Consider the following 1,056,395-nt stretch of genomic DNA (forward strand, 5'->3'; position numbering starts at 1 on the left):
CCACGCTGCGTGCGCATTCGGAGCGCAGTCCCCTCCTTCACAGAAAAAGACGGCCCGAACAGACCACTGTCCCCCGACGGAAGAAGACCACGAACAGCCCGCGGCGAAACCCATCGAGCCGACTTACTCGTGCTACCTACGCTCCGCCGCCGCCCGCCGCCCGCCGCCCGCCGCCCGCCGCCGCCCGCCCGTCCGCCCGGTATGAGGCCGTCCCCGTTCCCACACGCACACGCACACGCACACGCACACGCAAATGGTGGGCCGAGAAGCCGCGGGAGGGCAGCACAGTAGGTAGTAGTAAGAGTGAGTGAGGCCGACTCTAGCCACCGAGTGGTCCAGGTCATGGCTGACTTGGGCTGGGGTGGTGCTATGTGCCCTCTTTCGTGAAGGACTGTGTGGGCCCCCCACCTCCCCCCCCCTCGCACTTTACTGCCATGAGTTAGGTAGCATTTCTTTTCCCTCTCCCTCCTTCCGTCACGGCAGAAGAGCGGCGACGGCATGATTGTCCCCTGGCGGCCAATGAACCAGCTCGGTCAAGAACCTTCTCGTGTGCTCTTACCGTGTAGCCATCCACACTTCGTCAGGGAGAGAATGAGGGGCGCGGCGCGGCCCAGAGCCGATCGTTCTCGGGAATCCTTGGGAAAGCCCCGATGCTTGCCCCGGGCGGGTCTTTTTTTGCAGGATCGCTGTCGTGTAACACGGGCACAGACTCGACGGACCGCGCACGCACGTACGTACGCACAAACCACAACCACTTCTTCCCGTCCCGCCATCATCTCTCTTCATTCCTCGTCTTCTCGCTCTTGCACTGGACGCGCACGCATTTATCCGCCGTCCGTGTCCAATGAACAGCCAAGGAAAAAAGAAAAGGGCAAAGAGAAAACAGCTGCTGGTCAGGTCTGTAATCTCCGATCTCACTGTTCGCGTGCCTTTTGGAACTGTAAGGATGGAAGAGGAAAAGAGGGGTGAAGGAAGGGAAACGAGAGTGAAGAAAGCAGCGGCGTGACGGAACAATGACTGTACGATTCTTATTCAGCAAAGGCTTTCCTTCCTTGCCACTGGCACACAAGGGAGAGAGCGCAAGAGAAGGGGAAGTCGAGGCCTCAAGACTTAGCTGATCAACGAGTCGTGCATGTCAAACTTCCCCACAAGAAGCAGCGATCAGACCCTGCCAGCGTGCAGATATGATAGAACACGATCACTAATCGCCAGCAGTCCCAGCAGTGGCAAGCTGTAATGCTTCTGGCCTCCGGATGCTGTCCTCAGCATGCTCTCCTTGTTGCGTGCACACTGCTTGTCGGTCGCTCACTCCATGTAAGGCCCCCGCTTCTCGCATGACTTTCTATCCATCGCGCAACCCCCCCCCTCACGCCCTCCTTCCTGCAGCAGAAAGAGGAGCAAAGACCGCGCAACCAATCCCCCACGCTGCTGCCGTCCCCCATGCCGCACAGACCATACGTTCTTGCTTCCACGTCCGGCATCCGGCAGCGAGCCCTGGGCGTGTTGGCACCGCGGTATCCGGCCGTGCGTCAGCACAGTAGCACCCGCTGCCGGAGGGTGTTGCGAATGGAATGCAAAGTATCAGTGAAGCCTCACATGCCGCAGAAGAGTCCGTCTGCTCAGCTCAGCGATTGCGTGGCGCACCAAGTCCCATGCAGGTTGGAAAAGGGTGGCGGAGGGAGGAACATGGACTGACATGCTCGGCTTACCTCCTACGGATGCTGCCGAGTCCTCAGCACGTCGCGCTCCCTGCGCTGGCTGGCCGCTTCCCGCTTCATGTCATAGGAGAATGCCGGTTTGATCCGAAAAATAACATGTATGTCTAAACTGATACTCTGATGAAAATGCGGAGTGGTGTGGAACGTGCTGTGGAGATATACGCGGGTAATTTCTACAGCGCCGCATTTGCTGCGGGAAATCAAGCGGGTGTTGGTGGCGCAGAGCAGATGATGGCGAAGGCCTCCGTTCGCACTGCAACATCGTTCAAGTCCTTGTGCTCATCCAAATCCACAGACCCTGACGAGGAGGATATGAGAGACGGAGTCTCTTGTGATTCAGGAGAAGCCTAATCCAGAGCCGCCGGTAATGGACCATGTCTGAGTTTACGTGGAATTGCATATGTGGCGCTCGCCTCGTGTAACCTTGAAGTGGGAGCTTGTCCTGGCGGCCGGTACTCGCCACATTATCGCTGTCACATCGTCACGTCCCAATACCAGGGAAAGCTGTACCCGAGAGACCATTTAGTCCTTCGGTTGGTGTGGTGTGTGTTGTGGCATGGCGAGGCTTGGTCTTTCTGGAACGAATCCTCCTGCGACTCTGCGTCAGCTATCCAACTCGAAGGGGAAGGAGACGAAAACGTCTATCTCTACAAGTCAGCCGACGTGAACGCTTTTGAAAGGGCCGAGATACTGTAGGAACACCAGTAGCAGACATGTTGCTACAGAAGATGGTGGCGGAAATGTATGTGTCAAGAAGCCAGACCGAGCAAGGAAGGAGAGCACAGATGGATCCAGCAGAGCTCGTGCTCCCGCTAATGAACCACCAGAGCTTAGGCTTCGGGAGGCGCGGTGCAACCGCCTGTGATGGGCCTCTAGCTATTGTGGATGACGATCAAACGGGACACAGGGTCAGGGCGGAGAAGGCAGTCCTATGTCCGGACATGACGCGGATTTTTTCTTGGCAACTGCGCCTGCTGTTGCAGTACTGCGTGACAATGGTACATGGCCTCATCACGGTATCTGCACCATGCGATACAACTAGATGATGGCGGGCTAAACAACACCATGCCCGCCTTTTCTGTCGGATACTGCACATTTGATCGTCGATTAGATGCACCTAGCGGCAGCCTGACGCGTGTGAGCGGAGAAAGCAGCGCTTCAGCGGGAATACACGCGTAGACGAGTGCATTGCCAGAGAGGTGTCTGTGGGGAGGACTGGCTGGGTGATCAGCCAGCAGTAGCCATCCCCTTCGAAGCTATAATGGATGTCGTGATTGGTGAGAGTAAAGTGACGGGCTGCCGCTCGGCAGCGGGACGTTGTGCAGGCGAGCGGACATCAGGAGCCAGCGGGCGGGTGAGATGCTGCGTGGCTTTCTGTCGCGCTGATAGGGTCCGGGGATCCCACTGTCCCGATGACGCTTCGATCCGGAGAAGCTGATGGGCTGACGGCTCCCACGATAATCCCAGGTAGAACGGCATGTTAGGCGCCCTGGCAACGCCCACACTGGCGCTATCGATGTCACACTGAACCCGTCAGATCAGTCATCTCGTGATGGTGGAGAGGGGATAGCGAGACCCGGACAGCACAAGGAGGCGAGCAGCTTGCTTGAAGTGATCAGCAGCTACAACGCCACGGCATAGCACAAAGGTATGTACCCTGTGCTAGGGAGGGAGGGAGGGAGGGTCATCGGATCGAGTTCCTGTTGCGGGTCAAGAGTTACTACGAGGAAATGGTCCCGGACGGAAGCGAAGTCGCAGGACTGCCCGCTCCAGACGAATTCGCCTGCGCGCTTCCGGCCGTCCACACATTAGCATGAAGTAAGTTGTAAAGCAGTGCGTATGTAGGTGCCAGCAGGGCTTGCGACGTGTCTGTACTCGGCATGGGCATGGTGTGCTTCTCGCCATCGAGGCAGACAGAAGGTCCGTCGTCGATTGGCTGGATTGCAATCGAGCTCTGGAGTTTTGCAGCATCGCGACCTTCAAGTGGCGCCAGTCACAGGCTCACAGCGCTGCCGCCTGTTGGTGGCGCGGCGGGGGTTTCGCTGATTCGGCAGGCAATCGGAAATGCCATCGTCCAGGCGATGATCGCAGTCGAAGGGCTTGGTTGCCGTTTGCCGCCGTCCAGGAAGCCAGGGTACAGCAGGCAGGAGGTGGTGTGGGTGGTGGTGGTTGGGCGGCGGGGCAAGGTGTGGGCCTGACAGAGAGGCCGCCCCAGGCTCGTGCTCTCGAGGGCTCAGCGGACCGCAGACGCGAAGACGGGCGCGAGCCACCACACCGAAGAGGAGAGTCGCATATGCACAGGAGGGAGAGGGCCGCGCTCGCAGCAGCTTGCGGTCATGTGTTGGCCAGGCTCGATGGCGGTCGAGTATCGGGGGTGGCGGCAGGGTCCAGTGCTCTGCGGTCCATGCGAAATCACTGCGTGGAGCAGGCAAACGAGCGTGCGGAACGGGGAGGACGGAAGCCGCACATCATGCGCGCGCGCAATCGAGGCAGATGCGCGATGGGCGCAGCGGGTGGCCTCAGTGCCCGAGAAGCGGAGGGAGAAGAGGTTCAGAGAACCATGTCCCCCGTCGCGGAGCTGTGGCAGAAAAGCGCGATACGGCCGGCTGCCTGGGTCGATTAGGGTGGCATGCTCGAAACGGCCAGCGAGACGACTTCTCGAGCTGGTAGCTGGCGGGCGGGCGAAGCGACGGTGCGATGCGTGCCGATATGCGCGGCAGCGTTCAGGCCCTGGGGACTCCGTCAGCTCGGCATAAAGTTCTGACGGCTGCGGGCCAGGGGCATATCCAGATCATCTGTCCAGCACGCTGCTTCCGGCATCAGTCGTGCGGCACCGGCCGGCGGGGGGGGGATCGAGCACAGCGCGTCCGCGAATGGTAGAGCGTGTGCAGGCGAGCGGGCGAGCTGGCGAGCTGGCGAGCAGGCAGGCAGCAGGCGACACAGTCGATGGAGAGTTCGTCGGCCGGGCTAGACACGCATGGAGACGCAATTAGCGGAGCACGGGCGGCCGTTGGCTCCACTTGCCATCAGAGCCGTCGATAAGGCGCGCTCGACCCGTTCTCCGGCACGCTGGTAGCACGAGAGAGAGACAGAAAGCGAGGTTGTGGCCTGAGACATGAAGCCCGACCAAGTTCTACGAGTCGCGGCGGCGAGTGCCAAGCTGCTCCTGCAAATCACAGCCCCGTCCCGACGCAGGGGCCCGCGGGCAACAACGCTGCAGAAGCGCGCCTGCCTACCCTGCCTACCGCAGCCACATGTTTTGATAGACGCCGAGAGCCCCGTGCGCCGCCGCCCGACCAATTGATTGATGGGATATCCGCCTCGCGGCGCTAGACTGGAAGCGGCAACCCCAGTCCAGCCCCTGCACCGCACTCGCTGCCCGCCATTTTTTGGCCCCCAACCTGTCGTCGTACGGACTTGTTCTGCGTACGCAGTACGGCCTGCGAGCCCCTCCCTCTCCATTTCCCGCGCTTCCACGCACCCAGCCCGATGGCGTACCGCACGCCCGGGACCCATCCTTTTCCCTGACTTTGGCACCTGCAGGGTTCCGAATCCTTCGGTACGGCCATCACATCACTTCCTTGCCAACGCGAAACGGCCTGCCCTGTCGCAGTGCTGCCTGGAGAGCAAAAGCGAGACTGAAATGGGGCCCAAGGTTGCCTGGAGGGCCACTTGACACAGCAAATGTGATGCCATCCCAAACGGGCCTGCCAATGCTGCCAATGCTGCAATTGGTCGCGCCTATGTACATACATGCAGAGAAGATCGAGTGCTCTATCCGCGAGCCCCTCCATCCCACTATGCCCAACCTCCCTAGGCCCAATGTGGCGTCAGCCACAGTAGCGCCTGGCACGAAGCGTCTGGCACGACACCTGGTGCATGAGCTCAATGGTTGCAACAGGAGAGAAAACTGGGTAGTAATAGCTACCAAAAAGACCGCATAAGCCGCCCAATCAACTGCGCTCGTCGGTAAAAACAAGTGCTGTATGCATGAGAGAGTGAACAAAGGAGACACAAGAAGCTGCCGAACCCTGCCATACGCCTGATGATATCACATCCCCAGCCAAATGCTGACAATGCCTCCGAACCCCGCCATGAAGCGGAAAGAAAAGATGAAAACATGCGCCAATAAACCGCAAAATGTGCCGCCCAACCCTTTCGTATGCAAAACGCTGGTCGCTATGGCGCACGATGCCGCCCTGATGAACCCATGTCCCTATCTACACTCCGACCGCAAAGGATCCTGTACGCTCCGTTGCATGTGTATCGTGCTCGTCTCGCGCCGTCCCGCAGGAACTCGATCTACACCACGCTCGGCAGAAAGTTCGCGCAGAAGTAAGGAGCCGAGCGGCCTAGCGCAGACATGCCCCGAGGGACTGATCGGTAAGACGGAGCCCTCGTGGGAAGTGCTCTGTGTTTGCGGACCGCCTTCGCTCGCTGCGCCTGTCTGGCCACGACATCGAAGCGCTTGGGGCAGCCGTCTTCGCGGTGTCTGTTGTGAGACCTGTCAGTTCTCCGACGTCGTGCGATCTGTGCCTATGGTGTGTTTGCGGATTGCCTTACCTCCTGAGGGTGTCCTTCCGCGCGAAGTGGGCGCCGCATGCTGTGCATTTGTGGTTCTTTATTTTGCGGTGCACCTGTGCACATTGAGATCAGCGACGCTCGCTAGAGCACGGGTCACGCGGCCTTGATGCTTACACTTTGGTCATGCCTGTGCAGGTCCGTCCTCCGCACGAATCTCTTTCCACATCCTTGGCGGGGACAGGCGTTCGGCTTCTTTCGATTCGGGTTGTGGGTTTCCATGTGTGCACTATGATTGTAGCCGCGCTGGAATAGCTTGCCACAAATATGGCACTGGTGGTTGGCGTTCTCTCTCGTGGTTGCTCTCCGTGATCGTGTACGCACGGTACTAGTATTGACCGTACTGTCGTCACTGTTGGACATGTTAGCTTCATGTCCTTGGAAAGAAATGGTGGTGAAAGAATGCTTGCGCCTGACGGGATTACTGTACCTTTGAGTCGTTGTGTGTTTGACATTGCCCAATCGCTGTGGAGATACTGTCAAGGGCTGGTGGCCCACGACTGAATCCTCCTCGCTAGCCAACTCATTTTGTGGCTCTATCTTGATCATCGGGCCAGAGTCGGGCGAATGGTCGTACGAGCATACGGACGAGCGCTGAGAGAGAAGTGCGCCATCGGATGGCGCCGGAGAATGCATTACCCCGACCAGGGAACCAGAGGGGAGGTATGTGAAGGATTGATCCCACACAGGCATTGTGTCATAAGTATCGGCCCATAGTCGCGAGCGCTGTCCACCAGGTACACCTGGAGATGTGGTAGCTGGCAGTGAAGGGGTCCAAGGTGCCTCGGTTGGATGCGGCGAAAGCGGATACAATGTCTGCGCAGGGTGAACGGAGTCGTTGGACAGAGCCATTGAGGGGTATTGGCTGTAAAGGGCCATGGAATCCGTCATGTAGCTTGAGGCATCACTCTCTGTCCTGGCAGGTGATGGATATGTCGAGGACTGGGTGTAGGAACCCTGGCCGTAGCTGCTCTCGAAAGGTAAGGCCTGCGAGGGCGAGCGGGGCGAGATGTCTTCCATGACGAGAGGTGGCATGCCGAACAAGCGGCGGAGGATGGATCAAACAGATGATGCGGGAGCGGCGATCAGCAGGATCTAGCTTGTGCAGCGCAAAGATCTCAGGCGTCCAGCCGGCGAGGTGTGGTGTGTATTGGAAAGAGAGCCGATGAGTGTGGTGGTGAGAGCGTGCCGGCAGTGATTTGGGAGACGAGCCTGCGCGCGGAAGATATATAACAAGAGGTAAATGCGTATCCCTTCCGCTGGGACAGACAGACGAGATGATAGTATTTTTGCTACAATGGGGCGGTGAGGTGGGGAGCACTAGACATGGGACAGCCAAGGCAGAATTCTGGACTGGACTTGGGGGGCAGGCATCTCGCCTGCAGTGGGCCGGTCGAGCGAGCCGCGGCGAGCGGTAAAGCGCGCGTTCTCGAAGGGCGACGATCGAGGCGCTGCGCATGCTGGCTGCTTGCCAATGCTGAAGTGCGCAGCTGCAGGGCGTTGAAAACAGGCGTTGGTGCCCTTGTTGGCTGGGGCGCGGGCATGCCCGGCTGGCGCAGCAGGGGGTCATGGTAGTGAGTGGACGCGCTAGCGGGGCCCGGCGAAAGGGTTCCGCAGCGCGCCCAGCGGTCCGAATCGGGCTGCCTCCGCACACACACACGCAAGCACAGAGACGTTGATGCTGCCAGCGCCCGCGGCACCGCGGATGCCTACGTGTGGATTTGCCTGTGCTAACTACGAAACTTGAGCGTTTGCACTGATCTACTCCAGCGCGATCGCCGCATCCTGCCGCGCCCCAGCAGCCCTCTCCGCACCGGCACCGCTCTTCCCGGCCGCCTGCCGTCTCCCGCCGCCGCTCCTCCACCGCGCGCCCGCGCTGCCGCCCGCGCTGCGCCTGGAGGGCCTGGTCCCTTACTCTGGTCCCTGCTGCTTGACCACCGTCGCCCGCAGCTCCTCCACCTGCGCAGAGAGCTCCTTGAGCAGCCGCATCGTCTCGCTAGCGCTGGCGTCGGCAGTGGCAGCGGCAGCGGCAGGGGCCGATGCGACCGTGCCGGTGCGCACGGCGCCGCTCAGCTCGGGGCGCACAACCCGTGGGTTGCGTCTGGACGCCTGCACGAGCGATGCCGGCACCGCCGACGACTTGCCCGACATTCCTGTCTTGACCGGACGGGACGGCAGTCCGCCGTTGGTGGCAGGCGCCTGTCTACCACCCATGGTTTCGATGCCCGGCGTCCCGCGCTGTGCCATGTTCTTCTTCCAGACATAGTCCTGCCAGTGCTCATATGCCCAGATGATGCCAACAAACGGTGCGTGAGTGGCCTTGAGCAACACGATACGCGCTCCGCGCGCAGCACGCGCAGGGAGGACCATTAGGATCGGACGGAAGAGCACCACCGGGACGAGGTTCTGTTGTGGACGTTAGCCTGCGGTTCATCATCGCGCGTCTGGCATGCAGCTTTGCGCAGGCTATGCAGCCCTATTTGTGGCTTGAGCGGGCCCTGGCGAATGACAGCACGTCAAATGCTTCGCCACCAACGTTCACAATCTGGCAGCACACCGCACCGCCATACTTGCAATGGCATCAGTGCGCTGCACGCTGCTCGACAGTCGCGACAAGCAGGCATTCTCGCCGCTGCGCTTGACTCAATTGGCTGCGAGCCGGCCGTCTCAGGCAGGTCAAGGGCTGTGCTGCGCGCCGGGGCGCTTGGGGCGCCAATAGTCGCGCTGCGGCGTGCTATGGTTGGAGGAACTCACAAAGGGTGGGAAGAAATAAGCCAGCTTGTTCGAGGTGGAGGCTTCGAGTACGTAGATCGAGTACCTGCGCCTGCATTAGCGGTCGCGCTGCCCGAGTGCGCCTTGCGGACGAGCCCTTACACATAGAGGTATTCTTCACGCGACGAGTCGAGAACCTGTCACCATGAGTCGTCAGCCAATCGATTCCTCGCTTAGCCGGCACTTTGCTGGGCGACAAGGGGGTTAAGCATAGCACTGCACCGCATTTTCCAAAAAAGAATGCAGCGCGGCTATTCCTTCACCGCCCCCACCCGCCCTGCATCATGACTCCACTCTGCACAACTTACCTGCCGCAAGCTGGTATTGACATATGCCATCATCGACGTGATCAGAAGCTGATTTGTCATGCAAACGAAGACAATCTACGCGAAAATTAGCTGGCGCAGCGCGTCGTATGCCACCGGGGAGACCGACCATGACGGGGAGACCGAGATATGGGGATCTGTTGAGAATGAGCCTCGAGCCGACACACGGAGCGGGGCTACACTTACATTCTTGGAGCAATGTCCTAGGGAGCGACGTCAGCCACAGTCTGTGCAATCTTGCGGGCGGGAAAACATACAAATCCGATAACTCCGCCACTGCACACGAACGCGTTAGCGAAGCACGACCTGCACAGTGGGTCATAGTCGCTTACCCAAAAAAGACCTTCAGCACCGTGATGGACGTGTCGCGCAAGGCGACGTGGCCACGCGCGAGCAAAGCAAAAGTCGTGAAGAAGCCTGCAGTAACAGTCGTCTGGGGTCAGCAGCCACTTCCACGCCCCACCAAAGGCAGCAACAGCCAGGAACGGCTCTGCGGTATGACTACGGTATGACCACCTACCAAGATAGATGATGAGCACAAAGCCCAAAAACTTGATGATTTGCTTGCCCTAATTTGCTGTCAGCTGGCCGGTGGCAATGCCGCCTCGTTGCAGGCAGAAACCTACCATTTCCTTGAGACAAGGTAGCTAAGTCTACGTCAGTAGCTGAATCAACGCCGCATGCAATTTGCCACTCACCAAGGTTCCGTAGTACGGGTTCAAGCTGAGCAGCGAGAAAATACTGCAAGGATACGTCAGCTCGTCATAACAGGCAGCACGGCTTGCAGGACCTACCGCGGAGTCAAGAAGAGCGAGTGAAGGGCGAGAATGCTGTACGAAATCTCCAGCATCTGCTTGTCGCCATGTGCCAGACCAATCATTCCTTCAGACAGTCAGCCATTGTCTCATCGTCGCTTTCTGTGGAATCGGTCGCCTACTGGTAATGAAGAAAACGAGACCAACGATGATGATTCCGATGTCCCACAGACTCCAAATGTCAGTTGCGTAGAAGTGAGCGCCTGCTTCCCGGAACTCGCTCCCTATACTGAATTAGACTTGGTACAGGGCCACTGCAGCGAACTGACTTACATTCGTCGAAGGCAAAGCCGGCAATGAAGAAATAGAAGATGACCTCGGCAACGGTGACGTTCTCCATGTCGCGCTGGATGGACACGATGTAGAAGAGTCCCAAGAAGCATAGGAAGAAGAAAATCTCGAAGGTCTTCATGTACCTCGGCACACGAAGACGGCACCACGGGTCGCCCAAGCTACGAACTAGTCAACGGCAGTCCAGGCACGTTGAGTGTCAAGTGAATCAGCGGCGGGATCCGTTACTTACTGCTTGTTGTAGTACTTCGGCTTCTTAACGGCGCCCACCGTAAGCTTCTCCCAGAAGACGATCTCACCATTCCAGATGCCATTGATGATATCCTGGATGCATCTCTGGCTGAGGAACTTTTTAGCACCAGCAACGGCAGCAATCTCAAGGGTATTGAGGTTCAAGAAAGGATCGGCAAAGCCTTCACCCCCAGTGGCTTCGTACTCCTCGCCAGGGATGTGGTGGTTAGTGGAGTGAGAAGAAGATCTCGACTTCGAGCGGCGGGTGCCGTTGCCGTTGCCGTTGCCGTTGCCGTTGCCGTTGCCGTTGCCGTTGCCGTTGCCGTTGCCGTTGCCGTGGCCATTGCCGTGGCCGTTGGCGGTCCCATGGCTGGCAGTGCGGTGGTCTGACAGAAGCCCAGTCCTCTCGGTGGGATCCCCGGAAGAGTGACGGCCGTTGCCATTGGCACGTCCGCGGGTCCCAGCACGTGACTCCTCATCGTCTGAGTCATCATGCTTGTCATCATCATCATCCTTTGGAAGCTCGAACAGCAGGTAGTCAAGGGCCTCCCTTTCTGAAAGAGTGAGCACAAACTGCCAGGCAACAACCTCGCACGCAAGACCGCGCGACTCGTTGATGCCGCGGTCATCATCGCTTTCAATTGCGCGGAAATGACCCTTCAGAGCACTGTGGATAGAGCTTCCCGAAAGCTGCAACACTCAGACTCGTCGACTGCCGTGCAGGAGTGCTTGCCTGTGTATTCTGGCAAAGCCAAGAGCGCAAGACCGGGCTTCCGGGCATTGCGACACAGCATGGTGGCCGAAAAGAAGCTGAAGCAGGCGGCGGGGACGAGTTCATCGTCCCGACGAACGCTCCAACATGTCATCGGCCGCCACTGCTGGTGCAACGCTCGGCAACGCTCATCGAGCACGTGGCTTGCACGGTAATACAAGGCTAGCGACGTCCTTGAGGCGTGACGACGTCTGGCGCCACAGTTTGCCGGGAGCCACAAAGGTCAGAAAGTGCGAGAACAGAAAAGGCGGTGGGTGCTTACAGCAGAGCAGCAACGACTGCCTGGTGGTGGACCTCATTGGTGAGCTTGTTGATGAGAGGCTGCAGCTTCTTCATGTGCTTGCTGCTGCGGAGATCCTCCCAGCCCAGAGGCGAGTCGACGGCCTCAATGATGTAGCTGGCAACCGGTCAGTGCTCTCGAGTTTGGGACAAGCCGGAGTCAGCGGATCTGGGCTCTGGCCCGGCGGCTATCTCCATTCGGGGGTCAGGCGACCTCAACAGGGCAGCGAGCGGCTCGCCGGAGCCTCGAGATCTACCCGCGAGGGGTTTCCGCCCCACTCTGGGGATATTGAGATGGGAAAGGGATGGAACGGTGGTGGGTGAAGTCTGGGGAAAGGGGGGGCCACGTACAACGACAGCTTGCGGGCGACATCGCTGAACGGCTCGTCATCCCTGATGTCGGGAACGTCAAAGGGAGGGGTGGTGAACTTGAGCGTCGTTTCCGCTGCCATGACTGCGACTGCTTTTCTCGACGCAGATGACAGGTGGAGGATGAGGAAGGAGCGTTCGGCGACGACCGCATCGGCCACGCCAGAAGTTTTTAAAAATCACTACTGACCGCTCTTGCTGATCTCCACACCGCAAAGGCCATCCTCAGGTCCCCTCTGGCGCGAGTCGTGAACGCGCGCTTGCGTTTGGTCCCCCTTGCTGCCGCGCGCGCAACGGGCCGCTGCAGACGCGACAGGCGCGAAGACCCTGCAAATCCGCGGCTCCCTCGCCGCGCCCCCAGCACTCCAACCACGCCAGCCGCCGCCTGCCTCTCCTTTGCCCGTCGACGCTCCCAGCCCTACGCTCCAAGATCCAGCTCGCCGGATCGCCCTGCTGCACGATGCTTGTCTCACCAGCTGCTGCACGCAAATCTGAGTGGCGCAAGCACAGACGCGTGCGGCCAGCAATCCCTCCACCAAGGCGCTGCCGCCGCCCTATCGGCACTGCTGACAAACATGCGGCTATCCGATCGCCCTTGGCCCCGGATCCGGTGCCGCGTGCCTCGCAGCCTTGCGTGGTGTTGTCGCGGAGCAGTTCGCCCACCGGCGAGGCTGCCGCCGACCTGGCTGCCGAACGCTCCCCTCTCACCCAGCAATCCACCCACGACAAACAACCACCACCAACCAGCGACTCCGCAAGCGTCCACCAACCCTCCTTGCACCGTGTCCCGGGAGTGAGCGCAGAGGGGCCCGGCGGTGACATTTCTGCAAAGACTCCCATACCTGGCTGCACGACACCAGGCGGGGACAATCGCAGTGCTCATGACAGCGGATCTTCAACCTCTTCAGCTCAAAGGGCTGTGTTTGACCATGTTGTTGGCGGAGCGCGCAGGAACAAAATCAGGGGCGATGGCGGCGCGGCCGTGGCGGCTTCGGGGGCGGCTAATGTTGTTATCGCGCGTTACGCCATGACAGACGCGGACGGAGAAACTTCGACACATCCTCGGAGGCATCGGCAACCGGGCTCGGCCGGCCCGGCCGTCCCCCAGCTGTCCATGGGGCGTGCCTCCGTTTATGTACCTGTCAAGAGAGACTTGGCGGCTGACGTGAGTGCGCGTGGATGGAAGCCACACGGCTCCTGCTAACGGATGATACCGTAGGATCACCGAACCGACGAGGAAGTCTTGTCGCCGACTTCTGATCCCGTCGAGGACAGCCAGGCGCAACGCGTGCGGAGTACGTCTCCGGCCGAGGATTGCGACGCAGCAGGCGCCAGAAGGCCTACGGAATGCCTAAGCATGTTAAAGCAGATGATCCGCGTGCCGAAACTCCACCACGAGGCTCCTGATCTGTCAATGTTCCAGATTCCGAAACCTGTGGAAAAGGGGAAAGGGAAACGCGTCCGTAAGTACAGCCCGGTAGCCGACGGTTTTGTGGGATCGGAACTCTCTGTGCCACCTAAACAAAAGAGAGCGCGGAGATTCCAAGGAAAGGGTGCACCTCCAGCAGGTGGTCTCACTCTCGTCCAGGGAGATTTGCACGTTCTTGGTCACGCAGCCCAAACCGAAATTGGAATGCACAGGATGGATTCGCTCCACAGCTTGGCCGCCGCGCCTCGAGAGCGTTCGGGGGATCTCTTTGACGATGGTGTCACCTTATTGCTGGACAGCGCGGAGAGAAATGTTTGGATGCCGCCCAGTTATCCTCGTCGCAATGGGATCCTGAGCCAGAGACAGGATCAAGGGGATCACGCCGACAGAGATGTTAGCATTGGATGTCATGGAAGACTAATGGCGCCTATCACCCAGACTTCACCAAGGCGCAACCTATTTCCAACGATGGGGTTCCAGCTGGCCAAAAGTACTGCACCTGTAAGGCCGGGCAGGGGAGAAGAAGAGGAGGAGATGGACGGACCGTGTGAAACGGAAGGCAATGAGTTGGGCCAGAAATCAGGTGATGGATCCTCATCGGAAGCTGGCAGTTCTTCCGACTCGACAGCAGGGGACAGGCCATATGTGGCCGATGCGGGGTATCCACTTGTTGAGCGAGGAGATGATAACGCTTGCGAGGGTAACCGCGAGACTCTGAAAGCCTCGGAGCCTGCTTTGAACCGAGTGCGCAGCGTTTCCAACCACCCCAGGGATGAGCCTGTTCTAACTCAACGTTACGCTTCGTTGTGGCTGAGAGAAAGTCAGTATCGTAAAGGCCTGGGGGATAGTGCCATGGACCTGACCCGTCCTGGACAATCTGCACGCATGCAGTCTTCAGGCATGTGGATGGAGGTTCAAGAAGAAATAGAGTCCACGCCTCCTGCAAAATCAAGACTGCCAGAAAATCCTGAGGGTGGAGAGGAGAGGATGAGGTCGTCCATATCATCTACAGCCTTGATCCCAGGAAAGCGGCAGCCGGTTGCGGCGGCGGCGGCGGCGGCGGCGGTGGCAGTACCAGCCTCGTCCAGGCAACGCACGGAACATGGCACGGCGGAGGGTTCGGAGAATTCTGGCCGCCGTCACACATACCAGCTGAAAGGTTCTGTTGCTTGCAACTTTCGGTCCTTGCGAGTCCTGCACAGCACCCTCAATCTCAATTCTTCCAGACTCCCCTTTCATATTAGGCTGACCAACTGACTTGCTGATAGCATACCAACAGCTGAGACCCATCGAGCACATTCCTGAAGGTGGGCATGTCTCACCACTTGTCGCTTACTGGCTGACTTCTTTGCTTAGGGGTTTCCTCGGCCGCCGAAAACACTTTCCGCAGTCTAGTTCGGACGCATCGCCATCCTTTGACAGACGCACCGCTCGCTCGAGATACGAGACCAAAGAGACTGAAGTCGTCGATCGGGGAAACGTCGCGGATGATGGTCGACGAAAGCACCCGAGATTACTTCAGCGGCACTCAACAAAAGCTGTTTGCGCAAGATGAGGAACACATGGGTGCTAAATATCTGGTCGGGGACCACATTAGCCCCGTCACTGATGGCAACGGCGTTGACCAGACGACTTTGTCCACACAGAGGCATGGGTCCACGAATACCCCATACGTACGCGATGACCAGTACAGTCAGCGGCGAACTGCCAACCAAGGTGCAGTGGCTAGTATTCAGCCTCGGTCTGTGGTAACGGATGATGTAACTGGAATGGGTACACTCAAGGGTGGTGGTCGCTTGCCCTCACTTTTACTTGATCCGCCGTTTCTCCGGTGACGGCGTCGTCGGCAACTTTTTGCGATATGGTTTCTGGGCGCACTAATGACTAACGGCAGATGCTAACGATGAAGACCATTGCAATATTGAAAGAGCTGAGGAATCAATGTTCGAGCGATGGGGATTTTAGCTACTTCAGCATACGATCAATTCGGGCTTGTTATCTCACTGACGTCGGCCGAGGGCTCAACGTGACCGGGCGCAACGAACTCGCAGCTAATAATAGGCTTTCACGAGGCACGCGGGCCGAGACTCGTGAGCGTCGATCTGCGGCTGTCGACAGGGTACACGTGATCAGTCAGCGAAAGCTTGGGTGGAGGGTAACACAAGGCGAAGCTTGATCGGCGGGCCCGACGTCAGACAAAGCTCGAACCTACCCAAGCAGGCCATACGAAGCGTCACACGCATGTACATGGCGAGGCGGAGGGCCGGCGAGAGGCGTCCAAGGCGCAAGCCACGAAGGGCTACTGGTAGCTGCCTGAGGTTGGCCGTCGCCAGGCCGGCTGGGCCGAACCTTGTTGCTTGTCGTAGGTGGCACAAGCGGCAGCCTCGGCCGATATGCATGAGTTGCACTTGGGTTGCTGCAGCAGCCGCACCAGACGACCAGCTCGCCCGGCCTCGACCCGCGCTCAACTCGGGCAGCACAGAGGCAACCATTCCGGAATCGCTCTGCTCGCATGCGCCAACGCGCGAGGGCCGGCGCTGAGCCATGCAGAGGCGTTGCTGCTGTGCCCGCTGATCTGAGTCTGACTTGCAGGGTTCGTGGCTTCGGTCTGATCCTAGTCGACCAACATCAGATTTCCCCGCGCCGGAGTCCGAAACGCTAACCACCAATCTGCATGCTGTGACTGTCGGACTTCCGCCTGAGTGGCGTAACTCGACGATGTCTCCATATATGCATGTACGTGTTGCCTGCTTCCCTTCCCCGCTGCCTTTATAATTTTTTTCTCACCGCTGCCGCTTGAGCTCTCCCTCTTCATTTCCGTTCGCTCGCCCTGTCCTCCCTCACTTTTCCCCCGAAAGCTTGCGGCTGCTACGCCGCCGTCTCTGCCTATCCCCTCCCTTGAGCATCCGCCATGTCATCGCAAGGAGGCCAAGGCCAGGTAAGTGAAATCGCGTACACTGCACGCACATTACCGTTCCCTAACATTTTTCCTGCAGGCGGGGGCACAAGGAGGCCCTCCGCCCGGGCCGCCATATGCGCCCAGAACATGGTCCCTCGGTGGCCGCCTAGAGGAATCCGTGGATATCCCCATCACCGCTGTCTTTCTCGCCCTCTTCATCGGCGGTGCAATTGGCCATATGGTCACATTCCAGAAAAACAAAAAGCAAGGCCACAAGTTCATGTTGACGTTGTTGCTGTTCGGTAAGTCTTCCTCGCCGATTTCTCCATTTTGACGCTGATGGGTCCCAAAGGCTTTTGCATGTGTCGGATCGTAACCTGCGTTCTGCGCATTGCATCCTCCACAAGACTCACGAACATCAAGCTGGCAATAGCAGCACAGATCTTCGTCGCGGCCGGGGTGCTGCTGATCTACATCATCAACTTGATTTTCACGCAGCGCCTCATGCGGGCCCAGCACCCTCGCTTGGGTTGGTCATTCCGTTTCGGCATGTTCTTTAAGTTGACGTACGTGGTGACTGTGCTCACTCTGATCATGGTCATCACTGTCACCGTACAGTCGTTCTACACGCTCGACACCAACACGAGGCGCATAGACCGTGACATCCAGCTGTACTGCTCGACATTCTTCGCCTACGTCTCATTCCTACCCATTCCCTTGACTTTACTCGGCCTCGTTCTCCCGCGCAGAAAGCGTATGGAGAAATTCGGCATCGGAAGGTGGCGTAGCAAGATTCTCGTACTCCTCGCTGCGACCTTTATCCTGTGCTTGGGTGCGACATTCCGCTGCGCTACGGCGTATCTGGATCCTGTGCCAATATCGCAGCCACTTCCGTCGTATTATTCAAAGGCATGCTTCTACGTCTTCAACTTCACCCTTGAAATCATCGTCGTTTACCTGTACCTTGCCGTGCGGGTCGACCGGCGCTTCCATATTCCCGACGGTGCGAAGGGCCCTGGCCAATACGCGCGTGGCCCATACGCTCCGAAGGCCATCGACTCAAAGCGTGTGCAAATCAGGAAGTTCGACAGCGTGCAAACTCTGGACAAAGCGTCAACAATCAACGAGTACACCCCCGGCACCAAGCGATCGCTCAACCTCAAGACCGACTTCTCGCCGTCCGAAAAGAAGAAGATCGATCTCGAGGCTCAGTCCGCTCCGCACAGTGCCATCTCGGGCACCACTGCAGCTTTGTCCAAGGACCACCTACTCCTGCCCGAATCCCCCAAGCCCGCCCATATCAAGTCCGAAAAGCACAGGTCCAACGCGGACGTTCCGCCAGTGCCCGCACTTCCCCCGTCTGCAGCCGGAGCCATCGTCTCTTCTCCACCGCCCTCCAACGTGCCTTCTGGCGCGCCTTCCACGCGCGGGGCCGAAGAGAAGCTCGACAAGGTCGTCGACCTACTCGTCTCGCTCGACCGACGCCTGTCGTACCTCGAAGAGGCGCCGCGCCGCGACGATCTGCTCGAGCGTCTAACGCAACGCCTGTCCCGGCTCGACGAGGTCGATCCAGGCGCGACACCACGCATACGACCGCAATCCTCGGCAGGCACCACGCTCCGCGGCAGCGTCGACAATGCCGGAGTCAACATGGGCTTCGGCGGCGTTGGTGGCGACCACGCAGCGCTCACCCTGCTCGATCGCCTGGACCGCCGTCTGGCACGCCTCGAGGAGCATGAGGCACGCATGAACCGACCGACCTCTGGGCTGGACAGCCTCATGATCCTGGATCGGCGCCTCAGCAACATGGAATCACGCATCGGAAGCCCAGACCCCGGATTCGGCGGTAGCCCGCCGCCTTTCATGCGCAACAGCTCCTACGGCCCAATGAACAACCACCCGGCGGCTGACTACGAGACTCTAATGGCTTTGGGCGGCGGTCACGTCGACAGCGGACCCATCATGCCCCCGACAGACACCCGCTTCGACCGCTGGAACTATGGAGGAGGTGCACCCGGCAGCAACAACAACCCTCGCCTCCGCGGCGGCGGCAGCAGCAGCAGCGGCGGCAGCCCTCCGCACCGCTTCTCTCAATCGCCCCAGCGCTTTCCCCCAGTCGCCCGCGCGAGCGGTCCCATGGCAGCAGGAACATGGCCACTCGACGAAGCCGACGAGTACCGCCAACAACAACAGCAACAACAACAACAGCAGCAGCAGCATCAGTCATCCCCCGACCAACACCCCTCCCAGCTCCGCCCCGGCTTCCCCCGCGCCATGCCCTCGTCCGACTCAATGGGCACCGTCACGCTGAACGCGCCGTCCGTGCGCGACACGGCCGGCCTCTTCGACGACGACCTGCCCTTCCCGCCAATGGTGCAAGTCGCCGACGTCGGCAGGGCGTACACGCCCGACGACAACCGCCCGCACCGGCTCAGCCGCGGCCCCATCAACAACGACGACGACGACGACGAGCTGGAGAGCGTCGGCGGCGGCGGCGGCGGCGGCGGCGGTGGCGGCAATAACAACAACAACAACAACAACAACAACCCCGCCATGCTCGGCGTCGCGCGCGAGCAGCCGCTGCGCTACTCGACCAGCGTCGCCAGCGCCACCAGCCAGTACAGCCAGGCGACCGAGGTGGACCTGAGCGGCGAGCGGGAGCGGCCCCGGACGGCGTACGTCGTCGACGACGTCTCGGCCGCGGCGCAACGGCTGGGCCCGGAGGCGGATAGGGATGGCAAATGATGATGATGTATGCATGCAATAGCAGGAGCTGATGCGGGGAGGGGTTGGAAAAGTCGGGAGCGTAGATTGTGGCTTTTTGTCTCTGGGTTTTCTTTAATCACTACTTCTGTCGTTTTCCCGTTTTTGCAGGCGAGCTCACATATCGTCGGTTGATACCACTCTTTGGAAGGGTTTATTTCTTTGTAGTTTCGATCCATATCAGGTTCCTTTTTGCTACTAGGTATACAGTCCATACTGATAGTCCACCATCACTATCTACTACCGCCTCAAGGTAAGACACAGACTGAACGCTTTTTTTTTTCCTTGCCTGCTTTCCAGGCTTTCGGCTTATCCCGGCCAGTGTTTTCCTTGTTGACGAGGGAACGATGTCACGAATTCAAGGCACAGCGCGATGGACGGCAAGGGCGGCAATGTTGGTTTGGTACACCAGGAAATTCTTGTAGATCGTAATTTTTATTGTTATTATTGTGTAGGGCTACTACGTAGTGTCACGACAGTGAGATTATGACGTGGGTTGGGAATGATCAGGAATCGTTACCCCTCATTCCCTTGAACTGTAAATACGTGTCGAGGGATCTTGGATCCCACCTACCTGTGGACCAGACTATTCGGGCTATAAATAGAGGCGGGGCGGGGCAGCCCGTGTCAGCTTGACGCGCCGATGCCGCGTAAGAAGGTGTGTGCCGGAAGAACCTGGTGAGACGAGAGCAAGTCAGCCTCAACCTGTTCCTGAGTAGGAAATCAAATGTTTCGTGGGGTAGCGCGTGCGTGTGATACGTCGCTGTGACGGGAGAAGGGAACGGAAGAGGTAAATCTTGCTTCCGTTCCGGTTCCCGAACCACAGCGGAGTCTCACATGTACTCAGACAGCCGGTTTACTCATGCCTCCCACCGGCCGCGAGACGCGCTGGCCCCAAAACGGTTCCGAACGCGGCCCGCAGCACTAAGCCCACAATTACGCTCCGCAAACCCATCGGGTGCGCCCCCCGTGAAGGGAACGGTCGACGGCACGATTGAGCAACTCCACAACCTATCATCCCCATGACCCAAGGTAGGATCGTGGGTCCGGTGCGGGAGGGTGGACCGGCGGGGCGGCTCATTGAATGGATAGACTAGGATTCATCTCTGCAAGAGGAAGATTTGGGGGGCAAGTCCCGGGTATGCGGGGTGCCGGTGGAACTTACATCTGAGGCAATCGGCATCGGTTGCCCGGTGAGAGGGCGGCTGAAGATCTCGGATAGCGCACGCCATGTGGGTTCTAGAATCGGGCGTTAGCTGGGTCCGACAACGCCAGTCTTGTGCGTGAATAAATCAATGGATAGCTCAAAAATCAGACATGGTAAGCTTTGGTAGAAGATTTCCACATGAGTGTTCAGTAGCAGAACTGATAATTAAAACCGATCATCATAAGAGCAGGGGCAACGGAAAAATAAACTCGCTTACAGTGCTCCTAGAGGATCAAGAGGGATGGCTGCCGCAGACGACCATGGGACGGCATTGCAGGTCATGGCACACCACCCCTCCGGACCACCACATCCTTTCGCCTCTCCAATCGAGGAATGAGGAAATGATTCCAATGCCACCACACGCGGACATATAGCCGGACTTGCACATAGCAGTGTCATCAGCTTAGGTGAGCGCAGTGGCCGAGCCTCAAGCCATGCCACGCGTCTCTGGCGGCGGATTGTGCGCGGGGTACGAGCTACAGCGACGCAGGTTGGCTGAGCAACCTAGCTCTTGTGGCTGCATGTTGGAACCTAGAGCAAGCTTGTCAGTGACGCGTCCTCAAGCCCCAGACGTCTCGCAAAATGGGAATTTGAGATAGGTAGTCAGATGGTAGTGCATGTTGTTCATGGCCCACAGGATGGTCGCCTGAAACAGTTGTGATAGGATTTCTTCCTGTGAAGATGATGTGCGGATCAGAGGGGCAGATGACTTACAGCAAAGGGTGGTGCAGCGCGAGGTCGCGGGGGCGGTTTGGAGATGAAGGAGAGAGAGGGTCGCGTTCGTTGTGGGAAGAATTTCACAGCGCGGCGCGGCGCGCCAAGGCTCCGGCCGGCCTGCGCGGGCGAAGCGGCGCCGGGCCGCCGAGCAAAATGAAACCACCTCCAGTGTCCGCACGTCGGCAAGTCGGCGTCTTGGCACCAGCATCGACGCGCAAAACTACCCGCCGTGCGTCACAGCTTCGAGAGAATCTACGCCCGACACCTCCAATCGCTCCAATGGCTGACAGACGCCGCACAAACGCTCCCGCCGGCGGCACCAGCGCCCCGGTCTTCGCATCCACCCTGCCCAACCATGAGGCCCCCGCGCCAATGCGCCCGACGCGTTCCAGAAATCCTGACGAGCTGCGGAAAATATGTACGCCCTCAAGTCGTCCGCGCAATACCAAAGATACCCTGCCATTGACACCTCCCAGTCCTCAAGACGGGCCTCACCCCTTCCGCCTCCGGCTCCGCCTACCTCGAACTCACGCCCTCCACCACCACCACCAAGACCACCAACGCCAGCCTTGCCTTCCCCACCGGCAGCCTAAAGCTATCTTGCGTGGTGCAAGGGCCGAAGCCGCTGCCGCGCTCCTCGCCATTCACACCCTACCTCAACCTGACGACGACGCTCAAGTTCGCGCCCTTCGCCGCGCGGCAGCGCCGCGGCTACGTGCGCGACGCCGGCGAGCGCGACCTCGGCCAGCACCTGGAGGCGGCGCTGCGCGGCATCGTCATCGGCGAGCGCTGGCCCAAGAGCGGCGTCGACGTCATCATCACCGTGCTGGAGGGCGAGGAGGATGGCTGGGCGGGCGACGAGCTGGGCCTGGATCCCGGCCCGGGCGGGAGGGGCAGCGTCGGCATGGGCTGGGGCATGATGAACGTCTTGGCGGGCTGCATCACCGTCGCGAGCGCCGCCATCGTCGACGCGGGCATCGACTGCGTGGACATGGTCGCGGGCGGCGTGGCGGCGTTGGTGAGGGACGGAGAGGGCGGGCAGGAGCTGGTCTTGGACCCGAGCCCGCCCGAGCACAAGGATCTGGTGGCCGCTTGCGTCGTGGGATACCTTCCCGGCAGGGATGAGATAACGGAGCTGTGGATGAAGGGAGATGCGGGGGATCGCGCCGAGGACCTTGTGGAGAGGTCCGTTCAGGCTGCTCTAGCCTCGAGGTTGGTCCTGGAAGAAGCTGTCAAAGAATCGGCGGCGCTCAAGTTCCCTCAATTCGCTGGGAAGCTGCCTCTGGCTGGAGCAACGGATGTCGAGATGGCAGGTTGAGGTCAGCAGTCGTCTTGCGAGCTTCTCCAAGTTTACGAGAATAATGGCATAGCGTTTGGCGTTTTGGACGGTCAAAAAGGGAAGGTTTTGGGGAAAGAATCGGTCATGGCCGGTAGAAGATGGAACCCAGACACAGCGGAGAACCTAGCCTGCAGTACCCTTTGATGGCAGGACTACTGGAGTATGTCGATAAGCCACTAGGGCCGCCTGGGGAACATTGCAGCCCTCAGAGCTGGGCCGCGGGCGAGCATGAATTGCACATATTGCAAGACATATCTGCTGAGATCGAGCGTGTCATGACAGTTTTCATTCGAAGTGATATCTACCACCCAGTCTATGATGTTAACACTTATGTTCAAGAATATCTCCGACGCTCGCTCTCGTCCTCGCTTCCCACTTCTGGCACTGTCGCCAGCTCCACTGCGTCATCGTCGTCGGCCTCCTCAGCCTCGTCGGTATGATCCAAGAATCTCTCCCTCTCCTCCTCGCTCCCCGAGCCAACCACCAATCCTTCGGCGCCGCCAGCCGATTCCGTCCCCTTGATCGTCTTCTCCTCCCTCCTCCCGATGATGACGCTGCCAGCAACCAGCATCGCGGCGCCCAGCCACCACAGGCCCGGCAGGGACTCACCGAAGACGAGGGCGCCGAGGATGGCGGTGATCATGAAGTTGGCCGAGGTGTTGATGATGCTGACGCGCACGGTGGACGAGGCGAGGGTGAGGGCGCGCGTGAAGAGGCCCCACATGATGGCGTTGAAGAGCAGGTTGAGCAGGAAGAAGACGCCGCGGAACGCGAACTCGAAGACCTTGTTGTCCGGGGTGAGGTTGAAGAAGGAGAGGAGCGCGTGCGACCAGCTTGTCGTGAGAGACGTCGTCGTGCTGTTTGTGAGGGGAGAGGGGCAGTATCAGCGTTCTGCTGTGGCCATGAGTGCTGGGAGGGGGGCGTACAGTTTCGCGAACACGCCGTTGAAGGCGGCGCAGGCTCCGCTGCCGATGGCCAGTACGAGCCAGGCGCTCACAGGTTTGGGAGCGGCGGCTGCCATTGTCGCGTCTCTGCAAGCGATGTCGGGCTGGGAGGTGGAGAGCGGAAAGTCCGGGGGACGTGGGAAGACGCGTCGGGGGTGGAGCAGACGCGCTCCGCCGCGGCCTCCGGTCCAAGATCTTCCGGTGGCCACTTTTAGCCATCGGATAAATTCGACCCCAGTCGCCTCACGAGACGACGATGCTGCATTCGACATATGGAGCCACATGGGAGTGGGGCATGCTCTACGGAGAAGGCTCCTCCGGTCAGCTACAGTAAGGCGGGGTTTGAGCATGCATGCAGCTCTTGCTCTAAGCGACGTACGAATCAGCTATACACAGAGCTCTCGTTCTCATGAATGATGGCGGGAAGAGTGGAGAGAGCTCGTTTAAACGAGCTGCGTAGTCCATATAAGATCCACTGGGGGCGTCTTTGCTTTGAAGGAGCTTCTCGCCGACTCTGCACCGTTGAGAAGGAGGAAGCCAGCGTGCCAATTCCCGACTGCCAGTCAAAATGAAGTTTCGCGATGGTAAGTCCAGATCCCCATTTCTTTCTATGGTGGATCGCGCTCCTTCCTTACAACCGGCATTGAACGAGTCACGGGCGTGATTGTACCCAAGACTGCGGACTGGAGTTGCCAACATTGATGCCCTCTGCTTCTAATGGGGTTTCCCCGACGGCGAAGTTTCAGAAACTCTAACATTCCCCAGGAATGTGGCTCGTCGCAGCCGACAAGCATGTCCAGTATGCCGAGGACATCTACACCATCACTCCTCGCGACGATAAAGCGCTCAATCTCCTTTGCCCCACCCGACACATTCGCTCCCGCGGCGACACCTTGAACTTGAGTACCATCAACGTCGAGATCGAGGCTCAGTTCGACGGCGTCATCTCCATAGAAGCCACTCATTTCTCCGGAGCTCAAAGGAAGGGGCCGAACTTTGATCTGTATCCTGATGGACGGCCAGAGCTTGGACCGAGTATGTTAGTCCTGCACGAGGAACGTCATGTCTGTTGACAACAACACAGCAAGTATCAGCAAAGGGGACAAGGGCACTACGCTCACATCTGGAGCTCTGTCTGCCACTGTCGGGCCGGACCCTCAAGCTTTCGACATTCGCTTCCACGCCACCGACGGCTCGAAAGAGCTCACACAGCTGCTGAACCGTAGCGTAGGCCTTGCGTACAGCCCGCCAACGGCCAACCCGAAGCAAGTTGAGGACATGCGTAACCTCCAACACTACATCTTTACGCAGCATGAACTAGGCGTGGGTGAGTCCATCCACGGCCTGGGAGAACGGTTCGGGGCTTGGAACAAGGTGGGCCAGACGGTCGAGTTGTGGAATGAGGACGGCGGCACTTCTAGTGACCAGGCTTACAAGAACATCTCTTTCTACCTCAGCTCCAAAGGCTACGGCATCTTCATCGACACCCCAGACAGAGTGTCCCTTGAGATTGGTAGTGAACGCTGCTGTCGCCTTCAGACATCAGTTGAGGGTCAGCGGCTGAAGTGGTACATCATCTACGGGCCCTCGGGACCCAAGGAAGTGCTGACAAAGTATTCGATCCTCACCGGAAAGCCCGGAAAGCTGCCTGCTTGGAGTTTTGGGTTGTGGCTCTCGACGTCCTTCACAACCGACTATGATGAGAAGACGGTTACCCACTTCCTCGAGGAGATGCGCTCGCGCGAGGTGCCCGTCGAAACATTTCACTTCGACTGCTTCTGGCTGAGGGCTTTCCATTGGTGCGACTTCGTATTCTCGTCGGAGCATTTTCCAGATCCGGCGGGTCAGATCAGGCGGATGAAGGAGAGCAAGCTGGCTCACAAGGTGTGCGTCTGGATCAACCCGTATCTGGGCCAGGCATCTCCCGTGTTCCAGTACGCAGCTGAGCGGGGCTACCTGCTTAAACGCAAGAACGGAGACGTGTGGCAGTGGGATCTCTGGCAGACGGGCATGGGTATCGTGGACATCACGAACCCCGAGGCGCGTGACTGGTACGTGGCCTGTCTGAAGCAACTGTTCGACCTGGGCATCGACACCATCAAGACGGATTTTGGGGAACGCATTCCCGCCACGGATGTCCAGTGGCACGACAAGACGGTTGATCCAGGCCGCATGCACAACTATTACGCCTTCTGGTACAACAAAATGGTGTATGAGGCGCTGCAGGACCGCTACGGAAAGGACCAGGCTGTTCTTTTTGCGCGTGCCGCCACTGCTGGGACACAACGCTTCCCACTGGTAAGCTACGCTCTTTCTGGTCCGGGGATTCCTCTTCGGGACAGGCAGCTTTTGCAAGAGAACGAAGGATCGGCTGACCAAACCTCTACAGTGCTGGGGCGGCGACTGCGAGTCGACGCCCGCCGCTCTTGCCGAGTCAGTGCGTGGCGGATTGTCCATCGGGCTGTCAGGCTTCAGCTTCTGGTCCTGCGACATCGGTGGCTTCGAGGGGAATCCGCCACCGTGGATTTACAAACGGTGGGTAGCGTTCGGGTTGCTGTGCTCGCACAGTCGTCTGCACGGGTCGAACTCATACCGCGTGCCCTGGCTCATCGACAGCGGAGCGGCCGGCGAGGGCAGCGCAACGAGCGTGCTGCGCACCTTTGTGCGCCTCAAGCGTCGGCTGATGCCGTATCTGTACGCGCAAGGCGAGGTCAGCCGGCGCAACGGCTGGCCGCTGTCGCTGCGAGCCATGTGCCTCGAGTTCCCGGACGACCCGACCAGCTGGTTCCTGGACAGGCAGTTCATGGTGGGTGACAGCCTGCTGGCAGCCCCCGTGTTTAGCGAGGACGGCGAGGTCGAGTTCTACCTGCCGGCGGGCAGGTGGACGTCCTGGTGGGACGGCAGCGTGGTCGAGGGTGCCGGCTGGCGCCGCGAGAAACACGGGTTTGAGACGCTGCCGCTGTACGTGCGCGAGGGTGCGGTGCTGGTGCTGGGACAGGAGCAGGAAGGCGTCAAGGGAGAAGGGTTTGCGTACGACTGGCTGGGCGGCGGGGCAGAGGTCCGGCTGTACCACACCAAGGGCGGCGAACGGGCAGAGGTGGTGGACGCGCAGGGCTCGCGGGTAGCGACGCTGACCGTGGCGGAGGGCGGGGCGAGCATCGTCGACGACGGGCTGCAGAAAATGGGGGCGGCGGCGACGGTTCGGCGCGTGTAACTGGACTTCTTTATTGCCTATTCAGCTCTGACATAGCACGCAAGGGCCGGTGGCTGCGGCTGCCGACGGACGGGTGGGTGGCTGCGGCGTCGTGGTGCAGAAGTGAAGATGTGGAAAGGGAGGGTGAGAGGGTCAAAGAAACAGCGGGCGAGTGTGGGGTTGGCGTGGTCCGCTCCTTCTTCGTGCGACGCACATCACGTAACCTGGCCGCTGCTTCGGGCAGCTTGTCTGAGCGCCGCCGCGGATACAAGGCGCCGCCAACCATGACACAGCCACCTGCTCGCCCGGTTTGGCCGGTTTGGCCGCGTACCTGGCCGTAACCTACGTGATACTCGACCACCGTCTGCCGTGCCACCCGGTTGGAGGCGTGCTTCCTCGGCGACTCCCACTGCCAGCATCCAACAACCTCTGCTCTCGCCATGTTGTTCACCCAGACCCGCGTGTTTGAGCCCGCGTCCAGACGGCAGCCTGTGTGGACCTCGGGAGGTTATATAAGGACATTGAGGGAGGCCAGCAATCGCTCTTCTTCCACCACCACCACCAGACAGCTCCCTCCGGTCCACTCTCGCTGCTTTCACTTCACTGCCAATCATCCGCCCATCACCAGCCAAAATGCACGCCCCAAGCCTCTTCACCGCCCTGGTAATGGGTGTGTCGTCCGTCAGCGCCTTCGCCTTGACCCCGAGGCGTCCGGCGGCCGTCAACTCGGTGACCCTCTGGAACGGTGTAGAGAGGAAGGACGGCAGGGATGCCAACGGCAACCCACTTGATCCCCAGTCCTACACGGTCACCCTGAGCGATGGACCCAACTCTTGCTGTGAGTGACCTGGGGCGGCCTTTCAGACGAGAAGTTTGCTGATATGAGAGCATCTGCAGTCAACCTCGCCGATCTGGACATTGACAACAAGACTAGCTCCGTCAGCGTCCCGAAGCAATTCAGCTGCACGGTCTACGAGTGAGTGAGCCGACACGTCTTCACGCGTACATCCAGCTAACCTTACGAAGCAACCCGGGCTGCACCGGCAGCAACTCTGGCCAGATTGACTCGCCCGGCATCGACTACCTCTCCAACAGGAACTTCGACAACAAGGCTAGCTCCCTCAGTTGCAAAAAGGCCGCGTGACTATCTTCGTCTTCGTCCTCGTCGTTGTCTTCAACCATTCCCCCATCGTCCTCTTCAACGGGTACTTCTACCGGCACTTCCACTGGCATTTCGTCCACAACGACTGGCTCCACCACTTCCGGAACCTCCACGGGTACATCTACTGGCACTTCCTCTGCGACAACGAACTCTGTAACCTCCACCACAACCGATTCCACCACCTCTGGAACGTCCACAGAGACTCCCACAACAACTGACTCCACCACCTCTGGAACCTCCACGGTTACTTCCACGTCGACTGACTCATCCACTTCTGAAACGCCCACGGTGACTTCCACCTCAACCGGCACTTCAACCTCGACCGGTACGTCCACATCAACAGACACCTCAACATCCACTGGAACCTCCACATCGACCACGACGAGCGGCACTGAGACCTCAACTGGCACTGAGACCTCCACTGAAACAGTCACCTCAACCGGTACTTCGACCTCTACCGGTACGTCCACATCAACAGACACCTCAACATCCACTGGAACCTCCACGTCGACCACGACGAGCGGCACTGAGACTTCGACTGGAACTTCGACTTCGACCGGCACTAAGACCTCGACTGGAACTTCAACTTCGACCGGTACGTCCACATCAACAGATACCTTAACAACCACTGGAACCTCCACGTCGACCACGACTAGCGGCACTGAGACCTCTACTGGCACTTCGACTTCGACCGGCACTGAGACCTCCACGGGAACGAGTACTGTGACAGGCACGTCAACGTCCACCGGAACAACCACTATTTCTGGCACAACAACCACCGGAGTCAGCAGCACTGCTTCCACTATTCTCCCAACGACTTTGACAACCACTCTGGTAACGACGACTACGATATCAAGCTCGACGAGGATCAGCGATCCCGTAACTTCGTCAACTTCGACTTGCATCGCGGGCAACGGTGGTTACAATATCCCCTGTTGAACTCGCCCACGTTCCTTTTCTTCAGCTGAAAACTCTATCAACGGGGTCAAAAACAATGAGGATCAGCTTTTGTAGGCGTGCGGACACGCTAGATTGGCTTGCTGTTTCCATTCTCTCCATCTCCTCCTTCTCTACTCTCCCTACTTTCCCTCGCACATGACTTGAATTTCCCTCCCTTTCTCACAAAGGAGACCACCAGGGAGCCTGTCCACCGAATAGCAACTTTGGGTGGGTCTGGGAGCACAAAATCAAGAGAATGTGTGTGTACGCTCCTTTTTTCCACAAATTAGGGAAGAGACTAGAAGGGGGTTGACTTTTCGTCATGTTTTTCTTATTTCCTTTTCGGTCTACTGGGTGGGAACAATTCAAGAAACAAGAATTGCGGGAGGTAAATACTTGCGTCAAAAACCACAAAATATTTTCTCTCCCGACGAATCAAATGGTTAAACAACACAATGATGCTGAGCTACGTGATGTTACAACGATGGAAGAAGACCAAAAAAAAAAAAAGACAAGACAAGAAGACCTTAGATGGTGGCGATACACTCCGTTTGGGTATACTCTTTACGGCGGTTTCATCGTCTCAAAAGCTCGATGCTGTGCAGATCGGTTTGAACAGCTGTAATGACCTGTTGCTTACCAGCAACTGCTGGAGCTCAGGCGGCACTCGTCCGATACTTGGGTTAATCACTAGCTGCTAAGTTCCTGGTCTGTCTTTCATTTGCATGAGGCCACTAAAGGAAAGTTTGAAGTATACAGCGGTACGAAGGTTTCTGGAAGGTTAGTGAATCACTTGGAAAGGATTCAACATGGATATAGTAGAATCCGTGGGACGAATACTTCCCGCAGATGGGACGAGAAGACCCGACCGTATTAAATCTCAAGGGGGCCTCGGAGTAGAACCGTGGGTATGGCCATCTTCAAGAGTAGATGCTTTCACTCCCAGCATCGGTAGAGAAGACAGATGATCAAGCTGGCGTAGAAACCTTTCATTCAATACACATACATCGGAATCAAATGATTTACTCGGCAACCCAAACGGCCGCCATACCCATACCCGTACCCACGCACATGCTCGTCACGCCGATCTGCTGCTTCCTTCTCCTCAGCTCGTACAGCAGCGTGCTGACCTGCCTCGCGCCGGTGCAGCCGAGCGGGTGACCGAAAGCGATGGCGCCACCCTTGGGGTTCACCTTCTCCACATCCAGGCCGAGTTCCTCGATGCAGAAGACGCACTGGCTGGCGAAAGCCTCGTTGATCTCGTAGATGTCGACCTCCTTCGTGTTCAGGCCCGTCTTCTCCAAGACGACGGGGATGGCGGCGGCGGGACCCACGCCCATCAGCAGCGGCGGCACTCCCACGACCGAAGCCTGCACGAACTTACCCAGGATGGGCTGGCCCAACCGGAGCGCGGTGCTGCGCTTCATGAGCAGCACCGCCGCGGCGCCATCGCTCACCTGCGACGCGTTGCCGGCGTGGATGCTGCCGTCCTTGGCGAAGGCGGGGCGAATCTTGCCCAAGCTTTCGGCCGTCATGCCCGGCCGGACACCGTCGTCCTTGGCCACTGTGATGCGTTTCTCCTCATCCGTCTTGGGGTCCTGCCACAGGATGTTGTCCAGCGGCGCAATCTCCTCGTCGAAAAGGCCGGCCTTCTGCGCCGCCTCGGCCTTTTGGAACGACTTGGCCGCGAAAGCGTCCTGCCTGGCGCGCTGGACGCCCTTGTCCTTGGCCATGGCCTCCGACAGGACACCCATGGCCACCTTGCAGTTCTTGGCTTCGGGGACGGAGTCGAGGAGTTCGGAGAATTCGCTGACGGCTTGAGGGCTGCACATCGGTTCTCACATCAGCCACAAGATTCGACCTCGGGGGAAGACTGCCCGCAATTGCGGATCTCCACTTACCCATACTGCGTGCTCATGCTCTCGACGCCGGCACCCACACCGACGTCGATCATGCCCGTCTTGATGGCATTTGCAATATCCACACATGCCTGCAGGCCGGAGCTGCACTGTCGGTTCAAGCTCTTGACGCCAGCGGAGAGCGGGAAGCCGGCAGCGATGGCGGCAGCGCGGAACTCGGTGGCACCGCCGCCGGGTGCGAGTACGGTGCCGACGGCGACGTCCTCGACCAGCTTGGGGTCGATCTTGGAGCGGTCGATCAGGGCCTTGAAGGCGCCCACCAGCAGGTCCGACGCCTGCGTGTCCTTGAAGCCACCCTTGCCGCCTCTGGTGATGGGCGTGCGAAGGGCGCAGGTGACGACGATCTGTTTGTTGGAGGGGTGAATGTCAGACGAGTCGGGTAAAATTGTGGTGTTCGTCCCGAGAGGGGTGGTTCACTTACATCATCGGGATTCTTCTCCAGCAGCGCCGCCTTCCCACGCGGCAGTGACGAGCCGGTGGAGGAGATGTGGTCCGAAACTTGAGAAAGGCGTTCCTGCGCTGCAGCGAGAGAAGGACCAGTGTCAGCACTCGTTGTCTCGGAGGTGTTCCGTACGTTGCGTCGAGCTCCCATGAAGCTTACCCTTAGCGTTGGTGCCTGCCTGGTTTGCCATGTTGTTCTGAGGAAGATGCAAAAGGGGGAAAATGAACCGGGCCAAGAAGCTGGAGATGCGGGATATGCGGGGTAAGAAGGCGTGGAGGAAGGGCGGAAAGGGTTATAAACGGCGTGCGGGAGCTTCTTGGGACGTGTGGGCTTTCGGACGAGAAGGCCCAGCTGATGCTCGATGACATGCCGAGGCTGTCCGCATGCGGGTTAGCGTTACAGATTGCCGATTAGTCAGTCCTTCACATGCCAAAAGCCCAAGGAAACGTGCCATTCACAGGCCTGGGGCTGCCTCATGGCGTCACATGGAGACAGCGCGCTGCTGGTAAGCAGCGGCAAGCAGTCCGGTCCGCATGCTCTCGCGTCGGTCCGACGTCCGATTACTCATGTTCCAGGATTTCTTTGCAGGCAATAGGTTTAGGTTTAGGTATGTGTAAAGTAGAAATGTCGCTTTCCCAGCGATCGTCATGCTTTGAAGCCGTACAGGAAGAATACATCAACTCTATGGCCGAGTCGGTCACATCCAAACCATCCATGTCATCAACGCCGCGCTGTCGCCGCCGTCCAGGCAGGCCCGTAAGAAAACGCCTGCCCATGTATCCACGCGCCTGGTGGGTGTCCGTAAATGTCTGTAGTAAATAGGGTAAACGCTGAAAATCCTGGCCAAGGAGCGCACAGGGAAAAGAAGAGAAGATTAATACGGCCGGCAAGGCGCGAACTGACGGAGGGCCACATGCGCTCAGACCTGGACCGAGCTCTGGTTCAGGCACAGTCTCATGTCCCAACCCTCACGACTGCGGCCCTCTCAATCTTCTTTCCAGCTCGTCCGCGACACTCTGGCTTTGCACCTCCTCGTATCCAGGCGGCGGCTCCGACGGAGGGTCGTAGTTGTCATCCGGCTTCGGTGCTGGCGCACCCTCTGGAGTGTTCATGCCCAGCCCGCTGTCTCTGGAAGTGTCCGGAATGACTACGTCGGCACCGGCGGGTGGCGGAGGTTCATAGGCAGGGAGCTGCTCAAGATGCACCGTGTTCAGGTCGACGCCGGCGAGAGGGCCGCCCGTGCGGAGGCTGCCGTTGTCCGAGCCGTCGACGGAGCCGTGGTAGTTGCCCGACTCGCGGGCGACTTCGATGGCCTGCTGCATGCGCTCCTTGATGCGCTCGTACCCTTGGCTGAAGTCGTATGCGCCGCCGTCCTTGAAGGTGAGCTTCAGCTCGAGAGCGGCGTGTTGCGAAGGGATGTTGCCGCCGGGCACGGGCTGGACTATAGCAGACCACACATTGGGGCCGAAGAAGGGCGCGTTGACGTGGGTGTCGTGGAGGTTCAGGATGGGGGCGGCGAAGGACTGTAGAGAATCCGAGGGCGAGGCGGGCAGGTAGACGATGCGGCGACTGGTAAGATGGACGCAGCCGGCGCTGCTGGTGATGTTGAAGGGCTCCTTGCCCGGATACTTGTTGAGCGACTGCAGCGCTAGGGCGGTGCGCGGCGGAGACGTGTAGAGGCGCTGCTCACCCGGGAGCAGGGTGAAGCCCTCGGAGGGCGAGAGCATAACCCAGCTGTTTTTCTTAGCGCGGATCTTCTTGAGCATCCTCTGCTTGGTGGTGGTGGTGGTGGTTGCCATGAGGGGCGGGCGGCGAGCGAGTTGTGGGTGGGTGCTGGCAGGCAACAGGCAGGGCAGCCGGGGGACAGATAGGCGCCAGAGAGGCTTTGAGAGAGGCAGGCGGCGGGCATGGGAGCAAGAGGGGGGGAGATACTAACTTTATGGACATTTGGGGCAGTCTGGGGCGCAGGTAGTGTGTGTAGTGTTCGGCGAAGAGACAATTCCAGCGCGGGCTTGGTGACGCGGGCAGCGCCAGCCGCGGCTACGCTTGCGCAACCAGCGCACGGGGCACCATGTGCGGCGGGCTGATAGCGTGGCGGCTGGGGCGCGTCGACTACTGGAGCGCGGCTGGCCGGCTTCACTGGCAGCTGCCTCGATGCGAGCCATTGTTGGCCAGCTACGGCACCGCTCCAATTTTGCAGGCACAGGGTCGGCGGATGCGCTGACATGCATTGCGCTCCTCCCTTGGCCGGCCCTGTACATCGACGCAGCCTCGACGCAGCCTCGACGCAGCCAGCACCATCCCCGCCCCGGCCGCGCTGCCCAGCGGACCGCGTTCCGGCCGCTGCACGGCTGCATGCACAAAAAAGAAAACACAGCGGCTTCAGCCGAAGCGGGGACGACTTATATTCCGGGTGGAGCTCTCACGCCAACGGCGGCCTTGGGTGGCAGCGCGAGGCCAGCAATCCAGCGAGCACTGACCGTGATCTCCGTTGTCTGGCTGATGTGCGAGTCTCTGCTGGCCTCGCCCGGACGGTTCTCTGCGCCCTGCCGCTCCCTTCCGCATTCCGTCGTCCCGTCAAAGGGCCACTGCCCGCCGCTCGATCTGTGCCCGTGTGCCCGCCGCTCTCTCGCATCGCCCTCGTCAATATACCTAGGTAGTAGCTCACGGAAATTCAACTGTCCCCGCTCCGCTGCCAGCCACACGATCGGGGCATGCGTGGGGAATGTTTCATGCAACGATGCTTTATTGGAGACGATCATCCAGCTCTGGCCGTCGTCCACCCGTCGACGCTGCACTGAAGCTGGCACTCAGGGGCGGAACCGGGGACTCTGCAGCGAGACTGTGAGACTACCGATCCGCCAACCGAGATCACCTCACCGGCAGCGCATGTCCAGGATGCTGCTGTTCGTCAGGCAGCCATTCCTCGAGTACGGAGTAGCCCACGGCAATTATTGAACATGCACTCCGCCTCATCTGCACGCCTACCTTATCTCCACTCACTACTGCGTAAAGCCCCACCGGGCCTATCAGTCCGCCTGCCCCGGCCTGTAATGAGCAACCCTGCCCACTAAGCTCCAAAATTGACAAATGCCAGCCTAGACCGTGACCCCTCGCTCTGCAACCCACCCGATCAGCACGCCCGAGGTAGCAGATGACAAGGCTGACACGTTACCCTCTTGGCTCTTCCTTCCCCGATCCGAGTCGAGACCAGTTGTTCAAGTTCTTTGCTTCCCCCTCTCGACAGTGAAATAGAATAGCTGCATGGTGACCATCAGGGCGCCCAATCGACGAGTCAGTCCACCCCCTCCCCCCTAATGCCCAGCTGTCGTCGATTCCGCAGCTTGCTCCCCCTGCATCGACCGTCGACTACCTCCAAACGGCATGTTACAGGCAGCCAACGTTTATTCGGAGCAAGACCGGGGTTCGGATACGTCGGTTTGAAGAACGACCACACGCTCTGACACCCTCCCCCTACCAACTTCCACTTGGCTTTCTGCTTTGGGCGCCGGTCAGTCAGGCAACCCTCAACCAAATGTGGGTCATCCAGGCTGGCGACGTAGGACAACTCCAGTTCGTTCAGCCTTGTGTCGGCTTTCTCGCGCCTTCCCGGTGGACCGACACGGAAGACATGGATGCCCAAAGGCCGAAGTGAAAAGAACATTAGCCAAATCAAAGGCCAGGGCCGTTTTGCGGAAAGTATCGTGCGCCTTGGCCGGAGAAGTTCAGATGTACCGTGACATAGTGACGCAATACTTTGTACAGCTCCCAGTAAAAATTTGCAGGACATGGAGGTCGAGCCGACTGTCCGACGCCACCTAAAAGGAATATATCTTAGAACACACCCCACTAAAAACAAGCAAAACATCACACGCGAAGAGTATTCTCCTCGTTTTCTGTATTCTTTCATTCCAAAAGTCCTGTCAGCAAAAACTCGCAAATCGACCCACTCATTTACCGCTCTATTGTCATATACTACCAAGAAAAAAATAATCAAATTTCCTCTCTGAACCTCCCACTATACAGTGATATCTTACATGGACCAATACGGTATCCAGCAAGTCATCTCTTCGATACACCAGAAACTCTTCGCACGAAAACTCACCGACCATCCCTACCACACCAGTATGATTGATGAAGATATTCCACCAAAGTAGCAGTGCAACACGGGTTTTGCGCCTAAGCGACTCCTTTTGGGCAATTGGAAGAGACTAGCATAGGGTAAGATAGATTGATAGACCGCAAGCAGAATCAAAGAAATGTATTTCAGAGTACAAACAGACAGCTGAAAGGAAATGTCGCAGTTATTTTGTGGACATATAGCAATAATGAAAAGCAGTCATGCTCGCGGTGATTGCTTGCGACCAGAGACCCCTGCAATCGATAGACGGAAAAAGGAAATTGTCATCAGACCCCCGGGTATATCCAACTTGGAAATAGGCTCTCGTTAAGACAATACCTCGAAAGGAAGAGTAGTGATAGTGAGCCGGTCCACCGCGCTATCAACAGTAATCTCGAGTGGCCGACGAGGCACCTGTAGCCTGTATAGGCGCCTGAAAAAGCATAGCTTTTCGGTTCCACCGCACATCTGGGAAATGGCCGTAAAACAGATCAAGTCGAGGAGCTCCCAATGAGAGCCTGGAAGAAATTGGTGATGTCGCCGGCGTCATCGGGGTAGACGAAGAAAGCCAAAGCAATGATAATGTAGGTACCAATGCACATGGCGCCCTCGAGGTAGTTGCTCTTCCCGTCCTGGATAAGGTAGTTGACAACCAGGACACTGAGGAAGAAAACCACCGTCTCAAAGGTTTGGAAGTGCAAGGTCATGGGCTTGTCCATGATCCAGCCCAGAAGAACCATGAAAGGAGTGACGAAGAGCGCAATCTGCATGGAGCTGCCAATGGCGACGTTGATAGCCAAATCCATCTTGTCCTTGTAGGCGACGACCACAGCCGTTACGTGCTCAGCCGCATTTCCGACAATCGGAAGCAAAACCAAGCCGATGAAGGTCTTGGAGATGTGAGCGGTCTGGACAATGGAGTCGATACTGTCGACGAGGTATTCGGCGCAGACGGCAACGATTACGGTTATGACGAGCAGCGAAACAGCAGCAGCAACGGGGCCCAGGATGTGCTCCTCAGGCTCTTCCTCTTCCTGCGCCTCGGCATCAAAGAAATCCGAGTGAGACTTCAGCTGGAAGTAGAGGTACATGATGTACAGGATGAGCAAAATCACTGCAGTTCCGTGTGAGAGGATCAGAATGTGATCTTCGCTCTTGGACTTGGAGGACTGCAGGGCAGCGTATAGAGTTGCCGGGATGATGAGTGAAGCGCTAGCGACAGCCATAAGGGACGACATGGTAGAGGCAACCGTCTCGTTGAAACGCTGCTCACGGTGGTGGATGCCGCCGGCGAGGAAGCAGCAGCCGAGGACCTAGTGCGCCGTCAGTCTCACATCGTCTTGAATCTGAAACCGGGTATGACGTACGAGAAGGATGTTTGAGAGGATGCTGCCCAGCATGCTGGACTGGACAATTCGTATCTCGCCATTCTTCAGAGCCACGATGGAGACCTGCGCAATTAGCACCAGCGCGCTCGGCCGTCACAACGAAGCGACTCACAATCAATTCGACGGCATTGCCGAAAGTCGCGTTCATCAGACCGCCGATGGTCTGGCCAAGCTTGGCTGACAGCTCCTCGGTCGCGAAGCTCAGCAGAGCGGCGAGCGGGATGATGGCGATGAAGTTCTGGGCGATGCGGTCAGCAATGCTGTCGTGGTGCGGGACTCGAGAGGTCCGAGAGACGTACGAGCACGAAGACGGAAGTCGGGGACCAGTCCAGAACGCCGGCAATGATTCCAAGCGGGACGAAGACCAGCAGGACGTTGACGTAGTTGCTGGCCAGCATCATCCAGGTTGTGTAGGCGATGTGCAGAGGCACGCGCACGTAGGAGCGGCCATCATCCTCGCCCCAAACCTTCTGGTGGTGGATGCCATTGGGCTGGTTGGGGAGCAGAGCGGTGTGCTCGGTGGGCAGGGCGTCGCCGTTGGTGCCGTTCTCGGGGTGCGGCATGGCGGGAGGTGGTTGATCGTAGGAGCTCAGTCTAGAGGACTGACGGCGGTGGAACTTCTGCAGCAAGCCTTTGTAGATAGGAGCTATCGGACGAGCCAAGAACGATCAGCATCGGACAAAATTGAGAGGCACGCGCTTCGGCGGGCTCGGGTGTGGCTGGGATGGCTCGGCGTTGGGCGTGCCAATTGGTGTCGCGGTGCGCTGGCAGAGCAAGGCGTGGAGGCGTGGAAGCGATGAAATTGAAGGCAGGCGCTGGCACATGACAAAGGACGCCAAGGGATTGCTAATTGCTGTGTTTTCGCGGACCGGGCGACCACAGGAGGAGAGTACGTACCCATATCTTCCTTGCACGGCGGAGACGAGTGGGCACTATTTAGTTCCCGCAGAGGGGCGTCGCAGCGTGAGGCGTCGTCGGCTAAGATGCCCAGGTGAGCAACGATGGCGGCGGGCTGATGCGTGTGATGAGCAAGGCGGGGGGAGATGGAGGTTTGCGCACGCAGCTCAGGCTGTTTCAGGGAGGATTGGGAGAAGAGAGGGCTGTGTCTGCTTGCTTGTGCGACGCGGGAGCTGGAGCTGGGCGATGTCTCTGCATCATCCGCCCGAGCCCGGCCAATCAGCGCGCCGCGGACCGCCAACCTCCAGCACTGCCACAATGCCAGCCGGGATATGCCTTCGCGCCGCGCGATGTGCGCAAATCTTGGCGCGAGCTCGCCCACCCATCACCCACTCATCACCCACTCGCCCACCCGCCCACTCACCCACCCACTGCGCTCCGTCGAGCAGCCCACGAGCCCAGAGCCCCATCGGCGACATGCCAGCCGCGTGCGACGCCAGCCGAGCGTGCGCCTGCCGTTTGCATCCCCGTCCGTCGGCCTGCCGCTCTGTTTCACGGCGGCTGCAGCAAGGCCTCCGCGTGGTCCGACTCGCAGCGTGCAGCAGGTACGCCCCGCCGAGCTGACGCCATCTGCATCTGGTCGCTCGGCGGAAGGCGCAGCACGCCGCACGCCGCACGCCGCACGCCGCCCTCATCAGCGCAGCCCGAAGAAAAGAAGGCTACCTACGCTTTGGCGAAGGAGGAAGCTTGGACGTGTCCCATCGCAATCCCTGCTGCAGATCTCTGGACGCTCTGCTACAATGCGGGCGTTCGCAGCCGCGGCCTTGTCAGCACAGGTCATTCCTCGCGTCTTCGTATCGGTGCAATCTCCGAAAAATGAACAAGGACTCCCCGCGTTGATGACGCAGTGTGGCTCAGGCTCACTCTGTTGCATGTTCCCTCCAAAGACGACGTGCGTGATCGGTGGCACAGCCTGCATGCCTCACACATCGCATAGATAGTATTGGATGCATTCATACTACGTAGTAATGACTAATGCGGACATACCTCAAAGACCGTCTTCCCTTCGGGTAAAACAATACAGTCAAATCTGTTGAAGACCTAGACACCCGAAGAGACACTATTGGGTTGAATCCAATTTCAAGGCAAGAATGGCAAAGAAAAAAAAGATGATCCAACACAAAAAGACCGTTTCCAACATTTCCGACCTGCTACCCAGTCATTCCAAAAGAAATTTCCTTTTTTTTTATCAGTCGCACGTATAGAACAACAGAATCGTGTTGTGTCGACTTTGGTTTGTTTGTTTGTGTTTAAAAATGGAGGCCTGGTAGTGATTGTGTTGGAGCGCTGAAGTCGCCCACGAAGAGAGAGAACGTAGACCTGGCGGAGTCCAGTCCAGCCTGAGCGAATGAAAGAGTGTTAAGGAGGTTGTCTTGGTAGGTGACGAGGTATCGTTGAAGTCCTCAGCCAACTAGAACTTCCATCGGCTTGGATGCGAAGGATCACAAAGTTTGGTTCCAGATCCACGTCGACGTCTTTGTGCGATGCCGACCTATCCGACGCGAAAGACGTCGAGTCGATTTCAAGATAAATTTTTCTGCTGTTGTGCTTGTTCCATCTCTCGGGTGGATTCAGAAGACTTCTAAGGGTGCCGAATTGCCATGTGCAATTCATGCTGGGGAGTTGAAGCATTTCGTCTGGACGGGATCGACATGGATCGGTCATGTTCTACAGGTAGAACATGGTGTCCTTCAGCCGGTCATGCACGCCGCGACTCCAGTGGCGTGATCGGTCATAGGAGACGCTCGTGTTTTCTTTGAGGAATGAATGGAGGTACGAGCGTCCGCGCTCGCACACCAGGTCGGCGTAATACGCCGGCGGGCATACTGAGACAGCCCGAGTGGCGCGACCATAGACATAACACAGGTTGTGGGTGATGCGCTGGAGCTGGTCGGCACCGAGTTTGTTTTCGTCTCGTAGGCAAATATAATGCGCCGGCTTTGACGTGCCCTGGAGACCGGCATGGGCGACCAGGAAGAAATCGAATAGGCGCTCACCGGTGATGCCGCGGTCGACCACGGTGCCAGGCTTTACGTTCATGTTTCGGCCCTCCGAGTCTTCGGGCTTCGTCGGATAGAAACGTGTGTGGCCGCGCTTGGTGCAAATGACCAGAGAAGACTTGGGGAAATTCTTCTCCGTTCCATAGAGCTTCTTGTACGCCTCGGCAAAGCTGGGCCACTCCTCGCGCAGCACAACCGGGTATTGACCCTCCGAGACGCCATCGCGGTAAACGATGACCTTGTTCGGGAGACCACCGTTGCGCTTCTCCCAGAGCTTGAAACGCTCGACGATCATCTCCGTCAGGTCGCTCGAATCGACCATCTCTTGACGACCAGTCTGCGTACGGATCGAAGCAGGGTAGTTGTTGAACTGGGAATCAACCGAGCCCACCACGCCCGTGATGCTGGGCGCACTGTCGGAACTGCCGGGGACGGGATGTGACACATCGATTCCAATGAGAATCGTTTTGTTGTCGAGCGGCGCCAGTTGCTGGATGCGCATGTCATGGTTGACACCCCCCGACTTCAAGTTGAACTTCAAGCCGACGTTGGCCATGTACTGAGCTTGGCCGCGCTGGTTGAGAATCTTCTTTGCGATTGTGCAAATGGTAGCAACGCCAAAGCGGACATCTCCTTGGTATTTCAGCGTGTCGTACAAAATCGTGTTGTCCGAAGGAAGAAGGACGAGTAGCATGCCGATGCGCATCTTGACCATTTGGGCCAACTTGGCCTGGATCACATCGGTGATTTCGCTGGGATTGTACGGCCAGCCAATGGCAATCTTTGCGGGCGGCTGAGGATCGCCCATCCGAAGACCGTAAGATTGCAGAGCGGACTTGAAAGTGCTGACCAGCTCTAGGGCCTGCTCTTGAGACTGGAACACTGGTCTGCCGCGCTCCTCGATAACCAAGCACCCCCAGGACTGGATCGTTGCCGGTTTGGTGTATCGAACGCGGGCCAGGTTCCATTTGCCATTCTCCGGTTGCTGTTCTTTGCCAGCATACTGCAGTTTGGGGACAGGCAAGATGCGGGCCTGAACCGTGAGCAGATTGCCGCCGATGTTGATGCCAAAGGCTGAGAGCGCATCGTTCTGCTTGACCTGCATCACTTCCAAGCCCTGCTGGGTAATCGACATGGCATTGTGATTTGGCGGCCTTGCTGCGAACTCGATCATCAAGCGAGTCTGGTTCGCGCTCAACATGCGTCCGGCAACCTGGCCGGGAAGGACGTCGCACAGCTCCGGAGGAATGTACGTTGGGTGGTCGCGGTTGCCGACGTTGACGACTGGCGACGTAGGGGTCTTGAGGGTGATCTGGTGGACACGAGCGTAGTACTCCTCAACTGAAATTAGAGACACTTTACCATCCGGATCGGTGTAGCTGAACTTGACTTGCTGCGCATTGGCTGCGTGGGGCCAAGTCCCCTTGGAGTCGTTGTTAGACCGTGCAAGCCCGAAGATGGTCTTGACCTTGCGGACACGCTTGTTGCTGCCATCCTTGGCCAACATGTAGTGAGTCTCAACGCGAAGGAGTCTGAGGAAAGCCTCGAGCTTCAAGAGATGGCTGGGACTCCTGTTGGTGGGGCCGAGGTAATCCTGCATGAGTTCGAGCAGTTTACCGGGTTTGTAGAATGCAGAAGTCGACACATTGATGTTGACCAAGATGCGGTTCACGCTAGTCCGCGCGCTCGAGAAGTAGCCGCGCAGGGCTTGCAATCCCTCGGACAGGCTCCACGCTTCGGTGAGAGGGTGCTTCCCGACCGGGTAGAATTTGTTTTGCCCCACAGCGACCATGTTTTCCGCCACGTGAGGGCCACGGGCCAGGATGACGTTGAGAGCCTGGATCGCTTCATCCTTCAACGGATAGTAGGCACCTGCTCCGGTGGATGTCAAGGACTTGATGAGTTCGAGCAGGGAAACCGTACCGAGTTCCTCGATCAGGAGAGTCTTGGTGGCCTTTTTGCGAGCGGCCTGAGCTCGCTCGGACTCGTCGGACTCGGAAATTGGCTCGCCATCAGGAGGGTACCATTGTATCTCAACGGCCTTTCGGTTGTGCGTTCCCTCGCTGAGAGGTACTTTCTTGTTGGTAATAATGACTTGTGCATAATCTGTGGCGACCATGACTCCTTCGAAGACGGGGTCCTGCAGAAGGATTTCGATGTACCTCCTTCTCCTGCGTTTTGCCTGCTCTTCAGGTTGCAGGGACACAGCATAGCGATAGATTTCGGGGCACTGGGCAGCAACATGCAGCGGGAAGTAGTTGGTGTAAACGACAGTCTCGCGGCCGCAAGTGCCGTAGTCCGGGCGCCTGGCGAGCTTGTCCTCGGTTGACATGCGCGCGAAGGTGGTCGAAAGGTCTTTGACAACGGTGTTTTCGGTCTTCGCGACATTCTGGTCTGGTGGAGGAACCCTGTTGGGGTCGCCAAAGATGGCGGCGGGGGCCGACTGCGCGCGCTTCACGTTGAATCCACCAGGGCCTCCGCGTTGTGGTGAACCTCCACGGGAGGAGGAGCCTCGCGAACCGCTGGTGGAGTCGAAGGGACGCCTGCCGCGAAAGGTTGTGCCGCGGCTGCCAGAGCCACTGCTGCTATCTCCTCCTCTGCTGCTTCCACCCGGACCGCCACCGCGTCCACGACCGCCACCTCCGCCACGGCCTCTTGGGGCAGACATGTCGATATGAAGAAACAAACTCAACCTGCAATGGGTACGAGGGAGCTGATACGGTGGGTATGAACGAAACAACCACCGCAGGTCTTGACAGTTGAAAAATTAGTGATGGACCAAGAACGAGGCGATTGGGACTAATATAGCTGTGTGACGGGCATCGAACGTTCTACAAGATGCCTGCAGATACCCGCCGCCAAGCACGTGAACAAAGACGAGGGAGGAAAACAGCGTCCAAAAGCAAGCCAACGTCGCGGTTTGATGAGAGCAGCAGTCCTCACGCGACCCACAGGGCACGGATGCGAGGTGGTGGCTACTGACAGGGGAGCGCAAGGGAAACCGCAAGACTTACCGTACGGCGCACGCGCGCTTCTACAGATGCGCCTACTTTCGGCACCCAATTGAAGATGGAGCGTTCGGGGAGCCGTGTCCCGCGGGCGGCTGCTGCTCGGTTGGTCCCTGGGGCTTGGGTGCCAGGCCCCCGACCGTCACGATTGACGTGCACTAATTGACGTTGGCCCCCGTCAATCGAAGGTGCGGCCGTCAGGTGGAGACAAAAAGAAAAGCAGCGCAATGAGCCAGTCCGAAGGAGGACGGAAGGGGTGGGGGAGGGAGGGAGGGGAGGAGGGAGGGAGGACAGCTATAGCGAGGCGGAGGGTGGGTGTTGATGTGGGGCGGCAGGGTCTGTCTGGTCTGTTTGCCCAGCCCGCCGTCTGCACGTCAAATGCGCGTCGCCTCTCAGCGCGACATCAGGTGATCGCGTCAAACGGGCCCGCACCGGCCCAGGCCAGCAGGCCAGCAGGCCAGCAGTCGACACGTCGCATCGTGGAGACGTCCAATTTATCTCCCGTTCTCCGCCCGAAGTCGCACGCACAGGATGCTGCGTCGAAATGTCTCGCGACTTCGATGACGTTGCACCCGCTGCTCCGCGCCGATCGCGATCATCCCCACACCTGCTCCAACAAACAGGCCATCGCACTTTGCTAAAACTCATCTATGAATGCTACTACAGATGGCGACGGCGAAGAAGGAGCTATCTAGGACAAAGGATCGGCAGGAGAAGAAGAAGAAGAAATACAGAAGTCTCGTAGGGGGAGAGCCTCGTAGGTGATTGAAGAAGTTGATCCGTCTGACCTGTCATTTCTCACAACCCCGCGAGCGCTGCCGTGTAAGCCAGGTACCACGTCAGACTCGCTCCGCCGTCTAGAAGTCCCGTGTCGAAGTTCGGGTCCGCGAAGAAATCGTACGTCCCTGCCGGGTCGATGAGTGCCAAGTTGGACTCCAGCAGCCCTCTCCAACCGCCCTCTGCCTGTGCGATGCGACCGTTGCTCATGAACGTGTTGAATTCCTCCTTCACAAATGACGGCTTGCGAATGTATGCCGACGGAACGTGCACAGGAATCATGTGGATGCTGCATGTCTCATGTTAGCCAAGTCTGCCTGTCCGCACCTGCCACTGCACAACCTACCCCTGCTTGCACCACCAGGCATCGCTAAAGTACGTAGCCCAGTCGATTTTGTTCTCAAATAGAATCCCCGTCACCTTGTTGCCGATGATTTCCGGTGGTTGGACTGCGTTCGTGCTCTGCATCATGAAGTAGTTGTTGAACGTTCGACTCTGAATGGCCAGCATGAGGCTCGCTTTGGAGAAGACGCTGTCAGCACCCCCGCAATGCCGTCGACCTTTTGCCAGGAGAAGCTCACCTCGTGCTTCCATGTTTGCATCTCCAATAACCTTTCCCCACAACTTCAAGCCGTACGATGCGAACGAGTCCTACAAAGGCGTTGAGCACCACGTGACCCACAAAGATTCCGATCCACATACCTCCGAGGTCGATTCCTGATCCTTGCCGTCCGCCGACTCAAAGAGACCCTTTGCCCAACTGTGCCCACTGCTGTTTGTGAGCATCATTGCCTTGCAACATAGCGCGCAGCGTCACTTACTGGAACCAATCGAAAGAACGGCTGAACGGGAAACGGCTACCCCGGATCGGGTTGGCGAAGTCTCTCACCAACATGTTGACGTAGTTGACACGCCTCTCTGTGAGCCAGGAGGGATCCAAATATCCAATGACCGCAGCCGAGTAAACACTGTACGCACAGTGAGAGAGGAATGGTTAGAAAATGCGCCGGGGGTATATAAAACCATGCTGGGTTACTTACTGGTACCCGTAGTGGAAGTGATGATCGTTGTAGTACGTGTTGCCGAAATCAACATTCGGGTCAGTGTACCCGGCACTGGAAACGACACCCTTCCAAGAATTGTCGTACACGAGCGGATGTTTCTGCTGGTTGTTGACAAACACTTCAAATGCCGACTTCAGCTTCTCAAGCCCCTGGCTGGCGACGGCCGAGTCACCGGCGAGATCACGGGCAGCGTAGACAATTGTCGCAAACTTGGCCAATCCCTTGCCACTGAAGTACATGGAATCGACGTTCGTCTGCGCGGCCATGTCTTGCTGCAGCTCCGTCTCAGCAGCCGTGGCAACCGCACACCGGATGGTAGCCGAGTTGATCGAAGCAACACTGCCTTTGCCAAGCGCCCACGGACCGAAGCTCATGTCGATTGGGATGTTCTCTTCAATCATGGTCCAGCTGTCCGCAGTGACGCCAGTTGCGATTCCTTTGGTCGTTGTGTTCAGTGCAAGTGGTGTCTTGTACGCAGCAGTGATGCTGTTGAAACTCTGCGTGTGGTGCGGCAATGCATACATGAACAAGGTCTTTGCGACATTGCCCGCCTTGCCAAAAGTGAATCCGTACTGAGCAGTTGTCCCGCTAGCACTGCCAAAGACGTCGACCGAAACAGGATAAACACCCGCAGAGTTGTCGAGAATGGCTTCGCCATTTGCACCGCCAGGGTTCTTGGCCACCTGGATGACGCCACTCCAGCCCTGTGGTCCAGTGAGTGTGGTGTTGGTGTCCAGAGAGAGGACTGGGGCACCATTGCCACTGTCAGGGGTGGCATAGAGGACCCAGTTCTTGCCATCATTGAGAAGTATACTGTACTTGTAGCTGTTTCCCACTTGGAAGGGGCCGCTAACGTTCCGGTAGAAAACGCCAGAGGCGATGCTCGGCTGCGCGTTCTTGTAGATGCCGGTGACGAAACCCATGCCCTGAACGAGCGGAAACGTGACGATAGGCGCAGCCCCTGTCCTCGGAGCAAGATTGACGTTGACAGACATGTCCTGCAGAGCGTCGAGAGTCAGATTGGTCTCGGGGCCAAGCTCCGTGGCAGAGAGGATCAGTGACTGAATGCCGATGGGCGAGATGAAGTAGCGCTTGCTCCCTTGTGGCGTGTCGGCGCCAAATGCAAACTGCGAGCGGTCGATGTGTGAGACTGCGAGACCATAGCTGTAGGCTGGTACCTGCCCAATGGCCTGCGAGACGGAATACGGATGGGTCCAGACGCTCTGATTGCGCTGACCAAGAAACATGTTGCCGTAGAACTTGTTGGTCTGGATGGGGGTAGTGCCAGCACTTTGGATTCCAGCGAAGCCCTGGGGATGGGGCTCGCGGAGTGTGATTTGCTGAGGAATCGAGGAATCCCCCGGAACGGCAACGAACAAATTAGAAGACACCATCTTGGCCGGCGCGTAAGGGTAGGAATTGAGGTCTGGCTTATATGCAGGGGCCAGAGGCGAACTGTAGTTGGAATTGCAAGCGTCAATGTTGGGAGCGGCAGTAGGTTCTGATGCGCGCCATCAGTATCCATATCGGAGACGTTTAGGTGGGCGGGCCACTTACGAAGTCGATTCCACGGATTTCCAATGGTAACTTGGGGGTAAGGCTCGAGCGAGGTGTGGACAATGCCGGTTGGCTGAGGCTCGGAAGGTGGAGCAATAGACTGCAGTACGGGGGAAGCAGTAGCGCCGATGGACAGCACTGAAGGTGTAGAAATGACGGTTGGTATCGTAGGAGTGGCCGTAGGCGTGAGGATCACGGGCGTGGACGATAGGAGGTTGGGATGGCCTAAAGCAGAGCAAGAGGGTTTGCGTTAGTGTCTTTGCAGGTTGGGACTGGTGCCTGGCCTTGTTGACTGGTTGGTGTCACGCTTGCCAAAAACGTACTGTCTTTGAGCTGCTGCGGCTCGGCCAGCGGATGCGCCACTGTGCCTGCAAACTGCATGACAGTCAGAAAGACAGCCGATCCCGCGACGTAGCGAAGCATTTTCGTAGGGGACGCAAAAGAAGACGAGGATGAAGACGCCACGCCGGCGGCTCGGCCGAGAAAGAAGAAGTTGTTGCGGCTACTGCCAAGAAAGGAAACAGCAGACAAGGAATGGACGAAGGGGCGACGACGGCAAGAAGGAGGAAGGAAGAAGAGGCGCAGAACCCCCCATGGCCAGGAGCGAGGCTACCACGGCCTTCTTAAAGTGCAGAGCCCCCGTGCCCATACGTCTACAGACAGCCGCAATGGCGGGCCAAGCGGGATGCGAGCCGCTGAGTGCGGAGAGCAGCGGAGCGTGAAGAAGACGGAAGGCAGGGTATCTGCACCCCTAAACTCTCAAGCGAGATGAAGCCATGGTATTTTGGATGCGCGGCACGAATCAGGCGAAGCCATCAGCAGACCGGCGGCCCAGGGAGCCAAGAAACAGAGATAAACAAACGACTGAGACATTGCAGCTGGAGCAGGCAAGAGGCCAGCGGAAATGTGGAGGTGGACGGGGCGCATGAGGGAGAGCGCGCGGGAGAAAGCTGCAGGTTGGGAGAGGCAAGACAGCCAAGATGGCGGGGCGGGCGTGGTACCGTACCTTTATTCGCAGGATGCAGCCGACATACGTATGCGGGCTGCCGGGCGTAGGGCTGAGGCGTGACGCAGAAGCTCAGGGCTGGACGCTCACTCGCGGGCCGGCCCAACTTGCCCAACTTGCCCAAATTGCCCAAATTGCCCAAATTGGCTGCGCAGCTACCCGGGCGGCCGAGTGCCGGGGGGGAGGATGACTGCTCCGGGCCTCAGGCACCTGCGGCTTCTGGTTAGCATGGCCACGCTCGCGCCAGACGTCGTCCGCCTGGTCCATTGTACTGCAGGCCCCGGCGGCAGCGAGTAGGTACCTACCGGCGATGCGCTCCCTGGTTGGCCAGCTACCGGCGCGGCGGGCTGGGGTGCGGAATGCGGGCGTGGCCGGCGATGGCTGCGGGTGACACGGAGCCTCTCTTGCTGGAACCACCTCTCTGTTCTCTGTCTCGCGCCCACTCCGGGAAGCTGCCCTCCTTATAAGGGAAAAGGGAATCGCTGCCTCTGCTCACAATGCATGACCGCAGAGGCCAGCCACGGCGGAGCTGCTTGCATCATCAGGCGGGCCGTCGCCGGGCGCTGCGCAAGCAAACAGGCTGGAGCTGCCGCTTTGCCGGCGTTGGCTTGCCTCCAGCTGCAACCCAGCTCTTCTGCTTCCGCTCCATCGTGCCCAGACGGCGTTTCTCGGCACCGGGCCACACGATCGAATCGACAGGGAATGGCCGAGCGGGAAACGGCACCGAAGCCACTCGTGCCACACCCGCACGAGAGGCGCGCTCATGACGAACCGGCCGGGGTGATCACACGCTGCCCAGGCACCCGGCAAACAGATCGCCGCCAGGGACCGGTCCGCCAGCGAGCCCTCGGCCCGCCACCGTGAGCCCGCCGTCAGTTGACTGCCCTGAAGAAGCAACGCCAGATGATCGCTTGCCCCAGCATTGCTACCGCCCAATTAACCATGCCTGTTGTTATGCCACCATGGCCGCCGCCCAGAACCTACTGTCAGACATTCACCGCAGGAGAACCCTGTATCACCATGGCTGGCCTCGCTGGGTCATGCATCTGGACCACTTCATTACAAAATGTGTGCCACAAGTCCATTCTCGGCAGTACAGTGGCTCAGCTCTGCTGCCTGCCTCTAGTTTTCCCTGACCAACGCCCTGCAGTTCTCCGTCTGGACCTTGTCCCTGCGACAAGTCCTGCTTTGCGAAACCCTTCCCAACCACCAGAAAGAAAAAGAAATGCCCAGAAAAGTCTAAACAAGCGGCTTGGACAGAGGCCTGATGACCACGCCGGGCTTGACCATGACTCGTGGCTTGGTGCTGTCCTGGTACACCTGCTTGGTGTTGAATTCTGGGCCTAGCGGTCGCCGCAGCGTCGACTCGTACACCTGCTTGGATTCGTGAGGGAAGGGCAGAGCTGACGCCATGTACTTGGCGTTTTTCTTCACCCGCTTCTCGTTCACAATCACATTCTTGAGCTTGGCGTCCTTGCGCTTATCCTTGTCCACGCCCTTCTCCGTCGTCAAGAAACGCCTCGTGGTCCGCTTCTTGTCCCGTTTGCTGAGACCGTCGCCCGCCCAGCTTCCCCATCCGGGCAATGTGTTGTCGATGACCTTGTCACCCTCCTCTTTTTCGATGGCACGCTTCTCAGTCTCAAAGCTCTCTGCAACCTCGTCGCCTGCAAATGCCTTTTCAACCAATGATTCCTTTTTGAGAACGAAGGGATTCTCCGTCTCCTGCTCGTCCTCCTCGTCAGACCCTTCTTGATTGCGGTAAGTGACCACTGTCCAGCCATCTGCATCCGTTGGGGCAAGTGCTTCGGTAGCCTTCGCCTTGGCCTTCGGCTGCCTGTTACTGTCAGAGGTAACGCTTGCCGATACATCTAACGTAGGTCCGGAACCAAATGACGTTGCTTGGCGTGACGTGGATTTCGACTTTTTCTCTCCCTTGCTGGGGCCCGCTAGCCACATGTTGTCCTGCGGCTCCTCCGATGGTTGCTTGGTCACAGTCGTGTTGCGATTCAACCCTCTGTTTTGGTTTTTGATCTGTTGCTTTTGCGGTTTCGAACGTTGGCTCTTGTTTTCAAGCACAATCTTTACCTCGCCGTCTGCGTCTGCCTCATCGTCCGACCCAGGTTGCTCTTCGAACTCGTTCCTGATAGGCTTCCTGGTTGGCTGAGCTGCTTTGTTCGACGATGGGCCGAAGACCTTTCGCCCGATGGATTGGGACTGGTCAAAGTCATCCTCATCCTCGTCCTCGCCATCTTCTGCAGCCAGTTCCCGCCTCATACGCTCAATGTCTTCATCGTTACGTGCCTTTTGTGCTGCCTCGGCGCGCTGCATGAATTTCAATCCAGCAAGTTTGGAAAGGCCCCCCTCAGCTGAGTCCGGGGCATCGACACGGTCCAGCTGACGCTTCAGCCTCTGAGCATCCGAGTCGTCATCATCGTCATTATCGCTGCTAAGGTCGGTCGCGCCATCGTCCTCATCTTGGGCATCCTTGCCATCAATTCGGCGACGCAGTTCCTCGTTGCGGCGGGCCATCTCGTTCAGGCCATCGCGCGCATCGTCGTCCCACGCAGCTCGACCTGTAGCCTTGACGCCCTTCGCCCACTTGCTCTCACGATGTTTGGCGCCCATGCGCTCCTCAGCCCTGCGACGATCATTGCGCTCTCGTTCCTCATCCGAAATATCAACGCCAGCTTCGGCAAGTGCCTGCCGCTCTTGCTCTTCAAGACGTTCCCGTTCCTTTCGGTGAACACGGCGGTAAGACTTGGACTTGATCTTTTTCAGTCGCTTGGCGCGCACTTCCTCCCGGAACATGAGGTCCCGAGCCTTGCGAAGCTCGGCACGTCTGGCCATGACTTCCTCGATGGGCATTTTGTTTGTTTGGAGCTCCTCGAACTCAGCAATCTGTTCCTCCGATTTCTTTCCTGTTGACAGACCGCTTTCTTCCATGATGGACTGAATAGCGCTCTCCAGATCATTGGCAGGCTTGGCAGTTGAGATTGGGAGAAAAGCCTTGGTACCCAAAGCTTCCTGCGCATCAGGATCCCTGATGGGGAACGAAATGTGCTCAGCCCTTCTGTTCTGTTTGACAGTATCTACCCAACGTTCGAGGGTTTCCTTGGCTTTCTCGTTCGCCGCGCTGCGGTCTAGCTTGTCCTGCTGGCGTTTGGGCAGAGGTGCCTCCAGTTTACCGGGGATTCCCTTGCGATTCGACGGTTTACTGTCCTTGAGCATCTTTATAATCTTTTTCGCGTTGGGATCGTTCGTTCCAGCAAGGAGGTCTCCAATATCAAGCTTCTGGGAAGCTGCGACTCCGAATTCCGATGGTGCCGTGCCTTCGTGAACGTCCTCTACACGTCTTTGCTTGTTCTTCCCGCCGGGGCCTTGCGAGATGGTTGAGATGAAGTCTTGAAGTTGGGAAAGCTTGCCCTCATCTCTGTCGTCGTCATCCCCGTCGGACATCTGGAAGTCGGAGGCTTGGCTTTCCTCATCCTCCTCGTCATCTTCGTCCGAGCCATCCTGGTCGCTGTCGCTTTCGTCCCGCTGCTGGCTGCTTGTTTTCTTGCCTTTCGACTTGACTTGGTTTTGTTCTTCCTCGTAGTCGTCGAGCATTTGTGCCAAGTCAACAGCCTCAGATCCTAGCGAGTCGTCGTCGCTGTCCTGTTCGCCGCTTTCCTCGGCCTCGTCCAGGTCAATGTCGCCATCGTCGTCCACCGGCCTCGGAGCCTTGGATTTACTCTTCTTCGGCTTGTTGGTGGAGCTGCCGCGGAACGAGAAATCAGCGAACCTCTCCTCGTCGCTCTCGTCAAAGGCCTCGTCGCTGTCTATGTCGCTATCATCGTCTTCGTCGACCTCGCCCATGCGCCAAGTGTTGCCCTCCGAGTCGCTGCCTTCGCTCACGTCCAGTTCGTCGAAACGGCCTTTGGCGGATTTACTGCGGTGTCTCGGAGGACGCTCGCCATCCTCGCTGTCGTCGTTGTCATCGTCGACGCGTTGACGCTTGCGGCGGGGGTTCTCGTCCTCAGCTTCTCCCAGGCGGTGCCGGCGAATCTTGGTGGTGTCGCCGACTTCTCGCTGGGCGATGGTAAAGGCGTCGAGGCCGCGCTTCTGGTTCTTCTTGCGAGCGGTGCGCGGCTTGGAAGCAGGGCCGGAGCTCCGCGCAACTCGACGAGCCATGTTGGACGGGAATGGTGCGAAAGTTCGTTGCTGCGGACAAATCTTCGCCGCTCACAGCGCAGGGCCTCAGAAAATCAGAATGTGCGGCCCGTGCGCTCGAAATCTTGGCGGCGGTCCTGACTCGCGCATGGCGCCGACTCGCCGTTCACTTGCGAGACTTCGATCCACCGACACTGCACCGCACAGCACCTCCGCAACCCGTCGCCATGCAACCCACCCAGGCACTGCAGCGCAGCATCAAGCGCATGACGCTCACCACCAAGCAGACCGGCAAGGGTTTCTACAAGGGTACCGGTTCCGGTTCAATGGGGAGACACACCAAATGGGGCGGCTACACAGTTGATTACTCCAAGGTCCGGACATACGTTGCCCCCGACCTCGAAGACTTTGACGTACGGTCGCCCTTATTCTGCACGTATCATTGAGCCCATTGAGTACGCGCTGACCCTGTTGCAGCTCACTCCTTTCGTCACCAAGCGCGTCACGCCGCCGAGCGGCAGAGGAAATTTCCCGGACAAGCTGGGCCCGCTCAGCGGGAAGCTGTACCTCGAGAAGTGGAAGGCGGAAAATGGACAGGACTAGGCCTGACATGTCGAATGCGGAGGCCGTTGGGGTTGGATCAGAAGAGAAGCGCATATCCAGGCAAAGCGCACGGAATGTTTGGGGCATTGCAAGGCGTTTGGGAAACCCATCACCGGGCCAATGGCCTGATACCTGAGGATTTAGGATGTCGCACGACGAAGCCAACTGAACAAGGGCACTTTTGCAACGACCTTGTATTAGCCGCCAATGGCCACGGTGATAAAGCATCACCAGCATGTCCGGACCAAAACACACACGGTCGATGGCCAGTAGACAATGACGCGCAAAAGCTGACTACGAGTAAAATCAGTTCTGTCCAAAGCTGAACCGGGATTCAATGTTGAAATCGTGAGGGCACTGCACACCTAAGCAATCTGATAGACGAATAGTCTGCACTTACCTTGCGGAACTGCAAAAGTAGATTGAGCATCGAGTTGGGAGTCGACCAGGAAAGCAAAAAGATTAGAATGTAAACAATCATGACGTGCTGAGCCGGAACGACAAACAAATTCGTGGGTGGAGAGGTCAATGATCCCGGTGAGCGGGAGTGGCTTGGGCGTGTGGCTGGTGGCGCCTGCGTCGATCGGTGACATCTTCTGATTTCGCGTCGATCCTAGTCCACCCGACCTCACTCAGTATGAGGACAGCATAGTGCCAATTCCCCTCCATCCGGAACCTCTCGCACCGATCGCTCATACGACACCTAGCATGGCCTCGAGAAGAGCGGCCTGCGCCCTGCGCGCAGTAGTAACCGCCCCCCCAGCGCATCCCAGACCAGTGCGAACAAGGCTCCGCAGCTCCAGACAGAGCTCCCTCCCCACAGCACATCGCCCTCTCGCTGTGCCAACACCATCCCTCTTCTCTACATTCCCTGCCACCAGACATGTCCATGGCTCCGTCGACCCCACCGAAGTATCGCACTTCAATGCCCTCGCCTCCAGTTGGTGGGACCCTCACGGCCCGTCACGACTGCTGCACCTCATGAACCAGATGCGACACCCCTTCATCCAGCGCTGCCTGGCCTCACAGTCCACCCCACCACCCCCTCGCCTGCGCTACCTGGATGTCGGCTGCGGCGGCGGCATCTTCGCCGAGAGTGCGGCGCGACAGCCCACAACGACCAGCGTACTCGGTATCGATCCGACGCCCGAGGTCCTTTCCGTGGCCGAGACACACAAGCGGCAGGACCCGCTGCTGATGGAGGATGGCCGTCTGACGTACAAGAACATTGCGATTGAGCAGCTGCCGCTTGATGGGGAGGGATTTGACGTCGTATCCTGCTTCGAAGTCGTCGAGCACGTCGCCGCGCCCTCCGAGTTCCTGAGGCAGCTGATGGCGCACGTGCGGCCCGGCGGATGGCTTGTTGGATCGACGATTGCGCGGACGTGGACGAGCTGGGCGACAACGATTGTGGCGGCGGAGGATATCCTGGGGATGGTGCCGAAGGGAACACACGACTGGAACAAGTACATCAATGAGGATGAATTGAGGAAATGGTTTTCGACGCAAGTCGGATGGGAGTACCCTAGAACCATGGGCGTTATGTACCTGCCGGGTCTGGGATGGAAGGAGGTGCCTGGCAGCGAGAACTTTGGGAATTATTTCTTCGCAGTCAGGAAGAGCGAAGTGTCTTGATACTGTACACGTATAGTGTGACATTATCCAGCATGGCGGGCGCGTTTGCGGGTATATCTTCCTGGGCGATGATTTTGTATTATAGTATCAAGTTTCATGCTACCTGAAAGCTTTTGCACTATTTCGTTCTTTTCGAAAGGACGAGAGGAGCATCCTGGTGGTAGGCGCACAAGGAGCCACCACGATGATACATTATGATGAACTACTTCAAACAGCCGAAGTGTTGACGCCTTGGGAGGTCGGTTCACTTGATCTGTAACAGTGGGGGATGGACAGTTGAGACGCTCGTCTGCACATAATTGCACGACATGTAAATGGAAGTATCTGGACATGAGCTCCGGCTACCCTACAGTACCAGGCGAACAAGCTTCGTATCCAGATGCGTCTGCGTCATCATACGCTCTAACTACATACCTTTGTTCGTATTTCAGCTACCCATCTTTGGCTGCCCAGAATTGCATTTTGGAGGGAGTGATTTTTTACGAATGGCTTGCAACAGATGAAACAGACCCATCTGGATGAATTATTTGGCTGGCCTAGCGTGAAAGTCCATTGATCTATAGAATAGCCCCATTATGCGTGCCCACCAGAAACCTCACTGAGTACTTTGAATACTCTCTTCAAGCCTTCTTTGAGCACCTCTTCCCGCTGACTGAAAACAACTCGAAAAAATCCCGGGCTTTCTGCCGCCTGGTCCTCACCCGCTGTTAAGATGACTTTCTTCGCTTTCAGCAGCCTCACCAACAACCTCTCACTCTCCCATCCTTCCACACTCTGCCCCTTCTCATCAACATTCGGCAACCATTTCCGCAAGTCTGCCCACAAGAAGAACCCCGCATTGGCACGGCTATCATACGGTATACCCTGCTCATCGAGAGCATTTCTCAGAAGCGAGCTTCGCTCAGCCAACACCTCCGCGTTCAGCCTTCTGAACCGCTCGAGCCAATCCCAGTCCTCTAGCATAGAGATACCAATGGTCTGGTCCGCAATACCTGGCCAGTGTGACTGGCTGACGGCAAGTAGCGCGTTCATCAACGCACGGTTCCGCACAAGCAGGCAGCCGATGCGAATACCGCTCGCTGCGAAATCCTTGCTCAAGCCGTACATGACGTGCAACAGGTTCGGGTCGATATGCTGATCATAGTCGATGCTGAGAACGGAGGTGAACGGTGTGGGTGGTTCGGAACAATAGGGTCCAGGGTCATAGATGGAAGTAGCGTAAATCTCGTCCGAGATGAGGTGGAGGCAATGCTTGTTGCAGAAGCGCATGATGGCGGTGATGGTATCGATGGAGTAGCAACGTCCCAAGGGATTGTGCGGGTTGCAGAGCATCACAGCACGGATTTTTATGCCGGATGCTGTAGCAGAGGCGAGGGCAGCTTCGTACTTGGCGATACAGGACGGCAAGAATTGGTCAGTCCCGTGAAAGGGGACGTGATAGAGGTCAACCCTTGAGAGTAGAAGTCAAAGGAGGTGCGGTTGACAGTCTATTGCGGGAAGTATGATCCTTACTTGGACTTGGCACCAAAATCGTGAGGAAATCCAACGTAACTGGGTTGTGGGATGAGCAAGGCGTCATGTTCATCGAAGATAGTGTAACCCAGAGCTTCGCAAACTGAGCCGCAACCGTTGGCGACGTAGAGATCATCTGCATTCACAGATTTGTATGGCTTGAGATATCTGCTCGTACCATGTTAGACAATATCGGCATGACACATAGCCCGAAGGAGACAGTTTTAGCGAAGATGAGTACTCGTAGATAAAGAAATACATGAAACCCCTTAGCTTGATGAGTGTTCACAGCGCCATAAGAGCGTGCAAGTGCGTGGGACAACAGCAGTGTAAACAGTTCTCGGGTTGAAATACTTGCCTATCCAGGTAGCGAGCCATAGCATTTCGCAGTCGCAAAGATCCGAATGGACCCTCGTCATACATGAACTCGGCTGGTCTAAGTTTGAGCTGAGACCAGGTCAGTATTTAATTAAGCACGACCTTGAAGGCCAACCTACGGGATTTTCGTCCAGGTGCGCAGAAACCTCGGGAGCCATAGCATGCTGCAATGTAGACCAAAGTTAGCAACAGCTCGAAGATCCGATGCCCATTGATGGTAAGTACGACATTGTCAGATGTCCCGATATTGATGTAGCCGGCGGGATTCGTCTCGGGGTCGTAAATGTCATATGGGAGCTCCTTGTAGTTTCCCATAGGGTTCGGCGGGGTCGCGTACACAGCGCCGCGTTGTGACAGCGTATCGCTGCCTGGAGTCATTGCTCTGGAGGGCTCCACAGAGGAGCAGTGATCTGGAGGCAAGTACTGGGGCCGGTAATGCGGTTGAAGCTTCGAGGCGAGGCGAGGCGAGGGCTAGGGTGTGTTTTCCGCAAGTTGGGAAGCAGTTGCGCTAGCTATTGTGTTCCGAGATTATCTCGGCGACGTGAGACAGAAGCCGTATCTCAGCAGTCACTGCATCTAAGGCTGCCGGCCACTAGCGCCTCCGCGATCCGATATAAAGGTCAACCCAGACCAATCAACAAGCACCTGCAAGCCGTTTCAGGGCTGGCCCGGGGCCCCGTTCTCAACTCCACATGAGTCATCCGCGGGGTCGAAATCGAAATCCATGCTCTTGCGATGCTGCAGGTGCCGGGCCCTTCCGTGTTCTTGGAGGCCGGCTGCTACATGACTCCTGCGCTGTGCGAGGCTCCGCGTACAACGCTGTCCTTATCCGCTCCTGCTGAACCTCGCTGTGCCCCTCCGGGCCCGGACCGCTGTGCAGCAACGACACGCGCGCAGAACTCAATGGTCCGTGGGGCAATCCGCAGCATCGCCGTGGCCGGACGCGGGAAACCGGAGGCCCGGCGCGTGGCAGACGATTGCGCATGTTGGGCGATAGTTGGCGGAATCCTGACGGCGGGTAAGCGAAACCCGAGAGACTGAGTGCTGGAAATGGAGGGCGTGCCGGATTGTACGTCATTCGCAGCCCGGTCACGCGTTCCCTTTTCTGTCGCGTCGTTATCGATAAGCGCAGGATTGGCGGTGGAGGCCACTTTCAGCGCTTCGGCGAGCGTGTGCCCGGCAACTCGTCCGCCTCGGTCGTGTACCGGCGAGCAGCGTCCTCCTCCCTCTGCGCGCCGTTTTCACCTGTCGCCCCGCCTTTGCGCCGTCGCTCTCGCGACTCCTCTCCTTCGCGCGCTGTGGGCCGTTGCTCGTCGTCCGCCGACTCGCTTCGTCCACCCCCACACCCACACTTGCCTGCCGTCGCGCCGCGTCCGATCATCCTCGCCGAGGGTGAAGCCACCACTGACGCCCACCATGAAGGCGTCCACGATTCGCGACCCTGCTGGATCGTCCTCCGGCCCCAGCCGTCGCCAGTCGGCTCGACAGCAGCGCACCACTGCGACCCGACCCGCTAACTACTATGCCCGGCCTTTCGCTCCTCGGGGCATCATGGGAGGCGCCGACAATGCCTCGACGAACACCGCCGCGCCCGGCTTCTTTCCAGCCATCACACATTTCACAGACACAATTACTGCGCTTCCGAAGGAGGTCATGAAGCACTTCTCCATGCTGAAGGAGGTCGAGGCGAAGACACACCAGCCTGACGACGAGCTTCAGAAACTGGCCGAGCAAGTTTCGCAACTGCATGCTCCGACGCGTCGAGAGGCGCAGCTCGCAGCGCTGAACACTGCGAATGCAACAGGACATAACACCGCCAACGGAAGCGTTGCCGACTCGGTCACTCAGGACCAAACGCCTGCCAATCAGCAGCAAGGCAACGACCTCGTCGAGAACGCGAACAATGGCAAGCTCATGAACGAGGCTTCGGTTTTGGCCCGTCGCGAGCTGTTCCTCCGCTATCGCTACGGCTTATCGCAAATGTGCGCAATGTTGGACGAGAAAAACGCGGTGCTTTCCAGCGCCAACCAGACCATGGACAAACAATTAGGCCGCATGGAGAGCTCATTCGATCACATTGACGAAGAGCTCACGTTCGAGGCGCGCTACGGCAGCTTCTCGCATTGGGCATACAAGGATGGCGACGAGAAGAAAAAGACCACCAACGAGCGCTCGCGTCGGGAAGTCGCGGCTGCCAACAATCTGGCCGCCGCCGCGGCCGCAGTCCATGAAGGAGACATGGCTGCTTCAAGGAGCGAAGCCAGACGTGAAGCGTTGCTCGCCAAGCAGAGAAACCGCAACCATTACGTCGACTCGGAATTCGAAGACAGCCGACCGGCGAAGAAACCGCCCACAAACCGTGGCAAGAAGGCTGTCGAACCCGTCGGACCGCCAGACGCCAGGCTCTTTGGGTTGGGAATCAGCAATGGTCCAGGACAGACGACCAAGCGACGCAAGACTGAAAAGGGCGCGGCAGCCGCGCCTGTAATGGAACGCTCGTTAAGTGGAGCCATGCAAAATGCCCAGCCGGGCCGCGCAAGTCCAAGAGAGACTCCGGCAGCGGAAGGTGGTAAGAAGAGGTCTCGCGCAGCTCCGGCTCCCGCGGCCGTCAAGAAGAGGTATGGACCTGTGATGGTTGATTCGGTTTCTGCACAACATATTAAGGCTTCGAGCAGAACGCAAGCACTTGGGGCCCAGTCTCCACAAGCTCCTTCATCGCCAGTGATTGGGTCGTTCCACCAAGCAGGAGCAAACGCGCATCGCCCGCAGTCTTCTCGCGCCCGTCAAAACTCCGCCACGAATTCTATCCATTCCAATGTTCAAGACGCTGCTCGAAACCGGCCGCCTTCATCCGCATCGAACCGCCCCGTCAACGGTACGGCGAATTCGGAGGTTGAGCAAGCCGGTGTGCGTGCTTCGCCAGCCGTAGGCGCGTCCAACACACGCCTGACAGCTGAGCCTCCGACTTCAGCAAACGGCGGAATCGCGGAAAACAACATGAAACGTGAGGATATAGATGCACAAGATGGCTCTGGGACACCCGTGCAGACGGTGGTAACCCGTGCTGGGCGCACATCGAAGACGGCTACACCCGTAGTGGGCAGCTTCCCCTCAGATGTGCCCATGGCTCGAAGCCGCAGCACACGAAACAACGGCAGCAGCCACGCGTCTTCTGAATCAAACGCGCCAATTGCGTCGACGCAATCGCAGAAGCGGTCGCATAAGAAAGGCGCATCGGCGCTCCAGCAGCAGGCGAACACTGCCGATGATGGGAGTAGTTTGGCTGGCGATCTTTCCGGTCCGGATGTTGAGGAGGAGATTGCAGACGATGACGAAGACGGTGACCAGGAACGCTTCTGTTACTGCAATGGCGTCAGTTACGGCGAAATGATTGGCTGCGACAATCCCGATTGCCTGAGGCAGTGGTTCCACTATGCCTGTGTGGGCATCACCAAGGAACCAAACAAGAAAGGTATGTTCTACGTGAAAACATGTTGACAGATCGAATGACTGACTTGATGTTGTCAGCAAAATGGTACTGCGACGATTGCAAAGAGAAGATGAAACGGTCAAGACCCGGAAGCCGGCAATGACGTTGAAGGTGACCCGCGCGATCAGCAGGGTTATGAGTTTCTTTGTATGAGAAACGAATGGAGTCCAAACACAGTCAACACCTCCGGAGTTATCAAGTCGTTTGGCGGTGAACTGCCTTTTCTTTTCTCTTTTTTCGGGTCTAAATGATCCTAGCTCGGCTCTTCGAGGAGCCTGACTTTGGCTTTTCCACTGGGACAATCGGCTTTTTATCCAGCTCACACGGCTTCAGAGCTACGGCCGGCGTTATTCTCTGCGGGCGCTAATATAAGGTCTATTTGATTGGCCCTGGCATTTGGAAAGGCGATTCCGAGAGGAAGTTGTTCTTTGAGACGGAGCGGATACTGGGAGTGGAGGGTTCTTTGCGCTTAGAGCGGCGGCGAGGCGTTCATGGCGAGTATGAGCTGGGGCCGGGGGCTCTTTGCCGCTCTCCATAATTTCCCTTTCTCATTACATTCCGATGATGTGTAGTATCGTCAGAGGCTGCTAGAAACGGATGATTGGACAGCCGCTGCTTGGATACAATTGCTTACTTTACTGATGCTTTGCATTCCACCTGGAATTCAGTCCAGATGTTTAGAAGGGCTCGGGATCCGTGCTTAATACTCTGAGGCGGGAGTTCACGAGAAAGCGCGGTGGATTCAGGATATAAATGCAAGCATGGCATAAAGGCAGAAACGACAGCTTGGAGGTGGCTGCATACATTGAGAGATGGCCGAGATGAATCGTAAACATCAGGGAAAGCCAGACTGAGGCGGAGTGTTTTTGGTCTTGTTGGACGAGCAAGGCTGATGGAATCTACTGCTCCTATGGTGCCAAGAATGACGGACAAACGGACTTGGCGGTCCGTGCGCAAAATAGAGCCATGCGCAACGCTAGTCCGAGGAAGGAGAGTTAGGCGACGCACATCCAAACCCACAAACTTCGTCGCGGTTGAGACTCTTTTTTCCTCCTCAACCACGACGTCGACAAAGTCCATCGACCGCCCTACGACAACAAAATGGTAAGCAATCCGGAATGAGTGCTTGAAGCGCTGCAGTCTGCAAGACCTCTGGTCTCAATCGCCGCTCCGGCGAACGAGGTGCATGTCGCAGCAAAATTCCGCGCATCACCAGCTACGTCTGGCGGATGTTAGCGATGATATGGCTTGAGCCATGGTGTGCAGAAATGCCTCCATGCGTTCTTTAGAGATCCAAGAATCCATCGCTGATTCTTTTCTCAATGATAGCCTCCTAAGTCGGGAAAGAAGACCGCCCCTGCGCCCTTCGCCTCGGGCAAGACTGGCTCCAAGAAGCAGGCCAAGGTAAGCCAGTATCCCAGTCCACTCGTACACGAATGGGCCATTGACCTGTGCATCGCAGAACCCCCTTCTTGAGAAGCGTCCCCGCAACTATGGCATCGGTCAGGACATCCAGCCCAGGCGCAACCTGTCGCGCATGGTGAAGTGGCCCGAGTATGTCCGTCTTCAGCGCCAGAAGAAGATCCTCAACCTTCGCCTGAAGGTCCCGCCGGCGATCGCCCAGTTCCAGCACGTCCTTGACCGCAACACCGCTGCTCAGGCCTTGAAGCTCCTCAACAAGTACCGCCCGGAGACCAAGGCTGAGAAGAAGGAGCGTCTCACCAAGGAGGCTACCGCCATCGCTGAGGGCAAGAAGAAGGAGGACGTCTCCAAGAAGCCCTACGCCGTCAAGTACGGTCTCAACCACGTTGTTGGTCTGATTGAGAACAAGAAGGCTTCCCTTGTCCTCATCCCCAACGACGTTGACCCCATTGAGCTGGTCATCTTCCTTCCGGCTCTCTGCCGCAAGATGGGTGTCCCGTACGCCATCATCAAGGGCAAGGCCCGTCTCGGCACTGTCGTCCACAAGAAGGTTCGTGGCAGCCCTTGAGCACTCGGCTCTGTGTTCTCAAACTAACCTGCTGCAGACTGCTGCCGTCCTCGCTCTCACCGAGGTCCGCGCCGAGGACAAGTCCGAGTTCTCCAAGCTCGTCTCCGCCATCAAGGAGGGTTACACCGACAAGACCGAGGAGACCCGCCGTCACTGGGGTGGTGGTATCATGGGCGCCAAGGCCAACGCCAAGCAGGAGAAGAAGCGCAAGGCTCTTGAGAGCGCCATCAAGATCTAAATGGTCTAAAAAGTTTTCAGCTCTAAATTCACGATACCAAAATGGATGGATAAACGGGACGCAGGCGTGTCTTCCTCAGTTTAGCGGGCGTTGGTGGACATCCGCCGGAAATGCGATTACCAATTTCTTCGCAAATGACAAGGAAGCACTCACTGGTCCAGACCATGACTCTCTGACTTTGTTCAACGTGTGCCGTGAATCAGTGTGCGTCGTATGATTTTTGACAGCCGTTGTCGGACCCCTCGCTCCGCCGACTCGCTGACGAGTCATGGCACGCCGCCCGCCTTGTCCTGCGTCATCCCCCACTCCCACCGTAAGTAAGCAGGCCCGATCTTTGGGACAGAGCTCACTACCTTGCTAACCAACACTTCCGGGCCTTGCACTACAGCGCAATGCCTCTCACAGTCCTCACCGACCGCGACGTCAAGTCGCTTTTACACTCTCTAGGTCGACAGGACATACTCGACTTGCAGCAATCGCTTGGCGACGCCCTTCATTACTACTCGACTGCCACTGAAACCGAGAGCGGCTGCTGCGCAACATACCAGCCTCAGCGGACACAGCTCAAGAGGAAGGATGGTAGCACGACGCTATTTATGCCGGCTAGCAGTAACGATGGCCTTGGCGTGAAGATTGTGACATTGCCGGACCCATCAGCAAGCAAGCCAGCTGAAGCTGAGTCGACAGCTTCGGGCGAGCCTGTGAAGCTCTCGCAGCCCCGCGGATCCATAACACTTCTTGATACACATGGATTCCCCCGCGGCATGGTCAACGCTGAGGAATTGACTGCCTTCCGCACTGCCTTGGCCTCGACCATGCTCTTCAAGAAGCGCAACAACGTGCACGACCTGACCGTCTTCGGCGCGGGCAAGCAGGCGTACTGGCACGTCCGACTGGCACTGCTGCTACGACCGGGTGAAATCCACCACCTCAACATCATCAACAGGAGCTACGAGACGGCAAAGAACTTAATGACGCAGCTGTTCGATCCGGAGAACAACAAAGACCACAAGGTGGATCGCCCAGACATCAAGCTGATCACACCCGGCCACACAGAGTACGGGCGTCTGCTCAAGTCTACAGTGCGCTCGTCCTCGGCCATATTCATGACTACTCCGTCCCACGAGCCGCTGTTCCCTGCCAGCTACCTCACGAACACGGAAGGCCGGAGGAAGGGCAGATACGTCGCGGCCATCGGCAGCGTAAGCCTCTCTCGCATGCTCGTTCCGGCTTCTTTGGCTAACACATGGCTACTTGCTCACAGTACAAACCGCACATGATCGAGATCCACCCGGACATCCTCCGTCAGGCCGTTGCCCCGCAGCACGGCCGCCACTTCCACAAGCATGCCAAGCAGGGTGGTGCAATAATCGTCGACAGCGTCGATTCGTGCATGCGCGAGGCCGGCGAGATCATCCAGGCTGGTCTAGAGAGCGACCAAGTCGTCGAGCTCGGCGAGCTCATCATGCTCAGGCGCGACGCCGAGGCCCGCCGGCGCAGTAGACCGGCGTCGGTGGGCGACAATAGTCTTAGCGACCAGTCCGGCGTACAGATTGCGGATGACGACAAGTGCCCCGGCAAGGCAAGCAGCGGCGGCCTAGACGATGCCGACCTGGGCCTCAAAGATTGGTTGGCAAGGGGGAATGTGATTTACAAGAGCGTCGGTCTGGGGTTGATGGATGTGGTCGTTGGCGCAGAACTCGTGGCGCTTGCGGACTCGAGGGGCGTTGGTGTGCGCATTGAGGACTTCTGATGTGGCATTCAAGTAAGTTAGACAACACTATTTCCACTGGTTAAGATGGCGGCTACTGGCTACATAGCATCCCAAGAGGCACCAATTAGAAAGCAACAGGAGCTCATAGTCTATGAGTGTTTTGGAGACGAGCTGCGCAAATACAGTGGGTCTCAAATGGCTTTATCCTTCCGCGTTCCGCGAGAGACACTGTGATCACTCATTTCTAGACATGGACTTCCAAGATATCTCTGGTCTCCGCATTGGACCGTTGAGTATTACTATTGTGGACAGAGAAAACCAGGGTGGGAGATTGGCCTTGGTTCCAGAGATACACGACCTGCTGCGGGGGATTGCCCGATGGGAGAAAGCAACAGTCGTCAGATGACGTCACTGATGGGAAGCACGGGAAGCGCCCTTCGCGAAGCATTCTCGAATGCTTCCAGGAGACGACGTGTCACCCGCCCCGACATAGGCTGCAAGAGAGTCGTCATGCAGTCAGGCGTTCCACACGTACGGCGCTGTTTCTATGTGGCCGGGAAAGCAGGTGCCGACGCGGCCTGCACTCTCTACGTCGAGCACCTCACGCCCTGCGCTACTGCCAGAAGCAACACCAGGCCATCTCTCATCTTGATCCCCGGCGCCGCCCACACCAGCGCCTGCTGGGTGACGACGCCCGACGGCCGCCCGGGCTGGTCGTCTTTCTTCCTCTCCCACGGCTACGACATCTATCTTGTCGACCCACCCTTCACCGGCCGCAGCCCAGGTCCGGCTGATTCGTGTTCCGACCACTCCAGCATCATGACGCCGCAGACCGTCTCGCAGACCTGGACCGCCATCGCGCAGCAGCAGCCCGCCCCGTGGCCGCAGGCCCGCCTGCACACGCAATGGCCCGGCACCGGCCGCCCGGGCGATGCCGTCTTCGAGACCTTCGTCGCCTCGCTGGTGCCGTTGCCGCACAAAGTGCCGGAGGCTGTCACGCAGCGCGCCATGGGCGCGGCGGGCGCGGCGTTGGTGGACCGGATCGTCGACGACAGGAGCAGGGGGGCCGGCGACGCAGGCGTCGTGCTCGTCGCGCACAGTTTAGGCGCACCGCGGGCACTGTTGATCGCTGACGCGCGCCCGTCGCGCGTGTCGGGCTTGGTGCTGCTGGACCCAAACGGCCCGCCGTGGTGCGCGCAGACGGTCGGCGGCTTGCGGCTGGAGAGGCCATGGGGGTTGACGGACGCGGAGATTACGTGGAGCCCTCTTCTTTCGCGCAGCTCCGTCGCCGCTGGTGATTGTGGTGCTGGGAGTGTTGGTGGAGAGCATGTTGATCGTGATGATGTGCGCGGGGGTGATCATCCTGTTCCCCCTCATCAGGAGGCCCGCTTCAACTTGAGGACGGAAAAGTCGACGGATCCGGCACTGAGCGACTGCACCTTGCAAGCCGAGGATGAGAGCCTTGGTGTTGCGCCCCGTACGTTGACTAATCTCGTGGACGTGCCTGTCGCAGTCATCACCGGCGAGGCCAGCCACCACGCAAGGTACGACTGGTGTACCGTCCGCTTCTTCAAGCAGGCCGGCGTGAAGAGAGTGGACCACATCGAACTGTGGAAGAAGGATATCCGGGGTAATGGCCACCTCTTCATTTCCGAGAAGAACAGCGACGAGGTTGCTGAAGTGGCTGGGATGTGGATCGACGGCTTGCGCGCACGTTGACAGTTCGGGACCTCTGGATCCGGTCCGATGCGCTCGATGCGGCTGTGCTTTTGTCTGTTTGGATTTGAAGCCGCTCCAAGGGGGAGTAATCGGCGCATGACTTGCCTTTCTTCCTCGCTCCGTACTCGGAAAAGGACGATCAACTCGGGACTTAATTTGGCTAGGGCTACGAGGGACCGACTTTTACTTTTGCGCCCAGAGCATCCTACCTATCACACGCTTCAGAGGGCTAGGATCAGCAATGGACAGTGAGGTTCATTTTTGAGAAGGACGATGGACATTATTGCCTTTGGGTCCTCCGCACCTGATTCAGTGGCCCAGCCACTGCGGCCACAGGCACAGTCCAGCGCCTTATAAGCCTTATACTCGGGGAGATTGTGCTAGGGGTGATTTTCGTATGTGCCGAAGGACTGCGAACAACCCCTAGTTGCTGTTGGACACAAACGGAGAGTATGACAGCCGAAGACCTAGCCACTTGAAGGGGCTCGACACTGCCAGAGACCGGCCAAGCCAACCGTTACGACACTGTAAGAAGTTGATCGGATGAAGACCTTCCAGCGCAATATCCCTACCGCTGGTCTTCCCTGGTGGTATTGACTTGGATTTCCGGATATCCCAGAGTCAGTGCTTGACAGTGCCGCTTGAACTCTACCGAGACTTCAGCATCACGTTGGATTTTCCGAACCTTTCTGCTACACCTCGGTATTCTAGACATCTCAGATTCCGGTGCACCGACGACGACGACGACCTTGGTAACGCAATGCCTGAGGCCAGGCATCGAACTCAAGCCCAATAGTCGTCTCGATAAGTGTAGTATGGACGGGGGATAGCAATATCTACAGCTACATCGCAATTCCTGACATGACAAAAATCCAAGTGGAGCAGGTCTCGACACTCCTTGGATGCCTCACTTACGCCGATACTGGCCAAGACATGTGCCTGAGCGCCTTGCCCCGGCTCAACTCCACAGCCCGCCGAAGCCACAGTCTCCGTACCTGTTTCAGATATCCGAATGGTATCCGTAGCGGCGCCCAGGAGCCAGGCACGTGAGCCATGGCCAAAGCAGCGAGCCCTTCCGGATTGGGAAGCGCACGTCCCAAAAAGGGTGCTGCGTCTCGAACAATGTATGCCCATCATTGATATAGAGCAAACGTCGAGTGCGTCTCTGCCGTTAGATCAGCGGGCGCCGAGCACGTCATGACGTGGGAGGCCACGGAAGGTCAAGGATCAGGTCGACAGTGCGCGACAGATGCGGAGCCTTTTCTTCAAGCAAGAGTCCAGAAAGGTGGGCTATAGCACGACAATCATATAGCCTATCGGGGATGCAGATGATCTGCGTCGAAGCGATTCATGCTACGCTCGTGGACGACATGTCTCAGGATGCCCAACTCGCCAGCTTCCATGGTACTGGCGGTAGCGGCGGGCGGAGACGAGACAGTATGGCTGCAGGGAAACGCAGGGCTATTCGTCTCCTCGATCTAAGGGATCCAAAACGCGGCATATACAACGGCCATCTTATAGCAGCATCTGAAAACAACTCAGGGCCCTCACCGTCTCAGATATCCGCCAGGGCAAGCGATGAGCGGCCGGCGCCCAGACTGCAAGAGACCCACCTGCGAATCAAGATTTACCCACACGCGCCGTCAAGGGCACATGGCCGCAAGCACGCGAGGAAACAGCCAAGCGGCACCGTCAACTCCCTATCACTGCGGCAGTCTCGAAACGGCAACGGATGCGCGGGCTGCAACCAAGGTGGCGCAGGCATCCTTTGGCAGCAACGTTTCAGACTCTTCTGCCGCCCAGACGCAATGACGAAGAAGAAATGGGGAAACGGAGCGCCGTTTACTTGTCAAAGCCTTGCCTTGGTCATTAACATGGCGCCTGTATGAGTATAGGCTCCACTGGCGGATGGCACTGCATTGCGGGCGTGATTCCGATATGCAAACACTTTCATGCGCCGTGGGCCGCGGCGAAGACGACAAACAACACGCTGCTCCAAAACACATTGGGTGGGCGGTTGGAATCAGGCATTGGAGGCTGCATGCAGCGTGTCACGCTTGCTTCGTCTACGACAGCCTTGTCGCCGCGAAGCGCCTGCCAGCTTTGCCCGCCGCGCTGCCCCCCCATGGGCGAGCCAAGGTCGTGCCGGGAGGTCTCGAACGGGGCTTGTTCTGCCTCAGGCGCGTGGACGCATCTGCGCGCATCGGGCAGCGACCCCCCGATGGACCAGATAAGCAACGGAGATGGCGTTCGCTACCGCTGAGCGACGCCCAGCCCTGTTGTTCCCACACGGGCGGCCATGGGCCTTGGTCGAGCTCGCCATCGCCGAAGCAGGCACGAGACGTCGATGCCTGGGCCGTTTGACGACCCCCGCCGCATCCTGAGACGGCCGGCGTGTGAGATGTGGCTCCCATCAGCCCATTTGCATCGATGCCGGGTGCGCCCATGTGCTCTAGCGAGAGGGCCAAGATCTGTCAAAGGGGGATTCGAAGCCGTTGTGCGGATCCGCGGCTAGCGAGGTGCTTGTTGGCTGTCGGATGCGGAGTGCCGAAGGGGAGCTGGTCTGTGGTGAGCCAGCGGGTGTTCGGGCCCATGCCAGTGCTTGGCGAAAGCTTCAGCCCAGCCATCACTTCCAAAATCAACACCCAAGGAGCCAAGGTCTCAACGGTCAAGACCTTGGACTCCTCCCTCCGTGGCCCATGGCCCGCGCGCCCCGCCCCAGCCGCTCGCGCCCACAACCGCCCTGGAAACTGGAAACCCACCGCCACTCCTCCCTGGCCCCCGGCCCGAGACATGGCGCCGTGGGGGTAATCCGGCCGCGAACGCTCTAACCAGCAGTCGAGCGCAAAGTCAGCCCCTCCTGCCATTGGATGCCGGGTGCGGACGAGGCGTCTTCTGCTGCAGTCTGATGACTCGGTCAAGAAAGCACGCCCCTGGGGCGGGCCTGCGTTGCGCCAATCTCCCGGCGCTAAGAGTCATGTCCCGAATGCGTTTTTTGATGCTTTGCTTTGATTTCGGATTACTTCTTCTATCTGTGCTACACGACCACTTATCATCGAGTCCTTGTCTATACATGGCCCATGATTCGCGCACTGTCATGTCTGATTAAGATTGCTCGCATTTCCACTCCCAGCGGGCTAAACTCTCCCCTCGACCTGGCCATTGCCGGCCCCCAGTAGTACCCAGATACAAATGAAATAAGATAAGCGTGCCAAAAACGAGCGGATGCGGGGATGTCCCGCACTGCCCTCAGCGCCTTGGTACGAAACGAACGGAAAGGAGGACGGAGCCTCTCATGAGCGTGCAGAAAAAGATAAGCCCTGGTGATACCCGAAACACCTAGTCCCCAGTGACTTGAACCAATCAAAAAGCCACCGTCTGATCGCCCCCCGGGGGTGGGCCCCATGTCTATCCACCAACATACGGAAAGGATTGCTCTTCAGAAACGCTCAGGGCCTCGGGTCCCGCTCCTCAGTGAGAAGCGCCGAGATGGCCGTCCGGCTTTCTCTTCTCGCGTTGCTGGTGGGAGCGGCAGTCTCCTGGCGGTTGACGGCCGCCCACCCGTTAGCGTTCCTGAAGCTCGGGAGCGGCAGCTGCGCCTGCAGCGAGCCCATGGCGAGCGTCGTCCCGTTGGGGCTCTCGCCCGGCGGCGTCGGCGGCCGCGCGATGTGCAGGCCGAGACCCCGGTCGCTCTTGCTGAAGAAGCTGGGGCACAGCGGGCTGCCGCTGCCGCCCTGGCGCCACACGTCCTCGAGCTGGGCGGCGCTGGCGTCCGGGCCGTAGTCGGCGGCGACGGCGGCCCAGAAGGCGGTGCGGTGGGCCTCGTAGATGCCGCGCAGGCGGGCCGTGTCGACGGGGCTGAGCGACGAGGCGCGCGAGTGCTGGCGGCTGTGGCTTCCCGACGCGCTGGTCAGCGTCGACGGCAGGCGCTGGCATTCCTGGCCGTGGGCAGACGCGTAGCCGTGGTGGTGGAAGGGCATGGCCATGCCGGGCCCCGCGGTCGAGCTGGCGGGACTGGCGTTGTTGTGGTTGTTGTTGTGCATGTTGGTGTCGATGCGAAGGTCCATGCGCGGCTCCGGCGAAGACTGGGGGGTGATGATACGCGGGTGAAGGCGAGGGAGGAGGATCTTTTGCTGATGCGTCTGGGCCGCCTCGACGGTCATCATGGGCGACCCCTGGCGTGGAGGCGTCACGGTCTGGGTGTACTCCTCTGCAATCTCGGTGGGGAGCTCGAACTGCGAGCCGGTGGTGTTGGTGGAGCCAGAGACGATGGATGAGGTGGTCGAGGAGATGGAGGCGTTGCGCTTGCGGCGGTGCGAGCCGTGGCTGAGCTGGTGGTAGTGCAGACGGCAGGCGAGCTCTGTCTTCTTCAGGTGCTGCGCGATGTGCTTGTAGGGCATCTTCTGCATGCGGGTTTGGAGGAGGTAGGTTTCCTCTTCCTCAGACCACGAGCGGTTGCCGCCGGTCGACATCTTGCGGGCACGGATGGGCGCGGAGGCGTGGGAGTCCATGTCGCCGAAGGAGGAGATGGAGGATGTTCTGCGGTGGTGTGCCATTGCTTTTGTAGGGTGCAGTGTGTAGTGTGCAGTGTGTGAGTAAGGGAGTGGGAGTGTCCAGTCTCGTTCTCTTCAAAGGTCTATGTGCGGTAGACAGAGAGGGATTAAAGAGGACGTATCAATTGGCCAGCAATGTCGATTAAGGAATGAAAGCGCAGCCCAGCCAGTGGGAAGTCAACGAGAGCGCAAAGAGCTGCAAGGAACAAACAAAGCCGGACTCGTGGGATGAGGGATGATGGAGAGCAATGGAAGCGGAAGGCTCTGGATCATATATAGACAATAGCGGCGTGTGCTATGGCGAATGGCGGTGATTGTGACGCCCGGTTGCACGCACATCCGGGGGCATATTAGAGTGGTGGGTCTTGAAGTGGGTTGGGTTTCCAAACCAGCCATGCGGCAAGGAGCTGCAACAAACCTAAGGTTTTGTCAAACTCAGGATCGGCGGTCTGGTGCAGCGCGCGGATCTCAGACGCTTCCGGTCGAGGGAGGCTTGGGGCGCAGAGCGCGGTGTGGGCTTGCCGGATTGGGGCGAGGGGTGCTGCAAGATGCAGATCCAGCCAGTAGCAGGGCGGGGATCCATGGCGTCTGCCACGCTTCTGAGGTGGGTTTCAAAACTCGATTGGTATGAAAGCCCCGTGTCGAGCTGGAGGAGAGCGCGAAGCCTTTGATCCCCGCTCCTAAGACATCGGACGCTTGCAGAATGGAGAAACAAGCGCGCCCGCGAGCATATAACCATAAAATCTTAATCGTCGGGCGCGCGAGTGGCCCGTCCAGCGGCGCCGGGCCCCTAGCCGGGCATGGCTGCTGCTGGCTGCTGCTTGGGAGCTGCTGGGGTGCGCGAAACAGACCGGCAGACGGCGGACGCGCACGACGCCTGCTCGGAAGCGCGGCCATCCGCGCTGGCAGAGGCAATGCGGGTCTCTGGCACGCATCTGGGGCAGCGATTTGAGATGGGCTGCGCTCAAACGGCGCCGGGGCGGTTGTGGTGCTGGCCCTGGTGCTGGTGCTGGTCCTGGTCCTGGTGCTGGCCGTGAGTCCTGGCACGAGCGCCGTCTCAGGCAGCTGCGGACCCCGTTCTTGGCGCTCGAACCGGGCGCCGTCCAGCTGCTGGCGCCCGCGCCCGTCACTGTGGCGCTGTGCTGCGGCGCTGAGAACAGCGCCTGCTGCGCGTGTTTGGCCGCCATGACGCGCGGGGTGGGCCGTGTGTCGAGTCCAAGTCGTCGTGTGTCATGCTTGTTCTCCCATGTGAAGAGCGCCCGCCCAATCAGCGCCGTGCCCGGCTTCGCGGCGCCGTAAACGCCTCCGGCCCGCTGCTCGCACCAAAAAAATCTGACAGCCGTCAGCTAGACAGAAGAAGAAGAGAGAGCCCGACCCAAATTGCACCGGCGTCCCGCCTCTGCCTTCGACTGACACCCGCACTCGCACAGCTGCTTCGACTACCTACTGCCTGTGCATGAGGGAGAGCGCAACTCGGGGCACGCGAGGATCGGTTCTTCTGCACCTCGACGAGAAATTACTCCCGCATTGAGGCGAGGTTGAAGGCTGGACTCACGCGGTCAAAACGCCGCACTGCCCCGGCTCGCTTGGATGCGAGTGCCGCCGCCCCTTCATGATGGCGAGGGCGTGATGAAGTCCTCTGCCGGACGGCGGCAGGCGACCACCTACGGAGTAGGCGCGGCCGCTAGCGCTGCTGGTAGCGGAGTCGTGTGGGGAAGCGGGCGGCCGGCGATCCTTCCAGTCGCTGCGCCCGCCGGTCCAGCCCGCACAGCCCGCACCACCACCACCACGGCCGACCGCGCCCCCCGCCCCCGGGCTGCATCGCCATCTCGCCATCACACGCCTGTGAGGAGCCCTCTCCGCCGCTGTCGCACCGCCGTCGTCATGGCGAGCGCAGTCAGCGTCATCGCCCACGCCGCCGCGTGCATGAAGAAAGCGGCCGCCGCGCATCGCCGTGCGCGTGACGACACTGCTGCACGCTGCCGCTTGAGGGGGCTGACTGCCTGCGTGCTGCATGGCATGGCTGCGCAGCGCGTACGGATAGCCTGGGTAGAACTACCCCGCTTTGCCATGGCAGCGTCGACGACGTTCCCACGTTCCCTCTACCGCACGCTTCCGCCACACGGCTGCGCGGCCATTGTACCCGCTACGCGCCCTCTCCGTTGTCGTGATTGCATGATGGCTCGCCGTGCCCGCCGTGCCCGCCGTGCTGGCCGTGCTCGCCGTGCTGGCCGTGCTGGGACTTGCCTCTCCGCACCGCGCCCACCTATCGCCAACCTTGCCCCTCCCCCGCAACCCTACCGTAGAGCTCCTTCTCGCCAATCTTGGCTGTCCGCGGCCGCTGGCGGGGCTGCGATTCGTCCAGCGCGCGCTCGGCAGCGTTGCTCGCAGCCCTGGCGCCGGTAGACCCATGTACTGCATCATCGCCTGCTACCGCGGCGGCGATCTGCCTTCGAGTCCTGGCCTTGGTTGCTCGACAGCGTGATCGACCGCCACCGTCATCTGTGAATCTACAGTCGCGACTTCCCGCGCATCTCTCTACACCTCAATCATGTGGCTGGTGTGAGGGCAGGAACCGCGGAGAAAACAAAGTGCTTCTGCTCAGTGAGCGCGCGCGCGCAACGCCCCTCTGCCCCTCACTGCCGCGCGTTGAGATTCTTACTCCGCAGCGCACGCTGCAGCCTCATCGTTGTCCGTGAAACGCGACGGCGGCCGAAGTATCCAGAGGTGTCGCCCGAGACAACGCTGGCGCATCCAACCCACTCCCAGGAAGCCTTTCGCAGCAGCATGCCCACCCGGCACGCGCCGCTCACCATCTAGACCCAGACCTCTGCCTCTCGCATCCCGCCGAGCATCCCGCCGTGGAGCCGCTCGACTTCGAGCACTCGACCTCACTGTCCGGACGGGGGCCGTCTTGCGCGAGCTACCCGCCTTCCCGTAGCAACGACCATGTCGTAAGTCTACCTCCACTTGGCCTCGCCGAGTCGCCGTGACCTGATCAAGCCCGCTCCAAACCCTACCCTTCCTCTGCTTGCGGGTGTACAGGCACACTAGCTCCTGCTCTGCTCCTATCTGCAGCTAGCTGCGCCTACTATATCTTGGATACATCACACGCGCGTCAGCCTCGTCGTCCTGCCCAAGTACCCTCTACACACACAAAACGCGTCTAGCTGCCTCCATAGCCTGCCTCCAACACTGACACGCGACACCGTCGCGCACCGACACAGGTCCTCGCCACACCACACCAAGCGCAGCCTGAAGCCCAATCCCATGTCGGCGTCGCCCTCACAGCTCACCGTGTCGGGCGGCCCGGCCGGCAGCCACTTCAACCAGGCGTCAGCATCCACGACGGACCCTTTTAGCGGCACCCCCTACGCTGTTGCTCCGCCCGTGGGAGGCACCTCGTCGGCCACCACCTCGCCCACCTCGCCCACCAACCCACGCAAGCGTCGCGCGTCCGGCGCCTCGGCTGCCCAGCACCACCAGATCGCCCCTAACGCGACCATAGCCCCCTCGAGCGTGACAGCCGGTGCCGGCAGCACCTCGTCCGCCTACGGGGCAGATCCGTCCGGCCTGGGTGGCGGTGACAACGGGCCTCAACAGCCCGTGCAGCCGCCCCCGCCGAAGAAGGGGAGAACCAACACTCCGTGGACCGCAGCCGAGGAGCAGCGCTTGAAAGTCATGAGGGATGCGGGGAACAGCTGGAGCGAGATTGCAAAGGTACGGTATCATTGACATGACTTCTTTCTTGCTTTTCTCCTCCTACTCCTCCTTCTTCTTCTTCTTCCTGGACGTCGGGGCCTCGTCTCAATCTTCTCTGGCGAGAAGCCAGGTAGATGTGACGTCGGGCGTCTTGATGGAGCTCCGCTGGACCACCTTGGAGAGGGCCATCTAATCAAGAAGAATGGTCGTTGCAGCTTTCTCAAGTGTTTGGGCCAGCTTCCACAAGCGTGGGGCGCCTATCCACATGGTAAGAGCGACTTGTCAGCCACTGCTGGATATCTCTGCGAACTTGACCAGGAAAGCAGCTTGGGATGGACGCAGAACGCAGGCCACAGGAAGGCACCGTCGGCATCCATGGTCTTTTCTCCTGGCGATGAGAAGGACGGGAAGCGGGGAAAGGAAGAAGGGGAGCGCAATGAGCAAGAAAGACGAATCCACTACAGACAGACGACTTACTAATTTGCTTGCGAATCGCCCAGACCTTCCCGACGCGGACCGAAGGTAGTGTGAAGAAACACTGGTACAAGGTCAGTATGCCTCAGGGCAGCTGCAACTCCACAACCTGGGAACCTTCATCCACCTTACCCCTCACCCCTCTCTTTCAACCATCCACATGAAATCATGACTGCAAGCCACTGCGTCACGTTGTACTCGACTGACTGTACGATGTTACGTGTACCAGGACATGCACTACGCCGAGTTCGCGGAAGACGAGGTAAGCCGCATGAACTCCTGTTCGTCATACCGTGTGGACAAGATCTGGGCTGATGAGAGGGTGCTCTTCGTTGGTGAGGGCGTACAGAGTGCTGCGTTGCTCGCTGCCATCAAGGAGTACGAGGCTAGCAAGTGGAAGGTTATCGGTGCAAAAGTTGGGAAACCTGCAAAGGTAGGTAAAGACGCAGTGGTGTGCCTGCTACCACGCCACCGTTTCTCTTACCACTTTTTTCCTATTGCCCTTCACACCCTTTCTCGTCCTGGAGGATGAAACAAGACGGCGTGCGCAGACGGAGGATGGGAAGATTGCACTCTAGTGTGAATGAGCAGTGCCCGCGAGGCTTGCTGCTAGACTTTCGGAATCCGAGTGCCGCAGTAGACCTGAGCTAGCAGATGCAGGCCCTGGCAGGCATCTTTGTCTTGTATTGTTTGTCGGGGATACTCGGAACCAGGAAACGGTAGCCGCGGGTGCGGCTGAAGTGCTGAAGAAACATACGCTAACCAAAGTCGTCATGGTCAGGCTTGTGAGCAATACGCAAAGGAACACTTCGGCGGAAAGGTCTGATGACGAGCATCTTCCTCCTCGGCAAGAACGACGACAGCCAACAGAAATGATGCTCACGACAACTTGGACACACAACAAATCAGAAAAAAAAAAAGTAGTATTCACGAGGGTGCTCCTTGAGATAGTACCGAAGCGCTGTACCTCCTTCCCGGCACTACGGAACACACCTGGGCTTACATGCTTAGCCCTCTCCTCCTATTCAGATGGCGCGCCCGCATTCCACAAGCCTTTGCCTCTCTTAGGAGCGGTGGGCGTGGCCACACCGATCAATCATTGGTGGGTATGTATGATCCCAGTGGGATCTCCTTTGTTATGGCTTCTTTTCTTCGCTATCTGCCAGGTGTGCCAGCGAGATGTCTGTTTGTTTTTTGTTTTTTTTAATTCACGGCACGCACGCGAGGGCAGGAGCATCCTGGGAAGATTTTCAGGTGACGGTTTTACAGGAGCTGTTGCACGCACTGCAGCAACTAAAACTTGGGTTCTCACTTCTTCTCACTTCAGTCCTTTGCTTTTCTTTTTTTTTTCTGGCGGCGCTTGGGGGTGGCCTGTACTTCTGTCCCTCGCAGCTGCACGCGCTCGTTGCCGGCAGCCCCTCTCGAACCGGGCTGGCGGGGCGGCATGGCGGCACCAAGATGACGCGGTACGCGCAAAGCACTGCGAGGTTGCATTCAGTCGGGCATTGTTTCTTGCTCTAGCCGGGTCTGTGGCAGGAGCTTGGGGTCACGCATCTCGGGCTGTTTCTGCGTGCTCGGGGTGGCAGAGTCGCGCGCAGGCCGGGCAGGCCGGGCAGGCGGAGTGCTTGTCGGTGGTGGGACGGGAGGGGGGGTGGGTGGCGGGAGGACTCGGCGGACGATGCAGCGGGGCATGCAGCGGGCCATGCAGCGGGCCATGCGGGAAGCATAGTACTATGCATACGCCCTGTGGAAATTGGATGTTCATTTCGAGGGATTCTGGCAGAAGGTGCGTCGGGCGGGTGCGGTGGTGAGCGGGCGGAGCATTTCGGCAAAAGGCTGGCGGCAGGGCGCGCGCGACTCGCCGGGGCCAGGCTGCGGGCTGCGGGCTGCGGGCTGCGGGCTGCGGGCTGCGGGCTGGCGGGCTGGCGGCGCACAGGGGCGGCAGCGGGCCGGCGCTGGTGAGGGCGCGCAGACGGGGGCGCGCAGCAGGCTGGGCAGGCTGGGGCGGGCGGGTCGCGGTCGCGCGGTCGCGGTGCTGGTGGTGGTTTGGTTTGGGTGTTGCTGGTGTGGGCGCGGCCAATGGGCGCGGCCAATGGGCGCGGGGCGGGCGGTTTCAGGCGGCGCCGTTGGAGCTAGTGCGAACAGGCTAAAGGCTCGCGCTGGCTGCTGGCAGCTCTGGCTGCTGGTGATCCCGGCCTGTGCGCCTCACGTGCGGCGCGCGCTCTGCACGCCGGCCAACACCATCCGCCATCGCCACAGCATCGTCGCGCCGGCAATGCGCGCTCCCCTGCCGCGCTCCTGATCGACCCGCCGGGCTGCCCCTTCACCTGCCGGATGAGGCCGGCGGGCTGCTATGTATAGCGGGCAGATCTTGCGGCCGTTCTGTCGCGCCACCAAGGGGCGCGGTCGCGTCGCATATAGGCCGGGGTCGCGCATATAGCGCCGCCTGAAACGGCATCCGTCTGGGCGACTCACCACGCCTCGTCCGCTCTTTGCGTCAGAGAGCACTGCCGGCGATGCTCTGCGCAGGGTTGCTTCGATGCCCGCTCATTTCGGCGCCCACGCATAGAGACTCATCTCCAGCCGACCGTCAATGCAGCCTCCGTGCGGAAGATCCTTCGGCGGGCATTCTGGAAATGCCCTCGTTGCGTCAGCGCTCAATTTGTGCGCCCAGCCACTCACACGCTGGCAGGGCCCGCCGCATTGCAACCGCGATGGCCGTAGAGATCTGTGCCCATCCCGGCAAATGATCACCGCATTATGCTCCCAGCAGAATGCGTCGCCTGCCTTGCCCGACTCAGCGCGCCCGCTACTCTTCAGGAACCAAGGCCGTCAGAACTCAAGCGTGCACAGGGCTGCGTGGAGAACCGCCTCCATGGCCTCTTTTTTTTTTGCCTACCGCCTCCTGAGGACTGACACCACCACCCAAGCCACGGCCATGATATAACGCCGCGCCGCTCCCCAGCACCGCGACCCAGTATAGCTGTGCACCGCTATTGTCCCCTCCCGCGACCGCCGGCAACCCCAAACACGTGCGATACACCTCCCCCACCGCGACCACACGCGTCGCCGCCCCGACCAGGATCCAACCCCCCCCACCAAAACAGAGTCTGGCTCAGGTCTTACACGGGCGGCCTGCCAGAGCTAGTCCGCTCTGGCAGTCTCCATGCATAGTTGCAACGCTGGCGAGATCCTACCGCGACTTCTCCCTCGACTACGGCCACGTGCAAGACCACCCGGGAGAAGAAGGCCATTCCTCAAACGTCGAACTCCAACATGGACTCCACCAGTACGCCCTGCCGCAGCAGCCCCAGCCAAACCCGTTCCTGCAGCACGCGCCCGCCCACCACCACCAGCTGCACCACCACCATGGCGCCCATCACCACCTCGTCCACGTCTCCTCCACCCCCGAAGCCCACCCCAATCTGTACCAGGCCTATCCCATCCGTCCCATGCCGCCCCAGCCCCAGCACCCGCCGTCGCCCTACTCCGCCGCCGCTCTAGACCCCTACGCGCCCCGCGGCCGCAAGCGCAGCCGTCCGCGCGACGACCTGCAGCTCGACCTCCAAGGCCTCCACGCGCTGCACCCCGAGGACGCGCCCCAGGACGTGCCCATGTCCGCCCTCACCCCCCACGGCCATCACGCCCACTACTACACGCCGCAGCCCGCCCATCAGCAGCCGCCCGCCCAGCACCACCATCACCGCCTGCCCAACACCGCCCCGCCGCACAAGCTGCACCGCGGCAGCTACGCCAGCGACCAGTCGCCGCCCTCGACCTCGCACGGCCCGCCCAGCGTCGTCGGGCAGGAGGGAATGCCCGCGCCCGCCCCGCGACCGCGTGGGCCCAAGCTGAAGTTCACTCCCGAGGACGACTCGCTGCTCGTGGAATTGAAGGAGAAGAAGAACCTCACCTGGAAGCAAATCGCCGAGTTTTTCCCCGGAAGGAGCTCTGGGACCTTGCAGGTGCGGTACTGCACCAAGCTCAAGGCCAAGACGACGGTTTGGACCGACGATATGGTATGTGCCTTTTTTTTTTTTCCCCAACCGCTTACTCCCCAGACGGGGGCTGAGATTGGGATTTCCGTGCGGCTATCCACTTCTCCAGCCCTAGTGGGAAAAGCCGGATACTCTTTGGAGCAAAGCTGCTAACGCGAACGCCCGCCCTTCAGGTCCAAAAACTGCGCAGCGCCATACAGGAGTACGAGAACGACAGGTGGCGCATCATCTCTGCGAAGGTCGGCAGTGGCTTTTCGCCAGCAGCATGTCGCGATAAGGCGGCAGAACTAGACGGCACCCTGCCCGCCCCTGAAGAAGATCCCGAACCGTTGCCTCAAGACACGGACGAGGGCGGCGCCGGCAGCAGTTTTGCCCAAGAGATGGTCAGCATGTCCGGTGGAAGCGATCCCCCAGTAGCATTCCAGTGAGGGGGACGAGAGAACAGTCAACCCGCCGAGCCCGGATCGTGGACCACTCTGGCAATTCCTCCCCTCCCCCCGAACCATACATCCCCAACAGAGCACCCTTTCCTATGTCCTTTCCTTTGTGTCCTGGGCTCTGCATCACCAAGCCTCTCGCTCATCTGCACCCTTCGATGTTTGTATTTTTGCGTGGCAACTTCACCCTCATGGTTTCCATTTTCTCTTTGCAGATATATATTTTCTACTTCTACGATACCCTTTCAGTCAGCACATTACTCGGCGGGGCACAGGCGGCGTCATCTGTCAAACATATTTCCTATTGGCCAAGCGGCACACATCATCACTAATCGCATAGCGTGGGGATTCGGAGTTGGAAGCACACAAATTGGTGGGCCTCACGGAGACACACGCACGCGCGCAGTTTCTCTACGGGGACGGGACACGATGAGGATAGATTGGACATCTCTGACCATTTTTCTTTTTTTTTTTTACTTTTTCCTTGGATGACAACGAGTAGATGACAGGGTAGAAACATCTTTAATTCCTCTTTTCCTTTCTCTCCAACCCTTCACACCCCTTTCTTTCATTCACTCTTTTACCATAGCTAGCACCGACAGAAAGAAACAAAAACCCATGCCCACAACACGGTTTATTACCTCCCTCATACCCTGCTTCACTTGTTCGCTTTTCGGGGCAAAGACAGAAATGGTTAGCCGTTGAGTCGGGCATCCTTCTGTTCTTCCAGCAGCATTTTTTGTCTTTCATTGTTTTTTCTTATTCCAGCGCGGTATGGCTATTCCAGGAAGCAGGCGAGCACTCGTCGCTTGTTTGTCGTGTGCATCTCGCTCGCTCGGGATGAACCGAAGTCGATAATAAGATGGGAAAGCGAAGGGTGGACAAGCGAGTACGTCGGGAAGGTCGGCATGGCAGCGGGGCAATGGCAGGGCATGGCAGGGCGGGTCAGGGCAGGTCAGGGCAGGTCGGGGCAGGTCGGGGCAGGTCGGGGCAGGGGCGAGATGGGTGCAGCAAGCAGACGAAAAGGGAGCGAGCAGCGTGGTCGCGATTTGCGCGTGGAGAGGGTGGTCAACGCACAACAACCGGCAGCAGTGACCGGTCCGGGATCTTCCCAATACTTTCTTCGTCTGAGGGTCCGGCGCGCATGAAAACGGCCAGGCCAATGGAGCAACAATCATCATTGGGAAGCGCAAGCTTTTTGCTCCTTGAGGATCTCGTAAGCGAAGCAGCAAAGACGGAGCCATGTGTGGCGCGTGTATTCGGGTCGTGGGAGCATGGGCGCAGCCGTATCCTGAATCATGTCCCCCTCTACAGCATCATTCTCGACGCATTCCATTCGCGCATACAGCAGCGGGAAGCCGGGGCGCCGATTGTCGCTTGCTGGGCCGCGGAAAGTTCCCCAGATCTCGTCATATAATAGCAACGGCGCTGCCTACCCCCTTTAGGCCCATGTCAATATTCTTGGCGCCGCCGCCGCCGGGCAGGGCGATCTGCTACGGACGTTGGTACACACACGCACGTCGCTATAGGCAGGCGAGCTTATTTCGGATCGCCAGAGCACATCTGCCCATCGGATTTGCGTTAGGCAGGCAGCACGGCGCGTTTGGTTGGGTTTGTCGACCGGCGCCAGACGACCGTCCACGACGACGGGAAAAGCGGGCTCGGCAACTGCCAGGAGAACCGCATACGACGTCGACATGCGGATATGCTTACACAATCTATTTTTCGGGGGGCGTGGACTGCCTTTCCCAATAGAGTCGCCGTCAGGTAGCAGGCATTCGGTCCGCCCATATATGGGTGCCGGCGACGGCCGACCGACCAACCGACCGACCGACCGAACGGCCGGTCAATCATCGCCTCATTTGCCCGTTCCGCTGCCGTCGTTCCGTGTCTCTCATCTACTACTACTACTACCGCAGTAGTGTGGCAGCGTGGCAGCCATGTTGAGTCGGCGTGTGTGGCGTCAGGCCGGCCGTCCTCGGTCAGGGGCGCGGCAAAAGTGGGCCTCCATTGCCGCTTCCAGCGCGGCCGTCCCAACGGCCGCCTCAGCCAGGACCGCTCTGAATGGCTCCGTAGACGCGCACCCCATGGATCGGAGACCCTTTTTGTTCGTTCGTTCGTTCGTACGCTCGCTCGTTCGTACGCTCGCTCGTTCGTACGCTCGCTCGCTCGCTCGCTCTTGTCCGATATGGTTTCTATTTTTCGCTCTGTTCCTTCCCTGCCCCCCGACACCCTCCCCCCTCCCCACCATCCGCCGCCGGCCACGGGCATATTCGCCCTTCGACTCGAGCTCCAATACACGGCACGGCGATGACGGCCAGCCATGTTTATTTCAATCTCTTGCCCATTGAGGGCGAACCGACCGACCGGCCGGCCGGCGGCCGGTACGTTACCACAATCTACGAGTGAATGAGCCCTGGAGGATCCACATGCGATGCTTTTAGACCCTCCAGGAACAGTCATAGCGTCAGGCACGCCTTCTGCAGCCAGCGACTTGGACCAAACCAAACCATGCGGCACAAGTCGCATGCAAGATGGCATATGGCGAAATTAAAGATGTATGCACGTTGAAAAGAAGAAGAAGAAGAAGGAAGGGGAAAAGAAAAAAAAAAGAGAGAGAGGAATCGTGTGAGAACCCGGCCGGCAACAACACTTCACCCTGCGTGCGTGTTGGACCTTCCTTGCGCGCAGCGTATACGATGGACCATGTCACGGTGACTCGTGCGCCTCATGCAACATGCTCCCACGCGTTTGCCTATACAGGATAAACAGACGAGCAGCCCCAGCGGCCGGAGGCGCAGCGGGGGCGTGGCGTGGCGCCGCGGCGGAGATCATTGGAGACAATCACGGAGAGCAAGCAGCAAAAGAGGTGGCTTGACGCTTTTGCGGCCGGCGCGTGCACGGGGCAGACCACGTAAGATGGCGCCGACAGCGAGAAAGCACTGGGCTACAGCTCAGCTCTCCACGCCCGAGTTTGCGAATGATTGCTTTCTTATGCACCATCCGCCCTACCTAGCTTTGGCTGCGAAGGCGGACATGGAGGCGGCCACAGAGGCGGCCGGCCAGAGCACGACCAACGGCAGCCAGGCCAAGGCTGGCCAAAAAAGAAAGGCCTGAACAGACGGGCATCGAAGCGGGCCAGAAGGGGCTCTCGCGCCCCCTGCTTGCAACAATGGCCCGTCACTTCATCCGCCCGCGCAGCACCGAAAGGCCTGACTGCCTGACAGCGGCAGCGGCAGCGGCAGCGGCCTGGCCGATGGCCGTTTCCCCCGACCTGGACGCAACATGCTGCAACACCATCACCTCGCATCCCCCCAGGCGCGTAGGTAGGTAGCCTGTGTTGCCGCGCCCGCGTTCTCGACCTTCTTGTTTTTTTTTTCCCTTTCTTTCCTGGTTCTCTCCTCATTCGCCGCTGCGCGCAGACGCAAATCTTGATTTCCTGCCTTGTCCGCCCGCCGTCCCGCCCACTTTTTAGCTACATTGAGCCAGCCTGACGCTTCCCGCCGGCCAGCTGACTCGTCGCCCCGGCTACCCTTCGAGACGTTGACATGTCTGGGCTCGGTGCGTCAGCGAGCAAGGCAAGCACCTGCGTGCCTGTTTAGCCACCTTGCTGCACTCACCCGCATATGCGCCCAACGACACCTCGCCGTTCGTGTGGGAAGAGAGGGGCCGGGGGAGTGCCGCCAACGGCCGTTGGAGCTTCTGCTGCAAGGCGCGACGGTGTGTTGGCGGTCCGCCGGCGCCAGGAGCCGTTGGACAGAGTGACGGCCGGGCGCCAGCAAACCCAAAGGGAAGCCCCGTGTCCCCCGCCCAACGGCGTGGAGTACGGCACTCGCGTCGAAGTGCCGTGTGCATGGGCCTAAAGTGACCAATGGCAGCAAAAACAAGCGGCAAGACACACACACACACGGAGAGAGAGATAGAGAAAGAGCAGACGGAGGGAAGAGCCGACCAGGCGCCACGGGCAGAAGACAGTAGGGATTGGCGCGCCAGAGCGGCAGCTCGCTGTTCACCACACACACACACGCACCTGCACGCACACCTGCACGCGCGCTTGGTTCCTGCCTGCTCTCTCTCTTGTCGCCCTTATGCCTCCTGCGCCGCAGCGAGCGCTTGCGGCATGTGTCCGCCGTCCCGGTTGCCGTCTTTTTCATTCTCTCGCCATGCTTCTTTCGACCCAGCCGTGCTGCTGGCACCAGCAGCACGGGATAGGCCAGTTGCCACACGAGGGCCAGAAACAGCCGTGAGGCCCAAATACGGAAAGCAGAGGTCGCTTGGGCCTGGTGATCCTCCGCTGCCCGGACCCGGAATGTTGATATGATGGGGCCTATCCCTGCTCGACCGGCAATCGTGCGAGGAGACGCACGGCACGATTAGCGCCGCTGATGGGCTTGCTGTTTGCGCCCGGGCTCCCGTCTGCAGTGAGGTTACGTGCGAAGTGATTACGGTGATGGCGATGAGCCGCGGGCGGACGCGGCATCAGTGCTCTGTAGCCAAGTCTTTGTCGCCTTTTTGAGGTCATGGCCGAGTGCTTTTGCGATTGATTTGTTCCTGTTCGGCATGCTGCCGATCCCAGTAACTCTCGCTACGCGTCTTCTGTTTATTACCGTTCGGCACCGCTAAATCCTCCGCACTATTGAAAACGTCCGTAGATGGCAGGAAGAGATCCAAGCGAGGAGCGCAGAGGACTTTATTTCGCCAAGGAGCAGTGCTTTTCCTCGCGCGTGAGGCGACAAACTATCAGGGCCGCAATGGCGACCTCAAAGCTTGATTCCCGTGTCGTGTCGGGCACACTCTCTCCGACGACACTCACCCGAGCCGCACATGGCTTACCAATCCCTCTTCTCACCTTCGCCCCGTCGAGGCTGCCGCCTTTCCACGCATAGAGCCGGCATACCGAGTCAGCAGCATGCGTTTCTCTCCCGTGTTTTTGACCTCGATCTTTCTTGAATGTCAAGTGTCTCTACTGGCGGCCTGGCAATGGACATGGTTTGAGACTTCATGCTTGAAACCTAAAAACCCCAGTGCCAATAACCGGCAAAGAGGCAGGTTGGCAGTAGATCCGCGACTGCTGCGTGCCAGGTTGGACCTGCTGGGAGAAAGCTCAGGATGGAGCACGGCGGCGCCGGAAGTGAGGGTAGGAAAGCGGGGAGTGGTACGACTATGATGGAATGTGTTTCGGGCTCTGACTTGCGCATCCACAGAGCGGCAGCCAAGCACGGCAGCACCCACCCAGCAAAGCAAACGTGCGCTTTGAATGGCTGGCAGCCGGCCCGCCCGAGAGCAGAGCAAACGAAACAATGGAAAGTGATGAATCAAACTGGCATGATGCAATGCGGCGGGCACTGGAGCGATGGGTGTTTGGAAGCTCTCGCCAACGCTTTTGGCATAATCGAGGTTCAAACGCTGGATGAAACAGGGTTTGGGGTTGCCGCAGCGAGCGAGCGTGTTGGTTGCGAGTGGCCCCTGCGCCGGCGTGCTATAGACGTGGATTTGCGCCTGTGGCTGCGTCGCCGGGGGCGGCCAACAAGCCCGATGGAGGCGGCAGTACTCTCGGTATGGCTGCGCTCGCTCCAAGGGAGCCAGCCGTGTTCCCTGCCCGGCCGTTGAGCTGGCCGATTCAGAAGCACAGCGCTGTCGGTTTCGGCAAGCGAGCTCTGGCAAGACCGAAGAGGGCAGGGCGTATTAGCAGGGAGTGCATAGCACCGTGTCCGATGAGCAATACCGGAGCCAGAAAGGCAGGGCATGTGGACGGCTGTGGAGGCTTAAGATGCGATCATAGCAAAGCAGGGCGTTAGGGGCGAGTGTGGTCGGGGCGCCGTCTGCGCGCATTGCCCGCTGCCGACCAGATGCCGCCCGGGCCATGACACGGGCCTCCCGCCCGTCAACCGCCTGTCAACCGCCTTAACGTCTTCGGAGCGAGTACGATATGCGACCGACCTGGGTGCCCGTCGCTCCTCGAGACGTTGAGAACAGTTGCGTCATCACCCGCCCTCTGGCCGCCAGCACGCCGAGTCCACACCCCGACCGATGTAGTAATAGAGACCGCCGCCCAGCTGCTCGTTTTCGCCTCTGGTCGAGTCGAGTCGAGTCGAGTCGGGTCGAGTCGAGTCCTGATGCGCGGGAGCGCGGGAAGGAGCAGAAGCGGGAGCAGAAGCGGGAGCAGCAGCAGCAGCAGCAGCAGCAGCAGCACGGGAAGCTCTTCAGGATTGCATGATGCCCGCCGGGCCGACTCCAATTGCCTCCCCCAAGTTGCGCGCGATCAGCCGTCCCCACCTGCTGCCTATCTCAACGTCCGGTTCAGGGGCTGCAGAGCAGACCTTCGAGACCGGTCGCCCCACCTGTCAACGGGAAGCGAACGAACGAGCGTCGACCTGCAACAAGAGCTACGGTCAGCTGGCCAGCGCGGTTGAAGCTTCGTCCCCACAGCTGTTCGTTTGAAACTCGGTCGAGGCCAAGGCACAGCGTTGCCCTAGCGCCATGCCAAAGCTGATTATGCCGAACGCCCTACTGATATTTGCCGGAGGGGGGCGCTGATTGGACTGGGGCTGAGGCTCTGGCCCATGGGCTGATGATTGTTAATACCAGTTGACCGGTGTTCCGCGGCGCAACTGCAGGCTCTGCCGCATGCGGCTGTGATGGCCGGTCACGCCGCTGCCACTTCATGCGCGGCTGGCCCTGTCGATATTGGCTCCGGGCGCTTCTCCACCAGACATCCTGGGCCAGGAGCCTTATTGATATTGGATCCACGGCCAAGCTCGCATCATGCGCTCACTACCTAGTAGCAAGCCGCAGCGCAGCGGGGCGGCTACCGGGCCGGCGTGTGAGAGGCTTCGCCAAGGCGGGCCCATGGAGCAGCGAGGAGGGTTGAGACAGTGGTGAGGGCGGCGGGCGGGATGCGCTGGGTAAAGGCGTCTGTTTGTTTCGGACGCGGCGGGCATGGGTCCAGGTGCGGCGGCCAAAAACCTGTCTGCGCCGGTGGAGCGCGAGCTGGAGGCTCTCCTGATGGCGGGGGTTTGCTGTTTGCTGTGGCAGAGATGGGCAGCACAGTGACTCATTAGATTGGTCGAGTGCGATCACCGTCATTTCCAGCAGATCTCCGGTGCGAGCATCCAGGTTCACATCCTCCACAGGGCTGTGATCACCCAGGGCGCAGCCAATCGCCCATGACGCTTCTCGCTGGCAATCCCCCTCATTGGTGTTTAGGGCTGAGGCGGCGGGCGCGGAGCCATCAGAACGGCGGTGCTGCCGGGACGTGCGAGTGAGCGGTGAGGGCGAACTTCCAGAAGGGCGGGCGAGGCAGGCTGAGAGCGGAGCAGCATTGGCCGATCGAAATCCCGTGGGCAGAGCAAGGCAGAGCAGGGCAAAGCAGGGCAAAGCAGGGCAGCGGGCTCACCGCCACAGGACCCAAGAGCCGGGAACAGGCGCGCTGGGGGCGCTGGGGGCGCTCGAAACGGACGACGGGCGGGGTGGTGGTGGAGAGGGCAAGGTGCTTGGCGTCGGAGATTTTGGTTTTGGTGTTCAGGTTGGTTGTTGCACGACGCGAACGCCGCCCGTTCCTCGCATCGTCGTCGCCTGCCCAGCTGCCACCTGCCACCTGCCGCCTGCCCGCCTGCCCGCCTGCCCGCCCGCCCGACTCTCCCCGACTCACCCAGTGGCATCCGACTCGGCTGAGACGAGATGAGCGCAAGAGCTGTGCTGTCGTCACAGTCGGCCTCCGGCCCCTGCAATCTCACCTTTGCTGCCTGTGGCCGCCGCATGTGACGCAGAGCTCTCGCCTTGTCAGTCCGCACCGGTGAGGCTTTCCGAGCGGGACGTGCTGGGACGGCGGCGGCGAAGGGACCCGGAGAGAGGCGTCGTCGAGGTGGGTGGTCGGTCTCTCGTGCTCCATCCATCCAGTCTCCATCTCGTCTCGCTCCGGCGTGGTGTGCTCGAGGAAAACAACGAGTCCACGACGCCTCGGGCGGCGCTCCGCCTATTTGAAGCCTCCGTTTCGCCTCCCTTATACCGTCCCCAACGTATATCCAACAAACCGGTCAGGTCTTGCTGTCGACTCGTGCGGGCCAACCACACCCGCACATAACGTGGCTGTTAAGACGGCCTGTCGCCTGATTGGTGGTGGCCGTCGTCAGCCTGCGCGCCATTACACTTCTTGACCTTTGTTAAGACGGCGGGACGGCATAGTTGCACGTGCTATACACCTGTCTTCGCTGCTCCACCGCTACTCCTCGGCTCAATCCCGCGTGGAATCAAAGCAGCAGCCCAGCAGACAGCGTATACGCCCGCCGCCGCTCCTGCATGCACCGTCGTTGGCGCCATTTCCCGTATTCCAGCCCTTTTTGACACGGTGGTTATAGTTGTTGTCCGTCGCCGCACAGACTGCTCCCTGGAGTCTGCTCCCAGGCATTGAGGAAAATCCCTGACCGGTGACGGTAGCGAAACACCGTTGGCTTGCCATATATAGTCCCCTTTATAGCGTTGCGGGAGAGTCGGTGTCTCGGGAAACCCAGTATATGAGTCCTTCTCGCTGCCCACTTGCTGTGACAGGCATCGAACATTGACGCGCTTTGATATCTGTAGCTGCCACCGTGGCCGTGGCCGTGGCCGTGGCCGTGGCCGTAGACTCTAGTCGACGACCATCATCTCAAGTGCCCTTGGAGAAATCAGCGTTGACTGTGTCGGGACGCCCAACGGTCAGCGCCCTCATGCAGAGAGACTGCCATGGCATTGAATTCGCCTGCAACGGCCACTATTCCCTCGCATATCTCAATCCGGAAGCGTCCCACTACTCCGGTATTCCTCGAGCCTTCCGCCAACTGCCGAGACACGAAGGTGCTCTCCTCCTTTGGGTATGTCAGGCCCCCGTGTGCCCGCTCATGCTCGTCGCCGTCGGTGCTGCGCCGGAATCACGGCCAACAATGACTTGGGGAAGCCCAGTCCGTGCCAGCTCGGCGAGCATTTTGGGATGACTCGAGAGAGAGCTGGATATGCAGACGTCTGAAATTATCTGTGGACCAACAGGTTTTTGGGGGTGTGTCGAGGGCTCTACAGGCGCGGTGGGACTTGCTGGAAGTGGGGACACCACTTGCTGGATGAACTGCCCGTCCCAGCGCCAGCGTCCACCCAGCCCGGCCTGTGCCCCTCTCTCACAGGTGTACCGGCGCCGGCCGAGATGCGGAAAACGTCTGTTTGGGCGAAGTGTTCCCGCCAGCTTCGAAACAAAGGTGGCAGCACAGGCTTCGCGGCGTGCACAACCCAGTCAGTCCGTCTGACACCTGCCTTTGGGATCCGTAGCATCCCGACTCGTGTGAACGCACAAGGACGTCACGCTCACAACGGCCCGGTGTCGGCCAATACCGTCTACGTGAATGACGAGTTGCCACCGACAGAATCCGTGCCCGATCTTAATGAGGGTATTATTGCATGATACGCCCAAGCTAGACCTCCTGGCTTGGAAATCAGAAGCGCGGCACATTTTTCCTGCCCCTCCATCACGCGCCATTTGCACTTCTGCCCGACCCAGCCCTCGTGCCCCCGTTCCGGTGCTGCGGCTTGGAACGTTGGCGCAGTGGAGCCATGCAACCTCGCCCTCACTGTCTCTTGAAGCAGCAGGGATCGAAGGGCAGCACATTCACTGTCCACAAACAAACGCCCTCGCAACACAAGGATGCTGCCGCTGCGGGGCTTGCCCCATCTCTCTGCTCGCGAGACACTTTGGCGCGATCCAGCGCCATGGTCCCGCCGGGCAGTCATGGCTTTTTCCTGACCAAGATAATAAAAAATACCTCAACGGACTGCTGGCACTCACTCCATATTGGAAGATCGATGCCTATCCACCGCTAGGTGGCTATGAATGTGTCGTGCGCCCGGCAATCTGCCTGAAAGCACAGCTTCTCAGCTTCATTGGCTTCGGCTTTCTCTTCCGATCTCATATTTGCCCACATCCAGCTCTTCTCATTGCATGCACGCAGGAGCACGCACGCCAATACTGTCCATAGAAGCCATTCGTCGCTGCGTCAGTCTTGCTGACGGAGCTGTCTTCCCCGTGCCCTGATGTGATACAACAGCAACGGGCCGGATTTCTCCTTTTGTGGTCATACAGCAACTCTCGTCCCGGGTGGAACACTTGATGCAGACGCTGTGATATTGAAGCCAACCAAGAACGACATTTGTCCATACACCTCCGACTATATGAGTGATTTTTTTTCATGTACGAAAATATATTTGACACGCCCACTGGGAGATCTTCAACTTGCAAGTCAAAAAAAAAATCAATTTGCTATGACGTATTTACTCCTAGAAACGGAAAGCAAAATTGGAATTCAGACAACCAACGTGATTTACTGCAAGCTTCAACAAGCAATGAAAGCGTAAGAAGTGTAGTCGATGGGGGAATATGAAAGGAATGATCGATATGGTAAGCTTATTGCGCAGAAGCGTTCTAAGTACGTGCCGCGAAACTCCAGATAAAGTAATTGCCAGCGCATCACATACTCTTACTGACATTGCTACTCGGATGAGGTCAGTCTCTATTTTTTTTTTCTTTAAAAGAGTTTTTGTTGATGCGAAACCGGCATCGTTTAGTCTAGGTAAAGTGATTCGCTGGCTACGGAAAGGGCTGTTCATGGTTTGTTAATTACATTCGGCTGGGCTTAAAGAGTAGTGTAGTAAATCTCCCAACTCTGAAACAAAAAGATTATCATGAATCTAGTAGATGCTCGCAGCTGGTGGCCGTCGACGGCCACTTAACCGGAAGAGTATTCTAAACATGTGCACAATCCTCCGGTACCCAATAATGTATATGTTATCAACATCTGACGGAATAACCCATCTCTTATAACCCAAGTACGGACCGTATAGTAATCAATATTGCAATTTTTATTCAGACACTTAGCGAAAGTCCCTGATGTAAACATCTGGAATACTCGAACCAGAGAAACATATTATGTAGTCTTCATCGCACCTCATAACTCCTAAGCATGCAGTCAACAGCTACCAGAGTGGTTTTTTTCTCTCGGCCAAGGACAACGCAAGTCGTCGGGTTAAGTCTGGATCGGCTGATCTGTTTCACAAAAGCATAGGGTGCTGCATTGCGATATTTGCTCATGAGGTTGGTAGAGTCAAGCATCTTTATTAGGAACAAGTATACACTCTTTGCTCAGATTATTGGATTCCAGTACCTTTACAGTTTTGAGTGGACTACGATGAATGGAGTTATAAACGGAATAGACTCGAGTATAATGAAAACATGCTACGTCGAAAACCTGCAAAACAGATGAAAAAAAGCAAGTGCCAACGCCATGCCGCACCGTACGAGACTTCTACAGCTTGAATCGCAATGAAGCAAAGGATGTAGCGCGCGTACGCCAAAAATGCGGACTGGCTGCCAATTTTGTTCAATCTCCCTTTTGTACTCACCCAAACCCATCCCCTTGTGTGCCTCGGCTCCCTCGGTTTCTTACACACCTCAGTCCAAGGTTCCATAGTGGGCTCTACCTTGACGAGGGCTTCCTCCATCCCCATCATGGATACCATTTGCATGATCCATGCTCTCGAAGCCCATTTCAGCGCCGGGCATAAGGACCTCTCGTGCGTCTTCGGCGTCCTCCTCGACACGCTCGCGGTTTATCAACCTGCTTTTCCAGGTGACAAATGTTACAAGAGCGAGGCCAATAAAGAATGCAACCCCCAGCAGGATAATGTTCACGGGAACCGGGTTGTTGTGGAAGACGCGGTGGGTCAGTGCATCAAGACCGGACTGGAGGAAATTCAGGAGGCCGGCCAGGCAAATGATCAAACCATACACTTTTCCAAAGGTGGCGAAGCCAAACACTTTGGCGGCATAGTCTCTATAGATATAGGTCAGTTTTCAGCTACATATGCTCTGGCCGGGAGGGAGAATACTTACGAGACTGCGGTGTAATAAAACGGGCGATACACCACGAAGAGACAGATGTTGGCGTATGCCGCCCATAGTTGAGGGATCACTCCGAGAATACCAGTGGTGGTTGCGAAGGCCACTAGGAGGGCTAGCACGAAAGGTGTGCTGGTGTTGTCGAGCACAAGTCCGATGAAGGGGACGCTGATGACACCACCAAGGGGTAATGCGACATCGAAGAAAGAATTGACCTTCACGGCTGCGTGATAGTCTCCTAACAGATACTCGTACTGCGATCGAATGGTTGCGACAAAGTAGTTGATGCGGGTCATCTGGACGACGGTAAAGAGCGTGATGAGAATGAACCAAGGAGTCAGGATTTGCTGCGCGGCCGTCTTTCCGTGGAGCGCTCCCCAAACACCGCTGTTTTCTTTCTTCTTCTCTTGCTCTTCGGCCCGCGCTGTGGCGTCCTTTCCATCCAACAGCGCGGTGATCTCGCTGGCAAGGCTCTCCCGGCGAGCGCGTCGATCGTTGCGCAGCCGTTGAATGATGGATTCCTCCTGGATATCTTCGTCCGAGTCATGGTAGTCAGTCGCTGCATCTTCGGCGCGGCTGGCAAGTTCTCCCACGGTCTCATAAGACTTGCTGGGCATGAGGGTCATCTGTACAATAAAGATATATACAGGCACGGCCAGGTAAACCAGGAAGAACTTTTTGAGGGTGAGGTCGCCACCAGTGGCCTGGTACAGCAGCCTGTAGAAAAGAAAGAGGGCCGACGAGGTGTCGAAGGCGCCTGTGAGCAAGGCCAGAATGAGGCCCGAGTAGCGGGGGAAGGTGTTGCTGAGCTGGAATGAAGAGATAAAGACAAACGGGCCGCCCAAGGCCATGAAAAGATATCCGGGAATATATCCATCGAAGGAAAGGTCTCCAGCAAAGGCGAAGAAAAGAGCGCCGAGCGTTAGAAAAACGACTCCGATCAGACCGCTGACGCGGGGGCCGAAGCGGTCGAGGACAGTGCCGACGGGAAGAGCGCAGACGTTGGTCGAGACAGCGGCCACAGTGAACATAAAGTTGAGCCTGTTACACGTTAGCATCGCACGACGTTGACGAGCCGCGCATCCGGAATAGCGTCACGTACCTCAGCTCCTGTTCATAGCACACCCTCGCACCGTTTTCCAGTTCAAGATCGGTACAGCGATCTCTGTATACACCCTGGGCGATCAAGACTGGCTTGATTGCAGCATAGCCAAAGACAATACCGGCGGCCAGCAAACAATAAACGACGGCGGCGAAAACCTGGACTACGGCAGCGGTCAGCTCCATTGCCGGCGGCTCACAGCAGCGGACTTACATATGCGCTTAGCCTTGGACACCTCAAAGGCAGGAAGCAGCTCCTCCTGGGCAGCGGGGCCCCATGCGCCTGCTTGGACTGGATTGAAACTGAGCTTGCGGCGCTCACTGCCAGAGGGCGAGACAGACCGGCTTCTCCAGGTATGTATGGCGTCCATTGACGAGACGCGCTGTATCATAGCCATGATGGGCGAGTGGTGAGTGCGGCGGTTGGTTGAGGGAGGGCGGGGAGAAGGCAGCCACGAAGGGCCAAGGCGCAGGTTGAGGGGATCAGGTGGCGGTCGCGATTCAAGACGTCAGAGATCAGCTTCGGGTTCGGGGCCCAGCGGATTGGCGGGGCGGACTGGCAGCTAGCAGAGGTCTGGTGACGAGGCGGGGCCGCCGGCGGCTGGCGCACAAAGCTGGGGTAGACTGGCAACGTCAGGACGATTGGCGATTGGCGACTGGCGATTCGCGAATGACGAATGACGAATGGCGAATGACGACAGCGATCCTGGCGGGGGGAGGGCGGTGGAGTCTGGTGGGAGAGGCACGACATATAGACGGCGGGCGGCGGGCCAAACGGGCGAAAAATTATCTCTTCACGCACGACGCATCCGATGGAGGGGCGCGGCTGAAGGCTGGGGTGCTGGTTCGGGTGCGCGTCGCAGCCGCCTGATTTGCAGCCGAGACCGACGCCCATGCCGAATGCGGCAAGGAGCTTGGACTGCAGCCGGCAACGGTGGAGAATTTTTAGCGGAGCCCTGCATCGCGCCAGGTCCCAGATCACAAGCACGACGCTCATTTTTTCGTACCTGCACCAGCCAGCCCCGGCCGTCGGCGGTCACCACCGTCGACCCTTCTCGTGCCGCCCACCGCGCCGCCCTCTGCGCCGCCATGCCGCCGCCGCCGCCCGAGCCCGAGCCTCGACGAGATAACGGACGACGCAGGTGCGTCGGGACAGGGCCAGACGGCAAGACATGCTCGCCTTCACGTGTTGGGCTGGCCAGGCCCTTATCGATTGGCCGGTGGTCAACAAGGGACCTCAACCACCGTTGCCGGCTCCTCGCGCCGTTATTCGCTCCTGGCCAGCCCGTTGATAAGCCTGAAGCGGGCTTAGATCGTCGGCCTCGTCTCTGTTACCGCTTCTGGCTCGCCCCCAACGCATGTTGATGCTCAGATGCTGCAGCACTGGGTACTGCCGCGCCGGTTCACCTTGCATGGCCACCAGCATCAGACTCAGCCGTCGTCAACACTTGGCCGCATTTCGAAACATCTGACCCCGGACATTACTTGTCCACCTCCGCAAGCACCGACGCCGTTCATCCAAGATGAATATCCACCTCCAGAAATGCCGAAACCCACAACTACATGTGTCGGTATACTTGCTTAAACCGCCCGCATGGTAGGTGGCCGACTGCGACTTGTTATGAGCTACTGGCGCATGGTACGGGCTTGGGCCTCATTTGGCAAGGCGACCGGCAGGCGAATGTCAGCATGTGGGAAGTCGCCTTTAAAGAGCATGCTGATGTGCTTGACGTGTGCTTGCGACTCGATGAGCCCAAGTGGGGTCAGGATGATGTGATGCGAAATCCTACTCTCGACCGCAACCTCGACGGTTTCTCCACCAAAAAGCATGGGCTACATCTACAACCTACAAGAACAGGTCGCTTCTACCGTCTCGTTACCAGTGCCGCTAGCGAACCACTGGCCATCGGGAGACCGCCACAATGAATACTGATCCAGAGAAGCACGCATCCCAGACTGTGCTGGAAGATCCAGTCCCAACTCCCAGCTCAAAAAAGGAGCAATATGCGGGTGACGAGAGGGAAGGGCCGTGGATCCGCTTCATGACTTGGATCCATTGGTATTCCAAAGCCATGCCGAGTCTGGAGAAAAGGCTTGTGCTGAAGCTCGATCTGATGATTCTCATTTTCGGGTGCCTTTCCTTCTTCACCAAGTACCTGGACCAGCAGTCAATCACAAATGCTTATGTCTCGTGAGTCTTTGCACACGACCATTGTATCCAACGTGCTGATGATTGGCTCGCAGGGGAATGAAGGAAGACCTCCACCTTCACGGCAACCAACTCAACTACATCACAATTGTGTTCTGGGCTTCTTATTGTACCTCCATGATCCCCGCATGTTACTACCTTACTCGCCATCCTGTCAACATTGTCCTGCCCGTTCTCGAGATTGGATGGGGGTTTGCAACATTCGGCCTGGCCTGGGCTCAGAACGTTGAAACAGTATATGCCATGCGCTTCCTCGTCGGCCTGTTCGAGAGCTGCAGCTTCACAGGCGTCATCTACGTCATTGGATCGTGGTATAAGCCTAGGGAAGTGGGCCGACGAGTAGCTTTATTCTTCATCGCAAGCCCCTTGGGCACCATGTTCGCCGGGTACCTGCAGGCCGCCGCCTACACCAACCTAAACGGCGCCCATGGGCTGTCCGGCTGGCGCTGGCTGTTCATCGTCGACGCAATAATCACCCTTCCAATCTCCCTACTGTAGGTCCTCCCGTCTTTCTACAGGCAACTAAATCGTGCTACATCGTAACGACACTGACGACCATCTTCCCTCCCTCCTCCCCAGCGGCTTCTTCATCTTCCCTGACGTCCCCTCGCGCGCCAAACCCCGTCTCCTCACGCCGCAGGAACACACCTTCTCCCAGCGGCGTCTCGCCAAGCTGACTGCACCACCGCAACTGCACGTCTCGCGCGACATCTTCGCGCGCGTCTTCGGGCGGTGGCACTGGTACCTCTTCGTGCTACAGTGGACACTCATGGACCAAAACTTCCAACCCTACTCGACGCCCTTCAGCCTCTACCTCAAAGCCAAATCCCCCGCCATCTACTCCGTCTCCCGCGTCAACACGCTGCCGACGCTCGCGACCGCCCTCTCCGTCGTCGCCGCCCTCTGCGCCGGCGCCGCTGCGGACCGGCTCGGCGGCCGCTTCTGGATCCCCATGGTGGCGGTGACGCTGCCCGTCCTGGCGAGCGTCGCGCTGCTGGTGGCGTGGGACGTGGGCGAGACGGGCCGCGTCGCCGCCTTCGTCGTCTGCGGCTTCGAGGGCGCCGTCAGCCCGCTGACCATGGGCTGGGCCACCGTGGCCATGGCCGGCGACGCCGAGGAGCGCGCCGTCGTCACCGCCAGCATGAATGCCGTCGGCCAGGCCGTCGCCGCCTGGAGCCAGCTGCTGCAGTTCCCCGCCGTCGACGCCCCCCGCTTCGCCGCGGGGTTCGTGTCGGTCCTGGTGACGGTCGTGTGCCAGTTGTTGCTGGTGCCGGTGATTGCGTTTCTGTGCGCGCGGGACAAGAGGAGGAAAGGGGGTGAGTGAAGTATATGCGTAAGCGAATCAATAGCCTTTGCGTCAGTACATCCATGCAGCGCGCGATACCAGTAGCAAGAAAGAGACTAGAAACTCCTTTATTTCGAAATTTTTTGTAGCAGTAGTCATTACATTAGGACATTCAATGTCGGTCAATGCGCGCGCTGGAAACAGATGACAGTTGACGAATCAAAAAAAAAGAAAGAAAAAAAAAGATCAAAAGAGAACAGACGGAAACGAGGTAAGGAAAATGAAAGCATTGATAATGCAAAGCGCTCGACTCCGGAAGATGCAGGGCTCAGACAAACTTGTTGAGTGAGACAGGTGTTTCAAAGGCGTGTGTGGTCGCGCTGCGACAATAATGTTGACTTGAGGGAGTTTTGGAGCGTGAGAGAAGTCATCAGTCGTTTACGGCTCAGCCTTGGGAGGAGCAGCGTTGGCCTTCTTGTTCTTCATGAAGAGCGTGGGGAGTAGGATGGAGGAGGTCGTGAAAAGGATGCTGTGTTTGCACCGTCAGTCCCTGTTTCATAGTGAAGTGCCCAGAAGGCGAGACTTACCAGAGCACGATGCTCAGACCCCAGATGGCCTTTGTCTCAAGGCAGTTGGCCTTGGTCGCACCTGCGAAGGCAGCCAGGTTCATGCCAGCGCCGCTGATGTTCAGGTTCGACTTGACCGACTGGTAGTAGGTGTAGGCGTTCGAAGCCGTCACGGACTCGGAGGTGCTTTGCACGACGTAGCAGTTGAGGAATGAGATGGGCTTGCCAAGGCAGACGGCGACAACGATGAATGCAATGAGCAGGAGAAAGTCGACGGCGGTCATGACCAAGAGACCCAGGTAGGCCTCGGACCAGAAGAAGGCAATGCTGATCAGACAGTAAAGCGTGGCAATGCAGGTCTGGTGTGGTCAGTAGGATGAAATCAGAGAAGTGCGGCAAAGGTGGACTTACAACACTGAGGGTGCCAACAACCTCCTTTGGCGGTTCGATGCCGCTTGAGACGATGTCGTTGACAAAGTTGGCAGCGACGCCGACTATAATAATCATGCTGATGACCTCCAGGATGCGGACCAGAGCAAAGGTCTTGCTGAGGGGAGCGGCACCGTAGGCGGGGACAGGCATTTTGGCTGAGGTGGTGGATTTGGAAGGAAACTGGAAACGTGGATCTAGAAAAATGCAGGAAATCGACTCCTGGAAGAGGGCGGACTGCTTTCAAAGCAATTAAGAATAGCGGGTGTGGAGGGAACGACTTTGGGCCGAATGCAAGCAGAAGGACCGACGGAATGAAATAGAGAAACAGACAAAAAGTAGGAAAGGGATGAAGAGACTGATTGCTGAGACAGTTGGATGTTGGACTGGAGAGGTAGGATTAGCAGCGAAGCATGGGCATCTTTTATACAAAGGGTGCGGCCAGCGGTGGTGGCATCCCAGAGCTCAAGACGCACTGGCCACTGCTATTCTTGCGAGGTGGAGAGAATCGTCTGTAGAACAGGCGGTTTCAAAAGCAACCGATCAGACGCCGGCGGGCCCAATGAGCGATGGTCGATGAGAAGGTTGAAAGGCGGACGAATGGCGAGGCAGTCCGAGCGGGCGGCTATTCTGGCAGGCCTTGCAGAGGAGCTGTTGAGCTGCAGGGCGCTCTGGCCACCCGGCACCAGCAGCAGTCAACGACAGCCACTCGCGCGCGTGCGGCTCTGTCGCATCTGCCGCCGCCCAGCCACCTTCTTCAGAAACATGATTCTGCACCCGCTGCGGCGTCCGGGCGGATGTCTCACAGTCGCTCCCGCTGGCGCGCTGATGGAGATCCCGCGGGGGATCCAGCCACTGATGGACAATGAGGCGTGGAGGATGCGCTGGGTGAATCGAGGATCCCTATCGCGTCACGCCCCACAGCAGCTGGTCTGGACGCTGCAGGCTGGTGGTGGCAGTGGTAGCCGCCGGCCGGGTGCTGCGCCGCCCCCGGGTTGCCGCTGGCCTGGCGCCGGGCCGAAGTGAGGCTTCCATCGGCAGAGCGGCGGCCGAGTCGAGCGGGCACAGACACGCTGGTCGAGAGCGTGGAGGACCGGTGGACTGGCGGACTGGAGGCCACAAGTCAGCAGGTTGCGCAGGGACGCGTCTGGCGGAGGACGACACGCGCCCGCCTAGGCTGTAAAGGGAGAGTCCAACCGACAGAGCCGACGATAAGCTGCGTGCCCGCTGATTGCTGGCCCGGCCATGAACGGCTATGCAGTCTGCTGTCCGAGCTGCTCCTGCTCCTCCGCCTTCTCCTCCCCCTCCGTTTCGTGTCCTGTCAAGCTGCGTGCGCAAAGATGGTGTATCCTCTCGACTACTTCCAGCACAGGCGTGATTGGTACGTGTCGCTGCTCCCGAGCTTCCCCGGAGCTTTCCCCGCGTTTCCGCAGAGCTCACAGACCGTGCCCCTGCATGTCCGCGGCCCCATTGCTCACCACCTCCAGCCGCCGCAAGCAGGCCGAGCGCGCCTCCAAGATCGCAACCCTGCCAGCAGAGTACCAATCGCCACTGCTGCCCGCCGAACGCACCATCCTGCGCAAGCCCATCCAGGCGCTCGTGCAAGAAGTCCACGGTCATGTCACCGATCCCGTCGACGTCCTGCGCACATACGCCAAGGTTGCAGTGGCCGCGCAACACAAAACGAACTGCTTGACCGAGATTCTGTTTCCCGAGGCTGAGCGGTGGCTCGACAAGGGCGAGATCAACCTCCAAGGCCCACTCGCTGGCATCCCCATCTCCCTCAAGGACTCCATTGCCGTCGGCGGCTTTGATGTCAGCGTCGGCTACTCGTCCAACACGGGCAAACCCTACGAGAAAGATGGGACCATGGTCCGTATCCTCAAGGACGCTGGTGCAATCCCCTTCGTCAAGACCAACCTCCCCGTCACCCTCTTGTCCTTCGAGTCCACTAATGATGTCTGGGGCCGCACTACGAACCCACATAACGACAAATACTCGCCCGGCGGCTCGACGGGGGGAGAGTCCGCTCTGCTTGCCTTCGGCGGCAGCCGCATTGGCATCGGTTCCGACGTCGCGGGTTCAGTAAGAGCCCCCGCCCACTTTTCTGGCTGCTACTCGCTGCGCTGTTCGACCGGCCGCTGGCCAAAGATGGGCATGAACACTAGCATGCCCGGCCAGGAGGGCATTGCCAGCGTCTTCAGTCCCATGGCGCGCACCCTCGATGACCTGCACTACTTCACCGCCAGCTTCATCCGTATGAAGCCCTGGAAGTATGATCACACCGTGCACCCCATTGAGTGGCGGCAAGATGTTACCGCAGAGTACTTGGAGAAGAAGAGACTCCGAGTTGGAGTGATGAGGACTGACGGTGAGTGACCTTCAATGTAGATGCGCTCAGTCGGCTCCATCTGACACTTCGTAAGGCGTTGTTGATCCCAGTCCTGCCTGCGCTCGTGCCCTGCAGCAGACGGCTGCAGCACTCCGCGCCGAAGGCCATGACGTTTTCGACGTGACGCCGCCGTCGCCCTACGAGGCGCTGAAGATCGCTTCACACCTGCTCAACTCTGACGGCTGCCGCACTTTCCTGTCTTTCTTCCGCACCGGTGAATGGAACGATGCCGGTGCTGACCAAATGGCCTTTTACATGCATTTGCCCCGACCGCTCAAGTACCTACATTACTTGTGGGTCAAGTACGTCAAGCGGGATCCCATGTGGGCGGACCTTCTCTCTGGCTGGCATGAGAAGAGTGCGTATGAGCATTGGCAGCTGGTATCGAAGCGAGAGGCCTACAAAGCCAAGTGGCACGACTGGTGGGAACAAGAGGCGAAGATGGACATCCTGTTGACGGCCCCAAATGCCACGCCTGCTGTCCCTCACGATGGAATGAAGGAGGCAGTGAGCAGCTGCGGATACACTTTCTTGTTTAACTTGGTAAGCCCGAGGACAACCCTAGTGGCCAAGATCTCTGGACTGACTTTTGGTTGTCAAGCTTGACTACACCTGCGGCATCATTCCCGTCACGCACGTCGACCGCGTCATTGACGCCTTGCCTGCCTCGTTTAATCTCAAGAAACTCAACGGTATCGCGAAGGGCGCATACACTCACTATGACGCCGTCAAGATGGAAGGCCTGCCTGTTGGCGTGCAGGTTGTTGGCCAAAGGCTCGAGGAGGAAAAGGTCCTCGCTATCATGGAGAGAATAGAAGATGTTTTGGAGAAGAATGGACAGAAGTACCAGTTGTTGGAAGTTGAATAGACCAGGGAAAGAATTGATCATAGATGACAATCACGTAATCCCTGTCCTTTGCCCATCTTTTTATCACTAGGATCGCGCTGGATAGACGGTGGGTCGTTGCTGAAACGTACCGGGTAAAGAGTCCGGAGTTTGCGAGTGTGGACGATTGCAGGGTCCCCATTCCAAGTCGCCGGAGCACTGCATTTCTCAACATGAATGCAGGTTCGAGATGTGACGTCGACACCCATGACATGCAGGGGCCAAACGCACGCCTGGCATTTCCCTTCTCGCAGCCACCCGGACAGCTGCGATCTGACGTCGTCTGTATGCGACAAAGCCGGCACTTGCAAGGTACTGGGAGCAGAAAGAAGGAGGGTCCTCCATGTGTCGCTTGGGGGCTGGGCAAGTCGACTGTAAACCCCAGACTTGGTGAGAAGAGGCGAAGCAAAGGCCCAGGCTTGCGACGTCAATTGTTGGGGGCTCTCGGCGGCGGAGATTTGTAATGAGTGACGACCCCAACCTGCGTGATTCAGAATAGCATGTCCAGCGACCCATCCTTATCATTGCTTGTTGAAGGAGGTGCTAGTGGATAGGCGAGAGTGGCCGGGAACGCTAAACCGATCTGGGGAGTGAAGCATGCGTTCAGATGTGACATCCGCCAAGGGGCTCGCAGTAGAGGCTTAGTAGAAGGCCATGGCCTGGACAGGCCCAGCGATCCTTTCACCTGAGCGAGTACACAATAACATCGACAGTCGCCATGTGCGGCAGCCCGGGAGCATTTCCGACGTAGTCAGCAGCAGAGCTAGCGGCCTGTCATTTGGAATCGACATGGCCAGCGATTCGTGTATGCGGAGTGAGGGTCGGATGTGGAGCCGTGGGTTGCCGGAAGCTTGTGGGTCAGATGCTTGAGCGAGGATGGGCGAGTGGGCAGGGCGGATGCAGGGTGGCACAGTGGTGGCTTCTGCGTAGGGAAGCACGGCGGGGCCTGGCTGGCATGGTTTGTGATTGGCCGCTTGGCCGTGGCAGCACCAACGCGGGAACTGCGAGGAACTGCAGAAACTCGTGCTGTGAGCTGCGACGGCGGCGGCTCCTCGCAGCTGAGTTTCTTCGGCTTGCAGCCCGCGCATCAAGATCAATTGACTTCACCGCCGCGCAGTGGTCAGGAAAGGAGCAGCCAAGCTACCTGCTCCGTACCTAGCGCTGCAAGCCGACCCCGCGCCTCCTGGTCCGTGCGGCGCGCTGCCCCTCCTCGCGCTAACGTCATAGGAACGCGGCCAGGCCAGTATTTGGAAGACTCGAGCGATCGACGCTCGTCTGCGGGTCGATGGATCCACGACGCCGAGTTTCTGCGAAGCTCTGCCAAAGCAATGCCTGTCTCTGCTGAGCGGTTCCGCCCGGTGTTACGTATTTAAGACCGGCTCAAGACCCTCCTCAAGCTGCAGTCCTCTAGTCCAATTCCTCTCCCCGCTGATCTCCGCAACACCCGTCACTCTCACCCGTCGCTCTCACCCGTCAACCTTCCCCGCCAATTCCACCACAATGACTACCTACCACGGACACTGTGCCTGCGGTCAGACCAAGTGGGAGGTCACCCTCGAGCAAGACCAGGCCTCGCACGTCCTCTGGTACGTGCCAACCGCTGTCCCTCTCCGCGAGACTACCAATGGACTGACATGGCCATAGCCACTGCGACACCTGCAAGTACCTGTCCGGCAGCGCCTTCACCCTTAACCAGATCGTCCCCAAGAGCGCTCTCAAGTTCACCGCGGGCGGCGACGACCTCAAGGCCTACACCTACACCGGCGAGTCGGGCAAGCCGGTGCACTGCTACTACTGCCCCAACTGCACCACCCACCCTTACCACCACCAGACAGTTCTCGGCGACAAGATCATCCTCCGCACCGGCCTGCTGGACGAGAGCAAGGACTTCAAGCCCGCCGCCGAGATCTTCGGCAAGGCCAAGCTGGCCTGGGAGAAGGAGGTCGCCACCACCTTTGAGACCCTCCCTCCTTCGTAAATCAGTCTGCCTTGAAGCCGGCGAGCGTTTGGAGTTGGTAGTGCGTCTTGAGCGCGAAGTTGATATTGGGCATGGATGACGATGACGATAGCCGAATGATTTTGTCCAGTATGAATCAAACACTTTACTGCTTGACGTTGGAAATATCAGTGATCTTCATATCCACAAACTCGAACCCATATACATAGCGTATCATGACATTGAAGTATTTACAGGGTCGTGGTTTCTTCGCCCCACTCAGGAACTCTCGGGCTGGCTCAACGGCGGGAGTTTCCGGATGAAGTGCGTGGGGCACTCGTAACCACCAGGGTTGTTCTCGAGATAGAGTTGATGGTACGCTTCGGCGTCCCACCAATCACCCGCAGGCACAAGCTGCGTGGCAATCTTGCCGTCCCACCACTCCTTGTTGGCACGTTCAGTGACATCCTTGGCGATGGCTTCTTGCTCGGGCGAGTGGAAGAAGATGGCGCTACGGTATTGTGTGCCACGATCGGGGCCTTGTCGGTTCAGCTGCGTCGGGTCGTGGATGGTATAAAAGTACTCGATGAGCTGTCTGTACGAGACCTTCTCCGGGTCAAAGGTGACCTGCAGGGCTTCCGCATCTATCCTCAGGCACCGGCGTCAGCAATCGCTCTCCCCGTCTCCTGGGGCCACTTACGGCCAGTGTCGCCTCCGCAGACCTGCCTGTAGCTAGGGTTCTTCGAATCGCCACCGATGTATCCGACACGCGCGTCGATGAGGCCCTTGCTCGCGAAAGACTTGCGGTATGTGTGCTCTACCCCCCAGAAGCAGCCAGCCGCAATCGTTGCCTTCTGATGGGTTCCGCCAGCGACGCCGGTGGCGCCGTTCTCGACGGCGCGCAGCGGACCGGAAGAGAATGGGCGCATGAAGCGCGTGAAAAGGCTGCTCATGGTAGTCATGGTGGTGTGGGCGCCCAGGACGGCGAGAACGAGGGCGAGGGCGGCGAGGAAGTAGGAGCGGTTCAGCTTGAAGGGTTCAGGACCAGAAATGAGGAAGTGCTGTGGCGCGGGGCCGAGGTGGCAGTGGCTGCGGGAGCTTCCTTTTTATCACCAAGCTGACGCGAGTCATTCGCCTCCGATGAGCGCACCCCGCTCGGGATTGCGTCATTGATTATTGATCGGGTGTCTGGACTCTTCCGCAAGCCTCCTGGTAGCGTTCGCAGTACGTAGATGGGCAATGGGGCGGTGTACCCGTTTCCGCTAAGATGCGGCGGGCTTTTCTTATTTGCAGCTGCATGCGGTGCAGCCACTGCTATGACTCATGCAACCTTCCTAATCCAGGCAGAAACATCAACACTTTCCATCTTCTCTTCCCTTGCGCTTAACTCGCGTATGCCTGTTGAATTTTGTCTCTGGTAGCTAGAGTGCCGAACTTTTGCCCAGATCATCTCCCTCTGGCGCCGTGTACTTATCTTCGTCCCGGCACCGTGGCTACCCCGTCTAAAAGTGACCCTGTTGTCCAATGGGCCAGAAAAGTTGAGGTTCCAGCAACTAGACGAACATACTGCCCTATATGATCCTATCAGAGTATTTTTCTATCCATCAACAAGTAAGAGGCCCAGTGGGTAAGTAATTGATTCCCCTCCTTCTTTAGCACCACGCCCCTAACTGACACCGAATCAAGTCTAGTGGTTACGATTCTCGCTTTGGGAGTTCTATCCTCAACTGCGAGAGGTCCCGCGTTCGACTCGCGGCTGGGCCCATCATCTTCTTTTGCTTCTTGCCTAGGCGTTTCGGGTTGCTCGATGCTTTGATGTTTACATTAGTTAGCCAAGGCTGGGTAGCACGCGTCTGCGGATCTTTTTTACCCCCTAAGTTGGTGAGCATAATGGCGCTAGGTTGATCGTGGGAGTTTGAAGAAGCGGCGAACATGTAGGTCGATGGGAAATTCCATGGTCATGTACATTCTCCACGACGTTCATCTCCAAGATTATGGGCCACCAAGCGTCACTTACCACACCCCTATCGACGTAGCTTCTCTCTTTCATATGTTGTCCGAGTCCAAGAGAGTTCAGCCGATATTCATTGTCTCTTTTGCATACCCTTTCAGTTCTCAGGGTTGGCTGCGATGATTTATTCCTTCAATCTGTGGACGAGAGACAAAGGAGTGCGTCGAGTTCATGAAGTGAATGCAAACGTGTCATTTACATTCGTTCAGGTCTAAATGTCGGAACCGTCGGATAGCCATGCGAGCTAAATCTATCCTATGCACCCCGCACCCTCAGCACCTCATAATGGTGTATATTACAGAAGCAGACTAGTCATCGCTCATAGCTCATCATCGACCTCCATCTCGCCGTTGACGGCACTGTTTGGACCGGCGTTCTTGGGTAAGCACGCCTCCTTGTCGATCATCTGCCTGGACACTGCAACAATGTTGTCCTCGATAAGCTGCTGGCCGACATCCTCGATGTCTATAATAGGCGAAAAGTCAGTACAGCTCTAGAGATAATCACTGAAAGGGAGCACTTACGCTTCTTCGGATCCACCTTGCCGACATATCTTGTCTTCAATTGATCCTTGGTGAGCTCCGTCTCCTCCTTGACCCTCTTCTCATAGCCTTCCGCCAGGCTAACCAACCGCTTCAGCTTGTCCACGTTCTTCTCGCCGTCCTGCTTGAAGTCGTCCATCTCCAGTGCCTCAGTCCAGACGTGCTTGTGCAGGTTCATCAACATGTTCTCCTCCAAACCCGTCTTCCTGTAGTTGATGCCTATGCTGTAGTAGTGCCTGTTCAGACCATGAATGAGTGCCTGGATGGACGGCTTGTTGAGATGACCCAAGTTGGACGTGGTCTGGCGCGGCTCATGTCCCATCATGAGGGTCTGCGGGTTGATGAGGCGGAAAGCATCAATGACAACCTTGCCCTTTACGGACTGGATGGGATCCACTACAACAGCGACGGCGCGGGGAGTGAGCTGCTCGAAAGACTGCTGCGTGTTGATATCGACGCTGGAGAGCCAGCAGCCGAAGCCAGGATGCGAGTGGTACCAGCCAACGACGGTCTCTGGTCTGTTTTTGGCATCGCATTAGAAAATCGTAAGGGTGCGCTGCGTTGGGACGTATCCTTACCGTCCCGTTTGCCTCAGCATGTCCATCATCTTGGTCTGAAACACGGGGTCCACGGCCTCAACACTGACACCGGTGCCGCTTTGGGGCATAGCGAAGACGTCGACCACCCGCACGGTGTAGTCGTCCACGAACTCTCCCAGCATCAGACCCATAACTTCCATCGGCACACCGGCGCGGCCGTGTCGCAACATCTTGAGGAGGGCGAGGGACGAGATGTAGACGGTCTCCGAATTGTCGATGAGGTTTGTGTCCTGCAGAAGGCGGCGCGGTCAGCTTGCTGGACCCGGGGAGCAGTGCGTGCATGTCGAAGCATGCTGCGGTGGCGTACAAAGTACCAGTCCGCGTACCAGCCGTCAGGGTACGGGAAAGGATCCATCTTGACAGAGCAGCAAAGGGAGGACAGGTGCAACAGAAGGAAGAAGACGTACTTGAGCTGGGCCGGCATCTCTCATGCCCTGCGCAGCGGCGAGCATGCGGTTTAGGCGATCCATGCTGGGTGACGATGTATGTGGGGCGGGTTTACGGGAACAGGAAGGTCGGACAGGCGGTGGGGAGGTTGCAGGCAGGAATCGGAGGCTGGCAGCGCGATGGGAGATGGACCAGCGCGGTGGGAAGGAGGATGTTGGTGCTGCAGTGAGGCGCTGGAGCTCCGGCCGAGCTGGCGCTAGACGTAGGTAGTAGCGGCGACGCGCGCATCGGAACCCCGGCGAAACCTGCCCGCCGCCGCCATTCACCGCTCTGGCCCGCGCGCCCTTCATTGGCTGCGCCCGCGCTCTTCTGCTCGCTCGCTCTCTGCGCCTACATAGAGCTTCCATCGGCGCCGTCGCCGTTTCCCGCACCTGGCCTCGTTGCTCCGTCGCCCCCGTCCTGCCGTCCGCTTCACCCACTGCCTCAGCCAGCCGCAACAATGGTGGGCGCCGGTGCCCCCCCGCTCGATGACTTCAACATCAACGGCAGCTCGCAGCCGAAGAAGGTCGCCTACTTCTACGACTCGGATGTGGGCAACTACGCCTATGTCGCCGGCCATCCCATGAAGCCGCACCGCATAAGGATGACGCACAGCTTGATCATGAACTTTGGTCTCTACAAGAAGGTTGAAATCTACGTACGTAGCCATTCCCCACTCCGCGTGTTGTCTCAACGCGCCCCGAGCGTTTTCTAGCTGCAGCCGCGCCAATACACGATGGACACCTCACTGACGGCCGACGCAGCGTGCGAAGCCCGCGTCCAAGTTCGAGATGACGCAGTTCCACACCGACGAGTATGTCGATTTCCTGCAGAAGGTCACCCCGGACAACATGGACAACTTTGCCAAGGAGCAGAGCAAGTTCAATGTCGGCGACGACTGTCCTGTCTTTGATGGCCTGTTCGAATACTGTGGTATCAGTGCCGGTGGTAGCATGGAGGGTGCCGCACGTCTCAACCGGGGAAAGTGTGACGTCGCTGTGAACTGGGCCGGTGGCCTCCACCACGCCAAAAAGAGCGAGGCCAGTGGATTCTGCTACGTCAACGGTATGTATTCCTGCTCCGGAGCGCTAGCAGCACCGGGCCATAGGGCGCGCTAACCCCGCTGTCTCCTAGACATTGTGCTCGGTATCATCGAGCTCCTCCGCTTCAAGCAGCGCGTTCTGTACATCGATATCGACGTCCACCATGGCGACGGTGTCGAGGAGGCGTTCTACACGACTGACCGCGTTATGACCGTGTCCTTCCACAAATATGGCGAATATTTCCCCGGGACTGGAGAGTTGCGCGACATTGGTGTTGGCAACGGCAAACATTACGCCGTCAACTTCCCATTGCGCGATGGCATCACCGATGAAACATACAAGGGCATATTCGAGCCTGTTATCAAAGCTGTTATGGACTGGTACAGACCAGAGGCCGTTGTTTTGCAATGTGGAGGTGATAGCTTGTCTGGCGATAGGTTGGGCGCCTTCAATCTCAGTATGAGAGGGCACGCAAACTGCGTCAGGTTCGTGAAGAGCTTCAATCTTCCGACCCTCGTCCTCGGCGGAGGCGGATATACTATGCGCAATGTCGCGCGCACTTGGGCATTCGAGACGGGCCAACTCGTTGGCACAGAGTTGGGGCCTCAGCTTCCGTACAACGATTATTTCGATGTAAGTGATTTCGTTATCAATCCTCCTGTTTACCACTAACTTTCGTGTAGTATTTCGCTCCCGATTTCGAACTCGATGTCCGCCCTTCGAACATGGATAACGCTAACTCGCCAGAGTACCTTGAGAAAATCCGCATTCAAGTTATCGAGAATATTAAGCGCACCGCGTTTGCTCCATCTGTGCAGATGACAGATGTCCCAAGATCGCCGCTTATGGCTGGCATGGACGACGAGGCAGAGGATGAAATGAACGACTTGGACGAGGATGAGCACCCGGATTCCAGGTACACCCAGCGCCGTTGGGACAAGCGGGTGGAAAAGAACGGAGAACTCAGCGAAAGCGAGGACGAGGCCGAGAATGAAAGGCAGGGCGTGCGAAAGCAACCTGGGGCTAGGAAGCGCAGGATGAACATCATGGACTACCAAAACGCGAACGCCGTGGACGGTGACGACACTCCTAGGCCTAGTAGCGCAAATGGTGCTGCAGCAAGCAACACCAGCGCTCCTGACACAGGGAAATCTTCGAGGCGCGCAAGCCCTGCGGCAGCTGCTGAAGCAAGTGCTAGCCAGCCTGCCTCGGCTATTCAATCCCCCACTTCCGCCACAGCTGAGCCAAGAGCAGCACAAGCACCAGATGCTGATGGTGACGTTGATATGTCCAGCGCTGCCGAAGCTCCCGCCGCGGCCACCGAGGAAGTAGAGGCAACGGCTTCCTCTGCAGCAGAGGAGCCTTCTACCGCCCTCACGCCTCCCGATTCTCCACCGGCGACAGCACCAGCGACTAGTGCGCCAGCAGCTGAAGCGACCTCTGCAACGACTGAGCCCGAAGAAGTACCGCCTGAGCCCAAGGTCGAACCCGAGACTGAACAGCCAGCCTCTGCTCTTGTCGGGGGCAGCCTGGCCACACAGCCCGGCACAGCGGCGACTGCAGACACCACGGCCGAGGATGTTGAGATGGACGATGCTGAGGCGGGGGTGCAAAAGGAGGAGGGACTTAAGGAGAGACAAGAAGAGGAGGTCAAGGGCGAAGCTGCAATGAAGGCTGAAGCGGAAGCTGAGGCCTCTTGATTTTTCCACGCGCAGAGCTGACGAGTCTGACGGACAACGGGAAGGGAGTATGGGACTGGGAGGACATGTGCTGGCGCTGATGTACCGGAGTTCAGATTTTGAGATTGCCACTCGGCGTTTCGAGTATCTCCCGGCTGCGGCGGCGGCGTCTCTTATTTGGCATATTTCGGATTAGGGTTTGTGAGCGATACCATAATGGCGTTGGCAAGGTATGGGGACCAGATGTCACATTGGACATTCCCAAGCCGGGCGTAGTGGACCGTAGTGCTCTTGTTCCAGCCCTTCAGAGTCTGGAGCTTAGACAATATGATTCATTCAACTCGTTTGATTCTTCAAGTATACACGTAAATTTAGAGTTTCATAGCCAATACGGTTGGAGGAACAGCACGATGGTTGCCAAAATGGTGGCGATGGTGGCAATGGTGCCTTGTAACCATAACTGGTACAAAATCATACACGAATATCTCACACAGTGACTTTTTACCCGGCCCAGAGGTGCAATCGAGCAATGCCACTCTCCAAGTCAGCTACTTTGTCCGCCCAGCCGCGCTCCGGGCCATATGTCACGCGCTTTCCGTGTCCCCTAACCTGCAGCAGCAGCTCCTTCATCAGGGGGCTATCCTGCTTTACGCTGGGGAAGCCGTCAAACTGCACCTCCTCGATGCTGGGCACGCGGGGCAAGAAGTTGCGCAACAGCCCACTGCAAAACACGGTGAAGAAGTCGTCGCTGCGCCGGAAGCCGCGGAAGATCTCGTCGCTGGCCGGGTCGCACTCGACGAAGACCTTGAGCGAACGAGCGTCAGCCAGGTCCGCAAGCCCCAGCCGCTCCGCGCCCTCGGGCGAGAGGTCCCAGCATTTGGGCAGCGGGCCCTGCCAGCCGGGCCCCAGGCGCAGCTCGAGCCGGGCGATGCTATTCCGGTAGCGGGACGGAAGGCGGGCGAGGAGCGGCTTCTTGGTGTGGAAGAAGCGGCCATGTAAAGGGAAGATGCGGAAGACGTTGGTGCCGTAGAAGACGCGGTAGGCCTCCTCGTGCATGCGGTGCGAGGTCAGGAATAGGGGCAGCGTGCGCCGCCGTATGGTCCGGTAGTTTGACGGGTTCAGGTCGACGACGCCCGGCACGGCGAGGAGCAGCTCGTACACGCGCAGGCGGATCTCGGCGGGCAGCGCGAAGAAGGGGAAGGGCTCGGCGGCCTCGCTGTCGGTCGTCTCGTCCGTGTCGTCGTCGTCGTCGTCGTCGTCGTAACGGTGCTGCGGAGGGGGCGGTCGAGCGGCCTTCGTGGGCGCTTTGGCGCGGCGGCGGGTGGCGACTGTCGTAGTGGACGAGTATGCCTCGGTGTGGGCACGCGCGCGCGCAGCGCGCCGACTGGCCATTACGAATGGATTGTGTGTAAAGTGCTATGGAAGTCCGACGGAGTAGATGTGCGTCGGGGGGTGAGTGGGCGGGCAGCCGGCTCGCGCAATCGCTTGCCGACCAGACTTCATGCATCCATCTTGAAGACGGTTGGTTGGGAGGGGTTGGCGGCGATGTGAAGGGGGTGAGATGTCTCAATGAAGCACAAGGGACGAGAGGCTTGGACGTGGCGTGGACTGGGATGCGGCTTAAAGAGGACGGGCAAGGAAGGCGTAGTCAGCAGGCAGCAGCCGAGTGGGCGGCACAGCAGCGGAGTTAAGACGCGGAGAAGCTCGAGTAAGAGCATGTACCGCTTCAACGGGAGTCAACGGCTCACGGGATCAGAGCTGCTGCTTCTTGACAGCGGGGGGCATCTCTCTCCCCACCTAATACAACTCCAGGCTCACGCTTGAACACGACACCGGTGAGGGTGCGGACAAGCGAGCGAGGCGTCAAATTTTCGTGGGTTTCAAATTTCAACTTTCATGAAGAGAAAAGAAGAGAGGGGCGAGAGGCCAACAGAGTTTTGAGCCGGGCGGGCGCTCGCTTAAGCGCATCACGTGCGCAGGGCGGCAGGGCGGCTAGTCGGGGTCACGGATGTCGGGGCGTCGGCGTCTTGCGGCTTTGGCGTCGGCTTTTGGTTGGCGCGGTGGGGAGTGTCGGAGCGCATTGCCCGGGCGATCTGAAGATGCGGGCGTCAAGTCGCGGGGAAGGTGCAGCCCGTGGGGAAAGCCAACCTCATAGAAGGAATATTGATTCCGCCGCCGCTTTATATGCGCCTGGGCTTGCGCAGCTGCCAGGCCATCCGCGGCCATTGCCTACCTCCTTCCTCCCTTCTCCGCGTCTTCTCCGCAGTCTGCCTCAGCACCCCAGGCCTCAGCAACCACCGGCACCATGGGCAAGCCAATCGTTCTCCACCTCGGCGATGACATCAGGTGGAACCACGAGCTCTACAAGCAGCTGCAGGACAAGTTTGAGATCCGCCGCAGCTACAGCATGAACCGCGCCGAGTTCAAGCAAGCCCTGAAGGACGGGAAGTTCGGGGACTTCGTCGCCATGTACCGCCCATTCTGGAACACCGGCGGCGAGATGGGCAACTGGGACGACGAGCTCATGTGAGTGGTGTATTCCCATTTCCCTTCGGCGGCAGCTCTTTCCGGTCCTTGCGTTGGACGACGGCCGAATCGGGAAAATATTCCCGCCACGCTGCCGAACACCACGTCCAAATCAACGTCATACCGCTGTCTCTCGAGTGACGAGCGCATTGCCGCGGCTGTGCGGGCAGTCGACGGTCAATGGGGCCCTTGAAGCCGCAATGCACGTCAACAGGCCCCAGGGACCATCGTCTGCTACCAATCGAGCAACCATTCCCCGCGCTCCCTCTTGCACAATCCTCTGATCTTCTCTCTTGCGATGGTCTGAATGCATTCTGACTCCGGCTGCAGCTCTCTCCTTCCCTCATCCTGCAAGATCTACGCCTCCGCCGGCGCTGGATTCGACTGGGTTGACACGCAACGTCTTGCCAAATCCGGCATCATCTACTGCAACGCGGCCGCGGCATGCACCGAGTCTGTAGCCGACGCCGCCATCTGGTTGATCCTCTCCACCTTCCGCAAGTTCACCTGGTCGGCACTCAGCGCGCGCTCGGGCGACCCGGAGCGCTTCAAGGACGCCAACCGCAACATCGCCGCCATCACCCACAACCCCAACGGCTTCTCGCTCGGCATCATCGGCCTGGGCAAGATCGGCTACCGCATCGCCCAAAAGGCCCATGGCGCCTTCGACATGAAGATCCTCTACAACGACATCCGCCAGCTGCCCTCGGACCTCGAGCGCGGCGTCGACGCCAAGTTCTACCCCAAGCTGGAGGACATGTTGGCCGTCGCCGACGTGGTGCTCGTCGCCACTCCCTTCGGCGGCGACAAGATCCTGAACGCCTCCCAGTTCGGCGCCATGAAGAAGGGCGCCCGCCTGATCAACATCGCCCGTGGCAAGCTCATCGACGAGGAGGCCCTTGTCCACGCCCTCGAGAGCGGCCACCTGGAAGCTGCCGGCCTGGACGTCCACTACGACGAGCCCAATGTCCACCCGAAGCTCGCCAAGGCGGAAAATGTCGAAGTGCTGAGCCACACCGCCGGCGCGAGCGTCGAGAGCCACATCGGCTTCGAGAGACTGGGCATCGAGAACATCCTCGGCTTCTTCCAGTCCGGCAAGGCGGTGACTCCCGTCAACCTTCACTTGTTCGATAACAAGGCGAAGCTGTAAATAAGTCCACGGCGCGTCATGGGGGAGGTCAGTCCTTTCTATATCGATACCAAAAGGGGTTACACGTTTAAAATGGCGAAACATAGCATCTGGTTTATATATGTCCTGGCAGTATATGGTATGCGAGTCTTTATGCAAGCTTTTATTCTCATCATCGACTTGACGTGCCCATGACCTCAACGCACCCTATATTGAATCTTGTGCTGTGCTATGGTCGTGATCCTTTAAGCGCTACTGCACGGCCAAGGAGGCGGGTTTTGCTCAACCTCACGACGACCTGTGGCCAGCTACAGGACTTTTGGGTGCACGAGAAGACTGCAGAATTGCAGTGCTAAGGTGTCTTTATTCGTCTCGATTCTACGCGCAACGACTTTCTTTTCATTTCCTGTGCCTCTGTGTAGAAAACAGCTCTTCTACTTTAACAGTCATGACCCCGAAGGTTCCCTTCATTCGCCAGGAATGCCCCTACATCGGCCGTTTTCCCAAGTCCTGTCGACTTACCCAATCTAGTTCTTATCCAGGCGCACCGCAGCGTTGCTCTCAATGAAGTTCAGATCAACCTTGTGGCCGAGCAAATCTCTAATGTTGCTGACGCCATACTTGATCATGGTTGGTCGCTCCAAGCTCAGACCGAAGCCGTAGACACGGAGATCCTCAGGTAGGCCCATGGGCAGCAACATCTCGGGCCTAAACATGCCAGAGTTGCCGATCTCGACCCACTTGCCGAGGCCTTGGTGGTAGCCGAAGATTTCCATGGACGGCTCTGTGTAAGGGTTATAGGCAGGCTTGAAGCGCAGGTTGGTGATACCGATCTGCGCAAAGAAGGTCTCAAGGAACTTCTGTAGACCGCCAAGAGTCAGGCCGAAGTCCGCAATGACACCCTCGATCTGGTGGAACTCTGCCAGATGGGTCGCATCCACAGATTCGTTGCGGAAGACACGGTCGATGGAGAAGTAGCGTGCCGGACGTGGATCTTCAGCCAGTCTGTGCAGCACCCAGGTGGAAATGGCGGTCGTGTGCGTCCGGAGGACAAGCTTGAGGCACTCATCCTTGGACCAGGGGTAGCGGTAGCCCACGGATCCGAAGGCACCGTCCTGGTGCACGGCCTTGATGTCGTTCCAGTACTTCTCGTAGTCGCGAGGCTTGATCCTTTTTTCAGCTTCGGCAGTTGCGTACAGGTGGCGACCGCCCTCTTCCATCTCGTTCATCTGCGCCTCAGCCACGGGGTCATCGCGGGGCGGGTCGGCTGCTGCGGGGTCAGAAATGAAGAAGGTGTCTTGCATATCACGGGCAGGATGCTGCTGAGGAACGAAGAGAGCGTCGAAGTTCCAGAAGCCCGAGTCCACGAAGCTGGGAGATGGGTCAACAAGGTAAGAAGAATCCTCGTTTTCGGACTTGGACCTACCGAGAAGTGGGCATCTCGACGAAGCCCTGGTTGAAGAAGATGTTCCTGAACTCGGCGCGCACCTTCATCAAAGGATGTAACGCGCCGGCATTCTGAGGAGCGCCAAGAGCGTTGAAGTTGTAAGGCTTGAAGTTTGCGGTCTGCCACGAGCCGTCGAGCAGCATATCGGCAGTCAAGTCGGTATGCTCGACGGGCACCTCACGGGCATACTTGGGGCCCTTTTCGACGGTATAGGTGAAGACCTTTGAGGTAGTCACAAGTTTCCTCCTCTTCAAGTCGGCCAGCAATTTCGCATCGGTAATGGTGCCAGTCTCGGCGACGTTCTGAAGGGTTGCGCGCGTGGTGTCCTGCACCTCGTCGACCAGCGGAATCAGCGTGTCGCCGTCTTTCTTGATCCACTTGTTGCGAAAGGCGTTGCCTTGGCCGACCTTGACATCGGCATTGGCTGCCAGGCCCTATTTGCGCTTCTCAGTACTCAGTTGCCTCCAGCGGAACCCTCAGTCTTCACATACGGGAAGATCCTTGATGGGAACCTTGCCGTTCCGCTTCACCACGTCCCACACCTTCCACTCGTGGCTGCCCTCGTCGGCTATGGTTTGGCCCTCCTTCGTGAGCACGGCCACCTCCGAGTCGGCGGTCTGGTACGTGACCATGGAGCGCGAGGCCAGGCGGTCCAAGGCGGCCTTCGCATCGACCTGCGAAAAGCTGGCCAAGTCCTTGTTCGAATGGAGGGTGGGCTTCTCGTTCAGCAGGTCAAGGACCAGCTGGGTGGCATCGGTGTGCTGCGGCACCGGCACGGGGCCGCGTTGGCCGACCATTTTGGCTGGATGTGAGGACTGAGGTGGACGAGGACGTAAGCGATGCGTCTGCTCAGGCGGGGCGGGAGCAATTGGGGTGGGCACGGCAGCGCAGGCGGGAGAGGTGTGTTTGGGCGGGTGATGAGTCGTAGCGTTGCGACATCCCACTTCGAGCGCGGCCAGTCAGAATTTCTGCCACCGCCTTCATGAGCTCCGGCCTCGCCGCACCTACCTGCCTGCACTGCATCTCCTCGCTCCGTCATCCACCCCCGTTGTCACAATGGGCTTTTGGAAGAACCCGTTTTCCACTGCCTCCTCGCAGGACACGGCCGACCCCGAGCCACCATCAGCTCCCGCCGTAGCGCCGCCCGCGCCCACAGTATCGGCGACCTCGCCCATTCAGACCGCACCCGCACGCTCCGCCAGACTCGATAATGCGCGTCTGTCCACGATTTTTGAGGCCCGCACCGCTTTTGCGGGCACAATTGCTTTCCTTTCCGGCGTGGCCTTGGGCATGGCTCACGGCAGCCACTCTGCTGCCTTGCGCTACCGTGCCGAGAATGCGCATCGGCTGCCTACAGACGCCACGGGCTGGTACCTGTACCATAAAAGCAAAAACTACCACACAATGACAGGTGGCGTACGCGAAGGCCTGCGCATGGGCATCAAGCTTTCCGTTTGGGTCAGCGGCTTCTACATGTGTGAAGAGGCCATCGATCGCATACGTGGACTGGGCGATAGCAGAGGTGATTTTTGCAGCACTGTCGTGGCCGGTTTGGGTACAGCAGGCGCGTGGAGTCTGTGGAGTAAGTATAGGCCTTGTCTTGGTATGGGTCTCCTCTGATTTCTCTCTCAGATCGGTTCCCACCAATTACGATTGCCCGCACCGCAAAGATGGGCTTAGCAGTTGGGCTGGGCTACGGTCTTCTGCAAGATGGCGTAACACTCCTCAAGGGACAGCGCCTTAGATACATTGAGTATTTCCGCAACATCCCGACGCGCATGGAAGATCGCCGGCAGCGCCAAATTGACCGGGCCCTGGCAAGGCGTGGTCATGAGACCTGAGCTTAGACTGGGTTTGAGGATATCGTCCACAACTCTTCCAAGAACCCAGAACGACGCGTTAACGCACCTTCCGCGATAGCGAGCTTGTCGACACGTCAAATATCGGGATGCTGACGCTGTCTTGTCAAAAGTGCTGCTAGTAAGGCTCCTTTTCTGGCCCCAATGGGATGGGAATTCCCCGAGTGTCATTTCTACGAAGAAGTGGGGCACTCAGCGACTCAACAGTACTGAGAATCACCCCGAGATGCCTTTTACTGCGATGTGACAAGGACGAAGCAACGCGTGTGACTGGAACTTAAAGCGTATCGACTGCCCTCTCATTGAGATAGGGTGGTTTGAAAATGGCCTGGCAACAACATAGTTGTAAATATTCCTAGCATCCTGTGCTAGTCATCCGTAGTCCGCTAAGTGCATAACGGGATGCGCTGCTGCGTGTGCAACCTAGCAGAACATGTGACCCGATCTGTATGAGTGCCACTCAGCTCACTTCAAAGCTTCTACGTGGAAATGTTGCTGCTATCTAATTTCATTGGCCTATGCCGTACTGAGTGCCTATGAAGATAGGACGACGCCAAAACCACACAGCCAAGCAAATGCTGAGGTACAATCACATGGGCAAGCAAGACAAGCATAGTACAGAAATTTAAACACTGTGTATGTACAAGGAAGCTCGGGTAACATATCCTCTCCATCCAGATCCCAAGCCTTTTGCAAACAGTGTACTCGCTGTATACATACCACCCAATTTTGGTAATTGCACTAAGAGGTATTCGTCGGTGGTAATAGTAGGAAAAGAAACCCCGTTCTGTATTTCCCTCATCCATTGATTGATCCTCCGCTCTTTCCTTCCCAGTCGTTTTCTTCATTACATCCTCCTCCACAAAACCCTATCTCAACAAGCCCCAACTCATCAAACAGCAGCGGCCCAGCCAGCTCAAAAAATGCCTGAGTGTTGCCGCTGTCTTCGCATCCAATACATCTAGATGTCTCAACAACGGAAAGGAATGACCCGTTTAGTCGCTGCTATCCCATGCACGTCCATTGTGAGTGGACGACAAGAGATGAATAATTTCCAACTCTAACGGTAAGCAAGCGGATATGTCGAGAAACACTCTATAAGGAGAGACTGAGCCAAACGAAGAAAAAAAAAACGAAAACCCAAAATGTTTGACTCCCATGCGTTGAAGGAAGGCGAGGGTCAGTCAATTAGAAACCAAACTGTGACCTCCATCCGAGAGCCGAGCTAGAAAAGGCGGAAAAATATAAATGGGGAATCGAGAAGCGGAAGAAGAAATGTGGCCTTGTACCCTTATCTCTGCATTGGATCCGAAATACAAGCGCGCTTCCTAGCCAACCTTTGAGTGTGCGGATTCCGCAAAATGCAAGCAGGTGTTTGCCAAGACCCGTTTCCCTTCCCAGCCAATGTTGGCATAATATTTGTAACTTCGAAACCGAGGAGACGCCGTCCAACTCCGGCCCGATGGTGCGGTTGTAAAAGGAAGAAACCTAATCGACTGAGAACTCGAGACGCTCAAAACTCGAAGCAGTGCGGCACATGGTCTATAAGGGTTCGTTGAATAGTCGAGGAGACAAGATGCACGAGAAAGACAACTGAAGATGTCTTATTCTCCTCTCTCGAACTTGATGGGGTGGAACAGAATGCCACTCAAGCACATGCGGCCGCTGCCGTTATCTTCTTCGTAGCGTCCACCCTCTTCGTTCTCGGGGGCGCCCAGCCACCGTCTCCACAGAGCACCGGAAAACCCAGAGTTGTAGTAGAAAGAGCTGCCGAGGAGGTTGTGCTCGCCCCAGCCAAAGGGGCTGTCAATCTCCTTCTTCGGGTAGTTGAAAATCTGGTTCATGTAGTCGAGATCCCAGTTGCGGTCAAAGAAAACAGGGTGCGGGGCATAGACAGACTTCAGACCGTGGTGGTAGGCAACAGTCGGCGGCCACATCTCCGGGAACATGGTGTGACGAAGGCGGAAAGTTTCTTCATGCATGAGGTTAAGGAGTCGCTTGGAAAGACGCGCAACGGTAATGATGGCCACGCGACGGGGAGGCGGGGGGAGGGAAAGATCGTATCCGGTGATGTCATGGCGGAACACCCAGTTGGTCTTTTCGGGGTCGAAAAAGGGGTTGAAGGTAATAAGATCCGCGTCTTCGCCCACACCCCATTGGTAGTTGTCCTGCTCGTAGGAGGTGGGAGGCGTAGTGCCGGGGGGCGAGGGAATCTTTTCCTTGGCTTCGAATGCAGGGGGGCCCCATACCGGAGGCGTGTCAGAAGCGGCGATCTCCGCTTCCACCATCTCGGTGAAGTTTTGCCAAGTTCCGTGGACATCGGGCATGTAGAACTTGGAGCTGCGTTCCCACGCGCCCTTGCGCGGCTGGCGCTTCCCCCACTGGCCGAGCTTCTCGTGGAACTCGTAGTAGTGGCCAGTGTATCGCAAATCCATCTCCCAGTTCCAGAAGAAGTCATACTCGGGGTGCTGCTGCGAGAACCATTGCAGAGCGAAGTGGGCGCCTCGGTAGACGCTGTGGACGGGAAGACCAGAGTCGTTCTCGAGGTTGTCGGTGAAAGGCTCGGGGTAGTATGTACGCATTTGCTGCTCTGACCAGAGAGTAGCAATGCCCCAAAACTCCTTTGGCACGTTCTCCTCGAGTGTGCGCTGGTAGATGGCGTCGGAAGCCCAAATGGGAATGCTGTCATCCTTAACATGGACGAGCAGATGAACGTCGTACTCACCGCCAGACTTCAGCGAAAGCTCGTTGATCATAGCCCGCAGGCTGAGCAGCTGCCATTCCGTGTATTGGTAGCCGGTCCAGGTGCGCAGAACGTAGGCAGTGCGCTGCCTCAGCTTCTTGCCAGGAGCAGGCTTCTGGCCGTCCTTGGTCGTGGCGTCCTTTTCGAAGCGGATCCTGTTTTTCTCGAAGCAGGCATTCTGAGCGCGACCCCAGTCGACGTTTCTCCAGTCCACCTTGTTCTGGTTAAGCATGGCCCAGACTCTCTCGGCGCCCACGTTCTCCGAGTTATCGGCCAGGCCAACACCACCTTCTTCGTGGGGGTAGCCGTAGCCGTAGGGACTCATTCGGCCAAAACGCTCATAGCACATATCCCGAGAGATGCCAAGTTGCTCATACGAGCCGAAGAACGGCTTCGTGGTGTTCTGAGGAATGCCAGGGTACGCGTAGATGTCGGGAGTCGGGGTCTTCAGGCCCTCGTCCAGGTAGCATTCTTCCACAGGGTGGTACTCCTTTAGGTATTCGGGCGACGTCCACTCGGGGTAAGGGTTGAAAGGGAAGGGCCTGGCAGACGGCGATGGCTCGGGTCCGGTGTGTGCCTTGGCCTTCTGGGTGGTCGAGGCAAAGGTATCCAGAGGGGCCTCGGACTCGGCTCGCACGAAGGCCTGCTCGGGAACGTAGTCCTTGAAGGAGACGAGGGTCCGCAGGCCGTTGTAGTAGCCGTTTAATCTGCAGAGCATCAGCAAAGTTGGTCTGGAGGAAAGACAGGGAGGGCGGTCGCGTGGCCCACCTTGGGAAGTGCTCCCACGCAAAGAGCTCGCGCGGAGGAGGTTGCTGGTGTATCATGCGCTGGTGCCGTCTGTAGCCGCCAGTCGCGAGCAGGCCGATGCAGAAGACGGCGGTGATGGCGAACAGGATGGCTCGCGACAAGCTCAGCTTGGGCAAGATGAAGCGGTCGCCGCCAGGGCTAGGCGAGCGCCAGCGATACTTCTTGAGCGGCGTGCCATTGTCGTAGCCCGGCAGCTGCTCGTAGGAGAAGCTGGTCTTGAGCGGCAGCAGCTTCATGGGGTTCATGTTCTGGAAGCGAGAGGACAGAGGCGATTTCATGGCTCCAGGTTGAGCATGAGGCTCGCCAGCTTCCCCTCGCACCGAGTTCTTGCGGAACTAGAAAAGCGGGAGTCAGCGGGCTGTGGGTGCAGGATGACGGAGCGATGCGCGCGGCGCGGCGTACCCGAATCTTGAAGGCTGAAACGCGAGACGGTGAGAGGTGATCGGTGGGCCTTGCGGGCGACTAGATCCGCAGGCGGCAGTCGCTTGGTGAGCAGACGGCGTGAAACGGAGGAGGGGGCGCGCGGGCTGGGTTGGGCGGCGGCGTCGTAATGGCAATCTGCTGTCGGGGGCGGCAGACGGTCGAGGAGGGTGACGGAGGAGTGTGGTGCGTGGAAGCTTTCGGGGGTGCGGTGCTAGGGCGCCGGGGCCGCACGCGGTTGCAGTGCGTAGGGAAGGGATCAAGCGCGCACAAAACGAATGACGATTGGACGGCGGTGGCGGCGGCCGCTCAGGCGCTCCGCATTGGCAGGCCGACGATTAATTGCCGCAGAGACGATGAGCAGCGAGAGCACGGCGGTCGAGCTGGGCGGAGGGCAGCAGCGCAGCAGCGAAAAGGAGAGATCATCGGCTGTTATCTGGGCCGCGCAGGCCTGCCCGCCGCTTTGGGCGAGCCAATTGCGCGCCCGCCCGCGTCCGGCGCACGCTGCGAGCACGGCTGTGGCCCTGGCCGCTGCCTCTTGGGGATGCGCCGGATTGCGTGCGCACCGGCCGCGCTGCCCCAGGCCTCTCCTCCTCTCCTCGCTGTCTATCTCTAGCACGGCCAGCCGGCACTGCAATCTCGACGGGCTGCTTGGCTGGCCGGAAGCCCGCCGCCGCCGCCGCCGCCGCGCCGCACCTGAGGCCTGGCGGCCCACCCCGTGCCAGGCGGCCAGGCCTCCCAAAATAGCGCCCTCTGCCCTTGCCACACAATTTCGACCTCGCTCAGGAAGCAGACGCTTTGCGCCCACGCGCCTCGCCATCGCCGCGCAGCCCCGGCCGCCGCTTCCTTCGCGCGCTCCGCACAGGGCGACGCGCCTCCCGCGAGCCCTCGCACCCACGCGGCCTGTCATGCAACGGCAGCGTCGAGCCTGTTGAGCCTCCGACCTTGGCTGCGCTAGGCCCGAATCATCGCGCCCTCCCCGCCACCGGCCCAACGCCACCGGCCACCCGCGCCTGTCGCCGTCGCCTGCAGCCAAGCCCTCCGCGGCGCCTGCTGCGAGCTCCGCCGCGCGCGCGCGACGTCTCCAGCGCGCCGCAAACCGTCGCAGTCATGTGTGCGGTCGCCGGCGTGGCAGGTGGCAGGTTTGCCGCAGCCGTGGAAATGACGATCATCTCGTTTCGCATCCCTGGGCCCACAGGCCTGAAAAGCCTCTGAAACGGGTGCTGACGACACCTGGCCGGAGCCGCTCAGTCACTACTCGCTCTGCTCGATGCCAGGCAATAAACACGCTACAGCGCCGCCTCGCCCGGCCTTGGCTCCACCGGCGTGGCTGTGAGGGATGTGAGCAAATGCTTGACTAAAGCTTGCGGCCAGGAATTCCATTGAAACATCCGACTACTACACATTCTCACAAGCTCCTATTTTTAACTGCGCAGCAGGCGATCATCATCGCCGCCCAGATCACATCCGTTCCGTCGCATCTCATAACCTTATCGCTGGCGCCTTGGCCGGCCGCCGCTTTGCTTATTGCATCTGCTCGCGCACCTCGCCCAGCGGGTTGATCCTCGAGCTATCGACGTCTTCGTCGTCCAGCCCGGGGCTCTTCGCAATCGTCTCGCCGTGCTTGCCGTCCAGCGGCGCGACCTTGGCCCCTGCGAAGACGTCGTCGCGGCCCACGACGCCCTGACTGTTGGCGTGGGGGGCTGGGTGCTGGTACTGGCCTTTGGTACGCCGTCAGCCTCCTTTCCGGTGCATCAACGGGGTGGCTGGTGCCCAGCTCTCCTCGGGAGCTACCAGCACATCGACTACTGTCAGCTGAATGAGAAGCGACTCGAAGCTGCTTACCGTGCCCGCCCAAGGGATCGATGCGCGCCCGGTCGATGTTATGGTTCGTGCCAGCCGCACCACGGTCCGCCAGGTCGTGCCCGACGTTGGACTTTGTCGGAGAGTCCAGAGGTTGGATCTTGGCTCCAGCAATGGTGTCGTCCCTGCCACTGCCCGGGTCGTCAGTGTCCTGCACAGCGCATGCTGAAGACGGAAGCAGAGGCTGCCTACACAGACATGGTCGCGATCTGTTGAGGAATGTTGCTTTTTATCGTTCCGAGTGGGCGTGGAATTCCGCACCGGTGGAAAGGCAATCCTTTGCCCACCGAAGCTCGTCGAGACGGCTGCCTCTTTATCGCAAGCTGCCCACCATAGCTGCGCTGCAACTGCTGCTTGTCGCGTGAAAACGCCATGACGTAGCAGTGCCGGCTCCAACAGCTTCCCCGCTCCATCTGCTGCCTCTCACAGGCAGTTCGTTCATCAATAGGGGCCGCCGTTGTACAACCTTCGACGTCAAACTGCATCATCGTTTGCGGGAGGCCGCAGCCACCCGCGCACGGGAGCAGTGGTTGATTCGCCCGACCACAATCCTCGCTAGAAGCGGGATAATAGCCTTGGAGCTATGATCGACGCTCACCGTGACACCCCCCAGACGATCATGATTGCGGGGTGCAGCGTCATGCCACGAGTACAGGGTCGCGGGCCGTCCGTGCCTGCTGCAGTTGGTGGGTTGTCCTTACTTGCTGTCACAACTGAACGCGGGTGTGGCAGACGTAGCACTCCTGCTCTCTGGATTCAGCTCTAGCTCTAAGGTTTAAGCTCTGGTGCCCCGCAAAGCAAACATGGGCAAGCATGGTCCCCCCGCGGTCATCCGTCCAATACCGGCGACTCCACTCATCAGTGGCCGGCAGTAGTGCACTTGTCGCAAACGCACTCGAACCCCCATGAATTCGTCAGTAGTTTTCTCCGTGCAGCCGTGTTCAGTGCTCTTTCCTCCCCGCTCAGATACGTGATGCACAGCTCCTCGCCTTTCCGGACCTCCCTGCCCGCCGTGAAATGCCACGCCCGCCCCACCCTCTTCTTATCCACATTCGGTGAGCAGCTGTGGTTGAAGTAGCTAGCGCTAGCCCACACCCCGTAGCCGAAAAACTCCGCGCCCTCGTCGTCCAGAGACCGTATGCCGAAACTGTTCATGCTGTCACGTGTAGCAAGCATATAGCACGTCTCTGGTGTTGCGAATGGGAGCAGAGACGGTGGAAGGACGGCCACGAGCTGAAGATAAGAGCCTACATGCTCTTTGAGGTCGTCTGCTGACTTGTATGGCCGGCTGTTGGGCCAAAGCGCGAGGACGGAAGCCCACGTGTGAGCATCACGTGCCCGTGCGAGGATTCCGGAGAGGAGCATCGAGAGGACGTCCGGGACAGCTACGGCTTGTAGGGCGGAGGCTAATGCCCGTCGCGTTGGTTTGTTTGGTGGAGGATTACTTGTTCGTGCAGCAAGGATAAGGGGGGTCACTGTGGATGCGGCGCTCCAAGCATCTTTGATATCGTCCTCAGTAGGAATTGCTGAGACTGCACCACGTGAGCATTTTACACAGCCAAAGCCAGACCTACAGACGACGAGAGGAGATGGTTCGGGCGAAACAAAAGGAAAGAGGATAGGAAACGAATCGCAACAAGCCTATTCAAGTGTACACGTTGAGCAACGGGCGGGCAGACCGATGTCCCCTTGCGCCGTCCTATTCTGAGCGGCCATCGGAAGGGAAGTTGGAGGATGGGGTGAAACATAGATTCGCAGAGGGAGTGAAGGTGCTGAAACCGACGAGGAGTGGGACTTACTAGCGTCTACCATCTCCCTTTCTCTCGAGCAACCTTTGTTGAGTTTTTCCACCGCTCTCCAGGCCTGAACGCCTTCTTCGCCTAATGCGTCCATCCACTCCTGCTGGCAAGAGATGGAACAGAAGGCGAAGCCTACGGAGTTGTCACGAATCTTCCATTCGCGGCCACGATTGTACGTGAGGCACTGGGCACACAGTTCTCTGCGGTACTCGCGCAGGATGATGTTGGCACTGGGGGTGTCTGCTATCCACAATGGTGTGCCCCTCGCAATGTCTGAGGTTGCGAATACGGCCCGGCCAGCAGAAGGCGTCTCTTGCACGGCAAACAGAGGAGAAGCCGGCGCACCGCGAGGGATACCTTCGACTCCGTTCATGGTGGTGGGCAGTTTGCCTCTGAACTGGCGCGTCCGAGGAGGGAGCCGGCAGGAAAAACTGATCGGACAGAGAGGCTTTCGCAAGTTCGCCAGGCCAAGGCTCGACAACGGCTTCGAAGGGGGCTATACTGAAGGCAGGGAGGAATGCATGGCAGCTCAATAATGTGACACGGCAGAGCGGACGAGCAAAGGGAAGACAACGCAGAAGCTGCAGACGCTGGGGCAAGCGGGCCTGGGCTGACCAAGCGCAGCTAAGTGAAATAAACACGGTAAGAACTCGGTAGAGGCGTGAAGTCGAAGATAAGAGGGAAAAATTCGGCACTAGGCTCCATTGGTGATGGAGAGTGGAAGACTCGGTCATGACTGTCACGGAGTAGCAAATGAGAGAACAGAAAGGGGAGGCTTTCGTAACGCTAGAGCGCCTGAGCGAGCGCTGGCGACCCGTTCGGCGCTTCTCAAAAACGTGCTTGCGTATCCGCCGCCCATCTCGGAGCGGAAGAGACCGCGTTCCAGCCCTCTTGCAAGCGAGCCTCTGATACGGGCGACGGGCGGCGGGCGGTGACGAACTCTCATGTTATGGGCGCCCGTGTGGCCTGGGACGTCGTGCACGTAATAATGCCATGCTCATCCGAACTGCTCTCTTCCGAGCTTCAACAACGGGGAGCGAGTTTCTGCAGAGAGACGCGGACGACGGGAAGAAGCTGGAGGAAAAGGGGGGACAGGTGCCGGAGGCGTGCTGGAGGCGTGCTCTCGTCGGCCTCTCGGCGGCGTGCTGCGATGGACAACAATGGCACTGCATGGCGGTCAGGACACAGTTGGTAGCACGGTAGCGACAGGAGCAGGCTCCGGGGGATGCGATGAAGTCGCTCGCTTGTCTGTTGGGTGACGCCTGCCTGGGTGGGGGCGCCGATCACCTAAACACGTCGCCGCTGTGCCGCGCTTGCCACAACGCGCTTCAGCATCACAACACCAATGAAGTCCACCGACGCGACTGACCGGTCTCTCCTTTCCCTCTCCCCCGTCGAACACCATCGATGGCACAGAAGTAACCCTCTGATCAGACCTCGCCAACGCTGAGATAGGCCAAGTGCTTGGAAGGAGCACCTTTGGCCGGATGGGCCAGATTGGCTGGAGCTGGCGGGCGATCGTCCCATGCGTCCGGCTCCCGCTACTTTGGTACGGGGTACTGCGTGGAATGAAGGAGTAGTGGAGGATTCGTGAGGCTGCGCCAAAAGAGATGGCTTGCATGCTCTGCGCGTTTTTGGGCAGTTTGTCTGTGCGCTGACCAATTTGCATCCATTTGCACAGCAGGAGTCTTCACGTCCTCCGCTACGCTCACCAGGATGCCGCAGGCTTCAAAGCGCTCCGAGTTGTTTGCATGGCCAAAAGAAGAAGAAAAAAAGAAATGTTCAGTGTCTCGGGTCCCCTTTCCCGCCGCGCGTCTGTATAGGGGTGATGTTATTTCTGGACTGGGATGCATGGGCCGAAGCAGCCGGCGGCTCGGTCCTAGTATGACACCAAGACCTGTCGAGGCTCTAGTGTCACGAGGGTTGTGTCTCGCCGAACCATCCGCCCGCGCGAGTAGCCCTCTTTGGACTTTCCGGTCTTCCTCTTTCGGCAAGTGTGCATACGCTTACTACTATCCATGCTCCAATCTTGGGCTATGCGCACGCCAAATCTGACAGCCCTCACTGAATCTCGTCTAACGCACCACTTCACGTTAGAATATGCCCGTTAAAGTTATTCCAGAAGCACATAGCGCTTCTGAGCTGGCAAAACTACGACACAGTCGACATCCTTCCACCAGCAAGCTCCAAGATCGACATGATTCCTCCAGCAAGCTCCAAGATCGACATGATTCCTCCAGCAAGCTCCAAGATCGACATGTTCTCTGTCTCAGATGGACCTGGGGCAATGGACAGTACGCGGGCGATAGTCTCATGGTAGGGGGGATGGTAGTAGGGCAGGAGAGCACCATCGTATTCTCACCGAATATAAAAGAGTGTGACGACGGCCACTCCTTGATGCCATCACTCAAGCCAATCCCTTCGATTCAAACAGTCATTCACTCACTCACTCACTCACTCACTCATTCTCTACTTCCTCACTCATTCTCTACTTCCTCACTCATTCGCACCGCGACACCATCAACATGAAGTTCTCATTCGCCTCCGCTTTCGCTCTCTCCAGCCTTTTCTTGGGCGCTCTCGCTGCTCCCACCATGGATGTCAGCAATGATCTCATCGCTCGCACCGATGTCAAGGCCGACGCCGTCGCCCAGATCACTGTGCTCAGTGTCCTCACCGAGCTCCAGGCCGATGTGGAGGTGCACACGGCCAAGATCAACAGCACCTGCAGCGGCCTCTCCACCGGGCTTGACCTCAATGTCGATCTGAAGACCGCCGCCATCGTCGCCATCAAGGCCGAACTGACCGCCATCATCGATGTCGTCACTTCTGCTACCGTCAAGCTTCAAGGCTGCGAGGCCGGCGCTGACGTCGATGTTGTTGTCGGCCTGGTCGTCAAGCTCGTCCTGGAGATCCTCTTCACTCTCAACGCCTCCTGCAAGATCCTCGGAGTTGGTAAGCTAAGACGACTGTTCATCCCTCTGATTCCAGCAGCTCACCAAGCATCCAGTCTCCCTTACCCTGCTCAACGTCACCATCAACCTCGTCATCAGCGTCATCGCCAACCTGCTCATCGCCGTCGAGGCCATCGTCGGCGGTGTCATCGCCCTTGCCTGGGGCTACATCAACGTTTGCGTCGATGTCGTCCTCCCCGGCCTCGGACAGCTCTTCGTCGGCCTGGCCGTCACTCTCCACGGCGAGTGCGGCTGCGTTAACCAGTAAACGCATGCGCAGAGCTCATGGAGGACAGGCAATGTTCTTGAGGTGGAGATCAAGCTCGAGCTTGACCTGCTCCCCGATCAGCATTGTGGGACTGTCAACTGTACTTGGTGATACTTGATATGCGGAGGATTGGGGATTGGGGATTGGGGATTGGGGATTGACTTGTAGGGCTAATATAGTAATGTGTCATTATAATTGTATTTCCTCGTCAGAGGCAGCATCCATCACACTCTTCTTCGTACCGGATCCGCAATCTCTCGACCACTTTCTGCTTCCTTCTGATGCCCAGCCCCGCACCAACCCAGACTACAGACCGCTTGAAGTACATGTGGGACAAAGTGATGTCTACGTCGGGCTTTTCGAACGGCTCCATCTCCATTTCGCAGCTGTAGTGTTTCCGCGGGTCCGAGTGCTTCACCAAATAGCAGCGGTAGCTGCACAGTCTGACTCTGGACTCGACATGGCTGCAAGGGAATTCGTAATCGGTCCTTCTACACATGCCTATATATTTGGTTTGCGGGGTCAGGACAAATCGGTGCAGCAGGCTGGTCAAGAGCCGCGCGGTGGATGTGGTTGCCGTGACTAAATACCTTGGATATGGGACTATGTCGAAGAAAAGGCTGTTTGTTGGCTCCCGCCCTGGCGCGAGTGGAGAAGTGCTCGACTGCGGGAGTGTGGAGACAGCAGGGGTGTGGCTGTCGAGGACGATCATTCCAGGGGCCCAAACTTATACCATGGCGCGACGGCCATCGTTGCGGCACTTCGGCAGGAATGGACAGCGGTGAGCGCGTGCGGGTTCGTGGCGCTGCTGCAGGGGCGGGCACGGCGGGGTGATGACCAGCGGGAGACGGCACGACGGGTCCTATGATGGCTGCGCGTGGCCGCCAAGCAGCGATCGGCGCAGCTCCCAGCGAGACGAGACACTACTTACTGCCCATGGCCTCCCTCCACGCCTCCACACATCCACCCCTCCCCTCCGCCTGCCGTACCACAAACCCGCACGCGCCCCCGACCACCGACCATGGCGCGCCCGCTGCTGTCGCAGCGCCCGTCATCCGAGCACTCCAACGACCGCGACCTCGCCGAAGAAGACGCCCTGCTCACCGGCGAGCGCACCGGCAAGCGCCCCGAACAGCCCCGCAGTCCCTGGAAGAGATGGAGGGAGCTCGGTCTGTTTGCCTGGGCCCTGATTGCCACCGCCGTCGTCATTGTGCTGGCCGTCGTCTACCAGAAGCAGGCCACCACCAAGGAGCCGGCCTCGAAGCCGTCGGGCAAGCGCAATCTGATCTTCATGGTGTCGGACGGCATGGGACCGACGTCGCTGTCGCTGGCCCGTGGCTTCAAGCAGTACCAGAACGCTGAGCCGTGGGACGACACCCTGGTCATCGACCAGCACTTGATCGGCCAGTCGCGCACCCGCTCGTCCAGCAGCCTGGTAACCGACTCGGCCGCTGGCGCAACTGCCTTTTCCTGCGGCTTCAAGAGCTACAATGGCGCCATCTCCGTGCTGCCCGATCACTCTGCTTGCGGCACCGTGCTGGAGGCCGCCAAGCGCGCCGGCTACATGACCGGCCTCGTTGTCACCACCCGTATCACCGATGCCACGCCTGCCTGCTTCGCTGCCCACGTCAACATGCGCTCCGAGGAGGATCGCATCGCCGAGCAAATGGTCGGCGTCCACCCGCTCGGTCGCGTTGTGGACCTCATGTTCGGCGGTGGTCGCTGCCACTTCCTGCCCAACTCGACCGAAGGCTCGTGTCGTGGCGACGACATGGACATTGTTGAGATGGCCGAGAAGGCATACGGGTTCAACTACATCGACAGCCGCGAGGAGTTCGACGGTCTCCGTCTGGGAAGCGCCGTCAAGCTCCCCATGCTCGGTCTCTTTGCGGACACAGACATACCCTACGAGATCGATAGGAGGAATGAGGGTGACATTTATCCTTCCCTCGACGAGATGGCGCGCACGGCTATGAAGGCGCTGAGCGCCGCTACGCAGGATAGCGAGAAAGGCTTCTTCCTCATGATCGAGGGAAGCAGGATTGACCACGCTGGCCACGGCAACGATCCCGCTGCACAGGTTCACGAGGTCCTGGCATACGACAAGGCCTTCTCCAGTGTCCTTGAATTCCTCGAGGAGGACAGCACCCAGGGTATCATGGTCAGCACCAGTGACCACGAGACCGGTGGCCTCGCGGCCGCAAGGCGTACGTTCTCCGTCCCGTCACAAGCTTCCTCCCCTCCCCATTACCTGGGATTGCAAAGTTAACATTCCGACAGAGTTGCACGAATCTTATCCCGAATATCTCTGGTACCCCGGCGTCCTGGGCAACGCCTCCAACTCGGCCGAGCGTCTCGCCCAGAACTACCACAAGTTCCTCCTGTCGGAGCCCACGGCCGACGAGACGGCTGCCTGGGTGCGGAAAGCGCTGGGCGAGGGTCTGGGGATCAACGACCCCACGCGGGAGGAGGTCGGGGTGCTGATCTCGCGCCCGGACGTGTCCCCTTACACGTTCGCCGACATGATCAGCAGGCGCAGCCAGACGGGCTGGTCCACGCACGGCCACTCGGCCGCTGACGTCAACATCTTCGCCTCGGACCCACGCGCCGCCGCGCCCTTGGTCGGCAACCACGAGAACACCGAGGTCGGCGAGTTCCTGCGCCACTACCTCGACGTCGACGTCCAAGACATCACAAGGGAGCTCAACGAAAAGGGTTCTCGGTTCGACTCGGTGACTGCGACGGGCGAGAAGATGTCGTGGATGGGTAACTTGCCCGACGAGGGCGAGAGGCTCGACGGCCAGGACCATCTGGACCATTACCAGGGTGATTTCAAGAAGCACAAGAGATGTGAGATTTGCGGCATGTGATTTTGAAGACATGAAGATGGCAGGCTCGTAGACTTTCGGAGAGACTTTGTAAGAAGTAGATTATGCCTCGCCACCTGGAGAGGAGAGCTTGTATTAGCGCAGCGATTTTTGTTCCTCTTTCTCTCTTTTGATTCGGTATGATACGCAAAACCTTTTGTGCCTTTACTCCGGGAAGTGCATCTGAGCCATTAACAATCAAATTGAACTTCGGCTTTCCTACTTGTCCATACAATCAGAACTCAAACTAGCATATGATCCTCAACAAGAAGATATCTCGAGTCTCGGGAGAACAGCTCGCTCTCCACCACCCCAAGTAGGTGAACCGCCGTAGTATATATCTCCTTCATGCAAAAGAAAGACCAGAACCCCACCCTGTTAGATGCCCTCGAGTGAAAAGTCTTGGTACACGTTACCCGTTCCTAAAACAAACGCCGTCGCTATGCAAGTCGAAATAGTTGCCTATCAAAGCAAATTGGATGACTAAGCCGCATCAAGAAGCCCCCTCAGGTGGACGAGGGGGATAATGGTCTACACACCTCGAGCAAGAGGCTGAGAACCCTGCTACGAAGTCGCCTTGAGCCACTCCTCAAAGTACTCGCAGTTGCTGGCACTGACGGGGCCGCCCTCTTCGCACAGATTGAAAACAGGGCAGCGGCCGCAGGGTGCCTGCGACAGGCCATTGCCGTAACCCTGGGCCAGCTCGGCGTCGTTGGCAGCCTCCATGGCGCCGCGTACGCTGCGGTATCCCATGGCACCCATCCGCTCGATCTTGCCGTCAAAGACCATGTTGTCGAGCAGAGAGCGCAGATCCATCTCGCGGATGACGACGCCCTCGATGACGCCGGACTTCTCGATGAACTCGAGGATGGAAGAAGCGGTCGGGTAGTTGCGGTAGCCGGGCGAGTGGGGGAGCAAGAGACCGCCGTTGCGGCCAAGAGCGGGGCGGTATTTGGGAGCCTCGGGGACGGCGCTGTGGGCGCCGCGCTGGGCTTGCTCCTTCTTCCTCCTGATGTCGGCTTTGGAGACGTGGTGGGGCTTTTGCTCGACCCAACTTTCCCGCTCCACGAAGTCGAGGATGACGTCCGATATTTGCTCGATGAGCTCGATGTCCAGCTCGCCATCGGTGTGCCAAGGGCCACCGCTGACATCCTCAGAGGGCGTGAGGTGGGCCAGCATGTAGATCTTGCGGCCCGGATGCTTCACCGAGGTGATGGACTTGACCAGACGCTTGCCCTCGAGCGACTTCAGGGCCTTGTTGATGACGGTCTGGTGGAAGTTTGTCTTGGCCTTGATGGTGCGCGTCCACATGCCCTGGTTGTCGGCCGACGAGATGTGCGAGTAGACCAGGCGCTCGTTCGGGTCCATGCCACGAAGCCTGCAGCATGTCAGCTAACAATCTTGGTGCGATTCTCAAAACGTACTTTGTGGCATCTTCGCGGGAGCGCAGCCTCCAACATAGCACGCGGTCCCAGCTGTGGTGGCCCATTTCCAGCAGCTCGAACAGGTGGGCGTCGACGAGCTCCTGGCAGATACCAGCCAGCTCCTCGACATCCTTGGCAATATTGAACAGCGACAGGTCCTCCTGGTAGAAGATGGTTTCGGGCGGGCGCTCGGCGCACTTGTCATAGAGCTGGTCTTTCTTGGACATTGCGGCGGCGGTTTCGTGAGGTGTTGTAGCGGCGTGGCGGAGGGTTCAGCGCAGGTATGTGGGCGGCTCGGGCTATCTGTCGACCATGGAGGGAGGTCAGTGGCGTTGAGGAGTCACCGCGAGGCAGATGCAATGTGGATTGTTACTTTTGGCTGGTCCCCGCCGCGCTGCGACGGAAATTCGTTGCGCTCGGGCCACCCAAAGGCGGTCGCGAGCGGCAAATCGGCGGTTGGGATCACAGAGCGCCGACAGAGCCTGAGACAGCGGGTCCTCGCGCGCTTCGGCAGTCTGTTGCTCGTCCTCATCCTTCGCTCCAACGTCTTTCCCCATCGCGATTCCTTCCCGCTCCGCCATTCCTCAACGGGCCGTCGAATGCAGATGGACGAGGGCAGCATGAACGCATGACGCGAGCAATTTCGGCAGGGCTGCAGCATCGGCGAGGCGCGCGATCGACGCAACTGCGGTCGACCAGGCGGGCGGGACGACGCAAGACGGCGGGTTGGCCAGTGGAGCAGCGGGAGCTGGGCCGGGGTGCGCAAAGTCTGGGGAGAGCGGCGGTCTGCGCGTGGCCGGCAGGCCGAGGCAACGACACACGACAGCAATGACAGGGGTGAATGACAGCAATGCGGGATGGAGGCACTACACAGTGCTGGCAGCGCGGCCAGCGCCGACTGTTTTGGGAGGGCAGAGATAGGGAGCGGCAGGCAGGCTGATCTGTCCTCGGGCAACGCCGCCAGCCATCCCGCGCCTGTGTCGATAAGCGACGCATAGGGACATCAAGCCTCAGCAGCCCGGCCAAGGCCTGGGGCCGCCTTATCGTCCGACAAGCCTTCCCTGCGAAGCTTGCCGCCACTGAACTGCCGTCAAGCTGGCTGGCCAAGCCTATCGCCCAAACGCCACTGTCTTCTGCTCCGCCTTCCATGCAGGGCGCCACGCGCAAGCGGCGGGCGCCCGCCGGCCTGGTACATCGCTATCTCTATTGCCGGCCGTGTTTCCTCTTCCTGCCATAGCTGCGAACACGCCTCTGACTGGCCCTGGTCCATCCAAAACGCGAATCCGCCGATCTGGCCCGGCACTCGGCCTTATCAGCGACGCGCGAGCAATAATACTAGGTACATACATACTTTAGTGCTGCGCGCCGTTGCCTGACTCTTCCCACCCCGTCCCCCTTCCACCAAGACGCTCGACGAAGACAAAACTCCTTCGCGGAGCTTCGCTAGAGTTGTCCTCCTTCTCTGTGCTTCTCCCTCCGCCACCATGGACTACGTCGACGTTGAGAAGAAGGCCGCCGACGCCGAGGTGTCTTCCAACCCCTCCGGCCACGGCGGCGCCGTGCCTGGTGAGAGCTTCGAGTATGGCAACAGCCTGTACGCCAAAGTCCAGAGGCTGGCTGGCCGCTTCAACATCGAGCAGAGAGGCATTGAGCGTGTGCCCGAAGACGAGCGCACCGATCACTCGCTCCTGAACGTCGGCACCATGGTAACGCCTCCAGGTGCGCCGTTGCACGCACAGCTGGCTGATTGAATTCGCAGTGGCTCTCCGCCAACATGGTTGTCAGTTCCTTCGCCATTGGTTTGCTGGCCCAATCCATATTCGGCCTCGGTGTCGCCGATGCTATGCTCGTCTGCTTGTTCTTCAACATCCTCGGCATTATTCCTGTGTGCTGGTTCTCGTCTTTCGGCCCCGTCTTTGGCCTCCGTCAGATGGTGCTCTCCAGATTCTGGTTCGGCTGGTGGGGCGTGAAACTCAGTAAGCATTCGTGCAACCTCACGCGACGCGCCGCCTGCTAACGCGTGACCTAGTTGCCTGCTTCAATGTCTGCGCTTGCATAGGCTGGTCCGCCGTCAACTCCATCGTCGGTGCCGAACTGATCCATGCCGTTAACGAAGACGTCCCTGGCTGGGCCGGCATCATCATCATTGCCTTTTGCACCTTCTTCGTGACCCTGTTTGGCTACAAGGTCGTCCACGCCTACGAATTCTACAGCTGGATCCCGACCTTCATCATCTTCCTCATAGTTCTTGGCACCTTTGCTCACAGCGGCGCCTTCGTCAGCATTCCCTGGGGCGTCGGGCAGTCGGAGATGGCCGGTGTTCTGAGCTTTGGTGTGACCGTGTATGGCTTTGCTACCGGTTGGGCAAGCTACGCCGCCGATTACACCGTCTATCAACCTTCAAACCAGAGCCGCCGCAAGGTCTTCATCTCAACCGCTCTTGGTCTGATTTTCCCGCTCCTGTTTACCGAGATGCTGGGCATTGCTATCATGTCTGCTACCGCCATCAACGATGGAGACAACAGGTACCAAGTTGGCTACACGAACTCGGGCACTGGCGGTCTGCTTGCCGCCGTGCTGTTCCCTCCCCTCGGCGGCTTTGGCAAGTTCTGCTTGGTTATCCTCGCCCTGTCCATCATTGCGAACAACTGTAAGTCCAGTAACCGCTACCGTTTGTGGACTGTACGCTGACCAACATGTATCATAGGCCCCAATATTTATTCAATTGCTCTCACCATGCAAGTCTTTGGTCGTTGGGCGCAGTCCGTCCCTCGTCCGATCTGGACCCTGCTTGGAACAGGTGTCTACATCGCAATCGCTATCCCTGGCTACTCGCATTTCGAGACTGTTCTTGAAAACTGTAAGTCTTGGTACCTTCTTCCGTCATTCACATGGCGTAAACATGCCATCTGCAACTTCCATTCTCGCCTTGCTTCGGAACCCCGACTAACAGTCTCATAGTCATGAACTTCATCGGCTACTGGCTTGCTATCTATGAGGGCATCGCTGTGACCGACCACTTCCTCTTCAGGCGCGGCATTGCCGGCTACGTCCCGGAGCATTACGATCAGCCGTCCAAGCTGCCCCCGAGCATCGCCGCCGTCCTCGCATTCGGCTTCGGCGTCGCCGGCATGATCACCGGCATGTCGCAGACCTGGTACGTCGGCAAGATTGCTTTGCACGCCTCCGGTGGGGACGTTGGCTTCGAGCTCGGCTTCGCCTTCGCCGCCGTAAGCTACGCGGTTCTGAGGACCGTCGAGCTGAAGGTCTTTGGAAGATAGGAAGGACCAAGGCCAAATGAGTGGTCGCGATACTTGGGAGGAAGAGGAGGACGTGCGGAAAAAGAGTTGTATGTTACGGGAAGCAAAAGTTGGTGGCGACACTTCGCATGTATGAAATATTCATCCGATATACCCAAAAATTGCACATTTTCAACCTTCGAGCTCAGAGCGCGATGTTGTATTGCGTCACGGTGAATGTGAAGCTCTTGGCCCAATCTCGAGTCTTGTGTCGTCACGTCCGGTCAAGAATCTCGAGGGCTGATTTCGTCGATTTCGTCGATGCAAGCTTCTTCGCGATCGCCTCACCGTTCGACCTTGGAACGTACCGATGTCTGATGATCAGTAGATCATCAATGCGCGCTTCCCGACGATTTCCCTTAGGTAACTTTCACATGCTGTCGCCGGCAAATGTGCTTTCCTAGAGCCATGACGAAGCGTTGGTGCCACGAGTGGAAAGAACTACTAGTAATCAGTACCTACCCCGGCGGACTACCTATCCGCCATCCGCGGCGGCGCCCATGTCAATGTGGCCCGCGAACGATTGCGTGCTCGGTTTTCTTTTTATAGCAATTGATCGCTGTTCGTAGTCATGCCGCGTTGAGAGCTAGGCCATGATTGTCGTTGATGTGCCGGCGCTGCCAAAAACGTCGCCCTCCGAAATTGGCGGAGAACCCCTGGAACGTACCGACGGTTCCTTTGACAAGAAGGAGGTCGAGGAGGAGAAAAAAGACCAGAGTAGCGGGAGCCCTCTAGTGAAACCAATCTTCCCCTTTGTGCATCATTGGCCTTCAATCCTAGAGAGTGTGTCAGGTCATAGCAGCAAATATTAGGGAAAGTAACAAGTAGTTGAGTTCGGCAGTATCTAACGACGAGGTTCTCCCAAACTCCCGAATCCCGCCTCAAAGACGGGAATGACAACCCCAACAATCGTTGGCGACGGTGAAAAAACAACAATCAAGACTACGTGTATAATGCGTGAATTCCAATCTTGCATCGCCAGCCTAATTACTTCGCAAACGGAGAAAGGGAACCATTCAATGATTCGTAAATCGCACGACGCGCACTGCGATCTGCGTTAATACAGGTGATAAAGAAATACTGAAGCCGAGGTACAGCAGCCCTATACAGACGACGGCTGACCCTGTAACCCAATGAGAGATGGTCTATGACCAGCGTAAAAGGAATCCTAAAGCAAAATGCTTGAGTACGACCGTGGTCATGACGGCAAAAGAAGCGAAGCGGCAAAATGGTATCAAAGTACAGGTCGAAGAGTGCCCCTCTACGTTACTGGGCTCTGACGAATGAAAAAAAAAAGAAAAGAAATTGTTTTCCGCAAAGAAAACGAGCCCGTCAGAAGGAGATGCTAGCGCCCCACCGAGCCAACCAGCGCTGAAAATGCCAGCAAAGCCGCCATGTGATTACCAAATGCAAAAGAAAGTTGAGAGAAGCCAAAAGCGGGGGTAGCCCTAGGGCGTGGTCCCTACGCTGACATGGATGCACCAAGACTAAGAAAATGAAAGTCCTCCAGCAGAGGAACGGGACGGCAAATCAATCAAACACGGGGACGCTTAGAATTCGTTCGAAACGGTCATGTCAGCCGTCAGTTCGCGGTTGTCAATCCTCTCAACCCGCAGGACGAGTTCCTATCACCTGTCGTCAGTATCAAAACGCCGGAAAAACTATGCGTGGCAAGCACTAACCTTGGTTGCTCTTGCGATCTTGAACGCCAGAGGGGGAATTTTCTCTCTCTTGCCAGCCTCGTCCTCCTGGAGCGCAGAAAGCAGACCTTCACGGCATTCCTCGAGCAGTTCAGTGACAGGCGTGGCGTGCTTGGCCAGTGCGCTGTTGCGTGTGTTGCTCACGGCCTCGCGTGTCTTGAAGCCAATGTCGTAGACGGTGCGGTTGATGTCGTTGATGTAATGCTCAATGTTTTGCTCAGCTTGGGGCGGGAAAGCGGCTCCGGCCGGGGTGCTTCGAATTTCCTGGACAAGAGGTTGAATGCTGTTCACGAGGTCGGTTGTTTGGTCTTCCAAGTAGTTCTTTATCTCTTCAAGACCGCTGCTTTCGCGCACAGTGTTGATATTGGAGCCTTTCAAAATCCCATTGGGACCTTCAGACCGACGTACCGACCAAGGGCGTGGGGAGCTCGTGCCACTGCGGCTGTACCTTGCAGAATCGATGCTGAGATTGCTGCCGTTTCTGGTGTGTCTGGAGCCGTTGCCATAGTAGTTGGCGCTGAGACGGCTGGACCTGACTTCGAGGTTCTCATAGTCTTCTTCGCCAGGCTGAGTGGGCCTGATCCTGACAACTTTTGCGAGCTCGACAATGGAAGTTGTCAGGTGAGACGCAGCAGCATCGAGCAGAGAGACAGGAGAAAGCCCCAGAGCTGCAGCGTGGTTCTTGGAGGCGGTGATGAGGTTATTCGCGGTAGCAGAGACGCGAGACTTGAGTTTGTGCTGTCTCTTGGCGGAATCCTCCCCGTCATCACTCGTAGGTGAGCCGGCGGCATCGACGTCTGCGGTCATGCTTCTGACGCAGGATACAGTTTCCTTCATGCAATCGAGAACGGCCTCAGCGTTCGACTTGCGAGCAGCCTGCAGCAATTGATCGATGCTGAGCTGGAATTTTGTGAGATGGACGTCCTTGATGAGACCGTCAGGCTGCACAAGGGTGCCATCCCGGGCGTAGACTGAGGCGTCCTCGGTGAGATTTGCAAGGCCCGTCGACGACGCTCGCAGGTGGCGTACCTGGGTCTTCGAACGGGCATATCGCGTCTTCCATTCTTTGACCTCGGCTTCAAGCCTTGCAATCTCGGCCACAAGCCCTTCTTCTTTCTCCAAAGATGCATTACTTCGCTCTGAAAGCGCCCGCATCTCTTGCAAGAACTGTGACGCTTCCCTCCGGACTTCATCGGTAACTTGCTGTTGTTCCTCGAGTTCGCGTTCAAGTTGCTTGTATCGTTGCTCCCAGTCGTTGTCTCCAGAGCCGCCTGAAATGCCACCGCTTTCAAGCTGAGCGCGAAGTTCGCGTTCGGTTTCTGACGCGTCGTTGCGAGTCTTCTCCAATTCGGACCTGAGCGAATCACTGATGCTCTGAGCCTCTTCCAACTTACGTTCCAGGTCCGCTTTGTCACCGTCTGCAGCCTGGGCCAAAGTCAGTTCGCGTTCTTCTCCTGAAATCTGAGGGACACAAACATTTCCCCCATTATTATCAGCACTCTTGAGCTTCTCAACCTCCTCGTCGCGTTCTCTTAATTGGTCTTCGAGGCCGTCTGCCTTCTCTTGCAATTGCTCGACCTGAGCCGTAAGGTCCGCAATGAGTTTTTCCTGTGGGAGATTAGTAAACCTTGAGCCGAGGGTGGTCTTCATTCGCGGGTTGACTTACGCTGACCATGCTCTTGTTCGTGGTCCGCTTGCTTGATCTTCTTGCTGCATCCTCAAGGCCGAAAGCGTCGTCGTCGTCGTCCTCTTCTGCTCCGCTGTTATCATCATCATCATCCTCTACCATGGTTCCTTTGTTCGGCACGATGGTGTTTGATTGGAACGTCTTGGGCAAGGGACGCCCAAACTCGCCGCCGGGACCAGGAGGGCCCCGAGGGCCGGGAGGACCCCGAGGGCCGGGAGGGCCTCGATAACCTGGTCCGGGAGGAGGTCCACGGTATCCAGGAGGCGGCGGCCCTCTGCCCATGCTGCCAGTACTTGGTATTGGGCCTCTCCCAGGGCCGCGACTCCGGTTGCTAGCTATGCTGCCGGTAGGGCTTGTAGGGCGCGCCTCCGCCTCGGCCCGAAATCGCGGAAAGCGACGTTCCAATTCATAGAAGACGTCGGTTGCGAGCTGGCGGAAGCGGTCGATGGGCAGCGTGGAGAGTTTTTGGCGGGCCTGATTGCGCTTTGGGTGGTAGTTGTCCTTGGGCGGGAGGGATTTGGGAGTGTCATTGCCCGGCGCATTGGGACCACCTCGCTTGCGCTCGTCCTCGCGACGAAGCGACTCATCGTAGACGTCGGTGCTGAGCTCTTGGAACTGAACGGACGAAAGGCGGAGCAGCTTGTCCCTGGCGCGGTTGGGGCGCAGATTGCCCTTTTCGTCGAGAAGGTAACGGCCAAGGTAGATCTTCAATACGTGGTAGTGTTCAGCCAGCGATTCCTCGATCATCAGAGCCTTGCGACTGCTCATGCTTTCCCGATCGTGCTGGCTTCCGGCGTACAGGCCATCGCCGGTGCTCGAACGGGCGATGGAGCTAGGCGGCGATGGTTGACCGTTGGACGTCGGGGGGCGGCCGAGGCCATTGGGAATCATGCCGTCAGTGGAGCTGGTGACAGAGGTCGGCGGCGTTATGAGCTGGTTCCGCGGCGTCGGGGGCACGCTGGGCGAGTAGGCACTGTCGCCGCTGCCAACAGCGTTGTATTTGGAAACAGGGGACCAATCGTTGGCGCTGTCGACGGAGATGGGAGAGAGCGTCCCGCTGCGAGCAGCCATGGGAGCGAAGCGGGCAACGGACGCGCTGAGCGGCGTTCGAGGCCCGGGGTGGAAAACGAGAGACGAGTATTCGGGGAGCGAGTGCTATCGCGAGCGCGGCGACATGTGTCGGCGGCGGTGAGGCTCGCGTGATACAGGGCGGATGGGACGGAGGGCGCAGGACGTGAGGCGCAGGCTGTAGGGCGCAGGACGTAGGGCGTAGTAGGGAGATGGTTCGGCAGGCGGACTCGAGGCGTCCGAGGGCTGGGGGCTGGGGGCTGCGCGCAAGCAAACAAACAACTTGCACTTGCGGGCGCTTGCAGCAGCAGCAGGCGGTGGCAGGCGGTAGCAGGCGGTAGCGCGGTTGCAACGGCGGATGTGCAGGAATTGCGATGCGATGTTCAAGTGCGCAGGGACTGAGCTTGCGCGAAGCTGTCGCTCACGACCAGAAGGGGGTGCTCCACGGGGTGGCAGGCCCCTGTGCACTTTTTTGGCGTTGGCGCAGGCGTCTGGCCGGCGCGCTGGGCGGAGCTAGGTCGAAGGGCAGCGGCGCGGCGTCAGGGGCGCTTGCTGGTGGCGCAACAGCCAATGGGAGTGCGGCGCCTGAGGGAGGAGCGAGTCGGCGGCGGGTTTATGCTTACTGCGCGTCAATCTTCAGCGGCGGGCGGCGCTTCGGGACGGTGCAGCAGTAGAGGGAGGAGAGTGAAAGGGGAGAGATGGGCGAGGCCGTCGCCGGCCCAGGACGGTCAGGCGCGCTAGATGGAAATTGCTGGGGATCCCTGCCGCAATCCTCGCTGCAAAGCCGCCCGCTGCACCCTCGCCCCGGGAGCTAGCGGCACATCAGAGAGCTGCGCGACGGGCAGGCCGTATTTCTCCACGCTTCGTATTGCTCGATAAGATAGCTACTGCGCGCCCGCCCCTCTGCTGCTGCTGCTGGGCCCCCGGCGGCGCGTCTGCGGTGCCGCGGGCCTGTCCCGCGCCTGTCCCGCGCCTGTGCCGCCCTCTGTGGCGCCGCCCGGCCTTCCAGAAAGCATGCCTCAGTCCCGCCGCCCTTGCGCCAAGCGAGGCAGGATCGCCAGCCCCATTGCACCATTATTGCACCTCCGTCTGCCTCGGCCTGCCTCGCTCTTAGCGCAGCTTCTTCTTCTTCTTGTCGTACTTGGAGTTCGGGTCGCAGATGGGGCATAGCCATTCGCCCTTGGGCTCCTGCGTCAGCCCCACGCACTCCCAGTGGAACCACTGGATCTCGCACTTGGGGTTGTCACACGCCACCATGTCCCCGAAGCTGACGCGTTCGCAGATGCAGTACTGCGTGTCGTCCGCGTCCTCCTCCAGATCCATCGGGTCGTCGTCTGCGGCTCCGTCGTGCCCCAGCGCCGATGCGTCCTCGTCCGACACCTCTGCGTCGCTGAGCATGCTCTCATCATCGCCCGTTGTCGACGGCGATGCCCGCGATCCACCCATGAGCCTGCGCGCCGACTTCTTCGACATGCCAGCCTTGCCAATCTTCTTCCTGTTCGCCTTGCCCGGCAGCACCGTCTTTGTGTTTTTCTTCGTGCTTGGCCGCGGCCCCAGGCTGCCCGCCCGGCTGCCGACAGGCGTCCCCGCCTTGGGCGTCCCAGGCCCTATCGACGACTGCCTGGCTAGGGACGAGCTCGCCGAGGGGAGCGAGCCGAGCGATGCGTTGAGACGGCGGCGTTTGCTGTCGCTGCCAACCGACATTTCGCGTTGTCTGTTGTTGGCCGACATGGCGGCTATTGCCGACGCGTTGGACATGTGCGTCTGATTTAGAATCGTCGAACCCGAGCCACCCATTGCAGGAGAACTCAAACTCCGCGTCTGCCCGGCGGCACTTGCCAGGCGCGCAATGGCAGCATTGGCTATTTGCTGTGATCCTGCATGGGCGTTAATAGAGAGCGGATTCAAAGGCGTGCTTGTCCCTGTGGCTGTCGAAGACGTGGGTGCAACCAGGTTCCCCGGCGAGTCGCGCAAGAGCGACGGGAGCTGGGGATCATGCGGTATGGATCCATCGTTGGTCAGATCGCGTATCTTGATATCCAGCCGCTTGACGTGACGATCCAGCTTCGCCCGTGTCAGCTCCGTCCTCGAAGTCGACTTTCCCCAGACAGACTTACCAGCTGAGCCGCCTTCTCCGCCAGATGGACCTTTTCATCCTGAAGCGTCTGGGCTTTCTCGTAGTTCTGTAAGATCAACTTGTTGTACGGCTCCTCCTTGGGATTCTTGACCAAGCTGCCGTTGAGCTTCACGAATTTTTGCAGACTGCCGTCGCGAGCGTCGATGATGTTATTGCATGCTTGGATCTGCTGCTCCTTTGCCTGCATTTCTTCATACAAATGGGTTATTTCTGCCGGTAGATTGGCCACTGCAAAACTTAGTTCGTCGTCGACGCGCCGTGTCAAGAGCACCCACCATCGTGAATGAAGAGCTCTAGCACGGAGGCGGCATCTTCAGCTAGAGCCATGGTTGTAGCTAATGCGACAGGCCCCGGCTAGAGCCACGAGTGCACACGCAGCAACTCAAAACTGCTGCGATTTCTGCGGGGTGCGGCAGGAATGAGGTTGGCCGTGGCAACTACGTCTCTTGCGGCGGTTCAAATTTTCGAGTGAGACGGATGTGCACTCGGTAGCAGGCTGCGTTGCGTCGACCCGGTCAAGTGGATTGCACTCGGGGTTGCGTTCGAAGTAGGGCTAATGGTTGAACCTCGATGGATCGTCGTTGCAGGTGCAGGGCTGGGCTGGCTGGTCCGCGACAGCTCCAAGCGGTGGCGTTACCACGTGACTCTAGCTGCGCTGAGTAATGACGGCTTGGCAGTACGCAGCCGGGGTCTGTTGGCGGTCCGCCAATCTCGTTGCACTTCGGATCGATCCCCAGATCCCACCCATCATCGCTATCGCATCTCCAACGCCCACCTCAACCGCGCTACCGCCAGTCGCGCACGAGTCTTCGCTGGCCGTCACTACTGCATTATTGCCCACCTTCCACTACCACCGTATTCCGTCCGGTCGTATAGGCCCTATTTCGCCGAATCAACCGTCCGCAAGTCACGCTCTGCCAAGTCCCGTCTGCACCGCAGGCTGAGGAAATTTCCAGGAACTTGAGGGCTGGGGCTGGGACCAGCAAACCCCTGGCTCACTTTTTGCTTGGCCACTCGTGAGAGAGACAGGCATCCGAGGCCTCTTGCGGGCCATCGAAGCTATTAATATGGCGTTTAACAACAACGAGATCGTCCAGGCTTGGGTGGCACCAGATCCATCGCCACTCTCGACAAGCGTCGAGTACATGACGTACAAGCAACTGACCCCGGAAGAAAAAGAGCGGGTTCACCAGATGGAAGCCGAACAGAATGGCATCGAGCGGCCGCAAGGCTACACCGTCTCCTTCCACTACAACCCAGAGGTGGAGCAGCACCACTTTGGCAGCAAGCACCCCATGAAGCCATGGCGGCTACAGCTGACCAAGCAGCTGGTCTTTGGATACGGCCTTCACTACGCCATGGACCTGAACGAGTCGCTACCAGCCACCAAGGACGCAATCTCTCGCTTTCATGACAACGACTACCTCGACTTCCTGCAGTACATCAAATCCGACACCGAAACCCAAAAACGCCACGAGGAGGAGCTTAACCGCTACGACTTCACTGACGAGTTTAATGATTGCCCCATCTTCGATGGCATCTGGGACTACGTGACGCTTTACACCGGCGCCACGCTGGAAGCCGCACACGCGGTGAGCAGTAGACAGAGCGACATCGCCATCAGCTGGTCTGGCGGCTTGCATCATGCGAAAAAACGCCAGGCCTCTGGTTTCTGCTACGTCAACGACATCGTGCTTGCCATCCAACATCTACTTGAGAAGCACGTCCGCGTCTTGTACATCGACATCGACGTGCACCACGGCGACGGCGTCGAGGCCGCCTTTTTCAACACCGACCGCGTCATGACTCTGTCGTACCACAAGTATGGCGAATTTTTCCCCGGCACTGGCGGACCCGACGATTCAGGCCCCAAGGGCTACTCCGAACCCGGGGCATATTTTTCGCTAAACGTGCCGTTGGACGACGGCATCGACGACCGCGACTACGAGTGGCTCTTCAAGCGCATCACCGGCCGCACCGTTGAAATCTTCAAACCGGAAGCCATCGTGCTGCAGTGCGGTGCCGACAGCCTGGGCGGCGACCGTCTTGGGAAATTCAACCTCAACATCCGCGCCCATGGCAAGTGCGTAGAGTATGTCAAATCCTTCCGTCTGCCCTTGCTGATCTTGGGCGGCGGCGGCTACACGCCCCGCAACGTTGCCCGCGCCTGGTGCCACGAAACGGCGCTGAGCGTCGAGGCCGAGCTCCACGACGACCTTCCGACATTCGTCCCCTACAGACAAGCGTTCGAGGGCGTCGGGAACGGCAATGGCTTGCTATATCCCGAGCTCAACAGCAAAAGGCTGTCACACCCCAAAGGCTACGAGCGCAAGGACCTCGAGAACACGGTGGCCCGCTGTGAGGAACAGCTGCGTTGCATACAGGCCCACCCGGTCGTCGGCATGAAGCGTTACCCGAAGCTCAACGAAGTCCTGCGCGCACGGAAGGAGATCGATCACGAGATAAAAGAGGAGATAGAGGATCGCGGGTACCAAGATGAGGCCAAGAGGAGACGCCTAGAGAGAAACACAGGCGCAAAGCGGGAGTTCAGGTAAGTGGTTCACCGGTCTCGATTACGACACACGCACGTGCTGACTTTGTACGAAGATGATTGATGGCCCTTCGTTCACTGACACTTTCAATCTTCTTGAGTCTCCTCAGCGCAAACGGCGGGGCGGTGTTGATGTGCCGTCATCGCTTGCTAGCGCTACACACCGTCTGGGTATGAAAGCCATGGGATTTTACAAAGCACTCAACAAATTCCTCAAACCGCGTGCGAAATCCTTGCGGTCTGAATCGCTTCTTCTTACCCGTGAGCTAGCCTACTGATTCCGTCTGAACACGTAATTGATCGGCAGCTCTTGACCAGGCCGTCGCTTTTCAATATCGTGACAACGGTTGGTAACAGATTCTTGCCTGTCGAGAGCACCACGGACGCTAGGTTGATAAATATTGGATGCAATGAATTGGCGAACTCCAGCCCGCAAGCGGGCCATGACAGGCAACATCCATGCGCTTTGAAACGCGATGTGAAACTGTCGCCCCCATGTAGGGAATATCGAAAGGAAAAAGGAAACTACCATCTTGGACGGAATGAAATATGCTCGAAAACAAGGAACGCGCAAACCAATCCTCTGGAAATCTTTGTTTCCCCGCCTCATTGCCCCATTTCGTCTGCTGCATCAGCCATGAAAAACAAACATCGCGTGTGGAAAATAGAGAGGAAAATGCCAAGCGCAGCCAGAACCTGCCCAATGGCGGTACACGAACTCCTGAGTACGAAAAACATGTGGCTGAGTGCTTTGTCTATCCATCCTCGAATCTTGCAACGCTCAGCCTGTCCAACCGACGACTGGAAGCCCCCGAGATTCTTCCAGTCCACTGAAAAGTCTATTACCCAGAACTGCTCATTACGTGTCTGATTGCTTATCGAATGTTGGATTTGCGAAGCAACGCGAACCATTCGACATGATCACGGTCCGGTCGCAGCGATCTGTTCCCGCAGACCACTTGGCTCGGGCTTCCTCTGTCTTTTGCTGAGTAAGGTTGCGTTATCCAGGCTTAGCTCGAACGCGCCCTTACTCCGAACCTGGCGGCGTGCAGCAGCAGCAACGGCAGGAGAATGCTGTCCATAGCCCTTTTGTTGTGTCGCAGTCCCGGCTTGCTGCCTAGCCTGAGCCGCTGCGCTCAGGGTAGTGTTCTTCATCTTTTGTTCCATGGCGCTGACGTCAGCGGCTTGACTCTTGGGCAGTTTCGCCGGAGGATCCGCCTGGTTCGCTGCAAATGGCGCACTCTGTCCATCTTCATCGTCATCGTACATGTCCTCCTCGTCGAGCACGTTGAGACTGGTCATCGCATTCCCGCCACGGTAGCCCTGTTTGAAGTTCTTCCGTCGCTTGCCCTCCTCTTCTTGCCGGTGCACGGCATAACTGACGTCGAACACTTCACGGAGGTTGACAGCACCTGGCGAGCGGAAGTCCATGCGTCTACCACCAGCGCTGGGAACATCGTCCAAGTAAGCGTAGTTGGGCTGCAGGGTTGACTGCTCCGAAGGCTGCTTCTTGAGGAGAGGCGTTGCGAGTGGCGGTGCGTCCGCGGCGGCCTGCGTCTCCTCTTCCGACTCGCGAATCCATGGGTGGTTGAGGAATTGTTTGATGTCGTAACGTTTCTCGGGATCCACGGTCAGCAGGTGAGAAACGAGGTCTTGCGCAGGCTTAGAAATCTCATCCCACCAGGGCGACAGGAAAGTGTATTGGCCGCGCGCGACCTTTTCTGTCAGCGTCTGGATGCTTTCGTCGTAAAAAGGCGGGAAACCGCAAAGTAGAGTGTAAAGCACGCAGCCAAGGGCCCACATGTCAACACTCTTCGAGTAGCGTTCATCCTTCACGATTTCGGGGGCGGTGTAACCGACGGTACCGCATGGCGTCATAGTCTGGCTGTCCCAGATAACCTTGGACAAGCCAAAATCGGCGATCTTGATGGTGCCGATGCCGCCAGCGCCGTGACCCTTGATGAACTCACCCTCATCAACTTTATCTTCCTCATCGGTAGACTTGAGCTTGGGGGTCTTGGTCGGAATGAAGGGGGCGGGGTAAAAGAGCAGATTCTCAGGTTTGATGTCACTGGGAGTATGACGTCAGCTGTCGTAGGGCCAACACAGGAGCAAAGGGAACGCGAAACAACGTACCGATGGACAACACCGGCCTCTTCGTGCAAATATTCCAATGCTTTGGCGACTTGGATAATCACGTGTCGAGAAAGATTCTCGCTGAAGTACGTGAGGCGAACAATCTGGTGGAAGAGTTCGCCACCGGGGCACAGCTCGAGGATGATGTAATAGTACTGTCGAGACTCGGAGAAGTCGATGAGTTTTACAATGTTGGGGTGGTCCAGTTGGCGCATGATCTGCACCTCCTTAAGGATGTTGGCTCTCTGCGACTGGGAGTCAGCGCCTGTCATGCACCACAAGATACGTACAGAAGGGAAAAATGGAGGTGGTGGCGGCGGCGATGACTTGTATGGGAGGAGTGCGAACCTCCACAGTCTTGGGGGCCTTCTTGAAATCCGGATGGAGGTGTTTGTCGCCCTAGGCATCCACCGCGTTGGCTACGTAATCGCGCAAAAGAGGGACGAAAAGCGTAGCTGGGCAGAAGCGGACGGTACGACCAAACACACGTGACGTGCAGAGGAGAGACGAGAGAGGAAAAGCAAAAAAACTTGCAAGGATGCCACATACCTGACTGGAGTTCATCTCGAATTTCCTGACCACCTTAATGGCCGACTCGGGATATTGGCCTTGGCTGTCCTTTGCGCGGTAGACGTTGCTGAATGCACCGTCGCCCATCTTCTCAAGCAGAATCCATCGCTCCAGGCCGGGGTATTGCGGCAGCTTGCCCTTCTGCTCCCGCTCCTCGGCCACAATGCGTTCGAGGACCTGCGGGTCGATCTCTTTCTTGGCCTTGGCAGCGGCCTGTGCCTTGTGGTGGTCGGCAGCGGCGCGGGCGGCGGCGTCTCCTGCGCGAGCGGCCTGGTTTTGGTTGTTGACGGCGGCGGCTGAATAATCTGCTGCGGGGACGTTTGCGTGCAGTGGCTTGTGCTCCATCACGTTGGGCTCGGTGATGGCATGGTGTTCGGGCGGCGGGGGCGACGTGTAGTTGTTGTAACGCTGTTGCTGGGCGTGGACGGGGGACACGTTGGTGGTGGGCTCAGCATGCGGCGAGTGCGTGGCGCGGGCCTGCTTGCCATGGCGGAGGAAGTTCTTGAAATTCTGTATGGCGGCCATGGTTCAGTGAGCTGGACTCGTCGCAGGGCGCGACGGCAATGGACGGTTGAAGCGGCGGAGAATATAGCGGAGGGAGTAGCGCAAAGGCAGGCGGGTGGGAGAGGCGTTGGGGAGCTGTGCAGCGAGGTAGAGCGTTTGGGCGTGGAAGCGGGCGCTGCGAGCGAATTGCGGGTGCAGCTGGGGGGAGGGAAGGTGACAAAGACGCGCGAGGGACGAGCTCAAGCTGGGCGGTGGCTAGGTATGACGTGCACCAGGAAGGTGCGATTAGGCGCACGAGATGACATCGACAGGGCCGAAGGGCAGGCTCGCGGCTGCATTCTGGGCTGCTCAGGCCCAGCCCGGCCCAGCCAATCGCCCGCGCCTCCAGACGTCAAAGCCGCGCTCACCTCGCGCCGGTCGCCCCTTGGCTCTGTCGCGCACTGCTGTGCGGGCGGGCCGCAGGATGGGATCGGGCCAGGGCATCGGGCTGGGACTCGCACTCACCTCGATCATCGGCATCGTTGCCAGATTGCGCTCCGTTTCACGCTGCGGCTCGGTGGAATGAGGGCGCTCGTCGGTGAGGGCTATGACGACGCGCGGGATTGCGGTGCTGACACGGGCGAGCAGGCGAGCAGGCGAGCGGACGAGCAGGGTTGGCGAGCAGGGCTAGCAGCGCGGGAGAGGAGAGCAGCGCGCGCAGTGAGGCTCCCGGGGGCCGAGAGTATTTGGGTCTACGTCCGGCATCCAGCGGCACTGCAGAGAGGGCAGACGACGCAGCAGGCGGCCAGGGTCGCGTCCATGGCACGGCCACTAGCAGCGCGCAGCAGGCTGGCCGCGACGCCACGCGTGGGTTAGCAGCGCCGGCCTGACCGCGGCTGGCGACGCTGGCGACGCTGCGTCCATGCCGCCGCGCGCCCACCCGCCAGGAAACTCTCGCTTTCGCGCTTTCGCGCTTTCGCGCTGCGCCGGCCCAGTGCACAGTGTGCCAGCTGACGGGCGTGCCGTGGACGCGACGATGCGCCTCCACAGATCACCGAGGGCGGGCGCTGCAGGGTCTGAAGCCCGGCCGTTGGTCCGCCCTCGCCCATGACATCACCCTACGAAATCATGCAGCGCCGCGCTCCTTGATGCGCGCGCATTGCGTCTGCGGTTCCTCTGGATGCGCATTGCGACACCCGCTGACGATGGCCGCTCAGAAATGTTCCGCCTGCGGACGCCAGCGGACGCATGCGGCACGTCGCGCTGGTCGCCTGCGCCTGCCCTGCTGCGCCGACTGCCGGCCAAGGCCTGACGAGGACCTCACGCGAGCGAGGACGCGAGCGAGGACGCGAGCGATGACGCTGCTCGCTGCTGGTGGCTGGTGGCTGGCGAACACCGCTCGGACCGACTTTGCATGCTCGACGCTGCGCGGAACCTGGAAGCTGGCCCGGACGCTGGCCCGGACGCCGCCCGTCTTCAGCTGCGGCGCCCGCGGCCTGCAGCCATTCATCGTCCGCGGCGCGCGAGCTTCGTGACGCATGCCGACTGTGTTCAGACACGGCGTGAGATCAGTAAAAAAGAGCCGTTGTCTCATGGGCCCACTCGACGCAGATCCTCTTCATCCCAGCACCAGAGGCGCGAACCAGGCAGCCGGATCACAGGTGACAGGATACCACTCTTGCCGCTGCATCCCTCCGAAACGGTTTTGCCCACATGGCCATTATTATTGATGAAACCGATGAGATCATCAACCCCGGCCGCGACCCGCGAGCCTGATTGGTCCATCTTCGTGTCGCCGGCAGAGAAAATGTCGTCAAGGGCGCTGACCCACCTTCCTCAGGATCAAACAAGCTCGCCTCTCCGCATATCGCTCTGGTACGTGCATCATCCAAGCAGCTGCACTCAATCCCGGCATTGCGCACACCAGCATCAGACTGGGGGGCGGGGGACAGTAATCTGACAGATTGTGCTCCCTTGACTGCATGGTTGCCATTGAGGCCCCGAGAAACCTTCGACCCGAAAGCCACGAGCGATCTAGCTTTTGTTAGTAAGATTCCCCGCTATCCTGGCCTAGCGTAATATGCCGAATAAGTCGTTGTGACTGTCTTGGTTGGCGCTTGCCCTGATCCTCAGTCCCAAACCTTCTCCCTCACAGCGCTCGGTGACCTGTATTTAGAACAGTGGGTTGCACTACACCTGCCGTGCGTCTAAACCTAGATTACTAAGGGCTTTGGATGCTTTCATGACTGTATGTATCTTCTCACATTGCCAATACCAGCCCGCTTCAACCCACACTCCTTGCAAATGATATCAACATATCAGTATTTGCATACTCTGCCTGAGCCGATCACCAAGGTCCCACGCATACGAATCCATGCCGGTCCAGCACATGCACTGAAAACTGGGGAAATGGTTCCATTGAATAGGCACTTATTGTGTTAGAGTTAGTCGAAGAAAGGCCGAGAGCCCTCCCAGCACAGTGGGTGACAAAAGAAATTGACGTACGGCGATCCTTCGTGTGGGTAGTTGAAGCAAGTATACCGACGTAGATGTACGTTTAAACGACCTTTCTTCATCATTAGCTGAAGCAGGTATCCGGATGCAGATGCGAGTATTAGAACATTGCAAACGCCTCCACATGTAAGATTCCGCTGCTCATGTAGGTGGGTCAATCTCTTTCGTCACCCACTGTACCGAAGCTACTGAAACGCATGACATCCCGGTCAACCGAGTCAGCGTCGAAGATGGCCTATCTTGTGGACTGTGGACCCTGAGAATGGCCCGCCATGATGCATTCAAGCGCCTGCCTTGGAAGTTCTCCACAAGTCACTTTTTCATCTTCCTCGCCGGCTTACTCTCCTTCCTTGGCCGGTATTTGGACTCGAAACACATGCGGCACATCCCTCGCTCTTCCGAGTCCAGCTGCTTTTTCGACCTGTTGCAATCTGGACACTTGCTCGGCTTGGGAGTCGTGTGTATTGAGATCGTACAGCGAGAGCGGACAGTCTCGTGTATGGAGAAGTATACGATACAAGCCGAACACCAAAAAGTTGCCAATACGTGACTGCTCTGGAAGTGCTTGGGGTGGAACGTAGCTGAATTTGCCTGCACTTGCTTCTGGGTCATTTCACAGTTGGTAAAACATGTCTCCTGGAGCGGAGCTTTCCAATGCCTTGTTGAATGTTGATAGAGGCGGAGTGACTCTTCTGTAACGAATCTTCCTCGGTATCCACCATACAAATACTTTCTGAAACGGAATAGGATGGTGTTCTGATCTCTTCCTCTTCGTACACTATAAGGGGGCGAAAGTTCATTATTGTGGTTGCTTTCGACGTAGCGACGAAGAGGCACATTCGTTTCGCCTCATCGTCGCGAATCGATCCATACTTGATGCTGCAGCGTTTTTTAAACCGGTTCTGAAAGTTGACCGCCGATCCTACATAGACCCCACCCTTCAAGTTAATCGATTGTCGGCATCGATGTTAATATCTAAGACAGCATCGAGGTAGATACCTCCACTGTCTAGGTCGCATGATGGGAGCCTCGCTAGGTCTTAAACCGTATACTTTCTTCTTCCAAGAATCGCTTATACTCAGGGGATATGCGAGTTATGAAGGAATCAACAGACCTCGCGTGTCCAATCCGGGAAACATCAAGAAAAATGCGGGAGACGGTGTTTGTGCAGCCAGCATGTGTCTGAATGCCAAGGAACGACGCGGAATAATCGCCGTTGGCGAATGCTGCATTTGCGGAATCGCGGAGTTGCTTCGTAATGCAAGGCAAGTCTTCTCGTAGTTGCCTATAAAACAAGTGGACCCACAGGTGACCATTCCGCGTCTGACTGAGGTGATTTGTCAGGGTAGCTGAGCCCACAGCAGCCCATACCGAAAGATTTCGTCCGTCATGTTAGCACCAAGTGGTCGAACCGCTGGCTGATAACAAAACGGGGGGTTCATTGGTCTCCGTCTGATGTAGTGGGGTGATTTGTAAGCCAAACCCGACTGTCACTCATGTCTTCAAGGGAAGAGTACTGTAGCTCGAATGGCGCGATATCTGCCGCCTCACACCGACGGCCGGTGGCAGCAGGTTGCTTAGAAATTGAGCGGATTAGGATCAGTTGTGTGTTTGCAAATATAAAGGCAGGGCACTGGACAATGCACTTGGAGAGCCAGACCAGAGCCAGACCAACCTTTCCAAGCCCCCAAGCCACTCACTGCAAGAGTACCCCCCAAGTATAATGGTAGACAAGGACCAGAATGTCGCCTGGGTGATCTCCAGTGCGTCAAAGCTCACACAATTAGCTCTTCCGACGCCGACACCCGGGCCGGACCAGGCGCTCATTCGCATCACGGCAGTTTCACTCAATTTCCGCGACAGCCTCATCTTGCAGCACAGCCCAGCATACCCTAGGCGGGCAGCGGTAAACCTCATTCCATGCAGTGATGGAGCCGGCACCCTGGTCGCCGCTGGCGCCTCGTCCAAGTGGCGCGATCGCATCGGGGCATCGGTGGTTGTGAACGTCAACACTTGGATCGACGGCGATGTCGGCGATGGCTTTGATCTCGATGCCACCTTGGGTGGTGCAGAGACAAACGGCACGTTGGTCCGATACATGGTGATGGATGATGAGAGAATCCTCGAAGCGCCGAAGGGCTTGACTGATGCAGAGGCGGCAACCATGTGTTGTGCGGGCCTCACGGCGTTCAACGCCCTCTTCGAAGGACCAGGCGGCGTTGGAAAGCCAGCCAAAGGGGTCACGGTTTTGACTCAGGGGACGGGCGGAGTGAGTTGCTTCGCCATCCAAGTAAGTCGGCAGGCCTTTCTCGGGGAGCATGTAAAGCTAATTGACTGGTCTCCAGCTTGCGTCGGCTGCAGGTGCTACGGTGATCGCAACGTCGTCAACGGATGAGAAGCTGGAGGTTGCCAAGAAGCTGGGTGCAACGCATGTCATCAACTACCGAAAGACGCCAAAGTGGGCAGACGAGGTACTGCGCATCACGGGCGGGCGTGGGGTGGACCACGTTGTCGATGTTGGCGGTGCCGGGACAATCGAGGAGTCGCTGCGCAGTGCACGAACGGGCGGGCTGGTGTCGGTGCTGGGCATTTTGACGGAGCCCAAACAGCAGGCTGATCTCATTCCTGCGATCCTCTTCGGGGCAAAGACGAGTAAGTGTCCTTTTCCTGGTAGGCAAGAGGCGATGTCTGCTGACAGTGGGCGCAGTCAGGGGAGTTCTGGGGGCCGGGAGCAAGGTGATGAACGAGCGGTTCGTGAGATTCGTAGAGGAGCATCAGGTCCGGCCGGCGGTGGCTGTGCAATTTGAGTTCGAACAGGCAGCGGAGGCATTTGCCAGATTGGAGAAGCAAAGCGAGATTGGGAAGATAGTCATCCGGGTGTGAGTCGGAAGAGGGTCAGGCGAGGGGGCGGAAAGCGAGTCATCAATACAACGAATGCAATAGGGACTACTGCGAGAAGCGACAGGAGCGCAGCGGACGGCAAGCTCAGATCGGCGCGAGGCGCCACCGAAACCAGCGGAAACCGCGACCTGGCTGCAGGAAAGCCGGGAGCTGGGAGCTGGGAGCTGGGATGACCTCGGCTGCAGTGCAACGCTCCTTCTTGCAGCGCTATGCCCCTCACTGCCTACTGCCCGTGACTGCCCACCATCCCTCCGTTCTCTCCGTTCTCTCCGTTCGCTAGGTAACCTCCCGTCGTCCGCTCTCCTGCTCGCCCGCCAGCCACATCCGACGATGCTGGGGCCCCGCTACTTCGCTTGCGCCATTGGCGGAGCTCCGTGGGGACATGTCTCCCTCCACAAGTGCCACCCTCGCCCGGCACATGGCCCGCCTGCAGCAGCCCCACCCGGCTGCCGCACTCCGCATCTGGCAAAGGAGGATTCCATTCTGCAGCCACCCATTGGAACATTGGAACCCCCGCCCGACACCCCGACCGACCGACCGCTGCTTTTCGTCCATAATCCGCGCGGCGTTAAGCCCTTCGTCGCGCCGCCTTAATTCCGCCCGAACCCCGTCCCACTGTTTGCGCTGCCGTTTGTTTGTGTCAAGAAGTCCCATCGTCGGTCCGCATGCCTCCTGTCTATGCCCTGTTGTTTGCTGCATGTTCTGCCCAGAAGGTCCCGCGAGTTCCTCAGCCCTCCGGTAATCCGCCGCCCTCACTGGCCGACCGCCTCAGCACCACTCCGTCCCCCAACAAGACAGTCAGTGCCTGACGCCACCGCTCTGTCACGACATGGGCGCCGTGTTTCCCGAGCAGAGCGATGTGGTAGAATTGGCTGCCGAAGAGGGCCACGATGCAGATATTCCCACCAACCTGGGCATCTATCCCGGTTCCGAGCAGCGTCACCCCGTTGCTCCGCGCTTCAGCAAAGATGCCGACCTGGAAAAGCAGAGCGAAGCTTCCGTTGCCACTTCCATCAATGATCCCGACGCCGATCAGCCGCCCGCCCCAGATGCTCCAGATCCGAACCTTGTTGACTGGGACGGTCCCAATGATCCGGAAAACCCCATGAACTGGTCCAAATCCAAGAAGTGGGGTGCCATAGCCATCGTGTCTCTCATAACCTTCCTCATTCCGCTGGCCTCGTCCATGTTCGCCCCAGGAGTTCCCGAGCTCATGGCCGAGTTTAACTCGACCAGCGAGCTTTTATCCGGCTTCGTCGTATCCGTCTACGTTCTTGGTTTTGCCGTGGGCCCTCTGATCATTGCACCCTTGTCCGAGATGTACGGGAGGCTACCGCTCTACCACACATGCAATGTTCTGTTCGTCGCCTTCAACATAGCATGTGCACGATCAACGAGCCTCGGCATGCTCATTGCTTTTCGCTTCCTGGCCGGCTGTGTCGGATCGAGCCCGCTAACGCTAGGTGGCGGAACTATTGCAGACTTGATCCCGCGCGAGCAAAGGGGCACTGCAATGGCAATCTGGGTCGCTGGCCCGTGCATCGGTCCTGTCGTAGGTCCCCTGTCAGGTGGATTTCTCTCACAGGCTGCTGGGTGGCGTTGGACGTTCAATGTCGTCAGCATCGCTGCTGCCGTCGTCACCCTTTTTGGTGCAATGCTCATGTCCGAGACATATGCCATCGCCATCCTCAACCGCAAGACGCGCCGCCTCAAAAAGGAGACTGGGAATATGGCACTTCGTAGCAAGCTCGATACCGGCCTCTCGCCCCGCGATCTCTTCTTCTTCAGCATTGTACGCCCCACCAAGATGCTCTTCAAGTCTCCCATCGTGTTCCTCCTCTCCCTATACGTCGCCGTTGCCTATGCCTACCTCTACATCCTTTTCACCACTTTCACTCTCGTCTACAAGGAGCAATACAACTTCAATACCGGCACCGCTGGTCTGAGCTACCTTGGAGTTGGAATTGGTAGTGTCACCGGCCAATGGGTTTATACTTACTGGGGCAACCGGAGCGTCCGCAGTGCGCTTGCAAAAGGCACCTTCACCCCCGAAAAGCGCTTACCGCTCATGTTTCCCGGCGCAGCGGCGATGCCGATAGGACTGTTCTGGTACGGATGGACTGTTGAGAAGCACACGCATTGGATAGTGCCCATTATTGGAACCGGTTTCATTGGATTCGGCTTGATGCTAATCTTCGTAAGTGGTCCCACGTCCCCGAGCTTGGAAAGTCATGCTGACGAACATTGTATAGATGGCGCCGAACACGTATCTCGTAGACGTCTATACCTTGCACGCTGCATCTGCCATGGCCGCAAACACTGTCTTGCGATCCCTTTTTGGCGCGTTTGTGCCCCTTGCCGGACAGCCCATGTACAAGGCCCTTGGCCTGGGCTGGGGCAACTCTTTGCTCGGTTTCGTCGCCATTGCATTGATACCCATTCCGGTTCTGTTCGTCAAGTATGGAGAGGCGCTGAGGAACAAATATCAAGTGAAGCTGTGAGAGTCATGGCCCCTTCTCCCTTTATGAGCAGATCCAATGACTGCAGCGTTCTCACTGCCGGCGAGGGAAGAAACCGAATGGGCTGCGCAAATGCAGGCGCTCGGCGTTTGGAAATAACAACAAGCACTTCGTAGGTGCATGGACGGCGTTGTTGGCTGTGCTCTGGGTCCAACAAAAAAAAAAAAAAAGGTGCAACGTAGCTGGGCCAAGAGAAAATTTGCGCCAATAGACTAGATTTTGTGTCGATCCGGGTTGGTTGGTTTGTGTTGCCGGCTGTCTACGTCCAATTCCGACAAAGTCAGGCCCGAGTCTAGTTTCGTAGTTGAATTAGAGTGCTTACTCTCTTGCTAGCACCGCTAAACTGTGCCGCATTGTGCCATTTCAGCTTCCAATATACTAAATTCAGCGAATAGACTTGCTCTGGGGATGGTGCTACATATCCGTCGTTGGCTGTGTCCCAATATTGGGAATGCAGACTTCGTTTATTGCATAACCCTTGCATGCTTGACAAATACCTCAACGCTCAAAATAACCTCGGATCGGTTTAGCTGCAATGCGCATAAGTAGGGATACCCAAGACAATGAGGTTTTGTTTAAACGGCCGTAGGAATCAGGCTTGCGACGGGGCCAAACATGATATAGCTAGACTACGCTAGCTCATTGACTTACTGCCTTGGTTGGATCATAGCTTCGCTGTTACACTGGCCTCCAACGCTGGGGAATCGCGGCTCGCCCATTGCCTAAGAACCTTGCGCATAATCTTGCCACTCTGCAGCTTCGGCACCTCATCGACAAACGATACGCCGCCGGCCAGCTGCTTGTATCTGGCAACCTTGACTTTAATCCAGTCCTGTATCTGCTTCTCCGTCGTTTTCCCCTTCTTGTCACCCTTCAGGGAAACGTATGCCCGTGGCCACTCTTCGCCACGTCTGCCGACCCAGTCAACATGCGCAAAAGGGGCTGCGAGGGAAAGACTTACAACGTCACGCCTACAACCGCAGCATCAGCGATGTCTTCGTGCTCGAGTAAGACGGCTTCAAGTTCCGCCGGAGCCACCTGCAGCCCATTCACTTTAATAAGCTCCTATCAGATGATATGGCGGTCAGCAATTCTACTTTTGATGAAGACTTTCCTGTACGGAGGGGATTTATGGGCACTTTTTTCCTGTCAACAATCCAAAACCAGCCATCCCGCTGCACAGCAATGTCACCGGTCCTCAGCCAGCCATCAGAACTCAGAGTTTCTTTGCTAGCTTGGTCGTTTCTCCAGTAGCCCAGGCAAATCTGAGGCCCGCGAATGTACATTTCTCCAGGCTGACCGGCTGGGACCTCATTTCCGTCATCATCCCGGAGGACGCAATCAGTGTTTGGGCACAACTGGCCAACACAGCCGGTACTGTTCCAAACTTGGTCAGCGTTGTTTAAAGTCTGTAGTGGGTGAGTTGCTCACTTGTCTTCGACCTGGTCAGCTCCACCAGGCATAACAATGGCTGCACAGGTCGTTTCCGTCATGCCGTAGCCCTGCTTCAGAGTCACATTGAAGCGTCTGACGATGTCATCTGCTAATTCCTTGGAGAGTGGCGCCGCGCCACACGTGATCTCTTCGATACTGCTGAGGTCGTATCTCGATGTCTCCGGACGTTTGCTCATCATCACCAGGATAGGCGGCGCGACCTGCAAAGAATTGATCCTGTACGTCTCAACTACACGGAGGAAGTCCTCGTAAACAAACTGCTTCATGATGTACACAGTTGCGTGCAGTTTGACGGCCAGTATGTTGGCATAGAGCTGTCCATAGGCGTGGTACAAGGGTAGAAACCCGGTCCATCTTTCTGTCGTCCGTTCCTTGAATGCGTAGCGCATGTATATCACCTGCTCGGCATTCGAGATAAGGCTGGAGTGGGATATGCAGACTCCTTTTGGCAGACCGGTAGTACCGGAAGAGTAGTTTACCGTAGCCACGGTGTCTCTGGACTCAGGTCCAGCCATACGCTTCCACTGATAGCTGTCTGCCTGCTTGGTCGACCCGATCATTTCCCTCCAATCACGTACCCCACCAACGGGACTGTGCACCTCATCCGAGAACAGGAAGATCCTGTCGGTAGAAAGACCAGCTCTTTGGCCGGCAGAGACTGCGGTTTTGACAAGGGAGGGATGCACCAGGAGGACCTGAGCTCCGGTGTCCTTCAGCTGGTGCAACAACTCTTATGGCACGTCAGCATCATTACCGATGGGGAATGTGTCCCACCAACCTTGTTCGGCGTAAGCGGGATTTGCTCCGCTAAAGATCCTTCCAGATCCAACGGTAGCCATGTAGACAGTGGGGACGAAGATGTGGTTTGGCGTGTACGTCAAAACCACCTGGCCGCGGGCACAGCCAACTTTGTCCAGACCGATGGCCAGCCTCTTTATCCACTGCAGCATCTGGCGGGGCGACAGGGAACGCTCGGGGTTGGTGGCATCGATCCATAGCGGCTTGTCAGAGACATGCTGGCCAGGCGGAAAGAGGTAGGCCAACAGGTCCGTTTGCTCGATGTGGAGAGGCGCAAAAGGGGACGCAAGAGGCATATTGGCGAGCGGCAGAGACAGGCAAAGATTTGGGTGTAGAGGTGAAGGCGGGATATGTGAGGGTGAAAAGTACCCGAGGGTTGCTTACAGGCGGGGTTGCGGGGGGCTGCGGGGAGCAGTGAGCGGCCCGATGGCGCCGCTCGCATCCGCACCGATGGAGACGCGGGTGTGCAGCAGGCTGCACGGCAAGGCTGGGGCGGACGACGGAGTTGCAGTGCACCCATCGTCGGGCCGGCGGCTGCTCTTTTTGCTGTCCAGCGGGCCAACCGACGGCAAGGAAGGCGGGCAGCGACGGCAGGCGGTGGCCGAGACGGGCAGGCGCTCTGTGGCCGCCCGACCTACCTAGGTAGTTACTACCTAGGCATCCATCGCTCGGATGGGCGGTCCCACGTCCTCGCAGCCCGGGCCTTTGCGGCGCCCTGTGGATCTGCAACAGGGCTCTGCCACCTGCTCCCTGCGGCTAGTCACCTGCCCGCTCGGCAAAGCTTGACGCCCACCTTCCATCTTGTTCCTAGCAGCAGCAGTAGCAGCAGCAGCAGCAGCCATCTGCACCCTCGAGCTGCCGTGCGTCATCAACATGGCCCCGTCCTCGGCTCGCAAGCTACAAAACCCCACCGTATGCCGTCCGCCCGCTCTGCCCATCGTGGCCAGCTGCTCCCTCGCCCGCTATCATGTTCACGCATCTTTTCGTCGGCTTGCTCTGCCTGGCAAGCCAAACAAACGCCCTGCGCACGTCACTCCCCATCCGCGAATTGCGCAAACAGGTCTGTTGCTCACAGCCTTCCTCGCCCCGCCCCCTATTTGCTTATCGCCAGCCAGATTCGCTCTCTGCCCGAGCCTGCTCAGCTCGACCGCCGCGACGCCCCTCTGTACCCTGCCTACAACATTTCCGTGCCGATTGACCACTTCCACAACGATTCCCTGTACGAGCCGCACACAAATGGCACCTTCCCGCTCCGCTACTGGTTCGACGCCACGTACTACCAACCCGGAGGCCCCGTCATTGTCCTCGCAAGTGGTGAAACCAGCGGTGAGGATCGCTTTCCCTATTTGCAAAAGGGCATTGTTGCCCAGTTAGCCAACGCTACCGGAGGGCTGGGCGTCATCTTGGAGCACCGTTACTACGGCGAGAGCTGGCCCGTGTCGGATCTGACCACTGAGAACCTGCGCTTCTTAACCACTGCTCAGGCGTTGAAAGACACGCAGTACTTTGCAGAGCACGTCGCGTTCGAAGGCCTGGACAGCTATGACTTGAGCCCTTCCAGCACCCCCTGGATCGCTTACGGCGGCTCTTATGCCGGCGCTTTCGTGGCCTTTCTTCGCAAACTCTACCCCGAAACTTTCTGGGGCGCCATCTCTTCATCGGGGGTCACGGAGGCCATATATGACTACTGGCAGTATTACGAAGCCCAGAGGCTGTACGGGCCTCCGGACTGCGTCAGCACCCTGCAAAAGCTGACACACGTTGTTGACAACATTCTGATGGACCAAAACAATACCAAGTACAAGGATCAGCTCAAGAATGCCTTTGGTCTTGGCAACCTGACTTACGATGATGATTTTGCCAACGTCTTGAGCTACGGCATCATGGGGTGGCAGAGCCTCAATTGGGATCCCGCCGTGTCGGATCCTTCGGTGTTTGAGTACTGCAGCAACCTCACTTCGGACTCGCTGCTGTACCCCGACACGGCTGCGCTGGAGCCGGACGTCGAGGAGCTGCTCCGCATCGGCGGATATAGCGATGAGGTGTCAAGTCTCAGCAGTAGGATGCTCAACTACATCGGCTATGTCAATCTGACGCAGGTTTCCCAGTGCAGCGGTACGCAAGACGGGTGTTTCTCCAACTACAACGCCACTTTCTATGCCCAGGATGACATTTCGCAGACGTGGCGAGCATGGCCGTACCAGTATTGCACGCAGTAAGTAGCTGATGGCGCGGACTCTTTTCCGGGGTTAGGTGCTGACGGTAGCAATGATAGGTGGGGTTATCTCCAAACAGGTTAGTCGGCTGCTCTCCCGCGCCAGTGGTCATGCTCACGCGTCTTTTCCGCCTGCAGGGAGCGGAGTGCCAAGCACACAACTACCTCTGATCTCGCGCTTGATTGACATTGATTACAACGCCATTGTCTGTCGAGACGCGTTCAACATCACGACAGCAGCAGACGTCGAGGCAATCAACAAGTACGGCGGATTCGGCATCAGCTATCCGCGGCTCGCCATCATCGACGGTGAGGCGGACCCGTGGCGGGCGGCGACGCCGCACGCGTTTGCTGCGCCGAACCGCACGTCGACGGACAGCGAGCCGTTCATGCTCATCACGGGCAAAGCAGTGCACCATTGGGATGAGAACGGGCTTTTCCCGAACGAGACGACGGCGGACTTGCCGCCGAAGCCGGTGGCAGAGGCGCAGGCGAGGGAGGCGCGGTTTGTGAAGGCGTGGGTGTCGGAGTTTGCGCAGGGTCGCGGGCGTGTTGAAGGCATGTTTAAGCGGAACCCGTGACAGGCGATGGACCAGTAGAAGCTGACGGGGTTTCGGATCTAGGCCAGGAGACGAGCCAGGCGAGGCTGCAGTGAGCCGAGATGGTAGAGCAGCCATCCATGTATTTTGCCACGTGGGAGGGCGGTCCATAAAGTCTGCAGATCCCTTCCGGGACAATTGCACGCGAGACCCTACTGCTTATGTGGATTAAGGTTCAGACGGCGGGCGGGCGTGAGTGTGGTGGTGGTTCGTTGGTGGCGATCAGTGCAGGCAGAGAGGGGAGCGGCGCGGGCAGCATGAATCATGAAAGTGGCCTGAGGCTGGCGATCGACGGGCTGCTGGCAGGGCGAGGCATGGGAAGGCATGGGTGGCTTGTTGCGGGTTGTGTCGAAGCCGGCGGCGAGCGAACCGACAGGCGGCGCGGAAGCCAGCTGGCGGCGGAAGCGCAGCGCAGGGCGGAGACCGTCCGCGCGCGCTAGTCAGACTCGGCCGTCCTGAGCGGCGCGGCCCTGCTTTGTACACTGTACCTACTCGCCACCTGCCCGTCAACGCTCCCACGTTGCCTGCCTGGGGAGATCCGGGCTTCACTGCGCCGATCGCCGGTCCTAGGTAGGCCAGTCTTGCCGCCTGCCTCGCTGCCTCCCGCTCGACCAACCGCCAGGGCGCCGCCTTTGCAACCACATCCCTCCATGGGGCCCCGCCGCGCGTGAGCCAGGACGGTCAGCAGATGGTGGCGACGCTCCCCGAGCCGCATTATTGTATAGCTATGCCCCAGCCCGCCCAGCAGTCGGCCCTCCAGCCCGCACCAGGAGCGCCTTCCCAGGATATGCAACTCTCGCAAGCCAGCCCCAACACCGCCGCCTTTGCGGCACCCGCCGATTCCCACCACCACCACCACCGCCCCCCCGCCTCCTCCACCAAGCGCCCGCGCCATCGCGCCTCCATAGCGTGTGCTTCCTGTCGCGACCGCCGCATCCGCGTCCGTGCCTCCCATGCTTCTCCCCACGCGCCCTGAGTGCTGACCGTGCCCTCCAGTGCGTGGTACGCCCTGGCGAGACCGAGTGTTTCAACTGCAGGCGCACCGGCGCCGAATGCATCATCCGGAACGACGACGAACGCCGCAAGTAAGTCCTTCCGCAGCAGCCCTCCGCGTGGCGACGCCTCTCTGACCTCACCAGGCCGATATCACGCGCCTATGTGGCCTCTCTGACGGAGCGAATTGCCGTGCTGGAGGACCTGCTGAGGAGAAAAGGAGAAGAACCGCCACCCGTCATCCACCCTCCACGCATCAGACCCGGGCTGCCTGGATCCGAGGAACTGCACCCTGAGCGTGGAAACGACTCTCGACAGGAGTCGTCCCAACCGCCTCATTTGGACAATGCCTCTTTCAGCGAGTCCGACGACGGCGTGGACCAGTCCGTCCCCTTTCTGTCTGCCGCGCGAACTGCCTCGTCTCCGCGCCTGCTGGACCCGTCGGACGAGAGCCAGAGTCTGGTCAGTCAATTGCTCGCCCCGAAAGGTCATCTAGGCATCGACCAGACCAGTGGCAGCGTGCGCTTCTTTGGCTCACTCATGAATTGCCACCTTCCGTCAGACAAGGCCACTGCTTCCAAGTCCTCTGAAGTTGTCGAACATGCACGGCGAGCCACCAAGACGATCCGACTGCTCTCGCAGGAGACGCACGATCACCTCATGCATCTTTTTTGGGAACATTTCAATGCCGTTTTGCATGTCATCCACAAAGAAGCTTTCCTGGCGGACTACGAGCACGGATCACCGCACTTCTATTCTCCCTTCCTCCACATCTGCATCCTTGCTGTCGGCTTCCGTTATGCCGACAAGGCTCGACCTGACATCCAACGAATCGCGCTTGAGCCGAGAGAGAGTACTTTCCACCGCGAGGCAAAGTTCATGCTTGATGTTGAGCTAGAAAGGCCCGGTGGAATCCCCCAAGTCCAGGCTCTCCTACTCCTCGCGAACTGCGAATGCAGCGTGGGACGTGATCACACCGGCTGGCTCTACTCGGGCATGGGTGTTAGGTTGGCCTTTGATATTGGCCTCCACTTAGAAACGCGCTCGTCAGGGCTGTCAGAGCGCGAGGTTGATGTACGACACATGGCTTTGTGGGCCTGGTATGGTCCCCTCCCGCCTTTGCTCCCACCTTATGCTGACGTTGCGCAGTGTCATCTTCGACAAGTACTGGTCTTTGTTTTTGGGGAGACCGACGGCGATCAAGAGCTCGGACCTGGAGGTTTACACTCTGGCCAAACGGTTCGAACGGCTCGGGACCTGTTTGCCCAATGGGCCGGAGCTCTCCCTCGAGACCCAGATCTACGAGGCGCTGATCGATCTGATGGAGATCGCGGGCAAGGCAGCGGAAAACAGGGAGGCCACCGCGATGACTGGCAGCAGCTCTGATCGCACTGACCACAGGTCTGTAGTTGCTTTGGACCGGGAATTGAGCGGCTGGTATTCTCGTTTACCCGAAGCTTTGAGATGGGAGCCAGCGAATATACAAACGGCCCCCAGATCTTTCTTCGTGCTGCACCAGCAGTACCACTCAGTTCACATTCAAATCCGCCGGCCTCTAGCGCGCTACGAGGACTCAGTCTCTCCGGAAGCCAAAGATCTGTCCGGAGATACCGTCGTTGTGTCGGCTCGCAAAGCTTGCACCGGCCATGCGATAGCCGTGGTCAAGAACTTCTGGCATTATAGACAGCGGTTCAGCGCCAAGCAGATTTTCTGCGCTGCAATGCAAACTGCGGTGAGTGCGTGGCGGACGCAACAGCCGAAGGTCCAAGGCTAACATGTAACAGGGGGTCGCATGCACAACGCTGATCGCAGACCTTGCTTTCGTCAAGGATGTCAAGGAGCGTAACCAAATCCTGAAGTGCCTTAAGTGTATGGCTGTATCGCTTCAGGACATGTCGGCGATCTTTGCGCCAGCGGAACGCATGTGCCTCGTCCTCCAGCATGTCTTAGCCGAGATATCACAGTCAAGTCCGCAGCGGGAGGCTTCCATCGTCCCGGCATCGCGCCAGAACACTGAAGACGACACGATTCAGAGCGCCCCCAAGCGAAGGCAACGATCCGATCATCGGCCAACGCCGCCGCTGCGACGATCGGAGGGATCAGGCTCGATGCCTCAATTGAGATTGAGTGTGGACGATATCGCATCGCTACCAGACAGTCATCCGGACGCAGATGTCAATGAAGCTAACGGACTCTTCCCTTCGCAAGGCGATCTTAGCGCATGGCCCTTTTCGAGCCAAGACAGCCAGGTGGACGTGAGTGGCTCGTCCATGCCGGGCTCGGCACCGGCCATGTACGGGAACATGGCGCCGAACGCATGGGTAACGGCGACCTCGCAAATGCCGGACGCGCCTCGAATGAGCTTCTCGCATTTTCCCGGCTTTGTTGAGAGCGGCACGCATACTGGACAGATGGACTTCCTCTCACCGAATGACGAGACATGGGCGCATTGGCGGCTGGAGCAGCCGCAGAGCCAAGTCCGACACAACGAGCTCGATGCTGTGCCTCCAGACAAACAGTACAGATGATGTTAGTTGGGGATGCTCTGCATAATGCGCGCTGCCCGCCCATGAAAGAACGACCAAGGCGGATCAATGTGCGCAATTCTGTTCGTCCCCATGATTCCAGACCGAGTTATCAAAATAGACTTCGTTAGCCCTCCTTGGCGATCAGGCCGGTTCGCTGCAGACAATGGCAGCAGGCATCATGCAACTCCTGGGGGGGAGCCTTCTACTTCCCCCCCGCTGACATCGGAGACAAACATAGCCAGGGAGCAGACCGATACAGCAATGCTCAAGTACAATAGCCACTATGTTATGTCGCAACAAGGCGGAGTGATGAGGCGGGGTGACGGTTGATTTGCGCAACGGAGCACGAGCTGCGTTTGGGGCCAGGCTTTGGTGGGAAAGGAGGCACGGAGGCAGCAGGGTCCACGATGCTAGCAATTCTCAGTTTTCAGGCGGACAGCCGGTTGCATTAGTTCCGATGAGCGGGCGATCGTCTGGTAATGGGCGCGGTGCAGGGCTTGACGACGGGCGGTCGAAGAGGCCAGGTTGGGGGGAGAGCAGGACAACAACAGACACGCATGCTTCAAATGAGATGGGTGTGTGGGCTGGCCGGCGGGTAGGCTAGCGGAGGGATCTGTTTGGGCGGTACGAGCCGGGTGGCAGGAGGGGGCACTGCTGGGTCCGGCACTGGCGCTGAGAACGACGGCAGGGCCTAGTGGGGCGCGATGGCGGTATGAGGCGCGCGTCAGTGGCCTCAACGGCGGGCCAGACGATAAGAAGGGCCGGAGCCACGCCCGCAGCCGCCGCCCGATCGCTCTGTCGGTGACTTGAAGAGGAACGACCAGGCGAAGGCAGCAGTTGCGGGGTTTCACGCCCAGTCCGGCTCCTACTAACGCTGGTGTTTGCGCTCCTAATACTGACCGCATCCAGCAGTCCCCCCTCGGCCCGCCCTCGCCTCGGAAACACACCAGTCGTGCCGCGGCACCGTACTCGTACACGATGGAAAGCTTGTCTGGCCTCTTCCATTGCCCCGTCGCGAGTGACGGCCCACAGGCGGCTGACCAGGCCGCGGCGCCATTGTCTAACGACTCGCGTGTGCACATTGTTTGAGGCACTGGCCCTCTGCTTGCCGTCCTAAGGAGCTGGTGCCGGCCCTGGAGACAGCTTTGACAGCCGCTCTGCCGACCGGCGCATCTCCCATTCCCACGGTAAGTCCCAACTCTTTTCCCGGCTCCCGGGCCTTCCCATTCGCTGCTAGCACGCAGCCATGCTGTGCCATGACGGGCTCGACTAGAGACTGTTTCTATTCGGGACAATGCTGCCAGTGCTTGCCCTACGCATGGCGATCATTTGAACCTCGTCCGCTACGGTGCCAAGTCTCTGCTCCGCGGCCGGCCAAGCAATCGTATGGCTTACAACTGACGGTGCCGTCTCGCCGGGCAATCTTCATCTGCAGCGGGGCCAGGTGCGATGGTTGGCCGCCCATCGGAATCACAGATCACAGGGGCTGGCGATCTTTTATCGCCACTCAGGAAGAATTACAAATTGAACAGGCTTGGATGTGCTCCGGAGACCGCTCCTGCCCCTCGGCGATGAGGTGTTCCACGCCACGGAACCATCTGCCTGCGATCTGCGTCCTCTTCGCATGTCTCACGGCCTCCCGCATAGGCGCTGGCTTCGAGCGCAAACAACCATCTACATGTGTGTGTCCAGTCGCTCGGCGATACGCGCGACAGATCGAGAGCGGCGTGCAGCGCGACGTCCTTCCCACGGGCATGTCGCCTCCCCTGGTCCCTGGATTTCGCCGCACAGTACCACCGATCCAACGCGTACCACGCGAGGCTACCCGCGGAGATATGCTACATCAAGCAATCATAGGTACTACGCAGAGCGGTATGTTCGACCCGCTTTGGGGGCGCAATTGCCACAGCAGGATTTTCTTGCTAGGCAACAGGTGCCCAAAGGAGATGGACCTTGGAAATCTCATTGTACTCGTGCCGATTTCACGCTTGTGCAGCGCATAGCGGGCCCTACGGCTGTTGCTGTGGGGCCAGCTCGGTCAGTCCAGATCTGTTGGCCGTGCGTCCGTTAGGTTCAGTAACTAGGCGATCGCGAGCCGAAAGAGCTGCACGGTCATGGCTCTGCTTGTCGAACATCGCACCTGGACACGGCGTCTAGAAGTACCTAGCTGTGCTCGGCATCTAGGCCGATAGTTCGGGCTCCACAATGGCGGCCTCTGACGAGCAGGCGTTGCTTTGACTTCCGGCCATACGCACAGAGCACTGGGACTTTCTAATCACCAGTCAAATGCATGTTTCCAGCCGCTCATATCGGATGAGGTAGGGAAGCAGGCATATCTATGTTCATAGAGCCTCGGCATGCGGTATTCGCATAATCAGGCCTGCTGCTTTAGCCTTGTCGAATACTCGCATCGCGATTGGGACCGCCGACCAACGGTGCAGTGTCACATTCTGCATGTTTGGGTCTTCCGGTGATCTCGCTGCTGAAGCTCACATTGTAGTGGGTGATGAACTCTTGGCCAATGTGAGGAATCTGATGACTCTTGGGCGCGGTCAAGAGTCTGAGCGGCGTTGTCCGCACCTTCGGGTATGGTGTGTTCTAGGCGTCGAGAGACTGTTTCAGTTCAATGTCGGCTACATAGCTTGGTTGCTCATCGTCCTTGGCCATGCGCTCTGTTCAGAGAGCGTCTGCTAACTGCTGGAATTGTCTACTGTGTAGGTAGAGGTCCTGAGACGTCAAGCAAGTCTATAATCCCACACAGCTCGTTGCTGCCTCCCCCTCAAGCTTCCACTTACAATAAAGAGCATGCGCCTCCCAGCTGCGGAAGAGCAAGTCCTGAGTTTCGCAAGTCGTTTATCAGGGGCTATTGCGTTTTGCTACTCATCACTCTACAGTAATCAACCAATCAATCACTTAATGAAACGAAGTGTTCATTCTAAGCAGATGAGTCTTGCAATACTCGGAAGATGGCGAGAGGAAAAGACCAAGTCATGGCGGTCTGAAGAGGCGGAGAGATCAGGCAGTGGGGCGATAGTGCATGGAGACTAGCTGAAGACTATGCTTTGCGCGAAGACACTCCACGAAACGAATCGCACAGGAGATGGGGACGCGAAGCTTTTTTGCCATTCGGAACCATGGCCGACGGGGATCGACATATGGGGCAGGGGCCGTGGCAATGGGCTTTGCTCACGGTGCGTTGCACCGTCTCGAGGCACCGGTCCCACGCCCAAGCGGCGTCTCCACTCAAACGGTTCGGGTACCGCCTTTCATGCAGTTGTCGGAATGCATCATTATTCCAGACCCCACTGGCGGATCCAACCGTCTCCACATCGCTCGCTTTGCAAGATGCAGCCGTGCACATATCGAACGCTACGTCCCTCGGGGCCGGAGAGACCCCCAAACGGCGGTCGGCCTCGACTGAAGCACAACAATACTGCGAATATGGAGATTGTGCAAGCCATGCACCCAAGCGTCTCGCCGGAGCCCAGGCCCTCCGTACTGAATATGGCATTGAAGCAGCGATCGCCAATAGAAAGCGTGAGCACCGCACCTTGTCCCACAACCGAGCTCTGTGTAACCAGCAAAAAGTCTCCAACCACGCCATCGTACCGATCAAATTCTATGCAGGCAGCTCAGGCAATCGTTTCTACCTTGAGTAGGTGCGAGCCTTTTGGCCAAACGCACAAAGCTGGGTCTGCTCTGTTCGATGGCCGATTGAAGCGTTATCGCGCTGGCGGTAAAGCGAGTAACCGCCATCACAGGCACTACAGGTTCCTCTCCCTTTTTCCCGTCCTCAGGCCATCTCCTATCTGTTGCTTTCAGCTCGGGAAGGTTCTTTGGGTAGGATATCGGCCACTGAGACGATGGTTCTCAGGACGTCACCGACTTCCCGGGCGGCTTCTACAGTAGCGACGACCATCACCTTCCATTATATCCATGCTGGGCTGCGTCTCACTTACTGTCCATGTTCAATTATACCGAAGCGCCTTCAATACCAACGTTGAATGGCGAGACAGAACGAAAGTTTCGAGTAGCGCGATATCACGAAGAACTCGTAGCTCCGCCAGCGAGTACACCCTTACATGCCATATGAACGGCAGAACACACCATGATACACGGAGGGGGATAGAACCATAAAAGGAAGGATGGCGCGAGCAGGTTCGGCAATTCAGCTCGCTTACGAGTAATGCCGTGGCCCTGCTGAATGGACGGGATGTCGACACACCTATCGGCGATGGGGTTGACGCGGATTCTCGGCGTATGCAAGGCATAATAGGGAGCATGAATCGCTATGTTGCAGGAGCGTCCGCACGAGGACATGGATCAACGGTCCGTACGATGGACGGAATTGGCTGGAGCGAGGGGCAGCAGCAGTACCAGCTCTCTGTTCAACATCGGCATAGTCGGGACAGAGGGTCAAGCAGAAGAACTGCCGTACGGCCCTCGACAAGTTCGGCATCGGCGAACACGCATTGGAAAGCCCTACTGATTGGTTGGAGCGGACAGCAACCCGAACCGTTTGGGGGCTCAGTTGCATTCTCATGGCTAGCCGGGTGGTCATCAGAAGCTTCGCTTTGCTCCTGCCATACAGTATCTGCTTTTACGAGGCTAATGTGTACAGTGTTCAATTTGATGTCGTCGACAAGCTGCCCGCTGTCCGCCGCCCTGCTATCGAGCCAAAGACACGACTACGATGTTGAGGGAAAGCTGGGCGTGGTCAGCTACAGCATCACAACAGAAAACACCCAGCGAGAGCGTTACAGCGCTGACAGCCGTGTGGGGTGGCTTCCTTAGCGCTTATCTGGACTTCAGCGCTAACGATCATGAGGTTGAAACGCTCGTTGCATACGTGGCTGTCGCATTGGCGTGGGAATAGGTAGCTGATGCACCGCGCCTGATATGTAGGAGCATTCCTGCCAGCGGTCAGAGCACCGAGGCGATGGCCGATGCCCCTTGTCTCAGCCTGGAAACAGGCAGGGAGCAGATCTCTACCTACCCTTTAGCTGAGTGTGATGTAGGTTCCTGTGGGGGCTTGTGCACGGAGAGTTCTATCTCAGCAGCTATAATTGCGACGCAGTAAGCGCCATCTGCGAAACAGTCCGGGCCGTGGAATGTGCTGACGGCCGCAAGTAGATTCTGGCGCATAAGCTCCACTGGCGACAGGTCGGCCACGAGCACCTGGCCGCGGTGTGTGCTGAGCTGGCGGATCAACTGCTAGAAGCACAGGGGCTGAGTGATGCCAGATATCTCGCAAGCTATCCGTCGACGATACGCCCGAGATGGTCGGGAAATTAGCAGCGTTACAGTCCGACGGTATGACCTGCAGCGGACCGGCCCAAGAAGGCCGTGGGTCTGATGGTGAAACAGAAGGCCGGAAGCGGACTGCCGGAGAGCGAGCGGGCTGAGGCGTTGGGGGAGCAGCGCCAAGGCCCGATGTTGGTGGTGGTGGAAGCAGAGGCTGGTGGTGACCAGCAGGCCGCGTGTAACAAACAGGCCAGGCTCTCCAATGGATGGGCTATAAGCCCACAGCAGAGCGAACGCCCGCTGACAGCCAGCGCCCAGCCAGCGCCCAGCCAGCGCCCAGCACCGCGGCCCGCGAAGTGAGGGCGTCGCGCCGTCGGCCGATCAGCACTGCTATTTTTGGTATGCCGTGAAAGTCCGTCAGACGGGAAGCATGCGCATGTGTGGCCGTTGAAGGGACGGCGGAGCGCGTCGGCCGAGAGACGCCAGAGGCGAGGTGTGAGTGTGACTGCCGGCAAGCGAGGGAGGCACGGCAGCTGTCGTTGGAGGAGGACAGGCGCCGTTTGTAGCGTTTGTACCACTGGTGGTTGATGGTTGCTGTGCTGTTGGTGTTGCACGTCGGCCTGCTTGACGAGTGCGGAGCCGAGAGAAGCCGATCAGAGCGCAGCCCGCAGCCCGCAGCCCGCAGCCCGCCATCCCTGCGCGCTGCGCCGCCGGCCATCCAGAGCAGCCGTCCTGCGCCGGCTGTCAGCACTCTGCGCACCTCCACCATGGGGAGCCGTGAGTGGCTCAGCACCGCTCGTGCTGACGCTCGTCCTCACTCGCGGACTTCGCAGCAGCTCGCCGGACTCGTCGTCTTGGCCCCGCGACCTCAACCCAGTGCTTCCGTATAAATGACGACGCCAGCGATGGCATTCTGACTGCACCACCCCGCCGACAGACACTGAACAGACACTGAACAGACACTTTGAATCCCTTACTCTCAGTCTCACTCCCGCTCTCGCAGAATCAAAATGGCCACCACCAGCGTTTCCACTCCCCTGCCCGCCGGCCTCAGCGAGGAGCAGGTCGTCACCGCCCTCCACAACCACGACCTCATGATCAAGACGCTGTGTCCTGCCCTCGTCTCCTACGAGCTGGCCTCGGGCGACGCGACCACCCAGGCCACCTACAGCGTCACCGACAAGAAGCCCATTGGCCAGGTAGGCCGGGACAAGGCCATGTGACCGTGGCGGCTGCTGACCGTAGTGCAGACCACCTACAAGCTCACCCTCACCAACGTCGCCGGCGGCGTCGACTCGCTCGTGGACGCGAAGCCGCCCGTCGGCACGCTCAAGATCGCGGGCAAGTGGCGCGCTGTCGACGGCGAGCTGCGCGAGGACGTCGAGATTGACGGCAACATGGTCACCAAGAAGATGGCCAAGGGCAACGTCGAGAAGACGCACCCCGAGCAGCAGAGCAAGCTGCTCGAAGAGGCTTCCAAGGCCTGAGCGGCCGCGGCGGAGCATCGAGACGGGCGCTGGAGTTCTGCTGGGCTGGGAGCCGGGTTGTTTTGTTGATTTGATGGTCCGGTAGAAATGCAAAGACACTTTGGCGATCATGCTGTGCCTGAGACAGCACTGTGGCGGGTGACCTGACGTGGACGACGCCCATGTGCCGAGCGCGTCGCGGACGTGGAGAGGCAGCGCTCACCAGATACGTCATCGGACCCTGATTGGCCGACGCTGCTGACTCGGGCGCAGGGCGCCGTCCCGGCCAGCCTGCCACACCCGCGACCCGTCGCCCATGTCCTGGCACACTGGCACACTGGCGACGCGCCCGCATGAGCTTGTATTTCTCCGCCTTTCCCGCCTCCCCTTTTTGCCCACACCTTCTTCCATGGTTCGCTGCTCTGCTCGCTCGATGCGTTGTTGCTGCCACAGATCCGCCTGCACCTCGGACGCCGATCAGCGAACAGCCCTGCGCCCCCGCCGCCTACTGCAGCCCGTCATCATCTGCACGCCAGCTCGGGCAGCCATGGGTGCCTTCATATCATAGCACCGCCCGCTGATATTTTCGCCGCTCACCCGCTACTCACCCTGCTGTTTTCGCCACAGCCCTCGAAGCATCGCCCGCCTTTCTCAGTCCCCTCCAACGCCATTCTGCAGCCTCTCTGCTGCTCGCCGCCTGTGCCATGGATGCTGCCCTTGTGGTACGACTGGCCCCTTCCTGCCCGTTTACCGACGCCTGCGACTGACTCTCAAAAGGACATCGGCGCCGGCGCCATTGCACAATTTGCAAACAGCAAGTATTACGACAAGGTCTACGACAGGATCCCCAACCCCAAGAAGCGATGGTCCAAGCTCAGGCAGAGGCGCAAATCAGCGGGCCAGGTAGATCACATAAGACCACAAGACGAGCCAACGACGGGCCAGCAGAACTACGGCTATGACGGGCACTACGACGATGGCTACGACTATGACTATGACTACGGCTATGGCGACTCACGCGGGCAGAGGGGGAGGTCCAGGCGAGAACAGAACCGGGTTGATCGCTACGACCGCTACAGCACGGATGGTCGTCCACAGGACTATTATCGAGATGCTCCACGCAGCTACAGAGACAATCGCCAGAGCCAGGAGCTAATTCCTTACCGGCCACTGCCGCCCCGCACTGAGTACAGTCGCCGCGCCCTCTCGGTCAGTGGTCTCCAGGGCGGCCGCGCACCCTTCACGCAGACCGACGACTACTCAGAGGATGAGGACGAGATCAGCCGCTCCCGCAGGGACTTTACGCGTGCCTTTGTCGAAACCGAGGCATTCAACGACCCGGACCCCGATGGCCCCAGCACACCTTCTGAGGCTTATAGTGGGCGACGCAGTAGCAGTATCCACAGCCGTGCAAGCCGTAGGAGCCATGCTCAAGACACATATGAAGTTGTCCGCTTCAGGAACCGGCGAGGTACATATGAGTATCCGCCAGGCCAAGACTTGCCTGCCACCGGTGGCTTGAAATCTACAGACGAATACGTCCCGCCACCGTATCCATATTCGCGAACAGCACGGGCATATCCTAACCAGGAAAGCGCTGCCCCCCTGCCTATTCAGATGGCGCGTGCAGAGGGACATCGCGGTAGCTATTCTGCTCGAGATGCCTACTCAAACGCCCCTTCATACAACCGCGAGCCACGCCGCCACGACAGCGTCCGCAGCTCGACATCAAGACGCCGCCGCCGCAGCAAGTCTCCCCATGGTACCGGTGTCGCCTCCGCTGCCATGGGCGCTTTGGCTGGAGGATTCCTGGGGACCGAGCTGACTAAAGGAGACACTTTGGCAACCGTTGCAGCAGCTGTAGTTGGTGCAGTGGGTGCGCATGAAGCGGAGAGGAAATACGATAGGTTTGAGCAAAAGAGACAAGTGAGAAACGAGCGGTCGAACTATGACGACGATGACTACTACTACGAACGCAGGCGAAGAAGGAGCCGTTGATCGGACTTCGCCCTTGGACACTGATTCATCTCAACGATTTGGATACGATCTATGACCATGTCTTTACTTCCATCGGAGTTCCGTCATTTCACTCAAGATTTTTTTCTTTGTTACTTGGACGAACACTATTCTCAACCTCCCTGGAACATTCAGGTTTCATAGTTTGTCTTTTGGTCGAGCCCTATCATGATCATTTTGGGTGGTACGTTCCGGTATGTAATTCAAAGAAACTTGCATGGTTTGGGTTGTTTGACAAGCGTTCCACCCCATCTCACCCTTCCTCCTCTCCGGGCGAAAGCCCGATGAAAGAAGGCCTTTCCATTTTCTCTCTTACCTGTGCTTTGAACGGCGTTGCGGAAGGTGGGCTGGTACTTTTGGTCATTGGGCAGGAGCATCAATCGCTAGGAACTGCGAGACTGTAAATCACGATGCATATGACGTAAAGATATGAATGCAAATACACCATCGGGCCAAGCAATAGAATGAAGGGGGACAACAGTCCGAGTTAGGAATGTCATGAGCGCTGCAAGGCTGCAAATCTTGGTGGGAAACCTGGTCCTCTCCGGCACTATGGATGGGTACCCTACTAATGCAATGGGTTGCAGATCGTGTATGGGCATCTGCCAGCACATAGCCTCGTTTCCGCAGCCCCGGAATTCTTTCTCGAAAATGCAGATCGACACTTCGTATCTCAGGCTAACCCCACCTAGTAACACGATCCTGGGCGCGTGAGCCGCCTTCTCGACCTTAGCTAACCTCGTGGCCTATCAGACTGCTGACTATGACGTCCGTGCCTGATGGAGCCCTAGCTAGGATCCGTGCGAAGATGGTGAAAGGTGCACCAAGCCGCCATCTTAGAGGTCAGCACACAGCAGTGCCACCCCCGCGTTTTTTCTCTCTCCATTGCTCCACAGCTGCCTCACGTACGTTCTCCGCATATATGCAGCATCGACGGTAGCAGACGGGGCGTCAGACAGGCACGGTGGCGAGCCACTACAGAAGCTTGCTGTGTTGAGAAGACGCCCTTGCTGGGCCTTCACATTCCACATTAGCGTCAGAAACAGCGCCGTTCCCGCTGCCAAAGACGAGGTCCACCCTCCCCTCACGCCACCAGACGAGCACGCCGTCCCGACGGCGCTTGACGTAGCTGACGCGGTGCAACGGGATCCAGTCCTCGGCAGTGCTCTCCGCAACCCAACGGTCCAGCGACAGCTCCAGCACGCCGTCGAAACGGTCGCGGTAGCCGACGGCGTAGGCCGCGGTCCCGCCTAAGCCGTCGTCCCAGCGCAGACGGTCGAGGACGTCCGACACGGGGCGGAGCTTGGCTTTCGATCCCGACGACGAACCGGGGGCGGCGGCGGCGGCGGCAGCGAGAGAGGCAGAATGCTGCGCCGTTGGCTGGAGCGACGAATGCGGGACGATGGTGGGAACAGCGCTCGGCTCGGGTGCAATGCGCAGGGCCGCGCCAATGGCCGACAGTGCGGATTCTGGCAGCGCCGGGGTTTGCTGGTGCTGGTGCTGCTGCCTGACGTTGCCAACACTACCGTCGCTGCTGTTGCCGTGCGCAGATGCAGGCGGCGAGTAGCTGGCAAGACTGTCGACTGCACCTAGGTCGGCTCGCGTGATATAACGGGCATTGAGCCAGAGCCCGGAGGTCCTCGAGAAGACGGGGTGGATGCGCAGTTGCTTAAGAAAAGCCTGGAGCCCACACGTCAGGCGAGTGGGGAGCGTGGCATCGTCACCATGCCGCTGACCGTCCTTCTCGTCGTGCTCACCGGGCGGCTGCTGCTGCGATTGGGGGTCGGGGGCCTGCTGCCGGGCAACGCCGACGAGATAACGCAGAGGTTGAGGGTTCAGCGTCGGTGGATCTGCAGGGGCGAGCACCGAGGGGTGCTGGAGAAGGCGCAGCTGCGGGAGGGCTGCGTGGATTTCTGCACGTGATGGCGATGGTTAGCAATGGCGCAGACGACGACTGGGCCGACGAAGAAGCGGGCAGAGCTTGGCGCAGAGTCAGGCCAGTCTCGTTGCGAAGCACGAGAGATGCAGGCCCGGAGCATCTCCATGGCGGGGGACGTGCTGACGGCGGAGACGGTGGATGGGGCCAGCGCAGCAGAACCACCGCGTCATGCAGGCGGGAAACGCCCAGCACACACGCGCAGCCTTTCTTACACGGACGCCGAGCCTCACCGTAGGTTCGCGTGCTCCATGTCCACGGCGGTGATGCACGTGTGCTTTGCTCACGTGGTTGCGGGCGTTGTAGGCTTGTAGCACCTGCAGCGGCGAACGGTGAGCGTCGGTGCACGCCATATGGCGTTCTGAGCACTGGCTGTGGTGGGGTGCACGAGATCCGTCCTCCGGTATTCCGCGAAGGGCGCTGCTCTCTTCCGAGACGGGGTTGAGAGAAGCACGGCCAGACCGTGGTGTAACCGGATAAACAACACACCTTGGCAGAGTAAAACGCAGCACTGTTCTAGCCAATTCAGGACGCCGGCTGGGACGGATGCGGAAGACGACGAGCTGTGCAGAGTGAGGACAATGAAGTGCTTGTGGCAAAAGATGCGCGCAAGCGAGCCCGCCGCAGGGTGCTCTGGACTGGGAGACGAGTCCATGGTGGAGAGATGCGAAGAACGCGGGACGCGGGACACGCGCAGCAGGCAGAAGGCCACGGGCTGCCGGACACCAGCAGGCAGCAGCAGTCGGCGGCTCTTATGTAGCATACACAGTAGGTACTGTACCTCATCGCGACGAGGCGGGAGCAGCAGCACCCGGGCCGGACGGAAGCGGCCACGCCACAAACAAGGCCAGCCTCTGCGTGAGTCACAGCCCGATGCTGCAGAAAGCGCGGGAGCGATCGGGCACACGGGGGCGTGAAACAAACGGCATGGAGAGGGCGGCGAATTTTGGCTCTGTGTGGGTGGGGAGTGGCGAGTCAGAAGGCGGATGCAGCGGGCTCTCTGCCAGGCACTCTGGCACTCTGGCAGCCGTTGCTGGCCGGCTGCAGGGCCAGTAGTTTCCCCTGCTGATCCCCGGCGGATCGTGAGCCAGCCAACCCGCCAAGCGCTGAGGAAGATCTGGAAACAACGCTTGTCGGGCTGCCTGGTCGCCTGCGCGGGCGCGCAACGCGCTGCTAGAGCCTCTGGACCCTGCAGGCTCGCGCGATCCGCTGGGAGCAGCTTCAGGCACTGCGGATGACGTCCAGGCCTGCGTGCGGGCGGCGGCTTGGGCCCGTCACCCGCGGCCGCGCACCGACGCCGGGAGGGAGCATGGAGGGAGCCCCTTTCAACGGGCCAGCTCGTCGCGGCGGCCGGGCAGCCGGGCAGCGCTCGAGCGTGCTGGCGGCGACTGGCCAGGGCAGGCGCAGGGCAGGCGCAGGGCAGGCGCAGGGCAGGCTCCTGGACGCGCTGCGACGCTGCGACGCTCGTGGTGGCTGCGTCGCCGCGGCTTAGCGATATTCTCGAAGCCGCCGCGAAGTGCGATCGAAGGGCAGGCGTGCGGCACGAGCCAGCGTGCACGGTGGGCCGCAAAGTGGGCTCCCAGAGTCTCACAACTCATCAAAGAAAGCCACGCCGCCGCGGCGCGCGCATCCAGCAGCCGCTCGCTCGCGCGGACGCTGCGTCTCTGCCGTGCTGCTGCGTGCCGCTGCCCGCCTGCGCTAGCATCGCCGCGTCGTGGTGAGCGATTGGCAATTTGCCTCTCGCCGAAGCTCTCCCCACCTGTAGGGCCTGTCCCCGCGCTCCACCCTCGACACGCTCAGACAGTTGACCGCTTCTTGTCAACAAACCCTCACCCACACCAGTATATAGCGCCCCCCGGAGCCGCACCGCCCAATTCCCTCGCGCTCCGCGAACCATGCGACTCCTCTAGCCTTCCGCCTGCCTTACGTAATTCCCAGCTCCTCCCACCGACTCGACAAAAGGGTGGAAGGTCGCCGACGCGTTTGACTACTCTTCCCCGTGCACCCGTCGCCCACCACCACCATCATTCGACACGCGCGCCGGCGCCGCTCCTCCACCATGCGGCGCCATCACAGGTCCGGAGGCCCGACTGTCCACGCCGGCAAGGTCAACGGCGGCCTGGTTCCCGACCCCTTCGCCTTGATACGCGCCTTCGACTCCGAGACGAATCCCACCAAGCCGGTGCGGCCCTCACCGCTCACGGCCTCCACCATCCAGGGCCTGCCCCTCGACCTCATCGACCGCCTCCGCTCCTTTCCGCTGTTCCTGTCCGCGCCCGACTCGTTTCTCGCCGCCATTGGAACCCACCTGCGGCCCCAGCTGTACTCGCCACACGACACCATCATAGCCGAGGGCGATGAGGCCAAGGCCATGTACTGGCTGGTCCGCGGTGGCGTCCGCGTCACCTCGCGCGACGGCGAGAGCACCTTCGCCGAGCTGCGTCCCGGCGCCTTCTTCGGCGAGATCGGTATCCTGATGGACATCCCGCGCACGGCCACCATTGTCGCCAAGATGCGCTCCATGGTGGTCCGCCTGAACAAGGAGGACCTCAAGAAGGAGTTGCCCGGCTTCCCCGAGGTCGAGCAGTCCATCCTGGACGAGGCCAAGGAGCGTCTGGCCATCTTGGAGCGCAAGAAGAAGGAGCTCAGAGACTCCAAGCAGCACGCCCGAGGGCCGTCTCGCAGCGGCAAGCGGACGCGAGACACAACCGATGGCGATGTGGAGATGGGCGACGCCGGCGAGATCAGGGATGGTGAGGTCTTGGTTAGTAACAAGAAAAGGAAGTCACCCAGCCCAGGCCTCGCCGAGGCGGCTGCGTCGAGCGCCATCGGCAGCGGGACTGTCAACGTGCGCCAGCTGTTGAAGGAGCTACCCTTGTTCTCCAGCTTGCCTTCGGACATTCTGCATTTCCTGGGTCTGAACGCCCAACCCCGCACCTACCCCCCGTTCACCGACATCATCCAACAGGGTTCGCACGGGCGCGACGTGTTTTTCATTGTGCGAGGTGAAGTCGAAGTCGTGTCCGAGACGCCCCCGGACGAGGAAACCAGGAAAAAGCAATCCAGCCCCAAAAACATCCAGCACGTGATCGCCCGCCTCAAGGCTGGCCAATACTTTGGAGAGGTCGTCAGTCTGGACTTGGCTCCGCGGCGCACCGCAACAGTACGCTCGATCGCCTCGGTCGAATGCCTGGCAATTGGCGGCGATGTCCTGAACGAGCTGTGGCAACGGTGCTCTCCAGAGCTGCGACAGCAGATAGAAAACACCGCGAGAGCTCGGCTGGATGCCGCTGCCCAAAGGGACACGGAAATGCCCGATATTTGTGACGGTACGCCCGCAATCAACGAGCTTGTCATCAATGATCGTACCCCCGAGTCGCGCAGAAAAAGCCTTCCCGCCGTTACTTTCACAGACAGTTTTCCCGAAAAGGAAACAAATGGCTTTCCTCCCAAGCCCAAAGATGAGGGCTTGACCGTTGAGCCCTTTGATCCTGACCCGTTCCTGAACGTTGATCTCGACAACGCTCGCTCTCGATCGAGGAGGGCTTCACTTGCTCCGCCCCCACCTGGTGCTCCGCCGGTGCAAGAACCAGCCCAGGAGACCCCCAAGTCGCAGGACGCGCCAAAGCTTCACCACGAGTCTCCCAAGCCAAACGGCCTCCTTCCCTCTCCCGTATTCATGCAAGAAGAACGCCTTACGCCAGAGCGATCGAGTTCCTTCAAACGCCAGAAGATCGTTCGGCGACCCAGCCGTAAAGGAAAGGGCGTTCTTCCAGACATTATCCTGGTGAACATCTTCCAGCATCTCGACATTGCAGAACTGATGCGTCTTCGAACCGTTTCAATGCACTGGCTCAAGATCTTGACCTCTTCGCCCAGTATTCTTTACGACTTGGACCTGGCCCCCTACAACCGCCGCATCACAGATCGAGTTCTCACTGATATTATCTGTCCCTTCGTCGGCCAGAGACCTCGCTATGTCGATATCAGCAACTGCTTCCATCTCACAGACGAAGGCTTTACGGCATTGGCAACGACGTGTGGTGCTAACGTGAAGAGATGGAAGATGAAGAGTGTGTGGGACATCACTGGCCAAGCCGTGCTTGAAATGGTCAACAAGGCCAAAGCACTGCAAGAGGTTGACCTGAGCAACTGCCGCAAAGTGGGTGATAACCTCCTGGCACGCGTAGTCGGCTGGGTGGTGCCCGACCTGCCTCCTGGTTACATGCAGGCACAACAAGCCCAGATGAATGGCCGGTATGGTCGCAAGGGACAGCAGCAGCAACAAGTGCAACAACTTCCTCCTGGAACCATTGTCGGCTGCCCGAAGCTCAAGCGCTTGACGCTGAGCTACTGCAAACACATCACGGACCGGTCGATGGCACACATTGCCGTCCATGCCTCCACACGATTGGAGTCGATCGACCTCACGAGATGCACCACAATCACTGATCAGGGCTTTCAGCACTGGAGCGTCTACCCGTTTCCGAACCTGACGAGAATCTGCCTTGCAGACTGCACGTACCTCACGGACAACGCGATTGTGTTCTTGACGAATGCAGCCAAGGCGCTTAGAGAACTTGATCTGGTAAGTTTTCCGCAGCCCTCGTGGAATTTCAGCATTGCTAACGCAACTTTCAGTCGTTCTGTTGTGCCCTTTCCGACACGGCCACGGAAGTTCTCGCTCTGGGCTGCCCAATGCTCACGCACCTCAACCTCGCATTTTGCGGTTCAGCAGTATCCGACAGCTCTCTCCGCAGCATCAGCCTGCATCTCCTTGAACTGAAATATCTTTCTGTTCGAGGCTGCGTTCGTGTCACGGGAACTGGCGTTGAAGCGGTTCTTGAAGGCTGCAGCGATCTCGAAGAACTCGACGTCAGCCAGTGCAAGAACCTGAGCCGATGGATCAACAACGGTGGGATTCAAAGGAAGGGCCGCGGAGTCAAGTTTGCCACGGTTGCGGACGGCACGTGGAGAACGCCAAGAACATGAGGAGCAACTCCGATCAAAAGAAAATGGATTGTCGACAGGCGGGGATGCGAAAAGCCTTACCTCGCGCTACGAGGCTGTTGCAACTTAGCAGCAGCCGAGAAGGCGGTCGGGAAGAACTGGTAGAGTCGTTCTTAGCGGCAGCGCATACGTTATTTCGATCATCACACGGCCATGTATACACAGGGGACCGGCGTCTGGCAAGAAAGAGTGGGGTTTGCGTTTGTGGTTTCTGTGTGGTTTCTCTTCCACGCGGTCATTGTCCCAGATCATTTGTCCGCATCGGGATTGGCGTTCTTGCTTCACCTCATTTCCCGAATTATTTTTTTTTTTGGCTTTCTCTTTGCTGTCGTTGTCTTCTGCCTCTCTCTCCCCCATCTACGTTGATGATACCATGAAAGTTTCTGACGCGACAAAGATTTTATATCTGAGCATCTAGCGGGCGCCTTAGTACCTCACACTGTTGTTCATGCCTCTCTTTCCTCTTTAGTCGCGCCTCAAGTAGTCGACGAAGTGTACATCACCGCAACATATTTTGTGCTTCACAGCTAGATGTTTATGTAGTCTAAGGGTTGCTGAAGGGCGGGTGGAAATGGAATTGGAATATTCATATGGCGGCACCCTGCATTGGTAGATGCTTCTGCGCATGCTATCTTCTCTGCCCGCAACCAGCCTGTGTTGTCGAAGTGCTGACATTCTGTTAGCCACCGCTGCTAAGCGAAAGCGCCCGCTTCAGCAAAGGCACGGCAATGTCTTGTTCATCGCCAAAGAACCGTCCGAATCGACCATGTGCAGTCAAAGCCCTTCGGTCGTCAGGGCGTGCTAGGCCCGGTGGATTGGCTTGTTTTTGACAATCCTCTCGCCTTGGCGGTGGGTGTGTCCTGGTATGCCGTGGCGCATTCCTCAGCTCGAAGTAGCCTCCAGCATTCTTTTCCCGTGTGCCCTTACAACCCCATCCATGATGTCCCGCACGCGTTTGCAGCCGTCGACGCCCACGGCCAGCATAGCCTCCAGCCTGCTCATCTGCACCTTGGTTTCCATCACTAGCACGCTCACTTCTTCCCTCTGGCCCAGGCAGCCGATGGTCAAGAATGGAAGTTCTTGTTCTTCCAGGTTGTTGAGATCGAGCAACGGGTCGGCTTGTTCATCGTTCGCAGCATAGGAAGCGGTGGAACCAGCGGTGCAGGCAACGAGGTAGTCGCTCATGGGGATTCCAGCGTCGACGAGAGCGAGGGTGGCGGCATTGAGGCAGGCGGCCAGCAGTGAGCCGTCCTGGGACAGGATATGCAGCGATATGGAGATTGTGCTATGGGGATAGCGCTGGGTGTGCAGGGTCGACGCGAAGGCTTGGACGAGGGTGTGTTGCATTTCAGAGGTGCGCCTAAGCAACTGTCAGCGAGGACGTTCTCCGGGCGGCATGGCTTGCCAATGGCATACTTGTCGCCGCGACCCCGCCTCTTCCTCTCAATCCCACTGAAGCCGGCAAAGCCAATCTCGACCTCGATCTTGGCCTCGCCCTCGCGCTGGGCAGCAGAAACGCCTCCTTGGCGACGGCCCTCGGACGGACCGGTCACAGTGCATACGACTTTGGTGTTGCCGATCTCCAGGTACGACGAGCCGTCGGCGGCGGCCTGGGTGCTGATCTGGGCGTGGATGCGACGCAGCTCGTTCCAACGGCGGCCGTCGAGACGCAGCAGGGCGAGCGAGTAGGATGACGTGTCGAGAGGCATTGCTGCGGGACGGGCCGGGGCGGAGGACAAGTGAGGCAGCGAAGAGCGCGTGGAGTGGGTGCGGACGTGGTTTTGGCGGCGGGCACGACGTAGGGCTGAGCAAGATTTGGCGCGCGATGCACGGCTGATCTGCAGCGCTAGCGGCTAGTGCTTTTTCCTCCGGTCTGTGGAACTCTGCACCTTATTCTCTAATTATTGCTCTCTTCTAGCTGCCGACTTCTTAGGAAACGCGTTTGTTGTTTTTGCCGCCATCATAGGTGCGGCATGGACGTGGTCCCGGGACATGGCGTTGACTCCACGCGCCTCGGACACCCAGAGTCCCCTCGGTGCGTGGAAGGCCAACGGCGGCGTGCTGAGCCGCAAAGCACACGCTTGCAGCAATGCGTCGAGGGAGGAGACGGGGCCATGCCGGCGACAATGCTCCCGCTGCCGCTGCCGCATCTGGCGGCGGATTTTGGCGGAGTGGCTGCGCGACAGGCGGGCGTGGGACGGCCGTAGTGTGGTAGCAGAGGGCGGCTAGTACGGTGGGGCGGTGGGCGGTTCGCGCAGCACTACCGAGCCCGCCGAGTGGCAGGCCGGCCGCATCTTCTGCTGCGCGTCTCGCATGCCGTCCCCAAATCACCATGTCTCTCCATGTCAATTCATGACGCCGCCCTCCGCATTGGCCGCGGCCTCCTCCCTATTGCCCTCGCGGCCTCTCTCTACCTGTATCTCTATCCTCTGTTCCACCGCTGCTACTTCCCCCTCCCGCCTCATGTCGACACCACACACCCTTCCGACCTTCGAGTAGCCCCTTTCCGCCTACTAGCCCTCGGCGACCCGCAGATCGAGGGCGACTCCTCGCTTCCTGATCCCGATGCTCCCGTATTCCCCAGTCTCCTCGACTTCCGCCCACGGGTCCACGAGGTCGGCTTTGCCGAAGCCGCGCGCACTGCCGCTGCCACCCTGCTGCGCGACGATGTGCCGCGCCTGCTGAACGGCTACCGGAAACGCATCGATCTGTTCGGCAACGACTACTACCTCGCCCACATCTACCGCACTCTATACTGGTGGTCGGACCCCACGCACGTTGCTGTCTTGGGAGATTTGCTGGGTAGCCAATGGATTGCCGACGACGAGTTTGAGCGGAGGAGCGATCGCTTCTGGCACAGGGTCTTCCGCCATGGCCGTCGCGTCCATGACAACATCACTGCCACTCCACGCGTCGAGGATCTGGGCACGGACGCCGCCTGGAAGCGCCGCATCATCAACATTGCCGGCAACCATGACATCGGCTATGCTGGGGACATCAACGAGGACCGCATCCGCCGATTCGAACGCCAATTTGGCCCCGTCAACTGGGAGACAACCTTCCGTCTCCCGTCGTCCAATGTCACGACTTCGCAGTCGCTCAACGAGTCCCATCCCGAACTTCGCTTGCTCGTCCTGAACAGCATGAATCTCGACACACCCGCCGTCGACCTGAACCTTCAGAGCCAGACATACGACTTCATCAATGACGCCATCGGTCGCTCTCGCGCCGTCGAAGATCGCTCGACCTTCACACTCCTGTTGACCCACATACCTCTGCACAAGGAAGCCGGTGTGTGCGTCGATGCTCCCTTCTTCGACTTCTTCAACAACGACGAAGGCGGTGGGGTCAAGGAGCAGAACCACCTGAGCGATACGGCTTCCGAGGGCATCCTCCAGGGTATATTTGGCATGAGTGGTGACCTTGCCGCCCCGGCTCGTGGAATCGGCCGCAACGGTCTGATCGTAAACGGCCACGACCACGAAGGCTGTGATGTCTACCATCACCGCCCCAGGGAAGGGGACTCCTGGAAGGCTGTTCCTTGGGAGCAGTCTACTATCCTGACCCAAGATCGCGATCTTCCTGGTATCCGAGAGCTGACCCTCCGAAGTATGATGGGTGAATACGGCGGGTATGCTGGTCTGGTGAGTGTGTGGTTCGACGAGACCGCTGGGGAATGGCAATCGGACGTCACCATGTGTAGCGCTGGCGTTCAACACATCTGGTGGGCCGTGCATATTTTGGATCTCATCGCTGTAGGCTTTCTGGTCGGGGGCCTTTGTCTTCGCATCATGCCTAAGCCAAGAGCGAAAGCTATCAACGAAATCTCCGTCAGCAAGGGGGCCACCAAGCATGATTGAGTATACTAGAGATTGGTTGTATCGACAGCTTTGGAGGCAGATCTATGGATTGTCGGCTACGTTGTTCCAATTGGATTTTGTTATGACTGATTCATCAGAGCAGGGAGTGTGTTTTGTCTGTGCATCCTCATGTCTTTTATCATTTCGGGTTTACTATTTACTTGACCCTTAGGTTCGACGCCCACGCCGCCATGGTTTTTGAGTGTGTCCCTGCAATTGCCTTTCTTTGATTTGTATACGAAAGAATCAGGGCAGTATTGCCGTGTTACGGCGGGGAGGGTTAGGTTGCGTACTTATCAGGACGCCGCCAGCGCCGCGGCATGGGCCCGTGGGGATTGGAACGACGATCGGCGTTTCGTGGAGAAGCGAGCCATGCTTGGACAATTTGGTGGTTCATGACGCCGTCGGCTGTGACAGAGGCGCAGGTAGTGGCTGCCAATATTGACCGGCGGGAACAGACGAAGTGAATCAGCAAGAGGGTTGAACTCCATAGAAACTCATCCCAGGGCCCGGTGCATGTTGGGTCTTTGATCGAACCTTATATCAACATGCACATGTGCACGACGGGTTTATCTCTCGCTCCACAAAAGCCACTGTTGAGAGAAAGGCAAGATGATCAGCGGCAACTAGCCAAAGCGGGTGAGCGGCACGGCAGGCGTCGTGGGCACGAACAGATCCCGCGTGTTAGCGGCGTTTTGCGATCAGGATTATCATTAACTTTGCCCTATTGTTTAGGCCTTCGGCTCCTCGCCGGACTTCATGTCACTCTCCATCCAGGCCGCTCTGTTGGTCTCAATCTCCACCAAAGCATCTTGCGATGGACACTTTGTCGCAGCTACTGTCCGCTGTCTCAACAACGATGCTTCACCTCGCCACCCCACGCCACTGACCCCGAACACCACAAACCAGGACCGTAGGGTTTATTTCAAGCATATCGCATTTTTCCCAGATACTATCAAATCGAAACCGTGACCAACCCTCGAAACAACTTGATCAGCACCGATGAACAGACGCAGGGCTTTCTAAGGCTGTTCCTTCTTCCGCTCTATCGCAGCACGGCGCTCTCCTGATCACCCGGACGAAGACGTGGCGGAAAGGATCGACGGGGTCGAGCTGCTCGAAGACCTCGTAGACGTTGTCCCGAGAACGAACCCTTGAGAAACCGTCGAAACCACCGTAGCCGTCGCAGTCGTTGTAACCGGGCCCCCGCAGCAGACCTGCGGAGCAGTCGTGACCGAGCAGCCGTGCTCGCTACTGGACGACGATGACTTCTGTCGGCTGGAATGCCGAGATTCTGAGCTTTTCTCCGCGTGAGCCGAAGACGTGTGCGAGGCGACCTGGACTGAAATGCCGAGAATATCGAGGACAAGGCTGAGAGCAACCGTCTCCGTGACGGTGGTCACGGGGCTCGAGCTGCTGTTGGCCTTCACGGTGGCATTCTTTGAGCCGCTCGGAAAGTGTGTGACGGAACGAACCGCGCTGTGCTTGGCGTGTTTGGTCGAGGAGGGTGTGCCCGATGAGCTGGCATCACTGGTGGTCTGGCCGACCGCGAGGGTAGTGAAGAGGCTCACGAGAAAGGTCTTCTTGAGTAACATGATTGGAAAGGGCAGCCGGAGGCAACGGATGGCGAGGATCTCCGCGAAAACTTCCCAACTGTATCGTTGGAGCGAAGGTGGCTTGAGCAAACAACAAGCAGCAGTGGTCCCGGGACCTTGATAAGGACAGCCGCCGGGAATCAAGACAAGCAAACCCCTCTGGGAACGGAAGACAAACATCCATTCATCGGTGATGCGTGCAGGGAACGCTCTGTCAAGGGTAGGTGCCCTAGAAGCTGAAACGAGATAGGGTCGGATCAAGAGAAGATTTCCCTTTTGGCAGTCTCAAGACAAAGACTCCTTGGCGCTGCTCGGCTTCGTTGACTGCAGTTTTGTCGCCGGCGGAATGCCAAAGCAACTTTACCGGAATGCCGAGACTGTTTGCTTCGACCGTTTTCAGTGCCCGCTTCAACTCTTTGTGCGTCACCCTGATCATGCCCCCTCGCAAAAGGCCCATCTGCCATGTCTGGGATTCCTGAACAGTTTGTGATGAGATATCTCCAATACAGCCTTTCCACGCAATAAGTGACAAGGCGAACACCTGGGGCCACAAAGGATCTTGCAGATGTCAGCGATTATTCTTTCCTCTGTCGCCTCCATGATCAGTACTCTTGTAGCCGAAAGTTTTCTGCTGTGGGTCATGGAGATGGTAATTCACCAGCCTGGGGTCAGCCACAATAAATGGCGTCGTCTCATTTGAATACCATCAGCCGATATTGCATTTGGATCCGAGCATCCTCCCGGCACCACTATTGTTCTCACGCCGGCTGTGCTTGGCCATCCTCCAAAGCGGATCTTGAAAGGTCGAGCCTCGGGTCTGGACTTTTCCCCGCGCCCTGGTATTTATTCAGGTCTGTGGGCAGCATTGCGGCATCAGCGTCCCACTTCGTTCTGCCAACTACCTGGGCCTAGGCAACAACCATCTCGCGTGAAACCAAAAGCTGCTCTGACTTCTGCCCTCCACGACATGCCGTATACTCACTGTCGTCGACGCTCCAACGAGTCTCCGCCGTCGCTTCACCGCGTCACGCCCAGCGGAGACTTTGTTGACGTCGACAAGGTCGAACCCTGCGTATGCGTCGTTGGCGTGGGCTTCGTCGGCAAGAGTCTGCTCCGGGAATTCGGCCGTGTCTTCCGTTCGATTGGGTTCGACATCTCGGAGAAGCGTATCGATGAGCTCAGACGCTCGTTCAAGGGCCAGGAGAAGACGACGCTGACAACGGACAAGTCGATGTTGCGCACGGCGACTCACTATCTCATTTCCGTCCCCACGCTGCTGAAGGAAGACCGCACCGTCGACCTTTCGCACCTCGTCTCAGCTGTCCAGATGGTCCTGTCGGCCGCCCGGCCCGGTTGCGTCATCGTCATCGAGTCCAGCGTGTCCGTCGGCACCACCCGCCATCTCTTCTCGCGCTACAAGGGCGTATTCTATTGCGGAATGTCGCCGGAACGTGTCGACCCCGGACGAGTCTCGCCACCGGCCAAAGAGATCCCCAAGATCGTCTCCGGCTTGACGCCCAGGTCACTGAGCGTCATCCAGGCCGCCTACAGCAGGGCCTTCGACACCGTCGTCCCGGTCAGCAAGCCCGAGGTGGCGGAGATGACGAAGCTGTTCGAGAACTGCTACCGCATGGTCAACATAGCATACGTCAACGAGATGGCCGACGCAGCGCGCTCGCACGGCGTCGACCCGGACGAGATGATCGCGGCGGCGACTTCCAAGCCGTACGGCTTCACGCCGTTCCACCCCGGGCTCGGCGTCGGCGGCCATTGCATCCCGGTCAACCCGTTCTACCTCTTCGCCAACAACAGGAACCTCCCCGTTCTCGAAAAGGCGACCGCGAAGATGTGGCAGCGCCCCGCCAGGATCGCACGCGGCTTCCACAGACGCACCAGTTCGGCGCAGAAGGGTGCTCCCCCCCGCATCCTCGTCGTCGGCATGGGCTTCAAGCCTGGCCAGTCGGTTCTCTCCTGCTCGCCGGGTGTTGCTTTTGCCGAGAAGCTGCACAGCCTCGGGTGTGCCCGTCTTGCATTCTATGATCCGCTGGTCTCGAAAGAGCATCTGGGCTGGATGGACAAGCTCGAGGATGAGTGGTGGACACAGGAATATATCGATGCGAACTTCGACGCCGTTGCGATCTGTAACCGCCAGACCGGAGTCGACTTTGGCGTTGTGACGAAGCTCCAGAGAGCAAAGGTGCAAGAGTTGAAGTAGGGGGAGGGCGTAGCACGTCAGAGAATGGCGTCGTGCGGGTCGTCCAGCTGGTCCTCTATGATCTGCGCGCGTTCGCCTGGCGACAGCATGCCGGCTTCTCCCTTTTCGGCTGCCTGTTCTGCTTCTGAAGTGGCGGCCGGTGCGGAGCTGGCCGTCACACCGCTCATACCCCAAACTGAAAGACATCAAGTCAGCTTCGTCTTGTTCGCACGAATGGTTCGGTCGTTTCGTACCTTGACTTCCCAAGTTTCTGGCCACTTTAGTAAATACTGCCAGGGACACAAGAGGCGATATGCACTTGTTGATACAATATCCAATGAAAAGTTTATGCGCACGCTTTCTTAGCTCGGCCTCGAGGCAGAAGACGGAAAACATGAACCACATTGTAGGAAGCTGGCTTACAATCAGCAAGGGGATGATTTTGATGAAGCTGAACCCCTGCGTGAGACCCTTCACGAACAAGATGGTGTTCAAGATGCGGTAGTACACGAAGCTGAGACGAATGACCTCTACCGACGCGGCAATCCGGGTGATGAGGATCATCTTCTCGCCCATCCAATAGAAGTAATTGTTGAAGTATGCGTTGGATCCCCAGCGGCGACGCTGGCTCAGATAGTGCTGCAGCGATTGGGGCGCGACCGTCTCGCTAACGGCTTCGGGCACGAAGAGCGTGTGGAGTTTCTTGCCTTGCGACAGCATCGAGTAGGTGAGTCTCCGGTCCGTGCCCTGAACGCTGCTGTCTCAGCGTCTGTATTGGTGCTCGCTGCAAAGACCACTCACAAGATATTGGACCTGATGGTGAATCACCGGGTATATCGTTATTGGTTCCGCGTATTTTCGAATCGCGCCGGCCATCTCTTCGCGCACCGCAATCATTGTGATGCAACCTGGCAAGCAAGTCACCTTTCCGATGAATCCTTCCGCCCTTCGGCGAACGTATTGGCCAAATGTGTACTTTGAGCTTGTCAGCCAAGCCCTACCCCTCGTCACGCTCGACCTACCTGGAACTGCTGGTAGAGATTCCAGAACGACCATTCGAATCCAGGTTCCAATTCGACCAAGACCAGGCCACATGCAGCGATGGCGTCCTTATCCCTAGCAAGCGCATTGGCAAGGGAGGCCACGGCCCCTTTGTAGATGGTGCTGTCTGCATCGGTGCAAAATACCTGGGGTGAAATCTGAGCAACGTCGACACTCGACCACCAGGATTGAACGTACCATGTCGAAATTTTGGAAATTCTGACCCTCGGTCAAGATTGGAAGAACGTCTCTCCATAGTTCCTCCCTCAACAGCTGAGTGTACAGGGGCGAGTTGTGGCGTGGGTGATTGAACAGATCATGGCAGAGAACCAGCGAGTCCTTCTTGCCGCTATTCTTGACCTTCTCGATGACGATGACGGGCACATCCTCCATAAAGCCTGCTTTGATCTGTAAGACGCCCCGCTTGTGTTTCAGGGAGATGTACGGTCTCTCGAACTCCCTGATTACTCTGGTCATATGGCTCTTTACGTCTCTGTGCCTGCCGTCCAGCAATACAACCATGACCTGGCGGTGCGGTTCGACGTCGTTGTCTCGCAACGAGTATATCGTCTTGACAATTTGCTCTTCGCTCTCTGAATAAGCGGGAATGAGGGTGAGTATCCATTGCCGAGGAACTGGAGCCAACGGTTTGAAGTATCTGTAGATTCTCCGGGAGAGGAGTCCGAGGGCGGAGATGATGACGGACAGAAAGTCCTTGCTCTTGATGAAAAGGATGAAAACAAACACAAACATGCCTTCGTGGGCGAATATAGCGACGGCGGCACATGCAAGGTTCAACGACAAAATCGTGGTGAAGAAGAAGATGCGTTGGTTTCGCAGGTCCTTTGGTCCGAGTATTCGGGCGGGATCCACAGGGTCTTCGATCTCCGGGTAGCCACAGCCCGCAACTGTATCTTCGAAACGGACAGCGTTTGGCGCTTCCTTTTCGCTTTCCGTGATTGCGTCTTCCGGGCCGGTGATGTATCCCTCCTGGCTGCTCTGCGTACATGTGACGAAAGATATCGCCGTCGACGTTGGAAGAGTCGAGCTTCCTGTTTCATACGAGTCTTCTGTGCTTGACTGGCTCCGGCTGATGTTGACGCCATCACGTCGTTCGGGTACCTTCACTTGGGCATCAAAGTACTCCTGGGAGCTGGCGTCGCTACAAGTAGGCTGCGGCTCATAGCGTCGATCGCGATGCGATTTGTAGCTCCCGTGTGTGGATCGACCCTGCTCAGCGGGAACTCCGAGATGTGCATCAGGGTCGAAGTAGAGGGTGGACGCGAGAGACGGGGTTGGGGTAGGTTGAGCTGCACGGAGCAACTCGGGTGTGCTTGGCCGGCGTTTTTGATGGCGATTGAAGGGTTCATGACAATCACGAACAGACGAGGAGACTCCATCCGACAAGGCGCTCATCAATTCGCCCCCAACTGATGGATCCTGTGCACCAGCTTCAACGGAGTCATTGACGGTTTGGTAGAGTGGCGGTATGAAGGCACTTGGCAGTGGGGACAGGACGGCGAGATCAGGCAAAGAGAGTAGATTAAGAATGCTACATCAAACTCGGAAACGGCCGGGGTCGAGTAGAAGAGGCAAATGGCAAATGACGGCTAGGGGGCTTCCAAGACATTCTTCGTGTAGGCGAGGAAGTTGAGTCCGTTCTCGGCAGTGGTGGCCAAGCCGCGCGAGCCATCCCACAGAGCCACGCCGCCGAACTTGTCCGGGTTGAAACGCTGCAGATTTGCTTTGCGAGCCTGTTCTATGGCGTCGGCAAAGTCTTCTGGGCGTGCAAAGCCGCTGTTGTTGTTATCGAACGACAGGCCGGACAGACAAAATTTGGGAAAGGCGGCTTCGGGCTCAGGCATGGAGGTATACCACTTGTCCAAGCTCGTGGCAAAGCCCTTTGTTCCGATGGAGCAGCCTTGGGAGTTGTAGAAGCGCACGAAGATGAAGTCAACGAGAGCGAGAGTCTTGGGCCCGATGGTGCGGTTAGTAAAGGCACACAGCGGAGCAGCAGAGATCCACATGGGTTTGGAAGCAGTAGCAAGCAGAGAGCGCAGAGTCTTGACAAACTGGTCGTAGTTGGAAGGCGAGCCGACTTCGTGGTCTGCAGCAGTGAGCATGAGGCAAGGGGGGGCCAAGGGGGCAAACGCAGGACACGCACCGATGTCAAAGCCGTCGACGGCGACCTTGCCCAAGGGACGCAAGTCTGGGGTATCTGAGCCCTCTCCAAACAGCTGCCATAGCATGTGAGCTGCGTCTTGGGCATCCTGGCCGCCTCCGTCGCCGTCGAAGGAGGTGTTGGAGGAGGCTCCGCCAATGCTGACGAATATCTTCTTGCCAATGTCCTGGCACTTCTGCACCTGCGCAGCCAGTTCTGGGCAGGTTGCGAGGCCGGGCGCGACGGCGGAGTTGGCCGGACGCTTTGCAGGGCAGATCCAAGGGCCAAAGTCGATGGTGGGATAGCCAGCCGTGGCGTTGAAATCACGGATGAAGCCCAGAATCACCACGTCGACGGCTGACTGCAGGCAAAGCTCGTCCAGGCGTGCATAGCGGCCGGATGACTGAGCATAGTAGACGAAGAGGTTAGTCGTGGCATTCGGGTTGAAGACGGCGCACGACAGCGGGGGCAGGAGGGCGGCTGCGAGCAGAGCGGATGGAAGCAGGTTCAACATGGTGGTGGTGCAGCCGAGGGCGGCGCAGGCTCACAGGCGGGCTGCAGGCAGGAAGGAGCAGACAGCATGGCGAGCGTCAGCCGCATGCGACGAGAGGTGACAAGGACCTTGTCGCAAACGGGGTGGCGGGCTCGCATCCAGCTTCCGCGCACGCGTCTCTTTGTCGCGTCGCGGCGGAGATAAAGCCGGAGCGGCGGCCGTGGTTCACTGGCAGCAAGGCAACACGCAATGAAGCTGCAACGCAAGGAAAGGGCGCGGCGCAACTCGCTGGAGATACTCAGGGACGCGGTGGCGCCGTCGATCGGCAAGGCGGGGCGGATGGCGGCGCAGAAGACCAAGGCGCTGTTTGCGATGGCAGCGCGGCTGGCAAAGGCGAGCGTGGGCGAGGGCCCGGCGGTGGTGCACCTGCACCCGGAGCGGGCGCGGCGTGGGTCGACGTACAGCGAGGTGGATGCATTGTACCAGAACGGGTCGTGCTGAGGGACGGGGGCCGGGAGACGAGGGACGAGGGAGCAGGGCGCGAAGATGGTGTTGCTGTTGCAGGCTCAACGTCGGGTAAGCGTGTGAAACCCGCCACACCGCGCGCTGCCCAGTGGCTGACGCTGCTATAGTTTCAGCTGCCTATAATGTTTCGTTTGCTCGGTTTAGTGGAGCCCATCTCGGCCTTTCGCATCAAGCACATCCACCCGTTTGTTTGCAATGTGATTTCAAGACTACTGCCTCCAAATGTATGTACAGAGAATGGGACTCCAGCCGCCGCGCCGCGCGCGCCTACACCACCGGCCACCCGCTGGAGAAGTCGATCGTGTTCCATCCGAACTGCTTCTGCCCGTCCGAGTACCCAATCGTCGTGTCGACTGCATTCACGTCAGCTGCATGTTCACCCCGCCCCGTGCCGTGGTAACTCACCGTAGTGGTAGTAGAGAATCGGGCCGTACGTGGGGTCGTCGTAGACTCCCTGGCCTCCGGGTCCTGTTGTGGTGCCGCGCGTTAGCCTTGCCTCCCTGGAGCCCCACACCCTGCCCGCGCCGCGCCTTACCGTACACCGTGCCGTGCGATTCCAGCACCATCGTGCCGCCGCCGTTGGTGCACGACACGCCGTTCTTGTCGACAAACCCGCCCGTGGCCGACGACGACCGGCACACCAGGACCTTGTACTCGTCTCCCGCCGCCGGCCGGCTCGTGTCGTACCCGCAGCATGTGCCCTTGGAGTAGAACAGGTAGTAGTAGCTGCCGTACTTGAACATGAACGGGCCCTCGATCGCCGTGTCCGCCGCGTCGTACGCCACCTGGTACGCCGAGCTGCTTGCTGCCGTCGGCGTGCCCTTCATCTGCACCTGGTAGAGGTCCTTCCAGAACGACCCGAACGTCAGGAGGTATGTGCCGTCCGCGTTGATCAGCGCCGGATCTGCGCGCCGCGTCAGTCGCCATTATTCCCGAGACAACAGCGTCGTGGGGTCGCCACTCGCCGCCCTGTCTTACCGATCGCGTTGTACGCCTTCGTCGAGTCCGACTTGATGCCTGTGCTGCCCACGTCCGTCCAGCTCCCCACGTCCATCGTCGACGACCGCGCCAGGCCAATCGCCGAGCTCTGCGACCCAAACGTGCTCACCGAGTAGTACAGGTAGTACAGGCTTCCGATCAAGTGGACGCTGGGCGCCTGTGTGCTTCAGTCAGCCGTCTGCGTCGTCATCAGTCCACACCGACTTCAACCTACCCAGAGATCATCGCTGCCAGCAAGGTCGATGGAAGAACCGTCCGGGAGAGCAGCCCCCTGGTAGGTCCATGGTCCCGTGATGTCCGGCGCCGTGTGGACAGCGATCTTGCCGCCTGGACCATGGTGGTCAGCACCCGAGACAGTCAAGGGTGAAGGTCAGCCTTACCCGTCGAGAAACGGAAGTAGGTGCCGTCAGAGCGGCGGATGATCGAGGGGTCATGCGTGTTTACGCAAGTCCCTGAGCAGGCGCCAGGGTTGGCATATCCGCTCACCAGGGTAGGGAGGAGAGGGAGGAAGGAAGTGACGAAGATCTTCAAGTTGAACATGGATGCAGCTGCTTTGAAACTTTTGGATTTTCAGATTGACTTTCCGGCGAGAGTCTGCGAGACGGTGGCGGTTTATCAATGGCTGGCCGTCCATGGCCCAAGAGCGGCGGCAGCGCGGATGCGCATGCAGGATGTGGCACCAACCATCTAGACGAGGCGGTGGCGCTGGACCCAGTATGCGTCTGCAACGATATCCTTTCAATTTGCTTTCCCCCGGGAGGCATAGGATAGTGGGCTGGAGCCATGTCGAGCCATGTCGCGCCGGGGTGGCTTGCGGGCGTTCCAAAACATGCCCCGATACGAGCCCACTGACGGCCCGTGGCAGAATCCATGTCCGGCGGCTCCTCGTCTGGAGGTCCGGACGGTCATGCACTTGGTGGAACATGTTTGACACCTCCCAATCCCCGGGCCCCAAAAACGGCCGATTGGAGGAATTTAACATCAGATGATGTGGTACCCTACCCGCCGCACCCGACGGTCGCCTCGGCCCGGTCAGCGTCAGCAACCGCCCACGTTTCGGGCGCAGTCCTTCAGCCCACCGGGTGGGCGTGAAACAACCCCTTGGGTGTTTGGCGCGGTCGACGCAGAGCTTATAAGGGCGGCGAAAGTGGGGGAGGGGAAACGTGGAAACCCACGAACCACACAGCAGCAGTGAGCAGACCGTTCGTGACGGCGTTGTTAACCGACAGTCAGCAGCGCAGAACAAACAAGGCTGTGGGTCGTGAGGTGCAGCTTGCAGGATCCAGTGGGTATGCGGGGAAACGTGGTACCTACGGTACAGCCGGGAAGTGTCTGGGATTAAGGTTAAATCGTTGCTAGGAAAGTCAGCGAGGGGAGCCTGTGTGCCTGTGTGCCTGTGTGCCTGTGAGCCTCCCGTACCGTCCCTGGGTGGCAAGCGAGACCGGCTAACGCCCTTGGGAAGGCCCACGTCCTCGATTCCAGCGGCCCCTCTACGGTCTATGCAGCCAATCATCCGCCCAGCCACCAGACCCGCCCAATCCGAGTGCCTCCATGGATCATTGCCCTTGGCAGCAATGCACTCCTTTCTCCAAATCCCTACCCGGTCCATATGCGCGAATCCGTCCGTTGCGATACGGCACATTGCACTTTGGAGAAAGTCGCCGTCGTGATTCTCTGCCCGACTGCGCCCCCGTGCGTCCTAGCTGTGCCCACGCTGGACGTATGTACCCTCGCCATTGGTTGCCTTGCCGTCCACGCTGCGGCTTGGGAATATTGCATACTTTTGACCCTCGCATGTCGACCTTACCGAGACATGGATGCTTCCACAAACGGACCGTGAGAAACCTAGCAATGTTCAAGCCATCAGCCCGCATTTGGTGCCAACTCCGGATGAAGAACCTGCCATACGATGTCCATGTCAAATAGATGGGGAGGGAAAAAAAAGCGTCTTGTCCTTCCAAATCAATTCCGAGTTGGACTTATTAGCAGCCTCCTGTCCTTCTCCATCAGTACTATACTACACGCGGCTGCTGAAATTTCAGCAAAGTCTTGTAGGAACACTGACAAATGAGCCCCGGTTCTGCCCTGGCTGTGTTTCGGGAGTTTGTGAGACTCGCTTGGGTCCAAGACAAAGCGTCGAACGCCAGCCGATCAGTGAGACGACGCTGATGCCGGCAGGTAAGAAACAAGAACGAGGGTTTGATTGAAGACAAGTTGATGAAGGCAACGTAGCAAGACAAGATATAAACTAGCCAACCGACAGCATCGCTGCGGAATTGGCCAACACTCCGAAAGCAGATACTCCGGCTAATGCAACTCGAAACAAGACCAAAATGCCTGGCAGCCTTGGCTGCCTTCTTTGGGTATCACCATCGTCAACTAGTACCTAGGTGCTTCCAGCAGCCTGGGCCTCCTCGCGCTTTTCCTTGTTGCATTCCTTCTCTTCTGGATCCTCTTTCTTTGGACTGTTCGGTTGGGTCGATGCCTTACTGCCTCTCCGTGGAAACGTTCCGTCCCCTATCGGTGTGTTCGCCTGACTGCCAAGCAGGTGTTGAGGATACTTTTGCAGGTCCTTGGAGCTGGTGGAAAATGTGCTCACCACAGGCGTGTAGTATTCCGAGGTCCCGCTCTGCCCGCTGGCGTCGCGGCGGTGATGGTGGTTTTGCGTGGGCGTCAGCGCCTCGCCCGGCGGACTCGTGAGAGCGGCATGATTCGCGTCGGCTTCGTTGTTGATTTCAGTCATGTGATCCTCCGCAAATTGTGCTCCGTTCATCAAACCGTTCCAGCCGCCCTCGATGTCCCGAAGGAGCCGCACGTATTCTTCCGGCACTAGGCCGGACTCTCCGGTGCGTGGATCTTGTGCGACAAGCCAACCTTGGCCGTGGCGGTAACTGACCAGGATAATCTGTCCTTCTGTAAGCGGCAGTTCATTGTCGTTTTCGCGTTCAAAGTCAAACAGTGCAACGGCCTTGCCGTGCATCTCTTCGTCAGGAGAGGCTATGGTAAACTGGTAATCCCGCGAGTACCGGCTCTCGTCTGCATATCCCCCTTGGGACGATGTCTCGGACACGTCGTCCTCCGATCCGTACGCCAACCCATCCTCGTCCGTGTAGCTCGGGCGCCGGCCCTGCAACGATGGGACCGACAGCCCGCCTGGATTGCCCTCGTCGCCAGCCGGATAAGTAATATATTCACCGCCTGGGCCATTCGCCGCCTCGTCGAAGTCGCTAACATAAAAGTTCCGGGTTCCATCGCCATTTGTCGAGTGGTAAGAGCCCCGCCGTGCACCCCGATCTACACTACGGCCCCGATCGCTGTCGAATCCGACGAAATTGGACTTGTGTTTCCGGTGGCGCGCACTCGTGACCACCGGGCTGTGGAGGTCTTCGTCCTCGCTCCACGGCGGCCCGTCGCCGAAGCTGGTCGAGGGTAGTTGTTCGCCCCGGGGCTCCCACGACGTCAGCGACCAGCCACCTCGCGAGCCATCCCACGAGAGCGACGGATCCGACACGCGTCTGCTTTGTGCTTCGCTAACGGGGGTTGACGACTCGGAGCGTTGTTCGGGCAGCGGGCCGTAGAACAGGGGGCTGAAGGGCGGGTATGCGAAGTCGCGGACGAGGGTGTAGCTGAGGCTGGAGTGGAAGATGGGGTAGGCCGTCGACTGCGGGCGCGATCGAGGAGGAGCGGCCGACACCTGTGACATGGTGGAGAGGCGGTTTTTGGCATACGAGGTGGGTCGTGAGCTGGAGGCATTGGGCGGTTGCGCAGGCGGAGACGTTATCAACGGAGGCAGCGCATTGGCCGATTGCGAATTCGGCGGCGACTGCGGGGCCATCTCCTGCGAACCCGAGTCCTGCGAGGTCTGAGGGGAGACAACCGCAGCCATGAGCGCGCCGGGAATGCGCGCCGGGTCGACGCAGCAATGGCGCGTACGCGCGGCGTGTGTAATGCGAGTGTCCGGGCTGCGCTGCGACTCGTCTCCCCGGGGCAGGCGGCCGCGGTGAGGTGTTGGGAGGACAACGGACGGCGCGGCGGCGGTGGGCTACGCGGTAGAGAGGCGTCGAGGGTTGGCGCGTGTTGTCGGCGGCGGCACGAGCTTGGGGTCGGCACAGCGAATGGCGCGAGGGGCGCGGGGCGCGGGGCGGTGCTGGAGGGCGTGGCCGTCGCGCGCAGGCGGGCGGACGGGGCCAATGGAATCGGCGCCGGGGGGTTGGCCGGGGCCTGCGAGGGCAGACAGCAAGGCTCGGGTGGGTGTTGAGCGGTGGTGGTGATGGATTTGTGGGCTGTCAGGCCTGAGCGGAGGCGGCCAAGGGTTGCTCCAGCCGGGCGCTAGCAGTGACAGCCGCGCGGGCTTGTCGGCAGGGCAAGGCTCGGGGGGTGCGGGCGCTGGGGCAGGCTGGACGTGGCCGGGACTCGAGCGGTGGTGCTGGGGAAGGCGCTGAGGGCATGCGATGCGACCAAGACGCCCCGAGACTTCGAGACGCAGGCGGGCTTGTGTTGTTCGGGGGCTAATAATAGATCGGCCGTTTCAGAATGCTGAGCACCGCTGATCAGGAGCCTCGCAGCACCGTACCGCCTGACAACCAGCACACGACAAAACCATCTTGCCAGCCCCGTCGCCGGCGAGCGCCCGCCACCGCTCGCCCTCGTCGTCCGCCGCCGGCACGGACTCGCTCGCCCAGCGCCCAGACCCCGCCTTCGTCAGCGCGCGACCGCCTTCGACAGCGCCCGCGATGATGCAACGCCCCCTCGCGCCATTGGCCAGCTGCCGCGCAAACTCGCCGCTGCCCGCCTTAGCCTGGCGTTAGTCTCGCGCTCAACGCTGCTGTAACTGAAGCCAAAGCCGCCCCGGCCCAAGCGAGGCGCCCGGACCGCTTCACGTGACCTTCCCGCCGCCGCTCAACTTCACCACCGCCGCCTGCGCGTCCCATTCCTGCGCGTCAACAGCTTTTCCAGGTACGTGTCCCCCGCCACCCCCGCCTCGCCCTCTGCCAACCCAACGCGCCCTTTCATGATGATACCCTTTATTGGAGCTGTCCTATCCCCATGAGGAGACACCACTACCGTATACGCAAATTTTCTGAACGCCTCAACACGCTATCCCGCGTCTCAACCGCGCCATCTGCACCACGCTGACGACGTCATACAGCCTCATCACCCACTGCGCCATGTCTGCCGATCCACGGCTGCGCGGTAAGGCTGCGCCCGCGCCGCCGCCGGCGCCGCCGGCTAATGAGTCCACCGACTCCCCCGTCGTGGCCGTCGACGGTGCTCCGCCGGTAATGCAGTCCGCACCCAGCAGTGATCCTGACAGCAGCTACAAGCTCAAGTTCTGTACCGTGTGTGCCAGCAACAACAACAGGTATGTCTCACAGCTGTCGGGGAGGAGGCTGCCACAATGGATACCCGCCAAAAAGAGCCCTCGCGCATTGTAGATATACCACGCCATCAATTCACATCTGTGCATCCATTCGCATGTGCTCTTGCTTCCTGCTCTCCCGTGTCTCGTCTTGCGTGCTCAAAACTAACGCAGCCTGTCTTCCGCAGATCCATGGAAGCCCACCTGCAACTCTCCACCGCCCATTACCCCGTCATCTCGTTCGGCACCGGCTCTCTCGTGCGTCTACCTGGTCCCAGTATATCCCAGCCAAACGTCTACGCTTTCAACAACACCACCTATGACGCCATGTATCGCGAACTCGAGGGCAAAGATGCTCGACTGTACCGCGCCAACGGTATCCTCAACATGCTTGATCGCAATCGCAATACCAAGCGCTATCCTGAACGTTGGCAAGACTGGCGTGTCGGCGTACCCCGTGTCAATCACAGTGAAGATAAGGGTGCCGTTGGAGTCGAGGGTGGTGTGGTGGATGTCGTCATCACTTGCGAGGAGCGTTGCTGGGATGCCGTCGTCGATGATTTGCTCAACAGAGGCAGTCCGCTCAATCGTCCTGTCCACGTCTTCAACGTCGATATCAAAGACAACCATGAAGAGGCTCTCGTAGGTGGCAAGGCCATTCTCGATCTAGCTACCAGACTCAACGATGCCGCCAGGGAGGAAAGAGCATTGAAGGGTCCTCAAGGTTGGAATCAAGGCCAAGGTAGTGCCAGAATCGGGTTTGATGAGCGTGTCCCAGATATTCTTGGCAGTTGGCAGGAAAAATGGCCGAATCTGCCAGCACTCTGGACTCTTGCATGGTTCTAGCACGACTAGCAGTTCTTTCATTGCAAGGCGTTTGGTGTTTGGGGTAGGCTACATTTGATGATTAGATGACTATGGACTTTTTGTATCCGTGATGAATGGTAATGCGGTGTTGAGACTGTTGTGAATCTACACTATAGTACATGCGGAGAAAAAGGTTTGGGGTTTAAAAGTGCTACTCTTGTTGTATGTCTTGGCAGCAATTCTTTTTTTTTTTCATGCAGGACCGTGTTTCTTTGGCCATGACTTTTGCCTTTGCACAGAGCGCGGCATTGGCGTTGCGGCTAGCGGGGATTAGTCAACGGCGTGAATTAGTGACTCGGCGTGGTTTCTGCGACAACCGCCGCGGCGTTTCACGACGCGTTTCATGATGCGCGCCCACAATCGCCCACGATCCCATATTCCGCCCTTGTTCGCTCATGTCTGCGGAACCACGCCTCGTCGCGGTGATGAATTCATCGTCTGGTGCCTCATGAGACGATTTTTGGGACGTCATAGCGAGTTAGTGATGGATGAAGTCGTGAAACCGCAGGTGAGGTCATGCAGTCCGTGAAAGCGTAATCACGCTTTCACCAAACTTCGCTCACTCAGGAATGGAGTAGTAGTCTGTGCCACTCGGTCCAAAGAAATGTAGAGTGACCGGGCATGTTTGACGTCCAATGGAAATTAAAGATAGCTGCCGTAACAGCCGCGAGATAGTAACATGGGAACCACGAGACGGCGGTTCTAACAGCACTAAACTCAAAGGGACTAAATCATGAGATGATCCAGCTGCCCCACCTCTAGAACCATCCGACAGTGAGTGGAATCGGTGTACGTTGACGCTCGCGTGCTGAGAACGGGACACTGAAGTGGCGACAGGATGGAGTGGCATTGATGTGCTTGTGCTTCGTCCGTCTGAGAAATCACTGTATTGGAAGGTATAGCCCCGAACATTCGCTTGCTTCACTTTAGTTGCAGTGAGTTTGCGTTGGGTGTTGTGCGTCGAGGAGGTGAGCCTGGTGTTTGGTCATATTCGAGCCCGTTCTAAATCTTCCACTAACACACCGAACCTCTTGTCGGCCCGTCGGACACTCTCATTCTATTCTAGTACACAACGTTACTCAATTATTTACAATCATGGCCACTATTAAATCCTAACCTACAACTACAAGAGCTCTTCATCCAAAATTCTCCTACGGCCGGGGCGTTTCCTGAAAAAGAAAAAAAAAGGCTTTTGGTCACGGCGCTATTAAAGTTAAGAGCGTTGAGAATTTTCTTATCTACGCTTTCATTAAACTCTCGCAAGCACACCACTATCTATTTCCATTGAGTTGCAACCATTGCCAGCATTCGAGAAAACTCACAACTCAAGCCCCACGAAACTCCCTCACCCCTAAACCCTTCCAATACGCACCCGCCTGTCTTCACTTCAACATTTACCAAACACAGCCCTCAATCCTGTGCCTCCGACGCACCGAACGCCCTTACCACCTCCCCAATCTCCCTCTCAAATACCGCCACGAACGTCCTCACGCCCTCTTCTCCCATCAGCCTCCCATCGCACCTGACACCGAACTTGATCCCATCGCACTCCCTATCAGGGCCCACATCCACAAACAGCTGCCCTTCCCGCACCCAACCGTAATCCAACCCATCCACAGCCGTCTCCCCCTCAATCACCGCGTTCGCCGAAAAATCCGTCGGCACACCGACCAGCAACGGCTCCAGCAGCCTCTCCTCGCCGCCAAACTCTCTCCCGACGACATCGTCGTGCCACAGCAGGTTCAAGCTGGCGTTGAAAGGCATCTGGGCCTGCGTGTCGTCGCCACCCACCCACGCCGCCACGTCCCTCAACCTGCTCTGCTCGAACGGCATCCGCTCCGCCAGCTTCGCGAGCAGCTCGTCGACGAGCTCGCGCGCGTCGCGCTCGCGGACGGCGCGCACGCCCAGGGGCAGCAGGTTGACCGTCGGCCCGCTGACGGCCTCGATGCCGTCGAACGAGGCGGCGCGGCCGAGCTGGAAGAAGCCGAAGGTGGGCGAGGCCGACGCCGTGGCCGTTGCCAGGGCGCGCGCGAAGGCGAGGAGCACGAGCGTGTGCAGCTGCCTGCCGGCCGTCTTGGCCGCTTCTTCGGCGGCGCGGAGCGAGAGCGCGGTGCTCGATGCCATGACGAAGGTTTGAGAGCGGTCTTTTGGATCGTCGGTGCCGTCGCCGGTGACTGGCGGAATGATTGTGGGCGAGCAACCGTCGAGGTGCTGGCGCCAAAAGGCGCGTTGGTCGAGAGCGGCGAGTGAGCGCTGCGTGAAGGCGACCAGGTCTGCGAACTGCGGCGGAGACGAGTCCGGCGTCTTGCCTGAGTATGTGTGGAGTAGATCGGCTATCAAGCGAGACATGGTCCACGCATCGTAAGTGGTGTGGTGCATGGTAATCAGGAGAGCGTCTGCGTCATCTCCCGTCTCACTGCTACTGCGAACAAGGTGTAGGCGGACCGGAGGTGTGAAGAGGTCAGATGGCGTGTGGGAGATGCGCTTTACGGCGGTCTTGACAATTTCTTCAAGTTCACCGGTGGCCTCTTCGATCGTGAAGGTACTGGAGACAATCTTCGAGGGCTTGAGCACGACTTGCATGGTCTGGTCAGGTCTGGCGGTGACGAAGGCTGTGCGCATTATGGAATGCCTTTCTTGAAGAGCGTGCCACGCCTGGCCAAGCTTGTCGGTATCGAGGCGTTTTGTAGCCCTGAAAGTCCAGGTCGGCTCGTACAGCGTGCGTCCGGAAGCCAACCAGCTGGCGATGTGGTAGTCTTGGCCGGCCAGAGCGGGCATGATAGCCTCGACTTCGTCTTTGGTGACGTTTAACTTGGCGAGCACGGTGGATTCCTCTTCAGGCACAAGGACGGGTGCAACCTTCTCGGCAGGGGCAGTATACTCTTGAGCACTGTTGATGGAGGCGATAGCTCTGCAAATACGACCCAGAGTAACGCCTGCGATGATGTCGGCCACACCGATACGGAATCCTGCCTTGCGGCACTGCGAGGCTACTTGAATGGCAGCAATCGAGTCCAGACCGATGGAGAAGATGTTTGTAGACAGCTCGATGCTCTCAATGGGAACATTGACGACACGGGACATGGCACAGCGCACGGTTTCAGCATAGCGCTGGACCGCCGGATCGTCCCAAGTGATAGCTTCCTCTTCTTCAGCCGCGGATTCGAGTGGCAGGCTGCGCAGTCCAGGTGGGCACGCAGTGACGTAGCGGCTAGGGTGCTCGACAATATCCTGTACAGCATCTCGGAAGGTGGACAGGAAGGCGTCGAGGCGATCTTTCCCGAGACGCGAATAAGCGCGGGCGACCAAACTCTGGTCGCCGTGCTCGACTTCAAAGTTCATCTTGTACTCAGAAGGCACGGACACTTCCTCCGTCTCGTAGGGCTGCCAGATGCTCTGCGAGTTCTCAACGGTACTCGAGTTCACCTTCTGAAATACAAACAGACTGTCTGTAAGCGTTGCATCGGTGGTGTTGGAAGCCTGGCGCCAGCGATTCTGAACGTCAGCGAAGGAAGCATGCTGGAACTCGATGCCGTCGATAGTCAGCTGCTGCAGCTGTTGTAGAAGGATCTCGTTTGAAGAGAGAGGATTAGCCAGGCGAATGCGGTACGGCACGGTGTTGAAGGTGGGCCCGATGATAGTGTCGGCGTTCTCCAGCTCCAGGCTTCTGCCAGCCAGTACCATGCCGAAGGCGACATCGCGACGCTGGACAAGGCTACTAAGAGCTTTGGCGAAGGCCAGGAGAGTGATATTCTGGACACTGAAGCTTTTCTCCCGGGGTCTAGAGATGTCCGTAATATCGATGCTAGCCAGCGTCATTCGCTTGGATCTGGTCTCTTCCTCGGTGAGCGGTATGCTGATGCTCCTGTATCCCCCGAGCTTGTTGCTCCAGAAATCTATGGCCGCTTTCTGGTTGGCAGTCATAATCTTTGCCGCTTGGTGGAATGGAGCAGAGGGATTGACATCTTTGCCGAAGTAATTGTCGGTGAGTTGCTGGAAGAGAATGGGTACGGACATGCCGTCATACAACGCATGGTGCATTGATGCTGAGAAGACAACGGAGCTGCCATCCGAGAAAACGGTTACCTTGACTGGGGGCTCGTTGAATTGACTTTCCTCATGGAAGGCCGTTGTGTGCTGGAGATTCTGCAGCGCCGCATCCATGTCGGACGTCGACACCTCTCTCCACCGGGGAACAAAGTTCTCATGGACGACGGCTACCCACTCGGTACCCGAGCGATGGAATGAAGTTCTGAGAACGTCGATTTGGCGAACGCTCTTCTCCCATGCCTCCTTGAACTTGGCGAGATCTACATCGGGAGACAGGCGAAGCGTATGGTGGTGAACGTAGAGGCGTCCATCGAGACCCAATGTCTGAGTCAGCATACCGACCTGCAGGGGAGTGCAGCGGTAGACAGCCTCAATAATATCGCCCTCTCTCAATTTGACCGAGGCCGGGATCTCGAGCTCAGGCTGGTGAGCCTCAAACACAGAATCTTGTCTTCCACCTCTGTTGTTGGCAGTAGCCTGAACCGTCTCTGGCTTGAAGTGGAAACAAAGTGCGCCGACGCAGCTGTTGCGCATGACGTCTGCCGATGAAAGGTTGTACCCATGCTCACGGAGCTTTCTGGCAAAGCGAATAGCAGTAATCGAGTCAATACCGATGTGCAAAAACGACGTGTTTTTGCTTACGCTATCCGACGAAACCTGGGCAAAGTCTGCGACGAGTTGTCTGATGATCTTCTCCTCCTCAGACCAAGTGGCCTCATCCCAGGTAGTCATCTTCTTATTGGTTGCATCAACAGAGGGCGACTCCACAGAGATGCCCAGGTCAGCAAGCGGAAGTGCGTCGCCGTTGAGGACGGTGTCGACGAGCATCTCGATCCTCTCAAGCATCTCCTCCGCCTTGACGCCGTCACCGAAGGCGGCTGTGCAGCCAACGGCCATATTCAGCTTGTCGCTCTCGTAGTCGGATTCGACCTCAACTGCAAGCGACGAATCCATTGGCATGTCGCTTTCAATCTCCTCCCACAAATCGTAATCGATCGTTTGCTCTGGCGCACGGGCGAACGAGAACAAAGTATCGTACAGGGGACGGTCAGCGCCGACCCAAACTTGAATGTCCCGGGCAGAGCTGTGCTGATACTCCAGGCTCTCATAACTGAGCTTCTGGAAGGTGGCGAATACATCCTGTAGGGTAGTGCCAAGCTTAGACAGATTGACGCGTTGCGGAATGGTGGTAATGCAAGGTGCCAGGATCCGGTTGACATCCTTGACTGGTACGGCGCGGCCGGAAAGGACGGCACCAAAGATGATGTCGTTCGTGCCCAACATCTGCGCCAGAGCTGTGCCGAATGCGGCTTGCAAGACAGCAGCAACGGTAAGTTTCTGCCGAGAAGCAACGGCTTCAATGGAGGTCAGACTGGCACTAAAAGTACGGTACTTGATGGTGACCGGAGCGTTATGGTCGATACTATCCGATGCGACAAGGCGTGTCTGTTGCCAGTTCTCAAGCAAGCCGGACCAGTGCTTCTTCGCACTCTCCTTGTCTCGAGAGGTGATGTACTCGACAAGGGATCCGGGGCTCTCTCTGGGGTCCGGAGCGGAGTCGTGGTATCGTTTGTGAACCTCTTCAAAGAGCATACCCAGCGATTCACCATCGTAGAGCGCATGGTGGATGGATATCAGGAGAGCAGTACGTTGACCGCCTCTTGAGACGCCGAATGTGAAGCGAACTGGCGGCTTGGTAGACAGGTTTTGGACGATATCCTGACGGATTCGAGGGTAGAGCTGCGACAGAACGGTCTGGGATGGGGTGTCATCCTCTGCCCTCGCGAAACCCCACGCGATTTTACCAGCATCTGGGTGAAGCACAATCTGGCGGAAGTGATCACCCGAGAACCAGAAGCATGTACGTAGGACTTCGTTCTCAGCCACGGTCGCCTCCCACGCGCGGCAGAACTTTTCAATGTCGACGCCGCCGGCAATCTGGAGCATGATGTGATTGACATAGAATGAATTGCTGTCGTCACCGGAGTCAGCAGATCGAGCGACCATGATCTCTTGGAGCGGAAGACAAGGCCGAACTGCTTGCACGAGGTTGGAAGGAATAGGTGGCGCCGGGTCTTCGCGGTAGTCGGTCTCAATTTGTGCGAGTTGTTGTCGGATCTGTTCAAGAGAAATGCCGCCTGTCTGCTGCTTGTCCTTGTGGGGCAATGTCGCCAGCTGCTCGATCGTGGGGTGGGTCAGGACGTTAGCCACACTGCATTCATATCCGACCTCCTTCAGCTTCATGAAAAGGCTGATGGCACTGAGACTGTCAATCCCAAGCTCGAAGATGGATGTGTCCGGTCGTATCTCACGCGACTCATCAGCGATGAGAGCCTTGAGGATACTTGCAATAGTTTCCTCTTCTGCCGTGCATGGTCTGTTACTGACGGCGGGTGCACCGACAGGCTTATGGCTACCGGCCATGAGCCTAGCAACGGGGATGGATGAAAACAGAGTATTGAGAAGCTTGGTATCCGCCTTGGCCGAGGTTGCAGTCAGCGGGATGACGTTGACGGGAATGAAGAGGTCGGGAACCATGTGCGCTGGGAGGATCTTCTGGCAGTTCGGACGGACGCTTGCATTCATGGCTTCGAATCGCTCGTCGAGGAACCTGCATTCTTCCTTTTTCTCTTTTGCAACCTTGATGTCCTTCTCGCTGGCGACGAAAGCGATCAATTGAGGACGAGAGAGCTCCTCGTGCTTCAAAAGAAGTGTGGCGACGTTGACCGGCTCAGACGAAGAAACCCTGACGCCCTCGGAGATCTCGCCCAGCTCAACTCGCTGACCTCTGATCTTGACTTGGTCGTCCTTCCGACCCAGGAATTCTATGCTGTTGTCCGGCATCAAGCGAACAATGTCACCCGTCCTGTACATACGCTCGCCGTTGAAGTTTTCCACAAAGCCTGCAGCATCAGGGCGGTTGAGGTAGCCGTTCGCAACCAGACTACCAGTGAAACAAAGTTCACCAGGCATCATACGCCTGACATATGTGTTGGTACCGGGACGGAAGAGGTGGCCAACGGAATCTCCTAGCGGGCTTCCAATGTTTTTCGGGTCGGAATTGGGCCAGAGACGGCCAGAACAGCAGCCAACGGTGACTTCGGTTGGGCCGTAGGCGTTGATGAGGCCGACGCGGTCGTGGCCACCCCAAAGTTTTCGCGTCTTTTCGGTCATCTTCTCTCCGCCAACACCAAGGAACACGAGTTCAGGAGCGTCGTCCGGAGTCAGGCCAGTCTGATCAAGCAGCGACGGCACGAAACTGGCGTGAGTGATTCTCAGGTTCCTGAGCGCAGCTGCTAGGTCATCGAGAAGGAGAGTGCGGCGGGCAGTGATGGCAGTCAGACCATGTCTCCAAGAGAGGAACATCTCTCCGATATGGACATCAAAAGCTCTGCTGGCGAGGTTGAGATACTTTCCAGTGCCGCCCAAGGTCTTGGTCGCCGGAACAACGTCGCAGATGAACTCGGACTGAGCGTCCATGAACGAGGCCAGGTTCTGTCTGCTTACCAGAACCCCCTTAGGCTTGCCTGTGGATCCAGAAGTATACAGAACGTAAGCATTGGCGCCGGGATCGTAGGTGATGGGCACAGGCTTGCTATCGAAGGTAGTGAGCTCATCTTGGAAGCCGGCCGTTTCGACGTCCACGACCTTGCAGGTTTGGTCGTCAAACTCTGGGGAAACCTCGAAAAGATCCGCAGTGGTGAATAGCAGGGAAGCGTTGCTGTCCTGGCAAAGGAACATCTTACGGTCGAGGGGCAAGCTCTCTTCCAGAGGCAGGTAGGTCTGGCCAGACTTGAAGATACCATAAATGATACCGAAGGCCTCAAGTGTACGGGGCATGCAGAGGGCCACACTTCCACCCCCGCTGCCGTATTTGTTGATATAAGCAGCGACACGGTTGGCGTATGTGTCTAGTTCCTTGTAAGTCCACGAGACAGACTCAGCCTCTGGCCAGATCTGCGTTGCAATCTCAACGGCCTTCCAGTCAGGATGCTCCTTTGCGAAGTGATCAACCCACCAAGTAGGATCAACCTTCGCTGGGCAGAGCGTGTCGGGGCGAGGCTTCGTGACAGACTTCAAGTCATCTGGGAAAAAGTTCGTGAGATCTGCTACCTCAACATCTGGGTGACTGATCATTGCCGACAGCAATGCATCCACCTGGCGGACGAAAAGGGTCTGATGCTGCTCGCTCATAACATCGTTTGCCGCAGAGAAGGAAAGGGTAATGTTCTCATCGACCTGCCACACGTTGAAGGCCATGGCATGCTCAACGTTGAGCACGAGATCCTCAGCTTTGGTCCAGGAGTACTGGGTATGGGCATTAAAAGCATCGCCGTCAGGGTGGAAAACAAAAACGGCTGGGTACAGAGGCTGATCAACGGGACGCTGAAGGATTCTTCTCACAGTTCCGGGCCTGACGTGACGATGGTCCCAAGTGTCGCGCGAAATCCTGTTCTGTTCGGATATAAGCTCTTTTCCAGTGCCTCTAGCACGGAAAGGAACGGGGACGACGGAAATGAGCGGAGCAATGGCCGTCTCCAGTCTGGCATCCATGACGCGGTCCGAGAGGACTTCCGCGAATACCATGTCTGGAGACTCACAGAACTCAGCCAAGCTGAAACCCCAAGCAGCACGGATCACAGCTGCGATGGAGCTTGCGCCAAGACGGCGGGTTGCATCCTGCAGCTCCTTCTTTGAGAGTGAGGATACATGGTCGGTCGTGCGCATTCCAGCAGGACTGGCATCTTTGCTTATCTTGGCTCCTGGTCCCTCGGATATGTCACTGGAAATTCCCTGGAGTTCCTTCTCCCAAAAAGCCTCCGTAGCTTGCAGATCGGCATCCGTGCTTGCAATGGCGAGAGCCTCGAGAAGTTGGCAGCGAGGCTTTGTGGCATGGGCGTTGTATTTGGCGCCAAGCTCGGCAATAATGAAGTCCAGAGAAGGGCCATCATGGAGGGAATGGTGAATGCTCACGACCATAGTCCGTGCCTCTCCATGCTCCAGAATGTTCACAGCCCACGGAGGGTGTCTGAAGACCGAATCCTGGTGGCGCCGGGCGGTCTGCACAGAGACATCTCTAGCAGTTTCCATCAAATTGCCTTTTTCGACGGGTTGAACAACCCAGCTGACACGCGCTTCTTCGTAGACGACTTGCAGGAATATGGAGTCCACATTGGGTGCGGAACCAGGCTTTGGTAGAGCGGCTTTGGGAACGAAGCCTGCTCGCAAAGACTCAGTCTCCTGAGCAATCTGTAGCCATGCGTCTCTCAGACGCTGTAGATCGATGCTGCCATCAAGATTGAAGAAGTGGTTGCTCCAATACGACTGTGGGTTCTGCATGGACTCGCCAAGCAAGCTTTCTTGAAGCACGCTCGCAGGGGCGACCTTGAAACCCCCGTGTCCTAAATAAGCTGCAACGGGAGCAGCCCAAGTATTGTCAAAGTCTTTCATATTCTGAGCCAAGCCCAGGCGGGCCTCCTTCTGGCCTGTGAAGGAGCCAATGTCGGAAATAGTCTTGCAGCGCAGGACATCCAGGACAGAAAGAGAGCCCTGTGCAGCGTTCATCTTTGCGGCAAGTCGGATAGCTCCAATGGAGTCAATCCCTAAAGCGGCCAGGGTGCTGCTCGGCTTGATGGATTCCTTGGGAGCACCGGTGACTTGGGCCAGCGCATCGACCAGGACGGGGTTGGCCTCCCGCCACTCAACAGCCGAAACATCCTCCACAACCTCCTTGACGCGGGTGTTCTCATGATCGTAGAAAATGCGCTTAAGGGCGTGGCGATCTACCTTTGCCGAAGGCGTACGCGGGATAGTTGGCAGAACGATAAAGAAGTCTGGAATCATGTGGGCGGGCAGGAGCCTGCCCGCGCTGTCCTCCGCTACCTTGACGATAGCGGCGTCTTCACCCTCGCCGCCGCCGAAGCCTGGAACGGCCAAGAAGGCAACAACAACTCTACCAGACCTCTTCTGTGATTCCAGGTACAGAATCTCGGTTTGCTGCACAGCAGGGTGGCTGGCGCGGAGGAAGTATGCAATCTCGCTCAGCTCCACACGCTGACCCGCAATCTTTACCAGGTCATCATCCCTGCCCACGAAATCGATGGAACCGTCGCCAAGCTGCCTGACTAGATCGCCGGTGAGGTAGACGGTGCGCTGAAGGCTCTCGCACCAGATGAACTTCTCGTTCGACTTGTCAGAATCCTTCCAGTACCCGTAGGACAGCTGGTCGCCGGACAACGCCAGCTCACCAATGGCATTACGCATGACGGCGCGGCCATCTTGAATAACGTAGGCGCCGACAGATGCAAGTGGAACGCCGACGTTGGAGCTCTTGACTTGGCTGTGGCCGCCAGGACCGAACTGCTCAACAGTAGAGACAACAGCCGCCTCGGCAGGACCGTAGGTATTGTAGGCGCGCATGTTGTTACCCCAGTCATCTGCGACAGGCTGATTGAGCTTCTCGCCAATCATGGTAATCACCTCCATGGTTTCGAGGTTATCACGGGCGACGGCGCTGGCGAAGGCCGGAGTAAGGTGCGCATGAGTAGCCTTGGAGTAGTTGGCAAGTTGGACGAAGGAGCCAAGCATAAGCTCCTTTGGTGCTGATACCACTGTGCCGCCCATCCTCCAGATCTCGAATAAGTCCTCAACGAACACATCGAATGTGTACTGGGAGAATTGCAGGCCACGAACGGTTCCAGTCCTGGTGTCGGATGGAATGACCTCACAAAGGGCGCGCATCGCCGAAGCAGCAGCCTTGTGGCCGATAGGAACACCCTTGGGAGGACCGGTTGTACCACTCGTGAAGATCAAGTATGCCAGATTCTGGGGCTCGGGGGCAGGGAGAACAGCTGCGACATTCATTTCGCTGTCCGGCAGAGGAACAGCAATGTTCAGAATTTCGACGTCCTCCGGAATAGCGGAAGCATCGATGGTAGCCGTTGAATGAGCCAAGATGACAAGAGAAGCGTCAGCACGGGCGATGAGGTCATGCTGGCGCTTTGGAGGGAAATCAGGGTGGATGGGGCACCACGCTGCGCCAGCCTTCAGGATACCCAAGATAGCCACGTACAGCTCCGGACATTTCTCCATACAGATTGGAACAACGCGATCTGCAAGGGAGCCCAACTTAGCGACGAGGTGGCGAGCTAGAGCGTCGGCCTTCTCGTTGAGCTCAGAAAATGTCCACTTAACTCGCTTTGCGTCAGAGTCAAGGCCGTAGAAGAAGTCAAGCGCCAGCTTATCCGGAGTCTCAGCGGCAAGCTTCTCGAACGGGCCATGCAGCAGCATAACCTCACCGGTAGTGTCTGCCTTTGCGGTTTCAGGAAACGCGGAAAGAAGCTCTGCCCCGCTAGCGAAGCGACCATGCAGGAACGATTCATTGGGATTCTCCAGGATGAAAGTAATGGCGCCTTCGAGTTGCATCAGCATGGTGTGCGCTGCGACGTCGTCGAGGCACTTGTGCTCATAAGTTGCCTTGAGCAAAAGCTGTCCATTCTCGGTGGGCCAGATCTCAAGCATGACGGCAAAGTCATTCCCCATGGGCGGGTATTCGATGGACTTCCACAAATCGCTCCCAGCAGCACCACCGGGGAAGCTCTGAAAGGCAAGCAACGTATCGTAATGCAGACGGCCCTCCGAGGTGACTAGGGAACTGAGCGGAGTATGAAGGTGTTGAATAGCCTCGGTGTTTTGAAGGGTGAGACGCTTGGTGACATCCTTCACGGGCACGTCAGAGTGCGCAGACACGCGAATGGGAACAGTAACGAAGGTTGGACCAAGACAGTCTGCCGTCTCCTGACTGTACCTGTCCGAAACAACGCTACCGAAGACAACATCGGCCTTGGCCCCAGTGTAGCCAAACAGGACAATGGACCAGGCTGCCTGGAGGACCGCAAGGGATGATATTTGAGATGCCTTCGAAGCACTCTGCAGATCGTTCAAAGTGATCTCTGACAGCACGGAGGAAACACGAGGACCTTTGGATAGATACCGCGGCTGCAGGCGGGAAAGAGCAGGGAATGTAGTCGGTGCACAGTCCTCCAACTTTTTCAGCCAATACTTCTTCGCACCTTCGCGGTCCGCGCGGAAATGGCGATCAACTGCCACATCAATATGCGATCTGTTGGCAGACTCACGGCCAAAGAATCGGTCCTCCACATCCTGCACCAGCAGCTGTAGGGAGCCGCCATCGAATATGGCATGGAACAGGCTAAGTATAACCCCAGCGCGGTTGGGTGACTGCACAATAGCGAGGCTCAGAGGTGGCCGATCCAAAACGATAGAAGACTCAGCCTCTTCCAGCGCCCTGGATACAAGGTTGGAAAACTCATCGTCTGATTCACAGCGGTACGACGTAGCTTGGACCTGGCCCCGAGGGCACGATGCCTTGAAGACACATTGAGCGAAGGGCGCTAGGTCGTCATCCACAGAGACGAAGGCCATCCTGAATGCATCTCCGTTGTGCAGAGCCTCTAGCCAAGCATCTCGGACAGCACTGAGGTCATGGCCGCTTGGCACTTCGTACACCGAGTGGTTGATGTAGTGTTTGACACCCTGTTCCGCGGGGTCGATCAGACTACGCAAAAAGCTTGCGAGCATACCTGATTGAGTTGACGTAGTGGGTAGAATTTTCTCGAAAACTTCGGTCGGCACATCGAGGGACCTTGCGCATTCCTCTTCGTGCTTATGCTGAAAGGCCGCTGCAGCAGTATTCCAGGCATCAGGAGAAATATCAGAACTGCTGACTTCTTGCCCCAGCTCGGGTGTCTTCATGTGCTTCACAACCAAGTCTTTGAAAGTGCGGCAGGTGACAACATCGCCGACGGTCAATCTCTGTAAACCCAGCTCGCGGGCTCTCTGTAGGAACCGCATTGCTCGTAGACTATCAAATCCGTACGAGAGCAGTTCTGCAGAGGAAGAGATGTCATCGGCTGAGATATCCGTAACATCTGCAACCCCAGTGAAGACAAGCTGTTTTACGGCTTCATCCAGAACGATGTCTTCGCTCATAGGCCTGTCAGTCGTTGCGGGTGCCGCAACGGTCGACCAACGCTCTTCAACCAGCTTTCCCATGGAGCGGCGATCGATCTTTCCGGAACGAGAGCGAGGGATGTCTCCGAAGAAAAAGTACTTGGACGGCCGCATATGGGGTTGGAGCCACTTGTCAGCTGCGGCTTGGCAAGACTTGACCAGAAGCTCTTGGACAGCGTCAGCGTGTGGTAGGATACAAGCGACCACCTGCTCACTACCGTGTCCGCCACCGAATGGCTTGTGTGCCACGACCACAGCCTCCCTCACGCCATCCACTTTCTCGACAACCGCCTCAATATCGCCGAGCTCGACACGCCTTCCGCTCAGCTTCACCTGGTCGGTGGTAAGACGACCGAGGTATTCGATGGTGAGACTGCCATCCCTATCTTGCACAACTCTGGCACGATCACCAGTCCGGTAAAGTCTGCCATACTCTTCGCTCTCGAGGAAAGCCTTCGCAGTCTCTTCAGGCCGGTTCAAGTATCCTGCAGACACTTGCGGGCCGCCGATTACCAGCTCACCGGGGAAGCCTAGAGGCATGACGACAGCATCTTTCTCTGCAGCATCGATGACGAACATGGCGCAGGTGGGGAGCGGCTTTCCAATGATGGATCCTCTGTCGTGGACCGAGAAATTTGATACCACAGTGCAGTTGATAGAGCCTTCAGTCGGACCGTAGGCGTTGAGCAAGCCTTCGGGTGAGATGGCAGTGCTGTTGCCATGACGTTCAATGCGGGTCGGAGAGTCGGTAGAGAAGTTGTCGATAACCCTGCGGTTGACGGCTTCGCCCATGACCCAGAGGTCCTTCAACGTAGGCACTTTGTGCGGGTTCAGGATAGCTGCCATACTTGGCGTTGCCATCATAACGGTGGCACGCAGCTCTGTGATGGTCGTTTCGGGATCTGTCAAGCTTGTTTGGCGCTCAGCGGAGCACAGTGTGCTGCCAGTGGAAAATGTGACAAAGATTTCCATGACAGAGGGGTCGAAGGTGGGTGCTGCGAACTGGAACCAACGGGCAGGGATGGAAGTCGACCGAGAAGAGAGGTAGAGGGAATGGGAAGCAACTGAGCACGCTGCAGCGTGATGAGTGATCTTGACTCCCTTTGGTCTTCCAGTAGATCCGCTGGTGTACATAACATAGGCAAGGTCATTCTCATCGATGGGAGGGAGAATCGTGGCATCGGCCGACTTCCTGCCAGTGGAGCGCCATTCGTCAATGAAAGCGGTCGCATCGACCCAAGTAAAGGCATCGTCGAGGGCTCCCGATAAGGCTCCTTCCTTAGGACCGCGACCTAGAAGGAGCGATGCCTCAACATCCTGGAAGACGTAAAGGAGTTGATCCGCTGGTGCTTCTGGAGAGACAGGACAGAAGGCGCAGCCAGATTTGATAGTAGCAAGCCAACAAACGTACAGTTCAGCCGATGAGGAGATGATGGCTGGGATAACCGATTGCTTATCGCTCGCGGGAATTTTGGACCTTATGCACGCAGCCAGCGCATCCGTGAGCCTGTCCAGCTCGGAATAGGTATAGATATCGTGAACTGCGGGCGACACGGGGGAAATGGATACCAGGAAGTCCAAGGCTGGGCGGTTGGGATGGTCCTTCGCCCGCCGTCTGAAGGCGGAGTGGAGCAAAGCCGGCCCGATGTCATAATGACCGTGATTTTGATCTTCAAGGAGGCGCGGCGGCTGGGAAAGACAAGGGTAGTTGAGTTTTGACCAGATAGCTGCCTGCTTGTCTTTTGGTGGTGCAGTGTAAGAGCTCGATGTCAAGTAGTCAATGACAAAGTTGAGCATCGATTGGCCAATGGTAGGAGACATCAGTTGTCTATAGTAATGAATGCTAAGCTGGATTTTGGATCCGAGCTCCACTCGCAAAACGAATGGCTGCAGACGGTGTCAGCTCGAATCACGTGAAACAATGAAGCGGAACGCACCTTGGTGGAGAAAGTTGCCGTCTGTCCATTTTCAAGGACATCGACGGCGAAGTCGGTCTGAGCATCACCGTAGGAATGCTGGGGACCTGGGTATGTGGTGATGGTGCATGATCTGGCGCGCTCAGCAGCGTCGTATTCAACGACAGCCGTGGCAATACCGAATCTCTCCGGCGCTTGCTCGACGGAGCTGGAGACGGCGGGAGGCAAAGAGTAGTGGAAGACTACGTCATCCTCGCCGGTGAAAGCTGCTATGAGACGCGCGCCTGCCTCAAGAACAGTATCTGCAGTCAGAGCAACAGAGCCGCGGGCGAGGGTTGCTTTGTTCCAAGCAAAATCTGCAGGCTTGTTGTCATGGTGCAGTTCCGCGGTGCCTCCCAGGCCGTTGCTGATCCCGGCTTGCCCGGCCGCTAAGGGCGGGCGATACAGCGTATCGAGGGCGGGAAAGCTCGTGGAGAACGACATGGATGCAAAACCAATTGCTGCAAAGAGGCTGCGGGCTGAGGCCTGCGGGGTGCAGAGCTCTAAAGTGTAGGTCGACGAGTTGGGATCTGATGAGATTTCTGGGACCTTGGTTACATAGAGCGCGGGATATATTCCAATACGGCAGCCATGTGGTCCAGAGAAAAACGAATCTGGAGAAGCTCGACAGGGCCAAGCTACACACGAGCTTCAATCTTGCCGCAGCAGGGTCGCATCTCCGTCACTTGGCTGGGCCGATGTCGCGCTGCAGCAGGCGGAATGGGCCTGTGGGAGCTCGGCAGGCTGGTAGCCGTCCCAGGCGCCCCGGAATGAGACCACAGCCATCACGACCCTCCCGCCCAATTTGCCGTGCATGCGGGCTGGTGTCATGGCGCCTGCTCGCTGGAGGTGCTGGCCCGCGGCGTGTCCGGAAACAGTGCTAGCTCGGTCAGACGTCCGCGCGGGAGGCGGCTGCCCTGGACGCCCTGGACGCCCCGGACGTGTGTGGGCGCGCGTGGAAGGTACGGAGCGAAGGATCGGAGGTGGTGATGCCCCCACGCAAATCCGAGATTGTTTGGTGTGTGGTGTGGCAGAGCAGGCCGGGGGTAGGAAGGCGCGACGGGGGGCGACGACGGGGGGCGACCGGGGCGGGGCAGGCGCGGGCTGACAGGGGCGTGCGGGCCTGTGCGCACAGGGTACAGGGCACCTCGGCACCTCCAGCACCACGACAGACTCGCCCCCGGCTAGCTGATCAGATAACGGCAATGTCCGGGATACGAAACTAAAAGCGGATCTGATAGCGGCAGCTACCGGCGCGTACGCCAGCCGCCTGGGCGCCAGTTCCTCACACTTACTCCATCTAGCGCAGCCACCTACTCAAGCTTGCGCCCGATGTTACGACACCCGCCTGGGCCAGCCTGGGGCCACGCCGGCTATCTGATGGATCCAGGGAAAATTCAGCAGCCCTAGAAGCCCCAGAAACAATGCGCGGCACGCAGCCACCGCGCGTGTCTGCCTCGTGCGACATGCCCTCTCCGGTAACGGGCGGCGGCGATCGCGAGCTCTGGCTGGCCAGCAGCTCCGGCGCACTGGAATAAGCTCTTTGCGCGCTGAGAAAAGCGGCCGAGACGCGACGGACCCAATGCTTCGCCTACGCGGCCCAGCCGTCCGTCGAAATCTTATCAATCGCGCCGGTACCTTTTCTCTGCCAGAGCTGCGTCCATTCGAGTAGCACCAGCAGCAGTCCCAGCCTCCAGCCATGGCCGCGCCCACTCCCGCCGTCCAGCGCCTGAACCAGACTCTCCATATCCTCGACCCCGCGTCGCGCCCCCAGGGCCTGCAGCTCTCCCTGGTCCACGGCCCCGTCGACCCTCCTCTCCTCAACTTCACCATTGGCGAGCTCCTCGACTTCCAGGCCGACAAGTATGGCGACCGCGAGGCGCTCGTGGTGCCGTGGACCGGCACCCGCTGCACCTATGTCGACCTGAGGGAGCAGAGCACACGGCTGGCCCGCGGCCTGCTCGCCATGGGCATCAAGCCCGGAGACCGCATTGCCATCATGGCCGGCAACTGCGAGGAGTACGTCGCCGTCTTCTTTGCCGCCGCAAAGGTTGGCGCCATCCTGGTCGTGCTCAACAACACGTACACGGCAACAGAGGCTACTTATGCCCTGAACCATTCCGGTGAGTTGGTTTGGAGGGGTCTTGGTGTTGCACGTCCGCTGCCGGCCTGATTGCGGAGCGCGCGGATCCCGATGTCGCTGATCCAATCGCAGAGTGCAAGCTTTTGTTCATCCAGTCGAGGATTGGCCGCTACGACAACGGCACCTTCGTCGAGCAATTGAGATCAGCGGAGACCCGCCTGAAGACCCTGCCGTCCTTAGCGCATGTCATCGCCCTGCGCGAGCAGATCCCCGAGTTTACTTCTTACGACAAGTTGATCGGCTTGGGTGACGTTATTTCTCCGTTCTACCTGCACCGCGTTAGCACCGCCCTCAACACCCACGACGTGTGCAATTTGCAATTCACCAGTGGTTCCACCGGCAACCCCAAGGCAGCAATGCTCACTCACCAGTAAGTCCCGCATCTAGCAAAAAATAAAAAAAAAATAAAAACAGCGGACCTGGGTGCTTGGAGAGGAACAAGAAAACTGACAGGGTTGGGCGAACAGCAACATCGTGAACAATTCGAGGTTCATTGGAGATCGGATGGCGTTCACTTGCGAGGATGTCCTTGCATGCCCGCCGCCGCTCTTCCACTGCTTCGGGCTGGTGCTTGGGTTGATGGCGTGCATCACGCACGGTAGCAAGATTGTTCTTCCGAGCGAGGTTTTCGATGCAGAGGCGACGTTGCGTGCCATTTCGGATGAGCAATGCACCGCTTTGCACGGAGTGCCCGCCATGTTCGATTCCATTCTCTCACTTCCGCGGCCGGACGGCTTCGACTGCACCAAACTGAGAACTGGCATCATCGCTGGCGCCCCGGTGCCCCGCCATCTTATGGAGGGTATTCTGGTTGAGCTGGGGATGACTGAATACACGAGTAGTTACGGTAAGTTGAACAAATCCGAGGTGAAGAAAGGACGGGGGTGGGTGGGCGAAGTCTCTTTATCTATCCCTTGCCCTGGCTTTCCCACGCCCCCACTCTAATGCCACACCACGCACGATTACGTGGCTGCAGCGTTTATAAGCGTGATCTGATAGCTGATTGTGTAACGTGAAACCAACCAGGCCTGACTGAAGCCTCGCCCACCTGCTTCAACGCACACACTTACGACACGGTGGACCGGCGGTTGACCACTGTCGGAACGGTCCTTCCGCATGCTCACTCGAAGATTGTCGACCGTAACAACCGCATTCTCCCGGTGGGCCAGCGCGGCGAGCTGTGCATGGCTGGCTACCAGCTGCAGCGCGGCTACTGGAACAACCCGGAGAAGACGGAGGAATGCATGATCCGCGACGAGCAGGGCATCCTGTGGCTGCATACCGGTGACGAGGCCGTTTTCGACGAAAATGGCTACTGCACCATTACCGGCAGATTCAAGGATATCATAATCAGGGGTAAGCGTCCCAATCACACGTCTTTCCCACCTATTGCATACCTCCCTTGCAGCACCTGCTGACGATTATACTTCGTATTATAGGTGGTGAGAACATCTACCCTCTCGAGATCGAGGAGAGGCTGGTAGCACACGCTGCGATCGAGCGTGCCATTGTCGTGGGCCTGCGGCACACCAAGTACGGCGAGGTGGTCGGGGCCTTCCTGCAGCGTGCGGCTAGCCAGGAGCGACTGTCGGACGATCAAGTGCGAGAATGGACGCGGCAGCACCTTGGCCGGCACAAGGCGCCTGCACACGTCTTCTGGCTGGGCGAGGACGGCGTCGACGCCACGATTCCCATGACCGGCAGCGGCAAGATCAAGAAGTACGAGCTCAGGAAGTATGGCGATGAGCTCGTCGCTGCCAAGGGCGGTGAGCTGGTCGTGTGAACGAGCTTCGAAGCGCCCATCATTTTTTCTCACGAACTGTGCATACTTTAGACCCCCTTTTCATGGAATAATTCGGCGTTGGGGTGGAGGAAAAGTAAATTTGTACCTATGCCCAAAGAAGGGAACTTTCAGACACCGACTTAGATGTTATCAATATATCTGTTACCGAACTATTCGTCAATCACTCATAGTTTGAGCTACTGCAACTGGCTACCCGTAAACGGCAATTTTTTCTGTCGGTCTGAGTCAAGGACAGCTGACCGCCTGCTTCCCGTCTAACGTAGTCATTCAAGATTCGGGACAACGTCTGCAGTGCAAAGCTTTCACCATATACAGAGCTTTGAGAGACCGTTCAAACACATTGCTGACCCTGCATGTTCAAGCTACAGACGCTTTTGATCGTTTCCACATCAAGTGACAACCACTAATTACCGCCCAAAAAATAAGGGAAAAAAAAGCTCAAAGTTATATATATACATCCGACATGGAACAAAAACAACGAGGAAACCTGGCACGCACCATCCCTTGACCGCTTCATCTGCGCCACGATCACTCACAGCCTCGCCAACCGATCCAAGCTCGGTGGCACAATCTCTTCCCCGTCCCACGTCAGGGGGCACAGCTGGAAGAACTTCTCGCGGCTGCAGGCCACGAAGGCGCTGCGCTTGTGCGGCAGATCGACCAAGCGCATGACGTGGAAGCCGTGGGCAAAGTCGTAGGCCAGCACGGTGCTGTTGACGTACTTGGGCTCGCCGACGAGCTGCATGGTGCGCGGGTCGTCGAGGAACATGTAGTGCATGATGCCGCTCCACCAGGCGCTCACGCGGTGCGGGCCGCGGAAGCGCGTGTCGCCGACCAGCGAGTGGCGGCCGCGGTCGTAGTCGCCGGCGGGGTAGTGGGCGCCCATGTGGTCCTCCTTGGCCCAGTAGACCTCGTAGTAGGCGAAGAAGACGTCGTCGAAGCGGGCGAGGATGGTGAAGGTGTGAGGGTCGTTGTGCATCCGGCGCAGGTACTCGCGGTGCTGGTCCAGCGTGCCCGTCTCGTTCCAGCCCTTGGCCACGCGCGGGTCGTTCTGCCACGCGTGGAAGTAGTCGAGGTGGTCTGCGTTCGTGTAGTCCAGCGCCACCATGCTGAAGTGCTCGCCGAGGTGCGGGATGTACCGGCTGTACAAGACGCTGCCCGGCGTCGGCTTCGCGGGGCGGACGATGCTCTGCGTGTGCCGCGGCGCCTCTGCAAACGACACGGTGACGGGCGCCTGCTGGAAGGGCACAGGCGGGAAGTGCGCCTCGATTTCGAGTGCTGCGTCCCCCAGCCAGATGGGCCGTGAGCCGACGGGCGAGCCAGCACCCTGCCAGAAGGCGCCAGCAAAGAGGAGGTACTGCGCCGGGGGCGGCGGAAACTCGCCCGCGCGCGGGTGCTCGACTACCAGTCCGACGCGGCTCAGCTCGCGGGCGAGGTCCTGCCAGCCGGAGCCGGACAGGATGAGGCGGATGCTCTCACGCTTATGGTGTAATGTCAACAGGGCGTAGGCCACCAGCCACGCCTGGCCAACGGTTGGCCGCTGGAGGCCGGTCCAGCGCAGGGTGGTGAAGGGTGTGCGGCGGGCGCGCGCCCACGAGCTATTGTTGCCGTCGGCGAGGTCGCTGGTGTCGTCATGCTGGAGCTGCGACCATGTCAGGTCGGCCTTGTGCAGCGTCTGCGGCAGCGGGCGGCCACTGTCCGGTCTGCTGCTCTGGTCGGTCGACGCGGTGGGCTGGATGTGCAGCTGCTCGATGCTGTCGTCGTGGCCGGCGACTGCGATGGTGTACGAGGTGAGCCACGGGTGCGGGAGCTTGAGCTCCAGCGGCAGCTCGATGCGCGAGGTTGCGGGCGCCGGCTCGACGTGGGCCATGGTGGCTGCGAGCGAGGCTGCGAGGAATTGAATTGATGACGGCAATGGAGAGCAGGAGCGGGACAACTACTTAGCGAATTGAGCAAGCACGACGATAGATAGATAGCATTGTGCAGCCCGAGCATCTGCTCACCACCGGCTTCTGGACTGACGCTGCACGGCGTCACAGCCGGCAGCAGCCAAGTTCGGTCAAGCATTGCCCCGGCTCAGGCTGGGCGGGCAGCGTGGGCGCTGCTGGTGCCAAGTCGGTCCATCCGCGCGCGCGTGGCTCCGCCGCCCGCACCCCCGGCCGTCTGCATGCTGCTAAATGCCGCAGGTCGTATGCCCTGATTAGATCATCTGATTACCCGTGCCATTCGGCGCCCGCTTCACTGCTCCGCAATCGCCAGCCTCGATGCCGCCAGTAAAATCACTTCCCCTGGCAGGGACACCGACTGGGAAACATGCAGCGAAAACATGTTTCGCTAAGCGATCCTACATGATGGCCGCCTCGGCAGCTCGGAGAACCGCAGCGTTGCACATTGGCACCACTCCATCTTGCCTTTTCCTGGCTGGTGACGTCGCCGTAAGTCTGGGCAGTCATCTTTCTTCATGTGAGCGGGATAGTGGATTGCTCGGTATCCCCAAGGCTCAGTGAGTCCACCATCTACATCTATCCATCCTCGGAGATAGAGGGAGTAGAAGATCGGCCCAGGTGGCTATGGCCGAGCACCAGATGGAAAAGATGCGATCACACAATACAACACTGCGCACGGGCTCAATCTTTGTTTCCTGGCAAGGTGGGGAAGCATCTGCAAACGGTTTCTTGGATATCCCCTATGGCCTGGGCGTGCCACCATCTGCCACATCCGTCCCCACAGATGGCTACCTTCCAGCAGCGACGCCTGGCCTTCTATCCACCCATCTCTCGAATACGAGGGGGACCCATTCCGCCAGGGTGCCTATCCATTTTTGTAACACCATCCGACTCCGCGGACCTGTGCGGATGATTCTGTCACTCCATCGGGACCACTGATCCCCACTACGTCCGACACTCCGATCCATTATCAGATGGCCCGATGAAAGTGGCGAAGCCGCTCTCCTCTCTAGCCGCCACCGTAAAGGCTGCCTTGCATGTTGCAACCGAGATACTGAATCGAGCACCTTGACCTCATCGGCCATGTTCTAACGCACTGACTGCATCGTGACCGTCATGACCGTACGACAAGAAGTTCAATGCCCAAATTTGCCGATGGAGAGGCTGCTGCCCAGAGCATGGACAGCTATCGGTAGACCCAAGGCCTGCCAGTATACAATTCTGCCGTGCCACCGAACTTTGCGCAGTAGACCATAAGTGATGCCGACTTCGGCGGCAGCTCGCACCATCCTACCGTTGTACCGCTCATGTAACTAGACTCAACCAGCTTCGGTGTCCGCATTGTCGCCACAAACGTCATCGCCCCCATTTCTCTATAAGCTCGGCTGTAGGAGACGGAACGATTGCGGGCGGCGGCGGCGGCCGGGCGGCTTACGCTCTCGTAACGACCCGTGGGGTGGGTTTATGCTTAACTTGCATGCAGCTGATCAATGACCTGTCAAGTTTTGGGTGTATGTACAAGCGTGCGGAACCTGAGAAAGCAGCAAGACAGGTGTAGGATTGAGCCACCGTTCGTAAAGCTCAGGTTAACAGAGGCCAAAAGATATTGTCTTAAAGAAGGTCAGGTATGCAGCTTTTTATGTCAGGGTCGAGGAAACTCATAAACCATTATCCACAATAATGATGCTCAGTCACGATGGGTTGCAGTAACGCGTATCTCCAATGATGCAACACGTTTGCACCAGGCGTTTTAAAGTTCGTTGTAAGTAACGATTGAGCAAATTCTCAAAACGGATATCCAAGGTTTTTCGAATTTGAGAAGACACTTAACAAGAAGAGACCATTTGCTTCCAGGCTCAAGTTCACAACGCCTCCACGGAAGGCTCAGGGTCAGAGAGACCGAGAAATCTCAGCGTGTCTACCAGCGTTAGTCGAATCCACGTACTTTTGTATGCGAAGTAACTTACTAGCCCAGCCCAGGTCGTTACCAAAAACTTCCGCCAACCTCTCCGGACCCCAAAAGACACCCTTATCAGGGTGATAGGTGATTGCTGCCGAGCCGATCGCTAAAGCCATCATGGGCGCAACCTCGGGGAACTCCGCCACTTCAACCTCGACATCTGGGTCGTCCCTTTTCAGGATGGCGTTGAAAAGGTTGGCTGCTGCAACATGGCCCATGACCATGGCAGGTCCAGCGCGCTTGATTCCGGACCAATGGCAGATATCACCAGCCGCAAAATGACGCTCCGCATTTGAGATATCTTTAAGCGTCATGCTGATCACTCAAGTCAGCCCGAATGAACCGCATGCGATTTCCTGGTGGCCTTACTGGGAAGTGACTTTGACGTAGCCATTCTCATCGATAGCATCACGCGGTAGGCACTCGGTATTTGGTGAGTACCGTGAGGTTGCCGGAAAGACATGGCCGGCATTGATGACTCTGCCGTCCGTCAAGGTGATCTTGGAGAAGCCGTCCTCAGTAATGACATTGGCACGCTGCCCGAGGATGAGCTCAACCCCCATCTCTTCCAGCATGGTCGAAGTTTGAGCCTTGAATTCGGATGGAAGAGGCTCATTGGACAGCAGCTCGCTGCGCGAGTGGATCAGGATCACCCGGTTGTGGGGATGATGACTCTTGATCTCGCCGGCAAACTCGACCCCAACGGCACCTGTCAGACGATGCAGTCAGAGGACATGATGCGCGGGGATCAACGGGATCAGATCAGATACTAACCGCCGCCGATGACCGCCACAGTGTCGCTTTTGGCGACTTCGATGCCAGCAATGTGTTTGTGGGCTTCAATCACGTAGCTCCTGTAGGAGTTGGCCTTGGGCACGATTGGCCATTCTCTCCGCGAGCCCGTGGCCAGGAGTAGGTAATCGTAGTCGAGCGTGACTTCTTTGTTGTCGTCGTCATAGTCCACAAAGGTAGCAGACAAGGCATCGGGGCGGATTTCTCTGACGCGCCCGCGGCGGATCGACAGCTCCTTGCGCTTCAGGCGCCACAGAGCTTTGTAACGCAGCCAGGAGGATTCGACGGAGCCCCTGGCCACGTGGGCAAGCGGAGCTCCCACAGAATGGACTGCAGGCAGACCATGACTTAGCACGCTTAGCCTCTACGAAGCTCTTGGAGGAAGGAGGAAGGCATACAGAAGCCATCACGCTCGTCGACCAAGGTGATCTCGACGGGCGTCTTTGGACGGGGATTGGGCACGTCGGACTTGAAGTCGCCGTAGACCGGGCGGACGGGGTTGCCATCGAGGCCGTTCAGCAGGCCGAGTATAGCGGCGACACCAGCGTAGGCCCCACCGACGACAAGGACGCGGTGCGGCTGCACATCCACTGCGTGGCCATTGGATCCGTTGGTCAGGCCGTTGGTGCTGGCGGGGGCGGGGGCAGTGGCGGCAGTCATGGCATGAGGCATAGGCGGCTGTTTCGCGCAGCGAGAAAACAAATGCAGAGAGGCCGAAGGAGCGGCTCCAGGGCGTTATTCAACGCATCGCCGTATCAGCCGGGGGGGTCAGCCGGTCGGGCTGGTGCATTGTGTGTGTATGAGTGTGTGTGCATGGCGGCGTGGGTGCGAGGGCAGCGGAGTGCGAGTCGGCCGGGGCGGGAAAAGACAGGCGAGCGTCGGGATTTACGGATTAGAGTGGCCCGTTAAAGTTATAATTATCAGATCCGCTTTTGCTCGCGTCGCGCCTGCACCCCGCCGCGATAATTCCGGTGCCTGCCCGCTGCGTCCCACGCCGGCCTGCCTGACACCGCAGTTGCCGTTCCTGCGTCAGCGGCCGCGTCACAGCCAGCCTGCGCTTCTCCAGATGCTTTGCGCCCACTCATTGCGACGGCGCATGTCCTTTTGCTACCACCCTTTTATCCTACCATGTTCCTGCGCCAAAGATCCTGTGATCGCGGCCTGGAAGCGGATGCCTGGACTCTGATCTCGCGAGCATCTACGCCAGACATACCCGGCGAAGACGCGCCTTTGCTGATGCACGCCGAGCACGACCACCCCGATGACCCTCCGCAGCAAGGCGTCAGGGACATTGAAGCTGTCCGCTCCATCTGGACTCCGCGTCTGCTGAAGACTGCCTACCTGTTTGTCTTTCTCGTCGTTCTCGGCTGCTCGCTGGAGACGCAAGCCAGCGCCAACCTGGTCACCTATGTCACCAGTGACTTTTCCCAGCATGCCCTCGTCTCCACCATCTCCGTCAGCACAGGCTTGGTTGCTGGTGTAGCGCGTGTCCCAATTGCTAAGCTGATCGATATCTGGGGCCGCGGGGAAGGCTATGCCGCCATGGTAGCGTGTACAACTCTTGGTTGGTCCACTCGCTTCTTGTCCGCATTCTGTATATGTCCATGTACTGAACTGCTCTTTGGTAGGCTTGGTCTTGATGGCAGCTTGTAGGGATGTAGCTACATATGCAATTGCTCAGGTAAGCCTACGCATGCCTACTTGGCCGGTTCAGGCAACTCACACGGCCTCAGGTCTTTTACTGGGTCGGGTTCGATGGCATCGGTTCGTTATCATTCCGCACTGGAACCATTCGCATCTGACAGTGTAGGCTATGTGCTCCAGGTCTTCCTGGCAGATACCTCCAGCCTCAGAAACCGGGCTCTTGCCTTTTCCCTCTCGAGTACCCCGTATATCTTGACTACTTTCGCCGGCCCGGCTGTGGCACAGTATTTCCAGGACACCTGGAACTGGAGATGGGCCTACATTACTTTTGCCATCACCACGCCTCTCGTCTCGCTCCCCATCATCTATCTTCTGTTCCACACAAAATATGTGGCCATCAGGAAAGGGATCCTGAAGCCCAACGATCTGAAGCGGAGGGAGCCGTGGCTGCAGCAAGCGAAGAGATTCGCAATCCAGTTCGACGGTACGGCACAACCATACGTTTTTTCACAAGCGACTAACGGACACACACAGCTGTCGGTTCAATCTTCTTCACCATTGGTCTCGCCCTGATCCTTCTCCCGCTTAGCCAGCGGGCACTACCGTCCACCTCAGACGGCAGCACGAACTGGCTCTCCGCATCTTCTCTAAGCAAGTTCCTCGCGGGCTACGCCAGCCTCTGCCTCTTCGGCGTCTGGGAGTGGAAGTACGCACCGGTTCGACTGATTCCATACCGAGTCGTTTTCCGGGACCGGACGGTGCTAGGCTCATGCCTGCTCTGCTTCGGCTCCTTTGCCACCTTCAACGCCTACCACGCCTACTTCCCGTCCTACCTGCAAGTTGCGCGCTACCTCTCCATCCGCGAAGCAGGCTACGTCGCCAACATCTTCTCGTTGACGTCCTGCCTGCTCGGCATCGCCTTCGCCTACATCATCCGGCAGACGGGCCAGTACAAGCGGCTGGCACTCTGGGCTCTACCGCTGCGGGGTCTCGCCGCCGTCGCGCTGGTCCCCTCGGTGCGCGACCCGCACGCGACGTCGGCAACGGACGTGATCGCGTGCCAGCTCGCCAACGCCGTCGCCGGCGCCGTCCTCGTCGTCGCCAACCAGACGGCCGTCAACGCCGCCGTCGCGCATTCCGACATCGCCATGGTGCTCGCCGTGCTGCTGCTCTTCTCTTCCGTCGGCGGCTCCGTCGGCACCGCCGTCGCCGGCGCCGTCTGGACCGCCTCCATGCCGGGCCTCTTGCGGGATTTTCTGCCCCCCGGCAAGAAGCATCTCGCCGAAGAGCTTTACGGTAGCCTGAAGAAGCAGCTCGAGTGGGAACCTGGCACCGACGTCCGCGATGCTGTGGTCAGGGCGTATTGCGTCACGCAGGCTCGCTTGTGCGTCGTCGCGGCTGCAAGCTTGCCGTTTGTCGTGGTGTTTGTTATGATGTGGCGGGAATTGCCGGTCAAAGACGAAGAGGAGGATGGGAAGGATAAGCGGAAGGGAGAGGGTCCGGTGGAACACGGGGATTGAGCGGCGAGAGGCTTGAAGGAGAACAGATGGCGGACAACATGGCGAGGCAAGAGCTGGGATGCAGCAATGCTGTCGCTCCAGCAGGAGTGGAGAAAAGGTTCATGTATTTTCGCAATAACGAAGAAAAGGTGAGGTTGGGCATTGGATAGAGTTTTCCATCGTGTATAGTAAGATAGTCGAATGTAAAAATGATGGATTTGACGGTTCATTATTGTGCACCCAGGACAGATGACTTCCCAATACAGTATTTGCCGATGGTCAGATACTGGCACTGATTATTACAAGGGCTTCTGGGATATTCTGATGATGCAAACAAGAAGCACGATCAACGATGCGAGCTGCAGATAATGACGATTTGCACGAGCGTTGTCTCTTGTACCTCAGATGACTTAATCGCATGTGAGAAGACAGCCTTGCTCGTCATGCAATGTGGTGTGCAGCCGACTGCCAGTAAAGCGTAGGAGCGGGCGGAGTGGACCCTCAGCCCTATGAAGAGCTTTGCTGGCATTGTGCCATCATCGATCGCGGAACAAACAACTCGATAAGGCAGGTGACATTTTAAGCGAAGTGTGGACGTCCAAATAATATGACACGTACGGCTCAGAACGGGGTCCATGGTCAATGGAAGCGCGGTCGAGCAGACGATGGAGGCGACGGCAAGAAAAGGCGAGGCGACCGGAGGTACCGAGGTTTCCATTTGTCCTCGTCAGGAGCAAGGTATGAAAATGATTCAGTCTGCCATGTGGTGTTCCGGTTCAGTTTGCCGCAGTTCCAATGCCCTTCGGCATTTTACGAAAAGGGTAGACCTTGCATGAAGATCGGCAGCAGCGCAGCAGGATCCGATACAACCGTGGTATTGTTCTCGACGGGCAGCAAAGAGCAAGCAGGACCGGAAGGCGAAACAAACTCGACGACCGTCGATCATTGACCAAAGCTTGTGGGGAAGTGATGCCTGTGGCTTTTTCTTCCTGAGGTTTTTTTTTGTTTCCTGAATCTCGATAAGAAGCACCGCCGACATGGTCCCGTGCCTTCACATCAGCCCACCTGGCGTCCATCCGGGTATCAGGAGCGCATTAGATGGGGTTAGCTCCTACCCCTTGCCCGCGGGCCCGAGTAAAGAACGTTCGGTGCCGCCGCAATCTCGTGCCGTGGTGCCAAGAGCGCGGTTCAACTGGAAACAGCCGTCCGTAATCTGCTTCTTACTCCATCATATGCAAAAACAACCTTTCCAAGACCTGGATACCGAAGGCCCGACGCGCGGCTTGGCGGAGAAGTTCCCATCGTTGGCTGGACCACGGCCGCAGTATTGCATCTGCTCCACGCTGTTCTGGGGTTGGGTCTGGGGCTCCGATGGCCTTGTCACGCCCTCGCATGCGGCAGTGGACTGCGGGTGGGATCGGCCTTGGAACTGGCCTGGCTGGAGAAAGCGGTCCTGGTGGACGAGCCAGCCGGCAGGCGCATTCATGGCGAGCGCATGAACGACGATGAAGATCTCTGGGATCGGCGGTCTGGAAGTCCCGGGCTGGATGAGTTCCAGAGGCTGGGCGGGCTCGGAGACGATGGCGAGGGTTCGGGGTTAACAAGTCAAGGCGACGATGAGATGGAGAGGATGGCGTTGACGGAAGCCACGACAAGACGACGAAATAAACTCGCCTGGCCCGGCCATGTTTAAACGTTGGACGGTTATCTGATCCTCCAGATAAGATATCATCTTGCCCCTCACGGCTGTCTTGCGAGGCGTGGATTGCGAAGGAGGGAGTCGTAAGTACGAGGCGGACGATCGGACTTGACGCGCTCGGGAGCTCCCGCAGGTCGAGCTGGCTCTTGCCAAGGTAGATCATGGGACGGCGATACGAACCCGAGCAGTTGCAAGTTAGGGAGCGAGTTGCCGTGCTTCCGGGCGGGTGGGCATCGAGAGCAGGTGAGAGCCCGGCCCGGCGGACTCAGCGTCTCCACCCGCATTGCGCGCAGTTGGCGCCAGTGCCAAAGGCGAACCCGCGCGCCATCTGATAACCGTAAGGTAACCTCTGCATTTCCTTTTGCGTCGGCACTCGCGCCCGGTGCAGAGATTTTGGGCGAGGGCCGATCTTATCAGATTCGGTCGTTCGGGGCGGTCTCGCTGCTGCATCACCCCATCCTCCCCACCATCAATCAGATCAAATAACGCCCGGGCCGCCCGCCGAGGCATGACTGCTTGGCGTAGCACATACAGCTGGCTAGGGGGGGAATGCACCAGTTCAACCTACCATGCAGGGCCACAGATCCGCAAACATCCATGGCCACCAGTCGATCACACGCGCCAACGGCCGCAATGCTGCTGACCATCCAACCAAACAAAATCAACCCCAGAGAAGCCATGACTTACTATCAATTCTAGGTCTTGTGGTCCGGACTATTGGTTCCCGTTGTCTATCGAACACCTCTTCACTCGGATCTCCTTCGCGCCTTCAGGCATCATTTCCTTTCTCTGCTGTCCGAAGCTGGGTCTTGGGTCTCGTTACTCTCGAGCATTGCGTGTGAGCTTGAGTATGCATGTTGCTGCTCCGACGGAGACATAGCGGGGATTCGCAGTTGTGGTATTATTTAGGCCACCGTCAAGAGCAGCAGCCGTTTCTTTCAACTGTGGAGGCCTGAGTCAGCCTGGCGACGGTTGATGGCTCGGACTGAACTCACGAGAAAGCCCCCCAGTTCATCGCGTCGGCTTCAACTTCTCCAGTGCTGCAGAGCACATGGCCCTCACCTTTTGCCGCTTCCCTCTGGGATCCTTTCGCTGTCTCTCGGGCTCGACGAATTTGATTGCGGTCTCACTTGTCTCTCCGCTGTCAACTCTTCTGACCTGGGGCGCAGAAACGTGCGTCTGGCGAGTAGCAGTGCGGCGAGGCTTGTCTTCGGTGCCGAGCAGCTTTCTGACCATCTGAGGATCGTAGTAGAGGGCGTTGGGAGACGAAGGCGTGTGGTGGGCAGTAAACATGGCGCGCTCCGGTGGCTTGCGGTCCCTCAGCAATGCTGGCTCGCGGGACGGTGTTGGGTTCACCTCAGACTCTGCTGCTTTTGCTACCGGCACGGCCTGCACTCCCATTTTCTGAGCGGAGAGGGCGGCGTCGGCGCCTACACGCAGCCAGGGCGGCGCGCATGACAGTCACGCGTTCGATTTGGGGCGCCACAGGCGTCGTGCGATCGAAGACTGCAAGAGGCGCGGCGGGCAGGCTAAGGGCGCTTCGCGCGGCGCAATCAACGGGAACAAACCACATAGGCCAGGAAGGTGGTGGCTGACATGCACAATCCGGCTTGAAATTTCGGTGGGCCTGAGATGTCTGGAATCGACGCCGGGGAGCAAAGAAGGCGGTCTCGGAGCTCGGTTGTTTTTGTCTTATCAGATTTAGTGCCACTTTCGCTGCCTCGCCTTCTGCAACGCCCGACACCCGCTGCCCGTCGCCCGCTGCCCGCCGCCCGCTGCCCGCTGCCCGCTGCCCACAGCCTCCTGCCCTTGTCAACCCACCCAGCAACCTCCCGCAAACACAGCCAAGCCCACCCCTCGTGAGCGCCCAGCTGCGCCCGCCCGATATTCGGGGAAACGGGCCGTCCATCGCCTGCTGAGGTCACCAGCTCCGGCATACGAGGGTGCCATGGCACCTTCGCCATGCGGCCTGCCGTCCAGAGCTGCTGAGCGGCGGCAAAAAATTCCCGACCGTTGCATGAACGAGATCTCGATCGCTGCCGACGACCGGATGACTGCCTGAGCTCGCGCTTTCTGTTGCTGCTGCTGCTGCTGCTGCTGCTGCTGCTGCTGCTGCTGGTGCATTGGTGTACCCTGGACTCGACCACACGACACGCGCCACTGACAACAGCTGCGCAACAGCCATGGCTGCCACCAAGGTACGCCTCCTGCTCCTGTTTCCCCGCACTTTGCGCGATAAGCCGTCTGACCTCGCGTCGTTAGGTATCCCGCGCAGGCCTGCTCGCCCGACTGGCTGGCTCGCTCATCGACAAGGACTTCTTTCCTCTGCTGCTCGCCGCTCAACCCGAGAAATTCGATGTCTTCCTGCTGGTGGCCGGCGTGGTTGGCGCCATGTGCGCCGGCCTGCCCTTCCCCTTCCTGGGCATCCTGTTCGGCAAGCTGGTCGACGACCTCAACTCCTCCTCGTGCGATGACGCCCCCGATCCGGCCCGGCTGGAACACGCCGTGCGCCAGAAAGTCGTCATGGTCGCCATCGTCGCTGGCTTCAACTTCGCTCTGATCTATATTTATATGGGATGCTGGACCCTGTTTGGTGAGCGCCTCATTCGCCGCCTCCGCACTCGTTACCTGTCCGCTCTGTTGCGCCAGGAGGCTGCTTTCTTCGATGGCATGCCTGCGGGCGAGGTTGCCTCGCGCCTGGACACCGACCTGCACACTATCCAAGCCGGAGTTTCCGAGAAGGTCGGCATCTACATTGCTAGTTTGTCATACTTCTTGGCCGCATACGGAGTGGCCTTCATCATGGACGCCCGACTTGCCATCATCCTCTTCTCCCTTGTGCCGACATACTGGGCGATGACGAAGGCGGGCGGTCACTTCACGGTGAAGTATTCAAAGCGGGTGACTGGTGCCGTTGCCGAAGCCAGCTCCATTGCCTCGGAGTGTCTGTCCAACATTCAAATCGTGCATGCCTTTCGTCTGGAGTCCCGTCTGGAGGGCATATTTGCCGGCCATCTGCTGAAGGTGCAGCCTGCCGCTATTGGTCAATTCATTACTGCCGCCCTGCAACTTGGTGGTCTGTACTTGATCGCTTACACGGCCAATGCCGTGGCTATTTGGCAGGGCAGCCAGCAAATTGCAGACGCAATTGCCGACCATAGCAATTTCACTGTCGGCAGGGTGTACACATGTATATTGGTTCTAGTTGACGGTAGGCTCTGTTGCCACTTTTGCTCAACGAACAAGTGCTGACATGCATATCAGCTTCCTTCATCCTCACCCAGGTCGCGCCTTTTCTGCAGATTTTCTCTGGAGCAGCCGTGGCTTCCAAGAAGCTCTTTGAGACGGTTGATCGTGAGTCGAAAATCGACGGCACATCCGATTTTCACGGCCAGATTCCACCCAGCTTCGAGGGTGGCTTTGAGCTGCAGCATGTCCGCTTCCGCTACCCCTCGCGCCCGGATGCCCAGGTTCTCGACGGTGTTTCCCTAAGCATTGAGCCCAAGAAGATCACAGCCCTTGTTGGTTCCTCCGGCAGCGGCAAGTCTACACTCGCTTCGCTGCTCCCGCGCATTTACGATCTCGAAGATGGCGAAGGTTCCATTCTTGTCGACGGCATGGACATCAAGGAGATGAACACACGTTTTCTGCGCAGCAACACCGCTATCGTCGAGCAAAACCCCTCCCTCTTTGATGTCTCTATCCTTGAGAATATCGCCTTCGGTCTAATCGGCTCACCACGCCGTGACCACCTCTTCCTTCAGGACAACATTAGCAATGGTAGCCTGAACGAATGCGTCCAGAAGGTCCAGAAGGGCTCTACTTTTGACATGGCTGCTGATGCCGCATGCAAGAAGACCATCCGCTTAGTGCAGGAAGCCGCCAGTCGTGCCGGCGTCACCGAGTTTGCGAACAACATGGAACACGGCTTGGCGACGCGGGTCGGCCCTGGCGGTAGGCAGCTTTCTGGCGGTCAGAAACAGCGTGTGGCTATTGCTCGCGCTCTGATCCGCGACGCACCGGTTTTGATCCTTGACGAAGCAACGTCTGCTTTGGACTCGTTCTCCGAGCAGAATATCCAGAAGTCGCTGGAGGAAACGTGTCAGGGTAAGACTATCATCGTGATTGCACACCGTCTGGCTACTGTCAAAAATGCGGACAAGATTATCGTCATGGCCAAAGGCAAGGTCGAAGAGGAGGGTGGCTATAATGAGCTCATTCAACGAGACGGCGTTTTCGCCTCGCTCGTAAAGATCCAAGACATCCAGAAGGAAGAGGACAGGGCTGTCACTCAACAGCTGATTGATGCCGGCGATAAGGGGGAATCCTCTGCAGCTGGCAGCGGCGGCCGCTTCTCGGATGTCGAAAAGAGGGATGCGGACATGGGCGATGTCAACCTGGATTCTGACGACGATGACGAAGATCTCCCGCTGCTCGATTCCCACATCAACCCAGAACTTACCGTCGTAGCGGACAACAAAAGCAAACACCAGCGCTCCTTCATCTCCACCCTCATTGCTGTTATCAGACTTGCTCGCCGGTGGCGTCTGTATGTCATCGTTGGCGTCATCGCAGCCATCATCGTTGGAGGCTCTCATTCCGCTGAGGCTTTGATCTTCGGTAACATGATCTCCCACATCAATCCATGCGAAGACGAGGCACTTGTCCGATGGAGTGGCATTTTCTTCTCCCGTCTTTTCTTCCTTCTCGCTATACTCGAGTTCAGTGCTTCCGTCACACGCGGCTCTGCTTTTGGTTTTGTTTCTGAGAAGCTTCTGGTCAAAACGCGGATTTTGACGCTGCGCTCTCTCCTCCACCAAGATGTTGCATGGCACGAGTCCGAAGGCCGCACCCCTGACACACTGCTCTCGTACATCACCACCGATACCAACAGTCTCAGCGGCATGACGGGCTCAGTGCTCGGTATTTCCTTCTCCATCGTCGTCAGCCTGGTCATGGGTGTGACCATTTCGCACATCGTTGCGTGGAAGATTGCCATCGTTCTCCTGGCCACAGTGCCAATTCTGCTGCTCTCCGGCTACCTTCGTCTCCGCATGTACGCGCGATTCCATGAGAAGCACGCCAAAGCGTTTAGCACTTCCGTTGGTGTGGCTAAGGAAGCGGTTGACTGCATTCAGACGGTCGCCGCGTACTCTCTCGAAAATCTTGAGCTCTCGGTATACCAACGCGCTCTGAAGGAGCCTTACGACGCGACTATCCAGGGTATCACTATTGGCAATTTCTGGCTGGCCCTATCCTATAGCGTCAGCAACCTCATCTATGCGCTAGCATACTGGTGGGGCGCGAAGAAGACGGCGGACGGTACCTACACGCAGACGCAGTTCTTCATCGTCTTGCCCGCTCTCCTCTTCTCAGCCCAGAGCTGCGGTCAATTCTTCTCGCTGGCGCCTGACATCTCCCGCGCTGGTGTCGGCGCGCGTCGGATCCTCGATCTGATCGATGGCGCGCCGCGCGACCCGTCGGCGGGTACATACCAAGACTCTCATGGTGGCAATGTCCTGACGTCGTTCGAGGACGAGTACAACCCAGAGCAAGACGGTGATGAAACCAGCGGACTTGCGATGAAGCAGTTCGGAAAGTCGCAGGGCAGCCAGAACCAGCAAGGCATGTCGGTGTCCTTTGAAGACGTGCGGTTCGCGTACCCGTCGCGACCCAATGTCGAGGCGCTCAAGGGGTTGACGCTTGACATCAAAGCGAACCAATTTGCGGCGCTGACGGGCCACTCGGGATCTGGAAAGTCGACGACACTGGCGCTGCTCGAGCGCTTCTACAAGCCGTCGTCGGGCACGGTCAAGCTCGACGGGCGCACCATCAGCAACCTACCCTCGACCGGTATGGGTTTCCGCGACGACGTCGCGCTTGTGCCGCAGGACTCGTGTCTCTTCGACGGTAGCATCCGCTTCAACATCGCCCTCGGGGCTCCACCGGGTGTGCATGTCTCTGATGCGGATGTTGAGGTGGCATGCCGCGCAGCCAACATCCACGATACCATCATGTCGCTTCCCGAGGGCTACAACACGCGCTGCGGTACCAAGGGCTCTCAGTTCTCGGGTGGTCAGCGTCAGCGTCTGTCCATCGCACGTGCGCTGCTGCGCAAGCCTCGCTTGCTCCTGCTTGACGAGCCCACCTCGGCTCTCGACGCCGAGAGCGAGCGCATCTGGCAGACGACTCTCGACAGTCTCATGACGGGCAACGTCACTGTTGTTGTCATTGCGCACCGTCTAGCGACTATCAGGAAGGCGGATGTGATTTTCCTGATCGAGGGAGGAAGCTGTGTTGATCAGGGCACGCATGAAGATTTATTTGCGAGGAGCGAGAGCTACAAGAATAGCGTGATGCATCAGACGTTGAGGTAGATGAGTCTAAAAGGACGAGAAATGCCGAGAGGAGAGAAACGTGTTGGAATAGGGTGGTCTGAAGCCGTGATGGATGGGTAGCGATAGATTCCATTTCTCTGTACCGTCACATCTGGCCTATGCCGTGATTGTTTCCACCACACGATGGCATGGCAGGCGCCATGGCGGAGTGCCTGTCATCTACAGCTCAGCTCCGCAGTGTCAGCCGGTGCCTTCCGCAAAGCTTCGGCCACTTCCTTCCACAACTTTTCGGCACCACATACAAGCCATGCCGACATCTAGCTCAGACATTCATGCAAGCCGACCTAGCTCGGTAGCCGTTGGCGTAGCTTTCAACCCGCCTCGGCACGTGAACGGCGAGCCCCGAGAGGGTGAAGGCCAAGTGATCTCTCCACCCCAAACCCCTGAGAAGCAGAAAGAGACGCTGCAACACTTGGAAGGGTTGCAGTTGCAGTCCTCCGGCGGCACCTCCATAGCCGCAGCATTTGTCTGGGAACCAGAAATATCGATCCAACTATCCAGATTACACGACCGCTGATCTGGGCTTTTTCGGAAGAGCCTGGTGCTGCGTGTTCAGCAGTGCCGCAGGGAGACGATGCTCCAGATATTTGTAGCAATTACGGCGAGGAGCCAAAGGAGCCTATGGACCCTGCTTAGAACCCTCGATGATTTCCTTTCTGTTCTTGTTTTTGCTTTGTTTTCTCTTTTCGTTTCCCACACAGCGGGCTGGGGTATGCCTGGGGCCTGGGCATGCATGTCTTGTGTGGCCGGCTGTTCCTTTAAGACCCAAGCACCGAGAAAAGAGACAAGACTGAGGAAATAGACATGGTAGACTAAAAAAAATCTAATCTGCCAATTGTATTCTCGTTGTTTTTGTAGTCATGACATATTTCAACTTCTTCCGTACTTGTTTGTATTCGTCGCTGAAGGTTCCGAGCCTGTCTCTGGTCCCGGAAAAGTACTACTCCGACCTCTGCATCACAAAGGATAGCCACCATTGCTTACCAAGACGGGGCTGGATGCGACAAGCAGCTGGCAGCTCTCGGACTGCCACAGCCACCCTCGACACGTAATGGATCCTAAAGACAACGACGAATTTGACGAGTTCTCCTATGGTCAGACTCCTCCATCACAAATCACTGCAACGAAAACACCGTCGTTTCAATGCTCGCTGCTGCAGCAACGCTGGCATAGCATATAATAAGGCTTTCCAATGCCGTCCTGACAATGTTTTCCAAGAGCGGAAAAACGGAAGTTGATTCGCTACTTATCATCCCTCTCACTTGCCTCGCCCACTCACTCACTCACTCACGAGGCCGAGCAAGCAAACTCGACCGTCCACTTCCCGCCACTCAACCCATCCACCTCGATCCTCTCGACCGGGTCCCCGTCCCCGCCCTCCTTCTCCCGCACCTCCCTCGTCACGGCATCCGCCTCCGCCCCGCCGTCAGGCTTCACCGTCAAGGTGCCGCCGCACGAAGGGCGCTCCACGCTCACCGCGCCGCTCGTGCCCTCGGGCGTCTCGAAGACGATGCTGAACGCGCCCGTCTCGGCGTCTCTCGTGTTGTTCGTGCTGAACGCGCCCAGCGGCGTCGCGAAGCCGGCCTCGACGGCGGTGAGGTCGCCGAAGCTGGGCTCGAGGCGCCACGTCTCGCCGGCGGCGCCGACGAGGCGGAGGCCGGCGACGAGGAAGGTCAAGGTGCTGGTGGGGCCCGTGGCCCAGCCGTGGGCGTGGCTGATGCGGGGGTCGTTGGTGTAGGGCGCGTAGTGCAGCTCGCCCGTCGTGCTGTAGCCCTCGATGAAGGTCGAGTTGGTCATGCGCGGGTCGTCGAGCATGAAGCCCCACTGCAGCCGCGTCAGGGCCAGCGCCGCCGACGCGTTGCCCGCCGCGATGTGCGCCTGCAGCTCGAAGCCGCTGATGAAGGGCGAGATGGCGTCGGCGGCCTCGGGCGCGGGCGCGCCGTACGCCGTCCACCGCCCCGCCAGGTTGGACGAAATCTGCGCGGATTGCGTGCTGTTGAGGGTCAGGTTGGCGACGACGGCCCAGGCGTTGCCGTCTTGCGGGTGCAGTGTCGTCGTCTCGTTGTCGCGGTAGAGGCCGGCGGAGGCGTCCCAGAGGAGGTCGTTGGCGGCGGTCTTGATGCCCGAGGCGGTGGTGGACCAGGAGGCGAGGAGGTCGGTCTCGTTGAGGGCCGAGGCGAGGGTGGAGACCTGGTTGAGGGTGTGATACAGGATGGCGTTGGCTTCGATGTTGTGGCCGCCCATGCCGAAGCGCAGCCAGTCGGCCGGCGCCGTCACATTCATCATGCCGCTTGAGTCGATGAAGCCGAGGGAGAAGTTCATGGCCAGCTTGATGTCGGACCAGGTGCTCTGCAGATAGTCCATGTCGCCCTGCCAAACTTTGTCAGCACTGCTATGTGGTAGGATATCCTTTGCAGAAGTTTCCCTTTCCTTACCGAGTACAGGAAGTAATCTGCTACGCCAATGATGGTGTACAGATGGTATGTGTGCGAGAGCATGAAAGTGAAGGGCCGACCGGCATACGGCAGCTGGCCAGTGCTCTTGTTCTGGATGTCGAAGAGCGAGTTGAGAGAGTTTCGCACGGACACGAGGTCGTTTGTTGAGGCGACGACACCAGGCACGGCAATGGCCATGTCGCCAGCCCAGACCAGTCTGTCACGTTTGGCTCCATCGACGAGCGCCGAGGTGCCGTTGGTGATGGTGTAGTTGACGTACCACGGCAGGTTGCCAACTTCGTCCGAAGTCATGTTGGAGGTGATCTGGTTGAGGTAGATGAGGGCGTCGCCGTACTGGGGGTCGATTGTGCAGATCTGGTTGGTGTACGCGCCTGTCCAGGAGGAATCAGCAGTCAATTCTCACAGAGTCAACCGAATAGCCATACTTACCGGCATACCATACACGGTTCAGCAATTCATCCGTTAGACGTTAGCAAAAGCCTCTTAAGCCGCTCGTCAAAGCAATATTTACCGTCACAGTGGAAGTAGCCGGTATAGTTCCTCAGCTGGTCATCGGCATAGTGCGGCATGGCCGTGTAATGTGTCGTGACCTGGGTGATCTCCAAGCTGCCCGTGGTGTTGTGGACCAAGCTCAGATATCTAAATGCACCGCGCTCGTTCTGCCTGGGAACGGTGTACACGCCCGCCTCCTTGGGCTGGAACCACAGCGTCTCGTCGTTGCCCGCGTCGGCCGTGGCGTCGCTACTCTCGCCCGAGATCCAGAGCGAGCTTTCGGAGAAGGTGATGCCAATGTACTGATTCTCGTCCGACACGTCGCCCACGGTCAGGGAGACGACACCGGCAATGTTCTTCTCGTAGTCGAAGGTGGCGGCCGAGGCGTCGGTGAAAGTGGCGCTGCCCAGGGCGTCACCAGCCACGCTCTCGGCGCCCGGGACGGTGCCATTGACCTTCCATACCGAGACCGGGTGCAAGGTGCGGCTGGAGGGTGCGAGGATGTACTGCTCGTACGGCACGGCAAGCGTGGAAGCTGCGAGGGTGCCAAAGACTGCCGCAGCGCGTCGGAATAGGGCGGACGGGGCCATTGTTGCAGGTGCGAGAGGGGTATGCACGAAGGCTGCAACGACCGCAAGCCGCGCTTCCTTTAAGAAAACATGCTGGTGGAGCTTGGTCATGAAAAATCTCCAGAGGCTCACGATTTAGCCGCCACCGGCGGTACAGCGACGGCCGAGACAGGTGGCGCCGGATGACGTCTGAATGGTTGAGCGAAGACCAAATGCAAGGAACATGGACCGAGGAGGTGGTGTTCACGGCCGCAGCAGGGATGGCGCATGAGAGCGTGGGGAAGCTTGATCAAAAGTCGGGGACGGCGTGCTTGGCATCTCGGGGTGGGCTGGACCGAAGCCACATGATGCGCGTCATACGAGTAGCGATGGGCCGGAGAGGTCGGCGAGAACATGTTGGTAGCGTCGGGCGGAATGGCCGTCGGCAATGGTTGGTGAAGAAGCCCCGCCCTGCACCCCGCAGTATTGCAAATCACGAGCGTTGGTACGACGAGCTCCTGAGAAGGCCCGGCAGGTAGGAGCATCCGTTCCCGAGGCGGCCACTCATACGGGCTGCGGTCCTGCTGTTGACCATCGACATGTCATGCGCATGGCCGGACTTCGGCCGGCAACCCCCGCAATGTGGAGACCAGAGACGACATCAGGCGCTGGAGAAGCGGTCGAGGTCGGGGCACGGAGCCCTGGCTCCGAACAATCCCCAAGCCGAAGGCGTGATGTCGCATGTTTCGTCAGATATGCTGGCTTTTGTCGGCGCTCCTTGGTAGTTTGCCTCGCCTCAAGAACATGCAGTACAGTATGCAAGTACGCAAGTAAAAGTGCCCGGAGCAACAAAAAGCTTTCTTTCTAACGCGGCAACCAAGCTAAGTATGAGACGTGAAAAGGAGAATCGAGGGGACCAGAGCAGAACATACCGACCATATGACCATAGACCCGACCCGCACACTCAGCTCACATGTACTTCCGTTGTTCGCAGGATGACGTGGCCTCTTGGTCTGGAACCACCCTCTTCGTGTGACAGAATACCATCGCCGCTGGTCTTCCTTGCTTCGACATCCCAATGCTTCTCCCCTTCCTTGGATGCCTTGGACCCCGAGCCGCCAGAGTCTCTGCTCAAGTCCGAGCTCAGAGGAAGTCCTCTGTCTAAGCCGGGCGCCTTCTTGCCTACTTCTTTCACACCCACCGAGACCTGTGCGACGTATGGACCTATCTTTCCCATTGCTGCGTCTCCTCGAGACCGTGATATGCTCGCCATGGCGAAGCTATCATGCTGCTTCATGTATCCGAGCGTAGTCGATCGGCTGCCGTAGCCCGTGGGACGACGGATACCAGATCGTCCGCCAGAACTGGTAATTGCCCGTGCAGTTTCAAGGAACCAGTTGAACAGAGGCTTCAGGGCCGGCAGGCAGGCTGCAACGATGCCGATATTCAGCTCGATGCAGTTCCACACGTTGAACGAGTCATGCCTGCGAGCGAGTGACGTGGTCAGCCGCAACCTGGTCCGAGTAGGAAAAGCTGGACGAAGGGCGGGATACGTACACTGTCCAATCCGGCTCATCCAGCACGTTCCACTGCGAGACGCACTTGACGATGGCTGCGGCGGAAGCGAAGAAACCGAGGCTGAGAATAGAGGCCAGCGTGAGCTTCGCTCGAATGTTGATCTGCAACTCCCAGATCAAAGGAACTGGAAGCGATGCAAAGAGGAGGTCGGTGACGATGTTTACAATGCTGTTGAACATGCCAATATTTCTGAAAGTGTTCATCGAAAAGCATTTTGCCTTCGCCGGTGGCATACGGAGGGAGTAGTCCCAAGCGGCAGCGATTGGCGAACACTGGAAAATCAAAGTGCAGGCGCAAGCAACAGTGAAGAGGACGAGGAATACTGCGAGCCAGAGGTTAGCAGAGAAGCCTTCCCGTCTCGGGCTTCAACTCACCAATCATCCCCCACAGAAACCTAACTTTCCTTGTTCTCTCGGCAAGGCGCATGAGGAACAGTGCAATCGAGACCTTGACCGCACTGACCGCGACCATTATGATAAGGCTGTGAATGTAAAGCCACTTTGAGAATTTCGTGTAGTTGACAGAGTCCGAGAGCATCACGACAGCGTGCTTCCCCAATCCGTACTTGATCTCTTGAACAAAGCAGACCATGACGATTAGGCTCAACACCTGCATGGTTGAATCAGTAAAGGTGTACTCCCACAGCTTAGTTTGCTCGCAATAGAGATACTGACCATGGCAAACAACATGACATAGTCGTCCGACCCAAGAAACCTCAACATCCATCCCCTCACGTAGAGGCGGAGGATGACCAACACCAACGCCAAGGCGGTAAAGACGCTGGTGATGGAGAGTATTTCATCGGCAGCACTGAAGTTCACGTATTCTGGCGGAAAACTTGGAGGCCCGGGGTTACGGCCTGGATCAGAGCCGGATTGACGCTTCAAGTAGACGGACATGTTGGTAACAGCCAACGTCCTTGTGGTACGGCCGGCCGCCACTGGCCTGTATTGAATCAAGAGAAGGGGTTTGCGGGATCGAATCTGATGCGTTGGCTGTGAACAGAGCGAACCAAGGTATCTATGTGGAACATCGAATGGAAAAGAGTGAGCACGCGTTGAAAGACTCAGGCAAAAGGCCCGCAGAAAGTATGGAAGGGGGCCGGCATGTTAAGGAAATGGATCGACGAGGATATTACAGGAAAGGCGGGTGGGCTTCCACATGGCGCCCTTGTGCCTGGCGAGCCAAGCGTACGAGCCTGTCGCAGAAGATGCGTCGTGGCGTAAGAGCACATGGCGGGTGAAGGACTTCGGCCCGAGACCAGCTAGGCTGGCGGCAGATTAATGGTCTTTCTGGTAGCCTATGCAGGGTTCAGTGGTCTCCATGCCAGAGCCGGGAGAGGCCGGAGACACTGTTGCTGCATGAGCAGGCGCGGGTTTCTTTTTCGGGAAGAGGGGTCACCAACGGTACACGCCACCGCGTGGGAGGAGGGGTGGTATTCTCGGCCGATCAACCGCCTGGGCCAGAAGGTGCTAAAACAGTACGGCGCCCGGCATGAGCTGTCGGACCAGGGATGAGGCCGGGCGATATCGAGCGTCGCATCCCGAAGGTCCCAACGGGCCTGGAGAATAGACTGGCAGAAGGCATGGCAGCTCCCGGGCCAGCTTTGGAGAAGTCCATGGGAAGCGTGAAGCAGGGCGTTGGTTGCTGTGATACTCGACAAGGAGCCCTCACGTCAATGCGCCCGCAGCGTCCACCTGGGTGTGCCGCAAGGGGACGTCTCCAACGGCGCGGGGGTTTGCAATGTTCCCTGGTGGCTGCGCAAGAGACGGATTGATGAGAAGACAAGGCGGCAGACGGAGAGCCCGGGCAATCAAAGGAGCGCAAGCGACTGGCCGGGGACGGCTAATGGGGCCAGATTGCGCAAGTAGGTTCGTGACAAGATGGCGTGGCAACAATGGCAGTGCGGGCACGGAGCCGGAGCGGGCGTTGTCGGTTAGAGGATGGTGTTGCAGTGCGGCACAGCGATGTGAGGCAGGCGGCAGGCAGAAGCAGGCAGGCAGGAGCAGGCAGGCAGGAGCAGGCAGGGCAGCTAAGGGCAGGTACGAGGCGCGGGCGGCTGTGATTGGCTGGGCGTAGATAGGCGGCTCGCTTGCAACTGGGCCTCGCCCACGTCGCAACTGCATCTCATCCTTCCCGCCCGCCCGCCTCTGTCTGTTTGCGATTCAGTCTTTCCAGGCCCTCGCGAGTTCCCACTTTCCCCGTGCTGTCGGCTTCCTCATCCGGCCCCCATCCCGCCGCCCTGTGGCTCGTCCGGGCTCAGAAGAGCCGCCAGCCTACGCTCCCGCATCCCCGTCGCGCCCCGAAACAGCGCGAGAAGCGGCCGTGGGCACGCGTCATGGACTGCGGGAGATCGTTGCTTGATCGCCGTCTGAGGCGCGTGCTTCAGGACATCATTGCCTGAAATCGACGATGGCAAGGCCGTCGACTTGCGCCGGGGGTAGCGATTTGTCCTGCTCTTTCGGCTGCTCCGCTGTGTCGGGTCCATTGCCGCTGCTGTCTTTTTCCTGGAGCCCACATCTATTCAGGCACGGACCTGGCCCCTCGCCTTCGCCGTCGATCCTCTTTACGTACGTGGTGGTCCACAGCCGGAGCCATGGTCGCCCGCACCATGACCCAGCCCGGGAAGTCTGTCCTTGAACGTCCCGAGCCCGTGTTCTTTGTGACGTATTCTCCTCTAGACGACAGCAGAAGAGCCGAATCTATGGAACAGTGTGCACCGGACGCCATCTCAACTCAAGTCGATCCCACCTGCCAAGTTGCGTGAAGACCCAAACAGCCAGCTTTGACATACGCGTGGCTCCTTCTACATCTCCTTGTCTGCGTCCTCGCTTCCGAATGGCCCAGAAAGATGTAGGTAGCCTGTGAGTCTCCCTTCATAGGCCAGAGGCACTCCGATTGCAGTAGCTCCTCCTGGCGAACATATAGCATGGCTATATTATCGATATCGATAACTTGGCCACTCGGCTGTGTCATCTAAATGCCTGCCCGACCGAGTAAGTGGCAAGCTGGCATTTTCCGCGCATGCCAGGCTTGGAATAAGCGAGCGGACACTTTCTGCCTGAAGTGTTGTTGTCTGAATAATAAAGGCCGATCCCGCAGGAGCACCAACCCTGATACGGCCTAGGGGCATTGTCCCACACACCAAGCCCCAGATCCAACCTGCTTTCCTGCAATCTTCGTGGACAATGTTTGAGATTCAGAAGCTGCCCAACAACTGCGACTCTCGTGCAAGTCTTTCCCTTGGATTGTGAGCGGGCCGGTGCAACGCTGGGCCAATGGTGCTCTCATCCCACAGCATCTCTAGTTTTTTTTTTCTTTATTTGATTCGGCCCCCATCTACATGGCGGCACGGCACACGCTGATAATCAGCGCGGAGCCCACTTTAACTAGCTACCGCTTTTCTCCGGCGCCGCCACATGCGAGTCCAACAATGCCGCAGACGAGGGGCTTTGCGGGCTGCTTCCCTCTTCACGAATGGAACGCCAGCTCGGTTCTTCGCCGCATTCGAGCAACTGCCGTGCAGGAGCCGACTTTTGGGTGGCGCTGTCTCGCGTTTGCGCCCTGCTTAAGGGCTTCTTCACCGAGATTCAATCACCGCCCTGCTTCTCTGCGCATTAACGCTACAACCTCGCTCCCATCCATTCCCCGAACCCCCTTCTGTGCCACAGCGCTATGCACTGCCGGCCATCCGTCTCTTTGTAAAGCCATTTACCTACATGCGCCGAAAAAAAAAAAAGGACGTAGCAAATAAATTGACAGGTGCCGCTGCTCCTGCCACACCTTCCGCTACCGAGCTTCCCATCAAGCCAATTCGTGGAGAGGTCCAGGGACTCTACAACATCCGGCCCGCTCGCCACAATGCTCTTCGAGAAGGTTGTCGCCACCGCGGCGCTTGTGGGTGCAGCTAGTGGCGCCGCCATTGTGAAGAAGGAGGCCGCCGCGAACAACCTCCTGCTCAAGACCGACCAGTTGGCCGCGACGGCTCTGGCGAATTTGGGCTTGTATATCCAAACCAATGGCTACATTTCCGACAGCTGCACCCTCGAAAACGTGTCTGTTCGGAGGGAATGGTGCGTATTCCCTCGTCAAAGTCCCCAGCCCCGAGTGAAGTAAACAGTTACTTACCAGCGATACAGGGGCGCTCTCTCTGTTGAGGAGAGAAAAGCGTACATTGCCGCTGTACAGTGCATCTCCACGAAGCCTTCCATTACTCCAAGTGAGCTTTGTCCGGGATGCGAGACCCGTTACGATGATTTCGTGGCCACCCACATCAACCAGACCCTAACCATCCACGGAACCGTGAGTGAAAACCGGCCCCATGGATATTCAAAGAGCTAACTACTGAACGCATAACCAGGGTAACTTCCTCTCGTGGCACCGCTACTTCACTTGGTCGTACGAGCAAGCTCTCCGCAACGAGTGCGGCTATACGGGCACGCAGCCCTACTGGAATTGGCCGCAGTACGCTGAAGACCCCCGGCTCTCGCCCATCTTCGACGGCTCGGACACATCCATGTCGGGTGACGGTGTGTACCAGGAGCACAGTCCTGTGTACGTACCATCGTCCGCAGCACCCTACATCACCATCCCGCCAGCGCAAGGCGGCGGCTGCATAGCGTCGGGCCCGTTCCAGAACTTCACGACCCGCCTCGGCCCCGTATCCCCCGCCTACACCGACCTGACGACCAACCCGCGCGCTGATGGCCTCGGCCTGAACCCTCGCTGCGTGCGTCGCGACATCAACCCTTGGGTGTCGTCGCGTTTCACCAACGACCTCAACACCTCCTCGCTCATCGAGACGTACGACGAAATATCAGACTTTCAGACAGTCATGCAGGGAGACTTCCCGTCTGGGTTCATGGGAATCCATACAGGCGGCCATATGACCATGAACGGCGACCCTGGTGGAGATCTCTTTGCCTCGCCCGGTGATCCTGTAAGAACGAACCAATGCAACCACCACCACCCAAGCACCCTTCTCCAACTTTGAAGCTAACCTGAAGGGAAAAAAAAACAAAAGGTCTTCTACCTCCACCACTCGATGATCGACCGCGTCTGGTGGACGTGGCAGAACCAAGACATCGACGCCCGCACTTACGCCGTCGGCGGCACCCTCACGCTCAACAACAGCCCGCCCAGCGCCAACACGACGCTTGACGACGTCCTCGACCTCGCCTACACCGCCGACCCCATCACCATCCGCGACGCCATGAGCACCCTCGCCGGCCCGTTCTGTTATGTTTACATGTAGTTTGGCGGGAAGGGGGAGATGGCTAATAAAGAGCGAGATCATGCAGATTGGGAGATGATGTGGGTGCGAGGCGGCTTTTGTCTGCATTTGTTATAAATACTCTCTGGCGTATGCTCGCAAATGGCCTTCTCTTTCTTGTCCATCTCATTTTTCTTTTGTTTGAAAGTGGGAAACAAGAGCGAGAGGAAGATGAACTGGTAGCCAAAGAAGCTATTATTTGTTAATTACACTATATAGACGGTCATTACAATAATCAATGATCAAAATGCGATTATAAAAGCAACCAATCTGGTAGTGCTAGATGCGTTGAGTTTCTTCTTCTTTTTGGGCATCTGAAAATGGCGATGACGAGATGACAGTGCATATCTTTCATGGGAAGGGGTAACAACTTAATGACACACAGTCATTGCATCGCACCATGTAATAAGAGGTCAGCTTTATCGAGATATTCTGGCGTACATGAATCTCGAAGGTACGTACGTACCCAAGCCTCCTTTGTGAGAAAGCGCAAATCACTCATTCAAGGAAATCGTGTACAAATCAAGTTTGTCTTTGGCTTCGGTTCATTCCAGAATTATCAATTGTTTTTTTTGTCTTCTTGTGAAAGGACCATTTCCCTCCGTTTCAAAATAAAAAAAAGAACCTGCTAGTGCCAACTGCAAGAGCGGGGATGTGTAAGACATTGCGATCAGGGTAACCGCTTAAACAACGCCATCAATGATTATTGCCTATAGTAAGCCTTCCATTTCGCACTTAAACCAAAGTCATTTATTTCCGCCTCTGCTGCATGCCCAGAATCTGAACCATGCGGACGAAGATGTTAATGAAGTCGAGCTCGAGGCTTATGGCCTCGTTGACGGCGTCACGCTTCATGACACCACGCTCGGCCATGCGGGCGTGGTGCAGAACCTTCTGGACATCGTACAGGGTGAAGCCGCCAAAAACGGCGAGGCCGCCGTAGAGCCAGAGGTTTTCAGTCCACATGAGGGTGCGGGTGGCGGTGACGGGCAGGACAAGGGGCGCGAGGCCAGAGAGAGCGACGATGGCGACACCAGCGAGGAGAGGGCCACCGAGGTAGAGGTACTTCTCCTGCTTGGCGGTCGCACCGACGAAGGCAATGGAGCCCATCATACCGACGGTGTAGAGACCAGCGCGAGCGAGTAAAGCGGGCTGCAGGAACATGAGCGGCGAAAGGAGGGCGGCCTGAGTCAGGTTGAAGAGGCCCCAGAAAGCATACTTCTGGACGTAGCTATCATTGAGTTTAGTATGGCGATTCTGCATTCCACGAGAGAGGACCAACGTACTTTTCAGGGCTAGTAGCCATGCACCCGTACATAGAGCCAATGGATCCCACGATACCAACACCGAAGACCAACCAGGGGTTCGCACTCATGAGTCTGTAGCTCCATCCTTGCGAGTGCAGAGCACGTGCAGCGATAGCAATGATGCCAATACCGAGACCAGTGTGCAGGAAAGTGTCGTTCAGATAGCTGCGCTCGTGGGGCGGCATGCCGCCATCCTCGCGGGTTTCACGATTGAAGATGCTGTGCACATGGCGTCAGCTTTGGTCATGCGTCAGGGAGGGCCGACAAAGAGGGCTTACAGATTAATAGCCAGAAGCGTTCCTCCGAAGATACCGGCGCCGTAGATCAAGCGCTGCCTGAACTCGGGGTTCGAGGTGGTGGCAGTCTGCTGCGAGTAGTTGCGCCGGAAGGCGCGGAAGGTGTTGCGGAAGACATTGTTCGATTCGGCGAGCGAGGGCGCGGCCGACCTCGCGGTGAAGAAGCTCTTTGGCGCAGACTTGAGCGGCGTGTTGTGGAAGGCGCGGATGGTGGTCGAGGAGGCCTTGGGAGCCTGCCTGAGAGCAGAGGCGATGGCGAAGGGCCGCCGGAGCATGAACGCCATGGTGGGCGAAGCGTGCGGGCAGAGGGTTGCGGAGGCGCGGTTGTTTGGTGAGGAGAGAAGCGGAGGCGGCGAGAAGGCGCGGCAATGGCAGCTTCAAAGTGACGTCTTGAAAATTATCACGTGTGTCGCGCACGGACTGGTGGCGGACATTCTCTTAACTCCAGCCGCCCTCGAATCCCATCGAACCCGCCAGCCTCATTCATGACTTCCATCGGCTTACGTATTCCGGTGCCCAGACTGACCTCGGATTAATCGAAGGCTGAAGCTTTTATCCCACCATCTGTTGGTCCATACGTGCAAAGGAGATCAACTCCCTCAATTCCCGCCCCAGCCACTCTCCGCCGGTCCCCACGCCCTTACTTTCCCCCCTCTTCCCAGCCATCCCATCCGCCTCGCATGTTCCCAATCGCAGTCCGGACACCAGCCATGCACCGGTTTCTCGACCGTCTTTGGCTGTAGCACGCAGCTATCCGGAATCCAGAACGGGAGCATCGGCAGCGCGCGCTCCGTTGCTGCACCATCAATGGAAGAGGCTTTCAAGACTCCTCCAAGATGTCGCGGAGGCTTCGGTGATGCTCCGTTTGAGCCATCGCTAGCGCGGCTGATGGAGGTAGATGACATAGCGGCTGCTGCCCCGGACGGCTCCTTTGGACCCCCCTGGTCTGAGAGGAGTGCGGCATCAGTGAGCGCAGGGCTATGGTACTTGGGACTGCTGATCTCGTCCAAGGCTTGTTGGATCCTGGCACAGGGTTGCTGGCCCCAGTGCGCAGGCCGGTGCGAGACATGCGAGCATACCGTGTAGCGCGGAACGAGCACGTAACACATCCTGAAGTAATATCCCAAGAAGTTTCTTTCAAGATAGTGGAGAACGTCGGTCCAGTGTGGCTTTGTTGGAGGCGTGACAGCTCAGCTAACTCAAGGCTGAAGATGTGCTAGGGCGACTGGCTGGGGAATATTCGTTTGGAAAGGGTGGTGCGTTGGTCAGGGAGCAACGACTATGGATCCATGACCTCTATCTTACCAGAGACCACTGATGATCCATCGTACAAACGGTGATCTTGATCTCACAAAAGATGACCTCCGAAGCAGTGATATATGGATCTGGACATGGTCAAGCCTTTGCTCTGAACAAGATTGCAACGCTGCTGGCTGACGCGGAACAATTCCTACGAGCTTCACCTGTTGCGATCAGATGGCGGGCGCAATACGACGATGTCGGGCGCGTTCATGTGTCACCCGCTCTGGACACTGCCGTTGATTCGAGTCACACATTTTCGAACTTTATTGGGATCCCCTTCCTTCGACCGCACGCGATAGAGATATGATATAAGACTAACAAACGATAAAAAGGAACAAGCAAGGGCATGTTCATGCGGGAGTTGGCTTAAAGACCCTTAGAAGAGCTTGCTATAGAAAGTAGCGTAGGGTGGAGTGCGTAATAGCCATGCTTAATGCTGGCAGTCCCATGGTCAAAAAGCTGCAACTGGTTGTATTGGCATCCATGAAGAGTACGACCTACCGTCACAGCCAAAGCCGAAAGCGGTTACTAGAAACACAAGGCGTATTATAAAAGTAGTAAGACGCGGTCACGAGCTACGTATTTGTGGAGGAGGAGATGCACGCTGCCAGTGTTTTCCTCAAGTCATTTGTGAGGTTTGATGAGGTCAAAAGCGTTAGACGGTAGACAGCTATCCTGGGCACCTCTGATACACGGCCACGACGCCGCATGCACTAGAGAGACTTCAATACTACGTTGCCTCCTCAAGGAGTCGACCAAGGCGAGCCGGTGCTCCGACAAGACCTGATTGGTGCGGGGTGTCCGTACTCCTGCGGTACCACATGGGACCAACGTCCTTCTTCGGCACACGGTTAGCTGCACTCGAGTGGGTAACACAGACTTGGTGATATTGTGCGAGAGGGACAATGTGAGGTAAACAGACTAGGCTTCTAAGGCTGAGAACCCTATGATGGGTGCTTCAAGGCCCCCCGTTTGCTTGGATTGATGGCCCGTGGCACAAGATATCATGTACGAATAAGACGTTAGCGGGGAGTGTTGGCACCAGTCAGATCCGCGCGAATCACCGTTGAGTATTCTTCTAGGGCTGTGTCGCCAACACGTCAATTGACAGCTCTATGGTTGAAGAGATGCAGCAAGATAAGGAATGAGCAGATCCAAATGCTTGCCAAGAAATGACCGCAGTTTAGAAAATCGATGGACCCCTTACCACGAGGCACAATAGAGTACGGGTCAAGGTGGTCAGAGGGTGATATAATAGACCATCAGGAAAGTTGAGTAGGCATTCAAGGGATTAAATTATCATCGAAGAGTGGCAAACCAAGTTGTAAAATCACTCAGAAAAGATCCGTCATCGCGCCGTGGCTGGCATCTCCCACCAATCTGGCGTACTTTGCCAAGACACCCCTGGTGACGGGCCTCTTCGGAGGTTTCCATTCTGACATCCTCCTCCGAATCTCCTCGTCACTTAGGTGGACATCGAGCCTGTTCTTTTCCGCATCGATTGTGATCACGTCATCGTTACGGACGATAGCGACTGGACCTCCGACGGCTGCCTCTGGAACGATGTGGCCAACAATGAAGCCATGCGATGCTCCACTGTACCGCCCATCGGTGATTAGTGCCACGTTCGTGAGCTTGGCGCCCATGAGTGCAGCAGATGCCTTCAACTGCTCGGGCATGCCTGGACCACCCTTGGGACCTTCGTAGCGCACCAGGATAACAATGTTCTCGCCATGTGGGACCTGGCCCTGGGCGAGTGCCTTGTCAAGTTCGCTCTCCTTGTCAAACACCATGGCCTTTCCGGTGAAACTCAAGCCCTCCTTGCCAGTGATCTTTGCAACCGCACCTCCAGGAGCCAAATTTCCGCGCAGAATCTCGATGTGGCCAGTCTTCTTGATAGGGTTGTCGAGAGTGCGGATGATTTCATTGCCCTGCGGAAGGGACGGCCACGACTCTACATTTTCCGCAAGCGTCTTGCCTGTGACAGTGATGAGGGAGCCATCCAGCAAGCCCGCAGCGATCAGGAGCTTCTGAACTGAAGGGATGCCGCCGATTTCAAAAAGCTCTGCCATGTAGAACTTGCCGCTTGGAGCAAGGTTGGCGATGTAGGGAATCTTGTCGCTCACGTGTTGGAAATCGTCAAGCGTGAGAGGCACACCGGCAGTTCCGGCCATGGCGAGCAAGTGGAGAACGCCGTTTGTACTACCACCCAGAGCCATCATGATGACCATAGCGTTCTCGAAAGCTTTCCTTGTGAGGATATCACGTGGCTTGATATTTTTCTCCATGCACACCTTGATGCACTCGGCTGCCTTGGCGCACTCGCGCATCTTGGTTGGGCTTTCCGCAGGGGTGGAGGATGAGCCAGGGAGAGTAAGGCCGAGCGTCTCAATGGCCGACGCCATCGTGTTTGCCGTGTACATGCCTCCACAAGCGCCGGGCCCCGGGCATGCACTCTTCTCCAGATCATCCATGATAGCATCTTGCGTGATTGTAGGGTCGTGTTCGGCTCTCAGGGTATTGTAGACCATGGCACCATGTGCCTCGTAGCAAGTCGAAATGTTGATGGGCTTCTGCAGCAGCTTTGAATAGCCCGGCTTGATCGAACCTCCGTAAAGCATCAGAGCCGGGCGGTTGTGACGCGCCATGGCCATGACACAGCCGGGCATGTTCTTGTCACAGCCTGGTATGCAGATGTTGGCGTCGTGGAACTGTGCGCATGTGACGGTCTCGATACTGTCTGCAATGATCTCACGGGTCTGGAGGGAGAAGCGCATGCCTGTATAGGGCGTTAGCACACGACGATGCTTGGACATTGCTGAAACCTACCCTCGCCGCCCATGGTGATGGCATCGGACACTCCAACCGTGTTATACTGCCATGCCAGCATCCCTTGCTTCTGAACGGCATCCTTCACGGCTTTTCCCAGATCAAGCACTTTGTCACGGTCCGTCAGCGTTGACTCTGCTCAGGAGCAGCAACGTTTGCAATTCAACTTACGGTGCATGCTACACGGAAGACATGAGTTAGCGGGGTCACTAGCAGCTGCACGGCAGTGGGTACCTACTTGCATGGGTTACCCTCCCACCAGACGGAGGCAATGCCAACCTGAGGGGCAGTCTCCATCGTCTCTTTGTCGGGGACGCCGGCTGCATACAGCATAGCCTGAGCACCCGGGAAGTCATGTCCCTTGGTGACAACGGTCGAGTACCTGTTCAGCACAGGCTTGCCGTCGCGGGTGGCGCCATCTGGGGCGTGTGGGAAGTTGAGGAAGCGGGGTTCCTCAGGTTCGGATTGCTTGTGGAGGTTTGCCGAATCCATTGTGGGAGGTAGTTCGATTGGAGAAAGCTGGGCCGACTGGAGGCGCAATTGCCGTGGGCACAGATGGCAAGAGGGCACAAGACATTTTGAAGAAGGCGCGGAACAGAGCTACCCAGCTACCCCTCATCGGCCGGCTATTGGCGAACCGCCTGGAGTCGGAATAGCTGGGCGACTACTGGGTACTGCGGAGAGCTAGCTCCAACAGGCAGCCTATCGAAGCTTTTCCGACAGTCAGACGCCGTGAGACGGCCCTCTCGGGACAAAGACGATGCGATGCCTGCATCAGCAGCAGTCGGTGGTCGCTGATTGGCCAATGCGATGCGCGGGGCACTTGCCGATGCCCGCGGTGCCGAGTGTCCGACGACGCAATGCTGCCTCAGGCACAGCCTGATGGATATCCGACCGGAGTACGGATTACCAACGCCGGCCCTGCATTGGGCTGACGGGCGGGCTGGCGGGTTGGCGGGCGGGCCGCTGGCGGCGCCTGCCTTGAGGACCATGGGGGCCGCGCAGAAGAGCGCGCCGGCTAACGCAAGTGCGAGATAGGACATGTGTTGCGCGCAGCGCGGGAGCTAAGTAGAGACAGACTCTTTGTTGGGGGTACGTCATCGTCAGCCGCAGCCCTGCTTTTTTTTTGAGTCACCGCCCGGTCGCTCTTTCAACACCAAACTCATAGCTGCAGCTCGCCTGCCTGCCTGCCGCGCCCGCACGTGTCGGAGCCTAGTGCGCGTCCAGCAGCCCCCAGCGACAAGCGATCGCGGCGCCGGCCGTACCCGCTGCTGGGCTGCACAACCCACGCCCCAGCATCGCCCACGTGGAGCACTACTGGCATTCCGGGCCCGTCGGCATCGCACTGCGCGCAGCGTCAATCCGGAGGCTTTGCTGCCACGCCTCCTGAGTTTGCACGTCGGCCGCATTCTACGTGTCGATCGTTTTCCTCCACCCGCCCAAGCACGCCGTGCATCCCCGCTCGTCATTGGCCCACCGCCTCGTCTCCGACCGCTGCAAGCGCACCAAACCAGCAGTGCTTGGGCTCTCCTCCAGGCCTCTTTGCTGTCCTCCCGGACATGGAGGGTCTTCACCGTGGCCATGGCGCTCTCGCTGCTATAGTCGCTGCAATGCTGTTCGTCCCAAACGGCCTCGCCTCCATTCTTAAGCCGCGGTTTTTCTCAACTCTCACCTCCGTCAATGCGTCTTCATCGCCGTCCTCTCCCGAGTCCGAGGGTCTTTTTCTCTCCCTGCTCAGCCGGTTGCTCGCCCTGGTGGGGGTCGATCCTGCCCGTCCACTGACCATTTCGGACATGGCCAAAATCTCCCTACTTTGTGGCTTGGTGCCCGGCCTGCTGCTTCACAGGCATCGTGCACAAACTGTGGGGAAAGGGCGTGACGGCGACAGCGCTTCCGGCAGCGTCTCAGATACCATTGGCCTAGGTGGGGAACGCATGATGTTTGGAGGTCACACGCTAACCCCTGTTACCAGATGCTGTGGCTACGGACCCCGGCTTGCTGAAGAAGCACTCGACATACAAGTCTTACACTGTCTCCAGTACTGGCTGGACATACCCATCGGTCCGCACCTTCTATCGACCACACCCCCAGAGCGATAAACTTCCTAAGAAGCCAGCCCCACTCCCGTTGTTTGTTTTCGTCCATGGGCTTGGTGGCTGTGCTGCCCAGTTTCAATCCCTCCTTACCAGTCTGGTCAACCTGGCCCCGTGCCTGGCCATAGACTTTCCAGGCTGCGGCCTTTCCAAGTTTGCGCCAAAGAGCCCTGGCGCCTATCATGTCAATGCACTTGCCGCCCTCCTCGAGACCGTGGTCGATGAACACCGTGACAAAGAAGCCGGTCAAGGTGTGATCTTCATCGGACATAGCCTCGGCTGTTCGATATCTGCCTATCTGGCGTCATCGTCGGCTCCTGAACCCCGGCCTCTTTCTGAGCATGTGCTGGGTTTCATCGCCATCTGCCCCAAGGCGGAGCCTCCAACCGAGGAAGAGGCAGCTAAGTTCAACAAGCTGCTGAACATCCCCAATCCGATCTTCGATCTATGGCGCCGCTGGGATAGACGAGGCGGAACAGAGAGTGCCAGCGTACGGAGATTTGTTGGCCCCGACGCCGATTTGGAGACGAAGAAGCTTCAAGTTCGTTTCAATAAGCAAAGCCGCACACCCGTGTGGAAAAACATGGCTCGAGGGACGCTCCCGAGAACATGGTGCCAAGATCACTCCGGAATCATAGCCAAAAAGGAGGAAGGCATGCCGGGGAAGGAGGTGTGGGCAGGCCTCGATATGCCAGTCTTCCTCGTCGCTGGAGAAGCGGACCCTGTCACCCCGCCGAACGAGATCCGTAAAATCGCAACTTTCATGGGTAGAGGTGTTGGGCTTGCGCGGGAAAAAGGGGCAGAAGTTGTAGTCGACACGGCAGCTCCGGTCGATCTCACCAGTGCGAACGGATCGCCACAAACTTACAGAACCGGTTCGGAAACACTTCTCGATAGCCTCGACACCGACTCAATTCCGCCGCTCGATGTCTCAATAACAACTGATGGAGAAGCTTCAGTAACTCTGAAGCCCAAGGCAAGATGCCTCAAAACTGCCATCCTCCCTTCGCCCGCTTCCCACGCCCTGCTCTACGCACCAACAACGGCGAGAACTCTGGCGGGCCTTATTCAGGGCTTTCTCGCCGACCGGGTTGACAAGAGGCTTTCCCTTGGCTGGCAACTCAAGTATCTCACCACCGAAGGGAAATGGGATGTCAAGAACCTGAAGAAATGGCAGGCCGTCACTCCAGTCTCAGAGCCTATCGGTGGTGTTTTCCGTGCAATGAAAACGCTACGAGAGGTTGATTCTGCACATTGTCCCCGGATCTTTGTGCAAGAATGGCAAGGAAAGATCCGCGCCGTCGTTGATATCAGCCACGAAAGCCCGGTCTATGATCCCAAAGGCCTGGAGAATGGGGGCATTCAGTACCACAAATTCCCAACCGTCTCCAAACTTCCGCCGACGGAAGACGAGGTCAAGCAGTTCATCACCTTGATCGACAGGCTTCGCGGTGAGAATGCTGGCGTTCCTCGCGAGAAAGCATCGTACAACCTACCGTTGATCGGCGTGCACTGTCATTACGGGTTCAACAGGACGGGCTTTTTCATTGTATGCTATCTGGTGGAGCGGCTCGAGTGGACGCTACAGAATGCGATCAATGAGTTTGCGAAGAAGAGGTCGCCGGGGATCAGACATGAGCACTTCATTGACACCTTGTTCGTTCGTTATCACACTGGATTGAAGCGGGAACCGACTTTGTAATATTGGATATGATTAGATTGGGGAGGCGTTCGGGAAGGATTGTCGGGAGATACCAGGTTTGGACGGGTTTGGCGAGTCCCTGTACATTTCCTTTTGATATATACCATGTCCGATTTGATTAAATGATTTGACTCGATTCCTAAACGTATTCGATGGGTGAGCGTGATGTGTTGCTTCGCAAGTGCGTTGCTGCCAGCGGGAGTTCGGAATTTTCAGTACTACTCTCATGAAGTGGCCTTCATACCGCACTGCATATTTTTTTTTTTTTTTAAGTTTATTGGAATCTAGGAAATTTCTGGCGTTAGTGGTTGAAGGGGTCTGCCGAGCGCGGAGGTGATGGGTGGTGCTGCTTCGGGAGGTCACGTGGCGCGCTAATAGGGCTTAGCGAGGTGGCATCGCACTGCACCCAATTTCGCGACGACCAACGACCGACGACAGCAGCAGCGACAACCACCGTAGTCTCAGCCCAACCACCGCTCCCACGACCCCCCACCAACCTCAGTCAAAATGGAGAACGAACGCGGCGAGCTCGTCGACCTGTGAGTCTTTTCCCTCGCAGCGGCACTCTTTTGCTTTCCTGCATGACCGGGAGTGCACCCGCAGAACACGGCGCAACTGACATTTCTCCCACCAGCTACGTCCCCCGCAAGTGCTCGGCCACCAACCGCATCATCCAGGCCAAGGACCACGCTTCCGTCCAGATCTCCGTCGGCAAGGTCGATGAGAACGGCCGCTACACCGGCGAGAACCAGACCTACGCCCTCTGCGGTTTCGTCCGCGCCATGGGCGAGAGCGACGACTCCATCAACCGTTTGACTCAGCGCGACGGTTTCCTCAAGAATGTCTGGAGCGCCAGCCGGTAAATGCTGGGTCGAGAGGAGAGGGTTTCATCGGAAAAATGGTACGTACAGACCATCCGGACCAGATCGACTGTTGGGAGGAACACGCAAAGAGGAAGAAAAGAAAGACGTTGGCGAGGGACAAGGCGGGACAGTGAACTCGGAACTAACAGCCTTCGTCTCAGGCAATGCTCCTTCATTCGGTGTAAACGGTTTCGGGGATTCGGTAGCGTTGCTGGCTGCATACCAAGAGGAGCCTTCCGGATAAGAAGGCTTTGGCGCTGTAGTTAGGAAGACAACTCCAGTGCACCCTGACGAATTTTTTGACGATCTCGGTGATTCGGCAGCGACGAGAACCCCAAGAATTCAAAAAAGAATTCCTCACGCCAGAACAATTCATTCTTGTTGACACATCACCGCGTTAGCCAGTGCCGCATTGAGGTCGCCCCGTTCGTCAAGCTCGATTACAACCTTTCCCCTGCGTGCTCCCCAAAATCCTTCTCTGTTCCCGGTTTAGGCCATACTTTTGCGTGCGCCGGCGGACCAAGACTTCCTCATTCAGACCTTTCAGAGATGGTTGTCCCGACGGGCAGCCTCCTGAGCTGGGTCGCATGAGCGAGGAGGCAGTGTACTTCAGCGCCGCAGATCAACACGCCTATGAAGAGCTGCTGGGGCTGAGATTCGCTCATGTGGCACAGATACGGGCGAGACATTCTTAATCAGCGAGCTACATTGCCTTTATTTTTTTTTTTTCAGTCTAAGCCCAGGTTGTGCGTCCCAACCTTTTGATCCGACTGCAAGAGGGGTGCCAAGGCCTATTGTGATCTTGGACTTGGGCAACACCTTCACGTGCAACCCCCGAAATCGACAGACCAACCTGAACCAGGAGGGCCCGCAAACTCGAACTCATTATGTCAATTTACGATATCGTGGATAGCAAAGTCTGATAAGCTCACAGTGCCTATCAGGTTTCCGAGATGGGAAGTTTTGAATGGATTCTCAAATTTCAACTATTCATCCGTTCTTTGCTCGCCGCTACCGAAACACATCCGTCCCCCTTTCTACGATGAAGGCGCGGTACAGTTCACGCCCAGGCTCGCCTCATCGATGTTGCTGCAGGTGAACAGGTTGGTGCCGGAGGGGCTGACGACGTCGATGTTCTCGAGGGTGATGTTGCTGCAGACGGAGGGGCTGGAGCAGACCAGGTAGCCGACGCGGGGGTCGTACTTGTCGGAGGTGGTGCCCTCGAAGTTCTTGACGACGATGTTGGAGATGGTGAGGTTGGAGGGGAACTCGTTGCACAGGGTCAGGTTCTTCTGGCCGTAGCACTGGGTGATTTCGACGGCGTAGTCGACGTTGGCGACCTTCATGGTGTCGTAGGTGATGTTGTTGACGCTGCCGAGGCCGCCGCCGCCCTGGAGGTCGCCGGACAGCGAGGCGGGGCTGCCGGGCCACACCTTGATGCGGGCGCCGTCGGAGGCGTCGCTCATGCTGACGTTGTAGACGTAGACGTTCTCGACGATGTCGACCTCGCCGGCGTACTGGCCCAGCGAGCCGACGCTGATGCCGTGGCTGCCGTTGCACCACAGGTTCTGCACGACGATCTCGGTGCTGTTGGGCTTGAAGGAGACGCAGTCGTCGCCGTTGTTGATGTGGCTGTCCTGGATGACGATGTTGGTGCTGCGGTACGTGTCCCAGCCGTCCGTGTTCTTGGCCGGGTTGGACGAGACGCTGCCGCCGGCGATGTCGATGTTGGAGAAGACGACGTCGCTGCTGTTGACGACCAGGTTGTACCACTGCGGGCTGTAGCGCAGGTTGATGTCGCTGATGGAGCCGCCCTTGAGCCCGATGGTGCCGAAGAGGATGGGCCGCAGGATGTAGATGTCCTCGGCGTACAGGTCGTACCAGGCCTGGCCGTTGCCGTCCAGGGTGCCGCCGCCGTAGACGTTGACGTCCTCGCCGCCCAGCTGGAAGAAGGTGGTGGCGTTCTGGAAGGTCTGGTTGAAGGCGTTGGCCTGCCAGTAGTCGGTGTCGTCGGTGAATTTGACCGTGCCCTCGATGGCTGCAGGATGCTGTCAGTGTTGTTCCAAGGGTATGTACATTGCTCCCCTGCGATTGGCTTTTTCTTTTCAAGCTCCTAGCTCTCGCGTACGGTCTCGGCTTTCATTCTTTCTCTCTCTCTCTCTCTTTTTTTTTGTTGGCGGATTTTTACGAATGAAGTCATTGACTTACCCCAATCGACATGCTTAAGGAAGGTCAGATCCAAAGCTGTACCAACGGTGTAGGTGGTGTTCGCGGACATGACCACGGTGCCGCCCGGGCTGCAGCTCTGGAAGGCTTCTAGAATGGCGGGGCCATCGTCGGAGCCGTCGCCGGCGGAGGTGACGACGCAAGTCCTGTTCCTCGCCGGGGAGTCGGGCATGGGCCTGTAGGCGGGCTGCGGGCCTATAGAGACAGCGCTGCGTAGCTTCGCATGGTGGTGGACGGCGGGCGAGGCCAGAGATGCGGCGGCATTCAGGAACAGGAGAGCAACGGCGGCACCGGGCAACATGGCGGGCGACAATTGCAGAGGAGCGGTGGGGTGGTGAGCAGAGCATTGGCGGGGCGCGGTCAGTATTTATGGGCTGCAATCTCGCCAATGCGCTGGTTTGTCCGTGTCGTGGATAGGGCCCCGGTCGTGGAGGATTGAGCAAAAGCTGCAACGAGTAAGGCGGGCGCGCGGGCTCTCCGCATTTCCCAGCTCGCAAGTGCCGTGCGCGGGCGTGGCGCTGCGGGCCATTGGTGGACAATATCTCCTCCGCACAATTACCCCAGAGAAGGCGGCGTGCCCAGGCGAAGGCAATGCCGACAGACGGAGGACAGCCAAGTCCGGGGAAGAAGGAGCGCCAGAGGCTTGACGACAGCTCTGCTGCTGGCTCCGGTGTCTGCGGGCCGCGTCGATAAAAGGGGCAGTTTCGCGCGTCTCAGATATAGAGGTCGGCAAAGCTTGCTTAGTCAGAGCCCACGTCGCTTCCACGTCGCTTCCACTGCACCCACGTCGTGTCACTTTTCACTTTTGCAATCTCCTGTCTCCCTCCATGACTGACCCAGTGACCCGGTTATCTGCGCCGCAGCCCTCCACGCCCGGCTTTCTCTTGCACGCTATGGATGCTGCACCTCACCACAGCTGGCAAAGCAGTGTATCGACACCATCTCCGCGCCTTCTGAGACGAGGCAACCTTTACTCGCTGCGGGGAAAGAGGCAAATGCTCGAATCTTGACCAGAACCAGAGACAATTGCATTGACCGACGCGCGACACGCAATGTGCCTTCCCAAGGCTCCGAGGAACAGCTCACACCACTGCTTTGTTTTCCGAGCACCTGCGCAGCTGGCCAACATGGAGCCATACGGAGTCGCATGTCGCACACATCGGGCATCAGCGGGTGCAACTTTCAAAGCGCACGCGGTCGCCAGCTTTGCATGTTACAGTCCGCTTAGTAAACTCATGTCGCAGCCCATCACGTCCACGCTCCAAAGTGCCATGGACGCGTTAAAAATCAAGCTTTCTATTCTCAACATACCTTTGGATGGGCTGGTTGTTCTCGGCCAGCATCACTGCTCTCCAGCATACTCGTTTGTAGCTGTCGAGCACCTGGCTTTGTCTTGACGCCAAGTGTGAGCCTCCATCATCACACCTCATGCAATCATCGAGTGACTTACACCGGCCTTGTAGCGAGCCAGCGGCAGAACTTCAGGAGATGTGGAATCTTTCCTAAATGGTGAGACAGGGCATTGCACACTTGGAATAGAACCAGAGCGTGTCATTCATCTGCCCGATACGTCATTTCCCATTACCGGCTCTCTGGGATGCACTGAAATACACGTGGACAGCATCATCGTGCTTCTTTTGCGCCTACGCTGACACGGCATCTCCAAGACATGCCCACATGCATGTCGCGGACGGCTGCAGGGCCATGTCGCCCCAACGCTTTCACAATTATCTTGTAGCCTGGGATCCCCAAAGCCCGCGTCTTTCACCTTGCAGTTCCAGCGCCTGCGCCATCATCGTGTCAATAGGTGCCTGCAGGCGAGCTAGACCTATCTGTTTCCGATCTGCGTCCTCCTAACCCCAACGTGTCGGGAAGGAAACGCAAGGGCATGGCTCTGGATGCGGTGAGAGAAACATATCAATATGCACGTGCGACACGCGGCGTCTTGTTAGGCTCTGAGCGACGCTCGCTGGGCTGGCGCAAAGAAAACATCGCTCAGTGCACACATGCCAAGTGCTCGAAGATGGAGAGCTTGGGCCATTTCTGGAATGCATCTCGTTTGTCAGAACTGCAACACCACCGCGGATCACCTTTGATCATGTAATTCAGTGAAGCTGATCATCTCCCATACATTGATCCGACTACAAACCTTTATATGTGGGTGATGCGCCAAGACCGACCACTTGCAGTTTTTCAACGCATGTTGCAAGCGCATGTCAATCAATTGCTTCTGTGCTTGCTCTACTACCGAAGGGCCAGCTCCAGCTCCAGACGAGATGAAGGAACGAAAGCAAGCAAGGAAATAAATCCACAACATGAGAACACTACTACATTTGTTCGGGGGGAGCAGTACAGACTTGTACATACATAGACGACCTGTCATCCGCGTGGCATTGAAGTACGCGAGAACACCAAAGGGGACAGAGATGTCGCAACGCTACACGTTCGGGATAACATGCAGTCAAACAAGACGGGAAGAAAGCTGTTTACGCGTCACTTGTCAGACGATACCGAAAATGTGGCTATAGAAAACATACTAACTGCCAAAAAAAAAAAAAAGACATGGTACGGGTAGACGGTCGTGCGTGACATGGGAACTGCTCGAGGGGGGGTATGTGCGAAAAGACCAAAAGACGTCATAGCGAGATAGGATCGAAAGCCAGAGGGGAAGCGAGAGGACCGATGGAGAAAGCACTGGATGGGGTTTCAACATGACCAACGAAGACGATTGAACAGGGAGACTTGCGCAAAGTAGAGACCCCCTCGTGGTATCCCTACGCCTTCCTACATCATAGCACCCTCCACCTCGAAGAAAGTCGTGGGTGGAGGCGGCATCAAGTGGCCCTCAGGGTCTATGTCCAAGCCTCCTGGGTTGTTGGCTGGAGTGGGGGGGTCACCCCCGTCAGACGGCGATGGGGTATGGGAGGGTGTAAGGCCCACGCACCCATTACCAAGCTGACCCCCGGCGAAGAAGCCGGTAGTGGGGGCAAACAGCGATGGCACGTCTGACATGGTATTGCAGCCCCAGCTTTGATCTTGCATCGGACTCTGAGGGAACGACTGGTAAGGGGTGAGAGCAGCAGGCGAAAGTGATGTGCACCTCGATTCTGAAGCCTCCGACTGCCCGAGGTCGTGTTGCATGTAATCGCGCAGGGGATAGACGTAAGGTGCGTGCGGCCCTTCATGGATCGGGGCCAGCATGTATGGGTTCGAGCAGGCTTCGTCTTCTGGATTCAGCGACGCGTCGCAGACGATACCGAGCCCTTGTTCAAACAGGTCCTGCTCAGACTGCTGTCGCTGCTGCACCTGCCGTCTTTCGGTAGACCGTTTCGTTGCGTCACCGCCCCTCGCCCCGGCGGCCTGTCTCTGGGCGGATGGGCGATGGTTGGGGTTGTGAGAATGCTTCGAGCCCCGTTTGTGCTGCTCCTTCTTGCGATAACGTGTCGTCGACTTGACGCCCTCGCGAATCGCTTCGCTGGTGAGACACCACATGTTGGTCTTCTTCGAATCCTCCCCGGCCGGCTGCTCAACCTTCTGAAAGGCCTGCGACACTTTTGGTTAGCTGGTCCGCGCCAAGTGTGGGGAAGGGCTGGGATGCTCACGCCATTCATCGAGAGGTTGTGCCGGATGCTGTTCTGCCATCCTTTGGTGTTGCTCTCTTTGGGCTTGTCCGTGTAGCGCTTGAACCAGTCATAGATGTCGCGTAACACCATCGTATGGTCCGGCCTCTCCATGAGCGCTCGGTAGATGAGCTTCGCGTACGGCTCGTTCTTGTCATCGGTCCTGTCGTCCTGCTCGTTTTCAAGGCAGCTGCGGTCGTCATAGAGCGCCTGACCAAAGTCTTGCTTCAGATGGTAGTCTGGGGTGTTGCGGAAAGGCAGTCCATGCGAAGGGGGCGTCGGATAGAAGCCAGTGTCGGCGGGCGGGGACTGACTCCTGCCGGCGAATTCCATCTGGTAGCCGTGACTGGGGAAGCAGAAGCCTTGCTGTTGGCCGGGAAACTGATAGCCGGGCGGAAAGCAGATGTCGGACAGCTGCCCCGAGCCCAAGTTGGAGAGAGTCCGGGGACAGGTCGGATCATGCTCAGGCGAGACATAGTGGCACTCGGGGTATGGATACTGCAGCTGCGGCGCATAGCCGAGGGCGTCGGGCGGCGCGGGCGGACGCGATGCTGCGGCGGGCTGGTAATTGGAGAAGTCAGGGTGCTGGCACGGGTAGTCGTAGTCCATGAGCGAGGTGTCCGAGGCACCCGATGAGGGGTTTCTGAAGAGCTGCTCATGGTCCTCGAATGGCTGCGGCGGAGCATTCTCCTGCTTGAGGGGAACCAACAAGGCTGACGACGGCATGGCAGAAGGCGAGGTTTGGCGGACGGAAACGTGCGAGAGGAAAGAGGATCTGGACGTGTCACTCCTAAAGGGCATCTGAAATTGCTCCGGCCGAAGCTGGCGAGGGGAGTCCGGAACTGTCATGATACACCGTGACTGCGTTGGAGGAGGCGCAGCGCGTGTGCAGTAGGCGGGGCCGGTTCCAACCGTGACACTAGCCTGTTGTGGAGGGTGGGAAGGGGGGTGGGTGGAAGAATTCCAGAACACAGCAACAGGCGACCAGTGGGACCTTTCTATTGGAGTCGGATCGGGGGAGAGTCCGGCAGCAGGCCGCTTCCAGGCGATGCCATCACCCGCCCAGCGTGGCCAGCGCACAAAGTATGTGCACAAACAAATGCAGCCTGAGTCTCGCACGCCCCCCTTCCGCCCAGGGCAGCGCTTTGTTAAGCCCGGTCAGCTAGGCAGCGGGACCTGCGCCAGCCATGACGCCCGGCCGGACCGGTGGGCCCATTGGCTCAGCCTGCTGGAGTTGGCGACGGCATTACACACCGCCAACGGCATGCTGCAGTGGACCGTCGCCGCTGGTCAACCCTTCTGCAGCCACGCATACACGCAGGGGTAGAAGGCACCGCCCGCCCGCCGCTGTTTCTAGAAGCCTTCGGTTCGCCCTAACGCCCCATGCAATTTGATATTCCGGCACGGACTATGCCTCCGGTGGCACAGAGCCTGCGGCCCGCTGCGAGCTCGCCATGTCCGCCGGCGCCGGACCACTGCTTCCACCACACCTGCCCCCAGCCGTCACTGTCCATGCCGTGTTTGGGCTTGCTGGGAGGTTGCCATTCACCACAAGCGCTTGCGCTGAGGGTTCGACAGGCATAGCGTTGCCTTGTGTGACACGGCAAAGCAGCTGATCACTGCCCGTTGAAATGTACCGATTGCGACTGCTGAATCCCAAACGTTGAAAGGTCTATTTTGTCAGACCTTCTACCATACACGAAAGCTGGACGTCTTACTGGCCAAGGGAATGCAGGGAAATGGCCCGAGCCATGTGACATCCGACACCACGTTATGCACCACGCCTGCGCAGCGCCCATTGGATCAACGGAGTTTCATGCTGCATTGCCGCGGCCGCTACCAACGGCAATCCGTGTTTTCTGGAGCCCTGACCTGACGCCTCTCCGAACCCGGAAAAGTCTCCACGTTCCACCAATGGTGCTTTACAACGGCACACAGGGTGCTTGCATGGTAGTGACGTTGACACAATTGGCCGAGCCCGCCGTCTCCAACCGACCGGAACGGGAAGCGGGACAACACGTCTTATTTACGGTAGTAGATCTGTTGTCTATTAGCAGACGGCACCAATGACCTGCACGGCAGCCCGGTACGAGCGGACAATGGCGGCGTACCTTCTTGAACTGAAAGTGAAGCTGCAAGATTCCCTGTCCGCCCTATCAGTATCACTACACACAACATCACCGCCACTAAAACCCGAGTGGCGCCCCGCTCCATGGGAAGCCTTACCTTGTCGAAACTACTCCTAAACCCCCGTTCCCGTTTCGCGCTATAGTCCCATTCTTTATCGACGATTCGGAATGCGATGTCCTCGTACGGCGGCCCGGCAATGAAGCGGATCAAGCATGTGTCTTCCTCGCCAGCCGGGGCGAATGATTGCCCGCGTTTTCGTCCGTTCTCCCGTTCAATGCGATACGTTGGGGCTTTGGTCTTGTCGATCAGGTCGGGATAGAAGACGTTGAACTTGTAGCCCTGAACCACCTTGGGCGGGGGATTGTCGTGGTCGTAATGCGTCTGGTTGTACTTATTCCACTCATAGCCCATCTGGACCCGGTTGAAGTAGCGTGGTTTGCGCGGCCGGTACTTGTCGGCCCACCGCGACTTGTTCGGCGTGATGACCTCCTCCTCGCCATTGAAGATCTCCTCATTCTCACTGACGCCCCGAGCGACCTCACGTTCGTACAGTGTTTGCGTGGCGTGTGAAAAGTCTTCGTTTCGCGTCGCGAACCTTGAGACTCCTGGCGCGCTTCCCGCGTCCGCTGGCTTGGACTGTATCGTGGGCGCAGCCTTGTCAGGGCCGGATTGTTTGTAAGGTACGTATCCCAGCTTCAAGACCTTGCGCCGATCTTCAGCCTGCACAAGTTAGCCCTGGAGGAAACAACATGGTTCCATGCCACCAACTCACAATCTTATCCAGAAAGGCCTTCTCATCCACAGACTCAAGCGCCTTGTCCTCAGAGCGCAGTTTCAAGAACGGCTCCGGATCTATCGCCTGTATGTACGCCACAGTAGACGGAGATGCCGAGTTCGAGCCCAGAATCCCCCGCAGCTTGTCCTGCACCACAAGTGCTTCTTGCTCCTGTTGCTTGCGCAGCCCTTGCAACCGACTGTTGATGATAGTCTGAGACAAGCGCCGGAGCTTCGCCTTCGCTTTCCACACAAGGAGGCTTTTCAGGAGGTGTTCCCAGTAATCAACGTCGATGGGCTCGTTGGAGTCGAGTTTTCTCCGGATCTGCTTTTCGAGTGCTTCGAGCTCTTCGAGTGATTTCGGGCTGAGGAGGCGATCAACGTCGGCCGCAACGGAGCTCACGCCACGCGCTTCTCGAGCGGAGGACTTGGACTGCTGGCGGCGGTCTTTGCAGATAACCTTCATAGTCTGGATGGGATCAGCCATCTGCGGCGCATATGCAATTCGGGCGACGACGTACCTGCCAGAACTCCTTGTTCTTCCTGTCCGTCTCGAGAGTCAGATATGTATCGATGTCGTTTTCCAGCTCCTCCATCTGCTTCTCGTCCAGGGACTCGAGCACGCCTTCGGGGTCGACAATGTCCAGGTCGGTATCGTCATCCTCGTCCAAGACGTCTTGAGTGCCGTCGATGACGCGGAGAGTGACGGCAAGCCAGTCGATGGGCTTCGCGCGGCCGCCCTTGACGCGGATGGCGGCCTTTTTCTTGGCCTGCTGCAGGACAAAGCGATCCTCGCCGGCAACCCATTCTTCTTCTTGCGTGTCGGCGGAGCGCTTGCTGGGGACAGTTGACGCAGGCTTTCGGCGGGGGCCACCTGCCGGTCGCGCACGCCACGGGGGCTGGTTCTGAGGGTCCATGGCGAGGGGCAAGGCGTTGTGCGGATTGACTGTTCCGGAGTGTGGAGCAGAAGTGGTCGAGAAGCTACTTCGCGGCGACGCGACCGAGCGTGAGCCAGGGTTGCTGCGCGCAGGCAGACGTCACGGCCGCACCGTGGGGCCTGCGCGCCAAAACACCCACACCACCTCAACCCCGCCGTTCGTCTGCCGCCACCAGCATCACGGATGGAAGTCGTCTGGAAGCCGCTCCGGGTCGACGGCGCCCCGGCATCGTGCCCGCCGCTCTTCGCAAAGACCCAGTTCACAGCCAACAGCTACGTCGTATTTCTGACGGACCTCCGCCATGTTTGGAAGGAAAGCATGGACCGGAGGAACATATGCAAACAGGCCTTGCTCGAGGAAACTCCGATTGATCCGACTGAAGATGCCACTCAGATGCATCTCCTGCTTGATCGTATTCGAGATGCTATTGAGGCCCGCGCCGGCACGCGCCGGCAGCTGCTCAAGGACATCAAGGATCCCCGCGCCCTGAGGCTTCATATCTCAGCGTCTTTGCCCGGCTCGCTTCGCGACCTCCAGTGGATGATGAACTGCAAGCGTTTGCCTCCCATATCGTTGCAGCACCATTTGGTCTCGCCCCTCATACGCAAAACCTATCATCACATGCAGCAAGTCGACGATCTCATCGCCCGACTGGCTGCCAAAGATCACGTCATTTCTAAGTTGTTGGACAGGCTCGAGGCCTCCGGTTCCGATGTCACGAGTGTCTTTCCCGGCGCGACGGGGCCTAAAGGCTCCAAGCGTTTGACGCCCAGAGAACAAGCAGCACGGCAGGTCCATGGCCTTGGCCCTTTTGATTCCAAGCGTTGGCAGCAGAGCCGCATCGAAAGTCAAACTACCCGGATGCTAGATGCAAGCTTGCACCAGGTTCTTGGGTTGTTATCTGCATCTACTGAATACGTAGATGGTGAGATGGATACAGATGACCTTTGGCCCTCCACGTTACCCTCTGCCGTCAGCGACTCTGTTGATGCATTTGGTGACAAGTTTGGCGCTGCCAGTATAGGCGGCGATGCTTCAAAGAAGGACGGAACTCCAGTGACAGAGGAGGATGAATTCGAGGTGCGCCGTGCTCAGACTTGTTCTCAGTCCTGTCTAATTCTCAGCAGCGCCAGGATACTCCTCCGAAATTGAGAAGATCCAAAGACTCACAAAAGCTTGACGGCCCTAAAATTTTGGCGCCTCTGCATCAGCGAGCTCAGAGCCGTGATCCTGACGAGACGACCGATGACGAAGACCTTGACGCGCCGTCCAGCCAATGTTTAGGAACACACAAGCCCGCATCTTTGTCAGCACCTTTGATATCCACATCACCAGAGAGGAAACCCCCGGTGATTCCGCCAAGCCCAAAGAAGCTCGGTAGACTGGGAGGAAGGACATCTAACCCGCCTGAGCAAACCCCGATGATTAGCGACACGGCAGCGGACGAGGAATCAACTGCATCCGAAACCGAAGATGAAGATGCTACAGACATTGCAAAGGCGCCCGGGCCCGTCGTTCAAACTGGCCCAAGTAGTACGGATAAACCTGCGGGAGCGTCTTCCCGCAAAGGGAAGCTCGGCGTACTTGGTGGTAAGAAGACACCGACAAGTGCAAATGGCAGCGCATCCTCGACTCCTCCGCCCGCTACGGTCTCTGTCCCAGGTGGGGTTCGCAGTATAAGCGGTGGGAACAGAACTGCGGAATCTTCGCTCGATGATTTTGGGGCGGAGAGAGCGAGTATTGATGAACGTTCACAGTTGCTGGACACAAGTTCGAATAACACGACTTCAGAAAGAAGGTCTACATCGACAGGCGACCCCAGCGTGACCGTAGAATCGGAGCAGGAGCGAGCGAACAGGAAGCGCGAAGAGCTCAAGCGCACGCTAGAGAAATCACAGGGACCAAAGAAGAAGAGAAAGTTCTAGGAAGGGAAATCGAGTTGTCAGATGATTCTGCAAATGCTCCAAGTTGTAGTCTGTAGGCTTCAAAGACGTAGCTGGTGGTGAGCGTGAGTACCATCCCAAGACTTTGTCGTCTGGGCAACCCTCCAAGCTGGAAGCTCTCTGATCTGCAATTGAGCTAACGCTGAGAAGACGTTGACCTCTGCCGCCAAACGCCGCTTTAGCTCACCATATCATGCTCGTAAGCAGCGGGCTGGCTTTGGGGCTCGGGGTGTAGAACGAGTAAGCTGCTCGGTGAATATTTCCTTACAGTAGGATAGTTGAGCCTTTCCTGTACATATGCCACTGTCAGAAGGAAGTGTTGACTGAGGCGCGGCCTTTTCCCGCTTGGCATCGTGGTGTGTGTCTGAGCGAAGTGAGGTCGAAGCACTCACCAGCAAGAAGGTGACACATCGCGCCCGGGCGCAATTGGCCTGGGGCCCTGGCCCGCTTGCCGTTTGCTTGTTCCCGAGACTTACTACAAAGTGGGTGAGGCAAAGTCATTCCGGCCCAGGTCTTCTCTCCATCGACCACACCACATCCTGAATCCGCCAATCTCGGCAACTCGGTCGCTACACATCGCCATGTGCAACTATCGCTATATCTATTATTCTAGCTGCCGACATCCCGAGTTCACTCTGGTCAACTTCTGCGACAAAGCCTATGAGCGCGCTGTGCTGGGGGCGCCTCAGCCTCGCGACGCAGCAGAGGGCGTGGAACCTCGGCTTGAGCACAACACCACAGCCACAGCCTTAGACAGCACGACCTACAAGCCGTCCGGACAAACCGCAGGACATGGAAAACACGGTGCATGCGCAAGCGTCGTAGAGCAGCGGGCGGAGGGACCGGAGGTGTCGCTGCAGCCACCCGCCCAACAGGCTGAAGCGAAGCAACAAACACCTCCTCCGCCCACATGGGCTTCAGTTGCCCGCATCGCCGCAGAGGCTAATTCCGGATCGGTACCACAAGCCACCCCAGCCTGTGTGATGGCGTCAAATGCTTTGTCGTCACCTGCGCAACGTCTTGCTGCACGCCTCGACTCCGCCAAGACAGCGGGTGACAGTAACGCCTCCAGCATGCACAGTTCCGACCCGTTTCAGCCAGCACCGGGGAACCGGGGAAACGAAGACTCGAGTAGAGGCAGGTGGGTCGGAAGGGGCAGTTACAGAGGCGGAGGCGGCGGGCGCAGAGGCTCGACGCTGTCGACCGTCACCGAGCACGGAAGCGGCGGCTGGGACCAGACTGTCCGCGCCGCGAGGCCGCTCCAGGAACACGTCCGCTCTCCCACGCCCGAAGGCACCAGCATCGATATCCGCTCGCCCGCTGAGTTTCCGCTGCTCTCTCCCGTCAGCGCACCGCTATCATCCACTCTCCCAGCCCGAGCTCGGTCTTCCTCTGCGTCATCCTGGGCGCATGTCGCGAGACTGGTCAGCGTAGATCGGTGAGTCCCCTCTCTCTCACACCAACAGTGTCCCTTGCTAATTGCACCTTCGCTCAGGCCCGATAGCAGTTCCACAACGGAGCCTACCGCCGAATCTGACGCTGGTACAGTCTCAACCTCCCCGTCATCCTTTGCGAGTGATATACTTGACCCTACTTTGCTAGTTGTTCCTTCTATTCCCGCCATGGCGCCACCCCGTGCTTCCGGTGCGACCCTCGATTTCAGGAGGCCGCATTCCAGCACCAATGCTGCGCACCAGTCAGGCAGTCCCAGGAGACGGCTGCCGGCAGAGTGGACCGGTGGGCTGCAGCTAGGCTCTGAGAAGACTACACCGGCCGTGACCAAGCGAAAGTCACTTGGGAACCTCGGGAGGCAGTTCAAGGCCGCCCATGAGGGATCAACAGTCACGCCAAAGTCTCCTACCAAGGTTGTGCCTTTTGTATTGGCAACCGCTCGTCGAGCGGCAGCGCGCGAGCAGAAAGACAAAACATCAGGCACGGCCAAGCTCGTTCCCGCTGTACCGAAGGCAGTGCCCCCAGACAAAGCAGGTTCGAAGACCTATTCCAAAGCTTCTTCTTCTGATAGCACCTCCACGTCTCAATGCCAGACTGCAGCTGCTTCCCCGTTCCCAAGCGGCTCGAGCCAGAGCTTTGCCACTGCGCGCGAAGAGCCTTACCACCCACTCCCGCAACCCGGTTCTCCTTCGCGCATTCCGAGGCTGGTGGTTGCACTCGGTCGGAGCGGCGCACCCAGAACAAGCGGATCTGAGCCATCACCCGTCCGACCAAAGCCTCTACATGAGGCCAGTGTGTCCGAGACGGCCTCTGAGCCACCAGCCGATATTCAAAGGACGCCCTCTCCGGCGGCGCCACCCTTGCAAAACATCGTCACCAAAGACCCTTCTCTTAGTACTGCAAGTTCAGAAGATGAAGTTAAAACACTTGCTACTTCCGAGAGGAAAGAGGGCGGAGTCGCTGCTATCGACATCGCGAGGTCTGAAATGAGCAGGTCAAATGAAGCCATCGCAGAGGCTAGCACCGCTGTGGCAGATATCCGGCATGCTGAGCATCCACGCTCGCATGTTCACTTTGCGGAAGCACGTGAGGCTTCGCAGAACAAGATCGGCTTGAGCATCGCGCACAACCCTTTGGGTCTTTCGTTCGAAACCAGTGAACATCCGACTGTACCGTCACCGGATGGACTACAGGGTTTCGGTTATATTCAGCATTCTTCCCAGGCCACAAGCCCCATCGCTTCGTCAGCTACACACGCCGAAGCTATATCTCACTATGCGGAGAACTCGAATATTGAGAGAGAAGCGTCCGAGAAGAAGTCAACTCTGGATGATACCGAACAGAACGATGCACGGTCGCCGGAGACCATTAACACTTGGCCAGAGACGTCGGATATTAGCGCATCTCAAGAAACCGAGTTCGAGAGTATGTCACCTGGCTCCAAGGCCAGCCGCACGCCTGAGGAGGGAAGTTACGGGCCTGTACTTGAGAGCCTATTCGAGGCTGAACTGGAAGCAGACTCGGAATTTTCGTTCGATGAGGATCAAAGCAGTAGCTCAAAGCCCTTTGAGGATTCGCAGTGGCCGCTGCATTCACTCGATAGCGGCAACAATTCCAACGTGAGGGCTAGCAAAGAAGGTGCGCTTGCGAGTTCTGGCAACTCGATTGGAACCACGACTTCCACGTGTATCAGCGTTCCTCCACACAGGCGTGCGGCGTTTGCATCACGTCCATTCAATGGCAACGCGATGACTCCCAGCAGGCTGAACGCGCAAGCCCAAGAGTTTGTCCCTGGAGGCATCCAGTTTGGCAACCAGGTTCTAGTCACAGCCAGCCGTGGGACTCACGCTCGCCCTCAGATGCCGCCAGAGTGGATGGTCACGCAATCTACCGATTATACGCCGGGTAAAATGTTGCCAAACCAAAGCTCTACCACTGAGCCAACCGCTTCGTGCACAGGCAGAAAGGGAAAAAAGAAGAAGAAGGGGCCAAGAAGGTTTTCTGAGGAGCACAGCAACTCGAGGGACCGTCCATCGGACACGGATGCAAGTGTGTACAACCCACATCCGTCGTGGTCCGTTTCTTGGTCGTCTAGCTCTGCGGGAGGCCCTTACAGTACAGTCCCTGGGTATTTTGGTACCACCGGGGTCGAATACGGTACACCTGTTGGGCCTTCTGGTGGCAGCTGGAGTATTTCAAACGTGAGCCGGGACTTGGGATATGGTGGTGCTCTTCGCACGATCACCAACGCGTCGTACGGCCACAGGCCCAAAACACCCAATCAGGCTCCGAGGGCACCGTACCTAGGGCGCGGAGGCAGCGGCATGCCTGCTGGCTCGATTCCCAAAGGAAATGAGCAGGTCGAGAAGTTGCGGGACGAGGGCTGGACCAGCACCAACGGCGGGCCTCTGACGCATGGCGCGGTGTACGAGCACCTTCGATCGGCGGACAAGGCCTGCGAGAAGCATCCGAGCATCTTTCCGCCCTTTTCTGAAGACGGAGCCAGGGAGAAGTCGGGCTATGGCACGCTCAGGCCTTGCGGCAATGTCAACATGGTCGGCGCCTTTGAAGCGCTGCCGCATTACCCACTGCTCTGCCCCAAATGCCAACCTGACTCGCATGAGAGCATGCAGGCTTGAGGAGTGAAGAAAGAGACAGGGGTGGATATGATGCACCGACGCTTCTCTCAGGGTGTTTCAAAGAGTGGCTTTTCTATTTTTTATTTTTTTGCAGCACAACACGATACCCATGGATTCGGAGATGGCATTTTCGAATGGTAATTGCAAGTCGGGTGAGGGGGTGAGCATGGATGATGCCCGTTCTGAGTTCGGCACTGTACTTCATTTGTTCTGTTTCAGAGGCGGCACGGGAAGGATGACGTGCAGCATGCGGCTCTTGTTTTTTCGGGCTTCATTTTCTTCATCCTTTTCTTTTTTTTTTCCTGCAGGATGGAGTCATTGCTGCAAGCCAATCGTTACCGGGACAGCGGGCAGATGGGAGGTAAGCTTTTTCTGGCAGAGTCTGCACGACATACGAGCGCACGGATGTCCATGACTGGGTGTAGGCAAGGGCGAGCTTAGTAGATAAGCATAAAGAGCTAGTTTGGATGCACGGGATTCTTCAACAACAGGCGGAATTGAGGACAACAACGAAGGCCAAGGGAAGGCGCTAGAAAGGCCGAGGGAATGTGGCAGGGGCGGGTGAGTGGTGTGAGGGCGGGTCACGCGGCTGGGCTGGGCCGGCAGCCGCACACAAGTACTTAGCCGGCCAGCAGCCAGGGCGCATGAGTCGCGGGGCAGCAGATAATGCAACGCAGCCAGTCCGTTCAGGCAGGCCGGACGCTACGGGGCGTGTTACGAAGTGACGGCGGCGGCCTGGCGGTATGCCACGGCCTATTTTTGCGTCGACTGCGCGCGTATCCGGGCCCTGCAGGGTTTTGCAGAGCTCGTGTTGGCCGGGCTCCTTGCCCGTCGCGGCATAGGGCGGCCCTGTTGCGGCATGGGCTGAGGGCGAATCCTCCGCATGGGCGATCGCCGTCAGCCAACCTTAATTGCCTCCATTCCTCCACAGGCTCGAACCGGCATCGCGCCCGTGGCTCTGAACACACCCATGCTGCTCTTTTCTTCCCGCCGCGCCCCCTGCGGCCGTGCCGCCTGGCCGCCTGCTCTCCGTCTCCCATTCCCTCCTCTCCACCCCTCGTTCTGCCTGCTTCGTGCCCAGCAAGCGCCGGCACAAACACTCGCTTGTCGCGCCTGCCCTGCCCTCGCGCTCGACCCGCTCAACCCGCTCAACCCTCGCTCCCGCACGTTACATAGCTGCCGACCGCCGTCCTAGGCACACACACACACGCCCCCCCGTGCGACCAACATCGACCACCGTGGACGCCCGCCCCATTCGGTCCGCACGCGTTACTCCCGTCGCCATGGGCCGCTCGCTCGCGTCTGCTGCTGCGCTGGCAGCTATCACCCTGCTCTCCGCCCTCCCCGCCGTCCGCGCCGACATCCCTACCTGCGGGCCCAACAACCCGTGCCCCGCCAGCTCCCCGTGCTGCTCCCGTACGTCACTCGCCCTCGGCCTGTCGCCCCGCATGGCTAGGTAGCTAACGTGGCCGCCCTGCAGAGTACGGCCAGTGCGGCGTCGGCGCATACTGCCTCGGCGGCTGCGACCCGCTGTTCTCGCACCAGCTCGATTCGTGCGTGCCCGCCCCCGTGTGCAATGCGGACAACTTCAAGATCGACGGGCTCAGTGGCGTCACCGACATCTCCAAGTACCTGGGTGATGCGACCAAGACCAACTGGGTCTCGACCGGCAAGCCGCTCGAGTATGACGGCGGCGTCCTGCTCACCATGGCCCAGGACACCGTCGGCACTCTGCTGGCCAGCAGCCACTACGTCTGGTACGGCAAGATCACCGCCAAGATGACCACTTCCCAGGGCAAGGGCGTCGTCACCGCCTTCATCATGATGAGTGACGCCAGGGACGAAATCGACTTCGAGTTCATCGGCACCGACATTGACCACGCCCAGAGCAATTTTTACAGCCAGGGAGTGACCAATTGTGCGTCTTCGTCCCCGTTGTTGCTGCCATCAGGTTGCTAATCTACTTCGCAGACAACAATGGCGAGCACCTCGACATGTCTAGCGACACCGTCAACCAAGAGCACGAATACGTCATTGACTGGCAGCCCGACACCCTGACATGGTCCATTGACGGCAAGACCATGCGTACCCTCAACCGCAAGGACACCTGGAATTCCACCTCTAACCGCTTCGACTACCCGCAGACTCCTTCGCGTGTCATGCTCTCGCTCTGGCCTGCTGGTCTCCCTTCCAATGGCGAGGGTACTATCGAATGGGCCGGTGGCCTCGTCGATTGGAGCAGCCAGTACATGCAGAATGGCTATTACTACGCTCACTTCTCGTCCATTGAGGTCGAGTGCTACGACCCGCCGTCGGGCGCCAAGAAGGATGGCTCCAAGACCTACATCTACGACGATATAGCCGGGACCAACGACACGGTCGTCATCTCCAACAAACAGGTCGTCCTCGGCTCTCTGCAGGCTACTGGTGAGGACCCCGACAAGGGCGGCAAGTCGTCTTCCGCCTCTTCCGGCTCTACCAAGACCAGCTCTGCCGCTTCCTCTTCCAGCACGGCAGCAGCGCCCGAGTCGGTCCCTGGCGTGAGCGGTGCTGGTGCCCGCGGCGACTCTGGCACCACTTCGAGCTCGGACGGCTCAGACAGCTCTTCCAGCAGCGACAGCTCGTCCAGCAGCGATGGTAGCGACAGCTCCAGCTCGTCGAGCTCTTCTGGGTCTCAGAGTTTCAGCCAAGGCAACGACGACTCCAGCAGCAGCAGCAGCAGCGAGGCGCCAGCGGGCCTCCAGGGCGTTGGTGCCAGCATGATTGCATTTGTTGCCGCATTTGCCACTCTTCTGATGCTGTAGTCGGTGGCTGGAGCGAAGCTGGTCTTGGATTTTTTTTATTTTCCATGCGGATAGTCGGGTACGAAGAGCATGATACCACCGGACATTTCCCCCTCCAAATTCGGGGATACTATCTGTCATTTTTTCTATTTTGGCGCATCATTGGAGGGGCGGGTCTATTAATTGGCATGGAGCGAGTTCGACACACGCGCACAGCCACGTGAGCGTCATGTATCTGACGGCAGAGAGAAGCAGTAGTAATTACCGGGGAGGGCGTGGAACCTGGAGCATGGCTCCTGCGACTCTCCTTTCGTGTACATACTTCACCAAAGTATATAGCAAACCATCGCAAGCAGCGGCGGAGCCGAGTATCAAACGAACCCGTTCATCAGACCAACCAGCCAACCAACCAACCAATCGGGCGTGCGTGCAGAGTGTTTCAACTCACTTCCGTCAGGAGTTGCAACTTGCATAAAATCGCAGGTTCCATCTCTGCCGCGTCCTCGCAAACGTCCACGTGTCCCGGGTGTAGGCAGGCCCACGTATCTCACGCCTGCCCACTCTCACGCCAACTCTCACGATCCGACGAGGACGGGATGCGCTCGCCAAATCTCAGGTATGGTATGGTGTGCGCCGTCGCCTCACCGGACGGAGAGAGGGACGCAGGGGAGGTGAGGCTGCAAAGACGATGAGAGAAGGGCTGAGTCCGGGTGCGGAAGTGAGCTGTGGGGGGTTATTGGAGCTGGGATGGCGCGCGACTCGATCAGGCCATCCATGTCTGCCGGGCCGTGACCCCGAGCAGGATGAGGATGGCAATGGTGGGTGGGTGGCTTTGGGTGCGCGCGCTTCACCGGCGGGGCGCGTCCATGTATGTAATAGCCCTGGCGCGGTAACGACGACATTAATTGGGGGGGAGGTGGGGTGAACCTTTTCTTCGGTTGGGGCGGCGGCGGCGACGGCGGCAGCTGCGGAAGGTGAGCTTGGAGAGAACAATCGGATAGAGGTCGGTCGCTAAGCGGGAGCGGCGGCAGTGATGATGAGCGGCGGACTGTTAAGGGCTGGCTGAATGCTTGGAAATGGGCTGCGGAGGGAGTATGGGTGGGTGGGGGTTGCTATATAATGAGCGAAGTCGAAGCCACTAGCATGACCCGTCCTTGTGATGACTGGCAGAGTGGTTTGCCAGACCCGTTTCCATTCGGAGACGGCCACGAGCAAGGACGCCCCAGGTGAGACTGGGGTATGGTTGGGTGGGTGTAACGGGAAAAAACAGGCGGTTCTCAAAGAGCCTGTTTCTATAGATGCTGCTCCCTTCGGGTCGAGCTCCTATAGTTTTTTGCCTTTCTTTTTGCCACTCCGGTTGCTTATGTGTGTGCCCGAGTGGGGATTCGAACTTGGGGTGGCATACCAATGGTGTGGTGAGGGCGTGAGGTGTGAGGTGTGAGGTGTGAGGCGTCAGGCGTGAGGCGTGAGGTGGTGGTCTCGCGAAGTGAGATGTGTGAGATGATGGCTCAACACCTGGGCTTTATCAAGTGGAATAAGAACACATCCATCGCGGTATACTTATACGACAACTAGCTTCCTATTTGTTGTTGCTTGAGCTTCGCCGCGGTGAGAGATGTGAATAGATGGTGGCTGTGAGTACCGACTGTCGCAAGGGTATGTACCCTCTTCGGCAGCTTACCTCCTCCCTAGCCTCCTACGCAGGCCCTAAGAGGGCACGAGAGCACAAGGTTTTATTTTCAAGTGGCATTCGAAGCGCCTATATTATCTGGGCAGAAGTGACTTGGTCAACGTTCGAGCCGTAAACAACCATGACGCGAAAGCGAATATTTACGTATCTATCGCCCGCCTCTAGCACGCCCCCATACTATTATTCAAGCCATGGTCGATTACGCCAGTGGTAAGGGAAACGTGTACAAGAATTGTTTGGCTCTTTGACGCGTGTCAAGCAGAGACTCACGTACGCGGAGAACATCGGATCGAGTGGGAAGACACCAACACTTCTCCACAAATTGCCAACAGTCGACCCTCAGCACACTTCAGTGATCGTGACAATGAGCCAGAGTAAATCAGTACAGCAGCCCTTACAATCCACGGTAGCACGTAGAAACAGCCAAGCAGTGCGGAGAGTCCCGGCCCAAAAGCGAGCTGGATCACCAACCACTTCCACTTCTCCTCATCGCTCAGCAGCTCATCAAGCTAAGAGACCAAGCCGCGGAGTCTCTCGTTTTTCAAGAAAGAGACAAATTTAATACCTGGCCAAGACTAGGAAAGGACGTTAGGAACCTTTTAGAACCCAGTTCGAAGGCTGACTAGACCGAGATGTCCGAAGCATAGTGGGCTATCATCAACGAAGCCAAATCGCCGGGCGAAATATGTACATATCGAGATGGAAGAAAGCCCGATTGAGTCTTCCGGCTAAATGATATGAGCGGCTCTTTGGTATGCAACAAAATATCTTACAGTTCTTCGTCACCAGATTGACGACGTAGATTGCCTGATTGCAATGCGATGTTGCGTTGCTCAGGCGCGCAATACTAACTGACATTTGAGACTACCCAGATACTATTCCACTTCATTCTGTAGCTTCCAATATGCAGTGGATGGAACCGGTGTTGAAAATTGTATACTCTAGACAATGTACATGCTCTACTGGGCGGTGCAGCGGCTCAGACAAGGTATCCACACAGCTACGAAGTACGTACTGTCATGTGCTTTCACATGGAGAACGCCGCCGGTCAGCTTATCTTGTTCCCCCACACCTTCAGTCGGGGAGGATTGCCAACATGCCCATTTGGTGGAACACATGACGAATCAAGAAATCAGTCTGACAGCCCAATAAAAGGAAAATCCACTTTCTCATTCATAAAGAATCATCAACACTCATTCTCGCTTTCATCATCATTGTCTCAAACCTACACGTCCATCGGCTTCTCAATGTCGACAGACTTCGTGATGCTTTAAGCACACAGTTTACAATCAGACTCACACTCAAGTACTTCTACCCGACGGCTCTACGAGTCTCACTCTCCTTCCACCACCCCCCGCGGAAATCCCTGCGCTGCTATCATCTCGCGTTTCCAGCCTGCCCCCCACATCTCTATCCACACCCCTGCCCCTCTGACTCTCACTCCTCATACTCTCAGCTCTCGCCAACCCCATCGCTCGCGATGACGCACTCGCCGCCGCCGCCGCCGCCGCCGCGAACGCAGTGCCCCCGCCGCCACCCAAGCCTCCTCCCGCACCAAAAACGGCGCCGCCCTTATCGCCACCGCCCAGCGCGGTTCGGTCTCCGACGACGCCGGCGGCCGCACCGCCGCCACGCGTGGCAATGGCGGCCGCTCTCATGGCCGCGCCGCTGTCCCGCACGCGGCGGCCGTCGTCGCGGACCCGGCCGCGCTCCTCGCCCGCCTTGCGGCGCTTGAGCTCCTCGAGCTTCTCGTCGCGAAGGGGCCCGCGCACGCAGTCGCACAGGCAACCGCTGACGGGACAGGCCCCGAGCGAAAGGGTCGTGTCGACGTGCCAGGCGCGCAGGCAGGACGTGTGCGCCGAGTGGCCACACGTGGCGCAGGAGGAGTAGAGCACGGGTGGCAAAGGTGGCGAACCCGGCGATTCCGTTGCGTCGACGTAAGAAGGGCCGTCTGCCGCCGTCGAGTCGAGCGAGGGTCCGTCGGCGGCGGAATTTACCGTCGTCGCTGTTGCGGTTGTGGCCGTGCGGGACATTTGCAGGGAAGCATCTGAAGGCGTGTGGCTGTGCCGGCCTCCGTTGGCGGCCTTGTGTTTAGCGTTTGACCGAGGTATCGTGATGCTGCTCACGCTTGCACTGTGCTGGTGGCTTCTCGTCTTGCTTCGGCTTTTGCTTCGTCTCTTGGGTGCAACAAGCGGCACTATGTCTGCTGGTGGTAATGCACTCCAGCACACGGGACATGGGGCCTGCCGCCCCTTGCAATTCTCGCACAAGGTCTTATCCACTGGGTTGTTGATGGGATTCTTACACTGTGTGCACCGAAGTCCAATCTGCGTCTCCTGCAGTGCTTGCTCATACACAGCTGGATACGTTGGATATGCCACTCGCCGGAGAAGGGCAGCAGAATTGAAGAGGCCAAGTGAAAGGAGCTGTGTGTGATACGTCTGCAATATCGACTCGGCTTGCAGTGGATTGATGCCAGTACGCGTGAGAGGCGCAAGCTGTGAGTTGAGAATGGCGCGAATCTGGGCAGGCGACATGTTGAGAGAATGAAGGTGTTCTGCATACTGGTTCAGGAGAGTAGAGGTAGAGACATCTGTGAGAGGGTGAGTGTGAGGGAGGAAGTCGGAGATCAGAAGAAGCATAATGGACACTGTTTGCGCATCAGAGAGGGTGTTCGTGTGGAAGTCAAGAAGCCATCGAAGCACGTCTACGAGCGTAAATGGGGCGCTGAGCTCACTGTCCACGCTCGCATGCTTGGAGAGGTAGTCAGACAGGATGACAGCGTCATTGTCTGCACCTACTGTCTCGATGGCAGCAGGGGCGCTGATGGATTCATGGATCAACGAGGGAGGGCGGGCGAGGTTCGGAGAGGGAGCGTCAGCTGGACCGTCGGGCACAATGGTGCCGCTTGCTTCCATGATGTCGAAGTTACTCACGGACAGTTCTGAGTAGCTGCCGTGAGTGCTTGTAAACGCGTCAGACTCGGAGCTCGAGTTGCGCATGAGCTGGTTGTGCTTCCGCAGCGTCTCAATGTCATGGATCGCCCTGCTTTGCTCCGAGCTCGAGCTGATGACGTTGGTACCCGGCTCGGTGTTGGCAACGCTTGGAGCTATGGCCTTATGCGCAATGCGTCCTTGCTCGCTTGCACTGCTACTAATGTTCCCATGATCTGGTACCGAGTCATCAAAATTGATGCGCAGCGGGGGTCCCTAGGCCCAAGTCAGTGTTGGGAAAGTGGCGCATGCGTGAAGAAGCAATTTAACCGAACGTGAGAGGTGTGACGAAACCGGCGTACGCACCTTATGCACGTCAGCATGTAAGCCACCCGGTGACTCCATGTATGGGTCTGGCCCACTCGCAGATGTGGCGCCGTTACCAAAGCTCGAGAAAGCCGGGCCACTGCTCTGGTGGTCCCAACGGTCCTGCAAGGACTCCGCATCCTGCACGTGCGACGGGGATCTACCACTCGCGAAGGAGCCCGGCACGGATAACCCGTGCGAGTCGGTCGACGCGGAAAACATGGCAAAGCTTTCTCCAGAATTATGTCGATCGAAATCGGGGCGTCCATGCAGAGCTGGGCTGCTGCCGTAGGGCTCTAAGCTGAGAGGAACACGCGGCGGAACCCTGTAGCTGCTCGCCATCGCCCGTCGCTCATCGAGCTCGTTAGGCGAGACGGCCCATGAGGGGTGCGCAATGCTCGATCTGCGCGCCTGACGCCGGGACGAGGGTTCCGGCCGGCCTTGGCCTCTGGGAATATATCTCTCTACAAGGGAGGGCGGCAGCGCCAAGGCTTCGTCGTGCTCAGGGTCTGGGAGAGCGGTCTGTTCTGCGTGCGTCGAGGCCTTGGCTGGGTTGATTGCGCGAGCGATCGGCGTCGGTACCTGTGATGAGCTGTCGGCCGGAGCCTGGGCCTGCCCATCTGGACCGTAGATTGCGCGCGTGGCAGGGATGGCAAGGAGATCCTGCTCTTTCTTCTCTGTCAATACATTCTTGCTCACTGCTGACGGAAGTGGCTTGGCCGGAGTAGTTGGCTGCTGCTCCAGTCTCCACCGGTGATTTGCAGCCGCCCGCTGTTGCACAGCATCCGATACTGTTTGACCCACCACCCTCCACGAGTTCGCCAATCGATGGTTGCCAGCTTTCTGGGCGTACTCTGCATTTGCATCAAACACCCTTTGGAGGTTCTGGAACGATTGGATTGTCGGGGGATCCTCGATCGCGATCATGTTGTACTTCTGCGCAAGAAACGTAAATAGAGGCACGTTGATGGATCCGGGAACAGAACCGCGGATGGCCACCTGATTTGGCGTGAACGAGTGTTTGTGATTAGCAAGGGATTCGTTCAGGAAAAGCATCTTGCCAGGATTGTCCGAGGAGGGTGGTGTGCTGCTGATCGACTTTGTCGAACGGCTACTCGACGTTCGACCATGGTGGCGCTTGTACGAGGAGCTGAGGAAGCTGTCATCGATGCTGTCATCTGCAGAGCTTCGTGGAAGGCTGTTCTTCTCGGACAGCTCGCGCTTCGTTCGCCCATCGGTGGTGTAAGTTTCGTCAGACTCGTACCCGCCGGAAGGCCGCCGCCGGACGCGCTTCTGCGAAAAAGCGCTGACGTCGCCGCTCGAGGAGACGGCAAAGGACGACATGTTACGCCTGTCTACGACCTTGGGAGCGAAGTGCACGTCTGACTGGGTGAAGATGCCTTCGCGGCCAACGGTCCAGAGCAGGTCACGAGAACGCCACAAGAGATCTGTAGGTGCCGTCTGATAGAGGGGTATTTCTCTGAAAGGAAGCGACGGGCGGCGGAAGTCCCACACATGCACGACAGGGTGGTCCCGATCGTACGCCGTCACCAGCTGCGTGCATTGCCACACGCCATGCTCTTGATCCGGAGACCAGAAGGGCGGCCTCCACTGGGCATTGAAAACCGGGTAGGGGGTGCGGATGGACCATGCAGCCTTCTGACGGCGCTGGTCGGAGGAGAAGTCCCAGATCTTGACGGACCGGTCTGCGCTCGCGCTGGCAAGGTACTTGCCGTCGGGATGCCAGTCGATAGCGTAGCAGGTCTTATCATGGGCATTGATCTTCAGCTTGGGGGCACGATTCATGCGGTAGTCCCAGCGCTGGATGACGCCGTTCTCGGTGCCAAAGGCAAACTCGACGCCGTCGGTGGGCGACCACTTGATGTCGCGGATGCCCTCGCTCTGGCCCGAGTAGCGGTCGCGGCTGGGACAAGACATGACGTCCTTTTTCATGTCGCGCAGGTCCCACAGGCGAGCGGTTGCGTCACGGCTGCCGGACAGCAGCAGGTAGCCCTGGTGCGGGTTGAAGGCCAGCTTGTGGACCTGGCGGTGGTGCTCGTGCAGCTGGGCCAGCTCGACGCCGGTGCGGTTGAGATCGTACAGCACGACCTTGCCATTGGCGGCGGCGGTGGCGATGTGGGAGCTGTAGCTGCCATGCGACCACTTGACATCGTGGATCTCGAGGGTGTCGCGGTGCCTGGTTGGCGCGGAGGGGGCGCCGGCCTGGTGGTGCGAGGCATAGTTGATGATGGCAGCGCGCAGGTTGGTCTCCTCGGCGCACTTGGTGCCAGTGATGCGGACCGTCTTGAGGATCTCGCGGCCAGCGAGGACGGCATGTGTCCGCTCCTGATTGATGTGCACGGCGCTGATGTCAAGGCCGGTCTTGTGGCTTGCATCTTGCGACGACAGCGAGCTCAGCCTGGCGGGGGTCAGCAGCGGCAGGGCGGGCGGCATCACACATGACACGACTGGACGCACCCGGGGATTCTGGGCTGGAGCGGCGGGCGCGCGCTGTCGGGGCGGGCCTGCGCCTGGCTGGGCGGGCGCGCGCCGTAGCTGGTGAAGGACTGCTGGACAAATCTGGTGAAGGCGTTGCGCGCCTGCTGGCGCTGGGGCGGCAGCGGGGGCGCAGGCGGAGGGTCGGCCGGCATGGCGTGCGCGGGGAGACACTCGCTGGACCGAGGGGCGCTCGTGGTCAACGTGTTCCTGCATCCAGGCCGAGCATAGCCAGGGCGTTGCGGTGAGGGCGGTGCGGCGTGGAAGGCGGACCGACTGCAGGCGCGCGCAGCCCCGGCCGTCAGACGCAGCTGGATCGGCCTCCGACTCGCGGGGGCGCGTGTGACATTTTGCGTGGTGTTGATTCACTTGCAGGCCTTGTGATGGCCGCAGCAGCAGCCCTGGCCGGCACTAAGCGCAAGCGGCATCGAACACAAGATGCGCGGCCGTGCGTGTGTCCACATGGATCTGTGGCGGGCTAGAAGCTGCACGCCGCCGCCGCCTGGGCGCCGCAGTTGTCTCTCACTCTAAAGCTCCCGAACTCTCCACAAAACCGCCACAGCCAACCTTCACGCGAGCGGCTCCCGCCCGAGTTGCTGTCATGCTTGCCTGACGGCTCCCTTTTCCTCCACCGCCGCCCGCTCCCTCCTTTCGCCAACCACCCGCCATGCCCCAACACGACACGCCGCCCGGCCCAGTCCACCCGCTGGTCTCCAACTCCACCACGCGCCAGCTGCTCCTGTACCTGCACTACGCCTCGCCCATTGTGCTGCTGGTCTTCTTCCTCACCACCTTTACCATCCGCTCCGTCGCCGCCTCGTCCTCGTCCGCGGCCAATTCCAATGACCTCGACCAAGCCTACCATGCGCCCACCGGCCCTGGGGGAAAGCCTCTGCCCAAGCGCACCCCTCCGCGGACGCCGCCGAAGAAGGACCCCCAGGCCGGCGACCTCCCGCGCGCCCGCAAGCTGCTGTTCGAGTGGCTTTCGGTGCTCGTCGCCCTCACATTCGTCGCCAACGCCATCAACATCATCGTGCATGCCCTCTACGGCCGCAGCGAGCAATGGTGGTGCGGCCAGTCCGTCGTGGTAAGACCGGACGGCACGCCTGAACGACCTGGGCCATGAACACTCGGCTGACCTTGCACAGATCTATCTCGTCGGCTCCTTCTTCGTGTACATTCTCTTCGTCATCTCCATCATCGATACGAATCCCGCGCCAAACTATGTGCATCAGGCCACCTGGATTGTGGCTCTGCTGTTTGAGCTTGCGCTGCTGGCCGCCTCGCTCTCCCTCTACACCCACAAACATCGCGAGCCCCGTAGCGGACACGGAGGCCGTGGCAAACTTAGGTACAATATGACCGAGTGGGAGGTGACAGAAGTTTGCGTCGATCTTCTGCGCATCATCTTGCTTGGCGCGTTGATCGGCTTCTACTTCATCTTCGTGGCCAAACGCAATCGCAGCAAGCGGGCCGACGTCGACGGCCCGAGCGAATCCACTGGACTTTTGGCTGCACACAACGCGGAGAACGGCAGCGCCAATGGCACCACACACTACGGTTCCGCTCCCTCAGGGGGCAAGCACAAGCACACCGAAGGAGCACCCGCCGGCTGGAGCCGGCCTGACAACATCCCTTCAAGGAGCTGGTGGGAGTACCTCAAGGGGTACTCTGTGTTCTTTCCGTACCTCTGGCCATCCAAGGACCGCAAGCTGCAGATCATGGTCGTCATCTGCTTTCTGATCGTCGTGCTGCAGCGGATTGTCAACGTGCTGGTGCCCTACATGGTGGGAACCATCACCAACGAGCTGTCCGGAGACCAAGCCCCGGTAAGAATGCCATGGATGTACATCTGTCTCTACATTGTCTGCCGACTCCTGCAAGGGAGCAATGGGCTTCTTGGCGCTGCACGGTCGACGCTGTGGATCCCCGTCGGCCAGTATTCCTATCGTGAGCTTTCTGTCGCTGCCTTCGAACATGTCCATGGCCTGAGCTTGGACTTCCATCTTGGGAAGAAAACCGGGGAGGTCCTTTCGGCTCTTGGCAAGGGGAGCTCCATCAACACGTTCTTGGAGCAGGTGACTTTCCAGGTGGTCCCGATGCTGGTCGATCTGTGTGTCGCCATAGCATTCTTCCTCATTGCATTCGACGCCTACTATGCTCTTGTTGTAGCCGTCGTTACTTTCTGGTATGTCTACCTGACCATCCGCATGGCCCAATGGCGTGCGGAGATCAGGCGCCAGATGGTGAATGCAGACCGAGAAGAGGATGCAGTCAAGTGAGTCGAGTTTCCCGCTTCCATAGTATCAGTGCTAACACGTCCAAGAAACGACTCGATGGTGTCATACGAAACGGTGAAATACTTCAACGCGGAAGCGTACGAGTTCAACCGTTATCGGGAGGCAGTCACCAAGTACCAGACGGCTGAGTACAGGGTACTGTTCTCTCTGAACCTGATGAACATTACGCAAAACCTAGTCTTCATGCTTGGCCTCATGATTGCTTGCTTCATTGCGGCATACGAGGTGACGACGGGACAAAGCAGGGTAGGTCATTTCGTCACACTTCTTACATACATGGCACAGCTGCAGCAGCCTCTGAACTTCTTCGGAACGTTCTACCGTATGATCCAGTCGGCCATGATCAACTCGGAGCGCATGCTTGAACTGTTCAAGGAGCAACCTACTGTTGTGGACAGGCCCTACGTCAAGAACCTGCCCACTTGCGAGGGAGACATTCGTTTCAATGACGTCCGATTCGCGTACGATGAACGTAAGCCGGCGCTGCAAGGTCTCGACTTCCACTGCAAGCCAGGCACCACGACAGCATTCGTGGGCGAATCGGGCGGCGGCAAGTCGACGGTGTTCCGTCTCCTCTTCCGTTTCTACAACATCCAGGGAGGCAACATCCAGGTGGACGGTCACGACGTCGAAGATATCAGCATCGATTCTGTCCGGAGGCACATTGGTGTGGTGCCACAGGACACGGTTTTGTTCAACGAGACACTCATGTACAACCTCAAGTACGCCAACCTCAGTGCAACGGACGAAGACGTGTACAACGCATGTCGCGCAGCGAGCATCCACGACAAGATCCTCACCTTCCCGGACGGGTACAACACCAAGGTCGGCGAGCGTGGGCTGCGGCTGTCTGGTGGAGAAAAGCAGCGCGTGGCCATTGCGCGTACCATCCTCAAGGACCCGCGCATCATCATGCTTGACGAGGCGACGGCTGCACTGGACACGGAGACGGAGCAGCACATCCAGGAAGCGCTGACCACACTGGGCCAAGGGCGAACAATGCTGGTCATTGCGCACCGTCTCAGCACCATCACCAGAGCGGACCAGATTCTGGTGCTGCACGAGGGCCGAGTGGCGGAGAAGGGCACGCACGAGGAGCTGCTGGCAAAGAAGGGCAAGTACGCCGGCATGTGGAAGAAGCAGGTGCGCGCGCAGCGGGCGGCCGAAGAAGCACGGGTGCTGAAAGACAAGGCGGACCGTCTGAGGCGCGAGTCCAAGGACGGCATAATCGCCGAGGGAGAAGGTAGCGCCAGTCAGAGTGAAGACGAGCGCGAGAAAGCCAAGTCGAAAGAGAACGAATCAGAGCGGCCGGCGGGCTCTGGGGACGACAAGTAGGGGAGGCAATCACATGCATGTGCGCCGCAAGACCATACGTAGACAACGGGGGAGGGCATTGAGTTGGCGGGAGTCAAGAGGCGTTGGAGTCGGGTTGGCTAAGTGTCCTCTAATACCGTACACGGGACCCACGAGGCTATGATTTTTTTCTTTCTTTCTTTTTGGCAGCATTGGACTCGACTGCTCTGTGTGTCATCACGCTGTTTGTATCGGGGGCTAAAATACGATCTGTTCGGCATCATCCTTCACGGCGCTGGAGGGACGGGGTATTTAGTGTACGTCAGGCATGGAAACGGGGAATTTGCGTTACTGGATCGGGCGGCGGTGCGCCGAATGTACATATACAGGAGCAGCGAGTGCCACGAAAAAGTCCATGGGGAGCGGGTTGGGAGACAATGCAATGCAAAAATAGGCTTCGGCCACACAGAGCACTTTGCACGGGCGGCAGGGTGCTACAGCCGCAGGCTCGGCGGGAGGAGTTCGATCGGCTCCGTCGATGCGGTGTAGCGCTGGCCGTGGACGGGGTGGTTGTTGGGTGCAGATCGGGGGTGTTTGGGCCAGCAGCTGGCTCGCGGCGGCAGGCGAGGGTGGGCTGGAGGGCTGGAGGGCTGGAGGGCGGAGAAGCGCATGTCTCACCTTTCGCAATCCAGCGGCAGTGGCGGCAGCACACGACGGCCGGCCAGGATCGCGCGCAGAGCGGATCGATCTGGGGCGGAGCATCGCCACAGCTGCGACCGGTGAGCGAGGCCAATTGCTGCGCGGCCGGCCGGCGCAGGCGACGAGGCCCGGCAGCCGCCCATCTCCCAGCAACCGGCCACCCGGGGCCACGCACGCTCGCAACAGCCGTGAGTGTGACCCGCCCGCGCGGTAAGGCCTGGGGCGATGGAGCTGCGCGCAGCCCGCAGCCCGCAGCCCGCAGCCCGCAGCCACGATGCTGTACGTGTAGCAGCAGCAGCAGAACTCACGCTCGAAGAAGTCACTTGGGCGGAGAGCGGGGAGGAGGGGGTTTTCGTGAAACCGTGGGCTTTTGGCCGCCCACCGCCTCGCTGCGGTGCCATGCAGGGCCACAGACCCGGTCGCCGTCTCCGCCTTGCTAGCCGGCAGCTCCCTCGCATCTCAAAACCAGCAGCGTGCAACCCCCGACTGCCCCCTTGGACCCTCGAGATCGCGCATCGCCCACGCATCCCGACGCAGCAAGGGCGGGCCTGCGTCTCGGTCGTCGCTCACGTGTTGCCGCCCTCGCACAAAGTCATACCGCATCGACGTCGCTCCACCACCGCGCCGGTACCACGGCTGCTCGTGTCTCCGATCCAGCAGCAGATCAGATCCCCCGCGTGCCAGACCCCCCCGCGCCAGACAGGCCCGCGACAGGAAGAGCAGCAGGCAGCAGGGAGCAGGGAGCAAGCAGCAAGCAACAGGCAGCTCACCAGGCCGCCGCAGCAAGCGGCCGCCAGAGTAGCCGGGACATGACTTCGCACCATCCCGACGACGTACTAGTGAGGCTCTCCACCACCACCCCCCCTCCGTTCCTCGCCTCAAGGCTGCCGGTCATCTGCCGCTGCAATGCGAGTGCCATCTGCGCCGCTGCGCCGCCCCGCCGCCGAGGCGCCCCGTTCTTGATTCGACGCGGGGCGGTGCACAAGCTAACCTCACCACCTCACCTCACCTCACTCCTCGAGCCTGTGTCGTGAACCGCGCTAGACGCTGGGGCTAACGGCTGCGCTAGGGCGAGCTCCCGGAAGATCCAGCTGATCATGAGGACAACCACACTCTCACCTCGTGAGCAAATCCCCTTTCCTCGACTGGTGTTCCTCTGATGATCGGCGCTATTGATCCTTCGCCGCGCGAGCGAGCGAAAGAACTGGGGGGGAAATGACGCGCAGCAGAGGATCGCGCGAGGGGCTCGTCGACTCTCGCCGGCAAGCCAAAGCTAATGCAGCCAGAGGTCCCGGACCGTGGCGTCCAACATCACCACCTACCGATATGAGAACGGGCGGAGATACCATGCTTATCGTGAGTCGCGGCCTTGCAGTCCGCCGCCGAGCCGACTCTGACGCCGAGGCTTGCAGGAGACGGCGCGTACTACCAGCCCAACGACGATCGCCAGGCGAAAGCCGGGAGCATAGAGTATGTGTTTCGCCGGATCCCGGGCCGACGGTGCTTCGCCCACAGCCGGGACGCCATTGTGCTGACATTGCCCGATCGGGAAAGGCATCACGTGTGGCTCCTCACCCTCAACGACGCCCTCTTCCTCTCGCCTCTGCAGGATCCGCAGAGGGTGCTGGACGTCGGCACCGGCACCGGCCTGTGGGCCGTCGACATGGGAGACAGGTATCCGTCGTGCGAGATCATAGGCACCGACTTATCGCCGACCCAAGTCCCATATGCCCCGCCCAACGTCCGGTTCGAGATTGATGATTGCTGCAGCGAATGGACGTATCCGGAAAACAGCTTCGACCTTATCCATGTCCGTGGATTGACCGGCAGCGTAGGCAACTGGCCCAAGTTCTATCAAGAATGCATGAAGTACGTTTTCTTCTCGGCATGCCGGCCAATCGGAGCATTTTTGCGTCTGCATCTCTCTTGTGTAGCAACCTTCTTGGCTGACCAGTGGTGCTATCGTCAGGCATCTTCGACCGAAGGGGTACCTTGAACAGTTGGAGTTTGGCATCGACATCTACACGGAACCCAAAGAGACGCCTTATAGTGATATCATCCGAAGCTTCGGGCCGCTGCTCCTCGAAGCTGGCGACAGGATGAACAAAACCTTTGAAGTCGCGACTCATATGAGCCGGATGATTGAGCAGGCGGGTACGTCGGGCTCTCTTTTTGTTCCATCATCCTCGGCAGTCTTGTGTGTTTCGCCGTGTTCTTCAAACTGATTGCCGGCAGGGTTTGTGGATGTCGTTACTAAGCGCTTCCTCTGGCCTATTGGCCCCTGGTCTGATGACGAGCGTCTTAAAGAGCTCGGTCGCTGGAACCTCAAGAACTGGGAAGACGGGATGGAAGGTTGGGTGATGGCGCTGTTGACCAGAATTCATGGGGTGAGTTTCAGCATACTAAGAAGCCCTGGTGTCAACGTCGGTTTGCTGACCAACATGGGGATATTCTCTCGCCGCAGTGGTCCTATCAAGAGGTTCAGAATTATAGAGCACGGTTATTGAAGGGCGTCAAGTCGGACGAGGTCAAAGCTTGGCACGATGTGTTGGTTGTCCCATTTGCTTCTCCATACACGCCTTTTGCTGACTGAGCCTCAGATGTGTTGTCTACGCACGTAAGCCCGAATAAAGCTGCAATTGCAACAGCTTGAATGATGGCACATGGAAATGCAGAACACACAGACTTGTTTTCATTGCATTGATACCCTCTGATTTCATCTGCATCAACACAGCAACAATTGCCTGGATGTTTTCGGTGGCTGTCACTTGGATCGATAGCGGTGCGTGGCTTGCAGCTTCAACGGAAGTGCGTGTCATTGCCGTAACGAGGGCGACACGTCAGAAGTTTTTATTGAGAATGAGCGGTATTGCGCGATTCGCGGCATCCCAAACACTACTTTGAACAATTCATGCTCAAACGCACATGCAGTTAAGCGCCTATGCATGGTGTCGCATCCCTTTGACTTCTTGTAGTATTCCCTACCATCAGTCCCGGAAGCAGACTGGTGACTTCCCGTTGGCCGACATTCATTTTCCATGCAGCCTCGGCTCACTCCGCGTCAACAGGCACCTGCACCGCAAACCAGTCCGTCGGGAAAAAGAAAGAAGATAGACGGTACTTTGCTTTCAGCTTTCATGCGGAAAAAGACCCAATCAACGAGAGGTGAGCTCAGGCAACATCTGCACCTACACTTTGGACGACGTCAGGCCACTGCGTGACGTTCGTGGCGTCTGGGGACTGGTCTGGAACTTGCAATCCCATCCTTCCCGATGCACAATGCAAGAGCGTTTGTCGCTTGATGTTCGCGTACCTCTTCCACCGCGGAGCCGCGTTTTCTTCCGCCGTGCATGAGGGCCACTAGGCCATCCTGTCCGCCGTTCCCCGGCCATCGTCTTTTTCTTTTTTCTCCCTTTCTTTCGGACGTGTGCGTGCGAGAGCTATGCCCGCATGCGCTCTCTTGACGCGTGCTCATGCTGCTGCTGCTGCTGCCGCCGCCGCCGCCCATCTACACTGCATCTGCATGGAGCTGTATAGGATGTATGTAGGTGTGATGCAATCTGCAATTCCCGCCGGACGCAAGGCCGTGCATCCGAAGAAGCCGTTTGGAAAGTGGAGGTGGAGAACGGGTGCAAAAAAGCAAACATGATCTTGCTTCTCCGCCGTGACACAGAACCCACACAGTCACAGTCCATCCGGGTTACACCCACACTCGCCAAAAAAAAAACCAAAAAAAAACCGACGTTGTATCGACTAACAGCAGTGCAACACACCACACGTGCATGCTACGTACATACATACTACTCCCAATCTCCTTCCCCCTATTTTTTCCCTCCCCTTCCGAGACAATAAAGTCAGGCGGGCTACCGGTGTTGCCCTGATTGGCGAAGCCGCTGCACTTTCGCTTAGCCTCGCAGCCCCGGCGTTGAGTGTATTTTTCTTTTCCCGTGCGTAGTGTGGGCGGGCACCGGGATGCTGCGACTTCCTTCCGAGACACCGGCAGCGGCTCTTGCGGACGGACAGCCGATAGGGTTTTTTCGGGATGCGCCGCAGGCCCCCGCCCCCCCAGCTCGCGCTGAGTATGTACATACCAGGTCGGGATGCGGAATCGCGGATCGAATCCAGGAGGAGAAGTGACCTAAAAAGTAGGTGCATACGTGCAAGCCACCCATACGAACCTTGTGTGTGTGGCATCCGGGTGGAGTGACGTAGCGCGGTCGAGACGTCAGCCGGCTGGGCTGGATACCTATTGGGGGCGGAGAATCCGGGAGAGGGGAGGGAGGCGGTGAGCAGGGGGGAGGGGAGGACATACGAGAATTGGCGTTATTGGGTGGGTGCGACATGACGGAATTGGCTTGGCGGCCGTTCGTCACGAGAGAGTTTTTGGGTGCGGACTTTTGGGTGTTTTGTCAGGCTTGCCTGTCGAGGGCGTGTCTAAAGTCGTGGTGGTAGGTCAGAGGACCATGTGCGGGAATGCTGTCTAGGCGTGAGTCAGGCAGGCCCTGCTTCAGGCCACTTATCATCGATAATCAAGCAGACTTGAGAAGTCACATAACAACGCAGAACATTCGTAGAGGAAGGGAATTGTATGAACTTATTAGATTGCCGATTAATTGGAATTGGAATTTTCGAAGAATATCAACTGTTTGAGCCGAAGGACCTTCTCCGCACAATTTTTCCAGTCGACAACTTGATCAAGTCACTAAGCTGCCCATGTTGTCCTTCGCTTTCCCGAAAAGGAGAAATCAGCATCAGAGAGAGCTGACTGATCATTTGCTTCCTAATAAAGCAGTTTGATCACCCTCCACACGCCTGTCAGCCCCTACTCTACAAATGCTTCGAGACAGCGCTTCGGGGCACATCAAGTAGACGCACCTAGAAATTTGACGCCATACCAAGCATACATGTCTTTCTGCCCTTCTCTGTCTCTCTTCCATTCCTTTTCCGTTCCAACGGCAATTCAGACTGAAGCTGCACCATTGTCACTTGAGATTCGTTAAACAATGAAAGTGGTTGAGCCGTCTGTTCCCAGGCTAGACGGTAGATAAGAAACCGAAATGATAGTTTTGGAAATAACTATGAATACGAATCAAGTGATAGTCGCAATAGCGGGGCGGTGCATATGGAGTGGTCTTGAAACGGCAAATGCACTGCGCATGTAACCTACAGCCAGCACATCACACGAAGATCCATAAGCAGAGTATAAAGCAGATAGGAGTAAAGTAGTGGAGCAACTAAAACCTATGGACTTGTGCTATTTCCATCCGCAATAAGAAAAAGCGGAAAGAAAATGACAGTGACCCAGGTATCGTGGACTGATGAATGGCAACAGAGCTGCTGGACAACCTGGAGTGCGCAAAAAAAGGATGTTACTTGGGCGCAAAGGCTTCGCGTCATTTAAAAAGTGCGCAATACTGTTGCGTGGGACGTGGCTGCGCCGTATGACCTCGTTTGTTCTGGTGGGCGGCGCGGTCAACTCGGGTCCGTTGCTACGAATGCGGCGTTCGGGTTGCTCGAGAGGAATCGTGAGTTAGTAGAAGTTGACGGAGTGAACAGAAACATACCACCCATGTCCCAATGTCGATGTGCTTCCAACAAAAATTTGGTCCTACTGGATAAGCAGCGCCACCGTCGTCCGAAAATATCACATCACTAGGTAGCTTCGAGTATCATCGCCATCCACAAGCACGGATGCTTTGCGGCGCAGTCATATGACAGGGGTGGTTGTGCACGGAATCATAGTCTCCTCTTCTTGGTTCTTTAGACGAAAACGCCACTAAGTGGTGCGGATTAAGCACCGGATATGGTAACGAAGCATTCCGTGCTTGAGCAAAACTGGCCCAAGCTTGAAAACCCCAGGCTTCTCGAGGGTCCACCAGACCCACATACCCTTAATTGAACTCCAAACGTACAACATTAATCGTAAAATCGTAAAATCATTCGCATGCGGAAACGTCGCCAAAGTACCAGAGGTGGGCGGCAACGTCGACTGCTAGGCCCCACTGGGCGTTGCCGGATAGGTTGGAGTTGCCCACGTAAGTGTTGATGTCGTTGGCAGTCACCGCAACATCATTAGCACTGCTGATGTAGTACTCAGGAGAGATGTGCACGTAGCCCATGTTGAGAGTGGGCAGGCGGGGAACCTGGACCATGATTAGCTTTTTATTTGCTCAAAGGCCCATAGGAGTCATGGCGTACGGGATCATTGAGATGAGTAACGCGGTAGTTGTTGCCTTGGGCGGTGATATAATCAGACAAGGCAGCCGGACCGATACGGGGTGCGCCGTAAGTGTACTGGATGGACGTCAGTAAGTTGTACACTGACGCAAGTCTCAACTCCAAACTGACCAAGGCCACATCGTAACCGCTGTTTCGAAGATCCGCTGCGGCTAAAGTAGCCACCGCGCCTCCCCTGCTTTCATCAGCTAATTGTTCAAGCATAGGGAAGGCAATTTACACACAGGCTGTGACCAGTGGCAACGATCTGGTAACTGGGATTTGCAGCCTTGGCTGTTTCTATTGCGTCAACGACGTAAGAGCGAGCTTCGCTCCAAGAGTTCCAGAAGCCTGAGTGCGCCGGGCATCCGTCGCAAATAGTGGTTGCGGTCGTTGCTGTTGTGGGGATTAGACCGCAGGTACTGTCAAGTGTTGGAGCACGAGAGAACCAACCGAAATCAAAGTTTGCAATCCAGTTCTGGATCGACCTCGAGCCGCGGAATGATACAACGATCTGGGAGTTTGTAGAGTCGGTTGCTACGAACCCGGTGGTGTCGGTGACAACTGAGCTATTGGTATGTCAGTTGGGGGTGGGTTTCAAGGACATGATTGGAAAATCGTCTTTGCAAATTCGCTTTCAGAGACGAATGAAGGAGGCCATTGACTATTTTGACATGATGGAGCATCTTTTGTTTGAAGGGGGCAAATTGACAATTGAACAAGAATAGCATGGGGGTTGAGAAAGCCCCAAACGCGGAATATGCGAGATGAAAGGAAACTCAAGAAGACATGTGAAACAAAACAACAGTAAGGGCAGGTCTCTTACTCTTCGAATTCGATCACGGTGTCGGTAGTCGCGGCGTCCACCAAAGGGCAGTTCCCCGCTTCGCACGAGACTTCGGTGCCCGTCGAGTTGTTGTTCTGAGCGCAGTAGGATGCAGCAGAATATTGCTCAAAAAGATTGAACTTGGCAAGCAGGTCTGCGCTGACGGCTGTTCAGGTGTGAGCTTGAGTTGGGGTCAAAGACGTGGTGGTGGTGGAATACCTCTCTTCTCAAGCGGCGTCGGAGCTGCAGCTGCCCACCATGAAAGAAGCGCAACAGCGATGGACAGAGACAGACGTGCCATGATGAACAACAGAGCCGCAGAGAGAGGAGCACTGGCTGCTTGCTGAGCGAGAAGCAGCGGAAGGCTGCGGCTTTTTAAGTGTTGGAATATCCACGAGGCTGATCCGAAAGCTGCACAAAGACAGCAGAGCCCTGGAATGGTTCCTCGGCAGCCTCGCAGAAGCGATAGCAACGGCCGACTGGGCACCGAGCTCGCTAGCGAGGGCGACGCCAATACCGGAAGAGGTAGCTTCTAGCAGTAGGACCTGCCTTTCTCTACGAGTCTTCACAGGCAGCGCCTGGTGAGAGCCGCCCCGCTAGGGCGGCGAGGGCTGCTGACTCGGGCAACGTGCGCCTCTGATAGGTGGACGGGTGTGATATGAATAGTGTAGAACATGCGCCGGGCGTAAGCGCAGCGGCCTCGCATACCCAACCAGGATGGCGCCCGCGCTCTCCACCACTTCTCCGCACGGGAATTCGTTGCGGGGAAGGCCAACGCCGTGGCTTTTCTCCCGTAGGACTTCGTGAATGGTCATTGCGCCGAAAAGTTGCACCAGCACCTGACCATGGTGGACGAGGAAAAAGCGGGAAACATAGGCGACGGTCCACTTCAGGCTGGCAGCCGCTGCGAGTATCGGCCAGGCACCATGTCAGGTGGCTGACTGGCGTCTGATCGGCGGCGACAGCCAATGCCCATTCCGGTGTTCCTGGCCGAGGCGCCGCGGTCTGGCAATCACAGATCGTCCGTAGGATCGGAGAGATGGCGGGGGTGGGGTAGAGTTGGCACTATTGACACACTCGCAACCCTCTTCGTATCCGCGCACTTCCTGGCCGTTCCGCTGAGGAGGCTGGCCAATACTGTTCTGTGAAATCAAGACCGAGGCAATGCGTTCGGTCGCACGAAGAGGGACGAGGGGGGAGCAACAAATAAGCAGAAATTCTGCCTGCAGGGGCTGGAGCACGAAACTCAGCCCCGCGGTGGAAAACCGCGCGGCGCCCGACTCAGGTGTGACTCCGCCATCATAGCAGCGAGCAGTCGTGCGGACAACGGAAGCGAGGTGTGAGTCGAGGAGACGGGATGGAATGGCAGAGAAGAACAGGCAGGAATGGCTATTCACGTGCTCACGCGACGCGCGACGCGAGTGGACGCGCCTTCTCGACCCGCCGCTGCCGCCTGGCCGCCACTCCGTAAACACCATCGTCACACTGCACCGCAACCACGCTCGCTCACATCACCCCTCGGCATATCATCAACAAGAGGCGTGCTGCCCTTGAACCGACCTCACGTCCACGCCATGAGCACGAAGTTCCACCACGCAATCGTCGGCCACCGCGACCCCGCACCCTAACCCGGTTGTCCATCGACACATTGCTGCACCATGTCTACGATAATAAAACAGACCTCTCGTCAAGTAAAGGCCGCATACCGCAAGAGCGATGGCCGTCTCTCAGATCGCGAGATCCAACGCCTCGAGCACTCCGCCGCTGCCGATCGCCATGCCGAGGAACTTCGCGAGAAAGAAAAGAGAAGCAAGGAGGCCAAGAAGCGGCGAGAGGACAAGGAGCGGAAGCAGAGAGACGCTCTTCGCAGGAACGGCATTGGCGATGCAACCCAGGCCTGCGGCTGGAATTTCACCCAGCGCCGCCAGAAAGACTGGTTCCGCACATATCTTCGGAAAGACCAGCCAAAGCCGGCACCAGACCCCAAACCCAAGGATGCCAACCCTTTCAAGTCTTCCCAGATCTCGCATCCTGAGGATACCGATGAGCGTCTTGAGAAGATCGACGACCTTGTCCACAACAGCGGTGGCGAAGCTGAAGAAGATATATGGAGTAAGGGTAGTGGAAGTGACCATGTTCATAATGCGGACGCCAAGCCTGTCGAACATATCCGCAATGACGCGGACTGGGTCGAGGATGCCCAGGGGGAGGACCGGCGCTGCCATCATCATCCCGCCCTGAATCACACCCCTTGCGAGCCGAGAAGCCGCACCAACAGCGTGGAAAACAAGAACAACCTTCACGAAGTCTCCGCCGTATTTGAACGAGAACCCAAAGAACTTGGCTCAGCACCCGATTCCGGTTCGGACAGCGACAACGCCCCCTTGGAGACGGACAACAGCTACAACAACAATTCTCTCGCAACATACAACGTTGCCCTCGCGAATATCAGGCCGAGTGACGAACCGACAGAACATGAGGCGAACCCCTGGAGTACCGATGACATCGACGAGGAATCTCTACTAGCCGCCGTACAAGGTCAGACGCCGACTTCGAAGGCTTCTCTCACAGCTTCTGCCGCACCATCTGGAGAAGTTGACGCGGATCTTCCGTTAATGGACACGGAGCTGCTGGAGGAGCTGCTTTCGAACTCGCAACTTGATCGAGATCTTACTACACCTACGCATTTTCAGCCGTACTCGACACTCTCTGATTCTTTCTTCTCCTCGGAGTTGGATCTTTCGGCTGAGGAACTTGCGGCTATCGAAACGCCCCTGATCCAGACACAACCCCGGCCTTCCAGGGACCATGCTGCCGACCAAACCAAAGTTCGTTCAGTGGTGCCGCCGGGAGCACTGGGTGATGTCAGCCCGGAATCTCTGGCTTCTGACCCGCCACTGACACCGCCTACAAGGCAGGCTCAGAAGAGAAAGGCTGTTGCCTTGAATGACCACGAATCATCTTCCCCAAAGCAAAGGAAGGAGCCCGATACCAGATGCACATCCGCTGATTATAGCATGCTTCCGCCGCCGAAGCCGGCTTCTCCTGAAGCTCACCACACGTCCGATACTAGCCTTCACGAGTCAAGATTTGCTGCTTATGGCCTATCAACGCAGCTTATCCAGGACGCAGCGTTTGATGACTTCGACTTTTGAGGTGTGAAGAGGATAGTAGTTGATTATGAACGCTGTTTTGAAGAATTTACTCATTCAGGTCTTGTGGGGCACCATCAGAGACACCTTGGAGTAGAGACTCAAGTCGCGGTCCGTTGGGCTCTGGTCCCCAGCTCTGAGTTATTGGGCAAATGATTGTTAGAAGCTACGAATACTGCTCTTGGTAGTGGATTCTGGCCAGAGGCTTTATATGCATTCCTTATCTTACATCTTCGGCTTCGCGACCGACTTGAACTGACGATCAGCCGGCCGCGCGTGCTGATGCGATCTCACCAACGGACGCTCGATCTTGGCCGCGACATCTTCGACCCAGTCAGGCCCCCAGTTGCTACCGCGCAGTCCGTATCTTTCTCGGCGGTTTGCGCCCGCGCTTGCAGACGCCTAAGCAGCACCGTCGGATGGCCGCGGCGTCGTGGACCAGGTCTAGACGGCAGCTCGTCCCGAGTCAGTTCCGCGCCGCTACTGCCATCGTCTTTAGTGCCGATGGTCTTGTGAGGGGCGCCGGTGAGAATCGGCGCCCCTGATCCATAGCGCTTTTATTCCGCGGTGGTCGGGAGATTTTGGGAATTTTAGCGTTAGCGTTCAATACCCATGGCACCCTATGCAATAGGCTACCCTGATATGGGAAGAGGAGAGTTTATATATAGACTATCAGGAATAGCTGATTATAGATCGGCGAGTACTTAACTGTTTAATAGGTTCATATTACTATCTATTAAAGATGCTAGTCTGGTCCTAAATCACGGTTGCCACAGGAACTGCATTAGTATAAGCCAGTCAAAGCGTAAAGGATAAAATAATGTAACTCTACACCCGCGAAAATGTAATCATGATCACATGCTTGCTGGTCGCCGGAGAATGACTAACAACTCCGACACCAAGTGACTGCCTCCCAGCGACAGTTTGGTTCTTCCCGTCGTTTGAAGTCCTGGATTAGCATGGGCTTTTTTTTGTCCACCTTTCGCAAGGCTTTTCCTTCTCAATAACTTATTCCAATACTCACCAATCCTCAACTATCTTAGTCAATATACAGTGTGCCTTGTATACTTCTCCAAGGGCTCCATCCCTCTCGCCGATCGTTTTACTCTAGTGTTTTTGCAGCTCTTGATTTATTCATCATTGAACTCGTCTTATTTGAAGGGGAAGATTAGAGTCGGAAACTCCCAGTACGAAGCATCCATAGCTATTTCGTGGCCTGAGCCGTCTCAACCAGCGTGTATTTGTCTGCGATATTCATTCGTCAAGCAATCCCTTGTTCAACAGTCAGCCAGGGCGCTGAGGCAAAGGGTTTACCCTGCTCGTCTCCATCCCGGGCTACCCATACATCCTGAGTGAGGCAAATCGGAGGTGCCCTCATGGCCTGTTTCTCCATGACCCTCCAAGAGACCGGCGTTCCGGTCGATACTCCAACGTCTGGCAAGCAATTCCGAATCCGAGGTGAAGACAGCCCGGAGCCGGACGCCATGTGTTTTGCGTGCATGGAACTGGCATGACCTCGACCTCTCTATGAAACCCCACAAACCTCCGTAAGAAACTGCCGGTATAAAACCGCATCACGGCGCCTCGGCGACAGCAAATGCGGCCCGATCGGTTGAGGCCAGAGCGCGTCATCAAATGGTTGACAAGGCAACGGTGTTTACCAGATTCACATTAGCCTTTACATGTAGTGACGTGGGTCCATCTCGTAACCTGGTCTAGAACATCTGGAGGACGACTGCTCCAACAAACACGAACCGTCATACATTATTTTGCGTGTTGGCATTCGAATTGCACCAGATCCCCCGGGTGGGGGGGAGGGAAGGAAGGGCAGCGACCACAGTTTATATACCTACGAAACGAGAATCACGCTCGCGTGATTGCGTCGCGGTGATGTTATGCTGCTTGAGAGAGCCTTAGTCAGTTCCTGCCTCACGGTGGCCCATGTACTATTGGAGGAGGGCAAGCATAGCAACGCAACGCTCGAGCCTGGTCCGTGGGCATCCTCCATACATACCGCAATTTGGGGAGGTCCATCCGATAATTTCCATCGACCAAAGCTAGAGCCAGCAACTTAGAGGAGTAGATCCCGTAAGAAAGCGAGAGAACAAACATCCAGACCCGGGGGCATACCACGCATGGCCTGGGACAACCCGGTGACATTTGAAACGTGGATGCGGAGGAGGGGAAGCTTCTTAACCCACTCTTCTTGCCTTCGCCGTGGCCTCGATGACTGCGATCGATCGGCTCAGACAGGCAAAAGATGAACAGGGGATGCTGCAGGCAAAATGGTTGCCTCAAAACGGTTGCGAAACTGATGATCACCTGCAAGGCGTCCGTTCTTCGAGATGGGATTCCCGCCGGTAAGGCAATATCACTGCTTCATTTTCAGCGGGCCGGCTTTGCCGTGATCTGGGAATGGTTCCATCGTGGCTATGACAGAGCTGCAGCGGGAACCCATCCAGTCCTACCTGTACCGCCTGGTCTCTAGAAGAAATGGTTTGAGCATCAAGGGAGTGTGCAGGAGCAGTGTTCGTCGCGAAAAGAAGCTCCACGCGCACGAACCAAACTCACCGCCACGCCGGATGGGTGCTCCACTATGATAGCATGAAGGTGGTAGCCCCACCCACCCACACATCTCCCTCTCCCTCCTACAAGAGCTGCTCCACTCTCTTGACCTCGTCTCCGTCCACGCTCACGAAGCCCACCCCGGCCGCCTCCATCTCCTCCTGCACGTCGGGCCACCGCGCCGGTTCCACAGCCTTGGTCCCCTCGCTTACGACCACGGTCCGGAAGCCCTCGGCGACTGCGTCCAGGGCGGTGAACTTGACGCAATAGTCCATGGCCAGGCCAACGACAAACACGTCCGACACTTTGGCAGCGCGGAGCAGATGGGCGAGCCCGCTGCGGGCGACGTGCGGGCGGCGGAACGGGTCAGCGAAGGCCGAGTACATCTCGACGCGGCGATCCTGGCCCTTCTCGACCACGTCCGTGACGCGGCTCTGGTCGAGCTCTGGGATTAGTTCGGCACCCGGCGTGCCCTGTACGCAGTGGACCGGCCACAAGCGCGTGGTCTGGGTCTCATCGGCGTTGTGCGGGTTGGCGATGGTTACGGTGGTGACGAAGGGCACGTTGTCGGGTGCCGCGTGGTTCGAGGCGAATGAGACGTGGTCGCGCGGGTGCCAGTCCTTGGTCGCGACTCGCACGGCGAAGGGCAGGCGCAGCAGCCGGTTGACGGTGGGCACGATGGCACGGCCGTCCTGTACAGCCAGCGCGCCGGTCTGGTAGCGAGATTGCGGGGGTCAGCCAAACGGACATGGGGGGGACTGTGTGCAAGTCGAGGTGGCTGCGGGCGGTCAAGCACATCTGGGTGCAATGGCGATCAGAGGGCGGAAATAAGTGTGGGGTTAGCCTTACAGGAGGGCAGAAATCCTCCTGCACGTCGACGATGACCAGTGCGGGCCTGAAGTCGGCGGTGGCTGGTGCTGAAGCCATGTCGGACGCGGGGCGTCGCGGCTGGGGAGCACTGGCGCTGATGCGCAGGGCGAAGCAAACGGGGACACGGGTCTAAAAGTTAGACGAAAGCTAGACGATCGCGGAGACGGCAGCGCGCGGGAGGTTGCGACCCGAGCAGCAGATTGATTGGGGTTTGAGGAACGTTTGGGAGACGGGCGCTGCGACGAATGGGCGGGCTTGGCTGCGAGGGATGAGCGGCGTCACGGCGCACCGGTCGGAAAGCAAATGCACCTAGGCTTATCGCCAGCGCGCGGGTCGTGCGTCACTCCTGCCGTCATGGTGTGCCATTGTCTGGCGTGCGGCGTGCCTTGACGGCGGCCACGCAGCTGATCTGATCAGTGAGGGCGCGAGGCGGACTTTGGGGGGATACAGCCGAGCTCAGATTCGGAAACCGGACGCCGATGAGAAATGGGCTGGAAGGCGACGGGGATGACACGGACGGGCTGGCAGCGAGGCTCCGTGTCCTGCAGTGGTGCGTGCGCGGGCGAAGTCATCACGCGCGGCTGGGCTGGCGGCGACCACCGACTGGCGTGAGGCCGAGGCCGAGGCGTGCGCAACACGGTTCTGGGCCCCGCGAGCGAACACGACAGGCCGTGGCAGTGGCATGGGCGACGCGCGGTGATGGAGGGCGCTGAGGGGCGCTCCCCACCCTCGGGGCGCAGGCAGGCGGCAGGGTGCATTCGCGCAGGCAGCTTGTCGCGCGCTGCCGGCTTTTGCGGAACTCGACCCGCTTTAGGCTCCGAACCTTAAAACAATCAGCGCCCACTGAAGCCCACCGAAGCGCCAAGCTGACTCACTAGCCCTGCGTCCGGGCCCAGCCATGTCCGACTCAGGCGGCGTTAATCCACCTCGCGGAGCCTATCGCCAGGGTGCCTCCATTATAAGTATCTGCCCTTCCCACGACGGCAACGCGCCGTCAAACACATCAATCACCGCCTACCGCAACCAACCAGCAACCCACTCTATCTACTCTTCCAACAATGCACTCCACCACCATGACCTCCACCACCATGACCTCCACCACCATGGCCTCGGACATCAAGTACATCTACATCACCAACCTGGCCGGCGGCCAGGCAATCCGCGCCGACCCCAGCCTCTTCACCCCCGACGACGACGACGAGGAGCCGGCCGCGCGCCCGCTGTACGCTCCTCGCAACTCGTCCATCTCGTCGACCTCGTCGACCTCGTCGCGCTTCTCGTCGGCGGAGCCCTCCGATCAGGAGTAAATTTCTGGCGATCCCTCCGCACGACCTCCATATTGATTCCCCACACTTCTCCACAGCAGTGCCGGAGATCCCAATCACCGCCTTCGCGGCTGTATGGGCAGGGGGTCGTGTTCCACCACTCTTGCGTCATGGCGGTACACAGTACGGCCCATGGCCCTTGTCTGAGGACTAGGAGCGGATCGAGCCATGCGGTCTGAAGTCATTGCTGCTTCGGGCTGCTGCAATTGCCAGCGATCATCACTCGGGATTCTTTTTTGCACGGCACCTTGACGTCGTGCTCCTTGCGGCGTCCACCGTCCACCGTCGACACTGCGCGCCTGGTCGGGCGGAGGCAAATCAAAGACATGTAGAGTCAGGTCAAGACTTCGCCAAGGGCGGATTGGCCCACCGTGCGCCATGGTCCGCGATACCTCGCCTGTCTCGGACCATGATTGGGCGGAGCTGAAGTCCTGGCTTGGCGCCGAGGCTTCTAGCAAAAATCATCCCCGCATATTCCGACGCTCTGGACGTCATTCCCCCTTGGCCCACATCCTTGACCATGGCGGAGCCGCGCACATGCCTGGCAGCCTGGCAGCCTGGCAGCCTGGCAGCCGGGAATTATTTCCTCGAGCCTGTGGAGTCGATGCCATCATCGCTCTCACCCTTTGCCAAGGCGAAGCTAGGCGGATGGCAGTCCCCGAGAGCGGGCACGGCGCATGTCTAGGCTACACACTACCAGCCGGGTGTTTTTTTTTTCAAAAGTGTGGTTCTTTCACGGGTGTTGTTAGCATTTCTTGAGACGGAGGATACCAATCCTTCACCGAAAAGCGAATACCCATCGTTCTTATTGGCTAGCATCACATAGTTGGCGCTTTAATTGATGCGGGGCAAAGGTCTCGATCTCACCTACCTAATAAAAATACTTTTCGTTTGCAACATGTTGTGCAATATTGCGACCATGGCGTGAATAATGATGATGGCGTGCGATTGGCTCACCGGAAGCCGACGTTCGGAATCCCTTGCCTTGGATGCTGAATGCAGCAAGACAACACACAAAATAATCACGTCGCCCATGGTGGCAATCCCTTGCTTGGAAGATTTTGCCAAAGCGGGTGAGATTGAGTTCGAGCTTACCAAAGATCGCAACCTTGGCCGGCGAACGAGAAGTCGCGGCCGCTGCGGGGGTGCTGCACCCCACAGCCGCCCAGGAGAGTCTGGAATTCTCCTTGGTTCACAGGCTTGAGAGCTGCACCCAGAAATCTAGATGCTTGGCGCCCAGCACGGCGGCGACAGGGTGGAGAAAAGATGTTCGGGATCGGCGGCATTCGAGAAGCCACAAAGCCGCATCCCGGTCGCTGCCGAGTCAGTCCGCAGTTTTTGCCGAACACACCACCTCAACATCCTCCTACCTCACTCGTCTCCGTCCATTGTTGCATCTCCATCGCCGCCGCCCGTCTAGAACACCCAAAGTACGACCACGAAGCAAAATGCAGGCCCGTCGCACGAAGCATCTCTCGAATCAAGGTATCTAGGTAGCATCAGCATGACACCGGTGTTCGTCAGGCTTCCGTAGCGTCCCCTTGTGCGACCACCACTCCCCCTCTCCCCCACACCATCCGGAGCGGGCCGTCAGCTTGCAGGACCGTGTGGGGGAATCGGGCGGATTGGTGCCGCCGCGGGAGACGTCTACTGGCCAGTCGTTCTGAGAAGATACGGTTGAACTTGATCTAGATAATTCTAGCGAAAGAACGCGTGCTGCTTGCCTTGCAACCCCTGCCCCGCGTCATGGGCTGTGGAATGCTGACTTCGGCGTAGGGAGCCATGCCCCACGAACAGCAGCCCGCCACGACGGTTGACGTTGAGAAGGGCTTCGTTCCCCACCTGCACGGCCGCGCACCATCCCAACGGGACGATGAGCAGTTGGCCGCCCGCCGTCCTTCCGCCGCCCTGGCTACCACTAAGAGCTGGTACAAGGTGCTTGAGGAAACTCTCGTCGAGTGCACGTGGCCCCATCCTTCACGTTGAGAGGACGACGATGCTGACGGCTTCTTGGCTTCAGACAACCTCGAGGCACGCGGCATTCAGCGTGTGGAGCCAGACGAGCGGCATGACCTCCGCTCCTTGGGCTACTCGCAGATCGCAATCCTTTGGTTCTCGGTCAATCTGGCAGCCAACAACATCACACTCGGAATGCTGGGACCCGCCGTCTACTACCTTGGCTTTACCGACAGCTGCTTGTGTGCGGTGCTGGGCATGCTTCTTGGATGCCTTGGTGTTGCATATGCCGCAACTTTCGGTCCGCGTTCCGGGAATCGGACGATGATCTTCGCCCGATACACGATGGGTTGGTATCCGTCCAAGATCGTGGTGCTACTGAACATCATCGTCCTCCTTGGCTACGCTTTGATTGACTGCGTGGTTGCCGGGCAGATCCTTTCGGCCGTGTCAGCGAACACCATGTCCGTCGTGGTGGGCATCATCATCGTGGCCGTAATCACTTGGGGGATCACCACATTTGGCTACTCTGTGTTCCACATGTATGAGCGCTACGCTTGGCTGCCGCAGCTCATGATCATCTGCATTCTTGCTGGTGTTGCCGGCCCGAAGTTTGATACCACGACGCCCTCGTCCGCTGGCGACGCACGCACGCTTGCGGGGAACCGGCTTTCCTTCTTCTCGCTCTGCCTTGCCGCCGCAATCACGTACGGCGGGGGCGCCGCCGACTACTTCGTGTACTACCCGTCGTCCACGCCCTCGTGGAAAGTGTTTGTCGTAACAATGGTAGGTCTCTCCGCCAGCTTCACCTTCGCATTCATCGTCGGGATCGGGCTGGCGTCCGGCATGGCCGCCAACCCTAGCTGGGAGGCCGCGTACGGGACCTCGCAGGGCGCGCTGATAGTCGAGGGCTTCGCGCCACTGGGTGAATTTGGAAAGTTCTGCGGCGTCGTCGTCGCTCTCGGTCTTATCGCCAACCTCATCGTGCCGACCTACTCCTCCGGCGTCGACTTCCAGATCCTTGGCCGCTGGTGCGCGCAGGTGCCGCGCATCGTCTGGAACACGATTGGCGTCGTCATCTACACTGTCTGCGCCGCGGCGGGTCGCGCACACCTGGCCGAGATATTCACGAACTTCCTCGCGCTGATGGGCTACTGGGTGTGCATCTGGCTCGCCATCACGCTTGAGGAACATCTGCTTTTCCGGCGGGCCAGCTCGGGCCGGACGTGGGACTGGGCTCGTTGGGACGATCAAAAGCACCTCCCGCTGGGTATCGCCGCGCTGGCGGCGTTTCTTGTGGGGTGGGCGGGTGCCATCCTGTCTATGGCGCAGGTCTGGTACATTGGGCCCATTGCCAGCACGGTTGGCGATTATGGCGCTGACATGGGCAACTACGTGGGCTTCGCATGGGCTGCGCTGGTGTTTCCGCCGCTGAGGTGGTGGGAGATCAAGAGATTCGGGCGGTGAACATAGCTCTGTACTAGCTGCTGGAGGACAGTCGATTGAAGGAATACCTGCCTGACTAGATCGTGTGCTCTGGTGCTCAAGCAGCCAGCCTGGAAGCAATGGATTCAACACTCAGACTAAATCACAATTCAATGCATTATCGGGTCAATACCAATTTGGGCGGTTGATGTGTAAAGATCAAGCCGTGGATGGCCTGCTGTTTATCGATACTGGTGGGGCCAGGGTCCGCCCGCCCCAACCAACGTCACCGCGGGCCAGTCCAAACTGCAATCACGACCGATTTTTAAGACCACGCCCGCCCCTCCCACCCTGTGCCCCCCAAAAAACCTAGCCATCTACCGACTCGACCCAGTACACGCGACAAATCACCATGCGCCTCATCAAACAGAACATCGACCGCCGCACCGGCACCGGCACCGCGACGCTGCTGCCCGAAGAACCCGAGGACATGTGGCACGCGTACAACCTGATACGACCACTGGACATGCTGCGCGCCGCGGCGCTGCGCAAAGTTACGATAACATCGGGGACGGGCGCCACGACGTCGAAGCGGGTGCAGACGAATCTGAAGATCCGGGTGACGAAGACGGACTTCGACGCGGGCAGCAGCCAGCTACACGTGTCGGGCACCGTGGCCGAGGAGAACGAGCATGTCGGGCTGGGCCAGAGCCACACGCTGGACCTGGAACTGCAGCGGCAGTTCGTGCTGGAGAAGGCCGACGGCTGGGACAGCATCGCGCTCGACGCGCTGAAAGAGGCCACCGACCCGACCAAGCGCGTCGATGTTTGGGCCGTCGTCATGCAGGAGGGCATGGCCAACATCTGCCTGATCACCGAGCACCAGACCATTCTGCGCCAGCGCGTCGAGACGCCCATACCGCGGAAGAGGAGGGGCGGGCAGGGCGACCACGACAAGGTAGGTTTTTTCCCTCTCCCCCCCCACCATGCCAAGTCCGCCTCGAATACTGACTTTCTTCCCCAGGGCCTGGAAAAGTTTTTCTCCACCGTCCTCTCCACCCTCCTCCGCCAAGTCGACCTCACCGACCCTCGCCCCCTCCTCCTCGCCTCCCCGGGCTTCCTCGCGTCCTCCTTCCAAGCCTACATCAAGCAGCGCGCCCTCTCCACCGGCAGCAAGCCCTTGCAAGCGCAGGCCAACGCCATCCTCGTCGCGCACGCCTCGTCCGGCCACGTCCACGCCCTGAACGAGGTCCTCAAGTCGCCCACCGTCCTCGCCCGCCTCAGCGACACCAAGTACGCGCGCGAAACCGCGCTCATGGACCGCTTCTTCGAACTTCTGCGCCTGGACGACGGCCGCGCGTGGTACGGGCCCCGCGAGGTGGAGAAGGCGGCGGACAAGGGCGCCGTGGGGCGCGGCGGCGGCGTGTTGTTGATCTCGAACGCCTTGTTTCGGAGCCAGGACATCGCGACGAGGCGCCGTTGGGTCGGCCTGGTGGATCGCGTCCGCGAGACCGAGGGCGGCGAGGTGAGAGTGCTGAGTTCGGCGCACGAGAGCGGAAAGAGGTTGGAGGGGTTGGGCAATATCGCTGCCATCTTGACTTTTCCGATTGAGGATTTGGATGAGGAGATGGAGGCGGAAGAGCAGGATGGAGGCGCTCCTGTTGGTGCGGAAGGCGAGCAGCAAATATGAAGCCTGGAAAGAGGGGGAAATAAAATGAAAGGGTATATTGTGCAAGACTATGTTGCAGATCTCTCTCTCTCTCTCCCTCCCTACGCGATGTTGTAAAAGGACATGATGGAGTTTATACCCCGGGGTTGCGTGTTTCGTTCATGTGAGAGAGAGGATAGTGAAGCATCAGTGGCAGGAAAAGCAGGGCCAACGAAACCACGGGAAAAGACAGGGAATGCCGGCCATACCACGTACAAGGAATGCATCTCTTCATCAGCTCCATGACTGATGGCGACTTTGCTACCTACATCAGACGCCCGTACCACGTTTCTGCTAGAAACACCTTCGACCATACCACCTGCCCACGACCAAACTTCGGGAAATCGTTTGATTCAGCAACGCGCGACAGTTGAAAGTATACCCCTTGGGTGGTCCTGGCACAGAAGCTCAAGGATTCCAACCGGAAGGGGAAGAAGGTGCCATCAATAGAGATCGGCGGAGTCGAGGCATAGCCCGAAGCTTAAAATGCCGAGGGAGGCGGCAGCAAGTGCCGTTCGTTGATAAACGTCCGGGGGCAGTGGCGATCTTTGCACCAGACTGGAAATTGTCTTCATAATTGCGTTTTTTTCCCATTTCTCTGAGTTTGCCTAGGGGGAAGGTGCGACAAACAACATGCATGTGCTATCTACTAAAGTTTCTTTAGTGATATACCTTCAGTGACGAATACGAGGCAAATCCGATCATGGATACTCGGGCACTAAGGCATATACGCTATATGGAGGTTCTTGCCCCCCAATTGCCGGCGCCTTGTCTCCTGATAGACTATTGAGTTCCAGCGTGTCTGATAATATAAGGCATGACAACTTTTGGGTATCGAAGTTCTTGCAAGGTAGTTGGATCAAGCTATCGAAAACATGACACTAAGGGTGGCCAAGTCGCACCGTTCAAGGTTGATTTCACTCTAGCTATAGCGTCTATTTATAGCCAGTTGTGTCCATGTCATGTGCAAGTTTGACTTGGTCGCCATCCCTTGTACATGTCATTGGGCCAGATTCGGTGCTTTTGGGTGACCATGCGTGTTAGCGAACCGCACCGTAACATCGTCGGAATTGCTCCGGTTCCGGAAATAGCTTCGGCTCATCGTAGCACCAAAACCCACGGGCAACTCATCTTTGGGGGAAGACCGGATCATTGGCGATGGTGTATAATATTAGCAGGAGCTTGATGGTACAAGTCTCGAGGCCGCAAAAACTCGCCCTACCTGACGTATAGCGGTAGGGTTAGCTTCGTTCCGATGGTGTTCATGCTTGCCCAGACCTGGCTCATCGATTATTTTTACTCACCTTGCACCGAGCCGTGAAGCCATGATAGGACTTCATGGGCCGGTGCATCTGCAAAGGGGCCGAGAGGGACCAGTGTTTGTTCCGAATCTGTATATAATGGGTAGGAATAGACTGTACCGTGGAAACAGAGGGCATACCCGTTGCTAAAGCATCGCACAGAGGACCTTGATATTTTAGTCGCCTTCCTCCTCTTCATGTGAGTAGCTAGCAAAGTGCGTACTATATTGAAATTTTGCAGTAGCTTTAGGTGTATGATCCGCCACAACGCCCGCGAGGTGGCCGGCAATCGGTGTAATAGCGAGGCGCAATGTTTCCCAGCACCAATCGCTAAAGAACATGTTTGCCTGTAGTAACCACTTGTATGTTATAGATGGCTGTTTTTGAAGACGTGCTCTACTCTTCGATGCGAGATGTCTTTGTTGAGAGGATATGACGTTGAGATGAATTGACATGCTAGTCGGGGACTAAGCATATACTTTAGGTATTACATCCCTCAAAAGGCCTTTTTTTTTTAAAGCAGTGAAGGGGTGACAAAGCATCGTGCAAATAGTGCCTGGTTAGGTTAGACCAGTCCCTCGTATTTCCCCAGCCGCTAGCAAAGTGAATATGAGTTGGTATCAGCTCGCATGACTGGAAATGAGACTGTCTCAGAAAAAGCATAAAAATGAGGGGAACTAGATAACGATCAACTCGATCTCAACTACAGCAACTATCGGATATGGTTGTCGACTTGAACATGTGTTTTAAGATGGACGCTACGCTCGGTGTGATCTTAAAAATGAAGCCGACATGTTCGGCAGCTGACAGGTATGAGAAAACGGTTATGGGAAAAGGAAAGATAACGGGTTGTTTGGAGTGTCACGAAGGCACCAGGATTCGAGTCAAGATGAATCCATTGATTCGAAACTGCGTGTAAAGACAAACATATTCGGTCCTGTAATCAGGAACTGCACATGATGGTGGGTATCTAGCTTTCGAACGAAGCAAAACATGCTATGAATGTCGCTCTCGGTCGTGGTGGAAACAGAGGCCAGATTGCTCTCCTTTCGTGGATCATGATTTTCCTCCACATTCATCCTCTAAAACAAGCAACAACCCATCAGGATACAAAAGAAAAATGCCTTTTCCATCCCTATGCCGGTTCTCCTCGTGGGATTTTTTTTTTCCAATGCATTTACTATGGCGCCTTTGCTGCGATGCTAAAGCTCACATTCAACGGAAACAAAAAGGATCCGATAAACTCCAGGCTATGCAGGGTCCACGTTATGTCGGACTCGGGTTCGTCTGTACAAGGGAGTAGGTGGTGGCCACCATCGCCGCGCACTTGCTGATGAGTGGCAAGGGGGGCTAAGGAAAGCCGGATCGCACTCGGTGATACGGGCGACCGGAGATCAAACCGAAGGAGGTAGGGCGAATCCTTCGTGGCCATGAGGGTTGAGTTTGTTCCTGATTTTCTTCTAAAAAGGAAATTGTTCAGAGGTCAAGTGAGGCTTTCAGACGCCGCCTCCCTGGTGAGTTCCAGTGCGGCAATCCTTCTTGTGGGTCGCACAGTACGAGCTACACGAGGCAATACAGTCAGCAAACACGTAATATCGGAAGACTGCAGCCGAGGTCAGACTTACTCAAGGGGGATCCAATCCATGGCCTCCTGGTCGAAGCGGTGGCCCTCGTAACGCGTGTTGGTCATGCTCTTGGAGCCGTATTCCTCGCGGAGCAGTTCGGTGTAGGCGTAGGGGATCTTGACCGGCATGTTCTCGAAAGTGCTGTCGCGAAGCGGGAAGATGTCGTCGTAGCGGAAGTGGTGCTTGTCCTTGCAGTACATCCAGCCCGGGTTGCCGGCGTCCTCCTTCTCCTTGTCGTGGCGGACGCTGGTGATGTCGATGAACAAGCCGGTGTCGGTGTCGATCCAGCGGGCGTCGATGACATTGAGCCAGTCGGTGGTGGAGCCGTTGACGTAGTGCGGGTTGATCTCGATCATGTAGTCGCGGCTGATGTCGGTGCCGGGGATGTTGAAGTGGTGGACGGTCATGTTGTAGTAGCTGGCCAGGTAGTGCATGCTCTGCTCCGACATTTGCACGTCGATGTCCGTGTCCCAGGGCATGATCTTGCGGTTCCACCACCAGCCGAGCAGCGAGCCGTGCATGATCCACGTTTCGGCGCCGATGTCGTGCATGGTGGAGAGATAGGTCTGGACGAGGGCAGTGAGGTTGGACAGCCGGTCGTCGTAGGTCAGCGTCGTCTCGGCGAAACGGCCGTCGTAGTGGGGGTGGAACTGGAGGCAGGCACGTTAGGCTAGGCGATTCTGCGGCATGTGCCAATGCCGGATTGGGCGGATGGTCTTACAGTCGACTCGTGGAAGTACTTGTCGACGGGATCACCGCCCTTGCCGCTGTGGTCCTGCTTGCTCTTGGTCTTGACGCTCAGGAAGTCGGCGTCGCGTTTCCGCATGGCAGCATCCGGCGGGGTGGGGACGGCGTGCACGTCGCGCACCAGGGCGAGGGCGGCGACGAGCGAGCATAGCGAAAGGCGGGCGAACATGGCGGAATTCTGGGGTAGCGACGCGTTTAGAGGGCCAACCGCATACTATGGGCGCAGAGCCGGAGAAGAGGAGAAGAGGGGCGCGCAGCAAGGCTGGGGGGAAGAGGTTGTCGCGTGAGGGATTGCCGGGTTGAGCGGCGACGGGCTGGGGGCAGTCTTAATATGGCTCGGTGGATGCGAGGCACAGCGGAGCGACTCGCGGCCGGGCGTGGAGATGCGGCCGAGCGCTGACCAGGATGCCGCGGCGATGTCGCGGCCACAAGCGTCAGGCAGGGACCGGGCGCCCGCTGCGCCAGCGAGACTTGCAGCTTGTTGCCAGCCGGTGCGCCACAGCCCGCGTCCCAGTGGCAGCGCTGGCCCGCTGGGGCAAGGCCGAGTTGCGTACCGGGTTTCGCGCAGCCGCGCAGCCTGCTGCGAGTCTCGCGCGGCGCCCCAGATCTGCCCGCCCGCCCGCCTGCCTGGCTGCCTGCCCGCCCGCCTGGCTGCCTGCCGGCAAGCACGGCACTGGCGCTGTCGCGTAGGATGCCGCGCTCCGACCGGGGGTGACGCGATTGCATGCCTGGCGTGGTGCAATCCTGATTAGTGTTTTACGAGCGCTGTTGCAGCTGTGATGACGACGCCCGTTAGTGACAGGCCGCGACCGCCAGTCCGCAATTACCGCCCTGCTGACGCTGCCCATCCGCCCTGCGACACCGCGTCGTGCGGTCCGCCTAACCCCCCAGGCACTCCCGCCCTGCAGCACTGGGCTCCCGGCTCGGGCGCGCTGCAATTGATGATAAACACCAGGCCTCGCTCTGCGTCGACCTGCCCGGTCGTCTCGTGCCTCGCCGCGCGGAGCCAGCCAAAACACACGTCTAGCCGCAAGCCTGGAAGCCGCGTAATCCAGGAGCCAAGCTTTACCAAGCTTTCCCAACGCCTCCGTGGCTGCGTTTCGCGGCGCCCAACCGAGCGCGCTGCACCCCCTTCCACCTTCATCGCATCCATCCTCCTCTCGCCGGCCCGTTGATCAAACCGACGTTGTTCTGGCGCAGTTTCGGGGACGCCCAAGGGTCTGGCATCAGCACCTGCCCGCCGCCGATCGCCCGCCTCCGCACCAGACAGCAGAGCCTGCTTCTAAAAGGGGAGCGCGGTGCTGGCTGGCTGCTGCACCGGTGATCTTCTGCGAGCGTAGGTAGCCCGTAAAGCCGAGTCAGCTGCATATTGGCCCCGACATACGTACAATCATCTGCGCCATGCGGTGACGCGGCGGCCAATGACAGCGCGTCCGGCTGCTGACAGATTTAGCCGCCCCAACCATGGCTCAGCCTCATCAGACAGCTGCGATGGCAGGCGTTTGGCGTCAGCCCGAGCTACGGGCCCGTTGTTGGGCACTGCACAGGAGAAAGGCCTCGTCTAGCCTTCGCCGCAAGCTGCCATGGACTAAACTCTGCCCGGAGCTCAGGAGAAAGGAAGAGGCAACTCCTGCAGCCGCGGCTTGATTCGGCGTCGTACGCGGCCTCTTTGGCCGTCCAGCCCCAGCGCTCGTCGTGCAAGGGGGCACGGGGGGTACGGTCGAGGACCCTGGGGCTGCTTTTGCCTTGTGTGTAAGGCAAAGCACAGCCTTGTTCCGACGAGGCGTTGATCATTCACCTCCTCAGCACTCAGGGTCCGACGATGGCAATTCGGTTCCCCCCTGACACTTCCTTGGAACACTCCCGCAATCATACACAGTAAGCAGTGCGTCACATCGAAATTCCTAAGCTGGCTATCCCCGCTTCCCGTTGTCTCGGAGCAGCCGTGGTCCCTCCGCCCTGAGCTTAAGCTTATGGTAACGTTTAGTCACGGCTAACGGTGGGATCCCAGGCGCACGGTGCGTATGCCCCCGTCTCTAGGCTCTTCATATCCTCGGCGTCCAGCTTGAAATCGAAAATGTTGGCGTTCTCCTCGATGCGAGACAGGGTCACAGTCTTGGGAAGGATCACGAAGCCCTACTAGACGGTCAAACACCCACTATCCACAAGGGGCGCGGGCAGGCGAACGTACCTTCTGCAGACCCCACCTCAGCAGAACCTGTGCCGACGTCTTCGCATGTTTGCTCGCGAGTGACACCAACAATGGATCATCGTTCTTAGTAGCCCGAACCAGCGGACAATAGGCCTGTGCCACAGAGGTTAGTGAGGGAGCACATGAATCAGACATCACCATCCTCACCTCCATCAGAACGCCCCGCTGCCGACACCACTGGACTATGTCATCCCTGGCCAACCATGGATGCAGTTCCACTTGGTTCACGCTCAGCACGCCGCCCTTGCCCTTTCCCCGTTTGTCCTCCGTCTCTTTGATCCACGCCTCCAACTCCTCCAGGTGATGGACGCCATAGTTGCTGACGCCAATGCTCCTCACACTCCCCGCTTCGACAGCCTCGACCAGCGCCTTCCACGCGCCCAAGCGTGCCTCGCGCCCTCCGTACGGCGCATGAACCAGGTATAGGTCGATGTAGTCAAGCCCCGTTTCTTGGAGCGTCGCCTCCACATCCGCTTTTGCCGACTCGTACGACATGGCTTTTGGTGCTACCTTGGACGTGAAGAAGAGCGACGAACGGGGAACGCCGGCGGCTAGCAGGCCCGTGGCTGAAGCCTTCTCGTTGCGATAGGCTCGGGCTGAGTCGACCTATAGATCGCGCGGGCGCGTGGCGTTAACTCCTGCGCAAAATCCCGGAACATATGATGCCTGCAGATAACGCCCGGCTGCGAGCCATGTGAGTCTTACATGACGATACCCGTTGGCAATGGCGTGCTTGACGAGTTCGGCCGCCTCGGCCGCGGGACTTTTGCGGGGATTCAGTATATTGGTCCATGTATTCCACCCGGGGGATATGTGCAGAACGGGTCTTACGTCTGATACACCTAGGGACGGTCAGCGACAATGGACGGGGTATAGCGCAGTTTCACACAGTAGCACCGCAATTGTTGGACAAGACTCTCAGGGAACCACGCGTGACCGCAGCGCGAGGGTTTGTGTTTGTGCCCACGACTGATACTGAGACCCGTGGCCTGTACAACATGGGGGCCAGCGTCGACTCAAAGGAAACGCGGCTGACAAGACGGAAGAATGCAAAAGAAATTACGGATGGAGGTTTTACATACACCGAAGCCCAGTGCCGGTATCTCGTACCCTGAGTTCAGTTGGTACTTGGAGTCGATGTTGAGCTCCCCGTTGGTGGCCATCTTGGCAGTCGTAGCGAATCCGCGGTTGGACAAGGTGCCTAGGTGTTTCTGCAACGTGAGCAGCCTTCTCAATGCATTCATGTTTGCGGATGATGTAGAACCTTAAGAAACCCAAGTTTGCCGTGCTGGTCTTATGCTGTGTCAGCATGCGGAGATATCGGTTGCTTATGAGGCTTCGCGTGTTGGCGGTGACGCAATGCCAACTCGGCAAGCCCCGCTTGTCCCGGCGTGGGAGGGGATCAGGAGCAGAAGCCCACCAAGCACCACCTGCAGGCGGGAGATCGGCCGTGCAGCAAACAGCGCTTGAGAGTGTGCCTGTGACGTCCCATGCTGTTAAAAACAGAAGTCTTATTGCTGATGCTAGAAAGATGTTGGCTACATTACACAAGGCCATTCGGCTGTGGATAGTACCCCCTCTACAACCGGTACCTGAAGCCATCAAAGCGCGCCGAGCCGATTCCGTAGAACACGGCGATAAAACGCAAATGAGAAGTCCTATCTCCGTTAGTCCCGTTCCTCTCGCCATTCTGCACCGTTGCCGACGCCGCTGAGATGGTCTTCTCCCCTCTTGTGGCTGGACCTGCCTCCCAGGTCGCCCTCATCGTCGCTGTCGTCCTCAAACGCCTCAGGTGCCGTGAGGGGCTTGGATGCTTCTCCTCCGTCACGGTCAAGCACCCCCTCATCTGCCGACACGGAAACTCCACGCGCACCCCACTTGTTGTTCCTTGGCCGGGCTTCCTGTGGTGACGGAGCGTCTCCAGCCTCTGCGTCGTAGTCGAAATCGTCGCGATCCGCATCTGTGCTCTTCCGACCGAGCACTCGCCCGACGAACCAGCTTCTGCTCAGGTCATCGCTATCCACAACTCCACCATGGCGGAGCTTGACGCGTTGCCTTGTCCAGTAGACCCATGCGAAATCGATGTACAGAGCCGTCTGGAGGATGCCGAAGATGGTGCGGATGGGATCGAAGTTGTGCTCAGGCCCGAAGCCGCGGACGAGCCAGTTCAGGATGTAGAAGCCACGGTAGGAGCCAAGTGTGACGAGATAGAACGAGTCTATAACAGTGGGGACATTGGTCTGCCGAAGCAGGAGCAGTTGCGGCAGGGCAGCGACAGACTCCAGGATGATGGAAAAGCTCCAAAGGTTCTACACGAACTCAGAGTCAGTCACGCCCACTCTCGAAAAACGAAGACGGAGAAGGCCTACCTCGCCAAAGGTGAAAGGGTGCCAGCTGTGGAAGATTCCAGTCATGATCGGGGTCAGGACCAGGCTTCCAAGAGTGGCATATCCGCCTAGTTTCATGGCCCTCTCCCTTTCCCTCGTGCGTGCGAAGACGCGCGTCATTATGAAGACGATGTATGCCGAGGTGGCGATGAAGTAGATTTTGAGCACGAAGTTCCACCACCTATGCCAGTCGCCAAAGGGTGAGACCACGAAGAGGTCGATGTACCGCGTGCAGAAGACGACGACATAGAGGACTTGGGTCAGGAGGGAGACACCTGGGCAAGCGCTGTGTTAGCCGGCACCAGCAAGCAGTCCGGTGTCGAGAGCATAGTCACCTTCAGCACTTTGGTTCGAGTGGATGACGGCGATGAGGATCATATGCGAGATGGCATGGGACAGGTCGCCCAGGATGCGGAAGATGTTGAAGTTGAACGCCATGGCGGAGGCGGCGTGAGGCACGCAGAGACAGGCGATGGAGCTTCAGTAGCAATAGACGTAGCTCATCGCAGAGCCACAGGGAAAGGTCGCGCCAGGCTGGTGCAGTACGAGACGGAGCCAGGTGGGAGCTCCAGCATGCCGGCCAACTTGCGTCAACACGCGCCCAGGGTCCACATTATGTCAGCATGGCGCCAAGGCTTCCGCTGGGTGCCTTCCGTCGCGGGGCTGCGCTTCCCCCTCGCATCACCCGTCACCCAGCTGGGGCGGAGCCGGAGACGGAGACTGAGACGCCATCACCAAACGGCTGCAAGGCCAAAGTCGGAGTGGGGCCTGTTGCAAGCGACATCATCTTCAGCCTCCTGAACCTCGTCGCGCTTCCCACTACGCGCAACTTGCCGCCTCGCGAGTCTGCCCTCCGCCTCTGCTTGCACCTGCAGTCGAGGCTCTCTGCGGCGCCTCGATCGCCCCGTGTACACGGTAGAGAGGCTGCCCGCCCGATTAAGAGGCCAGGCGTGGCTCTTACTCGCAAATAGATGAAGCCGAGGAACACCAATGTTTCAAACCCCCGGCACTACCCATCGACCCATGGAGCAAATCTCCGGGCCCACCTCCCTCCCGCCCACCAGGCAGATCGTATAAAACATGCCTCTGTTGCAGCCAGCCGTCGGTACTGCGGTAGAAAGTGTTCCTGTGTTCCTTCTTTTTTGAGTATTGCATACTCTTTCCATTCGTTCCTTACCTAGCCTGGTTGCTATCCACATTCGCTTTCATCGTCTCTGAAACATCCACCATGCCTTCCCTCAGGTCTGCCTCCATCCAGGCGATGCTCGCCCTCGCGGCTTCGACCTCTGCCCTTCCCACCCTGCAGACGCGTGCCCAGGCCGCCGCCAACCTGTGCGACATGCCCAACGACTCGCTCATTCTCTCCGGAACCCCGTGGATTGTCTTCAACATGATGTACAACTCGGCCCAGATCGAGGGTACCGCCTGCACTGGCTACGTTGGCACCACGACCGACGCCAACGGCAACCCGGCCGTCAAGTGGAACAGCACCATGAACATCGAATACGTCGAGTCCACCAACAACCTTCCCAAGGGCTACTCCTTCGTCGGCCTGACCCAGAACCTGGAGAACCGCATCAGCGACATTGGCTCCATCCCGACCACCTACGAGTGGACCAGGACCAACACCACCGCCTACAAGGGCAACGTGTGCTACGACTTCATGACCTCGGACACCAAGGGTGACTCCACCAGCTCCAACGCCCAGGAGCTCATGCTCTGGCTCCAGTACGAGGGTGGCCAGCTGCCCATCGGCTGGACTGACGGTGCCGTTGCCACCATCGACAACCTCTACGGCACCTCGTGGAAGCTCTACCAGGGCAAGAACGAGGACACTGGCATCACTGTCAGCAGTCTGCTGCCCGACACCCAGTTCACCGGCTCCTTCAGCGGTGACATCAAGGACTGGCTCTCTGCCCTGGTCAAGCAGGGTGTTTTCACCGACAGCACCTACGTGAACGTCGGCAACGCCGGCACCGGTCCGTCCCCACCCCACACGCCTTCGTAACATGCGCGCTGACGAACCCGAACAGAGCCCTTCTATGGTGACGCCGTCTTCGAGGCCACTCTCGGCCTCCAGGTCAACGTCGGATCCTCGTCTGTTACCCCCGTTTCTTTTGTGGCCCCTTCTACCACCGCAGCCCCTACTTCCACCCAGGTCCCGGCCTCCACCGAAGCGCCCGCTTCCACCGAGGCCCCTGCATCTTCCACCTCTGCCGTCGTCGCACCCTCCAGCGCCGTGGCAATCAACATCCCTTCCTCCTCTTCCTCCAGCAGCAGCATCGTCCCCGTCGAGCCCGTACCGACGACCCTGGCCACCTCGGCGGTGGAAGCGGCGGCCACCACCACGCCCGCTGCCTCCTCCTCCGCTGCCGCCGCTCCGTCGTCCAGCTCTTCTTCCGTCGAGGCGCCGCCGTCGTACTCAGCCGTGCCGACCTCTACCCCCTCTTCCTCCTCCGTCGCCGCCATCCCCACCACTCCCGCGCTAAGCACCCCAGCCATCCCCACCACCAGCGCTGCTGACTCCGCAATCCCTACAGGTGAATCCGGCGGTGACGATGATGATGATGCCGCCTCCGCCGCCGCCCCCACCGCCACCCCCGCTCCTGGATCCGACGCCGGTGTTTCCGGCGGGTATGGCCACGGCAACGGCCTTGAGCCTGCTGAGGGCGAGGAGGATGGTCCCTGCGCTGTTGAGTACATTTACGTTTGATGGAAGCCCGGTGGAAGAGCTGCACCTGTGTGTGGCGCTTTTGAGGGGTGTTAGTTGTGTGATGAGAGAATGTATATGTTCGAGACGAAGTCGTTGTTGTCGGGGACGAACGTAAGAGTCCTTTGTAGTATGTGTGTGTGTATGTGTGTATGCTCTTCTGGTTGGATTACTTCTACCTGCGCGCTTCGGTGGTGCTGCTGGTGGCGGATTCCGACATGACATTATACTTTTTTTTTTTTTACTTTCCTCTACCCTTCTTCTGTGATTAGTTTATCTATTTGTTCATTCGAACTTGCTTTACTCGCTACTTGCGCGAGCTGTAGACAATGTTTCATGGTCCACCCCTTGTTTCATCGTCACTTCAAGTTGAAACTAACCATGTTTCGAAACGAAGGCTTTACAAGTGTGTATAGTGAGTGACGAAAGAAATTGACCTACGGCGATTCTTTGCGTGGGCAGTCGAAGCAGACATCCCAACGCAGATGTGGGTTTAAACTTTTTTTTTTTCGTGAGAAAGTGAAGCAGACGTTTGGACGTAGGCGTAAGTTTGAAATCTGTACAGATGCATCCACATGCGATCCCGGTCAATTTCTTTTTTCTGCACCCGCTGTGGTAGCATCGGAACAAAGCGAAGTGTAAAGAAGATCTATCGTCCTATCTCAAGATAAATTCATTTCAGCTACCCATATTTCACGAATATTGTCTTCTCCTCTTCACTCAAGCCATGCCTTTGTCGGGCCGATATTTAGCCGGATCGCCACCTGGCTTCTGCGCTCATAGCTAGCACTCCCAGATAGAACACTACACCCCTCCGACTTACGTTATCAATACGATGATCTTCATCACCTCTCACATACCCCCTCTTCACCTTCAACCATCTCAATCGCGCGTGTTCGTAGGCGGTTGAAGACCGCAAGAAGAGGAGTTGTCCCATCACCATCCACCCATCTTCGATCCACACATGTTTCCCTTTCATCTCCGACATGCTTCTTCACCACCGATCCAAAAAAAAAAAAAAATAATGAGAACAATAGAGACGCCAGGCCGTCAAACAAACGTCAGGGTATCTCTTTCAACCAACACCCCCAAAAACCAAAGGTGGTGTCATATCCAATCAAAACAAGGACAACACCTCCACCTTGTTCTATATACAAAACCTATACTGTTCCCTGATGAACGACAGTCATGAAGGCATAGTAAATATTCCAGGAGAGGAAATAAAAAATGTGATATAAGATGCTCACACGAAAAGAAACGAAAATAAGGTAGAAAAAAAGAAGAGAATAGTGCCTCCAGGTGGTATGACGCAAAGCCCCTGTTACCAAGACGGGGCGGGAGCGCAGGGAAGAGGAAGAAGAAGAGTAAAAAACGAGCGCGGTTGACGAGCGATGACGGCCTGGTCCTGCCAACAAAAGAAAAGAGAAACATTCAAAGGGCAATCGGTAAACATACTGGAAAAAGGGAGAAGGACGGTGAGGGCGGTGTGGAGAGAAGCAAAATTGAGGCCGACCAGACGCGCCTGTGTACGTTTCGCACTAGAGAGAGGAGCAAGCAACGCATCGAGGTTTCACATGACGATGCACCTCAGCTTGCGCATCCCTTCCTTTACGCGATCGAAATCGCTCCTGTCTTTCTCCCTTTCACGAGCATTGATCTCGGCTAGGTTCGGTGTGCTGTTAGCACGGCGCGCCCCCGAGTTGCTCGAATTCGTGCTGCGGATCGTTGCCAGTCGTGATAAATTGGAGCGGCCGCGGCGTCCAGGCCGATTCCTGCGGGTTTGCCCGAGATCGTCTGCGCTTTGCGCTGCCCGCTGATTGACTCCGATGGAGCCCCAGGATGCAAGAGGAGGCCCTGGTGTTGGCACGCTGTCGCGACGGCGGACAGCCTCAAGTTGAGATGTAGTCGGAGAAGGAGGTTCTGTAGCATTATGGGGGTGTTGCGGCTGCGGTTGGGAGTAGTTTGCGGTTGTTCGGTAAGCGGACGGCCCTGGTTGTGCGGGAGGAAAACGTTGCGCTGGTTGATATGAGGGATGTGCGGATGCCGGAATATGTTGGAAAGAAAAGTTGGGTTGCGTTGGCGGCGGGGAGGTTGACGGCCTCGTCGGGCTTGTTTGAGTGCGGGCCAGAAACGGCCGAGCTGACTGGCCTGAAGGATACGAGTAGTGAGATGTACCGCTTGATTGCTGAAGTGGATGGGCCGAATGCGGATTGTGAAAGGAAAGGTCAAAAGTCGATGAAGAATCAGCATCTTGCCACTCCGGTGGAGCAGAGTGATTTGATGTATCGGACACCACGGCTTGCGCGATAGCAGGGATTCGAAGACGAGGAAGAGATGTGTGCTGCGCCGGCGGAGACTGGGGGATGGTAGGGAGAGAAACACCCATGGGATGACTCAAACTTATGCTCATCGCGTCTGGGCCCGGAGGATCTGCATTTTCAGTATAAGGTGGCGGTGGAGGAACCCAGTTATCCGCATCGCTCTCATGTGGAATTTCACGAAGACCGTCGGCACGCCTATACTCCAAAGGCTGGTTCGGTAATGCACGGAGGTGTCTTCGGTTCGCTGGAGCAGCAGCAGCAACAGTTGCAGCTCTATTCAACGACATCTGAGATCTGGGCTGACCATGAGAGTACGGCTCTTCAAAAGCGGGAGAGGTTTGTTCGCGTCGCGCTGAAGCACCCAATGGGCTGGGAACACGATTACGAGAGGCTGACACTGGACTAGTCGTAGTCGACGAACGGAGCAGGTTGTTTCTCGCCGCAGCTCTGGCAGCCTCGCCTCTCCTTTGCGCCACGGTTCGAGTCCGAACCAATTCGACTTCCCGTTCGAAGTCGATATCATCCTCGGGCAATTTTTCACCAGGAAGAGCCTCGTCGAGGTCAATCTCTATCTCCTGGGTGTTATCTGGTTGGCCACAGGGGTCGCAGCTCCGAGAAAAATCAAAGTCCATCATGATCAACATGCCAGTGGTCTTTGCTGTCTCGCCAGGCATGAGCGGCGTGTCGGGGGTTGTGTTCCACACGACGTTACCAACAGCAAGCAACCTTTCAGGGTCACCAGGGGCATGCGAATCAGGCGTCAGCCAGCGCATGGCAGAAATATCCTGAGCAGAAGTGTCCTCAGGCCTCTGAAGGGAGACATAGGCGCATGGGGCAACGGGGGTGTGATGCTCGGAATGTTGCCTCAAGTCTTTGTACACGGCAGCGTTGGACTCATAAGCATCTGGTAACCTGTACAGCCATATGGAATTCGATTCCTGCTGTTTGACGGCAACGGCGACATGATCGGCAGAAGGAGAGACGGTTGGCAGAGCGTCTTCCAGGGATTCGGCTCTCATGAACCGGCCGACCTCGGGAGGGGGTTCCTTTGTCTCAACGAATTGCACGCCAGCAAGATCATAGATGCCCCAAGAATCTTCTTCAGCATCAAAAGCGAACAGCTCGTTGACCTGGCCGGTAATGGTGTCGGGAAGCAACAATGCCTGCTTTGCAGTTACAGCCTTTTCGGGAAAGAGGATCTGCCTGGTCCACGCGACGTGACACTCCTGCGGAATGAGCTCGCCATCCTCGGTGAAGGGCCCGTCGAAAGCGCCATGGACGGTGAAGAGGGTGGTTGAGCGCGGGAGCTTTGCAGAAGTGGTTGCAAGCAAGGTGCGGCCGTCGTCGGAAAAGGCGAGGTGGTCCATGGGATCGCAGTTGACAGAGCGCCTGTCGTGCTCGGAGGCCTTCTCGGCCAATGAAACGAGCTCGATTCCGTATTGGTAACCGGTGGCCAGGACCATGCCGTCGGGAGACAGGGCAATTGTGTTTGCGTCGACGGTCAGGATGATGCTCTTGGCCCGCTCCAGGCCCGTGTTGTCTCCGTCCTGCAGCCTGTACAGGTCGACCTTGTGGGGGTTGGACAGCACGGCGAGCAGGCTGCCGTCGTCCAGGATCTCGACGGCGACGGGCTTCCGACGGATCTCCAGGGTGCGCATGAAGGTGCGCGGCAGCTTGTCGGCCTGGATGAGCCAGATGTTCTTGGTGCTGTAGACGGCGATCATGCGGCCCTTGCGCGAGATGGAGAAGCCGAAGGGCTGGGGCAAGGCCGACGAGGTGGCCGTGTCGGAGACGAGGTTGAGCAGGGTGAGCTGGGGGCGCTGGTGCTGTTGGTGGCGGGCGCGCAGGGCGGCGGCATCCTTGGCATCGCCATTGCTCATGTTGGAGGCGTGCGACGAGGTGGCCAGGGTGGAGAGGGCGGTCGAGGCGAAGCTGCGGGCAGTGGTGGCCGTGTAGCTGGCCGAGGAGCGGGCGGCGGTCGACAGCGGCGGCGAAGGGGGGGTCGCGCGGTGGTGCAAAGGCTGGTCCGCGGGGCGCAGGGTCTCCGGGGTGAGCGAGGGGTCGCGGGCATGGCGGGCGGTGGTGGGCGGCGGCGGCTGGCCGTAGAGATGGTCGTCTTCGGCGGCGTCGCCGCAGGTTACGGGTTCCATTGCGCCTCAACAGCTCATGTCTTCACGGGGCTGGCGGGCGGGATGAGGCTCGCCCGGGCAGGAGCATCATAGATCCGGGAAGGCCCGCGCGGGAAGAAGGTGGGCTTTGAGGTGGCATGCGGCCCCAGGCGTCGCTCAAGTGGTGCACCAGCAGCAGTGCGACTGTGGAGTCGCGCAGCCCTAACCCGCCTAACCCGCCTATTTTTAGCTCACACGTGCGCAATACGAGCCATCGACATATCTATCGTTTGCCCTCTGCCATGAGTCCCGCCTGACCCGAATTCGCACCCACACTCCAGCTGCGACCTGCTGCCCGCGTACAGCCCGCCCCCCAGCCACTCCCTGACCCGGCATGGGGGACTCCCGCTGCATCTCGTGTCCGCCGTCCGCCGCGCATCCAGCCGCACGCCCGCCACACGCCCGCCGCACGCCCGCCTGGACCGGCCACGACTTTGCTCCATGCACGACGAGTCGCTGTGCATACGCGGCGATCGGCACCGTGTCCCTTCTCCACCCATGATGCATGCCAAGGCCCGCCGTACCCATAGCCGTCTGCCCTGAGCTGAAGAGCGATCACCCTCCAAGCTGTTCGAACCAGCGGTGCAGGATGCTCCTGGAGTCCGTGTAGAGCGCCTGGTGCAGATGCGCGCCAGCGCTCATTTGATACGAGGAGCCGCCAAGTCGACCGGGACGGACGCCTTGTTCTATGAAGTCATGCGCAGGCCTGTGACATGCACGTCCGGTTCCCCCGTATCGCAGCTCGAAACTCGACCCAGGCTCCGGCAGAACAACCCCAGGATTTTGCCGTCGATGCTGCTCCCGACGAACGCACTGGCTGACCGTGACACATGCGGCCTGCTGCGTATTGCTGCTATCTCAGCAAACGGAGAACGGCGGAGAACTGCGGCGGCACGGGCGCCCCGTGCGGACCGCTATCTCTTATCTATTTGATGTTGGACTGTGTACTGTGATGCCGACCACAGACGGTTGGAGGCCGACTCCGCGACTCGGGACAGCGGGCGGCATCCCACGCCCTCAAGCTTTGTCCTTCTGGTTAGCCGCCTCCACCCCCGTCTATCATCGCATGCGACTGCCGCTTTGGTGCTGTTATCTCCGCATTGCTGTCAGGTACAGAACTCACCTCCGCCCTCAGCTGCGCTCCCAGGCTCGAACTGCTATCTTCCGCCTAGCCGCGGACGGCTATCCCCTCCGACCCCGGGAATCCGCGCGTCTGAGCTTGTACGCTTGTACCTCATCTTGCTTATCGCCGCCTGCGCTCGTGCAACCTCCTCCGTACTAATATACCCCTCATCCCGACGTGAAGCAGCTACGGTGAGCACCAGATCTGCCCCCCCAAAGCACTCTTCTCACCATGCGGTTCGCAGCGACCTCTGTCATTTGCTTGTCATGGGCTCTGTCGAGTCTCCAACACGTCTCGGCCGCCGCCTTGACCTCAAGAGTCGACGACCAGCAATGCCGCAAGACGACTGTTGCCATCCTGGGTGCTGGCGTGGCCGGAATCACCGCCGCCCAGGCCCTCTCCAACCAGTCCATCTCCGACTTCGTTATCATTGAGCATAATTCGTATATCGGAGGCCGTGTCGCTCACACAACCTTCGGTTCCAAACCGGACGGTTCTCCCTATGTCGTCGAGCTAGGTAACCTCCCCCCTCGCTATATCGGGCCGTCTCCACTGACCAGGTCGTAGGCGCCAACTGGATCCAGGGACTCGGTTCCGAAGGGGGTCCGGAGAACCCCATTTGGACCATGGGGAAGAAGTACAACGTCACAAACACCTACTCCAACTACAGCTCCATCCTGACTTACAATGAGACCGGAGCTGTTGACTTCACCGACCTTCTGGACGAATTTGAGGATGCTTACGCCATCGCCGAGCAGAACGCCGGTTACATCGTGACCGACAATCTCCAGGATACGAGCGTCCGGGCAGGTTTCAGCCTTGCCGGATGGAAGCCGAAGAAGAACATGGCCGCCCAGGCCGTCGAGTGGTGGGAATGGGACTGGGAGACGGCTTACGAGCCTGAGCAAAGCGGTTTCGCGGCCGGAATCTGGGGCTACAACGCATCCTTTTACCAATTCAGCGAGGCCAACAACTTCGTCATCGACCAGCGCGGCTTCAATGCTTTCGTCATCGGAGAGGCAAACACCTTTCTCAAGAAGAACGACTCTCGCCTGCTGCTGAACACGACCGTAACGGACATCAAATACTCCTCAGATGGCGTCACGGTGTACAATGCCGACGGAAGTTGCGTCTCTGCCGCTTACGCCATCTGCACCTTCTCCCTCGGTGTTCTGCAGAACGACGTCGTTACTTTCGAGCCCGAGCTGCCGGACTGGAAGCAGGATGCAATCGAAAACTTCCAAATGGGCACCTACACCAAGATCTTCATGCAGTTCAACGAGACATTCTGGGACACGGATACCCAGTTTTTCCTCTACGCTGATCCGGAACAGCGTGGATACTACCCTGTATGGCAATCGCTCGACACTGAAGGCTTCATTCCCGGCAGCGGAATTATATTTGCCACTGTCGTCAACGATGAATCGTATCGTATCGAAGCCCAGACGGTCGAGAAGACGACGGCGGAGCTGATGGAGGTGCTGCGCGACATGTTCCCCGACAAGGAGATTCCCGAGCCCATGGATGTCATGTATCCGCGCTGGAGCCTGCAGCCCTGGGCGCATGGATCCTACTCAAACTGGCCGGTTGGAACCACGCTCGAAAAACACCAGAACCTGCGGGCCAACGTGGACAGGCTGTGGTTTGCCGGAGAGGCCAACTCGGCCGAGTACTTTGGCTTCTTGCACGGCGCGTGGTTCGAGGGCCGAGACGTCGGACAGCGCATCGCCGGCCTGGTTGGGAAGGTGTGCACCAATTCAGATGCTGAGGGGAACACTACGGATGCTTGTGGGATGATGAGGAACTACGAGGTGCTGCACGGTACCACGTCGTACGATGAGTACGACCTCGAGAATGGGATCATGGTTAGCCCGTTTGTCGTCTACGCCGATGATGAGTAGCTTGATATAACAAACCAAGACATTATGCAGTATTCTCCACCCCGTCTTGAAGCATATTGAAGCCTTCCATGGCTGCTCATCAACCCGATAACAACCAAAACAATCGGTGATAGCAACAGGATTGGGTGGTCCGCGGAAAGTCAGGCACGGTGGACTGTTCCGCGAACGCCATCCGAAGGCGGCGGCGGCTCCTTGCCCCGCAGTCAGACACACTGACCCGCACCCCCTCCCCGCACGGAGTAGCGCCATCCGGGGGAATCCCGTCGGGAGCCATCCGACGGACCTCATCCGCACCCACTCGAACTAGAGGGGATAGCTAGAGGAGGCCCGAGTACGCATTGAAAAGCTCCGCAAATAAATAGAGACCAAGGGAAAAAATAACCTGAACATCCGGTCCACTAGCATTCCACTTCTCATCGACGCAGCAATCAACCAACCCAGGAGGAAACCAAAAAAAAAAAAAAAAAGAAACAAGCACCACAATGCTCGGCAAGATCATCCTCGAAGAAGCCTTCGCGCTGCCGCGCTTCGACGAGAAGACGCGGTGGTGGGCGGGCCTGTTCGCGACCGACGTCGAGAAGCACGTGCAGGAGATCCAGGACGTGTCCGAGATCCGCCTGCGGCACGCCGACAAGCACGGCGTCGGCTACCAGATCCTGTCGTACACGGCGCCGGGCGTGCAGGACATCTGGGAGCGCAAGGACGCCGACGCCCTCGCCGTCGAGATCAACGACTGGATCGCCGAGAGGATCAAGCCGCACCCGGACCGGCTGGGCGCTTTTGCGTGAGTTTTCCATGCTTTTACTTGCCTGTCTAGTGCCCGACGATTGGATGATGCTGATGTGTATGGTTTTTTTGTTGCAGGACGCTGTCTATGCACGACCCCACGGCCGCGGCCGAGGAGTTGAGACGGTGTGTCAAGCAGTACGGTTTCAAGGGCGCGCTGGTGAACGACACGCAGCGTGCCGGGCCCGACGGAGAGGACCTGATCTTCTATGACGGTCCCGAGTGGGATGTCTTCTGGCAGACCTGCACCGAGTTGGACGTTCCGGTATGGTCCCTACTCCGTTGTCCCCCAAACAATCAAGATGAATGAAAAAAAAAAAGCTTACCATACCACCACCGCAGCTATACCTCCACCCCCGCAACCCCACGGGCATCGTGTTCGAGAAGCTGTGGAAGGCACGGCACTGGCTGATCGGGCCGCCGCTGTCGTTCGCGCACGGCGTCAGCCTGCACCTGCTGGGCATGGTGACCAACGGCGTCTTCGACCGGCACCCCAGGCTGCAGGTCATCATCGGCCACCTGGGCGAGCACATTCCGTTCGACCTGTGGCGCATCAACCACTGGTTCGAGGACCGCAAGAAGCTGCTCGGCCTGGAGAAGCAGTGCAAGAAGACGATCCGCCAGTACTTCGACCAGAACGTCTGGATCACCACCTCGGGCCACTTCTCCACCACCACCCTCAACTTCTGCCTCGCGGAGGTCAGCGCCGATCGCATCCTCTTCTCCGTCGATTACCCGTTCGAGACGTTCGAGGATGGATGCGAGTGGTTTGACAAGATGGAGATCAACACCCGCGATCGCCTGAAGATTGGGCGGGAGAATGCGAAGAAGTTGTTCAAGCTGGGCGAGTACAAGGATAGCGAGGCGTTGGTAATTTGAAGTTGAATAATATTACATCGTGCTAGTCAAACCTTGCATTCCATACTCTAGTACATACATACATCCCATCAAAGCCAAAGAAACCAGCAGGGCACAACGTCATGTGTGAGATTCCGTCATAAGCTCGGCATGCATGCAGCCCTACGCGCTGCCTGGGCCGCCTACTCGCGGCTCAACTGTATCCGACGGATGACCGGCGGAAGGCTGCTGCGTCGGAGACCGCACTTCATCATCCCCCCATCAGCCAGCGCGTCATCACCCAATTTTGAAGAGGCCTTGTGACTGTATACGTTGAATCGATTACTTTACTTCTACTGCTCTTCTTATTGTAATCTAACCTGCTTTCCTTGCAGCCGGCGTCGAGAATTGCTCCGATGCCCTAGCTTTGAAATAAACGCCATTCGTTCAGTTGATCACTCCAAAGGCCACATCCCATATGTAACCCCATGCTGACATGAAAACTTGATACAAAAATACACTTTTGGTGACATCACAGAGAGCTCGCCGCCTTCTTCGTTTCATCTCTGGTTTGCTTCAAAAATGGTATCAGAGCCTATTAAACAAGGCCGATGTCAGCTCAACGTACATACATAGGCGAAAGAGGGTAAGGCTCTTACAGTGCCGCCGGTACCATAGAGCTTCTTGTCAGCCTTATCCTCGCCGTCTTGGATGGACGATGCGGACGCAATGTTGACCGTGTTCGTCTTCTTCGCCTTCAAGCGTGAAGGCATGACGATGTACCTCGTCACAATCTGGATGTGCTTATCGCGGAAGGCCGCGAGGGCCGCGACAGCAGCGTCGTACGCCTCGAGCACCGTGTTCTCCGTCGCCGGGTTCAAGGCGTAGTCGCGGATGTTGGCGGCGCGGTCGAGGTACTGCAGGAAGCGGCGGTGGGCGCCGGGCATGTAGAAGCGCATCTCTTCGATGAAGCTGTTCTTGACCAGCTCGCCGCCTGAGACGTGCCGCACGCCGAGCGCGATGTCGAAGAACTGGATCAGCGAGCTCTGCGCATTGCTGCCACCGCTGTACTGCCGCCACTCGCCCTTGCCGTCCCCTTCGTCGTAGAAGACGCCGCGAGGCAGCCCCGCGGTTGCCATTCCTTTGCTCCCTGCGAGGAAGGGCCGGATGTGGAAGTAGAAGACGTCGGGGTCTAGCCGCTCGTACATGCGTTCGAGGATCGTGCCCAGCTCGTTGATACACACGCGCAGCGCGTCCAGCCCCTGGACAACCTTCCAGTCGTCGCCACGCGCTGCCGCATCGATGCACTGCATCATGAGCGGCACCGTGTGTGCGCCCCGCGCCTCGATGGCGACCGAAATGAGGTAGAACCAGGCTTCGTCGTCGGTGCCCGTGAAGCTGTGCAGGACCCGCAGGTTCTCCGGGACGGACAGTGGCACCGTGGGGTCGGCCGTCTTGTAGTTCCAGAGATTAAGCGCGGCATAGGTTGCTGTTGGTGGCAGCCCGAGGTGCTCGGAGGCCGCAAGGAACGGCACGGTGATACATGGAGGAAGGATCTTGGAAGTAATGTCAGCAACCACTTCGAACACGGCCTTTTCTTTTTCTTTTTCTTTTGATGGAGCGCACCTCTGACGGCTTCTCTCCACCCCAAATGTATGCGTGCGTGAAGAATCCCAGGATTACGTATGCCCTTCTCCATTCTTCTTCGCTTTTCAACTTGGAAGTTTCAAGGACGGGAAGCTCGTTGATTGTGGGAATGAGGTTGCCGGTGCGCAGCAGTTCGGGTAGTATTGCTACCACCGACTCCCATTTAGCATAGTAGGGGTCTGGCAGCCGCTGAAGTGGCAGCCGGTCGGGAAGAAAGGCATTTTCGTGCGAGACACGATAGTGTGCAAGATTGCAGTCGAGATGGTCGAGCATATTGCAGGCTTGGAGGAGATCGGTGTTGCACTACGGCAGGGACTAGCAAGATAAGGAAATGAGTGAAGGTTCGGATGCGCCAAGCTAGTTGATTCAACACCAGTCAAAGTGTAATATCATCTTGTACTCCAGGGGATCAATGGTAGCAGTGGTGTGATAGGAGTTTCTCCGGCGCAGTCAGTAGGGGCCGGTGGGAGCGGAAGCGGAAGCGGAAGCGGATACGGAGCCGGCTTCTCCAGGCGGTCTACAAAGTGCTGCGAAAATACTGTAAGCATCAGCGGCACATCACGGCTTCCAGGCGGTTGATAAGAGCGTCACACCACCGGCAGGGACTTAGCCAGATCAACCATCGCCCAAACCATTTACAATGTCTCCCTCCAAGGTTGAATCCAAGCCGCAGTTTCCGGCGGACGCGGATAGCGAGAGCTACGCACGACAGCTTGACTCGCAGGATCCTCTCCGCTCTTTCCGGGACAAGTTCATCATCCCCTCCAAGGCCAATCTGAGATCGAAAGCCTTGGCAAAGCCCGGTAAGTCGTCGATTGGTGCAAGGCCAGTGGCGCAATGCTGATGGCGTGTTAGGCCTTTCTTCGAAGGACGGCATCTACTTTTGCGGCAACTCGCTCGGTCTGCAGCCCAAGGCCGTGTCCAGGTACATCGAGGCCCAGCTCGACACGTGGTCGGGTATTGGCGTCTACGGGCACTTCACGCAGCTTGAGGAGTCGCCGCTGAAGCCATGGCAACTGATGGCCGAGACGGCCGCCGAGCAGTCAGCACGGATCGTTGGCGCCAAGCCCGAGGAGGTTGCTATCATGAACACGCTCACTGTCAACCTGCATATGTTGATGGCTAGCTTCTACAAGCCAGAAGGTCAGCGCACCAAGATCCTGCTCGAATGGAAGGCGTTCCCCAGCGACCATTACGCCATCGAGTCTCAGCTTCAGACGCGCGGCATGAACCCCAAGGAGCACATGATCCTGCTTGAGCCTGATTACGACCACATCATCTCGACGGAGAAGATCCTGCGGGCTATTGATGAGCATGCGGATGAGATTGCGCTCATTCTGCTGCCGGGCATCCAGTACTATAGCGGGCAATACTTTGACATGCCGACCATCACGGCGCACGCCAAGTCCAAGGGCCTGACAATAGGCTGGGACCTGGCACACGCAGCGGGCAACGTGCCGGTGCAGCTCCACGACTGGGATGTCGACTTTGCGGCATGGTGCACGTACAAGTACCAGAACGCGGGCCCCGGGGCGATTGCGGGATGTTTCGTGCACGAGAAGCACGGGAAGGTTGAGTTTGGCGACGACGGACAGCCCGTTTTCAGGCCGCGTCTGACGGGCTGGTACGGCGGAGACCGGGCGGTGCGGTTCAAGATGGACAACAGTAAGTGGATGCTGGCCATTTGCAGAGCGCACGGCACTGACGGACGACAGAATTCCGGCCGATTCCTGGTGCAGGCGGCTTCCAATGCTCGAATCCGTCCGCCATCGATCTGACTTCTCTCTGCGCTGCGCTCTCGGTCTGGAACGACACGTCGATCCACGAGGTGCGGGCCAAGTCGCTGCAGCTGACTGCTTACGCCGAGCACCTGCTGCTGAAGGGCCTGTCTGCAGACGAGAACGAGCAGCCGTACCGCATCATCACCCCCTTGGACCCTCAGCAACGCGGTGCGCAGTTGAGCGTGCTGCTGGCGCCCGGACTGCTGAAGACTGTGGCGAAGGCGCTGCAAGAGGCCGGCATCGTTGCGGACAGCCGTGAGCCTGACGTAGTGCGGGTAGCACCGGTGCCCCTATACAACACATACGCGGATGTGTATGCGTTCGTCAAGACGCTGCGAGGGGCAATTGGGGTGTGAAGCGGGGACGAGAGGAGGGTGGAAAAAGGCGGGCAGTGACGGGCGGGGATGGAAAAGCTCGGTTATGCATGGGTCAACCGGGGGGCCGGCGTTTGGTAGAGTTTACCGCGAGGATACATAGTAATGATGGCGAGGATTGAGTGCTGCATGGATGAGTTTAATGTTTGCTGGCGTGCACGTAGCCCGCCGTGTGTATTCTTTCACGCCTGTCGCCCCGTCGCTTCCTCTATTCTTCACGTAACGTTGCACATCACCGTTCAGGAAACTGCCACCAGCGCGGGGCCAATCACAGGCTGTGCGGGGTCGCAGGGCGGTGATAAGCGATGGGGCGACGACGAGAAAAAACACAGCCTGGCATCCGCCTTTCCGTCCCGGCTTCCGGCTCTCCCTATCGGCTGTCGCCCCATCGCCCCATTTGAAGACCGCATGTTACCCCGGGTCGACTCTCACGCGAGCGCGACCAGACTCACTGCTGTGGGGCATTGACACACGAAAATCATGTCCTCGGTCCCTCCGCCGGACCACCGTCCCGCCAAGCGCATCCGCCAGGCCTGCGAGCCGTGCCGGTGTGTCCAGTGAATGCAGTCTTCCGCTTGCCAGTAAAGCTGACCCCTGAAGCCGCAAGAAATCACGCTGTCCGGGTGAGCGGCCCAACTGCTCGCACTGCTCCCGCCTCGCCCAGACTTGCTACTACGCCTCCGATCATCCTGCCGCTGCCGACTACCACCACAGCACCGCCGAGAGTACTACCAGTACCGATGCCAACCGCGATCGCCATGGTAGCATCCCCGGCAATACCGAAACGGTTGGTCCCTGCCTACTCTTCTCCCCCCCGTTTCTCTTCTTGTTCCAGCCATTGCTGACTCTTCCGCCTGCTTCAGGCTGATCGCCTCAGTGCTTTGGAGACCAAAGTCGCCGAAGTGCTTGGAGCGCTAAAGTACGCCCGCCGCTTCTCCCGTCCGGCCCGCGCTTTGCTGACGCCTCCCTCAGCCGCATACCATGGACTGCAAGTCCGCCCACCCCTACTCCCTCCACCAGCCTTACCACTTGCCCAGGACCCGTCGACCAGCCTTCTCCTCCCGCAACAGCAAGGTTGGTTCTTTTGGTCTTCGTGGAATATCCCCTGACGCTGACAACTGCCCAGCACGCTGCCACAATGGGACATCATTGTCAACGTGGCAGAGCTCTATCTTCTCTATTGCAATGGCCAGCCGCTTCCTCTGTTTGACCCAAGAAATTTTATATCCACCCTGGGGACGAGGGACCCTGAGCTTCTTTTTGCTATCTTGGCCGTGGCTGTGCGTTTCTCCGATAACCCCCTATACCGAGACAGACGAGAACAAGCAATCCGAGGATATGCGGAGGCTGCTCGTACCCTTGTCATGCGTAGAGTCTCCAATGGCCCCATAGAACTCTCGACGCTGCAGGCATTCTGTCTGTTAAGCTTTGTTGATTTCAGCGGTACGCCCCGTCCATGCCCGCTGCTGCTCCAAAACAAAACCTAATCAGAATCTCCAGTTGGCAACACACATAGGGCGAGCTCGCTGACCTCGTTGGCGCTGGATCTCGCCGAAAGTGCCGGACTCTCCAGTGAATGCCATGTAGCATTACATGATTCGGCCCATGAAGAAAGGCGACGGTGTTTCTGGAGCATCATCTTCCTCAAGAAACTCCACGGAAGTAATTGCGGCGTCTATTCGATATCCCCCGACGAAAACTTCCCCAAGTATCCTACAAGCACCAAGAAACCCCCATTTTCCGACCCGAGCGTAGACGCAAGGGTAGTCCAAGTTGGCGTGAAGGACCAAGGTATTACGGCTTATGTCATTCAGTTGACCGAGTACTGGCACAAGGCCGTCCGCTACACACGGCGACGAGCCAGCCCGGGAGTGCACTGCCCATGGTCAGCCGAATCTGAGTACTCAAAGATCATGGTCGCCATGATGGAATTCGAATCGCACATGCCTTACAAGCATCGTTTCCGGCCCTCGAAATTCGCAGAGCGACCTACCGAGGAGTTGGAGAGGCAGCGAGACTACTGGTGCCCCTGGCTCTTCTCGCAGACCATCTACCACACCATCATGTGCCTGCTCAACCACCCGCTGATCCTTTCCCTACGCCTGCGTAGCTTCCGAGTTAGCATCCCTGAAATCTTCCTCCAGCACACGGCGGATTTGATAGCCTCGCACACTGACTGGGTCGTCCACCTCATCGACCTCATCGGAGAGAAGGCGTTTCGCGTCACCGATCCGTTCATCGGCAACTGCGTCGCCGTCGTCGCCACCATCTACTTGCAGCAGAGCTTCGCCGACGATGCCGGCATCCGCACCGAGAAGCGCAACAACTTCCTCAAGTGCCTCGATTTCGTTCGCCTGCTCGGCGTCCATTGGCCACACATCGCTCAGCTCGTAAACATCCTCTTCCTCCTCCCACAAACAAGAATAAACCTTTCGTTACTAACACGAAGCTCCTCTTCCAGGCCTCCAAACTCCAATCTTTCGAAGCCACCGTCTCAGCCTCCTACCATGACTCCTCGACCACCACCACCACAGCCGCTGCCTCCCCCTTAGCGGCCGCCGAAACAGCAGGAACCTCCTCCCCCTCCCCCTCAAACATCCAACAACCCTCCTCCGTCTTCATCGACCTGACCACCTTCTGGGATATCCTCGAAGCCGTCTTCACCTCGTCTACCAGCGACCCCTCCGGCTCCATCTTCGGCTCTAGCCTCTGGCCGCACCACCACGCGAGCGGCACCGGTGTCGGCGGCAACGGCGCCAATGGCGGCGGCGGCACGCCCCATGGAGAGGTCGTGTCGTCGAGGTTGCTGCCCGAGCCGACGTACCCGCGTGGGGAGAACAGTAGCGGTGGTGGGAACATGGCGAGGCATAATAGCGTGTCGACGCCTGGTGGCACAAGTGCGTCCGGCGGTCATGCGGGGTTACGTGGCGGTGGTGGCGGTAGTGGCGGGAGCGCTATGGGCGGTGGGGTGTCTGGAGGTAGTGATGGTAGCAGAGTGATGGCGATATCATCAGTAGGGGGAGAGGGAAGTGGAGGTGGAGGTGGCGGTGGCAGTGTTGGTGGCGCGGGCAACACGGGTGGGGTAGGACCGGGAGGGGACATCATGGACTCGATGGCGCTTGGGATGGGTGATAACGATGAGCTGGCGGTGCTGGCGCAGAGTTATTTTGCGCAGGGACAGGATTTCGTGAGGGGTGTGGACGACTGGTGGTCGTTTGGGCAGGTTTGATGAGGGAGCCAATGCGTGTGGAAGGTAACGCGCTACGATTTTTCATTTTCGTCACTGTTGATGATGCATGTACGAACTGTGTAAGGATGTATTGGGTATCATGTGTTGGTTCACGTCTTTTCTATGTAATCGTTGGCTGGATAAATAGAGATCTCCGCGCAATGCAAATGCCAGTTTCAAACTCACCCTCGTTTCCTCATATCTCTCTCGTATCCTTCGTTTCTACACGGACAAGATACTTTCACCCCCATAGTAGAATTCATCCGACCTCCCAAACGGGTGGGGATAATTGAACGGCAAGCAGCCAATGCCCTGGCCAGTACACTTCAAGCTTGTAAGCCACATCGGCTCACCCATCGGAACCATTCCCCAAAACGCTTGCCATGGGAAAGTTTCACAGCTCCAAATGGATATTTGCCTGTCTCCGCCGTCGTTCAACTGATGATTGAGCGGACCGCCGAGGCAACGCTAATAAGTCTGCTGGACGGCCTAATACCTAACAGTGCTGCTGCGCCACACTAAATACGCATGCATGCATGCATTTAACTGCCCCCTCGGTCCCTCCGACGGACCGACAAACTAAAAAGTGCGCCGCCATTTTCGACCATGCGGCCAGCCGGCCGGGGGTTGGGAGGGGGGGTGTGATGAGCGACTCGCGATCCGACGAACGAAAACAAGTTTCAATAATAGGGTGGGGGGGGAAAAGGGTTCGTGAACGGAACGGACGGGAGCTAAAAAGAACCCTAGGTAGTGACGTTGACGTGACATCTGAACTAGCGCGGGTGGGGGTGGCTCGTTGGCTCCGGCCCTCGATGCTATAATGGCTCGAACCGTGGAAAAAAAAAACCATCGGTGGGATAATATCAACGATGGGTGCCCAGTCGGTTATCTCGGAAGCGAGCCGTGGTGTTGTCACTACTGTCCTTTTGAGATCTTCGTGATGTATGTATGTATGTGTGTACATACATTCGTGCAGCTGCATGTGCGCCCGCAGGCGCAGCTCCGATCTCCGATGGAGAGGAAGATCTGTGTGAAAGTCAATCTTGCATTGGAGGATCCTAGTTTCTTTTGAGGATGGACCCTCTGTCACAAGCAATTATAATCCGTTGTCATAAGCAAGCACATGTTGTTTGCTCTGGATTGCATAAGTACAGAATCCTTACCCAAGACTCGACAACCACGGAGCCACCCGGAGAAAATAACGACGATGCGTCATAGTCTGCAAGACCCTAGAGTCCAACAATGTCTGTCCATCATCACATCTGATACCTTTACTCGAAAAGCCAACCATCAATTAGCCATCCCCACCCACCACTCTTCTAAAACCTCAAATCCCACCCAATCTCCCTCCCCAGCCTCGGCAACTCCTCGGCCACAGTCTGCACGTCCTTATCGCCCCTCCCACTGACATTGATCACGACGTCCTTCCCCTTGCCCAACTCCCTCGCCAGCTCCACCCCGCCCCACACCGCATGCGCCGTCTCCAGCGCCGGGATGACCCCCTCGTACTGACACAGCAGCCTGAACCCGCTCAGCGCCTGCGCGTCCGTCGCCGCGACGAACCTCGCCCTCCCGCTCGCCTTCCACGCCGCCATCTGCGGGCCCACGCCGGGGTAGTCCAAGCCGGCGGATATCGAGTGCGTGTCGAGGATCTGGCCGTCGGCGTCCTGCAGCAGGTAGGTGCGCACGCCGTGCAGGACGCCGACGGTGCCGTTGGTGAGGGTCGCGCTGTGCCGCAGCGTGTCGGCGCCGTCGCCGGCGGCCTCGACGCCGAGGAGTTGGACGACGCCTGCGCCGTCGAGAGCGAAGGGGTAGAACAGGCCGACGGCGTTGCTGCCGCCGCCGACGCAGGCGACGACCGCGTCGGGGAGCTTGCCCGCTTGCTGGAGCATCGAGGCGCGCGTCTCTTGGCCGATGACGCTCTGGAAGGTGCGGACGATCTGGGAGGTGGGAGATGGAGTGGAAGATTTAGTGGGTGGTAGACGTCAACGGCGGGAGGGGCGGATTGTAGCGTCTGTTCTTCTTTTCTTTTTTTTTTCTGCTTGTATTTTACTCACCTGCGGGAACGGATGGGGTCCGATGGCAGAGCCAATCAGGTAATGGGTGGTGGACAAATTGGCCACCCAAGCCTGCAGTGCCTCTGCGGGCTGGTGTCAGCACTAGGTAAGGAGCCCGGAAGTGTGGGTTTTGATGGGCGGGTGGATGATTATCAAACAAAAGAGCCTCCCGCCACCACATGTGTGAAACAGGGGAACGGCAAGCGTCGAAAAAAACCAAAGGGAAGGGCAAAACAAACCATTGACGGCATTCCGCAGCGTCTTCGAGCCAGCCTCGACGGGTACCACTTCCGCACCCAATAGTCTGATGCGGAAGACATTCAACGCTTGACGCCGCGCATCCTCCGCTCCCATGTAGATCGTGCACTTCATGCCGAATTTGGCGCAGACCGTCGCCGTGGCCACGCCGTGCTGACCAGCTCCCGTTTCTGCGATGATTTCTTTCTTGCCCAGACGGCGGGCCAGAAGGATCTGCAGAGGCACAGAAGATGATTGCGTCAGTAAAGTAGATCCCATCATGATAATCTTCCGTGCTGGACCAGGGTTCATCGCTTCCCCAGGGATGCAATCCTATCCTTACCTGTCCAAGGGCGTTGTTGATCTTGTGGCTGCCCGTGTGGTTGAGATCCTCCCGCTTCAGCCAGATGTTAGCTCCGCCAATGTGCTCCGTGAGCCGCTCCGCCTTGTGCAATTGACCTGGCCGGCCCAGGAACGAGTAGTAGGAGCGGAACTCCTCCCAGAATTTGGGGTCGTCCATGCATGCCTGGAACCCCGCCTCCAGCTCGGCCAGGCAGCCCATCAGGGCTTCAGGCACATACTGCCCGCCGAACCCCTCAATGTGGGTGCCACTATCCATGGCAGCGGCCGGGCCCTTGCCAACTGCGAGCCCCTCCAGATGATCGACAAGCGCTGTGCCGCTGTCCGTCCGCTTATACCCGGACGGCCTGCCGCTCATGCCAGCAGGGCGTCCGCTGATGGCCGCTGCGTGCGATTCAACGCCCGCGGCCGCCCGGCCAGCCCGCGCTTCGCTAAGCACGCAAGCCAACGGGTCGGCCGTGGCGACGGCCTCGGCCACGGCTCCGATCTCCTCGAACTCTTGGTGGGTTTGAGGTTCCGATCGGATTGCCACCGGCAGCGTCTTGCCCGCGAACTGATGCACCTTGTCCAATAGCTGGGACAGTTCTGCCTTGGGGGTGCCGCCGGGGACGACATAGATGAAGGAATCTGCAATCTTTCCCAGTACACCGAGCCGGGCCTCGTCGGTGGTCGGTGCAACCAAGGGTACATACGAGATGCTAATATGGTGGTTCTCTCATCAGCAAGCTACAGATCAATGATTTCGAACAAGACCTTTGGGTCTGTCCCGATGGGACAAGGACGGGTAGTAGTCTCACCCATATCGCGTGCAGTAGTCCCTGAGGCGGACGGCCTCCTCCGGAGGGGCATCGAGGATGACCAAGCCATCGATGCCCGCGGCACGGGCATCCTTGATCATCGTCTCCTCGCCATAGCTTAGAAAAGGGTTCAAGTAGCCCATCAGAAGCACCGGCGCCTGCAGGCCTTTGGTGCGGGCCGCCCGGACCATCTCCAAGCAAGTGCTCATTTTAACCCCGTTCAGTAGGGCTTTCTGCGCACGGCGGGTAAACGTTAGCATATGGTCCCTTCGAACGTCGGACCCACATGCTCTTGGTGCTACTGTGTAAGCGTGTATTGCTACTCACCATGTTCGCGGATTGGATGGCTGGAGTATCGGCGATTGGGTCTGTAAACGGTACGCCAAGCTCGATGATGTCTGTCGTATTATATCAGTGGCTGTGCTGGAGAGGCGGCTTGTGCCTTGTAGGAAAGTCATAAGCTTACCAACTCCACCCGCCTCTAGAGCGAGTAAGACATCTGGCGTCTCTTCCACGGCAGGATAGCCCGCGGTTACATGGCCAATTAGTGCAGGCTGTGCCGTGTGTAAGTGCTTTTGCGTTCAAACGCCATGGCGTGTGTGTGTGTGAAGAGCGCTGGCTCACCCGTTGCTCGTCTGCACACTTCGCGAAAACGTCCTTGATGTGATTCATGGTTGCTGAGAGGGGAGATGATGAGAGAACTGGAGAGCGAGATGGACTCGGCATTTCAGCTGGATTTATACGGCGACGGAGAGAAGGCGTTGGCCAGCGTCCATCTCGTCCGGCCCATGGACAGCTCCGGCCAGCCAATCAGCCATCTTGGAGAGCTGATGAGGGTCGCATCCGACCCTGACGGAGGCGGAAACGGAGGCGGACCGTGTCAGGTACGTGAGAGTGCTCTATGGTCGGGCGCGGTTTTGGCTGAAGGGTCTTATCAGGATCCGTCGGGATGCCAGGAGTTGCGGGGAGGCTGATGCGAGTCATGATTTACTCCGCTCGTGGCAGATAAGCGGGGTCGGATGGTGGTCTGGAGATATGTAATCCGTACGCGTACGCAGGGACCCGACTCCTACGTCCATCACTCCGGTTATCTCGGCCGTGGCTCGATAAGGATGTTTCTTTCTTGTCTCCGTGTGTAATTCCAGACGGTAAAGCTCCCCCCAGCGGCCTCGGTTGCGTACCTAGTCTGTCGAACGCGCCAAGACGCCTCATGTCCGGTTCATCAGTGTCTGCTTCTGACGAACGGCTATGCAAGGCATGTAGGTACGTCAATTGAAATCCTGCCCGTCGAGGAGGTTGTGGGATGAGCGAGGGCCAGATCCAGACGAAGGCACCGCTTAGCACCAAATCTTGATGATGCATCACGGTGCTGCTGACGCGAAGCCTCCGTCATTGAAAAGCTTATTGCACAGGGCTGGTCAATCATCATTGGGCATCTGCTCCTTCATCTCGCATGAACATGGCTTAACTGGTAAAAGATCAACAAGAGGGTGGCCGAGCACCCCGGGAGAGCTGTTACGGTGCTGCCTATAAGTCTGGTTTGGGGTAGCAAGCTAGCCCCGTGTCGTTGACCTGTCATTATTCGGGCTCCAGGGCCTATTTATTGTCGCAGGACAAGGCCATGACTGGATAGTGCGCAATCTTGGTCAAGTGGAGAATTTGACAGCCTCAATCGACGGTAGCCCGTGCATGCGTTGCCGTGGCCCGTGGGCGGCAGCTGTGGGGACGTTCCTTTCGAAGTACAGCCACGCAGCTGAAGCCCCCGGGCAGTGGGGCGATCGTTTACGCTAGCACGAGTGTTGAGAGACCAGAGCGCGGCAGATGTTGCCGGTTTTCTGTAGACCTGTAACTCTCCCCCAGGAGATTTGTTCTGCAGGCTCACAATAGATGCATTTCCGGCTCCGCTCGGCTGCTGGGGCCTCGACCACGTTCCAGTGCAGATAGCTGGCGTGCCAGGAGCATTTCCAGAAGACACTGGTAGCCGGAGAGGCCTGTTTTGGACGTACTGACGCTGGATAGGATCGAAGCTCTAGGCCACTGAGCTTGGCCATCTGCGCTTGCTACATCTGGCGCGCAGTCAGTTGATCGCAGTACTAGACGACAGGGCGAGGCGGAACGTGGGCGTGGCCAGTCATGGCTGTAAACCACGCCATCAAACAGGACGCTTCGGCAGCGAAACTGGCAAAGGCTAGGGTCGAGGAAGAAACTCCGGGCAATAATAGCGACGGGTTGGAGCGCAGTAGGCGGAACGCTCTTCGTTTGGCGCGGTCCGCTAAGATGGGGCAGAGAAGCTGATTGCGCGCCGTCGCTGCCGCGGTCCCAGGCGGATTATTCCTACCCACCACGAACTCCGCAGATCCAAATCCTTTTACAGGGACTTAACCCTAATGGTCGTCTTCCAGCCACCAATCGGAAGCCCTACCCAGCTTCCTAGCAGGGCCCGTGGCATTGCCGAGCGGGAACCCCTGTGGAATCTGCGTCGATCCACAGCGGCACGGCAGCTGAACCTCATCCCAACTTGCCTGCCTTGATCAACACATCAGTCGAGAGGCGCGACTAGCGCCATGGGAATTGGCCAACACAGCTATAGCGCACCGCTCGCCACAAGCACATGCCTAGTCGACGGGGCTGTAAGGGGAAAACTTCGACATGCTTTGCCGTACGAACCGAGTGTCTCATCAACGGGCAACAGGCGAGAGCTGAAGAATATTGGCTGCTATTTCCAATGCGTCTTTTACAAATCACCTTCTCCCGGCCCTAAGGGAAGGGTGGTGCCATTTGACAACCGGCCAGATAGCCAGCTGGCGAGCCGTCGCCTCTGCTTACCTGTTTACAATCAAAGCCTTCGCCAAAAATGCTTGTTTCGCACGCATGCGCTCATCGCCGGAGCCTGTTTGCACCCGTGCAGAATCCAGACCACTTGGTGCGGTTCCGCTTGCCAAGAAATGTCGCAGTAGTGAGGTTCAAGCACCGTAGCGTAGCGTCTGCCAGCTTTGCAAGCGAGGCTCAGGTGGTTGTGGTGGTGGTGGCGGCGGCTAGGTGAGAAAAGCCCGATGGGATGAAGCATTGGACTGACCCACGAGCCTGGGACTGGCGTATTCGAACGTTGGAGGCCGGCGTCAGCATGATCCTTGGACAGCTGTTTTCAACGCCCTGGTGTATGATGCCCTCAGTCTTCCCCGCCCCGTGAATTTGCGGCCACAGCGGGGCTTGGGCTGTTCGTTCGTCGGAGACCCGTTCCACTATTCCGTCCGGAGCCATCTCCAGCACATGGCCGCAGTGTCGGCACACCATTCACTAACAAGTAGCCCCCATACATATACTTACAGGGTCAGCCTGTCACTCCAATGCACATGGCACTGGACGGTCAATAACCACACGCTAACTCATACCTAATAACATTTCGACCAACCCGCCCAAGACCCGGTGGCTGCTGCCATAGTCCAAGCCTTTTCGAACTCTGCGTCAATATGCTTGTATACTCAGGTCAGCATTCCCCCAGAAAGCGCACTTGATCGGCTGCTGAGACTGACTGGAAACCAGTGGGGTCAATGCCAGGACAAAAGCAACCGGTTGACGACGCTTTTAAGCCAAGGACGAGACGGCCTTCTGTGCCGGTGAACTCGGCATGCAACCATTGCCGGAGGCTTCATGCACGCTGTGAGGAGCAGCGCCCGTGCAAGCGGTGCGTGGCGTCCGGAAGAGGGGTAGGTCTTGCCAGAAGGGCTGAATCGGGCCGTGAGCTGATTTCTGTGCTCCATAGATGGACTGCTTTGACCCGGAGCACAAGAAGAGAGGCAGGCCGAGGATATACGACGTGAGCATCAACAAGCCCACGTAAGTCTCTGGTCCCGGGGTTCTTTGACCAGAGCTGACAGCCGACAGGTTTGAGATCGCGCCCAAGGACGCAAGACACCACCCGACAATGCAACCGCGATATGCCATGTTGCCGCAACAAAGCTCAACCCCAAGGCCCGAGAAGGCGGCGCTGCTTCTTCCCTTGCCGCAAGAAAGATGGGCGTCGTCGTCGCAATACCTCGGGCGCGAATCGGCATTTACGCAATTCCATCTGAGAGAGCCGACATGTCCACCGCTCTTAAGGAGGGATTCCATGCACCTGCAGTTCCGGCGAGACTCGACATCATCACAGTCGTCGTCGATTCATTCGACGAATATCCACACGTCAATGCTGCCGGGAGCAGGAACACCTCCAGATACACCGTCGGGTCCCATGTGGACGAACCCGTTCGCTTCGGAGGGCAACAAATGGATATACGGAGAGGGGGCGTCTGGCAAGGTACAGCTACGCGAAGACGGTGGGCGAAGCGTGGTGTTTCCGGAGGCAAAGAAAGGACGCGGTCTTTCGATCGACGAGCTCCTTTGCTAACAAATGTGTTGTTTGGTTTTCTTCTGGCCCGGAGTAAGGATTGTTTGCAGGTGGTTGGTGTGAGGGACTCAAGGAATTACGCGCAAGCTAGATACTCCAGTAGTGATTACGCAGGCGGACGCATGGCTGTAGCAGTCATTACCTATCGATTCAACTTTTTTTCTCTCGATAAGCAATCGTTTGCAAGCCACTAGCACAGGGTTAGCGTGACGGTCGAGATGGTGTCGAGTGCGGGGTAAAACTGCGGGGGGTGACTAGTAGTAGTGTAGAGCCATGCGCATGTGAGTTGCGAGTGATGAAGCTTAAATCAGCCCTGTGCTCAACCACGAAGGAGGAACAGGCGAATAATCGCGGAAGGCCCTGGGCGATCGCATTGGCCATGACTCGAGCCGGCCGCGTGCACATGGAGTGCGGTACCAAGGGCTCAGCGGCCAGGTCACGCGGGAAGAGAACGAAGCTACCCGGCGACGGCAGCGTGGCGAGGAAGGCGGCGTGGATGGCGGAGAGAGCGAGGTGAAGACGGTGCAGGGAGACGGTGCAAGGTAGTGAAGAGCCGATGGGAGGACGGAAGGAGGTGGAAGCTGGAAGGCGCCCCACACTGCGCCTTCCCATTGGACAGCGTGTCTCGACGAGGCACCCCGTGGCCGTGCTGGCCGTGCTGGCCGTGCTGGTCCAACACCATAGCCGCCTCGGATGGCTCTGCCGGCAGTCTGACCCCCGCAAGCAGTCTTTCCTCCGACAGCATGCGTCACCCTCACTCGCTTCAGGCCACAGGCCCACCTCGTCGCGTGCGAGCAGTGCCGGCCGCCCCGCCATATATTAACCGGGATCAAGGCCCTCTGCTCGGCCTCTAAGTCACCGGAAGGCCACGCCTCGTTTTTGTTTCCCCCCCTGAGAGAGCAGAGAACCGACAATGACAGTTGAATCAAAGCCGACCATTCTGCTTGTCCCGGGTGCTTGGCAGCCCTCGGACGCCTTCGATCCTCTCCGTCGCCAGCTCAGGCAGAAGGGCTATGAATCCGTCGCCGTCGACCATCCCTCAGTGGGCAGCGAGCCGGCAGACCAGACTCTGGACACCGATGTCATCTCACTGAGGGCTGCCTTGGCCCATCTCATCGACCAGCAAGCCAAGCATGTGGTCCTCGTCCTCCACTCTTATGGTACGTACGTCCAGTCGGGCAAATACCGCTCCATCTCACTCACCACCAATCCAGGCGGAGTTGTCGGCTCCTGCGCTAGCGAGGGCTTCGGCGCCATACAGCGCGCCAAAGAGGGGAAACAGGGCGGCATTCTGGAGATCATCTATCTGTCCGCGTTCGCCCTTCCAAAGGGGACGAGCTTGGTCGACATGCTTGGCGGCGACCCTTTGCCATGGATGAGATTTGAGGTCGGTCATGTCCTTGCATCCCCTCCCACCATGTGCTCACAATCCTTCGCCTTCAGGGCCCCAAGGTCTTCGTCGACCTACCAGCCTCCACTGGTTTCCCTGATCTTTCGCCAGCCGAGCAGGAGAAGTGGAACTCCCGCCTCACCCACACTGCCGCTGCCGTCTTTTCCGGCCCCTCGACCTATGAGCCGTGGCATGACATCCCTTGCATGTATTTCATCTGCGATGGCGACACGGTTCTGCTCCCACCCATCCAAGAGGCAATGGCTCGGAACTTGAACGCTACTGTCCGAAGGACTACTGGCGCCCATTCTCCCTTCCTCTCCGTCACTGATCAGGTCGTGGAAGGAATCGAAGCTGGCGTAAAAGAGGGGCAGCTAAAGAGCAAGCTTTGACCGTACCCGGAACAACGAGCGTATCAATCATGAAGAAGAACATATCTATTGCTTGTGCTCACTGCTCAATTGACCCAGCAACCTTTATCCCTCACTGCACGTACCCCGGCAATGTTGTTACATCTGTGGTAATGTTCGGCGGCTTGCCTGCTTTCATCGCTTTGAGGTGCGGGTGTCTCTGTGGAAGGGAATCGACATCCGGATCCTGCACAGCCCAGAAGCACTCCTTTGAGATGGGATCGACAGACTTGAGGAATATCTCACGCCGCGCCTCAGCCCAGCCCTGGAGAAAGCTATCAGGAGCCCCTTTCTGCAAACAAGAGACTAAGGCGTCTGCAAGACTGCTGGCATCGAAGATGCCCGCAGCCATGCCCCACCCTGCGTAAGGATTCGTCACTGCGCCTGATGTCAGCCACCCAATATCCCGTGGCCTCTGTGTGGGAGATACCTACAGTGTGCCGCATCGCCGACCAAGAGGGCTCTGCCTTTGCGGAAGGACGTGGCGCAGAGTTGTTGCGCCTTGTACGGAGCCAGCCGGTCGATCTTGTACTCCAATGGTCTCGGGCCCGGTAGCATTGCCTCGTATTTTTCCGGGACGACTGCCTCGATGTCTTTCAGATCGAGCCCCAGAGGCACGCTGAAAGACACACGCCACAGTCCGTCATTCGTGATCTGGCTGATCAGGCCATAGTTCTCCTTGTCCACCATGAAGTTGGCGTGCTTGAAACCTCCATGCTTGGCAAAGTCGTAGTAGACGTCGGATGCTACGAGCTGGCATGGCAACGTCTCTCCTTCGAACTCGATTCCCGTCAACTTGCGGACCGTGCTTTTGCCCCCGTCGGCGCCCACCAGGAACAAGGCGTCAAATGTCTTCTCGGATCCATCAGGCGCAGAGACAGTTGCCGTGACGCCCTCGGCCGAGTCGTTGAAGGACCGCAAAGCATGACCCATGAGAACGGTGGCATGTTCGAGCCGCTGCAGATTCTCGTGGGCGATGGCGGCAAGCTTTCCCTGCGGTAAGATCAAAACCCCCGGCCTGTTGGGGTTATGCGGCGGCTCGAAGATGATGGACGAGTCGGATGTCCTGCGAAAGACCATGGCCGTGCTTGAGAGTTCGCCTGCCGCAGCAACCAAGTCGTCGAAGATTCCGGCTTTGATGAAATCCGGAAAGGCTGCCGGCAGGTGAGCCATTGCTTTCGGTGCGTCGTCCAGCTCATCTCTGGCCTCGATGACGGTGACGTCGATATCCGCCCGGGCCAGCCGCAGTGCGAGGATCAGCCCTACAGGCCCAGCACCGACGATAAGAACGGTCGTTTTGCTGCTTGACATTGCGATCTGCTGGCGAAAAGCCTTTGGCGTGCGGGGATTATACGGCGTCCGGCCTTCGCGCGTTATAACCAGACGGCTCTAGTGATCCGAACCACGCTTCTCCGACCGTGTCAGTCTCTTCCGATGCTCACACGTCTCTGGTGTACTCTCTGATCACAACGCCCTTGGTGGAATATCAGTGATTGCGGCGCAAGGTGAGATGCGGGGCAAAGGTCAGCGCGGATGACGCGGGGACCCGAAGTTCCGTCACTAGGGGCGGGTTCATCCTTCCGGCACCCTTGCGGTAGAAAAAACACTTCAGGAATGCATCACAAAACTTTGCGCACTGGCAGGGCATCCACCAAATGTCCACACAAGCGTCCGGTCCGGTATCAATTGTCTGTGGGCAAGGAACGAGCGCATTTCTCGCCTTGCACCATTGCTGGAGCGCTTCCGTTGATCACGAAGGGGCAGCTATGTGATAGTGCACTTACAACACTGGCTACCGCGGGAGCTCGTGCGTTGAATGAGTCCAGCAGCGACATGTCCGCCCACCAGGGCACTCAACATCTCGAATCTACGAGTTTGGATCTCTTCCAGATGCCGCCCGCGTGGCGCATCTGCGCAGATAAGCGAAGGCGAGCCGAGTGCGCGGACGAAAATATCTTGCACTTATGTCCGCCCTTGAGTTAACTCTCGCACCGCCGTCCGCTTGCGGCAATCAGCTATAGCTAGCGGGCTGTGGGTGGCCGGCCACAACCTACTACGCTCCTGTCCGCCTAATTATTCCCCACACGATGCCACATGTAAGCCGAGTGGGGTCACTACTACCTATCGACTTTGGCCAAGCTCCACGTTCTTCCGGTGCCGTGCCAGTCCCGCTGTCCACATACGCACGGGGCGTCAGGACCGGCTGGCGACTAAACAGCTCCCCATTGTTATTATTACACAGGCGCTTTTCTGCTCAACGGCGCTAGTGTCATCATAGTTCTGAGCGGAAGCGTGTCTGGTGATCGCGACGGAGGCTGGCGGCTCGTATTGTCCATGCGGATGCCCGCTGTTTATCCACGGGAGTAAGCATTCTGAAAAGAAACGCAGACAGGTACTGCTGGATTGGTGCCAGGGCAGTTGCTTGATTACACCTTCGAGGTGCGTGCTTACAGAGCGTAGAATAGTGTTTCCCATCCCTGCTTGCATGTGATGATGCAAGTAGCTGAGACACCGCATCCGCGACACTTTCATGTAAGACACGCGATGATTTAGCTTCGTCTAAGTAATTCCCTCTACGGCGACACTCGAGAGACATACTGACTATCGGAATGGCTGGTTCTAGAAGCGCGCGGTTCTCTTGGCAACGGAGAAACCTGTCTTGGGGCATTCAAGAGCATATTGAATTACGGCATGCAGGGCCTCGGAGCGTCCGTCGTGTTACCCACGGACTTTCTGGAGAAGCTCCGGAGTTCCAATTTACAAGCTACCGCGCGTTTACCGCAGATGCTCACGACCTATGTGTGTGTGTATATGCATGTTTACGCTGCCCTTGGCACTAGACTAGCTTGCATATCAACCCCACCGCAACGGATCTCCATTTTTCCCAACTACAGTCTTATCTCGCAGAGAATACTGATGTGCGGAATGGCCGTCATGGCTATATTTCATCACATACCCGAAACGGACAGATACTCCGTGGATTTTCCAACCGACAATGGTTGTTCTATCCGTAGCATCTTCACCCCTCAACACCACCTCACTTGATGATTACAGATCATTCAAGCCGCACCCCGCGAAGCACGTCATCCGCAGTCAGGTACTGCGTACCGAGGGATTGGGACGGGATGTAGGGTCAGCAGGCAGGGCACAGCCGGAGATGATGGCGGGGACGGACGCAGGGCCCTCGGCCGAGGAGGATGACACTCACACTGGGTCAAGGCGTCAGTCACTCTCTTGCCTCAACCCCAACCCCTCACCGATACCATCCGTGGTTTGCATGGGAGCTATGGGCCTATGTGGCTTTCGATGCGGATGGTGGAAGGAGGCATCGATGCGGGACCCTGCTTGAGGTAGTCGATCGGGCAGCTCCACCACATGGTTTGTAGGATTCCTTTACATCTACCCGTTTCTCGGATCTCGCCGAGGCACAAGCCATGGGACGGCAGGATCTGGTATGCCTCCTTATTTTCTCGCTTGGTCAGTCGGCAGCGTCTGACTTTCCGGAAAGTGCATGACGAGGATGAGCAGCTCGGTGAGGGAACTGTTTGGGATGAGCCTGAGGCAGCAACACACTCCCCTGACTGGGCATTTTGACTATTATGAGCTCGCTCCACTGTCCCCGATGGTGCTTGGTTGGGCATTCCAAGAGGATGTTGCACGTAAACAGGCCCATGCCGAAGCATCCGAATCAATTCGAGCCAATGACGTAATGATAGAGTCTAATGAAGAAGTGTTAATTAACGCAGATTCGCCATGTAGAGAACAAGACATGGGTGCATTTGATTGGGTAGAAACCAAGTCCGTAATGCACGTCACTGTATGAGGGGGAGCTTAAAGCTTGATGCTACGAGGATGGTGGTCCAAAGCGGACCACTAGAACGGCCATCTATGTTCCTTCTGTCGAAAAGTCCTCGCCGGATGCCTACCTTCTGTTTGCCCGGCTTGGAATGGCTGAGCCAAGAAGCTACATAGGCGTGTAATACCGGTTTACTGTGCAGGTTCAGCATGGGATTGAGCGGACATGTTCGAGCACGTCTTACTATCTCTCCCCTCCCCGTTGTTCAGCCTGCCTGCAGCCGGGCCGACCCATACTTACAAACAGTGTGCAACGCCTTGCGAGCCGGGCAGCTGCGACAGGGATGTTGTCGCCTGGCCGGCCCGCATACCGGCGCCGAGGAGCGAGCGCCTTGTGGCTGAGTTGGACTTTTGGGGACAGGTTGGGCCCGGTGAAGGTCCACGTGGATTGATGGGGACAGGGATTATAAGCGTCCCGAGGTGCTTGAGTTCAAGGTCGATGCGAGGCCTTTGTGGCCTGGCGAGGGTGTCGTTCCTTCCTCCAAGTTTCCAGAGTCGGTGAGGAGGAGCGAGGCAGAGAAAGGAGAGCCGAGTCGACGTGTACCTGACGGGGTTGAGGAAGCATGGAGCCGGACCCGTCCCATGATCCAGACAGTCATGGAAGTCAGCTGGCTGGTGATGACTATCAAAGTCGGGCATAAAAGTCAAGACTCGTTCCGGAAAAAGAAGACTCGTTTTGATATTGAATTTTAAGCGTGCCATATCTACAGAAAAACGTCTCTCTCTTTCTCTTTCTCTCATAACAAAGGCCCCTTTTTCATCGTCAAACGCCTGCACAGAAAGACACAAAGCGCCTAAGCGGCAATGAAGCTCTCAATCTTCTGCGAGAACTGCACGGGGTCCTGAGCGGGAGCAAAGTGGCTAACGCCCGTCATCATAACCAGCTTGCTGCCGGCAATGACCGAGTTTAGGTGCTTGGGCACAGCCAGGTTGACGGCCTCGTCGTGGTCAGCGCCGGAGATGGTCACCTTCTTGCCGTCGATCTTGGCCAGGTCGGCGTCGGTCCAGGTGGGCAGGGTGGCCTCGAGGGTGCCGACCTTTGAGGCGAAGTCGGAGAACTTGGCCGTGGGCTGCAGCGCGGCGTACTCGGTGGCGCAGCGGGAGACGAAGTCGCTGTAGATGGTCGTGTCGGTGAAGGTGGCGTTGGTGTCGGCGAAGCTCTGGAAGCCGGCGAAGACGAAGGCCTTGGTGATGGAGGGGGCGATGGTGCTGTCGAGCAGGCCGGCCAGCGTCGTGGCGGCGCCGTCGGACCAGCCCACCCACGCCGCCTGGCTGACGCCCTGGGCCTTGAGCAGGTCGTGCGTGTCCTTGGCGAACATCTCGAAGGTGAACTTGTCGTTGGCGCCGTACGTGCTGCGGCCGTGGCCGCGGCGGTCGACGGCGATGACATAGTGGGTCTTCGAGACGGAGCTGATGACGTCGCCGAAGTAGGCCGAGTATCCGAGACCGCCGTGGATGAAGACTATGGGAGTGCCGCCGGCTGCCTCATTGTACTTCTGGAACCACAGCTGGGCGCCGTTGATGGATGCCTTGGTGCTGCTGATGGGCGAGGGCAGCTTGGGGGTGGCGGGCAGGGTTTTCCACGCCTCGCTTTGCCTGGCAGCCAGAGGAGACGACTGAACAAGGCCGGCGAGGGCAAGGAGAGGAAGAAGGAGCGTCTTGGCAGCAAACATGATTGCAGTGGTAGAGCGAATGAACGGCGAAGCTGGATGATGATCGCCAACTGAGGGTCGCCGGCAGCTTTTTATGCGGACTCAGCGACTCAGTGCTATGGATTTGAGAAAGTTAGTTGGCGAGCACGTATAAGGAGCCAGCCCTACAGCAATCTGTTTTAATTTCGCACGGTGTCCATGGGTCGTATTCCACGCCGGTGGCGTGGATGCGCGACGCTGGCTTCCGCAACCTCCGTTGCTGGTCCGGCGCGCCTTAACACGGCTGCGGTGGATCACCCGTGGAGCCGGGGTCAGATGCCTTCATGTGGAGACTCCGAGAGGACGTGACTCTTGGAAGGGCGAAACGCATTGCAATGCAAGCCTTCTGACCGGCGTGGTAGAACAAAGCGTGTCTGTGTCGCGGGCGCCGTTGCGCGAGTCGACTAGCTGCTTAGCGGCACCGCGAAGCTTCAGACTGACGAGGGTCCGCCACACCGCTGACTCTATCTCAGCCCAGACCGTGCGCTTCATACTCTTTCCCTTTCCTTGCTGTCTCTACCATATTTACCCACGCCAAGTGCAGGCCGTATTACTCACGCATTCTTGAGCACCTCCACCGCCCCCTCAAAATCCGCCACATCATCCGCCTGCCTCGCTGGCCCACCCCACCTCACCGCACCATCTCCCCCCACCGCCCACGATCCCGCCATCTGCCACCTGTTCCCGCTCTCCGTCGGCCGGTTCCAGATTCCCTCGTCGACGCCGAGGCGATAGACAGAATACATGCTCCACGGACTGAGCACGTGCCACAGGGACGACGCGCCGAGGCCCCATAGGGCGAAGAGATCGCGTTGCGGGTCGACGAGGAGCTCGACGTTGGACTGAGGAGGAAGGGAGAGGGAGGCGAGCCAGCGGTCCGTCGAGGCGTCGTCACTGTGCGAGACGGCCACGAAGCGGATGTCGGGGTTGCGGCACGCCGTCTGGTGGAAGTTGCGGTAGGTCTTTTCGGCGACTGCAGGGTGCCGAGTGGTAGTAGTCAGCAAGCTGTCTACATGTGTGGGGCATGTGTGCTTCGCGGCTGCTGCCCCCGGCCCCGCTGGCGACTGGGTAGAAGAAGGGCGGGGAAAGAAAAGGAATGAGGAAATAAGGTTAGACTCACAAGGACACCCGCAATGCCGCAGGAAGGTTACCACCACCGGCCTGCCATCGGCGCCGGGGATGGGCAACCGTTCCGACGAGGGAGCTTTCGCTCCTATGGCCGGAACGCCGTTGGTCTTCTTGGCCTCTGGAAAGAGCCAAGACGTCAGTTCTTGCTGGATGGTCATTGTTGCTGGTCGACAGCGTGCAAAAAAGGGCCGCGTTGCTCGGTAGGCGTGAGTGTCATACGACGGTGGTGAATTGGAGAGAACAAAGCTCGAGGAGCAGATCAGCGGCGGCAAGTGGGGAACATTTATCTGCCAACGGCGCCGCATGACGAATTCGCTATGACGTCGGCGAAACTCCTTCCCCAGTTGCGGAAACTTGCTGTATCTGGTTAGCCACCTGTCACACACCATTCGCCACTATGCAGTCTACAAAATCGGCGCGCAGAGGGCAAAACTCTGTGCTAGATGGGCAGTCGAAGCCTTCCTGGTCATAGGTTCTGAGATCACCGCTCTTTTGCCATCCCATTTCACGTCCACCGACGTGTCCCCCTCATCCCTCAGGGCACGTTACACAGGCCACGGCGAACAATCAATTATAGATGTGCAGTCCGAGTGCATATCTCTTTATTAAGCGATGGTTGGAATGAGTCTTCCACCTCTCCACCGAAAAGATAGACCAGAAGCTACTCTCAGCCAACGGGTATACCCTTCAGCGCCACTGTCTCTGACTTCTGTACCGAGAAGCATTGAGACGCATGAACAGCGGCAGTCATACAAGCCACCCTGCCGAGATAGAAGATAGTATAGAGGAGCCGTTTCCGGTCATGGGTATGAGTTCTGCGCGATTAATGAAAGCAGCAGCCGTGAGCAAAGAGCACCTTCGACCCCTGAGGTAATGGTGCAAATGAATGAACTTGGCAGGATGGATCCAACACCCGCAAAGTCAGAAGAAAGGTTGGGGCAACAGCCGCACTGGTGACGCCTCTTTCAGGAAGACATGACTTTTTATTCAGTCAACCGCCCGTCCAGTCTCGAAGATGCAATTAGTCAACCTTGGCAGAAGCCAACCTCGACGCAGGATTCGAGAGCACGTTAGACAAGCGCAGGTTTCCGCGCTTGTACTTGCTGTGCTTGCGCAGTCGCTTCCGCGCTACCATGACCGGCACAGACGACTTGGTGACGAGGTAATTGCTGAAAGAGCCGAGTAGGACACTACGAATAGTGCTGAGTTAGCTAAAAAGGCTTTCTCGATGAAACTTCACGTGAGGATTTCATGTGGGTGACGCAAAGAGGAGCAAGGTGGGGATAAGTCATCCTCAACACGTATCGATGGGAAAAGATGGGTATGAGACTTACCCCTTCAGCGCGCTGCGACCTCGCGATCCAAGAATAACAAGTGTGGGGTCCAAGAAATCGATCTAAAGTCACTAGTCAGCACCGGATCATGCACCTCAGGCTGCTGGATCGCTTACCACTTCAGTAATCATGTGCTTCGGGCTCTTGCAGTGGAAAACTTCAAGGACAGCTCGAACTTGGAGCTTCGTTTTCCGAAGAAGCGAGACTATGCGATCGCTGACCTCAATCGTAGCATGCCAGCGTTCACGCTCGGACTTGTCCATATTTGCCAGATCAGGCTCTTGCTGCTCTGCATCGCTATCGTCCGGGGGTCGGAAACTCTGCTGCAATGGTGACGGCCCGATACTCTGGTGGCGGCTTTTTGACTTCGAGTGTCCGTCATCGATCACACGCTGATTGGACGACAAAGTCTTGACAAGACTGGCAGTGTCACGCATCATCTGGGCGCCTTCGCCGATGCCAACCGCTCCGGACTCGCCTCCAGTACCCATTTCCTCATCGACAGCATACACAGCAAGAAGCGTGTCACCATCGCGCAAGACAGTACCAATGGTCCATTCAAGCGCGTAGGCTGCTTCCTCGCTGAGATCGGTAGCTACAAGGTACATGCGTTGGCGACGCAAGCCCCTCTCTGCTTCTCTTTGCATTCCGGCGTAGTCACCGCGGATGATCTGGCGGATACAGCGATGAGCTGCGGGCGTTGAATGGATTGGCGACATGGTCATAGCCATTCGTTGGGCGCGTTTGATCTCTGAAATGTCTTGCTCCGTGTCCGATGTCATGGGCGTCGACATGCCCGATCCGCCTGCATCGAAGTTTGTCGTGGGATGGACGCCCTTCTTCTTCTGTGACATCTTCTCGCCGTTCGGACCCGTGACTGTGACCGTGGGTTCCAGCAGGGACCTGACCCTGTACTCGCCAGAGGCTTTGCCTGCGCAGATCGGTCAGAATCAAGCCAGCCTTGTACATGATAACACTTACGGTCCTCCTCGGCAGCTGCAAGCAAGCTCTTGGGCAGTCCTTCCTTGATGTCTGTGTTGTTGGAGCTTCTCCGGCGTCTCCTGCCCCTGCCCTCATCTCCAGAATCAAGATCCGAGTCGTCGTCGTCGCTGCTTTCGATTGCGTCGTCGTCGTCGTCTGCGTAGTAGTCTTTCTCAAGGCGCACACCGCCACCTGGGATTGAAGATTCGCCTCTCGTGGGATCGGATCCTTTCCTATAGGGCAAAGCTGCCAGGCTACCACCAGAGCGAAGGAGGGCCGCGTCAGACAATCTGCGATATGCACTGTTCATGTCGATGGATCTTCCAGATTCCGTAACGTACTTTGATGGGTCGACCATGAAATTGCTGTTGCGGTACATTCTCCCGGGGGAATCATTCCGGAGCCGGGCAGCGGGGGACTTGGACTTGCTCTTTCCCATGATGCCCGTGGAGTTGCGTCGGCCGCCACTGTTCCCTGGCCCGGATCCAAACACGCTGGCCATGGCGCGCTGCTTACCTTTCTTCCCGCCCTGTGTCACTCGCTTTGGCACGCGGGAATCAATGGAGGGGAGCATGTTGAACTGGTATGAATCCTCGGGATCGCCCGCCAACGGGCTGCGGGCTCTCGCGCCCGCAGTCTGCGGCGAAGAGGCTCTGGCGGCGCCCCAGGCTTTGAGCTCCTCCTCCCGCTTCTTGCGCTGTTCGGCCTTCTCCTGGTCCGAGGGGAGAAGGAATTTGGCGGTGTGCTTGTCGCCAATATCCAGCATGCTCTTCACCTGGGTGCCGCCAGGGCTGCTCGTTCGCGAATGCGACGCGCGCCCTCGATTGATCCCCTCCAGAATGTCCATGACGGCCCGACGCTCCTCGTCGAGCGCGGATTCGAGCGACATGGTTGCGGGCGTTCGTTGCGGGCGGGATTTGGGATCGTGTGGAATCGGGCGCGGTCGCAGGGCCGGGGCGAGGGAGGGTGGCGGTTGGAGGGGTCTCGGTCGGGAGGGAGAGAGAGCGCGTTGGGCTGGCGAGGCGGTTGGAGGAGAGTTTCAGTCGACAGCCTCAAGATGGCTGCAGGGATGTGAGCTCCGGCCAGGCTGGGGCGCTGGGCGCTGGCTGGCCAAGGTTGCAGGAGAGAGACCGTGGGTAGGACCGAATGTGGAGAAAAAACGGGCCACCTTTGACCTGTCCACATTCAAACAGGATCAGATGAGGTGCCCTGGCCGGGTTGGGCGCAAAATTGAAGATGGCGCACGAGACGCTATTGCGATGGTATCCGGGAGAGCTGGCGAGCGCAGCACAGCGAGCGATGTTAGCTGCGGTCGGCACACGGGGCCAGCATGGAGGGGCGTGAGCGGTGGATGGGCGGAGGGTGCTGGCGGCGGAAGTGTCAGTCGGAATGATGGCAAGCGTCGCGTCTGCGTCACCGGCTGAGGTCGAATCCCGCCCGGGTCGGATGCTCAAAGGGTAAAGCTTGGCCAGTGAGGGCGCGTGCTGGGCTGCGACGCAGCCTATGAACGCGTCGTCCAGCACTCCCTTCTTGCATGATGGCTCCCGCTTGGCGCCCAGCCTGCTACACAACCTTCCGCTGCGCCACGCTGCATCACATGTTGCTCTCGCAAGATCGTCTCCCGACCTTTCCTGCCGGCCGCCCGTGGCCCGTCGACACTTTCGCCCGCGCAGCACGTGCCGGAGCCCCGCGTGCAAGCTCGCCATCAGGCACAGCCTGCCATTGACGAATCAGGAGTATGGACGCTTCTCGTCTCAGCCGGACCGAGCAGCTGTGGGGTCCCGGCGCGGCGGCGTGACCGCATCCCAAGGTCAGCATGCCGCCCTTCTCCGCAGACGAAGCGTAAAGGCTCTGCACGGGGAAAAAACAAATCCTCCGAGTGTCTGCCAATGACACAGAGCTGCATCACGGCTTCCTTCGCGGCCCATGACTGTCGCCCACTTCCCACTTCTTACCCCTCGGGGCCCCGACTCCCCGCATCTGCACCTACCTAGGGCAAGAGCAAGGACAAGGGCGAGGGGCAAGGCTCCGTGGCTGCGTGGCTGCCTCGCCTCCGCATTTCTGCGGCTGATCGTCGGCTCACCACTCTCTTCTATCGCTCCACTCTCCTCGCGCGACCTCTTCTCCGCTCCGCGCCATCGGCATCGTATAGGTAGGACCGGGCATTCCGGAGCTCGTCAGGAAACATCACCGAAACCCGGCGTTGACTGCTTCCTCGGCACGCAATGAGGCGAATCGGCCTTTGCTCTCCCCGCTGTTCAGTTAGTGCCGTCGGTGCGGAATCGGTATTCCTCGGCCACCATCTAAGTGTCTGGCTGCATGGGTAAGCATTTGCCGGCCTCGCGGTACCTTCGCTCGAGAAGTGTGCCATCCGGCAATTTTCATCTGTCATAGCATGACGGAGGCGGCGCTTTCTGCCATGGTCAATTGGCATTTAAAGGCCCTGGTGCGAGGCCTTGATTCTCTACTCGCAGCGCGGATTCCGGCCTCACCGCAATGTCCTTGATTTTGTTGCTCGGTTGCAGCGTTGTTGTGCTTGCACAACAGGTCTATGTCCCCGCCGACGGGCCTACACCGAGGCCTCAATGCACGGCAACTCAGACTTATTCCGCCGAATACACCTCTCCGACCTATGCTTTCAGCAACTTCTCATTCACGCAGACCGAGACGGTCCGGACTGCAACTTCGGTCAAGTCTGCGCCAGTCACGACATATGCCTCGCCATACGCATCGCTCAGCCACCTGGTTCCGGATCTGAGCACAACAACATGGGGAAACTGGTACCCCAATGCCACCGCAACCGCTACAGATACGGCTGACCCTTACGGACAAGCTGCCTGGTCTGCTCTGTGGGAGCATGCCAGCCTCGCCAACTTCACCTTCAGGGGTCTTTACTCAACAACCGTCTCTCCAACCCCGGTGCCTACCAGTGAGCTTGTGCTGCCGCCCCCAGACTACTTCACTCCCCAAGACTGTTCTTACTACCCGGACGATTTCATGTTTGGAGTCGCAGGCTCTGCTTCTCAAATCGAAGGGGCCATTGCAGACGAAGGGAGGTCACCGAGTCTGATGGAGATTTTGATCCCTTCCTCATCTGGCAAACCTACCAACTACGTCACGAATGAGAACTATTATCTGTACAAGCAGGACATCGAGCGCCTGGCTGCTATGGGAGTCAAGTATTATTCTTTTACCATTCCCTGGACTCGAATCATGCCCTTCGTGTTCGAGGGAAGTCCCGTCAACCAGCAAGGCCTCGACCACTATGATGACCTCATCAACTTCGTCCTGGAGAAGGGGATGCAGCCGACCGTCACCCTGATTCACTTCGACACGCCTCTCCAGTTCTATGGAAACAACCTGAGCGCCGCTGCAGACCCTCCTCTTATTGGATACACCAACGGAGCCTATCAGAACGAAACATTCGAGGATGCATTTGTGAACTATGGCAAGATCGTCATGACTCACTTTGCTGACCGTGTCCCTGTCTGGTTCACTTTCAACGAGCCCCTCCTGTACTGCAACAACGGCAAGAGTGTAAACACGGTGGTCAAGGCCCACGCTAGGCTCTACCACTTCTACCATGACGAAATCAACGGCACGGGCAAGCTCGGCATCAAGTTCAACGACAACTTTGGTGTGCCCCGCGATCCCCAGAATGCGTCGGATGTGGACGCTGCGAACCACTTCAACGAGTTCCAGCTGGCAACTTTCGCGAACCCTATTTTCCTCGGCAAGGATTATCCCGAAGCCTTCAAGATGACCATCCCTGATTACGTGCCCCTCTCCGAGGAAGACTTGGAGTACATCGGGGGTACAGCAGGTAAGAAAGACGCCTCCACCTGAACTACCCGCATGCTAATCTCTCATTTCCAGATTTTCTCGGCATCGATCCCTACACCGCGACAGTCGTCAGCCCCGCGCCTGAAGGCATTGCCGTCTGCGCGTCCAACACATCCGACCCGCTCTTCCCGTACTGCGTCGAGCAATCCACCCTTACGGCCACCGGCTGGAACATCGGCTACCGCTCGCAGTCCTACGTCTACATCACGCCCAAGTACCTGCGCACCTACCTGTCGTACCTCTGGAACACCTGGCAGCACCCCGTCATGATCACCGAGTTCGGCTTCCCCGTCTTCGCCGAGGCCGACAAGGAAGACCTTTCGGACCAGCTGTACGACCTGCCCCGCAGCCAGTACTACCTGTCGTTCATGAGCGAAGTGCTCAAGTCCATCTGGGAGGACAAGGTCCATGTGCTGGGCGCGTTTGCCTGGAGTTTCGCTGACAATTGGGAGTTTGGCGACTATGAACAGCAGTTTGGCATTCAGGTCGTGAACCGCACGACGCAGGAGAGGCACTACAAGAAGAGCTTCTTTGATCTGGTGGACTTCGTGGCGGCGAGGACAAGGTCTTGAGCGTGTTAGTGTTGGAGCCTGTTGTATGCTTCCACGTCCGTGCAGGTGTACATACCTATATAGCATAATGAGATAAGTTTCCATACGAGAGTTTATTTTGGATCATGCACCTCGCATCTACAACATCTCGACACCGCCTCTGACGGAGATGCAATACTGGAGTGTGTTCGATACGAGTTCGGCGGTCGGCGGAATAGTCTCCACGATGATCGCTTCAGAAAGTTTCTACAATGGTGCGATCGCATCATCGGGGCAGAACTTGAGAGGGTCCCGCAGTGTTTGAAAACTTGGGTTAAATTTCAAATTGCCGCAATGGTCCGACTGTGTCATTATTGTGACTGGTTTTCTTTGATTATCCAAAAACGCAATCATACGCGACGAACAACTTCCAAAATCGACAGCGTTGGTGCAATATTCGTACCTCACATACAGCGTAGAGAATCAATAACAAAACATCAATTGGATATCTACCATGGATAGTACACACACATTCATAAACCAAAACAAACCCCTATCTCAACAAAAACACGTAATACGTAACCATCGTTAACTCAGGCTCCTTGCGAAGAAGGCTCCCCGAGCTCTCACGGCGCCTCATGCACCGTCTGCCCCTCGGAATTCTTATGTACCGGCGTGCCGTCGATCTGCGGAACGTTCGAATTCCACTGTTGCTGTTGCTGCTGCTGCTGATGCTGCTGTTGCTGTTGCACCGGCAACGGAGGAGACGGGCTATACTGAGGACTCGGGCTCATAGGCGGCGAATACGGGCCGGGCGTGCTGGGCATGCTCGACACGCTATTGTGCGTGTAATCATACTTGACATCCCCACCCTGCTGTTGCTGCTGCTGCTGCGGCGGTGGCGGCGGCGGCGGCGCATAGAAGCTCGCCGTGTTGCCAGGCTGTTGCATCTGCGGCACGCCAGCCATGGCCGCCGGCGGCTTGTAGTCGTTCGGGCCGGGGCCACCGGGAGGGGGAGCGCCGTACGGCATCGGAGGCTGCTGGGGCTGAGGTTGGGGCGGGGGCGGAGGCTGCGCGGGCTGGAAGGCGGCGGCGGCGGCGGCGTTGCGCTTGTCGCGGCGTCGCTTGAAGAGGAGGCAGATGACGACTCCGCCGAGGATGGCGAGGGCGCCGAGGCCGCCGACGACGCCGCCGACGATGGCGCCGATGGAGACCTTCTTCGAGTTGTTGTCGTCGTTGTCACCGCTGCCGGATGAGGACGACGAGGATGTCGAGGTGCCGCTGCTTAGGCCGGCGGAGACGACCTGGGTTTGGGTGACGAAGATGGTGGGGAAGCTGAACTCGGGAATGGAGCTGAGGTAGGAGCTGATGTCGAACGTGTTCTGGCCGCTGTATGTGTACTCTACAGTGCCGGTGAAGGCGGAGACATCACAGCCGTAGCCGGCGAGCGTGGTCGTGATGTAATCATACTTCCAATCTACACAGTAGGGGGCTGAAGAATCGGTACTGCATTGGGAGTCGAGTTAGAAAGTGTGCCTGAAAGGCGGGAATGGTGTCGGGGAGTTCATACCATTTGGCCACTGCTTGGTCTAGCAGGCAATCGGCTGCTGTACAACTGGCGAGCTGCGAACTCGGAACACAAGACGTGTAGAGATAGCAAGAATCGAGACTGAGCGGGTCACAACACCCTGCGACGTCCAACACGGTATTTGTAGCGCAAATATACGTCCCAGCGCAGGTCAAGGCACTCTCTATGAAGAAAGTCAGTAACGAGATGCTTGGTGCAACCTCAAAGAAGACTTACCCAGGTCACCGTTGACAAAGCCACACGTCTGGTCGTAGTCGACATAGCGTTTGAGCAGTTCAATAGCTGCATCCTCAATTCGTGCTGCACCAGTGATTCTCGGGCTGAAGCCGTCGACTGGGTCAGCAGACACTGTTGGGGTCGGAGCGGAAATCGCGTGGCGGCTGGCCAGCACTGCTGCTGGAGCCAAAAGCGCACCAATATATCGAGGGGCAGGCATGCTAGAGCACTCGAAAGCGATACACTTGCAGACGGAGTGGAATGAAGTCCAACGAGGAAGGAGTGCTCTGCCGCAAATGAAGAAGGCGTGAGAGAGGAGAGCACCGAAGAGAGCGGTACGCCCTTATCCACGTTAAAAGCATCTTGCTCCAGGCAGCACGAGGCTGAATCTCCACGCTCGGCATCAGGATCCTTCGCCTGTGCGGGCTGGCTGGCATCGGGCTGAAGGCGCTGAAGGCGCCGAAGGCGCAATTCCAGTCTCTTCCCGCTCCGCTGGACACCAATCACCTAGAGCCGCGGTCTTCGCCAGCCCAGGGCAGCTCACCGCAGCTCGTAATAATCTCTTGAGACCAGCCTCTTTACAGCATGGTCGCACAACGGCAGGCTCATACCACCAGTGGCTGCGCCAGGGTAATGCGGAACAGACTGTCGGATGTTGGCAGACCCTGCACGTCGGATAGCCTTATTGAGGTAGCGCGGCCGATTCAGGAGCATCCCCGCAACTGTTTTACGCGATGTTTTGAGTGCGGGTAGTCAGGGCTCTGAATGGCATAGAGTTGGGAAGCCAAGCTGTGGCGCCTGCGCTGGCGGCCCGCTAGGGCGTGTTTGTACAGTGCCAAGGAGCGGCTGAGTTGCATGATCGAGCCAGATTGGGGAGTCAGAGACGAAAGAAGTTAAAATTGGATGAGTTCCATTCCAGTTGGGTGGTCTTGTCTGTGGTAGTTCTGGTGCTTATGAGGCTTGAGTTATGGCTGCGTGCCGCCGAGTGCTCGTTCCCTTGGTGTGACAAACCTTCCCCCAAGACGAGGCCATTAGACAGCTTGCTTTCTTTGGATTTTGCTGTCTCATCCTCGGGAAGGCCTCGAGCAATGCGATCCCAAAACTCGCATTCGGCTTGTCGTACCTGCTCACCGGTTCCTGAACCGAGCAGGCGCAGACGCTCGGGGGGATTCTGCCTTGCCAGCGCAGCCACGCTGTGCTAGCGTCCTGTAACCGCCGGACCCAACATCCGCCGCTTTACCGCTTTGGAGACAGACCTCGCCGTTGATCCGGCGTTACCCGGGCACTACGCATGGCAGCGACAACTGATGATAGCTGGACGTTGACGAACAACGGACACTGATACGTGCCGCGTTCATTGCTGGCTGTTGATGCTTTGCAATACATCGTCCTGATGCGTGTATGGAGGGTAAGACGTATGCTTAAGGTCTGCTGCCGAGTCAGCATCTTCTCCGCCCAGAGTGATCCGCCTTTGGGGGCCAGCAGATCATGCCTTTGTGGGTAACTCTGCCCGCAACTTAAAAAGCAGCCAAACAAGCGAGCGTCGACAATCAAGGCTGCCGTGCTTCGGCAACTCCCTTGCAAAAGCCGGCGGGCGAGCCACCCGCCCGAGTTAGTAGCGAGGTGTGAGGCTCTCTATCGTCTTGGCGGTGAAAACAGGCACAGCGGCGTTTGTGCTGGGAAGCCATCAATAGCCGACATCTGACCACCCACTTTGCCGAGAGCATCGGATTAGACTGCTTCATGGCTCGGGGCCTCATCCGACTGCCACAGAAGCCATTGGTTCTGGTGTCCTCGTGGAAGCGGATGCGTTATCGCCAATGCCCCCCACTGAACTGACAGCCTGGGGACCGGTGATCGGGATCTTGTTCCGATCTTTTGATCCTCACAGCCTCCCTCATGATTGCCTGACACTAGCAGTCCATTGTTGCAGTCGACAATATGATTCTTTGGTATATCCGTCCTAACGCCAGGTCCAGTTGTTGAACATTTAGAGTTCCGTCACACATGCCTCCCCGTACTTGTTCGTTCCCTTTCCACAAGACACGGCATACACAATGTTGTACAAAGAAAGCCCATGGGAGAGCTGGTCGATCGATTGCTTTACTTCCGCTTGTGAGGACCGACGATCTTGGGATACATGCGCGACAAGTGGTAGTTGATGGCGTTCTTCTTCTTAGCGGCAGGTCTCTGCATTCCAACATATTAGCACGTCGCCTATGAAAGATGGGGATGTCGCGACCAACCGGCGCATCCATGCAGGCTCTCAGTTGCGCCTCGATTGCCGCACAGCCACCAACGTTGTATCCCGAGGATGCCCAGCAGCCTGGAAACGCCAATCAGCCATCAATCTTTCATATTTGACCCCTCTTCAGTTGTATGGGAGCTCGCGCAATGTCAAGCTCCACTGTCTCTTGCAATCCTTCTCGCCGTGTCGCAGTGCGCCACACGACTTCCAATCCCGCTTCTCAACAACAGTGTCGGGCAGCACGTACTCAGAACGGACGTCATGATACCGACGCACGGGTTGCCCTCTCTCTTGTTGGGGTTCCGGACACGCAGCTTGGGAAGAGGCGGCAGCGGGCGGCCGGCGACCTTTGTGGTTCCAAGAGGCTTTGGCGGCGGCATTGCGACGGGCGACACGGTATATGACACGAGGACCGGCAGCGAGCGGAGCGTTCGAGGTGGTGCGGGATGACGATGGTCGCGACAGGACATCCAAAATCTCAGGCGGGCGGCGAAATGCTCGGCACGGCGGAGAACGGACGAATCACGTGTCGACGCATCTCCATCGCCTCGTCACTGTTTACACCAAAACACACCCGAGATAAGCACGCGCAAAAGCACCACATCCCCACCGACGGCTGATTCCGGACTGTGCGACGAACGTTCCCCGCCCTTGGGGATATCTGGATCGCGCTGCGCTCTGCCTCCGGTGGTGAGCATTCAAAATGGCCAACGCACCCTCCTCCACCCCGCCGCCGCAGCAGGAGCAACCCTCGCGCCCAGCTTCCTTCGGGGCAACATGGCACGAGTCCGACGCTTCCTTCTTGCAGCCCGGAGCCGTTCCGCTTCCGAAGGTCCACCACGCATGGGAGCGCCAGCCGCACTCACCCTTTAAGCGCAATGGGAAGTACCGCAAGGTGTGGAAGCGCTACGAGCTGCGCTCTGAGCCCGAAACGCAGACAAGAGCCACAAACATGGAGAGAAAAAGCCCAGTAAGGTCGCCGAGGAAGGTTGTCAAGAAGCGCGCCTTGGATCCACCCGCCGATCCGACTACGACACCTGGGAGGAGGGCCCCGAAGAGTAATGCGTTTGCCCCGACGCGCTGGGAGACGCCGAGGAGACATAGCGGCAGGATTGCGTCTCGTATGTCGCCAGCACTCCATGTTACTATGATAAGACCAGTACTGATCTCTACTAGGCAAGATCGCTCAGCCGATGTTTGCGAGAGGACCAAGCCCAGAATTTGCCCGCATAAATGATTCGACATCTGCGACAAAGGATAGCAGCAAGGATAGTGGTGCTGCAGGAGATGAGGGAGGGAGCTTCCAGAAGGACCAGCTGCTAGTCGACGTGCAAGACGAGCCAATGACTGGAGCTCAAGAGGATTCGGAAAATATTGCAGCCCCTGCTACAGATGCGAAGCTGGAGGATGATACAGCTACGGAAGATCAAACCGAAGAGTACCAACTGGATACCGTCCAATCGGAAGGCGTCCTCCAAAGCTCTGCTGTGGAAGAAGGAAATGGGCCACGAACAGCTGAAGCGACAGAAGAGCATGCTGCTACTGGACAGGATGTTGAAGCTCCGGCTCTTCATGGACCGCCATCACCATCACAGGAGGTTACGGAACCCAGGATCCAACCTGAATTTACGCATGTGGCTGCTGTTGGCGAGAATGTGAGCCCGGGTGCTGTCGAATCTACCAACAATCAGGAAGAGGAACAAGCAGACCAGATGCAACCTGAGACGGACGTGAATGCACACTCTGCGTCTCCCATTCTGGACAAAAAGAGAGTAGACTTGGAGAGGGAGAGCGAACATATGCAAGAGCAAAGCGAGAGTGCGGAGGCTGTTGTGGATGCTCTCTTGGAAGACCAAACGTTGCCCGATTCCCCGGAGCCTAAGCTCTCTGAACCATGTATCCAGAGTGATGCGGACAACGAACAAACAGAGGCAGCAGCCGCGCAGCCCGAGTCTGTTGGAGTTGATGCAGCATTTACAGGAACAGACATCAATCTGATGCCACAGGACGTGAAGCAATTGGGCGGTGAACTTCCTTCTATTGGCAATCCCCTACCAGAAGAGACCGCAATCACGCAAGACGATTACAACTTGAGCTTAGAGCAACAACTTCAAGCCGATGCAGCCGAAGCTCTCGGGTCAGACTCCGCCTTAGAAGAGGACGAAGCTTCTCTATCAGAGGGAGAAACGGATGAGTCGGAGCATCTGGACCAGGATGGGTTCACGCTTACAGATATACCTGAAAGTGAGGACGATTCGGCCAACATACCGTCACCTTCTCTCTCAGCAGCAGAATCTCCCAAGTTCTCCTCAATCGCCGATACTTTGACCCTCAACCTGCCTGACCGGACACCCCCAAAGAACAGGACCACCAAGGAAGTCACAGAAGATCCCTCTTCACCAATCGACGAAGACACTGCCTTCCTGAAGGACTTCCTATCGCGCGCCGACGCATCAAAGGCAAGCCGTGAGGCTGCTGCCACTCGACTTGATACCATGACCAAACGTCGAGACTCGGATATACTACGCCAGGCACTTGCATCTCCTCGTATGGCACTTGACAACACAGATCTGAATTCATCCGACGCCACCAACACTGAGTCACCCTCACGGAAGGCCGAAGAGAAAGACAACGATGATGCATCAAGCACCTCCGCTCTGGATGGCGAGAAACGCAACTTTGGCGACCTGACTTCCGATCTCACTCTCGAAGAACCCGCCGCAGAGTCACCGGCCCCAGCGAAGGCGACATTAGTACCCAAAGCGCAAAGCAATCGGCGTAGCTCTCGCGCGCGGCAGACGCGCCTTCCGACTACACCTTCCGGTCCTAACCGCATTCAGTTTCGCGGAGCTAGCGGCGCTGATACCGTCGTTATCAAGAAGTCGGACGCGCAGGAACTGGCCGCCGTCACACGCACCAACACGAAGAAGAACAAAGGTAGCGCCCTCGCTGCGCCAATCCGCCTGAACAAACTCAAGGCGGAGTTCCTTAAAGCGGGCACCGTTCCCGACGCGCCGGCCCCCGACGGGTCGCTACCAGTGTTCGCTGATCCGGAGGTTGAGGTGTGGCAGGCAAGCAAACTCCGCTGGGACAGCCAACTCGCATATTTCCAAGAGCAAGACAACCTTGCAGGGCTCACAAGCTTGTCCGATGATGAGTCGGCTGAGCCCGCGGTGACCGGAGCATCCTCTCAGGAGAAGAAGGAAGAGAACAGCAAGAAGAGAAAGGATAAGAACGAAGACCCACCTTCTTCAACTCCCGCGCGGACGAGGCGCGTTAAAGGTTTGGGCGCCGGGAACGGCACCCCTGCGAGGGGTCTGCTGGCGCCGGTGAGCCTACTACCCGCGGAAGTACAGGCGGAGAAGGAAAAGAATGACTCGATGGGAGAAGATGGTAAAGCGAAGAAGAGCAAATGCGGGAAGAAAGTATCCGCCTTACCTCCTCCTTCATCCATCAAAAGCGGCAGTGGTGTCACGAGGGGAGGGAAAAAAGCAGATAAAACGGCGGCCAAGGAAGCACAGCCTACTCCTACCACTACTACCGAGACCGCCACGCCGTCGCAAGAAAGCAACAGCAAGAGCGACACCACGCAGCCCACTCCCGCTCCTCCTTCCCAGCTCCCCGCCCCCATCGCCGCCTCCCGCCGCAGCCGCCTCCAAATCCCGCGAAAGGTCAAGCTGCCCGTACCCGTGTCGTCTTCTTCTGCTGCATCATCATCCACAGGCATCCCTGCCGCACCTTCTCCCGCCCCCGCTGCTGCTGTCAAAACAACATCGGCACCCGCACCTGCGACGCAGAACTCCACCACCACCACCCCGGGTAGACTCATCGGCTCCACACCGCGGAAGATGGCGGGCATCGCGAAGCCTGCCTCGGTTGGAGACGCTGGCAACACTGCGACACAAGGGCTGAGCGCTGGACGTAGGAGGACTGCGACGGGTGCGGGCAGGAGGGGGTGAGCGGCTCCCCCTCCCCGGCTTTCTTTAATCTGTAATTTTTTTTTAAGATTGGTTTCTTGTTGGACAGCGATTGGAATGGACCATATACCCCGGGGGCGTCCGAACGTGGGCGGCGTAGCGGTGGGCTGCCTTTTTTGAATCTGAGAACTCGCAAGGGCTTAGTATAGGATGGCTGCTGCATTTGCGGAGAGGCGTTTGAGGGATTCATTTTTTATTATTCATATCTTTATCTTCTCTCTGAGAGGTTCGGGTTTACGAGATCATGCGGCAATGACGTTTCCTTGGCCAGGAATGTATCTTTGGATGAAAAGTGGGATCCGATGGATCGTTCAACACCAAACCGTGCAACATGATATCCAATTTCAAAACCTCTTCTTTGTGGATTTGATCTGTTTTATTTTTTGTGATCATGTCTCTTCATGTCCAGCTGGTCGAGACGGATTAGAACTAAAAACAAGGGATATATACTTTGTATAGCAGGAAACACCGCCAAACAAGACATATGACAGATTCGGGACTGATGTCTCGCATCGGAGGACAGGAGACCGTTAAAAAGAAAACAGAAACAAGAACCGTTGGCCCTGATATAAGGGAGGATATATAAACCAAGAAAAGGTTAAAAGACCTGGATCAACAGGAAAAAAGGTTTTCTATACACAATCTCGGTTCTCAAACACACACGCGGGGGTAATTTTCCGTTCCGAAGATGAGAGCGTAGAAGAAAAGCGAATTCATCATAATCATCAACAAGAAAAAGATGAGGGAGGCGGGGTTGTGGCGGGGGGAGGGGGGGTGCCGGCGGTCTGTGTTGTTTAATACGCATCACCCCAATCGACATCGCCGACCTCGTCGCCCTCCTGCAGCGGGCTGCGCAGGCCCATCTTGCGCTCGTCGCGCTGGCGCTGCTTGCGCTCCTTGCGCGTCACCAGGTGCGGCGTCACGGGCGTGATGGGCGTGAACGGCATGTACGGGCTGTACGGCGTCATGGGCACGCCCGTCGCCGGGGTGCGCAGGCCGCGCTGCGACGGCGACAGCACGTCGCGCGTGCGGTTGCGCGCCTCGATGACGGTCGTCTTGGTGGAGGGCAGCTGTGCGGAGCCGGGCGTCATGCTGCGCAGGGGCAGCTCCGACGTCGACGAGGTGGCGGAGCGGGCCGAGGCGTGGTGCGGTGCGAAGCGAGGGGGAGGCGGCAGGTCCTGCGTGCGGATGGCCGGGGGAGGACCCGAGGGCTGCTGGTGCTGCTGCTGCTGCATGTCGCTGGCGCGCATGGCGATGTCGATGGTGTTGCTGCCGTTGCTAGGGCGCGGCGAGTGCGTGCTGTGCATAGAGCGAGCATCGAGCATGCGTCCGCTCTCGCTGCGCTGGGGGTAAGGGCGCGGAAGCGGCTGCGGGTGGCCGAGGTCCTCGTAGCGGAAGGGTCCGAGAGACTCTGCGGTGCCGGGAGTGGTTGGCGTGGGAGTGGCTGAGGGCGGGGATGGTGGCGGGCCGGGGTTGTAGAAGCGCGGGGACAGCGGAGTGCGGGCTTCCTCGTCCTCGCCGCCATGGTGTCCTGGATACTTTGCGATGGGCCCGCTGATGCGAAGATTGCGGATGCTGCGGCGAGTCTTGCTACCAGCGGAGCTAACCGATGCCGTGCGGTCCTTCTTTGCGAAATGGCCGCGGGGCGATGACGGCGGTGGGCTGGTGTAGTTCTGGCGGCGAGTAGCGGCCATTGGGCTTTCCGGAGGGTAGATGGCGCGCATGGGGCTGCGAGGGCTGGCTGGTGAGATGGGACTCGCGGGATTTTGGCCGCTGGGTACGCGGAGGGAGGAAGAGGTATTGATCATGGGCGGACGGGCTTTCTGCTGCACAGGACGGTGGCGCTCTTCCTCGTCCTCGGGGAATTCCTGGATCTCCTCGGCGGATGAGTTGGGTGCCTTCTTGTTGTTCCTTTCCTCGTCGTGCTCCATGACGGCGGCGTACAGTCTCTCCATCTCTTTCTGGCGCTCCTCCTGCTGGTTCTTCAGGAAGTTCTGGTCGAAGGATGTCATGCTCTGGCAGCTAGGGCTGATGGGACTGGTGGGCACGCTCTGCTGCTGACGCTCGGCAATGCTCGTCTGGCTCTTCTTGAAGGCGTGCTTGAGCTTGCTGGGGCTGAGGGGCGAGCGCCAGCCTCGCAGCGGCGAGACGGGCGTCATCTCGAAGCCATTGGTGCCGTTCGCCTTGACGACGTCGACGCGCTGGTCGGTGACGGCGCGGCGCATCTTGCGTCCGTAGGTGAGCAGGGCGGTGCCGACGACAAGCACGCAGAAGATGTAGGCGCCGATGATGGCGCAGATCTGGGCGGGCAGGTAGGCCTTGTTGCGGAGGGCGTGCTCAGCGACAGGGGCCGGGTTTGCGTCGAAGTCGACGTCGAAGGCTCCGGGAGTGGCGAGGACGGGGGTGAAAAAGGCTGCTCCGGCGGCGGCTAGGGCTCGTGGAGCTCGCATGGTCTTGTAGCTCGCGGGCACCTAGGGGGGCAGCAGCTAAGAACAGAATCGCGACGCAGATGCGACAATATGAAGGTCACTCGGGGCGATCGGGGTAATGCAGCGATCCACATGGCCGGCTGCACGACAGCGATGAGCGTATATATTGGGCCGGGCCGGACTGGCGGTGGTGGTGAACGCTCGACCAGTCAGGCCTGGGAACGCGGCCTGCGCCCGCTGATTGGCTGCGCCCCGCGGCCTGTAAGCGCCCACCCATGCTCTTCACCTCTTATCGCGCCACGCTGCCTTCCGCCCGCCGTGATGTGTTCCTGCACTGCATGTGCATGCAGTGTTCATGGTGAAGAGGCGTGCCACGGCCGGCGCCCCCGCTGTCAGCACGGCAGCGCACGGCAGAGCCCACGCCGTCGCGCAGCCGACGCCGGGTTGCAGAGAGCTGCTGCTGTTGCGCGCGGCCGCTGTCGAGGCCGCTGTCGAGGCCGGCCAGCTGTGAGCTAGCCCGCAACAGGCAGCGTGATTGCCGTGCTACTAAGCGCCCGCCACCTGCGCCCCAGCCCAATCAGCAGCCGGCGCCCTTGCATGGCGGTGCGCCCGCCCGGCCGCTTCACCGGCCTTGCACGCCTCGAGAAGCTGCCGCCAACCTAATCCGCACGCCCAGCCAGCCAGACGCCGCCAGTATGTGAAAGTCACGAGCAAGTCTGTCGCTGTCCGCTCCACCTCGCGCCCAATCCGTCATCACATCGCTTGCATCACTCTCCTTTAATACTACCTACCTCGTCATAGCATCACAGCCCAACGCCAATCGGCTTCCCACAGCCTTGCTTACACGGCCGACCATCTCCTCTTGCTTTCCCCTCTATTGGCCTCTATGCGTCGCGAATGCCTCCTTGACCGTCCCCCCGGCCAACACGTCGGCCATGCATTTCTCGTCCGCGTCGACCAGCTTCGGAACGAGCTCTAGCACCGCGTCAACCTTGTCCTTTGGGATCACGACAGCACTGTTCTCGGCTGGGTCCAGCATGACAATATCTCCCTGTGAAGTACAAGCATGTAAGCCGATGGAAGCTTGTGAGCGCGAGTCAGGGACTTACCGACACCACCGTCACATCACCAAGCTCGACTGGATACCCCACGGCGTAGGCCTTCGTCTGAGCTCCGGCGCCCACGCTGCTCGTTCCCTTGCTCCATACCGGGATCTTGAGCCCCTTCAGAGTATCCAAATCCCTGACTCTTCCAGAGACCAGCACGCCTTTCGCTCCCAACTGTTCCATGCGCACGCCATTGATTCCGCCAACCACTGCGCAGGCTTGCCCTTCTGGCTGTGACAGCACGACAATTGTCTCTGGGTTGACGAGGTCGGCGTAGGGCGTCCCCGGTGCGATCTTGCTTGCGTTCTTGTCCGCGGGATCTTTCAACTCCGGCTTGTCGCCAACAGGCTGAGGAAACGATTGGGTGGTCTTGGGAGAGAAGTGGACTGTGCTGGCCGGGGCTACCACGCGGGTCGTTCCGGCCTTGAGCGGGCCTTTCCGCATTTAACGTCAGCACATTGGCGTGTGTCGTGTTGCTACAAGTCCCGGCAAAGGATATGGAGGCGCCCAAAAAGTTATACGGAACGCTGAGACGGCATCGGAGCTGCTGGACTTACCTATGTCTGGAATGAAGCCCGCGCCCGGGACATTGAGCTTGAGCAGGGCATCCGAGACCTGTGTTGCGCAAGTCAGCGGCCAAGTCGCGGTTCGGATGTTCTCTAAACAGCTCGTCGCAAGCTATGGCCAATTGTGGACGCACGAAGTAGCAGGACAGGCTGACATACGTCGCAAGCAGTGTATTTTGCAAGCAGATCAAGCTGGGCAGACGACATTGCGAAAGGATTGAGGCGGCGCAGCGTAGCAAGCATAGCGTTGGAGGAAAGGGGTGCGGAGATGGAGGGGCAGCTCCGGTCAAGGAGTCCAGCTTGTCGCGGATGCCTCCGATGACGCATGCGGGGAAAGTCGGCCTCAGCGCTGGGCAACTTTGCCGCCGTCCCTCCGTCCGGCCTCACGCCTCACTCGCCTTTTACCTTCTCTTCGCCCAACGTCCTGACCCGCACGACAATGGCTTCCAACATCTACTTACCTGCCTTCGCTAGACCTTTTCAGGCCAACCACCATATCCTTTTTTCGCCTTGTCTTGGAAGCCTTGAGACTATGCCCCCTCAACACTTCTCCCTTGATTAATTCCTGAAGGCTTGTTGCCTTGTTGAGCAAGCCCGACACGAGGCAGAAACCTCGCCATCAATTGCCTCTCATCCTTATTGTTGGGCTCAAGCAACTACTGCGCCCAACTTCTGATGGCTCCAACCAGACAAGGAATCGACAAAGCCCACGCTCATGTCCAAAGCCTGCACAGTTTACAGAGGATCAACACAGCAAAAAAGTCATCTAGTGCTTCCTAATAATCAGTTCGGCTCTTTTGCATTTAATGTGAATGGAACAAAAGCGGAAAATCGTAATATAACGTAGGTCAGTTGATGCAATCGCACATCTGCTTAGATGGAACTCTGCTATCTTCGCTGCTATCCCCATCAGTTCCTACAGCATCGCAAGAGTCACGCAAGACTACCTCTCAAAACGCCAGTTCCTTTGGTTCTCCTCACCAAGGGGGAATGCAGCAATAATCCCAATTTCTGTCGCTACCATACGCTTACGGCATACCATTGACCATCTATTCGAGTCTACTGCATTGACTAATCTCACAGAGCGTCTTTGTCATCCAAACAATTGCCTACACTACGCCCCGCTTCCGTGCAATTGCCGAGTTTGATGCCTCTGTCGTCGATTGTTCAAGCATGGGAATCGTAATCTCCACGACGGTTGGTGGAGTTATGGTGATGGCATTGCTTTTGGCAGGTACTTTCGGGAAGTACTCATCAGAGAAGCGAAAATATGGAGGCCGAGCTGTCCTCCACCCGATGCCACTTGATAGCGCCTGTAGCGCTGCAATCAGTGCAGCTTGCCATTGACACAAGGACGGCGGCGACGCGCACCTCCTGAGTCAGCCACTCGGTCGATGTCTCACCGAGAATTGACGGCAACCTAACCGCAAATGGTGAAGCAGTGGCGGGGTGGAGCTAGCTCTCAAGACCCGGCATGCGGTGATGCCATCGTTCCCGAGCGCCGCTATCCAAGCCACCCACCTCGCGCCTGTTCCAAACGGAGGGAAGTGTGCGGATACGGTCAAGACGAACACGAGTACCTATGTGCCGTGTCGAGTTACAATTGTTTCCCCGCACCCCACAAACACTTGTGTGGCTTGATGCTTCGCCCGAACTGTGTCCGTGCTATGTGCAATGACTGCGGAGCGACTTGCCCATGAGGCTTTTAAAGGGCCGTTAGGCCGCCAAAACTTCCGCTGCCATGCAACAACGAAGTCTTTGACTTCCTTTCTACCATATCAGCCCTGTGCTCCCCTGGCTGGGCTTTGTCTGCAAGGAACGGCTCCGGCAATGCCGACTTCAGCACGCGTCGTGCTGGCGGCGCTGGCCCCTGCAGTAGCGTCAGCTCTAACAAATCCCTCTGGGTGAGTTTTGATTCTTGAATTCAATCATTTTTCAGCGAAGAAAAAGAGGAGCTTGATCCTCCGTGTCAGCGTAAACCTCGAGTTTGATCTCCACCGTGTGCATCGCATGCTCGTTCGGAACACAATGCCGAATTGAAGATACTCCATACACTGACTTTGCCTAGCACGTCAGACGTCTACCCGGTGACATACAACTTCGCCAACGCGTCTACCACATCCAATTACTCCTCATCGACATGCGTGACTCTTACTGCAGCAAGGCCAGTGGTCACGCTAGACTACGTTTGGGAGATTGGAGGATTCCCGTTCATTGAGGTCACCGATGTTCCCACGCGCGGCGTCCAGATCGAAAGCAGATACTCCGAGGCAAAGACCAATCTTGATCTCCCGCAGGCTGATGGACCATGGACATACTCGAACGGGCTGAGCAACTCCTTTCGGGTCGAGACCTTCAACATTTCCTCGCCCGGAAGATTCCAGTCCTTCTTCATCCAGGGCGGGCAAAGATGGCAGGCATTCAAACTGCTGGGAGAAGGGAGCTTTACGTTCTGCGGTGCAGGTATGGCTTCAGGGAACGACATCCGGGGCATTGAAGAGCTTCCGGGAAATTTCCACAGTTCAAACGAATTGTACAACAAGATCTGGGCACTTGGAGTCCGGTCCGCTCAGCAAGCTTGCATCCCAAGCGGCAGCGCCCCTTCGACTTGGGAGATCGCTGAGGAAGGAGCTTTTATTCGCGGCCAAACTCCTGCCCAGTCTTCTCTTGGAACCGAGTACGGCAACTACACCATGTCCTTCTCCACGAAGATCGTCTGTGGTGGTACTGGATGGCGTGTTGCGGCAAGTATTCGGGGAAAAGGACAGTATTTTGTCCTCACCAGCGAATATCCAGAAGGCACGTTCCTCAACACCAACCGGACTCTTTTGCCTCCAAACACTCTTGTCGCCAACTATGGCTGGAGCATAGTCAATCAGACTACCTTGGAAACCGGGCAAAACATGTATTATCCCATGCCTTTTGACGTCAAGGAAGGCGAGTGGTATAACATCTCAACAACTATCAACGCCACTGGATACACCGTTTCTATCCACCCGAGCTTTGTACCCAACGCAAACAGCAGCGATGCTGCCGTGTCTATTTTCGTTTCCGGAGACAATACAACAGGAACATGGGGCTTTGGTCCGTTCCAAGACCAAGAAGCTTACTTCACCAACGTGACTGTTGAGGCTGAGAACGGCACCGTCCTCTACAAGAGCGACCTGAAAGGCGACTCGATCCTGGAAGAGTACGGGGTGGCAGCCAACACACATAACGTTTGCCTCGATGGCGCGAAGCGAGACCGGTTGGTCTGGATGGGCGACTACACCCACACGCAGCGCATAATTGCCGTCAGCACCAACAGTTCCGAGTTCTCGACCGGCACCCTCGCATACGCGCTGGAGTGGCAAGCATCAAACAGCTCCCTGTACCCGGGCTTCTCCGGCATGTCCGCCTCGATGGGCGCCTCTCCCGCCTTCGGCACCAATCGCGCCGGCTACGCCCTGATCGACTACCAATTCGGCTACCTGATCGCCTTCGCCGACTACTACCACGCCACGGGTGACCTGCCCTTCCTCACGACGCACTACCCGCAGCTCAAAACCATCGCCGACTCCCTCATCGCCAACCTCGTCGACCCGTCCACCAACCTCATCTCCACCAACTCCATCCCCGGCACCTTCTTCCTCGGCCCCCCGGCCAACGGCACCGCCCCGTCCGCCATGTTCGTCTACGCCCTCAACAAGACGGCCGGCCTCGCCCTCGCCGCCAACGACACCGCCTCGGCATCATCCTGGTCCGCCGCCGCCGCAGCCGTCGCCGCCGCCGTGAACGCGCTGCTCTGGAACGACGAGCTGGGCACGTACGCCGTGTCCCTCGCCGCCGACGACGGCTTCGCCAACTCGAGCATCACCGCCACCGCGTTCCCCATCCTCGCCGGCATCGCGCCCGCCGGCCGCGCCGCCCGGGCCATCGCCGCGCTCGACCGCCTGCGGCTGGGCATCGGGTACAAGGCCGACTCGTCGGTCGACACGGCGGCCGACCAGACGAGCCTGTCGCCGAACCTGTGCGGCTTCCTGCTCGAGGCGCTGCTGAAGGCGAGCGCCGACGCGGCGTTCGCCAGCAACAACGACAACAGCACCACCACCACCAACAACAACAACAACAGCACCGCCGCTACCGCCTCCGCAGCTCGAAAAACCGCCATCTCCCTCCTCCTCGACCGCCTCTGGCCCGCAATGGTGACCGACGACGCGTACGCCACCGGCGCCAGCTGGGAATACGTCCTCGGCAGCGGGCGCCCCGGGCTTGGCCCGTACACCAGCCACGCCCACCCCTGGGGCGGCGCGCCGACGTACGTGCTGTCCGAGTACGTGCTCGGCGTGCGGGCGACGGGCGCGGGGTTCGCGACCTGGGCGTTTGAGCCGAGCGTCGCGGTGAGCGGCGAGGTGGGTGTGGAGTGGGTGACTGGGCGGGTGCCGGTGCCGAAGGGGGGAGGGGTGGTCGAGGCGGGGTGGTGGAGGGAGGATGGAGGGAGGAGGGTGAGGGTGAGGGCTTGTGGGGTGGTGGGGACGACGGGGGTGGTGAGGGTGCCGGGGAGGGAGGGGGTGGTGGCGGTGGTGGATGGGGGGGAGTGTGTGGATGTGGTGGTGTAGCTTTGACGCTTGGTTTGGCCTGTAGATAGGTGGTGGGTGTGGATGGGTGAATGTTTTGTAGGGGGTGATGGTGGTAGCGATGATGATCATTAGAATGGGTGTTACTTTGATGTATCGCTTTTTGCTCCTGTGTAGCACGGTTGTTGCGCGATACTGTGGGTAGCTGAAGCAAATGTTCAGATGTGAATGCCTCAACTGATTTGTAACATTCTCGTCGGGATCACGTCTTCAACTGACCTCTGGAATTGCAATTACGAAAGCAGCAGTAGCCAACTATAAAGTTTTCAAGCCGATATATAGTGTTTCCGGACAGTTGTCTCGGCTCCGTGCAACAACGGCACAATGTAGAGATTAAGAATGGATTTCAACATCTAAGGCGATATAACCGGAGTCGAAGCCGATGTCGGGACGTATTTGTTTCCTTCTTTCTTCCACATCTACGTCCGGACCGTCTCTTCAACTCGGTATGTTTGGATAGTATATCAGACGCACGCTGTTTTGCGGAGGCGAGGCAGGTCAGCATATCACTTCTCAAACACGGCATGAGGCATTATCTTATCTAGTTCGCATATCATTTTATTGTAGCTAATGCAGGCTTTTCCAAGCTAGATTAAGTTTAGATCTGCAATGAGAGTGTTGTAGCAACTCAGATGCTCTCGTGGGCTTCGTGAGACTCTCTTTTCCCACCCCCCCATAAAGTCTTTGCTGATAAGGAGCCCTTATTAGTTGAACAATAAAGTCAACTTTGAAGACCCGTGTGGGGCTGTGAACCCGTGAAATCAGAAACCAACGCCAAGTTTTGAACCAAATTGGAGTGTCCAGCCCTCGCATCGCCATGCCTAGTCATCGATGACCATGGCCTGCTGGACGAAAGTTTCAAACTCCTCCTGCAATCCCGCATCCTGCATAACTCTCTCCGATTCATCGAGAATCGCGTCCAGATCTCCATGCATGGCCGAGACTGGATCCAACTCCCTCCTCGCATCCGTTGCAAGCCTCTCCGCCGCCGCCGTCAAGTTCGCCGAATCCTCCCTGATTTTTAGCAGCTCCTTGTGGAGCTCCGCCAACATTTCTTGCTGATCAACGGCTCTGGCGTAGAGCTGAATTGCCAGCCTGCGGAATGCATCCTCCTTCTTCTCAGATGTCTCGAGCTTCGCGCTGCTGTCCATGACGGCGCGGTGGTAGAACCCGGCCTTCTGGCGCATGGCCGCCATCTCGTTGTCGTGTTGGACCTCGCGGTTGGTGCAGTCGCGCAGTTGCTGGCGTAACTGGAGGAGCTCCAAGTCACGCATTTGGACCTCTGGAGGGATGTCGTACGGCGTGATCCCCTTGCGTTGGCGCTTTGGTGCCGGGCTCATGGAGTTGTCGGGAGAGGATAGACGCTTGACGGCCTGCGGTGATGGTGCTGGAGAGCGCGATACCGTTTCGTTGGATTCCGGAGCTGGAGAAGCTGTGCGGACAGCCTGCTGAAGCTGCTGCTGGGGCTGACCCACCACAGCCTGGTGATCTGATGAAGGGGTTGGGCAATTCAGTGAGACAAATTTCGCATTTGGTAGTGGAGTCGTAGGCAGGACAATATCTTGTGGCACTGACTGAAGAGGGACCAAATCTGTGGGCTCAACTCCAGATCCAGATCCAGATCCAGATCCATGTTCTGAGTTGGTAGTGGTAAGCTCAAAGAGCGGAGCCGTCTTCGCCAACGGCCCTTCGATAGATATAACTTGTTCTTCTTCAGTAGTTAACCTCTGTTCTTGATCTGAGGTCTGTAGATGGTCTCTAGACTCTGGGATGGAGTCTGGGGCTTGCTCAAGCATGGAAGTCTGCCCGGGGATCAAACGCTGCTTCGGAGCTGTAGACTGTTCTACCTCTGAAGGATGCTCTACCACCGAGGTTTGTTCGAAAACCAAAGGCTGTGACGCAACCGGAGGCTGCCCTTCAATTGGCGTATTCTCAGGGGCTTCTTCCTTATCGGCATCCTGGGTGTGCACCGCAGTCTGTTTTGCAGGAACAGCTGCGGTACTTGCCTCGTCAACAGCGGTATCTTTGGCCAGAACAGGAGACTCGGCGCTGGATCCGTCATCCATGGGCGCAGGGTGGCAGCCATGGAACCAGTATCGCTTACCCTTGCGAGCGGGGATGGAAGCGAATGTCTTGTCATCCTCCTCATACGCAGGCCGGCCACGATTTGGACGTGTGACGGTGACGCGACCTTGGGCTGTGAAGTCGAATGTCCAGAACCTGTGTTTGTCGTGGGGGGTCCAGTGGTTCGAATGAAGAATGTCCCAGGCGGCCTTGTCGTCCAGGTAGACAAAGCTGGGAGGGTTGGTGTCAGTGGGCCTTTTGGGGATATTCCGGCCGGTATATAGCTTCCACGTGGGATGACCCGCCTTCCTCGCCCTGTGCTTCTCCACGAGCTCAGGCGAAGGATCGCCATTCCCATCAGATGGCCGCCATATCTCTCTCTCAACCTTTCCATCAGACAGCGTGGGACGCGTTGTATCCTTCTTTCCATTCTGATTTTTGACTCGAGACCTCGGCACCTTCGCTGCAGCTACATCGGAAGTGACAGCTGGAGATGCTTCATTTTTGGAAAGCAATGATTTGGCGGCATCGTGCTTTCTCTGTGTCTCCGTACTTTTGTTTGCCGGAGGTTTAGCTCCTGTGGGGTCTTTGGGAGCGGAATTGAGAGCCCTGGTGATCTTGGATGTAGCTGACTTGTCGGATTGTTTGGCTGGCTTCGCCTTGGACGTAGAAGCAGTCTTTGCTGCAGGCTTGGAGGCCGATGAGTTCGTCGATGAGGCCGATTCCGTCGGCCTAGCAGGGCTTTGTTGCACAGTCGGGCCCGCCATATTTGATGCAGCGGAAGCTGAACTAGGCAAAATTGAAAGCAGTGGAGAATCATGCCATCCGTAGGCACGGAAGCCTCACCTCAGCTTGCAGAAGTCGAACTGTGGCTTGCCACAGTGCTTGACGTCCACCTCGGTGGTGCCCCGATGTGAGCGTTCAGCTTCTCTGAGTAGGACGAAACTTGAGAACGTAAGTGGAAGTGGAAGAAAAGAACACGGATGAGGACGAAGAGGGATGGACATTTTATGCTATCAGACTGGACCCTGATGCGCTCATATGGCAAGTGGAGGCAAGAACGCAGAGAAGCATGGCAACTTGCGACATTTGGAAGGCACGTAACGGGAGCGATAGTTGCAGGGCTGTTTGATTCTGATTTTTCATATTTCATAGGAGAATCACAAGTTTGAGGAGAGGGATCAGAATGCACGAGGTGAAGGATTCTACAATTCCGGCACGGCTCACTCAAGTTGGGATAATGATCTGGGCCAGAATCAAAAAGCGAACAAGCCAGCCCAGGTGGATGGATTCGTCCCGCGCAGTGATTGGGCCGAAGCCGGTTCTCCAATGGGCGTTCGCTGAATAATCCGCGCACGGCGGATGTTCGGCTGGCCATCGCAGACGCCGGCGCGCACAGCGGAAGATGTCGGGCTTCGCGGTGAAGTAACGGCCGCCGAGCGGCTAGCTGACTCTGGGGAGGCTGAGGAGGCCGAGGAGGGCGTGATGCGGCAGTCGATGATGTGGTGGACGGGCATCGACCAATGAGCGGCGCCACTAGTCCTCTTACGAAGCGCGTCTTCAACCCTCGGCCGTGCTTTGCCTGCCAACCTCGACCCGCTCCAGCATCGCACATCTCCACTCCACCCGCCCGCGGGCTCCAACACCAACCGCTTGCATCGAGCAGCTCGACCGCTTCCACCATGCTCGCTCGGCACACCTCCGCCACCCAGGCCATCGCCGGTGCCTCGCACCGCGTTCTGCCCTCCGCCGCCGCCGCCGCCCGCCTCTCCCAGACCACCTCGCCCGCCCGCCGCCAGCAGCGCAGGACCCTCGCCACCGTCCAGGACCAGCCCGTCCACCGCCACGGCGGCCTCAAGGACCAGGACCGCATCTTCCAGAACCTTTACAGCCACCATGGCGCCGACCTCAAGAGCGCCATGAAGTACGGCGACTGGCACAAGACCAAGGAGATTATCTTGAAGGGCCATGACTGGGTGCGTCATCATTCCCAATGGCTGGCCTGCCGTCCAATTCTCAATTGCTGATGGTCATGCCGTACAGATTATTTCCGAAATCAAGGCCTCCGGTCTGCGCGGTCGCGGCGGTGCCGGCTTCCCCTCGGGTCTGAAGTGGTCTTTCATGAACTTCAAGGATTGGGACAAGGACACCAAGCCCCGCTACCTCGTCGTCAACGCTGACGAGGGTGAGCCTGGTACCTGCAAGGACCGTGAAATCATGCGCAAGGATCCCCACAAGCTGATTGAGGGCTGCCTGGTTTCCGGCCGCGCCATGAACGCCACCGCCGCTTACATCTACATTCGTGGCGAATTCTACCACGAGGCCACTGTCCTCCAGCGTGCTATCCAGGAGGCTTACCAGGCCGGTCTCATTGGCAAGAATGCCTGCGGTTCCGGCTACGACTTCGACGTCTACGTCCACCGTGGCATGGGCGCCTACGTTTGCGGCGAGGAGACCTCTCTTATCGAGTCCCTCGAGGGCAAGCCCGGCAAGCCCAGATTGAAGCCCCCGTTCCCGGCTGCCGTCGGTCTTTTCGGCTGCCCTTCCACCGTCACCAACGTCGAGACCGTCGCTGTCGCCCCCACCATCTGCCGCCGCGGTGGTAACTGGTTCGCTGGATTCGGTCGTGAGCGCAACGCCGGTACCAAGCTTTTCTGTATCTCTGGCCACGTCAACAACCCTTGCACCGTCGAGGAAGAGATGTCGATCCCGCTGCGCGAGCTGATCGATAAGCACTGTGGTGGCGTCCGTGGCGGATGGGATAACCTGAAGGCCGTCATTCCCGGTGGTTCATCGACTCCCATTCTCCCCAAGCATGTTTGCGACGACCAGCTCATGGATTTTGACGCCCTCAAGGACTCGCAGTCTGGTCTGGGTACCGCTGCCGTCATTGTCATGGACAAGTCTACCGACGTTGTCCGTGCCATCTCCCGTCTCAGCAAGTTCTACAAGCACGAGTCCTGCGGTCAGTGCACGCCCTGCCGTGAGGGTTCTACATGGACCTACCAGATCATGAAGCGTTTCGAGAAGGGTCAGGCGCGCGCGCGTGAAATCGACATGATGCAGGAGCTCACCAAGCAGGTTGAGGGCCACACCATCTGTGCTCTGGGCGAGGCTTTTGCTTGGCCTATTCAGGGTCTCATCCGCCACTTCAGACCCGAGCTGGAGGCCAGAATACAGGACTTTGCGGCGAAGAACGGCGGCGAGGCATTGGCTGGTGGTTGGGCACACGATGCCTCCAAGAAGGGCCAGCTCATTGCCCCTGGACAGTAAATTTTAGAAAGCTGGTGGGAATGAACTGGTTGAAGAGGTCAATTGGTAGACGAGACGGATATCAAGTGGAGGGAAGGCATGCTGGCGGATCGCTCGGGCTGTAACAATGACACCCTATATTCTCCTTGTGTTAGGTTTTAGCAAGTTTTGAACTTTTTTGACTGTGAGAATCTGTACATATTGTTGAAGCTTGTATTCCATCAAATCGCCTCCGTGAAGTTATTATCTTACTGCATTCCCGCTCAACGCCCGCCCCCAAAGAAACGCCTCCAAAGTGTAGTAGAAGAACAACATGCCCCAAACGGGTATTCCAACCAAACCCACCGCACAAGAATAATGCACTTATCGGCCCCCATTGAGCGCATCACAATCCCTCCCGCACATGTCATCTCCCTTCATCCTATGCATATACCCACAAACTCTTCTCTCCCAATCGCGCCGTCCCCGTCGAGATCGAACTCCTCGATCATGGCGGCCAATTCTTCCTCCTGCAGCCCTTCACCTAGCTCTCGCGCCACCCGCCGCAGGTCTTGCAGCGTGATCTTACCCTTACCTCCTTCATCGAACAACTCGAATGCCCGCATGACCTCGTCGCTCGGATCGCGGGTCATGATGCGGTGCGCCATAATGGCTTGGAATGTCTGTAGGGGGAGGAGCAGGCGCGTGGGGCCGGTGAAGGCCGGGTTGTTGTTGTTGTTGGACGTTGCGGGTGCTTTGGATTTGCCGTTGATGGTGTTGGCGGGGATACTGGAAATTGCGGTTGTCAGTCTCATTCTTTTTGTTTCGAGAGCAGAATACGCGAGGACGACGGTGACGATGATGATGGGGAAGCTTACCCGTTTACGCGGAGGATGGTGAGGATTTCTTGCTTGGGTAGATCGAAGCCGAGGGCTTTCATGGCGACTTTGAGCTCGTGATAGTCGATGTGGCCGTCTTTGTCGAGGTCGAAGAGCTGGAACTGGAAAACAAAACAAACAAACAAACAAACAATGTCAACACCAGCATTCCCCCAAGGTTTCAATCAGTGTGGTGTCGGCTTACTGCTTCGTTGATTTCTTCTCGCTGCTCGTCGCTCAGCTCCGCGATCTCGCCCCGGCCCGCGTCCGCCAGCCTGTCCCGCTCCGCGCGTTCCTGCCGCTCGCGCTCTATGCGCTGCGCTTCCCGCTGCTGGTGCGTGGTGGAGGGCCCCGCTCCGCCGGCGCGGTTGCCGAAGCCTCGGCCGCCCACAGGGAAGGGTGTCGTTGTCGCCATGGCCGAAGCTGCGGCGTTGGTTTTGTCTCTGATGCGGGTGGGGAGGCGTTGGTCTGCCAGCTTGGCGCGCGTCGCGTGGGTAGCGTCTTTCTTAGTGAAATGCTCGTTGGGGTTGGCGTGCGGGAGTGGGCGCTTCTAGGTGTAGGTAAGCTGCGACAGCGAAAGCTTGTGGAAGACGCGTCTGCGGCGCGTGTTGTCCCAGCGTTGCTCGCTCGCTTAGGCACGGCGGCGGGGATGGGCTGTGGTGATGCAAGGATGCGGGCAGCAGGTGCCGGGGAGCTGCTATAGCTCCAGCGGGGCAAGGGTAACAGCAGGTGAAAGACTCGTGTCTGTTTCCAGCAGGATGGAGAGCCTTACATCACTGCCAGGTAATTGGGTCTTAGACATCATATTTCGGTGCACTCGGAGTGTGTTCCTCGTGGGATCAGAGGCAGGGTGTTAAGACCAATTTGTTTGCACAGCAGCTGCACGACAACGATATTTGCATACGTATAGTGTCACCACCGTGTCTAGCCATCAGTAGCCGCTAACTGCGCGTCAAGATTCATCCGCACCGAGCACAGCGCGATGGTTTGGGGGGTCGCAGGCAGGCGCAGGCAGCCGCGGCGGTGGCAGCCTGATCGATGCCTAAGTCTAACACATAAAGCGCGCCCTCATCATCTACCAAGCGAGAACCGACTCATCTTCTTTGCAGCAACGTGAGTATCAGGCAGATAGACGTGAAGGGCGTGCATGACTGTGAGAGGACGCGGTTGCTTCGTCAATGTGAGGTCTTGAACTGGGTGACTGGCTCTCCATCCATCACGTGTGGCCTTTAGCTGTGAGGTCCGTGCGCGGGGGACCGCGAAATATCCGCCCAGCCAACCTCACCACCACAGCTGTCCGCCATCGCCCTCGCCCACCACCTCGTTGCGCGCAGCTCCATTCTCAACCCCTCGGCCTCGTCTGTTCGTCACGACGAGTCGAGTTTTGCCCTCGTTTCGGCTGCTCCATTCGACGCGACCGATTGTCGATTTTAGCGCGTGTGCCAGTTTCCTTTCCCTTTTCCTGGCGCGTCGCCGCGACGCTCCAGCCCCGTCAACCTCGCGAAAGACGTGACGCGCACCTTTGCTCGCTTGCGCAGTTCCGACAACAACCCACTCGCACCCATCCAGCGCTGCGCGACAAACGCGATTGACACCCCTCATCATGTCGGCTTTCGGCGGTTTTGGGAGCGGCTTCGGCTCCAACAACAACCAGCAGCAGCAGCAGCAGCAGCAGCAGCAGCAGAGCACAGGCTTTGGCGGCTTCGGAGCGAACAACAACACCAACACTAGCGGAGGTAAGCAGTGAATCTCGTTCCATTTGCTTTGTCCTTGGCCGATCCTCGCGCGAATCGACCCTGGAGCCCTCGACATTCCCGTATCGCAGCGCCAGACAACCTCGACGTTGACATTGCCTTTCTCGCGTCTTTCCAGGCTTTGGCTCCACTGGCTTTGGCTCCAACACCGGCGGTAGTCTCTTCGGAGGAGCTAACCTACCCGCCGGCGGCACCGGCGGCGGCTTCGGCTCTGGTGGAGGTACGTCTTAGGTTCTGGATTTCGAGCGCTCCTTCACCTGCTTCGGCGCCTTTAGCCAAAGCAACTTGGGTCTCGTTTTCGAGCGACCGCGCCTTCTGGTCCCTTGGTCTTTTTCAAGTGCGCACCGACTCGCTACTTGCGCATGTCACCTACACTAAGTCCAGCCATGCGGAACCTATCCCAACCCAACCAGTTTGAGCGCGCAGCTTCGGGGAACTTGCTCGGGGCCTCTACTAATGCAAACTTCAATACATGACAGTCGCTGACATCAATTTCTACAGGTTTCGGAAGCAATACGTCAAGCTCGCCTTTTGGCGCAAAGCCTGCATTCGGCGCACCGACTACATCGAGCAGCGGCAGCTTGTTTGGTGGCGGCACCGGCACTGCCACCTCGGGAGGTACGGGATTCGGCGGCGGCGGCGGCGGTTTTGGCGGTACCAACACCGCGAGTACTGGCTTTGGAGGTGGTAACACGGGAGGAGGTGGCCTCTTTGGCCAGCAAAACAAGCCTGCCTTCGGCGCTGGCACCACCGGCACCACTGGCGGTCTGTTCGGCGGTGGCGGTGCTAACACTACAGGCACGACGGGCTCAGCCTTCGGGGCTGGCGGTGCGACTGCTTTCGGTGGTGGCCTGAACCAGTCTGCCAACAACGGTACCGCTGGTACTCCTTTCGCGGCCCATGTGGAGAAAGACGGCGCCACTAGCCAGAATGCACACTACCAGACCATCTCCTTCCAGCAACCTTACCAAGGATTCTCCCTAGAAGAACTGAGATTGCAGGACTATGCGCAGGGCAGGCGCTACGGTAACGCGAACGGGCAGGCTGGTGCTTTTGGCGCCAGTACAGGATTCGGAGGGTTTGGCTCAAACACCAGCACCCCCGCCGCCAACACTACGGGCGGTTTCGGCTCCAACACTTCGTCGGGAGGAGGTCTCTTTGGTGCCCAGAACAACACGAGCAACACATCCAGCCCGTTCGGCGGTGCACAGAACAACACCACTGGCGGCTTTGGTTCCAATACCGGCGGTGGACTTTTTGGTGCCAACAAACCTGCTACCGGCGGCCTTTTTGGTGGCAACACCGCCTCGTCTGGTCAATCCACCGGTGGCTTGTTCGGCACGGCAGGCAACACTGGCACTTCGGCGTTCGGCGGTGGCAACGCGGGAGGCTTTGGAAGCAACACCGGCAGCACCGGTGGTGGTATGTTTGGAGGTAACAACCAGCAGCAACAGCAACAGCAACCCAAGCCTGCTTTCGGTGGATTTGGCTCTGGCACCAGCACTGGTTTTGGCAGCTCAACCGCCGGCACCGGGTTTGGTGCAAACAACAATACCAACACTGCAGGTGGTGGTCTGTTTGGAGGCAACACGAACAACCCTACTTCCGCTTTCGGAGCCAACAACCAGCAGCAGCAGCAGCAGGGCGCTTCGAATCCCTTCGGAGGCTTTGGCCAAAACAATCAAACCCAGAACCAGAACCAACCCTCTGGTGGCGGTCTTTTCGGTGGTTTCGGGCAGAACAATCAGAACAACCAACAGCAAAGCAAACCGCTTTTTGGTGGTGCTACTCCTGGCGCTACTGGTGGTGGTGGTGGTCTGTTTGGTGGTAACAACCAACAGCAACAGAACCAGACTGGAGGCGGTCTTTTCGGTGGAAACAACCAACAGCAGCCCCAAGGTGGCGGAGGTCTTTTCGGCGCAAAGCCAGCTGGCACGACTGGTGGGCTTTTCGGCGGCGCCAGCAACACGAACACCAACACTGGCGGTGGTCTTTTCGGTGGTGCTCTAGGACAGAACAACCAGCAGCAGAACCAGGCTGGAGGCGGCCTTTTCGGCGCGAAGCCTGCGGGTCAAACCGGCGGTCTGTTTGGCGGAGCTACGAACACCAATACGAACACTGGTGGTGGACTCTTTGGTGGCAGTCTTGGTCAGAACAACACTGCGGCGCCCTCCGGTCTCGGTGGAGGCCTCTTCGGCGGAGCTCAACAACAAAACCAACAACAGCAGCCGGCACTTGGTGGCAGCCTTTTTGGCGGATCAATGGCACCACAGAACAACAACCAGAACCCTCAATTGACTGCTTCTATGAATGGAAACCCGTACGGAAATGAGCACCTCTTTGCCAGTCTCAGCTCTCCCGGCCAGAGTGTTGGCCCTCTAGCTACGCCACTTTCGAGCAGCCAGAAACAAAAGAAGAACGCAATCCTCCCACAGCACCGGATCAACCCTGCGGCATCCTCGCGCCTGATCACCCCCCAGAAGCGTCTCAACGGCTATGGTTTCTCATACTCCACGTACGGCACTCCGGGCAGTGCTATGGGTAGTGGAAGCCCCAGCTTCAGCGGCAGCCTGATTGGTGGCGGTGGTAGCTTCTCGAAGTCCTTGTCGAAGAGCTTCTCCACAAGCAGCCTCAAGAACACCTGGAATGCGGAAGACAGCATCCTCTCTCCCGGCGCTTTCAACCCCTCCAAGCGTCCGGCCTACTCAAACACCGGCAGTCTGAAGAAGCTCAACATCGATCGTGCTCTCAACGTCCGTCCGTCCCTCTTTGGTGAGGAGAGCAACAGCAGCCCTGCCTCTAATAAGAAGCGGGTCAGCTTTGACGCCAGTACCACTCTCAACGGCAGCCTGGACGGTGCGAACGGTGCTCTGGTTCCTGCTGACCGTGAGTCGACGACCCCTAGCGCTGAGGAGCAGGGCTTCCTTCGCTCGTCTAAGAACGGCGAGAAGCCGACGAACGGCACCACAGCTAACGGAGAAAAGACTCCCGAGATGGAGCAAGTTCGGGGTAGTGAACTTGCTATCGTCCCCGAGGAACCCTCCGAATCCGACAAGATTCTCAAGATCGCCAACGAAAAGGCCCGCAAGGCACAGAGGGACCAGACTCCTGGAAAGTACTGGTCCGAGCCTAGCCTGGATGAGCTCAAGAAGCTGAGCAAGCAGCAGCTCAAGTCCTTTGAGAACTTCAGGGTTGGCCGCGAAGGCATTGGTGAGATTCAGTTCGAGCGCCCTGTGGACATGACTGCCATCAACTTGGACGATCTCTTCGGCGATGTGATCCAGCTCAATGTTCGCAACGCCACTGTCTACCCGTCCAAGACGTCTACTCCTCCCATGGGTAAGGGTCTCAATGTTCCGTCGCTCATCTTGCTTGAGAACTCTTGGCCTCGTGCCCAAGCCGGCAGGATTGCGGTGCACGAGAAGGGTGGCCCTCGCTTCCAGAAGCACATTGACCGTCTGAAGAAGGTCGAGGGTACGGAGTTCGTGTCCTACGATGCCAAGTCCGGCACCTGGACGTTCCGTGTTCAGCATTATACCACTTATGGTTTGGACTATGATGATGAGGACGATGACGACACCATGATTCTTGCCGATCCTCCCATTGATCTTCAGTCGCCGACTCCTGCGGCCAGGCGCGGTCCCGCCCCTCTGTCAGCATTGTCACGCACATCTCAGGACGACTCCACCATTATGAGTCTTGGCGAGTCCAGCCCTGATGACACGTTCGACTTCAAAAGAGGTCCGATCAGAAGGACCAACGTCCCTGGAAGCTTCGACGAGGAGGGCGATTACTACGAGGATGACATGGTGTACGGTCAAGACGACACCCTCAACAGCACTCAGTCTTTTTTAGATGAGCGCTCCGTGGGTCACTACGAGGATGGTAGCGACATGGATGATGCCGCCTCCTACCGCAGTGGATCGGATTCGGAACCCGAGCACACAATGGCAGGCTCTTTCCCCATTCCGGATCTTACCACGGAGCAGACGCCCGCCAAGAACACCCTCTTCGATGCTTCGGGTATGCCCAAGTCGATCCTGAAGGCTAGCCGCGCAGGATTTGGCACGCCGACCAAGGGGGCCTTCGATTTCGAGGGCGATTGGGCGGCCCAGCTGCAGCGCACCATCAGCCCCAAGAAGCAGGACCGTCAGACCCTTCGCGAGAACCAGAGCACTGCTCTGCGACAGTTCGATGATGACGTTGAGGAGACGCCCAAGGCTCCGACATTCGCCAAAAGCACCAACAAGTCTTTTTCGAACAGCATCGACCTCATGAACTCCTTGTTTGGACAGAGCACGGCTCGCAAGACCGCCACGGCTAACGGATCGCCGATTAGGAAGGGAAAGGGCCTTGAGGTTTGAACCACCTATCCCTATTTTTTGCACATATTCTTCTCTCCTTTGGGTACGGGCATGGCGTCTGGCTTCTCCCTTCGGATCCGGTTGGCATCTTGATTGGGCATTCGCAGGGGGCTGCTGGACGTCGCACCCCTGACTCATGTACGTAGCATAGCACAGATTGAACAGCATACTGAAAAAATGGTGTTGACAGTGGCCCTACCAAAAGCGACCAAAGACTGGTGATGAACTTGACGACCCGACCGAGGCCGACAAGGCTTTCCACGACGCTTTCAAGCCGACTTGGACCCATGACGGCACCCTCACGTACACTGCTCCGGGCAATACTCCCAAGATGCAGGGAGCCTTCATTGCCAACCTCAAGAACTCGATTGTCGGCCAGCACAAGGATGTGCGATTCGCCAAGTTCTCTACGCCAGAGGATGTAAGTGCCCCCGCCTGGTCAAGTGCATAGGATGTTACTGATGCAATCCAGATCTGGCCGGCAACCATTGTCGAGCAAGCCAACGCCAACAACACAAACTTGATCGACGGGTCGGACGACGAGCCCCCTCGTGCTGAGACGCTGGAGATGAAATTCGCCGATCTTGCCAACGCGGTTGCTATCGACACACCAGCCGGCAGGTTTGAGCAGGAAGTGTGGAAGTTGGCCAGCATCCTTTTCGACAGCCTCAGCACCGAGGACATTCCCGAGGGCGTACCCAACGATATCCAGACGTTTGAAAACCAAATCCGGACGTTGAAGCTGAGCGAGTTCTGGAAGTCAATCGTGCTGGCTGATGCTGATCGCCAGGCGCGCCTGGCACAGTCGGCTGAAGAGAGGGCAATCGCGCGTCTGTCCAGCCACAGCATCACCGAGGCTTGCGATGCTCTCATTGAAGGCAAGGATTTCCGACTGGCTACCCTCATTGCCCAGATCGGCGGCCCGCAATCTTCCCGCGAAGCCATCGCCACGCAAATCGAGGAGTGGCGCGCCCAGCACGTGCTGTCAGAAATGAGCGACTCAGTTCGCGCTCTTTACACCATCCTCTCCGGCGAGTTCACCGTCTCCGATGGTGCTCCCGGCCCGGCTGCTGAGAACAGGGCTGAAGATGTTCGCATCTCATCCCGCTTCGGCTTGGACTGGCGCCAGGCGTTTGGGTTCCGGTTGTGGTATGGCCGTCAGACCGATACTGCTGATGACGGACTTATCGAGTATGCCGTACAGCGCTTCGAAGATGAGCTCCGCGAGGGTGACGAGAGCGTGAAGCCTGTCCCGTGGTTCGTTCGCGCCGGCCTCAAGATGGGCTGGGACGATCCCACTTCCCAAGAACGCCAGGACCTCCTCTGGGGTCTGCTCAGGCTCTACAAGGCATACCGCCAGGACGACATGACCTTCTCCGTGGCCGACATCCTGGCTCCTGAGAACACAACGGGCAACCCGGTCAACGCACGCTTGTCGTGGCAGCTCCTGACGCTGCTACGTGCGCGCAACATCCTCCCTCGCGAGGTGGTGACGTACGACATGGACTACGACGGGCCGCGCGAGGGCGAGCACTTCAACGCGCGCGAGATCACCGAGATCAGCGACTCGCTGACGCACACCTTCTCCATCCCGCTGCTGACTCCCGAGCACTGGACGCACGCGACATGGGCCCTGATCCACCTCACCGACGACGCAGAGCGCGCCGCCGCGGTCAAGGACCAACTCTCCTTCAACGCCGGCCTGATCGGCGAGGACGCGGCGTCGGACGCGACCTTCGCCCACCTGACGACGGCGCTGCGCATCGCGCCCAGCTGGATCTACGCCGCCAAGGCGCAGCACGCGCGCGCCGTCCTGGGCGACGCCGTCAAGGAGGTCCAGTACCTGCTCGCGGCCGGCAGCTTCGCGCGCGCGCACGAGGTCCTCTGCCGCGCCGTGGCCCCCGCCGCCGTCGTCGCAAACACCCAGCACGACCTCGACACCCTGGCAACCCTGCTCAACGGCTTCGCCGGCGCCCCCGAAAAGGACGTCATCGAGTGGCACGCCGGCGGCGCCATCTACGTCGACTACCTCGCCCTGCTGCGCTCGCACGCCGGCGCCGGCGGCAGCAAACCATCCGCCGCCAACCCTTTCGCTTCCTCCATCACCTCGCTCAACAACAGCAGCGCCCTGGTCGCCCGCCCCGGCTCCTCCGGCTCCTCCAACGGCATCATCGAAGCAGCCGCCCCGCCATCCTCGTCGCTGTCGTCGTCTTCCGCCCCGCCAGACGTCAAGGCCGTCCTCCACCGCCTCTCCTCCGCGCTCGCCTCCATCGCGCCCCAGCTCAACGCGCGCGAGGTGCTCGAGCGCGCCGCCCTGAAGGAGGTCGCCCGCACCGTGCTCGAGGGCGTGAAGAAGCAATCGCAACAACAAACCGGCAGGCCCTCGTCGTCGTCCTCGTCGTTTTCGTCAAAGATGGACGGCTTGGAAGGTGCCGGTTCCGGTGCCGGTGCTGGCGATGCGAGCAGCAGGTTCGCGGAGAAGGAGAGGCGGAACATTTTGCGCATGGGCGTCACCGAGGAGGCGAGCTTGTGGCTGGGCAGGGGCGTGGGAGTCGAGTATTGGAGGGCCGTTGTCGGTGGGGGAAGATGATGGGAAGGGGAGCGAAGACAGCAATAAAAAAAAGTGGGGAGGGGTGATAAGGAAGGTTTCCGGATAGCGTGTGTGGAGAGTGCAAAAGTGAAGGCGGAGGGAGGGGGTGGGGTGGGGTCTTTTTCTTTCATATAATCAGCGAGCGAGTGCAGGTTGGGTGGATGGTCCTGTTTTTGATTTTTTTTTTCATTCTCCCTTCTCCTTCTTGTCCTTTTGCTCTTCTGCTGCTACCACTACTGGCTCGAACTGCGACTGGATTGCCGTCGCTTTCCGCTTGTCGTTGTTGTTGCTATCTCTCGGCATTTCTCGCTTTTCCCCTTTTACCATTTGGATTGGTGGTCGAACTGCTACGGAACAAGTAGGGTAGAGAGAAGAGGGGTGTGCATATAGTCGAGCGGTAGTCAGAGAGCGAGCGAGCAATGCAGGACAATTGATAGTAATGACGGAAAAAAAATGAAAGTTGGAAAACATGCACACGGGAAGTTGGACATTGGTACTCATGCTTGACGGAAGCATCAATGGGAAAGCTAAAGTAGTATGTAACAACGTCGATCTATCGAGTACAATCGAAAACCGTCGAGAGCAATCATTTTCACGAGCATGAACAGTCACACACACGTGCAAGAGCGAGCGAGACTTTCGAACGAGGCACTCAGTGCCCTATGAATATACCTATCTAATAACAACACAAAAGCCAGTAAAGACAACAACTAACTGTACAAGGCTTCTCCCACCGACCGCTCCAACCATCAGATCTACAACATCTCACCATCCCCCCACCCCCTTTAAGGAGAAGAAACAGCAAATTGAGTCCAAAGGAAACCGCTCACGCATACTCAGGCCGACGACGAGCCCATCAAGCAAAAGTCCGCTTCTAGTAAAACACAAAGAGACTTTTTTACTCGATAGGCTCCTCCTCGAGCAAGACCTTGAACGAGAAGGGCTCGAACGGCACGCCATCGCCGATGAAATGCTTGCTCATGGCCTCGACCCAGTGCAGACGCAGCGAGTGCAGCATGGCCGAGGTGCCCTCCATGATGCACAGCACCATGACGGTGAGGACGAACCACAGGTAGAAGAGGCAGACGATGGCGATGATGCCGACGGCGCCCGACATGCTGAAGGCGATGCCGATGGTCATCTGCCACAGGACGATCGAGAGGCGCTGATGCGCGAGCGACAGCGCCCAGAGGCGCAGGTACGACGCCGTGTGCGACACGCAGTTGAGGCAGAACTCGATCGTGTGGATGACCTGGTGGATCATCTCTTCCGAAAACTCAAACTCCTCGTGCTCGCCGCCCGCGCTGACGTCCTGGCTGATGAGCGCGACGCCCTCCTCGTCGTCGGCGAAGCTTTCCCGACCGCCGTTGAGATGACCGTGCTCGTCGTCGTCGTCCAATGCGCTGACGCGGCTGTTCTCGCCGATGCCACGGTAGCCGTGGGCGCGGGCCTTGTTGTGCTCATGGCGAAGATAGAAAGGCTTGAGGAAGAGCATGATGGGAACCTGAATGACGGCCAAAAGAAGCAAGATGACCTGAAGGGGGCCCTGACCATTGTACAGCGGGTCTTCAATCGTGCCAGGCGACAAGAACATGTAGATGAGCATGTTGAGCAAACCCGGAGGAGCCTGGCCAATGCCGTACCAATCGGTGGACCACTTGTAGACGATGGCGAAAACAAGGTAACCAAAGATGGACTGGAAGAAAATCATGCCGGGGATGAAGTTACCCCAGATATCAATAGGAGACTTGAAATGCTTGGCGTTGATGTAGGAGAGGCAGAGAGAGTAGGTCATCTGAGCGCCGGTCAGCAGGAATCATACAATTCAATGGCAAGAATGACTCACGTGAGCCCAACCCATCAGGATACTCAGCTTCATCTTGTAGCTGTTGGAGAACAGAAGGTCATTCTCCGTGTCGTGCCATCTCCAATCGAGACCGAAGGGGTAGGTGTGGCCCTCAACGCGAGTAGCCTCGACCGAGTCTCCAGCCTTGAAGTCATCCGGGAACTCCCACATAGACTTGAAGAACGGGAGGGGCTTCGAGAAAGCATCGCAGTAGATCAGGCCGGTGTACATGGAGAAGATACCCATCATAAGCATGATGTAACGACCGAAGAAAGCCATGCTGAACAGCTCGTCGAGCTTGCCGCGAGATAGCTGCTTCTCCCACTTGATCATAGCGAGAGCGGCGAGCGTCATGATGAAGCCGTGACCGAAATCACCGAACATGACGGCGAAGAGGAAGGGGAAGGTGACAATGGTAGGCAGACCGGGGTTGACTTCCTTGTACTTGGCAGTGCCGTACGCGTCAATGATGGTCTGGAAGGCCAGCGTGAACTTGTTGGTCTTGATGTAAGTCGGCGGTGTCTTCGTCGTTTTGATTTGGTTAACGATGGTTGGGACGGAGAGACCAGCGCGGTCATTGACATCCTGCAAAGTGGACTTGATCAGGCCAAGTGAGTTCGTAGGCGCCCAGGCTTCCGCAATCAGCGTCTTCCGCTGCTGGTCGTACGAGAACCTGTTAAGGGTCTGGTAAACAGCCTTCTCCTTCTTGATGACCACCATCCAGGCGGCCAAGCTGCGGCCGATGGCCGTAAGCTCAGCATCTAGAGTCTGCTTCGTGTTCCTCAAGACGGCAGTCAGGTCGTTCAGCCTGCTGTTGACCTCGTGGATCTGGTCGCGGCGGAGATCGCTGTTCTCATCGACGCTGTAAAGGTCGGCGCCGAGAGACTCAGAAATCTTGCGGATCTTGGCGATGATCTCCTTGCCGTGGGCGAAGATGACGAAGACGTTCTTGTTGATGCCCTCGTTGGTCTCGGGGTTGATGATGGGCTCGGGGATCTCGGACTGGTTCATGTAGAGGTTACCACGGAGAGTACGCCAGAGAATGCGCTCGAACGCGGCGATCCTGTCACGCGGGATGACACCAGAAACAAAACCGATGTTCATGACGGAGAAAGAGCGCTCCGCGTCACCGTTCTGGCCGCGTTGCTCAACATCCGCCAGAAGTGGAGCGTCGTCGTCGGGGTCGTCGTCCATGGAGTGGCGGATCTCCTCGGTCTGGCCGCGGGCCTGTATCCGTATTAGCCACCAACTCCACTCTATTTCCATAGATGTGCCGTACCCTATCAAAGAAGCCACCAGCCTCCCTCAGCACCCATCTCCACTCAGTGAGCTCGACCTCACGCTTCTTCAGCGTCTCGTAGCTCTCGTTCAAGCTTGCAATGCGGTTCTCGAGGCTCTGGGAACGGTCGGCGAGCTCGTCAATTTCCGAGGCAGAAGGAGCGGCCAGGGTGTTGTTGAACTCGTAGATGGACCGCATCGGGATGTTCGACTTGTCCATCTGGGCGTGAAAGTAGCCTGTCCGTCCCCAATCAGCCACATCCTAGCCTCAACTAGCAGTATTCCTGATGTCCTTACGCAGCTGGCGTTCCACGTTGTCGAGGCGGCGAATCTCCTGGGTGAAGGTGCGCTGGAAGGCGGTGGTCTCGGCATTCAGCTGTTTTGACACACGCGTCTGTCAGTCCGACCCATCCATCATCTGGCCAACACCCTGTCCTCCCATCTCCAGCGTGTCCTCTAGACGACTCACATCGCGGAAGTCCATGACGCCGAGCTCTCCCAGAGCGCTGACGACCTCTCGTCCGATTTCATTGGAAATGTAAAGCTGGGTCAAGGACATGTCCGCCGAGCGGAACAGCGTGTCCTGAGGCGGCGCCATGATGGCGGCGGTACGGGGTCAGGATGGACCTCAAGAGACGAATCCTGATGCGGCGAGAGCGGTGGGGTTGGGGGTTGTGATGGCGGTAGCTGGTCCGCAGCTCGAGACGGTAGCTTGGGCGTCGTTGCAGATGATGCGGCCACGGCTTGGCACTGGTCGATCACGTGGCGTCTGATCCCAAGTGATGTGGCGCCGCGTCATGGCAACCGAAACGTCAACAAGTACAAACACTCTCCCGACTTTTCGTTTTGAGCTTTCGATTTGAAGAATTATGCCACTGCAACTTGATCGCGCTCTCGCGTCACTCCATCCATCGGAGCATGCCTCAGCCCATAGAGAGCACATCAGATCTCAGCCTAATCAGTGCCGCATGTCCCATTATCAATTCCCCGACCATCATACACCCCAGCATTTAGCCACCTTAGGTTGCAACACCCCCTCACCCATCCCAAAGCAATGTGTCCCGCTTGTTGAAAATGCAGCAATAGTAGTACTCCGCAACCAGCAATGCGCTGCAGCATATGCGACCCGAATCCGAACCGAACCCATTAAATGATACATAGCAGCCAACACTCATGCCAGAGATCCGCCAGCTCCAGCAGATGACATTTTGTTCCATCCGAAACATCCGGTACATGAAAAGATGCCAGCGAAATAGAGAAATAAGCAAATCAACACCAGGAAATCATCTTAGTAATACAGCCGTACGAGAATGGAAAAAAGAAAAGCACATCGTCGCGAGCCCGGTCTATGTGAAGTTGACAAAGGCAGCATATTCCGCGATGAGCCATGGGTCGACGTCCTCGAGTCCCGGGGGAATGGCCTGAGGCGAGGGCTCCTCAGGAGACAGGGGATCGGGGTCCGGATTCATGCAGCGGAGTCTGGACGAAGTTGTTGATTGCGACCGGACAGACGATGTATCCAGTGCTCTAAGAGGCTTCCTTGCAACCCGCGGAGAATTCAAGGAGCTCGTAGATCCGCCAGCACTGCGTGGTGGTGGTGGTGTGCTTGTGTAGGATCGCTCCTGAAATGCTGGCCTGAGGCCTCCTGCCGGATGCTCAGGAGACCACGACCTGCTCGACTTGAGAGATGGATGTGCCTCTTTCTGGGGCGCTAGTCCTCGGTGAATGGTGGGCTCCGGCGACTTTTGCTGTTCTCGGGCCTGTTTGGACTTCTTTTCGGGCGCGCGTGGGTCGGGGTTTTGGTCTAGGAAGGCAACACCAGCCATTATATCCGCGAACAAGTCTCCATCACCATGGAACAAGTATTCATCATCTTGCTGATGGTGGTAAGCCGAGTTGCTTTTGGTTCCGTATGCTCGTGTCGATGCCATTTCCTCAATCGGTTCGATATAGTCGTTCTCGCTTGTGATAGGTGGGCTCGTTTCTTCCTCTCTCTCCCTCTGTAGGAATGATAGACGCGATGGTTCACCACGTCTGTAGGAATGTCTCGGCCTCTTATTGGAGATGCCCACTGAAACAGGGGTAGTTTCAGGCAGGGCGCGCTTCGCCTCGGCCCGAAGTTTCTCGTACCCCTGGCGTGCTTGGGGCACAGGCTGGCTCTCTAGGCCTGTGAGATCCAGGCTCTCGACGTTCCGCAGTGTTCCAGCGCCCGTGTTCAGGCCGCTCTTGCTAGGGTTGAGCCTAGTCTGCGTCTTCCCATCCGTAATGAGGTGTTTATTATTAGGACACTTCTTTCCGCGTTGCGTACTGTTGCCGGCCTCGTGCCCAGTAGCCTTCGCTGGCTTGGGCGCCTTGTCCAACCCATCCTTGCAACAGAGGTGCTTGCATTGTTGCTTATTCTTGCACTTGTGATTGCAAGCCCATTTCCCATTGTCCAATTTCTTGGATGCGCCGTTACTGTGCGCCTCGGTTGGTTCATCCGCAGCTTGCCGCGTAACACCTGTTCCTGACGTGTTTTGCTTGGCCATTTTCTGAGAGCGATGAGGCCCAACGGCAGTATTCGCAGGGCTATACACCGGTAATTGGTCAATGTCGACGAAGTCATCAACGTCGATTAAATCTGAATCGTCAATTCCGCCGTCCCCATATTCGTCACTGTTGGAGCTGGGTGGTGGCTGTGGCTGTTGGGTCGTGTTTTCCATGCGTCTCTTCGAGATGTTCATCCTCAGATGTGCCTGGAGATGAGCAGGGATCTCGGGTTGAACAGTTGCGTATTTCATTGTACCAGCTGCTACCTTGTCAGTAACTACACAGTAGACCATCGAGTTCAGTAACTTCGAGCTCACCAACGTCATCGCACATTACATAACATGTGACAAACTGGTTCAGGCCGGTAAGCTCAGCACAGAAAAGTACCTCTTGACCCTTTCCAAGCTTTGCTGCACTGTAACAAGTCAGCGAAAGCCAAAGAAATGCCATATTCTCTGTATACCTAGTGCGGCGAAAATGCACCATCTTTCCAAGCGAGGTCTCCGCCATGAGGCAAATGAACAGTGGGATTCGTGAGGGGCCCCGGCCTAGTGTCAACGGTGGCTTTCCGTTGATGAAACCGATTTCGGCCTTGAAATTAACGGTAACCGTCTGCGCCGATCTCCTTTCCTGTTCCGTAATTAGCGAGACTGCACTAGGCTTGTGGACGCCACTTTGACTGACCACACCCTTCATTTGCTTCAACGACACGCGGAGCCTTGGGAACTCTTTGACTTTGGCAAGCAACGAATTACCGTAGGGTGGATGCTTTCCCAGAATTGTTTCAAGACGCTGCGCCTCAGCAAGCTCGAGCTCGTCGATGCTTCTGATGCCGGCATTAACAAGCTTTCGGACACCCACTGGCCCAATGGATTCGACCTGCTTCATGGTCAAGGGCGAGTCGTCCCAGACTCTCGAGCACATGCTCCTGGAGAGGATCAGCGCGTTGCGGACCATCGCCGAATCTTCTTTGTGAATAGCACAGTCGACAACGCATCGAATCAAGCGACGAGTGTGCTGAAATACAAGGTTGAAGTCTTGGTTATACTGAGTGCGCTGGCGGGCCAAATCTTCATCGTTTGGCATATCTACACCGCCAAGAACAGCTTGAATGATGAGCGAGATCTTATGTGGTATTAGATCAAGGTTGACAAGAATGGGGAATTTAATCCCGGGCGATGAGTTCAGGATTTTGTAGAATCGTTTCTCCGTTTGTCGGAATCTAACTTCTCGAAATTCGCTGGCTGAACAAATTGCTGACAGCTGCCTCTGGTGTCAATAGCCCTATGAACAAAGAACTTCGGTCCAGCAAACTCACAATTTCAGACAACTTAGCTTGTGGCTCAAGTGCGATGAAATATTGCATCGTATCATGACGCACAGCGTACCGAGCCATAATCTCTCCGTACTCTGTAAGTCGGATCTTTGCATCTCCTTCTGTAAGGTCAGAACAAGCTAAGAGCTCCAGACCACGGACACAGATGTTTTCCAGGCGTTCGTCAAGGGTACTTCCGGGAACATCCCCCTCAATCTCGTAGTGAGTCGGATTTTGCTGCAGACGCACATAAAGGAAAGTGCCCCGAAGCCATTTCTTGGCCGATTGCAAGTCCCATATCGTGCGAAGGCCTATCTCAGCATTCTGTGCGTTTGTCAATAGACATTTCATCGGTTAGTCCAAAATTGTACACTTACCAGGTGTTCGATGAGATTCAGATGCAGGCTGCAGACAGTCAGAGCACGAAATGGAGGCCGACGAGGGACGCCGTCGTGTTTGACTTACCGGCTTTCTAATATCTCCTTCCCAGAGACCATCAACTCATACCGCCTGACCTTTTCGTTCTTTGTGATAATGACCGCTACTGCATTGTCGTCAAACTGTGGTCTACCAGCTCGCCCCAACATCTGCATGATCTCGAGGTCTGAGCACTCTCGAGTAACTGGATGCACGTATGCGATGGTGTTCTTGATGATGACGAGGTGACAAGGAAGATTGACTCCGACGGCCAAAGTCGATGTGCAGCAGATGACGTTGAGCTCTCCGGCAAGGTACGCTTTCTCGATGGCCTGCTTGTCACTCAAAGAGAGGCCTGCATGATGAAACGCAACTCCGCTAATTGCACAATCTGCGTGCCAAAGTGAGTACCGCATGCAAAGCATATCAGCTTCAAAAGGTGAATTTACCACGCAGCGCTGTCTCTTCAAATACCGGTAATCTCCTTGGCTGTTCCCAGAATCGTTGCCTGGGCTCACTTTCATTCCACCATCTCGCGAGAGAACTTGCAGTCTCTTCACATGATTTTCTTGTGAAGCAGAACACCATAATCGGCTTCTTCTGAGAATACCTGGCAATGACTCCCGGTAGCCTACATAGGCCAATTAGGTATGTCGTTGATAAGGCTTTGGAAAAGCTTACTTTGTGGTAAGGACTTTGTCGAAAGCGAACTCGCTCGGGTTGTTGCCACCGAAGCCAAGAACATGCTTCTGCAGCTGCACGGGCCTGAATTCTTCACCGAACCTCTCTTTCCGGGCAGGTATATCCTGGTTGGTGGAATTCTTTCCCAGCCACGTTGCAATATCTTCGAAGTTTGGCACTGTCGCGGACAAGGCAACGAAGCGAACATCCGTACCGACTGATTTCATGCGTGAGACGACAGCCTCAAGAGTTGCGCCCCGATCTTCCTTTAGAATATGAACTTCGTCGATGAGAAAGAGTTTGACCATCTGCACTAGGCGTTCGTGATCTTTCCAGCGGCGCGTCATGCTGTCCCACTTCTCCGGAGTAGTGACTATCAGGTCTGCTGTTTGAACATCATGCAGTTGTTCGTTAGTCGTGTCGCCTGTAAGCTCTTTGACCTTCAGGTCCAAAGACTTGAACTTCTTCTCCCAATCCCTCTGCCGTTCGCAACAGAGTGCCTTTGTTGGGGCCTGATAAACGGCCTTGAAGGAACCACTGGCATGGCCGCTTATCAAGCGCAAGATAGCCAGCTCGAATATGACAGTTTTGCCGCTTCCAGTGGGTGCACACACAACGAAGTTGTTGTTTGTACCATAAACATCCATGAAACACTTGGATTGCACTGCGTTGAAGGCCGGGAATGGGAAGACGGTACGAAACCGATCAGGGAGCTCGTGGGTGGAGACGAGCTCAATGCCTTGGACTACAGGCATGCCATTTGGCCTACGCTGCTGAAGAGGCTGGGGCTTGATGAAGTCTGTCTGAAAATCGTCTATCGGATCAGCTTGTTCAATGTTCCGTGGCATTTGACGTTTCTTCGTGTGACTGGGCCGCCGTTGAACAAGGTCACGTTGGGTGGCACGAATGGTTGGACTCGAGGGAAGGAATCGTGGCGAGGAGCTGTTCTGGCTCATAAATGGGCAGTACACAGATTGAGATTGATGAGCATCTAGTGAATGTTGGAATGCGCCTTGACCTGCTCGTTGTCAGCCCGCAATCTACTTCTGTTGCCGTTCACCTTGCAATATCTCACCAGCGCCCTGATAGTATCCATGATGCCCCTCAACGGGCTTCGCATATTGCTGGCCGGTGCCTGCAGGCGCAAGCGAGAGTCGTGCACGACCCTCCTGTGCCTGTTTGGTTCTGTCATCACTTGGCTGTCTCAACAGTTCATGGTCTACCCATGGTCAGTGTAAGTCTCACATTCTCGGCATTTATGCTTACCGAAATCATCAAATAAGACATCACCATCAAAGTCATCGTAATCGTGTGCACGGAGTCTCTTAGTGTTTCCACCGTTATCGTGGTGTGACATCTCGCGTCGGTACATGGGATACCGTTGGTGGTGCACTGCGGGCTGGAAGCTCTGGTACCCTCTGTGCGCATCCGGGTTGTGTGAGTGCTGCGTGAAGTGATCGCTGTCATGCGAGCGAGCTCGGCCAGTCTCAAGGCCGTCCAATATTTCGAAGACAGAGTCGTCCATCTTCAATTCGAGCGTGAAATGCAGGAAAATGAGAGTAGCAATGGAAGGAGAACCATGTGACTACACGTACTGAGCGAGGCGGAAAAGGTGATCGTGATGGGATGTTTGGAATGAAGGGCACGAGGTGCGAGAGGGGGGGAACTGCCGACTGGCGAGAAGCGGCAGTCGTGCTAAGGGGAAGTCGCGGAGAGTGGTGCCTACCTGATCCATCAGACGGGTCAGCACGGCGCCTGCACCTGGAAGCGCCTGCACCTGGAAGCGCCACAAATGCGATCAAATGCATGGCGGCCAGACTTCTCGAGCGGGCAACTCTTCTTGACACAAACTTTGCCACTTTCCTTGTTTCCAGCAACAGCAGCCACATCGGGAGTTTCAGCGTCACGCAGATGATTGCAGTGCGGCGGCGTGCGCGTGATAGTTGGGCAGTCGGCGCCGGTGGTGGTTCCAGGCCAAAACCAGCAAATGATGTTCAGGCACGGCTCGGCATCTGCATGGCGCACGCACACATGATCGTGAAGCGGCCAGCGCCTGCTCGCGCCGTGAAAATCCGGGGAAGGGCCAGAGCCGTTGCTCGGCCGCGAGTGGATTTGCGGGGCTCCGAGGGCGAAGGCCAGGCAATCTGCATTGCCGTCCAGGGCCCCGTACAGAAGGCGCTGTTTCCAGAGCAGTGCGCCAGGATGGAAGGGCCTGCCGAACCAGGGCGAAACCTGGCAGCGACGCGACAGTGAAGAAGGCTCAGATCGGCAACGGGGATGCGCGACGCAACTGCCCACATCCTTGGTTGCCGCTCCACTACCGTCGCAACACCACGTCTGTGTCCGTCAAAGCTCCCTGTCCTCCGCGCGTCCGTTGCGTACGCCCGCCACTCTTGCTCTGTTTGTTACCGCCAGCGCCTTCCAGCCTTGTCTGCAACCTCGCTCTTGTGCTCGCCCTTCCCGTCCCCGCCGAACCCTCCAGCTGAGCCTGCTACGCCGCTGGCTCCCCTATCCGTCAGCCTCAGTCTCTACGCTTCGAGAGCGCGACCACCGCCAGCGTTTTGTTCCTACACACTACCGTCATCCCGCAAGGGAAGCACAGCCATGGGAGTGGTCTCAGGTCGTCGGCCGGCTTCTTGGGCTGGCATCCCGCTTCGGACTCTTTCCCTCATCACGGTTCGTGCCGTCGTGATTATGTTTTCAAGCGTACGCTAACCTTTACCATAGTTGACTTTCCAAAATTCAGCGCTCATATTGGTACGCACCGCACCCGAGATCGAATCACTTCTGTTCATGCGTAATACCTGTTGGCGGCCTGCACCTGGTCTGGGAACTTATAACCTGCGATTGAAATATCATGGCTGTTGATGGCCTGGTCAAGAATAGTCTAAGAGGGAGCGCTGGGCACAAACAACCATTGGACATCAAGCTGCGGCATTGGAGCGGTATGCTGACGTATGTTGGCAGGTAATGCACTGCTCGCGCATCATGCCGATGACGACTCCGCATCGATATTTCACAAGCACAGCAGTCTTCATGAATGAGGTGCTAAAACTCTCGATATCTCTTACGATGGCTTTGTACGAAATATCCTCCGCTCTTCCGTCGTCCACCCCAGCGACGACACTATTTCAAGCGCTTTCATCCGCAGTGTTTGCCGGCGACAGCTGGAAGATGGCTATACCCGCGATGCTGTACACACTTCAAAACACGCTGCAGTACGTGGCTGTCAGCAATTTGGATGCCGCCACGTTCCAGGTCACATACCAAATGAAGATTCTTACGACAGCGCTATTTAGCGTAGGGCTGCTTGGGCGAAGTTTGTCGTTGCGCAAGTGGGTGAGCCTTGTCCTGCTCATGGCGGGCGTTGCTATCGTGCAGATGCCCACCGGCGACGATCCCACCAGCATGAACAGCCTCAGAATGGAAAGCGCTCGCCTTTCCTGGCCGCGCAGCATCGAGGAGCTCCGAGATCTTGGCAGCGAGACTGCTAAGCAGCTCATGAGACGCACATCGCACCAGATGGCCAAGAGATCCGCGACCTACGAGGGCATTGAAGAGGACGTGGCACGCCAGCACCCGCAGCTCAATTCCTCCATTGGACTGTTTGCCGTCGTAGTTGCTTGCTTGCTCTCAGGCCTGGCAGGCGTCTACTTCGAGAAGATCCTCAAAGAGTCCCACACGCCGGCCAGTTTATGGGTCCGCAACGTCCAGCTCTCGTTCTACTCTATTTTTCCGGCACTTTTCCTGGGTGTTATGTTCATGGACGGAGAGGAGATATCCAAATATGGCTTCTTTATCGGCTACAACTGGGTGGTATGGGCAGCTATCGGATTACAAGCACTCGGAGGCGTTGTGGTCGCAATGGTCGTGTCGTATGCCGACAACATTGCGAAGAACTTTGCTACCAGCATCAGCATTCTATTGTCATGCTTTGCGAGCGTGTGGTTCTTCGAATTCACCATCTCAAGACACGTAAGCAAATGCCATCCTTTCCCGCCATTGCTCGCCGACTGACTTTTTTTTCTTTTTAGTATGTCGTCGGGACCGCCATCGTACTCTTCTCGACATACCTGTACACCAGCAACGACCGTGCTCGTCCACCGCCCATCAAGATCGCAAGCTTCGAGAAGACGATTGTAGATAGAGAAAATGGCTTCTTCGACATGACGCCAGGAACAGGCGGCGGCAACAAGCTCAAGGCACCACGCCCAGATCAAGCCCTGTCGAGCAGCAGGCCCACCACTCCAACTATGGAGAGGCAGGGATTCAATTTCGATAAGCGCAAAGAATGAGCGCGGAGAGAAAGGGAAAACTGATATCTGAAGGCCTTGTTGATGGAGGAGGTTAAAATAGCGAGATACCAGGAGCGGTTGGTTGGGTTTGTTTCGATAAGAGGGGATTCAATACGCATTGTGTAGACTGCAAGGCTATGGGCAGGCGCATCACATATTGGCATTAAGAATCGAGCCTGTGCCACGTCACCCGCACCTGATACCGGGCTTCACAGCCTCGTTGCGTAATATACTGTGCAAAGTTCTACTACTTGACGCGCTGCCCGCCGTCCTCGGTGGCTTCAACTTCAACCTTCTTGCCCTGCTTTGCTGCGCTCTGCACTTCTTCCTCCCACGTCGGATAGTCCGTATATGCTACTTCTCTGTCCGGAAAGGGACCGTAAAATCGAGCGCGGTCGTACTTTTTGAGCGGATATCCCTTCTCCAAACGCTCCTTCATGTCCGGATTGCTGGTGAACAGGCGGCCGTAGAGCAACGCATCGCATTTTCCAGATTCAAGGACACCCCACGAGTTTGTGTCGTTCCAACCGCCCGCAGAGAAGAAGGGGGTTGGCTTCGGGCCAGCGTTGAAAATGTCTCTGAAAACTGACAAATCAACGTTTAGTAGGCCCCACGACGCAAGGAATTTGTCCTTCTCCTCGGACGAAAACACTTGCTCGTATCTCTATGTGTTTGTTAGATTCCAAAGTCGGTTATCCGATGGCAGCAGGGTACTCACGGGCTCCAGAAAACTGACATAGGAAAGAGTCGGGTGGTCCTTCTTGATCTCTCGGCAAAGATGACCCCACGTCTCCATACGTTGCTCTCCACGAGCTTGGTTGAAGAGACCGAACGGTGACAGTCGGATTGCCAGATTCTCCTCACCAATTGCAGATGCGACCTCGGCCATCAGCTCCAGCACAAACCTGCATCTCTTTTCGGGGGAACCGCCGTACTCGTCCGTCCTCTTGTTTATGTTGGAAGACAGGAATTGTTCGGGGAGGTAGCCGTTGCCGCCATGGATCTCAACACCATCGAAGCCCACCTCCATAGCGGTCTTCGCTGCTTTCACGTAGTCTCCGATCGTCCTTTTGATATGCTCCACACTCAACTCTATCGGCGGATATTCCCTGAACTTGACTGGCGCGTCGGCGCCGACAGGAGGGTAAGGGTAGCATTCTTCGGGGTCGTCCCAGAGCACAGCGGACGGGGAAACGGCGGGGGTCCCCGTGAAGGGCGCGATGGTGGTGCGGCCAGCGTGCCAGATCTGGGCGTAGATGTAACCTCCGGCAGCGTGCACCGCGTCGGTTACCTTCTTCCAACCGGCAGCTTGCTCGGGAATGAATATGCCGGGGACGCCAGGCATGCCGTTGCTCTGCAACCGGGTGTCAGCATGTCGGCGCAGGCCCGCTACGGAAGTTTGTCCTGATTGGTACCTCCAGGCTAGGGGGAAGCCCTTCGCTGATAAGGAGCCCACCATCGGTGGCGCGCTGGCGATAGTGCTCAGCAACAAGGTGGTCGGGGTACCATATGCGGTTCGGCTTCTCGGGGGTGCTTTCGGCGCTCAGAGGAAGACCTCTGTTGCGAGTCAAGGGCGCAAGGACGACGCGGTGTTTGAGTGTAATTTTGCCATTAGCAATGTCGAGAGGCGCGAAGAGCTTGGAGGCGGAGCCCTTTGGAGCTTCTACTATCGAGCCCATTGTCAGAAAAAGCTGTGCGGGCAACAAGTAAAGGCGGGGACAGTGCACGCTATGAGCTCGCGGACGGCGCCAGTCTTAGTACTTCGGCCAGTCTCTGGGCTAACTCGGCAATTGAATCCTTGACGGGGGCGGCAAGAGTAAGGTGCCGGGTTTCGCTGCGCGAAGCGTTAGTGGATTGAAGATCGGAAACATGGTGGGCAAGTGGTGGTGGCCGGGGGCCAGATTCTGATCAGCCCTTATCGACCGGCCTTATCGGCCCCAATAGTAGTGGAGAAGACCGGGGCCCGCCAGAAGCTTGCCACGCCCCGGAGCTGCCGAAGCTAGACTCTGCTGACCATGGATGGAGCAGCGAGAAAGCGTTTGATTTGGGTCGTCGCGCACGGCATCCCGCAGCTGTAGCTCCCACGCTGGAGTTCCTGTGCACACAGAACTGCCGCCGGCTTGGCATTTGCCGACGAGGCCTTGTGCGGGAACTGGAAACGTCGACGGCGGGGAATTTCTTCGGCTCAAGCCGATTGGCTTCCATTGCGAACACCGCGCCGATGACTCGATTCGTACCGCCTGCGCCCTACGCCTGACATCTGCATGTCCTTCTTTGGAACCCATTCTGTGGCCTGCCAAACCAACACATCAACAACTCTACTTTGCTCAAACATGGTCAGTACACAGCCCTGATATGGTGATACCACCAAGCGCGACTGACACCTCAGGCAAAAAGGCACCCGGCACCGCGTCAACCAAACTCGTGTACCTGCACGAAGACACCTTGCGAGAGCACGTGACAGAGGTGGTGTCCGTCGAGCCCGTCAGCCATCTTCCTGATGCCGACAAGGCTTTGCTGAAAAATGCTACCGATGACGACCATGTCGTCACAACCGCCGAGACCATCTTTTATGTGCAAGGCGGAGGCCAGCCCACCGACACTGGTTCTATGACTGCCGAAGGCCAAATCGACGATTCTTTTGCCGTCGTGGCTGTGAGAAAAGCATCCGATGGCCGTGTGCTGCATTTCGGACGCTTCTCTGGCAACCCCTTCACCCCGGGCCACGCGGTGAAGCAGTCCGTCGATGCCGAGAAGCGCGACCTCCACTCCCGCATTCATGATGCCGGGCATATCGTTGGTCTGGTATGACATGGCTCCCCAAATCTCTGGACTTACCTGTCACTTACCGTCGCGTCATAGGCGGTGCGGCAGGTCGAGGCAGAGACGCCCGAATTGAAGCTGGATGAGTCGAAGGCGCAGCATTATCCTGGAGCTTCTCACGTTGAATTCATCGGACCTATTGACGGTAAATACAAGGACGCCATCCAGAAAAAGGTCGACGAAATGCTGGAGAAAGACCTACCGGTAAAAACGTTTTGGTGGTCCGAGAAAGAATGCAGGGAGAAGTGCGTCTATGTCGCGCCTGACATGACTGCTCCCGACGGGGAACTGCTGCGTGCTGTCGACATCGTTGGCGCCGGAGCATACCCTTGTGGCGGCACCCATGTTGCATCTACCAAGCTATGCGGAACCGTCACAGTGCGCAAGATCAGTAGGAAGAACGGCGTAAGCAGGGTATCATATGAGACAAAGTAAAGACAACCGGAAAGGCGGAAAGTAGGAAGATAATGATAGATTTCCTACTCAAGACCACAGTCCCGAAAATGTTGCCCTCATGAGTTCACCACCGCGATCTGGCGGAGCAGAAGGCGGAAGTGCTGGTGCAATTGTTGGAATAATGGAAAAAGTACTAGATGGAGACAGACATGTTCGATCCAAAGACTTTACCGCCAAAATACATTTGAAATGTTTTTTTTTTCTGTTTCTTCGTTTACGTTACATGGCTACTCATTCTCTTCCCTTGGGCAGGCTCAATCTGGTCCCTCGACCCATCATCATCCTCATCGAACTTCGATCTTGAAGTTCTGTGGAATATCCTGGTGGTCCAAACGTTAGCCGTGCTAAGCAGTAGCTGCGGAAACTATACGAGTCTATCGGCCTCATCTCTCGACGTATCGTGAAGTGTCTCTTCTGCGCACCCTTTAAACTTTGCTCCATGTCGGAGGCATTCGGGATCTTGCAAGCCAGGGATCTTACCCGCTATTGTGCCCTTCTCTCCCCGGCCTGACTAGGATTTGTTCTCCTGTCTCTCCTTCAGCAGCAACCGCTGACGCCCCTTCTCCCGCATCCGCCTCAACGGCCCCGTCACTTTGCTTTCTTTTCTCAGCCGCCCCGACACCTCGCTCCGCCAACGCCACCCCTTCACCTCCTCCCTCGTTCTTATACTTATCATGCGCCGTCGCGAGCGGCACATCCGTCAAAAACGCACTACTAATCAAACAAGCCCCTATCAGCGGCGCGCCCAGAATAAACACGACATGCAACCCCCTCATATAAACCGCCACGACCTCTGCCCTCTCCGCCACCGGCAGCGTATCCAGCAGCACCGACAGCTGCGACGCGGCCTCGCGCGGCAGCCCCGCGGGCAGGTGCTCGAGCAAGACGTTGTTGATGATGGCCGCCGCGATGCCGAGCCCGACGGCGCCGCCGACGGTGCGCAAAAAGTTGCGCAGGCCCGTCACCACCGCGCGGTCCTCCTTGCGCGTGTTGCTCAGCAGCGCGATCATGACGGGCTGCATGCTCAGCCCCAGCCCCACGCCCTCGACGACGAGGCACCCCGCGATGGTGGCGATGCCCGTGCGCGGCCCGAACGCGACGCGCCCGCCCGCGCCCGCCGTCCACAGCACGTAGCCGGTGCGGATGACGGGCAGGCAGCGGCCGAGGCGGGAGATGGCGAAGCCGCCGGCGGCCGACGCGAGCGAGAAGCCGAGGATGAGGGGCAGGATGAGGACGCCGGAGATGAGGGGCGTCTTGTCGAGGATGACTTGGTAGTAGAGCGGGAGGTAGTACAGGTCCGTGTAGTAGACGACGCCCGAGGCGAAGTTGTGCGCGAAGAGGATCTTGGCCGAGGTGCGCTCGAAGAGGCGGAAGGGCATGGTCGGGTGCCGCGCGAAGCGGTATTGGACGATGATGAAGGCGGTGATGAGGATGGCGCCGATGGCGAGGAAGCTGATGACGAGGGCCGAGGACCAGTCGTAGGTGGTGCCGCCGCCGGAGATGGGGATCTGAGGGGTTGGTTGTTAGATGGGATGGGGTTGGCGTGATGGATGGGGGAGTGGCGTACGAGAAGGAAGATGACGCCGGCTAAGCTCAGGAGCATGCCTGGGTAGTCTATCATTTTGACCTTGTCTATCGTCCTTCCCTGAGACGTCTGGCTCTGAGGTATCACCAGAAATACTGCAATACCCGCTAGTACCGTCACAGGGACGACGAACCTGGATTTGAGTTAGCCATGGCGTTGCCGAAGTGTAAAGTCTCCACACAAACCAAAAGGTCCATCTCCAGCCCGCTCTCGATTGAGAGAAAGCACCTCCAATCAACGGGCCGACGCCATTGCCAAGCGCAATGTTGACTTCCATAAGCCCTTGGTATTTGCCGCGCTGCTGGAGTGTCGTAAGGTCGGAAAATATAATCATGACCAAACTATTGATCCCACCCGCACCTATTCCAGCTATGCCACGAAACGTGTACAAAGCAACAGCGGACTTGGCGAACCCACACATGAGGTCGCCGACGGCAAGAAGGACCATGCAGATGCTGTTTGGGAAGTCAGCGTGAGGCAGTGGAAGATGGCGAGTGCTCGGCTAGGACACTGCTGCGAGAAACGAAGCTTTGTGCACGTACATGAGACATGTTCTCCGACCAAAAATGTCGCTCAACCTTCCATTTATGAGCTGGAACGAAGTGTTCGCGATGAGAAAGGATGTGCCTAGCGAGCGTCAGTATTCGTGGCACTTTGTTAGCGTGTGTCCAACTCACCGATCCAGGATATGGTTTCAAATGCGTTAAGATCCGTCGCAATGGCAGGCAGCGCTGTTGATACGCTTGTCTGGTCCAAGAACGAAACAAACAAGGTGAAGGCAAGAACACTCAGAATGACAACCAGTCGGCCAAAGTTGAACTGTCCCTCAAAGTTTTGGTTGTCCACCAGCTCAGGCTTGATCGGTGCAAGACCGAGTCGTCCAGCAGGGCCTGCAGCCGCAGCGGAAGGACCCGTCTGCTGCTTCTCCTCGTCCATAGTAGCTGCGGTTCAGCTAAAAAGAAAAATGACGGCTTGTCATGTCTGTCTGTTGGTTTTGTGGAGGGTGTCGGTCGGGCTGAAAGCCTTGTTGTTCACGGGATGGTGAGGTGCGAGCACGCGTTTCCCACCGCTCTCGGATCGCAGCCAGGCATTCTCGTTCGTGCATAACGCAGCAGTCCGCAGACGCCGTGTCCAGGGTGAAGTGGACAAAAAATGAGCCGAGGCGTCCAAAGCGAGCTACCCTTAATACGTCAGTGGCATCCGGTATTTGCGATTACGCAACCATTAGATGGCGAGGGGGGATGGGAATAAAGGACAGGCTGCAGGAGATAGGTCTAGGCCTTACGGAATACCAGCTAGACTACGTATCTCGGCTGCCCCGATATGGCGTGGCGGGCGGCTTTGGTGCGTATCGTGCCGTACCTGGCTTGTGGCGACCGTTTATTCCCGATTATCATTTCCGGCCAACGAGTCAGAGCAAGCGACGCAATTAAGGGCGGTACCCCACCCTTAAAGATCCCCCGGTCAGCTGCTGTTTACGCTTGCGGCTTGTACTTCCGTTAGTGGTCCCTTGAGCGGAGGTGTCTGCACTGCGGCCAACTAGATTGCGCCGTGTGCAGAGTACCGAAGAGGGGTGTTGATAGCTGATTGACATGCGGGCTAATCATGCGCACAACAAATCCGATGCTGGGCTGATATGTCCGGACAAGAGATCCCTGGTGGTTGGCCTTCTTCAAGAGGACGGCATGCCTTCCAAAAAGGGTTAAGTTTCGCAAAGCAAATCGCAACTCCATGGAAGCTGGAGAGTGGCAGTTGCACGGTCGGTAGGGAAGGGGTATTCAGACGAACTTGCATGCTTGTGGAGTATTCTAAAGTAAGCAAACTAGAAATCTACGCTCGAGCCTTCACGTCGTCGCACCTGATGTCTTTCCAATCGTAGGCCTTTTGCCATGCGTGGCCGGCTCTGAGAACTTTACCATCTTGCCACAGACCGCTCACAATCTGCATAGCAACAGGCAGCATGACGTCTGGATCCTCCTTTGCTGGTAGCCAACCGATTGGAATACTCATGGCCGGTTGTCCAGTAGCGTCGAACATGGTGGTGTTGCTCGTCAAACCGATGGTAGGCGATATGGTGTCAATCGGAGTTGTCCACTGGCCATGCTTCGTGGCAACAAAGCTGGTAGTTGGCAGAACAAGCACGTCGTACTTCTCCAGTGCCTTCTCATACTCGTCGCGCAGCCTGCGGCCCAAGTTCTGCGCCTTGGCGTACAGCGCAGGAAACTTGTCCATGAGGTAAATGCCGTTCAAGAATATGTTCTTGGTGGTTGGGAAAAGCTTGTCGAATTTCTCCTGGGTCCAAGGCAATCGCGCCTCTTCCAGCTTCGTCAGACCCAAGCCGCGACGACCAGAAGCCTTGCCCATCATTGAAAGGCATCCCGAGACACGCTGTTCAATGGTCCAAATGGCAGTTCCCAGAAGGTGGTCTGGTATCGAGACCTCTTCAACGATTGCACCCAGATCGGAGAATTTGTGGGCGGCATCCAACACTGCCTTCCGCATCCGAGGTTCGACGATAGCCTGCTCGAAGGCTTCCTTGACTATGCCAACGCGGAGCCCGGACAAGTTTTTCGCGTCATTGCGGTCCTGTGCGGCAAGATCCGAAGCGAAGGTGGTGCTGCCGTGTCTCGGTGCGCCCAGACCGCGGTCGTCGATGCCATCGTACCCCGAAATGGCGTCCAAGCACAGGGCTACGTCCATGACAGTACGTGCCAGCGGCCCGGCATGGTCGTTGTTGGCGTCGTTGGACGCAATGCCCGTGTAAGGCACCAGTCCATGAGTAGGCTTCAGGCCAACGCATCCACAGAGCGCAGCAGGAACCCGAATGCTGCCACCTTGGTCGGCGCCAATGGCGATATCGACAAGACCAGCACTCACGAGGGCGGCCGGTCCAGAGGTGCTCCCGCCGGCAGAGTAGCCCTTCGCAAACGGGTTCTCGACGGTACCGTGGGAGCTGCTGAAACTCGAGGTGCTCTGGCACCAATTCTCGCAATTGGCAGTGCCAACCACCTCAGCGCCTGCCTCCAACGCCCATGTCACAACAGAGGCATCGGCGTCAGGGGTCCACGGGCCTATCGAATCGGTTCCCAGGAGCTGTGGCACGCCGGCAACGGCAATGCAGTCTTTCAGGCAGAGCGTCTTCCCCGTCAAGGGGCCTTGGATGGACGCGTCTTTGATGGTGAAGGTGTGCGCCCAGGCGGCGCCGAGGACCTGCTCGTCTGCGGAAGGCCGATGCACGTTTCGGCGGGGGAATCTCTGCAGGTCAACGTGGGGGAGGTAGTCCGGCAGCGCATCGACAATTTTGGCGGCATCGTGGAGGCCGGCCAGCAGCTTGGAGTAGTCGGCCTCCTCCTCTGGCGTCACCGTCACGCCGAGCTTGCCGAACGAGGCCCGCACGTCCTCGACGGTGACGGGGTTTGCGTCGGAGATGGAAGTGAAGAGAACGCTCATGGCTGGATGGGCACGAGAGGCAAGCGCGGCGGATCACGTGACTGGGCCACGGCACGGTCGCTCCGCTCGAAGGCAAACCTACCCAAGCTAAGTAGGCTGGAAGAGTGCTACGTATAGTGTCGGCGCGGCCGACGGAGTTCTTGAAGAAGGCCTGAGTGCGCGACCCAGGCCGTGCCGCGCCGGGGGCGGGTCTATGGGTCTGCATCTGGGCCGCTTATCTGGGTGCAGACGAGCGCCGATCGCGGGCCCGGTCAATTGGCCGCGCGAGAGCTATCACTGACCACCGCTCACAGCCTCACCCGTCCAATGCCCGCCCCGCGTTGCCCTATCGTGCATCGGAGGCCGTGGTCTTGTCTGCATTGCTGCTGGGGAACTGCCTGATCTGGCGCGTTGCTGGCGTCATCCTCCGCGCCCGGCGAGAGATATGAGGCTTCGAGGCAGATGGCCAGCGGCATGCATATTCGGGCCAAAGTCAGACCAGCCAAGTAGAAATATCGAGTCCCGCCGGAGGCCGACCTCCGCTGTCCTGTCCCCCGTCACCAAGCAACCCCGTCCAGCTCCCGTGCCCTGAAGGACCCCTGCCGCTTTCGCCTGCCTCGTTTGTCTGCATCTTCCTCCCTTCATTCCTCGCTGCCTGTCTACGCGACTACAGCTAGAGACATGTCGACGCCTTACAGCTTCGACCAGGACCCCTCCAAGGTCGCCCCCTTCAAGTGGGACGATCACTACGACTTCCCGCGCGATTTGATTGGCTATGGCGAGTCATCCTTCAACCCACAGTGGCCCAACGGCGCCAAAATCGCCGTTTCCTTCGTCATCAACTACGAAGAGGGGGCAGAGCACACGGTGTTGAACGGCGACCTGCACTCAGAGTCGCACATGTGGGAAGCCCCCGGCGGCGCTCCAAAGGTCCAAGAGCGCGCCGTCAACGTCGAGAGCGAATAGTGCGTGCTTCCCCTTGCGGACTGAACCACGTCTAACTCCCTCGCAGCAACTATGGCTCAAGAGCGGGGGTGTGGAGGTTGTTTCGGCTGTTCAACAAATACGGCTACAAGTACACCTTGTACGCCGTGGGTCAAGCAATTGAGATGAATCCCGCCGTGGCGCTGTCGAGCGTGCAAAACGGCCACGATGTTGCCTCACACGCGTACCGGTCGGTCTCACGGACATCACGCTGCTCGACATGTACTGCACAGAGAGATCACTGACCCAATTCCAGCTGGATTGACTACCACAACATGCCCGCAGAAGAGGAAAAAGCCACGATCAAAAAGGGCATCGAGACCATCCAGCGCATCACCGGCGAAGCACCCAAAGGCTGGTACTATGGCCGCCTGTCGCCGCGTTCGCACGCGCTTGTCTGGGATGTCTACAGAGAGATGGGCCTCCCACTCCTATGGCAGTCCGACAGCTATGCTGATGACGTCCCTTACTGGGTTGACGTGCCCGCCGAGAAGGACGATCCCAGCCCACAGGGCTTGCTAATGGTGCCCTACTCGTATGACTGCAACGACTACAAGTTCAGCGTCCCCACCGGTTTCAGCGGCCCCATGGACTTTTACGATCACATCAAGGGGGCTTTCGACGTACTGTACGAGGAAGGTTGTGAGGGTATGCCCAAGATGATGACTATCGGCCTGCACTGCAGGTGCATTGGCAAGCCCGCGCGCTTTGCGGCGCTGAAGAAGTTCGTGGAGTATATCAGCCAAAAGGAGGGAGTGTGGGTCGCAACAAGAACGCAGATTGCCGAACACTTCAGAGAGAAATTTCCCTACAGGAAAGGACAGTTGGCATGAGAGGAGCTCACGTCAAACTGGCATCTAGAGTGAAGATTTCTTAGACCGGTCACATTTTCATTGCTATTTAATGGCGCAGCAATCATGATTGAGAGCAAGATCCAGATTCGCAACCGCTCATATCATAGAAAACAGCGCAAGTACCGTAGAACAAGCACCATTTGTTGCTCTGTTGCTTTGTTGCTCCCACTGTTTTCATTGTCTCTCCGCTCCTTTCCCAGTGCGTACATTTTCAGTTCTGTAGCACTCTCTTTGTCCGCCATCGTTGGGACGTCGTACTCTATTTCTTGATACCTTGTAAAAGCGCAGTCCACCCAAAGCAAGTTGGTATTGCCCTCCGACGCCTCTTTAATGCAGCCTCATTCTTAACGCCGTGTAGAACCATGCAACCCCGATTAAAAGAACTTTTCAATGACTCTGCAGTGCAAATCGACTGACCATAAACCGCAGCAGTGACCAATCGCACATCGCCCTGTACCGGTGCCCAATCACTTATTTCTTCTTGTCCGAATAGTCTCTGAAGACGTTCAGCATGTGGGTATTGGAAGTCTTCATGCCCTTCCTCGGCGCCTTCTTCTTCTTCTTCTGCGGTTGATTGTTGAGTGGCTTGACATCCCTTGGAGCAGTGACAGGTTTGAGACCAGCTGCTTCCAGCCTAGAGCGCATGTCGTCGGGGTTGGCCGGAAGCGCGATGCTCAGGAACATGCTGCGGAACTCCGCGTCGATGTTGTGCGACAGAGAGGGGTCATTTTGCCAAACTAATTGGGGTGAGTTCGTCTTTTGGTTCCGAGTGACCAAAATCTCTCCCTTCTTGTCGAGCTCTTCGATGGCGTCAAGTGCTCCCGGCCAACCGTCCTTCAGCTCCGCGACCTTGATGCCCACCGAACTCGTCTGCCGTTGTAGGAGACCCTTTAACTGCTCTGCGGAGCGTACATTGTGCTTTGGGCGGTAGCGGTAGGAACCAAGCCCGTTGAGGCCGGCCGCATCATATTCAACCTTCTCGTGGCGCTGTAGGATGAACTCCAACACATTCCAGTCACGTCCACCTTTGGGCGCCGGTCTAGGCTTCGCACCGGGGCCACCCGGCAGCTGAATAGAGAGGAAGTTGAAGACGTTTTCGAAGAGCATGGGTCTATCGTTTTCCCTAAGATAGTCGAGGGCGTAGGTAACACGGGTGATGGTCTTCTCGCCGGTGTTGGTGTTGCTCGGCTGCGAGTAAACCGGGACGTTGGCGTCGGGGCGCGGGCGCTTTTTGCCCGTCTGCGACGAGTTTGACAGCGTGGGCGATGGAGCGGAGGGCGTGCTCCCCGGCTTCAGGAAAGACATTGTGAGGCGCGGCCCGGGGTTGTCGCCAGCTAAACTCGGTGGTGGGTAGGAATGAATCGAGCAGCTGCGTCGCCGGTCGCAAGCGATGCAAACGACTTTGACGAGCTGCAGGGGTTGGCGGTCGGTGGGACGGTGTGGGCAGAGAGGCGGCGGCAGAGAGCGAGGAGGATGGGTTGGGGTTGCGGATGCAGCTTCCCAGGTTAAAGTGGACTCAATGATGCCTGTCGGCCGCACTTCGGCAAAGCCTCCGCGCGCGTGCCAAGGACCGCTTTCGCGCAGCTCATTGACGTTCGCCGCGCCTCCGTCACGATCAAAGAAACATCACCACCCTCTCCACGCGCCCGTCCCCACTTTCCTCCCATTGTGGGCCGCGCTTTACAAGCCGCTTTTTCTCCCCCTTTCTTCTTTGCCTTTGGTCAAAACTGGCCTTATTCTCCTATTATGCGCTGATCTGAGCTCACCTCAAGAGACCTTCCTCAGCCATGGCGACGGCGGCCATCGACACGGCTTACATTGCCGCGGCCTATTCGGTCCCTGAGCCCGGCCTACAAACATTGCTTGATGCACCTACGGCAGAGCTTGTGCAAGAGCTTCTAGCTAAAATTGAGGCTAAAGCGCGTGAGTTCGACGAGGTCAAGGCGGAGAAGCTGCGCTCCGATGTCGAGCTCGAAAATGCTGTGAGGACTGGAGATGCTCGCGCCAGAGCTCTCAAGGCCTCTGTGGATAAGAATCTGAAGGAGGTCGAGGAAGTGCGCAAGAAGTTGAATGAGGAGGGTACGTGCGGATCAAGCAAACCCACTGCCAGCCATTGTTAACGTAGCTTCAACGCAGAGAACGCGCGCGCCTCACTCGAATCCGAGCTCCAAACCCTCAAGTCCTCATCGACGACATCATCTTCGGAAACCGATGTGCTCCGGGCGCGTGTCAACACCCTGGAAGCTTCGAACCGCGAGACCGTCGCCCTGTTGGAAGCGAAGGCCACGGCACATGACAAGCTTGCAGAGGAGCTCTCGGCTCAGCACCAGAAGATAGTGGCGCTTCGTCGCGAAATCTCTGATCTCGAGGACAAAAACCAAGCAGCGCAGAATGCCGCTACGACTACCAAATTCCGCCAGCAAGCTTTGCAGCAGGAAATCGATCTTTTGAAGAAGAACAACGAGTGGTATGAGTCGGAACTGCAAACCAAGAATACGGAATACTCGAAGTATCGGAAGGAAAAGAGCGCTAGGATCTCGGAGCTCCAGCGCTTGTACGATGACGCGAACGACACGATCGAATCGATGCGCCGTACCGAGGCCACCCTCCGCAGCCGTGTTGACGAAATTAACCAGAAAGCCGAAGACTCACTCGAGAAGATCCAACAGCTACAGGAAGCCGCATCTAGGGCTGAGGAATCCTTCCGCATTGAGCTTGACAGCTCTCGTCGCTTGGCAGACCTACAAAAACAGAGTGCAGATACCTCTCGGGCACGCCTGCAGGAGGTCCAAGGGTCTCTGGATAAGATCAAGGAAGATGCAGCGGAGGAACTAGGTCAGATGCAGGCTGAGGTCGAAACGGAGCGCTCTGAGAAAGAGATGGCATTGCGGAAAGTCGAAGAGCTGGAAGTTCAACTTGAGAAACTGGAATCAGACCTTGCATCTCGCCAGCAAAACACGGTCGCCATCACCGGAACTCCTAGACGTGCTGTCAATGGTCTTGGAGGAACCGCCACTCCTGGGCGCTCAGGATCGCCTACTTTTGGCACACCTGGCTACGCTTCCCCGTCACGCGTGAAGGGTGGCCTCACCTTCACTCAGTTGTACGCAGAGCATTCCCAGATAAAATCCGATCTTGACGCAGAACGTCGTCGTAATGCCAAGTTGAGCAGCACGATCGATGAAATGATTCAGGATTTGGAGGCCAAGCAGCCTGAGATCGAGGAGTTGCGGGCTGGACACCAGAAGCTCGAGCACAACGTCCTTGAAATTTCAGAGCTTCTTGAAGAAGCGAACAGGGATCGGGACGCTGCCAGAAAAGAAGCGAGGAAGTGGACCGGCCAAGTTGATGGACTTCAGCGTGAGGGAGATGTTCTGCGACAACAGCTCCAGGACCTCAGTAACCAGGTGAAGGCCCTCTTGTTCGAAGTTACTGTACGCGACCAAGGCCTCGAAGCTCTCAACGCCGCCGACCAAGCGGAGTTTGAGAAGATTGTTCGCGGCGAGATGGAGGTGGAAGATGGAGTTACTGATACCAGCCGCTTCATCAGTCAGCGTCTTGTCATTTTCCGCAATGTCGAGGAGTTGCAAGAGCAAAACAATAAACTTCTACGTGTCACCCGAGAGCTTGGAGAGAAGATGGAGGGCGAAGAAGCAAGAGCTAAGCAGAACCAGGCAGAGAGGGATCGTGAAGAGTTGGAGGACCTGAGAAGGAAAGCGGACCGTTATGAGGATGAGCTCAAGTCTTTGAACACTGTTGCCGAGAGCTACCAACGTGAGAGGGACATGTTCCGTCGCATGCTCACACACCGTGGCCAAATTCCTCCTGGATCGGACCTCGCTTCCATGTTTGGTGAGTCTGTGGGACCATCCACCCCACCTCCTGGTGGTTTCTCTCAAAGTTTCGGTCCCGGTGCTTCGCCACACGCAAAGGACCTCGCCGATTACGCCAAGCTTCTCAAGGAACTACAAAGCCATTTCGATGCCTTCCGCAAGGAATCGACCACGGATCACTCTATGCTTAAAGAACAAGCCGATCGTCTGGCGAAGGAGAAGAGCGACCTCCATATGGAGATCAATCGTGCCAGCTCCCAGCTCACGCTGGCACAGGAGAGATACGAGCTCCTGCAAGTCAACTTCAATCAACTGCGCTCGGAAAACGCGGAACTACAAAAGAGAGGCCAGGCTTTGGCTGAAACTTCCGCGAAGCAAGATCTCAAGACCGCCCAGGTTGCGGAAGAGCTTTACGAGGCAAAGGCCCAGGCTGACGGGCTACGTCATGAAGCTGCAAACCTCAAGGCCGAAAAGGAGTTGTGGAAGAACATTGAGACGCGACTGACAGAAGATAACCGTGCTCTCGGTGATGAGCGCACACGACTCAACAAAATGATCGCAGATCTCCAGAATTTACAGAATGAGCGGGAGCTTGCCGATTCTGAGAACCGTCGCCGCCTTCAAACCCGCATTGATTCTTTGGAGTCCGAATTGCAGACAGCCAAGAGGAAGCTTGACGATGAGGTTGAGGAGGGCAAGCGAGCTGCTCTCCGCCGCGAATATGAAGCCGAGCAGAGCCGGACGAGGATTGATGACCTGGTGAAGAGCTTGGGCAATACTAGGGAAGACTTGGTTGCTGCTAAGACACAACGCGACCAATTGCAAGCCAGAGTGGATGAGCTCCGCATCGAGCTTCGCAACGCAGAAGAGAAGGCGATGGCCTTGGCGCCTCGTCCAACACCCCGTCGTGAGAGCATTGTCCAGAACGGCGAGGCCGACTCAAATGACCTCAGTCACGAACAAGAGCTGGCTGTTGAGGTTGCTGACCTTAAGCGTGACCTCGAAATTGCCCGCAATGAACTGGAGGCTGCCAAGACGCATGTTGAGCAGTACAAATCCATTGCCCAGGCTTCTGAGGAGGAGCTCCAGAGCATCAACGAGACTCACGATCAATACCGCGAGGAAATGGATAATATCATGGCTGAGAAGGATGCTAAGATCCGCGACCTGGAGCAGCGCGTCGAGGAGATTTCCTCGGAGCTTGCAACTACCAACACCGAGTTGTCCAACCTTCGCACTGGCCACGAGGAGAAGATGGCTCGGTTCAACGAACAAAAGTCCATTCTGGAATCCGAGGTCACCCGTCTTAAGGATGAGAGTGAGCGCTACCAAGATACCGCCAAGCTCTGCCAGGAGGACCTTAAGGCTCAAGCGGCAATCGCTCAGCAAGCTCAGCAAAGTTACGAGACCGAGCTTGTTAAGCATGCCGAGGCTGCACAGAACCTCCAGAAAGTCCGTGCCGAGCACAACCAGCTTAAAACAGAAGTCGCCGAGATCAAGGCGGAGGCACAGGCAGCGAAGACGGCTTTGGAGTCGAGCGAGGACAGCTGGAATGAGACCCGTAGCCGCTACGAACGCGAACTTTCGGACCTCAAGATCCGCCGAGACGAGGTGAACGACCAGAACAAGAGGCTTCATCAGCAGCTCGAGTCAGTCAGTGCTCAGATCTCTGCTCTCAAGCAGAGCCGCGCTTCTCTTGGTACAGAACCAGCTGAGCCTGGTTCCACCCCTCCTCCCGAGACCGAGAATCTACAAGAGGTCATCCGCTATCTCCGCCGCGAGAAAGAGATTGTCGAGGTCCAATACGAACTACAGATTCAAGAATCCAAACGCTACAAGCAGCAGCTTGACCACGCCCAGACTCAACTCGACCAAACTCGCGAGAGGCTCAACCAGGAACGTCAAAACCAGATCGAGAACCAGCAAAGCAACGTTACTCACACGAAGCTTATGGAGACGATCAACGAGCTTAACCTCTTCCGTGAGAGCAGTGTCACTCTGCGCAACGAGGCTCGCTCAGCCCAGGCTCAGCTTGCTGATAAGATCAAGGAGGTTGAGAGCCTCATGGCCCAAATCGAGCCTTTGCAGGCCTCCGTTCGCGAATACGAGAACCAAGTCGAGACCAAATCAGGCGAGCTCCAGCAACTCAAAGAAGACCGCGATCGCTGGCAACAACGGACACAGAATATTCTGCAGAAGTACGACCGTGTGGATCCAGAGGAGCTCGCAGAGCTCAAGAATAAGATCGAAACCCTGGAAACTGAGCGTGACCAGCTCCTTACTGAGAAAGAACCGATGCAGGCCGAGATTGATGGTTTCGAGGAGAAGATCGCTACTGTTAAAACTGAGACGATTACAGAGCGTGACCAATGGCACGAAGAGCGCCGCCTGCGCCTCATCGATCAGTTCAAGGGTCGCTCACGTGAACTGTCTGCCAAAATCAAGGAGGTGAACCAAGAGAAGGAAGTTGCCATCCAAGCGAAGGAGCAGCTTGAGCAGGAGCTGGCTTCAGTGAGGGACGAGCTGGTGAAAGCCAAGGCGACTCACGAGGAAGCCCTTGCAAATGCCAAACCTGCTCAAGCTGACACACAGATGCAAGAAACTCCGGAGGAGGGAGAAGCTCAGGAAGATGAAGAGTCTGGTGTGCCAAGCCCCGAGGTGGCTCTACTAGAAGCTCGCGCTCAGGCTGCCGAATCCAAGGCTGCCGAAGAATCTGCAAGGGCAACTGACCTTCAGAGTCAAGTTGACATGTTGCAAAGCCGGATGCAAGATCTTGAGGCCCAGATCGTGAGTTTTCCAGACCATCCCATACGCAGGCACGAGCTGACATACATTCAGTCCGATGCCCAGCAACGTCTTGACGCATCCACTGCTGAGCTGAACCAACTCAAGGAGACTCAACCTGCCCAACCCGCCCAGACTGCGCCAGTCGAGACTGCACCAGTCGAGGCTGCATCCGTCGAATCCGCACCGGCTGAGAATTCCGAGGCTGCTCAGCCCCCTGCTGCGGATGCCGAAACATTGGAGACCCTCGAGAAGCTTAAGGCTGAGCTTGCCACTGCTCAGCAGGAGGTGGAGGCTCTCCGTGCCAACGCGACCTCCAACCCAGCCCCTCCCACGATTGGAGATGCTCCTGAAGGCTCTGTCTCTTCTGAGCAGATGGCCGAAGAGATTGCAAAGGTCAAGGCCGAAGCGGAGGAGAAGGTTCAGGCCGCACAAAACAAATTCCAGCAGCGTGCAGACCAGATGAAAGCGACTCTCTCTAAGAAGCTCACCGAGGGCAAGCAAGCCCTTAGGCAAGAGAACGAGGAGGCCATGGAGAAACTCAAAGCTGAGCATGGGCAGGCCATGCAGCAGCTCAAGGAGGAACACGAAGCCGAGATCAAACGCATCAAGGCTGAACATCAGCAGGAGCTCGAGCGTGTCAAGGGTGCTGCGCCAGCAGAACAATCTGCACCGCCCACAAGCGTTGTGCCTGCGGATGGCGCTGCTGAGGCTGCATCTGCGCCCGCAGGCCCTGAAGTTAAGTCCGAGCCGTCCAAATTTGCTGACCTCACCGACCAAGAGGTCAAGGACCTGGTCAGCAACAACAATACCATCAAAACCATCATCATGCGAAACGTCAAGACGAAACTGTCTACGGAGTTGGAGGCTAAGTCGAAGGAGCTGTCGGAGAAGCACCAAAAGGAGCAGGAAGAGCTCCAGAAAAAAGCAGATGGCGCCATTGCAATGGCAGAAAAGCGCGTTGCTCTGAAGTTGAACATGGCGCAGAACAGGGAGCGCAATCAGACTGCGAAGATCGAAGTAGTCCAAAAGGCGGCTGAGGAGACACCCCAGCGTCCTGTAGGAGAGGTCTGGGCTGTGGCCAAGGACGCCAAACCCGCTCCTCCTCCTGCTGCTCCTCCTGCTGCTCCCACGGCTGCTCCCACGGCTGCTCCCACGGCTGCTCCCACAGCTGCTCCCACGGCTGCTGCTGCTGCTGCAACTCCCGTCCAACAACAGGCGCAACCGCCTGCACCAGCACCCCAAGTCCAACAACAACAGGCCGGCAGTTTCGGCCAGCCTACGCAGCAACTACCTACAGGGCTGCCTCGTCCCCCTCCAGTCCACCAATTCCAAGGCCAACAGGGCCAGCCGGCCATGAACCCATTCCCCCAAAACAACACGGGAATCCCTCGTCCCGGGAGCGCGATGGCTCAGAACAACCAATTCCGCCCGAACTCGCCCTTCCAGCAGCAGCTGATGCAAGGCAACCAGGTGCAGTTCCACCCGCAGCCTCAGATGCAGCAGCCGACCGGCATCGCGGCCCCGCCAGTCAACCCTCTGCACAACAGACCCGCACCACAGCAGCAGGGCCAACCCAACGCCGGCACCGGCCCGGCCGCTCTTCGCGGCCTGCAAGGCGGCACGGGCATCCCGCGTGGCGGCGGCATCCCCAGACCCGGTCGCGGTGGCGGACAACAGGCGGGCGCCGCTCAGCAAGGCGGCCAGCAGGGCCATGCTCAACAGCAGAGCAACCTACCCACGCGCGGAGGCGGAGGCGGGGGCGGTCGCGGACGCGGACGCGGCGGTGCCCAGCAGCAAGGCGGGCAAGAGGGAGGCGGACCCGGCGGCGCGGGCAGAGGCGGTGCGATGAATGCGTCTGCGAAGCAGTTCGTACCGAACAAGCGGCCGAGGGAGGATGGTGCCGAGGGTGGTGGTGGCCAAGATGGTGGTGGGCCCAAGAGAGCGCGAGGAGGCGGTAATGTCGGGAGTTGAGAGAGAGAGAGAGTCTCTTTTGACGGGATGCATTGGGTCGAGGGCGTGATATACGCCGCCGTGGGAAGGAGGGCTTTGATGCCATGGAGCGTCCTTGCAGGTTTCACTTCGCTGTGTCATCTTCCTTTTTCTTTTGCGGAGAAGCGCATGGGAAATACGTCCACCACTATTTTCTTTTCTTCGGCAGCAGATTATTCATAGGCGCATGAGAGGCTTGCTGGTCTCCTTTCTTTTCATCTTTGGGTCATCCAAGAAACAGCCGTAGATGTCGCATTTTTCTCTCCTCCCCCATTTGGAACAATGAGCAAGGGGGTTTGATTGAGTGCTGGTGGGGTTTGTTTTCCTCGGTTTGTGGTGTGCGTTGCAATCAGATGGGGGTGGTTGGGCGAGGATAGGGTTTGGGAAAGAGAAGTCTCAAAAGAAACACAAAAGTAATGGGTCTGTTTTCAATCCTTGCCGCGAGAAAGATGTTTATATGATGTGTGCCCTCGTATTGGGCCGCGTCTCTCGCCGTGCGTGTGAATTCGGTTGTGAAGCAGGAGACATGAGCGAGAAAGACTGGGTTGCGACCAATTTTTATCCTTTTATAACCTGCACAGCATGCACTGTTCCTCCTAAATGGGTAGTTGGAGACATCGGATGCGTAGGGTCACGACTTCCGGAGTCAACAGATCAGGAGAGAAGCATGATCATATATAGACGGGAATCACCAGGAATTATAAGAGCGTGCTCGAAGTTTTCATCAGTCAAGCAAAGAAGATAGCGATTACAAAAGTGCTTTTCGAGACGTATCCGAAAAAGGTCCATCAGCATCAATGGGAGGGGGACGTGTTCGAAAGTAACAAAAGAGATAGAGAGAAAGGTGGTGAAGACAGGAAATTGGTATATAAAGGCCCCCTGGAGAAGAAGAAGAAAAGCTCATGTTAACAAAAAAGAGAAAAAGGCAATAGTTTAAAACAGTCAACCAGATCCTGACCTCGACCCCAATCTCCTATCCTAGCCCAGAACCTGAATCTTTAATAATTTAGTGTATGTGTCTGCTTTCGATATATCAAAGAACTATCAGGTCTCTGCTTTTTATGGGTGCTTGTGTGAGGTGGTATGGAGGCATCAGCAGGCGTTGTGGCAGGGTAGCCTTGTAAAAAATATAATCTCTACTACACACACATGGGCAGCTTGTGACCTCATGGACTCTTGCCTGTGCAGGCCGGGAATGGTCATCTGCAGAGTGAAAGAACAAGGTGGCGGGTGGGAGGAGGGCCAAGGCAAGTCCACGAATTGGAAAGAAAGAAAAATAAAACCCGGGTGACATAGGGAAGAGACAGACAGAAAGACGTGCCCTTTTTGTTGAGCCCTCCAAAAAAAAATCCCTTGCCATCACCGGGCGGCTAACCCGTTAATGCCCCACCTTGCCTAAAACCCCTTTCCCCAATGACCTGTTGATCCCTCGTGAAAGCAAACACGACGGCCGTTTCCTGTACATGATCTGCCTGTGTTCTACTCCTCCTCACAAGTCGATCAGGCTGCCCTGTTGCTGCTGCTGTTGTTGCTGGGGGAAACTTGCGCCGAACGGGTTGCCGCCGAATCCACCAGCAGGGCCAGTCTGAGCCGGCATCAACCGGTTCTGGTTTCCGAAGCCCGTTTGCTGCGGCATGCCGGTGAATTGAGAGTTGAGGAACGGGTTGTTGCCCGTCGCGTTCTGGGTCAGACGGGCCGCACCCTGACCTGCGCTGTTGACAAAGGTCCCTGGAGCAGTGTGCTGGGCCGGAATACGAAGGTTGCCGACATTTCCAAACGTATCCTGGCCCTCTCCGGAGGCGAGCAGTGCATTGAGGCGCGCCGCATGAGGGTCCATGGGCTGCTCCTGCTGCGGGGTCTGAGCTTGGAAGCTCTGCGACGGAGGAGCAGAGAAGTCCCGGATCGGGTTGAAATTGGAACTGTTGTTATTGAATTGGGCGGTCTGTTGCTCCTGGAGCGCGCCGAGAGAGGGCGCTGTCGAGCGCACAGGCTGAGCAGTCGCTGGACGAGTGATGGAAGACGCGAAAGGATTGTTGGAACCAGTAGGCATAGGCTTAATCGAGTCCGTGGTGTGCGCGCCCGAATTCGACGACCAAGGGTTGTTGCTACCCGGCTGGAGCGTGTTCTGCTGTTCCAGTGGCTGTTGCTGCTGCTGCTGCTGCTGCTGCTGACCAAATCCATTGGTTTGCTGACCCCATGGGTTGTTGCCCATGTTGAATGCAGTCTGCTGAGGTTGCAGGTAGTTCTGCTGCTGGCCGCCAAACGCTTGGTCGAAGCCAGTGGGCTGCTGCTGGAAGCCGTTGTATCCAAATCCATTCTGGAATCCAGTCTGTTGCGGTTGCATTCCGGTTGGCTGGGAGTAGGCCGAGTTCAAGAAACCGGTATTCTGGGGCTGCTGCTGATCGATCGCGTTCCCAAACCAATCCACGGCGCCTTGCTGTTGGTATCCCTGATTCCATCCGGTCGGTTGAGCGACTGTAGGCTGAGCGGGTGTGTCGTCAAACAGGCTGTTGGCATTGGTTTCCTCCAGCTCCCTGCGGCGCAGCTCTTCCTCCTCTTGGCTGAGCCGGATCGCCTTTTGCAGGTCCTCGTCATCATCCGTACGTCGCTGGCGTTCGCGGCGCCTGCGTTCCTCCTCCATCTCATTCTTACTTGCTTCGATGGCCAACTTGTACTCTAGATCCTCCTCATCGTTTCTCTGCTTACGCGGCTGGCGCGGCCGAGTGGCTTCGTTGCCTTGGCCGCCCGTGCCGTAATCGTCCAAGCCGGTGACACGGGACTTCCATGATTTGCGATCGGCGCGCTCGGCACGCAGGCGCTCTTCGTCAAGGATCAAGGAGGTGAGCTCCTTTGCGGACACGCGCACTGTACACATAGCGTCAGCGGGAGAGCAGCTCAGGAGAGGGGTGCCAATCGAGGGGTCAGCATACCGTTCTGGCCAACGTCGCGGCCATCCTCGTCGACGTATTGGAATTCGCGTAGGGTCTTGATGATGTACAGGTTCTTGCGCGCCCAGGTAACGACGAGTTCGGAGCCCTCGTGCAGGCAGTAATCGAGGACCTTGAGCGACTTGAGGACGTGGCGCCAGTTCTTGCCCTTGTCGTTCAGGCGCTTGTCGAGCATGTCCATGATCTGGTAAAAGTCTTGACTGCTGAAACCATGTATCAGCGTCCTCTACGACGAGGCCGCCGTGTCCGCGGGCGGCCGGCAGGGCAGGCACTTACTTGTTGAAGGTCAACTGGGAGATCTCGGCCATGTCGCTGCCGACGGGGCCCCAGGGGTCGTTGCTCGTCGCTGCATCGCATCAGCTATGGTGGCCGTGGCGGGCGGCGGAGAGCGGGCGCGGCGTACCATTTCGCACCTTGATCTCGACGCTCGAATAGCCCTTGGTGACATTCTTCACGCTTCGCACCACCTTCGACATGTTGGCGGTGTTGAGCGCGCTGGGTCGCGGGCAGCAGCGGGCTCAGGGCTGGTGTGGGTGTGGGGTGCGCGGGTGGCTTGTAGCGAGGGTTGGTTGAGTAGGGTGAGGTTCGAGGGGATGGACGGCTGGGCGAATGTCGGGCGATGATGCAACTTGATGTCGCTAGGCCGGAGAACGTGCGGGCGCTTTAATTAGCAGGCGGGCGACTCCGCAAACAGGGCACGCGTGGATGCAGCGGGCGATTGCGGCGACAGAACGGCGTGGAGACGGCGACGGTGGGGCGTGGAGGGTGTTTTGTCGACGGCGCGGGAGGGAGAGAGGGTATTGGGATCTACTGGGAGGCGAGCAGGCGGCGGGAGTCGTAATGCGCCCAGCGGTGCAGTTGGGCTCCCTCCGGCTGTGGCGTGCCTTGCACCGCGGCGCAGTGCTGGGCGGGTGCGCAGACGTGTCAGTCGGCCTCCAAAGCCGCGTCTGCAACACCCGCTGCGCGCTCTCCTGCCCGTCGCAGAAGCAGCTGCACCCAGCTGCGCCCAATCGCGCGTGCCTCCGCCGGCCGTCTCATTCGCCGAACAGGGGATCCCGAGACCGGCACGGCGGCCTGCCGGCCCTGTCCTACCTACGCGGGCATCCTCCAGCACGGCGACATGTCGCTGCATCGTCGCAACCGCCTGCATTCGGGTGGCAAGTCGACCAAGAGCACCGCCGCAAAGCTGCGTCATCTCCCGTCGCCCGCCGCAGGGCAGCCGTCCGTCGCTGCTTTGGCGCGCGCTTCATGCGCACGGGCTGGCGGCGGCCCTGCATCATCCATCACCTCACGCTTCACGCTTCCCGCTTCACGCTCCGCACCGGGCACACGTACTTGTCTAAAAAACGTTTTAATGCTCTCTTTTTAACCCCAGCTAAGGAACCGCCCACCAGATCCGTCGTGCGCAAGGAAACAAGAATAACTAACCAGAACCCGCCCATGTCAGCTGAGGGCGTTTGGACGCCTCCCTTTGGCCCCACTCTCTAAGAAAAACGCCCGGTCGCAAGCCCGCAGAGCAAGAAAGCCAGACCCAGAGGAAAACCTTAGGATATCTCCATCTCCGCAACCGAAACAAGAAATGGAATAACACACACACACATGCAGAACCCTGAGCCGAATTAGGGTAGTAAGGGAAAAACCGCCAGCAACCACAACAAAGGAAACGAGGAAAAACCAGACCCTGATGCTACACTCGCAGATTGCTCCGTCACGCTCCGTACTAATGCAAGGGACATCCGTCATGGCTGCCATCAAACAACCACAGAGTTGGGAATTATCGCCGCTGAATCTTGCGGCTGGCTGACTCGCTCAAAACCTCATCGTACAATTAAAAGCGCGCAATTAAGTCGAGGCAATTATTGGACAGGAGGAGCCCACATGTTCTCGGCCATCCTCCTGCGGGGATCGTATCCGTCAGGCTCAGTGCTGTTGGGCCTGGCCATGTTCGGGTTGCCGTAGTACATGTTAGGAGCCGACGCACCGTAGTGCGGCTCCGGGTACGTGTAAGAATCATTGCCGCTGGGAGACGGCATGCTCTGCTGAGCAGGCGACTGCCACCCCATGTTGCTCATATGCGGGCTGCTGTGAGCGCTGCCAGGCTGCTGCTGCGGCGCCTGCTGCTGTTGCTGCTGCGACTGAGCAGCGCCGGTAGGAGGCTCAAGCACCGAAGGCGGCCCGTACCCAGTAGGGTGCGAGGTGATCGGCGGCCTGGGCTGAGAGGCGACCGATGTGTAAGGCTGCGAGGTCAGGGCGGGGGATGACCGCGGGCTGGGCTGCTGCATCTCAGAGCGCAGGTGAGGAGGCATGCCGGGGTTCTGCATGTAGGCAAAATCCGAGACCTGACGATGCATCGAGGGCATGACCGGCATGCCGGCAGCAGGCGACATGGAAAGAGGCCGCTGGTTCGGCGACGGCGTAGGGAGAGGGGAAGCCGTCTCAGAGTAGTCGTCGGCATCCGAGCGGACCGAACGCGCAGGCGCCTGAGACGCGCGAGACGCGAGAGCAGCGGCAGTGGCAGCTGCAGCCTCCTCAACAGTACCAGTGTGGTGGTTTTGGTGGCGCGTAAGCGTCGTCCGACGCGTGAAAGTCTTCTGGCAGTCCGCGTAGGGGCACTTGTAAGGGCGCTTGCCCGAGTGGATGCGACGGTGACGCGCAAGCGAACTGGAGTCGGAGAAGGGCTAAAATTCATTACGTCAACATGATTCGACCGGTAAACAATGCGAAGTCTGACTCACCTTGCCGCAACGCTCGCACATGTGAGGCTTCTCGCCAGTGTGGACACGCTGGTGGACGGTCAAAGCAGAGCGCTGGATGAACTGCTTGCCGCAGTTGGGGTAGTCGCAAACGTGCGGCCGAATGCCGCTGTGGATCCTCTCTGTTGCGTTGTTAGCGCCGTTGAAGTGAATGCCAAGCGGACGCGTTGGGACTTACCATGGCGCGCCAGATCGCTGCGGCGGGCAAAGCCCTTGCCACAAGTCGAGCAGGCAAAGGCCTTGGGCGGACCCGTGTCCGACGCGGGCCTGCCGCCAACCTGCTGTTGTTGCTGGTCCGGAGGGACCTGAGGAGGGTACGCGTGGTCGGGAGGAGGGTTGGGGAGGTATTGCTGGTTCATCATGGGCATCGGCGCGTTCATCGCGGTAGGAGACGGGTAGCGCATGCCATTGGACATGGCAGCAGGCATAGGCTGATACGCCTGGAGAGGAGGAGGGGCGGGTTGGGGGTAGCGTGACTGGTAGTCGTTCGAAGGGTGCGGCGAGACTCCGCGCTCGGAGTTCGTCTCCGACTTGATCTGGCCGTTTTGGTACGGCGCAGGGGCGTACTGCTGCTGCATCGTGGATTGCATGTCGTAGGACATGAAGGGTCTTCCTGCTAGAAGGCGTCCAGGCATCTTAGTATTGAGTATGTTCCCAAGTTCCATGTCCCACAAGCCAAAATCAGGGTGAGGTCCACGCGTTTGCAGGGGCTGCAGGCGTGGAGGTCTAGGAAAGGCGAGTCCGAGGAGGCGGGAGAGGTGCGCACCAGTATAATGGGCTTTCGCTTTCTTGACCGCTCCTTGAGTGGGCTAAGATTCACACCGCCGCGAGCGACCGCGTTACTTGCGATTGGATTGCCTGCGCTGAGGCTGCTCGCCCGCTCCACCAACACTGATTAGGGATCGAGGTGTTGCGGAGGGTGGTCCGTCCGAGAGCGAGAGGTATGGGCCGGGCCACGCGAGGGTCAAAGCTGGAAGCAACACTACTACCACAGGCGAACGTCAGCTATCGTCAACGGGACACGGACGAGGGTAGGTGAGCGACATTGAGGCGGGAGGGAGCGCGAGGGGAGAGCGTGGTGCAGGCGCAACGGGCCGGTGAGGAAAAGGGGAACAGCAGGCGCGGGCAGAACAGAGCGAGCCGGGGGGGGCGGGCGCGACTCGACGCACTGCACCGCAGTGCACGACGTACCTTTGAGACGAGGCAGGGCAGGAGAGGGCGAAGGGCGGTTGGGGCGAGAGGAGTGAGGGTGAGAAAGTTCGAAGTACCTACGTGGAATACCGTTCTTTTCCTTCGCGTTTTGGACCTGACGGAGAGGCGCTAGTCCGGATTGGGAGTGGCGCTAAATCCAAGGGCTTAACCCGATTCAACCTGACAATTCTGACACCGCGCAGCAGAGTTTCACCAGTCCCGATGGCGCTGGTGGAATGACGCGCTTCCCTGCTGGGCCTGTCGTTGTGCAGCGTGCAGCGCGTTCTGCTGCGGTCGTTGCGCGAGGATGTGCGCGGGCGGGTGGCGCTTTGCGCTGTGTGTGGAACTTGTTCGCGGGCGCTTCTCGAACGCGAGAGAGCAGTCGCGGGGGTGGGAGGTGTGCGTGTCGTGTCGCTGGGCGGGCCTAATAACGCCGGAGTAATCTCGTGCAAGCCGTCCACAACAGCCGTGTCGCGTAAATTTCTTCACGTCGTCGGATGAGGTCTTCGGTGGGCGTCAGTCGCGGCGAGGCAAGGCAGGTCGAGTCAAACGGCGGTGCGCGTACCTTCGGACGCCTGCGTGCAGGTACCAGACGTGCAGATGCGGGAAAGTAACCGGGTCAATGTTCGTGGCCTCGTAACAGGTGCTGAGGAGCGGTCCCAGGTCTGGCTGGGTATGTATAGATGTATAGTACAGAGCCGCCTTGACTCGGGCGATGGGCACTCGGGGACGCGGGAGGCTGTTTGGCCAGGGCACGCAGAATGGTCACAGCAAGAAGGGCACTGTCAGGTCGGGGCGTCAGGCAGTTATGTAGATCATGGATTGTTTCCCATCGCGTCGACGAGGGAGCTAGCCGGCGTCGAGAAATGACAGCCTTGTGGGTTGGACGACCCTGGCCGGTCTCTGCAGCCGTGTCAATGCGCCGATGGAGGTTCGCAGCATGGGATCGCTGGGGCGCTCATGCTGTCGCGTCAAAGCTTGTCTGGAGCATCCACTGTGCTCACCGCACCGCTCCACGCTGGACCCGGCTAGCGGAAAGGGGGGCGCGCGCCCGGCCAAGGGGCCCGTCTGCAGGCGTCGCAGCCACGCCATCCCACGTTGCACACAGAGCCCTCCCCACGCGCGCACGCAGCGTCGCCGATGCTGGCGCGGTGGTGATGTAGCAACAGCCCAGGGCGCTGGTCGCAGGGCGGGCGGGCTGCAGCACGGCCCTACGCACGCATGCTGCCGCCACGTTTGGAAGAGGCGTGGAAGGCCGCTAGAAGCGGCGCTAGAAAAGCCCCTTTGGCTTCCAACCTGACGGGCGCAGCCGGGATCGCTCTGCTGTCACGCACTCGCGCTGCAGGAAACGACTGGCCCCAGGATCGCCTGACTGAGCGCGCCCGCCCACGACACTCGCAGAAGGCCCTTCTCGCAGCGACAGGGGCGCCCGGCCGGCAGCAGGCGACGCGCAGCGTATTGCCCTGCAGCGCGCCTGCAGCCACGAAACGCGGCAGGATATTGCGATGGCCGTCGCCCGCCATCTAATTAGCTGCGTGGCAGCCGCTGCGGGCGCCCGTTTCGCAGACAATAATAAGATCACAGCAGGCCGACAAGGGGCAGGCCGGAAGCCTAGGTACTATTCACAATCTCGGCTGGCAGTCGGAAATGTGCTTGGCAGGAGTGCTAGTCCCTCACCACGCGCCCATTTCGTCACCAGCGGAGGGGCTGCCGACAGCCGGCCGTGTGCGAGTTGTAGCATCGATTGCAGGCGCCGGTGGAGCGTCTTTTGTCATAGCCGGCCCACTGCCGCGGCGGGCACACAGCCGATCTCCGCGCGGCGGCGCCGTGTGGTAGCGTGGTGTGGTGGTTCGCAGCAGCTGTTCCCTCTCCACGGGCTGGCGATCCGCGAGCATGCAGGAACAGCGCGGCAGCGTCGCTTCCACGCCTCTTCTCGAAGCCGCTCCGAGTCAAGGCGGAGCTTAAGGGGGCACGGATCGCGGAGTTCCGGCGGGCAGCAACGGCGCTGCAGAGGCGGCCGGGCGCGCGTGACCTTCTGCGCGGCTTCGACGCAGCTTCCACCAGATCCGCCTGTGCGCCGTCTGATTCAAGGGCGCCGGGGGGCACGCCGCGGGCCCACTCCTTTCCCCCTTCGAGCTCCCGCCGCTCACCACCAGGCGCACGAGCAATCTCCGAGGCCTGTTCGCCATCCAGAAGCATTCCTCTTTCGGCGGTGTAGACTCGCCACCTCACTCGCCGGCGTGCGTCGCGCAGCCTGGCGCCGATCGCTCGAGTCATGGGGCCGGCGTGATCTGCCTCCCAGCGCGTCTCCTGTCCGTCCCGACTGCACCCTGGATGCCGGCGACATCATCTCGCAGCGGGCGCCATGCTCGCTCGCAATGCGCGATCCGACACGGGGCAGTCCCTGACAGCGCTGCGTCCGGCCGCCGTCAGAGCGTGTGGCTGCCGCCTCAGGGGTGCGCGCCGGCTAGCGCTCGGGCGCGCATTGGGCGCGCATGGGACACAAATTTCCTTCTCGAAGCCTGCCTTCTCAGGCGTAGTAGCCCGTCCAATTTCCGCACCGGGCGCCGCGGGGCCCGCCGCCGGCCAGCTCGCGTTTCTCGAAGATTGCTGCTTCTGTCCTAGCCGGCGTGCGGAGCGGTGTGGTCGTCTGGGCAGTGCGTTGCCAGCGAACAGCGAGCGAGCTGGCAGCGACCCACTGCCCGGATGCGCTGCGAGGCTCCCCGTCCACCGGCGGCGCGCGCCAAGCCCGCGACGCTCGATCGCCCGTCGTGCTGCCTCGTCTGCGCTGCCAGCAGCCATCCACGTCCGCCTAACTCCCGCTCATCCGCGCGGCCCTCGACCCCCGGCGGGGCGCCGCACACCTTCCGCGCCATGATCTCACCGCACTTCTCCAGACGCGCTCACCGCACTCGTCCCCCAGAGCGGTCTGTCGCCTTTCAGTCTGCAGCCACCGGAAGCATTGGGCAGGGGTTCCCATCAGGGACCAGCCGCACCCAGGACGTGCAGGAGCCGCTGCTTCCTTCCCAACCTCATCTCCCCATCCTCGCTGCGAGTCATTGCCGTGACACATGGCTGCCCGCTGGCGCGCCAGGCCGCCGTCTGCCCAGCAGCGAGATCCCGATCGCGCAGCCTGCCGGCGCCCGAGATCCTGGGGACGCATGCCTCGCCGCCTGGTCTTGCGATCTTCTCTGGCGCACCCACCGGCTGCGCGCGCGCCTGTGAGTTGGCAGTCTGACCGCCCGCTAGCCTAACCGGTCAGAGATTCTCTTCGTAACTCCTTCTTCAGAGGCCTAGCGGGGGGCCGGTCCGCCACACCTTGACGCGGAAAGAGCGGATACCATACTTCTGCGGCTTCTTCCCTAGCCACTTGCGGCTTGTATTGGTACATGACCCGGCGCTCAGGACCATTGGCAGCGCGTGAGGCTGAACGGACATTGGCCCCGCTGGCCACGGCGTCCGGGCCTGACTGGGTCCTCCCGGCTTCTTTAGGTCTTCCAGAAGGGCCGAGGGGGCCTCGCCTCGCGCTGTGTGTTGGCAAGCGCTGCTGGGCCCCCCCTCTTTGGCTTTGGTGGCAGTTGGAAAGGGGTCTTGAAGGGGTCTTTGCCACCTCAGTGCTTGCGGGTAAGGCAGAGCAGCCGCACGAGAAGCGTGTCTAACCTGGATTCCCATGCATGAAACGCCGCAAGCCGCGTCCACAATCCGATCATATCGAACGAAGTGGCTCAGCCCAGCGGGAGAGCTGCAATCTTGCAGGTGTAGTCCAGTCTTCCCGGCCGACTTGGGCGGCAAGGCGTCCAATGCTCCCACGCTCCCGTCCTGTGGCGGCGGCCTGTACGGCAATGGCAAGATGTGACCAACGCCGGCTCGCTGCCGCGGTCCAGAAGGAACGTCTCTCCGCGCAGTCCTGTCTACAAGCTTTGCCTCGTGCGGCGCGGTCATTGCAGATTCAGCCCTACCAACGGGCAGCAGACTGGACGTGCCAGATCACTGGCCACCACGAGGGCGTCAACGTCAGCGGTCTCTGCATTGACGCATCCTTTAATATCGGGGACCCCGCACTCATTGTTATCCCGTCACCGTAAGCAGGTTTCCTATCACCATTTCGGCGCTTGGTTGGCGTATCCAGGACGCCACGACCAATTCACCCGCAGGGCTGAGCGTCACTTGACAGGTAAATCGTGATTTACAATCTTCATCTCCCGCCACCCCGGTTCCTTGGCCCTTCAATCATCTACAGAACATCTCATGTCCCGGAATCCTGCTCCAAATCCATCACGCAAGGCGGTTCCGTTGCTGCCTAAGCCGTACCGGTTGGTCGAGACCGTAGATCCACGATCGAAGAAATTAGGCGATGGGTATGCATTGATGCCGCGTCGTCAGAGCGCAGGTTGAGCACCTGCTTTCTCAATCAAACCATTCACCTGATCTCGGACAGCTCCACTGTTAGTCGCTTCGGATGGCTGCGTCGCATTGCCGTGGTACGACATGACATACCGCATTGCATACGCGGTGGCGACCGGACGGCGGATGCTACAATCCGAAAGGCAAGAGAAGATCTGTTTCAAAAAGACCCCACGTCGAAGGCCTAAGAGCACGCGCTCACCGGATTTCCGCGTACATACTAGCCTTGCGGCTCGATGATGGCTGAGGCGGTTTCACACCCAGGCACTGTCGTGCTGTTTGTTCAAACCACCGGCGCACCGACCTACGGCGGTAGACTCTGACTGTGGTCCGACTACCGCCGCTTGTATCATGTTGGGCTGCGCCCCGTGCTTGAGGGGGGCCCAGGTGCGGGCTGTTTTCGCTTGGCAACAACCCAAAGGGCCAACGTTCAGTCCATTGTTTAAGCTCTCGGCAGCGCGGTGTCCCCCAGCTCACGGTAAATCGGTCGGATGCCGAACTTCGTTACCGGTGCCGCAGCGTGGCTCCTCCTCGACCGTTTTCCTCTTCGCTATCGTCCCAAATCTCCACTGCGATCATCTGTTCCCGTGAATCAATGCCAGTGGTCCCCTGGATGGAGACCCTTCCAGATCGCATCGATCGTGGCTCAAGGCTGTTGCAACACCGGTCAGACAGGCGAAGCAAGAGTTTGATTGCGGTGGAGAACCCCCAAGAAGGATGGAATATGTTTCACGATGGTACACAACAATGCGACACCCAAACATTCCCTTAATAGGAAATGAGTGGTCAGCCAGTTGACGTGAATTCTCGAAGCCTGACAATGACAAATGTGAGGTCATGCGTCAAGAGCCGCTTATCACTTGACTCAGGCGATAGATGTTCAGGGTTCTCATTATTCCCACAGGTCTGTATTCGTTTGTTGTGAGCCGATCCTCAATCCCTGACGAGAAAGACTCTGACATCTGTGGCTGCTGTTCAGGAGACACAGGTGTGAAGTTTTGCGTGACAGCTACTTGTTTGTTTTCCCACTCTGGTGCTGCATCTCGTTTCTTCATTGATGCAGTTGCAGCTGATGTGCTCCCTTTATGATCTACACAGTAGAACATACTTGATGCTGCACTTACAAGTTTTCCACCCAATTAATTCGCCTCACAGCCAATCTCACGGCAGTACAGTTCCGCGATTGCTAGCTATCGGAAATCTTTTCAAGTTCAGCTTCAGTATTCCAACGAACTCCAGTAGCTATTGGTCTTCCGGGCAAAGGTACGCACGGCTCACTCTCTGTGGTGACCTATAGTCGGGGCTTATTCTATTGTAAGATACCATTCGAGATGTTTACGAGGATGAGAGAAATTCAATTGCTCAAAGTCAATGCTGTGGATAAAAAAGAATACTGTGGCATGCTAGGAATCTGGTACGCCATATCCAAGTTTCCGATAGGCATCGGTTGTGCAACTTAGCGTGACATTCAAACGAAAACTTGACTGCAGGTACCGCTACCGGTTATCGTAACGTACTGACCTCATAGAACGTTCCGGCATGCCGGAGCTTGCCGCCGAGTGCCACCGATGACGGGGTGTCACCGTTGGACGGCTTTCTGTCCGTGAAACGAGTCGTGCTGAATTGTTTTTTCTCCTTGCCCCTCAAAAAAAAAAGAGAGAGAGAGGGATAGCGAGATAGAGAGATAAACCTCCTCCACGCGCCGAGTCACGAAAATACGTGCCATGTTGATTGCTACGCGCGTGCCCCATTTAGGAATTGATCAATGGTTGTGCCTTTGTTAGTGCTCCTTGAGATACAGGTGAGCCGGTGTTGAGATGGGTCGCGATTTTCGGAGATGCAAGGGCCTCATCCCATGCATGATCTTATCAGCGGCGGTTGCACTCACAGGCTGCGAAGTGGAAACAGGGCGAGCGGTTGTGGAAGCGCCACAAACAGGGCCGTGGCAGCGGCACAGCAAGCCCAAGGCACTCGCAGGGTCAAGGCTTCACATCCCACAGACTGGCGCCGGGGCGCGGGCGCCACGTGTGGCAAGCGGGACCTTCTGGCGGGCGAGCTGAGGGAGGGGACTGACGCCAGGGACGCCGGGGACGCCAGGGACGCCAGGGACGCCAGGGCCCACACCTCACGGCAGGGCTGAAGCGGCGCTGGCGGGCTGGCGCGCGGCCGGGGGTGGGTGCGTTCGCTCGTTCGCTCGTTCGAGAAGAAAAAGGCTGGTACCAGTCCGCGCCCTTCCCGTGCCACCGCTACCGCACCTTCCACACTTCGACCGTTTTGTTTTCCCGCTCGCCCCCCGGACCAGCAGCCACACTAAACTGAAATCTGCCGCCTGCCGCCTGCCGCCACCCATGCTTCACGTCCTCCCTTCTCCCCCTCGCACCACAAGGTGCCGGATGCACGCCCTCCCCCGCCCCGGCCGAGCCCCAACCCACCCAAACCTTAATCCACCCTTCATGGATGATGCACTCGCTCTGTGCGGCCCGCATCGCTCTGGCCAGCTCCTCCCCCCCGGTCGTTGCTGAAGCCTCCCGAGTCATCTCCCGCTCTTCCGTCTCTGAACCCCCAAACTCTCTCTCACCCATCCCATCCTCGCACTTGGTAAAGGAAATTACAACACCCGAAGCAACCAGCCCGGCTGATCGGGTTGCAACTCCGACCGGACGGTTGGCCGCTCATACGAACCTTCTCTGACGCCGCGCGTTCCAGTATGGCCAACAGCTCGTCCCGCTGGTACGTAATAGGCTAGTAACTTACTTTCCGGCCGCCAGAAGTCGAGAGATCATGCCTCGTTTATGCTTCCGTCCATCCCGCGACCGAAGGAGATGGAAGTGTAAATTGTGACTTCTTGGCCGATGTGAGAACCGACGGGCTGGGTCTTATTCGCAATTTTCGTGCAGCTCATCTGATCCCGCGAGCAGCCGATTGAGTATTCTCGTATCAGCTTCGGGTGATCGAATATCTTTAGGTTGCTTGATAATGCCTCGTTCTGTTCAGGTGTTTGGCGCTTGTGCTTGCATCGTCGTCCTTTTCCAATTCACTTTTTGTCTTCTCCATGGTCTCTGAAAAAAAAAAAGGAGTCGGGAACCTATCTCCCCCGTACAGACACATCCTAGGCCTTTTATCGGAGCTCATCTATTGGTCAAGGAATTTATCTCCAGAGCAGACTGCCCGAAGAACTCTTCGAAGAGCATCCCTCAGGAAAGCGATGGACCCCTCTCGGAGGTGAACTCGGGCGGCTGTTCAGAGGCCTGAAGGGCGTGCTGGAACTTCTTACCCCCATAATCCACACTCACTGACAAAACGCTTGATAAGATCACGGGGATGGCCAATAACATGATTGGCAACGAAAGATTGACCCCTTCATATGACATCTTAGTAGACATGTAGACTCGTTCTAGGAGGCGATTGAAGCACCTATCCCAGACGTACATAGTAGACGTAAGTCTAAGAATTCTAGACTGTACAGAAATGCCCAGACATTGGCACACATCAATCCCGTCAGCAGGGTAAATTATCCTGAGAATATTTATCACGATATATTCCTCCGCATTCTAAAGGTATCAAGGCATATTAACGTGTGGGACGGAACGATCGAAGATGTAATATTCTATACAATTCTCTTATCTTTACAACAATTCAGCTTGAAAACAACCCATCAGCGCCAACAATCCTTTATACAAGGTATAAAACAGAGCACTTCCCTGCGTCTCGATCAAATAGGAGTTGAGAAGGGGGGAACTCAAAATCGTGAACCAATCCCCGCTTCCCTATCTTACAGACAGCTCTCTCTCCCTCTCTCTCTCCCTCTCTCTCTCTCTCTTCAAGCCTTCGACACACCCCCCGTCCCAAACAACTCCAAATGCACCCTCTCCTCATCCACGCCCAGCGCCCGCAGCCCCTTCTGCATATCGACCATGAAGCGCTCGGGCCCGCACACATAGTACCTCGTGCGCCCGTCGGCGACGAACAGGTCTCTCTCGGCGTCCAGCCTGCCCAGCTCCAGCCGGCCGACGGCGTCGTAGTCGCGGCCCGGCACGTCCGCCGCCTCGTCCGGCCGCGAGACGAAGCTGACGGCGCGGAGGTTGGGGTTGGCGGCGGCGAGGCGGCGGACGTGGGGCGCGAAGGCGCGGGCGCGGGTGGTGCGGGCGGCGTGGATCCAGGAGATGGGGCGGCGGGGGCGGGAGGGCTGGTCGGTGGTGGAAGTGGAGCTGGTGAGGGTGTTGAGGATGGACATGAGGGCGGTGAGGCCGACGCCGGCGGCGAGGAGCACGACGGGGCTGTCGGCGGCGGGGAGGGCGGCGGCGTCGCAGAAGAAGTCGCCGTAGGGGTGCGAGACGCGGAGGACGTCGCCCTCGCGCTTGTCGGCGTGCAGCACGTTCGACACGTAGCCCGGGTGCGCGACGCCGTCGACGCCCGGCTCGCGCTTGACGCTGATGCGGTAGTGCGCGGCGTTGGGGGCGTCGGAGAGGGAGTATTGGCGGGCCTGTTTGAACTCGAGGCCGGCGACGTGCGCCTGGATGGAGATGTACTGGCCGGGGAGGAAGGCGGGCAGCGGCTTCCCGTCGACGGGGGCGAGGTAGAAGGATGTGATTTCGGACGACTCGGGCTCCTTGCGGGCGATGCGGAAGTCGCGCCAGTCGGTCCAGCCGTCGGCTTGCTTGTACAGCTCGGCTTCCTTCCCGATCATGATGTCGGCCAGCTGCCAGTACGCGGCGGCCCAGGCGTCGTGGATGTCGGGCGTCAGGGCGTCGCCCAGGATCTCCTTCATGGCTGCCAGCAGGTAGGTGCCGACGACGGAGTAGTGCTCTGGCTGGATGTACAGCGAGGCGTGCTTCTGGCAGATGAGCTCGACGGCTGGGCTCAGCACGCCGAGGTCGTCGATGTTCGAGGCGTAGGCGTACAGCGACATGGCCAGGGCGCGCGGCTGGTGGCCGGTGACTTGATGGGTGTTGCTGAAGATGTTGTTGAGGTCCGGATTTTCGCGCAGCACGTTGGCGTAGAAGCGGGTGGTGATGGTGTTTCCATGCTGGGCGAGGATGGGCACGGTGGCCTTGATGATTTTGGCCTGCTCAGGAGTCAAAGGCATTGGTGTGGTGGGGTGGAAGATGTGATATTACTGTCCCTGGGGATGCGATGTGATGCAATATGACGGTCCCAGGAGACTGCTCCGGCTTCTTATACACGGAAGCAGTGGGTAAGCTCCGCGGACATGCAGAAAAGAAGCAGAGGTCGCAGCCGGATCCTCTCGATGCAGATGACCATTGTGTCACTCCACCAGGCGTAATACTTCCCTTGGAGGAGAAGCTCGAGCACAGCTAGCGTTGGATATTTTCGGAAGCGCAAGCGTGGCCGGCCACGAGAATCACGGCAACAAGGCAGAAGACGGGCTGATTCAGCGACGCCTCAGCGCAGCCGTTGGAGCTACCAAGATGGACCTATAGCAGCGATTGCAGTTACGCGATTTCTGGAGCGGAACGGGAGTGCGAGCTCAGAATGGCACAAATGTCAGCATCTGGATTAGAAGCGCGGCGGAAAGAAGCGGCCGGCGGAGAAGGGGTCTCCGCGGAGATGCGGAGACGAGCGGAGAACGGCCGCCCGCTGCGGCCGCCAAGGCCAGGTGCGGTTCCGAAGACGCGTGGGAGACGTGTTTTCTGGGGCGCGAGAAGCCGGGACATTGCGGAGACTGTGATGTGGCTCTGGGTGAAGACGCTGGCCATGACGGACGTGGTGTTGAAGGAAGCGGCGGAGCGAAACTCGGCGGCCACCACTTTGCTCCCGTCGCCCTGTGGCTCCATGGCCCACCCCTTGTTGTCTCTTTCATCACCAACACACGGCAACCTCAACCTCACAGACACGCGACGCAACTGGCTGCGACGTTGCTACTGCTTCTGCTTCTACTGCTCTACATCGCACAAGCAGATGGATCTGATACCGGCCTGGAATCTTGGCAATTTCCTCTGACCCTCGCGACTTTTTTTTTCTTGCCGCCTTCAGCCATTCAGGTCTTCGTTCAAGCCTGAGAAGTCCAGCGGCGCGACTGTATTCCAGTGCCGCAACCGTATCTCACGGATTGTTGCATTCTCGCTCTTTAAGAGAACAGGACTGCCGTTCGAATTTTTCTTTGTAAGGCCGGCCACCAATGGACAGCGCATTTCGCTAAGCAGAAGACTCAGCTGGTCCATGGCTCGTGCAAGCCCGTAGCCTTAATGGTTGGCTCAACCCGAGTCAGACTCCGTCGTCACACCCGTCATGAGACTCGTTGGACTCTGGAAAGCCCCGGATCCGAACGGGCACGGTGAAGACGGCATGCCGAGCATGCAGCGCCCGACGCCCCAGCTTCTAGCGTCCGGGTAAATGCAGCCTGTGGATATTGTGGCGTCGCCACCTAAGCGAGCTTCTGAGCACCTTACAGGAACAACAGGCAGACTGAAGATGCTTCTTGCTGGAGCAGGCAAGAGGACTCTGGGATGCCGATGATGGCCGTGTGTTGTTTCAAACCCAAATGCAAGTCTTCGGGCACGGCTAGCGGCGATCGGCTCCATGCGAATCATCCAGGTACCGGGTACGCCGTCACTCGTATTCATGGGCGGTTTGGCAGCTTCCTTTTTGGGTAACCATCCGAGTGCGGGGCTCCATACTTGGCTTGCCACCTCGTGAGCCGCACCAGTATACGACATTTTCGCCGGTAGACTACCGCTGCATCATTGCCAATTGGAGGAATTTCTCCAACAGAGCCTCGAAGCTGGTTCTATAAGAAGGGCCTGCAACTCCTCCCTTGTCCATACAGCAGATCTTAAGCTTCTCTCCACATCAACACCATCATGCTTATCACGAAGCTCGTCGCCGTGGGCTCTGTGCTGCTCTCCGGAGCTGCCGCTGCCCCAAAGCCCGCGCCCTTCTTCTACAAGGGACATGATCTCTCCTCTCTGAAGATGCTGGAGGATGGCGGCGTCCTTTACAAGGACACTGCAAAGAACAACCAGACCCGGCCGGCCGAGGACATCCTCGGCGATGGCGGCATGAACACTGTCCGTCTCAGGTCTGTCCATCTCCACCCGGCCCAGCCCATGATCCCAAATTGACATGATACCAGGCTGTGGGTTGACCCCATTCCCGGCCAGTACGACCTGGCCTACATCCTGGACCTCGCGAAGCGCTTCGCGAGCAAGGGCTACCGCATCTACCTCGACTACCACTTCTCCGACACATGGGCGGATCCGCAGCACAACAACGCCCCGGTTGCCTGGCCGAAGACGCTGCCGGAGCTCTCGACGACCATCCGCGGCTACGTCAACACCACCATGCACGCCTTCCAGGACGCGGGCGTCGACCTCTCCATCGTCTCGCTGGGCAACGAAGTCCGCCACGGCATGGTCTGGCCCCTCGGCTACGTCGACGTCGACGCCTTCACCTCGGACCGCGCGCGCGCCCAAAACTTCACCGGCCTCGCCACCATCTTCTCCGCCGCGCGCGCGGGCGTCCGCGACGCCGTCGCCAGCGGCGTGCACAACCCGGACGTCATGATCCACGTCGACAACGGCTGGAACGTCACGCTGCAAGAGACGTGGTTCTCCGCCCTCACCGACACCGGCCTCGTGTCGACGGCCGACTGGGACGTCTTCGGCTTCTCCTTCTACCCCTTCTACGGCACCTCGGCCACGTTCGCCAACCTCAAGAAGAGCTTGACCACCATTTCGCGCAAGTACAAGAAGCCCGTCCAGGTGGTCGAGACGGACTACCCCATCCTGTGCTCGGGTACGTGGGGCCCCGTCCCGGACCTCAGCGAGCCGAGCATCCCCGTCAGCATCGATGGCCAGGTCGACTGGGTGCGCAAGGTCATGGATGTGGTGAGGAAGGTGCCCGAGGGCCGCGGCCAAGGCGTGCATTACTGGGAGCCGGCGTGGACGAATCTGACCAGCTTGGGCAGTGCGTGCGACGATGCGATTTTGTTCCAGGCGGATTATAGCGCGTATCCGACGACGTATGCGTATTCGAGGAAGTCGGTGAATATGTTTAACTACTAATGTAATGTCTTTTTTTGGTTTCTGGAGGGATCCGAATTGTACAGATATCGGGATGTAGATGAGCCAGTTTTCTGTGCTCCTCATATGCCATCAGTAATAAAGTCGGCTGCAAAGATCTCAAGAATTCCCCTATGAAATGCAGGTAAATCTATAACATGTTAGGTCTCACTTGACTTGGCTGGCTTTGACTTGTCTAGACTTCACAGGACAATGAGGGATTACGAAGGAGGTAGAAAGGCCTTTAACCAAGCATCAGCTATGTCTCAGTATGTTGGCAAATCATAGATGATGAAGACAAGAATAGTACATATTGGGGGCCGAAATAAGCCAGATAGCCTCCAGAACGCCGCAACGTTCCGCTATGTAGGACATTCTTTCCAGTTAGTATATAAAACTAGTGATTCAACACCTAGAATGGTTCAACGGAATTGACAAAAGGGGTTTTATAAGTATCCTATGGACCATTAATCCATTGCAGCCGCCGATGGGATCAAGTAAGCAAGGTGGGGGCCAACACGTGCGGCTGATCACCATCCCGCCACATATTTATTTCTTCACCTCAGCCTTGCGCGCTTACATCTCTAAAAACCGGTCTGAGCAACTCAGACGCCCGGACATGTCTGGCGTGGGCGACATCATTGCCATCGCGGAGCTGGGCTACAAGCTTGCCGCAGCGCTCAAAAGGTACATTGACGAGGTCGAAGCGGCCGAGGACAACATCAAGGCGCTTGTGATCGAGGTGGAACAGGCCTCGAGCCACGTAGGTGGGCTATCGAAACTGCTCGACGAGAACCAGGAGACGGCATTTCTATCCCCCGTCGGCGAGAAGAATTGCAAGCGGCTCGCGGCGGACTTCAAGGCAACCATCTTGACCATTCGCAGCGCTTTGGGAGCACCTAGCGAAAGCGAGACAGACCTGGACAAGATTGTGGAGGGTTTCCTCATCAAGAAGCGGCAAAAGTGGCAGTGGCCGTTGTTGTCCAAGAAGCTTCTGGCTGCCCCGAGAGAGCGTTTGGGAGAATTGAAGCTGGAGCTGCAGCTGTTGATGGTCAGCGCGACTGCCCATAAGCTGTGAGTAATCCGAAGATCCATATATGTGTTGGCTGACAGTTCGTCATGGAAGGTCAAAAATGCCATCATCCGTGGATATTGAGAAGCAACGTGCCGACGCCCGCGCGAAGCTGCGAAGATTGAGGCACACAAAGGAAAAAGCTAGCTCAAAGTACAAGAAAGGGCAAGGAAAGAAGAACGGACGGGCGACGAGGCCACGGTCGCCTTCCCCTGAGATCGATCTTTCAAGCATGTCTTCATCTGATGGCTCCTACCTATCTGATGATGACGAGGAGGAACTGATACGTGAGTATCTCGAGGCGCGAAGGCAGGCTGAGGAGCAGGAATTCAGAGAGTACGACAATTTTCTGAGGGAGAAAGAACGGGAAGAGAGACGCAGAACGGAAAGAGGAAAACAACTTATCGCCCTTGCCGAACAAGTAGAAAGAGATGCCGAAAACGAACGACGGAAACAGGAAGCGAGGAGGGAAGTCGAACGAGAGAACGAAAAGGAGAGGATTACTGAGACAGAAAGGCAAAAGAAAAAGGCAGAGTACGAGACTCGGATACGGGAGGCCATAGTAGGGACTGGCTTGGAAGAAGAAAAGGTCAACGAGGTCATGAGCAAGATTGAGGAGAGCGCAGCATTCGGAGAACAGCTTGATCCACTCACGTTCATTGACACACCAGCAGCTGCCTCCCAGGACCAGACCGCAGGATCCACAACCAGTGAAACCCAGACTGTTTCGACCTCACGGTAAGTGGTTCGTGCTTGCACTCGCCAGCCACCATGTAGCTGATTCCTTTCACAGCCGATCTAGACCACGGAAACGCTTGTTTGGTCGATGGGGCTCAGCAACCGCATCCTTTGTCTCTGATTCCTCGTCAACTGAGGCTCAAAGCACACAGCAGCCAATATTGGAAGCGTGGTCCTTGAAGACCCCCAGGTCTAGAATGCCTCTCCCTGTAACAACACTGTTGGCAATCGTAAAGAAGCAAAACTACAAGTCCGTCTTGAAGAGCTTCGCCTCGCTTCCTCAAGCAGCCAAAGACGAATTCCATGCTTTGATGGAATGCAAAGACGCCGAGCCTCAACCGTTTGCATGGCAGCTGGTAGGGATCCAGATAACAAGACATAGGATTCGGGTAGGGTTGTTGACCTATGCTGAGGAGGCTATGTCCGTGATTGCAATCCTTCAGAGGCAGGACGACTACCCACCACAAGAGCCCACGAGGCCAAAGCTTCCTCAAAGGTCCGGCAGCAATCGTCCGTGGCCTTCGAGTGCAACAAACACCATTCCAACATCGATTTTGAAAAAGAATCCGGATTCACTACCTTCAAGTAAGCCATTGGAGGCTGTAGCTACACCTGAACACCGTGTACGAATCAGCCCCGAAGCCCCAGGTATTTATACGGACCACATTGGATCGCAAGACACCAGCACCGATGCCAACTCTGTAGATACTGAAAGCCAAGCTCACACCATGACTTCTTCGGCACCACGCCCATCTACAGGCAGGCCAAGTGGTCATGCTCCGGTTGCATTCCCCCAGTTACTGTCCGATGCTCGCACCTACAGCGATATTGATTCCAAGCCGGATTTCTTCGATGACGAACAAAGCATTTACAGCCGCCACCGAAGCCGAAGCCGTAGCCGCGATCCAAGGGAAACACCCCGCCAGTCTCGCTCTCCGCAGCTTACTGACGGCTTATACACACGCCGAGATCGCTCGCCATATGGATCATTGCCCATTCGGAGCTCGTCGCGAGACACGTACGCACAGAGCCTGCCTGCATCTCGTGACTACCTGCGGTCCCGGTCACGCTCGCGTCCCCGCAGCACTCAATATGACCCTCTGATACCAAGCATTGCTGAGCGATTAGACTCCATACATGATGATTGGTTTCCCCATGACTTCGATCCGACGGAGAGCAATGGATACGTATCTCCTGCACCGCCACGCAGGCCTTTCATCAGGCGATCAAACACCAACGACTCCTACGACGACAGGAGTAGGTATCATAGCGAAAGAAGACAAAGCCCACGACGCGCGTTCGAGCGAGGCAAGCGGCAAACGTCTCCACGAGGCCGCTCAGGGGCCTACGACGACGACTACTACTACAACGAGTACTTCAGCCCCCGCACGGCCAGCCCTCTGTCAAGGATGACCGGACACGGCCATCTCCTAGCAACTAGCGACAGAGCCCCACCCCTCCGACGACGCTCGCCGCCGCCGCCGCCGCCGCCGCCCCAACGCTCAGACAGCGGGTATTACAACGCCAGAATCTCCGACTTTTACGACTCGCCGCCGACTCGACACGGACCCCAGCGCCGCAGGTCCAACTCCTGGGACATTATGTTCCCTTCGCTACGCGTTTTCTACGGAGACTGGCCGGGAGCCGACTCGAGGTCTCCTCCGTCTCGGAGGTCGACGCTGAGCCCAGACCGCACCAGCAGGGCGCTGGTGCTACACGGGCAACAACTGAATAGCGAAGATCTCGAACGGCTGAAGAAGAAGGCGAAGAAACGTACGGCGGCGGCGGCGGCGGCAGCGGCAGCGGCAGCACGGCGGCGGCGGCGGCGGTCGTCAACGAGGAGGGGCAATCGATCTGAGGAGGAGGAAGACCTCGAAGACGAAGAAGCCGAGGATCGAGAAAGCGGAGACGGATCCGAGACGGACCGGGGATACGAGGGAGGGAGGTATGCAAGGAAGGGCAGGAAAGCCACTGTTGCGGATCCGGAAGACGGCGAGGAGTCGGGGTCGGAAGTGCCGGAGCGGTTTCAGGACTTCTTCAATCCCGACTACAAACCCCCGGCTGCGGAAGCTGTTGTCAATGGGACTTCCGAGAAGCATGTCGAGTGAGTATAGCTTTGTTTTCTGCCATGAGACCTTTTGGAGACGCGTCAACGTAAAGACTCCCTAAACCGAGCTTGCGGAGTGCTAACGGGTTTCTTTAAGAAATTCAGACCGCAATGAAAGGATCGATAGCTCGGTACTGAGCATAACGGAGGAAGCTCTGAATGGCGTTTTCACTTCTGAGCCTCAATCTATGGATAGCTTCAAAGAACAGGCTTAGCACCACAACACACCAGGGTATGGGAGCAGGAGTTGTCTTGGATCTGGTCATTTCATGTCAGCAGGGCTGAATGGATAATCTGCTCGGCGCAAGATATCTTTTTTTATGCACTCTATTCCCACGGCTGCTCCAAACCTGCAGCCTGTAAAATTGCCCACCTGAGGCCATTAATGCCAATCTTGTCGGCTCTCGATGCCCCCTCACCGTCACTCATCCCCTTGTTGGAGCTGACCGTGAGTATCTCCCCCAAAGCCGGCGTTCCCTTCTTCTCCCTCTCTCTCAACTGAAACTCCTTCACGACCGCATCCTGCACGTCCCTCAAATTCGACAGCCCCTTCTGCACCACCCCCATCGAGTTGTCCTTCGCCTTCGGCAACAGCAGCTTGTCGGCCTTGCTCAGCACGACCTGATGCGGCACGCCATTCCGCGCCAGGATATCCAGCACCTGCCGGTCCGACGGCTTCAAGCCGTGCTCGGAGCTCACGAGCACAAACGCCCTGCGCAGCTGCTTCCGCTGCGTCAAGTACTTGACGATCTCGTTGCCCCACTCGGCCCTGCTCCCGAACCCATGCCCGGGCATGTCCACGACCGCCACCGCCCTGCCGGGCCCGATCCACCGCACCTGATCCACGCCCTTGACCCGCCGCCCATGCATGTCCGTCGCGGGCGCCTTGACGCCGCCCTCGGCGCCCTCGCCCACCAGGAACACGTTCATCGTGCGCGTCTTGCCGGGCCGCTTCGACACCTTGGCCGTGCCCTGGTCGGCGTTGTCCTGGGTGCCGAGCGCGCGGCGGCCGAAGAGCACGTTGAGCAGGCTGCTCTTGCCGACGTTGCTGCGGCCCAGGAAGGCCACCTCGGGCGCCGGGCTGTCGGCCGGGAACTTGCGGAACGACTCGCACGTGAAGACGAAGCGGCCGCCGCCGCGGGCGAAGAAGGCGCGCGCCCGCTCCAGCTGCGCGTCCGTCGGTGGGATGGTCGACATGTAGCGGTGCGGCTCGTGCGGGCGCGGGAACGCCGGGTGCACCTGTGCTAGCTGTGTCGCGAGGCTGCTGCCGCCGGTTTTGTGGCGTGGCTTGGGTTGCTTTTCTTGCGTTGTCTCTGGATCCGTGAGGGTTGCTGGTGTTGGCTTTTGCTTCTTTTGCTCCTGCTCTTCTGTCGGCGGATCGCTGTTGAGGTGTGCTGGCTTGCGTTTCTTTTTTGTGTCCTTTTCCCTATTCTGCTTCGCCTCCAACTCTTGCTGGCGGTTTGCCGCGACCTCAATGGTGTGGGCCTCGGCTGCGGCGGCGATATCGTCGGGCGTCAGATAGTCATCGCGAGGAGCCAAGACTCTCCGACGAGGCTGCGAGCGCTGGAGCTGCCTGAGATGCCGTTGGATGAGCAGGGGCTTGACCGGCGGCTCATTCTCGAAGCGGCGGGCTGGGATGCGCGGCGTTGCGATGCGTATGCCGCTGGCACTGTGGCCTGGGAGGATCGGACGGCCAGTGGAGAAGTGGCGTCGCGTGCATCGGAGGCAGGTCAAGGGCGTGTTACCCCATTGCGGCATCTTTCGTAGGCGTCGAGGGCGGGAGAAGCAAGAACGAGGGGGAAGGCGCGGCCAAAAATCACGACATGGTGGAAAAAGTGGTGGTTTCGGAGGAGCGAAGCTTTCGCCGCCCGCTCTCCGCGCAAAATGTCTCTCTCCCGCATTGCACCCTCTAGTTAGACGACCAACCCCCCGCATCACCACTCCCCACCAACGTCAAGGGTCCCTGACTCCAATCGACGCCTCATCAATTCGCATCTACCGACAATGTCCGCAACAACACCCGCCGCCCCGCAGCTCCGCTCCTTCTACCGCCGCCTCCTGCGCGAGCTGCCCGCGCGAGCACCCAAAGTCGCGCCCTCGACCCGCTCCTCGCAGCCCATCCTGTCCAACCCGTCGCCCCTCCAGCACCACATCCGCACGCAGCTCGCGGCGCCGTCTGCCGCGTCGGCGCGCGCCCCCAGCCTCGAGGAGACGGAGCAGTTCGTGCAGTACGTCAAGGCCCAGCGCATGTACATCACGTTGCTCGAACGCTACAACCCGGGCATGAACATGGACGAGGAGGAGCGCGTGCGCTTGACCGCAAGAAGGGTCGGCATGGATCTGCCAGTCGAGGCCGACGTGCCCGGGAAGAAGAACTAGGGGACGGGGAAGAAAAAGAAACCAAACAGTAATAATTGTGGGTAATGTTGGTGGCGGCAGGAAAAGCAACAGGGACAGATATGGCTGAGGATGACGGAGAACGTCATCTCCAAAGACGGCCCTTTTTGAAACCTGCATGCGCGTCTGGGGGACACGAGAGAGAAAAAAGCAACTGAAGCGGAAATGGCGATCGTGGGAAGAAAACCCGAGCGGTGGCAATGAGTGTCGGCGAGACTGTTGACGTCAGATCTGCGGCCGAACAGGCTGGAAGGGGCTGGAGAAGCAAGTTGGAATTGCCATGGAGGAGATGGACATCAGCATATGACGCTGGGAGTTCAAAATATTGGCATCTGAACAGAATTGGGCGTTAAGAGACAATCAAGTGTGTGGGTTGCCAAGTCCATGCGCCAATGGTGGAGCCAATGGTGGGTTCCACACGGGCTTGGAGGCATGTCAGGTTTTAAACGTTGTAAGAATAGAAACACCATCATCTATGAACACATGATCAATGTTGCTGTTCAATAACCATGGCTATGAGGCTCGTGCCCAATGCTACCAATACGATGCGCGCTATCTTGTGTAAGGTTGCTGGCCCCATGAGCCTGAAAAAGCCCCTTTAACACATGCAGACTCCCTCAACATCGTCCGCGATATCCAGTCAACCTAGCCCAACCCAAGACTCATGGAGACTCCATCTCCTGGCGGAATGTAACAAGGCATATTCTTCCTTGAAATCCTGTTCAAGACAAAACTAACAACGAAAAATCTTTGAAGTGCCAAGTCTCCACGTCTGAATCGGCCAGCCTGAATAGCACGAAGGTTAGCTTTGTGCTTTTCTCAGTGGAATGTTGTGAAAGAAGGAGGAAGGGTAAATTTCAGTCCAAAAAGCCTTTGTCAGAAGGCAATCTCATCAATGCATAAGCTATGTCGACCGTCGTGAGAAAAAAAGGATCATCATTTAATTGTGCTGTGCAATGTGCAAAATGACAAAAGGAACTTACAAAGACTGCTGGGACCAGCGAGCCTGGGGATAAAATCCAGGATGAGGTTATGGCAGCAAGCCGACAGAGCAGTTGGAACCTGAGAGGCATTAGTATGAGCACAGTTGCCTACACATGCATTCTTGGAGTGTTTAAAACAATTCAGACAAGACAGTCTCGTCGTCGCAGCCGGTCAAGGCGCTTGGACATATGCTTGTCAATTTGTAAAGTCGTTTCATCATGAAAGTAATATAGGAAGGACAGCGGGAAAGCTTACCATGAACTCAAATGTCGAATGTGGGATGCTGCTTAAACACTTCATCGACAGGTGGTTGGATACTAGATGCAACGTTAGAAGACGCCCCGCGGATAGCATTCAAGCTTGATTAAAAAACGATGGGATCAGATAGGCATGAATGGTATTTAAAAAAAAGGTTGTCTGCATGGGAAACCCCAATAAGACTCGTCATCTAGGTGTTCATCACGAAAATTAGGCTGCAAAGAAAATTTTTGTGGACTTACCCAAATCATGACGTATCATGCGGTAGCTGCAGCTGCAGAGCTGACGACCTAGCCACAGGCAGTCGACCAGAGCATAGCTAGATGTTCTCATCATGCACCTGAGTCCGTCTCAGTACAGGTTTCCAGAATGTGTTGAGATGCCGAAGCATTATTCGCCAGATCAGTGGGCGAGGTTTTCTAGGCCTGCCGCAATGTGGCATTTCCGTCATGCTTGTCGGAGCCCAGTGCCAATCATCATGTAAGGTGGAAGGGATCATGAAGTCGAAATCGCGTACCGTCATGGTCATAGAGAAGCCGGCTTCTGTGTGGACTGTCAGCTACTACTCTACAGCAAGATTCTTGTAAAACATGTGTATTGAGAGCAGGATCAGAAAACAGCCAATTTGTATCTTCAGCGGCGCAAGGCCTCAGCCGGTAATTTCCAGCGTATAAAGTATACGTTGATCATCTTGTGCATGTAGGAGTGTGTGTGAAAGTGCGTGAGACATACGGTTGAGGCTGAAGGGCCGTTGGCCTTCAGGTCGCGATACGCGAAGTTTTTGAAAAACTGTTTCCAGGTTAGCAACAGCCCCAAAACCGTGCAAAACCAATTGTGCTGAATGCAAGGTTTCTCAGACTGACGTGCAAGCAAGTGCGAGTTTCATTTCTCGTTAGAGATCAAAGACTCTAGTTTGTAATGCGGTTTGCCAATTCATCAGAGAAACGGGAGGGGGAGTGGTTTTTGCTCACCTTGAACACGCGACTGACGCGCGTTGTGCTTCATGAACCAGGCATGGCAGAGTGCGCAGCATGAGTGCCTGCGATGCTGGGCATGGTGGCGCGTTGGTGGACGCGTTGTGGAGGACGTCGAGGAGATTTTCTCGGCGGATGAAGATTTGTAGGGTCCGGATTATCGCTTAACACCGGGCCGGGCGGCAGTGGCAGCCTCTAGGAGCTGCACGTGACCTGCCCAGCCGCGGAGGAAGCTACGGCTGGCCGGCGCAACACCAAGATCATCACCGCCAATCATTCACGATGCTTTCCTGAGTGGGAAAGGCCAGTGCCCCATGCCCGAGATTCCTGCGGATACAGCTCCGCGCAGCCCGTGTTCGCACAGCCCGCGCCTTCCACGGCTCGGTGCGTTCGCCGATCGAACAATAGGCAGTATGACACGCGACTCGATGGCGCTCCGCATGCGTCGGCCGGGAGTCTTTGATGTGTCAAATTTCCGGGAGAGGCGTTCGGCAGGTGGTGGAGAGGCGCGCCCCTGGAGGGTGTTGGTATCTTTAACCCGAGTGTGCGACTGCGCGGCTATCTCTTCTTCCGAGGAAATTGACCATTCCATGGCAGCCACGGCAATTTTCCACCTCTCGTGAAGCTTGGCTGCATGTGCTGCTGAGGCGTTGAAGCCGGGCTCCTGTGCTGCCCGATAGTGTTGCGGGAGAAGTCGGGCGGCGCGGGGCATGTGTGAGCTCCAGGCGGGAGCAACCCCGCCCCCGACATGCCCCTCATCCGTGGGTGGGCGCGTTCCAGCGTCATACCTGCCGCCGGCCTCGTCGCAAGTGCGCGAGGATGCTTTAAAAGCGCAGCGGCTCTGCACGCAATCTGCGATGGCAAAGTTGCGCCTCCATCCGGATCTGCCTGGCAAGTGACGACGCCGTGAGCGAACTGACATCAATTGAGGATCCCTTGGTCCACATCGTGCCGAGGGCTGGCAGTCATCCAACCACAAGTCCCCAGCTCTAGACCGTGCTCCCTCCGCGTGCCCGACCCCAGCTGTACCCACTCAATTACTTCATAAGCACAGTTGCTGCTGCGAGCTCCTGGCTCCTACTTGAGAGCTTTCCTCCCGCTGCATGCCCCTCTTCTCCAACCTACTGTCCTGATACCCCAGATTCATCCGCCTTCCCATCAAACCCCCCTCACCATGTCTGCTGTCAACAATGGCGAGGCCGGCGCTGTCGGCCAGGAGAAGATCAACACCGACATCATCACCCTGACGAGATTCCTCACCGAAGAGCAATTCAAGGTCAAGGAGGCAACCGGTGACTTCACGTAAGTGCTCCTCTGGCGGTTTCCTTGCGCGACCTGCGCTAACGGTGTTGCGCCCCCAGTCTGCTGTGCCACGCCCTGCAATTCGCATTCAAAAGTATTTCGTACTACATCCGCCGCGCATCCCTGATCAACGTAAGTCAAAGGAGGCTGTAACGCAGCGGACCTGGAAGCCCAGCTGACCGCGCCCAGCTCTCCGGCCTGGCGGGATCTTCGAACTCGACCGGCGATGACCAGAAGAAGCTTGACGTCATTGGCAACGACATCTTCATTGCCGCCATGAAGAGCAGCGGCAAGGTCAGGATATTGGTGTCGGAGGAAGAGGAGGAGGCCATCGCATTTGATGAGTACCCCGATGCGCGGTACGCCGTCGCATGCGATCCCATCGACGGCTCCTCCAACCTGGATGCGGGAGTCTCGGTCGGAACGATTTTCGGCATTTTCAAGCTGCCTGAGGGCGCAAAGGGCACAAAGAACGACCTTCTTCAGGCGGGCACGGAGATGGTCGCCAGCGGTTTCACCATGTATGGCGCCTCGGCGCAGCTGGTCATGACCATGAAGGGCGGCAGCGTCAATGGCTTCACGCTGGACTCGTCTCTTGGCGAGTTCATCCTCACGCACCCCAACATGAGGATCCCGAAGAGTCGTTCCATCTACTCGGTCAACGAGGGTAACATGCTGTACTGGGAGGAGCCGACAAAGGAGTACATCAACATGCTCAAGTTCCCCCCGGATGGCGGCAAGCCGTACAGCGCAAGATACATCGGTTCCATGGTCGCCGATGCCTACAGAACACTGCTGTACGGGGGCATCTTCGCATACCCGGCCGACAAGAAGACCACCAAGGGCAAGCTGAGGATTCTGTACGAGTGCGGCCCGATGGCCATGGTGTTTGAGAACGGTAAGTCTGCGCACGTCCGGGCGAGAGGAGACAGTCACTGACGAGCAACAGCGGGCGGGCAGGCGGTGAACAGCAGGATGGAGCGGATGCTGGAGGTGCTGCCGGAGCACATCCACGACCGGTCGGGCATCTTCCTCGGCAGTTACGACGAGGTGCAGAAGGTGATTGACGTGCACGCGAAGCACAAGAAATAGATTAAGGCGACGATGGGATGATTTTCTGTATATAATTAGTGCAGTAGTCTCTGGGAGCAATACCACACCTTATCTTGACCTGCACTTTTAGGCTCTGGCCCGCCCTCTGCCCCACACAGGACTGGGCAGCGCTCCACCACTCCGCCCAGCAGAGCAGCGCGCGCCGTGACACAGCAAGGTTGGGGAGTCTGGCGACCGCCTTACTGGCCGCCTATTTTTGGCAGTCACGTTTAGCGCCCGGGCGAGTTTGCAGCGCGCATGCAGCGTTGCCCAGCGAACGTATACCACGTTTCGACGCAGCGGCGCTGAGGGCTGCCAGACGATACATAAACCGGGCGGGCAGCTGCGTGCTTTTGCTGCTCAGCCTGCTCAGCCTGCTCAGCCTGCTCAGCCTGCGCTGTGTCGCCGCATCGCGGCTCTTTGCGCGCGCAGCAGCCCCCAAAGCTTGACCGGGTGACACGGCGAGGGTCCTGAATTTAAGCGCCCGGCCTTGTGCCCCCTCCCGCGTCGTCGCGCTCTGCCCGCCGTCGGCCGCCCTCATTCGCCCGTGCCCCTGCCTCGCGCGGTTGCTTCTGCACAGTCAATCGCCCCATCGGTGCTAGGCCCCAGCGACGCCCTCGCCGACGCCGCCATGCGCATCGCTCGTCCCGTCCGAGCGCCCTCTCTTCTCAGCGTGCATCTCGGCGCCCAGGGCGAATGAACGACTCGCGCCGCTGCGAAAATCACGTTAGGGACGATCTTCACGCCGCGCTGCTTCTTCACGCCGCCATGCACAAGCACTCGTCGTCCTCCCGCCCGCGCGTGGTCTGACTCGGCGCCATCCTTATGTTCAGCGGCTTGCAGCTGGTGCTTCCTCCCGCGCCGCCTCTCGCCCTGCGCTCCATCCATTCGTCGCAGGCTCGCAATAGCCGCCGCGTCGGTGCCCGTCCTGAGACACTGAGCTGCCTCCCAGCTTGCCCTGCTTGCCCTGCTTGCCCTGCGCGACCCCAGCTTCCAGGCACCTCGCGTCCGAGCTAATGCGCGCTGCTGGCTATCAAGAGCAAGGCTCCGTCGCGCCACTATGGCCTCGTACGCTCAGGTCCCTCCTCCTCCTGGGCCCCCGCCACCGCAGGTAGCTGGCCCGCCCGCAGTTTCTGCGACACCTCAGGCACGGCCGCTTGTGTCGAGCCCTCCCCGGCGCATGGTCGTACAACCTCCGGCAATATCAACGTCCTTGCACCATAACAATAACACCGTCGGCACGCCCTATCTGCAGACTCCCGCCTCTGCTGCGTCGCCGCCCTCCGCCCTACCTTTTCCCCCATATGCCGCTTCCTCCAACCCTTCGTCACAGCCATCGACTGCCCCGACGAGTGCCACCATAGTATCTAGCCCAATGGCGTTCCGCGGCCCGTCCTCTGCAGTGGTGTCCTCGTACAATCCGCAGGAATGGGGGAGGCAAACCCCCCGTGCTAGCGGCCAGTTCATGGCCCATGCTGCTTCCTCGCCGAGCGGCCTGCTGAGAGGGAGCACCAGAGACGCGACGGGCATGGAGGGTAATTACTTTCACTTGTTTCTTAGCTATCTAATTGTTTTCTCCTAACATTCAACCGGTCCGGAGGAGATTTCCTTATATTGTTGTTGCATCTTGGTCGTCAAGAAAGTCACTAAGATTTCTCCGACAGCGAACATGCCCTCTCCGCCGCCTCCATACTCCCCAAATCCTGGGCAACAAAGCATGTCTGCTGCCATGGGAGCCTCGCCGTCGCTCTCGAGCGGTCCGTTTGCTACGCCGCAAAATACTAGCTCTCCACGCATCGGCGTCCTCAACCAAAGCCCGTCTGGGAGTACAACATCGCCTTTGGGACAACCATCTTTCCCCCCACCACCACCCACCAGTACACGCGATCGGTCTAGCTCCCGAAACCGGGACAAGCGCTCCGTCTTCGGCCTTTCGGCTCTAACCGGCAGAAGCAGGGGCATGGGCGGCGCGGAGCAGTCCCGCAGTGCAATTGATTCATTGAGACTGCAGACGACCGAAGCACTGGCCAGGACACCAGGCCCAACACAGACACACTTTCAGATGCCAATCGCAGGTCCCAGCCAAACACCGTAAGTTGCAAATCCACATCGATCATTGGCACTCGCATTGACTTGGCTGTCAGTTCAACACCCCAGCGCCAAGCCCAGTGGACCCCTGAGGTTGCTCAACGCCCCCCTGCATCGAGACGGGCTGCCTCTACCGGTGGCATTGGCATGTCACTTCGCGATGAAGGTTCAAGCACTCCTTCGCGAACCGCGGCTTGGGAGCCCGGTATGCCGCTACCTCCGCCTCCACCAGGCCCACCGCCTAGTGGCTCGCGATCACAGAGCATGAATCGAACATCCGAGCTCTCGTCACGGTCGGCATCCAATTCACTAGCTACACCTGCACCCCGCAGGGCAGCAGGATTTGGTAGCACGCTCGGCCCTATTCCGCCAACACCTGCCGATTGGCGTGAAGAAGACGCACGAAACAGATCAAAGTCACCCTGGGGAAGAGCACTGCGCCTCACGACGCAGGATCCACATGGTCAAGGGTCTTTGAATGGCAGTGATGATGCACCTGGACCGTCGGAGCCGCAGACGGCACATCCATCCTCATCGGCTTCAAATGCTGGGCTTTCCAGAGCACCCGCGCGCAGAGATCCCAGCGCACGGGGCATTCGAGAACGGCGAAGCGAAAGCCGTGCTGCCAAAGAGAAGATCACCGAGACACAAAGTGCTGTTGAGCCAAGCAATAATCCATGGGCACGTGACATGGAAGCTGCTCAGCGGCCCAAAAACCTTATTCTTACTGCCGATTCAGGCTCCATCAGCCAAAGGCGCAAGAACACACCCCGAAGCGGAAGCGGCTTTTCCTCGCCCTCAAGCGGACAGCCAAGCGCCAGGGATAACAAGTCATTTGGAGACATGCAAGCGGATTCCAGTAACTCCACGCCTCGGCAGATGGTCATGTCCCCCGAATCTTTTGCGCCAACACCACCTTTCAGTCCGGGTGGGGAGGGCTATGGTGAGAAAATCTCGCGTTTCAGACCGTCACCAGGATCCCACGCAAAGACCTTGCCGACACCACCGCCGCACTCTGCGGGTATGCCATCCAGCATCTCCACGACTTCTTCGGGGAGCGAGCGACCCCTCTCCCATATTCTACATACGCCTCTAGATAACGTCCCAATGGTCCAACCACTTCACCCCTCTCGTCCTTCGTCTTCATCAAGCGCCGCGGCGGGTAAAACAAGGCTACCAACGGACCAGGAACTCTTTGCACAGGCCTCGATTGACCGGCACCGCGAATTTATTCAGCGTGAAAGTGCTGCTGTAACGGACCAAGAGCGCCTTGAGCTCTTCGCTGATTTCATAGTCCACGAGTCCCGCCTGCGTCGGGATCGTTATTCTTCGGCCTTCGAGGCTATGGCTAGCGATATCCTGGACTTGACACGGGACATGTGGCGAAGCTACACGAGTACCTCGGCCGGCAGGCGCTCGGGAACGCCCAATAAGATGGACTCCACCCCAGTATCTCAACACGAAAGGCAGGACTCTATATCATCTGTAGAGAGCTTTGCCAACCCTAGTCCTGCTATCTCCTCGGCTACCTTTAGTCCCAGGGGAGCTTCAGAGTCGCCACTCAGCAGTGCATCCAGCCATGGTACACCTGGCCGAACACGCGGGGACAGCAATTCGTGGCAGCCCTGCCTCTCGCCGATTCCTAGCATGGCTGTAAGCACGGTTCCAGACGAAGAGGACTCGCGCGGTCGGTCTGCTAGCCGCTGGTGGGAGGGAAGTGCGAATGGTTCTCAGGGCCACGGCAAAAAAATCGAACGCTCAAAGCGGGAATCCAAGTACATGGGCGTGCAACTTACCGAGGCGCAAGAATACATGCAGTGGGAGAATGACAACTATTCCGGAGCAGGCACCCCTGGGCCCAGCGAGACGACCCCCGTCGGGATCTATGGGCCGAATGACTACCCGCCCGAGAAAGTGGGCTGGCATGAACAGGACATGGGTGGGCAAATACCTCCCCCACCCCCGCTTGGGTATTGGACTCATTCTGCACCCGCAACACCGGATCCGTTCAAGTTGGATGTTTCAAGGCTTGTGACTCTACCCCCACCCTACCCGCGACACCACCCAGCAGTGAACAACAGTCATCCGGATCTGGGATCCATTAGAGCAAATCTGCGTGGACTGCTGGATCCTGAAGACACGAACGCCATCAGGGAAAACTACCAAGCTCGAAGCGATGCGCTAAGGGAAAAGGGCACGAAGGGCGAGAGGAGCCGTCGCGCTGAGCTCAGGGCTGAAATCCAAGACAAAATTGTGAAGGGTGAAATGTCCTTTGGGGAGGCAGCGCAGGCCGAGGCCGAGTTCGACTCAACCGAGGCGCAGATCACGCAAAGACGGATCCAACAAGACTTTGACATGTTCCAAAAGGATGTCATGACTCCTTTGCACGCCCTCCTCTCGGAGCGTATTCGGAAAGCTACGGCCTCGATTGAGCAATTGAAGACTGGTTTGCTACACGAGGCCCAGGCAACGAGCCCGAATCAGACGCAGGAGGAAGGGGACGAGCAGCCCGAGCTTCTCGAAAAACTCACTCTCTTCAAATGGCTATTTGAGGCTCGCGAACAGCTGTACAAAGAGCTTTTGGAACTTGAGGCTCAGCGGAACAACCTCTACAAGACGCTTGTCGTGACTCCTTACGCTGCCGCAAAGAACAAAAACAAGGTCCGCGAGGCCGAAGACTTCTTTGCCAGGGATGCCCATGAGCGTAAGGTTGCGCATGAGAAACAAGCACTGAAGCGCTTTGAGGACTTCCACGCAACTGTCGAGGACAATGTCACACGCGGAGTCGAAGACCAGCTCTCAGCGTTCTGGGACATCGGGCCGGGTCTTTGGGACATTGTCCAGAAGATCCCCGAGACGCTGACGGACCATTTCCAGATCTTGATTCCGCCAATGGAGTACGAAGAGAATCCCAGTTACCACGAGCACCCATTGCAATACCTGTACACACTGCTCTCGCACGCGCAAAAGTCGGCATACCAGTTCATCGAGAGCCAGACAAACCTGCTATGTCTGCTTCACGAGGTCAAGACGGGCGTCATGTCGGCGAACACAAAGCTGTTGGGCACGCAGCGAGTGCTGGAGGGTGAAGATAGGCAGGCTGTAGATGAGGAAATGAGCATGATCAGCCGCGACGAGGAGCAGCGGCTGACGGAGGACCTCAAAGACAAAGTCAACCTGGTGGAGGAGCAGTGGCGAGAGGCTCTGGGGAAAGGCATAGAGGACTGCATGGACCGAGTGCAAGTCTTCTTGCTGGAGGGGGGCGGCTGGGACGAAAGTTTGCAAGACTAGGAGGCCGCCGGGAACGACCGCGATGAAATACCCCTTTGTGTAATCTGTTCTTTTATTTGCAAGCAGTCTAGGGAACGAATGGAGGCTCGTCTGTCGCTGTGAGGACGGGCGTAAGCGTGCAACCTCGGGCGCCACAGCCTCGGGCGCCACAGCCGCCGCGCCACGGCACCCTGCAGGCATAAGCGGGCGTGCGACCTGTCTGAGTGCTTGCGCGTCCTGGATCACAGTGGTGGGAGGCGCTGGCCTGGCTGTGTGTGCGATGCGTATGTGATGAAAGGTGCTGTCCTGCTATGCGCGTGCTCGTGCGTTGGCTGCCGTCTTTGTGCGCGCTCGCGCTCGCGTGCGCTGGCCGCTGGCCGCTGGCTTCTGGAAGGCCATCGAAACGACTACGGCTCGACAGAGTGAGCGAGCGGCCACACACAGAGGACAGGCGGCGGCAGGGGCATTGATAATCATAGCAGGCGACCTGCGGGCGCGTGGTGGGCGCGAGGTCGCAGCCTGAGGCAACGGGCGGCCGTTGTGCGCCAAGGTGCGTCCCTGCCGAATCGGGTGAGGCGGCTTGGCACAAAATTATTTCATAGCCTCTGGCTTTTGTCCCGCAACAAAGCTCTCGCTCACAAAACCCACACACGCCCACGCAACTGCCCGAGCGAGCCTCTCTTTGAGTCTCTGTCTCCCTTCTGCCCACTTCCCTTCAGAAAAAATTCTCCTCACAGAAAAAAAAGTTAAAAACCCACAAAAAACCCGCGGCGAAGCCTACTCTTCCTGACGCGACTTGCCCACCTCAACCGCACAGTCGCCCAGCCCGCTGCTTCACCGCAAAGCCCCTCCCCGCCAGATCCCATCGCCCGGAGCATTTCCCTGCTTTCCGAGCGACGCCCTGTCCTAGCCGACCCGCGACACCCGCAAATCCTCAATACCCATTCCCCGCTTCTTCGTTGGTGAGCATCCATGGCGAAAGAGCCACCTTAGCGCGTGCTGTCCACGAGAATCCTCGTGCGCCGCGTCCAGACCCCTCTAGCCTGCTAACCCGCGCGCAGACCGCCAGCAACATGTCCGCCGAGGTTGCCAACTCCACTGCTCCTGGCGCTGATGCCAACCCGGCCTCGCCCATCGCCGGCGATGCGAACGGTACCGCCAACGCTGCAGGTGCTACCGAGGCCCCTACGCCTACCTCCGCCGCTCCTTCCGCGCACCAGAACTCCGCCTCGCTCTATGTCGGCGAGCTCGACCCCTCCGTCACCGAGGCCATGCTGTTCGAGCTTTTCTCCTCGATCGGCCAGGTCGCCTCCATCCGTGTTTGCCGTGACGCCGTCACCCGCCGCTCGCTCGGTTACGCCTACGTCAACTACAACAGCTCCGAGGACGGCGAGAAGGCCCTGGAGGAGCTGAACTACACCCTGATCAAGGGCAAGCCTTGCCGTATCATGTGGTCGCAGCGTGACCCCGCTCTCCGCAAGACTGGCCAGGGCAACGTCTTCATCAAGAACCTGGACTCGGCGATTGACAACAAGGCTCTGCACGACACGTTTGCCGCCTTCGGCAACATTCTCAGCTGCAAGGTCGCTCAGGACGAGCACGGCAATTCCAAGGGCTACGGCTTCGTTCACTACGAGACCGCCGAGGCTGCAAACAACGCCATCAAGGCCGTCAACGGCATGTTGCTGAACGAGAAGAAGGTTTTCGTCGGCCACCACATTCCCAAGAAGGACCGTATGAGCAAGTTCGAGGAGATGAAGGCCAACTTCACCAACGTCTACGTCAAGAACATCGACCTGGACGTTACCGATGATGAGTTCCGCGAGCTCTTCGAGAAGTTCGGCCAGATCACCTCTGCTTCGCTTGCTCACGACGGCGAGACCGGCAAGAGCCGCGGCTTCGGTTTCGTCAACTATGTCAAGCACGAGAGCGCCTCCAAGGCTGTGGACGAGCTCCACGACAATGATTGGAGGGGCCAGAAGCTGTACGTCGGCCGTGCGCAGAAGAAGCACGAGCGCGAGGAGGAGCTGCGCAAGCAGTACGAGGCTGCTCGCGCTGAGAAGCAGTCCAAGTACCAGGGCGTCAACCTGTACGTCAAGAACCTCCAGGACGACATTGATGACGAGAAGCTCCGTGACATGTTCGCTCCTTTCGGCACCATCACCTCCGCAAAGGTTATGCGTGATACCCAGCCCGTTGGTCGCTCCGGCAGCGAGTCTCCTAAGAAGGAGGAAGAGGAGGAGAAGCCCGAGGAGGAGAAGCCCGAAGAGAAGGAGGGCTCCGGCGACGAGAAGGATGGCGTTGACAAGCTCACCAAGGAGATGGACAAGGTCACCATCAAGGGTGAGCAGAAGATTCTGGGCAAGAGCAAGGGCTTCGGTTTCGTTTGCTTCAGCAACCCCGATGAGGCCACCAAGGCTGTCACCGAGATGAACCAGAAGATGATGGGCGGCAAGCCGCTCTACGTTGCCCTGGCCCAGCGCAAGGATGTCCGCAAGAGCCAGCTCGAGGCGACGATCCAGGCCCGCAACCAGATTCGCATGCAGCAGGCCGCTGCCGCCGCCGGCATGCCCGCCCAGCAGTTTGTCCAGCCCCAGATGTTCTTCGGTCCTGGCCAGCAGCCCTTCATGGGCGGCCGTGGCCAGATGCCCTTCCCCCAGGGTATGCAGCCTGGTGGCCGTGGCGCCGGCTTCCCTCAGGGCCTGCCCATGCAGGGCGGTCGCGGCGGCCCCAACGCCCAGCAGATGCCCCCTATGGGCATGCCCTACCCTGGCGCTATTCCTCCGGGTGGCATGCCTCCCCAGTTCAACCCCGCTTACGCTCAGATGCTTGCTGCTCAGCAGGCTGCTATGGGCGGTCGTGGTGCTAGCCGTGGTCCTATGCCTGGCGTGCCCCTTCCCAGCATGCCCCAGATGGGCGGTCAGATCCCTGGAAACAGCCGTGGTGGCCCTAACAACCGTGGTGGCAACCGCAGCCAGCCTGGCTTCCCTGGCGGTCGTCCTGCTCCCGGTCAGACCCCTACTCCTGGTGAGGGTGTCGACATGTCTGCTCTCCAGGCTGCTCCTGCTCCTCAGCAGAAGCAGATGCTTGGCGAGGCCCTCTACCCCAAGATCCACGCCATGCAGCCCGAGCTTGCTGGCAAGATCACTGGTATGCTCCTGGAGATGGAGAACCCTGAGCTTATCAACTTGTATGTTCCCTCCCTGATATATCCCCAAGCTGAAAGCCCGTAAGATGACTAATTAGCCTCTTTAGGACTTCCGATGAGAACGCTCTCCGTGCCAAGGTCGAAGAAGCTATGGGTGTCTACCAGGAGTACATCAACAGCAAGGGCGATGGTCAGGACGAGAACGCGGCCCCTAAGGAGGCCACCAAGGAAGGCGAGGCCTCTGAGAACAAGGCTTAAGCGTCTTTTCCGCGGATGTCTTCGGCGCTTTCTCTAGCCCTTCAACTTCTCGATCTTAGGTCCGCAAATGGCGTATCAGGCGTTGTCGCTGCTCCAGGGTTCACGCTTGGTGGTGCTCAAAAGTTAGGGTCTGTTTTCTTCGCGGCTCATCGGTCTGGCCACTCCGAGGCCATCGTTCATATGGCGGTTCAGTGGAACGGCTTCGCCGGCAATTGAGTCTACCTTCGCTTTCTGTTTTTTTTTATTCTGGACGCCCCCGAATACCCCCTTTATGGTTTCTTCCGAACATCGATAGGAGCCATTCTCAGCCCCGTTGATTCCCCGTTTTCTTCTTTGCGCCACCAGTTTCGACACGTTCACGAACATGTATTATGAGACGGTTTGGTGGTTGCTGCCTTTTTCACTTGGATTTACTGCCCAGATGTCCCTTTATTTGAACAGCGGGGAGACGCGAATTCTCTCTTCTCTGGCCGAAGGACACTGGCTCGGTATCGTGGAAAGGGCAACAGCTTACCGAACCCTTGCAGCGGGGCAGCCTCAGGTGCTCGTCAGGGACTGTTCCCTTGGGGCATGGCGGGTTCGTTTCTCTCACGGGTGGCCGTAGATGTGCTTCTTTTCTTCCTTGGGGGCTTTTCTTTTTTTGTTTCATGACGACGGAATGCGGATGGGTTCTGGGTTAATATGGGGACGAGGCTCCTGGGTGGGTGAATCAGCTGGATCAAGCTCCGTATTTTTCTCGTCGGCCTGCATGAGAGGAAAGAGGGATCCACCCAGGAAACGATTACGATGACGATAGTGGTTTCGTCCACAGTGGGATGGCAGGCAAAAAGTTTGGTACGAAGGATGTGTGTTTCGATAGGCTGGATGAGAGTAGGATAGGGATAGCTTGCTTTCTCCTTTGCTCTTCCTGGGCCTTTTTCCTCTTTTACCTCTATCTTTTAACCAGATCTGCTCAAGCGCAGATGGATATGAGCGTGGTTATGAATAGATGAATCATTTCACAATCTTCTGCCTCTTGAATACGTGGTCGAAACACAAGCACTTCTCACTTGTCAGTGCCAAAGACAAAGCAATTGTAGGCTCGAATTCCTCACCTTTCGGCTCTGCCTCATCCCCACATCGGAAATCGGAGTTCGAGACGATGAGTCAAATCAAAACGCCAACGCAGCCATCTTCGGTAATTCCACCCTAAGCACCTCTCTCAAAAGGGGCCATGGGCCGTCGGTCAGGAATGCGTTCCCCGTCATTCGCAAAGAAAACTGGCATGTTTATCCGCATGGCGCCACCCGTCAGCCGGCATTACCTGCCTAGAGGGAGAGAGGTGCAGAAAATTGCTTACCTATGCATACCCGCGCAGAGTACAGTCATAATGCGATGCAACCTTGAGACGGCAAGATAAATAAGACCTCGTTCCTTCGCCATGACTGGCTGGTGTCAAGGTAGCCCATAATCCCATCCTCCTCCCCATCCTCCTCTTCATCCTCCTCCCCCTCCCTCCCTCCCTCCCTCCCTCATACCTTCCCTCTCACCTTCCCTAGTATACCATTCGCTTAATCAAAACAAACCGAAAGGCAGAACGCCCAAACACCAACAACAGCAATCCACTCAATCCGCACAAACCTGCGAAGTCAAAGAATAAGAAGAAGAAGAAGAAGAAGAAGAAGAAGAAGAAGAAGAAGAAGAAGAAGAAGAAGAAGAAGAAGAAGACGCCAAAGAAACCAAGAAACCAAGAAAGAAAAGAAAGAAAGAAAGAAAAAAAAATGCCCCTCACACCCCCCTACACGCTCCTCCCCTGCGCACGCACCGACGCCGACCTCGACGCCTGCGCCGCCGTCGCCACGCCCGCCTTCCACCGCGACCCCCTCCGCACCGCCACTTTCCCCGAGCATCTCGTCGACCCGCTGCGCCCGGACGAGGAGCTCGAGTTCCGCCGCCGCCGCATACGCAAGCGCTTCGCCGGCGGCAGCGGCGTCGTGTATAAGATCGTGGATACCGACGCGGATGTCGACGGCGGCGGTAGGGTTGTGGCGTGGGCGTCGTGGATGCCGCCTGTCAAGGCGTCGTCGCTGTCGGCGGGGAAGGAGGAGGAGGAGGAGGTTGAGCCGCGGCCGAAGTGTGCGGTGCCGGAGGTTTTTGACGAGTCGTCCAGGGTGATGAAGGAGGCGAAGCGGAAGATTTGGGGGAATGATAGGAATTTTTGGGGTGAGTGGTTCTCTTTTCTCCGTGTGCTTGCCTGCTTTTTTGTATTTTTTTTTTGGAAGTGACATGTCGAGCTGATGCTGGTTGGTGCAAGACCTCTCCGGGTTGTGCTGCCATCCCGACTACCAAGGCAGGGGCCTGGGTGCCGCTTTGGTGAGATGGGGAATGGAACAGGCTGAAAAGGACGGTGTTCCAGTGTACGTGGAAGCCACTCCGATGGGGAGGTTTCTGTATACCAAGTTGGGGTTTGAGGTCCTTGCTGAATACGACCTGTCGAGGTTGATTCCGGACGGAGAGCAGTTCATATTCACCTGCATGCTCTGGAGACCAAGTAATAAGGCGGTAACCTGATCTTCTTTTTACTGGTGAGCCCCTTCTTGTTTTCAACTTAGGTTTGCTTTGGCGTGGCGTATGGGCTGATGCTGAATTTAATATATCGCAGGTGCTGATTGCCATGATCCTTGATTCTAGAAATACACCTCGATGTCGACCATGCCCCAATTGGAGCTCCTCTCTAACTTATAATGAATCATGAATGTTTTGCCAGTCTCTCTGCAGTTGTCTTGAAAAACGCAGGAACAGCCACCCCTGTCTCTTCAAATGGCACATCCTCCAATACCATCTTCGCGACAGCCTTGGCTGTAAGGAATATCAACGCGTTGCCGCCGCCATTGAAGCCTGCAAGGATCCATTGGTTTTGCTCGCCGGGAACTTTTCCGACGTGCGGAACTCCATCAGGAGTGCTTCCCATGACTGCGCCACCTCGTCAGTGAGAAACAAGTCGCGAATGGAAAGATACTCACTCCCGCTCCAAACCCTCTCCGTCTCCGATCCACTGTCATCCCACCCCGTGAAATTCCTCTGCATATACCCGTCGAAGTACTTCGCCTTCATGACCGGCTCAATCAAGGTCGAATCGTCCACGGTATTCAACCACAAGCTCTTTTGCTCTTGATACAACCACTTCGCACCCCCGACCACGATCCCCCCATCCGGTCTGGGATTCAAATAGTCGACAGTCTCCAGCCCCTCCCGCCCACCATACTCAATATTATACGTATGGCTCAGCCTCGGCTGCCGCGTCCCATCCGCCGCCGCCAAATGCGCACACATGCCCTTATACGGCGTGATGACCCCGCGATACGCCGGCACCAACCCCGCCGTGTACGCATTCGTCGCAAAAACCACCTTCCGGGCCCTCACCACGCCTCTATCCGTGCACACCAGCCACGCGCCCTCCCCCGCGCCCTCCCCGTCCCTCTCCACCCTCACCACCCCCGTCCCCGTCTGCACGTTCAACCGGCCATTCCTCGCCATCGCCCGCTCCAACAGCCCCCCCACGAACCGATACGGCCACAGCGAGCACGCGGGGCTGCTCACCGCGAGCCGCGCGCCGCGCACGCCCGTCACGGCTTCGACGTCGCCGCCGTCGATCATCTCCCGGCCGGCGGTCCACTCGTCGCCGCGCGCCACGCAGCGCCGCCACGCGCGCGCGACCCGCGCCGTGGCCTCGTCGTCGCGCACGAAGACGTCCCAGCTGCGCCGCAGCTGGAAGTCGCATTCGGCGGCGAGCCCGGGCTCGGCGGCGGTGGTGACGGCGGCGAGGGCGGCGATCTGGGCTTGGACGAAGGCGGAGAGGGCGTTGGCGGTGGCGAGGCCGTTGTCGTCGTTGTCGTTGCTGTCGTTGCTGTCGTTGTTGTTGTTGCTGCTGCTGTTGTTGTTCTCGTCGTCGTCGTCGTCGTCGTCGTCGTGGGAGAGGAGGGACAGCAGCGTCGCCGTCTTGGCCTTGACGTGGCCGCCGTTGCGGCCGGTGGCGCCGGAGCAGAGCTGGCGGGCTTCGAGGAGGAGGGTCGAGGGCGGGTGCGGGGTGCTGCTTGTACTGGCGAGGTGGTAGGCGACGGAGACGCCGGCCATGCCGGAGCCGATGATGGCGACGTCGCAGGAGGCGGGCAGGTCTGGGGTGGTGCGGTGGGTGTCGAGGCGGTGGGGCTTCTCGCGCCAGTAGGACAGGGTGGAGTTGGGGACGGGGAGGGTGTCGTTTTGGTGGTTTGCTGCGGGAGCACGGCTTTCGGGAGCCGCTGTGGCCGTTGTTGCTGTCGTCATGGTTTCTTGTTGATGGCGGGGACGGCCTCGTCGGTGAGTTGAGATAATGCAATGTTAGCAATTGGGAGCGTGCCATGGACTTGGCGGCTGTTTGGCACCTGTCTTATAAGCAGAGCACGGTGTGAGAATCGCGGAGATCAGCATGTACGGAGTTGGATCAAGCATTTGTGCCCGCAATTCGATATCGGATTGTAGGATGGGATTTAGCCAAAACCGCCCAACGAACCATTGACTGTTGCTCCCCGCCCACGCGCCGGTCTCCGAAGAAAATGGCGTGATGCGGAGATGGGCGGTGGGCTGGTCAGCGCTAATGCAGGGTGGTTGCGGAGTTGAAAGGTGGGTTATCTTCCCGAGCTCCGCATATAGGTCCTGATCCTGATCAGACATGAACATGTTGATGCAATGATAGCTCAGTGGTTTGAGTATGCTTGAGCAACCACATATCTTACTGACCTGTGCTCTTAGAACAAACCATTCTGCCCTGAATGTGTGCGAGAAGGGAGAGATACGGATGTGTGCGGTGAAAAATATTGGTATTGAAAAGTCGCGTAGTGCTATTGTATGGTACATGTCGTCCCCAAGCGAACCTGCAACGTCGGTGGAGCAAAAATAACGCAGCAGGATTATAAAGGGTCGATGCAAGCATCCCTCTTGGTCTTCTTCAAAATGTGGAAAGCCAATAAGGCATAGTGGCAACCCACGGGTATATTTGAGACCGTTGAAAAGAAAAGGCTTGACGCCCTACCGTATTGACACATTCCAAGCCGTTGTCACCTTGTCAGTCAGGATTCCTGCAAATTCGTGAGACCGTCCTCTGAGTCTGCGCTCGAGAAGGGTTACCCATAATGCATCCAAGGTAAGCCGGCAACTTGAGACGAAGTGCAGAACTTGGCTTCATTCGCGACGTTGCTGTGCTGTGCAAGCAGTGTACACTCTTGTTTGCCCTCTTGACATTGAAGTGGGGAAGCAGGTGTCCAACGTCACTGACACACACGCAGTCATAGAGCACCGTCCTGTGTGGGACGCCAACTATCCGAACACCAGCGACAGCTTGCAACGGGGTATTCCGAGTCGTTCGCCGGCTACCTGGACGTGTGCGCGGGTGACGAGGCGTGCGTGGCTCTTGGGTATGGCGACTGGGCACACAACCTCAAGGGCGAGCTGCCGGGTGTGGGAGACAAAGTCGTGTCATCGTATACAGCTTCTTGGAACCAATTCGCAGAGCGGACCGCGTTGTTGGTTGCTGCTCGAGACGAGGACAACTGCGGTCAGCGACTGGAGTGTGGGGAGAGCGAGTATGGAAGCGGCGGAGTGAATTGAACAAAGTTGAGGGTTGAAGGTCGAAGGTCGAGGGTCGAGGGTGGTTCGAAATTTCAGTTGTTTTTCGCAGCGGGGCGCCGGGTGCGCAGAGCGCTGCGGGTAGTGCCGGACTTCGAGATTGGGTAGCTCGACGTCACAAGATACACGCGCGCTCTGCTCATCAGCCCAGCGTGGGAAGTTGTCGCGTCCTGGTGATGCGGCTGCGCGCCACATGGCTGCCCATTGAACCTTTTTCTTCCTCTTCCTACAGAATCGAGCGAGGAGCCGACGGCTATGCAGAGGTCGGGACAAGCGCTGGCTAGCAGTACGCCCCCATGCGCGCCCCCGTCGAGCCCGCGAGTCCTGGCGAATCAGCGCCCACCATGCAGTATCCTGGCTGCTCGCAGAAAGGCAAAACGCCCGGCGCGTACGCTGCACTCGGTCCGGCGGCCATGCTGAGACAGGCAGGCTGTCTGGCCCGACGCCCATCTTCGCCCCCGGGCTAGCCGCCCCGTGGCGCTCATTGGTGACACGACCGAGGACGCAGGCGAAGGGATGAGGAACGCAACCACCTGACAAGTACACACAAGCATGGACCCTGGCGGCGCCGAGACTGCCAGCGCCAGCTCGCCTTTCAATCGTCGTCGCTGCTGCCGTCTCCGCCGCCGCTCGCGACTCCACTGCCGGGAGCAATGACGAAGAGCGGGTCTCGCTGACATGGATGCCGTTTCGCCGCAACAACACGCCGGTCCTGAGAAGATGGCCGACCCGGGCTGCTCGAGAGTGGACGGAGACGCGCCCCTTGCTCGCGACCACGACGCAAATGCCCACCCTCACCACCGCGTGTACAAGCGGCGCTGGTTCGGCCTGCTGCAACTGGTGCTGCTGAACATCATCATCAGCTGGGACGTGAGTTCGGCTGCCTCTGGCCATTCAAGAAACGAGTCGTGTTGACATGCTGCCCGCAGTGGTTGACTTTTGCTGCCGTCTCCTCCGACTCTGCCGAGTACTTCGATGTCTCCGAATCTGCAGTCAACTGGCTGAGCACCGCCTTTCTCTTTTCCTTTGTCGTCATCAGTCCGTGAGCTATCCCGCCTCTACATGTTGAACCACCCATCCTGCTCACACACACATCCAGCGTCGTCCTGATGACCCTCCACCGCGGACCCAAACCCGCCCTCGTCATCGCCAGCATCCTCACCCTCATCGGGAACTGGGTGCGCTACGCCGGCACGCGGGCCGGTCCACACGGCAACTTCGGCGTCGTCGTGTTCGGCCAGATCCTGATCGGGCTGGCCCAGCCCTTCGTGCTCGCCGCGCCCACCCGCTACAGCGACCTCTGGTTCACCGAGCGCGGCCGCATCTCCGCCACGGCACTGGCCTCGCTGGCCAACCCGTTCGGCGGCGCCCTGGGCCAGCTCATCGACCCCTTCTGGGCGACCAAGCCGAGCGAGGTGCCCAACATGGTCCTGTACACGGCCATCATCGTACGTCCAATCCCCTGACCCTCAACCTTTCCCAAAAAAAAAAAAAAGAACCTTGGAAAACTGACCCTTCTCTAGTCCACCATCGCCTCCCTCCCCTCCTTCTTCGTCCCCGCCTCCCCCCCGACGCCCCCCTCCGCCGCCAGCACCGCCGCCCCCAAACCGGCCGCCATCCTCCCCTCGCTCGCCCACCTCTCCACCAACCCGACCTTCTACCTCCTCCTCCTCCCCTTCGCCGTCTACGTCGGCTTCTTCAACGCCTTCTCCTCCCTCCTCAACCAGATCCTCCACCCCTACGCCTTCACCGAAACCGACGCCGGCATCTGCGGCGCGCTCCTCATCTTCGTCGGCCTCGCCGCCGCCGCGCTGCTCTCGCCCGTCCTCGACCGCCGCCACCCGAAACCCTACCTCGCCACCATCAAGCTCCTCTGCCCCGTCGTGGCCGCGTGCTACCTCGCCTTCGTCTTCGCGCCGCCCGCCCGCGCCGTCGCCGCGCCCTACGCCGTCGCCGCCCTGCTCGGCGCCGCCAGCTTCGCCCTCGTCCCCGTGGCGCTCGAGTGCCTCGTCGAGGCCACCTGGCCCGCCGCCAGCCCAGAGGCCGGCTCCGTCCTGTGCTGGACCGCGGGCCAGCTGCTCGGCGGCGTCTTCGTCGTCGTCATGGACGCGCTCAAGGAGCCCGGCTGCGACGGCGGCGATGGCGATGGCGGCACAGGCACCGCGCGGTGCGGGGATGCGGGGGGGTGGAAGCCGCCGGGGAGCATGTGGCGCGCGCTGGTGTTTCAGGCGGTCGTGGCGGTGGCGGTGCTGCCCGCGCCGTTGCTGTTGGGCGTGAGGAGGTTGGGATTGGGGGCGGGGCACAGGAAGGGGAGGATGGAGGCGGAGGATGCCGAGGAGAGGGGCGCGGTGGTTGTTGGGGAGGAGGAGGAGAACGGGGAAGGGCGCCAGGGTGGGGGGTCGTGATGGAAATGCGGCGGTGTGATTGGAGGGGGTTTGGTTGACTTGTTCGTTGCAGATGAGGGTGTGTGATCTCCGAGATGGAAAAATGTTTGAGCATCGTGACGTAGCAATAATGTATTTTGCTTCGTGGACTGAACAGAACAAATCGTGTTGACTCTGCTACGCTCTGCGCCAAAAGCCGGTGATGACTAACACATTTGCATTCACATGCATGTTTGTACCACTTGAAATGCAAATACAGCTCTTTTTTGATTGCTGTGGGGAGGAAAAATACGGGTTTAGGATCATAGTACATTTCGGGGTGCGGCGGAAGAAAAGATGTACAGATGCTGAATGGCTCTGTGATCGTCTCTGGGCATATCTCGTGTGTATTTGTCGGACCGATCTACAGCATCGCAGCCATCCTACATGCAAACCGTATGCGGCGGAGGTCGGGGGTCTTTCTCGCGCGGGCCGGTTTACTTGAGCTGGGCGAACAGCTTGGGGGCGGCGCATGCGGTGGCGCAGTGGGCCAGGTGGAAGACTGCGAGTCGATCCATCAGTGGAGGCGTCTCCAGCAAGTGGAGAGCCCTTGTCCGTGCATTCGCGCGGGACGCTAGTGTTGTGCTTACACTCCTCGACGCAGTCCTCATCGGCCTTGCCGTTGTCTTCGATCTGCTTGGTGACGCGCTCGACGCAGTGGTCGTAGTGGTGCTTGGCCGGCGAGCACTCGGGCGTCTCGGCGCACTCTGCAGCGGGAATCGTTAGCAGCATGCCCGTAGACGCAAAGCTGCGTGATGCACTGCCAATTGTGCCTCAATGGCATAGCGGAGGTGGCGCAATTGCACGCTTGTTCGCGACGGCAATGCACGGCATGTGGGAGCCGGGCAATCACTCACCCTCCTCGAGCTTCTCCTTGATATCCTCGGGCTCCTCCTCCTCCTCCTCCTCTTCCTCTTCCTCTTCCGCCTCGGGCTCCTCTTCGGGTTCCTCCTCGGTCTTGGTGTCCTCGCCTTTCTTCTCATCAGCTTTATTGACTTCGGCCTCTTGCGGACTCTCCTTGGACGCTCCGGCGGTGGCTGGTGTGGCGACGGCAGAGGCGCCGCCGCGCACGCTCGCTCCTCGCTGCTGTGCGGTTCCAGATCCGTAGGTTCCTTGGTTCTTACCGCTCTGGTGTTCGTCGCCAGTGTCGGCCTTGGGCGCCTCGGCAACGACGTCCTGGGTGACGACGGACGAGTACAGGTCCGAGAGGAAATCGGTGATGCCCATCTTGAATGCGAATTGGAATGGATGCGGGTGGTCGAAGGGGGGCGACTGGGTTCGGGTCGGCGTTGACGTCGGGCTGAAGGGTCGGTCGGAGCGAGGTGGAAGAATCGACGAGGTCAACTCGGAAGCTCCCAGCGAAAAGCCGCTAGGGCCACTTTGTAATCTGATTCGCCCGCACTTCATTCGCTGCCCGCCTACCGAGTAGACATACAACTTCTGCTCGCCCTGCATCGTCTGACGCCATCGCTCATACCTGACTCACTTCGGAGCATTCTGTGCACAGCATTTGGCTACTCGCAAATGTACCGACATCTCGAATTTCCACTTTGACGATCCCAGCTCACCCCGATCCTTCTCCGTCTGTCCGCTGCTACTACAAACTCAAAGCCTTGGTGAATTATCGCCATTCAATCCGCCTGCATTTTACACGAGCCTAGAAATCTTCTAGTATCTATCATGTCTTTTTCCTGCATTAATGTGGCATATGAATTGAGTAAAAGACCCCAGACAGGCCGTCATGCCGCTTCACGTGACATTATACATCACTATTGGTCCTGGTCTGCGGAGGATAAACTCAGAGAGTCCAGATCCGGCTGATTCAATTCCACGCGTGTCTCATTTTCTGTGAGGGGGACTGTCCAAGGTCGATTGTTGGGTAGCCTCAGTCCTTCATGCAGATGAGAAGCTTCCCTTGGTTTTCGTTGTCGTCCAGGTATGCCAACATCCTCGCCTCTGCATCCACCACCTCACCCGCCCAGTGGTACAGCCCAGCGCTGAACTTTGGATCCTGCCAGATGCCGTCGGCATGCCCACGCAGTTGCCGAATGACAACCGGCAGGTGTGAGTCAGGGTCGGACTCGTCGTATGGATGAGACTCCAGAAGATCTTTGACCCATGTTGAGATACGAGATGACTCGCTATCTTCTAAGGTAGCTTTCGAAGGACTAGGTCAGTAAGAGAGACGCCAAATATAGAGGACCACTCACAGAGAGAAAGCCATGCAGCACACAGCCAAAGGATCCAAGCCTCTCGCTCTACACCCTGTTCCCGAAGAGATGCAAGATCATCCGTCTTAAAGGTGATCTCCATCGCTTCGATCCACCTCTTCCCACCTATTTCTTCCTTGTCCTCCTTCAAAGCCTGGACGGCGTCCTCGAGGCTTGTGAAGTTGGCTTTCTCCACCAGCTTCTCAACATCGGCATGGTTCTCCTTGAGAATCATCATCTGACTATCCCGGTAAATCTTCGCGTATTGTTGCTTCATGTTCTTGGGAGCTTCCGGGAGGAAGTCACAGTACTGGTCGATGTTGTCATACTTGGTAGCCAGGATCTCGAGCAGGTCACACCGTGCCGAAAGCGTGCTACGCCACTGCGCACGCTGCCCCTGCTGCTCATCTTGGAATTTTTTGAGGACTTCCATGACAGTCCAAATCGTCTGCGGCACACCTGAGGACGTAACATCTGGGTGCTCTGGCAGTGATACCTTGTATGGGCCGAGCAGGTGGTCGTGGCCTCTGATGTAGTGTGTTTGAGCGGGATCCCATTCTCCAAGAAGTCTTACGAGTTCTGCGGTGAGTGGAGGAGGCAACTGTCCGAATCGGATTGCTGATACGTCGCAATAATTTTCGGGAATGCAGAAACCGTAACCGTTCAAGACTGGAGGAGCAAGCTCGAGTCAGACTTCGACAACTCAAGGCAGACCAGCTAACTTACGCTCTTCGTTGTCTTTACCGCCATAGTTGTTGAAGATCTCTTGACCTTTAGCGACCACCTCTTCTGTCTTGAACTGAAAGGCGCCGTGGTCGAAGAACCAGGACACTTTTGCAGGGAAGCGATGGTTGAGCAGGTCAATGACTGGCAGGAGGACGGCATGGGATGCATTGTCTTTGCTCATGCCGGGGTCGGAGATGAAGGATCTCGACGTGAAGATAGTGGCGGCCCATTTATAGAGCTCCCAGGTGTAGCTCTCAGCTGCAATGCCCTGCTTCTCCAGAGCGCGGACGGCACTCTCCCAGTCTTCTTTCCATTGCTCCGCCCGAGGCCGCCATGCCTTGTCAAGGTTGGTACCGAGAAGCCAGGCAGTATCGTTCCGCTTCTCATTGACGGCTTCTTGGGTCATATCCTCGGAAAAGAAGATGGGGGTATGCAGCTGGTTACTCTTGGGCAAACATTCGATGTAGGGCGCCCAAAGTGACTTCTCACCAAGAAGTGTTTCTGTGACTAGAGATATGTTGCGGAGAATGTGCTCTGGCAGTTGGTCTTGGATAGCCTTGGGGGCTTGATGGTGAGAGAGCTGCAGTTCCAGCGGACATGTCAAGAGGTGGAGCCCGCCGCTGGGAGGATTGGAGATGTCCTCGTTTGCGAATGCGGCCACACCTCCATAAGAGTCCTGGCCGAAGCGCACGCTGGGGTGCACATAGCCGCCATGGCGGACGAACCAGTCAACAAGAAGATCGACGGTCTTTTGCTGTGGCTCGGCCATGGTCTCGGCTATACAACACTTCCCCAATGGGCCTGGAGGGACAAGGGTGCCAGAAGGGTTGCTTGTTTCTCCGTTTCGGCCGTGTCTTTACTTGGTGCTTCGTGATGCCGGAAGTCTGTGGATTGGAAAGATTCTGCTCCAATCGACGTCGGCCATGATGACTCGTGGCGGGGCGGATCGCGGTGGAGGAAGGAAGCGCCGAGTGCAAAACTTCGGCTATGACATAACGCACGGCCTCGCGGCCTCGCTTCCAGTGGCTCGCCGCTATCGTCGCCGCCGCTTCCCAAACAAGAAGGTCCTCACTCTCCATCGCTCACCTCCGAACGACTCGAGGTACCTGATCGCCGCCGGCATTGGGCGCGGTGCTTGCCGACTGATAATGCTTTTAAGCCAGCCAGGTACAATGGCGCCCTCCGCCCTCCACCGCGCTCCTCCTCCGCCAACATGCTCGTCCCCCGTCTGATCCTGGGCGCAGCTGCCTACCTGTCTCTTGCCGCCGCAAGCCTGCACTCAGCTCCGAACGGCAATTGCTCGAGCCATGATCTGCAGGTGCTGTCCTGCTCGCCCGAGAGCCTGACCACCGATGCCTGCTGTGTTGAGTCGCCTGGCGGGCTCTTGCTGCTGACCCAGCTCTACTCCAAGACCGCTGGCGGACCGGAAAACACCTGGACCATCCACGGTCTCTGGAACGACTACTGCAACGGCAGCTACCCTTCGTCCTGCGATGCGTCTAGGAATTACGTGGATATCGCTTCGACGCTTGAGGAATACGGCCAGGACGATCTGCTGGGCTACATGAAGGAGCACTGGAGGGTGGGCCAATTCTTGTCTCGCCGAGACGGGCTGCTATGCTAATGACTCGTAGAATGACCCGGTCATCACCACCTCAAACGGCACGGACGAAGAGCTCTGGGAGCATGAGTGGAGCAAGCACGGCACCTGCATGACCACCCTCCGGCCATCCTGCTACACCCATTATACCCCCGAGCTCGAGCTGGTCCAATTCCTCCACGAAGTCGTCCACCTCCACAAGCAACTTCCTACCCAGGACTATCTTGCTTCATGCGGCATTGTGCCAACGAGCAACGGCACATACGCCTTGGCGGACATTGAGGCATGCTTCACTGAGGCCACGGGAGGATACCTGCCGCATATCGGCTGCACAAATGGTTCTCTAAGTGAAGTGTGGTATTATCATCACTTGGCTGGTAGGGTCAATGGTGGAAGCTACGTCCCCACGAACACCACGTACGGAAGCAACTGCCCCAAGACGGGCATTGTTTACCCACCTAAGCCGGCCTCATAATCGAGGCGTTAGGCAGAGCGTGGTGACCAATTTCGTTATCCCTTTCTGTAGCAAAGCGACAATGTCACTTCCTGACCTCATCTTATGTTTCCTCCCTCTTGAAAGATTCATGCCTCATGGTCTGATCGAGCTCCGCCCTTCGCTCTCCATGTGGCTTCTTGATTTGGTATTCCGTTACCGCCCTCATCATGTGATCGGACTGTACTCTTCACGTAGCTTCTCGATTCCGTCTACGGTTCCTTCCTCATAGCAAGTCCATGCCCCATGATCGTATCGGACTCAGGGTCCGATGTCACTGCTTATAAGCCCTTCATTCCTTGTCCGCTCTTCTCTCTTCTTTTCCTCCAACAATCAACTGGTGACAGGTGAGTCTCGTCCCGGTTCACTCATCCGGCGATTCTGTTGACCCTCTTTACCACCTAGGTCTCACCACGAGTTACATCATGGATGACAACGGGAGCCCCAAGCCATCCCAACCTTCACTGACCACAATGGCATCGGATGAGCAGCATGCCATCGCTCCTACACCACCAATCAAGGCGGAATGGGATGTCAGCAATGACGGAGAGGACCGACCCCTTCTCATATCGAACACTTGGTCGACGCCGCTGGTCCTGGAAGATCCGTCAGAGGAGTCGCGTTTCACATCTGGGCTACCTTCGCTGTGTGAGACACCTTCAAAGAAAGGCAGCAAGAGAGGTAAGTGATGTCGCAACATTCTGACATACGGAACAAGCTTGCTGATCACCGCGTAGACCACGTCTCCTTTTCCAGCGAAGTCGGGCAGCAGCCCTTCAAGAGACATGACCCCGTTACGGAACCTCCTCCCAAGATGGCTACGAACCACGCGAGCTTTCATTCCGCGGAACTGATCGCCCATTCGATTCCTGAAGAGATTGTGAGAGATATCCGAGATAATGCATACACTGACGAGGACTTCGAGTTCTTGAAGGAGAAGGCATGCGGCCTTAGCAAGATCTATCAGTGCGGTGAAATTAAGGTTGGCTTCAAAGGTGTTTCAGGCACTGGAAAATCAAGCCTGATCAACTCGTTGTTGGGCTACAACGGGTTAGCCCCAAGTGTATGTCTCTTGCTACCTTTTCACATTTTGCGTGCTGACTGTACCATAGGGTGGCTACGGCGAGGCATGCACGGCGGTCGTACAGGAGTTTCGAAAACCTCGCCCTTCCCAGGAGATGCCTTGCGAGGCTGAAGTCACCTTCCTGCTGCCTCAGGCTCGAGAGACTGCTCTGAAAGACTGGGTCAGAAACTTCTGGGACAGTTACAAGGCTGGAACAAGTGAGGATGGGGAAGACGACGAAGACTCCACCGAAAAAGACGTCGACCAGGCGATCCAGGAGGGGGAAGTGTCCACCACCGCAACTGATGCCTTGTTTTCGCTCTTTGCGGATCACGAAGAGTGCGCAAGTCCAGAGGCGACCAAGCAGTTCCTAATTACCGCAACCTCCCGTGAAGATCCTAACCTTCTAGGTCGATTGAAAAGATGGACGGATTCGCTACTCAAAAGTCTCGGCGTAACATCGAGTGAGCTTATCATCAAAGCCCACACACCTGACGACCTTCGAGACCAGCTCGCCCAATTCCTGGCGCATGTCGACCGTCAGCAACCTTCGCCATGGCCGTTTGTGCAACTCGTCAAGTAAGTCTATTAACCAGCCAAAAAACGCCTCACCCCGCTCACATTGTTTCGTAGATGCTTCTTCGATTGCCCCCTGCTATCTCAGGATATTGTTCTCGCAGATCTACCTGGTACATCCGACATCAACCGGACCCGCGTTCAGGCCACGAACGTATACATGAGAGATGTAGACTACACGGGGGTTGTAGCCAAGATCGATCGCGCACAGTCGAACGCCGATGCTCACAAATCCCTTGTCGAGGCTTACAAGCGCAAACGGGGCAAGAACGTCTTCATGGCCGTGACAAAGTCGGATGTGAGCGAGTCCTAACCATTCGAAAGTTCAAACTGACTCGGAATAGTCAGGAATTTCTGATGAATCTGGTCTCGTTGACAAATATATCAACATGCCAGGCGCGAGTGCGGGCGACATAAAGAGACTGTTGCTCTTGAAAGAGGAACTCGACTCAATCAAGATAGATTCGAAGAGCTTCCAGCTCCGACAGAAGCAGGCTCTTTCCCAACGAGACTATGATCTCGTCGAAAGTCTTGCGAAGCAGAACGATGTCTTGGAGTGAGTAATTGGGTTTTCGTCTCCCTCACAATCCCCCGGCCGGCCCTTCTTCCTCCGCTCGCCCTCTTTCTTGCTCCAGAGGCGAAGCCACTTTCACATGACATGACCAACTCTTGAAGAGTAGCCACTGATTTTTCGAAACCACTAGGACCCGGGAGACTTCTGTATTGGCCAAAATCAGGGAAAGTTGCCTTGAACTCCGCAACAACAAGGTCCGCCAAGCCCTTGTAAACCGAAATCTTGGCATGATGAAGCAGGAAATTCTCCCAGTCTTCTGTGTCAGTAGTATGGAATACATGAAACACATTGTTGGCGACGAAGATCATCCGCCGATAATGAGCGTCGAAGCCACCGGGATCCCCAGACTTCGCGCTCACGTTTACTCCTTACCAGCCGATCGGAAGATAATGGCCTTTAAGCATCATGTCAAGTACAAGCTGCCCTCGCTTCTTCACCACTTGACCATGACCTGCTCTCAAAGCAAATTGAGAAGAAAAGAAGAGTTGCAGAACATCTTAGTGGATGCACTGAAGGTTCGCACTTGGTCCCACACAGACGAGGACTATTGCACTAATGTGAATCAGCCCCTGTCAAATGAGATTAGTCAGGTTTTCAAGGATCTACTCAGCGATGGCGTTCTGAGCCGCCTTGGGAAGATAAGTATGTTAAAGTGAAGTGCTTGATGTTAATTTGCACTGACGTGTTCACAGAGAAGAATAAGGCGACTTACATCACAGCAGCGGCAGAGAAGCTGAAGGTATACGCGAAGGTAAGTATATCTATCTCTTCCGAGTGCCTGTCAACTGATATTCTCTCCTTAGTGGAAACCTTGTGAGTTTGATGAAAGTTTCTAATACCGCGGGTAAGACGTTAACGGTTACTCTCAGCAACTCAGAAGGCATTCTGTCGCAATAAAGGCAGGTGGAAGACTCCTAAAGTTGGATTCCACGATTGGAACTGCGCAATACTCGAGCCGCTCATCAAGGACATGAAGACCGAGCTCCGTCCTTGGGAGGATGTGAGTGAGCCGCTTGGCCACAACCTATCGGACAAGGTGGTGGGAGCGCTTCAAGGACTGATAGGACGTCTGCAAGGTATGACTAGCACCTCATGTTTTCTATCTTGGCTGCTGCTAACAAGGTTTCGACAGACTCTACTGGCCCATCTCACAACATCCTTCAACCATTCTTTGATGAAATGCGCTTGAACGTAGATATGCTTGACGAGGCGTGCAAGTCGGAGGCCCAGGCAGTGGAAAACGGTCTTTGGTAAGTAAAGAGTGTTACATTTCGCGCTCTTCAGCTGATTCCCGAAGCTCTATCAGAGATTGCCTCCTCCTGACAGCGGAGCCGAAGGACTGTTACTTCCTCCAGCTTCTGGAGAAGATATACGTTGAGTGTGCTGCCATAAACGGTCCCGGCTCAAACAAAGTGCGCATGAGACTCCTCCAAAAGAAGATTTTTGAGAGGGGCCCGGCGAACCCGTTTCACAAGTGCCATGACAAAGCGAAAATTGCCGCACAAAAGCTTTTCCAGCGCCATGCCGAGAGCTTCGCCGATAAGGTCTTAGATACCTTTCAGCACTTTCACGACATGCTTCTGCGCCTCTTCAAGACGGACGAGAACGACACGCCCGAGGCAAAGGCTCTCCGGGAGCTGATTCGCAGTAAGCTGCCTGTCTTCAAGGCCAAGATCGCTGAGTGTGAACGCCTGCTGCAAGAGAGCCTCGAGGCCTAACACAGACAACGGGGTTTATTTCTTGAAGCCTCAACTTCACCCGAGGGTATAATCACGACTTTCTTTGCATTGGCTTTTCGAGATACCGACGAGCTTCTATAGTCTATTTCCGCTACACAACCACCAATTTTCCTTTCCATCTCGGCATTTCGCGACTTTTCCACAGCCAGAAAAATTCATTCAAGATTTCAAAAGGCGACTTCGATTGGTTTTGGCTATGATTTGGAGCCCAAAAGTTATGATTTCATTTTCAGAAGAGTTACGTGGCGGATACTGGCAACACAAAAAGAAATCGGTGAGAGGACAGAGGGGGAAAAAAAAGCCCATACAGGGGCAGAGACGGAAGGTGGCGGAGATACTTTTTTTTCTAGCGAGCATACTTATCCGAATATCGGTAGAGAAGTTATTACGTTCATAACGTGGGGCACAAACAGCCATACAAACCTACAGTTTGGCTGACTGGTGGTCGTTTGAGATCATACAATTGGAAGATGAAGGATAGTCTAAACAAGCGTAAAAGACTACTCACAAGGTCTTTATCAAAGTCAAAAATCGTCTGTCCCATCGTCTTCGCTAACTTGAAAGGCGTTGACGCTCCACCGAACGACTTCAACAACCACTCAACCAAAGAACTTGGGGAAGAGCATAGGCGTGTTCCTCTTCCACTCCTGATAATCCTTCCGGTCTCCATACCTCTTGTCGTACTTGTTCTCACTGAGCGGAATGCCCGAAACCTGTTTTTCCCCACCCTCTCCATTAGCAACCTCCTTTCTCTACCGAAACCCAGCCAACAGAAGGGGAGAGAGAGAGAGAGAGGGACAAGCCAAAACTCACCTTCAGCAACAGAAACGCCACAAAAGCCGGACTAGCCGCACACATGGCCACCGCGCCCGCCTTGCCCGCCAGGCCGACCCCCAAGCCCAAGCCGGCGAGCCCAGCCTTGCTCGCCACCACGCCGGCGGCCGCCGTCGCGACGCCCGTCCACAGCGTGATCTCGCCGAAGTAATTCGGATGCCTGCTCTTCCCCCACAGGCCGCTCGTCAAGAAGTCCTCGTCGTGCTCCTTGCGCTGCTTGGCATGCATCCAGCCGCTCTTCTGGCGGTCGGCGGCCGCCTCGAAGGCGATGCCGAAGGCGTACAGCGCGAGGCCGAGCGCGTCGGTGGCGAGGACGAGCGGGCCGAGCGCGGCGAAGACGGAGGCGGGCGCGGCGTTGACGAGGATGACGGGCAGGGCGCAGAGCGAGACCCACGTGGCTTGCGCCATGAAGGCGCCGAGGAACTTGGGGGCCGAGGTGCGGATGCTGTCGAAGCGCGAGTCGCGGCCGTTTTCGGCGGTGATGCGTTGGAGGAGGAAGGAGCCGACTGGTTGTGTGTTGTGTGTGTGTGTTGTCAGCTGGGTGTTTCTTGTATACGGGGTCCGACTATCCATCATTCTGCTCGTTTCCTTCCCCCCTTCATTACAACCGTTCATGCTCGAAACCGACCATCTTATTCTTGCGAGGGGGAAGAGAGAAAAAAAAAAAAGGAGGACAAAAAACTCACGTCTCAAAGCCCACACGCCCACCGCCGCGCTCAGCGCAAGCTGCCTCCAATTCGCGCTCCTCACCACCTCGGCCAACAGCCCGGCCGTCCCCAACGTGCCCGCCGCCGCCCTCGCCCGCAGCACCGGCAGCATCAGGCTCGCGCCCGTGCACGCGAGGTAGGTGATGCTGCCGCTGGCGTCGTAGAAGCGCTCGCTGCGCCAGACGATGGACGGCGCCGCGACGGCCGCTTGGATGCCGTACGCGAGCGCGAGCGTCGGGACGAGTGTCCGCAGGAGCGGCGTCTTGAAGGCTGTCGCGTGGAGGAGGGTCGGGAGGAGAGGCATTGTTTGCTGAGTATCCTGTGTCGCTGCGCGGATTGCGTAAGACGACGGAAAGGACGGGGTTGGATGTCGATGCCGGGAGGGAGGGAACGGAAACAAAGGCGGTGGTGGTGGTGGTGTAACGTTGACCAGCCGTCGTGGTGAGGAAGATGTCTGTCTTGCTTCCTTCCTTCAGCGCAGTTTTTGCGCGAAATCGAAAGCGATGCGTCCGGATAGCATTTCGAGCTTGATGGCAGCTATACACGGTGCTCTTTATAACCGCGCCGCAACTCGCGTCGCCGGATGGTTTGAAAGCCCGAGCCCAGACCGGGACGGTGATGATTCAATGGTTCGGTTGCCGACGCGAATGATGACACGGGAGCGCCCGTGTAGGCAGCCGTTTCGTGATCCTTCACATGCTCGTGGTGGAGGACGACTTTGTGCTGGGATCGCGCGCGCTGCTTGCGGATCGATAGCGTCATCATTATTGTCTTGCCCTGTCCTGCCAAAACGCCGATCCTCCGAACACGCCCTGGATGTCGTCGGGTGCCTCCCTAGCGATTAGCAGTCATAATCCTATCTGCTTGTGAGCATTTCGACTAACCCGCTACTATTGCATCATCTCCAACACGCATATTCAATGCGCGCCTCAGAGGTTGACACTTGTGTGAATGCCAGATAATTCAGCCACTCGCTAGTAACTGGCAAGATGAAACGTGTCACGGACTTCCATCCGTCGAGAAATCGAGTTGCAGCCCCTTTCAAGTATGAAGTCTAGTTTTCATTTGTGCTGGACCCCCGAGAGTCTGATTTGCAGGGACCCAGCAAATACATTAGGCAACACAGCCGTGCACCTATTAGAAATGTTGGCTCTCATCCAACTCTCAAATCTCCAGCCACCTCGAGGCCTGTGACTTGAGTTGTTCCCTATCCTCCGTTCGGTGAGAGAAGAAGTTCCCAGCCTTAACGCCAATTACCTTGTCCTTTTTGAGTCCAATTCGTTCCTGTTGTACCGTATCATGTAGTCGTTGGCCGCAAAAGGGTGAATATCCGCGCCTTCACCGACGATCGGGCATCTGGTGTTGTCGACGGAGATACTCTTTCTGTAATCGAAACCACCAGGTCAGCATGACATTGCATTGCCGTGCCGTCTCTGGGTGGACTCACCTCATTAAGCTTCTTCGAGAGCTGTCCGTTCTCCTCGACCACCTTGCGAATCTCCTCGTGCACGTTCCCTTCTAGTTGCACTAGCGTGTTCTTAGGCAGCCAGCGCAGGATGTGGAAAGCGTTGGCGTACACGTTCGTCGTGCTGGAAGGGACGTGGCGCTCCTCGGGGAACATATCCGGCAGGCTTATCGTGAAGGTCTTCAGACCCCAGCAGTACCGCAGTCCAAGCCGCACCAGGTCCGCGAAGCCCTCCAAGATATCGTGATGTGTGGGGATGGCGAGTCTGACATGCTTGATCAGACTACGGCTGCGCTGATGTAGTTGCGACAGCGTGCACAACGCGCTTGGTAGGTGCAGCACCAGCTCGTTATCAGAGTATAGCACGGGCCGGGATTCGCGGTAGATGAGCTGTGAAACGCGCAGGAGCGCCGGCACCAGCGGATCCGTGTTTATGCCGCTATCGCCCGTGGGCAGTTGTTTTCTCGACTCGATGCGGCGATCGGGCGCGTTGCGACGCGGCAGGACGAGATCCTGCTCGTCTTGGTCCACATCGACGGTCTCGCTATTCCTCGTCGGACGGCCGAACAGATCTGGCCCGTCCTCCTCCGTCTCCCATTGGTAGTCGCCTTGGTTCTGCTCCTTTTCGGACGGGCGGGGCATGTGCAAGAGTATGGGTTTCGGGCGCGAGAGAGCCATGCGATAGATCTCGAGGCGAAGCTCTGATGCCCAACGGGTTAGCGTCCCACCGAAAGCTGGAAGTTGCGGCTTGAGCGCGCTGCTCACCTGAGGGGAGTTCCATGAAGGGAAAACAATCCTTCTTCTGTCGGCGCTCGGTTTGGACATTTTGCGCAAGCGCTTCGTTTGCGACCACCGTCTTGCCAGTTTCTTCTGCACGGGGAGTGGCCCTGTCGCAGATCTGGTGGGGTGTTGGGGGCAAATTGGCATTCAACGGCGGCGGTGGCGGATATCCTGAGGTGCGCGCACCAGTGGACCCTCTCCTAAAGGAAGGACCATCTTCTTGGTAGCGCTGCTCCGGTCGAGCGCCGTGGACGGACGCCTCGTCTGCAACCTTGGTACCGGTCGTCATACCGCGGGTATTGGAGGAAACCGGCCGGTGCCGCAAGCAGGTCGACGGCTAATAAGAGCGTGGCGGCGACCGGAGCAAGAAGTGTGAAGTATTGGTGTACGGAAAGAGGTGTCGAGGGGTGGACTCGGACGGGCACACGGGTAGTGACGGGGATGCAGCAGAGACGGCCAGACCCAGGGCATGGGGCTGAGCTAGACAAGGCGCTGGGCGCGGGGAAGGCGCGGAGGAGCCCTACGAGAATTCTCCGCTTGCTGATCCCAGGCTAGCTCTTTGTCGTATGATCTCGAGTCAAACCCGCCCCGGGACTTCCTCTTGAGCACCCCAAGTGGACTGACTGCGAGCTTATCTGGACCTCCTCGTGCCCTACCTCGTGGTAACAGAACAGCTGTTCCCCGGACTCCTGGCCAGTTCCTGACGTGACGGTCCGGCTGCTGCTCCGGCTCTGCTGTCTTTCCCCTGCGGCTCTCCGCCCCCTCGCAAACCAAGCGCTGCACCCAGCCGACCTGCTAATGCCACGTGCGCATACAAGGTTCATCGAGCCTTCGCCTTCTTGGGCCATGGACGGTCGCTTGTTCACATTTACATGCACCAAACGTTAGGAGGAGTATCATTAATTTCCATAGCTACGCTGTACATTAGGGCTGACCACATGCAACCCAGCCGACCGCCTCCCATTACTCTCCCACTCACTTCCTTGATGGCAACAAATGCTTACTTCAAGCGCTTCTCGGCCGCCTTCCAGTTGACGACCTCCCAGATGGCCTTGAAGTACTCAGCCTTCCTGTTCTGGTACTGAAGGTAGTAGGCGTGCTCCCACGCATCGATGCCGAGAATCGGACGGAACTGGCCTACGACAGGGTCCTGGTTTTGGTACGTCTTGATCCCGATGTTGCCGGTCTGAACGTCCTGGACCAGCCAGGCCCAACCGCTGCCCTGGATTCCGGCGAGAGCAGTGTTGAACTTTTCCTTGAAAGCGTCGAGGCTTCCGTAGCTCTCGTTGATGGCCTTGGAAAGAGCGCCCGACGGAGGCTCGCCGCCGCCCTGCGATTTGGGTGCCAGATTCTCCCAGAACAGAGTGTGGTTGATGTGACCACCTGTGGGCACATCGGGTCAGCGTACGCTCTTGTGTTATGCAATTCGCGGAAGAGGCGGTTGGAGGTCCGGCACATCTGTGCGTCAAACACCCCCGCTTCGTTCGGCGCAGGCTTTGGGCTACGGCGCTGACTAACCTCCGTGGAAGTTGATGAGCGGCTGCAGGGCAATCTGAGCAGCAACATCATCCTTGGCCTTAGCCTCCGCAATCTGCTCGGAGAAGTTGTTGTACGAGGTCACGTAAGTGTTGTGGTGGTTCTTGTGGTGGAGCTCCATGATCTTGCCGGAGACGGCCGGCTCCAGCGCGCCGTAGTCATCTGCCCTCACGGCACGTTAGTATACTGCTGGCGCGGACCAATTGCCCGAAGGAGGTCGACAGAGATGACGATGGACGTACAGGCGAGGTCGGGGAGGGTGGCCTTGGTGCGCACGAAGCTGGTCCCAGCGAGGCCAGCGCGGCGGGAGCCGGCAGCACGAAGGCCAGTGCGAGCGACGGAGTTGCGGAGCAGAGTGGCAGACATTGCGGGATGTGGATTGCAGTGGGGAGGATGATGGATGACGGAGGGAGGGGGTTTATGAGGGTGTGGGCGAGCTTGAGAAGTTCGAGGGCCTCGGACGCTCGGGCGGAAGCTCTGAAGCTATGATGACTTCAGAGCTTGGCGGCCGAAGTGCGGCGGCAAGGGCACCAGGGCACCGGCTGCGGGAGCCAATGAGCAGCGCCACAAGCTTACGTGACTCGGACGGTCGGACAGCCCGTGGCCACCTTTTTTTGCGCACAGCGTTCCTTCCCGCGCGCAGGGCGTTGTAGCGTGATACCAAGGCAGGTAGGTCGGCATGTAGACGGCTGCTCCGGCGGTACCGCTACGCTGTTCTCAAAGGCCACCACCGACGACGTGCGACGACAGCTCCGCGAAAAATCTGTAGAGATTGGCCGAGCATCCATCGCCATGTTTGGCGGGAACACCGCGCTCAGGCCTCAGCCCGCGGGCCCTGAGCGTCGCCAACGTCATCGGCCACAGGCGCCGGCCAACCCCACCGCGGATAAATCATGTGTCAGCCTGAAGAAAACAAACCGCCTTCGCTGCTGCCACGCGCCCACGCCGCTGCGTCCAAGACTCGGTGGCCTCACGCCATCTAGTCCGACGCGCTAGCGGCCCCAGGCGACAAATTTTAGGAAGCACGGGGAAAGTAGGTGTGGCCATGCTATAGTCACTTTATAAGGGAATGCACGCTTTCTCTACGCCCCCAGTCGCATCGCTCGCTTCGACGCAGCTCTTCTCCCTTCCACCAACCCCGCGCGAGCAAACCATGACCACCCAGGGCCTTGTCCACCTGCCAAATGGCCAGAACCTGACCGCCGTGCCCGTCTTCGGCGGCCTGCAGTTCAAGGTCAATGACCTGAGCAGCCACAACAACTCTCCCCTGCCCCCGGGATGGACTGTCGTGCTCAACTCACAGGTCGACGAGCCTGAAGATGAAGATGCGGATGCAGAGAAACAGCCCAGTGAGGACGAGGACGAGTTCCAGGAGCCCACTCGCCGGCGCGTGCGCCGCTACACGCGCCCGACGCTGCGCAACGATCACCTGTACATCTCTTCCATCTCGAATCCGAGCAGCACCGAATTCAAGCCCGCCTCGTCGCCCACGCGCCAGATCGCCATGATGCTGTGGGCGACGCTGTACTGGTACTTCCACCAGCCCGTGCCTGAGCCGCAGCTGACGACTGCCACCTCCAAGAACACGGCCCAATTAGGCAAGCCGAGGGGTGATTGGCGAATCAACATCAACCGTGAGGGCATCTTCAAGGGCCGCGTCGTGCTGCCCAAGCTCGAGCGCATGGGATTGATCGCCAGTGAGGACTCCAGCGTGGGAACCGTCCAAGACGAGAAGTCTGGGGAAGGTTGGCAGAACATGTTCGTGAGCCGCCACGCCTTCTGGCAGATGGATCCGCGTCTCTACCTGTTCACCCTTCCCGCACTTTCGCAATCCCCTCATGGCTCCGAGTCCCCTCTCAACTCCAGACCAAACTCCCCGACCTCGGAGCCCAAGAAGCGCGAATCCGCAAACATGGATGGACTCCCGCAAGGCCTTTGGTCTCCCACCGCGCCGGGACCATTCCATTCGAGTAGCCACCTCCCAACTTACTACCCTCCGGGTCCTTCTCAGTTCGTCTTCTCGAACGGCATCCGGCACCCGCTGAGGCCGAAGCCTCCGCGACAAGGCGAGACTTTCTACACGCGCTACATTCCTAGTGTCGGCCAGTATCTCTCCTTCCGCGTCGCCTCTGCCTCTCCCAAGCCCCAGCACCACACGGGGCCCATCTCGCACCGCACCAGCCTATCCGATGGCGGCCAGCCCAGCATCGAGTCCCTCTCCCTGGACGACTCGGACGTGGACCTGCTGCATCGCTGGATGAACGATGCGCGCGTGTCGTACTTCTGGGGCGAGCAGGGCCCCCGCGCGCACCAGGAAGCCTTCCTAAAGCACGGCTTAGAGAGCCGCCACAGCTTCCCTGTCATCGGCTGCTGGGACGGCAAGCCCTTCGGCTACTTCGAGATCTACTGGGTCAAGGAAGACAACTTGAACAAGCACATTGGCGGCGGGACCCAGAACTACGACCGCGGCCTGCATTGCCTCGTCGGCGAGCAGGAGTTCCGCGGCGCCCACCGCGTGCGCATCTGGCTAAGCGCCCTCGTGCACTACTGCTTCCTGGCCGACATGCGCACCGAGACGGTCATGTTGGAGCCGCGCATTGATAATGAGAAGTAAGTTCTTTCCTCGAACCTTATAGATATCCTTTCCTCCTCTATGAGGAAGGCATCACAAATGTAACAATACTGACAGCTAGGATAGACTCCGCAAGTATCTCGAGGAAGTCGGCTTCTACAAGGAGCGCGAAGTCAGCTTCCCGCACAAACAGTCGAACCTCATGAAGATCAGGCGCGAAGCATGGGATGGGCCGGCATTGTAGAGAGTATATGTGAATACGTATGCATGATGGCAATCTCCCTGTTTCTTCTAAACCTCTTGTCTCTTCGGTTGTTTCCTTGCCAAAAAGGTTGGTCCTTTGGGATCAGCAATCTTTTCCTAGCTTCATACCCATATAAACGCGCAGCATTCGGATACATGAAGGTGAACATAAGCGAGGCAATCAAGTGAAGGGCTTAATTGGTAGTTTTTGTTTCCCTTCGCCCACTAGCTATTGAAATATATCCGCTTTGTATCGAATCAAGTTGGATTGCTTGCCATATTGATTATTGAACTGAAATGTCTAGTAGTCGTCTACAAGCCTGATTACTCGTTCACTCCATGTTCGCTGGAAGGCCACAATGTGCGTGCTCCACCCTCTTTTCACCTGGCCCGAATTTTATGTGTACTTCAATCACCTAACCACACACCCCGCGCCTTTCCCTTCCATCATTCACCTTCCCAATCCTACCTCCACATGACCACCCACTCCCACCCGTCGCCACCGCACAGACACCCACGCCCCGTGCCGCCTCCCAGCCAGAATCTACATAAACCCCCCCACCCCCTCCTCCTCTCTCTCTCTTTTTCTTCTTCTTCATACTTACCTTCTCGGGGCTTTCCTGTGCTCATGAATACGGGAGCCTGCCCGCCTCACCCTGCATTGCACAGCGTGGTCGGTGACGGGCATGTACTCTCTCCTTGTGGGGGCTTACACCAGGGGACAATTTTTGATGTCGCTCGTATGGCTGGCTGGCTGGCTGAGCTTGATTCTCTTCTTTCGTTGAGTGGTTCGTGCTCTTTTGAGGCGCGGCTCGAGGAAGGAATTAGGGGGAGGTGAGCTGGGACTGGGACTGGGGCTGGGACTGGGGCTGGCGGAGCTGCATCTGTCTTGTCGTCACGTCGCTTTGACTGGTGGCGAGGAGATTATTATAGTAGTAGTAGTAGTAGTAGTAGTAGTAGCTCCGTGTCACTTCGTTGCGGCGGCGCTTCGGACAAGAAAATATTTGAGTGACGGACGGGTTTTTTAAATCCATCTATCAGGTAATCGCCTTGCCTCTCTCACTTGTGTGAAACCAAGATCGCATGCGCCCGGTTATAGAAGAGTACATAGCAGCCCGTTGAAGCAAAAATAAAGAGCCATACTCATTACGCATTACTCATATCCTGCCTACCTATGCTATGGAAGTATCGTGATCACCTGCTCCGTAAGCGTCCATACAGGGTATATCTGAACCGACCTCATGCTTGATATGCAGTCTATCGCAGCCACGGAAGTGCGTGCGTGTGAGGAAAAGCAAGAAAAAGACCAAAGCCATGAAAATGACCCTTCAACGCCAGACCATCCTCGCACCCGTGTGCTTGCACCTTCCTGTCCCGCACATCTGTCACTAAGAGAAAAAGAAAACGTCAAAAAACATACGCATATAAGACACTCGCATACCGCAACTTTTTATTTTTGAATCCCGCATGCCAGCCGGCCTCATCAAAGCACCAACCCTGCCGCAACCGCCACAACAGCCGCTACGCCTGCACCCGCGAAACGTGTGACCTGCGGCTTCGCCGCACCGGTGCTCGTCGGGGTGGCCGTGGCGACGTACACGCCGGTCGGGACGACGGTGCTGCTCTCGACGCCGCCGGTGCTGCCTTTGCTGGTGACGACGCTGGCGCTGATGCTGGCGCTGGGCAGCGGGGTGCCCGGCTTGCCCGCGAGGACGCTCGACGCGGGCGGGTCGAAGTCGTCGTCGTCCTCGAACCACATGCCGTTGAGCACGACGCCGCCGCCTTGCTTGATGTCGGCGATCTGGTCCGACGAGCAGCTGTCGTTGATCTTGCGGATCCAGCACGTCGGCGAGGCGGTGCTGGACGAGGCCGAGTTGGTGTGGGTGGCGTTCTTGGGCCCTTGGGTGTAGAAGGTGTTGATGTCCTTGATGGGCTTGCCGGTTCCCAGATCCATGCCTTCGATGATGCGGGTGAACAGGGTGAAGGCGGTCTCGGGCTGGTAGGCCGGTACCATGTGGCCGGCGTCATAGATACGTGAGAATGACAGGTTGCTGAATTGGCGGACCGCGCCGCCGACGTAGCTGCTGTTTACAATGATATCCGCATAGCCCGCCGCTTGGAATGCACTCGCATATGAAGGCACGGAAGAGGCCAGCTGCAGGGATACAGCCTCGCCACCGAGCCAGTTACAGAGGTAATCTGCATCGCCATTGATGATGGCAACACGAACGCCGCTTGAAAGCAGATAGGCGAGGTCTTCAAGTTGGTTGCCGCGGATGCTATCACCAGTTGCGATGAATTCCTTCTGCACATTGGCATTGCTTTCGGTGTAGTTGATACGGGCTCCTATACTCTGCTGTACGCTGGCGTAGTTTAAATACTCCATGTAGTCGCCCGAGGGAATGACATCGGGAAGCTCTTGTCGAATGTCGTACAAGCTGCGTCCGGACTTGCTGTACGAGGCTGGCAGCTCGTTACAGGCGACAACGGCGGAGGAACAGGCTTCATTCACGTTGGTTACGTCACCCTCACCTTCTGGGTCGTAGAGACTAGACACATTCCGGCAAGCCTTGACCTGCTCGGAACACCCGTCTGGCTTGTTGAAGGCATAAAGCATATTGAGTTTAGCGGTGGTGTCGAGCAACTCGATGTCGTACGTGTTGTTGTTACCGAAATAAGCATAGTAAGGCGCTTGTATCATCATGTCAATGAACCCATTAATGATGCCGAGAGAAGCGAGTTTAATCTAAGCAATTGTGCCGCATTAGTCACAAATACTGGTCGTCATGGGAGCAGGAGAAAGATGCGCATACCTCAACAGTATCGTTTGATGAGATGGTGCCGTTATCTCGTTTGTTATTTTGCTCTTCAAACAGCCGTGCAAATGTAGGTCCATACTGGCCACCGTAACTCTCGGCGAAGAGATTGATGCCCGCCGCTTCGACAGAAGAGCTGTCCGAGCCGACTCCTGGATTGTACTGGGGGAAAGTGCCTAGAAAAGCCTGAAGAAAATGCCAGACAGCATGCGCCGCAATTTCAGTGGTGTTTGCAGTGGCATAGTTCTTGCCGGTGCCAAAGGAGCCGTTGAGGTAGGACCAGGACGGCTGCCCATTTGGAACAGCCGCAGGGGGATAATTAATGCTGTCGGTCAGCAAGTCATGCGAGGCTGGGGTCACATCATCGTAGGAGAGGCCGACGAGGTTGGGCTGATCGACGTAGAGCATATTTGAGCTCCTGTCCCAGCCCCAGACCCTGGACTGGGTGCCGTAGGAGCCATCGGACATTTGCACAATCTCACAAGGGCCCGATTCCTCGAAAAGGCCGATCATGCTGCTGCTACCGGGGCCGCCATTCAACCTAAAGGGCGGTTATTCAGCCTGTTCTGCGCCAACGCGCCGGAACACCCACCAGACAGTGAGCGGAGCCGACTCGGGCTGCTCGCGGGCTTCTATGAACCAGAAGAAGGTGTTGATCGAATAGTTCTGCTGGATTGGGGCTAATGTGTACGGCGGGAGGCTGATGTAGCCGGAGTACTGCTTCTGCGAGTCGAAGACGGTGGTGCATGTTCCCGGATCGGGCGACTTGTACGAGATGGTGATGTTCGAATTGGCTGGCGAGCGGGTGATGTTCGAGAAGACGATGTCAGGCGGAGTCTGCGCGGCGGCGAGCGAGCGGAAGGCCACAGCGGTGACCAGCAGCAGCGGATGAAGCTGGTGGTGGGTTAGCCTTCGCGGCGGCGGCGCGACGCGCAACGGTGCGGGAAGGCGCACCATGACGGCTGCAGCTGCTGCGGAGCCCGAGGCCAGAGAGCAGCATTAATGAAGCGCAGCGCGCAAAGGCAGCACACAAAGAGCGCAGAAGAAGAAGTGAAACGAGTGTGGGACATGCAGCCGCGCGCGCGATGAGCGGAGTGGAGGCGTCAGCGCGGGTCGGAGTCTTCTGCAGGGAGCACGCGGTGGCGCGAGAACCTGGGGTCAGTGGACGGACGCAAGGGCTTTGCACCCTCATCTTTTTCAGCTTCGTACCACTCGTCCGGATCAACGGCACTCATCAGGTACGAGGCCGAGGCCGCGCCAAGCACGTATCGCCTTCGCTTCGAGTGTCAACCGTCCACCTGTCTTCCGCACCTGTCTCCCGCACCCGTCTCAGGCACGCGACTGGTTCAAGTGCGAGTCCGAGTCTGCGTCATGACGCACGCACACGTCTCTGCCCTCCTGCAGGCGGCCGTCTTCATGTCTTGATTCCTTCCGTGTTGAACGTTCACGCATGCGCTCTCTCCCTTCGTCCAAGCGACTTACCGCGTCTGTCAACTTCAAGTGGGCCGTAGACATTATTACCGAAATTCGATTCGATTAGATACGGGGTATGTCTATTACTAGCACAGCCCATTTCCTTTGATGAGCCTAGCAATAACGACTGAGCACATCACCATGGGAATCATCTCGTGCCAAAAACGTTGCAAGCTAAGAACCATGTCCCAGACTCCCTGCCCAGCGCAATTCATCAAGCTCCGCTTCAGCCTGTCTTCCCTGCCATGTTGGTCTGCTGCAAAAGTGCTATCGCCTGTTCCATCGAGTAGCCGATGAAGACGGGGCCGGTGAACACCATCCGCGGCGGATGCGATGTCTCCTGTCCTGTCTTGATGATGTTTGGTTCGTGATTTGGTCCGGGCTGAGGCGGCTGAATTGTTGGAGCGTCTGCAAGAAGCGTCTTTTGCTCCGGTTCAGGGTCTGGTCTAGTATCCCCTTTCGGTGCGAATGGTGGACCTCCACGCATTTTAGTGTGGTCGAAGGGGCACTTTCCAGGCGGTCTGCTTTCGGCAACAGGAGGCGCTGAAGGCGCTGGAGGGGCAGGAAGCGAGTCCTGCACAGGAGATGCAGTCACAACGCCGTCAGTGCCCACGCTTGGAGCGTTGTTATATGCCGCTGGGACTGAGATTCCCCATGGCCGACTGGGCGACTCGCCGACCCGTATCTCTTTCATAGGCCTGTCGAAGTGTGGCTGTCGCTCCTCCTCCTCGGGCAGACGTTGTTCTGGGTCCGGGCTTTCCTCGCCGCCGGCTTGAGCACTTGTACTGACGGCTTTGGCCCAATCCGCAACCCTACCGCCGGATTCGGTCTCGACGACTGCCTCATCATCCGCCGGCGATTCCTTCAGCATGGGCTGATGCTTCTCCCCCAGACCCTGAATCATGTTGACCAAGCTGCCGTATTTTGCGTCTAGCTGGCGAATGCTCTCGGCATTGCTCTGGAAACGTTTGATGCAAACCTCGTGGCTACGAGGCAGTTCATGCTTGTGGTTCTCAAAGTATTTTGCTATTTCCTCCGGCGAGTGATCGTCCATGAAACGGATCGGACACACTGGCGCAGCCGAGCCTGAGACTGACGGGTCTGGGGATTGCGGGGGCTCCATTACACATATGTCTGCCCTGATAGGGTCATTAAAGGATGAACGCTTCGACCGCATGGCATGGGGGAGTATTCTGGACTGAGAACGGCTAGGTGTACCCATGCTTCCTCTGCCGCTCGTCGACCGGCCTCGCATGCTGGGTGCGCCGAAAGGACACCCCAGTTTCCCAGGGGTGCCAGGAGTGGTGAAGTCTCTTTCTAGCCCCGCAGCACTGGCAGCCTGCCTCAGGCTTTCGAGCTTCGACATTCTGTCCGACGCTCGATCACCTGTCCGACCGTTCCAAATCTTGACCCCCTCCGCGTCTTTCAGCGGGCTTTGCAACGGGCGGGAATATCTCAGCTGGTCGCGAGCACGCTCGGCGTTCCGGATAATGTAGGCACCAGTTCTGCGATCACCATCATCGCTTTGCGCAAGGGCATCAAGCCAGTCCGGCGGCCCCCCTTCGCCGTGTCTTTCGACTTCCTCCAGGCTCTGCACGAACACCTTGTGATCCTGAAGAGCAATATCGGGAGTGAATCGCTTCAGAAGGTCGAGGTACTGTCAATCTTGTCAGCGTCAATGCCCGCAACAAGGGTTGACGGGTCAAGCGGCAATCATGAGAGATACGATCAGAAAGTGAAGAAAATTGTCGACACCGCTGCTGTGCAGCTGCTGTTCTAGAGCTAATTTTTCTTTCATCATGTAGGGTGTGTGCGAGGGCTGCGCGGGAGGAGAAGGGGATTGTGCGAGTTGTGGCTACTGACCTGTTGCTTGGCCCAGACGAGCTTGTTCTCGAGCTCGCGATGCCTGTCATGCAGAATGCGGTACTCGGACGATAGAGTATCGAAGCCGAAGGCGAGCTGCTCGACGAGCTGGCTGACAGCCGGATCCCCGTTGGCGGTCATGGCGGCTGGGAAGGAGTCTGTGGTGCGGAACCAGGCTCTGAGTTAACGGCTGCCTTGGCTTTATAAGCCGTCGGGCGTTTCGGGGCCGACAAAGGCTGCGTGTCGGGGCTAGATGCGCAGACAGCAAGAGATCCGGCACGGTGCGCGACGGACCTCACATTGGGACTACCTTCCACCCCGCAAGTGCGAGACACGAGGGCGTGGAGAGAGAACAGGCGAAGTCTCGTGATGGGCGCACGAGAAGGGATGGGAGATGAGGACGTGGCGGCGGAGCAGAAGGCGAAGAAAAAGCAGACGCACGACCCTTCGCCCGCGTTGCCGAACCTCACCCGCCGGGCAGCGCATCCTGGCAACTGCGTCGGCCAAGTCCCAACGATCGACTGAGCCTCGATGTTGTACGCAGCTCCCCAATACACATGCACTCTCTTTAGACCCGGCTTTCCCGCTCGCTGGGACTGATTTGGCCGCCACCTTCCGCCTGCCCCCTCTGCTCCGCCTGTGCCTGCCCACCCGCGTCCGCCGTCCTTTCGCATTCCTAGCTCCATCCGCGCGCCTCAGAGCTCCCGGCCAACATGTCGTCCTCTCCTCTACACCTCTCGCAGTTCCGGAAATGGCTTTTCATGTCGCCACCCATAGTCTGGGGCGTTGAGCGCCTCCGGGAACTCTGCATTGGATCTCTCCGCCAGGGCCCCATTCCTCAGCATATCGCCTTTGTCATGGATGGCAACCGGCGCTACGCTCGCACCCACCATATTGAAACCGTGGAGGGCCATAATCTAGGGTTCGAGGCTTTGGCGAGGGTATGAAACCCTGCGTACCACCGTTGTCTGCGCGCTAACATGCCCCAGATCCTGGAAGTGTGCTACAAGTCCGGGGTCAAGGTTGTGACAATATACGCCTTCAGCATTGAGAACTTCAAGCGCTCCAAGTTCGAGGTAGATGCGTTGATGGATATGGCAAAGTTCAAGTTGTCGCAGATTGCCCAGCATGGCGACCTGCTGGATCGCTATGGTGCAAGAATCCAAATTCTGGGCCAACGTGATCTTTTGAAGCCCGACGTGATTGAGGCCATGGAGCGAGCTGAGGCGATGACAAAGGACAACAACAAGTATGGAAAAGAGTGCCTTGTTTTTGGTGGCACAGGCTAACAGACACTAGAGCTGTTCTGAACGTCTGTTTCCCTTACACTTCCCGCGACGAAATCACCACCGCTATCCGCAACACTGTTGTAGACTACAGCAAACCCCACCCGCCCCCCCTGCGTCGGCCATTCTCTGAAGGCCATATCGCCCGCAACATCCGCGCTCGCAACCTTGAGAGTCTCTCCGAGGAAGATTCCCCTGAGGCTGGAGACGATGCCCCTGACTCCTTGGATGGAGACAAGACGTCCGACGCACCCGTCTCCGACGTTGCTTCCACGAACTCCTTAACCTTGCACGAATCCACAGACGGCTTGAAGGAGGAGAAGGTGCCGGACAATTACCCTGACCCGGAAACCATCACTGCGCAGACACTCTCGGACCGCATGTTCACGGCAGACAACCCGCCCCTGGACTTGTTGGTCCGGACGTCCGGAGTTCAGCGTCTTAGCGACTTCATGCTGTGGCAGTGCCACGAGAACACCCAGATCGTTTTTCTGGACACCCTGTGGCCCGAATTCGATCTGTGGCAGTTCTTGCCCGTGCTCGTGGAGTGGCAGTGGAGACAGAAAAAGATACAGAACGAAGAGAAAGCGCGATTGAGGCTGAAGGTCGCATGAGAAGAGCGCGTATCTGCTAGATGTAGATCTGCTTGAAAGCGGAGCACAGTGTTGATACCCATAATCAGTTTGCAAACAAGGGCATGCTGATGCCCATGTAGCGCTTGCAGCCCGGAGAGCTGGAGTTATGTTTCGGTTGGGCTTAGACCATAGACTATTAAATACATCTGTCTGGTATAATGCGCCGTGCAAGTGCCCGTCAGCGGTTGAGTACGCCAGTTTCCCTAGATTAAACAGAGGTATCATCTCTTTTTGTTTTCAGCAATCCATGTGCGTACGGCCTTTGCACTGTCATGGGCGGCACGAAACACTGGTTCCCGAGTGAGCATACGATACAACCTTACACAAACGAGGATGAACTCACGCTGCCTCTCGTTCTCGTCCAGCCCCCTTAGAAAGTCTGCGCCTTCCCCAAGTGCTCCCCGGGGATTGTGAGCCTGGTCAGCTATTACTTTTGCCCGTGCCTTGAAGCTTTCCGCGAGGATCTCTCCCATCTCTTCCTCCTCGAAGAGTTCGAGCATGCGGGCACCTAGAGCATAGAAGTGAGGTGCAAGTGCCCTGAGATCAACTGTTCGTGGATCTGCCTTCAGAGCGTTCATGACGCGCGCAGAAAGGGCGGCAGGGAGATCAAGTGTCGCCATGCTCGTATTTGCTGCGGGTGCACTGTGGAGGACACGTCAATTACACAGCCTTCCATTGTGGCAGGAGAATGCTCCCCAAGAACTGGGGGCGAACGTGACTCTGTTCAGCCTTACCTAACAGCCAACATCTCTGCTAGCCAAAGCGGCAGCTCAACCTTGGTGCCTTCCTTCATCTATTTCGCCCCGTTAGCCTTCTATTAATATGTAGACAAGGCGCAACCTACGTCTTGACCGACGTTTCCATCGAGGTAGCCCAGGCCGGGCACTGTAAGCTCAAAAGTGCAGGGCACTTTCTGTGTGACGCATTAGAGGCTTGGAAGCAGGCTGACGGTGATGTGGGGCGACGCACTTGCGCATCCGTGAGGATCGCGTCGATATCGTAGTAGGAACTCATGACCTGTCCTCCGCTTTGTGGAACGGCAACACTGGAAAGATAAGAAAAGAAAAGCTATGACCGCAAGCAGGTAATATAGCGTCTGGGTGGTTTGGTCAGTAGGTACTCGAACCGGACTCGGTGGCCAAAATGGGAAATACGCGCTCACGCGACAAGCCCCGCGATGCTCGAGGCGGCGACAGCAGCGATCGGCGCGGCGAAAGACGCAAGCATGCGGGTCAGAGTGCTCTCGGGCGGACGAGGGCGAGCGGTCGTGCGCTGCGTGGCTTACCTCTGGGCGTTTCGCGGTCAGGGTGATTGCGTACTGGCGACTGCCTGGAGCACTGGAATAAAAGAGGTGGCCGCCGCGCGCCGAGTGCAGAGCCTTGGTCCAACACTGCTACACTCCCACGGGAATCGAGACTCGACTGGTGCCAACTGTCAGGGTCTCTGTGCCTCGCGTCCTCTGCTTTGCCGCTGGGGCGCCGGTCAAACGCGCGGTCGCTGATTGGTATCCGTGGTTCTCGGCGGCTGTCAACAGAAAGAAACGGCGCGCAGCTCCACCTCGCCGCCTCTACCTCGCCCGCCCCGAGCTCGCCCACCCCGTCGTCATAGCTTCTGCCCGTACCTCCCGCCGCAGCGCGGGTACGTCTTACTAACTTCCACACACCCACCCACCCGCAACGTAGCCTCCCATCGCACTCTCCGCCCCCGAGGTCACGAACCAACGACTGCGTGCAGGCCGCCCGCCGCATTCATTTCAGATTCGTGGCGCCCCTCGTCCATGTCGCCGCTGCTGTCGAGCTCAACGCCCCGAACAGCCCCAGACCGTCGTACAGCCGTCGAGCGCTCGCTGCGCCCGCATCCTTCACATAACTGAGCCCACCCAGCCACCGCTCCATCTACATCCGCATCCTTCATCTCCCCCAACCGCCTCTCACGCGACACCGCCCGACTGACCTTGGACGAGGCCGACCACCCTCGCCCACGACCATGGCCGGCTACGAGCGATTAGGACAGCTTGTCGGCGGCGTCGACGGGTCCAATGGCGCCGACTTGTCGCGCGCCACCTCGCCCGGTGCAGATTGGGAAGACAGCAACGGCGATGCCAACGCCAAAGGACGGCCCAACCGCGTTCGACCTCGCACGTTCCCCTACACCAAGTACCTACCTTACGAGTCCGAGTCCGACGCCGAGCGGTTAGAGAACCTCAATACCTGCCTAAAGCACCTCTATGTTGCTGTGAATTCTGGGGAGTTCTCGCCCGGTGCGGTACACTGGACTCGCGAGATACGCGGATGGTTGTCCCTCAAGTTCGATTTGCCCCGCGACATACGCGTCAAGCTTATCAAGCTCTACTATGAGCTTGCTCTGGCGCCGGGCCTCGACATCTTGGTGGCAGAGAGGTTCGCCAGCATGTTCATGGTCCTTACGAAGTGAGTTTCCCCTTCCAGCGAGCTCGGCAAGCTCCCGCGATTGACATATGACAGGCGCAAGCACTATCTACGCCCCGGAAAGGACCTCATTCTCGACTGGAGGCCCCTCTACAAGGAGCTTAAGAACTACGTGCTACCCTCCGAGTCTGGCGCTTCGACCATGACCAACTTTAGGAGGAACATCCGGACTGTCACGAAGCTATGTACTTTCGCACAGTTATACTTTGATCCTTCAGAGATCCCGGCTATGCTGGAGGAGTTCCTGCCCTTCTTCAGTACCTCGTTTTCCGAAGGCGCCTATGTGGTTGTGGGACTGCTGAACTTGATTCTGCCCACAACTCCCGCGCCTGCGGATCGCCCAGACCTCCAACCGCAGCATTACCTGCCGACTTTTTTCCACCTTTGGTCCCTCGTGAACCGATCCCGGCTGTTTGATGTCCATTTTATAGACATCTGCTCCAGGCTCGCCCGCGATTCGCTCTCTTCAAAGTCCATACCATTTTCCGAACATGGCTTATTCACCAGAGATCAGTCACAGCTGATTTTCACTGCCATTCTCCGCTTGCTCGAGATTCCAGTGGGTCAGTCAACTTCGCCATACAGCTCAAACGTCGATGCTGGTGCTGGTTTGGCGATTATGCTGGATAGAGACCAGCGCAAGCATCCCATCGCGCATCATGTTGCTCGATGGATTGTAATGTCTCTTTCTCCGGCTTGCCTGGACAAGCCGGACTCGATACTGGCAAGGCTGGAGGGACTCATTGAGGCTGTGGAGACTTTCTACCATCCATCAAACTCTGGAAGTTGGACGAAGACATTGTCTCAGCTTGTCTACTACCTTGCGGATTTCTTCGTTATGCGGTGGAACCGGGAGCACAGTGGAGAGATGGAAGTCCCGGAGGAGAGGCGGCTCAATGATGCAATCAAGAAGAGGTTTGTTCTGTGTCTCCGAGACGTCATCTTCATGGGCATCTTCGCGAAGAGCGGAACAGCAATCAATTTCTCCTTGTCCACGTTGCAATGTCTGGCGTATCTTGAGCCCAACCTTATTCTCCCGGGGGCTTTGCAGCGCATCTATCCTGCCATGCAAGGATTGGTCGAAGTCCACCGAACCATCTCATCAATCAGAGCCCTGCACATGCTTTCGAAGACGATGGTGAGAACCAAGGGCTATCGCTGCCACATCACAACTCTCCTTGGCCTCGCACTTCCTGGCATCGACGCAAATGACCTGGAGAAGACTTTGCACACCCTCAGCTACATACAGTCTGTTTCCTACATCATTCCCTTTCACGACCTTACCAAGGAGAAGAAGCCGGAACCAAGCCACGACATCACCATGGGGAATGGTGGGATAGAAAAGCCAGGCTCTGGGACAGTCACCCCCATGCCCGCACAAGAGAGCACCCCGGATCTTGCTCTGCAGTGGATTGCTTCCCAGGTTGATCGTCTTGAGAGGGAAGGCGCCGGCGTCGAATTTGATTACGAAACGGAGCTTTCTGACCAAGAAGAGGAGACGGTCTTGAGGTCATCCACTACCGGATTCGCTGAATTTGTCATCACTTTCCTCGGCCGTGTTTTCACACTTCTTGAGAACCTCCCCGATGCATCTCGTGTAAGAAGCGGTTCCCCCGAGGAGAATGTGGTCAACACTCTTCCGGCTGCCTTTACGCCTTTGCTGGCAGCTCTCTCGCCCGAGCTTTTCGACATTGCACTGGACAAGATCGCAAACTTCGTCACGAACCATGTGATCCACCAGGCCAGGGACGCGATGGCTTTTATTTGCAACGGACTTGTAAAGGTCAACCCTCAGAAGACGCTGAAGAGACTTCTGCCTGACCTTTTGGCCGGAATCCGCACGGAGATAGGGGAGAACGGGGCAGGGTCATCGAGGACTACTGGCTCAGAAGTCCTTCCCAAAGATAGAGCTCTTGTTTGGAACATTAGCTTGCTGAGTATGTGTGTCGTTCACGTTGGCGATGCCGTCCTGGACTACAAGGAAGAGCTGTTCGACATCGCCAAGTACATGCAGGAGAATTGCCGCGGTATTCCCACCGTACATGTCTCGAATTTCATCCATCACCTGCTCCTCAACCTGACCTGCATCTACACGATCGATTACTCCCTCTACGAGCCAACCGATGCTCAACGGGGTCTTACCGTCAAAGACTGGGGGTTTATGCCCAGCGCCAAGGACATCAGCGTCAAATGGCATGTGCCGAATGCTGGCTGTATCACCTTTGCGGTCGAGCTATTCGAGTCCCAAGTCAAGAGCGCCATGGAATCCCTTAACGCACTCACGGGTGACAGTTCGCCTGTCAAGCGTGACGGAACTGGGAAAGAGTGGTCTGACGAGGTTTCACGAAACCTCGTGTTACTCCGCTTGATCATTTCTGGCGTCTCGGTGCTCTTTGACTCCAAATACCCTGCACCATCCCCACAAAAGACCAAAGAAGGCAGCGATGCTGACATGGAAGATGATTCGGACGATGGTGTCGACAACGAGCTAGGAGAAAGCGAGGATGATGAGTCAAGGCCAACTTTCCAGTACGAGGTTGGGTATCCATGGGTTCGCGACAATTCGAATGAGCAGTACCGCCTCCTGCACGGCTTGCGGCAGGAAGTTGGCTACACTCTGCATCGCATCCATCAGTTCCTGGTCGAGAAGCAAGAGGACGACGTGCCCTGTTTCAATGCCCTGTACAATGCCTACCGGTCGTGGTTCATCGATGTGGGAATCGAGAGGTCCGCTCACGTTCTTGACCGGGTCACTCGGCTTCTTGCAGCGGATGTCCACCCGTTCAAGGTCAGCGGGCTCAGGAAGGAATACCCAAGACCTCTTCTTGTAAGACGTGCTTATGTGTACCACCTGCAGCGCTTGAGGCACAACGCAGCTCCGCGTGAACGGTCGGATGTCGAGGAGCTGCTCCTAATGGACTTGGCCCACTCAAGCGTTTCCTTGTACACCGAAATCCGGCGTACTGCACAAACCGCGAACGAGTCTGCTGTCAAGTGCATCGTCGGGTCTAGACCTCTGGTGATCCCACCTCTTCTCAAGGCTTTCGACGAAGCGGTCAAAAAGAGCGACTACCCACGCATCAAGGGTGCTATGTTCTCTTTGCTGTTTGGCAGTCTGGCGAAGACAATCTCGCGGAACTGGAAATTCACGCCTCAGTTGATTAAGTCATTCATTGAAGTCACCGAGGCAGACAAGCCATCCGTACAAAAGCTCGTGTCCAACGCAACCTTCCAGATCATGGATATGGGCAAGCCTCTCGAACGAATGGTGATACTCGACGGAGAGATCGTAGAAGCGATTGTGGAGCACATCGACAAGAAGCAGATTGAAGAGTACAAACCAAGGATACCGAAGAAGCGCGACGCCGTGAGAAACAAGAGAACAAAGGTAGAAGCCAAGAAAGCGGAGCTTTCAGCGGAGCTCGTTGAGCAAGCCAGAGCGTCCCACTGGAAGAAGGCCATTCGTACCGCAACCGTGGTAATCAACCTCGGCATGCGTTTCGAGAACATTGCATCAGAAGCAATGATTGAGCTTGCAACCAAGGGGACGATCGATCCCCACCCAACTCTGCGTAGCTTATACCAAGGAGCGCTGCTTGGATTCTTCCAGCTTGTTCAGACCCGCAGCCTTGCGCATCACAGCTACGAGAAGTATGTTCTAGGTCAAGAGGATGTTCCGGAGAAGATCGCCGTGCCAACCCGCGCCGACGAGGATCCTTCGTGGACAGAGGACTATCTTGCCAGCTTTGGCCAGCCTGAGGCCAAGTACTATGTCGATTTCGACTATCCTGGCTGGTTGGTTTGGAACAAGACCATGCCAGCTTTCTTGACAGAGACCAAGGGCCTCGAGTATGACGATGTGGAGACCAAAGTCAGGAAACAGATTGCAAGCATTTTGGATCGCAACTGGTTCTCAACGTACTTTGCCTATCTGAAGCAAGAGCCAAGAGACTCGGGCCAGGATCGCTTCCGTATGACCAGTGCGATGATGCTCACGCATGCGTTCGACCTCATGTTCTCGGGGCTGACTGAAGTGTCATTTGATGACATCAAGGATCTGACCAAGTCGGTCTTTGCTGATGGCACCGACAAGCATCAACATCGCGCCACGTCCGAGATCATGGGTGCTTTGCTCTGTTGTGCCCCTGACTTACCGACCAACATCCGAACTCAGGTATGGGAGTATGTCTTCCCGCTCGTTCGCGGAATCTTCCAAGACGGGCTTACTCCTGAAAACTCTTCCTACTGGACAACCTTCCTTCACATTGCGCTCCAGGGTAAGGATCCCAGAAGGAGCTGGCCTCTTGTCGATGGCTTGGCTGCCTTCCGTTTGGACATGTCCTCCAGCCAGGCATTCAAGGAGAGCTCCAAGATCAATCTGCTCCAGCAGACCGTCATAGATTGCGGTTGGCACTTCCAGCTTGACAAGCCCATCCTAGAGGACTTTGTGAAGCATCTCGACCATCCCTACAAGGCTGTACGTGAGGCCATCGGTCAGACAATTGCCAGCATCTATCGGACCAGGTACCACGAATCGTACCCGAACGTGAAGGCGCTGGTAGATGCGCAGAAGTCCTCGTCCTCTATTGGAGTACGCCCATATCAACCCGACGCCAAGTTCCGGGAAGTCATCACCGATGTCTTCAACAGGTTGGAGAAGTGGCGCAAGGAGCGCCCTGCTGGCGAGCAACAGCCAACCTCATACACGCAAGCCGGCAAGACTGTCCTTCTCTGGCTCGATTCGAACCTCTCATCCTACGAATGCACTCAGCTCGTGGAGTTTTTCCCGAACCTGTTCATGGAGCAGCTCCTGCACATGATGGATATCAAGGAAGACCCCGAGCTGCAATCTCTTGCCTACCACGTTTTCCGCCATTTGCCCAACATCCCCCACCGCGCGGGTGAAGACCAAGAGTTCATCAACTCGATGATCCGCATTGGACGTAACGCAACGTCCTGGCACCAGCGCCTGCGCGTGCTGATCAACATCCAAGTCATCTACTTCCGCCGCCTCTTCCTCATGACCGAAGAGCAGCAGCAGGCCCTCTTCGACTGCGTCTCGGCCATGCTGGGCGACTCGCAGCTCGAGGTCCGGCTGGGCGCGCAGACGACGCTCTCGGGCATGATCCGCTGCTCGCCGGTCGGCTTCCGCAACCGGCAGGTCGAGGACCTGCGCAACCGCTTCACCAAGATGCTGCGCGAAAACCCGCTGCCGAAACGGCGGGTGCCGGGCACGCCCACGCCCGAGCAGAACAGGCTCATCCTCGTGCGCCACGCCGCCGTGCTCGGCCTCGGCGCCCTCATCTCGGCCTTCCCGTACACGTCGCCGCCGCCCCCCTGGCTGCCCGAGGTCCTGGCCACGTTGGCGCTCAAGGCGGCGGGTGACCCCGGCACTGTCGGCAAGAGCGTGAAGTCGATCCTCGCCGATTTCAAGAAGACCAGGCAGGACACTTGGCATGTTGACGTGAAGGTGAGATTCCAATTTTTTCTAAAATCGAGTTAACCTTTCCACTGACGGAATCCGCAGGCATTTGAACCGGAACAGCTCGAGGATCTGGAAGGCGTGTTGTGGAAGAGCTACTTCGCGTAGACAAGAGCCACGGAGATGGGAAGGATGCGAGCGGTGGTGGACGTCAGGATTGCCGGCTTGTCCGTGGATGGGGACGCTTTCTCTCGATCCAATCCCGTCATTTTTTACACAGTCCTTCCATGTTCTGCTATTTTCCCCTCACGGTCACGGCAGTTCTCGTTGTGTGTAGGTATGAAATCGACTAATTCGGCGGGAACAGGATAGGTGGTGGACCTCTCTCTTGGCATGGTGGATGGGTGGATATATTCGGTGGACGAGGCGGGAGAGGCCTCACTGGTTTATTCTCCTTTGCTATTTTTCTCCTTCTCTCGTTTCCGCCTCGGGAGGGATCAAAGTTCTTTGCATGGGACAGGCGATGGTTGACTTGCATAGACGGGAGTGTTGCTCTTCCTCCTTTTTTCCTTTTCCGTTCCCTTCTCGCGTTGAATAGTTGCCTGATTTGCTTGATTGGCCAGAAGATGAATATAAGCCTGTTGAAAAACAAAAGAAAAGAAGACGAAGAGGCAGAGTGATCGACTGAATACAGTGCTGGCTTTTGCCTCATTCACATGATGGCGATCTGGAGCTCGGTTGCCCTTGGCGAAAAAAAAATGGTATTGGCTAGATGTCTTTAGTATCAAATCCTGTACGATCATCTCCATCAGCAGCAGCGGACGATGGCAGCGAGCTTCCCGGGAGGAAGAGAGAAAAAAAATAAAAGGTCAAGTAACTTCTCATACCGCGGCGGCGGCGGCGACGGCTACTACTACTACTACACATTAGCGCCAGCAGCTTCTCTCTCCCACCAACACTTTCCCCTCCAGCCTTTGCGGAACACGAGCTAGAGAGAAGAAAAAGAAAAAGCGACAAAAAAACCGCGTGCGTCGTTGTCGAAAATTGAACCAGTTCTTCAATTCAAAAAGAAAAAAAACGAAAAAAAAAACCAAAAGATGAAAGCTTTCGCTTTGCGCTTTCCCTAGCCCAATGGTATATCCAGTACCCAGAAATATTTGTCCCAGACCCAAAACGTAAAAAAGAATTTATCGGCCGCCACCCGATCGGAGAAGCCAGATCCCATGAAGTTCAGTTCCCTCCTCTCCCATCACATCGCCGGACATCCATGCTTTCAAGAGCAAGAAAAAAAAACGAGTCATTCCGAAAAGAAATGATCGAAAGTCCAAAGAGAAGAGAATTACCACGATGGGTGGGTGCTGCCTCCTCTTTCATGCCATCCACATACTATACTTCTTCAAATTACGGCATAAGCAACCAGAAGCCACCACCCAAGGTGCCGACAATGCAAACGATGGTCAAGATGGCGGCACCCGCCTTATCGCCAGCCGTGATGGGCGGCCTGCGCTTCGGAGTGCTCGCGCCGGCCGCGTCGCCACCGGCGCCGGGATCGCCCTTGCTCGTGCCGCCCGTCTTGGTGGTGAGCGGGCCGTCAACGTGCTGGATGAGGGCGGTGGACATGACCTCGAGGGCGGCCATGTTCTCGCCGACGCCGGTGGTGCCGTCGAAGCTGCCCGTGGTCCACTGCAGGCCGCAGACCGTCTTGCCGTCGGCCTCGGTGCACGCCTTGGCGGCCGCCTCGCGCGACGCCTTGAGGATGGGGTCGAGCGTCTCCGTCGTCCACGGCGCGACCTTGGTCGTGGCTGCCATCCAGCGCGCCAGGAACGCCTTGAACGAGCGCTGGTCCATGTTGCACGTGCCCGACTTTTCGCATGCGACTTCGGTGATGACGTTGGGTACGTCCTGCGAGATGAAGACGCGGAGGGCCTTGAGGATGCCTTCGGTGCGCTCGCGCCAGATGTTGTTTTCGTTGCCGGCTTCGGCGGACTGGAGAGAAGGAATATGTTAGGCTGGGGGGCGAGATGCAGGAGGGCGGGGCATCAGTTAGCGCGACTTACCACGTTCCATAGCACCGCTGATCCGTACAAGAAAATGCCCGAGTTGTACGTCCATTGGGTGTGATCCTTCTTGGTGCAGTTGTTGTTCGACGCGTCCGACGTGCCGTCGTAGAAGTGGTAATCTTTGCTAATAAGTCCGACATCGTAGGTCCACTTCCACGTCTTCTCGGCCCAGTCGGCGTAGGTGTCGTTGCCCGTGTAGCGTGCCAGGCGGGCGGCGATGTTGAACAGACAGCCCTGCGAGATGGTGTTCTTGTAATCGAAGCCCTGGTTGAAGGTGTAGATCTGCCACTTCAGGCCGCCGTTGCACGTATCCTCGTTCCACCGGCTCGCCTGCTCGTTGAAGACGGCCTGCGCCAGCGCCAGCCACCCGGGACCCTGGTCGGGATCCGGGTACTTGTTCTCAGCCGCGGCCATGGCTGACAGGGCCCAGAAGCCCTGGTCGTCGTTACCCAGCGACTTGGACTGGTTTGCGGGCATGTAGTCGGCGTCCTCGCCCATTTGGTGGATCAGGGCCTGGGTCGTCATGGAGTTGAACTGGTCGTCGCCCGTGTAGTACCAGTAGTCGACCAGGGCGCCGAACATGGCACCGGCTTCCCACCAGTAGTACGGATCGGGCAAGTTGCCGGGTACGTCTCCGGGCCGGTAACCGGTGTAGTAGGAAGTCATTCCCTTGGCGACGGCCTCTATGCCTTTCTTGACAGAGTCTGAGGGCGGGTCAGCAAGCAAGAAGCGATGGTGGCGGTCGACGGGAGAGACATACTGTCATCATCCCAAGAGACATCGAGGGCAGTTGCAGCGGTGGAGAGTAATAATAAACTGCTTAGCGAGAAGCGCATGATGGAGTCAACCGTAGGCTTGCGTCGTCAGGCGTGGAGAGAGCGAGAGAATGGAAAGTGTGGATCTCAGAGCGAGTGGATAAACCAGATCCAACATCGGATATCTTATCTTGGCGAAAGGGTGGCTGCTGGGGAAAGCGAAGGTATGGGTCGAGGAGCAGGAAGAGAGCCGGCGCGACGAGACGTCATGTTGAAAAGAAGAGGGCTCAAGCTCGCTGGGCAACGGCACCGCAGCGGCTCAGCGCTTCAGGAGAGATTATCAGCGGGTCCGGTTGGGAAGATCACTGGTCAGGCAGCCTGCAAGGCGACGGTAAGGGGCCAAGAGCTCTTGGCACTGTGCTTATGGGTCGCCTGTCCGCCTGGGGTGGAGCTGGCGAGCACCAGCGGCGCGACGGCACAGCCACGGGTTTTCTGGGGTCTGGAGTTTTTCGCGGACCTTCGGCGAGCGTGCAGGCGGCGGGCGCAAGGACACAGGCTGTCGAAAGAAGGTTGAGTAAGCCTTTTAGGTGTGCGAGCAGCGGCCGATCATTCGAAATAAGGTAGTGGGTCGGTCGACCTATGACGTCGGGGAAAACTGGAGCGCTGTCGCAGCGGAGGCCGAGTGGATCCTCGGGTCAGCGTGCCAGCACAGCGGGAGGCTGAAGGCTGCTTCATCCTGGCACACGTTTCGGGGTAGCCCCGGTTGGTCCTCGCGCGGCGGACCCTGTTGCGATTCTCGGTGGTAGGGAGAGCGGATGGTGTTGGGGCTGCGGGAGTTGCGGGAGATGCGGGAGGCGTCCCACGTCCAGGCACCGAAGATTGCGATTGGACGGCGGCTGTGCGCTACCGAGCCTGCGCACACGCCCGCCACGGTCGCCACGGTTGTCCTGCTGCCAACGATCAAACAACCATCGCGGACACGAGGCGCGAGCTGTCTGCTATTATTAGGCTGACGCGTCAACTCACATGCCTCCACAATGAGGTGCTCCTCCCCCTGCCTTGAGCCCTTGACATCAAACCCTTTGGGAAGGACGGGCACCAACCTCCACGGCCATCCCTATTTACTGCGCCTTCTTCGTGTCAGATACCAACCCCGCTGCATCTCTCCTCCTGCACGGAAAAGGCCGCGAAGCATGCCGTAACAAATCCTTAAGGAATCGAGCCATGGAGCATCCCCTATGTTGCGTGCTTTCTCCACGACGCCAGTCCGCACTTCTCCCCGCATCACCCCAGAAGGGCGCATGTGCTGGCAACTGGATCGGCAAGTTGATCACCATGCGCTGGGTAGGTAGATGGAATATATCTCGCTCCTTTGACATCTATTTAACGGTTGTCGTCGGCTTCACAGTCGAGGGAATACAAGCTTCGGTCGCTTGTTTCACCTCCCGTCAAGCACTCGCCCACCGGAACGGGGACCACCCCATCCAGTAACATGACTATAGATGTGCCCGCAGTGAATTACCAAAGACATTGCACCGCCTGTATCCCTCTTGCAAAGGTAGCGGGATCTTACATCTGGGATACATTCATTTGTTTGTCACTTGCATCTACACAAAGGGTCGCTGCAGATCGATTGCTCTCCCAACCCGCCGTGTGGCTAATTCTTTCGGAGATCCCTTCGAAACAACCTATCAAATCTCACAGCCTCTGGGGAGAACAAGCCCAGATCCGCTGGAAAACATTCTTTAGATTTTTTTGGTCCTATGTATCTCCCTCTTGCTCTTTCTTTGACTAACCAGTGGGCCTGTAAAACTACTGCCGATCGTTCTTGGAAATAACAAGGCCGCTTACGTTCCCCACCACCTGGAATTCATTTTGGATAGGGGTAGCAGTAGTATCCTGAAAAAGCGTGGTACCACCTTACCGTTCAGCTTTGAAATCCACCATCCTTTCCAAAGCAGCGAAGGGAGTAGTATCCCCGACCACGAAGGACTCCAGGATATTAAATTGGAGGAAAAAGAAGAGAAGAAATACCGAAGCAAGTCCGTGAACCACCCTCACCAGTCACCACCCGTTCCAGCAGCGACAAAGAAAAAGAGCAACAGTCATCCCACCCGCTAAGCTGCTAGCATCAATTATTCCCCCGCTCAGCAATACTCCTCATCATCGCCCGGCACATCATCATTGCTGAGGAAGAACGCAGACATGTAGTCAACGCGGGCAGCACGACCGCCGCCGTTAGCGCCGCTGTCGACAAAGGGATTCGGTAGGTTCTGTGGGACCTGGAACCAGTCATCGCCAACAACGCTGCCATTGCTTTTGCTATTCTTAGTCGAGGATTGCTGGTCGGCTGTGATGGTGCTATCGGCGGTGCTACCGCCGCCGCCGCTCGGGCTCATCATAGCATCCTCGGCGAAGATTTCCTGCGAATTGGGCTTGTTCTGTTGCTGCTGCTCGCTCGGCAAAACCCTGTTGTCAGTCGGCGTGGGGTAGCCGCCAGCGGGGGCGCCGCCGGGGGAGATGATGTTGTCGAAGACACCGCTGATGGGGGCGACTTCCTTGCCGTCGGGCGTGCGCAGGGCATGGAAGGTGTCAGTAAGGTTGTGAGCCTTGGGGTAGGCGCGAACTGGGTTGGGGCCCATGCTACGCTTCTCCAGAATCTCAGCCTCGTCGACATCGAGTTTCTTGTATATCTCCTCATCCGTCAAGGGTCTGGGGCGGCGAAGGCGAGGAGCAGACTTGGCCTTGGGCGTCTCGGCAGTGACGCGGGTGACGTCGGTGTCGGCGTCGACGGTTGACTTCTTGTTCTTAGCGCCAGTCGTGACTGCTTCCCTGAGAGGCTCTGCAGCACCGTCGTCATCGTTGCCAATCTTCTCCTCGACCTTGGTCTTGCGAGTAGTGCCAGGCTTGCTCTTTGCCTTCTTGGCATTGGCAGCGTCAGGCTCTTGATCGCTTGCAATTTCAGCGTTCTGACGCTTCTTGCCGTTTCTGGCGCCGCCTTGCTTTCCAACGTCAGCACCGGTGGCCGGGCCGGTGGAGCCCGTCTCACCACGCTCGAGTGCCTGCTTCAGGCGCGACCAGCGCTTGGATGCCGCGCCAGGATTGAGGCTGAGCTCAGCGCCCACAGCCTTGAAGTCGACCTAAGACAAGTCCCATGAGCCTTCTTCATGCATGGATTGCAACCAACGGTGACGGGGGAACGCGAAAGGCGTGTAAACAGAAGTGAGATGTGCGGCGGCGAGGTGAAGAAGAAAGAAAAGGCTGTGGCGCATAAACGAAGTGAGACACTCACATTGTCCATGTCCGACAACCGAATGCAAGACCACAGGTAGCGGACGTCGAGGTTTGTCTCTTTTCCTTCCTTGATGGCCTTCTTGAGGCGGCTCATGCGCTTGCTGGCGGCGCCAGCGGAGATGCCGCATTCCTCGCCGATCTTTTTGTAGTCGAACTGGCGACAGTCAGTGAAAGCTGCACCCGCACGGCATGGGCTCGATGCACTTACGGTGGTGGCGGTGCTGAATTGCAGGCAAAGGAGCATGAGTCTCGCGTTCTCGAGATCTGTAGGCATCTTCAAGACGGCGTCGGCAAAGCCGCCGTCGGCACTTTTTGTTGGTTGATGTCGGTGCGCAGGACTGGCGAAGGACGTCGAGGAGGTGTTGGTTGACAAGAAGTGGGGCGGTCGGGCTCGAGAGGTTGGACGAGGAAAACTGACACGGGGCTGCGCTGCTGAGCCAAGAAAGGCAATCGCTCGTCCGGGCGGGCTGGCGTGAGGTGAGTCGCTGTAGTCTATGGACCCTGATCTGTGGCTGCCAGCGTCCGTGCCCGCGGCGAAGCCACAGGAGGCACCTCAGTAGCTTGCATCGCCCACATCCATCACTCGGCCAACCGTGTTTGATTCCCTTTACGTCATGTCTCGCATTTTCCAGACGTAGCTCAATCGTCATGCTGTGTCGGACGGCCATTTCGAGATCCATATCCAGCATGTTCGAGCCAAGGCTGTTAATCCCTATCTCATCATGGTGTTGGTGTGAGGGAAGCAAGAAAATAGGAAGAAGATAAATTCAATCGTCAGCGGTTTGAAGGCATTTGCAAGTGAATCGAAGCTTCGTGCTTGGAGAGATATATAGCACGAAGTCTCGGGGCTTTCCATCCCTTACGCCAGTCTTATTACCCATCGTAGAGCGCAGCGCAGTCCCAAAGAACGCCCAGACAGAAACCAGACAAGGTATACGCGAGACGAAACCGGGGTGACAGATACTCGAACAACCAATCGAAAGCAAAATGAAACCAAATCATTCTACGAAGCCCGCTAATTCTCCAGGTTCCTCTTCTGCGCATCTTCGACCGCAGCTTCCCAGCTAGTCTTGTGAATGAATATATACTCAACGAGAGCAACAATGCCGAGTGCAAGAGCGGGTCCCTGGATTGATTATTAGCTTCCGGGCTTTCATGCCAGCAATGGTCCAGTCACTTACCGCCCACAGGCCATACAAGCCCCATCCCAATCCGAACCCGGTTCCAAAGCTGATGGGTAGGCCGATGAGATAGTAAGAGATAAGGTTGACGTAACCGCCCACCTCCTGGCGACCGATGCCGCGCAGGATACCACCGCAGCACGCTGCTAGCGCATCGAACAGCTGGAACGCGGCGCACAGAGGTAGGATGGCAGCCACAACCTCGACCACGTCTTCGTCGTTGGTGAAAAGCTGAGGAATGTAGTTTCGGAGTGAGGAAAGGAGCACAACGTTCAGAATACCAATGCCGAACTCTGCAATGAATGCTACCTTGGCAGCCGTCTTCGCCGCGTCCGAGAGCGTGGCACCAATGAGGTTGGCAATGCGCGTGCTGGCCGCGATTGAGACGGGGAAAGGAATCTGGTAGGTGATGGCAGTGAGAGTGCTGAGGACGCTCTGCGCAGCAAGATGCGTAGTCGAGATCCAGGAAGCGGATAGGGTCAGGATTTCGAAAGCCAAGAATTCAGCCTCCACCATAATGAGCCCCGGGAGAGCAAGCCTGATCATGGGGCCCCAGTTCCTCAGGGCCAGACGCGAGAATCCACCCCAGCATTGCATGCCGTCCACGAAGCGCACATAGAGGAAGAGGAACAGTGGCATGAGAGTCTCAGTGATTGAGACAGCGATGGGAGCACCAACAAAACCCCAGTCGAATTTCTGTATGCGCGTCAGTCTCGTCTGAAGCCCAACGTCGGACGCCAAGATTACTCACCCAAACAAAAAGCCAGTTCATGAACGCGTTCAGCGGAGCACAAATTAGCAGTACGTAGAAGGTTGCTGAAAATAGCCCTTGTGCTTGAACGAACCTCTTGCCACTCTCAAAGGCGGCATAGCCTGGTGCGCCAGCAATGAGAACCTTCAGGTAAAGTCCTGCTAGTCTTGCGGTCTCCTTCTCAGGGACGATGGCTTCGAGAATCTGGGTGCCAAAGAACCATATGAACGCAATTGGAATGGTGATGGTCCACAAGAAATACACCATGCGCTGCAACTGCAGTCCGACTAGTGTTTTATGGCCCGATCCATAAGCTTGGGCGCACAGTGTGTCCAAGCTAGTGGCAAGGCCCTGGTAGACCGAGTAGCCGGTGATGGAGGCCGTCATACTGGCCAGGCTGACAGCACCCAGTTCGACTTTGCCAATGTGGCCAACGGTGAAAATACTCGCAACAGTCAACGAGTATTGCAGCAAGAAGGTGAGAATTAGTGAAGGAGAATATTTCGCCAGCACCTTGGCCTCTCTTTGCCATGTAGTCGAGATCATTCCAGCCGTCACAGCTTCCTCCCACTTCTGCCGGATGTTGTCCGGCGTGTCCAAACCTCCATAGGGCTTGGTCGGATCTGCTGGTCTTGCGGCGCCAAGTAGCGCAGTGCGCTCTGACAGATCGGATACGCCGTTGTCAACAGCATCGTCTACCATAGCCTCCTCGTCAATGCTCCTGCGAAGCCTGGGGATCGAGAGGCGCGCGCTCAAGCCCTTGAATGAGGACTGGCCACCGCTGGACCGCCGGCGAGGGTGCTTCGGAGGGAGGAGGGAATTGTCGCGCAAAAGACTGCGCGCGTCGTTTCGCGCCTCCTCGGCTTCGCGCTTCGTTAGATAGCCATGCTCCGGGACGGACATGTTCTGGACGACGGCGGCGCGCGGTCCGGTGGCGACGTAATTTGGGCGGCGGTAACCTTCGGCGAGCGCATGGTCGGAAGGCTTGATGGCCCAGCCATATGGCTCGTCGTCATCATCTTGCTGTGTGCCTGCTTGCTCGGCTTCCTCTTCGATGTCGCGCGCGATGGCAGCTTCGGCAATGGGCGACGAAGCGCTGAAAGAGCTCATATGCGACCTGAATGACGTACTGAGTAGGCGCGATGACTGGTCTGCAGCGGAGGAAGGCGCTGTGTAGGGACCCATGGTGTCTAGCTGGGCGACGGCAGCTATCGGGCGTAGAGGCTTCAAATGCGCGTGAGCGGGCAATATATGGGCGGGAATTGGTCAGACCATGAGGGAAAAAGATCCGGGAAAGCGCCCAGAGGCGATATGACGGCGGGCATCTTGTTATCGTGCCGAGTCAGTAGCGGCGCTGTGTGGTGACTGGTCGCGGGGGCGGCGGCGGGCGGCGTCGAGCTCCACTCACCCAGATACCGGAGCTAAGCGACGGTATGCTCTGAGCCCGCGCCCGGCGGTGCGACCCTTTTGGCATGTCCTCGCGGTGCTTGTGCTCTAGTGCACTACCGCGAGCCGCTGCCCGATTCCCTGTGTCGCGTGCTGCGCGAAAATTTCTCCCGCTGCGTCCTCCCAACAGCTGCTCCCTGAGGCTTGCTCTTTGACTCGATCACACCATGCATTGGCGATCCGATTGTGAGCACTGTCGCTGTATTCCATGCGGGCGATCACCAAGCTAGTCCTATCTACCGCCGCTGTTCATTGGGCGGCCGGTGCATCTCCTCACGCAGGGCGTGCTTCTGACAGCATTAGCCACATGTGCAACGTTGGGCCATGACGGATCGAATATCTATCTTGGTCCACCCGCGCCCAACTGCCGTTTCATACGCGGAATCCGCGGACACCGCAACGGAGTTTCATGTTGTCCGACGCGATGCGACACGCGCCATCCACCCGCTATGCCTGCTAGAGCCGTGACGGAATAGCCTTCCATCCAAAGCCTTGCACAACGAGAGCCTTCCCATTCCCAAGGTAGAGTGCCGGGTGCGAAAGTGCGCGCTGCATGGCGTTTTTACTTCGCATGGCCCTAGGGACCTGCACGTTTAGACAGTAGTCAGAGGCTTGTAGGCGTTTGAAGAAGTTAGAACATCGAGCCCCAGGGCTCATATAGCCCAGCCCGAAGCTTTCTTTGCTGATCCCTTCGATTTCGGGGGAACTTGCTTCGCAGAAAGCTGGATGTCGTCATGTGTAATGTCTGGAGTATCGTCGTCGATGTGGAGAACAGTCATGCCGTTGTGGAGGTCATGATCTGTCTCGTCGTCGTGAGACCTTGCAAGAACATCGCCATTCGCTGCTGAGTCCGTCTGCTCATCCTCATCCTCATCCTCTTCCTCTTCAGACCCTTCACCGTCGTCCTCAGCATTGCCGTCGCCGTCGCCGTCGCCGTCGCCATCGCCGTCCACACCAACGTCCCGCATGTATAACTCCAATTCCTTTGCCATCTTCTTGCTGAACCCTGACGCCTCAACCTCAATATCCAACCTCCTGGCTCCAGCAGCTTCGCCAACTGACTTGATAGCGTCTTTGAAGAATGGTCCAGGCTCATCGCTGACAAAATGGAAACGGCGTTCAAAGAATCGCTTGATGCAGTTTACATCCCTGTCAAAGTAGTACTCTGCATTTGAATGGTCGATAGACACCATCTGAGGGAAGTCAATGAGTACAGGTTTAAGCGTAATCTTCGGTGGCGCATCAACGTCATTCGAACTGGATGGCTCTGCCTTCTCCTCAACCAGAATGTTGAATTCATTGAAATCACCATGGATAAGACCATACTTGGCGAGGCGAATAATCATGTTCAGGAGCTCTGAGTAGAGCTTCTCCGGTTGGGGTACGCTGGATATGGTCCTCAACGGAAAAGCATCTATCAAACTCATGACAATGGTGTGTCTGTTCTGCGCGATCGGCTCGGGCACGACGAAACCGTTGTCGTTCAAGGCTTTCATGAAGGCAAATTCCTTCATTGCCGCCAGCCGCGACATGTACATCCAGGACCCCGAGGAGCGGTTGCGGAGGTAATCGCGGTTGGCTTTGACGGTGCGGAAGGAAATGCGGCCAAGACGGTGAATCTTGAGGACCCTCTGAACTCCGCTGGGCGAGGCAACAACGATGATGTCGGACTCCTTCCCTACACCGATCTGGTTTCCTACGCTGAAGACGGTGTTCTGTTTGCAGTGCGTGTTCAGCGCGAGGTAATCGAGTCCGCCGTAGGTCAGGCGGTATCCGTCGTATTTCGCATTCTTTACTTTGCCTATGAGGCCGACCTTTGCCAGGTTGGAAATGCACCGATGCACACCTCCGCGCTGCCCCGAGATGCTTCCGATCAGAGGGGTGGGGACGACTTCATGGTTCCTGCTGCCCATCTCAACCTGCGCGCTCATCAGCCGTCAGTCGCAAGGGCAGTTGGCGAAGGGCCCGCGTGCGTACCGCAGTGAGCACACGCCAGTCATCCTGGGTGAGGTATCGGATGGCCTTGGTATCGAGCTTCATGGCGCCGAAAGATTGGGGGAGCTTGGGCGTGGGTGCGGGCGAAATTATTGCGCAAAAACAGTGCGGGCGGCGGGCGGTGTTGCATCACTTTTGTGTTCGCCGGCTCATCTACGGCATGAGTGGCCGGTGCGACGAGCTTCCAGCGCGCCTCCAGCAGCAGCTCCAAGACCTCAGCAACACCAACTCCCTTCCCTCAACCAACCCCCCATCCTTCGTCGTAGTCGCAACTCCCGCCCATCCGCCGTCCGTCATCTCCGCAGGTCTTCACGTTTCCTGCGCGCCGCCAACTCGCCCCGCCGCCTTCCGCTGCTCACCAGTACTGCTCCGAGATGGCGAACGAGGACGACAAGAAGCCCACCGCCGCCGACAAGGGCAAGGCCAAGGCTGTGGACGAGACGCCCAAGGAGGTCAAGAAGGACAAGGATGGCAACCCCATCAAGGAAGATGAGAAGGTCATGCCCGCAGGTCAGTCTATTGTCGCCGCGTCGTTCGCCGCATCACGTACCCGCCCCACTGACACAGCCGCAGAGGAGTTGAGCGAGGAGGATCAGCAGCTCAAGAACGAACTCGACATGCTCGTCGAGCGGATACAGGTGCGTTTGCCTTCGTTGCTTGCTCTACCGACTTGCTGACACTTGCCCGACAGGAACCCGACACCAGCCTGTACAAGCCTGCACTAGAAGCAATCAAGAACTTCATCAAGACCTCCACCTCGTCTATGACCGCGGTCCCCAAGCCGCTCAAGTTCCTCCGCCCGCACTACGACTCGCTCGCGAAGACGTACGAATCATGGCCGGAAGGCGAGGACAAGGTACGGACATACCAGTCAGCATTCTCCAGAGATGAGTGTTAACCTTGATTGCAGCAATCATTAGCAGATATGATGTCGGTTCTCGGCATGACCTACTCAGACGAGAACCGCCGCGATACTCTCAAGTACCGTCTGCTTTCCCCATCGAAGGACCTGGGCTCGTGGGGACATGAGTACATGCGCCACCTGGCTCTGGAGATCGGACAGGAATTCCAGGATCGTCTGAACGACGACAAGGTCGCCGATGAGCTCGTTGACCTCGGCCTGAACCTTGTTCCTTTCTTCCTCAAGCACAACGCTGAAGCCGACGCTGTCGACATCCTTAGCGAGCTCGAGATGATTGAATCGATCGACCAGTATCTCGATGAGAACACCTTCTCACGCGTTGCACTGTATATGGTCAGGTGGGTGTCGTCTGAAAAGCTCCGATCCAGCTCCTAGCGCTAACGTTGTCGCAGCATGGTTCCTCTCCTCACCTACCCTGATAACGACCGCTTCCTCCGCACCGCGTACAAGATCTACCGCGATTACAAGCAGTTCACACAGGCCATGGTGATTGCGATCCGCCTGAACGATAAGGAGCAGATCCAAGACGCATTCAACGCCACCGAGGACAAGTCTATCAAGAAGCAGCTGGCATTCCTCATTGCCCGCCAAAGAATAGTCATTGATCTGCCCGAGGAAGAGGAGGACGGCGAATTGGCCGAGTGCCTGAACAACACCAGGCTCGCGGACCATTTCAAGGTTCTTGCAAAGGAGCTCAACATTCTGGACCCCAAGACGCCTGATGACATCTACAAGACGCACCTCGAGAGCAGTCGCACAGCCGGTCTCACCAACACGGACTCGGCCAGACACAACCTTGCCAGCGCTTTTGTCAATGCCTTCGTGAACGCCGGATTCGGCAACGACAAGATGTTGCTAGTTGAGGAGGATAAGCAGAGCTGGGTGTGGAGGACCAAGGATGAGGGCATGTTGTCAACGGCAGCATCAGTGGGTCTGCTGATGCAATGGGATACCGAAGGAGGTCTGGACAAAATCGACCGCTACACCTATCTGGACGAGGATCAGATCAAGGCAGGAGCCATGCTCGCTAGCGGCATAGTCAACTCGGGTGTGAGGAGCGATGCTGACCCGGCTATGGCTCTTCTTGGCGACGCAGACAACCTGGAAAGCAAGACGGTGGCCATTCGCGTAGCATCCATCATGGGCCTTGGCCTGGCATATGCCGGATCTAACAAGGAAGAGCTTCTCGAGCTTCTCCTGCCCATTGTCAGCGATACCTCGCTGGACATGAAGCTGTCGGCCATGGCGGCTCTGTCGCTGGGCATGATCTTTGTTGGTTCTGCTCACAGTGATGTGAGTGAGGCCATCATCCAGACTTTCCTGGATGAGGACCGGACGAAGCAGCTCAAGGACAAGTGGACGCGGTTCATGGCTCTCGGTCTTGCGTTGCTCTTTTTTGGTCAACAAGAAGAGGTTGACGTCATTCTGGAGACGCTGAAGGCGATCGACCACCCCATGTCGAAACCAACTTCGGTTCTTGCGGAAGTTTGCGCGTGGGCAGGTACCGGAGCGGTGCTCAAGATTCAACAGTTGCTCCACATTTGCAACGAGCAGATTGACGAAGACAACGAGGAAAAGAAGGGCGACGAGCTTCTACAAGCATACGCTGTCATTGGTATCAGCTTGGTCGCCATGGGCGAGGAGGTTGGCCAGGAGATGGTGCTCCGGACCTTCGGCCACCTGATGCACTATGGTGAGACGAACATCAGGAAGGCTGTTCCGTTGGCTTTGGGTCTCATCAGCCCGAGCAACCCTCAAATGAAGGTGTACGACACGCTCTCGAGGTACAGCCACGACAACGACAACGACGTGGCCATCAATGCCATCTTCGCCATGGGTCTTGTCGGGGCGGGCACCAACAACGCTCGTCTTGCGCAGTTGCTCAGGCAATTAGCAAGCTACTACTCGCGCGACCCCAACGCGCTGTTCATGGTGCGGATCGCCCAAGGTCTGCTGCACATGGGCAAGGGCACTCTCTCGGTCAACCCGTTCCACACTGACCGGCAGGTTCTGTCGCGTGTCTCTGCGGCAGGCCTCCTTACGGTCCTTGTCTCGCTCATCGACGCCAAGCAGTTTGTGCTCTCTGACTCGCACTACCTGCTCTACTTCATGGTGACTGCGATGCAACCTCGGTTCCTGATCACGCTGGACGAGGAGTTGAAGCCGTTGACGGTCAATGTGCGTGTGGGCCAGGCGGTGGATGTGGTTGGGCAGGCAGGTCGCCCGAAGACGATCACTGGGTGGCAGACACAGAGCACGCCGGTGCTGCTGTCGTTTGGAGAGCGGGCGGAGCTGGAAGACGAACAGTACATCAGCCTGAACAGCACGTTGGAGGGTGTGGTGATCCTAAGAAAGGTATGTTTGACGCAGGGCGAGCGTAGTGGGCTTTGCTAATTGTGTGACAGAACCCCGAGTGGGAGGAATAATTGCTTCTCGGACGCACTGGTATGGCGAAGGGTGGTATGGGTTATAGAGTCACGACATTCCCTGAATGGGACGCGCTGCGGTGTACAAATAGAAGCATTATGCCGAATGTGCAACCAAGAGTCCTGTGTCGACGAGTCGAGGTGTAATGCAAAGCATGGGTAATCTTTTAGTCACGACCAGGCTCGAGTGCGATGGTCAAGCAATGGGAAAGCAGGGGTTTGTAAGGTTTGGTCAGCAGGCGCCAAGCCCTCGAATGGATGACGAAAGCGGGGCGGCGATCGGCCGAAGCGCGACGAGCTCAGCAGCTACCCGCATACATAAACATTGCCCGTAACCATTGGCACCCCACCACGCAACTTTTCATGCATCCCGCCCTCGCACGCACAAGACTCATTGGCAGGCACATCCAGGCTACGCTCCGACCACAGCTTCTCACCGCAAACATGTCGGTACGTCGCCAGCAACAGCCCCACCCTTGCTCTGCCTTTGAAGCCAGCACTAACCGAGTCACGCGCGCAGACCGAGAAGAAGGACATCCTCAATTGGGTGGATCCAAAGGACAAGTCGGGAGAGTTCAAGAGGCAGACGTCTGTTTTCCGCAACTTCATCTCCAGCAAGCCCGGCGCCGAGTTTCCGGCCGAGAAGGGGAGATATCATCTTTACGTTTCGTATGCATGCCCGTGGGCCCACCGGACGCTCATTGTACGGAAGCTCAAGGGCTTGGAGGACTTCGTTTCTTACACGAGCGTGCACTGGGAAATGCTCGAGAAGGGTAGGTCGTGCGAGGGACCCAGCTGCTCGCCACCATGACTGATGGCTCGGATAGGATGGCGCTTCGCCACGCCCGACGAGAACGTTCCCGGCGCCAACACCACGCCCGACCCGCTGCACCCGGACTTCACCCACCTGCGTGACATTTACTTCAGCCAGAACCCCAACTACGAAGGCCGCTTCACCGTGCCCACGCTGTACGACAAGAAGGCCAAGAGGATCGTCAGCAACGAGTCGAGCGAGATCATCCGCATGTTCTACCACGAGTTCGACGACCTGCTGCCAGCCGAGTACAAGCGTGTGGACCTCTTCCCGGACGCGCTGCAGGCCGACATCGAAGCCACCAACGAGTGGACGTACAACGACATCAACAACGGCGTCTACAAGTCCGGCTTCGCCACCACCCAGGATGCCTACGAGCGCAACGTCAAGCAGCTCTTCGCCTCGCTCGACCGCGCTGAGGCCCACCTCGCCTCCTCTCCCGGCCCCTTCTACTTCGGCGACAACGTCACCGAGGCCGACGTGCGCCTATACACGACCATCGTGCGCTTCGATCCCGTCTACGTCCAGCACTTCAAGTGCAACATCCGTGATATCCGCTCCGGCTACCCGGCCATTCACCGCTGGCTAAGGAAGCTGTACTGGGACGTACCGGCCTTCGGCGAGACGACGCAGTTTGAACACATCAAGAAGCACTACACGAAGAGCCACAAGCAGATCAACCCTTTCGTAAGTCTGCCTCCCCCCCTGTTTTTTTCACTGGTTCTGGCGGTCGCTTGCTGATGAATGCGTGAAACTTTTAGAGCATCACCCCTGTTGGTCCGGAGCCTTCGATCTTACCGAAAGACGAGGAAGTACCTGCGTTGAAGACCGCGAAGTAGGAGTACGATTCTGTGAGAACCTAATTGTAGTACATCCTTTGATGTTACGCATCTTTGCGATTACCTTTTCACGGGCATCTTGGGTTTACCGAGCAAATATAAGCAAGACGTGAAACTCTCCCTTTGCAAATCTGTTTTGTTTTCACTTGCGCGATATGGCTTGAGCATACTCTAACCAAAGAACCCAACACATACATACATACATAACCAGAATCCCCGCCCAGCCTTCCACTTCTATCAATGGCCACACAGCTCGACGTACCTTCATCATCCCCACACTTATCAATCCACCTCTCTTTGCATAACACCGGATGACGCCCCAAACGACAGTTTCAGCCCCGCTCCGCTCCAACGTTTCGCCACCACGAGTAGTCCTTGTACATACCGTTTCTTTATCTCTCCTGGCGGAGCCGGTGGATCCACTTCATTGATTCCTTTCGGGACGTGACACGTCCAACCTTGTCTCTCACTCAAAAGCCGGCAGCAGCTTCTGCTTGGTGAGCATTGGCACCCTCCCGGCTCGAATGCGACTGACGCAAATGCTTGCATCGCAGGCAACAAGCACGCAACGAAGAATGACGGGCCGTGCCTGCGGGTCCCGTCAATCACACCCAAAGCAGCGACCTACACGGGCGTGACTCGTCACAATGTATTCGCGCAAAGCCTTTCAAAGTCCGGTTGGGGGGCCGAAATGAGGGGAAGATTTGAACTGGATCAGGTGTGCAGCGTCCGCTCATGGTGGTACAACGATGTTCCAGGCATCTGTGCGGTTGACGGGATGTGCAGCCCTTGTTATTAGCAGACCACGCCTATAGCGCAGCATCGCCGGAATCATTTCCCGTCTTTCCGGCCCAGTCCCTGTCCACCCCTGGGACTGTGTTGGAGCGCTTCGATTTCAAGCACCGGATCCTGGCTGTATCCACTCTTTTGTTTTGGCGCCGCCACCAAACTTCTGACGTCGCAAGGCGGCGGTGGCTGAATTGGAAGCTCGGGGGTTGCGTTCATGGGGCCATCTTCCAGCCACGTACCCAAGCCTGCTGCAGCCGTGCCAGCTGATATCCCCGACGACTTGATCGACCGCTCCATCTGCAGAGTCTCCCCGTACCGGTCACGCGCGGCTGTGTGTGCGGTGAACGTGCGGTGCATGAGCCCGCGCCGCGACGGAGTTTTCCTTGGTGGAGATGGGGTGTGTTGTTTGCCTGCACCAAATAGGCTTGCCGAGGGCGAGCAAACTACCACAAAAGAAATCGACGAAGCAAGTCGATCCGAGAGTACCCCTGAAACCCAGAATACTCGATTAAGTCCTATTGCTGATCTGCACTCGCCATTTCCGATCCGATCCTTGGCGCGCAGCTTCTCTTTTGGACCTCGTTGGCGCCACCATTAACATCGCTCTGTTAACTCCTATCGTGTGATATTTCTTGGGGGATGCTTTTGGCAGCTTTGGGGTCCACCTCCCAGATTGGCACCCGCATGCTACTGCTTTCGAGGCGGTGTGCAAAGAGATTTGGATTGGATGTTGGGCCGGCCGGCCCTGTATGCTCGCTTGCACTCAGACTTCGAACGATGACCAACGGCATGCTGAGTTAAAGTCCCTGTATGAAACGTCTCGGCTTTTCCCGAGCACCTACGGGTGTCTCCTACGGCCCCGCATCCGTTTTTGTGGATATGATGGTGGATCTTGATTGAATTGAGCTTTGTGGGCTGATCTGAAAGCTTGGCGATGTCGCCGCACCTTGCCCTTTAGGACCCGTCTTCTTCTTCTTGTTGTTGTTGTTGTTTTTTTTGTGTTAGTGTACGGAGGTGAAACTGCTGAAGGCGCCCATACACCAGTTATATCACAATGCTCTCTGCTGAGTCCATTAAGAACAGGCCGTGGAAGTCAACACTTCTCATGACACTGGGCGATACCCGTACGCAGGCATCCGTAAGGACTGAGGCTCTTCCAAGCTTTTGGCAGCTAGCCGTCTTGGGTGTCCCCATCAATAATTTGAGCTCAGCCCTGGCGAAAAGCATTCCCGCCACCATCGGCTCAGGAAGTAGCCTATGCATGGGCGCAACGGACCGCTTTCCCGTGTCTGGTTTCCATAACCGTCAAAGCTCGCTGCAGGAGTGTCTCGAGACTCTCGAGCCCGCAGGGGGGTGGGTGGGGAGGGAGGATTTCCAGACAGCAGATCCCGAGTCAGAGGGGGTTCCCTCTTTCGCGAACCGTTGCGGCGTGCCTAATCACTTCAGCCTGGCGCCCGCATCTCCGGCCGCCACTTTAAGCTTGATCATCGGATGTGCCGCCAGGGCTCCCTGCAAGAGCCTCTCGCGGGGGAGAGCAGAGCACAATAACTAGTCCGGCAACTCCCGTTTTACGCATCCCGTCACGATAGCGTCCGTGAGATATGATCGGCGCCGGTGCCGCCCCCCGCCATATATCCAACGACGAGGACAAAACGAAGTCACTGGACCGGTGAAGCAGCAGCAACTGTTCATCGATCAGGTACCTGAGGGGTTCGGAGATGTGCCAAATTCATACGTTGATGCGTGGTTTCCCGTGCACCTTCCGTGGCGAGAGGGCACACACCAGCAGCTATCAAGCCCCTGTCGTTAGCGGAATAAAATTCCCAGGAAACTGGCATCATGGTCTCGTGGGTAGCTCTGACGCGCTTTGCTCGGACATTATGGCCGCTTCCGGCTTGCGCCATGTCAGAACTAGCACAAGGGAAGAAAAGAATTGAGTAAAAGTGGGAGAGGAGTACAAGGGGAGCGTGTTTCTGGAATATCCTGATCAGAGATGTATAATGGGAAGGGGGTATAACGATAATGGGACCTGCATCGTACATGGCCAAGAAAAAACTACAGGAACGCCGGCACGGACACGCCGAGTTTCCAGTAGAGCTGAAGTGGTTCACTTGGACCATGAAGGGCATCGGAAGCGCCGCCGATGGCATTTCTAAAGGCGTCTGTGGGTGTGGGCCCCCTCGCCGAATAGAACGCCTTCGTGGCACATCTCTTCGGCCAGATGGAGAGGGCACGGTTGTATACAAGAAACAAATACGATTCCCTGATCTCCAGCACTCTGCCTCATGGGGAAGCTCATTCACGGATTGTGGATTGTTGCAGCTGGGAGTCTGCAATCGTGCGTGAGAGTGGCAAAGGGGGAAAAGAAGAAAGAATTTGAAAAACGCCCGACGGAGCCTGCATCCGCGGGGCTAAAGTTTCCTGGGGGCATTCAAACGTCGACGGGCATATCTGTTGCGATCAAGCCGATCTGGTCGCACGCTGCCACCACCGCAGACGTAGCTGCTGCATCAGTGGATCGGACGACGGGATGGGGCCCCGCGTTGGGCATCCAATCTGCTTTGATCTGTATGCGGACTTCTGAGGGAACCTGGCAGACAAGCCAGAAAGCTTGCTGTCAAGCTTTTGTTGCCGTATCTCGAAATTAGAAATAAGTCCAAACCCCTTGCCACCGTTTTCCTTTTCGGGAAAGAAAATGATACGAACATGACCACTCAACCTTGGCCATCACCGGAGCTATAGTACAATGCCCGGGCCCACAGAACACCCCCACCTATCTACTCTATTCTCTGGCATAAAGGCGAGGGACAAGGCCCAAAACAACAGACGCAACAAAGCGCATCAAGGTGATGAAACAAAGAGTGGACGAATCATGTGCCGAGGTTGGAGCTGGAACTGCTGTCTTGTGTTTATCAATTCAGGCTAAATGGAAGTTCGGCGCAGCGGACGCGGTGGCGGGACTGTGGATGTGCATTGCATGCATGGATGATTTGCTGACGCAAGGGACCCCGGGTCATCTACCTAAACCACCACCACCCACCACCGACAACACAGCAAAAAAGAAGAGAGAGCAACAGGCAAGCCACGTCTCTGATGACGGGATTACATCACTCGCCGAGATCTTACTCGCCACGTGCTGTGCCGCATGATGCCCCGGGCCCCCTCCAGGTAGAGAGGCGGCTGCATGGCGCAGGCCATTTGGCGTGCCGGGGGCGTCGCATGGGGCTGCGTCCGGCGAGCATGAATGCACGCTTTGCCACGGTGGTTGACTCGTACGATCTGCAAAAGCTGCAGCTCGATGAGACAAGGGAAATGATGGCCGTGTCTTGACCGGTCCTTGGAGGTAACAGTGACGATGGAAGTGAGTCGAGCGTGCGGTGATGGTGGTGGCTCGAGGCAGCGCGGGCAACGGGCGGAGCCTATTGGCCTCGGCCAACGGCTTCGCCGTGGGCTGCAGCGTGCGGTAAGCTAAGGAAAATGACGGCGTTGGCGGCAGGTCGGTTCCCAGCGGCTAGGCTGGGCCGTTGACAGCAAATGCATGGCGACAAGGCTGGGTACACGAGCGGGCGGCGGGCTGGCTGGATGGCGGGCTCTGGAAGGCGGTCCTGCGTCAAATGCCGCTGCTAGTGCGTCGCAGAGGGGGAAGTCAAGGGTCGATGCGCCTGGCCGATGAGGGCTGCAGCCTGGGGTCGATGATGAGCCGCATGGATTGTGAACCGTGTCATGCGCTGAGATCGATGGAAGCGCAAAGCCTTCCGTCCCTTCATCAGCTCAATCTCCGCCCTCCCCATGCAGCAGAGTTACAGACGATCACGGCCCGGGGCCTGCCGTGCGAATCCAAGGTGTTTTTGGCTTTTTGCCTCGTGTGAGATGCGCGCAACAAAACCAAACCAGCGGGTATATTTCAAAGACACATGCCCAGTGCGCCAATATCACAGCCCGATATAAGCAAATCCTTCTCTCCGTGCCATGCACGTGAGGCCGGCCGCCAGAAGTGGCGAGCGAATGAACCGACAAGAGAAAACGAAACGGCGCAGCCTTGCCGCCGCGGCGAGCATCCATCCCGCTCTGTCGGGACTGCCAGTTGCTCACAGCGCGAGGCCGCTGCCATCCCCCGTCCACCGGTACAGCGCCAGCACCTCGCGCCGCCGCTGCTGCTGCTCGCCAAAGTCTTCCAGACACCGCCCCCGCACCTGCGCCAGCGCCGACCGCATGACTTTGCGGAAATTGCGCTGCCAACCATCAGCTGAGTGTCTGCCAACCACGCTGGGGCCTGCAAATCTTACCTGATACTCAGTGTTGAGCGTAACCACGCAGGCCTCGTGCGCACGCACGATTGTCTCGCACGCCTTGACCACGCTGGGGCTGGCCTCGCCCTGCAGCTTGTCGGCGATCAGAAGCAGGAGAAACGAGCCCTGGAGCAGGTACATCCCGAAGAAGAACGGCATGAAGCTCAGGTCCGGGTCGTGTTCCAAAATGTCGCTGAGTGCCTCTGCTGCCGACACCGCGTGCCCCGTCGCCGTCACAAACGATTGCGACGAGATCCACAGGTCGTTGTCGTCCAGGAGAGAGATCGGGTCCCATTTGCCGTTGACCAGGACGTGCAGCGTGTGCATCAGATGGGTGGCATAGGCCACCACAATCTTGGTCTGGATCATCGATTCAGTGATGCGCGAGCCTGACGAGTTGACCGAATGTGCCGAGGGTGTGCCTGCATCGCGGTTGCCGTTTTCCGTGCCATTTGCCGTCTCGTTGTCGTTTCCCGACGCCAGGTTGCTCGTGAAGCGCTTCCCGAAATCCTCCAGGCTCCGGCCGTAAGCCTCCAGCTGCTGGGAAAGCTCTGAACCATAGTGCTCCCACTCGTTGCTGTCTCGGAAGCGGCTGCCGAATCTTGGGTGGTTTCGGGCGTGGTTGAGATCGACAATCGCGCCGAGAATAGTCATCAACGGCGTGAAGTATCCGAAAATCGAGTGGCCGGTGACTTCGAAAGATGGGCCCCTACGTCTGTAGTAAGGAGATGACGAGTCCGAATATTGGTCAGAGTTGCCTGTGTAGTAATCTCCTGCCTGCCACTTCGACTCTTCGACCGGTTGAAGCAGCTCCTCGCATTCGACGTCGAGCAGGAACAGTGGCCGGTTGTAACACAGAGCCAAGTGGCGATCCATGGTGTAGAGGAGCCACCATATCCTCCTCCTTTCCTCACGCTCTTCCTCCGACACCATTCCAGGCGTGTGCACCTGCCCGCTGATACCGTGATTCATCCCGTTCATATCAACGTCCATGTCGACCTCTCCCTCAGCGTCCGCGTCCTCCCCTGTCTCTCGCCCGGGCGCCGGAGGGCTGGGTGGAAGTTCTCTGTTCAACTTCATTTCCCTCGCCAACGACCAAGCAGCGTTCCACCATCGCAGACTCGCGGCCTTGTACTCACTGGCAGACACGACAACAGCCAGATGCATGTATGTAACGATGTCGTCCAGTGCTGCTGCCGACCCGGGAGTTCCGCCCTCAGTCTCTGCCAGCCGCCCAGATATCGGATTGGCTACTCCGAAGCCGCCGAGAGCGACGCCGTTGATGACCGTGTTGGCGGCAAAGTTTGGTGAAGCATGGTTGCTCGCGTCTGGCGTATGGATGAGTGGTTTCAACAAGCTGATGGTCAGCTCGAGCAACCTCTGGCATACCTTGCCACGGGTTGAAGGGGGCGAGGTGAGGAAAGCCGACTCGTGGGTCTGTGCGCCTATCCAGAGCATACTTGCCAGGAGAGCCGGGCTGCACACTCGAGGATTGTTTTGCCGCAGGAAAGATCGTTTTCTGAACACGTAGCCAAGCACGTACGGCGATACGGGTTGCATGAAAGCGGAGCTGGCGCTTTGGAAGTACAACTCCAGGAGGTCGCAGGCGAGGTAGACAGGAATGATCCCTTGGAGATATGGCAACAGCGGTTTCAAAACCGGATATCGAAGCGTCTGGGAGTTTGCCATGTGCTGCTGCGAATACAAAGCCGCCGAAGGCGATGGAAGGGAGAGCCACCCAGGGGAACCATCAACGGGCGAGTTGCCCAGAAACCCAGCAAGTGGGCTCTCGCCGGGTGGTATACGGAATCCGTTTTGCTGTGCGTGCTGGCTTTGAGGGCTGAGCATAGTGTAAGAGTTGTCACCATAGGCTTGCATGCCGTTGGTAGCAAGGAGCGAATGGTGCATGACAGCCCCGCCGTTCTGGAGAATAATGTTCCCATTCACGGCACCGGGCGACCCGACAGCTCGCTGATAATCGTCCATAGAGCCGTAGTCCGACATGTTCATCATGTGGAGGTTGCGATCGTGGACTCCGTTCGTGGACAGACGCGGCGTCGCGAGACCAGTCACCAGACCATCGGCAGGCCCGGCGATCTGATGATGTCCACCGTGCTCCGACATGTCGCCCACGGAACCATACCTGCCTACGTGGTGCATGTCGTAATGTGCTGTGCCGTTCATGTCGTGATGACTCCCGATGCTGGCGGATCGCTGTGCTCCATTGCTAGGCGGTGGAAGGTCAGGTCCCGGGGGTTTTTGTTGACCATCCCGCTCATGGGGCTGGCCGGGGCTGTTGCCATGCTGCTCTTCACTGGGATAGCCGTTTGTCGACGAAGGACTCGTATTACCGCCATCAGCGGCAGCGGCAGCGGCGGCAGCCTGCTGTGCGGCTATCTCCTTGCGGGAAGCCTTGCCCCTCTTCTTGCGTTCCCGCATGTACTCGCAGGTCAGACCGAATTCTTCTGGCGGTCAGCATCACTATTTGAGTTCAGGGCCTTCGACTACCCACCAATGCAGTGTGCGCATGGAGATTTCCCGTCGCATTTTGTTCTGAGCTGGTTACATTGGTCGCAGGCTCTGCTGATCCGCCTCCTCACCGGCGCACTCGAGTGCCGGCCAGCCCGGTCGGGCACCATGCTTGACTTCTGATTCCGGGAACCAGCCGAGGCGGGCAGGTTTACATATGGATGGTGTCTCTGCTTGCCAAAAGTTTTTCCGTCTAGCACATGATGTGGCGTGTGCGGGTAGTGTTGCAGCGCATACTGCGAACTCTGGGCGAGGGCGTCCAAGCCGGCGGTGGAGATGCGCTGGGAGGGCAGATCTTGATCATGGTTTAAGAGGGTCGAGGACGGCAGCTGATTGAAGGCCGATATAGTGTACTGATGGAGGCCGGTAGAGAGCATCTCGGAGCCTGGGAGCGCTCGGGGCAAATGGTACCGAGAACGCGAGGTCGAGTGGGCGGAGAAGAGAGGGAAAATTGGCGTCTGACACGCGCAACAGAGATCGGAGGCGCTGGGGTGGAGGAAACAAACATGCGAGGAGCGGCTAGCAGATCATGGAAAGACTAAGGGACTCTATATGGCGGATTTTGCGGTGTGCCTAGGTACCATATACCTGGACAAACGCGGAGTGCGCGGGGTATAGCTCAGGGAACTCGAGCAGAAGGCCCCGTGCGCTAGGACGGCGGCCTCCATTCGCCTTAGAGTCGACGCTTGGCTCCGTTGGGTGGCTATCGCCGGCGTTGCAGTCCCATGTGCCGGGGGACTAGCTGCAGCCCGCATCATAAATCAAGGGACGGGCGGAGCATGGGCTGCCGTAAACGAGATGGAGTGGCAGATGGCAGGAGGCCCAGGATCGCCAGCACCTCACGCTTGTCAGACGGCCGGCCGTCCACTAAGAATCGGAACCCGGGGAAGCCAATAAACGGATATTGGCTGATGGAGCAGCCCCCGCGCTCGCCGTCGAGCGACACTGCCGTTTCAGTGCCGGGGGAGCTCCCGGAAATGCTGCCACGGAGGGTGGAGGCGCAGAGGCTGCCCGCCGGGCGCCGCCGCCCACAGCGGCGACCCCAGGTGGTCCGTGGTGGGACCGGTTGTGGTAGTGTCGTGTGGCGGCCCGGGTGCGCAGCATGCGAGAGTTTGGGCATCCTCGTGCCGTGCTGTCATCGTGTAGCATCTGTGGCCACAGCAAGAAAGAAGTGCCGAACCCACCGGCACCGCGACACGGAGCTTTCCAGCAGCGCAGGCACGCAGGCACGCAGGCACGCAGGCACGCGGGTCCTCGGCTGGCGGCTGGCGGCTGGCGGCTGGCGGCTCGTGGCTCTGTTCGCCGCGCACGCCTGGCCTCGGTCGAGAGCTTCGTTCGCCTGTGAAGGGTGATGAGTTCGCGTGCGTTTCTAGAACGGCGGCGGACAGGGCGTCGTCGAGCCAGTGTTGAAACAGGGCCACGCCGGCGATCAAGCCTCTTGCATGACGCTGGGTGGTGCAATGCGTGGCTGCGACGGAGGCCATGTGAGTGAGCTGCATACAGAAGGTCGTTGTGCGAGGGCTTCCTGCTGATGGCTGGCGAGAGCGGGCTGTGATTCGGCGGGCAGCAAAATCGCGCTCATTACTCGCTGCAGGTAGTCGAAATAACGTCTGCTCGGGGCGGCCCAGGCCTGGAGCCACCGCCCAGTTGGACGACTTCCGCCTCCTGCATGACAGCAAGCACTCCAGACCCGGCGGATCGAGCTGGTCAGGGAGAGGCCTGCAACGAAGCCCTCCCGCTCCTTCTATCCGAACAGCCAATAAATCTGAAGACACGGCATCAGGCACCGGGCGCGGACAAGCATTGCACAGCCGGCCACGAGGCTGGCGTGGAATGGGCCGCCGTCGGAAAGGCCTTCCAGCGTGCGTGCGCTGCTGCGGCCTCAATCAAGTCTCGTGGCCATGCAGGAACGGCCTCGCAGCGGAGCAATTTCTCCGGCGGATCTGCGAGATGGCAGAGGCGGCAGGCCGTGGATGCTGCTGGGGAGGCCCGGCGAGCGGTGTAGAGGCGCCCCGCTAGGAGCAACGCGTGAAATTTTCGCGGGCGGTAGGCAAGAAGTCGGGGCCGAGGCCTGGCCAGCTGGCAGCGGCCATTATTCGCCCAGAGTCGGGATATGCTGGCCGGGCCTTTCGTCAGAAAGTTGTTAGGAGAGAGAAACCGAGCCACCAGGCCAGGCGATTTTGGGCTACGGGGCCGGGACTCCGTGGGGACGCTGAACCTGGAGCCGCAGCGATCCCGGGGGGTCACACCTCGTCTGCCTCATCGGGGCCGTGTCAGTCGATCCGCCCGCTCTGCGCCTCCAGCAGACGCTGCGCAGCCCGCCCGCCCATCCTAGCCCGCCGCGACTGCGCATGCGAACCGGAATCTTCACCAGAAAGACGTGCAGCTGCATAAGCGGGTCGCGCAAGCGAGCTGGGGTACAGCTGCCCACGCGGGGACCATACGCCCATCGCGGCTCCCCCAGCACCTGCCGGAGACAACGGCGCCTTGGGCCATGCCGCTTTGGCCGTTGCCGCGAGCTGGTCCGCTGGTGCGTGGTGCCTTGGGATGTCAATAATGTGTCCACCGAGGGGTGAAACACCAACCTGCCGCCACGAAACGAGCGCTTCTCGACAGACCCGCAGTACCCGACTGTGCAACGCCGTGGCCAGACCAGCCGGTCATCTCGCAGTGCGTCATCATGTCAGTCGAGCCCCAGGCTGGTGATGCATAAACAAGTCTTTTATGCGCGTCCTCCTTCGCACCCCAGACACCGATGCGTGACAGAAATCGGAGTCAGAGATCCGATCCGACAGCTCTGGCGCTTTCACCACTGCTTTCACCACTGCCCTATGGCCCCGCTGCTGGTTCCATGTCGGCCCCGTCGACAGTCATTTCCACTGAAGAGCAATGTTATTGCGCGCGGCAGAGACCATGTGCCGTTCTGGGTACACCGTGGGAGAAGGGTAGTTCCGGGACTGGGCAATGGATGCTGGCGGCGATCCCGCAGGCCAGCCTGGTCGTAGGGCAGCTGTCGCCAATTGTCTCACACCACACTCAAACCGAGTGGAAATGAAGCGAGTTAAATGTGAAATGCCGGGCGACACTTGAACTTTCGTGCGGACTGCAACCCTGCAGCGATGCAACGCGTGGCGGGCGTGGGCGGTGCCCTGTGTTGACAGGTTGCGACGCGTCTGTCTGCTGAGGCTCGGCGCGCTATGGGCGGGCTGCCGACGCGACAGGGCGGACAAGATTCCGCCTATCTTATCAGCCCTGCGATTGCCCTGCAACTGCCCCGCCATCGGACGTCAGCGGCAACTTGTCAAGTGGGCTGCCTTACCATTTTGTTTTCCACCCTCACGCCAGCGCTGCTGCTTTTTCACCCTCACCACCTTCATCCTCACCCAGTGTCATCAGCAGTGCGCCATGTCTGTCGAGACCATCACCACCATCTCGCCCATCACCAACAAGCCCGTTGTCGTGCGCAATGGCTTGTCAGACGTCGACCTGCAGCGTCTCCCCGCCGATGCGGTAGACGCCTTCAATGCCTTCCGCACGACCACCCTGGAGGAGCGCAAGGCCATCGTCAAGAAGGCCATGGACAACCTTGAAGCTCGTACCGACCAGATCGCCAAGGAGATCACCGAGCAAATGGGCCGCCCCATTGCCTACACCGCGAAGGAGGTTTCGACCGCTGTCATGCGCGGCCACTACCTCAACAAGGTGGCCGGCGAGGCCTTGGCCTCCACTGATGGCGAACCTGAGAAGGGCTTCAAGCGCTACATTAAGAAGGTCCCCGTTGGGCCCGTTCTGATTCTGTTCCCGTGGAACGTGAGTTGTCTCTCCGCCAGCGCCACTCCCGATCTCGTGCATGGCTAATGTAGCATTGTGAAACAGTATCCCTACCTTACCCTCATCAACTCAGTTGTGCCCGCAATTCTCGCCGGCAACTCCGTTATCCTGAAGCCGTCCCCGCAGACGCCCACTAGCGCTGAGCACCTGCAGCAGGTTTTCGCTGACGCCGGCCTGCCCCCGAATGTCATTCAATACTTCCACTGCGGCTCATACACCCAGATTGAGACGCTCGTTAGGAATCCTTCTATCCAATTGGTGTGTTTCACCGGCTCAGTGGCCGGCGGTCTGGCGGTTCAGCGTGCTGCCAGTGACAGGATCGATGTGCGCGTCGGCCTAGAGCTTGGTGGCAAGGACCCTGCTTACATTCGTCCTGACGTGGACATCAAGTGGGCTGCCGAGGAAATTGTCGACGGCGCCGTCTTCAACTCTGGCCAGAGCTGCTGCAGTATTGAGCGAGTCTATGTTCAGGAGAGCGTCCACGACGACTTCGTGGCTGCTGTCCAAGACGTTCTCAAGGGTTACAAGCTGGGCGATCCTTTTGACACGAAGACCCACGTCGGTCCAGTCGTGTCCAAGAGGTCTGCGGAAACAATCCGCTCTCACATCAAGGACGCACTGGAAAAGGGTGCAAAGGACGCCACTCCTGACAACGACTCTTTCAAGAACCCGCCTGCCGACGGCAACTTCGTTGCACCTACACTTCTCACCAATGTCAACCACGGCATGGCTGTCATCGCCGAGGAGACGTTTGGCCCGGTCATTCCTGTCGTCAAGGTGAAGGACGACAAGGAGGCCATCAGGCTGATGAACGACAGCCAGTTCGGCCTCACCGCTAGTATCTGGACCAAGGACGTGGAGAAGGGACACGCGCTAGCAGACGATGTGGAGGCAGGAACCGTGTTCGTGAACCGTTGCGACTATCCCGCACCGGTGAGTCCCTTTATGCACAATCCGCAAGTGTTTCATGAACTGACCATTTCCGCAGGACCTTGCATGGGTGGGCTGGAAGGAGTCAGGCAAAGGACAGACGCTCAGCAAATTCGGCTTCGACCAATTCGTCAAGCTCAAGAGCTACCATGTGAAGGACTACCCCAAATAGAGAAGCGTAGGCTAAATCGGTTAAATTCAGCCCTGTGGGCAGGATCCGCATCTTCAATCCCTTTCCGCGATGAACCTGACGATCTCTGTTTCATAAGTGGCTTGCTCCCGCTGCCCAATGCAAGGCTCGTCGCCGGTAAACGCGTGCTCACATGACTTGCAGTCGACCACCCCCTTCGGCTGGCAAAGGGACGATGGAATTGGCCCACCGCCAGCGCCGAGCGCCAAGTGATAAGCGTACGACAGCTAAGACGGGCATCATTGCTAGATATATGACTGAGCTACGCGTCTGCTGCACGCGTTTGGTGGCCTCCCTGTGGAATGCGCCCGCACATGCAAGGAATGGTTACACTGGCCGCCTGTAGCGAGGAACCTCTCCATCCACGAGACGAGCAGCCCGAACAGCGGCGACAGTCAGACAACCCTTCAACGGCTCTCAGGAGATGGCAGTTACACTGCCATTTCGCTGCCGGTACCAGGAGAATGTGCACTGCCAACTCCACCCGGCCAGGTCCTTACCAGTCTTTTCCCACTGGCTGCTGAGACAGCCAACGATGTCACCATACCGGTCGATCTGTGCGAGCATTCCTCGCCAGCGAGCGGTATCGAAGCGTAACCCCGTACGTCCGACCTCCTGCCCGCTTTGTCCTCGACGGACGAAGAATGCCTAGCCCAAGCTCCTCGCAGAGCTGTCTATGACACGCAAGGAATGAAGCGGCTGCCGCGTGGCGACTCATCTCGACGGGAATCCATAATTTCGACCGAGATGTTCCTGATTATAACATCAGCCTGGTTTCGCTTCTCAGAGACCCTCTTCGCCCTCGTCGACGCCACCATCTCTACCGCCCCGTCTGTATCAGACGCACCCCTCCTACGTGTAATTTGTGTGCTTCGTCTAGTCATTTCCAGCAGGCGTGTCCATTTGGTTCTGTAGCTTCTATTCTATCCTGATGCACGATACCCTTCGCTGAAAAAGGCGGATGTCCGACCTTACAACATCATCACGGCAATAACCTTGGCCAAATACCTTATCTTGACGCCTCAAAGATGGCTTCCCCTAACGACCAACGGACGAGCTTTGCGAGAGTCAAGGACATCTTCTTGGCTCCGGTCCTCTCCTGCTGCGGTGCACGCAAGAAACCTGCGCAGCCCATCGAGATTGTACGTATGAAATGTGATCGGACGACGGGGCTGCAACAGCGACGACCATGCTAATAGTGAGTCGCACAAACAGCATCCACCAAAAGATTTCCGCCGGATGGAAATCAGATTTGACGGGTTGACACCTGAGCAGTAAGTGTACTCTACTCGGAGCCAAGAAAAAGACTGCTGACAGGACCACTCCCACTCGACAGAGAAGCCTTTCTCCGCGAAAAAGCCTTCCTCGACACGCTCCCCCCCACGCCTCCCCTCCCGATCCTCTCCCCCTCGCTCCCAGGCACCGCAACGCCACCCACACCCACCGCCACCACGACCAACCCATTCTTCACACACAGCAACATCTCGTGCTACTTTGACCAACAACCTCACCACAAGCAGCACCCCGACCGTACCCATCACGCCTCCACAACCCACAGAAACAACACCTACACCTCCTGCTCCGCACCCCACCTCTCCACCAACACCACCACCACCACCCCACCAACCAGCGGAACACCCAACCACAACAACTACCCCCCCTACTCCGTCCCGCACCTCCCCACCGCCGCCACATCCACATCCACATCCTCCACCATCTCCCCCCTCCCCAGCGCCGTCATCGCCGCCGCCGCCCATGCCGCCGCTTCCACCACCACAACCACCACCACCAGCAGCAGCCCTTCGAAGCGCCAATCCCGCCGCTTCTCCGCCATCAACATCCTCCGCGGCAGCTGGAACAACTCGCACCCGGTCTCGCCCGAGGAGGCCGCCATGACGTCGGAGAGCAGGGGCAGCAGCTGCCACCACCTGACGACGACGACAAACACGTCGTCGTCGAGGACGTCGTCGACGATGCCTTCGCCGTTGCATCAGCATCAGCAGCAGCATCAGCAGCAGCAGCGGAGGGTGAGGAAGTTGAGGCGGTTGTCGGGGGCGGGGGCGGGGGCGGGGGCGTGGGCGGGCGGGTTGGGGGGTGCTGCTGCTGTGGGCGCGGTGTCGGAGGTGGATATGGAGGAGAGGAGGAGGGGGAAGTGGGGGTTTGTGGGGCAGGGGTTGGAGTGGGAGAGGGGGGGTGGGATGGATCATGGAGGAGGAGGAGACGGTGGTGGTGGTGGGTTTTATAAAGGGGGGTCGGAGAGGCGGGGGGCTGTGAGTGGCGAAGGTGGGAGGGGGCCGGGAGGTGGTGGTGGGCTACATGAAGCGAAGAGCTTGGAGAGCTTGGGGAGGGATTCGGAAGTCACGTTGGGTGGGTCGGGGTGTGGTTGTGGGGCTAAAGAGTGAGGTGGTGGTGGTCTACGGTGGAGGAGGGAACCTGCACGAAGGCGGTGCGTGGTCACTTTTTGATTCTTTCGTCTGGACGATGCTATTTTTCTTTAATACTCGACGGTTTGGTGTTGCTTGTGCGTGTGGTAGAGGACGAGATGGGGGCATACAAAGTTGAAAGTGCTCTCTCTGGGGCCGAGGTTGGCACAGACTACTGTCGTTGTTTTTTTTTTCAAGTTCAGAGAAGGATACCACTCAGTCGTAAATTGCGCTTTTATTTTGTTTTCTTTTGTATACGTTAGATGGTGGTGAAACCCTTGTCATCTCTTCATTACTGAAACAATTGAAGTGGGATTTGATACAATTGCCTTCGGAAAGAGACTCTTGCAAGTGCATGGCTCCTTCATGGCAGTCATCAAATGTGATAATCTAACTGATAGGCACTACAGCTCAGCCCTCGTCTGTCCTTGGTTTGATTCGCACGTATTTGTCAGGGCTCAATGTTTCCCGCCAAGCTCATTGGAGAATGCCTTCCAAGTGGCGGCCGGAGACAATCAAAGCGCTCAAAAATGCTGCCGTCTCACCTGGATGAGCCATGTGCATCCGGGATGCCGCTACAAAGACAGGGGATAGAGAGAACGAGACCAGGACCTGACGCCCCACGAGAGCCTTGATAGACGAAAGAAAAACGTTGTCACATTCCCGATGTACTGGATCAGAATCGCACCGGTCAAAGCGTCTCAAAAAATGGACACAATTGCATTTAGACTGCCGCGCGGCGTCGGGTGATCCGCTTTCCCCCCCCGATGGTCCTTTGTTGCGGCACTAAAGAAATGCGGGTAGGAAAGATCTCCTGTGGCTTTGGAAAAGCGATCCTCTGGTAAGAGCGGGAATGCATCCGGCTGAGCAGTGTACAAAGGCGACTGAGATGAAAGTTCAAGGGATTGACCGAGTGAGGGAACGATCGCATGCGGCCTGCCACTTTGGTAAATGCTTGCACAGTACTTCTCGAAACGGAGACAACCGCAGTAATCGGGCGATTGTTGGATTCAACATCTGAATTTGGACGGACGATGTTCTTGCTCGTCCGTTCCCATTGCCTTGACTTCTGCGTTAGGATCGATCTTGCGCGGATCATTCCAACACAATTGGCGGCGTCACCGAGGGATTTTGAGAATGAGGGAATTGGACGGATGCCACGATCCCGCTTAGTGAGGGTTACACGTCAAGATGAGGTTGGGAGTATCGGACTAAATTCCGAGCTGCACATAAACAAAATCCACCCTCACAACAATCTCTCTTCACTCGTGTTCGCCGTCCGCGCCCCTCCAACCACGCCCAAGTACTGCGGAGAGTCCACTCCCCTCGCATCCACCGTCTTGGTCTCCGCTCCCTCCTGCAGCACGCTCAGACTCCCCTCCGCATCACCCTGACGCCGCCCGCCATCACCCAACCTCACGCCCTCCTCCATCTCAATCACCGCAGCAACCCCCGCACTCCCCCTCCCTCCCCCCTCCCCCATCCTCCCATCCGCCGCCGCCACCACCACCATCTCCTTCCTCCTCTCCGCCCCCGATCGATCCCCGCTTACACCCCCCCGCTTCCCAGCAGCCGCGCGCCTCCTCCCCCTCACAAACGCCCGCAGGCTGGGCAGACACACGGCCAGCAAGCTCGCCACGATCTCGACCAGCGCCCACACGTCGATGGTGTGCGTGATGCTGGCCTTGGGCACGTGCCGCACCAGCTCCAGCGTGACGAAGCGCGCCGTCGCCGCCGTGATGCTCAGCGCCGCCATGGCGAGCACGAGCGCCAGCCCGCTGAGCTCGGCTTTGCCAAACGCCAGCCCGCCGATCGACAGCAGCGACGATGATGACGATGACGACGACGACGACGACCACCGCGACCGCGACCGCGACCGCGACGAGCCCCCCTGGGGCAGGTGGTAGCTGTCGGCGGCGTGGCTGATGCCGATGCCGCTGCCGTCGCTGGCGCTGGCGCCGACGTTGGTGGGGACGACGACGACGAAGTCGCGGCGCAGCAGCGACGCGAGCGCGAAGAGCGGGATGCACAGGATGGCGAGGTCGGTGGCGACGTTTGCGGCGGTGGAGACGGTGACGCTGTGGATGTCGTGCACGGCGCTGCACAGCTCGCCGTCGACGTTCCAGTTGGCGGACACGGGCCGGCACCAGCGCGTCAGCAGCGCCACGTGCAGGGCGAAGGTGCCGGCGGCGAAGAGGGTGGCGCAGGCGAGCGTGACGCGGGCCCAGCGGCCCTGCAGGCGCAGGAGGCTGGCGTAGAAGGCGAGGAGCGCGAATTTGGCGGACCAGAGGGAGATGTAGATGAAGAAGAGGGAGATCCAGGAGACGTAGAGGAGGTGCGCGGCGAGGGGGCGGGGCACGCCGTAGTAGAGTGTGGATGGTGGATGGTGTGTGTAGTGCTGGCGTAGGCTGTTTTTCCACGTGTTGATGCTGACGAGGACGATGCCGGAGAGCCAGGAGAGGACGACGAGGGCGTCGGAGAGGTTTCGAGTGGAGGATTGAGGTTGGAGGTGGCGTTGGCGTCGGCGCAGATGGAAGCGGAAGAGGATAGGGATGAGAGCAAGAGTCATGCCAGTCCAATCAATGGCGATGAAGGCGGCTGACGAGGGGTAAGCCTAGGTTTCGCCAGGGTAGAACTTGAATGCGTACGTAGAGGAATGTCAATGTCGTGGTAAGTCATGTTGTAAGTGCGCCGTGCGAATACTTCAATGCGGGCGTTTGTTCAATAGTCAAGAATCCAACATATGCCCGTTATGAGAAGGTAAGGGGTATCATAGAGAAAAAAATAAAACAAAAAACCGCTACAAACGCTAAATGCAGGAGCAAAGGGGGAGCTGGAGAAGAAGAAGTGGTATCATATAATCTGTAATCGTAGAGGGCGGCCACGACAGCAGTTATATTCCAATGTTAGCCAGCCACAGTCAAAAGGCACAACATGAAGGATGAATCCAGGCTTCATAAGGCTATGCCTTTTAAATGGGGTCCGGACGGTGAAATGCAGGTCAGCAACACTATTTCAGATCCGGCACTTGCGTGTAGGTGTCAATCTCCCAATCGAGAAGCGGGGTTGGGAACAGTATCGCGTGGGGGCTGACTGCGTGCGCTGTCGGCCGCTGGGGTCTAAAAATAAACCACCACATGGTATTCATCTTCTGCAATTGGTCAGTCTTGCTGAACACTGAGCTGCGGTTTCAAATCAAGAGCTGAATGTATATGTTCGCGCATGATCAAGAAATCCGGGGTTGACGTTAGTTGTCGTAGAAACCGCAATTAGCTTGTATGTATGTACAACGGGCTTCTCGATAGATTGAGACGGCTTGTCTGCTTTCGCTGATAAGCCTGGAGTATTAGTCTTCCCTTCTGCCATGACCTACTTCAAGGCTACGAACCATTCGTCAATTCTAGAATGGAAGAAGTAAAAGCCAGGAGGTTGAGGCTGATTAGTGACCGAAAAAGATTTGATGTTGCTTTTTGGACGACTCGAATAGAACACAAGGGAGGTGAGGCCCGTCCACCGGCAGTCTCATGGGGGGGTTTGCAGTGGAGAGCTTCGGTATCCGCGCCGCCCTTCAACTCCAGTGGAACGCCGTCACGACTGGAATCGTAAAATCCTTCCGGACTTCGCTTTGGCGCTAAAAATCCAGCTGCGAGATTTTGAAGCGAGTGCATACCTAGCTAACTGGTATTTTCTGATGCTTCGACTTCCAAAGCATACTTGGCGAAGGCACATATCGACAAAGGATGCAGAAAAGTGACGCGGAGGCTGAGATTGGTCATAGAACGAGTGAGCTTCGCTAGAGGCTGCATGTGAGTATTATAAGATGTACGTTAATGACTTCGCAGCCGGGATCCGAAGCGGTGACTAAGCGTGGGAGCGGCGGATGATGGGCTGAACAGAGCTGAATGGCGAATCGGTAGGACGATGGTTTTCAATCGCTTTCGTCCAGCGGTGCGATAGGGCGGAGCGGGCTTCCGAGGCTTGGAGATGGTGTGGTGCTTGGCTCGGTCTTCGGAGAAGTGGCTGACTGAACAGGCGAAAGCGGATACAGCGGGGATGCCGGAGCCATGACAGCCCAGGCGCGCATTGGCGTTCGGGAGACGGGCGTTCCGTTCCGGGAGACGGGGAGCGTGGAGGCTAGGTTGGGTGGCGGAGAGGGCTCATGAGAAGACGGCCAACAAAGTCTGCACGTGCACGGAGCCGGGGTCCTGTGAGCTTGCACAGTCACGGACGACACAGACGGACGGGGCGACGCCGTAGCTGATTGATACTTCCAAGGTTGGTGGTTAGCGCTGCCAACGGCCACTAGCCAACTCGCCACAAACAGCGCCCTCCGCGAGATGAGCAAAAGGGCCGATGGCGCGTCGCGTGGGATCGGCCAGGGTTGGCGGGCGGGCGGGCGATCATGATGATTCTGCTCAGCTCCCTCAGGACGGAGCAGCTGACAGTCGCAAGGGGATGGCGCGAGCGAAGGCCGGCGCTGCGGCGCAATGCCCCCATCCCGCACGCCTCACGGCCGACCCACCCCGGAGCAAATTGGTCGCCGCCCATGCTCCTTTCGCACCTGAAGAACCCGCTGGCGCGGTAACGGTGCGAAGCAGGCGCAAACCTCGGCGCCATTCTCCTGCACCTGCTCCTGCTCCTGCCTCCGCCAGAAAGAAGAGGGGCTTCTTCCTGTCCTCTGCAACTGTCACTTCCAGCTTCTGCACCTCAGCGCCAAACCGCCCGACATGGCCTCACCCCAGCCGCCCCAGAACACCGCCCCCGAGCAGCCCGAACCCGCCGCCGCCGGCCCTGCTCCCGACCTTGTCATCGAGGCCGACTCGCACAGTGAGACGGATTCTGCATTGGGAGACGATGCGTATGTGCTGCTCCTAACGCCGTGCTCCCTCGCGCCACCCTCTGACCCGCCCGCTGCAGCGAGAGCTACACCACCTCTCTGAGGTCCAGCATCTTCAACTACACCTTCGAGAACGGCCGCCGCTACCATGCCTATGGCGAGAAGTACTTCCTGCCCAATGACGAAGCCGAGATGGACCGCCTGGACCTGTTCCACCACATCCTTACCCTGAGATGTGGCGGAGAGCTGCATTTGGCCCCCATCGCCGAGAACCCCCAGAGGATCCTCGACATCGGCACCGGCACCGGCATATGGGCCATTGAGATGGCCGACGAGTACCCTTCAGCCGACGTCCTGGGCACTGACCTGTCGCCCATCCAGCCTGCCATGCTTCCGCCCAACTGCAAGTTCGAGATCGACGACTGTGAGCAGGACTGGCTCTACAGCACCAAGTTCGACTACATCCATGCCCGCTACCTCGCCGGCACCATCAAGGACTGGCCGAGGCTCGTCCAGCAAGCATACCAATTCCTCAAGCCCGGAGGCTGGATCGAACTCCAGGATTTCACCATGAAGTTCTACACCACCGGCGGCGAGTTCAAGCCGGGATGTCCTTTGGACAAGTGGTGTGATGGTGTCATCCAAGGCGTCAAGGCATGGGGCAGGGAGCCCGAGCCCGGCCCCCTGCTTGAAGGCTGGGTCAGAGATGCTGGCTTCGTGAACGTTACCCACAAGCTGCTTCCCATCCCCGTCGGCACCTGGCCCAAGGATCGGAAGATGAAGGAAGTCGGCGCCCTCGATCTGGTGCAGTTCAGGGAGGGCCTGGAGAGCGCCGCTATGCGCGTTTTTACCGCCCAGGGTTGGCAGCCCGAGGAGGTTCAGGTCTTCCTCGCCGATGTCCGCAAAGATTTGAGCAATCCGAAGCTGCAGGCACAACATAACTTGTGAGTCTATGTTTCTAGCCGACTCTCGAGAGCATGCTAACCATGTATCGCCTGTGAACAGCCATGTTGTTTACGCCCAGAAGCCTCTCGATGCGCAATGAGCCAGCGGGTTGAAAACCTCGTTGCGTCTAGGCGGCGCAGTTTGTCGTTTGGATGAATCATTGATTCAATAGCGGATATACCCAATAAGATTGTTTCCAGAATCTCGCGCGATCGTCAACTAAAGCCATGCCCTGAAGGATTATTGACACTAACAATTGAGTGTGAGTCAACGCTTGGACCCTGTAATGCACGTTCAGCCAGCCGTACAATAATCTGGACAAAACATACGGTGAACACATCGTTCCAACAGCAACGCTAGCTTATACCAAGCGCTCAATGGAGCCTGTCTGCGCATAGAGCAGCGTCGCCTCGGCAAATTGACCACAGTATATCTCTCACGCCATGGGTTCCTCGATTCTGCACCAATCATCTGCCGGGACGTTCGGCAGTTAATACGAGTGTGGAGAACCCCTCACGTGGGCATCCCGATCTCGCAGGGACCCTGCGGCTGAAAGGGACATCGGACAAGGGTTGGGCGGTTGAACCTTCTCTCCCTATCTGCTATCTAGTTTTTGCTAGGTCTTACCCTAGTCTCGGTATTTTATTCTCCCTAGCATTCTCGTATTTGACCGGCGGGCACCACGCACTAATCCTAGTCCTTATAGCTGCTTTCTGGAGCCCTGGCTGTTAGCGCTTTTCTATTGCCTCACAATGCCCTATTTAATAACGCTCGGCCGCTTTGAAAACTGCCGAAATCGACATCCGAACTACTACAAGTACGGGCCCAGTCGACAGTCGCGGTGGATCTAAACGTCTAAACCCTAGCAACTCCGGAGCTCCCTTCCTTCGCTGTTTGTCTTATGAGTCTCCTGCCATCAACGTCTTGAACTCTACCTCCGCCTCTACTATACATCCCTCCTAAGTCGCAATCTCCCAGGCCATGATGCCGTCCTTTGTCGCGCCCCGGAGCTCGCAACCCACCATCCTCATCGCGGGGGCCGGGATCGGAGGCCTAACGACGGCGCTGCACCTGCACGCCGCAGGCTACACCGACATCCACATTTTCGAGGCGTCATCGACGTTATCGGCGTTGGGCGTGGGCATCAATGTGCAGCCGTCGGCGGCACTCATCCTGCGCAACCTGGGCCTACAGCCGGCGCTCGACAGCACCGCCATCCGCACAGCCGAGCTCAACTTCTACAACCGTCACGGTGACCCCATCCTCTCCGAACCGCGCGGTGTCGACGCGGGCTACGCAGTGCCGCAGTACAGCGTGCACCGCGGCGAGTTCCAGATGCTGCTGCTGGACGCCGTCAAGGAGCGCGTTGGCGCCGAGCGAGTCCACCTGAACCACGCCCTGGCCAGCTTCACCCAGGACGACGCGGCGGGCACCGTGACGGCGACCTTCATCCAACGCACTCGCAGCAGCAACAGCGCTCCCCTGTCCTCGTCGTCCGTAGCGCCCGACGCCACCACCGCCACAGCAACGACAGCGGAGCCCACTCCCGCCTCGATCCCCTCCAAGACCGGCGCCCTCCTCATCGCCTGCGACGGCATCAACAGCACCGCCCGCCGCCAGCTCTACCCGACCGAAGGCCCTCCCCACTTCTCCGGCCGCATGCTCTGGCGCGGCTGCCTCGAGCTCGACGCCCCCTACCTGACCGGCCGCTCCATGGTCTGGGCCGGCCACGCCGACCAGAAATTCATCGCCTACCCAATCTCCTCCCGCAGCACCACCACCACCAACGCCGGCCGCCCCCTCGTCAACTGGATCGCCGAGCTCCGCGTCCGCCCCGCCTCCGACCCGGACACCACCCCCCCGGCCCAAACCAACTGGAACGCCGCGGTCCCGAAATCGCGCTTCGCCGCGCCCTTCGACTCGTGGACGTGCGGCGGCCTGCGCGTCCGGGACCTCATCGCCAGGGCGCCCGCCGTCTACGAGTTCCCCATGTGCGACCGCACGCCCGTCGAGCGCTGGAGCTTCGGCCGCGTCACGCTGCTCGGCGACGCCGCCCACGCCATGTACCCCATCGGCAGCAACGGCGCGACGCAGGCCATCATCGACGCCGAGACGCTGGCGCGGTGCCTCGTCGTCGTCGAGGAGATCAGCGGTGACGGCAGCGGCGATGCAGCAAGCGGCGATGATGGCGTCGTCGAGGCGCTGGCCGAGTACGAGCGCTTGCGGTTGCCGCCCACGCGCAAGATCGTCTACGCCAACCGCGCGAACGGGCCCGACCACGTGCTGCAGCTGGCCGAGGAGCGCGCGCCCGACGGCTTCGCCGACGTGCACGACGTCATCCCCAAGGAGGAGCTGGAGGCCATCGGGCGCGAGTACAAGGCGGTTGCCGGCTTTGAGATGGAGAATGTCAATCGGAAGGCGAGGGAGACGGAGGGCGTGGCGGAGAGGCTGGGGTTGAGGAGCCCGAAGGGGTGGGTGGTCGTGGAGGGTGAGGGGGATGGGGAGATAGCGGCGGCGTCGGCGGCATGAGGAGGTGCGAAGGGAGGAGGATGGAATGAAGGAAAAGCGATAGAAGAGTGGTGGGGCTGGTTTGAGTTGAGTTGTGGAAAGACGTTGTTGACTGGGGTTACGCGTTATGATGGATTTAAAAAGTGGAGCATTGGGAAAGAGAAAAACTCAGGAAAGGTTAATTCTTGACCTCTTGAGTAATTTCATACGTCCTCAAAAGTTTCTAGATGATAAGCTTTAGCAGTTGACGGGTTTATATAAACAGTGATTGGTGTGTCATGACGGTATATAGTCACTTCAAATAACAGCCCGAGGCAGCATAGCAGATTAAAAAGATTGGGTGAAAGTGCTCGCGTATTCAGGAAATTTGGGGATGAGATGATCGTTTTCGAATAGGAACTTTCAGAACGGACACCTATCATACAGGCAAACTTATCTTTCATGTCATGTATGTAGCCATTCACAAGATGATACCAAATTCCGCCCTCACAAGCCTCGAAAACTTGCGTGTTGCTCGCATAGTATGCTGCTGATATCTAAGCCAGCAATCCTTCCAACCTCCCATCTGCATCGATCAACTTCTTTGTATCTGCCTCCCACTCCGTGCCTTCCACACCATCAAGAGCCTTTTTCAGCAAATCCACCGTCTTCCGCAACTCCGTCTTCAGTTCCACGAACCCATCCTTCTCCTCGCCCTCCGCCGTCAGCCTCACCCAGCACACCGACAACCCCTTCAAAATTTCGGCTTTCCACGCTTGGATTCGCATCCATGAGTTCTGTATCATGACTTGCATTGTACGAGTCGCTTGGATTGGCAGTGGTGGATAGGCAGGACCGAGCGGCTCGGACAACGTGCCTGATAGAAGCGGGACGATGTTCTTGAGGTGCTTGACAGAGTGCACACCAAGCTCATCGATGATGGAGGCGAGGTGCATGAATAAGCATTGTGCGATGCGGACGTGCTCGCCAGCATGAGCATGAGCGAACAAAATGCCGTCCCAAATCAGCTTATCCAGTGCTTTAGCTCGCTCATGGGCCGCGTTAGAGAGGGGGTCTACAGGTAAGGAGATGGGGTGCTGTGTTCTAGCAAGAGAAATGAGGGCAGGGTATGCAGCATCGAGGAGAGTAATGGACTCGCTTTCTGGCGTGAGAGATGGGAGGTATGTGAGACATGGATCGAGAGCATCTTTGAATACTTGGGCAAGGCCAGTCCGTTTGAGCAGCGAAGATGGTGTGATTTCCAGTAGCAGACTAAGGAGGTCACAACCCTTTGCTTTGTATTTTGGGTCTGAGTCGTCGACAAGAGCAAGGATGGGCGGAATAACCGATGGCCAGATCTTCTCAATCCCTTCGGCGTCCGTCTTGAGGAGAACCCAGCGCAGCAGTTCCAATACGTAGCCTTCTTTCTGGCCCTTCCAAGGTCTCGTTTCAGACTCGTCCTCGGTAAAGAGACGAGTCTTCTGAGGGCCAGGAGACTGGATGCTCTTACGACCTTGAGCGGTCACCGCGGGATTTTGAGTCTTCGCGAAAAGCGGACGGATTGTAAGCTGGAGGAAGTGTGATGCGAGGTGGGAAGTCAGCTCACCCTTCTTCTTACCAGCCTGCTGCTTGCCAGAGCTACTATCCTCGGTTTGGCGATGAATCCGAACTTCTTCGACTGCATCGGCCGTATCGGTGACTCCGGGATTCCGCAGTTGCCAAGCCATGACTACGTCGAGAGCAGACCTCATCCAAGGACCAGGAGGTGTCTCCAACGCCTTGGCAAGTGTTTTTCCGTCTAGCAGAGGTTTGAGGGCGTAAGCCTCTGTGAGGTTAAGCTTTTGAACTTGCTCAAACCATTGGCCGTAGGACCGAATAATCTCTGTCATATACATCAGCTGCTTGTTGACGGAACGCCGATCATCTGCAACTCACCTTGTTCTCCTTCAGGATGGTTCAAGACCTCATACAAAAGCACAAAGAGAGCCTGATTTCTCCAAGTTGGACCCCACTTGCGGATAGCCATACCGATAGTGTCGGGTGCGCCAGCGTCGTCACCCTCAGACTTTTTATGCGGCTGGCGCTGTTGGACATTGAATTTGTCCTTGAGTCCACGGATCTCCTCGAGGTTCCTGACTGACGCCGTCATAACATCGCAAACCTTGTTCGGAGCTTTGATGCCCTCTCTTGCAACAGAGCAAGCTACTGGAGGAGGTGCTTTCGAGCCTGGTTTCAGCGGTTGCGGCTCCGGTGCATCGGTCCACGGGACGATCGCCGAGATGAGCCACGACAGGTACGAATCCTCTGCATCCAGGATCGCCATAGAGCGAACAATCGTTGAGGCTGATTCTTGAGATTGCAGTATCCTGGAAAGGCACTGATACGCGACAGGCCAATTGGCAGGAGGAGTGAAGTTGTGGTCTTTTGTGGGATCTGAGAACACGGTTGTGTAAAGGCCGAGACGGTCGATGTACTGAATGGCACCGAGCGGATCGGGTCCTGCGAGTTGCTTTAGTGTACGACTTCTTTATCATGTCGACTAACATACCTTTAAGCGCCTTCTCCAACTCGACGCCCACTCTCTCCCGGCTGATCTTGATGTGAAGGGCCTTCTTGATGTCTTCATTGCCCATGGACTCCTCTGCCGAAGGTTCGATGCTGTATCCCAGCCTGCTAGCAAAACGGATCAAGCGTAAGACGCGAAGGGGATCATCTTTGAAGGTTTGGTAAGGTTCGAGTGGGGTGCGGATGATGCGCAGCTCCATATCTTCAAAGCCCTTGCCAGTGAAGTCTTCAACTACTGAGGTGTTCAAGTTGTAGAACATAGCATTGACGGTAGCATCGCGGCGGAGAGCATCCTCTTTCGGTGTGCCGAATTCCATTTGTGGATTCCGGCTATCCTCAGTATACGTCTCTTTCCGTAGGTTGACTAGGTCGATGTCAAGACCCAAAATCCTGGTCGTCACCGTTTCGAGGTGCTTTGATTTCTCCGGATTGGCCTCGATCTTGTGGAGTCCGCCAACTTGCTTGTTCTTTGCAGACGTGCCAGCCTTGTCTGACGAAGCTACACCTTCAAGACCGTACTTCTCTGGGTTGCCCGGGATTTCCAAGTACTCTTTAAGACGCAAACCAAATTGTTCGCCGGTCATTTTGTTGATTGCGACGTCGATGTCATGGCTTTCGACACCAAGAAGTTTATCTCTCACCCAGCCGCCGGTGAAGCGAAGCACGAGTTTGGCATTGGCCAGGTCTTCGGGGAGCTGAATGTGTGCCTCAGAGGCGGGAAGAGGATTGTTGTCAATGTATTCAGCAACATCGAGCAGCAGCTGGCGCAGGGTCTGTTCCACTTCGGTAAGCTCCAGCGTGGCCTTGGTAGCCATTGTTTTTACTTGGCAGGCCGAAGTGAGGACGGGGGCCTCGAGTCTGCGTCTTTTCAAGCTGCGCTCTTCTGGGTGCGGCGAGGAAGAAGGAGACCGCAAGGACATGCAGCGAAGGGAGTGCTGCAAGCCACGTGCAGTGAGTTGGTATGCGGATGACTGTAAGAGAGAAATTCGGGGCCGGGGTTTAATGCTGCCGGAGAGGAGCGGGAGGAAGCCGACGCGGGGGACGAGCCGGGGTATCATGCATGTGACGGCAGGCAGAACGGGCAAAGCGAGAGGATAACAGCGCCGGGTTGGTGCGGCTCTGCGCTTTGGCGGATGAAGGTGCAGGTTGCAGCGTTTGGCAGCAGCGAGAGCAGCGACAATACCGGAGCTGACGTATTTAGTTGCCGCGGGTTTTCGCGCAGATCGGCAGGCACATCCCTGCTCCGCGCACCTGCTCTGCTGGCCAAGCCACGCTTCTATCGCAACCCACTCCCTCACACTCCGCTTGCCAAACCCTCCGCGGCGATCCTCCACGCGTCCAAGCTCTCTCATCGCGGAACCGCTCCGTTCTGGTCAATCCATGCCCTGTTTCGCCCACGCTGCGAGGCCACCAACCCCCCCACCGGCCTGCTCAACGCTCCCATGACGCCTTCACGAGATGACGGGCCGCTGCATTCTCCCAACTCAAGCATAGATTCCGGCCGCACCAATGCACTTCCCAAGCGCACATCGTCGCCCGCTCCGTCCATAGCCTCATCCATATCCAGCCTGCCCAACCGCCGCTCTACTGCCACTCTCTCCTCCGTCTTTGCCTCCACGTCGACCCTGCGACCCAACACCCCGGGATCCGGCACTTCCACTCCGCATGCTCCTATAATCGCCGGCTCTGTCTTCTCGCCGCCCCCGCGCACTGGCACTGCCTCGCCAGTACTCTCCGCCCCCGGCGCGACCGATGAGATCCGTGCCATCATCCTCCGCTCTTTCGTGCCACACGTTGGCGTTGTCGCCTCGCCCGATACCGAAGAAATATGTCGGACCAAGGGCTTTGCGGGGGGCTTTCTGGAGCTGATACGGCCCTATGGCGACTGCGTTCAGGGAAAAGTCACCATCCGGGATAGCAACGGTGCGAGCAAGAGTTGGGACGATTTCGGGGTTCGCTTTACAGGCCTCAAGGATGGGCTCGGCGTCCGCCCACGACGCAGCACCGAGGCTCGTCCGGGAAGCGCAAATGGCGATCCCAGAGGGGAACCCTTCCCTTTCGTAAGAGTGGGCGGGGACGTTGGTCTCATAGAGGAGGCCGTGGAGCGGCACTTGTCGTTTGCAGAGCTGCAGATGGGGAGCGCCGCGGACGATTACTTCAATTCTAAGAGGACAAGCGCCGAAGCGCCCGGGTCCTCGTCGCCTTTTTACCGACTGTATTTGCGTCGATTGCTTTCTGGACTACCCATTTCTCCCCACGAGACTTTCTCCCATCCGGTGGCCTGCATCATAGCTATCAGCTCCCGCTGCCCGAATCCAATTGAACAGCTGCGTCAGCTGTACCAGAGCACAAATAACGGGGACCACAGATTGCCGCAATGGGTTAATAACGACTATTTACGATATTACGTGCTGGTGCACGATGAAGATCATGATGACATTGGCAAGTCTACAGCGCTGTATGAGCAGATGAAGAGGCATTTTGGTTTGCATTGCCATCTGTTACGACTGAGGAGTACTCAATGTGTCTCTTCCGATGACGATGCAGTTCGACTTCCCATGAGCGATTGGCTTTCGGCTTCTGAAGAGCTGGCTGAGATTCAGAAACGAGGTAAAGTGTTGACCGTTCTTCCTTCGACAAGGCTACAACTGACTTTTCCGCTAGAAACCTCGGAGGATGTTGAAGATCCAACACCGTGCCTGTTCGAGTCCGATGCTACTGCAATTCGTACGTTCGTTCGTGAGCTCGTCACTCAGTCTATCGTCCCCACGATGGAAAGGTATGCCATGCAATGGAACGAGCAAATTGCATCCAAACGGAAAGGTATAAGCGGCCGCTTCATGTCTTTATCTAAACGCTGGACCGGTTTTGGATCCTCTTCAAGAAATTCGGGCATATCGCTTCAAGGCGGATCAGGCAGTAATTACGACTCGCTTCAAGGCTTCTATAGGCCTGATACACCAGAAGCTCTGATGCGGAAGCTGGCGGACTATGCCTTTATGCTCCGTGATTTTCGGCTGGCATCCAGCACTTACGAAATCCTTCGCTCCGATTTCAACAACGACAAGGCCTGGAAATACTATGCAGGTGCAAACGAGATGACTGTCATAAGCACGTTGCTTGTAACGCAGAGCATGTCCACAAAGACCCGCATAGAAAACATCGACCAAATGCTCGAGACTGCAAGCTACTCATATCTCGCCCGCTGCGAAGCACCATATAACGCACTTCGAGGCCTGGTCCTCAGCCTGGAACTCCTAAAGATGCGTGGCCACTCAGCTTGCGACGACGCTGCAAGATGGGCCGCTCGAGTCATCGAGACTCGCCTCGTCGGCGCCATCGGACACGCTCTCTTCACCGAGCGCATATCCGACTGCTATACAAGCATGCGAGGCGTGGGCAGCATGAGCTGGGGCATGCGCCGTCGCAAAGCCGGCCAATGGGCTGTCCTGGCGGCCGACGCTTGGATGAAGCTCGACAAGAGTGTGCAAGCCGAGAAGTGCCTCGATGCCGCCGCGACGCTCTATGGCTTGAACGAGGACGTCGACGCGGAGGACGAGAAGGCGGTCCCAAAGACGGTCGAGTTCGCGGGCATGCGCGGCTTCATGGACGAGCTGCGCCAGGCCGTCGTGGCGAGCCGGCTCGCCTCGCGCGTCGGTTTCGCCGCGGGCGAGGAAGGCGCAGAAGGCGGCGAGGGCGGCGAGGCGGCGCTCCTCGGAAAGGCGTCGGGAATCGAGGCCGAAGAGGAAGAGGAAGAGGTCGTCGAGGAGATCAGCGAGACGCTGGGCCAGGACAAGCGGAGCCACCGCAAGAGCCTGATCGGCGCCGTCGTGCCGCCGCTCGCGGGCGAGAACACACTCTCGCCGCTACGGACGCGCGATGACGGCGACCCCATGGCGTTCCTGACGCCGGAACAGCTGGACAAGCCGAAGGGTGCGGCGGCCGCGCAGGAGGAGCTGTTCGAGAAGGCGGAGAGCGGGCAGGGAGCTGCGGGTGAGATGGTGCCGGTGGTGGAGGAGGAAGAAGAAGAAGAAGACGAGAAGGCTGTGGGTGAGAAGAGCATCGAGTAGTCAGCCAGTGCACATTGTTTTATACCTTCGCTTTGATATCTCGGCAACGGGTAGATTTTTCCCCCTTCTCTTTTGGAGCTCGGTTTTGAGGAGGTCGGTAATGCGTAGAATAGGGATCACAACTTTGCGTCAGGACACTGATGCATTGGACATTGGGGCGTTTCCATTATCTTTCTCCTTTCCAAGACCGAGTGTGGGAAGTGTTGAGAAGAAAGACTTTCTCCACGGCTTGTTTCGTGTTAGATACCTTATTGCCTTCGTTGGACATAAGACTTCAAGGCACTTCAAGGCATAGGTTTACCCTTGATCTGACTTCCGTGCACTGCGCGGTAGAGGCAGGAGTCCATCATCCTTTTGATTGAATTATGCTGTAATGCACCTGAGAACGCCTGATATGCAAATGGTATGGAAACGATGAACAACGCATGATCGCCTTTAATATCTTCCTTTCGCCTTCGCCAGCGTCCAGTCCTTGTATGACCATTTCTCCGTGACGGTGGTCTTCCGCTGCTTGCGTTGGCCACCCTTCCGTGACTCGATCTTGCCGCGGAGAATCATGTTCCGGTAGCGGTCTTTGATAAGGTTGCCTTCGGGCTTGAGCAGACGCAGAGAGTCCTGTAGCTCGTCTGGGAGGACCACTTCGAGGGGAGCTTCGGGGACTCTGGAGGTCATGTTAGAAGCAATTTCCAGAAAGAAACAAAGGGAAAGAATGGGACGCACGGTGCTTTGCCGAATTTTCTTCTCCGAACGACTTCCTCCTCATCTTCAGAGGATTCCTCGTCCTTCTTCAAGAGTGCTTGCTCCTTCTTCAACTTCTCCTTCTCCTCAACTTCCTTAGCCAGCTGCTTAATCTGCTCAGCTTGCGCTTGCCTCTTCTTCATCTGCGCATCCCACTTTGCTTGCCTTTCAGCCTCCTTTCTCTTCTTTGCTTTGTTGCGCTGCTGAGGCGTCTTCCGCTCGGGTCTCTTTTGCTTCAGGTAGCTGTCTTCGGCTTCGCTCTGAATGCCATCCCACTCGCTTTCCCAGGCACTCTCGTTGCCATCGCTCTCTGGATCCGACTCGGCCGCGGCCGCAGCAGCGCGCTCCTCGCGTAGTCTGTCCTCTTCCGCTTCGCGCAACCGCTTCTTCTCGGCCTCAACCTCCTTCTCGCCCTCGCGCTCAAGCACCGCGTTCCATTCCTCAAACGTAGGGTTGTAGCTCTTGCCGGCTTCGGGCTTCTTCACTGCGGGGAACGGCTTCCCGCTCGCCGACAGCACAACAGGCGAGTGCTTCAACGTCTCCGGCTCGCGGATGGGCTTCTTCTTCGGCAGAAACGAGAAGCGGGGATCCTCCTTCTCCTCCTCCATCGCCCAGGGATCGTGCGCGACCGTACCGTCCGTCTGGACCACGTCCTTCTCGGTGGTGTCGCCACCATGCGCGATGCTCTTCAATCGCTGCAGCTCTTTGTGCGAGACATATTTGCCGACTTTGTGGCGCTTGCTGCTCGGCTCGATGATGCCGTCGGTGATCTTGGACGAACGTTTGCGCGAATCGACGGCGGGGACGGCAGAGCGCTGGGCAAGGATCTCTTCGGCCTTGAGCGGCTTGTGACGCTTCTCGACTTCCTTCTTGATGTCGGTGGAACCGGCGATGTCGACGGCGAAGAGCTCGTCTGCGGCCTTGTCGGCGACGACGCCTCTGCAGAACGTGTTAGAGAGGCAGACGGAACAATTGGACTAGAGCCGAGGCCGCAGCAATAGACAAAGCTCCACTCAAAAGGGCTCGAAAATCCAGTCCGGACGTGTTTTTAGCGGAGAACTTCACACGCTCACGTCCGGTGCTCCGCTTCAACATCCTACGCATGGGTTCTTCATGGAGATGCAAAGCTTCCCACGAAATTGTATAAGCCTGTGAGAGTCTTACCCATGAATGACTTCGTCGCGAATTCCTTCAAGGCCTGTCTGCACGTCGGAAACATCGACGTTCTTGCGCCAGGCCTTCTTGCCCTTACGCGAGGGCTGCTTGCGCTGCTGAGGTGCTCCGGAGATCGTCGCCATGGTGGGTGTGTCCGAGAATGACGACTGCAGCGCCAAGGCAGAGTGCGTTGTTGGTTGTTAGGCGCAAATGCCGTGAGAGATGCGTCCGGTGCTGGTCAGGGCGCGCGCACTTTTTTTCCGGTCAGCCTCGTTCGTCCTCCCTCACCGCCCGTCGGAGCTTATCGATAAGCTATCTTGGCAGGGGGCCCAAGCTGCCCAAAGCTTACTGTATTTTTGCTGCTCCAGATGGTTAGCACGAACACCCCTACGCATACGTACAAGTGCTGGCAGAAGGCGACAACAGAACGGAAAAGCCTTTGGCGGCAGGAACTGTGCCGTTCTCAGCTGCTTTGGATTGAAGCCTAGTTGTCGCCGCAAAGTCTCCGATCAGGCTGTACGCGTAGAAGCTTGCTGAGCCGCACTCTTTCACCTGCCAACCTCGGCGGAAAGGGGGCATCAACCGGCTGAAACGGCTGTTGTATCCGCGGGGAGCTCTGTCGCACGCATCGATAAGACCCTCTCCGTCACTTGCTAGACCCACTGCGGGCTAGCGAGCTCCCGATGGCTTGGACTGGCACGGGATCCCTGCACCTTCTCTGCGTTCGGTGATGGGTGTTTGCCCTCCTGAACAGCGTCTGAGCGCCGTCCGAGCGACTACGTGACAGTTGTATATCCCCACACGCTGCCGCCGCCTTCACCGACCATTCCATTCTCTTTTTCCTCCTCTCCCCTTGACTGTTCGCGCGCTCCACCGCTGCATTTCTCTGCACAACACACATCAAGATGGCGCAATCAGGCTACTCCAACCCGCTGAAGAAGTTCAAGTAAGCCTGCCCGCTGCCCCGCTATTCCAGCTCATCTGCATCTGAACGCCAGCGGAGGCTAACTCGATCACAGGCTGGTGTTTTTGGGCGAACAGAGCGGTAGGCCTGCCTTTCCGCACACGCGTCGCCGGAGCTTTGCTCCCAGTCGCAATGGCTAACAACGCTTCTGCTGCAGTCGGCAAGACGTCCCTGATCACCCGCTTCATGTACGACTCGTTCGACAACACCTACCAGGCAACGATTGGTATCGATTTCTTGTCCAAGGTGCGTTCTCCCGAGCTCCTGGAGCTTTCCGACCGCATTCTCCTCGCAGAGACAGCTGACCAATTGCACCCCGCAGACCATGTACCTCGAGGACCGCACCGTCCGGTTACAGCTTTGGGACACGGCCGGTCAGGAGCGTTTCCGCAGCTTGATTCCCTCGTACATCCGCGATTCTAGTGTCGCCGTTGTCGTCTATGACATCTCCAGTAAACCTTTCCAAGACCCCCCACTATAGCCCGTGTCGTACCATCTACGGTTGCGCGGCGATTCGAGCTTTCGGAGGCTGACTGGACACACAACTTGTAGACCGCAAGTCCTTTGAGAACACACGGAAATGGGTCGATGACGTGCGCGGCGAACGCGGCAATGACGTGATCATTGTCTTGGTCGGCAACAAGACGGATTTGAACGACAAGAGGGAGGTTACGACGGCGCAGGGCGAAGAGGAGGCCAAGAAGAACAACCTCATGTTCATCGAGACCAGCGCGAAGCTCGGCCATAACGTGAAGACGCTTTTCAGACGCATTGCGCAGGCGCTGCCCGGCATGGAGGGCGAGAACCAGCAAAACCCAAGCCAGAGTCAGTTTCCCTTTCCTCAGACGGCTTCTTGGCAGAGTTTTACTGACCATTCGGCAGTGATCGACGTGAACGTCAACCCCAATCCGCCAGAGGAGGGCCAAGGATGCGCCTGCTAAACGAGCACTTCGGTTGCCTTTCCCGACCTCGACGATTACCTTCGGATTATTGTATAAACCGCAGCGGCGTGTTTATTTTGTAAATGCCCTCTCGCACCGCTTCCGGTCATGGGTGGGTCCATTGCGAGCATGGCGTTATAGGGACGGCCATGGATGCGGTAATATTGGGAGCACGCTGTATGATTAGAATGCCGACGAAAGATATTGCGTAATGAGAGCATGCGTCCAAGACACGACAAACTATTTCTTTTCTTTTTGGTATTCAAAGTAATGTGAAATAGCCACTAGTTTTGTGAATGCCGCCCGTGTCGATTGCGCCAGACCCTTTCCTACACAACGAATGCCTTCTATTCATTCAGTCCATCCATCCATCCGTAACGTCGCCATAGCCATCCCAGACTCCAGATAACCGCTTGGTATTTACAACAAACATGGTGTACAGCAGAGTTGGGATTGCTCAATTTTCCGTCTACACGCGCTTTCGCGCAACGCTTTTTGTTTACTTTTTACGAGCCAATTAGTCTCTTGAAGCGGGATATCCGCAACAGGAGAAGCGCGTTTACTCGTCAACGGCATTGTCGTTTCCGGGCTTGCCAATGGGTATCGACTTATCGTAGGCGATCATCTCGGCGAGGATGTCAAGAATGGGCTACGCAGGTTACATAAGCACTCTGTTTGCTGCCAAAAATGCGCGGGTTCAACACATACCTTGGGCACAGTCTTGTCGTAGATGTTGATCAGCTCCTTGGGTTGCGGGTAGACCTTGAGGGCCTTGTAGAAGCAGAGCGCCGCCTCGACGGGGTCCGATCCTGCTGGATGACGTAAAAAATATATTATCAGTGTGGCTGCCACCAGGATGTCGGTTGGACGGAGACGTTGAGCTTACCGTCCTGGGTCATCTGCTCGCCGTGGGCGACCTCCTGCATGAAGTAGCCCTCAACCTCCTCCGGGTCGCGCGGGAAGCCTTCCTCGTTGGAGCGGTCGACGGCCTCGCGGATCAATATCCTCTGCTGAGCAGCGCCGGCCTCAGCCTCCTCCTTGGCTGCGCGCGCCTGCTTCTTGGATTCGCGCTTCAGAGCCTTGCGGAAATCCGCATCGTTCCTCCGCTTGTAGTCGAAGTAGAAGGCGTAGGCAACGAGGCCGGTGACGACGGCGCCGACGCTGGCGACCACGATGGTCGAGGTCTTGACGGAGGGCGCGGTGGAAGACATGTCTGGTTTGAGCGACGGTGGGGAGAGGACGTAAGAATTTGCCGGATGTCTTATTTCGCGTAGAGGATGCGGGCGCGCGGCGATTTGCCGGATCGAGAAGTGCGATGGTCGATGGTGGTGTTCAATCTAGAAGCGCCGCTCGCGTCTGCTGGAGGTCAAGATTTGAAACTAACGACGCAATGCCCGATCCAACGCCCGCCGCAAAGTCCTGGCCGCACCACGCATCCCACCCGCCCGCGATCGCAGCTGACACCGTCTCCACAGAGAAGCTAGCCGCACGAAAGACCATTTGCACGCCAGTTAGCCTTTTGCTCCAGCTACTTCGGCAGCATATTCTGCTGCTGCTAGCCGAGATCCACACCCGACCGCGTCACTTGGGCGCTGCAGGCGGCCTGAGACTCAGGGCCGTGCGCGCCTTTCATTGTCCTTCCCCGAACTCCGTCCCGCCCGCCTCAGCCTCCGTGACGACAGCAAGCCCGTAACTCCAGGTCCCCCGCCCGCCACAAGCCCACCATCATGGATGAGAAGGAGAAGAGCAGGGGCATTTCGCTCCGCAAAAAGAAGAAGGACCGCCCCAAGATCAGTGCCCCCACGCAAATCAGCGGACCGCTGCCCGAGAACCTCCAGGGCCCAGCCATTCCAGACGAGTTTCGCCAGAAAGCACAGGCTGCAAGGGAACAAGCCGCTGCTGCCGCCGCCGCCGCTGCGGATGGGCAGAGTCCTGGCGGTCAGCCCTTGAATGTTCCTCGCGAACGCCCCCAGCCTCCTGCTGCTAGCGGAAAGACGTCGGACCTGGTCAAGAGGAGGTACTCAACGCGCTTCAACCAGCTGCCCAACGAAGGCCCTCCCGGCGGCCCTCCGCTTCCTGCCGTGCCCGGAATCCCGAAGCAGTTCGCGCCTCCGCCTCCCTCTGCAGACAGCAAACCTATCAGGACAGATGGACACGGGATCAAGGTGGACATTAAGGCACTCAGGGATCCCAGTCTCAGGCCCGAGCAGTGTACGTGGCATGTACAAAATGGCGTGGTACGATGCTAATTCTGAACAGATGTTGCTTCACTACTAGCTGATGCTTCGGAAGCCGACATCCAGAGATACCAGGAGGACTTACGCAAGGTCAAGAACCGTACCTCCTCGGACCTGCAACACAATGTCTACCAGAACCGTACCCAGTTTATCAAGATTAGTAAAGAGGCGGACAAGCTCAAGGGTGAGATGCGTACCCTTCGCGCTCTCATGTCTGACTTGACCAGCACGTTGGGCCAGGCCACGTCGTCTAGCTCGTTGAAATCACCCGATACTGGATCTTCACGCCGGAATGCCAACCGCAGCTCCGTAGCCAACCTCGAAGCTCTTTGGAACACGCACTTGCAGACACTATGGAAGAGGGTTGAGGGCTCGCAGAAATTCTTGCCTGCCATTCCCGGTCGCCACATTGTGTACGAGTCGGGACGCTGGGTAGAGCTCAATGCTGCTACTTGGAAGGTGCGGAGAAGGGTGCATCTCATTCTTCTCAACGATCACTTGCTCGTCGCTGCCGAGAAGAAGCGCACCGATGCGCCACCGAACTCTCGGGAAGCGAAGCAGGCACAGCAGCATACGCAACTTGTTGCCGTTCGCTGTTGGCCACTGCAAGACGTCCAGATGGTGGATCTGTCGACCAAAACAAATGCCGGGCGTGACCAAAGTGAGAAAAAGCGCGCTGCAGATTCGATCAACGTTCGTGTTGGAACAGAGTCTTTCACCTTTGCCAACCCGGGCAGTGACCAAGTTGAGAAGGTCACTCTGCTCTCGTCTTTCCGGAAGGCGATGGAGGACCTGCGCAAGAACTTGGAAGCTGAAACTGAAGAAAGGAGCAAGACTAATGACTCTGTCAACTACTACGCTACCCGAGACTTGAGCGTACTCAAGGAGCAAGACTTGCTCGAAGGGCTGGGTGAAAGTGCTTCCCAAAACCGGTCCAGCCTCTTTGTTGATGTTGATGGCAAGAGGCAGACGATTCGGTGGGTCGAGAGCCAACTCGATGAGCTGGACATCGACATTGCACTGCATCGTTTCGAAGCAGCTGTGGAGAAGGTTGATCGTCTTCGGCGAATATCCAAGAACATCAAGAGCAATGCTCTTGCACAAGAGATCTTCCTGCACAAGGTCAATGAACGAGCAGCGAAACTTGCAGGACTCTTGACCCGGCAGCTTCAGGAAACGCACAACTGGTCGACGGCAACAAAGAAGCACGTTGACTGGCTCATTCAACTGGGCTTCGAGGACCGAGCGCGAGAAGCTTACCTCGAGGCTCGCGGTAGCGTTATCAAGAAGCGGATTAGGTACGTTATTGACAACGAAAACATCTCCCTTACTCACGCTTTCATAGGCAATGCGTCTTCGACGGTGACCTTCACCAATACATCTATCAGATTTCCTTCATCTACTTTACGCTCATCCGCAACACGGTACTCACCTTCCAAAGCTGCTTCCAGGCCACTATGATGTCGGCCTGCGTCAAGTGGGCCAAGGACCACGTAGAAGACTTCAACAGCATTCTCTCCCGCCAGCTCAGCACAATCGACGATGACAGCGCCATGTGGACGGAATGCATGGAGCGCGCCAGGGAGCACGGATCGATGCTGTCGGACGTTGGGCTTGATTTCAAGGACCTGATTGGAAGGGGAGTTGGGTTGAGAGACTCCGGGATCGATTTCTCGACGGGTAGATACGCAGAGGATGGACCGACGGGGTTGGGGCTGAGCACTTAGAAGTCGTTGATTCTGCTGGTCGGATCTGAGCGGGCTCTGAAGGTGGGATAATGATGGGTCCTTTGGTGTTTTAGTTTGTGCGAGCGGGCGCGTTGGGGATTCGTGTGGACAGTGCAAGGCGTGTCAAGTTGTGCCTGCTACCGTTACTGTTGTATTTGTAGAGCAGTGCAGCAGAGAAATTATATCACTTTGGGTTTTTGGATTCTAAACACTCGCTCTGTGGCTGTCTGTGTCTATCAAAAGCGTGAAGCTGTAGCTGTGCGGTAGATCGAAGTATGTCAATGACAGGGTTGGTAATGCGCCTATCGGAGGGTTGCCGACAGGAGGGAGGCACGTGCGCATGGGAGCGCGCTTCGTCTCTTGCCGACGGCCATCCCAGACAGACCTCATCTCCATCTACAAATCGCTCGAAGCTTCAGCCACTGCCTCCGAATCTTCTGTCGTTACCCACCGCAAGCTTCAGCTCAGCGTTCCACGGCCCCGGTCAGTGTTTCTCGCTCAGGATCAATGCCCCGCCAATCCGCCACGCCATTGGCCGACGCCTGCGCGCGCGACAGCACTTGACCGATCATCCGAGACACCCGTCGCCGTCGCAAGTCGACCAAATGCCTAAATCTGCTTCTTCTGGCGCCCCCAAGGTGCAGAAGGTCTGCACCTTGTGGACCCATGATCACGGCGTTTCCCGCGAAGACGTCCTGTTCAACATTGACCGCTTCTCCGAGCTTGCAATTAGTCCAGGCAGCCTGGTGAAGATCGTGGCATTGAACCAGAACACATCCGTCCGTGATTTCCAAGAGCTGGCCCGAACCCCGTCTCAAGATGGCAGCCGTCGCATCAAGCTGGACACTCGCCGCGCCCCCTCCACGAGCGGCTTCTCGTCGAGGAAACCCCACGGCGGCTCCTTCACCTTGACCCTCGACGAGAACGGCCATCGCATCCAGGGCGGCCGCGATGTCGACCCGAGCAAGACTTACGTATTCCAAGCAAAAGCAATGGGCCCGGACCTGAAGACAAAATATCCCACCCTGCAAGTCTCCATTTCCGACCACATTGCCCGTAACTTTGGCTTTCGTAACCGCATGCAAGTAATGCTTTCTCCCGCTGAGCATGACTTGTACTCGGCCTCTCATGTTGAGATCAGTTTCCGTGACGAGTACTTGTCGCGCGCCGACATGTGGAGGTTTGCCATTGCTGAGCTCAGTGGCAAGACCGTCTACAAGGGCCAGAAGTTACTGTTCATGGGCACCATCAAGGCCACTGTCAAGAACGTCTTCGTCGACGGCCAAACAACCCATTCTGCCTACTTTTCCACAATGACGAAGCCCGTCTTTCGTAGTGAATCTGCTCGCTACGTACTGTTCCTTCAAATGTCAAAAGAAATGTGGAATTTCGACACTGAAGGATCAGGCGAGATCATGTTCAACAAGATCATCAACGGCTTCCTCCCTGACTTGTTCAAGCGGTGGCAGAGGCTGGACGCAAAGCACCTCATCACCATCATCATGTTCACACGCATGCAGTATGATCGAGGCTTTCTTCCCGATGGCACACAGGCGAATGGCCTGCCGTTCGATCCCGATGCAGCGGCTGGCTCCGCCACGAGGGATTTCTACCGCGTGGTAGTGAGTGAGATGGCTAGCTGTGACTGGATCAACATCCTCTACCAGCTCAAGAAAGAGTTTCGAAAGTTCCTCCGAGACGTCTCAGTCATGCCATTCTCACATCCAAAGAAAACAACGACAGGCTTGCAGGATGCCTTCGAGGGCGAGCCAGAAGCAGAGCCCGAGACCATCATTGCGGGAACGCCTCGAACGTCGGACAAGGGAAACATCCTGGAGGCCATCAACCTTGCCGCGCTGCAATACTCAAAAGATTACATCGACAGGGACCTTGTGAGGACCGGCATTTCGGTGATAGTCATCTCTCCAGGCAGTGGCATCTTTGAGGTGGACTACAACATGCTCAAGCTTACTACTGACATCTTACTTGGAAGCGGCATCGGCATCGATCTAGTTTGTTTGCAGCCAATGCCTTTACATTCCGTGCCTCTCTTCAAGTACCGCACTCCACGCCTGGCCACAGAGACCGATACGAAACTACAAAGAGTGGTTGAAACGGATGACGTCGGCTCTAAGTTCGATTTTGGTGCGGATGATGAGACGCCGCGCCAAACGTTCCCCAATTTTGGACCATCCCGGCACCCGAAGCACCGCGGCTCAACTTCCTTGGCAGCATCCCCTGCAAAACTCGGACTCGGAAGTTATCAATCACACCCTGCCTTGGACCCTGAACCAGGTGAATGGAGCTACGCAATGCCGCATTGGTTGGACATTTCCTACTGGAGTGGCTCGTCTGATGAGATCTTTGGTATGGAACAAGTGAATAAGCGAGGTAATCCCCAGGCGAGATCGCAAAGAAAATCCAAAGGCTTTTCATTGAGATGTCGCATGTACGAGCTTCAGATGATGGGTGTCATGGAGAACGAGATGAGCAATATTTCCCTACCGTACTTGCAGGAGAACCCCTTGTATCCTTGGTCGCTATTGGCTCCGGCTGATGACGGTCCGAACCGACGTAGTCACGAGAAAGACAGCTTGCTCATCTCTGCTTCGTCTTCCCCAGTGGAAACACGTACCATACATCGATCGCGTATGCATGGTTCGGATGAACACATGGCAATGCAGCGTGGTTGGATGGATGCCTATGATGATCACATCTTCCGCACTCTGGCTGACCGTAAGAAAACGGAAGAGAACGCGCGAAAAGACCGGCAAGAGAAGGAACTTGAAGCACGACATGTGCTGCGTAGCAACCGCTTCAGATACCCACCGAACGAATCCCTCCTCTCAGCATCGTTCAACAGCCAAGCTGAATCGGTGGTGAGCTCTGGTCGGCCTCCAAAATCCCCTTCATTTCTAAGAGGGAAAGAGAAAACGGACAGTTCGACAGACTCGCTGGACAAGGATCTGCGTAGTTCTCGAATCACGGTCAACAAGAGATTGAGCGTTGCTTCTAGAGCTACGCAGGACTTTTCCACAAGTCCAGTGGGTCGGGACATCCGCCACCCTCTCCTCATGGATCGAGCGAATACAGCTGCTCGGTTACCGCCTCGAAGCGTTCCAGCTGAATCTCTTCCTGAGGACGAGGACTCTCCAACGAAATTCGATGTTGACTCACGACCAATGACGCCGGAACGTGGACGAACGAAAGATGCTGTTAACGCAGGTTCAGACCGTTCCACAAACTCTAGTACCAATCCGCGCCCATCTAAGTGGCTTTCGAGGCACATCAGCTTCTCTGCATTCGGTTTTGGGCCGTCGAAAGCTGCTCCGAGTACTGAGGTCACAACAAGTAAGGTAGCCGCTGTGGGGACATTGAGCAAAATCGCGCCAAGTACTTCCGTGGCCAAGAAGCCGTCGCAGCTCAGCGTGTTGTCCACAGCGCTTAAAGGGAGTGATGCTCATGACCCGAAAAGAGCGACCGAGCCCATTGAAATCTCGAAAAAACCATCCATAAGTGAGGCTTCCCAATCGAGCGTACGCGTTGGCTCCGGTACACCGAAAGGTCGATTTGAAGACAAGGCCCTGTCCACTTCACACGCCACAACAGACATCAAAGACCCCGGCTCGCTCTTCCTACTTGCTGGTTCCAAAACTCTGCTTGACCAGGTGGGACCCAAGATTAACCTGTCCTCGAGTGGGGACAGACAAGAAATACCGAGGACCTTATCGCCAACCAATTTCCTGGCGCCGTGGATGGTCCTCGTAAATCCTTGTAATCCGAGGAAAAACAATCTCAGCCTTGCGGGCCAGTTCCGGCGCTGGCATCATGTTTTCCCTCGCCCTCTGAAGGCAACATCAATCAAGTGGAAGTCGCTTTGTTCGCCAGCGGCCGTGCCGTTGACAAATGATTTTTTCCCCAGCGCGGAACAGCTCGCCACGGAGTATAACGAGAACCCATACAGAATCATTCAAAATGACGAAGAGGAACTGTACGCTACGCCTAAGAGCCGAGAGAATCTCATCAGGGAGCTTGTGGCTTTCCGGCTTGCTCATGGGTTCCAGATCATCATTGGCTCCTCGGTATCGGAATTCACCGGGAAGCCCGAACAGGACATAGCCAACATCTTTGCACGAGACTACATGCTTGAGGCCGGGGCATCCATTTTCATGTCTCTTGGAAGTACCATCCACCAGTTGGTCTGCGTAAGTGCCGGGGAGGTCGAGGTCAAAAGGTTCCACAGGAAACCGGCGGCGGAAATTGCGTCATCGGACAGAGCAAAGCCGCCGTTCACATACCAACCGCTGATCCGAACGGCTCTTGACGAGAAGTACGAGTTCCAGGAGTTCCCGTTGAAGAACCCCCGGGACGAATACAACTGGAACTTCATAGACAGCTACTTGGCTGGCTACGAGCAAGATTTCTCCGACACTCTCCGGTTCTGGCGAGCTCGCTTCGTCCTCATCCCGGTAGATATCCCACCAAATCCGCGTCGACACTTGTCAATGCTCGCCGAAGATTCGGACGAGGAGATTCGGTTGGAGGGCATTCGAAAACTCACGCAGATCTGGCAGAAGTGGAGATATGTTCCGCCTGAAGAGAGACAATATCAGGCGGCAGTACGCATGAGCAAGGATGCAAACCCGCTGGCCATTGAATATCAAACAAGGGATCCGTCCGCGGTCGTTGCTGCTGGTCCGGACGGAACGATCCTAGCAGAAGGAACGACCGACGCCTTTTCGACGGCGCTCTTTGCAGGAAATGAGCAGTACAATCGTTCGAATTACGACATTACGAAGCTTGCCGCGGACTTGCAGGGGGAGAAGGGCATCCCAATGACTGACAGGAGATGGCATTTCAAGCTCCATCTCAGCTGTTTTCTCGGCTTCGACTTGACCACTTGGCTGCTGCAGAATTTCCGGGACATCAACACCAGAGAGCAGGCAGTGGAGCTCGGCAATGAGATCATGGGCAAGGGGCTGTTCCACCATGTCACACGGAAGCATCCTTTCCGTGATGGTAATTTCTTCTTCCAAATCTCGACAGAATACAGAGCACCCCGATCGGAGACCAAAAGTTGGCTTGCAGGTCTCAGCACCCGTCGCTCTGACAAATCGTCGGTTCCATCGACTCCTTCGACCACCGAGGCGAGACCAATGTCCATTGCTTCGTCCAGCTCAGTCCCCAGGTCAAGACCAACCACTGCAACCTCAGACAATGGAGACAAGACACCCACGCGGATGGGCAGTCCACGCAAACAGGCAGTCTTAAGCAATGTCATGCGCATCGACGTCGACAACCGAAAGAGGTCTTATAGACCCGAAGTCGTCAACCTTCACTATGATCGGCTGCACAACCCAGACAACTGCTATCACATCCGCATCGAGTGGATGAACGTCACGGCAAAGCTGATCGAAGACGCCATCAACACTTGGGCGACTAGCGTGGAGAAGTATGGACTGAGGCTCGTGGAGCTGCCTTTAGCTGAAGCATCACACATGGGAGACTCGCACCCATTTCGCGCGCCTTACATAGTGCGTCTGGCGTGCCAGCCACCAAAGGGAGCCCCGCAACAGCAGTACTTCGACTCGACGTCGTTCGGGCCGCAGCGGCATACCGATAGGTTCGTCTACCACAAAGCCATCTTGAAAAAACTCAACTTTGTGCTCGACATGGAGTCGGCGGCCTCCTTTCCGGCCGACGTCGACGTCACGTATTCGTGGGGCAAGCCAGACTACAACCACACGCAGTTCATCCACAAGACCGGCGTCGTACTAGCGCAAATCACCGACGACGGCGACTTCTTGCTGCTGGCGAACCGGCTGTGCAACAACCGCGGCGCCTTCGGCATCGGCCTCACCCGCGACGGCAAGCTGTCGTCTGCGGCGGACGGCACAGCAGCAGGAGGAGGAGGTGGTGGTGATCAGCAGCAACAGCCACTGCCGCAACGCCGCGAGCCCACCCCCATCTTCGCACTCCAAAACCCCACGCAGAACGTGCGCTCGCCGTTCGCGTCGCCGCTCATGCGCCCCACGCCCGACACGCTCATCAGCGCCGCGCTGCTGAACTCGAACCAGCGCCTCGGCGGCGGCAGCTCGGACGGCAAGGGCGGCTTCAAGACGGCGGAGCAGATCAAGGACGAGATCGAGTCCCTCTGCTACGACGAGCGCGCGCTGCGCCTCTTCTACGCCGAGTTCGCGGCCGCCGAGCAGCACCTCCAGCAGACGACCAACAACAGCGACCGCGGCAGCATCCACCTCAAGCGCCGCAACAACAGCGGCGCCTCGCCCAGCCCGCGCATCTCGGCGTCGTCGTCGGCCATGATGAACGTCGTCAGCAGCCCCCGGATGACGCCGACCGTCGTGCTCGACTCGCACATCCCCAGCCTGGGCCTGCCGCCGAACCTCACCGCGCCGGCGCCGGGTAGCGGCGGCTCCGGCTCGACGGCGGCGCAGGCGCCCGCGGTGTCGGTGTCGGTGGGGAGCAGCGGTAATGGGAGAGAGGTGTCTCCCGGAGCGCCGTCGCTGGCGCATCCGCCGCCGCCGAGTCTAGGCTCGTCCACGCCTGCTGTAGGGCCGCATCTTCGGGCTCCGTCGTCGTCGGCGGCTTCGTCGCCGGCGCCGACGCTGTTGGATGCCGGTGGCTCGACGCCCGCGTCGGTGAGCAGTAGTGGTGTCAATGGTAATGTTGCTAATAATGGTGGTGGTGGTGGGGGAGTCGGATCGGGAGGTGGGTTTTTTGGGACCGTCACTACTATTACTGGAGGGACGGCGGCGTCCCATTCGAGGAACGCTACGCGATCGTCGGAGAATGGGGATGTTAGTCAGTAGTACCTAGTATGGTAGTGATGGTTAGCTTGGCTAGGTTTTGTTTTTTTGGCTCTATCGACGGGCCGGGGATGCGGCGGCGCTAAAGAAACAAGAATGATCCCAGAAGGAGCTGAAAACGCATGTGGGTGATAGCCGCTCCTTCCCTGGTTTTCTATTTTTTTTTCTTTCACTGAAGGATGATGGCGAATATACCAAGTGATGTAGCTCGGATGAACCCGGCATGAAGGCTTCTTGGATGAAACAATTTCGATGGGCGGCCGTGTGTTTGAACATCACCCGCACTAGGCTCGTTACAGCATCACTTGAAATAGCGTCTCACAAGCTTTGAAGCTTGAGCTTACATATCTTTTTACTCTCGTAGCCGTGCCTCCTTAGCATAGCTTACCGTTCGGACCGTTACCGTAGCAGAAGCAGACGGACGCAGGTAGAGCCGGCGCCGGATCGAGGTACAATACACGGCTGCAAGGAATGGGCGTCAGCTAGAGACGCATGTCGGCAAAACGGGTGGCCTGAGATGCTGTGGTTGTCGTGTGTTTTCGACACGGGGATGTTGTGTGGCCCCTCGCAACACGTTCATGCGAGGAAGAAGCATGTCTGGCGTGGAATGGGAGGGACATGATCCTTGAACGCGTCGAAATGAAGGGCGGGAACGAGTGGTCAGCGTTGGCTCTGTCCGCGATGCAGCAAGTAGTGAGTAGCGACCTTAGTGCATGCAGCTTTCTTTCTGAGAGGCCAGAAAAGGTGGAGCGTCGGCATCATCGCTTTTCCCCGCCGTTTCGTCGGCCACGTAGGGTGGCAGTCTGGTATCAAGTTTTTTTTTCTTTTTTTTCGGCATGGGGCGGGGGTCTCTTGCATTTCTTCCCGTCACCAGATCTCGGTCGATTTGTTTTGCATGAAGAAGGGCTGTTTCTGCCCCGGGTGTCGGAAAATGGCTTGCTGGCGATGGGCGCAGCGCGAGTCGATATGCGAGCGCGCGGGGCAGAAGCGCGGGGTACTCCGGCCGCCGGGCGGTCGGGCTGCTCGAGCTGAATAATGGATCATTCCGGCTCGCTGGGAAGCAGACGACGGCCTTCGGCAGCGACGACGAGAGCCATGTCGGTACTCGGTGCTCGCTATCAGAGCTCAGCTCCGATGCTCGATTGATGCCCTTGTGCCCTCGGGCTTCCCAGAACATACATACGTCAGCGCTCGATAAGCGGTAGGGTAGCACTCGGGGCGCTGGCAGCTACCTCCGTCTGGACTTCTGATGACTCGATCGGATTACGACGGCCTGCTGCCGCGACACGGCCGGCTCTGCTGCCAGCTGCTTTTCCGCTGCGCGGCCTGGACCCTGAGAGCCCGGCAGCGAATAGCGGCGGCCGCGCCTCGCGTGCTTGCTGCGGTGCCCCTGCCACACTCCGACCGGGAAACGGACGCCTGCGCCCGGCTCGTCAGCATCCCATCAGCGGACCAGGACCAGGACCAGCCATCGCTCCGACGAAGGTACAGCACGCATCACGCGTCGGATGTCATGCTTGTTCTGTAGGCTCTTTTGTGCTGCGTGGGCGCAAGCGATGACTCGGCCGCCCCGGCCATGGCCGTGGGAGACATGTGCTGCCTGTTTTGGCTGCTCCATGCTCACCTGGACCCGACTGACGTTGCAGCCTGCTACTCGCTGGCACCGTGCCGGCGCGAGCGCGGTGGCCATCACATGAATGCTCGGCGAGGCTTGGTTGCGGGCGCTGGGTGGACGTCGTGCCTGTAAGACGGATGGGAGTCATCAGACGGGATGGATGGAACCCCGGGCGGGAGAGATACCGGCAGTGCTGGCGCTGGGTGCGGCTGCGGATTGGCTCCGCACCGCCCACGCTCCTGTGCCACAGCCGGTCTCTCGGGACGCACCTGGGCTTGTTGGAAAGCAACTCCTCCAAGGCCCGATGATGCGTGATGGCCCTTCTCCCCAATCACTTCCATCACATCCACGTCGAGGCTCGGGCCGGCCAGTCAGCGCGCAGCCATCGCGCCGTTCCGGGCCTGCGCCAGCCCTCACCACACCTCGCGCCGATAATAATACCTAGTTGGCCGCGACTCACCGGCAGCTCAGCCGCGCGCGGCTCGTCCGCATGCGAAGGTGCTGCATGGTGGCTGACGGCACCCATGCACAGCGCCCTATTTCGGGGCGAGGTGGTCGACGACGAGGCGATCTGCCCCGAGCCTGTGATTGCTGACGCCGGTGCAACGGTCAGCCACGGCGGCGTGGCTGCGAGGTATATGGGCGACGCACACCGCACCCGCGTGGTGTTCGTACGCACCCATCTGCCCATCGCGGACCTTGCGCGTCGGCACGCCACACGCGCGCGCGCAAAGCCAGGAAGGGCTGGAAGGCATGCCATCACGGCCTCCTAGTCCACCCCTACACGTACCCGCTTCGGCCACCGCATTCCGCTGCGCGCCCGGCAGCCGACACTGCGCCAGTCAGCACCCGCTCCCGCCAGCGCCCCTGACGCCTGCTGCATCCCTTCCCACTCCTCTCGCGCGCGCGCTGGGCAAACGGCCGCCGCTTCAGGCTAAAACGGGCGGCGGACGCTTTCTCGAACCTGGCGAGCGAGGGAAATGAGCGTTGGGCGATCGCCGCAACGACATCATCGGGCAGCCCAGCGTAGGGCGCGACAGGGCGAGATTGATTGCGGCGCGCAGCTAGGCACGCTTTCCCCGTTGGCATCGTCGTTTGTGGCTGCTCTAGGTTGTCGGGTAGGAAGGCCGTGTCGAGCTTGGACCGCACACCGCCTCTTGGTTCGTGCGAGTGCAGGTAAATCCACGCTCTCGACGCCGCCCACCACGCGAGCAAAGCATTGCTTCAAAGCCGCGCTCCTCCCTTCCCACCGCCCGGCATACGACCGCAGCCCGGCCTCCGCGCCTGCAATCGCAGCCCTCACCCTCCCCCCGACCGTCCTCGCGCCTCCCATCTAGCCCGGCACGCCAGCCCTCACCGGCCGCGGCCACCACCCCAGCGCTCGCGCCGTGCCGCCCTGGCCACCTGCTCTAAGCCCTCACCACCGCGCGCCCTCGTGCCTCACGCTGCTCGTGCGAGCTCCGCCCCGAGTCGTGGCCATGAGCCAGTGCCAGCCGTCTGCCCCAGACATCCGAGTCCAGGCCGCAGGCTAGCCATTGATATTTCCACCACCCGCCTTCCCTCTTCCATGGAGACGTCCGCCGCCGTCGCCCCGCCAGACGAACGACGACGATGCTCGGCCAGCTGCTCCATTCCTTCAACCCCTCCCGCCGCGGCACCCCGCGCCAGTCCAGCAACCTCATAGAGTCCGTCACCGAGGACTCCCACACCCGCAACCTCCTCTTCCCCGACGCCCACGCTCTCTACCAGTCCGACTCGCAGCAGTCTTTCCCGCACATCTTCTCCACCGGCAGCCCCGCCGGCGGCCCTCCCAACGATGGCACCCAGGCCGGCATTGACCTCGACCAACACCGCGACTTCCGGATCATAATCGCCCAGGATGAGGCGGGTGCAACCCCGCGGACTGTCCTCTTCGACTCGAAGCCGGGCAGCGGGAGTGCCGATTCGCCTTCGGGCGTCTCCGAGCGGAGGGCGAGCCGAATGTTTGGGCCCAGTGGAGGCGTTGGTGGGCCCATGTCGCCGGGTCAGGCGCCGGGTTCATCCTCTGCCTTCACGCCTGGCCATGGCAGGAGATCCTCGCTCGCCGCCCAGGGCTCGGTGCCTCAGTCGCCCACCGTCAGTGCGTTCCAACGCGCCCGCACACGAGGAGCCTCGATATCCAACATGCAATCGTTTGAGGAGAGCGCGCAGAATGCTAGGTTGCGAGAGTCGGACGAAATAGTGAGGACTTGCTTGGATTGTATGTTTGGTTCGGCACCAATGGCGTACCGCGGACCCAGCAATAAGCTTCACATCATCCCAATGGAACCGCGGGCGTCCGAGAGACACGTTACCAGTCCTCCGCTCCACGAGGGATTCGGCTCGTTGGGAAGATCACCCGGCCGGACGAAGAGCCGATTGGCGACGTCATACACCCCTTCGAACATCCCACCGGAGCCCCTACCATCCACGGCAGAAGCTTCACAGAAGGAAGTCCGCCGGCGGACCATTCTCATCACCCGCCTCTTCTCCGTTTCTCCGCCGGATGAGGTTGAAATGCCGGACCCTTCAACTTCAAATTCTACAACCCCTACTCCCGGAAGTTCGACATCAAAAAATAGTAGCTATCCCTTCCCCCAGGTTGCGACCAATGGTTCTTCTCACTATTCCGGGAGGAGAAGCACAAGGCCGTGCAGAACGCCCATGTATGCTATTGGGATCATTCTGCACCTTCCGGTCTCAACGCCGCCCGCTCGTTCCACCTCCAACAGGGCAGGATCGAAATCTAACGGCGGCCAGGATTCACTTGGTTCTTCCTTCGACTCGGAGCGCCGTTCGGGCTGGGCCTTTGTGGATGCTACGTTCGGCGTAGATTCGTTGCTCTCGCTATCCGGCAACAGCGACGTTGATGACCGGGTAGATGTCATTGGACAGCATTGGGATGTCATCGTTCGCACGCTGACGAGCCTCCAATTTCTCGTTCAGGAAAAGATCATGGATCTGTTCAAGGCCGCTGAACAGTCAACTCCGCAGCCTCAGCTTCCGAGTCGGACTCATGGATCTACCAGAAGCTCGCACCGAGAACCAATGATGCCCCCTCGTCGTATGCTGAAGTTGCAGCCGCTTGCACTGTTGTTTGATCCCGACGTCAAAGCGGCTGTGGAAAACGCTGCTGATCGAGTAGTCCGTGGGATGAAAGTTCCTCGGGTCGTCACTGGCCAAGGTAGATGGGGTGTTTGGCGCGAAGAAGCTCGATGGCTCGGGCGTTGGGCCGGTGGAAGAGAGCAAAATTTCTTCCTCTTCAACCTGCTCACTGCGTTCTTGGGTACACATACGGAGTGGTTGAACATCTTGGGACCGAAATCATACCGAACAAAGTACCGGGAGCAGCAGCGTAACATCGCCGGCGAAGATATCACTATTGCAAGTCGGACGATTATCATTTCACCAGACAAGATGGCTGCGAGACGTTTGATCTTTCTGCTGTCGAACTTCCTTCCGGCTTCCAACCACGGTCTCTTGGATGGCGCATCGCCAATGCGCCCCAGCACTTCGACCTCACTGCGAGGGTATTCTCAGTCACCCCCGAATGCGGCGGGATTGGCGAGACAACAATCCCTTAGGCGCACAATCAACAGAAAGGGGCACAAGAGCTATCCAAACATGAGCGCCTTGAATACCACAAAGGGGAGCAATCCTGACCTACCTGAGGACACGGCAGAAGAAAAGGAAGAGAGACGCCCTCCATCTCGATCGGCACCTCACTCACGGCGACCATCTCAAGTCCATTCTGTCAGATCGATAAACCACACCGGCTTGGCGATTCCATCCATGGTTGAGGATCCTGCGGTGCGCAAGGGAAGCACGACCACTACTTCCACTGTCACCCCCGACACGGCGGTTCCTGTCGCGCATTTCGCTGTTCATCGGCACAACTCAGGTTCGCAATCCTCCAACGAAACACGCCCACCGAGCAGTGGCAGTCTCGCCTCGGTCAATCTAAGGCATACTCTACACCGTACCGGAAGCACCACCGGCGGTCCCAGCAATGATTCCTCGTCATCCAGCAAATGGGGGAGCTTCATGAATTTCTGGGGCAGCGGCGGGCGCCGTGAAAACTCGTCTGATCACAGTGACATACTGCAGTCCACCGACGACGGTGTTAGCATTGAGAGATTCGGCTACAGACGGACACACAACCATTCCGCAAGCAAGCTTGAGAACATGGTCCAAGAGCTCCAGGTCGATGATTTCGATCAAGCAGACTCGGAAGACTATGAGGCAGCTACCAACGCGGAGCAGAGCCCCATGTCTTCCGGTGCACCACACAGCGCGGCCCGTGCCATCCCTGCCCGCTCCAAGCATCTCGACTCCCCACTGAAACTTTCTGTCAACGAGAACGATGGCGTCATCGACGTGGACATTGCTCTTCCTGGCTTCGGGTCACCGGTTCAGTCTCCTCTGCTTCCCGCGCTTGGTAATTCCGTGGGGAGCCTTGAAGGTTCGACGTTCGGACCATCCTTTTGCTCGTCAGCTATATCTCTGGACAGCCAACCTCCGGTCAACGTCGCCGGCTGGCTTGCGCGCTATCACCAGGACTTCGCTCTCCAAGGTGTCCAACCGTACGTGGATTTGGAGAAGGATGTACGGAAGTCAATGAGTGCTGAGCCGACCCCTGTTGCTGCTGTCACTACTCCCACTCTGGAGGGCGGCCCGCAGGAAAAGTGGGTGCACGTCTGCACCGCACTGATTGCCGATGCGAGGACTTTTACGATCAAGAGGCTGCACCTTGAGCGCAAGGTTAGGTTGATTCCTATTCCGAGTCAACCAGCCATCACTCCCGGAATCACCGCACAGACGCCGGGGCCGCAAAGTCTGCCGAAGAGTCAATATGGCAATCCGTATACCAATGGCTCAAGCTTGATGCCAGCGGTCCCCATGACGGAGCTGCATTTGGAGGAGAAATTCATCGAAGAGACGGTCATGGACCTTGACGAGACATTGGCCGATGCTTTGGAGAAGGGTATCGCGTCTAGCGGTGTTAGCACACCTGCCCTCACGTCAAGCACGTCTTCGATCGCGCCGGCAACTGCTACCCCAACTCAACGCACTTCTCAACTTCTGGATAAGAACCACACGCCGCAGACAAGGACCCGTCTTCAGGAACAAGAACAAGATGAGGACGTCAGCCCGAAGAAGCAGCCACCCGCCTCTTCTTCTGTCGCCACCTCTACTACCGTCTCCACCACGGCGTCGGCATCGTCTTCACGCTCGTCTTCCCGCCGAGGCCGCAACAACGGTGTCCGCATCAACACGCAACAGGAGGTTAGCGATGCTGCGAGCACGATCACAACGCTCGACAACATGCCGCGCGGCAACCAGGAATGCAAGTCACTCGTTCTCGGGGCGCTGGATTCAATAGTACGCAGCGTGGCGGCGGAGCGTAGTGGCAACTTCATGCCTTCGCGGGCTGGAAAAGACGTCACGTCTTCGACAAACCGGCCCACGGCAGCCGCGAAGCAGACCAAGCGACGCGGCACCAGGAGCTCGGTTGCAGAGAGTCTGCACAAGGAGAGCACCCTCAGAGAGGGCATCAGAGGATGGTTGGCGCAGGTCGAAGATGGAAATTGACGATGAGAAGATGGATGAACAGAAGAATGGATTGGGGCGGTTCTGACAGAGCATCAGGACCGTTTCCGTGTACTACTATGACCTTGTCTTTTTCCTTCTTCCTCACCTTCTCCTGGTTTCTCCCGCTCTTCTTTTCACCATACACTGTGATTTTATGTACGATCAATCGGGCTGCGGGCTTCGCCGGGGTTGCTGCTGCTGCTGCTGCTGCTGCTGCGTTCAAGCGGGCGCGGGAATTTTTTGTCCCTTAGATCTGCTCTCTTTTTATTTTCCTATTTTTTTATTATTCTCCTATTATCTGGGGTTTAGGCGTTTTCATCATCAGATACTCCTGGGTTTTATACTCTTTCAAGTCACTGCATATATTTGGGTGGGCGAATTGCTTTTCTTTTTTATCTAGGCGGGAATGATGACTGGATGGATGATGAGAAAGCTTGACTACATGAAGGGTGACGAATGGGGAGAGGTATTCTGGGAATTTGGGGTTTTGCGGGTAGCAGTCGGCTGCGTTGGGAGCGATTGAGGAAGTTGCAAGAGTATCTGGAGGCCCTGAACGGGATAGAATGGACTTGATGATTGACTTTTAGCTCGTTTTTCTCGCATGCGTGTGCGTGTACCTTGCGATAATGCTTGCGCTTTTGAATGTGCGTGGAGCGCAATAGATGATGGATATATCTCGGTAGTCCTTGAGTCGTGTAGTGCATCAACGCTGTCACATCCATTTCCCTCCAATTCGAGGTTCGGGAAAGATTGCTCCCTTGAGATGATGATGACGATCCCTCGTCTCGAGGGTCTCGTGTATAATGCTTCACCCAATATGCAGTTACTTGACTCTGTTTACATTCTGTGAGAAAGCAATAGGCTGTTCTTTGCTTGCTTCCCTGTCTCATTGGCGGATTTTCCCTACGAATTCCAAGCCATAGTGACTGCAAAGATAGGCAAGCTGGAATTACACCTTCACTTCAACCTTTCGGCATAGACAGCTGAAGCAACTGCCCAGATGACAGTGCAAAAGTATAGAAGGATCCGAATGAATTCTTCAATTAACGCGAGGGGCAGTCAGAGGAGCCATCCGAGGAATACCTACCCGGCGAAACGCCACTGGCGGCCCCGCACCTGCCTGATGATCTCCCGAGTCTCGATTCGCGTCGTCTCTGCTTCAACACCACCGTGACGGTCATCGCAACCAGACCATGCCAGATGCCGAAGAACGCCGAGCCCGCCGAGCCCGCACCCGCAAACCCCGCGGCCGAGGCCTAAGGACTCGCACAGGCTGGTGAGCCGCGTTACCATGCCTGAAGCTTCGTCTCTCACCCCGCCTGCAGCATCACCTGTCGGAAGCGTCACGTCAAGTGCGACGAGGCCAATGTCCCGTGCGGCCCTTGCGCCAAAAGGGGACATGAATGCGTGTACGGAGAGCCCACGCCCTTGCAACCGCGGAAAGGAAGCCAGCCGTCCCCCGTTGACGCCAACCAGCCCATCCTGCGGACCGAAGCCGCTCCCGAGAACACCTGCTGCGATTTTCCCTTCCCAGATTTTCCCCAGCCTGGTGTAGACGACGGCGTCAACATTGGTGAATCGCCTGGCAGCTCCGTCGGCTCTGCTCGACCAGCTGTCAGCACCGCTACCGCGGGTTGGTTCGGCTTGCTGCTCGACGATGCGGCGCTTGAGCTTGAAGGCAACTCCAGTCAGACCGTTCCGCTCCTGGACCCCGAGCTGTTCGGTAATGATGCCAACACTCTCTCGCAGCAGCTTCCAATCCTTTCTCCTTCGCGGCAAAACGCTCTCACCGAGCACCGCCCATGGCGATGCTCGGAGCAGATCCAGCTCTCGCCAAACGAATGTCTGCTCTTTGATAATTTCGTCCGGCGGGTCGGCCGGTGGCTGGACTTGTTCGACCAGGAAGACCATTTTTCAACTCTTGTGCCCCGTCTTGCAGTACGCCTTTCGTTGCTGGGTTTTCCGTCGTGTATCGCTGCTGATTCCCTTGCTAGATGTACAACATCGGCCTCATGAATGCTATCCTGGCATTGTCCGTCCGACATATTTCCCTGAATCCTCATGTCGCACCAGATGTCCACCACGAAAGAGCGGTTGCGCTCAAATACTACTACGAAACACTTCACTACTTACACAAAGCAATGCAATTTGACTGTTTCAAAACGAGCTTAGAGCTGCTCGCCACCTCGCTCATCGTCTCCACTTACGAGATGCTCGACGGCTCACGCCCTGACTGGGAGCGCCACTTGAAGGGCGTCTTCTGGATCCAACGCTCCCAAATCATCCACGGAGACTCGGGAGGACTAAAACAAGCCAACTGGTGGGCTTGGCTGTGCCAGGATGTCTGGGCTGCCTTTCGAGAGAAGCGCAAGGTCTTCAGCTTTTGGAAGCATCCTAGGACCTTCGACCAGCTCAACGAGCACGAGCTCGCCTGTCGTGCCGTCTACACTTTTGCCAAGGCCGTCAACTTCTGCTCCAAGGAGGAGACGGAGACGGAGCAGGATTCCGTCCACGGAAAGATTGCAAAGGCGGACGCGCTGGTCAGGATGTTGGACGAGTGGCAGAGCCTGCTGACGCTCAAGTTTTCCCCCTTGCCGACCGCGAGTGGAACTGAATCTGACGTTTTCCCGTCGATATGGATATACCCTTCCTGTTTCGGTGAAAGCCTTCGAAATCGGTCTACTTGAAACTGTGCTAACCCCTCTTTTAGCTGTAGCTGTGCAGCTAAACAATGCTGCTCGTATATTGATTGATCTTCATCGACCGTTTCTTGGAGGTTTGAGTGGGTACGTGCACAAGCAGAAAGAGATGATGAAATGTGCCGAGACAATTTGCGGTATTGCAAGGCCTTTGACCGATGATGCCGCCTCCTTGATGTCGTCTCAATGTCTGTATATCGGTACGCCGCCCCCTTCCACCCATGTCTTCCCTTCTGCTGTTGACAGACTTTCCAGCTGGATTGGTCGTCCAAGATACAAAGCAACAGGAAGCCATCCTTGATCTCATCAACGAATGCCGACTTCGCACTGGTTGGCCAATCAAGCCGCTCGGGGAGGAACTTCAGGCCCTTTGGAGCATGCCTTGATCTAACATCCTCTAAGCTTTTCCAGCCGAACCACAATGCCGCATCCATTCCATGGTGAGCGAGACGACCTTTTCTGTGCCCTCCTCCATCAGGACCGTTTGCGGGATCTTCCCCGCCTGAGCCGCCACGTGGTTGGAATAGTCATCCAGGACCAACCTGTTAACGTTGATCTTGGAAACGCCCGCTGCGATACACTTCTTCATCAACTCGGGCTCGAAGCCGTTCGTCCCGTGCAGCGCTATGTGGACCTTCCCCTTCGCCAGAGACACCAGGGTATCCAGCCTTTCCGCGGGCAAAAACCAAAAAAAAAATCAGCATCACTTTCTCTCTCTCTCTCCGCAACAGGGGGAACACAATCCTTCCTCTCACCTTCCAAAATCCAGCCTCGGCCCCGCCGGGCCATACTCGCCATGCACGTTGCCCACCGCCGGCGCCAGCACATCCACGCCCGTCGCCACGAAATCCGCCACCTCCCCCTCCGTCGTCATGCTCCCCTCCAAGCCCGCCGTGTCCGCGACCCCATCCTCGCCGCCCTCGATCCTGCCGGGCTCCGCCTCGGTCGCGATCCGCCGCTCGTGACAGTACGCCACCAGCTCGCGCGTCTTGGCCAGGTTCTCGTCCCGGTCGAAGCGCGACATGTCCACCATGATGCTGTCGAACGGCAGCTCGTCGGCCGCGCGCCGGATCAGCGCCTCGTCCTGCGCGTGGTCGAGGTGGATCGCGATGGGGACCGGCTCGGCGCCGGCGGGCGCCAGCTGCCTGATGGCGTCGGCGGCGGCGCGGACGAGGACCCCGTCGCTGTAGGTGATGGCCCAGGGGAAGAACTGGAGGATCAGCGGCGAGCGCGCGCGGACGGCGGCGCGGACGAGGCCGAGGATCTGTTCGGTGTTGTAGGCGATGGCGGCGAGGACGCCGTAGCGGCCGGCTTCGGCGGCGCGGAGGATCTGGAGGGTGCGGTTGCTGGTTTTCCAGGAGGTGGACATGGTGGTGTGAGGGTCGCTGCTGCCGCTAGTGCTCATGGAAATGCTGTGGGGAGCAAGTCAGGGTGCCAATTGGGGTGGAGGAGGAGTTGGGGGGATTTTTGGCGTGCTGTTTTGTGCCCTCGAAACGAGCTGGACGGTAAGTTGGTGTCTCTTTCATGACGGCTGGTTTTGGGCCTTTTTATCATCAGACGTCTGACGTAGCTCCGAGAGCAAACATAGCCCAAGAAACCCCAGAAAGCGGGGCAATGCTCGCGGAAAAGAGGGAGCGGGGCGGATTTGGACTCCCCCGCGGTTTGATTGGTGGGGGACTGTCTATGCCCCGAGCCGGAGGCCCGCGCCCTCGTAACGAGGCGCCATTCTGACTACCACCCCTCCACGTCGTAGCTCCCCCGCCTTACGTAGTGCCTGTATATTTATTTAGTTTTTTCCGCATGGAGTGAACAAGCAGTGTCGCTATAACTCGTTTCTTTTCCATACCAGTATACCACACGACGTATCAGTAAAATCTCCAACTCGCCATCCATCATGTCTGCCACCACTCCTCAAACCAAGATACAGCTTGAGGGCAAGGTCATTGCGAGTAGGTCTTGAACTCATGAGCTTCTGGTTATCCCCGCACCACCACTTCCAGACCAATCCCTTCTATCTTGTTCACCAACCAAAAAATAAAAAATAAAAAAATGACCACGCTCCTCCCGCCCCACTCTTCCCAACCAACCATGCCAAACAAAACCCACCTCCCCCCAAAAACCAAACAAGAAACTGAAAGAAAAAATCCCCCAGTCACCGGCGCAAACCGAGGCATCGGCCTCGGCGTCGCCGAATGCTGCCTCGACAACGGCGCCCAACGCGTCTACTCGATCGACATCTCGAGCGAGCCCGGCGAGGACTTCGCCGCCGTCGCGAGCAGGTACCCCGACCGCCTTTTCGCGGTCCACGCCGACGTCACCAAGGAAGCGAGCGTCCAGGAGGCCGTGGACGAGATTGTGCAGAGCGCCGGCGCCCTGCACGGCATGGTGGTGAATGCGGGGAGGACGAAGCACAAGGCGGCGCTGGACTTTACCGAGGAGGAGGTGTTGGAGTTGTTTGGGGTCAATGTGAGTGGTGGTTGGTTTTGTGCTTTTCCCGGCCGTATATATGTATGTACATGCCTCACCGACTGACACGCGCCCCCTCCAAACAGCTCTTCGGCGCCTTCTACTGCGCCCGCGTCGCCGCCCGCACCTTCCTCAAGCTCAACATCAAAGGCTCCATCGTCTTCACCGCATCCATGGCGTCCTACCGCCCCAACAAGGTAGGTACCAACCAACCACCCTTCCCTTCCCCCTCCCCCTCCCCCGCACATCACTAACACCCCCCACCCACCACACAGCGCGTCCCCTCCGCCCCCTACGGCGCCTCCAAGGCCGGCGTGCGCAACATGACGCACACGCTCGCCATGGAGTGGGCGCCGCACGGCATCCGCGTCAACTCGGTGTCCCCCGGGCTGGTCGAGACGGCCATGACGTACTGGGTGCCGCGGCAGGAGGACTGGGACACGCAGCTGCGCTACTACGGCGGCATGCCGCGGCTCGCCCACGTGCGCGAGCTCGGCGGCGCGTACGTCTATCTCCTCAGCGACGCCGCGAGCTACACGACGAGCATCGATGTGCCCGTGAATGGGGTTGTGGGGATTTGTTGAGTGGGGAGAGGGGTTGTCGTTGCGAATGTTGTTGGTGGGCCGGGGGAATATGAGATGTGCCCGTTTGGCGTTTTTTTTTTTTTTTGGGAATTGCAAGGTTAGGCTTTTAAGAAGAGGAAATTAACAGAATGGTGTTTGGAGAAGCCTATGAAGCTGCTACCGAGATCTTATGTTGCCTGATTATTATTCAACAGTTGTTCTGATACCAGGATATATTGGGCTTTGGTTGTCTGCAGACAAACAAATTTCGTAGTTTTAGTCCAGAATGTTGCCACGGTAAGCACATGTGCCTCACACTGCATTAATAGATATTGAAGATGCTCTTTCACTGATCTGGAACGAATGCGAGTGGGTGAAAGGTCGTGCAAGCTTCGTTTGCATCCTTCTTGGAAAATGCTCCACTACACTACATAATACCAGTTTATAACACATCAATGACACGGTGCATCAGTTCCCGTAACTACCTCAAGATTCCTGCGAGAGCACGTGAGCTACGAAATCTGCAGGTCCATCTGGTGCTAGTGTATTAGTAGCCCACTCCGTCTATCCGAAGTCAAGCTGTGGAGTTTCCGGAGGAGCTTCAGCTCCTGGTCTCGGATAAAATGCTGAGCCACGACAAAGCCAAACGCTTTAATATCCCAGTCCCCCGCATTCCTGACTTATGTATTAACGTTGGCCCAGAATCTCCCAGAGATGTCCCTCTTTCCCAAGCAATCAGCCAAACCCAGCTCACGACCATAGACAGCCCTCATCTTTGCGACCTCGGCGTCACCCACAATCCATCCACTCTCCTCCCCACGGCGTCCAACAGCTCCCCATCCCCCAAAACTCCATCAAACACCTCCCTCCTCTCCTCTCGACCCATCCCCACAAACGCCGCCAACCCATGCGCCGCCGGCCCTCCCCCACCATCACCAGCACTGCCCCTCCCCACCCCCTCCACCTCCTTCTTCTTCAACCTCGCCAGCACCACCTGCGCCGCAAACGCATTCAGCCCCGCCCTCCGCAGGAACAACTCCCACAAGCTCTCTTCCTCCTTCAGCACCGACGACGACGACGACGACGACAACGACGACGGCGACGACGACGACTGTTGCTCCCCACCATCGACGACATCCCCCCCTTCTCCCATACCGCCACCGCCGCCGCCCCTATCCCCAACCAACTCCCCCTCCGTCCGCCCATACGCCGCCATGACGCCGACGACCCAACGCGCCGCGTCCGCCACGCCGCCGGGCACGTACGCGACGGAGACGCGGCAGCGCGGGCTAGCCCCGGCGGCGGCGGCGAAGCCGTGCAGGGCGGCGAGGGCGTCGCAGTCGCGGGCGTCGGGGGGGTGCAGGGGTTGCAGGGGTGGCACAGCGGTGGTGGTGGTGGTCTTGGTGGCGGGATGTTGATCATCGAGGGATGATGCGCCGCTGACGAGGACGATGAGGTGTTGGAGTTTGGTGGTGTGGTGGGCGAGTTCGGTTTGGAAGGTGGTGGTGGTGGTGCTGTGGGGGGCGGCTGCGGTGTTGTTGTTGTTGTTGCTTGCGTGTTGGTTGCTGGGGAGGGCGCGTTGCTTGATGCGTTGGAGGGTGGTGATGAGGAGGCCGGTGGAGGGGGAGAGGAGGAGGTCGGGTTCGGTGGGGGGTTGGTGGTGGTTAATTGGGGTGCTGGTGGTGGTGGAGGTGGAGAGGGGTCTGCTGAAGTCGCGCTCGATGAGGATGGCGCGGGGGTAGAGCCGTTGGATGGTGCGGACGAGTTCGCGGCGTTGGATGAGGAGTGAAGAGGAGATTATGAAAGGTTTTGGAGGCTGTTCGTCCGCTATTGGAGGGGCGGGAAGTGGCATTGGAGATTGGCTGCTTTCGACTGCTCGCTTCGAGGCGTCCGAAATAGAAGCCTCTACCTTGGCGTTATCCTGCTGTTTCTCTTCAGGTGGACGTTTCTCCAAAGGTTGCTTTGTATTCATCGTTCCGCTGTTTATCTGCATAAACTGTTCCAGTGAGTTTGATGCCGAGAACAATCCGCCGAGCATGAACTGATTCTCCAGCCGGGTGGATTCGTGAACAGCATTCTCATTCGTCTTTTGTTTCTTTTGCGGTTGATAAATGACACTCTCTTTCGACAGAGACTCTGGGAGTCGCTTGGCTAATTCTGCTGAGGCGTTCGCAATCTCAGATTTCCTCTTCTGTAACAGTGAACCAAGGTCATCGCCAGGCTCAAAGTGCCAAGGCAAAATCTCTTCGTCTTCATCCTCGGGCTGGTCAAGAACGCGTAGTCCTTCATGTTTCCAGGCCAGGGAGCTACTGTCGACGATATCTACATCTCCCATTGGCGAGCTTCCTATCATTTTGTTCAGAGCCGCGTCATGTTGTATTTCCTCCGCTACGACTGTTTTGGAAAGATTCCTCGGGAAGGCCCACCATTTCAACTCCCCGTCTTGTTTGTTCGACTCAGGCCACTTTGGGGTAATTTTGAGCTCCTCTTTGGCACAATAGGAGAGAAGCCTGGCTTGAGCTTCTAACTCGGTCGAGATACCATCTTTCTTCAGTGATGCTCTCAGGCCAAAAGAGTGCCAAGGGGCAATCGGAATTTCAAAATCCAGGTCCGGGACTTCGACACGTTTGGTGGTGTCCGCTTCATGTAGTTGTTCGTGTTCGGCCCTCCAATCAGCCCTCTTCGCGATTGGCGCCATGTCTTCTTCGAAGAAGGCATCAAAATCATTCTCAGAATCCAACACAGCATTTCCATCCTCATACTTGGACGGGATCTCCATTGGGTATGTGATGTATTGGAGCATTTCATCAGGAAACGACACTGACTTTGTATTTTTCGCCGGTGATCGAAATGGTGGCGTAATGTTTGCAGGGGGCGTAAGCGGAGTTTCGATCTTGAGCTCGGCTGCGCGTCGCCTTGGCTTGAAGGAGGGTGCTGTCGTTTCAACCTCAAGATCTTCAATGCCATCCCATAACATTGGGTCTTCGGTGTAGTACTTGAGGCCCGGCACATCATCAGTGTCAATCCTGTCCTCTTTCGATATCCTAGCCTCCAAAGCTTCGGCCTCGACAGCTATAGAATCAGTAGTCCCGGAGAGTAGTTGGACCTGTCCGGTAGGTGATGATGAGGACGGATCAGGGACATGAGTGAACTCAGGGCTGAGAGGAAGTAGCGGTGGAGTGATAGGCTGAATCAGTCGTCTTTTGACGGGTGCGGAGTCTGGTATGTCCGGCTTATCTGGCCGCTTCATCACTGACTGAAGATAGAGAAGTGCCTGCTTTTGAACGTCAAGTCTGTCGGATGCGATCTTGCCGTGGAATTCATGCGAGAAATTGCGACACTGTAGGGGCCAAGAGAGTCCTTCATCTTTTTCGTCATCTGTATGCTCGAGGGGAAGCGTCACATCCGTCAGATTAAGAGACTCGCGCTTCCTAAACCGAAAAGAGTCAAGCTCATGATCAATCCTCAATAAAGGCGTCTCGACCTTCAAGTGACGCGTCAGATGAGGAGGGCAGTAGGCGTCGGTCACCTGAGGAGAACTCCGGAGCGCGAATACTGAGTTCAATAGATGCGCTGCTGCAGAATCTATCTCAAGGCGCTCGGAAGTGCCAACTGGTTGAGTGAATTGGAACTGTGGGCAACCGGAAGGATCGCTGAGTTCTTGAGCTAGGAAAATAGGTGCTTGCGGGAGGTGTCGAGAGTCGAGAGGGCTTTCACGCGTGTAGTCTCTGCAGATGCGATGGAAGCGTGCGTATGCCAGGACAGACGCGTCTCGAGCGAGTGTCTGCTCACCAGGCTTCTGTGTCACTGCGGCCATTGTAGTCAGGCCATCAGAAACTGATGTTTTCTCATCCAGTGTGGCGAGGTCGAGTCATGAGATGTCAGAGTCGAAAGGTGGACGGGTTCGAGAGGTGCGCGACGCGACGCGTCAGGACCCTGATCCACGTCGTCACATGAGGCAGTCGCCTAATTCACCACACACTTACGCAGGCGAGCAAGACAATAAAATTCACATCCTGCGACGGCCGGTCATATGGTATGCAAAATTCTGGTATTCGATGCTCTAATCCAAATCATTCCCTATACCTCCCATCATCCAAAACCGGACTACACATGCACCCTGATCAAGTTGGTATTGTATGCTCTCCCATAAACGCCCGCTAAACTCATAATCTGGATGGAAAATCTAACGCTGAAACGCTTCACGATGGCGCAGAATGAAACGCACTTAATCGTTGTAGTTGACGATGCCAGAGCCATCTTTGTTGACAGGCGGAAGTCCGTACTTGGCGTTGAGCTCCTCTTCCTGGGACTTGCCATCCTCGGAGAAGTATGGGCGCTCAGCCTGGCAGCAGACGCGCACAGCGTGACGACGGTGAGGGGCGAAGCCGTACGAAGCGGAGTGGTTGGTGACGCGGTTGTCCCAGAACGCCACGTCGTTCTTGTTCCATTGGAAGCGGACGTGTGCCTCCTGAGTGGTGGCGATGATCTCGTTGAGGTAAGAGATGATGTGGTCGCTCTCGACCTTGGGAACACCCTTGATCTTGGTGACGAAGCCAGGGTTGAAGAACAGAGACTTCCATCCGGTCACGGGGTGGACGCGGATAAGCGGGTGCTCGGTGACAACGGGGTCACGGCGGACAGTACGGCCCATCTGGGTCGAGCCGTCGGCCTGGATCTGGGCCGAGTGGATAGCAGTCAAGCTCTCGAGGTACTTCTGCATGTACGGCGACATGGCGTCGTACGCAGCGTACTGAGAGGACCAGAGGGTGTCACCACCACCGCCACGGCCGGGGCCGGTAAGCAGCTTCAACATGGTGTACGAGGGAGGCTGGACCTCGTATGTGACATCAGAGTGCCAGAGGAAGGTAGGAGTGAACAGCGAACGGAGGTCCTTGTTGCCCTCAGTGAAGACAACGTGGACATCCTCCAGGCCCTCACGGCGCGGGACCGAAGTGGTGGCGTGCTTGTGCAGTTGACCGAAGTAGGCACCGAGCTCACGCTGGGCGTCGATGTCGAGGTCATCTTGGTCGCGGAAGAAGACAACGCCACGAACGGCAATCAGGCGGGCAAGGTCGTTCTTCTGAGCGTCGGTGAGCTGCGAGAGCTTGACGCCGTGGATCTCGGTGCCAATCTTGGGGTTGTAGTCGAAGACGTCGGTGGCACCAGCCAACAGGTTGCGGAAGTTGGGGTCTCCCTTCAGACCCTTATCCTCGTAGGGGATGGGACCGAGAGCGGGCCACTTGATGTCCGGGAAACGGGGCTTGAGGTCATCGTACTCGTACGTCTCGTGAGTCTCGGCGGGGACGTGGCCAGGCTCGTAGCTGAGGGTGGATGGCGACTTGGTCGTGATGGATTTAAGGTTCTTGGGAGCGGGGGCGGCTACCTCAGTGGCAGTAGTCTCCTGGAGGTATGGAGCCATTGTGAACAAAGAGCGGTCGTGACAAGGAGGTAAGGACGGGTGGTGTGGAAGACTTGACAGCGGAGACTGGTGCTGGTTCTGGAAGACAGAGGAGCGGGAGCGGGAGATATATAGGCAGGCAGTGGACTGAGTGGACTGAGCTGGACGGCAGCGGACGGATGAAGCTGCGGCAATCCGGAGTGGTGACTTGGACCATCAGCGGTGCGTAAGACGCGGCAGGTGCGACCTGGGGCTTTGGTTGCGCGATCCGCGAGGGCCAGCACCTCATCATCACAAAGCCATACCCACATACGCTAACCGCGCACTGAGCACGTTTGATTACTGCATCAGGGCATGAATCACGGCCGAGGGCGGTTACGCATCATTCTTGCAGCGATGTCGTCGTTGCGGGAGGCTGAGCCTAGCCGGGCGCTACCCCGGATCGGCGCGGGCTGTCGAGGCTGGCCAGCAGCAGCAAGAGGTGGCTGTCGACGATGCGTGCAGCCCGCGGGACGCGGTGCTGGGGATCTTGGAATCCGCGCATGCGGCTCTCGATCTGCTGCACGCCGACGTTCGAGAAGCGCGGGCGAAGCCTGGGTGCTGGGCGGAGGGCCGCGCTTCCCCAGCCCAGTCAGCCCAGTGGCCGCCGAGTTCGGCCCAAAGAGGCAAACGACAAGCACGCCATCGATCTCAAGAATCACGAACGAACGTGCGACTGCGCACCCGCGCCGCCCACGCCAGCACAGCACCCGCCCACCTCCAGCCTGAAACTTCCAAACCCTTCCAAAGAGGCAACCGAGCCCCTGGTCGATCTCTGCCCTACGCCTACCCGACGCCCCGGCCTGGCCTCGCACTGGCTGGCTTTACTTAACCTGCTACATCCCCAGGCCGCGCACGACGACGCGACGGCCTCTGCGACATTCCGATCTGCCAGCAACGCCAGTGCAGGGCCTCTCCGCCCTCCGCGACGCGTCTACCCGCCATCTACACCGCCTTAGGCCCTCCCGCCTGCCGTCATGCCCCGTCACGGCCTAATTGGTCTGCCCATCCTCCCTGAAACTTCCTTCTCCAAAATAGCGTATGTGGGGCAGACTGCCTTGATGCGAGCGAAACGCTCGCTCTGCCAACCAGATGTGACCCCGTTCTCATGAGCCATCAAGCGTGGGGAGATGAAGACGCGTGGACGCCTTGTCCTCTGCTTATCCCTGAGGCCTGGTGGCCACTGGCATGCCTCGCTCATTGCATTCAGGGGAGATCGATCGAACAGCGTGTTTCTCTCGTGGCTATGCATCGATGCCCATTCTGAAACCTCATCCAAGCAACGAAAGCCTCCATGTCTGGAACATCGATGGCGTCTTTTGGACAACAGATGGTGGCATTGATGTGATACCATTTTCCTGCATTTCGAAAACATACTCTGCAGCTAAAAAGCGCACAATGGGCCATGTATGCAACTAATCCTTTCAACCCCACTCCCTTGCTCGAACCGGCCTGCCATCCACTAAGTGACTTCGAGTCTGACCATCTTCTGTTAGTCTGACTGGCTGGTTGGAGCAACAGGTCGGAAGCATAAAAAACTGTGAATGTGATTGTGGCACGCGAGGGTCGATTTCACGGAGGCTACGAACTTTCTTGCAAAACGAAGCCTCATGTCGTGTCAACGCATCGGGGACTATTGAGGCAATCAAGGGTAGGACCACTTTGGGGTATACCGTTTGACACCAAATCCTACAACCGAAAGAGCGGTGACTTCTTCGAGTACAGAGGCTGGTTCTACAAGGACTAAGGTTCGACCGATCCGTGGACTGCTGTGCTTAATCCTGAGGAGCATCCTCTTCCTGCAGCTCAGTAGACTCCGATTGTCGTGCCTCTTACTGCCCACCATGGTATATAGTACGGGGTTTACGGAACGCACCCGTCGCCGAGGGCAAAGTCACCTGGGACCAATCCAGGACCTGCATAGGAGAAGAGCTGGGTCAGAGATGGGTTTTAGAAAATGTATATCAGAGCGATACCGACAATGGTGGATCTATCCAGCATGGGAACAAGAATTTCAAATCGAGAATGTTACAAATATGGATTAAACTCTCAGTCTCTCGGGATATATGGTTTCAGGAGATGCATTATTTTATACTTGCATCTACGTCGGGATATCTGCTTCATCTCCTCATGAGGAAGGGATTCTTGAACCTACATCTATGTCGAGATATCTGCTTCGATTGCCTACGCAAAAAATCGCCGTAGTTCAATATCTTCCTGCACCTACAGTAGGTGTGACGTTAGGAGTCTTTCTGTTTTCCACAAATCAGCCGTCCGGTTGTAATCAAGTATGGAGAACACGGCATTAAGTTGCTGAAATGGTAGCTTGTTTTCATCCTTTTGTCAAGTCCAAAACTTCCTCGAGTTCTCGCCTTGGTTGTGCCAATGCTGGTATTCGTCACAGCTCCCATTTTCCCCATGTTCACGCCTCATCATACCTGATCCGTACTGATCCTGTAATGCCCCTATTAAAGTATAGAACGCCGCCCAATACCCAGTGCAACACCCGAATTCAAAGCTGGTGACCTGAGCCTCCTCCCCCTCACCAACCCCCTCTTCCTCGCCGTCCTCCTCTGAACCCTCCCTGACCGCCTCCATATCCGCCGAACTGGCCTTGACCACCTTGACCACCGAAACCGCCGCCTTGTTGCGCCTGCTGCGCCGCGGGGCCGGCGGGCGGGCCGCCCTGCATGCCGCCCATACCCTGCATACCCTGCATGAACTGCTCGAAGCTCATCTGCGACGGGTCCATGCCGGACGCCAGCATGTGCTGCGCCATTTGCTGCATCATGTTCTCGTCGAGGCCGGGCATGCCGGGCATGCCGCCAGGCATCCCTCCGTTCTGCGGCTGCTGGCCGCCCTGCGGCTGTTGTGCTGCGGGGCCGGTGGGCGCGCCGGGGACAGGCGGAGCGGCCGACGGCGGGCCGGCCGGAGGCATTCCAGGCATGAGCGGCATGCCGCCGTTGAGCATCATCTCGAATTTGGCCGTCTCGGCCTTTTGGTCCTTGAGCGTGTTGGTCATGGTTTGCTGGCGCAGGCAGTACGTCGTCCATGTGAACTCGTCGAAGCCGTAGTTGAAGTAGTCGGACTGGTCGGCGCCGGGGAGGCGCCACGGCTTCTCGTGCTCGGCGAGGTCTGTTGTGGGTTAGCATCTGCGCGCGCTGCGGAGGGGTTGAGAAACAAGCCTTACCAGCATCGACATCCAGATCTGTTATGGGCTTGCCCACAGGATCATAAATCGGGACTGCGTTGACGTCGAGGTTTGAGGTGCGGACTTCAGGGTAGGCCGAGCCGGGTTTTGAAGATGCTGCTGGAGCGGCGCTTCCAGCTTTGGTTCCGGCAGGTTGTGCTTGCTGTCCTTTGGCGGCGTCTGCGGGCGCGGCGCGCGAGGTTTCCGACTTGAAGGATGTGTTGAAGGAGGCACCGCGCTGGCTATTGCTCGTGTCAATGGGGCGCACTCATACGGCGGAACATTTGATCTGTACGTACGAAGCTGGTTCTGGTGCTGGCGCGTCTTTGCTTTCTACAATGATTTCGATATCCTAATGCAGCAGTCTGCATTAGCACTCGGAAGCCTGAACTCGGCAACAGAGTGGGGAATGTGTACCGAATCGCTGCTATCATCTTCTTCTTCCTCTTCGCCTTCTTCGAGCGAGTCGTCCATCTTATCGTCCTTTGTAGTTTCGTCACCGTTGGCGGGCTCGTCCTGCTTGACGGCCGGGCCGCTGTCGTCGCCGTAAAAATCGTCGTCCTCTTCCATGGTTTCAGGTCGATGTATGTCCGGGTATGGAAGATGGAATCCGCAAAAAATGAGCGTCGTCGTCCGCGGCTATTCGAGGAGCGGTGTTCTTGCGGGTCCCTGTTGGGGAGTGAGCTAGGCGGGCAGACAGGTTGAAGCTGCGGCGGGCGAGGTGGAGCTGTCGGCGCGCGAAGCTTGGACGCCGCAGCTTTTCGCGACAACGCCCGAGCAGCTGACGGCCGTGACAACAACATCAACTGACTGTGTCTCCTCGCGCCCGCGCCCGCGCCCGCGCCCTTTCGCTCCGCCCGCCCAAGTCTTGCCAGACCGCTGCCAGTGCCGGATCTCGATCCTCTCCGTCTGGAACGTATTTGGGGTATTTGGAGTAGTAACAATGTCGTTTGGAGGACTGGGAAAGTCGGGCGGCTTGAGTATCAACACGGGCGGTAGCTCTTCGCTTTTGTAGGTTTGGAACACGACTGCGCATCAATTGTGACATGTACGCGGCAGTTGCTAACTTGCGCTTTCCTGCAGCGGCAGCTCGACCAGCGCCAGCCAGCCCCAGAGCAGTGGCGGCCTCTTTGGCGGCACCGCCTCGACCTCGCAACCTCAGAGCGGCGGCCTTTTCGGCTCTTCGACGAACAATGCAGCCCCGGCGACTCAAGGCAGCAGCCTCTTTGGAGGCGCCCTTAACAAGCCCGCTACGCCGGCTGCCACCACTGGGGGTGGGCTCTTCGGCGGAGGCGCTGCGCCAGGGTCGACGCCCGCCTCGCAACCTCAGACCGGCTCCTCATTGTTCGGCGGCGCGTTAGGCCAAAACCAGCAGCAAGGTCAGCAACAGCAAGGCCAGCAACAGCAGCAGGGCGGAGGTCTCTTTGGCAACACCGCCCAGGCAACGCAAACGCCCGCTCCATCTTTGTTGTACGCCCCAGCGCCCTTTGTCACACACAACCGGAATGCTTGGCTAACTCCTCGTACAGTGGAAGCAGCACCGCGCAGAACCAAAGCAAGCCTTCTCTATTCGGGAGTACTACGACCGCCACACAACCTCAGCAACCCTCTCTCTTCGGCGGCTCCGCCATGAACAACTCTCAACAGCCAGCGGGCGGCGGCATGTTTGGCTCCACCCAGAACAATGCTGGCATGCAAGCAACCGTTCCGGGCGTCCGTATCGACATTAGTCAGGTCCGCGGATCGACGCGCTTCTCCGACCTCCACGAAGATATGCAAAAGCAGATCGAACAGATGGATTCGCTCATCCAACAACAAATCTCACATCACGACCAATGCCAGGCCTTCATCGACGGCCGCTTGAAGGAAAATATTTCATATCTGCCCAACGATGTCGAGTGGGTCAACGGCAAGTGCGAAGCCGTCGAGACCGCCCTGGACAACGACTCGCAGGCCATTGCCCAGCTCAAGCAAACAATCAAGAAGGATGTCGAGAATGCGCGCATCAGCTTCCGCGTGCTTGAGAATCTCAAGTTGCCCACTCAGTTCCACTATGCCGGTTCAATGTGGAGCGCTGCACCTGCTCCCGCCAAGTCAGCTTCGCCAGACGATGCCTCAGCGGACGAAGGCAACACCGACCTCGTTTCTTTCTTCAGCAGCCAAACCGACGAGATGGCCGATACGCTGAAGCAACAAGCCCGCCTACTTACCGAGCTCGAGCAGCACCTGCGCACCGTCGAAGGAAATGTGATGCAGCAGTCTCAGGAACTTATGGCGCGCCGGGGCGCTGGCACCGCCGAGGAGCACCACGAGAACAAGCTCAGGGAGTTGGCCCTCCTCTTCCAGGAGATCCAGAAGGCTATTCTCAACGAGGCACAGAACGTCGGAGACTGCAGGGAAAAGGTTATCGAGGCGACTATTGGTACTACGGGAATGGGAAGATGAATGGCGGACTAGGGCAAGATACTCTGGAGTCTTTGTTTGGAAACTGGGTGGCAGGGAATGGCGTTTGTCCAAGAGTATTGTCCATCGGTTGAGTAAAGAGCCCTGTAAAAAGATACTCGAGGCTGGGATGTGGCACAATTAATCTCCCACAAAGACGAAGAGAACGGGGGCATTGGCCCTTTTTGCTTTTGACAAAGACTCAAGCTACATCGTAACAGTCTACATCGTAACAGTGACTGTGCGGTATGCGCAGCCGCAAACCTCGCCCACATATACCTTCAACTATGTTCGCACGGGCCGATAGTTTCTCACCCGGCTTCACCCATTGCGTTCGCTCACGAGTGCCCGCTTACCGCCCTGGGCACATACGGCTCTTCCAAGTACTTGATTTCCTCGTCCGTCAGCTCCTTTCCTGTCACCTTGACCGCCTCGTCTAGCCTCTTCACACTGCTGAGCCCGACGATGGGAATGGCGCCCTTCTGCAATATCCACGCCAACGCCACCTGCGACATGGCCCAGCCCTTCTTCTTGGCTAGCTCCTCCACACGGCTAATGATCTGATTGTCGGCGTCCGTTACTGGAACATTGATCGGGAGATCCTTCATGGCCTTGGTGCGATCCGTCTCGGGCGTGTCCAGCGGCCGCGCGAGCAAGCCGCGGAAGAGAGGCGACCAGGGAATCAGGCCGACGCCGCTTTCTTTACAGAAGGGGATCATTTCACGCTCCTCTTCTCTACAGTCAAGGAGCAAATTGTCAGCAATGCCATTGGGGTAACGAGGAGAAGGATGTGCCGGAGAGAACGGGGAAAACAACGGCCAGCGGGCTTCTTACCTATAGCACAAGCTGTAGTGGTTCTGCATGCTGACGAACTTTGTCCAGCCGCGCCTCTCGGCGGCGAACTGCATCTTGGCGAACTGGTAGGCCCACATGGAGCTGGCGCCGATGTAGCGCACCTTGCCGGCGCGCACGAGGTCGTGCAGGGCCTCCATGGTCTCCTCGACGGGGACCTCGGGGTCGAAGCGGTGGATCTGCAGCACGTCGATGTACGACGTCTGCAGGCGCTCGAGGCTGGCGTCGACGGCGTTGAAGATGGCGGCGCGCGAGAGGCCGCCCTGGTTGACGTAGTCGCGCGTGTCGCGCGCCTGCGGGTACTGCATCGTGCTGAGGCCGGGCGTCTCGCCGACGTAGCCGAAGCATTTGGTCAGCAGCACGACTTTGCGGCGCGGGATCTGCGCGTGCTTGAGGAAGCGCCCGATCAGCTCTTCGGAGACGCCGTTGGAGTAGATGTTGGCTGTGTCCCAGGAGTTGAGACCGCGGTCGTATCTGCAGGTATGGTCAGGGATGATGAGAGAGGGAGATGGGAGGGAAACTGTACGCTGCCTGGAGGAGCTTGAAGACTTCGGCTTCGTCGTGGACAACCCAGTTTTGCCAGTCCTTGTGGCCGATAGACATGGCGCCTAGGATAGGGACGGAGACACGCAACCCGGAGGTTCCGAGCTGCTTGTAAGTGACCTGCGTGGCGTCGATGCTGGCTTGCAGGTCCTGGGGTATATCAGAGTTGGCCATGGCGTCGATTTGTTCTGGTGACTTGGTATGAAGCAATGCTGAGGGCGAGTTTGACTGTGGGGAGGAGAGCGGGAAGAAGATGAGAGAAGTCTACTGTGTATGATGCAAAGTATATATGTTATGGATCCAGAACGCGGCAGTTCCGCATCTCCGAACGCGTATAGTTTAGGTTTTGAGCACTGATGATGTCTTGAGCGGATATAGCGGAGTTTACTGCAAAGTCCATACATTTGTGAGGCCTACTACGTAGTACCTCTCGACGGCCCGGGCTGAGGATGAAGGCCTTGGCGATGCGTCCCCGCGCTGTCCCCACTGGATCACGCAACTCCGTTACTCAATCAGGAAAGTGGGCGTAGGCGGTCTGCAACCCTGGTTTGTCAAGCTGCGTCTGGTGCCGTCCCGCGCCGGCAGAACAGCAACAAAATACCACGGCACTCTTCGTCAGAGGTGCTCAAGTGCTGTGGCGGGACCGACGTTGTGAGAAATTCCACACTAATAAGAATTCCCAAATTTACGTGTAGATCTACAGCTCGATGCCTGCGAGTATTGCATCGTGTGTCAGCGACCGTCCAGGGGAAATTGACATCAAAACAGTTGGTGAAGTAGCAGACGCACGCATGACAGGTATGGTGACACTAGGGAACTAGTTCGCTGATGGAGACAACGCCTCGTGTGCGCAGCACGGGCCGGGTTCGTGGAAGACAGGCACATAAAAGTGGTTTATTTCATTTTGCCCTGGCTGCTGCATCCTACCAATCAAATGAAAACAATGCTAGCCAGTCATCTTGATAACGGCCGGGGAATGAAGAAGGAGGAGCGGATGTTGAAGGCCGGAGCGCCGGTCGAATCGCCACGTGCAGTAGGTACGGCCGCTGAGCGTCGACGCGAGTCGAGACGATAAACGTCACCGTGCTGTCTCCTCTCCTCCTCCAACAATCTCCCTCCAGGCAGCCATCCCGACCGCGACCGCCCACATTGACGCGACTGAACCAGGACACCTGGCTCAGGAACACACCCATCCACATTCTATCCGCGAATTTTTATGCACTCAGAGCTCTCTGACGTTATCACCAACGCGTCCACCAAATCCGTCGCGCCCGAATCGCCCGCTCCCTCCCAGCATGGCCTCGACTCTGCAGATCGCTTGCCCCCGCTCCGCTCTGGGAGTGCGGTGGGAGCAGACATCGGCGCACCAGACGCGACGGGCGACGCGCTCCCTGGTGCCCATGCGCGCGCCGACCTCGATGCCAACGAAAACGCTCGATTGAAGAAGCCCAGCCCGCCGCCACGCAATCGCATCGCCGAGTATGAGAATGCGCTGTCGCCCTCGCCGCAGAGGAAGCCAGAGGGCCCTATATTCGAGGTCATCAAGAAGAGCCGCAAGGCTGGAGACAGAAGTTCGCCTGTGGCGAAGCTGCCAAATGGTGATTTGCCGCTTCCACTGCGTGTGCTCGTCCCGCCACAATGACTGATTGCCTCCCAGAAATTCTGACTCATGCCCTATCCCACCTGCCACCGAACGACCTCTCCGCAGTCGCACTGGTGTCACGCCGCTTCCATTCACTCGTCACTACACCTCATGCTTGGAGAGTCGCATTTGCGCGCTACTTTCCTGGCCCTGACTCAATCACCATAGGTGCAGACTACGTGGCTGAGGATGGTGACCAAGAAACCTTGCGCTCCGACAGAAGAGCCTTTGCTAGACTTACGGCGCTTGCATCATGGAGGAGCGAGTACATTCTGCGCACTCGACTCTTGCGGTCGCTTGGCCGGGGAAAGCCTATGGCACTGCCAACGCAATCGGCAAACTCGCGCTCAAGCACTAACCAGACTCCCCAAGCCATCATTATGTACAATTCACAGCTCTTCACGACTGTCAACCACTTGCATGCAACCTTTGGCAGTGGATTCAACAAGCGTCTCCCACTGTTCATTCATGGAGCCAACGATATTGGCATGGCGTCTACCAGCGATCCAAGTGCCGGAAAGCCGGATGGATGGGGCCTTTCGGACCCCCAGTTCTTCCTCCAATTCTTCGAACGCTTCCCTGGAGAAGCCCAATGGGGCCTCGGATCGGGCAATCTGGTTGGCAACCCCAATGTTCTCGACGTGAGCCAACCTTACGGTATGGTGCATGGCGAAGGTTCTCCTGGCGGGAGCATCTATTATCGTTCCACCGAGGAAATGCGCGGCCGTTTCTTGGCTCTGCCCATGGAGCTTAGCTCACCAGAGCTTGGTATTCCCCGGCTGCTTGTGTCAACCGAGGCCATTTCGTCCGTGTGGATCGCGAAATCTGCTTCAGTCCCTACTCTCTCAGAAGGGTTGGTTGGCATGTTGTGCGGCTCATCATCAGGCGTCGTTTCAGCCTACAGTCTCGGTACTAATGGCCTGCAGGACTCGCGCCTGGGCCGTGGTGAGCTCACGGCACGCTGGGTCCTTAGTCCCGGTGTTCCCATCATTGCTTTAGCAGTGGACGATGCTTACTCTCCTCGACGACAAGGGCAGGAACGTATCTGGTGTATCGCCCTGAACGCTCTTGGTGAACTGTTCCATTTGACCAAGTTTCCGAAACGGCCCACTGTCCCTAAAGGCACACGTGTCGATGAGCCCATCCTAGAGCGGCTTGCATGGGCAACTGGACGTACTGTCTACTGGAACATCGTGGAGCCTAGCAGACGTATTGCGCGTCCGGATCCTTATCGCGAGAGGACGGTAGATGGAAGCTACTCTCCTCGTTCCTCGTGGAATGGGATGTGCCTGACCGAGGAGCAAATCAAGGCTGAGACCCTGGAGATCAATGCTTTCTTGAGGATGAAGCCGATTGACTTCCGTACGATGTGCCTTGGTTGGGACATGAGACGGAGGATGGAAGTTGATTTCGCTGGGGACGATAGCAACAGCGCTGGCGAAGCTCTTGTCGTGTTCGACTGCGGCCTGGAAGAAGACTCATTGGCTTCTGCAAAACGGTTCACGCGTCTCAAGGTTCCTACGCAATCAGAGAGCAAGCCAATGCCTAGGGAGGTTGCCGATATTGTCAACGCTACTCAGCCATCTCTCTTTGGTGGCACTGATGCTCCATCTCGGCCACCTTCTACAACACGTCCACGTCAGTCATCGGTTCTCTCCTCCAGTGCTGTATCGCCTGAGAGCCAAGACCTAGTGGAAGAGTGGAGGTGCTCCCTGCTTTCGTTCAATGGCGCGAAATCCGTCGAGGTGACTACAACAACCTTGGATGCGTCCATGTATGCGACCATGACCCTGTCTGAGGATCCTATATTCGGTTTCTCTGGCTCGTCCACAGCATCTTCTCCCTATTCATCGCCGTTCTCGGACCAGAGCCAACCCGCAAACCCCGCAGATGTCCCTGGCCAAAGGGCCAGATTCGTTGCCGCTGGAACAGATACTGGGAGTATCTTTGTGTGGGATATGCGTACCGCGGTTGCGAAATCCACGGATCTGGTCAACACTATCGAGCCCGTGCGAATCATTTACACGGACTCGCCCCAGATTTCGTGCCTTGCAATGAGCGGATTGTACCTCGTCCACGGTGGCAACGACGGCTTGGTGCAGGCATGGGACCCTCTGGCATCCAGCATGCAACCCATCCGGACTCTCAACTCTAGATTCTCGTCCCGTGCCCGTCGCAGGTTGGTCCAGGCGCAAGCTTCTCCGCAAGGGGTGGGAATCAACCTGTTCGCTGCGGGAGCCATATGTCTGGATCCTGATCCGACAGTCCTCCGTGGCATGGTATCTCTCGGTACCCATCTACGCTATTGGAGTTACAGCTCTAGTGCAGCGGACCAGTACAAGAGCAACAAGCGGCGCGTGCGACGTTCAGAACGAGGGAGCAACAATGGTGGCAGCGGACCAGGCTTCTCTGCTTCAGGGCGATCGAAGATCAACGCCTTCATTTCCGCCGAGAAGCACGAGATGGAAAGGGAAAAAATCAATCGCCAACGTGAAGCTGATCGTCTTGCCGGTCGTTTCGGTGTCGATCTCCTCGACGATGAAGAGCAGGCTTTGGCGTATGCAACCATGCTGTCTCAAGAGGCGCTTGCAACCGAGGCCGAGAAAAATAAGCAGAGCGAAGCCAGCTCCGTCATCAGCGACACGCCTACCATTCCTGCGACCATGACGCCGTCGAGTAGCCCGCCAGTCAAGAATGAAGAGGAGCTCGACGCAGACCTTGCTGAAGCCATTCGTTTGAGCTTGCAAGAGAATGAGGGATCGACTCCGGCCTTTGGAGAGCTTCCCGCAGCTCCAATTGACAACGGGTTTGACATTCCCATCAGGTATGCTAAAGGCCGCAAAGCGTCGCCACCAGCCTCTTCGTCTCATCAGACGTCATGGGCTGAACCGAACGAGGCGGGTGGTGCGGGATCGAGCAAGGAAAAGGAGATGGACGATTTGGAATATGCGATACAGTTGAGTCTGGCCGAGGAGAGGAGCAGAGCTGAACAATTCGGAGAGGATGAAAACGGCAACGCCGACTCGGAGGCCGATGAATTCCCTGCGCTGGCTCCAGTTCCAGGTGCAAAGGGTAAGCGTAGAGCCTGGTGATGATGGTGATTCGACGGCCAAGGGGATTGTGTGACGTCCGATGACGTGGGGATGGAAATGCCAGCGTGGTAGTAGGCATTCCTGTTCAAAAAGATCGATCACTTGCGTTCCCGCACGATACCTTCGTAGCTGCTAGGATTTGCTTTGCTTTCGGTACATAGACTTGTTTGCCTTCGGCTTTGCAATTTAATGCCTTCAATATTATGAATTCGCCATCTTTGAGCACATCCGATCAAGCCGGGCCGAGTGAAAGGTGAGTGCAAAGGACGAGCTTATCAATTAGGCCCCAATAGGTGGAGTACCTCCGGCAGCGGGCAGAAAGTCGCTGGCCTCACCGCCTGGTCCTGGACCCTGTCGGCGCGGCTCAACGCCACTGCAATAAAGCCCGCCGATCGCGTCCAACAAGTCTCTCCCCCTCACCAAGGAACATTGCCGCCGATAGAGTCGTTTCCCCTCCAGCGCTCTACTCTCCCCCATCCGGTCGAACCTACCGCCTCTCCGCCGCTCACGTCTCGTATTCGGAATTCCTCGATCAACAATGAGCTCGACCACCACCGTCACGACCACCGCGGCGGCCCCCGCCATCACCGCCGACAACATCCTCCGCCTGTTCGGCAGCGATGTCAACACCGACGTGATTGGCGGGGGCGCGCGCCAGACGTCGTCGGGCAACGGCGACAGCGATCTGGCCGGCTACGACGAGGAGCAGATCCGCCTGATGGACGAGATGTGCATCGTGCTCGACGAGAACGACGTGCCCATCGGCAGCGCGTCAAAGAAAGTTTGTACGTGTGACCTAAGTCCATCCTCACTGTTCTCCGCCCTTGATCCGTTTTTCCTTCCTCTCGCGGTCCGCATTCCCTCCCTCCGTTGTCCCCTCCCATCTCAGGCACTCGCCGGTTGTTGAGAGAGAAAGAAGGAAAAATAAAACGGAATGATGGCACGACGACTGACACGATCAGGCCACCTCATGGACAACATCAACCGCGGCCTCCTCCACCGCGCCTTCAGCGTCTTCCTGTTCGACTCGCAGAACCGGCTGCTCCTGCAGCAGCGCGCGTCGGAGAAGATCACCTTCCCGGACATGTGGACCAACACCTGCTGCTCGCACCCGCTCGGCGTGCCCACGGAGACGGGGTCGGACCTGCCGACGTCGGTCGCGGGCGCCAAGCGCGCGGCCCAGCGCAAGCTCGGCCACGAGCTCGGCATCCCCGCCGCCCAGGTGCCCGTCGACGAGTTCGACTTCCTCACCCGCATCCACTACCTCGCGCCCAGCGACGGCAAGTGGGGCGAGCACGAGATCGATTACATCCTGTTCATCAGGCCCAAGGCGGGCGTCGTGTCGCTGGATGTGAATGTGAATGAGGTGCGGGATACGCGGTACGTGTCGCCCGAGGAGCTGAGGGCCATGTTTGAGGATAAGAGCTTGAAGTTTACGCCGTGGTTCAAGCTCATTTGCGAGAGCATGCTGTTTGACTGGTGGAAGCACTTGGACGGCGGCTTGGAGAAGTTCAAGGAGGAGGCCATCAGGCGGATGTGAGTGGGGTTCGGGTGGTGGTGGTGTTGCGGGAGCGACTGACCGCGTGCTGCTGTTGTCTCGGGGGCGCGGAGGACGACGGCATTTTGATCGCTGGTCGTGGGCATTTTGCATCAATCGGTGTCGTAGAGATATACCCGGTACGCCACCTCGCCACCTTTCGGCTTGCATTTTTCTCAATATGCACGAGTTGTGTTTTTTTGGAATATGCTTCGCGCGGCAGAGGTGGTGTACTGACTTGCGTGCAAGAAACATGGGCTGGGTGGGCATTGAATGAAATCAGGATTCTTTCTTAACGTAAAATTTTACTAATACACTTCGCTACACTACGCTCTTTTCTTAAACTACCTACCTACCTACCTACCTACCTACCTACCTACCTACCTATACCTACGTACATATACTTACCTACATACACCTACCTACATACACCTGCCTCTTGATCCGAGAACCACAGCTCACGCCATTTCACCTTTCCCCCCTACACACACACACTCACACCCACACTCACCCACCCCGCCGCCCGCAAACCCCCAATTCCAAACCCAACCCCCCGGTCCCCAGGTCCTCAGACTCTCCCAATGCTCTTCAGATCTCAGATCTCAGATCCCCCCTCAATTAACATCCTCTCTCCATCCCCATGTCCATCTCCACCTCCCCCCCACCATCAAACACCGAGGCCCCGCTCAAACCCAACCCATCCATCACCTCCCCCTCTCCTCCTTCTCCTCCTCCACGCTTCTACCGCCAACGACCTCGCCGACTAGGCCACCTCCTCCTCGTCGTCCCAAAAACGCCCCACCACCTGCACACCTGCACCTCTCGATCATCCTGCCGCCCAGCGCATCCGTCCGTCCGTCCGTCATCGTCTACCAGCCACGCCACGTCAAGTCAGGGTCGAGCTCGAGCCGTGGGGTGGGGAGCGGAAGCCGTGCAGGGCTTTATTTTGGTGGGGGGAGGAGGAGGAGGAGGAGGAGGAGGAGGAGCGGTGGAGGCGGTAGAGGCGGTAGGTAGGGGAGGAAGTAAAGTGGTGGCGAGGGAGGCGAGGGAGGCGAGGCGGGGGGTGACGTTGGTGGTGGTGGTGGTGAGGGGGATCTCAAGGAGCCCTGTGTGGGGGAGTAGGGAGGGAAGGAGCTCGGTCGGTGGTTTTGCGGCGTTGGGGGGTGGGATTGACGTATTGTGTTGGGTTCTATGGTGAGGGAGGGATGGGTAGGGATGGAGAGGGAGGAGAAGGGGGAAGGAGAACGGTTCGGTTGCGATTGAGAGCGTGTGCGTGTGTGTGTGTGTGTGTGGCTGAGATGGTCGTTTGGAGTAGTGGGGCTACTGGGGGAGGCTGGGGGCGAAAAGCGGAAGCAAACGCAAAAGTTGAACCTGGTCTGGATGCGAGAGAAACGAGGCCGGAGGAGGGGCGGGGAGGGGGCGAAGGAATGGCAGGACCAGAACGGAGTATGCAGAGCCATCGTGGAGGGTCTCCCATGCACCGATCCCTTCTCACCACGCACGACAATGTGCATCTCGACAGCGAGAAAAGCGGGGAGAGCTAATCTAGACTTAGGTGGGAGGGAGGCCACTCTACTCGGGGGGGAAAGTGGATGGTGTAGCGGATGGCGCCGCAGAGGCGGCCGCCACTGATGGACTCGGGTCTAGATTCCAACGTCATCCTGAAGAAAAGTCAAGATTGGACCGCGGAGACGGGCGATGCGGGTTGGAGGGCGGTGATTGGCTCTGGCGGCGAAGCTTGGAGAAAGTGTATTTGAGAGGTCTGGAGGGGTTGGGGATTGTCGCGATGGCGGGGAGATGGGGAGGGATGGTGGTGATCGCTCGAGCGAACTAATGCTCCGGCAGTTCATTTTCTTCACTCCCCGCATTTCGACCCTGGCAACAGCGGGGTTCTTCTGGCAGAATCATGGCTTTCCCACAGTGCAGGCAGCCAACAAAGCGCCGTTGGCGTCATGGACTGCAATCGAGCCCGATGCAGAAGTCAGACTGGTGAAGAGGCAGTGTTTGGTTGTGGGGAGAGATGGGAAAACGATCAGCGGCGGAAGGGTTCTGGTATCGAACGTGCAAGAATGCTTCAAGCATCATCTCCGAGGAATCGGCGAAGAAGTATTTCGCGCGCCGGAAGTGGCTTCCAGCCATACAATAGAATGCTGACCTGTTGGACCAATGAAGCGGGCGAAGAGGAAGAAGCAGGCGTGGGACCGGCGGGTGGCGATGGTGATTGGCATGCTGCCATCTCGGCTCGGCTCCGTCTAGGGCCACGGAGGCGGCCGTGGTGGCTTGTCTGGAGCAGCGAGGCCATACACAGTAGAGATGCACGCGGGATCACGTTGAAGCGGCCGTCTAGCGTTCAAGTCGGACCGCACAGCCGCGAAAAGGCTGCCATGCAGCATCGCCGAGGCAGGAATGCAGCGAGACACGGCCCAGGTGGCGAGGATGCAGTCGGGTGGACCTGACAAAGACGCTGTGTCTTTGTCTGATGCAAACACCGGCCAAGGGGCGCGCACAAAGACGGAGCCAAGGCCATGCCGGTTGAGGAAAGAAAGCTGGGGCGGTCGTTGGCGGGCGAGACCGCGGGGCGACAGCTGGCTGGCGGGATTGGTCATGGGCACGGGCGGCGGCGGCGGAGCATCGTGGTAGTGTGGGTGGGCGTGGAGTGAGGGTCGCTGGAGTTGTAGAGCAAGCTATGGCGCTAGCATCGGGGGCATCGGGGGCATCGGGGCACGGTGACGGCGGCGCTCTGGGCTGCTCCGCACCTGCACGCCTCCAGCTGTCTCCCCGGTAGTCAACCGCAATGCTCCTCCATCCCGGCCCTGCCGCGACCATCTGGCCGCCATGTCCCTGACCCGCCAGCTCTGACGACTCCGCTCCTGGCCCGACGATCTCAGCCGAGTGGCACGGTGCCTTGGACAAAAACAACTGAGCCACTCCGTTTCTCCTCAAAACCCCAGCCATCGCGCCAAGAGCAAGCCCTTTTCTCTCGGCGCCTCACACCCGCACCCCTCTCAGCCAATTGCCCGTGCAAGCTCAACATGGCCGACCCACAAGCGGTACTCGCCCGCCCGCCCTGCTCTGGAAATCAAATGCTGACTCGCGCTCAGAAGGACAACCTCGCGCGCATCAGGGACAACCAGCGCCGCTCGCGCGCCCGCAGGAAAGAGTACCTCCAGGAGCTCGAGTCCAAGTACCGTTCCTGCGAGCAGATGGGCGTGCAGGCATCTGCCGAAATCCAGGCCGCTGCCAAGCGTGTCCTTGACGAGAACCGCCGCCTGCGCGCTCTGTTGCGCCAGGTGGGCGTGTCCGACGCCGACATCGACAGCTTCAACCCCCCCAGCCTCCCGTCTCCCAGCCTCCCGTCTCCTTCGGCTTCCGCAGACGCCCTGGACTCGATGCTCCGCGCCCCTCGCCCATGCAATCCCGGCCCCGTCTCCGCCTGCCCAAGCAGGAGCAGCTGTGAGAGCAGCAGGAGCCCCGCTTCACAAGGCCCCACCTCGACGCCGCTGTCGACCGCCGGCTTGGAACCGCCTGCTCTACCGCCTCAGATGCAGCCTTCTCTGCGTTCCTACTCCAGCGCAACCAGTTCAAGCTCGGCCTTCGACACGCCTCCTGCTGCCGAATCTCCCGTGGTCCCAATACCATCTGCGCCACCCTTTCCCATCAGCGCGCTTGCAGACTCAGCATGTGCTTACGACCCTCCGTACAACACTTACTACGGCGTTCCTAACCTAGGCAACTGGACATGGCCTGCCGCTGACGACATGCCTCACAACCCTGCCCAGCACATGCCCAACTCATCGTCCTGCCTTCACGCCGCCCATCTCATCCGGAGCATGCGAAGCGACGTTGGGCCTGAGCTGGAGCAAGACATGGGTTGTACCGGCCATGGCCAAGACTGTAAAGTTGACAACACTGTCGTCTTCGACCTTGTTGACAAGTACTCCATGCGGGGCTTATGACAACTAATCCCAGTGCCTGCAAATTGAAGGCCCAGAGGGCATGACTAGTTCATCCACCACGATACCGTACTCGTGTTCAATAGCACTCTTATTAGCCCGCGGAACCCTGGACAACGAGGCTGGCCGCTCGCTGTCCATGGCTGTTGCCCCCATGCTTTGCTCTGTCGCCTTCCAAGCCATCGCCGACGGTTCAGTCTCCTGTAGGGCCCTAAGCCATTTGGATAAGCCAGTGGTAGGCAATCATCGAGCTCGAGCTCAAGCATACAAAGGCTCACGTATGATGCCAAGTTAGTTTTGCAGACCGTCTGCCAACAGATTGCGGCTTCTTTGTCAAACAAACGGTGTCGACGTTACACGAGACCTGAAAGACGGCAGCACCGGGACACCACTACCTTTCAGACAACAATGGCGGACCATCAACTATTCTCGATTCGTCTCTTTCCATCGTTTCGGGTCATGGCGCCATACTGCTCCGATGCCCGACATGTTTGCCACCAGATTGTATACTCACTCACTTCCAAAGCCTTGAACAAGGAGGTGTGGAGTATTCTCCCGTTGTTGTTTCTTGTCGCAAACTCACACTCCAACATTTTCACCACATCAAGTAGAATTCAATGTCAATTGCTTTGTCACCATCGAACTGATGTTGCAAAGTGCTGTCTTTGTCGTCCGACTTGCGATCCTGTCCAATTCCGGCCTTGTGGTGCAGTTCCATTTCCATAAGACCTCGAAAGAAACACGAGCTGTATAATGAAGCCCCTCGCTTGCAACCTTCTCTGCTCTACCGTTTCACTCCGACAAACACTTCGACCTTTACTGCTGCACCTGGGCACAGAGTTACGGACGCCATGGCCCCAAAGAAGAAGCAAAAAAATGCAAAGGCAGCCGGGAAGTCTCCAAAGGTCCAGAAAAAGACAAGTCACAATCGAGGCAGGAAAGGCGGTAGCCCTTCGAAGGGCTCTACAGCAGGAACCACTACGGCCTTCCAAGGAGCAGATGGCGACGCCTGTGCGTCCTACCGAGCCTCGTTACAGGAATCCGAAAGGGAGAAAAACAATTTTTTCGCGAGCATTGGTAACGCTATCGAAGTGTTTTATATCGATCACAAAACCCTTTCAGACGCTGACAAACTGTGCTTGGCTATCCTTTGCGTCACCGAGGCAATCAGTGTGAAAGGAAGATTCAAATTCGCCATCTACGATGCCTGGAAGTTCACTACGCACTTCCAAATGATTGACGCTCCTGAGTCTGACTTTGATCCCGGTTTTCGAGGCTTCAGTGTCCGCCGTCCCGATCGTCCTATATATATACCTTACGTCGCTATGGACCTCCAAGAACTTAACGGAAACATGGTGCAAGGCACTGATGGTCATCACGTACTGGCGGTAGCCCATGCTGAGCAAGACTCTATTCAGTTTGCCTTCTATGACAGCTCGCCTACTATGCTACTGAACGAGCGCGATGAGATCGCAGAGAGAGCGTCGAGGGTCTTAGCCAACAATTGGCCGGACCGGGAGATCGAGGAGTTCGATCACCAGTGGCCGCCTGTAATGGGTCAAAAGGGCTGCACTTGCGGCTTACACGTCATCATCAACGCCTGGATTCTCGCCTTGGGCCTCGAGCCGTCCAAACGCCAGCCAAAACGGAAGGCCGGCGAAACCGAGACGCTTTACAGAGATGCCTCGCGCCTCATCAGCTGCGCGGTGCACGGCCTTGCGAAATACGACACCATCTTGGCCTTTCTCCGCTGCTGGAAATTCGTGGACGGCGGATCGCAGGAGCCTCCCGAGGAACGGAGGTTCGATATGACATTCCCACTCCACACCAACGCGGGCTTGACTCAGTACGTGGAAAATCTGAGAGTGGCCGAGGAGAGCCAGAGGAACAAGTCGGCAGTGGCCGCTCCCTCAGGTCCAGGCGGCAAGTCGGGTCCAGGCCAGTCTGTGCATTCGGAGGCCGCTCCCTCAGGTCGAGGCGGCAAGTCGGGTTCAAGTCATTCTCTGCGTCCAGGCCAGTCTGCGCATCCGAACAAACCTCCTAGTCGTCATTCCACCTCGAAGACTCATTCACGCTCCGACTACGATGATGTCCGAGAGGGGAAAGTGAATCTAGAGACGTATTTGGGGCTGGATGACGGTCTGGATGACGGTCTGGATGGCGGTCTGTATGACGGTCTGGATGGCGGACTGGATGGCAGTATAGATGACGGTCTGGAGGAGGGATGGGAGAATGCAGACATGGACGAGGTGAATAGGGAGTTAGGCCTTGAGAGCTCTTCGGATTCAAATGAGGCTCCGGGGTTGAACAAGCCTTCGGAGTCGAATGAGCGTCCCAAACTGGGAAGGATTTTTACTTTAAGCGATACTTCTAGTTCAAACCACTCCAGCAACGAGGAAACCCAAACTTCTCCAGACGAATGGGCCCTCGCCTTTTGGCCTTCTATGGCGGAAACCCATAGTTGCCAGTTCTTATCGACACGCTTGAAGACGCTGAACGAAATCCTGGAGCTCAAAGAATCTGAGCATGCGGAAAAGATCGGGATGCAACTCAAGCATCCAATCTCTCGGATGATGCTTTGGGCTTGCATAGCTTCAGTCACCGAGGCTATCAGCTTGAACGGCTATCAAACGGAGATTTACCTTGGCCCACAGATCGCCGGTGATGGGTTGGAAGATCGCGAATGCACTGCCCAGAGCTTCAGCTTGAGGGACTTGACCCAGCATCAGCAGCAAAGGGCAGAAATGGCCGTGGCGCAAATGAAGGAAAGACGGAGAAAACAACGGGTTCAGAAGAAGGCTTTTTCGTATTACGACTACAACCTCTTGGATGAAGCACGCCGCAAAACCATGTCTGGCAACAACGGCCTTGCTCTACGCCCTCGAGAGCCCATTTTCATCCCACTGGACTGGTGCCACCTCGTCTATGCCACCGCGCGGTACGTAGATAACGCCACCGACCCCATCCCGGAGGTGACGCACTACTGGACGGAAGACCGATCCCGCCCCGGTCTCCCAATCGGCCAACGCAGACGAAGCCTCGAGGCAACCGCGGAAAGCGTGCTCCGCAACATGCGCTGGTGGAGAGACCCCAGCGCCGAAGACGCCAACAACAACGAGAACGACACCGACACCGACACCGACGAAGCCACCACCACCACCACCACCTTCGAACACACCTGGCGCCCCATGACGCCCGTCGACCCCAACCTCGTCCTGCCCCCCAACCAAGCCCGCGAAATCCCCACCCTCCACCTCCTCCTCACCGCCTGGACCCTCGCCCTCGGCCACCAGCCCCCCTCGACCGTCCCCCCCATCGCCACCGCCCACCGCCTCCACTACGACCGCGCCCAGACGCTCCTCACCCTCGCCGCCCACGGCCTCGCCGACGCCGCCACCGTCTTCGCCGCCCTCCGCTGCCTCGGCTGGATCCCCGACGCCGCCGTGCCCCCCGCCCCCGCGGAGAGCCTCCGCTTTGACCAGTCCGCCCGCCTGCCTTCCCCAGCCGCCCAGGCCGCCCACTACGCCTGGCTCGCGCAGCGGTACCGCGCCATCGACGCACGACCGTCGTCGTCCGCGGCGGCCGATGCGGCCGCTGTTGCCGCGCGCATGGACCTGTTCCACCTGCCGCACCGGGCGCCCGCGTTCGACGCGGACTCCCTCGCCAAGCTGCTCAACGACGACGACAAGGCGTCGGGGTACTGGGACGGCGTCGCGCGGCGGGTCGCGGTCGCGGAGGCGCGGCGGCGCCTGCGGGAGGCGCGGCGCGGGTTGGCGGAGGGGGTGCGGGCGCTTTTTGCGCCGGTCGTGGACGATGATGCGGGTGATGATGATGATGATGATGATGATGATGATGATGATGATGATGTTGCGGCGGTGGGTGGGCGGCGGATGAAGATGGCGATGGAGCTGTTGGAGGTGGAGGCGGAGCCGAGGAAGGGCGCTGTCAGGCGCGTGATTGAAGAGGTGCTGGCGGGGCCGGGGCCGGGGCCGCCGCCGCCGCGCGATGGGGGAGGGGATGGGGAAGGGAAGGGGGCTGCTGGGCCTGGGCCTGGGCCTGGGATGGTCAAGCCGGGGAGGAAGAGGTCGTGGGAGGTGCGTGAGATGGAGAGTCGGTTGGTGGTGGATGTGGGGAGTGGCGCGTATGAGCGTCTGAGGGAAGTCGATGAGGGGGAGGGGTTGCATACGGTATGTGGATCTTCTCTGTTTTGTGTTTCTCTGTCTCTTTCATCCTCTTATCGAGGTCCTTGAGATGGTGTTTGCTGACGTTTGTGGGATTGATTATAGCTGCGCCCAGCGGATCTGGCACCGCTGTTCAAGAACCCGCCCAAGGACCCACGTGCCGCAAACGAGATGAAGAAGATGGTGGACGCCGCGGAGCTACACTATAGGTTGGAGGCGAGGAAGGCGAAGAAGGCGAAGACGACCCCGGAAAAAAGGAAGAGGACGGCGAATGGTAGGAGCCCTTCGGTGCGTAAAAGTCCTGCAGTGGGGCGTGGAAGTACCCCCGCGCGTGGAAGCACTCCAAGGCGTGAGAGCACTCCCAGGCGTGGAAGCACTTCGATGCGTGGAAGCACTCCCGGGCGTGGAAGCACTCCCGGGCGTGGAAGCACTGCCAGGCGTGGCAGTCTTTCGGCGCGTGGAAGTCTTTCGGCGCGTGGACGTGGCTCGTCGGGCCGTGGCCAAAGGCCTTCGAGCCGTCGAAGTTGGTGAGATAAGAAAGAGGTAATGTCGTTGACGAACGGGAGCACTTTGTCTGGAAGATGTGAATGCGGGGGTTTGTCGAGGATTTCGAGGGAGCTTGAGCTGCGACTAATGGGTTCCTGTTTGGTTTCATTCTGGTTTTGGGGATTCTTTTTCTTTTCCTTTGTAGGCGTTGGGTTGCTGAAACGGCCGGTATTAGTGTTAAATGGAGTCTTTCTTTTATTGTGTGACATGATGAAATTTGCTGATGTATGTACCTACTTATGCTAATAATTTTTCTCTCCTTCCATCCCATCGTCCTATTATATACATCCCTAGACCATCCCCTCCACAGCCAATAGCGCCGAATATGTCAACACCGTTTGTGCAATTTGTTAGTCGGAACCAAGAAAGAGACATGTACAGTGCAAACGAAAGACGACTCTGCACGGCAAATTCACCTCCACCACCTCATCTTCTCCCAACAACACACCATACCACACCACGCAGGGCAGCGCAGCAGCCCTCCTCACCAACCAAACACACTCACCCACTCACTCACTCACCAAACCTTCCCCACACCCACCACAACCTCCGGATCCACCTGACCAAACTTCCCCCACTTCCCCTTCCCCTCCGTCGTCGTCGTCGTCACCACCTTCTCCTGGCGCTGCGTCAACCCCTGCCCCTCAGCCTCACCCTTCACCATCCTCCTCGGCACAAACCCACCCACACACTCCTCCCTCCACCGCCACAGCAGCGCCGTCGCGGCGCCGGGCCCGACGAGCGCCCACCCCGCGGCCAGCAGCAGCAAGCTCGTGGCATTCGCGCCCGCGCGCTCGGTCAGCCCCACGCGGCGCAGGTCGTGCAGCGTGAGGGCGGACCAGAGGAAGGTGGCGGCGAGGGTGAGGAGGAGGTCGTATTGGAGGAAGAGGGCGGTGCCGTGGGCGATGGTTGGGACTTGGGCGGGGTTCGTGAGGGCTGCGAGGAGGTTGTCGACGGTGGTGGTTGCGAACGTGGTGGTGAAGGCGGGGGGCAGGAAGGTCGAGGTGAGGGAGAGGTCTGGGTGGACGGCGACGTAGCAGACGAGGGCGAGGTGGACGGCGGCGGCGGCGGCGGCGGTGAAGGAGTGGAGGCGGCGGGTGGGGCGGAGGTCGACGGGGGCGCGGTGGGGCGGGGCGGTGAGGAAGGGCTCCGGCTTGTTGGTGAGGGTCACGGCCGCGGCGGTTTCTTTGGGGTTGGGCGGCGGCGTGAAGGCGCGGGAGAGGAGCTCGGTGGCGAGGATGACGAGCGCGGGCGAGCCTTGCCAGAAGGCGATGGTGGGCTGGAGGAGGGGTGAGGTCGCGGGGAGGGCGAACATGGCGATCGAGGGCGCGAGGTAGGCGAAGACGAGGCTGGGGAGCAGCGCTTGCAGCTTGTGCGTGGGCGCCGCTTGCGCGTGCGCGGTCCAGTAGCTCGGCCCGCGCGAGGTGACGAAGACGGCGAGGAGGTAGAAGGGGAGGACGAGGCCGAGGCCGAGGAGCTGGGAGAGTCCGGTCCAGAGGGTTGGGCTGGTGAGGGCTCGGTTAGTATAGGCTTTTTTGTGCTGGGACGAGAGACTGCTTCACTTACCTCCAGAGCAGGGTCCTCTTGCTGTTCCACCTGTAGCCCTCGACGGCGATGATGGAGAGCAGTGGGAGATAGACGCCGACGAGGAAGTAGGCGGCCTGCACCTTTGTCCGCAAGTCCTCTGCTCCGGATACCACTGGAAGGAAGACGGCGACCATAGTCTTGCAGAGCTTGTCGAGGCCAGGAAACTGGTCTGCATCAACGAGGGATTGGAGTGGAATGTTCAGTTCGTGGATATGGCTCGCCGCCGCAGCTGACTCGATGAGACGGAAAGTCCCATTGATGTTACTGAGCATGGGAAGGAGGTAGACGCCAAGAGCACTCAGACCTATCAGGATGGTGCTGACAAGAATGCTGAGCGGGATGCCTCGTGGCTTGGGCTGGCGGATCAGTTCGTCGTAGTACGGGATAGACCGCGGCCTCGAGGGGATGGGGTGTGATTCCAACGACACGGCCGAAGGGTAGCCTGCGCAAATGTCGTCGAACATGGCGTCTTCGCCGAGCAATGGCATGATGTACCTGTTCATCACCGTGTAGAACGGGCTCGTCTCGGCGCACAACTCTTGGAAATCCATCGACTTTTGGCACAGAAAGCTTGTCCTGGGCTTCCGCAGATTCTGGACCTCGTCGAGCATGGGGCCGAATTCCTCTCGCGGAATCTTCTCTGAGCCGTGGGCCTTGAGCAGTTTCATGATGCCGTTCATCAGGGCCGCCGAGCTCTCGAGCGCGGCATTGCCACCTTGGGCTCCAACCGGGTTGACCTGGAAATGCGTCAGGATATCTCGGTGCACGCCCACGTGCACGGGGTACGTACCTTGTGCGCTGAGTCCCCAATGACAACGCACCGACCAGCGTGCCAGTTCTCAATGACGTATTCGTGCAGGGGAGTGCACACTGAAACGATGGCCGTCTCGCGGAGGTCCGAGTACTTGTAGCCGGGCGATATGGGATGGTCCCAGTATTTCTTCGAATACTCCTCTTCGGCCTTCTCTCCACGGCATGGCGTGTCTCTTCCAAGGTACGTCTTGTCCAGCTTGAAAAAGACCATCCAGAAGGTCGTGTCGTCCGGGCCGGCCGCGACATAGAGACTGGAGTCTTTGCCGGAGCAGATCACAACGGATCCTTTTGGGCTTTGCAGGTCTGAATCCGAGGTGCCGAAAACACCTGCGAACCTCGCTGGAAGAGTCTCTGTGACCATCGTCAGCAATCTGTGTCCAAGGATGGCGGCAGGCCAAAATACCAGTCTTGAAGCCACCGGGATCGGAAGCTTTCTTCTCAATCTCCTGCCGGATGGCGCTGTGCAGGCCGTCTGCACCAACGACAAGATCTGCTTCGAAGACATCGCCGTCGGTGGTGGTCACGGTAACGCTGTCATGGTGGTCTTTGACGGTCTGGACACGCTTGGCAGCCAAGACCTTGTCCTTGCTCTTGATGTGGTCGTACAGAATCTGCACAAGCTCTCTGCGGGTGAAGAACATGATGGGGTATCCATAGCTGCGGCAATGGCCATGTCAGTGCTCAAGCTCAGTCCGTCCAACGCAATCGACGCGCCACCTACCGCTCAATGCACCCACGGCGCAGGTTTCTGGCGCCAAAAAGAGGCTTCCCGCTGGGGTCGTGGATCTGGAAGTCGTCGACGGGATACTGGCCGCACTTCAGGACGTCCTCGTAGGCGCCCAGCTGGTCCATGATGCGGAAGCCATTGGGGCGCAGGGCAATGCTGGCGCCCAGATTGGGAGCAATCGTCGGATAGGCCTCCAGCACGACGAAGTCGATGCCGTTCTGCTCCAGCATCAGGGCCAGCGAAAGGCCGGCGATGCTGCCGCCCACAATGACGACGCGGAAATTGGAGCCACCCATGATGGCCGAGGTGTGACGATTCGAGGGACCAGGAGGACGGGCGGCGCGGCGCGCGCATCCTTATAGGAGGGGAGCAAGAATTGTGGGCTGCGCGGGCCTGACTCGGCAGGCGCGTCCTGATCACGACGAGCATTTGGACGATTAACTCTGTGACGTGGTTTCCAGACCATCATTACCTCGATCCGGCAACATCGCCGATATCGCTACGCCGCGCCTCAACCGTCGAGTCTGCTTCCTACTGTAAAGATGCAGATAGGCATGGGTTGACATTGGGCCTAAATACGGCCGTGGCCAATTATCAAAGCAACCCATCGCATTGGGCCCGGCTCTACCCCACAGTCGCATGATTCGCTTCCTCACAATCACTACCACGTTTTTGCTTTCCTCCACGTGGACTCCGCATTGATTTTGATCGATCCCTCCACAATCTCCTGCGCCTCTCCTTACCGTCTTGCCACCCAATCTCCCCGTCTCTCCGCACCCCCATCCCCCAATCCCTCCTCCATCTCTCCATCCCTCCATCTCTTCCCCCTCCATCTCTTCCTCCTCCATCTCTCCCTCCACTCACCACCACCCACCCCCAAACCATCCTCATACAACCCCCTCCCTCCGCGCCTAGCTCGTCCTCTCCTCCTCCAACTATACCCCCCACGCCTTCACCACCCACCCATTCGTGCTTCCCCTCCCTAACATCCCGCCTCTCCCGCTTACTTAAATATCTTACTTTCCTTACTACCCCTTCTTATCCTTCTCATCCTCCTTATCCTCCTACGTTTCCCTGCCCAGCCCCGCTGGAATGTATATATACGTACGACGCCAGCGCTCCCGGCCGGCCAGCCCCTATGGCCGCGCTCTGCAACCGCGTAGTTCGCCGTAATATGTATAGTACGCGCGGTGCGGTATACGGGCCGTTTCGAAGTCCCGTCCCTCCCCCCTACGTCGTGAAGCCGTGGATGCGCTAGAGGAGGAGAAGGAAGAAGAGGAAGAGGAGGAGGAGGAAGAGGATGCGGCTCTAGGTATGTCGTCGAAATGTGCGGCCAGCGCGGCGCCTAGGTGCGGATCCGAGACGAGGAGGTTGTGGGTGGGGTGTGTCGAAGATGGGGACGGTGTCGGGTGAGTGGGTTGGTGGTTGGGAGATGGTGGAAAGCGCGGTATGGGGATGGGGCAGGAGGAAGGGAAAAAGAGGAATGATGATGTGAGGTGGAGGAAAAGGACATGGTATGACGCACCAGTAAAGCCGGCCATGTGGAAAGCCAGTTGGAATTCGACTCCCTCGACGATGGTGAAGGGCAGGACTTCGTCTGTGTGGTCGTGGATGATAGATCCGACGGTGGGGTACCGACGGGGGACCTCGCTATGGATGAAGCGTTCGCTGTAGCCCCTGGGCGCTGCGGGATCAACTGCAGTCCCGTTGGAAATGTAGTACTGAACTAAGTCATCTGGCGAGGCGACAATCGCTGGAGCAAGCATGGCCGATATGTAGAAAGTAGAAGTATCAAGCAGATTGCGCACTGAGATGCGGCCGAAGGCGTCCACGAGAGAGCAATAGTGAAGAACGTGATTGGCCGTGATAAGGATGACGCAGCGTATCTGTGAGACTGGTGTTCATAAAGGTCTATCTGAAAGTGCCGTAGTGATTATGGAGAATACCGATCCATCTCTGTCTATCAAGCGGCAGACTGCTATCGCTTCTATAGATCCACCAAAGTGTCCAGCAAGACACTACTTTTGACTTCATCATGCCGACTTTTGTCTCTCCTTCCACGTCCACCTCAATTGAGGTCGCGACTGCGGGGTGCGCCAATGCAACCAAATCGCAAGTCGATCTCTTCCGCGGTTCTGGTGCACAACGTTCGGATCGGATTTGGGGACCCGTTTTCTTCCTTTACGCCTCATGGCATTTGAAAAGACGAAGCATCTTTTTCTTTTCCAGAGACGAGTATCAACCACCTCCTTATCGAGATGAGACTTATTAGGTTGGAAAATAATCGCATCTCTTTGCTCCGGGGTGATTACCACCTAGAAGAAGGTACCTTCGACATCCTCAAGTAAACAGAGATTTGTGATGATTACGTGCGAAGCGTCATCTGGGAGTAGATCAGTCATCTGACTAATATCGATGCTCATCCAAGAGGTCCGGCCTCGACACGGAACGCGCTGAGAATGAAGACAATTCCGAGAGGGCACGTTCCAGCTGCAGTGCGACATGGCGTAAACCTTTGTCTTGTACAGGCCGCGTGTATACAGACACGACGATCCGTCAAGGGTCACACAAATGGCGACAACGCTGAGAGAACTTCTCCACTAAGCGTATAGCACCTGCGCTTGAGTCCGGGGGACTCCAATGGCCGGGAAATCGGCAAGCGGCACTGCTGTCGGCTTTTCGATGCGAGTCCTCAGGTTCGCGCTAGGCGATTCGCTCGCTATAAAGGATTCGAATAAGATATAGGCCACCTTCTCGGCGAGTGCCTCAAGTGTCTCGAAATCCGTATTCCCAACGTCGCAGCCGGCGCGCGCGATGAGGTGTAGGGAGGAGAGCGAGACGGAGTCGGCGGTCGGCAGTCGGCGGCTAGAGCGCGGTGGCTTCGTGGAAGAAGGGCTGCGCGTGCGAGGGGCGGTCGGTGTCGGTGGCGCGGGGAATGCGGCCGGGTAGCGCCATTGTTGCGTGGGTTTTACGGTGGGCGATTGTTTGGTTTTGCGTTTTGTTGTCGTTGTTGTTTTTTCGTGTTGGACTGGTGGGGAATTGCTTTGGACGGAGGGGCGTGGTGGAGGCTGATGACGGACGGTGGGATTTCGATGCTCGGCGGGGCGGAGGAGGGGCTCGACGCTTGACGTCAAGAATTAGTTGCCGTCGGGTGCTTTTTTTCGTTGATGCTTCACCGGGAGATATCAATGCCTTCATGCAGTCATTGGCAAGAAAAGAAAAAAAAGTAAGGAGCCTCGCGAGCATCCCGTATCCGTTGTTGCTTCCTTCCCGCCGCAGAGCGAGCTCATTCGCAGACGGGCTGATACAGGATCGCCGGCCAGGGTCTCGCCGGCGGTTGCATCACGTCCTTCGAGACGGACCGCGTTTTGTGTCCGCACCCTCCACCTTCAACGCAAAGAAGAAACCGTCGCGAAGCGACAAAAGGGATCATTGCCCGCGATAGCCACATAAGAAGCAGCATCCCCCCCTTCCCAACAATCCCAGAACGCACATACAAACCTCCTCCGCCACCAACCGCCCGCTCACGCCCACGCCAACCATTACCGCAACCATGGCCGCCGCAACAACAACAACAACAACAACAACAAAACCACCAACAAACCCAAAACCACCCAAAACAACCCCCCCAATCACACTCCCCCACCACCCCCCCTCCCGCCGCCACCCCACACCCTGGTACCACCCCCTCACCCTCGACCTCCTCGCCGACATCGCCAACCGCAGCCTCCTCCACCCCTTCATCGCGTGCCTCATCCCGCTCTGCCTGCGCGCCGTCGGCACGCCCTACGCCTGGCCGCGCTTCCAAGCGGCGTGCGCCTACGCCATCGCCGTCACGCTGTGGACGCTCGTCGTGCACGTCGCGGGGCGGCAGCACGCGTTCGGGGCGGCGCGGGCGGTGGCGCTGGGCGAGGACGAGGTGGTGGTGGTGACGGGTGGGGCCGGGGGGCTGGGCGCGCTGGTGGCAGAGGTGTATGGGATGAGGGGGGTGAGTGTGGCGGTGGTGGATGTGGTGGATGGGGATGGTGAGGGGGACGGGTGGGAGGAGAAGGGCGTGGCGTATTATAGGTGTGATGTCGGGGCGAGGGAGGAGGTCGAGGCCGTGTATAGGAGGATTGTGGACGATGTATGTCATGTGGGGGGATTGCGGCTTCGCTTTCCTGCCTTTCCTTTCTTTCTTGCTCCCTCGCTCGCTCGTCTTTTTCTTGGTCTTTTTGCTGACTGACTGGTCGTGCAGCTTGGAACGCCGACTGTCTTGATCAACAACGCCGGCGTCGTGAACGGCAAGCCGCTGCTCGACCTGTCGCCGGCCGAGATCGAGCGCAACTTCCGCGTCAACCTGCTCGCCCACTTCCACACGCTGCAGACCTTCCTCCCGGGCATGCTCAATGCGCGCAACGGCGGCACCGTCGTGACCGTCTCCAGCGTCCTCGGAAAGGTCGGCGCGGCTTGCTTGTCCGACTACACGGCGGCCAAGGCTGGCCTGATTGCCATGCACACCTCTCTGCAGGCAGAGCTCAGGCAATCGTCCAATCCTGGCGCGAAGAACATCAGGACCATCCTGGTGACTCCCGGCCAGCTGGGAACCCAAATGTTCGGCGACCTCGCCACCCCATCCGGCTTCCTGGCCCCGATTGTTGAGCCTGTCCAAGTCGCGCAGGCTATCATCAAGATGGTCGATGCGGGCGAGGGAGGCGAGATCAGTTTCCCACTCTACGCAAGATGGATGGAATGGATGAACGTCTTGCCGTCGGGACTGCAATGGATCATCAGAGGGGCCAGTGGCGTCGACAGCGCCATGCTCAGTTTCGGTGTTGACATGAACAAAAAGAACACATAAGGAGATGGACATGTATTTGGTTTAGTTCATTAATTCATTGCGTAACTATGTAATATCACGAGCATAAGTCATTCTTGTTCAGCAGGTGAACGTCAACGCAGCAACTGTTTGCGAGCATGGAACCTAGTACTTTGAATTGTTAGCAGGGTTCCAATAGATTGGTGCGAACAATGTGTGGTGGAAAGCGGTAAGGATCAGACATCCAAGGAAGATTGCGCTCTCATCGACCGTCTAAGATGGGTTCTTATGCGACGGCTAGAGTGAAAACTGCGAATGTGGTATAGATTTCATCATGAAAGAGTGGGATACGAAGTGCGATGAGCAAGGATCAGAACTAACCTTGCCGAAACTTCCTGTAAGCGGTGCGCAGTAAGTGATGCAGCTGGTCAGTGCCGGTCACCAGGACATGGTATGTAGCGCAGCAAAGCACGCTCTCTTCTGAACCAAAGAAGCATTATTGGCAGGCAGGAGTGGCCGGTTCCCCAATCCGAACCATGTTATGCGCACAGCGAAGTGGGAAACGGGCGCTACTACGATTTCGAGGCTGGCGCGGAAAGTGCAATACAGGATCCTACAATCTTGCGCATCGTTAGTCAAGCTCACAGAAAGTTTCTGCATGAACGATAGCAGTGAATGAGTGTCAGACAACGTTTACTGGCAAGTAGCAGGACCCTTGCGAGGGGGTCCCGGAAAGACAGTTTTCGTCAAGGTCGAATCGGTTGGGAAAAGAAGACATGTTCTTAAGTTGTCATCATTCAAAGGGGAGGGTGCTGTCGCGCTGTCGCAGGGATATGGTGAGTCCTTACCTGGGAACGAGTGGAAAAGAGGTGCCGGGCCAGCAGCACATCATGGGTGCGCATGGCGTGCGGCAGGTGGTTGCAGTCGCTGCAGAAAAAAAGTTTGGCGATCGAAGCTCAGATCTTATACAAGGCGCAAAGGGTCGGAGAAACATTTGCCCACGAGCGCATTCGGTAAAGCTCGCCCGACGCGAGAAAGCCACGCTGCACGTGATAGGGCCGGAGCACCAGCCACGCTTATTCAGCGACGTCCCCATGTGAGGCCGCGCTCCCTCCATCCAAAAGGTCAAGCAGGCTGCGACATCCTTCCTCACCAACACCCCACCCCGCCCGCGCGCTGCCTCCGCCGCCATGGCAGCCCCCGATCCTCCCCCGAAGTTCTCCATTGCCCTCGGTGCTAAGAAGGCCGCGCCGCAAAATACCAAGAAACGGCCGCACTCGACCCTCCACGATTCCGACGACGAAGACGAGGGCGCACCCAAAGCGCAGGATGTCTCGCACTTCGACGCATCCGCCGGCGGCGCAATCGACGCCGCCAAACCAAAAGACGAAAAAGGCCCCCTCGTCATCACGAAGCAAGCGAACCGCGACTGGCACGCCGAAAGCCAGGCCCGCAAGCGTCAGAAGAGCCAGCTGCCCACCCGCCCCCAAGCGAACGGCCACGAAGACGCCGAGGACTTCCCCGAAGAGAAGCCGGTATACGGCCTCAATGTGGTGAAGAAGGCGGATGCCGCGGAAGCTGGTGGAGACGCGGATGCAGAAAATACGACACAGGATGCCACTGCTGCGCCGGCTGTGCCTAAGACGGATGACCAGCTGGCGCTCGAGGCGCTGATGGGTGAAGGAACGTCGTCCAACCTGGTTGTGCCCATTGCCGATAACGAGGATGAGGCCTTCGCCCGCGACTATGGACTCGCGCCCGACGTCGCAACACTCGAGGAATACGAGGCCGTGCCTGTGGAACAGTTTGGAGCCGCTATGCTGCGCGGCATGGGCTGGAAAGAAGGCGAGGCCATTGGCAGGCGGAAAGGTCTGAAGGCTGTGCAGCCAAGAGTTCTGGAGAAGAGGCCCGCATTGCTAGGTATCGGCGCGAAGCACGACGCGGCGATTGCTGAAGAGCTGGGTGCGTGGGGTAAAGGCGGTAAAGGAAGAGGGAAGCCAGCGCAATCGTACAACCCAGTCGTGATGAGGAACAAGCAGACTGGGGAGCAGTTCACCGAGGAGGAGCTGAAGCAGAGACTTGCGGAGCAAGAAGCCGAAGATGCGGCACGCGCGCGTGAGCTTGCAAGAAAGAAGGATTCCCCTCCCCGCGATTCGGATAGGCGTCCGGAGAAGTCATCAAGACGTCACAGATACATCGAGGATGACGAACCCGATCGCCGTGACAGAGATAGACGAAGGAGAGAGAAGGATTCGGATAGGGACTACGACAGTAAGAGCCGGTCCTCGCGACGCGACCGCGACCGAGACCGAGACCGCAGCGCTTCTGACGAAGATCGCTACCGGAAACGCAAGTACGACAGTAAAGACTACGACAAAACGGATAGGGATAGGGATAGGGATCGCGATCGCGACAGAGATCGCAAGCACCGCGACAGAAGCCGGGATGATTACTACTCCAAGTCTTCTTCGCGCCGCGATCACCTTGACAAAAGCCGAGACAAATACCGCGACTCGGACCGTGAACGGCGCCGGCGCCGGGACGATTGAGAATCATCATCCTTTCAACAACATACATGGACCAACCCCGGATGAGGGAGCAATTGCGGAGGGGCTTGACAGAGTCATCCGTCAGCACAGGGACACGGACAAAAAGATGGGATGGCATTATCAATAATCATAGTGAGCAAATTACCAACCCGGAGTATCTCATATTTCCAATTACACATCACAGGCGCTTGACGGACTTAACACCTGAAGGTTTGTCAACACTTGAAGGTCATCAACAATGATTCATCAGCATTGATGGTTGACGGACGAGCAGCGGATCTTAGACGGCCCTTTGAGTAATGCATCAAGTAATGCATCAGCACTATAGGATACCCAAGACCGTCTTGGCTAGAGCTAGCGTTGTAGCGAAATACCATCAGCCGATGTTGCATATCACTTTGACACTGCAAACATTGAAGCCGTAGAGCAGGAGAACGCTTTCGGTATACCCATCACGAATATTCTGGTGTTGGTCAACAGGCTTCAGGACGCTAACATGGTTGTATCAACTCACACGGACTCCGGTCTTCCTGTAAGTGGTGTTCCACAGTCCGTAGTGCTGGCCGGAGTGCAAGGGATGCGGAAAGCCGGGCGGCGGCGGCTAATCTGGTTGTGCCTCCCGTCTCGTCCGTAAGCTTATGAGGCTTGCATACAAATCAGGATTTGTCGACTTCGATGAGAAATCAGTGTCCGTCATGTCCGTTGATTTTCGGCCGTGGGAGTTACGGTCAATGTCCGTTGCTCAGCTCGGACAGCTGTAGCTGCAACACCATGACTTGCCTCGTATCCGTGTCGATCCCATAAGTCATGTCCCCCCAAGTACTGAGATGCGCCCGTCCGCTTAACAATCCCATCTGGACACTTGTTCCCAATTGTACGCTAGGTTGAAGGTTGAGCGCGGTCCTTAGCGGCGGTGGTCGTATTCATACAGACAACACACAGATTTGTCTATAGCTCAGCGTATGTCAGCCTCTCGACCCGTCCACCTGCTATCCTTCGTGTACAGAAAATTGCAAAATCTATTCTCTTAGAAAAGGAATCGCCCCCATCAGCCTATCCTCTAGCACACTCAAGCAACAGCCCAGCGAGTCCAGCGAGCCCCCCAACACAACAACCGACCGCTCCACCCTCCACTTCCCCACCTCCCCGCCCGCCCGCCCGCCCGCCTGCCCTTCCGCCCTTCCGCCCTTCCGCCCCCCCCCTTGCTCACCTACCTCGCCACATCACCGCCCTCGCTCCTCCCCTCCCCATCCTTGGGCGGAAAATCCACCAAAAACGGATCCCCCTTGACCTCGGCATACGCCCTCCTCTCGAGGCTCCTCGCCGCGACCTCGATGTCGGTGCGGATATCGTCGATCAGGCTCTCCTTGGACACGTAGTCGAACTCGGGGCGGATGAAGCCGAGCACGACGAGGTGCAGGCGCGAGCCGTAGAAGTCGCGGCCCGCGAAGTCGTGCATGATGTGCACCTCGACGGAGCGGACCGTGTTCTTGTAGAACGGGTTCCAGCCGACGGACATGACCATTGGGTGGATGACGCTGCTGGTGCTGCTGCTGCTGCTGCGGGGCGGCGATGATGATGGTGCGCCGGCGTTGGTAGATGACGGGGGGGATGAGGGTGATGGTGCTGACTCGGCGGCGCCGCCCTGTTGCGAGGGGGTGGGGGTGTCAGCCGTGCTGTTGCTGTTGCCGAATAGTGCGCTGCCGACGGCGTTTTTCACCTTGGTGGCGATGCCGCTGGTGCTGGTGGTGGTGCCGTTGGTGGTGGTGGTGGTGGTGGTGGTGGAGGAGGAGGAGGAGGATGGGTCGTTGCTGACGAAGTCTAGGCCTGCCCAGCCGTAGTAGATGCCTGATTCGAGATCATCGTGGCCTCCGACGCTGAGGCCGGCGAGGGGGATGTTGGCGGTGGGGATGCCGAGCTGGTGGGGAGAAACTTGTCGTTAGCGTTGTGATGGTGCGGAAAAGTGAGAATAGCAAGAGCGAAGTGAACTCGAAGAAAAGAGATGGTTGAAAATCAAAATAGTCAAGAAAAGAGAACCTGCGAATAGCAGCAACGAATATAGGAAATTTCTGCAAAAGCCCAGGTGTGTGCAGATCTCGAGGTTGTGTAACACCGATATCCATGTTGACCCCAAAGAGGAAAGAGGACGTCTTCCCTGTCCGCATGGCATTGACTTTGCCTAAAACAGCAGAAACAGAAGGTTTCCCATCACTAAAGCATGATACTCTGATACTTCTTGCACAAAGACATCAGGAGTCCAACGGAGGATGACTGTAGACCGATTTGAGGCTGCAAAGCCACGTGCTCCATCCGAAGAGTCATCCGCGCCACATCTCTTGAGCCAAAGAAACGAGCACAGCAGACAAAGCCACAACTGTGGCCACCTTGCCTCAGTCGCACCAGCGGTGGCATATTCATGGCATTACGGCAGCCAGCAGAGGCCGACACGTTGTTGCAATCTCTGGACTTCGGAAGCGGCGGACATATCCGACAAGGAAGGGACATTTTAGGCAAAAGGAAAAAAAGGAAAGAAAACGAAAAACGGAGGAGACCAGAGAGGGCGCAGGCACAGACTTGACAGCAGAATGAACGCTTGAACTCACCTCTTTGCTTCCGCGACCGAAGCCCTTGATCACCTTACCGCCGAGTTTCAGCGGGAACGGAGGCTCGGGCACATCGGGCCCGGCGATGGTGTCGCGGGGACCGTCAGGGCGCATTTTCGGGCGGACGGCGGGGGAGTCGGCGGAAGACCGGGCAGCGGGTAGTCTGGCTGGACCAAGCTTGCAGGATGTTTCTACAGGCAGGCGGTTGTATTGCTGCTGTTGCTGAGTAGGTTGGGCAAAGGGTGCTTGGTAATGGAGTTTCGGTTGGATGGCGAAGTCGGGCCGGGATGACGAGCTGATCGATAAGGCTGCACCATCGCCCGTTTCGGACTAGCGCGGGGGCTCGAGAGAACGGCATGGAAGCCGGCGGTATGCCTCCACCTTTGTTCTGCAAACATCGTTTCTACAGTTCTGTACTAACAGGTCGAGACATCCGTTGATAGTGTTTTCCCCGAGCATGGCTGAGATTAATGATAGAATCTTGTCTATGGCTATCACAAGTAACGCTTCGCTGTAACAGCCCGCATCAACCAGGCGGCATTACACATCTACTTCAACTCGACGTAGACAACAAAATGCCTATACTCCGGGCAAGCGTTGATATTGCAGGCGACGGCACGCTATGCAGAGTTCAACAAGATGAACCGCCAGCTAGCATCCTGGGGCAAACGCCAAGATATCCCCAGTCAAGTCTACCTGATGTATCGATGGTATGGGTCCAGGGACATTCTTTACTGCAATGGAGATCATGCGGTCTTCTCCGAATGCTTGAATCTCCATCCGGACATCTTCAACCCGCTTTTCATGCAGCCAAACCTCAACATCGTCAACTTTCTCACCCCAGGTCCCGTGAGTGGAGCACCTCGCGACCGTCCCAGGAGCTGGCGCCCGCACATTCTTGAACTCCAACTGCTTGAGCCAGCTCGCCATGAGCGCCTCTCCGGTCAGCTTGATGTAGGCTTCTTTGTAGCACCAAAAGGTATAGAAGCGTCGCAGCTTGGCATCGATCAAGAGGTCCGAGTCGAACGTGACCGTTTCCGTGCGGCCGTTCTCCAACTTGCGATCAGCAGTGAGGGTCTGATTACGCCGGCAGCAGCGATCGCTGCGGCCGATCTCAGCGGACGTGAGTGTCGAGCCGTCCAGGAGCTGTACGCTGTCGATACTGTACTTCATGTCCCACGACTCCTCGGGCGAGAAGATCTCTTCGTAGATGTCAACCCATCCGTCAAACCCGTCTGCATCAATCACCCTGAAGTCATTCCGCTCGTTGACGCAGACAATATCGACACCGAGTTCAGCACCGGGAACTGTGGACCCCACCAAGGCGACGAGGCCGGCCTGGTGAGAGACGTTGAAATTGATGTTGGACACAGGCCGCCCGTCCTCGGACATGTAGCACGGCTTTCCATGCACAGGGTCTCCAGCACGGCCGAAGCGGATCTCGTGCCAGGGCGTGCCCGTGACCTTGGCGATGAAGGCACGCTTGAGCAAGGCGGAGCCCAGGCTCAGACGAGCATCTTGGATGAAGTGTTTTCTTCGCACGCTTTCCTGCTCCTCCGGGCTAAGCAGATTCAAAACGTCGGCTGCCTGTGGCTAGGTTCAGCGCAGCTTCGGTGAGTTAGTCTGGCGGGTGGAACGGACAGCCTGGTCGATGCGATCGCCCGGCCATAGGGAGCGCGTATCGAGGAGCCAGTAGGTCAGCGTTTGGTCCATAGCGACGGGGAGAGAGGCTCGAAGACTTCAGGCGGACTGCTAGGGGAAACGCATTGTAGAGGCCGTCTGACCAGAAGCGAAGCGGAGAGAGGGCTGCGATCGGATAACCGCTTATCAGATGGGACACAGTGCGTTTGCGGCTGGCGTGATTGGACGACTCTGACGTGAGGAAAAACGGGCAAGGGCGACGGGAGCGCCGAACATCGGCGGGCCTAGCGTGCATTCTTGGCAACTCCAGACCCTGCATCTCCAGGTCTAACTACCGGCGGCCGATGTGCATATCATGGAGCGGTGCTCTGTGGCGGCGTGGAGCTCGACGCTCCGCATCGTATGATGCTCTGTCAGAGCAAGTTCTCCAGGCAGCGTTGTTCCAGTCACGTGAGTGCTGCCTAGGCGGGTTGTCGAGGCGCCACCCGCCGCTCCGCCGCTGAGGTCCGACTCAGCCCTCGCTCACAGCTGCATTCCCATCGCGACAACATCGGCCATGTCCCATAGCGCGAGCCCCGGTCCGGCTGCGGCCGAGAGCCAGTACTTCAGCAGCAACCCGCCGCCGCCCTCGCTGCAGGCGCACCTGACGCTTGCCCGTGCCTTCATCGGGCGACACGCCGAGGAAGGCCGTCGCGTGGCGCTCGTCACATCAGGCGGCACCACGGTGCCGCTGGAGGAGCAGACGGTCCGCTACATCGATAACTTCTCGGCAGGCACCCGCGGCGCCACGTCCGCCGAGTACTTCCTGCAGAATGGCTACGCCGTCATCTACCTGCACCGCCAGTTCTCGCTGCTGCCCTACAGCCGCCACTATTCGCACAACACGCGCTCCTTCCTCGACTTCATGCGGGAAGACGAAGCCGGCCGCGTGATTGTCGACGAGGAGCATCAGCGTAAGATGCTCCGGGTCCTGCGCCAGTACACCGAGGTCAAGCGCCAGAACACGCTGCTGATCCTGTCCTTCGTCACCATCACCGACTACCTGTGGGAGCTTCGCGAAGTGGCCAAGCTGATGCGGCCGTTGGGCAGCCGCGCGCTGTTCTACCTCGCTGCCGCTGTGTCTGACTTCTTCGTTCCCAAAGACCGCATGGTCGAGCACAAGATCCAGAGTGCTGAGGAATTCACCCAGCAGCAAAAGGATGCGTCCGCCGGCGCTGTGAGCAACAAGCCTCAGCCTGCGGCTCGTACCGAAGGCAAGTCCCTCATCATCGACTTGGAGCCTGTCCCCAAGTTCCTCAAGTCGCTGGTGGATGGCTGGGCTCCCGACGCCATCATTGTCTCGTTCAAACTGGAGACGGACCCCAGCATGCTGCTCCGCAAGGCCACCTACGCTTTGAAGCGCTACCATCATCACCTCGTGATTGGCAATCTGCTGTCGACCCGCAAGTGGGAAGTCGTTTTCGTCAGTGCTGACGAAGGCGAGAAGTGGATTCGCGTGCCTCGAAACCGGAGAGGCAGGAGTACGTCCGGCATCGAGGCATTGGTAGGCAAGGCGGCACTGCAAACAAGGAGTGACGAGGATGCTGTTGAGGAGAGCCAGGAACCTCCTGTGCTCAGCGATGCCGAGCCAGTCGTCGAGATCGAGAGCCTCATTGTTCCCGAGATTGCGAGACTTCACGACAAGCTTATCCAGAAGGCGACAGCCGGCTCCTCTTGAGATGGTAGATAGAGCTGTATGCATACACACAGGAATGGAAAATACTCCAAGCGCGAATGCAGTACAACCCCAGAGAACCGACCTCTTTTCTATGATGTTTGGAAACTGCTAGCACCAGCAGCAACGTTGAGGAGACTCGCAGTTCATTGGACAGACGGTGTACGTCTAGAGTGGCTGCAGGAAGGCAGAGGCTAGGTCAAGCTTCCGGCCCATGTAAAGTAGTTGCCGTAGTCCACCCGTCGACGGAACCGAGGCTTGCAAGGGTCCGACGGACGCGACACTAGGTACAGCAACTGCGACACGCGCCTCAACGGCGCGCTCACTCGAAGGGGTCTGGTTGATGATGTCCTGGCTGACAAATGGCCCTCGTCGGTCTCAATGACCCCGCGCTCCGAGTCCCGCGATCCCCGCTGACGCAATTCACACGCATAAAACGCGAGGGTGGAGCTCACCTCAGCCAAGCACACCTCAACGCTCCTATCCCTCACAGCAACAATGGCTAGCTACGAAGCTCCCGGGATCCCACCCAAAATCACCTTCTACACTTATCCTGATTGCCCGTGGTGCCAGCGCGTGCAGTTCATTCTCACAGAGCTCAAGATTCCGGTGGAGCGCATCATCATCAATCTCGACGAGCCCCGCCCTCAATGGTACCTTGACATCAATCCGGTGAGCAAGCGACCTCTTTCTGAGCATTTGCGTGCCGCACTGACACCCTAGCTCAGCGTGGTTTGGTGCCTGCCATCAAATTCTCCAACGATGTGGTCGTCAACGAGATCATATACGAATCGAACATCATCTCGCAGTTCTTGGTTGATCTACGCCCATCCCACCTGTTGCCCGCCTCCCTGGCCGACCCATCCGCCCCTCTGCGCCGCGCGAGGATCCAGTTCTTCATCGACACGTTCATGTCGAAGCTGGGCGGACAGGCCCGTGGGTTGCTGATTTCCGACAACCAGGATGCAAAGGTGGACGAGGTACTTGCCGACGTCGACAAGTTCGTCGAGCCACTGCTCGCTGATGCCGGACCATTCGTCGACGGTAGCAAGGAGCTGACTTATGCCGAGGTAAATACACGAAAGATCAAGCAACTCAACCTTGGCTGATGAGAGAAAACAGACTCAAGTTGCGCCTTTCCTCCTGCGTCTATACTCGCTGTCGAATGGGACCTATCTGCCCACGAAGCTCAAGTCTGGTTTGAAGGACTTGCCGAACTTCTCCAAGTGGGCTGCTGCAACGATTGAGCATCCCAGCATCAAGAGCAATTACAATGAGGCGAGCGTTGTTGAGCGGACCTCAAAGACTGTGGCTAAGCTCAAGGCCAAGGCCTGATTTCCTTTGGACGCGCTGAAGGTATTGAATGCTACATACCGTAAATTCTACTCTCACGTTGCACTGGAGATTCTCCGTATGAGGGTGCAAGCACTAGTCTAGACACTGCCATCGAGGTATGAGACCAAGCTTCTAGGAGAATCGGAATTGGAATTTCGTTGATACTGCTTTTTGGGCGAGGATTCCACTACCGCCCATGATACTTCTCTGATACGTAAGATACAGCCGTTACCGCTTTCCAACCTCCATGCTCTGTGCCATGCCCCGCAAATACACAAAGAATAAGCCCAAGCGTTACAATTGATAAGACATGTCCTAGTCCTGAACCCATGGTCACCATCAGTTCGAAGCACGACGCAGCCGCTTCTCACGATGACTCGAGAGCGCCGGCGACCCGCCAGCCTCGCCACCACGTAGAGCCAGCAGCATCTTTGCCGCTTTCACGTCCGCCCCCCTCGATACCTTCGGACTCCCCGTCTCGGAGCTAGTACCGTCGCACCGGGTCTCTGCCGCCGTCGCACTCCAAGCAGACACAGTCTCATCGTCATCTTCCTGGCTCTCGTGCTCCTCTTCCTCTTCCTCCTCCACCACCCTCGAGATCCGCCGTTTGGCAGCAAACGCACTTTGCCCAAACACTTCCTGCGGCGTCGGCGGCGGCGGCGGCGGCGGCAGGTAAGGCCGCGGCAGAAACGGCTGGTGCAGCATCGGCACCGCCTGCGCCTGCGCCTGTACCATCGGCGAGGACGTCGGACCCTGATGATGCTGATGATGATGGAGACGGGTTGATCCAGCAAAAGGCGATGACAGCGTCGGCGTGACATGCGCCACATGATGGTGGTAGTAGCCACCATTGCCATTACCGCCGATCGGCCCACCATTCACGCTCGCCCACTGCGCGACCTGGGTCGTCGGCGAGACTTGAGGCGACTCGATCCCGCCGCGGCGATACCTGTTGCTGTCGAGGTCGCTGCAGTACCCACTCTCGGGCGACCAGTGCGGGTTGCGTGCCTGATGCTGCTGCTGCTGCTGAAGTGGTGCCTGATACTGCGCTCCCGGCGACGACGACAACAGCAACGAAGACGACAATGATGACGACGACGATGAAGACGATGAAGACGACGACGACTGCGGCCGCCGCTGCTGCTGCCGCCTCAACGACCTATAGCCGTCGCTGCTCGACAACGGCAGCACCGCCGCCGCCACCTCCGGCGCCCCCCAAACCGGCGCCGTCAAACGCATAGCAGCCGGAGGCGAGCCAGTCGACATCGACGAGCGCCCACCGCCGCCTACAGCAGGAGGAATCCCCTGCAGCAGCAACACCTCCCCCTCACCATCCTCCCCCGCCATCGCCATCGCCGTCGCCGTCGCCTCCGCCGCCGCCGTCCACGCCCTCGTCTCCTCCGCGCACCTCGCCACGATGCCGGGATCGATCCTGAACCCGCCAAACGCCGGATGCTTGGGCGGTATGCACCCAGTAGCAGCAGCACCACCAGTACCACGACGAGCGTCGTCATCCGTCGCCGCCGTCGCAGCGAAGCCCGGCCCGAACAGCGGCGTCAGCGCGTGCCGGATCCGCCAGCAAAAGGTGGCGGCGACGGCGCGGGCGGCGGCGAAGGGCATCCAGTAGCCCTGGGCGGAGAGGGCGCCGCCGGTGATGCTGTGGCAGATTTCTTTGAGGCCCGGGTTGAGGGTGAGGACTTTGGCGGGGGTGGTCTGTGTGGTTGGGATGGGTTAGTGGGGGGGTTGGATGGGTTAGCGGGTGGATGGGATGGGAAAAGAGGGGAGGGGAAAGGAGGGGAAGGGAGGGGATGGGCTGACCTTGGAGTACTTGCAGCACTTGAAGAAGGGCGTGATGCGGACGAGGCCGATGTTGTAGTCCCACATGACGACGTACTCGTGCTCGTCGCCGGGGACTTTGAACGTGTATTGGAAGACTGTGGTGGGAGGGGCATTAGCGGAAGGGGGTTGGTGGGTGGATGGATGGATGGATGGATGGATAGACGGCGCTTTTGTTGTGTTGCTGTCAACTAACTCACCTTCGAACGCCTCGCGCCCGGTCTTCGCCAGGAACGACTTCTTCTCGCTGTTGTACGGTATGTGCCGCGGATATTCCTTGATGTGCTCCAGCCGCCGTGGAAAGATCCTGTATCGGTGCAGCTCGTACTCGTCGACGTTCTCGAACGGCGGGTAGCGCACCTCGCCCTTGGCCCGGCCCTTGATGAAGACGGCCGCCGTCTTGGACGGCTTCGGGCGTGACTTGGGAGGCGGCTGCTGCTGCTGCTGCGGTCGCTCTGGCGGCGTCGGTGTCGGCGTGGGCGACGTCGTCGTCGTCGTCGACAGGAAAGGGGACGACGGTAGTGAAGGAGAGACTGTTCCTCCGTGGTCGGCTCCGAGAGGGTTGAGGAGGCACTCGATCTTCATCATGGTGGATTGGGCTGAGAGGGCGCCGTGGACTGGGTAGGTACACCGTTTGGCGTGGTGGCCCTCGATGCTGGCTGGTCTCGGGAAGGTATGTGAGCGGGAGAGTGAAATGGTAAGACGGAGGAGATGCCGGGTACTGAAACGATCAGGAAAGAGAACACGGTAGGGTCAAATCCCCGACTGTGCGTGCTCAAAGAATGATGGGTAAGTGGTGTGCTCAGAGGAAGACCAAGAGTGAGGAACGTTGTACGAGGGACGAGGAAGAGCAGAGAGGCCTTATACAAGGAAGAGGGGGAGGGGCGGGAAACAACTCACCACTTCTTCTTCTCCTGCTGCTGTTGCTACCACTGCTGCTGTTGCTGCAAGTCAAGAGCGGTAAGGTACCAGAAGGCTGGCAGAAGGCTGCCAACAGGTGACCGAGCCGCCGTTTAGCGCACTGCAACGCCTGGCGCCACCGTCTTTGTTGGGACCGCGACGCGGGTGCGGGTGGTGCGGATGCCTGAGATCTCGCCCGCACGTACGCCCGCCCGCCTGCGTGCTGCTGCTGCTGCTGCTCTGCGTCTACGGCTCTGGTGCTGGCGCTGGCTGCTGTTGGCTCCTGCAGGGCGGCGGGTCTGGCGGTCGGGACGGTGCAGGCCCGCTTGCTCTCGGGAATGGACGATATCTCCTTTGCTTGGGCGATCCCTACCCGTTCGTCGGCCGGCCGGTCTCAAATCGAGTCCGAATTACTGGTAAAGATGGCTGCCGCGTACGTGGAGGAGGCTGGACCGATTGCCAGCCAGTTATGGTCTGTCTCTCCGGCCTTGAGCGCAGATCGGCTAGGAGGATTTCTCGCCTAGAGCAGACTGATCTGCGGTCCTGATGACTTTTGGGAAGACGTGGAGACAGCAGGATCTAGATCCAGCAGAGCTCCAGAAAGCTCACGAAGCGATGACGATGGCAATGCCCGATCTTATACCCGGCAGCCACTCGGGCTATTGCTATTCGCCCCGTTCCGTCTGCGCACAATCCTTCACCGGCTGCGGGCTGTCAAGGCTTGCTTCAAGAGCAATCTGAGGGTGATGACTCTCGTAAGAGTGGGTCTGATTGCTCTATCCCAGTCAGCTGGCTATGTACGCTTGTTGTTTGAAGAGGGATAGAGCAGAAGAGCAAGCGAGCGGTCAGAAAGCAGAGGCGTTGATCCGTCGGCTGAGGAAAGCCTCTCGTAACGTCCCGCTCGTCGATGGAGATGCGGCGCGCTGGGCACGGGGGCAACAGGGACAGGGCGTTGTTCGAGGCGGAGTTTCACCGCATCCGCGGGCAGCCCCAGCCTTGGTCTGCCTTTTTCACGCCATGCAGTTTTCCTGCACTGATCCGCCGGCCAGCGGCCAAGTAGCAGCGGCAGGCAGCCTTCTGCCCAGGAAACGAGGGCCCATGCGCCCTGCGTCGGCACCCTGACTAGCCCGCTTGCCCTGGCGCTGGGAAGGAGAGCGTGCTTCCATGTCCGCACACGGATCCTGCCGGGCTGGCTGGTCTGGCCGGTGATCATGCGTGGCAGGCAGGTCTTGCACCGTGGACAACGGCTCGGTTTACTCTTCTCCTGGCTGGCGGTCAAACGGGCCCATGCTCCCGGTCACGCTGTCAACAGTGTAATGAAACATGCGGCCAGCTGTCCAGGTGGAAGACGGTGAAGATTGGCATCATGGGAACACAGTTTTACATTATGGCCGATCCCACATGCACCATCTGCCTCTTCGCCCGCCAGCACACTGCAAAACCCATGCTCCCTGTTTGCAGAAGAAGTGACGGTCAGGGCTCCCACGGTGCGGCGCACAGTTGGTTGGCGGCTTCCAATCGGCTGGCGGCGTCGTCCTGCTCGCTCCCGCGCGGAGGGTCGCCCGCATTTGCCCCTGACGACTTCTGTGGCCGCGCCGCGCCCTCCATCTCTTTTCAAACGTGGGCTCCTAGCCGCACGGAGCGCGCACTTGCGGATGTGTGCGTTTGTACTGGAACGGATTGGGCATGCTCAATGCTGCTGCCCAGCCCGCACCACGGCTCAGAAGTGCTTCCCGGTTGGGTCTCAGACATAAATGGCCGGGCGGCGCGGGCGGGTCGACATGTTTTACCGGAGGACGGACTCGAATCGCAGGCGGGAAAGAAGCTGACTCCCATCTGGGGCTGCCCGCTCGGTGAGACCGATAGTGGTAGCCGTGGGGGTCGTGTGCGCAAGCGGACGGGCGGGTGCGAGGGAAGACGTGACCGGAGGGACAGCGGACGAGGCCGAATTCGAAGCACGACGACGGCCAGCGGTGAGGTTCTGCACCTTCGCTGATCTACATGATCATATCTCGCGGCCTGCAGCGCGAAGGGAGGATGCTTCATACTTGTAATCATGCCCCTTCCCTTGAGCCTTGACCGCTGCTCGCCAATCCGCGCCCGCCAGCACGCTCGAAGATGGCGGTGAGCTCACCGCCTCAAAGGCTGCCGCTCTGTCGTCAATCGAGCGGTGGAGTCGTCTCAACTGACCGCCTCGCCCGCCGAGAGCAGTGTCTGATGTAGGCTCCCGTGCCAAGCCAGCAGGCACACTCCTCACCGAATTCTGGAAGCCAAACGGCCGCGCCCAGCGACCACCAGCATACTTTTCCTCGAGCGGTCGTCGGGTCGTCCTGAGCAGCAGAGGCGATGAGTCCTCCGGCCGTCGTTCTATTTCTGTCAAACGAATCCATCCAAGTCATTCCGCGCTGCGCGGTCGAGGAACTGACTAGGCCGTTGTGCGGATTAAATTGTTTCTAGATGGCCTTCCCGCCGCAGCCGGCAGTGCCGTAGATTGTGCCACGCTGGTCTCGAGGCTTGGTGGTGTGACCAATTTCCGCGCATGCTCCGCTGCCCGCTCTGCCGTGGACGGCCGTCCTACGTTGTCCAGCTCATCCCTCCAAGGACTCTCCCCGTTGCCGCTGTCGCCCTGTCTTCATGGCCGGGGTAAAAGCAGCCAATCGATGCACTCAGAAGCTGGCTGCAGGGCAAGCAGTGCGACATTCGCGGCCAGTGATTGGATGGTTTGACGCGGGGATGGATTACTTGGGCTTGGTTCGCCACAACGTGCATGGAATATCTCGGCTGCATCCGATCAAGTCCTCGTCGTCTGCATATTTGTGGAGTGCAGGGCGCCAGGCATGGCATTGCAAAGTGCTGTTGCGCGGATCAGCAGACAAATGCTTCGACGCGACAACCGGGAGAGAAGGTTACATGCGGACAAGCATCGTGGCAGCCAGTGGAACACCCGCCCACTGACACTTTTTGGCCGCCTGCCCACATCCCCGGCTGGTCTTGGTCGCCCTGTCCCTCGCGCAACGCGTCTGCGCTACCCCAAGTCACGCCAAACGAGCTGTCAAAAAACCAATGTAGGAGATAAAACGGGCGACACCGGCGCACAACACGAGGACACTGAAAGCGTTCATGCGTATTTCCGCTGTCCGCCTCGTCGCCGTCCCCGCTCCCGCCTCGACGTCGCCTTTCCCATGCCCCCTCCCCCCCGGACTGCACTCTTCCGCCTCCTTTTACAAACCACATCCGATCGCGTGGGCCACTCATTTTCCAACAAGATATTTCGGGGCCCTGAAACCGCCCTGCGTCTCTTGTGCGAGTATCACAGCACGGGCCGGAGGGACAGTCATACCCGATCTACCACCTCGTTCTCATCTTTCTCCCCTCCCCCTTCCTCTCAGCCCTGCACATGACGCGGCCGCACTCGACTTGTCAAATCGCCCGCCCCGCGCGCGCCGTGCCGTGCCGCGCCGTGCCATCGGGCGTGGGCATCGCTGCTTGGTCCGCACGACACACGGGTGCCTGTCGTGCCTCGGTGACGGATAGCTTTCGTGATGACTGGCCGGCGGAGGCAGGGCTTTGGAGTTTCGAGGACAACGGCTGACCGGCTGGCTGGCTCGCTCACGGGCATGGATGCTTCGCCCCACGGATCGCACGCGACAAGGGGCCCGGCTACCACCTGCTGTGCTGCTGCGGAGGGCAGGTCGAACGGCAACGCCGGGGGCGGCATCGAGGCAGTGCTGGGCTGAGTGCGGGTTTCGTCTGCCTGCCCGTCTGGTGAAAAATAGACATGTCGGCGAGTACATGGCTGTGGTAGTTGAGCGCACGAACAAAGGCGCAGTTCACGAATCAAAGGCAGCCTTCATCTTTGCCAATTCTGATTCGATCAAGGACTCGCGAGAGAGGGCCGCTGACGACCAGTAGTATCTTTTCCCACCACTTGCAGACTATTGTCTCTCTCTCACAGGATCCCTGCGCTGCTGCTGCTGCATCGTCGATCCACCGTCGTCGAGTCACTCACTCACACGGGGGCCGCCCATGACATCAACCGTCAGGAGGCCGCCCGCCCTCCCCTGACTGCAACACCACATTCAGCTATCACGAAGTTCGTTGCAGCGCAGCGTACCCCTGCTCGTTCCTAGCCCTTAGGCTACGCCTTCCGCTCGCCCCGATCCCTGTCTTTCCCTTCTCTGGAGACCGACTTGCCTTCCCCTCTCTTTTCCACCCATTCTGACTAATCACTCTGTCTCATGTCCTTCGAAACTCCCGCCCGCATCCCCCCCATGTCACACACAGCTGCCACCGCCGTGCGACCAACAGCAACGAGTCCCAGTCCTTTAGGCTTTAGTTTCCTTTTCCGTTTCCACCTTTTCCCCCCTCCTCATACCCCGAAACCGACCCGCAAAGACACGGATGAAAATGGAAAGCAGGAGGCAGTTGTAGGACGGGCCGCGGGCCCGATGGCTATTTTTGTCTCTCCCGCTTCTTTCCCTCCCTTGGTGGTTTATTTTTTCTCTTGTCTCTTCGGCGCGGCAATGCGAGTGTGCGCGCCGCGCGGCGCCCGGTTTTTGCGTAACCCCCGTTTCTACCTCCCCTTGTTTTTTTTTGGTCGTACGGGCGGTTGACAGGTTTCATCACAACCGTCTGTTTGGCCAAGAAGGCGGGTTTGGTGCGACTTTGGCGGGTGCACGTTGTTTTAGGCTTCTCTTTCTTTGTTCTATTTATTCTTAAGCTTTTTTCAGAGAAGCTTGTGGTTGGGTGGCTGGCTGGATGATTTAATACGGTGTCTGCTTTGTTTTTGTGGGGTTGTTGCTTATTTGGGCGGGGTCATGCTTTTGGTATGAATTTGGTCAAAGCACGTGAAAGGTGACCATATGGGACTTCCAGGTTCTATAGACTAGCAAATCAGATAAGAAGAACTTGAAGACGCGGTTGTGTGACTAGTAGAACGGGAAGCGTTTCTGAGCTGCTACATGGTCCGTTTAGAGATACCCAAGCGAATACAACTACTGTGATTGAAGTGTGCGTTTTCATGGCAACGTCATGTCAGGCCATTTGCAAGTCTGCTGGCTGATCAGTGTCTCCCGAATGAAAGCGTTCTGCAGCCCGTTCTTTGGATCGTTTGGCTGCAGGAGAGAAGAACCAATGCCAGGAGGGGCCTGCAATCATGCGCTTCCAAGGTACGTTGCATATCTGGATAAGATGTCCTCTAGGACAATGAGATATAGCAAGCATTCAAAGCACCTCAGTCCAAGCCCTCGGGAATAGTATCACATCAATATATCGAAAGGGTCACTGTCCAGACAGCTCGATGCAGGCAGCACGCCAGGTCCCCCTTCCATTCGCCCACCTCTCTCCCACTCACCCCAATCCATCACTCGCGACAACGGAGCGCAATCCCAATAACTGGGAAACTCCCCCACCCGCTCCCGTCACGGCAGCACGCCTCTGCCAATCGTCCATGGCAGCCGGGGGGTGTACCTACAAACAAAGTCACTTCGCCGTCGACCTCTCAACTCGGATAGAATCAGGGCCTAGGGCGAACGAGAGCCACTACTCGTCCAGTCACTTCGTCCACGTGCCCCTTTTTCGTCGCGCCGTCGTCGTGGGTGCAAGCAAACAATATTTCCCTTGGTCTTCCTTTTCTCAACAACTTCCTTCCCGTTGGCAATCGTTCATGTCTTGCCTTCTGATCCAATCGTACCGCATGTCTGCCCCTTCCGCTGGCGGCACTAAGAGGGGGAAGGTATCGTGCGTTGGATGGGATGGGTGATGTGGCGTCCCGCGTCTGTTCGGTCGATCGCATGGGACGCAGGGGTGGAACTTGGAAGCTAGCTGGGAACGCGCTGAGTTGTTCGTCATGGGGTCAGTTGATCGACGAGAGGCGGGAACTATGGCTGCTTTGGTGAAGGGAGGCGAGCGGGAAGGAAGATGATGGAGCAATCAGCGAGCGCGTCGAAGTGGGAACGCGAATGGGGAAATGTGTCCAGGTGTAGTGGGCAAACTGGGGCCGGGAAAGCCTGCCCCCCCGTCGCGCTCATGGTTCTGAGAGGCTTTCGTCTTCCTCACTATATTCACGGGCTCTGTGCTGCACATGATGCGTACTTTCGTTGCCGTGAAGACTTCGACTGTGGAAAGGTTGGTGGGTAAGCGTTCAGGGCGGTGGGGAGCTAGGAGGCTGTCGGCCGGGCGGCACCGGAGTAGGCGGTGTCGGGACCTTAAGTATTACTTGTTTCCGACTGAAACATGACACTGAATGGAATCGGAAGCTTTGTATATCATTGAACTGCCTTGCTCGTGGAGGGGATGACTCAAATACTAGGCCACGTCATTCGTGTATGAGCATTTGTCATTTAGGACCGCTGTTCCCGGACGCATGCAATGCTAAATCAACCAGCGAGGTTCTCGTGGTTCCGGGATATTCTCACTGTTCTTGAGAGTCGAAACCTCTTTGGTAGTCATCTAGCATGTTCACCAAGATTTTGCTTGCGCCAGCCAACTGCAGCAAGGGACGTGATTAGCCACTGTTACACTTCGATCAGTCTCAACCTAAAGGGATGACAACTTGGAAACTGTTGGAGCAAAGGAATATAATACCTCTTTGACGTCATTGGGTGATGTGCTGAGATGATTCCAGCATTGTTCTCTCGTGATGGCCCCATTGCTCGCCCCTTATCACCCATGTTACGTCTTCACTTGAGAGCATGCAACTGATGGCTGTGATGATCCATTGCCGTCCCCCTTTCTCCTGGCAGGGTTCAGTCATCGCCAAGTTCTTTCGCCGCTCTGATACGAGGCTTTTTCAGTCCTTGGAGAAGACTGGCTGCGATAGTCGCCAATCGAAGGAACATCAAGCTTCCGATCTCACGAGTAAGTGTCAAGTGAGGCATCGGACTTAGACCCGCCGATCTGGTGCGTGGTTCCGAGGCAATGGTGGGATTCATCACAACCACCACCAAGGCGAGGTCTTCAGGGGAGTCCAGGTACCCGGCCACACGTGGCGAAGGATTTCACACCGCTGTAAGTTGACGATCGCATATCCACAGGGCTTCTGCAGCCAAGACGATGGCGCTACTATCCTTGCCGCGAAGGAGTGGCAAGCTTCGTCACCAGGAGATGGACCCGGGTATTTGTCAAATGGTCAAGGCGAGGACGATCATCCGGCGATTCCGTCAAGGCTTCTGTATGTCAACCTCGTACTCGCGGCAAGTGCCCAAGTCCTTGGTGTTGCGACTAGCAGTCCTTATCTCTCCCTCGCCCGTTGGCTTCGCGGCCCAACGACCAGTTAGTTGCATCCGGGGCGGACCGGGCAGTCATTCTGATCGGCGTGGGTGAAGTCGGCTAGGCGGCGTGCTCCACCGGGGCGTCCGGTGCTTGTTCCGCCCCTCTTTGCTCGTCGGACATTTGGACAGATTGGGGGCGAAGAAGTTGTTGTTCTCCTGGCGATCGGTCCACTCCACGACTCGCGCAAGCGACGGAGCACGAACGTCATTTTCATGCAGGATGCGAGCATCACAGACCATTGCTACGCCGCAATCAAGCGGGAGAACAAAGATTTTGCAGCCGCTCGCCCCGCCAATGGCCCGGATGCATGGCTGCAATCACCGTTGGTGCTTTGGAGCGAGCCCTGCTGGCACAACCAGGACCGTCTCCAGCGGGTGAAGTCTGAAAGAAGTTGCAGATCCCAGGCGAGGAGCAGGGCAGACAGAGGCCTTGGATGTTCGCCAGTCCTCGGATCCGCACAATCAGACCGGGACGAAGCCGCTGTCACCGCAGTGCCCCGTGCGGGCCCAGGACGGTCTCACCGCCGACGTGCACCCACTGTGGCTGTCTACATACGCAATGGCTTGTACTAAACGCTTGTGTCGCAAGCCTCTGGCCGTCCGATTAGGCATTCTCCCCTGTCCATCCGGCCATCTTCGTCCCCTTCCAGAACCTCCAAATCAAAGATTGCCCGGGTCGCCGGGCCTGCACCAAGCGCGCGGTCTTGCGGAAGCGGATGTATGCTGATGCCGGCAGAGGCTGTACTGTGTATAGTGGATACGCTTGCCGGGCCTCGGTTTTATCGTGCACTGTCGAGGCTCAGGAAGCGGAGGCCGAGAGCGCACACGGCTCGGGCGGCTTCTCTTCAGGGCACAAAGTCGCGAGATATCGAAGCCACACCATCAATGCAAAAGATGTTTGTCGACACATGCTTCATGCGAGGCACGAAACAGCAGGCAAGGCCGCGGGCCGAGGCCCAAGAGGAGGCGACTGCGCCGCATGGCCAAGAGAGATGGATGTCAAGTCAGGGCCAGGGTCCTGGCCAGAGTGCCACGAGGGAGCGAGGGAGCGGCGAAGCGTCCAGATTAGCGGCCGCCACCAACCCTTAGCGACGTTGATGCTAGGGAAATCCGTCAGCCGGCGCCCCTTAAGGTTTCTGACGGCTAGCCGTCCTCCCCGCAAAGGCGCCTGCGGATCATGCACCGGCCAGGGACCTTGGGCGGAAGGAGCCTCATCTCCGCGACGGCTGCCCCCTGCATCCCTGCACACCTCAACATCACTTGCCCGTCTCAGCACAAATCTCCGAAATGGGCTGTGGATGCAACTGAGCAGCCACGCAGCTTCTCGCCGCGCTTCCTTTGCCCCGGCCGCCTTCTCGCATCGCTTTCCAGCTTTCCAGCGCACGGGGCCGACGGACAGCCACTGCGGACGACATGGGAATTATCGACTCGACGATCCGTCGGCGCGCCATGCTGTCCTCGTGCAAGCCATCGACGCCCTCGGCCAGGGTCCTGCTGCCCATCTGCTAGCCTGCTAGCTCCAACGTCTCTCCCTCCGGCCCCAGCGGAGGCGGCGGCACAGGGCGGGAGCCACAACGTCGCGGCCACAGGTGCCAAAGCGAGCATAGCACGCCCGCTTTAACACGCAGCCCTACTTTCCGAAGGGCGCTAATAGCTACAGCTCGGCCAAAACAGGAAATACATGGCAATCCAGGCTCAGTATACTCTCCCTGGGCCGTCCCCGCTGCCGTTGTTTAAAACGGCCCGGCATGCCACCCTGAACCGCCTCTCTTCACCAAGGTCAGGTCTTTTCCAGAGATTCCTCCTTGATCAAGCCAGCAAAGGGTGAGTATCCTCGATGCACCAGTCCACGATGCAGACGCGCTGACCCGATTCGCCGCCAGGTCATCACATTCGTTTTTTACTTCCCACCCAACCCAGACCCAACCATGCTCTTTCCCCGCATCCTCGGCGTGCTCGCCAGCACGCTGCCGCTCGCGTGGGCGGTCGACCTGACGGGCTACGAGTACGTCGTCGTCGGCTCCGGTGCTGGCGGCGGCCCGCTCGCAGCCAGGCTGGCCATCGCCGGGCACAAGACGCTGCTCATCGAAGCGGGCGACGACCAGGGCGCCAACGAGAACTACACGATCCCGGCGTACAGCGCCAAGTCGTCCGAGGACGAGCTGCTGGCGTGGAACTTCTTCGTGCGCCACTACGCCGACGACGACCGCCAGGCTCGCGACTTCAAGACGACGTGGGCGACGCCCGACGGCGGCGAGTACACGGGCGTGGACCCGCCCGAGGGCTCGACGATCAAGGGCACGCTGTACCCGCGGACGGGCACGCTGGGCGGGTGCACGGCGCACAACGCGCTGATTGCCGTGTACCCGCACCAGTCCGACTTCGAGTACATCTCGACGCTGACGGGCGACGCGTCGTGGGGCCCCGACTCGATGCGGCAGTACTTCACGCGCATGGAGAAGAACCAGTACCTGCTGCCGGGCCAGCCGGGCCACGGCTACGACGGCTGGCTGGCGACGGAGAACGCGCCGCTGAGCATCGTGCTCGAGGACCCGCAGCTGCTGTCGCTGCTCACCGGCGGCGCCTTCGCCCTGGGCAACCTGACGGACAACCTCTTCAACATCGGCACCCTGCTCGCCGGCGACGCCAACGCCGACACCGAGTCGCGCGACAAGGACCCGGCCTACTACCAGATCCCGCTGTCGACCAACGACGCCCACCGCACCGGCTCGCGCGAGTTCGTCGTCGCCGTGCGCGACGCCACCAACCCCGACGGCTCCAAGCGCTACCCGCTCGACGTGCGCCTCAACGCCTTCGTCACCAAGGTCACCTTCGACCAGGACGTGTCGCCGCCGCGCGCCACCGGCGTCGAGTTCCTCGACGGCGCCCACCTGTACAGCGCCTCGCCCCGCTCCTCGGCCGCCAACAAGGGCACCCCCGGCACCGCCTCCGCCTCGCGCGAGGTCATCGTCGCCGGCGGCGTCTACAACTCGCCCCAGCTGCTCAAGCTGTCCGGCGTCGGCCCCGCCGACGAGCTCAGCAAGTTCGGCATCGACGTCATCTCCGACCTGCCCGGCGTCGGCACCAACCTGCAGGACCACTACGAGATCTCGGTCCAGGGCACCATCGAGAACAACTTCACCGCCTTCGACGGCTGCACTTTCCGCCTCGACGACCCCAACGACCCGTGCGTCGACCGCTGGAACAACCCCGTGCTCGGCGACCGCGGCATCTACTCGTCGTCGGGCCTGGCCGCCACCATGTTCTACAAGTCGACCGCCACCGCCGACGACTCGTTCGACATCTTCGCCTTCGGCGGGCCCGTCAACTTCCGCGGCTACTTCCCCGACTACTCGTACAACGCCACCATCAACCACAACTGGTTCACCTGGGCCATCCTCAAGGCCCACCCGCGCAACACGGCCGGCACCGTCACCCTGCGCTCCGCCGACCCGCTCGACATGCCCGACATCGTCTTCAACTACTTCGACACGGGCAGCGGCGACGCGAGCAAGGACCTGCAGGCCCTGTACGAGGCCGTCGAGCTCGCCCGCGACGCCTTCGACCGCCAGCTCGTCCCCGTCACCGAGACCCTGCCCGGCCCCGACGTCCAGACCCAGGAGCAGATCGAGCAGTACGCAAAGGACGTCGCCTGGGGCCACCACGCCTCGTCGACGTGCCCCATCGGCGCCGACGGCGACGAGATGGCCGTGCTCGACTCAAAGTTCCAGGTCCGCGGCGTCCAGGGCCTGCGCGTCGTCGACGCCTCCGTCTACCCCCGCATCCCCGGCACCTTCACCGCCGTGTCCACCTACATGGTCGCCGAGAAGGCCGCCGACGACATCATCGCCGCTGCCAAGGCCAACTCGACGACTACCGCGTCGTCTGCTAAGTTCAGGCTGCGCGCTTGAAAAGCGAGAGAGAGAGGGAGAAACGCGCGGGATGAGACGCCGGCTTTGACTTAATTCTGGAAACCCACGATCTTTTTTTTTATATTTACTACAATATTAGCAATTGTATATATTTGTCACGTCAGGGAAGGGACATACGTCCAATACCACATACCATAGCCATGTCTTCAGCGCAGCGCAAATGAACGCAGCTCTTATTCAACAATACACACCAATCAAAAAACATTCTCAAAATAAAACTTACCCAGTGTTGGTGAAATGTATGCGTCACCCCAAAGGATTAGGGATGCCATGAGCTGGTTTATATCGATGGTGAAACATCCGGCATTGTGGCAAGAAGAAAATAGACGACGTCTCTTCAAAGAAAGACCGCAGATATTTCGATGGTGAGAATCGAAAGGGAGTCGACTCGTCGTGCAAGTCCATCCCATCCGTACATGGTCAATGATTCTGGATTGACTGATTTGAGAACTTACATAACTCTTCCATTCTCTTCCATTAACAACGCCCAGCAGAAGCGCGCGCCCCGCGCAAAGCTTCCCGATTAGGTACGGCCGCTCAGCGGCGCAAGCCCCAGTTTCCCACGAGCCCGAACTCCATCAATGAAGGGAAGGGGGGAAACGAACAAACGAACCCCTAACTCACAACGCCTCACTCTGCTTCTTCTTCTTCTCCTCCTCCTCTTCCTCTTTCCCCCTCCTCGACATCCACCGTCCTACTCTCTTCCCTCTCAACACCCGCATCCTCATCCTTATCCACATTCCCCTCACGACCCTCCGTCCTACTCTCCTTTCCCTTCCCCTTCCCCCCCGCCTCCTCCTCCCCATCATCACTATACCCCACTGACCCACCAGCCTCTCTACCCTCAACCGCACCCTCAAAACCCCCCTCATCATCCCCATCCCCAAAACAAAACAAATCCCTCGCACTCCCCCCCACCCCCACCACCAGCCCCACCCTCTTCTTCCCCCCTCCTTCGAACTCAGAATCACCACACCCACCAATAGCCCTCCGAAACTTCCTCGCCGTCTCCGCCGCCGCGTCCGCCACGTCCGCCTCCTGCGCGAACAGCAAGCCCTGGTGCGACAGCGCGGGCAGGGCGCGGAGGGGCGGGGGGTCGGCGTCGAAGGGGAGGAGGTGGTGGAGGGGGAGGTGTCGTTCGACGAGGTTGGAGGGTTCGAGGTGGAGGGGGGGAGGGGCGAGGGCGGCGGCGGGGTCGGCGGTGAGGAAGGGGGACGATACAGCATCGTCTTTGTCGTCGTCGCGGCGAGGAGACGATGATGATGATGTCTCGTCGTCCTCGTCGCGGCGCGCGGCCAGCGCGGCGAGCATCTCCTCGGGCGGCTGGTACAGCTCGGTGTGGACGGTGACGAGGCCGTGCTGGGCCGTGGTCGCTGCTGGCCCGTCGAGGCCCGGGTACAGCAGCGCGTGGCCGCGCGCGCGCATCAGCTCGAGGAAGTACTCGAGCCACGACGGCAGGCTCGCGTGGACGGTGCGCGGGCGCGCGACGGGGTCCGCCTGCAGCCGGAAGGCGCGCAGGCGGTTCGTCAGGAACGAGTGGATCTCGGTCCACGCGTCGCCGAAGTAGAGCGCCGCGTTGCTGTTGGGCGCCTGCCACGTGAAGGGCACCGCCGCGTCCGGGTGGCGGGCCGCGGCCTTTGCGAACTTGTCGTCGGCGTCGGCTTCGCCGTCGCTGCCGACACGCATTGCTGCGGCCGTGGGCGGCTCGAAGGCGGTGGTGCCGTTGAGGTGGTGGGAGGGGACTTCGAGGCTGAGGCCGATGAGGTGCGCGTTGTCGGCGGCTGCGGAGCTGGAGTATCTGTACTCCAGGAGGTGGAACATGAGGTAGTGATAATACAAGGGAGATAGTTGGGCGTTGGGTGCGAGAAGCAGAACGTGTGAACCGAGAGAGGGGTAGAACGACTCTAGAAAGCGCACTGCTGCTTCGTCGGACGAGACCTTCTGGTCCGGGATGCGGTGTCTCAAGATCAGTCCGTTCTGCCGGGGCGTTACGAATGGTTCCTTGGGCGATGGCGGCCAGGCCATGTGCCCAAGGAACCACATGGATGGTGGGTCGATGTCAGGGGGCAGCTCGACGGTGATTCGAGGGGGAGTCAGCCCAGAGTAATCGGCGTCTTGGATAGACTGAAGCAATCGAAGCAGCGACCCTGAAGACTTCGGAGGAGCATGGATCAGGATGTCGATACTAGGAGTGTGCCATGCTCTCAGTGAGCTCGAATCGAGCCGAGTGAGCCATTCCAGGTCGTCCGCACGACCCTGAGGGATCTCGATGATTGGTAGGTGCTGGATTTTTGTTTTTCTTCGCACTCCTTTCGTGAAGAAAACATCTTCTCTGGAAGAATCATCTGTAATAACGACCTGTGGATGCATAAAAGTGTGAACATGGCCCAGTGCTGCGGTAACCACAGCCTCAGCGCGGGTATCGGAGCTGTACGTCACGAAATCCGGGCGAGCGTCATGCCAGTAGATGTTGCATCCCTCGCGATCAACACCATTCACCTCAAGAATGTCATCAAGAAAGATGTCGTATCGACCCATTATGGCAAAGTGCACGTAGTTCCGGTTCCACTTGGCCATCTCGCAGGCCAGGGGAATCAGGGCCGACACGCTCTTCAGGCTCGAGGCGGCGAACAGTACATTGCGATTCCTATCGCGCAAGCCGCCGGTATTGCTTATTTTGTGCAGGGAATCGCCAAGCTCAAAAAACTTGATATGGCCGTTGTAGTAGTGCTGCCGCGCCGCTTCGTCTGTATCATCGATGACCTTCGGCGGTGGGCCATTTGGCCTGACGAGGTTCGGGGGATTCGTCGCATCGTATATCGTATAGCCTGGGTCGGTATGGGAGATTACGTGTAGGAGCAGCCATACGGAGAGGGCAGCACCGATGATGATGGCGACGCGGCGGCGGCGGTAGTTGTAGGGCAGATTGCGCCAGGATTGAGAAGACTTGTTGCCGGGAGTGTAGTCGTCATCCCGCTTCCCCAGCTCTTCGTCGGTCGGGAACATGTGTGGGGCCATTGCTATCCGAGAAATCGCGCAGGAGGAGCTCAGCGCAGCATGACGGATTGGTGGGAGAATGGCGTCGCGGGGAGCATGGGGTGTGGGATCGCGGTCCCGTCAATGCGGCTCCGCTTGAGGCTTGGGCGCGGTTGCAGGGCAAGGTCGAACGACTGGCAAGCCGCGTTGGATGTCGGAGGGAGGCTGGTGTGCAGAAGCTTGACTGGTGCGATGTGGCAGCTCGGGCAGGGCTGATTCGTCGCGGTCCTGAGCTTCGTAACCGACAAGCAACTCAAAAGGCACGTGCGCCCGAGATTGGTCAAAGCTCCCTGCATATCTGCATATGTCTGCCCACTAAGATATGCATTGCTGATAGTACAGGAAAAGAAACATGTGCTATATCTTGGGGAATCAATCTCAAAGCGAACCGTCGCCAGAAGAAAACCACACCTCATACATCTCTACTGCATATCCGATGTGCTCTCATACCCTTGCAATGGCTGATCCTTAGACAGCCTCGCCGTCATCTCGTGCCGCAAATCCTGCTGACTCCAGCTTTGCTGCCTTCCATGCGCTGCTCTCTCCTGCGCCGGCTGCGGTGGCGGCCTCTCCTGTTCCCGCTGCCCATTCATCATCGCGCCCGCCTGCGAGACCAAGCCCTCTCCCTTCGCAACACTCACCCCCGCCCTCGCTCTCGCAAACGGGTCAGTGAAGCCCTCGTACTCGCCCTCCATCTCGTCCCCGCCCTTCTCAACCTCCATCTCATCCAAACCCCTCGCCGCCGCGCTGCTCACCGGCCCGCCGCCGCCACTCCGATTCTCCTCGCGCAAACCCAGCGCGCCGCCAAGGTAATCCGCCGCCGGCGCACAAGACCCCGGCGTCGTGACCGGCGTGCTCGAATCGATATCCAAGAAGCTTCCTCTCATAACGTTCGCGTCACCAAACTGCTGCTGCTGCTGCCCTTGCTGCTGCTGTGGCGCACCATCCTCCCCCACCAGCCCTCCACCACCCTCAGTACTCTTCCAACCATTCTCCCCCCGCCGCTCCTCCTCCTCCCCTCCTTCATCATCACCACCACCACCAACCCGTAGCCCCTCCAACCTCTCCGGCAAAACCCCCAACCCCACCCCCGCACCACCAGCACCATCTTTTCCCTCTCCCTCACCCCCTCCCCCTCCCGCCCCTCCCTCCGCACCACCCCCACCTATCCCCAACCCCACCCCCACACCCCCACCCAACCCATAAACCGACCCCCTCTTCCCCCCCCTCGCAATCGGCAGGTCCGCCCCCGGCGAGCTCGGCGCCGACTGTAGCGACGCCTGCGCCGCCGCCGCAAGCGCGTTCATGTACTCGGCGTTGGTCGCGAAGTGGCGACCGGGCTGCGCGGCCGTGAGGTGAGGAGCAGCAGCGGTGTTGTTGTTGCGGCCGCCGTTTTGCGCGGACGTCATGAGGAAGCTGGCCGGGCTGTTCTCGGCGCCCGGGAAGAGCGAGGGGTTGCGGCTGGGGGCGGGGGTGGGGGCGAGGGCGAGGGAGTGGGAGTGGGAGTGGCTGTGGCTGTAGGACGGGGTGGGGGAGGGGGAGGGGGAGGGGGAGGGGGAGGTGTGGGATTGACTAGGGCGTTCGTGGGACATTGTTGTTTTGTTGATTGGGGGGGGTTTTTTTTTTGTCTTTTTGTTTGGAAGGAATGTTTGTTGTAGGTGTGGAGTGGAGCGGAGCCCGGCTTGGTGGAGAAGATGTGGGTTGGGCGAAGTAGTAGTGTTGTGAGCGGAGGTTGGGGAGTCGGTTCCCTTGATGCCTGTTTCTCGGGGGTTTTTCTTCACTGGGACTGATGAAAGGGATGGGGACGGGCATCATACTTACAGGGACCCTGGCCGCATCTTTAAGCTCGCCGCCACCGTCGGCGCTCAGCACGTGTGCTGGTGCATGGATCTAACTAATGCGAACGGGATGGTCGCTCGAGGTCGGACCAACGCATCGCATGACGTCAATGGTTGGCGCGTGCGAAAGGCGAGGGCGGAACAGCGCCGTGGTGCGGGGGGTGTGTGTGGGAATGGTTTCATCAGTCAAGTGAAGAATTCGCCTCGGCCGTCGCCCCTTTGCGATTGGCGCCCCCATTTTCCCGCCAGCCGCCCGCGCGCGGCCAGAACCAGATCATCATTCAAGACAATATTTCTGCCATCCCCCCTCCCGTGCTCCCACTAGGTACTCTCTTCCCCGCATCGGTGAATCCCGGCCGTGTTCCATGGCTGCAACTGAGTTCGCGCCGGCGCGCCTCCTGCAGCGCGCTAACCGACAGGCTGCTGCTCAGGTTTCTGCTCAGGCTGCTGCTGCAGCGCAGGGGGCGACGCAGGTCCGGGATTAGCATTATTAGGAACAGGACTGGCGCGCGAAGCCTGCGCTGCTGATCCTAGACCAGCCCGTCGTCAGCCTAGACCTTTGAGCAAATCCACCACTCATCATATGTATTTAGCCCGGCTTTTATTGTTCAGCCATGAATGTCAGTGCAACTTCATTCTACCTTTGAGTCGTTACTATAGGTCTATTAGTTCAGCACCGTTAAGTGTCTATTATTTTGAAGTGGTCCTCGCCACGGCTCCGGGCTTCTTAAACTTACAATTCCGGAAGCCATCGGCCCCTTTCCTGTCAGCAATCGAACAGTTTCCGGCCTTGCTATCATATTAAGGTTTGCAAATAGCTCCTATAACATCTATAGTAGGTAGGGAAAGTTCTGCTACAATGGTCAACCTAGTGATCTATGGACATTTCGAACGAAACGCTGGGTGACAACTCGATTGTAGCTCTAGGCACAAAAGCGTACTGACCAACAAATTACCGGGTGAATAATAACACAAATCCAACGTCCTTTCCACAATCAGACAAACACAGCATCTGATCCGGCGAGGTGGCCGAGTGGTTATGGCGCTAGTTTCAGGTATCCCTCCCTCAAAGAGGATACCAGAAAAGGATATACTAGTGGAGCAATCCTCGTGGGTTCGAGTCCCACCCTCGTCAACATCGTTTTGCCCATCTGCTGGTTGCCAGTCGGCGTGGTCGTGGTTGATGCGGATGCCGATGATGGTGTTTGGCCTCGGGGGCAGATTTTTGTCCCGGCCCGGCTCGGACCGCCTAGATTGGTTCGGGCCGTCTTTCTTGGCGTTTTGTTAGGTAGCGCCCGCCCGCGCGACTACTGCGTCACTAACAACATTGCGACAAAGCAAGGCAGTCGAAGCTCTTGTCCGGATGCTTTTTGATTGCTCTTTTCAACATAGAAGCTATACATGTGTATCAAGACGGATACTTCGGGGATGTGACTTTAGTGGCTTGCGCACAATGTTGGACTGTTACTCAGTAGATAGAAAATGCAGACTTCAGAAAAGAACAAGATGTGATTTCTGACCGGGACTACAGTAAATTCAAGTTGCAGCCTCTACCAATATCAAGTAGTTATGTACCTGGCTAGGACACCTAAACCCACTGCTCTCTCCACGGCTACATGAATGTCAAAATCCGAAGCAAAACCTCTATCGAACTAGCAAGAAATTTGAAATGAAGAATTCTGATAAATACCATGGTCCTGAGACCGCGTGACTTTCCGCCATCTATATGCAATTTTCCTGCCCGGAGTGTGTCAGTACCATTCCTTACTCGCCCCTAAGAACATGCAAAAAAAAAAAAAAGCTTATCCATCTCCTACTTATTTGCCGCTATCAAGTACCTCCAAGGCCCCACCAACCAAATGCAAGCTCCCCGTAATCAACACCTTGACCTCATCCGGCGCGCCCTGAGCGACGTCGCGCGCATACTCAACCGCCTCCTCGATCGTCTTCACCACCCTGACTTCCGTCTGCGGATCAATCTCTGCCCACGTCTTCGCCAGCGCGTCCTGCACGGCCAACTTCTCAACGTCGTCGGCGTTGGCATTCACGCTGACGAGGTCCGGCTTGTAGCCCGTGTCACGGAAAGTCAGGTTTGTGGTGAAGATGGCGTGGGTGAAGGGGTGCTGGGCCACCGACGCTAGGCCAGATGACAGCGCAGAGTGCAAGGCGCGCGCGAGCGAGTCCGCGTCTCGGGTCTGCTGGTTGAAGATGAGGATGCGGGGCTGTTGTTGTTGGTCGGAGGAGGAAGAGGACGCAAGCTCCTCGGCGAACCAGCGGCCGGCGACCTCGATACTATCCAGCGTGTGCGCGCCATCAATGTGCCATGCCACGCCCGCCTCGTGCCGGATTTCACACCGGCCCGGCCAGCGCACCTGCTCCAGGCCGCGGCGGAACTCGGCTGGCAGCGTCCAGCCGTTGATGTCCTTGGCGGCAGGAATGCTCGTGTCGCCCAGCGCGCGGAGGTGGCTTGCGGCGATGGCGACGGCGAGGCTGGCGTTGGTCTTTTGGAAGTCGGCGGCCAGGCCGAGCTTGATGGCGTCGACGTCCGGGTGACGCGCGACTTCGACCAATCCGTCCCCTACGCCCTTCTCGGCAGCGCGCTGGCGCAAGACGTCCATCGCCTCGGGGCTTTGTGGCACGGAGAGGGCGGCGGCGCCGGGCTTGAAGATGCCGGCCTTGTGCCAGGCGATCTCGGGCAGAGTGGAGCCCAACATGGCGACGTGGTCGATGCCGAGGCTGGTGACGGCGGCGACGGTTGGGTGGACGATGACGTTGGTGCTGTCGTGCTCGCCGCCAATGCCACACTCGATGACGGCGGCGTCGACGCCCTCGCGCAGGTAGGCATGCAGCGCCATGATGGTCAGGAAGCGGAAGTAGACGGGCTTCGTGCCCGGGGCGTGCGGATCTTGACCCGAGGCGACGGCGGCCGCCTCCAGACGGTCCCAGATTTCAAAAAAGTACCGCGCGAAGTCGTCTTCACTCAGCGGCGTGTTGTTGATCTGGATGCGCTCCCGCACCGACTTCAGGTGCGGGGATGTATAGAGGCCGACCTTCCGGGGCGCGGTGGAGGACGTGGAGCGGTATTGCGCGAGGATGGAGGAGACGAAAGCGCTCGTCGAGCCTTTACCCTTGGTGCCGGCGATGTGAATGGGTTTCAATTGGTCGAAATCGGAGGGCTGTGATGTGTAGATTGCGAGGTCAGCGGGGTGGTGGGATGGTGTTGGCGGACGGAGAGCCGCACACCTCGTAGCCGGCTTTGCGGAACCATTCAATCATCTCGGGGATGGCATTCTTGTTCATGCCCTTGCCAGACTTGCGAATGGCGTCGACGATGGAGAAGTTGCTTTGCAGCGTGTTGAGCGCCGTGACGGCGGCCTGTGGCGCGTCAGTCAGCAACGGCGCACTCTTCTTCCGCATGTGAGGAGGGTGCGCACGTTGTAGTCGCGCGCCATGGTAGCTGCAGTACTGAAGCGGCGTGGATTGCGGCTGAGAGGGGTGGCGCAAGACCGCGCCAGGCTTATGAGCATGAGTGTTCGGTTGGTGATGCAGAGTTGCGTCGGAGGGTCTGGGAAAAGACGTGCCCAATGACTCGCGCTATCGGCGACTTTTTGGAGCCCTAATGGGGTTTAGCGCAGCCTTGCGGACAGAAAAAAGCAACCGCGGATGTTGTCCTGCGGCGCCGGAAAAGCAGTCAATGCAGACCGGCCACAAGACACTTTCCTTTGGCCGGCGGTTCTCATATGGCGCCTACTGACCCCCCCGCGCTGACGGCCTGGCCGGATTGAGGCAATTGGAAGAAGCTCTGCATCCAGCCCTGGAGGAGACGGGAACCCTGCCCGCCAACAGACGCCTCGTTTGAGCGAGCCAGATTAGTCGCGCACGCCATTATGGAGCCGGATAGAGCATTGCTCGAGTTGCGGGTGAAGAGTGGGCTGCCTGTGGGCGCGGACCTATCCGCGGCCTCGGGTTCTGCTCGCAGCAGCCGCAATTGCTGCCATCCGCTGCAGACCCCGGCCGCTTCTTCACGCCGCACACTTCAGCCTCTCTTCCTTCGTCGTGACCATGGCTCATTCAGCCGTCTACCCGCCGATATTTCTTACTCGGCGAGTTGGACACGGAACCACTGCGAGGTGGTACTCTCCTAGCTTACTCTGCAGCACCTTTCCCCGCAATCTGAGTCCAACCGTGGCCCCTGCAGCTGATCATGCCGCCCGTCCGCTTTGCTTCGGCGCAACATTGATTCGAGCCAGCCCGGCCGCTACTGTCAGACCTACATCTGTCACCGGCCAATCGCACCCAAGAGAACAGCACCCGCCGCGAGTGCATCGTGTCGTTTCTGCATGCGCGGCGCGGCGATCCGGCACCAAGCATCATGAACCGCCGCGCCAGTTATCACGAAATCCGGAGCCCCACCTGCCGTGCTGAGCGTCTTTTTCCCGCATTTCGACAGGTGCCTGACGGCGTCTCAGAGCGGGGACTGCCCGCCAGCCCGCCAGCCCGCCAGCCCCGCTAGTTGCCGGTCGCCGTCTTATTAATTAGCTGCCTCTTGCACTTTATACCCACTCTCCGCTCGCCGGCTCGCCTCGTGTGAATGCTCCTCCGTGTGTCTGCCGTCCGCCCTCTCACAATGTTCCGAGCCACCAGACAACTGCGGCCGCTCGCGCGCTCTTTTACCGCACATGGCCTCGCCGCTCAGGCGCGGAAGAGTTCCGCCCAGGGCGCGAGAAAGGCTGCGAAGGCAAGCTCGCCGGCATTCTGGACGACGGGCCGCGTGATATTGTTCTCAAGCTTCACGGGTGCTTTGACATACCTCTACGGAGTTTACGACACTGGCGCCCTCAATGCCTTCAAGTCCGGCACAAGCAAGCCCGTCTACGCAACCCAGAAAGAAATGGAAAAGGTATACCCGCGTCCTGGGCCCGCTTGCCTCACTCCACTGTCTCTCATCCACCACATAAACAAATCCCCCAACCGACACGGCTAGCTAACAACCAACCCCCCCAACTCCCCCCAGGCCATCACCGAGCTCCGCGCCCTCCTCGGCCGCCCCGACGCCATCAGCACCGACGACGACGACCTGCGCGCGCACGGCTACTCGGAATGGTCGTCCCTCAACATCGACCAGCTGCCGGTGGCGGTCGCCTACCCGCGCTCCACCGCCCAAGTCGCGCAGATCGCGGCCGTCTGCCACGCGCGGCGCATCCCGATGATCGCGTACTCGGGCGGGTCGAGCCTCGAGGCCAACTTCGCCGCGCCCTTTGGCGGCGTGAGCATCGACTTCGCGCACATGGACCGCATCGTCGCGCTGCACGCCGACGACATGGACGTCGTGGTGCAGCCCGCCGTCGGGTGGATGGAACTGAACGAGAAGATCAAGGAGAGCGGCCTGTTCTTCCCCGTCGATCCCGGGCCCAGCGCTAAGATTGGGGGCATGGTCGGCACGAGCTGCAGCGGGACGAACGCGGTGCGGTATGGGACGATGAAGGAGTGGGTCGTCAACTTGACGGTCGTGTTGGCGGATGGCCGCGTCATCAAGACGAGGAGGCGGCCGAGAAAGACGGCCGCGGGGTATAACTTGACTAATTTGTTCGTGGGGTCCGAGGGGACGTTGGGGATCGTGACGGAGATTACGTTGAAGTTGACTGTGATTCCGCAGGAGACGAGCGTGGCCGTGGTGCCGTTCCCGTCCATCAGGGAGGCGGCGTCGGCGGCGGCGCAGATTATGCGGGCGGGCGTGCCGGTGGCGGCCATGGAGATTATGGATGAGGTGCAGATGAGTGTGATCAACAGGGTGAAGGCGACGCAGAGGACGTGGAAGGAGGCGCCAACCATGTTCTTCAAGTTTTCGGGCACCAAGGCGGGGGTGCAGGAGAATATCAAGCTGGTCAAGGCGATTGCGAAGGCCCACAATGCGGGTAACTTCGAATTCACGGTGGATCCTCAGGACATGAAGGAACTGTGGTCGGCGAGAAAAGAGGCATTGTGGAGCATGCTGGCACTCAGGGAAGGTGACCAGGATGTCTGGTCCACGGACGTTGCGGTGCCCCTTTCAAGGCTACCGGATATCATCGGTGAGTTATCTCCTGGGATTGCCTCTGGATCTGTCGGCTGAACTGTTGTGCAGAGATATCGAAGAAGGAGATGGACGATCTTGGATTGTTTGCCAGTGTGCTTGGGCACATCGGTGATGGCAACTTCCATGAGAGTATCTTATACAACAGAAAGGATCCCAAGGAGTACGAAGCTGTGAAGAATTGCGTATACAGAATGGTAGACAGGGCGCTGGAAATGGACGGAACTTGCACCGGCGAGGTATGTTTGCCCGCTCACCCGGGAGACGGCCTAGGCTAACCTCACCAGCACTCGATTGGCCTCGGAAAGAAAGCCTCGCTGCTGAAGGAACTTGGACCTGAGACGGTCGAGGTGATGAAGAGCATCAAGCGCGCCCTCGACCCACATTGGCTGCTGAATCCTGGCAAGATTATGGATTACTGAAGGAAGAAGTGGCACCGACAGACGGAGGGCGGGTTGCAATTGAGCGTCTGCGACTGTATGGGTGGTGTTTTGCTCTACGAAACGGAGACTTCCGCATTTGGTTGGAGATGTGTATACCTTGGTTCACGCATAGAGGAAAACTGGGAATAGGAGCATGTTGGTAGTCTGGCAATAGACAATGGCGCCTATAGAAGCAGACAGCAGAATTTGGCATGATCAGAAAGCTCGACCACACACGCCACCAATGCCCCTGAGACTGTTAAGGGAGTGTGGAAATGGTGGTCCCATCAGACGAGCAGGATGGTGGCGGATGCGTCATCGGACATGGAGTCATTGATAATTCTCGCAATCATACGACAACAAATGGCCCCGAACTCCCTGCAGAAATCTGGAGCACCGCACAAACCACATATAATAGGACAATGTAATCTATATGCAATCCTACAGGTAGGGTCTTAGCTTGAGTGAGCAAATGATAGGAGGATATAACAAAAGAGAACTCCACTCTCATAGCATGACCGAGATGAGAGTATGCCGAATAAAAAAAAAGAGGAAAACATATAGACGGGTCCAGGCTTTGCAGCAAAGTAAACCTCTCTCTATCCGCTCTCTGCACCAGATTACCACCATCCCAGCATTGTCGCTATCGAATACCACCTCAACTCCAATTACATATACACATACCCCCTTCCAGACAAAGTCAGAGAGCCGCCACCACCCATCAAAGCGGCACCTCCTCCATCATCTCCACGGCGCCCTCCCTCCCCACCGTGATGATGACATCGCCCAGCGTCTTCGCGCGGAATCCCGCCTCGCAGTAAGTGAAGTAATACTCCCACTTCCGCCTGAAAGTCTCCACGTCCTTCTTGCCCATGGCCTGCCCTTTCCTTTCGCTTTCGCGCAGCAGCGCCGGCTTGATGCTCTCGTCGAAGTTGCGCGTGAAGTCTTGGCGCCAGAGCCGCAGCGTCTTCGCGTAGTGCGGCCCGATGTTCTCGATGTTGTCGACGATCAGCGTCTTGCGGCTGCCGGCGTTGATGGAGGCCACGAGCTGGGAAACGGTGGGGAGGTGGCCGCCCGGGAAGATGTAGCGGCGTATGAAATCGTCCGAGGAGGCGTAGGCATCATAGCGCTTTAACGGCCGTCAGCATGTTAAGAATGAAAGACATTTGGTGGTTGCAAGCCCGGGGGTATCACGCGGGGTATTCGTTTTCCAATGTGGGTGAATCAAGGTTTGAACTCACTGTCTCTGGCATGGTGATACATTGGAAGACCGCAATTCCACCGTCCTTCTTCAGGAGCCTGTTCACGCATTCGAAATATGTTGCCAAAAATTCTTTTCCCACGGCTTCAAGCATTTCAATGCTTATTATCTTATCGTAGGCACCTTTTCCGTTTTGCGGAGGGGGAAGGGCGCGGTAATCGCACAGCAGCACCTCGATTCGGTCTTCACACCCTGCGTCTCTAATGCGCTCTTCCGCAAGTTCTTTCTGCTCCGTGCTTAGGGTTAGACTGGTGACCCGGCAGCCCGTGGTTTGCACTGCACGTATGGCAAAGCTTCCCCAGCCGGTGCCAATCTCCAGCACATGATCATTTGCCTTGATATGAGCATTGCCGATGAAGCGGTCCAGTTTCCGCATCTGCGCCGTCTCCAAAGTCTCACTTGTTGAGAGGGGTGACGACTTGGGGAGCCAGATTGGGCATGAATATGTCATGTCTGGGGACAAGAAGGCGGCGAACATATCGTTGCTGATATCGTAATGCGCGGCGATGTTGAGACGAGCGTTGGAAAGCGTATTTGTGGCCCGTGCCAGACCCGCAATGTTCGTACTGATTGTGGACGTGATGGTTGAGCCGTCGGAGAGGTTTTCGCGATTCAGGATGAACAGCTGCAACATGGTATGTCAGCTCAAAAGAAATATTCAGCTGGTGCTGGTGTCATACTTCGAAAAAAGCTGTCAGGTCCGGGCATGAGACTTCGCCTAGCATGTAGCTCTCTGCGAAGCCCTTAAGCAAGTCAGCCAGGCGATCAAAGCATAATTTGATAGTAGCTAGCGCAAAGCGTACCATATCCGCGAAGAGCATCATTCGCACCCAGAACGAGTCGTTGTGTACGCGCAAAACGGTCTGGGGTAAACCAGCCCGGTTCTCAGCGCTTCCACAGATGGTCTCCTTCCCATCCACATCCACAACGTCCAGGCGACCCGTTCGCATACGCGCCAGAACCGACATGACAGCGTTCCGTGACAGTACCACAAGCGGGGCCCAGGCTGTACTACCAGCATAGCTGCGCAGCGCATGAAAGCGCGACGCGAGGGGAGTTATGATTGCCATGGGGAATAGGCCACCGTTTTTGGACGAATATCGCGTTGAAGCTCGTCGCGCGAGGTTGGTCGACGAAATGAATTGTTATCGTTCAGATAACGGTTCTGTCCCGCAGGTACGGCGCAACGGCTGTGGGGGGAATGTTGCAGAGGAGCGGCGTGAGAGACAGAACGGACGCAAGACAAAGAAGCTTTCCACAACAATGACGCGCGGGGCAGGAGGGGCTCAGGGGGAGAGAAAGAATGCGAGTGACGACGCGGCGGAAAAAGAAGATAGTCGGGGACTCGGGGCCGCATATACACTAGGGAGCGTCGGAGGCATGGTCTGGCCTATGTCCGCGGCGGACAGATACAACCCCGGGTTGCGGCATGACTGGTGGGGCAATTGCTGAGTGAGAGATGCGGCGAGCAACCAGAAAGGTGGGCTATTCGTCGTATCGGGCGTAGGCTGGCGGAGAGTGCTGTCTTCCCTCTGCGCAGGCCATACCGTTTGGAGCTTGTCAATGACGTTTGCGGAATCAAAAACTCGGAGCAGGACCTTCAAAACCCCCAGGCGCTGCGGCGCGGCGCCTCCGGTGAGCTGAGAGAAGACAGCTGGCTGTCCGGGAGTCGCAGAGGGTGGCGCATTCTGACAGAGGCGGTGATCGGTGGCAGGCTGCGACAGCGGTGGTGCTGGTGAGGTCAAGGTGGTTGCAGGCTAGGATGAAGGGCGTCCCGGTGGTCCCTGCAGGCACAGTGAGCGGCGATTGCGGGGAGCTTGCTCGATGCTCGCGACCGATGCACCGAGCACGCAGTCGCCCACGCCGATTCGCAATAGGACTCATGTGTCAGCCTTTTTGATTCATTTTCATGCATGTCTCGAGCAGATTCCGGTCAGCGTACTTTCGGAAGCCTCTCGGATCGGTGTCGCAATGGTGAGACGCCAGGCGAGTGCCTGTAACGGGAAGCTTCGTCGATCGCCTTTATCTTATCGGATCCGCTGATCCCGGCCGTGCGTCTGTCCGCAACGCGTCGCGTCGGCGCGCGAGAGACCTGCGAAACCACCATAGCCAAACCGCCTCGTCCACCATCCACCATGCTGTCCGTCCAGCGCTCGTCTCAGCACTCGGGAAAGTGCACGCCGAATCTGCTGCCCTGCCGAATCGACCATAACGGACCTGTGAATGCTGCCGATCGGTATTGGCGACCAGAAGAGCAAAACGGTGCGTCGCACGAGCAATCGCTCGACAGTCCAAAGCTGATATTGCTTCGTAGATGGAAAACAAATAGCCCATTTCCGCGGCCGCAAATTACTTGGGCGCAAACTGCCACTCCCCGACGGCTACAGAGGTGCGCGGGAATGCTTTAAGCGCACGAGCGCAATGGCTGATGCGATGTGCAGGTGCTGTGTTGAGCAACACGAACAGGGTTCTTCCGCAAGCCGATACTGGCCGCGAAAATGGGGCGTCCGAGGAAGGCGAAGACCAGCGAATCGAGGTGCGCGTGATGGAAGAGGTTGGAGAATTCGACGAAGTGGTGGTATGGGGACACGAAGTTGCGCCAGACGAGATCGAGGATGCCTACTCCAAGGGCATTGGCGAGTGGATATCCTTCGCCGAAAGCGTAAGTCAGCTGGGAACTCAAAGCGTGCAGAGACTGAATCGCCTCAGATCCATGCGACGCCCAAGCCAGACGATTCTTCCAGTGCCTCAGGGCAGAATCTGCACCGCTAGCTACCCATCGGACAATCGTACACCAAAAAGTCCGGGTGGACTGACCCATCGGTGTTCCTGGCATTATTGGAAGGATACCTCGGACAAGTTTATTGCTCATCCTGCTTCTCCCGCTTCGCCTGCTTGTCCCATTCCTTCTGTTCTTTTATGAACTTCTCCTTCTTCTGCTGGTATCCCTCGTGCGCTCGGCATCGGTCCCAAGCTTCCCGGAATATCTCGGAGGCTTCAAGCTTGTCTTTGGCGTCTTTATGGGTTGAGCTCTTGGGTAACTCAGCGCCGCTGCTCTTGTCGTACTTGCGTCCGCCAGCATGGTTTGCGTAGCGTTTGGAGCGCGTCATCCCCTGTGTTGACGAGCGGATCAGCAAGGATGCTGCTTCTCAGCTTAGGGGGTCAAGGCTCTCTATGGTCCTGTTATCCGATGTTGGACGCACCATTTGGATGAACTTCCTGCACATGTCCATACCGACGAAGTCATCCTCTTCATCATACAGCTCAAAGCGCTCCCACAGGTCCTTGGAGCTTTTCCGGGCTAGTGCTGGAGTTCGAAAGCGCCATAGCGGAAGCAAGAAGGATTTGTATGGCTCGAATGTCAGAACGCCTTGTTCACCACGAGCTATTCGGTAACTCATGAGGTGTCCATGAGTAGGCTTGGAAGATGGAGATATCTTGGAAGTGGTCATCGAAGTGCTTTTTGGATGAGTCGGGAGAAAGTGGCTGTGGGGTGCACTGTGAAGTGCGGGGGAAAGATGGCTTGTGGCTACTGAGGTAGATAAGTAACGGGCCAGCCAGACAAGGAAGCAGTGGCTACACGAATCGAGCCAATGACGTAGTCGGAGCATACGTCAGTCCTTAGCGCCAGCCAATGCAAGGCTTGATGTAGATTGATGTGGTAGCAGTCGATACTCCCACTACTGTTTTAGCCACAACTTCTCCGAGATATATTCACGTATGCAGCAGCGGCAGTGTTCTGTCACGGCTGTACTACATGTCTAAGAAGACCCTGTGCAAGGCAGATCCTCGGCAGATTTCCGGTGCTGTCGACAGCCTCAGCACCTCCAGGCATTTTCTCATTCTACCACTATCCTCTCCATCATCTCAAGCCTTCATTACGGGTGGTTTCCCTCTTCTCGCTCAACTAGTCGACAAATTGACTGAGACTATAGGCTCAAATATCCGAGCCTCTCCCCGCTGGAAGCTTCATAGCCAAGTCGAAGAAATTTTCTTGAGACGGGCATTTGTCTTTTCGTCTTTGCTTATACCTTCACATTAATTGCCCAGCCCCATTCCCCAATCTTCCAATGACTTCACATCACTAACCCTCGACCACATCCCACACCATGGCACATTCTGCCCGCTTCAGCGACTCCCCTGCATTAGTAGTACCGGCTCAAAATGTCAAGGCCGTCAAGACGTTTCTTGAGGAGCATCGGCTCCTGGATAAGAGAAGGAAAATTGCACCGTATACTGCAGAAAGTACCCGTGCTGGGTCTTCCGCAAGAGACCAGACGCTCGACTCGGGGAAACTGTTTATCGTACCATTTCTACCCGTCACAACATCCATCAACGAAACAGACGCCGCCATCGTTGAGACATACTTCGGAGACCTCACCCCGGCCCTCACATCCCGCCTCCCTCCTGACGCGCTCACGAACATCTCCATAACCAACCTCCCAAAAACACCCGTCCCAGAAACCGCTTCACCGCCGACCACCGGCCAACCGCACGGCAACCCCCTCCGAGCCGCCTTCCACTCCGCCCTAGTGTCCAGCCTCCCCGCCGAAACCCTGTCAACGCTCTCCCTCACGCCCGCGCAACTCGCCGCCGACCTCCCGGGCACCTACTCCATCTACCCGCCGCTCCTCCTCCTCCCCGCGCACACCTTCCACCGGCCGTCCTGGACCGCGCTCCTCGCCGCCCATGACCCGCCATCGTCGACCACGCCGCTCCTCCGCACCGTCCTCGCGCACGTCGCGCAGCGCCTCGCCGTCACGCACGTGGCACTCAACGCGCCAATCGCCCTGCACAACGACGCCACAGCCACCACGGCGGCGGCCGCCGACCAGCCCTCCAACCAAGCAGCAGCCGCAGCCGCAGCCCCAGCAGCCCCAGCCGCAGCCGCAGCCGCAACCACCGCCAACATCCTCCGCGCCCCCCACTCCCTCACCCCCCTCCACGGCGACTTCGGCCCTCCCCCTTGTCATCCCCCCACCGCCTCCCCCTCCCCCGCCGACTTCACCGCCGCCCTCTGGGCCACCGCCCGCCAAAACGGCATCACCCAGACGTGGGCGCCGCTGCACACCATGTTCAGCCGGGGCAACGTCAAAGAGAAGGCGCGGATCCTGTCGCTGGGGGCGGTGCGGGACGCGGTGCGTCAGGGCGAGGGCGGAGCCGGAGCCGGAGCCGGAGGCGAGGATATTGCAGGCGCGGGCGCGGGAACCGCCACCGGGTGCGCCGCCGTCGACTTGTACGCCGGGATCGGGTACTTTGCGTTTTCGTACCGCAAGGCGGGGGTGCGGACGGTGCTGGGGTGGGAGATCAATGCGTGGAGCGTGGAGGGGTTGAGGAGGGGGGCGGGGGCGAATGGGTGGGGGGTTGAGGTTGTTGTTGTGGGCGGTGGGGAGGGGGGTGGGGATGGGGACGGTGATGGGGACGGTGATGATTGGGAGGGGTTGGGGGAGGACGCGGTGGTGAGGGATTTCGTCGTGTTTCGCGAGAGTAACGTGCGGGCGGCGAGGAGGGTGGAGAGGCTGAGGGGGAGGCTGCCGCCGGTGAGGCATGTCAATGCGGGGTTGTTGCCGACGTCTAGGGGGGCGTGGGAGACGGCGGTGAGGGTGTTGGATCCGGGATTGGGCGGGTGGGTGCATTTGCATGAGAATTTTGGGGAGGGAGAGGTTGGGCGAAAGGCGGGGGAGGTGGTTGAGGAGGTGAGGAGGATCTGGGGGGTGGTGAGGGCTGAGAGGTGTGGTGGAGGGATCGGGGACGGGTTGGAAGGGGATGATGTGGTCAAGCTTGAACATGTAGAAAGGGTCAAGACGTATGCGCCGGGTGTGTTGCATTGCGTCCTGGACATTTGGATATCACCGACAGGTAACCAGGCAAGGTCATGATTGGGCTGAGGGATCAAATGGTATGAATCGACTGTCGGGTATCTTCTGACAGGCAGGCGGATACTCGGCGTAGATATTGACAAAAACAACTTAGAAAATATGGAATCGAGCACTTTCAGCACCAAACGCGATATCGGGCCACTGGATTCTATTTGATCCTATCTTTCTTTCCTTCTTTCTTTTCTTTTTTTTTTTTGAGTAACGAAGCAATTCATCAGCTTTCTATCATCGTCATACAGAGCTGATGGTCCTGTTCTGGATCCAGTCGTGGACCACGCCGGCAATGTCATGGCTGTTCAGCTCCAAGAAGCCAAAGTGGCCGTTGCCGTGGATGCCAATCTCGCCCAGCTTGATCCACTCGGGGGTTCCGCCGGCCTGCTCCAAGTAGTCGATGATGCAGTGGTCGTACGTCATGTGTGGGCTGGCCTCGCCGGTCAGGGCGACGTAGGGAACAGAGGCAATCTTGGGCAGCTGGCGGGCGGGCTCGGCCTGCATGAGGCAGCTGCGCTTGGCGAGCGTGTCCTCGCCGACGGAGGTGGTGTTGAGCTCGTCGGAGCTCTGGACGGCGGGAACGTAGTCGATGTGGGTGTTGGTCAGGCCCCAGGGGCGGGCGTCGGTGCGGCCGACGGCGGAGGTGGTGTTGCCGGTGTAGCTCTGGAAGGGGATGGTGGTGGGATCGAGGTTGATGTTACCGGCGACCAGCTGCGGGCAGTCGTTGGACAGCAGCATGGGGTGCAGGGCGCCGATGGAGTGAGAGACGAGGTACGAGCTGCCGATCAGCTCGAGCAGGGCGCAGCCAGAGGCACGCATCGACAGCTCCTGGGCCGTCAGGTTGGTGGACAGCGGCAGGATGCTGGCCTGGAAGGCGTCGAAGTATGGGTCGCCCCTCAGGCCGGTGCCGGGCCACTGCGTGTGGAGCTGCGACTGCGGATACGCATTGGAGATCTCGGGCGCGGTGAAGCCCTTCTGGCTGATCTCAACCGTCGACCCCCAGCGCATGGGGAAGTCATTGAGGTTCTCCTCGGTTGCGCGGCCGACCGAGGTCTGGTCCAGGAGGTAGACTTGGTAGCCCTGGTCCAGGAAGTAGGAGGCGAAGCCCTTGCGGCCGTCGGGCGTGTTGAGCCAAGTCTGCGTGAGAGATGTGAGCGTGCATGAAGAAAGGCTGGAGAGGAGCTTGGCGGGCGAGGCTTACCGTTCCGGTAGCACCTGTTCGAGGTTAGCACGAAAGCCACAACGGCCAAAAGAAAGGCGGACACTCACCTCCGCCGTGGAAGAAGACCATGGGCTTCGGCTGCTTCACGCCAGCCGCCGGGGTGAGCTTCTCGACGTAGATTTGGTCGTACGTCAGGTTGCCCGAGGCCGTGTTTACATACCGGCCGCCGACGTAGAAGATGTCGCGGTAGTGCAGGCTCTCGTTGGACTTGCAGCGCGGCGAAATGGCATTGACGCCCACACACGTGGTGTTGGCGGCCAGGACGCCGTCCAGAAGCACGGCTCCCGACAGCAGCGTGGGCACGACGGTGTTCAGACGCACCATTATTGCTGCAGCGATTAGAAATTAAGGACGCGGTTCTGAGTTGGCAGGCAGGAGGCAGAGGTGGGCAGAGATACGGCGCATAGGGAGACGGCGTGGTTATTTAGCGAAGAGAGCGGACGAGTACCTGCATCGATGCGCCGACCGCTGCGCCCCAAAGCGGCAAGCAGATAGGCCTGTAGGGGCGGGAGGCGATCCGGGCCCGCGAGGCTCGCTTGCTTGTATGCTCCATCGCGGGGCTCGGTGCGGGCTGGCGAGTTCGGCCGTCACCGCCTGGCCTGGATGCGGGCGCAAGTAGTAGCAGACATTGCATCGCGACAGCGCGTGAGGCTGGTGTTGAGTGAGCTGGGCTGGCTCTGCACAGCTGTTTCACGCGCTCGAGGCACAGCATCAAACGCGAAACCTGATGCGTTTTCTAGCGCCGCCCCTGCCTGGGCTCGAGGCAGGCGCGGAGCTTTGAGGCGGCCAGGCCTAGTGGCCCCGCTCGCAGCAGTTGGCAGGGCTGGCAGCCAATCTCGCTTCGGATCTTGCCAGAGGTCGCACCACTGCCGGCCCCGCTGCCTGTCCTTGCGATCTCTCCATATTAACCAACTGCCCACCACCCGGTTGGCAACCGCTACGGACGCGCTACCCAGCGGCAGACTGCCTTGAATCGGCCGCCTGGTCCAGCCCGGCCGTATCGCCCTCGTACGGCCACGCGTTCGGGAGCAATGCCGTGTTCTGCTACCATGGTGCCGGATATCCGATCGCCCTTTGCGAACATCCCCCGCGCTGCCATGGAATCATCCAGGCACTCCGTTATACCCTTCTGACGCACCCGTTGAGAACCGCGAGCTGGGATTTCCCCGCGGCTTGGTTCCCTTCTGAGAATATTCGCCTGACCGTGTGCTTATACCCGACAGAAAAAGCATTGCCGTCCTCCGCGCATTAAACTGTTTTGTGGAGCTTGCCGTGACTGTGAAAAGATAGATATACCTTTGCCTCAATGGCCCTTCCGCCCTTCTGCTTTCCTTTGGCCACTCTTGCACGTTCGCGGTAGATCACTTTCTCTACCCGCTGCTGCGGAACTCTACCATGTCTTACCACAGTTTAGGACTCCGATCAACCTCAGAGTCTGCCCTCATCGGCTCTCCGCCGGCGACCGACAATGACTACTGGATTGTCAAAGGCATGCTCCGCGCCGTCCATTTGGACGGCAAGCTTGACGCCGACAAGGGCTTTAGCCTTCTCCCCAAACGTCCAGACAGCTACCAATACGAGGAGAAGAGAGCATCCATCATTGCCGCCATGTCCGTGTGCATCTTTGTCATGGTCTCGGTGACAGTTGCTCGCCTGGCCGTACGGCTCTTTCGAACTGGTGTGCGTTGGGGTGCTGATGACTGGATGTTGATTCCAGGTGCTGTGTGTATACACTTCCTCAAAACTTTTCACCCCATCAGCTAACTGACCCCCAATCTTAGATCATGGCGATTGCGTATCCTATCATTCAGATTGCCATGGTTGAATATGGCGGAGGCGGGAAACACAGCTGGGACGTCACCTACGCCGAGTACAACGACTTCAACTGGGTATGCAATTTCGCCCCGAAATAAGCCTCTCCCGCTTTTCTAACCTCATCTCCTCCCTACCAGCTCGGTGTAGTCTGCAAAATCCTCTTCTTTACCTCCGTCGGTCTCATCAAGATCAGCATCACCCTATTCAACCGCCGACTAACCAGTATGACGTCGCGCATCTGGCGCTACTTCAACGACTTCTTCCTATTCCTGCTGACGGCCTATACGCTGCTCGCGCTGTTCTGGACGTGCTTCCAATGCAACCCACCGGCGGCCATGTGGAACAAAATCTACTCAGGCAAGCTGGCGACGATGCCGACGTGCTGGAGCACCAAGGTCATCTCCAACGTGCTCAGCATCATGCACGCCGTCATGGACTTCTGCCTGTTGACGACGCCCATCATCGTGCTGTGGAAGGTTAAGCTACCCCTCAGCACCAAGATCCGCCTCTATATCGTCTTCTCTATGGGCGCCGTCTCCGCCGTTGGCAGCGTGCTGCGCCAGCTCGCGCAGGAGAAGATCTCACTGGATGTAACTTGTACGTCTCGCCTTCCTCTGCCTTTGTGCCACCATCCTCTCTTTAACCTTTCTCTCCACCTCCTCTTCCCTCTGCTCATCTTCCTTCATCATCTTCAACCTTTTTTTTTCCTCTCTAAACTTTACACGAGAGACCTGACAAACTACTCAGGGGGCTACACCGGCATCCTCACCTGGACCCTCGTGGATCTCACCTTCGGCCTGCTTACCGCGTCCCTCCCCGTCCTCGTCGGCCTCCTCCCCAACTCCTGGCGCTCCATGTCCGGTAACCGGTCGCGGTCACAGTCGCGCCCGTATGCCGGCGGCACCACCATCGACGCCAGTGGTGGTCGGGGTTACGTCTTGTCTGGCACGACGGCGAATAACAATAGTATAACAATAGATCGACAGCGCAACAACCACCATGGCCGTCCCAGCGACGAGGGTGGGATTTTGGTTGAGGAGGAGTTTGAGTTGACGTATCAGAGTGTGAAGCCGACGAAGGTGTATGATGAGGAGAGTAACAGTAGTGTGGAAGAGGGAGAGCGGCGCTTGCAGAAGCGGTGAAAAGAGAAGAAGGCTGGGCCTCCAGGCTGGATCCTGATCTTTTTGCTCTATCGATTTGCCGATTCACTCTTTTTTCACGAACGAAACGACCGAAAGAAACAAACAGAAGTAGAAAAGTACCGCGCTACGTATTTTATCATACACACACACACACACACACACACACACATACAAAAACTCCAGACTCGGATTGGTTGTTGGAACTGGGAGCCGGCGGTTTCCCTCCCCTACCGGTATCAGAAAAGGAAGATGGCCCGGACAATGCCTACACCCCTCCCTCCCTCCCGCAACACCTCGGCCAACGCGTCGCCACTTCGCCGACCGCAGAAATACCAGCCAGCCAGCCAGCCAGCCAGCCACCCGTTTCAAAACCAAACCCGTCCATTTCCTAGAAAGCCGGATGAGCAATTAACGACCGACCGACCGACCGAACAACCGACCAAATCCTCTCTGCGGACCTTGGAACAAAGAAAAGAAAAGCAACAAAAGTCCAGACACACCCAAACAATCACATCCTCGACAGATCGAGTGATTGGTGGTATTATTGGGCCGACAAACGGGACGGGACGCGGGTGCAGCTACAAGGTTGCAGGGATAGGGCATTTACCAGAGACGGGGCGGCGGGCGGAACTTGCGGGAGTGGCTCCCGCCCGCCACCAAGTGCCCGAACCCTGGCGCGGCGCGGCGCCTCCGACAACAACAACAGTCGACGGGCGAACCCGCAGGCAGGCAGGAAGGCAGGCAGACGGGCAGGCGGGCCTTGATAAAAAACTACACCTTGCATGATGTCCCCCGCCCCCCAGGTTGCGTTTGTTTCGGATTATGCAACCGTATGCACGCTGGGCTCTGCTTGTCTCTCTTGGCATGGAAAAAAGGATCGCGATCGCGGTTCTCGACTCTTCGCTGTGTCGATCGACTGGGAGTAAATGATCATGGAAGATGGCCGGTCTCGGGAAGGGTGGCGGATCTGATAGGCTGTAGAACGCACAGAGGAGCGGAGGAGGGGGAGAAAGAGAGCTGGGAATGGGTATGCCGATACAGGCTATCGGGCTATGGGGTGGAGTGGGTAGAGCAAGGCTAGACAATCATATGAAACAAAGGCGAGCGGGCGGGTGATCGAGAGGTGTGTCGACAGTAGAGGATCAAATTCGTGTAGAAAATATAAGAAAAAAATGACATGTCCAGCGCTGCATGCATGTAATCCTGCGGAGCGCCACAAAGAGAATAAGAAGCCGATTCCAGAAAAAAGAAGGGTAGGAGTATAATACATATACTTCAGAAATCCATACTCCCCATTTTTTCCCACGCTCATTCTTCCTGCTCCGAGTCCGACTCTGGCGGCTTCTGACCGTATGTGTAGTAGAACTTCAAATACACCCTGTACTCCTGCCTCAGGAACTCGGCCCTGACCTCGTCTAAGAGCTGTTCGATCTCGTCGTTGTCGTAGCCCAGGACGCGCGTGAAGACGGGCACAGCGGTGGGCGCAATGCCCTCGAGCACGACGAGGAGCATGCGTTTGCCCAAGTCCAGCTGGTTCTCGTCCCATGTGCCGATGGGTATCTAAAATCGAGTCAGAAAAAAAACAAAAGGAGGGAAGAAACACCCATTGCCGCTAGTGCCAATCATCCACATCCTGCCTGATGATGATGAGAAGCAGCCAACTAACCTTGCACAGTTTCTGCACGACATTCTGGAAGCCCGTCTCCTCCATGCGATCCTTCTGCTCGGCGGCGATGCGGAAGTTCTTGCCGATCTTCTTGGACGCGTACTCGATCTGGTTGGCAAAGTACTTGGTGCGCGAGCCCTCGAAGCCCGGGTCGTCGGACCAGAACATGGCCGAGTCCTCCTGGTGCTCGACCCAGCCGCCCGGCTTGAGACACTCGAAGGACTGGCGCCACAGCCGCGCCCAGTCGGTGATGGCCGGGTACAGATAGCGCGCGTGCACGAAGTCGAATGCGTTCCTCTCGAACGGCCACTCCTCCTCGGCATCGGTTACAAAGAATTTGCAGTTCGGCGATGTCCTGTACGTGGTATGGCAGCATCAGAAACACGTTGCCGGCGTTTTCTTCTCTCTCTCTCTCTCTCTTTTTTCTTTTAACAAGGAGACAGGGAGATTTGGGGAGGAGAGAAAGAGTGCAACAAAACGTTGAGGAAGTTGCGTGATACTATGAGCGAGGGCAAAAGGTCGAAAAATTGGTAATACCAGCTGGACTGCACGTGCTTGATATCAAAAGCCAGGACCCGGGCATCAGGATGGGTGTCGGCGAAGTCCAAGGCCCAGATGCCGGTGCCGGTGCCGATATCCAGAACGAGCTCGATGTCTTTTGGGTCGAGCGGAGCGGCGTACAGGGCGCCGTTGAGCGTCTGCACGAAGGTGTGGCCCCAGAAGTCCAGGCGCTCGGGCTCGCGCTCGTCGTCCGGCAGCAGGTAGGTGTCGGCGGCGGACGACCACGAGGACGACGAGTTGTCGGTCGACGAGGACAAAGTGGAAGAGACATGCGTCGAGTAATGGGGGAGGTCGTGGTATCGCGCCGTCTCCCCCCAAGTGTCGACGACGCCCAGGGCACGCTCCCATCGGCCCTTGGTGGAGGAGGTGTCGTCGGCGGCCATTGCGCGCGGTCGGCGGTGTGGGCGGGCCACCAGTTCTTGCGCAGAGCAGCGCGACAGAGCGGCAGAGAAGCAGGGCGGTGCGGACAGGCGGCGGACACGGTCTGGTCGGAGAGCAGCAATTTGTTGTTCTCCGTCGCGTGCGGGATGGGATGCGCCCCACGCCGCCGTGGCACCTGCCTCATCCCTGTTTGTCTGCGGCACCCGCACCTGCGCACCTGCGTGGCCGCCAGGTCGCACAAACACCCGCCAAGCGCCTCCCAAACACCGGCCCCGGACCGGCCACCTTCAGCAGCCCGCAGCTCGGGTGCGGGGGCTGACACGTGAAGGCTGTTTCTCTTTCGCGCGAGTGCGTTCCTTCACCGCGACTGCAGCTGTTGCACCGCGGGGAATTCTTCTGCAGCCCGGCTGACGCGAACGGGAGCTGCCAGGCACCAGGCGGCACTTGTACGGACAGCGGGACAGCGGGACGATATACAGGGAAGGATCGATCTAGGACCGGCCCCGCCGGACTAAGCAGCCACGCCCTATGGCCCTCTCTCTCGCTCTCGCTTAGCTCCGCACTCACGAGTCAGCATTCGACTCTGTTTGCAGCCCTCTTTGCTTCTCCTCGCTGCCAGTCATCACCAAGTCCTTCCGGCCCCTCTTCTCTAGCTCACGCCTGCCGCCGTCAGCACTTGACCCGTTCAGCACCACTATGTCGCACAGCCTTGTGCGACAATCACATGCCATCAAGCAACCAGAATGGTTTCTGCCCGCCACTGTGATGGACCTGTCGGGGCATCCGAAGCTTTACTGCTATGTACGTGCGTCGGATTTATCTCATCCACAGAGCTCCGCCCTAGCTAGCGCCACGGAAAACGCCTCTCAAGCCCACGGCCCGCTTCTCCACCCACTCATCCTAATCAAGCTGTACCGGAACTTCCCTAAGGTCTTCGATGTCTGGAAGCCAGGGAGTCACTGGTTATAGCTACGGGCCGACCGTGCTCGTGTGTGCGACTGAACCTTCAATCATTCGGCACTCTGTTTGCTCCGAGCTGCGAGGCGGAGAGATACCTATCCTACTGGTGTCATCAAGCTGGACCATGTTCAGTTGCATCAAAGGGGGAAAATTGCGGCTTCTTCCGTTCCATTTGGCAAATGCGCTATCTTTGCGCCGCGTTTTGTTCTTGCATACGCGTTGGTGTCTTCAGTATCCGGTCATGTCCATGGAACATGCTCGCTTGACCAGGCCCTGCTGTCTTCCGGCCGTTGCGCCAATCCTTGGCACCTCAGATCAGATTCATCGAGACAAGCCCGTCTGACCCGCATCAGCAAGCCTCAAACCTGTCCTCTAACGTTATCCTCCATGCCCCGCTAACACTGATCCAAACACATCAACTTCGGATGAGGTAAGATAAGACCTCAAACGCCCATGGAAGTAAAAGGGAAAACAAAGCAAGCCAACCCCCTAAAATCCAACCCGTTCGTTCGTTCATTCATCAGTATCCGCGGCAATGGAGCTGGTGCCGCCCCCTCTGATCTCGCTGACCACCTGAGTGCCCACGACGTTGCCAGCGGCATTGACGTAGATGGCGCTGAAGGCCTCCAATCCGGGGAACGGGTGGTACTCGTACATCCGCTCCGTCACCTTCTGGCCCTCGAACTCGGTCTCGTGCTCGTGGCCGGTGAAGCTCATATTGACATCGTAGCTGCCGACCGTCTTTTCGCCGAGCACATTACCGTCGTTGTCGAGGCTCTGGTCGACGATGGCGCCATCTTGTGCCAGCTTGCGGTTCGTGTGCGTGTTGCCGCTGTAGTCGTTGACCGAGTAGAGGATGTTGTTCTCCAGCTGGAACGATTCGAGGTCCTCGCGGGACTGAAGATTGCTGCTGCTTGAACTACTGCTGCTCGACGAGGAGGAATCGCCGCCCAAGGCATCGGTGAGGTCGCCAGTGATCTCGCTCAGGCCATTGCCGAGCGTGGCCAGGATGGGGTTGAGGTCGAGCGAGTCAAGGATGCTCTCGATCATGGACACAAGGTTGGCCAGGCGCGCCTCAAGGATCACTTTCGCCGTCACATTCTGGATCGTCAGGGAGACGCGGTCAACAGAGGCGTCGACGCCGGCGTTGAAATCGAGCAGCGATAGCACTTGGGCGGCCAGGTTGACCTTGGCTGTCAGGTTGAGCACCTCGATGTCGATCTCGCCGACATGCACCGATGCGTTGAGGAAGACATCGGGCGGCGGAATGTCCACGGAGGTATTAGCCTTGGTGTCGGCCGTCTCGTAGACAGCCGAGTCCGCGTCGCCCGTGTCGGTGAGGGAATAGCCAAAGTAGCCATTCTGCGCGAGTGCGCCGAGAGTAAACGAGAGGAAGAGGAGAGTGAACTTCATGGTGGGGTGGCTACAGGAGTCAAGCTGGAGCAAGGCGAGGGAAGAAAAAGAGCGACGAGATCAGATGCGGCTTCAAGCTTAGCAGCACGCACCGTTGACCTGATGTCTGCAGTCAGGAGTCACAGCGGCGGGAAAAGACGGCACAGCAAGGCAGGCCGATGGGGAAACAAGAGAAGAAAACAGTCCAGACGCCGTTCGGACCGGTAGCGGGATGCGGGACGGGCTGCATGGCGGCCCATGAACGTGATGGTTATGCTTAATCGGCGGCATTTCCGCAAGGCTCGAACAGGGCAACGCATGGCCGTTGAGCCGGAGCGGTGGGCTACCGGGTGGGTCGATGCCGGGGAAGCTTGCTTCTGGGATCCCATTGGCCAGGCTTGTTCGATTTACTTGTTCGAGACGACGGCAATTCGCCCGGTGCCTTGGACGGGAAATTGCACGTGGCTGACATGACGTCCGAGGTGAAACAGCCAGAGCTCCTGGGTTGCCTGTTGCACTCCATCTGTCCAATCTCATCCTCACGCTGACCATCATGCGCCACATCCAACCCTGGCCTATATCGCCGCCCATGCGGGGGATGGACCCGCCGTCATGCAGCCCACCAGCTGGCTGGCGTGTTTCTCTCTTAATGACATGGTCTGGACTATCGCGATCGGTTGACGACGGACGAACCCGCGCTTTTTTTCTCCTCACGCTTTCGCTCCCCTCTCCCGGCGCGTTGCTGCCTTGATTCGTGCACCCACCCTCTACTTTCTTTTGCGGCCTTCAATCATCCTGCTTCGCGCGCCGTTTTCTCCTGTTCGGTGCCATTCGCAGTCATTCGTTGCTTCTGAAAGAGAACTCACAAGGAGAGCATCAACAAAGAAAGAGCATCAGGGATCATGCAGCCGACTTCGCTCCTCATCAGCGCTCTGGGGCTCTTCGTCCTCAGCGCGGCGCAGACCACATCCGGAACCAGCGCGTCCGCCGCGCCTACCATCGCCAGCGCGACGCCAACCTCAACTTTCCCCACGTCCACGCCGGGCACGAACTCAACCACTGGCTCTGGGGGGTCCGGCTCGTCGTCCAGCGCGGGCAACTCGACAGTGCCAGACGTCTACCTCAACGTGCCGCAGCTGTCGGTGGGGCGCATCGAGCTGGACGTGGACCGGCTGAGCGCCGACATCAACCTGAACGCGAACGTGGCGCAGCTGGTGCAGATCAACGCGGGCGTGGCCGTGTCGGTCGAGAAGGTGAACATCACCATCGCCGACGTCGAGGCGCAGCTGGAGCTGGTGGTGCGGCTCGGCCACCTCGTCGACATCGTCAACCGCGTCTTCTCCAGCCTCGACCTCAACCCGCTGCTCATCACCGCCATCAACAACGTCACGAGCATCGTCGACACGGTCGTCGGCGCCGTCGACGGCCTGCTGGGCAGCGTCACCCAGGGCGGGAACACGCTGAAGTTCCTGGTGGACAACCTGGGCAACATCGTGCAGGAGGTCGTCGGTGCGGGCGGCGACGTCGTGAGCTCCATTGTCGGCAATTATTCGCAGAACATGACGCAGGTCGGCGACGCGACGAGCCTGGCCAACGGCCTCGTGCAGAAGACGTTTGAGTACTCGCCGTTGAACAAGCTGGTGGACATCGTCTTCAACGCTGCCGGCCAGGTCGTGCAGGCGACGGTGCAGAGCGCCTCGTCTTCGTCGTCGACGAGCAGTACCGCGGCGGCGACGGGTACGCCTGCGGCGAAGAGGAGGGCGTGAACTGGGTGGGAAATGTGTACGGGAGGAGCGATGGGTGTGGGTGGCGGAGTAGCTTGCCCGGGCGGGGCTTGCTAATGCTTTAATACAGCAAAATTCTTTGCGACTGCGAAAGTGTCCGAATGAGGCGTTCGCGAGTACGTCGTGATACCGAGAGCAGCTGCGGTTGATATGAAGATTGTGTCCTTTTTGCTGCCGTCCCGCTCACCACATGACAAAGAAGCATGCTCAAACCTCCGCTCTCCACGATCCGCTGCACAGCATCATAAGAGCCATGTGTTGACTTACGAGGTTCCTATCCCCCGTGGCCCAGTGTTGGAAGCGTGCAGCTGACAAGTACGTTGTCCGGTGCGCTCTACCAGTGATCACATGGCTCGCTAACCCTCAGGCAAAGACAACTACATCTATAGCTCTACACTCGGCCCAGACCCTACCTAGTCTCTGCAGATTTCTCCGCTCTGTCCCACACACTTTGCAGCAGTTTTCAACTCCCTTCAATCAGAGCGGCGCATGCACGCTTGCCAGGCGCCGTGTCACCTCACCTTCCCCCAACGGTATAAGCAGAGGCACGAGAAAGTGCAGTCGAGTAGTGCAAAAATCTCATCCCCCGCTTTATAAGATACAGTCCTTTCCTCGACGTGTTACTCCCGGTCGCTCGAGGTCGTCGAATAATCCCTGCTCGCAGCTCAGCCAGCCACAATGCCGCTCTTCCAACCACCGCTCCACGCCCCGCCGGACTCGGCGACGGTCGAGGGCCAGACAGTCATAATCACAGGCTCAAACTCGGGCATCGGCCTCGAGACGGCGCGCCAGCTGCTCCTGCGCGGCGCCGCCACCGTCATCCTCGCCGTGCGCAACATCCACAAGGGCGAGCTGGCCAAAGCCTCGCTGCTGTCCGACCCGGCCGTACGCCAGCGCAACTATCCAGCCGCCCGGGTCGCTGTCATGGAGCTTGACATGGCCGACTACGGCAGCGTGCTGCACTTTGCTGCCGCCGTGAAGGCGACACTGCCGGCCCTGCACCTGCTCGTGCTTAATGCCGGCTGCGGTGGCACCGGCAACGCCAACAGCCCTACAACCACGGCCAGCTCCGCCGTCGAGCCCGCCCAACGCAAGTACAGCAGCAGCACCGACGACAGCGGCGGCGCTCCATCCTCCCCCTCCCCCTCTTCCTCCTCCTCCTCCTCCTCCTCCTCATCCCCCGCCCGCGCCTCAGCCCAACACCCACCCCAGCACGAACCCACCCTCCAAGTCAACTACCTCTCCAACGTCCTCCTCCTCCTCACCCTCCTCGACCTCCTCCGCGCCACCTCCTCCGCCTGCGGCCGCCCCTCCCGCGTCACCTGGACCGGCAGCCGCGCCCACGCCCTCACCGCACACACCACCATCCCGCACCTGGCCGCCTCCCTGTCAGCAGCAGCAGCACCACCACCACCACCACCACCACCAGCATCCCCCGCCGCCATGACGACCCCAACCCCAACCCCGACCCCGACCCCACCGCCACCGCCAACGACGCTACTCGGCGCCCTCGACGCCGCCGCCTTGCCTCGCAGCGACCAGCGCCGCAGCAACCGCCGCTGGCGCTTCTCCTCGCCGCTCGCGCGCTACGCCGACAGCAAGCTCCTCGCGGTGCTATTCCTGTACGAGCTGCGCTCGCGGCTGGGGGTGCGCGGTGACGACTCCAACTTCTCCTCCTCCTCCTCCTCCTCCTCCTCCTCCTCCTCCGCCGCCGCATTCTCCTCCTCTGACGACTCGGGCGACGCAGGTGCCGTTGCCGTCAACATGTTCTGCCCGGGGATGGTGGACACGCGCATCAGCGACTCGCTGCCGTGGTACCTGCGGTGGCCGCTGGACGCGGTGAAGGCGGTGCGGGCGCGGTCGGTGGAACAGGCGGGGTGGGTGGCGGTGCACGCGGCGGTGGTGGCGGGGGCGGCGGAGTCGCATGGGAGGTTTTTGGGGGATTGTGAGGTTTTTGGGTGAGTTTTTTCTTTTTCCTCGTTTTTTCCTTCCTCCTTTTTTTGTTTATGTTGTGCCCTTTTTGGTTGGTTGGTTGGTTGTTGGTAGAATATTTTTTGCTGACGTTTGATCGGAAGGGAGACGGAGTTTATCAGGAGCGCCGAGGGGAAGAGGGTGCAGGCGATGGTTTGGGAGGAGACGGTGGCGGAGATGTCGAAGTTGGTGGAGGTGCCGGAGTGGATGGCGCGGGCGAGATGAGGAGGCGAGGAGGCGGTGGATGGGGGGAATGGTGGCGGGGAACTTGCGATGCAGGCTGACATGTCAGACAGGTAACAAGCATAATCGCCCTTGGGGTGCATGTGTTGCCCGAGGGAAGGAATGTTCGACCCTTTTTCGGTAGCGCTTGGGAGGTGCGGGCGGGCGGGCGTTCTGGTCTTCCGATCCGGATTGTCACCAATAGTCTTTTGTCACGACATTTTTCTCCTTAGCACCAACACCTTAGGCACTCAAGAAGTGGTTTCACATGCCCACCTGATGGTTTTACAAAGTAGCTGACATGCGTAATCGGTGTAATGGCCCATGGCGAATCGGCTCGGCGCTTACCCCACCCTTTGCTCCTCCTTCCAGCCAGTTGCATCCGGCGTCGCCAATGCAGCGCCACGTAGACCCTTGATGGCTTCTCACCACCTTAAGAGCCTCCATAGCTCGCTAGTGACGACGCCGATCTTCAACCTTGTCAAAGGACGATCATAAGTAAGCTGACATCCCTCAGAACTGTGACGCCAGCACTGGTTCGAAACAGCAGAGGCCCTGCCCATTGAGCCACGATGGTCGAGCCCGCAAGCGCCATCTTAGCAATCGTTCATGTCGCACTGACGACAAGCAAAGAGCTCGCAGAGGCTATCGGGACCATGAAGAACAGCAATGCTGAAGTCACGCGGGTCCACTCCAGCTTGACCATTCATACGACTCTGCTCAGACAATTTCACTCAACGATAAATAAAGCAAACTCCATGGGCGCACAGATGGCACAACAAGACGACGTTGGAAGCAACATGGCACGCGAGAACGAGCTCATAATAGGGGAGATGAACGGACTGGTCAAAGAGCTCAGTCTTGCCGACAGCGAAGGCACGGTGAATTCCTGGGACAGGCTTCTCTTCCGTTGGAGATGGTATCTGTACAAATCAAAAATGACGGCACTGCGACAGGAGCTCGATTCTATAAGGACGTCGATGACGCTTTTTGTCTGCATGGTGGAGCTCGAGGAAAAGATGCGGGATCCGGCGGAGCAACTCACTGAGCCTTGGTTCGACGCACCGGAAAGGCAATTCCCAAGGGTTTACGGCTGACATCCCAGCAGTAGGATTCTCGAAGAACAGATCCATGCTCTCCGGGGGCTGTTGAAGCTTCAAGATAAAGAGATCCAAAAAACGCGCCAACGGCTCGATTACGGCCAGCAGAAAACCACGCCGACCTTGAACGTCGGCAAGCAAATATGGGATCTTTCCAACGAGCAGCACCGGAGATGGGGCCAAGTACGACGGCAACGGCGGATGGAACGGCTGAGGCCATCGTCGGCCCAACGCCGTGATAGTTCGGAAAGTTCCTCTCCACCTCAAGCTGCACCTTCTCCGGGGCCATCGCCATTACCGCCGCCCGGTCACGATTTGGCGGTGCCCCGGGTTGCGTCTGAAACCGTTTCTCCGAGGTCCTCGCCCAGTACTGAGACGCCTCCGCTTGCGTCCGAGGTGATACGGACCCTGGGTATTCGACAAGTGCCGAAATCCCCCCCTCCGCGAGATTTGGATGCCGTATCGTCGACCGGCACAGTAGATGACGATGGACTGGAAGGAACAACTGTAGTGAGTAAACGCGTGATATAGATTCTACCCCCAGAGCTCGTGTTGATACAAGAGACAGCCACAGAGCAGCCGAATTCGGAAGCATATGAGGCCTCGAGAAGCGGGGTTCCAGCAAGAGCAGGTCAATCACGAGTACGGCCCTGGGGATGCTCCGCGGACGCGAGAGTTCTTCCGAGATGTGGGAAGAGGCGAGGGAAGCCCAAAACATTAGCGACCCACTCATCAGCTGGAAAGAGAGAGAGATGCGGCGAGATGATGCGATGGGGATCGGTGGCAGGACGACGATGGGAAAAGGGCCGCGTCCCGCAATACTGGCGACATGTCGACGGCTGAGACAACGCGATATACAATTTTAATCTTCGCATCTACAGTAACTCACTTGGCAGTGGCATTTGCCTGACTGACATCCCGAGGCTGAGGTACCATTTTTAGCGCATTTCCACCTTTGGTGGTAACCTCCATGGCGTGCTCAGTTCGTCATGGGGAAGACATTTTTGCTGGATGTTTCATTTTGTTAGGAGTAACGATAGGGCGTTTCTGTTGTAGATTTTCCTTTCACCTGCTAGGAGTTAGGCATATGAGACAGACAGAATGGATATGGACGACGTTAAGGGGCCAAAACGTAAGCCTGTCCGGCACTGGGGAACAGTTGGCTGCAAATGTCCTACCCCATTGGTAGAAGCTGCTGACGCAGCGTTCATGTGCTTCCGCAACGAGGCTGAAGTTTTAGCAACGCCATGCACGCCGTTGCACGAGATGTTCAGCTGGCATTGAATAGTCAACGTCAAGTAAGATTGTGAAACAGTTCAACTACTTCGTGCGCAAGAATACGTGGTGTGCTGAACTGCATTAAGGAGGTCCGTAAGCTATATTTGGGACAACGACTTCCATGCACAAAGCCACATGGCAATATTTTGTACAGATATCGTGCTTGTACCGCGTATACAAGAAAGATATGAACTACTTGATCCTCAATTCCGAACTTGTCTCTAAAGTCAGACAGTGTTGAGGACATAAATGCTAGTATGTCATCTTCGGTCCTTCACCAAGCCGCCCAGAGCATCTTACTCTACTTCAGGCCCGTCCTCAACATGGAAGCTAACACCGAAAGTAACAGTGTAACCAGTCACTACGAGATCTTCACTGGAATCTGGACTAACTGGTCCCGCGGACCGGTCTTTGGACGAACCCTTACCCTCCCACGGCGCAACGGTGATCTCCTCATCGCTTTCATCGCACTTTTTGTTACCATCGTCGGCACCAGCTTCTGGAGGATCCTATGCTTCGCCCTTCACAGCCTCTTCTCTACTGACAAAACACGCGATGGTATCTACCACCAACGCCAGGCCATCCTGCGCAACTCTGCGAATGGAGCGAGTGGGCTTGTTCGCTTCATTCAGGCCATGTGGGCATGGCGACGTAGAGACTCGAAGCCGTACCGCCGCATAGTACCGCTTATTACCTCCACTGCGCTATTTCTCTGCGCCTTTGGCGTGGCATCGGGCTTCTCTTCAAGGGTCTCAACGGGCATCGGCAACGAGGTGCTCATCCAGACCCCCGATTTCGGCATAGCCACAGGCGAGAGCCTCACATATCCACAAGTGCTCAAAATTTTGTATCCTCAAAACTCACGCGACGTCATTTCGTCCGCGACATATGCGCAGCGGTGCTACACGAACGACACGAACACGGCCAGCTGCAACGATTACATCAAACCGCGCCTGGACTTCCAAGTTTGGCATAACGCATCCTGCCCGTTCGGACCTGAGATGTGTAAACTCGTCGACGAGAACATCTTCATCGATACCGGGCTGTTGGACTTCAACAACGATTTTGGCGTGAACCTGCCTCCGAAACGGCGCTTCCAATACCGGCACACCACCCACTGCGCGCCCATCGTTACTGAAGGCTACAAACAGGAATTCCCCGAGACAAGCACATGGTGGTCTCGTACTGGGAGGAACTGGACAAAGCCGGCATACACCTTGTACTATTACGGCCAGGCGCCTTTCGAGAACACGACGAATGCGACGTACGAGTACGTGACGAACGTTTCGGATTTGACGGTGAAGTACAACACAGCGCCCGCCTTCTACAACATAGGGTAAGCAGTCGAACGCAACAGACCCTGATATCAGCAACCACTGACAAATGCCCCTCCCCGCAGAACGCGCCAAGTCTACGGCGTCAACGGAACCATCCATCCCCAATCCGCCTTCGCGCCCATCCCGTCTCTTCAGCGCGCAGACGCAGACATGGTCTTGATCTTCCTCTCAGCCAACGAAATCGGCTACACCGCCGCCGTCGCCGACCCGTGGTACTCGGCCAACAACCTCTTCGGCACCACATGGGTCTACGGCGGCAACAACACGGGGGAGTCGCAGTTCTACTACCGCGACGAGCCGGCATCCGTGCTCGGCTGCGTCATGCAGCAGCAGATCTGCAACCCCCGCGAAGAAGCGGGCAGCCGCCGCCGCTGCACGCCGCTGAGCTCGAACCTGGATCTGCAGGCGAACGCGGCGAGCGTCGTGCAGCAGGGCGCGGACGAGGCGTGGTGGCTGCGGCGGCTGGTCGAGCTGCTCCTCGCGAAGCCGCCCGCGCTGTGGGACATCATCAACACCATCGGTAGCCAGTCGTTGAGCTCCTCCTTCACGCTGTACAACGGTGTCCAGGCGCCGCTGCCGCCCGACCAGTGGCAGCGTGATGTAGAACGGTGGCACTCGATCATGATGGCCAGCTTGCAGGGGAGCGCTGTCGCCGTGGCCGAGGGCCCGTCGGCGCCAGAGTTGCGGGCAGAGTACCGGAGGCCGGTGGATGAGAGGGAGAGGGCGCTTTGCAGACGGCAGGTGAGTGACGTGTAAACTCCTTCCCCCCACCACCACCACCACTCTCGGCGGTGGAGTGGGTTTGATTGGCTTGGATCTAACGCTTTGATCCCACCCCCCGCCGTTATAGAAAATCATCTCTACCGCCTACAGCAACTTCTCTGTTTTCGGCCTCTCTTCATCTTCGCCGCCGGCGGCCTCGTCATCGTGGCCTCGTGGGTCCTCGAACCCTTCGTCGCGTACGTCCAACGTCGCTGTAAGCTCGACTCGTACGCGCGCCTGGAGTGGTGTACCAACGAGACGCTCCAGCTGCAACGTTTGGCGCACGAGGAGCTCGGGATGGGTACGTGGTCCAAGTGCGACGGGGATGTACCAGTTACGGAGAAAGGGGAAAGGCTGGCGATGCTGGATTTGGCGGATTCGAAGCATCCGAAGCTGAAAGCGAGACCGGTGGGATGGGAGGAAATCACTGCGCAAGGTCCCGTCGGACGCACACAGGAAGCCAAGGAGGACGACAGGTGAAGCACGGAAAGAGACGACGGCCGCTGTGAGGGATGCGGCGGAAAGAAGCCGAGGTGCAGTGTCGAGGATGCCGTTTCACCAGTGGGCTCGTCTGCTCCGGGCAGTGTTGACGGGAGTACTCTGGCTGAGGTCACCTCTCTCCCAGTGTCTCTGGGCGACCGACATGCGGGAAACGGCGGGATCGGAGATGAGAGAGAGACACGGCGGGGCGAGGGTATGTAGGCAGGAAACATGAATAACTGTCTGGGGTATCTTAACTTTTTGTGTCGAAAAAACTTCCATGCAATATGCTTCCTCAATGACCCACACCTATTCTATCCCCCCTCATTTCCTCCCCTTCTTCTTCTTCTTGCCTCCCGAATCGCCTCCTTCCGGCCGTCCCCACCTCTTCGCATGCTCCGCCTCAAACGCATCCTTCTCCTTCCGAAACAACAGCATCGTCGCCCTCGCGTCCTCCACACTCGAATGCTCACCCCCCTGTATCTCCACCCCCAAAAACTCCCTCGCGAGCTTCTTCAACGCGGGCGCCTTCCCCATGCTCGTCTTCCGAAACGCCGGGTGCCGCGACGTATCCCGTATGTCGCGCTTCGCGTGCCCGAGCATCAACGCATCCAAGTCGTTCTTCACCGCGTGCGCCACCAGGATCCTTCCCTCCAGCAACGCCGCCACGTCGCGCTGCACGTCGGCGAAGGGGCGCGCGAAGCCCGGGCGCAGCAGCGCCGGCGTGATGCCCGAGACGGCGGTGCGGTAGTCGGTGACGGGCAGCTTGGGCAGCACGTACGAGTCGTAGAGCTGGGCGCCGTGGTAGTCGACGACGGACACGCGCGCGAGCTGCGAGTCCTGGTCCGGCGTGGGGCCGACGCCGACCATCTCGCAGTCCAGCGCGACGTACTTGCCCGGCGTGACGGTTGCGGTCAGGCCGCCGTTGGGGACGTCGGACGCGTTGGTCGTGGTGGTGGGGAGGTTGGTCGTGCTGCGCGTGGGCAGGTTGTAGGCGGCGGCGACGTCGGCGACGGGGATGCCGTGGTCTTCGGCGAAGAGGGCGAGGGTGGCGGAAGGCGGGGTGGTGGAGGGCTGCGAGGGTTCCTGCGCGGTGGAGAGGAGAGAGCCCATTTTGCGCTTTTTGAAGTCTTTGGATTTTGCGGACGCGGTCGTGTTGGGCTTTGCGCGTTTGGTGATCTTGGAGGAGGCTTCTTTGGGGTTCTTGCGGCTGAGGATGGGCTTTTGGTCCTTCTTCTCCTTGGTGGAGCTGGTGGTTTGCAGCGTCTGTTGCAGCTTCTTCCAGTTGCTGGACAGGGCCTTGAGATCCATCGTATGTGCAAGATCGCTGTCGCTGCGGGGCGTTCGGGCAGCGAGGGAGGGGCTGACACTTGGCGTCCACTACAGTGGATCGGAAGGGGGGCCGCGACAGCAGCAGAGCGCAATGGGCGGAGAACAAGGGTGGTGTTGTCGGAGTTGCGGCGTCTGGAAACTTTTCGAGCGGGAGAGGGAAATGCAGATCACGTGGGCCAGGGCGCAGCCGCCGACTCGCCGATCGCCACCGCCGCGGTCGCGCTTTCACGGTCGCGTTTCATCACCAGCACTGCGAGCCAAAGAGCGACAGCATCATCGCCCTCCCATCGCCATAATCCTCGGCTCTTGGAAGACAGCTGCGCACCAGTCTATGGCCCCTCGCGACATGTCGCACGAGCCCGCCGGTACCCCCGAAGCCGTCGAGCGTGGCTATGCCACTCTCGCCCAACTGAGGTGAGTTGCCGCTCGTTCGCCGACCCGCCAGCTTTGCACCCAGCGCACTGACACTTCCGCATAGGGTTGGAGTGAAGGCGTTCGTGGAAAAGGTACGTCGCCAACAACTCCACAACCGCCGTCTGATCTATGCTTTCAATACGCTTGCACTTGCCTGTTCATCAAATCTTACTTCAATTTTTTCTTTTCTCAATATCGCCTCGAGCTTTTACATCTTTCGGTTCTCGCCCTGACGTCTGCAGGATGGCGAAAAACGCAAAGCCGAAATCCTTTCTATCCAGCATCGCCAAGGAAAGCCTCGCTTCTACGTTCATTATGAGGAGTTCAACAAGCGTTTGGACGAATGGATTGCCGCCGAGCGCATCGATCTCAGCCGCGAGGTCGAGTGGCCGGCTCCGGAGAAGCCCGATAAGAAGAAGTCATCTGCCAGCAAAAACCAGACCTCCAAGGCTGATAGCCAAAAGTCCTCGAAGAACATCAAGCGCCAGCGATCAAAGCTTGATCGCGAGATTTCTTCGACCCCTGGTCCCGAGCCAACTTCGGCCAACATCCCTGGAAAGCGTCCGCAACCCTCAACCGCTGGCGGCAAGGAGAACAAAGACTCTGGTGTCATTGTCTCTACAGAGCTTGCCGATGGCGAGACTCCGCGTCCTGAGGATGACGAAATGGACCTGGTCGACGTGCAGGACGCTGCCGCCGCTGCCAAAGCCGTCCCAAACGAGATTTACTCGCGCGAGGACGAGATCGAAAAACTGCGTACTTCTGGTTCCATGACGCAGAACCAGACCGAGATCTCCCGCGTCAGAAACCTAGAGCGCATCCAAATGGGGCAATTCGAGGTGGAGCCGTGGTACTTCTCCCCCTACCCGGTGGAATTCACCGAAATAGACATGGTCCACATCTGCGAGTTCTGCTTGGGTTACTTCGGCGAGCAAAAGCAATTCGAGCGTCATCGGTCAAAGTGCGAGCTATTCCACCCACCCGGCAACGAGATCTACCGCGACGACTACGTCAGCTTCTTCGAGATCGATGGAAGGAGACAACGGACATGGTGCCGCAACCTTTGTCTGCTGTCAAAGCTCTTCTTGGACCACAAGACGCTGTACTACGATGTCGACCCCTTCCTTTTCTATTGCATGTGCACTCGCGACGAGCATGGCGTTCATCTGGTTGGCTACTTCTCCAAGGAGAAGGAAAGCGCCGAAGGATACAACGTTGCCTGTATCCTGACATTGCCGCAATACCAACGGAAGGGGTTCGGGAAACTGCTCATTGCATTCTCTTACGAGCTGTCCAAGCGCGAAGGCAAGCTCGGCAGCCCCGAGAAGCCCCTGTCCGATCTAGGTCTGCTGGGTTACCGCGCGTACTGGCAAGAGACTATCGTGGACCTGCTGATGGACGGTCGTGCCGACGCCAACGTGGAAGAGCTTGGCGCGTTGACAGCCATGACGACCAATGACGTGCTGCATACGCTGCAGAACCTCAACATGCTGCGGTATTCGGTAAGCTTACACCACTCTCGTGTTCCGCCCGGGTTCTGCTAACGTGCGGTGTAGAAGAACCAACACGTCATCGTCCTCACGGACGCTGTCATCGAACAGCGTAACCGCCAGAAAGAGAAGGAGAAAGTCAAAGGGAGACGCGGCATTGACCCCGAAAAACTGCAGTGGAAGCCCCCAGTGTTCACAGCGTCATCGAGGACTTGGAACTGGTGATGGTTCACGTTTAGTAGCCGTTCTGGTGAAGTTATGGCGCAATGGAGGTGTCGGTGCCTGGTGTTTGGTGTTACGGCTTCTTCATCTCCTTCAAATCAGATACCCCTGTGCTGCAGATAATGGCCATAGCTACGTCCTTTCGATTTGAATCTTCACCAATGATGATCGCATCTTATCTCAACCGCTCCCTTGCGGAATCCAATGGTACTGCGTATGGGATGTAGCCAGCAGTTCGCTGCCGTTTTCTCTGCAAGTAAGTATTTCACCGGACCCATGTTCTTAGCGGTTTCTGTAACGGCCGCGGCGGCGCTCAATGCGGGATCCGGAGATGGCCAAAGGCGTCGACTCAGAAGAGTGCTGATATAAGTTTGGCAGGCGTCCGGAATTACCGAAAGAGGCCTCGTCCCGCGCCGATTCCGCATGGGGCGCGGGGGCGTTCCGCTGTTCCTTCCCCGCACTATGCAAGGCCAATCAGCGGGAATGGCAGCTACGACGCAGACGTCCTATAGCCAGCCTCGGGTTTCGCAGCTCACGGAGAAGCTTAACCCTTCCCCACAAGCGCAATGTTTCCGCGGGGGCCTCCATATCTAGATCAGAGCTTCCGGCAGTATCCTGCTGGAGCTGCCTCACCACCAACACCACCTTGACCGAACAGCCGTGCCTGCCGCCCACCATGATTGCCGACGCGGTTAGCTTCGTCGAATTGCAGACGCTCCAACACCCCATTCGCACCGTCCTCGTTGTGCCCGTCCTCATTCTGCTAGTCTACGTCATCTCCCAGGAATTCGTCCGACTACGAGCCCAAATACCAGGCTTCGCAGGCCCCACCGGTCTACCCATCATCGGCAACATCCATCACATCCGCGTTAATGCGGCCGAGCAGTACCGTCTATGGAGCAAGCAGTTCGGGCCGGTATACCAGATCCAGCTGGGGAACGTGCCAGTCATTGTGGTCAACAGCGCCGCCGCAGCTCGTGACCTGTTTGGCAAGAACAGCCAGGCATTGTCAAGCCGCCCCGTCTTCCACACCTTCCACAAGGTCGTCAGCAATACGGCCGGCACCACCATCGGGACCAGCCCTTTCAATGAGAGCCTGAAGCGTCGGCGCAAGGGCGCGGCCTCGGCCCTCAACAAGCCCAGCATCGCCACCTACATCGACCACCTGGACCGCGAGACGCGCGACTTCGTCAAGGAAGGACTCGAATACGGCTCCGGCGGTGCGGCTGGCGTGGACCCCATGCCCATGATACAGCGGCTGTCGCTGTCGCTGTCGCTGACGCTCAACTGGGGCACACGGCTGGGCTCGCGCGACGACCCCATGTTCGCCGAGATCACCGAGGTCGAGGAGGACATCTCGCGCTTCCGCAGCACGACGGGCAACTTGCAGGACTACATCCCGCTGCTGCGCCTCAACCCGTTCGACCGCTGGGCCAAGACGCGCAGCAAGGAGGTGCGCAACCGCCGCGACGTGTACCTCAACCGCCTCAACACCAACCTGGACGCGCGCATGGCCGCCGGCACCCACAAGCCGTGCATCCAGGCCAACGTCATCCTCGACAAGGAAGCCTCGCTCAACAAGGAGGAGCTGACGTCCATCTCTCTGACCATGCTCTCGGGCGGCCTCGACACCATCACCACCCTCGTCCAGTGGAGCGTCGGCCTACTGGCACAACGCCCGGACATCCAGCGCAAGGCCATCTCCGAGATCCGCAAGGTGTACCCCGCAGACGCGGACCCGCTGTGCGACGCCCAGGACGAGGGCAAGGTCGAGTACGTCGCGGCGCTGGTGCGCGAGTGTCTGCGCTATTTCTGCGTCCTGCGCCTGGCGTTGCCGCGCACCACGATCAAAGACGTCTACTATGAGGGCAAGCTGATCCCGGCCGGCACCACCATCTTCCTGAACGCGTGGGCGTGCAACATGGGTGAGTGTCTCTCTCTCTCTCCCCCCCTCTCCCAATAACAGTAACTAACACCTCCCTCAGACCCAGACATCTGGCACGACCCCACCACCTTCCGGCCCGAACGCTGGCTCGACCAACCCGACGCCCCGCTCTTCACCTACGGCCTCGGCTACCGCATGTGCGCCGGCTCGCTCCTCGCCAACCGCGAGCTCTACCTCATCTTCCTGCGCACCCTCAACTGCTTCGAGATCCTGCCTTGCGTCCCCGCCCCGTCCTCGTCTGAGAAGTCGCGTGCGGATGGCCGTGATGACGATGTCGTGTACGATCCGCACGGCCACCCGGTTCCGTGGGCGAAGGATGTCGATATGGATCCCGTCTCCGGGAGCGCCGATCCGACGAGTTTGGTCACGATGAGCAGGCATTTTAAGGTTGTGTTTAGGCCGAGGGATACGGAGAGGTTGGGGAAGGCGATTGAGAGGAATGTGGAGCTGAAGGGGTCGGGGGATTGAGAAGGAGGAGGTGGTGGTGGTGGTAGTGGGGGAAACAGGGTCCTTTGGTGGAGCAACGGTTTGTGTGTGGAGGGAGTTGTGGAGGTGAGCGGTTCTCTTATGCCTCTCATGAGTTGTTGAAAATATCGCCCATCCTTTATCACTTAAGCGCTTGAAGACTGTATTCTATTCTCCATCTCTATGCAACTCTATGCTTATCTTTTTTTCTTCTCTGGAAATCATGACCCGCGGCCATTGATCACTCAGCCGTCAAAAAGGTGTTGATCTTTTTTCCCTTCTTGCCCCTGCCCATGAAACCCCAGCCAATCTGCTGCGCATTTTCGATCTGGACATCCAAATCGTCGGCCCATGCCCACACCAGACCCGGGTTCTTCTGGAACAGGCGGCCGGCGGCGGCGATATCCAGGCCGTCTTCCAGCAACTGGTTCGCCATCTTCCCATCGGTAATGGTCCCGACCGTGGCCACGAGCATCTTGTCTCCAACCCTCTCCTTGATGGCCTTGGCGAAGGGCGCCTGGTGCGCGGGTCCGCCCTTGATCTTCTGCGCGGGATGCTGTCCGCCAGCACTGACATCCAAGACGTCGACGCCGCGCTCCGCCAGAATCTCCGCCAGCGCAATCGTGTCCTCCAGCGTCCAGCTCTTCTCCGGCCCGAACCCCTCGACCTCCTCGAGGAAATCCGTCGCCGAGATGCGCAAAAACAGCGGCATATCCTCCGGAATCGCGGCCCTCACCGCATCCACCACCTCCAGCGTCAACCGCGTCCGATTCTCCCACGACCCGCCATACTCATCCGTCCTGCGATTCGCGACCGGCGACAAAAACGAATGCAGCAAATACCCATGCGCATTGTGAATCTCCACGAAATCGAACCCCGCCTCGACCGCCCTCCCCGCCGCCTTCGCAAACGCCTCCCTCACCTCCCCAATATCCCCCTTCGTCATCTCCCTCGGCACATGCACGTTCGCATCGTACGCCACCGCGCTCGGCCCCACCACCTCGTCCCCGCCCCACCCTCCATCCGCCTCGGGCGCCTTGGCCGAAAAGCTCAAAAACGGCGCGACGGTGCCCGCCTTGCGCCCCGCGTGCGCCAGCTGCACCCCCACCCGCTGGTTCTGCGCGTGCGCGAACGCCACCACCCGCGCCCACGCCTCCACCTGCGACGCCTTCCACAAGCCCGGGCACTGCGGCGTTATCCTCCCTCCCGCCGTCACGCCCGTCGCTTCGGCCATGCTGATCCCCGGCCCCCGCGAGACGATGCCGCCCAGGTGCGCCAGGTGCCAGTCGGAGACGTGGCCGTCGCGGGCGGAGTATTGGCACAGCGGGGAGAGCATGATGCGGTTTTGGAAGCGGAGGCCGCGGATTTGGAGGGGCGTGAAGAGTTTGGGGAGGGGCTTGTTGTTGGGTTGGGGGTTGAGGGCGGTGCCGGCGGGGGTGGCTTGCCAGGGCGTGAAGTAGGGGACCTGTGGGTGGGTGGGTTAGTTTTGGGGGGTGGTGGAGGTGGGGGAGGAGGGGCTTACGCCGGGGGCGGCGGTGTTGATGAGTTCGGAGTTTGTCATGGTTGGTTGCCGGGGTTGGGTGTGGAATGAATGCGGTGGTGGCTGCGGGAGAGAAGGTTGGTGGTGGATTTATAGAGCTGGGGTTGAGTTGATGTTTGCTGATAAATCAGGAATCAAGGCTATCAGACCATTGCTCCAGGAGAGCCTATAGCGTCATGCCTTGTGCAGAGTGGGGTGCTGCGCCTACACCGCCACTGCTAGCTGTCTCGGCGACTGTGTAGCTACACATTTAAACCCGAGAGGGGGTTCGGACGACGGCCGAGAAAATCCTGTCGTGACAGTTCTTTGCTCAGCAACAAATGCCCGATTCGGATCCATTGCCGCTTGCGGAAACCCAAACGACAATGTTTGCAAAATTTGAAGCGGACATGGGGTGCTTATAAAGCGATCCACAATTATAAAACAGCCGCTACCCGCTGCCGCTCCGCTTTGATGGGATACCGAGCAGAACCCATCTGCTTGAGCTTCTCCTGGTCTTACGGCAACGTTGGTAGGCATGATGCATGGTAGAGCCTATTCATCGGCCATAGTAGACGTTGATGATGAAGCATTCATTGATGATTCGCAGGCTGCAGGGTGGGTGCACTCTGGGCTCACCCGGCGCCATTCTCGAAGTGGCAACTGAAGATGCAACTTTGCCCCACTTTTGAAGCCACTCACTGAAGATGCTGATGCAACTTCTCCGAGGGAGAATGCAATTGTCAGGGGGTCTATTCCGGGCGTGACCAATTGCCCATCTATAGATTATCATACGGAATGCATGCAGATGTTACATGTCACATTGATAAAGGGCTTTTGATCATCAATAATAGTATTCAATTGAGCCATGGCGCGAGAGCATGACCGATGAGCGTCATCCTTTGCCAAAATAGTTCTGCTCTGCTCAATCTGGGTATCGTCCACTCCAAAGCTGCCGAGTTCACTGATGACCGCGACCTTGCACCAGTCCAACAGTAGCGCCTCTCCAACTCGTCCGTGACGCCAAGAACATCTACTGGTTCATTGCGTTCCCTGGGTTTCCGGTGTTGGCGAAGGGCACAGGATCTCCGCCGTTGGCCATGACGGGAGCAGTGTCACCCGGGTCGGCTTCAAGCGCATCCGTCAGTATCTATAAGAGAGCGGCGGTGCATAAAGGGGACTTACCGATGGGAGCAGCCACAGTGATGCCAAGGAAAGCGAAGAAAACGGCAGTGAGGGTGAACTTCATGGTGAATTAAGGTGTAGATATTATGCACAAGAAGCGTTCGGGTATCGATGTAGCGAGTCGGCCGGCGACAAAGGAATGTCTTGAACTTCGGAGAGAGAGAGAGAGAGAGAGCGTTGAAGTGATGCTGAGTGAAAGATGGAATGAGCAACCAGGAGGCCTTCGGGCTTTTTCAACTGGGCACTCTCAATGCCCAGATTGAGTTGCGAGGGGCCATCACTTGCCGTATGTGGCTATGAGACAGGCACCGTGTGAGCGGCAGCGTCTGAAACTGGCAAAGCTGGGGGCCTTTTGCCCGGATCGCCTCTCTTCCGCGCCCCGCATAACGGTGATCATGGAGTCGTCCCCCCACCAACAAGCTTATCCAGGCTGCATCTCTTCGCTAATCTAATGCGGTGTAGAAATAGTCCGGGTGTTGGACGCGTCAGCAACAGACGCTCGGCAAGCAGCTGCGACATTTCGTAGTATCGCTTTTAGATGATGACAACGATTGCCAATCATAGCGTAGTCTTGACTTTACTGTGCTATTCAATACTACGCTGGTCTCGTACACTGTCACGATATTCTATGCAATCCGATTGGGACTGCCCGTCGGGTAAGCCCCACAGCGATAAACGCGCCAGACTTACCCGGCAATCACGTCCCCATTGAGCTTTCACGAGTTGGGTCTACAAGTGAGCAAAGATAAATAGCAGCAAGACATTAAACGTGGCATGTTATGCGGTAGTGAGCATCCTGAGACCTAAGGCATTCTACGTGTTCTCGGGTAAGACGTCCAGGACACTCATTCCTGGATGCGACACGCTGGCTGAAGCGACGTTCGAGGACTGAGTAATGGCGCCAACGCCACAGCTTCAGCCTAGCCGCTGGCCCAGCCTCAGCCTTGTCGTAGCTGCCCATCGCCAGTTTTCTCGAACAAGCTCATTGCGGTGAAAGAGACGGGAGTTGTCACAGATTGCGCTGATCCTCGAGGGATTGGCAATGACGCGATGTTGATCGATGCTAACATTACCGGATACAGAACGACGCGAGCTGCTCTATGATAACAGGCCAAGAAGCTTCCAAAGTCACTCAGCAACTGGTGAACTACAATAGCTTCTGAAATAAGTACAGAAAATTCCACAAGGGAAATATCGAAAACCGAGGTCTAGCTGCTCGAAAGGAGTCGCTCTGGGCCTTGCTCATGGTATTTACTGCCCCGTCTGGATTGCGGGTCTGAGACAGCAGCTTCGCACCCTTGTCTGTACGACCCCGCAATAAGACAAGCTACCTGGACTTGTAACGGCACAGCCAACAGGGGAGACAAGCATCTATTCAAGCTTAATCTGACACTGCCGTCTACGTACTGGCGCTTCAGCATTCCTTCTTCACAGCCGCGAAAAGGAATTTAGGGCAAAGCACAGTGTGGTACGGAAGAGCAGAGTACACTTTGGGTACGTGTATGCCCAGCTAGTCGTTAGCTCGATACGCAAAAATAAGAAGACTCCTTTACAAACTGGAGAGGCAAATAACTACGCAGTTAATGCAGTAGGTATTTTAATCTAAAAGTACTAGCACTTCTCACTGTCCACATCATACAGAGTCAACGATTTATGAAGGAAAAATCAAACAGACGTCGGACACTGACCTACATCTTCCAAGAAGCCATACCTTGAAGAGAGCGTGCGGTCCTCCGCCCCGATGTGGAACAGCAAGTATTTCTCACAACCAGCACCCTCCCTCCCTCCCTCTAATGCACATATCGAAACCTCACCACAGCCTGCGCGCCGCTCCCCTCCCCCTCCCTCGCCCCCACAATCCCCCTCTTCCGGCCCACCGCCGCCAACCCCTCCGGCCCCCCCTCGCGCTCCTCCCTCTCAAACCTCTCATTCTCCCTCCTCAAATGCCACTTGATGCCCGCCGCCACCGCCGCCGCCACCACGCACGCCCCGCTCATGACGCCACCGCCCGCATAATACCGCGGCTTCTGCGAATCGGGAAACATGTAGCTCGTGTAAAAGTGCGCGACGCCCGCGCCCATGAAGTTGACCACCGCCAGCGCGGCGCCGCGCTTGGCGCGCGGCCGCGGCAGCGACGCCGACAGCCACGCGACGCACAGGTTGTACGGCGCGTACGCCCCCGCGGTCATGAGGAACGTCGCGGCGTAGCGGGCGGGGACGCCGGGCGCGAGCATGGCGAGGAGGTTGCCGAGGAGCGCGACGGCGAGGCAGGCGGCGATGTGGAGGCCGCGTTCGGACCGGCGCGAGGCGTGGAGGGAGACGAGGAGGCTGGCGAGGAAGGCGAGGAGGTAGGGGGGCGCGGTGAGGAGGAGGGTGGTGGTCGGGGGGTAGCCGAGGGTGCTGACGATGGAGGGGAAGAAGTTGTTGAAGGATTGGGCGGTGATGAGGGACATTTGTTGGAGGGTGAAGGCGTAGAGCTTGGGGTCGAGGAGCGCCTGTTGGAGGCCCCAGAGCGCGCTGGAGGGGTCCGTGTCGGGGATGCCGGCGTTTTCGGCGCGGATGCGGTGCTCGGCGAGGGATTGGTGCGGGGGGGAGAGCCAGCGGTGCGGGGATTGGAGGGGGTAGTCGGGGAGGAGGGGGATGACGAGGAGGGCGATGACGGTGGTCATGGCGCCTTCGATTATGAAGAGCCATTCCCACGAGGGCCGGCCCGCTTTGCCGTCCATGCGGGATGTGACTGGAGGGGGTGGTGGTGTGAGACGAGGGTGTGGACGCGTTGGGGTGTTTGGGGAGCAGGGAGCTTACTGCCCGCGGCGATGAGGCCTGAGAAAGCCGTCGCCAGCATGTTGCCGCCGTACAGAATGGCGATGCGTACCGGAAGCTCGCTTCGCTTGTACCAGCATGACATGAGCACGAACACTCCAGGCAAGAACGGAGCTGAATGGTTAGTCGGACGGATTGTGTTGCTCGAGTTCGGTAGGTGCTTACCCTCAACGAGACCAAGAATCGTCCTGGTGACGGCAAGGCCTGCGAAGTTCTTGGTGAAGCCTTGGCACATGGATATCACGCCCCACGCAGACGTGATACTGCATATGTAGAGTGATGGCCTGACTTTGCCGATGATGAGATTCGATGGGACCTGCGTGATGACATCTGCCGACGCTTTGTCAACGTTGACGTTGGATGCAACCACCCAGCTTCACTTACAACCCACGTAGAACAAAAGCAGGCACGTGTTATACTGATTGTTGGTCAAGTTGAGTGTCTCCGTTATGCCCACAATCTTCGCGCTGGCGATGTTGTTTCGGTCTCTATGGCGTGTCAGCCCCAGCTATTTTGCTGAGTGGAAAGTGGACGGACATGATGTTAAGCAGAAACAAAAGCAACACCACTGGCAACAGCGTGCAGTCGAGTCGCCGAACAAGGCTCTTCTCGAGTTGACGAAGCTCGTCCGAGTTCAAGTGAGCAAGGCATTCCGGCAATGGCAAATCATCCGGCAACGGTGTCGTAGTTTCGATTTTTTCGACATCCTCGACGGATCCGGATTTCGCGTGCTGCATATCGGCGCCTTTGGTATAGGAACTGCGGCTGAACTGCCACTTGGCGAAGAGGAAGACGGCAATCTCAGAACGGCAGAAACTGTTCCTGACTGAAAGAAACCGTCGAAACGGACGGCTGCCGCTCGGGATAAAATGCGGAGACACCCTTTATCAACGATTTCCTCAAAGTGCGGGGAAAGCATGTTCCCCAGTTTTTCAAACCGGGTGTACCCCACGGGGGGGTGTGAGCAGCGTGGGTGGAATGGACACCTCATTGGAGGAAGATCGCCGTCGGACAAATATCCGCCAGACGAGTAGGCAAGACAGACCGGCATACGACAGTCGGGCATATCCGTGGCACCGGCACCGCACACGCACACGCACACTCCCAAAGATCGATCGCCCAGCACACCGCAGTCCGCAATATCAAATGAACAAGAAATGAATAAGAAAAGTTTAATTTCTCCACGAAACCACCTACCCAAAAACCTCGGTGATGAAATAATACTCGACCCTGCTCCCATCCGCCCGCCCCCTCGCCGTCAACGCACTGCACCGATCCGCCAAGATCTCGCCCACGACCGGCGCCCCGCAAAAGAACACGCCCACCCTCAACCGATTCCCACTCCTACCCGCAATGCAGCAGCCGGGCTCGGCACCGGCACCGGCGCCGCCGCCTCCCCCTCCCCTCCTCCTCCCCTCCACATCCTCCTCCTCCTCCCTCTCCCTCGCCACAAGACTCATCCGATACCTCCGCATGTCCTCATAATGCTCATCGAGGATCGCCACGAAGTCCGGGCGGCCGAAATGCGTCGGCGAGACGAGCCCCGTCAGCGGGCTCACGCTGGGGCGGTGGTGGCGGCCGTGCGCGGGGCGCCGCTGCTTCTCCAGCAGCCAGCGGTAGACGTGCACGGCGAGCGCGTCGCGCCGCTGCGTGACGTGCGTGTTGATGCGGATGTCGAGCGTCGAGGGGGCGCGCGACTCGCGCCGCGCCCGCTGGTAGCGCGCCTGCGAGCGCGAGATGCGGTTGAGGAGGTCCGAGAACCAGTAGAGGTAGTTGCGGTCGCGGACCATCCAGTGGAAGTCGCAGCGGCGGTAGTCGGCGGCGTAGGGGGTGGTGGTGTTGTGCGGGGCTTTTTCGAGTTTGCTCGTGTTGGGTTTCTTGTTGGGCTTGTTCTCGGAGGCGGGTGGTGGGGGAAGCGGGGAGTGGGAGTCGGGGTGGGATGAAGATGAGGCGGAGGATGCGAGCGAGGAGTCTGAGTGGCAGTTGCGGAGCGAGGGCTTCCTGTCGCGTTGCTTCTCGTCGGTGGGCGAGCAGGAGTGGACGCGGTCGTTGCGGGCTTGCAGGTCGGCCAGGATGCCGGAGAAGGAGGTGACGCCGATGCCGGCGCCGACGACGATGGTGTGGCTGAAGTCGTGGAAGCGCTGGGCGGGGGCGCCGAAGGGCCCGTTGATGCCGATGTCGATCTGCGCCGTCTTGCCGTCTGGCGACGCCTTTGCCAAATCTCGCAGCCGGCGCGTCCAGTTGCCGTCGGTCTTGATGTTCAGCTGGAACTCGCGGCCGATGCACACGGAGACGGTGAAGGGGTGCCACTGCCAGAGGCTGAGCTGTGGCACCTGCAGGAAGACGTACTTGCCCGCCTGGTACTTCCAGATGCGCTCCTTGGGCACCTCGGCCTTGATCTCGACCGTCTCGCCATCGAGGATCCTGACTGTTGCCGGGATGCGCTGGAAACCGGCAACCACGCGCGTCACTCTCTCGACGAGGATCAGGAGCGTGGGGAAGGCGAGGAAGTAGCCGAGCATGGGCCATTGCAGGAGAGAAGCGGTGCCGTGAGCCATCAGGAGGCCGATGATGGGGTACATCAGCAGGTGGCTGAGCTGGAAGATGTCGTAGTTCCACTTGCGGACCACGGGCATACTGCAGAGGGCAAGCGTCCAGAATAGCCCAAGCGCTACCATACCGCTCCAACCCGGGAGAGACGAAGTATAGGAACTGTATGGCTGGTTGGCCGCCGCGGGTCCGAGCAGGATGGCGACTTTAGCCTGACTTTGGGGTGAAGTGCCGTAGATGAAGGTCCCGGTCAAATGGCCAATTGCGTGCAGAGTCGAAAGCGCAAGAGCCACGCAGGAAATCTTGATGTGGAACTCTTGAGACAGATCGAAGTTGATGAAGCGAGAGATGTGGTATGATCTCCGGAGAATAGTCGAAAAGTATCGGCTCATGCTCAGGATGAGAAAGAAGAAGGTCGGGCAGAGGGCGCCAGCACACGCCTTGGCCAGCACGACACCCCATCCGAAAGCCTCGCGGTATTCGACGATGACGACGTACTTGACCAGCTGCCAGACTCCGAAAGCAAGCTGCATGCCGACGACCAGGGCAATGAAGAGAAATTCCGGGCCGTGCACCGCCCAGTAGGCGCGCACCCGTCTCCATATCGACAGGTTGCTCACGTAGTCCTTCTCATCCTGCTCCTCTTTCCTGGATTGCTCCAACGAAGGAATCTCCCACTCCCGAATCCGCTGAGCAAGCTCGGCTCGGGGGATGTGGTCCTCGTCGGTGCCGACGATGCTGCGCAGGAAACGATGGCGTTCCTTGGCGTCGTGATAGATGTTGTCCGGCTGTGGATCCGGCGTGATGTCGTTGTGGGCTTGGTCGAGCCTGTGCTGCAATTCCCGATAGTCGATTTTCCCGTCCCTGTAGCGGTCCAGCTGATCCAAGAATTGGGTGATCTCCTCATCGGTAAGAAATGCGTTGTTGGCCATTTCGAGAGGAATACCAGGCAAGGGGCTTGTGCAGCCAACAGGTGTGCAGGGGTACACATGATCATATATACGGCGAAAGAGCAAGACGAAGGACGTCTAGGCGTAGCCGGTAGCTGAAAACAGCCTCGACGCCTAGACCCCAGACTCGCCGGGGACAGAAGGACCGTCAGGCCACAACCACTTGGGGGATGATTGGTGCGGTCCCAGTTTTTGCGAGTCCCGGAACCATGGTGTTCCGGAACTACCATGAACAGCAAGCGCTAAGCGCCTGCGCTTACCCCTATTTCCAACTAGTAGCTCGTTCATCACAGCGTCCGGCTGGTGCCGGTCAAGGCGAATAGAGGGCGCTGCACGTGTGATGGACAATAGTGCTGATAAGCAGGCTCAGCCACAACGACGTCTTGTGGCTCTTGGACCGTGGCGTCACGTCGGGTTCCAGCCACGGTAGACACACGTGGAACAGTCCGCTTCGACACTCTGGTCCTGTACATGACCGTCTGGCATAGGAACCATCATTTCCGGAAAGGCTCGTGGTTGCACCAGAGCAAAACTCGGCTGACTTGGCCTCATGGACAATGGTCTCGGCTTCACCGCCACGGCTTTGGTCTGTCTGCCGTCCCAACCAGTCAACTTACTGGATAGTGAACTTCGCCAGAGAATGCGACCGGTCTTCGCAGCCTGCGCCTTTCGTGTAGCAACCGCCGCAGAGGTCGTAATGGCCGTCATCACACTTGGTGCAACCTGCGGCAAGATAAGCTTCAAGCTAGCCACGTGGGGACAGCACTTACGGTAGAAAGAGTCTCCTGACTTGCCCAATGCGCCTTTGCAGAATCTACACGTCTTGTCGTGAAAGTCTCCAGAGACCGAGTACATGGCAGAGTAGGCGTAGTAGCGGATAAGTATATGGCCGGCATCACGGTCTCTACACGACCGCCCCATCTCGTAACACCGCTCGCACATGGCGAAATCTCCACAATGAGGGCAGTCTTGAAAGCATTAGTGCCGGTAATGCTTGCCAAGACGGGCTGAACAACTCACGGTAGTATGGCCCTTGTTCCACGTGCTTCTCACAGGTGCTGCAAGGCACAGCCTCGGATGAGACGTAAGCGTAGGGGCCGACATTGTTCGAAACATTGGCCTTCAGATAGACGTATAGACGATGCTCGTCTGGGGTTTCGCACGTTTGCCCGGAGCCATAGCAGGACTCGCACAGGTCATACCCATCCTTGCTTTGGTTGCAAGAATCGCAGTCTGCAAGCCTGTCAGTGAGCTGGCCTGACTGGCAGATGGCTGGGTGGGAATCGCACAGTAGTAACGACCTTGGGTGACTTCCTTCTGGCAACCGACACAGTTCACGCCGGTACTGGCAAGTCGCCTACACGAGTCTCCCTTTTCGGATATCACCACGTCGCCGGCAACAGACTTTTGCATGATGACCATCTGGCGGTCAGCACACTGGCAGTTGACGCCGTTGGCGAAGCACGGCATGCAGACATCATAGTCATCGGCACCCTGACAGCAATCTGCACACACCAACCATCAGCATCGCAATCCCCCACCAGCACCGTCCCCGCCCCAAACTTACGCGCAAACCTTCCCTCCCTAATCGACTGCCCACACCCCCTACAATACTGCCCCAGGGGCCCCAACAACCGACTACACTTGCCCTTCAGCGCCAACTCAGCCCTAATCTCGGGATCCAGCATCTTCTCCAACGCATACGCAAACACAGCCTCACCCACACACTCGGCAATAAACTCCTCCGTCTTCTTCGCCGCCAATATCCCCGCCACATACCCGACCGCGTGCCCATTCCCCGCCGCGTCACCCGCGCCACTCGCCGCCGCCTCGGCGCCCACATGCCCCGCCAACGCGCCCGCAACATGCTCCTGCACCGCATGTCCCACGACATGGCTCTGATCCGCCAACCCATGCACGAACCCCTCCCCCGCGCCCGCCAAATCGCCCACCACGCACCCCGCCTGATCCAAATGCGTCCCCGGCGGCAAATCGGGCGCCGGCATCATCCCGCCGACGAGGTTCCCGATCTCGGCGCCGAGCCCCATGCCGGCGAGGGCGGCGCCGACGGGGATGGCGACGTCGCGCTTGGTGGGGTCGTGCAGGGGGACGCCCCGCGCGGTCAGCTCGGCGCGGATGACGGCCAGCTTGCGGCGGGCGACGACGAGCCGGCGCAGGCCGAAGGCGGAGACGCCGAGCGAGATGCCGGCGCTGTGGATCGAGTGGCCGACGCCGGCGCCGATGGAGCAGGAGGCGGCGAAGTGTTGGCGCAGCTTGCGGATCTCTTCTTCTTGGAGCTGCGGCGTGGTGCGCGCGCGGGTTTTGAGGATGTAGGCGGGTTCGTCGAAGTCGAAGGTGTCGTGGAGGCCCATGGTTGGTTGGTGGGTGGGTGAGTGGCTTTTTTGTGTCGTTCCCTTTTTTTTTGGGAGGGGTGTTTTTGTGTGAAGAGGCCGGGTGGAAAGGTTTAGTATGTAGATAGATGACGCGGAGGCTATGACGTGGTTGTCGCAAGATTGATGGCGGTGTGTTCGGGGGACGATCAAACGGAAGTTCCCCTGATCTTTATAGCGGACAAGCTTGGTCAAGGCTCGGTACAAGCAACGGGCTGCTTAGCCCTTTGCAGTATAATGTGGGACCACAGGGGTCCAGACGGGAAGGATAAGCTTCTGCGAATCATGAATCCGGTTCCAGACGTGCGGGTGTTGATGGAGAGTGACAGGAATAGCAGAGGGGACGCATGACATTTGCATGCAGCGACGACAGGGCATTCGGCTGAGCTAGGTACAGGGGCAGAATCACACTCTCGCAGCGCTTAGGGGAAGAGGAAGAGCGGAATTCAAAGGCCAACTTGCAAGAGGCTCGCTTAGACAGGTGCGCGCACGGGCGCTCGAGGCCACGAATAAGTACAGGATTCCCACTACAAACGACAGCCGCTCACATCTTGAAAGACACGGTGCAAAAGTCGGCCTCTGCCTCAAACCGCTCCTTCATCCCCACCATCTCGCCCACATCCCAATTCGCCCACACCAGCCTGCCCTTCAAAAACTCGGCCGCCGGGCTCGCCAACCACGTCGCGAACCCGCCCGGCAGACTCTCGTCATCCTGCGGCATCATGCCCTCCACCACGCCCAAATCCCGCACCCCGGGCGACAAGACCGCCCCGGGGTGAAAGCTGTGCACGCGCACGGGGCGCCCCGGCAGGAGGTCCAGCTCCGCCTGCAGGTGCCGCAGGAAGTGCGTCGACGCGAGCTTGCTCGTGCTGTACACGGCCTGCCCGGGGAGCAGCAAGTACGCGGCCGCGGTCGACACTTCGATGAGGACCTTGGCGCGCGCCGGCGGCGGCGGGACGCTCGTCGTGTCCTTGGCGCCGCCGATGGGCGCGAGGCCCGGCAGCAGCGACGTCTTGGGCACGGCGGGCAGCTCGGGCGCGAGGAAGCCGCGCGCGAGGTTGAGGTTGCCGAAGACGTTGGTGGCGAAGCTGTTGGCGATGACGGCCGGGTCGTAGTCCAGCGTCGTCTCGCCCTGGTCCAGCACCGCCGCGTTGGCGATCAGGATGTCCACGTCGCCGCCGTCGCCCAGCCGCTGCCGGATCGTCGAGAAGGTGCTGCTGACCGCCGATGTGTCGCGCACGTCGAGGCTGTACGTCCAGACGGTCGTGCCGTATTCGGCGTGCAGCGCCGATGCGGCTTCGTCCAGCACCGCCTGCCGCCGCGCGAGGAGGATGACGGTGGCGGCGCCGGCGGCGCAGAAGCCCCGGGCCATGGCGAAGCCGATGCCGCTGTGGCCGCCGCTGATGGCGACGGTTTTGCCGGCGGCCGAGTTGGCTGGGTTGGTGGGGTCGATGTCCGGGTAGACCTTTTGGTGGTAGGTCTTGGTTAGGGAGTATTTCTTGAACAAGTCGAGGTCCGCCATTGTGCTGCGAGATGGTGATGGAGAAGGTAAGTGTGACTGTGCGACTTGTGTCTTTGAAGCTGAAGGGCGTATGCTTTTGCCATTATTCCGTCGTGGAGGTTTATATCTCTCAACGCCGAGTTGACTTACCCAGGGGTTTGCGGGGTTCGAGCGGAGTTGACCCATTTGCCATTTGTAAGTCATTTGCGGCCGCGGACGATACACGCAGCATCAGTCAGCTGTGAGCGTGATTTTGAGCCGCAATGGCTCATGTTAGCCCAATTAATGAGGGTAGACCCCTGATAGATGTCCGCATTTCGTCCGTGTGGTGGGTGGCCTAACTCTACTATCCTTTGTCCCACCGCACGAAGAGCAACAAACAATCGTTCGACGTCCGCCAAACCCTTGCAGCTCGCACGCCACTTACACTACCGCCAATATCAAGGCTTCCGATAATTTCTCAATGCCGCCGTGTAGGATCATGGACTCGGAAAATTGATCAAGACTATTCTCCTTTCAAAACTTACCGGCATTGAATGCACGACCTCTATATTCTGGAACATATACCAATTCATATTGAAACACAATGCACGTGTTTGGTTCCAAGAAACGCACCAATGAACGTACCTGGGCTCGACGATGATAAAGCACGATCGGTCGAAACTCGCACCAAAAGCACGAAGCCGGAGATAGCGATGATAGTACTCCGAACAAGGATTGTACTCCGAAAACATCACATTTTGTGTCAACAGATGCGTTTCATAAGTCCATCGAAGCTTACGTTGCTGAGACTACTACCTATTCGAGCAGTAGCAGGCTCTGAGGTGATTAGGAAGCGGGCATTATTGTTGGTATGGTGTACTATTGATGCTCGGTGCTTTATCCTAAATTTAGCACGACCGGAGAAAACATCAAGCCACAGAGCTGATTGGGGAACGGGCCATTGAGGCCATTGAAGAGTGGCACGCTGTGCTGGCCAACCTTGGTATTCGCCCGTTTTCGCAACCACGGCTTGCTAGCCATACCGGGGAACTTTCGCGCGCGCGCTAAATGCCAGCGCCAGCGTAGATGTTCTTGGCCTCCCCGGTTTACGTCTTGATCGGTCCCAAGTTGGCTTGGTCCTCAAAGTCGCCACTCATTCCACAATGGAAATTTGAACTTTGTTCAAGCATTGCTTTGGTGTCTTTGGAAGGACGATATGTGCGCAGTCATAAAGCCGGTTCGTTCGACATAGACATTGTGGTTTTCTAACTTCGACATATTGGAGAAATGAGAGCACAGGAACAACGAACGGAAGCAGCGTCACGGATAATCCTTCCAACGACATTCGTGTCCGAGGACCTCTCTCATCCCGCACTTCTCTGCATCCGCCATCTCCACTCCAGGCCCTACACTCTCGACCTACTCCGAAACGCCACCGTAAAATTTCTCCACCAACCAATCATGCAGCGCCTTCCCGACCTCATCCGGCTTCTCCATCGTACACCAATGCCCCACGTCCATAGTCATCGCCGTCAAATCCGGCACCAACCCCGACGCCCTCGCCTCCTCAATCCTCTCCGAACTCGAACTACCCACATCATCCCCCGAGCACGCCAAAAAGAAGGTCGGCACCGTCACCCTATTCCGCTCGACCGGAATCTCCCTCTCCACCTCCCACTGATGATTCCCCACCATCGCCCTGTATGGCCCCATCGCCCCCGCCAGACTGCCCCCGCCCTCCTCCACCCCAGCAAACCACTCCTCCTTCCACCCCCCTCCCGGCCGCGCATACTCCTTCACCTCCGCCACGCCGTCCCCCTCCAAAAACGCCCTCAACGCCCCCCTCACACACAACACCTCCCGCACCCACCCCTCCCCCTCCCCATGCAACACCCCCCAAAAGCTCTCCAGATGCGCATCCACCACCGCCGCCCCCTCCTCCCCCGCCGCCGCCAACACCTCCCAATACGCCAGCGGCACGTACCTCTTCTTCCCCTTATCCGTCTCCATCGCCGTCGCCGCGTCATTCACCGCTTGCAGATCGAACCGCGCCCTCGCCGCAGGCGCGTACCCCACGTTCAGCAGGCCCAGCCCGGCCAACAGCGCCGGGTGCCACAGCCACAGCCGCTGCGCCGCGTACGACCCCCAGTCGTGCCCGATGGCGACGACGTTGCGCGTCGCGCCGGCCGAGGCGAGCAGCGCGGCGAGGTCGGCCGAGGTGGAGCGCGAGTTGTATTGGGCGTCGGAGGTGGGCTTGGAGCTGGTGCCGGAGCCTAGGCTTTTTTTTTTGGGGTTTTTTGATTAGGGAGGGCGGGGGTGTTGGGTTGGGTGGTTGTGGTTGTGGTTGTGGTTGTGGTTGGTTTGGGTGGGTGGTTGGTTGGTTTGGGGGAGGGGAGGAGGAGACGTACAGGTCTGGGATGATGATGCGGTTGGGGAGGGTGGAGAGGTGGGGGACGACTTTCTTCCAGAGGTGGGCGGTGTCGGGGAAGCCGTGGAGGAGGAAGAGGACGGGGGTGGAGGCGGAGGTGGAGACGGGTTTGGCGGGCGCGGAGTCGTAGTAGGTGTAGGTCAGGGAGCGGGGGGAGGTGAAGCTTTTCTTGGTGAAGGTTTCCATGGTTGCGACGGACGGGGTGGGTTTTTGATGTTGTTGTGAAAGACTTTGTCGGCGGTGGAGAAGCTGTGCTCTTATATATTCTAGGTATGATGTCCCGCCCTGTCCTGCTGTGAGCTGACGGTGTGGGGTAGATGGCAAGTACTGCGGCGGCGAGTCAGGAAGGATCCAGCGGGTTTGGCCGGCCTCTTCAATCCAACACCGTGAGTACTCCGTAGCCAACTAGCCAATCACGCGCAGTCCACCCGTGCTAGTCAATTCGCCCTGGCGACGGAGTACTCACGGAGTAGAACAGAATCCCCTCAGAACTAGGCTTCAAATCGGAATGACGGACTTTTGACCCATCTGTCCGCCATGCGCCTGGATTATTTTAATTGTTCTAGACCGGCTACTTTATTCCCCCTGAAAACGCCAGGTAGCCTCGGCGTGCGAGAGATCTAATTGGTTGGCCCAATCTTCATCATGACCAGCATTGCGCGGCAACAGAGAGCAATAAAATACTTGTCGGTCGCTCGTAATTGCAGTTTCTGACAGGCTACCTACCCCATTTGCTTCACCAGTACCCGAATCCCTTTGCTCCCCGGCTTGACTGTGGGGATCATGGCGTCATGGTGGAAGTCTACGTCTTCAGCCGTCGTTTCGAATAGTTCAAGACGGTGACCGTAGCAGCGGACCAGCACAGCCAGCAAGGTGAACAGCTCCGCATAGGCCAGGCTACAGGTTGGTGATAGTTAGAGCAATTTGCACTACAGTAGCGGTACGCTGAAGAGAAGTGTATATACTCACTTCATTCCCAAGCATTGCCTCGACCCTTTGGAAAAGCTTAGCAGGTACTGGTCCAGTTGTCTGTTCCTCTTTCCGCCCTCATCGAACCATCTCTCCGGCTGGTACTTCCTACTCTGTGGGAACAATTTCTCGTTATGGTGAATCTGGTATGCCGACATTCCGACCGAGTAGCGCGGGGGAATAATCCACGTTCTATCAGGCGCTCTGTAGATGATGGCCTCGTCTGGCGAGCTCCGCGCGAGACGTGACGGCAGTCCAGAGCTGAGGCGAAGACCTTCGTAGACACAGCCGCTCAAATACGGCAACTGCTCAAGCTTTGTCCATGGCGGCATTGCGCTTGGGTCAGTGGTCGGAGCAACGGCCTCGAGCTCTGAGCGAAGCTTCGCCATCGTCTCCGGAGAGGACAGGAGGTAGAACATGGCCACGGACAGCGCTGAAGCAAAGCGTCAATAATGAGCTCCATCCAGGACCTGCCAGTGAAGCAGTGCAGAGAGTCTTACTTCATGTCACGGTCTCTACCCCTGCCCCAGCCAACGCCTGTGCTTCCATGCCCAGTCGCTCAACTGTCTTCTCCGACTCCGGCAAGTCACTCATCAGTAGCTCGTGAAAAACTGTAGTCCGTAGCTCCGCATCTTTCGCGTAGATGTCTTCCTTGATTCGCCTTATACGCGTGCGCGCATCCACCCGGAACAACCGCCACAGCTCCGCATCAGGACTCAAAATCTTCATGATGGAACTGTACGTCTTCAGTGGAAGCAACATGTCACTTTTGACTTCTTACTCACGAAGGGATGGCGTTGAACAGTTTCAGGTAGATTGGGAAGTGCCTGAACGTAATGATTGATTCGGCGCCCATGTGAATCGGATGGTACAAACTGAGTTTCATCTTGGGATCATCCAAAAAACGGTACCCGTTGCCGTACAGGTAGTCAGTAACCACATCTGTTGTGAAGCATGAGATTGATGTGACCAAGTCAAGGGCTTCACCCGATCCAGCCCAGGTTTCGAGGTTCCGACAGTACTGGATCGCCTTTGTTTTGAGGGCTGGCTCCAGCTTCATGACCATGCCCTTGGAGAAGAAGCGGCTCAATGGAGCACGACGCGTGCGATGTAAATCATGGTCCACGGTGCCGAAATGCGCCTATGGAAGATTAGCCCTGCATTTTCCAATCTTCGTCACATCTTCCGCATACTCCCTCAAACCTATAAAACGGTCAGAGATCCCTCGATTGTGCGACTTTGTTTGGACACGTACTGAAAGGGGCGTAAGTGCCAAGATGAGACTTCTCGCTTCTTTCCCGTGCTCGTGTACAGCACTTCGATGAAGTTGGGATCGCTAACGTGTAGCTCATTTGGGTTGATTCGGATAATCGGTCCTGGATTTGTTACAAACAATCTCGGCACCAAGAAAAGGTGACATCAGTGTACTGACCGTACGTTTCGTGGAGTTTAAGGATAACCCTGGTGTAATCGCCCCGTCTGTAGATGTCATAGTAGATCTCATACCAGTACCTAAGACGAATAAGACAATCTTCAGCAGTAAGAAACATTATATAGTAGCTCACGTTAATCCTGCGAGCTTGGGTCCAGGAAACTTTGCGAGTGGGTGCAACGTTAGTCGATAAAGGCTCAGAGCTGAAAAGTACAGTATGGAAACGGTAACGACATATGCCGTGATACACGTAATGCTCGAGGTGTCATGGAGAGCGTTCATGGCTGCGTGCAAGGCTCTAAAAGTGAGATGGAAAGCGCAATCTGCGGGGGTCTTATATCGGCGCCGTCGTAGTGTTACACACGACGATAGTGATGACGCCACAGAGGTCATTCTGCAGAGCATCTCAGCCCGGTGACGCGTTTGTAAAAATGGATCTGCGCTCATGTCATCCATCGTGGTCTCGTAAAATACGTGCGACAGCCAAGGGCCAATGACGACGTTAACTTATAAGCACACGCTAGAGGCGTGTGCGTTAGCGAGGATATTCGTAGCCCTCCATGAAATTCATATTCACGACCGTGGCGATGCGCAGCAAACATCAATCGAAAGACTACTGGTTCCAAACCGGCATTATTCCAGCCTGGTTCAAGAAATTCTAGGCTCTAAGCAGCCTAACGCATTTGAAACTTCTTCATGATTACAAATTTAGCATCAGGGCTGCATGAATGCAGCCATGGTGTTGTGGGACGCTGCCCCGCAGCTGGTGAAACCAACAACGCGCAGGCTGCATGAATGTGAACAAGGCTGGAGTCTTTCTACTTACAAAAAGACATTACTCGCACGATATAAAGTAGATCAGCAATCAAGATGGAAGGGATTTATGTCATTTGTTTTTGCATTTGGGTCTTCAAGACTTCATACAGAATCATCAAGGAGCAATACTCTTTACGTGGAACAAAGACAGTACAAAACCTGGACATCCGTCTGCAGAAGTTGAGATTCTCCTTAATACTTCATCCAGTTACAAAATATCCAAGATACTACGAGAAGAAGAGGAGAGTAGCACGCGGTTAAAGCAGAGAATAGACGTCTTGGCAAGGTGTGCCTGAGGCATGCGCCTGCTTGAGAGATGGGCAACCTCGTGTCTGAAACATAATTCTATGTCTATAGTCCTCTTCCGTGGGCTCTTCGTTCAATTCAAGGAGATTTTCAGATCTCGTGTTGGATCCGTCATTGAGCATGTCGTTGACGTCGTTGGTGCACTTCCTGGTGACTATGGAAAGCTTACCGAAGCAGTAATTGAACTGAGGAAAATTGCTCGCAGATTCCTGTGTGCGCAGCACATCCGCTCGTCTCCCTTATTGGCATAAAAACCTCTCTACTTGGCTTTCGCACCAGGCACACATGTACTTCACATCTTGTTAATAAAGTTGTTCTAACTCTCCTATTATCCAATAAAATAATTGTTGGACCTCATTATGCAGATTGCCCTCGTTGAGGAAGGTTTTATCATCAGACACACAAGTGTCTCATTCAGCAACGTAACATCATGATTATCCCTTTCTTCATGCGCCTATATAAACCCCATGTAGTAGCAGTATTCAATAGAGCAGCTTCACTTCCTACACTCGGCTGTGATCACACCGACCGACAATAATTAAGTATAGTTTCTCGTTCTCCCACTCGCCTATTTGTGGTTCACCATGGATATATAGCGCACATCCCTAGCCCCTGAACGTTTTTGGTTCCACGGTTCGGAGCCGCGCCTAAGTACCATCACGGCCGTCCCATCCCCCCAACCTACCGCCCTCTTAGTCAACCTACGACCACATACGGCAAGCACGTCTCAATCGCAAGTGACACACGACGGGACTGAAGCAACAAAACAAACCCCTCACAACTCCACCTCCCCTCGCTCTACACCCACCACCACCACCACCACCATGTCGACCAGCGACCCCGACCCCACCAGCGCCACTCCCTCCCCCTCCCCCTCCCCTTCCTACAACACCCCCCTCCACATCGCCGCCCTCTTTATCATCCTCGTCGTCTCCACCCTCTCCTGCTCCACCCCCCTCCTCACCACCCTCCTCTCCTCCCACCGCCACCGCCATCAATCCCCCCACTCCCACTCCCACCCCCACCACCACCATCCTCTCACGCCGCCCTCCTCCTCCTCCTCCTCCCAATCCTCCTCGTCCTATACCTCCTTCCTCTTCGCCGCCCGCCACTTCGGCACCGGCGTCCTCCTCGCCACCGCCTTCGTTCACCTCCTCCCGACGGCCTTCACCGCGCTCGGCGACCCGCGCCTGCCGCCCTTTTGGACGGAGACGTACACCGCGATGCCGGGGGCGATAGTGCTGGCGGCGGTGTTGGGCATCGCCGGGGTGGAGATGGCGTTGGCTAAGCCGAGGCCCGCGGGAGGCGGATCGGATTCAGGGGGGCGTGCGGGGGATAGGGGCAGTAGTGATAGTGGTGGTGGTGTGGATCGGGGAGAGGAAGCGGGTGTGGGCGCGGGCGGTGAGGATTCGTCGGATTTGAGGCGGCTGGATGTGGACGTGCAGGGCGGCGGCATGAGATGCGAGCAGCAGGGCGGAGGCGCGGCGGAGATGTTGACGAGAAAAGAGAGGGCGACGGGGGAAGAGCGAGAGAGTCGGGAAGGCGGCGCGGTTGAGATGGGGGACGTGGCGCCGCTGACGCCGGAGCAGGAGCGTAAGAAGGAGTTGCTGCAGTGCATGCTGCTCGAGATGGGGATTTTGTTCCACAGCGTCTTCATAGGCATGGCGTTGAGTGTGTCGGTTGGGAAGGAGTTTGTCATTCTGCTGATTGCGATCGCATTCCATCGTGAGCGGTGTACTCTGAGGATCTGATAGGCTACTTCCGGGCTGACGATCGCATAGAGACGTTTGAGGGGCTGGCATTGGGATCCAGGATTGCAGCTTTGAGGTGGGAACGGAAGGCTGTCCAGCCTTGGATGATGTCGTTAGCTTATGGATGCACGTGAGTTATATAGGCTTTATATGGGGCTGTAACCTTACTGACATCTTGTGTAGAACACCGCTCGGGCAAGCCATTGGCCTGGGTGTCCATACGCTCTATAGTCCAGACTCGGAGGTTGGCCTGCTAGTAGTTGGGATCATGAACGCCATCTCTGCCGGCCTGCTCGTCTACGCATCCCTAGTAGAGCTACTGGCTGAAGATTTTCTCAGTGATGAGAGTTGGCGCGTTCTACGGGGAAAGAGACGGGCTTACGCTTGCTTGCTCGTGGTTTTGGGAGCCATTGGGATGAGTTTGGTAGGAGCATGGGCATAGAACATCTATTGAGCATATCATACACTGTAAATGGAAAATAAACAACGATACGCAGTAAATGCATAAAAGGCACTATCTGGGCATCAAAATCGAGCAATCGATTGAAGACGAGACAATCCAGCTGATGTGGAGGCCGTTCTGAAAGAGGAGCCGTGGTTGATGTACACCTCCCAATAATTGCACAGAGCTTACTACATCAACATGCGCGGCTTCTGGCATCAGTGGCGGCCTTTTGAAAAACACAGTGCACATCTAAGCTTGTTGAGGTGAACAAAATTTCACAAACTCTTGCGTTAGGCTGACTTTGACCTTAGTACAGTTTATTCGCGATTGTAGCGTACCTGTCGAAACTGTTGGGCCTGCGTCAGATCCTTTTTACAAGATTTTGAGGCATTTCCACTGTCAACTGTGTTTACTTCAGCGAGCACAAAGGAACATCCAACAATTCATTGTCTCGATTTTTGAAATTCTTTGTCAGTAGGTTCTTTCGTAAAGTGGCATTCATAGAACGTCAGTGGCGCAGTCTTAGTGGGTAGAGGGTAGCCTTGTCCTGACTTCATGCCAAGCTGTTGAAAGATTAAACAAGACGCATTACTACGTAGAACCAAGGGTCCAGGATGCCTACGCAGGGGAACTGGAGCGATAGCATCTTCGCTGGATTAATTTCCATATCCATGGACAAGCATCTGCGTAGTTTCTCGATGCGGTGTTGGGTTTTCATAAGTCCCGTGAAACATCAAAGGGGCGGGCCGTGATACGAACAACGCACAAAAATCCCTGTTGAGCCCCAGGTATTGTTTAGCCAAACAAAGTCTACAATTGATATAAAGGCCTGTGAGCCTGCTGAACTCTCAGAGAGAAACCATGCACCCTGAGCAGGCCCAGAGTTCTTTGACAATTTAACAAACAGCACAATGGCACGTTCATTGAAGGCTCACGATGTGGCAGGGATGGTTATATGCCTAGGGGTGGCACTCTTCCTCGTTGTCACGATACTCAAGTCCTTCCACATGGCGTTTGGTTTCATATTCCCCATTATTTCCCCGGAGGAGAGGGAGGGCTTGCAAAGAAACGGCACCGTCACTCCTATGTTTACTGTGACCGGTCCCAGTGCAGTCACCGTCGGCGAAGCCGCGACAGTGACCGTTAGAGAAGCCACAACAGTCACGGTTAGAGAAGCCACAACAGTCACCGTTCACGAAGCTATAACAGTCGCGGTGACTGTCCCGAACGCGGAGGCATTGACGTCTGTGAGCACCAAAGTTGACTCTTGCAGTCCAACTTCAAAGGTACGCACATTCTTCTCGCAGTGGTCTACGCCGGTGGCCATAGTCCATGACCTTACCAGTGCAGAGACAAGTATGAAGACTCTCACTTTCACGGGCGCGCTAACACAGGTTGTCTGCGCTCCCAGCCTCAGCACTCCCACGTCGTTCAATACGGTTTACACGGCAGGCCCGATTCAAACTGGCCGAAACCATGTGGCGGTGACACCGTAGAGGCATACCCAAGGACCCAAGGCTGCTTGAATATACATCTTCATATTGTAGGTTTTCCAATATCCAACTTCTGTTAATCTCACGTTGGCTGATTCAGTGACAGTTTATGTAAAGCTGAAATGAGTGCTTCTGTTTCCGGCCAATATCCGCCTCCAATGCCGCAGTTTTGATTGAGGGATCCCAAATTCGTGTCTGTAATCTCGTGAGCGTGAGCGTGAGAAACGGAGCGAATTCAGGCCTCAAACTCGCGGAACATGAGCAACACTCGAAGTATCAATCAACGTATCACCCCAGAAGGCGAAATCACTCAACATTGAACGTAGGATTACCGCTGTGGTGTAGGTGAGTTTCGGCTTGTGAAAACACTGATCCCTGGCAGATCTGGGAAGCGGCCGACCCAATTCCAGAGTACCGGCAGATGACTTGCTGCGCTACGGCTGCTCGGGAGCTAAAACCACATGTCGGACCGCTGCAGATGGCCGGCATCCAACACGGGACGAGCCGGAGGCCATCAGATCCCTGAATACCAAAAACGGAATCGGATCGGGACCGCGGAAACCGAATAAGTGTGTCCCAATTGGCTGAAGACCTTATTTTCCCATTATGATTTGCCCGAATCCAGGTCCGTGGGGATCGGTTGCAGGGAAGAGCAACCCGTCCATGTCGCTGAAGTTGGGGAGGGAAACAGCTTCCGGCGGCTCGTGGTGAAGCATCGAGGGTCAAATCTTGGTGAATCGGTACGGGATGCGGTCGGAACAAGGCCCATGCCGTCTTCCCCACGGGGTAGAGGTTAGCGGCCGTGAAGGGTAGGTTTGAAGGAAGTGTGTTCCCGTCGGCAATCGGTTTCCTCGTGTCTTGGCGCGGCGAACAGGTCAGCTTAAAACGCCGACTTCTCAGCCACGGTGCGGGAGTCTTGCGGGGAATGTGAGCTTCGGCGTATGGCGTTGCGGGTTCTGATGGTGTGGGCCGGCGTATGTGACGCTGTGGTGTGGGTGGGTTGTCATTTGGTGGTTGAGAGGAAGAGCGCGAGGGACGGAAAAAGTTGGGGACGAAGGGCGCTTCGCACGAACGGATGTGAGTCAGCAAGCGTCACGGCAATCACTTATCTCGTTCTTCGCCAGGACGATGCCCGGATCGCTCGACTGAAGCATGCAGATTGTGATAAGAGTGCTGTTGTCGGTGGCTTGCGGCTTGTTGTCGGTCGGCAAGTTGCCAAGGTGAAGGAGCGAGTCGCGGACGGCTTCGGCAGCCGGGCGGGCAAGAGCGGTATGCGATAGCTGACAAGTGAGAGGCGTTATTGGCTGGATAAGCCCATTCACGTGCGCCCAGCACGGCACGGGCCCTCGCATGGGCGCCGTGGCTGCTTAAGCCGCACGCAAATTCTCGCCGCGCTGACGAGCCGCGCAAGCCAAGTTGCTCGCCAGTCAACCGCCGCCGAACACGGTGCCTCGACGGGCTCGACAGCCTGAACGGCCCGGGGCCGTGGTGGTGCTCCCGACAGCTGGCAGCCCGGCGACGGTCGTCATGCCGAAGCCGGCAACTCGATCGACTGAAAACTGGGGCGTGGGCACGACGCGTGGAGACTGGCAGCGCGAGCGACGGGGAAAAACGCGGACCCGCCCTGGTCGGCTTCATGTCTGCCCAGCTCCACCATTTCCAGCCCAGGCCTCACAAGCCGAGTGCCACCAGCCAAATCTGGCCGCCCATCCGACAGAAGCTACTGCAAAACTGCCGCCTCGGTCCCAGCGCCTCTACTATTCGTCGGCATTGACTGTGACTGGCCACTGTCCGTCCCGGCCAAAGCTCGCAGGAGTGCTAGAAGCATCGCCCGACGCCTGAAGCTTGCGCAGGGCATGCCCAGACGGAGAGCACCGCGTCAGTCCGGCGCGCGCCCATTTGCCCTGATCAGGATGTCAGGGCATACACCCTACCCCAGACCCCGCAGTCGCTGCAGCCCTCGCGCCTATAAGATCCCCGTCCTCTCCCTCGGCTGGTCAGCCCTCCAGGTCAGCCGCTCCGCTCCTCGTCGTCCTCCCAACACCGACCATTCGACCCATCACCAACCATGGCCGACTCCAAGCCCGATATCGCGACCATCGTCCCGGTCGAGGACTTTGAGCCCACCAAGACGGTCGAGGTGCTCAAGCATGACGCCAAGATTGCCACCGAGAAGGAAAAGAACATGACCCTTCTCGAGGGCATCAAGCTGTACCCCAAGGCCGTCGCTTGGAGTGTTGCCATTTCCACCTGCATCGTCATGGAAGTCAGTCATCCTACCGCACTTGCTTTTTCCGCACCATCCAAATTTGCTGACACCTCTGCAGGGCTACCAAACCTGTCTGCTGTCCAATTTCTACGCCTTCCCGGAATTCAACAGAAAGTTCGGCGAGCTGCTTCCCAGTGGCGAATATCAGGTTCCCGCTGCGTGGCAGGCCGGTCTCAGCAACGGTGTCTACGTGGGTGAAATCATCGGTCTGATGATCAACGGGTGGGCCTCCGACAAGTTTGGTTACCGCTGGACCCTCATCATCTCGCTGTTTCTCCTCACCGGTTTCATCACCATTTTCTTCACTGCTCAGTCCGTCGTCGCCCTCCAGGTTGGCGAGATTTTGGCCGGTGTCCCGTGGGGCGTCTTTCAGACACTCACCATTACCTATGCCTCCGAAGTCGTGCCCGTTGCCCTGCGTGGTTACCTGACTACCTACGTCAATATTTGCTGGGGTTTCGGCCAGCTGATTGGCGTGGGAGTCATCAAGTCCATGCTACCCCGGACCGACGAGTGGTCCTTCCGCATCCCCTACGCTTTGCAGTGGATGTGGCCCGTTCCTCTCATTGTCATCATCTTCCTTGCTCCTGAGTCTCCCTGGTGGCTTGTCCGCAAGGGCAGGGTCGCAGAGGCCAAGAGGAGCCTCATCCGCCTCACCAGCCTCAACCGCGACACCGATTTCGACGCTGATGAGACCATTGCCATGATGACCCACACCACTGCTTTGGAGAGCGAGACGACTGCAGGCGCCACCTACATGGACTGCTTCAAGGGGCCCGACAGACGCCGTACCGAGATCATTTGCATGGTTTGGGCCATGCAGAATCTTTCTGGAAACGCCTTCTCCTCGTATTCGACCTACTTCCTTCAGCAGGCCGGGCTCCCGACCTCCACTTCTTACTCTTTCGCTTTAGGCCAGGTAAGACGTCATCCCAGAAACTTTTTATCCCCGCCCCAAGAAAGTTTCATCCATTGAATGGCTCGGCTGACTGAAAATCCTAGTATGCCATCAACGTCGCAGGCACCGTCGTCGCATGGTTCCTTATGGCTAGGGGCATTGGTCGCCGTTCGTTGTACCTCTGGGGTTTGGTTGGACTGTGCCTCATGCTTTTCGCCATGGGATGTCTCGGCTTCGTCCCTGAGGCTCACCGCGAAGCAGCTGCTCTGGCTACCGGAGCCACGATGATCTGCTGGGCAATGGTATACCAGTGCTCCGTCGGAAGTGTTGCCTACTCCCTGGTCTCCGAAATTTCCAGCCGTCGTCTACAGGTCAAGACCGTTGTGTTGGGCAGGAACCTCTACAACGTTGTTGGTAAGTCTCGAGCAAAGCTCCTTCCGTCGTTTCTTGTGTCTGACTTGAGAAATTTCACAGGTATCATCTGCGGTGTCCTTTCCCCGTACATGCTCAACCCTGGCGCGTGGGACTGGGGCAACTACACCGGCTTCTTTTGGGCAGGCATCTGCTTCTGCTGCATCATCTACACTTATTTCCGTCTTCCGGAGCCCTCAGGACGCTCGTTCGCCGAGTTGGACCTTTTGTTCGAGAAGGGCGTCGGCGCGCGCAAGTTCGCCACCACCGAGATCAACGTCTTCGAGACGACGATTCACTCAAGCGTTGTGGATGCGTATGACCAGCAGATTGACCCTCTGCACCATAGCCACGAGAAGGATCAGAAGAGCGGCGTTGCGTATGTGGAGAAAGTTTAAAGAGATGGACGAAAGAGACGCTAATGGAAATGTGCAGAGTGGACATGAAGGCACTTTGATGCATAATGGATCATGAAGGGACGGTGCAAATGAAGCTGGAAAAGATAAGATAATGACATACATTTAATACGCTGATTTGTTCAAAGTTGCCCGCCTGCGTAGCAAAACCGGTGATTCTTTTACGAACGGGGCACGATCATTCGAGACGAAATGGACGGCACCGGCTGGTGCGCTTCGATCAAAACATGTGCGGTGCCTGGGGTAGTCGAAGATCCATTTGCACGGTTTTTCAATGGCCATGTCGATCCGGATGAGAGCTCAGCATCCACACGGTTCCAGCGCTGTTACTCGAAAGGTTTCATTCAAAGAACAGATGTGATACAGCATAAAGCAGGTTGCGAATCCGCAAAGCAGCGGCAACGAATAGAAGCTCTCAAACGTCACCCATAACGTGTGTCTCGCGACTGTTTCTACCATCCCATGCTCCAAAAAATCCAAACACCAACGCCGAGGCTATGCAACAACCGACAGTCCCACTCCCCCGATCCATATAGGAAGACAAACAAAAGACGCCGTACAAAACGCGGTCACAACAAGTCAATCTCCGGGACCCTTCTCCTGAACAAAATCTCGGCCTCCGGATCGGGGATATGCTCCGACTGGATCACGCTCTGAGGCTGGCCCTTGCCCTCGGGCCAACGCCAGTCGAAGTTCAGCAGCAGATGCACGATGGACACCTTGATCTGGGCGGCGGCGAAGAACCGGCCCGGGCATGCCTGGCGCCCGTAACCGAAGCCCATGTGGTCGGCGGAGGTGCTGACGAACTGATGGCGGTTGCCGGCGCCGCTCGATTGCTCGCGCAGCTTGAGGAAGCGGTCGCCGATGAAGTGCGGTGCGGTGGGGCCCCAGCAGCTGGTGACGGGGTCGCGCATGGTGAGGGTTGGGATGCCGAGGAGGGCCCCGCGGGGCAGATGGGTGCCGTCGGAGAGGGTCATGGCCTGCTCGACGCGGCGGTTCATGGAGACTACGGGGTGCGGTTGTCAGTAACGTCACTTCCTAGTGGAAGAGGGATGAAGGGAAGGGGGCCCACTCACGCGCTCCAACCGTATGCAGCCTCTGGCTCTCCTTCATACAGCTATCCAACAACCGCATCTTCCCCAACGTCCCCCTCTTCCACCCGCCATCCTCCCGCAACACCGCCACCACCTCCTCCCGCACGCGCCCGATCCACTCCGGGTTCTCAGCCAAGTCGTACAGCAACGCCACCAGCGTCACGCTCGTCGTATGTATCGCCGCCACACTCAACATCAACTGCTCCCGCACGATGTCGTACTCCCTCCCTCCCGCCACCTCATCAAACCACGCAATCGCATCCCCCTCCCCCTCCCCCTCCTTTTCCCCCTCCTTCCTCCCCACCCCCCTCTCCAACCTCTCCCTCCGCCTCTTCTCCACCTCCCCCCCCACCACCTCCCGCGCCCTCCCCACCTCCTCCCGCACCACCCGCATCTCGGGCAAGACGTATCCCGCCGCCACCGCCCGCAGCACCGGCGGCACCGTGCGCAGCGCCCGCACCGCGAAGAAGGCGTCGACGGTGTACCGCACCGCGACGTCGAGCCACGCGGCGTCGCGGCACAGCGGCGCGCCGAGGAAGGCGCGCGACGAGACGCGCGCGGTGAGGTGCGGCGCGAGGGGGAAGAATTTGAGGGGCTGCCATTGCTGGGTATCTTTGGTTGCATCGGCGGAGGAGGAGGATGGGGAGGATGGGGAGGATGGGAAGTGGGGTGTGGTGGTGAGGGGGGTGATGGTGCTGGCGAGCGCGCGGCGCATCTCGTCGCTGAGGGCGGGGGTGAGGGCGGTGTCGAGCGCGGCGCCGCCGGAGAGGTGCTTGCGGACGACGGTCTGGAGGATGTCGTTGCCGGGGCCGATGGGGGAGAAGATGTCGAGGCCCGGGTAGGTGGGGAAGAAGTTGTGTTCGATGACGCCGGTGAAGGAGAGGCGCGGGTCGTGCCGGATTTCGTTGGCGAAGCGAGGCGGGAGGATGATGAGGGGGCCGTTGGCGCCGTTGACTTGGAAGGGGCGGTGGGGGTGCTGTGGGCGGTTAGTTGGGGGTGGGTGGGTGGGAAGATGTTGGGTGGGGACTGACTTCGAGCAGGCCTTGTGCTAGGACTTCGTTGGCGTAGCGCACGAAGCGCTCTTTGGTCTTCATGTTCAGGAAATCCCAGGGCACTTGGCCCACGATGGGGATGTTGGGGTATGGGCGGTCTTCGTAGATGAAGGAGTAGATCAGGGCGGCTGCTGTCAGCACTACGGCGAACAGCAGCCATGCTGCCCAGCCGAGGTGGGCGGGAAGGATTTGGGATAGCATCTTCGCGGAAAAGACGAGTTGGTATCTGCTTTCTCCGTGCTTGTTTGGGCCCTTTCCTGGACCGTGCCGTGCTTGCTGTTTTATAGAGGCATCTCGGGCATGCGGCGCTGCAGAGCAGCGGAGGCTCCGTCTGACGCATTGAGGTAGGTCCTTTACGCGTATCCCACGAGCAGGCAACATGTTGGATTCGGCCCTCCGAAGGGCTCATGTGCAGGTTGCTGCGCCCCGCCCAGCATCACGATGTCCGGTGTCCTGTGTTGGTTGCGTGCGCCACATCGCTTGTACACACCAAATCGTTCTCCGGTGGACGGCGTCCTTGTGGTGCTGCCTGGTTTGGTCCCCGTAGGGACGTCTTGCGGCCTCTGAAATGAGTCGTGTCTCCTGAACGCGATTCTTACGGTTCTCATCTTCAGAAAACACCCCGTCTGACATCAAGCAGAGAGAACTGAGCACCCGGCGTGCATGCGTTGCAGGTACGGCTTACAATGCACAGCCAAGTGGTCGAATAATTAGGTGGTCGTCACACTCAAATGGGAAGTATTAAGGCAGTGAAAGAGCAGTGACGCCACAGCGAAACAAATCCTTCAGGATCGGCCGACGGGACCAAAATAACCGTTGCCGGGCGGCTGTACTGTTGGCAAGTGTGGCGGTGATGCCGCCGCTGCCCAATGAGCTGTGGTGGTGTGGATGCACCGAGATCAAATCGCCCCCAAAAGCCATTCGCTAAACACCGGCCCTGTGTGGCCTGAGTCGTATCGCGCATAATTTGGCTGGGTTTTTGCTTCTTTCGCTTTCTTCTTCTTACCGCAGTATTAGCTCAGCGGGAGGCACCGTTCCCATTCCCGAAGTCAGCCTTGCTGGGAGCGAAGGCACGTCATAAGCTGCAACGTCGGTGTCGAATAGCGAGACGCTTTTTCCCGATTAGGCAACAGGAGGAACCGTATCCCTGCTTATGGTCTCAGTTCAGCCGCCCTTTGTAGCCATTCGGTACAGTCATACTAATACCTGACTCAGACCCGTCGGCAGGAACCCAGATTGTGCTTCTGTCATTGGTGCGATTGTGCATGCCACGTGCGGCGGAGTTCGTCCGGGGTTCGGAAATGGAAATGGCTGTGAGTCCATGGGTCTGCTTCCTATTTCAAATCTTTTTCGGCTCAAACAGGTTGTTTTTGTGCCAGGCAGAATCTGCGCGAAGCCTCCACATGCTACGCCGGATCCTAGACAGGCGGCCATGGCCGAAGAATGCTGCGGACGTCGCTTTTCTCCGAGGATCTATCTACGGAAGGAAGACGTCTGCCTAGTGGAGCCAGGTTGGTTTTTTGGGGGATTATGAGGCGCCTTCGTAGGTTACTGAAGCTGCGTAGATGCACATGCACAGTCTTGGAATTTACATTTACTGCGAACATTTGATTGGAAAAACCATGTGAGCAAGCACAAGTCTTATGCAGTCACTTTGCCCTCAACTTAATTAGCCACAGACACAAAGTTAGAGTGTCACATGGCAGGCTCTGAAGGGTTGGCTGTGCACTTCAGTGCTGGTGTGCGATAAACTTGCCAGAAGGTTGTCACATTACGTTCGTTAATCTATCAGAAGGTAAGAAAAGGTACTTGAGCTCATTTTTCCACCCGAGACTTAGAGATGTCAGTAGTGATGTCTACAGTGCTAACGACATGCTTCAAAAACAACAAAAACCTTGCCCTTAAGGAAATGGAAACAAGACAAAAGCAAGAAGGGAAATGGCGTCAAATGAGACTTCCAAACTCGGAAACTTGATTTCGTTTTGACCAAATCGTCCTTCGGCGTTGAATAGACTGCGGTGCTTGATGTAGGAAGTGCCTGACAGTATTGCCCTCCCTACTATCTGGTACCCAGACACTGATTCACGGAGGACGAATGCATGCATCGGACCGATGCTACCGCAGCTGCAAATGAGATCGTCCTCTTGCACGTCCACATCAGACAATCCGACACACCCGTCATGGGAATAGGCAAACCAGTGAATTTCTCGAAGCTCGCCAGTAGCGGGGTTGTTCCAGGCTGGAGGTTCTGAATGGTCTGTCGGGGAATAAGATAGAGAGATCGGTGTAACGGCAGCTTCAGGGTCTCCAACGTCACCGCGGAATTGCGTATAGTCGATGGAGCAAGCAGATTCAGCCAAGAGAAGTGGGATAAGTTTTTTCAGCCGTTGGACGCGTTCAGAAGCACTGGCGCGAAAACAGGCCCCATGTGTCTTAGACGCTCCTGCGGGTACATGGGCCATCAGGTTGTCGAGAAACTTGGTTTCAGTTTCCTCCGAGTTCTGAATGTCCGATCCTGATAAAAGGACCCTTCCGCATATGGCTCCCGATGTTTTGAGGATGGTGCCGTACGCATCGGTGCTTTGACTGCCTTTTAAACCGTTGACATCCAGTTTCAGTGTACGGGCAAGTAGTTTGCCAAAGTGCAAAAGCTTTGAGATAGGGCGTTCTTGTCCATATGCATCCTTTTGAGACAGATCGGAGGCGAATAAAGCCATCAGATATGCGAAGAGTTGAACTGGCGTCCTATAGTAGTCGGCCTCCAGGGACGTCACAACGAGCCCAAGAAGGCCGTAGACCTTGTCGCGTACGTCGGTGCATGTGGAAGCTTCGAACTGATCCAGCACACTTTCCAATCCCTCGAACCCGCGAGGGATCTCGACGACTGTTGGTAGAGCTGTGTCGTGTCGCATTTCCCACTCACGGTTGAGCGGCGTGGCCATACTGGCAGCTACTTGCAGCGCGTGTCCATGAGTAGCTCTGATATCACATGAGCGCAGTAAGTAGCGGAAGCCGTCCCACGGTGCGGTCTTGGCGCCGCAGAAGATTTCAATGTGAGGTGACAGGACGATTTCCTGAATAATCCAAACTCTTTTCCAGTACTGGCGTTTGACTAGATGACAGAGAGCGATTGACAGGAAATCACACTTGCCCAAGGCCTTGCAAAACAGCCGTTCAAGGTGTTCCATAAACTTTTCCCGATATTTCAAGCGCCAATCATCCGCTGGATGTAGGCGTATCATCTCGTCCTGGACGTTATCGTATAATTTCCTTAGAGAAAGTCGGAATGTCTTTGTGGAGATAGTTTCTTCAACCCCAGGGATCAAGCTCGGTTTTTGCGGGCCCGTAATGTACGTTGAACTAGCGAAAGGGCTTTCCAGGATTTGCAGTTGTACATGATACCAGCGGCGTACCTCGGTGAAATGGTTTTGGATGGATTCTTTTTGTTGCCAAGGTAGGGGCCCTCCATCGCCAAGCTCTGTGACGCGGTCCAAAAGCTCCTGATGCACTAGTGTCACCTTGTGAATAATTGACATTGCCTTCATCACAATGTCACTGCGCTGACCTGCCGGACCGAGCCAGATAAGGGTCCGGGTAGCGCTCCGGTAAATGCAACTCATGAGGCCGACTTGGTGGTTTCTTTCGTCGATGTCATCCTGATTGATGCAAAGGGCATCGGTCCATACGACGCGGGTAATGTATGGGTCCCGCAGCTGGATCAGGAAAAGCCACAGGTTCGAGCGAACAACAAAAGGCAAACCGTCAACGGTTATGGTCTGAGTGCCGTCTTGGAGATCTCCCCAGGTATACGAGAGAGCCTCGTACTCGGGACATCGCTCTTCTGGGTGAACAGAGATTCGACATGCCACCGGGGCGTCTCGCCGCTGGGATGGGAGGATGTGGACGAGGCGTATGTGATGGTCTGGCAGCGGGCGATGGGCGTAATATTGTTCGGGCAGGTTCTGGTTGAATGTGAGAAGACGCCGGATGGCGTCCATGTTGAAAACTTGATGTTGCAGGCGGGAAGCCGCGAGGCTGACGAAGTGAGCGGGGCCATGGCACTCAGGCAGCAGCGACCTCGGTGGCGCAACAGGCCAGGCTGTGATTCGTAGCTCGGCAGGCGCTGCACAAGCAACAATATGGGGCTAGCGTGGAAGATGATCTGCTCAACATGGCCGGAGGGTTTGGAGCAAATGTGCAGCCGGAAGAGCGATGCATTCAGTCCCAGTGATGCAGGTTGCAGGGTAGTTATAAATGGCCGTGTAGCGAGGAAGGATGCTCAAGCGGGCCCCATCGGGCTGGCTCGAAGCAGGGGTGTCCTGGATGTTTCAAGCAGCCCCCACGAAACGGATTCCTGTTTCAACCAGATGGAGCTCCTGCAACTCTCGTCAGCTCTCAAAAGGGCCCTTCTCCTTCCGAGCAGCTTGGCAACCGGGCGGACTTTGCACAATGGTCGACCCGATTACCATCACCTACTCGGTGGTAAGCAGCTGATCGCTCCTGCCCCGCACCCGGCCCAAGCTTGACATCCCACAGGTCAACATCACCACCTGCGTGCTCACCACCGCCAAGTCCCTCAGCGACCTGCGCGACAAGTTCAACAATGCCTCCAACACCATCACCGCCATCTGCGCCGAGTCCTCGTCCATCAGCGCCTCCCTCTCGCAGATCCAGGGTCTCCTGCTGCGCGACGCCACCGCCCACTCCCTCGACTCGCACTTCGCCAACCGCCCCGAGCTGCGCGACACGTTTGACACCGCCCTGACCGGCTGCACCATTGTCTACGCATGCCTGGACGAGGAGATACACCGCCTGTCCGCCGGCGCCCGCGATGCCGACGCCATGACCTGGAAGGTGCGCTGCCGCTTCATCTGGCGCGAAGACACGATGCGCGACCTGCTGTCGCAGCTGCGCGGCCAGCAGATGGCCCTCAACCTGCTCGTGCAGATGCTGCAGCTCGAGTCGCTGCAGGAGCTCAAGCAGCTCGTCCGCGACAACAACCAGATCATCTCGCGCCTCGCCCAGCGCTCGCGCTCGCTGCGGGACACGCATCCGCGCATCCGCGTTGCCGACTCCGTCTTTTCCTCCCACCGCGATAGGCTCGTGAGCCGCGCCCCCTCCATGGCCGCCTCGACCATCGATCAGACCGAGTTCGACTTCGATGATGCCGTCGTCAACTCGAAGGCGTATAGGCGGGCCTTGGCTGCTGCCCAGCAGCGCCCGGCCAAGAGTCGGACGGTTTCGGAGCCGGTCGAGGCCGCTGCTGACACGGATCCAGATGTCGAGACCTTGAGGATTGAGGGTAGCAAGCAGGAGACCAACGAGGATAGCCCGGATTCCGAAGAGGACGTGACAAAGGAAAAGGACATTGAGAAAAGCTTCACATCGACGACGACGACCACGCCGACAGGACACGCCGTCCTGGCCGAGAGTCCGCATCTGTCGGAGAGGAAAGGGAGCATAGGGACCATTTCTACCCGCCCTCAGGCTTGCATCGAAAGAAAGCCTAGCGAGGATAGCACCTCTCTGGGTAGCCCACGTCCGCCTGTTGTGAAGGGAGCCCAGCCTGGATCCGTCCCACCCGCCCCTTGGGAATCTCCCCGCGCCAATCTTCCTCGGGTCCAGAGAAAGCCGCTACCCTCTGGCCGCCACGTCTTGATGCCTTCAGCCTCCATGTCGACATTGGCTACAATCCCCACGGCTTCTCAAGAGAACATAGCTACCATCTCACGTGTCTCGACTGCAACAACAGAAACACCTTCCATCTTCTCGACCGGCTCCAACCCTGCCACCAATTCCAGCATCTCCCTCCCAGACACCATCGACTCCGCTTCCGAGCCCGAAGATGATGACGACAATGATGCCGACACCCTAGTCGAAGGCCTATGCTCTCCCTCATCCACTTTCCTCCCTACCACCACTACCACCGAACCCACTGCCGCCGAACTCCAATCCATCCGCCAACAACTTAGCACCTCCGAAACCGTCTACCTCAACAAACTCACCATCCTCCGCACCTTCATCGAGGAGCCCATCGCCCGCCGCTGGCCCTCCGCCTGGCACACCTCCTTCATCGCCCTCCACCGAACCACCAAAATGTGCCACGCCAGCACCCAATACATCCTCGACCCCCTCAAGCACGCCGCCGCCGCCGCCGCCGCAGGCGCCACCACCAATCCCATCGTTCCCCCCTCCTTCCTCGCCCAACTCCTCCGTCGCTGGCTCCGCGCCGCCGGCCCCACCTACCTAACCTACTTCCACCAACACCCACACACCGCCTCCGCCATCCGCGCCCACTGCGAGGGCACCCTCGCCCTCCCCAGCAGCAGCAGCAGCAGCAGCAACAGCACCAGCACCAGCAGCGCCACCGACGACTCCCCCGCCGCCTTCGCCCGCTTCGTCGACACCTTCGCCAAGACGCACAGCCTCGACGACCTCCTCGCCCAGCCCCTCCGCCGGCTCGACGCGTACGTCCGGATCGCGGAGCGGCTGGTCAAAGTCACATCCGCATCCGCATCCGCCGACTCGCCCGCCGCCGTCGCCGCAGACATCCACGTCCGCCTCTCCGCCCTTCGCGACGAGTGCGCCGCCGCGTTGGCGCGCGAGCTGCACCTGGCGGACCTGCGCGAGCTGCATCGCCGTGTCGGTGCGATGACGGCGGCCGCGGGGGTGTCGGGGGCAGCGCTCGCGGAGCAGTTGGGTTGTTTGGAGGGGGGGAGGCGGTTGGTGCGGATGGGGCCGTTGGCGTGCAGGGTGGGCGGGAAGGGGCCGTGGAGGGGGTGCAGGGGAGTGGTGTTGGATAATTGGGTGGTGTTTGGGCGGTGGGAGGTCAAGGGATGTGTTGTTGGGGGAGGAGGGGGAAGCGGCGGAGGAGGTGGGGATGGTGGGACGGGGACGGGGAGGTGGGGGAGGAAGGGGAGTGGGGGGAGCGGAGGGGGTGGTGGGAACTCGGGCTCGGGGGGGTTGTGGGTCGAGAAGGTATGTTTTGTTTTGTTTTGTTTCTCTCTCTCTCTCTCTCTTTTTTTCTTTCTCCTGTGTGGAAGCTGACTTGATCGACGTATAGCCACTTCCCGTCCGGGGGATCGAATGCTCAATCTCCGGGTCGCTGCGTAAACCCGCAAAGGCTGGTGTCATGGACGAGCTGCCGAGGGGCACGGAGCTGTATCCGTTCTTCGTGCAGGCGGAAGGAGTCGTCCATTTGCTCGCTGCGTCGACGGAAGGGGAGAGGAGGAATTGGATGGATGCGGTCATGTCGGTTCGGACCAGCGGATGATGATCAGAAGAATCTCATCGACGATGGTGGGGGGAAGGGGGCGGCCATGGTGGGATGTGGGAGGAGGAGGAATCAATCAGATACCCGCGCTGCTGGAGAAGGAGCAGTTGCCCTTTTTTTTTCTTTTTGTATGTGTATCATGGATCATGGCAAGGAAGGGAAAAAAAATTTCAACGTTGCTGTGGAGAGCTGCTGGAAAGCACTACAGCAGCATTCTGATCGAGTAAAGCGAAATATGGGCAGTTTGCTAGTCGATTGCCATTGCCGTTTTGATACATCTGGTCCGCTTCCGATGGAGTGTGACTAAGTGGAACTAAAGCCGGAAGAGGAGGATCGGGTCTGGACTCCGACGCTGGGTTTGCCCGATACATTGCACGATGACGACGACAACGAGGACTTCGACGCGGATGGGGATGGCGATGGGGATAGGGGCGTAGAGGGGAGGACGTCGTCGACAGGGTTGGGCCAGGAGCTTATGGCACTGGAGTCGTTATCGGTAGGGGATGTGTGGTCGTCGGAGGGGGGGAGATTGGGGCGTTGATGCGAGTGTGGTGTCGTGGACTGGTGGTGGTCAATGTGGTAGTGGTGGGGAAGGCGGGGACAGAAGGCGCGTCGGCGACGGGGGCTACTAGAGCGGCTTCTGGGAGCAGGGTGAAAGAAGGCGCTGTGGGGTGGTGCTGGTGGCGGTGTGTGATGGGATTCGCCATGGCGTGGTTTGCTTGTGATGAACAGGGATTCTGGACCGGATTGGTTCAATGTACATGGTCTTTTCGAACCGCCTGCCTCTTTCATTCTCTCTTTCTGGGGTATCACCGTTGGTTTCTCTATGACTAGCCGGATGCTTGGCGTATGCGGGGCGGGTGGTCGTCCGGGTGATGGAATGCACGTACGCGCACTTCTACTTTGTTTGGTTCACTCACTGTTTTGTGTCACAATTTGTTCCCTGCTCCATTTACGGGAATAAGGTGCTCGCTCTTCCCAGCCATCTGTTCATGTGCCGTGTCTCTCTGATAGGTCGGGCATGTCGCATCAGCTTATCAAACAGGGAGTGGTAGGCTCCACAGAGGAAAAGCAATTTTTAATGTTGATACCGCTTTTCGATCCACTGTACTTGTGTATGACGTGTAACATCCCAGTCAGAATACAGCTTCATGGATGCGCATAATGCCGCAAGCTTATCTGAGTTTCTGCATCGTACTACCACAATTGCAAGAGTATGATGACAAGTTGGGGGGTTCACCCCCTTGGCTTTTCACCATATAAGTTGAATCGACCCCAAAGTCCAGAGGATCGTAAACTTCTCTCACATAACCATACATATCTTGCTATCATCTTCGAAATGTCATACGTGGGATTTACACGATTCACGGGCAACCCGGACCGTTGTGAGCCGGTCGAAAAAGTCATGGCTGCTGAAATAGCAGACTTCAACGTACGAACCCTATAACCCATTGAAATTTTAGTATCTTACATTGTCGCAGTCCTTCAAGCGCCTCTTGCATGAGTACTACGAAGCTGCCGAGGTTGAATATGACCTCCATGTTCACTACGGGAACAAGCTTCCCTGCAGCGGAGCCAGCGAAATGTCGCCACGACTTTGGAACGCTCTCGCAAGTACTCGTAGCGCATCACCGTCAAAGTCAGATTTCCCAGTCTACTTCATATGCTTCGCCAAAAAAGGCCAGTCGCAGTCGAACTCGAAGGCAATCTCCAGCAACAGTGGTGAGTGGAACACTTTGGACTAACAATACGAGCCGGACTGACTATGTCGTTAATGGAGACAAATCGACCATCCAAGAGGCACGATCGAACGGCTTGCCGAATCGACAATGCGATACGCCAACACCAAGTCCGCCGGTTCACGATCACATCTTTGTGCACCCATCGCCTAGCGTAACCTACACCACGCCTGTCCGTAGTCAAACAATGACAGTCTCGCCCTCCAAGGAGACGCCCAGCCGTAAAAGGCAGAGACAGGACCAAGAGGCACAAGAGCGCCCCGCCAAATCCTCTCGACCGGCTCCAGGTCTGCTGCCACAGGCGCTTGAGAACAAGTTGACTGGCTTGACCGATACCTCTGAGAAATGCGGCCGCGTCGTTGTCGGTGTGGACAACGATTCGACCTGCGCTGTGTGGGCGGCCAGGAACTCGTTGGGCAGAATCTATCTTCGCAAATCCGCCTTTGACATCGAAGGCGAACCGCTTTCTGACCATGAAGGTGGCAAGAGACAGAAGATTGAAGACACTGACTTCCTCCCGGTCAGCGGAAACTCCACGGATTCTTCTTGGGACGCCATCAAAACTTGGATTGACGGTCGTCTGGACGCATTGGAGATTGCATCTCCGAGAGTTCAGTCCGCGCGTGCGCAGTCGACAGGGCCGTCGGTTGGTGCCCCCTCGGCCTCTGAACGAGCTAGAGTGCTTAAGCGGGGCAGCACTGCGTCGCCTTCCGTAAACCGCCGTAGCCTGCAAGTTCATCCCGGTCGTTCATCTCCGTTGCAGCGGATGTGTTCTGGGCCTACGCGCGCTTCATCCTGCTCGGAGCAATGTTCTGATCCAGGCGAGAGTGATGCTGAGTCTACAGGTAGGCATTTGGTCCCCCAAAATCGTGGCAGTAATCTAATTAAATCACCTTCCAGGTCAAATCCCACCAGATGTCAACATTCGGTTCACTTTCAAATCGGGTTCATCCGTCCTTCTTGCGCCAGCAAGCACGGTCTTACCCAGAACCGTCACCGTGCAGAAGATGTTGAAGAAGGCCAGGGAATTTGTCAGAGAGGGCACTTCGCTCCAGTTCCCAGATCTGGAGCATGCCATTGTTGGCGGCATTTCGGTTTACGAGGCCGACAAAAGGCAGCCTTTGGAAAACTATATTCCACATGGGATCGAGGCAGTGCTTCACGTTGAGACGGGCTGGAAGAATATGCAATCGAGCTGATAGAATACTGCAAGTCTGAATGCATGCTAAGCTTACCGCGCGGTGAATCCACCATCTACCGGAACATTCGCTCCGGTCATCCAGCTTGCATCGTCACTCGCCAGCGTCACTGCAATCTTCGCAATGTCTTCTGCACGGCCCGGCCCGCCGAAAGGATGTCTCTTCACCAGAACGTCCCAGGGCGTCAAGTTCGTGGTTGTCTCACGTAACAATGCGGTCTGGATATCTGTGTACTAGTCAGCAGACGAGGCTTTGTTCAGCGAAAGTTACATACATCCGGGGCAAATAGCGTTGCAGTGAATGCGATGTTCGGCGTAGTCCAGGGCAACCTGCCTCGTCAAAGCCGTCACGGCACCTTTCGACGCACAATACGAAGCTATCGTCCCAGCGCGTCAGCGAGCTCCGTCCGCAGACCTGCCAAGCGGCCGACCAAAACAAGGCGGACGTCCTTACGATTCTGCGGTCCGGCAATCAATGCCATGATCGACGAGATGTTGACGATCCACCCCCGATCCCCAGACTCATGCGGCGGCTGCTTCAGCATCTGCGCGATGGCATGCTTGCACCCCAAGAAGACGGACCGGGCATTGATCCGCATCGTGTCGTCCCAGACGTTGTCGTCGGTCAAGTGAAGCACGGCGGGCGATTTCGCTTCGAACGACACTCCGGCGTTGTTCACCATCCTACAACAAAGATCGAAAAGAACCCGAACCATCAGAAAGACACACAAACAAACGCACGCACGCTGCCAAGGGAACCAGAGAGTCCCAAGCAGCAACAAACAGATCTCGATCCCCAAGAGACCAAAGAAAAAAAAACCGATCAGAAAGAAAAAGAAAAGAAAAAGAAGAAACTCACACATCCACCCTCCCCCACCTCTCGACCGCCCTCCCCACCAGGCCCTCCATCCCCGCCGCATCCCCCACATCCACGCCCACATACTCGGCCTCCCCGCCGCGGTCCCGGATCAACTGATGCGTGTCTCTTTCTTCTTCTTCTTTTGCCCCTCCTCCTCCTGCTGCTCCTCCGCTGGTGGCGGAAGCATTCCTCGCCGACGGCGCGAGGTCCGCGCAGACGAGCCGCGCGCCCTCGGCGGCGTAGCGCAGGGCGATGGCGCGGCCGATGCCGGACGAGGCGCCGGTGACGATGGCGGTCTTGTTGAGGAGGCGGCGGGACATTTGTTCTGGTGGTGGAATAATAACGGGGTCGAAGGAGTTGGAGGGGGTGGGGGGGGAAGGAGAGGGGGATGGGGATTTGGAAGGATGGCGTGTCTTTTTTTTTAAAGTAGGTACCTAGTAGTGGGGTTTTCCTGAGTCGTGCCGCTTTGTTTTCGGGGCGAGAATTGGTGATGGCCGTTGTGCGGGGGTGTGGATCGAGAAACTGGCTGGGGGAAGGCGGGGCCGAGGGAAGGTCTGCCGATTTTGGGGGAAGGAAGGTGTGTCGAGGGGGGTTTGCAGGCTCACCCGCAGAAAAGAAGAATGGCCCACCCGAGGGAAAATTCTAGACGGCTGTGATGACAGTCTCTTTGGTAGTGTCAGCAGGTCGCGGCTTATCGCAATATGTTTATTGTGTCATCATTTGCATCGAGAGGAGTGGCGTCCAAGTATACAACATCATCCCCAAACTCATTGCTGATCCACTTCGACCACTACAAGTGCCCACGACCATCTTCATCCCATCTTCATCCTCCTCTACTTGAGTTTGCTCTTACACCATAATGACCCTCCGCCCCACCTCGACTAGCAAGCCCGCTCGATATATTCCGGGCGATCCCTTCCCTTCCGTTACCTCTCCCTTTCCGTCCACCTCCGCAGCGGCCAGATACCGTCCCTTCCGAAAAAGCCCGCTAATTCGCCATCGCGAGAAACAGTTTGACGACGAAACCAAGGGGAAACAGACGTGAAAAACAATGTAAGCGACTTGTCATTGTCGTCGTTCCTGTTGTCGTCGTATGAGCGACCCCTAAATGTTCGTTCGAATCCCTTCTTTCCAGCCCCATCCTCCCCATCCCGTTTCTCTCCCTCCTTCCCATGACGAGCATTGCCTCCCAGAAAAAGGCAAGAAACCGGTAGCAATAAGAAGAGAAAAAAACAGACACGAAAAAGCCATGGAAATAAGCTAAGGAATTGCGCAAACAACAATGCATACCAGTTTGATACCATTATCATCTCTTCATTTCAGCTGCGAAAGAGTTTACGACGAACAAGAAACACCAACTAACACAACAAGGGAGAGGGGAACAAAACAAGGAGCAAGCCGTACCGTAGCGATAAGAGCAATAAAAAAAAACCAAAACGATTGAACGAACACTCATAACAATAAAAACAAACGACAACTTTTTCGGATGCTTACATGCTGTCTTTCATAAAAATGACGAGAAAAAGCAGACTAGCAGGAACGATAGTACGACTTAATTACACACACAAGCCAAAAGGACGTCTGTCCGTCCGTCGACGGAGATGAACCGCTGGAGAGCGCAAAAAAAAAAAAAGGAAAGAAACCAAGAAGGAAGCCCATCCATGCCCGTCCCGCCGACCCCACGACTCCTCATCATCAAAGACACAAGTCACACACAAATAACCCCCCAAATACCAAAAGTAAAGGGTAGATTCAGGGCAATAAGGAAGAAGAGAGCGGAGCTGAGAAGGAAGGCGGGGTGGGTTACGGCAGAGCAGCGCTAAAAGTGATGCAAAAGAGCAAGCAGTAGCAGTAGTAGCAGCAGCAGAAAGGCTCGCCACAAGACAGACATGCCAAAGAACGGAGAGAGAATACCCTGGGAGGAGAAGAAGACAAGAAGGAAAAAGATTCCTGCACCATATCCATCCAGAAAGAAAGAGGAATCCTGAAGAAGAAGAGGAAAGTAAAATGAAGAAAAGGAGCAAGCTAGAGATCCCTCAATGACTCTCCCCCCTTTCCCCTTTACCGAACGCTTTTCCCTTACCTTTTTTTTCATTCAAACTTGGGAGGACAACGAGGAGGAAAAAAAAAGAGATAAAAGAACCCAGAAAGCAAAAGGAGGTATCAAAATGCCGTTTCGTATGTTCCCCCGGGTTGTTACTCGATATAGGGTGGAGCAGAAAGGGGGAAGAGGATGAGAGATGGAGACAAAAACAAAGATGCCCGTACCACCACGCCCTCGCCATGATACCCATTTTCCTGAGTGGGAATGAAGAACCTGAAAAGAAATTTCTGAAGACCCCCGGTACACGGATTTGCTCCTTTACCTCTCAAACGCAAAACAAAGACCATCGCCCAATCCAAGACCATCAATTACACTCTAAGGTCCAAAAGGACCCTGGACATGGCTGCCCCTCCTCTGGTTCTCGAAGAAGTCCATTCCGTTGAGGCCAGGGCCGACCGGTCCGCCGGGACCGCGCGCAAGCATGCCCATGGCGCCAGGACCGCCGAATCCCGGGGGAGGGCCGCCGATACTACCACCGCGAAGTCCAAGCATCTGCTGCACCTGGTCGTGGTGCGCTCCCGGTCCATTCATACCCATAGGGCCAGGACCGGGACCGCCAAATCCGGGAGGCGGCGGGGGGCCCTGCGGGGGGCCGAAGTAGCCGTGCGGCGGGCCGCCGTGACCAGGCGGGCTGAACATGGGGGAGGGTCCGGGACCAGCCGAAGGAGGGCCCTGCACCGGAGGACCACGCATGCCGGGGTGTCCAAGAGGGGTGTTGCCGGCAGAGAATGGAGGCATGTTCGGGCCGCCGAAGCCCGGAGGGCCACGGTTTGCCGCAGGGAAGCCAGGCGGAGGAGCCATACTTGAGACAGGAGGACGATCCTGCGGCTGCTGGAGACCGGGAGGCTTCATGGACCACATCTGGTCAGGAGGACCCTGGTGCGGGATGCCCATGTTGTTCAGCTGGCCGCGAGGAATGCCAGCATCCGCAGTTCCCCGACGCTGAAGGCCAGCAATCGCAGGGTCGTCAAGGCCGGGGTGGACAGGAAGATTGAAGCGGCCAGCACGACGCATGGCGTTCTCGATCTCGGGATTCTCAGGCATGCGGCGTTGCGGCTGCGGCTGGTAGCGAACATCGTTCTCCGGGAACTGGCGGTCGTCGAACAAGCCGGGAGGAGGGTTCGCACGCGGGGGCATTGCCTTGGACTCCATGAAGTTGGTGAAGAGCTCAGGCGGCGGCGGCGGACGAGCTTGCGTAGGCTGGGGCGGGGTGTTGCGCTGTGGCTGAGTCATCAGGTTGAGCAGGAATTCTCTATCTCTAGAAAGCTGCGCTGCGTGAGGCGGAGGCTGTGATGACATCAGGCCCTGGATGCCGAAGCTGCCCATGCCATTGCTGCTAGGGGTTGCTTGGTGCATGCGCTCCTCGGGGGATCGGATGCTCTCAGGCCTGGGCTCTTGACGCATCGGCTCCTGGCGCAGCTGCTCCGGGCCCGGCTCACCTGCGGGAGAGAAGGGTCCAAAGACACCCTGAGGACCCTTGAACTCCGTGGGCGTGCCGCGAGGAGCGAGGACGGACTCAATGAAGCCGGCCTTCTCTTCGCGCGACCTAAGGATATGATGACGGGTCGGCTGAGGCTGGACGTGCACGGTATCACGGTCGGGCGAGCGCGTCTCGACAGGAGAGAAGAGAGATGGCTTCCTGCTCTGAGGCGCCGAGCCTTGGGAGGGCGACTGGGTGTGGATGCTAGTGTTGCCAAGCATCTGCAGAATACGCTGGAAACCCTCCTTATCCTCATTATTGCCATTTGCTGCACCGAAAAGCGCCTCGGGTTGAATCTGCTGCTGCTGAGGCTGTTGTTGTTCCTCTTGCGGCGAGAACAACTTGGCGAACTTGGACTGCTTCGCAGGAAGCTTCGGCTTCGGTGGTGCCGTGGCGCCTTCCGTTGCTGCAGGACTCTCCTGCCGGACAGCGGCAGCACCCCACATACCGAACATGTCCTTACCGTCAAGAAGCATGGGCGTAATGGGCTTCGACGACGTAGGCGTGTCTTTGGCAGGAGCAGGCTCAGGAACATTTTCCTTCTCATCCGCAGCCTTTCCAGCCTTCATCTGTTCCTTCCAGCGCTGGAAATCTTCCTGGGTGTGCGCTTTCTTGTCGTCCTTGGGCATGTCTTCGAACCACTCAGCACCGCCCTTGCCGCGCGAGAAGCGAGCCATGCCAATGTCGTCCTTCTTCTTGACGGGTGTAGTGTCCATCCACTCGGGCTCTTCCTCCAAACGGTTGTGGTTGTTGCTGCCTCGAGTCCAGTCACGTTCGCGGGCGTTGCCGCGGTCGCGCCAACTGCCATGACCAGTGTCTGCTTCCTTGGCCTCGACGTTGTCGCGGAGCCAGGGCTGTTCAAATCTGCCTCGGGCACCGTTGCGACGCGGGGCCGCCTCTTCACCATCGGCTTCGCGGGTGAAGCGTCCGCCAATGCGGGGTGGGCGATCGGCATCCTCGCTGAACGAGGCCTTGCGGCCGCGCACGTTGGTCCAGCCTTCGCCCTCATCGCGAGCACGGCGGCCGTTCAGCGGGCCGTTCTTGCGCTCCTCACGATCCTTGAAGAACTTGTCACGGATATCCTTGGCACGGGCGTCGGCATCCTCGTCCTTGTCGTTGGTGTCGGTCAGCTTTGGGACACGCGACGAGGAGGCGAAGGCCATCTTGGGGGGTCCTAGCACAATGTCCTCGGGGGCTGGTCGGGTTAGTAAGAACTTGAGGTGAGACTAACGCAAAGCTCACCTGTGTTTGAGTGGCGGGTGAAGTGCTTGTTGGGGAAGAGCGAGGCGCGCTGGCCGTTCTCGCCGGGTTGCGCTGCGTCGTCATTCCGGACACCTTGCGTGCGCCCTCCTTTGCGCTGGTTCTGGTCGGGCGCAGGTCTGCAAGGGTTAGCCGTGTCGGTCGGTGTGTTGACGGTAGACTCACTCCATCCATTGTTCTATCGCGGGCAGGCCATCGGGTTTCTGGATGAGGGGTGACTCGCGGAGGTGGAGCAGCTCGTCCGGAGTGTAACGTATGACCTCCAAAGGCATGGCGACTGTGGGCGGGCAACCACCTGAGGCAGCCGTCGACTGGCCTTTTCTTGGCGGAGGGTGGCGAGCTTGGCCGAGGGTGTGATGTGAGGCCAACGAGCGTCAGGCCGGCGAATGCGCGACAAACGGGGGTGGTGTTGGGTCGTTGTGCGGACGGGTGAGGTGATGCAGCGGGGTCGAGGGCGAGCGTCGGGTGCAATTCACGGGTCTGAAGCTATGGCGGACGGTGCGTGCAGCAGTGGAGCTCGCAGATGAGCGGGCGGCGGTGCAGTCGGGAGCGCGGCGGGTAAGGTGTTGGGAGGAGCTGTGGGCGTTGCTGTCGCGGAGATGAGCTGCGGCGAGATGTCGGCGGTGAGGCAGAGGGGGTCCTGAGCCACAAGCGGGCGTTATTACGTAGCGGAGAGGGTCACGGGCTCACGGCGCGTGCGGGCTGGCGACGGGGCGGGGGGCTTGTTTGGATGAAGGAATTGGCGATGGGTGATTTGGAGCGACTGTCGTGGCCGGCGTGGTGGGTGGGCGGCGGGAGTCAGGCAAACACGACAAACTCGTGCCAAGCCCCCAAGCCTGCGGGTCAGCGACAGCGTCATCGGCTCCGCAGCAGTGGAAGCCTTCACCCAGCGTGCAGTGATTACGTCAACTAACAGTGTTCATTTTTCCAATTCGAGTCGCGGCACATATGCGCAGTATTTGAGTCGTAAACCGCATGGTCCACTTGTTCGCCCCAGTTCTAGCGAGCGGGCGCAACCAACAAGGCGGCTTCGTCTGCCGGGTGCGGGGGCGGCGGGAAGCTAATTATGCTTAACCCATGTCACCCCATGCCAAACCCATGCCAAACCATGAACATCCATGGAACAGCCCTCTGTCACTTCACTCAACCAGCTTTTGCATCTCTTTCGCAGCGTCTCCGCCGCTCCACTCTTCCACCCGCACCTTGTCGCAAGTCTCCAACAACCTGCCCACTAGCCGTTTCAGCGTCTTCTCTGCCCTTGCCGCACTGACGCTCTTCCTATCCTTCTTCGCCTTTCCGCCGGCGACGTTTGCCAGTTGCATCTTGATCCAGCTCAGCACGCCTGCCCTCGTGATCAATGTCGTGCTGCCTCCTTCCACCGCCACTGTTCGGAACAGGAACCGAATGACCAGCTCCTTCGTCCGCCTCGAGCTCGCTGGATCGTTGTACAACGCCAGGACCCTCTCGAACATGCCTCTCGCCCGGAAGATGCCCAGGTCTTTCTCTGTCCGTAATCCATCGAGGTACCATTCCAGCAGCCACTCGATCTCTCGCCAGTGAGCCGCATCGTCGCCTTCGGGAGGATTGAGGATGATCTTCTCTGCCCAGTACGATGGCAGCCTGCTGACCGTCCACGACGGTCCACGTGTAAGGAAAGAGCCCACTTTGGGATACAAGAAGTTCGCCGGATCCGCCAATATCGGTATCGCACGAGCGGCGAGCGTTCCGGCAATCCATGGGAGAGGCTCATCCGTGCCCACGAGCGGCCGAGCCGTCTCGTAGATTTCGCCGAGAAGGAGGTAGATAAGCTCATGCTCTTCGTAGCCCGATGCCTGTCCAACTTTTCGTCAGCTTTGATTTCCTGGATCCATCATATTACTAACCTGCACTTTCGTCATCAGCTTCTGCACGTTGGGCAGTGCTTGACGCCGTATGGACAAATGCTCAGAGCAGAGACATAAGACCAGAGCTGCTATGTGGCCTTCCTCGACTGCTTCATCCACGTCTTTGTGCATCCACCGCGTAAGTTCTGGATGGTTCTCATTTTCCTTGGGCGGGAGCTCCAGGGATACCTCGAAGTCATCAAGTGAGCCGTTGTTTCCGCCATCTCCATCCTCTTCGGATCCGTCATTTTGCACTCTATTGATGATCGGCCTGATCTCAGGTGTCTTCGCACTGCCCAGCGCGGCAGTGAGCGGCTTTCCGTAAGCCGAGCCGCCGGAAACCTCCAGCATGGCACCAAGCAGGGAATGCAGGACCAGCTCATTCTCACCAACCTTCTTCAGGCAGGAGAGGAATCGGCCGATCCATTGCGAAACATGGTTGGCGGCATGCTTCTCCAATTTGAGAACAAATGGCCACTGTTCTACCAGGGTCGCAAGCAACAGACTGACGGGGGACTCCAGAGTTTTCTCCACCTTTGATAAGACCACCAAGGCATCCAGGTCATCCTGGTACTTTATCGGCCTTCGTACGAAACGACCAAAGCATTCGTCAATGAAGCTGAAGACTGAATCATCCGCAAGCTCGTCATTGGCCGTCAGGCTGGAGACAAGTGCATCGAATGATGATGGGTAGCCATCGGTTCGAAGCATACCGTGGTCGTGAATGACAGAGATAAGCAACTGGGTGATGGTCTCGGAGGAGGCACCATCTGGAGACGAGGAAAGAACCCTGAGGACAGATGTAAAAGGAGAAAACTTCAGCGACTCGGGCTTCTGCCACCATCGCATATCAGTCGCACTTCTCGCAATCTGCAGCAGATGGCTGAGCTCGAGCAGTCTGATCTCGTGCTCTTCTCCCGATGTCGTCTGCTGGTCAAGCTCATTCAGGGACTTGGTCAGCGCCATAGACACGTCGAATTTCTCATCTAGAGCAATCTGAGGCGTTACGTTGTAGTACATGGACAATAGCCTAGTGACGGCCTCGCGCTGCATGAGGTTCGTATCAGGGATCCTGCGAAATGCTGCGATGACGTCTCTCATCTTGGGACAGCGTGCGCAGAATTCCGATAATAGCCTCTCGGTCGCCTGTTGCCAAAGCTGGTTCGAGCTTTGCGAGGACGCATTTTTGAATTGGACCAGGACCTGCTCTAGCTTCTGAAAAGCCATCGTGAGAAGCCTTATGACAAAGAACGTTATCAGGTCTGAGCTGTGGTTCAAACATTTCGTCAACACCTTTTGCGTAAGCGGCTGAGGTAGGAGGCTTTCGATTGCGATAGAGACAGGAGGTGGTACGGATGCGTAGCCATCTTTGTGACCGAGGAAACGAGGGACAGGGAGGTGAGTTGCCGAGAACAGGAACGACGCATAGCCGATCCAAGTGGCAGTCAGCTTAGGGTCGAAGGTAAAGTTCGTTTTTTTGAAGAAGTAGTCGGCAAAGAGCTCTGGGCACGCTTCCAATATCGCCAGCACCAACTCTTGTTCCAGTTTGTTGGCATAAGGTCTCAGGCCCTGCATGAAGGAGGCCAGGTTTCCATTCCGTACGGTGACACGACCTTGGTAGCGGTCATACCACTCGAGCGAATCCAGTCCCAGATCGATGTTCCCGTCGCCTGCATCATGATCCCCGTGCTCGGGCTCTTTATCTGTGCCGGGCGGATACCAACCTGAAGAAGGTGCCAGAACTCCTGCCTCTGCTGACCTGCACGCATGCAACAGGAATTTGTGTGCGACAACGTCAATGGCCAGTTTGTCTGATTCTTCCTCCAGTGTCTGCTCAACTCTGTACAGACCCGCTATGTTCGACAATGCGCGGTCCGTCAGCAAATGGCTCTTGCTCGACCTTGGAATCTCCTTGTCGGCAATGATATGAGACTTGACGACATCCAGAATTTCAGCTGCAACCTCCGGAGGGTCGTCCCTGATGTAGTCGAACAAAGCCCTCATGACATTGCCATGCTTGAGGATATCAATCTTGGCGCCCTCTTCCTGGTTTCTGAAGTGCGCCAAGACGTACTTGACGGCATTGGTGCGAACCGACGGTCTCCGCTTGGCTTTTGCCGCTTCTTCATCGGTGTGTCGTATCCCCAGATTCCGCGCAAGTATTTTCCCTTCGAATGTAAAGTCGCGCTTCGAATACAGTTGCTTTGCGACAGCGCCTCCGTCAAAGGAGACGACCTCGGTGAGCAGTCGCAGGCATGGCGAAATGGCAGATTCCTTGTATTTCGGCGCGGACAGTCCGCGGGCCAACAGCTTCAACTGTGATATTTGCAGGATCGTGCGGCATAGCTGCATGCCATAATCGCGCAATTCAAGGTTGTGCGACAGCGTCTTCAAGAGGAGGGCCAGGACGGCAACGGCGGAGGAGGAGATGTGGTCATTGTTGGAGTCGGACGCGAAGCTCCAGGTTTGGATGAGGTTCGACATGAAAGGTGCATCTTGATCATTTGTGCGCGGCTTTTGCGTATCGAGAAAATCTCGGAGAATGGCTCGCTGCCGGGGTAGGGGGTGGTCGTCGCTTGGGTAGAGGATGGACTCGAGGAAGACCTTTAGGCTTTGAATGCCTGGAGCGGGTGGTCAGCCGGCGCGTTGAGCCATCAGAGGTCTGAGCATTACCATTTCTCAGCTGCTGGGTGTTGCCTTGCTCAAAGACCAGCAGGTGTTGCAACTGGCGCGCAGAGTGGATTTCTTCGGCTTTGGGTGGAGGGCCTCGGGGCGTATCGAGCTTCTGGCGTTTTGGGAGGGGCTTCTCGCGCAAGACTGCTCCGTCGACGGCGGGTGCGGTTCTCTTGCTCATCTTTCGGGCATGCTCCAGGGAAGGCGCAGGATTGTGGTGGAAATGGAGCTGAAGCTCCGACGTCGTGATGATCGTCCAGACTTTTTGCGCCAAGAGCTCCAACCGCGAGTCAGAGCGGGTCCGCTTATCAAAGCCGTCTTAGTCATGATGCGGGGCTGCGTCACCTTGGTCAATGCAACACCAACGGTCGCCTCGTATCGCCATTCTCCGCCCAACTCTTTCAACTTCTGTTCGAAAGACAACTGTAAACACTCCAGCACGTCTAGAGCTACGCCTTCCATCTTTTGAGCCAAAGTGCTATTCCAGTATTGGTGGATGACATGGTTCCTCAATTCCTAGATTTGTTGCTCAACACCATCACGAACACGTTGTAGACGATAACCTTCATCACCCAACAAGGGTCTCATTCAGCAACGTGCTATCACGAACAACACCCTTGTTGAATCCCTTTCTTCATTCGCCTATATAAACACCATGTAACCATATAGTAGCAGCGTTCAATAGATCATCCAGCTATCAGCTTCTCTTCATCCACCCAGCTGTTATCACCGACTGACAGTTGGCGTCCCAGGGAGCGCACCAAGAGGCTCTTTCAGAAATGTAGACTTACACAAAGAGCAGTGTCTCAGCTAGATGGATGCTAACAATGGCGCTTCTCCTTCAGCCTTCGTGCGTGCCAAGCGGCCGTTTTCGACTATCCCCAGTAACAAAGCAACGAGATCTGATATACTCCCGAGTGGACCGCGCCCCAAGACACACCCACAACTTGGAGCAGCTCCAACCACCAGATCGAAAGCATGACCGGCGCCAGAACCCCCACCACCACGGCCACCACCTCACTCGAGACCAACACTAGCGAGCTCCCCATCCAAGAATTCATCCGCCGCCAACGCCTCCGCAACGACCTCATCACCTGCAGCCCCAACCCCAGCCCTCGCCGCCGCCGTCGCGCCCTCTCCCCACCCCCACCCCCATCCGTCATCTACAACCCCCCTCCCACCATCCCATTCCTGCACCTCCTCCCAACCCTCCTCCTCCTCTTCCTCCTCCTCTCCACCCTCCACCACCTCCTCCGCCCCCATCTCGACTCCCTCCGCTTCCGCACCGCCACCACCATCATCCCCCAACCCCTCCACCACCACCCTACCACCTCCCCCTCCCCACCCGCCCCCTTCCTCCACATCCACCACCACCACCACGCCCACGCCCTCGCCGCCAACCAATCCCTCACCCACCTCCTAACCCTCCACGCCCCCGTCTCGCACACCCACATCCCCGCCCTCTCCGCCGTCCGCCACGCGACCTACCCCGCCGCCCGCGCGCTCGCCGCGCTGGAAGCACGACTATCGTCTATAAGCGGCCGCAACGACACTAGCATTACTACGTCGGCAGCGGCGCGACGGGGTGTGGCGGGCGCGCGGGACGCGTTAAGAGAGCTGCAGCGGGCGAGTGAGGGGTGGGCGGCGGAGGGAGGAGGGCTGCTCGTGTTTAGTAGTGGTGATGGTGAGGGAGAGGGAGAGGGAGAGGGTCGAGGAGGCGACGACGGTGGAAGGCGGGATGGGGTGGGGGCGGCGTTGGTGGGGGGGCTGCGGGGGTTGATGATGCGAGGGCGCGGGCGCGGGGTGCTGGTGGATGATGGAGAGGAGGAGGGAGGATGGGGATCGCGGGCGTTGCGGGATGGGACTGCCGCCGCTGCCCCTGCCGCGAGGAGGGACAGGTGGTGGTTGAAGGGCTGGACGACGCGCCCCCTGAAAGAGACGCGGGAGCCGCCGCCGCCGCCGCCGCCGCCGGGAAAACGACGAGGCGATATCGTCGACTGGCGTCTGCGCACGGCGTGTCAGGCGGCGGTTTTCGGGCAGGCGCTGGACGAGGTCGAGGAGAGGCGGGGGCCGGCGCAGCTGCGGCTGGCGGAGGAGGTGACGAGGGCGGTGGGGAGGGTGGATAGGGCGGTGTTGGGCGTGTGTCGGGACGTGGGGGAGATGCTGGGGCGGGTGAGTGAGCTTTTGATCGCTCTTTCTGTGACGCCAAGTGCTTCTTCTTTGATAGCATGGAAATGCAGTGCGCTAATGTGGGTTCTGTATGGATAGGCGGACCTGGTGTGCACGGACGCGCTGACGGTGTTGTGGAGAGAGGTTGCACCGCAGGCCTTAGCGTCAGTCACCGATATCGAGGGCATTTGGAAGGCGAGGATGGAGGCGGCTGAGGCGGCTGAGGCGTTGACCAAGGACTTGGAGGCACTGATGGATGAGGCCAAGGTGCAACGAGATGGTATAGATGTCTGGATGATGTTGCTTGAGCAGGTCCCGGGGGATTCTGTGGAAGAAAAATGCCGACTGAAGGCCCCTGTACTTCCTCGGGATACATAGGTTGGGTAGGCCTCGTAGAGTTCACATCAAAGTCGTACAATATATCGAAGTACATTCTCAGCTTTCATCCAACAGAAAGAGCTGAAATTGATGCAAAGGATGTAGGTAAAGAACATCGACAAGACAGGAAATTTCAATATGCCTCGCTCGAAACGAGACTGAGCGAGGAAGCTGTTCGCCCCTTGGGTATTCTGAAAACGTCACCAATAAGAAAGTCGTGAGTCGTCAAGTGTCCGTCATTCCGGCCGCTTTATACAAGTCTTTCCAATCACTGTGAAAGGTGGCGACGCATTACATTCAGTAGTAGCGTCTCCGCCTGGGCGCCGGGTGACTAGCGTACGTCCGTCGGTGGTGGTGGTGAGCTGGCGCGGGAGTAACAGCAGTGCGCCGGTAAACCACACGTCTCCGGCGGGGCGAGGAAGCGACAACAATCCACGCGTCTACAGAATACGTTAGTTAGTCTTCGAGAAAGTATGGGCCCGCACTCGCCGAGCGAGCAAGGCTATCGCACGGGTGGCGAGACTTACGAATGACACCGGGAATCCATCCCAGCAGAGTCAATAGGACATTGAGGCAAAAGTTTCCACCACAGCCCGTCTTCGCCAAAACGACGAGAGGCGGCAAGAATATGGCGGCAATGTAAAGGATAATGTCTTCCTACATGGCGCGAAATCCGTTAGCATAATTGGACGTGGTTGTGCGCGGATTCGACGGTTCTCTGAGCGCCCAACCAAGGTAGACTCAGGTTCGGAGTAAGAACCGATAGTATAGGTTGAGAGCGGGGTCATTGTGGCGGCAAAAGGTAAGGACAAGGCTGGCAGCAACAGCGCAGCGGTGCTGACAATCGAAGGGTAGATGAACGTACGCCTGCACTCATTGTAGTGGCACTCGGTCGTTGCTCGCAACGAAGTCTTGGGCTGTTCCTCGGCGCAGCGGGCGGCTGATGGGTTGGGGTTGGCAAGAGCGATGGGGAGTAGCGAAGCTCTCAAATGCAATTGCGCGACCGGTATGTGATGCGTGGGCGCTGACGTTGGCAGATCGTCGAAATAATTGCCGTGGTGTGCAATGCGGGCAGACGCAGTCGGTTTCGATTGGTTGGCAGGAGATGCAGCCGGGGGTGCGGGTGTCAGGCTGTGAGTGAAAGCTGTGAGGCGGGAGTGGAAAGCGGACTGCGAGAGATGGAAGTCGCCATGGCACCTTTTGAAGAATGCGATGAAATAACGGCAGGCAGTAGCAGACTAAGCTCCACTCCGGCTCGGTCAGCCACGCGGAAAATACACGTAAATCATCGTGGAGGTGGGGCGAGCAGTAGATCCCAGTTTCTTTAGCAACACAGAGTAGCAGCCGCGCATGGAATGACGTCAGACGAGGCCTGTCTGCAGGGATGCTTTCTCTGGGCATTGCGCAGCCGCCATGTCAGTGATAACGGATCGCATTTTTCAGACAGCGCCGGGAGCGTCGTGTTTGCAGTTGCCGAGCCCTGCGATTGGTCCATGTCCCGTAACCGTTGGTTCGACTGCGGCGTTTTGTGCCTGGCCTGGATCACGAGGACCTGCTAAGGCTGTCCGCCGACATGGATGCGATGTCTTGATCAGGCCACTACCAGCGTCTTGAGTCCAGCCCCAACGCGCCAAGTGCCTTCTTTTTGCTAGATCTGCGATCGAATTCGACCATGGCGCTCCGGAACGTGCCGGATCTCGACGTCGGACACGGCTTCGGTACCGATGCGGTCACCAATGCAGCTTACCGGGTAGCCGCGTCCGCCAAGACCGATCAATTCCCAAGTGCAGTTCACCGGCGAAGGAGGCACATAAATGGATCCAGGAGTTTGCATTCGGTTCCTCAGCATGCGGATCCGGCCTAAGCGCATGATACTGCGCGAGCCAATGCTGTTCCCAGCAAGCCCGACAGTCATCCACGAGCCAAGGCCCGCACTCCTGTCCCGAGCATGAGAATTGGGGTGCTTCATATCGGGAAGGAATGGCGGGGCTAGTCAGTAGCCCAGAGTGGGTAGGGCCCTTGTAGGCTGCCTATGTGAAGGCCCGGCCTGTCTCGCTGTGTGCATATGGTCCTGAGCCTAGAAGGACACCATGGCATCGTAAAGAGAACACCTCTCAAAATAAGGCCATCGCAATCTGCTGCCACCAAAGATGCAACACAGCCAGGCAGCTGCTGAGATGCCGATAAATATCGTCGGGCTTACGCGCCATCTAGCCTTGTCAACTGCACCATATCGCCGCCATTCAGAGTGAAAGTAGTGCTTCAAAGACTATTAATAATTCCACATCAGTAGTATCTAATTGTTCCGACGAAATTTGTTGGGAATATTTGCCTCGACAATGGTGAGCTTCTCTTGTGCCTCCAGTCTGTCTTGTTCCGCATCCAAGCGGTCATGTTTCGCGAAATGCTCAATCTGAAAGGTCATCAGCGGGTTGGACAGCAGTCGGGAGCTCGGTGATTCTTACGTCTTCTGGGTGGATGAGATCCTCTTCTTTGACATCATCTCCGCCGTGGTACTTTTCGAAGTGGTGGATCCTACGGCGCTCGTCAGTTGTCGTCCTTCAACGCCACAGCATGGACTGCTTACTCATATTCATATTCGTCATCGCCGTGGTGGCCCGGGCCGGTGCCAAAATCGGGCAGCTTCACGCCATTGTTGGTCGACTCAATGAATTCCTCCTTACTGATTTCGCCGTTGTCGTCCTTGTCGAACAGCTGGAACACGATCTTCACGACCTCGTCCTTTTTCGATTGCGGAATGGAGGCGGCGCTCTCGTCGAGTAGGCCATAGGTCTTGCGGACATCGTCGGGTGACCAGTTGCCAGTGCTGTCGTAGTCGTGCAAGGCGAAAAAAGTACCGGCGTCGAAGGAACCAATGTGGTGCTCCTCTGTGACAATAGCGGTCAGCAAGCTGCTCGCGACGCGATGTATCGCAAAGAACAGAGATAAGGAGTTGATAAAGCTGAATTGCTAGCGGACTGGCGGCGCGCAGCAACCATTGACGTGCCAACGGATCTGACACTGACAGACGGCTCCAGGGACTCGCAATTGCCGGCGAATGGAACGTAGGGCGCAAATAGACTTACCAGCCATGTGGCGGGTGGCCCAGTCGGCGTCGGCGGGAACCTCTGGGCCATGGTCGCCATGGGCAAGCACGGTGGCAGCGAAGAGACCGAGGCCGGCGGTGATTGAGACCTTCATCTTGACGTTGCAGCCGTCGTCGCTGGAGGAGTGGGAAAGTGAGGTGTTGACGCGGAGGTGCACGGTGAGAGCGTGGGCGCGCACAGAATCGCGGAGCTCCTGAGGCACCCCTGCCCGCCGATCACCCGCACGCTTGTCTCAATACGTCATAGCTACCCTTGCGACTTCTGTCTCACGACTGAACATTGCATCGTTTGGGGAATCCTAAGTAGCTCCAGGACCAGGGAACATCTTTGACATTTGCTGTGCAGGGCTTATGGCTCGGCTACCCGCCGGTTTGGACATGACAGCTAACGCCCACTTCATTCCCGCCGGTAACACTTCCGCCGGAGCCAATGGGACATGTTTTTGAGTTCTTGGTATCCAGGGACTGAAAACCGGCGACCTTCACACAGAAACGCAAGCCGTCGCTGTTGTACTTGGGATTTATTTGGCCCGTTCAGACTTGAATTTCCTTTGTTCATGCCATCGCTTTTCCTACGTTGCAAAGTCGTTGTGGCATCCATCACATCCGCCACGAGACCCGTCCATCTTCTTATTTTGGTTGTCACCGCCTTTCGGGCCCGATGTAGAGGCTCCCAACCTTAAAACCACCCCCAACAATCCCGTCAAGACGGGGGATCTACTTCAAGGAACCACTCCTGACCCGATGCCCTTTTCTCCGACGCGAACAATCCAACCCGCCAACCCGCCACTCACCCTGTCAACCCTCTCGCCGCCGTCCTAGCCAACGGACTCGTCCCATCCATCTCATACACCGGCCCTCGCTCGCGCCCCCTCCCTCTCCGACTCGCGCTCGCCAGCGGCTTCCTCGAAACCACACACGTCGTCGTCGGCGACGGCAGCAGCGGTCCATCCCCCACCACTTCCACCCTCCCCGGCACCTCTCCCGGCACCTTCCCCACATTACACCCCGCATACATATCCACCAAGCCCCGGCCCTCACACTCCTCCATCCCCATCCCCACCCCCCGCCGCTCCCGCTCCCTCTCCGCCACCACCACTCCTCCTCCTCCTCCCTTCAAAAACCCTTTCACCCCACCCTCATCCCCCCCGCCATCCAAACCCCCCGCCAGTAACGCATCCTCCCTCGCCCTCTCCTTCTCCCGCCGCCTCCGCCGCCACAGCGACCACGCGGAGCCGCCGAGCAGCGCGCCGAGCAGCACGACGCCGATGACGATGCCCGCGACGCCGGTGCCGGCGATGGGGCGGGGGGACGCGCGGGAGGAGGGGTCGACTGGGGGGGAGGGGTAGCCGCTGCCGGCGCTGGTGCTGGGAGGGGGGGAGAATGGTTGTTGTGTTGGGGTTGGGGGCGTGGTTATGGGGGGCGGGGAGGACGAGGACGAGGTGGTGGTGGTCGTGGTGGTAGTAGCTGTGGAGTGCGACGCCGCGACGTCGACGGCGCCGGGGGCAAGGAGGGCGGGCTGGTCGGTGCCGGGGATGCCGGGGGCGAGGCGGCACCATGTTGTGGAGGAGGAGGTGGAGGCGGAGGAGGTGGAGGCGAAGCACACTTGGCCGAGGGGGCAGCAGTAGCCGCCGCCGCAGTCGATTTGCAGGACGCCGCAGGTGTAGCTGGGGGTGGTGTTGCGTTTTGAGGCTTGGTGGGAGGGTTCGCGAGAGGGGGCCATATTGGCGGGGCGGGGCGGAGCGGAGCGAAGTGAGGGGCCTGGGCTGGTGTTCGTCCCCCTCCTGGCTGATTGCCCTGATGGTGGCGCGGCGCACCGCACCTGAGAGGAGATGGTTTCGGTGTCGGATGGATTGTTACTGTGGTGCTGGGTCGATGCTGGAGATGAGGGGAGAAGAAAAAAAGGGAAACTGGAAATTTCGGTCTGATGGGCAAGAGGCCTTTTCGCTTTTTGGCTTAAATTTAGGCCAATTCCTGTTCTTTCAACGGAATGCAGGACTTGGTCGCGGCCCTTGTAACTCCGGAATGTGCGCCAAGCCTGCATTTGGTCCTGGTATGATACATCCGGCTCGACATCGCACTTCTTAACCTTCTGCGAAGTGCAACTCTTCAACTGTTGCGGGGAGTTTATTCATGGTAAGATTCGGAAGTGCTCTCATTCCCCGAGTAAGAACACGGGCTTTTGACTGTACACTTCGAAACCTCTTGAAGTGGCTTCGTTTATTTGTTTCAAGTTTTAAAGGCTGAATTGGACCTCTTTTCCACTACTTAGAACTCATGTTGGTTCCGACATTGTGGCGAAACACTCTATTTCAAGAATTGTTATCTGTGTACCGACTAAAAGAAAGAAAAACAGCCTCGATCTTACTCTATTCATCAGAGATCCACTGTCACTCTTACCCTGCTTAGAGCATCACTTGTCAACCGTTCACTGGTTCACCTACAATCGACAAGCATACTTGAAGTCGCTCTCGATATTAAAGCGGCCCCAATACTCCCATAACACAGCCATTCACTTCACTCAACACACTTCAATGCAAAAAGGGTCCAAGAGATTTTTCGCGGATCAAACGTCCACATCGTCATCGTGAAGATTTTTCCAACAGAACGGACGAAAGCGAACCTCCACGCAAGAGGCCCACTTCCTCCCCGTCCACCACCTTCTCGTCTAGATAGGGTATCGAAACCCAAAATATTTATATATACAAACAGAAAGATCCAAGACCAAAAAAAAAGTAATCACCACAGAAGAACCAAAACCCGCCCCTATACACGACACAGCCCGCGCCCTTCGACCACAAGGCCAAAGTATCACTCACTCACTTCACTCACTAACACCCTTTACGCGCCCCTAACGGCACGACGGCTGCTCCCCGACAACCAGCTCGGCGGCCACGAGAAAAAGCTACCGAAACCGCTCGACGACGACGAGTCTTCCTCGCTGCTCGAGCTCGAGCCCGAGCCCGAGCCCGCGCCGCCCATGACAGGCGGGGTGAAGATGGCGCCGATGCCCGAGCCAGTCTCCGTCCCGGACGACTCGCCACCGAAAGGCGACGAACCGCCAGCGATCGGGGTGAAGATGCCGCCGAACCCGGAGCCGGTCTCCGTGCCGGTCGAGGAGCCGCCAGCGATCGGCGTGAAGATGCCACCGATGCCGGAGCCCGTCTCGGTGCCGGAGCCGGACGACGAACCGCCGCCGACGGTGGGGGTGAAGAGGCCGCCGATGCCAGAGCCCGTCTCGGTGCCGGTGCCGGTGCCGGTGCCGGAAGAGGAGCCGGAGCCGGAGCCAGACGTCTCAGGGGTGGTGGCGGTGCCGGAGCCGGTGGAGGTGCCGGTGCCGGTGCTGCTGTCCGACGAGGACGACGAGGACGAGGACGAGCTCGAGCCGCTGCAGCTGTTTGCGACGGCGTTGGCGAAGAGGGCGTAGCTGTCGGCGTTGTTGAGGGCCTGGGCGCCGGTGAGCTGGGTGGCGGCGCTGTAGCCGTAGCCGAGGTCGTCGGTGCCCTTGATCTCGGACAGGTGGGTGAACTCGTGCAGGGTGGTGGTGGCCTGGTCCTGGTCGTAGCAGGTGGTGGTGAGGTCGGGCAGGGCGCTGTAGTACAGGTCGCAGTTGACGACGAGCGAGACGGACGGCATCGTGTAGGCCAGCACCTGCGACTGGCAGCCGCCCACGGCGTACTCGTCGGGCACCGAGTTCTGGTCGCAGTAGTAGGTGGCGCTGCCCGAGGTGGTGCTGCCGCATTCCTCGGCGACGGCGGTGAGCACCTTCTTGACCTCGGCGGCGTCGGCCTGCTTGAAGATGTCGGTGAAGGCGGCGTTGTCGGACGTGGCGGCCTCGGCGGCGGCCGAGGCGAGCTTCTGGCAGTTGGTCATGGCCGTCTCGGTGCTCGTCTTCTTGTCGCCCGAGCAGTCGGTCAGGGTGGAGCGCTTCTTGAGCTTCTCGATCTTGCCCAGGAAGTTGCGGCGGACCTTGATGGCGTGCGAGCTGAGCACGTTGGCGCGCACGCGGTTGCTGAGGTAGGGCACGGCGCCGACGATGGTGGTCGAGTTGGGGTTGGCGTACGGGATGGCGCCCTGGGTCAGGATGTCGAAGTCGCCGCCGGCGGACAGGTCGTGCATCTCGGCCGTGTCCCAGGTGGCCTCGATGCTGGCGCCGGCGGGGATGTTCTGGAAAGAGTCGCTGGTGAGGTTGTTGGTGCCGATGCGCTGGCGGATGCCGTCGAAGGCAACGCGGGAATCGGCGCTGTAGACCTCGGCCTTCTCGATCGAGGCACTGTCGAGGAAGGAGTTGCGGATGAAAAGGTTCAAGTCCGTGTTGCCGTTGTTGGTGACGACGGCCTTGATTTCACTGTTGTTAAGCGTCTCGAGCTTGACGTCCAGGGGAGTGACGCGCTTGTTCAGCTCGACAGCGGCCGAAGCGGCCACGGAGGCCAGAGCGGCCTGCACAGCAACGGTAGAAACCTTCATGGTGAAAAGAAGGGAGGGAGTAAGGAAGGAATGTGGGGAAGAGAGTGTGTGTGTGAAGAAGGGAGAGGCAAGAGCAGCGTCAAGCTGATAGGGTAAGCGAATGGAAGAGTGTCCGAAGGGAGTCGGCGACCTGCGCAAGGATGGTGAGAAGGAAAGTGGTGGTGATGGTGGTGGAGAGGGTAGGTAGATCGGGATAGGCAGAATGCTTTATACACAGACTCGGGTCGAGAACAATTTCCACCGTCAGACCAGACGGGTGGGCCAGGCTGTCGGCTGGGCAGAAAATGCGGGGACAGTGCATGTTAATCACGGGGATGTTGGTAAGGGCCGGGACGTTAATCTAAAGGCAACGTCCTATGCGCAACTGGGAGTGGCCGTACCCGCGTGCCAAGGCGTGAGTGGCCCAGGGGGGAGAAACAGCGATCCGTTTCGTCCAGTTCGGGTCGACGGCGGAGGGCTGAGCCACTGACGATTCGAGACACTGGGGATGAGCTGGCGCCAGGCAGCTCGGCAGTGGCGGAGGAGGGGCCGTGGACAAGGTGCATGCCGGATGAAACAGCTCGGACACGATGAGGATGGACAGCGGGATTGCTGTCAGAGGAAGGAGACAGTGCGTGGGAAACGTCTCGGGCGAATCGGTAAAGCTTGGCGAGCGGAGGGGCTGGGTTCGGCGCTTGCCACAGGCCAAGCGCGGCTTCACCGAGGCTGTGGTTGGGCGGAGCAGTGATGAAGCTCGTTCGGCGGCCCAGCCGAGCAGCCTTGCGAGAGTGGCTGCATGCTTGATCGGCGGCGGGCAGGGGTGGTGGCCTCGGGGTCGCCGTGGTGGAGCAGAAGGGCCCACGGCCGCCGGGTAGGGCGACGGGGTGAAGTTGTCAGGCAGCTGGGCGCATCGACGCCGGCGGCGAGGACGAGCAAAACATCAACAACGCGGCCGAAACCAAACGCTGTTTCTCCCGCCAGCGGGCAGTCGGTCGAGCAGAGGATGCTATGCGCGCGGCTGAGAGGGCGGTCCAAGCAATTAGGGCCCGGCTTGGCGGCGCGGGCCAGGGGGGCAGGCGCGAATCGTGAAACCTGAAACGCCTCACCACCGCCCGGATTCTTCATCGCTTCCGTCCAAAGCGGCTCCATCACCGGCCATCGCGTTTCATCACGCCCGGCCTCCATCCGACTTGTTTAATGCGTTTCTCGGCACGCCGGATCTGCTGATGTGCTTTCAGCTTTCTCGATCGGATGGTAGCAACGCCGAGTGTTGTCTACGCAAGCTACCTAAGCTCTAAGCATAATAATTTGACTTTCCCCATGACTCCGCCCACAGCCTGCTTATTCCGACCGTCCCTGCGTCACCAACTCAGCCTTGAGATCCCCCAAACACCTTCACCTACGTCATCGCCGGCCGGTGGACCTTCCCCATCTTTTCTCCACGACAGCTCCAAAGCCTGCCCCAGTACTGCCTCCCTCCTCGACAACCACCAACCACACCGACCTCGAATCCCCGCCACCCCGACCCTCCGCTCCCTCGCCACCACCGCCGTCTTCCTCCTCCTGCTCACCTACCACTTCACCTGCCACCTCGACCAGCACCGTCCACCCCACCATCACAAACACCCACCCCTCCCCCCTCCCCCTCCTCCCCCTCGGCCTCCTCTCTCCATCACCCGACCCCGCCAGTAAGTACCGGCGAATGCGATGCATTAACAAAGGCGGCGGCGGCGTTTGTGCAATTTGGTGCCGGGGGAGAGGGGAAGAGCGAGGGCGGGGCGGGATGGGATGGGGAGGTGGGGGTGGGGAGATTGGGGGTGCTAGAGGGGCTAGGGGTGCTGGGGGTGCTAGAAGGGAGGGGACGGGGGGAAGTGGGTGGATGTATGGGTGGATGAGTTGGGAGGGGGGAGTGGGCGGAGAGGAGCGGTAGGAGGGAGGTTTAGTGGTGTTGTTGGGGTGGAGGTGGCCGTCTAAGATTGGAGGGGGGAGGCTGGTTGGGTTGGGTTGGGTTGGGAGGATGTAAAGACGGATGGCGGCGGATGAGGTTTGGGACGACTGCAGTGATGCTGCAGGCGCGCGCTGAGGTACGGAGGGGCGTGTTGGGTGTGAGAATGCGGAGATGTTCCTGTTCTGGATGGTTTTTTTCTTTTTTCTTTTCGTTTTGCCCGGGTTAGCTGGACTAGGTACAACGATATGCGGCTAGGAATGCCGTCGACGGTTTTCATTGCTCGGATGCTGCGGATGAGGTCTGAGGTAGACGTTGTGAATCGAATCATGAAATGAGCAGCAATGTGGTCGTTGCTGTCGGACCCGGGAGCGAGGAGCCTCTCGCACGTACCAGTGTTTAAAGGCCCCCGTCGCCCTGAACCCCTCATCAAGCCTAAATTTTAGCTCTACGGACGCTAGTCGTACTAGGAAGGTAGTCAAACTGTACCACCACAAGTGCGACGTACGATCCAGCGACTCCATGCCAGACGCACAGCTCCGGGATCAGTACAACAGTGTTTTCCAGCGGATTCCCTCGTTTTTGGTATGGTGGAGCACGCATCCCTGCGCCAAGCCGGTAGCGGCATCCCATGTCAACCACGTCATTTTCCTTTCCGCCGCAAGGGCCGTTTCAGAAAAACAACGTTCCGGGGGGTTGTTGGCCTCTTCATGCGCCAGTGCGGCGCCACGGAACGACTGCTTCCGCGAGATATTTTGGTGGAATCCTGTGTCTGGAACGTCCGGCGTGCAGCTCGTTGCCCAGATGGGTTCTTGTACCGGGATTGATGGTTCAAGACGGCTCTTGTGCGCCTAAAGGTGCTGCTGGTACATACGGCGGGACGGATGTCTTGTCAAATTCGGTGGGGCCGCCGTCCCGCCTGTCCTGCCCAAGCTTTGTCTAATCAGGATCGAGGCACTACTGTGGGCGAACGTGTGTACCCTAGTTTTAGAGTTTGGGAGAGGATGGTTCTATATAGTATCAATTTCCGGGGGTGAAGATGGTGCTGATGGATCGTTCGTGCAAACAGGGCAGAGCGTCGCACGAAGGAGATGCCGGAGAAAAGTTGTTGTGACATGATTCATTAAACACTATCTAAGTACTATGATTTTTCTTGGGAATATTGTAAGAAATTCGTGACTCCCTCTGTATCCGCCAGTCCCTGAGTAGGTCATGGTCTGACACTTAAGGGTTGAAGCTTCCCAACCAAGCCCTGTTCTGCGAGAAGCTGGAGGTAACCATCATACCGCGAGACAGGCTGGACGGGCTGTACGTCAAAAACCTGCCTCTACCCTGCGAGTTGTAGTCGTTGACGATCTGACCGACGCTGGCGATGTAGTTCGAGATATACGGCACATAACCGTTCAATCCATTTGCCCACATCTCGTTGTAGCGGATCTCGATGGTGCCAGGGGTGTTCTCGTACACGGTGATGGTAAAGTCGTAAATGGCATCCGCGTTCTGCGTCGTGCCAACCCTCCAGCGGAACGTGATGCTGCGCTGCCCGACGTTCTGCGCGTTTCCGATCGTCGCCTTGATGTAGTGCCCCTTGGCGCTGTTGATGACAATGTCGACGGCCGAGAACCCCTGCCAGTACAGACGCAGGTAGTCCCAGTTGCCGTTGCTGTCGTAGGGGTTCTCGAAGCACATCCAGCCGCCCTTGTCGAGCGAGACCTCGCGGTTCGACATCCCCCCGTTCATACCCGACACGGCGAAGGGCAGCGTCAGGCGCGCTTGCTGGTAGGTGCTGTCGGACGCGATGAGGTACTCGGTCGGGGCGGCGACGTAGACGGTCGTCGTCGTCCTGACCGTCTGGGTCGTGGTGGTCGAGGTGGAAGACACGGCGGTCGAGGTCGGAAGGGTGGTGCTGGTCGTGCGGGTGATGGTGCCGGTGGCGACGCGCGAGCAGGCGGCCGAGATCTTAAGGGGGGACCAGCCACTGACTGCGGCAGGGGTGGCGCCGGCCGCGACACGCTTGGCGAGAGTGGTGGCGACGGCAGTGGTGGAGGCGTTGGCTGCGGTGAGGATGTTCATGGGCAGAGCGGGGATCAGGTCGGCGGAAGCGGTGATATACTCGACGACGATGCCGGTGTCGGTGGAGTTGTCGCTATCGTCTCTCCTGTCGATACCGCCGGTAGCGACGGACACAGTGCTGGTGGAAGTGACCGTCGCGGTGAAGGAGGCGATCGAAGTGATGGTCCTCACGGGGGTGATGGTGGAGGTCGTGGTGGTCTCCGGCGCAACATAGCTGTTGTACGAAGTGCAGAAGGCGCCTTCGCCGCTGAGAGCATCAAGGTTGGCGCCAGTGACGGGCTGAAGCTCGGGGTTGGAGTAGAAGAAGCTGAGGCTGTACGTGTACTTGGTCATGATGGCATCGTTCCACGCAACCGTGTTAGTGGCGTACTCGGCGCCCCAGGCGGACGTGTACATGGTGCACATCTGGCCGACGACGTTGGACATGCCGGTGTTGCGGTCAGTCACAGTGAGCTGGTAGGTTCCAAAGCCGGCGCACAGAGGGGTGTAGCCCGAAGAAGGGGGGTGGGCGACATTGTACGCAGTCTGGGCCTCGCAAGCAGCCGAGCAAAGGCTGACGTCGAAGGGACCATCCTGGAAGAGCTTGTAGCCCATGTAGGTCCAGGTGTCGGCAGCATCCCAAAGGGGAGCGTTCATAGCGGCATTGCCAAGGTTGAGGGGGGCCGACCAGCCGTCAATCGTCTTACCGACTCTGTTGGACGTGTATCCGTTGGAGCCAGCAATGGCGACCTCGAAATCGGCACGCCACTGGCCAGTGTTGGTGGCAGTGCGGTCGTCCAGAGCACTGCCCCAGAACGAGCACTTGACGTTGGCGAAGGCAGTAGGGTTGGTGCAGCCATTGCCCGGCTCAATCGTCGGGTCTCTCTCGAAGTAAATGTTGAAAGACAGACAGCCCTCCTTGGCGTCGCACTGGTCAGCGCAGGCCTGGACATCGTAGCCGGTGTCGACGACGGTATAGCCCAGATAAGCGTAGGCGCTGCTCGCTCCAGCCAGGTTCACAAAGTTGCTCTGGTAACCGGAGGGGACCACGGCAGCCTTGGCCACACCGGCCATGACAGTGTCGGCGCGGAAGGCGCTGGCGCTGCTCACGTCGATGGTGTACTGGCTCTCAATGGTGGCCTGGGTGTCGCAGGCGGAACGCCTCTGGATGTCGGCCAAGTGACGACGCTTGGCTGCGGTGGCAGTGGGAGACGCAGAAGCGGCGTCTCCATCTTCACCAGCGGCGTTGATGGCGACACTGGTAGCGGCCGGGAAGACGCTGAAGGGAGTCTCGGCCTGATCGGCCGAGGCAGCGGCCAGGGCGGTAGGAGTGGCGTAAGGCACGTCCTGAGAAGAAACGCCATCGATGGTTGAGTAGGTCGGGATGGCGACATTGGCAAGGAAATCGACAGGCAGAGCATCCGGGGTCGGGTTGGAGGCGGCCTCGGTGGTGGCTGCGATTGGTTTGGCAGCAGCCAACCCCGCAAGGAGGGGGAGCAAGACGGCGGAATGCATTGCAAGTGACAAGCGGGCGCCGAACGAGTGGCTTATGGTGGTAGTGGCCGATGAGCTCCGAAGGACTGATGGTGCAGGAAACAGAGACAATGGCGCCCCTTCTTAAACAAATGGTCAACACCACCGAACTGCATGGTGGAGGAAGCACTGTCCATGCCAGAGGGGTTCAAAGTTTGTGCCAAGCTTCCTGCCAAGCTTCGGATAGTGGGAATGTGGAGGGCTAGAGGTTCAGATACGAAAGCTGAAGGGTCCGGGCCGAGGCGAGGCTGCCTCTGGACCACCAGAGCCGCCTGAAGCGGGCAGGCGGTCAAAATCAGGCAGAGAGCACGGGCTGAGGCGTCTACAGCTGAGAGAAGACTCCAGCCACAGGTGGGCCTCGGAAATTAATCACCGCTCCCGCTGCTCGGCTTTGAAGACAGTGCAATCGCCCGTGAGCATGGCGATATCTCCCAAACATCAAGACAAATCCATGGACTATGCAGGAGAATGGTCGGGGATTCGTGCTCGAAGCGACTCCGTTGGCGACAGGAGAAAGTGGCGTAGAAGCAGCCAGTCAGGCGCAGCACAGCTTTTGTTAGTAAGGAGCCTGGAACGGTGGCAGATGCCGGCTGTGGCTGTATAAAGACGCTATGTTGAGCCAGATGGCACCACGTGGGCTTCGGCGCTAACCTATTCAGGTAGGGCACGATGCGCTAGATGCAGCCACAGATGGGCCGAGGTGCCTCTGGGCCCATTTACCGCCAGATCGGTCGACTGCCAGCACTGCCAGCATCCATCCGGCACTTGATGAGTCCGCACGCTTTCCACAAGGGGGAGCGCGCTCGGTAGTAGCCGCAACCGCCACAGCTTTGTTGTGGCTTACCCAGACCATTTCGGGCGGCGAGCCTTCAGCCATGGTACCGCTCCAGCGGCTCTCTCCTTTCAACACGAGAGTTCGGCAGACGGAGTCGCCGAAGAGCACTCTACAGCGGGGCATGCCGCAAAGGAAGGATCGAACGGAGGTGAGGTCGGATTCTCGTAGGCCGAGTGGGGGCGAGGGACCTTTGCATCGCAGAGCACCCTCGCCGAAGTTTGGCAAACGATGTAGAGGCGAAGTGTTTGAGCCTGTGTTGCTGTAGTGGCCATGGCCGGGTGACATCCGTTGTGCTGTGATAGGCTGGCGCTGCTGGCAATCGACGTCATGGTCCGCTCGCCCGCGCCCATCAACCACAACCCTCCCGCATAATCTTTCCGCCACGAACCATCCACCCATCCACCACAGCATGCCTGATCGTTTATCATGCTCTGCGCGAAACCTCTCGCCCGCCCGCGGTGGCACCTACGGCTGAAGCCCGCCATTTCCACGACTGCGGCAGCCATAGCCGCAGCCACGCCGCCCGCCCTCCACAATCACCACCGCCGCCACTGCATGACGACGACGACGACGACGACGACGACTCCCCCTCCACCGCCGCCAACCCCGCGTCGACCCCTCTCCGCTCCGCTCCGCCCCACCCCCTCCCGCCGCCGCCTCCCGCCGCCTTTCCAGCGCCACCTCCACCTCGCGCCGCCCTTCCTCCTCGACGACTACATCCCGCGCTACCTCCTCCTCGACGAGCGGCGCGCCGCCCAGAAGCGGTCAGCCGCCTACAAGCACCTGCAAAACTGCAACCTCTGCCCGCGCCAGTGCGGCGTCAACCGCTACGAGACGACGGGCGTGTGCCTGATCGGGGCGACGACGGCCAAGGTCAACACCATCGCGCCGCATTTCGGCGAGGAGCCGTGCCTGCAGGGCCACAACGGGAGCGGGTCCGTCTTCTTCAGCGGGTGCAATCTGCGCTGCGTCTTCTGCCAGAACCACGACATCGCGCACCAGCGCAACGGCTTCGACGTCACCCCCGAGGAGCTGGCCGAGTGGTACGTCAAGCTGCAGACGGTGGGCGGCTGCCACAACGTCAACCTGGTGACGCCCGAGCATGTGGTGCCGCAGGTGGTGCTGTCGATTCTTGCGGCGAGGGAGATGGGGTTGAGCATTCCGATCGTGTATAATACGAGTGCGTTTGACAGTCTGGAGAGTATCGAGTTGTTGGACGGGCTGGTCGACATCTATTTGCCCGACTTCAAGGTTTGGAGGGGGGAAACGAGCAGGAGGCTGCTGAAGGCGGATGGGTATACGGAGGCGGCCATGGAGAGCGTGAAGGCGATGCACAAGCAGGTGGGCGACTTGTGCTTTACGGCGGACGGCATTGCGAAGTCGGGGGTGCTTGTGCGGCATTTGGTCATGCCGGGGAAGGAGGATGAGGGCGTGGAGATCATGAGGTGGTTGGCGGAGAACGTGTCGAAGGATTTGTTTGTGCATGTTATGGAGCAATATTTCCCGCGCGCACATGTCGGAAAGGCGAGGCGAGGGGGGAGGAAGAAGAAGGATGATGAGTCGGGCGAAGGAGTTGTGGAGCCGGGGGGTGTGGGGGCAAATGAGGAAACGAACGAGACGGTGAGATACAAGGATATCAACCGGGCGGTGAAGGATGAGGAGGTATCAATCGTGAAGAAGGCTGCCAGGGAAGCAGGGCTCTGGCGCTTTGTGGAGGCCGCCGAGCACGGTGGTTTCAACATATAAGGAGAAAAAATGATCAAAAGTCATCACGCCATCATTTCCCGGTGTTTGTCAGTATTCGAGGATGATGCCAATCATCCCAGCCGAACTTATGTAAACCCCGGGGTTGCAGCCAGAGGAGGAATTCTTCCAATATTGGAGAAAGCCGCGCAGCAGTATGGGGTAAGTGTGGACAGCCAGTCAGCGTGCTTAAGATGAGACTGTGGCGGGAGATCTGTGCTGGCGGTTGCGCTGGGGACGGGCATTCGAGGTGGGAAGCTGCGCATTCCCAACGCGTCCATCTGACACTCCAGTTCGTTGCCGCCTTTGGCCTGGACAGAACGTGGCTGCCTTGCTTGTATTGCTGCTGCGTTGCTTCCACTCGGAACGCTTGGAGTGTGCATATCTATCCTCTACATCAACAACTGCGTGCATTCAGTCACCATTCTCATCTCACGCCCATCATCTCGCAGCACAGCATTGATAATACCCAAATCAATCCCGCTTGATCCATCACCAGCATCCGACTTCTACTCTTGTTTGCGCGATGGACTCTGACTCTGACCCCCAGCTCCCTCTCCCCGCAAATTCGCCTCCCCCACGTTTATCAACCTACAGACGGTGGGAACAACTGGGGCCCGATGAAACGGCCATGGCCCCAGATTGGGCAAAGCAAGCTCGCCGCGACATACATATGCGCATCGACAATACCAGGGACGTTGATACGGGCATACTGATCGAGAGTCAGTTTGGAGCGCTCGTTGGAGAGATATACGATGCCATGATCAGCGGTGACCGGCCTCTCGACCTTTCCCGAAAATGGGCGGGAATGACGTTCATCAAGATGGACGAGCCCGCCAGCCCGAGGCTTCCGATTATACCTCAAAAGATGGTGGTTGCGTTGGCTTACCGGGTTGCAGTACGTGGCTTGTTGTCTCGTTGTTCAGCATGTTAGCTAACGATCCACAGCGCCTCATCTGCGATGGATACAGACATGGGTTCCGCTACGCAGACCACCCCCCCGGATTCCTGCCGCAAGAGGTGTTAAGTTGGCCTGCACGGAAGGCCGAACTGCTCGAAGTTTTAAGGGTGAGATTCCTTACTTGCAGTTGGGTGATAGGCATTGACTCTTGGCAGGCGCATAAGTATAGCGTTGAGATTATATTCAAATGGGTAAAGCCGGCCATCCTCAGTCTCATCTATTCGCCCACAGAATGGATTTTGGTATGTGGCCACCGCCAGGCTACTGCTTGACTTTAACGCTGACAGAACTCCGAAGGCAACCCAACATCCGTTCACACCCGTAAGCCCCGAGGTCGTACTGCACCCGAGATACAGTCTTTTTGGCACCCTGGCCGGGTATGAAAAGAGGATGACCCACCAAGAAATCAAGACGCTTCTCAGGGAGATGTATGGCCGTTCAGAGGTGAAAGCTGATGCGATCGGTCATGATTTCACCACGGACCCAGCCACGCGTGAAGATTGGGTCAAGGCGGCCTACAACATGTTTGTGAGTACAGAGGCGCCGGAGATTTCGGATGCTCGCAGGGACTGGGTGCATACAGCTGGATTCACCGGTCCTAAAATGTGGAGCGAGCGGAGTGTCATCGCCAGGATCCGGCAGTTGGCAGACATAATACAAGACGGTGCGCAACATGGGTTTATCCGGGCCCGCAAGACCGAATACTTTCGAGCTTCGTACGCATCAGATGACGGTCGAGCCTTCACGGATAAGCTCATTGATATACTCACAGTTCTCGAGGTACGAGAAATTTGGATCCTCGCCCCACTCGGGTTTCATCTACTGATGCAGACCATCTACTCTTAGAAAGACAAGACTATCTGCTTCAATATCATGTTTTACGGACGGCTTCGGATGGTCGAGCTTGTCGAAGCGCCCTGGACAATGTACAAGGCGAACAGAGCTATGGAAAACTATCGTGCCAGTCAGTCCGCTTCTGCACCTTCCGATTTGTGACGGACGCGAAAGAGCAAAGACAAAGTGCACCAGAAGGAAGCTCAGACGGTGTTGGAAGGCGCGATGACCAAGAAGGGTATTTAGCGCTTTCTCTCGGGTAGCTCGTTGCAACACTCGTTCACCTCCTCAAACACTCGCCCCAGCCCTTTAACGGTTTCCACCAGTTCTTTTCGATCGAGCGGGGGCAAAGCTATGGCATCGGTGGCACTACAGACGGCATTCTTTCGTGTAGATACTCCAGAACAAGCATGAGCACCATGATATCGCAGCATCAAACAAGTTGTCATAACATGTCGCACTAGGAAAAAGTACAGCGCCGCACTGGTTTCCAGTGCTGGCTAATGGCCTTATATTGTCTGACATGACAAATGGCGAGTGTGGCTCTCGCGTCTTGCAATACGCCATGGGCCAATCATAGCTAATCAGATGCAAATGCAGGACCCGCGCCGCTGGATTCATCGGATGCGCGTCCCACAAGTAGAAGGTGTCACCGGGCTCAGGCTGGATCCCAGCCGCAAATCATCACGCGTGGAGCGAGCGGGGCACTCGCTCCACTCTCCCGTCGGACACGACTGTGCCGCACATTGCTCCTCTTTTCCATACAAGTAGAGCCATCCGCCCATGCACATCTTGCCAACTCGCCCGCCCGCCCTCGTCCGTGCCTCCATAGCTACCGTCATCAAAGGGAGTCCTGCGGGTGCCTCTGACATCTGCACCCGCAGCCACCACCACTAGCACCACCACGATGCCCGCCTGGCTCGCCCCTGTCCTCGCGGGCGTCGCCGTCCACGCCGCCATCCAGCTGGTCGAGATCGACATGTTCCTCCCGCACATCGGCTGCGCGCTCCTCAGCCTCGCCGCGCTCTTCATTGGCCTCAACGTGCACGTCTTCGACACCACCACCTACCTCTCCGCGACTGCAGAGCTTGCCCACGCATCTGCCCTGCTCTCGCTCGGCCTGGCGGCTTCGATTCTGGTGTACCGCGGTTTCTTCCATCGCTTGAGGCGCTTTCCGGGGCCGTGGCCAGCGCGGTTGACTAAGTTGTATGCGGTATGGAAGTCGGCGAGGTCGGTGCAGTGGCATAGAGAGTTGGAGAGGATGCATGAGGAGTATGGGGATGTGGTGAGGACGGGTGAGTGTGCTGATGCAATTCTTTAGCCATGTCTCTCTTTTTCCCTGTCAAGTGATGTTCGGAAGCCGAAGCAGATGTCAATGGAAAAGATAAGGCAAGAAGAGACGGAACAAAAATGCCCGAAACAACAATCCCAAATCATATTCTGATCACCAATCAATCCCCCATCACCAGCTTCAAATCGACCAAAACTGACCCCCATTCCCAGGTCCCCGCGAGCTCTCCATCGCCCGCGCCGAAGCCCTCATCCCCATCGCCGCCTGCCGCAAATCCACCCTCTACGCCCTCTCCGACTGGAACGACGACCGCCTTGGCCTCATCGAGACGCGCTCGCTCACCGATCACCGTCTCCGCCGCAAGCCGTGGGAATTGGCACTCAACGCCAAATCCCTCGCCAAGTACGACCCCGAAATGCAATCCACCATCGGCCTCTTCCTCGACGCCATCGCCACGGCCGGCGACTCCGGAGCTGAAGCGGTTAATGTCACCGAATGGGTCGCGTACTTGGCGTACGATTTGATGGGGGTGGTGGGTTTTGGACGCGATTTTGGGCAGTTGAGTGGGGGCGGAGTGGAGCATTGGGCGGTCAGGGCGCTGAGGGCGCAGCAGCTATTTATCGGGGTGTTGAAGCCGGTGCCGTGGGCTTTGAATGCCTTGTCTAAGATTCCGGGGGCGGATGGGCCAGTGAGGCCATTTGTGTCGTATTGTGCCGGGTTAGTGAAGGAGAAGCGGGATGTGAGTCTCCCCCATATTTTCTTTTGTCCTCATGAAAAGGGACTCTCCTTCCATTGCAGAGACAGGGAACCCCCAAGACCACCCCCAGCACGCCATTCGCCATACTGACCCAGACAGGCCCTCGCCGCAAACGACGACAAATCCCAACCCCCATCGGACATATGCACGCACATCCTCCGCGCCTACGAAGCGCGCAGCCCGCACGCGCCACGCACACAAGCCGCCCTCAACGAAGACGGCCGCCTAATCGTCACAGCCGGAGCGTAAGTCCCCAGTCCCCAGTCCCCAGTCCCCCCATCCCCTCCGTCGTCCCCTCCCCTACACAGCCACCAACCAAACCCACCAGCTGACCCGAGACGCGCGCACCCTCTCACACAGCGACACCACGTCCAACACCCTCATCAACACCTTCTACTACCTCTCCCGCCGCCCCGCCCTCTGGCGCCTCCTCCAACGCTCCCTCGCCCCGCTCTTCCCCCTCGGCCCCGAATCCTTCACCTACCCCCACCTCGCCGCCAACCTCGCCGCCGCGCCCCTGCTCGACGCCGTCCTCAACGAGACGATGCGCCTCAAGCCCGCGACCCCCGGCGGCAATCCGCGCGTCACGCCGCCAGAGGGCTTGCGCGTGATACTGCATGACGATGACGACGACGACGACGACGAGAGCGGCGTAGGCGTAGGCGTAGGCGTAGGCGCGGGTGAAGGCAAAGCCAAAGGCAAAGGCAAAGGGCGCGGCGCCGCACCCAACAACGTCCTGTACATCCCGGGCAACACAGACGTGTACATCTCGCCGCACGTGCTGCACCGCTCGCCGCGCTACTTTGTCCGGCCGGACGAGTTCCTGCCCGAGCGGTGGATCGCGGATCGCCGGCTGGGCGGACGGCCGGAGCTCATCAGGCGTGGGAACGCGGGCGGTGGGGCGGGTGCGTTCTTCCCGTTTCAGGTCGGGCAGTTTGCGTGCGCGGGCAAGGCGTTGGCCATGTGGGAGATGAGGAGCGTGGTGGCGAGGGTGGCGTTGAGGTTCGATTTGGGGTATGAGGGGGAGGAGGAGGACGGCGGGGAGGATGTGGTGGGGAGGGTGTTTGATGAGGGGATGAGGGATACGTTTACGATGACGTTGGGGCCGATGTGGGTGAGGTTTAAGGAGAGGGGGAGGTGGTGGGAGGAGGGGGACGAGGTGGGGGTGGGGGCGTAGGGAAGTGAACGGGGAATAGAAGAAGAGAGAAAGGGAAAGGGAAAGGGAAACGGAGAAGGGAAGCCAATTGGCGCTGGGTTGAGAAGGGCGAGCGAGGAAGATCGAGGCTAAACATGAGGCGTAAATCGGAACAAACGAAAAAGAAACCACATCACCTCCATCTTTCACCTCTCTACCTACCGCTCGTCATCGTCATCGCCGTCATCGCCGTCATTCGTCATCATCGCCGCAGTCGTCGTCGTTGTCGTCGTCGAAATTAGCAGTACCCAATGAGCCAGCCGAGCCAGTAACGCAAGCGTGCCATGTGTGACGCACGCTCATATTCGCCCCTGCAGCATCGGTACCATCTCCGACATTAAGATCCCTTAGCCTGATTATTACCGCCCGACTGAAACTTCCTTCCGAAAACGGCAAGTGCCGGAAAGGCGTTCGTGCCTTACGTCACGTCAGCAACCCACACCCCCCCCCTGAAGTGGACACACTGGAGAGATTCGAGATGCACCGCGGAGGATGGGTGGCGTCATAGACATTTACTCTTCTCTCTCTCCTTGTATCCTTTCCCCTCCTGCCGGTTTGTCTTACTTTGCGATGCGGTCTCCGAGGCGACATGGATGGTTAAGCAATGGTGTCCGGAGGATAGGTAGGTACGCAAGTTGATTGTTAAAAGTAAACGCAACCTGCATAGCTTGCTGCGGATTAAAAATTTGCTTGAGAGGATGTAAACCGACGTTTCTTTCGAACGCTGCCAAGGAACGCTGGAGATGAGCCACCCATGAGAAAAAGACAAAAAAAATAAACAGAAGATTTATGCGAAGGAGTGCTTCAAGTATCAAACCATTCTTAATGCAGGGAAAAGACCGTTGCCGGACTTTAAAAAACAACGAAAACCAGAATCTTGAGCAGAGATGTGCTTTTAACACCCAAAGCGACTGTAGCGCTGAGAGAACAAATGCAAATGCGATCGGGGAAACAAACAAAATATCAAAAAGCAAAGGTGCCACCCAAGTCCATAATCCCAGTAGTCCACCCATTCCATCCGTCCATCCGTCCGTCCGCTCAATCTCCTTAGCAGAAGAGGGCTCCAAGTAAAACGCCATATGAATGCTATGTACAAAAACGAGGACAATGAACACAAAGCAAAAGACAAGCTGAGGGAGTGTGTGTGAACCAGTAAAGTGTGATGTAACGATAAGCCCGTATCCAGGGGCAATTCAAACGAAGCAAAAATGTATAAAACGGCGACGCAATAGTAACGGAAACAAACAGCGATGCGGGGTACTTGCTTTTTGGGGTGAAGATTAACACTGTGTTGTCTGCCGTTGATGGGTATGTGTGCTCGACCGTTGCGCGTTGGGAAACAAAATTACTTTTGCAAAGCGTGAAACTCATGGAATGAATTGTTTTCGGGGGTCTAGATGCCCCAGGTCCAGCCAGTGGTTTGGAATCCGGATGGAGTCCCGGTAGTGGATCAGGGAAGTGGAAGTCCAGAGGATAAAGGCTGCAGTCAGAAAGAAGTGCGGACGGCTTCCGGTCAGGGGAACGGATCCAGTAGAGGTTGGGCCATGATCCAGGATGGTACAAGGAGGACTGAATCCAGGTAGAAAACTTTTGCTCCGGAAAGTGGTGTTGTGAATGGGGCCTAGACTCTAGGCGAAACAGCGGGTGTGATTCTTTTAGCTTGTTCAGGCAAGCACCATCCGCTCCGGATGTTCCGGATTCCCACGGGTATGTAAGTCATCGCACATCCGTGCCAAGGATCTAGACCTCCGGCTTGGAAAATATCTGGTGGCTAGATGGCTCGGGAAGGTCCGTCTCCAGCAAGGTTGCATCATGGGGATCTGCGATCTAGTAGGCGGATGGTGGGGGGAAATCTACGCTCGGACACACTGACGAGTGAAGTGAGGTCGGCTCCAGGCTGGGTAAAGAACAAGCTTTACCCCCACAGGCAAGATATCCAGGGCCAAGACTATGCCACGACTCCAACCGATAGGCCTAGCGGTAGTTGTCAGGCAAGTTCCTCAATGCGGCTCGACACACGGTCATCCCTTTCCTGGGGTGTTTGTCCGAACGGAGGGGGAGCAGGCAGCGCACGCGGGAGAGTCGGCACACTTGGATCAGCAAAGGTGAACAGGATGCGCCTGCGGCTCTTGCCAAATGCATGCTGGGCCAGTAGGAACCAGTCATCCGTCCTTGTCCACCAGCGAGACTTGGCTTCCAGCACATGGAGAAGATCCGGGTCCATCAGGTCCAGGCCGCCGAAGCGCTTGAAGACGGGCCAGCTAAGGTCCTCGACGACATACCTGACCCTGGGGTACTCGTAGGTACCGTACTCGCTGGAGTTGACGAGCTCCCGAGTCTCACGGCGGACGATGGCGGTGACACCTAGGAAGCAGGCATTCTTGCGAACCTCGACGACGCCACAGACCTGCGGCGGCTGGTATCGGACAAGAGCTTGGGAATGCTTCGTCCCCCGAGCACGCTGGGTTGGGCTGCTCGGTGGAGGCGGTAGCGGGCCTTGGGCGAGGGGGAGCGAGGGGCTGCGGAGCTCCCAAGAGCTGCTTGGAAAATCAGTCAAGACGAGGCGGCCAATGGGGGCGTAGGGATACAGGACGGACCTCGAGCTATCAATGGAGAGTGAGTCCATTTAGAGAAGGGCGCCTTGGAGCCGCGCAGGCGATCTCGCAAAAGATGAATCAGGCGTGGAGCTGGGAGCACCTTGGGAAGACATGGGAGAGGGAGGGACAGAGGGCGTTTTTGGAGAAAGGCTGCTGCTGCGGGACCGCAATTCTGCTGCACTCCGGTCTTGAAGTTGCTGTTTCTGTCTTCGCGGAGAGACCTCCGGCCCGCCGGCGGCCGATTGATGCCCACGGGCGATGCAGCAATCTCGCCAGGGAGATGATGCCCAAGCGGCACGAGTCGCCCGGCTCCGCGACGAGTCAGCGGGTGTCGCTCGCTGCCGTAACGGCCGAAGATTTGCGTGAGGCTCGTTTTCCGCGGCGCAAGCCTTCCGGTTAGTCGTTATCCGCGACGCCCATCCGAGACAGCTCGCTCGCTCAGAGGATGCAGGCGTGCCCCTTGGGCGTCCTGCGGCCGCGACTGGTCAGCGGCCGCGATGCCATGGCAGATGGCGGGCGGCGATCTGACAATCTGGTGCGCGTCGACATCCGCGAGAGAAAGTATGGCGGTGGGCGGGCGCCCCCCCCCCCCCCCCCGGCCGTTGTGAAACGCCACTCTCCTATCTCAGCTGGGTGACTCGGGGCAGGCAGGTTAGGCGCAGGCGGGCGACGCTGCAGCGGGCACGGGGTGCGTCGATGATGAAGGGGGTGGCGAGTCGCAGCCGTCTTCACGATCGGTCAGGGCTCGTCGGCGGGTGCCGGGCGCAGCAGGGCTCAGCAGGGCTCAGCAGGGCTCTGGCGGGCGGGTGCGATTGGCAGGAATCGGCGGCGGTGGGGGACTGCGTCAGGCGTGGAGGGGCGTGTGCTGGGCGAGTGTCGGTGCAGTGGTTTGCGACGGTGGCTCGTCGCCTGACGCCATCAACAGGCGAGCACTGACTGGCAGCTAGCGACGCCCCGCCCGCACCTCTAGCCCGCGAGCCCGCCCGTCTCGCTTCTCCACGCGCTGCGATCGAATCCTGCAGCTGCCGCGCGCCCCTTGCGCCGCAAAAAGGCGGCAGCCAGGCATGAGCAACGCGGGCGGCCGGGGCGCGGTCCGCTGGGCGACGGCTGGCTGCGCGGGTAGCTGAGCAATGCGCGGGCCAGTGGCACGACTCGGAGTGCAGCGCCCCTGCGCTGATCGCGCGCGCCAGGGCTGCGCTGCCAATCTGCGTTTAATACCTCTGCCCTGCCCTGGCCCACGCCGCTCGCCCAAGAGAGAGCGCGCTCGAAGCTCCAAGCAACCACGCCGCAGCTAAACAGACAACCACGCCGGCCGCGTGCCCCGACACGGTTGCCAGCGCCTGAGGCTCCCGACCCCGCCTCCGCCCCCACGCCCGCCGTGCCCGCAGTGCCCGCAGTGCCCGCGAACCAGCCGCCATCATGCCCTTCGTGGCCCTCTTCAAGGACAAGTCGTCCAGCAAGTACCAGGACAATGGCATGAGCCGCCAGCGCCAGACCGCCCTGGCCGTCGTCGACGCCTTCAACCGCCTGGACACCACCACCGTCTTCAAACTGCGCGACCGCAGCTGCTGGCGCGAGATCTATCCCAAGTCGCTGGGCGCCGCCCCCCAGGACAACTCGGCCTGCCAGCGCTCGCTCAACATGCTGGCCAACACCTTCAAGGAAATGCACATGTCGGTCCACGAGATCATCGAGGACGTGCCTGCCCGCAAGGTGTGTCTCTGGATCATCGCCACCGGCCGCACCGTCTCCGGGCCCTTCACCAACGAATACGTCTGGAGCCTGGAGTTCGACGAGAGCGGCAGCCAGATCATCCGCTGGAAGGAATTCGCCGACGCCATCTCCACCAAGAACCTCTTCCCCGAGCTGATGGCCGCCTCGGGCAACGACCCGGACCCCATCCTCCCGCAGCAGCACCAGCACGACTCGGCCTCGACCCACAGCGGCAGCACCTCCAGGACCACCGAAGTCAACCTGCCCACCCGTGCGGACAGCATGGTCTCGACCGCCTCCCGCGCCTCCTCTACTCTCTCCTCCCACGGCCTGTCGCACGTCTCGTCCTCGCAGCACAGCACCCAGCCGCTGTACCAGCCCCAGCCCCAGCACCCCCAGCACCCCCAGCAGCTGCAGGAAGGCTCCTCCCCCACACAGCCCCAGCACCCGCAGCAGCCCGGCTCCAAGCCCACCACCCCGCGGCCAAATTCGCAACTGCCGCCTGCCCGCTCGCTGCGCGGCGTGCCGACCGAAATCCAAGGAAACGGCCGGACGCTGGGCACCTTGCGTTGAGCCCGGGGCGCTTGGAAAAAAAGGAACCATCCCGGCAATCGTAAAAATTTCCTCTGAGCGGCATGCGCGTTTCCAAAGTTTGTTTTCGTGGTAGGCAAACCCCCGTTTGCTTTCTCTGTAGACGGGCGAGCAAGGCTGAACTGGATGCAGTACACATGTATTCTTACGGGGGCGTTACGGCTGTGTCTATGTACCGACTACCCAATCCACGGACTGAAGATGGTAGATGGAAAGAGCAACAAAAAGTCCGGACTGGTGCGGCGCCGTGTGAGGTATTCCTTTCCTTTTCCTTGTATCTGTTCCCCTGCTTCTTTTTCATCCATCGTTGTTTCTCTCGCTGGCCGGGGTTTTAAAGAGCCAGAGTCCCTTCTTCTTTCCTTTCTGTCTCAGGGGTGGAGTTTGTACGCGGGACTGGGCTCTCTATCTCTCTCATATGCCACCATCACCATCATCTCGCGGATTTATCTTTGCCTTCACTGCGAAGTTATTTTACCGTTTCCCTTTTTCGAACCTCGCACACGACAAAAAAAAAACCGCACCCACTTACATAAGCTTTGCATACCTGAGATACCCAGTGGCCGGGAGGGAAACATATATAAAGGAAAGCCAGAATTCACGTAATGACAATTGTAGAGTATTCTCCCACCTCTTCTTCCTCGGAAGGTGTGCGACGGAGACTTCCATCGGATCGGTACGTGATTTGATCGCGATCTTTTGGGCGGGCGCTCGCTGGTGAGGTTACTACCGGGACTCCATCGAAGTTCCAGTCGAGGCGTTTGGTAAGGATGTGGTTGGTATTGGACGGAGTGGCACTGCTGAAAGAAAAAAAAAAATTCGTCGACGTGTCTCCCACTTCTTGAAGCAGACCAGGAGCGCCACACCCGCTTCGTCCGTTTCGAGCATTGGAGAGGACCAATACTAGCTACGTTTCAATGCGCCGCCGCGCGACGCGGGGCACAATCGTGGTCCCCCGCATCGTGCCGAGATGCACACCGACACGTCGTCGCCGCCCCTTAGACATCGACAACTAGGGCTAGCTAGGGAGGGAAAAAAATAGAAAGATCGACGAGGAACTGGCAACAGGGGATGAAAAGAAAGGAGAAGGAAAAAAAAAGACAAAGGGAAAAACTAAGCGCTCTCGACTAACTGTACCGAACTCCACCGATCGAACCCTTTTATCAAGGACCTATGGTTGGCCTCATTGCCACTCGGCAAGCCTCGCCAACGCAGCCTCACTTCCAAGGGCATGACAGTGAGTGGTGGGCGTTAAAGCAAAATAAAAAAGATGGTATTCTTTTTCTGATTTAGGGACCGTTGTTGTGCTACTACCGGTTAGCGCTAGGTGAGGTCAACTAGCAATGGTCGGCCAGAATGCTTCCCGCCCACGAGGAATCTTCCCTGGCGAGGAATCCTTCTCGCTTGCATATTGCGTTAGTTCGTTTCGTTTCCCAGTCCTTCATCCTTGATTTCCTTTCTTTTCTTTTTTTCTCAAACGATCTGACCGCCAACCGACTGACCCCCCCGCCCCCTGTGTGGGGGTCAAGCCGCTGGTTTCTTTCTTCCCATTTCGCCAGCGACGTCGGTCTTCCCCGTCTACCGTGAGATATGGAAGTTTGGGATCTCTCCGATTCGCCGCTGCGAGTGCGCCGAGCAACAATAATAGAGGAAGGAAAGAGGCGGGGGGCAAGCGCATTCCGGACGAGGCGGGCGACACGAGAGCCAGAGAAATCCGGGGAAAGCAGCGTGATGTTTGGTTGACGGTGGGGGGGAGCCACGCCCCGAAGGAAGCACCGACGAATCAGATCCTTCCGTCGCGGCAATCGCGCGCGCCCCGCGCCGCCGTGCCGTGCCTTCGCCTTCCCGGGATCGTGGTCGACCGGCCTGCCCGCTTCGCCGCATCGGGTAACCTACGTGTGGCGCTGCTTGGGATTATTGGAAGGAATCGACCTAGCGGAGGTTGGATGCGAGGCGCGTTCAGAGGAAGAAGAAGGAACCGGAATGCTCTCTCTCTCTCTCTCTATCTCTCTCCTCCTGTTGTTGGGGGGCTGTATGCTTTTTTCTCCTTCATGGATACCGTTTTTCTGTGTGGGTCTCCGGTGCGCGGTCTCATTGTGGACGTTGAATGCCTGATGTTTCATGATGGTAACACGGACGTCGAGTAGGTACCAGAGTGTGTAACAAATCATCAGCGCGCCAGACGCAAAGAACATCAGGGTCGACAGGGAAAGGCAGTTATTCTTAAAGTAGACCCGTTGACATGACAAGATGTTTCGGTGTGCATGTACGTTGGCAGCTGCCTCGTCGTATTTGGACAAAACGCGGGAATAGAAAGATATTTGGCCGTAGGACTTGCACAACTACAAGGTCATCGAGGATGAATACAAAGGTTGGAAAGCTTGCAGTGTATGTACTCAGAGATCTCTACGCTCAAGCGACTTTCTGATGCCGCTGTAGACTTCGGCTGGTTGGTTTCTGTCATGCATCCAAGAGGTTACGCTCTATTACTCCAGTGCCTACCTCAGAAAAGCATCTCGCGAAAAAAATTCCTCAGCTGTTGACATAGTTGTAACTACGTGACGGCAGATGTCTCCCGCATGCTACCTCCTTTTCCCCCCTGCCCGGAGCATACTCCGAGATCCAGCAACAGGGTTACGTCAACCTCAAGATACCCCGTCACCGCAACTCGACTTCTCCACATCTCTTTCGCAACCCCCCCGGCGACCTTTTGTACCCTTGAAAGCGAACCTTTCCCAAACAAGGGCCCTAGAAACAACCTCGAACGTAGAGAGCCAGGGGACCATGTCCGATGTAGTTACGTGCGGCCTCTAAAGAGTAAAGCGGGTGTAGTCCGAACTCGGCCGAGTGACGGCCCGTGTTGCAACGCACGCTCCAGACCATCACCCGGGTCCCGGAAAGGGGGCGATGGTCCACATCCACGTACAAGAGATGACGGACGTTACAAGACTACGCGAAGAAGTGTTCCTCATCCACTGAGGCTCCAGTGCCCTACCCGAGGCATTTGCTGCAAAGGATGTTAGAGAGGATCGGATGGAAGCATCGGGCTGGGTATAATGCGGCGGCCTTCTGTCCTCACCGCCATCAGCATCGCACCTCCGTGTCAGAGCTGACAAAGCTATGCCAACCCGCCTTAGCATATTATGCCGAACACGACACCTTGCCGTGACCGAGTGTGCCCCGAATCGCGCATCTTTGGTCCTCCCGTGGCAGCAACTGGTCTTCTACAGCCTCGCGGTAGCTCAAACCGGCCAATTGTGACGACAAGAAGTAGGACTCTTGGATATATTGCGGCGCGTTTTTGCGTTGACGAAGAGATGATCTTAGGTATGTCGACTTAATTCCCACAACCGGGCCGATGCCTGGTTTGTTAGCACATCATGGGGCGTCGAAGCAAGCAGAGAGAACATTTCGGAAGCGCCGTCTTGACGATTGAGTTTTGTAATACAGCCGTTGAGCGGCCGGCAGATTGGTGTCATTGCCTATCGTCATCTGTGTGCGGCCGAACGCTGCGTTCTCGGAAGCAAAAGAACGAGTGGTTGACGTGGTGAAAGCCCAACGGGTGTCTGAATTTTGTTGATGCTTTGTTTTTCCAAAGACAGCCTTACAGCGGATGAAGAAAGAAATCGTCTCCTCCTCCATCTATCCCACGTAAGTAGTAGAGTACCATATCTGTATGCACTCGAACAGTGTAAATGTTCGCATTTACATCCGGATGTCTTCTTCTAATACCTCTGGAGATCAGCTGTTTCAGAAGCATAAAATAACAACTAGCAATTCGGCGGCGTGGGTTGCGTTGGCCGTGGGCTGGATTGCGATTCTGTTCACCTTAGCTCGCCAGTCGTCTTCGGCTCCGGCCTCCTTTCGGGCGCCTCAAATTGGGGTTCCAGGCGGGGTGTGGTAGTCGATTCTAGAACCATCGTCATTGGTGTCGGAATCCATTATCCACTGCTTTGCCGTCGACGGGTGCAGCCGCGATATTTTTGAGATATTCATTCTCGGACATGACGTTCATAGCGGCGTCCTTCCTTTCCCCACCCGGGCATCTTTCTTAGGAAGGCTAGGACTTCGCCTGACAACCACACCTTTAATTAAATGCGTGGTAGCCTCTCGAACCGTGCTCTCGACTTTAGCCCTGTGGCTTTTCAACCACGATTCGAAGTAGTGCCTCTTGCCGAAGACGGTAAGCATGCCAGTAATCGCAATCCCATGGGTACGGAGTGCCCTCGCGATAATTTTGGAGGGTTGTATGAATCTTAGAGTTCTACGTGTCCATATCAAACATTCGTTCCGGGTCAGTCTCCCCGAAGTAGTCCTTTGTCTTGTACTTATCAGCTTTATCCGATACCGGCATTCGCGTCCGCCCTATTGAACTATTTCTCGAGAGCGCGGGCGTTGAAGAGGGACACGCCATCCTCCATGAGCTGTTGGGTGGATAGAGGCGACAAAGGCACCACCGTCGAGCGATAGTACCCGGGTCGAGGTGGCCGAGACGGCCGAAGGTATGCATGTACATGTAGGAAACTGTCAGTCGGTGTGATCACAGCCGGGTGTAGGAAGTGAAGCTGAAAGCTGGATGATTATTGAATACTACTGCTATATGAGGTCTATATAGGCGCATGAAGAAAGGGAGGTTTAACAAGGTGGTGTTGTTCAAGCAAGGGGCGTATTCATGACGACACGTTGTTGAATGAGACCCTTGTTGAGCGATGATGACCTTCGCGATCCTTGTTGAATGATGATGATCATCATGATCTTTTGATGATGTAGTCGAACAGAAACCCTGTGGGTAGGACTACAATGAAGTAGCCTTCCGCAGAAAGCAGAAGTTAGTCTGCCTCGAGAGAAGCCGATTGAGGGCCGGCTGAGCCACAGAGAGGAGTGGGGGGGGGTGGGCGGAGCATGACACCAGCCGCGGGGTGGTTGCGCTGGTGGTGTCGGGTAGAGAGAGGAAAGGAAGTCGACGAGCGGGCGGTTTTTGGTGTCGCGAACGCGCAGCGCCAGCGGCGCTAACCGAAAGTGGGATAGCTAGAAAACAGACGTTCACCAAAAGGCGGTTCTCACTCTTACCCGGCCTTGCACGTCACGTCACCTGTGTTTGGTGCATAGCGACGCAGCGTAGCTGAGGAACAGACAACAGTGTGTGGCGAAAAACAGCATGCTATACAATTGGTTAATCCTAACCTCAATCGTCTCGCTCGAAATCTCTTCTCGCGTCTTCCGCAATATCGTCATCCGTCAAAACCCTCCAGCCCAACATGGCCATTCCCTTGGCGCACGTGATGGCCGCGGTATGTGCTTCATCCGTACCAGCGGCGGCCGCGAAGCCCGGATGATGCCCAACGACATGCTTAGGAGCCGGGATACCAAAGGCGCCATGGAAGCTCGGCACTGTGTACGAGACGTTGCCTGAAATCAAGTCCGAATTAGCTTGAAGAACGAAAGGAGCACTACTACGCTTTGATACGAGCAATTCGAGTTTGAGAAAAATTCTCTCAAGACTCGGGCCTGAGTAGGAGAACGTACCCATATCGGTAGACGCAGTAGCAGGCTCATCCTCGTTCAGGATGATCTTCTCGCCCAACGCGGCCATATCGTCGACGTATGTCTGGCAAAGAGTCAGGTTGGCACGCAGATCCATGTACATCGGACCCCTGGGCGAAGAGTCAGCGATCAACCAGGCGGGCCGAGAAAAGCAGCGGGCCGACTCACTCGACGATGTTGACGCTGCAGCCCGTGGCGGCAGCGGCGGCGTGGAAGCAGGCATCGACGCGCTCGCGCAGGGCGTTCGCAGCCTTGACCTTGGGTGCGCGCACGTTCCAGGCCATGCGAGTGTAGGCGGGGATGACGTTGGGCACGCGACCGCCGTCCTCGATGACACCGTGCACGCGCTCGTCCGGGCGGATCTGCTGGCGCAGCATCGAGACGTTGGTGTAGGCGGCGACGGCGGCGTCGAGGGCGTTGACGCCGTCCCACGGCTGGGCGCCGGCGTGGGCAGCGCGCCCCGAGAACTCGACCTTGAACTTGTGGCTGCAGATGAGCTTGAAGCCGGCCAGCCCGCTCGCGCCCGGTATCTTGGCCATGTGGCCGGCGACGGGATGCGCCATGATGGCCGCCGCCGTCGACGCTGGGATGGCGCCCGCTTCGAGCAGCTTGATCTTGCCACCGCCGCCCTCCTCGGCCGGAGTGCCCAGGATGCGGATCCGACCGTTGAAGCCCAGCGCCTGCTGCGCTTTGGCCGCGCCGATGAAGGCGGCAACGGACGAGGTCGCAATCAGGTTGTGGCCGCACGAGTGGCCGATGCCCGGCAGCGCGTCGTACTCGGCGCAGTAGACGATCTCACGTGCGTCGCCGGCGGTGCTGCCAACCGACGCCTCAAACGAGGTCGCGAGGCCATATGCGTGGCGCGTCACGGCGAAGCCCTGGCTCTCGAGAAAGGCACACAGGGCGTCGTGGGCGTGGACTTCCTCGTATGCGGTCTCCGGATGGCCATGGATGTCCCTGTTCAGCGCACGGAGGGCGACGTCGGCAGCGTCAATGGCTGCGTTCACCGTCCGACGGGCCTCTTCGGCATGGCTGGATCGGACCTGGATGGGGAACTTGGACTGGGTCATGGTGGAGGTTTCGAGATCGACCAGCCTCCAGACGTCGCCGACCTCATGCCGGGCTGTCCTTTTATTGCAGCGTGTTGCCTCTAGCAGAAGTGGACCTCCGGATAGCGCCTGGGGTCGGTGGCCAGTCGTGGCAACGCATGGTGCTCGCGATGGGATGAGGGTCTGGGCCTGGGACCTGGGACGAGTTTTGAAGAATTGCCGACCTTCACCACTGCTGCTGCACTAGCCTCAGCCTGTGCCCTGGCGCGAGTTGCCAAGGCTTTAGTGAGGTTGGCGGAGCTTGTCACCTCCCTCTTCTGCGCCCCCGCAGGCCACAGCCACAGCCGAAGTCGCCCCGCCACCATCACGAGCCTCTGCTCTGGCTCGCCCGCCTCGCCCACGGCGCCCGCAGGCCCCTTTTGTCATCCGGCCGCGCTACGCTGTGCCCCGCGGCTTCCCCGGCAAGCCGTGGCCCTGCGGGTGCACCGGGCGGGCACCGGGCGGGCACCGTGGCGGATGGAGATGGGGAGGATGGGCGGCGTTGTCGGCTGGCCCGCCCCCGCTACGTGACTCGATTTCTCTAGGGGCAGTTTTTAGTCCAACCGTCCGCCGGCTAATTCGGCGGCGGCGGCGGACGCGCGATCTTCTACAGAAACAGCCGACAACAAGCAAGCAAGAACCGTCCCCCCCTCGTTTCCGCCATCCCATCATACGGCACCGCTCAGCCGAGTATGCAGGCTGATCAAGCCGCACCCAAGCCGCTCCAAGCCCAGTCGCCGGACGAATCATCGAGCTCGCCGCCGGCCCGGCCAGACGACACCACCATCACCGCCACATCGCCCCAGTCTACACTACCACACCGGCCCGCCGCCAATCGAAGCGGGCCGCGCTCGCGCCAGGGATGCTGGACCTGCCGCGAAAAAAAGGTCAAATGTGACGAGGGACGTCCCGTGTGCCAGCGCTGCGTCCGCCTGAGGCGCCAGTGCGACTACAGGCCTCGCCCACGTAAGCCCTACACCAGAAAGGCCTCCAGCGCCCGTACTCCGTCGGCCTCGTCGGCCCGGGCCGACACTCCATCGCAGGGCGCCGCCAGTCCGTCGAGCAGCAGCAGCAGCAGCGGCAGCAGCGACCGCGACCCTCAGTCTCCGCCCGACTACTGCCGGCCCCCCATCCCCAGCAGCACCGCCGCACAGATCATCGCCAGGAGAGCATCCAGACACGACAGCCTGGCCACCCTCGCCTCGGGCCTGCAGCAGCCCGAGATGGCCGCCGCCTGCTCCGTCGTCTTCACCCCGGCCGACCACGAGGCCATCTACTACTACCGCACCCGCTTCTCCACTAACCACCACACCAAGAACCCCGAGTACTCGGTCTTCTCGCTGCTGTTCCTGCAGGCCCAGCGCCATGCCATGCCCATGCACATGATCCTGGCCCTGGCCGACCAGGAGCTGCTGTGGCTGCGCAGCTCCCACCAGGATCTCATCCCGGTGGCCAGCCGGCCCAACTCGCCCAAGTCGGTCAGCCACTACACGGAGGCCCTGCATCTCATGACGCAGCAGATGAACGCCGGAGACGCCGACCTCGACCTCGACCAGGTGCTGGCCGCGCTGTGGCTCATGATTGCGTACGAGCAAAAGTACGGTGACGGCGGTGGCATCGGCCTGTCGAAGCACCTGCAGGGTGCCGCGTCGATCCTGCGGACGCGCTTCCAGCCTCTGCTGCAGGTGTCGGCGACCAATGAGGAGCCGAGCGAGGCCATGGACGTCGATGGCACGAGCCAGGCAGCGTGCTCACCGCCGGCGAGCCAGGCCCTGATCTCCTTCTTCGCCGCCCGCATGATGGTGTGGATGGCGGTGCTGGATGCCGGGGCCGCGTTCGGCATAGGCTCCAATCTGGGCGGGTCCGTCAACCAGCTGGTGCGGCAGATCGCCGGTGAGGAAAACGGCAAGCTGCTGCGGGGCTTCAACGCGATCCACGAGTACAGCGAGCCACTTTTCCGCACCACCTGGGGCGAGCGGTACCCGCAGGCCGAGCTCGTCGACGACATGGACAACCGCAAGGTGTACAGCCTGTACGCCAAGGCGGCGCTGGTCCGGTACGAGAACGCCGAGTTCAGCGCCGCCCTGCACCGCGGCGACGACCGGGATGCCGCGCGGCGCGCGCTCAACATCGAGGACGCCTTCGGCCTGCTGCGCGACGAGTTCGCCGAGCTGCTGGCCCTGGCGTCGCAGCTGAGCCCGGACGTCGACCACAGCCGCCGGCTGCACCAGAACATCCGCTACGTGGTGCCCCACTACTACGCCATGGAGCTCGAGTTCCTGCGGCTGACGCGGTTCGCGGAGCCGCTGGCGGCGCCCAACGCGACGCAGAAGCGGGCGCTGCAGGAGATCATGAACCTGGCGTACCAGGGGTACAAGCACGACGGCGAGCGGTTCCTGGCGCGCATCCCGCTGCCGCTGCTGTTCGCGGGCATGGAGACGGATGACCTCATCCACCGGTCGTGGATCCTCGACCGCTACCAGGGCCTCACCAAGTACGGCAAGAACTACGCACGGGCGTTCGCGTGCCTCAAGGCGGTGGTGGATGAGCAGGACAAGGCGGGCGGCAGGCGGGTCGATCACATGTTGCTGCTGGCCGAAGGCCGGTTTGAGCACTTTGTGATCTGATCGACCCGACTTGGCTTAAAGTTTTTTTTTTCCTATCGTTGTTCTTGTACACCCACCGTTGTATGCCCTTTTAATCAATGAGACCTGGAGAGGAGAGATAGATACCCGAGAAAGAGAAAGAGAGAGAGAGAGAGAGCGCGGTCGAGAGAGGTCGAGAGAGATCAGCAGAGAGATCAACCCACGCCATTCGTATTGCATGTAAGTATCTACTAGTATATAGAGTCTAGCCATTTGGAGACGCGTACGAGTTTATGGATGACGATTGAAATGAGGACAAGGCCGGGGTCACCGCCCATCGAAACTTCAGTGTCGCAGCTCTCATAGCCGGACCAGAGTGTTTTGGTGCAGTTGTAGCAACAAGAGAAGGCGAGCTAGTGCGCGGAGCTTGTCCTCGTTCGACCAGAGACAACACGCAAGCGCGCCTACAGGGCTGGGCTAGCTCGGGCCGGAAGGCGGAGGCGGGGGTTCGCGCGGACGGGTGGTCCCACGTCTCCACTGGTGTCAGAAAACGCTCCGCCGGTCATGATACCGTCAACCGCCTTGCATCACTCGGCCCAGCAGCCTCCAGCGCTCAGGAGCTTACGGCCGTTCGGCAGACTCGCAGCTTGAAGGTGAGCCACGTCGATAACCCTTTCATACCGGGTGGTGCACGGGGCGCAGTTTGCTTCCCCAAATTGAGCCAAGTTTGATCAGCCCGGATGCAACAGCATGCCAATTTGAAACGGGCGCGACATTTGCTGGATGCGAAGGTAGCGCTGCGCACGTTTTTCCGTGCCTTGTCCCGCGCGTACCGTCCTGGCTCCCCTGCCCTGCCCGCTATTCCGCATCGCTCCTGTCAACTGCACGGCAAGAGTCAGTCAAACCATGGTCCTGCAACCGCGCCGCACTCCCACCCTCTCCATTTCATTTTCTTTGGCTTCGGTTCCACTTTTGTTTTTTACCTTCGCCGCACTACTCTCGCTTCGCCTCGACGCTTTACTCTTTCTTCTGCCCGCCGCCTGCCTGCTTGGGACGGAACGGCGACAATCGGATGATTGGCAAGTGGACCTGCTCCCCGCTTTATTGTCCAGCATCCGCGCGGGCTGCTAGGTAAATTATAATAACGACACACTAGCAGCGCGACTAAGTCTCTCATCTCTCGCCTCTCGTTCTCGTGTACCTCTCGTCCCTTCCTCCTCGCCGTTGTCGTCGCTCCGTCGTGTCGTCGTTGGGTCTTGCGTCACCGACACACGAACGCCCGCCCGCGCTCTTCTCTCCGCCGACTCGACTCGACACGATCAAAGCGCCACCACAGCTTCGGCTCGCTCGCCGTCCGGCCCTCCCGCCCCCCCTGAAAATCTCGCCTCCCCCGTCCGTCCCCCGCCCAACCCGACCGCCCGAATCTCGGACCGGGGCTGTCTGCGCGCGCTCGTGCTTCACGAACACACCCACACACGTACCTACGAACCCCACAGCTGGCCGACGATCCGGGTTCATCTCGCTTCCCTTTGCTCGACGCGAGACGCGCATTCACGCCGCTGAGAAGAGAAGAAAAAAAAATATTGGCCAACGCAGGCGGATGCACCTTGCGAGTTTGTAAGGGGAAGAAAAAATAGGAAGAGAAGTGTCGCTCAGTAAAGAGAAATAAAAATGAACATGTCGTCGGCGCCCGAGGCGTACGCGCCAGAGAAGGGCGAAGGCGTCGCTGCGACTACTACGAGCGCTTCTGCTGCGGCGGCGGCCAATCATGGTGACGCGACGTTGGAGGATTTGGGGTCGGATGCTGGGGGCTTGGACGAGCTGGAGGTGAGCCCGGAGGATGATCGGAGGATCTTGAGGAGGATTGATTGTTGGTGAGTTTGTCCGTTTTTTTTTTTTTTCGTTCTTTGCGCTTTGGTGCTTCTTTTGCTCTCTGTCTCTGTCTCTGTCTCGTGTGATTTCCTCTTTTTTTTGGTGGTGGTGGTCCGTGGTGATTCCCCCGTCTGCACTGCAATTGGAGTCTTCGGAGAATCATGTTCTTCGCTTGCGATTCCCATCCCATTATCCATCACTTGGGAGGACATACCCACTATGGGCGCAGAAAGAACAGAATCACCTACATGGCATGGGCAGCAGAATCAATGTCTGGATGCTTTTGTACAATTTGGTCCTTATATCTGCGTCTGGATATTATCTGCTTCACCTCCTCACGAAGATGGCTGTTTAAAGCTACATTTACATCAGAGAATTTGCTTCAACTACCCACACAAATACCTACCGAAGATCAATTTCTTTCCGCACCCACCACATCCCCCGCCACTCACCACTAACCAAACCCCACCTCCCAGCCTCCTCCCCATCCTCGCCATCTCCTACATGTTCCAATTCCTCGACAAGCAAGCCATGGGCTACACGGCCATCCTCGACCTGCGCACCGACCTCTCCCTCACCGGCCACGCCTACTCGTGGGCGGGCAGCATCTTCTACTTCGGCTACCTCGCGGCGTCGTGGCCCGTGGCGGCGCTGCTCGTGCGCTTCCCCGTCGGCAAGACGCTCGCGACGTCGGTGTGCGCGTGGGCCGTCGTGCTCATGCTCATGGCCGCGTGCCGCGACGCCGCCGGCCTGCTCACCGCCCGCTTCTTCCTCGGCATGTGCGAGGCCGCCGTCGCCCCCGGCTTCAGCGTCGTCACCAGCATGTGGTACAAGCGCCAGGAGCAGCCGCTGCGGCACGGCGCGTGGTTCTTGGGGAACGTCGTCAGCGGCCTGTTTGGGAGCGTGTTGGCGTATTCGATGGCGAGCGTCAAGAGCGAGACGCTCGCCGCGTGGCAGGCCGTTTTCGTCGTCTTTGGCGCCTTTTCGTTGGCGTGGAGCGTGGTCTTGTTTTGGGGCATTCCGGACAGTCCGACTCGCGCGTGGTTTTTGAAGGGCAGGGAGGATGCGCGGTTGGCGGTGGCGAGGGTCAAGCAGAACTTGACCGGGATTAAGAGTAGGGAGTGGAAGGGGAGTCAGGTCGTGGAGGCGTTGAAGGATCCGCAGAGTTGGTTGTTTGTGCTCATTCAGCTTTGTGGGAACATTCCGAATGGCGGCGTCACGACGGTGAGTTTTGGGTGTCCGATGGGAGATGGCGGGATAACCTGGCTAATGTGGGATGCGTACAGTTCGCTTCTGTTATTGTCAACGGCCTTGGCTTCAGCGTCAAGCAGACACTCCTCATCGGCATGGTTGCCACCGCGTTCCAGTTTGTCTACGTGCTGATGGCCGCCGGCGGCGCCACCTTCTTCCGCAACACGCGCACCTACTGGCTCGTCTGGAACTTCGTCGTCTCGCTCGTCGGCGCCATCATGGCGCGCGAGATCGACCCCGAAAAACACATTTGGGCCAAGTTTTTCGGATACTGCCTTCTCATCTGCTTCTCCGCAAACTTCCCGCTCATGCTCAGCCTGACGGCGGCGAATGTCGGCGGCTTCACCAAGAAGAATACGGTCAACGCTATGGTGAGTGATGACCTGTCCCCATCCCCTCTCCGTTCTCGCAGGACTGACGTCGTTTCCTTACTTCCAGCTCTTCGTCTCCTACTGCGTCGGCAACATCATCGGCCCGCAGCTCTTCTTCGAGCGCGAAGCCCCAAAGTACCAGTCTGGCTTCTTGGCCATGTTGATCTGCTTCGTGCTCGGCATCATCTTCAGCGTGGCTCTGCGTTTCTACTACGTCTGGGAGAACAAACGTCGCGACACCAAGGCCGCTGTCGGAAGCGACGGGCTCGGCGGCAACGCCGATATCGCTGACGCCGAGGTGCGACAGGAGTCTGCCATCATGCTGAACCTGTTGGATAAGACAGATAGGGATATGGCCCAGTTCAGGTATGTGTATTAATGGGTGCTTGATGGCTTCGGAAGGTATGTGAAAAAGGATATGGAAAAAAAGGAAGGAAGGACTTTGCATGAGCAAAGTTTCGTAAGCGTTGTGATGGATTGGGTGGATGGAGATTGCAGCGTTCGAGCAAGCAGAGCTTTATATCCTCGTTGAATTTGATTTTAGACGTCTTTTCCAGTCATCATCTGCTCGCATCCGTGCCGTGATGATCCGCCCTTCAACAGATGGTTTGATATCCAAGCCATACCACTCTCGTTGAACCACCATGGACTACTGCAAAGAAGCTATGCCATACTTCAACAAGAAATCCCTATAAGAGTCGATAACCAGTGCATACACCACGCGTAGTCGTTCCTAGAGTAGTCAGTGTCATCGAGAACAGGCATCTGTAGCAAAAAGCACCGTGGATCCCGGTAAAAGCCCATGCAGATCAGGGTTAACGATTCCCGAACATCCTCTTCGAGGAGTCATCGGAGCCATCGCAGCTTCCCCATTCAGCGACATCAGACTCCATATCGCTCTCAGCCTCCTCCTCAGCCTCCTGATCGCCATCCTCCTCGCCCCCACCCGCCTCCGTCTCCAGGCGCCACACAACCGCGCGACGCACACAGCCCTCGCCGCCCGCGAGCTCCTCCCCAACCGACAGCCCTGAGCGCCGCACCTCCTCATCGCCACCTCCGCCGTGCACACTAGTACCGCACCAGCAGCGCCACCGGCGTGCCCCCCCATCCTCATCATCCAGCATCCCCGTCTCCGTCCCCGTCCCCGCTCCATCCCCCCCGCCATCAAGCTCCTCCACCGCATCAAACCACACCGTCCCACCCCCATCATCGCTCTCACCCTCCTCACCTTCCTCCCCCTCACCCTCCTCATCCTCCTCATCCTCATCCACCTCCTCAACCCCGCTCCACCGCCGCGCAACGAACCGCATCCGCCCGCCGTGGACCAAGAACCGGTCCAGCCCTTCGGGCACGTACGCGCGTCGCGTCTGCATGACGAGCGGCGCGGGGCCGTACCGGCAGAGCTGGACTACTGCTGCGGCGGCGAGGGGGAGGGGGTGGGCTTGGGCGGTGGATGTGGAGGTGAAGGTGGGCATGGCGGGCGCGTAGGGCGGTGGTGGGGAGAAGGGTGGTGGCGGCGACGGCGACGGCCTGGTGGGTGGTGCGGTGGTGGTTGGATTCGGCGGCGGCGGCGGCGGCGGCGGCGGCGGCGGCGCGGGTGCGGGGGCGTGGCGCTGGGGAGCGGGAGCGAGCATTTGGGTGGGGTGGGGCGGGGTGGGCTGGTCTGGTCTGGTCTGGTCGGGTGGGTTGTTTGGAGGGAGGATGGTGAGGTTTCGCTGGAGGGTGGTGCGGGTTAGGATCGAGTTGAGACAACTGTCGTCGTTGGGGTCGTTGCGGTTGTCGTCGATGTCGTTGATCTTCCGGTCGTTTTCGTCCCCGCTGGATTGTGGTCGGCGCGTGAGACGTGACAAGAGGATGATGGTGGTAGAAGAAGCAGGCTCGTGTGATGTCGGCACTGCGCTGACCTTGGAGGCTTGTCGCTGTGGAGTATGCGTCCAAGGCTCCAAGCCGCCACCGTGTGGCTGAGGTACAGTGCTCACTGCTGCGGTCGCAATCACTTGCCGTGAGTGAGACTCTTCATTATTTTCTCGGCTCGATCTACTCGTCTCCCTTTGCTGTGGGCATAGTGATAGATGCTGACACTTGCGCATGCGAACCAGTGAGATGACAGATGATCAGCTAGTGCATTTAGAGGTGGGATGACTTGCAACCCATGCCATGCACTTCCTGCGCCATCCGTGGATGGAGTCAGAGAGCGAATCAGGACTCCGACTGCGCCATGCCCCCGTGACAGCTACGGCTGGGTGGCCTAAGCTTCTCACTACACCACCAATGCTAAAAGACAATGACTCTCTTCTGCGAGCTGGGCGATAAAATGTCCCGAAATGGCAACAAACCGTAAGCGAAGCAGTCAGCTCCAAGCCTAATCCTACGCTGCAAAGAGCTGCAGCTTCTTCTTCTATCTGAAGGAGCTCATGAAGAACGTAAAGAAAACCCATATCTCGGAGGAGCGATGTTCAAAAATCTGGGTGGACGGCGAATCGGTTCAGCGTCTCTCACACACCTTCCACAAACTAGCCCCATGAGCTAGCTCAAGGGTTCGACCAAACCTACTTATTCGTCTCCGCTCCACCTGTCTTCACATTGCTCCAGATACACATTTCTATTTCGCTTCAACTTATTGACAACAAAACCGCGCCACACGATTCGAACCACTACAGCAGGCCCTTAGCAAGCATGCCGCCTTGGACAACACCCACCTTCCCACGAGCAACAAAATCCGGGCCGCACCAGCGACAGCAGCGTGTCGACGAGACCGAACGCGCCGGGGAAGGCGCCATGGCAACCCCATCCCGGCCACGAGCCGCGACCACGGCAGGAAGCACCCTCAAACCAGAAAACGCAAGTCCCAACGTGCAAGCGCGACGAACCAACCCCCCCAAAAAAGCCCTCCCCACTAACACCACCGACAGATGTCAACACCCCCATCACAGCGCCCTCGATCCTCATCCAGGCCCAAAGCGAGCTGGATGACACCCTCTCCGCCCGTCCCCCCTCCCGGCAATATGATGAGCACGACGCACCCCGCCTCCCGGCCTGGCACTCCCCACGCAACCAACGACGCCGGCGTCGCCGGCATGATGAGGCCCCGCGTCAAGAAACCGCGAGACCGCCGCCGCCGCGGAACGGAGATCCTGACGGGGAAAGACCTCGTCGCGCAAATCGCCGCCATCACGGGCGATATGGATGAGGGGCCGGAGGTGCGCACGTCGCCGCCGCCGCGGAAGACGAGGAGGAGGGCGGCGGCACCCGGACAGGCAGGGGTGGGACAGGAGGTGAGTGCCTACCGCCTACGCGCGCCGCGTGTCGGTAAACGTTCTTTTGCTAGCATCGCGGGACTGGGTGGCCGAGGGATCGGATCTGGCAGCTGACGGTGGAGCCAGGTCGGAGGATCGTTAACGCCCGCCGGCTCGCGCCGCCGCCGCACGAGACAACTACCTGCGCCACGGACGCCGACGTCGGCGCTGCAGAGGCCGCTGCGGTCGCTCGATGCTTTCTCGGCGGAGGGGAAGAGCTCGTCGAGCGCCCGCGTCATCGGCAGCAAGCAGGCTGGTCGGTATCGCACCAGGTCTTCGCGTTTCCGTGACGCAGAAACCCCGCCGGGGCCGGATCATTCGGGAGCCGGGAGGAAGGGGGGATCGGACGGCGCTGCTGGCGAGATATTCTTCGAGCCGGGGCCGGCGTACGCCGAGTACGTGGAGCGTGCGGGCAGCGGTGGCGCTTGGCCGGAGGGGGGATATCAGTGGGACAGGTATCTTGCTGGAGGAGCGGGGGCGGAGGCACATGTCGATGCCGGGTTTGAGAATTGTTTTCTGCTGGACCCGATGCCGGTACTGGGTGAGGGCGAGAAGTGGGTTCCGATTGATCCGGCGCTGTTGGATGAGGGGGGACAGCAGGAGCAGCAAGAGCAGCAAGAGCAGCAAGAGCAGCAAGAGTAGCAAGAGTAGCAAGAGTAGCAAGAGTAGCAAGAGTAGCAAGAGCAAGACCATTAGGTCTCGAGATGGAGAATCGGCTATCTAAGGATTGCCGGTTTGATGTGTCGGCACGGGTGCAACGGATGATGGAAACGACAAAAGGTTCCGGACTGGTATATCTAGATGATGGAGACAGAGTTTGTTAGGGAAATATGTATAAAAGATGGTGGGGGAATTATAAAATTCTTCTCAAGATGGAAGCCGTGCACGAACAGGCAAACTTCAGCAAACGCTTAGTAAAGAAAGAAATAGTCAGGTTTATACAGGATTAGTAGATAGCAGAATATAGTCACCATGCATTTGATCTCAAAAGCTCAAATATGAACGAAATGATGATCACTAAGGAAAGTCCATATTAGTTCATACTTCATAGGCAATGCAATTCCCGTCGAGACATCATCTTTTTATGTCAAAACGTTGGTGGCACTTGCTTGTATAAATGCTTGTTATGCGTTTTTCAAATCGAAAGGGTTCCATGTGGTTCGTAAAGATATCTATAAAAGACTTAAAGCTTCTGTAACCAACACCCCGGGCCTAAGGGGAAAGGTTTTGGGCAACGTCCCCTGGAAGGGATATATATTGCGACTATTATACACCATCAGGATGTTCTCCTATAAGTATTACGAGGTCACAGCAACTGAAATGTGAGCGAAGCTTCTTCAACGAAAGGATGTGGCAATGGTACACTGATATCTTTATTTCTGCTAAGAAAATGAGGCAATCGATGCGGATAGTGACTGGCTCCTGGACCCCAGCTCAAAATTAACCCAAGAGGTATGCATTCGTATAAAAGAGAACGATGATGACAGTGGTTGTGTTATACTCTAGAATGATCAGGGTGTTAGCGACTAATAAAGCAGTGTACACCACCGTGGGAGTTGATAGTAAACAATGGACACTCAGTCACTGCAGAAGCACGTTACAAGAGAAACAGATCTTCTTCTTCCATCAATCTTCTCCAACCCTCCAGTTTCAACCTCTCTCAATCTCGGTCCTTTCAGACACGACTTAAGAAAAACGACACGACACACTTTCTTGACATCCTTGGAAGAAAGTCCCTCAGCCACGAGTTTTGTAAACATGGCCTCGAACCATCCTGAGATCCCACCCATGGATGAAGAGCTGAAGCGCTTGATGGTTCCCGCTGCCTGTGATTGGGCGACCGACGACAACGTTGCCCAAGACCCGAATCGCAGGTCGATCTTTCCCGAGTTCGACAGTCTGCCGCGAGACCAGATGCTCCTGAGCGAGGAGGAAGCCGAGGCCTACCTTCAATCCTTCCGACGTCAACCTTACCCGGATGCGACCGTTGTGCAGGTTCACGCCAACGTTCTGAAGTACGTGGAGGACATTTACACTTCCATTGTCGACTGCAGGTACGCGCTGGACCTTGAAAACAGCCGCGACTTCTCTCGCTTGGTAGAGCCGTACAAGTCTGGCACCTACTATCCGACGAAGTTGATCCTTGCCATGTCCTGGAATCTGATGAACCTCCTTCTCGATGGTGCAGACAACGGGTTCATGAGAACTATTCGCGACGACCAGAAGGGCAACAACAATGACGAGGAGAACAGCATCACGCTGGTCGAGCGCCACAGGAGGCTGTGCATTACACTTCTTCTGGAGAAGGTCACCGTCGAGGACGTCCTATCCGGCGACGACTTCAAGCTCCGCAACCTCATCTACAGCCCCACCACCTACGCTTCCCTCAAAGCCGTCCACCGCTTCGTCAACACCAAGCGGCGAAACAAGGAGCCCAAGCCCGTCCCACCGCACACTTGGGCCACGCCTCCCCCCGGCACACTGCACCAGCTCGCGATCCAGAACAACCGCTCTCCAATGTACCCCGCCTTCGTCTCCATCCCCCCGGCCGACCAACTCCCAGACATGCCATCCGCCCTGCAGCACCTCTCCTCGCTCCAACCGCGGCTCCCGCGCTCCACCAACCCCCACGCCGCCCGGCACCTCGCCTTGCTCCAAGCCAACAAGCTCCCCCTCGTCATCGCCCTCTACACCGCCCTCCGCGACGTCACCTCGATGCAAAACGCCCCCGCCAGCATCGACGCCCGGCGCTTCGCCCTCGCCCTCGCCGCCCCCCACACCAACAGTACCACCGCCCCGCCCGCGGGCCCATCGGCATCCCGCCCACCACCCACCTGCACCCCTACCGACCTCCTCGCCGCCGCCTGGCGCGTCCTCACCGCCTTCCTCCGCGGCGCCACCCACGGCTTCCCGCAGCCGTTCCCCAAAGAATTCACGTCGCGCAACCGGCCCTCGTCGCTGTCGCTGCTCCGCGACGCCGGCCGCCAGGTAAGCGCGCCCTGCCGCCTCGCGAGCATGCTGGCGGTGCTGCGCCGCGAGAAGTCGGTCGCGTGGATGTGGGTCAAGAGCGACTTCGCGCTCGACGGCTTCGTGGCGGATCCGTATGCGTGGAGCGGCGTGCGGTCGGATGTGCGCGTCACGAGTGGGTGGAGGCGCGCGAAGCCGTTGGGGAGGAGGCATGTGAGGATTGCTGCGGAGGGGGAGGGAGAGGGGGACGGCGGGGCGGTGCCGATGAGGTCGGGGAGGAGGGGGAAGAGGGTTGCTGTCGATGTTGGTACCGGTGCGGGTGGGACGACTGCTACTGGTGGTGCTGATGGCACAGAGGAGCTGAGCGCGACTGGCCTGCATGAAGATGACCGCGATAGGGCCTCGGGGTGTGCTGACGGTTCCGAGTGGCTGTTGACGCGCCCGGTGTACCTGAACGCTCCGCCGCTGACTGATGACAGCGATGACGGATTGCTGATCGATGCCCAGTGGCACTGGGATGCGCTGTTCGACCCCGAGAACAATCAGGCCTACCCGCCCTGGACCGCTGGTTTGGATATCGCCACCGGTCAGCCTCTGCCGGACCTGAGCGAGGCCGCTGGCCCGGAAGCCGCATACGCGCAGATCGTCTGGGGCGGCCAGCTGCCTTCCATCAACACCGGTGCTGATTTCCAGCAGCAGATGTTATACGACGGCTCCCTCACGTCGCCGCTGTTCGGCCTTCAGGAGGGCCTTCAGGAGACTCAGCCTCAGCGGGCGGTTGGCTTTGAGGACCTGCAGATGTGGATGGATAGCGCAGAGGATGCGCCGCAGACGATGGAGGCGCCACATCAACTTCCGGTATGGACGGATGTCTCCCCGTTAAATGTTGAAGCTGATCTACCGTCGCAGGAGATGGAGCCCATGGATGACGACGAGCTCATGGGGGAGTACACTACATTTCTGGAGAGCGTGGATTGGCAAGGGGAGATTTCATTGGATGCCGAGATCGACGATGTGATGGAGGAGTAAGCGAGTAAGCGAGCTCTGGTTGACTGGCATTGGATGGCAAGTGTTTCGCTGTGAGACGCTAGTGTTCACTGTCAAGCGATGAGATTTAGAGTGTCGATTTGGTGTTGGAAACTGCACCTTTACTATCTTGTAGAGACGAGATGACTAGTAAAATTTTAGCATCATCTGAGACTATTGCTGTTGCTTGATTTGAGTATGACCCTGTACTTTCGTTTGCGCATGTGTGCGTTGCCTTCACACTCTGAGGTAGGTGAATCAGTCAACAAACGGGAATCACGCTTAATTGCATATAAACAAGAGCTTTTTGTGATTCATAGGCCTGTAGAGAACTACATAATGCCTTGCTGCATGAAAGCTAAGGACTTCCATATTTCTGACTCCCCAACGCTAAATATATGCCAAAAAGCCCAGCCAGCCTATATATTCTATACCTCGATGTGAATCGTGTTTCTTTTTAGCGAATATACCGTCGGACTGTGCGACGGGCGACGCAATAGCTATCTGTGGAAAGCCGATGCGTCTCACAGTGAAGAACGAGACGAAGGAAAGGGCGATGGAGGAGTATTTTGTGTAGAAAGCGCAAGGTTCAAGAAACCTTGGTGACTGGCAAGAAGAAGAAGAAGATTGCTTGCGGTACAACGCGGAATGTTCGCTGGACGGGAGTCTACATTGTTCTTTGAGCATCGTAGAAGTGTTGCGGTGGGCAGCTGAGACTGGTTACTTCGATGACATTCTAGTAGGAGACGAGAAAGATGCACCAAGATCGAGGAATAACATACTAAGGCGCGGAGAAGCTGCCAGACCATGGCGGATAGTCGGTGTTTGTGTGGTTGTGGTCGCGAGTGGGTGTTAACACACCTTCGACCGCGTCGCAGGTCCTCCCTATCGGGCAGTTGAGCACCCACCATAGCAACGCAACTTTCGCCCTGCCCACGCGACATGCTGCTAACCACCTACAAAGGTCGAAGCCTTTGGACCTTGACCACGATCCTCCAGATTTTTCTGTCCAGACCCTCACTTTGAGCTGCCTGCATCGCTTTCAAACACGCTTGTTCCTCCAAGAACTCCTGCTCTCTGTTTCAAGCACATTCGATTTAATCTGAGCATATCAACCTCTTCGTTCTTATTTCCACCCCGAAAGTTTCAACCCATACGTGCACTCAGCAAGCGCTATCATGGAGAACGCTCAGAAGAATGTCCCTGCCCCGCGTATGACTGCCAGCGCAGCCATGCCCCCGACTCCCGTCATGGAGTTCCCCCAATCTCCCTTGGCTCACGATAACGTCTCCGCGGCTCCTCAGAAGCGCCTTCGTGATGATGGAGACTCAGATGTGCCTGTAGCAAAGAAGCTCAAGCTTGAGACTGACATGAGGCACCACAGCTTGGCCAATGGGATCAGCCAGGTCAGTCTATCCACGAATCCCTTCACGCCTAGTGCTCCAACTCATCGTGTTAGCTCAAGGGATCTTCTCCAATCTTGGTTTCCTCCCCCTTGAAGCGCCGCCTTGAAGACAACGACGCAGATGCGCCTGTAGCGAAGAAGCTCAGGCAGGATCACAACCCCACGGACAGCAGTGCCATCGACGACCTGCAGATCAGCCATATCAGCAGGTTCCTGCAAAATTTCCAGTCCACCTCGAGCTCGTCCAGCCAGGCCAGCGGACGGTCTTCAGACCAACCTCCTTCGAGCGCTTCCAGCCCGGTCAGTGGAGGCTCATTCCACCCTCAATCGTACCAGCCGCCCAGCTATGTCAGCGGATATACGTCCCCATACGCCTCCTACTTGCCCGCCCAGGTCAGGTCCTCATTCCAACCCGCGTCTTCCAGCCCGCCCAACCAGGCAATGGAAGCTGCATCACACCCATCTACGAACTATAGTCCTTCAATTGCTGGTCAAAACTTCACCCAGATGGCGTATTCCTCTGTGGATTGCAACTCCACTGCGGCTCATCAGCCCGTCCAGCCCATCAGTGACCCGGCTGGCAAGGAGACTTGCACCCTCGGGGGTGTCATCGTTACTGTCATCACCGATCCCTCCCAAATCGGCCAGGACGAATCCGACATCACTCTTTTTGGTCTGAACGGCCACGCTCAAGCCTGGCTGAAGAAGAAGGTTACGACATCATTCGATGTCAACCGCACGAGGACATATGCGAAGTGGCAGGAAACCAACTATGACCTGCGGATCTACTCGGCATTACAGGCGAAGCAACACCGTGACTCCGTCTGGGAGCGTGCTGGCGTCTACGCTGACACTACTCTGTCGACGGTTCGTGCTAACGATGCTCTGAATGCGGAACGTTGGTACAACGCGGCCATTGACCTCAGCCAGATGAGGGACAAGCTGGCGAGCAGAGGGAAAGCCGCAGACAAGTTTGTCCGCATGGCTGAGAACGGCCAGCCATTCTACACTCCCGAAGAGATAACTGCACTCTACTTCAAGTTCATGGACGTCGTCGCCGACGGCACACAACACGGCTTCCGCGTGTCGACCAACCCCCGTCACCGCGTCCTCACCCGCAAACCAGGATACGTCGTGAACCTGACCGCCACCGACAGGCTGGAGCAGGCCCTGCAGGCCATCCGCAACGAAAAAGCCATCTTCGGCGACCTCCTCGGCTCCGAGGGCGGAGGCAACATCATCGAATTCGCCTACCAGCCCTCCGCCTACGCGGACCTCAAGAAAGAAGACCGCCGCACCAACACCAACCGCTCCCTCCCCAAATCCCAACGCACCAAACAAGGCGACCCAGACGTCTTCCCCTGGTCCGCCACGCCCGCCGCCCAACGCCCTCCCTGCGTCTACCCCGCATGGTCCGCCCTCCCGCCAGCTCGCCGCATCACCAGCGCCCCCCAAGCGCACTCCTTCCACCAACACACCGAAACCTCTCGCCGCGCCACCACCACAACCGCCCCCTCCCCGCCTCCCGCCGACCTGCACCTCGCCCACTTCACCTCCCACCTCGACGACTTCGCGCGCCTCCTCGCCGACGCCGTCACGTCGCCCGCCTGCTCGCAAGACTCGGCGCGGTCCCCCGCCGCCGCCGCCTTCGCCGGCGCGCCGCCGGAGCACACGACGGGCGGCTGGGAGCGGCAGACGCGCAACGTGCAGGCGTGGGCGTACCGCGTGTGCGAGCGGCTCGTCGAGGGCGCGGCGCACGGGTTCGTGCGGCCGGCGGCGGATGGGGCGCAGGGCCAGGCGCTGCTCGAGGTCGACAGGCATGCGATGAGTAAGCTGGGGCAGGTGTTTGGCCGGGGTGATGGAGAGGCGGTGGATGTGTTTGAGAGGTTTGGGGCGGTGCATGCGGCGGTGTTGTGCTCCAAGGCGATTGCGGCGCCGTTTAGGGACGATGTCGAGGCGTTTGTGAGGATCGACGACCTCGTGTGGGAGCCGCTGGCGTTTATGGAGACGAAGCTGTCGCATCGGAAGTCGAACAGCAGGAGGAAGACTGTCGGCGGCGCCAGTGAGGCGGACATGTCCGCTTCTACTGCTCCCGCTCCCGCTCCCGTACCCGATCCTGCTCCCACCGCTCCCGCATCTGCTCCGACTCCTGCCGCGCCGAAGAAGAGGAGGAACAGGAAGCGCCAGGAGGGGCCACAGCCGCAGCCGCAGTCGCAGCCGCAGCAACAACCACATGCCCAAATGATCCAGAACGACGCCAGCAAGACGAATGTGAACGAGCACGATGATAATGTCCCACCGCCTACGCCGCAGGAGCGCGCCCGCGCAACGCCTGACTATCCGGACTACTACCCTCCCGGATATTCCACCGTCCCGACCACCGCCCCCGCCGTCCCCACGGAGGCATCCGACAGCAACAACGTGGGCTACTTTACCAAGCTACTGAATGAAGACGACTAACCCAGCCCTCCTTTGTCGAATGCTGGTGAGGAGTGCACTATCTGATGCCATTCTGAAGGCTCCTGGCTCAGTGGCGGAGGATGGGGAATGTGAGGAGGGTGGCAGCGTCGGGGCTTGTGGTCAACAGGGGGCTGATGAAGGGAAGTAGAGGGAAGAGAGAGACTTGGACGCGCTTGGAGTTCTTTGGGAGGTATTTTAGTGACCGAGATAAGTAGAGGGTTGACAGGGAGTTGGATTCAGAGCTCTTTGGGAAGATTTTGGACTATATGAATAGTAGTAATCTACATCGCCCAGAATGGGTTGTTTTCTTCTTATAGCTAGAAAACATCGATGTGGTTGGTTGTAAAGTGGGGGGAACAAGTGTAACGGAGCTAGCAATGAAACCCTGTCATCCCCGGCGTCGATGTTTATTTCAACCTCACCTTTCCCCCCAATCCCTCACCAACCCTACTATAAGCCCCCCCAAACAAGTGAGACAGCGACATCCAAAGCCCATCATCAACCATGTCGACCTCCGCCACCGACCGCTTCAACGCCGAAGCCGCCGCCTGGGACACTAACCCCGTCACCGTCCGCAGCAGCGAACTCGCCTACGAAGCCCTACTCCGCCACGTCCCAGAGCTCAGTAAGTACCTACACCCCAACACAGCAGTACCTACCTCACCCCCAACTCCCCACCCACCACCACCACCAAAACCAAACAAACACCAAAAACACCAACAACTAAAACCCTCCACCCACCCACCCCCCAGCCCACCCCCAATCCCCAACCACCCTCGACATCCTCGAAATCGGCTGCGGCACCGGCCTCCTCTCGTCGCACCTCTCCCCGCACTGCCGCAGCCTCCTCGGCGCCGACCTGTCCAGCGGCATGGTCGCCGCGTTCAACGCCAAGGTCGCCGCCAGCGCCGCCGCCGCCGCCGCCATGACCAACGCCTCGCAGCGGCCCCCGCTGTCCAACCTGGCCGCGGTCGAGACGCTGCTCGAGCGCGCGGACCAGCCGGACGTGCAGCGCGCGGCGGGCGCGCTGCTGCGGCGCGTCTGCGGACGTGGTGGGGACGATGAGCCGGGGGGACCCCGCGCGCCGGCGCCGGTGCGGTGGGGCGTCGTCGTGGCGCATCTGACGCTGCATCACATTCCGCGGTTGGGGCCGTTTTTGGCGACGTGTTTGGGGTGTTTGAAGGAGGGGGGCTGTGTGGCGTTTACGGATTTTGCGGACGTGGGGCCCGAGAGCGTGCTGTTTCATCCGAGGGAGAAGAGGGAGGGGGTGGAGAGGCATGGGATTGAGAGGGGGGAGATGGAGCGGTTGGTGCGGGGGGCGGGGTTCGTGGATGTGGTTGTGGAGGAGGCGTTTGTGATGGAGAAGGAGGTGGATCCGAGTGAGGAGGAGGCGGGGGGTAGGACGGTTGTTGGGTTTCCGTTTTTGGTGGTCGTGGGGAGGAAGCCTTGAAAGGAGAAGAAGAGTGGTCCTGGAAAGAAAGTGGCACGCTGCTTTGGGTGAAGATATTCTGCTGGCCTGCAGTCAACCGGTTTTGCATCTACTTGATTTTCTATTCTATATCGGAGGAGAGCGAGCCACCATGACTCCGTTGAACCAAAAAGCAAAAATGGACGGGCAAACCAGCTTGAAGTCGAGGAAAACTGGGGGTATACGGCGTCCGAATCGAATGCCTCTCCTTACCATCATCCCTCATCGCCCCCCCCAAAAAAATAAAAGAAATTTCCCTTCCAAGTTCTCCGTCGCGCAAGATCCAGACCGCATCATCCCAAAGAACCCAATATCCGTAAAACCCAATACCCATAGCCTTTTGTCGAACGCCTCTCGCTCGTTATCCAACCAAACTTTTGCGTCAAAGCTGCGGCGCAATGATCCAAGGCGCGAACCAAAAATCAGACATACTCCGGATCCCAATCATACTCACTGTTGACGTCCTCTTTCTTGGTTTCAACGTCACTCTGAATCCCAGAGTCCTTCCTCTTGACCCTCTTCGTCCTCTTCGCCCTTTTCATCTCCTTCCATTCCTCCCACTGCTGCTCATAGCCCCTCGCCTCTCCCTCGTAAAAGTCCTTCATCTCGGGCTCCTCCTTGAAGGTATCAGCGCAGACGTGGCACCTGACGTAGTAGGCCTGCCTGACTTCTCCAACACCGAGCAGCTCGAACTCGGGCACGACGTCGCCGATGAGCTGCGCGCGATCGAAGTCGAGGCAGTCTTCGCAGAAAGCCAGCGGGCAGAAGCGGCAGCGGTAGAGCATGCCGCCGGCCTCGGACGCCCGCTTCGCGCAGTCGGCGCAGCCGTGCTGCGGGCAGGAGAATTGCGAGCCGATACCGACGACGCGCTTCTGCTCATCGGTCAGGCAGCCTTCGTGGTAACTGCGGGGGCAGAAAGAGCACAGCCAGATTTTTCCGCCGTCCCAGCAGGCTTGGCAGTGCTGTGGCGTGTCAGTGGAACTCTCGTCGACGGCGAGGAATACATCGGCATTGGGGAGGTTTCTTACGTCTTGGTTGACCACGGGTTTCCTCTTCGCCCGGACGGGCTCTGCCAGCCGCGGATCCTTGCCGGCCAACGTCGGCATCGCTTCCCATTCGCCACAAGCCATGCTTTGCTTGTTGACCGCAAAGCCGCCAACCATCACGGTCGTTTCCTTTCCCTTCCGGCGATCGTTCCTGACCAGATCCGTCTGCACGCTGAAGTGGTCGGCATCGGAATTGCGTTGGATACGGCGGCCGTCGAAAACTGCCGTCTCGACCTTTTCCATGGATGACAGCCATGTCTGTTCATCAACGTTGCGGTCTTCACCAACTGCCGAATCGCTGGGCTTATCGCTGCTGGGCTTATCGCAGCACTTTTCCAAGATGGTTTCCAGATCCCAAGACAACATTTCGGTGACATCGATTTCTGGGTGGCTCAGCGTTTGAGCGCCGCGGCGGATAAGCGTCTTGAGCTGCGACACGTTGAGATGCGGCTTATCCTCTTCACTCGGTCTGCCGCGCTTTCTCTTCGTACTTGGACTTCCGTAGACGCTCTTCATCGACTCGGTTATCTTCGCTGAAAGGTACAACTTCTTACGAATCCTGCCCATCATTTGTTCTTCCACCGTTCCCTGTGTGCACAGCTTGTAAATGGTTACAGGCTTCGTTTGTCCGATGCGATGTGCCCGAGCCTCCGCTTGAAGAGTGACCTGCGGATTCCAGTCCTCGTCCAGGAATATGGCCTCGGTAGCCGCGGTGAGGTTGATTCCCAAACCACCTGCACGGGTAGAGACTATCATTGCCATGTAGTTGGTCGACTTGTCGTTGAACAAACGAACATCCAGATTACGTCGGGCCCTTTCGGTGGATCCGTCGAACCTGAGGTAGCGGAACGACTCTCCGTCTCCACCCAACAAGGTCAAGAGGTCTTCGCAAAGATCAAGGGTACTTGTGAATCCGGAGAATATGAGTACTTTCTTACCGCGCTCCAAAATCAGGTTCTGTATGAGTTTTTCCAGGACGATGAACTTCCCAGAGGCGCGGATGACGTGGTCGCCAGGGGGGTACGGGTCTGGAATGACTCCGGGAAGAAGATATGGATGGCTGCAACACTTTCGGAGCTGCATGACCAAGTTCATCAGTTTGGCCCAATCGCCCTGTTTTTGTTCTTGACGTTCGTTGGCCAGGCTTTGGATCATCATTTCCCGGGTTTCCTCCCACACGTCCGACCCCGCCGGTGTCTCACTGGCCATCTTCTCAGTCTCTTCCAACATCTTCAACTTTTTCTCTTCGGTAAGATCCTGTTGCAGAGCCTTCTGCTCCTTGTCCTTGGCTTTGGCGAAGATGTCGGTCAAGAGAGCCTCGCCAGAGCGAGTCAGTAATCGGAGGTACCAGAATCTTTGTAACGGCGTGAGAGGAACGTAGAGCAGAACTTCCTCTTTCGGAGGCAGATTCAGGTCAACTCCGGGGCTCGTTTTCATCCTTCGGAGCATCAACAGCTCGAGAAGTCGGCGTGCGTGATCCATGACGGAAGTGTCAATCTGGCCGCGACTAAGGTCAAACGAGTTTTTGAACAGCTCAGCGGTCTTGGTGGTGAAGACATCCGGCAACAGCCAGTGGAGCAGGGACCACATTTCCTGCATATCGTTTTGGAGCGGAGTTCCGGTGAGGATCAAGCGATATTCGGCGCGAAGACCCTGGAGGGCGTGGGAGACGTTGGCCTTGCTGTTCTTGACGCGATGACCTTCGTCGAGAACAATGTACCGCCAAACGAAGGCAGCCTTGAACCAAGTTTGCTCAGACACGAAAGTCTCATAGGAAGTGATGACGATCTTGTAGGCATCGTCATCTTCGTCATCATCCAAGTTGATGATCTTGTTCGAACCGCGACGACGGTCACCCCTCCGTCTCTTGGACCGATTGGTCTCCTGGCCATACCTATCCCTCTGGCCAGTGGCCACTTTCTTCAGCGCGTCGCGCTCGGCCTTGGGTCCGTGGAAGCGAAGGACCTTGAGCTCGGGTGTCCATCGGGTCGCCTCATTGACCCAGGAGTTCACAACACTCAAGGGGCATACAACAAGATACGGCCGGTTTTGAGCGTAGTGACTGGTCTTTCTTTCTTCGAGAAGCTGAAAGAGGGACAAGGTCTGTAAAGTCTTACCGAGACCCATTTCATCTCCCAACATGCAAGGCATACCATTGTCGTACATGTGAGCCAAGAACGAGAGGCCGCTCAACTGGTAGGGTTTCAAGGTTGCTGTGATGCCTTGGGGCTGTTTGTCCAGCTCGCAGTAAGGCACGAAGGCTCCATGTTTGATTTTGCTGAGCTTCGCAATGTAGCTGCCGTCGGGGAGCAGGGGGAGAAAATACTCGTTGTGACGGTAGAGGAAAGCGTCTCGCTTCACTTTGGTGTTCGATTCGATGTCTGCACGGATCTGGGCCCGCGCGCTGGCATTGATCTTCGGCCTAGGTGAATTCTTCGGTGACGAAACCATGTCCGACATGACGAGATTCACCTTTTCCTTCTTCGCGGAACTTTGTGCGAGGCGGGGCGAGTCGGTGTAGTTCAGATCTGAGAGGTTGCGGCGTGGGCGGAGTGAGCGCCTGGGAGTCAAGTCCTCACTCTGGGTGGACGGGTCGTCGAGCCCATCTGCAGTGCTGGCTGGACTGTCCAGCTCGATGGATTTCGCAGTATTCGGTGGTTGCGGCGGCATGGGCAATGGGTCGGGCGACGAGGAGAGCGTCTGAGGCGGGTGCGCAATGGATTCTGTTGAGGCAAGGGACCTGCGGGCTTTAGTCACGGAACTCGATGTGTTCTGAGCCCCAAACGCATTGAGTAAGCTTTCATAGGTGCTGCGGCGCTTTGCCGGCGGCGTAACGAGCTTGGAGCTGCCCTGCACGGGCAGCGCCGGGTGGTCCATTGGAGCTGTAACGGGCGATTGCAGCGACGCGCGTGCAAACGAGGCTTGTTTGGTCAGTTGGCAGGATCAGCTGGGCAGAATTGGGTCCATGTGCGACATGAAGACGAGGGCTGTGATGGTTGGCAGAGGTGAGAGCAGGCTGGCTGGAATATCTGGGGAGACGCGCCGCACCGACGCGTGATCTCGTGCTGGGCTCGTTGATCGGCGCAGGGATCTCCAGCCCCAGAGCTTGCCGGCCGCAAAACCACATCCCCGCCCTCACCTGGCCCTCACCTCTGGTCGCCTTCCGAACCTCACTCTCACCTGCCGCCGACTGCTTCCGCCTGCAGCGCTGCAATCTGCATCCGCGCCCAGCCGCGCTGCCGCTCCCCGTCAAGAGGGCTATTCCGACGCCCGCGCCCGACCCAAGCCAAGCGTTCCGCGCAAGCCAATTCTCCGATCGCTCGCCGCAATCAACACCTTGCACGCCGCCGCACCAGCACGGCCATGCTCGCGCGGGCTGCCACGCCGCCACAATGACACGATACTACCCGCTTTACGTGCGCCGCTCTGATGGAAAGCTGGAGACGGTGCACGGCAAGAAGAAGGAGAAAAACGAGCCCACGCCCGAGCAGCTGAACGACAAGCCCGACTCGAACGGCGTCAGCGACTACTACCGCCCCATCGCTGAAGATGAGCCCAAACACTTGGATTGGCGTCGCAAGCTGGGCGGCATGTTGATGCGCGAACTCGCTGGTCCTGGCTCTGAGCACCAACGTAAGATTCCAACCGCACTCCTACCCGCCTCCGCTGACCCCCGCAGATAAGGCATGCATGCTCGCCGCTCTTCCTGAACACTACCGACTCTTTGAGCATATCAAATCGCGCGCACACGATGGCGATCCCCAATCCCGCAAAGCCTCCAAAAACCATGCAGGCGGCGGCCACGACCGTCAGGACGCATATCTATACGGCCACCCCATGGGCCGCAAGAAGCGATTTAGAAGTCCCGCCGACTTCTTCCCACACCTGTTGTGGCTCGCCACGGATAAAGATGGAGACGCGAACAACTGCAGCTGCAAAGTTTGCTGCCCGGAGGAAGTGCAGGATGAGAAACCCCCGGTCAAGAAGGAGGCTCCTCCACAACCACCCGCACAACCTGCGCACCCTACACAGCCTGCCACCCCTGCCACGCCTGCGACTTCTGCAACACCTGCAACGTCTGGCGTCGGCAGAGATCCTTACGTTGCCATTCATCGACCTCGCAGCCAATCATCGACTCCGCAGAGCCAGCCAGTCGCTCTTAATCGCCCGGCCTCAGCCGGCGCTCAGACACAACCTATCGCAGCCCCCACTCAGCAAGCGCCTTCAGTACACCAGCCTCCAGCCCCGCGCACAGCAACACCGCAAAACATTCCTCAGACACCTCCTCAGCCTGGCCCGTCTACGATACCGCGGCTGGCTTTGCCCGATTATCAACTCGACGCTTCATACCAATCCCTTCTCTTCCGGCCTGGCGAAGTGGTATGGATGAGTCGCGGAGAGGCGTGGGGGTTGGGCGTGCTGATTCGAAGATATCTGACGAAATTGGCCAACAACCAAGTACAGCGTCACTACATTGTACAGCCGCTGTCACACCCGCATGACTTCCAGACGCCGGTGCACCTCAATGCTGAGAACCTTCTCCGCCCCTGGCTTGCGTGGAGTGCACCTCCGCTTACTTTCGCTCACCTACAAAACCGTCGGGACGTTACGTACGAAAACGTGGATTGGCAAGCTGCCGTCAGTGGACAGTACGGGCACGGAAACCCAGAGGTGGACGCAAGCATACTCGCTGCCAAAGCAGTCGACAACACGTATACCACCTTCAACCTGCTGAGCCAGCGTTCCGGCGCCGGCACCGAGGAACGTCACTGGGCGGGAATATTCCTCGGCGCAGAGAAGATCTGGGTCGGCGAGCCCGTGCGGATACACATGGACGTACCGAACATCGACGTGCCCACCCTAGTCGTCATCGACATCATGGAGCGCGTCCAGCAGGGCCGCTCCATCGTCACCATCTTCGGCGACCTCTACACCTTCATCTCGAGCCTGCCCGCCACCCAGCCCGTGCCCTCGGTCGATCACCTCCCCGCCCGCATGGTGCTCGACCTGCGCTACCGCAACCAAGTCTCGTCCAAGCTCGGCCAAAAGGGCACCTGGAAGCTGCTCCGCCCCATGCACCAGGTCCCCGTCCAGCACGTCAAGGGCCGCTGGTACGAGAGCAGCAGCCTGCTGCCCATCATCCTCGGCGACAAGGAATACGACGGCAGCATCCGCGCCGGCAACCTGCAGGACGCCTCGCACTGGATCAACGCCCGCAACGACAGCAACGACGCCAACGCCCTCGGCGTCCGCCACAACCAGCGCAGAGACGCCCTCGGCCGCGCCGTCCCCCCCGCCGTCCACATCTCCGACAGCCTGGAGCCCCCCTCCCCGGACGAGCTGCGGGCCATCACCGCGCCCGCCCCGCCGCCCCAACAGCAGCAGCAGCAGCAGGCTACCGACCCGGCGCTCATGGCCGATGCTGCGGGCTTCGCCGGCATCGCCGCCGTCGGCGATGTCGTCGGCGATTTTATGAATTTGGATGGCGATTTCATCGCGGGCGCTGCTGGCGTTGGCGGTGGTGCGCAGGGAAATGCGCATGGTGGTGCGGGCGGGAGCGGTTGGGGCATGTAGCTGCGGATTGGCGGCGGCGGCGGCAGCAGCAGCAGCAGCGGTGGAGAGGCAATCGCGCGGGGGAGGAAGTCACTGGTTGTTTATACCCAGGGTGTTGTTGTTGTATCACTGAAGTTTTCCTAGTTTCATGCATGCATTGGTGGAGTTCAGGGTACACAGGTGGCCAGACGGGAGCTCGGGCGATAGGGCATAAACGGATTTAATCATGCAAGAGAGAGGGAGTGTGTGTGTATGTCTGTGCATGTTTTTCTGTTCGATAGTCAACTGAGGTGAACTCGTTACGATTGGTTGATCCTTTTGCGAAACTTCTTGATGTCGTGAGAGGTAATAGGAAAACAGAAACTATTATCGTCGTGTACAGTCATGGCTGATTCTCAGTGTAATAACATTCGGCTCTAAACCATGCGTTGTCGGCTCAGAAGAATACCAAAGGCGTCCTTGATCTCAATCCGCACACTTTATGAATGCGCGCCCGATGGCGGCGGTGCGATCAAGTTCCAAGAGTGTCCCGCGTTCATTTCCTGCCGAGAGTTGCCCAACACGTGTATTTACATGGGCCTAGTAAGTTTCTTGTTCTCCCTGTTACGATCAGTTACCTCTCCTTTCTCTTTTCGGTTCAACCCGACGAAGACTACCTCTCTCACAACAACCTCACTCTCAACACTTCCACACATCATCTCCACATCTCACGACTAACATTGTATTGATTTCGCTTTTTATAGTCCGAGACCCCATCCGCCATACATATAGCAGGCGGGTATTATTAAGCCCGTCCTTTTCCATTTTCTTCTGCTTTTATTTCATCTTCTTCCACAACCGCCGAACCCCAGATACCACTTTCCTCAACGTAGCAAATAAACCCACCCAACTATCTCAGTACTCCTTTTCAGAGTTCCCCCAGGAGTATCATTGACATCTTTTTAGCAGAAAGAAAAAGGAAAAAATATTGGATGAAACAGCCGGAATGCTCGCAATCACCGGTTGGTGTATCTCAACATACGCATGAAACCTTCGTCTTCTCATCATCGACCCCATCGGTCGGCGGAGGTTCCTCATGATCCGGGGTATCCCATTCCAATTCCTTGCCATCGTGCTGATGGCTTTCAATACTTCGCCCCGCTAGGCGTGGTGTTGCCGCCGGAGCTCGACATGCTGTAAGGTGCCTGCGTAGATGAGAAAAGAGCAAAAAGCATTAGCAAGATGGACCGCTCGGGAAATACGCGGTATGAAAAAGAAGAACAAGCAACCCTGACGAGAGGGTTTCCTTCGGCGACAAAGCGGTGGAAGGCAAAAGAATTTCAGTCGTCCTCGCATCATCGCTGGAACCACCTTCTCCGCTCTCTTACACACCCTAAAGAAGTAGTAAGAAGGTTCTCGAGAAACGATGTCACACAGAAGGAAAAGAGATTCCTCCACTCACCAAAACCTTCTTGGCGTTGACAATCCGCCACGCCAAGTTCCTCACGCACCCATCCGCCTGCACGACCTCGGGAGCAAACTCGACACCGAACATCTGATGCACCGCGAAGACGACTCTCTTCGCAAACTTGCCGTCCCTCTCGACCAGACCACCGAAGCCCTCATCCACCGTCTCCGGCGCAATTTCGGGATCGCGGTCGAAAGAGTTGCGGACGATAGGCAGAAGGGCCTGCTCGACGGCCAGGCGGAGCGAGCTCTCGACAATGTTGCCATTGGAACCGTCTGCCATGCTGGTGGCCGTGGGATTGGGGACCGAGGGGCGCAGCTCGACGTCGTCCTCGTCAAAGCGGCCGATGCGGAGCTCGAACGGTGGGGAGATGGTCATGACGTTGTGCTTGCCGTCGTGGTGGTAGCGGAACTCGAACACGCCAGTGGTCCACCATAGCTTGTCGCCCGAGAATTCCACCTCGCCCGAGTAAAAGTCTTTCGTCTCGCCGTCCTTGCGCTCAGCACCGGAGACTAGCTGGTCTGAGACCAGTATACCTGCGTCGGCGCGGACGCTGTCGTAAGAGCCTGGGTTGGTGGCCACCCAGCGGCCCTGGGAAGCGATGCGGGTGACTTCACGAGAGAGGTTGTCCGACACCATGTACAAACCAATCCAGTCCTTCTTCGAATGGTTGATAGGCGCAGTCCAGCGTACCTTGATAGGCGCACCGTATTCGAAGGACAGAGTCTTGAACTCGCTGTACTTGCGGGCTGGACCACGGGCGTCCTCACCTTCACGACCAGTGCGGCGCTCGCGTTCTGCCAACTCAGAGGCAGATTCACCGGAGACTGCTAAGCTATAGTCCTTCGGGTCGAGGCCAGCGAGATCAGGAGTCACACGAGTAATGCTAATGCGTGCTGGGTAGTTCTTGAAGAGGTTGGTGGCGTCCTTGACGATGGTTTCGACGCCGGCGGCAAGTTTGGGACGAGCAGCATCGAGAAAGTCTTCAACAAATTCGACAGTGTCTCCAAGAACGCGGTCCATGTTACCGTGCCATTGTTGGAATGGAGCAGGGAGGGAACGCTTCAGCGTCTTGGAGATGCCAGAGTCCTGGCGAATGCTCTGGCCGTACAGCTTCTGCATGTGAGGGCGTTCGATAAGTTGGATGTGCAAAAGCGTGAGAATGTGGCTAAGAAGAGCAAGGAAGAAGATCGATTTGCTCCAGGTGATGACAACAGCACCCCAAACACCGGCGAGACCGAGGAAACGCTCCGGCTGGTTGAGGAAGCGATAAATGCCGCTGTAGTTGAGCTTTGGCGCGTGATCGAAGAAGAAGTCACCAAAGAACCATCCGAACTCTCCTAAGCTGTCGTATATGCTGACGGCGGTCCAGATCTGGAGCGCAACAAGCATGACACCCACGACGTGCCTAAGCAGGGCCAAGCCATACTCCCAGTCGGGAGGCAGGGCATACATTTTCCATGCTGCGGCAATGAAGCTAGCGTAGCACATGGTGCAGCTGATATGGTACAGCCCTTTCCATTGGCGCCAAGCCTCCTCAGTGCTCTCTCCATACTTGATGAAGTGGCGTGTCCACCGCTTCTTGTTGGATTGCTCGCTCAGAATGATACCGATTCCAGCGGAGAACCAGAGTCTCCATGCCACGGCATGGGCGACGAACAGTGCCTGGTAGAAAGGAGTTTGGGGCGAAAGCAACGTGACACTGAAAATGTAAAGCTGAAACAAAATGACCGAGACATCAGTGACACGATGCAAATCGTGGGTCTGCCAGCCCATGAGATTGTGTACGGGCGAGGGTTGAGTAGACGAAGCCAAGGGCGGAGCACCATTCACATGACCAGCATCGACGTTGGGATGAACATCACTTTCGCCAGTGAGAGTACGCTTTTTCGGGGGAGGCGGGTTGTAGGTCTTCTCGATGTGGGGGTTTTCGACAAGCGTGAGGAAGGCAAACTGCAGAGCGTGGGCGACGATGGAGATGAACAGGACTTTGTAGCTGGCGGCCATGAGCGAGATGCCATAGAAACCCGCGTAGCCGACCGAATACATGGGATGGGGAGCCATCTCGAAGACGCCGTCGAAAGTGAGCTCTTGGTCGATGAGGTAGAAGAAGTCCCCCCAGTACCAGGCGTAGTCCTTGACGACGCGGTGGGCATCGAGTTTGACCCAGAGGTTGAAGAGGACGAGGGCCCAGCCAGCGAACCAGCGGCCGACAGTCATGGCGATGCCTTCGCCGGCGGGGCGGCCGCCACATGCAACAGCAAAGCAGCAGTATGAAACAAAATCGCACATCAAGATCAAGTCAACCACGCGGCGGAACACCAGCCAGGTATTGTACTCAATTGGGGCGGTCTCAAACTTGTAGTCGTCAGGGATCTTGGTCTCCATCTCGCGCTTGAGCAGCGCATACAGGCGGGGGTGGCGATTCTTGCCGGCGGCGGGGTCTTCGAAGATGTGCGTCTTCCGAGCCCAGTTGATCAGTCTGAGATGCTCCGACTGCTCCTTCAAGAGCCAGCCGATACCGATGTTGTAGCCTGCGCGCCAGAGCAAGAAGACAGCGGCGAAGAAGGGAACGCGCACGGCGGACGGAAGCAGCCAGAGGGCGAGGAGATGGGCGGCCAGGACGGCAAGGATGATGGCGTCGGAAAGGTTCTTTGGTTGGGTGGGGCTAAGGAGCTGGGAGACCATGTCCTCGGTGTGCGGCACGGTAAAGACTAAGGAGCGTTAGTTTCCCGGGGGCAAGGAGGAGGTCCGGTCATGGAGGGTCAAAGCTAGACTAACTGGTTCCATCGGGCGTCCTGCCGAATGTCTTTTTCTCTTTTGATTCCTGGTTGAGCTCCCTGACCTTGGCGGCGGCGGCGGCGTCGTTCTCGGGAGGGGCAGGGGAGCCATTGGCGTCAGGCTGCGGACGACGCTCGCGCAAGGTGGACGACTCGGTCCCTGGTGTCTCGGAGCCTGGCATCGTGGCTACCGTTCGGGATCCAGGTTGAGCGAGTTGCGGCGCGGGAAAGCGGCGGAGCGAGAGGTGGGCGGCGCAGGTGATTTGAGGTGCGTCGCGAGAGTGACGTCAATTGGAGGAGGAGGAGGTCGCGGTTGAGCGCGAAGAGGAAGAGGACAGCTTGGTGAAAGGCGAGAGAAGACAGTGGAAGCAGGTGGAGCACTGGCCGGTGGAGCAGTTGTTGAGAGGATGCAGGCGCGTGGGGTGCAGCAGCCATGCCACTGGCGCACCCATTGGTGGCGCCTTCCCAGCTGCATGTGACAGCGCTCGGACGCTGTTGTCGCGCCCTGGGGCGCGCTGGGACGCCCCCAACCGGCTGGCGTCGCGCAGGCAGGCACGCCCAGCTGCCCCCAGGCCGTGTGCGACTCGCTCCATTCGCGGTGCAGGCGGTTGTCAAGATGCGGGGGAGTCAGATAGAGTTAGCCACTCGATTGACGATCCACGGCGTTGGACCCTGGTCCCTGGTCCGCCCCCAGCTCTGTCGCGTGGGCTCGAGAATTAAACCCTGACCGACCGACTCAGCTCCCGGCCCGCGTGCGCGAGCAGCGGTTATGTCAAGCCATGTTGTTTGACTTTCAGGTGTTCGGAAACGACTCCACGACACTAACTCTAAGCGATGCGCGGAGGCACGCGGAGGCACGCGGAGCCATGCATCCAAGTCCTGCTTTTAAATCGCGCAATTTTATAATTTTTCCTGTAATTCCTGTCCGCCGACGATACGTCGATGTGACTTCACCAAACGCTGAGAATTCATCCTCGTCTGTCACGCGCTCAGGCCACCCAATCCGCTGGGCCGACGCCGTCCATCTGCGATGGCGTCGGGGAGCGACAAGCCATGCAAGAATTGCTTCGCTCGCAGCCTGCATACGCGCGAAGATTGATATTGGACGTGGGATTGAAGATCCTGTGTCACACTTTGCCTGCTGTTGTTGGGGCCACGCCTTTGGTTATTATCCGCCTTCTCCCCGCTATACCCCGCTCCAGAGCCAAAAACGGCCCTCAGCACCGAGCAAACCTGGCTGACGCACTCTGCGGATCTGATGTCCAGGCCCTCATGCTTCGTACTGCCGACGTATTTATCCCATTCTGCGCCCATCTCGACTCCCAGTCCCTTCTTGCAAACACCTCCAGCCGTACGGCATTTCAGGTCCCACTTCGTTCTGCAGAGCGCGCGACAAGCCGGGTTACGAGCCCGTCGCATGTGCGGCACGACAACCCACTTGCCATTGCCAGGGTTTTACAGGGGATTTTTGCATCGCGAGCCAATCAGAATGCCGGATTCGAAAATGGCAGACTGGGCCGTCGTCCCGTCACAGACTCCCCTTGCAGAATCATTCGTTATTCGCATGGCACAACCGTTTCTGTAGCCAGAGACCCGCTTATTACTCGCGCTTTTCTCCATCGATGTTTCCAGCCTTCCGAGACATGGCCAGCCATATTCTTTGTCTGTGTTTCGCTCCCATGCTGCCGCACCCGGCTGACATGGCTCTCGGATCATGCTTCCTTTGTTCTCCAGCATCGCCTCAGCGTCTTTGCTCCTTCAACTCACAAATGCCCCGATCTAGGAGGCCATGTTTCTCTTTCCCTCCCCAAGACACGCTCCCTGCATTTCACTGACTCTGTGTCTGCGTCGTGCCTGAAATGACTTCCCCGTTCAACGGGGCCTGTCCCGCTCCTTTCCTGGACGAAAGTCTATTCCCGAAAAGCGGAGGCTGTCAGTCCAAGCCTCTACCACCCATCCGTTCGAGTGCTGATCCTCAACCCAGTCGTTCCTGGTCGAGCATGTGCCTTGAACCCGCTTGAGGGCCCCAATGCAACCTCCAGATGCTGCATCCCATGCCCCATCTTCGACTACGTCTATGACGACGGTAAGGCTGCTGCACTTGCTGCACCAAGACCAATCCAGCTGACCAAGATGCAGATTTCAAGAACTTGACCGACGGCGCCGCTTGGCTCCATGTTGTCGGTTTCATTCTCTGTGGCTTCCTGCTCATTTCCATGGCCGTCCTCCCAGTCACCGCCACGCGCCGCACTTTCCTAAACATCATTCTCCTCGTGGGAATCATGTTGCTGGAGCTCGGCTTCATCATCCCGCTAGCCCGCCAGCCCGAACAATGCCATAACGAAATCACACCCAACGACATGAACACCAGCACAACCTGTGCCTTCTCCGGCGTAAGCCACCCCCCTCCCCCTCCCCCATCCCACCCACACTGAACCCCACCCCCTCCCAGGCCTTCGCAGCCTTCGGCGGCATGACACTCGTGACCTGGATCCTCATCCGGGCCTTCTTCATGCACCTCCAAATCGTGTGGGACCACACCCCAACCAAATACACCTACCTAGCCGCCAACATCACCGCCTGGACCGTCACCATCGTCCTTGTCTCCGCCGTCCTCGCCCACGCCGGCGTCTCCTTCCGCTTCGGCGGCTACTGCCACGTCAACCACACCGGCTCCATCCCGACATACTGGTCCTGGCTGCTCGCCTTCGGCGCCCTCGCCCTCCTCCTCCAACTCGCCACCTTTGCCTACTGCATCAAAGTCTACCTGCAAGCCACGCTCGTCCGCTCCGCCGCCCACACCACCCCATCCTCGCACTCCACAACAACAACCACCCACAAACCCCGCCAACCCAGCACCACCACCACCACAACAACAACCACCACCACCTCCCTCGCCCGCGCCCGCGCCCGCACCGCCACCGCCCGCGCCGCCCTCCACCGCATCAACCTCGTCCTCGCCCTGCAATGGCGGTCCCTCCTCATCGTCTTCCTCGCCATCTTCACCACCGCCTTCGTCTGCGTCGTCTTCATCGTGCTGGACAACGCGCAAGAGAAGCTGGCGCTGGCCAACGCCGACGCCGCCCTGCCGTGGATCGCGTGCATCATCCTCACGCGCGACAACGACGCGTGCGTGCGCCACACGGCGCCCATCGTCATCTCGCAGCGCGTCACCGTCGCGACGCTGTTCGTGCTCGCGGCCGTGGGGTGCGAGGCGTTTGGGTTGTTGTGGAGGGGGGGCGTGGGGAGGGCGTGGGTGGGCGTCGTGAGGGGGGCGTGGGGGAGGAGGGGGGAGGTGAGGGGGTGGAGGCGGTGGGGGCGGTGGGGGAGGAGGAGGGACTATTTGATGGGGGGGCCGGAGCCGGCGTTTGATTTGGTTGGGAGGAGGGAGGGGGCGGGTGTGGCGGGGGGGAGGGGGGAGAGGCTCGGGTCGGCGGGCGGGACGGTGTCGCCGATGCAGAGGGGGGTGGTGGCGCCGGGGGAGAGGGTGGTGGAGGAGGAGTCGAGCGTGGAGAAGGGGTCGTTGACGGCTGCGACTGAGGCGCCGCATGCGTTGTGAGGGTTGTCTTCTAGAACTCTTCGGCTCACGCCGTGTCCGGGATGCTGGGTAGGAAGGCTGGCACCTTTTGTTTTAATAGTAGTGGGAGAACTGAGACATTTTTTCTTTCAGCTCTCCATTCTGTTGATCTTGCGGAACCGATCGCTGTGGGCGTCCCTGCCGTAACCCCAAATAATTTGCTCCACTCTTGATCTATGTTTACTCCCTCCTCTTCCTCGCATGACATAACAATCTTCGAAAAATAATGAAAGCTGTCTTCTTTTACCTTCAAATTCTCCATCACGATACGCCGACCACTCCAATAAACGTGCTGAGCTCATCATTCCCCGGCTGCATGCCATGGGAAAGTACGGTCGGGCCATATTATCTGCAGATGCGAGGGATGGACCGATTGCTGAAACGGTCTGAGAAGCTGTCGTTTCTGCGCCAAGAGAGGATTATGATGACAGTTACCTTGCTTCTCGTGATCTTAGCTCTAAGTCTTGGGTGTTTTTTCTTGGCACCCCGGGGGGAGGTGATGCGAGCAGAGAACGGTCTTGGGAAAATAAATTATCGAGCTCAAGCTTATCATCAAGAGAGTGACTTTCATTCATTCCAATTATATACATACATAAAAGTCTCTTAAACCTATACTAAACAGCAATAATTTTCGTTGAGTTGATATCAAGTTAGAAAAAAAAAAAGATCGCTCATCCATCTAATCGATCATTCAGCAGCAAAAAAAAAACAAAAGCCAGGGAAGAACTCCGCGCTCATCATATCGAATCGAACAGAAGAAGTCAGAAAACCAACCGCCATAACAGAGGGAGAAAAACGGAAAAAAGCAGGACATCACCATCAAAGGGCATTACCAAACTTTTTCCCACCAGGTTCGGAAAGAAAAAACGAAAAAAAAAAACACACATACACAAGAAAAATCATCATCACTCACACGATCCCCAGCCCCAACCCCACCGCCGGGCCAGGGCCATGCCCCGCACCCATCTCCTCCTCCCCCACAGCGCCCATGACCGTCATCTTCCCCGCCATCGCCGCCGTCGTGCCGCGACCGCCATTGACATTCAGGTTCAGATTCTTCCGCCAGCTCCGCCGCTTCTTGATCGGGTTCGCCGCGTTCTCCCGGAAGCGGTTGAGCAGCAGGTCGACCGCCGCGCTGGAGTAGCCGTTCGAGTAGCGGCGCTTGTTTTCCGCGGCCGCCGCGGCCGCCGCCACGGCGCTGGGGCTGGTCTGGTCGATGGCGCTGTCGACGCCCGTGGACGAGAAGGACGACAGGCCCGAGTCGGGGGCGACGTTGGGATCGACGGCGGCCTGTTGCGGCGCGGCGGGCGCTGGCCGCGGTGGGAAGGTGAAGGATGACATGTCGATCCTGTCGTCGTCAGGAGCGGCAGCGGCGGCGGCGGCGGCGGCGGGGGCCGCATTGACCGCCGGCGCGCGCAGTGCGAAGAAGCCTGCGCCGGGGACGAACGTCGGGCTGGTCGGATCCAGCGCCTTGCCCTTGCCCTTCCACTTGTTGTCGTTGTTGTTGCTGTTGTTCACCGTCGTCTGATGACGGCCATCGCCCCCCTGCTGCTCCTGCTCATGCTGCTGCTCCTCCTCCTCCTCCTCCGCAACTTGGTCTGCCCACTGCGGCTTCTCCAACCAGCCGCCGAAACCCATGTCGCGCCCGACCTCCGCGCTCTGAACAACCACCGAGCCCCTGCGGTCTGCAGCGGTGCCGCCGGCGGCCGCGCTCCTATCCTCGCACGGACCCGGGCCCGCGCCGCTCCTCGGCCGTGGCTGCTGGTGATCGGGCACCAAGTCGTCGATGTGGTACACGCGGCTGCCGCGCGGGCTAGTCAGCGCCGACAGCTGCCGTACGTGGCGTCTGCGCGGCGCCGGGCGGCCGGGCGTGCCGGACCCGTTCGCGATGACGCCGTCGATCTTCGGCGACCCCTCGTCCGCCGGCGGGCTGCGGCCGACGCGCAGGGCGGTGGCGAGGTCCCAGGATTCGGGGAAGGGGGAGCGGCACGGTTCGCCCGAGTTCTGGGTGCTGGATTGGGCGGGCTCGATCGGGGAGGCGATGGGTTCGGGGTAAGAGAAGGAGCCGCCGGTGGAGTAGGAGAAAGAGCTGTAGGGGTCGGCGTTGTATTGGGTGGATGAAGGGTCGACGCAGCCGTAGGGGTCGCCGGCCTCGTCGCCGTTCTGCCAGTCGTACAGGTCCTCGGCGGTGGTTTCAGAGTCGAGCAGGAGCGGGGAAGTGATTACGGGTGAGTATATGAATTGCTGGGCGTAGGCGGCCTGGAGCTGGGCGGCGAACTGGCCCTGGTTGAAGGCCGTGTTGATTTGGAGCTGGGGATTCACTGCTGTGTGGTCGAAAGGCATGAGCTGCGGGTTGAAGATCGGCATTGTATTGCCGTTTTGAGGCATACCGCTGTCCCTCATCCAGGTATCGGCCCTGGGATTGTTGCTATTCTGCTTTGCGTCGCCGTCGACGGCGGGGCACATGGCCCCGTTTGGTGCAGCCATCCCTGGCGCGCAGTCACCTGGACCAAACCCGCATCCAAGCGGCGCGGTCTTCTCGCCAAACTCGACGGCCCATCCGGACATCCAGGGGTTAGTTCCGAAGTCGGTTTGAGCCATCGGTCCAGGCATGGTCAGTAAGCTGGTCGAATCCCGTAAAGCAAGGTCCTGTAGCTGGAGAATCTGGTCTTGTACTGTTCGTAGGCTCTCGAGCAGGGCGCGCTCCTCCGCGGTGCAGTTGCGCAAGGTACCACGAGCTCGCCAGCGGCTGTGTTGAAGCTTTTTCTTGGTCGCGCGGGAAAGACGATTCCGTTGTTCCTGGTTCGGACTGGCAATGTCGTGCGGCTGATCGTCGGCAGTCCGGTCTGCTGGCGCTCTGGGGGCCGTGTCGCACGGGTCGCTGGAAAGGGTTGAGGAGGAGGGGCGAGAGGGGCGATGCGAGCAGTGTGACTGCGAGAGGCGGCTTGGGACGGTGGTGGAAGATTGGCGCTTGTTTCCCGACAAGGCGTTGTCGATGGCGTTGAGTCGCGCGCGGGCACTGTCGATGATTATGTGGGTGCGCTGGAGGGCGGAGAGGATGTATAAACGCTGCTGGTGCAGAACCGCCAGGTGCGGTGTAGGGGTTAATGCCGTCTGGAGAGCTGCTGACATCATGGACACCGTGCGTCCAGTTACTCCTGAAGCTAGTCCGACCATCTGAAACTCGACCGTCTGATGGACCGTTAGCACCGCTTAGAAGCCGTTGTGGAGCCTCGTCGGCAGTTTCACCTTATTCTGGAAGTCTCCAGGCGCTCTAGACTCAGGTATTGGACGGCATCATTAGTAGAAGGTGGGGATGTGGGCGCTTCGAAGGTGCAGCCTGTGCCATGATGCGCCCCCGCAACCGCGGTGACGTTCTTTGTGGCTTCGGGGCGGCAGAGGCGCTTGCAATCGTTAAAGTGTACGTCTTTGTCTGGCTTGCGCACCTTTGCTGCGTCCACCTTTGCTGCCGCGGCTGGTGCTGCTTGCAAATCCACGTGGTGGCGGATAGCCGTAAAACAATGCGAAACTGCAAACCATCTCGGATGCATGAAAGCCGAGGCCGAGAAACAACAAGCGGAAACAGTCGATTGTCGAAGTCCAATGGCGCAGGGGTTGTCATGATTTGAGCGGAGGGACAAAGAAAGGCCGTGCCGGATGTGGAGACGTGCACCAAAAGATCCTGGCAAGTGACCAACGACGACCGGAGGTTGAAAGACGTAAGCAATGTCGAGGCTCAAATGGGGATTCCGGGGCTGAGCAATTACTAGCGGCAGCATCTCAGAAGTAACTTCAACCAATCGTCTACTGCGCAAGCGGCCTAGTCGATTGGGGGAAGTTGAAGCGGCACTGAATAAGCATAAAGGAGCGTCGGTGTGTAACTCAAGATGCACGTGGACCCAGGTGAACAAAGCGTCAAAGAAAGCAAGAGTGAAAAAAAAAGGGAAAAAACGGAAGAGGACAGCAGCGACTGGTAGCCAAGCAGCATGCATGCGATTGCGAACTTATGAGTCTGGCGCTACCATTCGCTTCGTCAGCTACGCGCCGTCAACGTCGATATATCAAGTTGCTTACCGCTTTGGAAATGGTGAACTGACAGATGTTTCGGTCCAGAGGAAGGGTCGGGAACATTACAAGAGCTGAAAAGATGCATGTCGTCCTACGAACCTTGGGGCGGTCGAACGGAAGCTTGTCAGCATGCTGTAGACGAGGTCAATTTTCCATCATTCAACTGCATAAAAGGGCGGTAAGCTAGAACAGCAGCATCAGCAGCATCAGCAGTGGCTCAATAGCAAGCAACATGGACGTCCTAATCATGCCACGGTGGACACTCGGTCTTGCTAGTAATTTGGAGCAGTTCAAGCTCGCACAACCCATGGAGGAAGCGGTAAAAGCCGGGGAGGCCCGCAATCGAGATCCATCACGTTCATTCTGGAAGCAGGGGAAGCGGGGACGAGTCATTGGCAGAGCAGGAACCGAGTTCGATGGTTGACCGCCGGTCTGGGGCTGGGGCATTCAGTACCCCTGGTCGACCGCGGTGTGGCCTGCATGACCCTGGCGATGAGAAACGGGAATGCAGCAAGGCAGGCGGGACTCGGGAGAGGTGAGCGGGAGGATCTTTGCATGGGGGATGAGGGGCCGAAATTTCGGGATGGAATGAAGAGTGCGGTGTGGTTGTGGTGGAGGAGAGGTGAGGCCGGGCGGGTGCCGGGCGGGTACCTGCCGTGCCGCCGCGCCTTCCCCAGCCAACCAACGGCCGCTTCCGCATGCGCCCGGCACAACCCCGGCACACTCGCAGCGCCTCTCGCGTCGCGACGCGTTTCCCCGCTCGAAACCCCCGCCCAACATCTTTTCTGTCTGATACGTCGTTCATCTTCCTGCGACCGCCACCCGTTCCCGGCCTCCTGCGCGCTCGTCTAGCGTGCAATTGGACTCCGCCGGTTCCCTTGGTCTGCGACTTCGCACAAAGACCTGCACAGTAGTTGACCTACCCCATGGCGGGTTCCATCAATCCTCGCTTTAACCCCTTTGGACCTGGCGCTGAGGCGTTCGATGGCCCTGCTGGAGAGTTCGACGATATCGATTGGAATGATCCCGCTAGCTTCGCTAAGATCCTGAGCCCGAATCTCCCCATCCCCAAGCCAGTGTCGCCGGAAGAGGTCCGTGCAAAAACCCGGAGCCACTCCGCCCGCATCTTCCAAGCTTGGGATTTCCTGAACGCCCTCATCAAGAGGCATGAAGCCACCATCCAGAAGCGATGGTTCAAGAAAACCAAAGAGCAGCGCCGCAAAGTGCTGTTGGCTGCTTGGCCCAACATGGCCCCTACCCATCGTCCGGATTTCGACGCCTTCACCCGTGAACCCGAGCACCAACGCACCACTGCCACAAAGTTTACCGACTCCTACATGTTTCCATACATAAACCAAGAGGATTTGCTGAGGCCGAGAAATTTACTTCTCATGCTCAATGCTCGTGCCCGCAACCCGCCCGATGCGTTCGCCATGGCTGACTCCGAAGCTGCTCGTCTCGGCTGCACCGCAAGGGCTGTAGTGCCACTATTCCTCAATGAGCACACCATGATGTTCACCGCACGGAGGAGCCCGGATACATATGGCGAGCTCCTTTCATGGGACGATCACCCCGACGCCTTCGAGTGGCTGACCTCCGGCAAAGGGATGGGTCCCGGTTACGGACTTCACGTTCTTGAAATTCAAGACCGCGTCTTGAACTTTCTCGTTGAATGCTGCAAATCCATCTTGCACGACATTCAGCCTGAAGCCATGATCAGTGACGATTTCTCTGTCCAGCCCGAGCCGCCATCGGTTTCTGAGAGAGAGACTGGCTTCAGCTCACTTGCCGCTGTCGCAGCCGAGGCTCCTTACCGCGCCCCGGCAAGTCTAGACTGGAAGAGGCTTGAGTCGTTGGTTGCGTCTAAGCTTTCGGCCGCCGAGGACCATGTATGGGCGCTGCGCGAAGATCCTGACTACTTCGCGGATTGCGTCACAAGCTACCAGGAGCATCGGCAGGAAATGATCCCAGATTCCAACGGCAAGCCTCATCCTATTTTCAAGCCCGGCCGTGAAAACGTCTTCTGGAATCGCGTCATTGGCGAAGTCATTGCGAACGCCTATCTCCGGCTCGAGCTTTGGAACGAGTTTCGCGATCAGATCGCCAACTTACAGCTTTTGCAACACAAGTATGCTCAAGACATTTCCATCGAGGAGGACTTGCCCGAAGAGTACCTCACTGCCATTTTGAAGCTTCAGCACTACCTTAATCATTCGTGCAAAGGTCCATTTGGACAACTGAAGCAAGGCGTCGTCGCATCGCCCCCACTGCGCCGCTTCTTTGTCAGAGACCCCCCGGATGACCCACAGTCGACTAGGATCCTCGTCCGGGAAAAACCTGGCAGCGGGTCGGATCAGACCCGACAGCGCGTCCTGTGGCTGTTCAACGCCATTTGGGACGACCAGCGCCGGCACCTTGCAGGGATCACCGTCTTGGTGGACGAACTGGAGCGCTTGCTCCAGAACGATGCGAATGCAAGAGAGCTGACGTCTCTGTATATCGTGGACGTCATTTCCGATCTTGCCGTCATGGTCGAGTGCATCCGCCACATCGAGCTCTACCAACCGTGGGCGCGGACATTTGAGTCCCACATGGTAGGGAGGGAAGAGGGTTTCAAGAAGGATTGGGCTGAACGAACTAAGGGTTGGGTTCAGTTCCTGGCAGTTGCTGACGGGACGACCCTGGCCAACTTGGGGAACCCCTCCGACAAGAAGTTCTTTTATCCGGTCGACAAGCGAAGGACCCGGGACAACGTCGAGGCCATGAGACGGGCCGAGCAGAACCTGGATTCTTTCTGGAGCAAGGTTGACGAGCACATGCTGGCGAAGAAGCGGAGCCTTGACAACACTGCGGTGCGGCAACTGCTGTCACAACCTCGGATCTTGCAACGAACGCCAGAGTGGATAGAGCCGGCCAAAGCTCCCGTCACGCCAGCAGGGGATGTACACTCCCTGTGCAAACCTTTGTCCGAGCTCTACTTCGATCTAGAGCAACGAACGGAGCAAACGATCGACCGTTCCGGCGCGTCCGCTTCCAGGAACAAGGAGAAGACCAGAGGCACTACTGCACAGACTTCCGACGCATTAGACACTCCACCAGCGGAGCCCCTTGAGCGCCACCGTCCCGACGAGCAGCCCGTGTTTGCAGTCGACAAGAGGGCGCAAAAGGTTTTCTCCACTCTATTCTACAGTCCCTCTGCTTCGTCACAACCAGGCGAGGTGACCTGGACGGACTTCTTGCATGCAATGAGCTCGACGGGATTCGCCCCGGAGAAGCTGTACGGCTCGGTGTGGCAATTCAATCCCACGAGGCTTGACGTCGAAAGAAGCATACAGTTCCACGAGCCTCATCCGTCAGGCAAGATCCCCTTTCGAACAGCTCGCAGACATGGGCGGCGGCTGAACAGAGCCTACGGCTGGCACGGGGGCATGTTCGTCCTTGGCTAGGACGTTGAACCAGACACATGGAGGTGCATCGGACGCCTCGGCAGCAGGCCGTGCAGTCTAGGTACAATGGATCGGCTCACGGCTGGAAGGAAAAAAGAAAAAAAAAGGCTATGGCGTCTCGTATGTGCTTTATCGATTTACGTGAGACGGGACAACAATATGGCCAAAGTGCCCGAAATTCATTGATGAGCAAGGAAAGCTGCGGTTTTGGGGGATGATCTGGATCAACGCCTTGGCTGAGTAGCGAAATGACACACGCCAACTTTGGATATTGATTGGGGCACATGCACCGATACTGCGCCTATTAATATCCCAGGCGGGGCAGGACTCGTTCATCACACACGTGTTGTCGGATACGCGTCGGCGCAGGGCTGAAGCTGGTGATGGGTATCAAGCTCGAAACAAGCCACTCCTGCAGGTGTCGAGAATCAAACCGGAAGTCGCCGGCGCCGGGGGTGGCCATCAAACACGACTGCGCGGCGCATGAAATCGAACGATGCTCCCACGGCTGGCGAGAGGGTTCGCGGCGGGGTTTGCGCAAGTGTCTCAGAGACCACAACTGACGTGACAGCGGTGATCGGAACTGGCTCTCGGAGATCGCCCATTGCGAATTTTGCGCGACACGGGGGGCCACTCTGCTCCACGAGTCGACGCTCGCACGGCGACGCGCCAGTCTTCCAAATGCACGCAGACACGCTACTACGCCGTGGCGGCGCCGGTTGCCAGCTGAGGTCCCCTATTGAAATTTCAGTTATGGCGGCGTCGCAGCCGCTTCGCGGAATATCCATTACGTATGGCCGTGACCGCTTCCCCGGCGCGGGTCCTACAGTGCAAGCGTGGGCGCGACGGCGGGCCACGACTCAGGCAACCACGGGCCGCGCAGTAGCGTCGAACGGGCCGCCCAACGCGACGTCTGCTAGCTCGTTTGCGGCATCTAGACCCTGAGGCGCTCCCTTACTCGAACCTTCGACGAAGCCCCGCCCCTGGTGTTTGATACGACGGCGGCGCGGCGGAAACAGCCCACGGCGGCGTGATTGCGGTGGCGATTCTCGCCAGGGCGAGTCGCTCGGGCGCAGCGGGCGCAGCGGGCGCAGCGGATCGCAAAGATCGGTGTGCACGTTGGTGGTGAAAAGAGCAGGGCCATCACGAGCGCCCGTATACTGTGGGGTGCGGGTGAGCTGGCAGGCTGCTAGGTCGCTGACCGGCTCGCAACAGCCGCAATGGCGAGGCCGAAGTCATATAGCTTCGCATGGCGGCGGGATTGATAGGCAGCCGGCGCGGCCGAGGTCGCAAAGCGGCGGTCAACAGCGCAACCGCGCCTGGTCCCTGCGGGTGTTCTCCGCAGCCCCCAGGCCCGTGCCATTCGCTCGTCTAACGCGCTGGATCCGGTGCCGCCGCTGAGCTTAACGTCCTCTCGGGCCGGCCCAGTCCGAACGAGGCAATGCGTACACACCGCTCTCAGCCCGCCCGCCGACTTCACGATCGTCTACCGGCGCGCGAAAAGGGGGGCCCTTCAGCTGGCCCCACTGCGCCGCCATGTTCGACGCCCTTCGCCACGCCGAGTGGCCGGCGCTCCGCCCGAAGCGATCTCCACACCGGCTGAGGCCCCCTGCGCGGCCGATCCCCTCCTGGCACCAGGAGGCCAAAGTGACCCTTAGTCGTATGTCTCATGCCAATATCTGTCCCTTCCCAAACCTCACTCCCCTGGAACCGGTACTGCCTCCCTTTTCATTTGGCAATTTGCGTTAATGAGCTTCACATGACGTTTCAGGCTGACCTTCGAGTATACTTATAGGCAACGAGTTGTCTGACTACCTGATTCTACAAGAGCCCCCGACCCTGTACCTTCATTTCGTCCCGTCCGACCTGTACCCGTAATTTTCCCAATTCTGAAGCCACAAAGGCGGTGAGATCAGCAGTGATCAATGCACCCTAAAACGAAAGACAACACGAAGCTACCCAGCTTCCTCCAACGTGGCAAGAAGCACCGCGTACGCAAGGGTATTTCCGAAGCATTGGGAGTTTTAGGTCTGGGAGGGGAGAGCGAAGAAGGTGGGTTCTCCGAAGTGGGCGCTTCTAGATTGCTTCCATCACGCCGCACCGCCACCTGCAGCCCGCTAACTTTTGTCCATTTTACTTCCTCCACCAGGCGGCTTAGCTCAAAGCCTTTCCAGCACCCCATCCTTCGCCTTCCACCCCGCCGCCTCTCAAAAGCCTCCTCCCCTCTCAAGAACCAACTCAACCTGGTCAGGAGAGTCCTCCAACGCCGACATGTCCCTCCTCTCCAACCTCAAAAAGCCTCGCGACTCCGGCTCCGCTGCCCCCACCAGATCCACCTCGCAACAGGTGCAACCTACCTCCGCACCCCGCTCCTCGAGGCAGCTTCCCATCCCTCGTCCCTCCAAGCCCGAGGCCGACAGGATGTCCGTCAACTCCATCCCCGCCACCGTCGTCTCCGAGAGCACCACAATTGCCAACGACGAGTCCGCTGGCATGTTGAAGAAGGCAAAGAACTCCATTCGCAGGGCTGTCTCGCCCTCGCCCGCCCCCCACACCAGGGTGAGCGAGACTCAGTTCATCCAGAATGTCCACGAGGCCCAACAGCTATTGAGGGCCAAGCTCCAAGCCGAGCTGAAGGGCTCGAAGGAGGAGTCTCTCGCTGCCGGCATCACCATTGAGAGCTTCCTCGGCTACATTGGTGCCGAGCGTCTGAGGAGGATGCCCGCCAAGGGCAGCAGGTGGGATAAGATCCTGAAGTGGGCCGAGTACTTTGCTACTTCGCTGTCCCTGTTCGAGGAGGCGGTTGAGACCTTCGTTGCCTCGAGCCAGGAGGCCGTCGAGCTCATTTTCGCGTGCCTCCAGATCCTTCTTCAGGTAAGTCGATGCCATTGACTTGCCATTGGCCTGCCATTGGCCCCTCATGACCTCTTACTGACATGCCACACTAGCTTGGACCCAGCCAAGGTGAGGCCATGGAGAGGGCTTTCTCCATCTTCCACGAGTATGGCTTGGCTTTCGCCTTCTACCTAAAGCATTACAGCCTGCTCCGCACCATCCCCGAGGCCAGGTCGGAGCTGAGCCTTGCTCTGGGTGACATGCTTGCTCTCGCGATTGAGATCACCATCTTCTACCGCAAGAGCATCAGGTCCATGTCCACCACCGCCGTCACGGTCGACTTCAACATTACCTTTGGTCGCCTGATGGAGACTTTCGTTCAGCACAAGGACAGAATAGCAAACATGTTCTGGACCTACCAGCTGAAGAACTCTTCCGAGATTGCTGGTATGTACCCATTGGCCCCGCAATCGTGATTTCTGCTGACACGCGTAGACATCCACGTTTCGATCGAGGAGATCCGTCTGTGGCTGTTGCCCCAGGATCGCAACCTGCAGGCCATGGTCAGTGGCCGCCGCGCCACCCGCAACCTGCGCGCCGAATTCACCTGCGAGTGGTTCGACAGGCCTCTCGTCGACTTCACCAGGAGCAGGGACAATGTTCTCACCATCACCGCCGAGACCGGCGCCGGCAAGAGCATTCTGGCTGGCTGGATCCTGGAGAGACTGCAGAGGCCCATTGGCAAGAAGACTTACCAGGCCATCCACGCCACTGTGGACAGCCAGGTCCCGGCCCAGGCCACGCAGATTGCGCTCGTCAAGACGCTTCTGCACCAGCTTCTCGAGCAGAATGTTGGCAACGTCGCCCTCTACAGGTGCCTGTCCAACGTTGTCGAGCTTGACACCAACACGAGCAGCACTCAGGATGCTGAGGATGCTCTGTGGTACACCCTCGAGACCGCCCTGAAGCCGCTCAACAACGTCGTGCTCGTCATTGACGGTCTTGACGCCCTTGAGGGCGACGAGTCGGAGAAGTTCGAGGCCTACGAGCAGCTCTGGAACATTGCGGCCAAGAACAAGAACGTCCGCGTCATTGTTCTCAGCCGCCCCATGTCCAAGCCCTGGCCCAAGCCTACCCGCCAGCTCACCATGGGTCCTGAGCGCACCACCGGTGACGTCAAGCACATGGTCCGCGCCTACCTCACGTCGCGTGGCATCGGTAACCGCTACGAGATTGATGAGGTGGCTGAACAGGTTGCTCAGCGCAGCAAGGGCTCCCTTACCTGGGCCGAGCTCGTGCTGCAGCTTTTCGGCTCTGCCAAGACCATCGTTGACGTCCAAACCACGGTCAAGGATCTTCCCAGCACCACCAAGGAGGTCCTCGACAAGCACATCAGCACCATCTCGCTCAAGGGCGATGCACGCCTCATCTTCGCCTGGCTGCTTGTCGCTGACAGGCCCCTTACGACGACCGAGATCCAGTGCCTTCTGGAGCTCAATGTCCAGAAGGGCACTCACCAGCCGAGGTCTACCAACATCATCGATGACATCCAGAAGGCCTGCGGTTCTCTGGTCCTCGTTCAAGACAAGACGGTGCGCTTCCGCAACGAGTCGGTCAGGCTTCACCTGCTTGAGCTCAGCAAGGAGAGCAAGTACCTCATGCCCCCGGCGGAGGCCCACAAGGACTTCGCCACCAGGCTCCTGCTCTACAGCAAGGTTGTCGTCAGCCGTAACACCGAGCCCTCTGTGGACGACCTGAGCCCTCGCGAGGTTGACAACCTCTTCCGCACGAACGCTCTTCTCGAGTATGCCACTCGCAACTGGCTTACTCACTTCAAGAAGTCTCCGTTCTACGCTGAGGGCCAGCTGCAGGCTATCACCCCCGAGCTCAAGGTGGCTTTCCCCAGCTCGACCCTCCTTGCTCTGCTTGAGCGCAGCACCTGGGAGAAGCAGACCCTTCTTAGCAAGGCCAATGAGCAGCACCTTCTGGCTCTCCGCATCCGTCAGCAGGCTCTGGGCGACACCCAGCTCTGCACTCTCCAGAGCTCCATCAACGTTGCCCAGTCCTACAAGAAGCTGTCCGCTCCCGTTGAGGCCAGCAAGTTCTTCTTCAATGCCGCCAAGCTCGGCCAGGCCATCCTCGGCAAGGGCAACGACCTTACTGTTACTTGCGCCACTGCCACCATTGACTCTCTCGAGGGTGTCAAGGCTGATGCCCGCAACGACGAGATCACCCGTAAGGAGGAGATGCTCAAGTACGTTGTTGAGACTGAGAAGCAGCGCCACGGCACGACCAGCGCGCTGGCTACGAAGTACAACAACCAGCTTGCCCAGCTGTACACCGACATCAAGGAGAACGACAAGGCCGAGGCCGTCTACCGCGATGTGTACAAGCTCACCATCGCTCAGAGCGGCGAGTTCTCTCAGGAGGCCACCCAGGCTGCCGAGAAGCTCAAGACTGTTCTCTACAAGGAGGCCAAGCACGAGGACGTCGTTTCGTACACTCAGCCCATCTTCGAGTCTGCTGAGCGCAACCTCGACATCTTCGATATCCGCCGTGTCGAGATCACCCTCCGCATGGCCGACACCTGGGAGGAGAAGGAGGACCTCATCCACGCCGAGGAGCTCTACATCTCTCTCTGGCGCGGCCTGACCGAGTACTGCCGTGCCAACGCCGCCTCCAACGACGCTCACGAACGCAAGATTCAGATCAGCATTGCTTATGCCAAGTTCCTGAAGCGTCACGGTCGTGAGGCCGAGGCCCAGAACATCCTCCACGGTGTCTGGCTCGACTACCAGCACCGCGAGAACAAGTCCGAGGCCGTCGTCAAGCAGCTCAACCAGGTTGGTGAGGAGCTCAAGGCTATGGGTATCCTCGAGACTGCCATTGCCGTCTTCAAGAACGTCTGGGGCTACTTCAAGGGCACTGGCCAGCAGAACTCCACCGCTGCCGTCTCCACCGCCGTCTCCCTCATGGGCGCCGTCCAGGAGAAGGCCGAGAAGAAGAAGGAGGAGTCCAAGAGGGAGGCTGTCGCTGCCGGCTCGATTGAAGACGCCGATCTCAGCGAGGATGAGGCCGATGACGAGGCTGACGCCATTCTTGATGAGGTTGTCGAGACTGCCATCGCTGCCGCTCCTGCCGCCAAGTCCACTGATGCCGCCACCAAGGCTGGCGTTGTCAAGGTCCAGCAGCCCACGATTGAGCAGCAGATCCAGACCGCCGAGACCCTGTCGAGCTTCTACATCAGCAAGGGTCGCTGGAACGAGGCTGCGGATGTCTGCATCAAGATCCTCAAGCAGCTCTGGGTCAACCTTGGCGTCGAGAACAAGTACGGCTTCCCCAAGCACTTCACCACCGTCTCGATCAAGTTCGCTCGCCGTCTTGCCGTCTGCTACACTGAGTGCAACCAGACCGAGCAGGCCGAGAAGGTGTACAACCACCTCTTCCTGTCTGCCCGCTCCAGCCTGCGCATTCAGGATGAGCTCGTTGCCGAGACTGCCGATGACCTGATCCAATTCCACCTCCGCACCCAGCAGTACCAGAAGGCTCTGATTGTCTACCAGCAGCTTCTTGAGAGCTACAGGACCACTCTTGGTTCCCGCAACCCGCTCACTCTCAAGACCTTGTACACCATGGGTGATTTGTGCATGAAGTACCGCCTCAAGGGTGCTGACCAGTACTACCTCGAGGTTGTCAAGGCCGAAAAGAGTCAGGATGGTGTCCTCACCAAGGACGCTCTCCGCGCCGCTATTGCTTTGTCCAAGATCTACTACGAGCAGAAGCGCTGGGAGGAGGCCCGTGCCATCTACGCCACCGTCTGGGTCACCTACACCAAGAAGGCCAAGGAGTACGACATGTCTCCCGAGCTTGTCCAGACCATCTTCAAGCGCTACCACACGGTGCTCGAAACCCACCTCAGGGTCGATGTCAAGACGGTCCGCCAGCTGGCTCTCGAGTACCGCACCACGGCCGCTGCCCACTACGGTCCCGAGTCCCAGATTGCCACGACCGCCAGCCTCCAGCTTGCCGAGATTTCTCGCAAGATTCCTGAGCACCAGGAGGAGGCCGTCAAGATCTGTGAGGAGGTTGTCGCCAAGGCTGCTGAGAACCCCGACAAGGCCAAGACCCCGGCTCAGGCTAGTCTTCTCGCCACGGCCAAGCGTCACCTCGCAGCCCTCTATGCCACCCAGAACGCCAACGGCCAGGTCTCTGCCGAGTCCAGCCAGAAGGCCGAGGGTCTCTGGAAGGAGCAGCTCGAGATCAACAAGAAGCAGCACGGCGTCGCCCACAAGTCGACCCTTGCCAGCTTGTCTTCCCTGGTCGGCGTCTGGGGCAAGTCGGAGAAGCCGGAGATCAAGAAGCAGGCCGAGACGCAGCTCCAGACGACTGTTGTCGAGGTGCTCACTGCCCCCACGGCCAGCGACTCGACCAAGCTCCACGAGTCTGGTGCTTCCCTGGCCAAGATCTACCTGGCTTCGAACATGTCTGCTCAGGCCTGGGCTCTTCTGAGGGACCTTCGCTTCCAGATCATCTCCAAGGAGGCTCGCAACACGGGCAAGGTCAGCGTCAAGCTGCCCGACACGGTTGACCGTCGCAGCATGGTCTTCATTGCCGCCTTCGAGGAGACTCTGCGCCAGCACGAGACCGTCGATGCCACCAAGAAGGTTACCTTCTCGGACATCATGACCGACATGCTCACCGAGGGCATCCTGTACGACCGCTACCACCTTACTCTCCAGAGCAAGGAGGTCACGGTCGAGAACAAGCTCTTCGACGGCGCGCGCCTGTACGCCTTCCTCAAGAGCAACCCGCAGAACGCCGAGCAGACTCTGGCGGTCGAGGAGGCGCTGTTCAAGATCTTCATCGAGAACTTCGGTGCGAGCATCAAGGTGCAGAACGTCGTCACCCGCACCTTCTTCATCGCCCTTCTCGAGTCGCTCGGCCGCCTCCGTCACCACGACGACCTCACCATCGTCGGCTGCGAGGCCGGTGTTGCCAAGGTCTATGCGCTTCTCGAGGCCGACCAGTTCGGCCAGGCGTACGAGGTGGCGCTCTGCGTGTACCAGTTCATCTCGTCCAAGGACGGCTTCAAGGTGTCCAAGAACATCCCGCACAGCTTCAAGCTGTCGCTGTACCTTGCCGGCCTGGGCGTCAAGAAGAGCGCCGACGTCAAGCTGCAGGCTCGCATGATCGAGCTGTCCAAGGCGGTCCTCCGCGAGACGCTCACGGCGTGCCGCAGCCTGGACATCGACCTCGTGCAGCTGCAGGCCGCCGAGCTCAACAACCTGGTGCGCCTCATGGGCGAGCAGAAGAACTACGAGGACCTGGAGTGGCTCCTCACCCAGCTCTGGCACTCGCGTCTCGTGCAGCGCTCGTGGTCCGCCACGACCGTCATCTCGGTCGGCCGTCGCCTCGTCGAGGTGCTGTTCGTCCGCAGCAAGCAGGACGCGTCCATCTCCCTGTGCGAGTCGATGACGTACAACTTGCGCCGCACCTGGGGCCTGCTCGACCAGGTCACCATCGACCTGTGCAACCTGCTGTCCTCGCTCTACGTGGCGGCCGACCGCCACGCCGACGCGCTCGCCCTGCACGAGGAGATCCTCCGCGCCGTCCTCCAGGACGACGAGTCGGAAGACGTCCTCGACGACGCGCACGCGGCGCAGATCGCGTCGGAGCAGCTCGAGCTGGTCAAGCGCGTCTACGCGCGCCAGGGCGGCTGGGGCGACGAGGTCGACGACCTCTCGGCCCTCGTCGCCGACGTGGTCGAGCAGTACGCCGACGCCGACAGCCGCCTCGCCCAGTTCGTGCCCGTCGACAAGTGGAGCACCAAGGCGCCGCCCGCCCACGACACGTACGGCACCTTCGTCCTGCCCCAGGGCTGGGAGTTCTCCGCCGACGGCGTCCTCGCCAACGGCGCCGTCACCCAGCGCAAGCCCGACTACCTCCTCCGCTGGCTCCAGGTCAACCGCCAGCAGAGCTTCGGCGACCTCGCCGCCGAGGCCAACAAGCAGCAGCACGACCTCGCCATCGAGGCCCCCCCGGCGAAAGTCGGCGGCGGCGGCGCCCACGGCAGCGGCGCTCATGGCGGCGGTGCACACGGCAGCGGGCCCATCCCCATCGTTGTCAACGGCCACTAAGTGGCGGCTGTTGGAGCTGGTGCTCGTCCTCGTCGCCACCCCGCCGTGGCGGTGGGGTTGTCGTGAGGCAGAGCAGGTCGTCGAGGAATGGTGGTGGTTGAAGGAGATGAGCGCGGAAGAGGACAGGTGGAAGAGGCAGAAGCAGAAGCAGAAGCAGACGGTGGGCGTCGTGACGTGGAGTTTTGTCGGTCTGGAGTGGTCGTTGTTGCTGCTCTCGGTTGAGTGGTGGTTGCTGCTGCCGCTTTGCGCGGTGGCGGCCGTCGGTTGTGCTGTGCTGTATTATACGGAGACTTGGGCGATGGCGTTGGGGGATCGGCGGCTGATTGGACTGGTTGTCTAATACGGTAATGTGGGATGGAGGACCGGTGCGTTGATTTTGGGGGACGGCGGCGGCGACGGCGGACGGGGTGGAAAAACTTGTGTTTTAAAAAGTGTTTGCTTGCTTGTTTGTCGCTTTTTGTACTGTTGTACTGTTGTACTATTGTTTGTGTTTTGCTGTACTCGCTGTTCTTGTTGCTGCTGTTGTGTTTTGTTGTATTGTTGTTCTGCTTGTAGGCTCTGTGTGTCTATTGTATTATTGCTGTTGGACTACGTTTGTAGCGTTGTTGTTTCGCCATTTACGTGGACGCACCTTCTCTATTATCTTTCCTACATGATCTCACTTTGACGTCTTTTCCTATATGTAGTTGTTAGTCGTGTCTTGAACGTCTGTAATGCTGTAGCTCCGCTGTACATTGTGTACACCCTGTAAAAAGTCTAGATAATTACCTTTCGCAAAAATGTAGTTACTACTGCTTCACACTGATATTCCTTATGCTTGTGCTGCGTGGTAATCGCTGCTCTGGTCAGCAGGAAGTCGTTCTTGAACGCTCCAGTACCAGAGATTTCACCCTTCCGCTGATCCAGGACCTTGTTCTCGACATCACCGAGCCTTCTTCGCTCCTTCCGCCAACTCTGGCGGATATACCTGATGGTGCGGCGGCGGCAGCTCCGCGCCGTTGACTTCCCGTCGCCATCTCCGCCATGATGTCTTCCACCCGTTGCGCGCTTGACTATGACGGTGGTTCGTGTCGTTGGTCCTGTGCCCCGCCGCTTTTTGTGAGTGGTGTACCGGCCGGTGTCGGATGACTTGTTGTTGCTGTTCCTCTTCGTTGATGATGATGCGCGTATGGCCACTAGCTTGCCCGGGAAGTAGGCGCCGGCGACGGTGATGATTCCGGTGGTGATGGCGGTGCCGAAGGTCATTTTCCAGTTGTCGTGGTGGTGGTCTTGTGGTTGTTGGGGCTTGCTGTGGGTTTGCGCGGAGGGAAGCTGTGACGATTGGTGTGCTCGCAGCAGCCTCACTTGTGGGACTTGATATCCTGCTCGACTGATCTTGTCTTCCTTCGAGGAGGGTCGCCGGTAGATATGTTGTTTTTGTCCGTCCATTTCTTTTGTCGACAGTAGCTTCAATGTGGGAGTGGCGGTGACGACCGACGTGTAGATGTTCGTGCTCTGCTGTGTTTTGGGTGTCGTTGTTTGCTGTTTCGCGGTGCTTGGCTGCGTTGACGTTCCAGACGAGTTGGTTTATATCAAGATCGATGTCGTTACCATTGTGTTCTACTTAGCTGCTTCGAAAAATGTTTGTTCTTCATGGATGTTTCAAGCCCGGGGTGACTGACGTGCGAATGCTTGCTTGATGGCAGAACGTGCCGTCGTCCCGCGCTTGCGGGGTTCAGGTCTCGACTATTCGATGCGGGACAGACTTACTTTCGCGGTGCCTTGAACGATTGTGAGGTTGTGGCTTGCTATTGGTCGGTGTGCGGGTTGGTCGTCGAAGCATCTGGTGGCGTTGAGACGGCTCCCCGTCTTTATTGGATCTACAAGACTATGTATGTCCTGCAGGACCGATAGCTAGTAGCCCACAGCCGACATCTAGCGGAACCATCTGGAAGTACATGTGGAAGAATGGTCCTCAATTTTTCTCGACACAGTATCAGTGCGTCGAATCCGGACTACTACTCGATCCTATACCTGCGAGGACTTACCCACAGGCAAAGCGTACAACCAAAAACGACCCCAACCAAACCCAACCATCAACGACCATCCTCCCTCCCACTAGTCAAATCCCCCCCGGGCCTCCCCCATCACCGCCCACCATCCCCCTCCCCCCTCGCCGTCCTCCTCCTCCCACCAAGATACCCACCCGCCCAAAGCCCCAAAACCAACACCACCCCCACCAACACACTAACCCCCACCGCCCCGTTGCTGCCGCCGCCGCCGCCGCCCCAGCCTCCCCCCCAAACACCCGCCGTCGCCGTCTGCCCCGCGGCGCAACCCCCCGTCGACAACGTCGTGGTCGAATACGCCACCCGATCATCCGGCCCGTACACCGTGAAGGCCGCGACGACGGGGCCGCCGGTGGAGGCGGAGCTTTCAGCGTCTCGGCTGTGTGAAGACGACGCGGCGCTGATGGTGACGGCGCTCGTCGACCCGGCCTCGTCGGTGAAGGTGTGCGTTATGGCGGTCGTGTAGGCGGTTGGGGGGGAGGAGTCGGCGGCGGCGCTGGCCATGTGCGCGGAGAGGGAGGAGTAGGCGGATTGGATGGCGGAGGATTTGGCGGCCATGGTGGTGGTGGTCGGAGGAGGAGTGGTGGTGGTGGTTGGGAGTCCTTTTTTTTTGGGGGGGTCGGAATCTGCCTTCTTTGGGTTTGGTGTTGCGCGAGGTCCCGTGTTCGGTTTGTGTGCGGTGGCTGGTGTGCTGTGCGGCAGAAGCTTTCAAGGTTGTAGTCCGGGGTTGGTGAGGCTGACGTGCGGACAAGGTTGCAGGCCGCGCGCGCGCTGCTTAGGGGTTTATGAAGAGTTTCACTTCTTGGTATGTGGCGATCAGTGCGCTTCTGCCTGCGAGGGCAGTGTCATCTATTTCACAATGTGTTGCGACTCTAGGATCTTGACTGTGGTATTGGTGGGCGCGGGGACCATCTGTAGAAGGATGCGGTGGCAGTGCGGACAGGGATGGTTAAAAATATACATAGCCCCTTCCTTCTCCAATCACACTCTTCCACTATCGACTTTTCAGAGTGCCGCGCCACCGCCCGATAAGCAATCCTCGGAAGATCTCAGCGACAAAATGAGAAGCGGTCAACGCCCGTATTATTCTCAACGACTGCGGGGTCTACTCAAAGCAAACAGTTTGGTTGGCAGTGAAGGTTAGTTTGTTGTACAAATCAAATCACTGCACTAAATACGCATGCATTCTTCCCCCATCCAGCTCCTCTGGAGTTTACCGTACTTGATTGATAGATAAGTCTCACAAAGGCACTGCACACGGCTTAGTGAAACGCTTTTCTCGCTCGACGGCCCACTCAGAGCGTTTGCTGGTGATTGTATTGACAATAAGAAACACAGACTACTGGCGTGCAACATTTCACTGGATACCTAGAACGATTAATACGCTCCAAAAGATTCAGCAGGCATGGTCTTGGAATTCAGAACAGTGCACACAGTCTCGCCGCGCCATCTCATCAAAGGTGTGGGAGTGGTGCTAGTTTGGCTAAATGCGTCTTCTCTGCCAATGTGGAAGTGCTTGGCTGCATGAGACCTCCGCAGGTTCAGTAAATTGAATTTGGTGGGGGGGATCAAGGCGGGGAACACGCGGAGCGAGCAAACTTTTTGCATCCAACTAAGACGTTGCACCACGGCTTGGCGTACTATGTGGCAGCCGAAGGAGATGGTAAGTGGTAGGGTCGGGGGTTTCCAAGAGCCATGTGAGCTGCCTGTGAGACTGTAGTGCAACCAATCAGTCTCTATGATTTCTGTAAGAAACGATAGCGACGGCTTTTATTCGTAGGCATTTTCCAGGATAAAAGCGCGGGGTTTCCACATGAGCCGCTCGAGTGTGATGTGGCATTGGCCCTTCCAAGATGCCATCTGAATTCTCCGACCTCATAGTCGTTGACAAAGATGATCACGCAGGGCAGCAAGGCTACTACGAAGGTACTGGAATCTCGCAACGAACCTACAATGAAGAACACACACGGGAGCTGCCAACCGCACCACAAACTCCTCCAGAGAGACGACATCTAAGCACCAAGTCAAAGAAATTTCGGATCATCGCCATCGTTGTTTTAGTAGTAGTCATTGCGGCTGTTGGCGGAGGTGTAGGAGGAGCGCTATCACAGAAAGACACCAACAAAAACAACAACTGCGCTGCCGCTGCGTCATCGGAAACCAGTTTCACTCGGCCCAGCGCCACGACTTCATCATTGACATTCAGTGCGACTCGATCCACAGCCACTCAACCCAGTGCTACTCCACCCAGCGCCCCATCATCCTCAGCTTCAAACTGGCCCACAGACCTCCCCAGCGCACCGCCCTCGACCCAATGGCTTCCAGTCTCGACTACCACAAGTACCATCACCGTGCACCTTACACCATCTACAGCGTGACTTATATCACGACAGCAAGCCGCGTCTCTTCCGCAGGATCTACAATTCGACCCACGCTCAAATGGTCGGCGTGTCTCGGGTCGGCGTGAACAATTGCGTCGACGAGTGTGCGATGTACAATATACAGGAGAAGGACACACTTGAGCTTGAGGAGAGCGTACAAGGGGTCTGGGAAGTTCATGTTATGCGACGATCAGTTTTCTTGAACTGGTCCGAGAATGATCAATCATCCGCATCTCAATCTGTGCACGGTTCTTTTTTTTTTTTTTTTATACTTCTGATGTACTTGTTGAAAACCGTTTCATGGTCTCAACTCCTGACATTCCCGGCTCTTACTAGATCGAAAATCCACATCGATGCCTCATATTAGCAGCTCGACGATAATAAAACTCATCATTCGTTTCCATAACCCTGCATGATGCCAGCCGGCGTATCTACACCTCAGATCGTTACCTGCTCTCCCTCCTTCTCCCCACCGCATCGTCCCCCGGCAGCTCCGCCAGCATCACCGGACCCCAGCTGCTCATCGGGCTCACCGACGACAGCGGCTCCGACTGGCTTTGGCTTGCCGTCCTGGCCGGGCTAATCGGCGAGTGCGAGTCCCCACCACCACCACCACCACCACCCTCCTCCCCCGCCGTCGTCGTCGACCCTCCACGCAGCACTCCCCCTCCGCCCAACGCCGCCCCCGCCCCCGCAACAGGCTTCCTACCCACACTCCCATGACCACCACTACCCCCCCTCCCACCCCTCCCACGCCGTGGCGGCCCCGCCTTCGCCGCCGCCCCCGCCGACCCCCCCGCCGCCACCCCCGCCAAATTCAACTCCTTCGCCAACCCCTCCCGCGACAGCGGCCGCCGCTGCCGCCTTTCCTCAGCCTCAGCGCCAGCGACCACGCATGACGAACCACCCCCACCCCCAGCCCCAGCCCCAGCATCCAGCTCCTGACAATTCACCGCCGTCGGCAGCTCCGGCACATCCGGGCCCGTCGGCAGCTCGACCGGCCCCGCCTGCAGCACCATCGCCTTCTCGACATCACTCTCATTGCACGGCGACGACGATGCCGACGAGTCCGCAGTGGTGCCGGTCCGCCCCCGCCCCCGTCGCCGCGTCCGCGCGAACAGCATGGCGAAGAAGCCTCCTGCACCGCCGCCGCCGCCGCTGCCGCCGCTCGCGTCGCCGCTTTCGCTGCCGCTCTTACTGCTGCGGTGCGGCTGCTGCCGGTACCGGTACCGCCGTCGGCCCAGCAGATACGCGCCGCACACGACGAGGGCCAGGGCGAGCAGGCCGAACGGGACGGCGACGCCGATGGCGACCTTGGTGGAGTGGGAGAGGCCGGTTCCGCTTCCGGTTCCGGCGGTTCCGCTGCCAGTTGCTGAGGGGGAGGAAGTGAGAGTGGGAGATGCGTCGTTGGCGGTGGCTGGCGTTGCGGTTGCGGTCGCGGCGGTGACGACGTCGGTCGTCGCGGTCGCGGTCACGGTGCGCGTGCCGTCGATGGTGGTGGCGGTTGCGGTGGCGAGGGTGACGGTGGTGGTGGAGGAGCCGCCGGGGAGGACGGAGACGGCGATGGTGCCGAGGGAGGCGCCGGGGATGGTGGTGGCGGCGGTGGTGGCGGTGGTGGATTGGATGGTGTTGTCGTCGTCGTCGTCATCGTCGTCGTCGTCGTCGGTTGGGAGGGCGGCGGTTGTGGTTGGGATGGGGGTGGTGGATGTGGATGTGGTGATTGTGGATGTCATTGTGGTGGGTGTATGGCGGTGCGAGCGAGTGTTTGGGTGGGAGGGAGGTTCCGGACTGGGCGGTGTTGGAACGATCGGATATGCGGTGGGGATGCTGCGTTTGGTAGGGTTGTGGTGGCTGGGTTTGCTTCTTTAGCGGACGGGTTGGTGGGTGAGCGAATGGATGGTTAAGAGCTGGCTGGAGGACTTCTTCCTGGTGACCTTTAGCGGAACAGGAAGCAGGTGAAGAAGCCGTGGAAACGCTTGCGGAAACTATGCGTTGATAGGGGACTACGGGATTTAAATCGGAATTACAGAATTAGCTCTCGGAGCATGGGGGATGGTCGCTTCTGCGGCCAAGAGGCAGTTTACAGACTGTTACGTGACTATCGACACATCTTTCCTTGTTCTGCCTTGCTTCACGCAGTCGAGCTGCTTTTCGTAGCCGTCATTGCCGAACCCCGCGTAGCTAGAATGGTTGCGGGAGGCTGTGCAGCACCGTTTTGGGATTTGTGGGTCCATGGCACGCGGCGCCGCGACTGCGATGGGCGAGTAGGAGGATGGCACAAGAATGCGGGCTCTTGGTGAAACTGTGCCAAGAGAGATAGCTATCAAGTTTGACCAAGCACTTTGTCGTTTCTCATTCGCTTGTCGCTCGTGTCGTGCCGGGAAGTCGGCTCCGCAACCCCGCAATGCACGAATCACGACTCCATTGGGCCTGGCTTACGTCAACTGCTAAGCCCCTCTGCAAGTACATGCATGTCGCATTAGAGTTGTCTGCCAAGCAAGACCGGTTAAAAAGTGATGGGCTACCTTTACTCACCCTCGACCGGCGAAGACATTGCAACCGGGCAGTGGCCTGATGCGTGGTTGCGCGTGCTAAGCCTTTATTCGTTAGCAAAGTCGCATTCTCTTGTTATATCTTGCTCTTCCTTCCCCCCTTCCTTTCCCTTCCAGGGATCTGAATGATGATAAAGCTCGCAACGACTTGGGCGAGGCTGTGAGGCTTAGCTCCCTGTGAACCCTGCCACACAACGTTATCTGTTCCTCAGTCACAAGTCAACAGCCCACGGCAACACGGCAGCTTGGAGCCATGTCAGTCCACCGTATTATTGTCGTGTATCAATGTCATGTGCTTGCCGATCGCGATCTCTTCCAAACGATGGTGTCTTCTCTACCGGAATGGGCCATGTTCGCGCATTCATTTTCCATGTTGTTACGGCGAGGCGGAGAGGGAATTAGAACAGCCAGAGTTATCTCGCGATGATGGAGAGCGAGGTGAACGTGATGTGTATGACTATATGGATTCTGTTTGAAGACTTTAGTATAGACTACTCGGCGTTACTTTCATGCCCTACTGAGAATTGAACTGCGAGAGATGGCGGAAACGTTCAAGCCTTCCTCCTGCTGTTTCTGGCACTATCCGTGATACAGCCCCATAACTCCACAATGTCACTTCAGTGTCGGCGCCTAGTCATCGGAAAAGGTAAGCCTTCCTACAGTACTGACCCAGTAAAAGGCCCGCCCCAAAGAAAGTGTATAGAAGGGAAGCTATTTTAGGATTATTCATCGTCTGCGTACTGTTATCGGTAGAAATGATCACGGTTCCCCAGGCGAATAGAGGTGATCTGGCCATTAGAGAGCTTCTTGATAGTGATGGTGTCAGCTGGGCGGCCGACGATGTTATCAAAATGCAGCAAGTGGGAATATTCATCGATGCAGTCTCCAAGACGACATTGACTCAGAATATTAGCGGCTGGGAAGGCCTTGTTGATGTCGTTGATGGGGCTACGTAGGTGGCCCCGGTCCCCGAAACATCGGGATACTGATCGTCGTTCTCACACTCCTCATCGAGTGTCCCATATAGAGTGAAGTGCTGCTTGGGTTCGATTGGGGCATGTTGAGGTCGAAGTTGGCCTCACGGTCGGGAAAGGCCAGGCATTCTGGAGTGTTACACTCCAGAACGTCTGCCGCGACAAGGTCCAGGTTGTGCCAGACAGCAGCGGCGAAGGGATCAAAGTCATCGGCGTTGAGGTCGAACGTTTCACTGAACCGGTGAGGTTGAAGAGCGCGGACTGGCCAGTAGCAATCTTCTGCGCAAGGGTTGCAGTCTTGAGTCAATCCCCCAGAGAGAACTGTTTCGCTTGTTGTTGATCGTCTTGACCACATTTCCCCTCGTCACCACCTCGAACACAAACTTCCGATCCCTCACCGCAATCCTCCGCAATCCTACCCTTCCCACACACCGACTCCTTACCACCTCGTTTGAGGGACAGGATAGGATTCCCGTGCCGCCTTTTTGGGGTGGTGTGAGGATTGTGCCCGGTAAGGTGGAGTTTTGGCAGGGGAGGAGAGCGGGCTGCATGATCGGCTTAGGTATCCGAGGGATGAGAGCGTCGAGGGTGGGTGGAAGGTGGAGCGGCTGAGCCCGTAGGCGGCGGGTTGGTGCGATTCATAATGTCTCTGATGGTGTAAATTTCTTCGGGGTGGTCGTCGTCGTCGTTGGTGGTGGCATTGTGTTCTCTACTCAGTCAAGATCGTCATGACGGACGGGGACGGGGCTACTATGGGGGATCTAGTAGCGACCGGTCGAGACGCATTGTCGTTCCTTCGGCTCGGCAGACTACCTATATTTAGCACATGGCGCTTCTCGGGACAACAACACGAAAAGGAAAAGTCGGCCGCGGTCGCATGTTGGTTCCAGGAGCCGGGCGAGTACGGTGGTGTACATATGGGAGTGGGAGGCAGGTCGTGTATAGCAGGGTCGGATATAGCGATCTCAGGGCGAAGCGGGTCGGAGGTAGTGGCCAAGGTGTTGATCTGAAAATCCGGGACAGGCCGATCGGCGTCAGGCCAGGCACGCCAGGAACGCCAGGAACGCCAGGAAGGCGGCTGTACCTGCATACTACGTACTAGCCCGCGTGGCCCAGCAGGTCACGACAGCCTCACAGGCCGCGTTGACACGCATGAGTCTAAGTCAGGAGAAGTCAGCAGGTCTCAGTGCAGCGCCGAGGTCCGCGCCGAGGCCGGGGTGCGCAGAGGTTGGACTGCGGACAGAGCGCGCCAGAAGACGTCAAACTCACCGCCGCCCAGAGCTGGCGTGCTTCTGGAAGCGCGCGTGTGGGAGCGAAGCGCGCGGGACGAGGGCTCAGGGGCCACGGCGGCATGCAGGGCAAACTGCTGATGGCGTGCTGCGAGATACACGGAGTCGGGATGCCGTTGCCTCGGGCGGTGATAGGCCTGCCCAAGCCACCGCATCACTCTTGCACGGCCGTTGGCGCACGGAGTCGGAGATGGTGTTGACGTGTCGCGCGCAGAAAGCGAATCGCGCCGCGTTTCAGACCGGCTGCCCGCTGCCCACCACTTTCGGCCTGTCGTGCTCCCGACTCTACCAACAACACATCAGTCTCACGCTCGTCGCAGTATCTACTCGGCACGTCAATGGCACACGGCAGCACACAGCAGCCCGCTTCTACCCACGCGTCGCTGCGCGCAATGGCCTACCTACAGGCGGGCGGCGCCGCCCCACGGCCAACGACTGCGCACCTAGGCAGCCGGCGGCAGGCTCATCAAAGTTAATCTAATTTAGTAACCCTGGGGGCCAAGCGCCCCATCAGGCACCCCCAGCCCTACGGGAGATGTTCCTCGCAATCGGCCCACTTGCCCTCCCCGTCGCCTGTCTTGCCTGAAATGATGCCAACACCCGCCGAGCCAACCAGCGCGTCGCCGACGAGGCTATGCCGCCCGTTTGCCGGCCTCGTCAAGCTGCGGCGCCCGGTGGGGCCCACGGGCAGGTCTGGGCCTATATGGCTGCTCGCGTCCCCGCCGCGCCGCCTGCGGCCTCTTGGTCCTTCTGTCGCGCTTCAAACTGTGAGTGGTGAAACAGTTGGAGCAAGACCACTGCCGCTCTCTGCATTGCCGCCTGTCCCTACCGTTCGCAAATCCCAGCTCCGCCTGCCTCTTTGGTCCCGGCCCCCCCAGTCGTGCCTGAGCCAGCCCTGCTGTTGACTTTGCACTCACCACATCACTCCACTCGCTTCCAGGACGACAACCTCGCTGGCCCTCGCAACCCATCCAGGACACACTTGGCCATGTCTTACTCCCAACCATACAGGCCGCGCCCGCAACGCCCCGATAGGACTCCCAGCACCGACAATGCCATTCCATTCCCGCCTGGCGCCCCCACTGCTGCACCCTACTCGCCGCAGCAGTATCCTCCGCAACCGTACTCGCCACAGCCGTACTCGCCGCAGCCGTATTCACAACCCTATTCACCACAGCCTCGCATTCCCTTCAGTCCGGAATCGCCTCGCCCGGGCTCCTCCGCATCTCATCGCCCACGCCCTGGACCCGGTCCCTACCAGTACCCGTCACGGACCGGCACTGCTTCGCCGCAGCAGGCCTATCGCCCGCCCACAGCCTCCTCGTATCGCTCAAACACCTACGGCAGCCCGGCCCCAGCCTCTCCGCACCGTCCCGATTACCAGCGAAGCGCAGCAACATCACCTCGTCTCGACAACCGCCCAGGAACCGCCTCTTCCTCGCGGAGCCCGCACCCCTCCTTCGGCCCGCAGCAACCCTTCAGCAGTCCCGGCTTCGCCAACGATGGAACCCCGTCCCCGCTCTCGCAGGCAACCACCCAAGTCGACCTCCACGACGTAGCGCTCGGGCCGCCCCAAGAAGCCCCCAAGCAGCTCGACCGACCACCGACCCTCCCCCCAGCACCCCCAGGCGTTCCCGCCCCAACCACGCACTCCCGCTTCTCGGACGCTTCGGCCGCCAATGCCCTCGCCGCCTCGCGCTTCAGGTCGCCCGACCAGTACAGCTGGCCGCGGATGGCCCAGTGGACGCTGTTGCCGCTGATCCTCATGATATCGGGCGCCGTGGCCATCCTGATGGGCCACAGCCTCAGCCTGTACGGCGGCCTGAAGGTCGACGGCACCATCGACAACACGGTCAGCACGCACCCCGTTTGGCCGTCCGACTTGAGCTTGCTGCCCTCGTGGCTGCTGCTGGCTGTCGGCTTCACCAGCTTCTGCTGCTCCATCATCGTGTGGGGCCTCAGCCTGCGCGAGCGCTTCATGAAGCCCGTCAAGCGCCTCGCCGGCGTGCGCGTCGGCATGGGCATCTTCTTCGTCGGCGCGTGGATCGCCGCGTTGGCCGTGTACAAGCTGTTCGAGACGGGTGCTGGAGGCGATAGCTTGAGCGCGTATGCGTGCGAGCACGCATCGGACAATGTTACCGGCGCGTCTGAGATTGCGAGGGTCTGCACCGAGCAGGTAGGTTTCAGACATGTTGTGACGCGTCTCAGGATTTTTGGTTATCATACTAACTGCTCGCTTTTCTAGAACGCGGGATTCGCCCTGGCCATTGCTTCGGCGATCCTCGAGCTCGCATTGATCGGTTGCTTTGCCATCCGGACCCTCAATGCCAAAAAGGACAACGCTTTGAGTGAGAAGCTGTAGGCGTCTGTTCGTCTGTAACGACGATGGCCCCTTGCTGTTCGCTTTTTTCGTCTCTCACGCGCTTTCTCTTCTTGGACATACTTATCTCTCTTCGCTTCTCGACCTTGAGTGTCGTCATCGCATCCGATTACTTTACGTTATTTCTCACCTTTTCACTTCTTCTTTTCTACAACTCCACTGGAAATCCTGACGGCTTTGGACTTTCCTTTTCTTTTTCTCTTGTCTGAGACAGGGGCACCGCATACACAACACACAAATCTTCCGAGGAGGGGGAAAAACAGGAAATCATCACCGGGGCTTTGTAAGCCACCGGCCAGGAAAAGACAGAGACAGACAGTATCTCTCTCTCGGGGATCTCTGATCAGAGCCCCGCAATTCTTGAAACGTCTATGCGCCTCTCTAGATTAGCAAGGCCCTCACCGATCACACAATCATGTCGTTCTTCCTCTCAATCATAGCAAAGGGTCGGGGAAGCAAGCTCACTCATTCACACTCACTCACTCACTCTGTCTTTCGCTTTTCCTTGTCATGTCGTTGTCGGTTTCCTGTACTGTTGCTCCCCCTCTCCCTTTTGTGTAATGGTTAATGCGGCGGAACATTTTTTTGGGTCGGTCGGTCTGCATCTTAAACGAACGCCGTCTTTCGTGCGTAGCGTGGCGGCGTTTTTCACATGCGATGCGGAGTGGGTTCAAAATACGGAAACCTTAGGTAGCGATCTATTAGCGTAGAAAATGTGGATTTCACAGAGGCGGCAAATGAAAGGCCTCTCTCTAGCAGAAACAATGACGTACGTTTGCATTATTGTGCAAGGCATCCTTTGCTTTTTCATCGTCATTGCGCGTCTGGTATTAGCTTTGTCGGTTGCGAAGAGATGAATGGATTGAGACTTCAATATCCTGTGATGGACTTCGTAGAGCATGGAGCAGCGTTGTTTGTTACAAGTGTTCATGTTGGCTTTCCATTTTGTTCCACAGAACAAACTACTTGCTTAAGGGGACGCTCGCCTTGTTTTTGCGCGACCAGACCAACAGTACAAAGATACGCATTCTGGAGGCTAGATGGCTTATTCAACAATAAAAGCCAAGAAGCAATGTTCATCCACACACTGCACGTCAGTGTTTCTTCCAGGATGTTGATTATTTTTACTTACCAGATACTATTTTCAAAGAATATTCTTGAGGAGAGGCTTCTTAAAAGGCTTCCAAACAGGGTTTTCTGTTTTGGCTGGGGATTGTGAGGAAGAGCAACGAAGTCGAAGGATGTGTTCTCAAAACCCCACAAGCTCTTTGCTTTTCCAGCGTCGTGCTCACAATGTCCCACCACCAACCTGGCCAGATCGAGGATATTTGGTGTTTCTCCCGAAGCTGTTACGTCTAGATCTAGTTGAAAGTCGCCGATTGAGCTCGTGTGACGATAACGCCTGGCCTCATCTGAGATAGTACCGCGTCATCTAGTGCCGTGAGTGGATCACGTTGTAATCTCGTACCGATCCACCCATCGTGGGCCAACGATGTACGCAAGCACATCTTCAACCATACTCCAGTCTTGACGTCAGTTGTCTTTGGTCTGCCGGAAATCTCCTCCCAACCCTCAGGCAGGAATTCATCCATCTCGTCTCTTTCGGACTGGACCTCCTTCGAGTCAGGTAGGGCTTTCCAGTAAATCAGCTCAATCAATTCAAGCTTTTTAGTGTGTCAGAGTGTAAGTGATATAAGGACTGTATGATTTACTTAAATCAGAAATACCTTCTCCAAATAAAGTTAAATTGCAGACCAGGAGGATGAATTATGTAAAATGAAAATGCGATTCAAACCACGATGTTAATACCATGTACCCAATTTCGATGATTTAAGTAGAAGCCCTAGAGTCAAGCAGTTTGTGCCACGCTACCCGGTAGTCGAATCACCTAGCCAAGTTGCGAACGAGTCAGTTCTTGTAGATCCAAGGGGAATTTCTTCTCAAAAAGACCGATGCTCAAAGCCAAAGCAAAGATACCTTGCGGAGAAGATCCTTTCTGGCATTTCGTGCCAGGAGTCTAGGAACAAGTGATGCAGTCTGAATGGAATAGTTCCCACCTCGTTGGGCGAGTCCTGTTGTCTTCCTGATCTTGCCAAAGCAAGTCTTTCACGCTTCCTGAAGATTTGGCATTCGTTGCTGACGTTCTCTGCTGGTACTGGAATCGTATCTTCTGCATCAAGCAAGTTCGTGCAAATGGGTATGAAAACTCATCCTGGGTGTTGTCCTCATACGGGGCGTTTCCACTTGCAAAAGCTACTAGCAATATGCACAACTTTTGCTAGGTCACCAAATCAAGTGAGGAAACGGCCTAGGTGTCCGAGCTGCATGGCAACCGGAAAGCTCATGGAAAAAGAATGCTGGGTTGGTTCTTGAATCCTATCTTGGGATCAACAGAAAGGGAGGTGATGTTTATCCGAAGGGCCCATCAGAAAATTCCATGGAACGTGGGTCTTCGAAATGCAGTGAGTATCATTTGACACATATCACGCTCGATGCAAAGGTACTCTTCACAGTGGCTTCCCTGTTTACGATGGTTCTTCGCTTTGGATGGCGTCCATGGTCGAGACTCGAAAGAGTCCCAGCCCGTGACAACATCACAACCGAACTTAAGCAATACATACACTGGCCATCTTCCACATAGATGGGACTCATGGGAGACCATCATACACAAGTAAATCCTTCGCATTCTTTTAGGAGCCGAATAGTCTGGGCCATTTGTTAAGGATCTCCCGAGATACTGCCGCCGCATTGTCCACTTGAGAGAAAAAAAATTTCTCCGAAAGGGATGAACAGTTCGCCACAACGCTGCCGTACTGCCAAACGCCAAAAAAAAAAAGAGATACGACGGCCGAGGTTTGAACTCGGGACCTTCAGTGGACCAGTGGCTCATGATACATTCGATAGTATCAGAGGAGGCCTTCTGTTAGACTGACGTGATAAACCAACTACACCACCATCGCAGTTAGGTTGTTGATGAACGACCTGCTTTTTCTTTACCAAAATGCTTGTTTGCCTTATATATGTTAGCCTTTTGATAATCGAATGAGTGTTGATTGTTAGCATGAGGGTCAGGAGAGCCTGCCCCCCTGGGCGGCTCCATATACCCCGAAAAGTAACTAACTAATTATATCGTAAGTCATCTCGGAGGTCCAGAACGCATCTCAATGTCGGTCTTCTCATCCAGCAGGTACGCGAAGGATATGCAAGCTGCAAGCGACGACACGGTACGATGGATGCTGTTGTGTGAGCCTTGAGTATAGTAGCTCAAACGACGCTTTGTCCATGCATGTATATATATTTGAGTCAGTCTCTAGGAGTTTCGTAGCGAAGTGCAATCAATGTCTTTGTTCTAGATACCGAAGCTCATGTACCCGGCATCTTTCTTCGCGACCATCTCTCCCCACAAGCAGTGCCAGTACAGGTGAACCCTGTTTTTGCATCCCAATTCCTCCAACGCCAAAGGAAAGGAAAAACCGCCCCAACAACAGCCATCCCATCCCGTCCCGTCCCCACATCTACACCCCAGCAACGAAACCAACACCAACACCAACACCAACACCCCCCCACCCCACCCTACAATCTCGCCCTCGCCCCCCCACCACTCCCACTCCAGCTCCTCCTCTTCCTCCTCCTCGCCTCCGCCACCTTCTCCCCCTCCTCCCCCTCACTCTCTCCCCCCTTCCCCTCCCCATCCTTCCGCACCGCCGCCGCCCCCGCCCACAACTCCGCCCCCACCCTCTCCACCAGCCCCAACACCCTCCTCCGCACCGTCATGCCATCCCTCCGATTCTTCCCCTCCCTCCTGCTCTGGCTGATCATCTCGGCAAAATCCCACAGGCGGCCCTTGGCCACGATCTGGCCCGTCGCCGGGTCCCTGCGCGGGACCCACTCGTCGGCGAGCCGCAGGGCCGGCGGGGCGCGCGAGAGCGAGGGCGAGCGCGAGACGACGACGATGCCGTCTTCTTCGAAGCGGGTGTAGGCGTTTTTGAGCGTCTCCTTGTTGACGGCTTCGAAGTAGGAGAGGTCGCCTTGGTGGTAGAGGGTTTTGCCGAGGAGCTGGGCGCGGTCTTGGGTGGTTTTTTGGTCGAGCCAGGGGGTGGTGGTGGTGGTGCTGCTGCTGCTCGTGTTGCCGGCTTCGTTTGTTTTTGTTGCTGTGCCGGCGGGAGCGGCTGGTGGTGGTGGTGGCGGCGGCGTCAACATCATCAGGCTCACGGCCCCGAGCCAGCTCGCCTCGACGAAAGGCCATATCATGAAGCAGTAGAAGTCGAAGTTCTCGCGGCCCCGCTCGCGCTCTTCGTCGCTGAGCTCGACCCACTGGACGACGCCGGAATCTTCTTCTTCTTCTTCTTCCTTGCCGCCCGTGGTTTCGCTTGCTGGTCGCTGCACCCGCGTCACCTTGATGACTTTGTCGGCCTCGAGCGAGCGCAGCGTGCGGTCGAGGTTCGTCGCCAGGCCCTCGGTGGGGAAGATGAACTCGCCGCGGAACAGCTGCGACAGGAAGGCCACCTGCTCGTACAGGTCGGCGTACGAGATGCGCTGGTGGGCGGGCGCGCCGCCCTGCTTGACGCGCGTGTACATGGCCGCCGAGACGAGGGCGGGCAGGATGAACAGGTGGATTGTCATGTTGCGGTAGAAGGAGAGTTGGAAGCTACAACGCCGATCATGTCAGTACTTGTTGCGTGCGGGCGGGGCGGAAAGAAGGGAAGAGAGGGAAGAGAAAGAGAGAAAAGGAAAGACAGAAGCACCGCACTCACCGGTCAACAGCATAAAACGTCTCCTCCGGCAACCCGGCCACACTCCCCACCAGTCCGGGCCCTAGCACATCCAGTGCCCTCTCGACAACATACTCGGTCGGCGCCCCGCCGAAATGCGCCACCCTACCCCCGGCATTCCGCACGCGCTCGCTCAACCACTCCACACGGCGCACCAGCTCGCTCTTTCCCACACCCCGCCCGCGCAGCGTCAGCAGCACCGTGCCGACCAGCGCCGTCGGCATCACGACCGAGACTGCGTTGATCTCGGACAGCACGCGGTAGCCCAGGGTGCGCAGGAGGCGGAGGCGGGATGCCTTGTCGGTGGGTTGGTTGGGATTGCTGTCCATGGCAGGTGGCAGGCGCGAGGCGCGGGCCTGCTGGGTGTTGATGAAGGCGCGGAGCGACCACGGCTCGGCGAAGCGCACGTCGACGCGGCCGAGCTTGAGGGAGAGGACGGACGAGGCGGAGAGGAAGTCGCGGAGGTTTTCCTTGGGCTTGGGCTGCCCGAGGAGCTCGGAGATGTAGGAGCTGTGGAGGGGTGAGCTTGGAGTGCACTGCATGGAGAGAATTGCGCTTACTCTACTTCGATGACTTTGTCGTACTGGGTGCTGACGGGGCAGATGATGGCGTCGTCTACGCGGCCGGAGAGCACGCTGTCTAGGAGGAAGCTGAGGATGCCGAATTTGGGAGGGAGGAGCTTGCCCGTTCGTGATCGGCCGCCCTCTGTTTGTTGAAGTCAGCCGGTGAAGTCGTGATCGAATCGGAGGCTGAAAGCGACATACCAACGAAACATTCAAAGTTATAGCCGTGGGTTAGAAGCGCGTCCATGTATGATTGCACAACGGTCTGGTATAGTTGATCATCGCCAAAGCTTCTGCGAATCCAGAAAGCACCTGGTCAGACGGTTAGTGCACAGTCACTTTGGCAGTATCCCGCCATCCGCTCCCTGGACGTACCGGCATGCTGCAGGAACTGTCCGACAAGTGGAAAGTTCAGATTATCACCCGCGACAACAGTGGGCAAAGCAAGGCCCAGTCGATAGCAGATGAGTTGCAATGAGACGTAATCCACGTGTGAGCGGTGACAGGGGAGGAAGATGATGCTGTGCTTGTCTCTCTCGGCCTTCTCGGCGACTGCGCGCAACCGCAGGACCTCTTCGGAGTTGACGTGGATGCCTGCGAAAGAAGTAAGCCCAAGTCCAATACGTAGAAACAGCCGTAGCATATGCGCATGACTCGGAAGAGGGAAAGAAGAAGGTAAAGAGTCTTCCTTCTCTCTGCAACACCACAACCCACGCACCTTGATGATACGCCCTCGTCAAAATCTGCGCGCACAGATAATACGCGCCGCGAATAAACCGCTTACTCTCCATCTTACAAATCATATCGTCCGTCATGCCCTCGACCACCTCCTCCAACTGCCCCTGCACCTCGGCCCTCCTCCTCTCCTTCTCCCTCTCCACCCCTTCCCCCTTCCCCCTCCCAAACCTCCCCTCCCCCTCCTCGACGCCCACCCTCCGCGCGGCCAACTCCCTGATCCTCGCCTTGAGCATCGGATTCCCCACGACGCGCGCCTTCATCTGCTCGGAGAAGCCGGCGTAGAAGACGGGCTGGCCGATGACGTCGTCGTAGCTGCGCCAGCCGTGGCCCGACACGTGCGACGACAGCTCGCGCAGGAACTCGAACGGCGCCGTCCGGAACCGCGCCACGCCCTCGACCAGGTTGCGGTCCGGCGACGTCGACGGCGTCAGCGCCGGGCTGTTGAAGCCCGCCGGGTGCAGCGACACCGTGTCGCCGAGGATGGACAGGTCGGGCGCCGACGACGCGTTGGACGAAGAGGCTGATGCGATGGTCGTCGTGGGTGTGTAGGGCTTGCGGGGGGCGGGGTTGCCGCCGCTGTCGCTGCCGCTGCCGCTGCCACGGTCGCTGGCGCTGTTGTCGTCGTCGCTGCTGGACATTGTGGTGGGGGGAGCTTGGGCGGCGAGGCTGCGCGCGTGAGGCGGGGGGTGTGGGCGAAGTGTGTGGAGGGGCTGTGGGTGCGGCGTTCGGTGCGGAGGAGTGTGTTCGGTGCGGGCGGCAGCGTTCGGCGTCGCGTCTGCTGCTGCGGTGAGTGTTGGGTTTGGCCGAATGGTTAGGAAGCAGCTTCCGGTAGCGACGGGGTGGCGGAAGCGGTCATGGAAGGTGGATTGCGGAGCTGCAGTGACGGCCGAGGTGGATGCGTTTCCTCCTGCCGAGGTCGGCGGATTTCGGGAGGATGGCCGTAGTAGGATGTTGATTGACGGCGAGCGATCAGAACGCGGAGCTGCGCGATAGAAATGGAGGCTGGCTAGAGGAGAGGGCGGCGCAAGCGGAAAGGTGCTGGAGTCGACAGCCACATGGGCCAAGAGTCTGGGGAAAGAAAGCGGAACTGCCGAGGCACACGTCAGGGATCTTGAGTCCGCCGCATCTCCGCCTCCGCCTCTGGCCAATCATGTTGTTGTGCTACCTAGCAGCCCAACACGGTTCACGTTTACAGTAGCCAGTGCTCGGTGAATCAATACAACCCCAATACACTCAATTCACTATGCTAGAGAAAGGCTTTCTCACAATTCAAGCTCCGGCCGACCAATGCATTGCTAGCTATGGGAACTGCCCCCGAGACCTTTGCGATGGCTTTGCATATACCTGCGCGCACGACTCACTCGGAGAGCGAGATGGAGAGACTTGGCGGTCATGGTCGTTGGTGGTTTGGCTTCTCGTTCCCCAATCTCAACAGCACGAGGCGCTCCGAAAATTCCATCCGCATCTTGCCGTGCTCCATGACAGCCTTCTGGCTGTTTTTAATGACGCCACTGTTGCGAGGCCCACTCCGGGTAATCGAGGCTTCCAGTTTGAGGCGCGAACAGAAATAAAGAAGGACAAGAATCGCTAAGATTGACAAAGACATGTTGCTGTTGGGGCGACGTAGGTAGCGGAGAGATTCGTGGGATCGGTTGTGGTGAAACGATGGGCAGGCGGGGTACGGATCAAGTTTTCATGGCGCAGCGGGGGGATAAGCTTATTTTGGTGCTTGACTGCCTGAACAGGATGCGCTGGGGCAGACATTGCCGGAAGCGCATCTTGCTTTCACTCAATTGGACTGGTATACTGCCTGGAAGACTTGCCTAGATTGGGTGCACTGCATCGTTTGCGCCTAAGTCGAGGTAATGTGATGATTTTGACGTAAACCTACAGTTGAAACACCTTTAACTTAGGGATTGAGCTTAGTGCCTTGGCTAGGCTGCCCATCTCCAACTCGCTTTCAATCCATGTTCATTGCGCAATACCGAAAATGCCACTGATTCAAGTAAAGGTAGGGGAGAAACATGGCTGAATGCTGGGGGAACCAAGCTTTTTGGATGAGCGGGAGATCAACCCGTTGGCTGGAATGCAACTTGTACTGTCGGCTAAATCCAACCAACAAACACTTCTCAAACAAAGACACAGACGCGGTCCTTGGAGGTGGGGCGGCAGATGGTAGGACAGTTTCGAAACGCTCGCGTAGAGAAACAAGGCCGCCCCTGCACTGATCAGCATCCGAGAGAACCCCAAGCAGACGTTTCACAATGCCCGTCTCGTTCTCCGGCTGTTTTCAACCCCTCCCTTTCATATGCTATAGCCATCCCCGAGTCCCATAAGCACTGTGGGTTAGCGGCCCAGAAGCATGAGGCCTCTCCAGATGCCGGTCAGATCCGGCTACCCGCTCTCGACCTTATTATAGCCGCGAGTCTTATATGCACTCCGCCTTTTATATATAAACACCCTTTCCCCACCCTTTGGCTCTTCCGGAAACCACAGAGGTTGATCCTTCTTTTCCATTCTGCCCACACTCATTCATTCACTCCCACCACCATCATGCAACACCGCCACTCCCTCACCACCGCCCTCCTGCTCGGCGCCGCCGGCATCGCCTCGGCCGCCCCAGTCGAGCAGGAGCACAAGCGCGCCGTCGACTGCGCCCCCATCCACGTCTTCGGCGCGCGCGAGACCACCGTCTCCGCCGGCTTCGGCTCGTCCGCCACCGTCGTCAACCTCATCCTCAACGCGCACCCGGGCGCCACGTCCGAAGCCATCGACTACCCGGCCGCTGGCGGTGACAGCTACGGGTCGTCGGTGCAGACGGGCACGGCGAACGTGGCGTCGCAGGTCGAGGCCTATGTGAGCGCGTGTCCGGATGCGAAGATTGTGATGGTTGGCTATTCGCAGGTCAGTTTGATCCAGACAGACAGAGAGAAAGAGAGAGGGGCGCTGACAAGATTGGAAACAGGGCTCGCAAATCATGCAGAACGCCTTCTGCGACGGTGGCGACACCAACCAGGGCATCACCGACACCACTGCGCCCATCTCCAGCGACGTTGGCTCCCACGTCGCCGCCATGATCTGGATGGGCAACCCGCGCCACAAGCCCGGTGCGTCGTACAACGTCGGCACCTCGACCGCTTCGGGTGTAAGTTGCCATGAAGAAGAGCCATTCACGGCCCAGGAGAGAGAGAGAGACTGACTGACACGAACCCCATCCAGTTCGACCCCGAGTCCCAGGAATGCACGGCCTACGCCGACATCATCCAGTCCTACTGCGACGCGGCCGACCCCTACTGCTCCAACGGCAGCGACGCCTCGGTGCACCAGGGATACGGCACCGAGTACGGCCAAGACGCCCTCACCTTCGTCAACAGCAAGCTCGGCTAAGGAGATGGAAGAAAACCCTTGGACCCGAGGCTGCTACGATGATGTTGCTTGCTTGCTTTTCTTACCGTACATATATATATATATGCATCGACAATGCCCATTGGCGGCATGCTCTTCTGCAACAAGTGTCTTTTCCTTCTCGTTATGACCAACCCGCATCATTGACGTTGCGCTGTGCTGTGCTGTGCTGTGTTGTATCCTCCACGCGTGTGTGTGATCTGATGTCGGTGCTGCTGGACGATCCGACCGAGTGATGATTGAGGAGGGAGAGAGAAAGGGAGAAAAACCATTGGCGTGAGAATAGATAGCCTGATACTGTCGCGCTGATTGGCATCGAAATCGACAGCGGGTGCAACACGCTTCCGTACGAGTCCGACAGGCGATGACGTACTACGCGGTCTAGGTCAGCTTGTTCTGCAATGCGCGTGTAGGATAGGCCGGCGGCGGTACTGATGCTGGGATGCGGCAGCACAGCCGTCTGTTACGGGGTTCGCGAGATGTGTTGTTAGGGTGGAAAGGTGTCGCATGCTGTGCATGACGCTTGCCTATCGCGCTGAAGTGGTGGCCGGGTTTGACTTGTGTAGATTGGGACATATAGGGACGGCAGCAACAACTCGAGGCTGTGATCTAGTGTCCGGCACACAGGAGGGTTAGGGTGTAAGTTGTAGTCTCACTTTTGTCCATGCGCACTCGTTCCTGCGGTAGGTCGGTAGCGTAAGGTGTCGCAGGCTCGAATTTTGTTGTCTTGTGGGTTCGTGTGGAGAGCGCAGTGGCGGAGGAGGTTCTTCAAGGCTCCGGCCATCTTTTGGTGGCGCTGAATGGGTCTCAGCTGAGAAGTGCGGATGAGGCGGTGTCGGTTGTTGGTGTGGAAGTTGCGTTTACGCGATTAGCAAACGATCTAGAAGCTTCACCTCATTCCCACCTCACTCCAAAGACATCCTTCAATGATGGCATATTCCTTCAGCACTTTTTGCGCTTTTCGCTTTCTGCTTTCTCTTCGGGCCAGCTTCTTCCTGTTCGCTGAAAGGGCAGAATCCTTTCAACCCCCTCCAGCGCTCCGTTGAACGTCAGTCTCGCTCAAGAGCAATCATGGCCGTGCGAACACACGGAACCAAGTCAAAATTGAAGTTGCAGCTGAGGGAACATCATGAATCGACAGCTACTACCCCATTCGAAAACCTTTCGCATGCTTTTCGCCCAAGTGCGCACCCTGGCCGGTTTCGCATCCTGCCGCTCATCTTCCATCACGAGGCCCATACCATTTTAACCGACCGGTGCGGCAGAGCAACTACTTCAATGACCGCAAAGAGGTGCCACGAGTATAGCTAAATGCCCTTGTTGCCTTGCTACCCGTGGACTCCCACATACCACCAAATACTCACTGACCAAGAACTTCGACTGACCCCTGTTCATGCTGACTCATATCTGCTCTACTTTTAAGAGGGACCTTTGCTTCTCCTCGGATACCAACACCAAGGGTCAGTTTTCGTATGGAAATTTGCAGTGACTTGCATAGAGTGAAGGACATTAGGAACGCAGACGTCGACACTAGCTTAATGAGGGGAAAAGTAGTAGTACACAAAGCGGCACTGCAAATTTCCCAAGGTCTCCATCGGCTGACCTTTGATGCACTGGAATAGTCTAGTCTTTCCTATACTTTCCTGTTCTGTTACTTATAGATTCTAGTAGGGAGACGCCAATAGCAATTTCCATCACTTTAAACATTGCGTGTAGAGAAGGTGGAGTAGTAAAGCCCACTGCGGATTTTTTCGGACGATGTTGCTGTAGTAATCCTGGTGAGTGCGGTATCCTGGAGAGTAGCTAGGAAACAGGTACCCGTCATTTGCTATGTTTGTTTGTCACTGTTCCTTCGGCCGATCGAAAACTGGGTATGTGCCCTCCTCTGGACGTGCCGTCGAGATACATTTTAGCGTGACTTCGCAATGCATTGTCACGAGAATTATCCTCTACTTTGAGCTCAAAGTAGGGACTCAAGTAGCGTTCGAAGGTCAAGAATGAGTACGTAAGTATCTGGTACTGCCACAAGTCTCAAGTTGTACGGGCTGACGAAGTGTCCTTCGTTCGTCTTATGGGTTATCCTCATTCTGAATCGCATGTGTGTATCCGCCCTTTCCTCGATGCATACCGCTGATGGGCTTAAATGTCCGCCCCAGTGCTTACAGTGTTCTGTCTCGTCACATTTGCCAAGCGTTTCACATGCAAGGGGCGTACTGTCGGCTCCAACTGGCGACCGTATCGCGAGCTCTTGGCAACCCAACTCCTCAAGTCCACTTCACGAAGACGGAAAGATTAACTAGGGTCGCTTGAGTGGATGGAAGCCACCAGAAAGCACCTTGTTCCCTTAACCCATTATAGCAAACTGCTTCCCGAAAGATTGTCTTGCGCCCTTGTTATCCGGATTCCTAGCTGCCTCCACCGCCCTCTCGCTCTTTCGTGATCTGGACCATATCTGAGGGGCTTTGTTGAGATTCTCGAAAAGCTGATCGTGTGGCGTTATGCCTGTTGCTTGTGAGAGGTTTGTAGGGAGCGGTTCGATCGTGAGAAGGTTTGCGACCGCGACAAGCGTTGTCGGGCTCAACTGGTGCCATCTTCATCAGGTTGCTGTGAAAACGGTAGTGTCTGATGGTACGCGCACAGCGCAAACTTTAGTCCGTCACTGTCCCGCTCTTCTGCCAGTGACGTGCAAGGTTCTATCGTCAGATCAGTAGCCAAAAGCCAGAGTCACCGCGTTAGAGTCAGTCACCTCATAACCGCCACTCTCTCTCCCAAATGCGCCGGCGGGTCGGACGCTGTGTCTAAGAGAGTTGATGCAGATTGATGCCGACGGCGCTCCGGGCATTGAAGCTGGCCCACTCGTTGATGCCCTCATCGTCCCTGTGACCGGACACCCCATTGATCTGTGTCTTGAGGCCGTACTGCGTCTCTAGCAGCTAGATACTGTCATAGATCCGCTCCGTAAGCCACTCCGCTCTCTCCAAACCCACAGCGCTCAGTCTGTCTGGTATCTGGTGTGGGTGATGTCCTCGGCGGCGTCGAGACAGTCCGTGTAGACGACAATGGTGTGAACGCCCACGCGTGTGCGTGACGCGATGCTGCGGCGTGTCCTAGGCGAAAGTATGCTAATAAAAGGGTGTAGCGGTCCTCCATGGCGAATACCAAAGGGGAGGGGCTGGGAGGAGGGGCTGGAAGGAGCGGCCGGTCGTGGTTAAAAAACCTGGTTGGACAGTCGCAGCGTCATCTATCTAGATCATCGCGTCAGCGCAGCGTGACGCAGAGGCACAGCGAAAGGAGTCACTAGTAGCGTCATTGAGATCCGCCGGCAGCTTGGGCAGCTTCTTACGCTTGCTCAGGCTTATTCTGCTGGTGTGAGGACGAGCTCCGATTGCCAACGATGACCAGCGCGCTCACCAACATCTTGTGCGGCGGTCTTCGCAGGAGCCGCTCTTGCGAGAGAGGCAATGAAGGGAGTCATTTTGCTGATAGCATGACTGGCTAGATGCGCTGAGCAGGTATTGGTTCATGTAAAAGACGCGTTGAAGAGTCAGCAGAGGCAAAGACCATGCGCATAGTGGTGAGCTGCTGCTGCTGCTGCTGCTGCTGCGCCAGGTATGACGCAACCTGAAACCCCACAAGCACACTGACACTCCAGTCATGTTGCTCACCTGACATTCTGGCAGCTCTTCCGTGCGCCTGTCTGTGCTAGGCTGCCACTGGTTGCGAGAGTCGCAGCTGCCTTCTGACAACTCCAGCACTGTCTGATTCCGCCTCCTGATGGCGTGGAGGGGTCATGTGCAGCATTCCACCTAGCTTCCATAGCCCGGGAAAGCCAATGATAGGTCAGTCAAGGAAATGCAGCTGCGCGGGGGGGTTCCAGGGTCTAGCACGGGGCATCATGCATCAGTGACTGCCGGCTGCCTGGACCCTGGGCCCGAGCGCGCACAATGATATAAAACCCTTCCTCCTCCGCTCCAAACTCTCTTCCTCTTCATCCACAAACACCACGACCTCACGGTCGCATTGCGCAGTCGACAGTGATCTACTTCCTTCGCCTTTGGCGAAATGGTCGTTCTTCATTTATCTACTGCCCTCGGGGCCTCCGCCTCGAGGCGAAGAGTGAGTTGCGCGCGCCCTCCTCACTCCGCTTCATCTCCCTCGCTGTCCTGCATCATCATTGCCAAACGATGAGTTTCATCAACATCTTCTACTGCTGGCGCACATTGTTCTCGCTTCTCGCTGCATCATCTTTCACGACTACATCTTCTTCTTTACCCCACCTCCACCCCACCTCACTGCTTGCGATGCGACGCTCTTGCTGATAACATAAGCGCCAGGCACGAGGAGTTCTTCGCTCAGGTCCAGCCGAGCGTAAACACACATTTCCCAAACTGGGTGGCCTCGCTGTAAGTACTACACTTGCGCACCTGGCTGCTCCCTCTGCTCATAGCATTTACTGACTTATGCCATTCCGCAGCTTCCTACCGTACACGATTGACTTTCACGAGCTGCCACCGCGCGAGCGGTTGGTGCAGGCAAAACAAGCGCTGCCCCGCTCCCGGTCAGAGTTCGAGGCGCCCGTGATGACCTCTTCAGGATCCGGCGCGAGCCAGATCCTGAAGAGGTCATCCAAGGCGACTTCCTGCATGTCGTCGGCCGCGAGAACGACCCCGGCTGGTACGAGGCACGTTCCCTGCCTCATTACAGCATCACCACCACGCCATTCGCCAACGCGGGGCCTTGGGTGCCTCGGATGGCAAACAGGTCTGGCCTGCGCGCAGTCACCATGACCCTGCCCACCGTACCCACAATCATGCCAGATCTCTTCGCGTGGTCCTTCCCGGACCGTACGATCGAGCTGGCTGGCGCCATGGGTGCTTGAACGGCATCCAAACGCCCGCGACCGCCGAGACGGCGCACTGAGCCCACGCTCGTCATCGGCCACCAGAGCGCGCGAGCACCACACGTACGCAGCAAGGCTCTCATCCTCGCCCCCATGTGGGGGGGTTTCGCTTTTACGCCAGACACTCCTCTAAATCCAGCCAGTCCAGCCCACAACCGAGACGCCCATGTACGGTTGGAAGATGAATCTCAAAAAACCAGTTGAGCAAGGGTCAACCTTGAAGGAGGACCCAAGCCGACACGTGTGACGACACGGTCGAAGAGCTCGAGGGCGCCCTGATCGAGCTCGCGGAATGGTATGAAGAGAAGATGGGCGTAGCGTTTTCAAGGAAAATGAAAACGCGCGATACTGATTCTGCCGACGTGGCCTTGGAGCAGCTCTTGGAGGAGAACGCCTAAGCCCAGCTCCGAGGGGAGGAACGAGGACTAACCCAAACAACCAATTCTGACGAAGAGTTTCAGTGCGCAAGATGCGCAGGATCTAACTGGACAACCCCCACATCAGCGTCCTGTTGAAGGCGCTGCCAGAGCTCATCACCGAGGCTGATGGCCACACTGAGGTCTACGGCATCGACCTCGACTCGGCTGGATACCATCAAGCAAAAAGTCTTGCGCGCCGTGCGCTTGCTTGTTGTTCTGGTTAACATTGTGCTGATGTTTGAAATATCGACGGCCAATATGGTGGCCAAGACACGTTTGACGCAACGGTCTTCACCATTCAGCTCACAACGGAGGAGGAGGAGGAGGAGGAGGAGGAGGAGGAGGAGGAGAACGGTGTCACAGTCGGAGTTGCTAGTCTTTGGTTTGTGGTTCTGTGCCCTTGCGTGAATTGCATTTCGGGCTCGATGATGGGTTCAAGAAATGGGTTTCAAATTTTTTTTTTTTGATTTGGCAGCGTTTTATGAATCCATCTCATAATTCAAACATCATATTTCAACTGGTCGCAAGTATACCACAGCTTGAAGTCCAAAGCATCAAGACGCCCCTTGTTACTTATGTACCTATTCCGCTCTTTCACGATTTGTATGTCTTCGGACAGCCCGTGAGGAAGACCTCACTGATACCATTGTCGCGAGTTGCCGGAATACCGCCCCACGGACTTCATGTCGCCCAGAAATCTTTGCACTGCACCGGTGCTGCTCTGTCGCCCCAATCGCCTTCACATGCGCCATCATCGCGTCTTTCCTTCTCATCCGTGCGCACCGCTTCCGCTCGCTCTTCTCTTTCTGAACAACCTCCGCTCTGCATCTCTCTGCCCAGCACTATTCGCAATAGGAGGTGAAAATGTCATAGGAGATGCTTTTTTCAGTCCATTGCCGGTCTGGTGGATTGTGTCGCAAGATGCAGAAAGAGAGGTATGGTGCGTTTTGGTCGTGAAGTCGAGACTGGCTGACTTGCGCGAGCGGAAATGACGAGAAGAGCGTGGCGATATAATCAGAAGCCACTAGCAGAGCATTCAGCATGTTGAGGGAGAAAAAAAGGCGAGAGCGCGAGCGAGAGCGCGTACGTTTAACTTCTCGCCGTCCTGCCCGACAGCGACGAACGGATCGCGCCCAATATTATCATGCGAAGGTAGCCAGGACTACGTAGATGGTGGGGAAAGTGGCACGTACTACCACGAGGAAAACAGTGCAAGTTCGACTCCGCATTCTCAAGTACTTACCGGTTGAGGCTCTTGTTTTAAGGGAAAGTTCAATCACACGTCGTCCAATCGATAAAGAAGTTAGCTCAGGCGAGTCCTCGCAGTCCGTTCAGCAGAACGAGATGCCGAATTCTCGGCCAATTAGCAAAGAGCGGAGCATGACTGGACCAGATGCTGTTTGTTTAATTTGCGTTGAGCGCCGTCTGGGGTGTGCTTCGGCTGCATTCAGGGAAGGAGTGTGGCGCCGCGAATGGTAGTGTCGCTGATGATCTTGGCCATCCGTCCATACGCCCCATGGCAGTGGTGCACGGAAGAAGCCGCACCGTACGTACAAGCACTTGGCTATTGCTTCTGCGGAGTCTGGAAATCGAACACTCGTCGAAAACAGAAAACAAAGCAACCGACCCTTGCATCTCAATCCCGCAAAAGACTCCTCGCACCGAATCGTTCGCGCGGAATCGCTCTCACATGGAGCTTCAGTGGATCGCTGACGAACAATATACATGGCTCTCCACCAAAGCCAACTGGCACACAGTCGTCGGGCACCACGCACACGTGTGCCCCGCCTTTCACAGCAGCCATGGCATCCGCGGCCTGACCCGTGTTCTAGACCGTTGTCGAAGCCCCGACGGCAACAAGCATTGCACCGGTGTCCCCTCCGTCCTTCCAGAACCCACATTCCCGGCCACCAGCTGCAGGAGAAGACAAACAAAAAACACGAGGTCCCGCATTTCAGCCCTGTCACGGTCGAGACTCGAAATCATCACGCAGACCAATCAGCGCCGACGACGCCCTCTCCTATTATCTTTCTGCCGCGCTGATTGGACAATTTCCTTACCGGTCAATGGTGGGGGAGTACGGGAGGTACCCACTGAATGTTTCACCTCGGGGTGAGCGAGGGGCACCCCGGCGATGGAGGATCTACGTTTAAGGCGTGCCGGTTCCTGGAACGTCACGTCACGGAGACGGGAGCGATTGGCAACGAAGCTGAGCGGGATGGAGAGTTTGGGGGGGTTTTGGACCTCCGCACTTGCGTCCTCTAGAGCAAAATAGCATGCCTCGTTGGTGGGCACCTTGATGCGCTGCTCGCCGTAGAGGCCAAGGTTGGAGAGAGCGTGAGATCAAGTACGTGGTTCAGGTTGGGATATCGGTAATGTGTGTGGATTATTGATTGATCTTTGAATTTTGGTTTCTTTTACAATACAAATTGCTTTCGGAACGAAAGCGAACAAGACTCTGACCGCCGCCAGCGAGAGAGGCTTTCCCTTCAGTCACCCTCCCTCCGTGAATACTGATATCCAAACCCGAAAAGAACAAAACTTGATCCGCCCAGGTTTTGTTTGTTTGCGCCTTTCCCTTCTCTTCCGTTCCTGTTGGTATTGTTGTGGTTGTTACAAATTATATACTGTTACAACTTTTGTCTTGCGACGTGAAAGAAAAAAAAATAATAATCTTGAGCCGCCTGCCTGTTGTGTGGATTAATGGCAACACCCGTCCTTGGGTTTCCTTTCCGGTTCCTTCCCTTTCCGTGATGACAAAATGGAAAGCAAGTGTGATGCTAATGAGACGACGACCGACGGACCGACCGCAACCAAATTTTTAGTCGTCTCGTCGGTGTGTTTCAGCACCGCGATAAACCTATCGCGGCATGAAGAAGGAGAGGCCATTGTCCAAGGAAGAAGAAAATTAAAAGGTCCTGGTCCGAGGCCCCTCTCACCTGCCGCCAAAAGTCGGCGGCGGCAGGCAGAAGGGCAAAAGTTGCGTCGTCCAGCGTCCTTTCTCGCCCCCACCCGCCAGCAAATGCTGACTGGAGACGGCACCGGGGAGTGGAGCTCCGAAGTGGATATGGGTGGAGTGTGCAGGCGAACAGGACAACGAAGCACGGGGAAGCGCTCTCATCGCCGCCGCCGCCGCCGCTTGCGCCATCCTCCCCCCTGTCCCCTGCAAGATCGGAGCGACTGAACAACGCATGCATGCAACGTCGATACGTTCGAGACCTCCGCGGTCTGGAGATAAGAAAAGAAAAAAAAGAAAAAAACTGGAGGTGGGAAATGGGGATCGAGATTATCGATCTACCCATAACCCCCCATCCAGGTCCGTGAATGAACGGGGGGGGGTGGAAAAAGGGTGGAGGGGTGAAGTCAGAGCTGAGGTCCGGAAAGAAGATTCCCGCACCACTGTGACCCCACCACACGCACTATCGACGACGGTCGAAGATGGCCTTTGCACTTTTTCGCCCTCGTCATCGGGAAAAAGGTAATGGACGACTCCTCTCTACTCGGCGGGCGCGACAGGCACCAGCCCCTGCGAGTGCCCCCTCGTGTCGAAGCGGCCCAATGACGCGCACGAGGGCCCACCACCAAAGCGCAAGTGGCTCTCGGCGTCGAAGAAGGCGGTGCTGGGCCTACTGTCGTAAAAGGACGCATTACTCGGGCTCGGCGAGCCCCTCAGAGTGGCCGAGCGGCGGCCGTCGTAGTGGTCATCGTCGTCGTCGTCGTCATCTGCTGCGAGGTTCTCGTAGTGACACGCATCCACCGGCGTCGGCGACGTGGCGCCATCGGAGACGATCCGGATCGTCGGCGCCAGGTTCGAGACCGGGCTGTCGGCAGCGGCGTACACGGTCTGCGGCCTGCTGCCCGTGATGGTGGTGCCGCTGCCGGTGGTGTCGTGCGACTGGTGGCGGTAGTAGGAGTGGCGGTGGTGCCGGTGCAGCGAGTCGACCGGGCTGTCGGCCGGCTTGTCTGACAGGGCCGACACGTCCGTGGTCGAGGGGAAGAGGGACTGGTTGCGGCCGCCGCCGGCCGAGGGCACGATGATGCACGGCGGTGGCGAGGCGCGGCGGCGTTCCTTTTGCGCGACGGCGAAGTGCTTGCCGGTGGGCGTCAGGACGCGGGCGGGCGGTTGGCAGTCGTCGTTATCGTCGTGATGGGTGGGCGATGATGAGTTGGCGGTGGTGGTCGAGGCTGCGGAGGACCTCGCGTCGTGGCGGGATCGGCAGGCGAAGAGGCAGAACTTTGGCATGGTGGAACGAAGTCTTTTTTATATTTCTCTTTTACTTCTGACGACTGTAGAGAAGAAGAGGCAAGTGAGTTTACTGCAATTGACGGCCTGGGGAGAGAGGGAAAGGCCACATAAAAGACAGCGAAGAGTCTGGACTGTCTGGACCGAGGGGCTCCTGTCCGCTCGGCCCCCCTGGTACTGCATCCAGTAGTCTCGAAGCGAGCGAATGGGGCCCTACGATCCGAAGCATGGGTCCGCTTCGACCAGATCCACAACCCCTCCCCAATTGGGGCGCTCTGCGGGGCCGTTTTGCGGGACAACGGACCGTTACGCAACCGGTGTGGTGCGGTCTGGAGAGGAAAGCGGGCTGACCGGTCGAGGGAGCCCTGGCCTCTTTCCGGTAAGCGACGATTCTTACTCCACAGGGCCTCTCAAACATACGCCACGGGTGGTATCATCACCTGCATGATCCCCTGTTCATCACTGCGACGCTGCTATTCTTTCCCCTCAATTCCCTCATCGAAGCCGCATCGAACACCGGCGATCGTCGTTCTGGTTTCATCCCAAATTGAACTCGCTGGCCCCACCCATCATCTTTCTCGCCAATGCCCTCATTTTCTTGCCCGCCTCGTCTACGTCGTTTCCACCCCGCGCATCCTCCATTGCACGGCTCTTGCCCCCGGCTCCACCTCCCGCCTTCTCCCTGACACGCCGTCCCTTCTCTTCTTTGCCCTTGGCCGCATCCGGCCGCAGCCCCGGCACCTTGATCGCGCCGGGCCGGTCGCGAAGGGCGAACGCCTTGGCGAGGTGCCCAAGGTGGAGCTCCTTGATGTTGAAGTAGATGCGCTCGTCCTGGACGTGCGTCGCATAGGCCCGTACATGGCTCTGATACGCGCGTCTGGCCAGTTCGAGGCGGCCCGGCTGAGCAAGGGCCCAGCGCTCGGCGTCGAGCTGCCATTTGGTCGCTGCATCCTCCCAAGCCGCCTTGGCGATGACTCCCGGCGGCGTGAAGGCCTTTCGGAGAAGCTCGTTCGCGTCGTGCCGCACAAGGCCGGTGGTACCCGAGTCAGTCATGGGCCGGTCCTGCCTGAGGATGTCGACATAGCCTTCCTCGTCGCCTGGCTGCAGGAAGAGCATGGCACGCCCATCCTTACCCGCACGGGCGGTACGGCCAATGCGGTGGAGATGGTCGTCGCGGGCGAAGGCCGGGTCGTATTCGATAACAAAGTCCACGTTGGGCATATCAAGACCTCGCGATGCAACATCAGTGCAGACCAACACAGCCGGCGTGGTGCTCTTGGTGAAGGACTGGAGAGTGGATGTACGGAGAGACTGGGCCAGGGAGCCGTGGAGTTTGTAGACGGTGACCGGGTTGTCTTCGCCGGATAGAGTGGGTGAGGGTGCAATGGTGCGGTTGGTGGTGACCGGTTCGATTTTCCTTGGCTCGGGCTTCCAGCGTCTCCTATCGCCGAACCTGGACCTCTCGTCCTTCTTTTCCTCCTTGTCTTCCTCTTCGCTACCGTCCTCCTTGGACTCGTCCCGTGCCTCCCGTGGCTCCCGGGCCAATATTTCAAAGTGAAATTCGACCGAGTCGGCGCATGAAATAAAAACAATGACCTTCATAACACTGCCCTTTCTCACAAATGTCCGCTTCAGGAGCGCAACCAGGGCAACCAAACGAAGCTTGGCGGGCACCACAGCGTATGATTGGCGGAGCTGGGCCGGGGCAGAGAAAGTCGACTCCTTGGTCTCTTCCTCGGAGGACTCGTTCTGAATGTGGACCGCATCCTTCAAGCTGATCTCACCCAGGCGCTGGACATTCATCTTCATGGTTGCCGAACACAGGATAGTCATCCTCTTTGGGGGCAAGCCGGCTATCCTGTTCTTGGTCGCCTTCATGCGCAGGTTCAAGCAACCGACAATCTTCTGAATATCGTTTTCGAAGCCAAGCTCCATCAGCCTGTCGCCTTCGTCCAGGACCAGCCATCGCACATTGGCAACATCCAAGGCCTCGGTGTGCTCGAGATGATCGACCAAGCGACCGGGGGTGGCGACCAGGATGTTCAAGCCTTTCCGCACGCGCGCCTTCTCAGACTTCTTTTTCTCACCACCAATGACAGTGCCAGAGACGATCCAGTTGGTGGCGCGCAGGACGTTTTCCAGGACGACAGAGATCTGCTTGCTCAGTTCACGAGTCGGGGCAAGGATGATGGCGAAGAGGCCGGAGTCGCGGTGGACCGTGTCCTTGCCTAGGTTCACCAGGCGCTGCACTATGGGCAGCACATAGGCCAGGGTTTTTCCGGAACCGGTCTGGGCCTGGATAAAAGCATCCGAGTCTTCCTTCACCAACTGCGGTATGGCCGACTTTTGAATGGCGGTTGGGGCTTTTATAGAGAGCTTGTTCAACATGTGGCTGGCGAGGTTCGGAGAAAGGCCGAGTTTGAGGAATGTCTCGAGCTCGGACGACAGCGGAGCGTTACTGGGGGCAATGGCTTCTTCGTTCTCGTACTCGCGCTTCGTCCCCGTTTGGGTCTTGGAGACGGGGTTGTAGGTGAAGAGCGAGGACACGACTTGCTTGGGCGGGGCGTTTTTCGCGGGCGGCTGGCTGGGTCTTGCGGGGGGGCCATGGCCGAATTGGTGGGCGAAACGGTCGTCGACACGCTGGCGCTTCGCAGGCCTCGGGTCGGAGGGGGTGTGTGTGTCGTCGGAATCGGGCCTCGCCTTCCTGTCGCGTCGCGATGCGGCCTTCTTCGCAGTCAGGCGGTCTTTCCAGCGGCCGCCCTTGAAGGTGGGTTTTGCGACGAGGGCGGCGTCGCCAAGGTCAAAGTTGAGCAGCATGCCATCGTCAGCCATGATTGCTGGGCGGGGCGGCGAGGCGGGGAGGTGGTGGTGACTGGGGTGCGGAGGCTGGGCGGTCGCAGTCGGCGGCCAAAATTTCGTGCAGAATTCCGGCTGGCCGGCGATAAGATAGCACAGCGGCGGGGTCACGTGCGCACGGCCCGGCCCGCTGGCGTCGCGGTCGTGAGCTGCTCTACCGCGCACACAGCAGCACGACACCATTTTCTCTCTCGGCACCAGCACCATGGATTTGCGCTGTCCTTCCGTCTCTGTCACTCCCGGCTGACGAGCAGTCAGCCCACCCGCCCAGGCATCCCCTATTACATAAATTCTCCTGCCGCCGCCGGAATGCTTCGCTCGACCTTCACCCCGCCGCTGCGCGCGTCCGCGAGACCATCCCGATTCTCCTCCGCTCGTCCGTTCAGCACTACAATGGCTGGGAGATCGCCTTTCCGCATCTTCCGCGAGGTTGCTCCGCTGCGCGCGTACCGCCGTGAGCAGGTGCTGGCGCAGAAGACGGTTGGCATGGTTCCCACCATGGGCGCCCTGCACGCCGGCCATCTCTCCCTCGTGCGCCAGGCAGCCGCCGAGACGGATGACATCTACCTCTCCATCTACGTCAACCCTACCCAGTTTGGCGTCAACGAGGACCTCGATTCCTACCCCAAGACCTGGGATGCTGACCTTGACAAGCTGCGCGCCCTCGACGCCGAGCTGCACGCCTCGTCCGCCCGCGGCCGCATCAAGGCCATCTTCGCACCCACCTCCAAGATCATGTATCCCACCCTGCCGCCCTCCTCCGACGTTGACGGCCACGGTAGCTTCGTCACCATCACCCCGCTTGCCAAGAAGCTCGAGGGCGCCTCCCGTCCAGTCTTCTTCCGCGGCGTTGCTACCGTCTGCACCAAGCTCTTCAACATCGTCCAGCCCGACAAGGTATACTTCGGCCAGAAGGACGTGCAGCAGACGGTCATCATTAGGCGCATGGTCGAGGATTTCCACATCCCCACCCAGGTCCGCATTGGCCCGACCGAGCGCGAGGCCGACGGGCTGGCTATGAGCTCGAGAAACGTCTATCTCGGGGCCCGTCGCCGCAAGGTGTCGACCGTCTTGTCTCGGGCCTTGTGGAGTGCCGAGGAGCAGTATACCAATGGCAAGCGGAAGAGGGATGACATCCTCTGGCCGGCCCATGACCTGACAAACAACAAAATCCGCGAGCAGGAGGAGCTCCAGCCGAAGGGCCGCGCTCTCTTTGATGTGGACTACATCTCCCTGGCCGACCCCAATACTCTCGAGGAGGTCGATGCGGTCGACGAGAAGAAGGGCGCTATTCTAAGTGCTGCCATTAAGATGCAGCCCACCGAGGACCCGCAGCCTGGCGAGGACCTCGGTCTCGGCGGCGGACAGGTCCCGGTTCGCCTCATCGACAACATCATCCTGAAGCCACTTGTTTGAAGGAACTCTTGGAACCTCTGAAGAGGAGGAATCACAGTCGACGCTATGGATGATGTTCTGCGCAATTTCATTCCATTGCGTTGGATCGTATGTAGTTCTTGCGTTGGTACAATACCCGTTAAATTCTTTGAAGTCGTTACCATCCCTCCCCCTTGCGCTCGCTTCTTCCTATGACGGACTACGTGTAGATCCGTGTACGCCTTTTCGGTTCTCGCTTTCCGTTCTGGCGTCATGTGCTCTATTTCACTTATCACTCACGTGCCTTATGCTGGTTTCTTGCCTCCCACCCTCGTGTCTGCCCTTGCTCTTGCTCCTTTCTGTCTTGCGTCGACAATCATGATCACATGCAACACCTGCTCCCGCACGTCATGGGGCCTGTTGCAGGTACACTCAAGGTCTTATCTAGATGTCAGACCTTTCTTCCTCTTCAGCCCCAACCTCACACACAAAACCTCTGCAACCGTCACATTGCCAGCTCTTGACACGCAAGAAGCCAGAAACACTCGCAGAAGGGGCCTCAAAGGCTGTCATCGGGCTTCCTGCCCCCGACGTACACGCGCGTGGCGCCTCACTTGAACATCTGGACTTGCAAATGTGAGGCCCAGCAGCTTCACCACCACATCCGCATTTACATCTCACAGCTAACGCCATCCATTCAGCTGCACTATTTCTCCCCTCGAATTCGCGGCCTTGGCCTTTCCGTAATAATTAGGGTTTCTTTCAGCCTCTTGTGTTCTATCAGCGATCGGTCGGATTCTCGAACAGCGGTCCCAACTCAGGATTGGACCTGATCGCCGTCAGAACCCTGACTCGTTGCCACTCTTTGTCCCCTCCAGCAATTGGGCTCAGATCTTGCACGGGAGCAAGGAATCAGCGGACTACCTTTGACTTGAGACAACGTACCGCCCTGACTGTCCCGAAATAGCATCACTACTGCGGGCAGTTCCGTTATTGATCATGCCTTCTCAACCGCAAACCGTGGACAGCCTACTCAGTCGAACTGCCCAGGCGAGACTTTCTGAGCTGCTCAACATGGTCGTCCAGGGTATGAAAGCTATTGAAGATGAGTATGGTGGTATCATGGGTCCTGACGGAGAGGGTTGGGACGATCTTCTCAACCATATGCTTCCAGGTAAACCGTTCTTCCCCGAACACATTCCCTACTTTCTTTCTCAAGACGATTTGCTGACATCAACCCCCAGGTTCTGCCGAATCATCCGAACCCGCTCCGAAATCTGCAACCATTGCTGGTCCTGCCGATTCCGACACGCCCATTCAGTCGAATGCTGAACCGGTGCCTGTCCATCCAGACTCGGGCGCGACAGGCGTCCCCAAAGAGACCCCCGCTCTTATCCCGGCAACCAAGCACGACAAACCCCCTGCACCCACACGACCCAACGCTACTGGTGCATCCGCCATCCCTGCAGCAGCAACTCCCAGGCAGCTTACGGACGAGCAGCGTCACAAAGAATGGAAGTCCATCATCCACTACATGGACGTGCGCTCAAAGATGACACTTGATCAACTCGCACATAGCCGCGCTGCATTCATCCGTTGGATCGGCTGGGCTCCGACCAAGGAGGAGATGAAGAGGGCACGAGAGGCCGCTCGCTCTTCTCTTACAATTACAGGGCTCCATGGACCCTGGACCAGTCCATTCGCGACAGAAATCTGGTTAAAAGCCGTCCGAGATCAGAGCATTGCGAAGGTCAAGGCGCTGAAAAGCACCAATTGGACCAAGGCCGACCAGCTAGCAGCGTTCATTGGAGTACGGCTCAAGCAGGAAGACAGGCCCAAACCCAACCCGTCTATGGAGGAGGTTGTCGGCGGTTCAAGCTCTGGTCCCAACTCTTTGATTGTGAGGCTCAAGTTAAAGGCTGACTCACTCCTGCATGAACGTAACCAGCCTCAGCTCCAAGATCAGCCTCAGCTCCAGGATCAGCCTCAGCTCCAGGATCACTCCCAAGGCGAGCCACCGAACAATGTCGCCCTGGCTAACTATCAAAATGAGAGCATACCCTTCGTTAGTGCAGGAGTCCAGCAACCACCGGTTGCATCCGTCGAACAGCAGCTCGATCTGGATCACGACCTCAGCGCTTATATGCACCGCACTCTCCACGAAGCTCTCAATGATCGGGTCCCGGCCGGAGTTCCTCCAATTGAAACGAACTTCGGAGTCGATCCCCAGATGACTGTCCGTCAGCACCCAATGGGCGCTTACCCTGGCTTCGACGAATTCTCTGGACAGCAAATGAACCAACACATGAACCCGCACATGAACCTAACGCCGTTTGGCCAACCAATGCCAACTTACCCGATTCAAATGCCTACCTCCTCCAGCTGGGTAAACCCTCTTCAATGGATCACAGAGCGTGCTTCTAGCCTTGGTCGACCCCTCATCCGGTCCTCTCAAGATCAGGTTGGCACGCCTACGCAGCCTGACCAAGGGGTATCCGCCGACAATTCGAGCAAGGAGATCAATGACACTATCAATGTCGTTTCGGCTACTTCGGAGCGAGACCAGCCTGTCGGCGAGGATGACGATTATGATGACGGCGCTAATCCCAGCGCTCAGCTCCACAACGAAATGATGATGCATTCGTCACCCAAGGATACCGGGGCAGAGAACCGAGCCAAGCATGATCAGGAGCATGGAGAGCAACAGACCCAAAAACCGTCCAGCCGTGAGCAGCAGCGAGTTTCAGCCATGAAAAAGCAGAGTCTCACTGAGAAGCCCGCCAAAAAAGCTCCCAAGACTTCCACAGCTAAGACAATAGGACCTAAGGGCAAGCTTCATAAAAGTACCGTCCCCAGCTATAATTATAGTGCTGATGTCACTCCTGATCCGCGTGTCAACGGACTCATCGCCTACATTCTCGCTTCTTGGCGCTATGAGTACAAGGCGAATCTTACGGCAGATACCACAGCAATGGAACAGCTAATCACACATACAACTGCCGCTATCTCCGCTCTACTCCTTGATAGCCAAGCTCGAAGTTCGACGAGGGGCCTCTTCCGCTGGGGTGAACATGAGCTGACATGGGAGATGTCGTTGAACCAGTTGGACAAGTTTGTTGAATTGCGTGCCCTGAAGAAGAAGGAATTCGAGGAGAAAAGCGCTACAGAGCGTGGAGGACCTACAAATACGAGCAACGCGAAAGCTGCTTCTTCAGCAAACACGCAACAACCTACACCTCTGATGTCCAGCACGACAACGATGCCGAAATCCAAGTCCACTCGTACCTATCCCGACTCGTCCATCGTCGCCATTTCTGAACTGACACCGGATCCTCGTGCCAACGCCTTCGCCGCTCACCTCGCTAAGACCTTCTACCGGGATTATGGCATCGACCTCATGGCCGAAGAGTCCAGCAGGCGTAGGCTCATGATGCACGCGACCCGCAACGAGCACCGATTGCGCGGCGCCAAGGAGATGTCCAACTACGAAATGAACTTTCACGCCGACAAGGACCTCCACTGGAAGATCAACGGCTTCCGGCTCGACGCCCTGGAGCAGGAATGGGTGAAGCGGTTTCCGCCCGCCGAGAGCGAAAGTGAGGCAGACGAAGTGGAAGACAACGATGACGACGGTGACGGTGACGGTGACGTGGAGATGGGCAGTACGAACGGCGACGACAACGACGCGGACATTCCTATCGAGACTCAGCACGCGAACAGCGGCGACCCAGCCCCTCAAGACCACCCTTCCCAAGCCAACTCGACCCTCACACCAACCTCGGACCTCGCCTTCCCGACCTCCCAACGCTCGCCTTCCCCCGCCGCTCATCTCATCCCACCCAGCTCGACGAAGAAGAAGAAGAAGCGCCACCACTCCCCCTCCCCCTCCCCCCCTATCCAGCAGCACGACGACGATTGCAACGACGACGATTGCAACGACGACGCAAACGACCAGCAGCGGCACTGGCAGGAGGAAGATGAAGACCCCCGCCGCCCCAGAAAAATCCCCCGCCTCCACTCCGCCGACCCGCTACTACCTCCCCCGCCCTCATCTCCGTTTTCTTCTCCCCAGCAGCAACAGCAGCTGCTGCTGCTCCACCGCCACCACCGCACGACGTCCGCGTCGGCGGTCACGCTTCCGCCACTTCCTGCTGCACGGACCGCTACCGCTTCGGAGCCGGCTTTGCAGGAGGCGGCTGGTGTTGAGGCTGGGGCTGGGGCTGGGGTTGAGGCTGGAGTTGAGGCTGGAGTTGAGGCTGGAGTTGAGGCTGGAGTTGGAGCTGAGGCTGGGGATGGAGCTGGAGCTGGAGCTGAGGCTGGAGCTGGAGCTGAGCACGAGGAGACGATGATGACAATGCCGCGAGCTCGTCGGCGCTCCGTATCCACGTCTTCGACGTGGTCGTGGATCGCGGATTTGGCAGTCCCCGAGATGGAGTTGGCGGAGACGGGCGATGGTGGATGTGATCATGGTCTTGCTCTTGCCTTTGCCGGTGAGGACGGTGATGGCGGTGATGGCGATGGTGATGGCACGGCGGGCGGTGCGGGTGCGGGTGCGGAGTGAGGGCTGGACTGAGCTGGGATGCACGGGGATGGGAAGGGAGGATGGATGGTGGAGGGTGGATGGTGGGGAACGTCCCATGGTGGGGGGTGGTACAAAAGTCGGTATCACTTTCAGTGTGATCGGGTTAGGGATTGGAGTCTTTTTTCTCTGCGGTCTTTTTTGTTCCTTTCTCCCCACGCTGCTGCTGCCGACCACTGGGGCTTTTCGGAGAGGGGTCTTCACTTTCGCTTCTAGACTGACGTGGTGGATATATGCGACGGCTTTGGGTGCTTTTCTTTCTTTTTCACCATCTTTGGCTTGGAGGGGGCAATTTCCCCCACAAAAAGTTAAGATGCGGGGATGGTGGGCGAGCGGCGGTGGAAAATTTGCTTCGGACGCATGGCGCGGCTTGCTGGATAGGCGGGAATAAAAAGTTTTCATCGTGCTTTATCATTAATTGAGCACAAAACCCATTTGCATTCATTTCCTTTGCGGAAATGCTCAGCTATGGGCAACGGGAGTCTGGCTCGGTTTTCAAACATTCAAGATTAAGTGACGGAGGTGAACAGTTTCTGTTTGATTATTTAGAGAAAGAAATCTACTTTGATCGAAATGCCCTTTCGTCCGAGGGATCGAATTAATCCATGGATAGATCATTTCAACACTTTTAGGACTTCTGTCTCCGTTGGCCTGTGCGATACGGGAGCATGTCCAATATAGGAATGGGATTTGGCACTGGAAAGTAATGTGTTGGCGCGGGACGAACTTAGCCGAAGAATAAATCAATTGAACCCCTCGTTGGCAGCTTGAGGCTCCTACAAATTATCTCGGAAGCCTCACTCACAAGATCATCATCGTCAGTAGCTGAGGTGTGTATCAATCAGCCTGACAAGACCAACGACATGCTGAAAGACGAATTTCATTTCTCCAATTTTATTGTCGGTTTGCTCCAAACCGACTTCGTAACGGATACACGATTCAAAACTCCTTGCAAAAACAACGTAACGATTTTTTTTGGGTGCCTCACCAACGACTAAGTGAAAAGAAACAAAAAAAACAAGAACCTCCCAAGTTTAGTATGCGCCTTCACGCCGAACGTTTGCAAAGACCAGCTAACAAACAAAACGCAAATAAGCAAGAATCGCAAACGCACCGTGTTCGTAAATCATGTAACTTTGTCAAACGAGACAACAAAGAAACCCCAGCGCGTAATAAAAGGAAGGGATAACCGACGAACAAGGACAAGATCAGCAGCATGCAAGAGACCGACCCCCATCTATCCATCCAGCGAGAAACAAAAGACATTAAGAAAACATGAAAAAAACGATATCTTCGCCAAGGATGCTCAATGCTTCCAAAAGACCGATATAGGGGCCCAATCCGATACGATGGCCCCATTGCCGACTTGCATGCCCCGATAGATCAAAACAAAAAAACACCCCACACTTCTCCGCGGTCGTTAACGTTCAATAACTCCAAGGGGTAGGTAATAAAACAAGCATATTCGTACAGACACGCGCGTTGACCCAAGTGTACTGCAGATCGACACCTTATTCACTCACGTATTAAAAGCCCAACTGCCTCCACTACTGATGCTGTTGGGCGCAACATAGTAGCTTTGATAAGGATGTTGAGGCATCGAAAAATCGGCTGCGGCGAGCATCGGATTGAGAATTCCTGAAGGCAGTCGGGGTCTAGGGGCCACGGTTGTGGGCGCTCCTACTGCTATCTGGGTCGGATTGCTCACGGCCGTGGTGGGAGTAGGTTGCAGGCTGGTCATTGGCTGCAGCGACGTTGCCTGCGACTGCACAGAAGCAACCGCCGCGTTGGCCTGAGCCTGGGCCTGAGCTTGCGCTTGAGCTTGCGCTGCAGCTTGCGCCTGAGCTGCCACATACGGCATCTGCGCAGCTCCGCCCATGTTTGGAGTCGGAAGTTGTTGCTGCGGTTGCTGTTGTTGGGGCGGCGGATCGTCTGGCCATCCCCATTGCTTCTTGAGCTCGGCGTTGATGAACGCAACACGCCACCCAGTCTCTTGGCGTATCTTATCCAGGATCTGTAGGACCTCCTCTTGCTCACGACGATTGGTAAGGCATTCGGCAGCAATGGCAAGGGAACGGAGGGCCACGCTAGCAACACCACTGAAGTTTCCATCAGCAACCTATTAGCTCCACAATTCCGTTGGGCACTTACCGGTCTTTGACATGCGCGACTATTCCGCATATTTGTTGGGAGTGACGTTGCAAGAGGTCGTGCATTTCGCCGCCGTCCTTGGACTCGACCGGATTGATCTGCGCCATCAGGCACATGGCCGTGTGGTAGAAGAGACGGGCCACAATCGTCGTCCGCTTGATAAGCCAAACCTCGGGGAAGGCTGATTGTGAAGTGGTCTGGTATGGATAGAGATATGCCATCGGGTGCATGGTCCGGGGGATGCATTCGTTCCAGGAATCACACCAACCCTTTAATCTCTGCCACTCGGCGTACCTCTTCTGCAGTCTGATCTGGTCATCTCGCGGAGAGCCGGTAGACTTTCTCGGAATCGACGCCCGAAAGTTGGCGATCTTTGCCACAATGTAGACGATGCGGTAGGTCCACGGCTCTTCCCGCCCAGCCTCGGTCTCCCGGGTGAAATCCATGTCAACGCCCCACTCGTCAGGATCCCAAGCAACTTGCCAATTGAAGTGCAGACAGCTCAGCAACTCCATGCCTACATTCAGCCAGAAGCAGGCAGCTCCGATCCCAGTCGACCTCGCGTTCCAGCCGCATTCTTTGATGAGAGCACGGGCGCCAGCAATGTGGTTCATTCGTTGCAGAGCACGTTCACACATGATTTCGTAAACATTAAGGATGACGGCGGTAGTGGCGCAGATGACGGTGTCGCGGTTTGGGTTTTGTAGAGAGTTGAGCAAATATCTTGTGGCGGTGTCGTAGTAATGCAGTGCTTTGTCGTCAGTATACCGGGCATTGACCAGAGACAAGTGGCGGGCGCCGCATGCCAAAAAAGCGTTCAGCAGCATGGGTTCTCCAAGAGCGTGAAACGGCAGCAGCCTAGAAAACTATCATGGGGTTCAGACGGCAATGTATACTGGAGAGACTTGAGCGGTACATACGTGTTTCTGGGGGTCCATGCTGTCCATCCACAGGCCCACTTCTTCGACGAAGACCTGCATGAACAATACCTCTTCCTGGGTGTTTAGATAGTCTCGAGAGCGTGCAGGTGGCGACGTGGTCGGCTCATGGCTGTTGTAGGCGGAAGCTGCCTGCATGGAACTGGAAGCAGAAAAATCGATGCCGGTGTGCTGCACGTGCGGATTGGCGGGCGGCTGCGAGGTCTCGTACATCATGTTGCTGTGGTCGTCGGCGTATATGTCGGGAAGCACGCCCTGGATGGGGGGTAGAGGCTGGTGGGAGAGCTCGGGGGCGGGAGGAGGCCCTTGCGAAAAATCAAGCTGCAGGCCGTTCATGGCTTGAGTGGTGGCTTGCACCTCCGGGGCGCCGTATTTGCTGAGACCGCCCTTGTACTCGGAAGCGATGTCTCGGGATTCGTCGAGGAAGCTAACGTTCCAGTCCTGCGACGGCGGAACAACGGGCGGGGCCTGCACAGTGGTGTCGATGAAGTTGAGACGAATGCCGCGTTTGCACACCCTGTTGGACTTGCGGCAGTTTTGGCAATGGGGCAGGGCCTCGTCGCATTTGAGGTGGCGCTCCCTGCAAGTCAAGCAGCCAGTGCGCACGCGCTTGGGCTTGCTCGCGGCGGGAGGCTCGACAGGCGGGGCCGCCTGAGCCGAGTCTGCGTCACTCATGGTACGGCTGCTCTGCTGGCTCTGCTGGCTCTGCTGGCTCTGCTGGCTCTGCTGGCTGTGCAGGCTGTTCTTGCGGGCGCCGATGTTCTGCTTCTTCAATGGCGCGTTCGTCGCGGCGGAGCTCGAGTTGCGTTTGCGCGCGGGGGCAGCGAGGGTGGCGAGCAGGCCGTCAGGAGCGGAGCGGAGGGTCGACGAGGGCGAGACGGACTGGGTGGTGGTTGCATAGAGGTAGTCGAGGTCGGGTGGGGGTTGTGCGAACCCGGGGTGGGCGGGCGGGACAGCCACGGTGTCTTGGGGTCGGGGAAGAGCCCTCGACGGCATGCAGCGGCGGGCGGAATAGGGTCTATCACGTCGGGGCCAGGCTGTGCGGCATGGGTGGTGAGAGAGGAGTCGGGTGGGTGGATGCAAAGGGTTTCAGGTACCTAGAGGCGGGCGTCGCGAAAGGCTGGACGCGAGTCACGCGTCCGGCACCTCTGGGGCGGGGCGGGCGGTGTGGAGCGCTCGCGAGCGCGGAGAGCGGAATTATTGCTGCAGGCTGGGTGAGGCGCGGCGCAGAGGGTGAACATGTTGATGCTGAGGACGACGAAAGGGCCGGCGAGCAGGTTCAAGGCGGCAGGGATCGCGCCCGCAACTCGAAGCGAGCTCCAGCAAGCCACCCCGTCCGTGATAAAAATGGCCGCGCCGGCTGCCGCAGCTGAGCACGCGCTGCGCCGATGCCTGCGCCGATGCCTGCGCCGATGCCTGCGACGCTGGTGACGCTGGTCTCGCTGCTCTCCCCGGCTGATGGCGCCGATCTGACGCCCCGCGACAGCGACCGCGCCGTGGACCCAGTGCCTGTTCTGACGGGGCCCTCTCCTCACAGCACCCGCACCCAAAGCGCGCCAGCTCGACCGGCAACTCGCAAAGCCCTTGCAGCGGGTGGCAGTCGACTGCCGGGCGGCTGCTCGCTCGCGGCCGGGGCAGGCTGCACGTTAAAGGGTGACGTCTTGGGCCGGGGCCATGCACGATGATGATGACTGCCGTCGGTCGGCCTCGCCTCAGCTTACCCTCTGGCGCGGCTGCGATCGCCAGAGAAACGTGCGCCCGCCGCGCCCGCCGCGCCCGGCCTATCTGCTCCCGTGCCGGCTTGGCCCTGGGTCGACTCAACACCACCGCTGCGCCGCTGTGCCGCTGGCCGCGCACTCAGGCAGCAAGGAAGGCGCGCTCGTCCACGTGGCGCGGGGCGTGCGAAACGGGTGTCGGGTGTCGGGGTGGGCCCAGGGTGCGGCTGCGACGGGCTGCAACAGTCTGTGTTCCCCCGCCGTCGCAGCAAACCTTAATTGCACCCGCGGGCTGGCCTGGGTAGGGCGGGGAGATGGCGAGCAGTCGGAAGGGTTCTGCGCGCACGCGTCGCTCCGAGTTGTCAAGTTGCGGACGCAGGCGCCCACTCAAAAAACGATCGCCGTCGATCCTTCTCGTCCCGCCTTGCCCGCAGCCCAACTCTACGCACCCAACAGCCAGCTATTATTATGTCCCACCCGGCTCAGCTCCAGCACCACCACCGCCGCCCGCCCGCCCAGCCCGCTTATGTGCTCCGCGGCCATGCCGCCCACGTCCACGCCGTGCGCTTCCTGCGCCACAACTCGCGCCTGCTGACGGGCGATGCTGACGGCTGGGTCGTGCTCTGGAATGTCGCGACCAAGCGTGCCGTCGCCGTCTGGCGCGCCCACGACGGCGCCATTCTCGGCTTCGGCACTTGGGCTGAAGACGGGCTCGTCACGTAAGTTTCCTGCCTGCTTCCTGGCCCGTATTTCCCTTTCGGGCTGCCCACGCATGATCCGTGCCGCGCCCTTGGATTCAGCTCCCCAAAAAGCAACAATGCGTGCCACCAAGCTTCCGCTCGGAGCTTTTGAAACCCTTGATCTCTCTCCACCTTCCCTGCATGCCAGTGCTCGCTATTCGCCTCGGCTGATGGTTCATCCGAGACAGGCATGGACGCGACTTCCATCTTCGCGTCTGGCAACTTGGCCCTGCACACGAGCAAGACTTCTCGACTGTGCTGCCCGTTGACGACACAGCCGCAGACCGCAAGCAGCCATGGCTACTGCATTCTCTCCCCGTCAACACCCTGAATTTCTGCTCCTTTGCCATCTGCCCTGAGCAACCCACCTCATCTGATGCGTCCACTCGGAGCGCCGACACCGTCCTTATCGCTGTGCCGAGCACGAAAGATGATCAAGTAGACGTCTTTCAGCTCCCCACCGAACGCCGTGTGAACACAGTGCCAAATATCGGTCAAAAAACAGGTACCGCCCCGCAACAAACTTCCACCCGCATGCGTCATTGTACTGATCAATCTCACAGGCATGGTCATGTCCATCTCCCTTCTGCACAGTCCGTCTCCCTCTGGACCACTGCATTGCATCACCGGCTACGAAAGCGGCGCCGCCGCCATCCACGCATTCTCCGCCAGCACCAACACCTGGTCCCGCATCTACACTAGCCACCCACACGCCCAGCCCATCCTGTCCCTCTCCTCGGCGCCGTCGCCTTCTTCCTCCCCCCCGCAGCAACTGTCAACCCCTCTCACCTTCTACACCTCCTCCGCCGACGACCTCATCGCCAAGCACACCGCCACAACCGCCCTACCCGTCAACCCTTCTCCTCCCCCCTCTACCACCACTCCGCCATCAAATCCCCCATCCCTCCTCTCCACCCTCCTTTCCTCCCAACAACCTCCATCCTCTCCCTCCCAGCCCCAACCACATTCGCCTCCCGCACCCGTTCCTCCCGCCAAAACGAACCACACCAAACACTCCGGCCAACAATCCCTCACCGTCCGCTCCGACGGCCGCGTTCTCGCAACGGCCGGCTGGGACGGGCGCGTGCGCGTGTATGCTGCTGGCAGTTTGAAGGAAGTCGCGGTGCTGGCGTGGCACAAGGAGGGGTGTTATGCCGTGGCGTTTGCGGATGTGGACGCGGGGGCCGCAGCAGCGGATCGGAGCGTGGGTGGGGGAGAGGGAGGAGATGAAGACCCGGGGAGGGAAGATGTCGGTGCGCTGATTGAGGGGGGAGTAGAAGGGGAGGGGACGGCGAGACGGGCCGCCGCTAGGAAGTCGACGACGGTGCGGTCGAGGAGGGAAGAGAGGGCTGCGGCGGTGCATTGGCTGGCGGCTGGCTCGAAAGATGGAAAGGTTAGCCTGTGGGAGGTGTTTTGATCGGTGTAGCGTGTCCGGCGAATGGTTCTGGCCGGAACGTCAGTACCATGGATGTTTTCACAAGGCTTTAGCAATATAATGAGAGAAGCTCTAGTTTCTATTTTCTTTTTTTGCTTTGTTTCTTTTCTCGATTGGAGATTCAGGTCTCGCGAGTACTATGCCTGTTTGATACCAAATCTATAATACATACAGAATATTTACTTTTTTCTTCTCTTCGTCTTGCTGCCACTCGGCCCCTCACACAATATGTTCCTTTGTTCTATTTCCATTCTCACCACGCATTGCTTTCCAACACGACTTGGACCCCGTAATCAACTCGGCACAACCTCCCCCCCTATGGTACACGAAGCATTCGAACCTACATCGTCTTTTCTCTGGATTCTCTTACTCACTCCCATCCTTCTTCTCACTCTCTTTCTTCTCCTTCTCCTCACTCTCTTCCTCCTTCTCCTCACTCTCTTCCTCCTCCTTCTCCTCACCCTCTTCCTTCTCCTTCTTCTCATTCTCTTCCCTCTCCCTCTTCTCATTCTCTTCCCTCTCCTTCTTCGCCCACCTCCCCCCCTTCTTCGCCCCCGTTGGAGCCCCCTCATACCCTATGAGGCCCTCCATGATATTCAGATACTTCGAGTACACCTCAAACGGCGAGCCGGACCCCATCACGGCGTCGAAGCCCTCGTCGCGAGCCGCGCGGCCGGGCTTGTTCTTGATGCCCCAGACCTCGCCCCAGCGGCGATAGTCGCTGGCCATGGGGCCGGCGAGGCGGCCGTAGCGGGGGCGCTCGCGGGAGCCGGGCTCGGAGAGGGTCATGAAGTCGCGGACGCAGCCGGGGACCTCGTCGCGGGCGTGGGCGACGACGATGAGGGCCTGGTGGGCGGCGAGGCCGGGGACGCGCACGCGGCCGAGCTGGGCGAGCGTCGACTGCTTGAAGGTGGCGCCGTGGGGCCGCAGGCGGGGGCGCTCCGACGACGTCAGGTGCCGCATCGTCATGGCCTCGCCGTGGTTGAGGAAGAGCATGCACTTGTCGCGCGCGAGCTCGTCCATGCCGGAGAAGGCCTCGTCGAGGATGACGAGGTCGGGCGCCTTGATGATGGCGCGCAGGAAGAGGGCGACGCGCTGCGCGCTGAACGTCATGTCGCCGAAGCGCAGCGTGTCGGCCCAGTCGAGCGACGGGTACAGCAGCGTTTCTTCGTCGCGCAGCGTCGTCGCCGTGTACTCGAGCCAGCGCGACTGCTGGCTCTTCGCCCGGGTCTTGCGCGACGAGCAGAAGGTTTCGCCGCGCATGTCCAGCGTGTCGCCCTGCTCCGGACACAGCTCGCCGCGGAACCAGCGCAGGCACGCGTTCACCTTCTCGTCCACCTCGTAGTCGAGCCGCGGTTTGGAGAGGGGCGTGTCCGCCCATGCGGACTCGAGGACGCGGCGGGCGGAGAGGTGTTTGGGGAAGTACGTGTGCACCTCTGGGCTGGAATGGCCCATTCTGGATTGCACCTCGAAAATAGATATTCCAGGCGAGCCTAGCTCCGGCAGGCGGGAACGGCCGAAAAGCTTTACCGGTGCAGAATAGGTCTGCGGGTGGTCGGACGTTATGAGCGAGAGTAGTGTAGTTTTGCCCGAGCCTAGAGGACCATGTCAGCACACGGCAAGGCGATGAAAGCCCAGACGGATATTGGGAGACAACCTACCGTTTGGTCCAAACACTCCCCAACGCTGCCCTCTTCTTACCTCCCAATACAGACCACCCCTCCAATCTCCTAGGACAGGATTTTCGCTATCGTTATACTTGATCTGTACACCTTTCATCTCTATTATAGTCTCTCCTGGTAAATATCTTTTGGTGTCGTAATAAGATATGCCATCTCTTGTGTGAGCATCGGGATTGGTGGCCACCGGTCGTCTGAGCTTAGCACGGACATCCGCAGCCTCTGGGTTTGTAGCGAGAACATCAAAGTCGCCCTTGGCGTCCATCTTCCGAGCAATGTCGTAGAGCGCCACGATCTCGTCTGCTTGTTCATCGAGGACGTCCACCACACGTTCTCCGTGGAACTTGCAGGTCAGTTGCGGGTTCTTGCCGGTCATCTTCCAATACGCGGTACGGAACTCGAAATCGGTCTCGTTGGTCCGCTTGTAATGTTCGCTCAGGAATTCGAAGATCTCCTGGCGGTCACCCATCACGCTGGCCTTGGGATGGGCGCCGGCGACGACGAAGTGCGTGATCCACTCGGGAATGACGTCCTGCGGCCGCAGCGAGAGCACCAGCCGCGGCTCGCGGGCCTCGGCCATGCGATGCAGCAGGTCGGACAGGTACTCCAGGCTGACGGGATCCAGGCCCATGAACGGGGCGTCCAGCAGAAGCAGCTCCGGGCGGGCCAGCAAGGCCTTGGCGATGCGGGCGCGGCGTGTCTGCCCGTTGCTCAGGTGGCTGACGGGCATGTCCTGCAGCGCCTCTAGGTTGAGGTCATCCATGACGCGCTCGACCATGTCCGCCGGTGGCCGCACCGCCAGGCTCTCGTCCGCATTCAGCTCCGTCTTGCCCAGCAGGTAGTCGCGCACACTCCAGTCCGTCACCTCACGCATGCTCTCATAGCGCGCGCTCATGTAGGCGCCCTTGGTGCTGGCGCCGCCCGGGAGGCCGCCACGCTCGGCGTCGAAGCCGACGTACTGGATCGCATTGTGGGGATTGCGCAGGCGGGGGTCCTTCTTCGCGACCTCATCGGCGAGCAGGTAGGGGTAGGAACGGGCGGAGGGCGGGATGCTGATGTGCTGGCCGCGCAGAATCTGCAGAAAGGCGGTGCGGTTGGCGGAATTCGGGCTCAGGATGGCCCAATGCTGGTTGGGTCTCGACTTGGCGGGGAGAGTAAAGTTGAGGCCCGGGTACAGCGGTGGGTTCGGTGATTCATCGCTGTGCGAGCCTGGATGGTTGCGGTAGAAGGTCGCATTCTTGATGCGGATCAGCGGGCTACGCGAGTATGTTGCGTACTGACGCAGCGCTGTCGGCAGGGCGCGTCGCGCGGAGAGGAAGCGCATCTCGAGGGCGGTGATGGGCCTGACAGCTTCGCACCGCAGTTCGTCGACTTTTCCGTGGCGCGGCGTCGGCCCGGCGGTTGAGGCGCGGTGCGGGCGCGTCGCGCGGGAATGCCGTCACCGTCATCTTCCCTTCCCCGCAAAAACACCTACGACCTACACCTACGACGCAATAATGCTCCCCGCCCTGCAGCCCTCGCGGCCAAAAGTGCGTGTGCATCAATCGCATCCGCATCGCGCGACTAACCGCCCTCCCAGCTCCCGTCTCCCAGCCAAACGCAACTACTGCCCGCGCCATTGCGCCAACAAGCACGCCAAACTTCCTCTGCGTACGCACCCGGCGAACCCTCGTTCCCTCCGACGACGACGCCGCCGCAAACCCAGACTCGAAGTCGAACCCTACAACCACCGCCGCGCTCCCAGATCGAAGCCATGCCGCCTTTCCTCACGTCAACATCGACGACGCCCGCACCAGCTCCCCACCCCGCTTTCGCGCCTCGACCTGGAACTATGCCACCCCAGCAGCAGCAACAGCCCGTCCTCCACCCCAGATTACTGCACACGCCGATCACGCAGCACTACGACGCTGCGGTCAGACACCCGGTGTTTTTTTCACCGACACTGCACAGGCCGCCGTTCCCGCTGCCACCGGCGGCGAATGGCGGATTGAATCCGGTGGCGCATGGCTATGTCGTCGAGGATGGAGGCGGTGGAGGAGAGGGAGGAGCAAGGCGGGCGGGGGTGGTGAGGGGGAAGTTGTGAGGGTGGGGTGCAGGTCTGGAGACGGGGTGATGGTGTGGTGTGGCGATGTTTGTGAGGGAGGATGACGCCTTGGGTTTGCGCAGGAGTGCAGTGGCGGATGGAGGTACTGTGCTCGCCAGGCTTGGCGAAGTGGGAACGTGATGGTCACGAGCTGCACGGTGTGGCGATGGAAGCATGTGCATGGAAAGAAGAGAAGACTTTATGAAAGGCACGTGGACTCGGACGTTGACCGCATCGTTACCGGTCAAGACGTTAGCTTCGATGGCTGCGGGCTGCGGTGTGAAGTCTGGTTGCGAGATGTCGCGTTGCATGCACGTGTGGTACGGGTGGCTTCCGAACACGCAGTTGCGTGCTTACGGTTCCTTCAAATTCTTCTACGTCTAGGTACTCCGTAGGGGGCCGCCGTCTCCAGACTTACGACACTTCACGGGGCGACTAACCAAATACGGTCTCTGGTGTTCCCGAAGACGGAGCGGGAGGCACAGTCAGGAGCTAGGGTTTCCCGATCAGGAACTCGATGGGATGGTTGTATGCTGGTGCATTTGTCATGACGACAAGCTGCCAGTGTTGCGACATGATGCTACGGCATGGGCCATGTGTCCAGGCAGAAGCATTCGGTTCGCTCAGGTTTGTCGTTGGCTCTGTCTGGGTCGGGGAGATTCTTTTCAGTTCCGCAGGGCTTAGCGGGCCAACCGCGTACCTGATCGTCTTATCTTGCATATCTCTGGCTCGAATCAAGACGTCTATGCTCTGCCCCATGCTTCTGATTATGCCGCCGAGCTGCAAGGTGTGCCGTCTCTCCTGTCGGGTTCTAAATGCGGAAGAATACTGATAGGGGCACCCTTCTCAGGGACCAGGAATGCCAACTTTCACATGTCAAACCGTACCATTCACGTCAGCCTGAGACGTGCCTGGACCCTACGGTCGGGCCGCACCAGTATGGATCTACCCGCTTTTTGTTTTCCTACCTAGCGGTGACATCCAGTCGGAAGGGCAGGATAGTTCCGCGGCTGCACGTAGCTGGTAAAATGTCTGAAGCCGGCGGCGGGTTCTCTGGGCGGTTGCAACGGAGAGGGTTCGGCAGTTCGAAAATCACATGCAACTCGAAGACGCACGACGACTGGCTGGTGGGCAAGTCGCGAGACGTGCGACTGCGGACCGCAGGCTGGCCGTTGCGCCACCGGTGGCCGCCGCCAAACGTCTCCTGACGGAAGCCGGCGAATCGCAGGCGCGCGAACCCCGGCGGTGCAGCGGCGCATCGCGGGGCTAGTGTGGGCAGCATCGTGGCCGACCTCTTTGCTATGCGCTGTCGTGCCTTGAATGGCAGGCCGAGAGTCGTTGTCGGACAAGACCCCGCGGTCGCGTTGGTCCTGATCTCCCCGAAGTGACCCGTCGTCTTTGCCAAAGCCGTTAGGCCGGCTGGCTTCCCCAGGTTTTTGCCCATGTGGCCCCGCAATGTCTGGCTGGCTGGACCGGAGCGTCGCGTGCACCGCTTACGTCACAGACCAGTCCGCGTGAGTGCCGCCTGAAGGATCGGTGAGGACAGGAGGACAGGAGGCTCCAGGGGCAACCCGCGGGCCGGAATACGCGGTGGTGCTCGGATTCAGCGCGGCAGGCCTCGAGCTGCGCACGCATGTATGCTGACTTTTGCTGCGCGCGCTGCGCTGCCAGGCTGGCGGGCGAGGTCAAATCCAGCCCGGCCGGCGGCTCTTGCTGCAGGAACGGCAGCCGGGCGAGCGCATGTGACTGGGGCGATGACGCGCGAACTGGTTCGCCACGGCCCCGCGACCGTTTCTTTGTCTGTCATGCGCCCACGTCAGGCCCGCGACCTCTCGTCATTCTTTCAGCTCCAGCTCAGACACCCGTCCGAGGTCCGTAACCCGACCGCCGAACCGCGCCTTCTCACTCGTCGGCCCACGCTCGCGCCGCGCTGACTGGATCGGGACAATGGCGGTGCACCCGGCACCTGCGAGACAGAACCTGCCACGAGCGCATCGCGACTCTGCCCGCAGCAGTCATGGCCGCCCACACTAGGCCGCCCTCACCCGCCAGGCGCGCCTTCGTCGCCGTGAGCCTGCGCCGCCCGGGCTGCTCTTCTTTGCCCCCATTCCCCTAAGGCCCCGCCGCCCTCTTTATCCTTCCCGTCCTCCCTCTGAGACATCTCCAGTTGCTTGAACTCTTCCTCGTTTGATGACCGCCGGTGATACCCTCTAGCGCGCTTCCTTCACGTCGTCATGTTTGCTCGCCTCTCTCTTTCCGGCGCAGCCCTGCTGCTATGCGCCGATGCCTTCGTCATCCCCGCCGTGCTCGACCACCAGGCCCCGCTGCAAGGCGCCGCCCTCGCGGACCTGCTCCAAGAGAAGGCACACGCCCTGTCCGACCAGATTGGCCTCCTCCCCGCCGCCAGAAAAAGCCTCGACACATGGCTGGACCAGGAGGAAGACATCGCCGTCGACAGGTTGCTGGCCAACATTGCCCCAAGCGGCCGGAATGCCCAACACGCCGCGCCTGGCACAGTGATCGCCAGTCCGTCCAAGAAACATCCAAACTACTATTACCAATGTCAGTAGCTGCCCCGCACTTGTGAACAACTCGACTGACTGGGTGCGCTGCTAGGGGTGCGTGACGCCGGCATAACCATGGCCACGGTCGTGGACCTGTACGTCGCCGACCCCTCCTCAGAACTCGCGCGTACCATCCTGCTGCCGACCCTTGAATCGTACGCGTCCATCTCCCAGAAGATACAGCACACGCCCAACCCCTCGGGCGACTTCTCGTGGCCCAACCTAGATGGGCTCGGCGAGCCCAAGTTCGAGGTCGATGGGTCGCCCTTCACCTCCAACTGGGGCCGTCCCCAACGCGACGGTCCGGCGCTGCGGGCGACGGCGCTCATGAAGTTCATGCGCGCATACAACGAGAGCAACCCGGGGGTGTGGGATTCGCGCACGGCCGCGTCCTCCGAAGACTTGTTTGGACGGCTGTACAACTCCGAGCTGCCGGCGCGCAGCATCATCAAGGCGGACCTGGAATACGTGGCGCGGCACTGGGCCGAGTCTGGCTTCGACGTGTGGGAGGAGGTGCGCGGCCGCCACTTCTTCACGGCGCAGGCGCAGCTCCGCGCGCTGCGCGAGGGCGCAGAGGTGGCATCTGCCTTCGGCGACGGGGGCGCGGCCGCCTTCTACCGCGAGCAGGCGGCGCGCCTCGAGTCCATGATCCGCAACGACTTCTGGGACCCTCGCGGCGGCTACATCCGCGCCACGCGCGGCTCCGAGGCCGAGCACCAGCGTTCCGGCATGGACTGCAGCGTCCTGCTGGGCAGCCTGCACGGCACCGACGCCGTCGACCCCGCCTACCCGGACCCGGCCGTGTACCCGCCGCACGACGACGCGGTGCTCATCACCCTCATGAAGTTCGTCAAGGACCAGCGCGACCGCTACCCCATCAACGCCCAGCCGTCCGAGGCCGACGACTTCGCCGCCAACGAACAGGATCCCCTCCGCCCGGCCGGCGTCGGCCGCTACCCGGAAGACGCGTACGACGGCTACGCCGCGCCGCACCCGGGCGCCGGCAACCCGTGGTTCCTGTGCACCGCTAGCGTCGCCGAGATCCTGTTCCGCACCGCCGACGCCGTCAACCGGACCGCCGCCGTCGAGGTGAGCGAGACGGGCTGGGACTTCTGGCGCGGTCTCGTCTGCCCTTCTTCGTCGTCTGACTGCCCGCTGTCGTGGGACCGCAAGAAGTACGAAGCCGGTGATGGAACCGGCGTCGTCGAGACGGCCCAAGGCCGGCTGAAGACCCTGGGCGACGGTTTCCTCGCCGTCATCCGCAGGCATGCGAGCAGCGACGGGTCGCTCAGCGAGCAGTTCGATCGCTGGACCGGATACGAGCGTGGTGCCGAGGATTTGACGTGGAGCTATGGCGCGTTTTTGCAGGCGCTGTGGGCGAGGAGGAGGGTGGCGTAAAGCTGTTCTTGTCGTCGTTGTAGGCCTTGCTCCGTCTTCTTCTCTTCCTCTTTTTTTTTTTCTTTCTTTCTTGTCATAAAGATTGTCGGGTCGGGTTGTGGAATGTTAGACGAGATGAGATGAGATTCGAAGTAGGTTGGGTCGGGGTGGCATTGACTGATCGAATGATCGATGCATAGCGGATTCGTTTCTCCTGTTTCCTTGATCTTTTTTCATCATCATGTCTCTTACTTGGGAGGTTTTTAGATTGATTACCGCGAGAGGGTGAGTGAGCTTGAAAGAGCGCAAGCAAGAAACGGTAGAGATTGAGGTTGGGATGAGGGAGGAATGCGGAGAGCGGAGATGACACGGCTCAAGGCCAGAGTGAGGCCAGAGCGGGCGACGGCGGCGGCGGCGGCGGCAGCGGCAGCGGCAGGACGGGCGGGGCAGATGCCGCCCGTCCGACCTAAGGTAGATCCATCTTCAGATGACGATGCGCATCTCCGTCCGTCGCGCGAGCTGGGACGGTGTGGCGTGGCGTTTGGGCCAGAACGGAACGGACGGCGTACGGTCCGGGGTATGTATGTACGTAGTTTTACGAATTCAGTCTTTCGGGAGTTTTCCAGTCTGCTACTCGTTGACTCTGTTGGTTCTTGTTGGCTGGCTGGTGCTTGGAGTGTCGTTGCGGGGGATGGGGGGTGTGGTCTCACCTGTCCCTTTTTCATTCTTTCCTGTTTGCAGGCTCTCTCTCTCTCTTGTAGTTCCTTCGCATGCCCCTCCCCCTCTCTTTAAAGGTCCTCGCATTCCTCTCCGACGCTTGTGATTATGACGTTCTTAGCATCATTGCCTTTCCTTATCGCGGCGGCTCGTTGGCGCCAGCGCGCGCGCCGTTGTTTCTTGTTCATCATCGCTTATCTAGCATCAGCGCCCCCTCTCTCTCCCCGCGCTGTGCATGGTGTCGCCAAGTAACGAATGACGCCCCTGTATATGCGTGGCTAGACCGGACGCGTGACAGCGATGACGATGATGGTGGTGATGATGGTGTTGGTGTTTTTGTGCCGTTTCTGTTGGAGAGAGTCTTTGCATGCACTTGCGCACCTACCAACCGCAGCGAAGCAATCGTTTCCCAACACTTCTTTATCTTCCTTCTTTTCTGCCTCAGCCTGCGTGCTTCTCGGTCGCGGTTCGGCTCGGTTCAATCTTTCTGCAGGTAAGGGAGGTTTTGACTGGATCGTGAATAAGGGCGTTGAAATGCGCCATGGCTGCCGTGCTTTTCGTTGTAGAAGGGGGCGTGATCTTTGATGGGTGGTTCGCTGGGGTGGTCTGATCACGGCAGCGCGCTTGTCGGTAGGAGTGGTGGTGAGGAAGGAACGGTCTTTGGTTGGTGGAGTTGAGGGGGTGGCAGGCGCGCGGGGTGCGTCAGCGGTTATGTACGGGGAATTGATCCGGGGTTGGTGTGCGGGGGAATCGATGAAAGAGGGTGTGGTGTGGTTTGGTGTGGTTTGGATAGATTGAGGCGATTTTTCGCATGTGAAAATCATGGGGATCACTGCGCATCGGCGGGTGATCTGCACGCATGCTTCGACGCTGGAGAGCCGTCTTCTCTCTGGTTTGTCAGTGGCCAATTGCGCCCATGTGCATTCTTCGAGATTGGGTTTGAGAAAGTACTGATCCCTTCGGAAGACGTTTCGAGATTTCCAACGAGAAAAAAAATAAATTCCTCGGCGACTGCACAAACGGTATCAAATCTGTTTCCAGGTAATCATCACATATTCTCTTAGGCCTGGGTATCTGTCCCTACTACGACCCCTTACCCAAGCGGGATGCCACTTAGCTAGTGTTTTTCCGACTATGCGTACGACTAACAGGCGTGTATGTTGTATGGATAACTCAGATACTACGGCTACCCGACGTGAATGTGCGGGCAACGGATTAAACCCGAATATTGCTCCATGGGCATACTCGCTCAAGCGTCTTTCTTCGAGTATGCTGTGTTGTCGACAAACATATCGTGGAACATCTGCATTTCTTCGCATCTAGATAGCTTCCATGGGTAATCGTGGGTCCAATCCTGGGTGCAAAAAGCGTACAACTTCAAATCTTGCAATGCAAATACAACACATATCACTGAAGAAGTGGGTGAGACAGACTGTCCTGGGCGTTGGAGAGCTGCAAACATAGTATTTCCTCGTTAACAGAATTCGACATGCCATTCGACAACCTTCAGCTCAAGCAACGGACGCCAAAACAATGGTTCAACCGCGAAAGTGCTGTAAAACACTATGCAGGGACTCAAGATTTGTCGGAATACCATTGCATAAATTGAGGGTAATAATAATCAAGTCACTTTGGCGGCCCGAAATACTTGAAGTAAGGCGCTTGGACCAACTAATGTAGAGAAAAATTTTCTTTGCACTGCGGTAAAAGGAAAAGCCGAGTGTTGATTTGGCGTGTTTCCTAATCATCAAAAGCCAAAAAGAAATACGACGGCCGAGGTTTGAACTCGGGACCTTCAGTGGACCAGTGGCTCATGATACATTCGATAATATCAGAGGAGGCCTTCTGTTAGACTGACGTGATAAACCAACTACACCACCATCGCATCGAGGTTGTTAATGAGCAAAATTCTTGTTTGTTTTATATATTGACAAGCTGGGCCGGCGAAGAAATTGGCAATTAACGGCGTCGAGTTGAGGCCGTACAGCATCATGCGGTTCCGGAGCGAAGTCATGTCCGCCAGAAACACGTTGATGATATAGCCCATGCGGTTGTAGCCCACCCAGTAAAAGACTTGGGCAGCGGCATAGGTCTCGACATTCCTGCACGCCACCGTCATGACCGGGTCATGATGATGAAGCCTCCGACGCGTCCCCAGATGTCGATGATTTTGGCGGTGGGGAGCATGAAGCTGGAAGTGACGTATACGCCCAAGTTCCCGGCGATTTGCTGCTGCTGCGAGTTTACGAAAGAGCAGATGTAGATACTGCGTCAGGTCAATCCGGTGGAATCCTCCTGAATTGGGGAGCGAACGTGCGAGATGGCAGTGATGACGAGAGCTTTCATGGACCGGGCCTGATTGATGGCCTCGACGCGCTTGACCCCATGTTGGATGTGAACATTTCTCTCGTTGCTGCTGGTTTCTGCGTCGACGACATGCTCTTGCGGACGCTTCTTGTCCGCGGTCATGGGGATATTTTGGGAGTCTTCGATTTTGGTCGGCGCAGACATGGTGGCCGTGCTCTGATGCCAAAGGCTGGCTCAGTATGAATGCTCAAATAAGTGTCAATAACCGTATACCGTGTTTGTCTACAAGTGCTGCCGCTCGTTCGTGCAACCCGATATCACCTCGCCTGTTCCGCACCGCATAAGAAATAAAGGAAAAACGTCCCAAGCAAAACTTGCCTTCTCGCCTACCGCACACGCGCTCTAGGCGCGGTCTTGGGCTCTACGATCAAGCCCCTCGTAGAAACCCTCCATCTTCCACCTCCAGGCTCTCAGCAGCTCCGCCATGCCCTCCTCCAGCGGCTTATGCCACCACTTTTGATGCAGCATCCGCACGCCGTGGTCGATGTCGTTCACCCTGGGATACTGCGTATTCCACACCGGATCCAGCTTGGTCCACATCATGTCGCCGTCGTGCTGGTGCGCGTAGTTCAACAGCCCCTGCTCGGGCAGCGCGGGGTCGAAGATGCCCGGGATGTCCAGAAACGAGCGGTAGTAGGCGAACATGGCGCGCGACGGCCGAAACACCATCAGCCCGGCGTTGAAGTACGTCGGGTTCGGCACGTCCTTGCCCCGGCGGACGGGCGGGAAGTCGTGGTCCTGGCTGATCTGCGTGATGGCCGCCATCACGTACGACGCGGGCTGCGGCGCCGCGAGCGGGAGGACCACCCCCGCCGCCGTCGTGTATGTCGGTGGCGCTGCTGCTGCTGCTGCTGCTTCCGCCGCCCTCGACGTCCGCCCCCTGACGTCGGTCCTCGCCGCCGCCGCCGCCGCCGCCACGGGTGGGTACTGCTCCCCCGTCTTGCACTCCCGCACCGCCGCGTCCGTGAACAGGCCGTCCACCGGCTGCAGCAGCACCGTGTCGGCGTCGATGAAGGCGATCAGCCCGAACTGGTCCATCTCCCACATCCGCACCTTCGTCATCACGTCCGACCACCGCGAGTCTCCCGGCTCGAGCCAGTCGGCCGTCAGCCCCGCGAGCTCGATGACCGTCGCCCCGTCGCGTTCCAGCCGCTCGCGCTTGTAGACGGACACCGAGCTCGCGACAAACACGACGAAGGGGACGGGGTTGCGCAGGCGCGTCTCGGGCGCGTGCAGCATTTGGTACGTCAGTATGCGCGCGGCGGTGAAGTAGTTGTCGTCGGTTTCACGGTTGGCGTCATCGCTGAGGGAGGTGAGGAAGGTGGCGAAGACCCTGTCGGCTTGGAGTGGGCGAGAGGTGTTGATGGGGCGGGTGGCGTAGTGGGTTTGCGGCGCGCTGGAACGTGGGTGGAGGTCGCAAAGGGCCCAGAGGGTGCAGACTAGGGTTATCATGGCTATGGTGGCCGATGTGGTTATGAGAATCCGCACTCCATCCGCGGTCCACATCATGGCTCGTGTCGTGGTATTCTTTTGTTGGAGTCGTGAGGACGGTCTAGCAACAGGCAGGTATAAGTCCAGAGTTTATGATTTTTGACGTAAAAATCCATTGTTTAGAATCACCCCTGCGTTGCTGCGGTTCAATTTCTGATTGGGAGTAGTGTATCTGTTGGGCATGGTAGTCCTTCATTGGGTCCCGTTGAGTGTCAAAGGGCGGCAGAGAACATTCGAACATCATCTCATCTTTCACATCACATACAACACCAGAGCATCAACAGACTAGGCTTCTTGCCGAGGCCAAGGCAGCAGAATATGTGCCGACACTCGAGTATGCACATCCGATCCCTCAAGAGCTCTCATATGGATTGCCAATTGGTGGACTTTTCGCTAGTCAATTGTGTGTAATAAACCCTTTCCTCGGCGCATAGAATAATCTTATGGAATGGGTCAGCAAGTCAATCCAACAAACATTCGGTACGTAAGGTCGCGAGCAGCGATGGCGGCAAATCAGCACCACCCAAAGCCTGTTCATTCCATGACGCTACGAACGAGCCTATCAAAGTCGGCAAATCCGGTTTGCCGTGCACACAATGCGCTGGAATGAACCTTCAGGATATGAAAGCGCCTGGCGGTTACGTCTGTGCGAAGACCTACAGAGATCCGGTGTCAAGTGCTTCCGCTTGCAGAAGCTGTACCGTCCAGTCCGCTTGAAGACATTTTCGTCACCTGGCTCGACATTGTAGCGGACTACGTCAAACTGGAACTTACGAAATTGTCCGACCGGCCACCCGCTCTCGAGGGTCTCGCAACCATTTTAGGGACTGTAGTCTCCGGAAGGTGTATTTGCGGAACTTGAGAGGCTTATTTGGCTGCTGAGTTATTGTAAAGCCCTACCCAAAGATTTTTGGAGAAACCAAAAGCCGTCATCAGCGCCCACGAACCTTTCCTCGTTGCAAACAGCATGTTACGAGGATGGACACCTTCATTATCGCGGCCTACTCCTTCTCAAACAAGAGAACATCTACAGCCGCGTAGGCTTGTACTGGACGTCGGACCCGATTCACTACGGAAATCCCTCGTCCGAAGTTAGTCCAGTATGAACGCATAGCTCGTAATACTTGTATCCTTGTCCTTTCATAGAAGTGATTATCTCTGTCCCATCATTGACAAACTGCTGGTTTAGCACTAGTTTCGGTCTCATGATCAATAGGTTCACAGCGGTACAGCCGCCGCCACCACCACCACCACCACCCTCAACTAAACTCCCCCAACCTCGCCCCAAAGTACTCCCCCTCCACCAACGTATACGCCGTACACGCATCGCCCTCGCACCCCCTAAACGAAACGCTATTCCCCCACCAATCAATCTCGACGCTCGACCACTGCAGCGCGAAGAAGATGACAATGGCGGCGATGGCGATGGCGGCGGAAAACGCGGCGGACACGACGTAGTTGTATTTCGCCCAGAAGCCCGTGTGGCGCGTCTTGAGGTAGATGTGCGAGAGCCAGGATACGGGGACGGTGGGCCAGAGGTACGAGACGTTGTACTAATGACGCGGGGTATTGCATGTCAGTGTTCCGTCACTCGGGCGAGAAGAGGGAGGAGGGAAGGAGGGAGGGAGGGAGGGAGGAGGGACGTACCGGCGCCCACGATATCGGCCCGTTGAACACGCACACCGGATGCACGAAGCGCAGCCAGCGGGCTTTGGGGAACTTCTTGCGCGCGTAGTAGGCGAGCACGGGGAAGAGGAGCCCGATGGGGAAGCCGAGGAGCAGCCAGGTGTACTGGCCGCCGCGGCCGAAGACCTTGATCGGCCCGATGGTGCCCCAGAGGACGGCGGCCGTGAAGAAGGTGTTGATGCCCGGGCAGGTGAAGTGGTTGGCTTGGTCGGACTCGCAGACCCGCGGGATGTTGTTCATCTGGAAGTTCATGACGGCCGTGCAGACGAAGCTCGAGACGAAGGTGCCGACGATTTGCGCCCAGAAGGTGTGGCGGGGTGGCACCTTTACGTAGTGGGCGAGCTTGAGGTCGTTGCAGAAGCGGAGGGCGTGGGAGCAGGTCACGTAGCTGGGGGTTTGGTGTGGTTGTCAGCGGTGGTAGTTGGGTTGAGAGGCTGGTGTCGATGTTACTTGCCCGTAAGACTTGAAGTAGTTCATGGCCAGAGCGTTGCCGGCGACCCATGACCCCCCGATGAATTCGGCGATGACGTTCAACGTCACTTCCAGCCCTGTGATGGCGTAGATCAGGCCAACGGGGATGACGAAGACCAGGCAGAGAGCGAGACCGTAGAACACAACACCGGGGCTCGTGTACGTCTCCCATCCAGCCACACCCCCGATCGAGCAGCCGATGGCGACGAGGAGTACGGCGAGGTACCACCATTCGGATACTTCTGGATACACCGACATGAGCCTGTTGTGAACGTCTTGGTACGCAGTCTTCTCTCCACGCTTAAACATGCCCTTCAAGCCCATCCAGATCTCATGGCGATGCCAGAGGTAGGCGTAGGTTATGGTGGCTGCGTAGATGGCGAAGAAGGAGAAATAGACTAGAAGATTGGAGGCCGCGAGGTATGCCGGCGAGTAGTTCTCGTATTTGCTGGCGTCAAACATGCCGCGTGAATCGATGGCCCGGCTGATGTTGTATTCCTGGCCCATGTTGTCGAACACGCGGTTGGAGTTGATGGGCAGGTAACCCGTGTTGTAGATGTTGGAATACCAGATGCCGAGGATGACTGGGACTGTCGCGAGCATTCCGACCAGCTGGTTGGCCCAGTAGAAGAATGGAAGCACCAACGGTGAGTTTCCCTCCAGGAAAAGCAGAGTATTCCAGTCAAAGGTTGGGATGGGATTGATGCCGAGGCCGTTCACCATGCCGGTGACGGCGCTGAGATTGACATTGTTGGGGGCAATCCAAGTCATCCAGTTGAAGTAGCTTAGGGCCTGGAAGATGTAGTTGGGGAACCAAAAATAGCTATGGAGGGTGAGCTGCTAAGGATATTGGATCATGGCCGGATTACTCACCAGAACATGCCGACGAAACAAAAGAGAAAGCATCGTAGGCGAGAGGTCGTGAACATACGCTTTAACGGGCCGATTACTGGGGTGTCCTTATCTGTGAACTCGCTTCAGTAAGGGGTTTCTTTTCCTCCGAGAACGTGGACAAAGCTGACCTTCATGGAACGAGGCGTTCAAGGCAATGGTGACTAGAGAGGATGGCCAAACACAATGGGCTGGGTAGACTAAGAATCGTCTGCAAATTCCGGCAACACCATAGCCGATGTAATTTGTACCCAACGCGATGAGGATCTGATATAGAAAGTTTCCGGAGTAGGACTGGTTGAAGAACTTGGGCAGGTATTGGGTCCAGACTGACGGTTATTATTATGACAGAACGAAGAATGGCTGCTGGTTTGTGCCTACCTATGTAATTTGTGTAAGGAACATTGAAGCCCACATTTGCCATGATGGTGATGAGCATGTGCTCCTTCTTCGAGAAACGGCCGGGGTTCAGACTGATTTCGTTGCCAAAAAGGGAGAATCGCCAATCAGGCATCAGTTTCTCCCAGGCTTTACCAAGTGGAACTGTAGTGTACCAGTTGGATTAGTGAGCGAGCCGAAATGTCTAAGGATTACTAACAGGCAAGCAGCTGAGCAACATTGGCCTCGACATTGATGGTGGGCTGACGGATATTGAACAGCTGGTTGATAAAGGCACCTGCAATGACGAACAGGAGTCCAATGGTCCAAGCACGAATCGTGGACTGTGTTATGTCAGTAGGAAACGTCAGGGTCTTTGGTGGCGGTGCTTACGCTGGGAATGGACGGATCGTCCGTGTTGTCGACCACGGCACGGACCTCGGCGTAAGGACTAGCCAAGATTAGGAATAACTCTAACGATCCTTTGTAGCGACGACACAACCAACCTATTGTTGTAGATCAGAGCCGCCTCGATTTTCATTTCGTGGATGAGCTTCTCGTGCGCCTCGGGATTGGAGAGAACGTCCTCGTTGCTGAGGAACTCCTCCATCTTCTCGAGCACGGCGATGGGGAAGTTTTGATCGTTTTCATGGATTTTGATGACATGTTCGAGGATCTGCACCGCTCTGAGTAATCGCGATCGCGAAGCCGCAAGCAGGACCCTTACGCACCTTTCGTACATCTTCCAAATTCAGTGTTTTGGCGTACTCTTCGGCGACTGCCAAGTCATCCCCGCTGATGTTGAGGTCGGCCTCGAACTGGCTGGAGTCGACCTCTACTGCTGTGGCCGTGAGCTGTTCAGTGTAAGGCTTTCGGGCGCACAAGTAGAGATTAGGGGCAAGGAGCGTACAAGTCCGTCTTTTCCCTTCACCTCGTATGTAGGAGCGCCGGAGCCCCGCGCATTGTCTTCTTTCTCACCTGCGATCGCCATGTGGATGTAGTGTCGGTCTGGAGGCGGGTGGACGGTGTCTCGAAAAGGTAAAATTTGTGCTTGCAGACCGGGCCACCAGTTATATATGCGAGATGGTCTCGGTATGCACGGATATCGGTTCCCCAGACTGCGCGGCCAAGCACCCTATCAGCGTGGCGAGGTCTTCACCCATCCGCAGCCCTGTCTCTGGGCAGTGGGACGTATGAACGGCAACGGTGTAGATAATCTGGCCGGATGTGGCAGGTCGCATTGGTCTCCCCCAGAGACCAAGCGGAAAACTGCAAGGGAGTGAACGGTGTGCTTCCTCTGCAATATTGAAGCCAAATGGTGCGATAAGACCCACACCCCAGAACCTTGCACGGAACCTCGACTACAAGACATTGGCAAACGATACATGCATGACACATCCTATCTTGTTGCTTGAAGCTGACTTGAGAAACATCAAGAGCGAAGTGAGATCCGAATGCGGGCGGAACACGCCGTAGAAAGTTCAGACCGTCTCTAAAGCATCCGGATCGTTACTCACGCCAGAGAAGACGGTCGGCACCGCTTTGCCGTCCATTCTTGATTGAGACCAGGTGCATGACGCGGCCATACCGCGCCTTTTACCGAGCGGACAACTTTCCCGTTACGGGATACGGACCCAGGACGGTGGTCGTGAGTCTCTTGGCACCAAGCACATCTCGGCCAGTCTAGCCTCCAATAGTAATACCTTGGCACATGTTCTCCGCAGCTGTTCCCCCACTTTACAGCGGTCTCATTCTTATCATACTATGAGTCTACCTATACCAAAGGTGTGTCTAAGGTAACTCCAGAACTGGCGAGAAGATTGAGTGTCTCATGAATGAGAAAACTGCCCCCTAAAGAGCGGGAAGTACCGCCACCATTATCGCTGTGCCGGAGAGGGGAAGCGAAACAGGGACGACTAGGTTGCTTGACTGTCAGCTTGAGCCACAGTGAGCGGCTCGGGGCGATCCGCCGCTGCGCAATCCTGCATGCCATCCTCGCCTAGGGAGTTGGTCTAGACCAGACACTGGCGCCGAACTCTTCGCACCGACCGGTGGCCACTTACATGACTTTGCACTCCGGTATGAGGCTAGAGTGCTTTTGATGATGACCGTTATACACGTGCATGGATGTATGATCGCCATGCCAGCCACGCATGCCTCATACGCTCGATTGGGCTTAGTTGTTCGGCTGATGGTTCATCTATCGCCACCGCTGCAACACCATCCTTCGCACTCATCAATGTTGTTGAATTACAACCAATCCTGTGTGCGGGTTAAGAGGCTGAAAGGTTACATGTCGGTAGACATATTGTCATTGAGTGCTTCTTGGTATTCAGTCGCACTGTACTACTGTGGCATACATCGTGGTGAGAGTCATGACATAGGTGGCAGATTAAAATCGTGAGCGTGATGCAACACCCAGCTTGCTTTTGATCAAAATCTCTTCGGGTGGGCTTGATCTGCATCGACTGGGCCGCTCGAGGAATTGCGAAAAACCTCATGGACAGACTCGGCGGCACTTTGGGACATTTCTTCTTCCAGCGATTCGAGAAAAAGCATGGGCACCCCTTCATTGGCCCTGAGGTCTTGGGAGAAGAGAAGTTTGGAGTCAGAAAGAGCATGGTCGGCCCGCGGGATCAAACTGTATGGGTTGTTCCGATAAAGGTTCCTTATCAACATCATAGTAGCACCCCTGTACTCTCGTGCACGTTGATTCCATCTCTGTAGGGATATTCTTAATGGAAGCCAATTCAAATGCACAATGACATGCACATGTTTCGGTGGGACAGGGCTGAAAAGAGAGGGGGGCGTACTTCAAACTCGAAATCAGCCACCACATACTCCCACGATTCCCGGACCAAGTGCCGGCATGGAGGAGGGGTAGGTACCTAGACCAACGGGAGAGAAGCTCAGCCACAGAAGCGGACCAAGCACCATCACGAGCGTGGTCATTGGCCGCACGACCGCACAACACCAACGAACGGGCCGGCAAAAGCCACCGAACACGAGGCCCGCTACGTTCGACCTTCCAGCGCGCTTTTGCGGGGGAGCAGAAGCCACGCACGCACGCACGCACTTTACCGCAAGCGCAAGCGCTGTCGTCAGCCGCCCGGGCAGCTAACAGCCAAGATCGACGCCACCGAGAGCAGTTGTGATAAGACTGTTGTGGTGATAGGTCGCCGCCGCGCGCTTCAAAGTTGAGGCGCGCCAACGACAGCGAAGCCTGTCAGCGTCGATTGCGGGGTCGTCTCCACTGCGTACCGGCCATTGCGACTGGGCACATCCTGATCTCCGTCGTCCAGGAACGATTGCGGAATGGCGCCATCTGGGAAATGAAAGACTGCCGCGAAACGGACACGATCCAGACGCGCGCTAAAGTGAGGGCTGCCACCGTCGTCGCGCCACAATGCCGAGCCAGGCTCCCGGCGCGGCTGCTGCGTAAGCGCGCGCGCCACGGCTAGGTATGTGCCGGTGATGCGGGAGATGGCCGGGTCGACTGCCGCTACGGTAGTGGTGACGAGCCGGATGAAAGTGCCTAGGTACGTACCTACATTTTCCGGGGCGAATACGAAGGCGTCTCGCGTTCTTGGCGCCCATGTCAGCCGTGATGCTCATGCAGCCCCGTTGCCGTATGCAGGTACGACCAGATGCCGAAACAAGGCGACTTCAAGCTTTCCGGTGCGTCGATCGACGGCTGGGGCCAAACCATCATCGCTTTCCCAGCCATGTTGAACTCAGGGTAAATCCTGTATATGCAGAGAGAAGCGCAATTTAGTCGTGGGCGAGCTACTGACTTGACTTGGCGCGGGGAACTCAAGCAAGCCAAGGCTATTTCGGTACCTAGCTCAGCTGCGAGGTGGGGAGCAGAAAACTTGCACGTTCTTAACGAAGGACTCCATGGCAGCTCGGCCGCAGATTGTGGGATTTGAGAGCCATACATTGACTAGTGAAAGATCAATGAAAGCGGAAGCGGGATCGAACGAGGCGACCACCTGTTGGCAGATCTGCAATCAGCAGAGACCAGAGGCATGATATCGTGCCATGTTGTTGATATAAGCGAGCTGTGGATTCAGTCGCATGAGGCAGCTTCTCGGGAACTGTAATTTCGGTACGTGGAATCTCGGCGCCTTGATCTTTCGATTGCCTCTACCAAGCCCCGTCGATCACGGTAGTTGAATGCTTGAACAGGTAGGTAAAGCTGTTTACCCACATCTTCACCCTGCAGCTTGCTCTTTATGAGCGGACAAGAATAGGCCGCCAGACCGGTTCGGGTTTTGAAACAATTACCCCACCAAAGCTAACTGTGTGGGGAAACCGGATGTTCTTACCGTCGTATAAACACACAGCTGGGTCTCCATGACGTGTCGAAAGCATGATCGAGACTTTTCGAACCCGAGCCCGACTCGTAAATCGTACGTTCTCTCGGTGTGCCCGCAGGATATAAAGAAGCGACCAACACTTCATCCCTCAGCCAACCCCAATCATCGAATCCCTCCGCTACAGCCTGAGCACCCTTCAAAGTAAGTGCGGAACGGCACGCAAAAGGCAAACGTGCATCCCTGACCAGTGGCCTTTCAGACAAAATGCGTTTCGCCGTCTCCGTCCTCGTTACCCTGCTCGCTGGTTTCACTGCCGGCGAGACTCTTGATCTCACCGGCAAGTGTGCCGACCGTGGCGGCGTCTACAGCTGGGACTGCAACATCAACCAGGAAAACACCGCTGCCCTCACCTGCAACTCTCGTCTCAGTGGCGGCGGCTCATACTGCTCCGACTGTGTGAGGCTGGATACCCCCGGCTTCTTTGAGTGCTCCTGTACGTGCCCCGCCTTTCTCCTTGCCGCGAATTGAATCTGATTTTCTAGGCGCCGGCAACAACTGCCCCTGAAGCTGCCGTAAACTCTTCACAGCGGGAGTAGGATGTATGTTGGCATCTTTCTGGGTCAGCATCTCTGGCTTTGTACATAAACCCCAGACGTCTTACAAACGTACATACACACGACGAATTTTGAACTTTCTATGATTCACTGTTGATTGGCTGTACCGCGGCTGTGTGGTCTTTGGTCGCCTTTTGAGTAAAGGATCAGCTGATCGCAGGGAGCACAAAAGTCAACATCTGGATGGGTTGGCAAAAGGCTCTCGCAGGTTGTGGACGGACATATCTATCTCCTCCGTGAATGAACAATGGGAGGTGTTTCCTACATCTTAGTATAAGTAGTGGCTTCGTACTAAGAACGGCAAACACTCTTTGAGCCGCTTAACGCACCACTTCACGACCATTGCATCACAGCTGGCTTTACAGTCTGAAGGTCGGTGGGATATTTGCTTGTCATCACCAAGTAGCAGCTGGGTGGTACAAAATAACGAGGTCGTGCGAAGCGGTCAGACGTCGTGGCGTGAGGCAATAGTCAACTCGGACCTCTGCGGGATCTTATTCACCCCAACCTCCGCAGCTCCGACAATCGCCCTGGCCATTCCAAGAGACTGCCCGGATCGGAGGACGTGTTCCGCCGCCGGATCGACTAGGGACAACTTGAATACCCCCATGGCCGCCGCTCTGCAGATCGGCCGCGATCGTCCCGTGTGATGGAGCGACATGGACCCGACACCTCTGGAAGATCGACTTCCGGGAAGCTCGGGAACTCCCGAAGGCTTAGCTTGTGAGAGATCCGCAGGACCTCACTTGTGTGATGAATGTAGAGTCCTTGTGCATCCCACAACCTTTGGTTTTGGGAGATGCCATGTTTCTCCAAAGGAGAAGTTCGTACGTGCCAGGCTTACGCACCGAGAGCTTTTGACGTGGCAGTTACTCGGACTTTCGGATTTCGGAAAAGGCTTGTCAGGACATTGATTGGATAGAGCTTGAAGAACCGAGCTAGGCATGCGACCACGGCATTCAGAGCTTCGGGTGCAATGCCGAGCCAAGTTCTGGGGTGCTTATTTACCTTGAGCGAGCATTTACGATATAGGGTAATAACAGGGTTGAGTGATCAGCCGTGCCCCACATCCCCAGTCGAAACAACTACCAATAAATAAGCCTCGCGCATGGTTTACATTTGCGCCAAGGGAAAGCTCGCTGCCCCACAAGATCTGGACCTCAAATCTGCATCGCCTTTATCTCAACTACCTTTGCCTGTGTCCTTCTCCGTTAGCTTCGCATCGGATCGATGATCAACCGCCTGCACCGATTCGCCCAACCCACTCTTCCTCCCCGGACTGCGTTTCCCCGGCCATCCACCACCATTTAGGCCGAGCCCAAGGATGGGGATTTGGGGGCTAAATCCTCAACTACCGGCGACAATTGCCCAAAACGGAGGGGGATCAACGCTCTAACCACGCGGCCGTCCGCCAGCTTACCCACTCACACATCGCACGCCCTGCAGGACCACGCAACAAGAACCCGACAGATGCCTGCAAAACCAAGCCCAAGGCACGCCGTCGCCAAGCCAGACAACGACTTAAAAAACCTCCCCTCCCACCCCGCTCCAGAGCACCGTAAGCCACCAAAAAAAAAGAGAAAAAAGAAAACTATACCACACCCACACCCACATCCCGTCGCACCAACAACAACACCACCACCATCACCAACAACAACCCCACCAAACCACCACGCCATGCCCCCACCCCCGCAAGCGCCCGCGCCCGCGCCCGCGCCCGCGCCCGGAACCCGCCGCCTGCAAGGCCGCGTCGCGCTCGTGACGGGCTCCTCGTCGGGCTTCGGGCGCGAGATCTGCAAGCAGTTCGCGCTCGAGGGCGCCGCCGGCATCCTGTGCGCCGACCTGGTGCCGGGCGCGCGCAGCACCGCGAATGCCGAGGATGATGGCGTGCCCACGCACGAGCTCGTGCAGCGGGAGGAGTATGGCGGCGGCGCGACGAAGGCGCTGTTTGTGAAGGTGGATGTGAGCAAGGCGGTGGATGTGAAGGGGGCGATTGCGAGGGCGGTGGAGGAGTGGGGGAGGGTTGATATGTGAGTTTTTGTTTGTTTGTTTGTTTGTTGTTTGTTGCTGCTTTTTGATACTGCGGGTGTGCGGTACTGTCGTGTCGTGGAGCAGAGTTGATGGCGGTGCTGACGATGCGGTGGGGGTGTGTGTGCGCAGCGTGGTGAACAATGCGGGCATCTGCGGCGAGGCGGCGAACCCGGCGCCCATCGACGAGAGCAACGAGGACATGTTCGACGCTCACCTGGCCATCAATACGAAAGGCGCGTATCTGGGGTGCAAGTACGCGGTCCAGCAGATGAAGACGCAGGAGCCGCATGCGAGCGGTATCAGGGGGTGGATTGTGAACGTTGCGTCGTTGGGGGCGACGGTGGGGATACCGGGGTTGGGTGAGTGGCCGTCCATCTTTCAAGCTGGCGGAGAGAGAGAAAGAGAGGATGTGGCTGATGGTGGACGAACAAGTGTGCTACAACGCTTCCAAAGGCGCTATCGTGTCCCTCACGAAGACCGTGGCCGTGGATGTCGGTCAATTCGGCATCACTTGCAATGCTATCTGTCCTGGATGTGAGTGGCCAATCAGAACCCCCAGCGAGGAGAAGGGATCAGGATGCTGACGGATATGCCAGCTTCGTACGGCACGATGCTGGATGAGGCCCTGCAAGGTGCCTTCAGCAGCATTGGACACGATGCCATTGCGTCCATGTACCCTCTGAAGCGCATCGGCCGCCCCATAGACCAGGCGAGATCTGTGTGCTACTTGGCTTCCGACGATGCCGCCTGGGTTACCGGCACGACGTTGGCCGTGGATGGTGGCATGTCAGCTCAATAATGAGCCCTGGGGAGGAGATACGTGTGGTCTGCTTTGATGGTCTACTGTAGCTAGTCAAGGTCATGGCAATGGCGAGGCTGTTGCGGCTGGGACGGTGGGTGTCTGATGAGACGGATTGGGGATGGGTGAATTTCGGTCCTCAGGAGCTAGAGGTTCGCACGATCGGGACTGGTGACACCACAAGCCAAAGGAATCCAGGTGAAAGCCCCTTATCCGGTCACAATGACGGTAGCAGGTGGTTATGCCATTCGTCAGGACAAACTGGTGGTGACGGTAAGCAAGAGCCAGCCAGGCTTGTCCCCAATAACGGATGTGAGAAGGGCTTTAGAATGAAACCTAGTCTGCGAAACTTTTAATGGGGATATGACTGCTCACTAACATGTGGCGCTAAATATGCGTATCTGATGACATGACTGAGACAAAGAGAAAGCTTAGGAAATGGGGAACTGCTCAACCAACGATTGGGACCATATCTCGTGAAACACAACGACCGTGCTTTGCTTCAGGAAGCGGTTGAGGGAATTTCAGGCTTGATGATCTAGTAGAATCATGGCAAATGGTCAGGGTAAATCGTAAGGAGACTCGTCCCTCATAATGTAGATCTCGCCGAGGAGGACCGCACAACCGACCGTCATGCATATCGCGATGATAGGGAGGTTAACACTCGCAAAATCGAGACTATGGGCGTGGATATGTTTCCTGGCGAGTATGTCCCGCCATAAGAGCCCAGCCAGTGACGCGCTGAATGCCGCGCTAAATGCACCGTAGTTGACCCCGAGTGCCATGCTGTACACGGTTGCCCAGAAAGTCCGGTTGCTGATGGGAATCCCGTTAACGCGGTGGATCTCTTGCCACGCCTGGATGACGCGGGACAGCAGGATGGTGGTGCCAATATTCGTGCCTGCAAACTGATGCATGAGTACAGCCGGTTAGCTAATTACACTTACTGGTTTATGAAAGTACAGAGACTTACATTGCATAAGACGACAGAGAGGAAGCCCATGCCGCCAACGCTACCTACCGTTCCCGTCTTGTTTACCCAATGATCCCATCCGTAGGCAAACACGGGAACCCAGCCCTTGGTGACCAAGGCCTGAACGAGAACAAACATGGAAAAGGCGAATGGCACGAGTGCGTATGGTAGGTGTGCCAATACTGCTGTGGCGGTTGGAAATGTCTCCTGCGACCACCTATACGCATTCGCAACGCGCGATACGAGCGTTCGCGGTCTACGCGCCCGTTCCACCTTTCGACGCTCCAACTCAAGCTTGACTCGCATATCAAGGTCCGTTTGCCCGCTTGAGCTTGAGCCTGATAGGTCTTCTAGTTCGTATCCACAGGTTGCGGGGGCGGGCAATCTCTCGATGTGCTCACTGGTCGATTTTCTGTCGTCCTACGACTGATCAGCCCTTCGTCCGAGCACCTCACAATCGTGGTCTACCTTTTCAATGTCTTTGTTACACTCATCAACATCAGGCTGACTTTGTATCTGAATTTCCGGCAGAACTGTCCGTGTTAAAGCAGATTCGCGGTTTGTGTTCTCCCTCTCTGGACTCCCACGTTTGGCATCTCTTTCCTTGATCTCTCGCTCAACTCGAGCGTATTCCACCTCCTTCCGACCTTCTTGGGCAATCCTGCGTGTATCTTCACAATGCCACCATCCGAATGTGACGTCCCAGCAGAACATGACGAATGCGGCTGGCAACGTCACCCAAAAAACAGCATGTTTCCCGATCCTCGCGCTGGCAGCATCGAGAGCCAGGAGGGTAATGAGTGTCGTGGCCATGATGATAGCTCCGAAAGCTGCGCCTATCCTATCCACAAAAGGATTCATGATCTCTTCGAGCGAGAGCAGTTTGCCTTCGTCATCATTCGTGTGGTCTTTTTCTTCTTCCTCCACCTTTCCTTTGGCGTGAGGGATGTTGGGGTTCACGGGCTTCTTCTGTCTGACTTCGTCCGGGAGCTGGTGCATTATGATCTTCGATGGGATGAGAGATTCTCCCACGAAGATGATGTAGAGCAAGAAGGGGAAGAGTACGATGGCCGTTACGACAACAGGCACGATCATGTTTGCCGTGTAGTCGATGAACTTGATGTCGAAAGCGCCGGCAAGCACGAGATTGGTCGGGTTGGAGGAGACAAGGATCGCCGAAGCAATGTTTGCCAAGGCAAACTGGGTGAAAATCCACGCTCTTGGATGCTCAATGTTGCTTGACACGCGCGTCATGTAGGCGAGGAACGCTGTGCCGGATAGGATGATGGGATCGTTTCCGATGAAGGCAGCGAGGCCGAAGAAGAAGGCATAGAGGTAGAAGAATAGTCTGTGCCCAACGCCTCCTCCCCATTGGAGCACCTTGAAGGCCAGGAATCTAATTAGACCGGACGCATCGATGGAGATGGCGATGTATGCTAGCGACAGGAAGAAAAGCATGATGTCGATCGGAGAGATGTTGTTTGCCCCGATGGTACCGTCGTGAACTTCTTGTCGCCCAATAGCCGAGATAGCTAGCAGGAAGAGATCTGCTATCAATGGTGCCGTGACAAAGTTCAAGTGGAGCCGCAGCCGCACAAACCACTTGGGCTTGCTTGTTTCATCGTCCTGGAAGCCACATGCAAAGTGTTCCTGCCTTGGCGCTATCACTTGCATAGCACCAAGTGCATCCAAGACAGCGTCCGAAATGAGCCGAGGCACATAGATAGTGAGATGAAAAGGGAACAGTACAATGATATCTATCCAATGGGGAAAGAGTTAAATCTGTGGGCTTTTCCCAGGTTTTATCGTATGCTTACTGGTGACGACGAAGACGATTAGCGTGACGATTGATCGCCACTCTTTTATCTGGCCGGTATCAAGATCTTCCGGCATTCTGTGGTTGGCGAGATCGATGACAGGAGTGAGCGCGAGGGAGCTCGACACTTTCAGGCAACGCGGCTGCGACCACCACTTAAGGTTGCCCTTCAGGAAGGAGTACGCGCCAAGGCTTCTCCATGATGACCCTTTTGTCAAGGATCTGCGCCAAGCGCAGTGTGCGCGGAATGCAGTATGGCAGGTCCCGAATATTGAGCAGTCCTTACCATGGTCTTGAATGTGCTGCAGGGCCTGTCCTTATCGACCTGAGGACAGCTATATAATGGTTTTGCGCATGCTCTGTTCAGTGCAGAAACCTTTTGAGTCTCGGTTTCGCTACCTCGGTAAGTTCTAAAACAGCCTAAATGTACTACACACTGCTGCAACCGACCGCAGATCAGCACTACTGCGAGCTGCGTACTAATCAGAACGCCTAGTCATGCTGTGTGACCATCTAGACCAATGGTGCTTTGTATCGCATTTTCCAGGGGTGATCATCGTCGATGAAATGCAAGGCTGCATTCTTCCGCCAAAGGTCAACTGCACGGCTACGTAATAATTATGCACATGCTGCCAAGTCGGGAAAAATGAGAGTTTATCCATTTATGTTCAGGAAACCATGTACCCCACTATTATGGCTTGCACTAGTAGACGGGGTTCAAAAAGCTAAATCTCTCTCAAACCGAGAGCGCTGTAAACAATCTCTTTTCTTGATCATCGGAAAGGCTGTTTACGAAAAGAAAAGTTGATGTGATGAATAAGCAACATCTATACGACAGGTCAAATATAGCCGCCTGGGATAAGCTTACCATTGGGTTGGACAATATTGATGGGCGTAGCACGCGACTAGCTTCCCAAAAGGACATTGGTCATGGAGGCGGCTTCTTGCTGCCCGCTGAGCCTCATCAGCAAGGCGTTTTCAAGGCAAAGCAAAGCTGATGCCTATCCAGCCTGACCAAGCAATCTAAAATTGCCACGTCCTCTGTCCTCAAGCCTTCGAACGATGCCTCGAATCATTATCCCGATGACAGGATAACTCGGACAGCACTCTTCACCCCCTACAAGCGCTGACAAGTGGACGTGGGGCTTCTATCATCTCCATCTTCTCCCCAAGCTTTTTTTCGGAGACGATCAAAGGGACATGCCGCCGCTCACTCCAATCATGGACCGAAATGCTGTCACCACTAATTCTTCGGTTTTTGCAGCTGCAGACTCTACCACTCGACCTTTGCAGGTCATCTGTGCTTGGCCCGTGTCTGGCCAGTACGGGCCGGGCGCAAGATTCTTGTGAGTTTGCGCCCCACGCCCAAGCGCTCTAGCTGACTCTTCAAGATACTATGCCCTTGTAGCAGCTTGCGTGTCTGCTCGAAAAACCAAATGGCTCAAGGACGTTTGCTTGGCAGCCGCATTGCTTTTCCCTGCCATCGCTGCTATCCACGGAATCGTTCTCGCGACAATGCACCGGGAAGGTTGTTAGGCCCATCCAAGTTATTTCTTTGCCAGGGCTGACACCCGTAGCTCTTAGGTGCTATTGATATGGATATCTATGGAGCTCTGCAGCTTTGCTCAATAGGCCTCTTGGCCGCTCAGGTCACTGTCCGGAATTCGCGGACGTACTTCAACACTCCGGGACGGAACACCATCTTCTTGTGGACTGGCCTTATCCTCGCTGGTGAGTCGTGTCTTGGTCGGTTCTGCTCTACACTGTTGCTGACAAATCGCCCTTACCAAGGTCTACTGAGCTTGACAGTCGAGTTCTTTCGGACGAGGACGTTCGACTGCCTGCATGACAACGATGGAAGCCCGATTTCCACCAGTGCCGCCGAGTTCCCCTACCATGATTCCCCTACCTGTGGACTCGTATGCTCTGTTGAAGAAGGCCCACACTCTCCTTTACGAGGCGGCTCAACAAACAATATCTACGTGATCCCGGCACCGGATCGTTTCACCTTCGGCACGGCCGTGCTCATCTCGACCGCATGCTGCATCCCTGCCTTCCTTTCCCTTGGGTGGATGTGGAACAAGATCCTCAAGATGAACTGGAATACTCGCTTCGGTGATGGGGATGAAGATGAGCAGATTGAGGGCACAAATGGCGCCACCATCGGGACAATGAAGAAGGTCAACGATATAATCAGGGGGTTCCTAGGTATTGTTGAGATTCTTGTCTTCGGTGGCGCAGTACTCGCTATCATCATCCTCGGCGAGATGAACTTTTTCAGTGCCCAGGTCAGATATCAGACAGAGCCCATGGCCAGTATCGGTAGGTCTTGGCCTTCATTCCCAGCTGTCACGGGTGGCTAACAGGTCCTTTTGTAACTTTCAGGCCAATGGGCACCAATCGTTGGCACTGGGCTCGCCGCCATCGGGTCTTTCTACCTTCTGGTTGCGAAAGATGTTGAGCAAGAGGCAAACATAGATGCCTCCATACATGACTACAGTGGTTCACTGGGCTTGGAAGCTGGCGGGGACTTGTCCTCGACCTCTTCCCAACCTATCGCCACTCCAGGTTCTCTCGATAATCGCTCTCAATCACCGCCAAATGAATTACAGCCAACAAGCAGCCGGAGACAAAGACAGGCAAGCATCGGGGGCCACAGACGAGAAGTAACGAGGGTGTTGACAACGGTCGGGAACTACCTCGGTACCGTAGGCTTCAGCAGGTTTGACGACTCCGAGTGGATACGAAACGCGGGCGCCTACCCTGAGATCCCAGCAGAGCGACAGCGAAACAGACGGCTTCCCAAGATCATCGTCAGTAACAACCGACGCCGGGACGCCACGCCTACCCCTCGCCAACAACGATCGAGAGCGGCCAGCCGTGCATCGAGTCCTAGTGTTGCAGGCGGCGGCTCATCCACGCCGAGAGCAGCATCGACTCCTTCCTCGCCGTCCCCACGGTCTCGGTCACCAGCCCCGTCCGCCATCACGCCTCGCCGACCTGACCTGCAGCACAACCCTACTCCATCTTCGGGCACTGGTTCGACCGGAGAAATGGTACAGATTCGCCGGAACACACTCGAGGTGCCGCCGCCGATGCATCACAGTCCTACAAGGGGGGCCTGATCAGTTTCTTCCATGGCCTAGGTTTTTGAGTGACATCCTCGACAAGCGGTAGTGTCGAGAATTGCCGATACACGCTAAGACGAAGGAACCTGTCTAGCATGGATGCCCTTGTTCATCGGACAATACTGTCCCACAATAAATCATTCGAAAACACTCCTGGGAGTATACGCCACATGGCCTTCCTGTGGACCCATCTTGGGAAAGAATGTCATCTATTGACATGCTCTCACTCGGGCTACCACGAGTCGATCCTGGAGCACATGTCTGAGGCTTCTCGTTTGATAATGCAGCTGACCCGCTGTGAGACGACCTGCGTGGTCTTAAATCTCTAGTAGCGGCGTGCTCCACGGGGTGGAGAGAGCGGCGCTCGTGTCTGCTGACAAGGTCCTTTTTGTCGGAGGATGGACAAAAGACTGGTCGGTCCCGGGTATGGACTCGTTCATGTCGCGCACCATGCGCGTTGCGTTTGAAGATCTGGGGGCAGTCCGAGCACGTGTACACGCGTTGAGAGCGTTCTGCTTTTGCAAACCCGAAAGAGTATGCATTTTGCCTGCTGCGGTAGGGACAAGGAGCTTTTCCATAGGTATTTTTAGATTGAAGTTGAAGCTGAGCTCAATCACATCTCAAAGATAGCGGTGACCAAGGTGGGACAACAACTGACTAAAGCCGGGAGAAATGCGGGAAAAGACTATTTTAGGTGTGTCTGCAGCCAAGCTGTATACCTGATACGGGAAAAGCCGTGGTGGACTAAGATTCGGTAGATAATTTCGGCATTGAAGGGAAGCACGTGATTATATTCGTGATCTAATTAGAGCAAGTTTTAAGCTCGTGTACTAATAGCAGCTTTCTGATTCATATTCATTTCTAGTAGCTCTGGTCAAGTTTAGAACGGTGCAGCTAAAGGCTTATACGAACATCCAAGAGCAGCACTGAATGCTAGATAAGCAGGCTATTGACGTCACTGGTGAGGGCCTAAGTCTCATACCAGGCAAGGCATACGCATGGATCTCATAAAGCGCGAGGAGAAACTGTTTGAGTCCTCGCAGAACTGCCAAGTAGTTAGCCTAATTGGGAATCTGAAAGTGGTTTAGCGTAGCCTATTCCTCATGAAACGTAACTCATGGTGTAGGCCCTTAGAAAGAGCAATTCGTTGAGTTCAAACGTAAGCTGGTGGGGGTTGTCTACGTTACACGCACGGCTTATGAGCTAAGGAGGCTCATATCCCAGGCCACATCCGTAATGACGTTTTCCACTGCATCGTTTAATATAGGTCTGACATCTAGTACCGTGCAGAATATGACCGCGGGAACATCCTCTTACTTATTTTATTGTGCCATAAAAGTAGTTCAGTCTTCGTCGCTCAGTCACGGTGCCAGAAACAACAGGCTGTTGTTCCCGCTGTTCCGCTGTCCCCCAACTGTTTCAGATATATGTGACGGGATAATTAAATGTCAACTATTGGTATGGTGCCGAGCAGTGCAACTTCTTTTGCCAAGAACAGCCTTGTCAAGTTGACTACGCAGAGGCCAAGGAAGCTCCTCAAGGTATGTGTCATGTTCAGAAAACACTGGTGATTACTAGGAAAATGCAGGCAAGAAGCGATCGGCAGGCAACACAGTGCATGCCCGAAGGACGCGAGATGTTGTATTCTGCGTTAAACCGGCTTGTATTTTCAGCACTCTCTCTTTCTCAGCTTCTGTTTCCCTTTTCCTCAGGCATCTGCTCATAAGCGATACGAGAATGAGAGGAACCGCCGAGTGATTGCTCGGCGGGATCAACAGATGAGAACGAGCGGAAGGATCTCCGATCGGAGTCAGACACATGAAAGGCCTGACTTGTCCGACCCACTTCTTCCTTCGGCTTTTCCGAGAGAAGACACAGACGATAAGTCGCCCTCTTATCGGACTGGAAGGTGTGAGGGAAAGAAAAAAAAAAGCGGGTGTGGCCTGATAGCCGGATGGCCTAACGACAGATACCGCTTAAGCACGGAGCGATCAGCTGACAGGGCGTGAGTGAAGACAGTGCAAACGGCGAACTCATTCACGCGGGAGTGGCCGAGATTCGAAGCGAAAGAATTTACACTTTTTCTTTTCGCTAAAATCTTGTCGATGAACGATTCGCAATTGCCCGTGGCACCGTCAGGCCGGTATGGGGTGAAGTCATCCTGCAGAAAAGCGGCGTGTCACTGATCAGCAGCAGAACTAAAATAGTCGACCCAGGCACCAGAACTGCGGGAGCCGCCGATGCACTGCATTATTGTCACAGCGGCCGTCATCGCAGCAGCTGAAGCTCGAACCACTCGCCACAACGACGCGCCAGTGGCCGTCTGTCTTCTTCTTTTTTTCTTTTCTTCTTTTCCCCCCTTCTCGGCCCCCTTCATCATGCCATCCCTCTCAGCCGCTGCGGGTCCGGGATCGTTCGTTCATGCCCGTTACCAGCGTCGAGTTATTACGCACTGATACGGCGCCAGCAGTGGGATCAGCAGCCGTCAGCCAGATTGGCTTGAATGGCTGAAAAGCCAGCCCGGAAAGCGACTAACTCTCAAGACCCCATGCTCGGAGGAAAGCAGGCCGAAAAGAACGCGTTTGGTGGCTGGCTCGTTGCAGAAAAAGGATCGGCGGTCGCCAATCGAAATGTGGGGGCGTGAGATTGGGCTGGCGATTGACTCGTGGAGGGCGTGGGGCATGTCGGCATGTGGGGCGCCGCGTTCCTTCTTATCGAAACACTCGCCGGCGCCTCATCCAGAATCGCTTAGGCTATATCATCAGCCATTGGCTTAACGATTGCGCAATGTGGAAATAGATTGCGGTGCCGATGGATTGGTTTGTTCGTCGGATATAATAAGACGTGCGGCGTGAGATGAATTAAAACATGGTGCAGCAAGATGTTTATCACCGCTGATGTTTCGAGTGCCTTAAGAAGTAGTTACTGTTAAGAAGGTGTGAATGGTGCTTTCGATGTTTGACATGCTCACTTCTCCCCAAGAACCCGTCCTACCAGTGCGCACCAATAATATCGCAATTTGAATTCCGGAAAGAACAGGAGCAATGGAATGTAGCTTCTTTAGACAAACAATGTAACGGAATGGTGTCCAATTGGCTAGCGTTATAAACGAGACTTACCTTAACAGGTGACGGGGATGGGCGAGCGTCTTCCAACTACGGACCGAGGCGGCACCAAGGAATAGTCTCGACTCTAATTCTGAAGGAACAAGAACGGAACCTTCCCTGCTGCAGTGCCTTCACACTTCTCTGGCGTACAACTCCATTCTGCAGCCGACTGCGAGCAGCGACTTGCTTTTTCATCGGATCAATAATGCGACTCCGATTTATCGCATCACCAAGGTATGTACAGCCAGAGTTCCGATCTTACCACAACTCAATACACCTACGACCTATCACGTCACCACGATACAACTACTTCACAAGATCTAGTCGGCTGAAAGAGGGTGGTGTAAATGACGCAAGGGATGAACATTATAAGTTGCCGGAAAGGCCGAAATCCTACGGTGCGTTCTGGACCTCTGGGGAAAATCCGTGACCGAGTCAGTGGTTTGCGCTCCTTTGGGGCGATGCCGGGGAACGCGACGTTCGCGAACCCGAGCATAGCGCCGACGGCACAAGCCGCGAGGGAGAGCATGTAACACGTGCTGCATGGCGTGACAAGGCAGCAAAAGGAAAATGCATCAGGAGAGCAGGAATCCATCACCCGCCGCGCATGCTGTTCGCACAACTGCGGTGGAAATTTGGTCGGCATTCGAAGAGGAATTTCAGCTTGGGTGCGCACTCCCGCACATGAGTCGACGGAAACGTTTTGCTTGAGTAACGACGCTCGTGTATGAATCGACGGGAAGCACCACTTGCGCTGAACTGAGTCGGGTGGGAATCTCACCTTCGGCCAAGCTTCTACCGAGAGGCAGCCAGTTAGTGCGGACAGCTGGGGCCTCATGTTCGAAGACATGCACGGCAAACACGCACCACGTGGGAAATGCCAGGGCAAATGCAAGGGGGACGCGGGACAGACGCGTGCGAGCTGGCGCGTCTGGCGCATGGGGAACGCCACCCCGCCAACCCGACGGTTGCGGAACAGGGGCGAGGAAGCTTCCGTACTTGGCAAGGGTTGCGAATGGAGGTATTAACGTTGCTCCAGATTCACCCGCACTTCGCTTACACCTGACGACAAGAAGCCCATCATGAAGAACCAAGGCTCGTGCGGTACAAAAATTGACACTAATTGCGGCAGTTCCTGGACCACTCGGGAGAAGGAGCCGATGACTTTGGAGGCGGGTTTGCGCGGGCTACGTTGGCATCGGAAGTATAACAGCGGTCCTTGGCATGGAACTGGCGAGGATGACAGATGAGAGGGATGTTGCAGTGAAATTCATCTCAAGAGCTCTTTGGTCAGCGAATCGAACAGGCGGGCTGGAGAATCCACCGGTTTGGAGTTGGGTGCAAGTCGCCCAATGGGGACATGTCGGCCGGGGGAGACGGGCGTGAGGGGCGGGCCCGCCGACTGCTAGCACTGGACCGCATCCTGGAGAGTCATGAACCATGGACTCTGCCCCCAAGCTGCGTTGGACTCCAGCTGACGCGGCACACGCCTTTTTCTGCCGCAGGTGGCTGGACTGCGATCCTGCAACGCCCCGTCTCCCGCACTGCGGGCGAGATAGGGGAGAGGGGCACGACTCTCGCCGATATCAGGCAGCCAGCATCAAGTCCACTGCTGCGTCATGAACGGTCGTATCGATAGATTGACGACCATGGACGATCTTTGACGATCGCAGCAGCTCGAGGGAGTTAAGCTTCGCCGAGTCAACACACTGGGCCCCGCTTCGCTCGCTGGGCTGATCGTCCGGCGGCCAGGGTCGCGCTCGGAGTGTGTGGGAGCCTCATGATGAAACGCACGTCCGCCGTGATGCGGGGAGCTTGCCGCAACCCTGCATGCATGCCCCTGGCTGCGCATCTTCATCACTAGTCACTCCAGCTCGCTTGGCTTGCAATAGTGCCCACGCCACCCCGTACCGTCGTGCCACGCCGCGCCTTACGGAGGGCGTCCCTGGCGTCTTCCGCTGGACTTGCCGACGTCGAATCTCTAGAAGCCGCAGGCACTCTTCCATAACATTCACACATGCCGCTTCTTTGGGACCGCCCGACTGACTCTTTGCACTCATCCCTCCACACAGCCGCAAGCTTCAACTCCTCCCCATGTCTGAGATTGATAACAAGGGCCCCGGTGCCCTGGCCACCACCGTGACCGTTACTTGCGTTGCTGCCGTCATCGTTCTGACTCGTCTATGGATCCGCGTGTCCATTGTGCGTGCTTCCGGCTGGGACGACTGGATCATCACCATCGCCTGTGTATGTCGGACGCCATCTCCGTGCGTGGAACCACAGCTGACAGTTCCAGGCGGCTATTGCGGGAATGACGGTCACTATTTCTCAGCGTGCGTGCAGCTTCAAAGCCCACCGTCTTCACGGATACTGATAGCCATCTAGAGGTCAAATATGGACTCGGTAGACACATCACAGAGCTCAGTGACGAGATGCGCGAGCAACTCTATTTCGTAAACCTACCCACACCAACACTTCACCCCAGCACCCCATCACTGACAGCCGCACAGAACTTCTGGCTTTCCATCCTCTTCTACAACATCGCGCTCGGCCTCACAAAGTTCTCCATCCTCATGCAATACCTCCGCATCTTCGCCACGCACAGAGCCATGCGCATGGCCATCCTCGCCACCCTCGTCTTCATCATCCTCTACACCCTCGAAGCGCTCCTCCTCAGCGTCTTCACCTGCACCCCCATCGACCGCTTCTGGAACCGCACCATCGCAGGCACCTGCGTCAACACCAAAGCCCTCTGGTTCGCCCACGCCGCCATCAACATCTTCTCCGACACCGTCATCATCCTCCTCCCGATGCCCGCCTTCAAGGGCCTCAACATCCCCTCGAAGCAGAAACTCGCACTGATGGCCATTTTCGCCCTCGGCGCATTGTACGTCTTTTGCCCCCCTCCCTCCCTCCCGGTCCCCTCCCCGCTAACAACAAACCCCCCTCCTCACAGCGGCGCCGTCACCTCCATCCTCCGCCTGCAGTCCATCTACACCGTCGCCGACTCAGCCGACCAGTCCTACGACAACGTCAACGCCGCCGTGTGGTCCAGCGTCGAAGTCAACGTGGCCATCATGTGCGCCTCGCTCCCCACCTTCAAAGCCCTCGTCAAGCGGCTCTTCCCGCACCTCCTCTCCACCGACCCCGCGTCGCGCTCGCCCATCGGCGGAGGCGGCGCCGGCACGAGTAATGCGGCCGGCGGCATGTCCTCGCGGTGGCGCTCGCACCCGTCGCGGACGCATGGGACGTTGATCTCGATGGATCGGATGGAGAGGGGCGAGGGCGGCGGCGGCGGGAGGGCGAAGAAGGGCGCGGAGATGTTTACGACGACGATCGAGAAGGGGGGGCCGTATCATGGCGGGGAGGATGGGGAGAGCGGGAGGAGTAGTGGCGAGGGGATCAAGGTCACGACGGTGGTGTCGCAGAGGGAGGATGCGGGGTCGGATAAGAATATGTTGTACGCGGATGATGTGCATAGTATCAGTGAGAGTGAGAGGAAGTTTTTTCCGCACTCATAAGGGGAGGGGAGGGGAGGGGACGTTTGTTGTTTTCATTTGTACTTTTTACGAGCGGGGCGGTTCTTTCTTTTGTTATGTGACGGGTGGGAAGACGGCCGATGGGGCTTGGAGCGTTGTGAGTTGGACGGTGCGAGAGGGAATGGAGATGGGGACGACCTTATCGTTCCAAGTATGACTAGCCGGAGTGAGGACATTAGTGTGGAAGATACCCGAGACATTATGCTAGAACTTTTCTAATGTATCAATTTATAGAGGCAATAGCCGCTTCAACTTCTCCCTTTCCCGTCTGCCTCGCTACTTTCATGGGCAGTGAAGTTGTCGACCACAACAGCTGGGCTGCCATTCTTGACGTTCCCGATAGTGCCAGCACGCTGCCCCGCCTCGTCTTGGATTTGTGCGACTAGCAGCGTTTTGTCTTCGGCGTCTTTCAGCGATTCACTCCAACCATCAGTAAAGAACCCAACCTTGAGGATCCTCGAGAGACTATCCGCCTTCTCGGCTATACGGCAGATCATGTCTAGGAACTGTCTCAAGTAACCCTGTAGCTCAGGGTCCTCTCTTCTCTCAAGAAGCTGCCAGCCACTGATGATGACAAACATCAGCGAGGGCCCTAGCGAGAGCAAGTTCTCCAGTAGGGCGAGTGCATCAGGCAGCGTTCTGAGCTCGCCCGTCAAGCAGTCGAATCTTTCTTCCGAAAGGTCCACCGCATCGTCAGCGTCTTCGGAAGTCAAGTGCTCTGGCACCAGAAGGGCCGCCTGATGGATCAAAGAGTAGACAAGCTTGATAAACTCCTCAGTCCAGGAGGCACTCGAGTCGTAGGTGCAGAACCAGGCTAACACGGGAATTTCGAAGCTGCGAAGGCTCGCCAGCATAAAGACCGCGTTGAGTGTGTTGGGTGTAGGTTCGACATCGGAAAGGGTGGCCTGGATCCAGAGAGCTTCGGAGGAACGTTTGTAGACCCACTCTTGGAGGCGGAGGAGGATGGACTGATCTACGAATATCGAATGAGCCTCTTCGCTGAGGCGGCTTATCGTGGACTCTTGGGAAAGGAATGCGAGTATGGCAGCGTTACTCCTTATGCTCCGTGCAGTCCATGAAACGCTCTTCGGGGCTGCAGAGCCTTCGATGCGCAGAGAGTCGGGGTCCGTGATGACGGATGCTTGTGAAGCCACACTGTTGCCCGGGATCTGAGGCGTCGGCGGGGCGACGTCGAGTTGCATGTTACCAATCCGACGTTCTAACATGCGGAGTCTCTCTTCTGCTTGCTGCGCGCGAAGGCTCTCAAGTTTCTCTCGTCGTTCCGCCTGCACCATCATCTGCTGCATGAACAGCGTTTGCTTTGCCTGTCGCTCGAGAAACAATCCCATATTTTCTCCCAGATTGTTCGACTGCTCGACCAAAATGGAAAGCTCTTCCCTTGCCACCTTCTCGGTGTATCTCTTCAAGTCGGCCACGACGCTCTTGACGTTGTCGCGGAATGAGGTGCCGAAGCTCTTCAAGGCTCGCTTGAACCACCCCGGGCTGTACCATTTCTTCATCAGCAAGGCCAGGAATTCGAACAGGGAGCAATAGAAGGAGGCCATGTGCCGTCTTATTGTAGCGTTCCTTGGGCTCAGTCTGGTTGCTACATAGAGGTCTCGGACCTGGTCGGAGATTTCTTCGAGGCCTTCGTCGATGATGGACATGGTCTCCTGGTATGTCGTGGTTGCCTAAGACAGCTTTGAGTTTCTACTGACTGACCTAGAGCCCTAATGCAAATTGGAGATACTCTTACCTTCACAACCACGGTCAGTGTCCCCGTGAGGATCGAAACGTAGCGGTCTCCGCTTGGCAGCAAATTGAACAAATACTTGTGCTCATTCATAGACTGCACAACACGCACGAAAAGGGCTTTGGCTTTGCCCCCGGTTGTTTGCTGGTTCTTTTCACGCTTCTCTCGCGCTACTCTTACGAGCGCGGCAAGTACTCCGATGTCCGGTTTTGGATGCTTGTTTTGATGTGATGGCTCTTTTCTTGACAGTGTTGCCTGAAAGTCCAACCATGATTTCTCAAGTCGTTCAGAAACGTCTTGCAATTGCACGACCTCCTCAAATACGTCGATACTGTGTCGTTACTTAATTCATGGATCTGCGTTGTGACCGGGGAATGTTTTAGGGTTACCTTGGGGGCGGCGGTCCCGTCTTTGGGCCGGTCGCTACGTCGGGGAACAAAACAAGCCCGAGACGCTCCAATCCCTTTTCAGCCTCTACCCTGTTTACCAGGCTCTCAGCGAGAGGCTCCCTATCTTTCTCCGGCTTCAGTTTCTCCTCCGTGAATCGCCTGACGAGACTATGAGCCTGGATATCGTTGGTATCGTCCGTAGGACAAGGCGTGACTGTGGTCATATTGGTGGCGCTATAGGTGATAGCCGCGGGACACGTGAGTTGTGATATGGGGGCGGGGGCATTGGATTTCCGAGTTCATCATCTCCGGAGCTGACGGATGCTCGGTCTTCTATCTCCACGAGGCTGACCTTTGGGGGCCAAGTTGCCCCACTATGCCGTGCATCAGGCTACACGCCTAGTACAATTCGCGTAAGGGTCCTGCAGCTGAATCACAATCGAGGCTGGCGCAGAGCGGCTTTTTGCAGAGGCTTTCTGCATGGTGACGCGTTTGACTCGAGCATTCAGCTAATCATTGCACGCGGGTCAGCGAGTACATATTGGTGGCATATCACACGGTCCCTATTACGAATAACCATTGTTGTCCACGCGCGAAATGTAACAGTGGCCGAGATTCTGCCAATCTAGAAGCGCCGTGGCTGTCAGGATAGGTATCTGCCGCGGAAAAAGAAATTGTGAATAATGGTGACACGTTCATGTCGGCCCCCAAACATGCAGTCGCCTGTCAGTAAGATCCTCGCATTTCATATCCAGAACCAGGAGGTCCTGCAGATGGGGGCGGTTAATAGCAAGAAAAGGCGCATACAGCTGACAACTCGGGAGATACAAATTGTGCGAAGTCTTCCAGAATCTTACAAGCCAGCCTCGCCTTGCCCTTTTGTTTCTTAGGATGGCCGCCCCTTTGGTGGCAGTGAGACAGCCTGCTGAGCCCCCAAACCTTGAGGAAAAGATACACTCCCCCGCCACCGACCAGCCTTTGGACCCCAAAGGCCTCGAATCTGGTCCTTCGATGGGCTCCGCTAACGAAACCTCTGGCCTATCAAAAAACAAGCCACAAGATACTGCAGAGGCTACCAAGGGTGAAAAGAAGTCTGTCGGGATCAGATACAGGGTCGAGTGCGACGAGTATTCCGTTCGTTGTGGCCCGCAATGGTCTGAAGAGCAGGATGATGTTCCCTTCGACCTCGAGTCCCAAGGATTAGAATCCGAGAGTCCAGATGATAACGACAAGCCATCTCCGGTTCTGGAGGTTATTACCTCAGTCAACGTGGACTCGAGAAGACACGATCGTCGTATGCGCGATGACGCTGGAAGTGATGATGTGTCGGACACAGGATCAGTAGTGGAGGACAGGCAGCCCAAACGGAGCTTGAAGACGACCAGCATCCGCTCTCTGGGCCCCACGCGAATGGAAATACACTCACCATTGCTGTTGCAGGTGATCCGGGATGTCGTTGACTACTATCCCACGTGAGTGACCCAACCTCAACTCTTGGGTCCTAGCTCCAATGCTAACGGATGCAAAGCCAAAACCTCACCGGAGACGTTGTGACTGTTCATGAGCCATACTGGGTCTTGGTTCACTACTACCCTGAGCTCAAAAAGATATACCAGGCTTTGGTAGAGGAGCAGGAGGATAGTGTAGCTGACTCGAGTGGGGAAGATGAAAGAACAAAAAAGAAAAATCATCTGGGGGTCCTTCTCAAGTTTCTTACTCCTCACTTTGAGCAGCACGTGAGTCCTATCGACCGACGGCTCGCCAAAACAACACCAACAGTCAAGTGGGAGGACATCTGGTACCTGTTGAAACCTGGTGAGTTCGCGTACTGCCTTTTCCAGAAGACCTGGATTGGTTGCGTCATCCAAAGCGTTGTCGTCAATCAGGATGACTGGGAGGTGGGATACTGGGTGCTCGACCACCCGCTTGAGAATTGCATCCAGCGTGCTCGAGGAAAGCTTTCCATCAAGTCATTCGAAGGCGAACAAGCAGTCGCGTCTCTCAGCATCATTCCCAGACACGTCTTTGACAGGCTCGATGGAGGTGAACTAAGGGAAAAGCTCGAAAAGAGAGGAGAGAAGGTCTGCAATGTCCTGTGGAAAAGGCATCAGTACCTGTATTACAAAGGAACCAGCATGGATGATAATGATCGACTGGTAAGCAAGTGCTCTGAGATGGTTTCATAGTCAACGGCTAATGTGTCGACAGTACGATGGCCCAATCATTGCCGAGAGCGAGAATCGCAGCAATGATAGTCTCCCAGGGACGAAATGGACTTTCGAGGAGGACGACATACCGAAAGACGACGACTTTGTACGAATGGACGTTACGGGAGGACGGAAAATTCGGCCAAAGTTTGCAGACTTCATGAGCATCGATCCCGTCGAGGACCCGAGGAGCAAAATGACCAAGGACCATCTATTTCTGCTCTGTCCTGCCATCATCTCATTCGCTCTGAAGACCAAGGAGTGGCGTAAGGGAACATGCCAGTGCCTGCATCGGCAAAGCTGACAACTAAGCTAGACGTATACAACGTCGAAAACATGCGCGAACTGCAGGAGCCAAAATATATTCCGGACACGCATATCGGGGATGAAAATCTCGATATCATCAACGCACTCTCTTACCGGCAAATCCATTCCAAGGATAAATGGTCGGCAGACTTCATCAAGGACAAAGGAGAAGGCGTGGTCGTGCTACTGCACGGCCCTCCAGGAGTAGGGAAAACCTACACAGTCGGTAAGTGTAGTCAACCATACAAGCGCACATCTGATACTCTACAGAGTCGACCGCTGTCGCAACGCGCAGACCATTGATTAGCCTTACTCTTGCGGATATCGGCACCAAAGAGGAGAACATCGAAAACGAGCTGGGAAATTGGTTCGACCTGGCGCACCGCTGGCAGTCAATCCTTCTCATAGACGAAGCGGATATATTTCTGGAGCGGCGCATGCACACAGACATGGGACGCAATGGCGTCGTATCCGGTAAGAAGACTCCAGTGGCGTTGGAAGTTTGACCGCTCACATCACCCGCAGCTTTCCTGCGCAAAACAGAATACTTTGGCGGTTTGCTCTTCCTCACCACCAACCGTGTAGGCCATATCGACGAAGCCTTCCTGTCCCGCGTGCACGTCGTCATATATCTCCCTCCGCTCGATGACGACAAGCGCAAGAGCATCTGGCAAAGTTTCTTCAAGAAACTCAAGGACGAACGGAAAGGCAAGATACGCGTGACGCCGAAGGCTCAGAGCTTCGTCGTCGAGAACGCCGAGGTGCTTGAAGTCAAGTGGAACGGTAGGGAGATCCGCAACGCGTTCCAGACTGCCATCGCTCTCGCCGAATACGAATCGTCCCGGAGGAGCGATTTCGAAGAGGGAGAGGAAATCCTGGTGGAGCCGGAGCACTTTCAGCGAGTTGTGCGGATGAGCAAGAGGTTCCATGCGTATATCGATGACATCAAGAAAGATGACGAAGTGTACCGTGCGAGGAACTACTACGGCCGCAGTGATCGGTGGGAAGAGATTGAGAAGACTACGATGCAAGAAGTGAGGCACCTTGCGATGCCGCGTTGAATGGACGGCATGTTGATCTCATCGAGGAAGGAACGTTTTCTGGAAAGCAATATACTTCTACACGTTTTCAGCATCGTATAGTCTCGTAACTCGGACGTCAACCTCACTCTATCAAGCCTCGCAAACTTCACGCATTAAAGCGGAGTTTGAGGTGAACGTGCGTTATGATGTGACTAAGCATAATGTGTTGAGCTGCAGACTACACCCAAGAATACCCATGCCTTATATGCCGCCGAACCCACCTTCCTAACAAGTTTTTCTCCGAGGTAACGAATGCGGAGGTGAATGATGCTGTGCCACTGCGGCGCAGCCCGTGCTTAAAAGCCGACCGGGTGCTGTCGCACACCTGATAAGAGCAACTATCCAACTTCAACCTCACGCGTACTTCAGGCAAGCATGGTGTCGGTCGGTGGCATCACAGCCGGGTGTAGGAAGTGAAGCTGATAGCTGGATGCTCTGTTGAATACTGCTACTACTTGGGGTTTATATAAGCGCATGGATAAAGGGATAACAAGGGTGATGATTATGACGATACGTTGCTGAATGAGACCCTTGTGGGTCTGATAATGAAACTGTTCCTCAATAAGGGATATCTGCATGATGATGAGGTCCAACATATGGCTTCTCAACGGGGACAAACCAACCCAGGCGCCGCGAATCTAAGCACGGCTGCCGACTCTGTGTCCGATATCTCTAGCGACACCACGTCGCTGTTGGAAGAAGTGACGGATTACAAGTACGAGAATGGCCGTAGATACCATGGGTACCGTGAGGGATCCTAAGTGCTGCCGAATGACGAGCAGGATCAGGATCGGCAGGACTTGGTACATCACATCAGAGGCTTGTTCTTAAGCTGATTTTGGCAAACAGAAACCATTCGACTACATGCACGTCCGAGACCTTGGTGGCTCCATCGGAAATTGGGACAAGCTACTGGGCCGGAGCTTGGACAGCTCAAGTGAGCTTCTCGCGCTCCTTCAGGATGGTTCCCGCAAGTTCGACAAAAACATGGACAAGGCAGTGACGTCATGGGGACGTTGCAGCTCTGGCCTTCTCATATACATGTGAAAGGGACAGTACTGTCGTCTTCCTTGGCTTTCTCAACCCCACTTTGCGCGGGGGCCGGCGGGATGGCGCCATAATGGCTCCGCTCGGTACAATATCCCCGCGGGGGCTGCGACCACGATGCAAATCCTCAGCTGACGGGTGTGGTGGTTGTGGTTTGCTCGATGGTGTTCTTGACTGCGCTCCACGCGACACACCCCGACATGCCCCCTTGCCTGAGACCGGGCCGGCGGCAGAGTGCTGACATGGATGGGCGAGGAGAGCAAGGAGAGCGAGGAGAGCTGCAGGCAGCGACCAATGAGCTGGGCAGTGGCGGGCCGTTTCTTGCATGGGCAGGAGACGCAGGTGCAGTCACAGCCGTCTGTCGAGGGCCGAGCCGCGCAATGGCAGCTGCGGCCATGGTTGTCTTCTGACCAACCTGAGACACGGGATGGGCGAGGGCGGCCATTTCGGGCTAGGCGTGGCAGCAAGGGGGCCAGCTGACTGGCTGCCGCACACCCACTTCCCCGTGTCGCTCACCCAGCCCTTGATAACATCGCCTTGTTTTGTGCCGCCCCCATCCAGCCCTGGATTCCTTTCGATTTAACTCTGAGCGCCGTGGGACCCGCGACGCCAGCCACAGGTTGTAATTTTTCTTGTCCAAACTTTTCTCTTCTTCCAAAGAAAGTCGCTATGTCGCCAGCACTTGCACGTCGAACCACGCCTGTCTGGAGCCTGTAGCCACCTCTACGCTTGTTATAGCACGTCCTCCTAGACGACCTAGTTTTTTTTTTCCGCTTCGTCTCCACGAGGGTTTGTCCAGCAAAACAAAGAAGAAGCGGACTGTTTCACCACGATGCCCGTGGAAACGGTGAGTGATGTTGATCTCCCATCTCCCTTGCCTCGCCAGTCCCGCTCTCCGCCGTTTTCTCTCATCCTCCACCCCAACAACCTCCACTCACGCCCGCCCAGCGCAGCGCCCGCAAAGCCCAGCAGCGCTCCTGCACCTCCACCTCCGCCGCCGCCGCCGCCACAAAACGCGGATCCACACCGCCCTCCTCCTCCTCCTCCTCCACCTCCCCACCCAGCCCAGCAGCAGCACCACCCTCCTCAACCCCGCTGCCGCCGCCGCCGCCCCTCCCCCTCCTCCCCCACCTCCACGCCTCCCTCCACCACGCCACCACCCGCACCCAAACCCTCACCACCGCCCTCGCCGCCATCACATCCCGCCTCGCCGCCGCGACCGCCAACCTCGCGACCGCCAAGCGGCACCTCGCCGACGCGACGGCGCAGGCGCGCGAGTCCAAGCGCATCATCTGCCGGTACCTGGAGCTCAGCCTCACGGCGCTGCCGCCGTGCAAGTCGCTCGACCTGCCGATGGAGGTGTATTCGGACGAGGGCGGCGCGGCGCTGGCGGCGCTGGTGCGCGAGCAGGAGGGGGCGGTGGGGAGGCTGAGGCGGGAGGTGGAGAGGGTGAGGGGGAGGGTGGGGGAGGGGAGGAGGGAGTGCGAGAGGTTGAGGAGGAGGATTAGGCGCGTGGAGGAGGGGGAGCAGGGGAGCGGGAGCGGGAGCGGGAGGGGGAGGGGGAAGAGGAGACGGAGGAGGTCGGGTTGAGACGAGAGGGCTGCTATATACATATGGCCGGCCGGGTGCGTGCGTGGGCGCGATGCGATGCGACGACCGGGACGGGCCGCCAATCAGAACTTCCGCACGCCGCAGCGACCCGGCGATGGGGTGTCGTGAGACGGTCGTGTTGAGGCTGGTGTGGTCGAGATAATGGCCGAGGTTGACGACAAAGAGACGACCATGGCTTGGTTACGCAATGCTGTGGCACAATGGTGTTACGGCGTGCACCAGTGATGATCCAATGTCCTGCCATCATGATTCAGGACTTAGTCATAGGTCACCCTCGGGCTTCAAGACAACACGAGCATCGGAGGCGAGATTGTTCTGCTCCTCGGGCGCTAACACAACCGAAGCTCCCTCCGGATCGGAGCGCACGGCCGTCCAGCGTGTAGGGCGGGAGCTCTTTCGGCATCATGGCCTATTGGTCGGCTCCGTCGACTAAAGTGGAGCCCGCCCATGTCGTGCTGCGCGCTTGCCCGCCTGCAGTAACCGTTGGAGGCAGAAAAATTTCACCCTCTAACCGCATCAGACCGTGGAGCCGATCTCGTCACTATAGTCGGAAACATGTCAAACGCCAGTATGACTACCTACTTCGACCTCGTCTGCCGCCTCGCTCTCCCATCCCTCACTCCCCTCCCTGATTCCCTCCAGGACAGACCACACCATGGGCCACATTGACGTCGACTCGGCCAAGGATGTCGAGAAGGAGCCCTTGCCCGCCGAGTTCCAGGCCAAGGAGGCTTCCATCCAGGAGCCGCAGCTCAACGTCGGCGGCCATGGCGGCACCCAGCGACGGCTGCGGAACTACCAGGTCACCATGATCGGCCTCTCCAGCGGCATCGGCACCGGCCTGTTCATCGGAACCGGCTCTGCCTACGCCAAGGCCGGTCCTGCCGGTCTGCTGCTGGCCTACCTGGTCATCGGCTCCGTGCTGTGGTGTGTGATGCAGAGCATCGGCGAGCTGGCCACCCTGATCCCAACCGCCGGCTCCTTCCCCCACTGGGCCACCCGCTTCGTCGACCCCGCCGTCGGCTTCTCCCTGGCCATCTCCTACGGCTACTGCTACACCATCGCCATCGCCTCCGAGTGCTCCGCCGCCGCAGTCCTCGTCTCCTACTGGACCGACGTCTCGCCCGCCGTCGTCATCACCGTCGCCCTCGTCTTCATCCTGGCCATCAACCTCTGCAGCGTGCGCGTCTACGGCGAGTCCGAGGTCGTCGGCGGCGCCATCAAGGTCCTCTGCTTCCTCGGCCTCGTCCTCGTGTCCATCGTCATCACCACCGGCGGCGCCCCCAAGGGCGACGCCATCGGCTTCCGCTACTGGAACAACCCGGGCGCCTGGGTCGACTACAACGGCATCACCGGCCCCACCGGCCACTTCCTGGGCTTCCTCTCCGCCTTCGTCAACGCCTCCTTCTCCTTCATCGGCGTCGAGACGGTCGTCATCGGCGCCGCCGAGGCCATGGACCCGCACCGCGCCATCCCCAAGGCCACCTCGCGCGTCACCTACCGCATCGGCTTCTTCTACATCCTCGGCGCCTTCCTCATCGGCCTCATCGTCGACCCGCGCAACGCCAACCTGGTGTCGGGCTCGGGCAACGCCAACTCGGCCCCCTGGGTCATCGCCATCAAGGAGGCCGGCATCTCGGCCCTGCCCTCCATCGTCAACGCCTGCATCCTCGTGTCCGCCTGGAGCGCCGGCAACGCCTACTGCTGGGTCGGCTCGCGCATGATCGTCGCCATGACCACCGACCGCCAGCTGCCGCAGTTCTTCGGCCGCACCACCCGCCACGGCGTGCCCTGGGTCGCCGTCATCGCCTCGTGGCTATTCGGGCCCCTCGCCTACCTCAGCCTCGGCTCCGGCGGCGCCAGCCAGGCCTTCACCTGGCTGCTCAACCTCTCCACCGTCGCCGGCCTCATCGCCTGGGCCACCCTGTGCTTCTGCTACATCCGCTTCCATCGCGCCATGCAAGTCCAGCGCGTCCCCCGCGAGTCTCTGCCCTGGCGCGCCCCCTGGCAGCCGTACGCTGCGTGGTACGGCTTTGTCGGGAGCGTCATCATCACCCTGGTCGCTGGCTTCCCCGTGTTTTTGAAGGGCAATTGGTCCACGGCCGATTTTATCGCGTCCTATATTGGCATTCCCATCTTCATCGTGCCCATTGTCGTGTGGAAGCTGTGGCATAAGACCAAGTTTGTGAGGGCCAAGGATATTGATCTGTGGTCGGGGAGACTGCCGCCGAGGGATGTCGACGGAGAGGAGGTGAAGAAGCCGAACACTCTATGGAGGAAGTTTGTTGATTGGCTTGTGTGAGGGGGCGGTGGGGTTTTAAAAGTTTGTGAGCGGTTTTGAGATGGTTGATGATTTGAAGATATTTATTCCGTTTTCTTGCATTATTTCTCCACACTTCCAAATCTATGAGTGAGGCATTCGTATTGATTGTATGCTTTCTACCGCGCTTGACTTGCGGTTGCGAGTCGTACATCAGCCTGTGAGCTGACCCTGAGCAAGACGATGCCCCACGCATGTCGCCGTCTCCTACCTTTCACGAGGCCCGGTAGATGCAACTCATATCCCTTCGTATGTGGTCAGTTGAAGCAAATACTTGCAGTCTTGAGCTTTTGTAGCCCACCTACCGACGCAGCTGAAGCAAATTTCCAGACGCAACGTAAGTTTTCGAACTACTGATACCTCCAGGCGTAGGATTCCGTCTCCATCGCGAGATGTCTTTGTGAGATGAGATTGATGTAGGTGGGCTGAATGCTTTTGCAGCCTGCTGTGGATTTCCTCGTGTATCTTGAAATCAACCAAGAAGAAAACATGACAGGCGCACGTGGGCACTACCTGTGCCACAGTCTCTCCCAAACCCCCACGACCAGCTAACGGTGTGGTTGGTTTGTGATCCGGGATTCGCTTGGCCGGAAGAAGAAGAAAAGAAAAAAAAAAGAGAGAAACAGAGAGATAGCGCTTAAATTGCGAAAAAGAATCAACCCTCCCCATTTTTGTCTCCCCTCCCTTACCTCCTCCCCGCCAAACTCAACTCCTGCGTCACAAACACCCCACTATGCATATCGACCTCATCCGACGTGCGGACGCTATTCGTCCTATGCGCCGTCAACCCCAGCTCGCTACTCCTCAACTCATACTCATCCGGCTCAACGGGCACCGACCGCTTACCGATCGGGCCCCCTACTGCAGCCCTAGAATAATGCCGCCGTGACGAATTCCTCGTCGTCGTCGTCGTCGTCGTCGTCGTCGTCGTCGTCGTCGTCGTCGTCGTCGTGGGGCCCTTGTTCTGCTTCTTCGCCGCCACCACCCCATCCGAGCCGCCCCCTTCGCCGCCGTTGTCCTCCGCACTCCGCGACGCCGCGTGCACCCACGACACTTTGCCCGCGCAGTGCCGCACCAGCGGGCCCAGCGTCGGCAGGCACGCGCTGAGGATGCCGACGAGCGGCTCGATGCACGTCCAGATCAGCCCCGAGCAGAGGCCCCACGACTGGTCCGTCATGGTCGCCATTTTGAGGAGGGAGCAGATGCGCGCGATGCTGGCGCCGATGACGCTGTGTGGAGGGGGTTAGCGCGGTGGGGTTGGTTGCGTTGGGGGGAGGGTGCGTGGGTGGATGGATGGAAGGATGGATGGATGGATGGATGGATGGATGGATGGATGGTGTGGGAAAGAAAAGCTTACACGCCGCCGAGGAGGAAGATGGCGAGCACGGCGATTTTCTTGGTCGTCGGCATTTGGAGGCGCCAGACGGGGTAGATGGGCGTGATGAGGATGAAGATGTCGATCAGGGTTGCGGCGATGGCGTTGGCGTAGTAGAATTTGAGCAGGTCGACGCATTTGCCTTTGGCGGTTGGATCCACGTACTTTTGGGGGGCTTGGTTAGCTGGATGGCTGGGTGCGGGATGGTGAGGTGGGTGGGGTTGCCTGCCTGCATCCACATGTAGTTCGTTGGCTGGCACCCGGTGTTCATGACGGTGATGATGGTGATGAAGTAGCCGATGATGAGAGCCTCGAGGACGTAAAAGGTTGTTTCAAAGTAGAAGATGCGCTTGTAGTAGAGGACGATGGACGTCTTTGTGCAAGTCACGGTCGCTGCGTAGATCTGGGCGGCGGCATACACGACCTGAAGCGGCATGAGAACATGCGTTGAGCGCAAGCCAGGGAACGCACGGCTTACCTGTTGTATATGCTCAAACTGGTCAAGACTGAGGACCCAAACGTGCTTACCGCATGCAAACGATAACGCTGTGTGCCTTTAGTATTGTTTTTCCGGTGCTTCACTCAAGCGACGACATACCAGTAAAAACACAGCCAGCTGTTCCAAAGCCAAAGAACTGTAGCGAGTCAGCCGTCTGGATAAGGTTATTAGCTGATTCAGGCACGTACTAAAGCAAATATAATGAAGACATCGTCAGCCGCCATGGTCTGGGCTTCGACCACATGCCTGGTGGTGAAGCGGAGAGCAACGGCAACAATGGCCAGGACCAGCACGACAGCAATAGGAGCTATAACGGTGCCGGATTGGTCTTCGGAAAGATCGACATCTGGAGGAGGAGGGCCGAAGATATCCGTGATCTGCATGCTGGCTGGGCGTTGCTGGGCGTTGTGGCCGTCGCCGCGGGTTGCAATGGCGCGAGAAGGGACGGGCTGGGCTACCTGCGGGACACGTGCATACTCTCACTTTCTTGGAGGCTGTTGTTTGTGTACTGCTCTCGATCTGGAAGGAGGGAAGAGAGGGCAGACGATCGGAAATTTTGCCGTCACTACTACTCCGTTACGCACGCACACGCGCATGTATGCAATATAGGTGCGGCGGCGAGTCAGACGCTCCCGCCCCACAGTCCGGCCCCTATCCCTCCGCGTGGCGTCTGGCCCGCTGCTCGGTAAAACCGCTCCACAATCGTATGATAGTCCCTGCTTTTAATCCCACCGGCCCGTGCGCATACTACACTGCTCCCTATTTCATCAGCACTGCGCAATACCTATGTATATCGAATCGGGAGCCACGCCGTTCACTTCGTGCCTGCCCCTCCGTCTGGAGCGGAAACAACACCGTGTCTAAATACGTCCTCCTGCCCCCGCGGCGTCCTCATCCTCATGCTCGCTCACGGACCACCACTGGCCGTCGGCCGCCCTACCCGGCGACGACGCTCTTCAGCCAATCCCGAATCTGCACATACATGCGGACCTCGTCGGCGCTGAATCCCATATCCGCATCCACGATCCCACTTATATGCCCCTCGTCCTCGACGACGGCGATCTGCGCGTCCTTCGCATCCCGCCACTCGCCGGCAAACCCCCTCGCGAACCCCAACGCCCCATCCAACAGCACGTCGTCGGCCCCAATCACAACCAAGAACCGCTCCAGGACGCGATCAACCCCCTTCCACCACCCAGCCGGCGCCGCAGTCGGCCGATTGTACGCATCCTCAGGCTTACCACCAGCCCACGCATCCGCCCACCGCCTCAAAAACTTACCAGCCAGCAAGTCCTTGGGCTCATTGCGGCGCAAGCTGGGGTAGACGTCATCGCCGCCGAACGGATCCGCCCACGGCGAGACCAGCAGCGCGCCGCGGATGCGGTTGGGCATGTCGTGCGCGGCGACGCGCGCGACGACGTCGGCGTCCGGGTGCGGGTGCAGCAGGTGGCTCAGCAGGCCGACGGCCATGTTGCCGCCCGCCGAGTCGCCGCCGATCAGCACGTTGGGGATGGCCAGCGTGTCGACCGCGTGCTTGAACAGCGCGGCCGCTTGCCCCAGCTGCCGCGGGTAGTGCCCGAAGGGGTGGTAGTCGTAGTGGAGGAGGAGCACGGAGAAGTCGCCTTGTGTTGATGGGGAGACGTCGTCGACGAGTCGGGCGCAGAAATTGATGTGGGCGGGCAGTGCGGGGAGGTTGTAGCCGCCGCCTGGTGGGTGGGGGTGGTGTTTGGGTTAGCGAGTGGACGGGCTTGGTTGGCTGGCTGGTTGGCTGGCTGGCTGGGCTGGCTTACCGTGGAAGTAGAGCAGGACGGTTTTGGCGTCTTTGGACCCGATCCAGAATGCTTCGGTGCCGTCAGGGAGCACTTCCCGCGCGGGAGCCACCTTGGTCTTCCGAGCCCATTCGTAGTACAGCTCGTCCGTGTCGGTGGTGATGGCCCTGGTGGCGTTTGTTTCAGCAACCTGTTGGACGATGGGGGCTGGAGCAATACGGACTGCTCGATTCGGGAATTGCTGTTGGTGAAGCAATGCCGCACAAAGGCGTAGGCGACGTGGCGTTTGAAGACGCGAGAGCGCTTCTCAGACGCGGTGAAGGGCGCGGCCAATGCAGTGCCGCATGTCTTCGTGATGACGACGGCGTAGAACAGCACCAGCTTGACCTTCTCCAACAGCGAGAGCCGCACCTGGTCCGCCGGGCGTGGAGGCATGATTTCTTGCTTGCTTTGATCCGGAGGGTCTGAAACCTGTCCGCACGTTGCACGCCGGTTTCACGATTGGACAGAGCGGCCAGACAGCGTTTATTTGTGCGGCCAGACGGTGGGGCCTGCGCCGGCTATGCAACTGAACGGAGTAACGGGTAACGAGCCGCCGAGTGCGCAGCCTGCGAACCTTCTCCACTCTTGAGGTGGCCTGGCCATCGGCCTGCTTGGAACGGTAGGGAGTGTCTGCGCTCGTGCTTAGGAGTGGGCCAGTCGCTGCCAATTCCATCTGACATGGCCTTTGCCGGTTTCCCCGCCCTTGACTTTCATGTTGGCCTATAACCGGTAGAGGGACTCACTGTCGTCGAAACGGAGTCCGGCCGCCTCGCTTACTCGGCCACTCTCCCGGCGCACTGCGTTTCGTCTGCTCACCGGTCATGGCAAAGAACAGCTTAACAGTCGTCCGAGTGTCGTGGTATGTGGGATGAGCAGCAGACGTGAGAGCGCCAAGCGTCTAACTCAAATGCGGCAGTGCGCTTACGGCAGAGGGTTCGGGTGTATCGTTGCCACCTGAGGCCGGACCAACGGAATGCCCTGCTGCCGTGTACGTAAGCAAGCATCGACACATCCCGTCGGCCCGAGAGATCACGATGAAGATCGTGCCGATGTGCATGAATGAGCCGCATGCAGATTTGACCTGATGAGACCTGATGAGCGTTCTTGTCGCATGCTTGAAGGCGCTCGCATTGAATCAGCTGTAGTCCGCTTTGCCTTGAATGGACCTGGCTGCTCCCGATGACAGTCAATATCGGAATGGAACAAGCGAATCCAAGTCTTCACTTGTCGTCTTCGTGCGAGGTAGTGTCCACTGGGAGTGTAGAAAAGTGTTACATAGAGCTATTGATTACCTATTCTTACTGCCTCCCGGCCCCCTGAACGGAAGCGTAGGCTTCGTGGTGGCGTTCGAGCCGCACACAAGGTCCCCGGCCGCCGTCGCCGCAAATGTGGCTCTACTATACCAGTCAGGTCTTCAAACCGACGGATCTGCTTTCGATCAATACGACGGTACTAACATCGATCAGTATCGCCAGTAGACTGATGAGTTATCGAGCAACTTCAAACTATTTTGACTTTTGCAATTTATACAAAGATGGACAAGGTCAAGCCCCAAACCAAATGAAAAAACTAAAGGCCAGCCGACAAAGGAGACTTCAAGGAAACCGGAAAACAGTCGTTCGCAACCCCGCCCGTGACCTGATCTTGCGTACTCGTCTCCAGCAGCGTCTTGATGCCAGCGTCCTGGTCCGCGACGACAAAAAGCTTGTTCACCACCACCCCATCCACCGCAACATCACACGCAACAAAAGCGTAGCTCCCACCCTCTGCATCCACAGGCACCAGCACTGACCCAGCCACCGCACCATCGCCGCCAACATTCACGGGAATCACAGCCGCGGCGCGGGCATCGAACGACGTCTCGTTCAGCGCCGCCAGCCGGAAGCGCGACACGCCCAGCGCGTCCATGGTCGCCGGGAAGAAGACGAAGAGGCGGCTGCGCGCGTCGGCGGCGAGCGCGCCCTTGAACAGCGCGAACGTCTTCCACGCGAAGGCGTCGGCCGTCGGCGCCTCGGCCGTCAGCCCAAGCGTCCCCGAGTCGTCGGCCGCGAGAAAGAAGCCGCCAGTCACGTCGCTGATGGTGCTGTAGCTGAAGTCCGGGGTGGATGAGGCGTCGAGGTTCTGCTGCTGGTTGGCGGTGCCGACGAGGGCTGATATGACGCTCGTGAAGTCGGTGCCGTTGTTGCTGGCCATCGGGTTGGCGCCGGAACCGGACGGAGACGTGGCGTTGATGGCGCGAGAGATGAGCCCGGTGGGCTTTGGGGCAGCCGCTTGGGCTTTCTGCGCTGCGCTCTTCGCCTGGTCTTGGACCTGCTTGAGTTTGTCGGCGTCCTTGGAGATGGTGCCGGCAGCCGCTTCGGCCACCTTCTTGCCGATCACCAGCGGCTCGGCCTTGCCATCGCTCTGGACGGCAGCGGTTCCAGGCAGTATCGGCAGCGTCTTCCGATCCAGGGTGATCTGGATGCTCTTGGCGGTATCTCCCGTCGCTGCGGCGGCGGCTGCAGCGTTGGCCTTGGACTGAGCAGCGGCGGCCTCGCGCTCAGCCTGGGCGGCGCTCGCGGAAGCCTGGACAGCGGCACTGGCCTGCCCGGCCTGGATGGCCTTGGCCGCCTTCTCACTCTCACGGCGAGCTATGATTTCATCCCGGATGGACTGCCTCTGCAGCATCGCGATCCCCGGGGCGTTTAAGGCATCAGCCTTAGACGGGGGCTGTTTTGGAGGCGACTGTGAAGCCACAAGCCGTGCGTATTCTCTCTCTGTTTCCTGTCGGATGGCTATCTCCTCTAGAAGGTCTTGTATGCTGGCAAAGTTTTTCGGATCCAGTGCCGGCAGCTGCTGCGGGCTGCGTGGTAGAATCGCATTGATGTTTGGTGGTAGGTAAAACTGGGATACCGTACTGTACAGTTGCCCGCCGATGGTAACGAACTGTGGAAGGTCGTCTTCATCGAAGACGTTCGTGTCGTAGGACGACAACCCCGGAGCAAAGTCTTGGAGAGTCGCCGAGAAGGAGGTGTCGGAGAAGTCATAGAAGCCGTAGAAATCGTCGAGATACTCGTCAAAGTAGAATCCGTCGGCTACTTCAGGAAGAAAATCAACATCTGGTGTGTCTAGCGGGTCGTCACTCGGCGCGATAGTTTCAACAGTAGTGACAACAAACGTCTGAGTAGGGGAGGAGGATCCTGGGAACACTGCATAGGCCGTTGTCTGCAGGCCGCCGTGGTAGTAGTAGTCGTCTTCGCATGGTGCTTCAATTATAACATGTTTCGTGATAGCCTTGTTTCCCAATCGGGCGTTGTGTGGTGGAATATGGCGAACGTTGGGCTCTGGTAGTGCGAAGCCCAAAACACCGCCCGCAAGAGCTGGAACAAGTAGTGACACAGAGTGCATGGCTGCGAAACTTGGAAAGCGAAAGGATGGGTGATATTTGGAGGCTTGCGCACGCTACTACCGTTCAGAGTGCAAAGCACTAAATATATCTGTTACGACTGGCGTTGATCTGATTCATGAGTGAATTGTGGAGGCTGGAGGTGGCCAAACTAGTCGTCATTCTCTAAAAATCCATGCTTGTGGTAGTGCCAGAGATTCTCAAAAAAGAGTTAACCTTGGAAAGTTTGTGATAATATTTGGCCTCCGTCCAGTCCTCACCTACATTTGTTGTAACAGCGCCGCAAGCATCAATAAAGAGAAATATTTAATTGGTTGATCAAGGCTTCCTGTCAAATTCCTGGTTCGCCAGTCGCTTAACATACATTCCGACGGCCACGTGTTAATCGGGTTAGAGAGGCACGACTGTACGGTTGCGGCTTTTGGAATAGGCGAGGTTGGGCTCAGGAACGGGGCTCTCAGCATATGCGAATTAAGCCATCCACAGAGTTCATGCCAAACACATCTGTGTTGAGGAGCCGGGGAATGACTGAATAAATCGACGGCCTCTCCCGTATCGATCCGAACCTGCACATCCAACCGCACCTGGACGCATTCAACATTCTTCCCTGGGAGCTGCAGGCTGTGTCCTCGGGCCAAGCCGGGCGGAGCCTCGATCCTGGTAGAACCTTGCACTGGTAGCGGGATTGTGACTGCGCCTTTGCTAACGGCGCCATGCTGGTGCCTCACTAAAATGCCAGAGTAGACATGGTGGATCAACTAAGCCTTGGGACAATGGGAGCAGTGGATTGTGCGAAGGACTTGAGGAAGCAGGGATTGGGTGGCGGAGGACTGAATGAAGAGGTGGGGAAGAGTGCATGTGCGTCCACTGCCGCCGTTTCAGTGCGGACGAACCACGCGACCTTCCTTACGACCTACCACCACCAGCAATATTGGCACAGAAACAAAGCCAGACACGTCGGTTGCATAAGCATTAGATGTGAAGAAAGCAATGAAGCTTGCAGTGGCTTTCACAGGGAAGACGACTGAGGCTGTCCAAGGTTCAACAGGGTAGACCATGGGACAATCGTAACAACAACAACATAACAGGAAAAGGAGAAAGCCATCTGTCGAATTGTGAGAACCATTTGAATGGTAGTGATTCTGGATTAGGTCAACCGAATTGATTGCTCTGCGACAGCGAGCTCAACGCGTTCTTCCCAGACTCCACTCTGTGCAAGCTGCGACGTGATACTCTAAATGAATGGCTAGGCTGATAGATTTATCTAATAAAAAATAACGGAAGCAACTAAGCTCATTTTCTATAACCATTATAAAATCGTTAAATACCCATAGCAGCTTAGTCGTGGACTCATGTAGTGCTAGAAGATAAATTATTACTACTAAAAGCCTGAGGATCGTCGAAGAACTCACAGCTTATAAAAGCCTAATCGTTACATCTCCCTTAACTCTTGTATAGATTTCGACCTACGCCAATCAGCCAAGTCTCTTTCTTCTACCCTGCAACTCCCATTCGCTACATGAGGCCAATGGTGATATCGCCCTTCACTCTAGCGTAGATTTCTACCTCGACTTCCGAATCCAGTTCGATCTTGATTTTCAGGCTGCTATCCTTCTCGCCCACTTTCGGTGGGCGATCCGCAATTCGGGACTGGTGTACGGGTACCATGCGCCTACCGCGTACGGTGGATGAGGTGGTAGCTTCTATGGCTTTACTATCGGTAGTCGCTTCGGTCGTAGCATCTTTCTTCGCTACCGCAAGCTTCGTAGGTTTGCGACGAGTCTTAGCAAGAGGTTACTCGCCTCCGACGTCGGAAAGACTCTCGGTACTAACGTCCTGCGCCCTGCGGAGATGAGTCGGGGTAAGCCAAGGACTGAGTGAGATGCTATTGGTGGCATAACGCACGTTTCAGCCATTGTGAGCTTGTTCAGAGTGCCGCTGTGTATTGGAACCGAGAGTTGATCGATGCCGCGATGAGAAATAGTTGCAGGAAATATTGGTGAGTGTAACGTTTACAAAATGTTGAACAAACAAGCGCTCCAAGCAGTCACGCAAGGCCAACACAAAAGCGCAAAAGAAAAGTACCGCGGGCTAAAGACCAACCTTGTCATCTCCTGCACTGGTACCTCGAGCGGCAGTCACGAGGTGAACGGCAGGAGCGTAGTACTCCTCAACAACAAGGTAAGCCGCATCCGCACGAGACAGAAACATCCACGACCATGGGAAAGATAGACGCGAGTAACAGGCGCCAGAGTATTGCATAATTTGCGAGATGAGAAGAACTGACCATGCAAAAGCTATACATCAACACACCATCTCTCCCCCCAGGCGCCCATCCCTTCGCGGGCTATTTCCTCCCTCATCCTTCCCATACTTGGGGCCGCCTGGGTGAAGGTCTTGTTTCTACCATCTCCGACGACCCGCCTCAGCTGAATTGGATCTACCTTGATGTCAATACGCATGAGCTAAAGTACGGGCTGCGTGCAGACTGCGAGGAACACCTTGTCGGACCGTGGACCTGCACGCCGATTGGACGCAGGATGACAGTGGGAAGGGTTCATGGCGGTGGAAGAGAAGAAGGGCAGTGGAATCTGGGAGGTTGGTTTCGATAGAGATGATGATGGATTGGTAGAAGTGGGCTGTGAGAAGATGAGAAGGGTAGTAAGTCGTATAGAAGCTCAAGTTGTGCTTAGCGTATGGCTGACGTTTACAGGAGTGTGAGCTTGATAGGAGGGAGATGAGAGTGCAGAAGCCCCCGAAGTCAGACCTGGGCTCTGATGAGGAAGCTTGAAGGGGAAAATGACGAAAATGCATATGATTATGCAGGAGAAGAAACTGCGACCAGGTCTGATTTGGATCTTCTTAATAAAAGGATAGGCCAGATGCCATAGCGCAGCCTTTACAGGCCCAGGTCGCATAAATTGATTAACAGACGTCTTACTGCGGCACCAAATGCAGCTGCATCGTTGGAAGAAGACCAGATGGCTACAGTACATCCAATCAATTGGTGACTGGGATTCTCGCTGCTTCGGACCGCTTTTCTTAGGGACACATGCTATATTTAGTAACGAGGTGGGTCTCCACACCAGGCAACCGTGAGGCTGTGAGGAGGCTGCATTCCTTCATAAAAGATGATCAGCACCATAAGTGAGGTTTGGCAAATTGCTGCACAGTCACATTTCCGCAGTATCTTGCCAGCCAGCAAGTCACCAAGTATCGTTAATTTCTTGGCTCACCCAGTCAACCTCGGGCACGTGATACGAACACTCTCTATCCAAATGGGCTGTCTACCTTCTCGAGAGGCTCCCCACAAGCGCGGATCGGCAACAACAGCGCCCTCTAGCCGGCTTAATGGCGACGAGTCTCGCAAGCCAGACTACTCGTCTTCGAAATACGCCTATTGGCTCTCGAATCCCGCGGCAGATACCGGCTTGCAGTTTGCACCAGGCCAACAGCCCGTCCAGAAACGCCGTCACAAGTGGCATTGTACGAGTGCATACAGCGGTGGCGGTGGTGGTGGATGCTGAAGGGTTGGCCCGCGTACAACATGAACCAGGACCAAGCACAGATCCTGGATCGTCAGAGCGCACCGCAGCGCTCGCTATGCCCAGGGCTTCTCGGTGCGGGATTTGAATTTGGCAGCGGAATAAGGAGCGGGAAGGTCCGCTGAGAGAAGGGTAGAGAGATATACCGAAAGCGTTGTGAGAGAGATACCGTCCATTGCATGTGTTGAGTAAGGTGGTACTGCTTGAGAATGCGCAAATCGATTGAGCAGCACGGCAGCGCAACAGCAACGCGAGCCAAAACTCGCACTCTTGTAGAAACACTGCTGAATGCGTCAAGGTTGATCTACAAAATTGAACAATGCCGATTAGCTCATCTGCTCAAACCAAATTTACCCGCTCCCCCTCGACTTGACCCACCTTTCCTTCTTACTACGGAGTAGCCAGTTCGTAACGGCGCGGCTGTGGCGGCGGGGGCGGGCCGCTGTTGTTTGTGAACTGTCACTCGACATCATGGCTAGAACTTGTTCCTGAACGAGGACAGCTCTCTGTTGGCTACTGTTGTGTGCTTCGGAGGTGATCCCGAAGCCTTTTTATATCGGCATGGCTGGCTTTACAGCAGCCACCGACAAGGAATGACTGAAAGCAGCCTTTGTGGTATGAATCCCTGACTATTCGAGCGAGCTGCACTTCCCAGGGTTCCTGTAGTGCAGGTGAGCAAAACATTCGGGATGTATTGCGAACATACGAAAGATTTCGCTAGTACTTACCTTTGGTTGAGTATCTTCCACTAAGTCATTGGGCTTTTCCCACCGTTTAGTTGTGGTATTGTAGACTTCTCCGTTCGTACCATCTGGGTACAAAACCAGAGTGGGCATGTTATGCAGCGGATCTACGATATGCAACTTCCTGACAGCATGCTCAAATTTCTGGATGAGGCCGGGAAGCTTGTGTATCTTCGTACAGTTGACGCCGATCCCCCACGGCATGCAACCATCACCCAAGCGCCCCAACATCGCTTCCACCACCTGATCGATTGTGCTGCCATCAGGGAGATTTTCAGTCTCGGCCGGAAACACGCAAGAGATCCAAAGACAAGGGCCACCCTCTCGTGTGCTAACTCCCGCCGCCTGTGCCGCTCTCCTCACAGCCCGAATCTCGTCCAATCTGGGGAGGGTCTCGAACGCAATGTACTGCACGCGTTTCTCCAGCTTCTCCACTGCTGCGAACAGACGCAATCGTTCGAGATGCCATTGGTACAAGCTCTCCTCTGTGTCGTGCTCTGCGTCGTACTTCCCGCCGTACTCTTGACCGGGAACCATGCTCGCGCCATACGGACCAAGACTCAATGCGAGCTCAGCCGTTCCATGCTTGCTCGCCTGCTCCGCTATGTCAACAGCCCTGGTCAGGTAGGGAGTGATGGAATCTTTCGGGATGCCATTTGGGAAATCGGGCGTTTTGGTCCTCGCGAAGCTTTCAATGGATACCTGGTATGTCGCTGTGAGGAGGACGTCGGCTCCTGCTTCTACGAAGTCACGTTGGCAGCTGAGCAGGGTGTCCTGGTTTTCAATGAGGAAGTGTGATGACCAGAGAGGCTGTGAGTGGTTAAATTTCACACCGTACTTGTCTTCCAAGGATGTGCCGAGTCCGCCGTCGAGGATGTGAATTGGTGCCATTGTTGTGAGCATGAACGGCGGGGTATATAGTCGTGCAGCAGTCTTGACATGGCCTTGAATAATTCCGTCGAATTGCTCAAGTCTGTGTGGGGTGTGACTAAGCTATCTAGTGCCCGATATCGGAGCATGGCGTTGTGCTCTGCGTTACGTGGAGAGGCAGTTGACGATGTTGCGAAGTGTGTTGTCGATAGACTCACAGTCATGCTGCTCCTTGCGGTGGAGCGTCACAGCTGTTCTCCGTCCGTGAGAGTCAAGATAAGTTTTCCTCTGCGAGAATGGTACTCGCCACACACAAAGTATCATCAGCCACTCGATCTCCGAGTTCGTAGTTGATGATATGTCGGGCTGTTTGGCCATGGAGGATTTCTGGGTCAGAATGCTCAATGACATGAGGACAACACCGTGACCAATGCCAAAAAGAATGAAGATCAAGACCCATAGACGTTCATGACAACCGACCATCATGAGCGTGATGTGAAGTTAATCTATTATACGGGCCTTGAGGCAATTCCTCACAATCATGACTTTACAGAGACCATCGAAGTCGGCGGTATCGGAACCCTGGACACGATTTCCGGAGCACGAGAAGCGATGACAGCTTAATTTTGACGACAGCGCGGTAAATGCAAAGTCCGAAAGGGGGCAGAGCCCAACCGCAGAGCCAATGTTGAATGGTAAAGGTGAGTAGTGATGGCATTATATCTATCTCGCACTATGGCTCTACACACGACGTCTGTCCATCGTCAATCGGCACAATCACGCGGGACACAAGAAAGCAAGACGCAATTAATGCAAAGCGACTTCCGAAACCTATACGGATCACGCCACAAGCTTGCCACAGCACCGCTCTCGTTTTCGTTCCCACCAACGGGCAGCTCGCCGCTCCGTGCAGCCTCTCTAGCGCAGCGCCCAAGAAACAAAAACGTGTCGAAATTCTCAACGTCGGCGCTCCGTCTCTTCCGCAGCGCCCATCGAAGCAGGCGTGCCATGTCAGCAACATAGGCAGCGCGGCCGGCGTCCTCATCTCCAGCAACGCTTGTTCCATCAGGGTCGTAGAAGAAGTCGGCACTGAGCGCAGCGCGGGCGTCGAGAAAAGCATCGGTATTTGCGGACACAGCATGAGCGGCGCAGACATCTAGGTGACTTTGGAGACGGGGGAGTTCGTAGACGTAGGCGTTGGTGGTCAGAGCTGCTTCAACCCATTCGCCGAGGTTTACGGTCAAGGCGTCACGGGTGGAGGCAGTGGTGATGTTACTATTTGAGCGCAAGCGCTGTCGGGTGGAAGGGAGGGCATCCTGGGAGCTTGGGGAGAGTGGTCTCTTTCGAGAGTGTAGTGAGCGTCCGCTGTCCTCCTTGTCAAATTGCGAATTATGATCAAGGTCTGTCTCCGAGATGACCGACTTCTCGGTATCACACGGAACATGCTCAGGCCCGGCAACAGGGGGGCTGAGAAGCGGGATGAAGGGTTCGCAGTCAGCGGGCGGAGGCGTTGGACCAAGGTAAGGTGGAGGTGCACACGAAGAAGAATCATCGGGTACCGGGTCGAGGTCGATGCCGAAGAGGCTCCAATCCACCTCGGCGGTCCGAGTGTCTAGTATATCCTCGATGACAAAGGAGGTTGTAGGAGGTAAAGCAATGCGATTGCGGTCGCACACCAGTTTCAAACCTTGGCGGGCGTAGTCGCTGGGCTTTATGTAGACGGAGAAGGAGTGTGCTTGCGATAGTGAGTGCAGGGCACGAAGCAGGTCCGATGTGGTACGCGAGGCAGGAGCAATCTTCTTCGCTGTGGACTTGGGCATGAGAACACGGCCAAACTGGGCGAGGGCGAAGTTGGCACGAATCACGCGACCGGCGTCAAACAGGCGAGCGTCTCCAACAGCCGAGAACAGGGCAGGCGTGTGGATCTGCGAAATTTCCAGCTCATCGAAAGACAAGGTGCACGAGGAATGCGGCGGGATGACAAGAGCTAGCTCCCGCTGCCGCTCTCGACCGGCCGTCTTGACCGTGACTGCCAGGATGAACCATGCCCAGACTCGTTGCTGCTCGTCCGTCGTCACCTTCAGGGTGAATCCAGCGTCTCGTTTGTGGCATGGCGTAAGCGAGCCGAGAGTGTAGCTATGACCATGGGCATCGGTCCACTCGGCGACGACGGTTTCGTTTACGTCGGGCTTGCTCGAGGCGTACATGACGGGCTAGAGGCGCAGGTTAGCAGAAGGTAGCGAAAGTGGGAGATGAAACGAATCCCTGCGCGTAATTTCGCGCAGCAACCCACCCGCCCAGGCTTTGTCTAAGAAGCAGCCTTGGCTTCCTGAGAGGCAACGGGGCCGCGATGGTTCCAAGAAGCAATGCGTCTACGAAGCGCGTCCGGACCAAGCCGTCGATGGAGCTGGAGAGGCAGTTCGCGCAAGGCAAACCCAGCCGTCGCCAGAAGAGCCACGAGGCAGTTCGTCAGCGCTTGGTAGATGGATCAGGCTGTCGTTGGAAGCAGGGTGGCGCCGAGCGAAGGGGTGTGAGGCGGTAGGGCCGCAACGGCGACGGGACCGAGCCGTCGAGGGAGTTTGGGAAGGCAATTCGCACGAGGCAAACCGAGCCGTTGCCAAAGCACCCGTGAGGCAGTTCAGTCGCACGTTGTGGTTGAGTCAGGCTATTGCTTGGACCTCGGGATGAGTATCGGAAAGAATATGCGACCAGTGAGATGGTGGCGGTGATGGTGGCGATGGTGGGGAGGTTGGTTGACGGGGGACGGAGCAGCGCGACGCGAAGAATCGCGAAAGCTGGAGTCACGACTCAACACCGCGTTACGTAAGCGGCCCGCCAAGCGACAACAACTTTGCTGATCAGCCATCCCTCTCTCAACACCTCACTCGACCACGGAATGCACAACTCGGTCTTCTAGCTTCTCTAATTATTTTCCTTGAAAACTCCTTCAATATCACAGCGCAACAGCTCACTCGACGAGATCCATCTCCTAAAGCTTCTTTCCGACCAGAAGCGAAGAATAATAATCCGCACATAACACGTCTGCATTCCGTGTCCTTCCATCTCCTTAGCGCATGTTCGGAATCATTAATCGTAGCATGCATCACCACTGACTCCGACTCGCCGCCCACCTCACTCTCAACCCCAGTTGCGGACAAACACCCATCCACAACCGCCTTAACACTCAGAGACTCATCCGCCTCTTCCGCCTCTTCCGCCCCACCACCTTCAGCCTTAAAAGTCTCACAAACCCAACATCTCATACGCCGCCACTAGCGCCGCGCTCAAATCCTCCGGCTGATCCTTGACTCTCCTCTCTCCCTCAGCATCAAAGCTCCATCGCTCTTCCTCGCCCTCGGTCATTTTTCATCTCTGCTTACCCGATGATCCGAAGATCCAGCTCTCCAAACCCTTCAACGAGATCTGGATACTCTGGGAACTCTTGAATTTAATGCCGTGTTGGGTGAAAATTTTGGTCACCAGATTCAGTCTTTCGGCAGCTTCAATCCAGAAACCAAATCCGCCGATGGACTCAACCTCGTTCTCGTTTGCGGAGGCGTGTTCTCCTGCTGGATTGGGCTGCTGCTGAGATGGAGCTGCGGGCTCGCCTATGCCGAAGTACGGGGTGATTTCCGGTGTGGGAAGGTGTCAGTGGGCGTCATTTCCGGTCAGGCTGTTGTTCCGGGAGCCATGGTCGGATAGAGTAGCTCACACAGGGGAGTCGAAACCTGCCCCGTCCCGATGCTGCAAAAGCTGTCCATCAGGAAGGCTTCACAGAAGATTCGTCTGGGGTCTTCGACTTTGTCCAGTTGTTGACGCTGCCGAGGAACGGCATTCGGTGGAAGAGTTACTCGGCGTTTCCACGCGAGAAGTCGTCTTCTTGATCCTCGACACCCAGCCGAAGTCGGAGAGCTCGATCGAGCAACGTATTCGCCACTGCAAAAAGGTAGAATTGAAACCACGGAGTACATATACGATGTGCACGTAGCAGCACCAGGTTGTCCTGCCCATGATTCCGCTATCTTCCGGCTGTCAAGGATTTCAACCGTCTTTCGTTTCCCTAGATTTCACACGTCGAGGGTCAAGGTGCGCCGCTGTGAGCGGCATCTCATCGCTGTAGATGCAAAAAATAAACGTCCAATGAATATTACACGCTACTTCGCTATATGGTACATGCGGTACTTGTCTTCTCCTTGCACTTCTCAATCATGGCCCGCCTAGTAAGCCTTCTGCGCAGCGAAGAGGCCCTCAATCAGCTCGACGACCTCATCCGAGCCGACGCTGATGGGACCCCAGGTCGGGCCGCCCAAGTGCATGGCCGTCTTGGACGAATTGGCTTGGGTGGCGGGATCCCACACGGGCAGGTTGCCGCCGTTGGGGTTGCCACTCTTGATGAAGTTGACCCAGTAGTGGGTCATGGTCTTGGCGATGGCATAGTCTGTGCTGGTCCAGTTGAGGGAATCGCCGCCCAGCGTCGTGCCCCAGGGCATGTTGTTGAAGACGTAGTTGAGCTCGCTGCCGTGGAAGGCGCCCGCGCTCTGGCCCGGCGGCGCGTGCGTCCAGAAGTACGTGTAGACGTCGCTCTTGGCGCCGCCAGCGACCCAGTCCTTGGTCCAGCCCATTGTCGACACGAGGCTGGTGTTGCGGTAGTAGTTGTTGGTCTGGAGGGCCGCCTCGTCGTCCGTGTAGGCGGGGAACAGGTCGAAGAACTTCCCGAACAGGCCGAGCGGCTCGAACAGAGCTTCGTTGCTGGAGTTGTAGGTGCTGACGTTCATCGAAGGGGCGGGCGCCGAGGCGCCGCTCTCGTCCTTGTTGTTGCCGGTCAGGACGGGCACGTCGTTCTGCGAGCAGTTGGACAGGAGCTGCGCGTACGTGTGCGGCAGGGCGTAGCCGTCGACGACAGGTCGGTAGAGCGGGGGCTCCATGTAGGCCTGGTTGCCGTCAAAGCCGGTGCCCACGAAGGTGGTGTCCTGGCTAGAACCAGTGCCCAGAATCGTCTCGACGGACAGGTTGCGGGCCTCGGCAACGGTGCTGACGTTCAGCTCGGAGAGATAAGTGATGCCCTGGGCCAGAGCGGCGCTCATGTTGCGGTGGCTGCTGGCGAGAGAACCAGTCAACGGATCGTGCGGATCCCGGGCACCGCTCTCGGCAATGGCGCCCTGGAACAGGCCTGCCGACAGAGGAGAGTAGACGTGGGTGAGGGCGGAGCCGGCGCCCGCCGACTGGCCGCCGATGGTGATCTGGCTGGGGTTGCCGCCAAAGTTCTGGATGTTCTCGTTGGTCCAGTGCAGCGCGGCAATCTGGTCATGGAAGCCCCAGTTGCCCGAGGGAATGCCCGCGTCGGCCGTCAGGTTGGGGTGAGCCAGGAAGCCAAGGGCGCCGAGTCTGTAGTTGACGGTGACGACGACAACGCCCTGGGCCGCCAGCCCGGAGCCTTCGTAGGTCAGGGCCGAGGCCGAGCCGCCCGAGTAGCGGCCGCCGTAGATCCAGAAATAGACGGGGTAGTTGGAGGTGGTGGTGAAGTTGGCGGGCGTGTAAATGTTGAGGAACAAGCAGTCCTCATCGCCCGAGACGCTGCCCTCGCCACCCGACATCTGGGGGCACTCGGGCGGATAGGTGGTGACATTCTTGATGCCGTCCCAGGTGTCCGGGTGGGGCGGGTGAGCCCAACGGTACTCGCCTACCGGCGCGTTTGCGTACCGGATGCCCTTGAAGACGTTGACACCGGGCACGTACTCGGAAGTCTGGGCGCCGTGATCAGTACAGCATGGCGGCTCAGGGGCGGAGGAAGCTTACCGTGCCACGGACGTAGCCGTTGTGGGTTTCGACCACGGGGCTCGATTCAGCGGCAGCAGGGCCGAGCAGGGCTGCCCCCACCAGGGCATTGAGAAGAAACGAACGCATTTTGTGGTGGCGTGAGGAGTAGCATCCTGCGAAGGGTACTTATGGATAATGGGCATCCGCTGCGGCTGATCAAAGCTTGACGGCCGCGTTTGTTTCGTCAGCGAATGACGCGGCTGAGATCTACATGGAGCCAAGGGCCCGTTTCTGTAACACGGATTCGGTGTTAAAGGTTCGGAGATCGACGTCTAGGAAACGGACTTTACAAATTCCGCGGTTCTGATTGCAGTCTACCGCGCCTTGTCGCCATGCTAAGCTCGGAACTAAGCCTTTTGCAGCAATGGCGCAATATTATTGCTTGCTCTTATACATGGGCCTCATCAACTTGAATATGCGCTAGTTTTGCACCTGCTCCTTGCGTAAGCCCTCCATTTCGCGCTGGACACCCGTCTCGTCGCTCTCATCGGCTACCTGTATCCTGTCGAGGCTGCGGAAGCAGTGCGGGATCATGCAATTGCCAGTGGCCTTCCTCTTTCCTATCACACTCCCGGCTCACGCATATCGAAACGCGCGGAGCCCAACCCAACTCTGCGGACCGCATCCCTCCAGTCGCTTCGCCGCTACTGCGCCGACCTGTGAACGGATGCTTTTTTTTTTTCTTCGTTTTAACTCTAACACGCGCTTCGGTACTGCGTGGTGGCGGAGTGACCAACCCGGAAACGATGAGAAAGGGCATGAACGTGCTGAAGGATAACGAGAAGAACAACACGGCGTCTTCCATGATCTATGATATGCATTGCGATCATGCATACTGTGGAGGTACGCAGGGGCATCCACACGTGGGCCTGACTCGTTGATGCGATATCGGAAACAACTATCTGTCGATCACAGAGCTGCCGCTTCACCCACATGATGCTTGCTCGTCGGAGTGGCTCGCCATCAGCTTCGAAAATCTCCCTCTGCTCCGCTTGCTGAAGCACATTTGCGCCGGTAGTGCTTGACGAGAGAGGCGAACAAAGGAATAGAGAAGCGGTCACATCAATGCTAGTAGCGAGGCAGCGAGGTCGGCTCCACTCCATGATCAACAGCTGGGGCAGTGGGGCGAGATATGAGGCTGTGGCTGCGGCTGAGGCTGTGCAGCTGGGGGTAGTCCAAGCTATCCAGAGTAGGATATTCGCCGAAGCCATGTATCGTCACCTTTTCTTAACCTGGGCTTATGGAACCCCTTAAGGGGAAGAAGGGCCTTGCAGGTTGGCGAAATTAGAGCACCCGCACTTTAACGGCGGACAAATCCTCCCACTTCAACCACAGTAACAGGTAACCGCTTCCCTTATACCCGATTACCTCAGTTACTAAGATGATAGTGGGGCCGAGCAAGGACCTAGCGCACAGTAAAGGTAAAATACACGGCGATCCTTGCCGAAAGCTCCATGTTCGTATTGGAAGACTGTTTTATCGACCATAGCTAAATGGTGGTCAATTGAAAGCTGTGCAAGGTAATACTGCAAATCATGCATCAAATGCGCAAGGATGATCAACCAAGTTTTAGGAAAGATAGACGAGTCAATAGATGCACTTTGCCGTATGAACGGAACTTTGGTCACAAAAAGTTCTTGAAGTGTACAGCGGTCACGCTAACTCGCCAAGTATGATATAGAATCCTACATACCTCGGGAAGTTGTCAGCGCTTTTCAAGCCCGCAATATGCTAAAAACAACATATCTACTGTCTGACAGTTTTCGAGGAGGGGAAGTTTCATCCCTTCCTGTGTGCCATGTATCAAAGACGGCGTGTAGTCCACAACGGCGTGATATGTTTGAGCCATCCTTACATCGGGAATGACAACAACCGTATCACACGCTTCTGATTCCCTCTATACCCTTTCAAAGCATCTTGTCCATCGCCGGCATCTCGATCGCGGCGCTAGTCGCAACCGGTTTCGGCATGTCCCGCAATGCACCAAGCAAAGCTGCAAAATCCCCGCACGCCACACTTCCTCCGCGAGTCTGTTTTGTTTCAAGCTTCTCTCAAGCGAGATGCACAGTCACTGTCGTATGACTCAGAAGGTGAAGTCATCGCTGTTCCATCTCATCATGACAGGTGATGCTCACATGCCAACCAGAAACAACAACCGCACAGAGATGGCTTTACTGAGAAAATCACCTCCCAAAAGCAAAGAAGCAGAACAACGCTCGCAAATATGGCCCGGAAACCAATCCAACCTCGCCTGGCACACCCTCTTCGGCTCCCTAATCTCCCACCAACGCCGCCCACACGGCACTCCCAACCACATCAGCGCCCTCTCCCTCAGCCGCACCCCCGCCGCCGCCAAGCAACGCCGCCATTCAACCGCGTATTCGCTCGATGCCTCGTCACCTTTGCCACCTCAAGGCGCGCCGAGCATTCGGCCGACCTCGTGTCTTCACCCCAGCCACCGAAGCCACCGAAGCCACCCTGGAAGCCTACCCCGCCTCACCGCATACCCTCATCAAGCTGGAACAGTTCCCAACATCGGTCACACCCGCGGCTGGACGGCGCAGCAACACGGCCACACCTGTTCCCGGGCCCTCGTCCTTGTGGTATTGATCGCGTTTCCTGGATGCCTGCCTATGAAGCCAGCTGAGGCAGAAGAGATGATCCATTCTCGCAAGATGCAGCTTTGTACGGCAATCTCGCAAAGCTCGCACGTTGGCCTCGCCAACTTTGTAACGGTGCATCTCTGCCTGTTGGTTGAGGTCGGCCGTGTGGCCGTGTAGCAACCGATTGGAGCCCAACGCTATCGGCATCTCCAGAACAGTGTGCGGCAGGAAGTCAAGTGAGAGCGGTAGAAAACATTGATAGATAGCGGCTATAGCTGACATTTGTTCATTATGTGCTGAGCGACTCCGAAGCTAGATTCAAGGAGCCCACCGTTGCACTGACTTGGTGAGCACTGGAGCGGTCTCTATTCTACATTTGTGAAGCCACTCACCTAAACAGAGCCTACTGTCCCGGACCACCTTCGACAGCAATAACGTCTATAAGACCATTCGACTCCCGCTTCTCATCCTTCTTCTGCATGTAGATGTAATCAAGGTGGACCGGCTCGTCACGCTTCTCATCCTTCTTCTGCGTGTAGATGTAATCAAGGTGGACCGGCTCGTCACGCTTCTCATCCTTCTTCTGCGTGTAGATGTAGTCGAGGTGGATCGGCTCGTCACGCTTTTCGTCCTTCTTCTGCGTGTAGATGTAGTCGAGATGGACCGGCTCCTCGCGCTTCTGATCCTTCTTCTGCGTGTAGATATAGTCGAGATGGGCTTCGTCGCTGTCCACTGCGACGGGCGCTGCGGCGGTGGTGCCGAGCAGGAGGACGAGGGCAAGGCCAGCGGTGCTTGCGAAACGCATAGTGAAGTATTAATCGGGATTTGCTGGTTGGAGTTCTGGGTTTGACTTGTTGACAGGAGATCGCGTATGCGGCAAGAGGTCGTCAGCTGCGAGTGATCCAAGCGGCAAGACTTATATACAATACATGACCCCATGACGTGTGATGATTTCCATTATTATATACGAGAAGATGGCTGATCATGCAGTTTCAAATAAGATTTAGACCCACGTGCACGACATGTGTTATAGTAAGTTCTGACACGAGTTGTTTGCTTGAGTCGTTAGCCAAAAAACATCTACTACCAGAGCACGACTCGTGTGCATGCTTAGCCTCGCACTAATGCGTTGTAGACTTGAATCGTAAGCCCAAAAAGTATTACCGTGTACTCGCTAGCAGATGACTGACTCGCGTGCAAGCCTAGCCTCACACTGGCGGATCGGATGCCGGAAAAGGAGGTCTTTTAAAAGGTGTGGTCGTGACTACTGAAAGGTGTTGTAGGGTACAATATGTTGGTGGTCTATTTGTTCCTTTTGGTCTTCACATTCTCAGTGACGGGGTCGACCGGCTCCGCACTTCCAGAATGCATGTCTTATCTTTCAGTAAGCAAACCGTATCTCCAGCTCTGAGAAGAGAGACTGACCAGCTGAGTAGAGGCCGGACCTATTTGTACCAAGATTAGACATTCGCTTAGATGAAGCACAAACGTCGACGGTCGATTCTTTACTATTTTCAACATGGGGAGGAATGTGCCAGTTTGCGCCCTACGTCTATGACAGAAAAGGGGTAGGTCTAGTCAGCCGGGGTGACACTAGTCGCTAATCCGGAACAAAGCAGTTAATTTGGTCGGGCTACCAGCCCGGTCTGGCCGACGTTGGTTATTTCAACTTGAAACGGCACGAGCTGGCGAACGGCTCTCACATTCTTTCTGTTGTTAGAGGTAAGTCGGAGCGAGGCCGCGGCCAAGGACACATCCTCCTCCTGGACGACGCATACCGGCCCATTCGAACCATCGAAGCGGAGACGCCTGGAGCAGCTTTAGACTTTCATGAGTTTAGCCTTCTCGATGGAGGCTCCAAAGCAATCATCGTCAGCTTCCAGCCTGTGCAAGGCGCTCTCTCCGCTTATGGCATCACCCAAGGACTCGGTTGGATATTGGACAGCGTCTTCCAAGAAATAGACCTGGAGAGCGGAGAAGTGCTCTTCGAGTGGAGAGCCTGGGATCATGTGCCTCTGCTGGAGACATCTATAAGCCCTGATTCCCAAGCAGGCGGTGGTCGGTCTTCATTCGTTGCGTTTGATTACTTGTAAGTAGGCAAATTCCCTTGTCGATCAACGCCTGACAGAATTTGCAGCCACATAAACTCAGTAGACAAATTCTCGAACGGAGACTACTTGGTGTCTGCGCGGCATACAGATTGCATCTACCGGATTTCGGGAAAGGATGGCTCAATCCTTTGGCGAATGGGCGGACGAAACTCTACTATTCAGGTTGCGGACTTCAGCTTCTCGGCCCAACATGATGCCCGGATCCTCTCAGAGGAAGGGAACAAGTTACGCATCTCATTCTTCAACAATGGTTGGAATGGCATCACCAAGACCCGCAACGTCTCCGCAGCCATGTTCATCACGATTGATAACTCCACTTCGCCCGCTATCGCCCGACTGGAACACGAAAGGCTCTCACTTAACGGTGGTCTGGCTCGCCACCAAGGAACAGTGCAAACTTTGCCGAATGGCAACACATTCGTGAGCTGGGGCCAAGTTGCCGAGTTCAGTGAATTCACGCCTGAGGGTGACCGCATCTTGGATGTAGCCTTCGTCGACGTGGAAGCACATGTCTACCGGGTGGTCAAAACTCCATGGCAAGCTTTCCCGAATACTTCACCAGACCTGTACCTTTATGCACGGGCCAAGGGCGAACCAGCCCATTTTTACATGAGCTGGAACGGGGCTACTGAAGTCGTGGCCTGGAAAATATATTCTGCCGAAGGACAGCAGGAAGACAGGGTGACGCGCAGCTTGCTCGGAAAGGTGGAAAAGAACGGGTTTGAGACGCACTTTGAAAGCCAAAAGTATGTGTCTGCAGGCTTTGTGGAGGCATTGGACAAGGACGGGCAGGTTCTCGCCCTTTCCGTAGTGCAGCCTGTCCTGGTCCCACCGGAATCACTGGCAGGAATCTGTGGCCCAGCGCACTGTACGATTCAGCAGATAGCTCCAACACCCGATGAAAACCTTCCAAGACAGGAAGTGGGGCGGGCGAGAATTTCGACAGAACGAAGTAGGGGGTTCCGGCTTGCTCTCACCCAAGCGTTCGTAATCGCAGTGGCTGCTTTCATAGCGGGAAGATTTTCTCGAACCTCAGGCATACGGCTGTTATGCTAGTATTGCCACCTTCAGCGGCTGCAGCGCATGGATCGGGGTGTTACACGATAATGGTATTTTCAACGTCCAGCTTGTGCACAACAATAGAGAGGGAAGACGACAAGCAAATACGAGGTGTTTGCGAAGGACAAAACAGGTGAAATGCCCTACCATTTGTTTAGTCTGACGTGTAGATCACTGCAAACACGTTCCCTACACCTTGAGACCAAGAGGCGGGTCCAGCACAAAAGAACATCTTACCCTGGCCTTTGGCGAGCCCCATACCCTTCAGTAGCACCGCACCGCAGATAAACACTGCGGATAAAGAAGACGTGGAGACGAAATGCTTGATGGCCGTCGTATTTGCCACTTATTTGGGTATGTGGAGCGTGCTGTTGATGGGGGGTCAAACGACCGTTGAACAAACCTTGTTTGGAAGTGCTGTCATCCTGCTGCTCTTTTGCGTATCTCTCACTGTTGCACGGGCCTGTAGCCATGTTCACGCAGGTTCTTGGAAATGAGAGCTACCGAATTGATTCACTGCAGTGACAAGGACGGCGAAGCCTTGAGGGACAACCACGTCCCACTTTCGGCGGCTTGTCGGTCACCCTCGCTGCGATTTACCGCTAAGTTTTTGTTAGGATTCTTTGATATTTCAAAAAGCTTAGTCTAACATGCTCTTCTTAGACTTTCACTTTTTAGAAGCCTATTATTACATGGTGTTACTATAACGATGTTTGAAAGGGACTGAGCTTCGGGTGCGCGGGCCAATTTACTATATCCTTTGGTGCGTCGGGTAACAGTAGTGCCGTGTCTCCGGGGCACATCAATGTTTCACAATACGTGTTCATGACGCAAGATGCGGAGTAACAGGGATGCCATTGGGACCTGAAAATAACGAAGTACCGCCGCACTCCCAGACTAAATTTCTCACTTCCTCACAATCCTCCGCCCACTAAAATCGCCTCGCCAGTCATGTAGGATGCCTCGTCACTAAGCAAAAAGACAATGGGTCCCGCTATATCATCCGGTTCCCCAATCCGCTTCATAGGAATCCCGTCCGCATAGGCCTGTGCGACCTTGGTGCGCTCATCCTCAGACCCCACCGCTTTCATTCCGAGGGGCGTCCTGATGAGCCCAGGAGCGATCAAGTTGACCCTGATGCCTTGATCCGCGTACTCTAGCGCCCACGACCTGGTCATCCCAAGCACGGCGTGCTTGCTGGCACAGTATGCAGCCATCATGCGGATTCCCCGCAGCGAAGCCAGGGACCCGATGTTGACGATGCTGACCATGCCCCCCTCGGCTCTCTTGCTCGCGAGCGTGTGGCGCAGCAGTTCGGTCGTCGCGTTCCACGTCCCGCCCGCGTTGATGTCCATGATGCGTGCGTACGTCTCGTCCTTCTCGATGGCGTAGCCTTCGCCCGCCATGTCGTAGTTTCCGGAAGGGGAGATGCCGGCGGCGTTGACGAGGCCGGAAATGGTAGGGGTGCAATCGACGATGGTCTTGAAGGTGTCGGCTACGGCTTGGCGGGAGCTCACGTCGATGTCTGGGTAGGTATGAACCTTGCCGGCACCGGCAGTGATCTTGGGCGGCTCCCGAGCTCTGTCAATGACATGGACGGTTGCAGAGAGGCCGAGCAACTTGTTGACCGTTGCGAGGCCGATGCCAGAAGCACCACCGGTGACGATGTAGGTTCTGCCAGCAAGAGAAGAGAACATTATTGCGATATCATCTGGGATAACATTTCAATCTTTGTGGTAGTATAAGTAGGTGTTAAGAACATCGTGCTTTCGGAACGAGAATAAGCCGTCCCCTATTACAACATTATGGCTCGCGATAGCTCCTGTGAGCACGGGTAGTTATCCTTCCGTTATCCGAGATGGTACCAGTCCGATGCAGCCAAGATGTACACCGCAAAAGTTTCCTCAACTTGGTCTTAGTCTACCCAAATGGGGGGTTCTCGCTTCGTAGCTTACATATAAGAGCATCCATAGCAGCCCTTGGAGCTCTTCACCTCGACCACCATCCATCATGGCTGACACTCTGCGGCTAGCTTTGGCTTCGCGGCTCCCCACAGCACAAAGCCCCCCCGGCTTACTTGGCTCAGTTGCCGTTACTATACTGACGCTACTGGTAGTCTATGTCATCAAATTTGCGCCTCGAGATGATAAAATCATTCCCTCGTACGAGGTCGTTGGCATGTCTAAAAGGGATACATTTTCAGAAGCCCAGAAACGTTACTCTACATCTTCCAGAGCCATCCTCCAAGAGGGACTGACTAGGGTACGTATCCAGAAAGAGCAGCTTCCCCCGATACCTCTCCAGTTGACGATATCCTGTCTGCCAGATTCGGAATGCATTCCAGGTCTACACACCTGTTGGTCCCGTGATTGTTCTGCCGAAAAGGTACACGGAGGAAATCAAAAACCACAAGCAGCTTTCTTTTGCCAAGAACGTCGAAAAGGTATGACGGAAATATCAAAGCCAGGAAATGATACTAATCGTCTACGTCGCAGTCGACCTTTGGTACCCTTCCAGCAACGTCACTTATGCCTGGGATGGCCGGGTTCATGTTCGGCGCACATAGGCTTGAGGTGATGGCCGGCACCGCGAGGATGCAGCTGACCCAATCACTTGGTATTTGTTGTCCGTACCTGATACTCTGGCTTGATCTGCTGATACTTTCTGACAGGCAAAATCACCGCTCGTCTCTCAGAAGAGACCGCTATGGCGATAGACGAATACTTCCCGTCCAACAAAGGTGATTGGAACAATATCGTCTTCTACCCGACAGCCGTCCGCCTTGTTTCTCGACTGTCCGCTCTGGTTTTCTTGGGCGATGAGATTTGTCGCAACGAGGAATGGCTACACGTCTCGGGCCAGTACGCCATTGACGGCATAGACTTCATCCGCGCATTGCGGTCCTGGCCGGCAATACTCCAACCGATAGCGCAGTTTTTCCTTCCGGAGCGTCGTAAGATTTGCAAGCACGAGAAGATGGCAAGGAAAATCATTCAGCCAGTGGTTGACAAGAGGAAGCGCGAGGCGATGGAGGACGCCAAGGCGGGAAGACCACCCAAGGAATACACGGATGCTCTCCAGTGGCTGCAGGATGCCATGGACAAGTCTGGGAGGAAGTTCGACATCGTGGGCGGTCAGCTGGGCCTCGGACTCGCCTCGATTCACACCACCTCGATGGCGCTGACACGTGCCATTTTCGATCTCTGCGATAACCCGGAGTGGGTGCAGCCTCTACGCGATGAGGTCAAGCAAGTGTTGGCCGAGGACGGGGGGTGGAAGAAAACGACGCTTCATAAGATGAAGCTGATGGACAGCGTGTTGAAGGAATCGCAGCGACGGAATCCCGTTCACTTCAGTGAGTTGCACGCAACACGTGTGGAATGGGAAAACGCTAACATGAGACCCACTGCAGCCATCATGACGAGGATCGCGGAGGCCGACGTCGATCTTTCTGGTGGCGTCCATGTCCGAAAGGGTGATATGATCACTGTCACGACCACCGAGACAATGATGGACCCGGCCGTGTTCCCCGAGCCCGAGCGCTTCATCGGGGACCGGTTCTTGAAATTGCGTCAGATCCCAGGCAATGAGAACAAGTGGCAGTACGTAACCACTAGCGCTGACCACATTGGCTTCGGCCACGGAGCGCATGCGTGTCCCGGCCGCTTCTTTGCTGGGAACGAGCTGAAGATTGTCCTCGCCCACATGCTGATGAAGTACGACTGGGCCTTTGCACCGGGTCACGACTCGAGGAACATTGAGCTGGCACAAGACATCATTCCAAACCCTGTTGCGGAGCTCATGTTCAAGGAAAGAAACAAAGATAACGGGTCGTAGATGTATACAACTCGTAGCATCACTTCAAATTGCAGGCCCCTGAGAGTTTTTGATGGCTTCTATACTAGTTATTGAGTCTCAATGCGTAGCCGACCACCCACATATCTTACATCCGATTATGAAACTGTTTCAAAACGCTGCAGTCCACAACTGCTATAGACACAGGATCAAGTGGCAAGACCACCAATTCACTACAGGGTACCGCACACTTTCCGAACCCTCTCCAGATATACTCCACACATTCAACAGTTTCAATAATTGCTTGTTACAACAATCGTTGTTTTCCTGAGAACCTCTTTCCGGCTGTCCCGCGCTATTAGTGCTTCCACGATAAGTTCCCGTGGTGACTCAGGGTCATCGTCCGTTGGATGCAATTCTCTTGGAATGACATCCAGGCTGACACAGCTGCTCCTGATCAGGTCTCGGGCGAAGGAAACGTCCTTCTTATCCCAAGCTGCAGCAAAAAGCTCATTCCCACGAGGGTTTCCGGTGCTGTCGAACAGATATCGACAGCATTTCAAACCCCAATGGCTGAGTAAATAGGCAAGAATATCCAAGTGAGCATTGCGCCAATAGCCTGTGCTTAGAGCGAGGTCCCATGGGGTTTCTTGGAGATTGTTTGGCTCGAAAAAAAGGGTGTTTTGGGCTTTTAGTAGACGCAGGATCTGCAAACATTCTCCCACTGGAGGTACCAGGCCGCTTTGGACCCCTCTGATGGCGTAGTGAACGGCAGAGTTCATTTCGAGATCCTTTGCCCGTGCGAGACACAGCCTGTCTTGGATGTCAAGACAGTTTCTCAGGAGAGTGGTGCATATGTCGGCGTTTGAATACATGGCGGCGATGTGAAGCGGCGTTTGGAAGGTGAAGTTCAATAGTGAGCTGATCTTAGCCTTCGCCGGTAATGTCTTCTCAAGAAGAAATTCCATCATCTCGTCGTTGCCAAACCGAGCGCAAAGATGGATCGAGGTGTTCCCTTCGTCATCCAAAGGTACATTGGCGAGCGGAAAACGACCGGACGTAATGAAGGCCTGCAGTGAAGAGAAGTTGCCGTGCCGAAGAGCGCTGTAGAAGGGGGTCTCGCCGAGATTGTTGGTAATGCCCTCTGGGGCACCGGATTCCAGTAGAATGCTGGTCATGTGCCTTGATCCTTCACGGGCAGCTATATCCAGAGGCGTATGTCCGAAGCGATCTACTGCATCGGTTTTTGCGCCTCCGGTCAGTAGGGACAATACCATCTCCCTGCTCTTCTTCCAGACTGCCAGATGTAGAGGTGTCCACGCGTTGTTTGACTTGAGATTCAAGTCTACCCCTCGATGCCTGCTCAAAGCTCCCACAATTGCGATGCGCCCCTCCTGGATGGCGAAATGCACCGCCGACATTCCCGTTTGATCGACAGCGTTGACTTCGACGCCTTTGCGGGTGAGAAAGTCACAGACTGTTTCTGAAGTACAGTAGAAAAGTGGAGACCTCTTGAACTTGTCTTTCGCACGTAGCAAATGTGGGCTTTTCTCTAGAATGAACTCTGCAGAGTACAATGATGATCCGGTCACTGCCATATGTAGACAAGTTCGACCCAGACTATCGCGCAGATGGAGCACGTCTGGATTCAGAGAGTGAAGATGCTGCATGATGGCGGTGCTCTCTGGGATATCTCGTCTAGCTGCCGCTTGAGCCGCGAAGATGATGGGATAATCGAGCTCTTCTGCGTTCTGAGGATTGACGTTTGGGAGCATGGCTAGGGACGGATCGTGCTCTAAGATGGCTTCGACTACTGGCAAGTCATCGAAGTCTATCGCTTGCATGAGTGGAGTCATGCTTTCTGAGCTTGCGATATTCAAACTTGAGGCTTTGCTAAGGAGTTCTATTGTTTCGCGAAGGTTTTCCTTCTCACCGCTGAGGTGCAGCGCTCTTCTCTCTAGAGGGCTTGAAAAACTCAACGCACACGAGAGGTTATCAGGCACACCGACTGTCTTGGCCACGGCCAAGAGTTGACGAAGCATGGACGCGTTGTGGTATTTGACGGCCACGTGTAGAGGCGTCCAATTTCGTTGAGCTCGATGACGACCGCTTGAATCGTTGGTGTTGTACGCTCTTGCTAAGGGATTGGCGCCAAGGAGCAGCAGAAACCGCATACTTTGTACGTCATGGACAGAAACGGAGACGGTGAGAGGGCTTCCAGTCAGTTCCAAGGGCCATTGCTTGTGGACAGTGTGGATCGAAGGGCAAGCCTGATTTAGAGGAAGCTTTTCCTTCCACTTCATGAGCTGCGATTCCAGTTCTTCCCATTCGTTGCATTTGGAGTCGAACATGAACAACCAGTGTAGGATGTTGGTTCCGTCCGGGAAGGGACGGGTTGGATTTGCACCTCGAGCCAAGGCGTTGACGACCAAAGATGTACAGCCTGTCCGGCAGGCTCTACACAAAGCGTCGTCGGGGTGAGCCTCGGTGTCTGACTCGGCGACAGCGCGAAAAGAGTCTTTGAGGAAGACGAGGTACGGATGACAGGATATTGACCCTTTGATAGTGCTTGAGAGAGTAGAAAGGAAGAAGTTTGCAACAGAGTGTCCCGCTGTGGCGGCCCTTTGGGTCCACAGGGCGGCCGCCGTAGGATCACGAGAAGTCCCGAATCCCAGTGTGCAGCACATGGCCAGCTGCCATGCACATGTGGCTGCCAGGGTCGTGTTGCTTGAAGCCGAGTCGTAGCAATTCTGAAATCCCAAGACGATATGCTTTTGGTGATCCCAGGGAACCTCCGTTTCTCGATCGAAGTTGAATATCTGGGGTTATTAGACCATCTTCCACCATCAGGCCGGTTCGGCGTTGCGACGTATAGTATAAGACCACTCGGCGGATCCAGTGTGCAACGCGAGGTCTGCTTGGATACCTGCAAGTCCAGTTCGGCTCGCACCAGCCTAGCAGAAGGCATCCCTCGCTCAAGGTGTTCACTCACTGCCAGTTCTTCATAATATGCAGAGTAGTCAGGCTCGAGACGCGGTCGTCAGGATCAAGCTTCAGGGTCTTTGCGAGCAGAAGGCGGATCAGAGCCCATTCAAGATTGCGTCCAGAAATCTCTGGTGAGCGCTGGGCGATTGCAAGCAGATTGTTGAACCATTCGTCTTGCTCTGTCGATTCTTTCGGCATCGACGGCAATGAAAAGTGTATATCATAGCGCTTTCCATGGAGGAAGACCTCCAAAGCGAGGAGACCGAAAGCCCAAACATCGCATTTGAGAAGGTAGTGACGTTCAATAGGCCCAGTCGGCTGTTTCTGGACTTCTGGGGCATTGTAGCTAAAATCCGGTCAATCTGAAATGTCGCTCTCCTGAAACAGTTGAAGTGAGCGAAATACATATCTGTTCCCTTGTACTGCAGATGCTTTCCATTTGGCAGTGCGCTCTGGAGAAGCAATGAGTGGCCGAAGTCGCAGAGCTTGGCTATGGCTGCGCATGGCCGATCCAAAGAGGGGAAAATGAGGACATGCTCTGCTTTGACGTCGCCGTGGACGATTTGCGAGGTATGCAGTACTTGCAACCAAGCAGCAACATCACCGAGGAGGATCTCCTTGGAGCTGCGATATACTTCGGGGTGCGACTCTAGGTAGTCACGGATAGTACCGTAGGGGCTATATTCGACAACAATGTAAGGGAGAAGTTGGACGCGATGGGTGTTGTACCCATACGCGACGAGGTTGAGAATGTTTGGATGGTCTCGCAGCGGAGAGTGCCGCATTATTCGAAGTTCCAATAGCACGGATTCGAGCCGACGCTGAAAATTGCGCGGGTCAGAGGTGGTCTGATCCAGCTTCAAGTGCTTCACAGCGACGACGTCCTGGCCCATGCTACACCGCTCAACGATGAATGTTTCGCCTTCGCCCACACGCTGCTGGTGTTCCAAGGCATTTGCGGGGCAGTGCCTCAGCCGCAGCTCCCGCAACGTGGTTGAGATGTCGCCAACCCCCTGACCGTGGGGGCCGACCGAGAAGTTGAAGCAGGCAGCGGAAATTGAAGAGGTATGCGTTCGCGAGTGACGAGTGATCCAACTGTACTGGGCTGAGGTTTCCTGCTGCTCATGAGCACGTTTTGGAGGATGCGATGCACGAGGAATATCCAGCTCACCGAACACGTTGGATCGCTGTGGGCACTCGCCATTACTGCAATGCAAGAAACGCGATGGAGAAGGGCGGGCGAGATGCTGCGGGGCGAGCCGTATTAAGCTGCTGGTTTCGAGCCTTGCCATCTGCCTTGTGATGCGCCTCTGTCTCAGCCTTGCGCGGGGCGTATGCTCAGCTCGCGGCGCTAGATAATGCTCAGCCCCCACGCTCGGGCGCCACGTCATGATAAATAGCCGCCGCTCTGCAGTGCGAGCCGTGTCGTCCATTGCTTCCAGCCCTTCCACCAACATGGTCGATCCGCTGGGCATCCCGGCTCTCACCATTGCAGTCTTGGATCAGCTGTGGAGGATTGGACGGGCCACCTCCGACCTTATCGCTGACTTCCGCGAGTTTGACAGTGTAAGTGTCCACCCAACTGCTTACGATGCGTAAACAAACCCTCCCCTCAATCGGACATGGGCAGATCTCATGTTTAACGCAGGACACTCAAAAACTCGAAAGCAAGATCAACGACGAGAACAATCGAACGCGTACCCTGCGTTGTTTGCTGTTTCAGCCTCTTCCGGTAAGCGATTACAGCTTTGCATACACATGTCAGCGGCATTGACAGGCGCCCTGTAGATATATGAGAACAACACTCTCTTCGAGCGGTTCGATGATGGAGTTCAGAATCAAATCCAGATCATGTTTGAACAACTCTTGGGTGTAGTTGATGAGGCTTTCCAGCTACTCTCCCGTCGCCAGGCGGCCGCTGCAACTACACCTTCGCCCAATGCACCGCCGTCCCAGACACGCTCGACTTCCAGTCTGAGTCTATCTCGGCACAAGTCTCTGCAGCGTTGGAGATGGACCCTGATGGACCGAAAGCGCATCGAGGCCATCATCGAAAACTTCGGTGAACTCAACGGTCGGATACACGAGAACGTGAAGCTGTGGTGCCTAGGAACATCTATCGGAGTCGATCTTCAACATCTCAGACGGCTCGAAAGCGATGTGTACGCCCGAGAGATTGGGTTTGACATGGACGCCCGGCTACAGCTCTCCGCTACAGCTGCGAGCTCTGCAGAAGCAGACCTCGAGCTGCGTGACGCCGACTTGGTGCAAGAAATACAGAGGACACACCCGGTAGAGGATAAGTTCGCCGTTCTGGAGTGGAATGGAGAAGCTCTGCTGGTCGAGTATCGTTCATATGCACCCGAAGCAACCATGTTCACCCCGCTGGATTCTCGCACCAGAGCACTTGTTGAAAAACTTGCAAGACTCTTGCATCAGCCCAAAGAGACCATATTCAGGACCCCGTCTTGTCGAGGCTGGGTAAGTGACCAGCTGAAAAACCAGGTCGGCTTTGTCTTTGACCTCCCTCAAAACACCAACAAAAGGCCTCTAAGTTTGCTTCGGGCGCTTTCACTGAAGGACTTCCCAAAGCCAGACCTCGGTGAAAAGTTTCATTTAGCTTATCATCTTGCACGATGTGTTTCCCAGCTACAGTTGGTTAAATGGGTGAGATCCTAGAGCGAGTAGTTCCAAGATGATCGTTGACTGTGGCAGGTGCATGAAAGTTTCCGAAGCGACAACATTCTGTTCTTCCCCGATCAAGAGCAGAGCGGCGATTCCTGCAAGGATGGAATCCCATCAAGACTGGACTGGTCTCAGCCTTGGCTTCTCGGCTTTGAATTCAGCAGACCAGAAACATTCTTCTCGAACGGAGAAGAGGACAGTTGCATCGAGCGCGAAATCTACCGCCATCCAGATCGCCAAGGAAAGCCCGCAGTGCCATTTAACAAGCTTCATGATATCTATGCCCTCGGAGTCGTGCTGCTAGAGATTGGTGAGGCCAACAGTAGTCAATACACCTGGTTTTGGACACTCGAGCTGACGATTCCCACTGTCCAGGCCTCTGGCAACCTGCCATTACGATTTGCAAAGATCAGCTACGCCGAACTCGTGATCCGCTTACTATTCATCAATTGCTTGTTCGGCGCGCGGAGAAGTACCTGGGCCAGAAGACAGGCCCGAAGTATAGAAAGGCCGTCCTTGACTGCCTGCGCGGCGACTTTGGTGTGACGGAGGATAGTAAGGAGGACTTGAAACTGCAGCAAGTGTTTCGTTTACAGGTTGTTGAGGTGCTCGAGCGGGCAGCGGGAAGTATCTAATTAATAGATAATGTTACGATTTCCACCGACTGTTACGACCCAGACAGGCATGAGGTGGATATGGTAGATGCCGAGGTCAGAACACTAGTGCCCCCTACCGTCTACGTAGCTCAGCGAAGAAGGGGTAGAAGGAGCAAAAAGAGCCTCGGCGCTAGCCAGTGTGTCGTGTCGGCTTTGGATGGCTCGCTCATCTAATGGAGATGCTCTGCTTCGGACTCGCTGAGAGCCAGGATAAGAACTTGTCTTTGTCGTGCACGCCACGAAATCTTGCCAGACCGATCCTCTGGTACTCGACCGTGTGATTTGGCTCCGGACTAGGCAACAGCTTGCTGCTTTGGGGTAGAGCGACAGTACCCTCCGGCGCCAGAAGCAGGCATATTACACCATGGCATAGCATTGTGTGTAAAATGGGCAAGCAGTGAGCCTGGACTTTTTCACCATCCAATGAGGATATATCGACGACTAATTCGGCGTAAGTGACGTCGCAGAGTTTCTCGATGCTGCCATCTGAAACTTCCAGTAGGGGTGGTGACCCTTCGCATTTCGGGTCGCCCTCTACGAGCCTCACGGCTTTGAGATGTCCAGACAGGAGGAGCCATCCGTCGCGTACCTCTCCAAAAGGATTGGTATCGGCCAAGGCCACGGCAGCGTCTTTGAAGTCGACCAGATAACTTCCGTCAACGTCGCCGCCAAAATAATACTCTATTTCAGTGTCTAGGCTCGCCCAAGACCAAGACGGCGCGCGATAGCGAGACGGAGATGCTGGGGTTTCGGGTGAAGATGACCAGCAAAGCCCTTCCACGATATCTTTGCGCCAGAGCCCGGCAAGGTACTCGTCTTGCATCATCGTCTGCATTTCGCGGGCCACGCCAGATAACGCAGGCAATTTGTCCGCTTCATATGTGAGGCGTCTCTTCGAGTAATTCTCGACAAGTTCCATCCAGAGACGATGGTTAGAATCTCAGACTGCCAATATGGATTGCGTGCATGCAAACTCCGGATGTACGGCGAAGTGTTCACCCCTTTTAATAAGGGCCATGATTCGTTTCCCTCAAACTTCATACATTGCCACGACACCTGCTCTCCCCCAAAATGAATGAGGCGTCTTGATAGGATCTTCTCTTGAAACACCCACCCACGGTTCGCCAAATGGCCCAGCATGCCGTTTCGATGAAGTCGATCGGTTCCATGGGTCTGGATAGTGATGTTTTCCTTTAAGAAGGGATTGGACAGAAGATGCCAAGGCTGGATTCCGAGGGCATTCCGCGTCCGGTAGCAGCCATCGTCATCCGTTGCGGCGCAGCTTGCGGAAATTGTACAGAATGCGTTCTTGTAGACTTCTGCCATTCTCGACGACTCGTGGATCCAATCAGCGCGTGAATCTTGGAATATACACAGCCGGTCGACCCATAGGTAGTCAAACCCCAGACGCTGCGTGATGGAGCAGGCATCTTGGAGAGTCTTGGGAAGAACCGATGTCGGACAGCCCCCCGTCATCTCTGACACCGTACTTTCCGTCAACATGTAGTTTTGCTCACTGCTCCCCCAACGGTAGCTGAGAGCCACGTACTCGGTTCCTTCTTGGGTGTCGACGATAAGGGTAAACCGGCTGCCTGCATCTGCGATGCGGACCAGTCTTGTAGGGAGGTCGCTACTTGATTTTGGATCCGGCTTACATTCTACATCTTGGCTGACGCAGATTTCCATCCAACGGCGGATTTGAGCGAAAGTCTCGTCTGAGCGAGTGCTATCCGACATCATGGAACCTAACTGCATATTGACCGGATCCTTCGGGTCGTCCATCATGATTTCGAGGCCGAACTCTTGGGAGGACCCGCTTTCGAAAAGCACAAAAAAGTTGAGCAAGAGCCTGTAGAACTTGGAGCATAAGTGTACGAAACCCGCTTCCAGGGAGATTTTGTGCCAACCAATGCTGATGTTTTTGCCGAACTCCCGCCCGAGGCTGATTTTTTTTTTGAGGCCATGCCAAAACAGTTGGAAAAGTCGGCATTTCCCCTTGGAGCTGTGGCAGCAGTCGATAAGTTGAAAGATGGTCGAGTGGAACGGAACCCAGGATACTGGTCTGGTCCGATCGCTGAGCTTCGGTGGGTTCTGCATTAACCGCTTGCAGGGCGTGCAAAGCAGTGTCGGTGGATCAATGCCAGCCTCGCTTGTAACCAATGTGAAATCGTCGTCATATTATTGGTGTGATGAGGCATTCCGTTCCAGCTGATGGATGTGTTCGGAGTCGAGGGTTGCTCGCAAGATGGTCGGTATACGAGCAGTTTGCGGATGGCTCTGAGAGACCACCGTGTTTGCAAGCAACAGTGCATCGGCCATGGGAAGAGGTGGTTCAGCCAGCGGAAGTAAGTGTGTTGGGACGACGTGGTTTGTATTTGGAAATGGGCTTCGTCAGATGTGTTTTTGTATATAAGCGCCGCCGTCAGTGGGGCAAACAAAGCCATAAGCGGACGTCAGTGGGGGCTGAAAAGATCTGATTCGATCACTTCGAAGATCCGTATGTACTAAAAATCTCTTCAGCCAGCGATTGGCGCCGCCCCCGGTCCTCGTGGTTTTTGCCTCACCAGCCCATCCATTGCCTCGAGCGGGAGCCCTCGACAATAGTAGATTCCTCCACTTTAGGATTAGACTTGTAGCCCCCACCATAGCCAGTAAATCTCCATGATTGTCCCACATCCAGTTCCTCGATTTCTACATTGTTATCCCTCTCATTCTGCTCATCAATGCAAGGGCAGTGATGGCCCAAAGGTGCACTCCTCCAAGTCCGTAGCACCAGAGGGATGCGGTGTCGGCCGGGATTCCCCGGTTTTGTTGGCTGGTTATGGTAATTCCAAGGAGCACTGTACTGTTGCAGGGACGGGGGTTAGAAATAACTTACAGCGGCATAGTGACCTAACGTCTAGCAGTCGCCGCATAGTACCACCTCGTTATTTGTGGCTGTGCAGGGGTATGTTCGCGCGGTCCCGGCCGTTGTTTCTGCATGTCATTTTTAGTGACCAGCTGTAGATTCCTCGTGCCTTCTTCTGGGCAGTGAAGAAAGCTCCCAATAGCGTCTCTGACAGGTACAAGAGGAACCTTTTTTTAGAAGCACTTCTCCGATGTGATGCCGTCTTTTTCCTTTCCTTTGGCGATGTAGGTTTGACGTGTAGGAAATGCATAAGCATTTGGCAAACAGGATTAGTGTGATGTGATCATATTGGACAACGTATATTCAATAACTTTGAGCATGATCGTTATCATCAGTCCAACCAGGTCGTCTTTAGCAACGTTCGTTTACCTATATAAACCGCTCGTAGGAGCAGCGTATAATGAGACATCTAGTCGACAAGCTTCTTCCTGTGCCCAGCTGTGATCACCGTCCAACAGATCACCAGTGCGTCGGGGGACTTTCCGTTGAACTCCCGGTGCGGGCCGACGGCAGCGGCTCGGAAGGACTCGGATACCTACCAACGTGCCTTGCGTCACAACGGCTGATTAAAGCCCCACAGATACCAAGGTTTTCGTTCAGCCCCACTGCGTGACGTCTGGACCGCTATCTCGTGTCCTTCTTTCACAAACCGCAGCGCTCCACGTTATGATTACTCTCGGCATCGTTACCGTCTCATCGGGAAGTAGAGGCGCAGCATTATGACAGATCGCCAACCAGGGTACCATCAGCCTGGACTTGGGAGTTTGCCCAACGATCCCCAGGAATTCGGATACACAAACGAGTGCGACGTCCCAACGAGCGCCGCGTTGACGACAGGCTGGGACCACTCGCAATGTCCTACCCCACACCGGGCGCACACCTCACGAAATCCCAGTATCGACTCGCTGCCGCATGGTAAGAAGTCTGACGATAAAGAGCAGCAATCACATTCGCCAGCGCACGGAAAGCTCGGCATCAGGGATCGCATCCAGCATCTGACCTGGGCATGGTTCACGACAACGATGAGCACGGGAGGGTTGGCCCTGGCTCTAGGGCAGACGCCACACCAATTCGCTGGCCTCCGAACGATCGGCAAGATCGTCTTCATCCTTGACCTCGTGCTCTTCGTCACCCTGGTACTGTCTATCGTCACGCGTTTCGTGCTCTGCCCCCGCGCCCTGAAGGCCTCCTTGACGGACGCCACCGAAGCCTTCTTCTTCCCAACATTCTGGCTGAGCATATCCACCATCATCAGCAACACGCAGGTCTACGGCACCCCGGCGACAGGGCCCTGGCTCGAGACGGCACTCCGCGTCGTCTTCTGGACCTACGCAGCCTGCACCATCCTCGTCGCCGTCGTCCTCTACCTCGTTCTCTTCTCCACACCCTCGGTCCACACCAAGTGCGGCCCCTCCACCGCCGCCCCCAGCTGGATCCTCCCCGTCTTCCCCGTCATGCTCTGCGGCACGCTCTCCGGCCTGCTCGCGCCGCACCAGTCGTCGCCGACGCACGCCCTCGCCATGATCGTCGCCGGCGTGTCCTTCCAAGGCCTCGGCTGGACCGTCTACACCGCCGTCATGGCCCTCTTCCTGCTCCGCCTGCTGCACGCCGGCCTGCTCCCGCCCGGCGAGCGCGCCGCCATGTTCATGATGGTCGGCCCGCCCAGCTTCACCGCCCTGGCCCTCGTCGCCAACGCCAACGCCCTGCCCGCCGCCCACCACTACTTCGCCGTCGCGCATCCCGGCGCGCGGGACATGCTGCTCGTGCTGGCTACCTGGGCCGCCGTGTTCCTGTGGAGTCTGGCTTTTTGGTTCTTCGGCCTGGCGCTGGGAGCGTGTCTGATGGTGGTGCCGAGGGTGCGTTGGACGCCGATGTGGTGGGCATATGTGTTTCCCAATGTGGGCTTTACCATCGCCACGGTTGAGGTGGGGAAGGAGTTGGATAGCGAGGGTATATTGTGGGTTGCCAGTGGGATGACTGTAGCGTTGGTGGCTATGTGGCTGTTTATTGCTGTCGCTCAGGTTAGAGCCGTTGCTAAGAAGATGGTGCTCTGGCCTGGAAAAGATGAAGATAGGAATGAGCCGCATGTGAGCGAGATGTTAAAGGGTTACCCAAAATAGAATAGCTGTACCCGTAAGTGTTCCGTGCTGGTGCCAATGGCTTTGGCATTAAAATTTAATTATTGCGTTTTATGATAGTGACGACTGTTCAGTTACGATAGAGATGAACTCTGGTTGCGCAATAAAGGTACTTTCTTGAACCCGTCCTCGGGTGCGTGGAGTTGTTCAAGATGATTCTTCCTCCGCCTCCTGCTCAAGCCTCCTCCAACTCTTTGGGTATTCTCTCGTGATCCTAAACTCCTCTGCTTCGGCCTGTGCTCTCTTCACCAGTCCTTCTCGCCAACCTCCTTTATTATCGTCCACCCAAGCCGGCCTGTCCCCATAAAGCCAAGACAAGAAACCCTCCGCCCTGGCTCCGTCCGGTGCGTCCAGCAGGCCGACGGCCAGGTCCACAGTTTCCGGTCTATCGTCACAAGCATAGAATGCCGATGAAGAGCAAACTTTGCAGAAGTATCTCTGTACATCTGGTGACGACTGATAGTAGGCCAGTGTTCCGACTACGTGGTCACCCGCATCCACTGCTGCCTTGAGCTCCGCGGTCGTCTTTGGGAACGCAGTGCCACCGGCTGTGGATATGTTGGTCAAGTCTACGAATGTCCAGTGAACGATTTCGTTTCCGAAGTGCAGACGGCAAGAATCGCACACGTCGAAATCGGCCACCGGCTTGTCCGTCCTTGGGTCGATGAACCACGGAAGATCTTCTCTCTTTTTGCCGTCATAGTTTCCACGATGCATGCATATATTGATGCCTTTGCAGTGACACCGAACAGGGATGAACTTTTGTCCCTGCTTTTCTTCCCGTCCTGTTGATGCCTGAGGCCAGTCCCACGAGATCTCTCCATCACGCCCTCGGTACCGCGGAATCTCTTTGCCATCAGCGTTTGGCCTTCTGAGCCAGACAGAAGCTCCGCCATCGACAGTGTCCTCGACCCAGATGTGCCTGGCGAGTCTGATGGGATGGGCTTCCATGGTCTTCAATGGGCCGGAAAAGGTCCCGAGCTTGCCGGAGTACTTGCGCGACTCGTAGAACATCAACGTCGAGCATTTCCCGCAGGACAGATGCGTGATGTCTGCAGAAAATTGGTATCGCTCGAGCCCGCTGATGTCGACCTCCTCGCGCGGCTGAGGCCAAGTTGTTCTGACCGCATACAGTGCGCCAGTGGAATGACGGCAGGAATCGCAGTGGCAGACATCAGCTTCCAGCGGGAGCTTGGACGAGGAGACTTTGGTGCTGAACGTGTGCGCTTTGCAGAGGCATTCTGCCGTGAGTGTGACAGTATTTGATTGAACGTCCATGGTTTTCCTCGGAAAAGCGGAGAGTGACGATAAGCTTCCAAAAGGCAGGATGGACTGGACCTACCCTGAGGAACGAAGTGTCTGGAAGAACGAAGAGACCGCAGCCTCGCGAGGCTTCTCCGCAGCTTTTATCTTACGGTTCCATTTGGGGCCGACGGCTAGCATCAACTTGCTTTTTCTCCGGGTAAATGCGACTTTAACCTATCGCAACCCTAAGATACGACCAGGTTTCCCGTTTTACTTGACCTATTACGTCACTACGGTCTACACAATTCGTGATCTTCGCGCAAGCCGCTGGCTGCAAAAGAGTGCCGTATAAACCAAAACGAATCAGCACGAACCACTACACCCGTCCCCGTCGCCGCAAAGCTTCAACCAACAGCTATCGACTAACACCCTCTTCCCGTCTCTTATCAAGCTTGGAGGTCTTTTGCGACAAGAAATATTAATTATGACTAACTTAAAAGTAGTCGATTTGCTGTAAAGACGTTCCACGTAATTATTAATCAACACATTTAGTAACAACTGTAAAAACGCGCTTTTACCAAAATTAACCAACACCAAAAAAATTCATTTTTAATTAAATCAGACTTCACAATCCTCACAAACACTTTTGTCCATTCTATTTAACCAGCCGCCAACTCTCAACTTGTGTCGTAGCTCAATACATCATGCAAAATGCTCACAGAGATTAAGAACATCCTATTACCCCAGCGAGAAGCTTGTTGGGGAGCCGAAAATCGGACACCAGTAAGGTGAGACATACATTATACATAGCAGCATCCGCCTCGTCCTCAATCCCCGTCTTCTCCCCAATCATATCCCCGACGCCTGCCCCCACCGTGCTGGGATATTTTAGCGGTTGAGGTTTAGCTGCATTAATTCATATCTCTATCATCGCGGCGATCGTCATTGGGTAGTGGAATTCGTGTGGACCGGCGTGAGAACAAAGGCTGACATTTACACCTTCTGCACCTTTTTCCGGCTTGGCTAACGGCGTGGCGCAGGCTTCTTCGTTGGTGCGGCCGTCAGCTTGACGACGGACGCTCAGGCTACGGTGACGGCCGTCGACGGCTTGTCCACCGGTTTACCCCACGCGCCGCCTCCAGGGCTGTATCATAAACATCCGTCAGACTTCCGCAACAGAACCGACCGTCATGGCCGGAAAGGAAAAAGGAGTGGAGGAGGTACTCACGTATGGATCACAATCCGCTCTCCCGGCTGGACATCCAGCTCCATCTTCCCGCCAATATTCACCACCCTCTCCCTCACCACCCCATCCGCCCCGCTTTCCTTCCTGACATACAAATTCAACCCCGCCTCCCCCGGCCCACCCCCCGCCATCCCATACGGCCTGAACACCCTCCTCTCACTCAACATACTCGCGCTCACCCTCACCCGAAACTCAATCTCCCTCACCACCCCATCGCCGCCGTCCCACTCCCCCTTTCCCCCCGACCCCCTCCGCAGCCCAAACCGCCTCAACACGACCGGATACCGCAACTCCAACACCTCCGCGTCCGTGATCCGCGTGTTCGTCATATGCACATGCACGCCGCTCTCCCCTTTCCACCCGGGCCCCGCGCCGCTGCCGCCGCAAATCGTCTCGCCGACGCCGAAACCGGGCGCAACCTCGCCCGTCGCGGCGTCGCGCCCGCCCATGCCGAACGACAGGATGTTGCAGCACCCCTGGCTGGCGGCGCAGGCGCCGAACGCGCCGAGCACGACGTCGGTGATGCGCTGGCTGGTGACGGGGTTGCCGGCGCAGACGGCGGCGTGCGGCGAGGGGTTGAGGAGAGTGTTGGGGGGGATGATGACGGTGATGGGCGCGAGGCACCCTTGGTTGAGGGGGATGGCGACGCCGAGGAGGCAGCGGAGGGCGTAGATGATGGCCGAGTGGGCGATGGCGATGGGGGCGTTGAGGCAGTTGAAGGTCTCGCGGCCGGTGCCGGTGAAGTCGAAGGTGGCGGAGCCGGTGGAGGGGTCGATGGCGATGGCGAGGGCGATGGGCGTGCCGTCGTCCATGTGGTCGGTGAAGGTGAGGGGGGCGGCGCCGGCGGAGGGGCCGCGCGAGGCGGCGAGGGTGCGGAGGTAGTGCCGGATGGCGGCTTCGGAGGTGGTGGCGATGCCGCGCATGTATTTGTGGACCTCGGCGAGGCTGTATTCGGCGACGAGGGCGGCGATGAGGGAGGCGCCGCGTTGGTTGGCCGAGATGGCGGCTTTCAGGTCCGACACGTTGTCGTTGTAGGTGCGGGTGCTGCTGCAGCCGGGATACGTGGCCGGCTCGTCGACGAGGAACTGGCGGACGCGGTCTTCGTCGAAGATGCCGTTGCTGACGATTCTGAAGCCCATGGTCTGCGCGCCTTCTTCGTACAGCATCTTGCTGTCGCTGGGCATCGAGCCGGGGTGGGTGCCGCCGATCTCGGCGTGGTGGCCGCGGGAGGCTACGTAGAAGATGATGTCCTTGCCAGCGTCGTCCCAGATTGGCGTGATGATGGTGATGTCTGGCAGGTGGGTGCCGCCAGCCAGGGGGTGGTTGCTGCAAATGACGTCTCCAGGCTTGAGAGACGGGCCCATCTGCTCGTGTTGGTAGCGGACGGCATATTCCATGGAGCCCAGGTGTACTGGGACGTGTGGTGCATTGGCCACAAGCTTGCCGTCTGGCGAAAAGAGAGCACAAGAGAAGTCCAGCCGCTCCTTGATGTTGGTCGAGACGGACGTTTTCTGGAAGGTATATCCCATTTGTTCCGCAATAGACATGAATCTGTGGCCAAAGATGGACAGCCTGACCGGATCAATGGCATCGGCAGCCTCGCTGTCCTTCTTGCCTGTCGAGGGGACGTGGAGCACGACATGCTTGGAGAGAATTGTTGCTGTGGCTGCTGGCTCGACAACAATGGTCTGTGTGGCGTCGATGATCATTGCGGGTCCGGGAATTTGACTGCCGGCAGTGAGGCTGCGCAGGAAGAAGACGGGTGTCTTACGGTCGCCACCGTTGGCGAAGTACACGGTCGTCTCGTCATCCTGCTTGTCGTTGCTGATGAGAGTCGCCTTTGTGGATTTGAGCTCTGCCTGTGGCGCTTCTACGGGAATAGACAATGATTTTCCGATGCCCCGAACGCGTATGTCCTCACAGAGAATGGCTCGGCTGGGTATGTTGAAACTGAACTCCCGCCTATGCTGGGTCCGGAATTCCGAAGCGAAATCGCCCGAGGCGGGCTCGAGGATCATGAGCAGATTGTCGGTGCCTTTATACCTGAGATTCAGAAAAACCTCATGGGTGATCTTGTCTGGGGAGATTGCATCGCCGATGAGCTCCGCGGTTACTTTCTGTTCGAATGTTAGCTGGCCCTGTCGTGCAATGGGGAGGTGCAGGTGTTGTACCTTCTTCAGTGTTGCAATGCGCTCCCTGATGGTCGTCATGGCAGCCTCATCAAACACTCCCGAACATGGCTCTTGTGCTTCGTGTACGATATCCGCCAATGCCATACCATAAGCCGAAAGGATGGATGAGTAACGGTGAATGATGACAGTATGGATGTTCAGTGACGCAGCAATGGCACAGGCGTGTTGGCCACCAGCGCCACCAAAGCAAGCCAGATTGTGAGCGGATGTGTCGAATCCTCGGCCTTCGGACAGTGCTCGGATGGGCTTTGCCATTGATTCATTCGCCACCTCGATGAAGCCAAGAGCAATGTCCTTTGCGGACTTGTTCTGCCCCGTTTCCTGGTTGATCTGCGCTGCCAGCTCGGCGAACTTGTTCCGCGTGGTTTCTACATCCAGAGATTCGTTCTCGTTCGGGCCAAAGATCTTGGGGAAATACTCGGGGAGCAGGCGGCCCAGGAACAGGTTGGCATCGGTGACTGTGAGCGGTCCCCCTTTCCTGTAGCAAGCGGGTCCAGGATGCGCGCCGGCGCTGTCGGGACCGACGACGAAAAGGCCGTGTCGCCAGAACAAAATAGACCCACCGCCTGCAGCAACAGTGTTGATGTCCAGCTGTGGGGCCATTATCGTCACGCCTGCCGTGGTGTTTTCAAAGACATGCTCAAGGTTACCGTCGTACCGGGAGACGTCGGTCGAAGTGCCGCCCATATCGAAGCCGATTACTGGCGTAGGATCGGCCGGGTCGAAGGATGTGCGTGCATGGCCGACGACGCCGCCAGCGGGTCCGGACAGGATTGCTCGGAGGCCGGAGAACTTTTCGAAGCTGACGAGGCCACCGTCACTTTGCATGAATTCGCAGCGCGACTTCTGAGACTGTAGGCCGTCGGAGAAGCCTTCCCGGAAGCCTTCGACGTAGCGCTTGATGACTGGAGTGAGGTAGGCGTCGGCGGTGCATGAAATTCCGCGAGAAGTCATCTTGGCAAGGTCAGTCTGTGGAAGGATGCATGGCAAAATAGGAGCTGACCTTGATCATGGGAAGCAGCTGGCTTGAAAGCGAAACCTGCGGGAAGCCAATCTCCCTTGCAATCCTCTGGATGGCGAGCTCATGGTCCTGAAAGGTGTACGAATGCACGAGGCAAACGGCAATAGAGCGGTACCCCTGATCGTAGAGCCGCTGCAGTTCCTTTCTGGTCTGCTGCTCGTCGATTCTTTTCAGGACTCTGACGACTTCTCCGCTCAACCCTCGCACCAGATCAGGATCTGTCTCTAGTGAAGCAGCCGTCTTTTCGTCATCTCGGAACGGGTTCTGCTGGTAGTCTTCGATTGTGACACGCTCGTCAATCTCAACGACGTCTTGGTAGAGTACATCGGGCCGCACGATCTTGAGTGCGAAGAGGTCGGGCCGCGACTGATTGCCTATTCGCAGGGCGTCGGCGAAGCCTTTCGTAATGACCAGCGCCACCCGTTCGCCTTTCCTTTCCAGCAGGGCATTGGTGGCAACCGTGGTTCCCATGCGTACGGAGAATTCAGAAAAGCCTGAGATGTTCAACTTCTGGTCCCTCGGATACGACTTGCCCGTGGCCTGTTCCAGGATGCGCCGAATGCCCTCGATAGGCGCATCCTCGTAGTTTTGGGGATCTTGAGACAAGAGCTTGACGACAATGTCATCTTCCCGGCCCTCGACAATGCCCAAGCAGTCGGTGAATGTGCCACCTCTGTCTATCTGGAATCAATACATGGCACAGCAGAGCTACTAAGGAACTCACCGATGGCAATCTTGATCTTCAAGCCATCTACCTCCAGATCAAATTTGTGTGGAGACATGTTCAGCACAGTCGCAGGCGGAAGCCAAAAGATTGTGAATTACTCGGGTTGAGGACTCGGACGGTATATAAAGGTGAGGGCAACGACTATAGGCGTTTGGGAGGGGCCGTCGCATCTGCGCGTCAGCGGCATCGGCAGTGGAGACATGCTGGATTGGGTCGGCCGTCGATCCGTAGGCGAAGAGGGGGTTGGCGCTAGTGCTGCGGCCTGCTGATGGTCTACGATCGGGAGCGGCCCTGGCAAGGACAGAGGGGGTCGGCTGGCGCGTGCCGATCCGAAAGTGGTGGTCGCCCGAGCCATTCCCAGTCGTCGTTTCCCGTTGCTTGTGCATCGCAGTTTATCGATAAGACATGCTCCCAGTCGTCGGCAGCATGCTCAAAGATGCCGATCGGGCGGTGATGAGGGGTGCCCCCGAATCGGAAACGCGCGACAACCATCCAACAACTGTGCTACCCCTTGTACCACGGATAGCGGCACATGTTTTTGCACCCCCGCATCTGCAAGCATGGGGGTAATCTCCCAAGAATGTGGGCAGGTTTGCCTGTTGATAGGGCAACTTCGATATCAATTCAGCCGACCTTGTCATGTCTTTTGCTTGACCCGTTCAAACTGCCAGCCTTTTCACGTTCCGTGTGCTTCACCACCCCGCCCAAAGAGAGCCTCGCGCAGTCACCCCAACCCAGAATGGCTACGGAGAAGGAAGTGCCCCAGGATTCGGCACGTGGTAGTGTGGAAGAGCTCAGTGGTGCAGTGAAAGACATCGATGTCGCTGCCCGCTTCCTCGCAACCCTGGACGATGAAGTCAGGGAGACTCCAATCACCCCAGAAGAAGCCCGCAAGGTCCTCTGGAAGATTGATCTCTCCATCCTTCCTCTGATATGGATATCCGCTATCGTTGCTGCCGTCGACAAAGTAGTCATCTCGAACGCCGCCATTTATGGCATGAAGACGGATACGCACCTTGTCGGAGATCAGTACTCTTGGATTGGAAGGTACGTGCTTCAAATATCATCTTGACAGTCCATCGTTCCTCACTGACGATTGCAATCCAGCATCTTCTACTTCGGATATCTCATCTTCGAGTACCCGAGTGCGTTTCTCATCCAGCGTCTTCCCGTAGCCAAGTTCTTTTCTGCCACCGTCTTGGTTTGGGCCATCATGATGTGCTGCACAGCCGCTACACACAACTTTGCCGGCCTTGCAGCCGTTCGATTCATCATGGGAATGGCTGAAGCCTGTTTATTCCCGGTCTGCAACATCATGACCGTCATGTGGTGGACGAACCAAGAGCAGCCCATTCGTGCTGCCTGGTAAGACATGTCCCCAATGAAAGAATATGGTCCGTTGTTAACGCAACAAGTCCAGTTGGATGTCTCAGTTCTCTTCAATTTTCACCGGTATTATCAGCTACGGAATTGGTAACGCCACCAACATACATCTCGCAACCTGGAGACTGCTCTTTCTGGTCCTGGGGGGCTTCTCTCTTCTTTGGGCGGTGGTCGTCTTCCTATTTCTCCCGGACTCTCCAACAAATTGCCGGTATATGACGGACCGCGAAAAGTTTATTTGTCTGCAACGCATCAAGGACAACAACACGGGTGTGGAGAGCAAAGAGATCAAATGGTACCAGATCCGGGAGTGCTTGTGTGACCCTAAGACATGGCTGCTTTTCATCTTTGCCATTGCTCAAAACATCCCCAACGGTGGTGTATGTCCTCCAGACCCCCATGTATTGCCATGTCTGACTGTTGCAGCTCGTAACCTTTGCCTCGATCATTGTCTCTGGCCTCGGCTACTCTACACTGGTCACAACTCTGCTCGGTATTCCGACCGGGATCATTGCCACGGTATGGGCGTGGATCATGGCATATCCCGCAGGACGCTCGAAGAAGTTGCGCTGCATCATCGCAGCATCCTGCAACCTTGTGACTGTGGTGTGTGCGGTACTCATGTGGAAGCTTCCTCGAACCAACAAAGCTGGTTTACTGGCAGCCTACTACGTGTTTTACACGTATTGGGGGCCTTATGTGATAGGGGCATCGTTGCCCATGGTAAACACGTCCGGGCACTCCAAAAAGGTGACGATGAATGCGGTCTACTTTCTTGCTTATTGCACGGGAAACATCATCGGACCACAAGTCTTCCGAGCGAACGACGCACCAGATTACACCCACGGGTATGTCGGGCTCTTGGCATGTTTGATTGTGGCCATGGTTGCAATTCTGGCTTACGGCGCATTATGTGCCATCGAAAACAAAAGGAGAGACGGTGCTGTGGGAGAAGGGGCTGTGCTTATGGACGCCTTCTCGGACCGTACAGATAAGGAAAAGAAGGATTTTCGATATACTTATTAACACGTGCCATTGAGAAAATATTAGATTGGGATGTATCAATAAACGATCTTCTGATCTACAACCTCGGGTTACTCTTCTCTCTCAGTCTACGTCCTCTCCAGCCCGTCATGTCGTTCAACTCTCTCTCCGGATCCATGTGAGCAAGGTCCTTGCCCTCCAACTTCTCACCTGCCCTCCACCTCCAGTTCTTTGCTATCTCTGGATCCAACTTTCCGTCAAGGAAATCAGCCACATACTTCCCCATGACCGGAAGGAACTTGAACGAATGAGCTGCGTGTCAACGTTAGCAATGGTGATGCTGGGAAAGCCAACTGCAATGATACGTACCGGATCCTCCACAGGCCAAGTACAGTCCGTCATACTTGGGGTGCCTATCGACAAGCCAATGCCTATCCTCGGTATCCGCATCCCAGCACAGGCGCGTAAAGCAGAACGGCCGATCCGCCAACTCGGGAAACACCCTCCGCAGATTCTGCCTCATCTCCGCCTCGATCTCCAACGGCAAATCATCCTCGGGATGCTCCTCGAACGTCCTCGGCACCGAAGTCGTTATCCCCGCCGGCGTCGTCTGCGTGTTCGTCAAGAACTGGCTGTGCGCCAGCTTGAACACGCCCCCCACGACCGGCGGAAAGAAATACCCCAACTCCAAATTGTCCATAACCGGCATCGCCTCGTACCGCCGCGCCTCCTCGGGCGTCATCTGTATATGCGCCACGCCATGCCCCTTCGCCGTCAACTGCCCCTCCAAATCCACCAACACGCCGCTCCACGCCCCCGCCGCCAGCACCACCCTCTCCGCCAAATGCGTCGACCCATCCTCGGCCACCACCCCCCTCACCACCCGCCTGCCTCCCTCCCCCTCCTCCACCACCAACGCGACCATCCTCCCCGCCCCCCCCTGCACGAACCTCACCCCCATCCCCGCCGCCGCCTCCGCCATCCGCCCCAGCGCCTTCCCGCTGTCCGCCCACCCCGCCGCGGGGTTCCACACGCACGCGTTCCACCCGTCCAACCGGCCCGTCACCACCGGCCAGCGGCGGCGCACCTCGTCCGCGCCGCCCTCCAGCCTCTCCACGCCTTGCATGCCCATCGCGCGCGCGACCGCGACCGACCCCTCGACGAAGGGGACGCTGCGCTCGCGCGCGGCGAGCACCCAGCCGGGCACGTGGTACAGGCCGGCGTAGAGCGGGTCGGAGCGCCAGGCGGCGATGGCTTCGACGGCGAGGCGCGCGTACAGCGGCGTGTTGTAGTCGGCGCGCACGATCTTGGAGATGTCGGTCGAGGCGGCCGAGGGGGAGGGCACGGCCGGCGCGGGGTCGAGGACGGTGATTGTGTCGTTGTTGGATGTGCGTGATGCGGGGCTGCTGCGGCGCAGGGCGAGGTGGTAGGCGGTGGAGAGGCCGAAGGCCCCGGCGCCGATGATGAGGGTGCCCGAGTGGGTTGTTGTTGTTGCTCCTGTGGCGGCCATGGCGGTTGGATCGGCGTGGGTTGTGGTGAGGTATGTGGAGAGCGTATATGGCGATGGTGTTTGTTGTGGACTACAGTGGTTGCTATGGCGGCGAAGAGGAGAAGGCGCAGGCGCTTTGTTTTAATGCGTTTTCCGGGGGCACGGCTCGAATGGGCTGAGAATCGGCAGGTTGGAGATAGGCCAGTAGCAGTGCTGCTGCAGGGATAGCTCGGTCATTCGGGATGATCTGGAGAGACCGAAATCGGCTTCGAGGTCTATGCCAGGCAGAGATGACCGCCGGAACACTACCCGGCAGCCCGTTAAAACCCATTGTTGGCGCAAAAGTCAGTGTAAACACCATGAGCGAGCACCGTTAGAACACCGCTGGAGAATTAAGAATTAAAGAATACAGTTGAAAAAGATAAACTAATTGTGACTATTCAATCTACGAATGAAAAACGCCCCATGTACTCGGTATTACCACATCTCACCCTCTGAGCAACAACGTCTGCAAGCTTCTCGTCGGCCTGTCCAACAACTCCTCGACCGAAACCTTCACTTCCCGTCTGCCATAAGCCTCGCTCAACGCGGCGGCGGCAAGCACACTTTCTCCCCAAAAATCCCAAAAGGGCACGTCCGCGTCGTCATCGCTGCCACTCTCTCCACATCCCAGCACCTCCTGCCACACCTCCTTGACGACCTGCGCAGCGGGCGCCTCCAGATACTCTCTCATCGGCGGCGAAACCGGCGGCGTCATCTGAGCTGGGAGCTGAAGCGGCAAGAGCGCACGCCTCACTTCCTTCTCCTTCCTCCGCTCCTTCTCGTCGGCCACCACAGCCGCCTCGGTGCCGCCCAGCATCCCCTCAACCACACCCCTCAGCATCTCCACCATCGTCTCCGCCACTTCCTCCGCCACCGCATCGCTCGCATAAGTCAAATCGACCACGAACTCCTCCACCCCTTCTTCACCCCTGCCGCCGCCGCCATCAGCACCGCTCCGCCTCCGCGGCCGCCCCGCCACCCACACATCCGTCACATCTCCCGGCGGCGCAAAGCTCTCCAAGCGCCACCGCGCTCCACCATCATCACTATCACCATCCTCCCCATCCGCTCTCGCCTCTCCCTCCCGCACCCCCTCAAAGCTCGTAAACTGCACAATGGACGAGAAGCGCGTCCAAGCCGGCCAGTCCGTACACCTCTCGATGACGTTCCTGAACCCCAGCGTCTCAAACGGCAGCCCTTCGACGTACTGCTGCTGCACCGCCCTTGCCACCTCCCGCACCTCGTCATCACCACCGACTTCAGGCACGCGCACTCGCACCGGTACGATATTCATGCACGGCCCCACCGCAGTAACGGCGCCGCCATCATCATTGCGGCCCGACACGACGTGCCCGAACACGACGTCGTCCCCGCCGGCGGCGGACAGGCGTGCGAGAACGACGGCCCAGCCCGTCTTGAGGAGCGACGCGAACGTGAGGCCAGAAGCCCGCAGCGCGACGGCGTCGACGCGGCAGACGCGCGTGTGGGTCGCGTTGAGCGGGTGGCGGTGGTGCGAGGCGGTGGCGTCGGGGTGCGCGACGATGGATGTCATGCGGGAGCCGCGGAGGAGGGCGCGGTAGTGCTGTTCGGCCGCTGGCCAGGCGTGGATGTGGGGGTGGGTCGAGGTGACGAAGGCGGAGAAGGGGGTTGTTGTTGTCGTGGAGAGGGGTTTGCCCGTGACGTACAAGGCGCGCAGGTCGGCGAGGAGGATGGGGAGCGATATGCCGTCGTACTGCGCGTGGGAGATGCGCATGGTTAGGGCGTGGGTGGTTGGGTTGAGGGTGGTGAGGAGGAAGGATGTGCGTGGTTTGCCGAGGGAGACCGGGGCGGCCATGTCGGCGGCGATGAGGGAGGCGGTGGAGGTGTGGGTGTGGTGGGATGGGGTAGCGTTGAGGTGTTTGAGGATGACTTGGTAGAGTTGGCGGTTGTGGACGGCGAAGACGGTGCGCAGGATGGCGTGGTGAACGACGAGGGCCTGGCATGCAGCGTCGAGGCGCGGCAAGTCGATGACGCCGTCGATGTTGTAGGTCAGGTAGTTGTTGTAGCCCCGCGAGCGCAGGTGGCCCTGAGAGAGCGTCCAGGCTTGGTAGTCGGTTGCCACAAGAACGTCCTCGATGTTGTCCTTGGCGCCTTCCACGGCGGGACAGACCACGTCCTGCAGGAAGGTGTCGGTGTGGACATCGCCGAGCGTGGAGAACGGCTTCTGTGACACCTCTTCCAAGCGCTTTTCAACTCGGACGGAAGCAGCCATATCCGCCAGCACTGGTGCCGCGAGAATCTGCTGCACACTCAGTGAAAGGCCGAGGGTACGGCTAGCATGCGCCAGGCGCATGGCTGAAATCGAGTCTCCTCCAAGCTGGATGAAGTTGGACATGGCACCCAGCTTCTCCTCTTCGAGCCTGAGGACCTTCGCCCAAAGACCGCGCAGCCGCTCTCCCATTTCCGTCAGCGAAACGTCGTCCACCTCAACTTCCTCCAGTAGCAAGCACCGCTCCAAGGAAACTTGTTCCCCAAGAGCGTACAGCTTCTGGCGGTCAACCTTCCCTCCGGGCGTCAGAGCCACGTTGCGCACAACGACATATGCCGTCGGCACCATGAAAGGCGGCAACACGCCCTCGAGCCTCTTCCTGAGCTGCCTTACCGTACTGCTCACTCCCGTATCATCCCTCGGATCGATCCACTCCACCTCTCCGCCGTCATCCGAGCTCTTATCCCCAACGAACGCCGTCAGCCTCAGCTCACCCTCCACATCGCCACCAAGCCGCGACATCGCCGCCACCGCAATCCACCCCTCGGGCAACGCCTCCGCCAACCGCATCTCGACCTCGCCCAACTCGGCCCTCTGCCCGTGGATCTTAACCTGCGTATCCCTCCGCCCCACAATGTGCACACTCCCGTCGGCATTGAACCGCGCCAGATCCCCACTCCTATACATCCTCTCCGGCATCCCCTTCTCACCCACCAACAACCCCCTCCGCCACGCCGGCGGCTCCACAAACGCCGCAGCGGTCCTCGCCTCGTCGTTCAAATACCCATCCGCCAGCGTCGGGCCCTCGACCAACAGCTCGCCCACACACCCCACGGGCACCAGCCTGTCGAGGCGGTCCGGATCCACGATCCAGAAGCGGTTGCTCATGCGGTGACCCAAGAAGCCCGGATCCGCGTCGGGAGCCAGCGGGCCCGAGTCGGTGACGTAGACGGCGCACTCGGCGGGGCCGTAGCCGTTCATCAGTTGCACGCTCGGCGCCCACGCGCGGATGATGTCGCGCGTCAGGCGCTCGCCGCCGAGGACGAGGGTCTGCAGGGAGGGCACGTCGCGGGGGCGCAGCAGGCCGGCGACGGTGGGCGTGAGGAACAGCCACGTGATGCCGTAAGCGTTGACGACGGCGTCGAGGCGCGAGAGGCGGTCGTCGGGCGCCGCGACGCAGAGGCGGGCGCCCGACATGAGGGAGCCCCAGATCTCGGAGAGGCTGACGTCGAAGACGAAGCCGGCGAACTGCAGGACGCGCGACGCCTTGTGCAGCCGCAGCGACCGCACGAAGCGGTGCGCGCTGCTGCAGAAGGCGCGGTGGGAGAGCACGATGCCCTTTGGCCGCCCCGTCGTGCCCGACGTGAAGATGACGAAGGCTGGATCCGTGGGGGTGGCCGGGGTGCTCGGAGCGAAGTTTGTCGCCGGGGGAAGCGAACGGACGACGGTCTCGTCGACGACATGTTCCTGTGCGGATGTGTGCTGGAGGCGGCCGCGGTACTGTGGGCCGACAAGCACGAGAGTGGCGCCGCTCTCCCGGGTGATGAATTCGTTGCGTTCGTCGGGAAAGCCCGTGTCGAGGGGCACGTAGGCGCCGCCGGCTTTGAAGACGGCAAGCATGGCTACGATGACCCAGGCGGATTTCTCGAAGAGCACGGGGACGCGGGACCCGGGAGAGACGCCCAACGTGCAGAGTTGTTGAGCGAGGCGGGATGATAGATCGTCGAGCTCGGAGTATGTGAAGGTCTTGTCCCACGACTGGATGGCGATTGAGTGCGGGTTGAGTCGCGTTTGCTGGGCGACGGCGTCGTGGACGCAGGCCGATAATGTCTGGGGCTTGGGCTCGTTCCACTTGGAAAGCGAGTGCTTGTCTTGCGGGCTGATCATGTCGATGTCCGCGAGCGTGATATTTCCCGTAGCCTTGTTCCCTGCGCCAGAGAGCTGTCGTAGCACATGCTCAAACTGTTGAAGAATCCTCTCCACTTGCACTGCGGTAAACACCAACGAGGAGTACCGTATCACGACGTCCACCCCCGTGTCCGTGACGTTGCACTCCATCACCAGAGGATAGTCGAGGAAACCGCCTGCCGACACGGCATCGTCGACGGGACTCCACAGCTCGGAGCCTTTCACCTCGTCCACGTCCTTGTCGACCGGCTGTATGACGAGCAGATTCTTGAAATTGCAAGCTTCGCTGGCCGTAGGACCAAGCTGTTTGATCCGCTGCAGACCCACATATTGGAACGGAGTCATGTCCATTGCTTGGGTCTGCACACCGGCAAGGTATTCATCCAGCATTTGCTTGGGGTCCAGGTGCACAACGACGGGAACAGTGGCTATGGTCGGACCAACCACCGTGTCGATGCCGGGTACCGGAATCGCCCTTCCACTGAACGTTTCCCCAAATAATACGGAATCAGAGCCCGTGTAGCTGCTAAGGAGCAACGCCCAGGCGGATCTGAGGAGAGAGGGAGTAGTAATTGAGGATCCGGAAGGACGGGAGAACGTGATTGGGTGTGTCATTGCTGCGTCGGCCACCAGTTGCGCAGTCGTGGACTTCACCTCTGGGAAAGTGGCCGCGCCGGCGTGTGCCAGCTGACTCCTCCAGTAGTCGTCCGTTGCAGCTGACTCTTGCCGAGAATAGTAAGCTTGGATTTGTGAGAAGGGCGTGAGGACGGGCGATGGAGGCCTGTTGTAGTACAGCTGCTCAAGTTCCGTGAGCAGCAGCTTCGTAGACCACCCGTCGTAAATGGCATGATGCACCGTCCACACAAAGTAGCCCTGGTCTTCGGATTCCACGATACAGTACCTGGCCAAGGGAGTTCCGGGCTCCATGGGATTGCTCTTGTCCTCGGAAAGATACTGCTCGAGGCCAATAGCAGTCGCCCACTGTATGCCACGGTCTTGAAGAACAACTTGAGTATAGACCCCATTCACGTCAACGACCACCGTGCGCAAGACATCATGCCTCCGCACCAGCATCTCCCAAGCTTCCTTGAACCGCGGCAAGTCAAGGAACGGATGCAGCCTGAACACGCTCTGCGCGGTATATGTTCCGCTATTCTTCGACGACAGCGCGAGCAGTCCTTCTTGCAGTGGCGAACAAGCATACGCATCGTCCACCTCGGACCGTCCAATCCCGCACTGCTCCTCCAGGCAGGCAAAGACGCGATCCAGGTCTTCGACCAACTCGAACGGCTTAGGCGGCTCGGTGCCTTCGGTCGCGACGAGCGGCGCAGCAGCGCGCGCCATGTCACACAGCTTGATGTTGCGGAAGATGTTTTGCACCGTGATGTGCATGCCGTGCTCACGGGCAAGCGTTGCCAGGCGCATGGCGCCGATCGAGTCGCCGCCGAGCTGGAAGAAGCCGTCGTCCACGCCGATGGTGTCGACGGGGAGGCGCAGCACCTTGGACCACAGGTTCCTCAGGTCGACTTCGCTCTGCGTGCTGGGCGCCCGCTTTTCGGCGCTGGTCAGCGAGAAGCAGGATAGCTGTTCCTGGGACAGTCCGGCAGCCAGATCGCGCAGTGCGCGGCGGTTGATCTTGCCCGAGACGGACAGCGGCATGTTGCCCAGTGGGACGTACATGGATGGAACCATGTGGAGGGGGATGTGAGCCTGCAGGTACTCCTGCAGCGAGATCAGACGAGCTTTTAGCTCATCGGACAGCTTGAGGTGATTCTTTCCGTCTTCGAAAGTCAGGAACGCAGCCAACAGCTGAACGCCCCCAGGGAGCTTGATCTGCTCGACGGCAATGCGAATAAGGTTGCTCATATCCTGCTTGATGTGGTGCTCGACCAGCCCCAACTCCACACGTTGTCCGCGGAGTTTGACCTGCGTGTCCTTCCGACCCACGAAGTGCATGGTTCCATCAGCATTGTACTTGACGAGGTCACCAGTCTTGTACATGCGACGTGTTTGTCCAGGTTCGAGTCTCGCCCATTTCGGATCAACGACGAATGCAGCGTTCGTCTTGGCTGCGTCGTTGAGATAGCCGCGGGCGAGCGTGGGCGCTTCAATGAGCAGCTCTCCAGTACTCCCCACTGCAGCCAAGCGATTGCAGTCGTTGGGGTCAACGATCCAGCAGTTCCCTGTGATTGACTTCCCGATGAGGGCTGGATGATCAGCCTTGCTGATCCCCACCGCAGCCGTGCTGTAGATGCAACACTCGGCCGGTCCGTACGCTTCGATCAAGTAGGTGCTGTCCGCCCAGGTATCGAAGATGTCGGCATCCAGAGGCTCACCGCCTACAACCAAAGCCTTAAGCGTTGGGAGTTTCTCAGGCGACAAGGTGCGTACGAAGGAGGGCGTGAGTAGAGCCCAATTCACCTGCATGCGGTTCATGGCGGACGTGATGTCGCTCGTCCGCTCCGTGGCCGACGGCACGCACACGCAGCCGCCGTGCGCCAGCGTGGTCAGGATATCGGCGATGCTGGGGTCGAAAACGTACGACGAGAAGTTGAGCACCCTCGAGTCTGCGTTGAACTTTAACGTGTAGCCGTGGTTGGTGATGCCGCGGCTGATGGCGCCGTGCTCCATGACTACACCTTTTGGCTTTCCTGTGCTGCCAGAGGTGAAAATCACATAAGCCGCATTTGAGAGTTCTGCTCTGGGCGATGCGTCTTTTGAAGGTGAGGAGGAATGAAGTGATTCGAGCAGCATGGGGGATACTTCGACCACATGCTCCGAGAAGTGCGCGCACAACTCGGTAGTCTGCGGACAAGTGAGTAGTATCCTGGCTTGCGTCTGTTCGATAACTCCTTGCAGCCATTCGCGGGGATACGAAGGATCCAAGGGAACAAATGCACCGCCGGCATGGAGGATAGCCAGCGTTGCGACAACAGCCCAAACCGATTTCTCCATGCAAAACGGGACCAGCGTTTCCGGGCCGACGCCCAAGGAAACGAGATGCTCCGCCAATGCTCCAGCATGGGCTTGTAGCTGAGCGTACGTCAAATCGCCGTCCCAACCGCAAACAGCCTGCCGGTCAGGCTGTGAATCTGCCTGCTTGGCTATACGGTCGTGAACGCAGACGTCGTTGTCCGGGGTGGGGGGAGCCTGTAGCTGACGAATTTCCTCGTTCCAGCGCAAGACCTGCTCCAGACCCTGTGAGCCCAAGACGTCGAGCTCCGACACTTTCATCACTTGATCTTCCTGAGACAGCTGCTGGACGATACTGTCAAACTGCTCCAGCATATGCATGACCTGCTCATCTCCGAGCAAGCGTCTGTCATAGCCAGCGAGGACCTCGCACTGTGTATCCTCGAGACTGCACTGCACAGTGAGAGGGTACGAGAAGAAGTCCGAATGCTGGTCCGACTCGAGCCAAGTGCCCATGACGGCGCTCTCGTCCGACTCCCGCATCTGCTTAGGCTGAATGACAAGCAGGTTCTGGAAGTCGCACGCTGCCTTGCACGTGGGACTTAGGCGCGCGATATTCTGAAGCCCAAAATGTTCGTGGGGGAGCGAGCCCAGCCAGTGGCGCTGCACGGCTTCCAAGTACTGGCTCACCGTTGACGCGCCGTCGACCTTGACGACGACGGGGAGCGTGCACAGCGTAGGGCCCACGACGCTCTCGATGCCGGGAAGCGAACCAGAGCGCCCGGACGACACGGTGCCGAATAGAACTTGGTCGTCGCCGTCGTCGCCTTCGCAGTATTGCCGCAGCAGCAAGGCCCATGCTGCTCGCACGAGCGTCGAGGTCGTGATGCGGGAACCCATCTTCCGGTTGAACTTGATCCGAGACGTTTTGAAAGAACCCACGTCGGGCCCTTCCCCGGGAGGTAGGCGTTCGGGGAAGGTCTGTGCCGAGACGTGTTCGAAGCTGTTCGTCCAGTAGATAGCCGATTCGTCGTTTCCCTTGTCGAGATCCATGACAAACCGCTTGAAACTCAGGCCGGTGGGAACGGAGCTCCCCTGGTACAGCGCCGTAGCCTGGTCCAAAAGCAGCTTCATAGACCAGCCATCATACGTGCTGTGGTGTGCCGTCCAGATGAAGTAATTCCCCGCGTCTGACGTAACAATGCGGAACCTGTTCAGCGGAGTCCCGAGCCCCATCGGTGCCGCCTTCTCTTCCTCCAGCGCCTCAGCCAGGGTGTGACTCGAGAGCCACCACATGCTCTCCCGCATAACGACCTGTACCGTCTTCTCGCCCACCTGCACGATGCGCGTGCGGAGGATGTCGTTCCGGGCGAAGACGACACCCCACACATTCTTGAACTTCTCGACATCGGTCGAAGCCGGCAGGGCGAACGTATTGAACAAGACGTACGCGCCGGGCTTGCTGAGGGCCAGCGACATGAGGCCTTCCTGCAGCGGCGTGCACGGCATGACGTCCTGCACCATGGCGACGTCGACGCCGCACTTCCGCGCCGCTGCGAGCTCCACGTCGTCATCACGGACGACCATGGCGGACTCCTGCTCATCGTTGGGCATGAGAGGCTTCTCAGCTTGCGCTTGTGCTGCTCCCGCCGCCAGCTGCGCGATGCTCTCCGCTTCGAACAGCTGAGCCACGGTCAAGGCCATGCCCTGCTCCCGAGCCAGCGCCACGAGCCGCATGCCCTGGATGGAATCGCCGCCCAGTCGGACGAACGCATCGTCAGCAAAGACCTGGCTCTCCGGCAGTCCGAGGGTGCCCGCCACCAACTTGCACAATGTGCTCTCCGCTTCCGTGGCGGGCGCACGACCGGTGCGGCTCTGGCGCGAGTAGGCCGCGATCTCCTCGACGGACAGACCCGCGGCAAACTTGGCGAGCTCCTTGCGATCGACCTTCCGCGACGGGGTGCGCGGCATGCGGGCGAGCGGGATGATGAGGGAGGGGATCTTGTAGGCGAGGAGGCGGGGCGACATATACGCCGTGACGGCCGAGAGCAACCCGTTAAGCAACTCGGCCTTCTCTTGCTTCTCCGCCGCCGCCAGCGTGCGGCTCTCCACGAACGCCGCGAGCAGCGATGATGACGTACCAGCCTCCGTCGACGACGGCAACGAAATTTTGGCCACGACGCTCTCGTCGACGGCGGGGAGGAGCGCGGCAGCCGATGCCAGCGCCTCCTTCAGACAGCACTCGACCTCGGCCAACTCCACCCGCTGCCCCCGCAGCTTGATCTGCGTGTCCCTCCGCTCAACAAACTCCACAGTCCCATCTCCAATGGCGCTGTACCGCGCCATATCGCCCGTTCGGTACATCCTCTGCTCCCTCCCCGACTGCACTTCCGGGATCCACACCTGCTGCGGCGTGATGAACCCCGCCTGCGTGCGCTCCGGGTCGTTCAAATAACCGCCGGCGGCGTTGACCGGGCCCTCGATGACGAGGTGCCCGATGACGCCGATAGGGGCCAGCCTGGTGTAGTCGTTGGTGTCGACGACCCACGTCCGACAGCCCACCGGCAAGCCCAAGTTGGGCGGGAGCCGCACGCCCGCCTTCAGGGTGCCCGCGATGCAGAGGGACGACTCGGCGGGGCCGTACGCCGAAAGCAGGTGCGCGCGCTGCGACCACTTGTCGACTTCGGTTTGCATGAGGGCCTCGCCGCCCATCATGATGGTCCGGATGCCCGGCAGCGTCTCTGGGTCGAGCGACCGCCCGAGGGACGGCGTGACGTGCGTGTAGTTGGCACGCAGGGCGGCGAAGGCCCCGGCGAAGTCGTTGATGCGGGACGACTCGGACGGGATGCAGATGCAGCCGCCGTGCATCAGGGTGGCGAGGTGGTCGCCGATGGACGCGTCGAAGGCGTAGGCGGCGAATTGGAAGACGCGCGCGTTGGACGTTACAGCGCAGCCCTTGCCGAACGCTTCGAAGCTTGCATACAACCCTGAGTGGCTGTGCACGATGGCCTTGGGTTTGCCAGTGCTTCCCGAGGTGAACATGACGCAAAGAGTGTTGTCCGGATGGTAGGTGTCCGTCGGTAAGCTGGATGCTGCGGGAAGATGGTCGACGGTGTCTTGAGAGAGTGTGACAACCTCGCCTACATGGCCGGTTAAGGATGAGCTGAAAGTAGTGCTCGCAATGGCGATCTTTGCGTCTACGGCTTGGGCCAGCTCGATTCGTTTCTCTACCGAGTGGTGGGCGGGATCTAGCAACACGAAGGCAGCTCCGCTCTTCATGACGGCCACCATGGCAATGAGCGCCCACTTCGACTTCTCGAAGCACAGCGGGATGATCATGTTGGGCTTGGCACCCAGTTCGCAAAGGCGCGCTGCCAATGATGAAGAAATCTTGCTGACTTGCTCGTACGAGAAGCTGCCGTCCCACGCACACACAGCCTCCACGTTCGGATGTTGAGCCACTCGCTCCTCGATTCGGTCGTGGATGCAACGATCAATGATTTCGGGTTCACGGCTGTTCCAGCTGGCGATCTCACGGTAGTCTTCGGGACTGACCATGTTGACATCTCTCAAGCTCTGCTTGCCGCCTGCGAGGAACTGACCGAGGACTTGCGCGAACTGGTGTAAGATCCGGCGCATCTGTGCCGTGTTGATGAGGTCTGAATCGAAGCTGCACTTGACCTCGACGTTTGTACGCGAGGGAGTACATTCGATCATGATGCCGTAGTTGTTGAACGTCGCCATCTCGTCCCAGTCGTGACGATTCCTCAAAGCGCCGCCGGACCCCTCGTCTCGGGCCTCCGGCTGCACTACAAGGACATTCTGGAAGCTACACGCCGCTTCCGTGTCGGCGTTGATGCTCCGGATGCCTTGCAGACCGAGGTATTCGAAGGTGTCCATGCCACCTACACGTTCTTGGAGCATTTGAAGGTAATCGTCGACACTTTGCTCCATGTCGACTTGAACCCGCAAGGGGACTGTTGCAAATACGGGGCCAACCATTTCCTGAATCCCTTCGATGGGCGCATTGCGGCCCGTCACGGTGGAGCCGATCACGACGTCACTGTTCTCGGTATACTTCGAGACCACGAAGGCCCACGCCGCTCGTACGACATTGGCCGCGGTAACGTGTGAGGAATTCGACCCTTCGATCGTGTGCTGCACAAGACCGTCCGCTTTTGGCGTGTAAAAGGCCGAGGGCAGCTTGGGGAAAACATCGGCTGAGACGCCGGCAAGTGTGGACTTCCAGTATTCCTGCAGGGGTTCCGGCTTCTGCGCCTGCAGCAACCGGACAAATTTGTTGAAGGGAGGCGACACCGTGACTGCTTCACTGGCATAGACTTGTTCGACCTGCTCCAGCAGTCTGCCCCAAGCCCAGCCGTCGTACAAGGCGTGGTGAATGGTGATGCAGAGGTGCTTCTCGCAGTTCGCCTCGTCCTCGATAACCGCAAAGCGGCACAGCTTGTCGCCGTGCAGCATGGGGACGCCCCGATCTTTCTGAACGTGGCTTGGCATATCCTTGGCCTCGACCCAGTCAATCATCTCGTCAATTACCACCTGGTACACACCGGACTTGGTGGTGATCATTCTGGTTCGAAGGATTGCGTTGCGGCGCGCTGCGGCTTCCCATGCGCCCTTCAGGCGGTCCAGGCTCACATCTTCGTCGATGAGGAAGCTCATCTGCGCCATCTCCATGCCAGGGTGCTTCGCAGAGACGGCGAATAGGCCTTCTTGGAGAGGAGTTGCCGGGTAGATGTCTTGAATAACATCATCACTGATGCGGCATTGTTCGGTGGCTTCCTGACGTAGCCAGGTGACCGAATCCTCCGACAACAGTGAGAATGGTGTCGGGTTGTCATCCTCTTGCGTGGGCGAGAGCTCAGTAAGAGTGAGGCACATGTCTGAAAGACGTGGATACTGGAACACGGTACGCATGGTGAGCGAGAAACCGCGGGAGCGTACGGCTGCAACCAACTTCATGGCATCGATCGAGTCTCCACCGAGTCGGAAGAAGTTCTCCTCGGCGCTGATCACGCTGGAATCGATGCCCAGGACCGCAGCCCACTGAGCACACATCTCCTTTTCCAACTCTGTCTCCGGCGCCCTGCTGTTTTGAGCAAGCGAAAATGCTGCAAGGCGCTCTGCGGTGAGACCGGCAGCCATGGCGTGCAGCTGCTTCCGGTCCACCTTGTGCGAGTTTGTGAAGGGTACCCGCCTCAGAGGGATGAAAGCTGTCGGAATCATGTAAGCTGGCACCGTCTTTCCGAGGTGGGTGACGATCCTGTTCTGCAATGCCATCCATTCGGGGCTTGCAGCAGTAACCTCGTCTAGCAGGTCTCCACCCTGTTGCTGTGTTTGACCGAGACGGATGAAGGCGGCCAAGATCGAATTGGACGTAGAGGCAATAGTGATCATCTCCGAGACCACTTCGTCGGTGCGAGACAAGAGCGACGAGATGTGATGCTCGACTTCGGCAAGCTCCAGCCGCTGACTGCGGAGCTTGACCTGCGTGTCGCGGCGCCCCAGGAAGATGAACTCGCCATCGGGTGTGTATCGCGCCATGTCGCCTGTCTTGTACAGCTTTCGTCCGGGTGGCAGGCCGTCGCCAGATAGCCAGGCCGGACGGTCTACGAATGCCTTCTTCGACTTCTCGGGTTCCTTCAGATAGCACCGCGCCACCGTCGGGCTGTCGATGACTATTTCTCCCAGACCTCCCAGGGGCGTCAACTGGTGATGGTTGCCAGGTTCGACGATGTAGTAGTGAGCCGAATCGATCGGATGGCCGATGCTGCGGAAGTCGGTGCTGCTGTTGATGGTCGGCCACGCCTTGACACAGCTTGAAACCGTGGTTTCACTTGGGCCGTACGCATTGAATAGCTGGACGCCGTTCCAATGCTGTATGTCCTGCTCTGCAATTGCCTCACCGCCGACAACGACGACCCGCAGCGTGGGCACGTCCGAAGGAGAGACCAAACGACCGAAGGAGGGAGTAAAAGTCGCTCTGGAGCACTTGTACTTGTTGATTGAGCCAATGACATCGTTGTTTCGCTCGAAATCTGAGGGGATACAGAGACATCCGCCGTGCATGATCGTACCCAGCATCTCCCCGATGCACTGGTCGTAGCTGTGTGCTGCAAAATGAAGAACGCGGTTGGCGGATTCCAGCCCTGGATAGAGTTCCATGGCTCTGCATGTCGCACTGGCGGACGATGCGTACGAACAGTGATCGATGATGGACCCCTTCGGTTTCCCCGTCGTCCCAGAAGAAAAGTGGATGTAAAGCGCTTGGCGGGGGCTTATTTCTACCGGTGGCAGACCCTCAGTGTGGGGAAGTTCCTCTACCATCGATTTGCTGATGGTAAGCACTGGGACGCCCAGTGCCTGCGCCATTTCCGTGTGTTGGATGGAGCTGAGGATCAATTTTGCCTCCACATCGTCTATGATGACTTGAAGGCGTGCGACAGGATGATCGGGATCCAGCAGAACAAACGTAGCGCCGGCCTTGATAGCTCCGAGTAAGGCGACCTGCGTCCACATTGACTTCTCGAAGAGTATAGGCACTGCGTGCTCCGGCTTGATGCCCAGACCGCAGAGATGGTGGGCCAATCGAGAGGAGAGCTGGTCCAACTCGAGGTAGGTCATTTTGCCATCCCATGCAACGGTTGCATCCTCATCAGGCATCTCCTTCACCCGGTCCATGAATACTTCGTGCACGCAGCGGTCGATGAACTCAGGCGGACCAGGGAGCCACTTTCCAATCTGCTCGCTGTCATGATGCCCGAAGGCTTTGATATCTTGGAGCAGCGCAAATGGATTACCATGAAGCTGTTTGAGGATGTTCTCCATCTGGAAAAGCATCCAGGTAATGTAACGTCCGTCGATCATGCTCGCGTCGAAGTTGGCCGTCAACCGAGTCTCAGGGCCTTCGACCCTGGCCTGCAGGGTAAGGGCAAACGTCCGTATGTTTTCCACGATCTCCAGCTCTGCGTTTCCGAATAGATTCGCAGGTGCCGATTCAGTCGGAGGTTGAAGGATGAGCAGACTCTGGAAACCACAGGCAGCCTCGGCCTCTGGAGAGAGTCGACGGATGCGGCGCAATCCAAAGTGCTCGTGCGGAATCATTTCCGTGGCTTGGTCTTGTACTTGCTTGAGAAAGCTTTCGACCATTTGCGATTGGAGAAGCTGAATCCTGACTGGGACCGTTGTGATGGTAGGTCCAACGAGTTCATCTATTCCCGGCATAGGAAGCGTGCGACCTGACAGCGTCGTACCCACGATCACATCATCTGTCAGAGAGTGCTGTGACATAAGAATCGCCCATGCCGCTCGTAGAAAGGTGGAGGTTGTTATGTCGGATTTACGCGTCTCAGGCAGGGAAAATCGATGTTCCCTGACGCTGTCGGCGTGGGGCTGCTGATTCGCTGTCATCAGCGGCGGAAAGGAAACCGGTTGTGCGTCGTGGAGCTGTCCTCGCCAATATGCAGCAGACTTGTCTTCATCAGCCTCCATCAACTTGCCGATGAAAGATCTGAACTCTAGCGGTGGCGGTTCCAGTTCGCCCAGATATGCTTGGTTGATCTGGCTGAGGATGAGCGGTATGGACCAACCGTCATAGACCGAGTGGTGTACGGTCAATACAAAGAACCGGGAACCATTCCCGTCAGAGACGAGCCCCAGGCGGACCAAACGATCACCGCACCCCACGTGTTTCTCTGAATCAGTATGGAGATATTTCTCGAGGTCATCAGAGGTGTCCCATTCGATTTCGTCTTTGAGAACAGCCTGGAAGATCTCATTGCTGTACTGCACGAATCTGGTTCGTAAGATGCTGTTGGTTTGCACAACCTGTGCACAGGCGGCTCGGAATCTGTCCAGGTCGGTGGATGCAGCGAGTCGTAGAACGTGGCGGGCGACGTAGGCGCCCTGCTCCTTGATTGACAAAGCCATGAGACCCTCTTGTAAAGGCGTGCAAGGGTAAATGTCTTCGATCTCATCCTGACGAGTTCCACACTGCAATGCTGCCGCGGCAATTGCATCAGGAAGCGTCGATTTCTCCATAAGGCCAAACTTGGCAACACCCTCTTCGCTTGCCAATGCGGTAGTGGAATTCACGGCCATATCGGAGAGAATAGGGTGGTTGAAGATTGCTAACACATCAAGAGACATGCCGGCCTTCCTGGAAATGTTGGCCAGTTTCATTGCCGAAACCGAGTCGCCGAATTGTAGGAAGTTTGAGTTCGGATGGATGATGTCAGGGCTTACACCCAGAGCAGTGGCCCATAGCCCTTGGAGACGCGTTTCGGCATCGGTCAAGGGTCGGTCTGGGCGTTCTGCAGAAGAGTCTGTGATGAGCTCAGATGCCATCACACGAAGACGTTGGCGGTCGATTTTGCCAGACGGTGTAGATGGCATCCTGGCCACGGAGAAAATAGCACCGGGAACCATGTAGGCGGGAAGTATTTCGGCGAGCTGGGCCTTCAGCTCGGGGGGTGATAATGACTGCTTGAGGCTCCGATCGGCAACGAATCCAGCAAGTACCCTTTGCCGAGCAGCAAGAACGACACAAACCTCGACGGTCCCAGGCACGCACCTCCGCATGCAATGCTCGATATGGGCCAAGTCCACTCTCTGGCCCGCGAGTTTGACCTGAGTGTCTCGTCGTCCAAGGTAATCAATTGTGCCGTCGGGCGCGTACTTGACAAGGTCTCCGGTGCGGTAGAATCGCCTCGTTCCGCTGCCCAAAAACGCCGGCAGGTTCACGAAGGCTTTTGCTGTAGCTTCAGGGTTCTGAAAGTAATGGCGGGCCATGTTGGGGCCTTCGACGAGCAACTCTCCTACAGCACCGACAGGAGCCAGCTTTGTGTGGTCGGAGGCATCGACAATCCAGGTACGGCCGCACACAGCACGGCCGATGTTACTGGGATTAGCTCCTACTGTTATAGGGTCTGTGGACGTGCACCACACAATCTGGTCCTTGGTTAGTATTTGAGCTTGAAGGCAGCCGAGCACAACTCACACATTCAGTGATGCCGTAGATGTTCAGCAATTTCACTGCAGGAGCCCATCGCTCAACCAACCGCTCGCTAAGAGCCTCGCCCCCTAACGAGAGAACTTTGAGAGTTGGGACGTCTTCGGGAAACAGCGAGTCTGCGGCGCTGGGCGTCAGACAAGCTACGTTGGCCTTGAGGGCGGTAATGGATCCGGCCAGGTTATTGAGCCGGTCGTTATCCGAAGGTAGGCATACACATCCGCCAACCAAAAAGGTACAGAATGTATCGCTCAGGCTGGTGTCAAAGCTGTAGCCGGAGAACTGGTAGGTGCGTGATTCAGAGGTAATGAGCATTGCGGCTCCATGGTCGCGGCAACTCGTACCAAAGGCATCGTGCTCCTGGACGATTCCTTTGGGCTTGCCAGTGCTCCCGGATGTGAATGTCAAGAGGAGGCCATTTTCCGGGCGCACATCGGAGCAGGCCTCGTGCTGAGAATATTCGGGAATGGATTCCAGAAGAGAATGGTCAACGACCAGCAGCCGATTGGAGTACTCGGCGTGGATGCGGCTCGCCAATGCCGGCGAGCTCACAGCCAGTTTTGCACCGAAATCGCGCATCCTCTCACGCCAAGTGCGCTGGGGCATGCGGGGGTCGAGGGGCATGAGAAGTCCACCGGCCTTCATGACGGCGATCATGGCTACGACGGCGCAGATGGACTTCTCGAATGTGAATGCCACGACGTCCTCGACCTGGACGCCGTACTTGTGCACGAGGTAATGGCCCAGGCGGGTTGTAGCACGGTCAAGCTCGCCGTAACTCATCTCTCCGTCCCACGAGCAGAGAGCCAGGCGGTCCGGAGTGAGCAGAGCCTGGGCATGGAGGATGTCGTGGACGCAGAGGCCCAGTGGTTTCGTCTCTCGCGAGTTCCATGCTCGGATCTGTTCCAAATCAGAAGTGCTCAACAAGTCAAGGGCAGGGGATGCAGCAAGGTCTTGGAAATGCATGTTTTCCGGTCAGTGTGGGCGAAGCGGTATGGCGACGATCCAAAACCAGGTGCAATAATGGTCCACCCGGCTCTCTGGAGCAGTGTTTTACAGATACTTCAAATGGTTAGGTTGACCGAATAGGCATAGCGGTAAGCTGACAGGGTGCATTGGCGGGCGACAAGGGCGTGTCAGCGGCTGACCTGGGTCGCGGCAGTCTGATGACATGGGCACCCCGCTGGCCGGCGAAAACGACAGCACACCACACTCGAAGGCAACGAACAACAGGCCGGCGTGGGTGTGTTGCTGAAGACCATTTTCGACAACTCTTTTATTTCTTCTCGACATTATTGGAGATGGCATCGACGACCATCACGGCAGCATGCTTGACTGTTCCGGCAGCATGTACATTTTTCAGCCTGCGGCAGAGAGGGCAGTCCCACCAGGCGTACGCCAGCCTGGCGGTGGATGAGGATGGCGATGGGGCCGAGGATGTCGTGGACGACACCCCGCTGGCGGCGCGCACGGCCAGATTGTTTGCGGCGGCGGGAGCCATTTGCGCCGTGGTCGCCTCCGCATTCGCGTCTCTGGACGCGCGGTCGATGGAGAGCTTCATGCTGCTCGCGGGATGGGTGAGACACGCACAGGCGGTGGTTACGAGGTCGTATGCTGACGCAGATTGGGCAGGCCCTTGTCGCATTCCAGGCGCTGCGATTCGTGCGCGAGAAGTCGTCGTCGCTGCGGCGCTTCAGGCTGGGGGTGCTGCTGGCGGGATCCTGCATCGCGCTGCTCGTCGGAGTCGCATTCACCCACTACTTCGCCGCGGCCGACGCGTCGCTGGCATTCCGTGCGGTGAGTGCAGCCGAGTTCGTTGCGGGCGCGACTGCAGCCGTGGGCGGCGTGTCGGTGCCCCGGCAGCAGGCCCTAAGCGAGCCAACCGGCGCCCCCGTCGACGCCCAGAACGCCGTCTCTGCCCTCTCCAAGTAAGCTCCCGCCCGCTAGCCCTTTTCATCACCAACCACTCGCTCACTGCTCTGCAGGTACACCTTCTCCTGGGCCCGTCCTCTTTTGGACCGTGCCCGCGCCCAAGGCACGCTTGAATATGCCGACCTGCCGTCGCTGGACAGCGAAACCCGCGCCCGCCATCTGCACGCCCGCTTTCACCGCAGTCCATCCACGCCGCTGTGGCGCCTCGTCATCGCCGACCATCGCCAAAATTTCATCGTCCAGTGGGCATTGACCGTCGTCGAAAGCTTTCTGCTGGTCGGCCCTCAGTTCTGCTTGTTTCAGTTGCTCAAGCTGCTCGAGCGCAAGGGCACCGAGCCCATCGACCACCGCGACCTTTGGCTCTGGGCTGTGGCCTTGATTGTCCTGAAGATCACACACCTCTTCTGCGAATCATGGTGCGCAGACCCTCCATGCTCTCTGCCAACCCATGCTGACCGTGCCTAGGATCGAATGGGTCAACTTCGCCATGCTGGCTACTCCCATCCGCTCTCAGCTGTCGGCCCTCATCTTCTCCAAGTCCATGCGCCTGAAGGACATCAGGACGGTGAAGAACACGGACGTCGCCGCCAAGAAGCCGAACAGCGAGGACGCAGACTCGGGCATCGGCGACGTCGACGAAGAGGCCCTCGAGATGGAGACGTTGATGACCAAGGAAGAGCGTGATGCTGCCGAGGCCGATGACGAAGCCGACGAAGAAGAACCCAGCCCCGCCGCCCAAGGCGCCATCAACCTGTTGGGTGTTGACGTGCAGCGTGTCTCTGACTTCGCCGGCTACAATGTCCTCATTCCCGGGAGCTTGTTGAAAATCCTCATCGCCGCCTGCTTCCTCGTCAATCTCATCGGCTGGATCAGCACCGTCGTCGGCCTGTCTGTGCCCATCCTTTTCCAGCCCCTCAACCAGGTCGCTACCCGCGGATACTCCAATGCAGCCGAGGCCGTCATGATGGTACGTGACGAAAAGACGCACGTCGTGACTGAAGCCCTGCACGGCATCCGCCAGATCAAGTTCTCAGCCATCGAGTCTCAGTGGCAAAGCGTCATAATGGAGACCCGCAAGCGCGAGCTCGGTGCCCAGTGGCGCCTGTTCAAATGGGGAACCTTTATGACTTTTACCTGGCTTTCCATGCCCATTCTCCTTGGTGCCGCCGCCTTGGGCACCTACGCCTGGCTCAACGGCTCTGTCACTGCCTCGGTCGCCTTCACCGCCCTCTCCGTCTTCACCAGTCTGGAGTGGACGCTGAGCGTGGTCCCCACCACCATCACCGAGTTGATCGACGCCAAGGTCAGCATCACCAGGATTCAGCAACATCTGGACCAGCAGAACGAACGAGGCGACGCCAAGACCGGAGACGAAGTCACTTTCACGAATGCCTCGGTCAGATGGCCTTCAGAGTCCATCGACTCCTCCGCCTTCACGCTACGCGATCTGAACCTCCAGTTTCCCAACAACGAGCTCAGCGTCATCCATGGCAAGACGGGTTCCGGAAAGAGCCTTTTGCTGGCTGCCATACTGGGTGAAGCAGACGTGGTCAAGGGCACTGTTCGCGCCCCCCGCTCTGCATCTTCTCTCGACCGTCGCGACAACCTCGCCACACTGAGCAACTGGATCATCCCGTCCTCGGTCGCCTTCGTTTCGCAGATTCCGTGGATCGAGAATGCGTCGTTGAAAGACAACGTATTGTTCGGACTGCCGTTCGTGGCGTCCAGGTATCGGAAAGTGCTCGATGCCTGCGCCTTGACAAAGGACCTCGAGGTCCTCCCTGACGGAGAAGAGACCGAGATCGGTGCCAGCGGAATCAACCTCAGCGGTGGTCAACGGTGGCGCGTTACCTTGGCTCGAGCTCTGTACTCGAGGGCGGGCACCCTGGTGCTTGATGACATCTTCAGCGCGGTGGATACCCACGTGGGCAAGCATATTCTGGTCAATGCTCTCCACGGCGAGCTGGTGGAGGCAAGAACAAGGATACTCGTCACTCACCACATCGGGCTTGTCTCAGCTCTCGCGAGCTACATCGTTGAGCTTGACGGCGATGGCTTCGTGAAAACTGCCACACATCATCGGCCCTTGGTTCAACACTTCGACACCGACATCTCTGAAGACTCAGAGGACCTGGAAAACGTTGAACTCGAAGGCACGAAAGCCCCGCCGAAGAAGTTCGTCGAGGACGAAGTTCGTGAGAAAGGCAGGGTCAAGCTGGACGTGTACAAGGGCTACATGGGGGCGTCTGGTGGGGTGTCGTACTGGACACTCACCATCGGGCTGTACGTGCTTTCGGCACTCAGCATCCTCGGTCGTTCGTATTGGATCAAGTATTGGACCCAGCAGACGAACTCGAGCGCGCCTGACAAGAAGCCGGATGACGATCTCAAGTTCTATCTTGGCGTGTACCTTGGCATCTCAACGTTCGCTGCCCTCACAATCGCAATCAAGACGTTGACGGTGATGCGCGCTGCGATTCGCGCGTCGCATGCCCTATTCGAGTCCATCACGTACACGGTCCTCCATGCACCTCCACGATGGCTGGACACGGTTCCGGTGGGTCGCATCTTGAATCGCTTCGTGGGCGACTTCGCCCTGGTCGACTCGCGTCTCGGCGGTGACTTCAACTGGTCTTTCCACGGCATCCTGACCATCATGACCATCATCGGCGCCGCGCTGTTCGTGTCTGGGTACATGATTCTGCCCATTGTCCTGTTTGCCTTGGTAAGCTTGTACTACACGAACATCTACCTCGAAGGCGCCAGAGACATCAAGCGGCTCGAGAGCAACGCCAAGTCGCCTATTTTTGAGTTGCTGGGATCCGCTCTCGCGGGCCTGGCAACGATCCGGAGCTTTGGAAAAGCGGACGATTATGCCGAACGCATGTTTGGTCGAATCGACGATTACGGCAAGAGTACCTGGAACCTGCTCTTGGCGACGCGCTGGATGGCCTTCCGGCACGGCCTGTTTGGCAGCATCTTCACGTTCTTGGTGGCTGTGACGGTGATCCTGCTTGACGGCATCAGCGCGTCGCTTGCGGGCTTCACGCTCGGCTTTGCCTTGGAATACTCCAACATCGCCATCCAGACCATCGGGCGGTACACGGGCTTCGAGCTCGATATGAACTCGGCTGAGCGCGTCATCGAATACACTAAACTTAAAACCGAGGACCTCTCGGGATCTCCCGCCCCGCGCGATTGGCCCACGGCCGGGCGTCTCCAAGTGCAGAACCTCTCGGCCAGCTACGCGCCCGACCTCCCCCTCGTGCTCAAGGGCCTCTCCTTCACGGCCGAGTCCCGCCAACGCATCGGCGTGGTCGGGCGGACGGGCAGCGGCAAGTCGTCGCTCACGCTCGCCCTCTTCCGCTTCCTCGCGGCGCGCGACGGCGGCCGCATCCTCATCGACGGGCTGGACATCTCGCGGCTCCGGCTGCACGACGTGCGCAGCAGGCTGGCCATCATCCCGCAGGACCCGGTCCTGTTCTCGGGCACGCTGCGGTCCAACCTCGACCCGTTCGACGAGCACGGCGACGCGGCGCTGCTGGACGCGCTGCGGCGCGTGCACCTGCTCGAGTCGGACGCCGTGGAGGAGCAGGCCCGGGGTGGTGCGGATGGCGCCGGCGCGGCCAACGTCAATATCTTCCGCACGCTTGGCACGCCCATCGCGCGCGGCGGCCTCAACCTCTCGCAGGGCCAGCGCCAGCTCCTCTGCCTCGCGCGCGCCGTGGTGCGGCAGCCGCGGCTGATGGTGCTCGACGAGGCCACGTCGGCCGTCGACATGGCGACGGACGCGCGCATCCAGCGCAGCATCCGCGAGGACTTTGGCGGCTGCACGCTGCTCGTCATCGCGCACCGGCTGAGCACGGTGGCGGACTTCGACAAGGTGCTCGTCATGGACGACGGGCGGGCGGTCGAGTTTGGCAGCCCGGCGGAGCTGCTGAGGGGACGGGGCGTCTTCTGCGAGATGGTGGGGGCGAGTGGAGAGCGGGAGGGGATTGAGAGGGCGGTTTTGGGACCGGGTAGGTAGGTGGATTGGTTGGCTGGCTGGCTCTCTGGCTGGCTGGCTGGCGGGCTCGGTTGGGCAGAGAGGAGGATGGAAATGGTGGCATTGCCCGAGCAGTGCTGCTGCTGCTCGTCGTGCTGCAAGGCCGGCGCAGTCCCCGGTCCGCCCCCTAATCAAGGCGGGTGGTGGTTTCGTTTCGTGCATGGCGCCGTCGCACAGCTACATACTAGACGTGTTTGTTGTACAGGGGATCTACCAAGCTTGTAGACGTGGCTTGGGGCGGCGACGTCATTGCGGAAGATGGCATAAGACGGAGCTCTGGTGTGAGATTTTAGTAAACCCCTTTTTTGCGTGGCCTTGTAGTTCTGAATCTCAGCTCGAGTCACAAAGCACATTGCTATCAGCATCAGGCGTCCGTCGGGCTGACTCTCCAGGGTGTCGTGAATCAGTTCGATCGGGGTGGCAGCGGCGGTGTGATAGCCCGTGGAGTGCAGCGAGCCGGGTAGATGACAAGCGATGGCTCGACGCAGGCAGGGCCTCTTGGTGCAAGACGTTGTGTTTGCAGGCGTCGCACGGAAGTTGGCGAGCCTAGGTAGGCGATGGTGTTTGGAAGATGACGGCGGTGGGGCTGTTGCTCGCAGGCGAGCAGGGCATGGTCGGCGCGACGAAGCGGAGGATTGTGGCTGGCTAGCCGGGGTCCGCAACAGGCAGGTGCGATAAGCCAACCAAGGCGACACACACGGCGGCCACACCAGCGGGATCGACGTCCGCTCGCGCGAATGGGAGCTCGCGTCCCTGCCAGGGCCCTGTGACCCGGATCTCGATGGATTCATGCCCGCCGGGCCTGCAGCAATCGCACCACACGCAGCGCCCGGACACGACACTATCGGCGGTTCGGTTCTGGCCGTGGCGCCGTGGGGGCTGCAACGGCTGCCGGTCTCGACTCGACTCTGAGCTTGATGACAGCGATTCATCACCACCGCCCCTGGCTTACTGTCGCCAGGTGCCAGCCTGGACATCACATCACGCCGCCGCAACCTTCCTGATCCCACCGGCGTGCAGAGTAAGCCTCCTCTGCCCGTCATCACGCCTCCCCGCCCACTCCCCGCCCACTCCCCGCCCGCTTCCCGCGAGGTCGGACGAGCCGACTAGCAGTCCCAACTCGCACACAAGCATGGGTGCCAATGAACGATTACGAGCGCTAGCCCTGCAGAGCAGGGATTGGCGCCTTGGACTCGCGTTCGTTGCCAGCTTCTCACGCCCATCATCAGCACTACCGGCCCATTGCCGCATGCCCCTGTGAGGATGGCCAAGGACATCACGCTCCCCCGCTGTTCATCCCAGACATGAGCGCGAATCAAATGAGGGGGGTCTCTTCCGTTTCATCCCCCGCCAACACATGATCTTCCTCTCCATCACCCGACATTTCCAGCTGCGGTCCATGATACTTGACTCCGTATCTCCATCTGTAGGAGTGCAGGGTCCCCCAGATAGCCGGTACGCGTTACCCCAATCCGGAAGTCGACGCTTGCGGGGCAGCCAACCGCCGCCAGCACCAACACACTATCGAGCATTTTGATTGGCTCATATTTCGCCCCTGAGACCGCCCTCGCGTCATGACGTCGCAGCAGCCCGACCAAATGTCGCAGAATATGCTGACAGCCTGGCCAGAAAATGGTCCATAGGGTGGTCCCCGCCCCGAGCACCCTGATGCTGCTTATAGTCTGACTGAGGGCTATGCTCCCTCATCAACCATGACCGTTTCCGTCCAACTGTCCAAGTCCCGTTGCACCACTCGTCCTGCTGGTGACGATACGGCTGAACTGGAAGAGGAATTGGCGAATGCTACCACCCCTGTCCAGCGCCGCCGTCTACAGAACCGCATTGCACAGAGAAACCACAGTGAGTGCTGACTGCTGCTGCGCCGTCCGAGCACCATCTGATTTGAATGTCCTACAGGGAAGAGAGTCCGTCTGGCCCAGCAGCAGGAACGCGAGCAGGAAGAGGAGCAGCAGAGAGAGCAGCAGCAGCAGCAGCAGCAGCAGCACCAGGACCAGGAGCACCACCAGGAGCACCACCAGGAGCACCACCAGTCTCCAGAACGACACGTTTCTGACTTGGACGAAGAGAGCCGAGTCGACTGCACCGGTGAAATCCCCGACCCGGGAATGGCAGCCCTCTCCTCGGCGACCCCAATGCGCCACTCCGACCTGCACAATTCGTCGGTGCGAAGTCCGCCCATGTCCCGCATGAGCATCGACAATACCTTTCCGTCTTCCCGAGCCACAGACTTTGACTTCAGCATGCCCGCCAGCACCACCAAACCGCCTACGCCCGTGTCGGTAGACAACGCAAGCAGCAAGAGCTACCGGAACAGCGTGTCAGGCGGCGGCTGCTCGTTTTGCGTCTCCTGCGGCGCCGTCAACGACGTCGTCGACACGCAGTCGCTCTTGGACACGAGCCGCCGCATCCAAGACTGGCGGCCCGTCTCGCCCATTGACTTCGACGACGACACCAACGGCTTCATATCGCTATCACAGACACAGATGAACCTAGATCACCACCAACCAGCTCCGCCGCCGCTGCCGCCACAACCGCTACACCAGCACCAACAACACCAGCACAGCCACCAGAACAGCCAAGTGTGCCACCACTCCCACCACCACCCACACAATCAAACCATCACCCCACCCCACCACCAAGACCGCCAACCCCAACCCCCGCTCGCATCCCGCCCCACAACCCGCCGATCCTCAATCAAAAACCCCCACACAACCACCCTTGCCGCAACCAAGGCCGGCACCCCGCAAAAATGGACCACAGCCCTACACATCGCCACGGAGCGCGGCCACGAGAAGTCGGTCCGCCTGCTGCTGAACCAAGCCGGCGCCAACGTCAACGAGAAGGACAGCAGGGGCTCGACGCCGCTGCACGTGGCGGCGCAGAACGCCGACGAGGGTATGGTGCGGCTGCTGTTGGAGTTCGGGGCGGACGTGAACGCGTGCGACGAGAGCGGGTGGACGGCGGTGCACCGCGCGGCGGAGATGGAGGGCGGGGAGGGGGTGTTGGCGGTGTTGCTGGGGGGTGTGGAGGAGGGCGGGTTCTGAATGTCATTCTGCTTGGAGAAAATTCATGGGCATGCGTGGCGTTTGGCTGGCTATGCGTTGGAGTGGGTTTGCTTTGGGGGAAGGGGTGTTTTCTCAGTGTTTTGGCTGTTCTGTTGTTGTTGCTTCTTCTTTGGTTGTTGTTGTTGTTATTCTGCTTCTTCTTCTTCCCCCATGGCTCTGGCTTCATATGCATTGTACATACAGCAAGCATAGCATCGCATCCGGACGTGCTTCAAAGAACAGACAGATTCGCGGACAGGAGACGCCTTCGGCACACGGAGTCTCCTCTCAAAACATAGACAAGACCAATGAAAGACAATGAAGAGCAACGAGAGTGCGAACCACTTTTCCAGCCAAACAACTCTCCCCCCTCAAAAAACACCTCTCACCCATAAATCTTCTGCAACTTGATCTGATTCCACTCCCACGCCGTGAGGTCCGGATACTTCGCCGGACACCCCCGCTCCTCATCGACAAACACCTCGATGGGCTTCAAGCTCTCTCCGCGCGCCACTTTCGCGAAATACGCGACGCTGTACCGCGGCGCCAGCACCCCGGCCTCGCGGTCGCGCTCGCTGACCGGCACCGTCACCCGGTGGCTGACCGACGTCAGCACGTCGTTGGTCAGCCGCTGCAGCGAGTCGCCAATGTTGACCAGGATCTCGCTCGCCGAGCTCGCTTCCACGGGGAAATACGTCCCCGGCGCGCTTTGCGACTCGACTTCCAGCCCGCCGACGCTGTCTTGGAAGAGGAGCGTCACCGTCCCGAAGTCGGTGTGCTCGCTGATGCGCGACATGCGACCCGTGCGGAGGGAGGGGATGTCCTGTTTGGGGGGGGATGGGGTTAGTGGGTGGTTTGATGGAATGGATGGTCTTGAGGGGAGGGGATCGATGGTAGTGATGGTGGTGATGTCGGATTAAGGTGTTTCGGGGATGAGGGATGAATTGGGGGAGGGCTGCGGATGCGGCGTCGGGTATCATCTTGGCGCCGGGCCGGCCGGGGTGGGGTCGGGGTTGGCAACGCTGGGTGTTCGTGTGGGGAGGGGGGGTTTCATGCAAGGCATATGTACATCTCCTCCCTGTCTGTGTCTGTGCTTAGGGTTCGGGGGGGCTGTTTAGCTTACGATTGGAGGATAGTAGTTCAAGCGCATCTCGCTGACGTTTTCGCGACACCGTTCGACGAGGTCGACCTTGACGCCGCGGCCCCGGAAGCCGCGCTCGAGCGCCCGCAGGATGCCAATGTGCACGTCTTGGCACATGTCGTAGAATTTTTCCATGTGTGCCCGGAAGCCCGGGATGTCCGATTCTGCGGGCCATTTGTTGGCGTAGAGCGGATCGTCGATGGCGCCCGTATCGAAGGATTCCTGTTTCAGGTATCCGCCCGGGGAAAGGGCGGAGTAATGGTTAGCCTCGCTCAGAGAGATGAGGCTAGGTTCACAGGGGTGATACGAGAAGGCTGAGGGAGTGTTCCGATGATGCCGCCGAGGTTCACACGATGGAAGGTTGTCAAGTGAGAACAGGGGTAAGATGTACTGGGAGTGCCGCTGCCCCATCGTACTCATCACTACTGATGGCTGACTTACCTTGAGATCAAAGACGCCATCTTTGTTCGCCCTCTGCTTGACGCCCTTTTCAAAGTCTGTGATGTTGTCCGATCTCTCTTGGCCGGCGCACACCCAGCCCCGGTTCGGGTTGGCGCGGGGGGGATGCGCCACGCTGCGCTTGACGTGATCGGGCAGTTGAAAGAACTTCCGGTTCTGTTCGCACATGCAACACCATGTCAGCATAGTAGCAGGTGCGTGCGACAAAAGTCCATTCTAGTCATGGCTTTTGGTGATGTTCGCCAACTTACCCACTGGAAAATACCGTCGATGTCTTCGTCCGGGATCCCATGGTTGATCAGTTTCACCATGCCCTGCTTACTGAACCCCTCGATGAGTGCCTCGCAGAAAGCATCTTGCTCCGCAACAGAGGCGTTAGGAGCCAGCGCCTTCCCATCAAGCAATCTGATGGTGGTCGACATATTTGTGGGCTTGTGTTTCTCGGTGGCGGCGTGGGTGTGCTCTCTCGAAGAGGGAGACCGGTGTGCGCAGTGAGTTCACAGTTCGATCTCGGGCCGGTTGGCTTTGCTGTGTTTTTCTCTGATCCCTTGCTGGCTTGAGAATTGATTCGCGTGTCGACAGTGGGCCAGAATGGCGTTTGTGCGGTTCCTGATATGGGAACGCACAGTTTGTGGGCATCCTCCCACGCTCTTCCCGCCGTCAGCATCTACCTAGCTGACATCGGCTCTATCGACACAAAGTATGTTGCACTAGCTGCATCTCTCCGCTGACAAAATGCCAGATGTGGGCTGGTCTTATCCGACTTCGCCGCAACGACCGCCGCCGACCGAGCAGAACAAGGTCAGCAGGCTTGGCAGGTCTGGGGATCCTTGCGAGCCTGCTGGATTCTAGTCTGATACTTGCAGACTTGTAGTGTAACGTCAGTAGTGGTGAATTTCGCTGTCTCAACGAGTGTTCTAGATAATGTGCACGTGCAAAAATGTAATCATCGATCACTGTCTCAGATCTCGCAGTCCGCACTTGAACAATTGTATTCATTCTTTGTATTCTGATGGCAAACATAGAAGTCGGATAAAACATCAGACTAGTTAGGTAGAACGAGTCCTTCGCTCTCAGGTGCAAAATTCCCTGCCGCTGAGGTGTAGCTCGAGCTCGTAGTCCGGCTGGAACTCGCGGTACAAATTATTCTGGCTTCACTGTCAGCTGGATCCGCGCGAATAGCGTTCACTAGCTCTATTACCGCTTCGCTCGTCATCTTGAAGTTGTAGACGGCCTCTTCGTCAGAAATGATTCTTTTCTTCAGCCCATTCGCGGCCGCAGCCTCGGCAAGAAGCTGGACCTGACAGCTCGTCTCCATCAGACGGAAGAGATAGGCGGCCTCGTCGACCGTCTCGCCCACAGTAAGCATGCCATGGTTCATGAGAATACACGCCTTTGCGCGGCCAAGCGCATGGGCAATGCGTTCTCCCTCGCTCCCATCGAGTGCCAGGCCGCCATACTCGGCATATACTGCCTGGGCGCCGAAAATATTGCAAATGTCTTGGTTGAGCATCTCGAGCGGACGGGCAAATGCCGACCAGGCGCGACCGTGGGGCGAGTGGGTGTGGCACACGGCGTGGACGTCCGGGCGCGCCTGGTGGACGGCGCGATGGATGAGGAAGCCTGTTGCGTTGGCCGGACGGCCGCTGCTGCCCTCGACCAACACTTTCCCCGTCTTCATGTCCAGCAGGATCATATCGGACGCCCGGAGCAGGCCGTAGTGCACGCCCAGAGGATTGATCCAGAAGGCGTCGGTGACGATGGGGTCACGCACGCTGATGTGGCCCGACATACCTTCGGTGAAGCCGTGGCGGGCGAAGACCCGAAAGGCTCCAGCCATGTGTTCGAGCTGCCATTTGCGCTTCTTCTCCAGGCTATTGAAGGAGGGGATTCCTGTTAGAGCGAGTGGGCCGTGCGACATGGCTTCGAGTGGGGTGGGCTCCATCCCCTCGACATGCTGTTTGGCCACCACCAACGTGGCCTCGTTGTCGTTCGTGATGGATCCCATGATTTGAGGAGTATGCAAAAATCGAATAGCAGTGAGTGTGGTGCAGTGATGGACTTGGTGTTGCTGCAATGGGTAGATTGAGTTACGACCAATCAGAATACTCGTCCTGCTGAAAACACGCCAGGAGTCAGCAACACTTGCTGACAACCCGCCAACCCAACGCGTGTCTGACTCCCCCATCAGAGACATATAGATTTAAGCTTGGCGCCAAAAAACGCCAGGTCTCACCAGCCAAAGGAACAAACATGGACTTCCCTCAACTCGACTACGCTGACGTAACCAGCGGTGACCCGGCTCGCCGCGAGAGGTTTGCCGCCGAGTTGGTCAAGAGCTTCGAAACCTTTGGCTTTGCCTCAATCATCAACCATGAGGTGCCCGAAGAAACAATCAAGGAGTGCTTTGAATATGTCAGTGGCTTCATTCCAGTGGAATCATTGCACTAACAAACTCCTGTAGAGCCGCAAGTTCTTCGCGCTCCCCCACGAGACTAAGATGTTGTCGAAGCATCCTCGGGGAATAGCACCACGCGGCTACAGTTTCGTAGGCCAGGAAAACCTGTCCAGCCTGACCCGAGCGGACAGAAACATGGCCAAGTACATCGAAACAAAGGTGAGCGACGCAGCCCGACCATGCTGATTGAAACTATACTAACCCATCAATAGGAGTCATGGGACCAGGGAGCGCCGAATGACACTCCCAACCCCACCAACTGGGCTGCCACCGAGGCGATCCCGGGATTCCGAGAATTCATGGAAGCCATGTTCAACACGATGCACGATTTCGAGGAGCGGCTGCTTTCGGCACTGGCGCTGGGGCTGGGACTCCCCGCAACACACTTCGACCGGATGCACACGGACCGTGTCAACGAGTTCCGGCTGCTGCACTACCCAGAGGTCAAAGTCAAGGACATCCTGACGCCCGACGCAACGCAGCGCACCCGGGCATCCGAGCACACCGACTTCGGCAGCCTGACGCTGCTCTTCCAGGACTCGGTCGGCGGCCTCGAGGTTGAGGCGCACGACCAGCCCGGCACCTTCTACCCGATCAAGGCCGCCAGCCCGGCCATGATCATCAACATTGGCGACTCGATGCAGCGCTGGACGAACGACCGCCTGCGCTCTACCATTCACCGCGTCTCCGTGCCGGCGGCCCTGCGCAAGGCTGGAGAGGATGGCTCCGAGGATGCAGTAATCCCGTCGCGGTACTCGATTGTCTTTTTCGGGAAGCCGAACAGGGATGTTTCGCTGTATCCTTTCCCCCAGTTCATGAAGACTGGAACAAAGTACCCTGACATCACGGCTGGCGAGTACAACCATGTGAGGGTCGTGACGACGCAACCACAATAGATTGCTGGTGCGCGTTGCAAGCGGGCACTTTCACCCCGCTTGATCCATCTAGCAAGCCCAAACGCTTGACTTGATTAATCTTCTTTTACCCCGCTGGTTTGCAGGCAAAAGCAAGTAATCTTTATGTATTTTAGATAGTGAATAGGCGTAGACACGCCTTATCTTCGAATTAAGGTGTCTGTAACAACGTTGACACTGTGATAAGCATCGTAAATTCGTGAATGGCGCTGGAGGGGGCACCAAAGGGGGGCCAAGGGCCTTGACACCATGCTAAGTATCGTGGCGTTTAAACAGAGGAGGATCGGGGCACGGCCCTCTTCTACTAATTATAGGCGAACAGAGTGCGAGCGGTTCAAGCTGCGACCCCTGCCATGACACCAATCGATAAGAAATACATGAGATCTTCACAGGCTCTTTCATAATCTATTTATGTAACATTCACAGCTCCTCTCCGCCCACAGCCTGCCACGCATTCAAATTATCGGCCCAGATTTCCAATTGGCCAATCTTTCCATCGCCGTCAAAACCACTCAGGACAAATACAAAATGCTCCTCCCAAGTACGCTTGGTTTGCACGCTAGACAGGGCAGCGTGGCACTTGACCAACACAGCACCAGCTCCTTGGTCGGGGGAGTGGCGAGCGTTTGTGTCGACAACGTATGCGTTTTCTGCCGGTAGGGTCTTTTCGTGCGCATGGAGGGCCAATTTGGCGCCCAAGAGGTCGAAGTAGTCGTCGCAGGTGGTGCTGCTGTCGATGGCCGTGTTGCTACTACGACGACCGCGGAAGAGGGTCCCGACGAAGGGGAGACGCTTCTGGGCCCATTCCGGACCATGCTCGATGATTCGGGCGTCTTTGGCGACGAAATATTCTGCCAGAAGCTCAGGCGGGGGGAGAGAGCCCGAGACGAAGGCGTCGGAGAATTTTTGGGCGACGGAGCGGAGGACGTCGTAGCGCGAAGTAGTATCAGCCATGATGTTTGAGTGAGTTGGGACGCAATTCTGGGGAGCGCAAGAACGGCTCGCGCGAGGATGGTAGTTGGGATGCATACTCCATCACGTGCTACTGCTGTCTGTTGAAGATGGTGGCTGACAGAGGACGCACAGAGGACGCTGACATGGGTGACGGCTGCTGACATGTCCCACGATGCTGACATGCATCCACCCCTGCAACAATGCTGACACTGCAGTCACACCGGCCCGCGCCGCAAGCCCGCGCCGCGCCATTCGTCTCTTTGGTGCGTCCAAGCCTGCCCCGCAATTGCTGCTGCTGCTGCCTGTCCGCACCTCACCATGGCTTCCACGCCCGCATCCGCCTTCGCCTGCAACACCTGCTCCACCGCCTTCGACGATGGCCAAATCCAGCAACGTGCTCACGTGCGAGACCCATGGCAGTGAGTTGCACCCGCAGCACCTGGCTGCTTGAGCATTACTAAGCCTGGCACCAGTCAATACAACATTCAACGCCGGATAGCCTCACTGCCGCCCATAACCCAGCAGCAGTTTGAATCAAACGTCCAGCCCACCACAGCCCCAGTCTTCCCCAAGAACAAACATGCAAACGGCAAAATCTCCACCGGCCCCACCAACCAGAAGCACCGCCCGAGAGACAAGCAACCTCCATTCCCATCCCCATCATCCGACTCAGGCACAGAAGTGATCGACCCAGACCGCGATGCTCCCCGCCCCTGCCACTCCCCCTCCATCTCCTCCGACTTCGACGATGAAGACGAAGACGAAGAATCAGAATCAGAATCCCCACCCGTAGACCTCAGCCCAACGACCTGCCTCTTCTGCCCCTCGCCCTCCCCCACCCCCGCCGCCAACCTCGCCCACATGTCCACCGCCCACGGCCTCTTTGTCCCCTCCCCCGCCCAGCTCATCGACCTCGACACCTTCCTCCTCTACCTCGCCGCCCTCGTGCACCGCCACCACGAATGCCTCTACTGCGCCGCCGCCTTCGCCTCCGCCGCCGCCGCCCAGACCCACATGCGCGACAAGGGGCACTGCATGATCAACCTGGACGAAGACGTCGAGGGCGGGCTGCTGGACTTCTGGGAGTTCGACGACGAGGATGACGGGGACGAGGACGACGAAAACGATGATGATCGTGAAGGCGGAGCGGCGGGCGCCGCCGGCGGCGCACCCGTCAGCGTCTCCGACACCGAGATGCGTCTCCCGTCCGGCGCCATCGTCGGGTCCCGCCACCACGCCGAGAGCGGCGTCGTGCACGGCCGGCACGGCCTCGTGGGGGCGCGGGCCCAGGCCGCGAAGCGCCGCACTAGGCTGGCGATTGCGGAGGGTGGAGAAGCGGAGGGGGAAGAGGACGCGGATGCTCGGCCGCAGCAGCAGCAAACGGCGAGCAGTAGTAGGGATCGCCGGGTTGCGGTGAGGGGGGAGATGGGGCTGGTGGGCGTGCCGGAGCAGCAGAGGAGGGCGCTGGTGGCGGTGGAGAAGAAGATGATGAAGCGGGAGGCGGTGGCGCGGGCGGCGCAGCGGTGGGCGACGGAGAAGGTGGCGAATAGGCAGAAGTTCTTCAAGGTGAGTGGGTGGGTGGGTCGGTTTGCTTGCGGGATGTGTTTGCTGACACTGTGTGATATCTGTAGCCTGATGTTCCGGGGAGGAAGAATGGATGATGCTATGTGTGTTTGTCTGATGATGGGGTTTGCCCGAGGGAAAGGTGACTGCTGCTTGAGAGATAGAGCTGGAAGGCGCCCCTCGTAGAGTATTCCGTGCCAGCCGCAGTTGGATCTATTACGTTGATCGGTAGTTTATCGTGCAGATTAAACTGGGCTTCTATCATCTTGAAAAAAGAACGAGAAAAAGATGCACTGATTAAAGGGTGACAATGACATGAAACATTGAACAGCGTAATTTGCCTGTATTTCTCTACTTTGCCTTCAAAATATTCCGCACATAGCATTGTGTAGCGGGTGAGGTGAGCAGCTCCCATCAATCGCGACAACGAACCAATCGTTCAGAATATACATAGTACCCCCGGCTACTTCTCTGCATCAAAGATGACCTTTTGCACCTCCATCCTATTGAAAACCTCATAGTACTCGACCGCCTGCGACAGCGGCACAACCGTCTCCGTCAAGAACCCCAGCTTGTCTTGCACCTTCTCCAGACACTCCAGCGCCTCCGGAAAAACGCTGGCGACGGGACACCTCCCCATATGCAGCGTGACATTTTTATCGTACGCTGTATCACACATCAGCTCCTCTTTCCTCTCCAGTCAAACATGGAAGAGCACTCACCCTGCGTCGCCGTGAACGGAAACTCGGTACTATGCACGCCCACGGAGCTAATCACGCCGCCGGGCCTCACAATCTCAAACGCCATGCCCAACGCCGGCTTGGCGCCCACCAGCTCCAGCACGACGTCGACCCCGCGGCCTTGGGTCAGGTGCGCGATGCGGGCGTCGAGGTCGCCGCGCTGCGTCGAGTAGTTGAAGGCTTCGGCGCCGAGCGACGCCGCGTTTTGCAGACGGGACGGCACCGCGTCGATGGCGAGGAGGTGCGCGGGCGCGTGGGTCGAGGTGGTGGCGGCGAGGGCGCAGAGCCCGACGGGCCCGCAGCCGATGACGGCGACGGTGCTGGTGCGGGCGCGGTGCGCGGGGAGGCGGGAGAAGGCGTTGCGGGCGGCGAAGAACTGGGGGTGCGTTAGTGAAAGGCTGCTTGGTGGGTGGTGGGGGAAAAGGGGCTGGAGGTTTGGCGTTGGCTTACTCCGGTCTGTACGGTGGTGAGTTAGCCTCGGTGTGTTCGTGGTGGAGAGGGAGAGGACTTACGGGGAAAATATCCGCCATCAGGATCAGGTTTCGCGGGTGGATGTTCGCAGGTGCTTTGGTCAAGGTTGTGTCCGCAAAGGGAACCCGAACTGGCGGTATCTATCAGTTTCGGTTTGTTTAACCTTTCGTTTCCTTGGGCCTTTGATACCGTATTGAGACTGGGCGCCTCCGAGTTTGGGAGTTCCGAAGACCATGCAGGAAGTGCACCTGGATGACAAGTCTGCTTTGCAGTAGAAGCATTGTCCGCTATGACCATGGCAATTCTTGTCAGAACCCGGCCACAGCCAAGAGTAAAAGGGAGGGACGATACCAGCTCGTTGTAAAAGCCGCCACGACGCGGTCACCCACGGCGAACTTTTTCACATCCTTTCCTGCATCCACGACGCGACCGGTGAACTCATGTCCCAGGATAAAATCCGTGCCGCAGTCCTCCGTCCCCCTGTACAGATGAAGGTCGCTGCAGCCGAAGAGGGAGAGAGTCAGTAAACGCCTCGCAGTACGTCTCGATCCGGCCCACATACCTGCCACACAGCCCACTAAACTCAACCTTGACCAACACCTCCCCCGGCCCCTCCACACCCGGCACCGGCCTCCGCTTCACCGCCACCCGCCCCTCCCCCTCCAACACCACCGCATCCATCATCCCATCCGCAGGCACGGCAGCAGCTCCCACCACCCCCTCGTCCTTCACATCACCAGCTGCACCCCCCTTCCCCCCCAATTCCCTCGCCGCCTCCAACGTAACCCTCACGCACTCCCCCACCGCCCGCTCCACCCCCCACCCCTCCAAAACCGCCAACCCCCTCTCCGTCGACCCCCCCGTCGACGCCACCCGTCCCACCACCTCCTCCGGCGCCCACCCGCCGTCCTCCACCAACGCCGCCGCCCCTCCCATCGCCCCCGCCGCCAACCGCACCGCCAATCGTTCCCTTTCCAGCTCGTCCTCCTCCGCCGCAGCAGCGAGCTTCCCACCACCACCAGGCAAGACGTCGCCCAGCGCCCCCGCGGCGGCGCCCAGCACGCGCGCGAAGAAGGCAGGGCCGGACGCGGCGACGACGGCGGCGGCCTCGAGCGCGGGCGCGACGACGACGTGCGCGGTGCCGAGGGTGGCGAAGAGGGCGCGGACGGCGGGGAAGATTGGTTCGGATGACGCGAGCAGCGTCGTGCTGCGGCGCACGGCGGCGGCGGCGTTGGGCATGGCGCGGATGATGACGGCGGCGGTGTTGTTGGGGGTGGGAGACGGGGACGGGGATGGGGATTGGGTTGATGGCGGGGATGATGACGAGGCGAGGCTCGCGGCTAGCTGCTGCTCGGTGACGCCGCCGAGGAGGGAGATGAGCGGTTTGCCGGCTAGGGCGGCGGCGAGGCCGGGGGTGCTGAGGATGGCGGCGTGCTGGGTGGGCTTGCAGGCGAGGATGACGGCGGAGGAGGCGAGGCAGGTGGCGATCAGCGAGTTGTTGTCGTCGACGCTGTTTGTGATGGTGGTGGGGATGGGTGCGGCGGCGGCGGGGGAGAGGAGCGTGGACTCGATGCGGGCGGCGGTGGAGGGCGTGCGGACGGTGATGTGGATGTGCTGGAGGTGAGGGGGCGGGGGGTTGAGGAGCAGGCCTTGGAGGAGGGCACTGCCGAGTTTGCCTGGTGTTTTGTCATTAGTTTCTTTTTTTTTTCTATGGTAGGAGCGCTTGTTTACCGCAGCCGATGAAGCCGAGGGTGTGGATGCGGTATTCCTCTTGTTCCGTCATGGTGAGTTATCCGAGGTTGATTTGAGAGGCGAGGTAGTCAGAGAGATTGAAAGTTTGGTGGAAGACTGGACCCGGTATATGAGTTGGAATGGATAAATATCCGGGTCGGCTGTGGATGATGACATGCATGTCAATGTGCTTACATCACGAAAATTAGGGTGGGGAAACGACATCTCTCATCACGTCGGCTATCATCATCATTCACGTTTTGGTCTGAGCGCCCAATTGGGCTTCCACCAGTTCTGCTGAGATGATTTGTTTCTTTGCTCATGTGTTTCGCTGACTTTTATTTTGGAGCAAATGGTTCAGTAGTAATGAAAATAACTTCCTCCAGAAACGACCACTCTTGGCTCGGGCAAAACATAACAGGCCCAGCCGACATGCAAATGCTTAGTAAATTTTAGTACGCGGTCAGGAGGCGCTTCTGCTGATACTCCAACGCCGTCATCGTGTCCGCCTCCCCCAAAACAGCATCCGGAGCTCGGAACGGCTGCAAAGGACAGACGCGCGCATCTCTCGCCGCCTTGCAAAAGTACGCTATCGAATACCTCTCGGGCACAACCGCATCCTCCTCGTTCAGGGCCGCCACCGCCTTGGGCGAAGTGACACGGTGCAGCCCTGCAGGCAGCGCGCCAGCCGTCCAACGCTGCAGCGTCTCGGAGATGTTCACCACCATCTCCGTCTTCTCGGCCGGATCGACCAGCACGAACTCGTCCGGCTTCTCGCGGTCCTGGAACTCGAGGCCGCCGACCGTGTCGGTGAAGAGGAGGGTGATGACGCCGAGGTCGAAGTGCGGCCAGATGCGCTCGACCTTGCCGCTGTTGAGGTCGTTGGCCGCGATCGCCGGGTAGTGGTTCAGCCGGAACTCGCTGGCGTTGGGCAGGCACTGGTCGCGGAAGGAGCCGGTGGGCAGGTCTAGCGCCAGCTCGAGCGCGTGCAGGATGTCGTGGCTGACTTTCTCGCACCGGTGGAAGAAGTCGTAAAGGAAGGGCTGGAAGCCGGGGAGGGTGGTGGCCGACGGCCAGCGGCTAGGGAAGAGGGTGTCATCGGGGGCGCCGAAGTCGAAGTGCTCCTGAGAGGGGCAAGGCCGTTAGTTCGGGGTGCTTTGTGGTCAAGTGCATGCGGTGGCCTACTCTTGCGTCTTTCAGGTCATCGGGGACGTCGTGGCCCATCAGCTTTCCGTACAGGGTTGATGTCTTCTCTGCTCCGAGAGTGCTCCAACCCCGCTGCGGACTGGGGCCTGGGGGATTTAGAGTTTTGGCTTTCTCCTCGAGCGGGAGGTCGAAGAAGGCCTTGCTCTATCCGAAGAGAGAGGGAATCAGCATCGCAACGTACAGGGCGGGGGCCAGCTCAAAGACCCACCGTTTGAAAACAGCTCTCGACCATCTCGGAGGGAATGCCATGGTTTTTCAACCGCACGTAGCCATTGCCACCGAGTTGGACGAGTAAGTCCCTCGCATAGGCTGCCCGCTCCTCGGCGGAGCCGGTGGTGAATCTGGAAGCGTCAAGAGCTACGGAGGCAGGCATTGTCTCTCTCTCTGTCTTCTTTGCTTTTCGTGCTGTGTTGCTTCAACTGATGCCGACAAGATATCCAATATGTACCTCTGCGTATTAAGTCGTGATACTCAGGCCCCGGATTCCCTGTTATGGTTGGGGCTGTCAGCATCAGCGTCTGACCGTGCGTCGCGAGTCATCATCCAGAAAAAGCCTACTACACTCAAGAAAGTTCCCTATCGCTCTTGTGAGCGCACATGTGAGCAGACTCGCTGCGAAAACCAAACCATGGCGAAGACGCTCTACGAAAAACTATTCGACCAGCATGTGGTTTGCCAGCAGGCGGACGGGCAATATCTGCTGTATATCGGTGGGTAGCGACAGAGCGAGCCACGCCTGGGCGATGCTGACCACCACCGCAGACCGGCATCTCATCTACGAGTGCACATCGCCAGTACGCATTGCAGCCCCGACTGCGCGAGAACGAAAGTAACTGAGAGCCACCAGCAAGCATTCGACGGTCTCCGAGCCAAGCACCGCGCCGTCCGCCGCCCCGACCTCACCCTAGCCACCACCGACCACGTGCGTCCCCCAAAACACCACGAACAAGAACACTGACCGACACCTCCCCACAGACCGTCCCCACCACCTCCCGCACCGCCTGCACCAGCACCAAATCCTACATCCCCGACGCCCCCTCCTACACCCAAGTCCGCACCCTCACCCGCAACTGCGCCGCTCACTCCATCGCGCTCCTCCCCCTCTCCTCCCCGCACCAAGGCATCGTCCACGTGCTCGGGCCGGACCTGGGCTTCACCCTGCCCGGCGTGACGCTCGTCTGCGGCGACTCGCACACGTCGACGCACGGCGCCTTCGGCGCGCTGGCCTTCGGCATCGGCACCAGCGACGTCGAGCACGTCCTCGCCACGCAGACGCTGGCCGTCGCGAGAGCACGCACCGTCCGCGTCAACGTCGCCAACGCGCTGCCCCCGCACGTCGCCGCCAAGGATCTCGCGCTCGCGGTCATCGCGGCGCTGGGGACCGCGGGGGGCACGGGCGCGGCGATCGAGTTTGCGGGGGAGGGCGTGAGGAGGCTGGGTATGGAGGAGCGCATGGCGCTGTGTAATATGGCGATTGAGGCGGGCGCGAGGACGGGGCTCGTTGCCCCCGATGCGACGACCGTGGCGTATTTGAGGTGGCGGCTGGGGGTGCCGACGCCGGGGAGCCGCGCGTGGCGGGAGGCGGCGCGCGAGTGGAGGGCGCTGGCGTCGGATGAGGGCGCCGTGTTTGATCGCGAGGTGTGGGTTGATGCGGCGAGGGTGGAGCCGATGGTGACGTGGGGGACGTCGCCGGAGCAGGTGGTTGCGGTCAAGGGGGGTGTCGTGCCTGGGGAGCTCGTTGGCGGGGGAGACGATGGCCGCGGCGCGGCGAAGGAGCGCGCGCTGCGGTATATGGGGCTGGCGCCTGGGGAACGGCTGGCTGACTTGGAGGTCGACGTCGTCTTCATCGGGTCGTGCACCAATTCGCGGTTGGCTGACCTGAGGGCTGCTGCTGGCGTGGTGCGGCGAGCTCGCCGCCAGCCGGCTGTCGTCGCGCCGAATGTCCGCTGCGCCCTCGTCGTGCCGGGATCGGGTGCCGTCAAGCGCGCTGCTGAGGCTGAGGGCTTGCATCATGTCTTTTTGCGGGCGGGCTTCGAGTGGCGCGAGCCTGGCTGCAGCATGTGCTGTGGGCTGAACGGCGATGCGTTGAGGCCGGGCGAGCGCTGTGCCAGCACCAGCAACCGCAATTTCGAGAACAGGCAGGGCGCCGGTGGCCGCACTCACTTGGTCAGTCCAGCCATGGCGGCAGCCGCCGCGCTTATGGGGCGGTTGTGCGATGTGCGGGATGTTGTTGATGGCAGCGGTGACGACGACGACGACGACCAAGAAGAAGCGAAACCAGTGAGAGATGTTGCGTTTGAACTCGACTGGGGGTCCTCGTCTGAGTGGGACAAGGATGACGGTGAGTTTCAGGAACAGGAGCAACCCTCAGCAGCAAGTGAAGGCTCGGGCGGAGTCACTACATTCACCACCGTCACCGGCATCGCTGCTCCGCTCAACCGCGCCAACATCGACACCGACACCATCCTTCCCGTGCAGTTCTGCAAGACTATTGAGCGCAGCGGCGCTGGCCTCTTCCATAAGCTGCGCAACCTTCCCGGCACCTCCGACGAAGACCCAGCCTTCATCCTCAATCAGCAGCAGTACCGCTCGGCGACTGTTCTCGTGGCCGGCCAGAACTTTGGCTGCGGCAGCTCGCGCGAACATGCTGTGTGGGCACTTCAAGGCTTCGGCTTCCGATGTGTCGTGGCGCCCAGCTTCGCTGACATTTTCTACAATAATGCTTTCAAGAACGGACTGTTGCCTGTCCGGCTGACAGACAAGAAAGCCATGGCGCGTGTCATTGCTGAAGCTGAGCAAGCCAGACCAATCACGGTGGATCTCGTGGCGCAGGAGATCCGCAATGAGGGAAGCGAAGTCATTGCTACGTTCGTCGTGGAGGAGCATCGGAGGCGGAGGCTAATCGAAGGCTCAGATGATATTGCAGCCACGCTGCAAATGGAAGAGGAGATTGCCAAGTTCGAGAGGCAGCGGAGAGAGAAGTTTCCTTGGATTGAAGAAAGCGTGGGGTTCCTGCACGACATTGAAGGGCGAGCGAGGGAGCTTTTGGCACTACACAGCAAGAGCACGGACAAGATGGATTGGTGAAACATGAGCATTTGTAGTTTTCATAGCTCTAATACATGCAAGTCCTCTCACTCTCCTTCCGACTTTCACTGTGGTGCGTGGGGAAACCACTCCTCCGGCTCGGGGTAATCCCAATCCCCCGGAAACTCATACGTCTCAAAGCACGTTCCCGTCTTCTCCTCGGTCTCGAAGAAGGCAAAGTGGTTCTTTCCCATCCAGCTGCCACCCTGGGACATGACAAAGCCCCTCTTCTCAAACTCCTTGACCCGTTCCGCAAACGGAACTCCGTTCATATCGTACGCGATGTGATGCACACCTTCGCCATGCTGGTCGAGGAATTCTTGGAAAATGTTGGGCCCGCTGACCGGCTGGATCACCTCGTACACCATGGATGGCGACAGCTCGGCGAAGCAGACGCGCAGGACGAAGGGAGAGGCTTGGCCCCGGTAGGTTTGATTGGTCGTGTTGGAGGGCGTGAAAGAATAGCAGCGCCAGGGACCAATTCCGAGGGCGTGGAGGCCGCTGATGGTGCGCTTGTAGTCGCGGGTGACGAGGCAGATTTCCATCGGGTTGCCGAGGAAGGAGGGGGTAGTGGTGGTTGATGCCATTTTCGTACTGGTTGTAGTGATCTTGTTCGGAGGAGAGTGCTGTCCAGAGCTTTTTTGCAGATGCAGGAGTTTATTATATGTATGGTGGCTCTCTTCTTTGGGCGGGGCGGGGTGGAAGTCAGCGAGCCGATGTCATCCTGGCCCACAATTTGGCGGGCATCGTGCCTTCTGCACCACACAGTCAAATCACATTATTCTTATGATATCATTGATCAAGAACAACATTTTATCCTGGGACATTGCTCCAATGTTTCACGAATTCCCAAGCTTCGATCTTTTGATTTGTCATGACACGATCGCTTTGCGACATTCACAAGACTGGCTATTGATAAAAGTTCTTCAGTCATTCATTGCGGTTGAACTTCCGCGTATCTAAGACAGTCTAGTTTCTATAGAATCCAACAAGCGGCTTGACGCTCTTGATGACGATTGGACGCTCCATCAATTCCTCCTCCCTGAATTTCTTGTGCATTGCCTGGAACTCAGGCAGCTCAGCGTGCAGATCGTACGCTGCCTTATCGGCATATCTGATACGAGTCAGCAGTCTTCGCGCAGAAGAGGCTCGGCTAATTTGCGCATACTTCTCCACGAGCACGAGTTGCTCCTTTCCAGTCTCGGCGTCGAAGTCCTTGTAGAGGTGGAAGCTGAAGACTCCAGGCTCGTTCTTCTGCACAGAAGACGTCAGGTCCGTGAGAAGCTCGACGACCTGTGCAACACGTAAAGTCAGCTATCCAGTGTATGATGATTCACCCAAAGCTTGGGAATAGTTACCCTGTCGAGCTTGCCTTCCTTGGGGGACAGCGTAGCGACGATGTCGCACTCTTGGGGGAACGCCTTGGTGGTCATTGTGGTGGTGGTGGTGGTGGTGGTGGTGGTGGTGGTGTTGTTGTTGTTGTTGTTGTTGCGAAATTACCGGAAATGGAAAACAATGATAGTTGTGATAGGATAGCTGGGGGACTCGTAGCGAGCGTCACAAGGAAGCCCCTTTTCATGTGCTAAGCCTGTTGTGACAATCGTAAAGCGGAAGCACGCAACATGAGTTGTCAGAGTCAACTGGCCGCGTTGGCATCAATGCAGAGTCAGCGATAGATTGATCGTAGGTGAAGGTCAAGATGGATCGGCAGGTGACAAGATGCGGACATACTGGGATATTGTGTGTATGCATGAGCCTGATGGTCACGCAGTAAAGCTGCCAGTACTCAAAGACTAGTCAGCGGATGTCAGCGAGTCAGTGAGTCAGCGATGGGCAGTCAGCCGTCTCCAGGTATGCCGGCGGCGGCCAAACGAGGATTCCAGACCCGGATTGCGTGCGATGAGGCACCGATCGGGGGCCGTTTCTAGCCAATGCGGTATATTGAAGGCGTGTGAGAATTTTCGGTGGCAGAATTGGCCATTCCTTCATGCCATGATGAGATGTTTGGCTACAACGCTGTAGACGACGATACTCAAGCTACTTTCTGTAAAGCAGCTCGAGGTGGGCATACAAGATATTGTCAGCACGGTCGCGGGCTCTTATCATTTGGTTGCAAGAGTGGAGAGATAACGGGACTCTGTAACTATTTGGATGGTAGACGCTCGAGATAATTTGGGTGCGCCAGTCTCAAGCAATTCACACCCGAAACCCTCCCGACGAATCTTACCACCATGCGCACCGACCTGTTCCTCGCCCTGCTCTCCCCAGCACTTGCCTTCCAACAAACACAACAAGCCCCACTGCACGAAGACCCAGAGCACTTGGCCGAGCTCGAACGAAAATGGGGCGATAACGTACGCGTCTGTGTTCCTTTTAGCCCACCGCACCAACTGACTTCGCCGACAGTGGGCCTTCTCCGGCATCTCGACCTTCGGCCACGTCCCGCACGTCAAGTGCCTCACCAACCCCTCGGAAGCCTTCGACATTGGCATCATCGGCGTCCCCTTCGACACGGCCGTCAGCTACCGCCCCGGCGCGCGCATGGGCCCGCGTGCCATCCGCGCCGCCTCGGGCCGGCACATCATCAGCCGGGGCTTCCACGCCCAAGCCAGCGTCAACCCGTACACGTCGTGGGCCAAGATCCTGGACTGCGGCGACATCCCCGTGACGCCCTTCGACAACGCCGTCGCCATGGACCAGATGACGCAGGCCCTGACCGAGCTGTCCACGCGCCGGACCGCCTACCCGGGCGACCCGCTGACCGGCGCGCCGCCCATGCCGAAGCCGAAGCTGCTGGTGCTGGGCGGCGACCATCTGGTGGCGCTGCCCGCCCTGCGCGCCCTCAAAGCCGCCTACGGCGAGCCCATGGTGCTGCTGCACTTCGACTCGCACCTCGACACCCTGCACCCCAGCAGCTACCCCAGCGCCTGGCCCAGCGAGCAGGCCACCTTCAACCACGGCTCCGTCTTCTGGCAGGCCAGCGTCGAGGGCCTGCTGCACAACTCGTCGTGCGTCCATGCCGGCATCAACACCCGCCTCACCGGCGCCTCCGCCATCGACTACGAGTCCGACGACGCCATGGGCTTTTTGCGCATCCCCGCCGACGCCGTCGATGACGTGGGCGTGGCCGGCGTCATCGACGCCATCACGTCGCGCATCTCCAAGGACGTCAAGGTCTATTTGAGCATTGACATCGATGTGCTTGATCCGGCCTTTGCCCCTGGCACCGGCGCTCCGGAGCCCGGTGGATGGTCGACCCGCGAGATGATCAGGATTCTCAGGGGTTTGAGGGATTTGGACATTGTGGGTGCCGACATTGTCGAGGTTGCGCCCGCCTACGATACCCCTGGCGCTGACACGGCTTTTGTGGCTGCCGCCCTGGGCTATGAAATTATCACGCACATGGTGAAGCAGGGGCTGGCCCCTGTAGCTTCCCAGCAGCATGACCCCCTGACCAAGACTGAGCTTTGAATTCGAGGAGATTGCTGAGAGGGTTGGAGGAGCGCTGGGATATGGTATTTCTTTGGGTTATTGGTTTCAATTTATCGAGTCCGAGGTGTTTCCATAGATATGGTGATATAGACATCAATTGCACTTTCTTTGAGTATACGAATTTATGTTGAGAAACAAACCCGAATCCATTGCTTGTTCGCTCAAACTGGAAGCCTTCTCCTCCCAGCCTCACTATTTGTTTTCAATCATCATTCTAACACTTCTGCAAACGCCATATATACTAAACCTGACGAGTATATAGTTTTGTAGCTAATCATGAAAAGTGATGCGGTTCTCCACCTTCTTCTCGTATCGCCCGCCTCAAGTAAAACTCGAGGTTTCCCAACACTCTTCAAATATCACGCAGGTTTTTATTAATATAAAGAAACTGATTTTGGCCGCGATTGCTTAATGGTAGTATATCGTAAAGGTTAAAGACGCACGAACGAAAAGCAGGAATTCCGCTAGCAATTTTTGGCGGCCGTCTGCGCCGTACGAAAGAAAAAAAACCAACTAAGCTTCACTTGAAGTCAACATCTGCATCTCTTTGGCGCGGCGCAGACCATTCAACAGACCCAAATCCCGCCCAATAATGTCTGTAACCTTCTGGTTCACAAGCGGCTTACTCACCATCCCCTGTTGTTGGAAAGGCGAAAGTCAGCACACCATTCGTCTCAGCAGTTTATCTCAAAGCACTTACCAGAGCGGCGCCCAAGCAAGCCAACAAGTACCTCTCATCGGCCTTGTCCGATATATTGGCCCCCCATGAGCTCTTCTCGGTTCCAGCCACACACTCAACGATGGCGATGCCACGAATAGCGCCATTTCCAGCAACGAGAGTGCGGTGGTGCAGCTCGAAGCGCATCGCACCGCCTCCAACACCATTCGCGAAAGCGTTCTCAACAGCCTCAAGCACATCTTTCCCACTGCCCAAGAGCCGATGCATCTTGCCGTTAATAAAGACAGCCGCCTCGACCGTTTTCCCAGCCGGGGCATTCGCCACACCCGCGCTGCAGATGCGCGGATCCTTGGAGAGCACATGATACGTCTGCAGGAAAAGGTCGGAAATCTCCGAGGGGCTGAGGGTGCGGGCAAGGGTCTCGGACAGCGACTTGGCCGTCTTGGAGAAGGCGAGCTGCAGGCCCTTGGGCAGGTCGATGTCGATCTGCAAGTGGCGACTCAGCGTCCAGGCGACGCCGCCCTTGCCGCTCTGCGAGTTGACGCGGATGACGGACTCGTAGCTGGCGCCGATGTCCTTGGGGTCGATGGCGAGGTAGGGCACCTTCCAGCGCGGCGAGCCGCCGTTCTTCTTCATCTTGTTGAAGGCCTTGCTGATGGCGTCCTGGTGGGAGCCGCTGTACGCGATGAAGACGGCGTCGCCCGAGTACGGCATGCGGGTGGGGATGCGCAGCTGCGTGCACTCCTCGAACACGGCCTTGATGGACTTGAGGTCCGACAGGTCGATGCCCGGGTCGATGCCCTGCGTGTACAGGTTCAGGGCCAGGGTGACGAGGTCGACGTTGCCCGTCCGCTCGCCGTTGCCGAAGAGGCAGCCCTCGACCCGCCGCGCGCCCGCCATGATGCCCAGCTCCGACGCGGCCACGGCGCAGCCCCGGTCGTTGTGCGGGTGCAGCGAGACGACGACCTTGCTTCGTTCCGACGCCGGGATCGAGCGGCAGAAGAGCTCGACTTGGTCGGCGAAGACGTTGGGGCTGGCCATCTCGACTGTGGCGGGCAGGTTCAGGATGATTGGGTCTTCTTCGGTGGGACCCCAGGCTTCCTTCACTGCTTCGCACAGCCGGGTGCTGTATGTGAGGTCCGTGTCCGAGAAGGCTTCCGGGCTGAACATGAGCTTCCATCTGGTGTGTTGCTGTTGCGGGTCGTCTTTGGTGATGGAGCGGGCGTAGGCGACGCACTCGACGGCCTGCTCGAGCACCTGTTGCTGGGACATTCCGAAGATGGTCTCGAGGAAGTTGTCACTGGCGGCGATGTACAGGCTGAGGATGGCTTTTTTGGCGCCGGTCACGCTATCTACCGTCCGGCGGATATGCTCCTTCTTGCAAGGGGAGAGCACCTGAAGCCACACGTCGTCTAGTGCCATGTTTGGTGTCTCGACGATCCGGCGCGTAAAGTCGAACTCGGTGTCGGACGCGCTGGGGAAGGAGACATCGATCTCCTTGAAGCCGATACGGACGAGCATCTGAAAGTATTTCCATTTCTGGTTTATCGTCTACCGGGCATGTGAGTACTCATCATCGCGGGGCAGGAGCTGATCGTACCATGGGGTGCTCGAGGCTTTGGTTTCCATCTCTCAAGTCCGTGGCAAGCCATGTCGGTGCTTCTGTAATGCTCTGGGATGGCCACTGACGATCTGGAAGCTTGATGGGCCTGAAAGTATCATACTTGGCCGAGGGGCTCTTGAGCCTGCGGGCGGATTTAGCTACAAGTGAAGCAAAACAATAAGAGCTCAGGTATTTACATGGGCATTGTGGACACGTTATCCCTTGGTCGGTCTGGCGGCCTGCTTGGCGCTGCTAAAGACGTATAAACACAGGGGCCGTGCAAGAGGTGAAGTCAAATCACGGAACAGCCACCGTGGAGTCTCTCTTTGGCGCAAAAAAAAGTTATTTTTCTACAGAGTTTCGGATCCGTAGCAGTATGGGCTGACGCTGGGGGCACCTTTCGCCATGTCAGCGGCAGTCATGGTTGGAGGGTAATCAGGTCAGCAGACACCGCCAAGGCACCCGGCGAGCAGCATCCCAAACGGATATCTTCCCAATAAGCCGCACGCTCCGTCGAGGGTGAGCTAACTCGATCGGAAAGTCTTCCATCACATCTTCCAAGTCGCCCCTTCAAGATGCCACTTCCTATCCTTGACGCTAGAGCGCTGAACGGAGGCACTGAGAAGGAGCGGAAAGCATTCGGCGAAGCGCTGCTGACCAGGCTCAAGGAAGACGGAGCGGTAAAGCTGGTCAACACAAGCATCCCAGATGGCGACATCTCCAACGCTTTCAGCTCGGTATGCGGAATAGAAATTGTCACTGGCTAAGCTGCCGCCCACTGACAGAATGTGCAGTGCAAAGACTTCTTCCATCTGCCGCAAGACCTCAAAGCGCAGATCGCAAACGACCCAAAACAGGCCCAACAGCGTGGCTGGAGCGTGGCTGGTGAAGAGAAGACGTGGTTTCTGGAGAGCATCAAGAACGGCGGGCCAGCGCCCAAGTTCGGCGACTCGCGAGAGAGCATCGACATCGGTTCGGTCAACGACAAGCAGTTCCCAAACAAATGGCTGCCTCCGACGGTGCTGCCTAAACACCAGAACATCATGGAGTCGCTTTTTGAGAAGTGCTCCACTCTGAGCTACGAGATCCTGGAGACGCTGGCCGCGGCCGCCGGTCTCCCGCGCAACGCCTTCACCGAGCGCTGCACACACGAGGCCAGCACGCTGCGCAGCAACAACTACGCCGCGCTGGACGTACGTCTCCTGGATGCTGGGGAGATTGGGCGGGCGTGGCCGCACAAGGACTTTGGCATCATCAGCTTGGTATTCCCGGGAGTCGTTGGCGGTCTCGAGTACGAAGTGCGCCAGGCCGAGGCCGGCATCTTCGAGCCCGTCGGTTTCACCTCTGAGAGCGACATCGTCCTTCTGGTGTCAGAAACGATGCAGCGCTGGACGAACGACGAGTTGCGGGCCTGCTTGCACCGTGTCCAGAAGCCGAGCGCCCAAGAGGTGGACGGAGACATTGCGCCGGAGCGGACATCAATGGTCTTCTTTTGCAAGGCAGACCGGTCGGCCCAGGTGGGGCCCATGCCGCATTTCGTTGGTGATAAGGAGCCCCTGTACGAGAACATGACAGCGTTGGAGTATCAGGACCGTCGGAACAAGGCACATTACCCGGGGTAGATAGCGGCAAAAATGCAGGTCATGCTGACCGCAGCTGTATGTCAGCACAGCGACCAACGAAAACCAAGAGGAATTTAAGGTCGACGATAGTTTCACGTTGCAATGCAGTATCAAACAGTGGATTGCCGAAACAATGGGGTACGTCGAAAGCCTCGCGATAACGTATGGGAACGTCCCCTTCCTGCTCGTGGGATCCCTGCTTCTTTTCTACTTTATCACCTGCATTGTCCGCGACCCGCTTCGGCACGTGCCCGGCCCGCTCATCTGCCGCTTCACCTCTCTGTGGCTGCACTACCATGCCTGGGCCGGCACTCAGTGCTCGGCAATCCAAAAACTCCATGAAGAGCTGGGCCCGGTCGTACGTATTGGCCCCAATGATGTTCACATGTCCGACGGAGACGCCCTTTGGCCCATCTACATGGAGAAGGGGGGCTTCGTCAAGAGCGACTACTACAGCACCTTCAACATAGATGGCCATGCCACCATTTTCACCACCCTGTCGTTGGAGAAGCGCTCCGCCAGGTTGAAGTCGATCCAGCCCCTCTTTTCTCATGCATCCTGCATGGCTGCCAAGGGAATAATCGAGAAATGTGCCACCAGGATGGTTGAACGCATCGCTGAGGGGAGGCAAACCCGGAAGCCGGTCGATGTCCTCAACCTTGCACGATCCTATGGTCCTTCTCTCCCCTCCCGTAATCCTCTCGACGAGATCTGACGCACCTTCCAGCCATCGACGCCGTGTCCAGCTATATTCTTCGCGCCCCATATAACGGGCTGGAGGAGCAAGGCGAGATGTCAGCCTCCCCTTTTGTTGACTACTTCGTCAGCATGAGCCGCTTCTTTCACCTCTCTCAATCTCAAATGCATCTCATCGAGCGCATCATGGAATTCGTCGCGCCTGACGCCAAAACAACAAAGTCGACACAAATCGTCGACGGCTTCCTCAAACGGACCATCGAAGAGAAAATCACGCTCCTCGAGGAAAGAAAGGGCGACGACAGCTACCCGTCCCGGCTTCTCGCTCTCGGCGTCCCCAAGGAGAAAGTGATCGCCGAATGCAAGGACGCCGTGTTCGCCGGCACCGATTCTACCGGCAACAACCTGGCCACCATCATCTGGTACCTCGTCGCTCAGCCAGACAAGTAAGCCCGACCTCCCATCCCATCCCCCACGCATCCGTCCGCGCCTGTCCCCCTCCATCACACTGACACACCACCACACGCAAAAGATACGCGCGCCTCCGCACCGAGCTCCACACCAACGCCACCTCGGCCGCGCCCAAAGACCTCCAGTCGCTGCCCTACCTCAGCGGCGTCATCAAAGAAGCGCTGCGGCTCAGCATGGCCATTTCGACGCGGCTGCCGCGCGTCGTGCCCGCCGGCGGCTACCAGCACAACGGCACCTACCTGCCGCCCGCGACCGTCGTCGGCCTGTCGGCGTACCAGCTGCACCTCAACCCGGCCGTGTACCCGGAGCCGCGCGCGTTCCGGCCGGAGCGCTGGGTCGAGGGCGCCGGCGAGGAGAGGATGCAGCGCGACTTCATGCCGTTCGGGAAGGGGGCCCGCGCGTGCATTGCGAGGAACTTGGCCATGTTGGAGCTGTATGTCGCGACGGCGGCGGTGGTCGAGGCCGGGGTGCTGGAGGGGGGTGGGGCGAGGACGGTGAGGGCGGAGATTGAGTGTTTGGAGTGGTTTAACGCGAGGGTGAAGGGGGGTGTGATTGAGATTGTTTGGCCCGAGGCGTGAGGGGAGGGCTGGGGGAAGGGGGTTCCGGGCGTGGTCGGGGACATTGAGGGTGCCGCGTGTACGGTGCAAGGCACTGGCGTGACTGAAGGTTATGCTCGGAGTCAAAGAGGTGTGGGGTGCACGTTGCAAGCCAAGGTATACGCATGAAGGCCTGTACATTTCAATTTTTACATAGGATACTTTGAACGTCGACCAGCACGATGAATGCGGATTTAGCCCGTGGTTTCTCTCATCCGTCCACCACTGGCCTTCTCCTACTCAGAGCCCAACGACTCACTCCGCTCACGAAACCTCTCCTGCAACAGCAACCTATGCCACTCCCTCCTGAACTCATCCGTCCCCGGGAAATCCGCCACCGCCCTCGCCGCCCGCTCCGTCCCCTCTTCTCCCCGCGCATCGAACACCAGCAAACAGTCCGCAATCCGGTCTTCGAACCACGCCAGCAGGACACCCGCCCTCGCCGCCATGCGGAAGCCGTCGCTCCCGGTCCGCGCCGCCGTAGTCACCCTATCTGCCAGATACCAGCCGACAGCCAACGCCCACACCGCGCCGTCTTCTACCCCCTCACACCTAGCCAAATTCCCACGCAGGCCCTCACCATCGCTACAAACACCACCACCATCACATCCTCCATCTTCCTCCTCCTCTTCCCTCCTATCAGCCACCCCCTCCCCAGCCCTAGCATCCAACGCGCGCCACAGCCGCTCAAGAAACAGCACGTTGATCGGCGCCGCAGGCGGCAGTTGACACAGCGACGCGCGCAGATAGACATGCGCCGCATGCAGCAGCACGCCGCGCAACCAGCGATGGCCCGCAGCATCGACCCCTCCCGCGTCCTCCTCCCCAGCAATGCCACCACAACCACCACCCCAACCACAACCATTATCCCCCTCCCAGTCCCCCCCCACCCAGTTCCCCCCATCCTCCCCCCCATCCTCCCCCCCATTATCAGCCCGCCTCCCCTTCGCCAACTCCACCAACACCGCATGCGCCGCGCCATCCAACACGGACGCCACGGCGTCGCGCGTGGGGCCGGGGGCCATGAGCGCGTCGACCCAGGCGGGCGAGTTGGCGGCGCCGACGAGGTGGAGGGCGTGGAAGATGCGCGTGAGGGGGCCGTCGACGACGACTGGGACGGCGTCGGCGCCATTGACGCCGACGCAGCAGCCGGGCTGGTTGGTGGACGTATACGTCGGCGGGGGCGGGAGGCGGGCGAGGGTGCGGGCGCGGGCGGTGGCGACGAGGGCGAGGAAGGCGGGGGGGAAGGGGGAGGGTGGCGGTGAGGGGGTGGGGTTGTTGGTGTTGTCGTCGTCGTCGTCGTCGTCGTCGTCGTCGAGGCCGATGGTCGAGGGGGCGAGCGGGGTGGGGGGGATGGCGGGGAGGAGCTGGTGGGTGGCGCAGACGTAGAGGTCGACCCAGACGATGATGCGGCGGGCGACGTGCGAGAAGGTGTGGATGCCGCCGCGGAGGCGGACGAGCTCGCGGAGGCCGTCGAGGTGCGCGCGCGCCGTCTTGCCGTCGCCGACTATGCTCTGGATTGCGTGGCACGCGTGGTGCGCGTCAGTCGGGGTGGTGCTCTACTGTCGGGAGGGGATGGGGGGCAGAACGTACCGCTCCGCCTTGCATGCCTGCTACGGCGGCAATGTAGGAGTCGGAGTGATTTGATGATGATAGGCCCTCCCGGACTGATTGCAGTGCTTTGCCCCGGAGCTTGAGCTGGCATACCCGCCACTTTGCACTGGGCTTGGTCGAGTTGAACAATCGTGCCATTTCCGCGAGGAGCACGAGGAACGATGTCTCCCCGGAGGACATTACGTCCCAGACTGTGTTGCTCCGTCTTGCCTTTGTGTTCTGCTTCCTAGTCACGAACGGGTCTTTTGTCCTGCATCAGCCTCGCTACAAGACGCTCTGCTGGAGATTCTCGCCGCATACTTACCGTCGACGAATGGTAAGGACTCAGGATAGACGTCGAAGTCTGGATGCAGCTACATCTTAGTTACGGTTGGATTGCTGTGACTGTAGCGGCGGCCAACGTACGGTAAAAGATGAGGTTATGCATTCCCGGGAAGGCCTTGACCGGCAAAGAGTCGAACGGGTCTTCGTGCATCACACTGGCGTCTTGTAGCGGACTCTCGGTTCTACGGACGTGGCGGTCTTTCTGCGCCTTTTCAGGGTCCTCGCTGCCTTTCATCCCTCGGCGCCGTCTGGCCTCGTGGGTGGCGAACATGACTTGAGCGCGGATCTGGCGTCTCTGCTCTCGACTCTGCGTGGTTCCGGCATCCACAAACAGGAATGTCGAAGGCGTCTGCGACACGCCGGCGGGCGAGACGGGCGAAGCCGCAAAGGCCGGGCGCGCACTTCGCGAGAAGGCCAGGCTGTCGGGCCGGGAAAGTGCCATGGCGTTTCCGTTGGTGTTGGGCACAGCAGTTAGCTGTTTAGAGTTCTTATGGCGTTAGTCCGTCAATAATGAAAGCAGGGCTGGAACGGGGCCGAAAATCGATAAAAGTGATCTGCTTAGAACCACGTCGCGTGGTGTGGGAACCCCACCTTTCTGGGATGGCAAGCCGCTCGAATTGGAAGGTCAGGTCATTATGCAAATGTGACCTGGCCCACGATAACTGGATTCGATCGCTTAATTGACTTGTCTCGTCGCCGGAGCACAGGTCCGGATACGAACACACCGCTCTCCCAATATTATTTCCCACCATGGCCGAATTCATGACTCTCCTCCCACGCTCTCGAGCTTCCGCCAAAAACGTCAAAGGATTGGGCGCCAGACACGTTGAGTAGGTTGATGCTTGCTCGAGCCGAGCCGTTGCAATCCTTAACCTTAAATTCCTGTTCTTCGCAGTCCCACGTAAGCTGAGGATCGAAGCCAAGACAGACGTTTCGCATAACGAAGGACATTACATTACATTATAGACTTGTATCTACGTGAGGCTTCTTGAGACTTTTACCATCATGTCTTTTGACTACGTTAAAACGACAGACTTCGTGACGAGCAGCAGCAACCGCGGCGTAACGGCAGTCGAGGAGCAGCGATCGGAGATGCTGCGGAAGTCGTCGTTGACAAAAGGTGGGGGCGCTTGCGCGGCGCATGGGTACGTAGTACGTACGTCTTATCAACGCCGCCCAGCACCGCTCGCTCCAATAATCCACCACATCCACAACGCCCTACCTACCTACCCAAAGACCCAGAAAGCCGCCGCCCTCACCTCGGCCAGCGCCTCCCTCCACGCCTTCTCCGCGCCGTCGTCGCCCGCCCCCATCATGCCCACGTCCTGCGCCGGCGCCCGCAGCCCCACCAGCATCGGCATCATGACCGTCCCCGCGTTCCTGCACACCGCCCCGTTCAGCCAGTCCAGCACCTCGAAGCAGTCCTCCAGCATGTTCTCCGCGGGCGGCCACTCGCGCCACGCGTCCCGCAGCAGCGCCCGCTGGCAGTCGCGCATCCCGCTGTCGAAGTCCGTCGTCAGGCCCTCGCGGGCCGCGGCGCCGAGCGCGAAGAGGGCCGCGCGGTGCGTTTCGTGCGCGAGCGGGTCGAGCGAGGAGGCGACGGCGAGCCATTCCTGCAGCTCGAGGAAGAGGTTGGGCGTGTGGAGGAGGGCGGGGTCCGGGGGGTCGGTGGCGGATGAGTCGGCCGAGGGGCCGGAGCGGGCGTGGAGGCTGGCGAGGACGGCGGCGCGGAGGAGCGAGGCGGTGGGGTGGTCGCTGCCGGGTCGGTGGTCCATGGGGCTGGGCGGGTCGGCTGCGTCGTGGTCGTCGTCGTCGGGTTGGTCGACTGGGCTCGGGGGGTTCGCGATGATGGAGTCGGCGCGCCACGAACGGGTGGGGGGTTGCGGCGATGGGGAGATTGACGCCCCCGACGATTTTTGGTAGGACGGGGCGGTCGAGTAGGCGGAGATGATGCTCTTCTCGTCGCCGAAGCTGTCGGAGTGGCGGGCATCTGCTGGCTGGGTGATTTCGGGGGAGCCAATGTTCGAAGTGGCTGCTTCGGAGATGCGGTCGTAGGCTGCTGTTGGATCGGGATGGGCTGGCCGGGGCGGGAATCTGGCCTCGGTCTTGCCCAAGATTGCTCCGTCAGACCTGACCCTACGCTTATGCCCCGCAATCGCTGCTGAAGGCCGCGGCGGGGAGACGTCTGCGAGACCCACGTGGGATTCTGGAGACCAGGACATGAGGAGCTGCTTGATCTTGCTTGGCTCGGACTTTTGGAAGATGGAGGGAATTTCTGCTCGCAAGTGCCGGTCTGGATTCCATGAAACAACGCGCCGTCCCGATGTCCCAGGGACAGGCTGAGGGGGGATCTTTTCAACGGCGGGGGGAGGTTCTGGGGAGACGTCTTCGCCGAGAACAGCATCGTACGGCGGAGGGGCTTCGTCGACCATGGGGTTCCAGGCATACTCTGCGCCTCCCACGAAAGGATAGCTTTCCCAGAGATTCTTGCCTCCGCTATATCCCCCGTCAAATGTCGCGTTTATGTCCAGATCGGGCGTCTCGATGGGGTGTTGGTGGAGGGTGGAGCATATCTTCTGCAAGCGGTGCTCGACATCTCCGCGAGACAAGTACACGTCAAACTCCTTGGCCTCGGACAGAGCCCTCAGAGAGGACATTAGCCTGCCGGGGGCGCCGGTCAAAGGCCTCGCGAGCGGCCGGCGAAGCTTGGGCATCAGAACGTAGGCAGAAGTCATGAGAGAAAAGCGTGCACGGACGAGCCCAGCCTCAGTGTCTCCCAGGTGATTGTTCCTCAACTGGCCACGGGTTGGCGGGGGCAAGGTATCGAAGTCGACAAGGTCCAGCTGGATGCGTAGACGCTCGGCGGGCACGATCAAGAACATGTTCTTTTCGGTCTTGCGTTGGGTGGCTCGGGTGCAGACGGGCAGGTGAAAGCTGATGAGGAGACGCTGGTGGCTGCCGAATCCGGCGCGGCCGACGCGGAAAGTGAGGTTGGCTCGATCTCGGGGGGCGGCAGTGGAAAGGCATCCGATGTGTTCGTACTGGCCATTGGCGTCGTTGTGCCATGCAACCAGGACGGGCTGTTCGACGAGCTGCTCGAGAGTGGCTCCCCGAACGAGCACGTGCGGGCTCGATTCGCAGGCCATGTCGACCACGGACGCAGGGCCGTCGCACAGGCGGACAAGCTGGCCAGCAAGAGGAGCACGGCACGCGTTGGACAAGTAGGGGCGCCAGGGGCACCAGGTACCGGTACAGCAACGGGCGCGCTGGCTTGCAGGAGGAGCCGGTACAGCGCCTTGACGGCCCAAACGTGACGGACGAGGAACGGGGCGACAGCGTTGGTGCGAGAGATGCGAGTCTTCAGGTTACCGGCGATGAGGATGGCGGACACGTGGGGAGGATCGTGGAAGAGGGGGGAGCGGCGACCTACGTGGCAGACGGTGAGTGTAAAGCGGGCCGCCCCGCCCCGCCCCGCCCCGCTCCGCCCCGCCCCGCCCATCGTCGACCCCGCTCTTTCCCGCCGCCTCCACCGAAGATATCAATTCCTACCTACGTCGTGGAGTGCCATTCATCGTACCCTTTACACGAGAAAGCGCGCTCCGGCACTTCCTCTGACGACAGCCTCCTGCCACAGCTCACTTTCTTCAAGCTTCTTGGTCAACTCCTTGACGTTCTCCTCCTTCGTTCCGTTTGCATCGACCTGCACTCGTTAGCCACTGGCTCTGCACGTGGGTTATTTGATACCCACGTCGATCAATACGCCCCGCTGGCGATACGCTTGCTCCACCGGCATAGTCTCGGCCTCATATTCGGCGAAGCGCCTCTCGAACTTCTCCAGGCTGTCATTGCTGTCCCGCGCACGGGCGACATATCTCGCCTTCGCATTTGCCTTGGTAATACCAATGGACAGCACAATGTCCGGTTTGGCGTTTGCGTCATGGGTGGGAGCAAGTGGCAAGTCGTCCTGGAATGGCCAGGCGTTGAACGACTCCAGTTGCTCTGTGCATCGCGGAAACCCATCGACTAGGATGCCTTGGATTCTTGCTCCGTTCTGGCGCATGGCGTCCTTGATTGCCTGGCGGATGAAGGGATTCAGGTCATCAGAGGTGAGAAAGCCCTGATTGTCAAGCTTGTCTTGGATTGCGACTGCGAGTGGTGTGGCTTTGTTGTCACGCATCCAAGCACGGAGGCTGTCGCCGACAGAGTAGTGGGCCAAGTTGCTTGTCTGCGCGAGATGAGAGCAGAGCGTGCCTTTGCCGGCACCGGGTGCGCCTGGAATCTGTTTCAGCAGGGTCGGAGTAGGTCGGAGGGCTAGGGACACACACCAAGGACGAAGACGACGGCAAAGCTGCGGGGTGTTCCCATGGTTGTTGCCAGGCCGTGAGGTCAGTGGGTAGTACCTTGATGGAAAGAGAGCGTCGCAGGCGATCGCCAAGCAGATGATGACACTTTGGCCCGCCAGCGATAGGCAAGCGCGGCCCAATAGGTAGCAAAAGGCAAGCGCGGCCCAACGCGAAAGGCAAGCGTCATTAATGGGCGCGTGCACTCGGCCAGACCGACCTATTAAATACTCAGCGTTTCCAAGTGGCTTCGTCATAGCCCGCCAATCACCGACTCTCTCATCTACACACTCGCCAAAGTACTCACTCCATACCGCCGTCTCTGCCGCCTAGTCCCATAGAGGCGTACCTAGCCATGGCTATCGTTGCTCTTCTCTTGCTCATCGTCCTCTGCGCCGCCTTCACGTCCGTCGCATTCAAGAAACGCACCGACAAGCTGCCGCCCGAGGACCCGAACGCTCCGGTTTCGGTCAACTACTTCCCGTCTCGGAAATGCAACTACACATGCGGCTTCTGCTTCCACACCGAAACCTCTTCCTACGTCCTCCCCATTGACGAGGCCAAGCGTGGTCTGCGCCTGCTCAAAGAGGCCGGCATGCGCAAGCTCAACATCGCCGGCGGCGAACCCTTCCTGTACCCGCACCTCCTCACCGAGCTGCTCCGCTACTGCAAGGAGGAGCTCGGCGTCGAGAGCATCAGCATCGTGAGCAACGGCAGCAAGATCCGCGAAAAGTGGATGCGAGACAACTGCCAATGGCTGGACATCCTGGCCGTCTCGTGCGACTCGTTCAACCCGGACACGAACAAGAAGATCGGCCGCGGCGACGACGGAGGCAACGTGGTTCGCCTGTTTCGCATCGCCGAGTGGTGCAAGCAGTACGGCGTCAAGTTCAAGCTGAACACGGTCGTCAACACCCACAACTGGGACGAGGACATGGTCGCCAACATCGAGCGGCTGGCGCCTTTCCGGTGGAAGGTGTTCCAGTGCCTCATCGTCGCTGGCGAGAACGACGACGAGACGAGGAAGCGAGACGCGAGGGCCTTCTTGGTCACTGACGAACAATGGCGTACCTTTTGCGACCGCCACAAGCATCTTCCGTGCTACGTCCCCGAGGACAACCAGTCCATGGCGAGCAGCTACCTGCTTCTCGATGAGTACATGTGCTTCCTCGACAAGGGAGAAGGCATCATGACCAAGAGTGAGTCGATTCTGGAAGTCGGCGTCAAGAAGGCCATGGAGCAGGTTGTCTGGGACAAGAAATCCTTTGCTGAACGCGGTGGAATCTACGACTGGGGCAAATCCGACATGCAGCAGCAGGGTGCTTGTGGCGGTGGTGGCGGCAAGAAGGAGCTGGAATGGTGATTGGACATCTCAGCCAGCAGTAGTGAGGATCAACGACAGCGATAATCAGCAGCAGCAGGGACCAGTGGTAATAAGAATCAGAGGGCTCAAGGGTAATTGACATGGCGTTGCCTCTCGGCTACGCTGCCTCCGACCGCCCCAATACACTAATAGAACAGATAGATTCCATAGGATACCCTACATGACTAACTAGCATGTTCCTTTAGTTTGAACTTTGGTATGTTTGCCTGCGGGAGATGTGCAGTGTCCGATACTTCCCTCGCTTTTGTTTCCTGTTTAGAAGCCAAGGTCGCCATCCCTCCAAGAATGATTGCTCGACACTATTCCGCAGCTCCATGTTCCCTTTTCCGAACCGATGACGTGCCAAGTGGGGCACCCCGCGAATATTGGTGGGATTCCGAGTGTGGGGAAGTCGGAATAGCGAAGCAGATGACCCCCACGCCGTCGTCCCCCGCAACAGCTACAGCCGAGGCCCCCACCCCCCACGATCGTTGATGTGCCGGTTTCGCTGTTGATGGTACCCTCATCTTCATTTGTCTCACCTCTCACTGTCGTCTACTCTCCAATTGCAGGATCGTCTCAAATTATTCGCATCAACTACCAAGCAATGGCGAAAATCAAGGCAGTCGAATACTTTCGTGTCAAGCCCCGATGGCTCATGGTCAAGATTACCGATGAAACCGGGGAATATGGGTGGGGAGAAGCAACGCTGGAAGGACATGATCTCGCGGTCGAAGGTGCTTTGGATGAGATGATTGTCCGGCTTATTGGCATGGAAGCAGGGTTTGTCTTGAGCTTCTTCCAGCACTCTTAGTGACAGATACTGATAGCATCTGCAGCGACATCGAAAACATCTGGCAGAAGTTCTGGAGGCATGGCTTCTACCGCGGAGGCCCGGTGTTCATGTCAGCTCTCTCCGGCATCGACATTGCGCTCTGGGATCTGAAAGGTAAGCCGGAAAACCATGGCCACGGGACTTCTTCTGATCCACCACGCAGGTCGCACACTCAAGGTGCCAGTATGGCAGCTCCTCGGCGGCAAAGTGCGCAACAAAGTCCAAGTATACGCCTGGATAGGCGGCGACCGCCCCGCCGACGTCGAGGTCGCAGCGTCCGTCCCCCATCCCTCCCCCACCACCCTCCCACACTGACATCCCCCCCTCCCCCGCAGCAAAGCCCGAATCGCACAGGGCCTCACCTGCGTGAAGATGAACGCCACCGAAGACGTCGGCTGGCTGGACAGCCCGTCGGCGCTCGCGGCCACGGTGCAGCGGCTCAAGGCCGTCAAAGCGCTGGGGCTGGACGCGGGGCTCGACTTCCACGGGCGGCTGCACAAGCCGATGGCGAAGCAGCTGGCGAAGGCGCTGGAGCCGCACGCGCCGCTCTTCATCGAGGAGCCGCTGCTGTGCGAGCACCCCGAGGCCATCCGCGCGCTCGCCGGGCACACTACCATCCCGATCGCGTTCGGCGAGCGGCTGTACACGCGCTGGGACGTCAAGCCCTTCCTCGAGCACGTCGACGTGCTGCAGCCCGACATTGCGCACGCGGGCGGCATCTCCGAGACGAAGCGCATCGCCCAGATGGCCGAGGCGTGGGATGTGGCTATCGCGCCGCATTGTCCGCTGGGGCCGGTGGCGTTTGCGGCGAGCTTGCAGGTGGCGTTGAGTACGCCCAACTTTGCTATCTTGGAGATGAGCCTGGGGATGCATTACAATGTCGAGGCGGGCGATATTGATTTGTTGACGTATTTGAAGGACCCGACCGTGTTTGACATCGAGGGGGGGTTCGTCAAGGCGCCGACGGGAATCGGATTGGGGATCGAGATTGATGAGGACATGGTGAGGAGGATTGCGAAGGATACGGAGCCTTGGCAGTGCAAGGAGTTTTTTGGTGTTGACGGTGGGATTAGAGAGTGGTGATACGGATTGCGTCAGATGGTTCAGAGATCCAAATCCATGTGGCTATGCCAGACAATTGCGGACGTTACCTAGATTGCTTCGCTGAGTTACCATCGGGCGCAGATTACGGTTGCGCATTCTCTCCAGAAACGCTGAACCTCCGAACTCCGCACATACCCGACGGTCGGTGAAGCATCAAGCACTTGTTTCTCTCAGCGGCGGGTGTGCAGCTGCTTTACGACGCAATAAGCACTCAATACCAGGGGATTTTGCACAAGGCGTCGAGACTTGTATAGAAACCGGACATGATTTCGCCAGACGGTCAAGCTACCTTCTCTACCTTCCCATCCAGCCACCGTCGACAGTAAGAATCTGTCCAGACACGTACAGACTGGCCGCGCTTGCCAGGAAGACGGTCGCGCCCTTGAAATCATCCGGGAGACCCCATCTCCCCGCAGGTATCCTCGCTAGAATGCTGGCTGCGCGTTCCTTGTCGTTCATCAGGGCCTCGTTCATGTCTGTGGCGACATAACCGGGAGCAATGGCATTTACATTGATGCCTTTGGATGCCCACTCATTCGACAAAGCTTTCGTCAATTGCGCCACTCCGCCCTTCGCCGCTGCGTAGGCTGGTACGGTGATGCCGCCCTGGAACGACACCAATGACGCTACATTGATGATGCTGCCGCGGTGCCCTTGCGAGTCGGGCTCTCGCGTCAGCATGTGGCGTCCAAAGTCTCGACAGAGCGTGAAGACGGTCGAAAGATTGACTTGCAGGACCTAGTCATTTTAATTTAGCACACCGTCTCTCCGATCGTAAGTGACGAGTTGTTTCATTCACCTCGTCCCAATCGCTCGTGGGAAAGATGTGGCTCGGATGCCTTCTCTGAATGCCAGCGCACGTCACGAGGATATCGACGTCGTGATTGTCCGAGAGAACGCGTTGTGCGAGGCCGGCAACTTCTTCGTTTGAGGACAAGTCGGCAGTCACGATGGTGGCTTTCCTCCCGAGCTCTTCGATCTTGGATTTGGTTGCAGTATTCTTGTCGTCTCGCTATGCGATTGAATGATGGGTCAGTGACATATGAGAGAAAGCAACGAGGAAAGGCACACTTGTAAAAGTACAATGTCTGCTCCAGCCTCAGCCAGAGCAATTGCCATTGCTGCTCCGATACCCCGGGTGCCCCCTGTGACGGCGGCCGTGCGGCCCTTGAGGGAGAAGAGCCTCTCAACATACGAGTCTGCCATGGCGGTGTTGTTGCGAAGGCGCGGGATGCCCGCTCTCAGACAAGCATCAAATGCTTCATCAAATGCCCCGCAAAGCTGCTCTCGACATGACCTCGGCAATGCTTGAAGCCATTTGGATGTATTGCTGCGTCACTCTCGGCTCGTCCAGATGTCAGCGAGGACCCCCACACCCCGCACTCCCCTCGGAATCGAAATTGCTGTATCGGCACCGCGCAGTAACTTCTGATTGCAGTGGGACGGCCGAGCTCGAGCTGTCGCAGTTTCGTTTCCTCAAACGTAGGAAAGGGCCCGTGGGGGCTGGGGAAGTAGAGCGTTCGCAGCCTCAATCACAGCAATGTCGGCTTCGATATCCGAGCGTGGGGTCTCTCCTCTGCACACTCCGGTTTCGGATAATATGTGGGTGGGTCTAGCGCGTCAGCAGTAGACAGGGTTCGAGGTGCGAGGCAGTTGGCTTACCCCTCATCCGCATCAACAAGGAGGCGTGGGGGGATTGCATTTCTCTGGTCTCGTTGAGAGAATCGAATGTAGGCTTCTAAATTGAAGCATTCCATCATGGATATGCTGCCGCTACTTGGACTCGTTCCGCAACTTCAAATCAACAGCTAGCAATAGCGTGTGTAGGGTATCGATAATGGGAGTCTTCACTCCCAACTCCCTCGCTTTCCGCACCGGATATCCCAAAATCACCTCGACCTCCATCGGCTTCCCGTTCTTGCAGTCCGTCTGCATGCTGCTGCCGATGCCCGGCATGGCCAGGATCTTGTCCATCAATCGGTCGATGAGCGAATAGTCGAGGTTGACGTTGCAGGCACGCGCAACATCGATCATCTCCTTCATCAGGTCTCGGGTCATGGGCGTGGCCCGCGGCGAGGAGTTCAGCCAGCTTTTGGTATCGAGCATGGTGAGCGTCGTTAGCGTGTTCCACGCGGCGTTCCAGACGACCTTTTCCCAACGCTGCACTTGCATGTCTTCGACCAGCTCGAAAATGGTGCCGCCTTGCCTGAACAGCTCCGCAAACAGATCCAGCCTTGCTTGGTCTTCCGCGTCTTGAGGTTCCGGCTTGTCCTTGAAGAGGCCAAGTTGAGTGTTCTCGGAATTCATGTGTTTGACGAAACCAGGCTCTGGTTGAATCGCACCGACCCAAACCTGAGGGCAATCAGTGCCTGGCATTGATTGCAAGGGCGAAAGCCCATGTCACTTACCGCGCAGGTTATGATGGTGCAAAGCGGAAAGAGGGCCCGGAACGGAGGCTCGTTTCCAACCCCATTCTGTGCGATGACGATTGTCGTTTTCTTCTGGTCGACGACTGGCACCAGTGCTTTCGCCGTCTCGTCAGGGTCGGTTGCTTTGTTCGCGCAGACAATATAGTCGAACTTTCTCTGAAGCTCTGATGGAGACTTGACCACTTTTAAATTCAGGCGCGTTAGCCATTGTTCGCTCATGTCAAGTCTTGCTTACCTTCAAATGGATGAACGACGTGTTTGCCATGATTTTGACTATCGATGGTCAAACCCTTTGGTATCTCAGCATCCGGCATCTCCCAAAACCCAGGGAAGCTTTTACCTTCTCTTTCACGGCGGCATAGTTCGACCTTGCTACGACCGTCAGGCGCACCTTGGGCGCTCGACTCAAAATGAAGGCGTAGAATGAGCCAATGCTGCACGTCCAAGATTAGTAGACAAGCCACGGAGTGATTCGAGCTACTCACGCCCCGAGACCGTAGAGAAGAACGTCTATGTGGTCATCCATGGCTAGGGTGGCATTGATTGTCCCACCAAACAGCAAAGCGGGCTATGAAATATTTAAGTGCATGCTTACCCCACCCACGCTAGTGCCCCCTTGGGATCCCCGCCAGTTGTGGGGCTGGCGTCATGGCCCGTACGACGCCCACTCTCTTCGTTCCAGTCACCGCAGGCGGCTTCGCGTCCATTCCTGCCGAATTACCGAGGCGTTGGAATCATGCCCTGAGCCCCTCATAAAAGCCGCCTCGAACCAGTCGTTTTGTCAGGGTTGTTTCCAACTAACTCAAAAAAAAAACTGGCAATGCTCTCATGGCACTTACGATATAGGACTCACATAAAACTATCGCCCTTCTCGAAACAACCTTTTTAGGTGCTTGCCAAACTGCCCGAACCCACAACTGCATATCTAAACTCACTATTGATTGCGGGCTCGCACGAGAAGCGCGAGCCACTCGCTGCTCATCACATCGACTGGTGGATCGGCGGCGAAAGCATACGTGCAGACTTTACTTACAGGACCATGCCATGCCCTCCCTCCGCAGCACCCCCATCACAGCGCCACAATCAACCACTCGGCCTCGTCCCGCCTCAGCCCCGGCGGCGCCACCTCATTCAACACCGCATGCACCGCCCTCTTCTCCCACCCCCCAAGCTTCCCATTCCGCCACAACGCCCTGAAAACCTCATGCGTCGGCCTCGCCCCGCCCCGCGGCCCCACCAACAGCCGCACAACATCGAGCAACGCACCACCACCACCCACCCCCGCATCCCTACCATCCCGCTTGCCTCCCTCACCACCACCACCCCCAACCCTCCCCTCACAAACAACCAACAACGCCCTCCCCGCGACCTCCCCCTCCCTCCCCGCCCCCCCAAACTCCAACACCACCTCCACAAGCGGCACCACCACCGCCGGCCCCACCCCCTTCACCGCCCCCGCCGCCGCAACCACAAGCGGCGCCTCAACAGCACTGCTACCACCACCACTCCCCTCAGGCCCCGCCACCGGATCGGCGCCATGCTCCAGCAGCATCCGAACGACTTCTTGCGTCGCGGACGTCGGCGCGGCTTGCAGGGCGAGGTGCAGCGGCCGGCGGCCGGCGGCGGTCGTGGCGTCGACGGGGGCGCCGGCGGAGAGGAGGGCGGCGACGGAGGGGGGGTGAGGGGGGGATGAGGTGGCGGTGCAGGAGACGGCGAGGTGGAGGGGGTGTTGGCGGGTGGCGGTGCAGGCGGTGACGCTGGCGGAGAGGGAGAGGAGGGAGAGGAGGGGGGAGGAGGTGGTGGATGTCGAGGGTGAGGGTGGGGGATACGCGGCGGCGTAGTGGAGGGGCCGCCAGAGGTCCTTTGCTGGGGCTTCGATGTCGGCGCCGGCGGAGGCGAGCAGCGGGATGAGCTCGGCGTTGTTGTTCTTGCAGGCTTCGTGCAGCGGGCGCAGGCCTTGTGCGTCGGGGGCGTTGGCGTACGCGCCGGCGGAGAGGAGGGCCGAGACGACGGCCGTGTTGGCGCTGCGTCGGCATGCGTGGTGGAGGGGCGTTCGCTGCGCTTTGTCGACCATGTCAACGGGGCACCGCGCGGCCAGAAGGGCTTTGACGCCGTCCGCTTGGCCGGTTGAGGAGAGGGCGTGGAGTGGAGTGGCGCCGGTGTCGTCTGTGGCGAGGATCTTTGCCCCGAGGGCTATCAATGTCTCCACCGTTTCAGATGCTCCCGTCGCGGCGTGAAGGGGGATCCGTCCGCCTTTTGCCTTGGCGTTGGGGTCTGCACCACGGGCAATGAGTACGCGGATGGCATCGGCTTGGCCATGTTCAGCCGCGTGATGGAGAGGGGTTCGTTCAGACTTGGAAGATGAAGAGGCGTGTCGGAAGATGGATTTCACAGCAATACCCTGATCTTCCTTGATGGAGGTAGGGGAGAAGCTGACGATCTCGTATCTCCCATTTACGTCGGCTCCTTTGCTACAAAGGCTTTCGATGGTTGGCGTATCTCCTTGAGCCGCGGCGAGACACAGGTCCTTCACTAAAGCGCGTGACTGCTTCCCCGACCGGCTTGACCAGCTGCGGTTTCGTGACGTCTTTTTCCAATCTGCGTTGGGCATGCCGTAGGAGTGGGTGGAGCTGGTTGAGGCCGTCGAACCGGTGGAGACCGTCGTCATGGTCAGGGTCTCGCTGTTCCTGCTGTCGAATATGGCGCTGGCGGTTGAAGGGACTCCAGATGATGATGTTCCCGATGGCAATGCTTCTCGCACATCACGGTTCCCTCCGGCGACGGAATCGCCCTCCTTCTGCGTTCCCATTGTCATGACCCTGCGAAAGGTGGCACGATACGTCTCTGAGTCGATCAGCTCATCGTCAAAGGTGAACGCAGAGCCTTCTGAGGTCGGGGACCCGAAGCTGCTGCTGCCAGCCTTCACCGAAAGGCTTTTTCGCCGGTTAGTGTACAGAGAAGCCTGGTCGCAGGCTTCTCGCAGAGCGCGACGACTAGCGGCACTGTCCAAGACGACCCGGCGCTGAGCATTTGAGTTCCTGTGCACGCATGAATCAGCGCCGGGAACCGAATGAGTAGCCATATCCATGCTGGAGTACTTTCTTACAGCAGTATGACATTGACAAAGAGTCCCAGCGCGGCGATTTGACTGTCCAGCGCACTTGAGAATTGTAGAAACTGGCCCTCATCCCACAGATACCTGAATTTACCGCCAAGCCAGCCTTTTCGGACGTTGGTGACATACAGCTGGATCTCGGTGACAACGACGCTGCATGCAGAGATCGCGTCGCGCAGGTCGCGCTCTATTTCCGGGGTACTAGCAGCATCACCATCGCTGCGTAGCCAGCTTTCGAGCTGCGACATGGTGGCCTTGATGGTGCCGAGCCGCGCTGCGATCAGCGATAGCTTCTGGTCCATTTTGCGGTACTTGCCCACGATGTCGTTCACGTCCGTCACCGTACGCGTCACTAACGTCAAGCACGCACCAGCCATGGAGAGCACGGTCGCGGGGTCCATGATGGACAGGCGGACGTCAGGGGCCGGACTTGCTCTTCACAAAATCAGCCGTGTCGCGAAATGCAGAATACACTCCCGCAGGATTCATGCGGCGGACGGACGATGCGTCTGCGTATCGCGGATGAACGCACCAGGGTGACTACGACGCAGCGGGAGGATAGCAGCTGTACAGTCAAGGTTGCTGAAGAGGCGGTTGCAGGACCCGCGGGGTGTCGTCACCAGGGGATTTGCCGCCAGTGGACGTGAAGATCAAGGATGGCGTGATACTACTGTATTCACGTGCATGGCGCGGTCTCGGCCTGCCTCACTGTCAGGCTGCCGGGTTGTCTGGTCAACGTAGGCAGCGGCGGACCAGAACAGGCGGGGGCTGGTGGCTTATTTCTACGCCGCACTTGGCCCCCATGAAAGCTCAATCCCAGTCGGCACGCTGCAAGGGCGCTCACCGGCCAATCGGTCACGGATTCCACCTGCGTGGTCTTATCCGGGCCTGGCTATTTTGGGATACCACCTCCGGTGTAGGAGTGCCAGCCATACGGAGCCGTCGGTTTATCCCCTGGTGGCAGCCATATCTAATGATATTCCGATCACAAGACTCTTTCTACGTAGTCATTCATTCCCGTTCCGCCTACCGCCTTGGCCTTACTTTTCCGCCCGCCTTTCCACACTGTGGCTATGGTCGTCCTCTGAGAACTCCGTCCGAGAAGTCGCCCTGGCAGCAGCAGCCCTACCTTTCGGCACGCGGGCAACCCAATACAGTAAAAAGGTACCGCAGACATTGAATGTGATGTACGCGAAAATCAGCCCCAAGTTCCTCCATCTCTCCATATACTCGATGTTGGCGCTCTCGAGGTATGCATCAGCATGGACAAGCGGACAGAAACGGCACTGGCCACTGCTTCCCGGGTTCAACACCCTTCCACCCGCAGTGTTCACGTATACCGACAGATAGTCTCCGCAACTCATACCGTGAGGCGCCGTCATCTCCCTCACTTCAACGCTCGAACAACTCACCTCTGTGCCGCCCAGGCCAGCTGAGATCAGGCCGGCTACAAGATATGTCAGCGGGGATACACGGTACATGAAGGTCCAGAATCCAGGAAAAGCGCTTTCGTTTACGAGAACGCCGCAGAAAACAAGTAACAGGTAGTAGAACAGCTGCGCGAGCTGGATGGCGGTCTGGGCATGCTCGACTCCTGCCGCAACCAGATGCGAGAAGGTGCTGCTGAAGAGCATAAACGCCCAGATGAGTAAAAGCGTTAGTCCAGCCCGCTCGCTGGTATCCGGTCCGGCGCTTGCCGCCGTAAAGTAATTACCCAAAGGGAAGTACCATACAAGATAGACAGTGACGGAAATGAGGGTTTGCCAGGGGAGTTCGAGCAAGATGTTTGAAAGAATGAAGACCGGCCAGGAATACGTCTTGGATGGCAACTCGCGGGCCTCCGCCAACGCTCGGATGGCGGTGAACTTGGGTATGATGAGTTGCATGATGTTGGTGAACATGGTAAGGATCAGGAAAACGGCAAACACCTGGTTCTGGAGGCCCTGGATCGTGTTTGGAGACATCCAAAATGAGAAGCCGATGAAAAAAGCCTGTAAATGGACGCTGATCAGCATTTACTTAGGTCGGTCGAGGGTGGTCCACACGGGCAACTCACAGTGCCGGTACAGAGGAAGAACATCGACCAAAAATAGGTTGGCGTCCGCCAATGTTCCCCAAAGGCCCGCTTAGTGACTTCGTAAAGCTGGACCCAAAATGATTCCGCAAAAGCGTACGATGGTTTTGAATACGTTTGGCTCAGTTTCTTGTCCTTCAGATCTTGCGCGAGTTCTTGCAGGTGTTCCTTCACCGATTTCTTCTCCTCCGACAGCTGCCACTTCTGCGCAATGTCTGGTGTGCTTCTGCACACTTCAAGCAACCACTCAGCGGGGTTTTCCCCAGCTTTGCAGGGCCTGGCTCCTTTTTTCTCGAAGTAGTTGATGACGGCATGTGAGTTTTCACCAATTGGCCCGAAATACACCGTCTTGCCGGGTGCTTCGAGAAGCAGCAGCTGATCAAATGCCTGGAAAAGCGTCGCCGAAGGCTGGTGCACGGTGCAAAGGATGGACTGGCCATTGGAGGCCAACTTTCTTAAAAGATTGCAGATAGACCACGCGGTTTGACTGTCAAGTCCCGATGTTGGCTCATCTAAGCGGTGCGTGTCAGTCGCCGTTCGTCTCCGCAATATGGCAAGACAAACCGAGAAATAAGAGAAATTCAGGTTTTGCTGCCATCTCGACAGCTATCGTTAGGCGCTTCCGCTGCTCGATGTTCAAACCTAAAGCGATTAGCGAGGGTCATTTTGCAATTGGAATAATGCGCCAGCTCACCTGATCCGGGGACTCCGACGATGGCATCAGCATACGTTTCCATTTCAAGCATCTTGATGATCTCCTCAACATATGCCAGCTTTTCGCTTCTTGCAGTCGTAGCTGGCTGTCGTAAGAGCGCACTAAAAGAAAGTGCCTCTCGTACCGTGGCGGTAGACAAATGCAAGTCCATCTGCTGCACGTAACCTGTCTTCTGTTGGAACCCGGTATCACGTTCGCAGCCATTTACCATCATCTTTCCGTGCACGATACCAGCTGATGCTCTCGAAGCCAAAACATCGAGAAGTGTTGTCTTCCCAGCGCCCGTTGCGCCCATCAGTGCTGTGAGCGTTCCAGGCTTGACCCAGCCATCAACTCGGTCAAGCAGCCTCTTCTTAGACCGGCCGGCTTTGACGTCGTAACTGACACCTTCCCAGTGAAAGACCGCGGTGTGTTGCTGTAAGCGTGCCACAGTAGCACTGCCTGGGCTGGAGGCTTCGTCGATCTTGGGACGGATGACCGACGACGCAGCTGAAGATGTCTCCTCATCACCTTGTTTGATCAGCTGAACGTCGCGTCTACGGAAGAGTAGAACGTCGCCCCTGGACTTCTGAGCCTGGATGAACTCGGCGGCAAGTAAGTGGATACAGCAAAAAAAGCACATCATGGCAAACAAAATTCCCAGATTTCTACCGAGCGTCAGCCAAGGTAAACGATAATTCCGGTCAGACGGGTGAGCTTACCGCCACATGTGGCTTTGATAATAGCCGTAAGACTCCACGAGGAATGCACCACCATCGACGAAGCTCTCACCCGGCACTGCGGCGACGGCCGAACATACCCTTTGATCTGTGGTGATATTTGCGTACGTTGGTCCCTCAGGAATGAAGGTAGCGCAGGGGTAGCGGACGCCGTAGAACTATATGGCTTCAACATCAGCTACCGTCATCTTCTGCACACGATTCCTCTCAATCATCTGAGAGCTCACCTCGTTGATCATCAAGCTCTCAAATGCGTAGCTGACCGGGTCAATATACCCCACCCAACGTAGCCATGGGTGCATGTAGCCCGTTGGGATGACAAACCCCGTGTAGATCATGTAGTTCGCGAGGAAGATCCCGACCGGTGCCATAGTCTGCTCGACGGTGCGCGAGATGGACCCAATCATGCGAAAGAACATAGACATGGTCAACAGGCTGACGAGCGAGAAGAGGTAAAACGTAAAGAAAGCGCCGGGGGTGCGGCGGAGGTTGGTCATGAAGTAAAGCGCTGCGTTGAAGAAAATCGAGGTGAGTATCTTGTTAGGCAGGTCGCAAATCATGGATGACACGGCCTCTGCAACGGGATGGTATAAGGCGTAGCGACTGTGCTTTTCAACAATTGGTCGCTGAGCCCACATTGTGAGAACCTGCATAATTAAGGTTAGCACGGTATCATCTGACGATGTGATGCATCTAGCTACCTCAAAAGCACTCATGAATGCGTTCAGCAGCGAAGCAAAGAAAATCAGGACGCCGCGTTGGTAGAAACTGCCAGTGTCTTTGCTCATGTTGTAGAAGAGACTTCCAACAATGATAGCCATGACGGTATTGCCAATGATGTTTGATAGCGGCGGGCTCCATTCGTTACGAAGCCTTTGGTAGCCTCTTTGCATGCATATCTGCACTTGTTTTGACAGGGCAATGGTGTATGGGGAGTTACGCTGTCTTGTCAAACTGATCAGTATCCGGTTAGCATGGATAGGAAGGACAGGAGCTTACAACGACTCATCTTTCTGAGATCGCGTGGCTTCCCGAAATCTGGCCAACCCTTCCCCACCAAGCGGAAACTCCTTCTCAAACAGGTCAATATCCTGCATCAGAATAGCGTAGTCTACGCTCCTGACCCAACAGTCCATGAACTCGCCCGCCGTTCGGGGGACACGGTCTTGGTATCCGTCTTGCACAAGAGCCCCAGCCTCAGCCGGATTGGTCAAACCTGTAAGGAAATCTGCCGTTGTTGTTTCTTCAGGGCACCGAAACCCGAGCTCTTCAAAATACCGCTTCGCCCGATCGGTACGACCAAAGAAAATCTGACGACCCTCGTAAAGTAAAGTAACTTTATCGAAAAGGTCGTACATGGCCTGAGATCCCTGATACACTGTCATGATGGCCGCTGAGCCTCCTGTGCTGGTGAAGGTGCGAAGTGTCCGGATGAAGTCCAGCGCAGTGGCGCTATCCAGGCCACGGGTACTGTTATCCCAGCACTGCAAAGGACTCCATCCAACCAGCGCCTCAGCAATGCTGACTCTCTTGCGTTCCCCGCCACTAACCCCACGAATGAACTCATTCCCCAGCTTCGTGTCAACCGCAGACCTGAGGCCGAGTAGCGTTATGACCGCTTCCTTCATGTGCTCTGCGTGCATGTGCCGGGTCATGCCTGCCATTGGGACACGCGGCGCCCTGGCACTGGCAGCGAAGGCCAAAGTTTGCCCTACCGTTAGTTCGGGAAAATGGACGTCGTTCTCCGCCGTATAGACACACTCGCCGCGGAACTCGGTGTGCATGATGTCCGCCGGAATTCCTAGTGCACCGCCCCGTCAGCTTTGTCGAGGGTATTTAGTTGCATCACTGACCTTGATAGTTCAGACGCGAGTCGGGACTCAGACAGATTCCATGCGTGTCCCCTGCCACGGCCTTTAGAAAAGTCGAGCATCCGCTCCCAGGGCGTCCCAGAACGAGCAGTAGCTCGTGACTCCGCACCACTCCATCCAGTCCTTTCAGGATATCAACACGCGCATCTTCCCGTGAGGATGTTGTGAACTGTTTCAACCGCCGCGCCAGCGCGAGGGGATAGTTGCCCACAGTGCGCTGGAATTCAAGGGCCGAACGCACTCCATGCACGTGGAGGCTTCGGAAAGCCAGGCCGGAAGTCGTGAGCGAACTGCAACGTTTGCTGCGCTCTTTCATGGCACTGAACCATTGGTTGCGGTCAAAGTGCCGGTCGTCTAGCGGGTCCAGCGCTGGGTCGTTGTCGAGTGGCAACATGATGGGAATAAGGTCATGGAGTAGATGTGTGGTTTTCGAAGCTCTGGCAATCCTGAAAGCTTATACAAGAGCATGGCTCAGGTGCTCACACAGGACGATATGATGCAGAATGACACCGGCCATGGCCTCAGGGGTTGAGTGGGGACTCAGTGGGGGCTAAGTAGACTGTAGCTGCCCCCAAATCTTCATGCAGCATCTTCTGCTCCCATTTCTGCCTAACCATGCTCGCCAGCCAGCCTCGAGAAACGGGAGCCCCATGCGTCGCCTGTTTTTGCTCTTATCGGCTGCCTAATGACTGGCCAATGCGCGGACAGGTTCTCGCCCCACCCGACGTGACTGGGGTCAAAAGACGTAAAATCATCACCTCGACGCCACACGAAAATCCAAAGCAGCACACACCCTTGCATTCATTGTTTACCGGACAGTCGGGTCAAGGCCTCGTATCCATGTTCTTTGCACGAGTAATTACTTGCACATCACAAATGTCCCCCCTGCTACTTCACCCCTGTACTTGCAGGGCCACGCCGAAGCGCCGCCTCCGGAGGCGGAACGGGACCCTTCCCTTCGGCCGCTGCGTCCCCAGGCCAAAGTCCTTCCAGCCCATCTCGAGGGCCTTCGAGTCCGCCGTAACCTCAACGTCGAAGTCACGCACCATCAGCGCCATTGTCAGCAGCATCTCGCGTTTGGCGAAGTGCCGTCCAGGACACATGCGTGCTCCACCACCGAACGGAAACAACGAGCCGCTCCCCACGCTGTCACCAGCGAAGCGGATCTCCTCGACGGTGCCTTTTCCGATGCCACCCATGTCATCCACAAGCGAATCACGGCGATGCAACTGCCCGCGTTTGGCCGTCGCGGCCGGCCGTCCCTGGGTTGCGGCCGCCTTCATCGGTCCATATTTTTCATCGTCGCCGGGCACGACCAGGAATCTGTCCGCCCAGAAAGCGTCGACGGGATGGCGTCCGCCACGGCCTGTGTTCCATGCGCCTTCGTCGAGGTGCGCCGTCGTCGTCGACACCAGCACCACGCTCTTCGGCGGGATGCTCCACTGATCGCCGCCGATGTTGAGCTCTTCGCGCTCCGCGTACCGCGAGATGTACACGTGGACGCGTAGCCGTAGGGTCTCTGCGCATACGGCTTGCAGGAGCGGTCGCCGTTGCAGCTCGTCCATGTCCAGGCCGCATTCGGTGGTGCTGGTGCTGCACTGCTCCACCTCACGCCGCACGCGACCCAGCAGCTCTGGATCGCGGAAGACGTCAAGAGTGGCCCAGATGCTGGCGAGAATGGCATTCGTGTTGAAGCTGCTCGGTGTTTCTTGTTAGCGATTCGGATCCTGCGGTGCATGAATTCCCGAGGCGCATCCTTACCCCCAGATGGAACCAAAGTCCTCGCTTGCGATGGCATCTTCATCGTAGTCGTCCACGGCAAGCAGCGTGCTTTGCCGGTCGCGGAAGAATTTTGAGCCCCAGAACGGATCCTCTTCGCCGGCCGGCTTGACCTCAAGCTTGCTCGTTTCCCGGGTGGCGTAGCGGTGCCATGCCTTGATGCTCTCCAGCAGCCCGTCCCTCACCGCGTATGCCTTCGGGATGAAGAGACGAGGCAATCCTTTGGAGAAGGCTGGGATCCATTCGTTGTATTCCCAGAAGAGGCGGGGAAAGTCTGGGCTCAGCCGCAGCAGTGTCGGTCCGCACATGGCGGTGATTGTCGCCGGCGTCAACTCCAGGGCCATGAAGTCGAAGAAGTCAGCCTTCTCCACCCAGCTGCCTTCGCCATCGGTACCACCTGTGGCCTCAATCCGCGCCAGCCGTGCGCTAAAGAGCCGCTGGAACCGGTCGAACAGCGGTGCCAGCCCGCTCCCCAGCAGAAACTGATGTAGCCCCTGGTGGGTCCTGTAGTCGATGCGGTTATGCGGTAGCACCCTGCTGTCTGGGTGGGGGCGGGCGTTGGCACCCGAATCATCGAGCTGATAGCGGCGAGCGGCCCGCTTGCCCATGCCAAACATGTAGCTGAGCACAAAGGAGAAAATGGCAGTGGAGCTCGACAGCCTTGACTGTCGCCACAGCTGCTCAATGTTCCCGGACCCCCGTAACAGAACCACTTCTTGTGTGAAGAGCTTGATGCGGAGTGGGCTCAATTCCTCGTTTGCTCCTATCCTATGCGTGGGTCAGCGAGTATCTCAGAGAGCAAGCGGGCCACGCCGACTTACGTTGTTATGAATTTGAGCGGATCTGCTACATAGGAGACAACGCTACCCAGGATTGGTATGCAGTATGGAAGTGTCGGCGGTTTTTTCCCACTGGCTTTGCTGCGGACTGTTGTGAAAAACAACAGCCAAGTCACAAAATAGCTGAACTGAAATGGAATGGAAAACAAGAGAGCAGCGACAACTACCTGCCGCAGAGAAGGCACTTCGGAAAACATGGCTATTGATTTGAACAAGCGGTATGACGGATAGTACATCTCAAGACCCTACCGAGGCTGCCTCTGTCATCTTATATATACACTTTAGGACCTGGTCCCATAGTATCGCCTTTGGCAGCACCAAATCCAAGCCACACTGACAGTCCTAGCCGTCGAGGTTTTGCGGTCCGCCAATCAAAGATGGAGACGCTTGACTTCCTCTCGTCGCAGCTTCTCTCGCCTACCGTCCATTTCGGGGTCCGAAAGGTGACCTCGAATTGTCTGCGGGACCATCTGGGCTGGGAGTCACGTACCGTGGAGCCACAATTGGGTAGTTACTCCGTAGCCGTCTGAGGTGCAGCTGGCGTGACCTTGAAAAGGTTGCCTACTCCAATGCTTTTTTTTCCTCATTAGTGAACCACCCTGGACCGCTTTCCCGGCCGTCTTTGACGTGGTCAAAACCTTGGGGTGGCGGGGCAATGGCTTACCGAGCTGACGAGCAACGACGCCCCCACTGCACATCTGCAGCTGATAACCCACAACGTTTCAGCCCCCAAAGACATGCTGGCCTCCGGTGCAGCCCTAAGCGGATTTATTTATGGCAAGCAGACAGCATGCTGTATAGAGACCATCATATGCCATTCTAGGCTTCTTCTCCGCAGGTAGCCACAGAACGCTCCGCTGCTGGTCCAATTCAGGTAAAATAAGCGGGCTGAATGGCTTTGGCGCCGAGCATGGCTCAAGGATCGATTGCCGTTGGGGTTAGGAACAGCGAGCTCAAAGCCTTCCCGATGTAGCTTTGTCTATTTTCAATCGTAGAAGGGCTAACGTGGGGGCCGAGGCTTAGTATCAACGACGTGCATGATAGCAGGCTTCCTCCTCTACACCTACACTTTTCCATTTTTAGTGGTCATGCGCAGTGCCCAGGAAACGCTCTTACTGGGACCCCGGGCCTTGCAGATGACAACGGTTAATCGATATTGGTCCTACACAAGGACTTATCACGGTATACAAATGCAGTTTTCCTTGGCCTGAGCACAGTGCCCCTCTTCATCCGCTCCTGAAAGTCTTTCTTCACAACATCGTGTAGAGCGTGGTGCAACATGTCTTCCTGGGCTACCCCCACCAACGAGACGCTGTATGGAGAGGCCAGGCAGAATGCCATCGACAACGCCGGAATCGTGAGCAGAAAGGCGTTCGAGGTCTGTTCTGCTGCCTTCGTTCTTGGATCAATAGCTGTTCTGACGCAGTCTGCTCTAGGTAAACATAGGGCTCTTCACTGGGCTTGCCGTCATCACCGTGGTCGTGCGTTTCATCATCCGGCTACAATACATGCGGCGCCTCCTCTTGGACGACTGTTTTCTCCTATTTGCAGCGGCGTGCTTGGTTACGTCGATGGCTGTGGTGTACTGGTACACCAGTGAGCTCTACCTGGTCGAGGCACTCAACACCATCCCCACCAAGGTGATCGTGCTGACGGACGAGGTGCTGCCACTGCTGGACAGTAACAAGAAGATTCAGATCTTCCTGGGCACCAACTGGAGTGCTATTTTTGCGGTCAAGTTCTCCTTCCTGGCTTACTTCAAAGCACTCGTCTGGAACATTTCCCCCAGGCTGAAGACATACTTCTGGTTCGTCGTCACCTTTACGGGTCTGTCTTGGGCATTCCTGGTCTCCGAGGGCTTCATACTATGCCCATATTTCGGCATGGAAGGCGGTAAGACCATCTTTCCAAATGTCCGCCAGGAACTGTAGAGCTGACGTGATGGGCGGCAGTGAAATGCATGCCGAATACGCCCCGCGTGTTGAACATCTCCCTGACGAGCACCGTCACTATCCTCGATGTTGTCACAGATATCTTAGGTGAGGGACTACCCTTTTCAACCCGACAAGACCGGCTGCTGACGACACGTCCGCACGCAGTGGTAACCTTCCCCATCATCATAATCCACCGGGCGCACATGAGCCGGCGACAAAAGATAGGGCTCGGCACCTTCCTGTCGCTTTCACTGGTCATGGTCATCATCGCCATGGTGCGCATCGTGGGCAGCGTGCGTGGGGATGGTGCGAACCTAGACGTGGCATGGGAGTTTTTCTGGCAGCAGCTCGAGGCCTGTGTTGCCGTCATGATGGGTTCTGTCACTGCGTTCCGCGGCGTTTTCAGCCGCGGAGATGACAGGAGCGGTGCGTCGCCGGGTCCGGGAGAGAGCCGAGACGCGCTTGTCCGGCGTCGGCCGTCAAGGCGCTGGTGGTGGCGCCGAGGGTCCACGGGAAAGCCAGGCGCACGCCTCGATGAAGAAAGTGGGACCGTGGACTCGCCGCTTTCACAACAGTCCGTGGAGCCCAAGCACTACGGTGGAAATGCAGAACAGTGAGCGGGGATACGACGGGGAAACGGGCCGCATGAAGTGGAACAGGGTTGGATCACTAGGTAGACGGGAATCTGGAACGCATGCAAGATTGTCTAGGACGGGTGATGCGGCAGCTGCGCCTCTGTTGCGTGATCTGTTCTCCATTGCCCCGTGGTAAAACGCTTCGGCTATCATGGAACATGATGGAAAAATCAACTGCAGCAGCCTTTCCCGATTATGCGTGAATGGATCTCGCAAATCTTCCCAGAAGGCAACCGTCTTCATCTCCCGCGCTGCTGGCCCGAACGCAATCTCTTCACATCATCACAATCCCAGCAAAGTGTCTTGTTCCCCCTGACGCGACCTATCAGATGGCACCATCAGTCAGCGCGTGCAAGTTCTCCACTCACGCGCTCCCCTCCATCTTCAGCAGCTAGCGTGAAGTTTCCGTTCTGGTCTTTGGTAGCCCGGCCAGTTCCAATGATAGCAGAGCCCTGACCAATCACGCCGCCCACAGCGACAAGGCAACCGGCGCTGCCATAACCCCATGTTCTTTGCCTACTCATTAATGTCGCATACATTCCCCTCTTGCATCGGGAGGGCAGCGCTAAGAATCGTTGCATGGGAATGCAGGTTGTTCCCAGGGGTGCGACAGGCCAAAACGGGTTCTTCATGCCGATTGTGGGGGTATGATAGGTCTGGATCCACGCTTCCACGGAAAAAGAAACTTTGCACTACCCCGTATGAAGCTGTTTGCTGAACCAAGTAGCCGGGCCGCGTGGCGTGAGGGCGTCACGTCGCACCCGCTCTGCTGCCTGCGGTGGGGGCCGTTAGCCGGGTGCATTGTAATAACGCGTGCATGCGGCGCGGCTGATCGTCCCAGGCGGGTGATCGTGGCACAGTTCGGTCCTCGACCACTCAGAGCATTCTGGCCCCCACCCCCGGCTTGTCCAGCGCCGGGGCCAGGAAGACTCCACCATCTCCTCTCACGACTCCCCAATTACAAATGTACCGTGTCCGTCAACGCAAGGCCATGCTCCGCTCCTTCTGCATAGTCTCCCATAGTCCATCGCCATGCCAGACATGTTCGGACGCTTCTCCTTGTCGTTGTTTGTCGCCATTGCCGGTGGTGTTTTCTATATCCTTGCCAAAGCCTACAATGCCCGCAAAATCGTTTACAAACTGCGCAGACAGGGACTGGTAAGAGCTTGAACTTCATACTGCTTGCACGTCTGAGGCTGACCTTCCCCAGCCAATGCCCCCATTCAGCTGGGCTACCGGTCATATGCTGGCCATGAAACCGTTCATGGAGAAGCTCCCGGCCGACGCAATCACCAACTATACAGTCACGGAACTGGCCTATTCTCTCAACAAGGAAGCCTTTTATCTCGACTTTTGGCCGCTTAGCGAGCCGTTACTCATTCTTACCACCCCAGACATGGCCTCTCAGCTTACGCAGCAGTTCAATCCACTGAAGCCATCCGTGATTGAGAATGCATTTGCTGGCCTGACCGGAGGTCCTAATCTCTTTACCATGCCGGACGTACCGTGGAAGCGGTGGAGAGCCATTTTCAACCCTGGCTTTAGCCCGAGTTACATGCTGCAACAAACACCGAAGATCGTGGATGAATGCCGCGTCTTCTGCGAGAAGATGAGGGCACGCGTGCGCCAGAACCAGATGTTCTACTTGGAAGAAGACACACTCCGCCTGACGTTGGATGTGATTGGCGTTGTCACGCTGTAAGTCCAGCAATCGACGGCGTGTAGACTCCACCGAGCGGCTGCTGACAAGCATACAGGGATACCCACTTCCGGTACCAGGAATTCACCTCATGGATTCCGGAGAGCCTCCGTGCGCTTATCGAGTGGACGTCGTTTGGTACGGAACTCAATCCGTTCAATCGCTGGAATCCAATGCGCCCCTACAAGCTTTGGTACCACGGACGTAAGATCAACAAGTACATCGAAGCGGAGCTGGACAAACGGTTCGTTGAACGACGGTACTCGAATGATTCCAAACGCGACACCAGAAGCGTCAAATCAATCGTTGCCCTCGCGCTAGACTCATACATGGCCGAAGAGAATGCCAGCGGCGCGTCGTCCGATGCCACCACGCTGGACGAGACGTTCAAGCACTACGCGTGCGCCCAGATCCGGCTCTTCCTCTTCGCCGGCCACGATACCACGTCCAGCACCATGGTCTACGCTTTCCACCTCCTCGCCACCAATCCAGACTGCTTGACCCGCATTCGCGCCGAGCACGACCAAGTGTTCGGCGCCGGCACCAGCCCAGACCGCGTCGGCGACCTCCTCTCCGCCGACCCCAACCTCCTCAACCAGCTCACCTACACAACAGCATGCATCAAGGAAGCCCTCCGTCTCTTCCCACCCGCCTCAGCGATGCGTGTAGGCGGGCCCGACACCGTCCTCGTCGGCAGCGACGGCACGCGGTATCCGACAGCGGGCTGCAGCGTATGGGGGATTCACCTGGCGATCCAGCGCAACCCGGCCGTGTTCCCGCAGCCGAACCGATTCATACCGGATCGATGGCTGCCGATGACGCTGCCGGGCGACCCGCTGCACCCGGCCAAGGGAGCGTGGCGCCCGTTTGAGTTCGGCCCGCGCAACTGCGTCGGCCAGACGCTGGCCATGGCCGAGATCAAGATCTTGCTCGCCATGACCACGCGCGCCTTCGACTTCCGCCCCGCGTACGACGAGTGGGACCGCTTGCATCCGCCTGGCCACCTGGGCGGTGCCGGTGCAATCAGGACCGCGCTGGGCGATCGTGCCTATCAGGTCGAGGGCGGTGGCGGCGGCGCCCACGCGGCAAATAAGTATCCCTGTCGGGTGAGGATGGTGGGAGATGGCGAGAAGGCTTGAGGGATGCTTGCGCCTTTGGTGGAGACTTCATCTATCCTTTGAGATTGAAAGATCATAATAGAGATTTATAGTTGATTTTACTGCCAATTGTCTGTCCGTTCTCATGTTCGCAGTCGAAGACCGACGTAAATACATGTATATTCTCCGAAAGAAGAGGAACGATATCTACTCATCATGCAAGAGCCTCCTAATTCCAAAGCAACGAGTATCTGACGTATTCACCGATACGAACACACATGTGGTCCTCGGCATTTTCGACAGACACCCATCAACCCATACCCAATCCCCAACCGACACGGAGAACAACGAAAAAGACTTCAGCGGTCCTCCATAAGACGACGGCCATCACGGCCTCCCCTCCCTCCTATCCCTGAAGCACACCACAGCTCCCGGATTCGGCACGATATCCTGGGCAACCTCAATATTCCCTCCCGAGTGCCCCTCCTCAAACCGCCAGTCGTATGCCAGCAGCAGATGGGCAAGCGCCACCTTGAGCTCGGCAGCGGCGAAAAAGCGGCCAGGGCAAGCATGCGCCCCGTGGCCGAAGCCGATATGCTGGGTGCTGGTAGTGGCGTACTGCCACTTGTTGCCGCTTCTACTTTCAGTCCCAGCGGGAGTGGCTGCTGCTGACGATGACTCTTCACGCAGGCGGAGGAAGCGGTCGCCGATGAAGCTGTCGGGGTCAGGGAATGTGGTCGGGTCACGCAGGGCCTCTGATGTTGAGACGGCGAGCATGGAGCCCGCGGGGATGGACAGGTCGGGTAGGGAAGGGAGGACGACGTCGGCGGTGGCGATGCGGGTCATGAGAGCTTATGATTTGAAAGGAGGGTTAGAGGTCAGCGGTATGTCAAGGAAGTGGTGTGTGGCCACGGGCTCGGCCGGTGCCCTCGGCCGATGGTAGAGAGAAACCACTCACTCAGATGCACGGGATTCAACCGCTGAGACTCCTTCAGCACGCTGTCCATCAGCCGCATGCGCATCAGCGTCGACTTGGTCCACACGCCGTCGTCGCCTTCCTCGGCGAGTGCGCGCCGCACCTCGTCGCGCAACGGCTCGATCCACTCCGGGTGCTCGCAGAGATCAAACATCACCCTCGTCAGCGCCATCGACGTCGTATGCACGGCCACCAGCGAGAGAGCGAGCTGACCGGCCGCCACATCCGTGTCCTTCCCGTGCTTTCTCGACACTTCCTCCTGCCAGTGGAGCGCGTCGTCCGAGTTCCCGCTCTTCTCGGCTAGCGCCGCAATCAATCTTCGCGCCTGGGCTTCGCAGGCTCTCAGCCGCCGACGCTCCGGGAGTAAGTGCTGCACAAATGGCCGCATTGCGGGGGGCCAGCTGCGCAGGGCGCGCACGAACGGGATGACGTAATGAGCATATTCGGTGGAGATGCGGAGCCACGATTCGTCGCGGGCGGCGCTTTCGCCGAGGAAGACACGGGCGGAGAGCCGGGCGACGAGGTGCACGGCTGCAGGGTACAAGACGATGGGTGTCCAGTCTGGATAGCTGGCCTGTCTGATTACTACCCTTTTTCTCCGGTCGCTTCTACCCTCGGTAGGGGCTCTTGCTTACCTTTGGATGGGGAAAAGCCCTGCTTGATGGCCAGCGCTGCTTCGGTCGCCAGAGCGGCTGTGAGCTTGCCTGTGTTACGTAAAATCAACTGAACTGTTCTCCGAAGTGATGAAAGGGGAGGTGAAGAGGAGGTGAAGAGGCTCACGCACCTATCCTACTTGTCAAATTCACTCTGACCACCTCATTAAAGACGTCGTCGTGCTCCACGATGAACCTGAAGCCGATCATGCCACCAGCTATGGATATTCCAGGAAGTCTGATAAAGAATGACTGAACAATACCCGACATGTGTATCAGTCACCGCTATCGACCCGTTTGCTCAGATTCCAACAACGTGGTGGATTTCCTCACCTTGGCAATGGTTTCATGGAATGAGAGATCCCGATGGCTTTTAATCTCGTCCAAATGCTTGGCTGGGAGGACGATTAGCGGGCCGGTCGGTGTCAAGACCTGAAATGGTTTTCGGAGCTGCACACATGGAAAATGTCCATTTTGTCAGTATCGGGTACAACGAAGAGCATTTCTTGCGAGCAACGGCGGCTGTAGCATGCCTTTGCGGTCGCCTCATCCAGGATCGATCTGGAGTGTTCGGCGTAGCGCTGTTTAGCCTGCGAGACGGTGTCCCCGGGCCGCATGCCCACGATCTCGAGGCCGGGGTGAACTTTGTCATCATCCAGGTAGCGGCGCGGCGCACCAAGGATCAACAAGAGCAGGATCAAGAAGATCGTCGCGACGAGGGTGGGCGTCCGTGTGGGGGCCGAGACAAGCTCCCGGAGAAAGCTGTCAGCTTCATGGACCGACATTACGTCTTTGAAGACGGAGAGACCAAAGCCTGTCTTTTGCCGGCGGACGGGCTTTTTATTGAGTGCCCCGAGATCAACACGGACGCCTTGTCAAACGTTTCACGGCGGGGCGGTCCGCTGATTTCTTTGCCGTTTCCCGCGCGCTTCTTCGTTGGCCTATGCCCGAGTTGAACAATTCCCCGGCGGATACCGGTAGCCCTATCGGCCTAGCAACTTCCTCCAACGGCAGTTGATCTCCCTTGCCGGACTTTCAGCCCTCTCTTACCAATGTAACTTGCCCTGTTACGATATAGTGTGTTTCAACCTCCGCAAAAAGCCTTTATATCCAATCCATCTCCCGCGCTAGAGATCCCGAGAAGTGGCCCACCTATCAATCGCCAAGATCTTATCAAGTGATGGTACCCTTGCGTGCCCGGCGCTAGCGGCGCGTGCGGATGCAGAGCGTAGTACACGAAGTCAACAAGCAGACCACCACCCACGAGGTACGACCAAGTGAATTCAACAATTAAAAAACCACGTCCTAGGAAGCAGGACAGAAGCAATTTAGATGACGTTGGAGATTGTAAATGTTAGTAGTGAGGAGTTTCACAAATTCGCAAAGTTCCGTCTAGAGGCTGTAAGCTATCATATCGTTACCTTTCTTGGAAAAGCGGCTTACCAATTGGGGCAATTGATTGGGATGTCTTTGCAAGCTTAAGGGAATAAGCATTTTCATGTCGCGAGGTTAGAAATAAGACCGTGGTAGAGCACGTTCACTGCAATATACTAAGCACTCCAGGTGATTTCTTACCACCAGCGACAGTTCATGGTGCACGAAGTTTTGCAGGAATCATTCCCCGGCCAGAGAAAAGTCTGACGTTCTCTGCGTATCGAGGTCTCAAGCAGCCATTGCAAACCTTGATTAGAAGCACTGTTGAACTCAAAAAAACGTGTGATTAAAACTTCTTTTGCCCATCCCGTGTCGCATTTGGTGTCGAGACGCATCGACAGCCGCTCCGTTGTTGCAAGCTTCAGTACAGATTTCCTCGAAGGCGATGCGGATACGTGGGATTCAAGTATATGACTAGAAATTCCGTGCGAGACTAGCTCACACTTCCTTCCAAGGAAAAACGGTGAATCGATTTGGACATGTTTCTGATTGCTGTGAAAAGAGCGTGTGTCGACCCGTGATTCCTGGCTAAAAGAAAAAGAGAGCGAAAGAGAGAAAAGAAAACAAAAGATACCGCAACATGAACGAGTTAACTCTGCAGGCTCCAAGCACACCCATCATGCGCTACTCTCCGTATCCAATTTGACCCGTCGAGACTTCAGTCCGATCCATCCCCCATAGCCCTCATTTCTTATTCTTATCCTCTGGTTCCGAATAGTGGCAAACGAGGTCGTGGAAACTGACTCCATGATACACACCCTCCGTCTTGATCTCGTACTCCGTGGCCCGAGACTTCAAAGTCATGGTGTATGGTACACTGAGCTCGTATCGATGGACGGTCGCGGAGGCAATGACGCTGCTGTTCGCCGGCGCAGTGACATTGAAGGTGTCTGAGAATGACTCGGTGGTTGTGGTCGTTGTTCCCCACTTGAACTCGCTGCTGACGGTCGTTGACACGCTGATCTTGCCGTCGGCCACAATGGGTATGCCAGCGGAAAATTCAAGCCCCACTGTGACCGCGAAGCCGCGGGTATACTCGAACGACGACTCCCGCTGCTCTGACTTGGTGAATGTTGAAGAAAGGCTCTGGGGCACCGAGGTGTCATTGACCAGTCGCTGCCGAGCAATCACGAGTGGGACCGAGTTCACTATCTCCCCTTTGTCGACGTCGAAGTGAATGCTTTCAACGTCCATGTCCTCGAACAAAAAGTGGAAATACTGGTCGTCGTACTTGTCGCCGTCTGCGTGGAAGTTCCCAACCTCTGGGGACATGTGGGTGCGCGAGAACAGGACGGTGTTGGAGTAGGGACAGACTAGTCGAAAGTAGTTGGTGAGCTTCCCGGTGCCTGGCTCGAGTACAAACCAGTTGTCAGAGTAGCTGCCGCCCGAAACATCGATGGTTCCGACATAGGGTTTCATGTTGGTTCGAGACCAAATCACTTCCTTGGTCCGATCGCTCTTGATCAAGTACCGCCCTTCGTGCTCTCCGGACCCCGGAACCAGCTGCCACCACTGGTCGGCGTATATCTCACCGAGAGGGAAATGGCCAAAGGATGGAGACTCATGGTGGCGGGAGAATAAAACACAGGAGCTCGCAAATCCGGCGAGGCGGAAGGAGATCCCCTCTGGGGGGATATACAAGGCTGGCTTCTGCTTGAGACTGCCCATTGTGGTAATAGACTGGAGAGGAGGTTGAGTGATGAATGTGAATTGGGAGAGAAAGAAGGCTTTCTTATATACAGCAGCGACAAGACAGACCACAAAAACTTCTCGGTCTGCTACTACTGATGAGATTGAGACGCTAATACGGTGAGCTTCGGCGCCGGAAGCCATGCATTTACCGAATAGAGCAGTGATTGACTTCCAGTACCTATGGTGTTTCCTCTCTCATGCTGGCTTGCGAACCACCACTCTCATTCCTTCCAGATGTGTTATAGCACAGCTGAGGCGTGATGGACAACCTGCAACCTGCGAAAACCCTGGGTGCCGTGGCTGAGCTGAAGTTCATGTCGTCAGCTCAGAAAGGTGTTACACAACACTCGTGCTTGGAAGACTTGACAGGCGTCTGGTTGATTGGTTGACAGCGTTCAGCCGCACTCTGGTGCAACTCAAAAACGCGCGGGGTACAGTTGCGATAGCCGAGTTCGAGAACTGTAACACCCGGTAGAAAGATCCGTATGGATTGTATAGCGGAGCTCTCAATTCGCAATCAAGGTGTTGCGATTTCATCACCTAGAAGATAGTATGGGTATTAGGGATTATGCGGAAGATCGAGTTCCATATCCATGTACCACCCTATCTGAATCCTCTTTGGCCACGCTTATGGAGCTGGTGCCGTCAACCCCACCTTAGATCTATTGGTCTGCCGCTCGAAAGATGATCGCGCATATGCTAGTCCGAAAGCAAGCAGCAATAAAGCGACAAGTTTAAACTACCCTCGTTTTCACTTCCCTAGTGCGCATTGCATAACGCTATCTGGATCGTTGCGTCGTCACCATGCTTCCGAAGTGCATTGTACGGAGAATCCGTAATGGATCGACCAGTCCACGCAACCTCAGCTGAGGAGAAGCCATGGCAAGCATGGATCAAGATTGAAAGTTCGAGTAGATGACTTTGAGACACCAAGGCAGTCAAGGTTTCACCGCGCCTACTACTGGACCTCGGTGACCATTGAAACAAAAAGGACACAACGGAAGTCATGTCAGGCGGGCCAGTCAGCTTACTTCCCCATCATATATCACCGGTTGTGGTCAGCGGACATAGAAAATCAGCTTGCTTACTTGCCGCATCGTTGGCGGACGATTATGCGGCCAACAACTCCATTCCTAGACATGACTACATTCGATTCCCAACACTCAACTCTGTCCTACACAGTCCTACCATTACTAACCAACACCTTGAGTACGTCGACTTTTTCGCGACTGCGATTTGCATTAGAGGAGTGACCGCACGGCCTACCAATTTCTACCCCGCCTCGGCCTTTTGACTAATTAGGCCAATGCTCTCCACCGGGACGGACAGACATGCTGCCAGAGGTAGCCAAATGATGGAACACATGGAAGCATTTTCCGATGCCCTCAAAGGTGTACCTGGCTAAGAGGCCCACCTGCACTGGTAGGTTGCAGGGTTCTCCGAGATCCTGGAAGATGCTAGCGATCCGGGAGGGGAACCGAAAGGTGATTTGGATGAATAAGCCGTGCGGGAAGGACGACTGGGATCTGTACGATGCGGATGCGGAGGTTGATCCGGTGAAGCTGCATCCGTCCTGCTTAGAAGCGAGAGCTCACAGCTTGCAGCTACTCAAGATATCACATGTACACTGTCCGAAGGCTCAGATATTGCAGCGATACAGTATGGAAACCTATCCAGTATCGCGCTAAGTGGATAGACCCTTCTCGAAAGCTGATACTACGTGGAAGCTTTGGCTTGATAGTAGGACGTAGAAGAGTATGGGTGAATGGTGGTACTTCTTGGAATCAATGCCTCCAGACAGTCAATGGGAAGTTCGCACTCATCTGCTCGGTGAATACCATGGACGCCTTTAGCTACGTTGATATCCGTGGCTGTGCTCGGCGCTGATCATGGAACAACTTGGACCAAATTTATGACGATGACCACAATCTGGACAGCGACTTTGTCTTTTCCACTCCCAGAAGGATGGATACTTGCTCAGCCGCACGCGAAGAAAACGATAAGTCTTCTGGTTTTCGAAAACCCTGAGATGAACTCCCTCACGGGCAGCGTGAACTTCAGCCAATGAAAACTTCCGCACGCCGCAGCTGCCCGACGACAGTCGTAACGCTACGGCTCCGGCGTATCAACAAGCAATCCAATCTTCTATCCTTCGGGGCACCTCTTCATAGCAAGATTTGTCCTGTCGACGGCCTTCTGCATTTCAGCTGCTTCAGCAAGGATCACTTCAACGTGGGCAAAGTCAACTTTGTCGTCCATTTATTTGGTCTCCTTTGTCCTTCTCCGAGACACCAGAATTTAATATCCGTTAAAAAAAAACCGGAAAAGGAATTTTTTTTGGAGCTACACAGCGGCAAGCGGGAAAGCCTGAGTGAGTGAGAATGAGAACGGGTTGAGTGCCAGTCAGGCAGTCGGGTGGAAGAGCGGCATGGTAGAGCTCCGCTAATAGAGACCGGAAGGAGAGAGGTGAGTTGAGGCGGAATTCTATCGAGCGGAGCGGGGCTGTGGCTTGGAGCGAGAGGACGGCTTTCTAAATCATTAGGGAATTCTGCAGCGTAGCTGGTCGGGTTGGTGACGTAAGTCGCAGCAGGTCCAGCCAACCCGCTAAAACTGTTAACTATCCAATGGTGATGATTGTGGAGAGACATGGTGCCAAGACTTGCTTGCGCCGGGGATATATGTAGAATTCCACAAGCGAAAGAGTAGATACGGGCATGTAAACAAGATGGTGGTCCGGGGTATGGTTTACTGTTGCACAATGCTGACGTGCAGGTGAACTCCAGGCAGCCAGTTACTGCGCGGCTTACAGACAGACTTCGTTCACCACGCTTGATGACACAATCCCCTTCTTTTGGACATGGAAATTGTCACTACCGTCCCTCATGCCGTCTACACTACAGGAAAGGTACCATTCACACACCTCCGCGAACTGGGTCGAGGTGTTTCCGTGATCGTTGACGAGATTGAACCTCCGAAGTGAACCCCAGAGCTGGGGCACATTTCCAATCGAAGCACCTTCGCATCGGTACTGGCATCATATTGTTAGGCATTTGCTCATGTAGCATTCACCAATTCCAAGGAAGTGTCCGAGTTGTATGCTGATCAAAAAGCGATTACGTAGATAAAGACATACGAAGAGCTGAATACTGAAGAAAACCAGACAGGTAAACATGAAGCCAGCAACGACACAAACCGAATTATTTCCCACCAATGGGCCCACCAACAGGACCTCCTTCCAACGCCCGAAGCATGTCGTCATCGACTCCGGCCTTCTGCCTCTTCACCGGTTTTAGCTCTCCTATCTTGTGCTCCCCTTTCATCTCCGGCGACCCCCGCTCCCTGGGCGGCGTGACAGTCTTTCCACTCCCACCATGACCGCCCCCAGAATGCAACATGGCAGCAGGGCTCCTCGGCCTCTCCAACCCACTCGTCCTCCTCAGATTATTCCGATGCACATGACCTTCCTCATCTGTCCCCAGAAACTCCCACGATTCCGGCATGCCCACCTTCTCCAGCTCCCCCAGCCTCTGCTCCTTCCCCTTCGGCGCCTTCCACCCCTCCACCCCCTCCTGCGCATCCTTGCACTTCCTCCACGCCTCCTCCTTCCCCAACACATCACCCAGCCTAACCTGCAACCTCCCAAACGTCGCCACATCCCCCGCACTCCACCCCCCACATGCCGCATGCGTCACCCGCAACAACTCAAACTCCCTCGCCGCCACCACCGCCGCCTCCTCCCTCCCAAAAACGCCATGCTCCACCCCCTCCAACACCCCCCTCAACACGCTCCCCCGCACCTCCAACGCCGCCCCCGCCTCCCCCGCCACGACATCCAACCCCGCCAACAGCCTCAACATCCCCAACGTCTCCCCATCCAACAACCCCCACGTCCGCCGCAAATTATACGCCATATCCGCCGCCAGATGCAACGCCTGCGCCCTGCACCCGGGCAGCTGGAACCTTACCTGCACCAGCCGCGCGCCCAGCGCCACGACCGTGTGCGCGGGCCACGGCGCGGCTCCCCCGCCGCCGGGCGCGTTGTGCCGCGACGACCACGCGGCGGAGAGCACCGCCTCGAGCGCCTCCCAGTTGCGCAGCTCGCCCAGCAGCCCGACGAGCTGGTTGAGGTCGTGCAGGGGCATGGCGGTGACGCCGAGGGCGTCGAGGCGCGCGACGGCGAGGCGGAGGAAGGAGGAGGCGTCGTCGGTGAGGAGGGCGCGGAGTTTTTTGTCGGGGCATTGGGGGACGGGAGGGGCGCGGGGGGCGGTGGTGGTGGTGGGGCCGGTGGTGGAGCCGGTGGAGGTGGTGCTGGAAGAAGATGGTTCGGTGCGGCCGCTGAGGCGGAGGGCGAGGCGGAAGGCGGTCGAGACGTTGTCTTGCGAGGAGAAGGTCGAGTAGAGGGTGAGGAAGCGGATGATGTAGCCGCTGAGCTCGTGGGCGTCGCGGAAGCGCGAGGCTTGGAGGTGGTCGAGGAGGGTGGAGGCGGCGGACTGGACGACGACGTGGTCGCGGCCGGTGGTGCCCATTTCGTGGAGGCAGGTGCGGAAGAAGGCGCGGAAGGTGGATGAGGTGGCTTGGGCGTCGAATACGCGGGCGAAGCGCTGGAGGAGGTCGGCTTCGGTTTGCTTGCTTTCTTCGGGGCGGGAGTGGGTGGTGTAGAAGGCGACGAGGCGCGCGCCGTGGGAGAAGAGCGTGTCGAAGCTGACGTCGGCTTTGACGGCGCGCGTGTAGTTTTGGTGGAGGAGGCGTTCGGTCATGAGCGTGGCCATCAGTTCGCTGAAGTGGTGCCGGCCGTCGGCGAGGGCTTCCTCCATGGCGACGACGAAGGCGAACGAGTGTTGGCCCGCACCCTGCAGGTTGAATGCGTTGTTGCCCGTGGTTTGGTACTCGCCCGACACGATCTGGCGGCGGATGGTGGTGTGCAGGTCCACGGCCGTCTGGCGGTGCTCCAGCTGCACGTACATGCGGACAATCGAGTGGGCGGCATCGACCTGCTTCTCGGCGCTGCGCTCCTTGACGAGGATGTCGCGGATGGCGGTTTGGAGCAGCTCGAGGGCTTGGGTGCGGCTCTCCTTGGAATCGCTGTTGGCACAGAACTCGCTGAGCTGTCGCATCGCCTGGCTGGACGCGAAGCCATGCGTGGCCGCCGTCTTGTGGATTTCCTCGCGGTAGATGGTGAGACCCTTGGACGAGGTGCCCTTCTGCTTCGAGTACAGGTTCGCCAGGCGCTGGCGGCACTCCGTGAGGGACTTGAGCAGCTTTTGATCCACAGCCGTCGTCTTGCCCGACCAAGACAGAGCCTTTTCGTAGAGAGGCACGGCGCGTTCGCTGTGCTCTTCGCTGTGCTCGTACATCTCAGCCAGCCGCAGCGACGCCTTGATGCTGACCTCACTGTCTTCGCCGAATAGCACCACGACACGCTGCTGATATTCAGTGGTGATCTGCAGCAGCATCTTGTCGTCGACTTTGAGCTTCGTTTGCAGCACGTCGAAGAACCCAACGTACAACCCTTCGACGCGTTGCTCCGTCCAGCCGTAGCCGGTGCTCTGCGTCAGCACCGTCTTCCAGAGCTTGGTGTAGAGCTTCCGGGCATCGCCCCATCGCTGCGTCTCAATGTACATTTCGCACATTGCAAAGGCAGCCTCGATGGCTTCTTTTTCCAGTATCTCGTCGTCCGACGCCTTGCTGAGCGCCTTCACGATCTCAACGAAGTACCTCTCCGCATCCTCGTCCCGCTGCAGCTCTCGACAGCTCCTGGCCAGCCGGTACGCCGTCATGATGGTCACGGCATCCGACGCGGTCAACGTCTTCTTTTGCATGGCGTGCAGATCCATCAAGACGTCGACGGCCTTGTCGAATTGGTAGACGGTCTCGTAGAACTCGACCAACTGGTACGCGGCGCGGGTGCAGCGCTCGTCGCGCACGCCGAGGACCTTGGTGGCCTGGAAGACGCGCACGTGGATATGCTCCGCCCTGCTGATCTGCCGCTGGGTGAAGTAGCAGAAGGCCAGGCGCTTGGCCGTTGCGATGGCGACGATGCGGTCCGCGTCGCGGGATGGCAGCTCGGGTTTGCCCGAGGCGGCGATGACCGAGGGCCACGCGACTTCGAGGGCTTTGATGCAGGTGCTTGTTGCCTTGCGCCACTGCTTTTGGGAGACGTAGAAGGAGCTGAGAGTACCGGCGGTGGTGACGAGGCTGGCCGATGCCGAGCTGGAAGTCTTGTGCTCCCTTTTGGATGACGATGATGAAATGGTTTCTGAAGGGCCAGAGGCAGAGGGCGTGGACATGGTCTTTATGATCGAGGTGATGGACTCCATGATTTCCTCAAGCTCGCTGATCGATTCCTCCGACACCTCGCGGCTTTCAGTCGAGGAAGAAGAGGAGGAGGAGGAGGAGTTAGCCGTCGCCCCGATCTTTGCCTCCATCAATTCTCTCGAGACATTGGACAGGCACATAGCCGTCTCCACGGCCAAGGCACTGTGCTGCTCGTTCACGCGGCGTAGATAGCCCCACATGCTGCTGAAGACTTTCTTCGCAGCCTCCAGCAAGCGGTGCTGCTGCAGCTCGCGGCCGATAGCAAGGATATTGCGCAGCTGATGGTCGGACAGCCTGTTCTCCGTGTCCAGCTCGTCCTGATACTCGGTCCACACGCCGACCAGCACATTCTGGGCATCCTGCGCCCGTCCATGGTGATGCAAAAAGGTCTGATACGCCATGGCCACCTCGAGCTTCCGCTCCTGCAGCGTCACCGACCCGCGGCTCTGGCACGCCTGGGTGAGCGACTGCCACAGCTCCGTCAGCACCTCCTCGGCGCGCTGCACCTGGCCGTTCTTCTCGTAAAACGCCACCATATCCCGGGCCGCCCTGACCAGCGCCGGGTCCGACAGCGAGAGCGAGCGCCGGGCACGTTCGTACTTGGAGATGCGCATGCGTGTCAGCTGTTCCGTGTTGCCCGCCTCCTTGAGCAGCGCCATCAGGCCCTCCAGCACCTCCTCCGTCACCGCGTGGTGCGTGCCGTAGTGCTCGATGCACATGTTGTGCAGCTCCTCCTCCAGCTCGATCGCCCGCGCCATCTTGCCCGATTCCTTGTACAGCTGGACGAGCATGCGCGCGTACTTGATCGTGTGCTGCGCCGAGGCGCCGCGCGAGTGACGCTGGTACCCGACGAGGTACTCGAGGAGCTCTTCGCGCGTCGTCAGGTTCTCCTTTGTGGGCTGGGTCGTGTCGATGAAGCCGGAGACGACGATGGAGACCATGCTGCTTTGCTTGCCGAAGAGTCGGGATCCGAGGGTGAAGGCGTCGTGGTAGTAGGTGCTGGCCTCCTTGGTGTTGGACACCATTTGGTGTGTGCGGGCGAGGGACACTAGGGTTTGGAAGATGGCTTCTTCGTGGTCCGGGACGACCGTTTGGCGGAGTTGCAGGGCCAGCGTGTGGTACGACACCATCTCGGCCGTCCAGCAAGAGTGCTCGAGCACGGCGAGCGTCGTGGATGCCGGGAAGACGTACTTGAATTCGGATGTGAGCTTGTGCTTGCCGTCCTTCATGTACATGGGCGACTGCTTGAAGTGAACGGCCCAGTACCGCGCCGTGTATTCCAACAGGCTGTGGTTGTCAAACATGCGTTCCAGCATGTCCGCCGGCATCGGCTCCACTGATGGTTCACAGTGTTCCGTCACCGACATTTTGACATCGGCCAGGCAGCGGTTGACCATGTCGCAGCTGGCTTCCTGCATGTTGAATGGGAAGCGAGCTTCCTTGGCCCCGAAGTCTTTCACGGCCGACGCCAGCTCGACCAACTGCTGTTGAATCAGAGGGAACCGGAAACGGACCACGCCGTCTTGTATGCGGATCAGAGGGCCCAGGGCATGGCGCAAGTCGTTCTCGGCGTCGGAGATTCGCGTGGATGCCGTGAGCTGGGACGTGTCTACTGCCAGGAAGGTCCTGATTTCCCGGACCGTCAAAGGCCTTTGTGCGGCCAGGAGCCAGGCAACAGTGGATCTCGTGTCCCGTTGGTGCAGGTCCACCATGTCCACGAGCTTCTTGCCGCACTCGGCCATGGTGCGTGGGGCCCTGTCCAGCGCGCTCATCATGCCTGACAGGGTCTTCTCGCGTTTGCTCATTTCGAGGAGGAGCATGGCGTGGGCGAACGACCCGTCTCCAAGAGCCACCACGCGGTGGACCAAGTTGGACTTTTCGTTGTTGTTCAGCGACGGGAACGACGAGCTGACGACTCCATGCAGGACACGGTCCATGTCCTGCTGCACGTGTTTCGTCTCGATGGTGAACAGCCGCGCTCGGTGCGATCCGGCTTTCTTCAGCGGCTCCGACATCACGACTGCCTTGGTGCCGCTGCTCTGCGAGGTTATGGAGTGCAACCGGTCCAGCACCCTCACGCCGGCATCATCGCCGCCAACAACCTTGTCCAGGCCGTCAACGATCAGCATGGTACGCTTACGCTTCAGGGCTCCCTCCATGGCGGTCCACAGGGCCTGCTCCATAGCAAGACCGTCGACAGGAGGCCGCTGCTCGAGAGCCAGGATCTGCTCGTACAAGTCCACATCGCCAATGCTGCTGTCGAACACTTGGAGCAGCAGGCCCTTGGCGATGCTGAGCGGCGAAATCTCCGTCTTAAAGTCGCTCTCGACAAAGAAACACGCCACGTTGTAGCTGGCTCGGTCCTGCTGGCGTCGCAACCTCTCCATGATCCACTGCGAGAGCACGGTTTTGCCGCAGCCCGGCTTGCCCGTGACGAGAAAAACGTTGTCGTCGCCCGACGTGAACTCTCGGAGCATCGGATCAAACCATTCGCACGTGTACTCGACGTGGCGCTCGCGCGACTTCAGCTTTTTCGAAAAGTGAGCCCGGACGACCGTGTCACTGGGCGAGAGGAAGTACCGGATCTGCTCGATTTCGGTGGTGATGTCCTTGCCGAAGCGCATTTGCAGCTGCGTTTTCCAGAACGACGCGATTATGTGCTCCCTGGATGAAAACAGGGCGTCGGCGCGGCGTGCGAATCGAGCGTCGAACTCGGCAATGCTGCCGCCGTTGACGTAGTGTACGGAGACGTCCACGACGAGACTGACGAGGTCACCGTAGGCGGTTGCCAGGCTCTCTTGGACATTGTTCCCACTGCTGCTGAACATGTCTTTGTTCTCGGAGAATTGGGCGAGCATGAGGGCGGCGTCGTTGAAGAGCGCAAACGCCGTGTGAATCATGTCAAGCCGCTGCATCCCCATTTCCAACAGCACGCGGCAGCTGCCCCAGATCAGCTGCGCCGCGTCGTCGCCGCAGTTCATGACGCTCTGGGCGGCTACCTGGAAGTGATGCACCGCGCTGCCGAAGAACTCGGCCCACTGCAGCACCCGGTCCCACTTGCTGCCTTGGTGGGGCATGTAGCGGAGGCGCAGATGTGCGACGTAGTCGAGGAACCCGTCCACATTTTTGATTTCGTTCTCCATGAGTGTACGCTGCGGGGTGCTGAGCTCATTTCTCACCTTGCCCGACGCTCGCATAGTGCTGTCTCGCAGTATGGTGACGCTGGACCGACGTACCGTAGTGGGCGATACGTCAAATGAGTCTTTTCTCTTGTTGGCCAAATCACTGTCGATGAAGAGCGGATGCTCTCTTCCGGGTCTGTTAGCACAGCTCTCAGGGGCCATGGTTTGGTCTTACCCATTGGTGTGATATTCCGCCATCTTGAAGGGGAAATTGACTGCCAGTTACGATTGGATATCAGCGTTGAGGTGGCTTAGTGAAGGGTTTGGCGGGCGTATTATAGATGATACAAGTAAATCCAGAGTGACGAATGCCCTTGACCCTTGGACTGAAAGAAGAGTGATGAGCGCCCTTCTTATGTTCATTTTGTGGCTTGCTCTAACTAGTGGCTGGACTTTGCACGAGACAATGCTAGTACAGCTACGCAATCATTGTGAAGTCATGCCAGCCTCGCATCTGGACCGGCTCTCCTCCAGAAGAGACGCGGCGCGCGCTCGGGTCGTGGGGGATCGTTTGGGACTCAGTAAATGTGCAATTCCAGCCGCACACCAGCCATTGCGCGATGCACGCTTGACTGATGAGGCATCAGCCTGCCAAAAAGAGGAAGCTGAATGAGGTACTCCAGTGCCAAGCGCGCGACGACTCACCTCCGACAGCAGGCCGTCCGGAAGATAGTGCGTCGATTGCAATAGGTCATCACTTGCTCCACTCGGCACGGACGAGGATGGATACATGGCAAAACCAATCGGCACAGCTCCAGATCACGTTGTTCCCCAAACATCTTCTCAGGTAGACCCCGACTAGCGTATCCGGACCCCGCACGGGACGGGACGCGACTCTTGACCAGCCATTCCCATGTCATCGTACATGTACAAGTACGTATCGATGGCAGGGATTCGTCCGATCGCCAGAGCTTTGGCGTTCGCCCAAGTTAGTATCTATGCGCAATGACACGACCTTCTTCTACTACAACAACTTCTGCCGACCGCGGCACGTTCGGTCCCAGAGAACATCACCATCCGGCATACACGCGAGTCGAACCATTGTAGCTTGCCCGATTCAGCGCAATGGAAGCTTGTATTCCTCTCTCAGTGTCTCGCTGCGTGAATCAGGCAACTGGAATCCTCGGACGGATCGAATTTCAAGTGATTCATTCGCCAGTGCCCCTCACCGGCTGCCTCACTAACGATATCAATTCTACGTATGATAAAAATGTCAATTGGAATCGTCACGAAGGCTGGCACACTAGGTCTTCATACCGTGTGCCAAGGCGCGAGCGCTGCGCCCAAATACGACCTGTCAAAAACTCTTGACTTTACGAACCTTCCTGCTTATCTTCATCCAACGTATGCTAAGCGAGGACCACGCCGAGACCGATTGAAGATCATGCCTTGCACAGGCGTGTGGCTGGAAGACATGCACCGGCGGAGAACTGAGGGCTCTTTCAATTTCCCTTGGTTGTAGAGATGGTAGTGGAGGCCTAAAGATGTTAAGCAAACCATTAGAACTACTATTATTTACCCCACATCATTGGCGAGTTAGTTGATTTTTAGCGGGCGGGTGGCAGGGACAACGACCCGAAGGATTATCCCTTCCGCGCAGGCCGCGCGGCGCTATCATCGAACTGAAGATCCCAGCCAGCCCGCTGCAGGTGGTTGGAGTCCAGCCGCTACTCAGCTGCCGATCTGCATCCCAGGCACCCCGCCATCCCCCACCACCAGATGATCCAACCCCTCGATGCGCGTGGTTCTTCATCCAACAGAAAGTTGTCCCTTGCATTAGCCAGCTTGGAGATTGAGGTTCGTACTGGATGATCCTGCAGACCAATGTTCGTACTTGGACACCTTTTAAAGAGGGTACCCGTTCGTGATAATTGCCACGCATGAGTACCACTACTGCGCAAGATTTAATGTCAAATTTACAGCAATTGGCAACACAACACAGCTCTCGAAGCCAAGCTATGATGGATGGGCAGCACTACATTATTTTGACGAGGACCTAGCTGCTGATAGCGGGTTTGCCAGCACGCGGCCGATGCAGTTTCTGCCGAATACTTTGGCCAAGCCGAAGGGCTTTAAACAATCACCTCAGCGGAATTTCAAATCAATGGGAACACCGAAAACATAACCAAGCAATAAGAAAGTATTCTACGATACTTTCTTCCTCTTCGTTGCAGTGTATTCGGGAAAATATAACTGTGTTGCTGCCTGAACCCGTTAATAGGGAAGGTGGTGTAAAAGGGACGACTTTCAGGAGAATCGGGGTGATCAGGTGCTTGGGACAGACAGCATTGAAGGTGAGGCATGGAGTCAAGGCTGTGAAAAGCAAAGGGTCTTGGGATTAGGACGGGTATGAGCGGAGTGTCCATAATTCTTTCCAAAGCATAGACAGGGAAAATGCCGGAAAGAGTGGGATCCGCGAGCCCGAGCCCTTGTACACGTATGATGAAGGCGCTTACCCCGCATCATCAACAAGGCTTGAGGCGTAGGCCGCAACACTAGCATAAGGCTGAAGGGGCAATCACAAAATCGGACCCCTCGCCTCAAACAACAGCATCTTTCCCTCAACCCTCCATTCGACGTCTTTGAACGCCTCTCTCAACGGCTCCACAAACCCCGTCGCCTCATCGCCCTTGTTGTCGAATATCCCAACCGCATTATGCCACCGCATCAGCAACCGCCCCAACACATTGTGCCCCACCCCGTCCCCCAACACCGTCGCCCCAAACAACACGCCCCGCTCCGCATCCATGAGCGTCCGCAGCCCGCACAGCGCCGCGGCCTTGCGCGCCGGTGGGCCCGGCAGGCAGTGCAGGAGGAGCATCGCGGATATGGCGTCGAAGCCGCGGTGGTGGTGGTGAGCATCGCCGCCGTGGTCGTCGGAAGGGGAGGAGGACGAGGAGGGCGTGGGTGACGCAGCAAGCAAGCGGCTGTCGTCGAGGCGGTAGAAGTCGGCTTGCACGGGGATGCAGTTGACGTGTGGATGCGCGGCCTGCACGCGCGGCGCGGTGCGCGCGAGGCAGTTGGCGTTGAGGTCGACGAGGACGACGTCGGAGATGCCGGCGGCGGAGAGGGGGGCTTGTTCGAGGAAGTAGCCGGTGCCGACGCCGATGTCGAGCATGCGGAGCTGGCGTCGGTCTGTGGAGGAGGAGGTGGTGGTGGTAGGCACGTGTGAGTTGAAGAAAGTGGTGAGAGTTGGGTGGGTGGGACAGCGCCAGGCGAAGCGGCAGTATAGGCCGAGGACGAGGTAGTCGTAGAGAAGGCGGAGAAAGATGGAGGAGTACGCGGCTACGCCTGCGGAGGTGTCGGTGCGGGTTGCGGAGGGTTTGGCCATCGGTGCGAAGGGTCTGTACTGGTCACAAAAGTTCAATGGGTCAGAAGAACCTCAGCGCAAGGCTCTCATGTGCTACCTCAAAGCCGCTATATGAGGCTGATTTGAGATCGTCGGGACTGGTATGGTATCGGGACTTCACTGGGGCTGGCCACGTTGGAGCCACTCAGCGTTCGCATTAAATTCTACCGCGGTGGTACTGAATTGGATTTGAGTGTGCTCAGCTGCACGGGATGCAGATGGGCATCTAGGCAGCAGAGTCGAAAAGAGAAACGGAAAAATATGGTCGTTCAAAGTACAGCTGTTGCAGCCTGCTGCTGATTTTTCCCCCAAAAAGAATGCGATCGCATCATCGACCCACAGGCCCAAACCCCCAAACCCCTATTTTTCTTGAAGAACTGGGCGGCGCATCGCTGGCCCCACCTCACCTTTCGAGCATGTCCTACTTCCTAACATGGACAATCCCCACTTAACGCGGCGTAGTCAAAACCATTTCAGGACTACACCACAAAACCCCAGCCACTCACATTCTACCAACTGTCCACAAACTGTCGATCCTGACCCGAAACTTCAACCTGGTCCCCAGATAACGCTTCGGCATCAGCGCTTTGTACCATTCGTACTGCATTTCCTGAAAGATTAATTGGTCCTCAAATCTACAAGGGGCTGATAAGCATTGACATACGATATCTCAAGCCCTGGGTCATTTATGCACACTCAGTTTGGAGGAAGAGAGGGCTTGAGCGGCACCAACCCTAGTTGAGTATGCGCTCATTATGGTAAAAATTTGCGAAGAGGCGGCTGAAAGGTGTTGCGTGCATGCTGTGCAAACTTGAAGGGGTGTGTAGATCCTGGCTTTTTGACACGATCCTCACATGAAAGTCCAGGTGTTAGTCCAAGCCGATGTTCGTTCGGTCGCTAAAGCTCGTCAGAAGCTTTCCTTTTTCTTCATCCACAAAGATGGAAAAGGCTTGAAAGAAAACGCCTCTACCTTTGTTGCGTTTTAGAAATATTCGAGAGTCCCCTTGATGCAAAAATGGAGTGAGAGGGTAAAGTTAATTTAAAGTGTGGGGCGCAGTATCAGCCCTAATGACTACCATAGGCACCCTCGGTAGGCAGCAGTTGAAGCCTACTACATGCTATCTCGACGTTTGTGTCACATGTCGATCATGTCTCAATAGCTTTAGCGCCCTCAAAGCCTGATCACAGATCGAGCTGGCTTGTGGGCTGTCATTCTGTTGCCAGTACAGCAGAGAGATATGTAAAATGAGCTTCGGCAATGCCAGCTGCCCAGTCTTACACACAACATCCCACAAGGCCACTTCAAGGATCATGACCCCAACCTCGGAACCAATTGCCATCATCGGCTCGGGATGCCGATTCCCCGGTGGTTCGTCGTCCCCTTCAGAGCTGTGGAGACTGCTTCGCGACCCTCGAGACGTCCTACAGGACTTCTCCGATGCTAGACTTAGGCTCTCGAGCTTTTACAACTCGAACAAGGGCCACCATGGAAGCACTGACGTCAAGAGCAAGTCTTACCTCCTTACTGAAGACATCAGCGTGTTTGACGCTGCATTCTTCAACACCAATCCATTGGAAGCTGCTTCAATGGACCCTGCACAACGTATCCTACTCGAAACGGTGTACGAGACGCTCGAAGCCGCAGGCTACACGATGGAACAGATGCAAGGCACTCTGACCTCTGTTTTCGTTGGCCTCATGACAGGTGACTACTGGGACATTACAATGCGAGATACGGACACGATGCCAACATACGCGGCGTCCGGCGTGTCCCGCAGCATCATGTCCAACCGCATATCGTACGTCTTCGACTTGAGGGGACCATCGATGACGGTCGATACGGCCTGCTCGAGCTCGTTAGTAGCCCTACATCAGGCAGTGCAAAGCCTTCGGAGTGGAGAGTCAACCGCTGCCATTGTCGCCGGCGCCAACATGCTGCTTGACCCGTCCACCTACATCATGGAAAGCAAACTGCAGATGCTGTCGCCCGAATCCCGCTGCCGAATGTGGGACAAATCTGCAAACGGATATGCGAGAGGCGAGGGTGTTGCGGCAATCCTGCTGAAGCCTTTGAGTGCAGCCCTGGCAGACGGCGACGACATCGAATGCATCATTCGAGAGACGGGCGTCAACTCTGACGGGCGTACCAAGGGCATCGCGATGCCAAGTGCAGAAGCCCAGGCAACGCTCATCCGAGAGACGTACAAGCGAGCGGGGCTGGACTGGACCCTGAGGCGGACCGGTGCCAGTATTTCGAATGCCACGGGACCGGAACGCAAGCAGGCGACCCCATCGAGGCTCAAGCGATCGCCAACACGTTCTTCCCCACATCCCGGGAGCACGAAGAGAGCAAATTGTATGTCGGCTCCGTCAAAACCGTTATCGGCCATCTCGAGGGGTGCGCGGGGCTGGCAGGGGTTCTCAAAGCGTCTCTGGCTGTCCAGAATCGGACAGTGCCTGCCAACATGCACTTCGCAACGCTCAATCCAGCAGTTGGGCCCTTTTACCGGAACCTCGAGATCCTGGGGAACCCCATTGCCTGGCCGGAGGTTTCCACTGGACCTCGGCGCGTCAGTGTCAACAGTTTCGGATTTGGTGGGACCAATGCCCACGCCATTGTGGAGAGCTACGACGTCGAGAAGAACAACATAGCCCGAGATCCGGCAAGAGGATACGTTCGAGGGCCTCTGGTTTTCTCCGCGCGGACCGAATCATCTCTGTATGCAAGCATCAGGAGATTCACCCGCTTCATCAAGTCGAACCCGTCAGTGGACCTCGAAGCTCTGACTTCAGTCCTCCAAGAGAAACGCAAGGCATTCCCAGTCAAGCACTACTTCTCCGGGTTCAGCCGCGAGAAGATCGTTGAAAACATGGATGATTTCCTCAGGACCGCCTGCGAGCCAGAGTCCAACAGCGGATCGGTGACACGCACGGAATCACGAAATGCGAACGAGACGCCCCGAGTTCTCGGGATATTCACCGGCCAAGGTGCACAATGGCCCAGTATGGGAAAAGCGCTGATTGAGCACTGTCAACTTTTCCGAGAGACCATCGAACACTGCGAGGCGTTCTTGGCCGGGCTACCCGATCCGCCGCCATGGTCACTAAAGGCGGAGCTACTTGCCGGCGACACGTCGCATGTCTCTGAGGCAGCTTTCAGTCAGCCTCTCTGTACCGCGCTTCAGATTGCCATGGTGAGTCTCGCCACAGCTGCAGGTGTCAAGTTCTCCGCCGTCGTGGGTCATTCGTCGGGAGAGATTGCTGCTGCCTATGCTGCAGGGGTACTTTCCGCCGCAGACGCCATGGCGATATCGTACTACAGAGGCTTCCATGCCAAGCTGGCGGAGGGCAAAGACGGCAGGAAGGGCGGAATGATGGCCGTTGGGATGACTTACGCGACCGCCCTCGAACTGTGTGCTCGGCCGCAGTGGGAAGGGCGCATCGGCCTTGCCGCCAGCAACGCACCATCCAGCGTCACCCTTTCCGGAGACGCAGATGCGATTATGGAAGCAAAAGCCGTCTTCGACGAGCACAAGACTTTTGCCAGGGAGCTCCAGGTTGACACTGCCTATCATTCGCATCACATGTTGCCCTGTGCTGGCCCGTATCTGGAGTCGCTCCTGGCCTGCAAAATCAGACCAAATAAGCCGAGGCTGAACTGCACTTGGATGTCCAGCGTTCTGGGCGATGCATCCCTCCTTAATGGCAGTCTCGAGACCCTTTCGGGACAGTACTGGGTGGACAACATGGTCAAACCCGTCCTGTTCTCCCAGGCACTGGAGACGACTGTATCTAGAGATGCATTCGATGTGGCTGTGGAGGTCGGACCGCATCCGGCACTGAAAGGCCCTGCCACACAGGTCTTCCAGTCAGCCCTTGGATCACCCCATCCATACACGGGCTTCATGCGTCGCGGAGACGATGCAGTTGCAGCATTTTCCAGTGGCATCGGCTTCTTGTGGGCCAACCTTGGACCAGCCTTTGTGGACTTCTCCGGTTACCGGAGAGCGTTTCAAGGCCCGGGAGCAGCGAAGCCGGCAGTGCTGAAGGGTCTACCATCGTATGCCTGGGAGCACGACAAGATCCACTGGAGGGAAAGCCGCATCTCCCGAAACTTCCGTCTTCGGCCCCAGAAGCCGCACGAATTGCTTGGCCGCAGGATGGCTGATGACTCGGATCACGAAATGCGGTGGCGTAACTTTCTGCGCCTCAGTGAACTGCCTTGGCTCCGCGGCCACGAATTCCAGGGCCAGGCTTTATTTCCAGCTACAGGGCACGTAGCCATGGCGCTGGAGGCTGCGAGGAATCTGGCTGGCGATCGTGCTGTCCGGCTCTTCGAACTGGGTAACGTTTCCATTCAAAAGGCGATGGTCGTAGGTCAAGATCAGCCAGGAGTTGAGACTGTGTTCGCACTCCGGGTGGTCAATGAGGACCTGCCTTGGGGAGAGAGCAGCAGACAGGATATCCTCAAAGCAGAGTTCTCTACTTCCGCATGCTTTGATCAAGCGGCTGGTCAGCTTGAGAAGGTTGCCTGCGGAACCGTTATCATACACTTTGGCGAAAGCACCGGCGAGGAGCTACCGCCGCCCGAACCTGTTTCGCAGGGCCTCAACCCGGTAGACATCGATCGCGTCTACCACTCACTTGCAGATATCGGATTGAATTATCACGGGCCATTCCGGAGTATGGTGCGTGCGGAGAGAAGGCGGAACCACTGTAGAGCATCGGCTACTTGGCAGGACCACGACATGCCACCTGAGTACATGATCCACCCAGCCTTCCTTGATGTCTCCTTCCAGGCAATGTTTGTTGCTCTGACCTCTCCTGCCACCAATGCTGCCCTCTGGACAACATACCTACCATCTTCCATTGAACGCATCACCGTCGACCCGACTACGTGCCATGACTACAGTTCTCCAGCCGTGACGGCGGACATAGAAGCCTTCATCACTGACTCTTCCTCGTCCTCTTTCGCGGGTGACGTCCACGTCCTCGATCCCACCCGCGCCCGCTCCAGCATCCAAGTACAGGGACTGCGCTTGAAAGCCATTGCCGAAGCTTCTCCCGCCAACGACCGTCTCCTCTTCGCCAAGACAGCCTGGGACGTCGACATCTTCCACAAAGCATCCGTCGCAGTGGAGCAGAAGCCAAATGCCCATGCGGAAGATCTCGAGCTGCTCTACACCATAGAACGCGTAGCCCTATTCTACCTACAAGACCTCGTGAACTCATTCTCCCAAGACGACACCAACACCATCTCCTGGTACCACCAGCGGCTCCTCACCGCAGGCTCCGCCGCGCTCTCCCGGGTCCGCAGCGGGCACAACGCCCTCGTCCCATCGAAATGGCTCCACTCCGACACCCCCTCCACCATCGCCGCCCTGCACGCCGCACACCCGCACTCCATCGACCTCGCCATGCTCCACGCCGTCTCCACGCACCTCGCGCCCAGCATCCGCACCTCCACGCCCATCCTCCAACACATGCTCGCCGACGACCTGCTCCCGCGCTTCTACACCTCCTGCTGGGGCAACGCCGCGTCCAACGCCTCCGTCGCGCGCCTCGTCGCGCAAATCACCCACAAGCACCCGCGCGCGCACATCCTCGAGATCGGCGCCGGCACCGGCGGCACCACGCACGCCATCCTCGACGCCGTCGGCCCCCGCTACGCCGCCTACACCTACACGGACGTCTCCCCCGGCTTCTTCGGCGCCGCCGCCACCAGGTTCGCGCGCCACGCGCACAAGATGGCATTCCGCGTGCTCGACATATCGCGCGATCCCGCGCGGCAGCAGGGCTTCGAAGCCGGGCCGGGGGCGCAGCACGACGTCGTCGTCGCGGCCAACGTGCTGCATGCGACGCCGGAGCTTGCGGCGACGGTGGCGAACGTGCGGAAGTTGCTGCGGCCGGGAGGGTATCTCGTGCTGTTGGAGATTACGGCGGATTCGTTGCGGAACCTCGTCGTGTTTGGGGGGCTGCCGGGGTGGTGGCTCGGCGCGGAGGAGGGCAGGAGCGGCGGCCCGTTCGTGTCGGATGTGCAGTGGGATGGGTTGTTGCGGCGGGGCGGGTTCTCCGGGGTGGATGCTGTGGTGAGGGATTGGCCGGATGCGAGGGCGCATGGGTGTTCGGTGATGGTGAGTCAGGCGGTGGATGGGACGGTGGGGATGCTGAGAGAGCCGTTGGGTGCGGTGGGGGCGGGGATGCCGGAGCCGGAGCGGGTGGTGGTTGTGGGGGGGAAGACGTTGCCGGTGCTGAAGGTGGTGAGGGCGGTGCAGGAGTTGCTTGGGGCGTGGAAGGAGCGTATCGTGGTGGTTGACGGCCTTGATGCTGTTGATGCCGATGCGCTGGTTCCGGGGACGTCGGTCATTTGTCTGGCTGAGCTCAACCGGCCGCTATTCGCCGACGCCATGACTGATGACAGACTGGAGAAGCTGAGGGGGCTGTTCAGCAGTGCTAAGGCGGTGCTGTGGGCCACTGCAGGGGATCCGGAGTCCAGGATGACTGTCGGCATTGGGCGTGCTCTCCTCACTGAGATGCCCAACCTCACACTTCAGTTTTTGGAAGTGAGGAACCGCGCTGAGCTCACGGCGACTACCGTTGTCGAGTGCTTTCTCCGGCTGGTTCTCTCCAGCGAGACTGCAGTTTCAGAGCACGACATGCTGTGGACAATTGAGCCGGAGGTAGCCCTAGACGAGGGCGAGCTTCTTCTCCCCCGTGTTGTTCCCGACAAGGCTGTGAATAGACGTTTCAACGCCGAACGCCGCTTGGTGACGAAGACCGTCTCCACGGAGGATGCCTGTGTCCAGATCGACACGCTGGGCCGTTACTCACCCAAGATTTTGCTGGAGACGATGACACCAGGAGGACCGGACAGGACAGTCATTGATGTGCAATACTCGACCACCTTCTCGGAAGATTGCACGCTTTGCCTTGGCGAAATACGTGGAAACTCGGCTCCAGCAGTTGCTTTATCCAGCACCGCCGCCTCTGCCATCAGCGGCATGGAAAAACACATATCGTTGCCAGATGGGTACTCCAGCGGTTACGCCTTGCTTACTGACATAGCTAGCCACGCTCTTGCACTCGAGTTGTTGAAGCTCGCCCCTCTCGATTACTCATTACTAGTTCATGATGCTCCCCAACAGCTCGTCAGAGCGCTCCGATACAGCGCAATGGCCCAAGGCATCAGAGTTTTCTTCAGTACCTCGAAAGTCTCCGAATCGGTCGGAGGATGTCTACAGCTTCACAACATGGCCTGTGAGCGTACAATTCGCAGGTCCATTCCAAGGACTGTCAGGTGCTTCGTTGACCTGGGTTCATCTCCGTCATCCACAATACCGCGATGCCTACTACCAGGATCTGCTGTCTACAGGTTCAGAAACTGTACAGGCATCATCACTTCTGTAGCGGGCGTCTCACTCGATGAGGCTCTCGCCAAAGCCGTGGGATATCCGCTTGGAGAACCAGCAAGAGAAACGCTTATCGATGTGCAGGACCTGAAAGGGTCCTTCAATAGCAGCGCCAACTACCCCTACGTCGTGCACTGGGAAAAAACAGAGCTCGAAGTTGCCATTCCGCCTTTGTGTCCCGCCGGCCTTTTCAAGCCAGACAAGACATATCTCATGGTCGGCATGGCTGGCGACATTGGCCGGTCTCTTGCCGGCTATATGATCGACAATGGCGCTCGTCACATTGCCCTTGCCAGCCGCAGTGCGAGCGTAGACGCTTCGTGGCTGCGAGAGATGGCTACCCTGGGCGCGACCGTCAGGGTGTACCAGATGGATGTATCGGACAAGGTGTCTGTGCATTCCGTCTACAACACGGTCCGCGATACCATGCCGGCCATCGCCGGTGTGTGCAACGCGGCCATGGTTCTCAGCGACGGCTTGTTCGTCAACACGGATGCCGTCTCGTTGAACGATGTCCTCAGACCAAAGGTCGACGGCACCAAGATTCTCGACGAGCTGTTCAACGAGCCCAACAGCCTGGACTTCTTCATCCTCTTTTCGTCTCTCGCAAGCGTCTTCGGCAACGCGGGCCAGTCCAACTATCACGCCGCCAACCTGTTCATGAACGGCCTGGCAGCACAGCGCCGACGCCGCGGCCTCGCCGCCTCGATCATGCATATCGGCATGGTTGCAGACATCGGGTACGTGGCACGAGCGGGTCGGCACATCGAAGACCACCTGCGGAAACTAATGTACCACCCCATGGCCGAGACTGATCTGCACCACCTATTCGCCGAGGCCGTCGTGAGCAGCGATCCCGGGTTCCGAGGTAATTGGGACATCATATCGGGTATCGATCCGTTCGTGGACACGCCGGATGCGACGTCGCGCCGGCCGCCCTTTTACTCCAACCCGCGTTTCTCACACTTCGTCCACGAAGCCACTGCGTTTGAGCAGCGCAGTGATTCTGGCCCATTGGCTGTACGGGATGTCAAGCACAGGCTGGATGAGGTAGGCTCCGAGGAAGATGCGGTGGCTCTGATTCAAGAGGCTTTTCTGGAAACTCTCGAGCAGATGCTGCAGATGGGGCGTGGTACTGCTGGAGCAAATGCCTCGTTGTTGTCTCTGGGTATGGACTCGCTCGTGGCCGTCGAGCTCAGGACTTGGTTTCTGAAAAACATAGGTGTCGACGTCGCCGTACTCGGGTTGCTTAGTGGGGATACAGTGGCGGCCATCTGCAAAGATGTGGCGGGCAAATACATGGCTGCGAAGCGAAATACACAGTAGAGGGCTGTAGCATCGGCGGGCTGGTAGGAGGAGAAATACCGTTTGGCATCGATATAACGGCAGAGTGACAAGTACCAGAATTTATCTGTCTCCTTGATGTGTACCGCATGAGTTGCTGCCCTTTTCAACCTTTTCAATCAAGTCCTATGCCGATTGAGCCCGTTCCGACGGCTCCCCATCCTCAGGGCTCAGGATAATCTGGTTCGTGGATGCACGGGCTGGGACGTGTCAAGAACTATACTTACCACAAAGACCATTGACTATTTGAACCGTTGCCCAATCGTCTACTTTGACGGGATATCCTTTGGACTATCGGATTCGGCGCCGAGCCCTTGAGTCTGCGGCCAATCAGCGCGAGGCTTCAGTCGGCCAGACTCCCGATCCGTACGGCATGCCACCCGGACACGTCGTTAGCCGCACCACAACTGGCTACGATCCATCGTTCATAGGCAGGGTTGCTTCTCACGAACGATGGAGTCAATAGGTTGCACCTATGCGGCCACGACTTCTGCTCGACCTATGATTGCAGGGTCAGTCATTATAGCCCTGACCGGCGCTGACACATGTCAATCACCGCTTGCCTATCCGAGAACTCCGACAGGTGCCGTTGTCAGCTTTCAACTGCATCTCGACCCTATAAATTGCCAACACATTGATCAATTCATCACCAATGACCTGAGATGGACCAGACTTACCGGCTATATTGTGTCGGATGCCGGATAGATCGGCAGCGACTGACAGCATGGGGGCTGAGACGCTGAGACCCCGCCCGGGATTCGACGGGGGTGTACTGGAGGCTAAAGTACAATACGTGGTGATCAACATCTGAAAGGATCACCGTCACGAAGGCTACTGCGGGGATGCACAGACAGCGGAGACTGTCGGATCTGGGGGCTAAATCGATCTCCAGTCTCAGACGAAAAACAAAAGCAACTGGAGCAATGCGGCACTCTCACTGCCAAACCGAATGCCGATACGGCACTGCAATCAGAGTGTTAGAAGCGGACCTGAGTATGTTTCCCCGCGCAAAATGTATATTTTACCGCCGTCCCACCTGCACGCCCAGCAGCACTATCTTCCCGCAGCGGGGAGCAGATCGCGGTGTGGTTTTAATCATGTACAAGTCTTGTTCCCGACCACGTCACTACACTACCCGCATCTCCGGAGCCTCCTCTATTCTCGACCATGTCTATATGCATATTTCATTCTGGATTGTTTCAGAGTCCAACATCTCGTAAAAAAAAAAAAAAAAAAGCTGCCCCGCTCCCGAAGCTCCCGGCGGGGATAGCGCCAACATTCTTTCCCCTGTACCGCCTCCGCCATTCGGTGCGCCTATCGCGCTTAGGGCAAGAGCACACGGAGCCCGCATCGGACAAGAAGGATGCAAGCTGGACGAGGCAGTACGTGTAGTCGGTGGGGCAAATGCTGCAAGAGATGGACGCCTGAAGCGGTTGTGAAAGGATGCTGATGTAAGCCTTAGTCTCAAAGCAGACGCATGCACTACAGCGTTTGTCCAGTTGGGGAAGGCACTTCTCGTTCCAGGCACCACACAAGACACCGCATCGGTCCAGTCCAACAGCTCTCCATGCAGGACCCCGACTCATCCAGCGCTGATGGGTCGATGGTTTATACTGCAGGATCCTTTCGGTGCGAGGTTTTCGTAGAGTATGGTGTCGAGTTCCATACGTCCAGATCCTGCCGGCGTGACCTGTACGTACGACGGTCGACGGTTCCCCGAGTGGATATAAAAATGCCACTGCCTTCTGCACCAGAATCACGCAATTCATCAAGCCCATCCCGCCATCTCCTCCAATATCCAAAAAGCATCGACACCAATCTGCCATCATGCGTTTCGCTCTCTCCGTCCTCACCCTCTTCCTTGCCTCCGCTCTCGCCGCTCCATCGGAGTCGGCTCCGGAGTCTTTGGGGTTGTTGCAGCCAAGATGCTCTGCTCGCGGTGGTCAGTTCTTACGTATCCTTCTGTTGTCGTGGAAATATTAACTGGAGAATTCAGTCGAATGCCTGCAGCCGGACGAGTGCTGCAGCGGAGTCTGCGCCATCGATCACGGGTGTGGGTGCCAGACCTGCCTTTGAGTGGTTGAAAATCTGAATACTTGGTTGCTGGAGAGAATTGGGTGAAGCGAGGCCATGAGTGACCCGGACGGTCGATGAAGTGTGGAAGGGGGAGGAATTGCGCGGCAGTGGTCAGATCACGGTCATTTTTGATCTGTAAGGAGTGCTGCCATCATGGCTCCTCTACGTACGCAAGTCAAACGATTATGAATGATGTTGATGAGAATCGGGACGATCGACCTTCTCCCATTGTACCCTCTGCGAAAATGCGTGGTTTTGCGCCGAAACATGGAACAAAAAGCGGTAGCTGAAGTCGGCGATCTCCTGACGCATGTGTCTGTGTGTGGTCTTCTTCCTCATTCGTATGATACCTGTACTGGCTGTGCCCGGGAAAGCCTTGCCGCAGGTCCCATCCCGCTCTGCTGGGTCCTTTCTCCACCTGGGTGCATCAGCCACACGACGCCACCCCAATGGACGACGGCCGGCCCCGCCGTTACATGTCGTTGCAGATACAGACAGTTTCGAGTCGGCATCCCAGCGATGGGAGGGGCGGGCGCTGTGATCGCCTTTCAGGCTTGATTAATGATCACATGATGAGTTGAACGCCCTTCATTTTATAGTATATCCCTGGATATGAATTCGCCCCGTGGTGGTAATACCGTATCAAACACGATTATGCTATGGCGTTGCTCTGTCGGAGGTAATTTGTTGCGTGTAATATATCTCATCGTAGAGTGCCGGTGGCGTGTAGTGTCGTCTACTGGGCCCCAAATTGCCAATTGTAGCTACAAGAGCAGCAGCGATGATCCAAACAGACGCGAGCCAACAACAACAACAACAACAACAACAACAACAACAACAACGCGAAGCACCTACAAGGCGAAACGATTGACCAATGAGGGGAATTTGAGCGTGGGGTTTTGCCCGACGCTGCACTCTAGTCGGTGACCTCGTCGCATTGGCATGGCGTGACTTTAAATTCATAGTGCAATTAGAACAGCTGAGCGGACAAAGAGTAGTGGGTAAATGCCTGCACTTGAATGTGGACACATCAACTCCCTCCTGGTTCAGAGTTGTCCGCTAGCCCATCGGGGAAATCTAGCAAATTTACGGCGATCAATTATCGGTGATAGATGTCTCACTTCAAAGTCTTAGGCTAAGGTCTCAGTGCTCAGCCCCTTTTCCACGATTGCATTCCTCGGAGCCGGTTCCGGTGGGTACCTGATAAGAGTAGGCTTCAGCCTACCAATGCATGTGGTAGAGCCAAGAGCACTACTGGAGGAAATGCGTCGTGTTCCGCTTGACAAGGCAGATAAGCTACAAATCCGTCAACGTGTTGAGAAGCTTGTTTCGATGTCAATGGAAACCTCCCTTTCAAGTCTTTTGTGAAGCGATACACAACAAGAGGGGAAGGGAAGCGCTGACCGCTAGTGTATCTCTCGACTTATAGGCCATCTCAGCGGAGCTTCCAACATATGTGTTGATTTTTGATATCTAATCCAGGCGTAGGAAATGCTGGATACCTACATTTCACTGAGCAATTCTCGTAGAGGTCAAAGCCAATAACAAACGGATGCACTTGGACTGTACTTTTCGCGAGATCATAATGGCGTATCGCATGTATGTCTTAGTCTTCGCTTTTGGAAAAATGGCTTGGCTGCACTCGGAACGCTCGCCCCCGGAACGGTCAGGGTAACAGTATCGCGCAACAGATTGGCTGTTCCTAATCTATCCCCCGCTTGCTAGAGCGTCACCGCCATATTCAGCACTTCCGCCGCCCGAGCGGGAAAAGACATATAGACCCCCAAGAGCCAAGAAGTGCTTTCCTCGATTGCTCCATCGGCACTGCAACTCTCCAGCTTCTTCTACTTGCACTTCCAAGAAACACCATCCACGACGCCAACTCCCCACTCCGCATCACAGTATGCCCCCGGCCACAACCATCTCCGCCCCCGCCGTCGTCCCGGCTCGCGCCTCCTGCGTCCTCCCCAACGGAACCGACCGCAACCCTATCTCCAACACCACCTCCAGCCCCGCCACCACCCCCCACCTCCCCTGCACGACCTCCTCCTCCTCCGCCCACGACGACGATGATCACGAAGCCTCCATGTGGTGCAATCCCGACACCACCGCCACCACCACCAGCCGCCTAGACGGCCTCTGCCAAGCCGGCTCCTGCACCGACCGCACCTGGCAGGCGAAAAGGTGCGTCCAGCTGTGCGTCGACGGCGAGTCGATGGGCGGCGACGCGCACGTGGTGCTGCTGACGCAGTGCGCGGACAGGAGTTTCTGCTGCGACCGAGACGGGTCGGGGGAGCGGTGCTGCGAGGAGGCCGGCCGGGGGAGGTGGGTTGGTGTCGGTGAGGGGGGCGTCGTGGTGGATGCGACGACGGCTGTGGCCGATCCGGATCGAGCGGTGTTGGCGAGGGCGGCGGAGAGGACGGCGGTGGCGCCTGCGGGTGAGACAGGTGAGTTGATGGATGGGGCGTGTGGAGGCGCGTGATGTCGTCGTCGGTGTGGATGGTGGATGCTGATGTTTGATGTTTGCTAGGGGCAACGCCTGCACCGTCTGATGCGGCTGGTGATTCGAGTTCGTCCAATGCGGGGCTGATTGCGGGTGGTGTGGTGGGTTGCGTTGTGGGTGGCTTGGTTATTGCGGCGGGGATTTGTGTCCTGATGAGGTTGAGGAGCGGGTCGAGGAGTCATGGCCCACGAGTTTCGACCGACGACGTACCTATGTCTCCGGAGGGTCCGGCGGCGACGGTTCACAAAGCGGCAAGGCCGGGGAGAAAGTGATGTCCTGGGAGAGATGCGAGTACTTGCGGCCCGCGCGTCCTTCGAATTGTGTTGTGATCTGATTATATTCTTCCGCATTAGAAGCTTCGGCCATGATTCAGGGCTGCTGCTTCCAAGGATTATAGGAACTGTAGGCGTGAAAGGGCGGGCAATAAACAATGTTCAAAAGTTATAATTTGCTGTAATCAAATATGATTGAGTATGACGTACAAATTATTTGATCTTCTGCATTAAAGGCTATTTGGCTGTGTAATACTGATGGGGTGAACGGTAAGCCGTGTAAAATGTACACTTTCCCAAACACGCAAATCTCCTGCAGTGATCGGCTCTCCAGGCCTATCCTTAGAGAAAGTGAGCCTGACAAGCCTTGCTGTATTTCTCGTCGAACCATCGACGGCACGTCCAAACCGCAAAACCAGTCCAATCCCTCACTGATAAACACAAACAACCTTCGGCGTCCGAACCTTCTTCGTCGCAATCTCAAAGGCCGTGCACTTCTCCTTCGGCGCCTCGTACGCCTTCTCCGCAAAGACCATGTACTGGCCCTCCACCTCCTGCGGGCAGGCAAGCCAGTTGCCGCCATCATACGTCAGCTTCCCGTCGGCGGACTGCGCGAACTTGTCCGCGATCTGGTCCGGCGTCATGTCCGCGACTTCGGGGCTCGCAAAAGACAGGGCGCCGCTGGCGGCGCCGGAGATGTCGACGTAGGCTGCCACGAAAAAAGTCAGCCAGACTCGTCTTACTTTTACTTTCATCTCTCTCTGAGGGCTTACTCTGCTGCTGGTTCTCCTTGCCGTCGCCGTACATGGCGAGGGCGCCCTCGAAGACGGGGGCGATGTTGCCGCAGGTGGAGCTTGTTTCCTTGCCGAGGTGGAAGACACCGCCGCTGACGGTGAGGTAGTGGGCGTCGATGGGCGAGCCGGGGGCGGTGGCGATGAGCTTGAAGGTCGTGCTATCCTCGGGCACCGGGCGGGCGGCGGCGTAGGCGGCGAGGGAAGCGATGAGAGCGAAAGTCTTCATTTTGGGATGTTTGGTTGGTTCGAAAGAATGTAATTAGTTGGAAAATAGACAAGAGAGTGTGTGGTGCTGTAAGAGCGAGGGAAAGAGTGACGGCGGGCGTGATGAGGATCGATTCACGCGGCGGGCAAGCGTGTGCTGTAATTAAGTACAGCACCAGCGCGATGCTCCTGCCTGAGAAGCGCTCGAAAGATCAAATGACTCCGCTAGCAGTAGTTGGTGTGCGGCGTGTCCCGTTCGCTCGTATTGTGCTTGGCGAAGCTGCATTCGGAAATAGAATCTAGGGTCGCAAGATTACGGTCATAGAAGATCGGCGCTTTCGATTGGCTTGCTGTTCAACCCCCTGAGGCTTCCCATGTGCGTTGAAGAGCCTCAAACTTCGCTTAGTGCTCCGCGGTGTGCCTTTCCGCCTCAAATTGGACCGGACAAGGCTGAGTCGGCAGATATTTATAGAAGCGGAACAAGCGCGTGCAAATCTCTTGGAGGGATCGGCGTAGTTAAAGGAGAAGCAGTTGCCAGGAGGCGGCCAAAGTCAGGCTTGAAAGTCTATCCTTG

At 57.8% G+C, this 1,056,395-nt stretch overlaps 337 protein-coding genes across 337 annotated transcripts; 162 read left to right on the plus strand and 175 right to left on the minus strand.

Annotated features, from left to right (window-relative positions):
* Positions 1 to 6,020: 6,020 nt before the first annotated feature.
* On the minus strand, positions 6,021 to 7,319 carry BKCO1_1000237 (epithelial zinc-finger ezf protein; the record flags this gene model as incomplete). Its single annotated transcript, XM_020269612.1, has 4 exons — positions 6,021 to 6,210; positions 6,282 to 6,355; positions 6,417 to 6,651; positions 6,730 to 7,319. 4 exons carry the CDS (start codon positions 7,317 to 7,319, stop codon positions 6,021 to 6,023), a joined length of 1,089 nt encoding a protein of 362 aa, XP_020135207.1.
* An 891-nt stretch (positions 7,320 to 8,210) lies between these two features.
* Positions 8,211 to 12,237, minus strand: BKCO1_1000238 (ion transporter; the record flags this gene model as incomplete). The annotated part of the gene is made up of 17 exons (XM_020269613.1): positions 8,211 to 8,705; positions 9,054 to 9,117; positions 9,174 to 9,208; positions 9,380 to 9,454; positions 9,507 to 9,534; positions 9,584 to 9,600; positions 9,655 to 9,673; positions 9,730 to 9,814; positions 9,918 to 9,966; positions 10,024 to 10,044; positions 10,096 to 10,138; positions 10,192 to 10,279; positions 10,335 to 10,436; positions 10,486 to 10,664; positions 10,736 to 11,401; positions 11,769 to 11,903; positions 12,137 to 12,237. The coding sequence occupies 17 exons, from the start codon at positions 12,235 to 12,237 to the stop codon at positions 8,211 to 8,213; spliced, it is 2,202 nt and encodes a 733-aa protein (XP_020135204.1).
* A 377-nt stretch (positions 12,238 to 12,614) lies between these two features.
* On the plus strand, positions 12,615 to 15,418 carry BKCO1_1000239 (abc transporter; the record flags this gene model as incomplete). Its single annotated transcript, XM_020269614.1, has 4 exons — positions 12,615 to 13,319; positions 13,374 to 14,700; positions 14,852 to 14,890; positions 14,940 to 15,418. 4 exons carry the CDS (start codon positions 12,615 to 12,617, stop codon positions 15,416 to 15,418), a joined length of 2,550 nt encoding a protein of 849 aa, XP_020135203.1.
* A 1,076-nt stretch (positions 15,419 to 16,494) lies between these two features.
* On the plus strand, positions 16,495 to 19,227 carry BKCO1_1000240 (family c-likeg-protein-coupled receptor protein; the record flags this gene model as incomplete). The annotated part of the gene is made up of 3 exons (XM_020269616.1): positions 16,495 to 16,521; positions 16,580 to 16,784; positions 16,835 to 19,227. The coding sequence occupies 3 exons, from the start codon at positions 16,495 to 16,497 to the stop codon at positions 19,225 to 19,227; spliced, it is 2,625 nt and encodes an 874-aa protein (XP_020135573.1).
* Positions 19,228 to 21,448: 2,221 nt separating this feature from the next.
* BKCO1_1000241 (3 exoribonuclease family protein) lies at positions 21,449 to 22,487 on the plus strand (the record flags this gene model as incomplete). Its single annotated transcript, XM_020269617.1, has 2 exons — positions 21,449 to 21,587; positions 21,646 to 22,487. The coding sequence occupies 2 exons, from the start codon at positions 21,449 to 21,451 to the stop codon at positions 22,485 to 22,487; spliced, it is 981 nt and encodes a 326-aa protein (XP_020135574.1).
* A 355-nt stretch (positions 22,488 to 22,842) lies between these two features.
* On the minus strand, positions 22,843 to 23,529 carry BKCO1_1000242 (transcription initiation factor iia small subunit; the record flags this gene model as incomplete). Its single annotated transcript, XM_020269618.1, has 2 exons — positions 22,843 to 23,365; positions 23,435 to 23,529. 2 exons carry the CDS (start codon positions 23,527 to 23,529, stop codon positions 22,843 to 22,845), a joined length of 618 nt encoding a protein of 205 aa, XP_020135575.1.
* Positions 23,530 to 24,020: 491 nt separating this feature from the next.
* BKCO1_1000243 (glycoside hydrolase family 31 protein) lies at positions 24,021 to 26,666 on the plus strand (the record flags this gene model as incomplete). Its single annotated transcript, XM_020269619.1, has 4 exons — positions 24,021 to 24,036; positions 24,218 to 24,487; positions 24,537 to 25,750; positions 25,842 to 26,666. The coding sequence occupies 4 exons, from the start codon at positions 24,021 to 24,023 to the stop codon at positions 26,664 to 26,666; spliced, it is 2,325 nt and encodes a 774-aa protein (XP_020135576.1).
* A 612-nt stretch (positions 26,667 to 27,278) lies between these two features.
* BKCO1_1000244 (uncharacterized protein) lies at positions 27,279 to 27,625 on the plus strand (the record flags this gene model as incomplete). The annotated part of the gene is made up of 2 exons (XM_020269620.1): positions 27,279 to 27,483; positions 27,543 to 27,625. The coding sequence occupies 2 exons, from the start codon at positions 27,279 to 27,281 to the stop codon at positions 27,623 to 27,625; spliced, it is 288 nt and encodes a 95-aa protein (XP_020135577.1).
* Positions 27,626 to 27,725: 100 nt separating this feature from the next.
* Positions 27,726 to 28,712, minus strand: BKCO1_1000245 (uncharacterized protein; the record flags this gene model as incomplete). The annotated part of the gene is made up of 1 exon (XM_020269621.1): positions 27,726 to 28,712. The coding sequence occupies one exon, from the start codon at positions 28,710 to 28,712 to the stop codon at positions 27,726 to 27,728; it is 987 nt and encodes a 328-aa protein (XP_020135578.1).
* A 1,056-nt stretch (positions 28,713 to 29,768) lies between these two features.
* On the minus strand, positions 29,769 to 31,297 carry BKCO1_1000246 (3-ketoacyl-coa thiolase peroxisomal a precursor; the record flags this gene model as incomplete). Its single annotated transcript, XM_020269622.1, has 4 exons — positions 29,769 to 30,570; positions 30,648 to 31,009; positions 31,087 to 31,184; positions 31,267 to 31,297. 4 exons carry the CDS (start codon positions 31,295 to 31,297, stop codon positions 29,769 to 29,771), a joined length of 1,293 nt encoding a protein of 430 aa, XP_020135579.1.
* Positions 31,298 to 32,075: 778 nt separating this feature from the next.
* BKCO1_1000247 (ww-domain-binding protein) lies at positions 32,076 to 32,906 on the minus strand (the record flags this gene model as incomplete). Its single annotated transcript, XM_020269623.1, has 1 exon — positions 32,076 to 32,906. One exon carries the CDS (start codon positions 32,904 to 32,906, stop codon positions 32,076 to 32,078), a length of 831 nt encoding a protein of 276 aa, XP_020135580.1.
* A 2,812-nt stretch (positions 32,907 to 35,718) lies between these two features.
* Positions 35,719 to 37,178, minus strand: BKCO1_1000248 (calcium proton exchanger; the record flags this gene model as incomplete). The annotated part of the gene is made up of 4 exons (XM_020269624.1): positions 35,719 to 36,540; positions 36,595 to 36,678; positions 36,728 to 36,853; positions 36,915 to 37,178. The coding sequence occupies 4 exons, from the start codon at positions 37,176 to 37,178 to the stop codon at positions 35,719 to 35,721; spliced, it is 1,296 nt and encodes a 431-aa protein (XP_020135571.1).
* A 2,062-nt stretch (positions 37,179 to 39,240) lies between these two features.
* Positions 39,241 to 42,240, minus strand: BKCO1_1000249 (argonaute-like protein; the record flags this gene model as incomplete). Its single annotated transcript, XM_020269625.1, has 1 exon — positions 39,241 to 42,240. The coding sequence occupies one exon, from the start codon at positions 42,238 to 42,240 to the stop codon at positions 39,241 to 39,243; it is 3,000 nt and encodes a 999-aa protein (XP_020135572.1).
* Positions 42,241 to 43,378: 1,138 nt separating this feature from the next.
* Positions 43,379 to 46,401, minus strand: BKCO1_1000250 (endo-beta-glucanase engl1; the record flags this gene model as incomplete). Its single annotated transcript, XM_020269627.1, has 8 exons — positions 43,379 to 43,646; positions 43,704 to 43,871; positions 43,935 to 44,008; positions 44,060 to 44,126; positions 44,179 to 44,325; positions 44,398 to 45,922; positions 45,979 to 46,203; positions 46,302 to 46,401. 8 exons carry the CDS (start codon positions 46,399 to 46,401, stop codon positions 43,379 to 43,381), a joined length of 2,574 nt encoding a protein of 857 aa, XP_020135239.1.
* A 1,822-nt stretch (positions 46,402 to 48,223) lies between these two features.
* On the minus strand, positions 48,224 to 51,154 carry BKCO1_1000251 (small nucleolar ribonucleoprotein complex subunit utp14; the record flags this gene model as incomplete). The annotated part of the gene is made up of 1 exon (XM_020269628.1): positions 48,224 to 51,154. One exon carries the CDS (start codon positions 51,152 to 51,154, stop codon positions 48,224 to 48,226), a length of 2,931 nt encoding a protein of 976 aa, XP_020135238.1.
* A 206-nt stretch (positions 51,155 to 51,360) lies between these two features.
* BKCO1_1000252 (50s ribosomal protein 27) lies at positions 51,361 to 51,736 on the plus strand (the record flags this gene model as incomplete). The annotated part of the gene is made up of 2 exons (XM_020269629.1): positions 51,361 to 51,546; positions 51,611 to 51,736. 2 exons carry the CDS (start codon positions 51,361 to 51,363, stop codon positions 51,734 to 51,736), a joined length of 312 nt encoding a protein of 103 aa, XP_020135237.1.
* A 981-nt stretch (positions 51,737 to 52,717) lies between these two features.
* Positions 52,718 to 53,371, plus strand: BKCO1_1000253 (3-demethylubiquinone-9 3-o-methyltransferase; the record flags this gene model as incomplete). Its single annotated transcript, XM_020269630.1, has 1 exon — positions 52,718 to 53,371. The coding sequence occupies one exon, from the start codon at positions 52,718 to 52,720 to the stop codon at positions 53,369 to 53,371; it is 654 nt and encodes a 217-aa protein (XP_020135236.1).
* A 573-nt stretch (positions 53,372 to 53,944) lies between these two features.
* On the minus strand, positions 53,945 to 55,639 carry BKCO1_1000254 (1-aminocyclopropane-1-carboxylate synthase; the record flags this gene model as incomplete). The annotated part of the gene is made up of 5 exons (XM_020269631.1): positions 53,945 to 54,821; positions 54,884 to 55,051; positions 55,305 to 55,330; positions 55,381 to 55,425; positions 55,487 to 55,639. 5 exons carry the CDS (start codon positions 55,637 to 55,639, stop codon positions 53,945 to 53,947), a joined length of 1,269 nt encoding a protein of 422 aa, XP_020135243.1.
* A 1,038-nt stretch (positions 55,640 to 56,677) lies between these two features.
* On the plus strand, positions 56,678 to 58,854 carry BKCO1_1000255 (phd finger domain protein; the record flags this gene model as incomplete). The annotated part of the gene is made up of 2 exons (XM_020269632.1): positions 56,678 to 58,733; positions 58,790 to 58,854. The coding sequence occupies 2 exons, from the start codon at positions 56,678 to 56,680 to the stop codon at positions 58,852 to 58,854; spliced, it is 2,121 nt and encodes a 706-aa protein (XP_020135242.1).
* Positions 58,855 to 59,852: 998 nt separating this feature from the next.
* BKCO1_1000256 (60s ribosomal protein l8) lies at positions 59,853 to 60,979 on the plus strand (the record flags this gene model as incomplete). Its single annotated transcript, XM_020269633.1, has 4 exons — positions 59,853 to 59,855; positions 60,081 to 60,155; positions 60,214 to 60,723; positions 60,779 to 60,979. 4 exons carry the CDS (start codon positions 59,853 to 59,855, stop codon positions 60,977 to 60,979), a joined length of 789 nt encoding a protein of 262 aa, XP_020135241.1.
* Positions 60,980 to 61,371: 392 nt separating this feature from the next.
* On the plus strand, positions 61,372 to 62,732 carry BKCO1_1000257 (nad-binding protein; the record flags this gene model as incomplete). The annotated part of the gene is made up of 2 exons (XM_020269634.1): positions 61,372 to 62,181; positions 62,244 to 62,732. The coding sequence occupies 2 exons, from the start codon at positions 61,372 to 61,374 to the stop codon at positions 62,730 to 62,732; spliced, it is 1,299 nt and encodes a 432-aa protein (XP_020135240.1).
* A 363-nt stretch (positions 62,733 to 63,095) lies between these two features.
* Positions 63,096 to 64,412, plus strand: BKCO1_1000258 (alpha beta-hydrolase; the record flags this gene model as incomplete). Its single annotated transcript, XM_020269635.1, has 1 exon — positions 63,096 to 64,412. The coding sequence occupies one exon, from the start codon at positions 63,096 to 63,098 to the stop codon at positions 64,410 to 64,412; it is 1,317 nt and encodes a 438-aa protein (XP_020135235.1).
* A 3,449-nt stretch (positions 64,413 to 67,861) lies between these two features.
* Positions 67,862 to 68,968, minus strand: BKCO1_1000259 (uncharacterized protein; the record flags this gene model as incomplete). The annotated part of the gene is made up of 1 exon (XM_020269636.1): positions 67,862 to 68,968. The coding sequence occupies one exon, from the start codon at positions 68,966 to 68,968 to the stop codon at positions 67,862 to 67,864; it is 1,107 nt and encodes a 368-aa protein (XP_020135234.1).
* Positions 68,969 to 69,929: 961 nt separating this feature from the next.
* Positions 69,930 to 70,152, minus strand: BKCO1_1000260 (uncharacterized protein; the record flags this gene model as incomplete). The annotated part of the gene is made up of 2 exons (XM_020269638.1): positions 69,930 to 69,986; positions 70,039 to 70,152. The coding sequence occupies 2 exons, from the start codon at positions 70,150 to 70,152 to the stop codon at positions 69,930 to 69,932; spliced, it is 171 nt and encodes a 56-aa protein (XP_020135601.1).
* Positions 70,153 to 72,235: 2,083 nt separating this feature from the next.
* BKCO1_1000261 (myb dna-binding domain-containing protein) lies at positions 72,236 to 72,700 on the plus strand (the record flags this gene model as incomplete). Its single annotated transcript, XM_020269639.1, has 1 exon — positions 72,236 to 72,700. The coding sequence occupies one exon, from the start codon at positions 72,236 to 72,238 to the stop codon at positions 72,698 to 72,700; it is 465 nt and encodes a 154-aa protein (XP_020135602.1).
* A 3,201-nt stretch (positions 72,701 to 75,901) lies between these two features.
* BKCO1_1000262 (myb dna-binding domain-containing protein) lies at positions 75,902 to 77,567 on the plus strand (the record flags this gene model as incomplete). Its single annotated transcript, XM_020269640.1, has 3 exons — positions 75,902 to 75,972; positions 76,125 to 77,160; positions 77,313 to 77,567. The coding sequence occupies 3 exons, from the start codon at positions 75,902 to 75,904 to the stop codon at positions 77,565 to 77,567; spliced, it is 1,362 nt and encodes a 453-aa protein (XP_020135669.1).
* An 11,476-nt stretch (positions 77,568 to 89,043) lies between these two features.
* On the minus strand, positions 89,044 to 90,989 carry BKCO1_1000263 (major facilitator superfamily transporter; the record flags this gene model as incomplete). The annotated part of the gene is made up of 4 exons (XM_020269641.1): positions 89,044 to 89,425; positions 89,485 to 90,531; positions 90,593 to 90,755; positions 90,806 to 90,989. The coding sequence occupies 4 exons, from the start codon at positions 90,987 to 90,989 to the stop codon at positions 89,044 to 89,046; spliced, it is 1,776 nt and encodes a 591-aa protein (XP_020135600.1).
* Positions 90,990 to 92,513: 1,524 nt separating this feature from the next.
* Positions 92,514 to 94,124, plus strand: BKCO1_1000264 (major facilitator superfamily transporter; the record flags this gene model as incomplete). The annotated part of the gene is made up of 3 exons (XM_020269642.1): positions 92,514 to 92,782; positions 92,836 to 93,294; positions 93,380 to 94,124. The coding sequence occupies 3 exons, from the start codon at positions 92,514 to 92,516 to the stop codon at positions 94,122 to 94,124; spliced, it is 1,473 nt and encodes a 490-aa protein (XP_020135668.1).
* A 399-nt stretch (positions 94,125 to 94,523) lies between these two features.
* On the minus strand, positions 94,524 to 95,233 carry BKCO1_1000265 (uncharacterized protein; the record flags this gene model as incomplete). Its single annotated transcript, XM_020269643.1, has 3 exons — positions 94,524 to 94,614; positions 94,673 to 95,010; positions 95,063 to 95,233. 3 exons carry the CDS (start codon positions 95,231 to 95,233, stop codon positions 94,524 to 94,526), a joined length of 600 nt encoding a protein of 199 aa, XP_020135066.1.
* Positions 95,234 to 96,535: 1,302 nt separating this feature from the next.
* On the plus strand, positions 96,536 to 98,340 carry BKCO1_1000266 (amidase signature enzyme; the record flags this gene model as incomplete). Its single annotated transcript, XM_020269644.1, has 3 exons — positions 96,536 to 97,451; positions 97,507 to 98,015; positions 98,074 to 98,340. 3 exons carry the CDS (start codon positions 96,536 to 96,538, stop codon positions 98,338 to 98,340), a joined length of 1,692 nt encoding a protein of 563 aa, XP_020135598.1.
* Positions 98,341 to 99,858: 1,518 nt separating this feature from the next.
* BKCO1_1000267 (uncharacterized protein) lies at positions 99,859 to 100,336 on the plus strand (the record flags this gene model as incomplete). Its single annotated transcript, XM_020269645.1, has 2 exons — positions 99,859 to 99,944; positions 100,003 to 100,336. The coding sequence occupies 2 exons, from the start codon at positions 99,859 to 99,861 to the stop codon at positions 100,334 to 100,336; spliced, it is 420 nt and encodes a 139-aa protein (XP_020135599.1).
* A 237-nt stretch (positions 100,337 to 100,573) lies between these two features.
* BKCO1_1000268 (peptide methionine sulfoxide reductase) lies at positions 100,574 to 101,464 on the minus strand (the record flags this gene model as incomplete). Its single annotated transcript, XM_020269646.1, has 3 exons — positions 100,574 to 100,938; positions 100,995 to 101,392; positions 101,445 to 101,464. 3 exons carry the CDS (start codon positions 101,462 to 101,464, stop codon positions 100,574 to 100,576), a joined length of 783 nt encoding a protein of 260 aa, XP_020135603.1.
* A 1,160-nt stretch (positions 101,465 to 102,624) lies between these two features.
* Positions 102,625 to 103,916, minus strand: BKCO1_1000269 (26s proteasome regulatory subunit; the record flags this gene model as incomplete). The annotated part of the gene is made up of 5 exons (XM_020269647.1): positions 102,625 to 102,770; positions 102,830 to 103,365; positions 103,426 to 103,676; positions 103,754 to 103,801; positions 103,854 to 103,916. 5 exons carry the CDS (start codon positions 103,914 to 103,916, stop codon positions 102,625 to 102,627), a joined length of 1,044 nt encoding a protein of 347 aa, XP_020135604.1.
* A 416-nt stretch (positions 103,917 to 104,332) lies between these two features.
* BKCO1_1000270 (histone deacetylase rpd3) lies at positions 104,333 to 106,615 on the plus strand (the record flags this gene model as incomplete). The annotated part of the gene is made up of 4 exons (XM_020269649.1): positions 104,333 to 104,530; positions 104,637 to 104,937; positions 105,007 to 105,548; positions 105,599 to 106,615. 4 exons carry the CDS (start codon positions 104,333 to 104,335, stop codon positions 106,613 to 106,615), a joined length of 2,058 nt encoding a protein of 685 aa, XP_020135259.1.
* Positions 106,616 to 107,095: 480 nt separating this feature from the next.
* Positions 107,096 to 107,986, minus strand: BKCO1_1000271 (twin-arginine translocation pathway signal sequence; the record flags this gene model as incomplete). The annotated part of the gene is made up of 1 exon (XM_020269650.1): positions 107,096 to 107,986. The coding sequence occupies one exon, from the start codon at positions 107,984 to 107,986 to the stop codon at positions 107,096 to 107,098; it is 891 nt and encodes a 296-aa protein (XP_020135258.1).
* Positions 107,987 to 108,899: 913 nt separating this feature from the next.
* BKCO1_1000272 (d-mandelate dehydrogenase) lies at positions 108,900 to 110,270 on the plus strand (the record flags this gene model as incomplete). The annotated part of the gene is made up of 2 exons (XM_020269651.1): positions 108,900 to 109,120; positions 109,451 to 110,270. The coding sequence occupies 2 exons, from the start codon at positions 108,900 to 108,902 to the stop codon at positions 110,268 to 110,270; spliced, it is 1,041 nt and encodes a 346-aa protein (XP_020135261.1).
* Positions 110,271 to 110,776: 506 nt separating this feature from the next.
* On the minus strand, positions 110,777 to 112,493 carry BKCO1_1000273 (phenylalanyl-trna synthetase alpha chain; the record flags this gene model as incomplete). Its single annotated transcript, XM_020269652.1, has 3 exons — positions 110,777 to 111,620; positions 111,676 to 112,130; positions 112,188 to 112,493. The coding sequence occupies 3 exons, from the start codon at positions 112,491 to 112,493 to the stop codon at positions 110,777 to 110,779; spliced, it is 1,605 nt and encodes a 534-aa protein (XP_020135260.1).
* Positions 112,494 to 112,752: 259 nt separating this feature from the next.
* BKCO1_1000274 (uncharacterized protein) lies at positions 112,753 to 113,537 on the plus strand (the record flags this gene model as incomplete). The annotated part of the gene is made up of 2 exons (XM_020269653.1): positions 112,753 to 113,278; positions 113,329 to 113,537. The coding sequence occupies 2 exons, from the start codon at positions 112,753 to 112,755 to the stop codon at positions 113,535 to 113,537; spliced, it is 735 nt and encodes a 244-aa protein (XP_020135263.1).
* A 1,622-nt stretch (positions 113,538 to 115,159) lies between these two features.
* On the minus strand, positions 115,160 to 117,383 carry BKCO1_1000275 (major facilitator superfamily transporter; the record flags this gene model as incomplete). Its single annotated transcript, XM_020269654.1, has 2 exons — positions 115,160 to 117,005; positions 117,067 to 117,383. The coding sequence occupies 2 exons, from the start codon at positions 117,381 to 117,383 to the stop codon at positions 115,160 to 115,162; spliced, it is 2,163 nt and encodes a 720-aa protein (XP_020135262.1).
* A 1,666-nt stretch (positions 117,384 to 119,049) lies between these two features.
* On the minus strand, positions 119,050 to 121,560 carry BKCO1_1000276 (set domain-containing protein; the record flags this gene model as incomplete). Its single annotated transcript, XM_020269655.1, has 4 exons — positions 119,050 to 119,246; positions 119,371 to 119,519; positions 120,284 to 120,920; positions 121,188 to 121,560. 4 exons carry the CDS (start codon positions 121,558 to 121,560, stop codon positions 119,050 to 119,052), a joined length of 1,356 nt encoding a protein of 451 aa, XP_020135265.1.
* Positions 121,561 to 123,712: 2,152 nt separating this feature from the next.
* Positions 123,713 to 124,409, plus strand: BKCO1_1000277 (uncharacterized protein; the record flags this gene model as incomplete). Its single annotated transcript, XM_020269656.1, has 2 exons — positions 123,713 to 124,142; positions 124,198 to 124,409. The coding sequence occupies 2 exons, from the start codon at positions 123,713 to 123,715 to the stop codon at positions 124,407 to 124,409; spliced, it is 642 nt and encodes a 213-aa protein (XP_020135264.1).
* Positions 124,410 to 125,430: 1,021 nt separating this feature from the next.
* Positions 125,431 to 127,279, plus strand: BKCO1_1000278 (alkaline phosphatase; the record flags this gene model as incomplete). The annotated part of the gene is made up of 2 exons (XM_020269657.1): positions 125,431 to 126,616; positions 126,690 to 127,279. The coding sequence occupies 2 exons, from the start codon at positions 125,431 to 125,433 to the stop codon at positions 127,277 to 127,279; spliced, it is 1,776 nt and encodes a 591-aa protein (XP_020135267.1).
* Positions 127,280 to 127,840: 561 nt separating this feature from the next.
* BKCO1_1000279 (dna-directed rna polymerase iii subunit rpc34) lies at positions 127,841 to 128,927 on the minus strand (the record flags this gene model as incomplete). The annotated part of the gene is made up of 2 exons (XM_020269658.1): positions 127,841 to 128,654; positions 128,701 to 128,927. 2 exons carry the CDS (start codon positions 128,925 to 128,927, stop codon positions 127,841 to 127,843), a joined length of 1,041 nt encoding a protein of 346 aa, XP_020135266.1.
* Positions 128,928 to 130,184: 1,257 nt separating this feature from the next.
* On the plus strand, positions 130,185 to 131,981 carry BKCO1_1000280 (purine-cytosine permease; the record flags this gene model as incomplete). The annotated part of the gene is made up of 5 exons (XM_020269660.1): positions 130,185 to 130,406; positions 130,460 to 130,676; positions 130,730 to 131,350; positions 131,408 to 131,560; positions 131,662 to 131,981. The coding sequence occupies 5 exons, from the start codon at positions 130,185 to 130,187 to the stop codon at positions 131,979 to 131,981; spliced, it is 1,533 nt and encodes a 510-aa protein (XP_020135611.1).
* Positions 131,982 to 133,549: 1,568 nt separating this feature from the next.
* On the minus strand, positions 133,550 to 136,457 carry BKCO1_1000281 (cell polarity protein; the record flags this gene model as incomplete). The annotated part of the gene is made up of 3 exons (XM_020269661.1): positions 133,550 to 133,624; positions 133,682 to 135,307; positions 135,366 to 136,457. 3 exons carry the CDS (start codon positions 136,455 to 136,457, stop codon positions 133,550 to 133,552), a joined length of 2,793 nt encoding a protein of 930 aa, XP_020135612.1.
* A 1,107-nt stretch (positions 136,458 to 137,564) lies between these two features.
* On the minus strand, positions 137,565 to 138,918 carry BKCO1_1000282 (phd finger domain protein; the record flags this gene model as incomplete). Its single annotated transcript, XM_020269662.1, has 3 exons — positions 137,565 to 138,518; positions 138,572 to 138,819; positions 138,867 to 138,918. The coding sequence occupies 3 exons, from the start codon at positions 138,916 to 138,918 to the stop codon at positions 137,565 to 137,567; spliced, it is 1,254 nt and encodes a 417-aa protein (XP_020135613.1).
* A 740-nt stretch (positions 138,919 to 139,658) lies between these two features.
* BKCO1_1000283 (histone deacetylase) lies at positions 139,659 to 141,146 on the plus strand (the record flags this gene model as incomplete). The annotated part of the gene is made up of 1 exon (XM_020269663.1): positions 139,659 to 141,146. The coding sequence occupies one exon, from the start codon at positions 139,659 to 139,661 to the stop codon at positions 141,144 to 141,146; it is 1,488 nt and encodes a 495-aa protein (XP_020135614.1).
* A 917-nt stretch (positions 141,147 to 142,063) lies between these two features.
* On the minus strand, positions 142,064 to 144,373 carry BKCO1_1000284 (calcium calmodulin-dependent protein; the record flags this gene model as incomplete). The annotated part of the gene is made up of 3 exons (XM_020269664.1): positions 142,064 to 143,213; positions 143,279 to 143,523; positions 143,828 to 144,373. The coding sequence occupies 3 exons, from the start codon at positions 144,371 to 144,373 to the stop codon at positions 142,064 to 142,066; spliced, it is 1,941 nt and encodes a 646-aa protein (XP_020135607.1).
* Positions 144,374 to 148,568: 4,195 nt separating this feature from the next.
* Positions 148,569 to 150,026, plus strand: BKCO1_1000285 (nad-p-binding protein; the record flags this gene model as incomplete). Its single annotated transcript, XM_020269665.1, has 4 exons — positions 148,569 to 149,135; positions 149,191 to 149,497; positions 149,553 to 149,724; positions 149,789 to 150,026. 4 exons carry the CDS (start codon positions 148,569 to 148,571, stop codon positions 150,024 to 150,026), a joined length of 1,284 nt encoding a protein of 427 aa, XP_020135608.1.
* Positions 150,027 to 150,575: 549 nt separating this feature from the next.
* Positions 150,576 to 152,247, plus strand: BKCO1_1000286 (mfs multidrug transporter; the record flags this gene model as incomplete). Its single annotated transcript, XM_020269666.1, has 2 exons — positions 150,576 to 151,943; positions 151,999 to 152,247. 2 exons carry the CDS (start codon positions 150,576 to 150,578, stop codon positions 152,245 to 152,247), a joined length of 1,617 nt encoding a protein of 538 aa, XP_020135609.1.
* Positions 152,248 to 152,929: 682 nt separating this feature from the next.
* On the minus strand, positions 152,930 to 154,814 carry BKCO1_1000287 (4-coumarate-ligase; the record flags this gene model as incomplete). The annotated part of the gene is made up of 5 exons (XM_020269667.1): positions 152,930 to 153,176; positions 153,227 to 153,330; positions 153,405 to 153,642; positions 153,697 to 154,450; positions 154,499 to 154,814. 5 exons carry the CDS (start codon positions 154,812 to 154,814, stop codon positions 152,930 to 152,932), a joined length of 1,659 nt encoding a protein of 552 aa, XP_020135610.1.
* A 671-nt stretch (positions 154,815 to 155,485) lies between these two features.
* Positions 155,486 to 157,314, plus strand: BKCO1_1000288 (serine carboxypeptidase s28; the record flags this gene model as incomplete). Its single annotated transcript, XM_020269668.1, has 4 exons — positions 155,486 to 155,578; positions 155,634 to 156,733; positions 156,794 to 156,813; positions 156,872 to 157,314. The coding sequence occupies 4 exons, from the start codon at positions 155,486 to 155,488 to the stop codon at positions 157,312 to 157,314; spliced, it is 1,656 nt and encodes a 551-aa protein (XP_020135605.1).
* A 745-nt stretch (positions 157,315 to 158,059) lies between these two features.
* Positions 158,060 to 160,853, plus strand: BKCO1_1000289 (nitrogen assimilation transcription factor nit-4; the record flags this gene model as incomplete). The annotated part of the gene is made up of 5 exons (XM_020269669.1): positions 158,060 to 158,272; positions 158,329 to 158,417; positions 158,472 to 159,425; positions 159,475 to 160,057; positions 160,110 to 160,853. The coding sequence occupies 5 exons, from the start codon at positions 158,060 to 158,062 to the stop codon at positions 160,851 to 160,853; spliced, it is 2,583 nt and encodes an 860-aa protein (XP_020135606.1).
* A 6,254-nt stretch (positions 160,854 to 167,107) lies between these two features.
* BKCO1_1000290 (polyketide synthase protein) lies at positions 167,108 to 167,584 on the plus strand (the record flags this gene model as incomplete). Its single annotated transcript, XM_020269671.1, has 2 exons — positions 167,108 to 167,296; positions 167,348 to 167,584. 2 exons carry the CDS (start codon positions 167,108 to 167,110, stop codon positions 167,582 to 167,584), a joined length of 426 nt encoding a protein of 141 aa, XP_020135288.1.
* A 683-nt stretch (positions 167,585 to 168,267) lies between these two features.
* On the plus strand, positions 168,268 to 169,561 carry BKCO1_1000291 (tata-binding protein-associated factor 2n; the record flags this gene model as incomplete). Its single annotated transcript, XM_020269672.1, has 2 exons — positions 168,268 to 168,285; positions 168,341 to 169,561. 2 exons carry the CDS (start codon positions 168,268 to 168,270, stop codon positions 169,559 to 169,561), a joined length of 1,239 nt encoding a protein of 412 aa, XP_020135287.1.
* Positions 169,562 to 170,554: 993 nt separating this feature from the next.
* Positions 170,555 to 171,624, minus strand: BKCO1_1000292 (uncharacterized protein; the record flags this gene model as incomplete). Its single annotated transcript, XM_020269673.1, has 2 exons — positions 170,555 to 171,492; positions 171,597 to 171,624. 2 exons carry the CDS (start codon positions 171,622 to 171,624, stop codon positions 170,555 to 170,557), a joined length of 966 nt encoding a protein of 321 aa, XP_020135286.1.
* A 1,950-nt stretch (positions 171,625 to 173,574) lies between these two features.
* BKCO1_1000293 (cyclic nucleotide-binding domain-containing protein) lies at positions 173,575 to 176,507 on the plus strand (the record flags this gene model as incomplete). Its single annotated transcript, XM_020269674.1, has 2 exons — positions 173,575 to 176,103; positions 176,157 to 176,507. 2 exons carry the CDS (start codon positions 173,575 to 173,577, stop codon positions 176,505 to 176,507), a joined length of 2,880 nt encoding a protein of 959 aa, XP_020135285.1.
* Positions 176,508 to 177,407: 900 nt separating this feature from the next.
* Positions 177,408 to 178,234, minus strand: BKCO1_1000294 (ribosomal protein s5 domain 2-like protein; the record flags this gene model as incomplete). Its single annotated transcript, XM_020269675.1, has 2 exons — positions 177,408 to 177,885; positions 177,942 to 178,234. 2 exons carry the CDS (start codon positions 178,232 to 178,234, stop codon positions 177,408 to 177,410), a joined length of 771 nt encoding a protein of 256 aa, XP_020135284.1.
* Positions 178,235 to 178,867: 633 nt separating this feature from the next.
* Positions 178,868 to 180,385, plus strand: BKCO1_1000295 (polarized growth protein; the record flags this gene model as incomplete). Its single annotated transcript, XM_020269676.1, has 1 exon — positions 178,868 to 180,385. The coding sequence occupies one exon, from the start codon at positions 178,868 to 178,870 to the stop codon at positions 180,383 to 180,385; it is 1,518 nt and encodes a 505-aa protein (XP_020135283.1).
* Positions 180,386 to 181,455: 1,070 nt separating this feature from the next.
* On the minus strand, positions 181,456 to 181,980 carry BKCO1_1000296 (uncharacterized protein; the record flags this gene model as incomplete). The annotated part of the gene is made up of 1 exon (XM_020269677.1): positions 181,456 to 181,980. One exon carries the CDS (start codon positions 181,978 to 181,980, stop codon positions 181,456 to 181,458), a length of 525 nt encoding a protein of 174 aa, XP_020135282.1.
* Positions 181,981 to 182,947: 967 nt separating this feature from the next.
* Positions 182,948 to 184,195, plus strand: BKCO1_1000297 (udp-n-acetyl-d-mannosamine 6-dehydrogenase; the record flags this gene model as incomplete). The annotated part of the gene is made up of 1 exon (XM_020269678.1): positions 182,948 to 184,195. One exon carries the CDS (start codon positions 182,948 to 182,950, stop codon positions 184,193 to 184,195), a length of 1,248 nt encoding a protein of 415 aa, XP_020135281.1.
* A 17-nt stretch (positions 184,196 to 184,212) lies between these two features.
* Positions 184,213 to 186,631, minus strand: BKCO1_1000298 (glycosyltransferase family 2 protein; the record flags this gene model as incomplete). Its single annotated transcript, XM_020269679.1, has 5 exons — positions 184,213 to 184,370; positions 184,429 to 184,921; positions 184,976 to 185,149; positions 185,197 to 185,361; positions 185,414 to 186,631. 5 exons carry the CDS (start codon positions 186,629 to 186,631, stop codon positions 184,213 to 184,215), a joined length of 2,208 nt encoding a protein of 735 aa, XP_020135280.1.
* Positions 186,632 to 186,825: 194 nt separating this feature from the next.
* Positions 186,826 to 187,890, minus strand: BKCO1_1000299 (glycoside hydrolase; the record flags this gene model as incomplete). Its single annotated transcript, XM_020269680.1, has 1 exon — positions 186,826 to 187,890. One exon carries the CDS (start codon positions 187,888 to 187,890, stop codon positions 186,826 to 186,828), a length of 1,065 nt encoding a protein of 354 aa, XP_020135279.1.
* Positions 187,891 to 188,661: 771 nt separating this feature from the next.
* BKCO1_1000300 (glycoside hydrolase family 43 protein) lies at positions 188,662 to 189,933 on the minus strand (the record flags this gene model as incomplete). Its single annotated transcript, XM_020269683.1, has 6 exons — positions 188,662 to 188,747; positions 188,800 to 188,862; positions 188,930 to 189,298; positions 189,373 to 189,550; positions 189,608 to 189,720; positions 189,774 to 189,933. The coding sequence occupies 6 exons, from the start codon at positions 189,931 to 189,933 to the stop codon at positions 188,662 to 188,664; spliced, it is 969 nt and encodes a 322-aa protein (XP_020135665.1).
* A 1,846-nt stretch (positions 189,934 to 191,779) lies between these two features.
* On the minus strand, positions 191,780 to 193,279 carry BKCO1_1000301 (sh3 domain-containing protein; the record flags this gene model as incomplete). Its single annotated transcript, XM_020269684.1, has 1 exon — positions 191,780 to 193,279. The coding sequence occupies one exon, from the start codon at positions 193,277 to 193,279 to the stop codon at positions 191,780 to 191,782; it is 1,500 nt and encodes a 499-aa protein (XP_020135664.1).
* Positions 193,280 to 194,561: 1,282 nt separating this feature from the next.
* Positions 194,562 to 195,598, plus strand: BKCO1_1000302 (rna polymerase ii subunit a domain phosphatase ssu72; the record flags this gene model as incomplete). Its single annotated transcript, XM_020269685.1, has 2 exons — positions 194,562 to 194,755; positions 194,941 to 195,598. 2 exons carry the CDS (start codon positions 194,562 to 194,564, stop codon positions 195,596 to 195,598), a joined length of 852 nt encoding a protein of 283 aa, XP_020135667.1.
* Positions 195,599 to 197,029: 1,431 nt separating this feature from the next.
* BKCO1_1000303 (nonribosomal siderophore peptide synthase) lies at positions 197,030 to 211,101 on the minus strand (the record flags this gene model as incomplete). The annotated part of the gene is made up of 3 exons (XM_020269686.1): positions 197,030 to 207,771; positions 207,808 to 210,589; positions 210,640 to 211,101. The coding sequence occupies 3 exons, from the start codon at positions 211,099 to 211,101 to the stop codon at positions 197,030 to 197,032; spliced, it is 13,986 nt and encodes a 4,661-aa protein (XP_020135666.1).
* Positions 211,102 to 212,356: 1,255 nt separating this feature from the next.
* On the plus strand, positions 212,357 to 214,583 carry BKCO1_1000304 (long-chain acyl-synthetase; the record flags this gene model as incomplete). The annotated part of the gene is made up of 5 exons (XM_020269687.1): positions 212,357 to 212,780; positions 212,873 to 213,170; positions 213,268 to 213,647; positions 213,827 to 214,156; positions 214,240 to 214,583. The coding sequence occupies 5 exons, from the start codon at positions 212,357 to 212,359 to the stop codon at positions 214,581 to 214,583; spliced, it is 1,776 nt and encodes a 591-aa protein (XP_020135661.1).
* Positions 214,584 to 215,136: 553 nt separating this feature from the next.
* On the minus strand, positions 215,137 to 216,474 carry BKCO1_1000305 (siderophore biosynthesis acetylase; the record flags this gene model as incomplete). The annotated part of the gene is made up of 1 exon (XM_020269688.1): positions 215,137 to 216,474. One exon carries the CDS (start codon positions 216,472 to 216,474, stop codon positions 215,137 to 215,139), a length of 1,338 nt encoding a protein of 445 aa, XP_020135660.1.
* A 1,938-nt stretch (positions 216,475 to 218,412) lies between these two features.
* BKCO1_1000306 (fad nad-binding domain-containing protein) lies at positions 218,413 to 219,962 on the minus strand (the record flags this gene model as incomplete). The annotated part of the gene is made up of 5 exons (XM_020269689.1): positions 218,413 to 218,468; positions 218,518 to 218,825; positions 218,880 to 219,219; positions 219,285 to 219,632; positions 219,701 to 219,962. 5 exons carry the CDS (start codon positions 219,960 to 219,962, stop codon positions 218,413 to 218,415), a joined length of 1,314 nt encoding a protein of 437 aa, XP_020135663.1.
* A 468-nt stretch (positions 219,963 to 220,430) lies between these two features.
* On the plus strand, positions 220,431 to 222,466 carry BKCO1_1000307 (siderophore iron transporter mirb; the record flags this gene model as incomplete). The annotated part of the gene is made up of 5 exons (XM_020269690.1): positions 220,431 to 220,866; positions 220,931 to 220,983; positions 221,036 to 221,066; positions 221,113 to 221,430; positions 221,481 to 222,466. 5 exons carry the CDS (start codon positions 220,431 to 220,433, stop codon positions 222,464 to 222,466), a joined length of 1,824 nt encoding a protein of 607 aa, XP_020135662.1.
* Positions 222,467 to 225,155: 2,689 nt separating this feature from the next.
* Positions 225,156 to 225,545, minus strand: BKCO1_1000308 (uncharacterized protein; the record flags this gene model as incomplete). The annotated part of the gene is made up of 1 exon (XM_020269691.1): positions 225,156 to 225,545. One exon carries the CDS (start codon positions 225,543 to 225,545, stop codon positions 225,156 to 225,158), a length of 390 nt encoding a protein of 129 aa, XP_020135659.1.
* A 782-nt stretch (positions 225,546 to 226,327) lies between these two features.
* On the plus strand, positions 226,328 to 230,521 carry BKCO1_1000309 (abc multidrug transporter; the record flags this gene model as incomplete). Its single annotated transcript, XM_020269692.1, has 3 exons — positions 226,328 to 226,342; positions 226,407 to 227,355; positions 227,409 to 230,521. 3 exons carry the CDS (start codon positions 226,328 to 226,330, stop codon positions 230,519 to 230,521), a joined length of 4,077 nt encoding a protein of 1,358 aa, XP_020135658.1.
* A 1,308-nt stretch (positions 230,522 to 231,829) lies between these two features.
* Positions 231,830 to 234,080, minus strand: BKCO1_1000310 (glycoside hydrolase family 78 protein; the record flags this gene model as incomplete). Its single annotated transcript, XM_020269694.1, has 3 exons — positions 231,830 to 232,912; positions 232,978 to 233,369; positions 233,510 to 234,080. 3 exons carry the CDS (start codon positions 234,078 to 234,080, stop codon positions 231,830 to 231,832), a joined length of 2,046 nt encoding a protein of 681 aa, XP_020135331.1.
* A 922-nt stretch (positions 234,081 to 235,002) lies between these two features.
* On the minus strand, positions 235,003 to 236,515 carry BKCO1_1000311 (phosphatidylserine decarboxylase; the record flags this gene model as incomplete). Its single annotated transcript, XM_020269695.1, has 4 exons — positions 235,003 to 235,522; positions 235,596 to 235,938; positions 235,991 to 236,225; positions 236,291 to 236,515. 4 exons carry the CDS (start codon positions 236,513 to 236,515, stop codon positions 235,003 to 235,005), a joined length of 1,323 nt encoding a protein of 440 aa, XP_020135332.1.
* Positions 236,516 to 239,477: 2,962 nt separating this feature from the next.
* On the plus strand, positions 239,478 to 240,870 carry BKCO1_1000312 (tyrosinase central domain protein; the record flags this gene model as incomplete). The annotated part of the gene is made up of 4 exons (XM_020269696.1): positions 239,478 to 239,689; positions 239,756 to 239,918; positions 239,977 to 240,555; positions 240,640 to 240,870. The coding sequence occupies 4 exons, from the start codon at positions 239,478 to 239,480 to the stop codon at positions 240,868 to 240,870; spliced, it is 1,185 nt and encodes a 394-aa protein (XP_020135329.1).
* A 768-nt stretch (positions 240,871 to 241,638) lies between these two features.
* Positions 241,639 to 242,775, minus strand: BKCO1_1000313 (bax inhibitor family protein; the record flags this gene model as incomplete). The annotated part of the gene is made up of 3 exons (XM_020269697.1): positions 241,639 to 242,119; positions 242,175 to 242,414; positions 242,474 to 242,775. 3 exons carry the CDS (start codon positions 242,773 to 242,775, stop codon positions 241,639 to 241,641), a joined length of 1,023 nt encoding a protein of 340 aa, XP_020135330.1.
* Positions 242,776 to 245,127: 2,352 nt separating this feature from the next.
* Positions 245,128 to 247,114, minus strand: BKCO1_1000314 (dihydroxy-acid dehydratase; the record flags this gene model as incomplete). The annotated part of the gene is made up of 4 exons (XM_020269698.1): positions 245,128 to 246,572; positions 246,623 to 246,730; positions 246,794 to 246,801; positions 246,861 to 247,114. The coding sequence occupies 4 exons, from the start codon at positions 247,112 to 247,114 to the stop codon at positions 245,128 to 245,130; spliced, it is 1,815 nt and encodes a 604-aa protein (XP_020135335.1).
* Positions 247,115 to 248,232: 1,118 nt separating this feature from the next.
* BKCO1_1000315 (dual specificity phosphatase catalytic domain-containing protein) lies at positions 248,233 to 250,417 on the plus strand (the record flags this gene model as incomplete). Its single annotated transcript, XM_020269699.1, has 2 exons — positions 248,233 to 248,545; positions 248,595 to 250,417. 2 exons carry the CDS (start codon positions 248,233 to 248,235, stop codon positions 250,415 to 250,417), a joined length of 2,136 nt encoding a protein of 711 aa, XP_020135336.1.
* A 507-nt stretch (positions 250,418 to 250,924) lies between these two features.
* On the plus strand, positions 250,925 to 251,524 carry BKCO1_1000316 (40s ribosomal protein s21; the record flags this gene model as incomplete). Its single annotated transcript, XM_020269700.1, has 3 exons — positions 250,925 to 250,956; positions 251,052 to 251,276; positions 251,329 to 251,524. The coding sequence occupies 3 exons, from the start codon at positions 250,925 to 250,927 to the stop codon at positions 251,522 to 251,524; spliced, it is 453 nt and encodes a 150-aa protein (XP_020135333.1).
* Positions 251,525 to 252,317: 793 nt separating this feature from the next.
* BKCO1_1000317 (glycoside hydrolase family 28 protein) lies at positions 252,318 to 253,807 on the minus strand (the record flags this gene model as incomplete). The annotated part of the gene is made up of 2 exons (XM_020269701.1): positions 252,318 to 253,318; positions 253,489 to 253,807. The coding sequence occupies 2 exons, from the start codon at positions 253,805 to 253,807 to the stop codon at positions 252,318 to 252,320; spliced, it is 1,320 nt and encodes a 439-aa protein (XP_020135334.1).
* A 2,483-nt stretch (positions 253,808 to 256,290) lies between these two features.
* BKCO1_1000318 (forkhead domain-containing protein) lies at positions 256,291 to 257,975 on the minus strand (the record flags this gene model as incomplete). Its single annotated transcript, XM_020269702.1, has 2 exons — positions 256,291 to 257,049; positions 257,109 to 257,975. 2 exons carry the CDS (start codon positions 257,973 to 257,975, stop codon positions 256,291 to 256,293), a joined length of 1,626 nt encoding a protein of 541 aa, XP_020135337.1.
* A 1,173-nt stretch (positions 257,976 to 259,148) lies between these two features.
* Positions 259,149 to 260,947, minus strand: BKCO1_1000319 (cactin; the record flags this gene model as incomplete). The annotated part of the gene is made up of 5 exons (XM_020269703.1): positions 259,149 to 259,166; positions 259,238 to 259,270; positions 259,353 to 259,976; positions 260,029 to 260,499; positions 260,552 to 260,947. 5 exons carry the CDS (start codon positions 260,945 to 260,947, stop codon positions 259,149 to 259,151), a joined length of 1,542 nt encoding a protein of 513 aa, XP_020135338.1.
* Positions 260,948 to 261,151: 204 nt separating this feature from the next.
* BKCO1_1000320 (dna double-strand break repair and vj recombination xrcc4) lies at positions 261,152 to 262,893 on the plus strand (the record flags this gene model as incomplete). The annotated part of the gene is made up of 2 exons (XM_020269705.1): positions 261,152 to 262,048; positions 262,096 to 262,893. 2 exons carry the CDS (start codon positions 261,152 to 261,154, stop codon positions 262,891 to 262,893), a joined length of 1,695 nt encoding a protein of 564 aa, XP_020135642.1.
* A 599-nt stretch (positions 262,894 to 263,492) lies between these two features.
* Positions 263,493 to 267,002, plus strand: BKCO1_1000321 (proteophosphoglycan ppg1; the record flags this gene model as incomplete). The annotated part of the gene is made up of 2 exons (XM_020269706.1): positions 263,493 to 264,349; positions 264,407 to 267,002. 2 exons carry the CDS (start codon positions 263,493 to 263,495, stop codon positions 267,000 to 267,002), a joined length of 3,453 nt encoding a protein of 1,150 aa, XP_020135641.1.
* Positions 267,003 to 268,285: 1,283 nt separating this feature from the next.
* BKCO1_1000322 (glycoside hydrolase family 16 protein) lies at positions 268,286 to 269,806 on the plus strand (the record flags this gene model as incomplete). Its single annotated transcript, XM_020269707.1, has 3 exons — positions 268,286 to 268,418; positions 268,483 to 268,920; positions 268,974 to 269,806. The coding sequence occupies 3 exons, from the start codon at positions 268,286 to 268,288 to the stop codon at positions 269,804 to 269,806; spliced, it is 1,404 nt and encodes a 467-aa protein (XP_020135640.1).
* Positions 269,807 to 272,776: 2,970 nt separating this feature from the next.
* BKCO1_1000323 (wd repeat protein) lies at positions 272,777 to 277,425 on the minus strand (the record flags this gene model as incomplete). The annotated part of the gene is made up of 3 exons (XM_020269708.1): positions 272,777 to 274,684; positions 274,775 to 277,193; positions 277,253 to 277,425. The coding sequence occupies 3 exons, from the start codon at positions 277,423 to 277,425 to the stop codon at positions 272,777 to 272,779; spliced, it is 4,500 nt and encodes a 1,499-aa protein (XP_020135639.1).
* Positions 277,426 to 277,937: 512 nt separating this feature from the next.
* BKCO1_1000324 (vacuolar abc heavy metal transporter) lies at positions 277,938 to 280,905 on the plus strand (the record flags this gene model as incomplete). The annotated part of the gene is made up of 3 exons (XM_020269709.1): positions 277,938 to 278,357; positions 278,419 to 279,548; positions 279,597 to 280,905. The coding sequence occupies 3 exons, from the start codon at positions 277,938 to 277,940 to the stop codon at positions 280,903 to 280,905; spliced, it is 2,859 nt and encodes a 952-aa protein (XP_020135638.1).
* Positions 280,906 to 282,888: 1,983 nt separating this feature from the next.
* Positions 282,889 to 284,155, plus strand: BKCO1_1000325 (sam dependent methyltransferase; the record flags this gene model as incomplete). Its single annotated transcript, XM_020269710.1, has 6 exons — positions 282,889 to 282,922; positions 282,975 to 283,032; positions 283,117 to 283,431; positions 283,532 to 283,716; positions 283,798 to 283,949; positions 284,027 to 284,155. The coding sequence occupies 6 exons, from the start codon at positions 282,889 to 282,891 to the stop codon at positions 284,153 to 284,155; spliced, it is 873 nt and encodes a 290-aa protein (XP_020135637.1).
* Positions 284,156 to 287,498: 3,343 nt separating this feature from the next.
* On the minus strand, positions 287,499 to 288,905 carry BKCO1_1000326 (lipase class 3; the record flags this gene model as incomplete). The annotated part of the gene is made up of 7 exons (XM_020269711.1): positions 287,499 to 287,705; positions 287,761 to 287,856; positions 287,911 to 287,974; positions 288,024 to 288,174; positions 288,232 to 288,347; positions 288,605 to 288,770; positions 288,824 to 288,905. The coding sequence occupies 7 exons, from the start codon at positions 288,903 to 288,905 to the stop codon at positions 287,499 to 287,501; spliced, it is 882 nt and encodes a 293-aa protein (XP_020135636.1).
* A 1,357-nt stretch (positions 288,906 to 290,262) lies between these two features.
* Positions 290,263 to 291,759, plus strand: BKCO1_1000327 (tyrosine recombinase; the record flags this gene model as incomplete). The annotated part of the gene is made up of 1 exon (XM_020269712.1): positions 290,263 to 291,759. One exon carries the CDS (start codon positions 290,263 to 290,265, stop codon positions 291,757 to 291,759), a length of 1,497 nt encoding a protein of 498 aa, XP_020135635.1.
* Positions 291,760 to 294,404: 2,645 nt separating this feature from the next.
* Positions 294,405 to 295,248, minus strand: BKCO1_1000328 (pyrazinamidase nicotinamidase; the record flags this gene model as incomplete). The annotated part of the gene is made up of 2 exons (XM_020269713.1): positions 294,405 to 295,034; positions 295,171 to 295,248. 2 exons carry the CDS (start codon positions 295,246 to 295,248, stop codon positions 294,405 to 294,407), a joined length of 708 nt encoding a protein of 235 aa, XP_020135644.1.
* Positions 295,249 to 296,249: 1,001 nt separating this feature from the next.
* BKCO1_1000329 (uncharacterized protein) lies at positions 296,250 to 296,498 on the plus strand (the record flags this gene model as incomplete). Its single annotated transcript, XM_020269714.1, has 1 exon — positions 296,250 to 296,498. The coding sequence occupies one exon, from the start codon at positions 296,250 to 296,252 to the stop codon at positions 296,496 to 296,498; it is 249 nt and encodes an 82-aa protein (XP_020135643.1).
* Positions 296,499 to 298,298: 1,800 nt separating this feature from the next.
* On the plus strand, positions 298,299 to 299,939 carry BKCO1_1000330 (nucleoside transporter; the record flags this gene model as incomplete). Its single annotated transcript, XM_020269716.1, has 2 exons — positions 298,299 to 298,451; positions 298,506 to 299,939. 2 exons carry the CDS (start codon positions 298,299 to 298,301, stop codon positions 299,937 to 299,939), a joined length of 1,587 nt encoding a protein of 528 aa, XP_020135302.1.
* Positions 299,940 to 300,309: 370 nt separating this feature from the next.
* On the plus strand, positions 300,310 to 301,587 carry BKCO1_1000331 (translation factor pelota; the record flags this gene model as incomplete). Its single annotated transcript, XM_020269717.1, has 2 exons — positions 300,310 to 300,855; positions 300,922 to 301,587. 2 exons carry the CDS (start codon positions 300,310 to 300,312, stop codon positions 301,585 to 301,587), a joined length of 1,212 nt encoding a protein of 403 aa, XP_020135303.1.
* A 2,815-nt stretch (positions 301,588 to 304,402) lies between these two features.
* Positions 304,403 to 305,447, minus strand: BKCO1_1000332 (mannosylphosphorylation protein; the record flags this gene model as incomplete). Its single annotated transcript, XM_020269718.1, has 3 exons — positions 304,403 to 304,466; positions 304,532 to 305,181; positions 305,253 to 305,447. 3 exons carry the CDS (start codon positions 305,445 to 305,447, stop codon positions 304,403 to 304,405), a joined length of 909 nt encoding a protein of 302 aa, XP_020135304.1.
* Positions 305,448 to 307,261: 1,814 nt separating this feature from the next.
* Positions 307,262 to 308,734, minus strand: BKCO1_1000333 (alcohol dehydrogenase; the record flags this gene model as incomplete). Its single annotated transcript, XM_020269719.1, has 6 exons — positions 307,262 to 307,414; positions 307,470 to 307,583; positions 307,638 to 308,096; positions 308,196 to 308,253; positions 308,322 to 308,332; positions 308,573 to 308,734. 6 exons carry the CDS (start codon positions 308,732 to 308,734, stop codon positions 307,262 to 307,264), a joined length of 957 nt encoding a protein of 318 aa, XP_020135305.1.
* Positions 308,735 to 309,157: 423 nt separating this feature from the next.
* On the minus strand, positions 309,158 to 310,315 carry BKCO1_1000334 (protein-er retention; the record flags this gene model as incomplete). Its single annotated transcript, XM_020269720.1, has 3 exons — positions 309,158 to 309,799; positions 309,860 to 310,152; positions 310,213 to 310,315. 3 exons carry the CDS (start codon positions 310,313 to 310,315, stop codon positions 309,158 to 309,160), a joined length of 1,038 nt encoding a protein of 345 aa, XP_020135298.1.
* Positions 310,316 to 311,105: 790 nt separating this feature from the next.
* BKCO1_1000335 (endoglucanase-1 precursor) lies at positions 311,106 to 312,590 on the plus strand (the record flags this gene model as incomplete). Its single annotated transcript, XM_020269721.1, has 2 exons — positions 311,106 to 311,856; positions 311,911 to 312,590. 2 exons carry the CDS (start codon positions 311,106 to 311,108, stop codon positions 312,588 to 312,590), a joined length of 1,431 nt encoding a protein of 476 aa, XP_020135299.1.
* A 1,567-nt stretch (positions 312,591 to 314,157) lies between these two features.
* Positions 314,158 to 317,058, minus strand: BKCO1_1000336 (f-box domain protein; the record flags this gene model as incomplete). Its single annotated transcript, XM_020269722.1, has 1 exon — positions 314,158 to 317,058. The coding sequence occupies one exon, from the start codon at positions 317,056 to 317,058 to the stop codon at positions 314,158 to 314,160; it is 2,901 nt and encodes a 966-aa protein (XP_020135300.1).
* Positions 317,059 to 318,430: 1,372 nt separating this feature from the next.
* On the plus strand, positions 318,431 to 320,100 carry BKCO1_1000337 (polyamine oxidase; the record flags this gene model as incomplete). The annotated part of the gene is made up of 2 exons (XM_020269723.1): positions 318,431 to 318,716; positions 318,767 to 320,100. The coding sequence occupies 2 exons, from the start codon at positions 318,431 to 318,433 to the stop codon at positions 320,098 to 320,100; spliced, it is 1,620 nt and encodes a 539-aa protein (XP_020135301.1).
* A 482-nt stretch (positions 320,101 to 320,582) lies between these two features.
* On the plus strand, positions 320,583 to 321,765 carry BKCO1_1000338 (amidohydrolase family protein; the record flags this gene model as incomplete). The annotated part of the gene is made up of 3 exons (XM_020269724.1): positions 320,583 to 320,884; positions 320,965 to 321,151; positions 321,229 to 321,765. 3 exons carry the CDS (start codon positions 320,583 to 320,585, stop codon positions 321,763 to 321,765), a joined length of 1,026 nt encoding a protein of 341 aa, XP_020135306.1.
* Positions 321,766 to 322,255: 490 nt separating this feature from the next.
* On the minus strand, positions 322,256 to 323,643 carry BKCO1_1000339 (indoleamine-dioxygenase pyrrole-dioxygenase; the record flags this gene model as incomplete). The annotated part of the gene is made up of 3 exons (XM_020269725.1): positions 322,256 to 322,318; positions 322,383 to 323,279; positions 323,350 to 323,643. The coding sequence occupies 3 exons, from the start codon at positions 323,641 to 323,643 to the stop codon at positions 322,256 to 322,258; spliced, it is 1,254 nt and encodes a 417-aa protein (XP_020135307.1).
* Positions 323,644 to 324,010: 367 nt separating this feature from the next.
* BKCO1_1000340 (kynureninase) lies at positions 324,011 to 325,507 on the plus strand (the record flags this gene model as incomplete). The annotated part of the gene is made up of 3 exons (XM_020269727.1): positions 324,011 to 324,173; positions 324,226 to 325,035; positions 325,086 to 325,507. 3 exons carry the CDS (start codon positions 324,011 to 324,013, stop codon positions 325,505 to 325,507), a joined length of 1,395 nt encoding a protein of 464 aa, XP_020135060.1.
* Positions 325,508 to 326,005: 498 nt separating this feature from the next.
* On the plus strand, positions 326,006 to 328,754 carry BKCO1_1000341 (c6 transcription; the record flags this gene model as incomplete). Its single annotated transcript, XM_020269728.1, has 7 exons — positions 326,006 to 326,073; positions 326,126 to 326,312; positions 326,389 to 326,444; positions 326,498 to 326,599; positions 326,652 to 326,968; positions 327,026 to 327,915; positions 327,987 to 328,754. The coding sequence occupies 7 exons, from the start codon at positions 326,006 to 326,008 to the stop codon at positions 328,752 to 328,754; spliced, it is 2,388 nt and encodes a 795-aa protein (XP_020135059.1).
* Positions 328,755 to 330,073: 1,319 nt separating this feature from the next.
* BKCO1_1000342 (tryptophan synthase) lies at positions 330,074 to 332,877 on the minus strand (the record flags this gene model as incomplete). Its single annotated transcript, XM_020269729.1, has 8 exons — positions 330,074 to 330,694; positions 330,812 to 330,894; positions 331,051 to 331,282; positions 331,392 to 332,106; positions 332,206 to 332,438; positions 332,533 to 332,603; positions 332,672 to 332,759; positions 332,830 to 332,877. 8 exons carry the CDS (start codon positions 332,875 to 332,877, stop codon positions 330,074 to 330,076), a joined length of 2,091 nt encoding a protein of 696 aa, XP_020135372.1.
* Positions 332,878 to 335,968: 3,091 nt separating this feature from the next.
* On the plus strand, positions 335,969 to 336,592 carry BKCO1_1000343 (uncharacterized protein; the record flags this gene model as incomplete). Its single annotated transcript, XM_020269730.1, has 2 exons — positions 335,969 to 336,042; positions 336,091 to 336,592. The coding sequence occupies 2 exons, from the start codon at positions 335,969 to 335,971 to the stop codon at positions 336,590 to 336,592; spliced, it is 576 nt and encodes a 191-aa protein (XP_020135061.1).
* A 913-nt stretch (positions 336,593 to 337,505) lies between these two features.
* Positions 337,506 to 338,374, plus strand: BKCO1_1000344 (uncharacterized protein; the record flags this gene model as incomplete). The annotated part of the gene is made up of 3 exons (XM_020269731.1): positions 337,506 to 337,752; positions 337,807 to 337,979; positions 338,036 to 338,374. The coding sequence occupies 3 exons, from the start codon at positions 337,506 to 337,508 to the stop codon at positions 338,372 to 338,374; spliced, it is 759 nt and encodes a 252-aa protein (XP_020135063.1).
* A 91-nt stretch (positions 338,375 to 338,465) lies between these two features.
* Positions 338,466 to 339,703, minus strand: BKCO1_1000345 (para-nitrophenol 4-monooxygenase; the record flags this gene model as incomplete). Its single annotated transcript, XM_020269732.1, has 2 exons — positions 338,466 to 338,770; positions 338,827 to 339,703. The coding sequence occupies 2 exons, from the start codon at positions 339,701 to 339,703 to the stop codon at positions 338,466 to 338,468; spliced, it is 1,182 nt and encodes a 393-aa protein (XP_020135062.1).
* Positions 339,704 to 343,041: 3,338 nt separating this feature from the next.
* On the minus strand, positions 343,042 to 343,920 carry BKCO1_1000346 (alpha beta hydrolase; the record flags this gene model as incomplete). Its single annotated transcript, XM_020269733.1, has 1 exon — positions 343,042 to 343,920. One exon carries the CDS (start codon positions 343,918 to 343,920, stop codon positions 343,042 to 343,044), a length of 879 nt encoding a protein of 292 aa, XP_020135065.1.
* Positions 343,921 to 344,492: 572 nt separating this feature from the next.
* BKCO1_1000347 (alkyl hydroperoxide reductase subunit c thiol specific antioxidant protein) lies at positions 344,493 to 345,224 on the minus strand (the record flags this gene model as incomplete). Its single annotated transcript, XM_020269734.1, has 2 exons — positions 344,493 to 344,911; positions 345,059 to 345,224. The coding sequence occupies 2 exons, from the start codon at positions 345,222 to 345,224 to the stop codon at positions 344,493 to 344,495; spliced, it is 585 nt and encodes a 194-aa protein (XP_020135064.1).
* An 863-nt stretch (positions 345,225 to 346,087) lies between these two features.
* BKCO1_1000348 (universal stress protein) lies at positions 346,088 to 348,270 on the minus strand (the record flags this gene model as incomplete). Its single annotated transcript, XM_020269735.1, has 4 exons — positions 346,088 to 346,256; positions 346,401 to 346,462; positions 346,517 to 347,331; positions 347,382 to 348,270. 4 exons carry the CDS (start codon positions 348,268 to 348,270, stop codon positions 346,088 to 346,090), a joined length of 1,935 nt encoding a protein of 644 aa, XP_020135046.1.
* Positions 348,271 to 349,877: 1,607 nt separating this feature from the next.
* Positions 349,878 to 351,796, plus strand: BKCO1_1000349 (glycoside hydrolase family 1 protein; the record flags this gene model as incomplete). Its single annotated transcript, XM_020269736.1, has 2 exons — positions 349,878 to 351,204; positions 351,258 to 351,796. The coding sequence occupies 2 exons, from the start codon at positions 349,878 to 349,880 to the stop codon at positions 351,794 to 351,796; spliced, it is 1,866 nt and encodes a 621-aa protein (XP_020135045.1).
* Positions 351,797 to 352,380: 584 nt separating this feature from the next.
* Positions 352,381 to 353,778, minus strand: BKCO1_1000350 (uncharacterized protein; the record flags this gene model as incomplete). Its single annotated transcript, XM_020269738.1, has 3 exons — positions 352,381 to 353,260; positions 353,325 to 353,505; positions 353,559 to 353,778. 3 exons carry the CDS (start codon positions 353,776 to 353,778, stop codon positions 352,381 to 352,383), a joined length of 1,281 nt encoding a protein of 426 aa, XP_020135390.1.
* A 1,883-nt stretch (positions 353,779 to 355,661) lies between these two features.
* Positions 355,662 to 356,186, minus strand: BKCO1_1000351 (mitochondrial 37s ribosomal protein-t; the record flags this gene model as incomplete). The annotated part of the gene is made up of 3 exons (XM_020269739.1): positions 355,662 to 355,748; positions 355,805 to 355,884; positions 356,054 to 356,186. 3 exons carry the CDS (start codon positions 356,184 to 356,186, stop codon positions 355,662 to 355,664), a joined length of 300 nt encoding a protein of 99 aa, XP_020135391.1.
* A 323-nt stretch (positions 356,187 to 356,509) lies between these two features.
* Positions 356,510 to 359,765, plus strand: BKCO1_1000352 (uncharacterized protein; the record flags this gene model as incomplete). Its single annotated transcript, XM_020269740.1, has 2 exons — positions 356,510 to 356,927; positions 356,983 to 359,765. 2 exons carry the CDS (start codon positions 356,510 to 356,512, stop codon positions 359,763 to 359,765), a joined length of 3,201 nt encoding a protein of 1,066 aa, XP_020135388.1.
* An 812-nt stretch (positions 359,766 to 360,577) lies between these two features.
* BKCO1_1000353 (uncharacterized protein) lies at positions 360,578 to 362,233 on the minus strand (the record flags this gene model as incomplete). Its single annotated transcript, XM_020269741.1, has 1 exon — positions 360,578 to 362,233. One exon carries the CDS (start codon positions 362,231 to 362,233, stop codon positions 360,578 to 360,580), a length of 1,656 nt encoding a protein of 551 aa, XP_020135389.1.
* Positions 362,234 to 363,086: 853 nt separating this feature from the next.
* On the minus strand, positions 363,087 to 364,127 carry BKCO1_1000354 (uncharacterized protein; the record flags this gene model as incomplete). The annotated part of the gene is made up of 4 exons (XM_020269742.1): positions 363,087 to 363,263; positions 363,322 to 363,752; positions 363,876 to 363,933; positions 364,044 to 364,127. The coding sequence occupies 4 exons, from the start codon at positions 364,125 to 364,127 to the stop codon at positions 363,087 to 363,089; spliced, it is 750 nt and encodes a 249-aa protein (XP_020135386.1).
* Positions 364,128 to 365,714: 1,587 nt separating this feature from the next.
* Positions 365,715 to 368,482, plus strand: BKCO1_1000355 (glycoside hydrolase family 78 protein; the record flags this gene model as incomplete). Its single annotated transcript, XM_020269743.1, has 2 exons — positions 365,715 to 365,788; positions 365,953 to 368,482. The coding sequence occupies 2 exons, from the start codon at positions 365,715 to 365,717 to the stop codon at positions 368,480 to 368,482; spliced, it is 2,604 nt and encodes an 867-aa protein (XP_020135387.1).
* An 839-nt stretch (positions 368,483 to 369,321) lies between these two features.
* BKCO1_1000356 (cell division protein) lies at positions 369,322 to 371,331 on the minus strand (the record flags this gene model as incomplete). The annotated part of the gene is made up of 1 exon (XM_020269744.1): positions 369,322 to 371,331. One exon carries the CDS (start codon positions 371,329 to 371,331, stop codon positions 369,322 to 369,324), a length of 2,010 nt encoding a protein of 669 aa, XP_020135384.1.
* A 915-nt stretch (positions 371,332 to 372,246) lies between these two features.
* Positions 372,247 to 373,837, plus strand: BKCO1_1000357 (nadh-ubiquinone oxidoreductase 51 kda subunit; the record flags this gene model as incomplete). The annotated part of the gene is made up of 2 exons (XM_020269745.1): positions 372,247 to 372,540; positions 372,608 to 373,837. The coding sequence occupies 2 exons, from the start codon at positions 372,247 to 372,249 to the stop codon at positions 373,835 to 373,837; spliced, it is 1,524 nt and encodes a 507-aa protein (XP_020135385.1).
* A 395-nt stretch (positions 373,838 to 374,232) lies between these two features.
* BKCO1_1000358 (cell division control protein cdc31) lies at positions 374,233 to 375,088 on the minus strand (the record flags this gene model as incomplete). The annotated part of the gene is made up of 3 exons (XM_020269746.1): positions 374,233 to 374,584; positions 374,674 to 374,795; positions 374,879 to 375,088. 3 exons carry the CDS (start codon positions 375,086 to 375,088, stop codon positions 374,233 to 374,235), a joined length of 684 nt encoding a protein of 227 aa, XP_020135394.1.
* Positions 375,089 to 376,276: 1,188 nt separating this feature from the next.
* BKCO1_1000359 (nucleoporin sonb) lies at positions 376,277 to 383,381 on the plus strand (the record flags this gene model as incomplete). The annotated part of the gene is made up of 5 exons (XM_020269747.1): positions 376,277 to 376,409; positions 376,546 to 376,647; positions 376,929 to 380,785; positions 380,982 to 381,212; positions 381,264 to 383,381. 5 exons carry the CDS (start codon positions 376,277 to 376,279, stop codon positions 383,379 to 383,381), a joined length of 6,441 nt encoding a protein of 2,146 aa, XP_020135395.1.
* Positions 383,382 to 384,279: 898 nt separating this feature from the next.
* BKCO1_1000360 (vacuolar atp synthase 98 kda subunit) lies at positions 384,280 to 387,103 on the minus strand (the record flags this gene model as incomplete). Its single annotated transcript, XM_020269749.1, has 5 exons — positions 384,280 to 385,176; positions 385,228 to 386,454; positions 386,507 to 386,742; positions 386,803 to 386,881; positions 386,975 to 387,103. The coding sequence occupies 5 exons, from the start codon at positions 387,101 to 387,103 to the stop codon at positions 384,280 to 384,282; spliced, it is 2,568 nt and encodes an 855-aa protein (XP_020135685.1).
* Positions 387,104 to 387,851: 748 nt separating this feature from the next.
* Positions 387,852 to 392,972, minus strand: BKCO1_1000361 (dead deah box dna helicase; the record flags this gene model as incomplete). The annotated part of the gene is made up of 11 exons (XM_020269750.1): positions 387,852 to 389,293; positions 389,352 to 389,449; positions 389,498 to 389,664; positions 389,719 to 390,297; positions 390,353 to 390,673; positions 390,727 to 390,754; positions 390,815 to 391,157; positions 391,216 to 391,397; positions 391,448 to 392,465; positions 392,523 to 392,666; positions 392,714 to 392,972. 11 exons carry the CDS (start codon positions 392,970 to 392,972, stop codon positions 387,852 to 387,854), a joined length of 4,581 nt encoding a protein of 1,526 aa, XP_020135684.1.
* A 1,463-nt stretch (positions 392,973 to 394,435) lies between these two features.
* On the plus strand, positions 394,436 to 395,742 carry BKCO1_1000362 (nucleotide-sugar transporter; the record flags this gene model as incomplete). The annotated part of the gene is made up of 2 exons (XM_020269751.1): positions 394,436 to 395,422; positions 395,482 to 395,742. 2 exons carry the CDS (start codon positions 394,436 to 394,438, stop codon positions 395,740 to 395,742), a joined length of 1,248 nt encoding a protein of 415 aa, XP_020135683.1.
* Positions 395,743 to 395,989: 247 nt separating this feature from the next.
* Positions 395,990 to 397,421, minus strand: BKCO1_1000363 (12-oxophytodienoate reductase; the record flags this gene model as incomplete). The annotated part of the gene is made up of 3 exons (XM_020269752.1): positions 395,990 to 396,406; positions 396,461 to 397,096; positions 397,158 to 397,421. The coding sequence occupies 3 exons, from the start codon at positions 397,419 to 397,421 to the stop codon at positions 395,990 to 395,992; spliced, it is 1,317 nt and encodes a 438-aa protein (XP_020135682.1).
* Positions 397,422 to 398,097: 676 nt separating this feature from the next.
* Positions 398,098 to 399,000, plus strand: BKCO1_1000364 (alanyl-trna synthetase; the record flags this gene model as incomplete). The annotated part of the gene is made up of 2 exons (XM_020269753.1): positions 398,098 to 398,547; positions 398,605 to 399,000. 2 exons carry the CDS (start codon positions 398,098 to 398,100, stop codon positions 398,998 to 399,000), a joined length of 846 nt encoding a protein of 281 aa, XP_020135689.1.
* A 497-nt stretch (positions 399,001 to 399,497) lies between these two features.
* Positions 399,498 to 401,542, minus strand: BKCO1_1000365 (mfs transporter; the record flags this gene model as incomplete). The annotated part of the gene is made up of 5 exons (XM_020269754.1): positions 399,498 to 400,529; positions 400,589 to 400,739; positions 400,792 to 401,061; positions 401,149 to 401,233; positions 401,284 to 401,542. 5 exons carry the CDS (start codon positions 401,540 to 401,542, stop codon positions 399,498 to 399,500), a joined length of 1,797 nt encoding a protein of 598 aa, XP_020135688.1.
* An 894-nt stretch (positions 401,543 to 402,436) lies between these two features.
* On the minus strand, positions 402,437 to 404,056 carry BKCO1_1000366 (amidase; the record flags this gene model as incomplete). The annotated part of the gene is made up of 1 exon (XM_020269755.1): positions 402,437 to 404,056. The coding sequence occupies one exon, from the start codon at positions 404,054 to 404,056 to the stop codon at positions 402,437 to 402,439; it is 1,620 nt and encodes a 539-aa protein (XP_020135687.1).
* A 660-nt stretch (positions 404,057 to 404,716) lies between these two features.
* Positions 404,717 to 405,852, plus strand: BKCO1_1000367 (carbohydrate esterase family 4 protein; the record flags this gene model as incomplete). The annotated part of the gene is made up of 3 exons (XM_020269756.1): positions 404,717 to 405,000; positions 405,048 to 405,209; positions 405,276 to 405,852. 3 exons carry the CDS (start codon positions 404,717 to 404,719, stop codon positions 405,850 to 405,852), a joined length of 1,023 nt encoding a protein of 340 aa, XP_020135686.1.
* A 492-nt stretch (positions 405,853 to 406,344) lies between these two features.
* BKCO1_1000368 (transcription initiation factor beta subunit) lies at positions 406,345 to 407,178 on the minus strand (the record flags this gene model as incomplete). The annotated part of the gene is made up of 1 exon (XM_020269757.1): positions 406,345 to 407,178. The coding sequence occupies one exon, from the start codon at positions 407,176 to 407,178 to the stop codon at positions 406,345 to 406,347; it is 834 nt and encodes a 277-aa protein (XP_020135681.1).
* Positions 407,179 to 407,660: 482 nt separating this feature from the next.
* Positions 407,661 to 414,464, plus strand: BKCO1_1000369 (tpr mlp1 mlp2-like protein; the record flags this gene model as incomplete). Its single annotated transcript, XM_020269758.1, has 3 exons — positions 407,661 to 407,952; positions 408,010 to 412,493; positions 412,545 to 414,464. The coding sequence occupies 3 exons, from the start codon at positions 407,661 to 407,663 to the stop codon at positions 414,462 to 414,464; spliced, it is 6,696 nt and encodes a 2,231-aa protein (XP_020135680.1).
* A 1,507-nt stretch (positions 414,465 to 415,971) lies between these two features.
* Positions 415,972 to 417,906, minus strand: BKCO1_1000370 (eh domain binding protein epsin 2; the record flags this gene model as incomplete). Its single annotated transcript, XM_020269760.1, has 4 exons — positions 415,972 to 417,347; positions 417,413 to 417,633; positions 417,707 to 417,776; positions 417,834 to 417,906. The coding sequence occupies 4 exons, from the start codon at positions 417,904 to 417,906 to the stop codon at positions 415,972 to 415,974; spliced, it is 1,740 nt and encodes a 579-aa protein (XP_020135358.1).
* A 1,380-nt stretch (positions 417,907 to 419,286) lies between these two features.
* On the minus strand, positions 419,287 to 420,818 carry BKCO1_1000371 (c2h2 finger domain; the record flags this gene model as incomplete). Its single annotated transcript, XM_020269761.1, has 3 exons — positions 419,287 to 420,108; positions 420,166 to 420,305; positions 420,362 to 420,818. The coding sequence occupies 3 exons, from the start codon at positions 420,816 to 420,818 to the stop codon at positions 419,287 to 419,289; spliced, it is 1,419 nt and encodes a 472-aa protein (XP_020135359.1).
* Positions 420,819 to 429,598: 8,780 nt separating this feature from the next.
* Positions 429,599 to 430,864, minus strand: BKCO1_1000372 (flavohemoprotein; the record flags this gene model as incomplete). Its single annotated transcript, XM_020269762.1, has 1 exon — positions 429,599 to 430,864. One exon carries the CDS (start codon positions 430,862 to 430,864, stop codon positions 429,599 to 429,601), a length of 1,266 nt encoding a protein of 421 aa, XP_020135360.1.
* A 1,735-nt stretch (positions 430,865 to 432,599) lies between these two features.
* Positions 432,600 to 433,802, plus strand: BKCO1_1000373 (glycoside hydrolase family 53 protein; the record flags this gene model as incomplete). Its single annotated transcript, XM_020269763.1, has 2 exons — positions 432,600 to 432,817; positions 432,872 to 433,802. 2 exons carry the CDS (start codon positions 432,600 to 432,602, stop codon positions 433,800 to 433,802), a joined length of 1,149 nt encoding a protein of 382 aa, XP_020135361.1.
* Positions 433,803 to 434,286: 484 nt separating this feature from the next.
* Positions 434,287 to 437,931, plus strand: BKCO1_1000374 (pre-mrna-splicing factor cwf21; the record flags this gene model as incomplete). The annotated part of the gene is made up of 4 exons (XM_020269764.1): positions 434,287 to 434,873; positions 434,926 to 435,609; positions 435,665 to 437,713; positions 437,814 to 437,931. 4 exons carry the CDS (start codon positions 434,287 to 434,289, stop codon positions 437,929 to 437,931), a joined length of 3,438 nt encoding a protein of 1,145 aa, XP_020135362.1.
* Positions 437,932 to 438,043: 112 nt separating this feature from the next.
* Positions 438,044 to 439,474, minus strand: BKCO1_1000375 (gtp binding protein; the record flags this gene model as incomplete). The annotated part of the gene is made up of 1 exon (XM_020269765.1): positions 438,044 to 439,474. The coding sequence occupies one exon, from the start codon at positions 439,472 to 439,474 to the stop codon at positions 438,044 to 438,046; it is 1,431 nt and encodes a 476-aa protein (XP_020135363.1).
* A 246-nt stretch (positions 439,475 to 439,720) lies between these two features.
* Positions 439,721 to 440,095, plus strand: BKCO1_1000376 (ras guanyl-nucleotide exchange factor; the record flags this gene model as incomplete). The annotated part of the gene is made up of 1 exon (XM_020269766.1): positions 439,721 to 440,095. The coding sequence occupies one exon, from the start codon at positions 439,721 to 439,723 to the stop codon at positions 440,093 to 440,095; it is 375 nt and encodes a 124-aa protein (XP_020135364.1).
* A 3,408-nt stretch (positions 440,096 to 443,503) lies between these two features.
* On the plus strand, positions 443,504 to 444,723 carry BKCO1_1000377 (fructose-bisphosphatase; the record flags this gene model as incomplete). Its single annotated transcript, XM_020269767.1, has 4 exons — positions 443,504 to 443,631; positions 443,691 to 443,763; positions 443,821 to 444,529; positions 444,581 to 444,723. The coding sequence occupies 4 exons, from the start codon at positions 443,504 to 443,506 to the stop codon at positions 444,721 to 444,723; spliced, it is 1,053 nt and encodes a 350-aa protein (XP_020135365.1).
* A 1,669-nt stretch (positions 444,724 to 446,392) lies between these two features.
* BKCO1_1000378 (protein lifeguard 2) lies at positions 446,393 to 450,102 on the plus strand (the record flags this gene model as incomplete). Its single annotated transcript, XM_020269768.1, has 2 exons — positions 446,393 to 446,814; positions 446,868 to 450,102. The coding sequence occupies 2 exons, from the start codon at positions 446,393 to 446,395 to the stop codon at positions 450,100 to 450,102; spliced, it is 3,657 nt and encodes a 1,218-aa protein (XP_020135356.1).
* Positions 450,103 to 451,154: 1,052 nt separating this feature from the next.
* Positions 451,155 to 453,487, plus strand: BKCO1_1000379 (polyadenylate-binding protein; the record flags this gene model as incomplete). Its single annotated transcript, XM_020269769.1, has 2 exons — positions 451,155 to 453,271; positions 453,337 to 453,487. 2 exons carry the CDS (start codon positions 451,155 to 451,157, stop codon positions 453,485 to 453,487), a joined length of 2,268 nt encoding a protein of 755 aa, XP_020135357.1.
* A 1,420-nt stretch (positions 453,488 to 454,907) lies between these two features.
* On the plus strand, positions 454,908 to 456,037 carry BKCO1_1000380 (gnat family; the record flags this gene model as incomplete). Its single annotated transcript, XM_020269771.1, has 3 exons — positions 454,908 to 454,926; positions 455,063 to 455,689; positions 455,781 to 456,037. The coding sequence occupies 3 exons, from the start codon at positions 454,908 to 454,910 to the stop codon at positions 456,035 to 456,037; spliced, it is 903 nt and encodes a 300-aa protein (XP_020135097.1).
* A 178-nt stretch (positions 456,038 to 456,215) lies between these two features.
* On the minus strand, positions 456,216 to 457,789 carry BKCO1_1000381 (fad dependent oxidoreductase; the record flags this gene model as incomplete). Its single annotated transcript, XM_020269772.1, has 2 exons — positions 456,216 to 456,439; positions 456,490 to 457,789. 2 exons carry the CDS (start codon positions 457,787 to 457,789, stop codon positions 456,216 to 456,218), a joined length of 1,524 nt encoding a protein of 507 aa, XP_020135096.1.
* Positions 457,790 to 459,805: 2,016 nt separating this feature from the next.
* Positions 459,806 to 461,532, plus strand: BKCO1_1000382 (cell surface receptor mfs transporter; the record flags this gene model as incomplete). Its single annotated transcript, XM_020269773.1, has 4 exons — positions 459,806 to 459,997; positions 460,057 to 460,169; positions 460,227 to 460,575; positions 460,651 to 461,532. 4 exons carry the CDS (start codon positions 459,806 to 459,808, stop codon positions 461,530 to 461,532), a joined length of 1,536 nt encoding a protein of 511 aa, XP_020135099.1.
* Positions 461,533 to 461,987: 455 nt separating this feature from the next.
* On the minus strand, positions 461,988 to 462,777 carry BKCO1_1000383 (ubiquionol cytochrome c reductase hinge protein; the record flags this gene model as incomplete). The annotated part of the gene is made up of 3 exons (XM_020269774.1): positions 461,988 to 462,052; positions 462,141 to 462,257; positions 462,408 to 462,777. 3 exons carry the CDS (start codon positions 462,775 to 462,777, stop codon positions 461,988 to 461,990), a joined length of 552 nt encoding a protein of 183 aa, XP_020135098.1.
* A 658-nt stretch (positions 462,778 to 463,435) lies between these two features.
* BKCO1_1000384 (set domain protein) lies at positions 463,436 to 465,255 on the minus strand (the record flags this gene model as incomplete). Its single annotated transcript, XM_020269775.1, has 3 exons — positions 463,436 to 463,707; positions 463,761 to 464,429; positions 464,487 to 465,255. 3 exons carry the CDS (start codon positions 465,253 to 465,255, stop codon positions 463,436 to 463,438), a joined length of 1,710 nt encoding a protein of 569 aa, XP_020135093.1.
* Positions 465,256 to 465,412: 157 nt separating this feature from the next.
* On the plus strand, positions 465,413 to 466,561 carry BKCO1_1000385 (ribonuclease t2; the record flags this gene model as incomplete). Its single annotated transcript, XM_020269776.1, has 3 exons — positions 465,413 to 465,588; positions 465,654 to 466,068; positions 466,121 to 466,561. 3 exons carry the CDS (start codon positions 465,413 to 465,415, stop codon positions 466,559 to 466,561), a joined length of 1,032 nt encoding a protein of 343 aa, XP_020135092.1.
* Positions 466,562 to 467,004: 443 nt separating this feature from the next.
* Positions 467,005 to 470,510, plus strand: BKCO1_1000386 (uncharacterized protein; the record flags this gene model as incomplete). The annotated part of the gene is made up of 12 exons (XM_020269777.1): positions 467,005 to 467,260; positions 467,317 to 467,642; positions 467,692 to 468,221; positions 468,276 to 468,516; positions 468,563 to 468,774; positions 468,923 to 469,307; positions 469,359 to 469,434; positions 469,485 to 469,543; positions 469,596 to 469,605; positions 469,662 to 469,868; positions 469,925 to 470,042; positions 470,090 to 470,510. 12 exons carry the CDS (start codon positions 467,005 to 467,007, stop codon positions 470,508 to 470,510), a joined length of 2,841 nt encoding a protein of 946 aa, XP_020135095.1.
* Positions 470,511 to 471,130: 620 nt separating this feature from the next.
* On the minus strand, positions 471,131 to 472,376 carry BKCO1_1000387 (uncharacterized protein; the record flags this gene model as incomplete). The annotated part of the gene is made up of 3 exons (XM_020269778.1): positions 471,131 to 471,283; positions 471,345 to 471,871; positions 472,052 to 472,376. 3 exons carry the CDS (start codon positions 472,374 to 472,376, stop codon positions 471,131 to 471,133), a joined length of 1,005 nt encoding a protein of 334 aa, XP_020135094.1.
* Positions 472,377 to 473,236: 860 nt separating this feature from the next.
* Positions 473,237 to 474,606, minus strand: BKCO1_1000388 (uncharacterized protein; the record flags this gene model as incomplete). The annotated part of the gene is made up of 3 exons (XM_020269779.1): positions 473,237 to 473,356; positions 473,520 to 474,238; positions 474,303 to 474,606. 3 exons carry the CDS (start codon positions 474,604 to 474,606, stop codon positions 473,237 to 473,239), a joined length of 1,143 nt encoding a protein of 380 aa, XP_020135101.1.
* Positions 474,607 to 475,317: 711 nt separating this feature from the next.
* Positions 475,318 to 476,219, minus strand: BKCO1_1000389 (mn superoxide dismutase; the record flags this gene model as incomplete). Its single annotated transcript, XM_020269780.1, has 3 exons — positions 475,318 to 475,700; positions 475,836 to 476,015; positions 476,096 to 476,219. The coding sequence occupies 3 exons, from the start codon at positions 476,217 to 476,219 to the stop codon at positions 475,318 to 475,320; spliced, it is 687 nt and encodes a 228-aa protein (XP_020135100.1).
* Positions 476,220 to 477,006: 787 nt separating this feature from the next.
* Positions 477,007 to 478,669, plus strand: BKCO1_1000390 (siderophore biosynthesis protein; the record flags this gene model as incomplete). The annotated part of the gene is made up of 2 exons (XM_020269782.1): positions 477,007 to 478,463; positions 478,552 to 478,669. 2 exons carry the CDS (start codon positions 477,007 to 477,009, stop codon positions 478,667 to 478,669), a joined length of 1,575 nt encoding a protein of 524 aa, XP_020135433.1.
* Positions 478,670 to 480,151: 1,482 nt separating this feature from the next.
* On the minus strand, positions 480,152 to 482,441 carry BKCO1_1000391 (alpha beta-hydrolase; the record flags this gene model as incomplete). Its single annotated transcript, XM_020269783.1, has 3 exons — positions 480,152 to 481,414; positions 481,482 to 482,025; positions 482,077 to 482,441. 3 exons carry the CDS (start codon positions 482,439 to 482,441, stop codon positions 480,152 to 480,154), a joined length of 2,172 nt encoding a protein of 723 aa, XP_020135434.1.
* Positions 482,442 to 483,183: 742 nt separating this feature from the next.
* Positions 483,184 to 484,961, minus strand: BKCO1_1000392 (uncharacterized protein; the record flags this gene model as incomplete). Its single annotated transcript, XM_020269784.1, has 2 exons — positions 483,184 to 484,614; positions 484,821 to 484,961. 2 exons carry the CDS (start codon positions 484,959 to 484,961, stop codon positions 483,184 to 483,186), a joined length of 1,572 nt encoding a protein of 523 aa, XP_020135340.1.
* Positions 484,962 to 485,533: 572 nt separating this feature from the next.
* BKCO1_1000393 (dehydrodolichyl diphosphate synthase) lies at positions 485,534 to 486,720 on the plus strand (the record flags this gene model as incomplete). Its single annotated transcript, XM_020269785.1, has 3 exons — positions 485,534 to 485,761; positions 485,810 to 486,069; positions 486,120 to 486,720. The coding sequence occupies 3 exons, from the start codon at positions 485,534 to 485,536 to the stop codon at positions 486,718 to 486,720; spliced, it is 1,089 nt and encodes a 362-aa protein (XP_020135383.1).
* Positions 486,721 to 486,962: 242 nt separating this feature from the next.
* On the minus strand, positions 486,963 to 487,755 carry BKCO1_1000394 (dna replication complex gins protein psf3; the record flags this gene model as incomplete). The annotated part of the gene is made up of 5 exons (XM_020269786.1): positions 486,963 to 487,030; positions 487,085 to 487,383; positions 487,476 to 487,534; positions 487,586 to 487,654; positions 487,711 to 487,755. 5 exons carry the CDS (start codon positions 487,753 to 487,755, stop codon positions 486,963 to 486,965), a joined length of 540 nt encoding a protein of 179 aa, XP_020135437.1.
* Positions 487,756 to 488,727: 972 nt separating this feature from the next.
* BKCO1_1000395 (proteasome activator subunit 4) lies at positions 488,728 to 494,778 on the plus strand (the record flags this gene model as incomplete). Its single annotated transcript, XM_020269787.1, has 3 exons — positions 488,728 to 489,170; positions 489,225 to 494,658; positions 494,716 to 494,778. 3 exons carry the CDS (start codon positions 488,728 to 488,730, stop codon positions 494,776 to 494,778), a joined length of 5,940 nt encoding a protein of 1,979 aa, XP_020135438.1.
* Positions 494,779 to 496,011: 1,233 nt separating this feature from the next.
* Positions 496,012 to 497,506, minus strand: BKCO1_1000396 (mannan endo-alpha-mannosidase; the record flags this gene model as incomplete). Its single annotated transcript, XM_020269788.1, has 3 exons — positions 496,012 to 496,596; positions 496,668 to 497,374; positions 497,431 to 497,506. 3 exons carry the CDS (start codon positions 497,504 to 497,506, stop codon positions 496,012 to 496,014), a joined length of 1,368 nt encoding a protein of 455 aa, XP_020135435.1.
* A 2,066-nt stretch (positions 497,507 to 499,572) lies between these two features.
* Positions 499,573 to 500,993, minus strand: BKCO1_1000397 (uncharacterized protein; the record flags this gene model as incomplete). Its single annotated transcript, XM_020269789.1, has 3 exons — positions 499,573 to 500,565; positions 500,718 to 500,873; positions 500,928 to 500,993. The coding sequence occupies 3 exons, from the start codon at positions 500,991 to 500,993 to the stop codon at positions 499,573 to 499,575; spliced, it is 1,215 nt and encodes a 404-aa protein (XP_020135436.1).
* A 741-nt stretch (positions 500,994 to 501,734) lies between these two features.
* Positions 501,735 to 503,836, minus strand: BKCO1_1000398 (mate efflux family protein; the record flags this gene model as incomplete). The annotated part of the gene is made up of 3 exons (XM_020269790.1): positions 501,735 to 501,845; positions 501,901 to 502,596; positions 502,652 to 503,836. 3 exons carry the CDS (start codon positions 503,834 to 503,836, stop codon positions 501,735 to 501,737), a joined length of 1,992 nt encoding a protein of 663 aa, XP_020135430.1.
* A 914-nt stretch (positions 503,837 to 504,750) lies between these two features.
* On the minus strand, positions 504,751 to 506,137 carry BKCO1_1000399 (serine threonine-protein kinase rio2; the record flags this gene model as incomplete). Its single annotated transcript, XM_020269791.1, has 2 exons — positions 504,751 to 506,016; positions 506,075 to 506,137. The coding sequence occupies 2 exons, from the start codon at positions 506,135 to 506,137 to the stop codon at positions 504,751 to 504,753; spliced, it is 1,329 nt and encodes a 442-aa protein (XP_020135431.1).
* A 329-nt stretch (positions 506,138 to 506,466) lies between these two features.
* On the plus strand, positions 506,467 to 509,440 carry BKCO1_1000400 (26s proteasome regulatory subunit rpn-1; the record flags this gene model as incomplete). Its single annotated transcript, XM_020269794.1, has 5 exons — positions 506,467 to 506,730; positions 506,784 to 506,948; positions 507,003 to 507,352; positions 507,407 to 509,369; positions 509,420 to 509,440. The coding sequence occupies 5 exons, from the start codon at positions 506,467 to 506,469 to the stop codon at positions 509,438 to 509,440; spliced, it is 2,763 nt and encodes a 920-aa protein (XP_020135166.1).
* Positions 509,441 to 509,884: 444 nt separating this feature from the next.
* BKCO1_1000401 (glutathione s-transferase) lies at positions 509,885 to 511,093 on the plus strand (the record flags this gene model as incomplete). Its single annotated transcript, XM_020269795.1, has 4 exons — positions 509,885 to 509,890; positions 509,961 to 510,213; positions 510,268 to 510,941; positions 511,016 to 511,093. 4 exons carry the CDS (start codon positions 509,885 to 509,887, stop codon positions 511,091 to 511,093), a joined length of 1,011 nt encoding a protein of 336 aa, XP_020135317.1.
* A 4,877-nt stretch (positions 511,094 to 515,970) lies between these two features.
* BKCO1_1000402 (transcriptional activator xlnr) lies at positions 515,971 to 519,004 on the minus strand (the record flags this gene model as incomplete). The annotated part of the gene is made up of 4 exons (XM_020269796.1): positions 515,971 to 516,114; positions 516,169 to 518,633; positions 518,772 to 518,870; positions 518,938 to 519,004. The coding sequence occupies 4 exons, from the start codon at positions 519,002 to 519,004 to the stop codon at positions 515,971 to 515,973; spliced, it is 2,775 nt and encodes a 924-aa protein (XP_020135164.1).
* Positions 519,005 to 522,105: 3,101 nt separating this feature from the next.
* On the plus strand, positions 522,106 to 523,633 carry BKCO1_1000403 (aldehyde dehydrogenase; the record flags this gene model as incomplete). The annotated part of the gene is made up of 3 exons (XM_020269797.1): positions 522,106 to 522,510; positions 522,577 to 523,464; positions 523,520 to 523,633. The coding sequence occupies 3 exons, from the start codon at positions 522,106 to 522,108 to the stop codon at positions 523,631 to 523,633; spliced, it is 1,407 nt and encodes a 468-aa protein (XP_020135165.1).
* A 1,046-nt stretch (positions 523,634 to 524,679) lies between these two features.
* Positions 524,680 to 526,053, plus strand: BKCO1_1000404 (uncharacterized protein; the record flags this gene model as incomplete). The annotated part of the gene is made up of 3 exons (XM_020269798.1): positions 524,680 to 524,793; positions 524,867 to 524,925; positions 524,988 to 526,053. 3 exons carry the CDS (start codon positions 524,680 to 524,682, stop codon positions 526,051 to 526,053), a joined length of 1,239 nt encoding a protein of 412 aa, XP_020135320.1.
* Positions 526,054 to 527,320: 1,267 nt separating this feature from the next.
* Positions 527,321 to 528,753, minus strand: BKCO1_1000405 (archaeal flagellin n-terminal-like domain-containing protein; the record flags this gene model as incomplete). The annotated part of the gene is made up of 2 exons (XM_020269799.1): positions 527,321 to 528,672; positions 528,723 to 528,753. The coding sequence occupies 2 exons, from the start codon at positions 528,751 to 528,753 to the stop codon at positions 527,321 to 527,323; spliced, it is 1,383 nt and encodes a 460-aa protein (XP_020135408.1).
* A 2,048-nt stretch (positions 528,754 to 530,801) lies between these two features.
* BKCO1_1000406 (methyltransferase domain-containing protein) lies at positions 530,802 to 531,956 on the plus strand (the record flags this gene model as incomplete). The annotated part of the gene is made up of 3 exons (XM_020269800.1): positions 530,802 to 530,932; positions 530,992 to 531,855; positions 531,917 to 531,956. 3 exons carry the CDS (start codon positions 530,802 to 530,804, stop codon positions 531,954 to 531,956), a joined length of 1,035 nt encoding a protein of 344 aa, XP_020135318.1.
* An 884-nt stretch (positions 531,957 to 532,840) lies between these two features.
* BKCO1_1000407 (fad nad-binding domain-containing protein) lies at positions 532,841 to 534,385 on the plus strand (the record flags this gene model as incomplete). The annotated part of the gene is made up of 1 exon (XM_020269801.1): positions 532,841 to 534,385. One exon carries the CDS (start codon positions 532,841 to 532,843, stop codon positions 534,383 to 534,385), a length of 1,545 nt encoding a protein of 514 aa, XP_020135407.1.
* Positions 534,386 to 534,900: 515 nt separating this feature from the next.
* Positions 534,901 to 537,723, minus strand: BKCO1_1000408 (trna nucleotidyltransferase; the record flags this gene model as incomplete). Its single annotated transcript, XM_020269802.1, has 3 exons — positions 534,901 to 536,225; positions 536,279 to 536,842; positions 536,892 to 537,723. The coding sequence occupies 3 exons, from the start codon at positions 537,721 to 537,723 to the stop codon at positions 534,901 to 534,903; spliced, it is 2,721 nt and encodes a 906-aa protein (XP_020135409.1).
* A 318-nt stretch (positions 537,724 to 538,041) lies between these two features.
* BKCO1_1000409 (trapp complex protein trs85) lies at positions 538,042 to 540,978 on the plus strand (the record flags this gene model as incomplete). Its single annotated transcript, XM_020269803.1, has 2 exons — positions 538,042 to 539,518; positions 539,573 to 540,978. 2 exons carry the CDS (start codon positions 538,042 to 538,044, stop codon positions 540,976 to 540,978), a joined length of 2,883 nt encoding a protein of 960 aa, XP_020135410.1.
* A 435-nt stretch (positions 540,979 to 541,413) lies between these two features.
* BKCO1_1000410 (60s ribosome subunit biogenesis protein nop53) lies at positions 541,414 to 543,014 on the minus strand (the record flags this gene model as incomplete). The annotated part of the gene is made up of 3 exons (XM_020269805.1): positions 541,414 to 541,639; positions 541,699 to 542,655; positions 542,881 to 543,014. The coding sequence occupies 3 exons, from the start codon at positions 543,012 to 543,014 to the stop codon at positions 541,414 to 541,416; spliced, it is 1,317 nt and encodes a 438-aa protein (XP_020135077.1).
* Positions 543,015 to 543,776: 762 nt separating this feature from the next.
* Positions 543,777 to 544,776, plus strand: BKCO1_1000411 (gtp-binding protein ryh1; the record flags this gene model as incomplete). The annotated part of the gene is made up of 6 exons (XM_020269806.1): positions 543,777 to 543,817; positions 543,891 to 543,916; positions 543,993 to 544,081; positions 544,158 to 544,287; positions 544,388 to 544,660; positions 544,718 to 544,776. 6 exons carry the CDS (start codon positions 543,777 to 543,779, stop codon positions 544,774 to 544,776), a joined length of 618 nt encoding a protein of 205 aa, XP_020135076.1.
* Positions 544,777 to 545,335: 559 nt separating this feature from the next.
* BKCO1_1000412 (mitochondrial import receptor subunit) lies at positions 545,336 to 545,987 on the minus strand (the record flags this gene model as incomplete). The annotated part of the gene is made up of 3 exons (XM_020269807.1): positions 545,336 to 545,425; positions 545,485 to 545,585; positions 545,663 to 545,987. 3 exons carry the CDS (start codon positions 545,985 to 545,987, stop codon positions 545,336 to 545,338), a joined length of 516 nt encoding a protein of 171 aa, XP_020135079.1.
* A 516-nt stretch (positions 545,988 to 546,503) lies between these two features.
* BKCO1_1000413 (exocyst complex component exo84) lies at positions 546,504 to 548,740 on the plus strand (the record flags this gene model as incomplete). Its single annotated transcript, XM_020269808.1, has 3 exons — positions 546,504 to 546,987; positions 547,036 to 548,311; positions 548,359 to 548,740. The coding sequence occupies 3 exons, from the start codon at positions 546,504 to 546,506 to the stop codon at positions 548,738 to 548,740; spliced, it is 2,142 nt and encodes a 713-aa protein (XP_020135078.1).
* A 605-nt stretch (positions 548,741 to 549,345) lies between these two features.
* On the plus strand, positions 549,346 to 555,570 carry BKCO1_1000414 (vacuolar membrane-associated protein iml1; the record flags this gene model as incomplete). Its single annotated transcript, XM_020269809.1, has 1 exon — positions 549,346 to 555,570. One exon carries the CDS (start codon positions 549,346 to 549,348, stop codon positions 555,568 to 555,570), a length of 6,225 nt encoding a protein of 2,074 aa, XP_020135073.1.
* Positions 555,571 to 558,793: 3,223 nt separating this feature from the next.
* On the plus strand, positions 558,794 to 562,792 carry BKCO1_1000415 (uncharacterized protein; the record flags this gene model as incomplete). The annotated part of the gene is made up of 1 exon (XM_020269810.1): positions 558,794 to 562,792. The coding sequence occupies one exon, from the start codon at positions 558,794 to 558,796 to the stop codon at positions 562,790 to 562,792; it is 3,999 nt and encodes a 1,332-aa protein (XP_020135072.1).
* A 1,193-nt stretch (positions 562,793 to 563,985) lies between these two features.
* On the plus strand, positions 563,986 to 565,877 carry BKCO1_1000416 (zn 2cys6 transcription factor; the record flags this gene model as incomplete). The annotated part of the gene is made up of 5 exons (XM_020269811.1): positions 563,986 to 564,068; positions 564,118 to 564,730; positions 564,787 to 565,450; positions 565,503 to 565,691; positions 565,747 to 565,877. 5 exons carry the CDS (start codon positions 563,986 to 563,988, stop codon positions 565,875 to 565,877), a joined length of 1,680 nt encoding a protein of 559 aa, XP_020135075.1.
* Positions 565,878 to 565,888: 11 nt separating this feature from the next.
* Positions 565,889 to 566,860, minus strand: BKCO1_1000417 (tagatose-diphosphate aldolase; the record flags this gene model as incomplete). The annotated part of the gene is made up of 2 exons (XM_020269812.1): positions 565,889 to 566,159; positions 566,247 to 566,860. 2 exons carry the CDS (start codon positions 566,858 to 566,860, stop codon positions 565,889 to 565,891), a joined length of 885 nt encoding a protein of 294 aa, XP_020135074.1.
* A 525-nt stretch (positions 566,861 to 567,385) lies between these two features.
* BKCO1_1000418 (3-oxoacyl-(acyl-carrier-protein) reductase 2) lies at positions 567,386 to 568,541 on the plus strand (the record flags this gene model as incomplete). Its single annotated transcript, XM_020269813.1, has 4 exons — positions 567,386 to 567,440; positions 567,644 to 567,957; positions 568,044 to 568,154; positions 568,233 to 568,541. The coding sequence occupies 4 exons, from the start codon at positions 567,386 to 567,388 to the stop codon at positions 568,539 to 568,541; spliced, it is 789 nt and encodes a 262-aa protein (XP_020135071.1).
* A 748-nt stretch (positions 568,542 to 569,289) lies between these two features.
* Positions 569,290 to 572,337, minus strand: BKCO1_1000419 (nucleoporin nup49 protein; the record flags this gene model as incomplete). Its single annotated transcript, XM_020269814.1, has 1 exon — positions 569,290 to 572,337. The coding sequence occupies one exon, from the start codon at positions 572,335 to 572,337 to the stop codon at positions 569,290 to 569,292; it is 3,048 nt and encodes a 1,015-aa protein (XP_020135070.1).
* A 411-nt stretch (positions 572,338 to 572,748) lies between these two features.
* Positions 572,749 to 573,942, minus strand: BKCO1_1000420 (alpha-ketoglutarate-dependent taurine dioxygenase; the record flags this gene model as incomplete). The annotated part of the gene is made up of 1 exon (XM_020269816.1): positions 572,749 to 573,942. The coding sequence occupies one exon, from the start codon at positions 573,940 to 573,942 to the stop codon at positions 572,749 to 572,751; it is 1,194 nt and encodes a 397-aa protein (XP_020135055.1).
* A 2,560-nt stretch (positions 573,943 to 576,502) lies between these two features.
* On the minus strand, positions 576,503 to 577,720 carry BKCO1_1000421 (pre-mrna polyadenylation factor fip1; the record flags this gene model as incomplete). The annotated part of the gene is made up of 4 exons (XM_020269817.1): positions 576,503 to 577,095; positions 577,151 to 577,392; positions 577,450 to 577,502; positions 577,568 to 577,720. The coding sequence occupies 4 exons, from the start codon at positions 577,718 to 577,720 to the stop codon at positions 576,503 to 576,505; spliced, it is 1,041 nt and encodes a 346-aa protein (XP_020135056.1).
* A 373-nt stretch (positions 577,721 to 578,093) lies between these two features.
* On the plus strand, positions 578,094 to 579,595 carry BKCO1_1000422 (nucleoporin nup49; the record flags this gene model as incomplete). The annotated part of the gene is made up of 3 exons (XM_020269818.1): positions 578,094 to 578,161; positions 578,234 to 578,620; positions 578,680 to 579,595. 3 exons carry the CDS (start codon positions 578,094 to 578,096, stop codon positions 579,593 to 579,595), a joined length of 1,371 nt encoding a protein of 456 aa, XP_020135057.1.
* Positions 579,596 to 579,930: 335 nt separating this feature from the next.
* BKCO1_1000423 (aldo-keto reductase) lies at positions 579,931 to 581,161 on the minus strand (the record flags this gene model as incomplete). The annotated part of the gene is made up of 3 exons (XM_020269819.1): positions 579,931 to 580,327; positions 580,427 to 580,918; positions 580,971 to 581,161. 3 exons carry the CDS (start codon positions 581,159 to 581,161, stop codon positions 579,931 to 579,933), a joined length of 1,080 nt encoding a protein of 359 aa, XP_020135058.1.
* A 769-nt stretch (positions 581,162 to 581,930) lies between these two features.
* On the plus strand, positions 581,931 to 585,721 carry BKCO1_1000424 (f-box and wd domain protein; the record flags this gene model as incomplete). The annotated part of the gene is made up of 3 exons (XM_020269820.1): positions 581,931 to 582,024; positions 582,169 to 582,585; positions 582,645 to 585,721. 3 exons carry the CDS (start codon positions 581,931 to 581,933, stop codon positions 585,719 to 585,721), a joined length of 3,588 nt encoding a protein of 1,195 aa, XP_020135051.1.
* Positions 585,722 to 586,259: 538 nt separating this feature from the next.
* On the plus strand, positions 586,260 to 587,261 carry BKCO1_1000425 (isopentenyl-diphosphate delta-isomerase; the record flags this gene model as incomplete). The annotated part of the gene is made up of 2 exons (XM_020269821.1): positions 586,260 to 586,506; positions 586,684 to 587,261. The coding sequence occupies 2 exons, from the start codon at positions 586,260 to 586,262 to the stop codon at positions 587,259 to 587,261; spliced, it is 825 nt and encodes a 274-aa protein (XP_020135052.1).
* A 3,080-nt stretch (positions 587,262 to 590,341) lies between these two features.
* BKCO1_1000426 (uncharacterized protein) lies at positions 590,342 to 591,214 on the plus strand (the record flags this gene model as incomplete). Its single annotated transcript, XM_020269822.1, has 1 exon — positions 590,342 to 591,214. One exon carries the CDS (start codon positions 590,342 to 590,344, stop codon positions 591,212 to 591,214), a length of 873 nt encoding a protein of 290 aa, XP_020135053.1.
* An 848-nt stretch (positions 591,215 to 592,062) lies between these two features.
* On the plus strand, positions 592,063 to 595,928 carry BKCO1_1000427 (uncharacterized protein; the record flags this gene model as incomplete). The annotated part of the gene is made up of 3 exons (XM_020269823.1): positions 592,063 to 595,398; positions 595,498 to 595,680; positions 595,758 to 595,928. 3 exons carry the CDS (start codon positions 592,063 to 592,065, stop codon positions 595,926 to 595,928), a joined length of 3,690 nt encoding a protein of 1,229 aa, XP_020135054.1.
* A 527-nt stretch (positions 595,929 to 596,455) lies between these two features.
* On the minus strand, positions 596,456 to 599,361 carry BKCO1_1000428 (fad binding domain protein; the record flags this gene model as incomplete). Its single annotated transcript, XM_020269824.1, has 5 exons — positions 596,456 to 597,443; positions 597,505 to 598,262; positions 598,316 to 598,689; positions 598,742 to 598,995; positions 599,060 to 599,361. 5 exons carry the CDS (start codon positions 599,359 to 599,361, stop codon positions 596,456 to 596,458), a joined length of 2,676 nt encoding a protein of 891 aa, XP_020135392.1.
* A 3,257-nt stretch (positions 599,362 to 602,618) lies between these two features.
* Positions 602,619 to 603,905, plus strand: BKCO1_1000429 (short-chain dehydrogenase reductase family protein; the record flags this gene model as incomplete). The annotated part of the gene is made up of 2 exons (XM_020269825.1): positions 602,619 to 603,191; positions 603,303 to 603,905. The coding sequence occupies 2 exons, from the start codon at positions 602,619 to 602,621 to the stop codon at positions 603,903 to 603,905; spliced, it is 1,176 nt and encodes a 391-aa protein (XP_020135393.1).
* A 1,148-nt stretch (positions 603,906 to 605,053) lies between these two features.
* On the plus strand, positions 605,054 to 606,412 carry BKCO1_1000430 (pre-mrna-splicing factor spp2; the record flags this gene model as incomplete). Its single annotated transcript, XM_020269827.1, has 1 exon — positions 605,054 to 606,412. One exon carries the CDS (start codon positions 605,054 to 605,056, stop codon positions 606,410 to 606,412), a length of 1,359 nt encoding a protein of 452 aa, XP_020135044.1.
* Positions 606,413 to 607,622: 1,210 nt separating this feature from the next.
* BKCO1_1000431 (riboflavin kinase) lies at positions 607,623 to 610,728 on the minus strand (the record flags this gene model as incomplete). Its single annotated transcript, XM_020269828.1, has 4 exons — positions 607,623 to 608,330; positions 609,016 to 609,345; positions 609,712 to 610,602; positions 610,657 to 610,728. The coding sequence occupies 4 exons, from the start codon at positions 610,726 to 610,728 to the stop codon at positions 607,623 to 607,625; spliced, it is 2,001 nt and encodes a 666-aa protein (XP_020135043.1).
* Positions 610,729 to 611,212: 484 nt separating this feature from the next.
* Positions 611,213 to 612,373, plus strand: BKCO1_1000432 (phosphopantothenate-cysteine ligase; the record flags this gene model as incomplete). Its single annotated transcript, XM_020269829.1, has 1 exon — positions 611,213 to 612,373. The coding sequence occupies one exon, from the start codon at positions 611,213 to 611,215 to the stop codon at positions 612,371 to 612,373; it is 1,161 nt and encodes a 386-aa protein (XP_020135042.1).
* Positions 612,374 to 612,868: 495 nt separating this feature from the next.
* On the plus strand, positions 612,869 to 613,705 carry BKCO1_1000433 (glutathione s-transferase; the record flags this gene model as incomplete). Its single annotated transcript, XM_020269830.1, has 3 exons — positions 612,869 to 613,042; positions 613,099 to 613,440; positions 613,493 to 613,705. The coding sequence occupies 3 exons, from the start codon at positions 612,869 to 612,871 to the stop codon at positions 613,703 to 613,705; spliced, it is 729 nt and encodes a 242-aa protein (XP_020135041.1).
* A 339-nt stretch (positions 613,706 to 614,044) lies between these two features.
* Positions 614,045 to 616,129, minus strand: BKCO1_1000434 (apses transcription factor xbp1; the record flags this gene model as incomplete). Its single annotated transcript, XM_020269831.1, has 3 exons — positions 614,045 to 615,418; positions 615,524 to 615,639; positions 615,742 to 616,129. The coding sequence occupies 3 exons, from the start codon at positions 616,127 to 616,129 to the stop codon at positions 614,045 to 614,047; spliced, it is 1,878 nt and encodes a 625-aa protein (XP_020135040.1).
* A 9,511-nt stretch (positions 616,130 to 625,640) lies between these two features.
* BKCO1_1000435 (choline dehydrogenase) lies at positions 625,641 to 627,623 on the plus strand (the record flags this gene model as incomplete). The annotated part of the gene is made up of 1 exon (XM_020269832.1): positions 625,641 to 627,623. The coding sequence occupies one exon, from the start codon at positions 625,641 to 625,643 to the stop codon at positions 627,621 to 627,623; it is 1,983 nt and encodes a 660-aa protein (XP_020135039.1).
* A 651-nt stretch (positions 627,624 to 628,274) lies between these two features.
* BKCO1_1000436 (glycosyltransferase 2 protein) lies at positions 628,275 to 630,662 on the minus strand (the record flags this gene model as incomplete). The annotated part of the gene is made up of 1 exon (XM_020269833.1): positions 628,275 to 630,662. One exon carries the CDS (start codon positions 630,660 to 630,662, stop codon positions 628,275 to 628,277), a length of 2,388 nt encoding a protein of 795 aa, XP_020135038.1.
* A 440-nt stretch (positions 630,663 to 631,102) lies between these two features.
* BKCO1_1000437 (uncharacterized protein) lies at positions 631,103 to 632,272 on the minus strand (the record flags this gene model as incomplete). Its single annotated transcript, XM_020269834.1, has 1 exon — positions 631,103 to 632,272. The coding sequence occupies one exon, from the start codon at positions 632,270 to 632,272 to the stop codon at positions 631,103 to 631,105; it is 1,170 nt and encodes a 389-aa protein (XP_020135037.1).
* A 2,063-nt stretch (positions 632,273 to 634,335) lies between these two features.
* Positions 634,336 to 635,970, minus strand: BKCO1_1000438 (folylpolyglutamate synthase; the record flags this gene model as incomplete). Its single annotated transcript, XM_020269835.1, has 3 exons — positions 634,336 to 635,694; positions 635,762 to 635,893; positions 635,953 to 635,970. 3 exons carry the CDS (start codon positions 635,968 to 635,970, stop codon positions 634,336 to 634,338), a joined length of 1,509 nt encoding a protein of 502 aa, XP_020135048.1.
* Positions 635,971 to 637,145: 1,175 nt separating this feature from the next.
* On the plus strand, positions 637,146 to 639,013 carry BKCO1_1000439 (d-lactate dehydrogenase; the record flags this gene model as incomplete). Its single annotated transcript, XM_020269836.1, has 4 exons — positions 637,146 to 637,418; positions 637,533 to 638,589; positions 638,643 to 638,830; positions 638,879 to 639,013. The coding sequence occupies 4 exons, from the start codon at positions 637,146 to 637,148 to the stop codon at positions 639,011 to 639,013; spliced, it is 1,653 nt and encodes a 550-aa protein (XP_020135047.1).
* A 721-nt stretch (positions 639,014 to 639,734) lies between these two features.
* Positions 639,735 to 641,344, minus strand: BKCO1_1000440 (cyclopropane-fatty-acyl-phospholipid synthase; the record flags this gene model as incomplete). The annotated part of the gene is made up of 4 exons (XM_020269838.1): positions 639,735 to 640,142; positions 640,255 to 640,899; positions 640,955 to 641,017; positions 641,078 to 641,344. The coding sequence occupies 4 exons, from the start codon at positions 641,342 to 641,344 to the stop codon at positions 639,735 to 639,737; spliced, it is 1,383 nt and encodes a 460-aa protein (XP_020135450.1).
* Positions 641,345 to 642,409: 1,065 nt separating this feature from the next.
* Positions 642,410 to 643,046, plus strand: BKCO1_1000441 (ribonuclease h1 h2 small subunit; the record flags this gene model as incomplete). Its single annotated transcript, XM_020269839.1, has 4 exons — positions 642,410 to 642,536; positions 642,589 to 642,663; positions 642,716 to 642,936; positions 642,984 to 643,046. The coding sequence occupies 4 exons, from the start codon at positions 642,410 to 642,412 to the stop codon at positions 643,044 to 643,046; spliced, it is 486 nt and encodes a 161-aa protein (XP_020135451.1).
* An 89-nt stretch (positions 643,047 to 643,135) lies between these two features.
* On the minus strand, positions 643,136 to 643,726 carry BKCO1_1000442 (cytoplasmic protein; the record flags this gene model as incomplete). Its single annotated transcript, XM_020269840.1, has 2 exons — positions 643,136 to 643,387; positions 643,478 to 643,726. The coding sequence occupies 2 exons, from the start codon at positions 643,724 to 643,726 to the stop codon at positions 643,136 to 643,138; spliced, it is 501 nt and encodes a 166-aa protein (XP_020135448.1).
* A 657-nt stretch (positions 643,727 to 644,383) lies between these two features.
* BKCO1_1000443 (trna wybutosine-synthesizing protein 2) lies at positions 644,384 to 646,153 on the plus strand (the record flags this gene model as incomplete). The annotated part of the gene is made up of 1 exon (XM_020269841.1): positions 644,384 to 646,153. One exon carries the CDS (start codon positions 644,384 to 644,386, stop codon positions 646,151 to 646,153), a length of 1,770 nt encoding a protein of 589 aa, XP_020135449.1.
* Positions 646,154 to 646,384: 231 nt separating this feature from the next.
* On the minus strand, positions 646,385 to 647,690 carry BKCO1_1000444 (alpha beta-hydrolase; the record flags this gene model as incomplete). Its single annotated transcript, XM_020269842.1, has 3 exons — positions 646,385 to 647,281; positions 647,346 to 647,359; positions 647,414 to 647,690. The coding sequence occupies 3 exons, from the start codon at positions 647,688 to 647,690 to the stop codon at positions 646,385 to 646,387; spliced, it is 1,188 nt and encodes a 395-aa protein (XP_020135446.1).
* A 1,071-nt stretch (positions 647,691 to 648,761) lies between these two features.
* Positions 648,762 to 650,323, plus strand: BKCO1_1000445 (uncharacterized protein; the record flags this gene model as incomplete). The annotated part of the gene is made up of 4 exons (XM_020269843.1): positions 648,762 to 649,088; positions 649,148 to 649,255; positions 649,319 to 649,778; positions 649,929 to 650,323. The coding sequence occupies 4 exons, from the start codon at positions 648,762 to 648,764 to the stop codon at positions 650,321 to 650,323; spliced, it is 1,290 nt and encodes a 429-aa protein (XP_020135447.1).
* A 1,308-nt stretch (positions 650,324 to 651,631) lies between these two features.
* On the minus strand, positions 651,632 to 652,933 carry BKCO1_1000446 (tam domain methyltransferase protein; the record flags this gene model as incomplete). The annotated part of the gene is made up of 3 exons (XM_020269844.1): positions 651,632 to 651,883; positions 651,990 to 652,344; positions 652,527 to 652,933. The coding sequence occupies 3 exons, from the start codon at positions 652,931 to 652,933 to the stop codon at positions 651,632 to 651,634; spliced, it is 1,014 nt and encodes a 337-aa protein (XP_020135444.1).
* A 1,471-nt stretch (positions 652,934 to 654,404) lies between these two features.
* Positions 654,405 to 655,304, minus strand: BKCO1_1000447 (uncharacterized protein; the record flags this gene model as incomplete). Its single annotated transcript, XM_020269845.1, has 1 exon — positions 654,405 to 655,304. One exon carries the CDS (start codon positions 655,302 to 655,304, stop codon positions 654,405 to 654,407), a length of 900 nt encoding a protein of 299 aa, XP_020135445.1.
* Positions 655,305 to 656,185: 881 nt separating this feature from the next.
* On the plus strand, positions 656,186 to 657,049 carry BKCO1_1000448 (uncharacterized protein; the record flags this gene model as incomplete). The annotated part of the gene is made up of 1 exon (XM_020269846.1): positions 656,186 to 657,049. The coding sequence occupies one exon, from the start codon at positions 656,186 to 656,188 to the stop codon at positions 657,047 to 657,049; it is 864 nt and encodes a 287-aa protein (XP_020135452.1).
* A 696-nt stretch (positions 657,050 to 657,745) lies between these two features.
* On the plus strand, positions 657,746 to 659,263 carry BKCO1_1000449 (short-chain dehydrogenase reductase sdr; the record flags this gene model as incomplete). Its single annotated transcript, XM_020269847.1, has 2 exons — positions 657,746 to 659,025; positions 659,143 to 659,263. 2 exons carry the CDS (start codon positions 657,746 to 657,748, stop codon positions 659,261 to 659,263), a joined length of 1,401 nt encoding a protein of 466 aa, XP_020135453.1.
* A 569-nt stretch (positions 659,264 to 659,832) lies between these two features.
* Positions 659,833 to 661,081, plus strand: BKCO1_1000450 (uncharacterized protein; the record flags this gene model as incomplete). The annotated part of the gene is made up of 3 exons (XM_020269849.1): positions 659,833 to 660,314; positions 660,369 to 660,870; positions 660,929 to 661,081. The coding sequence occupies 3 exons, from the start codon at positions 659,833 to 659,835 to the stop codon at positions 661,079 to 661,081; spliced, it is 1,137 nt and encodes a 378-aa protein (XP_020135554.1).
* An 880-nt stretch (positions 661,082 to 661,961) lies between these two features.
* BKCO1_1000451 (uncharacterized protein) lies at positions 661,962 to 664,217 on the plus strand (the record flags this gene model as incomplete). The annotated part of the gene is made up of 3 exons (XM_020269850.1): positions 661,962 to 662,974; positions 663,038 to 663,716; positions 663,849 to 664,217. 3 exons carry the CDS (start codon positions 661,962 to 661,964, stop codon positions 664,215 to 664,217), a joined length of 2,061 nt encoding a protein of 686 aa, XP_020135553.1.
* A 324-nt stretch (positions 664,218 to 664,541) lies between these two features.
* On the minus strand, positions 664,542 to 665,528 carry BKCO1_1000452 (rna exonuclease 4; the record flags this gene model as incomplete). The annotated part of the gene is made up of 1 exon (XM_020269851.1): positions 664,542 to 665,528. The coding sequence occupies one exon, from the start codon at positions 665,526 to 665,528 to the stop codon at positions 664,542 to 664,544; it is 987 nt and encodes a 328-aa protein (XP_020135556.1).
* A 352-nt stretch (positions 665,529 to 665,880) lies between these two features.
* Positions 665,881 to 667,678, plus strand: BKCO1_1000453 (histone acetyltransferase esa1; the record flags this gene model as incomplete). The annotated part of the gene is made up of 4 exons (XM_020269852.1): positions 665,881 to 665,963; positions 666,028 to 666,055; positions 666,206 to 667,465; positions 667,520 to 667,678. The coding sequence occupies 4 exons, from the start codon at positions 665,881 to 665,883 to the stop codon at positions 667,676 to 667,678; spliced, it is 1,530 nt and encodes a 509-aa protein (XP_020135555.1).
* Positions 667,679 to 668,351: 673 nt separating this feature from the next.
* BKCO1_1000454 (3-hydroxyphenylacetate 6-hydroxylase) lies at positions 668,352 to 670,088 on the plus strand (the record flags this gene model as incomplete). The annotated part of the gene is made up of 2 exons (XM_020269853.1): positions 668,352 to 669,600; positions 669,661 to 670,088. The coding sequence occupies 2 exons, from the start codon at positions 668,352 to 668,354 to the stop codon at positions 670,086 to 670,088; spliced, it is 1,677 nt and encodes a 558-aa protein (XP_020135558.1).
* Positions 670,089 to 670,326: 238 nt separating this feature from the next.
* BKCO1_1000455 (fmn-linked oxidoreductase) lies at positions 670,327 to 671,646 on the minus strand (the record flags this gene model as incomplete). Its single annotated transcript, XM_020269854.1, has 2 exons — positions 670,327 to 671,550; positions 671,608 to 671,646. The coding sequence occupies 2 exons, from the start codon at positions 671,644 to 671,646 to the stop codon at positions 670,327 to 670,329; spliced, it is 1,263 nt and encodes a 420-aa protein (XP_020135557.1).
* A 2,933-nt stretch (positions 671,647 to 674,579) lies between these two features.
* BKCO1_1000456 (fad-binding domain-containing protein) lies at positions 674,580 to 679,094 on the minus strand (the record flags this gene model as incomplete). The annotated part of the gene is made up of 6 exons (XM_020269855.1): positions 674,580 to 675,526; positions 675,595 to 675,726; positions 675,778 to 675,942; positions 675,997 to 676,100; positions 676,150 to 676,434; positions 676,810 to 679,094. The coding sequence occupies 6 exons, from the start codon at positions 679,092 to 679,094 to the stop codon at positions 674,580 to 674,582; spliced, it is 3,918 nt and encodes a 1,305-aa protein (XP_020135560.1).
* Positions 679,095 to 679,725: 631 nt separating this feature from the next.
* On the minus strand, positions 679,726 to 681,484 carry BKCO1_1000457 (zz type zinc finger domain-containing protein; the record flags this gene model as incomplete). Its single annotated transcript, XM_020269856.1, has 5 exons — positions 679,726 to 679,835; positions 679,883 to 680,080; positions 680,133 to 680,345; positions 680,402 to 680,617; positions 680,680 to 681,484. The coding sequence occupies 5 exons, from the start codon at positions 681,482 to 681,484 to the stop codon at positions 679,726 to 679,728; spliced, it is 1,542 nt and encodes a 513-aa protein (XP_020135559.1).
* Positions 681,485 to 682,046: 562 nt separating this feature from the next.
* BKCO1_1000458 (short-chain dehydrogenase reductase sdr) lies at positions 682,047 to 683,024 on the minus strand (the record flags this gene model as incomplete). The annotated part of the gene is made up of 1 exon (XM_020269857.1): positions 682,047 to 683,024. The coding sequence occupies one exon, from the start codon at positions 683,022 to 683,024 to the stop codon at positions 682,047 to 682,049; it is 978 nt and encodes a 325-aa protein (XP_020135103.1).
* A 1,380-nt stretch (positions 683,025 to 684,404) lies between these two features.
* BKCO1_1000459 (alpha beta hydrolase fold-1 protein) lies at positions 684,405 to 685,599 on the minus strand (the record flags this gene model as incomplete). The annotated part of the gene is made up of 2 exons (XM_020269858.1): positions 684,405 to 685,263; positions 685,394 to 685,599. The coding sequence occupies 2 exons, from the start codon at positions 685,597 to 685,599 to the stop codon at positions 684,405 to 684,407; spliced, it is 1,065 nt and encodes a 354-aa protein (XP_020135102.1).
* Positions 685,600 to 686,135: 536 nt separating this feature from the next.
* On the minus strand, positions 686,136 to 688,096 carry BKCO1_1000460 (cytochrome p450; the record flags this gene model as incomplete). The annotated part of the gene is made up of 8 exons (XM_020269860.1): positions 686,136 to 686,310; positions 686,383 to 686,815; positions 686,973 to 687,118; positions 687,168 to 687,523; positions 687,576 to 687,585; positions 687,638 to 687,758; positions 687,815 to 687,894; positions 687,948 to 688,096. The coding sequence occupies 8 exons, from the start codon at positions 688,094 to 688,096 to the stop codon at positions 686,136 to 686,138; spliced, it is 1,470 nt and encodes a 489-aa protein (XP_020135432.1).
* A 1,664-nt stretch (positions 688,097 to 689,760) lies between these two features.
* Positions 689,761 to 691,129, plus strand: BKCO1_1000461 (plasma membrane zinc ion transporter; the record flags this gene model as incomplete). Its single annotated transcript, XM_020269861.1, has 3 exons — positions 689,761 to 690,661; positions 690,718 to 690,817; positions 690,871 to 691,129. 3 exons carry the CDS (start codon positions 689,761 to 689,763, stop codon positions 691,127 to 691,129), a joined length of 1,260 nt encoding a protein of 419 aa, XP_020135341.1.
* A 914-nt stretch (positions 691,130 to 692,043) lies between these two features.
* On the plus strand, positions 692,044 to 692,628 carry BKCO1_1000462 (uncharacterized protein; the record flags this gene model as incomplete). Its single annotated transcript, XM_020269862.1, has 1 exon — positions 692,044 to 692,628. The coding sequence occupies one exon, from the start codon at positions 692,044 to 692,046 to the stop codon at positions 692,626 to 692,628; it is 585 nt and encodes a 194-aa protein (XP_020135342.1).
* Positions 692,629 to 694,693: 2,065 nt separating this feature from the next.
* Positions 694,694 to 696,660, plus strand: BKCO1_1000463 (mfs sp general alpha glucoside:h+ symporter; the record flags this gene model as incomplete). The annotated part of the gene is made up of 5 exons (XM_020269863.1): positions 694,694 to 694,891; positions 694,953 to 695,813; positions 695,897 to 696,206; positions 696,267 to 696,582; positions 696,639 to 696,660. 5 exons carry the CDS (start codon positions 694,694 to 694,696, stop codon positions 696,658 to 696,660), a joined length of 1,707 nt encoding a protein of 568 aa, XP_020135346.1.
* A 528-nt stretch (positions 696,661 to 697,188) lies between these two features.
* BKCO1_1000464 (cytochrome p450) lies at positions 697,189 to 698,966 on the minus strand (the record flags this gene model as incomplete). The annotated part of the gene is made up of 3 exons (XM_020269864.1): positions 697,189 to 697,625; positions 697,696 to 698,689; positions 698,745 to 698,966. The coding sequence occupies 3 exons, from the start codon at positions 698,964 to 698,966 to the stop codon at positions 697,189 to 697,191; spliced, it is 1,653 nt and encodes a 550-aa protein (XP_020135542.1).
* Positions 698,967 to 700,666: 1,700 nt separating this feature from the next.
* On the minus strand, positions 700,667 to 702,763 carry BKCO1_1000465 (het domain protein; the record flags this gene model as incomplete). The annotated part of the gene is made up of 1 exon (XM_020269865.1): positions 700,667 to 702,763. One exon carries the CDS (start codon positions 702,761 to 702,763, stop codon positions 700,667 to 700,669), a length of 2,097 nt encoding a protein of 698 aa, XP_020135353.1.
* Positions 702,764 to 703,214: 451 nt separating this feature from the next.
* Positions 703,215 to 706,038, plus strand: BKCO1_1000466 (ankyrin repeat protein; the record flags this gene model as incomplete). Its single annotated transcript, XM_020269866.1, has 3 exons — positions 703,215 to 703,247; positions 703,302 to 705,743; positions 705,829 to 706,038. The coding sequence occupies 3 exons, from the start codon at positions 703,215 to 703,217 to the stop codon at positions 706,036 to 706,038; spliced, it is 2,685 nt and encodes an 894-aa protein (XP_020135354.1).
* A 1,339-nt stretch (positions 706,039 to 707,377) lies between these two features.
* BKCO1_1000467 (uncharacterized protein) lies at positions 707,378 to 708,976 on the plus strand (the record flags this gene model as incomplete). Its single annotated transcript, XM_020269867.1, has 4 exons — positions 707,378 to 707,470; positions 707,520 to 707,760; positions 707,819 to 708,622; positions 708,678 to 708,976. 4 exons carry the CDS (start codon positions 707,378 to 707,380, stop codon positions 708,974 to 708,976), a joined length of 1,437 nt encoding a protein of 478 aa, XP_020135355.1.
* Positions 708,977 to 709,008: 32 nt separating this feature from the next.
* On the minus strand, positions 709,009 to 710,154 carry BKCO1_1000468 (nad-binding protein; the record flags this gene model as incomplete). Its single annotated transcript, XM_020269868.1, has 4 exons — positions 709,009 to 709,202; positions 709,251 to 709,352; positions 709,430 to 709,659; positions 709,835 to 710,154. 4 exons carry the CDS (start codon positions 710,152 to 710,154, stop codon positions 709,009 to 709,011), a joined length of 846 nt encoding a protein of 281 aa, XP_020135429.1.
* Positions 710,155 to 712,253: 2,099 nt separating this feature from the next.
* Positions 712,254 to 714,950, minus strand: BKCO1_1000469 (uncharacterized protein; the record flags this gene model as incomplete). The annotated part of the gene is made up of 3 exons (XM_020269869.1): positions 712,254 to 714,613; positions 714,661 to 714,797; positions 714,844 to 714,950. The coding sequence occupies 3 exons, from the start codon at positions 714,948 to 714,950 to the stop codon at positions 712,254 to 712,256; spliced, it is 2,604 nt and encodes an 867-aa protein (XP_020135339.1).
* An 867-nt stretch (positions 714,951 to 715,817) lies between these two features.
* On the minus strand, positions 715,818 to 719,415 carry BKCO1_1000470 (ribosome biogenesis protein urb1; the record flags this gene model as incomplete). Its single annotated transcript, XM_020269871.1, has 3 exons — positions 715,818 to 716,510; positions 716,562 to 719,182; positions 719,235 to 719,415. 3 exons carry the CDS (start codon positions 719,413 to 719,415, stop codon positions 715,818 to 715,820), a joined length of 3,495 nt encoding a protein of 1,164 aa, XP_020135414.1.
* Positions 719,416 to 720,212: 797 nt separating this feature from the next.
* BKCO1_1000471 (uncharacterized protein) lies at positions 720,213 to 721,781 on the plus strand (the record flags this gene model as incomplete). The annotated part of the gene is made up of 2 exons (XM_020269872.1): positions 720,213 to 721,406; positions 721,503 to 721,781. The coding sequence occupies 2 exons, from the start codon at positions 720,213 to 720,215 to the stop codon at positions 721,779 to 721,781; spliced, it is 1,473 nt and encodes a 490-aa protein (XP_020135413.1).
* Positions 721,782 to 724,077: 2,296 nt separating this feature from the next.
* Positions 724,078 to 724,982, minus strand: BKCO1_1000472 (secretory pathway protein ssp120; the record flags this gene model as incomplete). Its single annotated transcript, XM_020269873.1, has 4 exons — positions 724,078 to 724,194; positions 724,247 to 724,316; positions 724,369 to 724,669; positions 724,868 to 724,982. The coding sequence occupies 4 exons, from the start codon at positions 724,980 to 724,982 to the stop codon at positions 724,078 to 724,080; spliced, it is 603 nt and encodes a 200-aa protein (XP_020135412.1).
* A 695-nt stretch (positions 724,983 to 725,677) lies between these two features.
* Positions 725,678 to 726,610, minus strand: BKCO1_1000473 (uncharacterized protein; the record flags this gene model as incomplete). The annotated part of the gene is made up of 1 exon (XM_020269874.1): positions 725,678 to 726,610. The coding sequence occupies one exon, from the start codon at positions 726,608 to 726,610 to the stop codon at positions 725,678 to 725,680; it is 933 nt and encodes a 310-aa protein (XP_020135411.1).
* A 1,118-nt stretch (positions 726,611 to 727,728) lies between these two features.
* BKCO1_1000474 (neutral protease 2) lies at positions 727,729 to 729,354 on the minus strand (the record flags this gene model as incomplete). Its single annotated transcript, XM_020269875.1, has 1 exon — positions 727,729 to 729,354. One exon carries the CDS (start codon positions 729,352 to 729,354, stop codon positions 727,729 to 727,731), a length of 1,626 nt encoding a protein of 541 aa, XP_020135418.1.
* Positions 729,355 to 732,502: 3,148 nt separating this feature from the next.
* On the minus strand, positions 732,503 to 734,845 carry BKCO1_1000475 (carbohydrate-binding-like protein; the record flags this gene model as incomplete). Its single annotated transcript, XM_020269876.1, has 1 exon — positions 732,503 to 734,845. The coding sequence occupies one exon, from the start codon at positions 734,843 to 734,845 to the stop codon at positions 732,503 to 732,505; it is 2,343 nt and encodes a 780-aa protein (XP_020135417.1).
* A 1,279-nt stretch (positions 734,846 to 736,124) lies between these two features.
* BKCO1_1000476 (pyruvate formate lyase activating enzyme) lies at positions 736,125 to 737,444 on the plus strand (the record flags this gene model as incomplete). The annotated part of the gene is made up of 1 exon (XM_020269877.1): positions 736,125 to 737,444. The coding sequence occupies one exon, from the start codon at positions 736,125 to 736,127 to the stop codon at positions 737,442 to 737,444; it is 1,320 nt and encodes a 439-aa protein (XP_020135416.1).
* A 628-nt stretch (positions 737,445 to 738,072) lies between these two features.
* Positions 738,073 to 739,398, plus strand: BKCO1_1000477 (uncharacterized protein; the record flags this gene model as incomplete). The annotated part of the gene is made up of 5 exons (XM_020269878.1): positions 738,073 to 738,339; positions 738,390 to 738,509; positions 738,558 to 738,644; positions 738,700 to 739,182; positions 739,249 to 739,398. 5 exons carry the CDS (start codon positions 738,073 to 738,075, stop codon positions 739,396 to 739,398), a joined length of 1,107 nt encoding a protein of 368 aa, XP_020135415.1.
* Positions 739,399 to 740,143: 745 nt separating this feature from the next.
* On the plus strand, positions 740,144 to 742,461 carry BKCO1_1000478 (cytochrome p450; the record flags this gene model as incomplete). Its single annotated transcript, XM_020269879.1, has 4 exons — positions 740,144 to 740,531; positions 740,740 to 741,266; positions 741,384 to 741,529; positions 741,645 to 742,461. 4 exons carry the CDS (start codon positions 740,144 to 740,146, stop codon positions 742,459 to 742,461), a joined length of 1,878 nt encoding a protein of 625 aa, XP_020135091.1.
* Positions 742,462 to 744,466: 2,005 nt separating this feature from the next.
* Positions 744,467 to 745,105, minus strand: BKCO1_1000479 (uncharacterized protein; the record flags this gene model as incomplete). Its single annotated transcript, XM_020269880.1, has 1 exon — positions 744,467 to 745,105. One exon carries the CDS (start codon positions 745,103 to 745,105, stop codon positions 744,467 to 744,469), a length of 639 nt encoding a protein of 212 aa, XP_020135090.1.
* A 1,390-nt stretch (positions 745,106 to 746,495) lies between these two features.
* On the plus strand, positions 746,496 to 747,362 carry BKCO1_1000480 (cytochrome p450; the record flags this gene model as incomplete). The annotated part of the gene is made up of 1 exon (XM_020269882.1): positions 746,496 to 747,362. The coding sequence occupies one exon, from the start codon at positions 746,496 to 746,498 to the stop codon at positions 747,360 to 747,362; it is 867 nt and encodes a 288-aa protein (XP_020135482.1).
* A 5,200-nt stretch (positions 747,363 to 752,562) lies between these two features.
* On the minus strand, positions 752,563 to 753,991 carry BKCO1_1000481 (metal-dependent amidase aminoacylase carboxypeptidase; the record flags this gene model as incomplete). Its single annotated transcript, XM_020269883.1, has 3 exons — positions 752,563 to 752,786; positions 752,904 to 753,031; positions 753,090 to 753,991. 3 exons carry the CDS (start codon positions 753,989 to 753,991, stop codon positions 752,563 to 752,565), a joined length of 1,254 nt encoding a protein of 417 aa, XP_020135483.1.
* Positions 753,992 to 754,701: 710 nt separating this feature from the next.
* On the plus strand, positions 754,702 to 756,636 carry BKCO1_1000482 (c6 zinc finger domain protein; the record flags this gene model as incomplete). Its single annotated transcript, XM_020269884.1, has 1 exon — positions 754,702 to 756,636. One exon carries the CDS (start codon positions 754,702 to 754,704, stop codon positions 756,634 to 756,636), a length of 1,935 nt encoding a protein of 644 aa, XP_020135480.1.
* A 1,629-nt stretch (positions 756,637 to 758,265) lies between these two features.
* On the plus strand, positions 758,266 to 760,467 carry BKCO1_1000483 (mfs transporter; the record flags this gene model as incomplete). The annotated part of the gene is made up of 4 exons (XM_020269885.1): positions 758,266 to 758,468; positions 758,943 to 759,690; positions 759,753 to 760,088; positions 760,156 to 760,467. The coding sequence occupies 4 exons, from the start codon at positions 758,266 to 758,268 to the stop codon at positions 760,465 to 760,467; spliced, it is 1,599 nt and encodes a 532-aa protein (XP_020135481.1).
* A 436-nt stretch (positions 760,468 to 760,903) lies between these two features.
* On the minus strand, positions 760,904 to 762,178 carry BKCO1_1000484 (uncharacterized protein; the record flags this gene model as incomplete). Its single annotated transcript, XM_020269886.1, has 1 exon — positions 760,904 to 762,178. One exon carries the CDS (start codon positions 762,176 to 762,178, stop codon positions 760,904 to 760,906), a length of 1,275 nt encoding a protein of 424 aa, XP_020135486.1.
* Positions 762,179 to 763,000: 822 nt separating this feature from the next.
* BKCO1_1000485 (uncharacterized protein) lies at positions 763,001 to 764,026 on the plus strand (the record flags this gene model as incomplete). The annotated part of the gene is made up of 2 exons (XM_020269887.1): positions 763,001 to 763,363; positions 763,472 to 764,026. The coding sequence occupies 2 exons, from the start codon at positions 763,001 to 763,003 to the stop codon at positions 764,024 to 764,026; spliced, it is 918 nt and encodes a 305-aa protein (XP_020135487.1).
* A 1,116-nt stretch (positions 764,027 to 765,142) lies between these two features.
* On the plus strand, positions 765,143 to 767,380 carry BKCO1_1000486 (uncharacterized protein; the record flags this gene model as incomplete). Its single annotated transcript, XM_020269888.1, has 1 exon — positions 765,143 to 767,380. The coding sequence occupies one exon, from the start codon at positions 765,143 to 765,145 to the stop codon at positions 767,378 to 767,380; it is 2,238 nt and encodes a 745-aa protein (XP_020135484.1).
* A 1,175-nt stretch (positions 767,381 to 768,555) lies between these two features.
* BKCO1_1000487 (replication factor-a protein 1 subfamily protein) lies at positions 768,556 to 771,242 on the plus strand (the record flags this gene model as incomplete). The annotated part of the gene is made up of 2 exons (XM_020269889.1): positions 768,556 to 768,783; positions 768,837 to 771,242. 2 exons carry the CDS (start codon positions 768,556 to 768,558, stop codon positions 771,240 to 771,242), a joined length of 2,634 nt encoding a protein of 877 aa, XP_020135485.1.
* A 504-nt stretch (positions 771,243 to 771,746) lies between these two features.
* On the plus strand, positions 771,747 to 772,692 carry BKCO1_1000488 (methyltransferase type 11 protein; the record flags this gene model as incomplete). The annotated part of the gene is made up of 2 exons (XM_020269890.1): positions 771,747 to 771,867; positions 771,995 to 772,692. 2 exons carry the CDS (start codon positions 771,747 to 771,749, stop codon positions 772,690 to 772,692), a joined length of 819 nt encoding a protein of 272 aa, XP_020135478.1.
* Positions 772,693 to 773,132: 440 nt separating this feature from the next.
* BKCO1_1000489 (iswi chromatin-remodeling complex atpase isw2) lies at positions 773,133 to 776,633 on the minus strand (the record flags this gene model as incomplete). Its single annotated transcript, XM_020269891.1, has 1 exon — positions 773,133 to 776,633. One exon carries the CDS (start codon positions 776,631 to 776,633, stop codon positions 773,133 to 773,135), a length of 3,501 nt encoding a protein of 1,166 aa, XP_020135479.1.
* A 515-nt stretch (positions 776,634 to 777,148) lies between these two features.
* BKCO1_1000490 (transcription-silencing protein clr2 protein) lies at positions 777,149 to 779,330 on the plus strand (the record flags this gene model as incomplete). Its single annotated transcript, XM_020269893.1, has 2 exons — positions 777,149 to 777,389; positions 777,436 to 779,330. The coding sequence occupies 2 exons, from the start codon at positions 777,149 to 777,151 to the stop codon at positions 779,328 to 779,330; spliced, it is 2,136 nt and encodes a 711-aa protein (XP_020135140.1).
* A 1,387-nt stretch (positions 779,331 to 780,717) lies between these two features.
* On the minus strand, positions 780,718 to 783,718 carry BKCO1_1000491 (phosphatidylethanolamine n-methyltransferase; the record flags this gene model as incomplete). The annotated part of the gene is made up of 2 exons (XM_020269894.1): positions 780,718 to 783,470; positions 783,538 to 783,718. 2 exons carry the CDS (start codon positions 783,716 to 783,718, stop codon positions 780,718 to 780,720), a joined length of 2,934 nt encoding a protein of 977 aa, XP_020135139.1.
* A 1,677-nt stretch (positions 783,719 to 785,395) lies between these two features.
* Positions 785,396 to 787,095, plus strand: BKCO1_1000492 (uncharacterized protein; the record flags this gene model as incomplete). Its single annotated transcript, XM_020269895.1, has 4 exons — positions 785,396 to 785,468; positions 785,521 to 785,622; positions 785,676 to 785,929; positions 785,989 to 787,095. 4 exons carry the CDS (start codon positions 785,396 to 785,398, stop codon positions 787,093 to 787,095), a joined length of 1,536 nt encoding a protein of 511 aa, XP_020135142.1.
* Positions 787,096 to 788,022: 927 nt separating this feature from the next.
* BKCO1_1000493 (uncharacterized protein) lies at positions 788,023 to 790,290 on the minus strand (the record flags this gene model as incomplete). Its single annotated transcript, XM_020269896.1, has 1 exon — positions 788,023 to 790,290. The coding sequence occupies one exon, from the start codon at positions 790,288 to 790,290 to the stop codon at positions 788,023 to 788,025; it is 2,268 nt and encodes a 755-aa protein (XP_020135141.1).
* A 1,817-nt stretch (positions 790,291 to 792,107) lies between these two features.
* BKCO1_1000494 (uncharacterized protein) lies at positions 792,108 to 794,627 on the plus strand (the record flags this gene model as incomplete). Its single annotated transcript, XM_020269897.1, has 1 exon — positions 792,108 to 794,627. The coding sequence occupies one exon, from the start codon at positions 792,108 to 792,110 to the stop codon at positions 794,625 to 794,627; it is 2,520 nt and encodes an 839-aa protein (XP_020135136.1).
* A 1,925-nt stretch (positions 794,628 to 796,552) lies between these two features.
* On the plus strand, positions 796,553 to 803,599 carry BKCO1_1000495 (nacht domain protein; the record flags this gene model as incomplete). Its single annotated transcript, XM_020269898.1, has 4 exons — positions 796,553 to 796,679; positions 796,777 to 797,501; positions 797,576 to 797,909; positions 797,958 to 803,599. The coding sequence occupies 4 exons, from the start codon at positions 796,553 to 796,555 to the stop codon at positions 803,597 to 803,599; spliced, it is 6,828 nt and encodes a 2,275-aa protein (XP_020135135.1).
* Positions 803,600 to 804,355: 756 nt separating this feature from the next.
* Positions 804,356 to 806,205, minus strand: BKCO1_1000496 (uncharacterized protein; the record flags this gene model as incomplete). Its single annotated transcript, XM_020269899.1, has 2 exons — positions 804,356 to 805,096; positions 805,831 to 806,205. 2 exons carry the CDS (start codon positions 806,203 to 806,205, stop codon positions 804,356 to 804,358), a joined length of 1,116 nt encoding a protein of 371 aa, XP_020135138.1.
* A 2,269-nt stretch (positions 806,206 to 808,474) lies between these two features.
* Positions 808,475 to 809,761, minus strand: BKCO1_1000497 (uncharacterized protein; the record flags this gene model as incomplete). The annotated part of the gene is made up of 1 exon (XM_020269900.1): positions 808,475 to 809,761. One exon carries the CDS (start codon positions 809,759 to 809,761, stop codon positions 808,475 to 808,477), a length of 1,287 nt encoding a protein of 428 aa, XP_020135137.1.
* Positions 809,762 to 813,831: 4,070 nt separating this feature from the next.
* On the plus strand, positions 813,832 to 815,205 carry BKCO1_1000498 (ph domain-like protein; the record flags this gene model as incomplete). Its single annotated transcript, XM_020269901.1, has 2 exons — positions 813,832 to 815,019; positions 815,089 to 815,205. 2 exons carry the CDS (start codon positions 813,832 to 813,834, stop codon positions 815,203 to 815,205), a joined length of 1,305 nt encoding a protein of 434 aa, XP_020135144.1.
* A 3,591-nt stretch (positions 815,206 to 818,796) lies between these two features.
* On the minus strand, positions 818,797 to 821,934 carry BKCO1_1000499 (acyltransferase; the record flags this gene model as incomplete). Its single annotated transcript, XM_020269902.1, has 6 exons — positions 818,797 to 819,871; positions 819,978 to 820,505; positions 820,556 to 820,700; positions 820,760 to 820,870; positions 820,934 to 821,152; positions 821,355 to 821,934. The coding sequence occupies 6 exons, from the start codon at positions 821,932 to 821,934 to the stop codon at positions 818,797 to 818,799; spliced, it is 2,658 nt and encodes an 885-aa protein (XP_020135143.1).
* A 1,915-nt stretch (positions 821,935 to 823,849) lies between these two features.
* BKCO1_1000500 (acetylxylan esterase precursor) lies at positions 823,850 to 824,683 on the plus strand (the record flags this gene model as incomplete). Its single annotated transcript, XM_020269905.1, has 3 exons — positions 823,850 to 824,200; positions 824,262 to 824,441; positions 824,516 to 824,683. 3 exons carry the CDS (start codon positions 823,850 to 823,852, stop codon positions 824,681 to 824,683), a joined length of 699 nt encoding a protein of 232 aa, XP_020135548.1.
* Positions 824,684 to 833,516: 8,833 nt separating this feature from the next.
* On the minus strand, positions 833,517 to 834,263 carry BKCO1_1000501 (uncharacterized protein; the record flags this gene model as incomplete). Its single annotated transcript, XM_020269906.1, has 1 exon — positions 833,517 to 834,263. The coding sequence occupies one exon, from the start codon at positions 834,261 to 834,263 to the stop codon at positions 833,517 to 833,519; it is 747 nt and encodes a 248-aa protein (XP_020135547.1).
* A 537-nt stretch (positions 834,264 to 834,800) lies between these two features.
* On the minus strand, positions 834,801 to 837,095 carry BKCO1_1000502 (uncharacterized protein; the record flags this gene model as incomplete). The annotated part of the gene is made up of 1 exon (XM_020269907.1): positions 834,801 to 837,095. One exon carries the CDS (start codon positions 837,093 to 837,095, stop codon positions 834,801 to 834,803), a length of 2,295 nt encoding a protein of 764 aa, XP_020135546.1.
* A 417-nt stretch (positions 837,096 to 837,512) lies between these two features.
* Positions 837,513 to 838,535, plus strand: BKCO1_1000503 (pantoate-beta-alanine ligase; the record flags this gene model as incomplete). The annotated part of the gene is made up of 1 exon (XM_020269908.1): positions 837,513 to 838,535. One exon carries the CDS (start codon positions 837,513 to 837,515, stop codon positions 838,533 to 838,535), a length of 1,023 nt encoding a protein of 340 aa, XP_020135545.1.
* Positions 838,536 to 839,492: 957 nt separating this feature from the next.
* BKCO1_1000504 (uncharacterized protein) lies at positions 839,493 to 843,054 on the plus strand (the record flags this gene model as incomplete). Its single annotated transcript, XM_020269909.1, has 2 exons — positions 839,493 to 839,667; positions 839,738 to 843,054. The coding sequence occupies 2 exons, from the start codon at positions 839,493 to 839,495 to the stop codon at positions 843,052 to 843,054; spliced, it is 3,492 nt and encodes a 1,163-aa protein (XP_020135552.1).
* A 1,537-nt stretch (positions 843,055 to 844,591) lies between these two features.
* Positions 844,592 to 847,157, minus strand: BKCO1_1000505 (c6 zinc finger domain-containing protein; the record flags this gene model as incomplete). The annotated part of the gene is made up of 3 exons (XM_020269910.1): positions 844,592 to 845,171; positions 845,224 to 846,089; positions 846,144 to 847,157. 3 exons carry the CDS (start codon positions 847,155 to 847,157, stop codon positions 844,592 to 844,594), a joined length of 2,460 nt encoding a protein of 819 aa, XP_020135551.1.
* A 1,187-nt stretch (positions 847,158 to 848,344) lies between these two features.
* On the plus strand, positions 848,345 to 850,033 carry BKCO1_1000506 (wd40 repeat-like protein; the record flags this gene model as incomplete). Its single annotated transcript, XM_020269911.1, has 3 exons — positions 848,345 to 848,595; positions 848,805 to 849,121; positions 849,180 to 850,033. The coding sequence occupies 3 exons, from the start codon at positions 848,345 to 848,347 to the stop codon at positions 850,031 to 850,033; spliced, it is 1,422 nt and encodes a 473-aa protein (XP_020135550.1).
* Positions 850,034 to 850,417: 384 nt separating this feature from the next.
* On the minus strand, positions 850,418 to 853,054 carry BKCO1_1000507 (abc transporter; the record flags this gene model as incomplete). Its single annotated transcript, XM_020269912.1, has 2 exons — positions 850,418 to 851,646; positions 851,713 to 853,054. The coding sequence occupies 2 exons, from the start codon at positions 853,052 to 853,054 to the stop codon at positions 850,418 to 850,420; spliced, it is 2,571 nt and encodes an 856-aa protein (XP_020135549.1).
* A 2,993-nt stretch (positions 853,055 to 856,047) lies between these two features.
* Positions 856,048 to 857,775, plus strand: BKCO1_1000508 (glycoside hydrolase family 15 protein; the record flags this gene model as incomplete). Its single annotated transcript, XM_020269913.1, has 2 exons — positions 856,048 to 856,375; positions 856,430 to 857,775. The coding sequence occupies 2 exons, from the start codon at positions 856,048 to 856,050 to the stop codon at positions 857,773 to 857,775; spliced, it is 1,674 nt and encodes a 557-aa protein (XP_020135544.1).
* A 2,967-nt stretch (positions 857,776 to 860,742) lies between these two features.
* BKCO1_1000509 (fungal trichothecene efflux pump) lies at positions 860,743 to 860,982 on the minus strand (the record flags this gene model as incomplete). Its single annotated transcript, XM_020269914.1, has 1 exon — positions 860,743 to 860,982. One exon carries the CDS (start codon positions 860,980 to 860,982, stop codon positions 860,743 to 860,745), a length of 240 nt encoding a protein of 79 aa, XP_020135543.1.
* Positions 860,983 to 861,180: 198 nt separating this feature from the next.
* Positions 861,181 to 862,347, minus strand: BKCO1_1000510 (glycosyltransferase family 8 protein; the record flags this gene model as incomplete). The annotated part of the gene is made up of 1 exon (XM_020269916.1): positions 861,181 to 862,347. One exon carries the CDS (start codon positions 862,345 to 862,347, stop codon positions 861,181 to 861,183), a length of 1,167 nt encoding a protein of 388 aa, XP_020135180.1.
* A 1,241-nt stretch (positions 862,348 to 863,588) lies between these two features.
* Positions 863,589 to 866,746, minus strand: BKCO1_1000511 (opt oligopeptide transporter; the record flags this gene model as incomplete). The annotated part of the gene is made up of 11 exons (XM_020269917.1): positions 863,589 to 863,882; positions 863,977 to 864,403; positions 864,479 to 865,309; positions 865,360 to 865,450; positions 865,509 to 865,706; positions 865,759 to 865,920; positions 865,976 to 866,099; positions 866,149 to 866,206; positions 866,262 to 866,431; positions 866,487 to 866,609; positions 866,666 to 866,746. 11 exons carry the CDS (start codon positions 866,744 to 866,746, stop codon positions 863,589 to 863,591), a joined length of 2,559 nt encoding a protein of 852 aa, XP_020135181.1.
* A 3,592-nt stretch (positions 866,747 to 870,338) lies between these two features.
* On the plus strand, positions 870,339 to 870,639 carry BKCO1_1000512 (uncharacterized protein; the record flags this gene model as incomplete). Its single annotated transcript, XM_020269918.1, has 2 exons — positions 870,339 to 870,567; positions 870,617 to 870,639. 2 exons carry the CDS (start codon positions 870,339 to 870,341, stop codon positions 870,637 to 870,639), a joined length of 252 nt encoding a protein of 83 aa, XP_020135182.1.
* Positions 870,640 to 872,365: 1,726 nt separating this feature from the next.
* On the plus strand, positions 872,366 to 873,518 carry BKCO1_1000513 (gluconate 5-dehydrogenase; the record flags this gene model as incomplete). The annotated part of the gene is made up of 4 exons (XM_020269919.1): positions 872,366 to 872,718; positions 872,849 to 873,078; positions 873,152 to 873,253; positions 873,316 to 873,518. 4 exons carry the CDS (start codon positions 872,366 to 872,368, stop codon positions 873,516 to 873,518), a joined length of 888 nt encoding a protein of 295 aa, XP_020135183.1.
* Positions 873,519 to 874,078: 560 nt separating this feature from the next.
* Positions 874,079 to 876,384, minus strand: BKCO1_1000514 (arsenite efflux transporter; the record flags this gene model as incomplete). Its single annotated transcript, XM_020269920.1, has 4 exons — positions 874,079 to 874,426; positions 874,492 to 874,911; positions 874,960 to 876,248; positions 876,309 to 876,384. The coding sequence occupies 4 exons, from the start codon at positions 876,382 to 876,384 to the stop codon at positions 874,079 to 874,081; spliced, it is 2,133 nt and encodes a 710-aa protein (XP_020135184.1).
* A 1,144-nt stretch (positions 876,385 to 877,528) lies between these two features.
* BKCO1_1000515 (uncharacterized protein) lies at positions 877,529 to 879,432 on the plus strand (the record flags this gene model as incomplete). The annotated part of the gene is made up of 5 exons (XM_020269921.1): positions 877,529 to 877,653; positions 877,699 to 877,835; positions 877,892 to 878,038; positions 878,099 to 878,629; positions 878,693 to 879,432. The coding sequence occupies 5 exons, from the start codon at positions 877,529 to 877,531 to the stop codon at positions 879,430 to 879,432; spliced, it is 1,680 nt and encodes a 559-aa protein (XP_020135185.1).
* A 5,204-nt stretch (positions 879,433 to 884,636) lies between these two features.
* Positions 884,637 to 886,063, plus strand: BKCO1_1000516 (uncharacterized protein; the record flags this gene model as incomplete). Its single annotated transcript, XM_020269922.1, has 4 exons — positions 884,637 to 884,789; positions 884,839 to 884,875; positions 884,928 to 885,429; positions 885,499 to 886,063. 4 exons carry the CDS (start codon positions 884,637 to 884,639, stop codon positions 886,061 to 886,063), a joined length of 1,257 nt encoding a protein of 418 aa, XP_020135186.1.
* A 266-nt stretch (positions 886,064 to 886,329) lies between these two features.
* On the minus strand, positions 886,330 to 888,447 carry BKCO1_1000517 (phytanoyl-dioxygenase family protein; the record flags this gene model as incomplete). Its single annotated transcript, XM_020269923.1, has 3 exons — positions 886,330 to 887,772; positions 887,838 to 888,165; positions 888,224 to 888,447. The coding sequence occupies 3 exons, from the start codon at positions 888,445 to 888,447 to the stop codon at positions 886,330 to 886,332; spliced, it is 1,995 nt and encodes a 664-aa protein (XP_020135187.1).
* A 667-nt stretch (positions 888,448 to 889,114) lies between these two features.
* Positions 889,115 to 891,797, plus strand: BKCO1_1000518 (atpase aaa+ type core protein; the record flags this gene model as incomplete). The annotated part of the gene is made up of 6 exons (XM_020269924.1): positions 889,115 to 889,695; positions 889,752 to 890,379; positions 890,432 to 890,696; positions 890,747 to 890,962; positions 891,007 to 891,210; positions 891,262 to 891,797. 6 exons carry the CDS (start codon positions 889,115 to 889,117, stop codon positions 891,795 to 891,797), a joined length of 2,430 nt encoding a protein of 809 aa, XP_020135178.1.
* A 1,900-nt stretch (positions 891,798 to 893,697) lies between these two features.
* BKCO1_1000519 (uncharacterized protein) lies at positions 893,698 to 894,455 on the plus strand (the record flags this gene model as incomplete). The annotated part of the gene is made up of 2 exons (XM_020269925.1): positions 893,698 to 893,712; positions 893,814 to 894,455. 2 exons carry the CDS (start codon positions 893,698 to 893,700, stop codon positions 894,453 to 894,455), a joined length of 657 nt encoding a protein of 218 aa, XP_020135179.1.
* Positions 894,456 to 895,131: 676 nt separating this feature from the next.
* Positions 895,132 to 896,778, plus strand: BKCO1_1000520 (amino acid permease; the record flags this gene model as incomplete). The annotated part of the gene is made up of 1 exon (XM_020269927.1): positions 895,132 to 896,778. The coding sequence occupies one exon, from the start codon at positions 895,132 to 895,134 to the stop codon at positions 896,776 to 896,778; it is 1,647 nt and encodes a 548-aa protein (XP_020135582.1).
* An 887-nt stretch (positions 896,779 to 897,665) lies between these two features.
* On the minus strand, positions 897,666 to 899,053 carry BKCO1_1000521 (integral membrane protein pth11-like protein; the record flags this gene model as incomplete). Its single annotated transcript, XM_020269928.1, has 7 exons — positions 897,666 to 897,798; positions 897,846 to 898,025; positions 898,154 to 898,363; positions 898,432 to 898,595; positions 898,650 to 898,717; positions 898,770 to 898,806; positions 898,859 to 899,053. 7 exons carry the CDS (start codon positions 899,051 to 899,053, stop codon positions 897,666 to 897,668), a joined length of 987 nt encoding a protein of 328 aa, XP_020135581.1.
* A 553-nt stretch (positions 899,054 to 899,606) lies between these two features.
* On the minus strand, positions 899,607 to 900,874 carry BKCO1_1000522 (alpha beta hydrolase fold protein; the record flags this gene model as incomplete). The annotated part of the gene is made up of 3 exons (XM_020269929.1): positions 899,607 to 900,376; positions 900,461 to 900,606; positions 900,663 to 900,874. 3 exons carry the CDS (start codon positions 900,872 to 900,874, stop codon positions 899,607 to 899,609), a joined length of 1,128 nt encoding a protein of 375 aa, XP_020135584.1.
* Positions 900,875 to 902,050: 1,176 nt separating this feature from the next.
* BKCO1_1000523 (hemagglutinin-like) lies at positions 902,051 to 903,868 on the minus strand (the record flags this gene model as incomplete). The annotated part of the gene is made up of 1 exon (XM_020269930.1): positions 902,051 to 903,868. The coding sequence occupies one exon, from the start codon at positions 903,866 to 903,868 to the stop codon at positions 902,051 to 902,053; it is 1,818 nt and encodes a 605-aa protein (XP_020135583.1).
* A 2,017-nt stretch (positions 903,869 to 905,885) lies between these two features.
* Positions 905,886 to 906,657, plus strand: BKCO1_1000524 (uncharacterized protein; the record flags this gene model as incomplete). Its single annotated transcript, XM_020269931.1, has 4 exons — positions 905,886 to 906,047; positions 906,164 to 906,370; positions 906,414 to 906,527; positions 906,580 to 906,657. The coding sequence occupies 4 exons, from the start codon at positions 905,886 to 905,888 to the stop codon at positions 906,655 to 906,657; spliced, it is 561 nt and encodes a 186-aa protein (XP_020135586.1).
* Positions 906,658 to 908,040: 1,383 nt separating this feature from the next.
* Positions 908,041 to 909,057, minus strand: BKCO1_1000525 (homocysteine s-methyltransferase; the record flags this gene model as incomplete). Its single annotated transcript, XM_020269932.1, has 1 exon — positions 908,041 to 909,057. One exon carries the CDS (start codon positions 909,055 to 909,057, stop codon positions 908,041 to 908,043), a length of 1,017 nt encoding a protein of 338 aa, XP_020135585.1.
* Positions 909,058 to 909,788: 731 nt separating this feature from the next.
* Positions 909,789 to 911,231, minus strand: BKCO1_1000526 (uncharacterized protein; the record flags this gene model as incomplete). The annotated part of the gene is made up of 1 exon (XM_020269933.1): positions 909,789 to 911,231. The coding sequence occupies one exon, from the start codon at positions 911,229 to 911,231 to the stop codon at positions 909,789 to 909,791; it is 1,443 nt and encodes a 480-aa protein (XP_020135588.1).
* A 2,010-nt stretch (positions 911,232 to 913,241) lies between these two features.
* On the minus strand, positions 913,242 to 914,928 carry BKCO1_1000527 (carboxylesterase; the record flags this gene model as incomplete). The annotated part of the gene is made up of 2 exons (XM_020269934.1): positions 913,242 to 914,768; positions 914,821 to 914,928. 2 exons carry the CDS (start codon positions 914,926 to 914,928, stop codon positions 913,242 to 913,244), a joined length of 1,635 nt encoding a protein of 544 aa, XP_020135587.1.
* Positions 914,929 to 917,847: 2,919 nt separating this feature from the next.
* On the minus strand, positions 917,848 to 918,249 carry BKCO1_1000528 (putative zinc finger and scan domain-containing protein 18; the record flags this gene model as incomplete). Its single annotated transcript, XM_020269935.1, has 1 exon — positions 917,848 to 918,249. One exon carries the CDS (start codon positions 918,247 to 918,249, stop codon positions 917,848 to 917,850), a length of 402 nt encoding a protein of 133 aa, XP_020135590.1.
* A 3,279-nt stretch (positions 918,250 to 921,528) lies between these two features.
* BKCO1_1000529 (short-chain dehydrogenase reductase sdr) lies at positions 921,529 to 922,311 on the minus strand (the record flags this gene model as incomplete). The annotated part of the gene is made up of 1 exon (XM_020269936.1): positions 921,529 to 922,311. One exon carries the CDS (start codon positions 922,309 to 922,311, stop codon positions 921,529 to 921,531), a length of 783 nt encoding a protein of 260 aa, XP_020135589.1.
* Positions 922,312 to 922,624: 313 nt separating this feature from the next.
* Positions 922,625 to 924,451, plus strand: BKCO1_1000530 (cytochrome p450; the record flags this gene model as incomplete). The annotated part of the gene is made up of 5 exons (XM_020269938.1): positions 922,625 to 922,876; positions 922,941 to 923,057; positions 923,110 to 923,230; positions 923,286 to 923,969; positions 924,027 to 924,451. The coding sequence occupies 5 exons, from the start codon at positions 922,625 to 922,627 to the stop codon at positions 924,449 to 924,451; spliced, it is 1,599 nt and encodes a 532-aa protein (XP_020135220.1).
* Positions 924,452 to 924,702: 251 nt separating this feature from the next.
* Positions 924,703 to 928,686, minus strand: BKCO1_1000531 (ankyrin repeat domain protein; the record flags this gene model as incomplete). Its single annotated transcript, XM_020269939.1, has 4 exons — positions 924,703 to 927,228; positions 927,336 to 927,363; positions 927,402 to 927,740; positions 927,800 to 928,686. 4 exons carry the CDS (start codon positions 928,684 to 928,686, stop codon positions 924,703 to 924,705), a joined length of 3,780 nt encoding a protein of 1,259 aa, XP_020135221.1.
* A 163-nt stretch (positions 928,687 to 928,849) lies between these two features.
* BKCO1_1000532 (protein kinase-like) lies at positions 928,850 to 930,714 on the plus strand (the record flags this gene model as incomplete). Its single annotated transcript, XM_020269940.1, has 5 exons — positions 928,850 to 928,960; positions 929,043 to 929,126; positions 929,183 to 929,875; positions 930,110 to 930,389; positions 930,455 to 930,714. The coding sequence occupies 5 exons, from the start codon at positions 928,850 to 928,852 to the stop codon at positions 930,712 to 930,714; spliced, it is 1,428 nt and encodes a 475-aa protein (XP_020135218.1).
* A 187-nt stretch (positions 930,715 to 930,901) lies between these two features.
* BKCO1_1000533 (heterokaryon incompatibility protein) lies at positions 930,902 to 931,654 on the minus strand (the record flags this gene model as incomplete). Its single annotated transcript, XM_020269941.1, has 1 exon — positions 930,902 to 931,654. The coding sequence occupies one exon, from the start codon at positions 931,652 to 931,654 to the stop codon at positions 930,902 to 930,904; it is 753 nt and encodes a 250-aa protein (XP_020135219.1).
* Positions 931,655 to 934,362: 2,708 nt separating this feature from the next.
* Positions 934,363 to 935,763, plus strand: BKCO1_1000534 (c4-dicarboxylate transporter malic acid transport protein; the record flags this gene model as incomplete). Its single annotated transcript, XM_020269942.1, has 1 exon — positions 934,363 to 935,763. One exon carries the CDS (start codon positions 934,363 to 934,365, stop codon positions 935,761 to 935,763), a length of 1,401 nt encoding a protein of 466 aa, XP_020135216.1.
* A 165-nt stretch (positions 935,764 to 935,928) lies between these two features.
* Positions 935,929 to 937,059, minus strand: BKCO1_1000535 (uncharacterized protein; the record flags this gene model as incomplete). Its single annotated transcript, XM_020269943.1, has 1 exon — positions 935,929 to 937,059. The coding sequence occupies one exon, from the start codon at positions 937,057 to 937,059 to the stop codon at positions 935,929 to 935,931; it is 1,131 nt and encodes a 376-aa protein (XP_020135217.1).
* A 1,047-nt stretch (positions 937,060 to 938,106) lies between these two features.
* Positions 938,107 to 942,267, minus strand: BKCO1_1000536 (5-oxoprolinase (atp-hydrolyzing); the record flags this gene model as incomplete). The annotated part of the gene is made up of 5 exons (XM_020269944.1): positions 938,107 to 938,170; positions 938,255 to 940,389; positions 940,444 to 941,418; positions 941,468 to 942,162; positions 942,210 to 942,267. The coding sequence occupies 5 exons, from the start codon at positions 942,265 to 942,267 to the stop codon at positions 938,107 to 938,109; spliced, it is 3,927 nt and encodes a 1,308-aa protein (XP_020135214.1).
* Positions 942,268 to 942,951: 684 nt separating this feature from the next.
* Positions 942,952 to 944,621, plus strand: BKCO1_1000537 (allantoate permease; the record flags this gene model as incomplete). The annotated part of the gene is made up of 4 exons (XM_020269945.1): positions 942,952 to 943,259; positions 943,320 to 943,577; positions 943,633 to 943,975; positions 944,022 to 944,621. 4 exons carry the CDS (start codon positions 942,952 to 942,954, stop codon positions 944,619 to 944,621), a joined length of 1,509 nt encoding a protein of 502 aa, XP_020135215.1.
* Positions 944,622 to 944,676: 55 nt separating this feature from the next.
* Positions 944,677 to 946,089, minus strand: BKCO1_1000538 (fructosyl amino acid oxidase; the record flags this gene model as incomplete). Its single annotated transcript, XM_020269946.1, has 2 exons — positions 944,677 to 944,891; positions 944,949 to 946,089. 2 exons carry the CDS (start codon positions 946,087 to 946,089, stop codon positions 944,677 to 944,679), a joined length of 1,356 nt encoding a protein of 451 aa, XP_020135222.1.
* Positions 946,090 to 946,555: 466 nt separating this feature from the next.
* BKCO1_1000539 (non-ribosomal peptide synthetase) lies at positions 946,556 to 961,624 on the minus strand (the record flags this gene model as incomplete). Its single annotated transcript, XM_020269947.1, has 2 exons — positions 946,556 to 956,776; positions 956,867 to 961,624. 2 exons carry the CDS (start codon positions 961,622 to 961,624, stop codon positions 946,556 to 946,558), a joined length of 14,979 nt encoding a protein of 4,992 aa, XP_020135223.1.
* Positions 961,625 to 963,508: 1,884 nt separating this feature from the next.
* On the plus strand, positions 963,509 to 968,166 carry BKCO1_1000540 (atp-dependent bile acid permease; the record flags this gene model as incomplete). Its single annotated transcript, XM_020269949.1, has 4 exons — positions 963,509 to 963,784; positions 963,840 to 964,135; positions 964,193 to 964,555; positions 964,605 to 968,166. The coding sequence occupies 4 exons, from the start codon at positions 963,509 to 963,511 to the stop codon at positions 968,164 to 968,166; spliced, it is 4,497 nt and encodes a 1,498-aa protein (XP_020135495.1).
* A 1,417-nt stretch (positions 968,167 to 969,583) lies between these two features.
* On the plus strand, positions 969,584 to 971,249 carry BKCO1_1000541 (receptor-interacting serine-threonine kinase; the record flags this gene model as incomplete). The annotated part of the gene is made up of 3 exons (XM_020269950.1): positions 969,584 to 969,639; positions 969,866 to 970,044; positions 970,102 to 971,249. The coding sequence occupies 3 exons, from the start codon at positions 969,584 to 969,586 to the stop codon at positions 971,247 to 971,249; spliced, it is 1,383 nt and encodes a 460-aa protein (XP_020135494.1).
* Positions 971,250 to 971,634: 385 nt separating this feature from the next.
* On the minus strand, positions 971,635 to 973,271 carry BKCO1_1000542 (clavaminate synthase-like protein; the record flags this gene model as incomplete). The annotated part of the gene is made up of 4 exons (XM_020269951.1): positions 971,635 to 972,072; positions 972,373 to 972,612; positions 972,832 to 973,005; positions 973,101 to 973,271. 4 exons carry the CDS (start codon positions 973,269 to 973,271, stop codon positions 971,635 to 971,637), a joined length of 1,023 nt encoding a protein of 340 aa, XP_020135493.1.
* A 651-nt stretch (positions 973,272 to 973,922) lies between these two features.
* Positions 973,923 to 974,857, minus strand: BKCO1_1000543 (aldolase; the record flags this gene model as incomplete). The annotated part of the gene is made up of 2 exons (XM_020269952.1): positions 973,923 to 973,997; positions 974,051 to 974,857. 2 exons carry the CDS (start codon positions 974,855 to 974,857, stop codon positions 973,923 to 973,925), a joined length of 882 nt encoding a protein of 293 aa, XP_020135492.1.
* Positions 974,858 to 975,102: 245 nt separating this feature from the next.
* BKCO1_1000544 (thymine dioxygenase) lies at positions 975,103 to 976,203 on the plus strand (the record flags this gene model as incomplete). The annotated part of the gene is made up of 3 exons (XM_020269953.1): positions 975,103 to 975,264; positions 975,314 to 975,466; positions 975,520 to 976,203. 3 exons carry the CDS (start codon positions 975,103 to 975,105, stop codon positions 976,201 to 976,203), a joined length of 999 nt encoding a protein of 332 aa, XP_020135491.1.
* Positions 976,204 to 976,641: 438 nt separating this feature from the next.
* On the minus strand, positions 976,642 to 977,175 carry BKCO1_1000545 (transcription elongation factor s-ii protein; the record flags this gene model as incomplete). The annotated part of the gene is made up of 1 exon (XM_020269954.1): positions 976,642 to 977,175. The coding sequence occupies one exon, from the start codon at positions 977,173 to 977,175 to the stop codon at positions 976,642 to 976,644; it is 534 nt and encodes a 177-aa protein (XP_020135490.1).
* A 318-nt stretch (positions 977,176 to 977,493) lies between these two features.
* On the plus strand, positions 977,494 to 978,836 carry BKCO1_1000546 (zinc finger protein yan; the record flags this gene model as incomplete). Its single annotated transcript, XM_020269955.1, has 3 exons — positions 977,494 to 977,594; positions 977,649 to 978,741; positions 978,807 to 978,836. 3 exons carry the CDS (start codon positions 977,494 to 977,496, stop codon positions 978,834 to 978,836), a joined length of 1,224 nt encoding a protein of 407 aa, XP_020135489.1.
* A 365-nt stretch (positions 978,837 to 979,201) lies between these two features.
* Positions 979,202 to 981,732, minus strand: BKCO1_1000547 (alcohol dehydrogenase; the record flags this gene model as incomplete). Its single annotated transcript, XM_020269956.1, has 8 exons — positions 979,202 to 979,404; positions 979,461 to 979,854; positions 979,929 to 979,934; positions 979,991 to 980,079; positions 980,139 to 980,236; positions 980,301 to 980,447; positions 980,512 to 981,625; positions 981,681 to 981,732. 8 exons carry the CDS (start codon positions 981,730 to 981,732, stop codon positions 979,202 to 979,204), a joined length of 2,103 nt encoding a protein of 700 aa, XP_020135488.1.
* A 400-nt stretch (positions 981,733 to 982,132) lies between these two features.
* On the minus strand, positions 982,133 to 983,259 carry BKCO1_1000548 (oxoglutarate iron-dependent oxygenase; the record flags this gene model as incomplete). Its single annotated transcript, XM_020269957.1, has 3 exons — positions 982,133 to 982,804; positions 982,866 to 983,030; positions 983,095 to 983,259. The coding sequence occupies 3 exons, from the start codon at positions 983,257 to 983,259 to the stop codon at positions 982,133 to 982,135; spliced, it is 1,002 nt and encodes a 333-aa protein (XP_020135497.1).
* Positions 983,260 to 983,514: 255 nt separating this feature from the next.
* Positions 983,515 to 985,973, plus strand: BKCO1_1000549 (3-isopropylmalate dehydratase; the record flags this gene model as incomplete). Its single annotated transcript, XM_020269958.1, has 4 exons — positions 983,515 to 983,596; positions 983,649 to 983,680; positions 983,734 to 983,808; positions 983,862 to 985,973. 4 exons carry the CDS (start codon positions 983,515 to 983,517, stop codon positions 985,971 to 985,973), a joined length of 2,301 nt encoding a protein of 766 aa, XP_020135496.1.
* A 65-nt stretch (positions 985,974 to 986,038) lies between these two features.
* BKCO1_1000550 (methylmalonyl-epimerase) lies at positions 986,039 to 986,560 on the minus strand (the record flags this gene model as incomplete). The annotated part of the gene is made up of 1 exon (XM_020269960.1): positions 986,039 to 986,560. One exon carries the CDS (start codon positions 986,558 to 986,560, stop codon positions 986,039 to 986,041), a length of 522 nt encoding a protein of 173 aa, XP_020135119.1.
* A 382-nt stretch (positions 986,561 to 986,942) lies between these two features.
* Positions 986,943 to 987,406, minus strand: BKCO1_1000551 (antibiotic biosynthesis monooxygenase; the record flags this gene model as incomplete). The annotated part of the gene is made up of 3 exons (XM_020269961.1): positions 986,943 to 987,087; positions 987,142 to 987,266; positions 987,332 to 987,406. 3 exons carry the CDS (start codon positions 987,404 to 987,406, stop codon positions 986,943 to 986,945), a joined length of 345 nt encoding a protein of 114 aa, XP_020135120.1.
* Positions 987,407 to 988,204: 798 nt separating this feature from the next.
* On the plus strand, positions 988,205 to 989,444 carry BKCO1_1000552 (agmatinase; the record flags this gene model as incomplete). Its single annotated transcript, XM_020269962.1, has 2 exons — positions 988,205 to 988,327; positions 988,380 to 989,444. The coding sequence occupies 2 exons, from the start codon at positions 988,205 to 988,207 to the stop codon at positions 989,442 to 989,444; spliced, it is 1,188 nt and encodes a 395-aa protein (XP_020135121.1).
* A 534-nt stretch (positions 989,445 to 989,978) lies between these two features.
* BKCO1_1000553 (2-isopropylmalate synthase) lies at positions 989,979 to 991,952 on the minus strand (the record flags this gene model as incomplete). The annotated part of the gene is made up of 4 exons (XM_020269963.1): positions 989,979 to 990,101; positions 990,166 to 991,695; positions 991,745 to 991,889; positions 991,945 to 991,952. The coding sequence occupies 4 exons, from the start codon at positions 991,950 to 991,952 to the stop codon at positions 989,979 to 989,981; spliced, it is 1,806 nt and encodes a 601-aa protein (XP_020135122.1).
* A 370-nt stretch (positions 991,953 to 992,322) lies between these two features.
* Positions 992,323 to 993,369, plus strand: BKCO1_1000554 (oxoglutarate iron-dependent oxygenase; the record flags this gene model as incomplete). The annotated part of the gene is made up of 2 exons (XM_020269964.1): positions 992,323 to 992,484; positions 992,542 to 993,369. 2 exons carry the CDS (start codon positions 992,323 to 992,325, stop codon positions 993,367 to 993,369), a joined length of 990 nt encoding a protein of 329 aa, XP_020135115.1.
* A 133-nt stretch (positions 993,370 to 993,502) lies between these two features.
* Positions 993,503 to 995,114, plus strand: BKCO1_1000555 (cytochrome p450; the record flags this gene model as incomplete). The annotated part of the gene is made up of 3 exons (XM_020269965.1): positions 993,503 to 994,043; positions 994,097 to 994,511; positions 994,598 to 995,114. The coding sequence occupies 3 exons, from the start codon at positions 993,503 to 993,505 to the stop codon at positions 995,112 to 995,114; spliced, it is 1,473 nt and encodes a 490-aa protein (XP_020135116.1).
* A 254-nt stretch (positions 995,115 to 995,368) lies between these two features.
* On the minus strand, positions 995,369 to 997,512 carry BKCO1_1000556 (uncharacterized protein; the record flags this gene model as incomplete). Its single annotated transcript, XM_020269966.1, has 4 exons — positions 995,369 to 996,646; positions 996,726 to 996,988; positions 997,051 to 997,089; positions 997,152 to 997,512. The coding sequence occupies 4 exons, from the start codon at positions 997,510 to 997,512 to the stop codon at positions 995,369 to 995,371; spliced, it is 1,941 nt and encodes a 646-aa protein (XP_020135117.1).
* Positions 997,513 to 998,296: 784 nt separating this feature from the next.
* Positions 998,297 to 1,001,435, minus strand: BKCO1_1000557 (uridylate kinase; the record flags this gene model as incomplete). Its single annotated transcript, XM_020269967.1, has 5 exons — positions 998,297 to 1,000,255; positions 1,000,318 to 1,000,496; positions 1,000,710 to 1,000,770; positions 1,000,819 to 1,001,342; positions 1,001,396 to 1,001,435. 5 exons carry the CDS (start codon positions 1,001,433 to 1,001,435, stop codon positions 998,297 to 998,299), a joined length of 2,763 nt encoding a protein of 920 aa, XP_020135118.1.
* Positions 1,001,436 to 1,001,765: 330 nt separating this feature from the next.
* Positions 1,001,766 to 1,002,773, plus strand: BKCO1_1000558 (radical s-adenosyl methionine domain-containing protein 2; the record flags this gene model as incomplete). Its single annotated transcript, XM_020269968.1, has 1 exon — positions 1,001,766 to 1,002,773. One exon carries the CDS (start codon positions 1,001,766 to 1,001,768, stop codon positions 1,002,771 to 1,002,773), a length of 1,008 nt encoding a protein of 335 aa, XP_020135123.1.
* Positions 1,002,774 to 1,003,380: 607 nt separating this feature from the next.
* On the plus strand, positions 1,003,381 to 1,004,691 carry BKCO1_1000559 (galactonate dehydratase; the record flags this gene model as incomplete). Its single annotated transcript, XM_020269969.1, has 4 exons — positions 1,003,381 to 1,003,556; positions 1,003,613 to 1,003,722; positions 1,003,772 to 1,003,883; positions 1,003,944 to 1,004,691. 4 exons carry the CDS (start codon positions 1,003,381 to 1,003,383, stop codon positions 1,004,689 to 1,004,691), a joined length of 1,146 nt encoding a protein of 381 aa, XP_020135124.1.
* Positions 1,004,692 to 1,005,006: 315 nt separating this feature from the next.
* BKCO1_1000560 (2-deoxy-d-gluconate 3-dehydrogenase) lies at positions 1,005,007 to 1,005,918 on the minus strand (the record flags this gene model as incomplete). The annotated part of the gene is made up of 3 exons (XM_020269971.1): positions 1,005,007 to 1,005,450; positions 1,005,512 to 1,005,724; positions 1,005,784 to 1,005,918. 3 exons carry the CDS (start codon positions 1,005,916 to 1,005,918, stop codon positions 1,005,007 to 1,005,009), a joined length of 792 nt encoding a protein of 263 aa, XP_020135519.1.
* A 567-nt stretch (positions 1,005,919 to 1,006,485) lies between these two features.
* BKCO1_1000561 (2-dehydropantoate 2-reductase) lies at positions 1,006,486 to 1,007,667 on the minus strand (the record flags this gene model as incomplete). The annotated part of the gene is made up of 5 exons (XM_020269972.1): positions 1,006,486 to 1,007,064; positions 1,007,121 to 1,007,323; positions 1,007,377 to 1,007,431; positions 1,007,482 to 1,007,575; positions 1,007,627 to 1,007,667. The coding sequence occupies 5 exons, from the start codon at positions 1,007,665 to 1,007,667 to the stop codon at positions 1,006,486 to 1,006,488; spliced, it is 972 nt and encodes a 323-aa protein (XP_020135518.1).
* A 543-nt stretch (positions 1,007,668 to 1,008,210) lies between these two features.
* Positions 1,008,211 to 1,010,657, minus strand: BKCO1_1000562 (ankyrin repeat protein; the record flags this gene model as incomplete). The annotated part of the gene is made up of 2 exons (XM_020269973.1): positions 1,008,211 to 1,010,179; positions 1,010,248 to 1,010,657. The coding sequence occupies 2 exons, from the start codon at positions 1,010,655 to 1,010,657 to the stop codon at positions 1,008,211 to 1,008,213; spliced, it is 2,379 nt and encodes a 792-aa protein (XP_020135521.1).
* A 639-nt stretch (positions 1,010,658 to 1,011,296) lies between these two features.
* Positions 1,011,297 to 1,016,029, minus strand: BKCO1_1000563 (abc transporter cdr4; the record flags this gene model as incomplete). Its single annotated transcript, XM_020269974.1, has 9 exons — positions 1,011,297 to 1,012,247; positions 1,012,313 to 1,012,842; positions 1,012,895 to 1,012,972; positions 1,013,025 to 1,013,692; positions 1,013,747 to 1,013,922; positions 1,013,992 to 1,014,411; positions 1,014,466 to 1,014,709; positions 1,014,764 to 1,015,565; positions 1,015,618 to 1,016,029. The coding sequence occupies 9 exons, from the start codon at positions 1,016,027 to 1,016,029 to the stop codon at positions 1,011,297 to 1,011,299; spliced, it is 4,281 nt and encodes a 1,426-aa protein (XP_020135520.1).
* Positions 1,016,030 to 1,016,528: 499 nt separating this feature from the next.
* Positions 1,016,529 to 1,018,450, minus strand: BKCO1_1000564 (nacht and ankyrin domain protein; the record flags this gene model as incomplete). Its single annotated transcript, XM_020269975.1, has 3 exons — positions 1,016,529 to 1,017,330; positions 1,017,397 to 1,018,182; positions 1,018,236 to 1,018,450. The coding sequence occupies 3 exons, from the start codon at positions 1,018,448 to 1,018,450 to the stop codon at positions 1,016,529 to 1,016,531; spliced, it is 1,803 nt and encodes a 600-aa protein (XP_020135515.1).
* Positions 1,018,451 to 1,019,532: 1,082 nt separating this feature from the next.
* BKCO1_1000565 (integral membrane) lies at positions 1,019,533 to 1,020,804 on the plus strand (the record flags this gene model as incomplete). Its single annotated transcript, XM_020269976.1, has 4 exons — positions 1,019,533 to 1,019,631; positions 1,019,690 to 1,020,146; positions 1,020,206 to 1,020,292; positions 1,020,353 to 1,020,804. 4 exons carry the CDS (start codon positions 1,019,533 to 1,019,535, stop codon positions 1,020,802 to 1,020,804), a joined length of 1,095 nt encoding a protein of 364 aa, XP_020135514.1.
* A 1,050-nt stretch (positions 1,020,805 to 1,021,854) lies between these two features.
* Positions 1,021,855 to 1,023,660, plus strand: BKCO1_1000566 (cytochrome p450; the record flags this gene model as incomplete). Its single annotated transcript, XM_020269977.1, has 3 exons — positions 1,021,855 to 1,021,980; positions 1,022,033 to 1,022,520; positions 1,022,580 to 1,023,660. The coding sequence occupies 3 exons, from the start codon at positions 1,021,855 to 1,021,857 to the stop codon at positions 1,023,658 to 1,023,660; spliced, it is 1,695 nt and encodes a 564-aa protein (XP_020135517.1).
* A 345-nt stretch (positions 1,023,661 to 1,024,005) lies between these two features.
* Positions 1,024,006 to 1,026,032, minus strand: BKCO1_1000567 (cytochrome p450; the record flags this gene model as incomplete). The annotated part of the gene is made up of 6 exons (XM_020269978.1): positions 1,024,006 to 1,024,469; positions 1,024,577 to 1,025,155; positions 1,025,230 to 1,025,298; positions 1,025,379 to 1,025,499; positions 1,025,581 to 1,025,697; positions 1,025,739 to 1,026,032. The coding sequence occupies 6 exons, from the start codon at positions 1,026,030 to 1,026,032 to the stop codon at positions 1,024,006 to 1,024,008; spliced, it is 1,644 nt and encodes a 547-aa protein (XP_020135516.1).
* Positions 1,026,033 to 1,027,365: 1,333 nt separating this feature from the next.
* On the minus strand, positions 1,027,366 to 1,028,349 carry BKCO1_1000568 (natterin-like protein; the record flags this gene model as incomplete). Its single annotated transcript, XM_020269979.1, has 1 exon — positions 1,027,366 to 1,028,349. The coding sequence occupies one exon, from the start codon at positions 1,028,347 to 1,028,349 to the stop codon at positions 1,027,366 to 1,027,368; it is 984 nt and encodes a 327-aa protein (XP_020135513.1).
* Positions 1,028,350 to 1,031,570: 3,221 nt separating this feature from the next.
* Positions 1,031,571 to 1,038,068, minus strand: BKCO1_1000569 (nacht domain protein; the record flags this gene model as incomplete). The annotated part of the gene is made up of 2 exons (XM_020269980.1): positions 1,031,571 to 1,037,997; positions 1,038,046 to 1,038,068. The coding sequence occupies 2 exons, from the start codon at positions 1,038,066 to 1,038,068 to the stop codon at positions 1,031,571 to 1,031,573; spliced, it is 6,450 nt and encodes a 2,149-aa protein (XP_020135512.1).
* Positions 1,038,069 to 1,040,388: 2,320 nt separating this feature from the next.
* On the minus strand, positions 1,040,389 to 1,041,201 carry BKCO1_1000570 (methyltransferase domain-containing protein; the record flags this gene model as incomplete). Its single annotated transcript, XM_020269982.1, has 1 exon — positions 1,040,389 to 1,041,201. The coding sequence occupies one exon, from the start codon at positions 1,041,199 to 1,041,201 to the stop codon at positions 1,040,389 to 1,040,391; it is 813 nt and encodes a 270-aa protein (XP_020135156.1).
* A 1,329-nt stretch (positions 1,041,202 to 1,042,530) lies between these two features.
* On the plus strand, positions 1,042,531 to 1,049,954 carry BKCO1_1000571 (polyketide synthase; the record flags this gene model as incomplete). The annotated part of the gene is made up of 2 exons (XM_020269983.1): positions 1,042,531 to 1,043,467; positions 1,043,503 to 1,049,954. 2 exons carry the CDS (start codon positions 1,042,531 to 1,042,533, stop codon positions 1,049,952 to 1,049,954), a joined length of 7,389 nt encoding a protein of 2,462 aa, XP_020135157.1.
* Positions 1,049,955 to 1,053,951: 3,997 nt separating this feature from the next.
* Positions 1,053,952 to 1,054,823, plus strand: BKCO1_1000572 (uncharacterized protein; the record flags this gene model as incomplete). The annotated part of the gene is made up of 2 exons (XM_020269984.1): positions 1,053,952 to 1,054,495; positions 1,054,579 to 1,054,823. The coding sequence occupies 2 exons, from the start codon at positions 1,053,952 to 1,053,954 to the stop codon at positions 1,054,821 to 1,054,823; spliced, it is 789 nt and encodes a 262-aa protein (XP_020135154.1).
* Positions 1,054,824 to 1,055,251: 428 nt separating this feature from the next.
* Positions 1,055,252 to 1,055,843, minus strand: BKCO1_1000573 (cell wall protein; the record flags this gene model as incomplete). Its single annotated transcript, XM_020269985.1, has 2 exons — positions 1,055,252 to 1,055,532; positions 1,055,597 to 1,055,843. The coding sequence occupies 2 exons, from the start codon at positions 1,055,841 to 1,055,843 to the stop codon at positions 1,055,252 to 1,055,254; spliced, it is 528 nt and encodes a 175-aa protein (XP_020135155.1).
* Positions 1,055,844 to 1,056,395: the final 552 nt, after the last annotated feature.

Source organism: Diplodia corticola, assembly GCF_001883845.1.
Source record: "Diplodia corticola strain CBS 112549 chromosome Unknown scaffold1, whole genome shotgun sequence".
Taxonomy (NCBI): domain Eukaryota; kingdom Fungi; phylum Ascomycota; class Dothideomycetes; order Botryosphaeriales; family Botryosphaeriaceae; genus Diplodia; species Diplodia corticola.